Source organism: Tripterygium wilfordii, chromosome 13, assembly GCF_013401445.1.
Source record: "Tripterygium wilfordii isolate XIE 37 chromosome 13, ASM1340144v1, whole genome shotgun sequence".
NCBI classification, from domain to species: domain Eukaryota; kingdom Viridiplantae; phylum Streptophyta; class Magnoliopsida; order Celastrales; family Celastraceae; genus Tripterygium; species Tripterygium wilfordii.
In genome coordinates, this window is record NC_052244.1 from 12,063,332 (window position 1) to 13,155,878 (window position 1,092,547).

At 37.7% G+C, this 1,092,547-nt stretch overlaps 171 protein-coding genes, 4 long non-coding RNA genes, 4 other non-coding genes and 15 pseudogenes across 287 annotated transcripts; 92 read left to right on the top strand and 102 right to left on the bottom strand.

Moving 5' to 3' along the window:
- Window positions 1–5,462: 5,462 nt before the first annotated feature.
- On the bottom strand, window positions 5,463–7,672 carry LOC120013869 (L-type lectin-domain containing receptor kinase IX.1-like). Its single transcript, XM_038865830.1, has one exon. The coding sequence runs from the start codon at window positions 7,615–7,617 to the stop codon at window positions 5,659–5,661; it is 1,959 nt and encodes a 652-aa protein (XP_038721758.1). The 5' UTR covers window positions 7,618–7,672; the 3' UTR covers window positions 5,463–5,658.
- Window positions 7,673–7,973: 301 nt separating this feature from the next.
- Window positions 7,974–18,364, top strand: LOC120012585 (annotated as a pseudogene).
- On the bottom strand, window positions 11,475–16,613 carry LOC120012179 (annotated as a pseudogene).
- A 390-nt stretch (window positions 18,365–18,754) lies between the features above and the next one.
- Window positions 18,755–21,013, bottom strand: LOC120012518 (L-type lectin-domain containing receptor kinase IX.1-like). The gene has a single exon (XM_038863950.1). The coding sequence runs from the start codon at window positions 20,835–20,837 to the stop codon at window positions 18,897–18,899; it is 1,941 nt and encodes a 646-aa protein (XP_038719878.1). The 5' UTR covers window positions 20,838–21,013; the 3' UTR covers window positions 18,755–18,896.
- Window positions 21,014–25,720: 4,707 nt separating this feature from the next.
- Window positions 25,721–26,370, top strand: LOC120012586 (annotated as a pseudogene).
- Window positions 26,371–26,639: 269 nt separating this feature from the next.
- LOC120012115 lies at window positions 26,640–33,455 on the bottom strand (annotated as a pseudogene).
- On the bottom strand, window positions 30,618–34,677 carry LOC120012587 (NAD(P)H-quinone oxidoreductase subunit K, chloroplastic-like). Its single transcript, XM_038864028.1, has 7 exons — window positions 34,654–34,677; window positions 34,534–34,572; window positions 33,462–33,539; window positions 33,301–33,348; window positions 32,296–32,383; window positions 32,095–32,177; window positions 30,618–31,333 (listed from the first exon to the last, which is right to left on the bottom strand). Exons 1-7 carry the CDS (start codon window positions 34,675–34,677, stop codon window positions 30,692–30,694), a joined length of 1,002 nt encoding a protein of 333 aa, XP_038719956.1. The 3' UTR covers window positions 30,618–30,691.
- A 3,434-nt stretch (window positions 34,678–38,111) lies between these two features.
- On the top strand, window positions 38,112–42,283 carry LOC120013668 (MADS-box transcription factor 23-like). Its single transcript, XM_038865558.1, has 8 exons — window positions 38,112–38,234; window positions 38,339–38,557; window positions 40,471–40,549; window positions 41,181–41,242; window positions 41,333–41,432; window positions 41,525–41,566; window positions 41,685–41,768; window positions 41,931–42,283. Exons 2-8 carry the CDS (start codon window positions 38,376–38,378, stop codon window positions 42,099–42,101), a joined length of 720 nt encoding a protein of 239 aa, XP_038721486.1. The 5' UTR covers window positions 38,112–38,234; window positions 38,339–38,375; the 3' UTR covers window positions 42,102–42,283.
- Window positions 42,284–42,647: 364 nt separating this feature from the next.
- LOC120013488 (probable cytosolic oligopeptidase A) lies at window positions 42,648–53,010 on the top strand. Its single transcript, XM_038865320.1, has 17 exons — window positions 42,648–43,109; window positions 43,340–43,507; window positions 43,722–43,845; window positions 44,937–45,013; window positions 47,177–47,320; window positions 47,434–47,664; window positions 47,731–47,821; window positions 47,978–48,099; window positions 49,258–49,365; window positions 49,454–49,699; window positions 49,957–50,102; window positions 50,740–50,857; window positions 51,451–51,610; window positions 51,737–51,768; window positions 51,947–52,012; window positions 52,463–52,534; window positions 52,658–53,010. The coding sequence occupies exons 1-17, from the start codon at window positions 42,675–42,677 to the stop codon at window positions 52,742–52,744; spliced, it is 2,427 nt and encodes an 808-aa protein (XP_038721248.1). The 5' UTR covers window positions 42,648–42,674; the 3' UTR covers window positions 52,745–53,010.
- Window positions 53,011–53,112: 102 nt separating this feature from the next.
- On the bottom strand, window positions 53,113–57,395 carry LOC120012588. Its single transcript, XM_038864030.1, has 3 exons — window positions 57,391–57,395; window positions 56,677–57,257; window positions 53,113–56,594 (listed from the first exon to the last, which is right to left on the bottom strand). The coding sequence occupies exons 1-3, from the start codon at window positions 57,393–57,395 to the stop codon at window positions 53,299–53,301; spliced, it is 3,882 nt and encodes a 1,293-aa protein (XP_038719958.1). The 3' UTR covers window positions 53,113–53,298.
- Window positions 57,396–59,257: 1,862 nt separating this feature from the next.
- LOC120013489 (protein BRICK 1) lies at window positions 59,258–60,499 on the top strand. The gene is made up of 2 exons (XM_038865321.1): window positions 59,258–59,627; window positions 59,755–60,499. Exons 1-2 carry the CDS (start codon window positions 59,495–59,497, stop codon window positions 59,877–59,879), a joined length of 258 nt encoding a protein of 85 aa, XP_038721249.1. The 5' UTR covers window positions 59,258–59,494; the 3' UTR covers window positions 59,880–60,499.
- A 159-nt stretch (window positions 60,500–60,658) lies between these two features.
- LOC120013487 (nodulation receptor kinase-like) lies at window positions 60,659–66,817 on the bottom strand. Of its 3 annotated transcripts, none has more exons than XM_038865318.1 (16): window positions 66,611–66,817; window positions 66,347–66,460; window positions 65,542–66,061; window positions 64,897–65,372; window positions 64,365–64,515; window positions 64,198–64,269; window positions 64,031–64,099; window positions 63,842–63,913; window positions 63,700–63,771; window positions 63,434–63,609; window positions 62,566–62,792; window positions 62,300–62,426; window positions 62,150–62,218; window positions 61,760–61,949; window positions 61,262–61,394; window positions 60,659–61,175 (listed from the first exon to the last, which is right to left on the bottom strand). In XM_038865318.1, the coding sequence occupies exons 2-16, from the start codon at window positions 66,429–66,431 to the stop codon at window positions 60,834–60,836; spliced, it is 2,781 nt and encodes a 926-aa protein (XP_038721246.1). In that variant the 5' UTR covers window positions 66,432–66,460; window positions 66,611–66,817; the 3' UTR covers window positions 60,659–60,833. The 3 variants fall into 3 exon arrangements, with proteins under 3 accessions (XP_038721246.1, XP_038721247.1, XP_038721244.1); XM_038865319.1 differs by having other exon boundaries at window positions 66,544–66,817; XM_038865316.1 differs by having other exon boundaries at window positions 66,347–66,817.
- A 2,794-nt stretch (window positions 66,818–69,611) lies between these two features.
- LOC120013592 (uncharacterized protein At5g65660-like) lies at window positions 69,612–70,237 on the bottom strand. Its single transcript, XM_038865448.1, has 2 exons — window positions 69,972–70,237; window positions 69,612–69,876 (listed from the first exon to the last, which is right to left on the bottom strand). Exons 1-2 carry the CDS (start codon window positions 70,203–70,205, stop codon window positions 69,706–69,708), a joined length of 405 nt encoding a protein of 134 aa, XP_038721376.1. The 5' UTR covers window positions 70,206–70,237; the 3' UTR covers window positions 69,612–69,705.
- Window positions 70,238–76,647: 6,410 nt separating this feature from the next.
- On the top strand, window positions 76,648–81,788 carry LOC120013296 (auxin-responsive protein IAA9-like). The gene is made up of 6 exons (XM_038865055.1): window positions 76,648–76,835; window positions 77,701–78,370; window positions 78,502–78,728; window positions 78,870–79,011; window positions 80,633–80,694; window positions 81,408–81,788. The coding sequence occupies exons 2-6, from the start codon at window positions 77,739–77,741 to the stop codon at window positions 81,443–81,445; spliced, it is 1,101 nt and encodes a 366-aa protein (XP_038720983.1). The 5' UTR covers window positions 76,648–76,835; window positions 77,701–77,738; the 3' UTR covers window positions 81,446–81,788.
- A 4,151-nt stretch (window positions 81,789–85,939) lies between these two features.
- Window positions 85,940–88,509, top strand: LOC120013216 (annotated as a pseudogene).
- Window positions 88,510–89,585: 1,076 nt separating this feature from the next.
- On the bottom strand, window positions 89,586–93,117 carry LOC120013303 (protein RMD5 homolog). Of its 2 annotated transcripts, none has more exons than XM_038865064.1 (2): window positions 92,903–93,117; window positions 89,586–91,011 (listed from the first exon to the last, which is right to left on the bottom strand). In XM_038865064.1, the coding sequence occupies exon 2, from the start codon at window positions 90,956–90,958 to the stop codon at window positions 89,810–89,812; it is 1,149 nt and encodes a 382-aa protein (XP_038720992.1). In that variant the 5' UTR covers window positions 90,959–91,011; window positions 92,903–93,117; the 3' UTR covers window positions 89,586–89,809. The 2 variants fall into 2 exon arrangements, with proteins under 2 accessions (XP_038720992.1, XP_038720993.1); XM_038865065.1 differs by having other exon boundaries at window positions 89,586–91,035.
- A 901-nt stretch (window positions 93,118–94,018) lies between these two features.
- On the top strand, window positions 94,019–99,669 carry LOC120013369 (histone H3.v1-like). The gene is made up of 10 exons (XM_038865159.1): window positions 94,019–94,278; window positions 95,096–95,160; window positions 95,284–95,525; window positions 96,155–96,272; window positions 96,989–97,063; window positions 97,172–97,295; window positions 97,391–97,833; window positions 97,929–98,062; window positions 98,506–98,589; window positions 99,194–99,669. The coding sequence occupies exons 2-10, from the start codon at window positions 95,140–95,142 to the stop codon at window positions 99,285–99,287; spliced, it is 1,335 nt and encodes a 444-aa protein (XP_038721087.1). The 5' UTR covers window positions 94,019–94,278; window positions 95,096–95,139; the 3' UTR covers window positions 99,288–99,669.
- A 1,260-nt stretch (window positions 99,670–100,929) lies between these two features.
- On the top strand, window positions 100,930–108,124 carry LOC120012163 (kinesin-like protein KIN-8B). Its single transcript, XM_038863459.1, has 15 exons — window positions 100,930–101,371; window positions 101,444–101,515; window positions 101,619–101,735; window positions 101,975–102,063; window positions 102,608–102,752; window positions 102,859–102,954; window positions 103,998–104,089; window positions 104,335–104,583; window positions 104,698–104,848; window positions 105,301–105,363; window positions 105,446–105,682; window positions 106,118–106,222; window positions 106,306–106,419; window positions 106,779–107,351; window positions 107,529–108,124. The coding sequence occupies exons 1-15, from the start codon at window positions 101,324–101,326 to the stop codon at window positions 107,826–107,828; spliced, it is 2,451 nt and encodes an 816-aa protein (XP_038719387.1). The 5' UTR covers window positions 100,930–101,323; the 3' UTR covers window positions 107,829–108,124.
- Window positions 108,125–108,794: 670 nt separating this feature from the next.
- Window positions 108,795–111,554, top strand: LOC120011846 (COMPASS-like H3K4 histone methylase component WDR5A). The gene is made up of 2 exons (XM_038862984.1): window positions 108,795–109,528; window positions 111,130–111,554. Exons 1-2 carry the CDS (start codon window positions 108,812–108,814, stop codon window positions 111,427–111,429), a joined length of 1,017 nt encoding a protein of 338 aa, XP_038718912.1. The 5' UTR covers window positions 108,795–108,811; the 3' UTR covers window positions 111,430–111,554.
- Window positions 111,555–115,227: 3,673 nt separating this feature from the next.
- On the top strand, window positions 115,228–117,002 carry LOC120013350 (transcription factor bHLH25). The gene is made up of 4 exons (XM_038865129.1): window positions 115,228–115,429; window positions 115,511–115,978; window positions 116,060–116,425; window positions 116,509–117,002. Exons 1-4 carry the CDS (start codon window positions 115,394–115,396, stop codon window positions 116,581–116,583), a joined length of 945 nt encoding a protein of 314 aa, XP_038721057.1. The 5' UTR covers window positions 115,228–115,393; the 3' UTR covers window positions 116,584–117,002.
- Window positions 117,003–119,751: 2,749 nt separating this feature from the next.
- On the bottom strand, window positions 119,752–121,666 carry LOC120012589. Its single transcript, XM_038864031.1, has 3 exons — window positions 121,271–121,666; window positions 120,408–121,229; window positions 119,752–120,318 (listed from the first exon to the last, which is right to left on the bottom strand). The coding sequence occupies exons 1-3, from the start codon at window positions 121,664–121,666 to the stop codon at window positions 119,752–119,754; spliced, it is 1,785 nt and encodes a 594-aa protein (XP_038719959.1).
- Window positions 121,667–121,952: 286 nt separating this feature from the next.
- LOC120012590 (transcription factor NAI1-like) lies at window positions 121,953–127,371 on the top strand. Its single transcript, XM_038864032.1, has 6 exons — window positions 121,953–122,017; window positions 124,839–125,085; window positions 125,167–125,211; window positions 125,440–126,021; window positions 126,391–126,741; window positions 126,828–127,371. The coding sequence occupies exons 1-6, from the start codon at window positions 121,953–121,955 to the stop codon at window positions 126,912–126,914; spliced, it is 1,377 nt and encodes a 458-aa protein (XP_038719960.1). The 3' UTR covers window positions 126,915–127,371.
- A 2,512-nt stretch (window positions 127,372–129,883) lies between these two features.
- LOC120012324 (probable hexokinase-like 2 protein) lies at window positions 129,884–133,052 on the top strand. 2 transcript variants are annotated; one of them, XM_038863687.1, is made up of 9 exons: window positions 129,884–130,161; window positions 130,273–130,423; window positions 130,733–130,912; window positions 131,020–131,094; window positions 131,191–131,346; window positions 131,578–131,676; window positions 131,767–131,897; window positions 132,217–132,298; window positions 132,562–133,051. In XM_038863687.1, exons 1-9 carry the CDS (start codon window positions 129,884–129,886, stop codon window positions 132,877–132,879), a joined length of 1,470 nt encoding a protein of 489 aa, XP_038719615.1. In that variant the 3' UTR covers window positions 132,880–133,051. The 2 variants fall into 2 exon arrangements, with proteins under 2 accessions (XP_038719615.1, XP_038719616.1); XM_038863688.1 differs by lacking the exon at window positions 131,578–131,676 and having other exon boundaries at window positions 132,562–133,052.
- Window positions 133,053–138,963: 5,911 nt separating this feature from the next.
- LOC120012735 (leucine-rich repeat receptor-like serine/threonine-protein kinase BAM1) lies at window positions 138,964–142,847 on the top strand. Its single transcript, XM_038864190.1, has 2 exons — window positions 138,964–141,653; window positions 142,097–142,847. Exons 1-2 carry the CDS (start codon window positions 139,058–139,060, stop codon window positions 142,540–142,542), a joined length of 3,042 nt encoding a protein of 1,013 aa, XP_038720118.1. The 5' UTR covers window positions 138,964–139,057; the 3' UTR covers window positions 142,543–142,847.
- Window positions 142,848–146,079: 3,232 nt separating this feature from the next.
- On the bottom strand, window positions 146,080–149,924 carry LOC120011834 (malate dehydrogenase, glyoxysomal-like). Its single transcript, XM_038862963.1, has 9 exons — window positions 149,637–149,924; window positions 149,262–149,477; window positions 148,549–148,863; window positions 147,927–148,016; window positions 147,723–147,806; window positions 146,924–146,959; window positions 146,706–146,795; window positions 146,492–146,586; window positions 146,080–146,375 (listed from the first exon to the last, which is right to left on the bottom strand). The coding sequence occupies exons 1-9, from the start codon at window positions 149,709–149,711 to the stop codon at window positions 146,303–146,305; spliced, it is 1,074 nt and encodes a 357-aa protein (XP_038718891.1). The 5' UTR covers window positions 149,712–149,924; the 3' UTR covers window positions 146,080–146,302.
- Window positions 149,925–150,466: 542 nt separating this feature from the next.
- Window positions 150,467–153,377, top strand: LOC120011833 (tubulin alpha chain-like). The gene is made up of 4 exons (XM_038862962.1): window positions 150,467–150,675; window positions 151,607–151,841; window positions 151,920–152,290; window positions 152,380–153,377. The coding sequence occupies exons 1-4, from the start codon at window positions 150,583–150,585 to the stop codon at window positions 153,031–153,033; spliced, it is 1,353 nt and encodes a 450-aa protein (XP_038718890.1). The 5' UTR covers window positions 150,467–150,582; the 3' UTR covers window positions 153,034–153,377.
- Window positions 153,378–155,011: 1,634 nt separating this feature from the next.
- LOC120012592 lies at window positions 155,012–156,052 on the top strand. Its single transcript, XM_038864033.1, has one exon. The coding sequence runs from the start codon at window positions 155,012–155,014 to the stop codon at window positions 156,050–156,052; it is 1,041 nt and encodes a 346-aa protein (XP_038719961.1).
- A 2,385-nt stretch (window positions 156,053–158,437) lies between these two features.
- Window positions 158,438–161,706, bottom strand: LOC120012731 (pentatricopeptide repeat-containing protein At3g49730-like). Of its 2 annotated transcripts, XR_005471276.1 has the most exons (2): window positions 159,420–161,706; window positions 158,438–159,328 (listed from the first exon to the last, which is right to left on the bottom strand). XR_005471276.1 is itself a non-coding variant. In XM_038864186.1 (1 exon), exon 1 carries the CDS (start codon window positions 161,675–161,677, stop codon window positions 159,725–159,727), a length of 1,953 nt encoding a protein of 650 aa, XP_038720114.1. In that variant the 5' UTR covers window positions 161,678–161,706; the 3' UTR covers window positions 159,349–159,724. The 2 variants fall into 2 exon arrangements, 1 of the variants encoding a protein (XP_038720114.1); XM_038864186.1 differs by lacking the exon at window positions 158,438–159,328 and having other exon boundaries at window positions 159,349–161,706.
- A 186-nt stretch (window positions 161,707–161,892) lies between these two features.
- Window positions 161,893–166,309, top strand: LOC120012732 (GTP-binding protein At3g49725, chloroplastic). Of its 2 annotated transcripts, none has more exons than XM_038864187.1 (13): window positions 161,893–162,339; window positions 162,425–162,486; window positions 162,580–162,642; window positions 162,731–162,820; window positions 162,929–163,041; window positions 164,077–164,145; window positions 164,489–164,633; window positions 164,743–164,798; window positions 164,928–164,978; window positions 165,063–165,144; window positions 165,249–165,305; window positions 165,388–165,507; window positions 165,646–166,309. In XM_038864187.1, exons 1-13 carry the CDS (start codon window positions 161,931–161,933, stop codon window positions 166,141–166,143), a joined length of 1,815 nt encoding a protein of 604 aa, XP_038720115.1. In that variant the 5' UTR covers window positions 161,893–161,930; the 3' UTR covers window positions 166,144–166,309. The 2 variants fall into 2 exon arrangements, with proteins under 2 accessions (XP_038720115.1, XP_038720116.1); XM_038864188.1 differs by having other exon boundaries at window positions 165,090–165,144.
- Window positions 166,310–167,038: 729 nt separating this feature from the next.
- Window positions 167,039–171,906, top strand: LOC120011745 (probable pectin methylesterase CGR2). Of its 3 annotated transcripts, none has more exons than XM_038862852.1 (7): window positions 167,039–167,196; window positions 168,515–168,674; window positions 168,914–168,953; window positions 169,204–169,245; window positions 170,041–170,415; window positions 171,072–171,127; window positions 171,462–171,906. In XM_038862852.1, the coding sequence occupies exons 2-7, from the start codon at window positions 168,552–168,554 to the stop codon at window positions 171,612–171,614; spliced, it is 789 nt and encodes a 262-aa protein (XP_038718780.1). In that variant the 5' UTR covers window positions 167,039–167,196; window positions 168,515–168,551; the 3' UTR covers window positions 171,615–171,906. The 3 variants fall into 3 exon arrangements, with proteins under 3 accessions (XP_038718780.1, XP_038718781.1, XP_038718782.1); XM_038862853.1 differs by lacking the exon at window positions 167,039–167,196 and adding an exon at window positions 167,957–167,980; XM_038862854.1 differs by lacking the exon at window positions 167,039–167,196 and adding an exon at window positions 168,096–168,117.
- A 5,845-nt stretch (window positions 171,907–177,751) lies between these two features.
- Window positions 177,752–179,695, top strand: LOC120013436 (1-aminocyclopropane-1-carboxylate synthase-like). The gene is made up of 3 exons (XM_038865241.1): window positions 177,752–178,153; window positions 178,275–178,435; window positions 178,544–179,695. Exons 1-3 carry the CDS (start codon window positions 177,875–177,877, stop codon window positions 179,511–179,513), a joined length of 1,410 nt encoding a protein of 469 aa, XP_038721169.1. The 5' UTR covers window positions 177,752–177,874; the 3' UTR covers window positions 179,514–179,695.
- Window positions 179,696–188,735: 9,040 nt separating this feature from the next.
- On the bottom strand, window positions 188,736–190,483 carry LOC120013596 (transcription factor RAX3-like). Its single transcript, XM_038865461.1, has 3 exons — window positions 190,158–190,483; window positions 189,895–190,024; window positions 188,736–189,780 (listed from the first exon to the last, which is right to left on the bottom strand). Exons 1-3 carry the CDS (start codon window positions 190,291–190,293, stop codon window positions 189,045–189,047), a joined length of 1,002 nt encoding a protein of 333 aa, XP_038721389.1. The 5' UTR covers window positions 190,294–190,483; the 3' UTR covers window positions 188,736–189,044.
- A 2,509-nt stretch (window positions 190,484–192,992) lies between these two features.
- LOC120011724 (branched-chain amino acid aminotransferase 2, chloroplastic-like) lies at window positions 192,993–199,235 on the bottom strand. 2 transcript variants are annotated; one of them, XM_038862827.1, is made up of 10 exons: window positions 198,977–199,235; window positions 198,797–198,873; window positions 198,394–198,595; window positions 198,106–198,282; window positions 197,879–198,010; window positions 197,134–197,232; window positions 196,194–196,310; window positions 195,180–195,275; window positions 194,280–194,392; window positions 192,993–193,385 (listed from the first exon to the last, which is right to left on the bottom strand). In XM_038862827.1, exons 1-10 carry the CDS (start codon window positions 199,118–199,120, stop codon window positions 193,271–193,273), a joined length of 1,272 nt encoding a protein of 423 aa, XP_038718755.1. In that variant the 5' UTR covers window positions 199,121–199,235; the 3' UTR covers window positions 192,993–193,270. The 2 variants fall into 2 exon arrangements, with proteins under 2 accessions (XP_038718755.1, XP_038718756.1); XM_038862828.1 differs by having other exon boundaries at window positions 198,394–198,571; window positions 198,977–199,234.
- Window positions 199,236–201,167: 1,932 nt separating this feature from the next.
- Window positions 201,168–208,703, bottom strand: LOC120013927 (protein CROWDED NUCLEI 4-like). Its single transcript, XM_038865912.1, is given in 9 exon segments — window positions 201,168–201,787; window positions 203,114–203,432; window positions 203,555–204,950; window positions 204,953–205,451; window positions 205,592–205,675; window positions 205,812–206,082; window positions 206,501–206,754; window positions 206,882–207,091; window positions 208,316–208,703. Coding segments are annotated over 9 exon segments (3,321 nt in total). The 5' UTR covers window positions 208,526–208,703; the 3' UTR covers window positions 201,168–201,709.
- A 1,034-nt stretch (window positions 208,704–209,737) lies between these two features.
- On the bottom strand, window positions 209,738–212,708 carry LOC120012593 (annotated as a pseudogene).
- Window positions 212,709–220,194: 7,486 nt separating this feature from the next.
- Window positions 220,195–221,551, top strand: LOC120013929 (homeobox-leucine zipper protein HAT22-like). Its single transcript, XM_038865913.1, has 3 exons — window positions 220,195–220,843; window positions 220,925–221,004; window positions 221,105–221,551. The coding sequence occupies exons 1-3, from the start codon at window positions 220,343–220,345 to the stop codon at window positions 221,370–221,372; spliced, it is 849 nt and encodes a 282-aa protein (XP_038721841.1). The 5' UTR covers window positions 220,195–220,342; the 3' UTR covers window positions 221,373–221,551.
- A 3,135-nt stretch (window positions 221,552–224,686) lies between these two features.
- On the top strand, window positions 224,687–228,476 carry LOC120012369 (E3 ubiquitin-protein ligase FANCL-like). 9 transcript variants are annotated; one of them, XR_005471253.1, is made up of 5 exons: window positions 224,687–225,590; window positions 226,213–226,382; window positions 226,697–226,795; window positions 226,874–226,996; window positions 227,991–228,476. XR_005471253.1 is itself a non-coding variant. In XM_038863769.1 (5 exons), the coding sequence occupies exons 2-5, from the start codon at window positions 226,344–226,346 to the stop codon at window positions 228,005–228,007; spliced, it is 252 nt and encodes an 83-aa protein (XP_038719697.1). In that variant the 5' UTR covers window positions 224,687–225,590; window positions 226,213–226,343; the 3' UTR covers window positions 228,008–228,476. The 9 variants fall into 9 exon arrangements, 4 of the variants coding, with proteins under 4 accessions (XP_038719697.1, XP_038719696.1, XP_038719695.1 ...); XR_005471255.1 differs by having other exon boundaries at window positions 224,687–225,223; window positions 225,455–225,590; window positions 226,874–228,475; XR_005471254.1 differs by having other exon boundaries at window positions 224,687–225,349; window positions 225,449–225,590; window positions 226,874–228,474.
- A 335-nt stretch (window positions 228,477–228,811) lies between these two features.
- Window positions 228,812–230,344, bottom strand: LOC120012231 (probable xyloglucan endotransglucosylase/hydrolase protein 7). The gene is made up of 4 exons (XM_038863555.1): window positions 230,101–230,344; window positions 229,901–230,001; window positions 229,594–229,790; window positions 228,812–229,465 (listed from the first exon to the last, which is right to left on the bottom strand). Exons 1-4 carry the CDS (start codon window positions 230,282–230,284, stop codon window positions 229,075–229,077), a joined length of 873 nt encoding a protein of 290 aa, XP_038719483.1. The 5' UTR covers window positions 230,285–230,344; the 3' UTR covers window positions 228,812–229,074.
- A 4,753-nt stretch (window positions 230,345–235,097) lies between these two features.
- On the bottom strand, window positions 235,098–239,501 carry LOC120012048 (diacylglycerol O-acyltransferase 2D). Its single transcript, XM_038863285.1, has 9 exons — window positions 239,214–239,501; window positions 239,058–239,132; window positions 238,853–238,938; window positions 237,372–237,478; window positions 237,119–237,274; window positions 236,576–236,662; window positions 236,270–236,367; window positions 235,820–235,907; window positions 235,098–235,408 (listed from the first exon to the last, which is right to left on the bottom strand). The coding sequence occupies exons 1-9, from the start codon at window positions 239,408–239,410 to the stop codon at window positions 235,307–235,309; spliced, it is 996 nt and encodes a 331-aa protein (XP_038719213.1). The 5' UTR covers window positions 239,411–239,501; the 3' UTR covers window positions 235,098–235,306.
- Window positions 239,502–241,744: 2,243 nt separating this feature from the next.
- LOC120013586 (serine/threonine-protein phosphatase 7) lies at window positions 241,745–246,640 on the bottom strand. Its single transcript, XM_038865439.1, has 5 exons — window positions 246,079–246,640; window positions 244,890–245,384; window positions 244,361–244,507; window positions 242,087–242,194; window positions 241,745–241,921 (listed from the first exon to the last, which is right to left on the bottom strand). The coding sequence occupies exons 1-5, from the start codon at window positions 246,568–246,570 to the stop codon at window positions 241,841–241,843; spliced, it is 1,323 nt and encodes a 440-aa protein (XP_038721367.1). The 5' UTR covers window positions 246,571–246,640; the 3' UTR covers window positions 241,745–241,840.
- Window positions 246,641–249,558: 2,918 nt separating this feature from the next.
- LOC120012594 lies at window positions 249,559–252,282 on the top strand (annotated as a pseudogene).
- LOC120013526 (RING-H2 finger protein ATL8-like) lies at window positions 250,857–253,543 on the bottom strand. Of its 4 annotated transcripts, none has more exons than XR_005471420.1 (4): window positions 253,283–253,543; window positions 252,638–253,176; window positions 252,322–252,434; window positions 250,857–251,096 (listed from the first exon to the last, which is right to left on the bottom strand). XR_005471420.1 is itself a non-coding variant. In XM_038865360.1 (3 exons), the coding sequence occupies exons 1-3, from the start codon at window positions 253,314–253,316 to the stop codon at window positions 252,405–252,407; spliced, it is 603 nt and encodes a 200-aa protein (XP_038721288.1). In that variant the 5' UTR covers window positions 253,317–253,543; the 3' UTR covers window positions 252,234–252,404. The 4 variants fall into 4 exon arrangements, 1 of the variants encoding a protein (XP_038721288.1); XR_005471419.1 differs by lacking the exon at window positions 250,857–251,096 and adding an exon at window positions 251,311–251,589; XR_005471418.1 differs by lacking the exon at window positions 250,857–251,096 and adding an exon at window positions 251,311–251,688.
- A 451-nt stretch (window positions 253,544–253,994) lies between these two features.
- LOC120013011 (MLO-like protein 10) lies at window positions 253,995–259,626 on the bottom strand. 2 transcript variants are annotated; one of them, XM_038864605.1, is made up of 15 exons: window positions 258,899–259,624; window positions 258,531–258,588; window positions 258,216–258,430; window positions 257,023–257,139; window positions 256,652–256,712; window positions 256,410–256,498; window positions 256,166–256,240; window positions 256,001–256,089; window positions 255,862–255,911; window positions 255,719–255,759; window positions 255,458–255,631; window positions 255,271–255,306; window positions 255,102–255,169; window positions 254,805–254,865; window positions 253,995–254,686 (listed from the first exon to the last, which is right to left on the bottom strand). In XM_038864605.1, the coding sequence occupies exons 1-15, from the start codon at window positions 259,100–259,102 to the stop codon at window positions 254,246–254,248; spliced, it is 1,779 nt and encodes a 592-aa protein (XP_038720533.1). In that variant the 5' UTR covers window positions 259,103–259,624; the 3' UTR covers window positions 253,995–254,245. The 2 variants fall into 2 exon arrangements, with proteins under 2 accessions (XP_038720533.1, XP_038720534.1); XM_038864606.1 differs by lacking the exon at window positions 257,023–257,139 and having other exon boundaries at window positions 258,899–259,626.
- A 1,373-nt stretch (window positions 259,627–260,999) lies between these two features.
- Window positions 261,000–264,116, top strand: LOC120013012. Its single transcript, XM_038864607.1, has 5 exons — window positions 261,000–261,289; window positions 262,129–262,237; window positions 262,843–262,942; window positions 263,365–263,451; window positions 263,701–264,116. The coding sequence occupies exons 1-5, from the start codon at window positions 261,220–261,222 to the stop codon at window positions 263,836–263,838; spliced, it is 504 nt and encodes a 167-aa protein (XP_038720535.1). The 5' UTR covers window positions 261,000–261,219; the 3' UTR covers window positions 263,839–264,116.
- A 3,537-nt stretch (window positions 264,117–267,653) lies between these two features.
- LOC120012228 (protein PIN-LIKES 7-like) lies at window positions 267,654–273,386 on the top strand. Of its 3 annotated transcripts, none has more exons than XM_038863553.1 (11): window positions 267,654–267,701; window positions 270,788–270,989; window positions 271,071–271,150; window positions 271,260–271,384; window positions 271,479–271,603; window positions 271,742–271,975; window positions 272,065–272,184; window positions 272,266–272,366; window positions 272,468–272,520; window positions 272,668–272,853; window positions 272,955–273,386. In XM_038863553.1, the coding sequence occupies exons 2-11, from the start codon at window positions 270,855–270,857 to the stop codon at window positions 273,077–273,079; spliced, it is 1,284 nt and encodes a 427-aa protein (XP_038719481.1). In that variant the 5' UTR covers window positions 267,654–267,701; window positions 270,788–270,854; the 3' UTR covers window positions 273,080–273,386. The 3 variants fall into 3 exon arrangements, with proteins under 3 accessions (XP_038719481.1, XP_038719482.1, XP_038719480.1); XM_038863554.1 differs by lacking the exon at window positions 267,654–267,701 and adding an exon at window positions 270,505–270,520; XM_038863552.1 differs by lacking the exon at window positions 267,654–267,701 and having other exon boundaries at window positions 270,576–270,989.
- On the bottom strand, window positions 271,653–273,061 carry LOC120012229. The gene is made up of 4 exons (XR_005471236.1): window positions 272,921–273,061; window positions 272,628–272,838; window positions 271,877–271,949; window positions 271,653–271,793 (listed from the first exon to the last, which is right to left on the bottom strand). It is a non-coding gene; the product is annotated as an uncharacterized LOC120012229 (long non-coding RNA).
- A 1,543-nt stretch (window positions 273,387–274,929) lies between the features above and the next one.
- On the bottom strand, window positions 274,930–285,171 carry LOC120012344 (epidermal growth factor receptor substrate 15-like 1). The gene is made up of 13 exons (XM_038863734.1): window positions 284,766–285,171; window positions 282,519–283,662; window positions 280,392–280,610; window positions 280,065–280,294; window positions 279,414–279,488; window positions 278,466–278,537; window positions 278,276–278,374; window positions 278,045–278,116; window positions 277,844–277,958; window positions 277,123–277,191; window positions 276,579–276,912; window positions 276,221–276,344; window positions 274,930–276,093 (listed from the first exon to the last, which is right to left on the bottom strand). Exons 1-13 carry the CDS (start codon window positions 284,904–284,906, stop codon window positions 275,236–275,238), a joined length of 3,552 nt encoding a protein of 1,183 aa, XP_038719662.1. The 5' UTR covers window positions 284,907–285,171; the 3' UTR covers window positions 274,930–275,235.
- A 1,121-nt stretch (window positions 285,172–286,292) lies between these two features.
- Window positions 286,293–288,838, top strand: LOC120011969 (SRSF protein kinase 1-like). Of its 2 annotated transcripts, none has more exons than XM_038863173.1 (4): window positions 286,293–286,720; window positions 287,166–287,951; window positions 288,111–288,158; window positions 288,238–288,838. In XM_038863173.1, the coding sequence occupies exons 1-4, from the start codon at window positions 286,535–286,537 to the stop codon at window positions 288,556–288,558; spliced, it is 1,341 nt and encodes a 446-aa protein (XP_038719101.1). In that variant the 5' UTR covers window positions 286,293–286,534; the 3' UTR covers window positions 288,559–288,838. The 2 variants fall into 2 exon arrangements, with proteins under 2 accessions (XP_038719101.1, XP_038719102.1); XM_038863174.1 differs by having other exon boundaries at window positions 287,190–287,951.
- A 464-nt stretch (window positions 288,839–289,302) lies between these two features.
- On the bottom strand, window positions 289,303–291,650 carry LOC120011670. Its single transcript, XM_038862766.1, has 2 exons — window positions 291,497–291,650; window positions 289,303–290,901 (listed from the first exon to the last, which is right to left on the bottom strand). Exon 2 carries the CDS (start codon window positions 290,818–290,820, stop codon window positions 289,723–289,725), a length of 1,098 nt encoding a protein of 365 aa, XP_038718694.1. The 5' UTR covers window positions 290,821–290,901; window positions 291,497–291,650; the 3' UTR covers window positions 289,303–289,722.
- A 1,293-nt stretch (window positions 291,651–292,943) lies between these two features.
- LOC120013015 (WUSCHEL-related homeobox 13-like) lies at window positions 292,944–296,019 on the bottom strand. The gene is made up of 3 exons (XM_038864610.1): window positions 295,623–296,019; window positions 293,879–294,301; window positions 292,944–293,365 (listed from the first exon to the last, which is right to left on the bottom strand). The coding sequence occupies exons 1-3, from the start codon at window positions 295,882–295,884 to the stop codon at window positions 293,286–293,288; spliced, it is 765 nt and encodes a 254-aa protein (XP_038720538.1). The 5' UTR covers window positions 295,885–296,019; the 3' UTR covers window positions 292,944–293,285.
- A 2,483-nt stretch (window positions 296,020–298,502) lies between these two features.
- Window positions 298,503–303,339, bottom strand: LOC120013013. Of its 2 annotated transcripts, XM_038864609.1 has the most exons (5): window positions 303,097–303,339; window positions 302,280–302,362; window positions 300,398–302,139; window positions 300,115–300,280; window positions 298,503–299,291 (listed from the first exon to the last, which is right to left on the bottom strand). In XM_038864609.1, exons 3-5 carry the CDS (start codon window positions 302,090–302,092, stop codon window positions 298,657–298,659), a joined length of 2,496 nt encoding a protein of 831 aa, XP_038720537.1. In that variant the 5' UTR covers window positions 302,093–302,139; window positions 302,280–302,362; window positions 303,097–303,339; the 3' UTR covers window positions 298,503–298,656. The 2 variants fall into 2 exon arrangements, with proteins under 2 accessions (XP_038720537.1, XP_038720536.1); XM_038864608.1 differs by lacking the exon at window positions 302,280–302,362.
- Window positions 303,340–308,143: 4,804 nt separating this feature from the next.
- LOC120013437 (heterogeneous nuclear ribonucleoprotein F-like) lies at window positions 308,144–310,276 on the top strand. Of its 2 annotated transcripts, none has more exons than XM_038865243.1 (2): window positions 308,144–308,299; window positions 309,341–310,276. In XM_038865243.1, exons 1-2 carry the CDS (start codon window positions 308,287–308,289, stop codon window positions 310,027–310,029), a joined length of 702 nt encoding a protein of 233 aa, XP_038721171.1. In that variant the 5' UTR covers window positions 308,144–308,286; the 3' UTR covers window positions 310,030–310,276. The 2 variants fall into 2 exon arrangements, with proteins under 2 accessions (XP_038721171.1, XP_038721170.1); XM_038865242.1 differs by having other exon boundaries at window positions 308,164–308,299; window positions 309,252–310,276.
- A 319-nt stretch (window positions 310,277–310,595) lies between these two features.
- Window positions 310,596–314,297, bottom strand: LOC120011731 (rab escort protein 1-like). Its single transcript, XM_038862837.1, has 9 exons — window positions 313,525–314,297; window positions 313,230–313,352; window positions 313,004–313,103; window positions 312,664–312,702; window positions 312,308–312,539; window positions 312,155–312,230; window positions 311,520–311,721; window positions 311,323–311,403; window positions 310,596–311,073 (listed from the first exon to the last, which is right to left on the bottom strand). The coding sequence occupies exons 1-9, from the start codon at window positions 314,220–314,222 to the stop codon at window positions 310,978–310,980; spliced, it is 1,647 nt and encodes a 548-aa protein (XP_038718765.1). The 5' UTR covers window positions 314,223–314,297; the 3' UTR covers window positions 310,596–310,977.
- Window positions 314,298–316,053: 1,756 nt separating this feature from the next.
- Window positions 316,054–318,413, top strand: LOC120012030 (dehydrodolichyl diphosphate synthase 6-like). Of its 3 annotated transcripts, none has more exons than XM_038863264.1 (3): window positions 316,054–316,160; window positions 316,277–316,327; window positions 317,124–318,413. In XM_038863264.1, exon 3 carries the CDS (start codon window positions 317,150–317,152, stop codon window positions 318,164–318,166), a length of 1,017 nt encoding a protein of 338 aa, XP_038719192.1. In that variant the 5' UTR covers window positions 316,054–316,160; window positions 316,277–316,327; window positions 317,124–317,149; the 3' UTR covers window positions 318,167–318,413. The 3 variants fall into 3 exon arrangements, with proteins under 3 accessions (XP_038719192.1, XP_038719191.1, XP_038719193.1); XM_038863263.1 differs by having other exon boundaries at window positions 316,089–316,149; XM_038863265.1 differs by lacking the exons at window positions 316,054–316,160; window positions 316,277–316,327 and adding an exon at window positions 316,337–316,736.
- Window positions 318,414–320,867: 2,454 nt separating this feature from the next.
- Window positions 320,868–322,515, top strand: LOC120013336 (phosphoserine aminotransferase 2, chloroplastic-like). The gene has a single exon (XM_038865116.1). The coding sequence runs from the start codon at window positions 320,969–320,971 to the stop codon at window positions 322,256–322,258; it is 1,290 nt and encodes a 429-aa protein (XP_038721044.1). The 5' UTR covers window positions 320,868–320,968; the 3' UTR covers window positions 322,259–322,515.
- Window positions 322,516–323,818: 1,303 nt separating this feature from the next.
- LOC120012315 (serine acetyltransferase 2-like) lies at window positions 323,819–327,946 on the bottom strand. Of its 2 annotated transcripts, XM_038863674.1 has the most exons (10): window positions 327,453–327,946; window positions 326,472–326,669; window positions 326,313–326,372; window positions 325,998–326,093; window positions 325,868–325,892; window positions 325,470–325,564; window positions 325,223–325,389; window positions 325,040–325,113; window positions 324,526–324,585; window positions 323,819–324,413 (listed from the first exon to the last, which is right to left on the bottom strand). In XM_038863674.1, exons 1-10 carry the CDS (start codon window positions 327,720–327,722, stop codon window positions 324,202–324,204), a joined length of 1,257 nt encoding a protein of 418 aa, XP_038719602.1. In that variant the 5' UTR covers window positions 327,723–327,946; the 3' UTR covers window positions 323,819–324,201. The 2 variants fall into 2 exon arrangements, with proteins under 2 accessions (XP_038719602.1, XP_038719603.1); XM_038863675.1 differs by lacking the exon at window positions 323,819–324,413 and having other exon boundaries at window positions 324,526–324,628; window positions 327,453–327,944.
- Window positions 327,947–329,807: 1,861 nt separating this feature from the next.
- Window positions 329,808–333,325, top strand: LOC120012923 (isocitrate dehydrogenase [NAD] regulatory subunit 1, mitochondrial-like). 2 transcript variants are annotated; one of them, XM_038864488.1, is made up of 4 exons: window positions 329,808–330,497; window positions 331,472–331,699; window positions 332,124–332,202; window positions 332,752–333,325. In XM_038864488.1, exons 1-4 carry the CDS (start codon window positions 329,967–329,969, stop codon window positions 333,024–333,026), a joined length of 1,113 nt encoding a protein of 370 aa, XP_038720416.1. In that variant the 5' UTR covers window positions 329,808–329,966; the 3' UTR covers window positions 333,027–333,325. The 2 variants fall into 2 exon arrangements, with proteins under 2 accessions (XP_038720416.1, XP_038720415.1); XM_038864487.1 differs by having other exon boundaries at window positions 329,810–330,497; window positions 331,460–331,699.
- Window positions 333,326–333,580: 255 nt separating this feature from the next.
- Window positions 333,581–336,272, top strand: LOC120012922 (probable acyl-activating enzyme 1, peroxisomal). The gene is made up of 2 exons (XM_038864486.1): window positions 333,581–333,963; window positions 334,641–336,272. Exons 1-2 carry the CDS (start codon window positions 333,640–333,642, stop codon window positions 336,081–336,083), a joined length of 1,767 nt encoding a protein of 588 aa, XP_038720414.1. The 5' UTR covers window positions 333,581–333,639; the 3' UTR covers window positions 336,084–336,272.
- A 999-nt stretch (window positions 336,273–337,271) lies between these two features.
- Window positions 337,272–340,482, bottom strand: LOC120012320 (probable acyl-activating enzyme 1, peroxisomal). The gene is made up of 3 exons (XM_038863682.1): window positions 340,364–340,482; window positions 339,993–340,201; window positions 337,272–338,747 (listed from the first exon to the last, which is right to left on the bottom strand). The coding sequence occupies exons 2-3, from the start codon at window positions 340,188–340,190 to the stop codon at window positions 337,314–337,316; spliced, it is 1,632 nt and encodes a 543-aa protein (XP_038719610.1). The 5' UTR covers window positions 340,191–340,201; window positions 340,364–340,482; the 3' UTR covers window positions 337,272–337,313.
- A 1,665-nt stretch (window positions 340,483–342,147) lies between these two features.
- Window positions 342,148–347,459, bottom strand: LOC120013306 (protein S-acyltransferase 10-like). Of its 3 annotated transcripts, XM_038865068.1 has the most exons (11): window positions 347,122–347,455; window positions 346,935–347,049; window positions 346,462–346,536; window positions 346,269–346,340; window positions 346,008–346,145; window positions 345,239–345,272; window positions 344,623–344,732; window positions 343,754–343,840; window positions 343,462–343,545; window positions 342,804–342,869; window positions 342,148–342,564 (listed from the first exon to the last, which is right to left on the bottom strand). In XM_038865068.1, exons 1-11 carry the CDS (start codon window positions 347,204–347,206, stop codon window positions 342,390–342,392), a joined length of 1,041 nt encoding a protein of 346 aa, XP_038720996.1. In that variant the 5' UTR covers window positions 347,207–347,455; the 3' UTR covers window positions 342,148–342,389. The 3 variants fall into 3 exon arrangements, 2 of the variants coding, with proteins under 2 accessions (XP_038720996.1, XP_038720998.1); XM_038865070.1 differs by lacking the exon at window positions 346,462–346,536 and having other exon boundaries at window positions 347,122–347,456; XR_005471395.1 differs by having other exon boundaries at window positions 342,544–342,564; window positions 342,804–342,847; window positions 343,462–343,840; window positions 347,122–347,459.
- A 1,038-nt stretch (window positions 347,460–348,497) lies between these two features.
- On the top strand, window positions 348,498–349,133 carry LOC120012595. The gene has a single exon (XM_038864035.1). It carries the CDS (start codon window positions 348,498–348,500, stop codon window positions 349,131–349,133), a length of 636 nt encoding a protein of 211 aa, XP_038719963.1.
- A 4-nt stretch (window positions 349,134–349,137) lies between these two features.
- LOC120013773 lies at window positions 349,138–350,023 on the top strand. The gene is made up of 2 exons (XM_038865704.1): window positions 349,138–349,641; window positions 349,953–350,023. The coding sequence occupies exons 1-2, from the start codon at window positions 349,143–349,145 to the stop codon at window positions 349,988–349,990; spliced, it is 537 nt and encodes a 178-aa protein (XP_038721632.1). The 5' UTR covers window positions 349,138–349,142; the 3' UTR covers window positions 349,991–350,023.
- Window positions 350,024–354,428: 4,405 nt separating this feature from the next.
- LOC120013661 (ammonium transporter 2 member 3-like) lies at window positions 354,429–356,542 on the top strand. Its single transcript, XM_038865545.1, has 3 exons — window positions 354,429–355,316; window positions 355,493–355,778; window positions 355,861–356,542. The coding sequence occupies exons 1-3, from the start codon at window positions 354,639–354,641 to the stop codon at window positions 356,373–356,375; spliced, it is 1,479 nt and encodes a 492-aa protein (XP_038721473.1). The 5' UTR covers window positions 354,429–354,638; the 3' UTR covers window positions 356,376–356,542.
- Window positions 356,543–356,658: 116 nt separating this feature from the next.
- LOC120013662 (bifunctional nuclease 2-like) lies at window positions 356,659–360,341 on the bottom strand. Of its 6 annotated transcripts, none has more exons than XM_038865547.1 (10): window positions 360,023–360,341; window positions 359,240–359,446; window positions 359,086–359,138; window positions 358,952–359,008; window positions 358,415–358,480; window positions 358,256–358,327; window positions 357,792–357,901; window positions 357,614–357,705; window positions 357,224–357,285; window positions 356,659–357,075 (listed from the first exon to the last, which is right to left on the bottom strand). In XM_038865547.1, exons 1-9 carry the CDS (start codon window positions 360,291–360,293, stop codon window positions 357,242–357,244), a joined length of 972 nt encoding a protein of 323 aa, XP_038721475.1. In that variant the 5' UTR covers window positions 360,294–360,341; the 3' UTR covers window positions 356,659–357,075; window positions 357,224–357,241. The 6 variants fall into 6 exon arrangements, with proteins under 6 accessions (XP_038721475.1, XP_038721476.1, XP_038721478.1 ...); XM_038865548.1 differs by having other exon boundaries at window positions 356,659–357,137; XM_038865550.1 differs by having other exon boundaries at window positions 356,659–357,285; window positions 358,256–358,324.
- A 237-nt stretch (window positions 360,342–360,578) lies between these two features.
- On the top strand, window positions 360,579–363,999 carry LOC120012881 (probable prolyl 4-hydroxylase 10). Its single transcript, XM_038864420.1, has 8 exons — window positions 360,579–360,930; window positions 361,012–361,096; window positions 361,666–361,763; window positions 361,874–361,971; window positions 362,834–362,963; window positions 363,080–363,267; window positions 363,483–363,570; window positions 363,664–363,999. The coding sequence occupies exons 1-7, from the start codon at window positions 360,737–360,739 to the stop codon at window positions 363,554–363,556; spliced, it is 867 nt and encodes a 288-aa protein (XP_038720348.1). The 5' UTR covers window positions 360,579–360,736; the 3' UTR covers window positions 363,557–363,570; window positions 363,664–363,999.
- Window positions 364,000–364,243: 244 nt separating this feature from the next.
- On the bottom strand, window positions 364,244–370,241 carry LOC120012880 (aconitate hydratase 1). The gene is made up of 20 exons (XM_038864419.1): window positions 370,011–370,241; window positions 369,798–369,902; window positions 369,509–369,669; window positions 369,275–369,367; window positions 368,960–369,145; window positions 368,589–368,750; window positions 368,252–368,396; window positions 368,002–368,144; window positions 367,877–367,933; window positions 367,697–367,776; window positions 367,536–367,611; window positions 366,777–366,962; window positions 366,547–366,614; window positions 366,343–366,461; window positions 366,129–366,250; window positions 365,896–365,994; window positions 365,335–365,814; window positions 364,921–365,019; window positions 364,583–364,825; window positions 364,244–364,475 (listed from the first exon to the last, which is right to left on the bottom strand). Exons 1-20 carry the CDS (start codon window positions 370,015–370,017, stop codon window positions 364,401–364,403), a joined length of 2,706 nt encoding a protein of 901 aa, XP_038720347.1. The 5' UTR covers window positions 370,018–370,241; the 3' UTR covers window positions 364,244–364,400.
- A 4,742-nt stretch (window positions 370,242–374,983) lies between these two features.
- Window positions 374,984–376,651, top strand: LOC120012596. Its single transcript, XM_038864036.1, has one exon. It carries the CDS (start codon window positions 374,984–374,986, stop codon window positions 376,649–376,651), a length of 1,668 nt encoding a protein of 555 aa, XP_038719964.1.
- LOC120012597 lies at window positions 376,651–377,397 on the top strand. The gene is made up of 2 exons (XM_038864037.1): window positions 376,651–376,741; window positions 376,832–377,397. Exons 1-2 carry the CDS (start codon window positions 376,651–376,653, stop codon window positions 377,395–377,397), a joined length of 657 nt encoding a protein of 218 aa, XP_038719965.1.
- Window positions 377,398–381,728: 4,331 nt separating this feature from the next.
- Window positions 381,729–384,554, top strand: LOC120013475 (CSC1-like protein At4g35870). Its single transcript, XM_038865301.1, has one exon. The coding sequence runs from the start codon at window positions 381,947–381,949 to the stop codon at window positions 384,389–384,391; it is 2,445 nt and encodes an 814-aa protein (XP_038721229.1). The 5' UTR covers window positions 381,729–381,946; the 3' UTR covers window positions 384,392–384,554.
- A 1,309-nt stretch (window positions 384,555–385,863) lies between these two features.
- Window positions 385,864–388,985, top strand: LOC120012014 (aspartyl protease family protein 1-like). Its single transcript, XM_038863236.1, has 10 exons — window positions 385,864–386,323; window positions 386,415–386,550; window positions 386,917–387,152; window positions 387,262–387,486; window positions 387,601–387,736; window positions 387,821–387,894; window positions 387,986–388,085; window positions 388,171–388,228; window positions 388,421–388,492; window positions 388,576–388,985. The coding sequence occupies exons 1-10, from the start codon at window positions 385,986–385,988 to the stop codon at window positions 388,791–388,793; spliced, it is 1,593 nt and encodes a 530-aa protein (XP_038719164.1). The 5' UTR covers window positions 385,864–385,985; the 3' UTR covers window positions 388,794–388,985.
- Window positions 388,986–389,809: 824 nt separating this feature from the next.
- LOC120013191 (la-related protein 1B) lies at window positions 389,810–394,826 on the top strand. 2 transcript variants are annotated; one of them, XM_038864923.1, is made up of 6 exons: window positions 389,810–390,553; window positions 391,681–392,050; window positions 392,126–392,270; window positions 392,363–392,453; window positions 393,498–393,569; window positions 393,715–394,826. In XM_038864923.1, the coding sequence occupies exons 1-6, from the start codon at window positions 390,317–390,319 to the stop codon at window positions 394,006–394,008; spliced, it is 1,209 nt and encodes a 402-aa protein (XP_038720851.1). In that variant the 5' UTR covers window positions 389,810–390,316; the 3' UTR covers window positions 394,009–394,826. The 2 variants fall into 2 exon arrangements, with proteins under 2 accessions (XP_038720851.1, XP_038720852.1); XM_038864924.1 differs by having other exon boundaries at window positions 392,162–392,270.
- A 707-nt stretch (window positions 394,827–395,533) lies between these two features.
- LOC120011918 (protein FD-like) lies at window positions 395,534–396,713 on the bottom strand. Of its 2 annotated transcripts, none has more exons than XM_038863089.1 (3): window positions 396,113–396,713; window positions 395,951–396,028; window positions 395,534–395,829 (listed from the first exon to the last, which is right to left on the bottom strand). In XM_038863089.1, the coding sequence occupies exons 1-3, from the start codon at window positions 396,665–396,667 to the stop codon at window positions 395,752–395,754; spliced, it is 711 nt and encodes a 236-aa protein (XP_038719017.1). In that variant the 5' UTR covers window positions 396,668–396,713; the 3' UTR covers window positions 395,534–395,751. The 2 variants fall into 2 exon arrangements, with proteins under 2 accessions (XP_038719017.1, XP_038719016.1); XM_038863088.1 differs by having other exon boundaries at window positions 395,534–395,835.
- Window positions 396,714–398,891: 2,178 nt separating this feature from the next.
- LOC120011920 (SKP1-like protein 1A) lies at window positions 398,892–399,783 on the bottom strand. The gene is made up of 2 exons (XM_038863093.1): window positions 399,319–399,783; window positions 398,892–399,206 (listed from the first exon to the last, which is right to left on the bottom strand). The coding sequence occupies exons 1-2, from the start codon at window positions 399,616–399,618 to the stop codon at window positions 399,033–399,035; spliced, it is 474 nt and encodes a 157-aa protein (XP_038719021.1). The 5' UTR covers window positions 399,619–399,783; the 3' UTR covers window positions 398,892–399,032.
- A 1,409-nt stretch (window positions 399,784–401,192) lies between these two features.
- LOC120011917 (F-box protein At4g35930-like) lies at window positions 401,193–403,797 on the top strand. The gene is made up of 5 exons (XM_038863087.1): window positions 401,193–401,322; window positions 401,733–402,175; window positions 402,951–403,025; window positions 403,117–403,226; window positions 403,332–403,797. The coding sequence occupies exons 2-5, from the start codon at window positions 401,819–401,821 to the stop codon at window positions 403,588–403,590; spliced, it is 801 nt and encodes a 266-aa protein (XP_038719015.1). The 5' UTR covers window positions 401,193–401,322; window positions 401,733–401,818; the 3' UTR covers window positions 403,591–403,797.
- Window positions 403,798–403,942: 145 nt separating this feature from the next.
- On the bottom strand, window positions 403,943–407,528 carry LOC120011919 (rac-like GTP-binding protein ARAC1). Of its 2 annotated transcripts, XM_038863091.1 has the most exons (8): window positions 407,408–407,528; window positions 406,996–407,249; window positions 406,183–406,270; window positions 405,980–406,089; window positions 405,799–405,862; window positions 404,714–404,778; window positions 404,521–404,586; window positions 403,964–404,425 (listed from the first exon to the last, which is right to left on the bottom strand). In XM_038863091.1, exons 2-8 carry the CDS (start codon window positions 407,092–407,094, stop codon window positions 404,324–404,326), a joined length of 594 nt encoding a protein of 197 aa, XP_038719019.1. In that variant the 5' UTR covers window positions 407,095–407,249; window positions 407,408–407,528; the 3' UTR covers window positions 403,964–404,323. The 2 variants fall into 2 exon arrangements, with proteins under 2 accessions (XP_038719020.1, XP_038719019.1); XM_038863092.1 differs by lacking the exon at window positions 407,408–407,528 and having other exon boundaries at window positions 403,943–404,425; window positions 406,996–407,099.
- A 1,140-nt stretch (window positions 407,529–408,668) lies between these two features.
- LOC120011915 (3-dehydroquinate synthase, chloroplastic-like) lies at window positions 408,669–411,431 on the bottom strand. The gene is made up of 8 exons (XM_038863086.1): window positions 411,026–411,431; window positions 410,556–410,706; window positions 410,300–410,467; window positions 409,977–410,203; window positions 409,600–409,723; window positions 409,267–409,329; window positions 409,012–409,155; window positions 408,669–408,928 (listed from the first exon to the last, which is right to left on the bottom strand). Exons 1-8 carry the CDS (start codon window positions 411,361–411,363, stop codon window positions 408,797–408,799), a joined length of 1,347 nt encoding a protein of 448 aa, XP_038719014.1. The 5' UTR covers window positions 411,364–411,431; the 3' UTR covers window positions 408,669–408,796.
- A 298-nt stretch (window positions 411,432–411,729) lies between these two features.
- On the top strand, window positions 411,730–417,474 carry LOC120011913 (cell cycle checkpoint protein RAD17). Its single transcript, XM_038863084.1, has 12 exons — window positions 411,730–412,198; window positions 412,391–412,448; window positions 413,248–413,333; window positions 413,410–413,457; window positions 414,217–414,273; window positions 415,057–415,159; window positions 415,431–415,741; window positions 415,826–416,180; window positions 416,373–416,498; window positions 416,617–416,815; window positions 416,896–416,956; window positions 417,044–417,474. Exons 1-12 carry the CDS (start codon window positions 411,992–411,994, stop codon window positions 417,272–417,274), a joined length of 1,842 nt encoding a protein of 613 aa, XP_038719012.1. The 5' UTR covers window positions 411,730–411,991; the 3' UTR covers window positions 417,275–417,474.
- Window positions 417,475–417,579: 105 nt separating this feature from the next.
- Window positions 417,580–418,320, bottom strand: LOC120012598 (annotated as a pseudogene).
- LOC120011914 (protein POLLENLESS 3-LIKE 2-like) lies at window positions 418,281–420,467 on the bottom strand. The gene is made up of 4 exons (XM_038863085.1): window positions 420,047–420,467; window positions 419,759–419,971; window positions 419,507–419,662; window positions 418,281–419,419 (listed from the first exon to the last, which is right to left on the bottom strand). The coding sequence occupies exons 1-4, from the start codon at window positions 420,356–420,358 to the stop codon at window positions 418,532–418,534; spliced, it is 1,569 nt and encodes a 522-aa protein (XP_038719013.1). The 5' UTR covers window positions 420,359–420,467; the 3' UTR covers window positions 418,281–418,531.
- A 391-nt stretch (window positions 420,468–420,858) lies between these two features.
- TRNAI-AAU lies at window positions 420,859–420,932 on the bottom strand. Its single transcript has one exon. It is a non-coding gene; the product is annotated as a tRNA-Ile (tRNA).
- A 574-nt stretch (window positions 420,933–421,506) lies between these two features.
- On the bottom strand, window positions 421,507–428,111 carry LOC120013616 (histidine kinase 1-like). Of its 2 annotated transcripts, none has more exons than XM_038865490.1 (13): window positions 427,488–428,111; window positions 426,813–427,049; window positions 425,925–426,722; window positions 425,587–425,834; window positions 425,238–425,397; window positions 424,880–425,006; window positions 424,688–424,777; window positions 424,054–424,239; window positions 423,897–423,966; window positions 423,765–423,807; window positions 423,315–423,455; window positions 422,082–423,185; window positions 421,507–421,990 (listed from the first exon to the last, which is right to left on the bottom strand). In XM_038865490.1, exons 1-13 carry the CDS (start codon window positions 427,719–427,721, stop codon window positions 421,778–421,780), a joined length of 3,651 nt encoding a protein of 1,216 aa, XP_038721418.1. In that variant the 5' UTR covers window positions 427,722–428,111; the 3' UTR covers window positions 421,507–421,777. The 2 variants fall into 2 exon arrangements, with proteins under 2 accessions (XP_038721418.1, XP_038721417.1); XM_038865489.1 differs by having other exon boundaries at window positions 426,807–427,049.
- Window positions 428,112–430,175: 2,064 nt separating this feature from the next.
- Window positions 430,176–433,892, bottom strand: LOC120013619 (protein EARLY-RESPONSIVE TO DEHYDRATION 7, chloroplastic-like). The gene is made up of 4 exons (XM_038865495.1): window positions 432,740–433,892; window positions 432,177–432,343; window positions 431,045–431,129; window positions 430,176–430,654 (listed from the first exon to the last, which is right to left on the bottom strand). Exons 1-4 carry the CDS (start codon window positions 433,711–433,713, stop codon window positions 430,465–430,467), a joined length of 1,416 nt encoding a protein of 471 aa, XP_038721423.1. The 5' UTR covers window positions 433,714–433,892; the 3' UTR covers window positions 430,176–430,464.
- A 658-nt stretch (window positions 433,893–434,550) lies between these two features.
- On the bottom strand, window positions 434,551–447,674 carry LOC120013618 (alpha-mannosidase-like). 3 transcript variants are annotated; one of them, XM_038865493.1, is made up of 29 exons: window positions 447,147–447,674; window positions 446,578–446,661; window positions 445,510–445,598; window positions 445,095–445,269; window positions 444,695–444,814; window positions 444,521–444,604; window positions 444,364–444,435; window positions 444,103–444,216; window positions 443,590–443,690; window positions 443,392–443,485; window positions 442,503–442,670; window positions 442,306–442,395; window positions 441,844–441,909; window positions 441,712–441,768; window positions 440,584–440,803; window positions 440,233–440,405; window positions 439,649–439,693; window positions 439,505–439,561; window positions 439,095–439,211; window positions 438,196–438,243; window positions 437,918–438,037; window positions 437,243–437,308; window positions 436,328–436,440; window positions 436,152–436,236; window positions 435,567–435,677; window positions 435,398–435,493; window positions 435,269–435,316; window positions 435,048–435,116; window positions 434,551–434,885 (listed from the first exon to the last, which is right to left on the bottom strand). In XM_038865493.1, exons 1-29 carry the CDS (start codon window positions 447,342–447,344, stop codon window positions 434,682–434,684), a joined length of 3,084 nt encoding a protein of 1,027 aa, XP_038721421.1. In that variant the 5' UTR covers window positions 447,345–447,674; the 3' UTR covers window positions 434,551–434,681. The 3 variants fall into 3 exon arrangements, with proteins under 3 accessions (XP_038721421.1, XP_038721420.1, XP_038721419.1); XM_038865492.1 differs by lacking the exons at window positions 446,578–446,661; window positions 447,147–447,674 and adding an exon at window positions 445,774–445,925; XM_038865491.1 differs by lacking the exons at window positions 436,152–436,236; window positions 436,328–436,440; window positions 446,578–446,661; window positions 447,147–447,674 and adding an exon at window positions 445,774–445,820.
- Window positions 447,675–448,382: 708 nt separating this feature from the next.
- Window positions 448,383–453,326, bottom strand: LOC120012909 (26S proteasome non-ATPase regulatory subunit 4 homolog). 3 transcript variants are annotated; one of them, XR_005471306.1, is made up of 11 exons: window positions 453,180–453,326; window positions 452,957–453,070; window positions 452,271–452,376; window positions 451,328–451,442; window positions 451,042–451,251; window positions 450,642–450,948; window positions 449,807–449,930; window positions 449,198–449,301; window positions 449,007–449,075; window positions 448,673–448,830; window positions 448,383–448,589 (listed from the first exon to the last, which is right to left on the bottom strand). XR_005471306.1 is itself a non-coding variant. In XM_038864470.1 (10 exons), the coding sequence occupies exons 1-10, from the start codon at window positions 453,189–453,191 to the stop codon at window positions 448,777–448,779; spliced, it is 1,215 nt and encodes a 404-aa protein (XP_038720398.1). In that variant the 5' UTR covers window positions 453,192–453,326; the 3' UTR covers window positions 448,616–448,776. The 3 variants fall into 3 exon arrangements, 2 of the variants coding, with proteins under 2 accessions (XP_038720398.1, XP_038720399.1); XM_038864470.1 differs by lacking the exon at window positions 448,383–448,589 and having other exon boundaries at window positions 448,616–448,830; XM_038864471.1 differs by lacking the exon at window positions 448,383–448,589 and having other exon boundaries at window positions 448,631–448,821.
- A 151-nt stretch (window positions 453,327–453,477) lies between these two features.
- Window positions 453,478–455,407, top strand: LOC120012599 (pentatricopeptide repeat-containing protein At2g15690, mitochondrial-like). Its single transcript, XM_038864038.1, has one exon. The coding sequence runs from the start codon at window positions 453,478–453,480 to the stop codon at window positions 455,212–455,214; it is 1,737 nt and encodes a 578-aa protein (XP_038719966.1). The 3' UTR covers window positions 455,215–455,407.
- A 1,761-nt stretch (window positions 455,408–457,168) lies between these two features.
- LOC120012701 (thaumatin-like protein 1) lies at window positions 457,169–458,573 on the bottom strand. Its single transcript, XM_038864140.1, has 2 exons — window positions 458,434–458,573; window positions 457,169–458,303 (listed from the first exon to the last, which is right to left on the bottom strand). The coding sequence occupies exons 1-2, from the start codon at window positions 458,498–458,500 to the stop codon at window positions 457,483–457,485; spliced, it is 888 nt and encodes a 295-aa protein (XP_038720068.1). The 5' UTR covers window positions 458,501–458,573; the 3' UTR covers window positions 457,169–457,482.
- Window positions 458,574–461,047: 2,474 nt separating this feature from the next.
- Window positions 461,048–462,066, bottom strand: LOC120012702 (cold shock domain-containing protein 3-like). Its single transcript, XM_038864141.1, has one exon. The coding sequence runs from the start codon at window positions 462,011–462,013 to the stop codon at window positions 461,300–461,302; it is 714 nt and encodes a 237-aa protein (XP_038720069.1). The 5' UTR covers window positions 462,014–462,066; the 3' UTR covers window positions 461,048–461,299.
- Window positions 462,067–463,917: 1,851 nt separating this feature from the next.
- LOC120012700 (transcription factor bHLH121-like) lies at window positions 463,918–467,172 on the top strand. Its single transcript, XM_038864139.1, has 5 exons — window positions 463,918–464,167; window positions 464,294–464,418; window positions 465,754–465,881; window positions 466,034–466,501; window positions 466,604–467,172. Exons 1-5 carry the CDS (start codon window positions 464,103–464,105, stop codon window positions 466,751–466,753), a joined length of 936 nt encoding a protein of 311 aa, XP_038720067.1. The 5' UTR covers window positions 463,918–464,102; the 3' UTR covers window positions 466,754–467,172.
- A 237-nt stretch (window positions 467,173–467,409) lies between these two features.
- LOC120012699 (naringenin,2-oxoglutarate 3-dioxygenase) lies at window positions 467,410–469,312 on the bottom strand. The gene is made up of 3 exons (XM_038864138.1): window positions 468,900–469,312; window positions 468,182–468,610; window positions 467,410–467,867 (listed from the first exon to the last, which is right to left on the bottom strand). Exons 1-3 carry the CDS (start codon window positions 469,257–469,259, stop codon window positions 467,577–467,579), a joined length of 1,080 nt encoding a protein of 359 aa, XP_038720066.1. The 5' UTR covers window positions 469,260–469,312; the 3' UTR covers window positions 467,410–467,576.
- Window positions 469,313–470,931: 1,619 nt separating this feature from the next.
- LOC120012174 lies at window positions 470,932–472,588 on the top strand. Its single transcript, XM_038863474.1, has 3 exons — window positions 470,932–471,183; window positions 471,330–471,703; window positions 471,835–472,588. The coding sequence occupies exons 1-3, from the start codon at window positions 471,060–471,062 to the stop codon at window positions 472,405–472,407; spliced, it is 1,071 nt and encodes a 356-aa protein (XP_038719402.1). The 5' UTR covers window positions 470,932–471,059; the 3' UTR covers window positions 472,408–472,588.
- Window positions 472,589–474,517: 1,929 nt separating this feature from the next.
- Window positions 474,518–478,980, top strand: LOC120012279 (nuclear pore complex protein Nup153). Of its 4 annotated transcripts, XM_038863621.1 has the most exons (8): window positions 474,518–474,752; window positions 475,859–476,244; window positions 476,346–476,376; window positions 476,944–477,017; window positions 477,106–477,293; window positions 477,567–477,647; window positions 478,428–478,522; window positions 478,841–478,980. In XM_038863621.1, the coding sequence occupies exons 1-7, from the start codon at window positions 474,587–474,589 to the stop codon at window positions 478,489–478,491; spliced, it is 990 nt and encodes a 329-aa protein (XP_038719549.1). In that variant the 5' UTR covers window positions 474,518–474,586; the 3' UTR covers window positions 478,492–478,522; window positions 478,841–478,980. The 4 variants fall into 4 exon arrangements, with proteins under 4 accessions (XP_038719549.1, XP_038719547.1, XP_038719550.1 ...); XM_038863619.1 differs by lacking the exon at window positions 478,841–478,980 and having other exon boundaries at window positions 478,428–478,749; XM_038863622.1 differs by lacking the exon at window positions 478,841–478,980 and having other exon boundaries at window positions 477,118–477,293; window positions 478,428–478,749.
- An 898-nt stretch (window positions 478,981–479,878) lies between these two features.
- On the top strand, window positions 479,879–483,878 carry LOC120012278 (RNA demethylase ALKBH9B-like). The gene is made up of 6 exons (XM_038863618.1): window positions 479,879–480,205; window positions 480,627–481,238; window positions 482,088–482,173; window positions 482,401–482,711; window positions 482,845–482,916; window positions 483,003–483,878. The coding sequence occupies exons 1-6, from the start codon at window positions 480,025–480,027 to the stop codon at window positions 483,292–483,294; spliced, it is 1,554 nt and encodes a 517-aa protein (XP_038719546.1). The 5' UTR covers window positions 479,879–480,024; the 3' UTR covers window positions 483,295–483,878.
- Window positions 483,879–486,550: 2,672 nt separating this feature from the next.
- On the bottom strand, window positions 486,551–487,722 carry LOC120012601 (protein WUSCHEL-like). The gene is made up of 3 exons (XM_038864039.1): window positions 487,335–487,722; window positions 487,124–487,227; window positions 486,551–486,967 (listed from the first exon to the last, which is right to left on the bottom strand). The coding sequence occupies exons 1-3, from the start codon at window positions 487,720–487,722 to the stop codon at window positions 486,551–486,553; spliced, it is 909 nt and encodes a 302-aa protein (XP_038719967.1).
- Window positions 487,723–494,574: 6,852 nt separating this feature from the next.
- Window positions 494,575–498,121, top strand: LOC120013699. Of its 2 annotated transcripts, none has more exons than XM_038865591.1 (3): window positions 494,575–494,721; window positions 496,008–496,877; window positions 497,686–498,121. In XM_038865591.1, the coding sequence occupies exons 2-3, from the start codon at window positions 496,018–496,020 to the stop codon at window positions 497,858–497,860; spliced, it is 1,035 nt and encodes a 344-aa protein (XP_038721519.1). In that variant the 5' UTR covers window positions 494,575–494,721; window positions 496,008–496,017; the 3' UTR covers window positions 497,861–498,121. The 2 variants fall into 2 exon arrangements, with proteins under 2 accessions (XP_038721519.1, XP_038721517.1); XM_038865589.1 differs by having other exon boundaries at window positions 494,583–494,740.
- A 1,175-nt stretch (window positions 498,122–499,296) lies between these two features.
- LOC120012836 (transcription initiation factor TFIID subunit 14b-like) lies at window positions 499,297–501,890 on the top strand. Its single transcript, XM_038864372.1, has 6 exons — window positions 499,297–499,557; window positions 500,231–500,319; window positions 500,415–500,636; window positions 500,716–500,903; window positions 501,011–501,132; window positions 501,567–501,890. Exons 1-6 carry the CDS (start codon window positions 499,444–499,446, stop codon window positions 501,660–501,662), a joined length of 831 nt encoding a protein of 276 aa, XP_038720300.1. The 5' UTR covers window positions 499,297–499,443; the 3' UTR covers window positions 501,663–501,890.
- A 480-nt stretch (window positions 501,891–502,370) lies between these two features.
- Window positions 502,371–504,825, top strand: LOC120012837 (peptidyl-prolyl cis-trans isomerase Pin1-like). Its single transcript, XM_038864373.1, has 2 exons — window positions 502,371–502,831; window positions 504,531–504,825. The coding sequence occupies exons 1-2, from the start codon at window positions 502,597–502,599 to the stop codon at window positions 504,653–504,655; spliced, it is 360 nt and encodes a 119-aa protein (XP_038720301.1). The 5' UTR covers window positions 502,371–502,596; the 3' UTR covers window positions 504,656–504,825.
- A 43-nt stretch (window positions 504,826–504,868) lies between these two features.
- Window positions 504,869–510,036, bottom strand: LOC120012835 (zinc finger CCCH domain-containing protein 6-like). The gene is made up of 4 exons (XM_038864371.1): window positions 509,637–510,036; window positions 507,146–507,400; window positions 506,860–506,984; window positions 504,869–506,778 (listed from the first exon to the last, which is right to left on the bottom strand). Exons 1-4 carry the CDS (start codon window positions 509,703–509,705, stop codon window positions 505,056–505,058), a joined length of 2,172 nt encoding a protein of 723 aa, XP_038720299.1. The 5' UTR covers window positions 509,706–510,036; the 3' UTR covers window positions 504,869–505,055.
- A 3,332-nt stretch (window positions 510,037–513,368) lies between these two features.
- Window positions 513,369–517,701, bottom strand: LOC120012365 (NAC domain-containing protein 37-like). 2 transcript variants are annotated; one of them, XM_038863760.1, is made up of 4 exons: window positions 516,982–517,123; window positions 515,660–515,836; window positions 515,097–515,368; window positions 513,369–514,215 (listed from the first exon to the last, which is right to left on the bottom strand). In XM_038863760.1, the coding sequence occupies exons 1-4, from the start codon at window positions 517,067–517,069 to the stop codon at window positions 513,580–513,582; spliced, it is 1,173 nt and encodes a 390-aa protein (XP_038719688.1). In that variant the 5' UTR covers window positions 517,070–517,123; the 3' UTR covers window positions 513,369–513,579. The 2 variants fall into 2 exon arrangements, with proteins under 2 accessions (XP_038719688.1, XP_038719689.1); XM_038863761.1 differs by lacking the exon at window positions 516,982–517,123 and adding an exon at window positions 517,552–517,701 and having other exon boundaries at window positions 513,370–514,215.
- An 8,444-nt stretch (window positions 517,702–526,145) lies between these two features.
- On the bottom strand, window positions 526,146–533,671 carry LOC120013092 (kinesin-like protein KIN-7H). Of its 5 annotated transcripts, XM_038864745.1 has the most exons (16): window positions 533,492–533,667; window positions 532,866–533,083; window positions 532,180–532,411; window positions 531,529–531,618; window positions 531,338–531,438; window positions 531,120–531,233; window positions 530,963–531,044; window positions 530,813–530,880; window positions 530,650–530,715; window positions 530,431–530,555; window positions 529,140–529,473; window positions 528,461–528,565; window positions 527,916–528,344; window positions 527,385–527,876; window positions 526,742–527,148; window positions 526,146–526,659 (listed from the first exon to the last, which is right to left on the bottom strand). In XM_038864745.1, the coding sequence occupies exons 3-16, from the start codon at window positions 532,388–532,390 to the stop codon at window positions 526,308–526,310; spliced, it is 2,976 nt and encodes a 991-aa protein (XP_038720673.1). In that variant the 5' UTR covers window positions 532,391–532,411; window positions 532,866–533,083; window positions 533,492–533,667; the 3' UTR covers window positions 526,146–526,307. The 5 variants fall into 5 exon arrangements, with proteins under 5 accessions (XP_038720673.1, XP_038720672.1, XP_038720670.1 ...); XM_038864744.1 differs by having other exon boundaries at window positions 526,742–527,142; window positions 527,385–528,344; window positions 533,492–533,671; XM_038864742.1 differs by having other exon boundaries at window positions 527,385–528,344; window positions 532,180–532,425; window positions 533,492–533,668.
- A 1,793-nt stretch (window positions 533,672–535,464) lies between these two features.
- On the bottom strand, window positions 535,465–538,977 carry LOC120012112 (B-box zinc finger protein 19-like). The gene is made up of 5 exons (XM_038863390.1): window positions 538,561–538,977; window positions 537,447–537,543; window positions 537,243–537,358; window positions 536,951–537,148; window positions 535,465–535,812 (listed from the first exon to the last, which is right to left on the bottom strand). The coding sequence occupies exons 1-5, from the start codon at window positions 538,651–538,653 to the stop codon at window positions 535,810–535,812; spliced, it is 507 nt and encodes a 168-aa protein (XP_038719318.1). The 5' UTR covers window positions 538,654–538,977; the 3' UTR covers window positions 535,465–535,809.
- Window positions 538,978–539,558: 581 nt separating this feature from the next.
- Window positions 539,559–541,104, bottom strand: LOC120013652. The gene is made up of 3 exons (XM_038865533.1): window positions 540,869–541,104; window positions 540,303–540,417; window positions 539,559–540,181 (listed from the first exon to the last, which is right to left on the bottom strand). The coding sequence occupies exons 1-3, from the start codon at window positions 541,039–541,041 to the stop codon at window positions 539,882–539,884; spliced, it is 588 nt and encodes a 195-aa protein (XP_038721461.1). The 5' UTR covers window positions 541,042–541,104; the 3' UTR covers window positions 539,559–539,881.
- A 1,515-nt stretch (window positions 541,105–542,619) lies between these two features.
- On the bottom strand, window positions 542,620–547,305 carry LOC120011802 (UPF0183 protein At3g51130-like). Of its 3 annotated transcripts, none has more exons than XM_038862925.1 (14): window positions 547,024–547,305; window positions 546,597–546,679; window positions 546,253–546,327; window positions 545,822–545,889; window positions 545,631–545,736; window positions 545,479–545,539; window positions 545,201–545,367; window positions 544,947–545,009; window positions 544,721–544,768; window positions 544,081–544,194; window positions 543,862–543,961; window positions 543,704–543,777; window positions 543,418–543,460; window positions 542,620–543,195 (listed from the first exon to the last, which is right to left on the bottom strand). In XM_038862925.1, the coding sequence occupies exons 1-14, from the start codon at window positions 547,142–547,144 to the stop codon at window positions 543,122–543,124; spliced, it is 1,197 nt and encodes a 398-aa protein (XP_038718853.1). In that variant the 5' UTR covers window positions 547,145–547,305; the 3' UTR covers window positions 542,620–543,121. The 3 variants fall into 3 exon arrangements, with proteins under 3 accessions (XP_038718853.1, XP_038718851.1, XP_038718852.1); XM_038862923.1 differs by having other exon boundaries at window positions 543,356–543,460; window positions 547,024–547,303; XM_038862924.1 differs by having other exon boundaries at window positions 543,356–543,460; window positions 545,201–545,364; window positions 547,024–547,300.
- Window positions 547,306–551,328: 4,023 nt separating this feature from the next.
- LOC120013907 (zinc finger CCCH domain-containing protein 44-like) lies at window positions 551,329–559,548 on the top strand. 2 transcript variants are annotated; one of them, XM_038865884.1, is made up of 10 exons: window positions 551,329–551,948; window positions 552,203–552,282; window positions 552,741–552,928; window positions 553,322–554,219; window positions 554,349–554,476; window positions 555,773–555,832; window positions 555,918–555,968; window positions 556,146–556,216; window positions 556,729–556,883; window positions 557,005–559,548. In XM_038865884.1, exons 1-10 carry the CDS (start codon window positions 551,512–551,514, stop codon window positions 558,912–558,914), a joined length of 3,978 nt encoding a protein of 1,325 aa, XP_038721812.1. In that variant the 5' UTR covers window positions 551,329–551,511; the 3' UTR covers window positions 558,915–559,548. The 2 variants fall into 2 exon arrangements, with proteins under 2 accessions (XP_038721812.1, XP_038721811.1); XM_038865883.1 differs by having other exon boundaries at window positions 551,331–551,948; window positions 556,999–559,548.
- A 413-nt stretch (window positions 559,549–559,961) lies between these two features.
- On the top strand, window positions 559,962–562,852 carry LOC120013430 (protein FMP32, mitochondrial-like). Its single transcript, XM_038865234.1, has 8 exons — window positions 559,962–560,205; window positions 560,296–560,596; window positions 560,818–560,949; window positions 561,103–561,162; window positions 561,909–561,985; window positions 562,092–562,148; window positions 562,270–562,336; window positions 562,446–562,852. The coding sequence occupies exons 2-8, from the start codon at window positions 560,366–560,368 to the stop codon at window positions 562,563–562,565; spliced, it is 744 nt and encodes a 247-aa protein (XP_038721162.1). The 5' UTR covers window positions 559,962–560,205; window positions 560,296–560,365; the 3' UTR covers window positions 562,566–562,852.
- A 5,551-nt stretch (window positions 562,853–568,403) lies between these two features.
- LOC120013629 (protein SHI RELATED SEQUENCE 1-like) lies at window positions 568,404–572,020 on the bottom strand. 2 transcript variants are annotated; one of them, XM_038865506.1, is made up of 3 exons: window positions 571,081–572,020; window positions 570,490–570,822; window positions 568,404–568,730 (listed from the first exon to the last, which is right to left on the bottom strand). In XM_038865506.1, exons 1-3 carry the CDS (start codon window positions 571,658–571,660, stop codon window positions 568,546–568,548), a joined length of 1,098 nt encoding a protein of 365 aa, XP_038721434.1. In that variant the 5' UTR covers window positions 571,661–572,020; the 3' UTR covers window positions 568,404–568,545. The 2 variants fall into 2 exon arrangements, with proteins under 2 accessions (XP_038721434.1, XP_038721435.1); XM_038865507.1 differs by lacking the exon at window positions 568,404–568,730 and having other exon boundaries at window positions 570,275–570,822.
- A 10,755-nt stretch (window positions 572,021–582,775) lies between these two features.
- LOC120013071 (ribosomal RNA small subunit methyltransferase, mitochondrial) lies at window positions 582,776–584,342 on the top strand. The gene is made up of 2 exons (XM_038864704.1): window positions 582,776–583,376; window positions 583,463–584,342. The coding sequence occupies exons 1-2, from the start codon at window positions 582,930–582,932 to the stop codon at window positions 584,231–584,233; spliced, it is 1,218 nt and encodes a 405-aa protein (XP_038720632.1). The 5' UTR covers window positions 582,776–582,929; the 3' UTR covers window positions 584,234–584,342.
- Window positions 584,343–584,921: 579 nt separating this feature from the next.
- LOC120013070 (3-epi-6-deoxocathasterone 23-monooxygenase CYP90C1) lies at window positions 584,922–590,114 on the bottom strand. Its single transcript, XM_038864703.1, has 9 exons — window positions 589,652–590,114; window positions 588,028–588,352; window positions 587,438–587,587; window positions 586,924–587,196; window positions 585,977–586,066; window positions 585,804–585,882; window positions 585,566–585,672; window positions 585,348–585,475; window positions 584,922–585,246 (listed from the first exon to the last, which is right to left on the bottom strand). The coding sequence occupies exons 1-9, from the start codon at window positions 589,864–589,866 to the stop codon at window positions 585,138–585,140; spliced, it is 1,476 nt and encodes a 491-aa protein (XP_038720631.1). The 5' UTR covers window positions 589,867–590,114; the 3' UTR covers window positions 584,922–585,137.
- A 904-nt stretch (window positions 590,115–591,018) lies between these two features.
- Window positions 591,019–598,083, bottom strand: LOC120011805 (folate transporter 1, chloroplastic). Of its 4 annotated transcripts, none has more exons than XM_038862929.1 (12): window positions 597,757–598,083; window positions 597,546–597,622; window positions 596,948–597,024; window positions 595,864–595,957; window positions 595,294–595,387; window positions 594,758–594,831; window positions 594,553–594,663; window positions 594,099–594,170; window positions 593,987–594,007; window positions 593,667–593,734; window positions 593,136–593,278; window positions 591,019–591,617 (listed from the first exon to the last, which is right to left on the bottom strand). In XM_038862929.1, exons 1-11 carry the CDS (start codon window positions 597,878–597,880, stop codon window positions 593,146–593,148), a joined length of 945 nt encoding a protein of 314 aa, XP_038718857.1. In that variant the 5' UTR covers window positions 597,881–598,083; the 3' UTR covers window positions 591,019–591,617; window positions 593,136–593,145. The 4 variants fall into 4 exon arrangements, 3 of the variants coding, with proteins under 3 accessions (XP_038718857.1, XP_038718856.1, XP_038718858.1); XM_038862928.1 differs by having other exon boundaries at window positions 594,553–594,666; XM_038862930.1 differs by lacking the exon at window positions 591,019–591,617 and adding an exon at window positions 593,368–593,462 and having other exon boundaries at window positions 593,142–593,278; window positions 594,553–594,666.
- A 1,793-nt stretch (window positions 598,084–599,876) lies between these two features.
- LOC120013595 (peroxidase 72) lies at window positions 599,877–602,012 on the bottom strand. Its single transcript, XM_038865460.1, has 4 exons — window positions 601,700–602,012; window positions 601,058–601,249; window positions 600,801–600,966; window positions 599,877–600,372 (listed from the first exon to the last, which is right to left on the bottom strand). The coding sequence occupies exons 1-4, from the start codon at window positions 601,931–601,933 to the stop codon at window positions 599,960–599,962; spliced, it is 1,005 nt and encodes a 334-aa protein (XP_038721388.1). The 5' UTR covers window positions 601,934–602,012; the 3' UTR covers window positions 599,877–599,959.
- A 2,587-nt stretch (window positions 602,013–604,599) lies between these two features.
- On the bottom strand, window positions 604,600–607,614 carry LOC120011774. The gene is made up of 5 exons (XM_038862893.1): window positions 607,183–607,614; window positions 606,851–606,932; window positions 605,643–606,449; window positions 605,226–605,483; window positions 604,600–604,949 (listed from the first exon to the last, which is right to left on the bottom strand). The coding sequence occupies exons 1-5, from the start codon at window positions 607,577–607,579 to the stop codon at window positions 604,790–604,792; spliced, it is 1,704 nt and encodes a 567-aa protein (XP_038718821.1). The 5' UTR covers window positions 607,580–607,614; the 3' UTR covers window positions 604,600–604,789.
- Window positions 607,615–609,803: 2,189 nt separating this feature from the next.
- Window positions 609,804–610,900, bottom strand: LOC120011704 (bZIP transcription factor 44-like). The gene has a single exon (XM_038862803.1). It carries the CDS (start codon window positions 610,366–610,368, stop codon window positions 609,919–609,921), a length of 450 nt encoding a protein of 149 aa, XP_038718731.1. The 5' UTR covers window positions 610,369–610,900; the 3' UTR covers window positions 609,804–609,918.
- Window positions 610,901–614,484: 3,584 nt separating this feature from the next.
- LOC120011825 (heavy metal-associated isoprenylated plant protein 2-like) lies at window positions 614,485–615,526 on the bottom strand. Its single transcript, XM_038862952.1, has 2 exons — window positions 615,401–615,526; window positions 614,485–614,828 (listed from the first exon to the last, which is right to left on the bottom strand). The coding sequence occupies exons 1-2, from the start codon at window positions 615,483–615,485 to the stop codon at window positions 614,485–614,487; spliced, it is 429 nt and encodes a 142-aa protein (XP_038718880.1). The 5' UTR covers window positions 615,486–615,526.
- A 414-nt stretch (window positions 615,527–615,940) lies between these two features.
- LOC120013737 (pentatricopeptide repeat-containing protein At5g66500, mitochondrial-like) lies at window positions 615,941–618,333 on the bottom strand. Its single transcript, XM_038865658.1, has one exon. It carries the CDS (start codon window positions 618,228–618,230, stop codon window positions 616,608–616,610), a length of 1,623 nt encoding a protein of 540 aa, XP_038721586.1. The 5' UTR covers window positions 618,231–618,333; the 3' UTR covers window positions 615,941–616,607.
- A 742-nt stretch (window positions 618,334–619,075) lies between these two features.
- Window positions 619,076–623,176, bottom strand: LOC120013738 (soluble inorganic pyrophosphatase 4-like). 3 transcript variants are annotated; one of them, XM_038865660.1, is made up of 9 exons: window positions 623,020–623,176; window positions 621,841–621,982; window positions 621,574–621,602; window positions 621,114–621,179; window positions 620,499–620,606; window positions 620,335–620,400; window positions 619,840–619,960; window positions 619,516–619,597; window positions 619,076–619,381 (listed from the first exon to the last, which is right to left on the bottom strand). In XM_038865660.1, the coding sequence occupies exons 2-9, from the start codon at window positions 621,968–621,970 to the stop codon at window positions 619,339–619,341; spliced, it is 645 nt and encodes a 214-aa protein (XP_038721588.1). In that variant the 5' UTR covers window positions 621,971–621,982; window positions 623,020–623,176; the 3' UTR covers window positions 619,076–619,338. The 3 variants fall into 3 exon arrangements, with proteins under 3 accessions (XP_038721588.1, XP_038721587.1, XP_038721589.1); XM_038865659.1 differs by having other exon boundaries at window positions 623,006–623,164; XM_038865661.1 differs by lacking the exon at window positions 623,020–623,176 and adding an exon at window positions 622,308–622,445.
- A 447-nt stretch (window positions 623,177–623,623) lies between these two features.
- Window positions 623,624–628,883, bottom strand: LOC120012150. Of its 2 annotated transcripts, none has more exons than XM_038863444.1 (11): window positions 626,890–628,883; window positions 626,699–626,809; window positions 626,584–626,619; window positions 625,863–626,043; window positions 625,586–625,767; window positions 625,077–625,213; window positions 624,895–624,990; window positions 624,556–624,625; window positions 624,410–624,484; window positions 624,103–624,148; window positions 623,624–624,002 (listed from the first exon to the last, which is right to left on the bottom strand). In XM_038863444.1, the coding sequence occupies exons 1-11, from the start codon at window positions 628,111–628,113 to the stop codon at window positions 623,938–623,940; spliced, it is 2,223 nt and encodes a 740-aa protein (XP_038719372.1). In that variant the 5' UTR covers window positions 628,114–628,883; the 3' UTR covers window positions 623,624–623,937. The 2 variants fall into 2 exon arrangements, with proteins under 2 accessions (XP_038719372.1, XP_038719373.1); XM_038863445.1 differs by having other exon boundaries at window positions 626,584–626,616; window positions 626,890–628,880.
- Window positions 628,884–629,360: 477 nt separating this feature from the next.
- On the top strand, window positions 629,361–631,883 carry LOC120013883 (phosphopantetheine adenylyltransferase). The gene is made up of 6 exons (XM_038865854.1): window positions 629,361–629,622; window positions 629,706–629,777; window positions 630,608–630,667; window positions 630,933–631,027; window positions 631,342–631,411; window positions 631,540–631,883. Exons 1-6 carry the CDS (start codon window positions 629,503–629,505, stop codon window positions 631,639–631,641), a joined length of 519 nt encoding a protein of 172 aa, XP_038721782.1. The 5' UTR covers window positions 629,361–629,502; the 3' UTR covers window positions 631,642–631,883.
- Window positions 631,884–632,415: 532 nt separating this feature from the next.
- Window positions 632,416–635,239, bottom strand: LOC120013882 (laccase-11). The gene is made up of 5 exons (XM_038865853.1): window positions 635,069–635,239; window positions 634,106–634,502; window positions 633,895–634,023; window positions 632,867–633,790; window positions 632,416–632,799 (listed from the first exon to the last, which is right to left on the bottom strand). Exons 1-5 carry the CDS (start codon window positions 635,174–635,176, stop codon window positions 632,669–632,671), a joined length of 1,689 nt encoding a protein of 562 aa, XP_038721781.1. The 5' UTR covers window positions 635,177–635,239; the 3' UTR covers window positions 632,416–632,668.
- Window positions 635,240–638,548: 3,309 nt separating this feature from the next.
- Window positions 638,549–641,746, top strand: LOC120011708 (tubby-like F-box protein 5). Its single transcript, XM_038862811.1, has 5 exons — window positions 638,549–638,894; window positions 639,256–639,637; window positions 639,744–639,831; window positions 640,598–640,727; window positions 640,824–641,746. The coding sequence occupies exons 2-5, from the start codon at window positions 639,281–639,283 to the stop codon at window positions 641,494–641,496; spliced, it is 1,248 nt and encodes a 415-aa protein (XP_038718739.1). The 5' UTR covers window positions 638,549–638,894; window positions 639,256–639,280; the 3' UTR covers window positions 641,497–641,746.
- Window positions 641,747–642,900: 1,154 nt separating this feature from the next.
- On the bottom strand, window positions 642,901–648,618 carry LOC120011707 (U-box domain-containing protein 5). 2 transcript variants are annotated; one of them, XM_038862809.1, is made up of 6 exons: window positions 647,957–648,618; window positions 647,599–647,677; window positions 647,269–647,454; window positions 646,981–647,088; window positions 644,963–646,107; window positions 642,901–644,164 (listed from the first exon to the last, which is right to left on the bottom strand). In XM_038862809.1, exons 2-6 carry the CDS (start codon window positions 647,653–647,655, stop codon window positions 643,396–643,398), a joined length of 2,265 nt encoding a protein of 754 aa, XP_038718737.1. In that variant the 5' UTR covers window positions 647,656–647,677; window positions 647,957–648,618; the 3' UTR covers window positions 642,901–643,395. The 2 variants fall into 2 exon arrangements, with proteins under 2 accessions (XP_038718737.1, XP_038718738.1); XM_038862810.1 differs by lacking the exons at window positions 646,981–647,088; window positions 647,269–647,454; window positions 647,599–647,677; window positions 647,957–648,618 and adding an exon at window positions 646,309–646,799.
- Window positions 648,619–651,358: 2,740 nt separating this feature from the next.
- LOC120013884 lies at window positions 651,359–656,524 on the top strand (annotated as a pseudogene).
- A 437-nt stretch (window positions 656,525–656,961) lies between these two features.
- On the bottom strand, window positions 656,962–659,125 carry LOC120013885 (epoxide hydrolase 4-like). Its single transcript, XM_038865855.1, has 4 exons — window positions 658,356–659,125; window positions 657,662–657,751; window positions 657,338–657,405; window positions 656,962–657,237 (listed from the first exon to the last, which is right to left on the bottom strand). Exons 1-4 carry the CDS (start codon window positions 659,007–659,009, stop codon window positions 657,120–657,122), a joined length of 930 nt encoding a protein of 309 aa, XP_038721783.1. The 5' UTR covers window positions 659,010–659,125; the 3' UTR covers window positions 656,962–657,119.
- A 3,160-nt stretch (window positions 659,126–662,285) lies between these two features.
- Window positions 662,286–664,368, bottom strand: LOC120011894 (GATA transcription factor 19-like). The gene is given in 4 exon segments (XM_038863057.1): window positions 662,286–662,606; window positions 663,091–663,526; window positions 664,161–664,284; window positions 664,287–664,368. Coding segments are annotated over 4 exon segments (963 nt in total).
- Window positions 664,369–667,475: 3,107 nt separating this feature from the next.
- On the top strand, window positions 667,476–669,245 carry LOC120013891. Its single transcript, XR_005471494.1, has 3 exons — window positions 667,476–667,608; window positions 667,692–667,804; window positions 667,922–669,245. It is a non-coding gene; the product is annotated as an uncharacterized LOC120013891 (long non-coding RNA).
- A 347-nt stretch (window positions 669,246–669,592) lies between these two features.
- Window positions 669,593–671,776, bottom strand: LOC120013890 (organic cation/carnitine transporter 2-like). 2 transcript variants are annotated; one of them, XM_038865866.1, is made up of 2 exons: window positions 671,376–671,776; window positions 669,593–671,254 (listed from the first exon to the last, which is right to left on the bottom strand). In XM_038865866.1, the coding sequence occupies exon 2, from the start codon at window positions 671,244–671,246 to the stop codon at window positions 669,654–669,656; it is 1,593 nt and encodes a 530-aa protein (XP_038721794.1). In that variant the 5' UTR covers window positions 671,247–671,254; window positions 671,376–671,776; the 3' UTR covers window positions 669,593–669,653. The 2 variants fall into 2 exon arrangements, with proteins under 2 accessions (XP_038721794.1, XP_038721793.1); XM_038865865.1 differs by having other exon boundaries at window positions 669,593–671,265.
- A 67-nt stretch (window positions 671,777–671,843) lies between these two features.
- Window positions 671,844–679,358, top strand: LOC120013888 (lysine--tRNA ligase, cytoplasmic-like). Of its 4 annotated transcripts, XM_038865863.1 has the most exons (18): window positions 671,844–671,866; window positions 672,655–672,741; window positions 672,826–672,901; window positions 673,564–673,632; window positions 673,740–673,905; window positions 673,998–674,091; window positions 675,710–675,795; window positions 675,966–676,090; window positions 676,173–676,235; window positions 676,316–676,441; window positions 676,539–676,821; window positions 676,932–677,028; window positions 677,181–677,337; window positions 678,346–678,489; window positions 678,603–678,671; window positions 678,773–678,916; window positions 679,023–679,074; window positions 679,246–679,358. In XM_038865863.1, exons 1-18 carry the CDS (start codon window positions 671,859–671,861, stop codon window positions 679,254–679,256), a joined length of 1,857 nt encoding a protein of 618 aa, XP_038721791.1. In that variant the 5' UTR covers window positions 671,844–671,858; the 3' UTR covers window positions 679,257–679,358. The 4 variants fall into 4 exon arrangements, with proteins under 4 accessions (XP_038721791.1, XP_038721789.1, XP_038721792.1 ...); XM_038865861.1 differs by lacking the exon at window positions 679,246–679,358 and having other exon boundaries at window positions 679,023–679,223; XM_038865862.1 differs by lacking the exons at window positions 671,844–671,866; window positions 679,246–679,358 and adding an exon at window positions 672,254–672,277 and having other exon boundaries at window positions 679,023–679,223.
- A 339-nt stretch (window positions 679,359–679,697) lies between these two features.
- Window positions 679,698–680,926, top strand: LOC120011798 (protein N-lysine methyltransferase METTL21A-like). Its single transcript, XM_038862920.1, has one exon. The coding sequence runs from the start codon at window positions 679,855–679,857 to the stop codon at window positions 680,656–680,658; it is 804 nt and encodes a 267-aa protein (XP_038718848.1). The 5' UTR covers window positions 679,698–679,854; the 3' UTR covers window positions 680,659–680,926.
- A 2,083-nt stretch (window positions 680,927–683,009) lies between these two features.
- LOC120011722 lies at window positions 683,010–684,728 on the bottom strand. The gene is made up of 2 exons (XR_005471102.1): window positions 684,492–684,728; window positions 683,010–684,426 (listed from the first exon to the last, which is right to left on the bottom strand). It is a non-coding gene; the product is annotated as an uncharacterized LOC120011722 (long non-coding RNA).
- A 4,819-nt stretch (window positions 684,729–689,547) lies between these two features.
- Window positions 689,548–692,295, top strand: LOC120012368 (protein LIKE COV 3-like). 3 transcript variants are annotated; one of them, XM_038863765.1, is made up of 6 exons: window positions 689,548–689,793; window positions 690,495–690,547; window positions 690,757–690,866; window positions 691,354–691,521; window positions 691,591–691,815; window positions 691,925–692,295. In XM_038863765.1, exons 1-6 carry the CDS (start codon window positions 689,647–689,649, stop codon window positions 692,011–692,013), a joined length of 792 nt encoding a protein of 263 aa, XP_038719693.1. In that variant the 5' UTR covers window positions 689,548–689,646; the 3' UTR covers window positions 692,014–692,295. The 3 variants fall into 3 exon arrangements, with proteins under 3 accessions (XP_038719693.1, XP_038719694.1, XP_038719692.1); XM_038863764.1 differs by having other exon boundaries at window positions 689,551–689,793; window positions 691,910–692,295; XM_038863766.1 differs by lacking the exon at window positions 691,354–691,521 and having other exon boundaries at window positions 689,549–689,793; window positions 691,579–691,815; window positions 691,910–692,295.
- A 1,339-nt stretch (window positions 692,296–693,634) lies between these two features.
- Window positions 693,635–699,201, bottom strand: LOC120012408 (U1 small nuclear ribonucleoprotein 70 kDa-like). Its single transcript, XM_038863824.1, has 10 exons — window positions 699,035–699,201; window positions 698,279–698,393; window positions 698,101–698,180; window positions 697,169–697,244; window positions 697,022–697,086; window positions 696,874–696,936; window positions 695,488–695,569; window positions 695,246–695,408; window positions 694,890–694,949; window positions 693,635–694,594 (listed from the first exon to the last, which is right to left on the bottom strand). Exons 1-10 carry the CDS (start codon window positions 699,131–699,133, stop codon window positions 693,910–693,912), a joined length of 1,488 nt encoding a protein of 495 aa, XP_038719752.1. The 5' UTR covers window positions 699,134–699,201; the 3' UTR covers window positions 693,635–693,909.
- A 1,487-nt stretch (window positions 699,202–700,688) lies between these two features.
- LOC120013186 (acidic leucine-rich nuclear phosphoprotein 32-related protein-like) lies at window positions 700,689–704,328 on the top strand. Its single transcript, XM_038864915.1, has 2 exons — window positions 700,689–702,163; window positions 703,764–704,328. Exons 1-2 carry the CDS (start codon window positions 701,078–701,080, stop codon window positions 703,995–703,997), a joined length of 1,320 nt encoding a protein of 439 aa, XP_038720843.1. The 5' UTR covers window positions 700,689–701,077; the 3' UTR covers window positions 703,998–704,328.
- Window positions 704,329–704,454: 126 nt separating this feature from the next.
- LOC120013187 lies at window positions 704,455–705,341 on the top strand. The gene has a single exon (XM_038864916.1). It carries the CDS (start codon window positions 704,491–704,493, stop codon window positions 705,154–705,156), a length of 666 nt encoding a protein of 221 aa, XP_038720844.1. The 5' UTR covers window positions 704,455–704,490; the 3' UTR covers window positions 705,157–705,341.
- A 522-nt stretch (window positions 705,342–705,863) lies between these two features.
- LOC120012006 (NEDD8-conjugating enzyme Ubc12-like) lies at window positions 705,864–709,172 on the top strand. Of its 4 annotated transcripts, none has more exons than XM_038863229.1 (7): window positions 705,867–706,016; window positions 706,903–706,964; window positions 707,082–707,188; window positions 708,047–708,155; window positions 708,366–708,444; window positions 708,551–708,667; window positions 708,748–709,172. In XM_038863229.1, exons 3-7 carry the CDS (start codon window positions 707,086–707,088, stop codon window positions 708,883–708,885), a joined length of 546 nt encoding a protein of 181 aa, XP_038719157.1. In that variant the 5' UTR covers window positions 705,867–706,016; window positions 706,903–706,964; window positions 707,082–707,085; the 3' UTR covers window positions 708,886–709,172. The 4 variants fall into 4 exon arrangements, with proteins under 4 accessions (XP_038719154.1, XP_038719157.1, XP_038719156.1 ...); XM_038863228.1 differs by having other exon boundaries at window positions 705,868–706,016; window positions 706,903–706,981; XM_038863226.1 differs by lacking the exon at window positions 706,903–706,964 and having other exon boundaries at window positions 705,864–706,016.
- Window positions 709,173–709,349: 177 nt separating this feature from the next.
- On the bottom strand, window positions 709,350–713,848 carry LOC120012005 (multidrug resistance protein 2-like). Its single transcript, XM_038863225.1, has 5 exons — window positions 713,713–713,848; window positions 712,744–712,893; window positions 710,753–711,376; window positions 710,359–710,534; window positions 709,350–710,071 (listed from the first exon to the last, which is right to left on the bottom strand). The coding sequence occupies exons 2-5, from the start codon at window positions 712,863–712,865 to the stop codon at window positions 709,473–709,475; spliced, it is 1,521 nt and encodes a 506-aa protein (XP_038719153.1). The 5' UTR covers window positions 712,866–712,893; window positions 713,713–713,848; the 3' UTR covers window positions 709,350–709,472.
- On the bottom strand, window positions 713,533–721,533 carry LOC120012004 (aminopeptidase P1-like). The gene is made up of 16 exons (XM_038863224.1): window positions 721,076–721,533; window positions 720,809–720,872; window positions 720,244–720,383; window positions 719,526–719,810; window positions 719,248–719,370; window positions 718,615–718,929; window positions 717,954–718,040; window positions 717,717–717,784; window positions 717,063–717,129; window positions 716,463–716,597; window positions 716,249–716,329; window positions 715,584–715,638; window positions 715,320–715,424; window positions 715,156–715,227; window positions 714,108–714,232; window positions 713,533–713,897 (listed from the first exon to the last, which is right to left on the bottom strand). Exons 1-16 carry the CDS (start codon window positions 721,166–721,168, stop codon window positions 713,736–713,738), a joined length of 1,977 nt encoding a protein of 658 aa, XP_038719152.1. The 5' UTR covers window positions 721,169–721,533; the 3' UTR covers window positions 713,533–713,735.
- Window positions 721,534–722,105: 572 nt separating this feature from the next.
- On the bottom strand, window positions 722,106–730,585 carry LOC120013228 (aminopeptidase P1-like). Its single transcript, XM_038864969.1, has 16 exons — window positions 730,375–730,585; window positions 730,067–730,130; window positions 729,450–729,589; window positions 728,325–728,609; window positions 728,071–728,193; window positions 727,420–727,734; window positions 726,757–726,843; window positions 726,482–726,549; window positions 725,569–725,635; window positions 724,664–724,798; window positions 724,467–724,547; window positions 724,037–724,091; window positions 723,774–723,878; window positions 723,611–723,682; window positions 722,979–723,103; window positions 722,106–722,480 (listed from the first exon to the last, which is right to left on the bottom strand). Exons 1-16 carry the CDS (start codon window positions 730,465–730,467, stop codon window positions 722,319–722,321), a joined length of 1,977 nt encoding a protein of 658 aa, XP_038720897.1. The 5' UTR covers window positions 730,468–730,585; the 3' UTR covers window positions 722,106–722,318.
- A 1,427-nt stretch (window positions 730,586–732,012) lies between these two features.
- Window positions 732,013–735,014, top strand: LOC120012602 (vicilin-like seed storage protein At2g18540). The gene is made up of 5 exons (XM_038864040.1): window positions 732,013–732,313; window positions 732,938–733,113; window positions 733,194–733,274; window positions 733,363–733,677; window positions 733,784–735,014. The coding sequence occupies exons 1-5, from the start codon at window positions 732,013–732,015 to the stop codon at window positions 734,849–734,851; spliced, it is 1,941 nt and encodes a 646-aa protein (XP_038719968.1). The 3' UTR covers window positions 734,852–735,014.
- Window positions 735,015–735,592: 578 nt separating this feature from the next.
- On the bottom strand, window positions 735,593–739,572 carry LOC120012336 (probable protein phosphatase 2C 80). The gene is made up of 5 exons (XM_038863717.1): window positions 739,415–739,572; window positions 738,522–739,160; window positions 737,936–738,242; window positions 736,470–736,619; window positions 735,593–735,999 (listed from the first exon to the last, which is right to left on the bottom strand). Exons 2-5 carry the CDS (start codon window positions 739,016–739,018, stop codon window positions 735,703–735,705), a joined length of 1,251 nt encoding a protein of 416 aa, XP_038719645.1. The 5' UTR covers window positions 739,019–739,160; window positions 739,415–739,572; the 3' UTR covers window positions 735,593–735,702.
- A 3,338-nt stretch (window positions 739,573–742,910) lies between these two features.
- On the bottom strand, window positions 742,911–746,160 carry LOC120012335 (zinc finger protein GAI-ASSOCIATED FACTOR 1-like). Of its 3 annotated transcripts, none has more exons than XM_038863715.1 (4): window positions 745,542–746,160; window positions 745,061–745,457; window positions 744,706–744,971; window positions 742,911–744,270 (listed from the first exon to the last, which is right to left on the bottom strand). In XM_038863715.1, the coding sequence occupies exons 1-4, from the start codon at window positions 745,666–745,668 to the stop codon at window positions 743,498–743,500; spliced, it is 1,563 nt and encodes a 520-aa protein (XP_038719643.1). In that variant the 5' UTR covers window positions 745,669–746,160; the 3' UTR covers window positions 742,911–743,497. The 3 variants fall into 3 exon arrangements, with proteins under 3 accessions (XP_038719643.1, XP_038719644.1, XP_038719642.1); XM_038863716.1 differs by having other exon boundaries at window positions 742,911–744,231; window positions 745,542–746,159; XM_038863714.1 differs by having other exon boundaries at window positions 742,911–744,273; window positions 745,542–746,157.
- Window positions 746,161–750,288: 4,128 nt separating this feature from the next.
- On the top strand, window positions 750,289–755,915 carry LOC120012332 (splicing factor U2af large subunit B-like). 14 transcript variants are annotated; one of them, XR_005471247.1, is made up of 13 exons: window positions 750,289–750,553; window positions 751,263–751,510; window positions 751,636–751,743; window positions 752,399–752,469; window positions 753,137–753,207; window positions 753,290–753,337; window positions 753,471–753,530; window positions 753,643–753,703; window positions 753,798–753,910; window positions 754,032–754,478; window positions 754,611–754,749; window positions 754,869–755,087; window positions 755,376–755,915. XR_005471247.1 is itself a non-coding variant. In XM_038863702.1 (13 exons), the coding sequence occupies exons 1-13, from the start codon at window positions 750,410–750,412 to the stop codon at window positions 755,511–755,513; spliced, it is 1,698 nt and encodes a 565-aa protein (XP_038719630.1). In that variant the 5' UTR covers window positions 750,289–750,409; the 3' UTR covers window positions 755,514–755,915. The 14 variants fall into 14 exon arrangements, 13 of the variants coding, with proteins under 13 accessions (XP_038719630.1, XP_038719628.1, XP_038719629.1 ...); XM_038863702.1 differs by having other exon boundaries at window positions 751,654–751,743; window positions 755,020–755,087; XM_038863700.1 differs by having other exon boundaries at window positions 750,290–750,553; window positions 755,020–755,087; window positions 755,376–755,883.
- An 873-nt stretch (window positions 755,916–756,788) lies between these two features.
- Window positions 756,789–758,485, top strand: LOC120013001 (pentatricopeptide repeat-containing protein At4g36680, mitochondrial-like). Its single transcript, XM_038864594.1, has one exon. It carries the CDS (start codon window positions 756,883–756,885, stop codon window positions 758,098–758,100), a length of 1,218 nt encoding a protein of 405 aa, XP_038720522.1. The 5' UTR covers window positions 756,789–756,882; the 3' UTR covers window positions 758,101–758,485.
- An 819-nt stretch (window positions 758,486–759,304) lies between these two features.
- LOC120013002 (splicing factor 3B subunit 4-like) lies at window positions 759,305–763,130 on the top strand. The gene is made up of 8 exons (XM_038864595.1): window positions 759,305–759,563; window positions 760,084–760,172; window positions 760,312–760,368; window positions 760,496–760,558; window positions 760,649–760,714; window positions 761,292–761,378; window positions 761,655–761,748; window positions 762,365–763,130. Exons 1-8 carry the CDS (start codon window positions 759,410–759,412, stop codon window positions 762,862–762,864), a joined length of 1,110 nt encoding a protein of 369 aa, XP_038720523.1. The 5' UTR covers window positions 759,305–759,409; the 3' UTR covers window positions 762,865–763,130.
- Window positions 763,131–763,939: 809 nt separating this feature from the next.
- Window positions 763,940–766,034, top strand: LOC120011752. Its single transcript, XM_038862862.1, has 3 exons — window positions 763,940–764,227; window positions 764,633–764,971; window positions 765,467–766,034. Exons 1-3 carry the CDS (start codon window positions 763,940–763,942, stop codon window positions 765,962–765,964), a joined length of 1,125 nt encoding a protein of 374 aa, XP_038718790.1. The 3' UTR covers window positions 765,965–766,034.
- A 452-nt stretch (window positions 766,035–766,486) lies between these two features.
- Window positions 766,487–770,198, top strand: LOC120013065. Its single transcript, XM_038864696.1, has 3 exons — window positions 766,487–766,869; window positions 766,968–767,183; window positions 769,798–770,198. Exons 1-3 carry the CDS (start codon window positions 766,633–766,635, stop codon window positions 769,879–769,881), a joined length of 537 nt encoding a protein of 178 aa, XP_038720624.1. The 5' UTR covers window positions 766,487–766,632; the 3' UTR covers window positions 769,882–770,198.
- An 817-nt stretch (window positions 770,199–771,015) lies between these two features.
- LOC120013064 (dolichyl-diphosphooligosaccharide--protein glycosyltransferase 48 kDa subunit-like) lies at window positions 771,016–776,105 on the top strand. 2 transcript variants are annotated; one of them, XR_005471352.1, is made up of 14 exons: window positions 771,016–771,397; window positions 771,481–771,617; window positions 771,719–771,844; window positions 771,974–772,027; window positions 772,258–772,371; window positions 773,488–773,543; window positions 773,642–773,680; window positions 773,765–773,840; window positions 774,034–774,105; window positions 774,208–774,333; window positions 774,424–774,528; window positions 775,404–775,487; window positions 775,589–775,696; window positions 775,778–776,105. XR_005471352.1 is itself a non-coding variant. In XM_038864695.1 (13 exons), the coding sequence occupies exons 1-13, from the start codon at window positions 771,124–771,126 to the stop codon at window positions 775,634–775,636; spliced, it is 1,311 nt and encodes a 436-aa protein (XP_038720623.1). In that variant the 5' UTR covers window positions 771,016–771,123; the 3' UTR covers window positions 775,637–776,105. The 2 variants fall into 2 exon arrangements, 1 of the variants encoding a protein (XP_038720623.1); XM_038864695.1 differs by having other exon boundaries at window positions 775,589–776,105.
- Window positions 776,106–776,696: 591 nt separating this feature from the next.
- LOC120012911 (UPF0496 protein At2g18630-like) lies at window positions 776,697–778,798 on the top strand. Its single transcript, XM_038864474.1, has one exon. It carries the CDS (start codon window positions 777,396–777,398, stop codon window positions 778,578–778,580), a length of 1,185 nt encoding a protein of 394 aa, XP_038720402.1. The 5' UTR covers window positions 776,697–777,395; the 3' UTR covers window positions 778,581–778,798.
- A 150-nt stretch (window positions 778,799–778,948) lies between these two features.
- On the top strand, window positions 778,949–782,396 carry LOC120012910 (pentatricopeptide repeat-containing protein At2g01390). Of its 3 annotated transcripts, none has more exons than XR_005471308.1 (3): window positions 778,949–780,163; window positions 780,363–781,672; window positions 781,756–782,396. XR_005471308.1 is itself a non-coding variant. In XM_038864472.1 (2 exons), exons 1-2 carry the CDS (start codon window positions 779,404–779,406, stop codon window positions 781,349–781,351), a joined length of 1,749 nt encoding a protein of 582 aa, XP_038720400.1. In that variant the 5' UTR covers window positions 778,949–779,403; the 3' UTR covers window positions 781,352–782,396. The 3 variants fall into 3 exon arrangements, 1 of the variants encoding a protein (XP_038720400.1); XR_005471307.1 differs by having other exon boundaries at window positions 781,793–782,396; XM_038864472.1 differs by having other exon boundaries at window positions 780,363–782,396.
- A 1,442-nt stretch (window positions 782,397–783,838) lies between these two features.
- Window positions 783,839–786,247, top strand: LOC120013709 (calcium uniporter protein 2, mitochondrial-like). The gene is made up of 2 exons (XM_038865603.1): window positions 783,839–784,464; window positions 785,553–786,247. Exons 1-2 carry the CDS (start codon window positions 783,886–783,888, stop codon window positions 786,000–786,002), a joined length of 1,029 nt encoding a protein of 342 aa, XP_038721531.1. The 5' UTR covers window positions 783,839–783,885; the 3' UTR covers window positions 786,003–786,247.
- Window positions 786,248–791,479: 5,232 nt separating this feature from the next.
- Window positions 791,480–792,688, bottom strand: LOC120013546 (elongation of fatty acids protein 3-like). The gene has a single exon (XM_038865381.1). It carries the CDS (start codon window positions 792,509–792,511, stop codon window positions 791,624–791,626), a length of 888 nt encoding a protein of 295 aa, XP_038721309.1. The 5' UTR covers window positions 792,512–792,688; the 3' UTR covers window positions 791,480–791,623.
- A 3,363-nt stretch (window positions 792,689–796,051) lies between these two features.
- Window positions 796,052–797,995, top strand: LOC120013252 (E3 ubiquitin-protein ligase RNF185-like). Of its 2 annotated transcripts, none has more exons than XM_038865002.1 (2): window positions 796,052–796,194; window positions 797,153–797,995. In XM_038865002.1, exon 2 carries the CDS (start codon window positions 797,172–797,174, stop codon window positions 797,841–797,843), a length of 672 nt encoding a protein of 223 aa, XP_038720930.1. In that variant the 5' UTR covers window positions 796,052–796,194; window positions 797,153–797,171; the 3' UTR covers window positions 797,844–797,995. The 2 variants fall into 2 exon arrangements, with proteins under 2 accessions (XP_038720930.1, XP_038720932.1); XM_038865004.1 differs by lacking the exon at window positions 796,052–796,194 and adding an exon at window positions 796,245–796,384.
- Window positions 797,996–798,781: 786 nt separating this feature from the next.
- LOC120013701 (oxygen-evolving enhancer protein 1, chloroplastic-like) lies at window positions 798,782–802,689 on the bottom strand. The gene is made up of 3 exons (XM_038865593.1): window positions 802,483–802,689; window positions 800,525–802,377; window positions 798,782–799,700 (listed from the first exon to the last, which is right to left on the bottom strand). Exons 2-3 carry the CDS (start codon window positions 801,008–801,010, stop codon window positions 798,939–798,941), a joined length of 1,248 nt encoding a protein of 415 aa, XP_038721521.1. The 5' UTR covers window positions 801,011–802,377; window positions 802,483–802,689; the 3' UTR covers window positions 798,782–798,938.
- On the bottom strand, window positions 801,900–801,971 carry LOC120013999. Its single transcript, XR_005471532.1, has one exon. It is a non-coding gene; the product is annotated as a small nucleolar RNA Z105 (small nucleolar RNA).
- Window positions 802,101–802,185, bottom strand: LOC120013962. The gene has a single exon (XR_005471504.1). It is a non-coding gene; the product is annotated as a small nucleolar RNA SNOR75 (small nucleolar RNA).
- LOC120013961 lies at window positions 802,310–802,393 on the bottom strand. Its single transcript, XR_005471503.1, has one exon. It is a non-coding gene; the product is annotated as a small nucleolar RNA SNOR75 (small nucleolar RNA).
- A 1,076-nt stretch (window positions 802,690–803,765) lies between the features above and the next one.
- On the bottom strand, window positions 803,766–805,155 carry LOC120013772 (geranylgeranyl pyrophosphate synthase, chloroplastic-like). Its single transcript, XM_038865703.1, has one exon. It carries the CDS (start codon window positions 805,106–805,108, stop codon window positions 803,882–803,884), a length of 1,227 nt encoding a protein of 408 aa, XP_038721631.1. The 5' UTR covers window positions 805,109–805,155; the 3' UTR covers window positions 803,766–803,881.
- A 4,463-nt stretch (window positions 805,156–809,618) lies between these two features.
- LOC120011680 lies at window positions 809,619–811,100 on the bottom strand (annotated as a pseudogene).
- Window positions 811,101–821,058: 9,958 nt separating this feature from the next.
- Window positions 821,059–822,577, bottom strand: LOC120013796 (geranylgeranyl pyrophosphate synthase, chloroplastic-like). The gene has a single exon (XM_038865730.1). It carries the CDS (start codon window positions 822,488–822,490, stop codon window positions 821,354–821,356), a length of 1,137 nt encoding a protein of 378 aa, XP_038721658.1. The 5' UTR covers window positions 822,491–822,577; the 3' UTR covers window positions 821,059–821,353.
- A 6,297-nt stretch (window positions 822,578–828,874) lies between these two features.
- On the bottom strand, window positions 828,875–830,572 carry LOC120013763 (geranylgeranyl pyrophosphate synthase, chloroplastic-like). Its single transcript, XM_038865695.1, has one exon. It carries the CDS (start codon window positions 830,558–830,560, stop codon window positions 829,232–829,234), a length of 1,329 nt encoding a protein of 442 aa, XP_038721623.1. The 5' UTR covers window positions 830,561–830,572; the 3' UTR covers window positions 828,875–829,231.
- Window positions 830,573–832,789: 2,217 nt separating this feature from the next.
- LOC120012153 (actin-2-like) lies at window positions 832,790–839,407 on the top strand. 3 transcript variants are annotated; one of them, XM_038863447.1, is made up of 5 exons: window positions 832,790–832,881; window positions 837,137–837,235; window positions 837,342–837,735; window positions 837,961–838,649; window positions 839,012–839,407. In XM_038863447.1, exons 2-5 carry the CDS (start codon window positions 837,176–837,178, stop codon window positions 839,075–839,077), a joined length of 1,209 nt encoding a protein of 402 aa, XP_038719375.1. In that variant the 5' UTR covers window positions 832,790–832,881; window positions 837,137–837,175; the 3' UTR covers window positions 839,078–839,407. The 3 variants fall into 3 exon arrangements, with proteins under 3 accessions (XP_038719375.1, XP_038719377.1, XP_038719376.1); XM_038863449.1 differs by having other exon boundaries at window positions 837,342–837,474; XM_038863448.1 differs by having other exon boundaries at window positions 837,150–837,235.
- Window positions 839,408–840,760: 1,353 nt separating this feature from the next.
- Window positions 840,761–842,182, bottom strand: LOC120013741 (geranylgeranyl pyrophosphate synthase, chloroplastic-like). The gene has a single exon (XM_038865665.1). It carries the CDS (start codon window positions 842,142–842,144, stop codon window positions 840,915–840,917), a length of 1,230 nt encoding a protein of 409 aa, XP_038721593.1. The 5' UTR covers window positions 842,145–842,182; the 3' UTR covers window positions 840,761–840,914.
- Window positions 842,183–846,874: 4,692 nt separating this feature from the next.
- On the bottom strand, window positions 846,875–847,929 carry LOC120012367 (annotated as a pseudogene).
- Window positions 847,930–855,689: 7,760 nt separating this feature from the next.
- Window positions 855,690–857,388, bottom strand: LOC120012398 (geranylgeranyl pyrophosphate synthase, chloroplastic-like). 2 transcript variants are annotated; one of them, XM_038863813.1, is made up of 2 exons: window positions 856,082–857,388; window positions 855,690–855,945 (listed from the first exon to the last, which is right to left on the bottom strand). In XM_038863813.1, exons 1-2 carry the CDS (start codon window positions 857,277–857,279, stop codon window positions 855,938–855,940), a joined length of 1,206 nt encoding a protein of 401 aa, XP_038719741.1. In that variant the 5' UTR covers window positions 857,280–857,388; the 3' UTR covers window positions 855,690–855,937. The 2 variants fall into 2 exon arrangements, with proteins under 2 accessions (XP_038719741.1, XP_038719740.1); XM_038863812.1 differs by having other exon boundaries at window positions 855,690–856,008.
- A 2,460-nt stretch (window positions 857,389–859,848) lies between these two features.
- On the bottom strand, window positions 859,849–864,592 carry LOC120013066 (annotated as a pseudogene).
- LOC120013068 lies at window positions 864,569–865,274 on the top strand. The gene has a single exon (XM_038864698.1). The coding sequence runs from the start codon at window positions 864,596–864,598 to the stop codon at window positions 865,097–865,099; it is 504 nt and encodes a 167-aa protein (XP_038720626.1). The 5' UTR covers window positions 864,569–864,595; the 3' UTR covers window positions 865,100–865,274.
- Window positions 865,275–865,385: 111 nt separating this feature from the next.
- On the top strand, window positions 865,386–867,529 carry LOC120013067 (annotated as a pseudogene).
- A 1,847-nt stretch (window positions 867,530–869,376) lies between these two features.
- LOC120012918 (wall-associated receptor kinase-like 14) lies at window positions 869,377–873,269 on the bottom strand. The gene is made up of 4 exons (XM_038864480.1): window positions 872,865–873,269; window positions 871,915–872,669; window positions 870,955–871,029; window positions 869,377–870,853 (listed from the first exon to the last, which is right to left on the bottom strand). The coding sequence occupies exons 2-4, from the start codon at window positions 872,648–872,650 to the stop codon at window positions 869,592–869,594; spliced, it is 2,073 nt and encodes a 690-aa protein (XP_038720408.1). The 5' UTR covers window positions 872,651–872,669; window positions 872,865–873,269; the 3' UTR covers window positions 869,377–869,591.
- A 6,231-nt stretch (window positions 873,270–879,500) lies between these two features.
- Window positions 879,501–904,364, bottom strand: LOC120011821. Of its 4 annotated transcripts, XM_038862943.1 has the most exons (36): window positions 903,894–904,361; window positions 903,692–903,779; window positions 900,902–903,117; window positions 900,470–900,584; window positions 898,303–899,178; window positions 897,683–897,926; window positions 897,162–897,604; window positions 896,857–896,980; window positions 896,646–896,770; window positions 895,629–896,293; window positions 895,387–895,504; window positions 895,185–895,301; window positions 894,041–894,135; window positions 893,107–893,258; window positions 892,356–892,411; window positions 892,050–892,263; window positions 890,940–891,338; window positions 890,590–890,867; window positions 890,329–890,414; window positions 890,143–890,229; window positions 889,719–889,980; window positions 889,201–889,608; window positions 889,029–889,125; window positions 887,406–887,719; window positions 886,723–886,839; window positions 886,459–886,626; window positions 886,199–886,327; window positions 885,144–885,233; window positions 884,880–884,986; window positions 884,643–884,791; window positions 882,350–882,432; window positions 882,174–882,269; window positions 881,942–882,064; window positions 881,465–881,548; window positions 881,056–881,196; window positions 879,501–880,077 (listed from the first exon to the last, which is right to left on the bottom strand). In XM_038862943.1, the coding sequence occupies exons 1-36, from the start codon at window positions 904,181–904,183 to the stop codon at window positions 879,742–879,744; spliced, it is 9,492 nt and encodes a 3,163-aa protein (XP_038718871.1). In that variant the 5' UTR covers window positions 904,184–904,361; the 3' UTR covers window positions 879,501–879,741. The 4 variants fall into 4 exon arrangements, with proteins under 4 accessions (XP_038718871.1, XP_038718872.1, XP_038718874.1 ...); XM_038862944.1 differs by lacking the exons at window positions 879,501–880,077; window positions 881,056–881,196; window positions 881,465–881,548; ... (1 more) ...; window positions 882,174–882,269; window positions 882,350–882,432 and adding an exon at window positions 884,371–884,518 and having other exon boundaries at window positions 903,894–904,363; XM_038862946.1 differs by lacking the exons at window positions 879,501–880,077; window positions 881,056–881,196; window positions 881,465–881,548; ... (2 more) ...; window positions 882,350–882,432; window positions 884,643–884,791 and having other exon boundaries at window positions 884,883–884,986; window positions 885,097–885,233; window positions 903,894–904,363.
- Window positions 883,522–884,304, bottom strand: LOC120011822. Its single transcript, XR_005471128.1, has 2 exons — window positions 884,137–884,304; window positions 883,522–883,956 (listed from the first exon to the last, which is right to left on the bottom strand). It is a non-coding gene; the product is annotated as an uncharacterized LOC120011822 (long non-coding RNA).
- A 1,344-nt stretch (window positions 904,365–905,708) lies between the features above and the next one.
- On the top strand, window positions 905,709–907,583 carry LOC120012603 (annotated as a pseudogene).
- A 1,130-nt stretch (window positions 907,584–908,713) lies between these two features.
- Window positions 908,714–914,013, top strand: LOC120013188 (extra-large guanine nucleotide-binding protein 1-like). Of its 2 annotated transcripts, XM_038864919.1 has the most exons (9): window positions 908,714–908,855; window positions 908,976–910,197; window positions 910,304–910,441; window positions 910,522–910,626; window positions 910,734–910,919; window positions 911,427–911,607; window positions 911,800–912,041; window positions 912,370–912,533; window positions 913,152–914,013. In XM_038864919.1, the coding sequence occupies exons 2-9, from the start codon at window positions 908,995–908,997 to the stop codon at window positions 913,741–913,743; spliced, it is 2,811 nt and encodes a 936-aa protein (XP_038720847.1). In that variant the 5' UTR covers window positions 908,714–908,855; window positions 908,976–908,994; the 3' UTR covers window positions 913,744–914,013. The 2 variants fall into 2 exon arrangements, with proteins under 2 accessions (XP_038720847.1, XP_038720846.1); XM_038864918.1 differs by having other exon boundaries at window positions 908,732–910,197.
- Window positions 914,014–914,374: 361 nt separating this feature from the next.
- On the bottom strand, window positions 914,375–919,082 carry LOC120011666 (protein root UVB sensitive 4). Its single transcript, XM_038862763.1, has 10 exons — window positions 918,259–919,082; window positions 917,765–917,911; window positions 917,392–917,538; window positions 916,831–916,893; window positions 916,642–916,718; window positions 915,987–916,092; window positions 915,512–915,611; window positions 915,256–915,407; window positions 915,052–915,117; window positions 914,375–914,909 (listed from the first exon to the last, which is right to left on the bottom strand). The coding sequence occupies exons 1-10, from the start codon at window positions 918,739–918,741 to the stop codon at window positions 914,670–914,672; spliced, it is 1,581 nt and encodes a 526-aa protein (XP_038718691.1). The 5' UTR covers window positions 918,742–919,082; the 3' UTR covers window positions 914,375–914,669.
- A 3,550-nt stretch (window positions 919,083–922,632) lies between these two features.
- Window positions 922,633–923,869, top strand: LOC120012252 (dof zinc finger protein DOF3.4-like). The gene has a single exon (XM_038863589.1). The coding sequence runs from the start codon at window positions 923,004–923,006 to the stop codon at window positions 923,724–923,726; it is 723 nt and encodes a 240-aa protein (XP_038719517.1). The 5' UTR covers window positions 922,633–923,003; the 3' UTR covers window positions 923,727–923,869.
- Window positions 923,870–924,652: 783 nt separating this feature from the next.
- Window positions 924,653–927,574, bottom strand: LOC120012139 (pentatricopeptide repeat-containing protein At3g50420). Its single transcript, XM_038863423.1, has one exon. It carries the CDS (start codon window positions 927,378–927,380, stop codon window positions 925,233–925,235), a length of 2,148 nt encoding a protein of 715 aa, XP_038719351.1. The 5' UTR covers window positions 927,381–927,574; the 3' UTR covers window positions 924,653–925,232.
- Window positions 927,575–928,879: 1,305 nt separating this feature from the next.
- LOC120013614 (salicylic acid-binding protein 2-like) lies at window positions 928,880–930,180 on the bottom strand. The gene is made up of 3 exons (XM_038865487.1): window positions 929,765–930,180; window positions 929,406–929,540; window positions 928,880–929,323 (listed from the first exon to the last, which is right to left on the bottom strand). The coding sequence occupies exons 1-3, from the start codon at window positions 930,134–930,136 to the stop codon at window positions 929,045–929,047; spliced, it is 786 nt and encodes a 261-aa protein (XP_038721415.1). The 5' UTR covers window positions 930,137–930,180; the 3' UTR covers window positions 928,880–929,044.
- A 1,475-nt stretch (window positions 930,181–931,655) lies between these two features.
- On the bottom strand, window positions 931,656–935,690 carry LOC120011991 (autophagy-related protein 101-like). 2 transcript variants are annotated; one of them, XM_038863204.1, is made up of 7 exons: window positions 935,538–935,690; window positions 935,412–935,448; window positions 934,722–934,807; window positions 934,115–934,210; window positions 933,392–933,554; window positions 933,141–933,300; window positions 931,656–932,084 (listed from the first exon to the last, which is right to left on the bottom strand). In XM_038863204.1, the coding sequence occupies exons 1-7, from the start codon at window positions 935,568–935,570 to the stop codon at window positions 932,009–932,011; spliced, it is 651 nt and encodes a 216-aa protein (XP_038719132.1). In that variant the 5' UTR covers window positions 935,571–935,690; the 3' UTR covers window positions 931,656–932,008. The 2 variants fall into 2 exon arrangements, with proteins under 2 accessions (XP_038719132.1, XP_038719133.1); XM_038863205.1 differs by having other exon boundaries at window positions 931,656–932,109.
- A 3,545-nt stretch (window positions 935,691–939,235) lies between these two features.
- On the top strand, window positions 939,236–940,649 carry LOC120013659 (dof zinc finger protein DOF1.1-like). The gene has a single exon (XM_038865543.1). It carries the CDS (start codon window positions 939,380–939,382, stop codon window positions 940,352–940,354), a length of 975 nt encoding a protein of 324 aa, XP_038721471.1. The 5' UTR covers window positions 939,236–939,379; the 3' UTR covers window positions 940,355–940,649.
- Window positions 940,650–941,547: 898 nt separating this feature from the next.
- LOC120013325 (L-ascorbate oxidase homolog) lies at window positions 941,548–945,976 on the bottom strand. The gene is made up of 8 exons (XM_038865099.1): window positions 945,723–945,976; window positions 945,516–945,625; window positions 944,684–944,954; window positions 944,021–944,117; window positions 943,560–943,905; window positions 942,895–943,260; window positions 942,740–942,818; window positions 941,548–942,378 (listed from the first exon to the last, which is right to left on the bottom strand). The coding sequence occupies exons 1-8, from the start codon at window positions 945,864–945,866 to the stop codon at window positions 942,181–942,183; spliced, it is 1,611 nt and encodes a 536-aa protein (XP_038721027.1). The 5' UTR covers window positions 945,867–945,976; the 3' UTR covers window positions 941,548–942,180.
- A 1,794-nt stretch (window positions 945,977–947,770) lies between these two features.
- Window positions 947,771–949,189, top strand: LOC120013427 (reticulon-like protein B13). The gene is made up of 4 exons (XM_038865231.1): window positions 947,771–947,953; window positions 948,052–948,238; window positions 948,322–948,533; window positions 948,864–949,189. Exons 1-4 carry the CDS (start codon window positions 947,914–947,916, stop codon window positions 949,046–949,048), a joined length of 624 nt encoding a protein of 207 aa, XP_038721159.1. The 5' UTR covers window positions 947,771–947,913; the 3' UTR covers window positions 949,049–949,189.
- Window positions 949,190–956,779: 7,590 nt separating this feature from the next.
- LOC120012604 lies at window positions 956,780–957,214 on the top strand. The gene has a single exon (XM_038864042.1). The coding sequence runs from the start codon at window positions 956,780–956,782 to the stop codon at window positions 957,212–957,214; it is 435 nt and encodes a 144-aa protein (XP_038719970.1).
- Window positions 957,215–972,016: 14,802 nt separating this feature from the next.
- Window positions 972,017–973,003, bottom strand: LOC120012605 (LOB domain-containing protein 36-like). The gene has a single exon (XM_038864043.1). The coding sequence runs from the start codon at window positions 972,995–972,997 to the stop codon at window positions 972,017–972,019; it is 981 nt and encodes a 326-aa protein (XP_038719971.1). The 5' UTR covers window positions 972,998–973,003.
- A 3,680-nt stretch (window positions 973,004–976,683) lies between these two features.
- LOC120011972 (50S ribosomal protein L25) lies at window positions 976,684–979,594 on the top strand. The gene is made up of 3 exons (XM_038863178.1): window positions 976,684–977,121; window positions 977,232–977,361; window positions 978,973–979,594. Exons 1-3 carry the CDS (start codon window positions 976,744–976,746, stop codon window positions 979,197–979,199), a joined length of 735 nt encoding a protein of 244 aa, XP_038719106.1. The 5' UTR covers window positions 976,684–976,743; the 3' UTR covers window positions 979,200–979,594.
- Window positions 979,595–981,780: 2,186 nt separating this feature from the next.
- Window positions 981,781–988,180, top strand: LOC120013128 (mitogen-activated protein kinase kinase kinase 5-like). 2 transcript variants are annotated; one of them, XM_038864809.1, is made up of 12 exons: window positions 981,781–982,508; window positions 983,170–983,784; window positions 983,865–983,952; window positions 984,956–985,018; window positions 985,114–985,277; window positions 985,451–985,526; window positions 986,680–986,739; window positions 986,823–986,948; window positions 987,144–987,341; window positions 987,437–987,537; window positions 987,651–987,729; window positions 987,815–988,180. In XM_038864809.1, the coding sequence occupies exons 1-11, from the start codon at window positions 981,988–981,990 to the stop codon at window positions 987,721–987,723; spliced, it is 2,085 nt and encodes a 694-aa protein (XP_038720737.1). In that variant the 5' UTR covers window positions 981,781–981,987; the 3' UTR covers window positions 987,724–987,729; window positions 987,815–988,180. The 2 variants fall into 2 exon arrangements, with proteins under 2 accessions (XP_038720737.1, XP_038720736.1); XM_038864808.1 differs by having other exon boundaries at window positions 981,782–982,508; window positions 987,651–988,180.
- A 1,891-nt stretch (window positions 988,181–990,071) lies between these two features.
- LOC120013130 (peroxidase 10-like) lies at window positions 990,072–992,395 on the top strand. Its single transcript, XM_038864811.1, has 4 exons — window positions 990,072–990,499; window positions 990,771–990,962; window positions 991,098–991,263; window positions 991,658–992,395. Exons 1-4 carry the CDS (start codon window positions 990,290–990,292, stop codon window positions 992,065–992,067), a joined length of 978 nt encoding a protein of 325 aa, XP_038720739.1. The 5' UTR covers window positions 990,072–990,289; the 3' UTR covers window positions 992,068–992,395.
- Window positions 992,396–994,713: 2,318 nt separating this feature from the next.
- On the top strand, window positions 994,714–999,434 carry LOC120011824 (phosphoglycerate mutase-like protein 4). 3 transcript variants are annotated; one of them, XM_038862949.1, is made up of 9 exons: window positions 994,714–994,876; window positions 995,118–995,196; window positions 995,872–995,922; window positions 996,006–996,116; window positions 996,888–997,019; window positions 998,075–998,150; window positions 998,337–998,422; window positions 998,915–999,027; window positions 999,158–999,434. In XM_038862949.1, exons 1-9 carry the CDS (start codon window positions 994,836–994,838, stop codon window positions 999,270–999,272), a joined length of 804 nt encoding a protein of 267 aa, XP_038718877.1. In that variant the 5' UTR covers window positions 994,714–994,835; the 3' UTR covers window positions 999,273–999,434. The 3 variants fall into 3 exon arrangements, with proteins under 3 accessions (XP_038718877.1, XP_038718879.1, XP_038718878.1); XM_038862950.1 differs by having other exon boundaries at window positions 994,848–994,969; XM_038862951.1 differs by lacking the exons at window positions 998,915–999,027; window positions 999,158–999,434 and having other exon boundaries at window positions 994,717–994,876; window positions 998,337–998,905.
- Window positions 999,435–1,002,133: 2,699 nt separating this feature from the next.
- Window positions 1,002,134–1,008,065, top strand: LOC120013523 (CDPK-related kinase 5-like). Its single transcript, XM_038865356.1, has 11 exons — window positions 1,002,134–1,002,905; window positions 1,003,550–1,003,680; window positions 1,003,845–1,003,886; window positions 1,004,031–1,004,139; window positions 1,004,696–1,004,774; window positions 1,004,911–1,005,207; window positions 1,005,289–1,005,401; window positions 1,006,150–1,006,257; window positions 1,006,339–1,006,401; window positions 1,006,484–1,006,651; window positions 1,007,454–1,008,065. The coding sequence occupies exons 1-11, from the start codon at window positions 1,002,312–1,002,314 to the stop codon at window positions 1,007,592–1,007,594; spliced, it is 1,845 nt and encodes a 614-aa protein (XP_038721284.1). The 5' UTR covers window positions 1,002,134–1,002,311; the 3' UTR covers window positions 1,007,595–1,008,065.
- Window positions 1,008,066–1,008,544: 479 nt separating this feature from the next.
- On the top strand, window positions 1,008,545–1,024,171 carry LOC120012104. Of its 3 annotated transcripts, none has more exons than XM_038863370.1 (25): window positions 1,008,545–1,008,702; window positions 1,008,991–1,009,146; window positions 1,009,449–1,009,558; window positions 1,009,671–1,009,836; window positions 1,009,993–1,010,093; window positions 1,011,120–1,011,192; window positions 1,011,293–1,011,428; window positions 1,011,653–1,011,813; window positions 1,012,584–1,012,708; window positions 1,012,788–1,012,887; window positions 1,013,547–1,013,643; window positions 1,014,044–1,014,095; window positions 1,014,523–1,014,624; window positions 1,014,698–1,014,844; window positions 1,015,027–1,015,189; window positions 1,015,364–1,015,591; window positions 1,015,676–1,015,830; window positions 1,016,599–1,016,727; window positions 1,016,845–1,016,962; window positions 1,017,093–1,017,288; window positions 1,017,522–1,017,633; window positions 1,017,715–1,017,869; window positions 1,019,139–1,020,591; window positions 1,021,949–1,022,143; window positions 1,023,378–1,024,171. In XM_038863370.1, the coding sequence occupies exons 2-25, from the start codon at window positions 1,009,011–1,009,013 to the stop codon at window positions 1,023,846–1,023,848; spliced, it is 4,881 nt and encodes a 1,626-aa protein (XP_038719298.1). In that variant the 5' UTR covers window positions 1,008,545–1,008,702; window positions 1,008,991–1,009,010; the 3' UTR covers window positions 1,023,849–1,024,171. The 3 variants fall into 3 exon arrangements, with proteins under 3 accessions (XP_038719298.1, XP_038719299.1, XP_038719297.1); XM_038863371.1 differs by having other exon boundaries at window positions 1,008,580–1,008,866; XM_038863369.1 differs by having other exon boundaries at window positions 1,008,580–1,008,776.
- Window positions 1,024,172–1,026,607: 2,436 nt separating this feature from the next.
- LOC120012606 lies at window positions 1,026,608–1,029,215 on the top strand. Its single transcript, XM_038864044.1, has 2 exons — window positions 1,026,608–1,027,328; window positions 1,028,827–1,029,215. The coding sequence occupies exons 1-2, from the start codon at window positions 1,026,608–1,026,610 to the stop codon at window positions 1,029,213–1,029,215; spliced, it is 1,110 nt and encodes a 369-aa protein (XP_038719972.1).
- A 10,165-nt stretch (window positions 1,029,216–1,039,380) lies between these two features.
- On the bottom strand, window positions 1,039,381–1,044,946 carry LOC120011788. Of its 2 annotated transcripts, XM_038862912.1 has the most exons (13): window positions 1,044,528–1,044,946; window positions 1,044,300–1,044,401; window positions 1,043,977–1,044,057; window positions 1,043,343–1,043,452; window positions 1,043,103–1,043,238; window positions 1,042,773–1,042,871; window positions 1,041,957–1,042,062; window positions 1,041,433–1,041,830; window positions 1,041,192–1,041,368; window positions 1,040,902–1,041,099; window positions 1,040,387–1,040,713; window positions 1,039,785–1,039,905; window positions 1,039,381–1,039,617 (listed from the first exon to the last, which is right to left on the bottom strand). In XM_038862912.1, exons 1-12 carry the CDS (start codon window positions 1,044,798–1,044,800, stop codon window positions 1,039,813–1,039,815), a joined length of 2,100 nt encoding a protein of 699 aa, XP_038718840.1. In that variant the 5' UTR covers window positions 1,044,801–1,044,946; the 3' UTR covers window positions 1,039,381–1,039,617; window positions 1,039,785–1,039,812. The 2 variants fall into 2 exon arrangements, with proteins under 2 accessions (XP_038718840.1, XP_038718839.1); XM_038862911.1 differs by having other exon boundaries at window positions 1,039,381–1,039,905; window positions 1,044,528–1,044,945.
- Window positions 1,044,947–1,046,556: 1,610 nt separating this feature from the next.
- LOC120013642 (calmodulin-like protein 30) lies at window positions 1,046,557–1,047,514 on the bottom strand. The gene has a single exon (XM_038865523.1). The coding sequence runs from the start codon at window positions 1,047,441–1,047,443 to the stop codon at window positions 1,046,868–1,046,870; it is 576 nt and encodes a 191-aa protein (XP_038721451.1). The 5' UTR covers window positions 1,047,444–1,047,514; the 3' UTR covers window positions 1,046,557–1,046,867.
- Window positions 1,047,515–1,048,566: 1,052 nt separating this feature from the next.
- Window positions 1,048,567–1,053,537, top strand: LOC120013866 (TATA box-binding protein-associated factor RNA polymerase I subunit B). Its single transcript, XM_038865828.1, has 4 exons — window positions 1,048,567–1,049,347; window positions 1,050,501–1,051,280; window positions 1,051,388–1,051,521; window positions 1,052,392–1,053,537. The coding sequence occupies exons 1-4, from the start codon at window positions 1,048,735–1,048,737 to the stop codon at window positions 1,052,851–1,052,853; spliced, it is 1,989 nt and encodes a 662-aa protein (XP_038721756.1). The 5' UTR covers window positions 1,048,567–1,048,734; the 3' UTR covers window positions 1,052,854–1,053,537.
- Window positions 1,053,538–1,053,726: 189 nt separating this feature from the next.
- LOC120013865 lies at window positions 1,053,727–1,064,237 on the top strand. 2 transcript variants are annotated; one of them, XM_038865826.1, is made up of 8 exons: window positions 1,053,727–1,053,887; window positions 1,054,065–1,059,222; window positions 1,059,324–1,059,583; window positions 1,059,669–1,059,798; window positions 1,061,330–1,061,528; window positions 1,061,612–1,061,947; window positions 1,062,062–1,062,762; window positions 1,063,374–1,064,237. In XM_038865826.1, the coding sequence occupies exons 2-8, from the start codon at window positions 1,054,183–1,054,185 to the stop codon at window positions 1,064,034–1,064,036; spliced, it is 7,329 nt and encodes a 2,442-aa protein (XP_038721754.1). In that variant the 5' UTR covers window positions 1,053,727–1,053,887; window positions 1,054,065–1,054,182; the 3' UTR covers window positions 1,064,037–1,064,237. The 2 variants fall into 2 exon arrangements, with proteins under 2 accessions (XP_038721754.1, XP_038721755.1); XM_038865827.1 differs by having other exon boundaries at window positions 1,061,618–1,061,947.
- Window positions 1,064,238–1,065,358: 1,121 nt separating this feature from the next.
- Window positions 1,065,359–1,067,158, bottom strand: LOC120013867 (red chlorophyll catabolite reductase-like). The gene is made up of 2 exons (XM_038865829.1): window positions 1,066,779–1,067,158; window positions 1,065,359–1,066,114 (listed from the first exon to the last, which is right to left on the bottom strand). The coding sequence occupies exons 1-2, from the start codon at window positions 1,067,139–1,067,141 to the stop codon at window positions 1,065,497–1,065,499; spliced, it is 981 nt and encodes a 326-aa protein (XP_038721757.1). The 5' UTR covers window positions 1,067,142–1,067,158; the 3' UTR covers window positions 1,065,359–1,065,496.
- A 2,707-nt stretch (window positions 1,067,159–1,069,865) lies between these two features.
- LOC120012864 (heat shock factor protein HSF24-like) lies at window positions 1,069,866–1,072,642 on the bottom strand. The gene is made up of 2 exons (XM_038864399.1): window positions 1,072,015–1,072,642; window positions 1,069,866–1,070,871 (listed from the first exon to the last, which is right to left on the bottom strand). The coding sequence occupies exons 1-2, from the start codon at window positions 1,072,216–1,072,218 to the stop codon at window positions 1,070,227–1,070,229; spliced, it is 849 nt and encodes a 282-aa protein (XP_038720327.1). The 5' UTR covers window positions 1,072,219–1,072,642; the 3' UTR covers window positions 1,069,866–1,070,226.
- Window positions 1,072,643–1,081,662: 9,020 nt separating this feature from the next.
- Window positions 1,081,663–1,083,247, top strand: LOC120012249. Its single transcript, XM_038863586.1, has one exon. The coding sequence runs from the start codon at window positions 1,081,851–1,081,853 to the stop codon at window positions 1,083,033–1,083,035; it is 1,185 nt and encodes a 394-aa protein (XP_038719514.1). The 5' UTR covers window positions 1,081,663–1,081,850; the 3' UTR covers window positions 1,083,036–1,083,247.
- A 2,897-nt stretch (window positions 1,083,248–1,086,144) lies between these two features.
- Window positions 1,086,145–1,091,677, bottom strand: LOC120012607 (annotated as a pseudogene).
- Window positions 1,091,678–1,092,547: the final 870 nt, after the last annotated feature.

Here is a 1,092,547-nt window from a genome sequence, read left to right on the forward strand (position 1 = left end):
ACCATTGAGATATAATATATGATTACTAATGTTATGTACCATTAGATTAAGTGATTAACTATGAAATATTAATATAATATTTATCATTCCTTGAGATTTTTTTTGAAACATTTTATCAATCCTTTAAGATTTGCTTACAAAATAGATATTTTACGAAAAACCATAACCGGACCGAAACCGAACCGGTTAGTCGGTTAACCGTAGTAACGGGTTTTGATGGTTTTGGTTTCAGAAAATACAAATCGTAATTTCCGGATTGGTGACGGTTTGGCCTCCACGGTCCGGGTGCACAGCCCTAGTGCAAGGAAGTGAAAGAGAAAGTGGGCAATTATCAATAATGACAAAATCAACAAAATTTAATTGACATCATTAGTTTCAAAGAATAAGGACAGAGATTACAAAGTTACGTATATGCTCCTTTACATTTAAACAAACTACACCATATAAATGAGCGCCTCTCTGACTTTTTTTTTTTTTTTGCACGTGACATCATCATTTTTTATTTTTTTTCTTAAACGAAACTTTAAACGATTTATATATCAAAATACATGACGGAATTTGAAAAAAATTTACCTATTCTCAATCAATGTGAAGAACTTTTTCAAACAAGATCACTCATCGATATATTCTAAGATAAAAAAAATCTCGCATGTAAATTTAATTTATCTGCATTAAAATGAATTTATCCGCGCTACATGTAATTTATGTGCGTTGCATATAATTTATATGCAATGCATAAAAATTATTTATCTGCATAGCATATAATTTATCTGTAGTAGTGTATATAATTTATTTACAGTGCGTACAAATTTTTTTTTTATAGAGGATATAATTTACCTGCAGTGTATATAATTTATCTGCAATATAAATTTAGTGCAAATAAATTTCAATATATACTACTCATAACTACACCACAACAGATGATACAAATAAATTTAGTGTAGATAAATTTTAATATATACTAATCATAACAAAATCACAACAGATAATACAGATAAATTTGTTTTTATACAATTCACAATTTGATAATTGATAGTTCAATGAGTGAAGAACCATTGGAATAGTGCGGCAGGAATGGCCTTTTTGGTTCTTGTTGCATTATTCTCCTCTATGAGAAGGGTTTACCTTGTGTATGCTCGACTCATCACGGCCCTAGCTAGTATTGTTGCGCTTATTGAAAGACATTGCTAAGCCTATTGCGAGAATAATCTAAAGAAACAATTGAAGGTAAACTCAACTCGATATCGGGGATGACCAAACGAGATCAACCTTCTTTAACAGCTTGTGTATTCCAAATCATGGACGTATTGGTAATTATCCTTAAAATTAATAATAATATACTCAACAACTGGAAATGCTATTACAAATATATGGGAAAAAAAGAAAAAGAAGTCAGAGTGGAATTATTGGAATAAAAGTTTGATTTGAAGGTCTTCTTGCTAATTAATCCAGAGATAAAGAAAGTAAATGTGGGGCCGGCAATTGCAAATTAAGGGGACATGAGGATCTCAATTACACAAAGTAAGTGGATTTGTGGAATCTAATTAAATGGGGATTATTGGAAGACTTCGTTGGTCCGGTCGCGATGGAAATAAAAAAATAAAAAAAAGAAGCAAATGCTACACAAGAAGACAAATTAAAAGAACAAAGTCGTGTGAAGGAAATCAAAAAGAGAGGAGGTGAGTTGCACCTGCACGGGTCAAGAGAGAAGAAAATAGGAGCAAAAGGAATATTTGGGGGTTTCCGTAATTTTTTAAAATCTACAATAAAGTGAGATAAATATTAAAGATAAAAATATTGTATGATGTGACACAACTTTCAAATTATTTGTCGCAACCGGAGTTATGACGCGGACCGACGATGGAAGGATAAAAAATCTTTAGAGTCATCACCAATTGATATAAATACAATTAGACACTAAAAATGTGGTCTACGAATCAGAAAATGGGTAAGGGGATCTATTGAGTGTAGGAAAGGTGTTAGACACCCCACAACTCCCTAAAAGGTTACCTAGATGATCTATGTGCTTTTCCTGAAAATTTGTTCGTATGTCCCAATTTTTTTAATGAATTTTTCATATACCCGAAAAACCATGTATTATCAAATGGGATGAAATGGTTCCATTAATGTTAGACCGAGGCTTTGTTTTGAAAATCTCATGTTGATGGGTTTTATTGGAAATTGACTTGGAAAGATATTGGGTAGAATTTGCAAAAGAACATTGAGTTTTATACCAAGGGAATTTCTCAATCACATGATCAAAGAATAATGAATAAAATGGAAAGAACAGTATAAATTTGTTTGTCAAATATAAATGATATTTTGATTTGAAAAGATAACATAATTAAAGCCTAGGAAGGAGCTGAATGTCATCAAGTCCTCCTAATGAACTTTAATTTAGGTATCTAGTAAATCAAATTACCATAATTTGATGAATACAAATAATACTTTAATTTGAAGAGATAACATAATTAAAGTCTAGGCAGGAGCTAAATGTCATCAAGTCCTCTTCCTAATGAACTTTAATTTAGATATCTAATAAATCAAATTACCATTGTGTTGAAGAAAACAAATAATACTTTAATTTATAGAGATAACATAATTAAAACCTAAGCAGGAACTGAATGTCATCAAGTCCTCCTCCTAGTCCTCCTCCTAATGAACTTTAATTTAGGTATCTAATAAATTAATTTATCATTTGTTTAAATGAAGATAACATAATTAAAGTCTAGACAGGAGCTGAATGTCATCTAGTCCTCCTCCCAATTGACTTTAATGTAATATCCATTAATTTGTTTTTATGAAGAGTTGATAAAAACGTGATTATTGAATTGATGGATTAACAAAACTAAACCCCTAAACATGCATACTAATCACGTTAAACATAAATAAAACTAAACTAAACTACACTACTCTACACTACTTTTCATTATTTCCACTACCCTATTACATGGCTTACTTTTACAAGGATATACATACCAAATAAAAATAAGATAAAAATATAAAAATAATGAAATATAAAGATAAAGATAAAAATATAAATATGGCTCATGGAGTCCATTAATTGCTCAAACCCGGTCCAATCTCTGAATGAACTCTCCGACCCCAAATGAAATCAAGTCCTGTCCAAGTTGAATCAAGCCCGGTCCACATTCAAAATCAACAAGAGAAAGGGTCAAAGGACCATCCACACATAATAGTATACCAAACATTCACATCAACCATTCTTGAATCTAAGCACCATAAGCACCTATCTCTTGAATATATACAAAACGCCTATAACACCTATATATAAGCCATTCTTGAATATAGCATCTCTCTTGAATATATAAGCCATTGTTGAATATATAAAATAAGCATCATCTCTCAAATTTATACAAAACGCCTATGGACTAAACCAGATTTCAATAATAACCATTCTTAAACCATCAGCAATAACACCGGAACTTCATACCACATATAACAAATAACCACATGCCACATACCACCTAAGCAGCACGGACACGCCAAAATGGGCTCCGCACCCGCACTGAGTGCGGCAGGGACGCGGATGCAGCTGGGACACGCCGGATTCGGCTGCGACTCGCTAAGAGAGAATTTCGAAGCACAATTTTGTTTGCTTTGAGGAGAGAGAGGGTGCAGGTGGGGTTAAATTGTCAAAGAAGAGGGGAAAAAAACATCATTAAATGATGCATGAAAGGCGGATAGACTGAGACAGAGAGGGGCATAATATTATAATATTTAATACCTTTGACTCATGGACAAAACTCTCTCTGTATTAATTGGTTCCAAGTTCCAACCATCTCAATTTTACCTTTTTCTCTACTAGCTCCCCAGATTCACCATCAGTTGGTTTATTTACCATAAAAGAAATGGGTGAGAGGGCTGGAGTTCTGACATATAAATTATTATTATAAAAAACATATTTTTTTATTAACCGAGTCACCCCGCACCCGCATCCTAGATTCTTTGAGAATTTACGAATCGATGTATCCCCGCACCCGCATCCCGTGTCGCCGTATCCGAGTCGGTGCTGCCTAGCATACCACATACCAAGGCCTAAAACCACATACCATCAATGACCGGGTATCAATAAACAGATTTTAACACTAGCCAGATTTCAAGACCTAAAAACACATACCAGACATTAAAAACCAGATCCAAATATCAACCCAGATATTGAATCAACACAGACTGTATCAGCTCAACCCAGATATTCATGAATCAAACACAAAACAGAATCAGCTCAATACAAACATTTTTGCATGAATCAAAAGAAAACCCAGATAAATGAAACCGAGAATAAACCTATCGATCCAAATCCGAACACAAATCCCAAATTGAATAATCTTCACGTCCTTAAACCAATTTGAAAAAGAAGTTAAAGCAAGAACACCATAGAGTAATGAGAAATTACCTTCTCGGCTTCACCTCTCTTCCCTTTTGGCTCCTCTCTATTCTCTCACGGTTTGCTCTCCCTTTTCTCCAAGATCTTTCCCTTTTTTCCTGTATGTCGGCTGCCTTCTTCTCCTTTTCACACCAAAACTCTCCAAACCCTCCTTTCTCTCTTTTGTTTTTTTCTTCTTACTTTCCTCTCTCTCGGCTGCCTTCCTTTCTTTCACACCAAAGACCTTCTCTCTTTGTGCCGCCGATCCTCTCCTATTGTTGTTATGCGGCTCCCCCTACAAAAATCCCTCGCATTTCTTTATATAATGACCACATAAAACCATACTTTCTCATTTTACCAAAATGTCTCCCAAAACCCTATTTCTTCTCTCCTTAGAAATCCTAAGAACCTAATATTTTGATTTTTTTCAATGTCTTTGCAAAATCCTAAAACGGTGTCACCTTTCCTTTCTTAAGGTTTTATTTATTATTTATTTAATCCTCCTATTTTTTAGATATTTTCTAGGGTTTAGTTGTATTGGGTTTGAGTTTAAATTTTTATGGGCTTATGGTTCAAGAAATGAGCATTAGGATTTTTTGCATGCTTGTGGGTCCAAGAAACAGACTTTGAATTTTTGTGAGCTTATAGACTCAAGAACGGGCTTTTGAATAATTATTATTATTATATTTTTTAATTTTTTTCTATTTTTCTATTTTTTTGGGCCGGATGAAAACCGAATACTACATTATTGAATTCAAATTACAGACCCTACAATTTTAAACAAATTGCGGAATACTTAGATCAGAACGAAAAAGAGGCTTCTGATTCTTATTACATTTATTCACATGTCTTCCCTAAACATAGTAAGGACAAGAGTATACGCCCACAGTTTTTTCGTAGAAAGCTGATGTTCATTTCTACTTTGACTACAGACGGCTTAAGGATAAGCCTTGGCACAAGACTAAAAGTTGTTTCTTTACAATTATAAGATGTATCTGCCATCACCTGATCATGCTGTCTATTTCCCTTTGCTTTTCCTTTGTCAGTAAAAGAAAACTGATATTCATTACTATGTGGTCTAAATTAAATTAGCCTTGATACCTCCCATCATTTATCATTCCAGAAATAAACAACTTCATTTGGACTTTTTATTTCCAATATTACACAGACACATAAGACACATAACATTTTATCAACACTTCTGATAAGCAAAAATGTTAATTGACTGACCAGACAGAGAAGATTATCAGAAAAAAGATTATCAAGCTAGATTAACGACCCACTTCAATAGATGAATTAGTAAGTTCAGCAGCACCACTGGCTGAGGGAATACTAGGCATATCAAAGATAGGAACGGGCATTCTGCTTGGAAGATTAGGAATATTGGCTTCAAATTTCAACACTTGAATTGCTTGTCTTATTGAAGGCCTGCAACTGTGATCAGGATGAGCACACCATAGTCCAACAATCATCAAACACTGAACTTGATTCATGTCGAAATCCGAATTCAGTCTCTGATCAACACCTGAAAGAAGATTTTCATTTCCGTAAAGATTCCAAACCCACTCTACTAAGCATATTTCATTGTTCTCCTCCGGGGGTTCACTTGTCTTTCTTCCTGTCACAATTTCTAATGCCACCACCCCAAAGCTGTACACGTCTGATTCCTTGCTAGGCCGTCTAGTGCTTATATATTCAGGTGCAAGGTAGCCTAAAGTTCCAGCTAATCCAGTTGTCAGGGGACCTCTCTCGTGGTCCATGAGCCGAGCTAACCCAAAATCTCCAAGCTTCACATTAAAACTTGAATCTAGCATTATATTACTTGATTTAATGTCACGGTGCACCACACACTGCTCCCATTCTTCATGAAGATAGAGCAATCCAGAGGCTATTCCCAGGACAATTTTATATCTCAAATTCCAGTTCAGAGGAGTATAACTTCTCTTGCTGAACAGATGCATATCAAGGCTTCCATTTGGCATGAACTCATACACGAGCAGGAACTCACCTCTGTCGTGGCACCAACCGACGAGTTTCACCAGGTTCCGGTGCCTCAGCCGGCTAATAACCCTGACCTCGGTCACATACTCTTTTTTGCCTTGTCTAGAACCTCTTGATATTTTCTTGACAGCAACTGGCACGTCTATATCGATCAGGTAGCCTTTGTAGACAGAACCAAATCCTCCTTCACCTAATTTCTTATCATTGGAGAAGTTATTGGTAGCAGAAACTAGTTCTTCATAAGAGAATCTTCTTGGTCCTGCTTCTCTTTCCAGGTCTTCATTGATTGATGCTAAAGTCAATCTCTCCGCTATTCGCTTTCTTTTCTTCTTCTGCAGCTTCTTTCTACGGCAAACCCCAAAAGCTACAATTGCTCCAAAAAAGAACACACTCACTGCAACTGGTAGACCAACTAAGAGGAACAAAGAATTGGCATTCGTTCCATTTGATTCCTCCTCCATATCTAAGCTTGAACTGAACTCCCAAGACAGAAGTGTATGTCTTTCTATTAGTTGACCTGTGGCAGCAGTAAATCCAATTGTGACCCACTCAGGAAGGATCTCTCTGAGATCAACAATGTGAGAAAGACTAGAATTCTCTAGCGGGGTATTGGTTTTCTGGTAAGTCCAAGATACACTCAAGTTCTTGGTAGTAGAGTTGTATCTGATCCAAACATCAGCATTGTCGTCACCATGGAAAGTCACATTCCAAGGAGTGGTTACTGCAGAAGAAATTGAGTTTTTGTTGATCCCCACATGTTCATATGGAGGATCCCAATCTGAATTCGAATAGGTGTCAAATTCAACATGGACAATTTGGTTCCGAGAGGATCCAGTTGTTGTGGTGTTATAGAGGCCTAACAAACCACCAATTGAGTTAACTGGGATTGGAAATCCAACAGGAGCAAGAAAAAATGCTAATCCAGCACCATAAGCTGGACGGCCTTGAGTGTCGATGCTGAAAGTGAAACGGGTGGTGAAGTCTGCAAGCACTCTTGATTTGGAATCCCAGATTGGCACCATTTTGGTGTAGGTGGCTCTACCAACATGACAATAGTAATTTGGCCTGGTGAAATCAATGGTTCCAGCTAAAGCTCTCGCAAATCCTTCATAGTATATGCTATTATCATTGTTACTGAACTGAGACATCCGAAATGAAATCGAAGTAGCAGAGGGAAGAAGGAAAATGAAGGAAAACAGAAGAAACAAAAAAGAAAAGAAAGAGGCCATAGAAGGCTGAGAACTGAGAAGATATGCAAAAAAATTGGTAATGCAAAAAAAAAAATGACACTTCAATATTTTATAATGGTAACTCTGATTTCTTATGGTTCCTGTACTACTAAGTTACAGTCCGTGTGAAAATTTTGACTTATTTTGCTCCGTATGGAGAAGATGATAATACTTTCATATAGTATAAAATTATGATTTAATGAAATTATCGAGTGTTGGAAAATTTTTAAAATACTCAGGATAATATAATTTTCTACAAAAATGGTTCTTATATGATGTTGACCATTTAATATTAAAACACCTTCAACTCGTTTTTATTTTATACGGAGCGCGTAGTATAAGAAATAACATGTCAAATGATAAAAGAGACGATTGCTCTCATTTTAATTGACGGTAATCCATAAATATTATCGCAAATTTTATAATATACAAGCCTAATATCATATTCTTTCTAAACACTGGATATGATTAAATTATACAATAAGTTACACAAAAATTAAATTATACATTGGATAGGAATATTATAGTGTCTATAGGGAGCCCAAACGGAAATGATGATTTTTATGGTGGAAATTCTCAAGTTGCAACCTTTTATGTAGTAGGAAAGTTCAAGGAAGCAGTGGGTTTATATATCTGCGAAAATTCAGTAAAGGAAACCTACATGAAATTCTCAAGTTGCAACCTTTTATGTGGTAGGAAAGTTCAAGGAAGCAGTGGGTTTATATATCTGTGAAAATTCAATGAAGGAAACCTACATGGAAAATCGAAACAAAACGACCTTGAATTGGGGGAACCATTGCCCACCCCCCACGTTCCATTCAGCTTTCATTGACTTGGATTTTGACAAGTCTTCGTAGACAAAAAAGCTCATCTGCCTGGAGGACAAAACACGGATTTCTGCAACTAACAATTCCTTCTCTCCGTTCCTTCCATTCTCTTCCCTTTCCTCAAATCCCTCAATCCAAACACATTCTTAGGCTTATACGACACAACAACAAGTGACTCTTCCACAAACCAAATTGTTCACGTTGAGTTCAACACATTCTCTAATCAAGAATGGGATCCTCGTTCTCCATATCAGTATGTTGAGATCAACTGCTTCAACAAGCACAACAGCTTGGAGCTAGCGAATTTTGTGCTGTTTATAAAGGGTACTTGAACGATCTGATCAATATTCCTGTAGCTGTCAATAAGATTTCAAGGGGTTCTAAGAGCATCCCAATGGGACACTTGAGAACATACTCCAAAATGTTTCAAAGTTTGTACAATAATGACATTCTCAAGCACTCCAATACTATACACCCACAATGAGACATGTTCTCAAGCACTCCTAAATACTTACCTTCCTCTCTCTCATTTAAGTGCTTCTCTATCAAACATCAACTAAATATTAAATTTCATTTGCAATATAATTTAATCTTTTTTTGCTGAAGTCTTATTTGTTCCACCACATTTTATATGCATACAACTTCTCCCTCACGAGATTCTTTAATTTATTTTTTTTTTGTCCAACCAGGGTGCTCATTTGTGTTCAGTTGTCTTCAATCTCATAATATCTCGTCATAGCAACAATTGGATTCTAGAGAATTTTCTTCAATTTTCTTCAACCTCATCATAGGATCAACTCACCTTCATCATTTGTCCACATAAGTCACAAATCAACACAACAACATCAGTTATAACGGAGATAAGGATTATTAATCGGATGATGAGGCTCCAGAATCTGGTGTAGGTCTTAGATTGATACCATGGCTGAGTCGAATTCCTTATTGTTTATGAATTCATGTCAAATGGTAGTTGATAGTGTCATATTTTATTCATGTTTATACCTCAATTTACACTTGCTTTTGTATCTCTTTGTTGAAAATAATAAAGAATATTACAAATGTTTTCTTTTAGTTTTGATGTTGAGGAACGTTAATTAATAGAATGGGTGATAATTAAAGACCTTATTTTGTATGAAGACATGGAGATTAAGTCCACAAGTGATTGTTACTATAAGCTCAATTATAATCAAATAGGGAAATATGAGTGGACCGACGACTTTGCTGTGTGATTGAAAGAAACAAGAGTGGCTGTGCAAGAATAAGGATAGAGATTGTTGATGTGAGTTTTAAGACCCGTCAAGAGTATAGCGATTCTAAACCCAAATTATACTCGCAAGTGCGCGAATCAATTGTAGTATAGAAGTGGCAAATCCGAGTATCGTACCCACAGAGACTGAATATTAAATATTTACAATTCCAACTCTTTGTAATTATCAATGGAAACAAAATAAATAAGGATTAATACAAATAAACAAACACTAGGGATCCGATTTCACCAACTCTATTGTATTTAAATTATTTAGCCGACAATTATCATTTCATTCATGCATGTCAAAGATCAAGTCCCCTAATTTATGTAATAGTCATGGGCATCTGACTTACCACGTCTATTCTTAATTGCAACCAACCATGGACATTTGGATTGGCTAGGACAATCAAGAATGCATTAAGATTTATGGTAACTTATGTAGCGATCACAAAGATCCTAGCATATGACATCTATGTCTAGGTAACTCCGGTGTTAATTGCAAGAAGCTGGTCTCAAATTGGACATGGGCATTTGCCTCAATTTGCATCATGGTAATCAAACCTAGATGGTAGCTAAGCATCAAGATTTAATTATCAATAAAGAATAGCTAATTAACACTTGACATAGCAAAAATAAACTAATAATTAATCAAACCAAATTTATTTTCATACAATAGAGTGGATCCATCATCATCTTAGTAAGAAGATTAGTTCCTCATACTAGGTTTACACAACTAACAATTTATCTCACAAAATTCTAGAAAGAATATGTGAGAGAATTGTTGTAAAAGAGAAAATAGAACTCAAGAACTCACTCTCTAATTCTTCTCCTCCTCTTGCCTCTTTCTCCCCTCCTTCAATGTTGTCTTGTGTTGTCTCAATCCTTTCCATAGCTCTCTATTTATAGGAAGTTAGGAGCTATCCATACATTGAATGGCCAACCATGACAAAGTAAGTGGAGTCACCACCATTGAATGGCCAATTTGCACTATAATGATGGTGATGCATGGAATGATGTCAAATGGTTTTGACAAATCATGTGGTGGGCTTTCAAATGATAATCAAGGAATGGGTCAAGATCGTAGTGGACACAAGCATATGGACTCTTCATGAAATGGGCCACAAATGTTGAACATGAGTTGGTATGAATTGGGCCTGAAAATATAAAAACAAATACAAAGTGAGTGAAAATGATATTTGCATTTAATGGTGTAATAATCACTTTAAACCTTAATTATGTGGCAAATGCCTTAATAATTCATTATTAAAAGTGTACATTTTTGGCACTTATCAATTGTAATGACAAAATCAACAAAATTTAATTGACATCATTAGTTTCAAAGAATAAGGATAGAGATTGTAAAGTTACATATATGCTTCTTTACATTTAAACAAATTACACCATATACATGGTGCCTCTCTCATATTTTTTTTCTGCACATGACATCATCATTTTTGATTCTTTTTTTTTCACGAAACTTTAAAACGATTTATATATAAAAATACATGATGAAATTTGACAAAAAAAATTATATATTCTCAATCAACATGAAGAACTTTTTCAAACAAGATTACTCATCGATATATTCCAAGATAAAAAAGATCTCACATGTAAATTTAATTTATCTGCACTGAAATGAATTTATCTGTGCCACATGTAATTTATGTGCGTTGCATATAATTTATATGCAGTGCATAAAAATTATTTATCTGCATAGCATATAATTTATCTACAGTGTATATCATTTATTTACAGTGCGTAAAAATTATTTATTTATAGAGGATATAATTTACCTCCAGTGTATATAATTTATATGCAATATAAATTTAGTGCAAATAAATTTCAATATATACTACTCATAACAACACCACAACAGATGATACAGAAAAAATTATCAAGACTTCTGATAAGCAAAAATGTTAATTGACTGACCAGACAGAGAAGATTATCAGAAAAAGATTTTCAAGCTAGATTAACGACCCAATTCAATAGATGAATTAGTAAGTTCAGGAGCAGCACTGGTTGAGGGAATACTAGGCATATCAAAGATAGGAACGAGCATTCTGCTTGGAAGATTAGGAATATTGGCTTCAAATTTCAACACTTGAATTGCTTGTCTTATTGAAGGCCTACAACTGTGATCAGGATGAGCACACCATAGTCCAACAATCATCAAACGCTGAACTTGATTCATGTCGAAATCCGAATTCAGCCTCTGATCAACACCTGAAAGAAGATTTTCATTTCCGTAAAGATTCCAAACCCACTCTACTAAGCATATTTCATTGTTCTCCTCCGGGGGCTGACTTGTCTTTCTTCCTGTCACAATTTCTAATACCACCACCCCAAAGCTGTACACATCTGATTCCTTGCTAGGCCTTCTAGTGCTTATATATTCAGGTGCAAGGTAGCCTAAACTTCCTGCTAATCCAGTTGCCAGGACATATATCTAGTGGTCCATGAGCCGAGCTAACCCAAAATCTCCAAGCTTCACATTAAAACTTGAATCTAGCATTATATTACTTGATTTGATGTCTCGATGCACCACGCACTGCTCCCATTCTTCATGAAGATAGAGCAATCCAGAGGCTATTCCCAGGGCTATCTTATATCTCAAATTCTAGTTCAAAGGAGTATAACTTCTCTTGCTGAACAGATGCATAACAAGGCTTCCATTTGGCATGAACTCATACACGAGCAGGAACTCGCCTCCGTCATGGCACCAACCGACGAGTTTCACCAGGTTCTGGTGCCTCAGCCGGCTAATAATCCTCACCTCGGTCACATACTATTTTTTGCCTTGTCTAGAACCTCTTGATATTTTCTTGACGGCAACTGGCAAGTCTATATCAATCAGGTAGCCTTTGTAGACAGAACTAAATCCTCCTTCACCCAATTTCTTGTCATTGGAGAAGTTATTGGTAGCAAAAAGGGAGAAGTACCACAGAGGCCCCTGTACTTTGCAAAACGGGTCATTTGAGCCCCTTTACTTTTTTTCGGGTCATTGAACACCCTCTACTTACGAGAATGGACTAAATTAGCCCCGCAAGGAACTTCTGTTATAACGGTGCTTATGTGGTAGTTATCTATTTGAGCTGGATTTTTCTAATAAATTCTAATATGCTGACTAGGCGATGACGTGTCATTGGCCAATAAAATAATGACACGTGTCCAATTCTTTGTTTTTACTATGAAAGTAGATATGTTACAATTTCATTGAAATGATTGTAAACTTCATATTTTAGGGTCAAAGAACCCCCTGTACTTTAATTAATGGGTTTTTTAAGCCCTCATACTTTCATCAAATGGGTCAAATTAGACCATCGAATTCCAAAAAATTTGCATCCATAAACATCCATTAATAAAAATGAGTCAAATAGATTCAGTGCATAAACATGATTCCAATAGATCCATTACACAAGCCATCCTCAAATACTACAAAATCTGATTAAACAGTTCCAACATCAACAACAGAACACATAAATCAAAAACAGGGATGAACACCAAATGACCCTCTATCAACTCCATTCTTCTTGTTCTTCATACTCTCACTTCCACGGTCAATTACCCTTGACATAGAAGTCCCAGGCTGCAAAAATTGAGGAAAAAAACACCATAATATTAAACAACAAAATAATTCTTTGACATTAACATACAATACATCTGCAAGGTAGAAAATGCAAATTATCAAACTTACGTTTAGGATTGAACAACCTGTATCAGGATTAATGTAGAGACCCAGGCCAGTCAATAATGTCCTCTTTTTTGGCTTGGTTTTTGGCCTGCATTCCTTGTGAAAAGGACTGACATACCTAGTCCTGCTAGGTTGTCCCTGCATTGGTTCATTAGATCCTCCCTGCATTGAGGCCATGGCTGCACTTGTTTGCCTTGTCATCCTTGGTTCATTTGTTTGGGATGCTTGACTTGTTTGCCTTCTCATCCTTGGTTCATTTGTTGAAGTTAAACCACTAACTTGGCTACTGGAAGTTATCCTACCAGGACATGCCTTATTCCTAGCATTATGCCCCTTGCCCTTACACACTTTGCAAGTCATAATCCTCCCTTCTCGTGTCAAGTCCATGTTTCAGTGTTCTCAACCAGTACCACAGCCCAAGCTAATGGAAACATTTGATTATTCCCATCACGGCCTATTGCTGTCAATAATTCCCCTTTAACTAATCCCTTTAAAAAACATCCATCAATTCCTAATATTGGTCTGCAACCCTTCATAAATCCCTCCTTACATGCCTTAAAACAACAATAGAATGCTTTGAATGGAACAGGTCCATTCTCATCTTGCCTATCAGTAAGCAATGAGACAGTACTTCCAGGGTTAGACAACATCAACTCCTCAGCATAATTCCTTAATTGTGCATATTCCTTTACACAACTACCAGTTAAATCAGCTAATACAGTCTTTCTCACCCTTTTACATTGGCCTAAGCTCACATCTAATTCCAAAGCTTGTTCCATAAAGGGTTTTAGATATCTAATTTTTATGTCTGGGTGGGCAGCAATAAAACCATAGAACCTCTTCACCATGTACTTTGTAGTTAACCACTTTAAACCCCTTTTTGGTTGACATGTGTGTTCACTGACATAGGTCTTTACCTGAAAACTATCCACTTGTCTACTATATGATGCAAACATCAACCATGGACAATCAGTAGCTCCCTTACATTTGGCTCTACATCTACTAGGTTCATTTTTACTGAATCGAATGTCAGTCCTAGTCATTATAGCATAATTGCTAACAACATCCTTAAACTCATTATTACTAGTGAACAACATGCCAAGCTCAAATTTCGGAATACCTTTCACCTTTTTGTATGATGGAAATCTGCTTCTCTTTCTAATTGCATCATCCCGCACCTCTGGATCCTCATCTGTACTATCCCTGTAACTTCCTGGATCAGAAGAGTCTAAATAATCACTATCAACACCTTTCTCGCTCTCCCCAGGCTCCTCATCATACTCCTCATAACCTAAACCCTCATCATTCTGCTCATCATCATGCTCCTCATGAACCTGCTCATCATCATCTTCACCTTCTTTGTCACTCTCCTGCAGTAGAGATACATCCTTCCATCCCCTTTTGTAGTTTCTAACCTTCTCCCTCGCAACAATCACCTCCTCATCGTCCTCTGAGGAGTTATCTTCAGGAACAACTTCACTGTCTGAGCTACTAGAAGAGTACTGAAAAACAAAATCGTAACCATGTGAGAAAATAAACCCTAAAAACCCCAAATCGAACCCATATCAGAAAAACCTAATCTCAAACTCACCTCCTCTTGTATTTTCTTTCGCCGAACAGCTCTGACCTTCGTTGGAGACATTTCGTCGACGATTGTATCTGAAATCAAACCCAGTTGTGACAGAACCCAAATCGATGATCGACGGCACTCCTTCCTCTCAAATGTCTCTCTACAAAGGTTTCATAAATTTAGGGTTTCTGTGTGTGAGATTGTAACTTAACCCCATCAATTGCCATGTCATTTTCAATTTTCTTTAAATAAAATCCATGTCATTTTCTTTTGCCAACTCAGCTTTTTTTTAACGGAAATGTTATACAAGGGCCAACGTAGCCCATTCTCGCAAGTAGAGGGTGTTCAATGACCCGAAAAAAAGTAAAGGGGCTCAAATGACCCGTTTTGAAAAGTACAGGGGCCTCTGTGGTACTTCTCCCGTAGCAAAAACTAGTTCTTCATAAGAGAATCTTCTTAGTCCTGCTCCTCTTTCCAGGTCTTCATTGATTGATGCTAAAGTCAATCTCTTTGCTATTCGCTTTCTTTTCTTCTTCTGCAGCTTCTTTCTACGGCAAACCCCAAAAACTACAATTGCTCCAAAAAAGAACACACTCACTGGAACTGGTAGACCAACTAAGAGTAACAAAGAATTGACATTCTTTCCATTTGATTCCTCCTCCATATCTAAGCTTGAATGGAACTCCCAAGACAGAAGTGTATGTCTTTCTATTAGTTGACTTGTGGCAGCAGTAAATCCAATTGTGACCCACTCAAGAAGGATCTCTCTGAGATCAACAATGTGAGAAAGACTAGAATTCTCTAGCGGGGTATTGGTTTTCCGGTAAGTCCAAGATACACTCAAGTTCTTGGTAGTAGAGTTGTATCTGCTCCAAACATCAGCATTGTCGTCACCATGGAAAGTCACACTCCAACGAGTGGTTACTGCAGAAGAAATTGAGTTTTTGTTAATCCCCACATGTTCATATGGAGGATCCCAATCCGAATTCGAATAGGTGTCAAATTCAACATGGACAATTTGGTTCCGAGAGGATCCAGTTGTTGTGGTGTTATAGAGGCCTAAGAAACCACCAATTGAGTTAACTGGGATTGGAAATCCAACAGGAGCAAGAAAAAATGCAAATCCAGCACCATAAGCTGGACGGCCTTGAGTGTCGATGCTGAAAGTGAAACGGGTGGTGAAGTCTGCAAGTACTCTTGATTTGGAATCCCAGATTGGCACCATTTTGTTGTAGGTGGCTCTACCAATATGACAATAATAATTTGGGCTGGTGAAATCAATGGTTCCAGCTAAAGCTCTCGCATCTCCTTCATAGTATATGCTATTATCATTGTTACTGAACTGAGACATCCGAAATGAAATCGAAGTAGCAGAGGGAAGAAGGAAAATGAAGGCAAACAGAAGAAACAAAAATGAAAAGAAAGAGGCCATAGAAGGCTGAGAACTGAGAAGATATGCAAAGTATTTAATGACACTTGAATATTTTATAATGGTGACTCTGATTTCTTGTGGTTCTTGTACCGCTAAGGTGCAGCCCGTGTGAAATTTTGACGAGTCTTTATCAAAATGAAACTTGTACCAGAATGGAGTGTGGACTATAAAGTGTTTACTTTTTCAGGCTCATTGTATGGGCATAATTGTCATCTCTCAATTCAACTGCTTTACTTAATAATGAAAAGAGGTAGTCAGAAAGAGGACAAGACTGCTGCTGGGGGACAAAGAAAATTAAAAGGAAAGAAAAGATGCCTATGATTGAAGGAAAGTAGGAAACATAGTTTGGATTGGAGTTGGACTTTGATGCAAGAATTGAAAGAAACATTGGCCGCTATAATGACTTATTTCATTGGTTCAATTTGTGACCAACAGAGAGTCTGTGTAGGGCACTCCAGTCATAGTCCAAGACTCTAAGCCTCTTAAGTGGAAATATGTGAAGCTTAAGAGGAAGAAGTTCGATCACTCAGACAGTGCAGGAGGAGCCTCGAATATGGAACAGGTGAAGGGAAGAAGGGAGTAATCATAATCATGTTGTTGTAAATAACGATGTAGGTCATAGCGCACAACCATTTTTCTTAGAATCTTAGATATATAGAATGGTATTATACTATAGAAAACTATATAAAAAAAACTTCTAACATGAAAATATGGTACACAACAAATTTTTGTCCCTTAATTACTATCCATAGAAAACAATCTCTCTCTCTCTCGAGCATTTCTTCGAACACTGAAACGGCATTGTCTCCATTCACAATCCAAATACATCCGTCGAGCCACAGCAGTCCAACACGCAATGCTTCTCTCTAACAAGTCCTAACATATAGCTGTATCAAGTTAGGGGGTTGTGTAAGTACGATTCAGGCTTAGCTTATTTCTTTTCCCAGGTACTGCTCTGTTTCGAGCCATTTGAAAACTCGGTCTATAAAGTCAGTCAAATTGATCCGTTATGCACAAAAATTACAAAACAATTCTCGTCCCATCCCTAGTACCAGTACTTAACACTGATCCATATACAAAAACCCACTAACCGAGCCCAATAAACACTCTTATTGGGCCTAGGCTGGGCCCATACTGGAGCCCATGAAAAGAAAATATCACCGCCATCAGGCATCACGTAAAGCATCCTTCAAATTGAATTATTCCAAGAAATATACTATATTTTAACCTTAACTGACACCATATAATTGTATTTTTGCGTATCTAGGTAGTCGGCTATAAATGAAAAACCATAACTCAATTGTACACACATGATTTCTCTTAGCGAGAATAAGCAATGAATTCTGGTGCAGGTCTTAGGTTGGTGCCATGACAAGTGTAAATTCCTTATTGTTTTATGAATTCATGTCAAATGGTAGCCTTGATTCTCATCTCTCTGGGAATAAGACTCCTCTCATGTGGGTTTTGAGATACAAGATAGCCTTCGGATTGCTCTATCTTAATGAATAATGGTAGCAATGTGTGGTGCACCGTGATATCAAATAAAGCATTATAATGCTGGATTCTAGTTTTAATGTCAAGCTTGGCGACTTTGGTTTAACCAGGCTTATGGACCATGAGATAGGTCCTCTCAGAACTAGGCTTGTTGGAATTAGGCTACCTGATCCCTGAATATATGAGCACTGGCCGGGCTAGCTAAGAGTCGGATGTGTAAAGCTTTGGAGTGGTGGTATTAGAAATAGCCACGGGAAGAAAGGCAGTGAATCATATGGATCACAGCTCGGAGATGAGTTTTCTGGAGAGGATTCTATGGAAGTGGCAATCTTATATCAGTCGCCGATCAGAGATTGCATATGGTGGCAGGAAAAAAGTAGAGTGTTTGATGATTGTTGGACTTTGGTGTGCTCATCCTGATCACAAAATGAGGCCTTCAATGAGGGACAAGGACTGCATTACATTCATCTGTCTTCCCTAAACATTGTAAGGACAAGAGTCTTGTTCATTGGGTTTGATTCTTGTAGTGTGGAAAAACTTCATCATCAAAAGATTCGATGATTAATGTAACTTGATTCTGCTTAATGATTTCTTAGGTTTACGTAACTTTAACTTGTACTCGCCCCCATTTTTTTGGTAGAAAGCTGATATTCATTTCTACTTGACTACAGATGGATTAAGGGTATGCCTCGGCACAAGACTAAAAGTTGTTTCTTTACAATGTAAGATATATCCGCCATCACCTGATCATGCTGTCTATTTCCCTTTGCTTTTCCTTTGTCAGTAAAAGAAAGCTGATATTCATTACTATGTGGTCTAAATTAAAGTACCCTTGATACCTCCCATCATTAATCATTCCAGAAATAAACAACTTGCTTTGGACTTTTTATTTCTAATATTACACAGACACATAACATTTTATCAAGACTTCTGATAAGCGAAAATGTTAATTTACTGACAAGACACAGAAGATTTTCCAGTCAAGATTATCAGAAAAAGATTTTCAAGCTACGTTAACGACCCAATTCAATAAATGAATTAGTAATTTCACCAGCCTCACTGACTGAGGGAATACTATGCATATCATAGATAGGAGCAGGCATTCTGCTTGGAAGATCAGGAATATTGGCTTCAAATTTCAACACTTGAATTGCTTGTCTTATTGAAGGCCTACAACTGTGATTAGGATGAGCACACCACAGTCCAACAATCATCAAACACTGAACTTGATTCATGTCGAATTCTGAATGCAATCTCTGATCAACGCCTGAAAGAAGATTTTCATTTGCATAAAGATTCCAAACCCACTCTAGTAAACATATTTCATTGTTCTCCTCCGGGAGTTCGCTTGTCTTTCTTCCCGTCACAATTTCTAATGCCACCACCCCAAAGCTGTACACGTCTGATTTCTTGCTAGGCCTTCTAGTGCTCATATATTCTGGTGCAAGGTAGCCTAAAGTTCCTGCTAATCCAGTTGTCAGGGGACCTAGCTCGTGGTTCATGAGCCGAGCTAACCCAAAATCTCCAATCTTCACATTAAAACTTGAATCTAACATTATATTACTTGATTTGATGTCACGATGCACCACACACTGCTCACATTCTTCATGAAGATAGAGCAATCCAGAGGCTATTCCCAGGGCAATTTTATATCTCAAATTCCAGTTCAGAGGAGTATAACTTCTATTGCTGAACAGATGCATATCAAGGCTTCCATTTGGCATGAACTCATACACGAGCAGGAACTTGCCTCTGTCGTGGCACCAACCGACGAGTTTCACCAGGTTCCTGTGCCTCAGCCGGCTAATAACCCTGACCTCGGTCACATACTCTTTTTTGCCTTGTCTAGAACCTCTTGATATTTTCTTTACAGCAACTGGCACGTCTATATCAATCAGGTAACCTTTGTAGACAGAACCAAATCCTCCTTCACCTAATTTCTTATCATTGGAGAAGTTATTGGTAGCAGAAACTAGTTCTTCATAAGAGAACCTTCTTGGTCCTGCTCCTCTTTCCAGGTCTTCATTGATTGATGATACCAATCCCTCCGCTATTCGTTTTCTTTTCTCCTCCTTCAGACGCTTCAAGATACGGCAAAACCCAAAAGCTACAAATGCTCCAAAAAGTGGTAGACCAACTAAGAGTATCAAAGCATTGCCATTCTTTCCATTTGATTCCTCCTCCATATCCAAGCGTGAACTGAACTCCCAAGACAGAAGTGTATGTCTTTCTACTAGATTACTTGTAGCGGCAGTAAATCCAATTGTGACCCACTCAGGAAGGATCTCTCTGAGATCAACAATGTGAGAAAGACTAGAATTCTCTAGCGGACTATTGGTTTTCAGGTAAGTCCAAGATACACTCAAGTTCTTGCTAGTAGAGTCGTAACTGATGCAAACATCAGCATGGTCTTCATTATGGAAACTAGCATTCCAAGGAGTGGTAACCGCAGAAGAAATTGAGTTTTTGTTAATACCCACATGTCCATATGGAGGATCCCAATCCGAATTTGAAATGGAGTCGAATTCAACATGGACAATTTGGTTCAGAGAGGAACCAGTGGTTGTGGTGTTATAGAGGCCTAAGAAACCACCAACTGAGTTAACTGGGATTGAAAATCCAATAGGAGCAAGAAAAAATGCAAATCCAGCACCATAAGCTGGACGGCCTTCAGTGTTGATGCTGAAAGTGAAACGGGTAGTGAAGTCTGCAAGCCCTCTGGATTTGGAATCCCAGATTGGCACCGTTTTGGTGTAGATGGCTCTACCAATATGACATACATAATTTGGGCTGGTGAAATCAATGGTTCCAGCTAAAGTTCTCGCATCTCCTTCATAGTATATGCTAGTATCATTGTTATCGAAACGAGACATCTGAAATGAAATTGAAGTAGCAGATGGAAGAAGGAAAATGAAGGAAGATAGAAGAAACAAAAATGAAAAGAAAGAGGCCATATAAGGCTGAGAAGATATGCAAAATGGTTAATGCAAAAAAAAAAAAAAGACACTTCACTGTTTTATAATGATGTCGCTGATTTCTTGTGGTTCCTGTACTGCTAAGGTACAACCCTGTACAATTTCAAGGAGTCTTATGAAAAATGAAACTTAAAACAGGATGGAGTGTAGACTATCAGTATCCAGTTTCGATTTATATTGTGGTAGGAACTAGGAAAGTTTCGGAAGTGGGATTTACCACTGTGTAAATTCAGTGGAGGAAAGCTACAGTTCTAAAATTGAAACAAAAGACCTTGAGATGGGGGAATTATTGCGTATCCCCCAAGTCACCTTTTGTTTTTTTTGCCGATAGACTTGGATTTTGACAGGTCTTCGTCGACAAAAAAGGTCATTTACCAGGAGGAAAAACCACGGATTTCTGCAATTAGCAATTCCTTCCAAATATGTCCAACTATTTCAGAGTACTTTTTTCTTTTATATATAATTGGTCCAAAGCCTTGGTGTAGAATGGTCTTATATGCTGTGGGTGATGTTGCTACATTCCCTATGAAATTGTACAATGATATAAGAAGAGTTGAACACGTCGATCATGCTCGCAAATCAGCTGAGCAGGCTGTGAAGGTAATGGATCTTTGTATATACTTATGTATATTGGGATCCAGTTCTTTCCATAGTTTATATGTAGCTTTTGGTGAGTTTCCTTGTAACTACTTGTCCACGCCATTCACTGTACCCCTCCCCAATTTTCAGGCCATCAAGGCAAAGGAGGAGGGTAACTGTGCCCTTTAGGGCACTCTATTGTACTTTCGATGATATTTCTTCCAAAAAAAGATGTATAGTTTTTGACTAAACAAACTGCCTAGACTATTGAGATTTGAGAGCCTGTCTAGGGCACTCCAGTCATAGTCTAAGCCTCTTAACTGGAAATATGTGAAGCAACAACTCATACCGTAGAGAAGGGGCCATAAACTGGCGAGTCTTGATCAATTTGAAAGATCATTTGTACAACTTGGAAAATTGGGGTTTATATGAAAATTCAGAAGAGAACAACTATGGTTAGAAAATTGAAGCAGAAGTGATGCGGTATGTTCGAAGCTTTCCCTTGTCTCTCATCGAAAGAGTGGGAGCAAGCTGAGTGCCATATATGCGCGAGGCTTGCCTTAAATTAATACCCAAGGCTTTCAGTCCAGTCTTGTGAAGAGGCTTGGTTCTGGGCTTTGGGTACAGCCGGCTCAAGTGTGTATTGGGTGTCGGTTGGGCCTGGGTAGAAGTTTGCATCAATTTGGTATCGGAGCTAAGGCTCGCTTCCGTGTGTAGGCGCATGTGCACCTACAGGTGGGTGAGTGAATCGCCCCGGGTCACGAGATGTGTCCAGGTGTGTTAATCCTGGAGATGTGTCCAGGTGTGTTAATCCTGCACGTGGGACACGTCTTGCTGTGAAAAAGGAGGGAACGATGCGGTATGTCCGGAGCTTTCCCTTGTCCCACATCGAAAGAGTGGGAGCAAGCTGAGTGTCATATATACGCGAGGCTGGCCTTAAACTAATATCCAAGGTTTTCGGGCCAATCTTGTGAAGAGGTTTGGTTCTGAGCCTTGAGTACAGCCGGCTCAAGTGTGTATTGGGTGTCGGTTGGGCCTGGGTAGAAGTTTGCATCAAGAAGACCTTGAATTCGAGGAACTATTGCCTATATCCCAAGTCACCTACCATTTGACTTTCGTTGACTTGGATTTTGACAAGTCTACGCAGACAAAAAATCTCATTGTCTGGAGGACAAAACAACGATTTCTGCAATTAGCAATTTCTATCCATGACCTTAGTTTTTTTCTAATTGGTATTTGGTCCCAAGGCCTAATGTAGAGTGGTCCTAACTTTCTGTGGATCATATCTGTTCACTCCTTACTTGAATCACAAAGCTAGATTAACGTGCCCTTTAGGGATATGGAACTTTCTATGATATTTCTTCCAGGAAAAATATCCTTTTTGATTAAACAAACTCCCTACACTATTCAAAGGAGGAAAAAACAAATCCCTAGACTATTGAGATTTGAGTCTGTCTAAGGCACTCTAGCAGCCTCTTAAGTGGAGATATGGGAAGCCTAAGATCTAATTCTTTAAAATCCTTATTTTTTATTTTTTTTTTGAAATAGGGGTTTGGAGGGGGTAGAATTTGAACCCATGTCTTAATGGGTAAATGATCCCTTACACGTAAGATGATTGTCGATCAACCAACAATTCACGTACCTTTAAAATCCTTATTTGAAAACTCGATCTATAAAGTAATTGACCCATCATTCACAAATTACAAAACAATTCTCGTGTCATCCCTTGTACCAGTACTTACATTGATCCATATACAAAAACCCACTAACCCAGCCCAATAAAGTCTTATTGGGCCTAGGCTGGGCCCATACTGGAGACCATGAAAGGAAATGATCACCACCATCAGGTATCAGGTAAAGCATCCTTCAAATTGAATTATTCCAAGAAAATTAAATATACTATATTTTAACCTTAACGACACTAAGTATGAAATTAACCCTTATACTTTGGCTTTTGATTCAAAAAAGTCAATCAACTTTGTTTTGGATAAAAAAAACCTTTGTATTTATAAAAATGGTAAACGTTAGCCCTTCTATCAAAAGTATATTAAAAATGATTGATTTAACAGTTAAGTATATTTTTTTATTTCTTCATTTCTGATGTGACGTACATGTGGATGTAACCTATCAAATGGTGACACACGGCTCTTTTTAAAAAAAAAAATCTAGACATGCCTCTGCCTCTGCCTCCAACAAAAATACTCCATCTCGGACGAAATTCCCAGAAAACATGGCTTCTTTGTCTGCTCATCAAATTTCGCGATTATTTAAGTAACATTGTATTGAAAGTTTGAAATATAGGAATCATTCAAGAAGGCAGATAATGGAGCATAAGAATCTGGATTAAAAAAATGGAGGGATTCGACATATTCAACAACTAAATGAAAAACAAGCCCTTGGTAAGGACGGCTAATGGAGCTTCAGTTCCTGTTCAAGGAGTTGGTTCTATTTCCTTTCCCTCTATCTTTTGATTTCAATCCCTCCCCATCACCCTTGAAATCCTAATTCCACTAAACCTAGATTTTCAACAGCATGTTGACCTGAAATCAACGTATTGTTAGAAGGTGAAATTGCTCATTTTGATTCAAATCCCTTTCCCCTAGTAGCAGACGGGAGCATACAAAAGGAAGCCCATACCCTAGCATAACTCGAATGGTGAGAACATCAGGTGGATCGACCCAAAATGCAGCAGCAGTGGATGGAGGGAGGGAGGAGGAAGAAGAGAGAAGAGAGAGGAGAGGGGAAATATTTAGGGTTTTTCAATTTAAGATAAAACTAATTTGACATAGTATTTTGACATGTCATTTAAACATAGTTTTCATTTTTTTTAAAATCAAAGCCACATAAGATATTAGAGTCCACATCAGCATTTTTTAACGGATGTTTGACGGAAGGGTTAACGTGTATCATTCTTGTAAATACAAGGGTTTTTTTGATCCAAAACAAAGTTGAGGGACTTTTTTGAATCGAAAGGCAAAGTACAAAGGCCAATTCCATACTTATCCCTTGTATTTTTGGGTATCTAGGTAGTCGGCTATAAAGGAGAAACCATAACTCAATTGTACACACATGATTTCTCTTAACGAGAATAAGCAATGAATTCCGTGGACATAGACATTCTTGCATTTATCTCTAACCACGTAAAACCTCGTGTTCTTCTTTTTTATTGTCAGCGAGAGTTTAGGATTTAAGTTCTATTTTAACATCCCCCTATGCACAGAAAGTACCCCCCTCTCGTATCCTAAATCCAACAAGCTAACGGACTTCACCACTTGTTTTGGTTCAGCATCAACCCACAGAATCGATCATCTTATGCAACAGGCCTTGCTTTGTTCTTTGCTCCTGATGAATTTTCGATCCCAGTAAATTCCACTCTTAGGCTTATACAACCACCACAACCAAGTGACTCTTCTACAAACCAAATTGTTCACGTTGAGTTCGACCCATTCTCTAATCAAGAATGGGACCCTCGTCCTCCATATCAGCATATGTTGGGATCAACAAAGATCCCATTGCTTCAACAAGCACAACAGCTTGGAATGCGAGCTCCCACAGCGATGATAACGCCAACATACTAATAACATACAATTCTACTACAAAGAATTTTAGCATGTCATGGACTTATGAATCAACAAATAGCTTGGAATGCGAGCTCCCACAGCGATGATAACGCCAACGTACTAATAACATACAATTCTACTACAAAGAATTTTAGCATGACATGGACTTATGAATCAACAAATAATCCTCGGGAGAATTCTATTCTTTCACTCATCATTGATCTTCGAGACGTTCTACCTGAATAGATCACGATTAGATTTTCAACTACGACAAGTAATCTAATTGAGTGACATTCAGTTTCATCATGGGAGTTCAGTTCCAGTTTAGACATGAAAAAAGAAGAAAGATAGAAGTTTAGGCCCTTACTGTTGGTCTACCAGTTTCAATTGGTGTTCTGATTGTTGGAACAATTGGAGTCTTTGGTATTTGGTGGAGAAGGAAGAAGCATGAGAAGGAGGCAACAGCAGAGATGTGAATTTAAAATCAATCGGAGATCTTGAGAGAGGATCAAGACCAAGAAGGTTTTCTTACATAGAACCCATGTCAAAAACAAACAGCTTGTCAAATTATAAAGCATACTCGAACGATCTAAATATTCATGTAGCTGTCAATAAGATTTAACCGAGATAAGGATTATTAGCTGGTTGAGGCTCCAGAATCTGATGCAGGTCTTAGGTTGGTGTCATTACAGAAATTCCTTTTTTTTTAGGAATTCATGTCAAATGGTAGGCGATTCTCATCTCTTAGGGAATCAGACTCCTCTCATGTGGGTTTTGAGGTACAAGATAGCCCTTGGAATAGCCTTCGGATTGCTCTATCTTCATAAAGACTGGTAGCAATGTGCGGTGCACCGTGATATCGAATCAAGCAATATAATGCTGGATTCTAGATTTAATGTCAAGCTTGACGACTTTGGTTTAGCCGGACCTATGGACCATGAGATAGGTCCTCTTACAACTGGGTTCACTGGAACATTAGGCTACCAGACCCCTGAATATGTAAGCAGTGGCCGGGCTAGCAAAGATTCGGATGTGTACAACATTGGAGTGATGGATTAGAAATAGCCACCGAAAGAAAGGCAGTGAATCATACAGATCACAGCTTGGAAATGAGTTTTCAGGAGAGGATTCTATGGAATTGGCAATCTTATATCAGCTGTCGATTAGAGATTGCATATGGTGACAGGAAACAAGTAGAGTGTTTGATGATTGTCGGACTTTGGTGTGCTCATCCTGATCACAGTATGAGGCCCTCAATAAAACAAGCTATTTAGGTAGTGAACTTTGAGGCAGTGATGCCTAATCTTCGAAAAACAATGCATGCTCCTATGTTTCATGTGCATACTTCTTCAAGTTTTGATGATCCTTTATAAGTAGTTCACTTCAATCCTTCAAATCGATCGTTAAAAGTAGTTTTTATTCTAAGCTTGTGAGAGAGTAAATCATCCTCTTCACAATGAGGGACAAGGACTACATTCATCATTAATTATTCCAGAAATAAACAACTTGGTTTGGACTTTTTATTTCCAGTATTACACATACATAAAATCTTATCAACACTTCTTATAAGCAAAAATGTTAATTTACTGACCAGAATGAGAAGATTTTCCAGTCAAGATCATCAGAAGAAGATTTTTCAAGCTAGATTAACGACTCACTTCAATAAATGAATTAGTAGGATCACTAGCAGCACTGGCTGAGGGACTATTAGGCACATCAAAGATAGGAACAGGCATTCTGCTTGGAAGATTAGGAATATTGGCTTCAAATTTCAACACTTGAATTGCTTGTCTTAATGAAGGCCTAAAATTGTGATCCGGATGAGCACACCAGAGTCCAACAATCATCAAACACTGAACTTGATTCATGTTGAAATCCAAATTCATGTCTCTAGTCAACACCAGAAAGAAGATTTTCATTTCCATAAAGATTCCAAACCCACTCTACCAAACATGTTTCATTGTTCTCCTCCGCGGGCTCGCTTGTCTTTCTTCCTGTCACAATTTCTAATGCCACCACCCCAAAGTTGTACACATCCGATTCCTTGCAAGGCCTTCTAGTTCTTATATATTCAGGCGCAAGGTAGCCTAAAGTTCCTGCTAATCCAGTTGTCAGGGGACCTAGCTCGTGGTCCATGAGACGAGCTAACCCAAAATCTCCAAGCTTGACATTAAAACTTGAATCTAGCATTATATTACGTGATTTGATGTCGCGGTGCACCACGCATTGCTCCCATTCTTCATGAAGATAGAGCAATCCAGAGGCTATTCCAAGGGCAATCTTATATCTCAAATTCCAGTTAAGAGGAGTATAACTTCTCCTGCTAAACAAATGCATGTCAAGGCTTCCATGTGGCATGAACTCGTACACGAGCAGGAACTCACCTCTGTCGTGGCACCAACTGACGAGTTTCACTAGGTTCCGGTTCCTCAACCGGCTAATAACCTTGACCTCGGTCACGTACTCTTTTTTGCCTCGTCTAGAACTTCTTGATATTTTCTTGACAGCAACCGACAAGTCTATATCAATCAGGTAACCTTTGTAGACAGGACCAAATCCTCCTTCACCTAATTTCTTATCATTGGAGAAGTTATTGGTAGCAGAAACTAGTTCTTCATAAGAGAACCTTCTTGGTTCTGCTTCTCTTTCCAGGTCTTCATTGATTGATGATAAAGTCAATGTCCAGCTATTCGCTTTCTTTTCTTCTTTTGCTGATGTAATTTTTGAACTACCGATGTAGAATTTGTGTAGGATTGAGCAACCAACACCCTAACCAAAAATTAAGAACCCTAGGACAAAAACTCATAATTACCAGGTCTGATTCGTCTGAATCTGGAACAAAATTCTTGGATTTTTTTGAATCAAACAAAAACCACCCTGAATCTCTCGGCTCTCAGCCTCTCACCGAGCGTGTCTAAGGAATCTATCCTATAGCAAATTTGTATAGAAACTCTCATTTTTTTTATTCTTGACTTGCATCCATATATATAGACTCCTAGTAATCCTAATTACATAAGAAACTTCATTCAAATAAAACTAGGATCCCTAAAAGTAAACTAATATGACTCCAATTATAACTAGGACTTGACTTAACAAAATAACCTAATAAAAGACTCTCAAAACAAATAACTATTACTAAATTCGAAATTCCAACATATCTGGAAATTTTGACAGTACCCTTGGTATGAAAACTAAAAGAAACTTACTTAAAATTAACCCAATAATAGACTAACTTATAAAAGCCTATATTAATGGTCCTCCTGCATCACCAACTGATGTAATTTTTGAACTACCGATGTAGAATTTGTGTAGGATTGAGCAACCAACACCCTAACCAAAAATTAAGAACCCTAGGTCAAAAACTCACAATTACCAGGTCTAATTCGTCTGAATCTGGAACAAAATTCTTGGATTTTTTTGAATCAAACAAAAACCACCCTGAATCTCTCAGGTAGGGTTGGATAAAACTCACCTTCCCCTCACAGCCTCTCACCGAGCGTGTCTAAGGAATCCATCCTATAGCAAATTTGTATAAAAACTCTCAATTTTTTTATTCTTGACTAGCATCCCTATATATAGACTCCTAATAATCCTAATTACATAAGAAACTTCCATCAAATAAAACTAGGATCCCTAAAAGTAAACTAATATGACTCCAATTATAACTAGGACTTGACTTAACAAAATAACCTAATAAAAGACTCTCAAAACAAATAACTATTACTAAATTCGAAATTCCAACATATCTGGAAATTCCGACAATACCTTCGGTATGAAAACTAAAGAAACTTACTTAAAATTAACCGATAATAGACTAACTTATAAAAGCCTATATTAATGGTCCTCCTACATCATTTGCAGCTTCTTTCTACGGCAAATACAAAAAGCTATAATTGCTCCAAAAAGGAAAACACTTGCTGAAACTGGTAGACCAACTAAGAGTCCCAAATAATTGCCATTCTTTTCATTTGATTCCTCCTCCATATACAAGCTTGAACTGAACTCCCAAGACAGAAGTGTATGTCTTTCTAGTCGTTGACGTGTGGCAGCAGTAAATCCAATTGTGACCCACTCAGGAAGGATCTCTCTGAGATCAACAATGTGAGAGAGACTAGAATTCTCTGGCAGAGTATTGGTTGTCTGGTAAGTCCAAGATACACTCAAGTTCTTGGTAGTAGAGTTGTAACTGATCCAAACATCAGCATTGTCTTCACTATGGAAACTAGCATTCCAAGGAGTGGTTACTGCAGAAGAAATTGAGTTTTTGTTAATCCCCACATGTTCATATGGAGGATCCCAATCCGAGTTCGAATAGGTGTCGAATTCAACATGGAAAATTTGGTTCCGAGAGGATCCAGTGGTTGTGGTGTTATAGAGGCCTAAGAAACCACCAATTGAGTTAACTGGGATTGGAAATCCAACAGGAGCAAGAAAAAATGCAAATCCGGCACCATAAGATGGACGGCCATCAGTGTCGATGCTGAAAGTGAAAAGGGTAGTGAAGTCTGCAAGCCCTCTGGATTTGGAATCCCAGATTGGCACCATTTTGGTGTAGATGGCTCTACCAATATGGCATACATAATTTGGGCTGGTGAAATCAATGGTTCCAGCATAAAGTCTCGCATCTCCTTCATAGTATATGCTATTGTCATTGTAATAGAAACGAGACATCCGAAATGAAATTGAAGTAGCACATGGAAGAAGGAAAATGAAGGAAAACAGAAGAAACAAAAATGAAAAGAAAGAGGCCATATAAGGCTGAGAAGATATGCAAATAGTTGATGCAAAAAAGAAAAAAAGACACTTCAATGTTTTATAATGATGTCTCTGATTTCTTGTGGTTCCTGTACTGCTAAGGTACAGCCCTGTACAATTTTGAGGAGTCTTATGAAAATGAAACTTAAACGGAATGGAGTGTAGACTATCAGTATTCAGTATCAATTTATATTGTGGTAGGAACTAGGAAAGTCTCAATTCATATTGGGGTAAGGAGTCATTGCGTCTCCCCCAAAGTCGCCTTTCATTTTTCTTATCGTTGACTTGGATTTTGATTTTTGACAAATCTTCGTTGACAAACAAGCTGATCTGTCGGGAGGACAAGTACTCCAGTTTACTTTCACTGATATTTCTTCCAGAAAAAAGCTATAGCTTTTGACTAAAGAAACTCCCTAGACTACTGAGATTTGAGAGTCTGACTAGGGCACTCCAATCATGGTCTAAGCCTCTTAACTGGAAATATGTGAAGCATAAGAGGAAGAAGTACGATCGCTCAGACAGTGTAGGAGGAGCCTCGAATATGGAACAGGGGAAGGGAAGAAGGGAGTAATCATAATCGTGTTGTTGTGAAAAGAAAAAAAAAACTTCAATATGAAAATATGGTACACAACAAATTTCTGTCCCTTAATTACTATCCATAAAAAACAATTCTTCTTTACAACATCAACCCTTGTCGGTATCTTATTAAATGATTAAAATTACTAATCTACAGAGTAGCACAATGAATATCCCAACTCGGACACTCCGGAGTTATCAAAGCCACATCATCAGAATACTATGTTAGCATACAAGGTAAAATATTTGGTGCTGGAACATGATTCCACAGTGAAGAATAGACTGACAATGGTGTTTAAAATTGTTTTGTCAGCATGAGAAAGATAAAACACACAAAAGTTTATCATTTTCTTGTAACAAAAATCACAACAGTAGCATAATGCTTAAACACAAAGTTTGAGACAATTGATCATGGATTTCTAATGTAGATAGTGGTTGATAGAGTAATCCTTTATCATAATTTCCAGTATGAGTACTGCGCCCAAGGCGAAACTGGTGATTGGTAGTAAAACAACGATTTTCTTGTTGAGCCCTAATTCGATCTTGAGATATTTCTCGAGATATTTTCTTACGAAGTTTTGTTATGGCATCTATAACCGCCTCTGGTTTAGGTGGGCAACCAGGCAAATAAACATCTACGGGAATTAGCTTATCGACTCCCCGAACAGTACTATAAGACTCGGTACTGAACATCCCGCCTGTAATTGTACAGGCTCCCATGGCAATTACATATTTAGGTTCAGGCATTTGTTCATAGAGTCTCACTAAAGAGGGTGCCATCTTCAGTGTTACAGTGCCGGCTGTTAAAATTAGATCTGCTTGTCTAGGACTAGATCGTGGTACTAGTCCATAACGATCAAAGTCGAAGCGTGAACCTATTAATGAAGCAAATTCAATGAAGCAACAACTCGTACCGTAGAGAAGGGGCCATAAACTGGAGAGTCTTGACCAATTTGAAAGATCATTTGTACAGCTTGGAAAATTGGGGTTTATATGAAAATTCAACTATGGTTAGAGAATTGAAACAGAAGACTTTGAATTGGAGGAACCATTGCCTATACCTACCCCAAGTCACCTTCCATTTGGCTTTAGTTGACTTGGATTTTGACAAGTCTTCGCATACAAAAAATCTCATTGTTTGGAGTACAAAACACGGATTTCTGCAGTTAGCAATTCCTTCCAAATATTTCAAACTATTTCAGAACACGTTTTCTTACATATACATTTTTCTATCTATGAAGTTATTTTTTTTCTAATTGGTCCAAAGGCCTGATGTAGAGTGGTCCTAACTTTCTGTGGACCATATTTGTTCACTCCTTATTTGAAGCACAAAGCTAGATTTACGTGCCCTTAGGGATATGGAACTTTCTATGATATTTCTTCCAGGAAAAATATAGTTTTTGACTAAACAAACTCCCTATACTATTCAAAGAAAAAAAAAAACTCCCTAGACTATTGAGATTTGAGAGTCTGTCTAGAGCACTCCAGTAGCCTCTTAAGTGGAAATACGGGAAGCTTAAGAGGAAGAACTGTGATCCCTCAGACGATGTAGGAGGAGCCTCGAATATGAAACAGGGAAGGGAAGAAGGGATAATCATAATCATGTTGTTGTAAATAACGATATAGGTCATAGCACACAACCATTTTCTTAGATATAACAATATAGGTCATAGCACACAACCATTTTCTTAGATACTGAGAATGGTATTTGGGAGGGGATAATTCATCAAAGACACGTGGCAGGATCTAATTGAGCACATCAGCACGTAGACCAAGAGACAATCAATGATCCCATAACTGCCGATAGTGATCGGCCGGAAATAAGGGATAACCATCCCGCAAGTCCGGCCTGATAAAGGGTAATGGACGTCTAGCCTTTGAACTATATAAAGAAGAGAGAAGTCTGAGGTAAACCTTGAAGCTCTATTTTGTGATTATTAAGGTTGGTGGTAATCTTGGAGACTTACTTGAGTGTCGTAGTGCCTGCGGTCGATCCACGGCCGTCAAGTCTACCACAGGCTCACTGACCATCTTTATTTTCATGGTTAAGGCAGCCTGATCACAAAGGAGCAGCTAGCCGAACAGCCCCTAGTAGCATAAGAGAGTGTTTGGCCAGGTAGTGTTCAATTTTCGTTCACCACAGTATTATACTATCGAAAACTATATAAAAAAAACTTCAACATAAAAATATGGTACACAACAAATTTCTGTCCCTTAATTAGTATCCATAAAAAACAATTCTTCCTTACACCGTCAACCCATGTCGATATCTTATTAAATGATTAAATCAGAATACTATGATAGCATACAAGGTAAAATATTTGGTGCCGGAACATGATTCCACAGTGAAGAATAGACTCCGATAATAGTGTTTAAAATTGTTTTGTCAGCATGAGAAAGATCAAACGCACAAGAGTTTCTCATGTTCTCGTAACAAAAATCACAACATTAGCATAATGCTCAAACGCTAAGTTCAAGACATTTGATCATGGATTCTGTGATCAAGACAATTTTTGACCGATTAAGGTTTAAGGTTTCGCCTTCCTGTGTATATGTACCAGTTCAATGGGGGAAAATGAAATGAAAGTAAACCTATTTCAAGAAACATAACCATGCAAGCATATGCCAGGTTGAATTATATAAGCATTAACACTACAAAACTAAGAGAGTGCACAAGATGTTAGATTTACCTGGTTAGGCGTTATTGATTGTTACTTGCGCTTTTATTTTTTTTTTCCTGCAAGAACCAACAATCTTCTAATGATTAGAATTGCCTTTGAGAACAATCTCTCTTTCGGGCATTTCTTCGAACAATTAAACGGCATTGTCTCCATTCACAATCCTAATACATCCGTCGAGCCACAGCAGTCCAACACGCAATGCTTCTCTCTAACAAGTGGTCACATATAGCTAATACCAAGTTATGGAGGTTGTGTAAGCATGATTCAGGCTCAGCTTATTTTTCCAGGTACTTGTATGTTTCGAGCCATTTGCGCATCAGCAGGCTTCGAAAACTCGGTCTGTAGAGTCAAGTTGACCCGTCATGCACAAAAATTACAAACACAATTCTCGCGCCATCCCGAGTACTTGCATTGATCCATATACAAAAACCCACCAACCTAGCCCAACAAACCCTCTTATTGGGCCTAGGCTGGAGATTATGAAATATTGAAATGAAATGATCACGACCACGGACCATCAGGTGAACATCCTTCAAATACACACACTTTTTTAATCGAGAACAATACTGTACAAGTTTATATTTTTAACATTTGATATGAGCCTAAACTCGGGTTGTTATATCCACAATCATAGAAATTTCTCACTTGATGACATGATAAGCTAATCAAAGCCTAATGCGTGGTCACAAAAATATTGCTCCCAGGGGCAAAGCCAGGACTTATATTGAGGGGGGTCGCAATGACGGACAAATGATCTTGTGTTAGGGTAGGCAAAGTTAAGTTGTCCCCTGAATTTTTTTGGGTTATCTATTAATTAGACCTTTTTTTTAATTATTTGAATATAATTTTTACAAGAAGGGGTTTAAATTGAAAATTTTAGGGGGTCTTTTTTATAATTACTATATGATTAGTTCTAATTAAAAGAATTTGAGGGGAGTCAGCTGACCCCCTCAGCTATATGAGGGTTCGTCTTGGATTGTTTTCAGTGGAAATCGAACTCCGAAACTTTTTAATTCATTCGGTTTTGCCCCAAAGTGATTTAAGTAGTTTATCACCCACATGGTTAACTATATACACAAACACATACCCTAATTAGAAGGATTATTGATTTACACAACACCAATATTGCATGCAACTTTATCGATCATGATATTTGGTCATGTGGAGATGTCTATGGCCATCAAATATAGGAACATTATATATATACTCTCCATCTTCCTTAAAAGTTGTACCATGTATTTTCCTTGGATGGAGAAAATTGGGACTCGTGACTAATAAAATTCAACTAAAACACATCATTTAATTGGAATATGTGTGTATATGATCATTTGTTGATGATTGACACCTGGCCAAGCTCGAAACATAATGCATGAAAGCTGCACTAATTAATTATGATCTTGAATTTGGGATTTTTTTAAATTTTATAATTAAAGTTATAGGTAAGATCGAATCTTATTGGTCTAAGAAATCTTAATTGTTCACATGGGTTGAGCCCAATGGAAATAAGGATTTGGAGACACTCACCAAACCTCTAGGATTATTGGTCTCTGAAGGTGGCCCCAACTACATTAAAGAAAAATACTTTTTAATTATACAATTGACTATAAGACTAATTAATTTATTAAAAGGATTGGCCAAACAAACCTTAAAAACCCTATCCTCTTCCATTTACTTTGCTTTCAATAAACTTATTAGTTAAGAAAGCAAATAAAATAGATCCAATGAGAAGAAATATTTGTAAACCTAATTCAAGCACAAGCGATATGCTTGTTTGGTAGAGTAGTTAATCTTGTGAGAATAAATGTAAAATTATTATATTTTCTAGGCTTGATCAAGATGAAGAAATATGGGTTTGTAACCTATAAGAAGAAAATTTTCATAACCCATAAATTATAATTTTTAGAATCCCTAACATTTTCAAAGATGATGTTTTCACACAATAAAGAGAATAAAAAATATCTTTTTTTATTTTTAAAATGATATCTCATTGCGAATCAGTTACGTAAGCAGGTACAACAGCTGTCTGAAATAATATTATACAGTACCCACTTGAACTGATCGTTACGAAATCACAATCAATTTAATTAACTCTCTTCAAAAGACTAAATCATCGTAAAAATACATAAACATAAGTGATTGAACTATACTAAACTATATAGTATTATATTTTGTAAGATGCATTTTGTGATTAATTATGTTCTACTCTTGGTTGATTAGTAGTATTCTTTAAAGTGATTAAATTTATTTGAAGAGGAGAGAGAGAGTATATATTCTTATATGCCAATATGCCATGGTTGTAAGAGTATATGCCTCCTCTATACATGTAATCTCCTAGTGGAAATACTCTTGTGAAGATCATGGAACTTGTGGATCTAAGTCGTACGGGTTGTTTGCCATTGGCAGATATATAGTGACACAAGCGTGCCAAGAATCCCCTCGATTGGTGGATGAAGGCTTTTGAGCCATTTCACATGTGTGTCAGGCAATGTCAATTGGATACTGACGTATATATATGCTGCTCAATATTCTAAAAGCTAAATCAGTGTCACATCCACTTTCCTAGGTTTGATTTGAACTTTGAAGTCGATGCTATATGCACTGAATGGTCTTTTTGTTAATTTATTTATGTTATATTTGTTGAAGATTCCAACCTACTCGTCCGCTTTCAATTTATTGATTCCATGAATATGGGTTCGTGATACTTTATTTTTTTTGGACCGCCTCACTTAATGATACTTAAACTCAGAAAAATGCCTCATTGAGTGTTAAGGACTTGATCTTTCTTATAAATCCACATCGCTTGGGTTATCCAAGCGTTGTGGGATATTTAACACTTCATTGCGCTTATAGGTTGGATCATGCCAGACTCAATAAGTGGACAAGTAGATACTTCAATACCATGTTAAAAATCTCAACCCTACTCACATCAATGATATTGTTCGTTTTGGGTCATCTCACTTAATGATACTTAGACCCAAAAAAAGACCTCATGGAGTGATAAAAACTTGAGTTTTCTTATAAATCCACATCACTTGAATTATCCAAGCGATATGGGATATCAAACAATATCTACTTATTTGTTTAACTATGAATACACGGTAAGGAATTATGTCATGGAGAAGGTAGAAGTTGAGCAAATCCTGAAAACTCAAATGTTTTGATAATCTTAAAATAAGAGATGTAGATGAAGCTTTTTTGAAAGACAATACAAAGTTGATTCAGATTTTGGTCATTTGGCTAAAAAAGGGTAAAAGAGAAAGAAGGGGAAAGAAAAAGGTAATAATTAGGTTGTGTTTGGCAGCTTTATGTGCCCACTAAGTAGAAAGTATTAATTAGAGTAATTACTAATTAATTAAGAAACTTTTATCATATAGAACCAAGAAAAGACATATTGGATTTTCATTTCCTTTTATGTATTTCTAATATTTAATCTTTTCTTGCCCGATTTGGAAATTTCTCTCCTACCCCAACCCCAACGTTTTGTCTGACACGTGGAAGTTACACACAACATTCGATCTATCTGCTCCATATATTTCTGACCTACTCAAAGAACGAGTGGCTGGGAGCAGGTACAGCTGTAAAGAATCTAAAGCCATTAAAAATTTTATTTTGATTGGATTTATGAGTAAAACAATTTTTTTTTGTCCAAAAAAAATCAAATTCAATATTAAAAAGACATGAAAATTGTGATGGTTGAGTATAAACCCGAAACATCATGTCTATTTTTTATTGAATTTGATTTTTATTTGAGACAAAAAAAGATATACCGTTGAATTCATAAACACGATTAAAACGCATTCATTATTTTATTTTATTTTTAATGTTTTTTAAATGCCTTATATTTTTTAAGGCGGGGTACATTGAAGATGGTACTAAAAAAGTACACTGAAAATGTTATATTATCAATAATTTAAATAACCTTTTTTTAAAATATTTTAGCTAAAATCAATAAAAGAGAAGTATGGTTCAACCTTTTTCCACACACGCATTTGAGTGTTATTTATATTAAGGAAAGTGTGGATGCGATTTTTGCATATAAGGTATTGTACTCACTTTTTTACCTCCACGAGGTCATGGGTTCGAATAGAATAATTAGGATATTTTCTTGAAATAAATCAGTGATGAGAGGATTTTCACATTTTAGGTATTGTACTCATTTTTCCACCTTCACGAGGTCATGGGTTCAAGTAGGAGAATTAAGATATTTTCTTGAAATAAATTCATGATGAGAAGATAGGCATGCTCATGGAGGTACTACAAAAGGATGATACGTTAAACGCATAAATTGCATCCAAAAAAAGTAAAAGTGGGAAACAATGGTTTTTTTTAATAACGTTGAGAAATATGTTTCTCATTAGAATTGAATTTTGAGCACACATATTCCCAAACCAATCGATTGCCAATTTAACAGCCTCACGTTTGTGAGAAACAATAGCTTAATTACGAAATTATTGTTAAACATATGACCAGTCTACCAGGTGTCATTGACATAATGGATAACGGTTTATCATGATGTTGTCATTAGTTAATATATCCTTCAAATAAAAAAAACAAATATCCTTAAAACAAAAGAGGAAAAAGTATTCCCACCCCAAATTGGTTTTCCCACCCCCCAATCATTGATTTTAATTCTTTATTATTATTTTATATATGATTTGATATTTGATTCTTTTGAATTACATGTGATTTGACATTTGATTCTTATTCTAAAAATTAGTGTTCCCACCTCCTTATTGATTTTCCCACCCCCATCAATTAATTAATTAATTAAAACAAACTTATTACATCACATCATTGCAGATTAACGAGTACATTTAATGTATGCAGCAAGTTGTTCTATGTACGAAGTAACCCATTCATTTGCATGATCAAACAGAAGGTGACATCTCTCTCTTTCTCTCTCTCTCTCTCTATATATATATATATATATATATTCACACATCCTTGGAGACTTCACAGAAATTGAAAAGAAAATAATGCAGAAACTACATATTAAATTATATTGCATATATATAATTGGAAACAGTCTTGACATATTAACTTGAAAGTTGAAACCCAACCCATTATTCTCCTTCCAACAAGTGGGGTTTTATTTATATATATATATCCTCAGATCAAAGACTGTTTTGTGTTCTCTTACAAAACCTCCTCCACCATTGCCTTCCAAATCTTGATATAGCTCGTTTATAAGATCCCAAAAACTGCCCTAAATTGGCTCAAGTCAAGTAAGTTTTTTTCCCTTGCAAATCTTGTCTAGTATTGAAGTTATATGGCTAGTATGATTATGTTGTTTATTTAATGGGGAATTTGTCTCTCTGTGTGGCGCCAGAAACCCTAGAATAAGAAGAAGAAGGGAGATATATAGAATGGGAAGAGGAAAGATTGCAATCAGAAGGATTGACAACTCAACAAGCAGACAAGTGACCTTCTCAAAGAGGAGAAAGGGATTGATTAAGAAGGCCAAAGAGCTTGCCATCCTATGCGATGCAGAAGTTGGAGTTACCATCTTTTCTAGCACTGGGAAGCTCTATGAATTTGCAAACACCAGGTTTTTTTAATTCATCAACTGATCTTCTCTCTTCCCTCATCATCTATTCTTCTTTTTTTCCTTTTTGATTCTTGGGTGCAATTCTGTCCATACTGCTTTTTTGGGCTTCTTGGTTTTTCTATAAGTATATTGTTGTTTGGAATATTTGAAATGTTCCCCAAGATTTAATTTATTGCAAATTATAAATCATGATTGGTGATGATGATCGATCTATGTTGCTTTTAGGTTTTTCTTGAATGTGCATGAAATATATCTCCATCTTTCATTGTGATAATCTCAATTTACCTCAGTTTAAGCAAAGGAATAGATTAAGTGCAATGTATATGTATATGTGTGTATTCTTAATTAGATTACATATATATATTTGGCAATTTAGGAACTATATGTGTGTGTATCTTGGCCTTTCATTAATTATTTGTTCTTTTCTACTATCCTTGTTGCAATAGCTAGCTCTAAAAAAATATGGAATTTAATTTAGGGTATGGTACTGTCCTGTCTGAACAGGGGAATTACATCATGTATCTAAATTAAATGTCACTCTGACTCTGTTTTAACCCATTAATTAGGTCTTACGGTTTTATCAGATAAGTTAAATCAAAATTCTCAACGCATAAAAGATAAATTTATATCATTTGATATGAGATTCCACATACGCTATATGTGAAATTTTCATCGACCAAAAACAACTAAACAAGAGTATTTTTAAGTTGAATATAGAAGATCAGAAAATTGGTTTTTCATTAGTTTGTTATTTTCTACTATCCTCATTTCAATAGCTAGGTATAGCAAACAATATACAATTTAATTTAGGGTGTTGTACTACCTTGCCTTATATCTAAATTAGAAGACAGTCTGACTATACTTTAACTCATTAATTAGGTCTTGCAATTTTATCAAACATGTCATTTAAATCAAAATTCTCAACACATAAAAGATAACAATTTCCATTAATTATTTGATATGAGATTGCACGTATGCTATATGTGAAAATTTTCATATACCAAAAAAAGTGTATTTTTAAGTTGAATAAAGAAGATCAATAAATTGGTTTTTCGTTAAATTTTCTTTTCTACTATCCTCATTCTAATAGCTAGGTATTTATATCTAAGTTGGATATCATTTTTAGTACAATGCTAAAATGTTGCTCCTACATATTTGAACCAATGCAACCAATAAGTCAAGACCTAGAACAACTCCTACTTTAGGGTTCTATCTACTGTCATTTCACAGAAACGATCAAACAAGAAACTAAAATATGAATTCTTTACAATTTGAGGGTATATATGTTAGGTGGTATACCATACCATTATCACAGCATCTTCAAGCAAATTGCGTCATTTGTTTTCTTTTAATAATCTGTCTCTTGCACAATTCTTTAAAGAATGAGCGTTCCCAGATGATTCAGTAGCTAATCTTATCTGTTTTATTTATTAATAATGAAAGAGAGTTCGTCATTTCTTGTTTAACTTTTTTGCTTAAGAGGATAACATAACATATATATATATATATATATATATATATTACTGATGGTGCTTGCCTTTAGTGCTTCTACAGTACTTACAAATTTTGATTAATGTATACGTATTCATTATACCATTACCACATGGAGTATGGAGTGTGTTAATATAATTCGGAGTTTCTCATTACCTATTAGAATACATACATACATACACACACACATATATAGGAGTATATGTTTTTGATGTGGCCCTATGTGGCTATGTATGCTAATCATGAGCACTGTGTTAAATCTGTATGTTTCCATTCCCCATCCACCTATATATAAAAGAATTTAATTACATGTATCTTTATAATTGAAATATTATGCATGCATGCATGAGTTAATTTTTTTAAGAAAAAATTCTTTAAAAAAATATAACACAAAAGGTTCTGAACGATTTCTGATATATCAGCATGAAAGCAGTGATAGAGCGATATAGCAAATCAAAAGAGCAGCATCAAGACTTAATGAATCCAACATCAGAAGTCAAGGTATATATATTTTTTTTTGTCAGCTATTATCTCTTTCTTCTTCTTATTTTTTTGATAAGGGTGACATTGATTGATTAAGGAAAGAAAAATGTTACAGATTAATGAGTAATACTTGTGAAATACATCTTTGATACTGAAAACACATGCATCAAAACTTCTTTGCCATTACTAAATGAGTTATATCGTGGTGTCTATGATATATGATAACCACTTGGGTGATAGCCTAGTTGGTTAATATTTCTCCGAGGCCAAACTATACGGACTCGAGAGGATCTGATCAGTTCGATTTGTACTATGATAAATACCCTTGTGACCACTCGTTGAGTTTTGTCCCAACTTACCTTGTCATTAGATAGAAAACTTTATGTGCACACGGGCACGACGCCCTAGTTTAGGATCATATCGAATGTCCAAATGATAAATAAAGTTGTATGATGCCATTCTCGATTACTAAAAAAATTTATGATATATTTCACTCACAGAACAGTACTGTTAAACTTTGTTAAAACTATTGGTCCATATATTATATATTTGTCTATGGCATGTCAGGAATAAAAAAAAAAAGGATTATTTCTTATGAAGAAATGGTCTTAATATTATGCTATATATGTATATGAATTTTCCATGGTAGTTTTGGCAAAGGGAAGCAGCAATGTTAAGGCAACAGCTCCATAGCTTGCAAGAGAATTATAGGTAAACTAATCTCTCTCTCTTCAGTTCCTGTTTTAATATTATAGCTAGCATGTTAATTCTCTGGTGTTCCAAAAATTGTGACAAGTGCAGGCAATTGATGGGGGAACAACTATATGGTTTGAGTGTGAAGGAGCTTGAAAATCTAGAGAATCAATTGGAAATGAGTTTAAATTGTGTTCGTGTGAAAAAGGTGATAAATTCTTATAATTATTCTCATTGAAACCACATTGATTTCATAATAATATGTGATGATATATGCATGTATTTTTCCATTTTTTGCAGGGACAAATTTTCACTAATGAAATACAAGAGCTCAACAGAAAGGTCATAAGTTTTAATTAGACTTATTTTTCATATATTTTTTCATTCGTATATATTTCATTGCTTCTCACACAATTTCTCTTTTTTTTTTCCTTTTAATTTTTTCTTATTGGATTTACAGAAGGAGCTAATTCATCAAGAGAATGTGGAGCTGCTAAAGAAGGAAAACCTTATTCGTCACGAAAACTTGGATTTATACAAGAAGGTATAATTCATATATATATATATATATATGTATGTATATGTATATGTACATGTATATATGCTTTCATTAAATGACCAAGAAAGACATCCCCCTAAACCTATTTCATAAGTTGGATTCTGATTTTCTTTAATTTTGAGTCTCCTTCATATATATAATTAACAGGTTTATGGGACAAGACCATATGGAGGAAACGAGAATGGGTTCAACATTCGATTTCAAGAGCAGGAATCACAATCACGTCTGCATGGTTCCATTAATCTTCAACTGAGCCCGCCTATGCATCACATCCCCGATTACCAGATTCCGGCAACAAGAGCATCAAAAGACAAGTAGCAGCTTGCTTTGATACCTTACCTATTTTAATTTTCAATGTCGTAAGCACACCTCTATCTACAAATAACATAATTGATTACCTGAAATAATTGATTATAACGGGATGGGAGGCTTGTGCACGAGAATTGTTTATCTATATATATGTGTATTTTTGCACCTGCAATTGATATTTACCTTTTTGAGTTCTATTTCTCCGAAACTTATGCTCTTATCAAAAATAATATGCTTAAGAGCAGCCATTAATATTGGAATAAAAGTTATGTTTCAACCATATTTTAAGGGAATAGGGGAAGGAGTTGGTGCATAAAATTGCAGACTGGACTTATTCAGGCCCATCTTTTTGCCAAGCCCACCCATGCTAGGCTTTTAAGCTTCAGGCCAGTGCCCCAAAATAATGAATAATATGCTTCAAATTGATGAGGCCCATCTGGAGACTGGGCTTTTAGAGCTTCTGGCCCATACTCAGGTCCAATTACAGCTCATATATTAATGTATTTTGTGGATTTAAAATCCATAAGCTCATTATATAAAGACCTTATCCAAAAACAAAAACAAAAAAGCCCATAAAGAGAAATGAGGAGTCATGGAGTCCTAACAGCTAGTTTCCTTATAATCAACATACTCATGGCAATGGCTTCTTCCCGTCTCTCCCTCTCTCGCTCGGTCCATCCAATCCTCAGACGACGCGCTCCGACGAAAGCCCTCTTTTGCCCTATAAAATCCCCCAAGTCTTTTCTCTGTCCCCTCTGGTCTTCCTCCTTCTCCTACTGCCTCTCCCACAAGTCAAAAACCACCTCCGCCACACTCTCTTTCTCGTCCTCCTCTTGCTGCTCGTCTCTCTCTGGTCCTCCTTCGATGGCTGCTGCCGCTGTCGCCACTGCCACTGATGCTGCTGTCGATGAGGGTCTCCAGAACAACCCACTTCTGCAGGACTTCTACTTCCCACCCTTCGATGTTGTCGAGGCCAAGCATGTCCGACCTGGGATTCGCGCTTTGTTGAAGAAACTGGTTTGGCTTTCAAATCTTTATCTGATCTCTTTAGGTTTTTGATTCGATGGATTTTATATCATCCGCGGTGTCTTATTTTCAGTGTTTATCTGTCTTGGTTGTTTGTGTTGAGTTTTGACCTCTTATCTGTTTCCGATTGTATTTTTTTTGGACCATTTGTTGGATTCCCAGTTTGGGCAAGGGGTATGTTCGAGTGTTGGTTTTAATTCTGCGCATTATTGGTTATGTAGGAGAGTGAGTTAGATGAATTGGAGAGAACTGTTCAGCCATCATGGCCCAACTTGGTGGAACCTTTGGAGAAGATTGTTGATGGACTGACCATCGTTTGGGGAGTTATCAATCATCTTAAGGCTGTTAAAGATAATTCCGAACTCCGTGCTGCCATTGAAGAAGTTCAGGTAAATTGTTTCCACTTGTTTCTTGCTGCAAGTGTTTGCACGTAATGTATTTGTGTTTGCCAATTCTGAATTCTAATATAAGTGCAAAAAATTTAATGTTTGTGTGAAGATCGAGAATCAATCTCAGTATAGCCATTATTGGTGTAAGCTATTATATACACCGATAATGGCTATTTCATTTTTTGGTGCTTACATTGTTTATCTTTGTTTGCAGCCAGAAAAAGTTAAATTTTTGCTTAGGTTGGGACAAAGCAAGCCAATTTACAATGCCTTTAAAGCTATCAAAGAATCCACCGACTGGCATTCGCTGAGTGAAGCTCGCAAACGTATAGTAGAGAGTGAGTATTCTTGATGTATGGTATGAGGAATTGATGTTCCTCTCTTTTAAATTTAGCCACTTAAGAATTTAATATATTGGTGTTCGTCTTTCTATCACTTTAATCTATTGTAATGTTTTTCATCTTCGTATCATTAGTTGTAGATTTTAATGTTATGCCCTTAGACTAGGTCAATTCTAACTAAGGCTGCTTCTGGCTTGTTTTCACAAGTGAATGGATGTGGCTGGTCTTAGGGCAGAGTTTAAGTAAAATTTCGTGTAGCATGGACTATGGAGAAAGGAAGGAAAAAAAGGTCTCTGGTCTTACACCTAAGTGCGATGCATCTGGACTCTCTACCAATTTTATCATTCACTCTCTTTCTTTTAAAAATCTTTGTTGCCTCTGCCTTGGACAGCTAAGGCAGGTTGACAAAATGCTAATTGGTAGGCAATATATGTAGAATTGTGCACATGAAAATGAAAAAAAGATGTACCTTTTTTACCCAATTGCAACTGAGTGATCACAAATTTACTCTAAAAATATAGTTTCCTTGCAACGCAGGAGAGAGCGTTTGGACATTTTTTCTCCTCAAACCTTATAGTTGTTGGAGCATTGGGCATTGGTTGTGACTACATGTGTTCCTGATTTGTTAGGAACTTGCAGGTTTCATGGGAAATATTTTGTTGACACTCTTACTGAAAATAAAAGAATTTGTATGAGAAAAATAGAAAATAACTAAAATGTGACGAAGAGGAGAAAATGAAAAAAGTGGAATAAAAAGAAAAGAAAAGTGTTTTCCCATCCTCTGTAGGTATCGACCAAATGCAATTTGGGAGGACGTGGAAAATGTTTTTGAAGTAAAACATTTTATGACCCATGCCACACAGAAATGTTATTTCAAAATGAACTGCTCCAATTTCATATATAAATATATATTATTGATCCTTAAATCATATTCTCATGAAAGATTAGTGCATGAAATTTTATATCATTTACCTTGTAGCTGCATCCTTTTATTTAATCCCATATAAAGGTTGAACTTTATAATTGAGCATTTGACATACGTGATGAGTTTGATTACTTATAACTATATATATGTTTAACAAATGCAGACCAGATAAAGGAAGCTATTCTTAATGGTGTTGCTCTTGAAGATGCTAAAAGAGAGGAATTCAACAAAATTGAACAGGTGCATACCAAATTTCTTATAATTGTTTTTAAACTAGAATAAGTGGATGGGATAGTTCTCCATGTAGTGTCCTATCTGTTCATCACTTATTATTGCCTTTCAAAGTCGTCCGTTGTTTTACTACTTGCTTCTTGGCGGGATATTCTTTTATTATGTTGACTGGACACTTTCCCCCTGGCAAACCTTGAATTATTCTGTTTACCTCAGATATTCTGTTGAGTTGTTTTCTTTCAGTAGACTCTTTATGAATAAAAAATGGACAATACTAAATCCCCCCATTTTTTGACCCCCAAAAGACGCCCAAATCTATGTGGCATTAAAATAACAGTTGATTAAAAACACACATGTAGGGCCCACTTCACATCCATAAAAAATATCCATATGCTCTGTCGTACACTTGTAAAATGATGAACAGACATTTATTTAAAGTTTAAACCTAACAGTACGTTTATTGTGCATATTGTAATTTATAAGCACTATACTTTCTCTATTTTATCAGGATTAAATTAGGAGCAATTATACATAAAACTTCAACCTGTTTGCCCTTTCTCTTATATTATTATAGGCCTAAATAAGACTCCTAATTGTTGGAAATATGACTATGTAGTATTTTATGTGGAGAAATGAGCTCCACGTATCTTCACTGCTTCCAAATGTGGCTCCACGTGTACACACTCTTCCAGAGTGTTCTCCATTGTATTTCTATATATATGTGATGTTTGTAATGAATTAATTAAGAGAGTGAATATTTTCTAAAGTTATTTTGAGTTCTCTACTTCTCTCTCTTCTCAAACCCAACAGTGGTATCGGAGCCTCTTGATCTTAGAGGCCTTGTGAGAATCTTTGGTTGTGCCACCACTGCTTCTAGGGGAGGTGGGTGGTGGTGGCAGATAGTGTTCATATGGTTTTACCACCCCGTAGTAGCTGTAGTAGCAGTAGAGTATGTGTGTTATGTTGAAACTCTGTCCTTCCATCAATGTTCCTAAATCAGCTATGACGCCGATCCAAGTACTTCCGGTGGAGCAGAAGGTGCTTCATGAGTCTCGTTCCAAGGAGCCGGTATGTTAGACAGCCTAAAAGAGGTTGTTATGGTAAAGGACCAACATGGTCTGTATGGAGGGGTCTAACAAAGAGACCTGATGTTGTTAAAGGGCTCTGGGAAAGGGTTGTTATTGTCCCTGAACAAAAGGCAGAGGTTGTATTTGGAAGTGCGTCGAGCATGTTGAAGAAGCTGTGAAGGCTTGCTATTGTTACTCTTTTAGACTCCAAATAAGTGGCCACTGCAGTAGAGTCTGCTGTGTTGTGGAAAAAGAAAGCTGTTGTTTGGCAGTGTCATGGACCAAATCGGAGGTCTTGGCACATTTGGCAAATTTGAAGGAAGAGGAGTCATTTGCAGTTTTTGTAGAGTAGCAGAAAGCACGAAAAGATGGAGAAATGGAGGAGTAGAGGGATGGTGTAATTGAATATTTTAATGTTTTGTTTTATGTGAAAAAGAGTGATATTTAGGGGAGAGTGCATGCGTGGAAAGAAGGAAAATTAATGATGGGAGAGGTGGAGAAAAATGGAGTAAAAATGGGTTTGATTGATGTGGTCGGCTAGCATGTGGTCCCCACTTGGATTGATGGTAGTCATGGAGTTGTATTTGTTGTGACTATTCTCCCGAGGGTGTCATAAAACTAGTTAAGATCCAATCGGAAGGAAAAATTGTGGCCTCCTACCTCTGAGTACACGGACGCGATCATGACAAGTCTATTACCACCTCTGAGCACACGAAGGGATGTGACAAGTGGATTAGTACCTCTGAGCATGAGTTCGATGTAACAAATAGGATGGTGTATTTTATTTTCTTTGGGTTGGATTGTATTTAGCAAACTCATATTGTATATCAATTTGAGTTTGAGGGGGAGTGTTGGAAATATGACTATGTAGTATTTTATGTGGAGAAATGAGCTCCACGTATCTTCACTGCTTCCAAATGTGGCTCCACGTGTACACACTCTTCCAGAGTGTTCTCCATTGTATTTCTATATATATGTGATGTTTGTAATGAATTAATTAAGAGAGTGAATATTTTCTAAAGTTATTTTGAGTTCTCTACTTCTCTCTCTTCTCAAACCCAACACTAATAATCCCTGTATCTATTTACAATGATTTGTTTTGTAGGAGTTGGAAAGACTATCTCAGAAGTTTGATGAAAATGTCCTGGATGCCACAAAGAAGTTTGAGAAATTAATTTCTGATAAAAAAGAAATTGAAGGATTGCCTGCTACAGCCCTTGGATTGGCTGCACAGACAGCAGTATCTAAGGTATTCCGAGTCAACGCTTATGTTTTCTGTATTTTTAATTATCACTTTTAGTACAAGCAGTTTTGAACTTTTGATTATCTTCTCTTTGCATGAATTTCTGGATTCCATATCAGGGTCATGAAAATGCAACTGCCGAGAATGGGCCATGGATAATAACGCTGGATGCCCCTAGTTTTATGGCTGTCATGCAACATGCTCGAAACCGTAATTTACGTGAAGAAGTCTACCGTGCATATGTAACCCGTGCCTCAAGTGGCGATCTTGATAATACTCCAATCATTGATCAAATAATAAAACTTAGATTGGAAAAGGCTAAGCTCCTTGATTACAATAACTATGCTGAGGTACTAAAAATTATTGTTTCAAATACTACTTCTCTCACTTTTACTTACTGAAGTCTATATAACCAGTTAAGCATGGCAACAAAAATGGCCACTGTTGAAAAGGCAGAAGAGCTCATAGAAAGGCTTCGTAAAGCTTCTTGGGATCCTGCAGTTCAAGGTAACATGTGACAATTATTTCTTAATGGGTTCAAAGAAGATGCAGCTTGTATGACTTTGTAATGGTAGTCATACTTATCCTTAAAAATTCATCACACACACTCCTCTCTCTCTCTAAATGGCTTCAAAGGGCTAATAATTTCTTTCGTTTCTATAGATATGGAAGACCTTATAAGTTTCTCTAAGAAACAAGGTGCATTGGAAGCCAATGATTTGAGCCACTGGGACACCAGCTTTTGGAGCGAGAGGCTTCGTGAGTCAAAGTATGATATCAATGAGGTAAAATCACTTCTCTCTATGTGTGCATCTTTATAGATGGATCTGTGCCCATGTATTTAGGTGTATGTGCAGTGCATGCATGGTGCACTTATCACTTGCTTTTTCTATAAATTTTGGCTCGATAAGTGTCAATAGTATGTTGGTTTTCATAATCTGGCACTACATGTATATTCATGCAGCTTTGTGCAATTGATGCGTACCTCAGATATGATAGTCCATTAAGTATTTGTGGAGTCTTATGATTTAGAATTCCGTTTTGCTGTTGGCCTACTATAATCTGTTTTCAGGTTAAAAAAAAAACCATGCAAAGAAGTTTTAAAGATACTTATTTTCAGCAGTGAGTAGTGGAGAGAGAATGAGATTTTAATCTGTACAGGCAGTTCAACATGCCCCTTGTGTGTTAGATATTCTTGCTTTATTTTTTCTTTTTTCAAAAAAAATTTATGTTTTTATTATTTAAGACAACTATGGTTAACGATATTTTAAATGTAAGTGACTGAGTGGATACAGGAAGTATGAAATTTACGTTAGATAATTTCCGGACATGAAAAAGGGGTATTGAGTGACCTGGACTTGGGGTTTTAAGATATCATAGACTGGGCATCCTTGTCTTGATGCTATAGATCATGTGGATGGATTAAAATATGATTTTCCTTGCCATTATTCAACACTCCTGCCAATTATGACCTTTATCCCAAATAATTTGGGTTGGCTACAGGAATCCACAAGAGAAATTAGTTGGAACCCACTCAGTGGGTAAACAATGTAGTGGATTCCATGTTCTTTTCACAATTTGTTTCTATCTAAAGCTGCACTCTCGACTTTTACAGATTCCATGTCCTTTCTAATTTATTCAATCTGAGTCTTTTTTTGTTTGATTCTTCTTGTTCTATTATAGTATTATCTCCTTCAAGCTTTTTATCTGTACCGGCGCACCAATATGTCTATCTTATACGTGCCCCAACCAGCTTAGACGGTTCTCAATTTATAGGTTTATATCAACAAGATAATAGTTCTTAGTGTCAGTTATGTTCGCTCTTAGCCGTCTTATATTGTTCATTTCTTCGTTTCAATATTATTATAATTCTGGTAATAATAAAAAATGATAAAAAAAAATTTCTGGGATCACTTATATAGATTCCTTCTTTTGATATGCAGGAAGAATTAAGGCCATATTTCTCATTGCCAAAGGTCATGGATGGCCTTTTCAGCCTTGCGAACAAACTTTTTGGAATAGATATTGAACCAGCTGACGGTCTCGCTGCTGTAATACATTCCGTCTACTTTATTTCTGCTATCATTCTTATGGCATGAATCCACTTCTCACCTTTTTAACATGTCTGTCATTTTATAGGTTTGGAATAATGATGTTAAATTTTATTGCGTCAAAGATTCATCCGGTAGTCCAATTGCGTACTTCTATTTTGATCCATATTCTCGTCCATCTGAAAAAAGAGGAGGTGCATGGATGGATGAGGTAGTTGCTCGAAGTCGAATACTGTCAAGCAATGGTACTTCTCCAAGGTTGCCCATTGCCCACATGGTGTGCAACCAGACACCACCAGTGGGTGACAAGCCAAGTCTCATGACATTCCGTGAGGTAACTATGATTTTTCATATGATGCTAGTATTTGCAGTCAAGGACAATAATGTTATGTTTAGCCATCATTGAATTTTCTAGCTTCTCCCTTTTGGTGAATGTTTTCATGTGATGGACAAGCATTTGTGGTACCATGGCTTGATTTGTTAATTTTTATATCAACAGTAATTTTTCCAATGGGAAACAGCATATTAGATGTACGAGAGTGCTTTGGTTTTACGTAATGTTTGTTCCACTTGTCTGCGGGGCTTGTGCAGGTTGAGACTGTCTTTCATGAATTTGGCCATGCCCTTCAGCATATGCTAACCAAACAGGACGAGGGCCTAGTTGCTGGGATTCGTGGTATAGAATGGGATGCTGTTGAGTTACCCTCTCAATTCATGGAAAACTGGTGTTACCACCGGTAAGGAAAAACATGTTAATTAAAGAACCTATTTACGTATCTGTCTGATGGTCTTGTATCACACCACTCAACTTCTTTTCGAAAGTGTTGGGGAAAAGAAATTGATGTGGAAGATGTGCCCACAAGGCTTATTTGATGAATTACGACTTTCGGGCTGTTCCCACAAGCCTTTCATCATAGCGTGCAAAATATGTTTATATTCTTTTGGGGTGTTAATCGACTTTACAGCTGCTCTTATTCTGTCAGTAACTAAACAATGTGGAAGTTTGCTATTATATTTGCAAACTGATTATCATTTGTCAATGCTTATGGTACAAAATATGCTTTAGCCTTTAGGCCATGGCCAAGTTTCCAGGTGATGTTTTTCTCTTTTCATGTTAAATTTCCAACCAGCCCGTATGACTTTTTTGGAGCATGTTTTTATTTGCGGTATCATTGTATATTGACATCCTTACTCATCAAGGCATTCGAATAGTGTTCAATATTGAGATAATTTACTTAAACAATATTTTATCTCTTCCCTGTGCGTGATATGTACAATTTAAAATTTGTGGGGAAATATTGCTTCCAGTTGTCCTCCATGTAATTGATGGTACTGCCAAAGATTTGTTCAATGTGCTTCTATGTCTTGCTGTAGGGATACTTTGATGGGAATTGCAAAGCACTATGAAACTGGGGAGAATCTTCCCGAAGATGTATATTTGAAGCTGTGTGCAGCTAGGACGTTTCGTGCAGGCTCCCTTAGTCTTCGTCAGGTGGGTAGAAAATTGCGGTGATTGTCCATATTTCTTGATATTTTTGGGTTTACTCTTTTGTATCAACACGTGATTTTCATTGCGGGTTGTAGTTTTACTTTAGCATACAACTACATCTGGTTTTTCTTTCTCAACATAATGGAGGTATATTTTTAGTGTGTATACTTCTCCTGTTCTTTAGAAATTGATTACGATGTTGAGCATCTTGAGAACTATTTCTCACCGCATCTCCATGGTTGTTTAGGTGTTTTTGACTGGGAATGCTTGCTCGATGTTCCTGATTGATCCAATGTTTGATTCATGAAATCATAATAAACTGACTTGATAGACCTTTTTTTTTTGTTTTCTATTGCTTTATTTTTGTGATGAATTCAAGGGAAACCTATTGGAAATATATGTTAATGGTCTGGTGATGCCTTAAAGCACTTTTCCGCCATGTTGATTTTAATGTGTGACTGTGCTGGTTGTTTGTATGTATGATGAGTAGAGAACTAGAGATGCTTTTTGTTTGGTAAAAATTTGACATGTTATCCTATAACATGTCAAATATGAGAGGCTTTGTAGTTTCTTACTCGTCTATGAAAAAAATGCAGTTGAGATTTGCAAGCGTAGATTTGGAGCTGCACACAAGATATGTGCCTGGGGGATCAGAATCCGTTTATGATGTTGATCAGAGGGTTTCGAGAAAAACCCAAGTGATCCCTCCGCTGCCAGAGGATAGGTTCCTTTGCGGTTTCAGCCATATATTTGCAGGTTCACTTTTTGACTTGGATTTTTTGATTTTCCTGTTTCCTGGCATTTTTCTTTTTCCTTTTCATAACTTTGATACTCTTATGAAACTTATTTAATTTCTATATGTTTTTGGTTCTTTGTGGTAAGGTGGTTATGCAGCTGGATATTACAGCTACAAGGTATATACATTTTTCCTTTCTCCGGCTCTGTTACTGTGTCCTGCTAACAAGTGTATGCCCCGTGATGTGTGTCAGTGGATTTGAGTCTGTGCTCTCTAACCAGTTTGTTTTTTGATTTATGATTGCTTACTCAATACCCTTTATTATCAAATCTGAAGTTGAAATCTTAATTTTTCAGTGGGCGGAGGTGCTATCTGCGGATGCTTTTTCAGCATTTGAGGATGCTGGCTTAGAAGACAGCAAGGTATGGTGATAGAAGGGCTGGCTTTTAGAATTTAAGTGTTGTTGCTTGTTGGATATTCAATATTTCCTTTACTGTATCTCATGGGCAGGGAAACCTAGTTGTCACTGAAATTGATAATTCACTAATGTACTGGTGTAGATGGATATATTTCATCCATTATTGCATGGTCAAGCATGTTCACTGGTTGTCTCTTGTTAGGCTTAAATTCTCTAAGTTCATTTGCAGTCTTCCTGATATACGTGTCTTGATTTTATTGTATATTGTGGCTTTTTTATGATTTGGAAGTCAACGGTATTATGATCTGTTGGTGTGAGGGACTATCTTAACACCTGTAGTGCATGTCTATCCTGGTTCACTTTTTACCCTTTTTCATTGTGTACTGGTTGTTACTCTGATACGATTGTTCTTATTATCATAATTATCATATTTCATTGTCATGCACTGCTACAGGCTGTTAAAGAAACAGGCCACAAGTTCCGGGAGACCATTCTTGCTCTCGGGGGTGGAAAAGATCCATTGGAGGTCAGCCAATACTATCTAGTATCTACAACTCTGTTGTCTTGCATATAATTGGTATTTCTTCTTTTGTTCCTCACCACTAAAGATGGAAAATTGAGGGGAAATGTTATGATGTTGGGTCTCCAGGTTTTTGTGGCATTCAGAGGACGTGAACCTTCACCGGAGCCATTGCTCAGACATAACGGCCTATTACCAGTGACCAGCGCAGCGTGAATTATAAAATGTTCAATTGTTATTCACCACCATGGATTGGGAAGAACTTAGCTTTTTATTTTCATCTGGATTTTAAAGTTATATGATATATCCTGCCTTTGGTGGCTGAATTCATGATCAGATAGTGATCCTTATGGTGTTTTGGCAATTGTTGGATCCACTCAGATAGATGGGGTTTTCTTGAGCTCCACAAGCGCTAAAAAATAATAGAATTCATGCGTTATGATAAGATGGCTTAGCTAGGTGAAGACAGCCTTAAAAAATAAGAGTATTGTCCTTGTTTGCTTTTAAATGGGGTGTTCTGTGCCTTTTTTTTTTTTTTTTTTTTTGAAACCCAGGAAAAAACCCTGGAAAAACCTTCTCATTAATTGTAAGCTTTAAAGAAAGGGGCAACTTACACGTGGGGAAGATGACATATCCATCCACACAATACGAAAGAACATGAGTTCTTCGACCACAATCCAAGAGACCAAACCAAGGAAAATAAAAAGGAAATAAAAGCTTTCAAAAAAAGCCTAAAGCCCAAAAACCACAGAACCATCTGATGTGTCTCACTACCTGTGAGATATAAATGCCTCCTTATCTCTCTGAACAATGAGAGACAGACCATCTGGACCTTCCTCAACCCACATTTGCGGGCACTCCAACTTCAAAGCTTCTTTAGCCATAAAATGAGCTGCCCCATTACCCGTCCGCCTCACATGAGAGAATTGGCAAGACAAACAACCCTTTAACACCCTCTTAATTTCCTTAATGATCCCGCACCATTCCGTCAACCCAGACTCCTCACTTTGAAGGTCCCTAATAACTAACTGTGAATCCCCTTCCAATACAATGTCTCTAAAACCCATATCAAGTGCAAACCACACAGCCGAAAGAGCAGCTTCCGCCTCCGCCATAGTTGGAGATAAAGCGATCGGCCTAGATAAAGCTTGAGACCCCAGCAAGTCACCAGTTGAGTCCCTAATAACCACCCCCATACCTGTCTTATTTTTTGCTTCATTAATCCCTGCATCCCAATTGACTTTGATAAAACCCTCCTCAGGTGGCTGCCATACCTCTAGAGAATTCATATATGGTAATGAAGGAGAGGGGTCCAGCACACTAGGTTGAGTAGAGGAAATAGCATACCTGGCCAGCTGTAAAGAGTTCATGAATTCATTTTCATACAAGAAGGAATTTCGTCGTTGCCATATCAATCGGCAAGTTGTAGCCAAAATAGCTAGATCAGTATTTGTAAGTTTTGCCAAAGCTGAATTCCAAAGCTGCTCAAAATCCAAGAAACTTGCACTCAACTTCTGGATAGGGAGAGAGCTATTTTCAAAAACTTTCACTGTATAATCACAAGTCCACATCACATGAATTAGAGATTCCACTGATTTGTGGCATAACGGACATCGAGCATCTGTAATAACTCGCCTACTCAAGAGATTAGAATAAGTCGGAAGAGCATTGTTCAGAACACGCCAAAGAAAAACCTGAGTAGAAGCGTGAGATTTCAAAGACCACACCGATCTCCATAAGCCTTCTCTGCCATTCCTAAATGAAGAAGAAGCTTCCATCATCCTTTTTTGAGATAAAGAACGATGGTAACCGCTCTTAACAGAAAACACACCCGACTTTGTCCCATTCCAGCTCAACTGGTCAGGGCCATTTCTGGGATACAAAGGAATTCTAAAAATCTTTGATGCAATATCTTCTGGAAAAATAGCAGCAATAAGGTCCATATTCCACCACCCCATATTGGCATCCATTAAAACCACCACTCTATCCTCCTCCAAGAATCCATGCAGTCTCAGATTTTCATCCCATATTAACGGTTCTCCCAGCCAATTGTCCTTCCAAATTCTCACTGATCTTCCATCCCCAATTCTCCAAACTAACCCCGACTTAATTAAAACACCAGCTGAAAGGATACTTTGCCAAGCATAAGACATACTGGCTTTATGGACTGCATATAAGATGGAAGAGTTTGGAAAATATTTAAGCTTCATTACACTCCCCACCAAGGAATTTGGATTCTTTAAAATACGCCAGAATTGTTTTGCTAAGAGAGCCTCATTAAAAGAAGGAGAACTTCGGATCCCTAAGCCTCCTTCCTCCTTTGCTTTACACATTCTTTCCCAAGACACCCAAGAAATCTTTTGTTTCTCTCCTGACCTCCCTCCCCACCAAAAGGACCGAAAGACTTGATCCAAATCTTGACACAAATTAACTGGAAATCTAAAAATCTGCATAGCATAAGTTGGAATTGATTGAAGAACCGACTTGATCAAGACCTCTCGCCCTGCAAAAGAAAGGAAATTATTTTTCCAGCTATTAACCTTCTGTTTAACTCTCTCAACAATATACATCAGTGATTTCTTCTTAGATCTTCCTAATAAAGACGGTAAACCCAGATAGTTTTCATAGGCTTTAATCTCCTTTACCCCAATCAAACTCTTCATCAAATTCTTTGTGGCCATAGATGTGTGCTTGCTGAAATACAATGCTGTTTTATCCACATTCACCATCTGTCCAGATTGCCTCTCATACACTGCCAAGATATTCCGAATACAAAGCCAATCAGATTTGGTTGCCCGACAGAAGATTAGACTATCATCAGCAAAAAAAAGGTGTGATACAAGCAGTGAACCACGACCAAAAGGAAATCCCCGAAAAGTCTTTTTCTCTATCTCCTGTTGCAAGTAAAAACTTAGCACCTCCGAACATATAACAAAAAGCATTGGAGAGAGAGGATCTCCTTGACGCAGCCCCCTTGTTGGAACAATTAACTCCCCCGGTTCACCATTGACAATCACAGCATAAGTCACAGAAGTAAGGCAGGCCAAAATCCACTTTCTCCATTGCAAACAAAACCCCATCCGACTCATAACCATGTCCACAAAACTCCATTCCATTCTATCGTAGGCTTTGCTCATATCTAATTTGACTGCCATGTAATTAGAATGCCCCCTTTGTTTCGTACTCATACTATGCAACACTTCAAAAGCCACAAGAATATTATCTGATATTAACCTCCCTTGGACAAAAGCAGATTGATTTTCCCCTACAACACCCGGCAATACTTTTTTCAATCTGTTTGCTAACACTTTAGATATAATCTTATACAGCACATTGCATAAACTAATCGGACGAAACTCCGTAACACTCTCTGGATGCAAAACCTTTGGAATAAGAGCAATATGTGTAAGGTTTACCTCTGGTGGCATCACCCCTGATTTAAGAAAATTATCCACAGCCCCCAATACATCCAGACCAACAACATCCCAATGTTGCTTGTAAAACCCAGAGGAGAAGCCATCTGGCCCAGGGGCTTTAATCTGATCGATTTGTTGAACTGCCAAACACACTTCTTCCATATTGACTTCCTGCGTTAGCATCACATTTTGACTCTCTGAAACCATCGACTTAAAATCAAGAAGAGAATCTTCTGCAGATTGAGGATCCGAAGAAGTAAATAGAGAATTGAAATAACCATGGAAAGCCCTTTGAATATCCCCCTTCTCCTCCCAAACAAATCCATCAGAGTCACGAATTTTCTCAATACCATTCTTCTTCCGTCTATTGTTTACACAAGCGTGGAAATACCGCGTATTTTTATCACCCTCCTTTAACCATATCTGTTTTGCCTGATGTCTTAGGACCGCCTCCTTCTCATCACGGATACCCTCCAAAGAACTTCTGATCCGCGCCAAATCCACCTGGTTAAATTCATCTTCTTTTTGGATCTGCACCGCTAATTCATTAAGAAGAGTTTCCTCTTGATTTTTGCTCTCCTCCCTCACTTTGGCCACCCATCTCAAAAGAGGACGTAACACCAACCAAATCATTTCTCCTATTTGACCGCCTAGGCCTCCAAACCTTTTTAATCAGCTCTTTACACTCTTGCTTCCTCCCCCAGACTTGTTGATATTTAAAAGCGAAACTACCTGGAGCTTTTCTTCTCAAAGAAACCCCCCATTTTATTTCTAGACAACAGTGATCTGAGTTTGATACACCAAAACTCTTTACTTCAAATAAACCCACCATATTAATCCATTCAACGTTTCCAAAGGCTCTATCCAACCTTTCTTTAATAAAACTTCCAAGAACCTTTCTCTTATTACTCCAAGTAAATCTCTGACCCTGGTCCCCCAAATCCACCAGCCCAGCCGAGCTTATTGCTGCAGAAAAACTGCTCATATGACTCCCAATTAAAACACTACCCCCCACCTTTTCAGTCAGATTCATAATCGCATTAAAATCCCCTAAGCACAACCATCCCATTTGAGGACTAGGACGCAAAGACTTCAACAAATCCCAGCTCTCTGATCTTTTCCTTGCATCAGGGTGCCCGTAAAAGCAAGTCAGGCACCAAGAATTCCCCAACAAACCCTCTCGAATAGTTGCTTTGATATGCCTCTGAGAATAATTCTCAATAGACACATCCCAGTCTGAGCTCCAAAACAAGACAAGACCCCCTTTTCTGCCCAAAGGATCAACCACAAAAGCATTCTCAAAACCCCCGTAACTTTTCAATTTTATAACTAGGAACCTTAGTTTCCATAAGGAAACATAATTTTGGCACCTTTTCTTTCACCAAAAGGTGAAGTTCGCGAATTGTTCGGGGGTGGCCAAGTCCCCGACAATTCCAAGATAAACACGTCATGGCTCTCGGCGGGGCTGTCCATCAGCCCCAGCCTCTCTCTTGCTCTTTTTGGATTGGCATTCCTTGTCATCACCTAACTGAGACCCTTCTTCCCTTCCTTCCTTTTCATGAAAACGTTTGTCGCCCATTTTACCCATGTTCTGCCGTTCATTGGGTACTTCTATAGTAATATCCATCCGTGCCCTTCTCTTCCATTTATGACTGCCCTTGCCCACCCCCTTTGAGATAACCTCATCCCCCACTCCCTCCCCCTTTTTCCCCTCATCTACCTCTGTTATGCCCTTTATGTCTGCTGGCACCACCTTTGTCCCCTCTGGAGGCTTTGTTAGTTGAGCCCCCATAGTTATTTGCATATGATTCATACTTCTTGGAGCATCTTCCTCCCCATTGCTCCTATTCCCTTCCACTGCGTTACTGAGGGTTCTGACCCCCTTTGGTTGGTTTGAGCTATCCTCCTTTGAACCACCAGAAATTTCCTCCAAACCTTCTTTTACATGCTCAATAGGTTGTAAGTCCAAAACAGCCTCCTTCCTTCTATTAACTTCCCCCGAACCCATACCACCCTCATCAGAGTCATACTGCCCATACTCAGACTGCTCCCTATCATCGCTAGTTTGCCCCTGAGATTTCTGTCCTGTCTTCTTTAAATACGGCTCAGCTCTCAACCAACTACCATACTGCATATTCTCAGAAGTGGAGTGGAGACGTGATGACTTGGGGTTTGGGCAACCCCCTTTTGAATGAATCATACACCCACAACTAAAACAAAATTTAGGGAGCCGTTCATACTGGAAGTTCACCAAAACATCACGAGTAGGAAAGTGAATCATCTTTCCCCTGGTCAAAGGTTTTAACAGAGACAAGCATATACGGACTCGTATATAACGACCCCAACAAAGACCTTCAGGATCAGCGTCAACCTCTACTACATCACCAATGGTACCCCCAATTTTTTCTCCCAGAGCTCTTGACATGCCCGCTATTGGCAAGTTGTGCAATTGAACCCAAAACCACTCCGTATCAAATTGTAAATCCTTAATGGGAACCTCACTCTCCATCTCCTTCAACACAAGCAAACTTCTATCAAACAGCCATGGACGGCCTTCCATCACTCGTCTTTTGTCGTGCGCCGAATGGAATATAATTGCGAAAATATTCTTCCCTAAATCGTGAAACTTCGGAGGCGCCGAAGTCTTCCACACATTCATCATGTTTCTAGCAACCACGTCCCTTGAAAGAAATCTATCTGTAACTACCTTCCCAAAAACTCCCCTTCTTGTTGAATCTTTCGAAAATGGCATATCCTCCAGATCCACCGAGATCCCTTGTTTTTCCTCATCCGTAACTTTCAGCTTTGACCACCGAGCTTCCAGATCTTCCATGTGGAACTTCACACAGATTAAACCCACCAGTAAGCTAAGTGAAGGCGAACCTTGGCCACCAAACCCAAACTCCTCTTCTCTTCTTGATCTAAGACCAAGAACAGCGACTGCACCTTCTCTTTCTCAAAACCCAAGGTTTTGCGAAAAGAGAGACTTTTTGGGTGTTCTGTGCCTTTGATTCACCTAAATTCTGGGTAAATTACTGGGTGTTTGTATCTTCACTTTCTGTTCAAACACTTCAGTAAGTGACACTGTCCATGTGATAAGTAGCTTGGGTTTCAAGGATTTATCCTTGTAGAACTTGCTCAACTTTCTTTTGCTCAAATTTACGAGCTGGGTTCATGCCATGAAGTGCAAGACTCAAATTCGGGGTCTCGCAAGCCCCAACTAAAGGAGGAAAGTCGAATCTCGAGTTCGAGACCCATTCTCTTTCCCTGATAAATAAATAAATAAGTAAAACCGAAAGGAGCGAGCAAGTATTGCAGTTGAATTAGTTGCTATAAAAAAAAAAGGTTTTACCGTTGATATCAGGTTGAAGCGCAGAGAAAGCAAGTCAACCCGCGCACCAACCACAACCACAATAGCAACCAGCCCTTCTCTGTCATTGCTTTTTGGGTTTTTGTTCACTGTAAGGAAAAAAAAGGCACCTTTGGCTAAGCCTTTATTTTCTATCAATCACTCATTCTCCGAGGAAGGAAAAAGAATCAAGATTCAAGAATGGCAAGAGCAGGAGGGATAACTAACGCCGTGAATGTGGGTATTGCTGTCCAGGCTGATTGGGAGAATCGCGAGTTCATCTCCCATATTTCCCTCAACGTCCGCCGCCTCTCTGAGTTCCTCGTCCAATTTGGTACTGTTTTTTCATTGATCTTCGGATGTTTGATTTATTTGATTATGGTAATGTTCTATTAGAGTGTACATCCGCTTCTTCCTATTTTCTTCAAATTGATGACTTGCTATATATGGGTTTGTTTCAGAGGCTACAACAAAGAGCAAGTTGGCATCTTTGAATGAGAAACTTGATACATTGGAGCGCCGCCTAGAGCTGCTAGAGGTCCAAGTGGGTACTGCTTCCGCCAACCCATCTCTTTTTGCTACCTGATCCATGTATGTTTTTAATAAGATCATCTATGATTTACTCTCCTCTGTAAAAATGCTGCTTCCTGAGAGAACCTTTCTTTGCACCCAATTTTTGAAGTAATACATATAAATATCATTCTGCTATTTCTTTATTCAAATAGTTTTTGCATGAGTTTCTTGGAACTGCTGTTACTAGTCTCTCGTTGACGAATATTGATTGAGGACAACTTATGCTTAATGCGATTCGTTTTAATTCCTTGTTGATCCAAACGAATCCATATGCTCTAAATTGTAATACAATCACAACTAGAAAGCATACAATTTTTTGGTGTGCTTTTACATGTTCATCTGACAAGCATTTGCATACCAATGTGATCCGTTATTGGATAGCATAAACTATAGTAATCCAATATATCATAATCTTTCCAGCGCTAAACTATATGGCCTTGGTTACTGGCCGATAGCAATTATACTGTTTCGTAATTGACTGAATATATGTGCTGTTGATATTTTGTGGCAGGTTGAATCTTAAGCATGATATACTACTATCTAGAATTCTAGACTGTTTTCATCTTCCTGAGTAGTCTAGGAGCAAATTTTAGGCTTAGTTAGCGGAGTAATGTTGGTCTCACCATTAGCTTTTTAACCATTGGTTGAGCGGCCAAGATGAGAATCTTCAGTGGTTCCAACGTTTTCTTTCAGTTGCGTTGTTGAAACCATGAAAGAATACAAAAAAATAAAAACATTTCATCAACTGAGATAGCCTTGCTATGGATTGTATGGTCCTCAACGTAGTTCTTCTTGATCCATCAAAAAATAATAATATTAATTGAACAACAGTCAGATAATCCATAATAAAATTGCTCTGGGGATAAACCTCATTTTATCTTGTATCATTTAGTGACATTTACGATTTATCTTGTGATGTGGACTAAACTGATAATCAACAGATTGATGAATATGATTAACACCCCGACTATCTTGGCTCTGGAGGAGCCAAAGCTTGTGTGTTAATTGGTGATGGTTCTACTTGGGGAAGAGTGGGTGGTATAACAATTGAGAAGCGATTGGACCCTGCCAAGCTGTATCCTCCTAAACTGTCTATAGACTTCATGTATTCAGATGCATTATTTTCTATTATCAAAGCATCTTCGAGCTCTCGGACAATGTCAGCCATGCATGGCCGATAAGCTGAGAAGGGCTCAATGCATGCTAATGCCACCTCGACCACTCTCCACATTGCCTCAGCATGGTATCCTCCCTTTATGCTAGGATCCACAATTTCATCTATCTTTGATTCCCTTATATAGGGTTTGGCCTGCAAGGAAACGTCCTTCAGATATAAAGAGAACATTACTTGCATATATGGTTTTAGATGTTTAGGGACAAGAAGGTAGCACATACCCATTCGACCAAGCTCCACTCATTCCGTGGCCTCTGTATATTTAGAGGCTCCCGACCACTTACAATTTCTAGCAGAACCACACCAAAGCTAAACACGTCACTTTTAGCAGACAAATGCTGGGTGGAATAGTACCTGAATGATAAATACATTAGCTCTATCAGATAGAATTTTATTTAGGTTAATCTGCATTGTGCATGACATTGAGATTTGTGCATGCACCCATTTGCGGTGAGGATTGCTTGAATGATGATCATGTATATTGGTAGGCTTCTCACTCCTAGAAGAAGAATAGTGGTTATCACAAATGCAATCCTGCTGAAGTTTGTGAGGCTGTTCATTTTAGTAACTTGGACCTCATGGTAAAAGTGCACCACAAAGTGAGCCAAAGTCTCATTTACAATATGTGACTCTATAAAGGGATTTGGGGTATTGTGTAGTTGCTAAGATTACAGATAAATACCTAGAAGGCTAGAACTGTGTGGAGAACTCATACTTACTCTGGATCCAAGTACCCGGCTGTGCCTCGTACTTCCAAAGAAGCGCCACTGTCACCTTCTTGGGGTGCATACTTTGAGAAGCCAAAGTCGGCCACCTTAGCACACATGCTGTGATCCAGAAGTATGTTGCTTGATTTGACATCCCTATGTATGATGCTACGCCCAGCAAATGTGTGTAGATGTGTTAAACCTGAACAATCAGATACTTTGGTAAACCATCTGGAAGCCTCAATGGCATCAAGTCAAAAAAAAAAAAAAAAGATGTTTCAGGCTAATCAAATGATTCTACCTGATAAGCTGGAAATGATGGCAGAAATGATACTTAGTATAATTAGAGAATCCTTATATAAGTTATATGCCATAAAGTCACAGTATGGCCTCGTCACTGACCTCGAGCTGCACCGAGAGCCACAGAAAGTCTGGTTGGCCAGTCCAAAGCTTTCCTTTTAGCTGCTTCCCCTGTCATGTGAATTGGTTATTAGAGAATATAATCTCTATATATCATGCTACATTAGGAGCATTTTGTTTCTAGGAGAATACCATAGAGACGATCTTGCAGAGACCCGTTAGCCATAAAAGGGTAAACCAGTATTTGTTGGTCATGTTCACCACAATAACCAAGAAGAGGTACAAGATTTTCATGTCGAATAGCCGAAAGAAGGTTTAGCTGTAAAAAGCATCTCAGAAGCCAGTTCATATATAAGATTAGATTAGATTCATGAAGGCAGAGTTTTTTAAACTGATGATAGATAATACAGACACGATAGAAATATGAATACAGGATGACTAGAGGTGTCGAAATTTACCTCATTTTCAAACTCACGGGTACCCTGAGTTGAGGTGGATGACCGGACTTTCACTGCAACTTCCTGGCCATCAGTAAGAGTGCCACGGTACACAGATCCAAAACCTCCTTCACCGATCAATGTTTTGTACTTCTGGGTGGCAGCTTCAATGTATTGCAGAGTAAATGCTTGAATAGTTATTGCCTTCAAAGGAACATCAGTTATGCTGGGTAGAGAGAATACAGCATCTGCAATTTTATGGATGACATTCTTGAGAAATGTTCAGCATTTTACAAATGAAAACATGTACATGGAAAGGAACTTGACTGTACGTTGGCCCTATTTTTTTATGACCCCAAAATAAATATCCACAAATAGTGAGTCATGGTTTTGAGAGGAGAGGTGCAGTTCTTGAGCAGCCATCTAAGTACCATGGAACTATAGAGTGATTCATGCATAGTAATCGGACCAAAAAAGAAAAATCTGTGTGCGTGAGGCTTCACCTTTGTGTAGCCTCAGTGAGTATAATTTCTACAACCTTCCCCAATGTAGTTAAGGCTCTTGCATTTGAGATAGAGTTGGGGGGAAAGGCAGAATGTATGCATTCTTCTCTTCATATAGGGAGAGCGTGTTTAAGCAATTGAACTCATAGCCTCTAAGTTGCCGTGAAACAACTTTATCTCTAGTCTGAGAGTTCGCCTTTATAAGTTATCCGTACATGTTTTATATCATATTTTTGGATTCTTAAAACTGAACTCTTCTTGTCAAGAAGATGTGCAATACATATAGAGAGGTTTTGTATTGAGATAGTCGACAAACAATGTACTTAAGGAGTATGTATGTGAAATATTAGTCACAGAAAGGAGGTGAGAGAGAAATCTTTACTCACTCTTCATCTTCGGGCTCCATTTCTTATCATATTTTCCCCTACCAACATATTTTCTCCTGTAAAAGCAAGCGAAAATTGTTCCAACTGTGATGAGCAAGGATCCAGAAGCGATAGTGCCAATCATGATTCTGCTGGTCGAACGTCTTGATTTCTGGCTACCACCACATGCTCCAGAACTGAAAATTCAGGTGTGCAAAATTTAGAGCTTCTCTATTTTCATTCTGTTGATATTGTTATTGACATTTTTAAGACATTAGATTTCGTACTCTGTCATATAGCTTTGGCTGTTGAAGCTGGTTTTAGGGTCTTTGGTGAGATTGGGATTGCACCCAAAGTATCTGAAGGTGTATAGGAAAACTTAGATGTCTATAATATACGTAGAAAAAGAAGACTATGTAAACAACTTACAGAATTTTCAGATGTGGAAGTGAAGTAAAAGACAGTGGAAGAAGCCCTATAAGATCATTGTGGCTTAAATCCCTGATAATTAATGTATAATAGATCAGGAAATGAATTATAGAACTCAAATCAAATCAAAAGCTTGATCTCTGCTTGCATGAGAATTGTTTACAAAGGCAATCTATGAAGGATTATTACACTGAGATCAACATGGAGGATGCATAGAATGCCGGGATTTCACCCTTGAAATGATTGTGGCTCAAATTCCTGTATAAGAAAAGCAATAGAACATTTATTAGATCAGAAATTACAACAAACTAGAAATAAAACACTTGAGCTCTCCCGTAGGTTACAGTAACCCATACAAATTTGTCAAGTAGGCTAGCTCAATGATGCTGGGTGGAAGAGGTCCTTGAAGTTTTCTTTTGGAAAGGTCCCTGGATAAGTCATTTCAAATCAACTGAACGAGTCAGTGATTAAGTTTATGCTTTTGATAATCACAATGCCAGATTGTGGAAGACAAGTAACTCACAGTCCAGTGATGACTGAGAAACCATTGCTGGTAGAGCAGGTTAGACCTTCCCAAGGAGGAGGAAGGCATGGGTCTCCTGACCATCCATCCCATAGCCCAATCTCTTTGTTATGCCCCAACAGTTCATCTCTCACCTTCATTATCGCCCCCACTAAACACATTAAGAGAGAAACCAATGAGAGAAACATCCAAGTATAAAACATCAGTGTTTAAAAAATAGTATAAAGCATCAGAATTTGTGTCATCTGGAAAATATTGACTTGGAGATATTGATCTAAGTTAGAGGCAACTCCGACTGGAGAAGATGAGAGAAAATCGGTTGGTCATGATCTGATGCAGTCAGTGAGAAATTCAAAACAGTTTTGAGATGATTAGGCTAGAAAGTTGATGAATGTAAGTGGCAAAGAGAATGATAGAGAAGTGAAAGGATAGGTAGAAACTATCGTATCGTTAAGAATTCATGGAAATGACCCCATATATTGGAGATTAAGGCTTGATGCGACGATGAGATATGGAAAGTACTGAGCTTTACCATCGTCTTGGTTAGTCGCTTGAACCCAAGGGCGCACCTGCAATATCTCATAAGCATTGCAAATGGGTCCAACATCAAACGCATTTGGGACCTTGGCCATTGTCAGGTTTAAAGACCCATTAGCTGTAAAATTCAGAGCAAGTCTTGCATATTTAGTCCCAGTAGCCAATATATCAAAACTCGCCCCCCTCTTGTTGCTGTTGATGTATATGTCAAACACTCTTTGCCCTACTGTGACAGAGTCATCGAGCTCAAGAAAGTGGAGGATCACGGTGTAGTTATAATCTCCTGTGTCAAGGTCATTGTGAAAAATCTGCAACAAATCAGTAGCAGCTACTGCTGTTTGAAGAACTTTCGCTGGCACTGTCACATTAGCATTGTAGATGGAAATGTTGCTACTCCGTTTTGATGACAATGGGGAAATCGTCTGAGGATCAGGTATTCTCCAAATTCTGTCATATTGGTCATCTGGGTACCTGAAAATTTTGTAGATGTGAAACAAGAAGATCAGAAAGTACAAAAACTTCGAAGTGATTTTACTTTCCTTGTGTATCAGGTTTCTTATTGCAGTACGTCTATCAGATAAATCTTCTTTGCTGTTATTTTTCATTATTTCTTGGTTTAGAAGAAGAGTACAAAGATTACCTGACATCTTCTTCTCCATTGTTTCCCAGATCTACCCTTTTGACCACTTTCAGAACACCGGAAGAATTCCCCTGCAGATACCCCAAATCATTGTCCAGCGGCCTCAGCTCAAGCTTTGAGATGAAGAGATCTCCCTTATTTTTGGCTAAGCAGAAGTCGATATACTCATTAGTAGCTCCAAAAATCCCCTCCAAAACCAAGTCGTCTGACGGGTTCACTACACCAAGTGGTATAACACCAATCTGAACATCAAAAGAAGATCCCTGAGGCTGCTCAGATTTGTGAACAAGGAATGTGCCCCTGATCAGATAGTCCCTGTCTTTAGTTGTCTTTAAACTATAACATCTTCTCCCTGATTCAATATCGAAAATCCGAGCCCTGTCATATCCGTTCTCTCGTGGCCGGCTTATGTTGCTGCAATTTGTTCTTTCATGGAACCATCCATCATCGGATACCCAAGCTATTGTAGTATTTGGCTCTGTAAAATTTTGGTTTGCACAGCATGCTATGCTCACAAAACCTGCAAGATATTGTGTTATTGTGATCTCTTTAGCAAAAGTTCTTAGGTTTTTTTGCCTCTCAAGGCATTTAGTCCATGTTCTACACATCTAACTTAGCACTTGAATAATCAATGTCAGTTTCAGAAGAGATTTATTGATTCTTTCAACAATTATCCACAACAATTTACTAAAAAATGAAGCATATTAACTTAGACCCAGATCCCATATAATCTAAAAATATAAAGCTGAAGCAGATTAATGAACTTGAGCAAGCAATATTGCTTATAAAACAGTTATGTACTGACCTTCCTGTGTGCAAACTGATCTGATAAAAACAAGGAGGAGAAAGAAACAACACTCAATCCGTCTAGATATCCAAGCATCCATCATCGTCTCATCTTAAACCGAACTCGCCCCATCTGGAGATACAGAACTCATAATCAGAGCAACTAAGATGTCTTACAAGTCATGATCATGAACAAAGATTCAAAAATCATATGACCATGTAAGAAAAATTCATCAAGAAGTTCTCAAGGAAAACTGTGTTTGACTTCCAATGAGGAGATTACCCAGAAAGCACTAGGAGAGGAAAGGAACGTTGGTTGGTTAGAATATGATTAATTAATAATATAGATTGCATAATCACTTTCATGGTTTGATTATTGGGGTGATTAAGAAGTCGTATAGTCCAATATGTATATTTAATTAACAAGGTTTTTTTAAATGATTGGACGGAGCAACCATTCCTCCTCGACCATCATTCATACGTCCCTCTCTTTGTCCTCTTCCATGGTTGCAGAACCATGGACATGGCTTCTTGCTTGTTTAAGCATCTATGATTAATTTAATAACTTAATTTAGGTTTAAATTTATAAATAATATTATAATGACTTAATTTTCTACAAACTTTTACTGAGCTTTAATTTAGTATAATATGATCTTTAAAAGCTAGAAATAGGTCAAGTCCAATGTAAAGAACCTTCATTTATGGAGAAATTTTTGTCCATTTTTAATCATTTATGTGTTCCTAATTTTCTATGCAATACTTGCTTTGTGTCATTACTATGCTAATAAATTAACATTTACTCTACATATCTTCTTCTTCTTCCTAGTTAGCCTTTTTTTTCAACTGAGAATGACACCTTACAGGCTTACTTTTTGGACATCTGACACCGTTTATATAAGTTTTCCACTTGACGACAGAATACCTAAGTTGGGCAAAAGCGCAGCGCATGGCCATAACAATATTACCCTAGTGAAAATCGAACTCAGGATCTCCCAAGTCAATAAAGTTTTGTCCCAGAGAAATTCATCGGGTAGGCTATCACCCAAGTGGTTAACCTTAGTTAAGTTTTTCGATTCAGACTGTCTTAAATCATTATTTGTATCTTCTTTCTGAAACATGACAAAATACCACTCTTCTAATCTTATGCTTAATCATTTTCATTGTCTTTCTTTCCCTACCGTATCTACCAGTTAAGTGAGATTTTTTGTATTTTTCACAGGAAATACTTTTTCTTTTCTTTTCTTGCCAAACAATCCAAAGTAAATTGTATATAATTCACTAGATTCAATTGGCATTATATATACGTTATAAGTTGTTTAGATAATTAATCTAGCATTTAGAGATGCACTAATTAAAACACTCCTTTTAGTTGCAGCAATGTAAAATTATAGGACTGTCAACTTCCAGTAATGATCATGATTGATGAGTAAAGACAATAAGAATGAGTTGCAACTTGTAATGGTGATAGAAGAGGAGATGCTAAGTGATTGGAAGGCTATGTATGGTTTACAGATTGGAGATGGAGATATCCCTAACAGCCGTAGTGCGGATTACTGGGTCAAATTGCATTGTGAAACCCCTATTAATTAAATATTTTCCTATAGTCCTCGCCTATATGAGCATGCATCTCCAACGGGAGATGCAAATGGAGCATAAAATGGCCTAATTATCAATTCTCTCCGAACCACAAAAATCAGGCATCCAATGTAGAAACAAACATTATAACAGAAAATGATGATTCCCTTTCTTGAATGCAAAATCCGATCCCAAAGAAGAGAGAAAGTGGAGATGCAAATGACAGTAACGGGGCATTTTGTTGCCATTTTGAGGGGGGAATGAGGTGAGTCGAGAGTGAGAATCACTCATTCCCTCGTTTGATTAAATATATTTGATGGGTTTTGAGGTTTCCATATATGAAGACGAGGGTTTTGACTTTTGAGAAAAAAGTTACTCATTTGATTACTTGGGTTGGAGTATATGACTTTATTAATGAGAAATTAAATGAGGTATTATAGTACTGTAATAAATAGTAATCAAATGAGTATTTTAATTGATTACTTGATTTTGTTGTTAGCGTTGGAGATGCTCTAATGTTAATTAATTAATTCTCATTAGGAGGAAAATCTCACAAAGCCGATGTGAAATATACATGTGACTACATATGTAAACATGAATATGGTTTAATATTTTGTAATTTAGAACGATATCATACAAGTTTGCCTAACATCTTTGGTTTTCATTATGCCTTACATAATCTCAAAATGTCAAACTTTGAGAATTTGGCAAGAAGACCGAGTTTTATGTTATCACTAGATTTTCTTGTGTTTAAAAGAGCTTAGTAAATTATCTTATATAACCACTCTCATTGACAAAACATTTCAGGTTTTAAAAAAAAAATAAGGATTAAAATAAATCAAAAATTATTTACTGACTAATGGAAAATATAAATTAAAATAATCACTAGTTTTTCCTTGTTAATTATAAGTGAGGAACCGATCAAGGGCATATCTACACCTGGGTCCTTGGACCCACTAATTAATTAATTAACAATTGTAAATCCACAGATTCTCTTGCAAATGCAACTAATCAAAAGATGATAAAAAGGCTAATGATTGCGTGCAAAGTTGCTAATGAAAAGGGGCATGGCCAATAGATTTTGTGAATTGTAGATGGGAATGACAAATAAAGTTGCATAAATACACAACTTTAAAAGCATTTTAATGTAATTGACATTCCATTACATTTAATTTAATAGCTAAAATTGTTTATGTTTACTTTAAACTTGTTCATCGATGATATCATTTCAAATAGTTGTATTATTATAAATAGCTCTGAAAATAAGTTTGTGCCTTGGATCCCCGCAAATTTTTTTAGGTTTTCCAAAATAATATTATTTTCTATTTAGCTTGCCCCAATATTACTTCTTGGTTCCGCCACGGTGGTGGATGTTCTTGAAGTTGCGGGGATGAATATCCATGTCTCAAATAGAGAAAGAGTTGATGAACTTGAGGCCAAGCTCCATAGCTATCATATGTGTTAGTTGAGATGGGTTTGAGACATCCATAATGAGTCAACTCAACCCATCTCTTAACTCAACTGTCATGGGTAGTTGGTAGATAGACATGGGGAATCCCAAAAGATTGTCATTCCTCCAAAAGTTGTCAAAATCACAAACGATCAAGAATGTGAATCTCTCTCTCAAATTCGTGATATTTGATGAATATTTGATCTTGATATTATTTTTGTTCATATTTGATGCATGAGATTATCTTACACAATCAATATTAGGTGCGAGATAATAAAATCTTTTTTTTCCTCCCTTTAAATTGAAAACCCCCAAAAAAAGGGGCAAAACAGAGCATTTAATAGAATTGGCCTTTATATGTATAAAGGCACCGCCAATAGTGGCGGCTTTAGTGGCTTCTCGACCTTAAAGAGAACCTTCTCCGGCGCCGGCGGCTCACGTGGACAAGGCAATGCAATAAACTTCGGAACCTGATCTCCCGGCATTAGCACAGGTAAGCTCTGGCTCTTGTTCTGCTTCAAATCCTGCGTCAACATCATCAAAATCCAAATCAAAACCATCTTCAACGGCTGTAATGCATTTAAATACTTGCTTTGCAAGTTGAGAATTTACTAATTACCCTGTTTGAATTCGAAGCTGGTTCGATGCCAGATTCGGGATCGACCATGCCGTCTACGTCGAGGAATGATCCGCGGAGGGACCTGAGCTTGTCCCAGTGATAACAACAGGAGATGATTCCGCTCAAGCTGAAGATAACGATCAAGAGAAGCGCAGTGCCGAGAGGGAAACCAAGGGACGGCCGTGATGGGTCCATGTGTGGGGGCGAATAATCCGGACTCTCCATCATGATCATCTGCAGCTGATGATTCGGCAAATCCTTCTTTTCTCATGTGCTGAATCAGAGAGAGAGAGAGGAAGGAAAGTGAAGTGAAGAAGAGTTCTTAAATTTGGGAGGGAAGAGAGAGGGGGCGGCGGGGATTTATAAAGAGGCAAGTGAAGTGGGAGTTTGGGCACGTAAAAGGTACAACCAAACGTCCCGGCCATGGTACGGAGTGATCTCGTCTTTTGCTTTTCTTTTTCTTTTTTTTTCTAAATTTAGACTGTAATAATAATAAATAATTTAAAGAAACAAGAGAAACTACTACATTTTATAAAATTGAGAGAGGTGACGATAAAATCTTCAATATATGTAAGAAGAAAATTGACCAATTATATTGACCCCTCCTATAATAATATTTTGTTCGTTTTGAGTCAGTCCATACGAGCTCGCACGGTTTTATCTTCTAAAACTCAATACTAGCTCATATTAGTTTAAAATTAGGAAAATCATATGTTACTAGTTTAGAATTTGAACCTAATATATTTTGTACTTTATATCTTTTCCTAGTTGATGTGGAACAAGAGACTTAATCTCATAATCGCTCGTTAGTTCACCCAACACTATCAAATTTGACACTACAATCTACAAAGATTTGTGACCCTGTCTACTCGAATAGTATACCTCATTAATTCAACTAATTTGATATAATCTTTGAAATGTAGTTTCTTTTTTTTTTCTTTTTTGGAATCAAAGAATGTAGTCGAGTTAGAATTCAACACTCAGTGAAAGTGACCACAAAAAGTAAAATGAATAAATCTGAAAGCAAGCTGAAATTTGAAAACGAAATGAAAAAAAAAAAAAAATTGCGTTCAAGTTGGCAAGAGGGGCGGTGCAACTTGTGTGTGTGTGTGTCAAGGCTGCTCTGTTCTAGTGTTGTGCGGAGACCCCCCATTCATGCATGGCTCACATATTTGTCACTATCTTTCCATTCTCTCTGCCATTGTGCCTCTCTTTTTTAATGGTTTAGTGGAAAACTTTGCTACTTTACTCATCTTTCACAAGCTAATGAGTACTGAATATGAAAAATTGTTTCCCTTTTGAGTACTTAAAAAGGCCAATGGACAGTACCAAAATAGAAACAAAAAATGACATCTAGCCAATCTAATTATTAGGTAGCCCAACAGATTTATTCCATTGATTTAATCAATGGAATAGTTTTATTTATACTCCTTTATCCCATAATTCGTTGTCCAAAATATGTTGTTTTAATATTGATTCTATTGTTTTTGAAAACACAGTTTAGAATTTATTATTTTAATTATTTTAATTCTGAATTCATTTGTTTTTGAAATTTCATTGAAAAAACAATGGAATTAATAAATTCCATTGAAAAAAATAATGGAATTAAGATTTATCCGACAAAACTCATCGACAATGGATCTTGTTAGAAAGAGTTTTATGTGTTGATTCTGAATATGTAATTTTTTTAAAAAAAAATTAACATTATTTTGAGAGTTAAAACGTTTTAAATTTTTGTTTAAGATATTTGGGCTCTCATGGACTATCGCTATATGGACTACCTAGCACTATTGAAGTAGAAAACCCAAAATGAGTTTAACTTGATTGCTTCATATCATGTCAGAAAAAAACCCAACACAATCTTCTCAAGTTCCATCACCTGAAGAATTAGTTTGATGAAAGTATATGAGATTTTGAAGGGAAAAAAAAGATACAGAGAAAGATGGCCAACACAAACAGCTTTCATTGAATATACTGCCGTGTAGAATTTGAATTTGTTCTCTTTTTTTTCTTTTTGACTTAAATCCCCCTTCATTTTTCTTCACATGTGGACCTCCCCTAGTCTGCTGATCCTTGTTTTTGCGGAGTCTGGGAATGTGAAGTTGATGAACACAATCTTCATACAACAATTTATAAACAGAAGTGGTAGTCGTCCCAGCAACTTGGATTTAAAGTGTTGAGGTGTATGAATAGCATTTAAAGTGCACATAGAGCCCGTCATATGCATTTTAATTTTGATCCATGTACGTGAGATCACTAAACCCAACTGGAATCACTATTGCTAGGACGAATATCTTTTTCGATTTATAATTTTTCTTTTGAAAAATTGAAAACCCATAGATCTTGAAGGGGATCAAGTTTGATGTTGCAAGATTTACTCAAACCTCACCGTTCCTTTAGTGAGCACAAACAGTTCACTAGCTGTGTGACTGTGTGAGGTCACTACAAGGGTGTTTGCCTATTGAAGTCAAGTGTCATTCCCCACAATCCATGCAAGTTCTGGGTAGTTTCTGCTTGTTTGATCTTATCTACTGCAACATGTTGTAGGAAGTTTCAAGTTTTGGGACCATTGGAGGCTGGGACCAAAATACTTTTAAGAATAGTTTTGCCTTGGATTGAAAACTTTCCCTTTGTCTAATTGTCTTGATGTGTGAATGAAACTGTTGATATATTTCATTTCGAAGATATTTTGTTGAATAGATATATAGGAATCAACATTATTGGAAAGTTTTTGGCCTAATTGATTTGACACCAAGGGAAAGAAACTGTTGGATAAGCTTCCCTAGTATTCTCACTGTGGGAGACAGTAGTAGAAGGGAACTTGCCTAAGTGGCTTAGTGGGCTAATGAGTGGAGGAAAAACAGTTGGAGCTCATTGGATGGTGACCTTGTTAACTATGATGACTTCATATGCCAACTTGGCCAACCATTTTAAAACAAACTCCAAATGCAAGAAACTTATAAGTTATTGGGCCGGGCTACCAATAATGAGCTTTGCATTATCGTTTTGGTTGGACTGACTTTTGACAGATTGTAGACGCTACATTCCGTATTCGTGCACAAAAGTGGAAAACACATCAACGCACGTGTACACCACCATTGACCTTGAAATGGGCATTTGTGTCCCCACGCCGACCCGATCCAATGCCAGTTGCAGAGCACGTGCCGAGGCGAAGCTTTAGCTTAGAACAAACAAAGGGGGTGTTTGGCAATGCGTTAGTACTGTATTCTGTTGCACTGCACCTCACAACACCACAGTTTTTTTATGACACTCCAAACAATTTTTGTGTTCCAACTCACCTCACAGCACCACAGCTTTTTACCTCACAACACCTCACAGCACTCTCAAACGCTTACGATATATGTTAAATTGTCCTACGTAATCAAATTAGATCAATTATTTTATTTTAAATTAATGTACAATGTAAACATTAAGTGATTTTATATTAATATTATTAGTCATCTAATATAACCATAATTTAGATACATCAAATGCACCTCACAGCACCGCACCACAGTTCTAAAAGTGATGTGCCAAACAACTTTTTGCATTCCAACTCACCTCACAGTACCACAGTTTTATAACTCACAACAACACACAACATCTCACCACAGTTGACAACACTCTCAAACAGACCCTTGCCATTCGCTTTAAATTACATGGCTGCTTGCCCCCCCAATCGGTGGTGACAGCTCTTGTGAAGACTTGTTTGTAAAAATTCTACATCGTTTGAGTAAACTTAAGTAATACTATTATTTATAAATAAATTTTTACTTCCTCTCTATCATCAAAGTATTTTCTTTCGGGTTTAAATATTATTGAGTGAAATGATTCACGAAAAACAAAATCATGCAGATTCGATACATCACGGGAATAACTCTAATTTTTCTTTTCTTTTCATTGGTGCCTTAAGGCTTAAACGATTATTTAGGGCTTGCCCGTTTAAGGTGTTGGGAAGGTTGGGTTCGTCCCGAACACCTCCCAACCTAATACCCCCCAATACCTCCCAACCCAACACCTCTCAACACCCTAAACGAACAAGCCCTTAGAGTTTTAAGTAATACAAGTCACCGGCAAAAGAGGAGGACTGGGAGTCTGGGACCCACTTTCATGCCACCATAGCTTTCCCCTAAACATACTTATGTGGTTTACAAGTCACCGGCAAACTACTTTTGATTGCCGGCTTCAATTAAGTAAAGTAGTATTCAATGAGTAATTATGTAACCTAAATTATTCTATACACAGAGAAATTAAACATTATTTCGTTCAACATCGGCTTTGGAATCCATTATCATTAAGTAGAGAGAGAGAAAGAGAGGGGTAATGATGGAAAGTAAAGAAAAAGGTGGATGGTATATGTCCGGGTCACCACCCGGCAAACCGCCTTCAAATGCCGCTTTCTTGTCTCCTCCGCCTGCTACATCTGTCCCTTTGAACCCCCCACTCTCACAATAAATGCTCCTAAAATCTCCCAATTATATTCTTACTTGGATGGACACTTTTACCCTTTTGTTTATCTTAATATTATTTCAAGGTTTAATAAGATTACTGAATTAAAGAGACCATAAATTTGGTATTTACATCCCATTTATCATAATTGATATTGTCCAAATACTTTGAATACTACATCTTATAAAAGGGTTAAAGTACGGATATGTCACTGAAAAATATGAGCGTTTACATTTAGATCATTTGACTTAATTTTTTTTTTAATTAGATCGTTAAATGTTTCAAATTTAGACAAATAAATCACTATGAACTAATTTCAGTCAATTTGAAACCGAAACATATCTTTCAGTAATCTGTCCATACTTTATCCTTCACAAAAAATTTCTTTCATCTTTGAGGATCAACTTGAATTGAAAAAGAAAAAGAAAAAGACTAAAGGGATTCCTTATTTGGATGGTTAAGATGTAAGGAATAATTGTAGTGATATATTGGGTGGACATATATAAATGCTATCTACACCGTCAACTTATCATTGTGAAAATTTTCAATGACTTCTGATTGTGATTATCTTTATAATAAACAAAACAAAGTAAGTAAATTGTCTATAAAATGACGTTAAGATTTGTTGGTGCGTATGTGGAATATCCTCAATGCAAGTATCTATTATTACTCTAAGACTTCACGATGAGAATATTTATAATGTGTTTAGCGTTTACGGACAATTATCAAGATATCCGCGAGCAAGACCCTTGACAGCAACGTGCTTCGTCTTCCATAATATGACAAAATGTGTTCAGTCCACCATCCTAACCTCATAAGTTAGAGTCATATAAAACATTATACACCTGACACTAAGCTTCCTTAAAAGCTCCACCATCAACAAATCTCATACTATTGTCTCCACCAGCACCTCGAAGGTACTCAAACATGTAGAACATTGATTAAGTTCAAGTAATGCCTAAACTTCACCATCAAAACCTCACCCTTATCAATGATATCGTGCATAAAATAAAACCTAATGTCAATGTGTTTCATTCGAGCATGATAAATATTGTTATTCGTCAAGTGAATCATACTCTATCTATCACTATAGACATTGTGCTCTCATTTAATATCCTCAAATCACTAATCAAGGCCTTAAATCATAATGCTTCCTTACTCACCTCTGTCACTACCATATATTATGACTCATCGGTAAACAAAGGCACAATAGCCTGTGACATCTATCCCCAGCTAACTGGATTGGTTGATAATGTGAACACACATGTCGTTGCAGATCATATCTTGTCTAAATCCCCTACATAGTTAGAATCCACATATCCACACAAATTGATAGTGTCCAGCCCTGCGGAATCTCGATCCTACATAAAAGGTATCTCGTATGTAACTCATAATACACTTAACTGTCTATCAATTTTCCTTCACTGATGTAGCCATATATATGCTCATCACATTGATTGCCTATGAAATGTCTGGTCGTATGCACACTATAGTATACATCAAGCTACAAAATGACACTCGCATACATAACTCGAGCCATGAACTCACGCTCTTCATCTGTTTTCATAAACATACTAGCAAGAAAAAAAAAAAGTATCGTCAGTGGAGTATTGATCACTTTCGAGTTCTACATCTCATTCCTCAAGAGAACACTCTTAAGATAACTATTATGTGACATACACAATTCCCTTTTTCTTCTTTCTTTATGTATCTTCATGCCAAGAATATTTTTCACTACACCTAGATCGTTCTTCTCAAACTCACCACTAAGTTGAGATTTCAATTTATTTATCTCTACCATGTTTTTTTGCAGCTATGAATATATAACAGAAGATAAATAAAATAACAATCACCAAATTTTTTGACTCATAAAGATCTCCTCCAAATCATTGAGAAATCGAAAATCAAGATGAATCACATACAAGAGAAAACGATTTTATGTAGTTCGATCAATTTTGTCTGCGACTATAATAAATTTTATTGAAAACTCTCTCTAAATATAAATATTTATTATTTATTTCACAAAGAACATTTATAATGAATTTAAGGTTTACATACAACAATCAAACTATCCGGATTCAGAGTGGTGGTGGGTTCTGCCCGTTATAATATGGGTCGTGACCCAAACAAATCTAGTCCAGCATCCTAACCTTAGAAGTTGCCCCACCACGAACAAATATGAGGTACAAAATGGGTAGGGAAAAAAAAAACAGCAAACGTTTTTAGTGTAATTTCCATATTACCCCTCTAGCTTTTCGTTTTCTTTAGCTTCTGCTTTAATGGGAGGACCTTGAGTTCTTTCGCTCTCCTGTTCTCTGCTGTTTTTCACCTGCAATTCGTGGCTTGTAGCTTTGAAAGTTTTGTCAGATTTGGTCGGCATCCTTTGCTTCGTTTGATCCGTCGAGAGTTTAACAGGTATGACCTTGTCACCTGCATTTCGTGGAGTGTTGAGTTTTTAGTTGAAATTCAAGCCTTCTTTGCCGAGAGATCTTGATGCTCTGTGAGCTTGTGTTGAACGTGAACTTATTGTGAATTTTTTCTTCTGCTCTCTTCCCTTTTGTGAGTTGAGATCTATAGACTACGAGGTTTTGTCTGTTGCGGGCTTGGTGATTTTTTTTGACATGTCTTCTCTCTATTATCTGTTTGGTTGCGAAGAAAATTTGAGGAAAGGAAAATGGAAAACGAATTTTTGATTTGCGAAGGGAAGTTTCAACTCATCAAGAGTAAATGAGTACATGGATATCATATGCTTTTGTTCACGTTACGAAATTGACATATGGTTTCATTTGCTCTCTTTTTTCGTTTGCCCAAGATTTTAGAAAAAAAATAGCTTCTTTTTTTTCATTATTATTCCCACCGAGATATCGAAGCCTTTTATTTATTTGGCTAAAATTTGTTTGCCCTTTTGTTCTTGTTGTAATATTGTTATCAATATCTGTAAAATTTCCAAAGCAAGATTGGGGAGTTAATCTGCACTTTAACAGCATAGAAAGTGTTTCCTAAATGATGGAAAAGTAGTCCAGTAAAATGCTTCATATTCTGCTATGGTCCATGGAGTTGACCACTTTGTTTCTGATCTTGGAAGAAGATTGTTTGTACACTCTGATGTTGCCAATCTCTGCCAGATTCTTTCAATTCTCGGTGTTTTGTTATCACTTTTTTTTTTTTTTTTTAATTATGTGCTCTATTCCATAGACTGTTGTTGCTTTCATTCGTACAACAGTTATGTTGTGTGCGAAGGAAGCAGTAAATTGATTTGGGTTATATTCATCTTAAGCAGAATCTACACTCTTTATTTAGTGGAATCTTGCAAGTCTAATGTATCCTCCTCTTCTGGGAGGGGAGGAGGGGCAGAGTAATGCCTCTCTAGTCCCCTCCACATCCACCATCCACAATGGTCCTGGGTTCAAAGAACAAAATTATCTGGGCCTGTCAGATTCTTCCTCAGTTGATAGCTCCGCAGTCTCAAGCTTACCTGCAGAAAACAAGAGTGGTCTCAATTTGAAGGCTACTGAGTTGAGGCTTGGTCTTCCTGGATCGCTATCCCCCGAAAGAGAATCGGAGTATTGCTTGTCGAGTGTGGGGAAGTTTGATGAGAAGCCTCTCTTCCCTTTGCTTCCAACAAAGGATGGAATTAGTTCATCCACACAGAAGCATGTTGTTTCCGGCAACAAAAGAGGATTCTCTGATACCATGGATGGGTTCTCAGAGGTGAAGACTTTCGGGTATGCTGAAAAAAACTGGATGTTTCATGGAGCTGGGTCCGATTCCGAGTCTCCGCAATCCGTGGGACAAAGCAAGTTTCCTGGTAATTCAGGGGAAAATGTCATGTCATCTTCCAAGCCATCTGGGACTCAATCATCCATAGTGAAAGAGGTTCCACCCAAAGTGCCGGAGGAACCGTCTGCAAATGGAACCAAGGTTAACCAGCATGGTGCACCAGCTGCAAAGTAAATGCATCTGCTTGAAAGATGATTTTGAATTACTTTAAGAGTAGAGTGACTGCACAACTGTGTGAGCTTGTTGATTTATTTGTGGCTATTGCTTTATGTTTATTTTTTATTTTTATCTTTTTTTGCAGGGCACAGGTAGTGGGGTGGCCTCCCATCAGATCATTTAGGAAGAATACACTAGCTACCACGTCAAAGAACAATGATGAAGTGGATGGGAAACCAGGTCCTGGTGCTCTTTTTGTTAAAGTTAGCATGGATGGTGCTCCTTATCTAAGGAAGGTAGATCTGAGAACTTATTCGACTTATCAAGAGCTATCTTCTGCTCTTGAGAAGATGTTCAGCTGTTTTACCATAGGTAATTTTTTCTGCTTGAAGTCTTTTGCCAATGCGGTGGTAGCTTATTTGATGCATGAGACCCTATTAACATCATATGATAAGTCAATTTAAAGGTGCATACCTTTCTGGATACTCTTACTACAGTCAGGTGTGATTTCAGGTCAATGCGGATCACATGGAGCTCGAGGGAGGGAAATACTGAGTGAGAGCAAGTTGAGGGACCTTTTACATGGATCAGAGTATGTGCTTACGTGTGAGGATAAGGATGGTGATTGGATGCTTGTTGGGGATGTCCCGTGGGAGTAAGTCTTCGACCGACCTACCTTGTTCTGAATGCAGTTACTTTTATTGCTTCCCATTTTTTTTATTAGAGGATGATAGGATTGTCCCACATCTAAGGTGTTGTTTATAGGGGGAGGTATGGGCCTCCCTTAGTACCCAAGGTTTTCTAGTATGGGCTGGGAGGCCTTGGGTACAGCCGGCCCATATGGGTGGGTGTCGGTTGGGCCTTGGGTGCTGAGCGTGTATGGGCGCGACTCTATCAATGGTATCGAAGCATGATCCTGTTGTGCCTTCAACTTGGGGCCGCGCCTGTGGAGTGGCCGGCCATGGTGCTCGACCAACACGGGTGCGCCTGCCGGAGTGGTCGACCATGGTGCACGACCAACGTGGGCGTTGGTCTTGAAGGGGAGGGTATTGATAGGATTGTCCCACATCGAAAGATGTGGGAGCTAAGGTGTTGTTTATAGGGGGAGGTATGGGCCTCCCTTAGTACCCAAGGTTTTCTAGTATGGGCTGGTAGGCCTTGGGTACAGCCGGCCCATATGGGTGGGTGTCGGTTGGGCCTTGGGTGTTGAGCGTGTATGGGCGCGACTCTATCAGAGGATGTGCTTAGGATGTTTTTGATTGGAAGAGGAGGACCAATACCATCTATCTATCTATGTATACATATATCACTGGATTTATAATTTGTCCTCGAAACAAAATATGGCAATCAAACAAAGCTTTGTTATAACCAATGGTTTTCTATATCATCTCTCTCAAAAAGGCTAGGTCTTTATAGTTTTGAGACATTGTTGGCCTCAACATTTTTGATGTCAGAGTCCTCTTTCTCTTCTGCCCCAACTACACCATATTTTCTTTTCCTAATAATTGATTTGTTAATCAATATTAGGTCACTGAATGAATTTTAGATAATTTTAACTAAACCCTTTTCTGATCACCTGTGTTTTTGAGTATTTGTGCATTTAATAAACGTAAACAAGTCCCTTGCACAAGGCTTTCATAGTGAGCCGGGTCAGGGATACACATGATGTACATATACGTTACCTCCACATAGTATGTGGAGAGGCTGTTTCCAAGAATTGAACCTGTAAGCTCTAGGTTGCCCCTGCAACTCTACCATTGAGCCACATGTATGCTTGTAGTATTTTCATGTTCGCCTCTAGTACTTGTGCATCTATTTTTAGAAGTTCCCTGTTGTTGGATGTTTGTAAGACCGAAAGACATACGAGTACAAGTATATAGTATATACGTAACCGACTTGGGCCCTTAACATCATGTTTTGTTTCTTTATTTGTTTAGATATGTGGCTCATTACTTATTGAACTATTAGTGGAGAACTTTGTTCCCTCTGTGTTGGTCTATGAGCTATTCAGTTGAGGATCTCCAGTCTTGGCCTTATTCCAGCAATTAATTTGACCTAATATATTACAGATGTGGAGCACTTGGACTTCACTTGTTATTACTTATTATTACAAAATCTTATTAATTGAAACTCTCTTCCTTGAATAACTTGTAATTTTATTTAAACCCAGTTGAAGCCTTGACAGATGAGCTATTATTTCTTTCCTCAGGCTGATGTTTGCATCTGCTCTTTCTGCCCTTTTTTGAAAAATTATTATTCCCCTTTTGTTTCTGCAGGATGTTCATTGATTCATGCAAGAGGCTCAAGATCATGAAAAGTTCTGATGCGATCGGCTTAGGTGAGTTTTTCCCTCCGCCCCTCTAACAATCTGTTTAACAACGGTAGATATCTAGAGGATGGTATGAAAATTTGAGAAAAATACATTGCAACATGATGCATCGTAAAAGAGCATTTGGTGGTTGAGAATGAGTATGAGGTACATTTGAATGGTAAAGAAAGATAAGATTGAGGTTGAAAGATACTAGGATGCTTGTTTACCTGTAACAGGAATGGTTTAGAAGCTCTAATTGATGCGACAGGCTTTCCTTTTCGTATCTGACTGCCTTTTTGTTGAACCATCTTATTAAGTTAGTATATTCAAAAGAAGGAAAGCAAATTTAATAATGATATATTGAGCATATGCATAAATCTGCATCCCACAACTATTTCCTCTTTTTGATCTATCTATGGTAAGTTCTGCACAACATAGATGGATTGGCTTATGTAGCATTGACGGTCTGTTAACTATGCGTTTAGTTTAGCCTTGTGAAGGCTGACCATGATAACAGAATTATGAATTTTTCAATAGTTTGTGGAACTGGCCAGAGCATAGAGCTTGCCTGGAATCCCTGGCCCATTAATTAGGAACATCTGCGATGAATGAGCGCTTTAGAGTTGATCATCTGCACAATCGCTTTGGGATGCACCTTCTCCTGCCATACATATTCTCTTGTGACTTTGGTATTATGGGTTTGATTTTTCTAACTTGCGAACTATGTGGTTGATTCACAGCTCCTAGAGTAATGGACAAATCCAAGATGAGGACTTAGCTGGTCCTTTGTGGGTTGAGTGCTTTCCTGCTGCAAACCGGAAGACTTGTCAGGGATGGGGAAAGCTTGAGGAAGCTCCTGAGGGAATGAATTGTGTGGTTGGGTTGGGGATGAATGTCTGCAAGTAGTTCAGATGTATTTTTGTTGTTAATGGTATGAAGAAGTTGGAGCCTTTGTTATCTTTAAGGTGCTGTGTTTCTTGACTGTCCTGATGTTATGTTTCATTTGGTGGTTATATGGATTGTGTTGGTATGATAAATTATGTTGTTCAATTCAGAATTGGAGAACTCAGTGAGGAATATGCTCAACGTAGTATTTCTTCTATACAAGTTTACTTTCTTTATGCGTTATTAGGTTAACTCAATGGGTCACCTCAAAGTTTCTCGAAGTGCTGCTCTGATGTTCTTTATGCGATATTATGTTTGGTGTGACAATTAACTGAAGCTGATTATGGTACCTTTTGACTTCTGATTGACAGAAGTAATTTTATTTTTTGTGGGCAAAATTGTTAGCCCTGTGATGTAACTTTTGTCCTGTTAGACTTACTACTACTTTAAGCTATCCACAAATTAGTGGGAGCTTAATCATGGCCAAAAGCAGAAGCTTATCGGATTTCCATGTTTTGATTCTATGAATCATCACATGTTTCTTTGAGTTCAATCATGTAAAGATGTATTGCCAATGCTGAAAAGATAAACGTCCCAGCAATTGGGATCACTGAGATCCCAGCTGCTGTGACGTCTAGTACTGCTATTGCAAATGGTGTTGCCACTTTATGAAAATCACAACCTTTATCTATCTCGGGACTCTTTTCCTTCTACCAATGTTAGCATTGTAACTTTGATAACCATAGGCATAGGGGGGCCTTCTGCATAGAGAAATTTTGGATAGACATTTGAGTGTTTTGTTGAATGGAAGACCTCAGGTGCATAGCTTTGACAACGAGAGAGTTAAATTAATGGGTAGCAAAATTCTGGAGCCAGTGCAAGTGCTGTTTCTGCTCTACAAAGTTGTGGGGAAATCACTGGAATTGTACTATGAGGTTAACTGTTAGGCCATGTCATTTCCTTTTCAAGTGATTCTATTAGTGAATACTTGAAAAGGAGAGGAAAAAAAAGCCAGATGCCAAGCACTATGGCCTTCGCTTTCTTTTCAAACTAGTAACGTTGGCCATTTGAAGCTACCTGCCATACAAGTCATTTTCATTGTGCTAGACAACAACTCTCATGTAGGAGCATGAAAATGACATTTACCTTTCTAATTTCTATTATTGGAGTTAATTTCTGTTCCTTCATATGATTTTTACCTGTGACTGTAAGTTTCCTTGAGCTTTCAGGGCAAAGAGATGACTGTTCAGTACTGACATATTGAATGAACTCTTGCAAGGCATTCAATTGCAGATACCCATCTTTTGCTGCCAGAAAGCTAGAAACTGCAGGTAGTGATGATCTTACCTTAACTTCTGTTCTGCTAACATTTTTTTGTTTTTTTGTTTTCAAAATACAATTTCTTCTCTTTTGGGAACTGACACTGGTTTAGATGATAAGGTCATCAAAATATGATCAGAAAGCAATACAGCTGCACACTCTCAGGGCCTACACTGACACCCACTAGCCAAATTTGCATACCATGCAATTGCTCAACAAGTTAGCAGACTTTATTACCAAGAATAAGACAGAATTCATACACACACTAGTTACTTGTATTGTATGTGCCCTATGTTGCCACATTTCTTTTGTTTGGCACATGAAGGCTCTGATGGGATCTCTCCTTATCCTCAGTACTACAGCCATTATTGACACTGGTACTAGCTTCTAACTCTTTCCTTGTGCGTTTCGTGCTCTTCTCCAATAACTCCACGCGTTTTACCTTCCACCCCATTTTGGGGAATGTTTTGTTATCAATGTCACCATCTGAAAGGCAAAGCCTTTGAAGTCCTTAGCAATTGTTGTGTCAGTACTGGTTGATCTTTACATTTTGATATGGACATGAAACCCTTTACAGTTCATGAGGATGGAAGCATTAAAATTTCTGTAAATCTATGATTGCTTCTTTGTCTGCATCTTTCTATTGTTGATTTCATGAGCAGTTTATAAGCAATGATGGTCCAGGCAGTGACTGAAATAAAAAAGTGTCTTAGATATGTGAGAGTGATAAAGATTTGGACAAGATTAGTTTGGAGAAAAAGAGGTTGTTGAGAGCCTAAACAAGTATTAACTTCATAATGACTTTCAGGGAAATTTCAATGTTCTTAGTACTCTCACCTATGACCAAGTATAAGCTAGGCAGTTCAGTTTCACATTGATGGTGTATTGAAGTAGCTAGACCTTTCATAAGTATTATGATAATGGAAGTCAATAATTTCTTGAACTAGGTGCTAAATAGTTGTCAGTTGTGCACTAATGTGTAGTTGTATTCAAATGAGTAGTATCTATGTGTGTGATGCAGGGTGTCCTAGTGGTAAGAAGGACTTGTTGATTTAACATATGAATACGAGGAACAAGTTTACTTAAATCTGTTGATTCGACACACGAATATCAGATTTAAGTCTTCAATATCTTGCTAGCTAAGAGCAAAATTGTAATGAAACAAAGATCTGACAAGTACTTGTGCATATATATAATATATAGTTGGTGGTGATTCTACAAGTTAATTTGGTAATCTCATGTGCCCGGTCCAATAATGACAACAGCTCAATCACCAACAATAGACAAGTCATTTAATTTCTTCTCATATTGGCTTATCCATGTGACATTACCTAATTCTAATGCCAATCTTGATGGAATCTCATGAATGAAACTGCTAAACAAATGAAATAATCAAAAGGTAAGAATAATACAAATTAATAAGTATGTGAGGGCAGACGATTTGGTTGAGTCCCATCATTGGGTTCTGTCTTTAGTGCAAGATTTTAGGTTCTTGGGTCGTCTAGCATTTGTACTTGTGGACGGCCAAAGAGAATGTTTCAGTCTCCTAATCAAATGCTATTATTGATTAAGCATAAGACAATCACACTTTCTATTGTCTTGTAATTTTCATAGTCTCTTGAGAGTATTTGGCTCGTCTCACTCACTTCAATTTTCTAATGATCAACTCCACCACCTCGTGATTCAATAATCAAATTGTTTGAAAAGACACTCTTGCCATTTGAAAGTCCAAAACCCCACATAAAAAATTATAGGGTAACTATGTCATTTTAATTGTTAAGAAAAATCTACAACCTAACATGTTAGAAAGTCTCACATCGGTTGGGTATTTGAGTAATATAAAAACAAACGTTTTGTGTTGGTGGATTATATATATATATATATAACATTATGCTTTTCAATATATATGTTATAGACATTTAATCATAATCAAATTAATAGTATCATATATATGTTTGTAGAGCATAAATACAATTACCATATAAATTACATAAATTTCTATTTTTTATAAAAAATATTTCTTATCGGCTACCGTCACATTGCACTACGCATCGTTTCTTTTTAGATATTGTATATAATTCTATATATCTCAAACACTTGCCTATATATATATATATATCAAACTAAAACAATTTTGTATTCCTTCTAAAGCCAAAAGTTGATGAGATGGGTCTTGATGATCCCATATATAAAAAGTTTCACAATTCTCGTAATATTAATTAATCTTTTTTTTTTGTTATAAGGCTCATAATATTAAATTTTAAAAATATAGAAAAGTCATTTTCAAATGGAGTAATATGAAATCTGATTAAAGTGGGCAGTCCATGGAGTGTGGTCAAAGGCATGGGCCATGTGGACCTCTAAACATTCATTAATGCTCATCATGGTATTGCTTAATCTAATACCAAAAAATAATTTATATTTGTCTTAATTTCTTACTTCACACCAATTGTAAACCTTTTATTATTAGACTAGACTGACTCTTTTGACCGGTACCCGGTGGTAAAAACATAGTCGACCGCGAGAAGAACCTCTTGGAAGTGTCTGTTTGGGAATTGAAGCTCAATTATGAATATGCTTAAACCATAATTATTTACCACTAATTGCATCATTACTTCATCAACCTTTTTTTACCTTATGAACTTACTACACGGTTAAAATGTCAAATCAAGTAAAGTAAGATCATATATCTATCTAGTTCTGTCTAGGGATTGGTGCTCTCTGTTCTGCATATGACAGCCATTGGAGGTGTCTCTCTGCTATGCAGGTCGGTGACAGTGTGACCCTATTTCACAAAAAACCAGAATAATTTTTTTTTTTAGAGAAAAAACCAGACTAATTTACATTTACATTTATATATATCTTTTATTTTATAATAATGTAGTCTATCCTATACTCTATAAATAATATTGACTTGTTACTGTAGCTGAACAAACCTCCACTTGCCAGTTTCCTGTGTAAATTCCATTACCTACTCCATTTCCTTGAGAGAGAGGGGAGAGAGGCTTCTCAGGGTTTTGGTCAAATCCATTTTTCTTTTCTTTCTTTCTATGATCAATCTATATCTACATCATATCTTCTTCTTCGTTCTGTCTTTCATCCATATTGCTCCGACCGAAGGAGGAGACCAATATTGAGAGAGAGAGAGAGAGATTTTGTCTGTGAAATATGGGGACTGGGTGGAGAAGGGTGTTCTGCACATCCATACCAAATGACAGAAACAAGCAGCAACCACAGCAAAAATGCAACGATGTCAATAGCAGCAACAAGAGCCCTAGATTTACTTCAAAGTTTGGTTTTTTCTCCAACCCATCAACCCCTCGATTTCAGTCACAACCGGTCTCTAGCCCCACCCTCCGCTGCCGCACCACCACCTCAACACCCACATATTCATTACCCAATAGCCCAAAACTACAGTGTACAACAGAAACTACTAAGAAATTGAAGAGCCCCAGATTATTCAATTTCTCCAATCCATCGTCTCCCAAATCACCCTCCGCTTTCTCTCTCCTTAAACCCAGCTTCCGCCATAGATGTGGAATCTGCTTGCAGAGCGTCAAGAAAGGCCGAGGGATGGCCATTTTCACGGCCGAATGCTCACATACATTTCACTTCCCCTGTATATCTTCTCACGTGACCAAGCAGCAGCTACTCGTATGCCCTGTTTGCAGCAGCCACTGGAAGGAACCGCCTTTGCTCGCGCTTCAAGGCAACCACAAACCCGAGGCCAAACAAGACCTACGGGAACCTGTGAAGACCAAGAACCTGAGAGTCTACGACGACGACGAGCCTCTACGCTCTCCATCACCTGGCTATGTAATCAATTCAATCCCGGAATCAAACGAAAACGACGAAGAAGAAAACACGGAGTTCCAGGGATTCTATGTGAATCCTACACCGCTGGCTTCTCAGAAGAAAATCAGTAATCAAGAAATCGGGATAAACATTGAGCTTAGCCTATTGCAGGAGTCGGCCTTTCTGGAGACTGACAAGAGTACCCAAACGTATGTGGTGGTGTTGAAGGTTAAGGCACCACCATGTCCAGAGGCGCGTCGGACAAGTCGAGCCCCGAAAGATTTGGTGACCTTGCTTGATGTGAGTGGGAGCATGAGCGGCGATAAGTTGCAGATGATGAAACGCGCTATGAGATTAGTGATATCCTCCCTAGGCTCGACAGATCGTCTATCGATCATCGCGTTCTCGGCGAACACAAAGCGGCTGCTTCCGCTGCGGAGAATGACAGCGGACGGACGGCGATCAGCCCGTCGCATTGTGGAAGCGATTGCCAGCATTGGTCAAGGAGGGACGAGTGTGAATGACGCGCTGAGGAAGGCATCGAAGGTGCTCGAAGATCGACGAGAGAGGAATTCCGTTGCAAGCATCATGTATTATCCAACGGTCGCGAAGATCGGTTCCACGCCAAACAACTCCTTCATAGCCGTTCGTCTTCACTGCTAGTATCGTCCACTCGCATTGGTCCCTTGGAGATCCCCGTGCACGCAGTGTGTTTCGGAGACAGTGGCCAGTACAGTCACGCGCGACCGCAGGACCAGTTGTCGAAATGTATTGGTGAACTATTAAATGTTGTGGTTCAAGATCTCAGGTTTCAATTAGGGTTCGTGTCTGGTTCAGCGCCGGCCAAGATCGCAGCTGTTTACTCAATAGCCGGCCGACCAGCATCGCTTAAACCCGGTTCGGTAAGGCTCGGGGATCTCTACGCCGAGGAAGAAAGGGAATTGCTAGTCGAGATGAAGGTACCAGCTTCTTCAATAGGGCCCCACTACTTTCTGTCCGTTCGATCATCATTTGTGGACCCATCAACACAGGAGCTGATATATCCAAAAGAGCAAGTAGTGTTAGTACCTCGTCCCCAAGCCGCAGGATCCTCGACACCAAGCATCCAACGGTTAAGGAACCTCCACCTCACCACACGAGCAACAGCGGTGGCCCGGCGATTGATTGAAAACAACGATTTAGCAGGAGCTTATGAGTTGCTATCTTCGACTCGAGCCTTGGTGATGAAGTCGAGCGAGAGGTCAGCTTCATTTTACGCACGTGGCTTGGAAGCAGAGCTAATTGAGTTACAAAGGCGCAGGCAGCAGCAGAAGCATAGAGAAAGTGGGGAAATGGAGGAGAAGCCGGAGCTGCTGACGCCGACATCAGCCTGGAGAGCCGCCGAGAGATTGGCCAAAGTGGCGATCACGCGGAAGCACATGAATAGAGTCAGCGATTTGCACGGTTTTGAAAATGCCAGATTTTAATTATTTTTTTCCCCTATTTTGTAAAAAATCAAGAGAGATATAAATTATAAATAAAAGTTGGAAAAAAAAGAAGAAAAAATATGATTGGTGTGGGCCTTAATACGACAAGCAGTACCAGACGGTTTGGGCCTTTATGCACAGATAAATTAAATTCTATTGTGTCTACAGCCCCCAAAAAGTTACAAGACCGTACAATTGATGTTGTTGCTTTCTGGTTAGGTCCATAGTTTGGTTGATGGTTATTTTAGTAGGATATTTGTAAAATTGATGCAGCTCTAGACAATGAAAATGGGTTTGGTCTTTTTGCTATATTCTTCTCTATATATAGGTATTGTTAAGGATTGACTAAAGCAAATCAAAGTATGTAATGTGTGAACACACATTTTCATTTTCCTATATATATATATATATTCGGTGAGTAGTTGGCAGTTTAGATTAAGGATAGTGCCAAATTATGATTATTATGGTATGGTGGTTGGTGTTCAATTTAGTCAAGGATTTTGAAATGAAGAGGGAGTGAGGGTTTTGTTGTTTATTGATGTAGTAGCTGTAAATGCAATTTGGATGTAAGAGATATGATTGATGTATTAATTATTTTCAAAAGTTGATGTAATTTGGTTTGCTAATAACAATTAATAAGTGCTAATGAGTGTTTTGACATTGTACAATGTATAGAAACCTGAGAATGATTGATGGTCTCACTTTCTTGTGTTTCCATTATGTGTTGCGCACTAAATGAGATTTGGCCAAAAACAAAGAAAGAGAGAGAGAGCCTCCCACTCATCACAACTATTGCAAAAGATAAGAGATGGAGATTCATGCACTACACAAAAAGGTTCTCTCACAATTATCTCCAGTAAAGTTTTAGGAAGCATTTGATTTCAACTAGTATGAATGATAGCCCTCAAACTAACAGAACAGACAAAGCAGGATTACACCCCCTCAAAAAGTCAAAAGAAAACCTAAAGCTTCAAGGGGGGGGGGTGTCTCTGCTGATTAAATTTTTCAGAAGCTCTGTACTTCACTTTTAGGGGATATGGATGATTTCTCCTGAAATTGTGTAACATTTCTTGGTAAAAGCTTTTCAGTGGGGTATTAATGAGTGCAGTGTGTCTGGAAACCTTTTGTTTTTTTTTTAACTTTTAGAATGTGGTTCCAAAGTAGTATGCAGTCGATTTGTATTTCAGATCAAACGACCAGAAATCCCTACATAAAGTTGCAAGTCTCAATGAAGAAAATGAAAAATTGGTTAAAAAATTGTGAATTTTCTGCCAATTGAAGCCATCCCATATTCTGTAGTCAGTAGTCTCTACTCTCTCTACAAAATAGAGAACAAAAAAAAAAAGGATCAAATTGTCCAACTAAAGGCCCAATAAAGAACAAAACTACTCATTGGGCTTCTGGCCCTAACCAGAAACACCAAAGACAAGGGCATTGCCTGCTTTCCCATCGTTGGCAAAGAACTAAAGAAGCTGACTTCAGCTTCTATTAGAAAATGTAAAAAAGAATTGAGAATTTATATTTACAACAAATGCAATGCATCAACGAACAAGACACAACAACAGAAGGGCTTTTGCCACTATCACCATGGCCAGGGCTACATGAGACTAGTTTCTACACAACATTCAGTCCACAGAGAGTCTTGATACAATCTAATGCATAAATTAAGGTTAGCATCAGAAAAAGACCGGCCTACATTGTGTTGCATCAATATCGGATGGACAGTAAGGACACTTGAAAGTTTTGGTGCCATTCTTTGACATCTTATTGATTGACTGCTTGCATAGCACATGGCTACAAGGCATCAACATTGGTGGGTTGTCATCAGTCGATTGTTCCTTAGATACTGGGCATACAAAGATGGAATGGAACTGGAACTCCCGATCCAGCTCCACCGGGACAGGCAGCTGCTTCATTGTCTGCCATTCCTGTTTCTTGCCCGACATGACGGTCAAAAACTTCAGAAGAGGTGGCAACCCCTGAACCCCAGCTGCAATTGTTACGCTCAATGGGCTGTCAGAAGACTGCCCCAAAAGATTGCAGAACTGCCTCATTAGCTCCTCGGCAACCATGTTCCAATTTCCTGACGACAGTAACTCAGGATATGGGCAGGTATCAAGCTTACCAGCCCACAGAAGACAAGCCATGAGCTTCTGGATTTCGGCCATATGATTGGGAGCAAAAGGAGCTATGTGAGTTCTGAGATAGTGGAGAGCTTCGCTTCTGCTTTGCTTTTGTAATATTTCTACAAACTGCAAGTGGTGAAGTTTCAGTTGAAGGTCTGACTTGTTTTCTCGCAGCTTATCTGAGTTGGTGGCAGCCCACTTTAGTGCAGGCTCCAGGTTCTTACTCTTTATGGCTTCAAGTATCTGGTACATTTCTGAGAAAAGGCATCTCATAGCAGCAGCACTTTCTGGTTCTCCAGTCTCACTTATAAAGCAGTCTCCAATCTCAAATAACCCCTGCCGGTAGAAATGGCTGGCAATAATTTCATTAACAACATGGGTGTCGAATTCAACATTTCTGTAAGCCTTTGATATATCAGAGTTGAAGGATTTCTCAAGCTGCTTTGGATACTTGCTCAGTGCTATGTTCAGTTCCTTCTGTGGGCCTTCCAGTTGACTAAGTGGGGCAATTTCTTGCAACTTTCTCTTAAGCTCAGCAAGCACAGATTTAGGATCAAGTGAAGAGTCTGACTGTATTGCTCCTATTTCCTTTTCAATTTCTTCTATGATCTGGTCAATCACTTCTTGGGTTTTAGAAATGGACAACTTTTGCTTCTTTGTGACACGATCAAATGCATCCATAATGGGATTCAAATCCATTTTCAATTCAGTTCACAGTATCAGTAGTTACAAGAAAGCAACTCGGCAAGCACCTGCAAATGGAATAGCAACAGGAACTAACCTTAAATTTTAGTAAGGCTATAAAACTTTCTTCACCCTAGGCAACAAGCAAATGACCTTTCTTTAAAATATTTTTGAGACATAAGAGGAGTTTATAGAAAGGAAGCCAGGAAGTGCCGCCTAAATACTCAAAATAACTTCACAATCAACTGAACAAATTAAACAAAAAGAACAAGTACCTAACAATCATAACCGTAAAGAAAAGCATGTAAGAACAAGAACAAACTACTGTATCAATGCATTTTGTTATCGGATCAACTCAGTTTACTGTCCTGGAATCAGTATTATTCAAACACAAATATACCAAAAAATTAAACCAATCATTCATTTTTGTGCATATGAAATTTACATTCTTACTCTAAGAAGAACAAAAGGATGTTTAAGGCATCATATTTTAGAAAACTTTACAAAATTATAACAATAACAGGATCAACTTCATCTTCATAAAAGCCTCAATCCAAATATTTGAGATTCACTATATTAATCTTCGATAAAAACTATTAGAAGTTCATTACTTGAATTCTCTTCCACTATTCAATTCAGTGTCATATTACCCTCCCATCAATCCTTTACCATCCATATCCCCTTAATTATTTTTAACAACATTTTTTTCACACACACACAATAGTCTCTACTTGTACATTATCAGACTTGTTAATTTGTCATGCTGAAATTAACAGAATCATCCAAATAGGAAAATTTTTGCAACAGTATAAACTCATTTTTTGCAATAACTGATAGATATGGTTGGTAAACACATAATTCAACAGCAAGAGGTTGTATACAGCATCAAGAACCTAAAATCCCAATATCATTTCAAAGATAAAAATCTAGTAGCTCCAGAGGGCAGAGCTAAAGCTTCAAGCACATTCGTATGAGGCGAGACAAAAATGCAACTCAAAAGAACCAACACCAGAACTACCAGAATAAACTAAGGTAAAAGGTCACAAGATGGGTAAACAAGTACTCTGCACAAGGGCATGGGTATCTGAACTCACCCCGATATTAATGAAGAGTGCCATGTCCAGAATTTCATTGTGAGACAACCTTACCACAAGGGCATTGGTCGCCTTTACTGCTCGAATAAAACAGCAAATACAAGTACAAGCCTCACATTTTCATCATTTACAATTTCACATACAGTTCCCCCAAATTCTCATGCAGTTAATGTCCTAAAAAAATGAAATCGGCATCTAGAATGCTATCAAATATCAGTTGTAGCAAAATATGTTCGAATACTTCAAACTGCATGAGTTTCTGAATCTCACAAACTTAGAAATGTCAAATTCCATCCAAAAGCAGATATCTGACAGCCCATTGAATGGAATCCGGGAAAAAATTATTGAAGAGGAGACAAGCATGATCAATTGTATATTTTCTACCCATAAAGTATGAACCACCAGCAGCCTACAAAGTCCCTAATGCTCGGATTTCAATACTGTTGTTAAAATCAACACTAAAAATGCGTCATCATCAACCTCGTGCCATAATTAAAACGTAACGTAAAAGTCCAACCCTGGTGGAGTAAACTACGATCGAGATGATAATACTTCATTAATTATGCTAACTAAATGTTCAGAACCAAAAACAAATGTCAGGAACCATAACGATATGCATCCAGAAGGAACCATAATTGTAAATATCAGTCAACACATATCAAAAATTCTAGATTTCGTGCTTCTCGTGGAGGTGTATCCTGAAAGATGGAAAAGAAAAAAAAAAAAAAAAACCTACGATAGATTCTCTTATCGTCCGTGGCGATGTGTATGGGGAATAAACCGAATTGTGAAATGTTTACAAAACTCAAGGTTGTTGACAGATCTGCAAAGAAATCGCACAAAATCGAAGACCAAGCTAACATACCTGTATCCTGTCCTGTAAGTGGACTGCAACTCGTCGTTGGAAGATGAGAAGAAAGTCGAGAAAAACCAAGGAAGGATGTAGATTGGGGCTAGAATTTCTGTGTATGACGTAAAGAAGGAGAAAGCTGAGGAAGAACAGGAGAGAGAGGGGGGAAGATCTCAGAGAAGGAGAAAGGGTGAGGAAGGAGAAGGAAGTGCCTTGGACCTTCGATAATTGATAGATATTCACAATTAAAAAACGTTTTAATAATTTATTCAAATAAAAATATAAAATAACGATGATTTATGATAAATTTGAGCAAGTAATAATATAATTAATAATAAAAAATAAAGACTAAAGTTCCAGTCACTATAGACTGAGAATCCATAAGTAACATATTTTTTTTTTGTATTTTTTTAAAAAGGGTAGATTTTTATTCATAAAAAATGTATTTTTTTTTTGTATATAAGGAATTTTCTATTATCGTGGGAAAAAAATAATAATGGATATGGTGTAGGAACATCATTTAAAAGAAAAAACAAAATTAATATAAAAAATATTGTCGTAATACTTAGGTAGTAGACAAGGGATGTAAAAAAAAAAAAAGTCATATCAAACCGAGCCAAGCAACCTCTTGTCAAATGTATGTTAATGAGAATAGATAGAAAAATTGAGAAAATCGATCAAACAGTTAATAATCGATCGAACGGTCGATTTTGTTTATGTCAAAAAACCAACAAGAGACGTAGCTAATCGCTTAGTCAATCTCACGGAATACCTAAAAAAGCCCTGAAGCGAGCCCATTAGATCGAAAACGAAATTTTTTTTCCTTCAATAGATTCGGAGCCCACGAGCCATGGGCCAGCGGTATGTTCGTGTACAATGTACATTAACAATTGGATTTGGACCCATAACCCATTAGCTAAGAAGGCCTGAACAGAGCCCATCTTGCCTTGGAAACAGACACAGGAAAACTGGACAAGGAATGACGATATATTTATTTATTTATTAATTGAACAGAGCCCAACTTTCATGGCACGATCAACGTCGGTAGTTTTTTTGAGGAGATTGCTTGCACACGTGTTGCGCGCAACTGAGAAACTGACACGCTCGCGTTAAAACTTCGGAGTCGAAGCCAAACTGGAATGGGATTTTGGGGGTGCGCTGTACGCCCCTCGGCGTACTTTAGCGCTATCCTTTTCCTTCTCGGTCATTCCGTTTGCTCTCTTTATTCCCGTAACCTGCAGCCGAAATCCCTCCTTCTCTTGGTCGCCGCATAGCTTTCAACGAATCTGAGAGATCCTTTCGATATCTCTTCGTCTTTCCATCGGCCCCGGGGCTTTTTTCGAGATCGCGCAATTTCGGTCTGATTTCATCGGTTCTCGCTCTTGTTGAAGGTAATTTGGCTCGGAATTCAACCAGATCTGAAATTTTCCATTAGATTTCATATACGTTTTATAAATTTTGGTTTGTTTATGCTTCTTCACGGATCGATTTCTCTTCGCTTTTCGATCGGCCCCGTGTTTTTTGAAATCGCGCAATTCCGGTCCGATTTTATCGGTTCTAGCCCTGATTGAAGGTATTTGGCTTGGAATTGAATCAGATCTGAAAATTTCCATCAGATTTCGTACACGTTTTTCAAATTTTAGTTTGTTTATGCTTCTTTACGGTTTGTTTTCATCAAGTTTGTGGATAAATAGCTACCGATTGTCTTGGGGAATTCGAGCGTATGAATCTTTAGATTTGCGAATAGGAATATCACAGCTTCTCGATAATCCAATTTATTTGATCTGAATTCTGATCAGATCACGAAATTTGGATTTAATTTCCTATGATTTTTCGCTTGTAGTATTTGCGATTAGAGATGCTGTAGCTTCTCGATAATCTGAGGTACTTGACCTGTATTCTGATCTGATCTCGAAATTCTGATTTGATTTCATAGGCTTTTTTGCTTTGAATTTTTTTTTTCTCTATAAATAGATGAATGCTGAATTGGGAATAGAATTGTAGAGCTGCTTTCAGAAATTAGGGCTTGTATCTTGACATTGACGATTGCCAGTTCTGAAGTTGTATTACCTCCTCTTGGAGCTAATTGGAATTTTTTTTTCATCTGGATTTAATTTTCATGGGTCATTAAAAGTTTGATTTTCAATTGATCCTCTTATTTTTTTGTGTGGATCATAGTTTTAATTATTCTTTGTTTTGATATTTCAGGTCTCCAATTACTTCAGGTTGTAGTTGTGAGAGCAAGTTGGAGAATGCGAGGATACGACATAGATGTATGCCATTCCAGATTCTGTGCCTATTTTATCATTTAACACCATGCAATTTGCTTATAACTTTAGCTGAAGTTAGGGAGATTTACTGTTATGTTTTTGTTTGTGGGGGTTGTGTTTATGTAGGAACCTGAAAACTACGACGAATATGAGGATGAAGAAGATCAATATGAAGAAGAAGGTGAAGGTGAGGAGTATGAAGAGGAGGAATACGAAGAGGAAGAAGAACGGAAACCTACAAAGGAGGAGCTGGATTATCTTGAATTAAGGCAGCGTCTTAAAGAATCATTTAGAAAGAATAGGAAGAAGGAGGGTGGTCCTACTGGTTCTAATTCACAAGAGAGGAAGAAAAAGCTTCCGTATGACAAGTAAGTGATTTTTCAATGACATTTGTCGATGAGTGGTTTGTTGTCAGTTATTATTAATTGATAACTGTCATTATTTTTTGTGATTTGTTTGTCAAGTTGTTGCAAACAGGCATTTGTTCCTTGCAGTTGCAGATGCTCCCTATCCCTCTCTTGTCTTTCCACTGATAATGTCTTTGGGATTTCGGTTGCAATATTGATTAAAATAAAAAAAAATCCAAACTTGAATCAGGTAAATAGAACCAGTTATCTAGATAAGTAGCTAAGGCAGTCTCCTTTTCGTAGAAGATTCTTTCACCAAAAGTATCCAAGAAACAATCATTAGTGAGTCATGGCCCTGTTGGACTAATGTTATGGGAAGGGAAATGTTATTGACAGTCATATGCTTTAGCATTTTTTCGCTTGAAGGAGATTCATTGAATAATCAAACTTGCAAGCATGCTTGGTTTTGCGAGAGCGTGAGTTTTTTGGTGTTTGTTTGCATATATGGTTGTACATGCTATGATTACTTGTTGATAAGCAAGATCAAATAATTGTCAATATGTACGTGTGGGTTGTTGTGGTGCATGCACCAGTGTGGGTGCCTTTAAGCAATTGCAGACTGAACTTTTTGAATTGTCGTCTTTCTGCAGCTATGGATCTTTCTTTGGGCCGTCTCAGCCTGTTATTGCACAAAGAGTTATTCAAGAAAGCAAGTCATTTTTAGAAAATCCGAATTTGGCGTTGAGGTTTTCAAGCTCCCAGCAGGGAGTAAGTATTTATAGACTCTCATGCACTTATGATTATGATGAAATATGATTAAATTAACTAGTTAATATAGAATTAGGGAAACATCTACAAGAAAAATGAAGGAGTTTGTGCTAGATTAATTTTTATTTATCCCAATTAAAAGGAGAGGGAAAATTACCGGTAATAATAGTCTAATGCATGAACACCTATATTTATAAAGGAGTTTGTGTTATATCAAGAATGATTATGAGATGACATTAGATAAACTGATAAGTAGTTTTGGTATATGAATCTTATATAATCTCAGACTATTTATTTGTTTTTGACAAGAATATGCCATAAGACAAATGAAATAGATTTTATTTACTGGTAGAACATTATTGGAGTGGAGGGAGACTGAGCATTAGTGAAGTTTGATCATTTAGCTTGATTGCGTAGAGTTTCTGATTTCATGCGGAAAATGTAATCTCATCTCAATATGCTTTATACATGCTTGGAAATGTTGGGACTTCTGACATTCTGATCTGACTCTATTTAATTGAAAGTTATTTACTGGAACTTGTTTGAATATTTGGCTGACTGCTTGATTCAAGTTTCTCTTCTCGGTTTTCCTTGAGTTTGGTATTTTTATTGCTTTGGTCCTTTGGATGCTACCTGATTCAAGTTTGGCATTTAATCAAACGAAACATGTACGCGTTTGAAAGTATATATTTATGTTTGCAACCTTTCTTTCGCAGAACAAGAAAACATCTGTTTCAACCACCACAGGATCAAATAATGGAGTGCATAAGCAGCCTAAAGTCATAAGTGCGGTAATCAGAGCGGGGTGCTTCTTGTGCATTCTAGCATTTATGTCTAGGGATTAGTTGAACTGTGAGACAATATGTTCATTAATATGATGGATTATGTGATTTGTTCAGGTAAAAAGGAAAGTTGAAACTATTAAGCATGCAAGAGATTATTCCTTTCTGTTATCTGATGACACAGAGCTCCCGGCTCCTGCTAAAGAGTCTGCACAACAAAATATGTCTGCGCGAAGTTCTGGTATGTTGCTGTTTTACATCAAATATGGCTGTTCAGGCCTAAAACATACTATTTTCATGGAGGTAACTCATACAGGTTTTTTGCTGATGTTCAAGAGGCACGACCTGCTAAAGTTCAGATAAAGAGCAAACCACCATCGGGCAATAATGGCAGAAATGCTTATGGTGACAACTATGAAAGGAAAGCGCCATCTTCAAATGGTCAAATGCATCCAAAATCATACAAGTCGAGCTCTGCCAATAAACTCAATCGGACATCGATGGATTCTAGAAAGCAGCTTGGTAGCAACAATGCGGTCGGACCTGGCCGGCCTGTGGGTCCGAAAGCTTTGCCATCTAAAGCTCCTGTTGCCACCTTGGTGAAGAAGGCTTCTGCACCTGGAGCCAGAGATTCACTGCCTGGTTCACATAAACCTCTGCCCTCTTCAAAGGTGCAGTCTGCTGTCGTAAAGAAGCACTTGGAACAGAAGAAGGGGTTACAAGATCCTAACAAGGGTAAAGTAATGTCGAAACAGTTGGCAGCTCCCATGAAACCTCATGTTAGTCAACTCTCTTTTGTCAAAGCCTTTTTTTATCTTTTACCTTTTGTGAAATGACTTATGTGGTTGTGATTTACTTCAATTCATTTGAACAGGTAAACAAGCCAATCAAACCAATTTCATCTCATGTGACGCATGATCACCGCCCCAAGAAAAGGCCTGCAAGACGGTTCTCTGATGACGAAGATGATCCCGAGAAGGCTCTGAGTATGATCAGGAAAATGTTCAAGTAAAGCTTCTTTCTTGTGGCTTATGTATTTTAAATTATTGGGCATTGTGTTCTTTGGGAGTCGGGGATTTACTTGTGGCTTGCTGCTGAGCCTTCTCTCTTCTTAAAGAAAGTATACACTCTGGTTTTTACTACTTTCAGAAATGATCACAAGGCTAGTAAGAAGTTTTGAAATGCTGGAAGCTGGCAGACCTTTGCCAATTTCCCACAGAATATAGTGGGATCCTATTTCTCATGCATGTTTGATCTTGTGTAATATATTCTGTTTCATTGAGCATTTGATTTAATTGTGTCCAATTTTGATGTCAATGTAAGCTGGAGTTGAATGGTTTTGTTTCTAGATTTCTGAACAGACCAGTTGACAGTCTGTTTTACTTGATATACATGATTGCTTTTTCAGTACTGACGGATTTGCTGGTCATGATATACGATTTCTTTTGCAGTACTGACAGATTTGCTGGTCGTGATGATAACGACAGTGACATGGAAGCAAACTTTGATGATATTATGAAGGAAGAAAAGAGAAGGTTAGTGTCATTTATGAAACTATAGGTAAAGGTAAACATATTCTGTGCACAAGGCTCCTGCAGTGGACGGGGTCAGGGATAGACATAATGCATATAGATCCTACCCTCACATAATATGAGGAGAGTGTTTCTAGGAATTGAACTTGTGACCTTTAGGTTGTACCCTTGCAACTCTACCAATGGGCTACATATTCGCATGTATTCATGTGATTATAGTAGATAAATTTTATAGTTGTTATTTTGGACATACAATAAGGTTGACCTGCTGTTCTCTCAAAAGTACCTAAGTAGTATTTAGCCTTTTTATTGCTTCTGCACTTTGTTTTTATGCAGAAAGGGCACATTGATGGCACATTTATTAAGATGAGATATCACTGGAGTTATGAAACAAAAAGAATCTTTTTTGTGACTGATATGCTTGCTGTCATCCAAAGTTTTTTGCCTTGTTGCAATCATTTTTTGCAATTTTGTTAGATTCGGGTCTTTTTCTTCTAGATGCAAATTTGATGGGTGTGGTGTGTATGAGTCCATGGTTTAGATTTTTACCATTTTGATGTTTGTGCACAAATGTTTCAATATTTTTTTTTTTGGTATCTTGTGACAGTGCAAAAATTGCAAGAAAAGAGGACGAAGAGCAACTTCGTTTGATAGAGGAAGAGGAGCGACGTGAGCGGATGAGGAAAAAGTTGAAGCGATGATGAAAAAAAAAATTGAAGCAGCACCAGTTTATGAGGCAATAGCAAATGCACAATCCGCAGGACTGTCTCCCATAGTCCAAAAATAAATAGTCTTATTTTTTTAGTTATGGAATCCTATTATAGCCCCTTTTCCTTTTAAAATATGCTTGTTGCATTGGTTCCCGATTGTAGTGACATAACTGAGTCTAGGAGTAATTTTGTTGTCAATTGTATCTGGAAGGTTCTCTCCGTTCTCTGTGCTGTCTTTAGGACCTTGTATTTCTTTTCTTTTTCTCTGGTAAGTGGTAACAAGGCTGATGTCCCATTCATTGTTAGGGAACTCAAATTGTGACAATGGGAGCCATGCTCTATTTTTCTAACCGATAACCTTTTTAGTTTGGGAGATTGAGTCTTAGAGGCTATGGTTACTTGGATACTAATGGTTCTGGTTCGAATGGGAGGTACGATAATTTTCTGAAATATAATCGTGGGGATGGTAGGATAGGAAATCAGGAATCCCTGTAAACAATATATTTGAATGCAAAAATACATCCAAAATAACTTATAATAATTTGTGGATCTTCTTGTTTTTTTAGGAAGTGGGGTTCAAATTAGTGGGATTAACTTGTTGATTTACTTTTTAAAACTCTTAAAAATGAAGTTTTTAAGTTATTAAATTGTGGAAATTGGCACTTGAGAATAAAAGTTTTTCAATTCATTGGACTTATGATTCTGAAAGCTTTAAAGTAACAGTAATTAATTATATTTATAGTTATTGAGTTATGACAAACTGACAGATACGGGAGACGATTAAAGTTCGTGGCCATCCACCATTAAGTCGGGTCAATGTCTTCCTCACCTCTTTAGTCTTTAGTGCATCCATAAATGCCAAGCACCAAACAAATTTATTCTTGAATTTGGTTGGACGACACCCCCCCCCTCCCCCCAATCTCATTCACTTCTCACTTTGTCAGTCATGGGTTTCTGCAAAAACTTGTTACTAATTTATAATAGCTGCTGTGTTTTGCAGATATGGGTCTCTGATCTGACGACAATCAATATTTTCATTCAGAATCAGAAAAATCAATAAATTGAGTAGTCTAATAATACTAAATGGATTTTTATTTTGTGGTTTGAAATATAATAATGTACGCTAAGTTATGAAATCATTTGGTTCTTAAAAGGTCGAAATCATTTCATGCCCTACATCCACAGTAAATCCAGCAACTAGTTCGTTGCCGAGTCTTACCTTTCTTTTTTTTTTAAATTTATATTTTCTCCCCAACGTCTCCACCAATTCAAAACGGGTCCCACTCTTTTGTCATGTCTTCTTCTATGATGGTGATCCAACGATCGCGATTCGGCCATGCTATATCTATGATATCACATGCAAACCAAACTTGGCACTTCTTCCTTTTTGTCTTGCTCTGCTGTATCTTTTTCTCTCTTATCTGCATGCTAAATTTCCAAAACATACGATTAATGCTACAGTTGAAGTTAGATCGGATTTTAATTTATTATAAAAATGTAATAGTATTGAGAATCACACTAGCTGTAGTTCAGATAACATTAATGTGTATGATATTTCATAGAGGTATCAGTTTCGAACCTCTCATTCCTTCCTCAATTTTAAAAAATGTAATATCATTTTATGTGAGCCCGATTTTAATTCCTATTTAATGTCTAATAATCACTAAATTATATAGAAGGACTCAGATTAGTGGAATCCACTAATTTTACATAAATATTTCAGTTTCTGTGTTTTTTTTTTTAATTTTTTATTTATTTATAACAATCCCTTCTTAAATGCCTAATTATTTATTTCGAATAACATTCTTTGAGAAATGTTGCAAAAGGCCAGGGTTTTGTCGATCTCTCTGAAGAGCGTTTCTTGGTTTTTGAATCAATCCGGCATTTTTCAGTAGCTCCTCCAGAATGGAAATCCGCTGTTGAAACTGTAGTTTTCCCCAAGGCTTTTCCTCATCAAGCTCCGGACTTGAAATCCGTTTCCGGAAACTATTGTTTGTAACGTTGCTTGAAATCAATGCCAGTCAAACATGCCAAGCATTAGAGCTCCAGCTGGAATGCGAACGACTACGCTCACGGTCAGTGTGCGTTGATTTCATTATTTATGATTTTCTTCCATGGAAACCTCTGCTAAATTTGTTCTGCTGCAGGTCGCCGTCAAATGTAGGCCTTTGACGGAGAGAGAACGCGGTCGCGATATTGTTCGTGTCAATGACGATAAAGTATCATTCACTTTTCATTTTTATTAGGTTCAAGATTCCAGCTGTTTTGGCTGCTTGAATGACCAAAAATTTACTATATGCTGCGCTAATTGTTGATTTGTAGGAGGTGCTTGTGTTAGATCCTGATTTGTCGAAAGACTACCTCGATCGCATTCAGAACCGAACAAAGGAGAAGAAGTATTGTTTTGATCATGCTTTTAGTCCTGAATGTTCAAATTTGGTACGGAGGCTCTTTTCTGCTTATTTTTACCTGCTCGTTCATTTCGATATATTTGGACAGTTTTCCTTAAGAAAATATGCAGAAGAAGGTGAAAATAAACAGTTTCAAACTTCTCACATATATATAAAATAAAATTTTAAAAAACCAAACAGTTTCAAACTCAAACAAACTTTTAAGTGTTATGCCTTTATTGTTTTACGAGTTATGATGTTCTGTGTAACTCTGATATGTAAGTCCAGGATGTCTACAAGAAGAGTGTATCATCTGTAATCTCTGGGGTTGTCCAAGGTCTAAATGCAACGGTGTTTGCTTATGGTTCTACAGGAAGGTATGGAAGAATTTTGTAATCATGTTTTTCTTTTACTTCATTTGTTGGAGATGTAGTCTCCCAGAATACAGTCATCTTGCAAACTTCAAGCTTAAAATCAAAGTATTTTTAACAATATATCCTAGTTTTGCACAATATGTCATTTTTGCAACGAATTCTAGAATAATATTGTGGAGGCCTTGTATGTCATTTCCACTTAAGATTTAATAGGAAATTGACTGTTTTGATATCTAAAAATTCATTTGCAGTATGAAGTCCGTAAACATAATGTCTCTATCAAGTCACGTCTTCTTTGTTCTCTCAGAAATTAGAAAGCTACAGATTTTTATGATGTTTGTTTACAACCTGTTGTCTATGCTAATATTATGTTTTTGAGAATATCATATTAGGTCTTATTATTTACTCGATGAAAATGATCAAAAGGAACTTCATTTTGCCAGTTAATTGAGATCATATTCCTTCTTTTGTTTGTTGTGTTTTATTCATTCTATTTGTTTTTCTTTATATTATTGGTTCTTATTCTTTCTCTCCTCGATGATTCTAGTGGAAAAACGTATACAATGGTTGGGACCCAAGATGACCCTGGACTGATGGTTCTCAGTTTGCATACAATTTTTAATCTGATCAAAAAGGATGAAATCTCTGACGAATTTGAAGTTTCTTGTTCATATCTTGAAGTGTACAATGAAGTAGGTGATGTTTTGAATCTTTTGATTAAAAAAATTCTAAACCTCATTTATTTTATTACCAGCAAATTTTTTTCTAACTTTTTTTTTGCTTTGTTAATACCTTTAGGTAATCTATGATTTGCTTGAGAAATCGTCAGGTCATTTGGAACTTAGAGAGGATCCTGAGAAAGGAATAATTGTTCCTGGGTTAAAATGTATCAAGGTTTATCCTCTTCCTCATCTTTTCATGGAAACTTATGGTTGGATGTATTTTACTTTAGTTGCAGCATAATGTGCAAAATGATTTCTGAAAAAGCTGTGTTTAATTCTACATGTCCATTGGATAGTCAGCTTGCATATTCGCCTAATTAAGTAATATTAATGTTGTGCTATTGATGGCCATCCATCCATAGGCCATTGGGCCTGGCCCATACCATGCAGTCCAAGGCCCAAGGGGGGTTGTGGCCAAGCCCTTCTATGGGAAAAGCTTGGTTACTAAGGAGAGGGAATACCTCTCACCTATATACAGCACTTCCTCCCCTCTCCTAACCGATGTGGGACTCTATCAATACCCACCCCTTCAAGACCAACGTCCACGTTGGTCGAGCACCTTGGCCTGCCATGGCAGGGTACTCAGACTCAGGACTCGGGAGTCTTCCCTATCCCTATCCTTTCGGCCCCATATAACAGAACACCAAGGCCGGCCACAAGGGCCAGGGGCACAAGGCCCATGAATACCAGCGCTCCCCACAGGGCAGGAACGAGGGCTCCGATACCAATGATAGAACGTCGGGACCCTTCCCTATCCCTATCCTTTCGGCCCCATATAACAGAACACCAAGGCCGGCCACTCCGCAGACGCGGCCCCAAGGGCCAGGGGCACAAGGCCCATGAATACCAGCGCTCCCCACAGGGCAGGAACGAGGGCTCCGATACCAATGATAGAACAAGAGGACCATCACTCAATAACCAAACCCCAACCCATCCATAGGCCATTGGGCCTGGCCCATACCATGCAGTCCAAGGCCCAAGGGGGGTTGTGGCCAAGCCCTTCTATGGGAAAAGCTTGGTTACTAAGGAGAGGGAATACCTCTCACCTATATACAGCACTTCCTCCCCTCTCCTAACCGATGTGGGACTCTATCATAGATACATATCTTTATTTCTCAGTCACACTGCCCTTTAAGAAATTTCACTCTGGCATTGGTTGTATAAATTGGTATGCTTGCCACTCCTTTCTTTAATTACTTTTCATTTCTATGTCAGGTTTATTCAGCTGATAGGATTCTTGAACTATTAAACTTGGGTAATAGTCGACGGAAAACTGAAAGTACAGAGGCAAATGCAACATCCTCACGGTGTGTTAGCTGAAGCTAATATTGTGTAATATCCATGAGCTATAAATTTAACAGATTGTTCATAAGCATAGGTTCGAGAAATCAGAAAAGACATCAGTGAAAGCCGAATAGGAAAAATGCATAATCCTGAAGCTGTCACTATCCCGTTACTTTGTTTATTACACAGAAAATTTTATGATTTCTAGTTGCTTTTGTTAGTGTAACATTCTCATTCGGTATTCATAACTTATTGATTTGGTAACCAGATCTCATGCAGTTTTGGAGATAACTGTGAAAAGAAAACAGAGAAACAAGTATCAAAATCAAGTCCTGCGAGGAAAACTTGCACTTGTGGATCTTGCTGGCAGTGAACGAGCGTCTGAAACGAATAATGGAGGTCAAAAACTAAGGGATGGTGCTAATATTAATCGTTCACTTCTTGCATTGGCAAACTGCATAAATGCTCTGGGGAAACAACAAAAGAAGGGTCTGGCTTATGTACCTTACCGCAATAGGTATCTTTCTTCCAATTAAGTTTTTGCCAGGAAAAGATAGTAGTTGTAGTAAATATCTGTTGCTAATTCATTTTTAGCTTAAATTCTCTATGGTAACTATGTCAATGTTTGCAGCAAACTGACACGACTACTTAAAGATGGTCTGAGTGGTAACTCTCAGACAGTCATGGTTGCTACAATATCTCCTGCTGACAATCAGTACCATCATACTGTAAATACTTTAAAGTATGCTGACAGGGCAAAGGAAATAAAGACCCATATTCAGGTGAGATTGTACCTTTGTACAAATAATTAATTACTGTGAAATGGTTCTGGAAGTTTAGTTATAGTCCTTCATTTGAATTTTGAATGCATATCAAATTATCCTTTTCTTTTTAAAATGATCTGATCTGGCTGTGACTTACTAAGGTCTGTGGAAGTAAGATCTAGACAGCCTCTGACATGGCTGAGTGGGATCTTATGCGGCTGGTTGATGACTTGATTTTCGAAACTGTATTCGTCCATTGCATTTACAATTGTATTGTTGTAGAAGATTCCAGGATGTATTGTTTACTTTTTTCAGGCACGCTTATTTCAACTCTTATTTGTATTTGTACACTTTCACCATTTATGAGTACTGCTGACGTGTGACGTACATTAGTTACCAATACTTGCTTCCTGATTTTTTACACAGAGTTGGGTCATGCTTAATTCGTTTTTCTTTTTTCCTAATTCTAGAAAAACGTTGGCACAATAGATACCCATGTATCAGATTACCAAAGGATGATTGACAGTCTTCAGGTACGTTGGTGATAGGATTACCTTTTACATTACTTATATTGGATTCTCTAAGTATTCAAATATGAGATACTTGATTGTACAGATTGAGGTTTGCCGATTGAAAAATGAATTAGCTCAAAAGGAATCGCAGCCGAGTGTCAAGCCTGCAGAAAAAGCTGCAGATGATGAGATGTCGTGGTTGGATATTCTGAGTCGTGAAACCAGTGAAAATGTTCAGGAAAGGATAAATTTACAGAAGGCATTATTTGAACTTGAGCAAACTAACATTAAAAATCATATTGAACTCCAACATCTTGATGATGCAATTGTGAAGCAGCAGGTAGGTAGCAGCATCATATCCAGATTTGTTATCATAATTTTGCACTGCTTAAGCTTGTGAATAAGAGACTAGTGTACAATAGATGCCATTTTTGTTCTTTATTTCTGATCAGAATTCGACTCTCCAAATTTAAGCTTCTTTGCAGGCTATTTTTCAGATGTTTTATTGAAAAAATCTTGTTGTTCTTGGGATATTGCTAACACACTTTGAATGTCTGAACTGTCAATACCTCCATTTCTTTTCCTTTTCCATAACTTCTGAAAAATTTGCATTAGCTTTTTATCATTTACCCTCTTTATTATTTGGGGGATGAATGATCTTTCTCCATGAACATGATAGGTCCACCATATCCTGACGAATTTTATGACAGTAAATTAAAGGAGCCAACTTTTGATAAGTTATTCTAATGAAGGAATGCCATTCTTTCTATTACAGGAGATTGAAAAGGAGGGCGCTGTTGTAGACGCTTTGAGAGCAAGGCGACAAGTCATCCTTGACAACATCCGAGACAATGATGAGGCTGGTATCAATTACCAAAAGGTAACCTCTCATTAGTATCAGGCTCACAAGCCACATACCAATTTGTTGGTGTTTAACGTTGTGATGGGGCTTTCTTATTTCAGGAAATTGAAGCAAATGAGAAGCATCGATGTCAACTGCAAGACATGATTGAAGAATCCATTAATAACAATGGCAATAAAACCTACTTGCGAATTCTCAGTCAATACAGGCTCCTGGTGAGTGCACACTATTCAGGGAAAAATACTTGTTGGATCAGCTGTTGTGCTTGTTTGTCAGTTTGATGATAGTGAGGAGTAATTCATAATTTAATGTCCGATCTGTGGCACAGCAAAAGTAAAAAAATACTTCATATTAATTGAAATAAGAATTCAAACCAGAGCATGTTGTCCTAGTTGTTTTGTCTTAGATGATTTTTAAGGATTAGTGGGTTTATGTATGGTGCTAGAATGAAGGTGTAACCCTTATACCAAATCAGTGCATAACTGCTTATCACCTCATGAATGCTATCATGGCTTATCGAATAGCTCCTATGAACTTCTTGATGGATCCTAACAGTTGTATGTCACTAATGTAGGGAATGGCTAATACTGAGCTTCAGTTTGAGATGGCAATGCGAGATCAGATTATTCACAACCAACGAGAAGCACAAAGAAACCTATGGAACTTGCTTATGGGCATGGGAGTTGATGAGGAACGTTTATCGGTCCTTGCAGCCAAACAGGGGCTATCAATTGAAGATCGTACAATGACACCTGGTATGGGGCTTCCCAAATGGAAGCAGTCACAAAATTTTGCTTATGGTAGTTGTGCTCCTATGGGATATGGTTGTCCAGTTGGGCAGTCATATTCTAGATCTTGCATCTTCCAGCATCATCAATTCCATCCAGCTCATACTTCTTGCAATGAAGAGCAACGTAGTTCCTATTATTTGCTATCTCGCAATAACTTCCCATTACCGTATCTGAGTCTGAGGAGGAGCAGTGAGCAGTGGGTTGGTGGAAGTCCAGGTTCCTGGTTTAGCACTGCTGATAAGCATCCTCAAGATTTGCGCAATTCATGCCCAGATATGAGAACTCAAGCTTTACGGAATTGCGAAAGTCACATGTCAGCTTTGACACACAGTGCTGATTTCAGCCAGCATCATAATGTAATTATGTTCTTTCTTTCCACTAACCGTCTCTGATATATGTACTAGATTATATATGTTATTGTTTTAATTCATATATTTGTTCAAGGTGTTCTTCTCAACATTGATTCGCTTTTTCTTTTTGTATCTCTCAACTCCGATGTTAACTTTTGCATATACTTTTAATATTCTTTACAGGATGCATGGAACAGCAGTGTGAGGCATCGTCTGTACGAGAGCCCTCATGTTGGGATGTGTTGTAGCCAAGACTTATACTATGGATCATCGATTGGTCGTGGAGAAGGGACGAAAGGGTTTTTTGAATACAGTCCAATGGATCATGGCACTGGCATGCCCAGCTCAAACCATACATTTCGAATGACTGAAGACTCAAATCACCCTAATGTACCACACATACCTTCATTTGCTGCCACAGGACCAGTATCTTTTTCTCCTTGTAGGCCTGATGTCAAAGCTCACCAATCCAATTTTGTATAGTTCTCATTTGTTCATTCTTCATCCTCTTTCCTTTGCCATGTTTCCTAATTCTTTACCTGCAAATGTACATGTGTAGCATCAGAGAACTCTTACGCAGCTGGATTCGCTAGGCCAACCATTGTGTTCATGATTCATAGGACATACGGTCTCGAGGGTTTAGCACATAACTAGTCGGATACCCTCCCGACTCTTGTAACTTCCAGGATGTAGGACGAATATTGTGCTTGGGTATGTCTTCTGAACAAATATGCTATTAGAATGGTTAAATTTTAAGAATTTGACAGGCATTATTTCGAGTCTGCATTTAGGACCAAAATTATGTTTTCTTAGGTTATTTTCCTTTTCTTAACATATACTATCTTTTGAATCATCTTAATCAGTTTTTCCCCGAAGCCCAAAAAATATTGAGGATATGAGGGAGGGATGTATCGTCCACCATTTGATATCCTATTGTCGTAGTTAATGCACAACAGGTGAATATTTTTATACTATCCCTTATTGGTCCCGAGAGATTGAGGAGACTAGGTCCTACTTTTTGAGTTGCATTGTCCACTATTTACTATCCTCTCGTTGTAGTTAATGTACCACATGTGAATATTCTGTACTATCCCTTATTGGTCCGTAGGGAGGCTAGGTCGCCCGAAACCCAAAAGATGATTATCGGTTCAAGAATGCAATGTGTTCCTACTTTTTCAAGATAAGAAAAGATAGATAATCACATATGAACCGAACTGTCTCACGACATTACGAACCCAAGTCATGTATGGCTTTAATGGATGAATAGCCCAACTGGGCTGTCTCATCTGAGTTTGAACAGAAATTGAGTTCCAATAGAGGAGTGGTTAAAGTCCTTTTATGATCACATGCATTAATACAAATTTAACAACATTCTCTACTATTTAGTGGGTTTGAATGTTTGATATTAGATTTTAGTCCACACGTGTCACGTGCAAGCATAAAGGCCTTGTAAACACTGCTCCTTTATGTTCGTTTTGCTTCAGTCATCCATCAATCAAGCGGAGAAGCAGCAGCCCAGAATGTCGACGACGGACCCAACAGAATCTTTCGAAACTTATACCCTAGCCCAAACCCTAACGGGGCACAAACGTGCCATCTCGTCCGTCAAGTTCTCGCCGGACGGCCGGCTCTTGGCATCGTCCTCTGCTGACAAAACCCTCCGCACATACTCTTCAGATTCCGGTAATGCCCCTTCCTTCTCCTTTCTCCATGAGTTCTCTGGTCACGAGCAGGGCGTCTCAGACGTAGCCTTTTCTGCCGATTCCCGCTACCTCGCGTCGGGCTCCGACGACAAGACCGTCCGACTGTGGGACGGCTCTACCGGCTCCCTGCTCAAAACCCTACAAGGCCACACCAACCACGTTTTCTGCGTCAATTTCAATCCCCAGTCAAATGTGATAGTGTCCGGCTCCTTCGACGAGACCGTCCGCCTTTGGGACGTCAAGACCGGCAAGTGCTTGAAGGTACTTCCCGCGCACTCTGACCCCGTCACTGCAGTCGACTTCAGCTCGGACGGCTCCCTTATCGTTTCCAGTAGTTACGATGGGTTGTGTAGGATTTGGGATGCCAGTACGGGCCATTGTATTAGGACATTGATTGATGACGAGAACCCGCCCGTCTCTTTCGTGAAGTTCTCTCCTAACAGCAAGTTCATTCTCGTCGGGACTCTCGATAACAATTTGGTGAGTAAAATGAGTTTAAGCTTTGAATGTTGGTTGATTTGAGGTGTTTTTTGTTTCAATTTTTTAAGTGATGTGGTAGCCCGTTTTGATTGATAATTGGTTTGAGTGCCTTAAGTTTTGGTGTTTGTCTCTCCCTGGAAATGTTTGATCTATTTAACTGCCCTTCCTTGTAATTGTTGAGGGTTGCACCCTTTTGGTGCTTGAATAAAATTTTCCATTCAAAAAAAAGTTATAGTGCTAAAACTTTCTTGGAGCTCTCTGTCTCTTGAGTTCTTAATTTGAACTCTCTGTTTATCTTCTTTGTCTTACTTGTGGAATCTCCAGAAATTTTGTGAATTTCTATGGAGTAACAGCTGAAACAAAAACCTTTCTTGCTTCTTAGTGGATGTAGTTTTCTTATTCCTACCATCATTTTTGAGGTATTCAGTCAGCCTCACAACATATTGAAAGGAAAGAGTGAGACTTTTATTATCGGGGGGCTTGAGAAGCCATCGGGTTTTTGGTTTTTTGGATTATTATCTTCAAATTTGAAAGAGATTGAAAAAGACTTAAGGTTAAGCGTACAAAGTAGAGGAGGAAGTTTAGTGGTTATTTGGGTACAAACTAGAGAAAAGTACTTAGCTTTACTTGACAAAAACGTGGTATTTGAGGTGCATATGATGATATGATATATAATTCATCTTATTCTGCCATAGAAAAAAATGTCATCTTATTCATTTTGTTTAAACTGAATCAAAAACTGAAGCCAATGATTCAAAAACCTGAACCGTAAAGGTTGAATAAGTGTTGGTTCCGTCTGATTTTTATTCAGCTCTGCATATCCCTGCTTGGTAGTTCAGTAAAGGATTATGTTGTGCATTCTATCCATTTTCTCTATCTGCCAAACTCTCCACCTCGTGCTGGATCCTTTCTTCCATGAGAAGTATTTCTAGGTCCTAGAAAGAAGCAGAATGCTTTTGCAATAGCTTACATTGTCGAATTTTTTCTGGTGTTACTCCATAACTTTGCAATACAATTTTTATTTCATTCATTTAACTCCAAAAAGATAATTCCTCCATCTTTTTAGTTCTTGCAAATTTTTTGTTAGTAGTGTTGTTGGGAGGTCTTGTAGCCATTAGAGGATCCTTGATGCCCATACTTTAAGCCTACACAATGGATTTATTTTTTTACATTTTTCTGCTGCTTCTTCTAGCCGTTCACTTCTCTACTTTGAATGCTTGAATTGCTTTTGGCCATGTTTGACATGTGGGATAAATGGGAATTGAACTATTTATTTATTTAATCTCAATTCCCAGAAGCAAGTGTCAGATTAGGGGGATAATTTAATCTCCTTTGGCAAATAATCACCCATCCACATAGGGGACTATTTAATCCTACCAAAGAAGGTGGGATTTTTGTTCTGGGGATAAGTAGAAAATGAGATTAGGCTTTTAGGAACATAGGTTCCTTGGGTTTGTTGCTCACACTTCTCTATCAAATCCCATTGCTGTCATTGTTTGACAGTTATTCCCTGTTCAGTCCGATGCCCGTGATTCAATTCCACATACCAAATATGGCCTTCGTTTGTGATCATAACCAAATTTTTATTGCTGTCTTTGCAGAGGCTCTGGAGCTTATCAGCTGGAAAGTTTCTCAAGACATATACGGGCCATGTTAATGCAAAGTTTTGCATTTCATCCAGTTTTTCTGTGACGAACGGGAAGTATATCGTCAGTGGATCCGAGGATAATTGTATCTACTTGTGGGAACTGCAAACCCGAAGAATAGTTCAGAAATTGGAAGGCCACAGTGAAACTGTTATAGCTGTATCATGTCATCCCACGGAGAACGTGATTGCTTCTGGTGCTCTAGGCAATGACAAGACAGTGAAGATCTGGTCTCAGCAAAGAAAAAATGATTGATTTATCCATAACTAATGGAACTTTTTTCAGCATAGGTATTCAAAAGACTTCTCCCATTTGAGATCAATATGAACTCAATGTCCATAATTGTTATTTATGTTATCTTTCAGAAGTGATTCATTCTCTCTCTCTCCCTCAGTTTGTGGTGCTACCAAATTGTGCATGGGTATGTGAGGCGTGAGTGTGAATGAAGTCTCCGTAATTTTGTACATCAGATGGGATTTTTATTAATTTGTGAACCAATTGTTCTAAAAAGGCCGCATAATTTGTCTCCAAAATCAGGGTTCTGACTGCAATGGTGTGCATGTCCTGTTCCTTAGCATCTTAGTTTGAGCCTTCAGTTTGTCTCTGTACAACAATTGAGCTCTGATATTTCTGTACTTTGCCAAAAGTACTCGTAGTCAAATATACTGATTTATTAAGGGGATTCCCTGAAAATCTAAGGCAGGCCACGGGTTTTTATTAGTTGGAACGGCTGTGAATGAAGTCTCCTGTCTTTAGTTCAGGTTTGATGACACTGGTTTCATACGCCGCTGCTTTGACGGCGAGGAATTGAGGATCAGCAAGACTTACAAGTATTTAGGTATTGCATTCCATATGCTTCTTAGAATTCACCTGTCAAGACTGCAAGGTGCCACTACTTGTCGGGAATTGTTCTCCTGTTGTGTCGACAAATACATCTTCCACGCTGCGCACCAAATGTTCGATGAAATTCACGAAAGAGGTGAGCATGCATCGATTATCTTTCACCGTTTCATTTTCCTCCGGTTCCGGTATTTGTAGTTTGGCGCGGGAAGGTCTTGGTGAAGGATGTCAAAGCAAAGCTTCCAATCTCTGCACTGCCATTAATGGTTGTGCAAGAACACTGAATTGGCACTTGGGACTGCAATTTCATGCTCATGTTGTTCGAAGTGGTTGTCAAGATGGTCTGTATTTGAGCAGTGCGCTGGCTGTTTCTATGCAAAGTGAGGCGAGATTGTGAGTGCATGGAAGGTTTTTAGTTGCATGAAAAGGCATGATCATATGTCGTGGACGTCAATTATATCTGGGTTCCCTCTTATGGGGCAGGGAAGGGAAGCTAAGTTGGATGCCAATATCAAACCTAATTGTTCAACCTACGTCAGTGTTATCCAACTGATCATACTTTAACTAGCATTTTGAACGCCTGCGGGAGACTGACAATGCTGCATCAGGGAAGAAAGGTGCATTCTCTGGTTACAAGAAATGGACACCTAAGAAAGGGGAAGGAGTTGATGCTGGAAATGCCTTATGAGCCAAATTAAGTTTTGTGGAGTTCAATTCTAAATTCATGCAATAGGTATGGTTAAGTAGAGCTAGGAAGGGAGGCTGCATATCAACTTTTCAAGATGGAACAATGGAATGCTGCCCCAGACAAAACGCTGGCAAGTATATATGGGAAAGCTGGTTTGTAGAATGAAGTGGCTAGAGTCGAGAAACTGATGCAACAAAAGGGACTTAGGAAAAGTGCAGGGTGGAGTTGGGCGTTGCTACTCACCCTGACTCCCAAAGATCGATGAAGAACTGGAAAATTTGAACTTCGAAATGAAAGAAGTTGGGTATATTCTGAAACAGCTATTTGAGCTAGGGGATATCATTTATTTATTGTCAACTTTTGATGTCCATGCCACTCAACTGTGGAAGAGCAAGAAATTCAAGGTACTCTTCTTTCCTTTAGAGTGTGTTTAGATTGAGGAATTTGGGGAAAGGGAAGAGAAGGAAAATGAGATTTCCTTCCAATTCTCTTGGGTTGACCTCAAGAGCCTTGACCTCTCAAATTCTTTATAACATCTGTTGAATGTGCAAGATCATGACAACTCTGTGTCTGTGAAGAACCATGAAAGCTTGCTAGCTCGTATATACGAAGACCATCTTCCCCTATTCTTGAACTCAAAGTAAGCCTAATCCGAATTGCTCAGTAAATATTGGATTGTTGGTAATAGAATGCAAAACAAAATAAGAACAGGAGGAAAAAAAATTAGGATTGCCTACTGTGATCCATTGCATTTGACATATCTCCAGACCCTGTTAAGATTCCTTTCAAAAAATACTTACTTAGGTATTCTGTCTATTTGTTATCCATGTGCCATGTTGTCTCTGCTGTTCCACCATATTTCTTAAGATTGGAATTTTGAAGGTACAGCCTTATTACCTTAGTGCGCCATTAGATATACATGCACACGCACGTATCATTACTCAGATGATGAACATATTACAAACAAAGGTATTGTTGGTATATAATAATATATGATTAGTTTATGATGATGCTTCCTTGCTTTGAGTAGTTCTGATAATTTTGTTGATGTCATTTATTTGGACACAACGTGGATTTATGGATAGTTCTTAGACCATTGGCCGTCTTATATGGAGAATGGTCTGAACCATGATGATTTAGGGGATGGATTTTATGACAATTATAAATGTCCATAAATCATGGGGGATCTAGGGTTGGTGCCTGCTGTATTATGAAACTTCACACCACTTGTTCTTTTTTGTTCTAATTTCTCTATTCTTTACTAAATAAAATTATTTACAGAATGGTGGGGTGGGATCAATGCAATACAGAAGAAGACAAAAACATGGTCAAGTAGCATTAGTATAAAGGATTCTTCTATTCATGTACACACATGCATATACCTTTGTTTTCCTTTATTTAATACAAATGTACGTTTCTTACATTTTTATTGAAAACAAATCTCACTCGGGGGATTGTAGAGATATGACAGAAAGGAAGTGATTGTGACGCCAGAACAACTTAAAATGGGTCACTACAAAACAGGGTGGGTTAATTAATTGTAGACAAACTACTTAATTATAGCTTAAGCATAAAAATAATATGCAATAATCAACTCTTGATCAATTCTTTTAATAACAATTTGAAAACAATTTCTAAGTGTTTGCAACTAAATGATTGTGAAGGTGATTTTTTTCATGAACATTATTTGCACTCCACAATTAACTAAGCACATTATACTCTAAACAAACTCAATAAAAAAAAAACATAACAATTATGAGTACACTCTAATTTGTATTTTTTTTCAATCTGTACCCCATAATGGTCAACGCCTTGTCTATCACATACAACCAATGCCAGAACTTAGTAATCCGGCCATCGAGGGTCCCAAACAAACGTCACGAATTGTAGGAATATTTTCTGACCAACCCCACCGCGAATTGTTGACTGTGGCCATCGGAATCGTGCTCGAAAGCTAGTGGTCACCACGAAGAAGAAAGGCCCGAACAGGCCGATTCCAGTGACATCTCCGGCCATCGAGGGTACCGTTGGATTCAGCCACTGAGTACTACCTTTCCTAACCATTTTTTGGTCAAAACAAACACTAGAATCCGGCGAACCATGTAGGACCCGATGGGGTCATGTTTGACCCGACCATTTTCTGATCAAAATGCCCCTAGAGAAGTCGCCGGCGCCGACACCGACTGGGGAAGCTACCCCGATGTGCCCATTACTCCCTCGAACACTCCGTCGATTTTAGGTGTGATGATGCTCTGTCTTCAAGTGGGGAAGAAGGAGAAATATTTGGGCGAAGGAGAAATATTTGGGCCAAAATGATAGGGACAAGAGAGGTGTTCATATATGAGGGCTTTTAGTTGATTAATGGGGTGTACTTAATTAAATGATGGGTGCAAATAACAATCATCCAATTTTTTTTTCTTTAGTTAGATGTGGAGATGTAGTGATTATTAGACTAAATCAAAAAACGACAAGTACAGGATATTTATGGTTTCTGTTAGGTTTCTCCAACCAAATCTGTTGGTTTCAATTTGAACAAAAATAATTCAGAACCCGCATGATTTCCTTTCTCGTCAACGAGACAAGACAACCAAACTATAAAACAGGGAGATCTCTCTCTCTTAATCTCTCTATCTCTCGTTGTATTAAAGAAACAAGAGATCAAGCTTCAGCACTCCTCTTCTTCACCTAATAATGGATGTTTCATCGGGAAGATGGTTCTCTGAAATGGTATGATTAATTGAAATTATGTTTTTAATTATTTCTGTGAACATGACTGATTCTATCACTCTGTGATTCTACATTTTACAGGGCATGGTAGACGACGACGATTATGAGTTTCTCAATCAGTGCCACTTCAACGCTCTGAATAACGATTTCCCACCATCTTTCTCTTCCGCTGTGACAGTGAGCGGTTCTTCCGACGAAACTTTTCATACCACCAAGCAGCCAGGAACGACCAACAGCTGGAACTCCTGCACCACCTCTAATGACCATTCTTCTTCCCCTGCCTCTCAGCTCATCTGTTTCCAGAATCCAAAGGAGGAGGCCCTGTCACCTATCAATATGAATAGGCAGTACTCTTCATCGTCTATGCTTTCAAATGAGAACAAAACCCATCAACCAAACCCCAATCGCGGAACCAAAAGGTCTCAGTCAGCTACAACTACAAGAAGTCCTTCTCACGCTCAAGATCATATCTTGGCCGAGAGAAAACGAAGAGAGAAGCTTAGCCAGCGATTTATAGCTCTCTCTGCCATTGTTCCTGGCCTCAAGAAGGTATTTCTTTTATTTGATCAAATTGTTTAATCACCAATTGTCCCGAAATGGGTTTTCATTTAATTGATTAATGATCTGCAGATGGATAAGGCTTCGGTGCTTGGAGATGCAATCAAGCACGTTAAGCATCTTCAAGAACGGGTGAAAGTGCTTGAAGAACAGACCAAAAAGAGGACTATGGAGTCCGTGGTTTTTGTGAAGAAATCTCAGTTGGTTTCTGCAGATGATGGATCAAGTTTGTGCGATCAGAACTGCGATGATGCTGGATTTCCTGAGATCGAAGCAAGAGTCGCGGACAAGGACGTGCTAATTCGGATTCAGTTTGAGAAACAGCGGGGTGTTATAGGCAAAATACTGGAGCAAATAGAGAAACTTGATCTGTGTATTGTGAATAGCCGTGTCTTGCCTTTCGGGAATTCCACTCTTGACATCACCGTAATTGCTCAGGTAATTACATTTATTTCTTACATTACAGCACTGCAACTCTCTCATACAAATTATTAAAAGAGAATTATTTTGTTGGGTTGCAGATGGATGATGAATTCTCCATGACAGTGAAGGAACTAGTGCAAAAACTACGAGTGCTTCTTTTGAACTTCATTTGATGAGGACCAATGCTTTGACAGCTTCATTACCATTCGTAATTGCACGTCAAAAGCTTCAAGTTCAAGCAATCAATGGAAGTAAAAACAAGCATTAATGGATTCCTCTCCAAACTTGTCTCCTTTTTTCTAGACCATTTGATTTGGGGGTTCTTCCTTTTTGCGTGATCCAATGAATAATTACAAAAGAAGATCTCTCTTTCATCTACATGTGTTTGTGTTTATTGTTGTCTATGTTTCTTAGAGGAGAGTAATCAATAGAGCACTTTGATTTCGTTTTCTTTTTACTTGTTTTAGGTCAGTGGGTGGTGAAGTTTCTCCTTGAATTGCAATTTAATTACATTGTATAAAACTCTCCCTTTTCTTTTCTTCTTTTTTCATTTGTTTCCAATGTATAGAATGCTCTTGCCTTTTTCATTCTACATTAATAGATTAAAATGTTTGCATTTAGGGTTATTTGCTCCTCCTTTTATATATCCTTGAAAATTCAAGAAAATGTTTTAGATCCATAATTATATGAATCTATCATCTAAATATGTCAAAGCATATCATAGAAATTGTGAATCATAATATATGTAGTATCTCTTCCAAAATTTGTCCATTATATTAAGCCATTTGGCTAGCTAGGATAAATCTTGATTGCAAAAATTGTGAATTTTGCTATATATATATTCCGTATTCATATCATTATGAATAATTGAATATGTATGCGTCGACTGTTTTTTTTAGTAAAAGTTAATTTTCATTGATAAAAAAATATTGTAATAATCGGATGAATTCTCTCTCCATTAGAGAGTGAATCTTTGTTGGGAGTCATGTAACGAAACTCTTAAACCACTTAAATTTCGTGATAAAAGAATGAGAGTGTGAGTTACTGAGTTCCCCTCTTGTGGCACCTGATGGCAAGCAATCACCCCCAGTGCACATAAATTGTTTAGCTTGTTGAATGAAGTGTCTAGTAAGCGACTCGTCATACTTCTCATTTGTTAATGCCATAAATGCAATATATAGTTGAGTCCACCTCCAACACAAAATTCGTCATACCCTTATCCATTGCAACATAGACCCTAGTAATGACAATAAGTTCATAGAATAATGACTCCATTGAACCTGCTCTACTTTCAACCATGGCCATACTAACCTTCGCACTAGCATTCCTAAACACCGCCCCTACCTTAGAGCATTATACTCCTTGAACAAAGCCCCATCAACATTCAATTTCAGTTGGCACCAGTGACGTCCATGCAACACATCAAGACATATCTAGGAACATAGAAGACGATTGCATAGTAGAAAGAGTGACCGCCAGTACATTGGAGTACTCATCGGCTATCGCCACTCTCCATTGCACAATTACTACTGAGTCACGCCCAATCCCATCGATCATGTAGATCAGAGTTATGGTTATGACATACCAAATAACATCAACAAACCCATTGATATTGCCAACATGCTCCCATGAGAACCTTAATTTGTCCACCATTCCACAAAATTCAAACTCAAATGTTGGTACTAGCCTTGAATGTTTTTTTTTTAATACAAGGGAAGGGGATGGGAATGCTCAAACTCGATACCTCTTCGAAATACCACACACATAAGTACCATCTGAGCTACTCGTGATTCTCAACTGCTTTTGAATGTTATGTCAACAATGTAAAGGTATTTTTATACACATTGTTAGCTGAGTTAATGAATACACCTAGGTCGTTAATCATTGTAATAGGCCTAAGCCAACCCCATCGGCAGCTGCATACCACTTTCTAGTTTCTAGTTTCTACTTCTAGAATCAGTGAAACATGACATTTATTATACCATGCACGTTGAAATCCAGTTAAATCCACCAACACACTTGCACATATATATGTATATTAAAGTTGACTTGAAGGTTTTACGTTTGTCTTATCTGAGGCTGTCCTCCATTGACCAAGAAAAAGTTTTGAGTGTTTTTGTGATAATTTAGCAGGTAAAAGGCAAACAAAACTTGGTCGATATGACTTCATTTCATGCCCTTGGTCATATAAGTCGTGCTACTTTGTCTTATACATACCCCCAAAAGGCAAAATTAAACTTTTCGTCCCTCAACTATACCTCAGGTTTCAGTTTCGTCCCTAAACTATTTTTTTTACCTATTTCATCCTTCAACTATGAATAAGTACCCCGTCTGTCCTCAAAGTGAGAAAGACGAAGGAAAATTCCATCGTGGCACCTAAGTGGCAAATCGGAAAAATCTGATGTGTCCAACTATGCCCACTATGAACAATATGTCCCTGAACTACTAGATTAGTCTACTATTTATCCTTGAACTTTGTTAAAAGTGATTGTTTTGTCCCTACTGTTTGGCAATTGCTACAGGTATTACATCCATAACTCAAACAAGCATAAAACATAATATAAAATAAAAGAAAGCAAGTCCTAACAAACAGCTTCCATGTCATTCATCATCTTCATCATTTGTTTACGGACCCCTGCGAACCAAAGCCTGCTATAGAACCTGAGGACGACCCTCCATATGCAGCATCAGTTCCAGGTTTGAACACTTGATAATTTGGCACAGATGGTGGTCTTTTAGTACTCCCCACAGTTGGAATATAAGGTGTCATCGGCCTCACACCACTAACAAAAGCAGCTTCCATAAGCTTAGTACCCCTGACAGATGCAACCATTGGTCTAACACCCCCAACAGAAGCAGCCATTGGCCCTTTTCCCCTAACATCTGTAGCCATAGGCCTCTTTCCTCTAACATCAATAGGCATAGACTTCTTTCCCCTCACATTAGTAGACTTAGGTCTAACATTAGTAGTAGTTGAGACACTACCTTCATCAGGAGTTGGAAGTACAACTTTACATGTCCTGGCATTATGTTTATCACCACCGCACTTACTGCACTTCATCTTTATTCCCAACTTTGATGATTTCCCCAACTGTGATTCACCAGCCTCTTTTCTTCTTTTTTTTCTTTGGTCTGCCCATTGTCTTTTGACATGTAGGTGGTAGAATGTCATCATGGGTTGTTTTGGGCCATCTCTCTGGTCCTTCAGTTGGATATATGATGAAAGAGTAACACTCATTATATGCTTCTCTTTTGAAACATTGAGGCACAAACTCCTCAAGTTTCCTTCTTCTACTATATATGCAACTCACTGCGTGCCTGCAAGGTATTCCAGTTAATTCCTATTTTCTGCAGCTGCAATACAACACATCCAAGTCTACCACAAATTTCTCCTGCATGCATAACACTTCAAATTTCAAATCTCCAGCCCATTTTGGCAGCCATTTACCAGATTCTTTATGCTCAATTTCTAGTCTCCTCTTTATCTTTGGAAGGATAGTTCCTTGGTACCTATTGATCTTGATCCTATTCTCCGCCCATCGTGTCATGAAATATCCTTTTATCTCATCGAGCATCATAGCTATAGGCTTCTCTCTAAATTGCAAAATAGTGGAATTGAATGTTTCTGACATGTTGTTCAATAATGTATCACATTTTGCATATCCACTAAAGTGAGACTTACACCACAATCTAGGGTCGATTGCATTCAATTCAGCATGTGCCATAGGATTCAACCTCTCAATTTCTTGCATTTCTCTCTTCCATGCTTCTCTGTAAGTGGCTCTGGCTGCTTTCCACATGAGCTCTTTCAATCCAGGAAACCTCTTAGAAATGTTATTGTACATATGGCGTACACAAAATCTGTGGTCATGTTGTCCTTCCAATGCTTCCAAAACATGCACCAGACCCTAATAAGAATAAACAAACAAATGGTTAATTCAAGCACTTGCATATGACATTCAGTAACATTTAAAATTGTATAGAACCCTAAACGTACCTTTTGCCTATCACTGATGAATGTAAGCCTTCCTTTGGAGCCTATATCTTCCAACAACATCTTAATAAACCAGTCCCATGTCTCAGTGTTCTCCACTCTCACAACGGCTATTGCAATTGGAAGCATCCCATCATTAGGATCTCTCTCAATTGCTGCTAAAAGTTGGCCACCATACATTCCTTTTAAAAAACAACCATCTAGACCCACTATTGGTCTGCATGCTACCAAGAATGCTTGCTTACATCCATCCAGACACATGTACAACCTATCAAATTTTGGAAGGATATTTCTAGATGGTGTAGGACTCTCCAACTCCATTGCATACTCAGGTGGCCTATCAACTATCAACCCACATGTACTGCCAGGATTAGACCTCAAAATCTCTGCACAAAAGTCATGAAGCCTCTTGTATTGTTCTGAATAACTCCCATGTACTACCTCCAAAGCTTTCTTCCTTGCTCTTGAAGCCACTGTCTTGCTAATTTCAATTGTGTATTTGTCTCTCACCTTTTGTATAATCTCTACTAACTTCATCTTTGGGTTTCTTCTCATCTTGTCCACCAACCTATTAGCAAGCCATTTAGAGTTCAACATCTTATTTTCATTAGTCCGCTCACATACATGTTCACCCACAACAGTCTTAAGCTCCCAGGTATCCACCCCTCGAAGCTTTGAACAAAATAACAAGAATTTACAGCCATCAACACAAGCAACCCTAGCTCTAACATTGTCAAACTTCAACCACTTTAGCTGCCATCCACCTTGAATTGCATACGTCGCGACTGCATCCTTAAAGATATAAAGATATCTCTGGATGGAAATCTAATTCCCGGATGCCACTTGAATTTGTCCATGTGCTTCACTGACTTGAACAAAGGATTGACTTCTCTTGGGACCCCTTCATCCTCTTCTTCTGTAGAACCATCATAACTTCGAAGCGAGTCTGATTCATATTCTGCGTCACTAAAGGCTGCATCATTATTGGGCCCCAAATATAAGTCTTCATTTGATGGCTGCCCACTTGGGTCACTCTCAATTCCACCATCTGTGTATTGCAAGAACAAGTCATCGTCCATATCGTCCTCATCACTGTTATCAAACCTAATATTCATAACGCTATCATCACTATCAGATTCTTTGCCCCCCTCACTATCATTGTCAACATCAACCTCAACCACTTCCCTAATATTTTGTGCTCTAACATCATCACTACATGACACACTAGAAGACTTCCTCCTTGAAGCACGTGGCTTCACCATTGCACACTACCTATACAAACATTTCATAAATATAGATGAACATATGGCAAAAACAGTTCAAATCAATTCGAAAATCCCTACAAATTGGAACCCATACAAAAATCCCTTATAACCCCATACGAAATGGAACCCATACGAAGTGAAAATGAAAGGAGAAAGTAAATCGAAAGGTAGGAGGAACCAAGAACATCAAAACCCATTTGAACTATAGAATCGTACCTTTGAATGACGAAGGAAGTTGTAGTTGAGAGGGACGTCGCTTCGTGTGTGCTAGAAAGGCAGGTTTATGGGAGATAGATTGATGCTTGCAAAGAAGAACTGGTTTGGTACAAAGAGGAAGAATATGCAGAGGTGTTCGCATACGGCTCGTGCAAATGGAGATTTAGGGATTTAGTATTCTTTATTTTTTTGAGCTTTGACGTATACAGCTCGTGCAAATGGGGATTTTTAAGAATTTAATATTCTTTATTTTTTTGAGCTTTGACACACGTGTATTCCCTTGCCTAGGTGGCATCTGACACAAGATGCCAACATGTACAAATAATGCCAACTTGTACGCCAAATCAGATTTTTGGGTTGCCGGAATAACTTTGAGGACAGACGGGGTACTTATTCATAGTTGAAGGATGAAATAGGTAAAAAAAATAGTTTAGGGACGAAACTGAAACCTGAGATATAGTTGAGGGACGAAAAGTTTAATTTTGCCCAAAAAAAAATTGTTATTTAAGTGACTTGTTATATGTTTCAAGTCCCTATTATTATATCAAAAATGGCATGATTTGGATGTTTAACATTGATTTCAAAGACATATATTAGTTTAATTAAAAGCTAAATGGTTAAAGACCAACATACCAACCAAATACACGTTTCGATGATGTCGATGTAAAATTATAGATAGAATGAGATCAAAAAGGCCATGAATATATATATATATATATAAAATTCTATTTATCAAATTGAAGTGCATCTAATCAAATAATTAATATATAGAAGGAGATCAAAAAGGCCATGAGAATATATATAGATATAGATATGCAATTATATTTATCAAATTGAAGTGCATCTAATAATTAAAATATATACTTGATGGAAAATTATTTTGCCTAAACTTTCCTAGAGTAAAATTTAAGATTAAGAAAATTCTCATACCCCAAATTTTGACTCCCGTTCTCTTTGACATTACGCGTAAATTTTGTTTCCAATGAGGGCAAAAAAAAAAATGAAGCTAAAACACACGAGGAGTTGAAGTACCCAACCATGCACGTGAATCATGTGATTGACTTTCGGTGATAAGTAATCTTACGCTAGCTGTTTCACACGTGATAACACCGTATTATGTCTTTTTTTTTTTTTTTTATAGGATTGTGATTGTCCCTTCATATCTTTTTATAAATAAATAAATGATTGCATTCAAATAAATAAGCAGATAAAAACAAATAAATATTCTAGATGTATGAGCTTCACCGTATTATGTCTTTTTTTTTAAATTTTATAGGATTGTGATTATCCCTTCATATCTTTTTATAAATAAATAAATGATTACATTCAAATAAATAAGCAGATAAAAACAAATAAATATTATATTCTAGATGTATGAGCTTCTACAATATTTTGCTCTAATTATTTCCTTTCCTTCCTCTCAGAAACAGTAGTTAGTCGTAACTCTTTTTAAGACAATCCCAATTAATTTAATCTATAATTAATTTAATGTATAATCTTTCGACTAACGCCAATTATATAGCTTCATTCCCCCACAACTTGCATAATGACTGAAATATTAATAATCATAGAGAGATTAATTAAAGATTACTCCTTTTTCAATCAATGTCATTAATCTACAACTATTTAGAACTAAATTAAAAATAAAATTATAAAAATAAAAGAAGAGACAAGTCTAATCACATCAAAGTGAAGCATATCATTGAAGCTCCCATTTTGGTTAATCTTTGGATTGATAGTTCCTAAATGATGATTAATTAAATCAATGATTCGCTAAGGATGGTAGACATATCTAATCGAATGCTTATGATATTCTATCAATCGATAAGAAAATAAAAATTAAAAAAAAAGGAAGAAGTATACCTAAATTATTCTATATGAAGGATGATATAGTTGGTTCTTGAACTTTGCAAGATTTGAGTCACTTCTCACACTAGTAATAATATTATTAAGTGAAAAACATATATATGAAAAATGAATAATAATATCGTTTCTTTCTAATTGATTTATTTTATACAAAATATGGTATCATTGGATTAATTATTAGAGAAAATAAAATTCATTTCCCTTCAATTTTTTTCTTGATTGTAAGATATAATCTTCAACGGATTCAATAAATATTTCTCTTTGTTTCTGAATTGTTTTCACATAGTGCGAATCAGTCCCATTATTTGTTCCCTATCCTCGTATTGCCCAATTTAAGATTGACACAATTTAATACAAGCAAAAGTTTTCAAAGAAATTTAATTAAAAATAGATGATGCGGGATATTTCCCTCACACGTTTGCAAAATATCATATTATAGAATACGATTTTGTTTTTATTAATCAAAACCTTATAGAATACGATTATTTAATGAATATTCAGTTGCCCAAAATCTCATTTTAAATATGGAAGATATAGGAAGTTTGGGGGAAGGGGATATGATTTATTAGATATATGATCGAAATATATATATATATAGCTCAAACCATGAAACTAAAGATTGGTTTGGATTGTAAACCCAAAATATATAGTTAAGCAGTGATGCGCGGCTGAATATATAATAAGATTTGGTTTAGAGAGAGACACAAACCTAAATGATTAAACAAAAAGAAAAAGAGATCAAGACATCAGGTTGGTGTCATAATTATGTCATTCTTAAGTTTAACACCAGATTTCGAATCGTTATCTTCATAATATAATAAGTAGCAGAAGATTAAAAATGTTAAGAAACATACATACATACATACAGACAGACAGACATGATTAATAAGCAGAAGACGACTTCATTTACATTAGAAATTAGGGCAATCAGTGTGAATGCAGGCAAGGCAGGGCTTGTCAACAAATTTGATAGATAGAGGCAACAAAAATGTAAAAAAGCAGGGAAGGAAGAAAACAAAACAACGAATGTGGGACCCACATTGTGTCAGGTAAGAAGATAATAGAGGGGGCATGCAATCCAGTTCAGGTGGCAGGTAGCCCAGCCCCCATATGAACAGCCAGCGGGACATTGTCAGCAACTGTTTCACACGTGCTACTTTCATTCATTTGTATGGAACGCGTACGGTACTCAGTCTTCTCTTCGCTACGGTGTGTGTACATACATATACATATACATATACATATATATTAGACACTTCTTGGCCTTCCGAACAAAGTCGAGCAAAGGCTCGTTTTCTTGTTCTGCGTTTTCTTCTTCTATTTGTACAACCAAGGTAATTAATTTCCACAAGCTAGCTAGCTCCCGCTTTCCTGTATTGAAATCCCTCTTAATTTGCTTCATTATCCTTTTTCAGGTTGCTCAAATGGATATCTCGGCTGGAAAATGGTTGTCTGAACTGGTAAATACGTACTTTACTTCATTTCTCGACCTCGACCCAATTAATGTTTAGCTTTCAATTTGTTGAAATAGACTTTAATTCTGCTGCTAGCTAGTTATATATGCGAAAAGACCGTGAATTTAACTAAAAACTAGCTATTCTAACATAATTAACTAAAGAATGAATGAGAATCATGGTGTATAATTGTGATGGATTTGTTCTGATGATTCTATGGCCGATCTTGCGCAGGGAATGGATGATGTGTACTATTCGGGGTTGGATTACCAATACCAAATGAGCCCCTTTGATTACTCCCTTCAACTTGAATCCCTTAATAATTTCCACTACTCTAATAGCAATCACTTGGACACAAACAACTTAGCTTGTGGATCTGCAACTGCATCACCAGTACTGCAGGAGGCTTCTCATCATATTGATCATGATTATCAAAGGCCAACAAAGCAGATCAAGATCATGACCAACACTCGGAAATCTTGCACTGATACCAATTATGACAACAACAATATTATAACCTCAAAGGGTTCTTCTTCTTCGTCCTCTCCTTCCTCGCAGATTATATCCTTCGATAACTCGTCTGCGGATGCAAACATCATAAAGCCCAAGGTAGAGGTGGTTGATAATGGACTATTTATGCTCAACTATCCACCAAAATATGATCAAGGGACCAATATGGCAATTACTGCTAGTGCTGCACCAAGTAGAAGAAGCCCTTTACATGCCCAAGATCATGTCATGGCAGAAAGGAAACGCCGAGAAAAGCTCAGCCTGCGTTTCATTGCTCTTTCTGCTATTGTCCCTGGCCTCAAGAAGGTAGGTTAATTAATTCTCTCACCTATAGATGTGTGTGTATATATATATATAGGTTAATTGTCCGTTCATCATGAGTGCTTGGAAAGCCTAGCTAGGATGAAAATTAGGAATTATATACATATACATATATATGTTTAAGAGGTAGAAATGTGCATAATTTTAGGAATTTCAAAGGATATACTAATAGAAATTAAGCCTCAACTTTTGATTGTCCTTGTTTTATATATATGTAAATCACTTTAGATGAGATCTGAACCCATTTGTGTACATGAAATATATATGGATATTGCAAATTAAATCTCTTAGAATTAATGATTCTTCTTATATATAATAGAAAAAAAAAAACTTTTGGATATAATGCGGTTGCAGATGGACAAGGCTTCAGTTCTAGGAGACGCCATTAAGTACTTGAAGCAGCTTCAGGAGCGTGTGAAGACACTAGAGGAACAAGCTTCCAAGAAAACAATGGAATCGGTAGTTTTTAACAAGAAATCAGTTTATATGGACGACGAGAACTTGGATACCGAATCTGACCATCCATTGCCCGAAATCGAAGCAAGAGTCTCACACAAGGATGTGCTCATCAGAATCCACTGTGAGAATCACAAAGGATGTGTAGTGAACATACTAAGCCAAATGGAGAAGCTCAAACTAAGTGTTGTCAACACTAGTGTCTTGCCATTCGGAAATTCCACCATGGACATCACTGTCCTTGCTCAGGTACATATATACAGTACTTCTTTAACGTATATTATATAAAGGGCAAATAAAGTCTGACAAATTGGATTTTGCATTATGTTTTGCAGATGGAGGAAGAATTCTCGATGACAGTTAAGGATCTTGTCAGAAAACTAAGGGAGGGTTTGCTCAAGTTGATGCAGAACTCTATCTGACTAGACAAGATTCATGATCGTCACCGGCTCTACCTTAAAGTGTGTGTGTTTTTTTGAGGCCAAAATCACCTGGAGATTGAGAGGAATAATGGGCTGTGACGTCTCTACATATCATCAATAGTAGTACTGTGTTTTTTGGCTGCGTGCGGAGGTTTCCCATTTTTGCAAGAGGGGTTTTTTTTTTGTTTGCGTGGTCAATCTTTGACCATGTTTTAAATTACCCCACGTGCTGTAAATGAAGGTGGAGAAACTTTAACAAAGCGGCCTTTTGAATCTCTTTTTTGAGGGTTTGACTATCAATAGTTCAATAAAACCTCTCTCTTTCTTAGGTCTTTCCCACCATTGTATTTGAGACAATACACACACAGGCACCTTTGATTCGTCTTTGTGGAGATTTTGGTTAAAAAGAGTCTTTAACATTTGTCTCAAAATGTTATCTACCTATGATTTTATCTTTGACGCTGATGTGTTCTAAATAAATAGTTTTATGTTTCTAATTTTCGTTATGTATCACTTGAATATATATATATATATATATTTTTTTTGTTGACAAAATGAAGAATGAAGAACGCTATCAATACCGAATAGAAAACTAACTCCATTAATTAATTAGTAGCCTATTTATATAGATTATTGTTGCACCCTTTATGAATCAGACCAAAATAAGCCAAAAAAAAAAAAAACCAACCGACCATATAATTAAAACCATAATGGACAGCGTAGCTTGTGAGTAAAAACAAGAGAGCGGACGGAAAGTTTGTTGAATGTGTATTTGGTTACCAACAACAACCATGAAAAAGCAGGAAAGTGTGTGCTTTTTTCTTCGTTTCCCAATTTTTTTTCCCTCCTCCTGTAGTCCTGTGGACTTGACTTGTTACAGGACAACCACTTAATTTATTCTCCGTACTCATCCAATATATTTGGATATGGGACAGTAGACAGTAGTATGAAAACAATTTATAACTCAGAAGATTGCGGTCTGTATTAATACTTATGGTTTATGTGTCCTCTTTCTATTCGCTTTGATCTATTCTTTCCTTCTTTTTTTTATTTTATTTTAATTGTAAGTTGGATCAATTAGTGTTAGTTGATTCCAACTAATGATGATGACTTGGCCGTTTTTTCTCCCCTAATTAAATCCCTAATAAAGGGTTTGACTTGGACATTTTTTTTGGGATAATGCTTGAGACCCCAAAAGACCCTCATTTAATGTGAAGTGTTAGATGTGAAGTGGGTCCTACATATGTGTTTTTAATCAATGGTTATTTTAATGCCACATAAATTTGAGGGATTTTTGGGATCAAATTTTTGGGGTCTCTAACATTATTCTTTTTTTTTAAAAGCAAGAACTTCATTAACTTAAATCCAAAAGAAGAGCACTACAAATGAAATTAGGTGGTGTACTGTACCAAACATGGACACCAGTCAAGGAACTTGCCACTCTAGCTAGTAAATGAGCAATAGAGTTCGTTAATCTCTGCACAAACTTTGAACACACATATGTTTAATCCAATCGATACATATTTTATTTTTATAGAGCATTATTTCACATCATTTTGGTATTAACTTTTCAGTTTACTCGTTAGTACAAAAATATGACCTAGTAGTGATGAACCACCCAGCAATTAATGTCGGTAGTGAGCTTTCGACTGTTTTAGGTTAGGAGTAGCAGGTATTATGTCAAATTGGAGAGTAATTAACATGTCCTTAATCAGATTTTACAGCACCATTATTTTGACTCCACTCTCCAGTATTGACTCTTGAACATTACGCAACTTTAATAACCTAATTTTTCAACTTTTTATGGACTAGCTAGCTCATAGCTGTCTTCGACATTGCAGTTTAACCCGGTTAAACTATATATATATATATGCTTTTGTGCTTACCATGACTACTTAACATTACTATCATATTCAAACTATACTTCTACTTTCTCGGTATTTATACTATTTTATCTGTACTTTCTTTTTTCTGTCCTGTATATTTTGTATGGGAGTCACTATCCGCATACGAGTTTACTGTACACAACTACTTAATACACCTTAATTATTTTCTGATACACATAATACGTTACCTAAAATACCCTTTCATGCATATTAATTATATAATATTAAATATCTTAAACTATCCTTTCCAACCCATATATACCTCTGCCACCTTTATTGACCACCCAAAAATTGATCTTTGCATTTTGTTTCTCTTTCCCTCTCCCCCGTAGGCCCGTACTCCAACAAACCCAAAAATAAAAAGAAAATCAAGAAACTGCTATATATCAATTTTTGTAATCTGTTGAGCATGGGATTGAACTCTTTCAAATTGTCATGTTTGTCCTTGATTAATGGATTTGAATTAAAACTCTCTCTGTTTCAAGTTCTTTTCGACAGATCAAACTATCAAAATGAGTAAATTGGGTGCACAATGTAATAGCAGTTTTGCATACAAATTTTGTAGAGACCACATGTTTAACCATTCAACGTATATTGTATCATATCAAATTTCATTATGTTTACATGAACCAAAAAGAAAAGAAAATTAAACAAGACCCACTAAGAAAAGCATTTGAATACTAGCTAGGTTGCAATGGGTAAGAAGGGAAAACTAAAAGAAGATAGGAGAAGCTGATCATATTCAAGTTCTTGTTATCCAGTGGATATCTGATACTAGGAGAAGCTGAGAGACAGAGAATATAAGGGAGAGCAAGCACTAAGCAGATGATAGTTTTATTTTAGTCTATTTTGGCCCAAACTGTATTGTTAACGGCGGCGGTTCTATTCTATGGGAGTGAGCTTAAGCCTTAGCCCAACCTTGGCTAGTATATTACTGGGCTTGAACCCCAAGCCCAATCTTGTTTAAAATCACGAATCAAATAAAAACCTCCCAAGATCCTCGTTGATTGGAGCAACAACTGCGGAATTTGCTGTTTTTTTCAGTTCGTCATCGAGTAGTTTGTGATCAGATGTTGAGAAAAGATGAGAAAGGAAGCGCTGGTGGTGGTGGCGGCCACGGCTGCTACGGCGGTGGTGGGGATTACATTATTCAGGCGGTGGCAACGAAGGAAAGAGCGACAGTGGAAGGGAACCCATGGCATTCTGCGGAAGCTAGCGAGGGAATGCGCCACTCCGGTTTCTAAGCTTTGGGAAGTGGCGAATGATTTGGTCTCAGAAATGGAAGCCTCTCTTGCCTCTCAAGAGACCTTCTCCACGACCCTCAACATGCTTGTGTCCTACATGGCTTCATTGCCTTCTGGGTATATACTGCGTTACACACTTTATTAAGGTTGAGTACAATTTTTAATCTCCTTGCAATGTCAAGAAGTTTTTTAGCTTTTATTTGTTTGTGTTTCTGTGTGTGGTGGCAGAGATGAAGAAGGGGTATACTATGGAGTGAATCTTAGAGGAACCAATTTTCTGATTTTGTGTGCCAGACTTGGAGGGAAACAAAAACCAATATCTGATTTATATAGAGAGGAAATTATCATCCCTTCTGATGTGGTTACTGGTACTTCTCAGGTTTGATTTTTGAATCTTACAAAGTTCATACCCACTTTTATAGTATGTCTATTTATATATCTTTGGGTACATGAAATGAGTATAGTATTTATATATAGTATTTCTAGTGATTAAGTAATTAATATTATATGGAAAGACTTTTGCTTGGATAAACTTGAGTGATTGTCACAATTTCTTACAATGTAGACATTGATGAATAAAATATAAATGGGATCCTACTTGAATTTCAACTGAAAGAGGACCTCTTGAACTGAGAGAACTCTTGTCCATTGAAGCCTGAAGTATTTCGAGGTGTGCATTGATTTTCAGGAGTTATTTGACTTCATAGCTGTGGAGGTAGAAAAATTTGTTTCAGCAAATCCTGAAAATAGAGACACAGGAGGGGCAGAAGAGAAGAAACTGGGATTCACCTGGTCATACCCTGTAGATCAAGCGGCAGCAACCTCAGGCTCTGCAATTAAATGGAAAAGTTTCTCAGTTGATGATACGGTTGGCTTTACTTGAGCAAATTTTTTTTTTTTTACCCCTTTTATTTTCCTTAGATCCATTAATACTTGCTCAAACAAATACCAACCTAGGAATGTTTCTGAAATCAGGTCGGAAAAGCATTGCTAAATGACCTCAATCGTGCTTTACAGAAACATGGTGTTAACATGCATGTTTTTGCTCTGGTATGCATCCTGGCATTCTTGATTGTCATTTCGATATAAAGCTTTCCATGTTAGACAAGCAAGTTTTTCAATTCTTTCACCTGTATTATTAAGCAGGTTGATAATGCTGTAGGAGAATTGGCAGGAGGTAGATACTACAATAGAGACAGTGTAGCTGCAATAACTCTTGGAATGAGTACAGATGCTGCATATATAGAAGCAGCGGAAACAGTTCACAAATGGTGTAGTCCATTGCCCGAGTCAGGTGAGATGGTAAGTGTACTAGATTTCATTAGCAGCAAAAACAGAAGATTAAATGGAGATAACAATTACGTAAGTGAGAACACACATATTATCTGAATTGGTGTGTGCCTACATCAACAGAACAAAAGCTGTATCCCTATTGAATAAGAAGACTTCTAATAGAATTTTACAATATATACTCTCCAACTACTATTGGAGCCCGTAAATGGGGAAACACAATATGCCCGTATTTCGTTGCAGGTTATCAGTATGGAATTGGGAAACTTCAAGTCCCCACACCTTCCAGTAACTGAGTTTGATGCTTCTCTAGATGCTGAAAGCTCAAATCCTGGTAGTGGGGTATGGCAACTCATGTAATTCAAACGCTGGTATAGCGTTACTGGGAAAATTCCCTATTAGTTTATGTATCTCCTCTTAAATAATTCTCAGGTGTTTGAAAAGCTGGTTGCTGGGATGTATTTGGGGGAAATTGTGAGAAGAGTCTTACTGAAGATGGCCCAGGAAACTGGTATATTTGGAGAAAATGTGCCTTCCAAACTTGCTACTCCATTCCTACTAAGGTACAAGTTAGATACATCTTGATGACAATTTTGAAGGGGAACACAGTGGTTGACGACATTAAATTTGCTAACATAATTGTCTATGGATGGAGTTGGATTAACTACTGAAATGAAATATTAACTTGGTTCAGAAACAAAGTTGATTATGATGAAGTAAAACGATAATCTATTCCCAACTTGATCGAGAAAGAACACTGGAATCGAAATAATATTCGAGTAGTCTGAGAAGGAAGAAAATCAGATATTAGTATTGGTAATAAGCAGAAATCAGCTAGTAACTTCTGTGATTCCTAATTCTAAGCTTGCTTTTCACAAATAGATCACCTGACATGGCTGTTATGCATCAAGACACATCCGAGGATCATGACGGAGTCGATGAAAAGCTAAATGAAATCTTTGGGGTAAGCTTATTAATTAATTTCTTCATTCAGCATCAATTTTGTCATGAGCCTCATACTTTTGCTTCTTTGAAAGACTTGAAATGTTAATTATAATTTCTCAAGTTTCATTTGGATTTTATTAAACAGGCAATTATGAGCACAGTATCATTGTCTGATTGCAATTAAGGGACAATTACATAAATAAAATGAAACATCCCTTATTCCTTGCAAGATGCCAATTGCTAAAAATTCTGAATTTGGATTTTATATTCCATGAATGCTAGATTACCAATTCAAGTCCAATGGCAAGAGAACTGGTTGCGGAAGTTTGTGACATTGTAGCAGAACGTAGTGCACGTCTTGCTGGAGCAGGCATAGTTGGGATTATAAAGAAGCTCGGACGAATTGAGAACAAAAAAAGTGTAGTAACCATTGAGGGTGGTCTCTATGAACACTACAGAGTGTTTAGGAATTATCTCCACAGCAGTGTTTGGGAAATGCTCGGGAATGATCTATCGGATAATGTGAGAATTGAACATTCTCATGGAGGACCTGGAGCTGGTGCTGTCTTTCTAGCTGCTTCTGCTAATCTCAACTCCTGATACTTGAATTTCAAAATACACGACTATCGCGATTGCTGAAAGCAGCTTCTTCGTTTATTTTTCGTTCTTTCTTTTTAGCATTTTGAGTTTTGATTTGTTCAGATTTAATTCCTTTGCTGGTTGTAATTAAACTGCAATTTTTATTTGTTCAGATTGAATTCTTTTGTTTACATCTTATTGATATAGAAATAAGGTGCAATGACAAGTATCTGAAGCCACTTGACAATAACCATGTCAAGCCAGACAAAACTGAAAGTGACTAAACTTAGAGGTGAAAAAACAAACCAGCTAGACCCTGTCCTGTTCTTTGTCCATTGCTCTTCCAGCAAAGCAATGTCCACTTCAGTAGAAACACAGCAGAAAGAATCTCCCAGTCATATGAAGAAAACTACAAAAGAAAGTGCCTGCCATATTTTAACATTTTCAATGCATCTTCTAGTCCATCCAAATTCATTTTTTCATTTTAAATTTTCTTTGGCAGCTAGCTTTCTCTACAGGAGATAATGGGAGAAAAGGTTCATCAGCAAGGAAAGCTTTTTGTGCTAACATTGGAATGATAAGATAGATTGGTCCCCAATTTAACACAATCCCTAGCTTCCTTTCATTTTATGGACCACCTGTTATATACAGGTATAGTGAGCCATGTTATGAATTGTCAAAAATCTACACCCCAAACAATGACTATATTGTCCGCTTTAGAATTCCGAAGTTCCCGTGGATACATCGAATCACTCTCACGGATTTGTACCTCTCAAACCCAGCAAATGATGATTGTTTAAATGTGGGCTTTACAATATATACCCATCAGTAGACCTTGATCTTACTGATGTGGTATACTTTGTCTTTAAGACAAATTAAGACCAAAAGGCTTAACCTTAAAAACCAGTCTTGGGTTTTATGGTAGTTCTCTTTTATCATACAAATGATTGTGCTTGCTTGAGAGAAGCTTCTTTTGAATGAGAAAAATGAAATCTCATCATATTTTTCTATTTGTTTCTCTAGAAAAACATCACCATATACGTAGTACCAAATACGATTACGTTGCTTGGAACTTCAGGTAGATAGTTGTTATCATTCATAAGTCACTTAATAGTGATGAACTGATGATGACAAAATGAATTAAGAAGTAAGGGTTACTAACCATCAGAGGCGCCAAGTACACTGCTTGTCATGCATGCTAAATAATTCCTAATTAGTTAGTCATCATATACTTGAATTTTAAATATTGTTGATGGTTTTGATTGACATTGATGACCACCAACTCACCACCTAAAGCTTCAATCTGTACCAAAAAAAAAATTCCAAAGGGGAGCAAGACCCAAAAAAGAAAAAATAACTTTACGATAATTTAATTGGTTATCTATCCGTATTTGGGGTTTATGTTACCTGAGGTTGGGAGTTTTTACCAACCAGTGAGGATATTTCCTTGTGAAAATACTAGTTTCGTAAGTTCGTCCCACTTCCAGGCCTCTACCTACATGGACCTCAACCTTGTCTTACTTTATCGTTAGCATGATCCGGGCTATTCTGGCAGCTCAAAGTTTACGTTCACTCAACTGTCTGAAAGATATGTTGAGCTGGGTGGTTGTTGGGTTATAAAAATAAAAAATAAAAAAAGGACCAAAAAGCCAAGTGACCTCTAGAACAAGTAATGTAAGATATAGTAATTAATGGACCCAATCTGTTTGTTATTTACTCATCAAAAGAGGGTTGGTGTGTCCTCAACTCCATGCCTCAACAAATGTTTAAAATGGGTGTTAATTGAGAGGTGTCCTTCAAATGATAGGGAAACACTCATGCATTTGTTAATCCGACAATATAAAAAATTGTCTTTAGTTAAATGAGGGATTAAGTATAGTTCTTGTAATAATCATCCTAATCCACGTACTTATCTTATTTTGGAGGTCACATCTTAATCAAATTATATCTAGTACTTCTAGATGAAGGTGATTGAAATTTAAAATATAAAGTTAACTAATTCTAATATAGCAAATGTGCCAAAGCAGTCGATGTCTAACATAAATTTAAAATTAAGAACAAAAAACAAGAGGCAAGTTCACCACACAATCTATGTTTAATTTTGAAAATTTACACAATCTAAGTAAAGTTACACAATCTAAGTTAAGACAAAAGTCTTCTTATGTTGGTATTTGGACAAAGCACAAGCCACCGTAACTATAAGTAGGTATTACATAGACAACTGTAATAAATTGTCTTACATATATATCAATATTTTTTTTAATAAGCAACATATATATCAAGTTACAAATTATGTATATATTATTTTCCGAATTTTTTAATGAAAGAGGAAAGATTAAATCCTTTCAAGAAATAAAATTTTTGATCAGAATATGATTAATCTAACCCAAGGTCCCCTTCACAATTGGGGATAGCAGGCTCCAATTCCTTTTCAAAAATCATGTTAAATCATAAATTTTTTTTAAAAAATGCAATATTAGATTTTAAGAGTTAGGAATTAGTGTTTAGGATTAGAATTTACATTTTAATGTTAATAGGTTAGGATTTAGAATTTAAGATTTATTGATTTAGCTTTTTTTTCAAAATCAATTATATTATAATCTTATGAATTTCAAAATACTCAATAACACATTTTAATTCATGATTTAACATAAATTAAACTAAAAGTTGGAGTAGGGAATTGGAACCCCTTATTCCTTCATAATTAAGGGGACTACTAGAACAAATCACACTTCTACCACTAAAATATACCCGTTATGATGTCATTATCTTCCAAAAAAGGATCTTTGGTTGAGCCAAGTAATGGGGTCTTTTCTTCCTTAATTGATTACAACTATCATGTCCTTTGTTTATATAAAGAACCGAAATACATTACTTAGGATCAATAATAGATGCACTAAAATCATATGATAGTTGCTGCCAAAAGGCCGTTTTTAACGGGATGGGGGGGGCTGAAATTGGGTTTTGTTGAAATTGTTAGAATTTTTAAAATCTCAACCGTTCGTTCAATCGTGTGGTCAGGGGTGAACAACTCATCATAGACAAAATTACTTCTTTGTTCATTGTTTTCTTCCTTCTTTCATCTTGCAACGCCTCTCTCTCTCCTCTGCAACACAAACACCATCAAAAAGATCCCAAAGCCAAAGCTTCACTGTAAATTGAATTCTAAAAAGTTAGAACCCAAGATTTTCAAATCCATGGTAAGGATATTTGATTCTCGTAATTGAAATCTCAAAATTGTTTGTTTGGAGGAAGCTTCAAAAACGTCGATGGGTCTCTGCACCTCCAACCCTCCTCCCCAAGCTCCCCAATCTTTCTCCTCCTAAACCTATATCACCCATGAATGAAGAAAAAAGCTTCAACAACTGGTCCTGCACACTTGTTGGAGAAGCGAGAGAGGACGAGCGGCTTTCGAGCTCGGGTCTCTTGCGATTGCTTGAGTTTCGTTCTTATCTACCGATTGCAGATGTTGTTCAGTTACAGTAATTTCGAGTAGAAAGAAATTTTGGGTTCGATTTGCATTTTTTAGATCTTGTTAGAGAATTTCTTTTGAGTAGTTGGATGAGAATGGAGGGGGTTGCAGAGGTCATAGAAGATATGGGCTCTCTGTTGGAACTGGGAACAAAGTGGTTGCATAGAATAGGAGAGAGATAGAAGGTGCAACGTGTCACTTGTAGAGTTATAAAATTGAACGAACGGTTGAGATTTTAAAAATTTAACAATTTCAGCTAAACCCAATTCCAGCCCCCCCTATCCCGTTTTTAACTAGTGAATCCAGCAATAAAGAAGGGAAAGAAGTCTATTTTTTTCAAGAAAGATGAAAGGTAAGTCAGAGAAAAGAAGACAAAAAGGCACACCATCCAAGGCTTTTATAAATTAGTGAGTTGGACAAACGTGTTTTCAGGGATAACTATTGCCTTTGGGCTTAGGTTTTTTTTTTTTTAATCTAAGCCCAAAAAAGCTTTTTAATTTGGATAATTTTAATCACATCTCGATTTTTTTTAAAGACATTGCAATCTAAATTGATCATTCCTTATAAAAATCAATTAACGGGATGTTTTTAAAAAAAATCAGAGTATGACTAAAACTACCATTTTAGTTTTAAGCCAAGGGTTTGAAATTTTGTCTCTACCCGCTTACTCCAACTCCACTCGATTTTTTTTGGCCGTCCATCCCATGAATAGAGACAACAAAAAATAGATTTTAGTCGAACAAGAACACGTATTAACAAAATATTTAGATGTTTGAATCCTAATTCGAATTAGATTTCCGACATACTTAATTGATCAAACCCATATTGATTTAAATACGGACAAGTAAATCGAACAATAATATAATTCGGATTAGGGTCTAAATATGTAAATTGAACAATACTTTTGTTTTGGACTCAGATTTGATTATAAATTAGACAAAAATTTTATGTTTGGACTCGAATTTCAGAAATATTATTTATGTTTAAATTTGATTTAATTCAGATTAGACAAATTCGATTATTCAGATTGGACATAATTTGGCCATCCCTACCCATAAGTTAAAAACCGCGTAATTATTTAGTAAGTATAGAACAGAAAATTTATGTCACCGAGATTTACCATGTAAGACGGTCCAATAAAATCATGTCCTTAATTCCCACCAAATCTGAGGCCATTTATAGTCTTGCGGTGAGAAAGAAGCAACACCTTGCCCCCACACATTCACGGTGTCGTTTTGTGTTTGCGTGGATGGACAGTTCGGTCATCGTCTGTACAGAACTACATAGAGAAAAGCAAAGCAGCTTCTGTTTCCGGGCCATTTCAGGACCATCTGCGTGGATCCCACCAAAACTCGGTCTGACCCGATATAAGACCGAGGTTTGGACATAATCATGAGGCTAATAGAGTAATTTCACAGACAGTTGATTGGGGCTGTCACTATATCAGTCAGCAATATTTGACCAACTTTATCCGTTATTATCTTTTACCCCCCACAACAAAACAAAATTATTACTGTTTAATTATTATTACTATAAATCATTATCCTTTTTTTTTTTTTTTACTTTTTATATGTATAACCATATACTTACTTCCCTTTTCAAAAAAGCAAATCCAACATTCACATCAATGGCAATGCTACCTGCCCCACAAATCACATACATTTTTGCTTACTTCATTGGATACCAAATAGATTACTTTACCCCTCTGATTAAGCATTAGTTAATCTTTAAGATAAAAAAGTTTATTGGTTGCATTCCAATGTTTTTTTTTACAACATAACAAGATTGATTGAAAACAGCAATTTCCAGCGTACTTCTTTGGACATAACTCCAAAATATTTTCAACTATACAACCAAAGACAAACAAGTAATAAGTAATAAGTGTATTGTTTCGAGTGTTGGGCGATCTAGAGATAATCTATTCAAGATAAGTCATGAGATGAAATGGACATGTTTAATAGCGGAATTGCACAGATAATTTAGGTTGTGTTTGGTATCACTTCTAAAAAATTTGAAAACAAAAACATAAAACATAAATAAAAACATAAAATTGAAATTTGTTTGGTTGAACACTTAAAACTGAAAGCATAAAACTGAAGAAAAAAAAGTGTGTTTATGCTTTTATTTTCATAATAATGGAATATATCTACACCACTATATTTTTCATAACTGCAGCCTTTATCGTATCTATAGTAACGTAATTCACCACTAAAAACATCAGCAGAAAGAAAAAAAGATAAGAAATAAAACAATAACTCAAAGTATATTTGATCATTGTTTTCACATCTCTATGCAATTTGCAATCTGAAATCTTAAAGAAATCTATAATAAGTGTAACTAGTTCTGTTTCCAAAACTTTTAAAAACATTTTTTTCTTGATTTCAAAAATTTTGAAAATCTGTTTTTAATTTTCTTAAAAACCAAAATAGAAAATACAAACAAACAATATTTTTTATTTTTATTTTCTATTTTTTAAAAACTAAAACAAAAAATAAGAAACAAAAGTGATACCAAACATATCCTTAATTTTCTTTTTTTTTGAATTCGGAAATGTTTTGTTTTATTTTGTATGGAAAATGAAAAACTAAAAAGAGTGAGCAAAATCACACTATTTCATGCCCTTCGACCTCGTTACTTGTCACTCCACTCCTCTTACTTACTCCTTACCTTCCCTCCCTTTCTCTCTCGAAAAACCAGAGACGGAGAGAGAGAGACTTGCTTCACAAAATGACACGCCTAGTACTTCTCCCTCTTCTTCTTCTTCTTCCGCTTCTTTGCCTCTACGTCGCCACCGCACGCACTGTCTCCGAGTACCGAGCCCTCCTCTCTTTTAAACTATCCATCACCGACGACCCAGACTCATCGTTGGGCTCATGGAACGAGACCACGAGCCACTGCACATGGGCTGGTGTCTCCTGCGACGCACGGAGGCACGTGGTATCTCTGGACCTCTCTGGCCTCAACATATCCGGCACCCTCTCCCCTGAAATCGCCCACCTCGTCTTCCTCCAGAACCTCACAGTCGCCGTCAATCAGCTCTCAGGCCCCATTCCTCCTGAGATCTCTACAATTGCCGGCCTCCGTGTCCTCAACCTATCCAACAATATCTTCAATGGCACATTCCCTTCACACCTCGCCCAACTCAACAACTTGCAGGTTCTCGACTTGTACAACAACAATATCACCGGAGAATTGCCGGTTGTTGTTACCGAAATGACGAGTCTCCGGCATTTACATCTCGGAGGCAACTACTTTGAGGGAAAAATTCCGTTGGAGTACGGCCGCTGGGAGTTCTTGGAGTATTTAGCGGTTTCTGGTAACGAACTTGGTGGTACGATCCCGCCTGAATTAGGGAACTTGACAACGCTCCGGGAACTGTACATTGGGTACTATAACAGCTACGAAGGAGGTTTACCACCTGAGATCGGTAACATGACGGCGTTGGTTCGCTTTGACGGCGCTAACTGCGGGTTGTCGGGTGAGATACCTCGTGAGATTGGGAAGTTGCAGAACCTGGACACGCTGTTTCTCCAAGTGAATGCGTTTTCTGGGTCCTTAACGCCTGAGTTGGGAACTTTAAACACCTTGAAATCCATGGATTTGTCTAACAACATGTTCACGGGGGAAATACCGGCTTCTTTTGCGGACCTGAAAAACTTGACTCTATTGAATCTGTTTCGAAACAAGCTTTACGGTGCGATTCCGGAGTTCATTGGAGACTTGCCGGAGTTAGAGGTGTTGCAGTTGTGGGAGAACAACTTCACTGGAAGCATTCCTCAGAGATTGGGGAAGAATGCGAAGCTTCAAATTCTCGATCTCTCTTCAAATAAGTTGACCGGATCTTTGCCTCCTGACATGTGTTCGGGTAATCGATTGGAGACCCTGATTACTTTGGGGAATTTCCTGTTTGGTCCAATCCCGGATTCCCTGGGAAAATGCGACTCTCTCAGTCGGATACGAATGGGAGAGAACTTCCTCAACGGTTCGATCCCGAGCGGTCTATTCGGGTTGCCGCAGCTTACGCAAGTTGAACTGCAAGACAATCTTCTTACCGGAGAGTTCCCGGTGACTAATGATAAGGTAGCAACCAATCTCGGCCAGATTAGCCTCTCCAATAACCAGTTATCTGGGTTGTTGCCACCGACCATTGGGAACTTCTCCGGAGTTCAGAAGCTTCTTCTAGATGGGAACAAGTTCTCTGGTCGAATCCCACCGGACATTGGGAGGTTGCAGCAGCTTTCCAAGATGGATTTCAGTGACAACAAGTTCTCCGGCCCGGTTGCTCCTGAGATTAGCCAATGCAAGCTGTTAACTTTCGTTGATCTCAGCCGTAATGAGCTGGCTGGTGAGATTCCGAACGAGATCACAGGTATGCGGATACTGAATTACCTAAACCTGTCAAGAAATTATCTGGTCGGGGGCATTCCTCCATCTATTGCCACTATGCAGAGCTTAACTTCTGTTGATTTTTCGTATAACAATCTCTCTGGTTTCGTTCCTGGCTCTGGTCAGTTTAGTTATTTCAACTACACTTCGTTTCTTGGGAACCCTGAACTTTGTGGACCTTATTTGGGGGCCTGCAAAGATGGGTTTGCTAATGGAATCCACCAAGGACATGTTAAGGGGGGACTCTCTGCTTCTTTGAAGCTCTTGCTTGTTATTGGATTACTTGTGTGTTCGATTGTGTTTGCGGTGGCAGCAATAATCAAGGCTCGATCGTTGAAGAAAGCAAGCGACTCTCGCGCTTGGAAAATGACTGCTTTCCAGCGCTTGGACTTGACTTGTGATGATGTTTTGGATTGCTTAAAAGAGGACAATATCATTGGAAAAGGAGGTGCTGGGATTGTTTACAAGGGTTCAATGTCGAATGGTGATCAAGTTGCAGTGAAAAGGCTACCGGCAATGAGCCGGGGGTCTTCCCATGATCATGGATTCAATGCTGAGATACAAACTTTGGGGAGGATTAGGCACAGACACATTGTTAGGCTACTTGGCTTCTGTTCAAATCATGAGACTAATCTTTTGGTGTATGAGTATATGCCTAATGGGAGCTTAGGTGAAGTTCTCCATGGCAAGAAAGGGGGCCATTTGCACTGGGATACGAGATATAAGATTGCGGTAGAATCTGCGAAGGGACTCTGCTATCTTCACCACGATTGCTCCCCGTTAATTGTGCACCGAGATGTCAAATCTAACAACATCCTTCTGGACTCCAATTTTGAAGCTCATGTTGCTGATTTTGGCCTTGCCAAATTCCTCCAAGATTCTGGAACATCAGAGTGCATGTCTGCAATTGCTGGCTCTTATGGATATATAGCTCCTGGTATGGTTTAAATTATTTATGAAACTTTTCACACATTTTGCAGTTGTGTTGTGCTTCATTGAAAGAACTTGAGTTTCCATTACTTTTTGAAAAGGATTATTATTTGGATCTGATCTTAGGGTAACACCAATCCAAGTTTCCATTGTACTCTGATTAGTTTGACTCTAGGATTGGTTTGAAAAGGGCATGTTTTTGGAATAGTCTTTCAAGGACGCTAGTTCAATCTAACTATTATGGTCTCTCAAGCTTTTAGTGGGTGGAAGTTTCGCACATAACGTATGAGAGTGAATCCATTGTAGTGACTAAGGCAGGGCAGTTCGAGTAGCAAGATGAGTGTAATTCTTTCTGTATTTTGTAAATGTGGTTCAAGGTATGAAGCAAATTATTTGTGTCTGTTTACGGTTTGGGTTTGATTGATCTTGTCCAATGTTCTCTTCTTGCAGAATATGCTTACACACTGAAGGTTGATGAGAAGAGTGATGTGTACAGCTTCGGTGTAGTTCTATTAGAGCTCGTCACAGGAAGGAAACCAGTTGGAGAATTTGGCGATGGTGTGGACATAGTTCAATGGGTCCGGAAAATGACAGACTCAAACAAGGAAGGAGTTCTAAAAGTCCTTGACACAAGGCTCTCATCCGTGCCCCTCCACGAAGTGATGCACGTATTCTATGTTGCAATGCTGTGTGTAGAAGAACAAGCTGTGGAACGTCCCACAATGCGAGAAGTCGTTCAAATTTTAACAGAGCTCCCAAGCCCTCCTTCGAAACCGGGAGACTCAACAACAGCAGAATCCTCTCCACAGACAACAACTGGTTTAGACTCCCTTAAAGACGACAATCAACAATCACAGCAGCCTCAATCACCACCACCTGATCTTCTCAGCATTTGATTAAGTGCATTTAGTTTGGAAGGGTAGTGCATATGTGTGGTTCTCTTAATTAAGTTTCCATGAATTTTATTAGTTTCTTCATCTTTCTGTCTACTGTTTTTGGGGAAGGGGGGAGTTTGCTAACTTGAATGTGTTTACAACCTGCTTTGAAGTTCTCTTGTACAGTGGTTGGGATTGGTTGGTGTAGGGTATTTTCCTTATAAACTTTGTTTTGTTACCTGTACTACTTGTTCCTGACTTGGTGACTTTCACCTTCTGAGCCTCTTTGTGTGATATTAAATATAGTTACATTAATTATAGATAGAGCTGGGGCTTTCAATTTCCAAGACTGGCATGTGGGTGCTCTGAATCGAAAGTGAAAACACCTCGACTCTTCAAACCTTCTTTGGGTACCTTTTTCTGAATTACATCAGTGAAATGAGTAACAGTTTCCCTTTTAAAAGGAGCACTAGACCTTTCTCTTCATTAAAAACCTTTAATTATGTCACTTTCTTCTTGTATCTATACCTCCACAAGGACCATTTTGATTCAATTTTGGTTTCTAATTAGCTGGGGGCATATCCCCCATAGTTGCATTAATGAATCTAATTACCATTACCTACAATCAAACACCAAAAACACGCTAAACACCTTTTGAAAAAAATGAAAAGAGTTTCTTCTCCTTTTTTCTTCAAACACCTTTACGTCAATTTAAACCTTCTTTTTTGGGAAATCTCTACATTTTCCTTCATATAATTAAAGACAAAAAACCGGCTCTTTATTTCCCTTTGGACAACAATCCTCTTTTTCTCTTTCGGTTCAAGCTAATCAATTACTCTCTACATTACTAGTAGTTTACCTATGCATGGTTTATGCCTCTCGTTGGGATTACCCAATCTCTCTCTGGTTGTAGTCGTTATGCTTTCACTATCAACATTATCTCTGAAGAAGTTATCTCTGAAGCAGCTTCTTCTATCAGTTTATAAGACAATTTATTTTATATAACTTATATTTTAGTATTAAATAACCTCTCAAAACAAAAATATTAGAGATCTCAATAAATGGAGCTCAAATTCTCTTTGTTTGGTAGTGTTGGTTCCATGGTATCATCTATTATGTGTGCGTCTATATATATATAGACAAATAACACTGCATATAAAGGAAATAATAATAATGCATGTAACTATGTATGGTGATGGTGTTATGTGTTTGATGGATTTCTATTTGATTTGACGTGCACAGAAGGCCGAATTGACGTTGCATGGGACAACAATTTTGTGGCGTGGCGTGTCCCATCTTTTCTTTTATTTTCTTTCTTTTCTCCCATCCCAACGCAACCAAATACACGTACAGCTACAGCCTTCAACATCAAATTCTGTGGGAATCCAATTGCATGGTAATAATTTGACTCCTCTTAATTGTTAATTTTAATTATTTTTTTAAAAATATGACATATTGCTTTCCTTTTATGCAATTAATTATAAATAATTGGTTCCCTTATAGGCTTCTGGTTTAGCCAATTAAATTAAACTAATTAATCAAATAATTAAAAGAAGGTCAAAATCGATTTTTTTTAAAAATCCACCTAACCCCAACCCACCGACACGCCAACTAAGAAGATGAATCATAGCCCTGGTACTAGAATTATTTTATCCTTTGCGATAGAAAACTCTTATGGTGAAACATTTTTAGTATCTTTATGACACGAGAATCCACATTTACGACCTTTGAGTGTACATTAGGTAAAATGATTTGGACTAAACCGTATAGACTCATAAAGTTCTTCGTTTGATTCATAATGGGACCAATAATCTTGTGACAACATACTAAGTTTTGATCCAACTTACTAATTTAGTATTAAATTTCTGTGTGTACAGGCCTGATGATCCGAATTTAAACCCATATTGAATGACAAGTTATATGATGTCGTTTTCGATTAAAAAAAATGTATAATAGATAAACTCATGGATCCGTGTAATAACTCGTAAACCTAGCATATCATACAAACACATGATAATTTCATATACGAACGTGATAAGAATGAGCTCGAAAACAAAGAAAATCATTTTTTTTAATGTTTAATTATTGTATATTCAATCAGAAATGAATTGGTACCACAACACTCCGTTAATGAAGTCTAATTGACAGCCTCTATTAGGTCAAATGACCTGGGGTTACTTGCTCATGTGATTACTCCTCTTGAGCCATGAGTGCTTCAAATTAATTAATTACTATTTTAACATTTTTTGTCATTACTTAGTTTAAATATGAAAGGGGTGAGAGAGTCAACTGTAATAATTATCGCCTTTACACATCTTAAATGTTCCTCGAAAAGCTTTTTAGTTTCTTATTGTTAAGATTTGTAATCTCAATAAGCCACTGATGTAATTTATAACTAAATATTCAATCCCAAGAAGGCTTTTTTAAGATCAAAATCGTACGGGTGTTAAGTTTAGAGCGGATAATACCTCTTCGAATTGTTTGGATTGGATTTATACGATACTCTCACGAATATTTACTTTATAACATGATATCGGAACAAAAACTCGATTATAAAGTATCTCTATCCTTGTCCATTTGTTGGGCCTCGTATAACCGTATGAAGAAACGGTGCCAACAAGTCCTTCACTAACATGAAATCCGCTTGTGTTCATAGTCCTTCACTAACATGTACAATCCATCCAGGATCCACACTATAGATAATACTCAATGGGGTTGAATACATTTGAAATCCTAGTTTTGCCATTTATTGAATCCCTGGCCCGTATTAGATCTACATCTTCTAAAACAGGTTCTCTGAATCTTCTTGTTCTTGCTTTTTGATTTTTTTTTTACTTTTGCTTTAGATTTTTGACTATTCTCTTCTAGGTTTGTACTATGTTGTTTTCAGGCAATCTCATCAGATGTCTTGCTGTTTTTCTTTGTTCTTTTTGTTGTAATATATTTGTGGTAAATTAAAAAAAAGAAAAAAAAGAAGCAAGCAATAGAAGTTGGTAGTAAAATGGGCGATGGAGCTTTTTTTACATTTCACTTTGTATTTTTCATACATCTTTTACATTTCACCTGTGTCAAGTCTGAGTGTACTGGCATGAAAAATACAGACACCCAACTTCAAAAATCAAAGATTCTGTCAACAATGCCGCTTTTAAGAATGATTGAAGCATGCACTGTTTAATGCAAAACATATCATGAAATGTTTGGAAAAGCAAAAACAAAGTAGTTGTCAATCTTGTTGACACACAATCTTGGATCTACCATCATGAAGGTAAAAGAAAGTGCTTTTTTAGTTTTTGTTTTTTTGGCATCAAGAACCACAAATTGGGGGATTTACAGTCCAAAGAAGATGGATTTTTAGACTGACAAGTGAGCATGACTGGGCCTTCAAACAACTCATCAAATTCACACATACCAAATGCTCTGAGTTGGATGCAGTAGTCAGTTCCAGTTCTAGCTTATCAGTACATACAAGATACGTCACAACAATGAATTTGAACTGAAAACTAATAGAAATTGTTTTCAACGTATCATTATAATAGAACTTGAACAAAAGGTACCATTATACAGAACTTGTTTTAAAGTATCTAACTAATATAGAAAACAGACCTGTTCCTGGTTTACAAAGTGCTTAATGTTATTGATTGGTCCTTTTCAAATGAAAATGGCGATGACAGTTGCACACGGAAACCCAGTTTCAGTACAAGATGGACTGCACTTAATTAAAAGAACTATGGTGTTGGAGAGAATAAAGTATGAAAAGAACTTCTAGAGATCTGGAAACCTCTTATTTGTTGATGAAGGAAAATCCTTTCTGAATGCTTGCTGCTAATTCTTTCTTTGCTTTCTCCAAGCCAACCCTATTGACATTTGATAATCAAACGAGAACAGGAAACTTGAGTTTCTCTTTCACATTAGTAAAAGCGAACAAAGTTTTTTTTTAAAAAAAAAAAATTCAAAAGATACAATTGCATACCTCTCATACTCATTCAAGGGCCCAAGAGGGTAAATTTCCTCAACTCCACTACGGCCTATCCGTACTTTGGTCGCAAAAAAGGGAAGTTCAGTCACCTGTAAAAAAGGCAAAACATGCAATTTTATCTCAACTATGTTGTAAGACTGCAAAATAATAAAATGTAGAAATGAGAGATTCATGACTTCTCTTTGACAATAGAACTCTTGTGACATACTTCAGAAGCTACAAAAGCACACTGGACAACGTCGGAATCTCCTCTCAAACCCCGGAGGCATGCATCCGCAAATTTAACAGCAGCATAGGCCTGCATATTTTAACAAGTTTTGTGGGAGGCACATTATTTTAATTTGAGTGAAACCATTTTAAAGTTTTTATGTCAAATAGACAAAAACTAAATCAAAAAAACTGAGGAGCAGTAAATGAATTGCTGACCATTGACAATGTTGCAGAACCAGCTCCAGCTTTTGCCTGCAAGATTTTGTAATAACAGCGACTTCACTATTGCCCTCAAATAGTAGAATGGAAAGAGGACATACATGCAAATCACATGAACCAAGATTTCTTCAAGTTCTTCCTTATCAAGCAATATTCATCTTGATGGGGTAGGCATGGTTTCTCAAAATAAACCTATACCATATCTCAAAAGCCTAACTACTCATGTCCAGGCTTGTGGGCCAACAATCTATTTCAAAGGAACATGGAAGCCATTGGAGTCTAAAATTGTCTTCCAACGAAATCATTACAAGCTGTATCATCTAAATATGTGTGTACATCAATGTAAAGCAACCCAAATCTCCCAATACTCAAATTATGAAGCAGTAAAAGATAATCACTCAGTGTAACATCCTCTATGGATAAAAGGTGAATGCAAACTAATATGCACGTCTATGTACCAGTAATTCCAATGACATGGTCATTGATGAGACTAAAAGCCCAAGCTTCTCTGCATCCTTCCAAAACCATTAAAAAAATCATTTTTCCAGGCAAGCAATGAAGAAATCATGATCTAACTGATGACCAAGAATAAACCATCAAAGCACTTGAATCCATGGAAAAACAAAAATCTAAGTCAATTACTTATGAATTGCACATAAATCGGACAAGGTCATGCCTGAGTAAATGGTTATTGCTTCAAAATTAAAGCGGTAAATGAATTAGTATTGAACTACAGGCATCACCGCCAAATCAAGAGAATTACACAAACAAAAGTAGCAAATGTACTATCTTTTACCTCAACAACTTCAGTTCCTCCATTTTGAATACGATCAGTTAAGTAGTCGATCTCTTTTGGATTGAAAGACAAATGAGGTTTAACCTATAACATGGACCAAAAAGTTTGATAAAATGACAAAGGTGCACAATAGGATTTTGATAGTAGGCATTTAGATGAGATCATGCAAAAGAGAAGAAAATTTGGAAAGATGCTTTCTTAAACCTGAGATAGAAGAGGTAGAATTGTAATTCCTGCATGACCCCCGACCACTGGAACATCCACATCCCTTGGATCAAGACCCAACACTTCCGCCTACAGTGAACACAAAGAACAGAAAAGAAGAGACATTAAATATAAGAAACAAAAGAGAACATAGATAAATTAATTATTCTTCCATAAGAAGACCAGAAAAGCAGCCACATAACCATCTCTTGCTAACACCAAAACACAACCTGGAATGTATAGTAACAAGACTGTGCAGATACCTTTCGATATTTGCAATAGCATAGTTCATGAACATAGATGACCAAGCAGTAATGAACTAATGATTGTAATAATAATTCACAGTGCTATTTCACGTCTTCCTCAGGAGCCAGGGCACCAAATCACTAAGGTTGTGCTGGGGCTTGCCAATAATTCATAATGACAGCATACAGAATTGGCTTCATGTCTTTCAGTAAGACTACATTTTCCTCTTTGTGTAAATATAAGACTACATTGCCTATTGTAGCATCAAGTGAAACGAAGATACCTACTTCTCATCCTTTTTCAAATTAACAATCATGTAAACAAACAGGAAACATACTGCGAATGTGAAAGACAACGGAAGATTTGAAATGCATACCACAAAAGTATTAGCTCTGACAACATCAAGCATTGTAACCCCCATAAGCTTCCTAGGATCATAAGTTCCAGCTTTCTTGAAGACCTCTGCCGCAATAGGTACCGTGGAGTTGACAGGATTGCTGATCAAGTTGACGATAGCATTCGGGCAAGACTTTGCAATTGCTTCACAAAGGTTCTTGACAATTCCTGCATTGATGTTGAACAAATCATCCCTAGTCATTCCTGGTTTTCTAGGGACACCAGCAGGAATGATCACAAGGTCCACACCGTGGAGAGCATTCTCCAATTCAGTTTGCTTCAGAAACCCACGTACCTAGATATGAAAGACCATTAATTCAGTTCCAAAGCTCATTGTGTAGATTTTAATCACAACGCTATCATACCAACTATTATCATGATATGAATAAACTTAATCAATCAAATATGAAATGTAAAAGTTGCTACAAACATTTCCAAAATAAATCAAAATCAAATCCCTAAACATCACGCTGGACCTTGTCTGATTTTTGGTCATCGGAATTGCATCTCTAAACTACTTAGCACTCTCAACTAACGAATTGAACTACAGATAGCCAATCATTGCACAAAGTTCCAGACGCAGCTACAAGCAGTACGACTAATATCAAACCGAAACAGTTTCAACCCAGTTTTGCAAACGCAGACGCCAAATTCTCAGATCGAAAGAAAGAAAAGGAGTGAATGTGAACTAACCACAGCACCAGTGTCCATGTGACTGATATCAGCGGTAACACCAGGGGTATTGACGACATCATATAAATGAAGAACTGAAACCAGTGGATTCATCTTCATCAACATGGCTAATGGCTGCCCTATGCCCCCTGCAGCCCCCAGTATCGCAACCTTAAACCCCGAGGACCCACCTTTCGCCCGGCAATCCACCAGCCTCAAACCCGAATCTTCTTCCATCTTTTGCACCGATTTTCAACATCACGAAAGAAAACCAACAAAGAAATAAACAAAACAACATCACTAGATCCGCAGAATCACAATGAATCCACAAACCAGAATTAGGACCCACGATGTCAAAAGCGACTAAGTTTTCCAATTGATGAAGAAGAAAAAAACCTGAAGCGTAGGAGGGCGAAGGTGAGCTGCAATTCTGGCAATTCGTTCGTTGGCTTCTGAAGTAGAGGGCTGCATCTTCGTTAGCTTCAGTTGGGCACGAGAAAATGAGGAGTAACGTAGAAGGTCTTGTAGTTAAAACTTAAAAAGGGGTGATTTTGGGCTGTCCGTATCGGGAAATGTGAAGGATCAATCTTATCTGATCCTATTTTGCTGCTGCTCTTCGATGATGTTACTGTTGCTTCCTTTGCGTCACCAACCTTCCACCCTCTTCATTCATACCTGCTCTTTTATTTTCTTTTTATTCCTTCTTTGGAGATATATCATTTTAAAATTGACACCGATTTCTGTTTTGTACTACTAAAATAAAAATAGAGATATCCTGCTTAGCCCACCTCAACCTGGCCCATCAAGGCGATGGGCTGGGCTACAACTTTGGGCCAATACCAATAGTCTCATTTTGCTTGAATGATGGACCAAGGGAACGAAGAATTGAATAGGGCGGCCATTGCAGTGCTGGCCCAGCTCTCGTCCACGGACAGCCCTGCGGCCTGCACCATCCGAAACGCCAAAGGTTTTTTCTTGTTTTTTTTTTATAGATAAATTGAAATTTTCAATTGGCTTACATACGGTGTCGTTTCTGCTGATGTCTGAGTTCAAAATTTAAATTTCGAAACGGGATCCGTGGAGAACGGACAAATCAGGGTTAAATTTAGGCGGGCCAAAAAGGCTCCACTCGCAACTGCATCTAACTATGGTTAATTAACCGAGGTTGTTTTTGCATCAGCATCACCATACTTGCCGCTCCATCTCTTTATATACCCGAAGATAGTGTGCCGCCGGCACAGCAATTGAAAGCCATTTGCTTCAAAGGGAGGCGTCTCAGCGTCTTGATAAACGCCAGTGACTTTTCTTCTCTTCGTCTATTCCGTTATCGAATCGTCCGACAATGAGGGAGTGCATTTCGATCCACATCGGCCAAGCAGGTATCCAGATCGGCAATGCCTGCTGGGAGCTGTATTGCCTTGAGCACGGTATTCAGGTATCCATCTCTCACTCTCGCTCCGTTTTGCTCCATTATGCATTTCTTGTACGGGTTCCTTTGATCCTTGTGTTGTTATTGGTAAATGTTGAAAGTGCTTGAAGTTACGCTGCCATTTGTTGCAGATCTAGTTTTATTGGTGTGCGTTAAGCTAGATCTGCTTACACATCATTTGCACTTGCATATTCAGCTCGAAATATAACCAGATCTAGGGCTTCTCTGCATTGTTTACTAGATCTCATCAGGAATTATATGTTGTCAACTAGCTTATGATGGTTTTATCCTTCCGATTTTTATATTCCACTTGTGCAGTCGCAGATCTGGCGTTTCTTTATCTTATTTGTTATGCGCAATTGTAAGTTGTGTGTGGCTCATATGTATCATTCACCGTATAATATGTAGAGTTATTTTTTGCAAGATTTCGGTTAATAGCATCGAAGTTCTCGACATTCACTTGAAGCTTACTAACCGAGCACATTGGTAGAGTAACTGCTTAATCATTTTGATCGTTTGATCTGCATTTGTTTCTGTTTGAGATCTTTCTTTATGGATAATAAATAAACCTTGTAGTAAAGCATCACATTACAATCTAATCGTGGAAGTTTGAAGAATGCTCTTGGCTATGCAATTAAGCTTATGATATTAAGGTTTGGACATTGCATTTCATTTCACTGCTTGGTGTTGGCTTGCTCTTTATACACCATCTGGTTCAGTTTTGTATATATTGGATTTGCTGGATACCCTCCATTTTGTTCATCCTATCTTGTTCATTTTATATTTGCCCTTTAAAATTGTTCTGTTTTGGTAGTTTATTTTTAGTGTCCTGCCTGACTTGGTGTAGTTCACATTACTGTTGCATCGATTGGGTTTTGGTTTCTGGTAGTGTTCTGTTTTTGTAGAATTTCTTAGACATTATATCTTTCTTGTGCAGCCTGATGGCCAGATGCCAAGTGATAAGACTGTTGGGGGAGGTGATGATGCCTTCAACACCTTCTTCAGTGAGACTGGTGCTGGAAAGCATGTTCCTCGTGCTGTTTTTGTAGATCTAGAGCCCACTGTCATTGATGAAGTAAGAACTGGTACATACCGTCAACTCTTCCACCCTGAACAGCTTATCAGTGGCAAGGAAGATGCAGCCAACAACTTTGCACGTGGCCATTATACCAGTAATGTTCTGAACTATACATTTGGTTACATTATTACTCTTCTAAGTGTCATATGGTAATATCTTCCTTTGATAACAGTTGGTAAAGAGATTGTCGACCTTTGCTTGGATCGCATCCGGAAGCTTGCAGACAACTGCACTGGTCTACAAGGATTTTTGGTGTTCAATGCTGTTGGTGGGGGTACTGGTTCTGGTCTTGGATCTCTTCTTCTGGAACGTTTGTCAGTGGACTATGGCAAGAAATCTAAGCTAGGGTTCACTGTCTACCCTTCCCCACAAGTTTCAACTTCAGTTGTTGAGCCTTATAACAGTGTGCTGTCCACCCACTCTCTTCTGGAACACACTGATGTTGCTGTGTTACTAGACAATGAGGCAATATATGATATCTGCAGACGCTCTCTTGACATTGAGCGTCCAACATACACCAACCTGAATCGCCTGGTTTCTCAGGTTTGTGTATTGTTCTTTATTTGATTACAATTTTTGACTTTTTCTTGCCTGTGTTATATGTGCCCTAAAGTTCTTTTTGCTTATTTCAGGTGATTTCATCCTTGACTGCTTCCCTGAGGTTTGATGGTGCCCTTAATGTTGACATGACTGAATTCCAGACTAACCTGGTTCCATACCCTAGGATTCACTTCATGCTTTCATCCTATGCTCCTGTCATTTCCGCTGAGAAGGCATACCATGAGCAGCTTTCAGTTGCAGAGATCACAAACAGTGCCTTTGAGCCTTCATCTATGATGGCCAAGTGTGATCCTCGCCATGGAAAGTACATGGCTTGCTGCCTGATGTACAGAGGTGATGTCGTGCCTAAAGATGTCAATGCTGCTGTGGCTACCATCAAGACCAAACGCACCATCCAATTTGTTGACTGGTGCCCAACTGGATTCAAGTGCGGCATCAACTACCAGCCACCAACAGTTGTTCCTGGTGGTGATCTTGCCAAGGTTCAGAGGGCTGTATGCATGATCTCCAACTCCACCAGTGTAGCTGAGGTCTTCTCCAGGATTGACCATAAGTTTGATCTCATGTATGCAAAGAGGGCTTTTGTGCACTGGTATGTTGGGGAGGGTATGGAGGAAGGTGAATTCTCTGAAGCCCGTGAAGATCTTGCTGCTCTTGAGAAGGATTATGAGGAGGTTGGAGCTGAAGGAGCTGAGGGTGAAGATGATGAGGGAGAGGAGTACTGAGGGGCATGATTTTTGCTCTCATTTTGTGCTTTTGGTCTATGTTTTCTGTTTTTTCGTATGCAAAATAGTTTGTGGTTACTAAGTGCTTTCGGTTTCTCGCAGCAGTACATCCTTTGTGCTGCTTGCATTACCTGTTTTCTTGTGTGAGACATTAACTGCATTGCCTGTTTAAAGAAGCTGTATTTGCTAGTTCTTGTGACTGATAAATCTTAGCTACTGTGGTTTCTTTTTTACTTTCCTTGCTGAAGATCATGGGCTGAGTTACCCATGAAACTGTTGTAGTGTTACTGTTGACTGCTGACCCTTTGGGTTGCAACGTGCAGATTTGTGATTTTCAAGTTCTATGATCATGCTTGCTTTCTTGTTTTTTTAGCGACAAAAATTTCTTAAATGTCTCTTGTTGAATGGCTTATTCCCACTGCGGTAACTTTGTCTACTAAATTGGTTTTCATTATTGTACATGGGTTTGTTGTCAGGGACTAGGTTTTAAAATTTTGAAAACTCGTGTATTGCATTACTGAATTTGTGCCAGATATGGGGATGGGCAAAGCATCTTCCAATCAAAGGACTCGGAACCCAATAAATGGTATTATGTGGGGCATACACCTGCTCTTTCACATAACTAGTTCTGCCCGTCCAAGACTCTATGACTAGTTTGCAGGACATTGTCTAAAATGGCAATGGGTGGGGCATGTAAGGTTTACCTGCTTCTTGACTTGGCAAAAGAAAGAGGAAACAAGGTGTTGAAAAAAATGTTAAAAAGATCATGCGACTACTCCAACGAATCGAAAGTTGAATTATCTTGGATAATGATTGATAAATACCCTTTAAGCCACAAAACATCTAAAGCTCATTCTTCTTTTTTTAAGGGAAAATACAATTTATTGATATAAATTGTGTTCTACGACTAGTCTAACAATTGTCGAGCTTATATAGCACGTTAATTCCTTTTCTTTTGACCTAGTATATACTCCACATTGAACTAAAATGGCATTGTCATCGTCTAATATACTAGTATGATTTATTCAATGATATAATATTGTCCCAAATTTGAAATTTCTCCCTCAAATCTTTATCTAATCAGTTTACATCAGCAGTAAACCTATGTATATTGTCTTTAGATCGTTAAGAGGGTATTTATTGGCTATATTGTCTTTAACTAATCAGTTTAACTTGTGTAATCTATTTATTGAATTTGCAACCTCTAATGCCGATCGGGTTTTTAGTTAGGAGGATTGCAGAGAGACCAAATTTTTTTTTTTTTTCATGCGGTAACTTGTCTCTCTTTCTCGTATTAAAATCTATGGTTTTCTAGATTTGACTTAAAAGAGGCTATTTAGGATCGATTAGCACAGATATATATCTCTACCAAACTAAATGATGCCATCAAATCTGTCATCGTATTTTATAGTATTAGAGGTTTAGAAGCCTAAGAACATCTCTTCAAAAATGGCAACCGTAAAAAGTGGACAAAAGTTCGGCTGGAATGTATCACTTGTTTAGGGTGATTGCTTTTTTTTGGGATATTACATAACGCAAATTTACAATATATATATATGCACTCATATAGAAATTCTCACAAGTGAAATAACAAATGGGGTTCACTACTTTGATTCGCACATGTTTCAATTCAATGGTGAAATTGAGGTGCATAAGTTAATATAACTAACGAATGTACGCATAAGAGAATTTATATATGACATCCGCAAAGAGAATTTATATATAGAATAAAATTTAATAATTGAATAAGAAAAAAAAAGAGAAAATATTAAATTGACCACCCATGAAAATCATAACATCGTGACGGTCAACGTGGACTGTCACATGACTTTTATAGCTGTTATTTATTTACTTCCTTAAGAAATCTCGCATAAGTCATAACGTCTCTAATCTTCTTTACGCGTTATCTCTCTCTCTCTCGTCTCTATATAAATCCTCTACTTGCGCTTTCTTCACAAGCAATTTTCTCTGGTCTTTAATGGCTTCCATTACAACAACGACAACGACAACAAAAATTACGCTAAACGACGTCGCAAGACCTCTGAAGAACAGACTCGTATGCTTCTCTTTTGCAGCCTACGCGAAATCCCTCATCGACCACCTTCAGTTCATCAACATACCCGTCCTTCCGGGTCTCACTGATCAAGAATTCTCTACGGTGGAATCGTCTTTTAACCTCTCTTTCCCTCCTGACCTCCGTTCCATTCTCCGCGAAGGCCTCCCAGTCGGCCATCACTTCCCTAATTGGCGCTCCTCTTCCGAACAACAACTTCGCATCCTCATAGACCTTCCGCGATTAAACCTTCTGAGGAACATTTCGACAAACAGCTTCTGGGTGGACTTTTGGGGGGACAAACCTGAAAGCATTGACCAAGCTGTAAAGAAGGCCAAGCTGTTTATTGATAAAGCGCCGCTTCTTGTTCCCGTATATAGGAATTGTTACATTCCTTCTACGCCGAACGTCGCCGGGAATCCGGTGTTTTATGTCGATGACCGGGAAGTGCGTGTTATAAGCTATGATGTGACAAGGTTTTTCCAGGAAATTGAGTTTCTTAAAATGGGTATATTCCGGTCGGTTGCGTTGGCCGATAGGTTAAAAACTGATGCTCCGGCTTGGGCGGCAACTGCGTCGAAAAGGATTGACTTCTGGACTGAGGTAGCTGAGCGAGGACGTAAAGTGGTGGCGCGTGAGGAGACGGACTGCTGGTGGGGTGGAGGTGATTTAGGGAGGTGTTTGGAGGAGGTTTTTTGGAGGTTGAGAGATGGAGGGTGGGGAGAAGAAGAGGTTCGGGAGATGATGATGATGATGATGATGGACGGGTCTGATGACGGCGAGAGACGTGCAGTGAATGTTGAGAGTGTGGAGTGGCAGGTGAGAATTCTTGCAATTGTGTTATTGCGTGGTGGGTGGAGTATGGAAGACGTGGTGTACTCGCTTGATCTTGACGAAGAGCAGTATCCAAATAGCTGTTTCCTGGAGAATAGTGATCAATCAGTTGACGCAATTTCAGTCCCTTGAGGCATCTCTGTGATGCTGAGGTTTTCCCCATTTTCAAAGGTGATAGCAGCAGGTTGACATTTTGGTTTGATAATTAGTCCTTCATAATTACAACAAAATGATTTGTTTTATTTTGCTGTAAATACTAAATAGTATAGTTACCTTAAATAAATTTGGAAAATTAGATTTGACGAACCCGAGTAGCTCCGTTGATGAGCTGAATCCTATGTAATTTCGAATCCCGAATTCAAAACCCATCCCCTTCCTTGATCAAACAAATATTGATATACCTTCTGAAAGTCCACTTTAGTGACGAGTCTTGTGAGGCATTCAAAGTAAACGTCTTTATCGTTGTTGTTGTTGTTGTCATGGGCAACAAGTACCCATGGAAGACTAATTTTGGTCATCAGAAATCATACTCCGGTCATGAACAACCACTATCGCCAAGAGGATGTCACCGACCAGGACCAAGCACATTACCTACCTTGTTATCATTGAATATCCCAGCAAACTGTTGGGGAAAGAATACTTTTTTCCTAGAAAATTTAGTTGCATGATTGCATTCAATAATTTAATTCATTAAGTTATCAACAATATGCGGAAAGTAAAGGACAAAAAACCGGAAGCATCCAGGATAAGATTGCAAACATTTTGTTTTTTTTCGATAGGCTGGATGGGGAAAGTATGATCGGCTTTGTTTTTCTAACTTGTATGACAAAGCTTACGATGAATACGAGACTTCTGTAAGCCTTCCACGTGGACTTTGAATCCATGCATATGTTCATGTCAACAAAAAGACAACCAAGAATTCTTGGTTCGTCAATGTCACCAAAGATTTCCAGAGAAAATGGCCGGCAATTCTAGTGGTTAACACCATAGGGAACGTCATGGGAATAGAATACCAATTTCTCACAAGTCAAAAGAAAAAATGGTACTCACAAGTCAAAAGAAAACATATATCCTGGAACTTAAATGGAAACCATAGAAAGATCTGTCAATTAAAAATGCAATTTTTTTTTCTCCCGGTCTTTCTCCAGTATACGACATGAAGTTTGGTAAAATTTCAATCGTCATGGTGGCAAATTTTGCTTTGCGTACCTTCCCTTGTGGTCTAAGGCCAAGGACATCAAATATGGTAAAACGATAGTGAAGTTTAGTTCAACAAGTTAATCAACTATTAATCACATTACATTATAATTGTAGGGCTAACTCTTCAGCTGTCAGACATTGATCTGATCTAACTGACAAAAATCGAAAGCTGATACATACAGATTATACCACAATCTGTTTGTACTCGATGTGGTTTGGCAATTGGTGCAGTAATGGCTCCCGTTGTTCAGGTTCTTGTTTGGATTTGTTTTCCAATTGCTTATCCAATAAGCAAGGTGATATCAACTCTCCAATCGGTTCCTTAAATCTAATAAGCAGTCCCATTAGGACCCTGAATTTTGTTGGAATTTTCTGCGGTTGCCGGACCATTTGCTGGGGGAAGGCCACCATGCGCTTTTCCGCTGAGCTGAGTTGAAAAAGTGGGCTGATCTGCATGGTAATGATCAAATTTCCACCATCACTAATGTCAAAACAAATTTCAGTAAACTGATGAAACCCTTCTCCTTTCCTGGACTTAAAAACTACATTTGTAAAAAAAAATATATATAAGATAACTGAAAAAATCACAGGCAGAATGGTTTTCATTCTTTCGATTGATTAGTTGTTTACAACTTTTTGACCCAGCTGGTATAGACATGGTTATCTTCTGCAGACTGGAAAACGAGGGGAACTGACACAAGATGAAACAGCAATCATTGCTGGGGCACTTGAACTCACTGATAAAACTGCAAGGGATGCAATGACTCCCATATCTGAAACTTTTGCAATTGTAATTAATACCAACTTGACAAGTACGTTGAAATCTTCCTCAATATAAAGATAACTTCTTGTCCATTGGTTTGTTGCGGTAATGATCTGAAATACAGAACTCTATATAAGCAGGGATTTGATGAAGTTAATTTTGGAGAAAGTGCATAGCAGAGTTCCAGTTTATCATATGAGAAACCAACAAGCTTAATTGGGCTTCTGCTGGTAGTTGCTTGTTAGGTTACCTCAGCATCCTACCATGGAAGGACTAGCGCTTTCTGTTTACTACAGATCATTTTATTCTCTAAGTTCAGATCAAAAATATTTTTCAATTTTCAGGTGAAGAATGAACTTGCCATCCATCCAGAAGATGAGGTCCTGGTGAAGAATGTCACAGTTCGCAGGATTCCAAGGTATTTCAATCTCTCCAGAGGTATCTGTCATTAACTAAGACACATGGAAAAATACAAGATAAATGGAGGGATATAATTCTATATATGAGAGAGAGAGAGAGAGAGAGAGAGAGAGAGGGAGCAAACATTACTTCCCTTCTAGCATCTGTCCAGCGAGACTTTTTCATATTGAAAAATGCATCGATGTGCTTGTATGCCAGAGTTCCAGAAACATCTCCATTATATGACACGCTCAATGAATTTCAGAAAGGCCATAGCCATATAGTCGTCATTGTGAAACATTATAGATACAAAACACAGCCAGCATGCGAAATCCAACTGACGGAAAACACTGCCACTATCTCACTAGTTTCATCGCATGTTCTGTCGTTTCCAAGCTTGAAAATCCGAATCATTCTTAACAATTGGATACATTAAGGGAAAGAGATAAGGGTGGAAATTAATGGTGAAAGCCATCTGCGTAAGATGAGTGCAACTAGGAACCAATCCCTCAAGAAGTTAAAGGGTTTTGCCTAGTGAAGCAAATCTGTATAGAGGAACCTGTACGAGCAAGAAATGGCCAAAGGGCTTCCAGTCTGATGTTCTGTATATTAATGATAATTTTATTCCCCAGCACACGGAAGAAGAGGAAGCTATTGGATAATAAGACTAGAAGATGTCATTGAAGAACTGCTACAAGTAAGCAAAACTTCTATCTGCTTTTATAAAAAAATTTCAGACACCCTAAGTATTTGTCTTGATTGAATTGGTTGGTACATAGGAGGAGATTATTGAAGAGACAGAGACAGATCACCAAAAAATGAGAGTTAATCACCACAAGTCAGGTATACTACAGGAAAGATCAGGCTACACTGCGAAAAAGAGAATACAGAAGAGTGATGAAATCCACTTTGCATACAAAATCTAAGAGACTTACATATTGAACCAGCAGTAGCTAGACTTATTATGTATTGATTGCTCAACTCAAAATGACTGCTGAATCTCATATTATGGGTGGAACTCTTCTGGAAGTCCACTTTGCTGCAAGCTGTACAATACTAGGCATGGTTAGGGAACAAATGAGTTTCAAATTTACTTATTATCAGCCAAGTTTCCAGAACAATACTTTCATAACTTACCAAAGTATATTCAATAAACAAACAAATAATGAAACTACTTGATTCCCACAACAACATAATAAACCTTGATCCCAGATATTTAGGGTTGAAATTGGAGTCCTTCAGGTGGATGGATCTCTTTAGCTACTCACTTATCCAAGGACATATTCTCCAGTGGTCATTTGATATCCAAAGATGCTTGATGAATTAAACTGGCACAATAAAGGGCACAAAGATACTGGATGAATTAAGAACCTCATATCATCCCTGGTGATAGCAATCCATACAATCTCAATTCTTAAATCCTGAATAACTGTTCATTAGAACTATAAAATCTTAGCTCTACCAAGGCCTCCACCCCATTGACGTCTACGAGCCCTCCTCTTCCTCCCATCCTTTTTCTCCTTAATTTTCTCTTTCAAGTCTCTCTCTCCTCGCCTTTTATACATTTTAAAAGTGATCTGCCTATCTGCAGCCATCTTCCTTACTTTATCAGTAATCTCTACAGCAAGCTGTCTATTATATAGCTTCTTTAAACCACGCATGAGTTTAGCAAAAGTATCCGGCTGTGGCATTACATCTGCATCCATCATATCCAAACAATATGAACAAGCCTCCTTCACATGCCTATTCGAGAAGAGTGCATGAATCCAAATGGTCCAGGCATACACATTAAGGTCGCATCCTGTACTCAAAATGCAACTCCATACATCTTTAGCCATTTCAAGCTTCTCAGCTCTCAAAAGGGAATTCAGCAACTCTTTCAATGTACCATATTGTGGAGCCGATAAAAGACCTCTCCCGGCCATCTCTTTAAAGTAGTCACAAGCTTCAACCCAGCATCCTTGACCAAGAAGCCCATGAATCATAACAACAAAGGTATCCAGCCCAGGACTAAACCCACTTGCTTCCATCTCATTCCAAACTCGAACACCTTCTTTCACCTCTCCCAACTTGCAAGTCAACCTTATCACTACATTGTAAATGCTAAGATCAGGAACACAACCAATCTTTCGCATTTCCTCCATCAGTTCCAAACATTCTTCCAACTCTTCCCTCTTCTCATGAGCTAACATTACATGCAAATAAGTCATCTGATTTGGCATATGCCCTCTCTGAATCATACTATCCAAAATCTCATAACCCTTATCAATCTTCCCCCACTTACAAAAACCACTAATCAAACTAGTGTATGTCACAATATCTGCCTGACAACCACTCCTCTCCATCTCAACAAACACCCGCATCGCCTCGTCCATTTTTTCCTTCCCACAAAGAGCCTGAATCAAAATTGTGTAGGAATTCTCGTTTGGCTCACAGCCTTTCCTCCTCATCTCCTTCAACAAATCAAATGCATCAGCCATTTTGCCTGCAACTGCATAACCACTTAACAAATTGTTATAAACAACAATATCCGGCTCGAATCCTGCCTCCCTCATTTGCACCAATATATGCTTAGCCTCCATAAGCTTCCCTTCTCTACACCAACCATACAGCAATGAAGTAAAGTGCTTCAAGCTTGGACTAAATCTTACCCTCATATCCTCAAAAAGAGAAGCGGCCTCCTTTACACTTCCATTCTTGCACAAGGCATCCAACAAGCACCCAAAAACATACTCATCGGGCTCGCAGCCGTAATTGGGCATTTCGTCTAACACTTCAATTGCCTTCTTAACCATTCTCGCAGAGGCAAACCTCCTCATCAAAACCACAAACAACTCGGGCGTTATGAACTGAGGATTCTCCTTCCTCATTTCTTCCATAAGAGCCCAAACTGTGCCGAACTGCTTCATTTTACCCAAAATCTTCACCATGGCTTTGTAGACCTCGTAGCTGTGCCTGTGACCGGGCTGCTTCGATGCCCACACGAAGAACCTGTACCCCAAATTTCCAGCATCGCCACACCGATTCAACACTCGTTCAGCTAAACCAGAACGCAGAACGACGCCTGATTCTTGCAGAGCCAGCTCCAGTTTAGGGCCTCGAGAGTGGAATTTCCGCAAAATCCTGTATATTCTCTCCACCTCCGCCGCAAACTCATCCGGGTTATGACTCTCTGTCCGTTTCGCTTGCTCGTTGGTCGCGACATTGACGGGACCAAACTCGTTTGTTCGATCATTCAAAAAACGATTGTTGTTTTTGTAGCTGTCGTCGTTGGGGTTGGCGGGTCTGTGAATTTGAGAGTAAAGGCTCAAGTGAAAGAGGTTGGTGGGGCCGTTTGGCTTGGAGGAAAGCGAGAGATTTATGAGACGTAAACTTCTCGAAGAAAATCTCTGCATTTTTGCTTGTCTGGTGAATTCAGATATGCAAAGCTCAAAGCTTTAGGCTTTGGTTCGTGCTTGTGCTCCTTGGCTCTTGCCTTCTTGGGGCTTGGGGGAGTCGTACGGTGCGCTTTTAGAGAAGCCGAAAAACAGGGGAAGTCATCTTATGTTACTCTGGTTTGACCCTTTTTATTAAATTTCACTCCGTCGGGTACAAACCCGAACCTTTATACGAACTTTCACTGATCCATTTCACAGCAACAAAGCAGTGATGATCAGAGCAATTGATGTCTGGCGGAGAACGCATCGCAGTTCCCTCCTCACCGGAACCCTAGCACCGAAGCACCAATCTCCATCACCTTCGCAGTCATCTTGTCTTTCTCCGATTTATGTTCTATCTTTAACGTTCGCTACTTCGTCATTGAAGAAGCAGAAGAACAAGGAGGAGGACCCGTATGATTTTCTAAACAAGGACCCAACGAGCCCCCCTCGGCTCTTAGTGGTTCAGCCTCGCCTCCGCCCAGAAAAATACTTTCAGGCTAAGCTCAACGAAGCTCTCTGCCTCGCCAATTCCTTGGAGGAACAGCGAGATGGGTACTTCCATATTGACTTCTTCAACAAGGACTTACCTCCACAAGTCATTGTACAAAACCCGGTTATGTCTTCTAAGCCCCGAGCAGGTCTCTCTGTCTTTTGTGTTTCTTGTTCCTCTTCCCTTGTTTTATGATCATTTGTGTGCTGATAGGGTTTATTTTGCTATTCTAGATTCTTATTTTGGACGTGGGACTGTAGAAACTATCAAATGCCATCTAACTGCTGAAACAAAGGCAAGAACTTCCTTCTTTTTTTTTTTCTGGTTCTTGTTGTTTTTTTTAAAAATTAATTTTGACATTGACAATGAACACCCATAAACTTGACAGGGTGAAGTCGATGCTGTTTTTGTAAATGCTCTTCTATCTGGAATTCAGCAGCGAAACTTGGAGGCACATTTTGCTTTCTCAATTTGATTTGTCTATCTCTCATTTATAGTATAATTTCCTTACATTCTCATAATCTTATTTAAAATGACAGCGAGCTTGGGGCAAACCGGTACTGGATCGAGTTGGCCTTATAATTGAGATTTTTAATGCTCATGCTCATTCAAAGGAAGCGAAGCTGCAGGTACAATTTGTTTGATAATGTGGAGTTTTCTGTGGTAGCTTAGATTTTGATACGTTAGCATTGACTATTGGTGTGATTGAACTCTTACAGCTATTTTCATTGTTATAGGCTGAATTAGCTGCTCTTATGTATAAAAGGAGTAGGCTTGTTAGAGTTCGTGGTTCTGATGGACGCTCTACTTTTGGAGCGGATGGTGATATTGAAGTTGTTAGTGCGCGAGGGTGAGTATGTGGCCTTGGTTTCCTTTATATTAATGTAGACTCCGTAGTTTATGAACTTGTCAGCTTAGCAACACGGTAACTGTCTGTCTGTCTCCTCAGATAGCATTTCTGCTACTATGTGAAGTTCTTTGGATCTAAACCTTTTGGTGGGCTTATTACTTAGCTTTTATGTTAGCTCCACCCTCCAAGCACCTTTTAATTTAGTGAGTATGTTAGCTAGCTCTATGACTTGTAGGCGTAAATCCCATACTTTGAGATCCTCTCCTTGTGTATCCTGTAGTATATTCAGATGATGCTTATTTTTATCCTAGATGATAGTATAGAAATTTTTTTTTATCAATATCTTGTTTTGTGGTCACTTTATTCATCTTGTGCAATTGAACAACAAATTTAAGAACATTTTATTATTACAGCTCCCTTCATTATCAGGGAAAAGCAATATTTTTCCAACTTTCTAGTGATAATTTCGATGCAAACACCACAATCTCCACGTATCATGATTACTCTTGTTTTTTAGTTTGATTTCCTTTGCAAACCAAATTAATCTGAGAAACTTGCACGTACCGGGTATCTTCCCTTGGTTGAACTAAAAGTGACCTGAATCATTTACCTCCATAACAAAAGTTAAATACATAGATGATTTGTTTTGATGCCTGAAATTTTGAGAAGAGACAGAATATCTTGCACTTTTTCACTATATATTTTGGCTTTTGTTTTCCTTTCCCCCTTTAGTTTCATGCCTTTCACTGTCCACTCCTTCTGGGATATTGGCTTTTAATATCTTTAGGAAAACAGCTTAGTTTGCACGCTATAACAACCATGATCATAAAATTTAGTGGGTCTTCGTTTTGATTGGTCTTCAGTTTAGATAGTTGGGAAGGTACAGGTTTCTAGTAAGACATGACTATTCACACACACATCTTTTAAATCAATGTGTTTGTGCATGTCTATTGCAGGCCACAGCATCCACATTTTGTTCTGTTTTAAGCATTGTACTGTTTGAAGAATTTTTATGTATATCATTATTGTTTGCAGGAGAGGAAGTGGAGGCCGTGGCTTTATAAGTGGTGCTGGAGAAACTGAACTTCAGCTTCAACGAAGAAGGTCTGCTCCTGGCTTTTCTATCATTTTTTTTGTATTTTAAAATTTGAGCACATCTCTTCCCACTCTGATAGGGGTGTTTTTATTTTTACTTCTCCATGAGATTCACTTATGTCCTTGTGTGCATCGGATGGATATATTTGATCATAACAAAGACAAACCATATACAGAGTTTAGTTTCATTTGGTGCGTTATTAGTTTTGTATTGTATATAGTAGATTACTATTTTGTCTATAGGTAATGTTTCTCATGCGCTGTATGCCTAAAATGATGACAAAAAGACAATTTCAATGGCTAGTGCTGTAGTGCATTATTTCATGAACACTTTATGGTACTGTGATTGCAGAATTACGGAAAGACGGAATACTCTGTTATCGCAAATTGAAGAGGTCCGTCGTACTCGAGCTTTGCAACGTGCTGCTCGGAAGAAGCAAGGTGGATTACATGATAAAAAATTAGTAACGGTTGCTGTTGTAGGGTACACCAATGCTGTAGGTGGTCAAGATCTGATCAGATTTTTTATAAAACTTATGTTGCTATATATGATATAGTCTAGACATGCCTTTTCACAACTTTCTTTTTTGCCCCATCTTTTGCCAGGGGAAATCTACATTAGTCAGTACACTTTCAAATAGTGATTTGTACAGCGATGATCGGTAAGTATACCATATTGAACAAATTGTTATTTGGATCAAATTTCATAGTTTAGATAGCATCTGAGGTTAAATTCGAACTTCCAATTTCCTATCCTACTTAATTGGTAAAGGGATTCCTCATTTTTGCAGATTGTTTGCTACATTGGATCCCAGATTGAAGAGTGTTGTTCTTCCTTCAGGGTAAATATGATTGGTATTCAATAAAATGTCGCTTAAAATTTTTTTAAGCAATCCTCTTTTGTGAGAAGAAATGTGTTTGTTCAGTGATCTAATTAAACATCCAATACTCAGGAGGAAAGTGCTTCTTAGTGATACTGTTGGATTTATATCAGATTTACCTCTGCAGGTAACCAAATGGTTTGTTACAGTTGCTTTATCTGTAAATTAGTCGCTGATATTCTTGCTTATAATCAATGATGCTCCTTCTCTTTTTCTCGGTATTTTTTGAAGTTAGTAAAAGCATTTCATGCAACCTTGGAAGAAGTGGTGGAGGCTGATCTCCTAGTGGTATGAATTGATTGCTTCTTTACCAATATGACATTGGTTTTTGTATCTTGTGATGCACCTTATAGATTGTCAATCCATGCAGCATGTCTTAGATTGCACTGCCCCGAATCTTGATGAGCATCGGTCTACTGTGCTGCAAGTTCTTCGACAGATAGGAGTTTCAGATGAGAAGCTTCAGAATATGATTGAAGTCTGGAATAAGGTACCAACAGTTTAGTCCTTTTCTATTCTCCTAAATTTAGTTGAAATGAAAAAAGAGCTGGAATAAAACTGCGGAATAAAGGCCATGAAGATGGAACTGTCACTCTGTAAAAGTTCTTTGATGTGGCTCACTGTGCAGATTGATTATGAAGAAGAGGAAGCGAACGCTGATGAATATCTTAATGATGGTGGAGATGCCGAGGCAGAAAACAGTAGCATGGCGTCCGAGCTATCAGATGAAGGGTCCATTGATGACAATGTTTCTGCTGCTGATGATAATGCATCCGAGTTACTACATGGAGATCTTGAGCAGATAGACAACAAGCAAGATGATACCTCTAATGACTGGCTATTGGCAGAGGATGATGATGAGAACTTTGCGTATTGGAATAACCCAAGCGAGTCGCTTAGCTCCCAGATGACAGGAAAAGATGAATGTGAAGCTCAGCTTGATCCAGATGTCAAAATATCTGCCATTTCAGGAGTTGGCTTGCAACAACTGCTGGAAATCATTGATGAAAGGCTGAAGACCCAGGATGAGATGGCGAAGGCAAATAATGTGGTCGAAAGGAGTTTGTTTGACAGAAAATGGAGACCCTCTCGTACAGAAGAGGCGAGCGTAGCTGTTGAGAACTAGCACCAATTGTGTGGACTGACTTTTCGTGAAACAAATGTAATATTTTCTTGTAATTGTTTGCAGGCATTTGATTTGCTAAAGTGAAAAAAAGAGACATTTATGTGTTTGATTGCAAACTATGAAAATAAATTTAAGGACAAATAAATGAAAACAAATTTATAATTTACTTGGTGGATTCCAATTGATTTCTTTATTGATGCAGATCGGATGGTTGGTGTGTTTTTTTAGAGAAATATGAGCGGAATGAGAAATTGGGACGTAAGGGTCATAAAGGTCATTGTCAACGGTGTTGGATTGGGTTGAAAATCGCACAGTTGACTCGAATCAATAGCTTTGCCACTGCATACGTTGTTTTTTGGTCAAATTCCATCATTTGTACTTTCAAATTAGCAATTATTACATGTTTGGTCTATTTCTTTATTTTTGGTATTTCATGCTCCTTTCATGTTGTTTTAAGATTTTAACTTTCGTACCATTTAAGGTTATAAACCCTTGAGGGTATATTAGTTTTTATTTTACAAAGTATTGAAGCCTTAAATATGGTATTAGTGTCTCTAATCAACAGATTTAGGTATTTTTGCTTTCGACATTCGTGTGTCGAATAATAAGTTCAATTGAATTATACTTTCTGTGAATGTCAATTAAGAACTAAGCGATCTTGTTCTTATAAATGTTGAATCTTTAGTTTTTTGGATGATTTATAATCTATTAATTACTTGATTAGAAGCGTAGCATAGAAGATCAATTAGACTACAAAACATGCCTAACAAGGGTTTAAACGACGTTGGGTTTAAAGTTTAAACGGCGTTGTTACACTCCTACCGCTACCGGCCTCCGCCGACAGGTCGCGCCAATTTCTTTTAACAGTACCGGTAAAAGTTCGAATATATATATATATCGCGCAAACAATACATTAAAAAAATAATAATAAGAAACACTGAAACTTATTTATTGTGGTGAGCTCAGTCGGACGGCAGAGCGCGAGCAAAATCCACAGATCTGAAGATCCAAACGCGGTAGATCCTTCAATGCGGTTTATTTATTGATCCGAAGGTGATATTCTTCACTCAACGCTTTAAATTCTGTCAAGCAATTCATGAGATTCCTGGATTCGGGTTTTATTCTCTTGAATATAAATTTTCCAGATTTATTTCATTCTTTATTGAAAGTGTGGGCTGTAATTGATGTTTTTGTTACTACTTTGATTTTGTGGACGAAGCAGTTAACCTGGATTACCAAATAAGATTGAATTGTTATTTTTCTGCGATGAATTTTGTTTCTACTTGCTTGGATGCCGAGAAAAATAAGATTTCCACAAGCCCAGCCTTGTATAGCTATTTTGCTTGATCTGTCCAGCTGTGTTAGTCTTTTATTGCAAACATCTGAAATGTTGAACTCTCCAATGCTTTAGCAGTAATTTTGTTTAGAAGGTTAGCTGATTCCATGTGAGATTTGGTTCACTTGAAAAGTTTTAAGCTTTCACTTATTTATCTTTTTCAAGTTGTGATTTTATCACTGAAAATAGTTTGATGCATTTCCACTTTTCTATGAGAAAGAATACATGTAGATGGTGAGTTGCGAGTTCTCTAATGTTCGAGGATTTTCGAATAATTCGTCTTTTTTTCTCAGGTTAGAGTGATTTGGGACAACCCGATGGTTATGTTTTTCAACCTCTGATGCATGGGCTGTTGTGTAGCTCAGCAATTATGGTTGCCCAAGAAAGTTACTATTGGCATAGGATATGTTAGAGAGGTTAAGGGTCATGAATTGTGGCTGTACAAAAAGTCCACCTGCTTTCACAGATCTTACAATTCAGAATCTGATCCTAAATTGAGAAGTAATTCCCTTCAAAGTTTCTGGAAATAAACCAGCAAAATATTAGGGAACCAAGGCCTTTTTACTTACTCAAATGCTGGCAAAGACTCTATTTGGAGGCGGTTTTGGGCCTTGGATCCCTAGAACAGTCTAATTCATGTATGCATTTCGAATGGCCTTTAGACTTTGCATTAATTTTGTTTATGAGGGAACTCCATATTACAAACCCCAAAACCATATTTAGTGCAGAACCAAACTACCTGGTTAATGTTGACTCAATTGCTTCTGAAAATTTGAACATCTTCCAAATTATCTGTTGGTGATGATGATGTCTTTCCAAAAAATCTACTGGGATAACGGTGACAATCTCCAGAAAAATCCCTTCACAATTTCTTTATTTACATCAAAATGAGCTATAGGGTAGGTTGGAAATTGTATCCTGTGACTAAATTTCAATTTCTTCTTCCTCCAGCTTTAAAGCAGTTTATAAATTACCATTTTTATTTGTCTATTCTTTTATAAAATCTAACTTTCTCTCGCGTTTCTTTCTATGTAGATTTTGTGGATTCAGTAGTTTTTTATCACCGGTAGTCATGTCAAGGCGACAAGTAAGTTCCACACGGCGACTTGTCGACAGTGGAAGCTTTCCATTTGCAGGAGCATTGCATTCAAAGTCACGTTCCTCTCCCTTTTTATCCATTGGCCTTGTCCTCCTGGTATTGAGCATATTATGGGTCATTTGCTCTACTGCTAATTGATTTCCTAGCATGTATAGTGTAGAACTTGGTGCTGGAACTATAGTTATTGAGAAACAAGCATATCTGCTTCTTCTTCTTTTTTTTTGAGAAGGAGAAACAAGCATATCTAATCCTATTAATAACATACCCAATTATATTATTCCTAAATGCTAAGTTGGTCAAATCCTAATTGGTTTCTTCTTGCTCGAAAATTGCAGGGAGCATTTCTTCTTATTGCCTATGCTTATAGCGGCTCAGGTGGGCTACACTCTGCCTATGCTGCTTTATTCATTATGTTATGGTGTGCTGTCGCTATTTTGAAATGGTCCACAGTTACTTCTGGCTGTTGCATGCAACCGTTGGACATAATAATCTTTTTGTTGTTAAGCTTTAATGGTGCTTGTTCTTCTCAGCTTTTGTGAAATGCAAAATCTTGGTTCTTTCTTTTAAATTGAGAGATTTATTTGGAAACTAATTCGTTGGGGTTACTTTTATTTTTTGAATGCAGGTGTATTTGGAGGTGGCAAAGAAGCTCTTAGTAAGGTGGAAGGTAATGTATAGTTTATCTCTGAATGTTGCTTTTAATCTTTATTTCCAGGAAAGAAATGCAAAAGAAAAAAGAAAAAGATTTCGATATTATTTATTGTTTTGAGAGTGTGTGTTTTTTTGTCACAATGTAAATTTAAACCAGTCAATGTATTATACGATTAGAGCTCAAGATTGGAGAACATTTTTTTTCTATTATTTTGTTATGCATACAATACAATCACTGATGGTTAATGGAGTGTAAACAGATGAGAGCAGCACCTCCAGGAAACACTATAGTTAGATCGTAGGGTTGGGATCTGTTTGTTGCCAGTTTCCTTCATTATTTGTTGTTCGCTTTTGTATGTGCTTGTAGTTGGACATGGAGCGGCCTCCTATCTTCCATCTTCCTTCTCAACCCCTCAAGAGTAAGAGAGATGAAGGATAATGCAACTCATCATGGAGAATGGGGGAAGAAAAAGAAAAATTATTTACCTAAGTTCTGTAGAAGAAGACAAGATGTCAAGAACTCCAAAATCCAAAAAGCTTGAATGTTTTTATGCCTTATCTATGAATTAGTCAAAATTATTAATCTTGATTTACCTGAACTTGATCTTGGAAAACTGAACTTTCTGTCAGTATCATCTGTTTGAAAATCATGACCATCTCAACCTTTTGCTTGAAGAATAGCTTCATTTGTTACTGGTCAGAGCTGATTTTTTTTTCATGGAATCGAGACTGGTTTGGTCAACACAGTAAGTATCTCCCATCAAGTTCATGTGTTAATTTTACTGAATGTTCGTTCGATTTCCTGCTATAGGTGACTTTTCTTGCACATTAGAAGTTCAAAGTGCAATACCTCTTTTGAAGGAAGCATATGGCGATGGCATGGACAAAGTTCTGCATGTGGGCCCTGACACTTGTTCAGTAGTATCTAAACTGTTAAAAGAAGAGGACACTGAAGCTTGGGGTCTAGATCCATATGACATAGAGGATGCAGATGCAAACTGCAATAGCCTTGTGCGCAAAGGCATCGTGCGTGTGGCTGATATCAAGTTCCCCTTGCCCTACAGGGCAAAGTCATTTTCTCTCGTTATTGTCTCAGATGCTCTTGATTACCTGTCTCCAAAATACTTGAACAAGACTCTTCCAGAAATTGCAAGAGTTGCTGCTGATGATCTTGTCATATTTACAGGTGATTCCCTTGGATTCTTAAGTTATTTAGACACCTGCTCACAGACACTAAAGATCCACACTTATGTAGGATATGTAGGATATATGCATGTCTCTAAACTATTTTCTATGTTCACTTGTTTCCACAATATTAAATGTGTGGTGACTAAACAGCAGATACATCTCTCTTGGCATACACATCGATCAGTAGTGTCAATGACTCAACGGTCTTGGGTGAGAGTCTGTAAAGATGTTGTCCTTGTTAGGCACATGCATCAGTTATGTCAATGGTCTTAGATTAATGTCATTTAAGATGTTTAGCACTTTAGCTTGTCTAGTGTCTCACTCTCATGTGCATGTTCACTCACAACATTTCTCTTAAGGAGGCTTGCTCATATTTCAGTGAATTGGGTTTGGAACTAAAATGCTCCCTGATATTTACTTTAATGATAATTAATTGTCCAGATTGCTATTACGATTTACAGTATTTGGATTAGGCTTTTGTACATATATATAGTCCTTGAATTAGATACATCAGTTGAGTTCTAACAGTTCATTAGATCCTTTTTATCAAGTATTTAATTGTCTATTGTACACAGTTTTTGACATTCATTCTATGCACACAAGTAGGCTATGCAATTTCAAATTGTGTTTATGGTTTCCATTTTCGTGGTTTAGGTTCTCCTGGTCAACAAAGAGCTAAAGTTGCAGAGTTATCTAAGTTTGGACGACCGGTGAGTGCCTATCTGTCCCTCGATGATTCATCTTGGACTTCTTTTACATACAAAATTTAATGACAGTGTGAACATTGTGCATGATCTTTTGTCCAAAATGGGGGGAAAAGCACACAATTTCAGTTTGAACTTATATTTGGTTTGGGATAATTGCCTAATCATATTCACTGTAAGAAGTTCCTTAAAGACATAACCAAATACCATAAAGCTACAAATAAAAAGTTTAGTGCCATGACTTGAGGTAGTGCATCAGGTTCCTTGTTTTTGAACAAATAATTTTCTGCTAATATACCAGTTTCACCTTATAGCATACACTTACCTTTCATTTCTGCAGGCCAAAATGCGGAGTTCATCATGGTGGATTCGCCTTTTTGTCCAGACAAGCTTAGAAGAAAATGAAGCTGCCATTAAGAAGTTTGAGCAGGCTGCATTACAGAGGTCATACAAGCCAACCTGTCAAGTTTTCCATCTCAAACCATACCATTAATCTTCATTATATGGATTGTTGAGGGTTCAACACATTCCCCCTCCCCCCCCCCTCCCCAGACTATAATGTATGTTCAAAAAATTTACTGATGCCGTTGTGGTAACGCCCCTCCAAGTGAATTACCGAAATGTAATTGCTGAGTCAAAACAAATATTATGTAGAAAATAGCTATATTTCAAAGTAGAACAAACAATATTATTATTTGGCGGAAAAACAGAATTGATGCAAGAATTGTTTGTTCTCACTGTTATAAGGTATTTATTTATTTTTTTTGATGGAATGTTATAAGGTATTTTTGATGTTATGTGTTTTGGGATGTTGTAAATGATGGATTTGAGTGAGTTGAACTTATGCTTGGGAGTTTTGTAAAAAATCTTAAAGGGTTCTCATGAGTTAATGTCACAAATGTTCTTATTTAATGTCTTTTATTGAGATTTGAACTTCTTAGTTAACTAAGAATATTTTTGTGTGAAAAAAAAAAAAAATGTTTTATCAAACCCATGAGGCCATGACAACACGCCATTGCTTATGGGCTTAAACGAGTTCATAAAATTTGATTTCACATTTTTTTTTATGCGTAAACGGAGAATAGAGAAAGGGAAACACACAAAAGATTTATGATCGTTTCAAAATAACATGAGGGCGATTTAAGGACAGAACATGTCATTATTTTCAAAATTGATTGATTTAGAGTAACACAGAGCCCTATATAAATATTTAATTTCACTTAAATCTCTAAAAATTTATTCACTGGCTAGTGCTCGGGGGTTGCTCCATTCCATTCCAAATAGGGTGACAGCCTCATGTACCATGAAGAAAACCTGCAACGTGCAACCTGTGAAGCGGCACGCCGGCACGAGGAAACATAGGCTCATGGTGTGAACTGTGAACAGAACAACAGGTTAAGCTTCACATAGGGACGGGGTCCAGTTCTCACTTGGGCATGGGCCCAAATACAGGGTAGCATGCCTGACCCGTCTGGATTGGGCCTTGGATTCCTTATCATGCTTGGACCACCACAATGAGTGTAAAAACGCTCTCCTTTGAGTCTCATTACTCGCAGACTCGTCATCATAAAGTCAAGTGAAGTCTCTAAGTCAATTTGAGATGTTGTTGTTGTCCCTTCTCAATTGATATGTTAACAAGACACAACATTTGAAAGCAATACAATATCTGAGCCCTGTGGATTGAAATATACAATATATATCGTAAGCATGTGCATAAAAAACAACACCCGTATGTCACATATGAAAGAAATTAACGATCAATTAATTATGGGGCCTTTAATTAAGAGCTAGCAAGAACTCTCCAGTCTCCATTAATTCCAAGGGGTAATTAATAAGCATATATCTATCAGTATTGGTAGGCCATCAAACTTTAAGAAGATTCACTATCAAGCTAGGCTGGACTGATGTGGTTGCATTACAGCAAGCTCGCTGTGCATGGCATTGTTTGATTGGTGTTTTATTGAGATGGATGGGAAAACTGGATCAAATAATTAGCTAAAGCTAGGAGGAACAGGTTTCAGAGCGTATGTGCTTTGATGTGTATGGTTTGTGGTACACTCCATGCTTCACTATCACCTACCCACTTGGACAAAAATCTAGAGACCTTGACGCTGAAACATTAATCAACGATGGCACTATAGTTAATGCCTTAATTGGTTCCTCACCATTCTCAATTGTATATAGTAGTCTTTGGACACGACTAGCTTTGGTAACATGTACTCTAGCTAGTATGCCAACTCTACCTAATGAGTTAACCTTTTTACATTCCATATATATATATATATATGAATATATGCATTTAGTAGATGATCTTATGCATGCATGCAAGCTGAAAGAGGTAAGATTTCACTTGAGGAATTATCATTCTCTTGCTTACGCACATATATAATAACTACATACATGTTAATCATCAACACATTGTTCATGTCAGTTTAGAATGGTTCCAATTACTAGATAAACACATCAGCCATCGATCTTTCCTATACAAGAAAATGAAAGTAACACAACACGTATACATATATTTATAACGTACGGACTACGTAGCTATAGCATTGAATTGACCATTCATATATGGCACTCTTGCACACATCACTTCTTATTCAAGCATTAATACAACACTTGGGAAGTCGCAGCAAGGATATATAGATAGATAGATACAAACAACGCTAATTACACGTAACATCATCCATCGATCGTAGTTGAATTTTCTTTGGATAAGTCTTAATTCCTTTACGACGTTTTCAATATTAAAGTCAAATGCTTGAAAAATTTTAAAAATATCTCCACACATGCAGTTGAATTCAGCTGGAATTTACGTCTATGTTGCTTGTAAATGTTAATTTTATTAGATTAGCAGATGAGGATAGTCTTCGTTGACCTCCTAGTGAAGTGCCAAGAGGAGGGGGCCTACGTTATTGAAGAAGGGAAGGCAAATGGTCCATGACAATGTCTCCTAGGAAGTATGTGGAAGAATGAACTAATAACGTGAAATAACATGTTAGTTGTCACCGATGGAGTAGTGTCTTCATAATATATATATATATATGGTCCATTGAGCCTACATTCTCTAATCAAAGAATTGAATGATTGAGAGGGGCCACGTGGTTTTGTAGTAAAAATAGGGTTATTATTGCATGTGAAACCCTCTTTTAAATGCCCCCACCACCATATCAATAACAAAACCCTAGTTTTAATTATATAAATTCATAGTATACTATGCCTCGATCGACCGGAAAGACAGTGCAATTTGAGAAGTTAAATGATAATGATTAATGGGTATCAATTAATTAATTAATAAAAGCATAACATAAGCCAAAATGTTTATGCACCTTGTGCCACCGTGGAGGGGTACCAATTCATATCAAGTCTTGGAGTTTATCGACAAATTAAGACAATAATTTGTGAGTCCAATGGAGGGCTATTAGGGATTTCTAATCATGTCTTTGCATTGTCTACCTAAGAGGGTTGCTTAAATGCTCTCAAAGCTTGCATCAATCATATCATTCTAGCTATATGGGAATTGGGACACCCCATTAATTAATTTTACTAGGCATATGTGGAATGGTAAGGAAGAATTAACGCAGGGACCACGTAAGCATTTTGATTTTGGCTTCATGTAGCTTTCAAGAAATTAATTGTGTCTTCAATCAGCATCCCCATTTTTTTTAAGATAGCAATTGATGTTCTCATTGCACTATAAACATGACAATTTTTTTATTTTTTTTTAATTTTTTAACTTTTCATTATGGATCGATCGGTGTTGGTAAATCAGAGGTCGACATTCCTACATAGTGGTACATTTTAGCATAGCCTGATCAACTACTATATGATTCATTTATAGTATTATTATTATGAGAAGTGAGAAGAGTACCCAATTATATATACGACTTTAGTATACTCAAGGCTTTTGTGATTCTAAAATCTGAAAAAGCTAAGGAGCTCTTGTGATCTAGTGGTAACTAATTTTTTATAATAACACTTTTTTTTTGATAATCGGAGAATCACCTAGCCTAACACGAGGTTTGATTCTTATCGTACAAACAATTGATTAAGAATATTACGAAAAAAATAAAATTCTCAAAGAGGTAGGTCAGATATATATGTACAACCTTGCATAAAAAAGTTAATTCTCTATTGGAAATTTTTTGTACAGTTGAATTGTCCCCAAAAAAAAAAAAGACATTAATTATTTTGTGGTCACAACACTCGGACAATCGTACTGTATTTGAGAAACTCACGCAACCAGACAAAAATTGAGGGAACTAATAGCACATTTTTTTTTTCTCAAGGTATGTTTGATTCCAAGTTGATTTGGACTGCATGTTTCTTGAATACTACTACATGGGACGGCCCTCATCACAGGCTGATGATAACCGTCAGATTAATGCGAATCAAAAATCAAAGTTTGATCAGCTTAATTGCAGGAAAAATGGAGAAAGGAATATTAACAAAAGGAGAAAAGTAGAAGGAACAAGTGAGGTTTTCCTCTACTCTTTCTAGGGTTACTTCACAGCAGCTTCGCATAGTGAGTGTCCAGCAAAACCCTACAAAAATCCCAGAAAGGATCGAGAAAAAGTAATATGTAATCATGCGCTGTCCCTCACTTTTGTTGAATCAAATGTACTAAATATATAGCAAAGTAAGATTATACCAAAAAGATGATTCAAAAAGACATTTAAAATATGTGAGTTGATTTCCCCCCACCACCTCACCCACACCTACCTTACCATCATAAAGTCTTTCTCCTTTTTTATATTAGCTTCTTTTTGTAACGTAGAAAGGACTTCTTCATTGGTGAGGATTTACCCATTATTACTATACTCATTAATTATGCTTCAATAACCAACCTTATTTGCAAACAAATCTGGTAGCCAAAACGGAGGGCGGACATTGGTTACAAGTTGTTTTAGCAAACATTCATCACCGTGAGTAGGGCCGTCAAAGAAATAGTGTCAAACCGATCAATTGCTCAGTTATTTAAAAATATATGTTAGTGAGGATCGATCGAAAAGCCGAAAAAACAGACCAAATTGTCAATAACCGACCGATTGTTCGATTATATTTATGTCAAAAAACCGATCAAGGATTCCCCTAACGTGAGTGCCGATACAAGATTGTTATTATCAAGCATCAAGACATGATATTTTGGGTCATGTTACTTACAGTTGTAGGTATGTAGATGTAGTCCATTATTTTGCTATAGTCGGGAACCCACTTGATAGGGAACCTTTGTTATATTTGAACAATACCAACAAAAAAAGAAGCAAAGCCAGCCAAGCTCCATCAAGTAGTAGAAAGTTTTCACAGTGCTATTTATTGTCATTTTTCAATGATATTGTTGTTGTACAACTTGCATCTTGGCTTGATCCCCGTCAAAATAAATTTTACATTAGTGGAAAATATTCAAGAACAAACAGGTTTTTTTTGTTCCAGTGAAGTGCCTATACATTTTTGTAACGTCTATGCATGCATTGTTCCCACTAGAAAAATGAATTCTTTATGTTAATTTGACTTGAACGAACAAGAAAAATATAGAAATCAAAATGAAAGAACAAAGATTACAAAGATTGTTTGGTTGTTTGGATCTTTTATTAGAAAAGAACCAACATTAAGGAGAAATGGGAGGTTAAAGAGGGAGAAAATGGCCGACATGGGTTAGATGGGTATAACGGTGCAAGGGAGCATATGGACCCTCCTTGCACACTCTTAAGTCAAGAGTCCAAAGTTTGTATTGGGGGACTTTGGTGTGGGGTCACTCAATTCCCTGCTATTCTCAATGAGATTTGCTGTCGGTGTGGCTTTCAAACACCCAGTCGCACTTGGGTTTATCTCAATTTTTGTTTCTCAATTTTGTTTTCATCAGAAATCCCAAAATCTAAATTCAAGGCATTTTGGATGAATCCCACGCGACTATGTTGCTGGTGGAGCGCACTTAATATGACCATAATTATTATAAGTGTTTTTGTGATAATTCACTAATTAATTTGTCAATTAGAATACAACACATTATAATATTATATCATCATCATCATCCGAGTTCGGCTAGCTACGTGTTTTGTTTTTTCCACTCATTTCTATTTAGAATTATACTTTCATCAACTCTTATTAAATCCATATCATTTTTTTTGTATTTCGAATCATGTTTTTTTAGGTCTTTCTATTCACTTCATACTCTCTACTATATACAAATACTCTCGATTCCCCTCACCATTGCACTATCATCTCTACGTTATACATGCACATATTATCTTGCACATATTATCTTAAACGATTTTATCGTAACGTATATTCAATTGGTAGTACTTCTACCTTAAATCTAATACTCTCACTTCGTTTGACCACACATTCAACAAAACATTCACATTTTTGTTATATTTATTTATTTTATATGTTTGTATGTACTTTTTAAATGTAATGTAATTATGGAAATCCGTGATGTGTTCGGGACGGTGCTAAAGCGCGTAGAAATAAATTAAATAATAGGAGTTCGATAAATAAAGTGGTACTAAAAAATGAAAATCTTGTCTCCATGGTCAAAAGTGTCTTTGTCAAGCTGTCGTGGCTTTGGTCCGTTGTTAAGGTAGTATATATATGCAATAGACTTCTTCACTACTACACCAACCAAAAACCTTCAATTCAATTCCATTCCATCCAAAGACTTGGAAACACTCCTTTCTCTTTCTCATTCTCATTCTCAATTCTTGTGTGTTAATCTTGAAATTCAGGATATATTTGGCCTTTTCTAACACAGAAATGACGTTGTTGTCTAGAAAAGCCACGTGCAACTCTCATGGGCAAGATTCATCATACTTCCTAGGATGGCAGGAATATGAGAAGAACCCATACCATGAAATCAACAATCCCAATGGCATCATTCAGATGGGTCTTGCAGAAAATCAGCTCTCCTTTGATCTTCTCGAGTCCTGGCTTGCAAAGAACCCTGACGCAGCTGGGTTCAAGAGAGATGGCCAATCCATATTCAGAGAGCTCGCCCTCTTCCAGGATTATCACGGCATGCCAGCCTTCAAAAATGTAAGCTTAATTAAGACCCTCTCTCCCTCTCTTTCAATATATATATATATGGTAAAATATTTGGTCTTTTATTTAAATTGGCACAAAAATTTATAATTATGGTTTGAAAATGACTTTGCAGGCATTGGTGGATTTTATGTCAGAAATAAGAGGCAACAAAGTCTCCTTTGATCCCAACAAGATAGTCCTCACTGCCGGTGCAACTAGTGCCAATGAGACCCTCATGTTTTGTCTTGCTGACCCCGGCGACGCCTTTCTTATTCCAACACCATACTATCCAGGGTATGTAAAATTAATAGTACTAAATTTTTTGATATCTACAATATCAAGTCGCGTATCTTTTGCATGAAAAATTACGTTACTGATCTTTTTTCTTTAATTGTGTTGCAGATTTGATAGAGATCTCAAGTGGCGAACAGGGGTTGAGATTGTACCAATTCACTGTACAAGCTCCAATGGCTTTCAAATTACTGAACCAGCTCTCCAACAAGCCTACCAAGAAGCACAACAACGTAACTTGAGAGTCAAAGGTGTCCTTGTAACCAACCCCTCCAATCCACTCGGTACCTCAATGACTCGAGCTGAACTCAATCTCCTCCTCAACTTCATTACTGAGAAAGAGATTCATCTCATAAGTGACGAGATTTATTCGGGAACCGTTTTTAGCTCTCCGGGGTTTGTATCCATCATGGAAGTTCTCAAGGAGAGGAAATGTGATATTAACACTAGTCAAGTATGGAACCAAGTCCACATAGTGTACAGTCTCTCAAAAGACCTTGGTCTCCCTGGTTTCCGAGTTGGCGCAATCTATTCCAACGATGACATGGTTGTAGCCGCAGCGACAAAGATGTCAAGTTTTGGACTTGTTTCATCACAAACTCAGTATCTTCTCTCTGCAATGCTATCCGATAAAAAGTTTACGAAGAAGTACGTAAAGGAGAACCAAAAGAGGCTTAAACAAAGACAACAAATGCTTGTCTCGGGGCTTGATAAAGCGGGCATAAGCTGCCTTAAAAGTAATTCTGGCTTGTTTTGTTGGGTTGACATGCGACATCTCTTGAGGACCAATACTTTTGAAGCTGAGCTTGAGCTATGGAGAAAGATTGTCTACGAAGTTCGCTTGAACATCTCCCCTGGCTCTTCCTGCCATTGCACCGAGCCAGGCTGGTTTAGAGTTTGCTTTGCCAACATGTCCGAAGAAACTCTAAGCCTTGCAATGGAAAGATTGAAGACATATGTGGACTCCATCACCATTAATAATAGCAACAACCACCGTAACGCCAAAAGTTCTAGAAGGAGGTCACTCACAAAGTGGGTTTTCCGGCTATCGTTTGACGACCGTGAGCCTGAACAACGATAGTCTGGTGTCTAGCAACGATCAAGTTTTTTTTTTTTTTGCCAAAAAATGTTTTGGTTGATTCTCTCTTTCTTTATTTTATTTTTCTTAAAAGATATATTGTAGAAACTAGAAAGTGCACTCGGTCCCATGTGGATTAGAAGTGGCTCTAGCTTTGTTTATACAATTTGTCAAGTTCTCCTGCCGAGAGAAAATCATCTCCAATTCTTTTAAAACTATATATATGTGTGTGTGTGTGATACGGTGTGATTATTATAATATTAAAACATGTAACATCATTTGATGCAAAAGAAAGATCCATTTTTTTCTTCTCATTAGTCATCTCTATACTATATGCGTGTGTGAATGGTGGCACCGGGGCTAGATAAATGGCTAAAGACGGTGAGTGATAATTCTCTCAGCCTCAGCCGACCATTGTCGGTATCACTGTTTTAATGGCGACTCTTAACGTTGTTTAAGCCGAATGAAAAGGGCTAATTAAGATGAGAGTTTAGCAACGTGTGCAATCTTTGTGCCGGTCAACGCCCCCTACAAGTCAAAAGGGCATGAGTACCTGCTTCTAGTAGTAATTCTCACCGTTTTCTTTTCCCCATAAATGGAGGCGCATTAATTCGTCTTAGTTATCATCATATATGCGTTTGAAAGAAAGAGAGATTTCATTAATTAACTGTGTTGCTGCCTGCTGGGGTAGTTTAAACTTTAAACTTTAAAGTCATTTCCAACTCTATACGCAAACTTCCTGCCCGAGAAATGTTTGAGAGTCCAAGGCCTTATTGATTAGTGCTTTGACAATTTTATCTTCTCACGCGGTTTTCAACATGCATTCGAGACTGCTCTTCAAATCGAGGGCGAAGGTAGACATTAATTTCGTTTACTACTAATAAGGACAATTCAATTACGAAAATCGTTAGCCTCAATTAAAAATCCAACAAATCAGCGGTTTTGTATCTCAAAATCTCCTATCATATCAAGATATGCAATATTTTTTTTCACAATTATTAACAAATTATAAATCACAGTCCATAGTAATAATAGATTAGTAGTCCACCTAGAGCACAATAATGATTAGTATATATTGCAACGACTTTGTGAAAAATATTTGGAGGCAACTCTTATCATGCAAATATGGCAAGACTCATCATTGCATGGAAAATATAGTAATGGAAGTAAGCATTTGTAAAGAATAATGACATCCATTATATTACACATTCTACTAATGGTAGTAGTCATAATATAAAATCATAGACTATTTCGATATAGCAGTTACAACTTACAACAAGGTAGGGTTTCGTTCAGTTTTATTAATAAACTCCAATAATTACTAATTAACTAAGCCAACTAAATCATCCTCTTGATCCTTTATATGATAACATATTGCTTGGTATCTTATGCGCTGGACATGAGATCTACGGATTCCGGCACTTGGGGATAAGAGTGTTTGGATTGTTGATGATGTGTGTGTTCAAGTGTGTCCGGACTTACTGTTAGACCAAAGATTCTTGATATGAGAATTCTTGCACCGAATCTGACATTTTCACCAAATAAGCTGTGTGCAATATGAAAACACAAAACTGTTGGTACGAGGTTGCCTTCCGAGAAAATAACTTATAATTTATCTTGTGCCAAACGAGAAAAACATGAGATAGAAGATTAAGACGGGAATGAAAGAACTTCTGTAAACAAAATGAAAACAGCACATCACTAAAATGCATCTCAAATTTCATTAACTAGTAATACATCATGGAATGTATTGAGGTGGATGTGGGAATATTAGGAACATGCATCCTCCTCCACTTTCCTGGATTGTAGGTTTTGTGCTTGTGATTGAGGGAATTAAGGGAAAATGACTAGCAATCGTCATATTGATAATGCTCCTGTATGCTTGAACGTGAGAAGGCTTCTTCTTCCTCAAAATGCTAGACAAACGTGGTTCTAACATCCGGTTGGCGTGCAGTTGCTAGAGATGTGTCTGGGACTTTTTAGGAATGTGTAGGCTGCAAACTCCTAAGTCTCATAAACTTCTTCTGTGCTTATCTAATTGAAATCTCGGTTTCCATTTAACAAACTGTTTTAAATCATAATAAAACAATTATGACAACAACTCCCTTTATCGTAATCTTTCAAATATAGTTCTTCATATATCCCTGATTTCCAACAATTACCTCTTGGATTTCAGCTCATATAACCCCAGATTTCCTACAAAATGAACAAACTTTAATTTAAAATCCACTTGCCCTTGTCACTTGTCCACTGGTAATCGGTTGACCATCGTCAATTGAGGACCCTACACTGCCACATGTCAGCAGATGATTAGAGGTCATTTTTGGTACAAACATATAGTGTATGTATATAGACTTCATAAATGTTATAAGGACTAACTAACTAAACCGACTAAAGATCTTTTGATCCTTTATATATGATGACATATAATAGAGTGTGTATATATATATATATATATATATATATATATATATATATATATTCTTAAATGTAATAGAAAATATATATTGATTATTATTGAGGTCAATTATGTCCATAGGTAGCGTAACCGAGATATGCTAACATGCATTTATAATTTAATAACTACCAACCAAAAATTATGTAGCATTTTAATAAATGTACAAATCGACTAAATTTTGGTATGACGTCGCTTTTCCATATGATTCCTTGAAATTTCAAGCAAACGTATATTTAGTGTTTTTTTTGAGAAGAAGAGTTTTTTTTTGAAAGAAACGTATATTTAGTTATTACATAAAATATATAGCATTGGAGATTTTCTTTGGGCCATGATTTTATTAAAGAAGATTGGATTCTCATCATTTTTCTTAAATCATTGATGATAGACAATAATGTTCGAAATACATTAATAATTTCGAGTTTCATATAACGTACTTCTCATTCTCAAGAAACAACAAATTAATAAGAACATTTTTTTTAAAAAAAATGAACTAATTTAATTATTTTTTGGGGTTTTCCAGGATCTGCTGACTTATACCTGTCAAAACGGTCCATGATCCTTGCATGTGATGAGAGTTGGTAGTTCTCCTCGGTGGGTGAGGACAAATATAATATTATAATACTTAAAATTAGCATCTTATAATTAAAAATTATATATAATTAAGGGTTGTTGGACTAAGTTTAGCACACTATAGTGCCTTAATTTGATTATATAAAACCTTTTGGTCATATCTCTCTCTCATAATGTCCAAACCAAATGTCAATCCCGTTTTTGTGGGCGCATAATTAGCTTAATTTTTATAAAAAAATCCGAGTTTTTGGGCGGTTGATTATATATTATAAGTTCGAGACTCGTAATTAATATTTTTTTTGGGGTAATGTTATGTATGAAATGTCAGGAACAATAAAAAAAATTAGGCATGTCATGTGTTTATGTCAAGCTTAACTTTGACTACCAGAATAAATAAAAATTACCCTTTTGCATGTTATAACTATATATTTTTGCACTGGAAAATTGTTTTGTTGGCGGTTTTAATTTAGATGATAGACAAAGCAGTACAGAGGATGTGATATTACAGCTTTAATTATGTAATTAACATATTAATTCGCCTTTTCATAGAGACAAGAAAAGAAATGATAAAGAAGGATTTGTGTCTACGAGTTCTTAAAACACCAACATTACAATTAGACAACAGCCACTGGAACGCTGCCTACACTGCCACTAATGTCCAGACAATGACAAGAAATTAAGTCCGCAACTGATTAATTATACGTATTCTTTATCCATACAAATTAAATCTTAGTTAATGAATTAACCTCAATTATCTCCCACGGCCCCCACCTCTAGCTAGAGGCTAGCTAGAAGAACTACATATATATATATATATATATATATATTTCAAATTTATGAGGTAGTTGTTTTTCTGTTGAAAGGGGGCCAATAGAGAACAAATTAGATTACGTGAGTATGGGAGTCATGTGGGTTTCACATGAGCAAGCCCAGAGATGGGAGAACCACATGTTGGATAACATAGAGCACCTGCAACAACAAATTAAATACGCAAATATATACATATATATGTGTATATATATATGTATGTATATATTGTATGATAAATTCATGAGAAGGGTGTAAGGGAAAATCAGTGTGTGTTTTTCAAAACCTGATGTTATGACCTCCATTTGGTAATGCTTTGACTGAAGGAGACAAAGAGGGCCATGTGAACATGTCTCTGGTAAAGAGTTTCTTAATAATCAATCGGGGGGGGGTCCCGCGCATGGTGTGTTGTGTATGAATCCTTATTTGAATGATTGATGTAACGAGAAGATCTCCATATATAGCCACCAGCAACTTGTTGTTGCCGTTTGTCTTTGTTTACGATTGACTATCAAAGCTATGACTGGAAGATGAATATGTGGGGGGCCAAAAACAACTCTTCATGCTAGTTTAAGGCAGTTCCAATCTTTTCTAAATAGTCCAATTTATTTACTGTGAATTATAAACCAAATTGGTGTACAAGACTCTCACAGTAGGCGGAGTCAAGGACAAGAAAGATGCACAAATGTTACACCCTTTCGACTCTACCACTGTGCCACATGTTTGTTGGTATAAATTTTCAAAATATCTGATATTTAAATTCATTGTTTTCGTGTTACAACTAATTATAAGTATATATGAATAACATAGTCAGAATTTTCTCCATGCCTGATAGTCAGTAGTCACGTGCATTAGTCAGTCATCGCAGTATGTATAAATGTAGAACCATTATTAGCTCTTTGCGGCTAGCATGTTTTAAACGAAGGATACATACATACATATATATATATATGCAGCTCTGCCTTGAAAATTTACGTATGTAGCAAGAAAGTCAATAGTTGTTAACTACTATTTTTGACCCGTAATCGAATGTGTAAAATGAGAGAGAAAAAAACAAAACTAGCTAGGGTGACATTCTTCGCGTGGGAGCTCAAAGGGTTGAAACTTGTTATGAATGCATGCGGCTACTTCTTCATAAACAATAGTGCATGGCACAATATTTTCAAAAGCTCGATCCAGTATTGGTTCGGGTTTTGCCCCAAAATTGACCTGCAAATATGGAACCCTCTAATTCAAAGAATTCGAGGGCTTAGCTCATACACAGACAAAAGAAAATATCGACAACGACTTTTCGTCAACAACATCTCAATCGAGGTGGTTAAGACATATACTTGAATTGGGTGATACTCAAGTTTGAACCCACACTCTAAAAAAAAAAGGATGACGACTTCTCCTTTTCTAAGTTGCACTTGACAACAATGCCAACTAAATTGATCATCCACATATAGTAGGCCTTACCTAGATACCCAATCGGCATAAATCAACATGGTGAACGTCGTTAATTAAGTTAAAATAAAAGTGAAAGTGCAATTAAAGGTTAAACACACATCTCTTTCGAGGATATGAATATTCCTGCAATATTATTCTAAGTGTATATATATTTGATGCAGAAGATCTCTAGTGAAAGGTGACTGGTCATTCTTCTATCTCAAATCGCCTGGATACAAAGCTATGAAACGTGTTACATGTACTAACACATTCTTTATTAGCATGATGCGTTTTAAAATCGTGTAGATGTCAGGCCCCAACGCAAACAATATTGTCCTAGTGGTCTATAGTTACATTCGTAATTACTTGAAAAGAAGAGCACACAAGGTATCTATATATGCAAAAGGCCACTGGTCTCCATCAATTAGGGTTTATATCCTATTTATAAACAATCACGTACAGTAAACACACACCGCCTTTCTGAAACATATATGCAACTACTTTCTCCAACATCTTGCTTATTTAGCTGTCTTTGCTGCCTCCCAAATGGAGGGAATATCCCTAGATTTCCTGCTCAAACATTATTTGATGCAAACCTAAAGGGTTTGGGGTTTTTTTGGTCATCCTCACACGTACTATGGTCTCCATTGATCCTGACATAAGGAATCGAGCTTTTTAGTTCGAGCATAACTTTTGAATGAAAAAAAATAAAAAAAAAAGGCTCTGCTGATTAAAACAAATAAATACATGTATATGACTATCGATTGATCCTGACATTATGTTCTGTTGTTTGTCTTTGATTAGCAATGAATTAGTGGACGCTGGTTCATGGAGCTCACGTGATATGGTGAGAGTAAGACCCAAAAGAGCCCACTATCCTAGACCCACTTGCGTGCAGCCAAATATTGACAGGATTTGAATGGCTCAATGAGGCAAACTGGGTCGGAACAACTCAAGTTTCAATTATGGACCATTCTTGGTGCCAATAGTTTGGGTTGGGCCTAGAGATGATCTAACCCTCAATTACCTCCTTTAATCAAAACAGCCCATCAGCTTTTAATTCTTATAATGGGTTTGGATAAAAAAAAAAACCTATAACAGTTACAGTACATATATATATATTATAAATAAATTTAAAGTGAGAATCCATCTGACGTCATTCATTTGATGTAAGTGTGCCCCTACACATGATGGGACCTGCATGGAAATGAAGTGCGGGATCCCGCATACGAGAAACCCGCTATATATCTGTGTTGTTGTGTGTGTATATTATTTCTTGAAGAATTGGTTTTTGTTTTGACATGAATTGCTTTCTTTCACTGATTCTGAGGTTGTCATGAAATAATTATTCCCTTCTGGAACTGAAATTTGGAGGACACAATTAAGCTCGATAACCTAAACGTACTCTCACTTGTTTTTGTTGGATTGCTTAATATATAATGTGAAAAAACGCAAATTGACTCATTCAATAACAAAAAGAAACAAAACCATCTGATTGTCCAAACAGATCCAAACAACAAACTTGCAATAGAAAATTAAAAAGAGGCATATGAAGCCTGATGGTATCAAGAAATTAGTGGAGCAGCCAGCCTCTTCTTCCTGGAAACAGAATAACAAAAAAAAAAATATATATATATATATATATGTTTATTTTCACAAGAAACCAATAGTTTAGTATAATAAGAACAACTTTGAAGATGAGAAAGAAAATCTATGTACGCATGCATCTTAGTGAGTGTCAATGTCAATAATTAAAAAAACAACGTCGGAATTAAATAATTTGGTTTTATTAAATATTAAAATAAAAAGCTTTGCAAGAAGGTTTTGTCGCTTATCGGGTGACCTTAAGGCTTGAATGGAGGTTCCTTTTTGTTGTTATTAGAGTAATTGGAGCGTTGAAAGAAATTATATATTGGAATTCCAATATATATTTTCTTTTTTCTGGGTTGTATGGGGGGTAGCTAGGAGTCTCTTTCTCTTCGGATTCTTCTTGTCCAAGTTTATTCCAGTTTGGCTTATCCAATATTAATTAAGTGTTAAACAATATTTTTTTTATTAATCATGGAATGAAGAATACATTTCATAGGTTTCATGCTATTAAGTAATTAGCCAAGTGGCTTCATCCCTTTGATAATTGGTAATGATGTCATTGCTTACTGTAATTAACCAAACACACTCTTAATATGTATATTTATTAATGTATGTATTTTACTTTATTCATATGGTGGAAATGATGTGTTGTTTGTTAAGCCTCTTCATGATAAAGAAACAACTCAACAAGTTGAACTAAGTGATCATCAAGGCTGCTAATTAATATTAGTTAAAATTTTAATATTGATTTGACAGTTGGCCGTGAGCTTTAACTTGCGCATAATATAGACAAAATTAAGAAAGCAAACATTTCTAAGTCATGTCAAACAACTTTACTTTTTAATTTTTTAAAAAAGGTGTATATATAGCTTTTGGCCTACCAAAGAAAATCAATGTTGGTATGAAAGTCAAGAGGGAAATCAGATTCAATCTATAATTAACCACTACTTAGTGATATTAGTCAATCTAGGCTTTGTGCGGGGAGGCACCATTTGACATATATATATATATATATAGATATAGATATAGATATAGTGACAACTTAATAAGTCATCGCCATCGACATGAAACAGCTAATAACATGCAAGGGAGGAATTGTTGATGACATCATGATTTGGGAAGGACTCGTTCATGGGATCAATGGTGAGGAAATACATATCTTAGAATGACGTGAGTAGAAGCTGACTGAATCATGCGTGAATTGGATTTGGACGACATTGTTCAAATGAGTGAAGAAAATAAAATCATATATAATTAAAGACATGCAGTTAGGTACGAGTCTTTATCAATCATCCTATATCTATACATTCGTATATTAATTATGCGGTGTCTTGTCTATGTGACATATGCATATATATATCATGCCCTGTATATATATATGGTCTATGCATGAGTAGTATAGCCTAAGAGGAGCTCTTGGTTGCTTTAATTTTGGTGTCCATTAATCTTTGATCTAATTATTTTTTGACATTTTATGGAAATTAAGATCATTTGACTGAGCAAATACTTTTCAGTGTCCGTTGAAGACATGGTCGATTTTGTTTTTAACTTAATTAGTGGCCGCTGATGTAACACTTTGACCTGAGATAGGAGCACAAATAGGGTCTCTCAAAACTTTAATTAGTGTTTGATTCAAAAAGTATTCGAAAGACAAAATGTAATTGATAGTTGTATTAGAAATCCACACAATATATGGTTTTGGGTTTACGCTTCTATGCATATATCAAATCCGCACCGTTTTGTTTCTTCCAAATTCAACAAGTGGGCGAAGGCCCAACTCATCAAATTTGAGAAAAAGTTTAATTGATTTGTAAAGAGTGGACTTATCTTTATAATAAGGAATAAACCACACATTTTTTACGATGTGGGATAACAAGTTGATAGTGTAAATTAAGTGAAATATATGGGGGCTGGCTTGAATATAATGGATTCTGCCATAGTTAACCCCCTCGACACACACTTTGCAAATACAAAATAAAAATTGATTTGAAATACATAAACTTAAAATCAGATTGATTGTTGGTCTTTGTTTTTTGTGGTTGGGACAATACATCTAGATGGAGTGTCAACATTATGCTTTCACAGAGACTATTTGATACTGAAGACATGAAGATAACAATAAAGCATGCAGCTTTTGAAATCACTCCAGCAACACTTTTATATATATTTGCCTTGTCATGGCAATTAATCTTGGATTGAAGACACTAGTCTTGACAGTGTAAATAAAAACTAACAATATATATTATTGTTATTCCAGTCCAAATAGAAGATGAAAGTATAAAATATGCATATAACTCATAACTAAGAGAGGTATCAGAAAATGATGGGCCACATTAAGATGGATAAGACAAGTACAAATTGAAACAAACAACTTTTTACAGTGAAGAAAAATTATTATTAATTACCAAATTGCCTATAGTAAAGGGAAACAATTCTCATGTACAAGACTCCCGCAATGGATGGGGTCGGGAACATGTATGATATACGCATATCTTACCTCAACATAATATGTGCGGAAGTTGTTTCTAGGGTTGAACAAGTGGCCTCTAGTTTGAATTACTACAACTCTATCATTGAGGCACATGTTGGCTTTTAAATTGCCTTTTAGCTAGTAATGCAGCAAATTTGAAAGCAAACCCATGTGTTAGGGACGAGGGACCCCAAAGGAGGGGCTAAACTCTTCAAATTAAGTTGGAGTAGTCAGAAACAATTTGATGAGGATAAACAAGAGAGTTGGAGTTGCTCATCATCATATCTCCCCAAGTATTAATAGAGCTTTCAGTGCTCATCATCACCATCTCCATTCCAAACAAGCAGCTCTCCAAATCATCATCTAACTGTTGTGGCAATTCATCAACTGTCAAGTTTTCAAACATATGATCATTATGATCAGGAACAGCTTCTGGATATTGCTGGCTAACAGTACTATAATAATTAGTACATGTGGAGTTCCAGGTTGAACAAGGGGTGGATGAGGAGGAGTGAGCATATAGTTGATTTTCTGGCGTAAACATTTGAACTGGTGGGTATATCAGAGAGTTTGTAATTGGCTGTTGATGAGGATTATCATTTGAAAACCTTCCTCCAAGTTTTATGAGCAAGTTCCTGATGAAGTCGTCGATGTCGACGCTGTTGTGATGATATTGGATATTGTTCATCACTAGTCCTGCTGCAGAGCCCACCTCTGGCTTATAATAAGGAGAATTACTAGTGGTTTGGGTTTGAACTGTTTTTGATCCAGCAAACATAAAGTTATTATCTTGATGATGATGATGACTTTGTCTCTTAATGGATCGCCTTGCTTCTTGTTGTTTTCGCTGATGCTTGCCAAGGAGCTTCTTCTTAAGCCTTGTGTTCCAGTAGTTCTTTATGTCATTATCTGTTCTACCAGGTAATTGTGCAGCAATTATAGACCACCTATATATATATATATACACACACACACACAGAGATATGCATACTATTAATTCATTGTATAAATCAGTCATTAACTGAAAGGAAATTATATAAGGAGATTTAATTTTTAACAACCTGCTTCCAATGTTGATGTAGAGGCTGCAAATAATGTTGTCTTCTTCCTCTGTGAATCCTCCATGTTTAATATTGGGCCGTAGATAGTTTAGCCATCGAAGCCGACAGCTCTTCCCACATCTCTTGAGGCCTAATTCCAAATTAAACCATACAAATTAATATATATTGATCGAGCATGACTATGCAGTATGCATACACGTACAGAGAGAAATTAAGCATGCTTATATAAGGATACGTTTTGATGACCCAATACGAAAACATACCTATCTTCTGGGGCAAGGCGATCCAGTTGCCGCCGGTGCCGTGCTGCTCGATATAGGCCTTGAGTTTGGTATCTTCCTCAGGCGACCAAGGTCCTTTCTTCACGTTGGCCTTGTCACAGCAAGGAGCTCTTCCCATGTTTCTTCTTTTTGCTTTAATTTATGTTTTGTGTTGTTGTGTTTGTGAGGGGTTAAGCCTTGCTTTTCTCTGACTCGATGATTATAATGATATCGGTGATGATAATGCTATGATTATATATGTATACATATATTAATATATGTAAAGAGAAGGGGGAGAAAGGGAGAACATGGTAGCTGGAGATGAAAGAAAGACACTGAGGGTTTCAAAAAGTGGTCTGAGAGAGAAAAAGATGACACAACTTTATGAATATAATATTGGATAATCTAGAAATATGGAGGTTTTTCTTATTTGTGTCCTTCTTCCTCTAGAATCTATACATATGTTATTCCTCCACCATGGTCCATCTCTCTCTCTCTCTTTCTCTCTCTTTCCATGTATTAATATTTATGTATGTGACTATATATGAATCACATTTTCACAACTACAAATGACTAATGAAAATTCAATACGTATATATTATATGTTAGTAAATGAAGTACCCTTTTGAAACAAATTACTAAATTAAATTGACGATCGAGCATTTGTTGCAATTACTTTTAGGAAAACATAAATATTGGAATGTATTCTGTCAAGGTTTGGTGACCAAATGGCCAAAGAAGAAGAAAATTTTACCTTAGTGTGTATATATATATATATATATATATATAGAGAGAGAGAGAGAGAGAGAGAGAGGAGAATACGTACACAGCTATTGCCTATAATCCTTCACTAATTGAGAGAGAGTTGTGAACTCCTAGATGAGAAGAAGACTGGTTTAATTGACTTGAGATATGAAAGGGGTGAAAGTCAAATGTAGAAGATATAAAATATTTCCCTTGGATTCGGATTTTATGTGTTTGATTTAATTCACTTTGTATGTTGTGGAAAGTTTGTTAGGAGAAATGGTCTTCATGGTAGGGCTGGGGCGCCATTATTTTCTATTTTTTAACCGACAAACCTTCTAGCCAAACATGTTCTTCTTCGAACTGATAGACTCGTGTGCATGAAAATTTCTCACATGCTAACAGGATAAGTCTTAGGCCAATATCCAATGCGCAAAAACCCATTAGCATACCATAGCCTATGTGTGCACGAAAATTTCTCACCTATCAACAAGATAAATCCTGGGCCAAGACCCAATGTGCAAAAACTCACTAGCATATCACAGCCCACTAACAAACCCCCACACATTGACCGAAACTCACATATAGGTGACTGATTGGAATCGAAGAACTTTGGACACAAATACACCTAACCCAATCAATTGTCAACGGAGACACCAGTACCACCTATGTGTCTTTCCCTATCAACCTCACACGCACCTTTTTTTGCACTTTTGGTGGTATAATTTTCAACAGGAAGCTGTTTTACTTTGAAAGGGTCCTTCTGGGTCGTCTTCATGGGCTGCACAACTAAAAGCTTGCCTTCTTGTCAAGCAACACCGATTTTCTGTCTATAATCTTATCATTATCAATATACAAATGGAAGTGGAACGACTTTTTTTACCCTTCATGCATGCAAAACAAAATCTCTTATTATGAAATTTCTAGACGTCTCGACACACCCCCCTAAAAGCCACGATAATGAAAGTGACCACATACAACAAACAATCAATCAAGGCTGCCTGCTAGTGAGAGAGACAACCAATTCCATGCCCGCCCTTGTAATAAAACACACACAGGGCTTACTTTATTAATGAGAATATGAGAATAGACTGATGGAAATGGTAGAATATAGAAGTGAAAATCTTCTCTTTTTTTTCTCTCGAACATGTTACGTGGGATGACGGCAAGTGAAATCATGAATTGGACCAAAGAAATGGAAGGAGATTTTTTTTCCACAATTTAGTGCTACAAATCCTCACAGAGGAAAGCAATTGAACCACCCTTTTCCTCTCATGGCTTCAGCTTTTCTTACTCCAATCAAAAAGTTAAGTCAGCAACGCGTTTTCACACTTGTTTCTTGTCTTGACTTTTCTTCCTTCTTTTAAAAGTCACTAAAAGAAAAAACCCATGAGATAGAGAAAGAACTGCATATAAAACCTGGGAATCAACATATGCCAATGGCTTTCATACCAGCAAGCCCAAGCATCAAAATTCAAGAGTTACACCGTCACACATCTTTTCTGACTATTCCAACAAACTAATGCTTTAACTTCTAGATAGATGCACATTGTATGACATTCTACGTACATAACTGTATGCATGAACTGATACATACAAGTGATATTAACAACAGCTACATTTATTTGTTCATATAGCGCAAGTGACTCTCTTAGTTTTTCCCCTTCTTCACCCCATCTGATCCACTCAATAGACTTCATCATTTGCAAAACTCCCTCAGTAAGTTGCCCCGCGTGTAACTGTTAATTGATTGAGGTTAATCCTATTCATAAGCAGAATTAACTGAATATACAACACAAGTCTCGAGTGATCATGTCCCACAAAAACGTGAGACAAACAAAAGAATCCTAAATCTCAGGGAAAATAAATTAACCAGGTGTTTGAGGTAGGATACATAGTAAGTACTAACATCATCTGTTTCACAACCATCTAATTAAGTAGGTATCATCCAAATTATTGCTTTATCAACTTCCAAAAAACATGGGAGTACGAGAGATATGGTAATTAAATCAGCTGTTTTTCCTCATTCAAATCTGTTTTATGCAACCGAGTCATGGTACGGGGAGAAAGAAAAATTGTAACCAAGTGATGCAGTTATGGAATAGTAGATGCCAGTAAAACCCTTCCCAGTCTCTCTCTGGAAGATAAAAATTCCATCACACAAGAATATAGTTGAACTTTTATGCCATTTTGACATTCAACAATTAACAGTCAACCCACAATTTTCTTAATCATAGACTGCATTTTAGAACTATCTACTCATCCTTACAAGAGAGAGACGAAAACAGATATAACTTCGACAAAGAGGAACGGATTCATGCTTCCTATTGAGAGATCAGACTGCAAACTAGAATTGGTCCACTGCAGCCTGCCTAACTCAGCTCAAGAGTCCAATTCATACTGTCCTCTATCAGACCCATCTGGAGCCTGGTAAGCTTATGATAGAGTCGCTGTGAGACAACACCAAAACCTTCACCATAAGACACCCTGCACAAGTAAAGGAAAGAGCCAATGAAGTGATAAATCCATTGATGCAAACTGTAACTTTAAGTTTCATCTGAGCACTTGGGTGAAGCAGGCCATAGTAGAAGGCCCTCACTTCAACAATGCAAATTGTCATCTACATTAAAACTCACCCACTCCAGGAAAAAGCCCAACTCATCTCCAGAAGCACCTTCTGGTTCAGTTAAACAACTCAGAATAACATATAGGACCAGAAATGAAGAGCTTATTAGGTTCTTACTTGGCTTTTAGGGTTCTAAATTAAGCTTAGATCTATCAATCGATACATATTGATAGTATGGAAAGTGGAGAAAGAGGAATCATGATCACGGTCACCATGATGATTTCCACGAGGACATAACATTCTATCTAGGGCTTGCGTAGAGACTTGAAGTCAAAATACATCAATATCATGCATTTGAATCCAATAAAAGATAAAACAGATTTTCTCAAACAAATAGTATGTGTGACAGTAGTATTGAAATAAAAGTTTTGCTCAACCATGTATTAATCTGTATCATGCATACAATGCCTTGGCAAATTATATATACAGCCACTAGTTAAACCTTAACCTTCCAAACTTAACATGTTAAATATACATCATGCACCAAGAAATGACTCACAAAATTTCTGCATCTTGAGATTGACAGTAAAAAGTATCTTGTTATGACTAATTGAGCAACCAGTCATCAGTGAAAATTAACTTCTTAGAATTGCACATAATGAACTATTCCATGATCAGAACAACTTGATAATTCCATCTGATACTCAATTCCCAATCCCCAAACCGAACAAAAGGAGAGAGCAAATATAAGTGATGAAAGAAGGTGCCATTTCCATTGCTATTTATCTACTAACCAGCCGCAGTCAAGGATTTACCTTCTGCCCATATAAGTGATGCTGCCGACAGGTGACACAACCACTGCTGTTCCCGTACAAAAAACTTCATCAGCATCTAACAATTCATCCACTGCCACAAGGCGTTCCTCAACCTGTAAAATGTTAGATGGTGACCTGAGAACTGTATGCTTTCTAGTGTGGATAAACCCTAAAAGGTATACAAGAATAATGCATGCAGTATCTGCAGACTGACTATTGCAGAGAAGTGAATGACTTACACAATAATGCTTGTGATTTTAAGAGAATAGATCACAGTTTTCGGTAAAAGCTGTTAAGCTGTGAACCATGACAATAACTGAAATAAAATTTGGTGTAAAGGAACCAAAAGCCTGTAATCATGCCCTTGCAATTAAATTCCTAATAATGACTCAACAAAATTATCCCATTAGTAGACTCAATCATCCATATAGATGCTATTCAGTGTAACATCCACAAAGTCCAGAAATTCTATGGCTCTCAGAAATATTATAGGCAAACACCAAATCCAATAAAAAATAAGAGGGATGGAACTATCTGATCTTAAATAGTATCAGAACACTCAGCCAACTGAGCAAGTAGTTATCATTGAAACTCAGATGTAGAACTACATAGCATACTGGCAAGAAATACGAGATAACTGTAACAATGATATGATCAAGCCAATTATCAGCAAGCTGCTAATCAACAAGGCTGGTCATGTGTAAACAAGGCATCTGATATGATTACAAGTGCAACAGGGCATAAGGTGACATATACCTCTTTAAAAATATTTTACTTACAAAATTATATCATATATCAGAACCAGTCAGCAAAGCTAAACATAAACAGAAGACAAAAAGAACAGTAAAGAACTACTACAATATCACACTCAGTAAACTGGTTAAAGCTAAAAGAAGGTACCTTGAACCCTTCACTTCGGGCAACATCAATTATACTCTTCCGAGTAATACCAGGTAGGATTGTTCCCTTTATCGCAGGAGTGGAGATAACATTGTCCTAAGATCATAGAGCTAGTGAGAAGCAATAGTTGTGATTGTCTTATATGATCTAATCTCTATCATAACAGATGTTATGATGTGAAAAATCAATATGTAGAAAATAATCACAAATGAAATTTTGGAATTGAATTATGCGATATTAAGTCTTATGTCCCCTTGCCTGGAAAAGATTTACTTCACTATCACACTTTTTTTTTTCTTTTTTAAACAAGAAAAGAGTTTCATTGCAAGGCATCAAGGGGGCACCGCCCTGTACGTATACAGAGAAAAGCAAGAAACAAATCAACAAAGCTAAGTAATAAGGTTTACTTAAGAGTAGTAAATACTCCTTTGACAACTGATACCAAAATCAGGTCTTCACAGTATTCAGGGCAAATGAAAAATCTGTGTTGAAAATCTGACAGTCATAAAGTAGTCAATTGCGGGGGCAACAATCAGTTGGCCTTGTAGCATTGGATTTGCAAGCCATAATGGAAAGAATGGAAAAACTTGGTGTTATTGAATGGCATAACAGAGAGGTGGAAAATGGATTTGCATCTAACTTAAAATTCAAAAAGTTTAGGGGAGGGGAGTGACCGTCATTATACATGTTGTACGTGGCACAAATTGCATGATGACACATGGTCATCAAAAGACATCATTCAATATTACAGTAAAGGAGTTTATAAAACAGTAGCCAATAGCAAACCATGACTGACAAAGTGACAATTCTCAGTTTTCTATGAAATAGGGGGATAAATACTTAACAGCACAGCTAGCAGCTTTCAAAAAGCAGGTAGATGCATCTGTCAGAAACTAAAGATTTTGAAATTAGGTAATAAGTTTCTCCTTTATATCATATAAAAAAATGGGAAGAAAACATTGGGCAAAGAAAAAGAATACACAAATTTTGAAGCTAAAGCTTTTGTCATAATACCTTAAGAACAAATATATTGCAAGAAGAAACCTCCTCCAGATATTTTTTGTGAACACAATCAAGATACAGGACATCAGAATATCCTTTGGCTCTTGCAGCAGATTGTGCCTTCAGAACCTACATTAACAATTTAACAGACAATTTAGGATAATCAGTTTAGTAAAAATCAAATTTAAGTTTAAAAACTAAATTTCAACTACAATATTTCTGGAGTCAAAGGTTAGCAATGGCAACTGCTATTGTGACCCACTAAGGTGCTCCATCATTCCCAAGGATTTCTTTTGATGGGAAATGGGATAAGATTGCCACTAAAAAGAACATAATCAGTTTAGGGGATATAGAAGATAAGCCCCCAATCCATAAGAAACCAAAATAGTGGCATGAAATCAAATCAATTGCAAATGCCAATGTATGGATGATAGACCATATCCAGAAAACACACAATATAAAATTGCTGATTCAGAATCATTCAACACAAAATTGAGAAAATGTAAGCACTTCCTAGTTCTAAGTCAAAGGCACAGCTCTTATTTTATATACACCTTTGAGCAGCAATTGCATTCAAAAGAAGCAAAAAAAGTAGCATAATGAGTAAACAGTGAAGTAGACAAAAGAAGCAAACATTAAAATGAGCAAGGAAAATAGAAAGAGGAAAAGTTTGCCCATTGTAAACCAAACCTACAAGTTAGAAAGTTAGCAGTATGACACGCTAAAAATAAGTCACAGAGCAATATCAACTCCATCTGAATTTGTTAATTTTTCTAATCAGGCAATCGAAAGCCGGATGAAAAAAAGTTTTGCTAAGGTGAGCTACTAATGACAAGCTGTGTCCAAAATTTGCAGCTGGACAGGATATAAAGCTGTAATAAAAAGTGACACAACAGCAATTGAAGATACAAAAAATATACATAGATTTTACAAGGACCACAAAGTACCATACCGCAGCATAATTTCCTATCGTCTTTACACCTCCAGTACCACCAGGGGTCGCCCGATGCAGTTCATGCTCTACAACCAAATTTATTGGTGCCACACCTTCCTGGCATTGGATATATAAGAACAAAAGGCAATAAGCTTTGATAGCACATAACGTACCAAAACTACAAATACTAATTGGGAAAAGAATTTGGTATCAATAAGAACACATTTTGACCACAGAGTGATCTCAATCCAAATAATATTAAACTAGATAGAAAAAACACATGTACGCATTTAGGCACACAAAGGTAGCAGTGGACAGCTGGGTGAATCACCTCTAACGACTTAGCTTATCACTTGACCATACTATGTGCAAGCAGGAAGCATATAATCACTCCACAGATTTTAAATGTCATTTACAGGAAATAAGTGAAAAACTACTTTTAAGTTACAAGAGACATCAGCAAAAAATTTCAGAATAATTTACATGCAAACCTAACCAGAATTCACAACAAGACAGGTCAGTGACTCAGGATTAATCGACATGGATCAATGCCAACAGGAATATCCCAATGTGGTTCAAAGGCATAAGTCAATATTCAGTAAACAAGACAATGCAAATTCAAATACATTGAACATATGAAGTGTGAAATTGGCAAAGTCCATCAGAATGCAGAGAATGGAAGGACACAAAACTAGGTAAAAGATACATGGCTATAAAGTCACAATTGGCACTCATTCACAAGATGCACAATATGATGACAAACCTTAAAGTAGTTCCCCACAGGTGATACATAGATGAGAAAGGTGTATTCAGGAGCAGGTGCAAGGCCAAGAACCGCTCCACTTCCCATGAGCAATGGCCTGATATATAAGGAACCTTTACCAGGAGGAGGAACCTGAAACGTGGCATTGATTATTAACTAATCTATAGTATACGGTATACCACCAATCACTAACGTTAACTTCCAATAAAATAGAAGCTGCACACTACCCAACGCTTATTTGCCATAACAGTTGCTTTTACAGCGTCCACAAACTGTTCAACAGTTGGTGCTGGCATGCACATCCGCTCTGCACCCATTCTCATCCGCAGGGCATTTTCCTCAGGGCGAAACAAGAGAATGTTACCATCTTCTTTCGTATACGCTTTCAGACCTTCAAATAATCCCTACAGACACAAACAAAATAACTCAGGGAAAACAATCTAAGGAAATAAATCCCAGAAATTCAGTAAATGAAAGCTAAAAATACATAAAAGTCAAGTTTTCAAATGTCTAACCTGCCCATAATTTAAGACTCCAGCAGAGGGGCTCAATTCAATGTTCCCGAAACGTTGTAATTCACCTTTAGAGAAGTTTCCACCTTGAGCACATTTCATCATATACATATAATCAGTGGGAATAAACCCGAATCCTAGGTTATCCCAGTCTATGTCAGCTAATTCAGATTCTTCCCTACTGCATTCAAGGAAGACATGGCATCTATCATTACAAAGCGCAAACAGCGTATAAAAACAATGCACCTTCAGCATTTTCAACATTTTGAAAAGTCACGTTATACAAGTATTTCAAATATTGAAGGAAAAAGTCAATCAATTATCGATCATCATGAGTTTCTGCGCCCAATTTCATACGTTAACAGAAAACCCGCAATAACATCAACAAAGACAGAAGCAGACAGACCTGAAAGTATCAGATAATGCAGCATCGCGACTAAAAGGAGAAGCCTGTTGGTGGATATTGTAAGAAGCAAAAGGAAGCTGCAATAAAAACAAAGGATCGTCACGAAAAACACTCGGGCCAACAACTTGAAATCAACCTCGAGAAGCAAGAAATAGTAGAGGAAGGAAAAAAGGGAATTACCTTCAGAGACGACGAATACGAAGTGGAGAGTGACCGGTTAGAGAAAAAGGAAGAAGAGGAGGGAAGAAGAAGGGAAGAGGCGCTGCGGTAAGGGCAGAAGAGATAATTCCGGTGGAGACCTCCAAAGACGGCGGTGTTCTCCATTGTCTCTCTCTGCTATTTTTTCTGCTTGCTTCTGTTGAGAATGTTTGGTTCAGTGTATGTAGTAGGAGACTACGAGGACGAGTGGGCGTGCGCCTACAAGTGACTAGATGCCGGCCGTCACCAAAACCCAATTTTAACCTAGAGTTAAATGCAAACCAACGTGTATTGATCTCAATTAGGGCTATTAAAAAAAAGCCTCAAAACGGAAATCCATCATAACCAAATCAAATTGATTGGTCGATCTTTTTTTAAAAAAAGTACTCATTACCCTACTGAAAAAATAAAAATCAGACCGAAACCAACGGAATTTAAAAAGTACACATTACCCTATCGGTGGTGCTACAAATCCCAACAAATTTTGTCTCAAAAACATCCTAATCTATATGGCAATGACACATCATCATGTGACATGGAAAGTAGATATTTTGTTTTTTAGACAAAAATACCTTTTTTTTGGTATAATTCTTTTCCTACATATGTTGACATCACTGATTTTTTTTTTCTTGAACGAAAATTCTAAACCATTTATTTCTAAAAATACATGTTAGATTTCGAAAAAAATTATATATTTAGAATCATCATGTAATCCTCTTTAAAACAAGATCCATTGTCGATATGTTTTATCAGACAATTCTTAATTACATTGTTTTTAAAATAATGTAATAACAATCCGAAACTCAAAAACAATGTAATAATAATTTGGAAACTTAAAAACAATGTAATAAAAATCTGAAATAATAAAAAAAGAGAAAAGGAATCACAATATTTTTCAAAAAATAATGGAAATTGTTAAAACATAGAAATTATGCCTTAAAAAGGTAAAATTTATACTAAATTCATATTACAAAGGAGTATAAATCTTTGTTTCTTTATTCTTATTGAAATTATATTGTTTTGAAAAATAATGTAATTACACGTATGACATGAGAAATCTCATTATTTGTTTTAAAAACATTGAAATTTGATAGTGTAACACATATATTATTGACAAATAACTAGAATTGACCCAATTTTATTAGACAATCCATTGTGTCATGTGTTCTTTTGCCATTACATTGTTTTTAAAAAACAATGTAATAGCTATCCGGAATTTCGAAAAACAATATAACAACAATCTGTACCATTAAAAAATAACGTATAATAATATGCAATACTAAAAAAAATATAATAACGGATGTTTGAGCTTTGGCCTTAAACTTGAAATGTTTCTTGAAGAATTTAAATGAAATAAAGCAAGTTGGTTATGAAAAAATTGATCATGACCAACTTTCAAGGCAGATTAATTTAAATTGGAGAAACTACGAAATATGGATCAGAAAGAAAAGAGAGATCCACGTGCTTTAATGGCAAAAGTTGAAGATAAAGCTTACAAAAGATGAAAGAGACCTAAATCCATTCTCTTTTAGTCACCTATTGGTTCATATTAGGTCATGTTCACTGAGGACCTGACGATGTTGCTGCCATCAACGCAGACTTAATTCATGTTCATCTGATATAGCCATGGCCCATGAAGACGACGACAACCACTTTGTCACATAAAAGATAAGACGCTCTTCGAGATAGGAGAGGGGCTGAAATGAAGGGGGAGAGAAGTTGCCGGCTACCCCAGATTTATCAGTAAAAAAAAAATGAGAGAAAATATATTTTTTAAACAATCCAACTCAGCAATCCCAGTCAATTGCCACATAGATTGGGAAACTGCTGGGATCTAATAATATGGGATATTTAGACTTTTCGTTACCCTATTAATAAAGTAAAAGTCAGACCGAAACCAACCGAATTGATTGGTCGACCTTTTTTTAAAAAAAAATTTACACATTACCCCTAAATTCTCAAACTTCTTTGTTTTTCAAGATTAAAAACGGATGAAACTACTTTATGTATCTCACAACAAATTCAATTTAAAACATTGTGGTTTTGCTTCTATAATATTGTTTATTTGTTTTGATTTCCTTGACCTAGATCCACTATCACAAGTTCAACGGATGGACAAAACATTCAACGAAATCCTCTAATTGATCACCTTCGTACAAAAAGTAATCAACAATTTAGAAATAAAAAAGGTCACTTAGCAAAGCCAATCAGTTAAAACTCCAGTGTGGCACCTTGCAACCTCTCTGTCATTTTGTCAAGAAACAACCAACAACCCATTTAGTTCCAAAGGCATCAATTAGATCAATCCTCCCTTCACACCTGTTAGACCACCTCCCTAAATAAAAACTATAGCATCAAGCACTAAAGAAACAAGCCAGCCCCCCAAAGAAAGAAAAAATTAAAGATGGCAAAATCATATACAAGATTTTACACGTCCATCTCATCCCAGCCATTTACATATTTGGGCTATTCAAAGCTGTATCAGCGGGGGCACTAAGACTGGTCATACCAGAGGTAGTGTGTCAAAACGGAAACCAATGAACTAGCCGCTTAGCATAGAACTGCCTTTATCTTCATCAACTACCCAAAGAGACATACTTTTCCGAGCATGCATGTTCCATACTCCATGCCATGAATCACATCAAAATGCCCGATCAGTTAGTATTCTATGACTTCTGTTTTGATCTTGTCCGCGTTCCAGTGTTCTCATTCACCTTATCCTCTGTCTTCTGATACTGCATTGTCATCCTTAACTTTCTGGCCATTCCTTTCAATCACGTCAGGTTCTAGAGGCTACAAGCAAAAACCATTCATAAGTTGCTTTGTCAGTGCAAAGAAACAAAATGACATTTGAACAAGTAAACATCTGTTGCAACCTAAAAGAACAAGAAATAACAAAAAAAAAGGGGAAAAAATAATAAAGCAGAAACAGGAGTAGGAAACAAAAAAAAAAAATTATCTTATCCATCATCTTTGATACATGAATATCATTTAAGAACATAATTTACAATCTAAAAATTCTCCTCAATATTTTTCAGGCAATGGTGTTGCAGAAACAAATAGCACACCAACTTCCATAACGAAGGAGATTATTACTGACACATTTCTGGAATTGTAGGAATCTTCAACAAGAATGATTACCGAAAAAAAAAAACAAAAAACAAATATTAAAGATGAACAGCAAGAAACAATAACACCAAAGACAGTAGCACTGTAGCACACAGAAAAGCTGTTAAGCCACGAATCCTGAAATCTATTCTAATTGAATGCACCAAAACTTGAAACTATGTTAGAAAGATTCACATGCCTCAAAGTTATTCTAATACAAACTAACCACAAGAAACTTTAAGATTTGCAATGTTAAAACACTACAAAAGTCCAAAACACTAGGTCTATCCAGAGCCATTAAACTGCCTGCCCATAAATAGGCTAGATTTTAGATGTAGCAAAATGACAGCAGATATGCAGTAGAATCCCAGTCTTTTTCAAAGTATCCAGGCCTAGGGGACAAGTTGCCAATTAACTTTATCTATTTATCTTTATCCCCAGCACTCAAAGTCCTCGGGAGATACTTATAGAACATCAGCACATAAGATTGACAGTAACCTACAAAATTCATCTATAGTGTTGTTTGAGACGAATAGATAGTTGAGAGGAGAGGAGAGAATTTAGAGAGGAGAAAACTCTTACCCTCTCAATTGAGAGAGCCTCTTATTTATATCTTTTTACTCTAGGTCAACTGAACGCAACATAATAAGTTAACATGGGCCCTAGCCCGACAACCCACACACTAGTAACACTCCCCTTCAAGTTGGAGCATATATGTTCATCATGCCCAGCTAGTTATAAATAATATCAACCCGAGTTCCAGTTAGTGACTTAGTGAATACATCAGCGAGTTGATCACCAGTCTTCACATGCTTCAAGGAGATATCTTTACATTAAACACAACATAATAAACGAATAACAACAGCAAACCACCTTCAAAACATAGGCTAGCAGCAAAACCATGCGATAAATGAGAATGCATTTGGTAGGTAAAAGGCATTTATAAAACAAAAGATAAACGAGAAGCAGCACATTTAGATGCCACAAACCCACATGCAATATAGAAATTACCTGAATGTGCTCTTGTCCCTCATATCCCCGAAGCACTTCTTGTAGCATTGCAGGAACCTCAGGACCCGAGGGTGACACACTATCTCGATCATCTACAGAGTTTGTATTCAGGTTTGTTCCCCCACCATGTTCTGATTCTCCATAGTCGTCAATTGTTTCTTGAATGGTTTCATTGTCTATCCTCTCACAAGTCACTTCTGAGACTTTAATGATTTTATCTATGACAAGTTCAGTCAACTCTTGAGCATCTCCTTGAACAAAGTTAGATGACTCCATTACGCACTGATCCTCTCCTGTATTTCTTCTGGATAAAATTTGACTAAGTTTAACAACAATAAATTAGCAGTCCAAAACAAACAGCATGATAAGCTTAACATACAGAAACTTACACAATTCAATGCCAGCAATGTGCCGCTAACACATATTAGCTAATAAAAGTACCTGTGGAGAAAAGCTTCTTCAGATGAATATATAGCCTCGTCTTGCCGGTGCTTTCTTCTCTTATTATTCTGCCCTTGCTCTGGCTGGGGGCCAATGTGATCCTTGGAAGTCAAGTTATTAACTCGTCGCTTCCTTCCAGCTTGAAGACCTCGTCCAGTAGAAGAGCTAGAGGGGGTTCCGCTAGCATCTTCCTTAATTTCAGATTCAAAATCACGTGTTCCTTTTGGTACTTCACCTTCAGGGGGCACCTCAAGAATTACTTTTGGTTCACCAAAAGGATATCTAGACGGCCGCATCTCACTGAAACTACGTTGGCCCTTGAACTTGTGCTCAACATATGTGTTGGAACAATCCAATTGTCCAGCTGATATCAAGTCTGCTTCCTCATTTTCAGACAAAGGAGAACCATTTTCATGCTTTGGGGGAGTCTTCTCAGGAGAACTTTTGAATATGAATTCTTTACATCGCCTGATCCAAGAGAAATGAGCGGTGCCAGGGGTAAAGGCACCATTTGGCTTTCCTATAGCAGGAGAATCAAGTCCATCACTGTTACTACTGACATGGAGCATATCATGTTGATCCAACTTAGGATCTCTCAAACTACTATGTTGCTTCAAATATCGTTTTGCAGAAAGTCTCTTCCAGCTCTCCAGATTAGTTTGTTGCATTTTAGAAACAGCATCGTAATCTAAGGCAACTTTCAAATTCTCTAATGTCTGCAAGCGCTCTATCTCAGCACAAATTTCATCTCTCTCTGTGTGCAAAGATTCCCTCTGTTCCTTTAGTTTCTGCCTCTGAATCTCAAGTTCCTCAATCGATTTACTTAGCTCCGCCCATTCCTGATCCCTTCGCTCACGATCCAAATTTATCTCTGTTCTCTCAGATTCGAGCCTTTTCAGTTCAAAAGCAACATGCTCCAACTCTTTTGAAGCGCTTTCCTTAAGAGAGTTAATATACTGAAGGTCATTTGCACTCTCTTGCTCAAGGGCTTTCTCTCTTTCCTTTAAGTAACTTTCAACCTCTTCACGCCTTTTCTCAATGCAACTCTCCAGCTCCCTCTTTTGCATTTCAATGTCCAACAAGAACTCGGCATGTTCTTGCTGAAGTTTGCTAAACCATTCAGAACGCTCCTGTGCCATCTTATTCATGAATTCTTCTCGCTCACGATTAAGCAGCTCTAAATCATTTTTATGTTGATTTCGCATCAAGTCCTTCTCGAGTCTCAGGCTATCACGCTCATCCTTGAGAAACTTAGAAAGCACAAGTCTCTCCTCTGCCAAACATTCTGCTTCCTTCCTTAACTCTTCCCTTTTTTCATCTAATACCTCCCACTCAGCTTCAAACTTTGCTTTCTCTACTCTTAATCTGTCTGCCTCAGCAACGAGTTCGAATTTTGAGCCCTAACAACATCAACTTCTTCTTTAAGTTTCATCTCCAGAACTGACAGCTCATCTGTTTCGCTCTTCTTGGACTCGAGTTTCTCCTTAGCACAATCAACTTGCTTCTTTTTGTCTTCCAGAGAATCCAATGACTCCTGAAGATCAAATTTCATTATAACGATCTCTTCTTTTTCACCTTGTAAGAGCAATTTCTTTACCTCAACATCCTTCTGTGCATCATTCAAACTTCTTTCTTTGTCCAGCAGATGATTCAACCGTTCACCAACATCCCTCTCTTTTTCTACTAATGACTTTGACTGAACCACCAAGTCATGTTCTCTTTCCAGAAGTAGGTCTTCCCTTTGGTTTAGATCAATCTCCCTCAACTCCCAAGCCCTTCTCTTGGCCACAATTTCATCTTCAACCAATTTACGCTCTCTCTCTAATTCAGCTTCAAATTTAGACTTCCTTGTTCTCAAAAAAGCTTCATGATCAGCTATAGTGTTTTTTATTTCTTCCTGCAATTTTCATCAAATGAAAAATAATTAAAACTTGCACAATACTTCATTGATACTTAGTTCATAAAATTCAAATTCAGCTAGACAAAATATAACAACTCATTTTAAATAATCAATATAGTTAAAACAAAACTACTCACGGATTCCTTGCTTGCAACTTTTTCTTGTAAAATAAGTAGATCCTGCTCTTTCTTGCCAAGTGAAACTTCCCTCTCAACAACCACCTGTGTGCATGAAGAGAGAGTACATAAATGGAACTTCCTAAAGCTATACGAGAATATTATACAATTATGTGTTTGTACCAAAATAATATGAAGTGTGTGTGGTAAAAGAAGATAACATTTATTTAAACATATGAACCTCTTCTCTTTTTGACAAGGAAACCACACTCAGTTCCAGATTGGATTTCTCCTCATTAAGGGCTCGGCGTTGCTCCTCGATATTTTCTTTCGAGGCCTCTAACTCTTTCTCCAGCTGACTGAGTTCCCGAGATCTATTAAAAATGTAATCCTCCCTCTGACTCAGCAACGCTTGTCCATCAAGCAATCTTTCTTGTTCTCGTTGTAGAACCTTTTGTCTATCACTCAAAGATTGTCTCTCAAGCCTCATATCCTTTTCTTTTGCATCGCAACTGCATTATCAGCAAGAAACCAATAAGCTCATAAAAAATGGAGAAAAAAAAAACCTACGGAATCACAAGAGGATTTTCACCAAAATCTTTACTATAGTCTGCAGGATAAATTTACATTCGTTGAGGTGCATGCAATGCATACATCGGGTTCTGCACTGTTACACAATAATCTTTGAATCATTTATGAAATGTGAACAACTAAATTAAGCATCCAGTCAGAAGAGCATCAGTATCAAAATTAATCAGGTGACGTGAATGTACAAGTGTATGCTTTAGGTTATGAGCTACAAACACAAAAGCACAGCACCAGAGTTCAATATCTCAAGGAATTACAAGTCACGTCATGGAATACTAAGTCTAAGTAACAAGCACAATGTAGCAGGCCTTGATAAATCTCATGAATGAAGAGAATACTTACTCAGCTTTGAAAGCATCAATACGCCTGCTCAGATCATCTTCACGTGCTTCAACCAAGTGCAATTTTCTTTCAGCAGCACGATGATACTGGGTGGCTTCTGCATGCAAAGACTTTGCCACATGCATCTTTGCTTCAGCTTCAATGAACTTCTTTTGAGCATCTTCTACCATCGTTCGGGCTTCAGCTAATTTATTGTTAGATAAAACCTTTGTTTCAGCACATTCTGCACGCATCTCATGCAAGGCTTTCTCAATCTGCAAAAAATAATAATAAGAATAAAATAAAAAGGAAAAGCATGAGAAATACTTAATGGTGATACGGAAACAAGAGAAAGGGTTCATTTTTATTTCTATGTACAAAAGATCTTAAAGACAATCTTACACTAGCAATACATTCTTTCTCAATTCCTAGAGCCTTCTTCAAACTCTCCTCACGTTTCCTAGCTTCAGCTAAAGCAGGTACATTGGCAGTCTGATCACGCTTATACATGATTTCAATTGTATCAACAGAGGCTTTAATTTGCTCATTCTTGGAAACCAAATCCTTTTTCTCCAATATAAGAAGCCCCATTTGGTGATGCAGGTCAAAGATCTGCATAACATTCCACTGATAAGATACAAATTGAAAGAATAATGGCGTGGGCATAACTTGCATACACTTTCAGGAAACGTATATATGAATGCAATAAAATTATAAAGGCAAATCAAATTACCATTTGAAGTACCTACCATCAGTAGGACACCAGCATATCACTAGCAAAAAGGATTACACTACAGAAAATTATTAGGAAAAATAAATTGCTTAATGTCAGGTTACTTTACACAACTATCCACAAGAAAATAGTCTTTGATCATGAGCCATTAAAATATGCCCAAAGCTCATCAAAAGGAATAGAAAAGACCCATGATCAGATAAAACCATCCAAAAAGAAAACAGGTGTAGAGGAACTAAATAACTTTTAAATTAATCTACAAACCACGCCCATGGTAGGCACAAAATCTAATAATAGACGAGAATATCCCAAATTACGGGCACCATACAGAACCATCGGTGCATCACAGCCTAGAATGAACTATAAAATATTATCCAGAACCATAACTACCCAAACAATCATGAACTCTCCAGAAGTACCCCCTATGCCACCGTTAAAGCAACCTCTATGTGCAAGATAAATTGGCAGTTAGGCACAGTGGAGCTGAATAAAATATTCACACAACCTCCATATAAAATCTCTCTCTGAAAATTACATATATAATTATGAGAATGTACAAAGATGATAAAAGAAAGGTAAATGCCAAGTACAAAGTCAAGATATTCTTAGTGCGTCCGAGGAATAGAGCATACTACTACAAGGAAAGTATAGTTTCTACTATAGAATGTAAGTGAAATTTAAACGAAAAAAGAAAGCAAATAACTAAATGGGATACTAGGAATTGTAGACATGGTCACGTATGAAGTACATCGACCAACGCTTACACCAACCCAAGTCTCTTTAGAGAAAGTGATTACTCACCACAATTCATTCAATAATAAGTAATAAAAACTGAAGCCACCAACTAAACTAGACATAATTCGATCTCAAAGTTACTAACAATTAAATTTCAGATGAAACAAATTCCATTTAACTTGGATGTACATGAGAGAAATATCATTTACATAAAACAAGATCGATATGCAATCAACCTAAATAGAAAAGGCTTTAACTAAGTCTGGTAAATTCGAAATTTAAACAGTTCGATTCCCCCAAGTTTCCTCGCCAATCAATCAAAAACCCAACCCACAGAATCAAGTATCTTTTTCAAGAACTCAACAAACCTCGGCCTCAAGTTTAGCGATGTATGCGATGAGAGCAGCCTTGTCCCGCTTTTTGATGGAGTCTTCGTCAAAGCCCGCCTCCTTGAGTTGCTTCCAAATCGTGCCGTCACTGAGAGGAGTCTTGACCCTAGACCCCGGCGTTATGGACAAGGGTCTACCAGAAGCATAGATCGGCGTCATCACGCCTCGCTCCAGTTGAGGACTCGTCATTTCCCCTCTTCGAGGAACCTCAATCCCTCACTTCAATTCAATTCAATAGTGTTTGGCTAATGGGAATCTCTCAAGAGTTTCTCTTTTTCTCTCTCAAGTCTCAACACTCTCGTGTGTGACTGTGTCTGGGACTCTGGGTGCGACTGAGCGAGTCCACCGAGTCGGCGGGGTCCGTGACAGCGTTGTGTTTTTTACTTTTTTTATATATATATAATATATAATATATATTATTACCATCAAAATTAGCCACATAAGATCGAAGACGACGTCGTGTTATGTGTATCGAAATTGGTGCGCGCGAGCTGGGAACTAAATTGGCTTGCAATGAATTGGAGTATAAAATTTAAAATGGGATTTACATACATCTTAATTTCTGATGGAAGCCGGATAATGACAGTCAACTATCCCCCAAATATTATTTTTACTGCCTGCATAACAATGAGACTGTTCCTATATAGCAGAGACACTCATCATTTACAAAGCAAAACAAGATGAATTTGATTGAGACAAAAGAAATGGACTCATTTTACCAAAAAAAAGATAAATCATTATTGCAAAATTTCACCAAATTTTCGTGGATTCATGCAACAAGTCCACAAAAGCATGTAGCAAATTCGATAATGCATGCCGCAGCAAATTCAAGTATGCTAAGAAAGAATGTAGCATGCAACGGAGCAGCTTGTTTGATTAGGATAAATAGATAGCATGGCCATCAAAATATTCTTTGCTGCCAATGAATCTCTACATGGCTACAGTCCTTTCTAATGTGTAGAAAAGCAGACGCATTAAAGTTTAGACCAACGCCAAAATGTCGAACTGTCCATCACAGACAACCAATAACAATTCAATTTTACTGAGACAATGGAAATCACAAGTGATCATACCAAGATAAGATGTAACCATAACCAAGATCTAGGTTAATAAAGAGAGTCCTTTCTTTTTTTTTCCCCTTTTTTTTAATAAAGAGTACTAATTTTATTGAAGATGAGAAAGATGATAGCTTCAACCCTGCATCTTGTGCAGTTATAGACAATCCTAAACATTGAGGATCATATGTTAGGAAACTGGGTGTTTAAAATAGGGTCATATATAGTAGTTTGCATGAGCATACACCATGAATAAATCATTTCGCGTGAAAATCCACTGACCTCTCTTATTGGGTGTCCAGGCAAAGGCATCATAAACTCTGAAGGATAAGGGTAATCAACCATTGTCAAATAACTATAAGCGGATTCCAACCGGTCCACAAGATCTTCAACACTATTTAATTCCCTGCATCATCTTTGCTCAGTTGTAAACTATCGAACTAAATGAAGAAAGTAGAATAGACATTAAAACCAGTAAATCTCAACTAAGTCTAATATACCAATAGGCATAAATATCTTCCCTTTTACCCCCTTACAGGCACATATGGAAAGTTTTGGTCAATTGTGTAAGCGGCAAGCCCGTTCTCTTTCAGAACCTCAGACACTAATGCATCCAAAGATTCTTTTATGGTGATGAAGCAGCTGCTACTTTCACGCTACGAAGATAGTCATCACTGAAGGAAATTCATCCAGGAAAATTGTTATAACAGATAACTAAATAGACCATTACAAGAAAGAGAACGAATTTAAGAGCTAATGGCAAATGTACCTTGAAATCATTTGAGACAATGTCATAAAATGTTTCTAGAGGCACAATATCTTCAAACTGAAGAATTGATGCAGAGAAAGCTAGAGCTCCAATGGCAATGTGAGGATATTTTAGCCTCATCCATGATGCTAGCATTGCTCCATTTACAAAAAGAAAAGTCAAGCAAGAGATCATATGTAACATGTGCCAGGAAATCAATCTCTAAATTCTACACCAGAAATAGGCTCCAATGAACAACATGAGTATTGTCTCACCGAGACCAAAATAAACCCATGTCAGAGTGTCACGTTGATATAAAAAGCTTCATTCACACAGTTCTTCACCGAGAAATTAGTAGTTCAAACCAAGGAATATATGCGTAAAGCAATATAAAAAAATTTATCAATTGATCATTTACCGCGTGCTATACACATAGTCTAGACTCTAGAATAATATAATTTATATGTAATAGAAATAAAATAATGGAATGAAAAGCTTCAATTTCAAATGATGATAGTTTCACGAGCTTAATTCAGATTTTAATAAATCTGTGATAAGTTATTCAGTTATCTGTTTACACATAAACAATTAAACATTCACATACAAGTTTCAGTTTCTAAAGTTGCCCTTGTTCTGTTAATCCTGAAATATAAATTAAAATGGCACTTACTACCCCTGTGGAGTACACCAAACAGCACAACATGACATGCCTGGGCTGATAAATTGAGCTTCAAATCAGTAATCAAAACCGCAAAAATCAGCAGGTTCCTGCTCCGCCGTTAGATATGCTAAAGTAGTTGCATTCTTACACGCCACCTCTCTGCTTCCGAACGGAATTGATTCCCCGTAATACCGGTGCTGCAAACCAGTATTTCAGCAACATTGACAATCAAGTGCGCCAAAACACTCTAAACTATAGCTTACCAGTTAAATTCAGTCAAATTGACTCAAAAAAATTAGTTTAATTTCCCAGATTTTCTCAGGGGAGTAACTGACCTCGGGGAAAACAACCAGGGCCCCAAATCGGGGCGCGATCTCCCAGACAAAGCCGGCGTTAACAGCGAACCATTCGATGTCTCCCTCATTGCCGCAGTACAGGAAGATAGGTCCCTGACGGTCCGGGCCCAACCGGTGGTCAGTGTTGATGAGATACCGTTGCGGGAAGCTAGTGAAGTGAAGTAGCTGGTGAGCATCTTCATGAAAGTGTTGGAGGAGGATTGATGGGGCCTGTTAATAATGGGGATTGAGATCCATGGGCCCATTTTATTTAGATCAAAATAGGTTTGTTCATCAGTGGGTCTGGGTCATCTCGGCCCATTTACATCTGTGATTTTATGATGTAAGACAAGATTTACTAGTTGTCTTTTGTAATTAGTAGAGTTAGCTTAATTATTTTCTTTCCTAGTGTATTTCTTATAGAATTATTAGGAGTTGTAGTGTAAGTAGGAGTTTTGTAGTTTTTTATTATGTTTTCCAAATTGTAGTATAACTAGATTATACTGCCCATATAAAGGCATGAATAGTCTTGTTTAAAAGATTATTGAATAATTAATATAATTTTTGATGTTTCCTCTTCTTTTTTTTATGGATTTCAAGTTTTGTTGACTTAGTCGTGAACTAATCAGTTGATCCTAACTTATGCATTGTGTCAATAAGGACAGCGCAAGAATAAAATACAGTTAACCGAATTTGACAACACAATGATAAATTTTGGTTTTGGCTCAGGATGAAAGGGATGCTTACAGTTGAATTTTTTCCTTATCGCTGGCAATAAATTTTATTTGAATTGGATCGTCGAATGGATCCTATATTAAAAGGTCTTATTTTGAATATCGTAATCCGTTGCCAATATAATGCGCAAAAATTCATGAAGTTGGAAGATTATTTTCATCCAAATCGTATCTCGAGGGCGAATTATTTTTCAAGTAGAGGGTTTAGTAATAGTAACAAGGAGAGTTTAATTATTATTTTTTCCTTATTAGAAGTGTATTTCTTATAAAATTATCAGGAGTTTTAGTGTTAGTATGAGTGTTGTAGTCTTTTAGGGTGTTTTTTCAATTTTAGGATAATTAGATTACTTGCTTATATAAAGACATGAATAGTCTTGTTAAAAAAGATCAATGATGAATTAAACGAATTTTTGAGGTTTCTCTAAATTTTTTTTTTCTGAATTTCAAATTATGTTAACTTAATCATAAACTAATCAATCGATACTTACATCCACATTGCGTGATTTTAGACGCCCACAGCCACAAAAGAGTTGAGATTCTTAAGGGCTTTTGATGTAATATCGAGGTCATGTTTAGTGGATTGTGCAAGAATAATAATATCAACTGGAATATGATTGAGAGATAATGTAGGAAGTCGCAAGTCAGAAGTTTACTTGAGTGGCCTTTTTAACTCTTTAAAGTAGGCAAAATAATATGCTCATATTATTCCTCAAGTAGCTAGATTGAGAAGTAGTCTCTCTCTATAGGAAGGAATAAGCGCATATATATATATATATACACACACATACACACACTGTTGTCTTCAAATTTTTTGGATGATGATGGTGGGTTTTGACCATTTTATATTCCACAATAATGTGTATTTTTTATGATTCAAGGAATTTTTCTGTTAGGAGATAAATGTCCCACATCGTCTTATTTGGGTAAAATGTATGGGCATATATTTGGTTCTCTCTCCTCTCTAAAAGGTCATTTTCGGAAAATTATAAGAGCCACTTATGAGTCAAATTTTCATTTTTGTGCCAAATTTCCTTTTTTTAAAAACATTTGAGCGAAGTACATATATATATGTGTGTGTGTGTGTGGGTGTGTGTGATGTGTTAATGCATGTACTGTAAAGCTAGCATATATTCTTATTCGAGCAAATAATGATTTCATTATATTGCCATGATTTGTTTTCCTTGATTATCGTGGAATAAAGTAGGTCTCCTCTTGCCACCATAGCTAAGTTACGTCATAGAATTTCGATTAAACGTGAAATACATGTTGGAAGAAAATTTGAGAGATGGTCAAATATTGATATAGCTATGATTATTTTTGTGTATTCATAGTCTTACATTAGGAAGAATTGAGGTCAAAGTAAAAGTAAGGAGAAAATTAAATTGAACTTGTGATCTAAGGTAACGTAGAAGGTTTAACTCCGCCTGAGTTTGTAACCATTCTCAAGTTTAGATAAAGGAGGGGGTTGTAGTAGGTTGGCAGCCTAATGCAAGCAAATCAAGAAAAGAAAGAAAATCGTAAATCAAACCAACGTTTGATGTAAGAACACACTGGAATCCATCAGAAATTGAGAGAAAATCTCTAAGGTTTTCATATATTTGATAGAATAAGAGATAATGACCTCTAGGGCCGGCTACATCCCTAATATGATGTAAAACGCCAAAATATAAAAAGTTATAAAAATACTCCTAAAATAGAAAACAATCAATTTGAGGCCCTAAACTATGGAATTTTGTAAAACTATGGTGGGGCCAAGGACGGCCCCTAGTTCAGTTCAAAACGCCGTTTCACTTCAGCCAATCAAATTTCATCAAAAACGGACAACGTTTGCAAATTTTCCAGTTCTACAATCACATCCTTAAAAATGATTTCTACCAATTGATAAAAATGATAATTAACTCCAATTTTCTGTTTTTCTTAAATCAACTCCAAATTAACCTAAATCAACTTCAAAACAACTCAAAATCAGCTCCTATATCACAGCCAGCGTAAAACTTTGTCAAACTTATGAAAATGAGTCTAAATGAGAATATCGTTGCAGCATTGGATTCCTAATGATGTTCTAATAGACTCGTGTAGCCGGCTTTAAAATTTTAAGTTAAAGACTTGGATGATGATGATGGTATGTATAACGTTCAGTCATGTAATGTGTGGGCTAGCTATAGATGAGCACACATCCAGAAGCATGTTCCTCATCTGCCAGGAACAGGTCATACGAACCCAATATTGATATGGAGGATGGGACCCTATTGCCTTGACTCTGTGACTCAAAACACAGTCTCTCTCAAATTGTTTCTCGCCCTTCCCTAAACACAAGTCAAGTCCCAGGTGTCTCAAGTGGGTCCTTATTGACTGTGTATTTGTTGACAAGTGCAAATCAGCAGCGACTTTTAAAATGCAAGCAAAGCAATGACCGGTACATAATAATATTGTTCAATGTGAAAGCAGGAAAAAGCTTCACTGACAAAACTCAAAAAACAGTTGAGGTGGGGCAACGCTAACTTTTATGTTTGTTTGGTGCATCTGTTTATGCTTTATTATTGTTGTTAGTCGGTCGGTGGCTAGCTTTCTCCAACTAAAAAAACAATCAAACCAATGTGTTTGCTAATAGCCTAATATGACTTGTTTAGTTTCTTCTTTCTCCTGTTTTTGAACTGCTAGCTAGGACGGGCCACTTGGGCTTTGGCTTTTACTTTTTCACATATGCTGTTGCTGTTAAAATTATTTATTTTTCTAGAATTTGAGAGGATATATATATATATGCGAATTCCTCTTCTAGATATATATACGTACGTAATAGATACGACTTCTCATCTATCTTCCATGCTCGGATGCTCCATCCTTTTTTATAATACGAATCACAAAAAGGGGATCTTTCTTTTCTGATTTAATTGTACATATTTTTTAGTTTTCTTATTCTTCTTGTACATGATAATTTTATCATTTTTAGTATATTATTGTTGCACGTTTGGCCTTTTTATTAGTGTGTAGGGAATAATACTCTCATCCATTTTGAAGGGATCATATCATATTTGGGATATCATGATTCTACAACCAAACAAACTGTGTGATTAGACAATCTCAAAATAATCGTACGGGTATGGATGTCGTATTTGGAGATGCTAGTGGGGAGGTTATGGCAAGTAGTTCTTTGTTGAGAGTGACTGTACTTCATCCTTCTTTAGCTGAAGCCTTAGCAATCCTACATGCTATGAAGTTAGCATTGGAGTTAGGTTTTACAGAGCTGATTGTTGAAGGAGATGCTGCAGTTGTTGTGTAAGCCATTAATGGGAGTGACATACATCATGTTATTTGGAGTCCAGTTATAATGGAGATAAAAAGATTATTGCGCTTCTTGTCGAGTTGGAAGTTTGTCCATATACGACGCACGGCCAATGAAGTCGCCCATTCCATGGCTAAGCATGCCTTTCTCATTCAGGCCATGCGGGTTTGGATTGAGGAGGTACCTTGTTCGGTTGTGCATATTATTCAGGTGGAGAAGTCTTCTTGGAATTCAACGCGTCAAAGCCATGCTAATGTCTACTATTGAGCTATTATGTTATGTTTTGTTTTAGTTAATTAAAGACTGTTTTGATTTGTCCATTATTTATGATGATGATTGTATTCCACCTATATGGTGGCCCGAGTGTCTATAATGGCCTCCATTACTCACGAGCTGAGTATATAAATATATATTCAGTCTCTTGACCCTTTTCAAAAAAAAAAAAAAAACTGTGTGATTAGACAGACATTTGTATATACGATACTCTTTCACACTCCAAACAAACATTATTAATGGAGAAGCAATAAACTTTTGTCCTATGTAAATTTTCCGCTCTCATCAAATACTTGTTTTCCTCAGGGCACTAGATAAAGACGAAAAATGTATATTATAATCTGAAAAAATATACATTTTAAGTTTAAAAAATTTGGTGAGATAGTGTTCATCACATATGACATACTATGATATGATATGATGTAATTAATCCGCAACAAATTTTTTAAGACACCAGTTATCAATACCTTTTCATAATATGGTAGATCCACTTCCTAAGAACAACCACAATGATTGTTTTTTGCTGTGTCAATAAAAATGTATGTGATTTTGTGTTTTGTTGATGTGACTGTATTAAGAAACGTGTTTTGCTGATGTGACTGTATCGGGATTTTGTGTTTTGGTGTAGTTTTGTTGTGGACAACATGGAGATATGGAATATTGTTGGCCTCCATGTTGGGTGAGAATGAACAATGTATAGGAATTTGTATTTTGCTAATGTGATTATATTGGGAGACGTGTTTTGCTGATTTAGTTGTATTGAGAGATGTATTTGGCTTGACTTTTTATGTAATAAGTAATGCTAGGTAGCCCATATAGTGGTGGCCCATTAGAGCTCAAGTCTTTTAAAAGAAATTTTAATACGTTTTTAACTCTCAAAATTCATGTTAAATTTTTTTTAGAAAATTTCATATTCATAATCAGCATATAAAACTATTTATAACAATATCCATTCTCGATAAGTTTTATTGGGTAAATTTTAATTTCATTGTTTTTTTAAATGAAATTTCAAAAACAAATGAATTATAAACTAAAATAATGAATTATAAACTGTGGTTTAAAAAACAAAAGAATTTATATTAAAATAATAAATTTTAGACAATAAATTATGGGTTAAAAGAGTGAAAATAAAATTATTTCATTGATTAGATCAATGAAATAAACCTATTAGACTCTCATGGTTTATCAAACAGATGTGCTACATGTTATTTTGATTGTGTAATAAAGACGAGATCAAGTATCAATTTTTGTTGGGTCATTAAATTATCATGATTGCATTAGCTCTAGGGCCCTAAAGACTAGGCGAGTAGCTAATTAAGCAACATGGTCGGCTGGCCTTAAAAGAAGGAATTGGAGAGGGAGAAAATCAAACATGACATGTCATGCACACACAATAATAATTCTCCTATTATAATTATGATGGGAGCTCTAGTTCTCTGCCTCCGTCATTTGCCAACTTGTACGCTCCAAATTCACCCTCCCCCGGAATCAAATGCGCATAATACCAGTTAATTGGTGGCTCTCACCTGTCTGCAAGGCCGATTTAGGGGGACTACACTCGCCTCAAATATTTGGTAATTAAGTATACATACATATACATAATAAATATTCAAAAAAAGTATTCAATAATAATATCATCAGATTCAATGAATGAGTGCTACATGTAGTTGAAATATTTTTGAGATAAATGTTACTGTAGGCGGTAGCAACACTCTTCAAAGTCAATGTCTATCACCTTGGTCCTAAAAAAAAGTTATTGGGGTACGTATTTGCTGGGTGCCGGGGGTTTATTGTAGTAAAAATTATAATAGATCTAACTGTAACTCTTTTAGAGCATAAATAATTTTTTTATTTAATTTTTAAAAATCATAAATGTGTAGTATTCGGTCTAACAAATCCAACGACATTTTTTTGTTTGAAACAAAAATCAAATTCATTACCATCGAGACATCGAATGTTTTGTGTTTATATCCGACGATCTAAAATTATCATGTATTTTTCATATTTAATATGATTTTTGTTTCTAACAAAAAATATACCGTTGAATTCGTTAGGATGAATATTATACATTTATTATTTTTAAAAATAAAAATAAATTTTTTTACTAACTGAAAATTATATTACAGTGGGATCCATTGTAATAAAAATACAACAGGTCCCCGCCACCAGTATTTGCTTGTTTTTTTGTGTGTACATCCATTACTTGCTGACAAAATGCTTTAGATAAAAATCACTTTCTAAAAACTTCTGTGCTCCAACAACTAATACACTACTTAATTGCATCATCAATTTATGAATAGCGCTATCATCATTTAATGCAACTGAGAAATTTGTGTTTAAAGTTCCATATATATACATACAGTGAGGTCGTATGACAAATTCTATATCAAAAGTTGTAAGATTTGTCAGTGTGTCAACTCAACACAACTAGTAAACCACAGTAGTCTTTTCATCATACAAAAAAAAATCTTTTTAATATGACTTTTGAAGGAAAAATGTGGACTCAGAGTCTATGAAAGCACATACAAATTATTTTGGTCGCCAAACGCACACAGTTAAACTTACATTTCGACTAGTATAAAGGTGGCATTTGCAAATTTTTCTAAAGCAAGCATTTCAATTTTTTAAACATCAAATACCTAAAATACCCCACGCTTGTCAGTCATATTTTCTAATATACCCTGTCATTAACTTTGTACTTGATTCGATTCGCTTGAAATGTGGAACAATTTGATAATTAATTGTTTATGTTTTATAATGATTTGTATAATACTCGTATATGTAATTTGTCATAGCATTTGAAACAACATATATGTTAGCATATATATACTAATTATCACATTGTTTCCCAAACTGATGCAGAGCGACCAGAGTATTTTTCCTGAAGCGGACATTGGAAGAAGATTGAACGCTAAAGATAAGTTGCTCTTCCTCGAGGAAGGTCACAGGGTTCCTCGAGAAAGGCCAACATTTTTTGTAATTTCTTTTATTTAATTAGAGTTTGTTTTTAGGATTGTAAACTCTCACGCTCTCTACATCACAAACGCACCCTAATATATGAAATTGTTCTTCCAACATCAGTATTAAAAAATGGAGTGTCGACACACATTAGAAAAAGTCGTCCATCCACCAATATATTTCTTCCAAATTTTTAAGCGCAAACCCACTAAACACATATTGTAGAGAGACCTAATTCAACTAATTAGTTTGCCTATTATAAGGTCTTTTGTCTTTTTAATCAAAATCCAATGGCAATTGAAAACTATGACTTTTACTCAAAGTTTGAATTTCTAAAAGGATAATCATTTAATTATGTGGCCATTATATTTCATGGAAACTTGCGGACCACTCCTTTTTAATCCACAAACATATGAATAATGCTTCATCAAGTCAAAATGTGACCCTTATTTAACCTCCAATTAATATGGAATGTTGGATATTAAACGGGCCGTACATGTATGATCATAATTAATCAATGACTATTTTACATACCACATATATATTTAGGAATAAAATGGGGGTCTTATTCTGAATAACTGTAGCATTATTACTCCAAATATATATAGTTTGGCCAGAGACCATCTAAATGCCATAAGAGACATAATTCTCATGATGTACAAAGTCTTTTTCAATTATTATAATGAAACCACTAATTGAAACTCATGTGACAATTAAAATTAATTAATTAATTGAAACCACTAATTGGATTAAAACATATTTACAATTAATTAATCGACTAAAAAGGAATGATCATATATGTTTGATGGGTGACCTAACTTCTTACTCCGTATCCAAGAAAACATTATTGGAAGTGGTTTATACATGTATAGAGAGAATAGTAGCTAGTAGGTCCAAAGCACTCCACATCAACTTTATAGTTGAGCAAAGATCCGGATTCTTGTTGATGAATCATATTCCTATTGCACCATTATAAAGCCCTTTGAAACTCCAATAGTGTCTCCTACCTACTTTAATTCTTTTCAATATTTTTGTTGGTCTTTCATACTTCCATATTTTATGTTTCATTAATTGTTTTAATTACCGGAAAATCATCAAGAAAATAATGAGGCCATGTATATATATAGTGCACATCCCTTTCTAATCCCCAGCACTCATTGAGAATATTGAAAGAAATTAAACTAAAACTACCCACTATGATCGTCAACCATGCTTATCAAATGAAAATATGTGTTATAACTAAATTAATGCTGTATTAGTAAGCAAGGTCATGACATGATACCCATATATATCGAGAGCATAAAGGGAGTGGGAAGCAGTTCATCATAACTAATTATGATTAGTTGATTACTGTAGTATTCTCTTTCTCAAAAATAATGGAATTATGGCAGTGAGTCATTAATTTGATAAAATCAGTTAAAAAAGCAATCTTTGAATGAAGACAAAGAATTAGATAGAGCAGGACTCTGGAAAGAGCGTGGGAATGGTACATAATATAAAAAGTTGGCCAATAATTAATTGGTACCATGTCCATGTATGTAACTAAAGGCTATATATATATATATTACACGCCAAAGAAACAAGCGTAGGAAAAGTAAAGTGGTATAATAGTTAAATCTTTGGTACGTTAACGGGTGGCGAATCATTCTCTTGAGGAGGGGTGTGTAGAGTTTTCTTGTGTGCTTGTTTTATTAGGTTATTATTATTATAGTTGAAATGGTCAACCTCTGTATTGATAATTCATTAATTTCCCATGTCAAGATTCGTATTTATTTTTTCTGCTCGAAATTCATTCCTTTTTATTAATAATCATAGCCACCCACACCCACTCACATTACACACCATTACGCAATGAGAGAGTATTTCTCCTCTCTTTAAGACTCCTTTGCTTTTCAAAACCATCCATTCGCTTAACAGCCTTTCTCCATATCACACGCACAAAAGAAGAAAAACACAGTAATGGGTTTTGACGATGGGTGCAACACAGGGCTTGTTCTTGGGTTAGGATTCAGCACGATGTCTAGTACTACTTCTCCATCAAAGTCTCATGGTACTACCCCCAAGATTATGAAGCATGCATTTTCCCTCAAGTTTGATGAAATTGAACCGTCTCTGACTCTGGGTCTATCCAGTGATCATCTTCAGATTGGAACCTGCAGAAAGAATAATAATAATAATAATACTATGATCCTTGAAGGGTCTAGTAATGGTGACTTGTACCGTCAGACTTCCTCTCCTCACGCTCACAGTACTACTAGTGCCGTTTCGTCCTTCTCGGTGAAGAGGGAGAGAGACCTTAGCAGTGAAGAGACAGAGATCGATGTCGAGATCGAGAGGATTTCTTCTAGAGTTAGTGACGAAGATGAAGATGGTTGTAATGCAAGAAAGAAACTTAGGCTCACAAAACAACAATCTGCTCTCTTAGAGGAAAGCTTTAAGCAACACAGCACTCTCAATCCTGTAAGCAATTCCTCTCTTTGCTTTTCTAATTACTGAAAAATTTCGCATCTTTAATTAATTATTTGGATTATCATCCAACAGAAACAAAAGCAGGCTCTGGCAAGGCAGCTGAATCTACGGCCACGACAAGTTGAAGTCTGGTTCCAAAACAGGAGAGCCAGGTATTCAATCATTGATTAACAAATCAAACCATCACTTATTTAATCATGAATAATTAGAGTATATATATATATATATATATACGTATATATGTATATGCAGGACAAAGCTGAAGCAAACAGAGGTGGATTATGAGTTGTTGAAGAAGTGCTGCGAGACGCTGACAGACGAGAACAGAAGGCTACAAAAGGAGGTTCAAGAGCTTAAAGCACTCAAACTGGCGCAACCCTTTTACATGCACATGCCGGCGGCCACTCTCACCATGTGCCCTTCTTGTGAAAGACTCGGCGGTGCCGATCACGGTAGCGCAGCCAAAGCTCCAAAGCCCCACTTCTACAATCCCTTCACTAATCCTTCCGCAGCTTGTTGAAATTAATGTAATTTCTAGTTTCAATTGCGAGATAAAATTAGAAAAAGAAATTATAAATAGACCTCAGGATCGATCCCTCTATTTTTTGTGTTAGGGGTTAAATATATTGTCTTAATGTAATTATTTAATTTGTAGAAATTAAAATAGCTAGTAATTATATATACATACTATATCAATAATGTCTCTTCTTCTTTTCTTCTCCTTGTGAATTTTTTTTTTTTTTGTAAATCTCTGGAAAAAAAAAATCTATGAATTTATATTTGCTGATTAAATCTCTGTTATCAAGTTTCACTATAATTGTGCTTGAAAATTTAGGGTCTAATATACAAAAATTAGGAATTAACTACCCACATAAATGATAGAACCAGCCTTATCTAAATATGAGGCTTGAGTGGCGGAAACCTAGTGTACCACTATATCTCAAAATCCTTTTTTATAAATGTATTAAAATGGCTAAAAAAAGAAAAAGAAGGAAAGAAAAATCTCGAACGCATAGTGATGTACTTTGGTTGATAGTTGTGTTTTAAAAGTATCCATAATTAATAAGAAAGGAAAGATAAAAATTGGGATAATGATTCAGATGTATGTGTGAGAGAGGACGGTTGTCCTCTGTCTACAAAATTCAGTTTGTTTAGTTTTAAAAGAGTGAAATGAAAATGAGTGGTGAGAGTCGTGTAGACAAAGAAAAGAACAAAAGATTGATTCATATTTCACTTTTCAATACACAAAATAATGAGATTATGATATTAAGGTCTCCCTTGTGAGGCTATGGCTATCCACCTTTAAGGGCGCTAATGGGTCACACTCCACTTGATGTCCGCGTAGATATCCGATTTGAGGGCTCCATTATTTTTTAAAGTTTACAATACATTTTTAATGATGGAAAAAAAATCAAATATGTTAAGAGAGTCCCACATCGATTAGATGTTGAAATCTCATCCAATTTATAAGATGAAACCCAACCTCAAAAATACGGTCCTTTTAGACGACAAAACTTGCATTGGGTCGAAGACAATACCTCAAGTGTTTATTAGACCGACCTTTCTTTTTTATCAATTCTTCAAATAAATTATCACAAAATAATTTTTAAAAATGAAAAAATAAACGAATTTTGAAGTCCATCCCTGTGGGCCTACCCCTCTTTTATCTCCAATCTCCATCATGGGATTTTCCACGAAGCTCTTCTATTGTGTGGGACCTCTATATATGTTGTACTTGAGAGTAATGGACGGTCAAGATGGGTTTTTGGGGTAAAGAAGAAAGTAAAAGTAGCGTATACGTTAGAGGCACGCTATCATGATTGGTTGTGCGTTGAGGACAAATAATCTTAAGACATCATAAATTCGATGCCCTGAAATTATGGTGTGGACCAACAATAGATATGATTGAGGGGAACTTTCCTGGAAAACTGGGACTTTCTAGGAAAGTCATCCCTCGTGTATCATCGACATCACTTTCCACCCCTCCACTTTAGACTTGCAATGAATTAATAATTTACGTGTGCACTGACGTAATTAAAAAATTAAAATTAGATAGCAAAAGACATGCGTCTACTGTTGAATAAATTGTCGGCCTGTCGAGTTCTTCATACACCATGATCTACCTAGATATGACAATTAAGTATATATGGATGGGAGTGGGGGGATTATAATTTATTAAAATTGTAAGTATGTTAATCTCATCATATCTGAGACTACTTGAAAGCAACCAGTTAAGTAATTAGCTCCAATGTAAACACTCACCAAATTAAGATATATATAACTAAAGCATGTGGACTATATAGGCTACGTGTTACATGTATGAATATCTAATGCTTAAAAAACAGCCGACTGAAGATAGCTTCTTGACTAGGTTACAATACTTCCAACTCATCATGTCAACCAATACCAATCAATCGATTCCACATTGCCAATAATGGGGGAAAAAATGATGTAATTCGTCTGGTGTCTAGCCTTTTTTTTTATGAGTCAGTCGGGACACAAAATGAAATAGAGATAAGATGATGATTAGGGAAAACTAATGTAGGTAGGTCATATCATTTGATTAAACATGTATTATTATACATGCAAAGCAGGGAAAAAAAAATAATTTGGGCATGACATCAGGTGCATGTATATATAATAATTATGATCTAACAACTCTTCAAACAATTCAACTTTACTTTTGAAAGAAGGAAAAGTTAAAAGAGGGAGGTTAAAGGTAAACATGACTGCTAAAGCAACGGTCAAAGTCGAGCATGAGCATGCATGACTTCAAATAATGATTAATGATTATGAATAATTAGTCTAATATTATTATTTTTTTTATCATAGGTTTGAACATTATTAATTGTCCGCATATACTAAACAATTTAAGGGAAGGGACTGGTAACGTCAACTATATATATGCATGAAATGGTAAGTAGTTGTTAGAACTTGGGGGAAATGTAACTTTTGGTCATTGAAATATCTGATCAAGTTCAATTCAGTCATTCATTTTTTAAACGTTTTAATTTGGGTATCCAAATTTCTAAATTGTTCCAAATTAGTCACACGGATAGATTTCGCTCAATTAAGGCAGTCAACCATCTCACGTGACACAATATAGTCAAAATCAACTAATTAGGCTGATGTGGCATAACACTTGTAATCAAACCAGAACTGATCACTTTGTTCCAAATAACTCATTGGAATTGTAATTCCATGGCATATCATTGCACAGATCTTGAGTCTTCGTCGAACTTGAGAAGGTGTGATGTTGAGAGCATCAGTTTACATGATTTGTGGTGGCAAAGTGATTTTGCGGGAATGATTTTTTGGGCACTTTTTGCTCGCCTAGTTTAGATTTGTGCATGTCAGAAAATATTACACGATTTTAATTTTTATCGTCAGGTCAAAGTGCCACGTGGGATGGTTGACTGTCAGAATTGGGTGAAATCTACCTGTGTGACTAATTTGGAACAGTTTAGAAATTTGGATACCCAAATTAAAACGTTTGAAAAATAAGTGATTGAGTTGAACGTGGTCAGATATTTTAGTGACCAAAAGTTGTCTTTCCCCCTAGAACTTGACTCTGTCTTAGGTTTTTATTAGCTTGGGAAATAGATAAACCCAACTAAAATAGTTAGCGTCTTATGACAGACCAACAGATATCATCAATCTTTAGTTGGTACAACTGATTATATTGTTGTATAAGATAAGCCACCATTATCCACAAACCTTGGCTAACTAGCTTGTAAATATCTATCTGAATAGTTGTTGTATATATCTATATCTGTAAACCTTAAGACTTAGGCTATAGATAACCGACACTCTTGTACTTATACAAGTATGTAAGGTAACAATTTCAAGTTGCTCGCATCTGTTATATATCTTAATGGAAGGCCAATAATTGAGCAAAATTGACTAGAGACAATGAAGATGTTATAGTTCGTCAACCTTCAATCAAGATAGCTGTTCTGTGATATAGCCTTCATTGGCTGGTCTACATATGTTGGGAAGTCTACACAAACAGTAGCCCTGAATATATTTACAATAGTAGCGGTAGCTCTCCTTCAACAGTCAAGACCATAACATGTATATATTGAATTTTATTTGACACGCAAGACAACCGCAACTATAGACTGTAGTTTCACCTACTAAGTACTGTCTAGCAAAGCCTTAGCGGATTAGCCCATTAAAGTCGGCCCAGATCAGGAGTGTTGAAAGCAAGTAACGGGCTAGCTGGTTCTTAATGCCAAGTCCAAGCTTATTTATGATAAGGCCTTGCCAGTTGCCAGTAGTCTCATTGGTGGTTGTGGTGATTTTCGCCCACAATGGAGGAGGAGGAGGAGGAGGAGGAGCAGGGAGCATTGTGATTTCTTTAATAAAATGGTAGTGATTATAATTTGACGTGTTCTTTTACATATGTGTTTAGTATTTGTTACTGGATCGATTATGGCTGATACGGGATTGAGGGTCATTTCATCAGGCGAACTAACTGTTTGAGAAAAAGCCCCAGTGGGCTCGCTCTACACTGTGTCGTGTTGAAATTTAATCTTGAATATCAATCGGAACAGACTTGAATCAAACAGATGCACTTATAGCATTCTCTTTTAGTTGCAGGAGCGCAATGCACAAAGTAGATGCAGGGAGTTAGCCAATTCATCTTCATTTTATCGCTCAATATACTCAGTGGTGACTCAAACATCCATGCTATGGACTCTATCAGCAATGACTGTACTTTTATAACCAATGATCGGTAATGTACTAATGTACCAATCAATTTGTAGCATGTCTACATTTGAAGCATCTGTACTTCTCCTGCATATTTCAGTTGCATAAAACTTGTCATCAGACATAAACGTTTGAATGTTGAGCTGGTTAATGTGATTTTTTTTTTGGTTTTTTAAATTTTTGTACATGCGGATAGAAGAGGTTGGGTGGAGACCTGACATTTCTAAGCTTTCGAATATTGTAAGGTGTTTTTATTCATCATGAGTTGATTCTGTTACCCTGCCAGAAAAGTAATCAAGGTTTCTTCTTCCCTTTTGTATCCTGTGTTCTTAGTTTCCTGTAGACTGTCGTACGTCGCGTGAATGAATTCTAAATATTCCTTCACAGCTCTGCATCATCATCTTCATGTGTCTTCCATGTATATTTTTTTTTCCCTGTTTTTGTTACTGTTTGAGCCCTCAAACTTAAATGTATTATGTATCTGATCGATAGAGGTAAGATAGGAAGAATGCATATTATGGAGGTTCAGCTGGATAAAACCTATCCTAAAACCCCACCATTGAATTCAGCAGTTGGTCTCCTATGAAGTGTTTGTTTTCTAAACTCCTTCATTCTAAACCTAATTGTGCTTTGGAATGCTTCTTTAGGATTTACCCTACATACCTAATCTACAGTGGTCAAGAAATTCAAGACTGAGATTTGGTACAGCAGTTCCAAGAAGTATTTTTTTTGCAAATTTTCAGCAAGGAATTCAAGTGATTGCTTCCGGTCACTGCTTATGGACATGCTCCATCATATCAGTTTGTCACGTTTAGAGGTCCTCACTTTTACAAGAGAATTAATATTGCAGCATGTGGATAAATTACAGGAATTTTGGTCTATGTTGGATGATATTGACAAATCTCTTCGGGTGGTAATTTATATTTTTATTCTTACTGAATACATATAGCCTGAAACTAAACGATAATACTGTGCCTGAAACTTACCAAAAAAAATATGATACTGTGCCTGAAGTTGCCATGATATTTTTTCAGATATTTTTTATATTTGCGATATTTCTTTCTTTATCCTCTGTTACAACAAAATTTTGCTTTGTTTAAACAATCTTGACCAATGAAATTTTCTGAACAGGACAAAAGAGAGACAGTTTCTGGAAAATCTTGCTTTTGTTCTGGAAACTCGACCAGCAAGTTGAATGTGGCATTTGTTATGCTCATTGTCTTCCCATTGGTAATACTAGAGCATATATACAATTGTTTGGTCCTCTATAACTTAAATTGTTCCATTGACTGTGCAATATTAATGCAGATGATGAGCTTGGTACAAAGCCTGAAATTGGAACTGACTATATTTGTAACAATAGCAGTTGTAGCAAGGCTTTCCATAGTATATGTCTTGCAGAGTGGTTAGTTCCATGACAACAACTAGGCAGTACGTTGAATTTCTTGCACCTTTATGGCTTTCTATTTGGTTCAACATGGCATAGTTTTCGCCACTTATATACATACTCCACAACAACACGGAGCTACAATTCCTATTATATGGATCAATTGCCAAAACTTGTTTGCAGCCTATATGGATTTTATTTTTCCACTCACCTCGTTATATCAGGCAACGTGAGTTCAGAAGGACTTGCTGGGTTTGTGCCTAGTGTTTACAGTATATGTTTGACCGTCCAAACGGTAACCTTGTCATGAAGATGGTCGAATTGTTGCTTTTGCACTGGATGGGACCTGTCATTCGATGACACTACCATTCTACCACATCCCGCTTTTGAGAAGTTAAGGAGAGTCTGTTTTTAGGTATAGATGTGGGACATACATGTATTTACCAAATGATGTTGGACTTGTCTTTCTTTTACCCTAATTGGAATCCTCTCCATGGTACATGGTAAAAGGGTTAGTAGCAAATTGTCGGTGGGGGTACAATATGGTTTTCTCTGCCAACACAGTCGGTGATTGCTATTGTCTATCATAACATTTTTTTTGTTGAATCTTTTACTTTCAGTACTTCGCAGAAAATCGTAGTTTTACTGTACTTATAGGACTACCCTGTCTAAAGCATGGTTTAAAATAAAGATCACCTTGTTTAACAGGGAGAGAGAATGCCACTTGGCCCATAGTTTTATTGTAGTTTAGATCCTTGTTTACATGGGAATGGTATTAAGTATTAACAGCTCCTGGCCCTATTAGACCTTTTCTTTTCTGGAATGATTCTTCACTTTCAGTCATACACATAAATACATAATTCATGATGCTAAATCATCTTTGCATTTGGCTTAATAATTACTTAGTCTAATTCAAAATAAACTGATTAGACAGTTGTTAAGTAAACCTTTCTCATGTGTTTCTGTCCAATAAACTACTTAGGATACTTTATATGTACTTGTTGATACATTGGTTTTTCTTTCGTGCTTGTGTTGCAGCCTTGCAGGTCATTTAATGTCCTGTTCGGGAAATGTCCTTATTGTTCAGAATCAGTTGCAGTGAGAATTGACAATGCAATGAAGTAATTTTCCAACTTTATTAGATTCTTATCAAAGATGTCCAGATGATCTATGCAAATACTCTGCTATGTGCCATTGATTGTGCTATTTGTGTGGTTCTTGAAGCTTTGTCTGGCACCTATTATATCCGTTTTAAAACCTTTCCTGATCATGTCAAGATCATCCATCTGATATAGGCTCTTACCTTGTTTATTGTATTACTATTTACTACTATTCTGTTCCATAAATTATGACCTGCTATCCCACAGTGTGATTTGTGGTTTTCCATTCACTATGTTCCGTCCTTGACCTTATCCCTTGGCACGTTGATTTTGAATTACATGTTTTTCATGCTCTGATTTTGGCAACTTCATTATTCAATAATAATACTAGGTTCGAACCATTTGTGGAGGGGCAGGGAAGCTGTCCATGTTATGCACCTTGGGAACTCACCACATAGGCTTGAATAAAAATACATTTATGGGCTGCTGGTGGGTAGAATTTGTTTGGGGTGGCAGTTTTTTGATACTTGTTCTGAAAAAAAATGTGCTTTGGCTATAATGGAAGCTATTTTGTCGAAAGTATTGTTAAATTAGTCATATCAATGAGAATGAAATTATGGCCATCACTTATTTTGATTTGGCTGTAAGTGTGCCCATTGCCCCACCATTGGGTTGCATCTGATGCATGGACCATGGAATAGAATAAACCTTTCCTTGTAGTCAACTGCTGCAAAAACAGGAGTTTTAGAACCACAAGTATTATCCTTTTCACAATCATGGAGAAAGTTTATTGGCACATATGATTTGCATCATATACATACATACTACATAGTATGCACAGTAGTACAATAAGATATGACTTTTGCACACTCTACAGTCTAGCTACATGATAACTTATTTCCATTATTGCCCCATTTATTTGCAGGGGCTAGCTCTTTTCATACGCAGATGTATTATTATACAAGGACATGTAGGAATGTGTACCATTCATTCATTTGTTGGTTGGTCGGAATGAATGATTCTCAGATTCCAGCCAGGCACTCCGGTGGTGTTACTGGGTTGCGTGATTTGTCGGTGCAGTAATCGTAGATCATGTGGTTGATACGAACCCATCTGTATCTCCTAGCTTCAACAGCATTTAGAGCTTGATAGGCACTGCCCTCCCACCAGTTTGTAGGACTTGCGGTACAGGTTGCAGGCCCTGGGACTGGACACCCTTCAATGTCAAAATCCTTGTAATAAGCATAGAAGGGGGCTTTGCTCCAATCAATCTTCTCAAGGCCGCCTCTTGTGGCCCAGTCATCAGCCTCCCACAATGTGGAGTATACCCCCATTGGCTGGAGCTTGGGATATGGGATTCCTTTGGCTTCATTGTTCTTGTAAACCCTGATTGGCACTTCATCCACATAGAACCTGCAAGCAAAGCAATTTATGTCCCAGGCCAACACCAAGGCTTACAGCACATTAGGAAACAGGGGAGCCTTGAGTGTTTTTTCATTATGTAAGACCAATATTATGCAAATATATATGTAGATGCTTACACTATATGATGATGGTTCCAAAGGATAGAATAAAGGTGGAAGTCTGCAGCAGGATCAAACCAGAGATTAACTCTCTGTTCCTTATCACCTTTTCCATGAGCATAGATGTTGGTCTGAACAGTGTAAGGCTGCCCACTACGATTCCCCAAGAACTCGAAATCGAGCTCATCTCTTACACTATCTGTGTCCGAATTCATCTGTGATAGAATCGAAAACAAGAATTTAGCAACCAAACCTAGAATAGAGAGAGAGAGAGAGAGAGACTAGTACATCAAAAATGTTGAAAATGTCAGAAATAGAAACATACATAGAATGCGGTGACAGTCCCAGCAGAGTCTCCAGGGATGAGCTTGATCCTCATGCTTACACGACCGAACAAATACTGGCTCTTTGAAACAAACCCACATCCTGGGAAGAAATAAATATAGTAATATTCATGTAATCAAGACCAAATGCTCAATAATAATTAAAAAAAATAGAGAAGTGGTACTATTATTCATAGAAAACCTGAATTTTGGTCAAGAACAAGTTGAATGGCCCTGCCCCCATCGATTTGCCTTATATGGGTATCAGACCATGTGACTCTAAAGTCTTGAAGAAAAGTAGCCGGTGAGCTCGAGACACAGAGAGAGTATGCAAGAATGCAAAGCAAAATAGCCAAAACATGACTCAAGTGAAAAAACTTAGCCATATATGCTGCCTTTTTTGTGATGAAATTATGATCGAGTATGTGTTATTTAGAGGCTATGGGGGAGGGGAGGGGGGCTGCATTTATATGTAGAGGTCTTATAGTCATAGAGAGTAAAGGGATGGGGACTAGTGGCATTCAAATAGAAGGCGCCAAAAACACCTTTGCTTTCACATACAGCTACTCGCAAGCCGTAATTAGGTCCCACCTGAGCTCCATTAACCCTGCTATTCTTAACTCTTCTTCCATTAATTCTTCAACCTTATCTTCTATATAATAATCTATATAACTATTGTCATTTGTCAATCAGTGGCACAGTTCATCCGCTTAAGAATTTTGTATTGGGAGAAAACAACTAGGAATCCATGTGTCTGTCCAAATATTTGGTATATATATGTGTGTACATATATATATGTGTGTGCAGCATGCAGGTAACTAATTAATAATATATATCTTGAAGCAATGTGTAACTAACTATTATTGCATGTTTTAACAATTTATTCATGCACTGATGCAACATGCTAAAAAAAGAATACTGGAATAGTAGAAACTTTGATAATTGAGTTAGAAACGTTGAAACGTCGTCGTTTGTTTGGCAGTTTGACCTAACCTGATTATGGAGTTACTCGTTAGGCCAATCATTTTAAGTTTTAAAAGACAGATTCATAGATAATTAATTAGATATTCATCCACTCGCAAGTCGTAACTCAAAGGCTTATTATGTACCTGTGGCCAGCCCAGAGAGATGGTGATTGACATTGAACGGCCCATTTGGTAGGCCCATATTCCATCTTGTCAACTCAAACTATGACTTTACTTTTGAGACAGACAAGGCTGGGCGTAGCAAATTATTAAGTGCAATTGATTGTAAATTCACACCACTATATTCACCGACAATATGAGTTTATATAGTTATATATCCACACCCTTATACACATTAATAATATTATCCGTTTTGGATTGTTCGGTTTCCAAGAATACACCGGGTCTACACGACTTTGTTCCTCCTTAGCCTAGCTATAACAAGACGAAACCCACGGGTTAAAGCTCAACTCACTTTAGTTAGGAAAATGCCTTATTGGTGTAATGAGGAAGGGCTTGTCCTTACAAATTGTAAGGAATTTCCCATATATTTCGATGTGATGCTTCTAACACTCATATGCACTTGTGGGTTGGCATGGGTTATGCCAAAATCCAACAAGTGGAGTAGAGGTCATGTCCAATTGGATTGAATTGCTCTGATATCATGTTGTAAATCCACACCTTCATACACATAAGGGCGAAGCCAGGATATAGTATGAGGGGGTCGTAGGGGTGGACAAAAGATTTTATGTTAGGATAGGCAAAACTAAATGGGGTGAAATTTTTTTGGGTTATCTATTAACTATACCTTCGAAAGTTCAAAAAATAACGTATAAAATAAAAAATTTATAAAATGTGATAAGTAATAATTATCACATGTCTTATTGTTTAACCTTGAGCATGATTTTTTCCCAATAAGGCGGCTAAATTGAAAATTTAGGGGGGTCTTTTATATGAATTATTACATAATTAGGTTTACTAAATTTTTTTTGAGGGGGTCAGTTGTGTGCGCCTTCGCCCTTGCATACACACGGACAATGTTGTTCTCTTTGGATTGTTCGGTTTCTAATGATACATTGGGCCGGTATGAGTTTGTTCTTCTTTAATCCAACTACTACAAGTCTAAACTCATGGGTCAAAATGTAACTCAATTTAACTAAAAAAAAGTTTTATTGGTGTTAATGAGGGATAACTTGTTCTTATAAATTGTAAGGAATTTTCCATGCATCTTTGGATGTGTTGCTTTTTAACACTTGTAGCTTGATAGAGAGAGATGAGTGACACAGAAAATGAGAGCAAAAAGACACGAGAGATGCTAAACCCTAATAATTGATATAGAAATAATCCAGCGTGGGGACCGACTCCCACGTTTCGAAGGAGATTCATCGAAGGGCCTCTCCAGGTGTCTCTCTTACATTCATCCGGTTACACGTGGCAACGGCAAGTACCTAGTGGAGCAAAAGTCGGGAGGTTTGTTTGTCTGTCCTGACTGGTCAGCTACTATTCAAGAAAAATCATAAATTCAATATCATCCATCCAGTCACCTTTTATTTTCTTTTTTGAAAATTGCAAAAAAAAGAAAAAAAAGAAAAAAAAAAAAAACAGCTGGATATTAACGGAAAGATAAAGACTGAGAATTGAGATTTGAGAGAGACGTGTCATATTCACTATTCAGTTATATATAATATAATAATATATAAGTAAAAACCAAGTATTTAATTGGTGGCCACTACTGATTAGCCAAGACGAGGTGGCACCCAATAATTTTGAGTTTCTGTAGTCGTCTCTTGCACTGTAATAACTAGTGTACTGAGTACTGACGTTTCAACAACAATTCTCAGATAAGAATAATGCCATGAGATGACGATTTATTAATACACAGGAACGTAATAATTGTGTTATTTGGCAAACGAAACTCCTGGAAACTCCATTTCTACATCTAATAAATTATATCTTTTGAGTTTTTTTTTTTTAAATAATCAGTAACTAATTCATCAAAGTACATGCGTCTTTATAATAATAGTATCCGTTTTATTGTTTATAGGATAATACGGATGATATATAGCCCGTTTGGTAAATCTTATAAACTAAGGAAAAACGCTCAATCAAACATTCTAGATAAACTAGTTTATAAACTATAATAAGTTTCAAATGTATTTTAGAGCTTGTGTTTGTTTGTCTTTTCCTTTATAAAATTTCTCAAATTTGGTTTGACTTGCATACAGTGTCCAAGTCAAACCAAATATACCGTGTAATTGAAACATTAATTTAAGCCTTATCTTAACTTAGGAAGACAGCTTTTAAAATATGATTACTATGTTGTTGGTAAGTGGGGGAGTTAGATTTGACCAGCGAACAACAAGAAGACACACGTATGATTCATCCAATAATTAATTAACCCCGCACGAGTTAAGTGCTATTAGGTGCCCTAAAGCAATTGACTACAATATATTATAATATGTTATATGTGATTAACACTCTCTCATTTACTTTTTTAAATTTAAAATACAAGCATTTTTCAGGTTAAGGATTGACTACATACAAGCGTTGTTATTATTTTCTTGCCTTTTTCTAATAATTAATTAATGCTTACATACAAAAATGTAGATAAAAAAATAACGCCTTGAAATAATATTAAAAAACTTACGTAAATCAAAACATGAATCAAAGAATATAGATAGATACATTCATGCATGTATAGGAAAGATATTTATCTACGCATGCATGAACTAGCTAGGATGTGGCTTAATCTAGCTCCTTTAAACGCAGGCTATTACTCATGATGTGCATGTCATAACCACCCCCTTACACACACACACATATACATATATATGGTCCCCTACTCCCATTAAGTACTGGTTTGTGTTATATATATAGATGTACCGACACTATGTTTAGTTAAGTAATCTATGTTTAATTGGCAAAATACTAATACATGATAGCTTCCAGGCAAACCTAAATGGATATTCTGTAATACCATGAATATATCTAACTAAATATATTCGCTTTCTAAAATCCTCTAGAATTGCAAGTGAGTCGTTGGTTGAACGGCAATCACCTTACATGTAGGGAATCATCCACCCATTAGGGTGTGGGATCGAATCCTAACCCCTCCTCAAACCCCTGTTTCAAAAAAAAAAAAGAATCCCCTAGAGTTGATTAGATCTCCCCATTTATGGAGAGTTTTGAGGGTAGTATTAGACTAATTGTATCATTCTATATTAATTAATTATAGGGTTAATACCACTTTTGCACACCGAAAGATAATCAATGTTTCAATTTGCACACCGTTGTTTAAAATGTTTCAATTTGGTCACCCAATGATAAAATTGTTTCAACTTGGTCTCTCGGGCAGATTTTCTCACTTTGGGGCTGTCAAACTGCACACGTGGCACGTTGACTGCCCAAATATTGATTGCCACATGTGCAATTTGATTGCCCCAAAGTGAGAGAATTTGCCCTTGAAACAATTTTATTATTGAGTGACCAAATTGAAACATTTTAAACAACGGTGTGCAAATTGAAACACTGACTATCATTCGGTGTGCAAAAATGATATTAACCCATCAATTATAATAATATATTTGTTAGGAATCTCACTTCAATTAAATGTGAGAGTTTTATTCACTTAATAAGAGATGCCCAACGTCGTAATACTTGACAAAATTCATATGAGCCTTCGACCTAATGTGAGACAATACCTTAAGTATTTATTGGGCCAACCTTTATTCTCTGTCCATTCTTCAAATTATTACAACATTTTATCAATATTATCCTAAATATCCTCATATAGTTGATAACGGGATTGGGACGTCTACCTCAGAAGTCCCAAGTCAGATCCGAAATCAAACAATTCACGAATCACGATCGGGATTATTTGGTTTGTGTGGTTCTCAACTTGGGCCTAGGCCTATTATTTGCATTTGTTAGTTGTTGAAGGCCCATGTTTTATTATATGGATCCCGAATTTTCAGCCTGGTCCAATGTTTGACAGAACAAGCCCATATTTGGACCTTGACTGGTTTCCATAACATCCGTCAAAGACGACTCTTCTCCCGCTTGATTGTTATATATGCAGGCAGGCAGGCAGGGAAAATCTCAAATCCACTGGTTTTCCACAGGTAATTAAGCAGCTCGTTCTCTCTTTGTTCTATAGATGCATGATTGTTCAATTTGGTTTATAAATGTGTGTTTATTATGGATAGACTGTGAATGATGAAAAGGCAATATTGGATTTGAGTAAGTCAGCTGAATCTTATAAACAACTAAGTTACAGCATTTATGGCTGCAACTCCCCTAACCAGTGAAATTATTATTATTATTTTTTGAAACAGGGGATGGGGATTCGAACGCGCTATCCTTATCACTCCAACCAGTGAAATTATTCTACACTAATCATGCGAAACATAGATAGAATGAAATGGAAGCACAGAGACATTTTCATCAAAGAATTTCTAAATGCAGATCGCGACAGCCAACCCTTGCTTTATGCCTTTCAAAGAGATCTCCAAGTGCTTTAACAAACTGATCGTGTACTTCAGCAACCTAAGAACACAGATTAAAAAAGAAAAGGTAAATCCAAAACTGAAAAACAGTCAGAAGCTAAAACACCTAGTTATGCTGTAACTATCCCTATTACAATTATTGAGCCTGATTAAAAGTCTCACTTTGTCAAAAGCAACAAATTTACAAACCATGCCTCAAAGATATATTTAATTCCCTCTCCCTATAAAATATCACTGTATTGAGTATCAAAAGCATTCTGTCAAAGCAAGAACAATTAGAGCAAGAAACAACAAACAGCATCATATTATATGCTCTTCATTAAAAAAAAAAATCATATTATCTGCAGCAGCACCAGGACAAAAATACTCTACGGATTCCAGAAATGAATTTTGACCAGTAAGAGATATATATATTGATACATGATATGCAGAGATTACAGGGACACCATACCTCTTCCATGGCTGGCTGGGGATTTTTTTCCACCTCAATTGGTCTGCCCACCACAACTTGCATTGGATGTCGATATGGTAAAGGAGATCTGCAGAAGACGGATATCACAATATATTAGAGATGGCTTGGGAAGTTTCACCAAAATAATGAGGAAATAAATGTAAGAAACATGAAAAGGAAAAATAAGTATGAAGAAGCATGTATTGTATGATTATACTGCAAGCACAAGTTGCAGGTAGAGGGCCAATGCTTTTGGTGGCATACCCATTCTGCTTATATTGTGTCAAAGAGTGGAATTGAGATCAAGTACAAGGAAACCAAAAGATTTGCTTGACGGCATATTTAACGATATTAGAAACCACAATGGAAGGTAATAAAATGCTTTTATGTGGAAGAAAGAGAACTTTTGAACTTTTTACCTGGAAAAATAAAAAGATAATTCAAACATACCCAAAAATTCCCCAAAACATAATGGGGGTGAATCTAATAGCTCTAGCTAATTTGAAGAAGCGTTTTCCACCCGGCTTCCACCACTTGTAAACATGTGACTGCAGCAAAAGGTAATAATTAAGACATCATAAGGTGGGACCAAAAATTTTAGGCGAAAAGCCGCAACAGTCTGCTCCATAATACCATTATGAAACAATGCAGGTAATACCATGAGATGCTAAATTGAATCATTCCTCCATGCCCTATAAATGAAGTAAATAGAGGAAGAGAAAAATAGGGGTGGGGTAAGGGTAGGAGAGGCAGTACCTGACCAAAGCAGAAAACTGGCACCAGAGGTGTACCCATCTCCATGGCTATTCGAACAAATCCCCTTCTGCTCTTGAGGAACGCAGTCTGCTAGGTAGGCACTGAATTACTAATCGCTTATGGATTGATAATTTTTAAAAAAGGTAGTGTGCACATGTCAATGGGTGAGAGAGAGCACAAAGCGACATTAAACATGACCTATCCATTATGGACCATAATTAAAGGAAGAAAAGACAGAGCCCCTTTACTTGAATGTACATAAGAGAATGCAAAGCTTTGCCGTGAGCTTCAATTAGGGAAACATACTTTTTCTCCCTACCTTCTCACAAGACAGACTTCAATTCAACAATAAGAGGCCAAAAAACGAACGCATACCCGTCAACAAGTCACATGAAAAAAGGTTAAAAGCTAGAGATTAATTAAGAATGGTTCTAGTCATGTTATTTTGGAACTTTTTTTTGGACTTTGCGAATGACTCCTGTAGGGAACATCAATGGATATGCATATGAATATGATACAAAAGAAGAAATCAAGGAATTCAACCTCAGAACCAGGCTCCATATGAAATGTCTCTTGCACACCGCCAGGCACTATGATGCAGCTATAGCCGGCATCCAAGCAGGAAGTAAAATTTTTCCTTGTTGCTCGAGTAAGACCCATCCATGTCCATATATGCCTCAAAAATGGTATGTAGAACACCTGGACATTTACCAGTACATATCACATGGCTCAAAATTTAGAGGAATGATCCCTTGAATACGTAGTAAGATGCAAATATTAGGAGTAAAAGTCGTACAGCACTACTCGCAAGGACTTTCATTTTTGGTAGAGGCATGAAACCTGTAAGGTCCGAAAGCGCAATGACACCAATCGGCAAAACTGAATGTGGCTCATAGCCAAATACTGCGTGAAGAATATACTAAGTGTATTACTTGCCCAGAAGAAAAAGAAACAGACTAACCACAGGCATTAAGCTAAGTTTAAAGGTTAAAGCTCCATAGGGAACCATCTATCAACACTCTGCTGCCTATGGTCTGGCTGCCAACAGAGCACACCCCCAACCACCAATTCATTCGACTTTGAAAACATGTGAAATATTATATCTTAATTAAATAAACCAGAATGAATGGACCTGACAAAGTAAGCAAACCATGAAACGGAGACAAAATCCATTTACAGGACTCACTCATATGAAGACTGCATCAGCAGGGTGAAAATGAGTAAAAGAACATTCACAGTAGGATGGAAATGCAGAAATCATATAGCAACAAATCAAGCACCCTAAAAGAGTAAAAAATTCCATCAAATATCAGTATATCACCCAAAGAAAACAAAGATGCACCTGTTCCGCGCAAGTCATGTAGCAAACATAAATGTGAAATGCCAGACAATCCAGGTAAATGATGACTGTACTGCTACATGGACAGAGCAGATGAGAGCTAGGTCAAAGCAATCCCCATCCCCCGAAACCCAAACCAGGTCTGCATTTGCACCTTCTATCATTTTCTTCACTGATATTGTTCACACTGTCTTTCAAATCCATGCATTGCCTATGCCTCCACTCAAAAAGCTAATTTCCCCCACAGTTATAGATTATCCAACCATCTTGGACAGTTTGATGCAATACTGTCTAGTCCAATTCCTTATTCAGTTTCCCCTTCATATATAGATGTTGGAAACCTGGTTTCAGATCACCAATGATAGGCTTAACCCAACCAACTTGGGTCCTCTAATTTGAAGTAGAGATGGAAGACGGTGGTTACCAAGGGGGTAACAACCTGGTCCTCTTGTCAGAGAAAAACCACTTGGTTTTCTCAAACTTAGGATACACAATTTCAAGTCTATATCTCCCCAACATGATGAAGAATCCATGTATTGTTCTTGATAGAACAATTAATATGGAAACCAAAGATAATGAATGCTCTCTCAATTGCACTTGGTTAATGGAATCACTAAGGGTTTGTGTTGTGGATTGACAATCCTGTTCTCATAATTGGAACGTCGACCTGAATCAATTAAAGCATTTGATACATATAGGTTAAAGAAGACCCTCAGCTGGAGAGATCCATGAGTATATGGTTTTTTCCTTGAAAATTACAATAGACGTATGTTCTTATAGACACACTGTACACACATACATTCTTCTTTTCTGGACATTGCCATTCTAAAGGACATAATAGTTTCAAACAGAAAATAGGATGACAAAACTGCAGAAGAGGCTTAAATAATTGATTGGAGAGTAGGGCAGTGGAGGGAAGGTTGGGAAAAGAAACAAACCATAAGCACGATTAGGATTGAAGGCATCTATGTCCTCCACATGGAGAGTGATCGGGAAATAACTGCAAGCATGCATACATATACATCTGCAAGAAGGAATGATAACCAGACGTCGATGTTTTTTCTGGTCTATATTTAAATAACAAATAAAGAACCATCAACAATAAAGAAGTAATGAGAAACAGAGAAAGGCGTATATGAGTACCTGCACAATGTCCTTCGATATTTACTAAGTTCGTCAATTGGAATGAGCATGAAGAAGAAAAGAACTGCAAATACCCTGAACCAGAAAAGCCAACAGAAATCAAAACATTGTTCTGTGATAGAAAACAAGTAGGGAGAAACAGAGAAAGAAACGAACAGGAGAGATTTGGAAAGAGGAAGGAAGACAAGAGAGAAGAGAACTAAAGCCACGTTAAAATGAATCGCTCCCAGCCACATCAACATCGCGACCACCGCATATATTGTTTTTGTCGGGAATTGCTCTCTTCCTCTGAATATCGTAATACCACCGTCACCGGCATCGCCACCGCTCTGCGAAATCTTGTTTTTCCCCATGACACTCGAGAGGCGAGAGGGAAAGCTGAGAACTTTCTCGTTTTCAACAATTGGACAACTACCGGGTACCGACCACCCAAGTTCACAAACTCAAACTTTCCTAGATTTTCTTCTTCCTTCTTCGATTTATTAATTAATTTATCAGTTTTTTTTTTATCAAATCCTCTTTTTTTTATGCCTAGGAGGGAAGACCCACAAATGAACAAGCACAAAACTACTTAACTACTCTCAAGACCCATCTAGGCCAAAAGACCCCAATGATATCATCCCTGATCAACTCAACCATATCTCTAGGAAGAAGTCGATTAATTAATTAATCAACATTTTAGATCATATCAAATAAAATTATCTAGGGTGTTCAAAATCAAACTGGAATCGAAAATCAAATTGAAAGTAACAGCTAAGCACCAATTAATGTGCATAAAAACTATTATGCCCATACGTATGTTTTTGATGACCTTTGCCACCTTGGAGAAAAAACAACATTTAAACATATTTTTTCCTTAAGCATTAAATTTCTTGCTCCCTCTTAAAAAATTATTTCTATTAAGAAAAATGTATTGTAGTTATTTGTTCATCTCACAATTATCTTCATTTTCTACAATTCAAACTCTGTTATTCATCATGGTAACAAAATATCGAAAAATTATCAAAAATCTTTATTTTTCAAACTAATTATATGCCGCGCGAAGCGCGGGCATGCAACTAGTTCATTATGATTTGTGAAGACCGAAGAGTTGAGACTGGTGTTGGTGTTGTTAAGTAAAGTTAAAATTGAATGTGTTGCGACTTTGTCTTTGCGTGATTGGTTCAATTTACTTATGACTTATATTAACTCTCAAATGATATCTTATTTGGACTTTGGAGTATAAAAATGATTATTTGTGACTATAAAATTAAAGTAATAAATTATATTTTTGTACGATAAAATAATTTGTTTGTTTTACGGTTTGAACCTGAAAAACCAAATCGATCCTCAACGATTGGGTCTAATTTAACTATAAAACAATTCGAACAAATGATTAAATTAGATGGGAGAGCATCTAAACATGACAAAATTCAAAAAATTTGACTAAACTCTAACCTATTTCGATTAATTCGAAACTCAGTTAGTGCAGTGTCTCATAACAGAATTGTCGATGGAATCTATTATTAAAAGACACATAATAATATGATGATGTCAATTGTGATAACATAGTTTATTCTTGTATGGAGATGCGCGCGAAAAAAAATAATAGGACTTCTAATTCCATTGCGCAAAAGATTTTTTGTTTTTTTGTCACCCCACTAAACTTGTTTGTCTAGTTCTTATTACCCCTTTTTAAAATTTTTAAGAACTTTAATCGAGCACGTGAAAGCATGAAAGAAGAGAATGAGAGATAGCTTGGTTGGTCAAGTTGTCTGCCTATTACCTTGAAGTCTAAGGTTTCATTTTCAAGAGGGGATTGAGATTTGAATAGTTTTCATCAACTGTGATAACCTTCATACCCCTCGTACATGACTTTGTGTGTGGCCTATGGGTCTTTAAAAAAAAAAAAAAAGCACGAAAGAAAAAAGAACATTAATGGAGTGTATTAAGCACTTAATATGTGTGGCATTTCAAAAAAAAGAGAAAGCATGAAAGAAGAAAGACATTAATGGAGTGTATTAAGCAGGGCTCTCCTTTTGAGCCATGTAATAAATGCCGTTTTTACTGTTGGAAAGCATGATTTCGTTTGTAGCATGATACTGTTTTGCGTTTAGCTCTTCATTTTGAGTTTTGTTTAGTTTGTTTTATGCTTTCTGTTTGGATTCCATAACAGAAAATGACGGAAAAGGGAGAGGAATTCAATAAGAGCAAGGCTTTGGGCGGGCTTGGGAATTGTGATATACCATTGGGCTAGTATCGGCCTTCATCAGCACAGGCTCAGCAATGTGTATTTACTACAGTATTTTCGTTCAACACGAGACATGTTAGTATTGCAAAACAACAAACAAGTTGTCGAGACTTGTATCCCACATCAGATAGGTGTAAATCATACGAGCGGACTTGGGTCCGACACATGATATAGAGAGAAAATTCAATCCTAAAATACCTTTACCCATGTCCACTTATTGGGCTTCGCATAATCAAACTCATAAGTGCATAGAATGACTCAAAAAAATTATGCAAAACAAGGTTATCAATAATTCATAAGCACTTGGCAGTTGTTCCTCCAAGTACTCAAAATTTCAATACATTATCCAGGAATTGGAAATACACATTGTATGTATGTGCTAGCCTAGCATATTGCCAGCTATGATGCTCAATACATACTCAAAACATATTGAAGGATATGTAAGAAAACCTATTGATGCAAGAAAATAATTACCCTCTTATTGTAAGTTCCATGGAGAATAAATGTGCATCTAAAAAAGTGACAAATTATACGTCAAAACAAATCATGACCTTCATTCCGCAGTCGCCATTGATGCCAAGTCCAGCTCTTCATCAGAGTCAATGACATCTTCAAAGTCGTAATATGGATTCACCTGTTATTGGTAGTCAACCAAATTTAAAGTTCAGTGGAAAACTGGAAATGCTTTATTAATTTGGATAATTCTCATAAAACAAGGGCATGAAATCTTCTGTCCACTATTCATTTTTCTACAGATGGCCACGCCTACAGCCAAAGTTACTGGAAATTCACATCTTACCTGTGGCCTTGGTGCAACAGCCTCAAACCCATGGAACTCTGGTTCATCAAAATTAGGCGATCTTAGAACTATATATGCACCTTTGTTCCTGTACCTTTCCTTCCCTGCCTGCAGGGAAAGCACGAGAAATGTTAGGAAACCAAGTCTGTGAATTGTGGCATTTTTTATTTTTAATGTGGAACCTCTCCGAGGTCGAGCACATTATACCCACTCCTGTAGTCAGTGGCATCCAAATTTCTTTGCCGCTCAATTCCATTAAAAGTTACATATATTATCGTTATCATCATCCAAGTCTCATCCCTATTATTTGGGGTTGGCTACATGACTCTATGATAGAAATCAATGAGACACCACGTGTATTCTTTTTCACCATTCACCTATCTAAAATCGTACTCTCAACAACTCCTATTGTGTTCATATCCTTTCTTCCTTCTGTAGAGATGTAAATCCAGTAATAATTGGATGAAATCCATCATTCCAAACTAAGTTAATCATACAAATTTTCTTTCAAAATTCACTAAATGGTAAAGCCATTAGAAATTCACTGTATTGCCAGTTGCCACCATTTTGTATCTAAATGGAACAAAGTCATCAGAGAACACACCACCAGATTTCATGTCATCTGGAGCTAAAGAACTATAGCTTCTCTCTCATACAACTTTCTTATTCTGTTCGCAACTTAAATTCACTACTTAACACCTTCATATTGCCAAATCGTCAACTGTCAGGATTTGGAAACCTATCAACATCAAACATAATAAATGAACAGTGAGAATCATATCCAAACAGACTCTATAGTGGTTCAACCTACTTCTCTTTGATAACAGATCTAAAGATAAAGGTGCAGACAAAAATATCAAGTTAGAAAATCATTAGATCAGACTAACAGCACACTTCAGTGATTTGTAATGTTAGAGATATCAAGGGATCATAATAATCTTGGTTAATTAGGCCTAAATCATCTATAGGATTCGAGGAAACAAAACAAAGTTGAACTTCGGATAAAGCTCACACTGCCACGGACAAAGTCCAAACATCGACCCAAATAAGCATACACGTCACGAAGTACCTAGTACTTGCACTTCTTGACTTGTTACACAATTTTCGTAGGGCAACCTCCAACTCCCTAACCAGTCTGTTAGTTTGACCACCGGGTTGTTTACAGGCAATTCACAAATTTAACTTTCCCAACACAAAAACTCATTTCAGAAGTAGGTAGCTACAGAATTGAGGGTAAATTAAACAGGTTTTTGTTACAGGCAAGGACACTTTGATGGTCAAAAAACACAAAAATAAGCTTTTAAAAGCCAGCTCCTCAATGTTACCGGCCAACAATCTACCACTGACTTATTCTAACTTGTATCATCATCATGTCTTCATTCCAAATACGTTGTGGTCAGCCACGTGAATTCTCCTTCACCACAAATGCCCATCAAATCAAGAACTACACCCTCAACTAATCCTGTGGAGTCCATGTACTCTCTTATCACTTCCAACCATGTATTTTTAAGGTCTCTTCTCTTCTCTTTTTAGTATCTACTACTTGAATTTTCCATCTTATGCACTACTACATTCACATCTCTATATTGAATCTTCAAAACTATATTACAAGCTTTTACACTTCATTAAATTTCATCAGCACATTCGACTAAATTTAAGGAAAGAAGTTCTTTTTTATTTCTGTGGCAATAAATATCATCACCTGCATTCTAAGTTCTAACTTTATATCACCGAAATAGAAAAGAAATGTGCTATTGATCAAGTTGTCTCTCAGAGAACACAAAGATTGGTCAACGCCTAAAAGAATACCATATTACAAATATGATAATTTTCTACCTATCAGATAATAGAAATACTAGACTAAAGCATCTAAAATATCTGAATAGAAGGCTTAGCACTGTAAAGTGTAAAGTTTTGGTTCTCAGATTCTTGTAACACTCTCTTTGATAAAATTAAGTAATTTGTTCTTCTTCTATTTTTTTTTTCCTGGTAGCACCTCCTTGGTTCTCCTCTTAATTTCTTTTTTCTTTCCAAAAAAGAAATTTATCCTCTCCTACAGTCCTATATAGAACTCAAGGAAGCAACAAAATTGGGATTAAAAAAGGAGCATGTATACAATGTTTTGTGTTATAATGAAACACTGACAGAAACATGGAAAATCAACAGAAACAGGGTGCAAAAAGACAAGAAAAGTATATTTAAAAAAGGATAAGAGATACCTAAAAGAGAAGATGAATAAAACATAAAAAAAAAATGCAAATGAAGGATCCTTGCCTGAAATTGTGGATAGTCTGGGGCACTAAACAAGGTAATCAGTTTTCCTGAATCTACAACATGATCTATGGTGTACCCTTCATCCATTCCTGCAAGACCAGGCCTCTTTTCTCTAGCATCTGGGCCTTCATGTGATCTAATGATTAGCTGAGGCAAAAAGACAAACAAGAACCCCATATCAGTAGTGCAACTCTTAAAAGTTGCTATTGTAATCTTTAGCATGAACATCTGATATAAAAAGAAATCATTAACAAAGATTAATTAACCATCTGTCCTTAATAATCTTTAAGGGGTTTCCACACGCTCAAAGGTCAACACAATTCTAAAGATACCTGTGACAAACATGTTCCATTATATATATCCAAAGTCCAAACAGTATCATAATCAATCATGCCCAGAATTTCCACAAAACACCTCTAGAATTAGCAGTCATGACAATGCAAAAAAAAAAAAAAAGGAGAGACATGCTAAAATATAACTGCAACAGATTTAAAAAGGAAAAAACTTGATTGGATATAAGTCATATAACCTTCAATTGGAACTTCTTCAAGAATTCCTCTGTGCAATCAGGTCCCCATAATAGGCCAATGCCTCTCTCTTTATTTGGAGAAAGACCAGGTTTCATCGATGGGTCCGACCAAAGAACGTCACCTGGAATCAAGTTCGACCCTTCCCATGGAGGATCAAGAACTGTTCTTCGAGCTTTGGATAATTCCTCCAAAGAACCAAGAGAGAAGGAGTTGGTATCCGAGTTCAAACTTATTCTACGGTTCTTTTTTCCCTTAGCTCTTTTCAATGGGGTGACAGGAATGCTGCGGAAGAGACCTCCATGTGCAGTATAAACACGTTGAGCTATGATAGAGGTCAGAGGAAGTCCTTCAAAGCATCCCAAGCACTTATGATATACATGCTTACCCATGTCACCGTACTTTGCTAAAACTTCCTTCTCAAAGCCATAAACAGATGTGCAGTATTTGGACTCATGATTACCACGAAGGAGATATACTCTATGCGGCAAGAAAACCTGACAGCATTACCCTCAGATAATGTCATTTATCTACACTTACCACATATGAATATTAATTGTAAATACGGAGAGGGAATCTTTATCCTAGACAGGGAAAAAAATCCAGATAGATGAAGAAAAATCATATCATTAGGCACTACGCAAAATTTAGAATGTAACGGAAACATGAAGGAGGCAAGCAGCCACATAATTAGCAAAAAGAAAGAGCTCAGTTCCCAAACATAAATATTGAGAACCAAAGAATATACTAAACAAAGAAGCTTACGCTAGTATACTGGTCCAGAAAATGCAAGTATGCAACATTAAAAAAGTAACTGCAGAGAGGTAGGATAGGGGTTGGGGTTGGAAAAACTATGTACACCTAAAAAATAACTACATTGTAACAGCCTTCTCTTCTCTGAGTCTTACATGAATAAGAATTCTGAAGCAGCTGTACTTGTTTAAAAGTAAATCAAAAACTTTCAAAGGTTGTATAACAGTCGGTATATATTCCTTTTGTCTCTTTAAGCAATTAATTTCACCGGTAACACATCCTTTATACAGTGTCTGGATTATCTATTTCCAAAAAACAAACTGAAACAAATTCCAAAAGAAGACATTTAAAGAGTATAAGGTTGCATTATTTGAAAGAGTGAGGAGAAAAATTAGAAAAAGAAATCATGTGTCAAGAGAATCTATGGAGGAAGGTTACCTTCCAAGCTAACAAAAGCAGAAACGTCTCAAGTCCCCAAGCTCCCCTGTCTACATAGTCCCCGTTGAAAACAAAGAATCGATTATCATCAGGAAAGCCAGCATTTTTGAAAAGAAAGATCAAGTCATGAAGTTGACCGTGAACGTCTCCTACGACGACAACGCTGGAATCGGGAGAAAAATCCTCAAGCGTAACACAATTGGGCTCCTTGTGAAGAAGCTTGGAGGCAGTGAGAATGAGAGCATCAAAAACTTGAACGGGCAAGACAGAATGGAAATCAAAGGGTGATAGATTCCTAGACGACCAGTCGAAGGCGGATATGAGATCTTGGATCCAATTTAAGCTCAGGCTAGCATTGGGAGGCCACGAAATAGGGATTTGAACTGGTGGTGACAAGGGAGACGGCGATGACTTTTCGGGCGAGACGGAGGTGATGGTAGTTGTGGTGTTGGAAGAGGGATCGCCACCACTAGTTGAGGAATCCGATGACATTTTCCGCAGAAAGCGAAATACCTTCTTTTTTTTTTATATTAAAGAATTTTCATAAACCTCTAAAAAAATACAAACCACAACGTATTTGGCACACCAAAAAGGCAAAAACTTGGCATCCCTATCAAAAAGATTTATATTCATAAAATATTAAAGTATTTTTCTATCCTTAACCTTACACGTTTTCTCATTTATGTCCTTAAATTCAACCCAACATTGTAAAATGAGATTTTACAACTTTGATTAGTGTAAAAGTAGAGTGGTATAATTTGTTGATTTCAGCCAAGATGGTATATCTTTTTTGGGTCAAGCCCATATAATTAACTCGTCAAGTTTAGACCCATTAAATTAATCCCATCTATATTTCGTAAACTTTAATTTAAAAAATAAACTATAATAAGTCCTTATTAAAACAATTAAAACAAGCCAAACTATTAAATCAAAGAACTAAAATTTAGAACAACCCCATAATCCAATTATTTATAGGGGTAAATATTAGAAAAACCCCTCTATTTTACAAAACGGCTCAACTGAGCCATTTTATTTTTTTTCAGCTCAACTGAGTCCCTCTACTTTTGAGAATGGGCCACGTTTGCCCCTGATGCTTACCGACGTTAATTTCTACTGACGTGACTGTTAACTAATGAGTTGAAATATTTGTTATTAATTTGTAATTTGCTGACTCGTCAGCCATGTGTCAAAGTCTATAGAAATGTTGACACGTGTCCAAATGTAAAAAGCCAACAGAGAATACATGTTTTATGTTGGAATGTTTTGAAAGTTATTATTTTTGGGTCAATGAAGTCTTGTACTTTAAATAATGGATCATTTAAACCCTTGTACTCTTAAGAAATAGTTCTAACTAGCCCTTGTAATTACAGTTCAAAATTGACTAATATATAACCAAATTTGCAAACATCAGCATCATCATCCACAAAAACATTCAAACATCATCCATAAACAACAACCATACAAAACACATTCTGGTCCATCAAAGCAACCTCAAAAAACATAACAAACACACTCCAAAAAACACAACAAACACATTCTTCAGCTTTGCCTTGCATCCGAGTTTTTCTACTTCAAATTTGTACTCCCAATTCCACGGTCAACCACCCTTGCCATGGAAGTCCCAAATTGCAAAAATAAAGTTACTTTTAGGCATTTTAAACATGAATATACAATACACCATAGACATGAATAAATGCAAAATAACATACTTACATTCTGAATTGAACAACCTGTTTCAGGGTTTATGTAGAGACTAAGACCAATCAATAATGTCTTCTTTCTTGGCTTGATCTTGGGCCTACATTCCTTGTGAAATGGGTGACATACCTAGGCCTGGTAGGTAGTCCCTACACTGGTCTATTACCTCCTATTTGCATTACTTGTGATGCCACAGCACTTGTTTGGGATGCTTGAGTTTGAGTGATTTGCCTTGTCATCCTTTGTGTACTTCTTGCAGTTATGTCACTAGCTTCGCCAAGCGAATTGGCAACTCTCTGTGCGACAATCTTCCTCGTAGATGTAGGTTTTTTATTTTCTTCAAAATGGTTTTTATCTTTCGTTGAACTAGGGTTTTTAAGACTATGCCATGTCCTTTGTAAAGTATTTTATTAAAGAAATTAATAAAAAATACACATAGGAAAAGAAAATGCCACATCAACAGAAATTAACGTCAGTTAGCATCACGGGCTAACGTGACTCATTATCAAAAGTAGAGGGGCTCAATTGAGCCGAAAAAAAGTAGAAGGACTCAGTTGAGTCGTTTTGTAAAGTAGAAGGGCTTTTTTGATACTTACCCCTTATTTATGTAACTCAGCCAAATAAAGATAGCCCTTAAACACATAAAATATAAGAAGCCCTAATTAATCCTGGCAACAGTGAAGAAGGCCAAGGGCAACAATTTTTGTTCCCTCCATTTTTTTCAATTCCCTATCAATCTCCTTCAAGTGGGTGCTAAAGCCTAAAAGTAACACCTCTCTAACATGATAACTCCCTGGTTGGAGAAGCTATTTTGTAAATTGGGGTTGTGAAATGACAATTGAGAGGGATAGCACCCCCCATATACAACCTGGGTTGAAGTTGTGTCCTTAAATTGTCAAATTTCTTTTTTTTTTTTAATATTGTTTTTGTCTCGATCCATTTCTAACAATTTCAAAGTCAGGAAAATTGTTACTTAAAGTTGGGACTTGGTAATCCACGCATGGGACGTATAAACTCACATGCAAGAAGTATTTTATAAATTTAAAACCGTATTTCAACATTGCTTCAGGAATTATTTATTCAGATTTTTAATTTTATTGAGGGAAAGGCGGGATTCTTAGTCTTAAATTTATTTTTTTCTTGGTCTTCAATTTGGGCTCTATCATTTATCATCATGCAGGTTTTTTTTGGCTACCTACTTAATTTTTACAAGAACATTGAAAACAACAACCCATCTTTTTTTCCCCTCGGGAACAAGTTGGTGGTGACCTGACCATATTTTTCGCAGCAAAGAAAAACCAACATTAATACGATTATTAGAGAATCTACATTGTTTATGTCATGATTTTTTAGTCTAATTTTAGGTAGATAGGAAGGTCTAAATCCATACATAATTAGAGAGGACTAATGCTGCTTTAGTCACCTAATCTAACAAGAGAAAAGTCGCATTTTCTTTCTCCATTATCTCCTCAGGGCCCACCTCTAATATATAACAAATTATTATTATAAAGAATATATTATAGATCACTAAACCATGTTCTAAATATAAACATAAACATAAACATAAATCATAGAAGAAGACCGTCCAAAAGTCTACTGGAAAAAAAAAGATAAGAGAGGGAACCGCACGGCATCAATCATTTTCCAAGTTCCTACGTCCTAGTTGAATTTCCTCCTGGCTACATCATTGCCTCACCATCCGAAAATTTCCTCAATTATATATATACACACACACACACTTGCATGTATGTACGTAAGAGAGTCTAATTAGCCTGAGCTAGGATGATGATGAGATATAGAAGATGGCCGCTGCAAAACTCAAGTAGAGGAGGAGGAGGAGGAGGATCAAGCTCAAGAAGAGGGTTCAGGATAAACTCAAAGCGATTCTGGGTTCGAGGGAGGTTTATGTCCTTGAGCAGATGGAAGATTTGGTATGGACAAGCTTTGAAGAAAATTATTAGAATCTGCAACAAGAGAAGCGGCAGGACGCGGTTGGTGGTGGATAGACCAGAATGCCATAGGTTACGATCGTTCAATAATTCGTTTTACTCAGAAGCTATTGCAGATTGTTTGGATTTCATCAAACAATCTTCTATTTCTGTCCACCAAACCAAACCCTCTGCAGATTAAATTCAAAACGTTTACGTTTTCCATCCATCGTTTCATTTCTTGTATATGTGAGTTGCCATGGATTTTTTTGTTCAATCAACAGACAGCACCTTAATATTTTTTTTAAAAAAATTTCTTTTAGATTCTGATCCCATATTATTTGCCTTTGTTTGACTAAATTAAAACAAAATGATTGAAAGTTTACTTGGTAAATGTTTGATGATGATGCATGGTTGTTGGCCAATGATTTTGATTATTTCAAACCGCGTGTTTAATACTTTAATTGGGACTCTTTTTAGGTGTTTTGATTGCTTGACTTCCACTAATTGCTCTTCTCTGCTGGTCTATTTTATACTTCTTCAGTTCTTCTCATGGGCTGGGCTCAAGCAGAAAAGATTTTAACCCATGTTGAGTCAACATGACTACTAGCCCTGGCTTGCAAGCAAAGCCAGAAAACTGATTGCATCTTTCATTGGAAGAAAAGGTGATCAGCACCAACAAATGATAGATTCTAAGTGTATAATACGAGTAGCCATATGCTATCTCACACCTTTGACCTTACTAATCCGCAAAAAAGCTATTTCTACTGCTCAAACTGTTTCCTTTGCCTGCACGGCATTATTCTTCTTGGTCACTGCAAAAGATTGAGAACTTTAAATCATATAAAATGGCATCTACATGCTAAATGGTAATCAAATGATATTTGGTAGTTGAAGAGAGCAACTGAATGGGTAAGAGGTCATCATATCAGTTGATCATTAACATCAACATTGCCTTTGCACTAAACAATTTTAAGGTTTCTTAAATCTACAAGATAAATTTTTTCTTCCTGTTTCAATTTAAGTAAAGATGAACTTGCCCAACTGGTTCATCAGAAGGCGTGAGACGGCCAGTAGACTGCCAGTAAGTGGTCAAGGTAGCTTTTAGAATTTTATTAAACTTTGAAACCACGTACAGGGGGGGAAAATCAATTTGGTTGCCCTTTAAATCCATTCATGTGTGGAATGGTGGTGTGAGCACAACATTGAATTCATTGAATCTTGTGCTTCTTCTGATGCTGCTTTTGACAAATGTAAAGTTTGCCTTTCAAGTTTCAACTTTAGCTGCAACAGCAAAGTCTACAAAAGTTATCAGTTTTCTTCATATCGACACTTCTTCTTCTTCTCCTCCCAGCTGAACGAGAGTTGTGCAAAATTGTGGAGCATCGACTCCTGCAAAATCTTTCAAGTCGCGTTTACGACAGTTCTAATGTTTTGTGACCTTATGAGTAATTAATTTAATATATTTGTATTCATCATATGCATGTAGGACAAATAATATTATTGTATGTTGGAGTCGAAGCTGATATTTTTCTTCAGCTGTAAATAATGGTTAGAACATAATATATATGAGAAGTAAACAGAGCCGGCATATTGCATAAGGGAGTGAAAAAGAAGTTTACTGCATCTTTGTTGAGACAATTATGTCAATTGACAGTAGTGAATCATGAAAAATATAGTGTGGACTTCTATAACATTCATTCAGTTCCATGTTTTTTTTTTCTTGTGATATTTGGCATTACTGAGATGAAGAAGCTGATTCTGACAGGTCTATCTGTTGATGGTGATTCACAAGGGGTTGAACGTTTATTCGTTGCTCTTTCAGATCATATGTGGCCTGGAATGGTCCTGAAATCTGGCTATAAGATTACCGAGCCGTCATTGCCTGAGAAAGAAGGTGCTATACATCACCCGCCTTTGGTTCAAATTCTTATCTGTTACTTTTAATACTAAGTTTTGTATGGTTTCTGCTCAGAGTAGTTGTCTGAAGAAGAATCAGATTATGAATTAGAGTACGAAAAGTTATCCCTAGGTTCTGCTGAACCATGCATGGGATGACACAGATGTAGCATGGGTTTCCTCTAATGATCCTAATTCAGTAGCTAGGAATGATGATTTATTGGAAGGCGACCCAGAGAGGGGAAGAAAGAGTGATAAGGAAGACTTGGAGCCTTCAACATCAAAGGCAAATTTGCAGAATGAGTCTGAAAATAGAGTTTTGCCCGATGCTGAAGAACCTGACAAAGAGCTGGAAACAAACGAATGGAGACCTTTTGACTTTGAGGACTTGTAACAGTTCTAACGTCTGAGGTGGGAAATATGCGTGGCACTTTGAGATTGATGCCTTATTTTCAAAGGAGAGAGATGGCTGCAAAGCTGGCCAGCCATGAAAATGGCCTCCATGTTTGGAGGCGGCAGTGATGATGAAGATGAATTGGACTAATTACACCTCTACTCTTCACTGATCTGTTAAGGAATTAGTTTGATATTAATCATCCTTCAGTTTATTTAGAAATGAATGCCTGTATGTCAATTCTCAGCCAACTCAAATGATTATAGTCAGATTTTACTTATGACTGGAGATTTACTGCTGCTTGTATAAGAGAAATGATCATACCAGTTACTCTGATACTGATGATCTGTGCCTGCATTTGCTATAAATTGATTACGTCCCAGATGAACTGGAGCTTGGTCCTAACTTTATCCCGACTCCTGAGGAGGATCCTGCAACTGAGTGATAGAAAGTTGTTTAATTGCAAAATTTAAAGCCAAATCTCCATTTGCCTGAAAATTGAAAGCATCGGTAATTAAAACATTACATCTCCATCCTATCCTCTATTTACATACAAATTACAATTACAGAGGCAACTGTAATGACTCGAACTAACTCTTTCTTGTTTCCTGATTTAAGGTAAGAAGAAGGTAGTACGAACCCCATGGGCATGGGAATGGTCGTTGGGATCACCGGTAGGAGTAATATCACAAGTCTCAACATCTGGGAACCCCCCGCACTTCTGGCACCTGGCCACCACCAGGAGCTGCCGGCACGACGGGCATGAAGAGTGGGAACCCAGCCACCTGTCTATGCACCGCACGTGGAATTCGTGGCTGCACTTTGGCAGAACCCTGATTTCATCCCCTTCAACGAACTCTCCCAGGCAAATAGCGCACTCCTGCGACGATGTTAACTTATCGCTACCGGCGGTGTAGGTGAATTTGGGCAGAGACTCGACTACTTTTTTCTTCAAACCCCTGTTAGCTGCCGTAGACGCCAGCGGCTGAGGGCTGGCGCCGCCACGCCGAAGCCACGCACAACGGGCTACAGCTATGAGGCCCACCACGCATATAAGGGCGCACAGCATGGCCGCTAGAATCACCACGAAGTCGGACTCCCCTGGGACTGCCTCAGGTGGTGGCGCCACTGCCGATGAGTTTGCTTCTTTGAGAATTCTTGTTAATAACCGAGTCATCCCTGCTCATATGTAATAACCCAAAAAAAGAAAAGAAAAGAAATTTCAATCAGATGGCTTGGCTGCCGAATGTATATACGATATTAGTGTAAGCAAGCGGTTCCTAACTCTTGACAGACGGATAAAAAACAGTTGGCTCCATGGATCTGAGGAAGAGAGAAGGGGAGAAGTGAAAACTATGGGTGCGTGATTTTATCCATGATAAGGTTTAGGAATCAGATAGACTGATAGAGGCCGAGGGAGACAGGTGATGGGCCAAGAAGGGGCCCATCTCTTCAAGCCTCTTTTGTGCTTTGATTACTTTCCAAAACAGCAAACCCGGATTAATCTAATCCGAGAATGTGAATCTGGTTTTCTTTCACCCCGAGTGTTATTTATTCGGTGTTTCTAGTTCTATTCTATAATTGATGAATAAAGCTATAAGGGTTTCTTTCTTTCTTTCTTTCTTTCTGTCCAAAAAGCAAGTTGTGTCCCAGTCAGATATGTAATAATTAGCAGACTGCAGAGATAATTTGGGGTTGGCCTATGTAGAGCCCAGCCCAAGTGTACACGTGCCCTTGTCTGGCAATTCTTTTGTTATTCTTTTGTTACCCTGCTCTGCAGCAATTGGTTCCCCCTCTTGCTATTTTCATTGCTAAAGTTACACCACCACCACCGCCACCTTCAAGTGAGAAAAGCCTATTACTTATGTGGCTGGGTGATGTGACACATACCAACTTTATAGATATTTTACCATGCAAATCTAAAATTATACCAGAGACCTAGACATTGTTATGGTATGTATCAAAATTCTTCTATGTGAATCAAAATGTCAAATGTGGATGTTAAAAAGCTTCAAGCGCATGGTTTCATTTTATTGACAAAGCAAAGCAAAGTTGTACATCAGGATCAGATGCCAAAAGTTGAGACTTCCAATTCAATTCAATTCAATTCCCCAATTCAACTTGAAAAATGCCAGTCCAGGAATACTAATAATTTACACTATACTTTAGCTGCCTGGATTTTTTCCACTCACCAAAGATGTCATATGACAATTATCTTGCTCAACATGTATGGATGCAGCAGCAGGGATCAAGTTTCTTTTACAGGACCAGCCTTCACAAATGAGAATTCAGCTTCATTGCTGGTATTATCCTCCTCCTCCTCCTCCTCCTCCTCCTCATGGTCTGGTGGTGGTGGTTCACTGACTTCAGTCGAGTGATCGTAATCATCCACTCTTATAATCAAGTTACTAGTCGATGTTGGGGATAATGGATCAGCCTCCACATCTGACATGTCATGATCCTCGTAGGCGTAGTGGGTTGAGTGTCCGGTAGTTTTGAACCGATGCAGTTTGTGTGCAGAAGACTGAGAAGAGTAATGCAATGGTGAGGCTTCAGGGGTTACACTTTCACCCAGAACTCGAGTTGGTGATTTTCCTGCTCTGTGCCTTTTCTTCACAGCCATGTGCCATTTCTTCAAGGCCTTCGATGTTTGCTCATCAAAGATGGATTTTTTCATGCGCGATCCCATCTGAGAATGTTCAACCATACAAATGAAATCTAAATTAACTGCGCTACTACACAAACCATTGAAGCATCGACTTTGAGATAAATGATGCATTACAGTACTTAAAAATGCATGAATGTACCTGAGTTACAAGAGCATGGAGTGGAAGTGTGATGTAGCTGCAAACAATTAGGACTGCCAATCTGTAAAAAAGCCAAACAAAAATATCAGCTCCTCCGTTCATTTTGAAATAGATATTTACCTCCCAAACTCATGGAAACAGAATGGCAAAGCATCAGTCTTCCCAATAAACTATTCTATCTCTCTCCATTACAGACGTGCACCAGCATCTTACGTCAAAGAAAGAAGTGACTGTGCGCTTATGCCAAAGGAGGTTATTTTTCTCGGTGGAGGAAAAAAATCAATAACATGTGCTTACCCTAGAGCAATCTTCACTAATACAAGCTTGAAATTGGAATGGAAACAGGATTTCAGCCCGAATGAATACTGTGTAGAGGGAGGAAATCATTACTAGACAACAATTGAGAAAGGAAAGGGAGTGCCACAAATACATATCGAATTTCAGAGTTAGCAACTAGTCACATTACCCATATCCAAAGGAAATATGTTATCTGGAATGCATTCTGCATACAAAATAAAATTCAACGCAAAACAAAAGAAAAATTTCAGAATGATTATAATCAAGTTATGAGTGTGAGAGATTGAGAGTTGATGTCAACGTAATTATAAATTATCTTACAAATAGTATAAGAAAAAGAGGACACCACATGATACCTGAAATAGAGCAAAATGTATAAGGTGAAGAACTAATTGAGGGCGACCGAACCAGAAATAGCTATCTGAGAGTTGCACCACAGGCATCCCTTGGACCACAACATGTCGTTCTGTGATTTCAATAGCCATCTTTGTTAAAATGGCTTGAAGTTTTGTTCCGACAGCCAAGATTATCTACAACAGATATAGCATGGATAGTTAAAGACACTGCAATCTTCTCTGTTATAATGGAATTCCTGTTGAAGAGTATAGATTACTTACAATCACAGGGAGAATGGAAGCCCAGAATAATGCTTGCCACCCTGGAAAGATGACAATAATATATGAACAGATTTACCAACATTTTAGACTTAAAAGACCATAATCATTTGAAGTAAGGATCTTTCCGAGAAAAGTTGGCTTACCATTAACATTAATAAGTAAGTATATGACGAAGGATGCCCACAACACAGGACTGTCAATGACAAATAAAATAAGTCTGTCAGGATGCATATTGAAATTTCTGTAGAGAAGTTTCAAATAATTGGAAAATATTGACAGTACCTTATACCCACAACTGTCTTAAAGTCATCCTCTAATGATCTTTTAATATATTTTTGGAAATTAAATCTGCTTCCAGGTGCTAAATGTACCTGAAAATATAAAACTTTCAGAAAATCTAATGAGCATTTCTTATGCAGAGCTGAAATTATGCAACTAAAGACTCACATTGATGAACCCATTTCGCAGTGTGAGGTAATCAGCCTTATTAACAGACCTGAAAAATTGTCGAAAGAAGCATCCCTGCAAAAGACATGCATATATGTATTGGAAAGTTTAATGGTTAAGTATCAAAATGCTGAGCAGCATGTAGGTTAAAGTCCCAAAAACACTTGTATTTCTATATCATATGTCATAAAAAATTCTATCAAACAGAAATGAAGAGATGCTGCTTGAGTAGGTTGCTCCTTACAATATAAAAATATAATGGAACCCTAGTCCAAAAGCTGGTATGCGCCCTGACAAAAGATGTCTCGTGAGTTAGCCTGAATCTTGAAGGATCTGCAAATAGAGAGAATCCATTTAAGCTTCCAAGATAGAATGTCAAGGAAATTTAGGAAAGACATTTATGAAGTCCCATGTTTAAAACTGAGGAACACAAGATTCCATGGTAAAACAAAAAAAGTAAGTCATCTTTATCATCGAATAATATACCGTTTGAAAACTCATAGTCATGAGACGATGTCTCCTGCTCCCATTCCTTCCAACCACGAATCTGTTGAGAGGAACTTTAATAAGTTATGAAACATCGGCATCTATATAGCCAATCCAGTAACAAATTATGTAAAACCAAACACAGACTATTAAGCATAAACGTCTCCAGGAAACAGATGCAGAAAATAATTTGGCCAATGACTCAATGAGGTAACACTTAGTTTGACCTATAGGATTCCTGTTTCAGGCAGGACAGTCTTCAAGTAATGCATGAGCTAGAAGGTGACTAGGGAAGCCCTAACAACATATCGGATAGAATTTCAATATATGTTTATAAATTGCATAATAGACTAATGTAATGAATCTGATACCTTTAGTCTCCCAAGCAACATAGTAATAGCGCTGTATATCACATGCAAGAGGGCTAAAAAAAATATGAGAATGTGTAATTGATGCAATCCCTCGATAGACATAAGCGGTTCAAGCCCCTGTGTAAAAAAAAATCAGATCAACTATTGATTGAAGGAATAAAAGATTGCAACTCATGAGCTGAGATCGACACAAAAAGAATTTCAGAATTGAACTGAAACAACATAACCACATGTATAGGTAAGAAGAACTGATTTACATTAAGGAAACAAGCGGAAAGCACAAAATCGGTGAAGTGAATAGAGTGGAAGGATAAAAAAGAGAATCATAAAAGTACACATGATTGACTATTCATGAATGAAATGAAGGATGGGCATCAAGTTCACACTGAAGAACTTTTCGTACCCTGGACCCTGACATAGAACAACCGAAAGAGAAGGTTTTAGCATTGCATATAGGACGATTTCTTCATTTCCCATCTGGTAGGAAGTAACTTGTGTAAATTGCAATAAGTTACAAGGAATAACTTATTTAAGTCATAAAAAGCAAGCAAATAATTCAAACAGTTAACCGAAAAAAAAAGGGTAATCAAATATCAGCATTGTTCAATGACAATCCATTAAAAGGAGACTCAAGTGAGTTAACTAATTTAAGTTCTGATAAGCAGTGGTGTTAAGGTTGCTACAAGATGGTACGACATTCAACGAAATCTGCATTGACCTTCAAACAATTTAAATTCCATTTGACTACCATCCACTAATAAGTGAACATGTGTCCAATGGTAAAGTTGGAGGGGTGCAAACTAGAGGTCACATGTTCAATTTTGTGAAAACAACCTCTCCACATATTATGTAGGAATAAAATCTGCGTACATCTTGTATGTCCCCAACCTGCCCACTGCGAGCCCATAGTGCATGTTGTTTACCTTTTACCACCAATACTTTGTAAAAAAAATTCCTTCCCTAAGTTGCTAATAAAGATTGCTCTAGTTGGACACCATATTCAAAACCTTCTATCCTTTACAAAGATTGTACCTTTTTTGGTTAAGATTGAATCCTCTAGGCTCTAAGTCAATAGAAGGCAAAGCAAAACAAGGGGCATGACACCCTGGCAATAAAATTCTATCAGAATTTTTGAAATTTGACTCTCCATTGAAAGAAAAGAAAAGTGTGGTAAAAATTTAAAAATTACTTACATCATTGCATTTGAAATCTGAGCCAGCAGCGGCTAAAGATCGACGTTCAAGCCATAAGAGTCTCCGACGATGCTCCTCTTCACTCGAATCATTGCTTGTTTCTTTTTTGGCACATGGCAACATAGTGTTAGCAACCTTTGGAGAAACGCAGACTCTGATGAAGTAGGTCTGCCCGAAAGTCAACAGTAGTGAAATGAAACCCAGAATCATCAGCTCTGCAATCGATTATATATACAAGTCAGACAAACATTAGTTCACGCTCTACAAAGAACACGAGCAAGTTTTCGAAAACAAGTATCAAGTAGGCATCTTTACCAGCTTTAACCTTCTCCAGGGCCTCAAAAAGAGCTCTCTTGTGCCTCTCAGTAAACCACTGAATCGAAATTATGGGTTAAGCAGAGTGTAAAGGATCCAAAAAATTACAACTCTCGTCACCAATAAATATTAATAAATGCTGAAGTTAATGCAAAATTTATGAAATGAACGCATAAACCTCACTAACAGATCAGTAGAGAAGAGCTCAATCGGATGCGTAGAATGAAAATTGAACCCAAAAAAACCACAAAAAATGTTTTCTTTAGTTATTTATTTAGAAGAAATTCAGTAAGGGGAAGGGAAGCGAATAGCCGGGTGCTAAAACCAAGCAGAACACAAAGAAAGGAAAAAATGAGACAAGAATTTACCGTTCCAAGTTTGTGAAGAATCTTCTCCAAGAGAATAGAGACAATGATGATAACAGCACAAACACAAGCCACGGCCCATGTCGGGGTCTGATCAAGCTCTGTCGTGGTGCCACTGCTGCTGCTGGTGGCAGCCATCACCACCATCATCCCTCCTCCAAACAAAAACCACCATAAACACGCAGAGAATGACAACAAAAACTCCATCGTCGCTTCAATTGAGAAACTTTGGATCGAGAGAGAGGGGGAGGGGGGCTTCGGTTCAGCTGAAGCAGTCTCTCTGACAGTTGAAAGTAAGCGCCTTTCCACCAAACCCAGGTGAGAAAACCAAGTAAATATCCCCCAAAGAATAAATAAAGCGAGAGAAACAGCTGGTCTCTGGATCCAGCTTCAAGGATAGAGGGAGAGAGAGGCTTGGCTGTTGAAAAGAAATGGAGATGGCTGGCTAGCTGCAAATGTAAAATGAACTTTCCGCTAGAGCAAAGCCAGAAAAACAAATATTATTTTAGCTGAATACTCAGCTTCAACAACATGCATCAACACCGTACAATTTATCAAATATTACATGGAGCACACGGTTCATCCTCAGTAGAAACGGCATAAAATCCCCAACAATTAACAAATAGATATTATATAGAATGGAAAAACATTAAATGAGAGAACAATGGGCACGTTTTAGGAAATTTTCTTCAATTGTGGCATTGATTGAGGGGAGGAGACGCGCTACAATCACAGCGTGTTCGATGGACGTCTACATATCATAAAGTGGAGACCTGAGATGAGATGAGAGATGTCTAAATCATCCTCAGTTGACGTTTTGTCCATTTTTCAAATATGAAAATGCATGCCTTCACACTCGACTTGACGGATATTTTGTCGCCACTGATTAAATTAAAATTTTCCAGTACTGTATTAAATTTATAGGTTAAAAAAGACTATGTCCTAGGGTGAGACACAGCTGTAAAGCTTTTCCCCCTTTTTCGTTCGAATTCCATTAGTATATATATCTATCTGTAATTCTATATATGTGTGTATATATTATATATGGGCTTTTGTTAAACAATATTCCGCTTCGGATAACCAATCATGGATGATTTATAAACTTAAATCCATCCCCTCACATCCTACCAGATCTTTTCTTAGACTGATGTGAGTTGGGCTTAGCCCACTTATTTAGGTCTAACGAGAAATAAAGTCGTGCAGACCCATTGTATTCGTAGAAATCGGACAATTCAAAACGGATAATATTATTGGTGTGTATGGAGATGTGGATGGGAAACAAAGTCTTGCGGACTCAATGTATCCATATAAATCGGACAACTCAAAATGGACAATATTATTGATGTGCATGGGGGTGTGTATTTATAATATTGATATAAATGGTGGTGTGAATTTATAAGAGATGTAGCTGGCAAGTCCACCTAAGTTGACCACACCAAAATCTCTCGAACTCCCAAGATTTTTCAGTCTATATAACTGTATCAGCTGCCACTTGCCAGGGTTGAATTCAGTCATTAAAATATGTAAGACGATTCCTACGGCAGAGATTTTAAATATCTGTGAGGGAACTTTAATACTCTACGTGCATGCCTACAAAACTTAAAAATTAAATTGAAAAAGATATTAAGGATTTGTTTGTCACGACTCACATATAATGAACTTCAATTCCTCCTCAACAGTCAAAACTACCTTAAATCATCATTTCGTCATTGGAAACGGCATATGGATGATAGAAATATCAAATATGTTGCATTAACGAATATTAAGGTTATTATTATTATTATTATATAAAATCGTACAAAATAAATAAGCTTCATTGAAGATGTATGTGTGTAAATTTGAAACTCAATATGATATGGACATCATGATCCATGACCTGTTAAAATTAGTGGGTCCATATTCAGAATGACAAGTTTTGGACAGATACATACAGAAGCAGAGATTCGTTAAAGTCCAAAAACTTTTATTCCGAAGCTGAAAGCTCAGATCTATGATAATAATGGTAGTGCAACGTTTTCTATGTGCACTGTCCGGAGTTTAATTGGGCCAATCATACATTTGGGCTTGGGCTGTAGTTTGTACATCATGTGTGAGATAAGTGGCCCGGGGTAACTAACTGGCCCATTCTCGATCCATTATTCATTTGGGCCTCAGATCCAATTTCTCTCTGTATCGATGTTATCGAGCAAGAAGAAAGAAGAAAGGGAGGCAACAAACCATCTTCAATTCTTCATCACTCGGTCTTGTCTTTGTATGAGTGCTCGCCTTCGGGATTCTCGCTTTTTCCTCTCGAAATTCGGATTACAGGATTTCCAGAGCCAACCATGACTGCTCTTGCAACTTCTTCCTCCTTACTAGCAATAACAAATCCATCCGCCCACTTTTTATCCTCTGGTAATCCCCGTTTCTGCTTCCTCACTCTCCTTTGTTATTTCTTTCTTCTTTTATTTTTCCACTTCGTTTACTTGATTATGTATAATCTGTGCTTTTTCTATATTCGTGTACGCAAGTTAAATTGTTCGCTTTTGGGATCGAGAAATGAAGTCGATATGCCGAATAAGTTAATATGATTTCTCCCATGTAAATTGAGGAGATTGGCGGTGGTTATGTAATGCTGCTTTATTTTGGAAGACAACCCAGAAGTTAGATTGTCGTAAAGGATGAAACACAGTTCATTTCTTGCACATATAATATCAGTAGAAGCCCATTTGGTGTTTTGTTTTTTTTTCTTCCCCTCTTTAAATGGTATTTAGATTGACATGGATTAATGATTATTGTTTATTCAAAGAATCGGGCCATTTGGAAATCCATTTTGAGGTAAAACTCTCTGAACTCATTCGAAGAGATGTGCTCTTCCAATAATGCTTTACCCTAGTGCATCTCTAGGTTATTTTAACTTCTAGAATTACATGGCATGTCAATATGATGTTTTATGTCCTTCAAATACGTATTTCCTTGAGCTCGTTTGTATGATCAAATTTGTTTGTTTATGGTTCTTTCGTGGATGCATTTTCTTATATAATTTTTTTCTTGCCTGCTTTGATTGTTATCGTTATACCTTTTCTATAATGCTTTGGTTGAACATACACATTATGCCAGTTGTAATTCTGGATACGGCGTTATACTTCACGCAACTATTCTCATTTATAGCTCACTGATATTGTGCCAAGCAGTTATGTTTTGTTAATATGCTTATTGGATTTTCATTTGTTTACCTGTCTATTTTATGATAGGTTCCCCTTTGAAGTCGAAGAAGCAGTTCCTTGTGAGCATTAGCCCCTCTACTCTGTCTGGTGAAGCAACACGAGCTACGTGTAGAAGGCCACTCAGAGTTCGAGCCAGGTATGTATGTTACAATGATTGGCACTCCATTATGAGCTTTGGAAACATTGACATGCTAAAAATAATGTGTTTTCCCACTTCGTATGCTTGTTAAACTCATGCTTGCTCAATATTGGTGGTTATGTGTTTTACTAGTTTTTTTTGTTATGTGCTTTCGCAATCTCACTTGTGTTTACATATGGCTTTCCATTTACATGTATTTCTAGCATCAAATATTGCCACAGCATGATGTGTTTGGTAAGGCAAAGGTTCTCCTCAGATTTATGGCATGGGTTCTTGTCATATTCAGTCTCACTTCAGTTATGTTGAATAATTGCCATCATCTTCTGATTGGATTTCGTATTCAATTTTCCTTTTTTTGGCAATATCGTAGAGGCACTTTTTCTTTATCTAGGCTAAACTCCAATGGTCTATGATTGAGGTATCACAAACTAGTATTCTCCAGCTAAACTCCAGTGGTATATGATTGAGGCATCACAAACTAGTATTCTTCAGGCCTTTTTTTAAGATTATTTTCTGTCATGACTATTATATGCTTCTTCTGCCATTTAAGTAACATTTTTTTCTCTTAATCACTGTCACTTTCTCTTTTCTCGAAAGTTCAGTGGGGATGGTGGAAGGACAAGTAGTGCTGGTATATTTGTCGGAGGCTTCGTTTTGGGAGGAATAGTTGTTGGAACATTGGGTTGTGTCTATGCTCCCCAGGTAAGCATACAGAGTTGGATTTGCTACCTGTTTTGTCTGACTGTCAAGTCAGTATTCTTTTAAATTATAGATTTACTCTGATGGTATCTGTTTTGTTTGCTTTCTATTTAAATTATTTTTGTCATACTACTGTTCAATTGGATACAAATCAATTTCTGCTCTTTATCCCTAAAACTTCTCTTGCGATCTTGAATGGCTGATTTACTGTCATTTATTGTCACTGGCCATATTTGTTGGCTTTAACTTGTTCTGTTTGCATTGTGGATATGTTAAAGCTATTAGGTTTAACAGTCAAATTACAGCTTTTGACTAGCAAATTATGGGCCTTAGCAGGATGTTGGCCAATAGTTTTGCACTATGATGAGGCCTTCATATTGAGAAAGAAGTAGATATATGATTACTATTGTCATCATATCTGGCAGATAAGCAAAGCCCTAGCTGGAACTGACAGAAAAGATTTGATGAGGAAGCTTCCAAAATTCATATACGATGAAGAGAAAGCTCTAGAGGTGAGAACTTGTCGCCATGTTCATTTATTTATTCAACGAAGATGGTTAGGTTTATGAAGGTCATGAGTTGTTAGTTAACGCATGGGAATTAAGATGGTTGGCGGTAGTTAGTGGAAACATATGAAGCTGTTCCACAGAATTTGTGTGTGTTGGGCAACCTGGGTATATATGTTTGTCGCTCCTGACTTGTCGTCTAACATTTTGCTGAAATTGGTTTTGTTTGTGTGTTGTACTGTACGGTGACAACAGAAAACTCGCAAGATACTGACAGACAAGATTGCACAGTTGAATTCTGCTATAGATGAGGTTTCTGCTCAGCTGCATGCAGATGATGCCCCGAATACAGCTTCTGTGAATCCAGATGTGATTGAAGATTCTTCTATATGAGATGAGACAGTGTTTGTGGAATTGTAATGCACCCGTGATGAATGGGATAGATGGGATCAAAACCGAAGATTTGGAAAGTTTCATAGTTTCATTAATGAATACAGGTTATGTTTAGCTTTGAGTAACCGTATGATTTCATTACTGTAGTCATACACTTGTACGTAAAACCTCTACAATTTGACATTGTAATATGACTGAATCATCTCTGTTTTGGCGACTATGGGCTTGCAAAATTTGGGCAGTAAACCCAAATAATGGTTATGTTGGGCTTGCGTGCATGTTTGGTGGGCTTGTTTGTGTAGATGTTGTAATATTAGTCCCACACTCTCACATCCAATTCCAATGAACACAAGCAAATCCACACCACCCAAAAAGAAAAAAGAAGTTGAGAAGAGGATGAAAGAAAGAAATAGACATATAGTGCGATAATGGCGCATAGAATAGAAAAAGGACAATGATTTGGTATTTGATAATGCAAAAAAGGTTTGGGTGACTTAAACCAAAAAAATCGAGGCTGTAGGCCCAATCCCACCGGGGGCCCATTTGTATTTAATTATTAATTGGTTTGGTCAGCCGTCAATCATCATTCCTCAGCATGCTGTAGTGTCCACAAAATTATTTCTCATTCCAACCCCTGATTCACATGTCGTGAAATATCCATCGACTATAAATACAGATAGTACTCTGAAACAGCCAACACTTTAGAGGGATTAACTGGGGACGAGCCATTTGGATTTTTTTAAAAAACCAAATTATTGATTTCTACTATTTTAATTCTCAATTATTTATACAACGTACGTCGGTTTGAGTTAACATGATTCACAATTGAAAATGCTCGTTCTGTAGTTGCCATGGAAACACGAAGAGTTAAGTGTTAGTTCAAATACTTGAATCGAATTCGAATGCATCATCCCACCACCATCATCACTCCGTCACAAACTCACAACTCACTCTTTAGGGACTCTGGCCGTCACCATCACTTGACTCACTTTATCAATTTGCTGTCTTTAAGACTTGAGAGTTGAGAGACAGAGAGATAGAGAGCAATTGAGTAAAGTTAGGTGGGTTTGAGCATTTGGATGTTGTGGACTTTGCAAGAGGTCGAACAGGGTTTGGAGTTTTAAGGATAAGTTAATGGAGTTTATAATAAAAGAAGTTTAATGGGACGGATTTCGAAAAAAAATATTTTTGAAGGGGGGTAAGATTGAAAATTGGATAGTATATAGAGTATTTTCAATAAATTAAGGGGGTAAAAATAGAAAAACATAGTAGTACAATGGTATTTCTACAAAAACTAAGGAGGCAATTGCCCCCCTCCTCTTTGGACATACATGCCTCTGCCCCTGACAATGACTACTAACTGCTCTAATGTCTCTGTGTAATGTGTTTTTGTCTATTAGCCCGTTGGGTAAAATTTATAAGTTTTAAATTGAAAAAAATTTAGAGCTTTTATTTATTTTTTGTTTTTATTTAGATAATATTATATTTTGTTAAACAATTTTTTTATATAAAATATCTTGTAATTTACAAGTTTATACTTAAAATTATTTTTAATGTAAAATATTAATAATAAAAATAACGAAATCTACCAAAAAATAAAAATCATAAAACAACAAACGATAATGATTTATATAGTTCTCACTTTTTTTGTTTAGTTTTTATTTTATCTTTTAAATTAAATTTAAATAATATTTTCACAACTTATAAGATATATAATTTATTTTTTACAATTTATAAAGTAACCTATTTTCGCAACTAATAACATCTATCATACAAAGCTTAAATATATAGATATAGATGTAGATGTCGATATATAGTTTTGTCCTTGTTGCTTAGCTGGCTGGTCAGGTTCCTTCAACTTTGGAACATGGAGAATTATTGCTAGTGGTGGGGATGGAGCTTGATTTGATTGATTGGTTGGTGGTATATAATTGTGTATATGAATTTGATATTTTTTTTTTTGCAATCAAATCATTTATGCATTACAAAACTATAATATATATGTATATTAATATTGGACTAAGAGCATTCACATTGGTGTATGTAAGGTATAATAGATAACAAATTATACAGATTGTCTTGAATAACACACTACATTGTATATACTTTTGATACTTGATCAAATGAGTATCTACTTGTAGATAACCAAAAAGTAAGTATGTAAACATTTAACATATTAAAATAATGAATACCTTCATTTTTTAATACTAAATAAATGTTGTAAATGCTTGATCTCTACCTCATATTTTTATTTATAATTAATTAATATTAACTAATATCTATCATATAAAATATTCATTATTTATTAAATCATTGCAATATTCAAACATTATGAAAGACATTAATAACATACTATTTTATTGAACTTAAAATAGATAAGCCCATTTGATTATGGAAATGATGATAGCAAATGTAATAGAGTTGAAATTGGAGAGTAATAATAAAGGAATCTTTATTTTTCAAATATAGCCATTGGGAATATTTACTTTTCAAATATAGCCGTTGAGAATATTTGCTTTTAGTTTATTATAATTTAATAATTTTTGATTTATTATTAATTATATTTTTTACTAATTATTTTTATTTATAATTAATGCTAATTATTTTTCTAAAATTAATATGTAACGAAACCTTTTAATTTTTACTTGAAATAAGATAATATAGACAAGTAATAATAAAGTAAGAAGAAACTAATATTTTAATGTTATAGATATTTATAATAGAGATACTGATGTTGATGCAGTTGTTACTAAATAGAGAATCTGTAAACTATCATAAAATGGTGTTTGAGTAGATAAAATAGACACACTCCGAACGTCTCACAAGTATATATATATATTCTCCCTTTCACTTTCATAAATTACGTTTCAAATTACAGGCTCTACATTCATTTTAAATAAATTGCGGAGCCCATATCCGTTAGCAGTAGCTAACTATAAATTATGAAGAGCAAAATAACAAGTGTATACATTTGAAAGCTCATTCTGTCTTTCTATATGAACGTGATGAGGACATATGTGCCAAATGCAAAGCATGTGATTCTGCCTGGATGAATTGCCATCCATAAGAAACAATAGTGACCACTGAAAATCAATTTTGTTTTTCTTGATCATGCGTGACTAGGACATGTGTCATCCAAATTCTTATTATATAGATAGATATAGAATACAACCCAAGTTTGGCTCCTCAATTATTCCCATCAATTGTTGAAATTTCCATATATATTCTACCCAATATAATATAAGAAAACTACATTTTTAGTCCTCCCTCTATCTCTCTCCCCCTCATAAAAGTCAAATTGGATAATTAATTAGTTAGGAATATATACATATGAATTCTTATATACGCATCAATTTTACGTACTTAAAATCTAATGACTGTACGTAATATAGCAGAATAAAAGTGGAGACCACACATTTACTATAGGATCCGTTGTATCTATGATTGAAAAATAAGTGCGTAAAATTGCTGCGCATGTGAGAAGTTCCCTATATACATACATACATATTAGGAATTCATTTATATATGGAATATATATTTAATTTATAGGTCCAACCGTCCATGTGTCGGCAAGCTGTAATTAATTAGGAGATAAGTATTACTATGTTGTTGTTTACATAATCATATATATGCATCTATAAACGTATGGTAAGCTAATTAAGACTATATATATACACACACACACACAATATGTATATATATATATATATAAAAGTAGATGTATGTTCATCAATTCATGTATAAATAAATTCCTACAAGGCTACAACCACACAGACACAGAGAAAAAAAGAGAGAGTGGAAGTTGTTGTTGTTGGTCTCACTCATTTTTGGTTGCCTGCATTTGCTATTCATTTCATTCCAAGGTTTGTTTATCTGATTTAACTAATTAATCTTTTATTTCTTAATTTCCTTATCAACTTTAACTAATTCATTTTCCCTCATCTCCCTCTTCCTCTCCTTGCTGTATGTGTGACTTTGACATTGATGATCATATATATATATATATATATATATATATATATATATATCATTCATTATCTCTCTCTCTCTCTATCACATTAATTTTGGGTCTTTATTAATTTGATGAAGAATATGATTAGCTAATAATGCAACACATGGAGTTGCTTCTGCTTAATTTCTTCTCCAATAGTTTCCTTTGTGTTGAATACATACTGGCTAGTTGATTCTGCTTTCATTTTGTGGCTTTAATTTGTCCGTCGCATGTTGATTAAATAATTTTTTGTTTTATTATAATTTGTTTGTGGAAACAAAATAAATACAGAAATGAATACTCACCTGTCTTTATCTACTCCAAAAAAAATACAAATTATTGCATTGGATGTGCAATAATAGAGAGAGAGAGTTGCTTTCATGAATTGCTTTGATTGCATGTGATTCATTAATCATTAATCTAAGTAGTAATTAGTGGGGGAAGCTTCAGCTTCTAAGGACACTGGTCCTTTGAAGACAGCACTAGGGATGGCAATCCGACCCGCGGGTACGGGGACCCGACCCGAAATTTAGGGTCGGAGACCCGAAATTTCGGGGTCGGGTACGGGTTCGGGTGCCACCCGAATGCAATGTTGTGGGGACGGGTAGGGTATGGTAATGTCATACCCGGCCCCGAACCCGACCCGAAATTAATATTTTAATAAATAAATATATATTTATATAGATATATCATATATATTATATAATATATTTAGGGTTTAGGGTCTTTAAACCCTAAACCTTAAACCTAAACCCTAAATCCTAATCATAAACCCTAAACCCTAAACTTTAATACTCTAATAAATAAATATATATTTATATAGATATATCATATATTATATAATATATTTAGGGTTTAGGGTTTAAAGACCCTAAACCCTAAACCTTAATACTTTAATAAATAAATATATATTTATATAGATATATCATATATATTATATATCTATAATTCTATATTGTACATATATATATTATATAGGAATATTAATTTGTATTTAGTATACTTATCGTATCTTCCTATATTTTTCATAATGAAATATATGATATGCTCTTCTACTCTCCTAGTCCATATTATATATAATTATATACTCAATAGTCAATACGTTACGTCCTAAACCCTAAACCCTAAACCCTACGTCCCTACTTTTTTTTTTTTTGATTAGGGAACCTCTCCCAGACGCGTCTTGCGGGCTTTGCCCTACGCGACGGCCCAGAGGAGTAAACCCTAACCCAGCCAACCACCCCACTAGACGGACTGGGCTTTAAGTCAGGGCCTTAGGCCCAGGTGGGATATAACTCCAGTGGACGAGAATTTCTCGCATTCGTTCCCCGTTGGATTCGAACCCCTTCCCTCCCGCCTGCACGCGCTAGCACGCACAGTTGAGTGGGGAGACCGGGGTTACGACCAACGAGGCTATACCACTTTCGTTCCTACGTCCCTACTTCCTAAACCTTAAACCCTAACTAAATAACAAAACCAAAATATCTTTTTTGTTGTAATTTGTATCATTATGACATTATAATCATATATGTAAACCTTAAATTCTAAACCCTATGTAGTCATAAACCCTACGTAAACCCTAATACCCTATATATAAATAGTTCAATACTTTATACTACGATATATATATTAGACTATTAGTATAATTTCTTTTTAAGGTAAATTTCCCGATTACCAATATATATATTAATATTATTTTTAAGTTTTAGTTTTATTTAATTATGACCATTAGATTATTGATCTCCTACAATCTAAACCATTGATTAATTAATTTTTGGGTTATAATTTAATCTTATTCTTATATATATTCGGGTAGCATTCGGGTTTAGGGGTTCCCCGTCCCCGTCGGGTTCGGGTTCGGGGATCCCCGAACCTCAAGGGGCCGGGGATGGGGCCGGGGATGGGGGCGGGGATTGAGTTCGGGGACGGGGACGGGGACGGGGACGGGGATGGCATACCCGCCCCCGCCCCACCCCGTTGCCATCCCTAGACAGCACACCGTCGTCGTCATTAATCAATCAATAAACTAATTAACAACCAAATCACCCTATATAGTATAAGTGAGGAATTCTCACATGAGGTCATAAAGTGAGGTCTTAAAATGAGGTCCTAATTTTTAAGGATCAAAATATTTTCTAAAAAATTTGAAAAAAAATATATTTGTATTTTGATCGGTCTTACGAGACCAACGACATATTTTTTGTTCAAAACAAAAATCAAATCCAACATGAAATGTGCATGATAATTTTGGATCGTTAGATATAAAACAAAAGACATTTAATCCACTTAAGTTGCAATTGATTTTTGTTTCAAACAAAAAAAAATATTGTTGGGTTCGTAAAACCGATCAAAACACAAATATGTGTTTTTTTTTCAGATTTTGGAAAAATATTTTGAACCTTAAAATGAATCCTAAATATTAGGGCTTCATTTTAGAACCTCATTTTAAGACCTCATGAGAGAATTCCTCTGTGTGTATACTCTTGCATATATGTATTATATATTATTATTATTTATGTATATAGAGACAAACATTGATGTAGTGCAGTAGTGGGATGTGTGTTTGTCCTGGATCTTCTTATTAAAATCCAAATAACAGTTACGGCTTAAATTAAATGAATATTGTCACTTTTGGTTTGGGAACAGTACACCTGGCAGGCATATACCATGGGACCAAAGTGATGAGATTGGGTATGTAAACGGATCCAAACACACCCCTAAATAGTGGGAGGCAATGGCCGATGCCTAATAATGTCATATCATTGTCCCACAAAGACAAACACTCATGGCATGTCCACTCTCCACACAAACTGGGGTTGTGTACATTCATGCGTCTTTCCTTCCTCCTCCTGGCATATTACTCCTTAACCTTTCGTTTTTGTCAATTTACTGGTAGTTTCTGGTTTTCTTGTCTCAACTTAATTTGCTGATATTGCTCTGATCTCTTGTTCTTCCTAGCTTCTCTTTGAATTATAATTTAGAATAGCACCAAGAAAGAGTTTTGGAAGATTTCTAGATTGGAAACATGGGTTTTTGGACACTATTTGAGGTGGCTTCCATGCCCATCTTGCAAGTTCTACTAATCAGTGCATTGGGAGCCATCATGGCTACTGAATATTGCAACCTTCTCCCTGCCATTACTAGAAAATCCTTGAACAAGGTACTGTAGCACATATTTGTATATTTACATAGTCACATTAATGTTTTACTGGAACCTTTCTTTCCCATCCCCAAAATGCAGATTGTGTTCATAGTGTTCACCCCCTCGTTGACGTTTGCAAGTCTGGCCAAGACTGTCACTCTTGAAGACATCATCTCATGGTAACAAGAAAGCCTGTGCAGAACCTCCTCTGACCTCTCCTCTGTCGCCCATAAGACATTAACATGATGTATATATATAAATATAACTCTTCCATCTCTTCTTGATCAGGTGGTTTATGCCAGTCAACATTGGCCTCACTTTTCTATTTGGAGGAATTCTTGGATGGATACTTGTAAAGATTATGAAACCCAAGCCTTACCTGGAAGGCCTTGTTATTGCTACCTGTTCATCAGGTAACTTGCTGCTGCTGACTGTTGTTGCTACATAATATATATATATTCGGATTCCACGCTAATTTGTTGTCTAATTAATCTTGTTGATAATCAGGAAATTTGGGAAACCTTCTGCTGATCATTGTTCCTGCAATTTGCAATGAGGCTGGAAGCCCATTCGGTGGTGATCGAGCTGCTTGTAGCTCTGTTGGACTCTCATATGCATCTTTCTCCATGGCTGTAATGACTTCTGATATGTGTCTTCGTTTTGATGGAATCCAAATTTTTTTGTGTGGAAGGATAATTAAGACCAATCAGCTCTACTTTGTCACATGGATGCCTTCATCTGATGGACTGACTATGTTTTGAATTCTGCAGCTTGGAGGCTTTTACATCTGGACTTACACATACCACCTGATACGTACCTCATCTGTGAAATTCAAAGCTCTCAAAGCTACAGAAGAGGACTTAAAAGAACCCAACAGAGATTTGGATGCTACACAAGAAACTCACCTACTCAAGGCAGTAGAAGAAGATCAAGATCAAGAGCAAGTAATTGGTATAGTTGTGGCATCATCAGCAAAGTCTGCAGAAGATACAGAGGATCAATCAGTTGGTCCCTTTTTTTTTCTCAAGCTTTCTGAGATAAATTATAAATTTTCATGCAAACACTTGGGAATTAACTTTAACGTGATTTTCAGATTGTCCCCCAAGAATCAGCTAGTCCATTGGAGGAAGAGCAGGAGTCTTTCTGGAGTAAATTGCAAGGAATTGTTCATATGATCGTGGAGGAGCTACTGGCACCACCCACAATCGCTGCCGTGAGTATGCTAAGAAATCGGAATCTCACTGTTTTACTTCACAACAAAGATTGCCACTGACAAAGTTTCATTTCCTCTCAGATAATGGGGTTTGTCTTCGGAGCAGTCACCTGGCTCAGACACCTTATCATTGGTGATACAGCTCCCTTAAGGGTGATCCAAGACTCAGTAAAGATACTTGGGTATGTTTCTTTTTTTTGTGCATATGTTGTGAATATTACCAGAATACAACCCCAGTTAGTGTAATTTTTACCAACTGAACTTGGAAGCTGATCTCAATTAGGGATGGAACCATTCCATGCATCACTCTTATACTGGGAGGCAACCTCACTCAAGGTAATTACTAATAAGAGAGTCCAAATTAAATTTTCCTCTCAATTAAGTACTGTTGAAGCCAAATATACATACAAGAAGCAATTAATAAAGGAAGATGATGATCTCACCGAGTAGTTTTGTTCTGCAAATTAAAAATTGGAACTGCAGGCTTACGGTCATCGAGAATCAGAGCATGGGTCATCGTTGGGGTGGTCCTTGTCCGGTACATTGCACTTCCTGCCATTGGAATCTGGGTGGTTAAAGGTGCTTCACAACTTGGCTTCCTCCCATCAGACCGTTTGTTCCACTTTGTGCTCATGGTTCAGTTTACCCTGCCACCTGCAATGAATATTGGTGAGTCAGAAATTTTCACAAACACTTGATATGCACATATATATACACTTGGGCGATTTCCTCTCACACTAGTTGGAATGAATGGAATGGTAATTGTTCAGGTACGATGACCCAGCTGTTTGATGTGGGCCAAGAGGAGTGTTCGGTCCTCTTCCTGTGGACATACTTGGTTGCAGCCCTAGCTCTCACTGTTTGGTCGACAATCTACATGTGGATCTTGTCCTGAACGAACCTCAAACCAGCGCAGCCGCACCCATGTCCATCACCATTCTATAAGAGTGTGTCCATTAGTATACAAAAGTAATGCCATATAATATATTTCCTTGACATTTCTGTGAAATTGCATACAAAAGGAACAACAGCATTCAAAAGGGTACTTCTTGTTATCTCTCACGTGATTTTTTGTTTTTGTTTTTGTGTGTTTTTCTTTTTTGCACAGTCCAATCACTAGTTACCTCATAAGAGGGATTTTAAGGGTGGTTTGCGAAACAATTTGAGAATTAACATATATGATGTGTATGTTGATTTTAAAAGATTGTTTCAAATGTTAGTATATATACTTTTTCAAATGTTATGAGTGGCATCATCGTAAAAGGCGTCATTGTACCATTAGCAATTATATGCCTCCATGAATACATGGTGTGTTTGGTAAACAATATGAGAATTAGTATATATGTTGGTTCTAATTTTTAAAATGATGTTTCAAATACTATCATATATGTTGTTTCAAATGTTGTAGTTGTTTGACTCAATTTTATTTTTTTTTAATACTAATACAAATAACAAATGTTGTAGTTGTTTGACTCAATTTTATTTTTTTTAATACAAATACAAATACAAATACAATATACGACACACCACCAGATTAAGCCTATGAAAGTAAAGGTGTCAACAGGCCCCACCAGATTAAGCCTATGAAAGTAAATGTGTCAACAGGCCCCCCACGCAGGAGGCACAAATCAAGCCCACGTAGAAGCGGACTAAGCCCACACACCTCCTTATAAATATTCGGAGGAGGTGAGATTAGAATTCATGACCTCAGTCAGGGACATGCAAAGTCATTGCCACTCAACCAATGACTCATTTGCCGACAACATATATACTGTTTTAAATACTGTGACAAATTACATACGGAGGGTATTATATAATTCATTATAAAACAAAAAAATTAATTATTAAATTGTTCCACATTTCACGCGAATTAAGGACATATCCAATCAAGAGACATATGCAACACTAGATAATTAAAATAATAAATTTTTACATATTATAATTTTATATGAGAATTTTTAATCTCAACCACTAAAATCATTCAATGATTTGAGATTAAAAATAACTTTCCCTTTTACCATTACTAAATTGCCCCTTACCCTCTCCTCCTTCCACACGATCTCTAGGCAAATCTATTCGCGATCTCGAACTCTGTTTCCATCAGATCGGATTCCTTGAAATTGTTTTACTTTCTCGGAAAATGGACTGAAAGTACTCTGATTTGTTGTTTGGTTGTGAGTTCTAAGATATACAGTTATCTTGATCTAGTTGGATTGAGGAGTAGAATAATCTCGAAGAAACCTTTAGGTGAGATGGGCGAAGATGAGAAAAACAATAGCGTGGCACATGCGGGGGAAGGAGAGGTTTCTGATTCAACAAACGTGGAGGAGATCAGTGCATTAGATTTCATTAAGCAAAAGAATCGGAAGGTTGAGGTGCCGAAGGGTTTGGACCTTTGAATATTCAAAGGTCTGTACAACTCTGGCTTGTACAATCTCACCTAAGAGGCTGAGGCCGATGAAAATTTCCAGAATAAACCTTGTTCATCCGTTGCCTCCGTTAACAGTTGACACTAAAGAAGAAGATGAAATTGTGATTGACATAAGTGGTGATGAGACCAATGCCGAGAAGGAAGAAGGGGAATTGGAGGAGGGTGAGCCACTTACATTAGTAACCACATTGGGAAACACAAGGGGGGAAACACATTGGGAAAAAAGAAAATTACAGCTTCTCTGAACCAAGAATCTTCATGCATTGAGCAAACAACATCAATTGGAGTATGGAGCAAAAAACAAAAAAAAAAAAAAAACCAAAGCCATTAATGCTAGATACAATATAACACGAAAATTTTATATATCCAGGATGTTCATACGAAAGAATTACCAAAACCAATAAGCAAAGGTAACCACTAACATAAAAACAAAGGGGAAAAAAGAGAAAGTACACGACTACACCCACACAAAATAATCACTCAATTAAATTTTCTGTACTATATTGTATATACCAACCAAATATCAAGGCCGCAACAGCTTCAGTAACATCCCAATCAAGATTCAAGAAGGCTTCAAATGGGAAAAAAGGATTGCGCACACCGATTAACACCAAACCTAACTAAAATGCACTCCACTTGTCAGAATCTTTTCTTGGAGTTTCATTCCAATTATCAAAATAAGTTCTTGGAGTTTCACTTTGGCCTGAAGTCTTAAATGGTCCTCTTGAATCAAATGTATCTGTATTATCGAATGATGGGAAATCACTGGAGCTACTACGTACAGAGTCAAACCTCGCTAGCGTGCGTGAGGATTGAGAGAATCCCCCGTCATCAAACGTGGATGGGAAACCATGGCCAGCACGAGATTCTCTAGTGCTAAATGAATCAAACCTCGTCACAAACCCAGGATCTTGTGATTCTCTGGCATTAAAAGAATCGAACCTTGATGGGAATCTGTCACTGTCATCATGATCTCCAGTGCTAAATGAATCAAACCTTGAAGAAAACCCATGACCAAATTCCGAGTCTCGAGCATTAAATGAATCAAAACTTGATGGGAACCCATGGCCGAAATCAGAGTCTCCTGTGCTGCGCATGGAATCAAACCTTGCAAAAGAATTCCTTGGGGAATGTGTGTTTTCATTCATGTTAAATGAGTTGAACCTAGAAAAGTTGTTGAATGGGTGTTCATCTGGTCCCTCACCAAACTTTCCAGGGGTGTTCTCAAAATGGTAGGCAGGCGTACTTGGAACAGAATCCGCAAAAATAGACGACCCCCTTACAGGGGCGGGGGTGCTGGGAACAGAATCCGCAAATATATATGATGGCTTTGCAGGGGTGCTTGGTACAGAATCTGCAAACAAAAATGAGCTCTTTCCCCTGGACATGTTATCTGAGGGCTCTGTTTTTATTGGCTTGAGACTGAAGTCATCAAGACCAAACATAGAATTTTGATGGCGCCTCTCATTTTCCATATCCTGCAAAAGAACATTATCTAAACAATGTATTGCAGTATACAAAATGGAAAGTCTAGTTTCCACAGGATATTTTCATCAAATTTGGATACAGAGTTAATTCTCTATTCAATATCACCGAGGTCCATACCTTGATACTCATAGAGTCAAAGCCCCAAACTGATTCAGCATCATCATGAGTGTCAAATTTGCCCCAATTAGGTTCATCAAAACTTTTGTCTCTAGAGAGCTCAGGCTCTGCTGATCCATGATTACTGCACAGAAGATCATAAACCAGTCAGATATCTAAAAGAAGCATTGGATGCAGAAAAGTGGGAAATTAAGAGAAGAACTAAACTCCTCCTGCCATGATATGCTTGGACAATTTTTTGGAGTGTCCTAATTGATCATTAATCTTTAGAGAGGAGAAAAAAAGATCTAAAAGCACTGTGAAACCCATGTTTAGAAAAGAAAGTGCAATCACAAACCAAAACGACAAGCCATACAACCTTTCAGTGTCTCTAAAATGTGGAAATCCATCAGCGCCAGCACTTCCTTTGGGTTGGGAATCGATATGTAGAGACTGGCTGTCTGTCGCAGTTTCACCATCTGGACTTTCAGGATGTCTTTTCGAAACACCATTCTCAGTTTGGTTATTAGCAGACTCCTCAGAAATTTGCTCGCCTGTACTTAAAAGCTTCTCTGACTTGCTTAAAGCATTTGATGAATTATTTGAACCCTCATTCGTTGAAGTCACTTCTTCTCGATATGATGTAGATTTTGGTTTTGGGGGGAGTATGATATTTTGCACCTCAAGGGTAAGCTCCTTGACAAATGTGAATCCTGACAGTCGTCGAAGATAATTTTGTCAAATATATAATCCAAATTTACATTCTCAGAGAGGAGGTACTGGATGTGCTTTAAATAACACCAACAAGATGCAAGACAACACCAAGTTCCAGAGAAAATAAATGTTCATTATTGAATCAGTTTCACTAAAAGACTCTAAAGGTTAAACAAGAACTTGGTCCTAAATAGCACTTTGAAGCATACCTTCATCTTCAAACTTATCCCAATTTTCATCCCAATCAGCCGCTGCCTCTTGAATTCCAGGTTGCCAACCTTGATAAACACCATCAAAAAGACAAGTTCAAAGCAAAGCAAATAAGAAATGAGTTTCCATCCCAGAATAAGAAAAGTAAAATTAAGAAGAAAAAAAGGGGGTAAAATTGAGAAAAAGCTGGTAATTTTGAAAGTACGAGAAAACGAAAACTGTTCCATGTCAAACTGGAAAAAAATGGCAATCAAAGGATTCTAGAACTGAGCAAGAATCGCGGTTAAATCAATCCATTACAAAAAAGCTAGAGCACAAAACGAGTTGATTGTGCACACATCTCATATGGGAGTTCATCACTAAATGTAACAGAATTCTCTTCTTTTTTAAAAATATGAATCAATGGGATTGAATGACGCAAAACTTCTAAGGGAAAAAAATTTACATCTCTTCAATCTCTCTCTAGAAATAAAAAGAGGATATTGCCTTTAAGGAAACTAAAACCATCTTTCACTGAATACAGGAAACAGTGGATATTGCCTAATGCGGCTTGAAAAAGTAGAAGACCAGTCTCTCACATCGTGTTTTCATTAGATATTTTTCATAGACACGCATGAAAGAATTTTCCAAATGAAGTATATCTGTTACCAAGATAAGCTAAAGATGTCAAGATGGGTCATGCAACAATTAGGAGAAACAATAAGAAGGAAATGAAAATACCAAAAGGGAGCTCAACAACTGAAATTGGTTTGGCACGCAATCCATATTGTTTACAGCGTTCATTCATAGTTTTCACTAGTTCCTCAAGACTTGATTGGATATGATCAGCACGGTCCTGCAAAAGACAATAAAAGCTAGAGTTAGATAAAATCATAAAAGTTAAATGTTTTTTCCCACTGAATAAACTTAGTTAGGATATACCTTAAGAACATCATCCTCCGTGCCTCCTGCTTCTAATTTAACAATGGCTCGATACAATTCCATTTTCCTCTCCTACACACAATTCAATGAAATATTACCTTGTTTCGAAAAATCCTTAAAGAAAAAACGGTGCACATTTAGATTCAATACAGCAATGTTTTAACGGACGCTAAAATTCTGATTGCACGATTTAAGCACCAATTTAACATCTCCAAGGAGTTCCTAAAATACCTGAATGTCACGAAATGTGGCCTCTTCGAGAGATAATTTGGATGCTACATTCCCAGCCTGCCTGTATTTCTCTTCATACTTCCTTGCTAGCAAATCGACCTGATATAAAAGTTTCCTTGGTTAGTCCAACAAGAGCAAAGTCCTCATACATAGGTGATAAAAACTATTTCTGTTAACTAAATGATACTACCTCACGTTTATCTGCAGACACCCGTTCTGTAATCTCATTAAGTCGATTATCACATCTACTCTTATATAAAATCTGCACCCAAAACGGAAAAGATATCATGTGCTGAAGATAAGATATGAAGCATTTTTTGAATGCATAAGCAATGCATCATGGACTTCTCATCACTAACGTTTACTGCTAACTTCACCACAAACAAGGCCGAATCACTAGGGGAAAAACTTTCAACAACGTAGTAAACTTCATGTTGCACTCGTGTTGTTTTTAGTGCTTTCACATGCCTAAGACAACAAAGCCCATTGCAGTCATCCTTCAATGGGTCCTTTATCAAAGCCTGCGAAGATGCAAGCCTTAATTTCCTTTCTGTTTTTATTATCTTTCATAACATCAAAGAATTGTGCCCCATACCCAACCTTTGGCTAGCACCTTACTTTTCGTGTTCCATCTGTGGTCTTCACTAACGTAAGGAACTAGATAAGCTTCAATTTTTGCATTGCTAAGACACCTAGTAAATCCACGTAGAATAAAGAAGTCCAACTTAAAAAGCAACAACCAATATCAAACTCAAAATCTTTAAAAATGTGGCAAAGAACTCGAATAGTAAAGTTCAAAAAGCTGTTCTTGAAGAAGCCAACCATGAAACTTCTGAATGTGAAAAGGTTAAGACTTAGGGTATAGGGTTTAACTCAATTTTACTCAAATCACTATCTTTTCCCTTTTCAGAAATCCGATTCTATTCATTCCCAAGTTTGGAAGAAGGAGAAAAGTGATGAAGAGGATTGGCTACCTCCATTCACCTTCCCCTGCTATCAGGGTAATTTTCTTTTTAAAAAAAAAAAAAAAAAGAAGCCCAAGCATTGGAGTTTTTAATGTTTCCATTATGTCCCCAGGGTACTTTGGACAACTTTTTTTCAGTGACCAAAACAATAAACTGCCGGGGGTGGTACTTACGAGTTCCTGCATCTTGACACGAAAGAACTCAATCTTCTGATTGGAGTCCAATATCTCCTTTTCCAATTCTTCCACCTTTAATCAAATGGGAGGGAGGAAGGTCAAGAAAATTGATAGCACCAAAAGTTGAATTCAAGATAACAAGATAACACGGTATATAAAAGATGAACATAATAAATAAAAGATCGCAATTCCCTCATTACGCAGGCAATACTCAACATGACAGACAAATATATTTGTTTTGCATACACTATGAAAAGACAAGAAGAAAACAATGCAATAAAATATCTAAAGCAATAAGCGATAACATCAAATTCAGTGAGAAGGGGCCATTTCCACAATTTGAACCTATGAATCCTAGGTTGCTGGTAAGCAACTTTAGGAAGTAAAATAATCATACATGAATTTGACTGTTATACAAGAAAAACGTGTGAAACAATATATTAGATTTAGAAAGTACATATTTTTGACCTTCACATAATCTTCTTCTTTCTTTCTTTCTTGTTTTTCCTTCTTTTTTTTTTCCCTTTTTTGAGGAGGGAGGGAGGGGGGGGGGGGGGGGTGAAGCCCACTTGAACTGGAGGCACAAATAAAATAACAATTCAATGATTTTTACTTTCACATAATGAGATGCAGAAAGTCTGGCCATACCTTTTTATCTGCTGCAGAAGCCTCTTGGAACTTTGAGTTTAGGGAATCCTGCTCCTCTTGGCTAAGTTGGTCCACAATATGCTTTTCCAAGACTGGTACTTTGGGTTTCAGTTGCCTGGGCTGTGTAGTCCCATCATTTTGAGAAACAGTAGATGGCCTTGGAGGCTTTCCTCCAGTAACAGGTGGGACTGGAGGTCGTGCGTGTCTTGTAATTTGTGATTGAGGTAAACCTATGCAAAACATATTAACCTCAGAGGTATTCATTCTAAACAGTAGGGAGAAAGCAAATAACTGGAAATTGCGCGATCGCAATAAACAAAACCATACCAGTACTAGGCCCCCAACTTGCAGTTCCATATGATGTTGTAGGCTGCCCAGCGGCAGCCAACAAGGCTTCATCTGGCATAATAGTGCCTGGAAGCACTAGTGGAAGAGGGCGCCCTTCCCTGAAGCGTTCCATCAAATAGAGAGCAACAAAGAATTCCTTCAAAGAAAGCATGCCGTCGTTATCTTGATCGGATAAATCCCACACCTGCTTTAAGACCTCTGAAATACCAAGCACCATAACATAACATTGCAATGAGATAACAACATGCAATAACCACGTCTGGGCAATTACATCCAAAGTAAAGATGTCACCATTGAAACTTTACTAAGAATTATTGAGAAAATGACAGGAAAATAAAGCAAATAAATATGTCAAGGTGAGTAGAGGAACATCATCTCACACCAAAAAATAGAATTTTTGGGATGAGCCAGCTAAGCAAGGTAATGAATGCATAAAGATGGAGATAAAACATCCAACAATAAGCAAGTCACGTCATATCTAATACCCTAAATAAAAATTCCAAGGAAGCATGCATATGGATATGAGACCCAAGTTGGGTACAATATGGATGTCATACATAATCATGTTCATTAAGTTTACCAAAGTAAACTGGCTGCAAACCTACTATAACCCTCATCCTTCACATGGGTTTGGAACCTCATAATTCCTAAACAAATAGGTTCCCATAAGTCAAGGACATGCTCGTATTCGTGTGTGCCATCGGTTTTAAATAAAACTCCAAAACACATGTTAAAGAAATTACAACAGAAAAAGACATAAAATCTCATCTTTATACAAACAACTATGCACTAATAATCGAATTTCTTATCTAATTCAATATGAGCTTAATCTATAGTAGAATAAATCCAACTTGAACAAGCTAAAAAAGTAAGCTAACCTAAAACAGATACAAACTTAAACGGATCACAAGTCTGCTATAGAAGAAACAGTAAGAGAGAAAGCATTCTAATGTCCATGCCTTACAAATTAATTGAAGTTACAGAATATTTCTTGTCAACAACCACACCTCCATTTATAAAAGATAAGATTTTGATTCCTTTCTTTTTCTTTTCCATAAATTGAGTGGTAAATAATATTATAAAGAAGGCCATAAATGGATACCAATCATGCACATCCTCCACAAGACATTAGATCAATTACATCAAATCACAAGCTCTCATATATACTACACTTCCTATCTCCATCCTTGGCTTGAAGAAGACTAGCATGTTGAAGTCTAATATATTAAACACCTCCCATCCACCTCAAGGAATCATCATCATCTCCATTTGCTTTAACCTTGTAAAAGGTTCTGAAGAATACATTGCAACTAATCAATTCCCAATATATGACCTCCCTAAAACGTTCAGCATGGCCTTAGTGTTAGAGATTAGCAAGAATTCCTCTGATTTCATATCTTTATATTTAGTCAATTCAAATAAGTATGGAAATTTAAGCTTAAAGGCTCTGTGCCACACCACACATCCTTCCAAAATCCAATAAATTTCCCTTTCCCACCAAATAAGAAAAAGGTAGAGCCAATCTTCTCACTAGTCTATAATCTTACTCTACACCCACACTCCATTAGGTTCCCTTTCCATCCTTGATACCCCAACAAATTGAAAGTACTTTTTTTTTTTGGATAAAGTCCCATAAGAGACGTTTAGGGTATCAGTTGAGTGAGATTTCCAATGCATGTCAAATATTCTATATGACATGGATTTGTAAGTCTTTGTGTTTCATACACCAAATTCCAACATTACCCGGGATGAAGAATTTAATGTAGGGTGGCAGAGAACCTCAAGTAACGGAAAAAAAGAAAGAGTGCAGTAAAGACCAAGCATTAGGAGGTACCAATCAATCATAACTAACCTATTAAATGCCTCTTTTCGTAATATTTAGAAAAAAAGGTTTGAGTATTAATGCAGACAATATTTAATTCTGATATGCCCTTGTTTGAACAAGAGAGAGAATAGCATTTACTAAACAACACTCCCATCTCCATCACAAGTCCCTAATCCGTAAATTATACAAACATTAACACAGATAAAAAAAAAGCAACTATCTGGACTCTCATGTTAAGCCAACACAATCCAAATAAAATAGGAATAAATATGACAACCTACCTCGTCGCAGCCCCCAACTCAAGAACAGGCTTCGTGCCCGTTCACCGGTGATTTTCGCATTTCTATCGGTCTCTACTTGAAAAAACACTTTCGCATACTTTTGAACATCGGACTGATTCATTCTTGGCCATGGAGGCTGTGACTGATGGGCTGTTAAATTCTGTGCTCCAGCAGAAAAGCTGGTTGGGGTAGAAGCAGTAGTACTAGCTACAACCTGCTGATTTTGTTTTCCAGTTGACTGCCCATGCTGTAACTGACCACCAAGGGGTTGCTGAGAAAATGAACTTTGTAGAGATTCAAACGTATTTGATTTTACTGAAGATAGGGAGCCCATAGATGCAGGAACAATCGCTGATGAGACAGGCAAGCCACCAGCGGAGGATGTAGCTGCTGACGAGTTTTGAATTGGTTGACCAGGAGTTGCAGAAAATACATCTCCAAAGAGCGAGTCAGAGGCAACCCCCTTCCCTGAAACCACCACTGCATTAGATTCCTTGGCTGCAACATGGTTGGATGTTGTGGTCAGATCTTGTGGTTTTGGTTCAATAGAAGTTGTTGGCAAAGTGGTCATCTGTGTTCTAGATTGAACAGAACTTCCTGTTGTAAGCCCAAAACCATCCTGAGCAGTCAAGGAATTGATGCCTTTGCTAGTAACCTGTGAAGTTGGGGAACCTGTGCCTCCACCAAGCCAGTTGGTAGAGACATTTGCAGCAGGTGGGTTGGGACCTACCAGGTTAGCTCCACTCCTTGGCATAATTTGGCTGGGAAGTAATGGATGTGATGCAGTAGCAGGAGATAAAGCCTGGGGTGATCTTACAAATTGGTTTTGATGGGATGCGAAAAACTGCTGATTCGTGCTCACAGATCCTGGTACAGGTGACCCACTGATGCTAACATTTGAAGATGGTGATGGTGTCATGCTACCCATTTGTGGAACCTGTGCTGGCACTCTAGGAGTAGGTGTGGCAGCAAAGTTTATTCGAGGTGCTGGAATTTTAGCTGAAGCCGGGCCATACAATGCAGCCTTCACCATTTCGGGGGTCAGCTCTCGGTTGCTTTGTGCGACGGTGACGAGTTTAAGAGCATTATAAAATTCCTGTCTACCAAGAAAACCAGCGTCTTTCTGATCAGCATGCTTCCAAACCTGCAGAAGCATTTACTGACTCATAATCTCACTGATCAAGAAATTCCATATTAAAAGGCCTTTATGAAGCAAAGAGTAATATATGCATAGAGAGAGAAGAGCAAGAGATAAATCACTACATTTTGGAGCACAATACACCCCCCCCCGGGGGCCCCAAAGGCCCCCTCTTTTTAAAGCAAACAAGAAAATAAAATTATCTTGCATTACAATTTCACAGTTACCCTTTCCATTCCAACATGCATGTCATGCATTGTCCGAAGTTGCCTTCTATTGATGAACTTAGAATATTCCTGCTCCGACCATGATACACTAATATATTTTTCAACATCCGGCAACTACATTCACTTGCAAAGTACTCCAGTCCACTGTCGACCTTAATATAAATCAAATGAAAAACTAAGGCAGTGCACCCAAACCAAGGAACATGAAGACCCGATACTATATGCTAGAACACAAGCGGTAAGGCTGAGTAACTACTTACTGCAACTTCCACATCAGATTTCATCAACTATTACATGATGAAGTAGCAGTTTGCGTCTCAACAGCGCATTGGAATTAACCATTTGTACAGTTCCTAATGCTGTACAAGGAACTTAGCTTGCATAAAAACTATTGGTGAATAATTGGAAAGCATAAGGGGGGAAAGGGAAAAGAAAAGGAGTTCATAGCCCGGAGCTGGTACTCTCAAATTAAGCATCCACGGCCAGGGCAAATATCAGAGAGAGAGCATTGATAGAGCAGTTGAGATTACTCATAGCAACTGCAACTACTACATCCTGGTCTGAAAGAAATATTAAGGAGACCGAAAAGGCCTACTTCTATACATCTCACCCACTGATTGTTCAGGTCCTTGATTACATCATTAGAAACGTCATTCTTCCCAATAGTAACTATTCCACGGCGCTCGATCAAACTCGGGATTACTTTCACGAAGAATACAGAATCTCGATGTTATCTGCATCTGCTGTTATCCTGCCTCATCACACTACACGCTAAATCCTTCTCCGATCATTGCAATGTTGCGCAAAAAACCAGCCCTAACTGGGTCATAAACAACGAATCTAACTGAAAAATCCACAGTCGATGCAGGAAATGTAAAGTACCTGTGCAAGAACTTGTTGGGTCAAATTGGAGCCTTGAAAGAAGGCAACGGCCTCAGCTCCACTAATCTTGCCGTCGCCATCCAAATCCGCTCTCCTGAAATAGGCATCAAACAGATCAGTATTTGCGTTGTGCCCCGCCATTTCCGGTCGAACAATCGAGCTTCCGACGGTCGACGTTTAACAAAGCTCAGGTATCGCGCTCACGATGTTGTCAAACAAGCAAATATGTCTGAATCTTCGATCCGACTCGAAACCCGAGCAGACCAAATCCGAGAAAGGGAAGACAGAGAAACGTAGAAAGAGAATTAGAGAGAGAGAGCACACCGCAGCGTGTTTAAACTTTAAAGAGGTGAAGCCCATAACCGGCCCAGCTCTCTCCTGCCAAACGGTGCCGTAGTGCTTTAGATTATGTAAAACATCACTTCCAACTCTGCGCTTGCCGACGATTGTTAGGATAAACTTGATTTTTTTTTTATCATTATCAAATTGCTACTTGTTTGTGCCGATTGAATTACTAGATCCTAAAATCGGTTCTCTTTTCTTTTCTTTTTTGTTAATTATTTTCGCTATCTATCCATTATTACATATAAATAGCACAAAAACAAATTCATATTTAAACATAATTATGTGCATCGACGTCAACATCTTGTTTGCCTGAAAATGTTGTCACGTGAATTAAAGAATCACATAATATAATTATAAATTTATCTTTATTGATTATTTCATCTTTACAAATTCATGCATAATCTCCCTATATATGTATATTTGGTACATCCATCAAAATCATATATCATGGGTCCGTTTGACGTACAATTTTGTCAATATCGTATATACTAGCAGATATGAAGGTAGCAGATATGCTGGACAATAATGATAGCAGATATGATGTCTAAATGGTTTGTGGTGTTTGGTTCAACTTTTGCTCGTAACATATATGCTGACTAATATTATGTGACAAATTACATGCAGGGGTATTATGCATTTTAATTGTAACAAATACAAAAAAGTTGTGAAATAAATTACAACTAATTTAGAATAATTAGTTAATTGATTTAAAAAAAATAATTACTTAATTAGACAAATAATGGGTACAGAGAGGTGGAGAGATAGGAGGATGAAGAGGGTATTTTGGGTAGTTCAATAATTAGGTGAGGATTGTTTGGGAACAAATCTCAAAATGGTCTCAAAATTGTTTGAAATGTGACAATTTCAATTTGATCATTATGGCCCCAAAATAATCTCAGAATTCGTGTCATGAAATGGCTGTTTGTTTTGCACTAACAAAAGTAGCATATATGGTCCCAAAATTGCTTACCAAACGGGGTTTATATAAATCTATCACATTCATCAAAATAAATGTCCTTATATAAATATGATTTTGTACGCATTTATAATTATATAAAAGATTCTTGTCCCTCTCCCCCACTCAAGCAATCTAATTGTGCATCCGTTAAACCCAATCCCAGGCACACCTTGGCATAAAAGCCTGGAAAGTACAAACGTAGTGATGGGATTCTCATCACGTAGCTTGAACACCAGACCTCTCAATTCTCATTCATGGAGCCGGAGGAGTAAAAAGTGGAGAGACCGCATAAACGATAAATATGATAAAAAGAAAAGCAGTATCTCTCTCGCTCTCTCTCCTTCCTTCCTTTCGGACCAGACATAAGAGGGGACACTCAGGATTCTGGAGAAATATGATTGATAATCATTTGAAACAAATTATTCGAATCACATCCCAGAGAAAGCACTAATCAAATCGGACGCTCATGTCTGGCTCGTCGTCGTCGGAAGGATCAGAGGAGGATGATGAGGGCATCGACTCCTACAGGAAAGGTGGCTACCACGCCGTCAGAGTAGGCGACACCTTCAACGGAGCACGTTACGTCGCCCAACGGAAGCTCGGATGGGGGCAATTCTCCACCGTCTGGCTTGCCTATGATACACGATCATCGGTGTGTTATTCTTCACTGTTTCCAAACTTCACCCTTTTTTGTTTTATTTAGTTTGACGATCGTTTGTTGTTAATGGATTGTTCTTCCTTTATTTTAATGGATTTCTCATAATTAATTGGAGAGGATTTTCGTTTGTAGGGCATGTCAATGATCACTGGGTTATTTATTTTTCCCAGGGAATCCCCCTTTCCTGTCTTTGCCTCTTTGGATGATCACTTTTATTGAGTTTGATGAAGGGGAATAATTTCTTTTTCAAATATAACCACCTAGTGTTCTTATTTTGTAGATGGCCATGATTCGATCTGCAAATTTTGTATTTGACTTTACAGGATGCTACTATTTTTTTAGGCCCGCCATTTGAAGTTGGACAAGGTAGCGAGAGAATAATTTTGTATTAATGCCTCTTTCTGTTCCTCATTGTATTCATTTGGTTTGATTTTACCAGAGTTTTGTTGCTCTTAAAATTCAGAAGAGTGCTGCGCAATTTGTCCAAGCGGCCCTTCATGAGATCGAAGTCCTTTCGGCCATTGCTAATGGTGATCCTTCAAATTCCAAGTGTGTCGTGCGACTTATCGACCACTTTAAGCACACTGGCCCAAATGGGCAGCACCTGTGCATGGTTCTTGAGTTTCTCGGCAATAGTTTACTCCGGCTAGTCAGGTATAATCGTTACAAAGGCCTTGCATTGAATAAAGTTCGGGAGATCTGCAAATGCATTTTGACAGGTCTGGATTACTTGCATAGAGAACTTGGTATAATCCATACTGACCTAAAACTTGAAAATATTCTGTTTTCTTCCACGATTGATCCTGCCAAAGATCCTTTGAAGTCTGGGCTTACCCCAATTCTTGAAAGACCCGAGGGTAGCCTTAATGGTGGAGCTACGATGAATATCATTGAGAAGAAATTGAAGCAGAGGGCAAAAAGGGCAGTTGCTAAGATATCAGGAAGGAGAACCTCTATGGGGGGAGTAGTGGTTCAGAGGTCAGAGAGAAGCCTGGATGGAATTGATATGACGTGCAAGGTTGTGGATTTTGGCAATGCATGCTGGGCTGATAAGCAGTTTGCAGAAGAAATCCAAACAAGGCAGTACAGAGCTCCTGAAGTAGTACTCAGGGCTGGCTATTCCTTCTCTGTCGATATGTGGTCATTTGCTTGCACTGCATTTGAGCTTGCTACTGGTGACATGATGTTTGCTCCCAAGAATGGAAAAGGCTTCAGTGAAGACGAGGTAGGCTGATTATGCATTGTTTATGGCATGACAAGATTTTATTCATATCATATCTAATAAACTCTTCATGGTTTTTCGTATGCCCAGATGTTTATGTGGAAATATTTGTTTAAAATTTATATCACATCGTATTGAAATGTTTTGTTGGGTTGGTTTCAGGATCACCTTGCTCTTATGATGGAACTCCTTGGAAAGATGCCTCGAAAGGTATGTGTGTTGCTTCAATTTTCTGAGTATTTGTTTTCTTACTTTGGTACCCATTTCTCTTCCATGCTTACATGAGCAGATAGCCATTGGTGGAGCTCGATCAAAGGATTTATTTGACAGGCATGGGGATCTAAAAAGGATTCGAAGGCTCAGGTACTGGCCACTCAACAAATTGCTGGTTGAGAAATACAAATTCTCAGAAGCCGATGCTCATGAGTTTGCAGAGTTCCTTTGTCCACGTCTTGATTTTGCACCAGAGAAGCGGCCAACAGCACAGCAGTGCCTTCAACACCCATGGCTCAATTTGAGAACTTCAACTCAAAGTGAGAGGAATAATGAAGCTAATATAGAGAATTTGGATTCTAGGGTGAGCAAACTTCAGATCAAGGGTGGGGAGTAAGTGAAGAATGGAACAAAGGAGTTTCCCATAACTGGTCCGGATTGAAAACCCCTCCACATTTATTCTGTTACATCTGAATAACATTTTTTGATTAAAGATTAACTGCAATGTAAATTAGTAAATGATTTTTGTGAGGAACTGAGGATATACATGAGTGATTTTAACATCATTGTAAGAAATGGTGGGTTTGTGCTAATTAATATAGCCTACACCTTTGTCTTTTACATTCAACTGATGTTGAGGTTCATGAATGAAAGAAGGAATTTGATTGTTGCTTTAACTTTTCTGGGGTTTAGGGAATAGTTTGCAAGTTTCTCTGCTGGTTAAATCTTGCTTTTCTTCTTCTTCTAATTTTGTGCCACTTTGGATCCTATGGCTTTATATTGAATGGATAGGAGATTGCTAATGTACCATCATAAGCCACGATTTTAGTGATCAAATGCATGTCCTATGGATAATTGGAAAGAGAGATCTATTTAAAATTTTTTTTACTTGATGTAATTGATTCAACACTGTTCAGCAAGGATATGGATTTTAGTACATAGCAATCTGCAACAGCATGCTGAGTATTCTGGAAAAGAAAAACTATCTAACATTCATTTACAAGTACCATATAATAGCAAAGAAAATGGCTTATAATCATAAGAGATTCATTCTTTCTGATATATGAATGCCATGGAAGGATGGCAGTGCTGCAAAAGAATAAAATTTATCACATACATTTCAGACGTCACTCAGTAAAGATAGAGAAGAAAACCTGGAAAATAGATTTCCCAAGCAAAAGATTGAGAACTAAACATGATTGTTATTACATGCATACTCACCAGCAGAAGACCAGGATCAATACACATGAATTAACAAAAGAATATGTATTTTTATTGTAGTTCCACACCTATCTCTCAACTCTCAGCCTTGTTTTTGTATAAAACAACCACCAATTTTTGAAATTTAACCGTTGGTGCAAGCAATTAAACATGCAAAGATATACATTTGGTCGGTTCCACCTCATTACAAAGCCGAAGCAGCCAAAAGATAAATCAAATTTAACTGTATCTATAAAAAGAACATCAACACAAGTCCTACCTCAGCTGTCAACTTCCACATCTGCAGCCGTATGTCACCAAAGTGACCAAATTGGGGTTCAAACATTATGACTGCATGACTTTACTCTGTTTGAAACAATTGGGTGCCTTGAACTCCTGGCATTTCTATGTTTGTCACCTCGACTGACATCATGCCATCTACGGATGGATCCGCAGAATACAAGGGAATACTACCAGCTGGACGCTTGCCCATATTCTTTTCAGTCAACGGCAAGCTTCCAAGAATCAACTCTTCCTTTGGACTAACACGATCCCTAATATTACAAACGCTTAAGGGCAACTTTTTTAGCTTCACTCTACCCCTCTTCTTACTAGGAGAATCATCCGAAAATTTGTCCTTAGAGTGACTGGATTCGGCTTCCCCATTATCCATCTCTGACTGGCCATCTTTTGCATTCTTGGGAACCTTTTCATCTGCATTACAGAAGGGCACCTCATGGACGGAGCTTTCCGAATCCAGGTCACCTGCCACAGCATCCCCATTGCACAAAGAAGGCGACTCTCCCAATACTGTACTTCCATTGGAAACCCTAGTATTATCAGAAGATGGCAAGCCTTTAGGCTGCTTATGCTTAGACGAACTTGACGTATTCTTCGAGATTCTAGGTGAGCTGTTAATAGCTTGATGCAACCTACGGGCTAATTCTTCGTCGGTCCTACAATTTTTGACTGGTTGGTGCTTTTTATACAGAAGCTGAACTGGTACGTGCTTCTTCAGCTTCCCCCTTTTTTGGCATCTCTCCCTGCCGGCTGCCTCTTCAGAAAAAGTTGCAACCATGTCTAAAGCATTCTTCGCTGCAGCAACCGCTTTTGCTGCAATAGCAGCCTTCTCCTCTGCCAATGCTCTGGCAACCTTTGCAGCCTTAACTGCAGATGTAGCTGCAGATTTGGAGGCCTCCACAATCTCCTCAGGTAAAAGATTATGGTTGTCCAAATGAGAGTTCAACAGATTCTTGAGGCGTGACTGAAATTCACTTGTAGATAGACTAGAAGGAGAAGTTGGCAATGATGGGAGTGACGAAGAAGAAACAGCCAAAGGCGGATTAGAAGCAGCATCACCATTAGAAGTTTGCTTCTTAAACCCTGCTAGTAGACGCTTTCGAGGAGGCAAAAGGACATCTGAGTCCAAGTGATTAATATCGCATTTATTAGCCTCCATCTATCTTTATTCAAAATCTTTACAACAGAATGACAAAGAAATCTCTATATGGATGATTCAACAGTTTCAGCTACATCCAGCCTGTATCAGGAAGAAAAACTATTCATTCAGATTCAAATCTATAAAGTAACACACAAGATAGAACCAATATTGATTCAGAAATCTGATAACCCAACAAACTATGAACATTTAGCATTAAGAAACGGCATCAATCCAACCAGTTGCTTAGATCACAATAAAATTCAGTTACGAATCATGAGATTTTGAGTACAACGAATCAAAACCCTATAGTTTCTGCAAATCCAATTTCTCAACAAATGATTCGTTAAAAAGTTGAAGCAAAATCCTATCACTTTGACGATCGTGTTCTGCATCTGAAATATACATACAGCAACAAAAACAACAACAACAGCAGTCGAAAAGCAAAAGTTGAAACTTGCAACATGTTAATCAATCAGATACTTCATCAAACAACAAATTCAAAATTTCTCTAACGATCCCAAAACCGATACGAAAAGGAAAATTCCTCAACGTCAAAAACAATCCGCCATTGCTTGAAGCTCAATTCGATCGAATTATCGGAATCCGATACAACTCAAACACACCTTTTACGTGGATTGATAACACAGAGCAAGTATGTTGGCATGTCAAAGTTGGACATTTTAAATTCGAGTACCTGATCATTTAGTCCTTCTTTTACCGTCTGCGAGAGATGCAGAGAAAGAAACAAAGTTTCGAAATTAGGGTTTTTTGGGTGTTCGTCATTGTGACAGAAGGAAAGGAGGAGAAATCCAGGTCGTGAAGAGAAATGGAAGATCTTTGGTATCTACTTATATTTATTTATTTTTGTTATATTTGTATAGAAATTTTGGATTGGCTGCTGCTAGAAACGCTATTCCCCATTGCACTGAATTTCACCTCAATTTTATATGTTTTTAATAAAATGGATCTATCTTATGGGTAGGCCTCGGCATTAACCTGGGGCCTGGGCCACGTTTGGAAAAAAATGACAGCCCAGGCCCAGATAATTCAAGCCTACGAGTCGGGCTTCGGGCAGATTTGGCCTGTTCCGATTGATTCTTCCTTATCAGACTCATCTAACAACAGAGCTTGTCGGTACCTTAAGGTTACATTCCTCCCGAGAACGAACAAGCATGGGGGGCTACTTTGAGGCGAGATATGTACAACTTTGGGGTTGTCATGCTTGAGCTGCTCACTGATAAGAGACATAAACAAAGAGACATATATATATATATATATGTTTGTGGCCATTGTTCAGACTTCTAGCTGGGCCATTGTTCGGGCTTCGAACTTGGACTCGTATAGCCCAAATTTAACCCATGGGGGGCAGGCGTGAGCCTTAGGGTCCGTTTGGTAAACAATTTTAGGAGTAGCATATATTATGGTAGTATATATCGTGGTAGATTATATGGTGTATAAAATGCTGATAGTGTTTGGTTGTAATTATGGTGGTAGCATAAAGTTGTTGAAATTGTAGTGGCAAATTACGTATAGTGGTATTATGTATTTAAGATGTAAGATATGTAAATAAATAACAAATAATTTAAAAATTAAGATGAATCATTTAAACTAATAGAAATAATTATAATTAACACAGTTTCATATTTTTTTACATATAAATATAAATACTTATAATATATTTTTCAATCACAAACATAAACAAAAGAGGGGGTATATTGGGTAATTCAATAATAAATGGAGGACATGTTGGTCAAGAAATGTTGAATTGTTGTAAAAAGCTCCTTTGAAGCACAATTTTGAAATCACCTTAAAATGCTACTAAAATTGTACCTAAAATGGTAGTGTTGAAATGGTTGTTAAGTAGCATATAAACTACTTAGTAACCTATATGCTACTCAAAATGGTGTGCCAAACACACCCTTAGTTTTAGGAATTTTCTTGAGCAGCTATTCATATCTACAATAAGCCATTCCCCCTTCAGTTTTGGATATGAATGACTATGCTTGCTAGGTGTGGCAAAGTATATGGGCCTGGAGGCTCTACCAGTTTGTCCCTGTTTTCATCTTCAAGTCTTTTAACCCCTACTTGATAATAATCATCATCTTCCATGGAATAATAATCAATAATACAGGATCCCAAACTCATCCACCAATTTACATCACTGCCAACTCCAATACAATGCCAAACGTAACTAGTTTACCCACCAGAGGAATCTTCCCAAGAACAATCCAACAAAATCAACTATTCTAATCATTCAAACAAGAATTCTAAAGGAAAAAAAATCCACACACATATAAATATATAACCAACTCCTTAGTAAACATTAAACAATAAGTATTTATAAATCTATACGGTGTTAGCCATGTATGTTTCCATTCATTGGGACAAACTTTCTCCCCTTTCATCAAATTGACAGAGCAACATCATTTCTTGCCACAAATTAACAAGGGCAGATGAAGTGACTATCAGGCTGTCAGCCCCTCTCACATGCTATAGTTTTCAGCCTGCTCGTAAAGATTATAGCTTCCCGGCGTTCCCATTTTTCCAGTCAGGTGGTCATTCCCTGCATCAATTAATAAGGGAGTCAACACATGCATAAGCAATGAAGACAATGCACAAGCAAAAAGAAATTCCTAAAAAGACAATATATTTGTTACTGTTTACCTTGAATCGACAGCAGCAATATTGTGAAGTAATCACTTGTTAACCTTCCAATATAGTCTTTTGCAGTATGTCTAGGATGGTCTTGCTAAGTGGATTAAAACTCGAGCCTTGACGAGTGGATGTAGGCTTATGCTTGGTTGAACCACTATAAATCCATTTGCACACTCTCTTATCCCACTCTTTATTTGTTTAGTTATTTATGTTTGTTGTGATTAGTTTCATTGCCTAGCTATATCGCTGTTACTTGGACTAACCTAGATAGAACTAGTCTTGCTAGCAAGTAGCAAGTAAAGCAATCTGAAGTCAGTAGCATTAAACTTAGATTAGACATATTCTCAAAGGATAAAACAATTCACCCCCTTCTTGTACTCACTTAGATCCTCACAGGAAGTACATGGATACAGTTACATACCAAAGTAATGAAGTTCCGAGCTCATCTCCGGGCTATGAAAACACAGATCTTCAGCTTGAAGAGGTTGGTTCTGTTGGGAATGAAAAATCTCCGGCTTAGTTTCTTTATCATTCTGTGAATCAACCTCTGTCTCCACTTCTGATTCAGCATTGTTAGATGGTCCAACTAGTTGCTTCCTTTTTGATCGAGCGCGCCTGTTTTGGAACCAGTTATAAACATTCGTTTCAGAAATTTGGCCATGCTGACTGAGATCAGAAGTTATCTCTTTGATCTTTTGCTTGCTGGGAGTTCCATTTCCTTGATCAAAGATACGTTCTAAAATCTGAAGCTGCACAGGTGTTGGAGTCCAACGCTGCCTAGCAGTAATTTTGTGGCCAGACAAAGCCATCAATGGGTCACAGTAGAGATTTCCCAGCCTGCCTCCTGCAAGGAGAAGAGTATAAAAACAGCATAAGCATTAAGCACCAAATAAAGTTGTTTAATTACACCACCATGAGAATTTTATCAGCTCATATTAGCAAACAATTCATTGGATAATTAGAGTACTCATGAGAAGGAGTACCAGCATTCAGGAACTCCATTTAAAAATGAAGGCTTCTGAAAGACAAGTAGAGCCATGGTATACATATTCACAAGTCATAGGTGCCGTATCTTTGATGAAGTTTGTTTCGAAGACGAAGAGAGAAAAGTAAATGGAAACTTATTTGCATATCACGTGATCACCAAAAGAAGGGCTTCCTTACAAGATCTACTTCCAATGAACAAGAATGCACACTTAAGAACAGGATGAAAAGTTGTAAACTTGACATCTCAACAACCTAAGCCAACAAGATGGCATGCCTATACTTGATTTCAATGTCAGATCACTAAAAAAACAAAAAAGGGTCAGTGAACAAGGCTCCCATCCTCATCTCATGTCTACGCAGGGAGATGTTCAAACTTCAAAACCTCAAGTGACATTGCCAAAAGGTTATTTCCATGGTTTGAACTGGTGATGGGTAGGTTGCAATGAAGCAACTTTACTTTTATGTCAAGATTCAGCACAAATGCAAGATTATCCCAAAGCAACAATCTTTTTTTTTAAAAAAAAAAACAATGTTGGAATACTACATAACATAAACATGCATCAGGGTAAAAAGATCATGAGAAAGCAGCCCAGTATTGAAAATTCCATCAGGAATTTATGCAAAAAGAAAATTATGAACCCGATCACAGCGCCAACAGTTGGAAATCAAGTGAAAACTAAAGTTATCATCAATTTTGCAGCGACTTCTTAGTAAAAGTTTCAACCGAATTCAAGGAAAAAAGACAACATCTGGACCAAATAAAGTAACAAATGATGAAAATGATCGGCTTCTATAAAACCCCGTTCACAATTATAAACAACAATTGAAGAGTGAGAGCAAAAACGAAATCAGAAAACGATCAGCTTCTAACAAACCATCAAATCAGAAAACGAGAAGACAATTAGTTACGCGTACATACTTCAAGAGGGAAATTGAGAGCAAAAACGAAATCTGTAATCCAGAGACAGAAACAAACCCTAACCCTAGACAAGTAACAATTAATGCAGAAAACGAAAAGGACAAGGCAGTCATAGAAAGCCCATAAAAGAACCAACATAAGATTTCACCATAAAAGCACATATCCATGTGAGATCGCCATCTATACAACAATTAAGAGGTTAATAATATAATACAAGTCAAAGAATCAAACTTGAGGGAAAAGGAAAGGAGACGGAAACCTGCCAGATCTTGCTGAGCAGTGAGGGTTTTGTGCATCTCGACAAGTTGCTCACAAATAGTCGCATAGACTGCAATCTGCTTCCTTAGAGTCTCCAATTGCTCATCTGTCATTACCTTGACATACATTACCCCTCCTCCTCCTCCTCCAGCATTCCCATTAACAGGAACAGGAACAGCAACATTTGCTCTGTTATTCTCTTGATTTTGGTGGTGGGGTTGCGGTGGCGGTGGTTGTTCTTGGTGGTTAGTGTCCCAGTCCATCGGTTTCTCTCAGTCAGCAGTCAATAGTCATCCATATATTTCTTTTCTGGTATCTCCTTTTGAAAAAAGGGTAGGAAATCCAATGAAGCAAAGAAAGAAAAAAAAAGAGAGTGAAGACTGAAGAAAAGGGGAGGAAGTGGACAAAGATTTATTTGTTTTTCAAGGGTTTGGTCCGCTGTAGTTGTACTGCACTCATGTGGCGTATGTTAGCATTACCACCCCAGTTCCATTTCCATACAATTAAAATAACTTTTTATTTTTATATAGACAATTAAAATAATAAATTCCTTTTTATAGACAATTAGAATAATTTTCTTTTAACTGCCCCAATGTAATTTTGCAATGCTGAGGAGGTAATTTTATCCATATGCATGTCCAATTACTATCATCATGACGAACAAGTCATTGACTGCTGTTTATTATGAATCATATCCCACCATGCCAAAGGTTTCTTTTCTAACTAGGCACTTTATTGAGGTTGCGATGATGTCTTGTCTTACATTAGTTATGATTCAAATCGAACATTCTGTGGTGGGTGGTTGCTCTTATAGTCACGTCTAGAGAGGATTCGAGTAATAGTCTAGTGGTAAATCTCTTTAGGGTCATAAACTCGGAAGATTTTGAGTTTGATTTTCACAGGAATCAATATTCTTGTGGTTGCACTACGAGTTTTTACCAAATTTATCTTGTCATCAAGTGCGCAGGCCTAACAATCCGAATTTAGACACATATTGAAATTTATATGCTGTGATTCACTATTATTATTAATAAAAAAAAAAAAAAACACCCCTAGAGAGGAAGGTTGCTATATTGATGTCACTTGCACACCCTTTTATAAAATAAAAATTACTCACAAACGATTGATGTTATCATTCCTCTTGTTCAAGGTATGCAAATCTTGTCAAGTAACAAAATTTCCAACGAAAATATACTTGTCAAATGATTTTCCCCCACTTTTGAAGCTACGACTTCATTAAATTAATAATTAATTAAAAAATCATTGGTTAGATTTAATTATTTATTTCATATGCCTTGATAAATCACCAGAAAGAAGAGAGAAAAATGGAATGTTCCCAACTTCCAAAAAGGTTAGCGGTAACAGGCAAAGAAGGGAATATTTAGTGGCATGGCAGCAGCCAAGCAGATACACACACCAACCCTGTCACTGGTTTTTGGTTTCTCAGTTTGGTCGGTAACCACATCAGAAACAGAGACGGACTCATGTCATGTGTACCTAACAACTGTATTTGGACAATAAAATCCATTAGTTTTGTCCATTGTCTACATGTAATGGATTTGCAGTCCCCAAAACATCAGCCATGAAAAGAAAAGAAAGATTGGCAAGAGATTTGAAGGGTTGGTGTTAAGTCTCTGTGTAGGCAAATAGTTTCTGGTACAAGGCTGCTCTCACATTCATTCATCATTCTTGGCTCAATTCGAACCAACACATCATCTTTTGGCAGTTCTCTTGGATTCTTAATAATATATATCTAACAGGATCATATAAGGCCCAAAATCTAGATTGAGAAAATATTGAATGAATCGAGGGTTCAAATCAAGTCTCTTAAACTTGTAACTTCTCAGTGGGCCTGCTCTGCCTTTTCTAATCACAAACAGAATCGTCTTCAGACTTCAGAGGCATGAGAGATCTTTTTGAATGTTACACTTTGGGGCTCAAGACGGCTGCTGCTTGGGGTTGGGTAACTTGGGAATATAAACCTAGACACAATTTGTTACTATCTCCGTTAGCTTGTGAGGTTGCAAAGCTTAATGCCCATATAAACCCCACATCAGAATCTCATACTTTCGATGTGAGGCTCAAGGTTCATATCAATTGGTATCGGAGCGTACACCACATCTCTCAATTACAATCGTACTGCGAGGGTGGTGACGTCGGCATAACAGTGTTCATGCGGGACTATTTAGTGTCAAGCCACAAGGGTGGTGATGCCGGTTCACCGGGACTAGCTAGTCCATGTGGGCGCTGGGACTGCGAAGTTACACGGTATGGTACTTGAATCCCACATCAAAAATATGAATTCTAGTGTGGAGTTTATATGGGCATTGAGCTCTCCAACCTTACAAGCTAGCTTTTGGACTGTGATTCTCCAATGTTCATATATCATAATTTATCTCACCCCCTTAGCAGTTGAAATTTATAAGGAAAGAAATAAAAAAAAGGACCAATGAACATCTCCAGTCTCCACCAAATATTGAATCAAATAACAGAAAAGCTGAATCACATTACCTCAAACAGTCAATTTGAAGAAGCAATCAAACAAGAAGTATGTTCCCATCAATTGTAACATATTTGCAATAGAGAGTTGATGAATCCAGAGATTTCATAAATTTCATTCAGCTACTTTTAGAAACTTTTGCAAATCTGCAACCCAATAGTCCAGGCCATGGATTGAATGCAAAATATTCTGCTCTGCTTTCTCAGAAACAAAAGTCTGCATGTACAATTGTAAAAGGTGTGCAGAAGACTATATTTGTCAGAGAATAGTCTGATAACTTAGGAAGCATATATACTGTATCTCTAACCGGCTAACCCCAAACGATACATCACACCACCCAAAGAATATATTTACAAGCTCATGCCCAAGCAAACATGGCAATCCTCGAATCAAATCAGGATATCTGATATCACAATGTAAAAATGTATATGTACGCAATGCCCTAATAGCCTCTGTCTCATTCAATCTCTCCACCAAATAATTTGCCTTGTGCCGGCCATCATTGTCATCATACCGGAGAAGCTACCATGTACAGTCATAAATGAAAATCATTTACAGTTTCCTCAATCAAATCTGCCATAACCAGGCATTCCACCTCTTTTCCCAAAGTCGTTACTTCTTCATCCGTAAAGTCAGTCCAAGGAGCCGATCCCAAATCATGTGTCACCATGTCATCAAGTGAGTAATAGGATTTCTCAGTTGGAGGATATAAATAATCTTGGATCATCTCCCAAACATTATCCAATAATTTCCTTCCATGTGGAGCGGTCAGCCTGGAGAAATCATTGATCTTTCTCCTAAATCTGGATATGGCCACAGGTGGTCCAAGTACAATTGAAAGTGCTTCGTTCAACAGATCAAGCAACAGTTTGTGATCAAACTTCTTGACATCCTGATCTAAAATCATACTATCGTCACCCTTGGCTGATTTTCTGTAAGATTCTTCCACTTCTTCAAAGACTGAGGTACTGATTAGCCTTGAAAGGGGGTCCCATCTACATAATGATTTATCATATGATCCATAATAGAAACCAGAGGCAATAAGCAAATCTCTAATGTAAGCTTCCGCCTGATCCTCTACATGAACCATTTCAGACTCGATGTGCTCCTTCATGGTATCCGGGTTCTCGCGGGCATCAGACCCAAGTTCCTTGAGTTGCCTCCGTAATTCTGTATAAAATACACAAGGAAATAGACCATCAAAATGAATCTCAGAAAGCAATTAGCAGTTATATTGAGAAGTATCCAATTGTCAGATAACTTGCGAATAATAATTTTTTTCGTGGAAGGATGGGAACCAGATCACGCACGGATCATTTCTCAGTAAACCTGTATCTCACAATAATACACAAATACAACCACGCGGAATAGTTTGCAAGGTTCAAACTGAAGTACTCCCAAGTCCCAAAAGTCAACAACTTCTTTTGGTTTAAAATTTGTGGCTAATCTATAGATACCACTCTCATCCTCTTATTTCCAATCAAAGTATTTGTTAGCCAGAAAAAAAGGGGGAAAACCATTCAAATGGATCATGTTTTTGTGAAACTAGGAAGTAAAGTAGCAGTATTTCTCTTTAAGGATCTTCTCTCTTTAGTCCTCTTCATGTACAAGAACAGAATGTGCAAATAACCAAATATTTCATAATGCTGACACTTCCGCATGATTTACAATAAATTCATAACAGAGGATAAGTAACTAGGAGTTAGTAATTAACAAAATAGGAAACTCTAAAGGAATGAGACTTAAATCTTTATCAATCTGGGATTTATGGCAACTTAGCTAAAAGAAGGGACGATAGAAGTCCTTTTTTAGAGCTGCAATGTACCAAATCTATAGTGGATTTTAACTCATTCTGCACCTCAACAATATGAATAATGGTAATAAGCACAGGTTACCCAAAACAGAATTTATGCAAAATATGCACCAACTACGTTTGCAAGATCATGAACCATTTACATATAAAGTTCAACGCTAAATATAGTAGTTTTCTTACCATTCAAGTTGGAACTGATTTCTTTAAAAACCTCTGGCAAAGCAGAGTCTTCTCCCATCAAATCCGGTGTTGATATCGGGCTAAGATAATCTTCCGGTCTCCAGAGCTCTTCTTGAGCGCTGCTGCACACAGATGCAGGGCTAGGAGGCACCTCGGTGGGATTTTCCTAAGATCACATGAAAACAGCATGTTGAATAGATAAAAGTTAAACACTGAAAAAAACTATGAAACCCATTCCACTATGTCAGAAATAATGTAAAAAAGAAAATAATTGTAAACTTACATGTCTTTCACTGAAGTTCATAACTGTTGGTCCACTCGAGAGATCCTTTGCAAAATCATGCTCTTTCCCATATGATTCAGCCATTGATTGTATTTTTCTGCCAAACAGTCCCCCTCTAAGAGTGAAACTATATTTAAAGTGAGTAACCTTTTCCTTGAAGTTGAACCTATCCTTCTTTCTTTTTCTCATATCCAGTGAAACATTTTCAATAACTTCATGCTTTCTCCTGATCTGGGCACCTGTTAAAATGTGGCGATCCTCTAGAAGAAGCTTCCCAAATGATGTTCCTGATACAGGGGCAGACAATGACCTTATCAGGTTCCTAGAAGACAATTCCCTCGGAAGAGCACCCTCATCATCTCCATGCCTGAAAGATCTTGTTTGCATGTCTTGTTTATCATTCACAATTTCCCAGTAGCTCTGCTCATTTTTAGCTGTTGACTTACTTTTTAATCCAACTTTTTCATTAGCTAGAGCAGATGATCTGGTGCTGCCACTGAAAGCTTCAGGAACCTCCAGATGTATTTCTCTCTTTAGAACATTCCTCAACCTCTCAGAAAAGAATTTCCTTGTGTCTCTATTGATGAACTCCGGGGAACCTGGTCCATTGAACTGAACTTCACTTTTATATGATCTTGTTGATTCCGATCGAAGCAAATTCACACCAAAATCCCTGGTAACGATTGCTCTGACCTGTCTTGCTATATGTCGAGCAATTTTCCTTGGATCTGATGATTTTTCACTGAAAGGGGTCTCAATCCCGCTTCCTCTAACCACAGAACTTTTTTTACGAACTTTTCCTTGCAATTCACACTTCAACCGTTTTTTCACCTCCTGCAGAAAATCTTCCATACTACCTTTCTCCTCCACGGTGCCAGAGGAACTGGTCCAAGACTCTTCAGGATCACAAATTCTATCAGGACCTGGCTTCAATATAACAATTTTTGTTGGCGCATAAGATTTATCCGATTTCTGATCAAAAGTTATCGGGGAAGATGGCTCAAAGTCTTCACACATGGTCCTGCTTTCTGAAGAAAAATATCCATTTTGCTCAGATAGATATGGTTCTGATTTATGTTTGTGGTGCCATAAACCATCTCTTTCCTGTAACTTCGCTTTTAACTTAAGACCCTTATGATCGCCAGGTTTGTTGGTATATGGTTCCATTTTACCTCCACTCAGATTATCCTGAGAAAGCTGTCTATTGACATTCCCTAAGATTCCAAGCTCAAAAGGTTTCGAACATTCCCTAAACCTGGCAGCTTGCCATGCCTCAAATTCTTTCTTGAACTTTTGCAGCTCCTCCTCTTGAGGATGTTCACGAGGCCTCAGCTTTCCTGATTTTCGACCATAATCCCATCTTTCAGATTCTCCCTCACTATAATGGTCAACCAAGTCAAGGTGCTCCTGTCTTGAAGAATTTGAATTATATGAGAAATGGGTAGCAGAGCCCCTTTCGTTCCTTCTCTTTTTGGAAAACTTGACTCCATTTTCATTCTTCCTATCGATCGGCTGAACTTCCGAATTCGTATCTAATGGTAGCATGTCCATGCCCATCAGTCGGGCCACAATGTTTGGTGCACTTTTTCTGGAGTAAGGCTGTTTTGAAATTTCCTCATTAATCAATTTCTTCATCGAATCTTTAACTGGATAACAGTGATGTTCAGACCAGTCTTCTTCAATCTGATAGTACATTGAAAATTCACAGCGAAGTACAATAGATCAAAGACTAGGTGTAAATCCTGCAAAGCCACAAAATTCCCTTTTATATCTGAAACAGCAGTGAATGGTTAATGGTTGCATGCAAAACTAATACCGCGAACAATATCGGAAGGAAAATAGAGAGAACGGGACAAATAGAATTCAGGTAGCATACACCTACCAAAATGTTGATTGCATCAAAACTTTTTCTCAAGCAACAAAGAAAGAGAATTGAAGAAAAACAGCTACAGATCACAAACCAGACTGCAACCAAAAGGCAAATTAAAGCAAGACCACAAGAAAATTGGAATTCATATAAATTTGATTATATCTAATTGCAATCCTATTCTTCTAACATGTAAAGTGCACACATAACCCTTGTGAATCAGACGGCGTTTTTCCATAAATTTGTTTGAGATACAAGTGTATGGAAAAGCAGAAGTCGAATTTCTAACTTTTTCTAGACGTTACTTTGTAAAGTAAATCTTCCAAAGAGAACCATATATATGAATGAGGAAAATTAGGCGACAAAAATTCATTAAGGACTGTTTCTAATGTCTTTTTCTTCAGATGATAAGCCAAAGATTTTGACCCAACTAAACAGATTGAAGAATAAAGAGCATTGGAGTGACCCACTATGAGCAGAGACGAGACCAGCTGCTTATTTAACCAGAATTAATGCTAATCTACCATACGAGTCTTTGAGCTTGTTCAATTATATTGAACCACCCCTCAAAACAAAAGCTAAAAACGACCTTAAAATTCTCGTGAGCTTAGCTTGGCTTCCTAAAATAAATTAACAAAAAAGATGAACACGCATTTTATTATGGGGAACAAACTCACACTCGAATAAAGAGGGAAACAAAAATAAAAAGAAGATCATTGCAGAAGGGAACGCCAAATCAACTACTTGGAAAATGCGCAATTAGTAAATGTTTAGGGAGCCAAGATCGACGGAAACTCAAGTCTTGAGCGATCGTGAGTGCAGTTCAACGTACCGTCTATTAGCCGAAAGTGAATGCCCGAAAGGATCGACCGGTTTGGGCATCGGAAAAAGCAGGGACAAGGAGAATCAGGAGAGAGAATGAGAGAGAGAGAATCTGTGTATGGAAAATTCAATTCAAAGTTGGGATCGGATAAGTATATATATTAAGTAATGATTACACAGATGGTTTTAGTCAGATTGCTGGAATCCCGAGAAAGAAGGTTGTATAATCTGTTGCTGCTGCTTTTCTCTCCTCTTTTTGATTATTTGATTTATTGTAGATGATACTAGTGATAATAAGTTAATCAGAGTTTTTTTTTTTTTTTTTTTTTTTTGAGAAAAAAACAACTTCATTAAGAAGAAACAGAAATACAATCAATAGCCAAAACCGACCCTATGAAGTGCGGAGGATCTCCGACCCATTGTCTAGTCCCGAAACTCAAGGCCTGTTTGGCTAAAATATCAGCTGCGCGATTTGCATCACGCTTGACATGATGAGGGAGCACATTACAGAATAAAGGAAACAATTCCTTGGCCCTACTAATACATAAACCAGATTCAGATAGATCACTAACTTGGCTATTTAAGCCTGAAATGGCTAGCAAAGAGTCACCCTCCAGGATGATAGACTGGTAGTTGAAGTCCTGCGCAAGAATGAGAGCTTCCTTGGCAGCTAGACATTCCGCGAAAAGGGGGTTTGAAGGACCTGCTATACACTTGGAACGAGAGACAATATGAGATCCAGACTCATCCCTTGCTATTAGGCCCACGCCTATCTTGGAATCCTTAAGAGCTGCGTCAAAATTAATTTTTATAAATGAATGAGGGGGTGAACTCCAATGAGTTGGGCTGGCAGTCCTTCCAGGATCTGGGTCTAGCTCAACACCCTGAGCTTCTTTGTATTCAGCTAAGATCGCGTCCGCTCTCTTGGTCACTTCCCGCGGGTCCCCTTGAGAATTATGATGAAGGATTTGGTTCCTCATTCGCCACACCTGCCATAAACAAACTAGGAGCCTTGAGCTGTCATCTTTGTTGGGATGATGGACAATATAATCCATCCACTGCAAAATAGATTGCCCCTGGAAAAGTTTAGGCAAATGGCCTAACCCAGCTTCTCTAAGAGCCCGATGCACCCACCTGCAATTTAACAAAAAATGATGTACTGATTCAACCTCCTTTCCACATAGAAGGCAGTCAGCAAAAACATTAATGGTCCGCTTTTGGAGGTTGAGAAAAGTGGGGATATAATTGTTGCATAGCCTCCAGATGAATGTCTTAATTTTGGGTGGGACCTCTAGCTTCCACAGATGATGCCATAAAGCACAATTAGAAGAATCACTTGATCCAGCGTGATCTTTAGAAGATATGAGCCAATTTTCAAAGTTGTTGTATCCACTCTTCACCGAATACTGGCCTTTGGGATCAAAGAACCATCGTCGTTCATCCACAGCTCTAACATCACCCAATGGAATTTCCAAAATAGCCTCAACATCAATTGGGAAAAAAATCTCCCTAATTAAGGCCTCATTCCAGCAACCTTTGGTGGCATCTATAAGTTGATTAACTCTCCAGTGCCCGATGTTGGGTTTAAAAGGAGTACACAGATTGAATTTCCAAGGTCTAGGAATCCACTTGTCAAACCAAATAGAGATATCACATCCGTTCCCCACCCTCCACAACAGCCCCTTCTCCAACAACTCCCTGCCTGCACAAATACTCCTCCAGGACCAAGAAGGGTTGGACCCAAGGCAGGCTCGAAGGAAATCACAGTTAGGGAAATACTTAGCTTTAAGAACCCTAAAACAAAGGGAATGCTCATTCTTTAACAATCGCCAACCCTGTTTAGCAAGCAAAGCAAGATTGAAAGAATCAAAGCTTCGGAAACCAAGACCACCCATAGCTTTGGGCTTGCACATAGACTTCCATTGGGTCCAGCAGATTCCTTTATCACCCTTGTTCTTCCACCAAAACTTGTTTAGAGCAACCATGATCTCTTCAAAAAAAGATTTTGGAAGCCGAAAAACACTCATTGCATAGGTGGGAATAGATTGAGCAATGGCTTTGATGAGAATTTCTTTCCCCGCCTGAGATAGTAGCTTTTCCTTCCACCCACGGATGCAAGACATGATTCTTTCTTTGAGATGGTTAAAAGATCGTTTCTTCGCCCTTCCAATAATCGCTGGCAGCCCTAGATATCTTTCAGGGGAAGTAATATGTCTCACCCCTAACCGATCCAGGATAGTATGTTTATCATCTTCTCGCGTATTGGCACTAAAGTAGGCCCCTGATTTATCAAAATTAATTTTTTGGCCAGCCTCTTGTTCATAAATATCCAGAATAGATTGGATGGTATTGCATTCTTGAGATGAAGTTTTGCAGAACAATAAGCTATCATCCGCAAAAAAGAGATGTGTAACCCGCGGACCAAATCTACTAGCAGCAACTCCACTTAACAGTTTATTTCTTTCCGCATCTAGAATGAGAGCCGAGAGGCCTTCTGCACAAATGAGGAACAAGAATGGGGATAGGGGATCTCCCTGGCGGAGACCTCTACCCGGTCTGAACAACCCATGAGCCTGGCCATTGATCATAACCGAAAACCGCACAGATGAAATACATTTCATAACCAAAGACACCCAGTTTTGATGGAAGCCCAGTTTAATCATCATACCCTTCAAGAAACTCCAATCAACTCTGTCATAGGCCTTACTCATGTCTAGCTTTAGAGCACAAAAACCATTAGCTCCGGATCTTCTATTTTTCAAGGAATGAAGAAGCTCATAGGCCACCAGAATGTTGTCAGAGATAAGGCGATTAGGCACAAAGGCACTTTGGGTCTCCGAGATGATTAGAGGAAAAATGCACCGCAAACGATTAGATATAGCCTTAGCTATGATCTTATAGACAACATTACAGAGACTTATAGGCGTAAATTTTGTCATGTCATCTGAATTCTTCACCTTCGGAATAAGGACTAAGTTAGTGAAGTTGACAGCATTTAAATCTCGGTCTCCATTAAGAACTTCTAGACAGAATTCAGTAACATCCTGCTTCACAATGTCCCAGTGCTTTTGGTAAAACAAGGCATTAAGACCATCAGGACCTGGAGCCTTTAAAGGATGCATCTGGAACAGGCTCTTCTCAACTTCAGCTCCAGAAAAAGGCTTTAACAGATCTGTATTCATAGAATCAGTCACCCGAGTGGAAACTAGGTTAGTGATTCGACTCCCCACTAGCCCCTCCGTACAAGAAAAAAGCCCCTGAAAATAATCTATGGCAACCTTAGCAATATCCCCTTCCTCTTTAATCCACTCGCCTCTGCAATTTTTGATTTGCTTGATATGATTCTTTTTACGGCGTTCACTGGCTGACTTGTGGAAATAAGAAGTATTCTTGTCCCCCAACTTTAACGGGCAAGGCAGCAAATATAATTGAGAGATATGTAGCTTGCTTGAGCTTGACCACTAGTATAGGGAAAATGATATATATCCATATGATTTTTCATACATAACAGTTCATAATCATATAACAATTACGTTGTTTTAACACAATTTCTTATTACGTTGTTTCTGACTAATATAGTCTCTTATTACATTTTTCTATACGTAATTAGGTGTTGTAGATTTTTATAAATTGTTTCAAAAACAATATAATTAAGAACGTTCAGGTTAAACCTACCAACAATGAATCATTTTGAAAAGAGTTTTACATGTTGAATTCGAATATTTAATTTTTTTTGAAATCTAATACGTATTTTGACAGAGAAACTATGATGTTATATTGTTTAGTAAATATGCCACATAGATTATGTTACTTTATAGAGGATCTCATTATAACTACGTAGCACTGTCGGCTAATAAAGTAAGAGATCTATGAAGCTGATGATTTTACGTTGGTGTCATCTCATCCATACATTTCAATGTGTAGGCCAGGGTTGATTCAATTCAATTTTAACGAGGGTGGGTTTAGTCTTAAGATATCTCATTTCTTAAATATGGATTGAGTCTGAATCCCAATTAAAAAAAATGAACATCTCATACCTACAACTCATGAAGATGCACGATGAAGATACTGTGGGCACAGGCTTTAGTTGTAAAGTGACCCTCCCCTCTACACGTAATCATGTTTTAGGGAGCCAGTCATGTGCCTCAAGCGCTTATAATTTGAGACTCAATTATGGCACCACCCATTTCTCATTTATGGGGGGCCTCCCTTCGCCTTGCCTATTCGGGAACCATTGGTTTAGGACTTGGGTTGGGGGCAACCTTCTGTGATACAACCACCTCAACCTGGCATGCATGGCGATGTATGCAATAATAGACACTTACCTTAACCTTGCCGACAAGACAACTACAAGTCTACAAGTCTTTTGTTGGTGGACCCACCTGATTGTTGCCATAAATCTTTGTACACACCAGAAGCAAGCATGACTCAAGCAGGCTTCAAGCCTCATGTAAAAGCAGATTGGGCCATCTCTTGGGCTTTGTAGCGTGTTACATTAATTGAATTTAATAGTTAAACATGGGAAGGTTCCCCCTCAGGGAATAGCAACATCAAAAATACTACTCTTCCCACCGACAATCCCAAAATCTGGGATAATACATTAACGTTGGGTGTATATATGCAGTGATGCTGTAATTACATTGAGGTTGCTGTTAATTTAATCTAAAATAAGCACAATAAGGGTTTTCTGAAATTACATAAAACATGTTTGGTAGAGCTTATTTTGAAATTTACAAATTAGTTTATGAGCTTCAAGATAAGTTTTGTAAAACAATCCACATTATGTTTGATTTTTTTTTTCTTTTTTATTAAGATAATATTATAACAAATTTTATTTTATCTTTTAAGTTAAATTTAAATAGTTTTTTTTTAGAGTTATGTAATAAATTTCGTCAAACAATTTATCTCATAATTTATAAATTAATTTATTTCTCACAATTTATAAACTAATTTATTTTGATAAAAAATAATTCTGTCAAACGAGCCAGGATGCCCAAGTCCAACAAGGGGATGAATCCAGGGATAGGTCGGTAATTTCCGGACACTGTCTAGATCAGTTAATTAAAAAAAATAAAAGCAGAGGTAGGAGGGGCATGGCAAGGGTTAGGGTTAGGCTTTGCTGCGAATCGAGTTGGGACGAATCAGGCGAAGTAGCAGAAGGAGCGTCTCGGAGAAGCTCAGTGCGTGCTCGTGACCATGTATGGGGCGAGAGGGTAAGTTTTCAGTCCTGTTGATGGATTTTTTTCTTTGTTTTATAATGATTTTTTGGTTATGGCTTTTGATTGTTTGTTTTGATTTTAGAATTTCAACGCTTGATGTGAGATTGTTGTTTGTCTGATGTGTGTTACTAGTCAATCTTGGTTGATTGAAGGGAGAAACTTCTGATTTTAGAATGTGTCGAATTGTGATGGGATGTTTGTAGTGAAATAATATTCAAGCCTCTAAAAGCCTTAGTTGTAAATCTCGGACATGCTAAGCCAATCTTAAAATCTGGAATTTTCTATGTCTCTGCTTTTTTGCCAATTCTTTCAACTTGATTTGTTAATCATCTATTCATGCTTGTTTAATCAACATATGATTAAGCATATAGAGTGGGTGGTGTTAAATGAACAATAGTCATGTGGACAGAAGTGCCAGCTGAAGCATGATAATGCATATGGATTTCACTGTAATTTGTTATACTTAGTGACAGCTTGATGCTGTAAGCATGTGTTTCGGCTGATGGGGCATGAGTTTTATGATTCTTGTAATTGCAACTATAGTTGTGCATATTCAGTTAGGCCTATGGCTATCATCCAAGACCTAGTTAATTGTTTTGTTTCTCAGTTATCACATAATAATTTACTTTTTTATTCCATTTGCCAGTGAATAAAATTGTTTAAAGTTTTTGCAAGTTGAATGTTCGTATTTTTTGTCTCCAATATATGTTGTTTCTTGCTGCTTGATAATAGGCTAATAGCATTAATTGGTTGACATCATGTGGTTGGGTATGTTCTATGTTTTATGTGCTTTTCTTATCATCTGGGGTGCACTTGCTTTTCCATATTAGGAGGGTTTTAGAATTGATAAGGTGGGGCTTAGGTGTGGGGGAAACATGGGTTGGGCATGGTTTTATTAACAGGTTGAGTGGGGATTTTTTTTGCTTTTGGGTATGGATAATTGAAGGGCATTGTTGGGAAGCGGGGGGGTTTCGGACGGGTACGAGGTCAGCTCAAAGAGACAAAGAATGATGGAATCAAATCCCTACTTCGCAGTGAGCAGCAGCCTGAGTGGCTTTCAACCTTATGGGTTTGGTGGTGGCTTTCAGCCCCCTCCTTTGCCTGTGGTTCGTCTCAGGGGGCTTCCGTTCGACTGCACTGATATTGACATATTCAAGTTCTTTGCTGGACTGGACATTGTGGACGTGTTATTGGTCAACAAGAACGGAAGGTTCACAGGAGAAGCCTTTGTTCTCTTTGCGGTTCCTATGCAGGTGGAGTTGGCTTTGCAGAGAGATCGAGTAAACATGGGGCGCAGGTACGTTGAAGTTTTCAGGTGCAAGAGACAGGACTATTACCATGCTGTGGCGACAGAGGTCAATTACGAAGGAATATATGACAATGATTATCATGGAAGTCCTCCCCCATCTCGAGCGAGGAGGTTTAGTGATAAGGATCAATTGGAGTACACTGAAATTCTGAAGATGCGTGGTCTCCCATTCTCAGCGACACAATCAGAAATAGTCCAATTCTTTAAAGACTTCAAGCTGGTAGAAGATAAGGTACACGTTGCGTGCCGTCCAGATGGGAAAGCTACCGGAGAGGCATACGTTGAGTTTGTTTCTACTGAGGAGGCTAAGAGAGCAATGAGCAAGGACAAGATGATGATTGGGAGAAGGTATGTGGAGCTGTTTCCTTCAACACCAGATGAAGCTAGAAGGGCTGAGTCAAGATCAAGGCGGTGAAAAGGTCAGCCTGTGGATTGTCCGTTCTGTCTATTAATGAATCCACTTTTTATGATGCCAAAGCTTTCTTGTTTTATGGTATTAAGATATTGATTAGAATATGTACTGTCTTTTAAGGGGCGGAGTTCACGTTTTAATGGATGATGAGGGATGCAGTAATTGGTATATTTTCATATGATTTCTACTTCCTTTTTTGTAGCATGTTATTGTTGCAAGTGTGCGTGCTAAGCCAGTGGTTTAATCTTGATTTGTTAACTCCATCTTCTACATACTTTGGATGCTGCATAGCACTGCTCTGAAAGAATTTTATGTTTGAGCTTGATCTAGAATCGTATTTTTAGTCATGGTGATTTCCATGACAAAAGTTGTTTAAAATGAATGGTACGGTTGGATGCCCGTTGTAGGGGTGCAATTTAGACATCACGGTGTCATAGAAGGTCATGCAACAAAGCCATTGAATTATTTCGAGCATTTGGAGAGGCAAAAGTTCATACATTAGCTCTGTGTGCATGTTTTAATCTTTACCAACTTGGCTTCTTTAAGCAAAACTCATTAGGGCTACTACATTTCATTGCTGAAATCCCTAAAAATATGGAACTCCTCCATTCATTACAAACATCATGTCATTTCATAAGAAATATCCTAATAATGTGCCACATGCGATGCCTGAAGCAGTGCAAAAGCTGCCCGCTTCTAAAGAACATACCCAACCAATTCACAAGTTCAAAATTCAAAGGCTTCAGATTTTAAAAAAAGGGATTAATGGCTTCACAACAAAATGAGGTTTTAAAAACTTTTTCTAGCACTTGAGCTTGTCCCTACTCCAGAAGCACCAGAAACCATCAAGATCCTCCACGATCTCCTGAGCCAAATCCTTGTTGGTTGACAGTTGAAACACTTTAATGTCCTAAGCTGAACAAAGTGATGTCATCCCCAACAAAGTAACTCTCATGTCTCTAGGCCCAGCCCGCCATCCTCTTCGGAATTGTCAGACAAGACTGTTTCTGGGAAAAACTCTTCATCGGGATAGATTTTCTGAAAGAGCTGAGGAAGTGCATATGCCAGTACAAAATTCCAGTCAGTATAGGGTATAATCTTGACATGTAGAATGTGACACGATAGAAATCTTTTCAAAAAGGCACGAAACCGTGAAGAACACTACATGGACAAACATGTTTTAATGCAATTCACCCTTTAACAAATCAATGAAGGCAACTATAGGGAAATTTGCTAATGAAGGACACCATTAAGATACTTGTGCAATGTGAAACGGGAGATTTGAAGAAGAAATACCTTCAAAGTAGCATCTAAAAGATTGTTGTAGCTCAAGTTCCCATCTGGCATTGGAGCGGAACTGATAAAATCATGTTCAACCTGAAATACAAATAAAATTGTTTCAAATAAATACCAGGTATAAGAAAAAGGTGGTGGCACAAACCATAAAAATGTAATATATCGACTTAAAAAAGAAAATTTGAAATGCAGCTTACCGTACTGAGCTCCTGAACATATAATGCACTCCAAAGCAAAGTGGGCTGTACTTCTTTATTGTGACTCTTTTCACACTCTACCAAAGAGCTACTATCAGGGTTTCCAGGATCAGGAATGGTAAGTAGTGTATTAATGGCTGAACGAAGTAATTCCTTCCATTGATTGCCTTTATCACACAAAGTTGAAAGATACAACACAAACCTGAAATCGAGAAATACACAGAGACACAAATGTCAACCCATGTGCCCCAAATTCTTCCGAAAAGAAGTCACGACAATGTCATGTTACATCCCTTTCTATCTACAGATCCAACTTCTAGAGGTCCATAGTTCTGCAAACATATCTTACGCCAAATTGAACTGAAGAAGCAACACTACACTTTAGGCTTGGCAGGTGAGGGCCAAAGCTTTTAGCAACTCTTAAATTGGCATTTATGATTTATCTCGTATGAAACATTCAATGAAAGATGTGCATGCTCAGGAATCCAGAGATTCAGAATGCTTTTAAATCACAATGCAAAGTATCCATAATATTTTATTTTTCATAATTGATTCACTCGCTAGCAATACCATAAGCACGAAGTTCAAGAAGGGGGAATGAAAATTTTAAATTTATGCAAACCATTGAGACTTACATGCCTGGAGGACAAACAGCTAGATTTTGCCCTATCTGGAGAGCTCTAATTGAAGTAGTTTGCTCTGAGTGCAAGGCTGCTTGGGGGGAAAGAGCAAACATTAATATTTAATCTTTAAATAAATTTGGCGGGAGAAATTGATGCAGATCTTACATCTAGGAGGATATATGACCAGACAATTTGATATATCCGGCTTCAAGGCCCTCCTTGTAATGCATATTGCCCTAGCAACCTTCCCACTACCATCTTCGAGACTTACACGTTGATGGTCTACCAAAGAAGAAGCCGATGACAATGGAACTGTAAGGGCTGGGTCAAGGACCAGCTTCTGGCTAAATATATCCTGACCCGAAGCTAATCTAATGCCTTTAAAACACCCATTATCCTGCAAAAGGATTATAATAAAAGTTAAATAATATTATAGAACAAAAGAACACCCAACAGGTATAGGAGAGCGAAAAACGCAAAGAGCACAGGAAAGGAAAAAGATCAGTGCCAGAAGGCAATACCCTGTCCAGATGCAAAGAAATAACCGGCATTCGCAGTACCTGCAAAGCAAATGCATTAGCTTGACAAAGCAAGTCAATCAGGTAAGAATCTATCTGTTCCCTGCCAAACCCAACAACCACAGACCATCCATAAACCCATCCATCCCGTTACTTCTCTATTGGGGTGTTGGGTTGGCCCTAGAGTTGTATGACCAACACTTTTTTGTATTACATTTAAGTATAAAAATTCAAATAAGCCAGTCTACACTGGTGGATGAATACAAAAAGAAAAAGGTATTATAAGGCAGGAGTCATAGTCCTGGAGAAAAATAAGCCAGAGCTCTCTTTTATCGACACTTACGTAAATAGAACCTTTGACAGCGGCACGGCGACAAAAGGCTTGCGGTAGTTCACCTTGTCCATAAATAGGATAAATCAAAGCCCCAGGAACATTTTGAAGCCTGAAGATGATGATAATTTATCAAAATTTTGCTAAGTCAAATCCTTTGTCTGTTTTCCATTTGCCACAAATTACTGCTATCAATATGACAATAATAGAAATGAACCACAACACAAACATGCATAACCTGCCGATAGATGCGTGGTAGAGAGCTAAACGATCTATCCCATCTCTTGTCTTGAGCAAGTATTTAGAATCCTCAATCTTCCCTTGATCATAATCTGACATGGCTATTGCATACAGAATAATCCTACATTGGGTACGTTAAAAGAAAAGTCATGTCACTCACCAGACCAGAGTATCAGTAGCTAGCTAGAATGAACATGTTGGAAACAACAAAAAGCTACTAATTAATCAATTTATAGAATTGAGATAGAAGTAAATTGGTTCGACATTAAACAAAAATCATATTCTCACTGTACGATTTAATCTTGTGGGGCAACCGCATTTTCTCAAGGAATTCAACGAATGGGCTCTCCAAATCTGCATCTGCAATCCTCGACGAAGTCTCTTGTTCCTCTTCAGCAGCAGAAGAAAGCAGGTGCTCCTGCACTCGCTTGAAGAACCTCATTAACTGATTCTTCTCCTGCAATCCCAAGCTCTTATCCTTAAAAATGGCCGCACGCGAATCCGGCACACTCCACAATGCCCCGGTTCCATCTCCCATGAAACTGGCGTCCACGCTCTTGAACTCCACGTACTGATTGGCTCCCGATTTCAGTATAAACTCAATGGACCTATCCGCGCAGAACAAGACCCTAGGTCCGGAAACATCGATATGGAAACTTCTAGAGTGCTCGGAGAGGAGGTCAGGGGCAAGATTGGAAATTTCGAGATCGGAATAGAGGGGACGGGTGGTGAGGTTAATCATGGTGGTCTCCGTACCATTGGGTGGTGGCGGAAGAGGGATAGAATGGGGATTCTGTAGGAAGGAGGAGAGCTCCGCGATGGAGAGAGAGGCGGAGTGAGTGCCATAAAAGGCGTTGGAGTCGAGGTGAAGAACGGATTTGCCGACGGCAGAAGCTGCAGCGGCAATAATGGATTCGGGGAGGCCAGTGCCGATGACGATGAGGTCGAAGGTAGTGGGGTCGATCGGTGGGTACGGCGAGAGGTCAGTCATGGTTGGTAGAACTTTGAAGAGACGAGGGAGACCGGTCACTGAAGAAGCAATAAGACGACTAGTATGGGTACAATGGGACCGTATGGATCATTAAAACGCACCGTATTGGCGTCTTATTCTCCTCTTTTTTTTTTCATATATATTCTGTCTGATATTATACTATGGACCCAATATATTATTTTTCAATGCCAAAAAGGAGAATGTATAACTAAAATAACATATAGCCCATCTGTTTGATAATCTATGAGAACCCAATAGATTTATTCCATTGATTTAATAAATGTAATAGTTTTATTTTCACTCTTTTATCTCATACTTTATTGTCTAAAATTTATTATTTTAATATAGATTATATTGTTTTTTAAAACACAATTTAGAATTTATTGTTTTAGTTCTAAATTAATTTGTTTTTGAAATTTCATTGAAAAAAATGATGAAATTAAGGTTTATCCGGTAAAACTCATTGATAATGAATCTTGTTCGAAAGAGTTTTATGTGCTGATTTTGAATATATAATTTAAAAAAAATTTAACATGTATTTTAAAAATTAAAATGTTTTAAAATTTTGTTTAAAAGACTTAGTTTATTATCATATATGGGGTACCTAATACTAATGAATATAGAAAGGAAACCATTTATGGAGATACAAATCAGAAATGAGTAAATGGCGTTTTCAGAGAAGGCACAGAGCTCCATCCATCCCTTCAAAGCCAATGGCTAAGTATCGCTTGCCAGTCAATGCACTGACACGGTCTATGTGGTTGGATATGATGGAATGCTGCATGTTAAAGGCCATAGATGCAGACTCTGATACTATTTTTGATAGAACGACAAATATATTCAAGACAAAACAAGAACAGCATTGTCTTTTTTTTATATTATTTTATGTTTAATTTTATATTTGATTCTCTTGTTAACATTAGATTCGCATTTTTATAATTGGTTTTCCCAATTCTATAATTGGTTTTTTTTACCCCTAATAATTAAATAAAGTAATTTATTATATCATATCAATGTTACAAGTTGTTCACTATAAAGAGCGACACATTCGTTTACAGAATCATATCTATATCTAAACTGTTGAATCATAATAAGAGGCATCGGGTAATCATCTATCAATGTCAACTGAACGAAGTGATTACTATTCACAAATTCCATTGCGATAATAATACGTTCATGTCGAGGTGGAGGTATAGAACGCATGGGCAAAAAAGACAAGTATTGTTCATAACTAAGAAGGTGTAACATCACATTGTACTTAGAAGCAATCTAAGTAACCCATGCATTAAATGTATGATTTTGCAAACGAATGTGTCACTCTGTACAGTGAATAAGTTGCATCATATATTAAATATACTTGTCAATTTGTATTAATGTTATATAATAAGTTATTTTATTTAATTGTTGGGGTGTGAAAACTAATTATCGAAATGTGAATCTAATTTCAAATCACATGTAAATCACAAGAATCAAATATCAAATCTGTAAAATAATATTAAAAAAATACAAATAAATTATTTGGGAGTGAGATTATTAAAGGGATACCGTCTCCCAAATAAATAGCTATTGTCCCACTCAAATAGTAGTAGTACACAGCTATTGTCCCACTCCAATAGTAGTAGTACAGCTTGGTATCCCAGGCTCATTCTTCTTACAAAAAAATGGCCCAACTGTACCTTGAAATGTCCATGGCATTCAACACGTTTTCCCCGCCTCTTGAATGTCCAGGAAAAGCAAGTCCAATAGGCGGGCCAAACGCCTATGTAATGATGTTATTAGTCGTAAAAAAAAATTACCCAAGAAAAAATAATATTATTAAATGACCAATCGACCCTCCCAAAAGTGCATGCCCCTGCCCTTCACCCCTTCTGGTTCTTTTATATGAACTGTTTGCATTCTTTGCCACACATTGTATTGGAACTTGCAGGTTTCTTCTTTGTATGTCTTCCCTAATTCTTGTTTCGCCAAAATTTCTCCACCTGGGTTATAATGGATTTTGGGTTTTTGTCCCTGTCTTCTGTGACTAATCATTGTTATTGTCATGTTTGTGATAGGTTTCAAGGGTGATACAAGGCAGCTACTGCAAGTTTCAGAGACATCTGCAGGTTCTTGTATTAACTGTGACTGCAATTTATTCATTTCAAAGTAAAAAATATGTGGCTGAATTGCTTTCCTCATATTTGCATGAGCTTATTATTCAGTTTTATTGCTGAGATTTACAATGTGGATTGTGGAGTTCTTGCAGAGGATGGTTAGTATTGAATTAATAGAGGTTTTTGGGGTCACAATACAGTGAGGGGTGAGTTAGTTGTTGAGGTAGTTAGTTGATTTATCTCCTTTCTTTGTATTTCAAGCGTGTGAGGGTTTGCTTATGGAGACGTGGGGGAATTGTATCTTGCTTCACCTTTCATGTGAAGGCTGTGAAAAGGGTTCCCCCCAACTGAAGTTCTATATTGTCTTTGCCTTTCTCTCTAGCTCTGTCATTTCTTTTGGCGAGAAAGCTGACCATTACAGGTTATTTTTGAGCTATTAAACATTGCAGATATCTTAATTACAAGTAATTTCTTGAATTGGGTTTTGCTTTGGTGATATGTAGTGTCCAAAATGGTGATTTCGGATTTAGAGGGGTTTCATGTAGTTCCAGATTTGCTCATTAGTGTTTGTTGAATTGCTACAACTAATTGTGTTCTTTAGTTTGCGACATACATTTTTGTTCTCTCTAATAAAATGCCTGAGCTATTGGAAATTAATCTATATGACTCGTAATTTGTACCCGTCGTTTGAAGTCTATGTTCATGTATTTGTTGTAGTTTCTCTGAGCCATATGTGATCAGTGTAGCTTTAGTCCTGTAATTACTTCTTGTGTACACATGTTCATCTGTATATTTTCTCTCCTTTCAGGCTGGTTTAATTTCAGTTCTTCAATAATGGTGGGAAAGTATGTTGGTCAGCTATTTGGAAGTTTGGGTGTTGTTATGAGAAGATGCATGTTTAATGTTTTATCTGTCGGTCCCATCCCCAATCATTTAGCCTTCATCATGGATGGAAACCGGAGGTACGCTAAGAAGCGGAACCTCGAATTTGGGGCTGGCCATAAGGCTGGGTTTCTATCCCTTATTTCTATACTGAAATACTGTTATGAATTGGGGGTGAAGTATGTCACAGTTTTTGCTTTTGGCACCGATAATTTCAATAGGCGGCCTGAGGAGGTTCAGATGCTGATGGACCTGATGTTGGAAAAGATTGAAGGGTTGCTTGAGCAAGAAAGCATTTTGTACCAATATGGTGTAAGAGTATTATTTATAGGTAACTTGAAACTTCTCAAAGAGCCTGTTAGAGTTGGAATGGAAAAGGCAATGAAGGCTACTGCCAACAACACTAGGTCTGTGCTTTTAGTCTGTGTGTCATACTCTTCGCAAGCTGAGTTAAAGCACGCCATTCGTGAATCCTGCAAAGATAAATCGCATGTAGTTGAAGCATTGAATTCTGTTGATAAAGCTTATGGTAGTACTGTTACCAAAGAATCAGAAGAGTGTGAGAAGATAAGCAGTGTGTTCTCGCACGACCGTACTCAAGATTTCTGCCAAGATGAATTGGATGAATCTGGAGCGCATAAGGCAAGTAGCGTTTGTAATAATTTGACTGTTGGAATAAGTAACGGTGTGATTAAAGACGATGAGAAGATTAAAGGGGAGTGTTGCATTGTAAAGATGGTTGATATTAAGAAGAAAATGTACATGGCAGTAGCTCCTGATCCTGATGTATTGATAAGAAGTTCGGGTGAGACCCGGCTGAGCAATTTTCTACTGTGGCAAACTACCAATTGCTCACTGTACGCTCCGGCTTCACTTTGGCCAGAGATGGGATTGTGGGAAATAGTGTGGGCAACAATTATCTATCAACGGAACTATTTCTATTTTGAAAGGAAAAAGAAGCAGTTGTAGGAGATGAGAATGGCCATGGCCTGTGCAGAGGGTGGTGCTCTGTCTTGCTGGGGCAACTCACAAGTGTTTTGAATATTGGCATTCAGGGAAGTTATGTTTCCTATTCCATCCTGGGAGGAAGAAATAATTCAGAATTAGTTGCTTCTTATATGTCATGTAATCTAAAAAGCAATACATTTTATTTATGACTAGCTATGATTGATTCATGGCTTTTGCTTAGCATTGAAAAATTTTCATTTTCCATCCATCCTCCAATCCATCTAAGAAAGTAATCAATTGCCCACAGGGTAGAGAAAAATAAGTGCCTGTAGAAGATCATTTGGAGCTACACAGAGAGGATGAACAGAAAGCACTGATCATTAAGAAATCTTAAAAGACACAGACTCTGTTTTTCTATCATGATTTCCTGCTTTAGCTGCTTTACTACCATGATTAAACAGTTTTCAATCATGATATCTTTTTGCAAACTGCAAAGCAGTGCTTTACTACCATGATGAACTCTTTTTTCTTGCGAAAAAGAAATCCAATCAATGACCAGGGCAAAGCCAGTGGAAAGTACTGGATATATAAAGAAGACAAAGGCTATGGCCCACAATTTTTAGGATCTTACCCAACAGTTTACAATCTCCGAAACCGTATTCTTCGTATTTCTCGACCTTTCACCAGCTCGACATCGACTTCTTATCACCTCTTGACGTCGACCTCTCCATTACCTGGACTCCCGCTCTCGAACTTTCATCATCATTCCAATGTCCTACCTTCAAAGTCGATCTCGATACTTGGGACCACCGGTCTTGACAGCACAAAACTCCATCCCAGACATCATAAGCAGATAGATATATTATTGGCTATCAAATTGCTGTTACGGCAAGAGCAGATTGGCTGTTGAGGGGTCCCTAGCAAAAGTGGCCAAGAGCGCACAGGAGAACCCTCACTCTTTAGAATCTAGATTTTTTCTTTAATAAAATGCATGAGATGGACGTATTGAATTTCGTCCATATAGCATTGAATTAACAAAGGAATCATACGAGATTGATAACGAACACAAAAGAATAAGAGTTTTAGGGTTGGGCAAGAGCGCACAGGAGAACCTTCACTCTTTAGAATCTAGATTGTTCTTTAATAAAATGCATGACATTGACATATTGAATTTCGTCCATATAACATTGAATTAACAAAGGAATCATACGAGATTGATAACGAACACAAAAGAATAAGAGTTTGGTCATTTTCGTCAACTTTGACGTCAAAGTTATTGAAATCCATGATAATCCGATTAAAATTATCAAGGTATTCCTGTATTGACGTACTTGAGTCCATCTTGAGGGTATACAACCGTTGTTTCATATACAACCAGTTCATGAGAGACTTTGTCATATACAATCTTTCTAACTTCTCTCACAGCCCCTTGAGTGTTTCTTCATCACCTATCTCCTTGAGCATTGCATCCACAATAGATAATTGAATCGCACTATGTGTCTTCTCATCCATCTCTGTTATGTTTTTCTAATAATAGAATAGAAGAATTCTCTTATGACATTCTAAAATGAGGTCCTGATTTCTAGGGTTCAAAATATTTTTAAAAAAATATATTTATATTTTGATTGGTTTTATAAACCCAACGATATATTTTTTATTCGAAACAAAAATCAAATTCAACATGAAAAGTTCATGATAATTCTGAATCGTTGGATATAAAACAAAAGACATTTCATATACATTTCAGGTTGCATTTGATTTTTGTTTCTAACAAAAAATATATCGTTGGATTTGTAAGATCGATCAAAAGACAAATATCTTTTTTTTTCAAATTAAAAAAAATATTTTGAATCCTAAAAATTTGAACCTTATTTTAAGATATCATTTTAGGATCTCATAAAAGAATTCATCTATATGGGCTTTGATAGCAAACACTTCAATGGGCTTTAATGGAGTGACTCTGCATATAGAACAGCAACTGAAGGATAGGCCCAATTAACTAAACACGAGATAAGCCCAAAAGAACGAAATAGCATCTTCGACTGAAACACATCTGAAGCCTAGAACAATGCCGAACATATTTGCTGCTTCTTAAATCAACCAGGTTCACGGCAAGTTCGATCTCATGAATGAGAAATTGTTTCTTACCATAAATAATCTCATCGACAGATTTTTATCACAGCAATCAGTGGTCAGAAAGAAACTCCAGTGGGTGGGTTTGGTTGAAATGCTCTTGGCTTGCAAATATGAGGAAGTTTCCGTTCCTGAAGTGGGAGAGTTGATTCCTTATATCAGATAAAGCTTATACACTAGACAAGAAGTTGTTGAAATGGTGCCTTTCATTATCTTTCTTTATAAGCAAATTCAATGTTGTAATTGAACGTATTTGAAGAGGAAAGAATACGATTTCACATTGAATGATTACCACAATAAGCTTTAATAGATAAGTTTTAGTTTAATACCTACTACTACATCCACCGCAAAAGGAAGAAAGTAAAGAAATGCAAAGATTGGTGGAAGAGTCGACATCTATGCCCAGAAAAACTTGCCTACTTTTTACTTTCCAACAACCCATTGTGAGTTGTCGTAATTTGAAGATTGCACTTCATCACTAATGAAACGTTAAACGCTGTCGTAACGATGTGAAACGACGCTGTGTTGGCTGTACGATTCACAAACTACTTTGCAACAAATACGGAATATCCGAGCAGCTTCCTTTAGTGTATATGTAAAACCCTACTCTTCGCAAGTTTGAATTTAACACTGCACCAACCTTCTTTCTTCTTTCTCTCGGATCTCTATCCATTAGTCGTCCCAGCAGCAATGGAAGCTACAGCGATGGCCTCGTCGCCACACTCCCTCTTCCTTCAGAATCCAGTTCGCCACAGCCTCCTCAAGCCCAATCCGACCACTATGACCATCTTCAATGTCAACCAATTGCGACCCAGAAAGCCCCTCTCGATTTCTTGTGTAACCCAAACTCAAGATCGGGAGTTGATCCATACCCAGAATCAGGAGGAGGCAGATCGCGTCTTCAACTTCGCTGCCGGTCCGGCTAATTTGCCCCTAAACGTCCTTAAGAAGTCCCAATCGGAGCTCGTGAACTGGAGGGGATCTGGTATGAGCGTGATGGAGATGAGCCACAGAGGGAAGGAATTCAAGTCAATAATTGAAAAGGCCGAAGCTGATCTCCGTACCCTTCTGGGCATACCTGAGAACTACGCCGTTTTGTTCTTGCAGGGCGGTGCCACCACCCAGTTCGCCGCGATCCCTCTGAATCTTTGCAAACCCGATGACCCGGTTGATTATCTGGTTACCGGGTCGTGGGGGGACAAGGCATTCAAGGAGGCTCCAAAGTACTGTAAGCCAAAGGTGATTTGGTCCGGAAAATCAGAGAAGTATACAAATATACCAGCTTTTGATACTCTGAATCAGAACCCAGATGCCAAATATTTGCATATATGCGCCAATGAGACTATTCATGGAGTTGAGTTCAAGGACTACCCAACTCCCAGAAATGCAACAGGGATCTTGATTGCTGATATGTCATCGAATTTCTGTTCAAAGCCTGTTGATGTCTCCAAATTTGGGATTATCTATGCAGGGGCTCAGAAGAACATAGCTCCATCTGGGGTCACGGTTGTGATAATCAGGAAGGATTTGATTGGAAATGCTCAAGAGATAACTCCGGTGATGTTGGAATACAAGATCCACGCTGATAACAACTCATTATACAATACTCCTCCTTGTTGGCCAATCTACATTAGTGGGTTGGTGTTTGAGGATCTATTGGAGCAAGGAGGTTTGGCGGAGGTTGAGAAGAAGAACAAGAGGAAAGGTGAGTTGCTATACAATGCCATTGATGAGAGTAAAGGGTTTTACAGGTGCCCTGTGGAGAAGTCTGTTAGGTCACTGATGAATGTGCCATTTACACTGGAGAAGTCTGATTTGGAGGCTGAATTTATCAAGGAAGCTGCTAAGGAGAAGATGGTGCAGCTCAAGGGGCATAGGTCAGTTGGAGGGATGAGAGCCTCCATATACAATGCTATGCCTTTGGCTGGTGTTGAGAAGTTGGTTGCTTTCATGAAGGATTTCCAAGCAAGGCATGCTTGATTCGTTCAGAAATCTTTCATCTTTGTGCCATCCTGTTCTTTTTCCTTGTGTTTTTCAGCTTTTCGCAACTGATGCAAATGATTTTGGGTATTGTGTTATTGTGTTTTCAGCTAGAGTAGAAGTCAAGTAAGATCTTTAGAATGGTTAATCATCATCCTGCTCTTTCCTTTGTTGAATTCCTTGTTTGTCTAAGATAATGAATTTTGCTTGATTCATAGTGAAATGAATAATATGGATTGGAACTCATTTTCTAGGAATTTTGCAACTATTTATTTGGGCTAGTATCCAACCATCTGATCATGGGAAAATACATCTTTCATTTATTTGATATCTTTTGGCAGTAGTAAGGATCAGGGGTCCAACACTTGTAGAATTGGTCACTCTAAAGCATATCATCCATGATGTTTTCCAAAAGGGTGATTTGGACAGAGCCAGAATTTGTCAACTTGGGAGGGATTTATAAGGTTCAACACCTAGAAGTCTTAATATTCACCAACCCCCACCAACCAATATGAGGCCAAAGTGACTATGGTGAGTGAACCCACCACCTCACCATGAAAAGGATTGAAGACTGATGAGAATACTGAATGTACTTTCGCCTCCTGCAAGTATTTAATTATCAAAATTAAATGATAATCAGTAATTTGAAGCCTCCAACACTGATTTGAAGAATTCATTCTGAAATTTAGCTCCATAACTGTTTGTAGAAGTTGTTCACGAGTCTCCTCTGACAATAAACCGTCGTCACTTGTCAGTGAACCCATTACCCTTGGCAAGGTTTCCATTTCTTCCATGGTTCATTTGGAATACTAGATTTTCAGACTTTAAAGGTTCTTCTGCATTACCATCTAGCATTTCGCTAACATCAACGATCTCTGTCGACATTGAAGTTCTCCTCAGAACTGCAACCACAAATACTTGTAAAAAAAGCCTAGGCCAAAGAACTTGGCTTTAAAACTCAACAAGCACACACAAGATGGCTTGTCAAACCTCTAATTTGTTTTAAGCCAGATGCTATCAAAACAAAAATGACAACACAAATCAATCGACGAACGACTGAGTTTCTAAGAAGTACAGATCAGAAAAGGCTAGAACAAATCTTAAACACTGCTGGATCACCATTCCACACTTCTGTAAGACTCCTTCAGCTACAGAGAAACCATAAGGAGAAAGATTTTGAGATCACTAGTCGGGACATCAATCATCACTGCATAATTCACTAAAACATTTCTTTCTCCAGAACCCGACACAGTATAACTCAAGGCTTTTTTCAGATTTTGCTATGTGATTACCCCAAACCGTATCTGATGTAACGCAACAGGCTCTCTTCTCAGTCTATATCAGCTTCAATGGAACCACAGGTTCCCTTAGTGAGACATTAAAGAAGAAACTGATATTGACAGTGACAAATAACAAATGCAGTAAAACCACAGGATCAAAATGTCTTAACACAAGAAAAGTTACAATCAGAAGCTGAATCACATTGCATACCATTTCAACACAGTTATCTTTAGATTGACGGTGAAGTACATAACTGCTTTCAAAAAGCATCAATGCAAGTAAGTCGTAACGTCTCTCACATTTGAAGAAATATATACATATAATCAGATTACAGAAGAAGGTTTTGGAATACCTCTATTTTATAAAAGACAACAACATTGTTTTGATGCCCCCAACACTGTGTAAGCTGTAATTAGGAGATGTAGTAATCAGCTTCCTTGGAATGCTAGCATGGTTGACAAGGCCACGACCCAAGAGGAGATTATTTTCCTATCCATTTTGACGAGGATGCAGTAGTAATTTGGCAAATCATCACCGAATATGTTACTCCAAACAGACTTAAACTCAATTTTCCCCATCTCAGAATTACAAATTTCAAACATTATATCAGCAATGAGCTCAAGACATCTCCAAAATCCAATCCATTGATATTGATGAATGGTTTACCCACCACAAAATGGTAGGAAGAACAAGAAAGCGAAGAACATGAAAACTATAATTGACCGATATGTACAACATGGTGTGTGAAATATATTAGTTCCTGTAAGGATGAATGGTGAAAACTGCTTTTGCCAGAAGATTTTTATGCCCATGCCCCTGCACCCCTCTCTCAGTGACTCAATCACTTCATCTCTTGAATCTTGATCCAAAGCTCCTGAAACCAAAATACAAAACAATAGAATTGAGACAAGTGGAATTGAAAAGCTAGTTTTAATTAAAGTTTTCTTTAAACCCAAAACAATCACAAACAAAAGAACTGAACTTACCATTGGTCCTGCAATATCCGAAACTAACAGCAATGTGCTGAAAGATTTCTTTCGTGGCATCTACATTAACACAAAGAGCACTGAAAGATTTCTTTCGTGGCATCTACATTATCATAAAGAGCATGAAAATTTCACATAAAACAATTTTCTTCTAACAGCATAGCACAGCTATAAGCTGATGAGCACTTAAAACATAATTTCTTCAAAAATATGTCTCTCCATGATGATGGAAGAAAAACAGAGCAAAAAGGAGTCCAAAAATAACAGTTGAGGCAGTTATAAAGGATTTAATCTCGAAGAATCTTGCAGACAATAAATGCGCTACATACACTCCAATAAAATAGAAGCGATTATTCATATAGCCAACTGCAATTAATTAGGCTTTAAGGCAAGTGGAGTCAAAATTTGTTCACTATTGGTTATGTCACAATCCTAATAGACTTCCAGACATTTTAGCACAGATTCTTATCCCCAATGATATTGCCGTAATGTGAAGCTCATTGAAGGGCTATACCATGCTTCATTGTTAGAGACCGGTCCTGTTCATCTATGTATCCAATCACCTTAGCTGGTGTTCCTGCTGCCATGCTTCAGAACATAAAACAGCCAAAATCAGATTCACTCCTCTCTGGGAAACTAGTTCCACAACAACTTTATGCTTATCAAAACATTTTATGCCATTGGAAACAACGTCTACCTATGTGGAGGCACATCCTTCAGTACAAGGGATCCAGCGGCTATCATTGCCCCTTCACCTATCTTTATATTCCCCAGGATAGTGACACATGCTCCAAGTAGTGCCCCGTCAGATACCTTTGGATGGCGATCACCACATTCTTTCCCAGTCCCTCCTAAAGTCACTCCCTGTCAAGCATAAACCAATGTTACTAGTACCGGGGAATATGTAGTAATGCTAGAAGAATAGGAATTTGAAATTGGCTTACATGCATTATTGAAACTCTGTTTCCTATGATTGCAGTTTCACCAATAACTGCACCAGTCCCATGATCCAGTAATGTCCCTTCTCCAATTTTTGCAGCTGTACAAAACCACTAAAATCATTTAAACGCAACAAATGACTTGACGCTGTAGCAATAATCTCTTCATTTTATGATTTAAAACACAAACTCAAGACTCAAGAGGCAATAATCATACCACAAGAAGTTGAGATATAGCTAATTTTTCCATTATCACTGTTATTTCACAATTTAAAAAGCATTTTTTGGCAATGTGATCATGCTTGAATGGGCAGTCTATAGGGTGCTGCTTCTACCTAATTGCTAAACTCACTGACAAAATATTAATATTGTATACACGACGTAACAAATAGAAAGACGGGTACCTGGATGTATATCGACTCCAAAAACCTGTCCAGTGAATCAGCAATGCATAAGTTAGGAGGTAAATAAGAAACTAAGACACAAAAATAAAGGTATCAACACTCATCAAGGATCATAAAAGGATGAAACTACCTCACTTATTCGACTTTGTAATGTCAATGCTAACACTTTTCGTCCTTGGTTCCACAAAGAATGTGCCACCCGGTAAGATTGCAGGCAATGGTAACCCTGTAAAGCAAAACAACAGTGCGGTGAATATATCATTTCCGATTTCAACTCCTTTGGACCAAATGAGAACAGAACATATGACTTTGATGGCAGGAAGGAAAATCACACTATGAACTATGAAGGCCAGAATTCTCAACAGAGGAAACAAAATATAATATAAGCATCAATGGAATGTCATCATATTACATAAATAGACCAGCCAGCAAGAGAAAAAGTTACCTTAAGGTACAAGAGGGTTGAGCAATATGACAAACAAGCTGGATCCCGATCTTTGAATGCCTATCAAAGTAAGTATCTTAGCATCACATTTGCCTCTAAAATTACCAACAGAAACTTCTACAAACAAATACTCGTGGACATCTACTATCAATGGATTACCTGGACATCTAAGCGAATTGAACGCCGAATGCCTTTGTCATGCATTATCACATTACAAAATATATCCGTTAATTGAGTTGCCAAGACTGTCGGATTTTGCAGTCGATTTACAAGAACAAAAGCCAATGCTTTCTCTAAACAATCATGAGCCAAGACGCTGGCATATAAGAAGCTACTCAAAATTGGCTCCTTTTCTGCCTGCAATATATCATGGCTGACAATCAATGCAAAAAAAAAAATTTGCACACCATCAATTTAGCATGGGAAAGGAGACAGAGATCATGCAACAATGAACGATCTGTCCATCCTCAATATCCATTAAATATCCCGGAAAACCTACCTAATCACGAGATATGCTTAATATGAACATGATTTAAACACTTTTGTCAGAATATCCCACATCGGGTAATAACCCAAGCAAAGTGCTTTATATATGGGGCAAGCTTTCCTCTCCTTAATAGGCCTTTTAGGAGGAGGGTCAAAGACCCAACTTGTTAACATGGTATCGGAGCAGGTTTGGGCTCTATAACGACTCTACTCCACGTATTGGGCCTTGGGCAACGTGCGGGGAGTGTCAGAATAACCCAAACAAAATGTTGTATATATGGGACAAGCCTTCCTTCTCTTAATAGGGTCTCTTAGGGGAGGGCCAAAGGACCCAACTTGTTGAGAACTTCTGCTAAAAAAACTCTTAAAAGCAGGCATCTTGTCATCTCACTTCAAATTTTCATAAGAAATGAAACAGAGGTTATAAGCTATCAGTAACATCAAAGCCATAAAGTCACTAGCAATTTCAATTCGAAACCTCCCTCTGAAGGACAACGTTAACCACAAAAACCAATATTGAACATTATAAAGCAGACAATTTTGAAAAGTTCATACATCAAAATCATACTGTAACTCATTAACCCAAAACAGTACATAACCGCGATAAAAAGACCGTTTCCATGCATGAGAGAGAAAAAAGTAATGGTACGTCACCTCCACCTTCGCCTCTTCCCTAATAGCGTCCCAAATCGGGTCATTGAAATCCGAACATAACCCATTAACAAGGTTCAAGACAGAGTCCGACTTCAAACTCGGCTTTGCGTAAACCGGGAACACGTTTTCAAAAGGCCAGGCTATAAAAGACTTTGTTTCCATCACTTTCTCGTCCTTCTGTTGCTTCTCTTCTGCCATTGACAACCGCTTGGAAAACACGGACATAGAGGCGCCTGCACCCACCCAAGTATTGTCGCTTAAACAAGCCATTAACGATCAAAACAGCTAGTGTTTGGAGGTGGAGATTGAGAGGATGAATGTTTCATTCATGGAGAAAACTTTAATTTATAGAGTTAGGACTCAAGTCAAGAGTGAAGACGGATATAGGAGGAGGAGGAGAATCACCCGAGACTTCCTTTCCCAGAGGCGAAAGAATGAAAGAAAGTGCAAATATGGTAATGTGGTGGGGACTTTGTGGTCTTTTACTACTTTACCATGTATGCCCGGTAATATGGATCGGATATGTCCGACCTTTTTCCTATAATCCTATGTTTTAAATGGATTTTTATCCTTTTTGGTCACGTGTATTTAATACGTTAAGATTTTGAAATCTTTGAAAAATTGTTGTTGTATAAACAAGGAAAGAATTCCAACTTTGCCTCTCTAGCTCTAGGGGTAGGTGGTGAGGATAATGCAATGCAATCCAATTTTATTTTATTCCTTTTTTTAGCTCAAGTAAAGAGTTGCAATGTGTTTTTTTATATGGAAGAATCCAGCTCGAATTTGTTAATCGTTTGGTTCGCGAAATTCAACTTTTTAGAAATTAGAGTTTTCAATGTACCAAGAATTTCTATGTTTGGTTTATGGAATCCATGTAATTTAAGATTTAAAGGAAAGCTAGATTCTTCCCAAATGGAGAATTCTCATTTCCTCTCAAAGATGGAGAAATCCTTGGAATTCTCACTTGTTTTTAATTAAATACCTATAATGTCATTTTGAAAACACATCCCACAATTATGTATTTTAAATATGTTATTTTTATATCATTTTATTTTTCATTGATTAAATATGATCACTTAAAAAAATAAAAAATATATTTTTATTTTTACAAATTTTAAATTAGATATTCAAATTAAAGTGTATTTTTTTTAATTTAAATCTATCAAACAATGTGAAATAATTACAATTTTACTCTAATCGAACATGTTCAAAGGAATCAATAATGTCAAAAAAGTAATATAAGCGTGTGATCTAAATATCAATAAGGAACTTTCCTGAAATTCTCTTTCCATTCATATTTCTAAATAGGCGAACCAAACGAGCCATTAAATGTACGAATTCATTATCTATCGAGCTCGAACTTATAATTATTCAGTTCGAGTACAATCCTAAGGCAACTCTGACAAGGGGTATAAAAATGGGTATGGATAATTGTTCTATGCATACTTGAATGGTGCTATGCATATCCACATACATATTTTGATTAGCCCACTCCAACAATGGAAATGCAAAATGAGTTTTCATTTTATTTACCCATATATTTTATTCACCCTTATATTTTATTTCATCTACCATTAATTCTATAAATATGTGTATCATCTCATTCATGCTTTTATACCAAATCATCATTTTACACAAAAACCTTATTCACAAACTTTCCCATGGATTACCCAAGTCCTAATTATTAGATTTTGAGGGAATTAATTGCTTTCAACTCTAACTTAGAATATGAGTTGGAGTAGCTGTTTACCGCACGAGATGCATATGATCAACAAGCAAGGGTGGAACCAGGAATGGATGTTAGGGGGGACAGTTAAAAATTGATGGGGGTCCGGGGTAGCGCCCCCGAAATTTTTTTTTTAGGATTAGTTACAACATTATAAAATTATAGAGTAAAAGGAGCATCATCAAGAAAGTTTGAATTTATTCATTCAACTTAGTAACAAATAGTTTTGTACAAGGGTATATATATATATATATATATGGTCTGCTGTAAAAAGACAATGAAACAAGTAGAATCATGGTCAAAAAAAAAAAGACCTAGTAAAATAACAATATAATTCTAATAAAGTTTCACTTAAATATTCATACATATTGGGCTATTGTTAAAAGACCCACAATAGAATATGAAGTCCAATGAAGTTCAAGAAGCCCAATAAAGTCCAAGACCAAGTTGAAAGGAAATAGCCCAATTGACTAGACATTTTGTAACCCTAAACTAATTAAGATAATATCTTGACTTTCTTTCTACCCAATGAAGACTCACCACGTGTTATTCGCGCCTCCACATGATAACGCTTCAATATAGTATTGGCTGCACTTGATTACGTTTTTATTCTTATTCTTATTCTTATTTTTTTTTTTTCAGTCTTCTGCTTCTCGACTCTTTGCTGTCTTCTCTTCTCCTTGCTCTTTCACGGCTTCTCGGATCGCTTAATAATCATTTACTTCCAGACAATTATCCGCAAGTCATCCGCTAATCCATAAATTCGACCCGTCGTATTGAGAAACCCGATGGCTCGTCGATCCGTACCGATTCTCAAGAACCTAATCGCGAGATCTTCCACGCCGCACTCCGCCGCCTCCGGATTGAACCATCCGATACGATCCGTGACCTATATGCCCCGACCTGGGGACGGAGCGCCGAGGGCGGTGACCTTGATCCCGGGGGATGGGATAGGGCCACTGGTCACAGGGGCGGTGGAGCAGGTGATGGAGGCCATGCACGCGCCGGTGTACTTTGAGAGGTATGAGGTGCACGGAGACATGAAACGTGTTCCGCCGGAGGTGATCGAGTCCATACAGAAGAACAAAGTGTGCTTGAAGGGAGGGTTGGCCACGCCCATGGGAGGTGGTGTGAGTTCGTTGAACGTGCAGCTGAGGAAGGAACTTGACCTATACGCGTCGCTCGTGAATTGCTTCAACTTGCCTGGATTGCCAACGAGGCACGAAAATGTGGATATTGTGGTGATTAGGGAGAACACCGAGGGAGAGTACGCCGGGCTTGAGCACGAGGTGGTTCCTGGTGTCGTTGAGAGCCTTAAGGTACTAATTCAACTCTCAATTTTGATTGTTTCTTTGTTTTTGTGTTTGTGTCGTTATTTTCTTCTTGCAATTGAATTGATCAAGTGGTTAATATTTGCGGCTTAATTGCTTATGAATTCGTCTTGTTGATGTTCAGCTTTTTGTGGTTGTGAGATTGTTTTGTTACTACATTAAAAGTGTAAAACTCAACAAATATATGTGTATAGTACAGTCGTATGTATGCAGGTTTATACCTGGATGTCTTGGTTGTATTTTTGCATACATGCATATGTAAATTAGGGTGCAATGATGCATTTCACTTCGGGAGTTGTTGGTCCATGATGAAAATTTCTCATATATATGCATCATGTATCTGTGTATGTATGTATCTACTTCTGTGTATAGATGTTTCTGGGAGCCTGAACCCTCATAGAATACTTATGTGTTATATTTGATATGCCAACATGTAGTGTCCTGTGAATCATGGTCCGTCCTGCTGCAGATTCCTATCATGTAGTGTGGGTGATCCGGATAAGAATTAGTCATTGTAAGAGTTAAGTTCGACCTTTTGTTAATATCTATCTGAGGATTTTTTTCATGCTGGACCCGTACCAGTATGCATTGATATGGTGGCAACAAAGTTAGTAAAAGAGCACTTTAGGTCTTTTGTTTTGAATGAGAGAAACTCCTTTACACCTTTTCTTACTTATTTTGCATTTAGGACAACAATCCTACATTGGACCCTGTTACAGTGTCCTGCTTATGTTACATTCTAGGTGGAATATGTGGCTTATATGAAGCAGAAAATGATATAAATGGTTTTGAGATATTTTGATGAACTTTTGTGTGACCATTCATGTTCATTGTACTATGTTTCCGTAGAAACTCTAAGCCTAAGGGACACATATTTCGTGAGTACAACTCTCTCTCTGATTTGGAATTGATGACTACTATCTTTGTATCTCATACTAAATACGTGTTAGGTGATCACAAAGTTCTGTTCAGAGCGCATTGCAAAGTATGCATTTGAGTATGCTTACCTGAACAATAGAAAGACGGTAACTGCTGTGCACAAGGCAAATATCATGAAGCTTGCCGATGGTTTGTTCTTGGAATCCTGTCGTGAGGTTGCAACAAAATATCCAGGCATCAAGTATAATGAAATTATTGTGGACAACTGCTGCATGCAACTTGTTTCAAAACCTGAGCAATTTGACGTCATGGTATGACAATTAGCAATCAGTATTACCTTTGTTGATATTCAATTTTCTTGACTGTTCTATCCCATTTTTTGAATTTTTTTAATGAAATTATTGCATGGTATAACTTAATGTGTGTGGTAGTGGAAATTTTCAAATATCATTATTCAGAACTAGTGCATTGAGCACTGTTTTATTGTAAAGTATTGTCTTAGCTGTCAAGGAAATCCTAGAGGACTAGAAAAATGTTCATAGATTAGACTGCCAATTAAGCTGTCTTTGTCAATATACCTTAGGAGTTACTATATGTTTTGATTTGGTGCACGTTGAACCATGTGTTTCTAATTTTTCTTGTTCATGTATCATTTTTCATTATTTTTGCTTAGTAATAAGAAAAAGAAAAAAAATAGTGCCGCTGGACTGATTCAGATGGTCCTGAATTTTTCAGGTCACACCCAATCTCTATGGAAATCTAGTTGCAAATACAGCTGCAGGTATAGCTGGTGGCACAGGAGTCATGCCAGGAGGTACTTTAGCTTGATGTTTATCTTCTTATTGTTGTCTTGACTATGCCATTAAAAAATGATGTTGTGTAACACACCTATCCAATAGTTTCGGACGAAAAGTTTGCAGAGGAAGTAGGTAAAACTGTATAGCTAACTCAATCAAAGGGTTAAATAAATTTTCTATTTAAGGTGGTTTTCTTTATAATAGAGCAACCTTAATTTTAAGGCCAACTGTTTCTGTAAGATGGTTTTCTTTATCTCATGTTTTGAATTTAGAGAGCTAATATATATGTAATGCTCCATTCAAAAATATATATCTATTATAATTTACACGACAACTTGCTACAAATCAAATGTGAAGGCTGTATCATTCCTATCGAATTTAGAGAGCTAATAAATGATGGGTAGTAGTAAATATTGCATCATCATTTGCAGAGAACTGCATTGTCTTATGAACTTTTGTTTTTATTCTGTTAAGAACATGGTCCATGGTCCATCTTGCACATGTGCATGGTCGTTTGAATATGATCAAAATAGTACTTGAGATTTACTTTGTCATTGTTGCCACAGGGAATGTGGGGGCCGATCATGCTGTGTTTGAGCAAGGCGCTTCATCAGGGAATGTTGGCAATGAGAAAATATTGGTGCAAAAGAAGGCAAACCCAGTTGCACTTTTTCTCTCGTCCGCCATGATGCTGAGACATCTCCAGTTTCCCTCTTTTGCAGATCGCTTAGAAACTGCTGTCAAACGGGTAATTTCAGAGGGAAAGTATATGACGAAAGACCTTGGAGGAATAAGTACGACCCAGGAGGTTGTTGATGCTGTGATTGCCGCCTTAGAGTGACCAGAAAGACTTGTATTAAGCCATTTTTGCTTTTAGAGAAGTTTGTTGATCCGGCTGGAAGTATTGTCTTCCCATATTCTTTACTTCATATTTTCACCTACGCCATTGTTCAAACTTTCATCTCTCTCTGTGCGGGAAAGCATCCATTTCGTTTCAAGTAAACCCTATATTGGATTGGATCCCGTTAACATTAGTTTTTTAGTTGAAATGGTTTGAGAGTATTGTTTTATGTCATTTTAGTCAAGGCATTGACATTAAAGAGAATTTTGAAGGACAAGGCATTATTGTTGTTTTCCTGATGATTCTGGACATTACTGACCGTTTTGAACTTTGGGTGAGTTTACAGGATGTTTGTTTCATTTCTTAAAAAAGATGTCAAATCATTTATTTTCTTAAAGCTAGGCATCTTCGGTTGCATCTATTGATAGCAACAACTTTATAAATATTATTTGTATCTCATTTTTTTTAAATATATCTCATCTCATTGTGATGGGTTTTTAAAGAGTTAATGAGGATTAATAGGATTTATTTAATAAAAAAGGGTGCAAATAATAATGTTCATCCATATCCAGTTATCCACATATTTTTCGGTTGACGCCTCAAGTTGTCCAGTATGAAAGTCCATCATCATCTGAAGGCTAATTTCAATCGCTTCCACTTCTACTTCTTGTCTCGATTTTCTCGCAGATTCTCTCACTTTCTTGGGAATCTGCATGAGGGGCCGGAATCATGGAAACCCATGGAGGGTCTGGTCCGTTGCTCAGCTAACTACGCTCCGTTGTCTCCTATCGGGTTCTTGGAGAGATCGGCCAAGGTTTACAGAGACAGGACTTCGGTTGTGTATGGCTCTGTCCGGTATACGTGGAGTGAGACCCATGAAAGGTGCCTCAAGCTTGCTTCTTCTTTGACCCAGCTTGGAATTTCTCGTGGAGATGTGGTTAGTTTCTCATTTTCCATTTTTGTCCATGTCTTCGTTATTGGTTTTGATCAAAAGATTCAACACTCACTGTTGCTAGCTTGTTTTTCTTCTGCAATCCAGTTTTTTTTTTTTTTTTTTGATGAAGAGTATGATGTTATTAATTAGAAGAAGATGCAGAGCAAGGGCATATGGAGACTATATGCCCAAGAAAAACAAACACACATGAGAACACCTACAATAAAAAAAGAATAAGAAAAAAGGTAAACATAAAGGAAATAAGTCCAAGAGCATAGCTGAGTAGATCCAAGATAGGTAATCATTTTCTTGGAGAAGTCTAGTCTTGCAATGTCAAGCCCTTCTTCTATTCCCGGATAAGATATATGCCATTTAATTGGCTCTTAAAGCTTCTTTATGTAATTTCCCAACTTCTTTCTCCAATACTGATCCTCAACCCTTCCATTACCTGGTTAAAGAGGATGAGACAGAGTACATCTCCAGTAGTTTTTGCGTTTTGGTCTTGATAGGTGCCGAACCAAAATTATCCGGAGTAGGTGCCATTTATGTCTATCATTATCTTCTAGAATCTGCTTCCGGAACTAATATCTTTTGCTTATTTTTCTTTCGGTTTCGTTTTTGGAGTATTTTTTTTTTTTCAGTTTCATGTTTTTAATTTCTTAAACATTCGTGTTAAGCAGGTTGCAACTCTGGCTCCTAATGTCCCAGCAATTTATGAGCTACATTTTGCAGTTCCAATGGCAGGAGGAGTTCTTTGTACGCTCAATTCACGCCATGATTCTGCCATGGTTTCAGTCCTACTCAAACATTCTGAGGCCAAAATCATCTTTGTGGACTACCAGTTAATTAAAACTGCTCGACAGGCACTTGATCTCCTCGAAAACACAGGTGCAAAACCACCCATTTTAGTCTTAATTTCAGAACATGATGATTTGAATACTTCCAGCATTTTTACATCAAACAGCTATGAATATGAGAGTTTATTGGCAAGTGGAGATAATGGATTCACGATTAGACGACCTGAGAGTGAATTCGATCCTATAAGTGTAAATTATACCTCGGGGACCACATCACGGCCTAAAGGAGTAGTGTATTGTTACAGAGGTGCTTATCTGAACTCCCTCTCAACTGTCTTTCTTCATGAAATGAGATCGATGCCTGTGTATTTATGGACTGTGCCTATGTTTCACTGCAATGGCTGGTGCCTAATTTGGGGAGTTGCTGCGATGGGTGGAACTAACATATGCCTTAGAAAAGTCTCTGCAAAGGGGATTTTTGACAGTATATCGGAGCACAATGTGACTCACATGGGAGGAGCTCCAACGGTCTTGAGCATGATTGTGAATTCCTCAATCAGCGACAGGCGCCCTCTTCCTCACAAGGTCCAAGTCATGACTGGGGGTGCACCACCACCACCAAAAATCCTTCACGAGATGGAAGAATTGGGGTTTGGTGTCTCTCAGTTGTATGGCCTTACAGAAACTTACGGTCCTGGAACATCTTGTGTTTGGCAACCTGAATGGGATTCTCTTCCTTTAGAGGAAAGAGCAAAGTTGAAAGCCAGACAGGGGATGCACCATCTTGGTTTGGAAGATGTTGATGTAAAAGATCCGAAAACCATGGAAAGTGTACCTGCTGATGGTAAGGCATTAGGGGAGATTATGTTCAGGGGAAACACTGTAATGGATGGATACTTAAAAGATATGAAAGCAACAGCAGAAGCATTCAGAGGAGGCTGGTTTCGAAGTGGAGATCTTGCGGTGAAGCATCCGGACGGGTATATTGAGATGAAGGACCGGTTGAAAGACATTGTAATTTCCGGGGGAGAGAATGTAAGCACTGTTGAAGTAGAAACAGTTGTGTATAGTCATCCAGCAGTTCTTGAGGTTGCAGTAGTCGGCCGCCCGGATGATCATTGGGGACAAACACCATGTGCATTTGTGAAGTTGAAAGAAGGATTTGATGTTGATGGTCAAGAACTAATCAACTATTGCCGGGATCGCTTGCCACATTATATGGCTCCCAAGACTGTCATTTTCCAGGATTTGCCAAGAACAGCAACTGGGAAAGTGCAGAAGTTTATTCTAAGAGAGAAAGCAAAGGCACTGGGCAGTATTTCTTAAGTGTTAAAAAGATCACAAACCTTGTGAAACCTCATGCCTCCATGATTGTACTCTCTTTTTAATAAGATAAAGAAAAAACGATGGACAAAATAGTTTACTCCCTCAACAATTTGTAACATTGGGATCCAAGCTATTTAATTTCTATATTGCGGTGAAGGGTGGCACCTGTACTCCACCTTGAGAACCTGATTTGCTCCCACATTATTGGAAAGAGGTGTCAAGCCATTAATGTTGGTGCTGGTGCAACAATGGTAGACCTAGGCTCCGTTTGGCACAACGGATTAAAGCTTTGAAATATGTTGTGAGGTGTCACAGTGAGGTGTTTGGTGAAATAAAAACTGACGCTAGCGGAAAAACTGTTGAAATAAAGTATTATAATATTAGTTTTTTATATTTATATTAAAAGTAATCTAATAAATATAATTCTTATTAAAATTAATTTTAAGTATTAATTTAATTAATCAAATATAATTTATATTCAAAATTAATTTGAAATAATTTTTAATTAATCAACTTAATTTTCTTACATTTATTGTATTTTTTAATTTATGTTTAAGTAATCAATTAATTTTCTTACATTTATTGTATTTTTTAATTTATCATTATGTATTAAAATTAAACACCTATAAAATTAAAAGTCTTAAATATAAATATTTTATTTGTATTTTTTAAATTAAATTAATTTTATTTTAATATTAAATTTACTGTTATAATAATTATAAATGCATAGATATAATTAATTTATTTAAAAATAGTTTTATTTAAACCTTTAAACACAATTAAGTGGGTCCCATTAATAAAATAGTAATACTTTTATCTAAAAAGTGTAGGACCCACACATTAAAAATTTTAAAAAAGACTGCAGCTTTTTGGCGTGGGACCCACGTCAAAAAGCTACAGTTAAGCCAGCGGATCCGCTGGCGCTTTTCGCCCGTTTGGCATGGCGGAGCCGCAATTTGCGGCTCCGCTTGTGGAGCCGCCCTGCCAAACAGGCAGCTAATACAAATATTATGGAAATTCTAGAAGAAGACATACCCACTTGTGCTAAAGTAGTTTGTTTTTAACAAAAAGAAAATTATATGATGTAATGTGCTTTTCATTTATAAAAATTGATATATGAAAATTAGATCTACAAGATGGGACCTTTCAGCATAATAATGGAACAAGACATCAACAGAAGAGAAACCATTTTATAATTGAAATTCATTTTCAGTCAAAAACAACAAACATTCAACAACTATGTATGACATTGGCCGCCTTCTTAAGAACAAACTTTTGTACCTTTCCAGTTGAATTTACTGGTAGTTCTCCAAAAATTACAGTATATGGAACCATAAAATTTGGCAAATGGTCCCTGCAGAACTCAACAATCTCTTCAGCACTTGCGTTAAACCCTTCTTTAAGTTGCACAAAAGCACAAGGCGTTTCCTTTAAATGATCATTTTCCAACCTCTTTCCAACCACAGCAGACTCCAAAACCTTTGGATTCATATTCAACACAGCTTCAATCTCTAGTGTGCTTATGGGTTCTCCCCCAAAATTGATCATGTCTTTTGCTCTATCCTTCATTTGAATGTGACCATTTGGTTGCCTCACTGCAAGATCCCCTGTGTGGTACCATCCACCCCTGAATGCTTCATGGGTTGCTTTTGGGTTTTTAAAGTACCCTGACATCAAAAGATTGCCCTTAAACATGACTTCACCAATGGTTTTGCCATCCTGGGGCACACTTTTCGTTGTTTCAGGATCTTTGACATCAACCAGAAGGTGGTTGTTGATGGGATCTTGAGGTCTAATCTTTTCATGTTGAGAACTGGTTTTCAATGGTCTAACTATTACAGGACCAAGGGCCTCAGTCATGCCATAGCCATGGCTAAGATAGAATCCCATTTTTTCAACCTTCATCAGAACCTGAGTTGTTGGCAATGCACCGGCTACAATGACATGAACCTTCCATGGAAGTGGCCTTGATGGATGACTAACTTCTTGTGCAAAATCAGCAATTTTGATCAAAATAGACGGTGCACCACAAATGTGAGTCACCCTGTGAATAGCCAAAGCATTAAATATGGACTTTCCAGAGACATTATTAAGGCAGATATTGGTGCCACCAAGAGCAGCCATAGTCCAAGGGAAGCACCACCCATTGCACCTAAACATGTCCACTGCCCAAAGAAACACTGGAGACTCTCCCATGTCGAAGCGAGATATCTGAGCCAATGAGTTCAGATATGCAGCTCTGTGACTATAAATAACTCCTTTCGGAACCCCAGTAGAGCCTGAAGTAAAATTCACTGAAACTGGATCGCATTCATTGCCTGGCCTTACTATCTCAAAGTCATCAACTCTTCCCATTTCAAGAACACCATCATATTCCAGAGTACCATCGTTGGGTTTGTGTAATTCATCTAATGAGGGACACTCTGGGATCAACACAAGGAGGGGTAGGTTGAGATTTTTATAAGAGAGTGTGTCTAGTGCTCTCTGGGCTAATTCAACAAACAGATGGTCTGCAAATATTATCTTGGCCTCCAATTCTTGTAGTTTCGATGCCAACATGGCTGCATCCAACCTGACATTGAGTGCAGAAAGAACTGCCCCTGCCATTGGTACACCAAAATGGAGTTCATAGAGTGCTGGAATATTTGGTGCCAAAGCTGCAACCTAACATAAGAATAAGATACCAAAAAACAAAGTAAACAAAATCAAAATTATATCTTTTGTCCACATCAGGTGGCTATGGAACGGCTTGATTAAAGAATGTTTATATTCTTTCCTCTCTTTCTTTCTTCTTAACAATTTATGGCAACACAGACCAGAGCAGTGACCATTGTCCAACCAACAAACGCAGGTTGAAGAAGAAAGAAGCGCGAGTGCCTCCATACAAAATGTTGAAGGCGGCCCATTGGGCTGTTTTGTCAGCCTACGTATTGTGATAACTTCCTTTGCAGGAGAAGAATGGGCCTCCGAGAAAATGCCCTCAATGGCCCATTTGCTTCTATTTCATTCAAAAATAATATCATTACTTGTTTTAACAATCTTACGGATTCCAGGCTTTTTTCCCAATTATCGCAAATGGTGAGATTAATGTATACGATTTCATATAGATACGTGGAGTTCACGATTTCATATGTATTATGTGCGTCAATCTCAACACTTGAGATAACGGGGACAAAAAAACACTAACATCCTCTAACATTTTCATTATTTGTTTGTATTAAAATTTCTTTTTTTAAAAAAAGTCAATGAAAGACTCCAAAATTTTCTAGAATCGTCAGTTAAATGCAGATTGACCTAAACAGTTGACGTTGGAAAGTCGTTGCATTCTCATTACAAGATATATATATATATAATAGCTCTAGTTTCCTACATCAAAATTTATTCAATAATTGAGAAAAAATTTTATTCAATATGAATAATGCAATATTACTTACCCTTGACTCAAAACGTCTCACATCGGCTGGGACTTACCCAACCGAGTGGTAGATAATTATATAATATCTCTTACATGCAACAATGCATTTTTCTAATCCAGATGAGTTAGGTTTTGATCCATAGTAGTTGGGCTTTGATCAAGTGAGTTGGGTTTCAGCAATATAATAGTTGCACTAAGGAGGAACAAAGCCGCACAAATCCGATATATTTATGAGAATCGGACAATTCAAAGTAGATAATATTATTGAGATGTATGAAGTGTAGATTTACAATAGAGATGTAAAGCAAAACATACAAGGAAAGCAACAAAGTTGTGATGCAATAAGAGTATCGAACATGATTAAAAACAAGTGATTTGTGCACATCTCGATGAACTATAGCATGATCTGTACATGTGTAAATATATATATATATATATATATATTATGTGTGTGTGTGTGTATACATGTGATCAGGAATGAAAAAGGCACTTACAATATCACCAGGAGAAATCTTCAAGTTGACCAAAGCAGAAGCGAGCTTCAGACATCTATCATAAGTTTGTCTCCAAGAAAACCTTGTAGCTCCATAGATAATGGATGTCTTATCCCCATGAACAATGGCTGCCTGCTCTAGAAAGCTAATTGGAGTCAAAGGCGCATAGTTTCCAGGACAAACAAGCATGCCTTCCATTGCTTAGCTACCTAGATAACCACAATCTTCAACGATCTTAATGGAATGTAAATGAGTCTTTTTTTATATAGATATATATGCGTTAAATCATATATATGTTTTTTATATAAATGAAAATCTGAGTCAGACCATTATATAAAAAGAAAAAAAGTTCGTGAAATGTGATCACATACAGAGAGAGAGATGCACGGCACTCCATTTCAGCATTTTATTTTAACCATTAGCTGTACGTTCTGGAAGCTATAACATAAATTTCAGCCACGACTTTGTCTCTCACGCGTTTTAAGTTTTAACCCATAAGAAGGGGGAAACTCTATTGCATAACAAGAGTCTTGTGTCCCTTAAGTCAGCATGGAAAAATTCATATAACTTCCCGTATACGCATTTACAGTACGAATTTAAAATGCAAACTTATGACTTCACGATTGATTTTGAACATGTGGGACCCAAAATAGTGGATCTCATCTGTTAAATGATGTCATTTAATTCATCCACATCCTTAAAAAGTGATTCACATTTTAAATTTGCACTTTAAATATGCCTAGCAGAATTCTTATGTACACACCATGATCCATAATTGATTGGGATTGATAGAGCCTTTCGTTATCATTCCGAAAATAGACATTCCATTACAGAACGAGAGTCTCATGTCATATATATAGACATACAGGGGCGGAGGGAGGGGGCTACACCCCACCACCCCCATATTACACTATATATATATATGTATATGTATATATCTTTTATGTGTATATATATTTTTATGCGTATTTTTTAGTAACTGTATATATATGTTTGTATATTTAAAAGACCTGATTGCATATTAGTAATGAACAATACATAACAATAGTAACTTTCATTCTATTCTATTGTTATTTCTAGTAAATAACAAAATTAACGTGTTCTAGTTATATCTTACGTGATTTTTGATAAATTTTCATCAATTTTAATATATATTTTTTTGTGTTAACCTTTTGGAGTTACTTTATGACACCGAACATTAAGATGAATGTTTATCGATAATATCATTTCAATAGGTTATATTATTGTAAGATAGCCATTAAAAAAAATTTCATGGGCATTACTCCCGAACCCCTACTAAATTTTTTCGGACAAATCAAGATGCGTCAACCCACCCCATCATCAATTCCTCGCTCTGCCCCTACATATACACACACCGTGCATGTCTCAAGCGATTGGAATTGATACAGCCTTATCACGCCAAGAATAGTGCCTTAAATTGTGCAGATTCTCAAAAAATGGTTGTCTTATGCGTTGGAAACGAGTACACTCCGTGGGAAGAACTAAAATTGCTGCATTTCTTTATGCCTTTAAAAAGGATTCACTAATCTCTCTCATTTTCATCAAACAAAAAAAATCATTCCTTACAAATTAAATTTTCTTCTTTCATTGGAGACATTTTTGCTTAGCTAGCTAGGGTTGATCGTCGACCAATTAATCATGGCATCAGAAAGCAACAACGCTCGGGCATTGCCGAAATTCGGTGAATGGGACGTGAATGACCCGGCCTCCGCGGAAGGGTATACGGTGATATTCAGCAAGGCCGGTGATCAGAAGAAAACCAATGCAGCGGCCGCGGCCGCAAAAGCCACATCAGGAAGGAAGCAACAAAGTAATTCACCAAAAGGTCCTATTAGGAAATGCTTTTGTTTTGCATGATATCTAGATGTATCCCTATGCATATATACATGCATGTTAATTGAGGTATCACAAATTGTTAAGAGAGATTTAATGCATGCTAGCAAAATTGATCCATCAATTCATTTTGTGATATATAATTGCGAATCTCTTAGGTTAAATCAAATGAACTCGAAAAATCTTGAGTTTTTTAAATTCGATTTCCACTAAAAACAATACTTTTATACCCACCTGCTAAGCTTTGATCCATCGGATGGTCCATATGCATGGGGTTATTGTTTGCTTAGAGAACTCAACGTTGGAATTTTACTGTATATCCCTTCAATATCAATGTGCTTTCCTGTTAAACAATACCATGGACTTGGACCAATGCAAATCACCCAGTAAGCCCTTAATTGTCTTAAGAACATGCAATGGGATATCGAGTTTTATGAACCAGATTGTGAGGAAAAGATTGACATCATTTGGCAACTCTGCATATGATAGATAAACCAAAGGATGAAAGTGAATGGAGAAAAACTGAAATCAAATGGCAAGATATCAGCAGCAACGACAGGATAACAAATGTGAACATGTGTATGGTCTAGACTTCTCCTCGAGCTCCAGAGCGGTGGGCAACAATTCCAAACTGTATGTGCTGTTTGGAACACAACAAAAATTGTATAGGTTTCTGCAAATTCCTTTACTGAAAGGGTACACTCGTTCAGGAATTCTCCTGCAGAACAACAACAGACGGTGAACAACTTACTATTTCCCAACTACCAATTAACGTCAGCCAAATAATTTGAAAACATTATCACAGCATCCGACTTCCGAGCTGATTCAACGGAAGAGATATCACCATGATTTCATGTTTTACTTTTCTTGAAGAACCTTGTCAACAGTTCAGTACATTCGTAATGATGTGATATTATGATTCTACGAAGAAAGACAGAGCGAAAGGCATCAACAAACCTTAGATATGGGATGCGTCTACGCCTCACAAGTTCATATGTAGTCTGGTTTGACAAAACAAGATAGCTGCATTAAAAGAATGATCCTATAAGTCAAATGATCAAAGACGCATTACATATTAAAGAAATCAAATGGCTTCCCATGGTCTCCTATTTACCCCTCACCCTTTTCAACACACTTAACAGTCTCCATTCATGGTCTGCGTATATCTTGCCTATTTCCAACCCCACTCACTGTGAAAAGTGAAAACCTTGTGCATGGGTGTTGTTTACCTTTTATAGGCAAACATGTGGCCCAAAGTTGCAGGGGTGCAACCTAGAGATCATTTCAACTGTAAATAGTCCCTCCACATATTATGTGGAGTAAGGTTGCGTACAACTTGCACATCCCATCCCCGCCTATTGTAGGAGCCTTGTACATGTGTTGTTTGCCTTTAGAGAGAGATGTTTGTATCACTGGGGGGAGAAAAAAAACAAAGGGAGAGGGCAAGGGCTGTTGGGGCGGGAGGGGGGGGCATGGGCATGCAGTGCAAAGGACGAGAATGTGAAAGTAAACTACAAAAAGTTTTCTCGCGTTCATAGCCCTGCTTGAGCAACGATATATAATTGAAGAAGTTATATATTACATAAGCACCTATATTTTCTTCAATAACAGTTACCTATGGAAAAGCAGCAGCAGGAGCAGAAAGATCAAGCAAATTGCCAACGCGATCAATAACAATATCATGATTGCATCCTTCCACCTAAAGAGGAAACATGATTACAGGAACCAACTTCAGGTCAAGTTCTTTTAAAATAATAAAAATCAATTTAGTTGATACGAACTATTAGAGAATCAAAAGCTGACTAAAAAATAACCAACCCAGAAATCTGACCCCAGAGGTACAAAAGCAAGAAAATATACTTCCGAAATAAAGAAAAGGGACACTCGCACTCCAAAAGATACCATACCAAGCCCTTGCAATGCTAGTCTTCAGGTATGTGATGTACAAGATGCCCGTCCAGAGACATAATGCCGTCTCTTCACATATGTACCACCTGAATAACATATTACGATATAGAAAACAACAAAATTCAAACAAAGATATATTCAAGCAAAGATACTTACTGTGAATTGAAACTAAACAAGTTAGCAAATAATAGGGTCTTGGAAAGAAAAGATTATGTTTCAAACTAGGTTCCGCAATACTGTACCCAAAAAGTGCCCATGATGACATGACCATACCAATGTTTAATGCATTGATTCTACAACCAAGCAAGTTAACACAGGATTGACAGGAACGAGGTAAATCTAATTCATGCAATATTTCCAATCACAAATAGTTAGACGAAAAAAACATGGATCAAAAGTGATACAGAATGACATTGACAAGGTAGCAAAGAGTGTCACCCTACACTAAACTGAAATTTTTGTAGCCAACCCCAAACAAATGGGAATAAGGCTTAGAAATGATGATGATAATGATGACATATTGAATGATGTATTACAAAATTCAAGTATAGAATAACAACAGCACATATGGAGCCAGAGTACTAACATCAGAAGACAAGCCATTTAAAACTATGAATTTATGTACAGCATGTTGGTGTATCTGACAATCAATACATACACAGAGAACATGGTTAAAGTTAAGGTTTAGGAAACCAATCAAAACGATCAACATTTTATCCTTTGATGGAGGTTAAACGTTTGTACTCAATCATGATTCTCACACAAAATAGAGAATAACCATTAAAAAACAATCAAAAGCACAGTCAGAAATAACTTTAGAACAAAGGCAACTCATTGAGAGAACATAAATTGGAAGACCTTGACTTACCAGAATTTGCAATGATTACCCCAGCCAATGCATGTCCCAAGCCATACACAATGATGATCAAACTGAAGAACACATCTATCACAGTCATGACAATGCTTTGCTCGCGCAGGCTGCAAGTGTACCCAAGTATGTATACATCATTACTAGAAGTCACGTTGAGAGTAGATACCAGCAACAGCATTTACATAATCCTCTTAGCGATTCCAAGTGATCAGGTAACTCTACTAAATGCTCCTATCATAAGCTTAAGAAGACATGACGAGAAAAGTATAATAATTAATAACAGACACGTTCAACGCCAATAGCTAAGTTTTCTCAAAATACTCAAAAGAATTGTGTCTGTCATAGATTTTCTGGCATCTCTAGAGCTAGTCGCTAAATTTTCCAATGGATTTTTTGCCCTAAGCATTGTGTTTTAGTAATTTCTTCCGCAATTATCATCCCTTTGACTTCATATAGCATACTCAACAAAGATGCTGTATGGGAAAATCAACTTTAACGCCAACCCACTTAAACATTGAACATTCATTAACTACAGAATGAGCATGGTTGGAAAGAACAGAAGAAGCATGTGGATAAAGTAATTTAAAGAACTAAAAGTTTTAGATGCTAATACCTGTTCCACATTGCAATAGGAGCAAGTAACAGTTCTGCAAAAAAACCAAAACAGAAAAGTGCACTGAAATATTGTGGTAATGTTATAATGCCCAGTTACTTTCTCTTTACTACACTGAGAAGATAAAGCTCACAATGAACCCAAATTAATTGCATCAAAGGGTAGAAATCTGCAAGTATATACATCACATATGTCAATATTTGGCGAAGGTAGTGTTTCTCAACTAGTGAGCAAGTTGAGAAACCTTTGAACAGCGTCAAAAAAACTTGAGCTGAAAAATAAAGAACTAAGGTTCAACCGTTCAAGGCATGTGAAAGTCTAAAGGTTACAACTTGCTATATCTGCCACTATTCCAGCGGAAAGTATATACTATTCACATAATAGGGTGGTGCATGGTTCAAAGAAAAAGGATCTGAACTTTTCAACAATGCATCCAAGGAAACAATAAGGTGTAGCCCAATCATCCTGTTTTCCTTTCTTCCTCAAAAGACACACCTTCGCTTTTTTTGGACCTAAGAAGCAACCTATTCTTTCCCAGAAATTTCAAGAAGATATGGTAAAATTTCAGTAGATTGAGAATAATTTTACCATCAAACATGTAAAATCCTGAAAGAAAACCTGTTCATACAGTGAGAATCAACATCAAATAGCTCATAATATACTAAGCCGTCCTAAGAATATACAATATTATGCATTTACATCAAAAACAGAAAATTGATTGAAAAAGATACTTCTCTTACTGTCGGGCGGTGGCAAAGTCTATTGATACCTTACGGATGTTCCAGGGGGATATGTGTCCAAAACCCTCTTTGTCCAATATGTTGCATTGCTTCCCGGAGAATTTCTTCCTGACTGACCTGAGTCAATAGTAATAACCAAGCTTCCATTTTTACTTGAAGCAGGTTGTCTTTGCATAAACATTGAAGAATAAATAGATAAGATAATCAGATTACTTTAACCATATATCTACTTCAATTAAGAGAACTGCAACATGAGCTATTTTTTTTCCGGCTATAGCATTAGGGCTTACTTTGAGGACGCTGATGTCTTTCCAAATGTCACGTTGGTCTCATTGATATCCCTCATCGCATCCAAGACATAGCTAAAACATAAGAACCAGAGAATAAAGCCATCAAATAAAGCATAAAATGAAACAAATGACTAGCTCCCAGAACAGCATCTAAATTCAATTATAAGGCAAGATGACTGTTTTGGACACTTACCCTGGAGAGGAACCAGAGGTAACAAAGTACTGAACCAAGGTATCAACAAACAACGACAAATATAAAGATGTGTACCTGAGAAGGGGACAATGTCACGATTCAGAAGGGGACGCATTAGCTAATAAGAAATGGATACAAGTTCCCATTAATAGGTAAAGAATTTGTGCTGGTCCCGCAGTGGTCAGAGTCGGAGAAAAGTTCCCACTAATACAGGTAGAATTAACTAATTGTTCTACAGAATAAACGATAAGAGCGACACAAACCTACACAAAAACACCTAAGTTGACTCCATTTGTAGCTCTAAGAGCCCTTAAAGCTGAATCCATTACAATGATCGGACAGTACCTTGAAAGATCCCCACTTTAGCTCAAAAGAAGTTAAATTTGAGTAAGTTCCAGGCACAAAAACAGAAACCCACTCTTAAAATTACACTAAAAGAACAAAATAGTAACATTTAAGACGTTTTCAAGTACCATGGCTCATGCTTCGTCTTCTCTATCAAATCTCCATCGAAGAGAAAGAGAATGCCGGCATACACCAGATGCAGAGCAACCAACGCGACTTTCAATCCCAGGGCAGACCTCCGAGCTGAAAATTACAACTATTAATGAAAAGAAAAAACGTGATTTCCGCTTTAGTTAGACAGAAAGAAGTCTGTACCGGGATCGGCGAGGCAAGGGATACAGCGGTAGCATCGGTCGAGGACTCCTTCCCCCGCGTTGCCCAAGGGGCTGCATATACCCATGAAACTCCTCCGTCAAGCAAGTTGATTCAGAACATGAAACAACAACAGAAGCTTCCGTCTCATCACAATACAGAATTCATGAGGAGTTTCACCTTTTCGGATGGATAAGCCTTGACAAAGAAAGATGAAAACGCATAGATTTTCGGATGGATAAGCCATTAAGCCGGACAAAGAAAGAGAGAGAAAAGATGCAAAAGAAGAGAGATGGGATAAGGACAAAAGAGAGATGACGAAAATCAAGAGTGAGAAGAGTGAGATTTATTATGAATTTATTTGAAGTGTATATATAATTGATTAAGAATGTATATTGTGAAATTCATTCATTTAATTAAATTGTGTCACTCAAGTGGGGGAAGAAAGAAAGAATAATTTTAAAGTGTTAGATTGTATTGTTATGGATACTCTAACAAGATAGTCACAACATCGAGGAGGTTGAAGTTTGGACAAAACTGGTTGGTGCACGAAATTTAATAAGCTAGGCCCACCGTCTGTGAATCCAATGATTGGTGCACCAAATATAATCACTTCATTTGGCTAAGCATATCGAAAATAGCATTTATGTTGGCAGTAGCCAAACGGGCCTAATAAGTAATGAAAGAGTGCTGAGTCGGTCCTGGTCCTGGTCCTGGTCCTGGTCCTAGAGATGGCAATGAAAGAGTTAACTTGGATATTGGCACGGCTCAATCAAAAGACCAGGTGGTGTTTGTGATATGTCTTGAGTGAACCAGGCCAAGATCGTAGTTGCTTTTCATATATAGATACCAACACGTACAATTAAACATACAAACATACCCTTTAAGCTCCTCGATCGATCGTTTGAAAGAAGTAGCTAGCTAGCTTGAAGAAGATATTAAGGATTATTCTCCTACTGTTGTTGCTTGACTCTTGCCTATAACGTAGCTGGCAACTTTATACTAATATTCCTCCATTAATCAAGCAGCTGATTATGATGACTAGATCAACGGGACAGAACCGCTAGCTGGCAATTTTATCTATTAAGGAAGATTTGCCAGTTAACGAAGATTCACCAGATTAAAGGGGAGTGACCAGACCTTGATTGATGGTAATCATATACGTTGACTGTAATACTTAGAATAGGAAAACGTATGTCATGGAAGCTAATTTCTAGGAGTTAGAATGATCTCACTCTTGTATATAACATCGGTTTACATCATAATGAAAATACACTTTATTTTTTACAACAATTACGTTTCTTTACATGGTATCGGAGGTTTTAGGTTTCTCTTTCTCCTAAAACACCATCATCATTCTTCAGTCATCCTATTTTTCAATGGCCACCGACGGTGAGAAGACACCGGAGAAATCCGAGACACTCAACAATTCCGCTGCCAACAAGTTCGATGATCCGAACAATCCTTTGTACCTCCATCACTCGGATCAACCAGGATTGGTCCTTGTTACACAGCTCTTAACTCAGAACAATTACCCTATCTGGAGCCATGCCATGCTCATGGCTCTCACCACCAAGAACAAAGACGGGTTTGTCAATGGTGTTATCACAAAACCTCTTTCTGGAACAGCAGAAGCAGTCCGACAGTGGACTCGTTGTAATCTACTCGTCAAAGGATGGATTCTCAACACAATTTCCCCGGCCATTGCAGAAAGTGTCATGTACAATGACACCGCTTTAGCACTTTGGAATGAGCTTCAAGAGCGATTCTCTCAAAACAACAGTGTGGATCTCTTTCATATTGAACAAGAAATTCATGACTGTGTCCAAGGTGGCACAAATATTGGTGAATACTACACCAAGCTAAAAACTCTATGGGATAAGCGAGATGCATTAAGCCCTCTTCCACCTTGCACTGGTGACACAGCAAAGGCGCTATTCCAATATCAACAAACGCAGCGCACCATAAAGTTCCTCATGGGACTTAATGAAGTTTATGCCCCGGCTCGCGGATAAATTCTACTTATGGATCCTCTACCGTCGGTCAACAAGGTATTCTCTCTCATTACTCAGGATGAAAAACAACGGGCTGTTTCTTCGCAGGTTGTGGGCAGGACACCAGAATCTGTGGCCTTCGCTGTCAAGAATGGAACATCCCATTCTAACAGATCATATGCCCCAAGGAACGCCCATCTCAAATGTGACCGATGCAATATCACGGGACACACTACTGATAGCTGCCGAGCACATCTAAAGTGTGACTATTGTGGTTTTAAAGGCCATACTGTTGATGCATGCCGTAAATTAAAGCGAGCCAACTTCCATGGAGACAAAAAGGGGAACTCGGGTTTTTCTTCCAAAGCCCATTATGCTGAATACAAGCCTGACAATTCTACATCAGAATCTCCATCTTACCACCTCACTGCAGATCAATATCATAATTTACTTGCTCTCATTGATCAGACCAAGACAACTTCCATGGCAAATCAAGTGAGCTCAGCCTCAACAATAAGCAACCTTTCAGGTACTGCGCCATGTGTCAATGTTTTTAGTTCCGAAACTGATTGGATCTTTGATACAGGAGCAACCGATCACATGGTATGCTCAACCCGGTTTATGCACTCCAGCACTCCCATTTCCCATCGTCATGTACATTTGCCAAACCAAGCTCTTGCTCGTGTCACCCACATAGGCACAATACGGTTCTCTGAAAATTTTATCCTATATAATGTGCTTTGTGTTCCCTCTTTTCGCTTAAATTTAATATCTGTCGCAAATCTTACCAAGACTTCCTCCTGTAATGCTACCTTCACTAATCATCTTTGTTTCATTCAGGACCGACACTCGGGGAAGACGATTGGGACGGGCGTTGAGCGAGAAGGCCTCTACTACTTGGATATCACGAAGACATCTGGGTGCTTCTCTGTTTCGGCAGCCGTCTCCACCAATCCTGATCTTTGGCATCAACGTCTTGGTCATCCTTCCAATAAAAGTTTGCAAGCTCTGTCTTTACTTACCAAGACTATTCCATTTTGTTCCGTTGATAGTTGTTCAATTTGTCCCCTTGCTAAACAGACTCGCAAACCTTTTAGTTTGAGTTCTATCAATACAAATGCAGTTTTTGAATTAATTCATGTTGATATATGGGGGGGTTACCATACACCCACACTCACTGGGTCAAAGTATTTTCTTACCATTGTTGATGATTTTTCGCGATGCACATGGGTCTATTTATTACATCGAAAATCCGATGCCCGTGATTCTCTCATTACATTCGTTAATTTTGTTGCAACGCAATTTTCATCTCGAGTAAAAATCGTTCGCAGTGACAATGGCCCTGAGTTTTCCATGCCCCAATTTTTTCCTGACAAGGGTATCCTCCATCAAACCAGTTGTGTCTCTACTCCACAACAAAATGGAGTCGTTGAACGTAAACATCGACACCTCCTCAATGTTGCCTGAGCTCTCCTTTTTCAAGCCCATCTACCCAAGCATTTTTGGGGTGATGCAATCCTCACTGCTACATATCTCATTAATCGAACACCCACGCCAGTACTTCACGGCCGCACTCCTTTTGAAGTTCTTTTTAACAAACCACCAACCTACTCTCACCTTCGTGTTTTTGGTTGTCTCTGTTTTGCCTCCACTTACCCTCACCGTCCAGCCAAACTTGATCCTCGCTCTGTTCCCTGTTTATTCCTTGGTTATCCCTATGCCACCAAAGGTTACCGGGTATATGCATTAGATACAGGAAAAATTTTTCTCTCAAGAGATGTCATTTTCCATGAACATATTTTCCCTCACTATCCCTCAATTCCCCACCAAACACATCCACCCTCCCGACTTCTATCCACTCCTCCTTATGAAGATTGGACACATGCTGCCTCTTCTCCCTCTTCGACACCTTTACACACACCTGCCCCACTCATTTCCCCACCTGAACCAACCTCTCCTCCTACTCTTGTCCCCACACCAACCCCCATCCCCGATTCTGACCTTTCTTCTTCTGCCGTTACACCACCTATTGCCTCCCTCTCCTCCAGTCTCTCTTTCTCCTGCACCACGGTTGCGCCGATCAACTCAAGCACCCAGCTATCTTCAGCATTACCACGTAGAGGCTTCCTTACCGTCTCGGTCTCTCCCTTCGTCCAACTCAGTGTCGACTGAACACAAAGGTATCTCTTATCCTTTATCTACCTGTATTACTTATGATAGACTCTCTCCTGCACACCGTGTTTTTGCCGCTTCCATTTCAGCTGTCAGGGAACCCACTTCCTTTGCCCAAGCAATTCAGGATCCCAAATGGCGTGCTGCCATGGATGACGAACTTCATGCCCTCACGGCAAATGGTACTTGGTCTCTTCAATCCTTACCTTCAAACAAGAAAGCTGTCGGCTGCAAATGGGTTTACAAAATCAAATTTCTTCCTGATGGCACTATTGATCGCTACAAAGCTCGTTTGGTTGCCAATGGTTATAGTCAAATTGAAGGGTTCGACTATCGGGAAACTTTTGCACCGGTTGCCAAGTTGGTCACCGTCCGTCTTTTACTTGCCATTGCTGCCACCAAGAATTGGTTTCTTCGCCAACTCGACGTTAGCAACGCCTTTCTTCATGGTGATCTCGACGAGGATGTTTATATGTCCCTTCCTCCCGGTTTCGGACAAAAAGGGGAGACACGAGTATGCAAGCTACACAAGTCTATATATGGCCTCAAGCAAGCTTCTCGTCAATGGTTTATCAAACTGTCCTCTGCTCTCAAACATGCCGGTTTTCATTCCTCCCGATCAGATCACTCATTGTTTGTCCGAACCCGTGGGAATTCTCTCACTGCCCTACTTGTATACGTGGATGACATTATTTTAACTGGCGATAATTTACAATATATCGAAGACACAAAGGCTCATCTCATGCAACATTTCAAGTTAAAAGATTTGGGTGATCTGAAGTATTTCTTGGGATTGGAAATAGCGCGATCCACAAAAGGAATTGCTCTTTCTCAACGAAAATACGCACTTGAAATATTAGATGATTCTGGATACTTGGGAGTCAAGCCTGCAAATTCACCAATGGAACAAAATCTATCACTTAGCAAGGATGAAGGCGAGTACATTAAAGATCCTTCTTCTTATCGCCGACTTGTTGGGAGGCTAATATATTTAACCATCACACGGCCAGATTTGGTGTATGCAGTGCACATCCTTAGCCAATTTATGAACAAGCCTCGGGTCCCACATCTAGAAGCAGCCCACCGAGTCTTACGCTATCTTAAACATACGCCAGGACAAGGAATTTTTCTTGCTGCAAATAGTTCATTACAGTTGAATGCATATTGTGATGCAGATTGGGCCCGATGCCAAGACACACGAAGATCTACAACAGGTTTTTGTATCTTCCTCGGTCACTCACTCGTCTCATGGAAAACTAAGAGGCAAACCACAGTATCACGCTCCAGTGCGGAAGCAGAATATCGATCTATGGCATCAGTTGCTTGTGAAATAACTTGGCTTAAATATGTTCTACATGATTTGGGAGTAAGACATCCACAGGCGGTCAGACTGTATTGCGACAATAAAGCGGCTCTTCACATTGCCTCCAATCCTGTGTTTCATGAGCGTACTAAGCATATAGAGATAGATTGTCATCTTGTGAGAGAGAAGATACAAACTGGAACAATTAACACCTTTCACATATCCACATTGAAGCAGCCAGCATATATATTTACCAAATCTTTGGGTCTCCCGCAATTTTCAAATTTATTATGCAAGTTAGGAATGATCAATATCTATTCCAACTTGAAGGGGAGTATTAAGGATTATTCTCCTACTGTTGTTGCTTGACTCTTGCCTATTACTTAGCTGGCAACTTTATACTAATATTCCTCCATTAATCAAGCAGCTAATTATGATGACTAGATCAACGGGACAGAACCGCTAGCTGGCAATTTTATCTATTAAGGAAGATTTGCCAGTTAACGAAGATTCACTAGATTAAAGGGGAGTGACCAGACCTTGATTGATGGTAATCATATACGTTGACTGTAATACTTAGAATAGGAAAACATATGTCATGGAAGCTAATTTCTAGGAGTTAGAATGATCTCACTCTTGTATATAACATCGGTTTACATCATAATGAAAATACACTTTATTTTTTACAACAATTACGTTTCTTTACAGAAGAGAGAACACAGAGGGTTGAGAGAGGAAGAAAGAGAGAGAGGGTGAGAATACTGTCTGTGGAGGAAGGATTTAAGAAGAGAGAGAGAGAGAGAGAGGGAGGGGCTCTGCAATCTGCATGAGCATTTAAAACCGCGACTACCAAAGCACAAAACCTGGGCCTAACTCCATTATTCCCCCCATCAACTCCAGGCCCATCCCCGAATCACCCAGTTTCCCTTTATGGGCCTTAATAGCCTGAGAAGGCCCAGACACCTTGTGTAACCATGTATTCTTCCACCTTCATCTCTATAAGCTTTCAGTTTAACAGATAGATTCATCATTTGGAGGACATGCTCATCCATCCCACAAGTGTCAATGTGTCATCATAGTTGTAAGAATTTATGACAAATTAAGTCCCAAAAACCATGAATAATTAATCATAATACATCATGCTTTAACCACACTGCATGCAAACTTACAAAAAATTAGTACTAACATTGAGCACTTAATTACTGTTAGCAATTAGGCACGGATCAAGGCATGCTATGTTCTTGCATACGACATGTCTAGCAAGATTTTACTTCAAAATCCTGGATCTTGCATATTTTACATAAGCTAAGGCACAAACAACCCAAAGCATATCCATAAACCATATATAAAATCCAGGAAAATAAATAAATAAATACAAACCAAAGCTAATATATAATCAAAGTAGCAACTACATTGGTCACAGAGAACTTGACTGATCTCTACTCCACCCAATGATATAAAGATTGCCAATAAGCCAAGAAAGGGTATCAAACAAATGCATAAGCCCATATAGGCTTTATTTTTTTATAATTTCATGGGAACGAAAGACATTAATTGTTGGAGCAATTACTTACCTTATGTGTATTCAATCAAACAAAACCAAAACTTAAATCATAAATTCTCCCCCAAATTTGTATTAAATCATATATTAAAATGTGTTTTTGAGTATAACATAAATCGCTGTCTTTGATATCTGTTTGGCGAATTAACCAAAGAATAACGAGTATGAATTGCGGATAACATAAATTAATATTTACAATGTAAAACAGTGTCGACTACAGTGAATTAAGCAGGCTTCGGTGTTGATGTGAATGCAGTGTGTGATGGTGTCTGTTAAAAATGGCAAACAAAGCGCGTAAAATCCATCGATGTCTGAATTGAAAGAGAGTTGATAAACATGTATTCTCTCAAGATTCATCGATTGAATCTTCGGATAAAACCCCGCTATAGACAGCAAGGAATGTTAGAGGATGAATCACCTTGTACATGACTAATTGAAAATTAACAAAATGGGAGATTAATTCAAGGCTCACCAATCAATAAACTCCAAAATGGGTGTCTCCATTTATTGTGATCTCCTCCATTCTTGTCCAAAATTTTCCCGGAAAATAACCCGAGAAAGTATGAATTTTTCAGATTATGAGTATTTTGCATTACCATTGGCGCTTGCACCAGATGAGGCATCTCCAGATTGGAACAACAAGGCAGACAATGGATGGCAACTCACAGCAGCAACCATGGTGGGTTTACAGAGTGTTCCTGGCCTTGTGATCCTCTATGGGAGCATGGTGAAGAAAAAATGGGCTGTGAATTCTGCTTTCATGGCCCTTTATGCTTTTGCTGCGGTGCTGATCTGTTGGGTCTTGTGGGCTCATCACATGTCATTTGGGACTAGAATCAGCCCAATCATGGGGAAGCCTAATTTTGCACTTTCACCCAATTATCTTCTACTAAAAACCAAGATTGGGTTTATGCCAATGGCAGATTTTGTGTTTTTTCAATTTGCTTTTGCTGCTCTTTCTGTGATATTGCTTGGTGGGTCATTGCTAGGGAGGATGAATTTCTATGCTTGGATGTTGTTTGTGCCTCTTTGGCTCACATTTAGTTACACCATTGGAGCTTTCACTATTTGGGGGGATGGGTTTCTTGAGAAGGGCATTATTGATTATGCTGGAGGATATGTGATTCATCTTTCATCTGGGGTTGCTGGTTTCACTGCTGCGTATTGGGTAAGATTGAACTTAAACTCTCCAATTTTAATGTGGATTTTTTTTTTTCTGAAATTTAAAAGGTTTGATTTGATGATCCTATCTTGTGATCCAATGGCAGAATTTCCAGCCCTGGGAATTGGATTATGGTATAATTTTGACTGACTGGTTGGTTTGCTGGTGATTCACCTATATAGGTAGGACCAAGGCATTCACATGACAGGCAACATTTCCCACCAAACAACATCATTCACATGTTGGGAGGTGCAGGATTTCTATGGCTGGGATGGACAGGTTTCAATGGTGGTTCTCCATTTGCTGCTGGTCTGATTGCACCTATAGCTATTCTCAACACCCATGTATGCACAGCCACCAGCCTCATGATCTGGGTTTCCTTTGACATGATTGTGTACAAGAAAAGCTCTGTAATTGGGGCAGTCCAGGGGATGATCACTGGTCTTGTCTGCATCACTCCTGGAGCAGGTTAGCTTTATCAATATCACTGGTTTTGTCTCCATTTGGTCTTTTTGATGTTTGTAACACAATGTTGTGATCAAATGAGCAGGAGTTGTGGACTCATGGGCTGCAATTCTGATGGGAATGTCATCTGGTTCACTTACATGGTACTCAATGATGGTAGTGCACAGGAGAGCAGCACTTTTTCAAAGTGTGGATGACACATTAGGGGTCTTCCACACTCATGCTGTGGCTGGTGTTTTAGGGGGTATCCTTTCTGGTCTCTTGGCTAATCCAAGACTAGTAAAGCTCATGTACCCAGCATCCACATATGGCACAGGCTTGTTTTACAGCTTCAAAGATGGAAAACTTGATGATGGTCTAAAACAAATGGGTTATCAGCTGCTGGGAATAGCCTTTGTTACTGCATGGAATGTTGTCATGACAAGCTTTATATGCATCTTCATAAGCCGATTTGTGAATCTTAGGATGGATGAAGAAGACTTGTTGAAAGGTGATGATGCCGTGCACGGAGAAGAAGCTTATGCACTTTGGGGAGATGGGGAGAGGATACTGAAACCGAAACGACTTCATCGCCCCAGAATCCATAAACTGCTCAGATGAAGCTTTTGATATCAATCTCAACAACAGTTTTTAAGTTTTATTGGGCAAAAAGAATAAGTAACAATGCCCTATGATTCTATCTTCATTTGGAAGGTGGTAACACTCTTGTTACCGCAGCTTTTGTAAAATTTTCACTGGTAAAAGAAAAGGATTGGCTGGGTTCTTTCTGCAAAATCCATCTTCCGCAATTACATGGGCTTATCTCTTGTTATTCACAATACCATTTTGAGTAACACATCAACTGCTACATGTATCAGCAAAGAGAAGCACGGGAACAACTTTCTCTTCAGAAAATTGGGAGTTACATACACAAGTTTCCTTCCTTCAACCAAAATCTTACAAGGAAGTGTTTTACATCAGTATAAACAGAAAATAATTCATTCTTTCTTGACGTTCATTTTTTTTTAACTCTCGCACTAAAAATTACACGAAAACCAGTTTTGTACCGACAAGGGAAATACTATCTATGCCAGATAGAGAGAGGCAGAGAGCTGATCTATATCATATAAATCTAATTTAAGTACTACACCACAAAGTTTAGTCTGCACATACCACATATTCCAAATTCCTTTTAGGCACAGATTCCTCATGTTGCTCCTTTTACTCGGATATGCCTAATGGAAAGCTATGCCAAAGGGTGCCCATATGGCCATATCTGTTATCTGACAAGTATTCATCTGCCATCTCTGAGGCGATACACCTTAGAAAAGGTGGCAAGAATGCAAACACTGTGGATGTTCTCCTTCTCTTGGCAAAAGAGTCCTCAAGAAAGTTCGTTGAGATAAATGCAAGTTATGTAAGACAGTCATATAACCCATGAACACAGGAGCATTAAAAATTGGATATACCTTAGACTTAGTTAGTATTCATGTATTGTAGCGAAGCTTCATTAGTTTGTCCCTCAACATGGCTGCACAAACCAGAAATCAATGATAAATAATACTAATAGTGATGAACATTCTCTTTTTTTTTTCTTTGAATGGAAAAGAATTTTATAGAATAGGCACCACAAAGGTGCACCAAAGATTAGAAAGGGGTGAAACAAATGGCCTCAAAGAGGTTATTACAAGAATGGGAGCACCAGAGATTTAAAGTAACACGGATATTGTCAATAATCCCATCTGTAAACAATCCCTATTATCAAAAGTTATAAAATATGTGAACAGTCGATGGCCATTTGTAAGATAAATCTGTATCAGAATAATGGATTGATTCTGATTCTGTTCTATCAATAATACCTGCATCCTTGTATCTTTCTTCTTTGGCAGCTAAATTCATATTCATAAGAAGACCGAGTTCTTCAGCTAACGGATCAGGACCATCAATGGCACTGGACATGGTACAATTAATGCTTAGAGTTACAACAAAAGGGATAAATGTAATAGTGAAGGCTGAAAAGTTAAGCACCGAACATACCTGTCAAGAGATACATCATAAGTAGGCTTTCTATCATGCACTCTGCTAATCCCATAGCCAAGTCTTATAGCATCAGTGAAGACAATCTCTTTACTTACATATATTGGTGCCTGCATGAAAAGGGTTTCACCTTTCAAATAAAATTTACAGCAGCATTCACGAACAAAATTTCAGGTAATATACTTATATTTGTGTATGGTTTTGACTAATGCTTTGATTATAACAAAGATCAGATCCAACACAATTAAATTAATCATGAAAGGTAGTCCGTTCAGGACTTCAAGTTAAACTTAAATAATCCTGGACACCAAATATTTTACTGAAGCAATCTAAATGCAGCTTGATTGTTAAGTTTTTCACTAAAATCATAATAACTTGTCCAAAACATAAAAAAAAAAAAAAACAAGACAAAGTTCCAACAGACTAATGTAAGCATTCTGCAAAAATGGTGTACAGATAGATACCCTGCATCGGTTTGCAATAATCATGGCATCTGAAGGTCGTGCATCAACACTTAGAATTTCATTTCCCCCCTGCTGCATATATCATAAAACTGATTTAACATAACCAAAAAGTTTATCAATTTCTCTAAAAATAGTGAGACTATTCAATTGATAAACTACCTTGCCAAAATATATCCTTGCAAAGTAAGTATTTAACACTCGCTCGACGATTCTCACCACTTTCACCTGAAATGAAGGAAACAAAACCCCGGGCAATGGTGGGGTTGAAGAGGTTGAATAAATCAGTTAAACTGAATATCCCTATGCTTTAACATTTATTAAGAGAAGTCATTTAAAGTATTGAGTTGAAGTCCCAGCTAACAACAACATGTGCGATTAGCATGAATGAAGTACTCAAGTAGAAGTTACCCAAAGTAAAGGCCAATCACCATTCACCGAGGGGGTCATTCAGTTTCTCTTTAACGACTAAATAATCTCACAGAGAATGTTGACAGGCCCAATTATACCCAGAGAATGTTGAAACTCTGAGCCAAACTATCATCTTTCTAACATTTATTGTTTCATTGAGATATGTCCAAACTTGTATTCCCATGTTAATGGAAACCCTTTCTGAGTATCGTAGATAAAGTGATGAAGGGAGACAAAAGAAACACTATTTCAACATATGTCAAACACATGAGAAAATCAGCTCCTTACATTACATCCAAGTCTTTCTGATACATCTCTAATGAGCTCGAATTGATCTGGACACTCCTGCAACAGAAAATTATATTTAAGAGTAAATATAAAGTGAAGAGATAGAAAATTATTACTAATTTAATAGAAATTACCCCATTAGCATTCTCCTGTAAGGTATCTATAAGTTTTTGAATTGCAAATTCCCCTGCAATATCAAACATATAGCACTCATCAGATGCTGATCGACCGAGACATAAGTATATTGACATCGACAAAATGATGATGCTAGAGATTATTTTGGTATACCTACACTGATTGGGAGCAAAAAATCTCCATCACAAGAAATTTTAAGAAAAATTGTGGGACTCTGAAATCGGCGAAGAAAATCTTCTTCTATTGTACGGACTCTCGGTTCCTTTGCTTGGACGATAGACAAAGACAATTTACCATAAGGTGGCCGTTTAAACTGCTCCCCAAATCCTTGCTTCCGCATGCGATAGTGTGAAATTGTTTCTGCACTAGTGCAAGTCTTATTCACTCAAATCAGACTAGTGAGCAATAAAAAGTGTCAAAAACATTCACAAATCACCCTCTCAAGTCTCAATATACATCCCAAGAAATCTCACTAACTATAAGGACGGTAACATTAATGATGAAAACAGCAGAAAATCAGCAAACGCCAGTATTATATCTGCGAGCACAAATACTCTACACGCAAACGAGATTTACCAAGATAAGTAGCTATCTCTTATACGAGTTAAGTTTGTGTGGCCATCTACCATCAAATCAAACTTCTTTTTCAACTCATTTTCATTTTTACATTGACATTGAAAGCTCTTGGATGCACAGATTTCAATTGAAAGCTCTTGGATGCACGGATTTCAATCCGTAATTGCAGATTATCCAATCCAAAAGAGGCGTTTTATCAATCAAATAATCACCAAAGACCATAAAAATGAGTGCTTTATTGAGAAAAATTAATTCAAATTAATTCAATGCAGTGACAGCAACAATTGAAAACTAATCAAAACGAACCGAAAATAGAAATTAAAAAAAAACCACGCATATAAAAGGTATAAAGGGGAGGACCTGGAACGAGGATGGAGGCTTCTAGATAGTCGTGATCATCGCCATTACCGGATCGTGCACCGAAGAAGCCACCGCGATAAGAAGAGTTGCAGGAGATGAGGGCTGACCTAGGGCCTCCTCGTAACGGCGTCGTCTTAAACCCGAACCGAAACGACAATCGAAACGATGAAGAACCTGTGAATGAGTACTTCACGCAGCGAGTCGAATACGCTTGGTCCGAGAAGGCTCCGAAACCCGACCCTGTACGTAGACATAGCTGAGCTTCAAGCATTATCTGTGTGAGAGAGAGAGCGAGAGAGCTGAGCGTGCTTGCAAGTTGGAACAGAGGTGGTTGAAGTGAATCCAATAACCCATACCTCCACTCCATACTCTTTTCTAACGGGCCTCTTAGCCCATCTATTATGGGCTCATTGGGCCCAATGATTTGCGGCTTCTCTGTTTCTTTTCTTGTTTAGTTGGGGCGTCGGAACCATTGGGCCGCTTGTGGGCCTCTGTTCTGAAGTATCCACTAATGGAAGCTTTATACGCGCGCGCGCAGACTTTTCAACTGACAAACACGAAAATAATTAGTTATAAAAAATCAGAAAGATCGCGTACTGTTCTCTGTCAATCGTCCAGGTCTCAGTCTTCAAATTCTGCTTAGGGTTTCGAGATCGACTTTCCAAGATTCGAGTTTTTTTACAGACTGCATCTCGGACTTCAGTTTCTCAAACAATGGTGAAGCCGAGGCACTCTCGCATGTCGACGCGGAAGTCGCCGTCGTCGACTCTTGCTCTCACTATGCTTCTCATCTTCACTTTCGTGATCCTGATCCTCCTCGTTCTCGGGATCCTCTCGATTCCCAGTTACTCAGGAGAATCTTCCAGAGCTAACGATCTCAACTCAATTGCACGGAGGAATGCCGACAGGTTTGTGTTTATTAGTGTGTGGTGGTCTGTTTGTAAGGTGCAATCTGGTGAATATTTTGATTGTTTTTTCTTGGGATGCAGGAGGGAGGGAGATGAGGAGAGAGAAGAGCAGTGGGTGGAAGTGATCTCTTGGGAGCCTAGAGCCTTCGTGTATCATAATTTCTTGGTTAGTTTTCCCAGTTTAGTATTTCTGCTTTATTTGTGGATGTTAGGGATCTGTAATGTAGCTCCAGCCTCCAGTTGCACTATTATTTTTATGATTTTTATAGTGATGAGCTCTTTTTTATTTTTAAAAATCTTCAAAATATGATCTTTATGTTCCAGACTTGCATTTGTGTCTCAAATCTACATATGGTCATCAGGTTCAGTGAAGGCCATGGATGCCACTGTTTTGTTCCTTTATAATTCATCTTTCAACCTAGGCCTTCTTTTGAAATACTTAAAAGTAGTAATATACAATGTGAGTAGACACTCCAGAGGGAAGGCTTGCAGTCGAGGAGGGCCCTTAATGCCAGAAAGTTGGATGCAAGGGTCGTTCCGAGGCTTGTAATTTTAATTCATCATGATTGATGTTAATAGCTATCTGATTATTTTCTCAGCCAATGGGGTTGTGCGTGTTGTGATGGAATATTTAATTTGTTGGGCCATGGTTGTGATTCTCTCCTTCTGCATTTCTGTTTGAAATAAGCCTCAGCTAGTGTAGGCAATTACTGAATTTGGTGAATGTTTTTGAAGACCAAGGAGGAATCTGAGTATCTCATCAATCTTGCCAAGCCTCATATGCAAAAGTCAACAGTTGTTGATAGTGAAACTGGAAAGAGTAAGGATAGCAGGTGTGCAGTAATTACCATTTTTCATGTGTTGCTCGAGTTTATTCTTGTGGATGATCTCAACATTTCACTTTACTAATATGTGACGCTTTGACTTATACCTTTGATGGTAGGGTGCGCACAAGCTTTGGGACATTCTTAACTAGAGGACGTGATAAAATGATTAGGAATATTGAGCAAAAGATTGCAGACTTTACCTTCATACCTGTAGGTATGCAGTTTTGGCTTTTATATCTCTATATTATTTCTTTTTTGTATATTCTACAGATTTTGTTTTCATTGTAGCTCTTCCTTTTTTGTTTAAAGTTGCCTTATACAATTATGTTTTCGTTGTCAAGTTCTGCCAAAATTCTTTCTTTAATTCCACTCCATAGGCATTGAAGGAATATGATTTAGTGTTTTTAGGTAAGATATGTGCGAGTCATTAACTTGTTTGCATGATGATTAAGAAAGGGATGTGAGAATGCTATTATGGAGCTCAGCAATGGTTGAGGCGGGCAAAGATTTTCCTATTAAAACTGGAAATAAAATTCTTCTTGCTACTAATTATTGATTAAACTAATTTCTGCAAATGTGAATTAACTTTGACAGGCCTTCCACTTGATGATGAAATATTTTTCAATAAGAGTTGGGAGCATTCAAAATTGATGAAATAATCGTCACTTGTGTAGGCTGCCCACTTCCATACCTAGGGTACCCGTAGCTTCTTTCTTCCAGTGTACATGACCAAAATGGTGCTGAATAGCAGCTACAAACTCAGTCGTTCCTCCACTTATAAATCAACTTTGATACTTGAATTGATGATATGATGGGGCATTTGCCACAACCATCCCAACCAGCTTTACCTCTTTAACTATGTCGCTGCCACTGCCACAATATGGAACAATTCACCATTTTGAATCATTAATGGGTGAGACCCTCTTTTAAGAATCAAGAATTCTCTCCAATATGATTCACTTGAAGTTTATCTTTACTTCAACTAGTCCGCCCCAAGTGCCTTTCGGTCTATCTGTTGTTGGTTAGTTATTTTACCATGCACAAGCAATCACTTAATTGGGAAATGCAATTTGCAGAGCATGGTGAAGGACTACAAATACTCCACTATGAGGTTGGACAAAAGTATGAGCCTCACTTTGACTACTTCAGGGATGAGTACAGCACAAAGAACGGGGGTCAACGTATAGCTACGGTTCTTATGTACCTGTAAGTTGTGCGAACTGTCCACCTTGTTTCTCATTGACTCCTGACGTTTCTCAATATGTGCTTTATCGATAATGGTTTCTTTTTTTTTTTTTTGTATTTGTTTATTAATAACACAGGTCAGATGTTGAAGAAGGTGGCGAGACAGTGTTCCCTGCTGCCATAGGCAATTTTAGTACTTTGTCCTACTGGAATGAATTATCTGAGTGCGGGAAAAGGGGGCTTTCTGTTAAACCAAAAATGGGAGACGCATTGCTTTTTTGGAGCATGAAGCCTGATGGCACACTAGATCCATCAAGTTTGCATGGTTAGTTTCATTCAATTTGTGTTATTGCTGATATGTGTGGAGATAGTATTTGAAATTGGGTGTGAGGGTACGGATTCCCTCGTGTGCGCTTTTGCATCATCTCCTTATTCTGACCCTATGACATCTTTTTGTGAGTTTGTCTTCTGCAAGTTTTTCCATTCATTATTCACGGAAGTTACGTACGAGCTCTATTTTGCCTAATGACTTTTTGCCAGGTGGTTGCCCACTGATTAATGGTAACAAATGGTCGGCTACAAAATGGATGCGTGTCAATGAGTACAAGATTTAAGTTGCGCCTGAAAGGTATCAGAATAGACACTATGGGCCAACATATTACTATTTGAATGATCCATGTTACAGAGAACTACATCAACGTTAACATTCTCCCCTTGGCAGGTTAAAAATTTGGCTTCACCTAGTTGCTGCGAAGTAAGTTGTGTCTCAGCAAAGAATTCAGCTCATATGATTTTGTAAGAAGCTCAACCTTGCTGATGTTCTGCCATCCGTACGTGCACTTTTTTGTTGGAGCCTTTCAAACATGACTGATCAAATAAGGTGCTGTATGTTCAATGGGTACTCGGAGAATCAAATAAGGTTGACACTGGTTGTTCATGGAGACATCTTCTTTGCTAAATGGGAAAGCAAGAACTATGATGTAATGAATGTATGTTATGCTCGTTGTACAACTCTATAGATTGAATTTAAACAAAATAATTTCCCTTTTGCTACTTTTTCTTGGTGATACTTTTTTTGGTGATTTTTTATACCCTTGTGGCCACGCATGAATTTTGACCCAATTTATCACTTATCGTCATGAGAGAAATTTCTGTAAGCACAGGTCAGTTTAAGCTCATATTGGATAGAGTCGTTATATAAAATGGATCTTCCATTTTAAAGTGCAGCAGATTCAATTGCTTCAACCAGAAACAAGAGGAAGAAGATACATCATCTAATCCCCATCAATAAAAAAGAGGAATAAAATGAAAAATGACAGTTCCTTTATATCTCAAATCGACTTTGTCAAAAGCATTCAGATATTCCTCTGATTTATTAGTAAGAGAAAAACTTCAAAATTGACACAATTTCTCCAAAGCTCAATCTGGCATCAAGAGATAAAATTAGTTCTTGCTGATTCAATGTTTAGCATCGATCAAGTTCCTGATGGCATATTGCAAGATGCCTCCATGGTCAAAATAAGCCAATTCCACCTGTGGCAAACCAGAAGAGGCAACAATGAATGAAGTCGAACGATCAAGATAATTATAAGGATAAGATGGATTTTAAAGCAAAGAGAGCTATATGACTGTCCTAGTACCTCTGTATCAAAACGTAGGGTACACAAGAATGATTTGCCACCGTCGGTCTCCACCTTGACATCCTGGCCTGGTCTAATTTCACTAATACTGCTTGGAAGATCAATGCTGTAACGTTCATGGCCGGTCAAGCCGAGGGTCTCAGCATCCTCTCCAGATTTAAAGCATAGCGGAATGATGCCCATTCCCACCAAATTACTGCGATGAATTCGCTCAAAGCTTTTTGCTATCACTGCCTTCACACCCTGCATGAGGATGGCATTTTTATGGAGATATTACAAAAGCGATAAGATACGTGAGAATTGTATACGATGGAGTTTGATGCTGTAAAATATTGTACCAGTAGCTTTGGACCCTTGGCAGCCCAATCACGAGAACTTCCACTTCCATACTCAGCACCGGCCAAAATAATTGTATCTTGGCCCTCGCTCTTGTACCTCTGTTAACAAAGGAAATTATGAAGAATTTAAAACCAAGAAAACGCAGTTTTAATACCTGGACTAGAATATGTCAATTTTTAGGACAAAAATAATCTATTTTTATACAGGGCACCAATATATATCCCAGCGAACAGACTACAGTGAAAGGCGGGCAATGCATCTATTAACTTCCACATTTTAAGTATACCGACGCAACTCTCAAATTTATGATCTCATAAGGGGGTATCTATTTTTGGGCATGCCTCAAGGCTTCTTTGTTTGACTGTAAGGCAGAAGTTGGTAATGGGAAATCAGAGGAATTAATGAGAAATTACCATGGCTGCATCAAACACAGATAGTTTCTCTCCTGTGGGAATGTGAACTGTTTTAGGCCCAACTTCTCCATTCAACAGCTTGTTGACAATTCGAATATTGGCAAAAGTGCCTCTTGCCATCACTTCATCATTGCCACGACGACTTCCATAAGAGTTGAAGTCTCTTCTATCAACCCCATGTTCCATTAGGTATCTGGCAGCAGGACTGTCTTTATGGATGCTACCAGCTGGTGATATATGATCTGTCGTTATACTATCTCCAAAATTGAGTAAGCAGTAAGCAGCCTTCACTCCAAATGGGCCTGGAGGAGACATGCTCATTTCTTTAAAATACGGTGGCTCATGAATATAAGTAGATTTTGGGTCCCATGAGTAAAGCTTGCCAGAGGGTACTGATAACTGATTCCACATGGGATTTCCTTTGGTGATTGCTTCATATGTAGCCTTAAACATATCAGGCAGCACGCTCGATTGTACAACCTGTAGATGATGCAAGTTAAGGTGAATATCCACTTTTGTCCAAACTAATGAGATTAAATTAGAGCAGGCTTAAAAGCTCACTTCTGCTACTTCTTCGTTGGATGGCCAGATGTCCCGGAAAAATATATTCTTTCCATCTTTTCCTACACCAATTGGTTCTGTTCCAAAATCAATATCGACCTGCAGCAGTGTCCCTTAGTTATATGTTTAACAGAGTAGACATATCTTCAACCATATCAACATCTATGCCAGAAACTACTATTGTACACAACTACCATGAAGCAAATAGTACAAAATTAATATAAGTTGCATACCGTGCCAGCGAGGGCATAGGCAACCACAAGCGGAGGTGATGCAAGGTAGTTGGCCCTAGTTAAAGGATGCACACGACCCTCAAAGTTCCTATTCCCAGACAATACCGCAGCAGCGACAATATCTGCAAAATATATGCAAGTTACCCACCTTAGCCAATTTTACAATTTACAAGACGGATAAGAATAAAGACTGCTGACAACGGAAGAAAGTTACCATTTTCTGCAATAGCTGATGCCACTGACTCATCAAGATCTCCCGAATTCCCAATGCACGTGGTGCATCCATATCCAACTATATGAAACCCTAGCTGATTCAAATAGTTCTGCAATCCGCTGTGGAAGAAATACCAATTCCAGAAAATTACTAACAGATGGCACAAAGTTTTAACATGCAGTATATTGGATTCTGCAAGAGTACCTCTTCTGCAGGTACTTAGTAACAACCCCAGAACCAGGAGCAAGACTTGTCTTAATCCAGGGTTTTACCTAATAACAGAGGAAACATGATTCAGAATTGTGATTGACCAATACAGAAGCACGCATACCAGAGATCCTGCTGAATAATTGTATTCTATGTTTAAGTGATTCTAATGAAAACAATCAATATAAACTAACTTGATGTAGAATTCTAAAGAAAAGACATCTGACCTCCAAACCTAATTCACACGCTTTCTTGGCAACCAAAGCAGCTCCAAGCATCACACTTGGGTTTGAGGTATTCGTGCAACTGGTGATAGCTGCTATAACAACATCACCCTGCCTAAGTTGTGCCCGAGTACCATGGAATTCAAACTCTACGACCTTGCTTTGAGATTCCTTTGGAATTGCAAATCCCTGCAAATAAAATGCAAGTAAGCAGAGAGAAAATAACCATTCTGATAACTCTTGTGTGGGCTGAATCAGAAGGAATTTGGGCTGGTTGAAAGATGAAGCACTAAAATAAAATGATGTCCATGATTCAAGCAACAGGCGTTCTTCTAATCTATGATGTATAATTCCTAGCACCAGAAGTCCAAAATCTTTTATACCAACCCTTTATAGACTGAACAATTCCTTCAATGAATTTTTCCCTGACCCAGACAATAGGTAAGAGTTGTATAAGATAAAATATATGCTATACTATGCAGATCTCATAATTATAACAATTCAACCAAATTTAAGTCCGGTGGCTCAATGTAACCATGTATGCTGCCAAATCTTCACCAAATAGCTTATGCAAGAGCTTCTTCCTTTTTTATCTTTCGGAATAACAACGTTTCTATTCAGAATCACATGGAGATAAATTTTTTACATCCTTGGTTGTTGCAGAATAATCCAAAACAGGAAACAAGGCCTCTTCTACTGCGTGCAGTGTTTTATATCCATGACATGACACCAGAATCTGTTTCAGTTTGTAAAGATTCTAACCTTAAATCCAACTTTGCTGTCTAAGCACGAATGCCAATCTGCTTTCATTTCTTTCAGGGGAACTCGATCATGTGGCCTGCGTAGGTCTGATGGTTAGAGGCAGGGCATAACAAATGGAATGCAGTTAATTATGATTGTGTGCACAAATGAAAATTTCAAACCTCTTTGGCCCAGATACACAGGGTTCCACATCCTCAAGATTCAATTCAAGATATGAAGAGTACACTCTTTCACCCTGAGGCTGATCTCAGAAAACAGTTTGTCAACGAGAAACCACAACACCATCAAATTGCATTAAAATACATTAGAGAGAAAATTAAAGTAAATGTGACTTCGTTTACCTCACTGTAATCCACAAACATTTTGTTTGCCCGCAAATAGGACTCTATCATAGAAACCTGCAGTTTTAGTCCATCAAGACATACCCATTTTCGATCACAAAATAAAGTTGCAATCTATCACTTACAGTTTCATCACTTCTGCCAGTCAGTTTCAGATACTGAAGTGTGACATGATCCACGGGAAAGAAGCCCATGGTTGCACCATATTCAGGAGACATGTTTGCAATGGTGGCACGGTCTGCTAATGACAGTTCGCTCATGCCTTCACCTGCAACGATGAGTAAGCAGCAACAACAAGGATGTAAGAAGCAACGAGCCAACGACAACCATAAATGATTAAAAAAAACAAGACTGTTATCGTACTAATGAGCTTACCATAGAACTCCACAAACTTCCCAACAACACCATGCTTCCTCAGCATTTGAGTTACAGTCAAAACCAAATCAGTAGCTGTCACACCATCTCTCAGTTTTCCCAGTAATTTAAACCCGACCACACCAGGCAGGACCATGCTCATAGGCTACATTCCACAGCAAAATATTGCAAAAGAACAAAGAGTAAGTTCAGTACTGCCGAAATTATGGGCATATTAGCAAACATCAAATCCTTCATGAACTAGTTTGCGAGATGGAGCTTAGTGTACCACATTTAATTAATTAAAAAGTATGGTCACAAAAATGTAGCAACAGAACAAAAGAGCAAATTCCCTTACCTGTCCAAGCATTGCAGCCTCTGCTTCTATGCCACCAACTCCCCAGCCAGCAACACCTAAACCATCTATCATGGTTGTGTGTGAGTCTGTTCCAACAACACTATCGGGGTATAGCAAACCATTTGTGTTGAAGACGACTCTCCCAAGGTATTCTAAATTGACCTGGAAATAACCACACAAAAAAAAATCAATAGCGTTATACAGTGGGAACTATGTAGAAGAAAAAAAAAATTAAAACATTAAAGAACAGAGGGAGCACATTATAAAAAGCCACATAATATGAGTAACCAGGGTTCATTGGACAACATAGCTGAACAGACAACAAAAACCACCTGAGTTTATAATTAACCTAATGCAAAATGTCAATTCACCTGGTGAACGATCCCTGATCCAGGGGGAACGACAAGCATGTTATGGAAAGCATTTGAACCCCATTTAAGAAAAGCAAATCTTTCTTTGTTTCTTTGGAACTCAAGTTCCATATTTGCATTTACAGCATTTTCTGATCTTGCCACATCAACCTGTACTGAATGATCAATGACAAGATCTACTGGAACCTGCATTCACAAATTCTACACATTAATCCAACACAGAAAATAAATAGTTCCAATACAATTCCACCTAATACGATCGGCAGAAGTATAAATCCCAATCCAATCTATTCATTTATAGAGTGTGAAGCTCACCAAAGGGTTAATTTTGTTAGAATCACCCCCAAGACGGTTCATTGCATCTCGCATGCAGGCAAGGTCCACAACAGCAGGAACACCAGTGAAATCCTATAAACCATATGACAAGACTGTCATTCAAAGGTCATCATACTAAAAACCACAAAGAGAAATAACAATAGCAATTAACACCACCAGTAAATCACCACCAAATACAGGAAACGGCATATTGAAATTTCCGGCATTGGGTACCTGCAAAAGCACTCTAGCTGGCTTGAAAGGGATCTCAACCAGCTTAGGAGAAGTGTTCTCCCAATCAATGATCTTTTCAACGTCCTTACTCTTAACTTGGAACTCATCACAATTCCGGATAGCTGATTCCAATAGAATTCGAATGGAGTATGGCAGTTTCTCTGCAAGAACATGAACTCGCAAACCTCAGAATCCAAAACTCCAAAATCTAACAATGATAAGATTGAGATCCAATATGATGAATTACAACTTCAATCAAAACTAGATTAGAGAATCAGAAGTAACCGACCAATCCTGGGATCATTGAGAGCAGGCAAGCTGTAGTACTTGCCAAATTCACCACCCTCTGGTTTCTCAAGTGTCTTTAATATGCTCTTGAAAGGGTTCCCAGACGCTGAAAACGAATAACCCACAAAACAAAAGCAGAAGAACAAAATCAGAGTCAAAAACCCACACCAGAAATCAGAATAAAGAGAAGGAATTCGATTCGTGTTGACCATACCCATCATTCAGAAGAATCCCAGGTCACAAACTTTAGAAGAAAATGATGGAACAACTTTTGACAACAGCGAGATCTAAAGAAAGTGTTCCGTGCTCAGTATATGCTTATTGCTTAGAGAGGGTAGGTGAGGTTCCTGATATTTCTTTATCTGCTCAGGGAGGGCTCGTGGTTGTCGTATGTTCGGTGCAAGTATATCCGCGTATCCAAAATGGGCATGTGAAGCAATGCTGACGTTCCCCCGTGATTTGCAAATTGACAACTTCGAGATGTATACACATACAAGAACATACCATTTATGCATTCTTATATGAATTGGGTAAATATTCATTTTTCGTTCTTGTTTTGATTTTTGAAAATTGAATCAATTTACCATTTGATTTGATAGATCAAAGAGAAGGTTTGTTTTGGTATTGGAATAACTTAGGTGATATGGGTGAATTTCTATTAGACCAAATCGTATGGATTCCAAAGGTATTGAATTGTATGGATTTGGAAAGTACTGAATTCGATTACCATTGAAAGTAATATCTTGTGATCACATATTATGCTTTGGTAGTTTGGTTTGGTCAAACCAAAATGATACGAGTCCATAATTTTAGTGTCTATAAATGGTCTCCACACTTCTCCTCATATCACTTTTATGGACAATTATGGATATCAAAATTAAGGACATGTACTTCCGTTCCGTTGGTCAAATTTGTCAGGTGGACGATGTTGATTACATTGTTGAATTTTACTAGAGTTTATAATATGGATAAGTCAAATGAAGTACCAACGAGAGGTGACTCGATTAATCGGTTGGATTAGACACATGAATATTCAATAATTCAATTCAAATCAGAAGCAAATTTCTGAAGGTATTTCAAAAAAAAAGGAAGTCAGATGAAATCAGGCCCAGCAAAGATATGACTTCACCGCTGGGCCTCTGGCACTCAATTAGAGCGGTGGGCCAAACCTGGGACCGCTAATTGGGCTCATTAAGATGGGGCCGTGGGTCTTGCTGATTAGTCACCGGAGGACTGTCTCTGATCCCGCCGGCAAGGGTCCAAAACTCCAAGGGTTTTTCGGAAAAGTAACACTTTTTTAAACCAAATTTTGAAAACTAACCCACTTTTTTAAAAACATGAAATCTAACACTTTTTTGCTTTTTTCTGACTGAAATACCCTTATCACATACCACAATACACATCAATGCCACTCACATCCCACAGCAGACAGAGACATCCGTAACCCATCGAGAAAAACCAAAATCCGATTTACCGAAACTCCATTCCTGACATTTACCGGTGTTTATTTGCCGCACCAAATCTTCGGGTGTTTCTTCAAGAGGTCTGGGGTTTAGGCTTGGGCATTCTTCAGCCTTATCGGCGTTCCCATCGCTGCCGTCATTCTTGCTCTATATCGACATTAATAACCCCAAGTGAGTGATTTTTAAGTTCGCATGGTATATAGGCTTCGTTAGAACTCTCTTACCTTGCATTCAATCGTATACACACCATATTCATTTGATTCAGTTTATGTTCTTCTTCCAGTATTTGTTGAGATTTGTTCGACTTTTTGTTTATTGATGTTCGAGTATTTTTGTAGATCTGTTCGAGTATGTACTGATAGATGTTCGAGTGAGATATGTTCGAGTATATACCGATATATCTGTTCGAGTATTAGTTGAGATATGTTCGAGTATTTACCGATAGATGTTCGAGTTTTTGTTTATTGATGTTCGAGTTTTTTTGTAGATATGTTCGAGTGAGATCTGTTCGGGTATTTACCGATATATCTGTTCGAGTATTTGTTGAGATCTGTTCGAGTATTTACCGATATATCTGTTCGAGTATTAGTTGATATCTGTTCGAGTATTTATCGATATATCTGTTCGAGTTTTTGTTTATTGATGTTCGAGTATTTATCGATATATCTGTTCGAGTTTTTGTTTATTGATGTTCGAGTATTTGTTGACTTCACAGAATGATAAAGGAAATATTTGATAAAAATTGACATTAGGTGAAATAAACTCTAACGTGCCCATGTAAGGATTACATCGTTTATGTCATTCATTGCAGTTCCAACATGGGCTGCAAGGTCCAAAAGGGACTCTTGTAGCCGATAAGCATTTTGGCCTCGAGCGTGACCCCATGCATTGTCACGAATTCTGATCAATGCATCCCTCACTGAACGGAGCACGTCCGTGTAGGACTGGTTACGTTCATATTCGTTCTGAAGGTTGCTTTCGGCTTCCTTCAGTAGTTCTTTCAACCCTTCAATGGAGTTCTCAGGATTTTCTCTATATAACTCCTCAGATACAGTGAATATGTCGACGATAGGGTCTTCAGGCTCCTCGGTGTTCGTCGAAGTGGAACCTTTCTCTTGGATCCCTGTCTTCTTTGAAGAAGACGGGTCTTCAGTCTTTGCTCTCTTTGGAGGAATGGGGTCTTCCTCTTCATTTATTGCTCTCTTTGAAGAAGTTGGATGAGAAGAACTCATTTTAGATCGAGATGGGTGATCTTTGATTTAAGAGGATAAAGGAAGGATGACCTTAAACAGTTTCTTCCTATGTCCTATTTATAGTTGAAGGAACAACGTTCTAATAAGTGGGTAGTTATTTTAAAAGAACGTGGGGAAGCTAAAACGGTTACTACTCGAACTCTTCAAATTCTATGAATTAAATTTGAACCTAAATGATTCGAGTAATATGTGATATGTGTTCGAGTATTTTGTTACACATGTTCGAGTAATATGTGATATGTGTTCGAGTATATTGTTACACATGTTCGAGTATATTGTTACACATATTCGAGTATCTTTCATATGTGTTCGAGTATTTTGTTACACATGTTCGAGTAATATGTGATATGTGTTCGAGTATATTGTTACACATGTTCGAGTATCTTTCATATGTGTTCGAGTGTTTTGTTACATATGTTCGTCTATTATTGGATATATGTTCGAGTATTTACTTATATCTGTTCGAGTATTATTTGATATATGTTCGAGTAATATGTGATATGTGTTCGAGTATTTTGTTACACATGTTCGAGTAATATGTGATATGTGTTCGAGTATTTTGTTACACATGTTCGAGTAATATGTGATATGTGTTCGAGTATATTGTTACACATGTTCGAGTATCTTTCATATGTGTTCGAGTATTTTGTTACATATGTTCGTCTATTATTGGACATATGTTCGAGTATTTACTTATATCTGTTCGAGTATTATTTGATATATGTTCGAGTTTTATGTGATATATGCTCGAGTATTATTGATGTGTGTTCGAGTAAATATTTCAACAGGTTAAATATTGCAACAGATATTAAATGAAACAAATAATGTAACGGAAATAGAAATTTTATTTATAAAATTTTTTATTACAACCTAACTCCAGATGTTCAATTTTTCACTTATTTTATCTAAAACCTCCTTGATCAAAACAGATAGATCAAGGAGGGAGTCCTGGAGTTTATGGGTGTCCTGCTCCATAGCTCGCTTCTCAGCTAGCTCATGGAGCTGGGACAATGAACTCCCAGCAGATTGGAGAGCTTTAGTAAGCTCTGCAATCTTAGCTTCGTGATCTTCCAGGTCTTCATATGCCTCCTCCAGTTCCTTCCTCAAGGTGTTGACAGCAGTCCGAGAGGATGTCATATTATACAAAAAGGAGATTTCTCTTTTCGGTTGATGTATATCTTTCCCGTAGATAGTGCTATATATATAGGAATAATCCTAAGTATTAACTCCACTGTATTTAATGCTTATCAAAAATCGAAACGTCATAATTAATATTAAACATTAAATCTCAACTAATCCCACGCGTTTTGAAAAGATAAACATAGAAAATTGGAAAACGTACAACTAATAACCATTAAAGATAAGGGTAATATCACTTTTATCCGGATAATAGTATTTAAAAATATGGCTTATTTTTTATTATATATGTTCGAGTGTTTTAGGATAACTGTTCGAGTGTTTATGATATCTGTTCGAGTATTATATTACATATGTTCGAGTGTTTTAGGATAACTGTTCGAGTGTTTATGATATCTGTTCGAGTATTATATTACATATGTTCGAGTGTTTTAGTATAACTGTTCGAGTATTTTAGGATATATGTTCAAGTGTTGTATTACATATGTTCGAGTATTATAGGATATCTGTTCGAGTGTGTATGATATCTGTCCGAGTGTTTATGATATCTGTTCGAGTGTTTTGTTTGATAGTGCTATATATATAGGAAGAATCCTAAGTATTAACTCCACTGTATTTAATGCTTATCAAAAATCGAAACGTCATAATTAATATTAAACATTAAATCTCAACTAATAACCAATAAAGATAAACATAGAAATCAAATGTCTAGCACGCGTTTTGAAAAGATAAACATAGAAAATCAAATGTCCCCCAAGCGTTTTGAAAAGATAAACATAGAAAATCGAAAAACGTACAACTAATAACCATTAAAGAGAAGGGTAATATCACTTTTATCCAGATAATATTATTTAAAAATATGGCTTATTTTTTATTATATATGTTCGAGTATTTTAGGATATCTGTTCGAGTGTTTAGGATATCTGTTCGAGTGTTTTAGGATAACTGTTCGAGTGTTTATGATATATGTCAGAGTGTTAATGATATCTGTTCGAGTGTTTTAGGAGATCTGTTCGAGTGTTTAGGATATCTGTTCGAGTGTTTTAGGATAACTGTCCGAGTGTTAATGATATCTGTTCGAGTGTTTTCTTTGATATGTTCGAGTATTTAAGGATATCTGTTCGAGTATTAGATGCCATCTGTTCGAGTGTTTTGTTTGATATGTTCGAGTGTTTGAAGGGATATGTTCGAGTATTTTAGGATATCTGTTCGAGTATTAGATGCCATCTGTTCGAGTGTTTGAAGATATCTGTTCGAGTATTCTATTATATATGTTCGAGTTGTTTATGATGTTTGTTCGAGTTTTCAAGTTCTTGCAATTTTGTTTTTCAGGAATGGGTGTGGTTGACCTTGTTGTTATATACGGCGGAGATTGGGAATTTTCAGGAGGAATTTACAAATTCATTGGTGGTACTGGGAAAGGTTTTGTTGTGAATGAGTCCATTTCCTATGAGGATTTTTTGGAGAAGATATACAAGATTACGGGAATTGATCGAACTTCAAATGAGTTGCTCTTGAAATTTGTATATAACACACATTTCCATATGGAACCGTTGGTTGTTAGCAATGAAGATGACTTGCAATTCTTCTTACGACAGAATGATGATGCACGGCGACCTGACGCTTCACGGAAACCGGGTACCCCACTATGTATAACATTAAGACCAAAAGAACATCAACAGTTTCATTCGCAGGATGCAAGTTATGTTCCAGAAACTCAACCATTTGTTGGACGTGCCAGAAATCGGATTGATGATTTTCCTAGTTTAAGCCAATTCGAAGAAGATTTTGATGATGTTAGAGATGGCCAGGGTCGAGAAGATAATATTAATGATGAATACGATGATGACATTCCTTTTGTTGGAGGTGCAAGTTATGTTCCAGAAACTCAACCTTTTGTTGTTGATGATGTTGCTGCAACTAATGATCCTAATGCGCAGACGGGTGAGAACATTCAGGTTGGGCAATATAGTGGGAGCAATACTATTGACCTCAACAGCGAATCATCTGATACGTTTGATGTGGGGGTGATTTTTACAAACAAGAAAGAGTTGCATAAGCATATATCCCTCTATGCTATTAAGAAGAATTTTCAATTCAGGGTGACGAGGTCGACGAAGTCTTTGCTTGTGGTCGAGTGTCTTGCAAGTGGATGCCAATGGCGTATGAGAGGTATAAAGCTAAAAGAAACTGAACTTTTTCTTGTGAAAAAATTCAATGATACTTACACATGTTCGTTGGAATTTGTGAATCATGGGCACAAGCAAGCATCAGGAAGGGTGATTGGTGATTGCATCAGGGCCAGATATGAAGGTGTTGGGCGTGTTTACAGACCAAATGACATAATTCAGGATATTAGAAGAGAATATGGCATTAATATTACCTATGATAAGGCATGGAGGGCTAGAGAATGTGCGCTTTATTCTCTTCGTGGTTCACCGGAAGAATCATTTGCTTACTTACCCCATTATTGTGCTGTATTGGAGAATAATAACCCTGGTACAATTACTCATATTGAGTCTGATGATGATAATCGATTCAAGTATTTTTTCATGGCAATTGGTGCAAGCTTACGTGGATTTCATAGTTCAATGCGCCCTGTTATCGTCGTTGATGGCACCCATTTGAAGGGTAAGTATTTGGGTACACTTTTTGTGGCAACTGCTTTGGATGGAAATGAGCAAATTTATCCGGTTGCTTTTGGCATTGGTGATTCTGAAAATAATGCATCTTGGCAATGGTTTTTTGAAAAATTACGGGATGCCATTACAGTTGAAGACTTCTCACGGTTATGTATCATTTCAGACAGAAATCCTAGCATTGATAGGGCAGTTTCACTTGTATTGCCTGGTTCATTTCATGGCGCATGTATCGTCCATATCCAACGAAACATGAAGGCAAAAGGGTTCAACGAATCTATCATCCCTATATATCTTAAAGCTGCTAAGGTGTATCGAACATCTGAATTCGAGCATTTAATGAATCAGTTGCGTAATGTCTAATGAATCAGTTGCGTAATGTCGACGGAGGTAGACCTTATGCTTATTTAGTTGAAGCTGGTTTCCATAGGTGGTCTAGAGCACTGTCTTCTGGTAAGAGATATAGTATCATGACGACGAACATTGCAGAGTGCTTGAATGCTATACTATGAGATGCTCGAAGTTTGCCGATTACAATGCTAGTTGAACAATTGCGTGCCAAATTGCAGGAATGGTTCAGTGCTCGTCGTAATAACGCAGCATCTGTCACGTCTTACCTATGTTGCGAGTGTGACAAGGAAGTTAGAAAGAGAAGCAATAGGTCACAACGACTAAATGTTCAACCGATAAGCCATAGTGAGTACTATGTACGAGATGGTGATCAAGATGGACAGGTTGATCTGCAAAACAAGACCTGTTCATGCCGTGTGTTTGATCTTGACCAACTTCCTTGTGTACACGCATTGGCTGCATGTCGAGTTCGGAACATATCTTTTAATTCCTTGTGTTCTCCGTACTATACGAATGAGGCCCTAATGTTAGCTTATGCTGAAGCTATATACCCAGTAACTATTGAGGATCAACGCAAAGTTAGCGAGGACAACGTATTGCTCCCACCGGCGACTAGACGTCAAGGGGGGAGGCCAAGACAACGAAGGATCCCATCATCTGGTGAAACTATAGCAGTGAGGATATGTTCCCGGTGTCGACAGCGAGGTCATAATCGTCAAACATGCAAAGAGCCAATCGCATTGACTCCAACATCATAGATGTAACATGCATTGACTCCAACATCATTAATGTTATGATTTTTGATAAATTCATTAATCAATTAACTGTATTACTCGAACAGAATCAATGTATTACTCCAACAGTTAAATGTTTTACTCGAATAGCCTGGACAATTACTCGAAATGGGCCATCATTTACTCGAATAGACTCAACAAATACTCGAACATGTGCCACCAATTACTCGAATAGACCCAAGAAATACGCTAAATGGTACACCTATATACTCGAATATACTCAACAAATGCTCGAACAACATTTATTCATTTAATCGAACCAACACAGCAATTACTCGATCATTTAATAGGTTACTCGAACATGTGAATATTATATTACTCGATCAAATAAGAAAAGTACTCGAACAAATATACATTATAGTATATTACTCGATGATAATAGGTAATTACTCGAACAAATATATCTTGCATTACTCGAACCAATATTTGTATTACACTGAGTTATATACAATTTAATAGGATGAAAATAAATATTTACAAAAGTAAGTTAAAAATGTTGTCCGTATGACTCGATTGCGAATTTCCTCCTGTAAAACATCATGTCTGTCTGATTAATAAGTTGTATTGGCATTCCTGCACTTAATACCTTTATAAATTTTATTGTGAACATCCCACAATCTCCCCTGTAAAACATAAGATAGCATATATGTTACAAAAATATATAAACGTTAACCACCATGAAAAATTTATCTAACACTGGAAACATTTACCCGGTCTCTTGCTGAGGAACAACTTGCAATCTATGAGCAGGCCATGGGGCGACTCCTGCATCAATCCCACCCAAACGAAGGATGTATGGCAACATAGTCCTCAACGGTTTCATATGATTATTGCAATCCTCCTTGCTGGTGATTGAAATTTTGGGATCATATACATTGATCCATTTGTTGCCAACTTCAACCTCAATTGCAACCCAATGGATATTTCTCCAGTTCATGGGAAAGTAAATGTAATCTACACCATTCAATGGTATGGACCCTTCAGGGTTTTTTCCAGAAATATAGTGCTCAAAGACTTCATGTTTGTCCCATTCTCCAACATTATGAGGATATTTAGTGAACTCATTAAAGTGGGATTCAACTGATACCTGTAAAATGTACTATATTATTTTTTCTCAAATACTCGAACATCCGACTAAACTACTCGAACATGTGAATTAAAATACTCGAACAACTGACTAAAAAACTCGAACATGTATCTTAAAAAACTCGATCATGTATCTTAAAAAACTCGAACATGTGAAATAAAATACTCGAACATATGAAATAAAAATACTCGAACATCCGACTAAAATACTCGAACATATGAAATAAAATACTCGAACATCCGACTAAAATACTCGAACATGTGAACTAATATACTCGAACATCAAGTTCAACAACTCGAACATCTAACAAACATACTCGAACACACATATAAAATACTTACAGTGAATATAGTGTCCAGCAGCACAACCTTCTTCTTGAATATGGCAGGGTATTGCTTGATCCTCTTCATGAGGAGGTACATTGCGACGTCCATATGCTACAAAATCAAAGATAACTATAAGTAACTATTACGAATAATTTTTTTTTTAAATATGGTTATATATATGTTACCTGGTCTGTCAACCAGTAATCGGGTGTCATTGCACTAGAGCATCATGAACCTCAATCTGAGAAGATTAAAACAAAGTGATGAGTGAAATTAGAACACCAAAATACAAATACTCGAACATCAACCTACAACTACTCGAACATGTTACTATAAATACTCAACTATAAAACTACAAATACTCGAACATAAGACTAAAACTACCCGAACAACAAATTTTATTAAACATTTTAACTTCACTAACCTTTATCAGTTCAAATACATCTGACACGATGTCATCTGAAGTAGGGGTTTGATTCCCTGAGTACTTGAGTATTCTGGGGTGTGTTTCACCACATTTGGTGGCATACCTCTGGGCTATAATGGGTACAATTTCATACGCCCAAATCTTCAAATAATCAAAAAAATATTGGTAAACTATTATTACAATAAATAATAAACAGAACACAAATAGAATGATCTATTTTTTTTTACCTGGAGTACTATTGACATTCCATAAAGGCTGTATGTCTCCTTTGCCTTACCCTTACTCAAGTATTTTTCAGCCCTTCCAATCATGGCACATGCAAGAGAGGTAGCAGTACGTTCGTAGCAAACGCTTCCCCATGGATATTGGTTGAAGGCATCCAAATCATCCACAAGTTGGAGCCACTTAATATTAATGGCATTTCTTCTCTCTCTAGGCATCAATACAGACTCAACAAAATACACCAAAACTAACTTCAAAGCATCATGAGCATTATCACATTTATCGAATGCCTCTTCCAGCTCAGCTCTGCTTACATTGGTCCCCTTCCCCTTACCCTTGCCCTTTCCACATTTTTCTTCAAAATAAAGGGATTTTAGCCTATTAACAGATGTATCAACCAGACTTGACACATCGGGCACAGATTCTGTACATAATAGTCCGGTGATAATCGCAAAATCTTCAATACCAAATGTGCACTTCTTTCCACCAATATTGAAATGCAATCTTTCTCCAAAATCACCCTGGGGAGAAATAATTTGACGTAGTAGAAGCTGGTGTATCAGTTGTGAAGAACAACTGATGTCATGTACATCCAGCATCATGCCAAAGCATGATTGCCTAAAAACCTCAAGTTGCTCCTCATTCAACTTCAATTTAATTGAAGTGGTAACAACTGATATGTTTGAAAAGGTGGTTACCCGGGCGGGGAAATGTTGCTCCTCACTTATCAGATAGTCTGCATGGGACAATTAATTAAAACACAAAATTAATAATACTCGAACAGCCAAACTAAAATACTCGAACAATAAATCATATATACTCGAATAGTCAAACTAAAATACTCGAACAGTAAATCATATTTACTCGAACAATCAAACTCAAATACTCGAACAACAAACCATATTTACCCGAACAATCAAACCAATATTTACTCGAACAATCAAACCATATTTACCCGAACAATCAAACCAATATTTACCCGAACAATCAAACCAATATGAACAATCAAACCAATATTTACCCGAACAATCAAACCAATATTTACTCGAACAATCAAACCATATTTACCCGAACAATCAAACCAATATTTACTCGAACAATCAAACCAATATTTACTCGAACAGTCAGTCAAATAAAAATACTCGAACAGTAAACCATATTTACTCGAACAGAACAGCCAAATACTCGAACAGCCAACCATATTTACTCGAACAGAACAGCCAAATACTCGAACAGTCAACCATATTTACTCGAACAGAACAGTCAAACCCAAATCCCCAAACAGGATAATCTATTTACCCGAACAGTCAACCCAGAAAACTCGAACATCAACTAGAAAACTCGAATAGTAAACCATATTTACTCGAACATAACAGCCAAATACTCGAACAGTCAACCATATTTACTCGAACAGAACAGTCAAACCCAAATCCTCAAACAGGATAATCTATTTACCCGAACAGTCAACCCAGAAAACTCGAACATCAACCAGAAAACTCGAACAGTAAACCATATTTACTCGAACATATCATTCAAATCCAAATATATAAACAGGATAATCTATTTACCCGAACAGTCAACCCAGAAAACTCGAACATCAACCAATAAAACTCGAACAGTAAACCATATTTACTCGAACAGAACAGTCAAACCCAAATCCTCAAACAGGATAATCTATTTACCCGAACATCAAATCATAAAACTCGAACACCAACCTATCATACCCAAATCCAATAACAACATACTGGAAACCTAAACCCATAAACGCTAATGAAATATGGAAACCCTATAGCAGGAAAAACTAAAACCCTAAGCACCCACCACTGCTAAAATCAAAAACACAAACCGTGATCACTGCTTACTGGAACGAAACACAAATACAACACTAAATAATACATAACATACCCATGCTGTACCAGGTCGAATGTGGCAGAAATCGTATATGACAGTGTATTCGAGAATGGAGACTATCGGAAATCGTCGAAAAAGAACGTTAAAGAAGAAAGAAGAAGGTGAAGGATGTCGCGGGAAGTGGAGGCCGGCCTTTGAACCAAAACTATGTCGTTCCAATGTGAAATAAGGGTATTTGGGACAATTCCTTTAAAAAAAGTGTTAGATTTCATGTTTTTAAAAAAGTGGGTTAGTTTTCAAAATTTGGTTTAAAAAAGTGTTACTTTTCCGAAAAACCCAAACTCCAAATGCAACATTTTTAATATATCCGAGAAATTTCACGGAAACCTCCAACGTATAACATCCCAGAACCCTGCCATTATCTCTTCCTCCGGAGTCCGGGCACCCTGTACGTACCACTTCCTTTCCTTCTCAGTCTCCAATCACTAGGAACCCTAAACTTTTTTTTTTAATCTATCTCGAAATTGGTACTTCTCAGCTGCAATTAATGGAGAAAATCTCGAATTTTTTGGTTCTATAAACCCCTAATTTTCGAATTCAATGGATAAATCTCGATTACCTATCCTCATATCCCCAATTCCCGCCATGGACGTCGCTCTCTCTCCTCCACCTTCCTCCGGAGACGGAGACCAGGATTTTCCAGACGCATGGTACGGGAACATTCAGTACCTGCTCAACATATCGGCGATAGGCTTATTCTTCTGCGTGTTCATCTTTTTCTTTGTGAAGCTGCGAAGCGACCATCGCCGAATCCCAGGACCAGCCGCCCTTGCCTCCAAGCTACTTGCCGTCTGGCATGCCACAGGCCGCGAGATCGCCCGCCACTGCGGCGCTGATGCTGCGCAGTTCCTCATAATCGAAGGGGGCTGCTTTGCTGTCCTCGGCTCCATCGCAATCCTGGCTTTGCTTTTCATGCTTCCTTTGAATCTCTATGCTGGGAGCGTATTAATGTCCGATCAGTTCTCTAAAACCACTATAACCCACATCGAGAAAGGTTCGCCTCTACTTTGGATACATTTCTTGTTTGTTGTGGTTGTTGTTATTTTAGTGCATTTTGGTATGTCTGCTATTGAAGAGAGGTTAAGGATAACTAGGTTCAGAGATGGGGATGGGAATTTGAGTGACCCAAATGCGAATTCTACAGCTATTTTTACGATAATGGTGCAGGGTATTCCAATGAGCTTAGGAGCTGATAGGACTGTTTTGCAAGAGTATTTTCAGCATAAGTATCCTGGGAAAATCTACAAGGTTATATTGCCCATGAACTTGTGTGCATTGGATGATTTGGCCACAGAATTGGTGAGGGTTAGAGATGAGATTACTTGGTTAGTAGCCCGAATTGACTCTCGCCTTTTACCTGATGAAAGTGAAGAGAATGAACCGAAGGGATTACGAGGTCTTCTGGTTTACTTGCGGAGGAAGGCGAAACTTTTGTGGGGGAAAATAATGTTTAGGCTGGGTTATACAGATGAAGAAAAGTTAGGGAGATTACAAGAACTGAGGGCAGAATTGGAGACTGAATTAGCAGCTTACAAGGAGGGCACTGCTCCCGGTGCTGGGGTTGCATTTGTGATGTTTAAGGATGTGTACACGGCTAACAAGGCGGTTCAAGATTTTCGAAATGAAAAGAGGAGGCGGATTGGAAAGTTTTTTTCATTGGTGGAGCTGCGATTACGGAGGAACCATTGGAAAGTTGAGCGTGCTCCTTTGGCAGCAGATATATACTGGAACCATTTGGGATCAGCAAAACTATCCTTGAGACTCCGGAGAGTGTTTGTCAACACTTGTTTATTGTTGCTGCTTCTGTTTTTTAGTTCTCCCCTTTCAGTGATCAGTGCTTTGACGAGTGCTGGGCGGATTGTTAATGCTGAAGCTATGGATAATGCACAGTCGTGGTTAGCCTGGGTGCAAAGCTCTAGCTGGCTTGCCTCCTTAGTCTTTCAGTTCTTGCCCAATGTTATAATATTTGTGAGTATGTACATAATAGTACCATCAGCTCTCTCTTACCTCTCAAAGTTTGAACGGCATCTCACTGTGTCTGGGGAGCAAAGAGCCGCACTTCTTAAGATGGTTTGCTTCTTTCTTGTCAATCTCATTCTTTTGAGGGCTCTGGTTGAGTCTTCCTTAGAAAATGCAATTCTAAGCATGGGCAGGTGCTATTTGGATGGTGAAGATTGCAAGAGGATTGAGCAATACATGAGTGCATCTTTTCTGTCTAGGTCATGTCTTTCGTCTCTTGCTTTTTTAATCACATGCTCTTTTTTGGGGATATCTTTTGATCTGTTGGCTCCGATCCCTTGGATAAAAAGGAAGATTCAGAAGTTTCGAAAGAATGACATGCTCCAACTGGTACCAGAACAAAGTGAAGAATACCCATTAGAAAATCAGAATGGAGATGATCTTCGGAGACCCCTGATGCATGCTGTTTTGTTTGACTCTCCTAGATTTAATGGAATTGAGCCACAGGGACAAGATCTTTCTGTTTATCCAATCAGCAGAACCTCACCTATTCCCAAGCAGACATTTGATTTTGCGCAATATTATTCGTTCAATTTGACTATATTCGCCTTAACCTTGATATATTCTTCATTTGCTCCACTCGTGGTCCCGGTTGGTGCAGTTTATTTTGGGTATAGGTATATGGTTGATAAGTACAACTTTCTGTTTGTGTATAGAGTCCGGGGGTTTCCTGCTGGCAATGACGGAAGGCTGATGGACACGGTGTTGTGTATCATGCGTTTCTGTGTGGATTTATTTCTCCTTTCGATGCTCTTGTTCTTTTCAGTCCGGGGGGACTCGACGAAGCTGCAGGCCATTTTCACACTTGGATTGCTAGTAATGTACAAACTATTGCCTTCTGATAATGATAGTTTCCCACCTGGTCTTTTGGAAGGCATACAAACTGTTGACAACGTTGTAGATGGGCCAATTGATTACGAGGTTTTCTCGCTACCCAAATTTGACTGGGATACTTATCATTCATAGTTCAAGTAGTCAGTCAGGCAGTCACACAATTATCTGTAAGTTGATTTGTGAACTTGTGAGATCATCTCTGATGTTCCTTTGTAGTTATAATGTGTATAAAATTCTCATCACTTGTTAACTAGTACAATGATTTTTCCTTACTGTGCTGTCTTTCAAATTTGTAGTTATGGCAAGGATCCTACACTAAATCTTTTTGTGAGATTGGATGTTTGAATGTGCCTTGGTGCGTATAAGCAAACATGAGCAATGGGGAGAAATTAGGGAATTGGATTTAAGCCAACTGGTGAAGACCCAAGACCCCCCTCTTATATCCACTATTGGCCAACCAAATGCTCTCTGTCTTTCACTTGAACAACAAGATCCAGAGTGCAATGTGGCTCCAGTCCACTGAGAGTAATTGAATCCCAAGTCATGTCAAATACTTAATTAATTACTGGAAAAATGTGCCAATGATTGTGCTGAAAATCCGGGCCCTACTCACATCAGAGATATTATCCTCTTGACTGACTTATTCGGATCCGAAAGACAAGTGGAAAGTCTCACTTAATGGTATTTAGACTCAGGAAAATACCTCTTAGTGTGGTAAAAACTTGAGTGTCCTTATAAACCATATGATCTGGACATCCCAAACCGATGTGGGATAATTTAACACTCCTTTGCATTTGTGGATTGGGTTATGCTGACCCAACAAATTGATAGGTAGAGGCTTCGATCATATGTTGAAAATCATAACTCTATTCACATCAAATATATTTTCTGCTTTGGGTTTATCGGTTCCTGTAAATATATCGAACTCACACGACTATATACTTTATGGACTGTCTCACGTAATGGTACTTAAGCCCAATAAAATGTCTCTTAGTATGATAGGGATTAGGGATTGGTTTTCCTTACAAATCACATGATTTGAACATCCTAAACTAATTGAAATAGTCTAACAGGTGGTAAAATGTATACTAATCATGCTCTCTCACGATTTTTCATCAGCTTGGCTTACACGCAAATGTGTCACGCCTTATAAAACACTAAAGTCATCATAGCAAACCCCATGTTTTATTTTTTTATATATTGAACACTCAATTACTTTTGTTCCCTGATCATCATGCATCTTGAATCATTCATAAATATTTATTTACACATAAATACTTGATAATCAATATGTTGAGGGAATCACTTATGATATTTATTTTGGTTATAAAAAAAAAAAAAAGGCCTTGGGTCTTGATTGTGCCACTGGGCCTTAGATTAAAGTTGGATGGACTTAAAAGCAGAAGCTCCACCCCCTGATATGATTTTGGGTTGGGCCAGGCTGGCCGTATACTAATTATAGTAATTTTCTAACCAACCCTCATCCGTTGGATCAGAAAAGCTAATCAACGTGGTGCCCATCGAAGCGTCCCACAACTTTTTGGCGCGATTAGAAAAATGGTCAAAAAGGCAAAAGCTTTGTAAAGACCCGCTCTTTCCAAACTTCTTCTAAAGCGTCTGTGGGCCCACCTAAGACAGACACTCTCTCTCTGATCGAGAGAGAGCCAAGATCCAGGGTTTAACCTTCAATGGAGCCTTTGATTTCCCTTTACATGCAAGTATTTTGATGAACGAAGAAGGAGAAAGAATGGTTTATTTCTTCAGATTAGTACTCATCGCGCTCTCAATCTTTGTCGCCTTTGACTTCAAAGGCTATCATTGCAGTGGCGGCCGCATCTTCAGCTTGAAGATGCATCACCGCTTCTCCGATTCCATCAAGAACTGGTCCCTTTCCACCGGGAAATTCTTCGACTGGCCCGTTAAGAAGGGAAGCTTCGAGTACTATGCCATCTTGGCACACCGCGATCGACTCATGCGTTTGCGTGGCCGTAAGCTTTCCGATTTGGAGTCGCCCCTTGCTTTCTCTGATGGAAACTCGACGTTTCGGATTAGCTCGCTGGGATTGTAAGTTTCTTTTGTGTTTACAATCAAGTAAAATGAATTTGTGTTTTTTTTTTTTGTTTCTTCAGTTGGGGTTTCGTTTCTTTTTGTGTAGTTTGCACTATGCGACGGTTGAATTGGGGACGCCAGGGATGAAATTCATGGTGGCGCTAGATACTGGGAGTGATCTGTTTTGGGTGCCATGTGATTGCAGTAGATGCGCGCCTACTCAGGGTACTGCTTATGCTTCTGTATGTTCTATTCTCATTACTTTTGAAATTTTTTTCGTTTATTTTCTCCCTGTTGTTGGAATCTGGAGTGTTACGGGTTTCTTGTTCATTTGATATGTAATTATGTATTGCTTATGAGTTAATTGCACCTCATGAAATGTTTCACAAGATGGAAATGCTCACCAATTAATTGAACTTTAAATGTTAATCCCCTAAAATGGCCTTGGTTGTTGGGGAATAGCATTTTCGTTTTGTTAATCTTCCCGGCTTCAATGTGAGACCTAGTCCAATGACTCTTTTGATCTTATGGGAGTGGCATTTCCTTTTCGTCTTAAAGGCGTTTATGATGTACTTATTGATTCCAGTAATGTATAACTATTGTTGCAGGAGTTTGAGCTAAGTGTTTACAGTCCTAAAGAGTCATCAACAAGCAAAAAAGTCACCTGCAACAACCTTTTGTGTGAACACCGTAATCGCTGCCCTGGAACATTCAGTGATTGCCCTTACATGGTCTCTTATGTCTCTGCTCAAACTTCTACTTCTGGGATCTTGGTGGAGGATGTTCTGCACTTAGCAACAGGAGATACCAATGAGGAGTTGGTTGAGGCATATGTCACGTTTGGGTATGTTATTTGATAATGTACTGAACTGTTTTGAACTCCATACACTGGCGTTGTTCTCTTACTACAGACCCTGGATTTGGGCTGTAATGAAATAATATTATTTGCGCAGCTGTGGACAGGTTCAGAGTGGCTCATTTCTTGACATTGCAGCTCCCAATGGCTTGTTTGGGCTCGGTATGGAAAAGATATCGGTTCCTAGCATTTTATCCAGGGAAGGCTTGACAGCAGATTCTTTCTCTATGTGTTTTGGACATGATGGAATAGGAAGGATCAATTTCGGAGACAAGGGCAGTTCTGACCAGGAAGAGACCCCATTTAATGCGAATCCACCACAGTAAGTGGTAATTTCTCAAATTTTCTCCATGTCTATTGTTTTCTTATATATTTGAATCTGATGAAAGGTTCTTAAATGGCTATCATGCTTCTTATGCTTGGAGATATCTTGCAGCCCAACGTATAATATTACAATGATTCAAATTCGAGTAGGAACAACATTGATTGATGTGGATTTGACAGCTCTTTTTGATTCTGGGACCTCTTTTACGTATCTCGTGGACCCAACTTATACGAGCCTTGCTGAGAATGTGAGTGCTCGAAATGATGCAAAATTAGTTTGCTCTGTCATCTTAGTTTTTATCCAACCAAAGTTTAGATGTTCTTTTTGGCAGTTCCATTCACAGACCAGAGATAGGCGTCGTCCACTTGATTCGAGGATACCTTTTGAATATTGTTATTATATGAGGTTAGAGTAACAAATTGTATTCCTCTTCTTCTTATTCTTTTTCCATTAAAATCCTCCGGAACTATAATCATTTTTTTCTCTTGATGCGCAGTCCCGATGCAAATTCTAGTTTGATACCAAGCCTGAGTTTAACCATGAAAGGTGGAAGCCACTTTGCTGTCTATGATCCTATCATTGTCATCTCCACTCCGGTAGTCCTCATCTGATTCCCTTAATTTTTGTGTCAAAACAGTCCTTAAATTAATTATTGACATTCTTCCAATTATCTAAATGCAGACTGAACTTGTTTATTGCTTGGCTGTTGTCAAGAGTGCAGAACTGAATATTGTTGGGCGTAAGTTTTACCTATTATTTTTCATATCAATTAAGACTTCTGGGAGGTCCAATGCGTGAAACTAAACTGACCATTAAAAACATTTTTAATTGGCAATTCTTAAAAAAATATTGATGCATGCTATCTATTGAACCTTTGCATTAAGATTTTTTTTTGTCCAATTAATGTGCCAATTGCGTGAATTTTGCACAGAAAACTTTATGACCGGCTACCGCGTTGTGTTTGATCGAGAAAAACTTGTTTTGGGTTGGAAGAAGTTTGACTGTGAGTGTTTCTTTATAATACATGTGAATTCTCTCCATTCTTCTGTTTCAGTAAATTACACAAATTTTCTGCAACTTGTGCAGGTTATGACATTGATGAATACAACACTATCCCAATTGAACGACACAACTCCACTGTACCTCCTGCTGTTGCCGCCGGACTAGGCAACTACCCTACTCCAAATTCAACAAAAGAGAGCAGGAATTTTTCAGAGAGTTCAGCTGCCTTACCGTCCTACCATAGCCATACATCTTTCCTGCCAGTCTTCAGTTTCGCCTTCACATTATATCTATTGTTGTAGTGGTTCTATTCTATGATCATTCCTTTTATTTTCCACAGCTGATGCGGGTGCCCTTTAGTAAAAAAACATTTTGATTCTTAGGTCATGCATAGTATAGTTAAAGGACACGATATACTTGCGCAACTTTCCAGAAGGAGTGGCAAAAAAATTCAGTTCCGAGTCGTATAACATCATGTTTTTACAAAATATTTACATGTTCAGACCTTAATCCGATTTTAATTTTGGATATACTTAATTGATTAAATCCGGATTGGGATAAATCTGGACGAGTAGATCGGATAATAAAATAATTCGGATAAGGGTTTGGACAAGTAAATTAGATAAGTTTTATTTGTTTGGACTCGTATTTGATTTTAAATTGGATAAAAATTGTATTTGGACTTGGATTTTGAATAGATAATTTATGTTCAAACTTGATTTAATAAGTTGAACAAATTCGATCATGTGGACGAGACATGGTTTTGCCAAATTGCCACTCCTACTTTCCATTATTTTCCATTATAGCTGTTTCCTTTCCTCCCCTTAGTGTTCAACCATACAATAAAGGATAGATATACATGTATGTATTATTGTATCAGCTTGCTTCAAACCGAGATCCAAATCATATAAATTTGCTCTTTATGATATTTTTTTGGGATTTTTAAAAATTAATTAACATTGAACGTATGATATTTTTTGGGATTTTTTTGATTGAGGAAACTAATAATATATTTTTTACTAAATTGAGCAATATATAAACCCAATCTTATCCCATCTGTAAACCCAATCTTATCTTACAGGTGGGTAACTGTGTGCAAATGTATTTGTCACCTATTCTAATTCTAACTTCTAACCTAAGCAGCAGTTAAAAATAAACTAAAATATAAATATAATTAAGAAACGCAATAATGCTGACGTGGCACTTGCCTATTGGGTGTTATCTCGTGTGCTGAAATCTAATTTCGTCAGAATAGGTTTATGTAAATATGTGTAACGAGGATATATACGTAATATCAGCCGTAACTAAAGGCTGGGCATCCCACAATTCCTCGAGTTAAGCAACGAGAGAGAGAGAGAGAGAGAGAGAGAGTAGAGAATAAACGGAGGCAACATCGTCTCCGTGTACTCCGATCTCTCTTGCGGCGATCTCATCGTTCATTGAGTTTTGGGTACGGAGATTTCTCTTGTTATCGAAACCCTAAATTACCTTTGGCATTGCCCTCTACCGATCGATTTTTTTTGTCTTCGTTTTTTTTGTTATTAACGTCGATCAAAAGCGCCGACAGAAAATCTAGTTTGTTTGATTGTCTCTGTCTATCAACAACGAGACCCTAATACCTAGACGGTGACGAGGAGATGATTGAAACTACAACAACAGTACTAATACCTCGACGGTCACGAAGACACTGAACAATCACTCTCAATCGTTGCGCACCGCAAAGGGAGTAATAGGTCTGTGCACGCAGATTGTGCGAGGTGGAGAATCGGAACTGATCGCGGCTGCACCTTCATCGCCGGTGGCTGTTGTGGCTGAGCAGCAGGGGATGGCTGCGACTGCGGGTTCCGTTGAAGAAACTGTGGAGAATGGGCCTGGGTCCCATGGCAATGCTGGAAAGAGGCCGGCTTGGAATAAGCCTTCGAATGGGGAGTTTGTGCCTGTCATGGGAGCCGATTCCTGGCCTCCTCTGTCGGATTCAGCTAGGGCTTCCCCCAAGTCCTCTTCTGATTCATTGAAAGGATCAGATGGATCATCTTCATCGCTCCTCATTCCGGCTCCGCAGGTTTGGCTAGTCTACTTTTTGTTGCTGATATTTACTATTTTGGTCTGTTTGGTAAGGGATATATGTTTCTCTGCATTGAGGTTTCATTATAGAGGAAATCAAAGAAGTTTGATTGTCTATATAGATGAAATATTAAAACTCAAAAACCATATAATCATTCAGTATAGAATAATAATGTCTAAAACAACAGAAGAAAAAGAAAGGAACTTAACTTTGTAGGGTACTGCATTTTTCACTGGAACCAGACCAAAATATTAATTGGAGAAAGTATTCGGTGCTCAATCAAAATTGTCTTAAGAAAATTAGGGATAGAACATTAATTTACTTTTACCTTATTTCACAGAACCAATATAATTTCTTACAATTTGTAATCAATACTAGCTACTACTTTATCATAAGCTTATTTTGTTAAGAAAAAGGAAGTACAATTCCTTTAGAAATCAGCCACAACAGCCGCACCTTCAGTACCGTTCCAAACCTGATTTGTTTTTGTTGATGTTGTGTTTTACATTTACCTTATTAAATAAGGTAATTTAGAAATTATTAGACTTTTGAAACCAAAAAAAAAAGTAGGAATTAAGTTTGACTTTCTACCCAGAAGAATTCTCAAATTACGAAACCAAATGAACAGTAAGGAAAGAAAAAGATTGAAATTCGTTAAGACAATATAAGAATAGAAAGCAAATGGTACTTTGTGTGATAGGAGTAATGAGGACATTTAGCTAAATCTTCCTTCGTGCTTTTGATTTGAGGTTAAAAAATGGGTGAAATTATTAACATTCTGTACACTGAATTGGAGGTGAAATGATACAAATTTCATAGACTGAATTTTTTATGGATGTAACAATGTTTATTATTTCATATATGATGAGTGATTGTCAGGAGTTCAAAGAATTGATTGTTTGGTTTTTAGTTACTTTTTATTTTGTGGGCTTTCGTGATATTTTTTTAAGTATAACATATATGATATATCTGATGGGTTAGAGGATAGGGGAAAATGTTTTTGACCCCTTCATACTAACCCTATGTTGATATTTCCACCAATGCTCAATTTGAGGGCAAATATTTGAGGGTCCATGTAACTTTAATCGATTTTCTCATTTTTTATCTGTGATGTGGTACTATAGGGGGCTGGGACTGCTACTAATTTGGCTACTATACCACCTGCACGCCCAAAGCGCAATAGTGGCAATGGCAATGGATCATCTAATGGTCTATCCCCTAGGAGTGGATTTGCCCATATTGGCAATGATCAGCTGCACAATTCCTTTAGAAACCGCAATGGTGGTCACCATTCACGTGGAGGTGGTTCTCATCATCACAATGGGGGCAGACGTGATCAGGACCGGGGGAATTTCTACAATAGAGATTTGCAGCCTCAGAGATTTATGCAAAGGCATAGACATGCATCACCACAACCACCTGCTCCTAATCCCACTCCTTACATCGGACCACCATCTATGCGGCCCCCATTCCATGCTCCTATGGCATTTCCTGGTAAATTTTAAATACATTTAAGTTACTTTTTTATATACATCTGTTGGGTTGTATATAATCTTTATTCGATTTCAGATTTTGTACCTCCTGTCTATTTCTATCATCCTCCAGAATCACTTAGGGGTATGCCTTTAGTTGCGCCAATACCGCCGATGTTCTTTCCTGCTCCAGACCCCAACATATATTCTAAGATAGTGCAGCAAATTAACTATTGGTTCAGGTAGCAATGCATTACGCACACTCACTGCCTTCTTGTTTTAAGCCTTTTTCTGGTACTTAACTGCAGTTTCATATCATATTTGTTTATGGAAGTGGTGACAATTTAGCTAAGGATATATACCTGCGGAAGAACATGGATGACCAGGGCTGGGTTTCAATTGAATTAATAGCTGGCTTCAAAAAGGTGAGTTACTCAAGTGGTTTCTCTTTATAATGATAGTATATGATTTTATGTCTTTATAGGCTAGTGACTTAGCCATGATAATCAGGTTCTTTTTTAAAATGTTCTTTACTGATGCTTATCAAGATCCTGATTTTTATTTTTCCTCTTTTCCCCTTCTGTAAAGGTGTCAATAACTAATTTAGGTTTTGGAGAAAAACTTAATTGTGGCACTAGTGGTCGCATTCTAAATACTTTTGGATAAGTTTTTATGTAACATAGAAGGTCCTCAGGTATTGATGTTATGGATTAGATTTGATGACAGACAAACATAACTATTAGTTACTAACCCTATTTGGCCTAAGCAACATTCGGTGCTTCTCGGCCTCTTTTTTGAGGTTGGGAGTTCGGGCACTGCTGATATGGTTTGTTTCATTTTGTCACCTATAGTTGTGCCGCCCCTTGATTTGAAAATCTGCATCATACGCTCTTATTTGCTCAGCACTTGAGGGCGATTCGGTCCTTTCTCATTGTGGGATTGTGACATTTTACCATGCATACGTTTGATGTGGCAATAACAACATTATGGCCATAATAAGAAATGTTTTTCAAACCTAAGTTAGCGATTATTAGTGGCCAATCATTCCAGAAATTGTGAACAAAAATATCGTTTTTGTTTCCTTGTCCATTTTATTTACTTGGGTGTCTTAGGTTTGTGTTTTGATGTCCTGGATGCTTTACCGTTGATTGTCTTAATGATACCAGGCTATCACCAAAACAGACTTTATGCTTAGTTTTCATTTAAAGGTTATAAATTTACCTATATATTTCAACTCTATGATAATAGGAATAGGAATGCTATGGGACTATGTTATTATTCTTTGTCTTTTTCATTCTAGCACTTCGTTTTCTTTCTGTGTATACTATGTTAAATTTGATGATTTTCTGCCTCAAGCCAAACGATATCTAATTTTATTACCATGTGGCAAGTAGTGTTGCGCCCATGCTAGATCCTTTAAGTGAGTTGTTAGTGCGAAGACAATATTTTTCTGTGACTTTTTTTTGCAGATTGCTGAATTGACTAACAATATCCAACTTATCTTGGATGCTTTAAGAAGTTCAGCTGTGGTTGAAGTGCAGGTATTTTTTTTTCCGAATACTTGTTAAGGTTTGGTGCTACTGAATTTTCTGAAATTTGAGAAAATGATGACTCTATTGGTTGTTTGGTACTGTTTACCTTCATTAACCCCTCCTGATCAGTTATGCACTTTCGTTTGTAATGCAGGGTGACAAAGTAAGGAGGCACAATGATTGGGAGAGATGGATAATGCCTCAGCTTCAAGGTCCAAGTTCTCCCAGTCCTCAGTCTACACTGACAGCCGGTGTTCAAAGCATTTCTCTCGAGGAAAAAGCATCTAACCAAGCAGATATTCATCCAGAAGCATTTCTGAGCACATCCTGTGATGTGAGCAATCAGTCGCAAGAGCAGAGTGGTGAGGGAACAAGACTCCTGAGCGTTCTAGTAAATTTGGATCATTCTACTTCAGCAAGAAATTTGAGCAAGGAAGATGAGTGCTAGTGCACGTTTTCTTTTTGAGACGTGTTCTTGGAAAAAAGAGGAGAGAGTAAGGTATTACGACAATGATAAAAACATATTACATTATAGAAAAGTTATGATCTTGCCCTGGCATGATGGAACCCAATTTCTTATAGAGCAAAATAGACAGGCAATTAGAAGGGGAAAGATGCAGCAATACTAAGAGGAGGGAGGGGGGGAATATAGAAAAAGCTGGAAGGGGAAACAGAGGTGGTAGGATTTTGAGCAAGTAGCATGGACTCGTGATTTACCTCCTTATGTTGTTTCTGGGGGTCCTGTCTTTCACCCTATTTCATAGGGTTGGTGTTCTATCTGGGGAATTTTTGGTTTTGCTTCCCCTTATTGCCCCCTTAGGTGTTTTTTTCCCAGTTCTTTGGGGTTGGATTAATCCTACAGGGATTAAATATTGAGAGTGATTGGAAAGAAAATTTTAGGTGGTCTTTGTCTGCAGAATTGAGGGAAGAAAGGATGGATGCTGCTGCCTGCTTGTGCCATGCTACTACTGCTCTATTTTGTTAATATGGTCTCCCTCTCTCTCTCTCTCTGGATATTTCTCCTCTCCTTAGTCACTTGCACTTTAAATTGTGTTTAAATTTTATCATCATGCCTCTCCTCTTTGAAACTGCGAGACTTTACTGGATAATTTGTCTTCGAGACAAATCTTTTGAACAGAGCAGAGTTTGACTGGTTTTGGTGGGACATATATTTGTTATGAATTCGAGCTTGTGGAACGGGTCCAGTGTCAAATGATTTGTTTAAACCCAATTTTACTATTATTTATGAGCATCATTGACTCCTAACAAATTGTTTGCAATGTTTTTTCATAGGCCTGAAGAGATTTGATGTCTCATCATGCTTGAATTGTGTCGTTTAACATTATGTTATTACACAATTCTCTATGACCTGTCTGGGTTGGAGACTTGACAATGGTAGTAGCTATGGAGGATGCCTGGCTAAGCTAGAAAGCGGAAAATACGTCTCGTGAGCTTTTCTTGTTAGCCATCGACATTATGGTGATAAAGTTACAAAATTTAGTATTCTCAGATTCATTTGGCTTGAATCACCCAGTTTAGTTTGTTCCTAATCCAGAGACTGCAGTGGGTTGCTCTGTCATTGAGATATATCCGAAACCCTAAAGTTTACTGTAGCTCAAACCCTTAAAATTCACAATAGTGTCCAGAAAATCTGCAATTTATCTTAGTTCTAAACAAAACTGCAATGAATTCTTAGAAGGCAAATGTACTAGAAGTCTAGAATAGTAAAGTTGAAATGGCCACAACACCCCACCACATTCGCCTGTCCCATAAATTCCCATTTTTCTTGTCGGATTGTGGTTCAATCAAAGTGGCATTTTTTGGAAAAAACCCCATGATTCATCATGAATGATAAAAAAAAAGAAGCTAAATTGTAGAAGGAAAAAGACAAAAGATGGGGGGGAGAAACCGAGAAACCAAAGAGTGGGAAAGAAAAAAAAAACACATTAGATACCGACGAAAGAGGGCCATCATCAACATCAATGACTAGCAATAATGAAAATTAAGCTTATATGTACATAGAGGGAGACAGAAAGAGGCCCAACCCCAAAAGATAGAAAATGATAGCCTGTGTAGAACACAAACGACCCATCTTTTCAAACCGTACAGTTTCTTGGAGCCATTACAATTTACACATACCTGCCGTACTCCACTCTTTCCTTGCTTCCCCCACACATTCTATCCCTACTACTCAAAATGGAGCAGTTGACGTTCGATGAAGCGTGTGAGTCTTGGGAATCTGAGCTGCTGCTGCTGCTGCTAAGCGCAACTGGACCTCCCCAAAACCAAGTATAGACACAAAAATGGCTTCCAAATGAGGAATGGTTGAATAGCTAAACTATAAAAACGGCAATTACCCTTTTTGGGGTTTTCTTTATTATGTAATGTACCTGTTCTTGCTGACTCTTGAGCCTCGCATTCTCTTCCATTAACTGTGCTACTTCAAGCTCCAGTTCGTTCGTATATGCCTGTCAAAATACACTAATTTCAGAACGCAATACAACACACAGAGAGATTAAAACACGTTGACTATAAAAAGGACATTCACATTCCTGCTTTCGAGCTCTTGATCGAACTGCGGATTCTCTGTTCTTGATCATGCGCTTATGCCTTCTATCGCTCGAGCCGTTATCAGGTTCCTGGACCCTTTTCTTCCCAAAACGAGGTAAACCATTAGAGGAGCCCAAATCCTCAAATGGGTTATTAAGAGCAGAGCCATTTGAGACTCGTAAGTGCTCATAGCTAGGCTCCAAGAAATCAAACCCAGTTCCAGAATTCAAGCTCAAAACATGACTGGCAGGATGCGAAGCGCCATGGACGACTGTCGATGCTGGGTCTTTGTTAAAGGGTCTGGCAAGGAAGTCTTGGAGGGTATAGTTGGGATTATTGTGAAGATGCTGATGATGGTGGTGGTGATTGTGGGTTGTTGCAGGTCTAGGTGTCATGACTGACTGGTCTTGTAGGAGAGTGATGTCTTTCCAAACTTCTTCCATGGTTTTGGCTCCTAATGAGACTGAAATTGAAGGCGATGAAGATGTAATAGAAGACGACGTTGTTGATGATGAGCCTCTGCTGTATTTGATATCTCCACACCCACCAGACAACATTGAGGACTAAAAAACAGAGAGAGAGAAAGACAGAAACTTGTCTTCTTCTTCTTCTTCTTCTATGGAGGAGATGCTCTGCTTTCTCTTTAGCTCTTTTATTGTCCTTAAATACTTGGTTTGACCTTAGTGAGGTCACATTCAGAATCCACTAAATTAAGCCCCACACATAAAGACCACATTTTGGCTTATCTCAATGTGTTAGAAGGTAACCTGTTTTGTTATCACAAGCACTTGTCAGTGACATCACTCAAATTTGTAAATGTTCAATGCATAAAAATAAAAATTGACCTCCATCACCCCCCCCCCCCCCACCCCCACATTTACCTGGTAAATATCCACGTCCGAAATCAAATTATGTGATTTATAAAGATGACCCATCTGTATAACACTTGAGACACAATGAAATGAACGAATTACGATGTATCCAAAATGAGAATCGGGGACGATAACTCTACACTTTAGAGACTCCCATCAAATAGGACAAAGCCTTGAGGTCATATATTGGGTATCTATTGAAAAGTCACGTTATATGTTGAAATGGATTCACACACCCTCACTCTTGAGGTGTCTTTTGAAAAGATAAAATCGTACGAGCCTTGGATCCAAAGTGTGGATGATAACGTAAGTGATTTGGGCCAAAAACATCTTTCACCTCCTTCTCCTAATTCTCACCACTTGCTTCAAATTATTAACCCCACCCACCTCCATTTACTCACTCTAGAGAAGAAGGTTTTGCCGCCACAGAAAAAAACACGTCAGAGGTCACTTTCTGTCTCTCTCCGCAGATTCTCTTCTCTCCTTCCTCTCTCATTCAAATGCCTCCCTTTTGTTGGTTCGTGGGGTAATATCTACCTTTCACCTTCCTTCGTTTGTAAGTATGTTTCGTTTATTCTTTTTTTTTTTCTCTATGTTTTGTGCAAATTTTGCACTCTCATTCTTGTCCTTTATTATTTTTTACTTGACACAGACTTAACTTATCAGTAAATAAAAAAGAGACTATCAAGACTCGGAAAATTCTTGTATACGAATGTTCACAAATTAATAATTTACGCATTCCATTTTTAAGTGTTTTTAAAGAATGAATCGACAAGTGGAGTTCATTGATTTGACCTCACTTGTTCAAAAAATAACATGGTGCGCACGTTATTAACTTACGGACGTCTGCATAGGAGAATTCATGATCAAGACTAATAGAAAAAAAAAAAGAAAAAGAAAGATATTCAATTAGATTTTGATTATTTCTATTTTTCTACAAGTGTTACTCTATCAATCATTTTTTTTTTTGAAATACCACAGAGAATTATGTTTGTAGTTGGAATCGAATTTTAAACACATATATGCGTACCCCAACTGATTGCCAACTAAATCAACTCTCGTTGGTCACTCTATCAACCATTGGATATAACAACATCAAGTTATATTAATTAACCGTTGAAGGGTACGCAAAAGAATAGTATTAGAAAATAACTAAAGAATAGTATAGAAAATAACTAAAGAGAGTATCTTCGGCTGGATTGTAAAATGAGAGTTTGTAACATGCCGGGGGAAGATCATTGTAGAACAATATACTGTCAATTCATTGTAGGGGGGATGTGAAACAGCACACCGACAGCAGCAGACAGTTAACAAGCCATGCTTGGTTTTTTGTTGGTTGAAAAGTCTTTGTTCAAACACTTGAATCCAAGGAGACAATAACTCCATAGATATTTACTACTTGAAGAAGAGAATAGGGAGGGAGAGAGATCATATGCAATCAAAGTATATACATAGAGAATCCTAACATGGAGTATTTATTTCTTTTGTTTTGTCTTGCTTGCTTTGTATATATATATGTAGAGTTACAAATTGTTTTGAGAAAGAAATATGGGTGTAACAAGTAAATAAATTTAAAGTAATTTCATATAAGGATAATTTGATAATTTCAAAAAAAAATAAAAAAATGTATGTTAAAAAGGAGATGTGTGTTAGGGGTCCCAAATGGTCGGTTCGATCAAATTTTTTCTTTGATTGTTTGACATAAAATCAAAATTTTTCTTTCATTGTTTTACATAAATTTAACTTACCGTTTCGTTGATTATTAACGATTTGGTCAGTTTTTTTGAGTTTTTAATCGATTATCACTAACATATATTTTATAATAATGAATGGATTTCACGGTCGATTTGCGTGGTTTTTTTTACAACCCTAACGGCTCTTATAACAAAAAAACGCAGAATCCATAAACATGATGGGAATTTCAACTAAAGAAGAAATCTTTACTAAGTTGAACTGATTCCTAATCAAAAAAAAAAAAAACCCAGCTACAGAAGATTAGGAAGTAAATTGTGGGAGGTAAGAACTTCATCACTATTAACTATCAAGAATTTCATTCGAATGCCCATTGGTTCTCCCTGCGAATCTCCGCCTCCTCTTCCTCCGTAAAATCATTCTTGATGTTGAAATTCTTCCTGATCTCCTCTGGAGTCTTTCCCTTGATCATATTAGCCACTGTCTGGCAAGAAAGTTCCAGCAGCCCCTTTATCTCCAGAAAATTTGCAGCCTTGAATATAATACATAGAAACACAGATGTCAAAACTTAGGATAATGGAAAATCTAAAACTTCTTCTGTGGGATTTTAATTACTAAAAAAAGAAGAAGATGAGAAGACGTACCAGTATGAGATGGAAGATTGTGCAATGGTCGACTTTCATGAACTCTTTGTCCCAGGCCTTAAGTTCACCATCGGAGAGGCTACCAGGACCATCAGCGGACTTGGACTCGACGTGGGTCTTGCAGTATTCGATAACCTTGGCCAGAACATTGCTTGTGACGTTAGGAATAGGGATTCCTCCTTCGGAGACACCGTCCTCAATCATATGCTTGATTGTCCGGGCCTCCATCGCCACCGTCTCGTCCACCTCAAACAACTCTCCGTCGGAACTGATCAGCTTGATCTTCTTTGATGAGTCCATCTTTGTTTCTCCAATACCAAATCACGCTCTTCGCACTCTCTGTCTCTCAAAGGACTCTTAAGATAGTAAGAGTTGAGAGAATTGCGAGGGTGAGAGCCCTGGCATTGGGTATAGATATATACATAGTGAATTGAGAAAACTTTTTCCGGAATGGATAGTTTTTGAGTTGAGTCGGTGTCTTCGTCTTCTTGTCAAATTAGGAATATTATTTAGGGTTGGTGACCTGTTTGGGTTGAGTCGGTGTCTTCTTTGCTATTGATTAACAGCATAGGGTTGGGCCTCATGAAATGACTCAAATCACTCAATGCTGTCTAACAAATTGCAAAAAAAAAAAAAAAACACTATACGGGAAGAAAATACCAAACACAATGGTACGGTTTAACAGTGTGTTTGCACTGCGTTTAGGTGCACCTCACCTCACAACATTATAGTTTTTGTGACACGCCAAATGGTTTTTGTCACCAGAACTCACCTCACAGCACCACAGCTTTTTACCTCACAGCACCTCACAACACTCCCAAACGGACACAATTTATGTTGAATTGTCACACGTAATCAAATTAGGTCAATTATTTTATTTTAGATTAATGTATAATGTAAACGTTAAGTGATTTTATATTAATATTATTAGTGATCTAATATAACCGTAATTTAGATACGCCAAACGCACCTTACAACACCGAACGACAGTTTTAAAAGTGATGCGCCAAACAGTTTCGTGTTTGAACTAACTTCACAACACCACAGTTTTAGAACTAACAGTACCGCATAACAGTTCACAACACATCCAAACGGACACAATATCTGTTACAATGATGCCAAACATGACATCAATGGGATACCCGTTTTAAAGGGTTGCTGTTGTTCTTGAAGAGGACAGATACATGTTGTTAGTGGGCCTGTCGGCCCTGGCCCAAGTGAAGTGTTGGGTTCCCGATATATAAAGACTTTGTCAATGCCAAGCCCAAGGATGAGGGACCTTTTTAGGTCTACCCCATTTAGCTCCACCCTTCTGTCCACCCCATCAAACATCGTCGGATCTAAAAAATACTCTTTAGATATTCATCTGTGAAAAGACTATGATAACCTTCATAAACTTATTTAGAAGTAATGGATGATCCACTATTTTCATGAGTGTGGAACTTAATAATTTTTCAAGGATGGACCGTCTTGTCCAAGATTCCAAATTTCCAAGTACCATCAAAAGGATAAGATCAAAAGATTGCCTATTTAATTTACATTTTTTTTACACAAAAAAGGGAAAAAAATCACAGATAATATGTTTAATTATCATTATCAGTGGAAACTTTCACTTATCATTATCTGATTTCCCTCTATATCATAAATTTCAAAAATACTTTATTTAATATTAATGTAAATGTGTGATCAAGGGGGCAATCTACGCCGTCCACTAAAAACTTACAACTCAAAAAGAAAAAAAAAAAACTGTCCTATCATCGGATGCCACGTTGTGGTTATACCCAAAAACGTCGCTGAACCTGTTTCTGTTCACCAGCCCCATCGCAACTGTGGTTGAAAATTTTGGCGGGGTTCTGAAATAATTTCAAATAAAGAGCAAGCCCTAGCTGCTCCATCATTTCCCTCTCTCCGCTTCTCTCTCTAAACCTCTTCTCTCTCGCTGCCTCTCCGATCTTGTTCTGGCATTTCTCTGGCTTGTCTATTCGTTTGGGCCTTCAATTTGAGGTTTGTACCTTCTGACCTTCCCTTATCGGTCTTGATTTGGGGTTTCTAATTTATAATTCTCGATTGGTTTTGGCTGTCTTCTTCATTTTAATTTCTAGAAAGTTGTTTTTTACGTGTTTCTATTTGTTTGTGATTCGAATTTGATTATCAACGTTTTGTTGTTGGAATGAAGATATTTCTAGGGTTTTTGATTTTTCTGTTCTGAATTTTTTGGCTAAAGATGAATTGTGAATCTGACGAGGAGACTCCCAGTCTCTGATTATGTAGTTTGGGATACACATAATTTTTACTCTTTGTTACTAAATTTTCGTTTTAATCGGATGAGTTTTCAGTTTGCTTTGCTTAGCTATTTAGGGCTTCAGATGTGATTCCTGTTAAACCGAAGCAATGTTTTAACATGCTTGTTTCAGGTTTGGATTGGTGGTTCCTTAAGTTATATTTGGTTGAGCATTGAATTTATATTAAAAGTATAAAAAAAATCTGAAGAGGGGAAAGTATGGGAAAAAAGTCTCCGAAGGATAAAAATACAAGAACACCCAAACAGAAAAGGCGATCACGGAGCTCTGCCAACAAGTACTTGAAACCGGGAGCTCTTGCTCAGCTAAGGTACAGCAAAGCCTCTGCTGCCAACTCATGCACGGATCTTGGGAAGAAAAGGATTGGATTTGTGGATGCCAAGAAGACAGAGAATGATGGGCAAATGATTCAAAATAAGGTTGGTGATAAAACCCCTTTGATGCTATCACCTGTGGATTTGCGTAAGCAGAATAGTTTAGTTCGGACACCAATCACTCCTCGAACTGAAGAGTGTCAATCTGAATCGCGCCTTGAATGTCTTCCCATTGAGTTACTGGTATACATCATATCCAATATCATTTTGGTTAAAATTATTACTTATATGTTATTAAATATTAGTAATTACCTTGTGCTTGTATCAAAATAAACGTACATGTTTGGTAAGATAGTGTTATTTTAGTCTAGAAGGTGTCATACTATGTTGTTTTTGCCATGCATTTGACTTAATGGTTGCATTCATCATTTATTTCATTTTCAAGATAATAAATATTTTATGGAGTGGTATTGTTTCCTTCTTGTATTCCTCTTAATTCCATATATAACTGCAGGACTTCGATAATATATTAATATTGGCCTGTGTACAGTTATAAGTAAACTATATGACAAGGATCAATTGTCTGTGTTGTCAGCTTATTTAAGCAAAGAATGGTATTTTATAACAAGCAGTAGACAAAAACTTGCATACTTGTTCCACTAGATTCATGTGTTTTAGATTTCTACATTTTTATGTCTAAATTTAATCAAAGGAAGAATCTATAGTGTTACAATGTGGTCTGTGAAGAATCTAGTATCATGAACAATCTCTTCAAGTGAGGAAAAAGGACGTGTTACATCACGAAAATTTGAGAATTCATTTTTCCCCTTCTTTAAACTCTCAAGTGCTTTGGACTCTTAACTCACAAAGTATTGGCATTGCAGATGCTGAAATTTAATCTCAATGAAGTGCTTTTTATTTATTTGTAATATCTACGACTGCAATTGTATTACGCGTTCATTGTCTTGTATCCTTCTTCCCCCTGGATACTGATTCCTACTGTTTTGTATGACTGAAGGTTAAAATATTGTGTCACTTGCACCATGATCAACTGAAGGCAGTTTTTCACGTTTCTCAGAGGATTAGAAAAGCCGTAACTCTCCATCTCCCTCTCCATCTCTCTCGCTCTTATCAACTGTTATTTTCTACAGTGTTTTAATCTCATGTTTACATATTTTGAAAAGGTTGTGATTGCAAGGCAATTTCACTTTAATTACACAACTCCAGATCGCAGTCGACAGGAGATGTTAATGACAATGACTCCAAGACCTACAGAACACTGGCCTTTTGTAAAGTTGGTATCTATAGTCTTTTGTATTCTTCGTAAACTTTTGAAATTATTCAAAATGATGTTAACTGCTATAGTGCTATCTGTGTTCATTACATTTATTTGGAGCAGAGGGGATCGTAAGGGTGTTTTGATGCCTAGCCCACATACCCCCAAAGCACCAAGACATGGTGCTCGGCCACCCTCTCGCATGAAAGCATCCGAGATGAGACGCATTGCAGCTGTATTGTTCCAAGATTCTGCATTTCCTACGAGGCATATGGTACCTCCTGTTGTGCCCAAGCCGCCTTGTAAACCTCTGGCTTCTAATAGGGTATTATTTTATGAGGATGAGTTATGTCAGGCTGTTGCTCAGAACAAGCTTCATTGATATCTTATTGTGGTTTATTTCCCATGACCATATATCCTGTGTATAATTAGTTTTAGATCCCTATAGTTGGTCGTAGTTATGGTGGGTAGGATTTGCAATTTTTAGATTATGTTTGTGGTCTGTCGGAATAATATATACGAAACTGGTCATTTGTATATATTTTTCTATTATGGTTTGAAATTATAATGGAGCTGATTGTCAGTTCAATGGATCCTTATCATTCCATTTCTGTTGCAATATCCTTATCATTTCCATGAATTCCATCTTCCTTGGTCTTCTGACCTTTCTTTCTACAGATGTCTTCAAAAGGTATTAGATGAAAAAGAACCATAGATTTAGATTAAAAACTATCAAGATGTTAATAGACTAAGCATGAAATACCAAGATGAGAAACATACCCAAACCATTAGGAAAACAAACATACAGAGACCATAATTCAAGTGTCCATGCGAGGCAAGGTTGTTTCCCTAACTCAACAACCAGTCTAATTAATACATTAAAAACATATCAGAACCGAAGGAGGAGGTGGATAATCTTGCAATGGAATTCAGTAATTAGAATCACAAATTCCAGTAAAAGCAATATCAAACCACCTGATGCTTCAATGAGATCCTAATTAGTCTCTTAAGACAAGAATTCGAGGCCTCCAGCTACTTCCAGAGCAACAAAGGGTAGAAACCTAAAGGAGGGAACATGGTAGGACAGTGACCGTGAGCCTTTGCGCTCTTTCAAATCACAATATGGAGCAGGCCTTTTGTGCTTTGCTCTTCTTTTTCTTCTGCTTCGGCGGTTGAAGGACAACTCTGATTGCTGCATCGAAAACCCCCTTAACATTCTGCAGATAAAAGTACCACAACTTCATGTCAAAAGAAATGCCAGTAACTTAATCATCAAAAGAAACGAAACTATCTGGAGGACAAATATATGTACCTGCTGCGTTTTTGAACTACATTCGATGTAAGCAGGTGCACCAATCAGCTTCCGCAGTTCCTCTCCCTAAAAACAAAGTTTAAATTGTGATGATGAAGATCAAAACTTGCAGTGAAAGAATTTCCATGCTCAGGATTTAAAAAAGAAATTGAACCCCCCATAGAGCCAGTATATAAGGAGCATTTTTCTGTACCTGTGCTGTAGTGATGGGGACTGCACCAGGATGGTCTATAAAGAACTGCTTGTCATCCCGAAGATCTGGCGCATTAAATTTCACAAAACAATAAGGGGTATTATGTAAGAAAATAATCTATAAAAAGCAGCTCAGTCACAACGTCAATAGAATAAAAAGAATTCACCATGAGTACAGCCATAGAAACATACTTGCGAATATCCGAGTCTAAATGACAACACATTATCGTCCCAGCACTTCATTCCTTGAAAAATATCTTGGAATGGAATGGAATGGGAAAGGGAACTGAAAAATATCTTGCCTACCCAATACCCATAATCACACCGCCAAATCAGCCATTCGATTGCTCCCAAAAATAAATTCAGTTAAAGTAATTAAGATAACAATAAAATTGAGATCACATACAACACTACTGTATGCAAGCAGCACCAAAGAATTCACCAACAATAAAAGACCGCAGTTGAAAAGGGCATAGGAATGCAAAAGTCAAACCATGGCAGAACTTTATGATGGTAAAAAATTTCAATGCTGAAGAAAAATGTTGTCTTCTCAACAAAATGATCATTACAACAATGGAATTTTCAAATGACATGCAATTGCAAATACTGAAAAACACATGCTTTCAGGAAACCTCGACCATTATGTTGTATGTACTATGTAGCTACAAGATGTTAGAGAAAAAGAAAAGCATGATAAACTAAAAGAGGAAAAATTAAACTATAAACAAGGTAGCCTAATAGCTACAACCAATAAAATGAAACTGACTGAGTTCGGCAAAGGGAATGCAGTTAGGCGAGGGTCAAATATAATCATTTAAGCAAGCCTAAAAGTGGACCTTACGAGCTTTATACAAGATAGAATGTAACTACAACTTCCGTCATTAAATGAAATGAGTAGAGCCCAAGCCATATTTGTATAACTCATGCACATTATTCCATTGCTTTCCACAAATTTCATTCTTCTGAAGAACAAATTCGGAAAATTGGCAGATAAAATATTAAGTAATTCCACGCAAAGAAGATCAAGGAAGCTAAGAAATGAGATTTTCCTAAAGTAAAATCAGCAACTAAAAAGAGAAATCTCACCAAGCTTGGTTCCAACAAGAACTATTGGAACACCAGGCGCATAATGTTTCAACTCTGGAATCCACTGGAAAAAGAAGCCGAAGAGCGAAACAATCAGTACTATGATTTGATCAACTGAAAAAGTTATTTCTTCGCTTAAAAAGTAAAATGACAAAGCACTGTTCAGTAAATAGATCCTGACCTTCTTGGAAACATTTTCATAACTGGCCTTGCTAATGAGAGAAAATGCCAGTATGAAAACATCTGCCCCACGGTAACTCAAAGGTCTTAATCTGTTATAATCCTCTTGTCCTGTTCCACAACATTAACAATTTCAGACACGAGAAAAATTCCCTGCTAATTGTTCCATTAAACTAAAGAAAGGTGAAAGGGAAAAAAAGTTACCAGCAGTATCCCACAATCCCAGGTTGACAGTGGCTCCATTCACAACCACATTAGCGCTGAAATTGTCAAACACAGTTGGCACATAATCCTGCATCCCATCAACAGGGGAAAAAGAATCAGACAAAAGCACAGATCATTCATCAGTGCCCCTTACAAAGCACTCAAAAATGTGTCTTAGCACAATTTGTAACTTATTTGGTGTTGAAACATTCTTTTTTTAATGGATTTTCTTTGGAAAAGTGATAAACATACAATCAATGGTGTCATGTGAATCATAAAATTATAACATCTTAATTGTAGATCAGAAATGACAATTGCATATCACTGTAAAAGTCAGGCAAAAATAAAAACTAAAGAAGAAAGTAAGGCCTAACTGATGAGGATAGAATCTTAAACTCATTTAGCACCTTCAACATCCCAAAGTACATACAAGATCAAACAACACTCTTCAATAATTTATCTGCATTTATCATCCAACAGATGTAAAATCCCTCAACAAATAAAGCCTCATATTCACGGATTTTTGATGTTTTACTTTGCTCTCTTTGCTGACAAGACCAAACACAATCCGTTTTCACCAAAAAGAAAGAAATTTCATTCCCTCAACGTAGTAGTACGCCTATAGTTACCCCTTTGATATCCCTTTTTGCCACAACAGAAAGAACCACAAAAATTCAGGAAAAAATAAAAATCTCTGCCACTATAATCAACGAACAAAAAATCCCCAAAACAAAGCTCAAATCTTTCCCAAACAGGAAATGAACGAATAAAAAAGAAAAAAAGAGATAATAGAAAGAAATGAGAGAAGATTACCGTAGGAAAAGTGTTGCTGGTGTAGGAAATAAGGAGGCATGTTTTACCAACGGCACCATCCCCGACTGTGACGCACTTGATAAACCTTGATGCGCTCATTTTCTTTTCTTCCTAATTCTTATTCAAATTTAACCCCAAGAATCCCAAACAAAAAAAAAGAAATTAACCTCAGATCTTCACCTGAGGACCTTCTTCAATTCCACAAACGAAAAACCACAGAAACCACCAATCTGGGTTTCTTCAATCAGCCATCTCTGCAACGAAGGAAACAAGAACAAAATGCAAAACTTGAAAGATACCCTAAAGAGAGAAATCGAAGAAAAGAGAACAGTAATTGGAGACCTAATCCTAGAAAATGTGGGAAAAATGGGGGAAGATGGATAGTAAGTTTGGAGAGATCAAAAGAGAAGACCTTCTTTGGGGCGTGAAATGTTGCCGTTGAAGCGTTCGTTGAGCGAACCACTCTTCGCCAACTACACCCACCGATTGTTTTTCTTTTTTCTTTTTTTGTTATTTGCCAATTAATCGGAGTAGTTGGTTGGGCCAGGGAATCCGGATCCGCCCACTTATGGATCGGATCCTCACGATCATCAACTTCGCCACCTTTTTTTTGGTCATAATTATTTAGTTGCAATTAGGACTACTTCTTGTTCTCGGTAAGGACTGTGACGTTGGCACCCGCCAATTTCGAATTTCAGTTAGTGGCTAGGTCAGCCTCAAATCAAGAGGGAGGGCGCTCCTAACCCCTCCTGAGAGTGGGTCGAAAGGTCACGAGATCAAGAAAATCTCATGTCTGGGTTTGGACTTCTGACATTAGTGTCATGCATCTATCCTAAGCCGTGAGACGAGTTATTGTTCCCTGATTGAGTGAGAAAGACATGTTCCGATATGAACTCTACTTGAATTAGCTCACTCTGTAGTTTCTACTAACGGAGACTTTAACTGTGAGCAGAAAAACAGAGCTCGGTTTTTGTTCCTGTTCAATAAGTAATTGTGGGTTACATTGGTAGTTGCATATGGAGGAAAGCAAGACAAGTCTGTGACTTATGATGGAAGATCGTTGATCATTGGTGGGAAAAGAGCTAGAGCTTCTCTTCTCTTCTCTTTCCTTTAATTTGGTTTATGTTGATAGGCTTTTGCATAATCAGGTACCATAATCCCAAGAGCTCACCTGAAGCCAACGGGAAATCTTGTGGTTATCTTAGAGGAAATAGGAGGAAACCCGAATGGTGTTCGGCTTTTAACTGCCAACAGAGACACAATCTACAGCTACAAAACTGAAAAATCATCCCCCACAAGTTAGGCCATGGGGAAAGTCAGATATCCAAAACTAGCTGCTTTACTTGATGTTCCATGACAACAGAGATTGTCCAATTTTAAGAAAATGTTTCTCAACCAGTCTTATACTTGAGAGATGCCTTTCTGTTATTCCAGATTCATATAATCAGAATCAGAGACAATGTTTTAACCAAACTCTCTGGTGATGTCATGCAGCACTGCTTGGCAAAGAGCAGATGTTATGCACCATTCGAGCAGGCGATATTCGATGAGGATGCCCGTGATATTCAACGAGGATGGCCGTCTTTGCCCTGGTGTCTCAGAAATCTAGCCATCCAAGTTCAACGTGGTTACAGGAAATAGTTTACTCAAATGACAACCATCAGTCTGGGATGTGAGGAGAAAAAATAATTGGAAAAATATATTTTATTGATTGGGCCAATATTTCTTAAGTTACAACTTGGCGGATGCATCTAGTACAACAATTGCATATGCAGCTGCAGCTGCAATAAGAATAAACCGATCAAGACTTGCAAAATGAATGGAGAGTGTCATCCAGGGCCTTTCTATCGTAATCGCCTGTGAAAACACAGCTCCCCAGAGGACCTTTGAGAAGGATAAGCCTCAGCAACCCATCAGCAACCTTCTTGTCAACCTGGCACATTAGAGAAATAAAAAGTGAGTAAAAAATATGATAACAGGCAGAGCTTCAAAGAATAACAGTCGATTGTAACTCACAGCCATGACAGACTTGAACATCTCCACAGTCATTGTTTCCGGAGGGATGGTGGGTAATTTAGCCTGATTGAGAATGTCATGAACTCGTTTCACAAGTGATTTATCAATCCAACCAAGGCGGTAGGACATGTCAACAGCCATAACCTGAATATTAATACACATCGTAGCTAAGCTTAAAAAAAGTAATACAAGAGAGGGGTAGATGGATTGAGGATAACATAAGGTGTATACGAAGAAGTAGAAGCAATATCATACCGTGCCAGCTGCAACAGCTTCTCCATGGAGCCATTGCCCATATCCAAACCCAGTTTCTATTGCCTGAAAAAGACATGCCACTTTCTAAGCTACATCCCTTTATCATGTATTCATGTTGATGCCTAGAACTATATTCAAACCTATACAAACATGTCACACATTTTTCGCTGCATTTCAGTGGCACATCCGCATGCATACAGTTAGTTAGTCAATCCAAGTAAATAAGTCATGTAAAATAGCATTTACCAAATACCAAAGCAATGCAAGCATATAAATTACCATGCTGATTAGCATAAATTGGAAGAAGGTTAACTGTATAAATACAGCACATACATGGCCAAATGTGTGACCCAAGTTTAGTGTTGCTCTCAGCCCACTTTCTTTCTCATCCAAAGAAACAACCTCTGCCTTGTTTTCACAAGAACGCTTTATAGCATAAGCCAGTGCACTTGGATCTCTGCAATGAACCAATCCGAAATACTCATGCATAATCACAGACATAACTTATTGCACTTGTAAGGAGAGTAACTGAAATTCAGTGTCGGTATAGGCCTTATTCAAAGTTCAATAGTTTGGTACAAAAAATGAATGGGCATGAAGATTAAAGGACCATTAATTTGAATAATATTTATCAGGGACTTGAAGAAAAACATTATTGTAGGGGCAAAAACTAAACCAAGGCTTTAAGAGTAAAGAAAGCTATAACATACCTTGCCATCAATGCCTGCATATTTTTCTCCTGCCACTCGAAGAATTCAGCATCCCTTATAAGTCCATACTTAACAACCTCTGCAAGTCCTGAGGCCAATTCCCTATCTGGCAGTGTGTTTAACGTATCAGTATCTATAAGTACGCATTGAGGTTGGTAAAATGCACCAATCAAGTTCTTCCCAAGGCGGTGGTTTATGCCAGTTTTACCGCCAACAGAAGAATCTACCTGGGATACAAAAAATTGTAAAAATATAGGCATTATATTCATTGGACATACGAGAATAATTCCAAAGAAGAAAGCTGTATGGATATAAAAAAAAACCTGTGCCATAACAGTTGTAGGAATCTGAATGAAATTAACACCACGGAGAAAAGAAGCTGCCGCATAACCACACATGTCGCCAATCACGCCACCTCCAAGGGCAACAAATGTACATCGCCTGTCTAGTCTTGATTCAATGGCTTTGTCAAAGACTTTCATAAGAGTGTCCTATCAGCACAAGTTAACAGTTAGTTCAATTGTAACTGCCGCTATTCTTTCGACACAGAAATGCCAGTATAAACAGTAGGATATGCACCATGTCCTTGTATTTCTCGCCATCAGGTAAAATCACATGCTCAACTGAAACATTAGGGTTCCCTCTAGTTAAGGCATCAACAACTTTATCCAGGTATAGCGGCGCAACTGTGGTGTTAGTGACCACAAGTACTTTCTTCCCATGAACATGCCTGTAGTATTATAATCACCAATATGAGACATTAACCCAATAGAAAGCCATGAACTTAGAAAAAGAATCACTTGAATACAAATAAAATTAATATGACAATGGGTTCAGGTGCTTTCACTTTCTTTGAACCAGAACAAACAACTTTGTCAGTTCATTCTACAGAACAAGAGCCAAAGCATGAAACGATTGCAATGAACTTGTCTTTACTATTTCCCTAAGTTAACATAAAAAGATAAAAGCTCTAGGCGAATGGGATCCAAATGTTGTAAATTGAAAGAACAAAACGACAACTAGAACAATAACAGAAACAATGATATTACTTTTGGAGCAGTTCGGGTTGATCAAGAAGGCCCGATCCAATGTAAATCGGGTAGCTCCGGTCCCCCAAATCGACCTCGACAATCGTCGGAGCCTTAGAGCCGGCTTCACCAACAGACTGATCCATCACCTGCGTCGTCGCCCTCGCGCGTATCGGAGACCTCGCCTGGCTCACACTCAACCCGCTCCGAATCAAGTCAACAGAACTCCGCGTCACGAATCCCTCTGAGCACATGGAGATGGAGTTTGAGCTCCGAAGCCGGATGAAGAAACAGTCCCTGTGGAGAGAGGACGGCTTGGCGATGGAAAGAGTGAATAAACTTGAAGCAGTGGATGCCATGAAGTCCCGGTTCGGATTCTGATCAGAGGACGAATTGCAGCTTGTTGAGCATTGTAGGACCTGCTTCGTGTATGTGGAGGAAGAAAAAGGAGAGGAGTTGTTGGGTTGGGTAGGTGAAGGAAGCTGGTAAGGCGCCGACAAGAGCGGAAATGTTTGGGCCGCTATGTTGGCCAAATGGGCCGTTTTATTTTTAAAGGATATGGGCTTGGCCCAAATAAAATTTTGAATGTGGCTTACTTTAACCCATTTTGTTGGCCAAATGGGTTGTGTTAGTTTTTCAAGGTTATGGGCTTGGCCCAAATAAAATTTTGAATGTGGCCCTTTCTAACCCATTTTTAGCTTCTCGCCTACGCTTTACCTCGCATTTTCCCCAACCCGCGCGAAATTCTCTTCCTTCTAAAGCCTATACGTGAAGTAACAGAGTACCAAATCGCGCCTTTTGTTTTCGGCATCTCTATTCCTGTCGCTCTACGGTGATTCCCTTGCATCTAGTCTCCGGAAATTTGAGGCTTCCGGTTATCGGTTACGGTTTCGTTGCATCGGAGAATCTCCTCGAAACGATGAAGGATTTGAAAGCTAGGGTTGTCCGTACCGAAGACTAAGACGCGAGGAGAGGTTCTGGCTGGTGATGGTTATGGGAAAGAGAAATACTGTTGTTGTCTTATCGTCTTCAGATGACGAAGATTATGTTCCTTTGTTGAGTTCAAAACGGAGTTATTCAAAGCCGAATTCCAGATCATTGGTTACTCGAACGGAGCCTAGAGCGGGGAAGAAGAAGCGTCGCATTTCCGATTCTAGCTCTCGATTGTGTGTAGAATCTAGTTATGTAGATGAGGTATACTTCAGTTTCGTATTGTGTGTTTGTGTATGCTTGGGCCTCATCGTTTGGTTTTAATTGCAACTGACCTTTGAATCTGGGTTGATACTGTTATTAGAATTCCTGGAGCATAATTTCAGGGAATTTTTTTTTATCATTTTTTTACCTATGCTAATTGCAGGAATATGATATTGATTTTGTCTAATGCAGATCAGGTCTTCTTTCCAAGACTTCGATGAAGTTATTTCTGGGTCCAAGGTATCTACCGGTATGCCTTTTATGTAAGATTAGCATATATTGATCTTTGCTAGACATGCTCATTTATGTGGTTCCACACAGAATTGTTTCCACGCTCCTATCACTTATATTGTTTGTGTTTCTGTATCATTTTGGTCACTTAAGTAATTCTGTAGTTTTTTCCCTTGTTACATGAATCACGACTATTCTCTTATAGTTTTGGTGTCAGGACATGGCTTTGGTAGTGTTTTTTCTATCTGTATTTAGTTCTACAGTGGTCTCAATTTTTAAAAATTAAGTAGTTTTCCCCCTTATTTATTTTTAGGGCAAATGCAACAAGACCCCATAAGATTCCTCTGTTTGTGTTCTATCTATGCTTTGGATGTTTCCATGAATTGAGAGTCTTCCTAATTGGCATTAAGCTTTGATTCTTACCCTTCGGTTATTTTATTTTCTTACTTACTTTGGGTCTGTTGCTGCTCTTTTTTTGGGGGATTTTCCTCTTCTGTTGGTATAATCTCTATCAGATCCCCAGTTTTCAAATTTTCTGGGATATCTCCTCCGTCTTCCTCCTGTTGGCTTCATTTATATATGCACATGTTCCTCCCATTGACTTCATTTACGGTTGGGGAGTCTCCATGAATTTGAAAACTGGGTGTCTGTTAGCAAGTTTAAACTTGGGACCTGCTGCACCTGCCATTTGCCCTTAATATTATATTATGCATTTTTTATGAAAAATAAGTACATTCCTGCATGGTGCACATCTTTTCCTATTAATCATGCATTTCCTGGTCTTTCAATTGCCAAAAAGTAACGGAAACCTGGTTCAGGTTTTGGAAGGAACAACAAAAAAGAACTATGGATTGATAAATACCAACCTCGTTCTTTGGAAGAGCTTGCTGTTCACAAAAAGAAGGTTGGCTTCACTTTTTTTAAAACCTGTGTTTGAGACTTTGAGTATCCAATTGATCAGTTTGATTTTGTACCTGCAGATTGAAGAAGTCAAGGTGTGGTTTGAGGGAAGATTGACCCCTTCAAAGGTAGTTTTATAGCTTTGAAAGATATTGTGATAACATTCAAGATCCTTACATTGAACTAGGAGATAAAAGAATGATGCATATATATGGGAATAGAGGCTTCATTGTAATGGATACAAGTAGTGGATTTCCTTTATTTTCTCATAGATTCATGAAGCCGATCCCAAACTTTTGGGATAAGGCTCAAATGATGATGATGAGAGGCTTCATTGTGCCAGTATACTGGATGTGGTAACTTGCGCACACAGATGGAAAAATAGTGCATTTGATATCCTTACTTAGAAATAGGGGATAAAAGAACAAATCATATCTTTGGGTTTGAGAATTCATTGTACCAGCATAGAGGATATAGTAACTTGCTTGCACAGATGGGAGGATGGTGCATATGGTGGAATTTTTAGTTAAACATATATTAAGTTTTTCTGCCATTTGTACCGAAACTATATAAAAGGTTTATTTTGTGGTGTTGGCTTGAATTCTGATTTGCTGCTCTGTTATTTCATATAATTCTTTAGTGCATGGAATCATTGTTATATGCCTTCAGATGTTGCTAAATGCCAGCAGGATTTCATGCAATTCCTTAGTTTTGAGGGATGACAATGACGATAGCACAATCTGTTGAATGGTTTATCTATTGGAAAACAGGACCAATAATAAGATGACACAAGTTGGATGATTATCATATGCATGTGTTTTCTTTCATGTGAGCTATTGGGTTTTTTAATCTCCATCGCATTATGGTTTTGTTGCTGTTGTTTACAGGATGAGTTGAGTAACCATGTCCTTCTCATCTCTGGGCAAGCTGGTGTTGGAAAATCCGTATGTTGTCTCTCCTTTGTATTAGCCTTTGTTTAAACGATCCTTCATCATATCAGTTTGACAGTTAAGTTGCCAATTGATGCTGGCTCTCTGATTTGCAAGATAAATGGTGGTCATATTGAGGAGAGATAATTGGGCATGATGGAAATTTGTAAATTCATGTGCAAGATCTGAGTGGAGTAAAGGGAAAAATTGCGCTATAAATTGATTAGTGAGCATATGTGCTCTGTGTTCTTGTTTAAGAAACGATTTATTGATTTAGATATAGCCACATGAGCAACTTTTTGGCATTTTGCTCCCTCGGTTCGTTGCCAATCAACTGTTGGTGCTTAGAAATCTAAATCAAACAAGTTACAACATGGTTTTCCATTTGACAATTATGTTTATGATTTCCATTTTTTGTCCTGCTGAACTTTGTGAAATCAGCAACATTAAGTCATAAATTGTGCAGTTTAACCAATCATAGGATTATATAACCACAATGCTAATAATTGTTGCCTGATGTTCATTGCGAACCGGAATAAATGGCGTAGAAGAATCTATGAAGTAGACTTTGACTACTTTTTCTCGTGGATTTATGTAGGTGACCCCAAATTGTTTAGGATAAAGGATTTTCTGTTTATGATGATGTTCAGTTGCTTCCCTTTTTTATTATTCCTTTTCTTTTATTTTTCAATGGGGATGGGGATTTGAATCGCTTCCTTCATACAGTTCAGTTGCCTTATTATGTGAAGCTTAATTATTGACATTGACATCTGAAAGACCAAGCTTCTCATGTTATAGGCAACTATTCATGTGATTGCATCACATCTTGGAGCCAGAGTATGTGAATGGAATACACCCACTCCCACAGCATGGCAAGAACACGTCCATAACTTTAATTCAGGTATTTACATTCTAATAAACTCTGATACAGGTATTTGAAGTACAATATAAACCAGAATTGTTAGTTAGGTTCCAGACTAGGGAATAGGGATATGTTGACTCTCTCCTGCAAATCCATACTTGACCAAGTGAGTTGTATATCAGTGAATTGTTCACTCTAGCCTAGTTATTATATATGGTGCCAAATAGGGTGTGAATCTCAGTTAAGGCTTTAAGCTTCCCTTTCCAACATAGAGCTATGATCTCTGCTTGTTTTACTTTCTTTCTAATAGGGATACAGTACAGATCTAAGTTGGATGAGTTTGAAACCTTCGTTGAGAAAGTAAGAAAGTACGGGTTGCTTCCTTCATCTTTTCCTGTTGAGTCAAAATCATCAATCATACTCCTGATTGATGATCTACCGATGACTAATGGACGAGCTGCTTTTGAAAAACTGCAAAACTGCTTGTTTCTTCTTGTGACATCAGTTCAGACACCAACAGCAATACTGGTGACTGCCAATGGCCATGCGGATCCAGCCGATCAGACTACAAGGCTTTTGGAAGAACTTCAGTCATCCCTTGAGACTGCTGGGGCTTGTAAGGTCACCTTCAATAATTTTCTTTCTGCAGTTTGATTTAAGCCATTGTGAAATATTAATTTTGGACTACTTCTGTAAATCTTTTAGGTTGCATTTAATCCAATTACATATAATTCCATCAAGAAGACACTTACTAGAATTTGCAGAGAAGAGCACTGTAATTTGTCTGATGAACAGATTGGTATAATAGCAAAATCCAGTGGAGGTGACATCAGACATGCAATTACATCTTTACAGCTTTTCGTGCTGAAACCAGATTTAATGCATAGATTATCACCATCTGATCTTCCTTCCGGCTACTCAAAAGAAAGAACGCATGACCTCAATGCTTTGGATGGTGGATTTTCTTTACATTTTGGTAGAGATGAGACCCTCTCTCTATTTCATGCCCTCGGAAAATTTCTACACAACAAAAGAGAAACTGAAAATACCATGGCGTTGGGTAGGTCCTAAAGTTGCTTTTAGGTTTCTCTTGAGCTCCATGCAGCTTCTTTTATCTGGATTTGTGGTATGAGGTGATTTAAAACTTCATATATCAAGATTGTGTATAATTTATTTTTGCTTGAAATATTGGTATGCTGTTTAAAATGGTTCTATATGATTATTCTCCTCGGCTTATGTTTTTCTGTTGCAGATGGAAATGCATTTGATATATCAGAGAAATTTTCTAGATTACCATTAAAAATGGATGCTCCTGAAAAGATACTCTGTCAAGCACATGGGCAATCAAGACCTATTACTGATTTTCTACATGAAAATGGTAACTTATTGACCTACATGTTGCTCTTGCTTTCTGAATGCGATATCTTTTGTTATTTTTCAAAAAAAAATATTAGAAGTAACTTGCTTCATACTCTTTTTATATGATTTTGTGACAGCATTAGATTTTCTGAGTGAGGAAGCAATGGATGATGCCTGGGGCATGGCTTCATATCTAAGTGATGCTGATTTGCTTCTTGCTTCTTTCCGAGGAATGCTGGCTAGATATAATGAGGCAGAAGGCGTTCTTCAATCTGCTTCAGCTTCAGTTTCAGTTCGTGGTGTTTTATTTGGAAATTCTCATCCTCTTCGTTCCAGGTGTTTTATTTATACCTGAACATGTTCTTCTATTTGTGCAATTACATTGACACATATGACCAGATAATGGGAACTTGCAGGTGGCATGCTATTCGCAGGCCAAAGCTCTGGCAGGTTGAGCAGTCGACATTGCAGAATAAGGTGGGTTGACTGTTACTTTGACGTTTATGGTCATATCACACCCTTTTTTCGCATATTTAGTGGTTTTCCATTCATGCATCGTTGCAGAAAGAGATTGTAAGGCAGAGATTTACTACACCGAGCTTTTGTGATTTATCAGTTATAGCTACCGAGTACACACCTGTTTCCAATTGGCTTGGTCTTCGAACATCTGGAGCGCTTGAAGATCATCAGATGCTAATACAGAGCAGCGGGATGGTACACGGTGATATTGAGAAGTTGAGCTTGGATGACCATGAAAGTGAAATTTCTGGTGATGAAATAGAAGATTGGGATTAGAAATACCTTGTGTTAGTAGCGGATTTGGCTTAATTTGGGTCACTGTTTTCGCATGTAGAGCAGCTATTCATACTTTCTAATTGTTTCTTCACTCTTCTGATTTTGTAAATATGATTAAACATTTCATCTTCAAATATCAAAAATTTCAGAGATCTGCACTCTGTGGTCGTGGAAGCAGCGGGAGAACCTTGGCTTTTGATCAGATGCAACGCTGCAAAACACTTTTTAGCTATAGAAACGCAAAATTATTTTTCATTTAGGATGATAAGATTGCTTTTATATTACATCTTCCCCACTTTTATCCTCTAATCCTCTTCGTGGGTTCTTAATGTAGTAGCCTCAAATGCTTGCATACGAACACTCGAAAATCCCACCAGTGCCTGACATACGTGAGGGAAACCCAACTGCAGGTTATTGATTGTCATTGCCCTAGTTATACTTACTGCCTTTTCATGCTTAGTCTTCTCTTCGACTTCCTCTGCCTTTGCCCTCAAGAACACTGCCTTGGCTTGCTTTTCTGTTACTGGGTTTTTTGGAGGATTCAGGCATCGAAAACGCGCCATACTTGTTCTCTAGTGATCTCAGCTTGGCTTCTCTCTTCTCAAAATCCTTGAATGCAACGTCTGACTTCTGCTTCTGTTTACGCTCCACTGTGTGCTGAACTACAATGGCATGTATTACTGTTCAGAAACTCTTGATTCCTTCAGATGCCCCTTTGTCCGGGATCCGGTAAACAGCAAGGTGCCATTCTTCACAAAGAGAATAAGTTTGTGATTCCTGATTCCTTCTGGAAAGTTGGGTTTTGCTGAACTGGAAAAGGCTCAACCGAAGCCAGCCTGTGAGGGACTCAATATGGGCCTTTACCAGGTTGCAGAAGGACTGGTGCCACTGCTGGACTTCAAGAACCAGCTGGAGAGTTGATTGCCTATGTATTTCAGAAGTAGGCTCCGTAGATGGCACGGTGATGAGGTACTTGAGCTGCTCAACTATGTGGTTTTGGTTAAACTTCATCTCATAAAGGTGCATAAATTAAGATAAACAATAAATATTACAGATATTCAGATACCTCTTATTGGAGTGTCAATCACAAATAATAGATGGTGGTATCTACCTGCTAGGCTGCTACATAGTTTGCTTCCTCTCCACTCTGCAGAAGCAGGAATTGGAGTCAAGGGAGAGCCTCATCTCCAAACCTAAACTACAATTCTATTTCAGTGAAATTAAATTAGTTTGATTAGTCTAATAAAAAAATCTAAATCAGGCTTTTGGAGAGAGAGTTATATCCTGAAAGACCTTCAGCCTCTTCTCAATCTTCTTCGTCTCCAACATCCCAGAAACAGTTTTGCTTGTGTCAACAAGCTTCCCTGCTGCAATTGTAGAACCCAGAACCGCACCCATGATTGCCTCTTCAAAATCCTTGTTGTCTGGCAACAATTCAGACAACTTGCCATCTGTTTCATCTGACAACCTTCTTGACTTATGCTCTGGTATTTTTGTTTCAACATATGCCTTTGAGAGTCTGCTAAAATTGGCCGCATTTCCAGATCGTGCTCTCTTTAGATTCTCATGGAACTGATTCCCAATTGGGTCATTCACCATTGGGTCCTCAGTTAATTTGGTGGAATAAAATGGGGGTGCATCGACATTCAGTGAATTCACAAAAGAAGGGACCACTTGTTTGTTGAAATTTCTCTGGCTGGGAACTATATTTGATAAATTGATGTTCTCATCGGCAAAATCATCTCGAGACTGAACTGCAGTTGTTGCTGTAAACACAGTGTGATGATCCCTGCAAGGCTGAGGCTGCCAAATTGATGAAGAACCCAGGAAGGCGTCGAAGAGCCTTCTTTGTTCGACCCTGTCCCCTCCTCCTTTGTTCATCATCTCTGACTCAAGGTCCTTGAGCATCTGCTGCGCCCTTTCATAGGCCTTGAGATGGGAGTCTTGGCCTCTTGGACCATCAGCGACTGCTGGGTTCACTCGTCGGAGTGTCTCTTTTGCTTCAGAAATCCTCCCCTGTTTCATCAAACATATTCCCAGATTGCACATCTTGTTATTATCTAGAGCAAACGAAAGTGCCCGCCGGTAAGCATCCTCTGCCTCAGTATAGTTGTTCTGCTGCATCAATGCCCAACCCAGGTTCCCCTGAAACAGGAAATTAAAAACCCATTTAGAATAGTTTTCCATAGATATTCAATATAGAGAAGATAATAAAAATTCTTGGATTCGTACCAGCAACCTAGTTGCTTCTTGTTCAACAGAGACCTGAAACTTTTTCCCTTGAGACCTTGCTGTCTTGGTGCGTTTCCCATTGAAAGCAAGCCCTTGATGTATCAAGTAAAGCTTGTGCTTTAAAAGTGATATTTGGTCATCCAATCTCCCACATCTCTACGAAGTATAATGCAATACACCCATTAAAAGCAAAGACTTCAATCACTACTTGGTTAATCCAAATAACACAGAGAGGGCAATATTTTCAAGTACCTTGTACAGATCCAGAAGGATGTTATCAAGGGACTCTTGGGCTTGGTCTGAACATCGTATTCTAAGTGACTTAATGGCTTCAATGGCTTCCTCTGCTCGGTTTTGTTGCTTCATGACAATGGCCATGTCTTTTAGAGCACTATCCACTCTGTCTCCAGCATTTATTGCTGCCCAAAACAGGGGAATTGCCCTGTCTGGATCCTTCTTCACCAACTGTTCAAACAAAGAAACAACCCATCAGGGAAAAAAAAAAGAATCAACAATTTTGAGATGAACCAGAATCATTACCTGCATATTCTTCGCTCTTACATATGGACTGTCACTGACTGAGACTTTATGAATCGCATGGAAGGACTCAGATCGAGTTTTTGAGACACCCAAAGGCTTGGCCGGAGAAGAGGGAGCAGAATTGGAGGTTCGAAATTCTGGCGGAGCATTCAGCTTCTCTTGGGTCTTCGCTCTTACATATGGACTGTCACTGACTGGGACTTTATGAATAGGATGGAAGGACTCAGATCGAGCTCTTGAGACACCCAAAGGCTTGGCCGGAGAAGAGGGAGCAGATTTGGAGGTTCGAAATCCTGGCGGGGCATTCAGCATCTCTTGGGAATAGCGTGAGTGAAGAAGAATATGAGCAGGTACTTCTCTGTGGAGAAAAAGCAGATATGGAGGGATAGGAGACGAAGAAAGTGAGTGTGTTTGCGTTTACATGGACAAATAGATTTGAATTTTCAGACCGTTGAAGGTTTCCGTTTTACGTACTAGCCGTTTCGTGGGCTCTTCAATAACATGACCCAAGTTTCTATCAGGGTACTTAAGGATCAGGCTGAAGCCCGCCCGATGTTTCGACCCATTTGTGTTTGGCAGAATGGGCATAATATGACCCAAGTTTCTATTTGGGTTAAGGATCAGGCGGAAGCCCGATGTTTCGGGCCATTTGTGTTTGGCAGAATGAGCAATAAAAAAAACAAAATGGCCTATTTGGGTTAAGGACCAGGCGGAAGCCCCATGTTTCGGGCCATTTGTGTTTGGCAGAATGAGCTATGAAAAAAGCAAAATGGCCCTTGTGTTTGGCAGAATGAGCAATAAAAAAAGCAAAATGGCCCATGCAGGTCTCGAACCTGCGACCTTCGCGTTATTAGCACGACGCTCTAACCAGCTGAGCTAATAGGCCAGTTGGTGAAAAACGGGACAATTAACATCATAACACTGACCTATTGAGACGAGAGAGAACAGCAGAACCGAATGTTTTTGTTCGGACATTCCAATGTTGGATCGCCCTTAATTAACAATGAGCTCAGAAGGCACCAACTTTACGGCTTTCCCTTGAGAGTCTGTCAGTAACCTCGTCTATATACAGGCGGAGATAGAAAAACATATCGAGGCTGCCCTTTTCGCGACGGAATTCCTCCACTCCGTGTGCGTTTTTCTGCCCGCGGGAGTCCCCTTTCTCGCGCTACTTTAGCTCGTTATATTCGAGAAATTGTCCAAAGGGGCACCCGTCAAAGCACTCGTTACCGACGGGTCTACAGGGCAATTCGCAACTATGAATTGTTCTTGTTCAGGTCGATTAGAAGGCGCTTCCAATACTTGCTTGCAAAGAAAGAGGGTCCATTTTCCCACGTAGTTCGTCGGTCAAACCAACGATTCTCTTCTCAAAGTGATAGAGAGATCTTTTTCTAGTTAGACTTCTATCAATGCAATGAAAGAACCATCCCTTCCTGTCAGATAGAAAGCAAAAGATACCCCAACCCAAAGAGCCCTTCTTTCTCTTGTTCTATTTGTCTTCTGTAGACGGTTTCTTATTACTAACACATGCTGATTGATTCTTTGTGAAATCAAAATTTATCATCTGAACTGTAATTTTGGAAGACAGATAGGAAAATTGGCCATCATGAGCCTCGGAGTTGGTCAGTGGAATACAAAGTTGTTACAAAATTTCCTGGCATTTATGCCTGTTTCTGTTGTGTTATTTCACATTCGTTGACAAATCTTTCTGGAAGAAAAAGGTCCATGAGTTTAGGCCCTTTTAGTGAGAGAAAGAATGGTGGAAACCATAAGCTTGTAGTCGATAGGCTTTGTTAAATAAGCATCCATTCCCACCTCCAAGCATTTGGCTTCATCTGATGACATTGCATGGGCTGTCAATGCAACAATAGGAATATGCATCTCAGTTCCTTCTTCTGATTTCCTTATTGCCTTTGTTGCTTCATATCCATCCATCTTCGGCATCTGGGTTTTCCATGAACATAAGAGAAGGTTAGAGCTTTAGCATTTGTGAATTGTTAAAGAAATAAACTATGCACCTGCTTATGATTTTTACCTGACAATCCATTAAGACCAAGTCAATTGGAGGTGAAACTGAGATGTAGTCCCCTGCTGTTGACTCTTCTGCATCAAGCATGGAACTTAAAGCATCTACAGCCTGCATTCCATCCCCCACAGCAACAACTGTAGCTCCCATTTTTTCCAGCATTATGGTTGCAACTCTCTGGAGCACCGGAGTATCTTCTGCTAGCAAAATCCTGAGGCCATCGAGAGCTTTTTGTTCTTTTGCAGCATTGCTCGCATAAGAGTTCCCCTTCTGTTCAGTACAGCTGGTCTGAGATTGTTGTTTCCAGCATTTAGAGTTCTCAAATTGAGGTTCTATGAAAAGTGATGCTTGTTTGGTGCACATTAACATGGGCTTTCCGTTCCCGGTGGTGTGGGAGTTGGGTCGGGTTGGACAATGCTCTTCTTCTGATGGCAAATTGTTTACTTTTGAGTCAACCAAGCAGTTCTCTTCCCTTTGATTCTCATGGAATATAAATCCATTGCCAGAATCAGCACTAACCTTTTCACACATATCTGAATCATCAGAGCTAGCAGTGTCAAACTGAATGGAATCTATCTCAAGACACTCATGGGAATCACCATTTCTTGTTTCTCTCAATTGATTTGAAGTCTTCATCTGCAGTTCAAGGTTTCTCTCCTTCATGACAGCTTCCAGGATCTGAATCATTTTGGCCTTGTACAGTGGTTTGTTAACCATCAACACATGCCCTTTCTGGCGCAGCTCCATCTTTATTGCATTTGAAGTGTCATGATTTAGCATCCATGCAAACTTGGCTTTACCAGAGAATTTGTCAAGGTAGTTTATCTGTTCCTTCCATATGTCCGTGCTCAAGTCCAGTACTGCTATATCAAGAGCAATGATAATAACCGGGTTACTCATGTCCCTGATCTTGCGAACTTCAGCTTTTAAAGTTTCACTTAGAGAGGAATGAGTGTTGAAGTATTCATTGTTTCGTCTTCTGCAATAAAAGAGTTCTCGAAGCATTTGTGTCAGCTCATTCCACTCAGAAGCTTGCAGAGTAGACACCCCATTTTTACGCAACCAGTTGGACGTAACGACTCTCCCCATGCTACCATACAGTGCAAGCAGCACCTGCATTCACATTTTGAATTTGTTAGAGGTTTCAATTTGAACTCTTTTTTAATGTAGGAACTCCTTTTCCTTTCTTCATTTGATTATTTCTTATATTCACTGTTCCAAAAAGTATAACTTTTAACTCACCACAACATTATGCATTGAGAAATCTACTTCACAGTGCTGCTCTCCACCATCAATAGGTGTACTAAGAAGCAAGTATAATCGCATTAAAGTTCCAGGGCCATTCTTTTTCACAACCTTGATCTCTCCTCCCATCTTGTTTACCTGTTGTCACCAGTAAAATCAAAATTATGGGGCATTCACGTTGATGTTGTGAATTATAGAACATCAATATGTTTGGTATGTTCGTCTTCTATATATTTTATTTTTATTTTTTGGATTACAGAAAAACAACTCCGAAAACACGTTTGGTCGTCCATTTTAGAAAATACAGAAAACAGGAAAATAACTAAAATCACTTGAAAACAGGAACTAAAAACAAACCAAAATTCCAAAATTCACAATCCATTGTCATGTATGTTTTATTTGATTTAACATGCACGGGAATTTTATATTGTCGAAAGATTTACTCACCAAGGTGCGAACAATGCATAATCCAAGACCAGTGCCTCCATGCCTGAAGATATTTATAAACATAAATACAGCATAACATTGCAATTGAAAATTCAGCCAATTTGGGTGATGAAGTTTGTTTAAGCTACGTACGTTCGAGTTGTTGAGGGATCTGCTTGCTCAAAACTTTCAAATACAGACTCCCATTTGCTTGGATCAATTCCTACAGAAAATTAAATCAAACTAGCATTAGTTTCCAGGAAGTGCAAAGTTTTGATTTAGGAAATGTCAACATTCTTCGGGTTCATACCACAGCCAGTGTCATCAACTTCGAACCAAAGAATCACTTTATTATCCCTCTTACACGCCTTCCTCATATGATGTCCCTGGTGCTTCAGAATTGTGTTGAGCGCACACAGTGCTTTCTTTTGATGGAGGAGAAACTTTCCAGTGTCATCAAGATTCTCGCACCATCCCCGCAGAACAATATGACCCGCTGCAAGCCATTTGAAACAGTTATTAATGCTGATGTAAAACACATAGGTAGATATACTTGGATGTAATTCTTCTTAAAAGTATCTATATATTCATAGTTGATCCATGTGCAAGCTGTTACTTGAGAATGTACTGGTGAATATTGTCTCAGAATCAACCGAGGGTTCATCCTCTAAATCGGGACCAAATTCATTTCACCATTCACCTCTTAAAAGTATCTACATATTCATAGTTAATCCATGTGCAAGCTGTTACTTAAGAATGTACTGGCGAATATTGTCTCAGAAGGGTTCATCCTCCAAATTGGGACAAAATTCATTTCACCATTCACCTCTCATTCTTCAGTTTTCCTTTACAATTATCAGTTTTTGGTTAGTGGCCATTCTTTATTCAACTGCAAGACACTATAAGTAGAGCCGTCAATCAAGAGATAAGTAAGTTGCACTTACACGTTGTAAACTTGATAGAATTGCTTATCAGATTGGCAAATATTTGAACGACTCGGGCAGAGTCTCCCCGAACTAATTTTGGCATATCATCTGAAAAATTAAAATCAATCATTTAGCACTATTTAACATAAAAAAAAAAAAAGAACTCGAAACACTTTCTTCTGCTCATACTTCCTCAAGATTAAAGCATACCAGAGAGGTCCAGAACAGTCTCAACATTGTGATTAATGCACTGTACAGAGAACATGTCAAAAAGTCCTTCAAGTTCTCGTCCCAAATCAAACTCAGCTTCCTCCAGCACCAGTTTGCCAGATTCAACCTATATGATATATGTTAAGACACAGATTATAAAGCATAATGGGATGAAAAAATTGTGATATCTGTTGAGAATGTGTAGGTTTTGAATAAACCTTATGCCTTGTCAAAATGTTCTGCTCACAAATTCATGATAATGTTCTGATAGGTTGCTAAACTCTTTCTTACATTTGAACTTAGATTTACATTCAAAATTGGTAAATTCCATCAAAAGGAAACATATAGAACATCTGACCTTGCTCAGATCTAAAATGTTGTTAAGGAGCCGGAGTAAAGTTGTTGAGCATTTTCTAATCTGAGTAACTGTTGCATATTGTTCATTTGTGAGACAATCATCGCTTATAAGAATGTCCAGCAGCCCAATTACTGCGGCCATCGGTGTCCTTAATTCATGACTGTTAAGACAACAATAATCACATTCACTATCTTGAAGATAAAAAAAGAAGACATTACTCGCTAAAATATAACATGCTTGAACTTAAATCAGATTTGACTTAACAATCCCCAGGAGCAGAGATATTCAGATATTCAAGTGGGATAAATGTATCAACTAGCCGAACTTTATATGTTCCACAATCCCTCACCTCATGTTCGCCAGAAATTGGCTTTTATAGTTGCTTGATGCCTCTGCTCTTCTCCTTGCATCGAGTTGGCTTATTAGTTCTGCTCTTAGCTTCATTTCCTTTGATACTCCATTTGTCAGGATCAGAATACAAACACATCCGATAATCAGGATACAAACAGATGCAGATATTAGTATGACCAATGTTTTGTAAGCTCTCTCTTCTACTCTTCCCATTATATATTTTCTTGGAATGATAATTACCCCAACCTACAAGAAAAAAGAATCTCACATAAATTAGACAAAGAAATATTTTTCTTCTGGTTACAATGAAAGAATTGGCGTATAATCAAAACTTACCATGGGAAGTCTTTTAAGATTAAGAAAGAATGAATCAATGTAATATTGCTGGTCATCAAGCTTGGCATCTTCTACATGAACCACATGACCAGGAGGAAGCTTATTGCCGTAGAGTTTCTGTAGCCATTGAGCTCCCTGTTGGATTATGCGATCCTCTGAGTCAACAGCCATCATAAGCTTGGGTCCCGTTGTAGAATTTCTAAGGAGAGGAGCATTTGTGGAAGTAGCCAGCAAATAGCCCTCTTGAGAGGTCAAATAGATGTGACCACTATGAACTTCTACAAGTTCTTTCATCAGCTGGCCAACACTGTAAAGTGCTGTAGTAACGCCAACAACAGCCATGATACTTTCATTGTTAGCATCCCATACAGGCAATGCTGCTGAGAGCAATGGAGAATCTATGAACTTGCTAACTGCAACATGCCATGAAGCCACACCATCTGGTACTTGTGAAAGGCCAGCAATGTTGATTAGATCATCGGGTGGGATTTGCATTGGTTTTCCTATCCTCTGACCAGTGATGGGATCCAGTGGTTCACGATACCAAATTGCCGAAAGGTTGCCCCTTATGGATTGATCATTCCATCCACGACGCGATGCCAGAAAATTGGAATCTTCAGATCCACTAGCACTGATTGAATAGTTTACAAGATCTGAGTAGATGTAAAATGTGTTGTTACTTCTATGATCTCTATGGAAACCCTGTACAAAACCATTCCTATAACTTATTGTTATCGCATTGAGAGCTTTACGGCTTACAAACAGTGCCCATGTTACATCCCTCATCATGCCATAGAGCTGATAAAAAGTTCCAAAAAAAAAATGTCAGCAAACTATATTGAAAAAGCCACAAAAATAACAAAATAAAAACTTTAAATCAACCTCAACTTGTTGTACTTGAGTGGCTGGTTTGCTGTATTTACTAATCACATACTCAGACAGCTTAACTTGGGCTATTGTTATTTCTGAAGTAGAGTTCAAGATATTCCACATCCGTAACATTGGACGCTGTAGAAGCTCGTAACGAAGGCCATATGCTAAACTGTTCAATGATTTCGTAGTATAAACTTTCGTAAAATGCCATGTAAGCACAGTCAGCAACCCAATTAAAATTGCCAACATGACCTGCATAGAGCCATTACTATAAATTACAATTCCTGGGTACTGAAAGAGATCAGTTTTTGATGTGCAAATTAAGTTCTTCCAATCAATTCAGAGTATGCATATAACAGGATATATGTGTGTGTGTGTATATATATATATATATATATATTACCATGAACTTAAGTGCAGTTTAACCGCGAAAGAAAATTACACAAAGTTGCTATCCTCGCTAGAACTCATAATTCAAACTCTTCTGCATATTCTAAAAGCTCTAGCCTGATTAAACTCTAAATTAAGAACTTACAAAACAATATAATTGAAGTTGTTGGACAACTGTGTTTCTCTTTGTCTGATCAATATCCATTCAAATTGATTAAACTACATACATAAGTGATCACTCTAACTACATATCCAAAACTTCATTGAGATAGACAGACTGATAAGAAGAAATTCACAAACCATGATAGCTAATCGAGCAACGAAGACACTGTAGTATGACTTGAGGCAACGAGTAGTTGCATACTGAAACTGATCATCCTGCTCAACATCTCCGCGAAAGATTGTTCTCCCACATGGCACACTTTTCCTCTTCAAAGGAATTGCAAGACCCGAGATTCTGTCAAACACCTTTCTCAGAGGAGTTGCCATTGGTGACCATTCAGAACTTTCATCAGATAACCTGTGTACACACATTAGCAACAACGCAAGTGTGCCTCTTTTTGGTGTTGAGAGTGAAAGAGAGAGAGACTGGGTTTAAATATACTGCTTCTTGTGTCATTTTCCACTTTATTGAGGCACAAATGCACATCTTTCTTTGAGTGGGTGTTCTTATTCTCTCATCCACAACATTTTCTTGTGTGACACATTTCCTCGCCTTTTTCTTTTCACTTTCAATTGCTGGCCATTTGGACTTTCATGGGATTTTTCAACACTGAAATGGGTTCTTCTTCTTCTTCTTCTTTACTAGCTAAGATTTGAGTGAGAAGATCACTGTCAAATTCATTTGTGTGAGCAGCGTAAGAGCTACTGAAAACGCCAAGTGAGTGTGAGTGTGAGTGAGACTGCTTGTTAGTTGAAATAATGGGTCAGGCTGTGCCTATGTTAATGGAAGTAGTTTAACAAGAAAAACAGACTTTGTCCCCGTAAATGCCTAAGTAACAGGATGTTTACTAATTTGATTTTTTACTTGCGACTAACTTCAGATATTTACTCTATTTATAATCTCCTCAAATACCCTTCTAATAACCAAGTAGTGGCATATATTCAACGATCCAGTCTCTTTCTCACAACCAACATATTTTCTAAGACTAATAGTCAATGGCCACGACTCAAAAAGAACAAAATCGTGCGAGTTTTTGACCCAAAGTGAACAATTTGATTTGTAATGTTTGGGCTGAATTTTTAACGGAAACTGGGAAAGTAAAAGTAGAGAGTTTTTAACTTTTAATATTTATTTTGTGCAATTTGGGTTGGTAGATGACGAATCATATGAAGATATGGGGGGAGCGTGGTGCATGCACTATCGAGTATCTGGGCTTGACTTATAGTGCTGGAGGATTCATCCTCTAGAACAAATCTTTTGTGACTCCACCTCACAATCCAACAACCCTTAGAAATGTACAGCCCATACTATAAACATTAATTGGGTCACTAGGAGTTGTTGAGGCTCTAGTTTGCCTTTGAAGCAACACTACTTAGTGCCTAATAAAAAATATACATCCCCCTTCAGATATTGCCTTTGACAACAATATCATCAATCAAACATGTGTATAGCAAGTGGCATCTCCTCTTTCCTTCCTCAAGAGTCAAAAGTATCCTTTTAACCCCCCTCTTGCCCTTACTTGAAGGGTAAGATATGGTTATTTCACTGTTTCCTGGATATTGCAAATCTAGACTGTAAATATTTTATTCCATTACACGAATAAGGCCAATTATTTTTCGAATCACCACCACTAGTAACTATTTGGCAATAGCATAGGTCTTAGTTGGTTATCTCTCCGGATTTAGGGGTAAAGAATCTCGCCCAAGATCAGAGTTTGATTGTAAAATGATCCCATTATTTTCAAATGATCTGCATTGGATCTCAGCCTAACTAACCTGTCGGACGGGGAGTTTGAGCTTAGTGATACAAAATGGCCAAAAGCCTAAATGTACGATGATATGTATATAGGTCAATCATAGAAACAGATGCACAGAATAAGGGGGAAAAGACCAAAGAGGTATAAAGATGCATGTTTGTATGGAATAATGGCCAGTCAAATAAAAAGATAAGTAGAGACACACCCTTTATTTGATTCTTGATGCCAATCGCAGGGCTTTTTTACACATCAACACAAGGAGGGATTGCAAGCATCTCTTGGCCACAAAGTCATACATAAATATATGGTATCATAATGAGACAAAGAATCCACTGGAGATACAATTAGATATGATGACTGGGTGTGGTTTCACTATGTGATTCGTAATATAAAACAATATATATATATACACTACAAAAACTTCAAAAAGTACGGCATCAATGAAAATTGATGGTGGAACCTAGAAGGAACCAATGGAAACTTCCAAGTTGGTGCTGCCTCCATATATATAGTACAGACGCGGACACAGTCATAGTGCCTGACCTAAATTGTTGTATAGGCATGGCAACTTTGAAGACAAATTGTTTTGGATGGTTTGGAAATTGGGGCCCATTTTCTCTCAAAGACAATAGCCTACCACACAGCTGTTATTGGTTGGTTCAATGCCAAGCAGACCATAAAACAAATGAGCAAAACCATTTTCTCAAGAAAGTGACGGCCATTGAGGGGTGGAGTCGTGTAGAAAATGACAATCCATGCATTACCAAATATATACTTTTTCTTTCCCTGGCTGCCGGCTGGAAAGAAAATCTGGAGAAAAAAGTTCCAAAAAATCGGCTGACGAAAACAATGTTGACCTAATTTTTACTGGCAAGTACCAAAGGAGAGAACAATTTATGGAATTTTCAATGACGCATTTCAAACTGTAAAAGCCATGTAAGTACCCCAAACTTGAAAGCCAGAGCATCATGAGGGCTCAAAAAATCACTGCATTACCATATACATTCAGAATGAGCTAGCGGGGGGCAGTAGACTTTCTAGTTCTTTCCGTCAATGGAACAGATAAGAATGGGGAAAAGGGGTTTTTTTTTTAAATCATAACAACAGATTTTCCACCAACTTACGACTACATGTTGAAACGAAGTTCTATGACCCAATTCATGAGTACCAGTTCAATTAAAAAAATGTCCATAAAATCAGTTACAAAGAACATCTCGATAGATTTTATTGATATCTACAACAACAAATAGCAACTCCCATATATAAGCATGACTTTAGGGGAGAGAGGGGGCGGTACCTACTTGTGATGGCTCAACTAATACTAATCTGGATTTTAGAAGCACAATGCCAATCAGCTATTACTTGGAACTCTTAGCCTTGTACTCAGCAGCAGCAGTTTTTGCAGCAGACTTGGCTAGAGTGGAGGGTTTTATAACACTCTTTGGGTTAAGTGCCTTTCTGAGCTTAAATGCAGCCCATGCAGTGCCCATAGCATGCCCTGCTGCATCAAGCCCTTGATTAGTAGCGTCTGCCGCTTTTTCCCCATACCTGCAGAACAATGAACAACTATGATTTCAGCTATGTTAAGATTAGTTACTTTGTCATTCAACCCAATAAGTTAACTTGTTGGGTTAGGGTAATTCACATCATTAAATAATTTATGCTGATGTATCAGCATGTCACATCTTTTATGCCTCTCGTCTTTTGTGTATCTACAGATTCACAAAATAGGTTCTGAATTTGAAGCAGCATTGAGCAAATGGACGTCATTTTGTCCATCAGCACCAGCAGACAAAATCAGGGTTAACTTGCTCAGTTTACATAAGGAAAACACGTATTTTGATTGCTTGTCAGTTGTAAGCAAGCGGAAATCATTCTGCTGGTCAAACTGTTGCTAGTTTGCTACTGGTAATGCAGAGTTAAGGATCCAGTGAAAACCTGTGGGAGACGAGATCAGTTGTTACGGTGGATGATGTTGACATAACGTTCTTTCCTGCTACTTCAACAGCATCACACACCTTGTCTATTCACAAGGAAATAGGATAGTTTATAAATAATGTAAATTGAAGGAATAAAAACTGTTAAATAAGGTAAGGTGGAACAAAAAAATGCAGACAATAAGAGTGGGATTTCAAATTACAAAATTACAAACGAACAGAGAGGAGAGATCAGAAACCAAATAAGGCCTCAAGAACTTCATGCAAGGATGAGAAAAGAAAGGGGAAAGCGACAAACAGGAATTGAGAGCTAATAGCTGCCACCCGGGAAAGAAAATCTAACTGCAGGTGCAGTTAATCATAGGTTTCAAACAAAATTAGCCATTTCTTTTTGACTAAGAGTATTGCAATCATATCTACGATTTAATGACCTTTATGGCTTCAGCTGTACAATTAATCACCACAAGAAGTAACGCATCCAATGTCACTCAACTATCTGAACAGTTATTAAAAGAATGTTTCAACTTTTTCAAGCGCATGCACCAGTTTGCATGGGAAGCCCAGATAAATCAAATATCAATATTAATGAATCCCTTAGGGGTAAATTATGAATTACATATATCTTGAAAGATAAGACACATGAAGGTATGACAAAAGGATGAACATTAGCCATGTGAAACAACATCCACGTTGTAATCCCAAAAACTGATTTCTTGCCAAAATATTATTTAAGATAATATTGAAAAACCCCATATTAAACATAAAAGTTCCTGCATGAAATGTTCAGCGATTAGCATGTCAGCATTTCAACATATTGGCTCAAAAACTTCAAATTTAGAATCATTCATAATTGAATGTGATTCTTTTAGCCATGGATGACACGTGTGATGCCTTTCATGTACCTAAACATCATGATACTTTTCCAAGCTCATATATTTCTGTGTGTCAGTCAAAAGCTAGACTTATAAGTTCAGCAACTGTCTCTAACTTGGCACCCAACTTATAGTGATCAATAGGCTAGTAATGGGTTTCAGGATAACACCATAATTTTGACACCAAACACTGAAATGAGAGCAAATATCATATTAAATCTTTCAAATATAAAATTGCAGAGTTTAAGAACATAGACATACTAAATCCATCCAGGGATGCAAGGACAATTTCCCCGGGAAGGAGGCCAAAAAACTTTTTGCCCAATTTTGAGTTTGCAACAGAACCTGTGAAGATTCCAGATACTTTCACAACCCCAGAGAGGACTCCATTTGCTACTTTCTCTGTCATTTTAGTCATTCTCTTAACCCTGTACATTTTAACCAAAAAAAATATCATTCTGAGCTCAATCGAATGGAGTACTTTAACGTACAAATCCAAGTTGTTGCCCTGCCGCTCCGGAGCAAATCAGCATCTCTGACTTTCTATAACAGTATACTGGATTAAGGACCTTATTTCAAAAAGGGCAATACTTTAATGAAAAAAAATGGTATGATCAGATATCCTTCTATGATTTACACAATTTTTCTGAAATCAAAAAATTCCATTAGCAGAAAATGTTCCTAAATATGCATAGAGAACGCAGGGAAAGAAAGAGAACAACATGAAAGGCACATGCACAAACAATCACAGAAAAGGCCAAATGGAAATAACACCAAACGCACTGCCACAAATGAAAATTTATGGTAACATTCCCTTAGAATACCTTTTAATCCTCTTCAAAGTATCTGGATTGATCTCGGCATTCTCCTTGGGGCCAATCCTCTTCTTCAGAACCTCATTTCCCCACTTCAACCTATCCATTGTCACATCTCCACACCACAAAATACCCTTTATCAATTGCCCTGAACCAGAAGCAATCAGCTTTGCTGCAGTGCCACTGTAATCCTCCACATTGGGCGCTAGCGTGGTCCAGTATGCAGCACACTTCCCCTCCATTATCACTTTCTTCTCCCCAGTCTTCAAGTCCGCTGGTGTCATCTCCTTTGCTACCGAATCATCCAACTCCTTCGCCTTCTCCGACACCTTCTGGATTGAAAAGCAGCTGTAGTACTGCAGAATCTCATCCAATTCCTTCAACAGTCCCTCCTGCCCCTTTGACGCAATTGTCAATCCGTAATTCAAGATATCACCATCCGACTCGTCCTTTTTTTTCTTCTCTTTCTTCTTCTTGCTCTTCTTACGCTTTCCATCGTCGTCGCTGGAATCAGATCCCGATCCGTGATCTTTAGGCAAGCGAAGGGAGAAGAAGTAATGCGAACCGTCGAGTTTAACGGCTGCCTCGTCCTTCGCCAACGGCCACTGGATCTCGTCAGCAACACGAGCGAGGACAGCAACGACGTTACCATCCTGGCGGAGGAGTACAATCGACAGATCTCCGCAAGCAAGCTCAACACTGTAGGATCTGTCAATAAGGTGAACAATGGCGCCAGGGATTCTGATTAAGAGCTCCTCCGTCGCCTCTGGTGGTGCTGAGGGCGAGTGTGGGTCTTCGTTGGGGATTCTATAATGGATGTTTTCAGGGAATAGGTTCTCGACGAGGTCCTGCGGGTCGATTGTAGGGTAAAGGTTGGAGTAGGAGGAAGATGAGGAATAATGGATTGAGGCGTCCGTGTTTGATTGGATCACGTCCGGGTAAAGTGACGTCGTTTTGGGAGGATTATGGTTCTGAGACGCCATTTCAGTTGCTTAGAAGCGCAGACGAAGGAGAAGAGGAAGAAAAAAGGAGAGGAAATAAAGAGAGCAAGAATCACCATCGCCGAAGAGGCGTAGAAGGTGGGTCGGAGGATTGGAAGAGATCGAGACACGTGGCCCCCCGGGCGATGGTCCCGCGTTGGGATTGTAGTTTCAACTGTATCGGGAAGGGTTAATGCATAATTAACACGTTATAATTCCTTAATACAATGTTCAAACTATTGAATCGACTGAATAACTAAAAATTCGAATTTATTCCATTTTTTTTAAAGAAAAACCCAACAATTCATTCATCCGAAAGCAAAAGTTACAACTAATATGGTGTTAGGAGCCTACGAAATTACAACACCAAGCTTAAAAAAATATACGTCCGATCCAAGAACAACAAAAAAAACAACACTAAAATATATTTGGACAACATCAGGATGAACAAGACAAAACTACCCCGAAATGAACCCGAACAGACTAAACAAACTAACAAACTAAGAAAAAAAAATAACACAATTAGCCTAGATCAATTGTCTTGACTTCTCCTTCATCAAGATTTGATGTTGAAAAGACTGATCTCCACCGAATCTAAAATCCCCATCAATTTACACCATAGATTTGTGTCGATGGACCACATTTGAAGACAAGTGATCAATAAAACCACGACAACTAAAGAAATCTAGATCCAAACCGGTAAAAAAATCGAACAATAGAACTTATTTATCACAAAACAAATTTAAAAAGGCCGATCCACATTTGGAGAGGAAGAGAAGTGTCGAATCTCAACTCCTTCCCATATTGCCAAGGAAAATTTTGAGAGCTTTCCAGAGAGAATTTGTAGAGAGAGAGCGAGCGCATCAATTTTAAACTTAATTTGTTCCAATTTATAGCAAGCTTTGTCGTGGCAATACTAGCAAGTAGCAAGATCAAAATTTCTTCATTAATCAAAATTACTAAGATGCCATTTATTGCTTGGCATAATCAAACTCTAGCACGAATGTGCGGATCTCCATGGGACCAAGCTCAACAACAAGAGTCGAATCATTGACAGGGCCGCCTCTAACCGGAGAGGGATCATTTCCATTGTCCCCAACAACTTTCCATTCCAGTTTCTTCATCTCTGACTTCTCTTGGTTTGTTGATAAGCTTGTTTCCGTCAGCTTCTTAATCTGGAAGTTCAAACACCAATCAACGCAACAAAACAAAACATTTATGATCAGTACCAGCCACCACTCCGTTCTGCAAAACACAATGTGTGCCTTTTCTTTTGTACAACAAAATTAGCAAGAATGAGTAGTTAGAAGTGGAATGGATGTAGAAGCAATACATACCCTTTTTCTAGCGAACATCTTCTTCAGTATGACTCTGGCCAGTTTCGAATACTGATCATCTTCATGTGCCTAATCAAATTTAGGGCATGAAAGTCGATGATAACAAAATTAGATTAAAAACAAAAATTGGCTGTCCAGAACAATTCAGCGACCAATCTATTTAGTTTCTTCTTCTTTTCTTTTTTTCCATTTTACTCGGAGCATTTGGTATGCTGATTTACCTCATATAAATGTGCCAAACGGAGGATCACAATTCCATCTTCTAACTCCTGTAGAACTAGCATTAGAGTTAGAGAAAGAAGGCGAGGGGGAGATACTGGCACTTGAAGTGCGGGGTTTAAAATGCTCACCTGAAGAGTAATCAAAGCAACATTAAGTGGCAACCTGTAGTCCGGATCCATAGTGGTTGTTTTGGTCAAATGAGACACTTTCCAGTTCTCTGAATTCTGGAAGAAATTTTTGCTATCATATTAATATCCTTGGTAAATGATACACTCCACGACTACAATCAAGCTATACCTCATGTGTGAAAGCTAAAAGGAGAGGTGAGTAAACTTCTTGGCCAGTTGTTCGGCGCCACCGTGCACCATCCCCTAGTTTGTTGATGTTCAAGTAATAATTACCTCGAATCTACACAAAAAGTCAGCTGATTTATCAGGGAAAGAAAAGGATGTGCAAAGCAAGCTTTTATACTCTCAAAGTGAAACAAGGACACACTCATCAGGTAAACAGCATCAGGGTTCCAGGAATCATGACAAAGTAAAAAACACTTTAAAATGGCTTTCAGTAGCAAAGATGCAGACAGTACGTAGGGGCAAGTAAAACTGATGCATCCAGAAACTAAAAAAACTGACGTGGAAAGGGGCGGACCCAAGCATAGCTAAGAAAATTTTCTATTAATGATATAGCAAATTATACCTATATTTTATTTTTAAAAAAAAGTTCACATGTACCCGCTGAGTTTCAAAATTCTATCATAATTCCTAACAAGTATAAATTTGACCCCCACTCACAATAAACCTTGGGTCCGCCCCTGGATGTGGATGAGAAGCTTTCATCCTGAGCTTCTAAAACATAAGCATGTTGGCATATATAAGATTTTACCCTTATTCCTTCACAAGTATTTCCAACACAAACATTTTCTTCAAGAGCTTCAGCCACTCCTTTCGAGTCATCCTGAGTTGTACGCCTAGTGTAGTAGAGTGGCAATCAGTCCACAGGTTAAATAATTGTAGTAGACCCTAGTTAGATATTGGAAAACTTAAGGTTAGAAATTGAACCTATGAAGCATCACTTCTATTGCTCCATTTTCTATACTGGCTCCTCCACTGGCACGATCGACCAAGAACGATAATTCATATTTGTCATCTTTTATAAAAATTCCAAGGTTAAGCTGTAAAAAAAAGCAGAAGATTAATGCTAACAAAGAGCCACAACATGGAAGTTATTTAACCATTTTAAAATGAAACAATTTTTTTGATATTAGCATTTAAAGAATCAAAAACTAACCACTATTCACGTACTGTTCGCTCTAGAAACTTATGCTTGACCTTCCTCATGTGTTAAAACATAAGTGTTTTTTGTGTATTTTACCACTATGTGCATCGTATGTCAATAATACAATTCTAAGCCAGGGCTATGTATGCAATGCATGTCCTCAACTCTATAGTCATCAGCATTGTCCTCTATCGCATAGATTAAATTCACAAGCAGCCAAAAGTCATTGCATCTATGTAGTTCAAATTCCTGATCTTTCAACACAACAAAACACCAAGAAATTTCTGAAAAGTGAATTTTGTTTTGATAAGTAATGTTCTTTCTATTATGATTATTAGTGTGCAAGGGGGCCTGAACCTGGAATGTTACCCTGGTTCAAGTACTAAGAAGCAGGCAACCACTAGGCCAAGAGTTAAAAGCCCAAAAAAGCTACTTTTAGACTAATGCAGCTCAAACTAAAAGTAATTCCCTTAGTATTGAGGTAACAGAAACTTAACAAATGAAATAAAAATAGCATTCTGAGTGTCCCAAGCTCTACCAAATGCTTGCCTAGCAATGCTGGAAACGTCAAAGACAACAGCCACATAAATTGTATGGACGACATCCTTGCAGGTCTCAACCACATGAATTGATGATGTATTTATCTCTAGGACATTCCAACAGATATATAATAAGTAGAAAAAGAATAGTAAAATTACCGGGTAATAATTTCCAGCAACATGATCGTCAACCTCAAGGCGCCAGTCTGTTCTACTATCTCGAACCTGCAAAACGACAATCAATGATTCAAAGTTCTAATGGAAACAAACTACCATGATGAAAATTTTTACTGGTATAGTGTGGAATGAGAATCGCATGTAGATGGTGAACAAACATTAAAAAAAAAAAAGAGGAATGATTAGTGAAATTTAGATAATTCTAGAACTAACTATTCAAACATAGGTAAAGAAATCTCATTCACAAGGCTCCCGTAGTGGGCAGGTCAAGGACAGACACGATGTACACAGACCTTATCCCCACATAATATGTGGAGAGTTTGTTTCCAAGAATTGAACATGTGACCTCTAGGTAGCACCTTGCAACTCTACCACTACGCCACATGTTCACTTGTTAACTATTCAAACTATCCAGTAGAAAATGGATGATAAAAATGGTAGGTGAAATTTACATAATTATGTAAGAGATTTCATTAAGGATCACTTGCCAGCATGGAAAAACCAGGAGGTTCAAAAAGTGTCCAACTTGGTTGCTGCAAATGTATTACCAAATTATGCAAGAGCAAGGAAAAAAAGAGAGCAGAAGAACGTCATGTTCATTTGCAAAGGATTTGTAGAAATATTATGATATCCAAACATGAATATCAAGAGAATTACCCGCTTTAGAAAGTCCCTTCCGTTAGAATCAGTATAAAACACCTTGTCAGTGGCCATGCTTGCATTTATTCGTGTGATGACCTCTTTCCCGATGCCATTTTCAGTAGAAATCGGTCCAATCTTCAGAATAGAACTTTTCAGAATTAGTCTTTCGAGTTTGGAGAGGTAAAACTTCCTTGCTTAGATGTAGTTTTCTTAAAATTTGACAAATTGAAGTATGTTTTACAAACAGAAGTTCTCTTGACCAAAAATTCATAAAAATTAAATTAATGACTCACAGTATATTCAACTTCAGCATGCTCCTTGTCTCTGTAAAGTCTTATGACCTAATAACAAATACTTTTTTTGGTAAGTAATTCATTGAAGGGGAAAAATGTACAAAATACAAGGGGTATACCCCAAGACTCACGAATACAAATAAAGAACTAGCCCAAAAAGTGGAAACAAAGCCCAACCAGAGGGTGAAGGCCCACATACAGAGCAAAGCCCATACCAAAAGGTCCAAAACAAAATAAAAGCAATAAAGAAACACAAGCCAACCCATAAACCAGAAGCAAGCACATGGCCTGTAGGCTAGAAACCAACCCATCAAACGCAATTAGGTCCACGTCCGAATACCACAACAAACTAATATAATCACAGCCCATTAAAGGACCATAACCTGGAGAACCCAAAACCTCCACCAAGGCTCCTGTGCATAGATCACCAATAATTCAATTCTGCGGAAGACACACATGACAGTGCTGGAGCACCATAAATTCACCAAATAAATCCACCAAATAAACATTCCCCCAAAAATGCACTGATCCCAATTCTTCCTCTAAATTCCAATCACCACCTGACTCCAACCATCATGAATAGGCTAAAGATAAGCAGAATCAGATCAAGGAATATATGAATTTACCAATAAAAGAACCTAATTTACAGCTTATTTTATTTTACAATATGCTATATTGCATGGAAGATTAAGGGCCCTCTCAAACAGGTAGTTTGACAAAGTCTGCCTGTTATTGCCACCGATAATGAAACTAGGCTTAGGCACAAATCGTCTGTAAGGCTCACATCTGGTGATCTATAGCAATAATTTTGCAGAAATTCGAGAAAGGCAAATAAGCATATTAGATGATCACAGCACAGAACAGTACATAAATGAACCAAAGCCATAAATATACCGGACCTGGTGTATCCATGTATTGAAGTGTTGGTGAACGTCTTTTTTTTGGTATGTTTGTGTGTCGGATGAGAAATGTTGGTGAACCTCATCGACTAGTGGTCCCTGAAAGCGCTTCCATTTCTGTAGACCATAAATGATAGTATGATACATTAAGATGAATCCACTAAAAAGCCACGAAAAAGAAAGAAAGAAAGCAAAAGCTAGTTCAGGTTTTCCCATATCTGAAAGATCAGAGAAGAAAGATAGCAAAAAAGGAAGAGGAATGGAAAAAAGAAACTTGAGTAGCCAACTTCACTTATTCGGTACAGAGCTTTGCTGAGCTATTTTTCTGATATAGTTTATATACACTTTGTGTTAAGCGAGGTTGGAAATTTGATGGTTCCCTAAAAATAGGAAGGGAAAAGGGAACTTACTGATGCTGAAACAGGATGAGGAGATCCATCAGGTCGGAAAACATATGCACCAGAAGACTAGAAGACAAAGAATATTGTTCACTAATGAGCAAGAGCACTTAAAACTCAGAACAAAGTCCTAGTCCAAGCACAGTGATCACATACCGAAGAACCATACCAAAGATAGCTTTGATCAACAGTCATATCAACCTGGCAAAAAGTGAATCCATTACTGAAAACTTCTGGTTTATGTAGACCCAGGTAGATGCAACAACTCAGTCCTATTCACATGTTATCTAACATAGCTTACACAAACAGGTTACTAAGTCTAAGATTGAATGTGCAAACCATCATAAAAAAAAAAAAAAACAAACAAAGGAAACTTACATATTTAAATATTCTCAATAACTAAATCAGGCACTAATTTTCAGAAGTATTGTAAAAGTGGAATCTTCCAAATATTTTGAACTCAGAATACAAACCAGAGCAGAAGGGCTTTATGCTTCACTATTATAGAAGCAGGCCATGTCAATCTCAAACTGGCGTTTGACAAAAGCTCGTGAAACAAAGTATGACATGTATTAAGAATTCAAAATGCAAATTTGCCCATGTCATTGACACAAAGTCCTGGGGTCTCCCCAGTTTCGAAAATAAAACAAGAATATACCTTCAAAAGAATGATCAAGAAATAATTCTAGAATCTAAACTCCCCACTTAAAAAAAGTAACTCATAGATGTGAAAATTTTACCCCAGTTCTTGAATTATGCATCCGTTTCAATAGTCCAGTGCTTGAAGAAAAGGACATTTTCAAATTTCCACGCCCAATTTCAAAGGTGGCTATTTTCGAATTTCCGGGCCTAATTTCAAAGGTATCATTTGGTAGAGTGGATTTCCTTGACAAATAACCTTTTCTTACATTTTCTGCACTACAGAGAACAACAGATCAGTGACTAGGAAAAAAAATATGTTTCTTATGCTTCAATTCTTGTTCACCTTACGGATAATCATACTTCCCATAATGAGACAATGAATACTTTATGGATGAAAATACTATAATCCTAAGGCTAGGCAGTGTAAAGGAAAGAAATCAGACATTAACCATTCTCAGAATGCTTAGAAATGAAGTAAGTGGTCCAGCCCAGTGGTGGAACAGATACTTGGAATAGAAGCCAGTGCTTAGGAGTTTGCTTTGCCGTCAGCCCCAAGTAAGCCTTCAAATATAAGTTTCTCAAGTTTCTTGTAACTTCATCCATATCTAAATATTGTGTCTCAATGGTATTGCCCAAGATATCATGGACAATAAGATTTTTTTCAGTCACCTGGTACACATTGTCAGATACACATTCTATAAGAAAGCATTTTTCTCTCAATTTCGACACGAATATGCCAAAAAGGGTAGAGTTAAATTTCCAGAATTGACACCTAAATTAAAGAAAGTAAAGAATAGAAAGCAGAACCACTCAATAAAAAGATACAGCTATTAATGTTTAACTAATTAAGGCTGCGAAGACCAACTTCATTATAATTTCAATGCACTATAACCTAACATATGAAACAATAGAAAGCAACAGTTTTCCCAATAATAGCACAGTCCAGAAAATTAAAATTGCGTCACTATAAAGCCCGGGCCTTGCACAAAGGCACTTAAATCAAGGAAAAACCAAGTACGTACAATTAGAGAAATCTGACAGTAAGTGCTTGGCTTTCAGTTGCTTTTCGCAGCAAGGAGACATAATGTGATGAGGAACTTTTAGAGTTTAACTAAGATTGATGGATAGCATTAAAAGACTTCAGATTTTCTATTACTGAGAATATAAAACATAAAGGATGGATATTTTTGTTTTAAAATCTTAAGCAGCAGGGATATATTTGATGGAAAATATATCTTGGTCACTCATTGTTTCTTCATCTAAAGTCACTGTTCTGAAATTAGAAGCTTGGAGACTGATAACAAACCATCACAGTAATTTTCTTCCTTTTATAATCATAGCCTCCTAAATCAAAACAATCACTGGACTTGCTAAACAAATTCAAACTATCTCAGCCAACACTGTGTCACATTCACAATATTTACAAATACAACCTCTAGCTTCTTGTGTTAACTATAGACCATGGTCATCTTATAAATCCCAGGCGTGGTGTACTAATGCATGTAGTAAAACATACTAAACAATTTGATCCAATAGCTCTATAACACCAACAACAGAAATGAAATATTTATACTTACTGGTATCCTAACGGTATCTTTACGTTTCCATCCAAGTGGGTTATATAGCACAGCAACCTGAAAGTAATTATACGTAACTCCTAGCATACCAGCAAATATAACATCGCCGAAAGATAGAAAAATATATATTACCAAACTCTTTCCTTCTGGAATATCTTCCTCTGTTGGTGGACAGTAACTGATATTCAGTAACAAGCACTGTTCAAAAATGAAGTAAAAGAATGTGAAAATGAGCGTCAACAGAGCAAAAACAACTTACTATTGATTTTGTGATGCTTCACAAACAAACAAATAATAGTAATAATAATAATCAGTGAAGAACAAAATAAGTAAAGACCCTCAAATTAGCACCTTTTGCACCTGAAATGCTAGGAATAGTTTTGGTCGTGTAGCAACTATAGCAATTAGATACTTTCTATGTAAAGTAACCACTGACCATATAATGAATGTGTAGGCATGATGTCATAACAGGCACAATGAACTTAAATCTTATATCAACCATCGGAAAGGATACTAATACTAGCATTGTGTCTTTTGAATAGAAATTATACTAGCACTATTTATCAGGAGAAGGAACAAACTCTGAAGTTGGACCTGGCGAAATTTTATCTCCGGTTCTACACATTGTCCTCTCGTCTTTTTATTAACTAAGCATGAGAGAGCAGAACTTGAAACAACTTCAGCCTATAATGAGAAGTTGTGTTTAAGGATTACAAAGGAGAAGTTAGCCGTAGATGAAGAGCAAAGATACAATCATACAAAAAGAAATTGTTGATACTCTAACTGCCCACCTCAGAGGCACCAATAGCTAGGCGTTTCGTATAGTCATTTGTAGTTAGTTGTTTTGCAGTGCCAGAAATAGCATCATGGTGCTGTGCAATTCCTAAAGCATCTCCAAGCGGGAAAGTATTATGACCAGTAGATCTCCTTCCAGCCAGGAATTCCAGTTGCCGTGTTGCCTATATCAGAAAACCAGAACTGTTTCAGTAATATTTGAAAATAAAAAAAAAATATATGTAGAGTTAATACTGTTAGAATATATATAAATGATGTGAAATGCCCCAATCCAACAAGTTAACTTATTAGGTTTAATGACAAAGTAATTAATCTTAAAATGGTATCGCAGCAAGAGGTCTTGGGTTCAACCATTAGCCCCAATAATTTTATTCCTCATTTGTTGTTGCCCCAAGTGTGGGCCTTTGAGAGTGTTTGTTGTTGCCCCAACTCCCAAGTGAGGGCCTATGATACTAGCCTAGTGTTGGGCCTCGTTGTTGCTATAAGTGAGGGCATGTGAGACTAACCTAGTGTTGGGCCTTGTTTGTTGGGCCGTCAAATTGCCCAGCCCAAATGTTAGAAAGACTATTAGAATATGTAAAAATAACATGAAACGCCTCAACCCAACAAATTAACATATTGGGTTGAATGAAAAAGTAACTAATCTTAACAAATACGATGGAGCCATTCTCTCTGCACATGACACATATCCACTGGTTGGGTGGGACCAGGCGGATCGGATAGACAAGAATGTTTTAGGTGTCTGAGCCAACAAAATCTGTGAATCTGACAATTGACAAACTACAGATTGCCTCATCATAATGAGAGAAAAGGATGTAACAAAGCACAAAGGCAAAAATATTGCAGAGAGTGATCTGTCAAGGCTTAGTTATTCTGATGTCTTACCAAATAATATCCACTCAGCATCCTAACGTATCGCTTAAAAGCTGGGCGACTAGTAAAAAAACCAGTCCAATAATCATTTTCCATCTCTGCATACCTGAATAAAAAATTGGACAATATTAAGCACACAAGAGGCTAATCACAATGCTGCTTCATCAACGAAAGACAAATCCAACTAATTAAAGAATAAGAAATGCTCACGGGAAGTAATCATCAGTTTTCAGTGGCCATGATTCTTTTGCTGCATTTTTCGCAACAGTATAGATAGATGGTGTAGAATATAAGGCATTCACTCGAGAATCCTGAGAAAACAGTCTAAATTCAGAACAAGGAGCATTGATAGCAACTCCTTAGGATTTCGAACAAGTTGAAGGCTTGAATCCTCCCTCACCATTCTAGCACATCACATGAACAAATTTTAAAAAAAGCCCTATATTTAATGTAAAGCAAGTGGGAAACTCCTAAAATTCAATGGTCTTACCTTTACCTAAACAAAACTAATGCGGAAAATCTGATAATGGGAGACTTGTCTTTGATTATTACTTGTTATGTTCTTTATTTTTGTTTCATCCCACAACAGAAAATGTAACAATTATTGCACACCACAAACCAACTATAAAACATTATACTCAAAAACCAATATACTCAACATTAGAAAATAGCACAGGTAATCCAACTTCAAAAGGCTTAGTCAATGTTTCCTACAAACCCTACATTATTAACATGGTGAATCAACTTGTCCATTTGCTTGAACCAAGACTCAGCATATTGGTACTCGAAGTCACCACCCATGGTCCACATAATATGGTTTGTCCGCGTCAGCTTTGCCTGTGTATAAAGAGGTTATAAGTGTTATCAATTATTAGCTTAATGAATTCTTAACCTAACAACCTGGAGTAGTCTCTGCTTTAGGGAAATAGAGCACGTAAACTAATCAATTTTTTTTTAAAAGAAAAAAAAGAGCTAAGAATTTACTTGAGACTTAGCAGCTTTACGAAAATCTTTAACCCGCTTTTCAACATTGTAATCAAATAGAAGATCATCGTCCTGTAGTGTAAAATGCAACTGTTGGGATTATACATTCAAAAAAAAACATCAGATTATATTCAAAAGAAGTGATGTCTAATTAAACCTGGACTGGTTCAAAGTCAGTGTCCACTTCGAAACGAAAACCTTCTGGGGGACCGTAATGATTAGGAAAGGCATTGGCAAAAATCTGCAAATGTCCCAGATAGGTGAATATTGAACTCAAAATTCAATATTTTAAGAAATAATGAGCTACAGTGGAAGAGTTGCTGTATGAAACCTGAGATGAAGAACCAAAAGTTTTGGAACCACGCCAGATAACTTCCAGGGATTTATCCACTTTGCGCTGTTTTCTGTCCTGGTGATCAATTCTTGCAAAATGTACAGAATCAAACCCAAGCTGTAAAAAAACATAATCAAATGTATCATCCCTTGGGCATAATAATGTTCACAGTATCCGGATGATGCTGCTCACTGGTAAAGGGACGAAAAGGGTGCAGATTAGTAAATAATAGAAGTATTGCAACTGATGTCATGAACCAAAATTTAACTTTCAGCAAACTGTAACTCGAAATTAATACACCAAATTGAGTAATTATGCATGCTTTTAACCAAAACAATTTTGGTAAAAGATATAAATTGGTGATTATTAAGTTGGATCTAATGGTGAAACTATGTACCTCAGCCCCGAGCATGTATGCTTGCACAGCAGAGTGTCCAAATGGATCAATCTGCCATCCAGCACGAGGAACTGTCTTAAACTGCTCCTTGATCATGCGGTGACCTAGGGTTGTTTGATCAATCATGTCTATGTAATGACATGTTGCTTCGTCATGCATACACCAACCACCATTTCTGCATTTGGAAACATATATTTCTCATAGGAACAAACAATAATAGCGCTCAGATCTCTCTTATCTCACAGTCACATCACACAATTTTGTACATGGAGGCTTTATCAGGCATAATCCAAACATCATTTCTGCATTTCTGCAAACAATATGCAAACAACCATGACTCTCTGCCTCAACATATGTGCAATCTTCCACACACCCAACACATATTATACAATCTGCTCAGTAATTGCATACATACACGAATTCCAGTCGGCCATCTTGTACAAGTTTTTTAACTTGCTCCTGTCTTTCCGGGCTTTGTTCTCCCCACCATCTCTGGAAAAAAGCCTATCATTCAAATGAAAATCTCATTAAATTAAACAGCAGATAAATCTTACGCATGCCAAAGAAAAGAAAAAAAAAATCCATAATTCTCTCTTCTTCTCTGTCTTTGTCCTCTCCGAACCCCTCACAGATCTTCTGTACTCACACGCTTTTCCATCTCAAAATCCTTACTGCTTACCTGGTGGAACACATTGATGCAGAATCTTCGGTGCTGCTCGAAAGGCACATTCGTGCTACTAGTTAGGCTTACGTCGGCTTGCTTGATTTTTAGCTTGCGGTTGCAGTAATGGTGCCAGTAGGCACAGAGATTCGGGAATCGGGAGGGAGAGACACCGCTCAGCTCCGGTTTTTTTTTTTTTTTAATAAAAAGAAATAATATTGTTTTCTGATTGGGCTGGAATCGGCCTTAGTGTGTATTGGGCTGGACTCAATTTTGGGTCATCAAATTTGGGCTTCAATTCTCTTTTAGTTTGAGCTTTTTTACGGCCCAAATTACTTTGAGAACGAATTGTTGACGAAATTACAACGCACGCATGACGTATGCGGATTTTCATAGAACAAAATGCGTCCAAAGTCCAAACAGATAAAATTAAGTTGAGACCGTTTTATTCCTTCCAACGTTAGGTTAAATACAAACATCAGAAATCAACATAAATTAAATCGAGACACTTATACCTAGGGCTGAGAATGGATCGGTTTTACTCACCAATCGATCCATTACCAATCTATTTTTATTGGTCAATAATCAACAGACCCACAAAGTCGAGCCAATAATTTCATCCAACTTACAGATGGTTGGTTGGTGATTGTAAAAATTGGTTGCCCAATAATAACCCGACCAACCGACTATTAAAAATTTGGACCAAAAATATTACAACTTCAATATCAACTCCAAACCCAAACTTACACCAAACCCAACCCAATAATTTATACATAGAACAAAAGGCAACTCCATTAAATTTCATGAAATTAGTTTATTTACCATCTCCGCAAACACAAATTTCCTATTACGATCACGAAGCAAGGCCTCCACAACTGAATCCAACACATTCTCAACACAAGCAACCTACACCCACAAAATTAAATAAATAAATGAGCATATATATGGGTGTGAGAGAGAGTTTAGAGAAAAATTTCACTCCAATTCTTGATACACTAAAAATCTTTGCAATGATTTTTTTTTAACTGAGAATAGCTTAGTAGGCGACTAGGCGTGCCCTTTGAACATTCCATTAAACCCAAACTTTGGCCATACTAGGCACGCGCAAACCCTATCCCTTTTCCCTAGCTTGGTGAGTTGGGTTTAACCCACATGCTAGGCTTAGGAGGAATAAACCCATGAGAGTAATCTGATTCATCTACGGGAACCAAAACTCCGCAAACAAACGATATAATTGATTGTATGGGGGTATGAATTTCTAACACGTCTGAATGTTAGTTGGGCCAAGGTCAGCACAAACCACTTGGAACCCATGAACAAGATGAATGAGCGCTAGCTTGTTGGATAACACATGCACAGTGATGTAAATGATAAAGAAGAAGAAGAGGAACCTGAATACTTTGCTTGGATCCAACATAGTACTCATCAACAGTCTTCAACCATCCAACATCATCATGTGAATGTGGCACCAGATGAACATTCAACTTACCTTCCACCACACCAGCTCCTGTCTCGTATTTCACGTACTTAGCGCCGGCAAAACCCATCAACCACAGAAAACAACACACCACCATGACCAAGGACTCCATCTCTCTAACTCCGTCTAGGAAACCCTCACCTCACCTCACCCTCTCTTTCTTTGAATTTTATTGTTTCTATGTATATACAGTCTGGATAACAAATACACATAATTAACACGTTCTAATGTTATAAAAAAAAATAGCTAAAAAATTATACTGGACATAGGGAAGTGTTGTGTTTGGATGGTTGTTTAGGTGGGGAGAAACCAAGAGGAATAGTAATGTGAATCGCCAGCTTGTATTGTCACATAGTATAATTATCAACCAGGCAACGCCATTGCCAATGCCACCATCTTGCACATTTGTTCTTTTAACGAAATTCCCCAATTCATATATATATATAAAACAAATGTGAATTTATCCGCCGTCACAAGGCCTTGTATTTTTTTTTATTGATTTTTATTATAATAATGATAAAAGCTGTCATTCTGGAAATGTTATTTTATTGATTTTATTCAATAATACTCCATAATAACAACAATGTGAAGAAACTCCAATATTTTAGCATATTATGGCCAGTGTACCAAAACCAAAAAAAAATTCCAGATTTAAAAAAAAAAAACCAAAATTTTTTCTAAGTGTCTCAAATGTGTATTATTTAGCATAACGAATTTAACGATATATATTTTGTTTGAAACAACTATTAAATTCATTACAATGAGACATGACAATTCTAGACCATAAGATATAAATTCAAAACATTTAATGTTTCAATCACAAAAACATTTGACATTTTGGCCGCAATTAATTTAATTCTTGTTTCAAACCAGAGTATATATATCTTTGAATTCGTTATGCTCACATTTACTATGATTTTTTTAAAAATTTTACGATAATAAGGCGTTGTTGGTAGTGGTAAATATAAACCTTATCTTCTACTTTTTTGTTTGTAATAATCCCATTGCTTTCTTTCTGAAACGTGCATTTGGATTTTTCTTTTATAAAACTTGAAATTATTTTCAACTAAAATAACAACAATAGACATGTTTCCGTCAGGTTTAGAGCTAAAATATAGCCGTTAAGGTTCTGATTCAAATTGGAGTAGGCTAAAAAGAAAGGGATATATAAGAGTGGAATGTACTTGGGGGACACTATTCCCCTATATCCTATTTCCATTTTCCATACAGGCATTTTCAAAAAATCACAGAGAGACATTCAATCTTTTCAGTTCATAAATATTAAATACTTAAATGTAAGTCTGGACATTGCATATTTGTTGTCACGACAATGACCGACGACTGCTCTTCTAAAGCCCTATCAAGACATAAAAAAAATAAAATAAAAAAGTCATGAAAATGAATCTTCAAAGGAAAGGCCACATTGAAGAACTGCCAAACCTGATTCAGGATTCTTCTGTTCAATACAGAAGTAAAGAGCGGGGATGGTAAGATGGCCTCCTTGAAAGGACTCGACCACAAATTCAGAGAACTCCAGATGATCATCACTTCTCCTCTCCACTTGGCTCCTCCTTGTCTTCAGTCTTCTTCTGTTGGGACTTAAAATAGAAAATGATGCAATTAGGAAACAGCAGGGATCAACAAAAATGTTCAAACATAAAACTACAAAAATTCAATGTCTCAGTTTATCTCCCCTTATTCATACATTAGAAAATTTTCACCCAAGACCACAAATTACGAAACTTTATCCTACTCAAGAGCATTATAAACTCACCTCAGACTGGCCTTGCATGGAAGCAAGCAAATCTTGGACAGATGGATCATTTGGATCAACACCAGGAAGCTGCAAAAGGAAAGCAAAAGACATATTTAAACATTCCAATCTTAAATAGATCAATTCATTAGTTACTTTTTGAGGTTTTCTTTTCTTTATTTGTTTCTTCTAAAAGTGACAGACGCACATACCGATGCAAAGATGGAGGACATGAAAGATGGGTCCCCCAACAGCTTATTGACATCTGCCTGGTTTGCTGAATCGTTTGTACCGTCTTGCACAGAAAATTGAAGAGCTGCATGCACGTGGGAAAACATATTCAGAACAAGGACAATAATCTGGAAATGCTAACATCGAAATCTATGTCTAGAGAATGTTAAATTAGGCTCCAATACTTAAGGATGTTGGGACTCTTAACAGTGTACCACTTGTTATAACTTCAGAGCCTATGGCAATACCAACACAAAGAAAAGCAATGATGCACCTCCAACCAGTATAGGTGTTAACGTTCTCTCTTTCTAACCAAGATCGGCATCTCAACACTATCAGAAAAACACTCTGCAATAACAGCCAATTCTCTCTCTATTCATATCATTATAGCATTACCTCGTGCTAAACAAAATCATTTGCCTCAGTAGTCCATACTTCTTTTTTTCATTGCCTCAGAAGCAGACAATTTTTCTTTATAAGGCCCTCAGTCCAATCATGCAGTCACCACAAGAGGCACACGACCAGGATGTATACAAAAACAATCTACCTACACACAGCATAAGATATCGACTCAACTAATAACGACTCACCCAATGCCAGCTCTGGATCATCTGCGGCTGCTTCTGACATATCAGTGTCCCGCATGTCATGACTAGTGGCAGGGTCATCCACAGACATTGCAAGGGCCTGTTGTAGCAACGCGTTATCCCCATCCTGTATCAGTCTAAGGTCAGTTCACACAGAACTAACTAATATGGCTCATGCTTATGGTCAATTACAAGCAGGGAAGTAATCAAAAGCAACCCACACATCCACCACCCAAACATGCAAGCATGCAAACAAGGGGGGAAAAAGAAACCCGAATGTTGAACCCGGATGTCTTTCAAAATATAATGTCCCCATGAAATTGGTGAAATAGCAAAATTACATACAGATGGACAATATTTCAACAAAATTATGGGCAAGGCCCATACTCTCCCTTTGTAGATATGCTATCCCCTCCATCTATGGTACGGGGGAAGGCAAGTTAGATCTACAGATTTTTATATTAGACGAGGGAAGTTAACCTCAATAAATTTGAAAACGAGTTATTTAATATATACACAAAAGTCAAATTTTTAACGCAAAGTCCAATACCATCAAAATGCATCACTATTGCAAGTTGGTTAAGGTACTTTATAGCCAAAGAAACCTAAATGCTAGAGAGCTGTTCAACCAAATCAAGTCATAATGCAACACATTACTGATGAAACTGCAAAAGCCTGTGTATCCCTGTGTGAGCAAAAAAGACATTCAACCCCATGCCAACATTAAATGACACAACCAAGAGCTCAAATATAATGAGAAGCCATTCAAGCAGGTTGGTCTTAAAAGCTGTTCAATCATAAAATATTATATGCAGATCTGAGACACACAGATACTAACAGCAGCGAGATCATTTCTCTTATTGTCAGTTTCAGCAGCTGCAACACTAGTATTTTCAGTCATAGTTGCGTCTTGAGAGCTGGATTTCGGCTCGTCTCCTTTTTCCTGTTTAGCAGCATCTTCTGCAGCTTTTTTGGCAGCAGCTTCTTGTCGAGCCCTCTCCTCTTCCATTGAAACTCTAAGAGCAAGAGCAAGCTCAGGATCCAAATTTGGATCCACACCAAAATCATAACCAGAGCCACCACCAGCTGCAGCTGCTGCAGCGAAGCCACTTCCACCTTCACCATCCCCAGTGAAGATTGGTGTACTGTCATGAAAAGTAAATATATATCCGAGATTAGAAAAGTACTTAAACCAAGAAGTAAATCACTTAGTCAGGGAAGATACAGAAACCACCTACCTTATTAGCACATCAGAAATAGCACTTGGACCAGAAGGTACATGGACAATGTGGCTGGTATCATTGTTGTTCACAGCAGTAAGAAGTGCATCCAGCTTTTCTTTCTTCCCATCATCTTCTTCACCGAAATTAACAATATCAAGGGCAACACTATTCTTTTTTAACTTCCTTCCAATCATTTCCAACAACTTCTTGTCATGTTTGATGGGACTGGTAGCACAAAGTATAGCAAAAAAACATGAGTGGGAAATCTTAGAATGAAACCACAAAATAGCAGAAAGTATACCTTCCAGCAAAGAAAATAATCCTTTGTTGCTGCTTTTTGTTTTGGCGATGCTTAAGTGCTAATTGTGCCACCTGGATACCAGCAGCCAGGTTCATCTCACCACCTATTTCTAAGCCTAAATTAGAAGGAGAGATTTATTCAGAATATATAGTAAGATATTTAAACCAGAGAATTCAAGAAAGACAGTAGTTATCATCCAGTGGAGAGATACATAAGAAAAGTTAATGTATTCTAACACTTCTCAAAAGTAAAAGAAACTAATAGAACAGAAGATGAAAAACAATGACGACGTACTGGGCCTCCTCTACATCTTACACATGTCAAGTTACAAAAGTACATCTTAAGAATAGCACAAGGAAAGAAATGCTTAATTCACAAACACATTAAGGACAAAATATTCACTACTGTCACAGTACCCAGTTACGATGGATAAGAACTCCAACCTACATCAATGCTTACTGCTATTTCTTTTGAAATTTTTAAAACCGTGCAGCATGCTTGCCTCACACAGGAAAGACAGATAATAATAAAGCAAAATTACTTATAATGACAATAAATTACATAGTTTACACACCTAAGACTCTAGTAACAACCCTAAAGGAACAACTGAAAATTCAACAGTTTTATATGTTGTAAGGGGTATATCAGATAAACTAAGTAACAAGTAATGTCCCACTACAATACTTATTCAAGGAAAATAAGAATTGACGCAGTACAACAGAAAGTCAAGAATCCAGGGAAAGTGAACCATCCACACAAGCCAATAGGCAGTGGAATCAAAACGGGATGATCACTATAAAGTAGCTTACAAATTCAAGTCCGAAAAAGTAGCACAAATCTTTTTATTATAACACATTTCTGTTTTTCCTTTGGAAACAATGATGATCCAACTAAATGACAAAAAATGCTGTCAGTTTGATTAAGGGCAAGTAAAGAGACTAACCATGCATGCAAGCTAAGATCTTGCCGAGGTCACTAGTTGGAGTGACCAAAACCTGTACACCCTTTCCTGCCATGGTGAGAACTCCCACTGTATTCTCTGGATTAGACTGTATACAAATACATCTCGTCAGAATTAGCCAAACAAACCCTCTTCTGCTTGCATTCAGGGAAAAAAAATATCTTACATCACGATCCCAAACTAACCACAATTAGCAAGAGAAAAATCTACAGATAAAAACTGAAAATTAATAATAAGGAATCTAGAGCTTTACAAAGCAGCAACAACCAAGAGTGCAAAGATTTCCATGTATTTCCACAAATCCACAAAAACCCAAAGCAATATATGAAAAAACCCGAAATGCACATGTTTAGTTATTCGATCTCCCAAGGAAAGACTCACACGTAGCAGTAGGCAAGTAGTTAATCATATCCCATTCTCTAACTAGAACTCCGAGTGAGCTTTTCAGGGCTATGATGAGGTGCGAAGCGAAACAAGGGAAGGTTAATAAACAAGATAAGGGGAAGACGATTTGGCATAAATTCTTAGTTGCTGCAAGCGCCACTCAATTACAAATCCAGCTAGGAAACGTCTTAAATCTTATTTTGCAATTTCTATGGATTTTTCCATGAACCAAACAGAATACAACGAAAAATACAGATAGTAACAAGGAGTTAAAGTCGTGGGACCTGTGTTTTAGCTCCGCATATAAGATTAACAGCATCGGCTTGAGCTTGATATCTGCTGGGAGTGTAATCTCCGTTTCGCATCCATTCCGAATTGTCTATGCAGATCATGGTCGCCTGAAAACGAAATAACAGATAATTAATCAAAACCTAAAAGCGAATCGGTAATGACAGTAAACCCTAATTCGATAAAAAAAAATTAAAATAAAAGTCATTAGGGTTTCACCTCGAGCACCATCGTTAAAGATTGATCGGGCAAAACAATGAATCTAGAGGAATGGTAGACACGTATACAAAGAACTGAAGAAGAAATGAGGTCTACTTGCTCAAGAGGCCTGGTATTATGGAGACGGTCGCGCTTCGCGGTTATTATATGGGCCTGGTATATTTGGGCCAAACGCATATTCTAGCCCGATTAAGACCATGTTTGGGCCGAACCCAAGTTTTAGCTCAATTTTTCACGCTCTTTCTTCAGGGTTTTGCAGAGGGTTATCCTCCATAGAGACAGACACGGAAAGTCGGAGATGGCGGCGATTCGGCGTTCTCGACTTTCTACTTTCTTCTACACGGTGCGTTCCCCGTCCCACCCTTCTCGTTCCATTTCCTATTACGGTCATATCTATTCCAAGAGTGGAACCCTAGCCAAAACGCTAAGCACCTCTGCATTCCCAAATCAGTACCCTCCACCACAAACTCCTCAATATCAGCGACAGCAACCGCCGCCGTCTGATCCTAACCTCTACCGTGACCAGAGAAGCCGTAGTCAGTGGACTCCGCAGCACCAGAGTCAGGGTCAGGGTTATCAGCCTCAACCTGGATATAATCCGAATAATCAGGCCGATGTCTACCCAAGCCAAGGGCATGGATATAATAATCCACAACCGCATGGTCAGAACCTTAATCAGTGGAACTACCAAATCAACCCGAATCAGGCGCCGCCTCCTCCACAACGACAGAGTCATGGTCAGGGCTATCAGCCTCAATCTGGATATAATCGAAATAATCTAGCCGACAGCTACTCGAGTCAAAGGCATGGATATGGAAATCCACAACCACAGGTTCAGAACCCTACTCAGCGGAACAACCAAATCAATATGAATCAAGCACAGAATGTGAATGAGGCGCCTCCTCCTCCTAGTATTGTTGATTTGGTGCGTTTGTGCCAAGAGGAGAAGATCAAGGAGGCTATTGACGTGATGGATAAGGGAGTCAAGGCCGATGCTAATTGTTTCTACACTTTGTTTGAGTTGTGTGGAAAATCAAATCAACTAGAGGAGGCAAAGAAGGTACATGATTACTTTTTGCAGTCCAGTTTTAGGAGTGATCTTCAGTTAAATAATAAAGTGATTGAAATGTATGGGAAGGGTGGGAGTATGACAGACGCAAGGAGAGTGTTTGATCATATGCCAAGCAGGGATATGGATTCCTGGCATTTGATGATAAAAGGGTATGCAGATAATGCATTGGGGGATGAGGGCCTGGAGTTGTTTGAGCAAATGAGGAATTTAGGATTGAAACCCAATGAACAGACTTTCATTCTGGTTTTATCTGCTTGTGCTAGTGCTGATGCAATAGATGAGGGGTTTATACATTTTGAGTCGATGAAAAATGATTATGGAATTTCTCCGAGAATGGAACACTATTTGGGGCTTATAGATGTTCTTGGAAAGTCTGGGCATATTTATGAAGTGAAGGAGTATATTGAGAAACTGCCATTTGAGCCCACACTGGAGATTTGGGCGGCTTTGCGGAATTATGCTCGAATTCATGGAGATGTTGATCTTGAAGATCATGCAGAGGAGCTAGTGATTGCTCTTGACCCATCAAAAGCTGATCCTAAAAAGATCCCTACACCACGGCCAAAGAAGTACACTCTGATTAGCATGCTTGAGGGGAAAAATAGGATCAGCGAGGTTCGGAATCCAACTCTTTACAAAGATGATGAAAAATTAAAGGCGTTTAAAAATATGAAAGCACAAAGTTATGTGCCAGACACAAGATTTGTTCTCCATGACATTGATCAGGAGGCAAAGGAGCAGGCTTTGCTTTATCACAGTGAGCGTTTGGCTATTGCATACGGCCTGATCAGCACTCCAGCTAGGACACCTCTCAGGATTATAAAAAACCTGCGCGTATGTGGTGATTGTCACAATGCCATTAAGATTATGTCTAAGCTTGTTGGGAGAGAATTGATTGTTAGGGACAACAAAAGGTTTCATCACTTCAAAGATGGAAAATGCTCTTGTGGAGATTACTGGTGAAGTATTGCTTCTAACCAAGCATATCCTATGAGATTCTTATGTTTGGAGCTATTGTGTAAACTGCTGAAACCACCAAGCTGTGCATGCAAAAGTGAATTGATGATTTAGCTAGATTGTGGATGGAAGCCTTGTGATGTATGGTTTTCTAGTTTTGTCAAATATATGTTATTGCATTCCCTGCTACCATTGCTTATCCTTTTCTCCTTTACATTTTTCCTTTTATTTTGCCAAAGATACTAGAGATCTCTGTTACTTAAGCTCGAGATGGCTTGCATGCAATGAGCTTCCTTTTGAAAAGATGCGACCCAAAGTTTCATGTTTTGTTATTTACCAGCAATTAATCAGGAGTTGCTGTTTCTATGTTTTCTACAATACTAATCAACAGTTTTTTCATATTGAACATCTCTAGTACCTATGATGTTTTAATGTATAATATTCATCTTCATGTGTGTGTGGTTTTACATACATATTCAAGTGTGTGCCCCTATTTATCATTTCTTTGTTGGAGTGAATTAACATTCTAACCACTTGGGATGATAGCTTAGTTGGATATTTATCTGGAATTGGGATATACGGAATCTTATCCAAAGAAGTCGGGAGTTAGATTCTAAGATGGGCCGGGAGTTTTCCATATCACAAGTTCTAGGCGTAACCTCCTTGATTGTCAGAGCATCCACAGTGATAAAACTTGTGCACACACTTCAAATTTCCCTAAATTATATTCTCTCTCTTCTCCTCTCCTTTGGTGGCACAATTTAATTGGGTGAGTGGATCTCACAATCTGCATTATTCATCAACACTCCATACGTTTCAATATTTTATACTCATTTTCTTTATTTTCTCTCTCTTCCTTTTCATCATCTCTTTTACTTTCCATCACCTCTCTCTTCCTTTTCATCTTCTCTCTCTTTTTTTTCCATCATCTCTCTCTTCTTTTTTCATCTCTCTTTTCACTATTCATCAATTACCATAAATTTCAAAGGTCAAGCATGGACTAATTTTTCAAGTGTCATTTTTTATCACAAATGTGCATGTAGTGTTTAACTTATCAAGAAAGTATCATCTTAAGTATCCATTGTGAACATCTAGCACTTCATTTATCAAGAAAGTATCATCTCAGGTACTCTAAAATCATCCCATTGTGAATGCTCTCATCTCTCAATCCAAGTCCAAGCTCAAGCTCACTTGAGAATGATAGCGTTTTCATTCTAATTACCATAAACTTCAAAGGTCAAGCATGAACTAATTTTTCAAGTGTCATTTTTTATCACAAGTGTACATGTAGTGCTTAACTTATAAAAAAAAATATTATCTCAAGTACCAATTGTAAACATCTAACATTTCATTTATCAAGAAAATATTATCTCAAGTACCAATTGTAAACATCTAACATTTCATTTATCAAGAAAGTATCATCTCAAATACTTTAAAATCATTCCATTGTACATGCTTTCATCTCTCAATCCAAGCCCAAGCCCAAGCTCAAGCTCAAGCTCAAGCTCACTTGAGAGTGATAGCGTTTTCATTCTAATCAAACCCATATAACGAGTGACGTTTTAAGGCCTAGCACAGCCGCACGTTAAAAGTTGCACTCCAAAACAAAAAAAAATACAATCGAGTCTGCTGAATACCACATACTTGCAAGACAAAAAGGAGTGACAAATTGAGGCAATCTTTTATAAATCGTCAACAAACATCAAAACACCTATTAAAAAAAACAAACGAAAATGACATAAAACCCATCTGTATTGATATAATCAATTGAATAATTTTATTTTCACTCTCTTATCCTATAATTTATTGTCCAAAATTTATTATTTTAACATAGATTCTATTATTTTTAAAACACAATTTAGAATTTATTGTTTTAGTTCTGAATTCATTTGTTTTTAAAATTTCATTAAAAAAATAATGGAATTAAAATTTACCCGATAAAACTCATCGACAATGAATCTTGTTAGAAAGAGTTTTATACGCTGATTCTAAATATGTAAATTTTTTTAAAATTTAACATATATTTTGAAAGTTAGAACATTTTAAAATTTCGTTTAAAAAACAAAGATTTCCATGGATTACCAAACACTACTTAGAAAGTTACTTCCTTCGTCCACTCTCCTTGGACTCTTCTTTCTTTATCCTTCAACTTGAATTGCAGGCCAGGCCGGTATGGGCCGTCCATCTACTGACAACCTGTCACGTGGGCTCCACTCCTTCTGTCCTCCCACTCATGAAAACTGGGTCAAACATGAGCTCATGATGTCACAAGACTCACAACCGCCAAATCGCCAACAAAGCAGCAACTACACCGCCAATCAGATACGACGACGTTTTGGAAGTAGCTGCGGAGGAGACTGTTACTGCAACCGGGTACTGCCCGTCCGATGACTTTTGGGTTGTAGACGGAGGGGCAGGGCAGAAGGTGATTACGTAGTCCGCGGCGGGGCAAGTGAAGGTGCTGGTACCGTCGTCGTAAGCGTAGCTGTAAGCGCGTGGACAGGCGCTCTTGAAGAGTTGCGAGTAGGAGCTGGGTTTACACGTGTCCGGAGTGTCGTAGGCCCCGCTACAGCAATACTGTGGGTCCCCAAATGCCTCGCACGCACTCTTGCACGCCACTCCCTCGCCATTAATGCTTTCTGTTACCTTCAGTTCCGCCGGACACGCGCGGTTCAAGTCCACAAGACATCCCGTGGTGGTGCAGTTACCGCCTCCCAGTGGTGTGATCAGCATTGGGAGGTTGTAGCCATCGACGAGGCTGACATCGTAGAAGTCGAGCCCGTTGGCCCCGTTCAGAGTGAATTCAGCCAGTGTTGCAGGTGGAACGGCGCCTCCTCCTGCACATTCGATTGTGGAGGAGCCGCAATCGGCGGTTAAGCAGGTGAATTTCCCAGTTGTGGAGTCTTGAGAGCAGAATGTTCGTCCCCATAAGCGGCCAGACCAGGAGGTGGGGACGGGGAGAGAGGTGGATTCGCCAGGTTGAACAGCGAATCCTGTTGATGAAAGTTGTGCAGTTCCAGCGTTCGATAAAATGCCAGGCCAAACTGTGTAGCTGCACTTGTTCGTAATAGTGAATGTCGCTCCATAAGCTCCTCCTATATAAACAAAAACCCAACATACAAAATCTCAACTTCACTCAAACAAAACCTGAATCATTGAATCCCAACCAGACTCGTAAGGATATTAGGATTATAATCCAAAACAATCTAACAAATGATATTTTACCTGAAAGCAGTAGTAGAAGCAGATGAAGACAGAGGAAAGCGAGCGAGGAGGGAGTAAGAGAAGCCATGTTTGAAGGACTGAATGTATCGGCTCTGTGAGACTCCGACAAATCTTTGATTCTCTTTTGATAAGCGTAAAGTGAAAAGATGGTGGAACGATTGGGGCTAGTTATAATTATAGGGAGTAATATGGGAGGGGGGGGGGTGTTGCTGGGTCATGTGGGGTTTGTGGAGAGACGTCACTGACCACATGCAGACGCCGACATAGTTAAAGGTCGGCTGGTACAGAGTCCATTGCTTACTTAGGTAACAGGGAACCAGAGAGAGGGTATTCTTTTATATAATCAGTGCCAATAATTATACAAAAATAAAGAAAAATTCATGTAGTTTTAGGGAAGCTTTTGGATTTATCCAAAAGCTCACATAATTAACTAATTGTTACCCTTTCGAGGTCACTTGTGCCTTGGGGACATCGGCTGGCGTTACACCATTCACATTCGTACAATATAATGTGTTGGTAATCTTAAAAATTCAGACTTTATTGTACTAGTACCAGCTCGAGTGGACGGAGGCCACATATTTCTACAATGCCAAATTTAGCGATGTTGTAGTGTTGAGCGAGTTATTGAGTGACAATAAAAATTTAGTATTCTAAATTCTACATCATCTAAGAGAAGACAAAGTTATACGGGTCAGTTCAATTCAATGGAACAAAATGTTTTTTTTTTAATTTATAAATAATTGGATAAAATGTTATTAGTGTGAATAGAATATTTTGAGGGTGGATATGCAAACCACTAACACAACTTTTGAAAAATCATGTCAGTTTCATATTCGATTGATTGCCCACCAATATTTGACAAAATTTCAATAAAATAAATACGTATGTATCGAATTATATAGTTGGATAATCACAATGAAGCCTGTAGGCAGGAAATGGTCATTCTCATTGAACAAAGCAGTCAACGAAAACAGTTATAAATGATTTAAGAACATTTTGATTGCTAAAGTCGGTTATGTTCAGGTATATATAATAATATTCACATGATTTCTAACGATTCAACTTCCAATAACAAACTTGAATCCCAGGAATCGGCTTCATGTCTTCACGTCCAATATTTAACCGTTCGACTAAAAATTGAGAAAATTGTGCATCTAATAATTAAGTACAAGGCTAGTGGCCAAAGGAAGAAGAGACCAAAAAAAAAAAAAAAAGTACCAAGGCTAGCGGTGATTGGGAGCTCCAAGTATAGCTTTCCTCTTGTATATTTATTTGTGTATGTCAACCATATCTTATGGGCACCTGTTTGTCATAGCTAGTTGGTTAATTTTTATGGGTGAAACAGTATGGATTGAAGATCATGAGTTCCACTTCTAATGGGAATAATACTACTAACCCTTGTGATCACCCATTTGGAAGTGCACATTTGAAACGTGCTCAAGTATACTAAGCATTAACCCTTAAATATCACCCTTAAACTATCTTTCTATCTTTTAAAACACTGCCGTGTATCAACTATGGGAAATAACCAATTTCGTCATTCAAATGAGAAAATGACTCAACTATGAGAGAGAACCAATTTCTTTCTTCAAGTGAGAAAATGACTGAGTACCACACATCAACAACCCCTAAATATCCCAACTTCAAAAAAATTGATTTCATTTTCATCAATAAACTAATTTTTTTTTTCATATTTTGTCACTTAGCTGGAATATTGCTACGTGACATATCAAAAAAGTTCTATGCTGCAAACTTCCATATACTTCAACGATTTGTTCCCAAACTATAAAAATGCTATATTTTTTGTCCCTTACCTAACAAAAAAGTAGTTCTTTCTTATTTTTCTTCTCGATTCAGACCATCCATGTGTACAGTTGAGGGGTGAAAAAAGATCTTTTGCCATTTCTAGTGTTCTTCAAGTTCCTTGTGTCAACACTTTCTTTTTTTTTTGGAAGTTACTTGTGCCAACACGATACCGTACGAAGGAGTGACTAACCTAAAATAAAACATTGCCAATATTTACGCCGGTGCTTAGACAAAAAGTTAAATAAAGAGATCTAAATCAAAGAAGAACATGGCAAACCCTATAATTCATCTGCACAAAAAAAAAAAAAAAAAAAAAAAACAAACCCTTGTAAACTAGCACCAGAAAGAAGCCATCATCATCGAGCAATAGTTACCTAACATTGTCTCAACCGCGCATCACCAGCACTGTCTGGAATCAGCCTATTGTATTGTTGATACTAGTGCTACTGATCATACAGTATGTTCAGTTTCTTTGCTTAGTTCCATTACCAGCAACCATCAAATTTTGCCAAATGACTTGTTTTGCCAATTACACATATAGGGACTTCATTCTTTCTTCCTCAATTGTTTTAACAGTTGTTCTTTCCTACCTTCAAAATCTATCTAATCTGAGCTGGTACACTCACCAAATCTCTTAACTGTCCACTCACTTTCTCTGCTACTAATGCTTTTATGCAGGGAATTGACATCGAAGTTAAAGAGTATCAAGTTATCTTCCAACAATATTGAGATACCAATGAAGAACCAAACCATCACAAAAATATAAATATTGGTCACATAATCTATATAGACCAGAGACATCAATTCACGCTAAAATATAATAGGAAACAGATCATTAGAAAATTATCCAAATCACCAAAAAAATTCCTTTATCAGAACCACCATCTTTGTATATCAAAACTGGAAAAAAATTCCTAGCCAGTGATTCACCAGACTGAACCCAAAACAAATATAGATGCCATGCCAACCCATGTATATTTCAACTGAAAAAGAAACCAAGATAACCAAAACATTATAGAAAAGAAGGAGAAATATGTACTATTTACTCTTCTTTTCAAGATCACGATGTAGTACACTCCCTTGCAAAATGCCCAGGCTTGCCGCAATTGTAGCATCCACCACCTCCGCCACCAAATCCCCTCTCCCTCTCCCTCTCGAATCTCCCACCACTACCTCCAGTGTTCCTACATTCCCTTGCCAAGTGTCCATGCTCCCCACAGTTGTAACACCCACCACTAGTATTACCATCGCCTCCCCCAATATTACTGCAATCCCTCGCCATGTGCCCGTACTCCCCACAGTTATAACAACTCTTTCCCCCATCGTTATTTCCCACAATACAATCTCTCGCGAAATGGCCTCTGCCACCGCAATTATAGCAACTACCGCCTCCACCACCGCTATTACTTCCACGGCTACAGTCTCTAGCCAAGTGATTCGGATCGCCGCAGTTGTAACATCCTGCGCCCCCGGCTCCACCGCCGTAACCAGTACCATTACTCCGCCTGTCGTTTCCTCTCCATCCCCCACCGCTGCGTCCTCCGGCGTTCTTCTCGATGGTGACATCAATGGCCTGAGTTTTGCCCTCTGGGCCAAGCAAGATCTGGAACTCGACGGAATCACCCTCGAAGAGTTTGCGGAAACCGTCAGCCTTGATGGAGGAATGGTGAACGAAGAGATCTTCGCCGCCGTCGTCTGGTTTGATGAAGCCGAATCCCTTCGAATCATTGAACCACTGAACAGTTCCTGTGGATCTCTCCTCCTGTTGCGCCATCGCCGATCTCGATCTCTTGCCTACAAACGGACTACGAATAAGAAGAGAAGATATCACAACCCTAGAGTGTAGAGTTGATGCACGAAACCGCTTTTGGTTGGGGTGCATTTTATATGCTACAGCACTCCATGTTGGTGGGTTGGCCCACGTTATTCAAGTCCATGGGCCCATTTTTTTTCCAAAGCTACCGCCGGGGGTAATCCACGTGTCACTATTGCCAAACAGGCAAGCAAGGCGGCAGCAAACAGCATATCTCAATACAACAAGATATATGTTGTGTTCGTAGGGAACCAACCAGGTATATATTTTTCATGGAATCAAGCTTTTCCATAAGTTAACAATTTTTCTTGTGTTGGCTTTAAAGTTCGTGACTTTATGGAAGAAGTGATCTTCTCATGGAACCAGTCAAAGCAACCACCATCACTGTCAAAATCTATCAGTGATTGACTAAACCAAATAACAAAAGATCAAATTCGGCAATTTCCTAACACTGGATTACTATCAAAATTCCATGATAGTCTTACACGAGAAATTTGTGTAGGTTCCTATGACAAGTTCTCCTCTTTTGCTGCAATCACTAGAACGGTTTGATTGATTTTCAATGTTAATGAAAAAATCGTAGAAAAAAACTGAGTTTAAAGCTATGTAATATGTTGTGAGATGTTTGACGAATTAAAAATTGATGTTAGTGAAAAAGTTGTTCAATAAATTGTGTATGATTCGGTAAATTAATAAATAATTGACTTATTTTTTTATATAATTCATACTAATAAGTTTTAAAAAAATTTTAACATTAATAAATAAATATTAATCAAAAAATTGTTAAGTAAAATAATAATATAAATATTTTTTAAGTAAAATTAATAAAGAAATGTTAATCAAAAACTGTAATGATTAAGTTATGGGAGCCAAAGATTTTTAAAAAATATATATATTCCATTATGGAGCTTTATATAGCCACCAAATCTGTTAGCATCGCCGAGATGTTTGGTGAAGCGGAATCGCTTCTGATTCTGCCCCACTAAACACATATTATACAAGGCGTTTCACGTGGAGAAACTTGTATGAAGATGATAGTATTTACCATCAAATGAATTGCACCACCTTCATAAAATAACTTGATTGTTGTTGCTCCAAGTGTAATAGCAAGGGAGGATGGAAAATCCAAACCCAAATACATTAAAGATATTGTCCACTTCGCCACGAGTCCGTATGGATATGTTCTTTGTGTACTGTCGTAATTGGTTCTTAGGTATAGAAAACACATCTTATTGTGAGAGTTGCAAAGCCTTTAGTTATATAGCACTCGGTTGAGTCATGACAATTCAACGTGGAATATTAGTTTGCACAATACAAGTTGTCTATCAAATCAGAGGTGAATCAAAGTGGACAAGGAGCTCACAGTTTTGGAGTCACCAATGGCACTGCTGGCAACAGAGTACAATCTCAAGCTCGTGAGGCTTCCCATTCTTGTTAACACCATCCTGGAATGACTCCAATGGATTGTTCTTCTATGCAAGGAACCTTCTCCAAGCGATCAATCCACAAGTCAGCCTCAAATCAATTTGTTTGATGTTAAACTCACTAAAGATCACACGCTAATAGACCGGGTACTCGACACGACGTCGTTGCATTTTACATGTTTTTTGGTAGGGTTGTCAAAAAAATTCGTGCAAACTAAACCGATCATCAAATCGACCGATTGGTTGGTTATTATAAAAGATATGTTAGTAAGAACGGATCGAAAATCCAAAAAAATCTATCAGTGTTCCGTCGGTTAAATTTATGTTAAAAAACCGATTATACAGACCATTTGAGTTTGACAACATATAAAAAGGAAAATCCACCGCGGATAAGGTTAGCCAATTAGTGGCGTTGAGTATGGGGCCACCTAAATCACATGTTGGTTGGTATCGTGGCTCGTGGAAAGCACGAGTCCCTGCTCGGGTTGGTAGCTATTCTCACAAACAAACAAAAAAATCCATCACAAAGAAAAAGGAATCGATGAAATCCTAGACGAACAGGAGAATCCGCAAACATAACATCAAAATCAGGCACTGATTTCAGTGCAAGGAAGATAATACACATCATGGATCAATGGCAGACCAGCGATTTGGCTCCTTCAACTTCTCTTCAGTCGTTCCCTGAGCCGAGGTCAGTTTTCACCTCTTGTGGAATCCCTAATCGTGGTTGATGATTTTGCGATTTCGTATAAACAACTGTTTGCATTTTATGCCAAGTTTTCAATTGCGTGTGATTATTGATTATACACTCTTACAGGCAGAGGACTGAAGCAACGGATGCGAAGGATCCGGTGGCGGCAAGGAAAGTGCAGAAAGCTGACCGCGAAAAGCTGAGGAGGGATCGATTGAATGAGCAATTCCTGGAGCTAGGAAACACGTTAGGTATGGGATTATGGCGTTTAACAAGCAAATTTACCTAATTTTTTTTATTTATTTATTACCATGTTGCCGCTACAATTTGATCCGGGTATATGCGAGTATTTCGCGAAGACGAAGTTGGGTGCAGGTAATTCGCTAGGATTTTGTCGACGATAACAATTTGCTCTGAGTTTAAATTGATATTGTACTTAGATGAGAAGCTCCGATTTCCACCAATCATTTGGTTCCTCGGATGGACTGTACGAATTTCGTGGGATGAACCATGCCAAAATTGGTTGGTGTTTCAACGCCAGACTTTTTAGGGATGGAGTGCTCAATTTTGTTTTAGAGTGTTGAACTTGTTTTAAAGTATGTCTCTTTAACTTTTATATGTGACTTTGTGCTAGGATGTTCATTGGTTTGATTAACTTTGAAGAATTAGTAGTAGGAAGTGGAATGTAGAGTTTTTCAGGCTGTGATTAGTGCGGGAACCTTTATCTTTTCCGTGACATTGATCTAGATGTTAAAGTTGCTCTATACTTGACTGACAGTGAGGGCAAAATATGATTATGATGGGGAGGATGAATGAATTCACAAGTCTCATACTTGTTGGGGAAAACAAAATGTTCTACCAATAAACTAACCCTAAATGGCGGGTAAATGGAATCAGGCTCAATCAGCTTTCTGCACTAGTTAAGGAATATACTTAGTCAAGGCTCTGGCTGATGTAATTTCTCACTGCCCCTATGCTCGTCTTTCCAGACCCTGGGTGCAAAATAGGTTATTAACTGAATCATATTTGCAAACTATTACACTTGAAAAATTGAAGCGACAGGTTAATCATTGCTGCCTATATTGAGATGATCCTTGGCCGAAGTCATGCATCTGTAAATTTGAACTCTGTACAGAGGTGCTTCTGTTGTTGTCTTGTTGAAGAGGTTAACCAATCTTGCTTTTGCTCAAAATCATGTGAAGCCTATGGCCCAATTCCCCCGACTATCCCTGGCAGTTGCTTCTCCCTATCTTGCTTTGTGTTCTATCTTGCAGTTTACATCTGGGGCTGACCAAGCATAATGTTACAGATCTCTTCTTCTACTTCCATCGATCTTTTGGTAGTTTTGGCTACTAAGTGTTTGTGCAGGAGAGGGGTCATATTTGTTTTTAATGAGTGATTTTATATGTTTGTGTGGTGATCAGCATTCAGCTTGTGTTTTTTTCTGAATCAATTGCTTGTTTGGTTGAAGAAGCATGAATGATATAAATGGACAGTTGTGCTGTATATTGTTTGGCCATTAGTGGGTATTCCTCTATATGTAAGCATGGAATTCTTATTTATAACACTACTACATCTTGACGCAGACCCAGATAGGCCGAAAAATGACAAGGCCACCATTCTTACAGACACAGTCCAAGTGCTGAAGGATTTAACTGCAGAAGTCAATAGACTAAAGGCTGAATGTGCAGTACTCTCCGAGGAATCACGGGAGGTTATTTTCAAATATTAGTTTTTTTTTTTTGGTGAAGCTCATATAAATTGTTCGTTAAAATAATTATACTTGTCGTTTTTGTGAAGAAAAAAAAAGAACCGAAAAGTTATTGTACTCTTTTTTTTTTTTTTTTTTAAATTCGGTTGAAGCAGCTTATGCAGGAGAAGAATGAGCTCAGAGAAGAGAAGGCGTCGTTAAAATCTGATATTGAAAATCTTAATATTCAGTATCAGCAAAGAGTGAGAGTTATGTTCCCTTGGGCTGCTGTTGATCCTTCTGTTGTCATGGCTCCACCTTACTCATACCCAGTTCCTGTACCTGTCCCTCCTGGCTCAATTCCCATGCATCCATCCTTGCAACCGTTTCCCTTCTTTGGAAATCAGAATCCTGGTGCTATTGCTACTCCCTGTTCGACCTTTATTCAATATCCAACAGCTGCCAATGCCCCAGTTGAGCAACCATCAACCCAGTTTGGATCCGCTTCCCATATATCAAGCAAACAAGACTCAAAGAGCAAGTCATCAGAGCATCATAGGGGAGGCATTACAGAAAGATGTGATGATTCTGACAATGTGGCAACAGATCTTGAACTTAAAATGCCTGGATCATCAACACAACAGGTCAGCATTGGAATTTTAGAAGCTATTTATGTGGAAATGTCTGCATATTATATAAATGTGTTCGAAAAAGAAAAGAAAGTGTGACTAGGTAGATTCGTGCAGGATTTGCCAACTGGAGAAAGGAAGGGTAAACAGTTGCACAGGAAGGAAAAACATATCGTGAATAGGAGCTCCTCAAGCCGATATTCGTCATCTCAAAGCCTTCAGGATAGTTCCTCTAACAGCGTGGGTGATGTCCCAAAAGCCCAGTAACTGAACATTCTGGTTGTTTGTGCCCTTACTCTTTCATTCGCTAACCTCTTAAGGTAGTGAGCATTCGCCACTTCACCCTGATTGTCATATCCTCTGCTTGAGAGTCGCCTAGGCCTAAATCCCAGTCTCTATTGACCTCTCATGAAGGAGTAGCTGAAATCGGGATTTGCGACCTGCTGCTCTCGGCACCATGAAGGGCTTGAAAGAGAGGGCCTGTCTTCCATAGTTTAAGTTAATTAAATTATCAGTAGCAGCATTATTGTGTACATGGGTTAGCCTGTTGATTGACATAAGAATTGTCCGTTCAGTAGATAAATCTGTATGTAAAGTGTTTACAGAAGTCGCCTAACCCTTTGATTTGTTAGTCCATTTTAGTTGTATTTTGCACTTGACAGCTTTAGTGTTTGCATTTGCGGCCATTTTTTCCAGGGCTGAGTTTAGAACCATAGATCATGATTCATGACTCATGAGCACCATGAATCCCCAGAGTTGCAAATTACTCTGGTGCTTATCAGGAGTTGTCTGATCAGCGAGAGTAATGCTACAAACTCCAAAAATATTACTCTTATTTCATCCCAAATCTATGTGGTAGGTGAATAGTCATTGATCATGAACATACATGTACAATCTACTTAACATCCTGCACTCCATGCAAATCGGCAAATGTTCTAATCAAGTATGGGTCATTTACTGTGGGCTACTAGCAAATGGCCCAACTTATTTTCATATATTTGTAATTCGACAATTCAAAGTACACATCAAAATAACACAAGCAGCACATATTGGTAACTGGGGGCATAAGACACAGCCTATAACAAATTTATTAAGCAAAGATTTCTTCAATGGGCTTCGACTCCAACTTGGCCTGCAATTGCAGCTCCTTAGCCAACTTCTTTAGCCTGGCAAGCTCAAGGTCCTTGCCCATCTTCCTCCTGTACATCTCTGAAAATGGGATTGGTTCCTCCAGTATTGGTTTCTCTCCATCCCTGACATTCAATGGATAAACAGTGGCGTCCGGTGATGGATTCTGGAATGTAGCTATCGACAACCGGCTGTAATTTGAGTTCACCACTGCTTGATGGTCTGCATTCTTGAACCTCCCATTGCTCAGGAACTGCTCATTCACAATTCATACATACATACAAAGGTTAAATACATATTCTTATAAATATCTTAAAACTAGTATATACGAAGATATCAAAGTAAAATGTAGTTTTTTTACAAATTATAAGATAATAATGGTTCATACAATCTGTTTGGTATGCTCTTTTTTCATGCGTTTTCTGTTTTCAATTTTCTGAACAATCTGGAAAACACGTTTGGTTGCCCATTTTAGACAATACGGAAAACAGACAAGTAGATGAAATAACTTAAAAACAGAAAATGAAAATAGATGTTCTGTGTTTTCTATAGTTGATTGATACTTACATGACCATGGTCACCAAGGTTAACCACAAAGGCACCTTCAATGGGCTGGACGGTGATCCACGTCTTGCCATTGTCTCTGGTTGCCTGGAGCCCACCAACCTGGTCCTGGAGCAGGAGTGTTATGGTTCCCGGATCCGTATGACGCTTGAGTCCGAGAGTGAGGTCGGGTTGTGGACATTTTGGGTAGTAATTGACCACAACTTTCTGGTCCATGTCCACACATGCCTTGGTCAGTGCCTCCTTCTCCAAGCCCATTGCCTCTGACAGCACCTCAAGAAGCTTGCAGGCCAGGCCCATTAACGTGTCACTGTACTGCTCCGTCACGGCCCGCCACGACTCCGGCTTGTCGGGCCACCTAGAGTAGTCTCGGACCCGGATAGGGTATGAGAAGTAGGTAACTATCTCCCGCCAGTCTTGCACCGCCTCTCCCTAAATGGGGCACGTTTGGTTCGCAAATAACAAATACACAATGAATTTCTAAACAAGTAATTTTACAGATCTCAGTTATCACAAATGTTGAAATGGACGCACAAGATCTCATATTTGTAGCCCACAATTTCATCATGTGTATCAATTTCAACATTTGAGATAGCTTAGACAAAAAAAAAAATGATTCTTAGCAATTTTTCGTTTCTAAACTAACCAACCAAACATGGCCCTAGTTGCCCTGTTAATTTGTTAAAACCAGAGAAGCTGAAGAGCTAAAAATAGAAAGCACCTGAAGATGACTGGAGACGATGAATCCACCCTTTTTTCCACCGGACATATCGAAACGGAGCTTCTCCTCCGGTGGCAAAGCGAAGAACTCCTTAGCCAACCGTGTCATATCGGAGATTAATCCAGCATCAACGCCATGATCGACGACCTGAAAAATTCCCCAATCTTCACAAGCCTCCACAATTTTCTTACAAATCTCGGATCTCCGTCCGTCCACTTCATCGATTCCAGCCAAAGATATCACCGGAATTTCGTTGCTAAATACATTGTAGGCAACCTTAGGACGCTCGTCCTCGTCCCGGATGAAGCTCGCATTCAGATTCTTCTCCTCTGCCAAGGCAGTTAGTGTTGATGGAGCCATTTATGGGAGAAAATTATAGAATGTTAAAGAAAATAGTCTCTGTTTGGTTCAAAGGAGGGAAATGAATGTGGGTATATATATACACCGCGGAGAGAATGGAAGGGTGGGTCATTTGATATGGGTTTGTGGCAGTGGAAGCTCCAACTACCCCTTCATGTGAGTGAGCGATGGAGGGTTGATCACAGCTACCAAACTCCTTGTATTCTTCTAGAATTCCTCATCTTTTGATCACAGCTACCCGTCTGCTTCTTTATGAGGGAGTCTATGCTGCTCTATTTTGACTGGTACACAAGGTTTTTATTGGTCGTGGGACCCTCTCAGTCCCCTCCCCACCTCATTTGATAGCCTTGTTGGATTTTGAAACATACTTGTTTACTGATCAATGAATTTGCTTAACAATAAAAAATAAAAAATGCCTAATTAATAAATACTAAGATTTGCATCCCACATCAATTAGGTAGAAGCTACCGATTTAGTTTATAAACAAACATTCGGTTTCTCTCAACCAATATTTTTTCGAGTTGTTTGGATTGAATTTATAGAATATTCTCTTTTATATTTGATTTATAAGATATGATACTTTTTTGTATTCTATTTCTTTAATACACTAAAAGGGTATGCTAAAAAAGCATGGCATGTTTACTTTATACTCGGATAAGCCTTTTCATACTTCATAGCCAATTTGGTGGCAATAAATGTAAAGAACTAACACCTAGTTTGATTAGTAGCGGGAATGGAACAAAAACGGGAAAATAATAGGAATGGGAACAATAATTCAATCAAATCCTATGTTTGGTTGCTCAATGAATTGTAACAGGAACTCTGTGTTTCAATGTTAATATGATTCTGGGCAGGAACGGAATTTTAAGTTCATAGGGGAGAGCTGAGAATGTGAAGTTCCTGTGTACAAATGAACTTTGCAATTCCATTCCCATGAAAGCTAGCAACCAAACATCGAAATTACCACCAAGAACGGAATACATGGTTCCATTCCCGCCTAAACCATGCAACCAAACACGCTATAAGCGAGCGTGGCTAAACTTCAGTTCCATATATTTAGGTAACATTACCTCCATTAAATCTACCTCTTGAATTATCTTCCGTTTGAAACAAATCAAATCTTTTTTTGCCGGAAAAAAAAAATTACGGTGACATAAAAGGATTTCACAATAACAATCATTAGATCATTTGAAATAGATCTGACGGTTGTAATTTTACTTGATAAAATTTTTTAATTTTCAATTTGGGATTGAAATCAAAGACTATGCAAAAATTATAAGGTATCAGAAATGGTTCTCAATATCGAATTTATTAAATCACCCAAAAAAGGGGAAATAAATCTGGTATATATATTTGCAAACCCATTAATCGTGTGATTTTTTGAAAGTTTTATGCAAATTCCAATATCAAAAAATAAAATAAAAAAGGAAAAGATTTTCAAATAGTATTTATATAAGGCCTAAATAGGTAAGGTAATAGGCCCAAATGGTGAAGGGCTTGATTTAGTAAACCCGTTTAATCAAAAGCCCAAATTCAATGGACACGCACTATTCAAACAAAAAATCCGCAACGGCTAGTTTCTGGGGACGGGGGCTCCAACGGTCATATTTTTGTTCAAATCTCGTTGGCAAACAACTCTTTATAAGCACCCTTTTCTATGCCTTTCCAACATCTACTTTGTATTCGCTTTCCTTCTCTCTAAACTCTGCATCGCCGATAAGCTTCCGTACACAAACAGTTTGTTTTACGGTGACCCATCAGAGAAAACCCTTTGCCGGTGATTTTATTGAATTGATTTCAATGGAGACTCCATCGTCAACCAGAAGAATCACAAGGTCACAAGCAAGGGCACAGGCTTTGACCACCCTTAACAGCGGCACCAACAACAACAGCGAGAATAACGACAGTAACCTTCATTTCTCAAGTGAGTCGTCTTTTGTTTTGTTTGAATTCTTTCGTGCAGTCTTTGATTTTAAATTTTTAAATATTCAAAGATTTGTGATTCTTTTTCTCGAAGTTTTTTAATGGGTTTTGATTAAATCATCTATCTTGTTTGTGATGTTGTTTCAGGGAAGTTGGAATCTGAATATGAGAGTGCTTTATCAAAATCAAGAACAAGAAATTCGAAACAACAGCAGCAGCAAGATCGGTCTGCGCTATTTGACATGACCAACGATTCGCCGATCGTTGGGCTTGCAACGGCGAGCTTGGAAACCCCATCTTCTGCCATTGCGAAGCAGAAGAGCAACAGAGCCAAGGCTGCTCTGACTCCTGGATCTGGAGAGGCCCTGCTCAGGGGTCAGGTCAAGACTCTGTTGCAGAGAGTGGAAGAAGAACAATTGAAGATCCCAAATCTCTCTGAATCTGGAGATGAAGTCAACAGCAACGGAATGGCCTCCATCACACCCTTACCAGTTATTGAAGAACAACTGAAGATCTGTCAGGTTTGTTCTTTGATGTTTTGACAATTCTTGTCGCTTTTTTATCATTCTTTTGTAAGTAATTTTGAATCTTGACGATTTGATTTTCAATGCTTGGTATATGTGGGTGTTGAAATTGTTGTATATATTGGCAGGTGGATGCTGATATTGTTTCTGGATCCAACCCAGAAAGTCTTGAATCTCAAAAGAGTCTAAACAGGTCTCTACTGTTGGATTTCTCAGAGAAATCTGAAATCACAGACTCATCAGACTGCTCCTCTGTGGTTACTGACCAAGGAGGACTAGGAGGAGGAAGTGTTTGCACAGACAAGTCATCCATGGATGACTGCAATACCTCAGTGTGGTCTATTCAGGTCAACGCAAGTAGTACTCATGATGAAGAGGAGGAAGAAATGATTGAACAAGAAGATGATGATTTCTACTACCACAACGACAATGAAGAAGAGGAGGAAGTGCAGGAAGAAGGAGAAGATGGAGGATTGCTTGATGCACTGTGTGAAGGTATAAGCAAGATAAGTGTGGCTGACAAGTTCAGTGGAAAGCACACTAGGTTTGTGTACAACAGTGATGATGATGAGATTGTTGACAAGTATGAAGAAGAAGAAGAAGAAGAAGAAGGTGCCTCTCCCAGTGTGCTTCGCTTGAAGGGCTTGCCAACTCCTAAAGGAAAGCACCTGCGATTCCTTATCGAGGGAGATGATAACTGAAGGGAAGTTCTTTGAAGAAAGTTTATTGGTTTTAGTTTTACATGCAATTGTTACTTGGTCTATTTGTCTCTTTGGACTTATGGGGTGAGTCCTTTTTACATTCATTTATGGAAATTACAAGCTGCAATCACAGATCAAGTGGTTGAGCAATTTTACAATAAAATAATGCCTTCATTTTGAAATGATTCAAGAGAGCATTTTTTTCTTAAAAATGAATAAAGAACAAGCATACCAAACAAACTCCTCTAATTTGTCTTTGACTTCGTTAAGCCTTCACATGGTTACATGGGCGTTACATAATTTTTAATGCACCTATTAAACCTATTATATACACTTTTCTTATTGTTCATAAACTTTATGCATCAAATGTTCTTCCATCACCAAGAACAATGAAGACCCAGAAGAACATGAAGAACCATCTATGCATTCCAAGACCACGGAGAGGCAACCCAACCACCACCACCAAGAACCACCGTCTCTCGCCAGCGACCTTGATAGAGCGCGCTTCCGCGAGATGGTGTTTCGATTAATCATGCTCTCTGCGCTGTCCAAGGCCACCGACTCATCCTCCTCCTCCACCATCAGATCACCCTTAAGAAGATCGTATTACCCTGCTGATGCAGATCACCACAGAGAAGCTTTCGCGGACTGCATCGACTTCATCAAGAAGAAATCGGTGATGGACGATGATCATTTCCAGTACTAGTAATATCATTACAATTTCATTTCTAAGGCTGTGTTTGGATGATTGATTTATATATAGTGTTTGTATATAGGTCGAGTAAACTCATGTGTATGCCTGATTGTTATACATGGAGGAAGATAAGAGATTAATTACTGTATTTAGCTTTCCCTCATTTTCTACTTTTTATTCCATGCTTGTCTTCATGAGTTGTAATATTGATTTCTACACATGATCTCTCATGATCGTTTGCCTACCTACTTTATTTTCCACTGTCAGCCTTAACACATTGGTTTTCTAATTTGGTGAATCTGTTCTAGACAACCACTTGACGATAATTTAGTTGGTTATTTCACTAAACTTAAGATGTACAGAATTTCGATTCTAGACCGACATCACTATTTTCAAGTAATCTACGTTGGGCCTAGATTGAACTAACATGTTGGCCGAGTTTTGATACCTGTCTTTCTAAAGCCTTAGACTTTTGTCAAGGAGAGCTTTAGTCACATCCCACTTTTTATTAAACACACCCATGTTAATAGCAACCCAATCTTTTTTTTAATTTTATTAATGACCCCAAAAATACATAAAAATATCAAACATTTTATAAATGCACCCTATGTCCAAAACAGAGCCAAAAAACAGAGGAATTAGTTCTCAACCGATTGAACCCAAGGTCTAATTTGGTACATCTGCGAAGATTGTCCACCTTTGCAAACTTGTTTCGACTAAGATCAAGTTTCACAAAAAAAAAATGTAAAAAAAGTAAAACCACAAAGTTAACGGCCACCATATAAGCATAGCGCTTGAAAGAGTAGTTAATAATGCCGAATGGACTTGACAAAGAAGAAAGGACTTCCTAACAAACAGCACGCAGAGGCAGAGAGAGACCAGAGTTCCCAAAATTTCATAATCCCCTTCATTTCCATAACCCCCTCTTCAAACAAAATCAAAAGTGATTGAACCCCAAATACAAGGAATCATTTCAAAAGTAGAAAGTTAAGAATAGATAGAAATAAAAGGAATGAGCGAGCTTACAGTAGAATTGTGGCAAATAATCTTCTCCATGGTGTGCCTTAATTCAAGTAAACCTTGGCAGTAGAGTGGACAAATCGCAGCCTCTGAGCTCGAGCACCCTCAAGGTCCGAGCTATAAGCGCCGAAGTTGCTCGAGTTCGCGGTGCTCCGAGACTAAAGCTCTCCCTTTGTCAATGGTATATGGGCCCTTACGTTGGGCTGGAACTTGTAGGTTAAGGTGGATGTAGGAGGCCCGTTAATTGGGCTCGGATTGATTGCTTCACATCACCGCGAAAAGCCTCATCTAACGGGCCCCGGAAGCTTGGGCACAATGACGAGATTGCCCCTTATTGCCCGAGAGAACGCAGACCAAAACAGCTCAGGCGGACATACCTCTGGAAGCTACAAGCGAGAAAGGCATAGAAAGAGCTAAACTCTCTCCGTTCATCTAGTTTGTAAAGCAAAGAAAGAGAGAGAAGCGATGGGAGAAGGAAGAGAAGGAGACTGGGAGTGCAGTGGATGCAAGAACAGGAACTACGCTTTCAGATCGTTTTGCAATAGATGCAAGCAACCTCGTCTTCTCGTCGACACCAAAACACCCGCCGACTCGAAATGGCTTCCACGTATCGGCGACTGGATATGCACCGGTTAGCTACCTCCACCTCCTTCCTCTCAGCTATATATATTAATGCATACCATGATTTATCATTGACTCAATTTCGACTTATTGTTTTTCACTGGAAACTTGTATTTTTTTTTAATATGTTCTATTGGGGTTTTAGGGTTTATTAGGGATTTGGAGAATGTCTCGATGAGACCATGGATTTGGATTTAGGGTTAACAATTACCGTTTTCTAGTGATAGGTGTATGTATGTTAATTACGGCAATTGATTAGTTTGTTCTTAATATGGTGCTGTCGGTGTTTTAGGATATGACTTTTTGAAATGGAACAGCCGGAGCTAATATGGTCTGTGTTTGTAGCTATTGGTCGTAATTTGTGGAATTAAAAGAAGAAGTGAAATGCCCAATTTGTTGATTCGAAGCACCCAAAACCGAAGGATTTACCCACTAATTTTGATGGGTTTCTATTGATGCTTCAAGCCTTCTAGGATTAGGCGTCATTTGAAAACTTGAATATGATGGTGCAGAATAATGTTTCAGTTGAATATCATGAAACTGTTGGAGCGCATTGAAAGATGGCTATATGTCTTTGTTGAAGGAGATATTAGGTTGTGATAAACTGCTATACATTTTTTTGTAGTATATATGGTATCCATTGGAATACCTTGCCTATGAAATATGAATATAAGATACTCATTTTCATGGTTCATTTCTTCTGTAAAATGTATCTGACTGTCCCCTTGCTGATTGTTTAAATTGCTATAACTTTGTATATGCTTTAACTGAATGTTTTCAATGTAATTGGTAAACATCACTGGGAGTTGGGTAAATATTTGGTTGGTTTGGAGTTTATAGAACATTTAAGCCTATATCCTTGAGATGTTAATCATCTTTATTGATTGAAATTTATAGTGTAAACATGTTCTTGTTTGTGTTATGACTTGCATATTCATGTGCATTTCTTGTTTCCAAATTGAGATGAAGAATCTGCTATCAATTAGGTTGAGTGGTTTGTGTTTTTTGTATGTGTATTTTGGTGCGGGATGGGCTGGTTGGTGTGCGTATACTTGGCTTCTTTTGCATCTTCGTGGCTGCGTTGTGGGTTGCGTGTGTTTGGCAATGGATCACTAGGTTGCACTAACAACAATTATGCATCAAGAGAAAAGTGCAAAAAGTGTGGGCAACCAAAGGAGCTAGCGGCAATGCCAGCAATTGCAATGCCTGGGGTGCTTCCAACTCATTCACATTATTTTGTCAGGGCCCCAGGAGAAAAGATGAATTTTGGGTTATTAGGCAGCAGTGTTCTCTCGCAGACATTTCCCTCAAGTTCAAGTTGGTCTGGAGGAATAGCTGACAAGTATGGAGTCCAGCCAACTTCTTGGCCGTTGGCTGGTAGTCATAGTTCTGGACCTCCATATGATAATCCTAAAAATCAGCCCCTTTCAGTTCCAAAAGGGTGGCGGAGTGGCGACTGGATATGCCACTGTGGCTTCCATAACTACTCTTCACGGGAACAGGTGTTTGAACGTTATCTTCTTCTTTTTTTTTGCCCATTTGAACAAAGATTATACAGATTTTCGGTAATCATTATGTGGCTGATATGCCTTTTGTTTTTCAGTGCAAAAACTGCGACGCTTCTATGCCACCAGGTACAATCTCATTAATTATGGCATAGCAATAATTTTTTTCCTAGCGTGTAACTCCTAATTTACTGTTTGTGCTGCTCAAGAATGACCAGAAAATAAATTTATTAAATTTATTATTTCACATGAAGATATCTCTGATTTTTTTGTTGATTCACCATTGGACCTCAAGTAGTATGCTTTGCTTTGTACTTCTTGTGTTTATATATATTTCTTCATCCATGTTTCGTTTATTTTAAAATTTGAAATAATCTGTCCTAGTTTCTGTCTTTAGTTGTTGAAATCAGTGAATGAATCATGTATATGAGGTTTCTTCTTGACTGACATCCTGGTCCCCGACTCATTTACACGAGTCAAGGGGCTTATATTTTATGAATTTGCACTATTGCTATCTGCTCATTAGTCCTTGCAGGTTTCTCATGTTTATAGTTTAATGTCATAATATTACGTTTTCTTCTTCCTACATCTGGTGTATATCTTTGGCCATCAGGATCTAATTCCTTTATCTTTAACTGATTATTATCTTCTTTGTGCTTTTTTTCTTGCTAATTTTTTTCGTTGCTGGGCGTAAAGCACACGGAACAAAGCGGTTAGCATCTGAAGAGTTAATTCAAGAATGGGATAGCAAGAGATTGAATTTAGGAAATGTAAGCGGTTGTCATCTGGTTAATTTTTTTTCCAATCATCTTGTATATTTTGGTCAAAAAATTTGCATCGCCTTCTTTTAATACACAGACAAATGGGCAGCTCGAATCATATCTGGGATATGAACAGATGGTGGGAGCTACCAGCGAACCCAAAACTAGTTTTTATACTCCCTATGGACCCTATCCCAGTGCGAGCAGATCAGGTGTGGCTCCAAATTGGCAAGCACCGATGCAGTTTCCATTTCAGGCAACAGCACCTACTCTCCTTGGAAAAGGGTAATTATTGATCAAGTTACCAGTTTTACATATACATAGCAAGCTTTTTCACCTTATTGATAAAATTTTAGGGATTATGCTAAAGAACTGGCCACCTTATGCATACGATGGGTGTTTGATGCTGTACAATGGAGATTGGAACTGAGAATCAGTTTATTGCTGCGTATAGCTTGGAATGATATAATGAACTAATGGTCATGAGTTTTATGTCCAGCACACTTGCAAATGCTCATGTGCTCAAGAATCTGATTCTTAATCTTTTAATGTTAGCAGGGCAAAGCAATGGCGTAATGGAGATTGGATGTGCACAAATTGCAACAATCACAATTATGCATCTCGATCACAATGCAATAGGTTAGTATATAGATTGTTTCCCAGATTTAACGTTGACATTTATAGGATTGTGCTCCCTTGTAATTCCCAAATCATGGAATTTCTTTTCTTGCCATATTTGAAGATTTAAATATAACAATTCAAAAGTTCCCTCCTTCCTAACTTTGTGTCATGGCATGATGCAAGCCATTAGATTTGAGTTTTGCGTAATTTAAGAATTGCATGAAGCTCGATCTGATGTGGTTATGCTGAAAATGTTATCTGACTGTTATGTGCATCTTCCCGTCTCTTTTATGAGAATCGTATACCCATTTAAAGTATAGGCATCTCAATTCTGAAGTAATTTGCTGTCATTAAGAAAGAACGACACTAGTATTGAAATCTGATTCGATAAGCCACACGGCCCACACCCCTCTTTTCCACCATTATTTACACGCATGAGGATTCATTTGGCTGTTCTTATCCAGTCCTCCGTAAGAAGGAATGTATCGCACCATACACAGACATGAAAACTGTTCCTTCATTTCCTACACACATTGTTATTAGAGCTGTTATACTTTTTTGCAATGTCGTATGCTTTTGTTTGGTCATGCTACAGCACACACAGCCACTTTGCGGTGGACATAGACTATTTGGCCTTGTTATTGTGTACTCTACTTCGGATATTTGGATAAATGAATGTATGTATCTTAATTGAACCCTTAATAAAGGGGGTTTTTGTGGGCTCTTGATGGGGTTGATGCAGGTCAAGTTAATTTGTTACATTAGTAAGTTGACTAAATGTTGGAGGTTTCTCTGTAGGTGTAAAACTCATAAAGAAGTGGTTACGGAGCCAGTGGCAGCTCAGCCGGTCGATGCTGTTTAGTTGCAAATTTGTGGAGGTTCGATTGCTATAGGTTCAACTTCTTCTTGCTTAGATTCTGTATCAGTTTTTAACTATGTAGTTTCATGGTGTTGAAATGAAGAAGAATGTTACGTTCTTATATCATAGACTGAAATTCTAGGAAACAGTGGCAAATCCCAATGAATGTAATGAACAGCTAATCAGTTTTTGTTTAGTAAAGAAGATCATGGGAGTAGGTCATGTTTGCTGCCACTTTGTGTTGAGAGCTTCCTTCGTTTATTGATCTTATGTAAATTCTGATTTCTAAGTCAGCTTCCTTTCTTTCCCTCTCTCTGTTCTATGTTGATTTGACTAACAAATTGTGTAGCAGGTTTGCTGAATTCTATAAGCAACCTGGCCTGCTGTGTCTCGATTGGGAGCTGTCCACAAAGCAATTTGGTTGTGAACTAGAGATCAATAATCCAAAACTTCTGCCAACTACGAGTGGAGGGAAAAAAGAGAGGAGAGAAGTAAATGCATCTCCTGCGTTGTTTGTAAAGTGTAAACCTTTGAACATGGACGTGGGAGCCAGGGCAGGAGTCTCCATCTGGTACAGACTGCGTGAAGGCCCCACGAACCGAAACATGGAAGTGTAGGCTAACTTGTTAAGCTAGAAGAGCAGTCCTTTCTCCCGTGTAGAGCTCCGTTCCCTTCTCTGCAACACTCGTGTCGGAGGCAAAGCTTGGGCCTTCATGGCTTGTCCAACCTTAGCACCATCCTTCATCTGCTGTCTTCGCTTCCTCGAACCTCATCTAAACCGTATTCCCGCAGTAGTGTTGGCTTTGTAGATGGTGGAACTGGTATTGGTGATGACGCATCATTGCCTGCAGTGTCTCTGCTACTACTATTGCTGTTTTTTTACTGTTTGTGGAAATTATTCTAAGACATCTCCGTGGCCTTACGTGATAGAAGCAATAATGTCATAGCTGTTGTCGTTGAGGCCTTTCTCGGTGAGATGAGAAGAGCCTGGGCGATGGAGGACGTTGGTGTCCATTGCTTGATTCATATCGCTCACAAGCATTAGCTTAAGAGATTGAACTGAACGGGTGGATGTAAACTTTCTTCCGTTTTTATCATCGAAGGGTGTAAGTATTTGGTGTGGAAGTGGAAGCACCTAATTAACCATAGGCTAATGGTAAATCCCTCTAGGATCAAACCGTTTGGATCCGTCGATTCCTTAAGGGAAACAATATCCTTTGTGATCATGCTCAATTTATTTTGTCGTAAAACTCGATCTTAGACTCATATTGAATGTCCATGTTCATGTCTATGTGGTTTTTGTCTAAAAAAACACATTTTTGTGTGATGACTGAAAGGCCCGTGGGTTTATAGCTGGGCTTGGGCCTTTTATTGGGCTTTACTCTACTCCGGTTTAGTGGTCGTCGGTTGGCTATCGGAGTCCAAATTCGGAAATTCCAGTTGCTTTGGTTTGCCTGCCCTTTTTGGCTGGTTTTGTGTGAACCAGCGACCAGTCGACTACCGAATCTACTCGCCAACAACCGAGTCGACCCAGCCATGTCCGTGACAGGCGATCTTGATCAGGTCAGAAAGGAAGACCCTTTCCTCATGCACTACCAGCCATCAGACCTCCGTGTCGCATCGGAGTTCTTGACGAGGTGGCGCCCCTTCCTCTCCAGAGATCTCTGTCATATGTGCAATCAAATCTTCTCCGACCGCATCCGTTCTCTCGACCCAGGTGACCAGAATTTCAATTACTCGTAGTGCTCTCTGTTTTAGATTTTGTTTGTTAAGCGAGAAAGTTCATTTGTTCAGGCAAGGTGATTTTGATCATTGCTTGCATGTTTTTGTATTTTTGCATCTTTCTCATATTTGCGTTTTGATGCTCATATACGAGTCTGGACATATGAAATTTATATTTAGCTAGCGACCAAAAGACCGGAAAAGCACTGTCGTTTACTTTTAGTGGAAGGTTATGTTTTTGCTTCGTAAACTGTATTTGATCTATGTTTTTTATGCCTGCAGTTTTATGTTAGTTAGGATATCTTGTTGGGAAGTCTGTTTCTTGGTTGGAATTTATTTTCCTAATATGGGGTTATCAAATATATTTGTAATTGGATAGGAAGTTTTAACGATGTAATTTTTTGACGTTATTGTAGAAGTTGATGGTGAAGCAGAAGCTTTGCATTCAGATAAGAGTTTAACATCTTTGTCTCGTAATGATGAGGAATCAGAAGAGACCAAAGAAAATTCTGAGGATAACTGTGACACACATTCGCAAGGTAGTTGCAGAGATGGGGATGATACTAATTCATTGGGTAGTGCGAAAGATAGGGCAAATGGGTGCTGTGAACCCCACTTGGAAGCTTCTAGTAGTGGGTTAACCTCAGTATCACCTTTTGTTGACACAACCCTAAGTCCTCGAATATCTTGGGCTGACATGGCACAGGAAGATGAGCTTGAAGAAGATGAAGAGGAAGAGTCTGAATTGAATAAGCGAGTGGTTAATATGAGTCCTTTAAGTGGAGACTTGACAGTGACGAAAGTTATTGAAAAGCCTAAGCTTTCTAGGGATCAGAGAGAGTACATTCGATTCATGAATGTGAAAAGGAAGAAAGATTTTATTTGCTTGGAGAGAGTTAAAGGGAAGATTGTTAACATTCTTCAGGGGCTTGAACTTCACAATGGCGTTTTTAGTGCTGCAGAGCAGAAAAGAATAGTTGAACAAATTTATGCCCTTGAGGAGAAGGGCAAAAGGGGGGAATTGAAAGGTTAGTGGGTCTATCTATTTTTTTAATGTGATTTTGTATATTTCATTCCCTAATGAGAATATCCTATTTTCTGCGTTATATTTTGATTGTGTTCGGTCAATTATCAACGATCAGTTTAGTTCTCTAGTTCATGTGGAAACAATGAAGCATGATACATGCTGAGAATTTCTATTTATTTATGTGGAGGATATTTTAACCAATGAATATGCGACTGATGTCCTGAATCACGGATCATCTTGCTCTATTTCTTGTATAAATGGCTCATTCTACTGTGCAAGATACTGTCTGTTGGGTGATGGCTTCCTATCATTTCTGTGCATCATAAGTTATTGAATTCACTTAGATCTTAAGCCTCGTTGTCCCTTTGAGTCTTTGTGACAGTTGTCAATTGTGGATTGAGGTGTTTTTTTGTTTTTGTTTTTCCCGCTCTGTTACTCTCTTTTTTTGCTTCTCAAGTATGGCAAATATGCCTTGTGAGAGTGATGTAATTCTTCTTCTTCTTATATGTCTTTTAGCTTTGACTGTTGATTAATGCTGTTTTCTCTTCTTGATAATCTTTGTGAACTATCTGTCATAGTCTCATTACTTGGTTTTGGCATCTGAAGAAATTTCCTCTGTTTGTTGTAATGAAATTCATTTGCTCTGATTTTTCCAATTAGTACTTTAAGCTACTTCGTACTAGTGTAAATTTGAGGATATATAGATTGGATTTATGCTGATCATAACTTTGTAGAATTATGTATGTACACTTCCGTATCTTGGCATGCAGCTCTTAGGGAAATGCTTGTCGTTTTTGTTTAACCTGTCAGGGGGAGGACTCTACTCATGCTTGCCTGAATTTTCTTGCAGAGCGGACTTATTCAACACCCAAGAAGTGGATGAGGGGGAAAGGGGGTGTAACCATGCAGTTTGGTTGTTGTTACAATTATGCCACTGTAGGTTCTCTCGACTGTTTTTCCAATAGTTTCTTTGCGTGATATTTTCTTGTATATTAGTTAGATCCGCAATTGGCTGTTGGTAGGTGAGTGCACCGTCATTACTCATTTGTGATCTTCATGTTGCTTGTTGAATCTAAGTTGTCTGACCATTATGTGGTGATTGGATGACAATAAGGTTTATAATAAGGGATGCAAAGCTTACAATTTGAATATGATGGTGTCAGGATAAAATGGGCAACCCTCCAGGCATTCTCCAAAAAGAAACAGTAGACCCTTTGCCTTCTCTCTTTAAGGTTATCGTTAGAAGGTTGATCATGTGGCATGTTCTTCCTCCAAGCTGTGTACCTGACAGTTGCATTGTGAACATCTATGAAGAAGGGAATTGCATACCTCCTCACGTTGACAACCATGATTTTGTCCGACCCTTCTGCACTGTGTCATTTCTTGGCGAGTGCAATATTGTATTTGGGTCGAACTTAAAGATTTTGGATGCAGGAGAGTTTGCTGGCTCAATTGCTATTCCCCTTCCTGTGGGGTACGTATTATTTTTTACCAACTTACTTACATTCCGCTGATCTTTGTAGTTGCCTTGTGTATTTCCTCATGTTTCTTACTGCACCATGTTGCTGCAATTCAAGGCCTTAAAGTTGGCATTTGTTCTTTTCTAGGTCTGTTCTTGTTTTAAATGGAAATGGGGCTGATGTGGCCAAGCATTGTGTTCCTGCAGTTTCCACAAAGAGGTACCAAGGCAAAATTTATTATATTTCTATAACTTGGTTGTGACAGCAGTTGGTAAAATGACTTCTGTTTATTTACTATGTCATAGAATATCAATCACGTTCAGAAAAATGGATGAATCAAAGAGGCCAATTGGGTTTGTTCCAGAACCTGATTTGCAAGGGATTCGGCCATTATCATATGAAACAGATGAAGTGAAGAGGTTTGATTCTCCTAAGTCTGACAGCCGTATTAAAAGGCAGCCTTTTAGAAGAGAGGGTGAGGTAAAAGGCAGAGGACATTCTCAGAGAAGTTATGCCCAATCAGAGCCACATTACTCGACTCGGACAAGACAAGGGCCTATTTATAAGGGAAGGTCTAGGATGAATCCTGACAACTGATGAGAGCTAATGAGTGTATAAGTTCGGGGGATACACTTGTTATTGGCCCGTCTGTTCTTCAATATCCACGCAGCTATGTTCGATTGTGGATCTGAAATGGTATTTGAAGCAAGTATTTTCTTGTGAAGTTTCTCTCAACTAATGTAGAGGGGTTATTTTATTTGTGTACATGATTATAGGTGTGTCAAAGGTTTCATAATGACTGGTGATGCATATGAGTAGAAGTTGGTTTCAGTTTGCCAAAAGGGGTAGCTAAGAATGATTTTTTGCTATTTTTGCTGAATTGTTGGTGGGTTCTTGTTTGATTAGTGATTAACGAGGTTATACTGGCTTGAATCACAGATGGAACCCAATTACTTTGAATTCTGTAGCTTTAGACTGCTCGTCTGATGGGTTTGTTTCTTGGAGATGCTGAGCTGCACATTGACTGTACCGGCATGGTATCCATTTGCTGTATCATATTGAGTTTTTCCACCCTTTTTCCTCAAATTATATTTCTACTGTAATATTTGTGAAAATTACAAGAACTTGAGTATTCATTGTTACATTATAAATACAGGCTTCCCTTATGATTTTCTGATCAAGCTCTTAGTTGTGAACTGTGACTTTTGACTATTGGATGAATGCTCTTTTTTTCTCTCTCCATATTTCTGTGAATTTTTACTGCAGAGAAGAAGAATTTTCAAAAGAGGCTGTGATGAAACAAAAATGCTAAGGCCGGTGTTTTTTTTGTCTTAGCTATCCCAAGTGATAGAGATGGACAAATGTTGAGATACGTACATGATGAATGTGAAAATTGTGGGATTCATACGAAATCATGAGCGTCAATCTCAACATTTGTGATAGTCGGGGTAAGAAATGACCCAAATGATTCATATGAAATCATGTACGTCAATCTCAACATTTGAGATGGTCAGGACAAAAAACACACTGGGTTTCACAACACTGTTTGTGATGAAAATAGCATGAAAATTCACCAAGGAAAAGCCTTTACATCCCATTTTGACAAAATTGGTTCAGAAGCATGATGCATGCAATACTCCACATTACTGGTCTTGGACATTACGTGCTTGAGAGTCTTCAAAAGCTTTAGCGATTTTCTTGGATCTTCAACTGAATATATATATCCACAAGTCATGAACAGGAAGAAGTATTGTCTATACTTTCCTTATTAGGACATGTTTGCTCTTCCTTCCTTGAAATTTCTCAATGCCTTCAACGGCAGGGGACTCACCATCCTCACTACAGAAGAGTGACAAAATGTCAACCCAAATAAAGTAAATGCATCCATCCCATATCTTTCTGATGGAGACCTTCTCAACCTTCAAGGCCTACCGCCTACTCATGAAGAAGACACTTACACAAGATAGCAGCAATGGCAATAAATACATTTGACTTCAATTTGTTGAGCGTCTTTATATGCATCACCACTTTTGTTCTGTTTTGTGCTATTTTCAGCAGCCTAATCGAGAGAAGCTTCATCAAAAAATTTTATTTGACGACAGGATGAGTTAGGTTAAAGTCCAGTGTTTGGGCACAAGGATACTGAATACAGTGTTTGATTCCAGAGATATTGACTACTATACCATCACCCAAAAACACCTAATTACATTTTTATTGAAATCCCACTTCCTAAACCTTTTAATTAAAACAGAGACAACCCTAAATAGAACTAGGCCCAGCCCCAGTAGGCCCATATCAACGATCTATTGACAACTTTTCATTCCCATAAATCATCTAAATATACTGTACTTTAGTACTTACGATGCGGGTTCAAACTTCAAAATATATACTCTCCGTATATTATGCAGCAATAATAATAATAAAGGACTGCCGATTTTCACTTCTAAATACACACACAATATATATATAGCAATAATAATAATAAAATACATAATTTACGTACTCAAAATATGCATAACTTTTTAAGTATGTGGATGAGTGAAATGACAAGTGGAGCCCATTGATTTGGGTCCCATATGTTTCAAATCAACGGTGAAAACATAAGCGCGTAAATTATGTGCGCATATGAGAATTCCTCTATGTATACACACAGATATATATGTATATGTTTTTAATTTGTGCATAGGGACTCATGTCTTCCACGAGGCATCTCATGATTGTATTCCTTTTCCTCGAACTGATTTTGTAGGGGTTGCTCATCCCCGAGTCTGTAGTTCTAATTAGTTATTTTCTTCCCAAAAAAAAAGTACTCACATATAGACCAAGGGAGTAGTAGCCAGTTGGAAAGAGTTGCCATTCTTAAAGAAATTGCCGATTCAAAGTTCCATTAAATGTAAGATTTACTCATATTTCGTATGCATAGAAGATTGTCGGCTGGTACTCTATTGGGGTTGTGGTGATTGAATCACTCTTTGGATGGTATTTATGACTCAAATTCAACATTTCACAACAAATAACTACTCTCATAGGCGATACTGGCACCATGCTCATCTTCATTAAAATAATAGTCACATATGGTATCCATTATAATCACTTGGGTGATAACTTAGTGATGAATCTTTCTAGGGTTAAATCATATGGACTTGTAAGATTTTGAGTTCGATTATCACTGGGACCAATACCCTAGTAATCACGCATTGGGCTTTGGCTCAACTCTTATCATGTCGTCAGGTGAAAAACTTCTATATGCACGAGTTTAACGATTTGAGTTTAGACCAATATTAAAAGTTGAAAGGGCAAACTTGTTTAAAAAAAAAAGTAACCACAAGTCCCTCTAACCCTCTTAAAAGGGAATCTGGGGCTCCGCAATTTGTCTAAAATTTTAAAATATACAATTTGAATTTAATAGTTTAGGAGGTGTGTCACATCATCATACCAGATATATATATATTTTTTTATTTTTAAAAATTTGTCTTATTTTGTCCGGATGTGAATCGTAAAATTTAGGGAATTCCATATCCCCAAATCTCTCAAAACGTCCCACCTAAAATCTCTTTGTAGAGAAACACAAGCTAACGCACATCCTAGCGCGTGAGATTGATAGCCGTCCGATCCTGATAATGTTCTTGTTGACTGCAGACTTCATGCATATAATTGATACTTCCAGTCTGAGAAAGTGACGTTCATTAATCCACGAAATTTAGCTAATTAATCAAATAAACACTTGTACATATTTAGTTCAATAGACGACACGTGGCAACTTTTACTCTTAACTTTTAATAAAACATGCACAATTACCCTAATTAAATACATCGTCTATAAACTCGGGCAAACGAAGAAGCAAGACTGGAATTTAATCCGGTGATATTCCGGTGTAGGAGTTGAGGCTGAGCTCCAACGAAGCACGGCCAGTACCGTCACCAGACGGATACCAGTTGGTGTAATACTGGCCGTGAGAGTAGTACTTGTTGTTGTGGCAGAAGCCATTGATGTCCTCACTGTGGATAGGGAACAAAGGGAGGGTTTCAATCTCTGGTGCAGTTTCCTCTTCCTCTTCCTCCTCCTCTTCTTCTTCTCCATGTTCTTCAAGGGTTAAGTCAATTAACCTTCTCTTCTGATGATCAAAGAGAGTAGTAGTTGCAGTAATGTAGGGTTGTGAATAATTATAAGCATGATAATCTCCCTGACCAACAAATCCAAAGTTCTGACTTCTTGTTCCACCAGCTGCAATGTCATGACTCCCTCCTCCTCCAGCTGATGTCGAGCATCCCTGCTTTAAGAAATATAAATATATGTATATATATGTATAAATAGTTGGTTAGTTAGTTATATAGAAATATTAACTCTCATGTTGTTTTCTTAGAAATTTGGACAAAAATGGTTGATTTGTTCTTGAACCCAGAAGGAGATGATACCCATAACTTGCCTTAAAAGTCTTCTCCAAGGTCATGGAGCCATAGCCATAGTTCCCCATCTGTCCAACAGAGCCAAACCCATCACCTGAAGGAGGAGATATTGCAGAAGAAAACCCTGCAGTAGTGACAAATATATACTTGACATAGAATAACATGCAATAATCGAAAAACCCACAAAAAATAAGAACAAAAATTTGAAAATAGAGTAGAAAGAGACAACACCAGAGGTAGAAGAAATGTTGTTTTGATCAGGTTTCCAAGTATTGAGACCAGTAGTGGAAGCTTTTTGCATGGGATATAGAATATGATCAGTAGAAGTGAATCTTTTCTTCTGTCTTTCACGAGCTTTGTGGTTCTGAAACCAATAAAACACATTCTTCCCTTCAATCTTACCGTACTGTCTGAGTCTAGCTGAGATCCTCTGTATCTGCTCTGCGCTTGGAGACCTAACTCCATTGTTGTAATAAAGGTCTTTCAAGATTCTTATTTGCTCAGTTGTGGGTGTCCACCTAGTACTACTCTGCCTGCAAAGATAGCTTGATGAAGATCCTCCAACTCCTCTGCCACCACTACTATCTTGATCATTTTGTTGTTGTTGTTGGGGGTCCATGACACAAAACAGAGAGAATTGAAGGTTGAGATTTGGAGATATGAAGGGTGTGGTTGGTTGAGGATTATAAAAAGGGAGAGGATCAGAGAAATATCTGAGAGAGAAGGACTGGTGAAGTTGACAGAGAGAGATGAGAAAGGGGAAGGGACAAAAGAGGGCTTAGAAAGCTGGAGAGGGTAACAGAGGATTTTAATTACTTGGATCAAAAGGCATGACGACGTATGTGTATATATGGTTAATTATGACACCTTTTCACACTTGCAGATAGAAAAAAGAGAGAATCATGTAGAAAATGAGACATATGAGATGATATGTTTGGATTGAAAGAGAGAGAAAAAAAAAGAAGAGGGCTTGTGAGAAAAATGTGAATGAATGAATGAATATGCCATTAACTTTTGATTCTTAGAGTTGGTTTTTTTTTTTCTCCTTTTTTTGGGGATCTTCTTTTAATGGAGATATTGTCATATTCTTTTGGTACAATTTGTACTTTCTCCTATTGCTAAATGAGACGTTTTTAGATTGAAATAAAGAATAATGAATGAAATAAAAATTTTGATTCTTTAGAGTTGTGTTTGTCTCCGACCGCAGTCTATCAGTTCTGTTGTCCAAACCTGTTAATCTCTTCACCAAAGTCCACCCACACTCTTGTTTCTAAACTCAATTTGGTTTTTGTCGATCCACTTTGAGTTTGAGGGGATGTTACCTTATATTTATATTAGGTTAACTTAAGATTGTGTCATGTACAAATTTCTTAGGCAATTATACGAAATAAACATACTATTTCTACAGTTTTTCTGAGTTCTTCTTTTAATGGGGATATGGTCTTTTAGCACAGAATTTTGTACTTACTAGTTTAGTTGTGAGTGTGTGGATGGGCAATAGTGTGAAAAATGTTCAATATTTCCTTTTAAGCTATGACTTGCATAGCTAGTAGTAGTAGTAGTAGTGTCATCTTTCTGTCTCAAATCTTTTCACTATTATCATCAGTGTTTTCTCTAGTTTTCTCAATTGCTTTGATTACACTATATATCCTAATAGCTCATATACATGATCCTCTGAAAATTTTGCAGAATCATCGGGTTGAGAAAGTGATAGTGATAGTAACAAGCTCATTGCAATAGAAAGGAACAAGTTTTGTATATATTAGTCACCTTTGAGTAGTCGTCTTCAATCCCGAAAAGGTAGTTTCTTTTCGAACCATCTACAATTTCTCTTGAATTTTAGAATATAGAATTCTCGTCTCATGGCTCGTATGATGCCATGCCATTGACTGACATTGTATTAGAACTCGACATAGATGGAAATCACATCCAAGTAAATCCCTTGAGCTGTTTGATATGGTCATTTAGTCAAAAATGGTTTATGTAAGCATGGAATGCTTGTCTAATCGAAGTTCAAATCCATCAAATTGTTGGACCAAGACTTAGTGTCTAGGTCAACATTGTGTTTTTGATGATTGTCTATGATTGTATACTAAAATGTGTGTGAGCATGCGTGACTTGAACATATCCTAAAATGCTAGAAAACAATGCTTAAATGGTTATTTGGTTAATTGTTTAATATCTTAATTGTGCATATACACTTAAATGAAGGCTTATGCATATCTCTATGAGAATTTGATATCTATATATTTTTGAGATAGTGCTGGAAATTAAGTTTTGAAAACAAACATACATGGACTAAGTTAGGGCATTAATCTTCTAATGATCATAATTTATCTTGCTTAGGTCCTAATGACTCGAAACTTGAACCACATGCACATGAAGGTCTAATATATGTTCTAGGACTATAATCATGAGAAATTAAGTGCATCACATATATATTTGATCATATGCTTAAATTCCGCCAAAACTAGGTTTTACCTAATTTTGTGCATATGTGTTCTTTGTGAACGTGGTGAACCAAATGAACTCCGATTTAAATGAAATTTAGTGTGCATCTTAGTTTCATCACTATGAACATATTTGACACAGTAAAGTTCAAGAGAAAATGTCATTTACACTGAGTTTGCAAAATGACATTAAATTTACACTTAGAATTTATCGGTTTCACTATTAGTGACCTATTTGTTTGGTTGAGTGACCAAACGATTTCCGATTGTTATGAAATTTTACATGGACATTCTAATACATATAAATGATTTATCATGCAGTAATTTGAATTTTCTGGGTTGTTTTTCTAATGTAATTAACCTATGCGTTCTATATGAAACTCTTTGAGCTTACATGCAATTGGGGAGTTCTACCTCCTATTTCCTTGTAGGTTAATCATCATTGTGGTCTCATATGACTCAGAATTCAGTATGCTCAAGTGAATTGAAGTCCGGTTTTCAAGTATGAGCTTGGATCTCAACACATATGTTCATCAACCTTCCACTAAGGCATTTTGATTGATGATTGGAATTAACCTTGGGGCTGTATAATATGGATATATTGGTGCTGCCAAATTCAGAGTTTGAAGTCAAGATTCAGACATGGACATTAAATGTTACACAAGGTGTCCGATTTAAGCAATATATGCCACATGAAGACATTTGTGCATGAAGGCTATACGGACCAAGTATATGAAGTCTAGAGCAGTTGAAATTAATTGATTTAATGTTCTAGAAGATGTCTCAAGCTTTGGAAAATGTCTCTACACATTTGAAATCAAGAGACCAAGCTTGCTTAAAGATTGGAGGGAATGTTAAAGAGCTCATTTGAATTCAAGAGAGATACATGTTTAAATTTGCTTAGCTATGAAGTTGCCAACAAGGTCTTTTCAAGATTGTTATTGCAAGCACGTGTGAAGGGTCAGCCTTGCTATTGGGACATGTTTGGTCACGTGAAGGATCTCTTGTCTTCATCAAACAAGATCTTGCACATGCTTCCTTTATTGAGGTCAATGATCAGATTTTTGTGACAAGACAATTGATGAAGCTAAAGGACAAATGCAATGGTTGAAATTTGTAAGAGATGAGGAAGTATATTTTTGTAACCAGACAAGACTTAGATTATGAAGATATTCTTGAAGACTACAAGCTCCAACGGTACACTAATCTATGGTCGAGATTGAATTGTTTTGAATTATAAATGGATCAGATTACAACAAGACTTGAAGGGTCAAGATGACCATTTAAAGGTGAATCCAATGGTTGTGCATAAGACAACATTCTTGCTTGCAATTTTTGACTTAAAAGAAGATCTTACTTGATTTTTGGAGTCAAAGATGGCTGCAAGTTGCTACATATTTTGCAGGCAATCGTTGGAGATACCAAGGCCAAGATTTGGTGCAAGTTTGATCAAATGGTCAAAGATGGCTGTAAGTGCACATGACAACTCAAATCTTGCAAAGCTAGACTTGGAAAATGATGCAAGTGCAACGGCTACATATTGTAAGGTCAAGATTTAATGATCTATTCATTCAATGGCCGAGATATGCACATGTAATTGAAGGTCAAGATTTGAAGATGGAAAAAGATCCAATGGTGGAAATCACAAGAGCTTGGTAAATTATGAAGAGGGGTTCCTCCTCATTCCAACGTGGTGAAGCCAAAACTATATTGAAGAAATTCTTGCTTTCAAAGCTTTCAAGCTAGTTCGTGTCATGGAATCGAAGCTTCTACCCAAGCCACTCTAAAGGCTTCCTCACTATTTTGCTTTTGCAAAGAGGGAGTGCTTCTCATTTGGCTTCTGATTTTCAGATTCGAAAATCCTCATTATTCTTCATTTTCTATCCAACCCGTGAGGTGATATTGTGATTCTTGAGTGTTCCTCAACCCCATTGCTTAGTGCAGACCTTGAGTGAACCATTTATACCGAACACTTGTAAAAGTCCCTTCATTGGGCAAAAACCTTGTTGAGGTTGAGTTTAAGGGAGTGCTTGAAACCCTTGGTTGTAAAGTTTGAAGATTGTCTTAAAATCTTCAGTTTTAAGAGTGACCTAAAAACCCTTGTGAGTTTTGTGGAGCTCTTGAGAAAACCACATCCTTAGTGGAGGTTGGAAAATCCTAGGTTGGTGAACCTAGGTAGTAGACGTAGGAGAAGGATCTCCGAACTACTATAAATCGTTGTGTCAAATTTTCTTGATTGCATTGTTTGCTTGTTGATTGACTAAGTGTTTAATTGCTTCCTAAACTATTTTGGTCATTGCAAAACCTTGCATTAAAACTGATTTTCTGCCCTTGTGTGCTGATCATTTGCTTGAGGTTGTTAATTGCATTAGTGGAGGTTTCTCTAAACCATTAGGACAAGTGTTTTGAATTGCAGAATTTTTTGGACCCTAATCTGTCCGTGAATAGAAGACTGCCTTAGAGTTTGAATTTTAATCCGAATTTTTGATATAGTATTCATTAGGGTGTTATGATACTGCATACCAAATTTCATTGAATTCTGACTTGATTTGCTAGGTGAAATTTGAGTTGTAAAATCTGTGCGCAGTGTGTTTTTTGAAAAATCTGTTTTTTTGCAATTCCTTGATTATTTGATAATTAATCATTCACCATATTGTATTACATCTTGCATTGGAATGAATATTGATTAGGATAATCATTAGAGTCCAAATTTGTGTACTAATTGTTAATTGACATTGATTTCCTTTTAAATTATAAAAAGAGTTTCCCATCGGAATTTGGGGACACAATTCACCCCCCCCTCTTGTGTTAAGTATGATCCATCACAAATATGTTGCATACAATATGTATACTATTGAATTATTTCTCTTATAGACAAGGAATAAATTTATATTGGTACGGTAGTAGAATCAGATTCGAGAGCTCTATAATTCTCCAGGGTCTACAATTCGTATCCAACGATTTGTGAGTTGTGTCACATCACTCTGTTAGATTTGAGAGTCTGTTGAATTGTAGAGTTACTGGAACGAGTAGAATTATACTCTGTAACTTGAAGCAGGACACTGAGAAAATAGATCAAAATCAAAACAATGGGGATAGAGAGAGAGAGAGAGAGAAAAGACTAAACTAGTAAAGGTTAATGCTTAGAGAATTTGACTGTCACCTCCATGTGTGCAGTCCAAGCACGCCCCCCAAGACAAATGTAAAGTGATTAAAACAAGAGAGGAATTGTCATGGTTTCTGGATCTTCTGATGATTAGGTACAAGAAACATAAACAACATTCATTCACTAAACAAAGCCAAATCCAACAATTAATTAATGCTCTACTGCTAATGCACCTAGGACATCTTCTAATTAAACAATATTCAGTGTTGTAGGTAGGCCTGCAGCCATCTACATGAAAATATTGGTGTTGTCTCAAGTGGCCTGGGTACAAGAAAGAAAAGACTGACAAAGCCAAGACTGAAAGTATTTTCCTGGAAACTAGTGTTTCTTGTTCCTTGCAATCGAATTTTTTCGAAAGTCTCATCATTACATGCCCCATGATATATACATATACACATATATGTTTTGAGTTGTAACTTGTTACAGTCAGTCCTGAGATGGGTAATGGGTTTGTATATTTTTATACAATTCCTTTCCTTGTTAAATTGTGAGTGAGCAGAGTCTCCAGCTGTGAGTCTCTGTTCTGTGTGTGATATTGACAGTGCCATCATGAGATCTTCCTCTCCTTATCATGCATTTACATTGCTTTTTGTTCTCTCTCACTCTAGATACTAGAGAGTAGAGAGAGACTAGTATCTCCATGGAGATGTATGTGTGTGTGTGTGCGTTTTTTATCATATATCTCTTGTTTAATTTTCTGGGTCATTGGCCCCAATGAGAAGTAGTAGTCATTCACTCATTCTCTGTTTGTTTTGATCAAACTTTTTAAAGGGCTTTCTTTGGATTTACCTGTAAAGCAATCCCCCTCCCCTCTCTCTCTCTCTCATCCTATTTAGATCATGAGAGGATGGTTACCTCATTAGGGCCTAGTAGTGTGCAGTGCGGAGGCAAAGGTTCCCTTTTCTTTGGGGTAATCATTTACTTTGAACTTATTTTCCAACTCCATATCTCTTAAACACCACATCACAATCCCATTCCATATCTCTCTCTCTCTCTCAAGACTACTAGGCTGCTGCTATGTACGCTCTTTGCTTTCTGTCTTTTTAATGCTACGACAGAGACTTGTAACCACATATAATCACATCATATATAGTTATATACACATGTACAATAGTGTACATATATATATATATATATAGAGAGAGAGAGAGAGTAAGCCCCAGCCACAAGCTTTTCCTTTTTGTGGACCCCACCAATTCCAAAGAAAAAACATACACGACTATCTATATTTATTCGCGGATTCGAATAATAGTCCTAGGAGTGCCACCCAGGCCCACCCTTCGTCGAATGGGCCAGCCCAAACCCATTCCCTAAATGGAGCGTGCCATCAAGGCCCACCTTCAGCAAATGGGCTAGCCCAAATTTTAATCCATATATGCTTTCCACTTTTATATCAAGTTTTCCATATATAGATCTGCCGCCAAAATTAAACCCAAATCCGATGCTTGCTACACTTTTTTTTTTTTTTTAGTGACTGGGAACCCAAGAGTCAGGCCATCACGGACCCACTCTTATATGATAACACGTTCTAATACATGTCTATGTCTTAGTTCAGTCGTGAATATAATCTCAAACAGGGAATTATTGTTTGTTAGTTGGTACACATTGATACGCATCCAATAAACCTGTATAATTAGTAAAATGTTAATAAAAAAGCTACACTTGAATAACTTTAACTTAAAAAGATTGGGTAAAAATAACTTACTACTGTGTCTACGTAACGCCTCCATCCATTGTTGTTAAAAGCGTAAGTCTCCCATCATTGCTGAATTTTATGACATTTTGCATCAGATGCATCTCCCCCAAACAGGACCAAAGGGCCTGATCTTCCTTGTAGACAGGTGTCGCGTCGACCTCGACAGCGCACCTTTCCTATTCTATAGTCGATCGCATTCAATAAAAACATCTTTTTTGGCCTTTCCTTCTCCAACCTTCCCTTCCAATCAGAGCCTTAGACCTCTCTCTCTCGAACAATTCTCTTGCTCTTTCTGGCTAGCTCAAGGTCTCCGCCAACACGTTTGGTTTGTCTTTTATTCTTTTCTCATTCTAGTGTTATTTTTGTTTTGTTGATGGTTTAGGGTTTGATTAGGAAGAAGGTGCATTTAGCGTTGTGTTATTCTGTGGTTGACGAAAATTAGGGTTCGTTTAGGGCTTCTTAAAGCTAACCCAGAACTTTTAAAGTGCTGTTAATTACGATCTTCTAATTGAGTTTCATGATCGCGATGGTGGCATTTTTTTCCGGGTTGTGGCATATTTACTTTCAGATGATCAAGTATTTTATTTTGGTTGTAAGTTTTTCGAATGAATTGTGGTTGCAAATTGCAATCATCAAGTATTAGGTGTGCCGGACATAAATGTTTCTGTTTTAACGTTTCTATGATAGTGGCCAAAATGGTGTCTCTTGGAAACGCATTTATCATGTTTGTGTTGTGTTTCTCAGATTTCTGGGTAGCTCTCAAATGTTAGACTTGGGTTGAGTTTGGAATTGCATATTTCATCTACTTCTGCTTATTTTAAAGAATAATGTAAAAGCAAACAAAATTCTCCTTAATAATGTGGTTGTAAACTATTTATAGATGGCCAGACTCGGTAAAAAGAGTGCAAGTATTGAAGCATGTGAATGCTAGACTGTGAAAGTTGTATAGTTTTCTTTGATCATTGTTGAATCACGATATCTTTTATGGACTGCTTAAATGGCGTTAGTGAACATAGGAGCTTTAGTTTATTGGAGGAGATCATATTTCTGCTTCGGTAACATGTGTTTCTACTGTCCTTTTGAACACCCTTGACTATGGTCAGTTAGCTTGTTAGGATCTTTGTGCGTTTGAAAATATATGAGTTTACTACGTAAGCCTTGGAATTCCAGCTTAGTGGACAATAGATGATTCTGTATTGATAAAATTTAATCTCCTCGGATGCGCCCAAATTCGTCTAATTAGGTGGCCACATCCTTCTGTTAATGAATTCCCATGAGCTTTATGAGATAGAGTTTGGAATTTTAGTTAAATGGAAGAATAGATATTCTGGTCCAAGCAAGAATTTTCTGCCAACTATCGCTTTGGACCCTCTTGACTAGGTTAGTTATCTAGTGAGGATACCTATGCCCATGAATTTATATGAGTGTTATTACTTATTTGCATGGGTCAGCTATACTTTAGAGGTATATGTGAATGTATATTTAATGCTCTTTGTGCTTCATAAAAGAGTGCTCTCTTTCCAAAGAGTTCATTAAATATAACCTTTATACTGGTTTGAACTTGAAGTACTCATTCCTGTTATATCCCGCAGAGGAAAGGGCATGGCAACAGAGGAAGATGTTGACTTGTCAAGTTTGAAGTCTCAGCTGAGCGAAACTCATGAAGTTTGGAAGCAGGAGATGGAGCGGCGCCAGTCCCAAGTTGATGTATTACAAGCAAAGCTTATGGAGGTGAAGGCTAGAATACAAAGTTCTGAAGAAGATACAAAGAAAGAGTTAGACCTTCTTTGGCGAAGAGTGAAAACTACTGCAACATTATTGACGTACTTGAGATCAAAAGCAAGAATCATGGCTGTACCCCATTTGGCCAGTACATCGTGTGGCATCAAAGAGTTAGAAGAGGTTGGGCTTGTTGATAAAAATGGGACACCTTTATCTGATTGGTCAAGGAATGTTGATCTTTCTTCATTTGATGGTCCTGATGAAGAAACATGGATTAAAATTAGTGAGCTCCATGGTTCCTTGGATGACCAAGATGGAGCTTATATTGGTGAAATACTTAAGTCTGTGCAGATGGTCACGGATGTAATGGAAGTTCTTGTTAAGAGGGTTGTCATGGCAGAATCTGAAACTGCAATTGAAAAGGAGAAAGTAAGTATAGGACAGGAAGAAATCAGAAAGAAGTCTGTACAAATTGATGGCATGTCTTTGAAATTAGAAGAGATGGAAACGTTTGCTCTGGGAACAAATAGCATTTTGAATGAAATGCGCCAGAGGGTTGAGGATTTGGTAGAAGAAACATCTAGACAGAGGCAACGAGCTGCAGAAAATGAACAGGAGCTTTGTCGAGTGAAGAGTGACTTTGAGTCATTGAAATCCTATGTTAGCAGTCTCATAAGTGTAAGGGAAACTCTCTTATCATCGGAGAAGCAATTTCAAACTATTGAGAGGCTCTGTGAACGGTCAGTATAGTTGGCTAAGTTTCAATTGAAGTTTCCTTGATTACTTTCAGAGTTTAATTTCTATTGGGTGTTACCGTGTTAGTTTCTTTTTCAACAGAGAAAAAAAGGACTTCTAACTTTCTTGGGCTGCTCATGAAAAAAAAAAAACAAACTCTCTCTTGGGCTTGATGCTTCTGCTCATTTCTTTTTCTTTTTCCCTTCCCTATTTCATATTGTTCTCCAGGGTTGTAGCTGTCTGCTTTACAGATTTTTCAGAAGTTGTTAGACTCCCTATTTGCCTGATAACTCACATTTCAAAATTCTAACAATATGAATTATATGATTACGGTTTCTAATATTGCATGATAAGTCCAGCATGGATTTCTTTTTCGAGGCACTTCCATATGGAATGAGTGTAGGGAAGTGCTTTATGTGAATTAGAGTAGCAATATACTAATGTCATGTTTGGGTAATAGTAACATTTGATTATGCCTCAAGAGTCGAGGCCTGGCCTGGCCTGCCTTAGATTATCGGAGATTATTTTTTTGGTCTCAGATTTCCATCCTTTATTCTGAAATTTCTGTCAGAACTTGTGGTTGGTAGCTGTCGATATTCCTTTTGGATGGTGGTGGTTGTGTTCTCAGCTGCTTATTATGCCATGTGGATTTGGTCTGGGAAATTCCTCTTCCAGTTGAATAATCTACTGAGGCAGTTAAGGGATTTCTAGATTTAATTGCGTTGGGCGCAGTTATGATACTCATTCACACGGAAATACTTTTCATTTAGAAATTCTTTTGTTACTAGTCACCTAAAAGAAGTTGTGTTGCAGGTTAGTTGCAAAGACAACTCAATTGGAGGGTGAGAAGATGCAGAAAGAGGCAGAAGTTCAGAAGCTTATGGAAGAGAACGTGAGGTTAAGTGCTCTTCTTGATAAAAAAGAGGCCCAGCTTCTAGCTATGAATGAACAATGCAAGGTGATGGCGTTGAGTGCTTCATATATCTAATCGTTGGGCATTTTGTATTCTGCATTGGGTGGCGGCTGTTTTCTTCATACAGTTTGGCAGTCTGCCAGAGAGAGTGTGTGTAATCGAGGAATGCTGGATTCTGCCATATGTTTCAGATACTTAATTCAAAAATGTATTTGAAGATCTCAATCCCCATACTTTATTTAAAGTACTGTTTATGCTGTCAGTAAATTTGAAGCCAGAGAGCATTGATGGCTGTAGTTGTGTTGTTATAATGCAGTTTCGCTTCTCTGTCGTAAAGCTTGCTTTGATTCTCAACCATAACCTTCCTTTTCTCCTCAGGCTCTCTCCTCAGGCTCTAGGGCGCGCTACTCTGGATGTAGCTTCTACAGTTCAGAGGTCATCCCTTCACCATTTCTTGAATCTTCTCTTTGTTCTTTATCCTTAAAAGGTTATGTGATATTGGAAACATTGGGCTGCCTTGTGATACTCAATTCCTCAGCCAGAGTAGAAAGAATTATGAGAAGCTATCCACTATTCATTTGGAACTTGGGAAAAAAAACCTTTGATGGCATATGTTAATCTACTCATGGTTCTCTTCCATGCTGAACAGCCATATCGGTCTTCACTTTAGTGTCGGTCCTTAACATGGATTGAAGATTCAGTCTCTCATCTGATTTAATTCAGTTTTATTCATGTGGATCATTTTGTAGGTGACTGAAATTACAATTGAATTTATTTAAATTTAGGATGGTAAACGAACCATAAGAATGCTTATAGGGGAAAATGAACTATAAAATACCATCTTTAATCGTTACATTTTATTTAGGATTAAGATAGGGGTAATTGGGGCCTTTTTTAAAATTTTTTTTTTTATTTATATATATCTCGTTATTTTATTTGGGATCCTATTCTTTTTCGTTTCTTTGGACTTCTATGGAATCAAGAAATATGCTTCTTTATAAAAAAAAAAAAGAAAAGAAATAGGCTTATTGCCCCTTTTTTTTGATACTTCTATTGAACCAATAAATAAGTTTGATTGCTCTATCTTTTTGATAGAATAGATTGAAGACATCTTTGATCATTCAAATCAAAGCAATTTGAAGTCCAACTGGGGTGTATATGACATAACCGATCAATAAAAATACTCCAATGTTGTCATATATTCTATACATCACACTAGATAGATGTCATATTCATGGGATACAATTCATTTTTAAGATGCCTCAATGGTGAAATGGTAGACACGCGAGACTAAAAATCTCGTGTTAGGGAGCTTGTAGGTTGGAAGGGAAAAAAGAAACAATAGAAAATATGTATTTAAATTAGGTGGTAAGATCATTATTTTTTTTACAGTATAAGATTATCTTTTACAATTTAAAATCTAACCATAATAAAAAAATATGTAAGAGTATCAGAGACGGTAGCCCACTAGCCTCTGCTGCTGAATACGAAAAGAAAAGAGGAAAAAGAAGGGAAATAGTTAAAACTTAAAAGAGGGTTAAAAGTTTAAACGACGGTTAGAGAGAAATAGCGAATTTCATCAGAATCAAATCCTCTAATTTCTTGAACGTAGAAATTGGTCCTAAAACCCTAGTCTGGTGCGACAGCGAGTGCTGAAAATGCCAAACGCTGCATCACTGCCTGCAACAACACAAGGTGAGGCCGAAGCTGACGATGGTGCAATACAGCGCCTCAAATTGGCTAAAACCACTCACGATAGCGACAACAAGAAGGTAGTCTTTTTTCTTTGCTGAAGTTAAATTTCTGGATACATCTACGTTTTAGTCATCCCACGCAAACGAACTTATTTTTGAGGTCACCGGTATGAAATCTCACGCTTCTCTGGATTATTTATGGTTTGTTTATTGCAGGGACTGAAAACTGGCTTGCTTTTTTTTTTTTTATTGTTATTATTAAATATGTTGCGCCATAATGTTCCGTTGTTATGGTTTATGCATGCATAATTCTTCCTATGAGTGGTTTGTTGTTTAATCATCTAGTAGAGGACTGAAAATTGTTTAGTGCTTTTTTACTGTATACCTATTCTGTGGGAAGATTAGAATCTTATTTATGGAGAGCTGTAATTTGTTGTTTCTAACTTTGGTGGTTCCGTTTGTGGTTAAATAAGATATTTAACCTTTCTTGAGACGTAAAATAGGAAGAATCTTTATTTAGCTTTTGTTGCGATTGAGTTCCGAGCCTAGGATCGGAGATGCTGAATGTTTTTCATAAGCATGATTATTTTTCTTCTTTCCATTTTCCATTCAAAACAAAATAATGATACTTTTTCCTTTTAGTACATTCAGTTGGTGTAATTCATGTAGTTGTTATCATCATGGTGATTGTTTATCATAATATATTTAATAGCATATGCTACCTTTTTTTTTCCTTTTTTTTTTGAATCAGCCTGCAGGAAGGAGACTCAAAGATGCTGAAGTTAGTGTTCCTATAGTATATGGGACAATCGCATTTTACCTTGGGCGAAAGGCTAGTGAGTAAGTTTTTTGTTACCGTGTTAGTTTTATCCAGAATTGTCTGCTCGCATTATGAATTTTCACAAATGTCTCCTACATTTGCTCTCATCAATTAGGTCTCAGTCACATAAGTGGACTGTCTACGTTCGTGGGGCAACAAATGAGGATCTCAGTGTGGTGATAAAGCGAGTTGTATTCCAACTGCATCCCAGTTTCAATAATTTTACCAGAGTTGTTGATTCCCCTCCGTTTGAATTAACAGAGTGTGGCTGGGGTGAATTTGAAATAGCCATATCCCTTTGCTTCCATGCAGATGTCTGTGATAAGCAGTTGGATTTGTGAGTATTTTTCTGAGTCTAGTACTCGGTCCACTTGCGGTGGTAAAATGTTTAGCAATGGTTTTTTGAACATTTGTAGGTATCACCATTTGAAGTTGTATCCTGAAGATGAATCTGGTCCACAGACAACAAAAAAACCAGTTGTTGTGGAATCCTACAATGAAATTGTTTTTCCAGAACCTTCTGAGAATTTTTTGGCTCGTGTGCAGAATCATCCTGCTGTAATAGTCCCCCGGTTGCCTGCCGGATTTAATTTACCTACTCCTGGTAAACATTTTCTTCTCTGTCATGTTTGTTGCGTTCTTTTTATTTTTAAGATAATCGTGTTCGTTGTATTCTGTATGTCCTCATATTTTCTATTTGGCTTTCTGCAGTGCCATTTGAAGATATGAACCGTAAGGAGAGAAGTGACACCAAAGAACATTTGCTTAGTCAGTGGTTCACGAATTTCTCAGAGGCGGATGAGCTTTTGAAACTTGCAGCAGCTCGTCAGCAGGTTTGAATTGTTTAGTTGCATTCTTTTAGTGTAAAAGGGATTTTTTTGAACTTCTATCATTGTTCATGGTACTGTTCAAAATTTTTTTATTTAAAATTGCTCTTTGTAATTGCCCTTTGTAGCTTTTTTTGAACGGCAGAAGAATAATTGTGGTAACTCAACTTGCATTTTTTGCATAATGGATCTTCTGGTATCTTGGGAGTAGTCCATTGAAAATTCACTTATTGTTCAAGATGGAACTAGGCTTACGTTTCCCTAGTTGCATTTTGTTTACAATTATTTTTTTCCACTTTCTTTCTCTTTTTACTTTCACTTTTGTATACTTGTTAGTTTCCTTCTTTTTCGTTTTCTAATGTTTTTTTTTTTGCCTATCAAGAGGAAATGAAAATAATACCTTGTGGGGATTTCATTTTGATGGCTCTTGAATTTAATAGGTGCAAGCTCACATTATCAAGCTAAGAAGACAATTGAGCGCGATTGATGGCGCAACACAGCCACCGAAAGCAACAGCGACTTATGAATACGCATGATTATGGAGTTTCCTCATCAAGTCTGAACACTCAAGAAATGCTTGTGGTAACTGGATGTAAACCATGGAGTAGCTCTTCTTGTGGGACTGTCTTTATTAGTTATTGTAAAGATAAGAATGACTTAAGTATCTACTGTAGAAAGTTGCCTTAACATTTCGCGATTAGAGAAGGTAAATGTAAAAATTCATTCTCCATCTAGGATTTTAGATGTATGAGTAGGAGAAGAAATCTGATTTTCTGATATTCTATACATTTTTACTTTTGATTGTGCAAACTAGGAGGGCTATACTAACCATATCTTTGGCAGACGAATTTAAAGTAATGTTAGCTGTTCAATCATCTTCTTCTTGTTCTCTTTTTTCAGTTATATCCCGATCAAGTATACTTGTAGTTATGGCATACATTGATGTGGTGCGCCAGAAGCATGGGACAATGTCAATTCATGTAGTGCATGGACGGGGTCAATTTATAGGCAATTTACATCATAATATATCTCAATTTTTAACTAACCATGTGTTTTTGACCATGTGTTATTATCAAAAACTCGTGAATTGACATCATAATATTGGTTATGGTACACTATATTAATATATGATATGGCGATACATTTTTGAAATTTGAAACCGCTCATCGTCATTTTCAACTAACCATGTATTATCACAAAAAATTGTGAATTTGACACCATAATGATCTCCATTTTCAAAAGTACTATTGAATAATTTGTCGTTCCTTGACAATTGACATGCGTACGTTGACAAGTGGAGATTGTGAGCATGGGAACGGCTATACGCTCACACCGCAGCGAAGTTAGAGTCCGATCGGGAGAGGAAAAAACACCTTTAACCTCATCGGCAGATCGAGCGGCAGCGAAGTTAGCGGCATCAGTAGCAGCGAAAACAAGAGAGGAAGAGTGAGGAGCGAAAAGTAATCAAAAATGGCGTCGGCTAATCAAGTGACGGCTTCTCACATCCTCATAAAGCACGAGGGCTCTCGCAGGAAGGCGTCGTGGAAGGATCCAGAAGGCCGTGTCATCAAGAACACTACCAGAGAGAGCGCCGTCTCCCAGCTCAAAGCCTTCCGTGATGACATAGTTTCCTGCAAGGTTAAGTTCGAGGACATCGCTAGCCGGTTCTCGGACTGTAGCTCCGCTAAACGTGGCGGCGATCTCGGTCGGTTCATATTTTCTATCTCTTTCTTTTCATTGTATAGTAACTTTCTAATTTTGTTCGATGCGTGGAATCTAGATATGTATGTGAGTTGTTGATTAACGAGTCTAACATGTTTGTGTTTGGTTCTTCCGGAGTTCTAGTTAGGTTTTGGGTTTTGAGATGTTTGGATCTGATTCAGGGTTTTTGTTTTTAAGCATTCATTTTAGGTTTCAGATTATTAATTTTTGGTTGAAAATTCGCATTGACTGACTTGCTTTTCCCCATCTGATTTTTAATTCATTGCGGAAACTTGAATCGTTGATATTATAGGAATAATGCTGTGTATCATTTTCCTCGTGTGATTTTTTAACTGAAGTATGAATGGATTTTCTTGTTAGAACTTATAAATTATCCACTGAAGTTTGTAGTGCTAATGGTATTCATGGAGGTTATTGCATCTGTCTTTACTCATGAGTTTGGCATAGCAAAGTTACAGGGAAGTTAATTTTAGATTCTTGCTGAGACGGCCATTCTCTGTTCAAATATTTATAGAATTATTGAAATTAATTCATGGTTTTAGTCTCTTGTTAGATGCTATGCATCATGTCTCTCAAACTCCGACGTTTGTTTGTGGCATAAAAAGTCCCGTAATGCTGCAAATTTGGTTTACAGGACATTAGCTCTATGCATCAAGCATAGTGTTTGCATCTCATCATCATCATTCGAGCTTTTATCCCAAAAAATGTGTTCGTTTTCGCCATTCATCATCTCATCACCATCATCAATGGGAATCCACTACGTGTATTAGTTTTTCCTCCGTACATTTCTATGTAGCATCGTACTTTCATCCACTCCTATTGAATTCATATAATTTCTTATTATTTCAAGTAATGTATTTTTAGGTCTACCTCTTCACTTCATACTCTCTCCTAAACAAATTCTCTTGATTCTTCTTACCATCGCATCGCTATTTCTACCTTACACATGTCCATACCATCTTAAACTGTTTTCTCGCAACTGATCTTTAAGTGGTGTTACTGTTGCATTATATATAATAATTTCATTTCTTATCATATCTTTACCTTGTGGTGCTACTCCTACCTTATTCGAATAATTTCATGGGAATCACACTTGCATCTGGGAGCTGTTGTGATTCATTTGAATGCAACTTGACACTTCTATTAAATTGCTTTTGTATGACAAATCTAAATTTCCTGGAGAGGGAGTCATTGGTTCGATGTAAGCGCACAAGTCAGATATACTAATATAGAAGATGTATTATGTTGCTTCCCTATTTCCTAAACGATGGTACTGAACCTTTAAGCATTCATTAAAGGGTCATTATATCATGGTTAAATTGACCAGTCCTGATTACTTTATATGTTACCAGGTGCTATGGTTTTTTTTTTTAATCTCATGTCGTTTTTAATATGCTATCCAGCTTGTTTTTCTTCTCTTTATGGAATAGTCATAGTGTACATGGCTAGTGATTGGTTTACATTTTGCATTCTTGACATCCTTGTCTTATCATGAAACAATGTTGATTACTGTGAGAATTTTGTTTTATTCTGTTGTAGATTTATTTTCTTGTCTTTCTTTTTTGTTCTCCTCGCTGTGGTCTCTGAAGTTTGTCTTTGTGTTAGATGTATGCTCACTTAGTGTCCAAAGGGAAGGTGAAAGATGTAGTGATTAATGGAGTTGTATTCAAATAATGTTCCAGGTCCATTTGGTCGGGGACAAATGCAGAAGCCTTTCGAGGATGCTACATATGATCTTAAAATTGGCGAGATAAGTGACATCGTGGATACTGATAGCGGCTCCCACATCATAATGAGGACTGGTTGAAGAACTGGTTGAAGATGGAAGGAGATGCATTTGTCTTACTGGGCAAATTTTCTTTTGTGTAAGCAAAACATATTTGAGTATTGATAATCAGGATAAAATGTCCCTCACTTGCTGCATTTTGCGAGTGATGCTTCTTTTTACTCAATGGTAGTTTGTTTACCTTTCTAGTCCGGACTTCCAGTTACTCATGTACAGAATTGTTGCTCAATATCCTTAAACAAAAGAACAAACAAAAAATTTGTCATTAAAAACACTGTTATGAACTTCTGTGAAACTAATTTGTTCAAAATCTCTCTCAAGTCTGTATGTCTCCCATCCCTTTCATTCTCACGTTCAAACCTCTACATAGTCCACTCAATATTTGTTGTCGATGACATACATCCTTGCGGGTTTCAATGCCTCAGCTTTTCACATTTCCCCCCAGGCCTAGCTTCATTCTCTTTGGATTAGGGGCCTCCAATGTGCTACTGCATGTTTCATGCAAGAACTGACAAGACACGCCATTCCTACATCCCCGGGAGCTCTTAAAGAATATGCAAGGCTTCTGAATCTTCGGTTTGAATTCTCTCTCCAGGTTATGATGGCTAGCAGTATATGGTGGTATATGCCCAACCTGAGGTTCTTCCTGTTGAACTCCATGTTCCCTGATGAGGCTCTTAATGTAGTCTTTATTCTTCACCTGATTGTTTTGCATACCCACAAAAGAAGGTACTGGAAAACCATTCGATTGGACAGGCGATCTGTGCAAAGAACTGGGGTTCATGGCAGTGAAAGAAGTGACTGGAAAGCTGCCAGTTTGAACAGACATTGCAGGCAAGTTTGCCTCCATCCCATTAGGTTTCAAGAACATGTTTCCAATTTCCATTCCAACTAATGGATAGGGTGGCAAGACTCGGCTAGGTTCTGGCCCAACTAAAGGAACTGATGGAGCTACTTGCTTTACCCCAAAATCTACCCCAGATACTGGCATATAACCTAGCTGAGGAGACGTCCAAGTAACTGTTGGCCGCAACTGTGGCTGAGGAGACATCATAGTTACAGTTGGCCGCAATTGTGGCTGAGGAGACATCCTAGTTACCATTGGCCGCAACTGTGGCTGAGGAGACATCATAGTTACCACTGGCTGCAATTGTGGCTGAGGAGACATCCTAGTAACCATTGGCTGCAACTGTGGCTGAGGAGACATCCTAGTTACAGTTGGTCGCAACTGTGGCTGAGGAGACATCATAGTTACAGTTGGCTGCAACTGTGGCTGAGACATCATAGTTACAGTTTGCTGCAATTGTGGCTGAGGAGACGTCCTAGTTACCACTGGCCGCAACTGTGGCTGAGGAGACATCGTAGTTACCACTGGCCGCAACTGTGGCTGAGGAGACGTCCTAGTTATGGTTGGTCGCAACTGTGGCTGAGGAGACATCCTAATTACAGTTGGCTGCAACTGTGACTGAGGAGACATCCTAGTTATGGACCGCAATTGTGCCTGAGGAGACATCCTAGTTACAGTTGGCCGTACCTGTACATCGTGCGAGCTTCTAGTTGCAGGCATGGGTGACAGGACCATTTCAGGTTTTGGGTATGATGCACTGACCAATCCAGTAAGGGGTTTTGATGACAACGTTGGTGTATCTGTGCCGGAAGAAGCCCCATTTTCTTTCATCAGTTGCTGAATCATAATTGGGTCACTAAAGATTTTAATGAGCAAATCTGTGTCGATCATACTTCCTTCCTCCTTACTTTTAACGATTGCAGTTACAGCAGCTTCTGCTGCTGTAATTAGATCAGTTAGCAGCTCTGGTGCAGGTATATCTAAGGCACGTAGTAATTCAGAAGAGGGTTTTTGACAGGCAGGTAGAGTTTTAGGAGAACATTTTTCACCAACATCATGTAGCAATCCAGATGTGGGTTTTTGATTGGCAGCAGGCTCAAAAGCAAGGGTGTTAGGAGTTTTCGATGATGATAGATGTTGAGGCCCGGCAGGCAGGTGGTCAGCTGTAGAGGTATTCAGTGGTGCAACCAAATCAGATGGTATAACTATAGCCTCTTCTTCTTCATTGATCAATGGTACTTCAGGTGTAAGACTATCATCATAGTGTTGGTCTTCTATGTCCAATGAAACAGAAGGGCTACATGGACAAGGATCGAAAAAGGCTTAGTTATAAACACATAAAGTAATTGCCAGAAAAGAGGTAAGGTAGAAATTTTGCCTGGGAGGAATGTGAGACAGACTCGGATAAACTGCTTCGGGCAATCTCATTTCCCTCAGTTTCTGAGAGTCTCTCTCCAGGCTTTCTTCACCGGCTGCAACAAGCCAGTTGTGACGCATAATGAACTGTTTTCAAGAATATAAGTCAAGCACTCAAGCCATTAGATTCAATTAGTGATTCAATTAGTGAACTTTAACAATTGATTTACTGACATGATGAAATGCAAAATATTGTACGAAGAAAATATCTCAAGATTTATGCAAAATATTTTTCTAAATCTTCTTACTTTTGGTGGGCACTTCCACTTAATTTGAGGGATGCGGAACGGTTTATCACAGACATTGGGGCAGCCTTTAGACCCGGGGAAGTGGGCTTGAGATTCCATATCATTTGATCGCCATAGCCCTGATGACCTCACATGACAATGAGATAGCACGGCACCAACTTTTGGTGGACACAACATCCCTGATGACTTCAATTGACCTTGCAATCGCTCATCACTAACATCTGAATGAGAATCTTTGGCAAGAAAAAGCTTCACCTATATAAAGTGAGAAATTAATCATTACATTACAACAGATTTTTCGTCAAAATAAATGATTTAAAATTTGAAAACTCAATCAAGAAATTGAGTAGTGTGACACCACATGATAAAGAGAGAGAAAAAAAAAAGGAGGTTCAGTTCCTAAAATACAGTCAAACCCCAGAAATAATCCTCATAATCATAAAGGTTGTAGGACTTCAAAGCATAACAAAGTTCAAATAATCAATTTTGACATAATAGATTTAATAATAATTACTTTCGCACAGCTATTTCAACACAATATAACCTTCCCATCATCGCCAGTTAGCTACGCTTCTGCTTGCTTTGAAGGTGGGAAAAAATGAAAAATATAAGCAGAAGCAAGTTAAAGATAATAAGCCAAATCAGCGCTACCACTCGTAAGTCGTAACCCTGGAATGCAGTAACCCCTAAGACAAGGATGCTAGAGAAAAGGATCCATAGTCCTCTTAACAGAAGCAAACACTCTTTATGTGACTCGCAGAGCCATGTCAATCGTAAAAAAGAACTATGATGAAATATATAATCCGCGAATTGCCACTGCCACAAATATACAAGAAAGTGCATAATCATTTCCAAGAAAGTCAAATAGCATCACAAATGTCTATCCAGAAGTCACAACATTAGTACCCATTTCTTCCTGCAAGATTAACTTATCATCATCAAAGCCTTTGTTCCAAACAGTTTGGGGTTTAATAGACTTATAAGCTTACAAATTTTCAGACAGATAGTCAAAAGAGCTTTCTCCACATTCAGCATACGTCATACTTAAAATCTTTAGAAAAAGAAAATAAAAATAGAAATTGATGTACTAGGTTCTTATAGTGGTAACAGAGTAAAAAAGGACAAATATACAAAGCCTCTACATGTAGAAAATCTGTTTCAAAGATTCAAACATATGACATCTAGATTGCAATAAATCACTTTTCCAATCCAACAATATCCACACTCAACGAGTAATAAATGAAAGACTAATGCAAAAACTCCAGAACAGTTAAGAAAATTGGAGCTGATAAACCAAGAAAAAGGAATCATGAGAATGCATCATCAATCTGTTTTTCCAACCGTGAAATTAAATGCAATTCTGCTGACATCTCAATTAATCACTGGGTAGAGTTCAATTTGCATATACATAGAAAGAACATAATGTACTATTTAAAGAACATAATGAATTGTAATCACCATTACATCATAATTGTTACATTTTTTAAATCCATAGCAGATAGAACTTTTAAGGCCTACTGATGAGAAAACAGGCGAGAAGATTTTTTTCCTTCCACTTTATTCTGGAAATAATTCCAAAGTTTGAAAATTTGTTAACACACTTTGTCCTGAATAAAATTAAATATCAGTTCTTAAAACACATTTAAAAGGAAAAATCTCGAAGAACTGGGTCAGAAATGTAACAATCAGATCTTCCGAAGAATATTTTATTTTTGGTTGATCTTCCGTTAAAATGTCCATAAATCCACTTTTGAAAATTTAGTGATTTTCAATAGTTTAGAGTAACTGGTTGTGCGTAAACATGGATGTACAGCTTCAGAGTTTCAAGTTTTCCATAAATTCATTTTCTATTGCAATACAATGAATGAAAACTTTCAATTCATTGACGAAACTTAATGAACGATGATATTTTAAGGAAACATATATTTAAAATCTCTCGCGAAGCCTTTTGCGGTATGGTATAAATTTGGCACAAACCACAATCAGAAATTAATTACCAAGTGGGGAAAATCAAGGAGTTATTACGCAACAATTCAAAATTTCCCGCGGTAAAGCCTAATGTGGCGCAAGCCGCAATCAGGCAATTAAATGACCAAGAAGCAGCATTTGAAAAACAAATGTTCATAAGAATCATTCTCATCTATCAATCCAACAAAAATCCCACTTTCCACAATAGTGAATTGAACACTGAACAATTGGTAGTTTTCTTACTCATAATTGAATCGCTACATTATATCAAGAAATATTTTCATCAATACATCAAATTCCTGATAGCCTTTCAGTGTGTATCCACTCTGAAGGAGTAAAAACAAACATGCAAACAAATCAATTGATAATAAAGGATCACAATAATATAGCAGTTACTTCAAGTTTCAATCTTCGTTACTTTGAGACCGATAAATGCACAAATCAATCGGAACAAATACACACAGAATCAACCATTATCGGGAGCAACAAATGTAAACTTCGATTGAAGAAATTTAAACAATACCTGACAAGGATTACCACCCGCCCACGACGCCCTGTTCCGTTTCCTCGATAGATTCGTTTCCAGTCTCATTCTCACTTCCTGAAACAGTTCGGATTACTAATGAAATTTCTTCAAAATTGAGAATGTATTGGCAGACCTAGAAGTCGATTCAGTAGTATATCATCACTGAACTGGAGAACCCCTAAAAAGATTCTCAAAATTCTGTGAATGATAACCATGATGACGAGGAATCGAAGCCATAATAGGAAAAACATATATGTGTAATAATGCTGGCTCTAAGAATTGCTGGCACTGATTCATGTATGGGCTTTGAAGGCAAAGATTTTGGCTGGTTACGGCTGTGGCCTGTATGGTAGAAGAGTTTGATTTTCAATTCCAGGAAACGTCATTTTTCTTTTTGCCAAAAACAAAAAAATGATCATTATCTTTAATTGGACTCAATTACCTACCTTTTCTTATGACAATTGGATGTCTGATTGCAGCTATATTTAGCATGCAAGTTTGTCAACTCGACATTCGATATATACTTAAACTCGGGACATCATACTCATTTATAGAAATTTTTATCTTGACGACACGCGTGATTATAAAGATATTACTCTAAGTGATAATCGAATTGAATACATTTTGAGTTTATATAGGTGATCACAAAAATATTACTCTAAGTGATAATCAATTTTAGTACATTTCGAGTTCATATGATTTGACTCGAGAGACGATCACCACTAGACTTTTATCCAAATGATTTTGATTGTAGCTATCGATTACATGATTTGTTTAATAAAAAAAACATATATTATGTATCATATTACAATTTTTTTCTAAACTTTAATTTTCTGAATCCAGGTAGAGTGATTATTCAGCTATGGGAAGCCGGGCCAAGAGATAATGATTTATGGGCCTCATATTTTTTTGGGCCAATCAAGTTATTATTGTTCCAGTGATAGATCGCGAATTCGGATTTGATCTCCAGGGAGCGAGAGTGAGAGGGGGAGAGAAGAAGTTGCGCGGAAAAGTTAAGTCTGGCTTGGTTTGGGACTATGGAATTGGGCTTAAGATATCACTTACATCGACTGAAAGGCCCATTAGTGGCCCAATACGGTCCAAGAAGTTCCTAGGATACAGGCTGGACCAGTGGCCCATTTTGTTTTAAAAAGAGGCCCAGCTTTCAACTGTCACATCTCTATCAATATGGGCTTCGTAGTTCGTATTATGGATCACGGACTGAATCTCGCCGGTACCAGAAACTCTTGATGGACAATAGAACAAAAATCTCACATCAGTCTCGTATAACATAGTTGAGTTATTTATAAGCAACATCAGCTCCTTTTACATTGAATATGCGTTTTCTGAACCTAAGAACCAATGACAACAGCCTATGAAGAACAAATTCATGCAAATCCGTGATCCATAACGGATAACTACTTCAACAAGTTATAACACGTTTGTAGAATTGGAGGGAGAGAAAAGTGTAATTCTATTATGTTTGCACCTAGCTAGTGTCACTTCTTGTGTTTGTGGGAGTGTTGTCTACATTATCTTTTGCATGAGGGGGGCTGAATAGAGAAAAGGTGGTCTACTAAGCTGTTGTTGCGTGCCATGATTGGCATCATTGTTCTCCAAAAAGGGCAAGGAGGCTTTGTCTTGGTCAACCATTCTACTAATTAATTACATGCCTCTCTCCCTCCTTTATATAATTCTCACACACTCGCAAAAAAAAAGCTTAGCGTGGAGTCTCCTGGTAGGTACATTATAAAGCTCAAATCCAACCAAGCCTCAACATATATATATATATATATGTACAAGTGAAAGCATGTGTTTATATATACATATATATCTTCTTATATATAATCAAGTGTAACAATCACAATAATATATAGAGAATTTTATTTCTTATTAAAATCAAACATATGGTGTCTCTACACTCATTTGGTGCAACGTGATTGGTCGAGCGTCTCATGGTGGAGTAGGGGTCCAAACTATTTTGACATGCACACATTATATTTTTTTTTAAAAAAAAAGTCTTGAAAAGCTAGCTAGATAAGAACTAAAAAGGGACGAAGCTTTGTGACATGGTAGACGCTTTATATGGCAATATAACAAGCATGATGTGATCTGATAACTCTGTAATTTTCTAGCGTCTTGGAAATTTATTCATACTGAAATTCACCTCTAACGATTTGAAAGGTGTGTCACTTTAACTCTGTTATTTTTTTTTTCTACACATTATTCTGTCAGATTATTTAAATGGAATTTCAGACTCCTGTGAAATTAGAGGGTTTCTCCATTGAGTGTTGGGATCAACAAATTAAGTGTGGATCGATTGGTCCACACTTTGTTAGTGTGAAAAGGTGGTGTCGTGGATGTAGGTGTTTGGCCAATAAGAGAATCATTTTTGGCACAAAACATTACATTCAAAAAGCAAATGAAAATGTGTCTCAGAAAGATAATTATAATTATATCTCCTAAATTAATTAATTAATTAGACAAACTTGATCGATCAGTTAACTCATAATTAATAGCTCTCTTTCCAAAATGACAAACTTGAAAATTAATTAATGTGGGTAAGTACATCCGAGAGAGAGGGTCAAAGAAAATAGATAAATGAAATGAAGACAAAGCATGCTCAACAGACAGGAGCCATTGGTGCACCACGCATGCTAGACAATTAATGGGCCCACAAAGCCCACACCGAGGTGTTCCCATGCTTGACCACCACCCAATTTTATTAAATCACAGCCTCTTCTTCTTTCACTCTCAATGTTCTTAAATTCCTAGTACTTGGTCTCCCTCTCTCTCTCTCTTACATGTCTTTCTTATTCTCAACGAGATTCTCCTTTTCTATTGCTTTTTGTGTGTGTGCTTGGTTGCCAATAAAATGGAAGAGAAGCAAATTAATCAATTGTGGAGGCCGGAGGGTGGGTGTATGTATGTATGTATGTATATATATGTTGGTGTTCAAATATTCTTAAAGCATGTTTTAAAGTTGTCCTTTGGTCTCTACTACAATTGAACCACCTTTATTCTTTGATGGAGATACGACAAACTTAAACCCTATAACATGTATGCACCAACAAGAATTAGCAGAACTTCAAGTTATACTCCCTGGCATATATATAAAGTTCAAGTTCTAGTCCGTGCGATTTTCGGCTCAATCCGATCCAATATTATTAACAACTTTCTTAATGATCGTTATGTCCTAATTTCCACCCTGATCATACTTCTTTGGAAATGCATTGACCGTCCGATCCACATCATCTACTATTGCATGACAATTATCACAACACTATCTATGACGAGTCATTCTCAAACATTTTTTTTGGCTTGTGAACCTTTGCACAACAAGACTTAGTTAACTAAAAAAAAACAACACAAGAATTCTATATAATTCCCGCCAAATTCAGTCCAAGCAACGACTAGAAAATAAATTGCACCAAAAAAGGATCCTTACATTGGAATAAAAGTGACAACTTATTTGATCAAGACATCATTAATTAGCAGTTAAACCCCTTTCATTTAGAAGTACAAAACCTTATGGTATGTTATTTCTTTACTGATTTTGATTATAATCTACCCATAAATATTAATTAACGTGGATATATCGATAAGTGTGAACATATTTGATACAAGAGTTACTAAGATTCCAACAGTTGGTATGCTAATTATCACAGCCGCTGAGTTGGATGCGCAGAAGTAAAGTGAATTCTTAAATTCCATATAATACACACGCAATCTTGTGCGTACAACTCAGTAATACCAACTATTGGGATCCCTATTATAACTATATTGGATGTGTAGATAAACAGAGAGAGTGGAGTTTCTGCACTCGTTCAAAACCATATTTTTACAAATTCAACGAAAATTTCTTCAAACATTCATAGTATACTACAAAGCATAAAACCCTCGTCATCTCTCCTTCATTATAATATATATATATATATCTTCATTTATCATATACGCAGATACCAATATTATCACAGTCGGAGCTTGAACTCAAGAACTCATTAATGAACTGCTTATTGTTTCCTTCGTCTCTTGATGAACCAGAACCACTCTGCAATAACATGAGAGCTGCCATGTCATCATTCTCATTTTCATATCTTTGATCTCCATGACTTAATTGAGATGCAACAAACTTGTCCAGAGCTCTCCAGTCAGTCACTTTGTTTGTGTTGCTGTAATTACCGTAACACCCTCTATTCATCTGTTCTTGATGAATATCATCTTCCTTGTTATTATTCTCCGATGATGAGATGAGTGATATTGAGCTCGACGGCCTCTTCATCAATGGCAGAGATGGGCTCTCAAGCTGAGGTAGCTGTACGAAGCTATCTGGTTGCTGGTGCATGACGAAGCTCATGTTCTCTGCTTCTAATTCTTGCTTGCATAATAAATTCTGAGCCAAAAAAATACTCTGCGGCTGCTGCTGCTGCTGCCTTGATATGTAGTCATTTGGGTCAATTACAGAACTTACTCCACTTGTTTCATCATAGAAGTAACTTGAATCCCACCCTTCAATGCTCTTGGCATGCCCAGTCGTTCTTTTCTTGAATGCGCGACAAACCACCCATCCTTCTTCCTACATAAATCCCAAAACAATGAATATTAATTTTACAGTGATTACAGGAATATACATCAACATTGATAACTCAGTTATCCTAATTGTTGAGTTGTAGACACATGATTTCATACGCACCAAGTGAGATAACTGAGATACTAACTGTTGGGATTTTTATCATTTTCGTTAATTTTATACCTTCTTAACTGTTTAAGTTTTTAGACTAATTAGTGAACTATACAATATTGTACTCTTTTTTTTTTGATAAGACAATATTGTACTCTTTGTTGAAGGTTTTTCTTTTTGTTTGTTAAAGTCTTAAAGAGAAGGGAAGTAGTGGTAGACAAGAGTCAAAGAACCAAAGGTAGTGAAGTAGAGGAGAAACGAAAGTTTCCTTTTGACAAATTGAAAGAGGAGAAAGGGCATCCAGAAAAGGGATGGTGGAGAAAGCTATTGCATGTGTGATTTGAAAAATGCTAATAGCTTTTGACTTGTAGAGAGATAGTGGTGGAAGTCATAGCTTCTAGACGACAAACATTCTTAGACTACAGAGAGTTAATGGTATGGAAATTAAAAGCAAAAGTAGCTAGGTCTTTTTTTCTCATGAGCTTCAAAGCAGATTGTATGTCGAAAAATCTATACACAACATCCAAAGTCTAAAACTAAAAGTTAGGTCTCATTAACCATTTTATATATGAACCACTAATCATCCTGTCCTAGCAAGCTTGAGAAGGAGAACTTTTTACTGTACAACCACTTTCCATACATGGAAATAATAGTAATTAATGGATTAATTCCTAATTAACTTTTTGTATATGTGTAGTAATTAGTTATATGAAGACAATCACATTCACCTTTAATGCAACAAATCAATTGAGAGATATTAATGTATGTTTTCTTGCCTGTGGGGGTCCATTCTCGTCGGATTCAAGCCGGTACTCATGCATTATCCAATCAGATTTCTGTCCATTTGGTGCTCTTCCTTTGTAGAAAACAAGTGTTTTTCTCATCCCAATTAGCTTTGCTTTGTCATACACAGCCTTGTCTCTTCCTGTTGCCTTCCAAAATCCTGCCATGGTTGCTCTATTTGTTCTTGTTCCGGTCGGATACTTCTTATCTTTGTGACTGAAGAAGTACCACTCACTCTGCTCCTCGTACCCGATCCGGCATTTATCTGCACCAGTTTCCATATTCGGATCTTATAAGAATTAATATGTGAACAACTTTACACATGTGAGTAAATAATCTAGGTTTTTAGGGTACGAATGTATTGAAGAATATCGAATGAGCTAATAACCCTTTAACCGAGATGGTTAAGACATATATTAGACTTGGTGATACCCAAGTTCGAGTCCCTACCCCGCTGATCAACAAGTATACTAACTACTAACAATTATTCATATATACATATACGATAGAACCCTAAATAGGTCTAGATAGTTTGAGAGAAGAGAAGATTCTATACCTTGTAGATCCCATGGTTCAATTCTATAAAGGTCAATGTCTCTAATAACATCAAGATCGATCTTCTGTGACGCAACCTTCTTCCTCAGATAATATCCAACTAGCTCCTCGTCGGTCGGATGAAACCGGAACCCAGGAGGAACACATGATTCCATTGGCTCCATGATACGAGCTGTTACTGCATCAAATTGAACACCACTTCTACTCTTTCATTCATCATCTTCGAATCATAAAACCAATTGAGCTTATAAAGAGAGGAGGTAGAAATATAAACACAAAAAAAAAAAAAACAAAACAAAAACAAAAGGTTCAAAAAAGGCAAAGCTGAATTTTTTTTTCATAAAAAATATTCTAGAAGAACAATAATAATAATAATGAGCCCTCCATTCGAAAAGGTGACAAGTGTTATCGGGTATAATCATCAGCTCATTTGGTGGTGAGCAGCACTCACTCACACCAATTTTATATGAGGCGCGTGTTATATAAATAGAAACGCATAATTAATTATTTCCATATACTTTTTTGTTTTGGATGGATGAAAGAAGAAGCAGTGAAAAGGAAAGGAAAACTGAATGATGAGAGTTTGGTTGGTTTTAGAGAGAGGGAGAGAGAGAGTTTATCTTCCGTTTGTGGAGGGTCTTGTAAGAAATGGACAACTAGAGGTTTGTGCTAATGATGTTGTCTTGTGTTGGTGAAATGGTCGAAATGATGCATCAAGGACGGGGTCTGCCTCTTAAACCATTTATATAATATACATGTACATCTAGTACTATATATATATAACCCTAGCAGAGATGACAGTCCAAAAGAGATTAAGGCAGGCATATAACAAACAAAATTTACTTTTTAGACTACTTAATTAAACAAAAAAAACAAGACCCTCATCGAATTGTGTGTAAATAGTACATAGATTAATTAAGATTAATGAATAATTAAATTTTTTTAATATTCTTTGGTTTAGAAAGTTGAATCTATATATAATTAACTCTAGCAGAGATGACAGTCCAAAAGAGATTAAGAAAGACATATAACAAACAAAATTTACTTTTTAGACTACTTAATTAAACAAAACAAAAAACAAGACCCTCATCGATTTGGGTGTATATTAGTACCTAGATTAATTAAGATTAATGAATAATTAAAAAAATTTAATATTCTTTGGTTTAGAAAGTTTAATTTTGCAGTGGATGCATGACGTTATCAGAATTTAAGCACGCGTTTCTTAAAAGAGAAAAGAAGGGAGTACAGAAAGATGTACACAGAATTCAAATGGGGATATGTATAATAATTAGAAAAGAAGAAAAAGAAGAGTAAAGAAAGCACTCTTTGTAAGGCTATGGTTGCAGAGTCTTTGTGTCGCAAATGCACAAACGGGTTCTGACCATCTTGTCTGTTTGTCGAGAATTTTCATGGCACAAAATAAAACTGACCTCGATCTCTCTCTTTCTCTCTTCTCCTTTGATGACCAGACAGAAAGAAACAAAGAAAGAAAGAAAATGCAGCTGACGAATACCCAAAACTGAAAACTGAGTCTCCTTATCACAAAATTCAAAGAAATAGACCTCTTAACTTACACAAGACTCGGTAAAGCTAGAGACAAAGAGAGAGAGAGAGATAGTCAAATATATGGTGTGATTGGTGAGGTTATCTTGTCAAGAGGATTATGGGTTCACTTCATGCATTTGTTTTACCAAATTCTGGTCTTCCTCGCTATTGTAATATAATTAAATCTCTCTCCTTGATTGGACTCTATTCCTCACAATGACCAAACTCAAACAACTCCACCTTAGTGATAGTCTATCATAAGAGACAATAATAATAATAATAATACACATTGAAAAATAATGCATGTTTTTCATATGTGATGGAATTGGCCGGGTATCAGAAACTTACCAGGCTGCAGCTGTGAGCAAGGGTTTGTAGGAGTTTGTTAGAAGTAGTAGTGGTGGTGTATTTAATTGGGTTAAGGACAGAAGGAATGAAGAACAAGGAGACAAATTAAGGAAGACTAGAAGAAGAATAAGACGATGTGAAGTATTAAAATAGGCGCCAACTTATGAGAGAGAGAGAGAGAGAGAGAATGGGGAGAATAATATAAAAAAGAAGAGGAGGGAGAGGGAGGGGAGGACCGCTCAATTGCGCATGGGTTTATGGTTGTCCCCAGTTTGTGACGTCACTCCCTAGCTTCTTACAGAAACCCCACGTACCATTCTTTCCTTCATCTCGCATTCTCTTGTTAGGAGAAGTAAAAATATCTTTGCTTCAAGAGTCTAATAAGGACGAGGGAACTCCGTAATTTTCTAGAGTCTTCAATTTTAATATAATGATGGAGAATAACTATGATGGAGTAAACACAAAAGTGTGACATATGATATACTTCACAAATCATTATATGAGAATTGTATATTCTGAGAATTGTAAGTCACATATCCGTCTAATAAGATGCTCATTATCTTGCTTAATTTTAGAATAAATCCATACTCTAATGACAATTCTGATGTAAATTTTAGAAGTTTTTTTTTTTGATAAATAAATTTTAACATCATGTTGACTTATTGGAAAAAAATTATTACCACAATCATTTTATATGCACTTATCTAGTGGGCACATTATCTTGCTTAATTTAATTTAGAATAAATCCATTTTGTTTTTTTAATGGCAATTCTGATGTAAATTTTACAAGTTTTTTTTTTTTGATAAATAAATTTTAACATCATGTTGATTTAATGATAAAAAATTATTACAACAATCATTTTATATGCACTTATCTAGTGGGCACGCTCATTATCTTGCTTAATTTTAGAATAAATCCATACTGCTTTTTTAATGGAAATTCTGATGTAAATTTTACAAGTTCTTTTTTTTTTCATAAATAAATTTTGACATCATGTTGACTTATTGATAAAAAATTATTACCACAATCATTTTATATGCACTTATCTAGTGGGCGTTTATGCTATGATGGCATAAATTAGCCATTATGTGCCTTGGCTGGCTACTTAATTACTATAGGCTTTTTAGTGAATGTATAAAGTATAATATTATGGTTATTAATTAGTTACATTATCCTAAGGTACTTACATTTGTTTAGCAATATGATTATTTCAAAATCCATTGGTTTTTATGTATAGTCAATGTGTAGAATTATTCAAAAAATAACCCAACATGGTATGATCACTCCATGAATGACGAAACAATATTAATTATAGCATCACGCTTATGTGATCAAGTCAAACAAAACTATTAAACTTCAAGGGATTGGCTGAGTTGATTCTTGATATTGCATGTAAGCTCATAGATCGTAAGTTCTAAACCTCTTGTCAACACTTTGTGATCACATTCCCTAACTAATAAAATGCTAGGGACTTATCGTGATTTCGTGTAGAGAACTTTTGAGAATATGGTACACGGGTTTAGAAGTTTACTTCATCAGGGTGGGTCCAAAAGACCTTGATTTGTAGAGATTCCCAAGATATTTTTTAAAACAAAAAAGTCAAACAAAATAATTAATGCACAGTATTAATGTATTATTGAATTTTTCCATTTCCAATGTCATATAGTAATATTTTCTTCAAAAAAATCTTCCTCACAAAGAAATGGAATTAGAAATTTCTTACTAAAGACATTTAAGACTCCCTTTTTTATTATCATACATGATGCATTTCTATCCTGTTTTGCCAAACGGAGTCCTATTGATATTCTCGAATCATCACCAAAATCTCGCGAATTGAGTACATATCAGCTTTTCGTTACTGCCATGCTGGCACAGACCGACGATAATCTGCCAAGTGTTGCCGCCTAAACGACCGCCAGTCAACGTAGAAGTATACCTATTGTCGCGGGCGACTTTCGGCTCACACATGGCTTCGTAGTCGGCTTCTATAGCCACTTACTGACAAGTGACAAGCCACGTTAACGTCACCACTGGGGGTTTGGCCCTCGAATTGGCTTTCGGGGGGCTTTTTGGTCATTTAACTTTTGACTGAACTAAAATGATTTCTCTGAGACAAGTATTTTGGAGAAGGAACAGGAAGAAAGCCTGAGAAAACGTCTGTTTGGTTGATGTGCATTGTACTTTACGTATAAGATATAGCAAAAGACGTACAATAATGCTTGATACATACGTATAGCAGTGGCCAGCAAGACCTTGGGCTAAAGCAGTCAAAGCTGGTGGGTGGGGGTAGGACCATAATGACATCAAATTAGAGTCCAAAATCAACACAACCCAAAAAATAAGTCCAAAAAACTTAAACCACTTTCCTTGCATTCTCTCTCTACCTCATCTCAACCCAAAAATAAGCCACTTTTGATATAAAATTTATGTGAGTATCATCTCACTTTGTGATTATTATTTTTTACAATAGAACACCACTATACCGTGTCATTTTGAGCATCAAAATAGCTAGGGTCGCCTTGGTGGCCAGTTTTTTTAATCGATGTGAAACACAAGCCTTAACAAAAGCATTTCTCTCCTACAAAACCCATCTATCCATGTATTGCCCTTGCCCATATAGTGTCTCAAAGAATTGGACTCGTGAGTCCACATCCTTGGATAGCTCAATCAATCAAACAAAAAATTGTGGACATAACACCACCTTATATTATTGACTATGGTCCTAATTCTTCCACTCAAGGGACGTAGAAAATTTGCCAATTGTTTCATGTCGCTTCCTATTAAGACACTTTGTGAAAAATAATAGATGTAATGCAAACATCACAATCAAGAATATGGTCGGCAAGGGCTAAGATACGTATATATAATGTTTTGATGCACTTTCTGCCCCAAAACCAAGATATGATCATGGTGTAAATCACAGTTGCAATCATTTTTGAGTAACAATTTTATGGTATATATATTGGCTCTAGGCAGAAGTTGATATGTTAATGGTAAATATTACTGTTGGCTTTTGCTTCTTACACGGAATTTCCTATTTAAGGGATTATAGAGAAATGGCACTGTCGAAAAAGTATTTTTCAAGTCGGGGGGCGTTGGGACAATTTTAGCTGTACCTAGTTATATATCTTGATCAATGCGTTCTGATGACTGGGAATTACGTACATCACTACATGCTATGTCTTCCTACCCCCAGCACGACTTTGTCTTTCTAAACCCAACACCATTTTGTGCTAATTCGAGTCCAAAAAAAAGATTTGTTACCATTGATATTGGAGTTGAGACCCAGGGGTTGAGTGTGAGACTCACAAGGATGTGAACCCTTGAGAGGGGAGACTGTAGCACTTGGCTAGAGTGGACGAGGCCACAAGTCTCCATAGTGTCAAGTTTGGTGGTGTTGAGAGAGCTATCGAGTAACGAAGGGGCTCAATGATCTAAATCCCACATCGTCCAGGGGTTTAAGTGAAATGTATAATATAATAGATCAAATCTCCTAACCTAATGAATGCGTTTTCTGGGGAGCAAAGGGTCTCCGAGAACAAATCCATACGAACTAATATAGATTAGCCCAAAAAAGACAATATTCACTAGGTCTCGAGAGGGGCGGGCTATTACTTTTGAAAACACTTAAAAAATAAAGTGTGCAAGTTATTAACTTGCGGGTGTCCGCATAAGAGAATTTATATATATATATATATATATATATATATATATAATGACAAATAAAAATAAGAATAATGCTTGAGACCCCCTAAATATAACCTCCATTTTATCCCAATAATTATGAAGTGTGAATGTCAAGTGGGTCATACGTGTTTGTTGATTTAATGACTATTTCATATCGATCTCACATAGATTTGGGGTGAAATAAGAGTATTTTTGGGTCCGTACATCATTACTTTAAAAACAAAGAGAATTCGAAGATTTGAGGGCGGGACACTCCAAAGTATTGGGGTTAATACGTGACAGAAAAGGAGAGATTCAAGATCAATTGTGATGGTGATCTAGGGCGGTAAAGACAAGCCGTGTTGTACATTGATTTGTCATGGAAACGCATGGGTCTATGGACGGAAAACTCTTTTGACTTTAGCCAATGTATGTTTGAACAGTTTCGGAATCAACCATGGTGCATGCGCCATGTAACCGACACTAATTTGGACATGCATTGTTTGGTCTGTTCCTCTCTCTTTATATGGTGGCTTAGTGGGGTGGTTGAACCCCCACTCTATATGTTTGAATTGAGGAATTTCTTTCCAATTTTTTTTTTGATAGTTTATAAAAAAATTAAGGGAGGGATTTGAGGGGATTTAGGAGGAAGATTTCATTAAATTTTTGTCAAAATTCTTTCTTCCCAAAATAGAGTCCTTTGTTGAGAAGGGATGACTAATTAAGTTATTTATAAGTTAAAAATTTATTTTACTCTTATACATAATATTTAAAGTTTAAACATAACAAGTAAGGATAAATTAGTGAATTAAATTATTTTTCTTCCCTTTCTTTTCTGTCCAAACATGAAAGAGAGAAATGTATTCTTCATTCCCTTCTCTTCATTCCCTTTCCCCCCAAATCCTTCAATCCAAACACATTCTAAGTGTTGTATTGTTAATTATTAGTCTTAGAATATGCTGGATTGATTGTTAATTTCAGGGTTTAGGTTTTTGAGACATATGTTGGGGTTTAAAATAAATTCCTCAACTTTTAGATCCATAAACCCTAAAGATTAAAGCCTAAACCCTAAAGACTAAAACGATCTTAAATCTTAAATCCTAGAACTCTAAACCTCAAATGTTAAACTTTAAATCATAAACTCCAAACATTAAAATTGAAACTCTAAACCCTACACCCCTGTATCCTAAATCCTAAATCAACTTTATTCTCAATTATTTGATCAGATTCATGAGCTTAAAAATAGAGATATTTATATAAACCCCAATAAAAATGTCCTAGCATTCCTATATGCATGTATTGTTACTGTTATGGAATCGCATTTGGCAGAGCTATGTACAGAGGCGGCTCAAGCTGCAGGGCTGAATATATGAATGGTAAATAGCTAGAGATTTAGAAGGGTAGTCCACGTAGGACGGTGGTGGTCGGCTTTGGGTTTACAATCATGCGGCGGACCGCCATCATGAGCCACTTCTACAGGGTGGCCCCCACCCTCCACCACCGCCACGTATACCCCTCTTTAAATCTGGGTCGGTGATCCAAAACAAACATATATACATCAACCTCATTATTTTTTTACCAAAACATGTGTGTATATATATAGACTTAGCGTAACCCACAAAAGGAGATCCTTGGGGGGGTCCTATAAGGATCTTTGTCCTTTTATTGAAAATCGACTCTTCAACCTACCTCTCTCTTTCTCTACCTCTCTCTTTCTCTCTCTACATATATACTCTTTATTATATATATATGTTAGTTAAGGAATATTAATTAATTTATGGTTGATGGTGGTTGGTGAAGATAAATCACCATTTTCTCTTTAACTAAACTCTTCAACTTCACTCCTCTACTACACTGTCTCTTTATACTGAGGTGTGAAATACAAGCTTCTATTGAAGGAGACATGAAATATGATTGCAACCCTTTTAAGAACTAATTCTAACATCACAACTGAAAAGAAATTTAAATATATATCATACTTTCTAGATGAACCCTTAACATTAATTTTATTGAAGAGACTATGATTGAAAAATAACAATTTTTTTTTATCAAATATTCATTTGATTGAAATTACTTGTGCCTTTTCAAGATCCGTGGAATAAATAAGAAGAAAAAAAGGTTAATTTTTTATAATGATTGACCATCATGTGAATTTCGAGTAGTGGATATACTGTGAGTAACTTCTATATGATGTTCCTTACACCCAAAAAAAATAAAATAAAATGTATGTTATGATGTCAAATTCAAAAGGAGCTCCTGTAACCGATTGATCTATAAACTGCATCTTATATATATGGTGAAGGAGTTATTATCTCTGCAGCATAAAGAAATAATGGACAAAGAAAAGGACGAACAAGCACGAAATTAGAGTTTAAAAACAATTTACTATACATTCTCTCTCTTTTTTTAATCGATAATGATACTATAAAATTATTCTTTGAACATCTGATATGGGCTAATTAAACGCAAGCCATCAGACCCCGCGTACATAAGCTTCTCACATGAGAACATGTTAAGTAGAGTCAAAACCAACGCAAGGCCACAAAGGGATTTCTCATAGTGAAAATCAAACTGATCAATATACCTCGCAAGTCCATACAATTTTGCAATAGAGAATTCACCAACTAGACTGTCACTTAACTAATTTCACTACAGATTGTGGAGTTCCCTTGCAAATTTTATTAACTTCAATTTCTTGCAATTACAACACCCTTACCTTATAAGAGTTTTTCTAGTCGTTCAATTTGTTGCATGACCAAAGAGGGACATCCGTACAAGTGTCAGACACCCATTTGTTGGTCGCCTAAAACATTAATGTCTTAGGTTGTAGGGGACTAGACTACAAAGTTTTGTCTTTTGATGGGTTGCACATGAACTGTCTTGGCACCAATTATGGGGATGTGGGTTTGATGAATATGGGCCATAGATGGGAGAAATGGAGGAGCCAATGATGGTCACAGGTGAGCTTGATGGGTCCTAGCTAGCTCTCATCTTCTGTGAATTGTGATTCATTAACCAAATGGGGCTGGCCGCTGGCTGGCTTCGACTGATCAATCGATCGATCCCCCTCGTGCTGATCATGAAAGGCTTCTGCGATCGATCTAGTGGAGCTGTGGAGGGTCCAATTCAACAATTGATTACAAACGCGTTGGAATTGACTTGTTAGATATCGATCCATCTAGGTTTACTTGGGGTCAATCAGAGAGCGATATGGGGTCTCATTTTTTTTTTTTTTTGGGGGGGATTCTAGATACAATCTTTTTTATTGGTAATGAAGTAGTGATTCTTGATGCTTGAACTGGCTTTGTCTTCACATGAACTGTTTGTGTCAATGGATTAGTTCGATCTAAAATTTGAGAAAATGGGTGTAACTCGAAAAAATATTCATAAGTAGTTGTTAATGTAGTTGAAGGTACTAAATTTTGTATCAATTTATGCCTAATTGCTCCGCATATCGTGCCTCGAATAATATTTTCTAAATGAACTGGTGCATCAACCCTTTTTATATGATAGAAAAGGATCTTATGATTTTGAACCGATCTCACTTGGGATCGCAAATACCAAGTTTGCCTATGAAAAGCGTATCTAATTATACTAATAGTGTCTATAGTTGGTTTTTTTCTGTGTAACAATGATCGATAGGGTCTCATTGGTAAGTGTTACAAGATCTCGTATATTAGAATCTATAGTTATGCACCTGAATCCCTTAGTATGAAACATTTCTTTTTATAAGTGAAATCTCCGAGTAAAGAACAAGATGTTTCTTTTGTCCCTTCTAGAAAACCGGAAAATAAAGAAATAGTTAATATATTCAAGATCATTACCCTTAAAAAAAACCGTCTCAATTCATCCTACTTTAGTTTTAAAAAATGATCTTAATTTCAAGGTAACGTGGATTTGGAAATTCCATTTCATTATATTAAAAGCTTTATAGTAGTAGTGATTCTACTATCAATTGTGGTAAAGGAAAAATGTTGATGTTGCCATTCCATGATTGAGATTAATGTATCTATATGTAAATATATTTACATAATATCAGACTCATTTAATTTACACAATATATATGGACTAAATCCCAATGCACTACATATATATCTAGCTATAATGATAACTCTTTACATGGGGGGTGTCCCCATGCCCAATCTCATCAGCAATTTCTAAGTTATGTGCTTCAATGCCTATCCTTCACTTATTAACATTTTTTTTCTGGCCCCCAAACAGCTACTAATTGACTTTTTACCATCTTCTACATCATGATATCTGCAACAAACGTGTGGCTCAATGTGTTAATTTTCACCTTTGGGGGAGACATAGAAATGAGGGTTAATCATTATAACAAGATCCTGAAATAAGCATAATCTATTGGAGAATAATGAAGGTCAACTTTTTAGGGGCATTTCTCCACTGCAAGTTTTCAATAGCTACAATGATGCAAATCACTAGAATCATGTAATTCATCAAACTCTTTTTTATCCAAAACTTCTTTTTAATTATCTGACGCTTAATCACAGAGTGTTGAAGGTTAAGCATTCCAATACTTGTCTAATCCATTGATATTATTCAGTTCGTTCGCCAAAATTGTGCTTCGAGCATATGATAACTTCTTCAGTCACCTATAGACTTTTAGAACCTCTGTCCATATAATAAAAGAACCGTTGAATTGTGATCTTGTAAAGTTAAAAAATTATTTTTTTTAAAAAAAATGTATTTCGGAGGATTTTGTAAGAATTGATGTTCTAGACTACTAATGTGGATGCTTTTGAGACCCTTAATTTACGACCTCCATTTTAAATGTATCCTACATATGCATTTTTAATCAATAACTATCAAATACGTTATATAAGATTAGGATAAAATGGAAATCATAAATTGGGGGTTTGTAGCGTTGTTCAAACATAAAAATGGCTTCACATTTCAAGCCCAAATATACCGTGAAAGCCATCATTCTAGACTGGGATCCTTACTATTTTTGGACATAGAAAGTGCGACTTGAAAATCTGTTAGGAGCGAACAATACTGTATTGAAATCGTGGAAATAACACTTAGCCAAAAAAAAACAAAAACAACATCATTAATTTTGACTCCAAGCTTACAAGAGGGACATCACACTGCGCTTCATAAGTCTAGGCTTGATTAAATTGCGCATCCAAAGAGAATGTTTCCTGGTTGTGCTTTGCCGTGTGAAGTTAAGCCCAAAGATGTCTGTGAAAGCTTGCCCTGGCTGTACAAAACCAACCACCTTTGCAACAATGGTGGCACTCTCTGTAATGTGCTTCATATCGGTTGTTTCAGTCCACAGGCGGTGGGACAATTGCAATGTTCTATGATTTGAATTCAACTTGATACCCCACTTAAGGAAAAGATTTTCCCTCTCTTCTCTAGAAAGCCTCCTACGCATTTGCTTGCTCAGCGACTGCCTCTCTTGACGCAAAGCCCTCGTGCTGTTCATGAAAGAAAACCATGTCAAGGTGAGATACCAATTAACAGAAACCTTCTATATGAAATTCGAGAATATGACCGCACCTTGAAGCATGTGTCAGAGTGTGACCATCATCCACGGTTTCGTTCTCCTTAGAATATGTTTCCTTAAGGGAAGAGAGCATTCTGAGTTCTAGTTCCATGTAGGTTGAATCCGTTGGTTCACCCTTGAATAACAAGAAGAAGAATGTTCTGTGAACCAGTGAGACATTGCAAGCATGCCAAAGTTCAATAATCTCTCTTTGGAGTCTCTTGAATTCTGAAGGCCACTCCAAGGGACTTCTTGAATCATACTGTATTGGGTCCAAGCCAATATCCTTTACATCTTTTTGGAGCCTCTTCCCTTCTGAAGGCCACTCTGCAGGCTTTCCTACGTCATCCTGTACTGGTTCCAAGCCAACATCTTTCACATTCCTCTCGGGTACAATGGTCTTTGGTTCTGTATCCTGTACCTAGCATCCATTACAATCCATGTAAGCTAATTGAATGGATAGAAACTCCGCAAAAAAAGAAGAAGATGTTATGTAAAATAAGAAGACATTGTTTTCATATTCTCATAATTATCATGGATTATTGATAACAAATGAAAGAGGAGTATGTAATATATGCAGTACATTATCACAGAACCGGGCATTCAGTAGCTTAGGTTTCAGTTGTCACAAAGGAGTTGAGACAGAAAAGTACTAACCAAATGATCACCAAGTTGCTTCTCATCCTGAAGGTTCTGCACTTCCTTCAATCCAGCATCTATGTTACAGAGACTGGCTTTCTTCTCATCATCTATCATTTCAACATCCTTCATCCGATGTTTGTTGACTGTAGTACTCCTCACAGAATTTTGAGAAGCATTGCTTGATAACCTCTCAGTGTCGACATCAAACTGCAATGCTATCAGTTTCCTTTCATAATTCTGAGGTCTACCAGTGAAATCTTTGTCAACCAAATTTGGGGGAGTGCTTTCATTCTTATCTGTTTTCTCAAACCAGCTTGAGGAGACATTAGAAATGAGTCTTGCTTTACAGCTTCTACTCCGCGTTAACTTCATGAAGCCAGAGTACAAATTATCCTTTTCAAGCAAGTAAGGATATGGGTTTTCAGGAGACTCAAGAACTAAAGGGTGGATCCCATTCAAACATTTCTGATCCTTACGTTTGAGTGACCCTATTTCTTCATCTGCTGTACCTTCATTCTCAATAACCGTCAATCCCAAAGTAGCTGTGGTCTGATCAGGAGATGCTCTGTTAGAACCAACATGTATGTTCTGGTTAGACTCTGAAATATTGTATGTTTTATGATTGGACTCTTCTATCTCAACACATCGAACTTCCTTGCAATGATCTTCAGAATTTTCATAAGTAGGTTCTTCGATATCCTCCCTGACCTCCCCATGCTGATCATTTTCACTATAATTAGAAACACTAATTGACATTTGTGGAGAGCAATTGATATGTTGGAAGTTGCCTTCAAACTCTGGAAGTTGGATAAAACTGTCATCAGAACTACTATGCCCATCGGAATACTGAGATGCGTCAAAAGACCGGACACTACCATCAAGGCATCTAGGGTTCACATAAATCGGCAATTCTAACATTGAATTGTCAAATTTCCGAGAACTTCGTACTCTTAGTTTAGGGTACTGATGATCTCCCTGCAGGGGCATAGATAGGAATAAGACAATGAATACAGAAGACACATATAGATAAAGCTGAACACATCAATCTATATCCCCCACCCACCCAAAAGGAGGGGGAATGCAACACATACCAATACTATTGAAGGTTCATCATCTTCAGCTGCTTGCAGCAGATCTTCAACATGAGCCTGCGCAAGGTCTCGCTGCCGAGTCAGATCCATTACTTCTTTCTCTAGCTGCATGAAGAGACAAAAACTTCAAGATTTAACCAACAAGAAAGTCTCTACCAGAAGCATCTAAGAACAAAATTGTGCCTGCGTACATTCATCTACATCTAATTAAGCTCCGTTGTCAAGAGGAACTACACATGTCTTTGCATTAGCTAATCCAGACATTAAAGGTTTATAATAAAAAATTTTAGACTTTGCAGTGTCATTCTGCGTGGGTAAAATATTAGGCTATGGCGATAAGCACTAAGCCAACATGTATTTGTCCCAATACATAAAGCATAAAGCTATCATATCAAAAAGGGAGGTTTCTACGGGTGGTTGGGCGGCCTGAGAGGGGCTCAAAGGAGTTTCCTCTGCATCTGATTGAAAAAATAATTGATAGAAGTAAGAAGGTAAATGCAATTTTTTTTAAAAAAGAATTGACACAAAGCATAATACACCTCGTGCATGGAGGGATCTATAACTCCAAGATGATAAAAACTTAGAATTGTCTTCGTACACGGTTAAACTACGGGAATGGTGCTCCCTCCCCAGAATTTGATTGGTGCTAAAACAAATACCAAGAGCCAACTTTCATCACCTTTTCAATTTGAAGGTCTTTCTCCTGCAGTTCTGCTGCAAAATCAGATGTTGAAGTTGGTCTTGAACTTTTCAACTCACTCTCAAGCCTAGCCAATTCCTTCCGCAATTGTTTAACCAATGCTTTGTCAGATACAACTACATTCACCTGTGCATTAGTCGTCACTTCTTTAGCGCAGCTTGCAAACAAGAGGGTGTTTCTTGATTGCTCAACATGGCTTCGTGCAGGGCTCATGGTACAAATGATGGCAGTTCTAGCATTGCCTCCTAAAGAGGACTGCAGTATGCGGGTTAGCTTTGAATCTCTGAAAGGAACATGCCCATTTCTTCCTTTGCTGCAGTCAACCACATAGTTGTGTGATACAGTGATAGGTTCAATAATTATCATTTTAAAAAAAAAAAAAAACAGAGAAAGAAAATGGTAAGCACAATAAAGGTGATATCTATTGCATTGGCAGAAAAGATCGGCACGTGAAAAGACAATGACGATTTCCATTGCAGTCAATCATACATACTATCAAGCAGTGAGCCATCTGGTTATACAATGTCCAGCCAATTGCCACATGTAGAACTCAAAACTCAAAAGGCGCATAAAAATTCATATTAAATGCTGCACTTTCCTTCGAATCAACTACTGAAAAACTCTGATGTATGATTAAATAATAAACTCTGAGCCACAAAACTCACAATCTGCTAAATGTTGCTCCTAGAAAACTAAGTTAGTTGAATATTATTGATTTTCAAAAGGTTGTTTTCTTCGGCAGTGGCTCACATTAAAGGAAGGAAAGTGCAAACATACTCTTGCAATGTATGAAAAGGAAAAAGCTGTGACATTTAATGGACTTTGCACATGTTTTTACAAAGATTGGTGAATCTCGTGAGCGGTGCATGATTGCAAATACACAATGCATTAACTTTAAGTGTCCTATGAGGTATCTCATTTTTTTATTGATCTATTGTTTAATCCAAACTTAAATTACAATGCCACATTAGATTTTTGGTCGTCTATATTGTCTTTCTTCCATTTCTGGGGTTGACGTCTGAAGTCACATAATATGGTAGTCAGAGCAATGATTACTAGTGAATTTATGATGTCAAATGTGTCATTGTAATTCTTCAACAAAATTCGGTACAGGATAGTGTGATGAAAATTGAGAAATACATTCCAATAACCTTCGAAAATTGTTCAGCTATTTAAGACACCACAATGTTTGACGTCATTTTTCCTCAAGTAATCAATAAATATACTCAAGTTGTACCCAAGAAATTAATAATAAGCTGCTTGAGCTAACCTTAACTTACGGACAACAGTTCCAAGTGTCAATAAACTTCGATTTATGTGGCAACCTTCTTTCAACCGTGTGCCAGCAGATAATGACTGAGATGCGCGCTCACTGCCTGCTAGATCAACAAAGTTCTGCACATACACAGAAATACCATCTAAATGGTTTTAAATATTGTGTTCACTGTAACACCATTTACAATAAATTCTATCAATTCATGAACCATACCACAGTGGCAGCAAGCATGCTGGATTTGTCGTTGCTAAAAAATTCCAATGCAGAACTTTCGATACTCTGAGAGAAGGACATATAAAAATTATAGGGGCTGCTAGATTGTTGTAAAGGAATGTTATATTTAAGATATTTGAATGAAGTAATCATATAGTCATACCACTCTCAAGATCTGATGAGATCGGGAGCTTGTTTCATTCAGCGAAGTCTCCCCTATTTGTCTTTGAGCTGGAAAAGTGTAATGGGACATCAAACTAAACATTGAGCCACAACCATCTGGGAAAATCATAACTAGTAAACAGGAAAATACCTTCGCAGATGGATAGAAGTTCTTTGAAGTGATTCCAATCCCTTAAGGTTTCCTCAGTGAGTTTCTCAACAATAGTTCCTTTCTGTCAAGCAACTCACCGTTATGGTGATTAAACGCAAATAAAATAATTCTGAAGTGCACCAAAAATCAAATTCACCTCTGGATCATCTAAAAGTCGAAGTGGGGTGCTATCTGCACTGAGGAGGTCTCTGACTGATTCATTGTAGATCTCCATGGCAGAAAACTTCAATACAAATTCTCTTTCCTTGTGCTATAAAATAGTGAAAAGATTATCAAACACAATGAAACCTTTGTAGCATACAAATCAATAATAAATGCAAGAAAAGGCATATAGGATCTTTATGTTTTGATCACCTTGTCTATGTAGTCATATATGTCTGCTATGGCGTACCCGGTGATGCCACTCATGGTGAATGTCTTTCCACTGCTTGTTTGTCCATAAGCAAAAACGCTTGCTGATATGACGGGGAAAAGATAAAATTGTCATGGAATTCCATGGGGGTTTGTGAAAACGAGAATGAGAGGGAAAAAAAAATGGTACTCACAATTTATACCACTAACAACAGAAAGAGCAACTTCCTTGGCCCCTTCCTTGTACACCTGTCTTGATGAGCAATCAGGGCTAAATACTCTATCTGGAACAGAGAATATGGAAAACAAAGAATAGAACACCATTAGATAGATTATGAGACAAGAAGAAAATTTTGTCAGCTGTCAAATACTAAGTACAAAATGCTTTCCAAAAAGGACCGCTCTGGAACAGCAGACTCAATCAAATGACATTTACCCACTCGCAGTTATCAACTCATTAACTTAAAGTAGATGAACATGAGCCCATTAAATTTCTGATATATAGAAATGATGACAGATTCGGGGAGCCTAATTTTTGGATTTTCCCTACATATTGGGAAATGGAACAAATACTTTAGCAGAAATTAAAGCTTTTCATTGTGGTATTCCTCCGCCATAAGTGAGGGCTTTTCAATAAATTTGTAAGGTACCATCCGTTTTTCAAAAAAGAAACTACGAATTTCCAAACTCCCTACTTTTTTAACCAGTCTGAGAATGTTGCCCATTTTCAACCACTAACCCGGCTGCCTCTGATCTTGATCAGCCTAAACCATAAATGGGGAAGAAAAAAGACAATGACTCGTAAATATACTAAATTGAAATGTAATCACTAATCACTTCCTTACCAAAAGTATAGGCGGTTGGATACATGGAGCGTTCTGAAACTGAGAGGCTGTTCCTGTATATGATGGTGGTATCATTGATACATTCCCAATCAGACACATCATTTCTAGTAATCTCCTTTACATTCAAAGGCCTTATGCGAACTGAAACCAGAATTCTCTCCTCAAGACCGCTTGGTGCTTGCATTAGCTCCTCCCCAGCAACCGCCCCCATCTCTGACCTCCTCTCCTGCTTCTGCCCAAACCAACCTCCCCAACAATCCTCAAAATGAGACCATGGAAAAAGAAATCAATGCATTCTAATAAAGGCCATGCACGTATATATTCCTTCTCATTTCTTCACCTCCCTACAACTCTCTTAAAAATTCAATTAATGCATTAAGGTGCAGAGTATCAAAGCAAGTGCTGTTGCGTTGTTGGGCTAATGGAAAACATAAGGGCCACCAACTTTTACACCCACAATCATCAATCATCATCTGTATTGAAAAACTAATCATGGTCTGACCCTGATGTCACCGACATTTTTGTTAACTGATTCATTCACCCCAAGCAGACGAATGACATATTTTTTTTTAAAAAAAGAATCCAGTTATCTTTTATAATTTAAATAATGCCAGACCAACTAAATCCCAAATCATGAGCGTACAGTTCTTCCGCACAAAAAAAAATGAAGGTAAGGAATACCAGACCTCGAGGATTGAAAATTCAGAGTCCCTTCCAGAGAATGTTTGAGGTCTCCAGGAGATTCTCCCTGACTCCAAGTGCAGTGCACTGCCGTGCAGAGAGAAATCTATGTTCGCGTACAGACCGTGAATGGATTTGGATTTTCTTTCTTCAGATTTTGTTATTTTTGGCTGTTTCGGAGACGTCTAAATTTGGCCCTCCATTAACGAGCTTCCAGCTAATCCTGACACGAATTCCAAAGAATAGACGGTTCAAGAATCAAACCGAAAACAAGATTTTACAGCATTTAACGGGAAACTCTGTCCAAACTCAGAAAACGCTAGCATCAAAGCAAATTTGGGAATCCACGATACTGTGTTTGATTGCATCAGCTAAGAAAAAACACGAAACTCTAAAAGATTCGTCTCTCGTCGCACTCGCATCTGAAGTCGTTAAACAACTCAAATTGCCGATTTGAAGTTCATAGGACCGGAATTCACAAATAAAATCCGATTGTCAACAATGTCGAATACAATCTTGTTACTCTTCTCGAATTCCATGAAATTCTCTCGGGATTTGACGATAATTTCGAAAAATCAACAATAAAACACAAAAGAAGAACAAACGAAGCACAACTGTAACATCATCTCACCTCATGCAGCTGTGATCTGACGTCCAGTCATGATCAGTGAAGAGACGAGCTCCAGTAAAAAGATCTTCGAGAACGAAGAGAGAACTTGACAATTGTCGCCTCTCCGATATTCAAATCAGAGAGTGAAAAATTCAGTGGTTTTTCTGTGATTTGCAACAAAATCATGGGGTTTTTTTAATATTCATATGCATCACGGGGGGAGTAGTTACGGCGTTTTAGACTTTTAGTTGCTTTCTTTATTAAACTATTATTAGCCAAACAACCACGCTAAGTAGGACATTAATGCTAATAACAACCGCGAAATGCTTGAAAATTACTATTCTAGCCATAAAGATGTACCTAATTTGCTTTCAAACCACGCTTCTGCTTAGTTAATTACTGTTTAATTAATTAATTATATTGCGGACTATTGACCAATGGCTATAACGAAAGCAACCGTCCCACAAATCTGGGCCAGGCCTGCTTTACTACTTGTCTTATGAGTCTCCCTTATTTATTAATTATATAAATAAATATCATTTTCATTTTCATTTTGTGTTTGGTGGTTAGATTGAATTCATAATCTAAAGCAATGTAAATAATATCTGTCTAAATTTATTAAAGTGTTTGTCGTCCAAATACATCAACAAATATTCTCCGTTTTAGGTCACGGATTTGTATAAATTTGTTTTATTGGGCCGTCTCTATAGTACTTATACTCATAAAACACGTTTTTTGTGTGATAAGTCCTTGAACTTTGTTTTTGTGTCACTCGATTGAATTATATTAATTATAATAGTGTTTAGATATGATGAGCTCATTTCAGCTGTCAAGAGACTTACATTGTCTCTCCCAAACATATAATGAAGTACTTATCGCGTAAATACAATAATAATTGTTACTATACTAGGTTGTTTACATATAACAATGTGAATTAATTAATATCAAATTAATGATACAAAAAAAGAAGACTAATACATATATGGTAATATAAAAGGATACTGGATTTTGGAAGTATTATGAGTAGGTCAACTTTGGAATCAAAAGAAACCAATCATCAAGTAAACAGCCAAGACAACCAAATTCATTCATGAACATTCATTCGTCTTTGATAGGATAGGAGGACCCCATGCATGTGTTTGAGTGTTTCGAGCCTCGAAAAATGTCACCACTATACTTTTGAGAATGGAGACACTATATATATATATATATATATATATATATATATATATAGAGAGAGAGAGAGAGAGAGAGAGAAGCATCGATTTGATCTTGTACTTTTGTGTGTAACATGTGTATGTCTGCGAATGTAGCCATGTGCCTCCCAGTACTTCTTTCTTTTTCCTCCATGAATGCAAATAAAATGAAGGAAAATGATAAAAGATTTAGAATATTCATGTCAAAAGCATCACAGTAACGTGTGTCACTCATTTATTATTTATCAGGAGTGATGACATATTGACATTAAACATATATCATGTATGTCAAAAGTTGTATTATCATGTTTGAGATAACACAACGGAACGATATATAAACAAAGGTTCAGCTCCTCTCATATAAATAACGTGTTTTCTGAGTCTAAGTATTTCGAAAACGATCCAAGAGAACAAATCCAACGTATCGCCTAATAATGTCAATAATAAGTTAATTAATGGTTCCGTATATTACTATTTTTTTTATGACCATCTCGAGGGCCAGCCATATCTGTCAACCATGAACGAAAAGCAATGGCCCATGGTTCCCAATTCAAGCCACCAACTAGGTGCCCGAAGCTCGACATATTATTATTAGCATGTGATATGGGCCTTCTCAAGCCCAACAAAAAGTAAAATTTGGGCCCTCAAAAATGCTGTACCTGGACCATCATAAGCCCAGCATTGAATTCACGTCATTTGAACTCTCCAGTCTCCTCTTTATCATCTGTCAAGTTAGGTTCCACAAAAAAGTACCAGGTTATAGCCTAGTAGTGAATTCATATAGGTCTAAATTGTATAGACTCAGAAACTTCTATGTAAGATTCCCACTCAAAACAATTACTGCTTATGATGCCCACTGTTAACAGGGGCTCTAAGCTATACAAGGACATGGTACAGTTCTGAAACGCTCACCATGCAATAATTCAATCAAAAGATTTACATTCTATTTCTTTGGATGTAAGGGTATGACTATTATCCTACTATTCTAACTATTGCGCTGTGTTACCAAACAAACACATTCTTCAAGCTTCAATAAGCACAGCAGAGAATGGAGAGAGCAAAAACACCAAAACATTCTGGCAGGAAAACGGGTCTAGATGAACGTCGCTCTCCTTTTGGGAATCATGCTTCCAGGTTTCATCATCACTGCAGTTTAGAACAAAAAAAATAATTATAGTTGACTTGAGATGTAACATGCAGCAGTAAAACTTGTGATGCTCAGTAGAATCAACATCTCTCGCAGAATTAAGTCCTGGTATGGAGAACGTACGCAAAATTATGATATGAAATTAACACACTACCCTTGCTACGAAAAAAAGAGTAAGTCGGGATAGCTTTTAGTACTCTGTCTCAATAAGTTTGAAGTCCAACAGCGGGCTAAAACAAAACATTACGCATTCTGTTACGCGTTTTGGGACCACTTCTATTGTCCCTCAATCAATGGTATCTACTTCTTGCATAGCAGTTGGTAGAGCTTAAGCTTATATAGTGACCAGAGTAAGGAAGAGAGTAAGTAAGTACTCAGGAACTATAACCTTATATATCTGGTCATCAGATAAATACCCAAAGCTGAGTTTGTGATTCATATGTAACTGCTAAAGTTTATTCTCTACTCTCTACAAGAAGGTAAAATCGAAACTATATTAGCTATCCCTGCAATTTTGGAAATAGAATTCCATTTCTCTTTAACGCGGCAGATATAAGGTGCGATCTCATTGAACATTAAGACAAATATTCAGTTTAAGGCTTATGAGAAACAGAATTGCTTCCCATACTACTTGCATTTGTAATATCATAGATGCAATTATTAAAGCATCCTCTTAGTTGTGGTGCAGGTTGCTACCCTTTGGTGCCTCTTTGATAAGAGTTTGTTTCTTTACACAAACAAGGGAGAAACACAATTTCTCCTCTTCCACAATAATGCATACTTACAACCCAATTTTTCGTCCACTGAGTTCAAAGAACAATGACTCATGTGCCATGAACCCACATTGGAACTATTCCATGACTTTGGCATAACCAAACGCCTGTTAAAGATCGGATGAATGTAGAAAATAGATAAGCTTGAAAATTTATATTTCTTTAAAACAATTCATGTGCACAAGGTTCCCACAGTGGTCGGGGTTGGGGACAGATAATATGTAAGCAGATCTTACTCCCCTATAATACATGTTTCTAACAATTGAACACGTGACCTCTAGGTTGCACCCTTGCAACTCTACCATTGGGCCTCATGTTCGCCTATAAGCTAGAAAATTGAAAATTCACTCCCAAAATGTCAAACCTGATCATTAGGTCGTCCATGTATTCGTTGAGGCTTCATGTTCAAATCAATCATTTTGGTATCAAATTTGGCATGCTCATCAATTGCACCATTATCTGGAACAGGTGAGGCCCTGTGATTCTGTTGATTCTCTCCCACACCCGGATCTGTCCGTTGAAAAGCTGGGTCATCAAGCTGACCAGGTTTATCCCCAGGAAACTACATAACCACCAAAGAATGTAAATCTTGCACAGGCCTATGCATAACATAATTGAAAAATTAACCAGATCCATTATGGCAATGAAAGACAAACCTCAACTCTCTGCCTGAACAGCAGATATCTTCCATGCATTCTTTTACCTCCAACATGAACAACCATATCGCATTGCAAACAGAGTGAAGTTCCATCTATCTCACAGTAAAAGAAAGCTAGACAAATTCCCGGAGACAAACATAAAAGGGCGCTTCAGCATGAGGAGTGCATATTTCAAAATTATAAACAAAAGAAACTGCATACCGGGTGCATTTTCACATATGTCACAGCGAGGGATATCACTGGGGGCAGCTAGACCCACACGCACATGTCGACTAGCAAGCTTATTACACAAGTGGACCTGCCACCCAGATCAAAAGTTTTAGCATTGAGAAAAGTTGTTAAACACAAAAGTCCAAAACAACATAGCCTTGTGTTGAGATTTATGATTTCACACATCAACTTATTTCGAGAAACACAGAGTAACATGGAGAGGAAGTGATACTTCCTAAGGCCTTAATCATTTTCTCTGAGATTGCTGGCTCCAAACCATAAAATTCCATTAGACAAAAAAACAAGTAAAGCCATATGTGTGGCTCTACGTTCAACAGATGCTAGCTTATTATGTAGATGTTGCACCAAGCAATAGCAAGACAATCCAACTTGGGAATTTTCAGTTAGAACAAAAGTATACATAAGTGTTGCTGCTTAACATCACCAAGACACCAACTGATTCTGCTACAATATATCTCTCCCCAACATGTAGCTTTTAGCTCAAACTAATCATAACAAGATATTTGGTTAGTTACACCAAGAACCGGAGCAAGATGTTACAAATTTTAAGCATTTATAAAGACAGGAGCCGTTCAAGTTTCCAGTTTTCTATTTTATGACGAGGAACCATGATCCTTTGACCCATGTAAACCTGCATACTTGGATCACCTCTCTCCCTCCTCACTCCAAGTACCTGATAAGTCGCAGGGTGTGGACTTGGAGAGTTGAATTGAGTTCACAGTTCTTTTAAGACTATAAGACCTCTACTCGAAAAATTTTATCATAAGCTGAATAACAATAAAAGGCACAAATCTATAAACATCAAATAGCACACATCCTTATGAACAGTTGACCAAGTAAATTACAAATTCCAATTTCTGGAAAAGGTTAATAGCAATAACACGCCTTAAAATCATCGCCTAATAACAATTGGATGCTTAGAAACTCATAAAGCGTGTCAATAATAGAGTTTGCATATTGTGTGAATATAATGACCCATAATATCAAAATGGGTCTCTTCCTTAGCTGTAAGAGCTTGCGGGTGGCGGAGCAGAAGAAGTGTAGAATGGACCCAGTATAATAAGACATGGAGTGGAAAGCAAACCTTATCATCACAGGAACGGCAGAGAGCAGCCTCATCGGCGGCGCAAAACACGACGGCGGCGGCGCTTTCGCAGGCGTCACAAAGCGTTCGCATAATTCTCTTCAACAACTCTCATATCTCCAACAACCCACCAATAAAATACTCATACGACAAAACCCAGAAAGAGAATGACTACCAAAACCCTCCCCATACAAAATCACTCCCAGAATTCCAGACGCGTATGATTATGCACCTATGTGTTATTGTCGTTGCTGCTGCTCCTCCTGCTTCTTGCTGTTTGTTGTGTTGCTGATGATGATGGATGGGATTTCAATGGTTGACCATGGGGAATCGTGGAAGACATTGCATTGGATTGGAACGGGGGGGATTTTTCATACCAACCAAGGACTTCTAAATTTTCCAATGGAGAGAGTCAGAGACACTGTTTCTGTTTGCTATGGTGATTTTGTGACCACAAGCTTAAAAGTCCAGTGGGCCATCCGAATTGAAAGCGGCCTTTGGATTCTTCTAGCCCACTAATATGATATCTAACGTGGGCCCCATCTATCCCCATTTTGTTGATTAAAGCCCAGCCTTATTACACTTAGGTATCTGTCTGACTGTCTAACACTCACATCCATAACAGGTGTCACAATGTTGAATTTTCTTTTTAGAAAAATTAAAAAAAATTACCATTAATCACCATTTTCCTTGTTTATGATAAACAACCATATTCAATAATATAGCTTACGAAAGAATATCCATATTATTAATAATGTATAAATAATTTGCAACCTTTCAAAAACATTAATTTTCCACCACTCCTAATTAGTTTATTTCAATTTGGATAAATTTTCCGAATGATTGGATTCGTGAAATTCTTCTCTTCTTTTTTTTAATCAAAAATGATAGTATACAAATTTGTCATTTATACATCCGATATGTGATTAAATTTGGACCGTCAACTCTGCGCGCAACATCTTACACAGTTGAAGATAGTAAACCACATAATAAAAAGACAAAGAGACCAAAAGATTAATGAACAAATTTTCTTATATGCTCAAACTATGTATATCCATTTTGAAGATAACAAGCCACATCTTGGCTTTGCTTTGTTGGATATACCTACTTATTACAAACTTGTATTACAAATTACACACATATTACAAACTCCTTCAATTTTACAATCTTATTTAGAATTCTCACATAATTAAACACCAGCTCTCCATTAGAGCAAAATACCCAAATACCATATCAAACATATTAACCAAGAAAAAGTCCTTTCCACAGAGAAAAAGAGAGTGATTTTCCACTTTGTTTTTTGGGGCAAAACTATAATTTATCAAAATGAGAAGTTCATCATGTCCATGCTCAAGCTCTCCATCATCACATTCTCCATGAACCCACATGGGCTTAGGGTTGCTGCCTTCTCCATGTAACTTCCCATTCTGGGTTTGAAGATTGAGCAAGAAGAGATTGGAAGGATTGGGATGTTGTCACAGTTGCAGATTTCAATCATATATCCATCTGGGTCATGGAAGAACACTTGATCCACTTTGATTCCATCCTCCTCTACTACTGCTGTCACATATCTCAGGCCCATTTCTTCTAGCCTCCTCTTCACAATCCCAACATCAGTGCACTATTAGTGCCCAAAGAAGAAGAAAAAAAACCCAATTAATATATCGAAATTTTAATTTCAAAAAGGGTAAAAAAAAACAAACAAACAAATAAATAGAATAATTTGAAATTAAGAATCTTACTTGGAAGGAAAGGTGATTGTCTTTGGGATTAATTGGGCGTTCTTCATTGATAATGTCAAATTCATCAATTGAAGGATTCTCAATCAAGTGTATCCCAATCCCATAATTGTACAACCTACAAAATATCACAATAAAATTCATTTTTGGCTTTGTAGAAGACATGAAATCACTTGACGATAGTCTAGTTGGTTATCTCTCCGAACTCGGGGTGTGTACGATACCCGAGATCGGAAGTTCAAACCAACTAACCAAGATATTTCCTTGTGAAATTATGGTCTATGGGCTTATCCCATTTTTGGGCCCCTGCCCGTATGGGCTTCGGCCAAGTCTTACATGTCGCCAACATGATGTGAACTGTTCTTGCTTCCCGAGATTTACGCCCATTCAACTGTCCGAAGGACATGTTGGGCTGGATGGTTACTTAGTTACCAAAAAAAATTTATGTAGAATACACGATGCATTTTATTTCTAATATGTGAGAAAAGAAAGAAGGAAATAGTTTGAGATAGGTGATGAAATTGTGAAGGATTACACATATTAGGAGAGTAAAGGAGCTAGTTAATTACCATGCTCCATTGAAATTGAAAGAAGAGGGCCTTTTGATTATAACAAACCCCAAAACTTCTTCATAAAACTGCACAGAAGCCCAAACTGATCTGCACAACAAAGACACATGATTCAATGAAAGTAGAGGCAGTGCCTCAAAGCTGCTTACTTCCTCAATCTCCTTCACCAACATTTTTTTCTCTCTTTCTCTGTTTTCTGGACTCTGTTTTTCAATTCTTACTCTACTTCTCTTTCTCTCACAAAGCTTGAACAAAACAGACTTGTAAACTTGCCTTATATAATAAAGCAGGAACTTGTGGAAAACTCTCTGTCTGCTTTAATTCAAATTTGTGAGAGTGAGGAACTTTCCTGGCAGATTCTCTCAACCCAATCTGACAAATAATGTAGTCATTATCATCATATATCTATTGTATGTGATGCATTACTGCTTTTGAGTAGAGCGTTCAAAATATCTACCACCCTAAAGATGATGACAATTTCCAACATAATTTTAAAGAAAAAGGAAATGGATTGGATATGTAAATGTTAAGCCTCTGTTTTTGCTTTATGTTGGTACACTTTACTCTGTTTTTACAATAATAATAAGCAAACTAGTGATTTGTCACTAGTCCCACGTTATTTTAGCCAAATTCTGTCGTTTAGGCCTTCAAATTAGCATTTTACTATTTTTAAACATTTCCATAACTTTTACGATTTCATTTGTTTCTATTTTTTGTTTACTACATATCCATTTTCCCATTTATTTAGGATTGTAGTCTCGTATAAGATTATTCAACTATTTATAAAAATATTTTGATATTGCTTCTCTTTTTGGTGGATTCCAATTTATTGTGTTTTAGGCTTAAACGTAGGTTTAGCCTCAGTCTTACGTTTTTTAACTGCGTCGTGATCAAACAATGAGCTAATGATGAGATGAGCAACGGTAACTATCTGTTATCTTCGGGAATGGGCTTCAAAGTTCAGTCATAAGTTCCTGAAATGGCTTAGTTTGAAGCTGAAACAATATCATATGTAACGTGTCATTAACATTTTTTGTTGTCGACTATGTTACGGCAGAGTACACAAAAGTAGAAGATATTCCAAAAGATGCGAAGTTTCTTTGAGGTTTCCTCTCTCTTTCAATATTCATTACGATTTCTGATTCATGTTTATTCATTTTATAAAACAGAAAGAACAAAGAAGAGTAAGAAGACCAGAAGAAAGGAGAAAAAACAACCTTGACAACCCCGACAACCTCGTTTAGTGGCAATGTGGCATGGTCCTTGCAAAGACTGCCAATGATTGCATTATATGCAACCACATTAGGTGCACAAACCACAACCTCTATTTTCCATTCCCTTCATTAAGCAGACTGCTTTACAAGTATAGAGTAGTTTGCAGCAGTTTAGAAAATGCAATCCAAACACTACAAATAAATATTGTTCGTTTTGCGTCAAAAGGTTTGCACGATTTTATTTTTCTTGGACCATCACCATTGATTAAATGTGTTGATTGTATGAGTGACTAGACATTTGCTTATATGACACTCGGTTGAATTTATTGTCAAACTGCTATGGGATAAAGTCCATTCATAACAGCAACATAAGAAACTGTATTGGGCCGAGAAATATTCTCCACCATCTCATTGCTTAAGACACAATCCACCAATACCTTTGATGAGCGTGCTAAATGTTACAGGACCTGGTTGGAGACAAAGTTTGATGATCATCCCGACAGCAAAGAAACCAAATCTCCACAAAAAAACAATAAATCAATCAACTGCAGACTACAGATCGTTTGCTGTGTACCTACCAGCTCCATAGTTTTGCACAAAGAAAACACGGTTGAATAGTGCTTCATATGAACCATCCGATTAAAGCAGTCTACGGCATTATCAATAGTATTACATTCATAATTACGCTTCTTCATCATCGACCGGCCGGCATTCGGATAAATTGTTGGAGTTGCTCGAGCTTCTCTTAGAGTAACCCCAGCAAGGAGTTGTATAATAGGATATGTTTGTAAACTATACTATACATACTCTAAAAGACTTCTACAGTCATTTACATATTTTGATCTTGTTATATACATACTGTACAATTATCATTGCCAATGATGGTGTTGGTTTGGTAGTAAAATGCATTCAAGACATATTCTCCCACCAGGTTCGTTACTCTCCGGAGATACGAAATCACACATGGATTTTCCATGAGCTTGCTTGGCATACATAGTTTGTGGATACAATCAAAACAGAGAAGCGGGTGAAGGATCCATCACTTGAACTTACGGATGATAATTATCATGACTGGAAAAGAGTTACGGTTGCAATATGCCCATTCTTCATCACCTGCTCGAACCAAAGAAAAAATTCATTATTGATTATGCTCACAAACATAAATGGACTCAAAATCAGTAAAATAAGTGTTGCATCTAATTGAAGTAACATAAGTGGATCAAGCGGAGCTCGAGGGTGAATATACAAAAGAAAATTAAAGTTATTAACCTACCTCAAAAGCAATATTTTGATAACCATAGACAAAACTAGATCCAAAGGGATTGTTCTTAGAACCTTGTGTCTGGATAGCAGCTCGGCCAGAGTCCCCAAGAAATTCCTACAGTGGCAGAAAATTATTCAATGTTATATAGTTTTCCCATAAAGGACAACAAACGAAGGCACCAAGCTGATGCTCAAGGGTGACTAAGTTATACAAATACCGCTTAAAGAGAAAATAGATCAAGATAATCAGTGGAACAGAACAGTCTATGCTTATTTGCACCATAAACATGATCCGTGCTGAAGTCAACAAGTTCATAACTCAATAAAAGTTTAAACATGTAGGTAGCAAAAACCTCACCTTTACCCGCTCCCATTTTGAGCTCGGAGTGATCTTGTTCTTTAAATAATTTACTTCCGTAAAAGATCCCTCGACTGCAGACAAAAATGAGGAACAAATTATCAATTTCTGCTTAACAATTTCAATCAAATACTTTGTCAAACAAAAGGAGAACTTGCCGTCAGAACTATGAATGACAAAATTGCATTTTATGTACGAGTTGAAGTCCGCATGACCAGGATAGTTAGTATGCAAAACAAACTTCTTGATTTTATGAGTCTGCAAAACAGAAATAACAACACCAGCAACAGGATTATAGAAGTGATTAACTCCAGAAAAACAACAACAACAACAACAGACAACAGTGAAAAGAAGAGAGGCGAAAGATATTGGAATACCTGCCCATCAAATAAGATATCGAGTCCACGAGTAAAGTAGTTGTAAAAGTAATCTCCACAAAGAGTTGTCCTCGGTCGAGGGTCTGAGGCAGAGTGAATAACCATTTGGTCTACCTGTAAAGCTTAAAAAGATCAGTATACTCATAGACTGTGTGTTTGAGCCAAAAGTAGTGCCTTTAAAACAGCAAATACTCATAAGCAAAACATAAAACAACAAGCACGATCATAAATTTACATCAGCAAGATTTAACAAGAAGCAATTAAATTTCTGCTCAACTAAATTAAAAGTGCCCAAAGCCAGGGGACAGACAAGTGCCCAAAACAATAGCCTTAAAAGTAGTTAGATTGGTAAAAACGGTAGGTCTTAAAACAGCATCAAGTCTTGAATAGGTTTAATGCGATCATATCTGGATTCGGCTCAATGGGCCAATAAACTCATGTTTCCATACCCAAGTCTTTTTCACTTGAGATTTTGTTTTATAAAGATAATCTTGAGCTTGGTTACGTGGTCATACATTAGTCATACATTAAATATTGAAAATGATAACCAAATTTCATATTTAGTTCTCTGATTATAAATTTCCCTATAAATATAGCTATTCACAAAAGCCTAATTGTTCCTTTTCCAACTCAGCAATACCTGCTTTTGATGGATTCCACAAGGACGGCCTAGTTCAGTCCACACATCCTGCAGCAAGCATAAAAATGTCATTGAATAAAGGGAACAACATATGTCCTTGCATCAGCTAAATAGAAAAATTAACACAAAATGAATATAACAAGCAAAATCATGAAGCAAACAAAAAAAAATTGATGTGCCACAAAAACAAAAAATGGAATTCAACCACATTCAAACAATGATTCACCTGCGGAGAAGCACCAAATGGAATATGCTGGCCCCCAACTTGAAAATATAATTCCTTCCCAAGCTGGCGAATAAAAATGAAATATATTAGATTCATGAACTATAGTCACTAGGGTCAGACAATAAAAGTAACCAATAAGGCTACTAACGAAGCGTTTGTGAAGCGAACAGAGAACTAAACAAAGTCATCAATATGAACCTATTTATAGAGTGAGCATGACACCCTACCAGGCCTAATTTGGAAAGAGATCATACCTCAACATGCACCTCTTCCATGTAAAAACTTCCAGGAGGTAATGGAGGAGCAGTTGCTTTATCCATTGAGGACCCAACACCGACTTTTTTGTCTGTTGAGCTATCATATATAGAAACACGACAAGTAACCGGAGTAGTTCCATCCGGAAACTCTAGAGGTAGTTCTGCTATCAAAAGGTGAAAGGTGGCATTAACAGTTTTTTATCCCGAGAGAAGAGGATAGTACTAACAAAAGAAACAGAGGAAAAAAATGGGGTTCACTAAATCAAATAAGATACCTTCTCCATCATGGCAGCAATCTTTATACTGGCTGGGAATTGGAAATGCAAAGGATAGCCCCTACATAGTTCAGAAATAAACAAGTCTCAGCTTACAATGCAAATACATTTAAAATAAGACAACAGACACTTAATGCATTCACAGTACATACTGGGTAGAATAGACTGTAGACACCTCTGTCTTTGTCATAACTTCCAGGAAATGTTGGTCCAAAAAGTGCATATACAGCTACAAAAGTAGCAAGAGTGGATGGGCCCCTAGATAAGGAAAGGAATTAATAAAGATAATAAATTTCAAAAACAAAATGAAAAACATAGAACAAACATTCAGAGCGTGACCCACCCAATGAGAGAAGTGGCATAGCACATTTGGAGCCGTTTGATATCATATATTTCGATAAGTCGTAATCTCTACAATAAAATTAGAGTTATAAATATTAAACACTCCATAGCATAAAGAGATTAACAAAGTTACATTTACCAAATTGAACTGACACATAAATTAAAACTTTGTTAACTGTCATAGCAAGTATAAAAAAGAGGATGCCCTCATCAAAATTTGGAGAGCAAAACACAGCAAGATCGAAACAAGTGTCAAAGACCACGGAAACCACACTATCAAATGCAATGAGATCGAAACAACTAGAAATTTGATACAATACCCAGCAAACAGTACAACCAAATCAAAAAACACACACACACACACACAAAGATGATCACATATTAATCAAGGCATGTTCTGGAAATATTAAAAATAGTATAGATAAAGAGCACCTGGGACCAAGGATCGAAACGAAGATGAAAACCATGATCTGGAAAGCTTATAACGATATCTAATTTAAAAGGTTCCTGCATAGTAGAATATTTATTTGTCAGAGGCTGATAATAATAAAATAACAATAACAAAACTGTCATGGTCTTCAACATATGGCTGCTCTGTCCAGTAGTAGCATTGAATATTATACCCAGTTCAAGGAAAATATATCAACAATATAGCACTGGGAAGTAAATTTTAGTTAGCAATTTACATTACAAAAATCCTACCACAATGCATTTAGGTGAACCAATAGATTGAATCATTGTAAGACACGCAAGACTTGTATATCTTAGTTACGAACCTCATCGAAGTACTTCACGTGGACAACATCATAGATATTGGGCTGGTGCTCTATTTGAGCAAATGCTTCGCATATTGGCATCCTAAACAAGTAAAGTCAATGAAGTTTAAAGCGCCATAAATAAAAAAAAATTTAAAAAAAAGACGATTAGGAGTCCACAACTAAAGTTAATAAGACAAAATCAAACTGAATTTCCTAATCGGAAAACGCTCCAGAGTTCAAATCAATCCCAATCTGGTGAAATTGCGAGACACGCGATAACCAGCGACGGAGATAATCCAAATTGCTCTCCGATAACGTTTATCCGAGTCAAATCGGGTAGCAAATCAAAAAGCATCAGTCCAAACGCCATTTTGACGCAGTTCAATTCGACGAAGACAAAAGAAAGAGTACGAGGCTATCAATTGAATTTAGAAATAGAAGTTACCGAGAGAGAAGGGACCGATGCCGGTTCCTGGACGGAGATCGAGGACGATTGCACCCATGGCCGTGCCTTCGCAGCGTCGGCGGGGTCGTAGGAGGTGATGATGCTGCTGCTGATGCATCATCAGATCTTCCGATATGGAAACTTTTAATTCTCTCTTCCGTTACTTTCGCAGTGTTTGACGATGTTCGAAGGCTCCATTTATACCTTGACGTGGTAGAAGTTGTCAGCTAGACGAATGGCTATGTTTGTTATGAGGTCCAAGCCGGACTAGAATCAAAGGTTAAGCCTACTCCTTTAGGGTTTATCTATTTAACCCACCCTCCTCCCTCTCAGGTTGGTACTTGTTTGATTACTTCTTTGAATCCGTATACGTAATTTTTATGTGTTTGCATAGTATATTTCGGTTTGTGAATCACTTTGACGATAACCTAGTTAATCTCTATGGCACAATTTTCATAATTGGCTCGTGTCGTCGGTTCTACTGTAAAAATCGTGAACCAATGTGACGTCTGTATTTTACTACAAAACTATCATAAATCATGAGTTGTGATGTAGATGGGTGATAAGTGTGTATCACTTGAAGAGCAAAAACTAATTTGCGAGTTTCATAGAGGTGTCACCAAGTAAAAACAAATTGTTTGAAAGATAGTAAGAAAGGCCATGACAGCTGCACATTTCATACAAGAGTAAGTTAGCCAGAAGATGACCAATCAGACAACCATGGTATATGTCCTAATGAGCTTCATTATTCTCTGTTGCGAGCATCCCATCTCTATCTTATGTTGTCACCACAGTTGTCGAGCTCCTTTGTAGATATCGATTTAGGGTTTTAAGTTATTAGTAGGGTTGCACAAAATTTATCGAGATAATCGAATCGATTGGTTGGTTATTTTTTTTAAAAAATTACATGCTTCTTTTAAAAACTGATCGATAATTGAAATAGTATATAATAATTGACCGATTAATCGGTTAAATTCATGTTAAAAAATCGATGCAACCGACTCTTTTCACCCCTACTTATTAGTCTTGTTGGTCCTATATGAATATTGACCATGGCTTTTGGGTTTTATGGTGTTCATTAACCAGGTCAAATATTTGATTGATATAATAGCAAAACGCACCATATACGAGAAGACACAAAAATAGAACTTAATCAAATTCAATTGTATTTTTTATTACTTAAGGTCACTTCACAAATCACAATCACCAATTGTTACACAATTATATATATCTTGGCATATGTAATAACCATGTAATAATAATATATAATATACCATACTATATATCTAATTATCTAAATATATATTGGTACTATATAATATATAATACAGTAAACAAGTTTAATCAATGATTAACTTGCTACTTTTCAAAAAAAAAAGGATTAACTTGCTAAACATTTAATTGATTAAAATTTTAAAGTGAAGTGGACTATTTTTTTTTTTTTTTTTAAAGAGAAATTCTATTAAAAAGCGCAGGGAAGCACTCAAGCAAATACAAAGAGGTGGTGGATACAGGGACTTCCTCTTGGAAAATACATGAATTATAAGAAAAAGACAGTCTTCCCATCAGAGCAAGAGCATTCGCTACTCTGTTTTGACTTCGAGAGGTGTGGATAATGTGGTGATCCACCAAGGCTATTAAAGCTTTAGTATCCTCAATCACAAAACCAATGGACGAGAGAGGCAAATTGTTCCCACGAAGGTCATTCACCACCTGAAGGGCATCGCCTTCCAGACAAAAAGGAAACAGGAGGTGTTCCGTAGCCATTTGAGCCCAAAAAAGAAAGCAAGCGCCTCAATCATCACTGGACTATTAAACTACGCGAAAAAACACGAGTGAGATATGTATTAGGCCGGGCCCCACAAATCGAGGTGGAGACAAAAATGGTTGTTGGACTGGTGGGCCAACAATTGATAAAGGCCATTATGCAACGAGCCAATAAATGTGGAGGCTTGCTGGACCGGAATCATATAATCCCTGTCTTCCGAAGGGGCCAATCACGCGAAAATCTCCAAATAAATAAATCCATCTTTTTTTTCTTTTTTTTTTGGTTTTATATTATATTATTTTATATTTATATGCATATGATTTTATAGTGTTATTTTTTCAAAAAACTATGCAATGGTAATGATGATGCAATTATATGCCATCTTTAATTTTATATTGGGATTATAATCATAATATACGTGGTTGGATTTGTTTTACTTCTCATTTTTTATTTATAAAATTAGTAAATACAATTTTATATGAAAATAATGGATTTAACACTCTGGAAATTAAATTATATATATATATTGATTAAGTACGGATATTTTTGGAGCAATATTGGAATCTCAATTATGGCTTTAACTCAAAAGAAAAATAGTCACTGATAATAACATCATGTAAGTTTGTCATTTAGACATCGGATATGAGTCTAACCTCATATCGTTAGACCCGCATGATAGAAGTTTGGTAATTCGGAATTTTAGTTCCCTTCTATATATTTTATTGAGTATATATAAGATATTATATTCGTCTTAATTTTTTTTGAAATTTGACGTATTAAATGGTTGTTCACCACAACAAGCAATCAAGCATAATAATGCAACAACTAAGTTCATTGAATTAAGATTACAATTTATGATCAAAATCCGTGTAGAACACCTATTGGGTGGGGACCTTTTGCACACATTGAAGAATAACTCAACTTTAACTAGTGAATGAATGAATGTTACATACGTGAATAAAACTTAAATTGATAATTTAATGTATATGAAGTTTATCAAAAACAAAATTTAATACAAAATGACACAATACAAGTTTACTCTTTAACACATTCGATATGAGTTTAAACTCAAGTCGTTAGACTAGTCTGTATAAAAGCTATTGCGTGGGGACCTTTGCATGCCATGAAGAATGACGCAAATTTAACTGGTGAATAAATGAATGCATGCATACGTGAATAAAACTTATACTCATAATTTAATGTATCTAAAGTTTATTCCAAAATGTGTATTATTTTTGTAGTGATCGAAAATGACACGATACAAATTTGTTCTTTAAACATTCGTTATAGGCTTAAACTAAGGCCGTTACACCTATATGTACATAACCTATTTGCGTGGGTCCTTTTGCATGCATTGAAGAATAAACTCAACTTTTTTTTCTTTCTTTTTTTTTAAAATTTTGATAGGAGAAGAATAACTCAACTTAACTAGTGAACGAATGAATTCATGCATGTAAACGTGAATAAACCTTATATTAATAATTGAATGTGTCTAAAGTTTATCCAAAAATGTGTATTATTTTTTAGTATCGAGAATGACATACATAATACAAGTTTATCTTTTAAATATTCGATATGAACATAAATTCAGGTTATTAGATACATACATTTCTCACACGAAAATCTGTATTATTAACGTAATTCTTGAAAGAGAAAGAACAAAGGGTTGCATATGTACGGTCAACAAAGCATGGATTCAAAATTAACACAAGACAAAAGGCATACATCTTTTATTTTCCATCATGCACACTTTATCCACCATTATCGATTTCGATGTCTCTCTTCCTTTTCAGTGAAGAAGTTTCGGCTTCTATCTTTCAATTACTGTATAATAAGGATAAAAGAATTATGAATTATTCCCAATAAAAAAAATGAAAAAGAAATATGAACTTGTCTTGAACTAGACAAACCAAATAGAGCTGAACACAAACAAACAAACACATGCTAAACATTCAAGTATTTTTTTTTCTCAATTATCAAAAATGTTGAGATGGATGTTAAGAATCCCACGTTGAAAAAATGTGAGAGTTCCATTCAATTTATAAACAATGTCTAACCCTCAAACATTTGAGGATCCTTTGACCCAATATGAGACAATACCTTAAGTATTGGTTGGATCCAACATATCTCTTCTACCCATTCTTCAAATTATAATAAAAACTTATTTAAATAATATATGACATTTAAATCGTATTAAATAATATACGACATTCTTCAAATTATAACAAAAACTCATTTAAATAATATACGACATTTAAATGGTATGTATTTGTATCAGAATTTGGGATAGTTGAGCAGATTCGTAATAGTGCTTGCACAGTATTGGTGGCGTTTTCAGCGTTTGAACAAAGAACGGGTGGGTCCCGACCATTTAGTCGGCCTTTTCCTTGGTACTCACCAATCACCATCCACTAAGCACGTGATGCTCAGGATGGAAAGAGCGGAAGACTAAAAAGGAGAGGTTAGGGAGAAAAAGTGCCGCGTTTGGCGATAAAAAACAAAACCTCTAATCCCAACAAGCGTCTTTTCTTTCGGTGGTCGTCCATCACAGAATTAAAAGTGATCAAGCAAACAGTGCCTTGTCAAGTCCTCATCTCTCTGTCTCATTCCGTCTCCATATGAGCCTACTCCCACTTCTTACCCGACCCTTCAAAAACGACAACTAGGGTTTTTCAATCCCGAATTTTGCCGAATTTCGAGTTCCTCAATCTCCATTCACCATGGAAAAACAGGAAGAGGAAGCTGTGGTGAATTCGGAGATGTACAGGCCATGTCTCCACCACGAGGAGGAAGTGTCTCGGGGTTTTGATGATTCTGCTCAAGGAGTTGAGCTAATGAGCGTCGATCAATGCAAGAGTACGAGGGAAATGGACGATTCACGGCTCGTCGGAGCTCCGGTGATCCTTGCTGGAGATGCCGAGGTGTTGGCAAGACAAAAAGTGCAGGTGCAAATGGTGGTGGGTTTAGAGGCGGTTAGGAGTGCGGCACCGAGGAACTCGGAGGAGAGTATAAGGAAGCCTAGACGGGGCCGGCCTCCGAGAATTCAGAGAAGGTCGACGCCAGCTCAGCCGCCTCCAAGGAGGAGGAGAGATGAAGATGAAGAAGATGTTTGCTTTATCTGCTTTGATGGTGGCAGTCTAGTGCTATGCGATCGTCGGTTAGTTGCTTTGCTGAATTGGTTAATTATAACTTCGATATAATTTAGCCAATTACGATTTTCATGTCTGCTATAAACTGGAGTTGAACTTCATTCTCTTGAACTATTGGACATCACTTGGTGGAATTGAACATTAATTTGAGTGTCCGAGACTCACTGGCAACCAATGCATGATTTGGCTTTGTATACTATATCAATTTGCTAATTTAATATGTGATCGCCTAATTAATTACCTGCATTTTGTAATATGTTAGGGGCTGCCCCAAGGCTTACCATCCGGCTTGTATTAAGCGGGATGAATCTTTCTTTCGATCAAAGGCTAAATGGAACTGTGGTATGTTGCAGTGGACAAACTTCTTATAGTAGTTGTATTAATTTCTACATTATTGTGCCTCTATTTGATACTTTTTAAAGAATTGTAGAACTGCTTACTAGTTCAGTTAATAACCAAATAAGTCAAGTTGTTCACATCGTTGTATGCTTCTTGTAGCATCGATGAGGTTTCAGTTTCGAATGTTACCCTTTTTGATGCATGTTTGTGTAATCATTTCACAGTAGCCTTGCAATGATGCTGCTGTTTTTCAAGTTAAAATATTTTGTATTAAATGCACGAAGATTGTCATTTTGTTGATATGTATGTGATTACTCTTGCTGTTAACATTTGTTAGTAACTTTGGTTGGTCAATCATCCGTCTTTTTCTTGAGTTTTTTTTTTTTAAAATTAATTTCTTTTGTAAGTGTTTTTTTAATTATTAATTTGTTAGTATCATTATCATTATTATTATTTTTCAGGTTGGCACATATGTAGCAGTTGTCAAAAAGCTTCCCATTATATGTGTTATACTTGTACATTTTCACTGTGCAAAGTATGCACAAAAGATGCTGATTACTTGTGTGTAAGAGGGAACAAAGGATTTTGTGGAACATGCATACGAACTGTGATGCTGATTGAAAATATTCCGATTGGAAATAAGGAAGCGGTATGTCTAAATGTATTTGTTGGGCTTTCATTTTGTTATTTTTCTTTGTTTCCTCTTGAGAATTTTATTTAGTCATCGTGATTTTAGCTTTATCAGACTATAGGTCATCTATACAATGGCTGAGTACCCTTGAATGACTTTTATTATACTACGGATCCCTTGATCATTATTATTTGCTATCTTGGTTCTTTTTCCTTTTTGCCAGCCATTAAGACTTGAATCCTTGCTTCTGCAAAGCCATTGTTTGTTCACCCTCTTTTTAAAGCTCCATTCTTTATGTTTAAAGTGCAATTCTCTTGAACATCGGGAGATTACTCAGTTAATCGTTTTTGTTTGTCTACCATCAATTTGTGCCATTTTATCCTCTCTTTTTTCCCCATGTTACTTCTGTAGGTTCAAGTGGATTTTGATGACAAAGGTAGCTGGGAGTATCTCTTCAAGGTTTACTGGATTTATGTAAAACAGAAGCTATCTTTGACTTTAGAGGAGTTGACCAAGGCTAAAAATCCATGCAAGACAGTTGTAGCATTGCCACCTAAGGTAGAATCTCCAGGTGGATTTTGTAATAACAATGATGCAAAAGTTTGTAGTTTGGACAACTCCTGCAGAAATCTGGAGGCAAACAAATCTACGAAAAGAAAAACCAGGAATCATCTCAACCAGGATTTTGGAGGGTTTGGAAAATCAGGTGGTGATGGAGGGAAATCTTTATCTGAAGGCGTGCAATGGGCAACAAAGGATCTTTTAGAGTTTGTTGCACACATGAAGAATGGTGACGGCTCCATGTTATCCCAATTTGATGTCCAGGCTCTACTGTTAGAATATGTAAAGAGAAACAATCTTCGTGATCCCTGTCAGAAAAGTCAAATTATATGTGACTCAAGGCTTATAAATCTTTTTGGGAAAGAGCGTGTTGGTCATTTTGAAATGTTGAAGCTTCTTGAATATCACTTTCTTATAAAAGAAAATGTCGCAGCAAATAAAGTTGCTGATCTGATCACTGGCAATGGAGAGGCTGCCGAAAGCAATGATAACCAGCTGATGATAAATAATCATAGGAAGCGTAAAACACGAAAAAAATCTGATGAGCGAGGAGTACAGTCCAATCCAAATGAATACGCAGCAATTGACGTCCACAACATTAATTTGTTATACTTGAAGCGTAATCTGATGGAAAATCTAATAGATGATGCCGAAAGTTTTCATAACACAGTTTCTGGCTCCATTGTGCGGATAAGAATTCATGTTGGTGATCAAAAGCAAGATATGTATAGGCTTGTCCAAGTTGTAGGTATTATTTTAACTGAGCTCTGAATTACATTAAGTAAACAAAAAGTGTGAGAGATAAATGGTAGGTCAATGCTCAAAAATGGAAAGATTTGGTAATTTTTTTTAAAAATTTTGTTTGTTTTGTACACAGGCACTAGCAAGGTGGCTGAATCATATAAAGTTGGCACAAGAACGACTGATGTCATGTTGGAGATTTTGAACCTGGACAAGAAAGAGGTTGTATCCATAGATGTAATTTCTAATCAGGAGTTCTCGGAGGTGAGTATCTGGGCTACATTAAATACATCTGTTTGTGTTTCTACAATTACAGATGCAATAGTCTCTTTAGCTGATCACGTCAATGATAATTGTTATGTCAAAGTGTTGATAAATGTAATAAAGGCTGTTGATCAAGGACTATATTCCTTGACTGCCTTAAGAAATGTGTTATCTCATGACATTTTTTTTAATATATTTATGGTGTATGGAATATGTAGATGCCTACAATTCTGTTTGTACAAGCTAGTATGGCTGCTTGTGTCTTGAATATAAACACATGATACAGATACAAGTCCTCGTGTGACAAAAAGATGTAACACTAAATATTTTTCTGCCCGCATCACTTACATGCAAATGGTCTTTCAAGCTCTTTTTTTTGGTTGTTGACTGGGATTAGAACATTTTATGTTCATATTTGACGGAGTTCAATCCTTTTCATTGTCTTCGTCTTCTCTTAAGGCTGTTTAGTAAGCTACGTTTTTTCTTGTAGAACTCGACTCATTTACTGCTGCTCTGACTTGTCAAAAAAAGTTGAAGAATAGTTTCCATAAAATTTATTGCTCACTTTAATTTTTACCAGATATAGAATGATAGAACAGAGATTTAATCTCTATGGCACTCGACAGATAACTAACATAACTATATAAGGTAAAAATACTTCATTTGTTTTGGATCTTATTTTAGAAACATCGTTATTACAAGAAGGGATAACTATTGAAATGGCCCCTGAACTTTCATGAATGGATCAATTTAGCCCCTGAACTTTCAAGATCGTAATCCGTTACAATTTTCGTCTATTTAGCTGATGTGGCAGCAAGCCTGAAAATCACATGTCATGTACCTAATGGAAAACAATTGTCACATCAGCAAAAATAGACCGAATATGTTCGTAGGGGCTAACGGTATATGGAAGTGGAAGTTCAGGGGGCAAATTGATTCTAAATGAAGTTCAGGGGGAAATTGATCATTTCATAAAAGTTCAAGGGCCATTTCATAACTTCTCCCTTATTTATAAGAACAATACCCAGTGGAATACATGGAGGCCGAGCTTTGTTCAACCAATATGCACAGTTGCACACTTCCTCAGCCTTTGGGGAAAAAAATTCCTGGTCAATTATTATCCTCATTCTGATAAACCAAACATTATTATACCTTTATAAAACCAAATTATGTTTTCATTTGATGTTCTATCTAGTGTATTGTCGGATATTCATTGTGTGGTATTATAGTTTGTATTTCTGTCAAATAGATTGTACAAAGTTTGCCTTTGGTTGATGAGTTCATGTGCATTTCCAGGATGAGTGTAAACGCTTACGCCAGAGTATAAAATGTGGGCTTATCAAACGATTGACTGTGGTAAGTGTGTGTATTTTGATAAGTTCTTCATACCTGCTAAATTATTCGAAAGCCCTCTTTAAAGGAAATTTCTTCTTGCTGATAGGGGGAGATTCAGAAGAAAGCAATCGCTTTCCGGGCTGTGAGAGTTAAGGAAGTAAGTTCTTGTCCCGAAATGCTTATATGTGGTTTTTATTGGAAGGAGATGAGATATTTGTTTCCTTTTGAATGTTATTTTTGGTTTTACCATCGGTTTCTTTTGTTTGATCTTGGGTAAATCTGAATTCGAATCATTCTCATGAATGATGCTATATCTCCTATTGTTCTTTTCTAGTGTCTGGAAGCAGAGGTATTGAAACTTAATCATCTTCGTGATCGAGCTAGTGAAAAGGGTCACCGGAAAGAATATCCTTTTCTATACGAGATCATTCAGCTTCTTTATGATTTTTGGCATTTCTCAGATTACTGAACTGATAATGCTGTATGGCATATCCATCAAGGCAAGAGGGGGTGGGGTTGGATGCCTTGAACATTGGAAAATTATTTCTACCTACCACTCCAACTAATGGCTTGGGTCTACGTGATTCCACTGATTGTTAGATAGATGAATAGTCTGATATTCATCAAATCAGGGGCTCTTTCTCTTCTGTTGCCGTATTGCCACATTAATGTTTTTTGAAAAAATAACCAGTTCTGGGCATGCATCTATGCCTATTACAGAAGTTCCTTTTTCTGCCTTGTTTTCCTTTCCTTCTGCATCTACTTCCTCCAATTTTCAAATGTAGCAGGAAATAAAATATCTATGCCCCTGCAAATAAAGATGCTCTCCATTGATTGCCGGTATACTTGACTATTGCTTTCTGTTTATATAAAAGGCCATCTGGTAGAAAATCTTGATTTCCTTGACCATATTGCACGCTTAGAGAATGTGTGGAGAAATTAGAGCTTCTAAACTCACTTGAGGAACGTCAGCGTAGGCTTCATGAGATTCCTGAAGTCCATGCTGACCCTAGTATGAATCCAAGTTACGAGTCTGAGGAAGATGATGGAAAGCCAGACAAAAAGAAACAAGGTCTGTAGTGGTGATACATTCATATTGTGATTTAGACCAATTTGTTGTCTTTATTTCTTTGCTCAAAGATCATTTTTGGTGAGATCAATTGTTTGATCATAATGTTGCTTAATAGTTGCAGATGATCTTGTGCGACTGAGAAAATCGGTTGTTGCAAGAAAGATAGTGGAGGAAAAATCTCCAGGAAGAGGAGGTGGCGTCTTTGACGATATAGGAAGTAGGGCACTGAAGATTTTCGGTACTGCGTACGATCAAAGTAGAAACACCAGATTTTATGTGGATAAAGATGGTACCACTCTGGTTCATGAGCCAGTGCATGCATCTACGTTGAATCAGGGAGGAGAATCATTTGGTTCAAATAATTGGACTCCGCCAAAGAACCAGGTTGGCCCTGCTAGTTCAGTGACTAGTACTTGGAATAATCAAGCTGCACTGCAATCTGAAATGCAATCACGGGGTGCATCAGAAAGTTCACTACCACCTTGTTCAACAGCGACAGAGCTTTCAGTTCACGACTTTGAAAGAGAGAAATTGTGGCATTATCAGGACCCGGCTGGAAATATTCAGGGGCCATTTTCCATGTTGCAGCTGCGTAAATGGAGAATGAGTGGGCACTTTCCTTCGGATTTGAGAGTGTGGAGGATAAATGAGAAGCAGGAAGACTCTATACTGTTGTCTGATGCATTGGATGGGCAGAACTCTAAAGTATCAATTTGTAACAACCACTTATTACCTGCGGATGTAAGAGTTCCATCTGATGGTGCGCATAAAATTGTGGATGCTCAGATGAGTGAAAACACAGATGCAACTTGGGTAGATAATGAAAAGGTTGAGGTGACTTGTAGCTCAATGCCAAATGACACAAGCATCCATAACAATAGTGATAATGAATCTGCCTGGAGCAATAGATGGGGCTCCCATTCTTCAAGTTGGACTGGACATGCACATCCTGTCATTTGTAATCAACAGACTGAAGGCTCCTTAAAGGGCTCGGACTTGCCAAAAGGTATTGAGTCTAGGGCTGACCAGCCTCAATCGTGTACCTCACTTCCCTCTTCTACACCTTTTGAGGAGCTTCGCTTGACTCCATCACTTCAAGTAAGGAAAGGTTGCAAGGATGAGAAATGGAATGCTAGTCAGGATAGCGTAACTATAAATCCACCTAAAACAACTGGCAGTCAAAGCAGTATTGCAGACGGCAATTGGAAACAAGCTGACGGTGAGAGCTACTCAGGCCAAGCTTCTTCTGGACAAGGTCAGGGGTGTCCATCCATCAACAGTTCTTCAAATGGATGGGTTTCTGGCTCTAGTATTCTTTCTTTGACCATGTCTCTTGAAAGATCACAGCAGAAACAGGAAATTCATTTCCCTGATCCGTCGAGTCCCACACCAAAGCACAATCAAGGAGGGTTGGAAGGTCAGGCTACTGAAAACAAACAATCTATGTCCTTAAGTGTTCACGTCCTTGATTCGGGCCCTCGTTGGAGTGCTACTTCCAGTCTATTAGGTGGTGAATTGCAGCTCCCAGAAGTTCCTGTCGATGGCTTTGGTGGTTCTACTACTCAAACAAAACCTTCTGTTGAATGGGGTTCCAATCTTGTGTCTTCATCTTCTTTGAGACCAGTTGAAGTGGCCAGTGATTATGCTTCTACTCCAACATCTGGAACCGGCCAACCAACACATTCTTCTGCTGCCCACCTGGCTGATGTGTCTAGTTGGCAGGCATTTGTTCCTGAACCTACTGAATTCTGCTCTTTACCCGGTGAATCTGTTTCGGATCTGCTGGCCGAAGTTGAAGCAATGGAAGCTCTTGGCCGTTTGGGTGGTTCACCTACTTCAAGTATAAGCTGTGGTGGGGAATTCAGGGAATTCTCACGAGGCACTGAAAATGACTGCTTTAGTCCTGTAGAGGGGTTTAGCCCCATTCCTGAACAAGGAAAAAGTGATGCTCTGAGTTCGACTGGCGATCTGAAAATTCCTTCTCGTGGCACTGTAGGAGATGAATCACTTGGGAAGTGGGAGCAGATGTGAAGCATCATCCTGTGCCATCCACATCAGAAGTTAGCTAGGGAACGATCCTTGGGAGGAAAGGCCCAAGGAAATGCAAATGTTGGTTTGGGGATCAGTAAGGGGACTGGATGTCTAAACAATGACGCCAACTCGGCCACTTCTACTGGGAATGCAAGCAGTTGTGGTATTCAATCATGGCATGCCACAGAAAGATTGTCCGCCCCTCTTTTCACAATTCAGGATTTGGTAAGGCTAGGAATTTTTGATACAGGCAGGCTGCACCCGATGGTGTAAATGGAGGAGGCTCATTCAGAACACTGCCCAAAGGGCAGCGAGTGTGTAAATTTTATGAAAGTGGCTATTGCGAGGGAGCATCGTGTGTAGTCATCGGCCCCCGTGAGTTTTGCACTAAACAAGCAATTGTGTGCAATTTAGTTTCGTAATTACTATTTGTGTCCGATAGTTTACCAATTACCATTGAACTATGATTTGTTTACACTCGAGCCACTAGTTGGAGTGGTAAATATAGTGTCTATCATCTTGGTGAATAGGGTTCAAATCTCCCTTTCCCGTTTTTTTTTAAAAAAAAAACTATGATTTGTTCTAGAGAATTATTTTGAACTATAAATACACATTTGTTTCCCTGGATGCTCGATTTGCAGTTTGTTGTATAATCCAATGCTGAGCCTTTTCTATGTAATTGTTCATCATACCTGCATGTACATAAATTTTTTATTTGATGACGGAATAAGTTTCCTGGATGCTTGATTTCAAAGTCTTGATTGAATTTTAGCCTATTCAAAGGAAGTCAATATAGCAGTTCGTTGCATAATCAAATGCTGAGTCTTTTTTATATAACCCTCTATCAAGCCCGAGCGCGTAAGAATTTTTATATAACAATGAGATAAGTTGGATCAAAACACAATACACATCACAAATATATTGTTCTCCAAGGAAATTGAATTCGGGATGTTTTGAGTCCTTGACCCAATAGGGTGGTTACAAAATCCCATAAAAATACGGTTATGATAGATCCTCGGCTCTATTTTTGTAATTACACTGTTTCCGCTTGAATATTTAGAAAAATGGCTGGGATTGAGTAAAACTCGAGCTCAGATGCTCAATTAAGCATTTCTGCGAATTATATAATTCTTTTTTACTTAAAAATGGGAGAACACGCGCCTTCAAACACATTTTTTTCCGCAAATTTCAAGCTGGAAGTTATTATAAGGCAAAGCAAACAAGAAGCAGCCGGGAAATGGAGAGAACTGGGTGCAGGTTTCGGAAGATCTATTAGAGTCGCCGGAGAGAGGTACGGTCCATCTCGATTTCACCTTGTTTTGAGGATAATTTGTGGAGACAGATTATGTTATTGACCATCGTCTTGTGCTGTTACTTTTAGGGATTGAGAATCGATTGTTGCAGAAATTTTGGGTGATTTGCTTGCGCAATTTTAATTTTTTTTTTCTGGAATGGCCGCTGCTGTGGCATGTAAGCGGGTGGGGCAATTTGGAACCAGTTCAGGGATTGGATTTTGTAGATTTAGAGGATTTGCTGCTGCGGACGTGATGGATAAGTCCTCTTATGATCCCTTAGCGGCTCGATTATCATTTCCTGGGGTTTCAGTTTTGCAACACAGACAGATTTCTCAGCTCTCCAATTCTAATGGAAGTCGGTTGTTTCTTGTTGACACTCTAGCATTGGTAAGAAACATTTGGTCCTCTTTTGATTTTTCCAGTCCCATTTCCCATGGATGCTGAAGTCCTGAGGGATTTGCAATTCTGAAAACAAGAATCAGATTAGGCAATGCAGACATTTACCGGTTCAATTCTTGTTGCATATGATATTTTGAAAGAATTGAGAATGTTGATTTTTTGAGAGTTTACTTTTGCCCTAAACTGTCCAATTGCTGTATGATGTTTAGGTTAGGAGATTAGAGTCACAGGGTCTGCCCACTAAGCAAGCTGAGGCCATAACTGCTGCCCTAACTGAAGTTTTGAATGATAGCTTGGAGAATGTCTCTCACTCATTCGTTTCAAAGGGAGAGATGCAGAAAGTAAATTTTCTTTGTCAGTCTTTTATCTCTCTGTATTGACTTTTATCATATTGGCTTAACATAGATGCTGAAAAGGAAAGTTTTATGCCACATAACTTCTCCTTTTTCTGTTATTCTAACGTTTTGATTTTTATGTTTGGCATTTATCGTTAGATTGAAATGATTCAAGAAGCTAATTTGTCCAAATTCAAATCTGAAGTCCAAAGCTTGCAGGTATTAACCAATCTTTTTATATTGCTATTATTTTTGAAGTTGGGTGCTTGTAGGCTTTCCTATGTTCTTTTGGGGGCTGGTATAAAGCTAAATGATAATCTTTATTTGGTTGCAATAGGAAATTCTAAGATCGGGGTGCAATTCCTTGATTCAATAATTAGATGACTGCAACTTTGTAAATAATACCAATCAGACTTATACATGACCATGATTTCTTAATGAACAAAGATTGTTTTGCTGGACCTCAATGGATATCCTATTTAATCTTTCCCCTTGTTCTCATGGCCACTTAGTCTTTGATGCCAAACTTATAAATTTATTGTACTTTGGCTGTGGCTCTAATGCCCTTGTTTTTCCTTGAAAGTAAAATGCTTCATCATGTGTAAAGTAAAGTTCAGTCAACTTTTATTCCTCATAATTTCCCCTTGTTCATAGCAAACTATGATGGCTCTTAGCCTCTAACTGCTTTATATGATTCTTCACGTAGCACTGTGATTTAAGACGCTGTGATGTTGTAATTCTTGCTGCCAGGACCATTTCTTGCACAATAAGATTTAAAATACTGGAAATATGCCTTGCTTTTCCATATTTTGAGAATTATCTATGGAACCAATTCATAAAAATCATAGCCATGTTTTTATTCTTCTGGTTTCTGAGCAACTTCTCATAAGGCAGGACATGTGCTCCCTCTTGCAATTTGGACACATGCCTATTTTGCTAATTATTTGGGGCAACAATTAATGCAGAAACACCATTTTTCTTTGTTGCAACATGAGGCCGAAAAACTTCAGAATGATATAGAAAAGTTACGCAATGAATTCAGGTATGTTCTTTTATAGAGTTCCCTTTCTCACTGAACATATATGTTATGATCTATAAATATTTGTTCTATCATGGCATTCATAGTGCAGAAACACCACGTGATGCAGGTATGAAATTGACAAAGTGACTGCAGGACAACGATTAGATTGGAATCTTGAAAGAGGGTAAGGAAATGGAGACTAAACTACCCCTATTTTTTTTTTGTTTGAACATGCCAAATTCGTTGTTCAAGCTAGTCTCTTGACATTTTGAGCTTTACATTCTTATGGACTCCGGCATGTGCAGGAAAATTAGAGATGAGCTAACAAACCAGAGTGCTCAAACCTCTAACCTCACTAACAAACTTGATCGGGTAAGGATTTTGAGTGGAACTGACAAGGGTTTAGGTTTTATTGACTGAAATTTACAGCAATAATTGTCTAAACCTTTTTTTTTTGTTGATTTTATTGTGCTATTTACAGGAAATTCATGCTTTGAGAGCTCAAGTGGAGGCCGCAAAGTACGAGGTGATTAAGTATTGCATAGGTACTCTTGTTTCAATCTCTGCTGTTGGTCTTGCCATAGTCCGCATAATTATGTGAACATGCAATATTGCTCCGAGGGTTCCATAACCCAAAAGCGGGAGAACAGCTCTTTTTTTTTATTGAAGCTAGCGTTCTCTTGTGGGATACGAAAAGAGAATATCAAGAAAATTTGTATTCTTGTCTTGTTGTCATTCAATACTAGAAATGTAACCATTTTTAGAAAAACTCTGTTACATAGCAATTGCCCGTCGTCACTCTTTGGTCTTTTGTTGATCATTAGTTTTTAAACCTCTTCTTTTGGTTGGTATTTTATTTAACTTTCACCACATTGGCATTGTTTTTCATGGAGTATTTCCAATCTTCTTAGGAAGTTGATTGTCTGCTTCAATTCTCAATCTCAATCTCAGAATAAAGTCTAAGTTTCATCTTAATTTTTGAAATCTTTTCAAAGTGGTGGTAATTTTTAATTATTGTGGCCACTTGGAAAGATTCACTTAGAATCATCCTTTTGCAATACATGTCATGGATGATGATAACTACTTGGGTGATAGTTTGGTTGGTGAATCTCTCTAGGGTTAAATCCAATGGATTTGAGAGGTCGAGTTTGATTCTCACTAGGAACAGTACCCTTGTGGCTACGCATTGTTGTTGGCCCAACTTACTTTGTGTTCAAGTAAAAAACTTTTGTGCGCGCGAGCTTGATGGTCCGAATTTAGGCATATGTCGGGTGTCAAAAAGGTAAGGTTGTATGACATTGTTCTTAGTAAAAAAAAGAGTGATGGATGATCATTTGAAAATCTTAAACTTAAACTTAGCTAAGAACATTCATTGAAATGTACCATCTTGTAGAAATTCCCATGATGACATGATGAACTTTTTAGGGGACTGAGTAGAAGAGAAAACTCTAATGGTGGGATGGATCGACAATGATGGAGTTGGCATGGTAGTAAGGTGTATGATAATTATACTCTTCCATCAGGGTTCAATTCTATTTGGAGGCATGAGCTCACACATGGGTTTTTCATGAACTTACCGGTCATGGTTTGTGAGCTAATATGTCGTCCGATAGGTTTACCCCGTGCATATCCGAAGGATAGTGATTTAGGGTCCCATCATGAAAATTCCAACATCTATTAAAACATTTAAAGAATATGATTTATATCCATTGAAATTAAAAACACCTACAACATAATTTGATTTTCATTTCCCCTGACCAGAGGAGAAAAGATTATATCTTTATTTTTTTGACTGAAAATTCGAGATTATATGTGTTTTGGGTGGACATGTATCCTCTAAAGTTGGAGCTTACAAGCTCTTCAATGAATGGTCAACTGAGATTGGTGTGCACACTGAAATTTCTTACTTGACGATAGAGTAAGTTGGCAAAATCCCAACGCATGACAATAAGGATATTGCCTCATCCAAAACGTAGAATGCAAATTACAAGAAAGTCTGGGTAATTGCAGTGACTCCGGATTCCTCCCTCTCCTACTCTGCCTGCTGCTCAACTAAGGCAATTCAAAATAAAAATTCTGTCAGCGTTTACTGGGCCCGAAGCTTGGCTAGGCCGCGGCGAGGCTACTACTAGGAACTGACGATAATGGGCCGAAAGCGTACTTACTATAGGAATGTGGTCCAAATGGTTTGCGATGAGATAGCCCATCACTCACACCAGAGGTTCAGACTCTAGAGCTAGCCCAAATCAATTAAACAAATCGACAAAAAAAAGGGAAAAAAAATTAAACAAAACGACAAAAAAACGTAAAAGCGTGAAGAAACAGGAATTGCCTTCACATGGAGAAATCAAGGTAATATCAAAAAGAACCTTATGGGTATTTCCTGTACAGCACTCCACATACCTACCATAATTAATATAGGTATACATACATACATACATATATATATATGTTCCTCCATCACATGCATACCCACCAATGAATTCTCATTCTTGAAGTAAAAGGATCAGCTTCCCCCACATAGCACATGTGGGATACATCTGATGATAATTTTTTAGCTTTCATCACATGAATGTCCATTGTCTATTAATTTGTCTCTACATACACAAAAAGGACTTTGGAATAAGTAAAGAGGGATCACCATACTTTTGTTGCGTGCATCCCCTAATGGGTACTTTTAGGGCCTTATTAGTGAGGTCTAATAACCTACTATTTACGAGTGGATACCTAGTAAGCTCCCCTTGTACGATAATTAGATTTTGCTCCAATTAATTAGGTTCCAATTAGAGTTTTAAATAGAGCGTCAAGGTGTCCAAAATCTTCAAATTAATGTTCGAAAATTAGTACAAATACTTCATATTAATATTATCCGCTTTGAGCCAAATGTCAACACAACTTTGTTCTTCTTGGGCAAGTCGCAGCATTGCTTTGTTTTTATTGGGCCATTGTACGTAGCATGGTTCTTAGACCTATAAAACATGTTGGTTGAGGATTCGAGTGACTCAGTTGGCGCACTGGGCCAACATAACCCATATTGTCCTCTTGGGTCCAACATATATATGACTCGACTTCTCAACGATACCCAATATATGGCCTTCAAGGCTTTGTTGGCTTTCTGGCAAACGCGTTGTTTGTGTGAGAATAACTGAACCTTTGTTTATATATCACTTAATTGGGTTATGTTAATTCGATGTGGGATAAAGTCTTAACCGTTAAGGCGGTAATTTTGAAGAGAAAAAAAAAAGAAAAAGAAAAAGTGGTGGCCTTGACTATGCATGCCCTAGCCAAATGGAAGGTGGGGGATAAATTGAAGGGCAAGGCAGAGAGACTACTTAATCAATTACGAAATGTTGTTGAAGGCTTGCAGCCTTTTTGAGAGGGATGAGTTGGAGTTTGGTGTAGCTTCTAGTTTGTTGTTGTGGGGACTCACATCAAGTTGTCAGTGGTGATTACAATATATACAACTAATGAGTACACACACACACACACACATATATATAAGATGGATTGAGCGGTGGGATGCATGTTCAAGTTGAGGCAGAGAATTAACCAATTATGGAGGTTGCAAGAGGAGTGATAATTTTGTTCGTTGTAGTTGTGTTGTTGAAGCCAACATGTTTGGTTCAAGGGCTGCATGGTGTTGAAGAAAAAGATGGTCTTACTCATCACTTTAACAATATTTCTACTACTGATCGGTTCAACCCTAATGTTGTGTTAGATGTAAAGGGAAACACTATTGGGGGAGTTTTAGACGTCAAAAGCAATGGAAATATGAACAGTGGAGGAGGAGGAGGTGGTGGTGGTGGAGGAGGAGGAGGAGGAGGCGGCGGTGGTGGTGGAGGGGGTGGCAGTGGTGGTGGAGGTAAAGGAAAACATAAAGGGCACGAAAAGAAAAGAGGAAGAGGGAATGGAGGAGGAAGAGGTGGCGGCAGCGGTGGAGGTGGAGGAGGAGGAGGAGGAGGAAATGGTAAGGGATATGGGTGGGGTGGAGGCAATGGTGGGGGAGGAGGGGGCGGAGGCAATGGTGGGGGAGGAGGGGGAGGAGGGGGTGGAGGTGGTGGTAATGGTGGAGGAGGGGGAGGGGGTGGAGGGGGAGGGGGAGGCTGGGGTTGGGGAGGAGGAAACAGTGGAGGTGGAGGTGGAGGTTGTTGGATACGGGGATGTGGTGGGCATGGCAAGGGAAAGTCAATAGGAAGGAAAGGAAGACCAGCTTCAATTGAGCCCTAGGCTTGACCATGCATGATATTGCGTCGCCAACATATTTGTTTCCAAGTCTTGTTGATTAACTATTACTATTTAGACTTTATTTCCATTAAGATGATGTCAATCTCCATCATATATCATACTCTACTGCTCTACTTCTATGAATACATATGCTAATGTTTGCTTGAGAAAACAATGAGGTTGGGATTTTGAATAAAAATTATTTTCATATTACGTTCGACTTCTTATTGAAAATTCAATGGTTGTGTTTTTTTCTGGTTATTGTTGGGCCTTTTGTCAAATATTGCTCATAAACGTATCACATCTGAGCTCAAGTAGAAATGGTTCGAACCCAAATGTCAAACAACAATCAGGCCCAATTCTTAAGGCCCATCAACAACTTCAAAAAAATTTAAAGGTCAATTATACTTTATAGGCCCGGATCAAAATCCAAACTAGGGGAGCTTAAGTCACACCTTAGTTTTTACTAAAACCAAAATGATATGTGTCCATAATTTTAGTGTCTATAATCTAGATGGCATGAGGAGAAGTGTGGGGGATCATTTAACCCTAAATGGTCCCCCACACTTCTCCTCATGCCACCTAAATTATGGACAATTATGAACATCAAAATTATAGACATGTAGTGCTTTCATGACTAAAATACACTCATTGTTAATAGTAACCCATGAAAATTCTAAACTTTTATAAATACACCCAAGCTACATAAAATCTTAGACATTTTACAAACACACCTTGTAATCAAATCTACCATTGCCGACCATATTGTCGTCTATTGGGGTCACTCTCGAGTTGAAGCTTGTCGAAAACGTGAAATTCCGGCTCATAGTTATCCCAGAGTTGGTATTCGAGACCAAAATCATTCAAAAATGTCTTTTTTGGGATCAAACTTGGGTCGTCAATTTCTAACAGCGTCTTGATCGAAAAATGGGTGGAATGGAAGCACCATGCCACGAGGAGTCCAAAGGTGATGTCAGTTTCCTCCAACAATGGTTAGATTGTTCGGACCAGACGACTTTCTCACGGTGGCCATAGACTTTAGAATGTGATTTTGGCGATTACGGTGGACGAAACTCATCGGGTTTAGTTCATGGTGGCTTGGGCTTCAATTTGATGCTAGTGGTTACTGGATTGGTGCTCGAATGGCGACGACATCATGGTTGGCCGTGGGTGCTCGTGAGGAAGAATAAAGAGATATGTCTTCAAAAAAGACATAGTCAAAGAAAAGTCAACAAAATCAGGGTACACTTAGTAAAAACCGGGGTATAACTAAAGCTCCCCTCCAAACCACTCGATTAATAGTAGGGCACAATCAAGTTCAGCCCACGAAATAGCTGACACCTTTGGGCTTGACTGGGCTGGGCTTAATAGTGCACAAGGTTCAAATCTTAAATTCTCCAGCAGTAATGCACCATTCAACCTATTCTTTTCCCATATCACTCCAAGTCGAACTGTCCATGTAGTTTGTTGAGTCTCATTTGATGATTTGGGATCCACCATACTTTATTCTCCGCCGTTAATTCTATAGTTCCCACCCCTTTCTACTTACCCCCCGATAATCCTACAGTTCCCACCCCTTTATGGACCCGAAAAATGACCAACTTGGGCCCCTTGATTCCTTCCAAGATTGTTTGTAGAAAGACTTGGCATTTGAAGTTTGAACTGCTTTTATAAAAAGCTTAAGTCCACAAGGACATGCAGACATATATGTATGCATGCATGTGTATAACAAACAAACTTTGTTTTTGTCTGTGTGCGCACATGCATTTATGTATGTATACATATGTGTGGGAGGCACGAGCAAACAAAGCTTTCTCCGTACACGAGATGCTAGAGAAATTATTCTTCGGTGGTTGCTAAAGGAAACATGAGAATCCGAGAAAAAAGCTAAAGTTTCTGAGCAAAAAACATACGCAAGAAGTCATTCTCATGAATGAAAACAAAAATAGTAAACACTTTTTTTGCATTGGGAAAGAGAGGTGAGCCAAAATTACCCTCCTCGTTTTCATCTCTGGTTCAGTTTCCACTGTATTTACATGCCTTTTCATGGAGCATGAGACATATGTACAGAACATAAACATCACATGTTGGACTACTTTGGTGAAACTCTTACAGTAAACTAGAGTTCCTGTACAATCCAGACAAAGCAAAGAACAAGCATGAATGAGATGAGAAATTATTTGGAGAATATTGCAGAATGCCTTTTAGCCAATACAAGGAAGGACTACAATAAAGCACTTGATGTAGTAGTTCATGCATTTTAAGGAAATGACTTACAAAGTTAAAGAAACATCATAGGACATGCAAGAGTAGTTTCAGGTCAAGTTGCTGAGTTATGGCATTGATGATTTGAAAACTTAACATAGAACCAACATTTCTAGGAGTAGTGTTGAGGATATCATGGAACAATAATGACAGAGAATCCTAGCAGTTGGTATTCCAACTGTTGAGTTTGACGCACAGGATCCAAGTGAATTTGTGGGCTCCACTGAATACACATGAAATCCTGTATGTACAACTTCGTAGCTGGCTGCTAGGATTCCTATCATTACAGATCATGGAAATGCAACTGAAAGTTAGATGGACTGAAGCTGAATATAAGAAGGCAAAGTTCTCCAAAGACCAACTAATAATTTCCTTAGTAGATCAAACTTCAAAGCATATCATATACATTGGAAGACTCATGATTATTCCCTCCAATTCATTGAAAAAAAGAAGAAGCAATCTTTACCAATATCACAAATGCGCCCACTTTCATGTCAATAAGGGTGGAGGTGATGACTTATTTTTTTGATATATTTTTATTGATGAAGAAGAATTAAGACAGAGAGACAAAGGAGTCAAATTAACCCTAGAAAAAGACAAGGAATACATTAAACAAAATGATTATATATAATAAGGGCATGTGTTCTATTGAATTAGTGCAGCAAGCTATATACCAAGAAAAATGGCAAAAGAGAATCAGCTATAGTGGATTTCCACAATTTTCATATGGATTCGTGTGACCGACCCCAAAATATCAGAGAGTACGACTTCCATGAGGATGATGAATGTAAAAGAGGCCAATAAATATTAGTCAGGAGTTAGGACAAGTTGTTTAACTTATTTGTATTAATTTATTTATTAATAAATTAAATTTTAAATTGCTTATTTTCTTTAATTCAAATAGAGGCAGTAAAGAAGTCCGGCCATGTAATTAGTTTGTATTAGCATTAATGATGGATAATATGAATGCAAATGTAAAATTGAACAGTTTCACAAGTAGTATATAGTTATATACCACTTCATACCTAAAACATTTACTTAATTTTTTTTTGGTAAGTAAGAATAAATTAAAAGAAAACAAGTATAAGATACGAGCGGTATACCTAAAACATTTAAACTTCATTAATAAACAACAATTAAGAAAACCTGTGTATTGGGAAAAGAGAAATCATGGAAGCAGAAGTTATTCATGCATTGTAAAGAAGAAAACATGTGATTAAGGGACGCTTCTCCATCTCTCTTCCTGATACAAAAATCAAGATTTTTATAACATATAATATAAGTGTGCATATATATACATATATATTTAATATATTCTTGCTCCAAGGTGCATTAAACAAAAGCAGGTGATAACATTCATTTCACATTTTATCATCGAAGTCTCATCTGTGGATATGTCTAAACCCACCTAATAAACGACGAAGAAATGCAAAATGTGCATTTAATGTCCCACATGAAATTGCATTGACAATACAGAAAGAGAGAGAGAGAGAGAGAGAGAGGAGACAGAGCATGCTTTGGGTTTTACCTTTTTAACATGAATGCTCATGCATGGCAGCATGGCTATACCGAGTTTAAGGAAAGATGTCCCCTTTGTTGTAGTTTGTTCAATACCATAGACGAAACCCATTTTCAAAAAAGCAAACACACACGGCCCATACAGGGAAGTCAAAAACCCAACTCTCAAGTTCAAACAAAAACAAAAACACAGTTTTTTCGTTAACAATTTCTTTTTGCAAGTCTATCTCACAAAGTACAATGTAAATAATCATGACACTTGAACTCGCAAACTCTTTCACGCTAAGAGTTATCGCGATCAAATTTTTCGATAACGATCAAGATTACTTTTTTCTCTTCTTCATTGATCACTTTAATTCGTACGTTAATGGGTTCTCAAATGTATTACAACTACAACATTCATGATCACCATTAGACATACCAAATACTATACTACGAAGTTGGAGAGGAAAAAGAAGAACAATGTAGGTGGATAATTTCATTTCATGAGCTTGGGTTATTTGGGAAGAACTGCGTACCAGCCATGAAATTGTTGAGCTGAGCTGGGTACAGACTAGACGGATCAAGAAACGACGCCGTAGTCGGTATACCAGTAGTCGCCACGGTACCCGATGTGCCAGCTTCGATAAGATTCAGTGGTTGAAGTCCACCCGACGACGTCTCTCCAGCCGGCGCATAACTACCTTCAGGCCCTTTATCGTAGAGTATACCCTTAAAAACATGCCCTCCTATGTTCACCGCCGTCTGATACGCGTACAGATCATCATCCGTATCATCTACGTTGCTCACTCTCACACAACGAAACACCGCAGAAGAACTCACCTCAGCCGGAAAATTCCCCACCTCCAACCCTAATAAATACAACGAGTTTTTGATTAAACACACTATCTGCGTGATAGGGATAGGTAAAAAGAAATATATTTATTTATATATATACACAAAGGGGAGAAATAGTTTCTTCCCTGTCAATGCACTGCGTCAGGAATACTAAACAACAGTGTTTGTAAAAGTCGAAAAGAAAAGCCGATGAAGGTCGATTTCACGGCACAAGTCAATGTTATGCACCACTACATGACAAAAAAGGAAGAAATATTAGAGAGAGAGAGTACCAGAAGGATTGGGATTTTCTCTCTGTCGTTTGGAATTTTCTGTGTGGAGTTGAAGTTGTTGTTGCTGTTGGTGGTGGTGGTGTGAGTGTTGTAAAGCGGCAAGTTGTTGTTGCCGTTCGCGGCGTTTAGCGGCGGAAACCCAAGTGCTTTTGACATGTGTTTGGCAATCGAATCCGCGACTCTTACAGCAAGCCCTGCACCGCATGTGCAGGCAATCTTTCTTCGCTTGGTTTCCGCAGTCTTGACAGCTAATGCCGCTGCTGCCTCCGCCTCCAGCGGCGCTTCGAATCACGTCATCAGGGACGTTGATTGAGGTTCTCGGAGATCCAACGGCTAAAGCTGCGGCTGATGTGTAGAGATCTTGCTGGTGTAGTACTGGATTATTGTTGTGTCCTTGCCAAAGCTCGAATCCCTTGTTGTTGTTGTTGTTGTTGAGATCTTCATGATTTCTGTACCAGAACCAGCTCTCTTGAGAAATTGCCGTTGGTGGCGGGTTGTTCGGGGTCTCGTCCTCTTGTGAGTCGAAACGTGTTGTTCCTCTTCCTCCTCCTCCTCCACCTAATGAGAAAAACCCTGCCATTGTAATTGCTCCTCTAAACCTCTCCCGGAGCTCAATTGGAAGTCAACTTCCATATCAGAACTCAAAATCACGACTGTTTGTTTCTCGAATTTTTGCTGGAGTCTCTGTTCAGGGTTATTTTGTTTTAAGGCATTCAAGAGACAGAATTACAGCTCTGTCTGCAACGCCGCCATGCCTCTCTCTCTCCTCTCTGCTACTCCCATTTATTTCTCACACGCACCTTCCATCGATCCTCTCTCTCAGATTTCTTGCAGGTTATACGCCTGTTTTTTAGCTCTGAAGTCTGAGCAGCGCCTCTCTTGTCCCTGTGAAAACTCTCTCACAAAACTGCGTTTGTTCGTTGTTGGGTATGGATGTCGCAATCTCATCGATCAACTAGTGAAAGTTGATCGAACGCTGTTATCTTCTTATGGTTCAGTATCTGATGGTCAATGTTGTGACACGTGGCGGCCCACCAGTGTTTTTTGCTACCTTCGTCTTTTGCACCGGAGAACCCGCTACTTTTTTGTTATTTCTTTTTTCCGTACTATTTTATTTTAATTTTAAGTGTTGAATGTGCTAATTTGTCACGAATTACAGAACCTTACTATCTATTGGACCTTGATAACCAGTGCCTTAAGGACAATGATTAAAGACTTAGCACAGTATACAACAACATAACGTGTGATGAACACTCTCTTATCTAATTTTTTAAAGTTAAAATATACATTTTTTTCAAAATTTCAGACTAATTTTATGTCATTTATCTAATATCCTAAGGGCACTATATAGTATTTCGCCTATCTATTTTATGTGCATGGAATATAAAAAATTCCTCATTAAACGTATATTATAAAGCCAAGTCTCCTATATTGTTCTGCGAACATGTGTCAGAGTTTAAGGACATTTTTCACTCCCTAGTTCAGGGCATACAAATATTGTCTATTTTGGTATTCTTTGATGGGAGATCATATCTATGATAGGCTCGAGTAGAGAAAGTGCGAGACCACAAGCCTCTTCGATGTCAAGGTTAGTGGTATTAGACGAACTATCGAGTGATGAAAGGACTTGGTGCACTAAATTCAATATCACCCATAAGAAGAAGTGAAGTGCATAATATAATAGACTAAATTTTCCAACGTAGTAAGACCAATCCATGAGCCTTTGCAATGTCAAATCCTAGTAAAACAAAACCTTGAGGCTCGAGGGTGGCAAGGAGGAAAATCTCTTTTGTGTGGGCAGGCCTTGCATTGTCATTGTGCCACTATAATACATACAATATCGTTTTTTAGAGCTCAAAGATGAACCTTGAGAAACATAAACATGTTGTCTAGTATGAGCTGACCCAAAATAGATAATATATTACCAGGCTCAGGGATGTGCTATTACATTTTTGCTTCGACCCAACTCTTCCAATCATATATAATACTACAAAGATTGTGATTACAATGATAAATTTAGGTTTTTGTTTCTCATTGTGCAATCACAATCATTGATTCATTGTAAATTTGGCTAATTTCTTTCATTGGACAATTTGCGAATCACTTGGTCGAATGAAACATTACATTTAATTTGATTGTAAAGGATCAAGTAGTATGTTAGTTGGATTTGAATCCTTCCCAAATTCAAATCAATGTTCAGTAAACATCTTAATCTTCGGTTTACATACATCTTAATCTTCGGTTTACATATCCTTTTAGTATATGATGTGGAGAGTTGAATTTGTGTCTCTTAATTGAAAATATTTATTCCAACTAACTCGGCCACACTGAGCGGTTATCTACGTGTATTTGATTTAGCATACTTAAGTGGAGTTTCCTATTAAATTAAAAATGACTATTATCATAAATTAATGGTAGGCAAATAATAATTGAACTCAAATTGAAAAAAGACAAAAAAAATTGCTGTTTAATTATTATATTTATTATTTAATTAGCAGAGCTAGATTTGGAAAATATGCAGGCATTTTATGGAGGACTGAAACAATAGAAGGGAACACAGCGCCGCCCCTGCTTCTACTTTATTTTTAAAATACTTTAAATATTTTTTTAACTTTCCCATAAAAAAAATTAATTATTTGTTCTTTTTTTTTTCTATCATTTTTACCGTATTGTTTAATATTGTAGTACAAGATTTTAAACCATTTTAATTTTTTTTTTTTTTGAATTTAGAGTTTAGAGTAATATGTCCTAATTTGATACTAAAAAGAAAAGGGGAAAATGTGCTTGAATTGGTCTAATTGATAATTATTATAAAAATATATATATATAATTTTAGAAAATAATGATGTCATTTCAATCCCACTTGCATAGGAAAAAGCGTGCTCAGTGATCTTGCAGCGATCATATGTTGGAAGAGATCGAGGAAGTAGAGTTAGGGCTCACCATTTGGCCCGCGGGCCTAGGCCCGGCCCGAGCCCGGCCCGGGCCCGCGGGCCAAAGCCCGGCCCGGCCCGAAAGTAGACCGGGCCTGGGCAGCCCGGCCCGATCCCTTGGGCGGGCCTGGGCTCCATTTTTTGGGCCGGGCCCGGCCCGAAGCCCGATACCTCGGGCCAATTTTGGCCCGGCCCGAGCCCGAGCCCGACCCAAGCCCGACATTATTTATTTTTATATGTATATAATATGTATATATTTACATATATATATATACATACACACACATACATATATATATACATACACAGACAGTGCACACTGTCTGTGTATTTGTATATATATATACATATGCAGACAGTGCATGCACTGTCTGCATATATATACATACATATATATATGTAATATATATGTATATATAATATATAATATATAATATATATGTGTATGTATATATATATTATTGCAATGTATGTGTATGTATATATATATATATTATACACCCCAAAACCCTAAACCCCAAAATCCTAAAGGCCCTAAACCCTAAACCCTTAACCCTAAACCCTAAATATCTTAAATCCTAAACCCTAAACCTAAGCACTAACCTTAAAGCCATAATATGACTATCTACTCATAAATGTTGATAAAATCTTAAAATCCTAATATTTTATAAAATAAGTATAAAATTAAACTATTTAAAACTATAGATGTGTATAATATAAAATTTAAAATCAATACTCATTAAGTAAAACTAAAATTATTTAATTGTGTTAAAAATATAACAGGTGGTATGTAAAGGCTTTGGCTTGTTGGTTAGTTCATTACTCTCCTATCTAAACGTCTTGAGTTCGAATCCTATGATGAACAAATTAATTTTATAATTTTCAAAGAAGATGAATAGTGACGGGCCGTGAGAGCCCGGCCCGAGTCCCGGGCCCGAAGCCCGAGATTTATGCGCCGGGCCGGGCCTGGGCCTCTTATTCTTAGTTTGGCCCGGCCCGAGCCCGGCCCGAGGCCCGAACAACTAGACCGGGCCTGGGCCGGGGCCGGGCCTGGGCCCAAAAAAGTAGGGCCGGCCCGGCCCGGCCCGGCCCGATGCCGAGCCCTAAGTAGAGTACATAATGTGTGTGAGGAATAAAAGGGCAATGGGGCCTACCTTAATGTGGGTCCAGTGCTTGCATGGACATGTGCCAAAAAGGTCACGCAGGGCCCACATGCATGCGTTAGAGTCTACTTCGCATTGAACTTTTTGAATGGACGGTGGCCTAGTTGGCATGATCATCATATTTTTGCTTTCATTGCATCAAAGATTTCTTTGCTTGCTTAAAAAAAAGTTTTGTTTAGTTCATTTAACCTTGAACTTCGATACACAAAGCAATATATATATATATAAAAAAAATTCTCACATAGTGATTTAATATAGGGGTGTAAAATAAAGATCTATATTTATACCATTGATTTGAAACATATGGAACCCAAAACAATGGACCCGACCTGTTATCTCATTCATCCACACCATTAAATCGTAACTCTTATTTTACACCCTTACATTATACCCTTATGTGAGGATTTCTCTATATATATATAGACACACACATATACATATCTGTGTATAGTCAAAATAGGTACTACGAGACACTTCATTCATTCAACAAGCCAAACAATTAATGTACACGTTGGGGTTATTTCCAATTACCAACAGGTACAATGAGAGGAAAATTTGGTAACTCATACTCTCATCCATTTATCAAATAATTTACGTGATTTAAAAATTTGAATACACGATTATCCAGCAGAAATTCACTCTCTAGTGGAGAAGGAATCCATATAAGGACTCTAGCATCATTTTATCGATGGAAGTTATCTTTTACTAACCTACTATTGACATCTATAAAAATCACATCGGCTACTACATTCTACAATCTCTTCATTTCCTTATTACGAAAATTTTATTCTAAAAATGGGTTTAGTGTTTAGGTTCCTCAACTAGAACCTTATTATTGAACAAGTCCAAGTATGAGTTGAGATGTATGCCACGTGCCCATCTCCCAACTAAAGATATATATATATCACTCTCACAATCACAAATGCAGAGAAAAACTGGACCACCACGTACACTTTAGAAACTCCGGATGTGCATGAATAGTACGTACTTTAGCATTAATAACACAATTTGTCTTCAATCCAAATAATTAGCCAAGCCAAAACTCCTCTTTATTTTTCTTCGATGGGAAAAATATGTCAAGACAGTTATGTAGGATGGTCCTAACTACTTACTACATACTCCAGTTCTGAGTGCTTGACTTACATACAGAATAAATCAATCCAAACATTTTTTAGGGTTTATGATTTAAGATTTAGAGTTTATTGGGTTATATCCTAATTGGTTATCTGATCCGGACTTAAGGCGTAAAATATTGTCCGCTATTGAGAGTTCGATCTTGAGTTAACATAACTATTTTCAAGTGGTTTACGTTAGGTAGCAACCCAACTATGTGACCTTATATAATAGGTTGTCCAAAAGAAACCTTTGTTAACTTGTTATGGGTTAAAATAAGTTTAGAGATTTATGTTTTAGTTTTTGGGATTTATGATTTAGTTTTTAAGGATTTGTTTTTTAGTTACTTGAATCATCAACTATTAACAGCACAATATACCCACGATATTCGAGTGAAATGAGGTCGGGGAGAATCAACGAAAGATTTGTGTGTCCTTTGTCAAAAATTTCAAAATCACATTCACAGCTGGCTAGCTTTAACTAGTCTCATTTTCTACGATTTAACCTTTATAAATTAAATATATCTTTGCATCAAAAAAAAAAACTTTAAATTATATATATATCTTTGATGGTTATAGAACATGATCTAGTGATTTACTAACTAAATGGAGTAAATAATATAATAATTACTATGATCATGTTTAAGGGTGTTAATGGTTGGTTTTTTGATATAAATTTAATAATCCAAAAATCGATTTTATCTGGGTTTTTTCCCGATTTTTGGTTGGTTTTTTCAGTTAGGTTCGATTTTTAATGGATAAACATGTAATTTTTTTTATTAAAAATAACCAATTGATTGGGTTTCGAACGGTTTCGGTTTTAACAGTTTTTGTTAAGAGCATTTGCAATGGTGTTATTTTGTCTGGGCCAACAAATATATATGGGGTTTTGTGTTTTACTGATATGGTTGTATTGAGTTTTGTGTTTTGCTGATGTGGCTATATTGGGAGATGTGTTTTATATTGAAAGATTGTGTTTTGGTGTAGTTTTATTGGGGACAACATGAAAGGCATAGGAATTTGTTGGCCACCATGTTGGGTGGGAAGGAAAATGTATAGGAATATGTATTTTGTTGATGTGGTTTTATTGAGAGACGTGTTTTCCTTAACTTTTTATGTAATAGAAGTGAGACCCAATATAAATTTTTGTTGGGCTAGCAAATTAACACTACTGCAATTGCTCCAACAACCCTAATCACATTCATGTATTTTTGTCTATAATTAGATTGAAAGTTGTATGCCACGCGCTTTAAGGAAGAGTGAGGAATGAAGGAGCGTATGGGAGAGTCCCAATAATTCTCCCTCTCGCATCGCTCTCTGCCTGTCATTCTCGAGCCCTGTGTTTGTCTCCATGGTTGACTACCTTATCTTAGCCTGCCCTGCCCTTCACTTTATTTATGATTAAAATGAGGCATCTGTGATCACTGTTAATACTATTCCCCGTGACAGTAAAGTGATCTGCACAGTGCCACTAATCAACGTACTGCCTTTTGTCTTAACGATCGTATCATATTGTTTCTACAGTACGTTTGGTTGGGGGAAATTAATGCAAACCTCCCAAAAGAGCCACAAATCCCATTGTTAGCTCTCTCTCTCTCTCTCTCGGCTTCTGTCAATCAACATGAGTTGGGTTGCACCGTTTTTTTTTTAAATATTTAATATGGATTTAAACTATTATTTAAATTCGGGTTCTACGACATAGATTTTTCACCTAATAACAAAATAAATTAGACTAAAACATATATGATATTATAAATATATCGTGTATTACTCAAAAAAGAAAGTTATACTTTACTTTTCGAAACCATCTATTTTTTCAATATTCCCAATAAATTCGACATAATCAATTTTGTTCCATCGAGGTTGATATTTCTACGAATAAATGTGTAAGTCTAATTATTAAATTATATGAAAAGGAGTATTTGTTTATTAATTTATATGAAAAACTGATAATAAAATAAAAGAGAGAGTCTCGCATTAATTGGCAGCTGATTCATATTCGTGCAAAATTCCAAAACCTACACACCACACATCCAGAATATCAACTTCCTTTTCTGGCAAACCCCAACAAAGACTTGGCGTCCCATCTCAATTAAAATAATAACTGGAGATTTAAATTAAATAAAATACTATAAACCCATATATATATATATTTATGGGTGTATGTATGAGAGGGTGAAAGAAACAGCACGGAAGGAATACACAACAGAAGGAATGGAGATCTCGTCCTTATCAAGAAATATATATAATTATATCGGTGATGGTAACTGCAGGGCCATGCGAATTGTGCAAAAGAGTACCTATAACATTACGTTCCCTTCAAATTACTGATTCTGAATCCAATCCAATCTGGCTGTGGAAACTTTGGGAAGATCGCATGCACTCATGTTTTGCCCCCCACCACTAGCTAGGGTTTGGTTTTGTTCTATATGTGTGAACTTTAACATTTTATTTCTCCCAACAAATTAAGGCTAATTATTTCTAATTATTTTTCTAACATTTCAAGAGTGTTTTTTTTTCCTTAAATTTTAATCATGCATGCACGTATCTTAGGGTGTTTTGACTATTAATTTTGTTCAATGTGTGATATTTAGGGTTTATACGATGCTCTTAAAGAGTCAAATTGTTACAAACATACATGTACACACATTCCTGTAAATGCCGGGATGCTTAAAGCATGTAGACTAGGGACGTCCTAACATACATTTGTCTTCAAGATTGTGAGCCTCACGTGATTCTCTATACTTTAATAAATGTATATATACATACATTAATTTATATATGTTTATATATACATATGTCTTGTTTTCATTCTCTTTCAATCCCTAAAGTATCCAATAACAATCTTCCATTCTACAAGCGGATGAGTATTCCTATGGTCAAACTCGAGGGTTTGCTAAGCTGGTCGCCCCTGCTCATCATTTTCTTTACGAAAAAGAAGAACAAGTATACCCTTATCTCTAAAGTTGTTTCATATATTCAAGCATACTTGAGGCATCAATTAACAAAATGTATAATTTGTAGGGCCCCCACTCTTTTATGAAGCCGAAAGATATACAAGGACCGAACTATTAAGACTTCAATTAATATTGTGCCTAATTTTACCTAAATTAATGTCTCTATGGGTCTAGAATTCCCTGCTTGGCAAGTTATATATGTGTATTAATAAAAGGGATTTACTCTTGTGTAAGAACTAGAGGATAATTAGTCAACAGAAATGGTAAATACCATAAATTTGAGCACGTAACTTTTTTGTATCCTTCTGTGGAAAGATGCTTTTTAGGTTAATGTCACATTCTTAAATAAAGCGGAAAATGACATATTAGTACCTACTATATGAAACACCATTCAATGAGGGTATTCTAACGACGGTGGTGATGTAGTGAACCGTTGTCGAAATCGTCTGGATTTGAGACTTTTTCTTTCATGTTTTGTTGTAAAAATTAATATTAGACTAATATTGACCTATATGATCATATTAATGTATTGACATTGTAATGTAGAACCATGTACTATAGATTGAGTATTTTTTTAAGGTCATTTGCTCCAGTAAGAAATATGACAAGGGTTATGTTTATTATGATACACTAACGTGAACATGTCTGAATGATTTTGCAGAACTTGACATATTAATTATTTCAGATCTAGTACTCATAAACTCAAGGAAATCCTGAACGAAAATCATGTACCCAATATCTACACTTAAATAAAAGGAAGGAAGAATATAAACAATAGATTTAAAGTTTTTTAAGCTTTAAATTACAAAAAATAGATTGAGAGAGAGAGAGAGGGGAGAAGAAGAAGAAGAAAGAGAGAGAGACGAAGAAACGAAGAAGAAGAAGAAAGAGAAAGAGAAGAAAGAGAGGAGAGAGAAAAATAAGAAAAAGAGACACTAATGAGTACCGGCTTGGCAAGTTGGCATTGTCCCTAAATAAAACACATCTCCATTATTATATTTTAAAAACACTTCAATTAGTGAATCATTTTTTTCTTAGCCAATCAAGTGATTGGTTTGGCCACGAGCTGAGTCTTAACCCAACTTATCATGTCATCAGGTGAAAATTTTATGTGCACGCAGACCTGACATCTCGAGTTTAAACCCATGTCAGATGTCCAAATGACAAGTTTGGATGAAGTTATTCTCGATAAAAAAATTGATTGGTTTGAATTTGACGAAAAGTGAGTATATATTGGGCATTTTGGGTTCATGTATTTTCATCAAATCCGAGTGTCCTTACAAATTGGACAATATAGTGAGGTTCTAGGTGCATGTTCAAAGTCCTTTTTAGTCAACATTATGAATTACAAAGAGTATGTAACATCTTTTGAAAGAGAGGCTCATGAATCTCCTTTGCTTCAACATCTAATAAGAAGTACGTTTCGTGTATATAAAGAAAAATGGGGATATATAGTTGGGTAAGCCAATACATTTACTTTACTTTTTGTGGCTTTTAATTGTTTCTTTTTTTATCAATGCCCACACTAGAAATTAATGTAGATGAATTAGGGCCATTGAATATGCTTTTATCTTTGTGCTTAATTCACTAATTAGCAACACTATAATGGAGTACTAATTATTGCGATGTGAAATATGTGATACTATATCTAATGACTAAATATGCTATTTAGTTTTAGCTCATTATGAAAGAGTCCACCCTTAGAATTTTCAACTAGATTTAAAAAAAAGAAAGTAATATTGTTAACTAAGTTAAAAATATATTAACAACTATCCATCTAATGGCAAACTATAAAACTAATGTTTTTAATGATTCCCTAATCACTATTAAAAACTATAAATAATTATAGTCTCCTGATATAAAATTAAAATCATTTTCCTTACCTTGGATTTGTTGCCTTCCCATGGATGATTGGTTGAGTCTCACTCAAGCTTCTCACAAAGTAAAAAAGAGGAACAAATTCAATAAATCCATATTTTAAAAAGAGTTTCGTTACATTTAATTACTTTATTATTAAAATGAAATAAATTAATAGAAATTGCAATGCAAAGCATATGGTGGAAGACAAATCATTACAATTTCTTTTCATGATTCCGAAGTTGCCTGGATTGGACAAGCAAAGCATAAAAATCCACCCAAAAAACTATGGCATCGGTGAATGGTGAATGTGATGGCACCGCCCAAAAAGAGTAAATATGGCAACATCACACTTTTGACATGCAAAAACTTTTTTTTTTCTCTCATTATTGGAGTAACAAGTTTTCCACTAATAGAAAATGTATTTTTTCTTTCTCTCGCAAATGATCTTTAAAAGCAATATCATTATGGCGATACGTTGGGTTTTGACCTAAGTTATCCTGTCATCATGTAATAAATTTTTATTCACATAGATGTGACGACTCGAATTTTAACCATATTAAATGTCCAAAGGAAAATTTATGATTTGATTCTCGATTACAAAAAAAAAGAAAAAGAAAAAAGCACACTAATATCCTTGCACATATAATATTTTTCGTGCTTGCCATTGGTGGTCGAAATTCATGTCATCGAGTGACAATGGGTCGTTGACTGAGATGGTGAACTTAACCATGGTAACTTTTAGCCTAAGCGGGAGGTCGTGAGTTCAAGTCCCATGAGTGTTTTTTATTATCACAATTTGTGAGATTAATTCTTACTTAGACCATCATGTGCTAATGTGCGCTATCTCCCGCACTGGACTTCAGCTCATGTCTCAATTGGTTCATGAGAGTTACGAGGTCTTCCATGTGATCCAGGATTTACCAACCAATTCTCCAATGAAAAGCTGAATGGGTTCCACGTTATTAAAAAAAAATTGGGTGGATAGAAATTCTGTCATAATTTGATTCGTCAAATGGGTTTTATTATTATATTATTATTAAAGCAAAGCATTCCTTCATGTTTTGATTCTTTTGAAGCAATGATGGGTGGTAGAATAGGAACCCTAGAAGGACAAAGTCATTGCCATGAAGGTATTTAGCGTATCCATAAGCGACCACTGTGATTTGGACCACCTGGTGATAGTCTTGAACTTCATGAAGCCACCAAAAGCTTGTGCTGAGTTATATTGCTCGAAGCCCACAAACTTAATGTAGATGAAGTCTCATTGAGATGAAAAGTCCTGCATCCATGTACAAGGCTTCTAGCCTGCATGGCAACATTTAACATACATTCCACATCCACGAGCCTAGCTAGTAGAAAGAAAACCTAAAAAATAAAATAATGAGCATCGATCACTTAAGTAGCAGAACAAGATGCACATTTGGCAACAGGATGCGTCAAGACTTATGGCAACAAGATGGGATGTGTTATAAGTTCATGAGTTTCCTCGACTTAATAAGACACGTTTTAAAGCCGTGAGCCTTAAAAGACCCTAAAAACTATGTGATTGATTGATCTTGGACTTGAACTTTGAAAAACGTATAATATCTTATAATGATAGTCAAGTTTTTGGTAAGAGAGTTCATTGATGTTTCTTGCATAGGTTGATGATCACTGATGCCTGATTTCACCATGCAATTGAACGTAGCCATTTCCCTTATACAAGCAAAATACTTGTTGGGCTTTCTGGGCCTGAAGTGGCTTCTTACAAGAGATGGGCTTGAGTTTTGGGGTTCATTGTGGGCCTGTGGCTTGGCTCATTATGTCTTTCTCTCTCTCTAAATAATGAGGTTCATTTTATCATTTAAAGAAAAACGAGAGATGCTTTGCAAGCCCAAGCGAGTTCCCATCGAACTGACTCGGCTCATTTTCCGGCAACAACAGCGACAACTGAGCTCGAAATCTAGTCGCCATTCTCGCAGAACGGACGGCAGAGACAGAGATGATTCGTATACTGGGAAGAGAAAGCAAAATCCAGAGGCACATGATCTGTATCTGTACAAGAGCAAGGGCCAACATATCCTCACCAATCCTCGAGTGCTCGACAAAATCGTTATAACTTCTTCCATAAAAACGACCGATACCGTCTTGGAGATCGGACCCGGCACCGGCAATCTCACTCTGAGGCTTCTTGACGCAGCTAAAGAGGTCGTCGCAGTTGAGATTGACACGAGAATGGTAGAAATTCTTAACAAACGCGTAGCTGAACATGGGTTTCAAGACAAGCTCAATGTGAGTAAGAGTCAGGTTACGCTACACCTGTTTGATGAAATGCCTCACTGAGATTCTGAAATTTTTACTTGGCTGAGAGTTTGCAGGTCATACGTAAAGATGCATTGAGAACTGAGTTTCCCCAATTTGATCTTGTCGTGGCCAACATCCCATACGGGATATCGTCGCCTCTGGTGACCAAATTGGTGTATGGAATGAACCCGTTTAGAAGTGCGACACTTTTACTGCAGAAAGAGTTTGCCAGACGGTTGTTGGCCAAACCTGGTGATTCTGAGTTCAACAGATTAGCCGTGAATGTGAAGTTGGTGGCTGAAGTGGAGTTCGTGATGGATGTGAGCAAAAGAGACTTTCTTCCATGCCCAAAAGTTGACTCCTCCGTAGTGATAATTCGTCCAAAAGCCGACATCCCGGATGTTAATCTGCAAGAGTGGTCGGCATTCACCAGGACGTGTTTCAATAAGAAGAACAGGACATTAGGAGCAATTCTTAAACAGAAGAAGAAGGTGCTTGAGCTACTAAGGCTGTCCAAAATGACAGGCTCTAGAACTGAGACTGCTGATAATGGCTGTGAATATTTTGAATGTAGTAGTGATTCTGATGACTCTGAAGAAGGGGAGAGTGATGAAGGAAGACTTTGTTCATCTTCTTCCTCAGAAATTGAAGTGGGTTTGTTCAAAGAGAAGGTAATTGAGGTCTTAAACTCAGAAGGATTCGACAAGAAGAGGCCTTCAAAACTGTCAAATGAAGAGTTGTTGCAGTTGCTGTCTTCATTTAATCAGGCTGGAATATATTTTCATGACCAAGCAAAGTCTAAGAATGCAAAAAATGTAGCATTTGCTGCTACTGACAGTTCATAGCAGCACTTTGCTTTTGATATTTTTGTCATCTTTATTTTCTTGTAACTTTATTGTTTTTTCTTCGCCTGGTTCATGCATTGGAAAATAAAAAACAAAGAACACATAAGTATATTCCAATGTTGTTTGATTGAGCTCTACAATTCTCTAGAGTATATAATTCACATCGAAAAAGTCATACAAGTTTTAAAAATTTTTAAAAAAAACTGAAAGAGCGCTGTGACCGTGCAAAAATTTCAAATTATTGAGTTAAAATTGTAGACTCTCTTATTCTAAACTAATTGTGGAGCACCAGGATCCCTCTCAGGCAAACCATTTTTATCACCCGTTGTAACGGAAAAACAGAAGGCATTTTTGGGCCTAAAATAACATGGACAAGGCTCACAAAGCAAAGGCAAGCTCGTAACTCCTAACCCATAAAAAAAGCACATGAATGGTGAAAAGACCACAAGTTGGTCCTGCTATCAACTGAACTTTAAACTTGGTTCCTATAAGTTCCATGTATGGCTTTCACACTAATCCCTATGTCAAGAGAGCCACTGTTCTTCTCCTCCCCTGGTCCCCTTAGCCTCTGAAGAGAGAGATGACAGAGGCCCAACCCCGAAACACCCCCATCTTCCACCTGCTGCCAGTAGAGATGGCTCCACCAACCTCAAACCACCATGACCCCAAAACCACCCAAAATATTATTGCTATCGAATCATCAACGAAATCGCATTAGATGTGTGGAGGACCTAAATAAAATTGCAATAACTTCTCCAGGACATAAAGGACGACCCCAAGAGCCTTCCAGCAATGGATAGAAGAAGACAGAGACATCAGAACTAACACTAATAGATAAGAGTAGGGAAAACCCCCCCATGAATCTGTCTCCCTATAATTTGAGCCATAAATGTATATTTTTACTTCACTGTGATGAGTTTATCTTATCTTGTATAGTTTTGACGATGATGGGCAATTTCCTCTTCATCTTGACTGTTGGGAAGTAAACAATCTCGTCATTCTCTGCCACCCAACTGCAACAACAACAAAAAAAAAAATAAAAAATAGAAACAGTGTTTTAGCAATGCAGAGTTCTTCCTATCTAGATCCCATAACAGCAGTAATCTCTAATTACCTATAACTGGTGACCAGATGGTGAAGGAAGATTGAGAGTTCGAGCCTGGATAATTCTAGACCAGGGCATAGCCTCTGTCCGCCACCAAACGGTGTAAAGTTATTGTTGTTCGCTACTGCTCTATTTTTCTGTAAACAAATTTCAAAAACGAAGCTTGAAATCAAGACTAATTTTCAGGGGAGAAATTTGGGATATGGAGAGGTTAATTAGTTACGTACCTCCCATCTCCATGGATCAAATTGATATGGGTTTGCATAATATTCTTCTCCCATATGAACAGATATGAAAGCTGACAACACACACCACCCTTGTGGTATCAAATAGCCTGCACCACAAACACCATTCAAAAGCCTAAAATATGAAAACTAATTTATTTGTCACAAACAAAAAAAGAATGTCAAGTGCTTTAAGCACACTAATTCTTAACATATATATATATATATGCGGTTTACTTACCTTTAACTTGTACATCCTTAAGAGCTTTCCGCCATACCCCATTAATAATATTCGCCATTCTAAGAGTTTCACTAATCACCTAATGACGCCAAAAAAGGAAGAGATGAACGAAATTAGTATTAATAAAACCATCCCTAATTATAAATGTATCCAAAACATGTTGTGATACTCACATTTTGAGTAAATGGTAATGACATGTAATCGATCCAACTATAATCATCGCCCGACTCGGTCTTTTGCCTCCTTAACTCCATGTTCTCCTCCTGCATGAACAGTTGAACACTATTTATCATATTTACTCGCAAAATATAAATATCATGACAAATAGGTTCCATGAAACAAACTAAGCCACACTATATATTGCAGGAATGGAAATCTAAAAGTACTTACGGATTACGTGATGAACAATAACTTAGGTAAATATGGCAAGTTACTTACTACAAATGCATCAGAGCTACCACGAATAAGCACACGTTCATGATTTCATATATCTTTTCCACTTCTCATCTAATGTGAAACAAAGTTGAAACAAAAATGGTCATTCTTAGATGCGGATGTCCGCTTTTTCATGTACTCAAGAGTGAAACAGATGGCAAATCAGCAAGTGGTTGAAACAAAAATGGTTAACATGTAAGAGATGGTCCATCCATTAGGGTATGAGTTCAAGTCCTACCCCTCCCAATTTCCCTTGGATTAAAAAAAAAGGGTGAAATGGATGGGCCCCACCAGTTCAAAAAAGGACATCTATAATATGTAAAATCACTAACGTTTGCATGTGAGCAGTGCAGATATTTATATATCACATAATTAAATTGAACACAAATGGTCCATCCTATCTACATGTACGGTTGGAAACAAACGTGAAGGGCTGTCAACTAGCATTTGTGGTCGCAAATCTCACAGACACTGAATTAATACCTTACTATCATACGGCTGAAAAACCTTGCACATAATGAGTGGGCCCTCATTCAAACACGTGTGCGTGATGAAAATGACTTGTGTCTAATTGTCTACCGACAACTACAATGGGGGCCCACTTATGAACTTCAAGATTGGAGTAATCCCAACCGTCCGATCACAAAAGAAACCTCTACAGAAATGATCAAATATGAATACGTACCATTAACTTGGTTAGGACGACGGGGCTGTCAGTGAGGAATTTGACAGCTATGCTCATGGCCGTCGGCAGGGTTTCTTCTCCGGGGATCATCATCTCTATAATGTGATCACTGATTTCATCAACCGTCAGCGATAGCTTCTCATTTCCATCACCATTGCTTTCACGTAACAGAACTTCCACTGCATCATTTGCTTCACCTGAATAAACATCATCCATTGCTATCTTTCTTTGCTCTACAATCTTTCTCACAATCTTCAGCAATCTCTCCTTAGCCTGCATTTCATGAAATCAAACCAAAGAACCCTAATTAGAGTACCAGACTTTTGACAACCGTCTTACGGATCTCAGTAATTTTTTGTCACAGCTATCTCAAATATTAAGACAAGCGTATACAAATTCACATGAATCATGTGAAGCCATCTAAGTATTAAGTATTTGGGATGACTGTGACAAAAAAACATAAATCTCGAGTATTTTCGTACTTTTGGTCATCAAATGTGATTTCGTGTATTACCTTCAAAGATTTATAGAGTCTTGTCCCCGGAAGCTTAACTGGTATACAAATCAAGGCTTTAATAAACTCTTCAAACTCTCTCTTGATAAAGTCTAGGTCTTCTCCTGGACCAACGCTCATCAACACTTGAACCAGTATAGAGAATGTAATCTGCGATACCCACAACGCAATTAAAAGGCACAAATCTTAGTTATATATACAAATAAATTCATGACAATTGCACCAAAGATTGAGTTATTTGCCTTTTGTACAATCCATTAAGTTCAAACTTAGGCTAGGCTAGACACGTGCAAATTTGACCGACAGGTTAGTTGGATCGACACTCTGTCCAAACCATTTGGAAATAGTTGCTCCCGATCTCGGGCGATCAACTAAACTATCACCAGGTGGTTGAGTTTTGGATTCATTCACGTACTCTATCCACTTGATACAAGAATTGAATTTGTGACTTTCAAATTGCACCCCTATAAATTTACCACTCCCACGTACATGCTTGTATGTATACAATACATGTTTATCTATGCATGCAACTAATCATGCAGTGTACTAGCTAGTGAGAGAGAGAAGAGTGAGGGAGGGAGGGATTGGACCTTCTTTGTTTCATCTTGAACGAGTATTCGGTGCATGTCCTTCCAAGAAGCCAAAGTGAGTTTGACTGAATCTTCAATGTCCCTTGTGATTCTGGCTTTAAACTGTGGTGATCTCAAGAATCCACCGACGAGTGCATGCAATCTCTTTTGTAAATTCCCATTCATTTGTAGAATAGAGTTCCTTCCCAACAACTCAGTAATTGATTTGGGATAAGCAGGAACAAATGCATTGCCATGGTTTTGTAAGACCACCTTGTTCACTTCAGGATCTGTTGACACTATAATTGGTGTTCCCAATATGTTTGTCTTGAACACATTGCCGTACCTGCATGGTTATTCAAGTAAAAATAAAAAGTGGGGCTTCATCTTTTTTTTTTCCACATTAAAAATGTCAAGGGACCGAGTGTTTTTTATCCCAACTATGTCAAATATTGAGAAGAACGTACATGATCCATGTGAAATCGAACCCAGAAAAAGACCTATGCACATGTCCCATGATTGGTGCATAAAATTTGTTTGAAAAAATTTAGAAAAATTATAAATGCATAGTATTTAACGTAACGAACCCAATGATATATTTTTATATTTTTATTTGAAATAAAAATATAATTCATTCTGATTGAAACATCAAGTGTTTTGACTTGATATACAATGGTCTAAAATTGTCATGTAATATCACAATAATTTTTTTTTTCTTTTAGAAAAGATCACAATGAATTTGATCTTTATATATTTTGATAAGAATATTGCTTTTTGACTTCCATAGTTGGGTACTTTTTATTGATTGAAGGTAATTAAAGTAAGAAGAAGTTTTGGTAGAACATAAATAAATTTATGGAAAGGTGCTTGCCATTCATTGAAAAGCTGAAAACCTATAGGGAATAGCCAGCTAGGCTGCGGTTTACTGCCTGCACAAGCAATGTCTAAAGTCTACAACAGTAGCTACTCACTGCTCCGCTGGCTTCACTCCCAACTCTGGTCTTTGGCGTGTTGTCACTACCAATTTTAACATTTTAATGCCACACTAGAGTTTTTTTTTTTTTGCACTAATATAAATTAAAAAATTAATTATGTAAATAACTTGCTTAACAAAAATGTTAGGATCTCCGTCAATTCAATAATTCATCTTATCCCTTGATTGACATGTGAGTCACTAAGATGATTAGGATTCTTATTTAACCAAATTAAAATAATTCTCTACTCCGCAACTATTCGTAGAAGACCGCCACTAGCATAAATTTTCTTCAAAGTTTATTCTCGTTTACTGTGCTATTGAGAATAGCACGAATATACATAAAAACCACAAACGCTATAAGGAGTAATTTTACGGATCCCAATGTTAGCCACCCTAAAGCTTAATCATGTGGAGCACGTGGAATTTGCGATTTCATATAATTAATATGCGTCTATCTTAATATTTATGATAATTGTGACAAAATATATTGGTATACCTAATATTTTCGTTTAATTAACCATATAATGATTAGGATTTGGTAAGATTTACTAATCAAAGCTAGGATACTAAATAACTTATAAATCAAAATTTCAATAAACCAATTAAGAATTAAGAAAAAATATTACTAATTAACTTATGAGATCAAAAGAGGAAGAGAAGAGAGCTTACAGGAGTTTGCGTTTGTCCATGAAACTGACAGGCTTAGATGTATAGCCACAAGCTATGAATTCAAGAGTTTCTCCTATCAAAGGCCAACCTAAACTCCCTTTTGGAATCACTCCTCCACTTCTCTTCTCAATCTCCACTGCCTTCATCTTCTTGTTCTTGTACCAAAACCATCCTATCACAACCACCACCACACACACCAAAACCCAACAATTCATCCTTACAGAATCTCCAAAACCCTAGTTTTCTTACAACAATCCCAAGAAAAAGAAATCCTGTCACCAAAACGAAGACATGGCTTATCTTTCTCACCCCATGCAAGAACGAGAGAGAGAGAGAGAGACGGAGGGGGAGCGAGGGGATTGAAATATTGGGAGTGAGGGGGAGAGATATATAATATTTGATGCTCTGGATGATTACTGTGTGAGAGAGGAATATCTGGAAAGTTTGCACAACTACTCATTAAATGGGGGGTGGCCAGTAGTACCAACGCCATGCCGTCTATCATATTAAAAAAAAAATGCGTTAAATATATATACTAGTATATATAGTAGCTAAATTAATGAAACAAACACAAAAAAAGGAATATATTAAAAGGTTTTATAATTACCATATCGGCACACCTACTTTATTTCTTCTTTGAAATTGGCATACCTAATTTCCGAATGTGCATAGTCAATGCTTTCGGATTCTGATTTTATATACAATATTTTTCTTTTTATCGTAGGCAACCCTTGCCTAGTAGCAAATCCCGGACCGTGCACCTAATCTTCGAAGATTTCAAACCTAAGATCTATGAATTTCATGAAATATCAGTAATCAACTCGGTCAACTCTGTATGATTTTGGTGGTTGTGCATATTAAAAGTCAAATCAAAATAAGATAATAAATCCCATTATTTCTGTGTGTCACTAATTGAATAATTGTATAATGTTTTGGATGTGGAAGTCTTGAATCTCGTAGTTGATGGCCAGTCTGTCTTTATCACTTTGTAATTGGCTTGTCGGGTCATCAAGTCATATAATATTAAGGATCTTGATTAATTAAGCAATACATGCATGTGCCCATTATTTAAAGCAGAGACGTTTCAACCTCATAAGGTGGTACTAATAATTTCCATGATTCCACACACATATTCAACGCCACTAGGGCCTCTGTTGGATTTATATTAACCTTCTCTCTCATACGGGTGTCCTTTACGTACTTCATACTCAGCCGTTGGATATGAACAACGGTTGAGATTAAAATTTATATTTTAACGTATAAATAATACTTTCTTTTGTAGCATGAAACCTAATCATTGAACAATTAACTGATAAATCTCGAGCTACATAAAAGACCCGACAAACCCATGGACATTGTCCACCAGATTAGTAAATCTCAGCTCTCGTGAAAGACCGAACAACCCCCATGTACACGTTGAGTTGAGTAAAGTCAATCTTGCAAACTACAATAATAGAAACCCCCCTGAGATTTGAACTCACGATCTTTTGCTTACGCTAAAAGTTATCATCGTGTCACAATCTCAACCAACGGACTCCTTGTTACCCCTAAACAACAAATGTAAGAGAGAAGCTATATAAATGTATGTATATTTTCTTTTTGGAACCCATAATTAGAGCATGGAGTGAGCACGTGAGATAATGGTCCAAAAGGGGCGCCAAAAGTGTCAGCCTTCAGTGGTGTATTATGGGGACAACCCACAAACCCATAGTCTTGTCTTCATCAGTTTCAGTAGTCTAACAGTGATCACCACTGCTTCCCACCATCACTCTCTCTTTCATATGCATATCAAAGCACCAGCACTATCTTTTCATGATTCTGTGATTGAGATATGACTCCTCAATAGTTAACTTCTTTGTTTCTTTGTGCCATTTGTCATGGCTGCGCCTGCACTTGAACCAAACTGTTCCTTTCCTCCATGGGGAAGTTAACAGTTGCGGTTTGACCACCCTTTTGTTTGCTGGTGCTGCAAATTTGATCATAGATATGTAATCAGTGAATTGTATAGAATTCTCAAAGAGCCATCAAAGAATAGCATTAACTAAGTCACTACAGTTTTAATCACAGACGTCCAGTCTATTTATCAAATTCAAAAAATTGTGGGAATTCCACATTGACAAATAGATTGAACGGCTGTGATTAAAACTGCAGTGACTTAATTGAAGACTTGAAGATTATCCCTCTCAACACAGCAGTCATAATGCATTCAGCAACTGCAATATTGGTCTGAATACATTAAGACTCCTGAAATGGCTATGGCAGTTATCTGTAAAGAGGGATATAATTTGCGTTTTAAGTTGTGTGAGGTACAAACTCGGTCCATTATGCTTAATTACTCGACCCTGGATATTTAGTATCCTGTTGAGTAATGCTACATCCACCCATAATAACACCCCTAAATCTATGTGACATGTGAAATAACCATTGATTATAAACACACATGTAAAACCCATTTAACATCCAACACTCCACACTAACTAGGAGTTAAATGGGATCACATTTTGAGTGCATGAAACATTATTCGTAATCAGTTAGGTTGTTAGCACGAATTAAGGTCATTTATATGACCAACTGTATGGATGTTCTTCTGGTTTAACTTTGGAAGCATATTTGGCCAGTAATCCCCTCCCGCATCCATGTTTAAGCCCCTTCAACCTTTTAGAGAAAATTTGGAGATGGGTTTTACGTATCTTAGTTCCCGGTACCTAACCTTTTCTTCCTCACAAATACCTAGTCATCTATACAGAAGAGGAACTCCAGGTCTATGCAGAAAAGTTTCAGGAATCTGGCTTCCCTGGATCTTTCAACTACTATTGCTCCGGGGACCTATAAGTGCACACACTCTTATAAGGCTCCAAACACTCTGTTGCCCCTAACTTTATTAGGCATTTTACCAGCAAAAATGACTACAGCAACTGTGGAAGCTACTTGCACCTTCGCAAGGATTGAAGATTACTGTTCCAACGAAGTTCACGGTAGGTAAAAAAGATACAGGATTCGACTTTATTTCTTTAAGAGAATACGTACTTGGAGGTATCTTCAAGAGCATTTTCCCTAACCTGGAAGTCATTATCCTAGATGGCCACCATTTTTATCCAACATGAGCAAGCTCAAGAAGTCTCAAGACAGTCATCATATAAGTTCTTTTCAGGATTACTTACAGAAAAACATGGACTACGTTTTGGCCCCAAGCAAGCAAGCTTGCTCAATAACACTCGAGCTCTAGGTTCGTAATTTTCTGAAGTATTAGTTTTGTTTCAGCAATTTACAGCACAAAGAAAGTATATTTAACATTAGCACACATCTCCTTACAGAAACTGACACTAAGATCAATTTAAAAAAACTGGCCAAAGAATTAAAATTTAAAAGAAAAATGGAACATTATACTAGTACATGATCCAGTACGATCTGTATGACTGTAATTCCTTTTCTTGCCATGAATCATAGAGGTTAGTAGCTATGAAAGAATGCCAAGAGAACTTACTGAGAAGGATTCAGTCACTCCTGTTTGCCAATCTTAGCAGTTTCATGACATTCTCATACACAATAAATGTTATTGATGAAGCAGGGGCATTTTTCAGAAGGTTTGGCACGATGCCCTTGTAGAAACCTCGAATGCCTTCAAATCTGCATGCCCCACATGAAACAGAATAAACATGAGTGAATAAATAATTTGAGACTTCTTAAGAAGAACTCTAACACTCTAGTCAGCAAACTTTTTTTCTTCGGCTTCGATGAGCTGATCATAAAAATTATTTTTCAGTCTTTCATTAAACCAGATCTGTAGTTTAGCACCTCCTTATAGAGAGATCTGTGCATCAGCAAGTTTTCAGAACATTGAATAATTTTCAAGAAACAGAGAGATCTAATAAGATTATTCTTTTTCTTGTCTAACACGAAAAGGTTAAACTTTGAATAACTTTCTTGATGGCAAGTATTGCAATTAATGGACAAATTATAGATGGTCTGAAACTTGTAAAGAGACACCAAAGTTCTGGGCTGAATTCATTCTAACCTTGCAGTTTGCTTCATTACATGCCAGCTATCCATATACCTTGGAGTTCCATCTGTATTGGGCCGTTGCTGCGGAAGGATAAGAAATTAGCAGCCATCCATGTTCAGTGACAAATGATGGAGACATGAAACAAGGCATGAGCAATCTCAAAGGGTAACTTTACTAGTAACACATTTCAAGAATGGCATTAGTGCTAACTTCAATCATGAACAAAGGAGATGAATTGTAGTCCCAGATCAATCAGACTTTATAACATGTTGTTTTCTTCAAGTTAAGTCAACAAAAACTGAATGACCAGTAGATCTTAACATGAGCCTCACCTGCAATCGCGCTCGAATAACCTGAAAATGGACCATTGGACCCCAATCACATGAGAACGATCACAAGGTAAAACATCTATATGTAAGACTTCACATCAATGCAAATGGCTACCTGAAATGGGTAAGTCAAAAGAATGGCAGCAACCTTAGAAGTTCCCCCAAGCATAGCATAATCGAACGAATTCTACACAAAAATTCCAGATATTGTCAATAGAACCTCTCAAAAAGGTCATATTACAACCTTGCACGAGTGGAGCTCTTCATTATGACTGGTGTGAGAGATAAACACCAATATGGCAATTTTTTTTATAAACATTATTGTGACGAGTGGAACACATTCTTGATGACATGTATTCCTAAAGAATGACATGTTAGCGCAACTAAACACTAGAATAAGGTTAAAAATCTCTTCATTTAATGGCCAAACATCCTGCCTTCTGACTAGAAAGTAAGTTTCCAAATATCACAAAAAATCACTCTGAGAAGCTTTCTTAATGTAAACACATCAGTAATTTAATATTATGTAATGAAAAGTTCACTATCAAGATCGAGTTGCAGATTCATACCAACAGATCGTCTGCAGTTTCAGGCTTCTGTTCACTTCCTTTAGATTTTAAGTTGCAAATAACTTTACGGAGTTCCTCATATACGGTGAATTGAACAGCTCCATGAGAAACCTGCTGAAACATGCACAGAAACCAGTAAGATGCCAGAAAGTCTACTTGTAACAGATGAAACAACAAAAGGCAGGAATAAACACCAATAACTTGCCAGAATAAGACTGGGACCAAGCCCTTTATAAAGGGCACTCCACCCTTCCTCCCTCATGATGGTTCTTAGGGCATCTGAAATTGATAAAAATAAAAAGAATTGCAAAGAAGAACCAAGAGAGAGAACATTCTATATGGACAGGAAAAAAGGTTGTGTGGCAAGCAAGCTAAGACTGCTAGAGGAAATATGTTTCAATAAGATTCATGTCCTTAACTAAAGTTGCTTTAACACACATATGAGGAAAAATACCAGAATAATGTGAACTTGGGAGCTCTTACATAAAATATTATATAAAATAGAGGTCACAATGTCAGTTAAAATCTTGACTGCAATCTATTGAAACAGCTGAGATGACATGCAGAATATCAAGAACCAACATCACATGAAATCAATCAAGTGAAGAAGTCATTCCAAATTCTAAGAATCAATATCCTTTGAATTAATTTTCAAGGCATGAGATATGTTACTAAATTTATGTACAAGATATAAATTAAAGAACACATTATAAGCAAGTTTATGTAAGACATTGAGCAGACCATAAAGCCCAGAATATGGTCGAGAGTGATGAAGTGGAGTTTGAAGCTGCAATCTTGTTTTTACAAGCCAAATAGGATTTGTACATAAAGAAACCTGACAAAGACACAAGGTCGCAATCATCAATTGGACCAAAATCATAAAGGACCAGTATTGCAGTGAAACAAAAGAGTTTTCCACTCTCCTTAAAACAAACAAAAATCAGGACCAAGGTCCAGTTTGTAACAGAATTTAGATTATCATACACATTGATTTACGATACCCCTGTCAGCATAACATTAATAGTTGATACTAGATCGCTCAAAATATGAGAAAATACAACAGAAGATACCTTTTTCCATTTAAATCAAGTCACTCAACAACAAAACTCTTTCTATATCCTTACCAAAAAAAACACTCCTTTTATATGTATCATTTTGATTTCTATCATTCTAACCCGCACCAGTCTCTTAAACTTCAATATTCCTCTCAATTATCTTTCGATGCAGGTATGCAATCTCAATATTCTTTAGCATGGACAATAAATGACCTTTTTAAGTTTCAAGTCTTGCAATTAGGTTTTACATACTCACCAACGCTCCAGCTTCTGCAGCAGAAGCAAGATGAAGACCAGGGCTCAGCGCCTCACTTCTGTTCCTAGAGTATCTCTCTTTAGCTCGGCCATAACTACAAGTAAAAATATTGAACTTATTAAATCTTATAATAAATGACTTTGAGAATGCAAGTAAAAATAATCAACATAACTGCGAAAATATGTACACAGAACAATTTGCTTATATCAAACCAGGAACTTTTTCTATCTAATATGACATCATTCGAGTTTTTATTGCAAAATTTTGGGAATGACTACACATGAGTGTGTGAGAAAATCAACGGGAATCCATTACGTGTATTAATTTCCGCCATTCATTTCTATTTAGGATTATACTTTCATCAACTCCTATTGAATCTATACCTTTTGTACTACTTCAACCATGTTTTTAAGTCTTCCTCTTCGCTTCCTACTCTCCCCTATACAAATTCTCTCGATTCTCCTCACCGCCGCACCGCTATCTCTACGTTTTACATGCCGATACCATCTTAAATGGTTTTCTCGAAACTTACCTTCAATTGGCGCTACTCTACCTCAGATCTAATAATCTCATTTCTTTTTCTACCTAACATAAAATTTCATATTTCCAGAGAAACATAAATATCAGACAATACAAGAGCTGAATGATATCATGCCAACTATAATTTAGAACTAAATGTTTAAAGTATGTAACATATAGGCATCTAGAAAAACAGTGTTTCCTATTTCGTCAAGATAAAATAAAAGAATAGCATTGTATCAATATAATATGCCCCTAACACATATTCGTATTTCTTAAATGTATAAGTTATATTTGATAACAATAGCATGAGGCAGTGTGTCAGAAAAATAAGCCAAAGGAAAGCAAAAAAGAGATTAAAAAAAAAAGAAAAAGTAGCCCTAAAAAAATGTGAGGTAAGTGAGTAAAAGAATTTAGCAAAATGAGAGTCTGAATGGTGATGAATAACAAAAGAAGTTAAGCCGCAGAATCACTGTAATTCTGATACAGAATGAAGCAAAAGTAACTGAGGAAACACATCTTCATATATACTAGATCAAACATAACCATTATAACTATCACTTACAAGAAAAAATATAAAGCCCATGAAACAGTTGAGCCAAAAACAGCAGGATAAAAGCCTGCATAAAGCCCTTTCAGACCCTGCAATAGAATGAATTCAAAAGGATCATCAAAAATCATACCCACTCATTTATATCATAAGGTTGGTAAAATAACTGATCTAATCCACTATTCCCAGCCACTTTACAAGCAAATACATTCCTACGATGGTAGCTTTGACAAGAAATCCATTCATTGTATTTAATTTCCTGATTTCTTACGCTCTATATCACCATTTGAGATAATAAAAAAAGCATTTGCATTTTACACTCAAGATCTAACCACTACATACAATGAAACAAAATCCTCTATCATCTTTCAAGCACTCTCTTTTTTGCATTTTCATTCATAAATTTCTACAAGTGCTTAATGGTGCTCAAATAACAACATCGTTGGAATCTGGAAAAGCTTGTTCTGAAGCTGAATTAAGAAAGTTCAGTGATCATCACAACACATAAATTAGAAGTGTAGGTAAAAGATACCTTGTAACATGTACAGGGAAGAAAATGACCAACCCCTAAACTCAATGGAATATGAAAAGCAAAAGCAAAAAAGCAACAAACCTCTGAGCGTGCTATGGTTAAGATAGCGTGTGCAGTGTTCTTGTAAGCTGGAAGATTGGCAACTCGACCATCGTTAACTATTAAACCAATCACATGGCAGGATAAGAAACCAAAATACTAGATCCTTCTCCGACTTACAACTATACTCGACATATTTACACAGCAAATCGATATGTATTGTGGAGGTAGAGAGTTTAGAGCGGTCACCAACCTTGAAATCTAGTACGGACGACGTCAAGGGGGTGCATGGCGGCGACAGTAGCAAATCCGGCAAGGGCTCCGGCGGTGGCGTTCTCCCATTGCCATTGGGAGTTCGACCGCTGTGAAGCTGACATTTTCTTTTTCTTTTGCTGCTATAGAGGCTGCTTCAGTCCATGCTTTTAGCAGATTTGAGCAGAATTCCAGAGCAAATAATATACAGAGCTGCAGTATTTTTCTGAGCAATCACCAGTGCCTCGCTCCGCCCCGCGATCGATCTGCGCGTCGCCTAAACGAGGCGTTTGAGAGCTTGCCCACTCCAAATTGAAACTACTGTGTTTTTGCCCTTACAGGGCCTGAGAGCTGCCAAACAGTCCTGTTTTAGATATACGGACTGGAACAGCCCAGTGACTAATTGGCACGGCCCACAATGAATCAGAGGCCCAATTAGGCGAACTCATTATTTTTTTTAAAAAGAGAGCCGATATTTGTACACAATATTGAACTCAACACACACAATTACTTAATACAATTCTAATTGGTTTTCAATACACACACTGAGTTTCCTAAAAAACCCTTTCATACATATTAATTATATAATATTTAATATCCTAAACTACCCTTTCCCCATCCATATATATCTCAACTTCCTTTCTTTAATAATCACTAAAATATTTTTCACAGTTATTTCAAAATCAATTCTGTATATTAAGTTTAGAAAGTGGAGAAATAGACACAAAATACTTGATATTATTGAATTATATTAAGGAGAAATATACGAAAAAGACTTCATATTATTGGAAAAAATTATAATAAAATCTTGCATACCTTTTTTGTAGTGAAACAACAAAGGGAATGTCAAATCACGATAACAATCAATTCCTAAATATACATCACACTCGAAAATAAAAAGATGGTGGTTAAAATTTCCATATTGGGGGATAAATCTTATGTCCTCCGCCGTCTAACATGGAAGGGTTTAACAATATCATATTAACACAATTAAAATAAAAAATTATATACTTACTTTATTGGGGGGATTTTATCCAATATCGCTATCTTCATTGTTTTCTACGAGATTCTCTGTAGTGTTTTTTTTTCTTCATAATTTTCAACAAATTTCCTCTCTTCTTCAATGTAACTAGGCGAAGACATTGAATTCTCTGTCATAATATTGTTCTTGTAATCCATGAATATCCAATATTGGGAGAAAGATGGAAGACTAAGAGAAGATAGGAGGCGAGAGGAGAACGATCCTTCGTATAAAAATTTAATTAAAAGATTAGGGTTACAAAGTTAAATTTAATTGCATTGTATTGAGTAAAAAATATGGGTGCAAAAAGTAGATAGGTTTTAAAGTAATTTCATCTAAGGATAAATTGGTAAACTAAAATATTTTAAAAAAATGTGTGTATTGAGTCCAAATTTGTGTGCAAATATCGGCACCCTTAAAAAATTCAACGGGCATGGCCCATAGTGTGACGGAGGGTGTGTTCAAGGCCCGCCCAAGTTAGGCGAACTCATTTTTTTTTAAAATTCAACGGGCATGACCCATAGTGTGACGGAGGGTGTGTTCAAGGCCCGGGAACAAATTCACCGATGTCTGACCGACCAACTATCACTAGCGATTCCAATTTCATGTTAGATGAGTTGTAGCCTGCAATCTGAACTGAGGGTGGGAAAAGACAGCAATAGATTGTGTAGAAAGGGCTTAAGAGACTTGTCACAAAGTGAAAGTTCAAAGCAGCATCAGTTTCCAATTACTTAAAAGTGTCCTAAAGAAGCATGAAGATATTGCTGTGAATTTCTCTATGAAGACTCAAGAGTGTGAAGATTTGGTCTTCTCTCTTGGAGACAGGTGGGCGGAATTGTCCGAAAATTACAGGGAAAAAAAAATTTAAAGATCTTCAGCAATTTGAAATAGAGAGAATGCTTGCTGTTGTTGATGATCTGAAATGCAAACTTGCAAATTGGTCGGTTGGTTGGAAAAACCGACTGCCCAACATGTGAAAATTCAAAACCCGTTAAAGCGGCAAACACTTAAACATACGATAAAACTTTTCAATATCGGTGTTACTAACTGGACAAATTTAAATTTCTCTCAGATAGAGGAAAGGAAAAACACAAGAAGAATGAAGAAAAGAAATCAAAATGAATAATAGGATAAAGGCAAATTGCATACAGCAGATTATTTCCTCATAATCTCCATGGATTCTTTAACTGTTGACTATCCTGCAATTCTTCCTAATCTCTCCCCTGGAACCTGTCAGTGGAGAGATGTTTCCCATTTTAACCATGGACTTGGCAAACTGCTCGAAGAAAAGCTCATTGTTCTCTGCATATTTCTTCACTAACTCCATTGATACCTCATTCTGTGTCACCAGAATTTGATCAGAGCTTAGCAGTCCCTTTGAAGCCAATAGGTTCTTGAAGTAGCAGTTATCGAACTTTGTTGGGCTGACAAAGTCCAAGAAGAACAGGTTCTGATCACCACCAGAACGCGGGCACCCGGTGCGCAATTCGGCAGCATATGATGGGTGAAGAGTGGAATCAGCTAACCCATTTCCTGTCTGGTTGTATAGTCTCTGCCTGAAGCTGGTGCACCTAGAATTTCCAATTGTGTGGCTTCCTGCATAAAAAATAGCAGAGTAACCCAATTTTATAAAACTTCGATTCAATCATGATTGCCGTATCACAAAAACATTGTATATTAGCATCAGATCAGAGCTGAGGTTGCGGGGTGTATTTCAGGCTCATCAGAGAGGCCCGTCAAAAAAATTGAGGCCTCCTATCTTTGAGAAATTGAGGCCTCCTATCTTTGAGCACACGGAGGGATGTAACAAGCGGGATCGGTTTGAGGATATAGGAATTTGTGTGTGGGGTAATGTTCGAGCCCAACACGTCACCCATCAAAAAAAAATATAAAGGAGATGTGTGGTTTATATAGCATGGGGAGATCCAACTCAATAACTTAAGCTTTTGAGTAAAATGAGTTTTCCTCCAAGCCCAAGTACGCCACGCAGGCCGGCTCACTCCTGGTCCATATTTCTAACGTACCTGAGAGTGCTACAAGATCAACAATATCGAGGCCTTTGAGCTTGAACTTAGTTAGAATAGTCTGGAATGTGTTGTTTGGAGCAGGAATGTTGTTATTAGATCCACTCAAGCTTGCACCCATGGAGTCTCTCCTTCCCAGTGGTACTTCCCAGCTAGGCCCACCAGTCTATACACACACACACAAACAAAATCTTTTAGACTTGGAGAAATTGCCAAGGCATGGTCAATGACTTAAATTTCAAAGACAAAATACTTACTAGAACAGAAGAATCTCTAGCAGCCAGAGTCAAAATATCAGCACAAGATACAGTGTGAGGGCATTCTTTCTCCAATGCAGACTTGATCTCGTCCAGAACTTCAAATCCGCGAGCAGAGTTCAGGTTCGGGTTCGACCTCTTCTCACTGACTATGCTCCCACTGCTATCTAACAATATTGACGCATCACAGCCCTGCAGTGGACATGAAGAATTTATAGTTAGTCATGTTGATCGGTTATGTCATATAGGCCTCAGTTGGGCATCCAATTGCTTTGATTTGAATTATCAGGAGGATGCTTCCTATCAAAAAGATGGACAATCAAAACTATTTCTCGATTCAGTAGAAGCCCAAAGAAGTGAATAGAATAGGATTCCAAATAACGAGAAATATACGTAAAAATATAAAATAAAATAAAAACATGTTCAATTATACTTATTCCTAATCCTAAACGGAATGTAACGACGTAAGGATGCATATGTAAATATAGTATACATTTAGATACGCTTGAATGATCCCTTCTCATAATGAGAATGTATCTAACCCTATTCCGATTCGGTCCGGCATGGAATCGACTCGATCATCAGATTATAAGTTGAGTGAAAACAAGATATAAAATTAAGTGGATTGTGATGATCAGATACCTTGACAAAACAGTCATGGAAATGGAGCCTAATCAATGAGGCAGCCATGCGAGTTTCTTTGTAAACAGCCTTGGAAACAATGTACTTAACAATCTCTTGAGCTTGTGGGCATGAATGGTCATAAAACTGTGGGTAAAGATAGCCTCCACTGGTCTTCCCAGAGAAGCCAGTGGGAGCAAAAGCTAGAAGAGAGATCAGAACAATGAAGAAGCTTATGTACTGAGCAGAAGTCATTTTTTCACCTTCAAAGAACAAACTTCTACACTGATTGAAATATGAAGAAAAACTTTAGAGTTTCTGTGATTGAAGCCTGGATGGTTTGTGGGTATTTATAGAGAAGTTTCCATGCATAGGGAAAGCGAGGGAAAGGAACCAAGAGTTGGTTGGAGTTGGTAGCTGACTAGCTTTACAAATTACATATATGAAACCAGAGACACTAAAGGGTTGGAGTTGGTAAATACTGACATCAACTCAAAAAAAAAGGTTTACCAGTTCGACATTTTTATCCACTCTTGGTAAAAACAGAGATTTTACCATGTTATGGTGAAACCAAACCTTAATTTAGCGTAGAAAATGATGAAGCCATGTTTTGGCAACTACGGTGAACCAATTCGTTCTGGGTTGTTTTCTGTTTCCTGGTTTTCATTTTTCATAAAAAATCTCTATTTTCCGTTTTCTTTTTTCAAGTGTTTTTAGCTACTTTAATGTTTTTTCGTGTTTTCTAAAATGGGTAACCGAATATATTTTCAGGGTTATTTTTTGTTTTTCTAGAAAATGAGAAGAGAAAATGTATAGAAAACAAGCACATTAAACAAGAAACAATAAAATAGTATAATTTGATTACCACTTTAAACTAGTTTAAAGAAACCAAAATGTTACTAATTAGTGAAGAGTCATATTATTTTTGGTAACGAGAACAATAATATACAAATTTGTCATTTGAACATCTAAGTTTGGGCTAAACTCGAGGGAGGTGTGATATTTCATTTGCAATTGAAATTTCATTACCATTACAACAATAGTACACTTTATATATACATAAATCCACAATAGTACACTAGTACCCTAAACCCTAACATTTATATTGACATCCCATCAGAAAGTAGTCCTTGAAACCATACTTGTGATATAATCTATTGAAAAACTTCAATTGAGTAATTCACAAGTTTCTTTTGTTTTCTGTAGGGTTCCCTACAGTTTGTTATTGCACTTAAGTCGCCTAACGTCATTTTAGCATGCGATGAACAAGTCCAAACAAGTAAGGCAATGGCGTAATAATGAAGGAATTCACCTTTGTCGGTGTTAATTTATTCTCTCTTTACATGATTGGAGTAAACCATAATATATAATCGAGACCCATTAGATTATAATTAAGACCCACTTAATCACATTTTCTGTTTCTTAAACACAGTGGTCAACATGGGATTTCTTTGACTGACTACATGATGAGACGAAGACAGAAAGAAGGTTGCAGGAAAGGGGAGTAGCCACAACTGCTCTATTGACAAAATTGGAGTTTTCTGATTTTATTCTGATTCTGAAAAAACCATGCGTGCCTTGAGCGCAGAGCAGACAATACCTCAAAATGCGACCAAAAACAGTTTAGGTAGGACGACTACACTAGCTTTTGAATTTCAGAGCTAAAGCCACCTCTCTTGCCTCTTTCACAGAAAGAGTAGGTGCTCAGAATATATCTGGGTTTCTAATTTGTTCTTGGCAATTAAAAAATGTGGCCATGTTTATAGTGCATGATCTGATTGAACTACCATTGCATTCCTTTTCAATAAAAGTGTGCTGACCACATCACAAGATTGGTATATGATTTTCACATCGGATGCTATTATAGAAATGAAAACTGATGTCTCCTATGATGGTTCACCACATGTTGGCAGTTGAGTATACTTTGCTTTGATCTCAAGTACTTTTTTCTCTTGTCGTACTCTTCTGCATTCTGCAGTACAACGCGGATATACCAATTCTGGGTTCTGGAGATGCTCGGAGTAGTTCATAGGTTGAACCATTCCTGACTTTTTTAACCGAGAAGTGAGAACATACCATATTAGTTTGTCATTCAGACATCCGATATGGATTTAAACCCAGATTGTTCAACCCGCGTACAAAAGTTCACACTAACGATAGGATAAGTGGGATCAAGTACAACACATGACCACAAATGTACTGCTCTAGTGAAAATCGAACTCAATACCCTTCCACCCTAGCTATCTTGACAACTAGTTTTGGCAAAAGAGGCATAACATATTCTAAACCCATACTTGAATGTCAGAATATATAAAATTCCAGCAAGGCCAAGTTGAAATTTGAGTCCATGTAAAGCAATTAAGAGTATACTCCACATGTACAAATTAGCACTTCGAAACATCTCCAAATCACATGGTCAATTGGGGTTTTTCAAACTAAATGCTTACTTATATAGAAGATTGGGGAAATATATATCTATAACTAGGTTAAAAGTAAGAAATCCAGCTTGTAAATTTTATGGTACAGGCAAATGCACTGAATGTTAATCCATTTCCTTGTGTAATCAATTCTCCATGGCGTCAAGAGAGAAATATACAACCTTCAATATAGCTTACCACCACAGGTCCACAAAGCCCTGAAATCACCATAAGCGTTTTGAGAGTATCTAGTGTACAATAGGCAAACTCTCAGTTCCTCCGAATGACCTCGACAAGCGTTTCCATGGGGCGGGGCAGTAATCTTTAACGGTTTATTCTTAGGGCATCCAATATTAAGTATCCAAACGGGCTAAGAAAGAAGACATGAACAATCTAAGGAAATCTCTCGTGTAATATCTGTTACCCATAGTTACTAGCTCAATCAACATGCGGATACTTTCAATATTATGAAATGTGATCATATGGATATGAATTGATCTCAAATTTCAGAGACCCTCGAATTGCTTTGGCCTATTTGCTATTTCACACATTGTGTAACATAGAATGCAGTTCCTTCAATATATTCTTCAAGCAGTTGCTCATTATCAGTCAGCATTCTAAGCAACACCTCATAGCCTTTCTGGTTGGCATATTAGGATCCGCTATAGAAGAGCTACAAAATAAGTTACTATTATTACCTCTGCAAGGATGACAATTGAAAACCTTGGATGGTTGTACATGAAGGAGGAAGTAAAACCTTTGCAGATGCCAAACATTGAATCAATTCTTCTACCTGATGTCTCAACATGAAAACTTCTTCAGCTACTTCATTCGTAACCTTACCTCCTAATATCCTGGAAAAATAATGAAAGGGAAAATTTGAGTGAGATGAATGTCAAAGGCTAAAAAAAACTGATATATACAACAATAAAATGAATATTAAAGAGAATGAACGAAATGCTTGTACTTTCCTCCTACAGTTCAAATCATGCTTCTTACCTTTTTGTCAATATAGCAAATCTGACCTCGTTAATATGTCTACTATTTATTGCTACGAAAGAAATTTTCAAAATTTCAATTTCCGCTTAGAAATTTATATGGAGGGGGGAGAGACAGATTCACAAACTAACCTTATTTGAGATTCTGCACCGTTACTACAATCAGAAAACAGCACCTTGATAACAGGGTGTAGAGATATCTTTGAAAATGATTCCATTTTCTCTATGCCCCAACAATCACCGCTATAGCACCATGAGTTTGGATTTAAGAGAACAATTTGAAGTATGGTAGATTTGGTGGTCAAGTCCCTAACAACAGTCCTAAATGATAACTCATATTTTGCATTTTCCAGCAGCCGATTTGTGAACATTTTTTCCAAGGTGTATTCCCTGTCAAGATAAGCAAATTTTTTGTTCGTTAATTACTCCTGATCAGACACTAACATGATATCAACCAGAAACAGAACTACAACCATGTCCTTTTGAGAAAGGCTTGTCCAAAAAAAAAAGACTAAAGGTACTACATGCGTAAATTGCACATCGCTATACCTGAACAGATCACTGGATCCACCAACCGAAGAAGTGGAAATGTAACATTTGAAGAGCTGAATTCCACCACCCATTGGTATCTCACCATTACCACAAGGATAAGCCCCAAGCAGAGATGAACACTGAGGGCAGATAAATTCTATCCACTTGATATCCGTAGAGAGATTAGAGGATCGAGCCATAAAAACATTTCCAAGGAAGCCATTGAGGAAATACTTTTGACTAGCTGTAAGCTCTGTGTTATGTATGATACTTTGGTTTCTTGTAGAAGTTTCATCAGCATCATTTTGAACATCACTTGTTGCACCACAACATCCTGAAGCAGATGCCAAGGTCTCCGAGAAATTTGATACGGGTGACAAGCAACATGATTGGTCGCCACTACTTTCTTTTCCATTAGCTTCACATTTGTGGCTACTAATAAGGTTTCCATTAACACAATCATTGAACCTTAGTTTCCAATCATCATACTGCAATCCTGCGTCTTGACCATGACAGTTTGTGAGTAGCCCATGATTACTTGCAAAATCTACCATATCCACACTTAACCCATAGTTTCCAGCAGCGTCTGATCCAGGCTCATTCTTTTGGCTTCCATCAAAGCTTTTAATCTTGAATTCCACAAGATCATACTTGTGGAGTGTAACAGTTGCTGAGTTTAAGAGGCATGTACCCTCAGCACAATTGTACAAATTTGCATACCTAGCCACCAGCTTCTCACTTATGCCTCCAAATGAACAACAACAACCTCCAAACCAGTTGTCAGCCACATCGTTCCAGTCTACAGATGGCATTTCCACAAACTGTCTGAAAACATTCATTGAAACATAAAATAGAATATATATATATATATAGCAGTGGTCCAAAAATAAGAGAAAATAAATCCCGTGTTAGCTAACTAACTTTATGTCCACTATTTTTCTTAATTTTTTAAAAAGATCACAATCACTATATAAGCTTCTATCTGATCAATATAGCTGAACATCCTGAAGCTTAGTGATAATTAAACAAGATAATTGGACAAAACTGGACTTCAATCAAACAAGCAAAGGAAAGAAGAGTTGTACCTATACAAAAAACAATTGCCAAAAGACTGTGCAATGGTGGTTTCTTACAAGTAAACTACTCAGGAAACTTTGTGAAATTGGAATTAAAGCAAATAAAAAAGGAACTAACAATAGATAAAAATAAAGTAGGCATACACTTACCTAAGAGGACTCTTAGTCAACCTAGTCAAGCAACTTCTGCAGTAAAAGTGCACCCCATCTGCTGATGATAAACTCTTGGTGTCTGTACAGATCATAAGATGGATAAGCAATGATTCCCTTATACACGGATAATGAACAAAAATGTCTACAGAATAGCAGGGTCAATATCAAAATAACCCAACAAATGAAGGTAAGAAAACCCTAACTTTATCTTATAAGAAAATTAAAAATGCAGCAGGTAATAGAGTAGTTGAAACAATTCCGCCCGCATGAATCCACCAGTTCAGTAAAAGTTGAAAAACCGACTAAATGTTTGCATTAATCGAACTCACCATAGTCCATCGAGAGCGGTTTAACCTCATCCCCTACCATGTTCTCTCCATCAGATAAATTCAACACAGAATCAAATCGCAAAACAATTTGATGATCGACAGGAAGTAGCAGCGCTAGTTTAAGTTCAATATGATCATCAAGCGCACTAAAACGGACCGGAGCTTCGGGGTCGATCAACACCCTTGGAATGGGAACCCTAAGCGAGATTGGCTTGACGTCTTCATCCCCTGCCCAGTTCACTAGCAGAAAGAACTTTGGGAAATCCAAATGGACCTCAAGATTCTTGCAGTGAACGGCAGGATTTGTATCCGCGTTGAATAGAAATAATCGGAGCGTAGGGCTGTGAGACTGGGCTTCCCATGTGAACCGCCAATTTCTAGGGTTTGCGGGCGCCATTGTTCTCTGCTTTGGTTCGCTGTCAGTCTGTTACCCGCTTAAGTAAAAAAAACGGCTAGTCCCATCTCAATTTCCCAAAACGTCCTTGGGCCAAGAAAATTCTTTGTCAAGACTTTGATAATAAGGGCTTTAAAAATGGTGGGCCGAAACCCTTGAGCTATTTGGGCTCCTGGTAATTCCTTCAAGGCCCGAAATTTAAAATGTCCTATGATTGGGCTGAGATAGTCCTAGGAGCTGGCTCCTTAATTTGCCCTAGAGTTGTGATGAATGTATTTAGTTGAGAATTGTCATATATTTTTTATGTTGAATTTGATTTTTATTTCGGACAAAAGAATATATGGTTAGATTCGTCAACTTAAATACTACACATTTATTTTTATTTTTATTTTTAAGAAAAATTTTGGGCCCAAAATGAAACTACAACAGACTCTACTGTAATTTACCTACATAGCTTGGGCACTCGTATTTAGTCTTTATTTTTCATAAAAAATTAATTTACAATGTTTATATGTGGTGTGTTTGATAGAATCATATATGTGCCCCCTTGAGAACAAGATAGCCAAATATTGTCAATCAAATGTATTGTATTTTTTTGTAGAGGTTGAGATGTCATTTTAGTTCTCTTAATGCATGCGTTGGCCGAAAAATAGACATAATGAAAATAAAATATCTAGTTCCAGAAAATATTAAAAATCGACCAAGATGTGATGTGACAGACAAAAAAGACTAGACATAACTTAAATTATTAAGATGATGACAGAAAACATATTAGTTTAACCTTTAAATATCCGATATAAATCTAAACTCGAGCATGCACAAACAAAAGTTTTTTACTTTACGATAGGATAAGTTGAGTCAAAAATTAACGCGTGATCACTAAAGCGATTGTTCCCGGTGAGAATCGAACTCGGGACATACCTTTTGAATCTATACAATTTGGTTCCAGAGAAATTTATCTCTACGTTATCACCCATGTTGTTAACATTAAAATACTTTCTCCTACCATATAGTTCAGGACTTAGTAGCATGGATTATCTAGTTCTTGATTTAATTTGATCATAGTTAGGTCAACAAATTCGAACCCCACCACCTTCTTTTTTTTCTTCCATATCTCAATTAGCTGTATTGGACTTTCTGTCTAAATTGGTTGGCCACATGTGCTTTTCATAATATATCTTCTAGCTTATCATAAGGAATATTAGTGAACCTTAACTCTTTTTTGAACATGCATGCAATTAAATAATGTTACATATAGATAGACATATATTGTGAACGACTTCATGCCTAACTTTTCCACTTTAATTTTTTTTTTCCAATTTGTGTATGGTGGGTGCTTGAGTGTATCATATATTTGTCTTGTGGGCTTAATATTAATATTGGCACTATATAAAGTAATAATGGCCTAATTAGAGTAGGAAAGTTTGGAAAGTATTGCGTCACCAACTACTTTTTTTTTTATGACTAGAAACCATGGGTTAATTTCATGCGGAATTGATATAAAAAAGTTAAACTTGAGTCTCACAATTGGACTGATTCATTAGTAGCCAACTCGGCCACCCTGAGTGGTTTACCAATTATGTATTTGATGATGCATGAGATTATGTATGCTGAAAGCCTTACTTTCAAAGTAATCCATTTTAAACAAACAACTCTCCCATGGCATGCACCAACGCATATGATTACACTCTTTATTAAATAATATTAATTATCTACATCTTTATTTATAAAAAATATTGAAAGGATCCCATTTACACCCAATAAGAGAAGCCATGCATAAACCCAATAATGTTAGCATGATCTCATCACACTATTTTTTGCTATTTTGTCTAATTTCGCATCATCACCTTCAATCGTTTTCTTTCTTAACCTTGAAAAAAGACAATTATTTCAATTTGGTGATGGCATGACCTTTGGAAAAAAAAAATGGAAGAATCAATATCGCCTATTAAATTACAAGTTTCTATCATATTAGTGATGTGTTTTTGCATCTAAATGTATTGTCGGTTCTATGATGCCTTTACGAACATTCATACTCTCTCTCATGGTCTTATTTCAAGATAGACTCCCCTACTCGAACCCATAACCTCTTTACCTTGAAAAACTGAGTACCCAAGTGGCGAGCCAGTTTGGCTTGTTACAACTCTTAAACCAAATTTTCCCTTGTCATTGTCTCTTATTTTCTATATTCGCAATTAACGAAAGATTGCCAATTTAATTAATCACATTACAATACTATATTTTATTAAAGGGTGCATCACCAAGATTAGACAACCAAACGGGGCAAAAACTAAAAGACATATAGATGGATTACATGAATCAGTACATAATAGGCTGTTGGTTTACACACACAGAGAGGAACTCCAAGGATTCATGAAGAAATCAAAGCTGCCAATCTGGTCATCAAGACTAGTAGTAGTACTCTCTTCAGCCTCAAAAAGTCCATTGCTTATGTTCACAAAACTTATGATCTCATTGAGAGACTGCAACCTTTGAGTGAGTTCAGCCATTTGAGCCCTGAGAACAGAGTTTTCTGCTTCAATGTTGAGGTACAGTTGAGTAGTCATGTCCATGGTCGTCAAGATCTGGTTATTATCCTGTCTCAAGTGACCCACCTGGCCTATCAGATCGTCAAGGTGTTTTTGCTTTCGCTGTCGAGACCTCCGAGCAGACTCGCGATTGGAGAGTGTTCTCTTGCGCTTTCTCTGGTCCATGACCTGCTGCAGATCCTCCTCTGAACTTGAGTTCCTCAGCGTGCTAAACCCTGAAGATGTCCCACTGGAAGAAGCCATAATTATATAGTACTGATTAACCAAAATTAAAACAGGAAGACAAAATATGGTGCAAAGCCCAGGACCCAGATGGAGATTAGTTGATTGAAGAAGAAAAAAAGCGATTTGAAGAAGACCCAGATGAAGATCTGACGTTATTTTATATTGAATCAGAAGAAACTAATCAAGGGATGGCAAGCTAGTTCATGAAAAGACGTAGAACCAGTAGAGGAAGACAACAGAGAATGATTGAACAAGATGGGTCCTGCGCCTGAGAGTGGAGTTGATCATACACCCAGAAAGGAGGATTTCAATGAGTACTGGAGACATGGATCTCGAACATGAGAGACAACAAGGTATGCATGAAAGGTGTTTGACAAAAAGACAGAACTTTCAATGGAAGAAGGTGGGTCTGAGTCTGAGAGCAGATTTATATGTGCAAAAAGAAGTGAGAGGAACAGAGGAAGAGATAAGGGAGAAGTGAAATCAATGGGGAGGAAACAGATAAGAAGCGGAAGAGGTTTCTGTGGGTGTTAATGGCAGAATATATAGACCAGAAATGACTCTTGGAAATCAATAAACAATTGAGAGTTGGCTTTCCCGAACCAATAATTTAAAGAAAGTAAGCATAGGGTCATGTCTACGTTCACGAGCATGCTTGAAAGTGATTTTCCCAAAAATAACTTCACAATTCCAATGTCATATCATATACTTGGGGACCTGTATTGTTAATTTAGTTCCATAAAATGTTAAATCTGGATCATGTAATACAACTTTTGGCAATAGAGTTGTCACGTTTCAACTCAATTATCGAATGTTTAAACGTTCAAACATGGAAACCCAAAGTTGAAAATTGTTCTAATATACACACACGGATAGATTTCTCACTGTTCGGGCTGATTCTTATCAACTCTTTTAGTTGCATTAACCCTTTAACCTGCTAATGCATACTCTAACTTTAGATCATGGAGTCAGGCGGTGCTGTATTTTTTTAAAAAAATGGTAATAGTGGTTTCTGGCTGGCTGGACTGTGTAGTACGTCTCAGCTGCCGTACAAAACCACGTGTATCAAGTCAGAAACAAAGGCAGTTGGCCCCCCCGCCTTTTTTTAAAAGAAAGTTGCAGAGAGGGGATCTGGTCTCTTGCATCAATGGAGGGACACCCCATTTGTATTTTCCTTGTACGCAGGAGGGGCATTGCATGCGCGAGATTGATTAACATATTTGGACAATATACCTTGAAATCATGTCATAAGCTTAGTTAATTAATTACATAAGGTACATGTATAATCAATTATTTGTCGGTCATTTTTATTTTTTAATCAATGTGACATCTAAGGCTTGTGCTTCTTAAAGCAATTTTTAAGACTTGTAAAAAGACTGTACATCGGTTTGGTGTCAGTCAACAAATGTGGTTTATAGTTGTGAGTACAACCTAAAACTTCTTTTGAAGGATAAAGCTATGCGGGTTTTGGACCCCGAGCGTGACAATAATTCAAATGGATTAGACCAAATCTCACTCACCTCATTCATCTACTTTCTATCTCCTCTTTTTCATCCCTCTCAATTTTTTCAAATTATAACATCACATCGAAACATATACTCAATCCTAATGACCTCTTGTGCAAACCACATGTTGGGTCTCGCATAACCGAGCCCACAAGTACGGTAGAGTGTTGAAACTTGTAAAAAATCTCCCATCAATTTGTTGTAAGCCAACAATGTGTTTTATAAGTGTGAGCCCAATCTTTAACACTTAAGTCACTTTTTAAAAGACAAAGTCACATGGATCTTGGACTCAGAGCATGAACAATACTTCAATTGAATTGGGTCAAATCTCTCTCACCCCGTTCTTTTACTTCTCAACTCCTTCTCTTCCATCTTAATTTCTTCAAATTATAACAGCAACCCCTAAATCAAATGCAACTGACGCAGGAAAGTACAATTAAAATTGCACTCTCAAATAATATTTTACTTATTTTTGTGTTTTCCACTTACCATTGCTTTTTTGCTTGGTTGGAGATGAAAAAGATGGAAAGGCTCTTTACCAATCCTTAAAGCGCACACACACCTCTTCAAATATCGTATTTGTTTGGCTAAGGAAGATTAATTAACTTTGTTAGATGCCTTATTCTATCAACCATTCTTTTTTATATAATTATTCCAATTAAAGAGAATAGAAATATGAGAGATTTTGGAGCATCTTTGAGTGCTTAAATTAAAGCTAATTTCCACTTAATTAATGGATTTACTTTTGATTAATCAAAGCATTTCGGATTTTCCCAAAGAAAATAAAATGGTTGTTTCAAAGAAAACACAGGCATCTCCCTTTCTTACATTTTACCGTTGATTGCAAAAGACCGTGTTGTGTGCTGGAGGTGAACCGGTCGGTTGGTCATTGGTGGAGTCAAACATGACCAAATACCAAGCAACGTGTTTCACATGCCCAAATCAAACCTAGAAGAGTCAAAGTCTTAGCATACATACATTCTTCTTCATGGTGAATATAAGTGGTAATTAAACGTTCTTCTGGAATTTATGCTAATTAATCACACACACACACACAAGTACTTCAGCATTTTTGTATGAGTGTGTAAATACTATGGGATCAAACCGTGTGAATTCGGGAGGCCGTCAGTTCGAATTCTCACTAGGCGCAATATCCTCATGGCCACGCGCAAGGCTTTGGCCCAACTTCACAAATCGTCAAGTGGAAAATTTCTATGCACGCCCGATTTTAGGCCATGTCGATTGTCGAATGCGGAATGTCCAAAGTGTAAGTTTGTATATTATTGTTCTTGATTACCAAAAATTTTTTTATAAATAAGGAATGCTTGGATTGCTATGTTTCGTATGACACTCAAGTTATCTGCTGAGCCGTTCTAAAATTATTTTATTGTTGATGTTCCACAATTGAAGGACACACTGCGACAATGGAAACCTAAAGAAACAAAAAAAATGCTGCAATTCTATCTCAGGCTGATCTGCTTACCAAATTATTGAAGATCGTGGCTAGTAAGCTGTCAAATAAATAAATAAATATATATATATATATAAATTCTCCTATAATGTCCTAAAATGAAGTCTTAATTTTTAAGGTTCAAAATATTTTTTAAATTTGGGAAAAAATTTATTTGCATTTTGAAAGGTTTTACGAATTAATGATATATTTTTTATTTGAAACAAAAATTAAATTCAACATGAAAAGTGCATGATAATTTTGGATAGTTGGATATAAAACAAAAAGATATTTCATACATTTTTAAAATTGCATTTGATTTTTGTTTCGAACAAAAAAATATCATGTTTATAAAACTGATCAAAATAAAGAAATTATTTTTTTAAAATTTTTTAAAAATTAAAATATCATTTTAAGATCTCATACGAAAATTCCTGTACAAAGAGAGTTTAGTTGGAGAACAAAAGCATATGCTACTATGCTAACTCTTTATATTAAAAGGAAAAACCTCATCATATCAAGATTCCCCTCATCTTTGACTACTTTTAAATTTGAAGATTATTATCTTATTAATCCATTCCCCCTATCTAACTCTTTCTAGTTTCAAATACAATGAACTTGTATCTTCAAAGAGTTTATTGTATTTGAATTGAAATTATCTTGAGAAAAAAAAAATACAATGAACTTTTTTTTGATAAAAAAAATTACAATGAACTTGTCCATATCTAGATCATATTTTTCAAGGCTTAGGTACTCGTTTTAGGTTGCAATATCGTATGTCGGTTGCTAAGGTTTCTATGTTTTAGGAGAGTTCTTGAGATGACTTTTGTTACATCTCTCCTTCCGTGGTGAGAGGCTATAATTATTTTAGTTAAAATTGGTTACAATTCCCCTCCTAAAAATTATACAAAATGTCACAAAACTATTAGTTCAGCTATCCACATGTGACATGACATTCCAGGACCACCGAATATTTTCTCGTTCTTTCTGTCTTTTTGGTTCGAAATATTCTTTTAAACAAAAAAGATGAGAGTGTTTCATTATAAGTTTATAACGACCATTTGATCATGACATCTGTGGTTCCTAATTTAGGACTTGATTATCGATCAAAACTGGTTGATTACATGAAGCAACTAATTAATTACAAAATTCAAGTACTGGCTCTCTTGGGCCGAACAGTTACATTATTGAGCACGACGAGTTGGGCTCCTCGTACCGGCCCACCTGATGGGGATACGGGGAATGGGCCATTAGTTGGCATACGGGGCAGGTGTAGGGATTGTGGTCGAAATGGGCAGCCTTATATTCGGGCTTTGTCTCTTCGGGCTTCTTCTTCTCCGCTTCCTTTTTCTGGTCCGGCTTCTTTTGGGCCTCTTGTTTTTGGGGAGCAGGAGGAGGCCCAATACTCACCACTTCAACGTTCTTGCCTGCTTTTCTTGTTCCGACAATGATCTCGTATGGGTCTGCATCTCCGGTCACCGTTAATGTCCCCTTAGCTGCATCAATTTCAATTTTATCCACCCCTGAAATAGATAAGTAATAGAACACTCAGAATTCAGGATGTTAGGAGAAATAAATTGAAAATCATTCGGCGATAGTATAGTGGATTATCTCTTTGAACTTAAGATTTATAGTGCCAAAGATTGAGAGTTCAAAGTAACCAGTTGGGATATTTCTTTATGAAATCATGATTCTATGGACTTGCTCCACTTATGAGACCTTAGCCACATGGGCTTTTAGCCTAATCTTACCTATCGCTAGTATGACGAGGCATGTTGTGATTGCCTGAGGTTTACACCTGCTCCACTGTCCAAAGGACATGTTTGGTTGGACGGTAGTCGGTTACCAAAAAAAAAGAAATAGATTGAGGTAATTGTTAGAAATCCAGCCCAAAACAAACCAATATTGTTCATTTTGGGTCAAAAGCATGAAATGTTTTGTTCTTCTTAAACCGTTGTCATTTATTCTTAAACTCAGAAAACGCGTTGGATATGTGAGAGTGAACCTTTACTTAAATTCCATTTGGTTAGGTTATATCAATTCGATGTGCGATAAATTATTAACAGTAAGTGAGTGTTGTTATGTATGTACTAACCTTGTAGTTTAGAGACTGCTTTGAGGAGCTGCTTCTTGCACTTTAAGCATGAAATATCAACCTTCAAGACTGTTCTTTGAACCATGGAAGACCTATTGTTTCATTATAATGGCAAACTAGATTTCTGTTATTTAAGAAGAATTAGTCTTAGGAGAGCCGGTGCACCCAATCTTTGGTTTGTTCACCACCCTAGGCAAATTTTGTACTACTTGTTCAATTGTGCTGGTGTAGTTGTCTTATTAATTTAAATAAGAATCTTTATGCCTTGGAAATTCAACCCATTAATTTGTACTCTTTGAATTTGTCTTTCTCAATTTAGTTGTTTTGATTTGGACCTATCTATATATATATATATCTTGCCGACCAGTTATCAAATTGTGCAATTGTCATGTAAATATGTGTGTAGTAATGTCCATGATACTTATATTTGTCTTACTAGTTTGATAATCATCTAGGGGTATTCGAGTTGGCTGGGGATGAATCCTTCCCTTCCAACTGGGGGATTCCACGTATTCGGGGAGAGTGCGACGTGAATTTGGGTTTCAAATTCAGGTTCTGGAATTTTATTTCTTAGCCTTTGGAAATACAACAATACAATCTAATGATCCATTTCAAGGCCGCCCTCTTTTGACCTTTTTATGAGTAGAATGGTAACTAAAATACAATTTTTTTTTGATAAGCAACTAAAATACAAATTTAAAAGACTAATCGAGTGACATTACCTCTTTGGATAAACTCACATTCCCTCAGATTATGAAAGATAGATAAAAGATCAAACCTCAAAATGACAGCATTTGGCTCCTGATAACAGCCAAGGTCTCTCATGTTGCAGACTTCTGTAAATGAAATTGATTCACCATTGCCAATGCCAAGTGCTATTGAGAGGATGAACAATCTTCAGCTAGTCCTTCACTAACCAGAATGCAAGTGATTTGAGCACAAATCGCAGCACCCCTGCTGGTTTTATCCAGCTATTGACGTCTTAACAAAAAATTATTTGAGCTGCCAGGCAAAGTCGAGTCACCGAGAAAGCACAAGATAGCCAGTGCAACAAATCAAATATGCCAATTGCACTTGAGGGCCAGGACTTACTGAAAAAGCATTGAATTCATCTGTCACCTGTAGTTTCTAACCAGCAGAAGTATTTTGTTACACAAGTGCATTGTATGGAATAGCGCCGTATATCTGAAAAGTATTTCTTACTAATTCAGTGTTGGAAAATTTGTACTTTAGAGGCATCTTTGTGGCCGTGAGTAGTGGTAACCCAGCTACTCCCTACTTCCTTAACCAGCCATTTCTTCTTCATAACGTCTCTCAGGGTGTTCACAGAATCCCATTTTCCCGCAGCCGCATAAAAGTTTGAAAGTAGCACATAATTTCCAGGCTTGTTTGGCTCTAATTCCAGGAGATGTTTTGCGGCAAATTCACCCCTTGAGATATCCAAGTTAAGAGTGCAAGAATTCAAGAGTGCCGTCCACACTTCAGCTGCTGGTTTAACACCATCCTTAACCATATCATGGTACAAACGCCATACGCCTTCTATAAGACCAGCCCTGCCTAAGATATCTATTAAGCATGCATAATGCTCAGGCCCTGGTTCCAGGCCACTCATCTTCATGGAATCAAAACATTCTTGGCCTTGATCCACCAGTCCAGAATGCCCACAGGCTGACAAAATAACAAGAAATGTCACAGCGTTTGGCAATACTGCATCTCCTTCTCCCATCTTCTTGAACAGCTCAAGAGCTTCATGCCCATGACCATGACTTCCATAGGCATCTATCATGGTTGTCCAAGAAACTACATCTTTGTAACAAATTGTGTCAAACAGCAATCGGGCGCTCAAGATCTTTCCACATTTTGCATACATATCCAGTATAACATTGCATAATTGAGTATCAGAAATGAGCCTAAAACGTATTGCGACACAATGAATTTGCTTCCCAATCCACAAATCTGAATTTTCTGCGCAGGCAGAGAGAGCACTAGTAAGCGCAACAACATTTGGCTTCATTCTACTCATAACTGAAAAAGCCTCTTTATACTTTCGATTCCGAACACACCCAGAAATTAAAGAATTGTGCATTGCATCATCTTTCCCCCAACCTAAACTGGAAAACACTTTTATGGCCTCACCTACACACTCAACAGTTGAGTACAAGTCAATAAGAGCAGTTCCCAAAATCACCAAATCACGGCCCATCACGACCACTAAACCATGCACCTGCTTACCAGGTCGAACAGCCTTTAATGAAGCACAAGCTTTAAGCACGGAACATAACGTAAACTCGCTAAACTTCATTCCTCCCCTCCTCATTGCTGCAAAAACACCAAGAGCTTTTTCAGCAAACCCATTACGCAAACAACTAGAAAGCATAGTGTTCCACGCCACAACATCCCTATCCTGTATCTCTTCAAACACCCTAACCGAGTCATCCAAATAGCCATACTTGGAGTACATGTCCAAGAGGGTAGTTTTAACGGGTCCTGATTCTGCACCCGTCTTGACCATTAAACCATGAACTTGCCTACCACGCTCAGAGCCGGGCAAAGCAGAGCACGCACCAAGAACTGGTGTGAAAGTATAGGCAGTAAGCGCAGTATATTCGCAGTGAATGCGGCGAAAGAGATCCCATGTTGCACGAGGGTTGCCGTTACGGAGGTAGGAGGTGAGTTGAGTGTTGAGCAAATAGAGGTCTCTATTGGGCACTTCGTCAAACAGGTGGTGGGCATGGGAACCGCGCACTGTAAGGTTTACCACGGTACTATAATTCGAATGATCGGCTATGGAACAGTAAAGTAGACGACCGTATGTATAAGATCGGGACATTGACCGCGAGCTAAATAATAGTAGACCAAGTAACGTAGCATAAGCTTACGAACGCAAAAAAAAGGGCTCTGGTGAGAGTCCTTGCTGGTTTATAATTTCCAGAGTTTCATGCACTTGGTAAATCTCACTGGTTCTGTAGGTATCTATTTAGTATTTATTGTCACGTGGAGGTTCAAAACATTTTTTTGAAAAGGTTTTTTTTTTCCGAAAGTAAAATAATAACCGGATTAACCCAAGTTCGAACATAAATTATATGTCTGAAATTTGGGTTCAAACACATCAATATTGTTGAGTTTAGTTGTCCGGATCCTAATCCGGATTAAGTTATTGTCCGATTTACTTGTTTGGATTTAAATCAATTCGGATATGGTCAATTAAGTACGTTCGAAATCCAATCTAGATTAGGGTTCGAACATGTAAATATTTTGTAAACAAGTGATTTTGTCCGATGCGAAACTAATTTTTTACCACCGCTACATATGAGTTGGGCCAAAGCCAAGTAAGTGACTACAAAGGTATTACTTCAATGGAAATCGAAACTCAAGACTTTTCGAATTTATAGAGTTTGATCACATAGAATCACACTAGACTATCACCCAATGATTTTAAAAGACTCGCTTATTGGACAAAGCAACTCCTTCCACGTTTTTCCTTTGAATAATGCTTGACACCTCCCATCTTACCCCAATCATAACCTTCGGAAATTTTCTTTCACTGGTCAAGACTCCTGCATAAAATGGTTACGTAACCTTTGGCTTGACAAATTTTACATCTTTCTGTTGAGAATAATGAAAATGGTTTTTCTTCAATGACGGTGGCTAAAACCCATTACCTGTGATGAAGACTAATGAAAAAACTACTATATGAAGAAACAACAAACTATAGCCATCATTTCAGATTCAGAATCCAGCTTACAATGAATTTTGATTCCAGAAACAGCCAAGATAAGGACTTGCAGAGCATGTGAAAACGTAGCACAAGCGCTGGCTGCAACGGCTGAATACTTGGGAGTATTATTAGGTTTGCAAACAGAAAGGCAACAGGATGGAAATTTGCTACAATAATAAGTATGCGGTCGCAGCCATTCTTTAGTTAGTCATCAAACTTGTCACTGCCTCAAGCATTCGACGATATAGGATGCATACAGATCCCTGCAATAGGAACAACGATGAATGAGAGACGATGACGGATTGCACATTAAAAGAAACTTGTGTTGCTCAACATCTGGACGAGAAGAGTTGAGAGTTTTAAGTTTTAAGTTTGAATAACAGCTTGAAAAACTCACATGGAATATTTGATGGCGTCAACTGCAGCTTCAGCTGGCAAAAAGTCTTCCACGTCAACCTTCTTGTTCTCATTCTTCTTGTCTGTGATCAGTGAGTGAAGGGGATATACGGTGCATCATGTACATATAATAAAGGATAACCATGGCTATATGATTAACAATTCATGTATCAGATAATTGAATTGTAGAAACTGTCCTAAAGCCAAAATCGATCTGTTTGGAGTACCAATTCATCAGAAAGCACAGATCACAACACCAATATGGCAAATATGTCAAAGAAGATAATAGGAATAAATGCAATTAGTATGTAAATGCAATGGATACAATCCTCAAAGAAGCGGCGGATTTCAGCCAGGCGATGAGGAGGAAGCTCCTTGATGTCCTTGTAATGGCGAAACTCTGGGTCATCAGCACATACTGCAATGATTTTGTCATCCTTTTCACCCTGCAACAATTTACTTGTTAGTGTTTCATCCTTTACCTCCTAAACAACCTCAAATCGGTCCACAATAAAAAATAATCAAGGGATTCGTATACATTTTAGTATCTTTTAGAGATTATTTCAGATAAAATTAACACAAAGTTCTTCCATTGTTTTGTTACACACACACATTCTCTTCTTTACTCGTTAACAACCTCAGCAACTGGCAAATTAACATATTGATGAAGTAGATGAGCCAGACAGACTTCCATAACACACTGGAAAGAGCAATCTTTTTCATCCTTGGACCAAGAGCATCTTAATGAGGTATTCATGTTTTATTTATATAAAAGAAATCAAGAATCCAAAAGTCAGTAGGAAAAGTCAAAATTATTTACCTGATCAATCATGGGCATCAAACCAATAGCACGAGCACGGAGGAAAGAACCAGATACAACAGGCTCCTACGCAATAGAAAAACATCCGAGTATCAGTTACCATTCACAGGAAAGATCGGATATACCTTCCTCCAATAAATTCTGGTGAGTCTGACAAGGGCTACCTGCATCAGTACTAGGACATCCATAGGATCACTGTCTTCACAAATTGTGCGGGGAATGAATCCATAGTTGTGGGGATAAACAACCGAAGAGTATAGAATACGATCAACCTAATTATAAGAGAATTAATTGCTAGTTATCTATTTCACATAACTGAAGCATCTAAAGAAATTATATAAGGTCCGGATGACCTAGCAACCATAAACAAATTAAAAATTTACGTGAAAAAAGGGTAGTATTATGGATATGGAATCATAAACGTGATTTGCAATTGTACAAATAGAATGGTTCACACTATGCAGAGAATTTCCCATTTCATATCTACTGTCAAATCAGAAAAAACTTTTCCAGCGACATTCAAGTGAGGCATATAAGCAATTAAAATGCATGGTTCAAGTCTGATTGACCAAAGTTTTTAAATAAACCAAATCAAATTTCACAGTACTTTCTATTGATGTGACTAAGAGCACATAATCAGTGTTTTAAGTCTCAAACATGCGTGCAATTGTTATCAGTCAACACAAGTAGATAACTTATGAAAATGCATTTCAATGATGACAATCAAATATATTATTAGGCTTGGAGAAAAAATAAAAAAGGAAGAAGAGAGATCAAACTTTTATAAGGCCGCTTGTTTTGTCAAGTTCATATTTAACTTTGCTGCCTTTGCCAATTTCAACCACCTGTGACAGAAGATTACTTTAGCACTTCTGTAATGTGAAAAGTCTAGGAATATAGATGAAACCATAATTTACAAACAAACATTATTCCCATGGCGCAAGCTCTACATAGGCAAACATTATGGAAACCTCACAGTGATCACTAGTCTACTTCTCTATTATCTTAAATATCTAATTATAATGCAGGGCCTCCATGAGAGAGGTTCTCCACTGTATTTATACATCATATTAACTCTCATGACTAACCAGCTATTTCAGTTAAGATATTGATGTGAGAGTAGTGAGCTCAAATGACATATGGAAAGGCTTGTATTCCCCAAAGAACATTAAACTCATGTATCAGCAGTTTATTCAATAAAAGCTGGCAACATATAAAAGATGAAGAAGTAAAACTTACACAGTTGAAAACTGCTGGAGCACCTGGTCCTGCATAGATCAAGTAATCAAGCACCATAATCAGCCAAAAAGGTGCAAAGTTCCAAATACAAATACAAAATAAGCATTCAATCAACAAGTGAGGATTTGTTATTCAATTAGCTCAGGAATCTATAACAATATAACACTCAAGGATTTTATCAACACAACCATAAAAATAAAATCAAACATATCTCCATCTATATCTACATCTACATCTCTCTATAGTTATATAAACAAATAGTATTACCAATCTCCAAGTCATGCCAGGGATGAGCAGCCACCGATCTCCGTGACATTGAAGAAACAATCCGTTCATTGAGGACTGGACGAGGATACCCTGAGTTCCTCACACTCACCTCACCACCATTGTTTTCCATTTTGACTCTTCACTGAAGTTTCATAAAATGGAAAGTGTTCATTATAGTAGTTGCCAAAATACAAATCACTCTGATAAGGCCGTAAACACATATACTGAAGCACAGCTGTAGATAATCACAAACAGTTTGGATCCCTTGGGAGAAAGGCTTTGATGATGATAATTAAACTAAATCCACCATAGAATAACATTAATTGCTCCAACAATTTGGAGGGAAAACATTCTAAGAACAATAGATTTCCCAAAACGCAAAGACAGAGCTGATTCACACATGCCTTCATAATCCAGTGATGAGAACACAAGCATGTCAGAAATTAAAAGCATCTTCACAAAATTACCGGAAAAGAAAAAGGTAAAGGTAAACAATTCTACTGCACACGGCTCCCCCTGTTCCAAGAATTCAGACCTCTAGATTGCACATCCGCCAATCGACTACTGGGCCACAAATTGCAAAGACATAGCTGATCCACACATTTCTTCATAATCCAGTGATGGGAATACAAGTACGTCAGAAATTAAAAGCATCTGCACAAAATTAACGAAAGACTCCACAGTTCCATAAATTGAACCCGTGACCTCTAGTTGCACCCGCGCAATTCTATCATTAGGCCACAAATCACACAGACAGCTGATTCACACATGCCTTCATAATCCAATGATGTTCCCACAATTACGTCAGAAATTAAAAGCATCTTCACAAAATTACTGGAAAAAAGATGCATCGAGAAACCCACAGATCTTCGAAATAAATGAACAAACAATTATTGATTACAGGGTTAGTGCTCAATGCCTCAAAAACCCACCACAACAAAAATTAATCCAAAGCAAAGTTCTCAACAGTACTAGCAACCCAGACAGTACTAGCAACCCAGACAGACAAACTCCAACCGAATACATCATCAACTAACCAATGAACACCATCTAAAGGCGTTTTCACATCATTCTCACTCCAAGCAAACAGACGTGTAGAAAAAGCACAAATACAACAAGGCACAAAAGCTTTTACGCCATTAAAACTCGATAAAGCCAAACTTACAGGACGATACGCACCAGCAACGCAAAGTAAAGCTAGGGAATCAAGTGCAAGTACAGCAAATGCGTCGTTTTGGATGATAAAGTGAAAGACCCAGGAGGTTTGTTTATGGAGGTGAGACCGTGAGAGACGTTTTTTGGGCCCCGTTCAGCTACCGGTCTTCGCAGAATCTGAAACCGTCGGATGCGAATCACGTTGATCATACGGTGGAGAAAAAAATGTGTCCGAGCCTTACTTTTGTCTTGAAATTTGAAATGGGACAGTCAGGTTATCGTGAGTCGTGACATGAATTGTAGGCGAACAACCAATTATATTGTCACACGTAATCCCCTAGCTTTTCCAATAGTTTTTTTTGTAAATATTTGTTTACAAAATTATAATCATTTTAAAATTCATTATTATTTATTAAAAGACTTGAATATTTAAAGTGAGTTGTGTGGCCATTCCATTTAGACCCAACTTATCATGTAGTTACGTAGAAAAATTTTATCTACGTAAATTTAATGGTACGAATTTAAATTTATATCAAATGTTTAAAGCACAACATTAACAAAATTAAACACCTTTTGAAAACTTTTAGTTGATGATTGTAATATCAATCCCCTTTCTAAAAAAAAAAAATGGACGACAACTGCATGAAAGGGCCCATAAGCGTCCGGCCCGGCCCAAAATCATGTGTGGTAGGATGTGTTCTGTATTCCAACTTGAAAGAGAGAATTTTCAAGAACATTGCCTGTCAAATTCTAGAATGTTCCCCTCTGAATATATGAAAGCCAGGGCATCTTGTTCTTGCATCATTTTTTTATTTCAAAGTAGTTAACACTAGACAAATAATGATCTCTCGACAGTATTCTACGTTGTGCAAAAGAAGGACTATCAAGCAAGCAGCCAAGCGGCCTTCTACTTCTCGTGACTGCCCTAACTCTGTCTGCAAACTAGACAAAATGCGGACGATTGACAAAACTCTTCCTGTGAATGCTCATGAACTTGGCCACATATTCTGCAGGAAAATTGCATGATTAGCTACAAAAGATGAAGATATATACTGTATCTCTAGTAAGTGTTGAATGAAGGTCATCAATGGTTCCTCTGTTTCTTACCTTCTAATTTCAATAAAGCAGCGGTTCCTGTTGGGAGCCTCTTATCCTGTCAAAATAACCTTCGGATTAGTAACTTCTTGTCAAGACTAAAAATTCCTTATTGGTATGGCATAACTCGACCGAGTGATTTATAAAAAAATGTCAACTCACTCTCAGACAACCAAAGTATGACAACCCAGAAGAATAAAACCATGCGGGTTTAGACATAAAGCGGATAATTTTGATTTGTAGTGCATGTGTTGGGGTGGATTTTTCAACACTTCCATCTCTACAAAAAGATAATAAGAGAGGTAGAAGTACAACTCACATAATAAGCATGCCAATAGTAAACTTCTCTCCTTGAGCTGGCGTGAACCCCTTTCAGGAATTGTTCCGAAAGCTTCTGCATGTTGGTAATCTAACTATTAGTGAGGAAATTTTTCTTAAACTAGGGGTAACAAATGCTAGCTTTACCTGTAGAATCAGTCTTGGATGAACAAAATCCACGAGCAGCTTTTGAAGCTTTCCCCTTAACAAAAATAGTCTGTTACATTCGTTTGTGGATTGTCAGCGTAGAATTCAGTTATTAAACGAAAATAGTAATAATCTCAAATGCTAAGATGGACAGGTGATCCACGTGAAATTGTAGCCCCACATAGAATCGTGTGTGTCAGCATTTGGGATAGATGAGATAAAAACACTAAGATTCGTAAGACTGCTAGTTATTAAACCATCTATTTACACTATTTTTGACAGTATTGAATTGCATACATGATACCAATGCACAATGTGTTGGGAAAGTAAGAATGGTACCTTTTAGGTGATGGGTCTGCGAGGGTTTCTTCAGCCAGTTCTACCAAAACCTCTTCCCATCCAATCGGGATCGGTTGATCGTCGGAAAACGGATAGCTGCATAGGCACATCATCTCATGAAAATACAGAAGAGATTACTGGATTTGGTGTATTATGTGTCAAAAGTTTAGTTAAATTCTTACATGTGAGCTTTACATGTTTCGAGAGCCATGATGGCCTTTCTCAGGTTCTGCTTTGATTTGCTTGCAAGCTTACCTGCAAAGCTCATAGATAGATCAAACCCCTCTTTCTTTGCTATCTGTAAGAGAACCTCCATGATCTGTTGGTTTCAATGGTAATAGGGAAACGATTATTAATCGTCAACTTTCAAGTATTGTGCATTGTTTATAGATTATATGCATTCAAACAATGGATTAGTAAACCACTTGGCGATAGCCTAGTTGGTTATCTCTCCGGACTTAGGGTGTATGACACCCGATGTCAAGAGTTCAAACCAACCAACTAGGATAGTTCCTAGTGGAATCCTGGGAACCAGTGGGTTTGTCCCACTTCCCTATCCCTACCCGCATGGGCTTCGGCCCATTCTCTTACCTATCGCTAGCGTAGTGCAGGTTGTTCTAGCGATGTCCAAAGGACATGTTGAGCTGGATGGTTTCTCGATTATCGAAAAAAAAAATGGATTAGTACTTACTTCATTGGTCACAGGAGCATAAACATTGATAACCTCGCAATGGTTCTTCACTGATTCTATGATGTCTGCATCATCGTTGCAGCAAAGTATGAGTTTACATGCATCATTGTGAGAGTCCATAATCCATTTTATCAGGTGCTGAGTGTTCTCTGGTGCTTTGTCAACATCATAAAGAACAATCACTGGATATGAAGAAGCCATAACAAGGTTAGCCAGCTTTGAGTGGACAGATTAAAACCCTATGCATGAATTATGTGAGTCTCAGAGAGTGGAAGACCTTTATAATCTGGCTTGAAATTCACAGTGCTGACTTCAGGTGCAACAGCATAGTAGTTGCTAATTTCCTTCACTATACCCATCAATGCATATCTAGCATTTGCTTCAAGCTTCTTCACATTGAGTTCAATATGATGAGCACTGGATGTTACTGGAACAACCACCTGCATCGGCTTTCGGTCCTGTCGAGATACAAATTATGATAATCTTGAGTTAAATACTTTGATTGATTCATATAAATATGGATCATGTTGTTGCTGTCTACTAGATATTAGTATATTATTACCTCCCAAAAAATGTTTGATTACATTTTTCATGCATATGTAACGCAGTCGGAAACTCACTATTAAGGTTACACCAATGTTTAACCAAAAACACCACGAATCCACCAGAAAAAGGGAAAATACTCTCAGAGTTTTGATTAATTTCTTCAAAACAGAAGATAATGAGCCTTACGTGGCTATAACCCTAAATGAAAGGAAAAACACAAAACGAGAAATTAAGAAAATGTCCAAAATCCAAAAAAACACTAAAATGTCATTTGAGGCCCCTAGATGGTAGAATTTGACAAAAATGTCGAATCGAGTCTCTCGGTCAAGTTTCACACAATTCTGAGCTCATGACTTGTCGATCTTATTAGTCGTTTTGCTTGTGAGCAATAGTTCTACATCAATATGAATCGTTCAAGATGTCAAAAATAGGTAGCTAAGGGAACATGATACCTGAACTACAAAAGCTCTTAGTTCATGTGAAACCTGCTAAGAAAATAAGTCTGAAAGTCAGCCAGAGCATTAGAAAGAACGTTAGGGAAACGGCATCGAATGATCAAGAACATACATGCCTACAAGCATCACCATATATTTCACTTAGAAGAGCCATTGTCAGTGCTTTTTTCCCAGAACCAGATGGTCCCTTAAACAAGACGTGAGGATAGATGTTTTGGGATACCTGAAAGTCCCAAGATTGTGAGATTAGCCATAAAATTGTCAAAGAGGACAAGAAACTCGGGCCAGGCTGAAGTAACTTACAAGTTGTTTGAGAAGTTGAGCTTCTTGTTTGTGGCAAGTAAATCCATTCAATGAACCAGGTTGATGCTTATCAGCCCAGAACTGTCTCAGGTTTTCAACCACAAATGCTTTTTCAATATAAGCAGCTTCATCGAATTCTACCCTTTCCGGAGATTTAGAGGTCCTGCAAGATCCCTTTCTCATACAAGCAAACCATGGCTCACTTTGGTTCTTTCTTCTGTTGTCTGTAAACTTCCTCATACTGGTAGTAGTCCTTCCACTGACATCAGTTATCTTACTATTTTCAGAGCTTTGCCCGCTTAAAGCAGAGCTAGAAGTAGTACGCGTAATACCAGAACTAGTTGAATTCTTTAGCCCATTCCGATTTTTCTGGTAAGAGCCATTGCTTGCTGAGAAATACATTGTTGGCCTTGGATATATATGGTTTTCAGAGCTGCCATTTTTAGGCAGAACATAGGTATGATTTTCTGTGCTACCATTTTTGGGCAAATCATTCTTCTGCGCTGGCAAGCCTGCCACGGAAAAGAAGATATCTCCCGGTGAAATGGAGTCAGTACTATCAAGAAAGGCTGGATGCTGAGATGTTGAAGCTCTGGCTATCTTTGCATTGGCGACCATTTCATTTATCTCGCCGCCAGAAGGCATCTTCTTGTGAGTAGCTTCCCTTTGTTTGCGAATCATACTTCCCGGTAAGGGAGATATAGTCCTCTCCCCTTTCTGCTCCACATGTTCTTTCTCTCTTGTTCTTTGCCTTGGTGCGGTTGCTGATCTTCGTCCAGAACTTGATCTCTCACTACCTCTAGTATCTTCTCTGGCCTGTAACTGAGTTCCTTTTTCCTCCCTAGTAGGAATTCTTGGTTTATAAGGAGATGTCTGCTTTTGCCGCTGCTGAGATTTCGGTATGGGACTAATATTTCTATGATTTGACATAGACGAAACCTTACCAACATCATCTCTCTTTGGCTTGTAAGGTGACTTACTGCTATGTCTCCTTCGAATCGGACTAGTTACCGCGTTCTTTTCAGTCGTTGGAATTTCATGACAGAACTCAAATTTGGAGGAGCTTGACAGGTTGGGCTTCAAAAGACTTGTATTGTTTCTTGGCGCATCAATGCCCCCACTGTTTCTGCGATCACGCCGTGGAGTGTCCTGCCACTCGGTCTCTGTATCAGAAGGTTCATAGCCACTCCGCTTGCCATTGATGTGCCATGATGAATTGTCCATTTTTCTTGAACAAAAGACTGTTGGCTTGGAAGGCTTTTAAGATGCCTTGAAGGACATCAGACCTGGCTGCTCATGAGCAAGTTCTATGAAGAGGCAGAATCTACAGAGTTGGACTACAAGATCAAGAAGATATAAGGAATCCCATGAAGAGGAGGCAACAAGATGCTTAAATTTAAGCAGGCGGATACAAAGAAGAGCGGCGAAGACGATGAAACATTTCTGGGAAAAACAAAAGTTAGACAGCAAATTCACAACCATTCTTGCTGTATTTCCTGTAATATCTAGGCTTCCATTGAGGACCTTTTGTCCTTTCTGTCTATGGCAAATCCATTTCCACATCTGAGAAGGCGAAGATCCTAGGCATTGTTGTATATCAGAAGAATACAATAGGACCAAACGAAAATATACAGATTGTCTGATACAGTGGACAACAAACAAGCAAAGGAACAACGGTCAGTCCATACACTATGCTATCAAACATTGTCTGATCATAGATTCTTCCCCTTGGAAATAAACCAGGATTTGGATCATCAGAACACAAAACTAAGCTGTCAAAGATAAACAAACAGAGAGAGGAAAAAAACCACTGAAGGTTGATAGTAGTCCAAGTATGAATACATTAATAGGCTATGTAAATACAAAACTGTCGAAGCTTTCAACAAGTTTTGACTTTTCAGACCACAAGCTGTATTCTTTCTAGCCAATGGAATGGAAATGAGTAATGAGTAGTAGATTTAAGAAACCGAAGAGATTTCAGATCATCATATCCTGTCTAGACTAATACCCATATCTTATGGACTGAAAATTCTCGAGTGAGGGATCCCTCACTTTATTTAAAATAAAGGATCCATCTAACACTATTCATTATGTGTAAGTGTGGTCCCCACACTTGATGAAGCTCACGCATGAATGGTGTATGAATGATGTTAGATGGATCCCGCACTTTAAATAAAGTGTGAGATCCCGCACTTGAGAATCCCTCTCTTATGGGCATGTCGCAAGTCTCTCTTCCTGCTCGCAAGTCTCTCGTGCTCAAGGTTTGGGGTGGGTGTGATAATCCTATATATCTATATAAAAATACCAAATGACCGAAGTTAAATTGATCAAAATTTGGGTGTAATTAAAAAATAGTAGAGTGCAAATAAAGTTCACCAAATTGGGTAGGTCCTGCACGTGTAAAAAGGAAGGTCCAGGTGCGATGTAGCCAACCGAGCGACGCACAAAACGAAAGAAAATTCTAATCCTGACATCAACGACTATTTATATTTCCGCTCATGAAAAGGCGATCTACCATCTGCCACGCCACATCGTTGGGGTGAGCCACACGCAGGGCAGTTGGAGAAGGAGTCGCTTCTGTTCCGTGTCAGTTTGTTTCTTCCAAGTCGGAAAATGGCGATGCTAGATGAGCCAGTGGTGAATTCACCTATATCTCCTCCAAACTCATACGGCGCTGTAGTACTCGGCGGAACCTTTGACCGGCTACACGACGGCCATCTCCGTTTCCTCAAGGTTCCTTCTTCCTCCTGTCTCTCTATGCCTCTTTATTGAAATTAATTCTTTTTTCCGAGATTAGAATTCGTCTATGAATGTAGGCCGCAGCGGAGCTGGCAAAGGACCGGATTGTGGTTGGTGTCTGCGACGGTCCTATGGTGACAAAAAAACAGGTTTTGTTAGGTTATTTGATTGGATTTTTAAAGAATTACAGAATCTCCCAAATTTGGTGATGATTTTTGAAATTCGATTGTAGCTTTGACTTCTCTTTGATGTTGGCCTAATGTGGTACTTTTCTTTGATGAGCTACCTAATGTGATTCTTGAAAGATCGTTTGTATATGTGGTCTCTTGTGAAGGTCCTGAATGAAGTGGGTTGTTGGAGGTTTTGAATCCTTTAGGGAAACAAGTAGGGCACAAGAAAAGTATTCCCCTTGTTGGGTTCAGTTGGGAAATTGATTTTATTTTATTTTCCCTACTTTTCCTTCTCAAGATCCAGGCTATCATGTAAGGTGCTAGCTCCTGTGTGTCTTGTTGATTCTTGAATTTGTGCATGTTGCTTGCACTATAGGTGCTTTAATCCTCACCTACTAAGCCAGATGGGGGTTCATTTTTGAGAGTAAGATTTAGAAAAACGGTGAAAATATGCCTTGAATGGTACAATGCAATTAGAATTGGCAATGCCTTAAAGCTATTTCTTATCCAATAATAAGCAGATTGATAGATCAATCATACTTGCTTCTTTAGGGCTTTGTTTGCATCCAGCTTCAGTTGTGTCTGGTCATACCAAGTTACAAAAAATTATCTTACAGGCAAGTTATCAAGTGCTTCTACTACAGCTTGGGTTTGATTAGTTTAAAATTTAATTTATCAGCATTGTGAAGTAATATGTTGATTTCGCCATGCCATGCTTGGAACTTGGAAGTGTATGTGGGGTGACAGTTTGCTCCTTTTTATTTATTGGATTTTGTAAAGCTCATCTTTCATTATTCACTCTTCTGCAGTATGCCGAATTGATACAACCCATTGAGGAAAGGATGCATAATGTTGAAAATTACATAAAGGTATCTTCTGTAAGGATGAATATTTTATTCCCTCCTTATTTTAACTGTGATACAGGCGAACATGTAGCCAGATGGTAGAGTTGCGGAGGTGCAACCTAGAAGTCACATGTTCAATTTTTCTTTTCATATATTATGTGGGGGTAAGGTTTGCGTACATCATGTCTTTCCCCAACCTCGTCTACTGCAGGAGCACTATGCACGGGAGTTGTTTACCTTATTTTAACCATGATGGTTTCTGTTTTCTTTCTGTGGCAATTATTTGCAGTCAGTTAAGCCTGAGCTGGTTGTACAAGTTGAATCTATGACAGACCCTTATGGCCCTTCAATTGTTGATGAAAAGCTGGATGCTATAGTTGTGAGGTTAGTTTTTATCCTCTTCTCTGTTAGAGAAGGTTATGCCTGTAGATTGTCTTTCAATGCTCTGTAGTTGCATTAATAGAAATTTATACACTGCTTGATGCTGGTTGCATCGGGGATGACCTGTCGTTGTATGAACTGGAGATGTTCTATGTTCTACCTAATTTTCATTAAATTAGAAGATTATGCACTTCAAGAAGAATTTGAAAGGAGCAAAAGTGCCATACCATTCTGTTGGACACATAGTATTTTTCTCGTCTCCCATGAAATGAGTGTTAGATTTAGTATTGACTTAACTGATTTTGGATTTCTCACAGCAAGGAGACATTGCCAGGTGGGCTTTCAGTTAATAAAAAGAGAGCAGAACGGGGCCTTTCGCAGCTAAAGGTTTGACCTTCATGTACAGTGTTGTGTCAATGTAAATTGCTGTTTTGAACATATAAAAACATAGCATTTTCTTTATGGTGTTTCAAATGTTACAAAAAAGGGCGGGCTGAATACTGTGAATCTTGTAGGTTGAAGTCGTCGATCTTGTTTCAGAAGGATCCACCGGAGATAAGCTGAGTTCAACAACGTTCAGAAAGATTGAAGCTGAGAATGCCAAAAGCAACGGCTAGCAAGAACAGAGAATCAGCCTCTCAAGAGTCCTACCATGTGAAAGAAATATGTGACTTTGAAGGCCAGGCAAAATCACATCTAATCGCGGACAATGTTTAGAATGGCATACGTGTGCTAGAATTTTTATTCAAGTGTCACATTTCTTACTTTTATCCCAAGCTGCTACAGTAGATTGTCTGTCAATTCTTTTCAGACATTTTCCTTCAGGTTAAGAGCGACTCTAATCTAGGTGCTTTCCGGGTGGTGCCCGGGACCTGCTGTAATAAAATTACAGCAGGTCCCGCTGTAATGCATTTTATAGGTAGTAAATTTTATTTTTATTTTTAAAAATCATAAATATGTAGTATTTTTCATAACGAATCCAACGGTATATTTTTTGTTTGAAACAAAAATCAAATTCATCGTGATCAAAACATTGAATATTTTGAGTTTGTATCCGATGGTCTAAAATTGTCGTGTCTTTTTCATGTTGAATTTGATTTTTGTTTGTAACAAAACATATATCGTTGTGTTCGTTGCGATGAACACTACATATTTATGATTTTTAAAAATAAAAATATTTTAATGTCAAAAAAGCATATTACAGTGGGGTCTGTTGTAATTTTATTACAACAGGCCCCGGGCTTCCCTTTCCGGGATGCTATCCACTCCAACCGTCATTATAGCACATCATCCCGTTAAAATAAATCTCCAACCTCTTGAATTAAGCAGAGTATTACAAAATTACAAATAGAGTAACCAGAGGCAGAGGCGAAAGAATTCAAAGATCAGAGTAAGGAAAGAATAAACCAATATATATAGATATTAGTACAATGGAGTTTATTACATTTGGGGTTCAACTTTCAACCAACCCTTCAAACACATCTTTTTATTACAATTGACCATTCAATCTCTTCTTTTGATTCAGATATTATCCTCAAAAGAATCCCCTGCAACTTTTGCAGGAAAATACACAGAAAATGCTCTGTTTTTTCACATATGTACAAAGTCTCCCCTGTGTTTTTTTTTTTTTTTTTTAATAACAAGCTAGCATTGTGGAAGATCGTTCGGTGGAGGCAGGATATTCTGGTTCGGTCCCGGTCCGTCCTCTACTACAAAAGCTGTTTTCAATCCCCACCCAGTGTGAAGCTCCAAATGACAATGCATAAACCAAACTCCTACAATCAAAAACACCAAATCAGCAAAAGTTTTTGATTGATCAATTCAAGATTCATAAACACTAACCTGGATTATCAGCTGTAAACCTGATAGCAGTCCAGCCTCCCGTGGGAACCCCAACTGTGTTTCTCTCCATTGGGTCTACCAAATTGTAGTTAGCAGGGTCTTTTTTAGGATCAAAGTTTCCGATCCCGGTTCCGACAACAAAGAAGTTATAACCATGAAGATGAAATGGGTGTGACTCAACTGATAACAGATTAGTATCCTGCAGCACCAGCTCCACTGTAGAATTGAATTTAATCTTGCTAAGCCTGGTACCATGGGTAGTGCCAAGACTGGCAGTGAGTGGTGCACCAGTGTAATTGAAAGGCTTAGGCGGCTTATCAGGGAAATCAGTCCTAAAAACTCCTGAAATATTGGAGTAATGAGCTTGGAGAAGCCCAATTTGAGGCATCACAAAAGAGATATTGTTCAATGAAGCAAGAAGTTTTGTTCCATTGACACAAGTTGGGCAAGAATCTTTTCCAAACCCAATTGTGTAAAAGAGTTTTCGATCGACTTTGAGTGGCACATTTGCAGGAAATTGCAGAGTGTTTAGGCTTTTCAGCTTCTTGTTGTAGCTTAAAGCGGTTTCAGAGTCGTTTGGTGCTGGTAATTGAGGAAAGGAAGGCATGACACTATTTGGGATTCCTTTGTATTGAAGGATTGCAGTGGCTGTTTTATTGTCCACTGGGATTGGAACATCCATGAAAGACCTTGCAGCCATGAAGTATCTGCTTGGGACCTGGTTGGCTTGAACCAGAACATTTGTGGTCTGTCCAGGTGCAATTAATATAAACTGAGTAGTGAATGGCTTTGTATAGACTGCATCAACCTCCACAACGGTCATGCTGTGTCCAGCAATGGCAAAGAAAAGCTCATCTTGGAGTGCAGCGTTGATGATCCTTAACAAGTAAGTTTTCCCTGATTCAACCTCCATTGCAAAAGTATCTGCAAAATTGAAGACGCTCATGCTTTGCTTTTGAAGCTCTAACATTACATCTTATGTCTTAAAGCTAAATCAAGTGAGTAAGTTACGACGTATGGGTGCTTACGTTTCTCTGAACAGGGAAACAGAGGGCCTGCTTTTCCATTGATGGTGTGTGCATCAGACATATTTGGTGGCAAACCCATGTTGTTCCCTTGCTTTTCAATCTCTTCCACATCCTTGTGCCACCACTCCCCTGCAATTGCACAGAGACTATTTTCATCTTCTGAAAACATATATTGCAATTGAAGAATACATGTAGATTATAGATATGTTACCGAGCAGTATAATTTCTTCTCTCTCTGGCTTCGGGAAGGGAAATGGAGTTCCTGGCTTTGGCATGATCACAATTGCACCGTGCACGGTGGCTCTCAGCCAGAGAATGTGAGCGTGCCACCACAGAGTTCCTCTCTGTCCTGTTACATTGAAGTCATAAGCGTAGCTACTTCCGGTCTGGATCGGACATTGTGTTATATATGCAGGTCCATCAGCCCAACCATTACGATATTGCTTTAATCCATGCCAGTGTATTGACATGTTGTATTGTGCATGGTTAGTGACGTTGATAATAACTCTGTCTCCTTCTCTGACATAAATAGTAGGCCCTGGGAACCTCCCATTCACAGTCACAATTGGTTTTGCATGGCATAGTCTGCTTATATTCTTCACTTGAATCTGAAAAAACAAGTATGGACACAATTTTTTTAAAAAAATAATAACCGAGAACAACTTAGCAGGCAGGCGTGCCCTTTAGACAGCCAACTAAGCGAAAACTTGGATTAGACATGTTAGTTGGGCTTAGGTTTAATGCTGCCGGACTAGGCACGTGCAAACCTGTCCGACACTTTAGCTGGGCCAAGACCCAAAGCAAACCACTTAGAAATAGCGTCGTCAGCTTAAAATCGAATTTTTGACCTCTGGAGAAACAGATTAGTTGGGCCCACTAAGCCAAAATTCTGATCGGACAGGTTAGTTAGTCCTATGCCCAGCGAGGCTAGCTAGGCATGCGCAAACTCGCCCGACAAGTTAGTTGGGCCAAGTTACAACGCAAATCACTTGGAAATAGTGGCAATGGTTTAGAATCGAACTCTCGATCCTGAGCTTGGGTGAAATCCTTTACACCCTAAGTTCGAAGAGATAACCAGCTAAGTTATCGCCAAGTGGTTTGACACAATTAAAATCGTTGGTCGATTAGAACAGCGAAAAGAATACATATACAACGATGCAGCATTTGCACTCACATCAAACTGATACTTCTTGATATCTGCTTCTGCGCCAAAAGAAACAAACCCAAGAAACACCATTAAGAGAAAGAATGTTATACAAGAGAAACTGCCCTCCATAGCCATCTCTCAGTTTCGCTTTGAACTTCTATTAGAGGTCTGATATCGATGAGATGGCTCATGGCTGTGAACGTGTGTGTGTATATATATATGACCATGATCAGTTTAATTAAGGAGAAGGAATTGGAGCTGATTAGGTAGAAATTAAACTATGAATGCAAAGGCTTGTAAGCAACATTGTGATGGAGATTGAAGGCCATATATTGACTGACGTAGAGGCTTGGATTGCTAAGCCAAGAAGAGGATTTACTTCACAGGCATCAATGGTGCGTTTTTATTAAATGTAGAATATTGTGGGATGGATTTGGCATGAAAGGTACACAAGGCCAACCCCAAAAGCCTGAGTGCACATTAAGCTTTAGGGTGCGTTTGGTATGGGGGTAAGAATTTAGGAGTATAATTTGTTACCCATGTAAATGTTACAAGGGTAATAACAATTATGGAGAATAAGTGTTACCCTTGTTTGGTAAAGAAGGGTAAAATTTACCCAAATATTCATTACTCTTGTTTGTTACGACTTTACATTACTGGTGTAATACCATTTCATATATAGATACATATGCATATATATACACACACAGCCAGACATATATATATAACAACAATTGTTAACAATTTCAACAAAATAATCTGATAACATTCAAATCCATGACAAAGACGTAACACAAGAGTAGGGGTCACCATTTGACAAAGACGTAACACAGACAGTGCATATATATATACATATACACAGACAGTGTATATATATATATATAATATGCAGACATGCACTGTCGCACTATCTGCGTATATGTATATATATACATGCACTGTATATATATATATACATACATATATATATGTGCCCTGTATGTGTCTATATATACATATATATATACATACATATATATATATACATATATATATACATACACACACACACATATATATATGTATATATATACACATACAGTGCATATATATGTATGTGTCTGTGTATATGTGTGTGTATATATATACATATATATAATATATAATATATATGCGTATATATAACTTATGAGCTTTTAGAATTTTTTATTTAAAGGGGTAATAGGTTGGAGTAAAACTTCTCATTACTTTTTATTACCCAGGTCCCCCACTAGTAAACTTTATGTGTAAAAAATAAGCTTAATTACTAAAATTTATTACAGGAGTAAAAGTTATATTGACATAACAAACATAAGTAAACTTAAAATTTAATTACCCTTGTAACCATTACACCCCATTACCCTTGTACCAAACACACCATTATTGTCAAGGAGAAGTAATTAATAGCTTTAAGATGATGAGAATGAAAAGGGTTTGTCTTTTTACTATCCCAGGAAAATGTAAAGTCCAAAATTCCACATCTCTCTGACATAACTCGACCGAATGCCTTAAAAGCAAAGCATAGCTCCTCTCACAAAGGAGGCTTCCTTGAGCTTAAGTACCATATGCGATGGCTCAACCATTAACTTGTGCGAGCTCAGGTCCAAAGCCTCCAAAATGGACAATATTAGTTCGTAATGTTAGGGATGAATTTTTTGACTTGGTATTGGAGGAAAGTCTCGGTTCAGTATTTGGATGAGACTCTACCTGTTCACTTGTTGAGTCTGACATAACTAAACCCACAAGTGCGGATGAGTGTTAAGAATAAAATCACACATCGGTCTGGCATAACCCAACCAAATGGTTTTCAAGTAAAACCCCACTGCTCTCATATAGAAAACGCGTTTTCATTGGTTTAAGAGTCAATGACGATGGCCTATGAAGAACAAATTCGTGCAAGCCCGTGACCCAAAACGGACAATATGGGTTGGGAATCTCATCACTTTAATGATTTAGAGTTTAAGTTGGTCTCTCTGATTCCTTACCAAAATCAGAATCTAGTGTATATTGGTATATTTGTTGTTGAGAATAATTGCTTCTAAGCCTTAGTTGTGGATAAAGTATATGGAGTGGATAGATCAATCTTGAAGCAAAGACATAAAGACAGCTTAGGACCATGCAATGGCTTGAGCGCATGAACCTTTGCATTTGAAGGATAATCATCACCTTTGAGGGGCTATTGCACTGCCTCTCTTTCTACCAAAAACAATGTGAAGAGATGATGTAGATAATCATCACTGTCTAATAAGAACACTGAAATTGTAATTTCCACCAACAGTTTTGACTTTTTTCTTGATAATCTCATGGAAGTCATGTGGTCAAAATTTGAGTTCGACGGTAAACTCAGGTTTATGATGGGCTAGTTTAAGTTTTCATGGGCTTAGATATTTCGAAATTGGGGGCCCAAGCCAACGAGGCCATTTTTAAATTCGGAACATAATGCATTTGGGATTTGTGTGACTAAACACTCCTATCAAAATCAAGTATTGTTAATTCAAGAATGAAAAAAATCAAGTCTTGTTCGAGATTTTGGGGGAAGGTAGGGAATATGAAGGAATATGATTTCTAATGGCGCCCAAACAAATGAGAAAGTATTGATTGGTTGTTTAGTGCTACGTTATGAAGCTGATGTGATGCAAATGTTTCACTGAATATTCGATACGTGGCTTTCTAGTCAGTACATCGGAATAAGGTGCAAAGGGAGTGGATTGTGATGGCTTTTGTGGAGGGATTGCGAATAATGTTTACAAAGTTGAAATTGGAGGAGGCACGACTGGTGGTTTGGACGAGAGTTCCCGACAACGGAATTTGGCGGAGGTCGGACGAAGAGAGTAATTGAAGGAGAACATGGTAGCGGAGGAGGTCCGCTAGTTATTCCGGCACCAGCCTCATCCGCCTCAAATTCATCGACTATGCCAGAGACCGACGTCAGATCTTATGTCAGGGCAGTAATAGCTTATTTGGTTATATCTCTGGACTTAAGGCGGATGACACAAACGTTAAGAGTTCGAATCAGCTGAGAGTATTTTTCCTAATTCGGCGAGTCTATCCACTTTCGAGAAGGGGTTAGAAGCCTCATTTCTATTGTATGGGCCGGTTGAATTTAGTGACTAATATGTGGCATTGCCAGCCCAAAATTCAGGAATTCATGAGTAATCTCTATCGATCCAACTAATGTCAGTCTTAAACAAATATATTCTAGACAGACAACGAAGGAGACATGGGCCTCCACAATCATCTAATCCTTCTCACCTCTCAAGCATGTCACGTGACCTTAATGGGCCCTCTATTTTACGGGCCCATATCCAGCTCGTCTGATTGACCCCAACGGGCCCTGGAATCCTGTTTCAAAAAAGTTTGAAAGTCGCGCACCGTAATCAATCTGGTTTTGATTTGATTTTGACAAACTGAAACTGCCACGTGTCGATCCAAACACGAACGAGCAGCACTGAACGCGAAATGTCATCCATTAAAAAAGATTAAAAATACAGCAAAAGCCATGAAAAAAGCGCTTGGATCCGGTTGTAGAGAGAGAGAAGTGTGGGACTGCTAACGAAAGCCTCGCTCCTCCTGGTTGTGGTGATGGCGGAGGCCGGCGGTTGCGTTGGTGTGGACATGGGGGCTTGAGATTGCATATGAGGAGGCGATTGTGGGTTTCGAGCTAGCTGAATCGGAGAGCATGGTCGGCGATTTCTAGTTTGGCCATGTTTCTCCGGCTCTAATCTCTCTCTATCGCAGGCGTTTCTCCTTTGGTTTGTGCTATTGCGGCTGATTTCTGGACTGGGGGCTTCCGAGCCGGTTTCTCCTTCCACCGATCTGGTGGAGTTTGTTCAAAGTACGTTGTTCTTTCTCTCTTTCGGGTTGTGCATTGGGGTGATAGACCATTGATATTTGAGATTTTGATGATGAATTTGAGATTAGGTTTACTAAATTTGAACAATTTGTGGCCATTGTTTGATTCTACTGTGACTGATTTGATGCCTTTTCTCTTTCTTATTGTTGTTGACTAGGTCGAGTTGTTGTGTCAATAAGTCTAGAATTTTCTGAAATTTAGAATTAAACTGGTTTAAAGGATCTGGTGGATTTATTTCTTTGAATGCCGTAGAACCTTGGGCTTGAGGGTATAATCATAATAGTATTGCCCAATAGATTTGTTCTCATTTTCTATCCTTCATGTTGATTGTCGAAAATTGCAGGAAATAATTGTTATGCTCCATCGAGATGGTTCTCAAAACCATTGTACGCGAATTGAAGGAGATTACAGATGTAATTGGAAGCAAATCAAAACGAAGGTTTGAGAGGAAGACTTGGAGTGGCCGTACAAAGTCATATATAGTGCCTGATGAAGAACTACTACCCTATGTAGAATCAATAGAGCAGGGGCAGTGGGTGAACCTCCCACCGGAATTGCTTCTGGACATTATTCAAAGGGTAGAAGAGAGTGAGACCTCATGGCCTGCTCGTGCTGTTGTTACATTTTGTGCTTCAGTTTGTAGGTCCTGGAGGGAAATTACAAAGGAGATTGTTCTGACTCCAGAGCAATGTGGAAAGATAACCTTTCCCATCTCATTAAAACAGGTAACACTCTTCTCTTTATTTTTAAGAATTTTTTTTCCGATTATCATGTTTGCTCATTGTTTTTAAGCTTCTTTTTTTTTTTTCCTCGCTTTGTGCTTGTAAACAGCCGGGTCCTCGTGAGTCTCCCATACAGTGCTTTATCAGGAGAGATAGAACTACCTCCACTTATTATTTGTACTTAGGTCTTGTGCCTTGTAAGTGCTGTTCTGCCCTTATCTTTACGCATGATTGATATTATTGTCTTTATTTTTCCATTTTATCCTTGTGCAATTACAATGTTCTTGTGTAGTTTCTTGCAGATGAGAATATATAATTGATTATTACCACTTGCTACCCAGCTTTTTGATCCTCTTGATGAAATATTGATTAGGAACATGATATTCATTGTAGTTGGTACTCTGGATAAATAATTTTGGGGGAAAAAAGAAGGGGAGGAGTTGGAGAAAGAAAAAAGGAATGACATTGGAGCCACATTTTCTTTGTCTAATAGCAGTAACTAGTATGATCTGATAAGGTGGCTTTGTTAAATACTTTGTTCTTTAAATACATTATCAAATCGTCAGTTTCTGATGTCAATATATTATTATGTTGTTAACTGCTGACCAAATTTGCTGATACCATTGGGAGGATTATTAGCAGAAATAAAAAGGGGTTATGTTGGAGTTAAGTTTCTAGTTATTCTTACTCAAGGAAAAAAGAAGTTAGTTTGTTGGTCTAAAATTAGAGGCTGACAAAGTTGACCTTACTAAACATTTTGCTTGGTGTAGTTTTAGTATATCATAAGATTATTGGTTGCGAAGTGGCTTTATTGCCAATGTCAATGCCTTGACAGCTGAAGCCTAGAATGATAAACTGTTGTTAGCTGCCAGAAAGACAAACATTTTGCTTGGTGTAGTTTTAGTGTATCATCAGATTATTGGTTGCGAAGTGGCTTTATTGCCGATGTTAATGCATTGACAGCTGAAGCCGAGAATGATAAACTGTTGTTGGCTGCCAGAAAGATCAGGAAGCAAGCGCGTACAGAGTTTGTGATTTCGTTGGTCTCTGACAATTTTTCACGGGCCAGCAACACATATATTGGTAAATTAAGGTGAGTCTTGGTGGTTGGCACCTCACACATGTTTCTCAATTTGGTTTAAGAGTGCTCTTTTCTTTTAGCTGCAATTAACAAACATTTTCTTCCCAGGTCTAACTTATTGGGTACCAAGTTCACCATATATGACAGCCAGCCTCCATGTGAAACAGCAATGCAAACGACTAGCCGCACAAACCGCAGGATCAAGACTAAGCAGGTGTCTCCAAGAGTTCCGGCATGTAACTACACTGTAGGCTCTATCTCATATGAACTAAATGTTTTGCGGACAAGAGGACCTAGAAGAATGAATTGCGTCATGCACTCTATTCCTATGTCTTCTATCGAAGAGGGGGGCACTGCACCAACACCAATGTTTTTTTCACAATCATTTGATGAACATGTTCCCTCCTTACCAGGCTCAAAAGTAAAGGAATCAATCACAGATATCAAATCTGTAAGCTTGTTGGGGTCACCAGTGGTGGTTCAGCGCTCAGTTGAGCCTCTAATCCTTAAAAATAAGGCTCCTAGATGGCATGAGCAACTGCAGTGCTGGTGCCTAAATTTCAAAGGACGTGTTACTGTGGCTTCTGTAAAGAATTTCCAGCTTGGGGCTGCTGTTGAGCCATCCCACAATGTGCCTGCTGCGGAACAAGAAAAGGTAATCTTACAATTTGGTAAAATTGGAAAAGATATCTTCACCATGGATTACCATTACCCACTTTCAGCATTCCAAGCCTTCGCAATCTGCCTTAGCAGCTTTGATACCAAACCAGCCTGTGAATGATAACCAAGTTCCAAGAGATCCTATCGGGGTGTGTTGATTTGCTTCCTCGCTTCTATGTAAATGAGTACACGGCCATCTACTGACATTTGTGGCCGTTCTGTGGGTAGTTCGTTTTATGATCTTGGAATTGCTTGTATGTTGCCTTATCATATTGGCACTATATTTATCTTTTAGAACTATGAAATTCCAAGCCGTAGTTCCAGTGTTGACTTCCCTGCTCCCAATTGTTATCCTAACATGTTAGTTCTCATATCATTTCCTTGTTTGATCCATCTGCCTGTGTTTGTGCCTTTGTGGTCACATTGACGGTGCTTGATTTTCTTGAAGGCCGCAAATCCTCTTCTTTTTTTCTTCTTTTTTTCCTTGTTTTCAGGCATCTTCCCCATATTGTTCTGGTTGGATCATATGTTGTTCATCGAAGATTAGGATTCCATGAGGGTCACCTCTAGCCAAACGGTTAAGTTTGGCCACTACAGGGAGTAGTTATACTGAAGGAGCTCTCAAACTACAAAGTAGCAGTCAGAAACTGCTCCACTGCACTTCACAATTCCTTTTTTTTTTCATTTCCCTCAAAAAATATAATGAACTACTGACATCTCTAAAGTGTAACCTGAATCGTTGTCCCTCCCCACATATAGCACCCAATGCATATTTTATTAAAATAAACTTGACAAACAAATCTAGGGGACAAGATCATATTACCTTTGATGGAGGAAGATATAAGCTTGGAGACCTAGGGCCCCCCAGTACCTCTTCTTTCCAGATTCCAGATTTATTAGGATAAAACAAGTAAGAGACATCCATTAAATGAACGGGCAAGAGGGTAAGTGATTGAAAGGTAGGAGACCATTAGTCAGGCAGATTTTGGGAGGATCTTATGATTCCTCACTCACTTCATATGCTTGTGTCTCCAATTGCTTTGGTCCTGAAAACCACTCGCTTACCTACTACAGTACTACCACTCTTAATCAAATTTCTTCTTCAGTTCAACACCAACTTCAAACATTAACCAAGCAACAAGTGGTTGACGTTGTGATTGTATATTTAGAGCCTATAATGTTGACAGAAGAAGAAAAAGGACGGGTTTTTTTTACCTCGCTCTTCTAGTTCCACACGAGGGCTGATCAGTCTGGTGAAATCACATATTTGGATACTCATCAGGGAGTTACAGACTTATAGAAATAAAAGTAATGAATTTGCATCTGCAAAAACAAATGCCACTAGTGAGCCGACTAGGTAGAAAGTAGTATAGACTAATTATGCATTTACCTTTGCCTCGTATAAACTGATCCCAATGGTTTGACACAAGAACCTGATCACTCGTCGGATTGAAACAAATATGAAGCTTATGATAGTATAACAACTTGAATATAAGTATCCATCATGGAAGAATTAGTTACGCCTGAAAAACTGCAGGTATACTTCAAAACGATGAAATACCATTCAGCATATATTTACACATAACCAAACTATACATTTTACAATCTATATAGCCGAAAACATCAGCAAATAAAGAATAATACATAACAACAAACTACAGGTGTTTTCAAAGTAAGGACTTAAAATAAGTACACGTGTTTTCACCATTGATTTAAAACATGTAGGACTCAAAACAGTGGGTCCCACTAGTCATTTCACGTAAATCAATGGTCAAAAAGCTGTACTTATTTTAAGTGTCCTTACTTTGAGTACTTATAAGAGAATTCCTGTAGAAAGTAGTAGTATTGTGAGAAAAGAAACCACTAACTATGTTGATGATTATCTCACCGCCCTGTTCTAGACAAGTAAGAGAAGCCCTTCAGACACAAAAAAGATTCTTACCTGGCAGATTTAATGTACACACCAGTATAATGAACTCTAGGTCAACAAGTGGTTGTCAATTGAGAAAGATCTAAGCCTTCATTTCTTCTTTCGGGATGCACGAGAAATGGACTTTGAGAACATGGAAAATTTTATCCCAAAAAACCCTGAAGCCTTGGAAGATGATTTCTTTTCTGTGGAATTGTCACTGACATCTCGAGAGGCATCAAAGGTCGGTCCATTGCAGTCTTCCTCAGCATCATATTTGATATCTCTTAATTGCCGTAGCAGTTCACATGCACTAGCCTTTGCCTTCTCAGTTCCATTCATAGATATATGAACCAGTGAAGGGATAATACCTTTATCCATGACCGTGTGACAATATTGAACCTTCTGTGAGCACAGAGAAAGAAGAACAGCCACTGCATGCTCTTGGTCGTCATGACTTCCAATCTCAAGTATTTCAGCAATAGAAGCAACGCATTCATCAGATTCAGCAATAGAAACCCTAGCCTCCTCAATGTCACAGAAAACTTTCAAAAGAGATAAACAATGGTTTGCAAGAGAGCTTTCTTTTAAGAGAGGAACTAAAATTGGAATGCATCCTAAAGATACAATGTGGCAACAGATATCCTTGTTTGAGGACAAATTCTGCAGAACTCTAATGGCTTGTTCCTCGAATTTTCTGGTCTGGGGTTCAAGGATCTTTATGATGGGAACAAGAGCACCAGATTCTGCAATTTTAGATCTTAAATGTGGATGGCCAGACAACACATCCAATACAGCAAGCACCTCTTCAGTTACTTCTGAATCAAGAAAAGATGCGAAGAGGCTATATGCATCTCCATTTAAGTATGATATCCCACCCCTGAATGAAGCAGCACAGAGAAAAAAATTTACTTGCGAAATTTATACTTGCACATTATAAGTAAGAGATTTGAGTTGCAAATAAGCGGCTGAAACAACAAGCACCTGCATGACTATGACATTTTAATGGCAGAAATTTAGGGATGTTAATGGTACTAAAGTAGGGCCGGCTGTTATATAGTGTCTGTATAGTTATTGCTAAATATGTACAGTTATTAGATAGATCATATAGTATATATGCTTTCCTTATTTGGCAGATTACAGCTCTGTCAATTAGCTGTTTGATTCCTAATAATCAGGCTTGTACAGTTCTATTTAATGAAGGTATCCGAAGGAGAGAGCACCTTTTTTTCGAAAATGATAAAGATCCAGCAATTGGTATCCTAGTTATCCCAGCTGTTGAGTTGGACGCACAGACCCAAGTGAATTCATGAGATCCACACGTCCCATATGATGCCCATGAAATCTCGTGCCTACAACTCAGCAGTTGTAATAACTGTGATACCAGTTGCTGGGATCCCTATAAACTACAGTTTTTTTGCTCCTCAAAATACTGTGTGCTTTGACATGATAGAGCTCACAAGAGCTTTAAGTACTGGATGTCAATGCATTTACAGGTCAACTTATCCTAGAAGTCACGAAAAAAGGCTTAAAATTCTCAATTAAGAAGAAACAACAAGTATGGAACTTGTAATGACAGTTCAATAGGTTAAAAACAACAAGCATCGCCGTCAATAAAAGGAAATAGCAACATCGCAAAATTTCTCTTAACTAGTACTGTCAAAAAATTAAAACTTACCTGTTTTTGCTGACAAATGCCAATAACAACTGATATCCAGTCCTTTGCGCTTCTAAATCATGTAAGCTATGAGCTTCCCTCAAAAATTTAATGAGAGGTTCAACAAAATTCTCAGATGACAGAGAATAACAAGTTTGATCACTGTGTTGCAAATAGCTTTTGATATTTTCAACCATCTTGTTTTGCGATTCCCAGTTAAGCTCTGAAAGTGTCAATAAAAACCCTGTCTCATCTAAAGAATGACGTCTATGAGACTCAACATTTCCCATTGCCAATGTTGTATTCGAGGCATCCGCAACCTTAGCATGTAACGAGTGCGGAGAGTAACTAGTATCTAAAGATCCAAGAGACACATTGCTGATATCCAATGGAAGGCGTAAATCATTCATGGAATTGCCGAAGCTAGCAATGGAAGTGGAGGATTGGTCTGAGTGAATCACATTTAGATACGTACTTGGATCAGGAATGGTGATTCCATGTGTGATGCACCACTTTAATATTAGGTCCTTCATAACAACATTCGGAGTTAAAGACTGATGAACCAGATTCATTTTTGTTACTGGACACGTATTATTACCCTCATCAAACCACTTCTGGATCCATACCCTTTCAAATGTTTGCCCAGAAGCTACGACAACAGGATCATACATCAATCTCAAAGATATGGGGCACTTAAATTCCTCGGGGGGTACAGCTCTATTTAACAAGTCAACTTGAGCCTCAAAATGGCCACAACCCCGGGAAGATTCTACTGCAGTAGATCTACAACTATGAGAACGGCCCCTATTGTTCGGATGCACAAATGATCGAGCACCTTCACCCTCTGTTTGCTCCTCCATCATCAAGTTTCCATACTTCTTCAATAGATACAGCAAGTATTTTAATATTTTCTTCTTTATAGGGTCATCATCACCAATTTTATCTAACAGCTTCCTAATCGATCTTTTCTCTATTAAGATGGCCTTCGATGATGTAATACATAGCTTTGAAGCAGCAAATTGCAGAGCTTTGGGTTCAGAATTGTCCCCTGAATCCAATTTAGAATTACCGTGCCGAAGCAATTCACGCATAAGCTTACCAGCCTCTTCCTCAGAAGAATCCTGGATAAACATTGCATCTCGAAGATCATCAATAATTTGAGAGATCTGCAAGCAGAAATTGATTTCGAAAAAGGATCAAAATTACAATTTCATTTCACATAAGAAATACAGAACCTAAAAGTGCCTACCTAAGATAGATTCATCTCCACATCATTATTCATCTCTATAATGTCTTGCAACAATAATAAATTCAAGAAAGAAATGCATCAAAAATGCATCATGGAATAAGGATGAAAACTGCTTTACCAGACAATTGCTATACAACTGTGGTAATCGCTTGGGAAAATTTCCAATAGTCCAAAATGAAACAAGGAATAACAGCAAGAAATCACCAGAGAAGCATTCCACAGAAAATTTTCAGGAACAGCTGAGAATTAAGGGGAACTGATTCTGAAATAGAGAGGAGGTCAGATTTCTCATAACTTGAACAGGGGAGAGTGTTAGAAGATAAGACGAAGAAAAATCATAGAAGTGACAAAACAAAAGTACATATCCAATTAGTATATCATTTATGGGATTCAGCAAAGCTCCAAGTCAAATAAATGGGTAGCATTGGAGTTGAAAATTCTAAAGTAAATGCATCTTGAACAAAGCACTGTGGGTCCTAGAAACCACACCCTTAATCTCTATGAGAGTTGAATCTAGAACATCTGCATTAGAATTACCAAATTCAATTCATGAGGATTCTTAAAATCATGATCATAATATGCCAACATCACAAGTGATCAACTCAAAAATTAAGGTTGGAACATCAAGTGAAAAGGATATTTATTTGTGGAAACAGCAAGTGGCTGGCAAATGCTTTGAGCTTACACCAAACAGCTGTGCATATATATAATTTTTTGAAGTCAACATACTGGGAAAAAAAATGGAAAATGAGAACAAGGAAAAACACTCAAAAGACACGTAGTATCCAACCTTAGCAGCCAACGATACTGGTACCATGGTTCGAATTTCTTTCAAACTTTTTTCCAATAAGTCCCTTGACCTTTGACATCTTGAGAGTATCACATCTCCAGATATTGCCTGAAAGGGACAAGAACACTTTATGGGATATGAAAATAGAGTTCAGCAGAATAAGGTATAACAGCATGGGTTAATCAACTGTAACACAATGCAAAACGGAAAAATTAATTTCCACACAACTATTAGAGGTTCTACAAAGAAGCAATTTCTGCAAAAGAGTTAATAAAAGAAAATACAAACCAGATAGAGTTTACTAGAATCGCTGCAGTACTGGAGAATTAGATTGGATTTATCTATTGCAGTACTCAGCGAGCATAGTGCCTGTAATCCTGATGAGCATCTAGGTCGAGCTGCTTCTATATCAGGAAGTATATTTGTGATTCTATCCACGAACTTCATAAGCTCAGTGCACATTAAACAATGCACCTGTGATCATGAGTAACAGTGAATTAATGTGACACATGGAACTTGCAATGGGAAAAAAAATGTACAAATACAGCTGAAGTTTGTTTTTAAACCAAAGATCATAATTTGACCAGAAAATAAAATTTTGCATGGGAATTAGTATACCTTAAATTTACAAGGATGTGGCAATAAGTCCACTGCTTCAGTAACTTCATTCCCCATTCAAATGGGAAGTAATTTTGATCTGCATGTCCAAAAGAATTTACAAAAGGTTCATCAAAATGCTTTTCTTTCATCAATCCTCTCCATATGATCAAAGGAAAATATGATGCATAATACCAAAATCACACTTTATGATGTAGAACGCTTCAAATCTTTGGTGGGTCATGCCGATATTGTCCATGGAAGTATAAAATTTTGAAATTTTGATCAAACCAAAATTACTTTCCCGTTACGTCGCAAAAATCAGCCAGTATAAATAAAAATTAAAAAAAAAAAAAAAAAAACCAAAGGAAGGCCTTACCCGGTGTTGTCCAAAGCAGAGCAGCAATGTGAAGATCTCTACTCTGCTTACCAGGGAAGCGATTGAAGAAAGCCTCGATTGCTATCCAACACTCACAATATTGTTCGAGCCACGAGTAAGACCAAGTCTATAAAATGGCCAAGGCCAAGCTCTTACTCCAACGAAAAATCCCCTAAAAGATTTCCGATTCAGGCAGAATTTGGGTTCTTAAACGATCTATTGTGCAGAGCTGTGCAGGAGAGCATCAAGGAGACCGAAAAATATACTTCAAAAGCTTTGTAGGCGATGACCAATAACCAAAATCCCGTCACATAATCTTTTTGCTCATTGAATCTCAGACTTCCTTACTCAATTTATGTACTCCAAACGTGCAGATGCTTCGACAATAATAAGTACCCATCTCCAGCAGCAGAAAGTGATGCTCTTTTCAAGAATCCCAAAACAATAACTGGATCAATTGTTTGGCTTAACCCACAAAATAACCCAGAACCCGGAGTTGAAGAACAGAAGAGCAGAAATTAGCGCGCGGCAGCGGCGACGGATAGAAGACTGTTGGTTCTCTACTGATAGAAAAAATATTTGCAAGAGAGTCAGAAAACGCAAAAGAAAGCGATAAGCAGAGATACTTTATCTTGACAAAGTCCACCCTCAACATGGAAGATATTGTTTTTTGAATGAGTTGGGTCTAACCATTTATTTAGGCCTAATTAAAAATAAAATCCAGCACCCTGATATATTTATTAGGATAGAATAATTCAATACGGATAATATTATTGATTTGTAAGGAGGAATAAAGCCATCTGGGCCCATGTATCTATGAAAATCGAACAATTCAAAGTGACCTCTACTCCGGTTATTGGGTCGGGCATGACCCAATCTATATATGCGGGAGAGTATTGTCCCACAATAGTTGGTCTTGTACCAACCAAGTGGTTTCTATGGACAAAGCTCACCCTCAACATGTAACAAGACATTTTCCTACGTTTGAGTGAGCTAGCCTATTTGTTTGAGTCTAAGGAGAAACAAAGTCGTGCGGACCCAATATATTCACGGGAACCGAATAACCCAAAGTGACCTCTATTACACTTGTTTGATCAGGCATAATCCAACCCACAAATACGCGGGAGTATTGTCCCACATCGATTGACCTTGTGCCAATCAAGCACCCTCAACATAAACATACAACAATGTATTTTTTTAAGTTTGAGTGAGTTAGGCCTACCTCACTTGTTTGGATTTAAAGAGAAATAAAGTTGTGCGAGTCCGATGTATCCATATGAACTGAACAATTTAAAACGGACAATATTATTAATGTGCATGAGAACGTGGATTTACAACATCATATATTCGTTATAAGCTCAAATTGACGAGAGAGACTTGTCAACCAATTAGCTAAAAAGAAGCAAAGTTTCCCTGGTCTTCCATGGCGACGGAGAAATGGGTGGGTGGCTTCTTTACTTCTCTTTCAGTGTCGCGACAAAGCATGAAAACCAAATATAAGACGACAGAGACGCGTCAGGAGTGTGTGTGTGATAGCAGTAATGATTCTCCACCGTTGGATTTCCAAAGGGTCCCACTTTAAGAATCTAACGGCAACAAGTGCCGTTGAAGAAACGCCTAGGGAATGAAGAAACGCTGATAATTTCAATTCCATGCCCCCGTCCTCATTCAACTCGAACGATAATTCAAATCCATGCGCCGTGCTTTTCACCGCACGGGTTCTTCTAGTATGTTTCAACGATGCATATTCTGATACCTACTTTCTTTAAGTTAGGCTTATAATTTCCTAAACTGCTATGTTGTCACTAGGAGACCTATCCTTCAATTTCCTAAAACAAAAGGCACAAGTAGTTTCTTTAGCATTAAGCAATTCAACATAGAGATATGCAGAATTGACCAAAAATTCAAAGTCCACTTCCTTTGTTCTTTTGCACCGAGAAGGTTCCATTTTTGGAACAAATTACTTGTAACCCAAACCTCAAGTAAGACTCAAAAAAATTACGATGTGTGACTTTGATTTATTAGCCCGGCGAAAACAAAAGACTTTTCCTAACGATTTTTTCGAAGATAATAGATAGAGAGCGAAGTAAATTCAATGTGATAAGACAAAACAAAGTTTCATTTTGATTACTGCGGCTAGGTCCACGGCTTTACTATTGTTACTGACGAGCCGCAGCAATTGCGCCTATTAACGCAACTAAAAGAATTATTGAAATGAGTAACATTTGTTTTAACGAGGGTCAAAGCCGATGGAGTTCTCACAAAAATATTGCTATGTTATCGGTACGTGATAATCAAACTCAAAAACTTTTAATCCATACCATTTAATCCAAACAGATTCATCATATGTAGGGCTTAGCGACTAAATGATAGGACTGCGAAATAGAACGAAGACGTTAAGAAAACAAGCAATGGTCCTACCAACATCTAAATATATAGCAATCATGGACTCTTGTAGGGAATATGATTGGGCCTTTAAAGCAATGCATACGATTTGCTTCAAATTAGTCAATGTATTCCAACTTCAAAAGATCGAATCTATTCCTTTTCTTCTCTTTAATAAAGCAATGGATTAGTAGTGGCCGACTTAGACACGAAGACAAAGACCTCCACGCACTTAAGACTTGAAACGCAATAAGTTGGAAGTATTAATAATCCTCTGTTGTCTGTGCTAAGAATTATACCAACATTCACGAGAATATAATCTCACATCGGTCTAACATAACTTAATCGAGTGGTTTATAAACAAAGCCTAAACCTTCTCAGCCTCTTACACCAACAACGTGTAAGAACAAGACTGTTAGGGTAATTCAATGTATTCAAGTGAATCGGAACCCCATAATAAACAATATTGTTGTGTGAGATGGTCAAATCTCCCATCTACAACAACAAATTTTCTTGGCCTAAGTATCATTTGTGAGACGGCTCATGAATAACAAAATCTGTGGGCCCGATGAATCCACAATGATCAGTAAAATCAAAGAGAACAATATTATTATTGTGTTTGGACTTAGAATTTCAACAAACTTTATCGCCAAAATGAATTAGCAAATTAAATTAAAGCAGCTAGAGATTGAGACGCGTGAGACTTTAAAGTTGAAACAGACGGACCAATTTAAGTCTAAATTACTTTGTTCGATCCGAATTAAACCAAATTTGAACATAAATTATATGTTTAAAATGAGGGTTCAAATACAAAAATTTTGGATTCGGTTCAAAATACAGAAATCTTGTCTTACTTATCCATACCCTAACATAGATTAGGTTGTGGTCTGAATTACTTGTAAATACGTGTAATTGTCTGATGGGGAACTCATTTTTTGCAAGCCATATTTGTACTCTCATTTTAAAAAAAAAGGCTTCTACGGTGTCGTTTCTCTTATTTGCCATTTACTGATTTACCGTTCGGTCCAATCTGGATTGCTCTCCACGCCAGCGAGCGCCCCCAAGTTTCAACAGTTCCGTTTAAACCCAGAATTAGGGTTTATGCTCAATTGCGGCATCTCGTGAAAGCCCTTATGATTTTGAAATTCGAGCATCGAATTCCATTATCATAGTTGCAGATTAGAATGACTATCTCCAAATTATCCTCTTGTGTTGCCATAGCCGCGGTGGCTGCCTCCGGGTCCTCGTTTCAGAGCCGCGCGTATGCTGACTCGCCGTTTCGCTTCTATCCATTCTCTTCTTCTTCTACTTCCTCTTCGCCGTCTGAAGAGGACGAACTTTCGAATGCAAATTCTGAACATGAAGAGCCAAGAAAGTTAGTTGGGTTGGACCCGGAGGCACTGGAGAGAGGTGCCAAAGCTCTTCGTTATATAAACAAATCTCCTTTAGCTAAACAGGTTTGAGCCCTAATTTCAGGTTTTGGTTATTAGCTCTATTAATAAAAAACTGAATCATTCAATTTTGAATTACTTCAAAGTAAATTCAATTGGCTTAATTAGTTCACCGTACTTCTATTGCCAGGTTTTTGACCTGATGAGGAAGCAGGAAAAAACTCGCTTGGAAGAATTGGATGTTGAGAAGGCTCATTATGAAGCTATTCAGTCTCAACTTGACAGTGTGAGTGATGATATTATTTCATGTTTATTGAGCTCCATTGGCATTAGTTGTTTTCATCCTTAATTTGAGTTGTGCAATACAGCTATTAAATGCATTTTCTTTCTTAAACTATTTGGTTGCATGCTCTGCGGTACGTTTAGTTGAATTTCCCCATTAGCAATATTCTCTAATATTGCTAAGAAGTCTCATGGTTCTCAATACGAGCACCTAATAATATCATCCAAAGAAATTGCTATATTTCTAGTTATTAAGATGAGTTTTAAATTTTATTTTAGTCTTCTTTCATAAGACTAAGGGAACCCCAGTGGGCGAGGGCCACCATTCTGGCACAATGGTAATGTGCAAGTAAACCCCAGATAATTGGAGTGGTCCCTTACCTATACATAAAGTAAATCGTGAAGGTTTTTGCTACGGGACTTGAAACAAGGCCTCCCAGCTGGAAGTTCGTAAAATTGCCCAGCAAGGAATGGGTACTTGTGGGGACTGATTTTAGAGCTTTTAGTTGTGTCATTTAGATATGCTAGTGTTTTCCCTATGTGTGAGAGTGTACATACTATTATAATTGTGGATATACATATAGGGTATTTTTGTCTTATGAACAACGCATTTGTGTGATTCCTCGTGCTAAAACTTGTGTGCAAGTAGCTGCCAATATCACAGCAGATTTCTCTCACATTTAGGAAAGCATTTTAGCTGTAGAAAATATTATTGTTATGTCCCATCCATGTTTTCAGAGACGTGGTTTGATTTGGAAATCGTTGATTTACTATGATTGGCAGGACAGACAACAGAAATTGGCTGAAGAGCGGAGAAATCTGGTGCAACAACAAGCTCAAGCAAAGGCGCAAATGCTGCGATACGAAGATGAGTTGGCGAGAAAAAGGATGCAGGTTAGTGTTTTACTTTCAACAATTCTCTTAAACATTTACAATGTCACAAGCTCCGTTGGTCAAAGCATTCACCTGGTGGAAACAAGTAATTTTCGGTCAGAGTGGAAGGTTGTCCATATTTGTTGCCCATTTCATTGTTTACTACTGCATTGAAATGTTATAACTTCATTGATTACCTTCCTTTTTTGACACGTGTTGTGGAAAATTTAGCCAGCTTGATTTTGCTCTTACTCTGAAGTCTGAACATCGATTTCCTCAATTTTTTGCCTCCTCTGAATTAAATAAAGGCTGAACATATAAATAGTTGGTCTTTTGGCTGGACTGCTACATTTTTACTGTCATGTCATCATTGGCAGGAAGATCATGAGGCTCAAAGGAGGCATAATACTGAGTTGGTTAAAATGCAAGAAGGATCTTCCAAGCTCAGCATCGGCAGACAGAGAAAGAAAGAGCAGAAATAGAACGGGAGACCATTCGAGTTCAAGCCATGGCTGAGGCTGAAGGCCGTGCCCATGAAGCAAAACTTACTGAGGAACATAATAGAGAAATGCTCAGACAACGGATTCATGGTGAAAGAGAGAAATGGCTCGCCGCGATTAATACAACATTTAGTCATATTGAAGGTATGTAATAAGGTGGTTATTATCAAATCCTTAATTTCTCGAATTCAGGGCCAACTGAATTATATATGTACTGTAGTGAAAATTCAAATTGTTTTGGTTTACCCACATCTCTTCCATTCCTGGTTGGTTTCTTATTAATTGAATCCAATGCTTCATATGGTACACAAGCTATTGAAGCTAATAATATTATTTGGAGCATATTATTTATGGAGAAATAGATGCTCAAGCAAAGTCCGGTCAGCCTTCATTTTTGCCTGTCTTGTCATTTTATAAAAAGGTTATCTTTTTGTAGGTTGAACTATATATTCACAAAAACACATCATTTTTATTAGACTATACTTTAAGAGAGGATATTTGTGCTATTACTGATTTCCGGAGATAATTTGCAGGGGGTTTGAGGACATTGTTGAATGACAGAAATAAGTTGCTTATGACTGTTGGAGGAGCTACTGCGTTAGCAGCAGGAGTTTATACTTCTAGGTTTACACCCATCCTTCTTGCAATTTAGCTTTCAATAATTATTTATTTGGAGGAGCCACTGCATTTGTTAATTGGATTCCACAAGGCAGGGGGGGGATACATCGCCTTGGACGCGATGAGGAGCATTAACTTTATCACCTTTATGTAGAACCTGGGTAGTAGATTTCGCTAAATGGATTACTTATCTCAATTTCTTTTGGATATCTCTGCTCTATTTATAGGGAAGGTGCTAGAGTTACCTGGGGTTATGTTAATCGGATACTGGGCCAGCCATCTCTTATTCGAGAATCATCCATTGCCAGATTTCCACTGTCAGGGGTTGCATCTCAAGCAAAGAACAAAATTTTGAAATACAGTACTGCAGCTGGGACTGCGGGGTTTTCAGAAAAGAGAAATGGTTTCAGCAATATTGTTCTTCATCCCTCATTACAAAGGAGAATAGAGCATCTTGCAAAAGCTACAGAAAACACCAAGACTCACCAGGCACCCTTTCGCAATATGCTCTTTTATGGACCTCCTGGCACTGGTAAAACTATGGTGGCAAAGGAGATAGCTCGAAAATCGGTATGGTGGACTTCTATGCATAGAACTTATTAATGTACTTCTTATGTAGATTAAAACCCTACTTGGCAGGATGATAAATGAGTATTGGTTTGTGATCTGTTTAATTGCTTGCTCCTCTAGGACCTCTACTCATGTCTTGAGGTGGGATTGATCTCTGCAGGACATCTCGAAGTGTGACTGCATAAATGAAATTGCATTGCATTCCATTCCTTAGACATCAAATCGTTGTTGAGTCTTTGGAAGTTGGATTTTGTTTGCCTTTTTATATTTTGATAATACGTAGGGAATGGCATCTGTCATATAGTATGATGATTTTCTGAAACTACATAACTTCTATTAGGAGCTCAGTTTCTCTTATAGTAATTGTCAATAATGTGCAGACTTGGTTGCATCAGTTATTCAGATAAATAGATGATTGCTGGCTACCTCATGGTAAAATTTGACCTATTGGTTTAGGATGCCTCCCTGTATGTTGTGCAGACTAAATGTTATGAAGTTCTTAATTTCAAAAGTTTTTCTGCAAATTTTTTTGCCATTGTCATTGAATCTCAAGTCTTCTTTACAGGGTCTGGATTATGCCATGATGACAGGAGGAGATGTTTTGCCATTGGGGGCACAGGCTGTCACCAAAATCCATCAAATATTTGATTGGGCTAAGAAGTCAAAAAAGGGGTTGCTCCTTTTTATTGATGAGGCTGATGCTTTTCTATGCGAGTAAGTTGGACTTGTTATATCCCCTTACTCGGCAAATCTGGATTATGCATATAGTTAATCTGTTAAAGGAAACATGTTGGGCCTATACTTGATAAACATTAGAATAGCTTAGCCCTGTTTATGGATTAAACTTAGAGAAGGGTCTTCTTTTTTGTTGGAATTTGTGATATACATGACATGGTATATACAATATTGCATTTAGTGTAGGTTTAACATAATTTTCCCATTGTCGTATTGTATGTTTCTTGAGTGTTGTGTGGTGTCAGTTTGTCAACACCTCAACTTGGGATAGTGGTTGAAGACGTGATTTTTGTCATGATTAACTATGTATAATGAGTGTTGGTGTCTCTCAGTTGCAGGTTTAACTGCAATGTTTTAAATTAACTTTAGCCCTTATCTGTTGTGGTTCAATAATTAACTCTTGTGAACTCCATTTGCCCAATTTGGACTATAACCAAGGTTATGACACCCTTTGTTGTGAGGTTTAGAACAATTGTGATGCTTGTCGTTGGTCTTTCAGGATTGATGTTTTTTTTTTTTCCATCGTGAGTCATTTGAACTAATCCTGGAATAAGGTTATAATGCTACAATTGATCTGATGTAGACGCAATAGTGTATATATGAGTGAAGCCCAACGAAGTGCTCTTAATGCATTGCTGTTTCGAACCGGTGATCAATCAAGAGATATAGTTCTCGTCCTTGCCACAAACAGACCAGGAGATCTAGACAGTGCTGTTGCTGACCGTATCGACGAAATTATTGAGTTCCCACTTCCTGGAGGAGAAGAACGCTTTAAATTGCTGAAGGTTTATTTGAACAAGTACCTTTCAGATGAAGGCAACAAGGAGTCCGGCTTGGGCTCTCTACTCAAAACGCCACAACAGAAGATCACTGTTAAAGATGTTTCTGAAGAAGTGATTCGAGAAGCTGCTAAGAAGACAGAAGGGTTCTCTGGTCGTGAGATAGCTAAACTCATGGCAAGTGTGCAAGCCGCTGTCTACGGAAGCCCGGATTGCATATTGGATCCCCAGCTGTTGAGGGAGGTTGTAGACTATAAAGTTGCTGAACATCATCAACGATTAAAATTGGCGGCTGAAGGTGGTCAACCAACTCATATGGGGAATTAGCTGCTGAGGTTTTTGAACTCTTCCGCTCTTCCTCTTGAGAGAATTTTGTTGTGATTTGAATTTTAAAGTTAATATAAGCTTTTGATCAATACCAATAATTTAATATTATCCTCATTTATATAGGAGATATGGGTTCAGCGGAGTTGATACAAGAAGTCCTCCTCCTTACCCTAATTTCTCCTCATGAATCTGCTACCCGATATTTGAACGAGAAACCAAACATGAGTTTGAACATGTCAATGGGTTGCTAAATTACTTTGTAATGTGCCTTTGTTCTCCATTTAATTGCTTTCTTTCAGCAGACTGTCTTGGCCACTTCTTCAGTACAGTCGGTATGCCAGGCCCGTCTATAAATGGTGGACTTCATTAGGTCGGGACCAGGACCACCAAGTATGCAAGTACCAAGGACCAAACTAAAGGGACATATCAAAGGGCAAAAAGAGGCCCATGGACCTAAAGCTGTGTAAAATGGTGCGAGCCACTTAGTACAAGGACTGAACCATTTTAATTGTATCATTTTCAAACTTATAAATCACACGGTTAACTCTTAGCTAATTAGGGCGAGACATTTTATATTTCTAACAAAATCAACGACAGAAGAAGTTTTCATTTCCAACTTCACAACAGGGGAGCAATATTGCTTCAGATTACAAGTAATAAGTTGTAATGTTTGGTCTTACATGCATCTTTTTGGAGTACAAATCTATGACATGGAAGCAAGGAACCGCTTGAGGCACCTATTGTAGACGCAAGGTCGCTCCAGGTGAACCAAATGCCCTGCCTTCCTTATGCCTTGAAAGCTTGCATTGTCTCCTAACTGCCTGTACTCAAGTGAAAAAAAATCAAGCAATATATATGTTAGTTAGTTCTCTAGTTAGACCATGACTAGCTATAAATTTATGACTAGTTTGGATATATTACTCTTTCATGTTTTGTGCAAGTGAGAGGTTGAAAATCTGGTCATTTTCCCCCCACAAGAGATGGATTTTCTTCAAAACAGGAAGATTGAAAAGTGACATGAATCAGTCTCAATTATAATCAGCACAAAAGGACAAAAAGATAATGATATTTCAAAAACATTAAGATTTGTCCCCGCTATTTCAAATGTTGAGGTGGATGCACATGATCTATGTGAAATCGTGTGTCCCATCTGATTTGTATGAAATCGTGTGCGTCCATCCCAACATTTGAGATAATTGTGACAAAAAAAATATTGAGATGCGTAAGACTTTTGTTGATATATACTTGTGCGAAACTGTGAATGGTTTCGTCCTTGTTACTTATGACTAAACCCTCCAGCAATTCTGCTCTTTCCTTCCTGTTAGTGAACATCACCTGTAATTGTCACGCCAATTAGTGCCAAGCAAGAATATATCATATACATAATAAATATAAAGTTGATTAGGTGAACAAATTAAATTAGATCTTCCCTACAGCCTCTCCCTATGGAATAGAGACTTTCAACTACTTCAATCCCCCAAGAAAAAAGTAACAAAAAATACGCGTTTTTTTTTTCTAACGGAGAACAATCCAGTAGCGTGTCATTTGGATAGCCCACTAAGCTCAAACTCGAGTCGGATTAGGCACGTATAAATCCTTCCAATAGGTTAGTTAGACCGAGACCCCGCACAAACCACTTGAAATATTGACGCTAGTTTATAATCAAACTCCTGACCTTGAGTGAAATTTTTTACACCCTAGGTTCGGAGAGATAATCAATAAACCATTACCAAGTGGTTAATAAAAAATAGACATTCATGATTACTATTATCACCCTCATTCAAAAGCAGAGCAGCTGAGCAGCAAAAGCAAGTTCTACCTAATCTACTAAAGTTTAGCATTGCTCCTACTCCATGAATGTCATGTTGGCAGCAACAATCAATATACATCTAATACAATCATGTACACTTTAAGGATGAGAGTAACGAATTAAGCATACCTCAAGAAAATCTTTGTGAAGCCGATCCGGGAACCAGAGCTTTTTGTAAGTAGCAACAGAGAGAAGTGCCTTAAGACCTTTAACAGAAGAAGGCAGAAGAAGCTCAGAAGAAGAAGTGAATCCGATACTACTTAGTGTAGATTCACTAATGGAGTCAGTCATAGCCAAGATTGATCCAGAAACAACCATGGCTTCAACAAAATCAGTATACAACTCTGCAATCTTAAAAGCCACCATCCCTCCATAACTAAACCCAACCACTCTACACTTCTCCACCCCCAGCTTCCTTAAACCAGTAACTAAACACTCCGCTTGAAACTTCGGCGACCGGTCCGGCTTGTCGGTGACTGAGCCACCGAAGAAGAGAAGGTCAGGGATGTAAACAGAGTATTTTTTTGTCAAGGCACCAACTTGGAATTGCCAGGTTACAATTCCCTCTGCAGCAAAACCATGTATTAGGACAAGTACAGGCTTGGTTGGTTTGGATATAGTTTTGGGCTCCTTTTCCCCTTTTTTGGGTTTTTTGATGGTTTCGGTTGGAACCCAGAAGTTCATGACTGTCCCTGGCTCAATCTCTACTGCGTGGGGCTTCACTCCTGCCATTTTCATTAGCCCTTGAAGTAATGGCTTCTGTGCTGCCACCAGGTTCACCATGTCTTTGTGTTGGTTATAGTGATAATTCAGGCAATTAGTGTATATGTGAGAGACAGAGAGGGGGTTTTAAATCAAGAAGAGGAAGGAAAAAAAAAAAAGAGGTTTGGTGAGGGGTTGTTATCTGTTGCCTGTTGCTACCCAAAAGAAAAGTTCATAGAATTAGAGATTTAATGCAAGAATTGCTATTGGGGTCTTTAATGACCCATGACTTTGTTACTTAGAAACCAAAACTTGTCAAAGTATTTTTAGGCCCACATGAATTCAAGTTTGCTGATATCACAGACTCACAATTCCTTCCACTATTAACACTAATATCCCACATCGGATCGGCATAACTCAACTGAGTGATATATAAGTAACTCTTTTGCACCTCTCACACAAGAACGTATTTTCTGGGCTTAAAAACCAATGATGATAGCTCACGAAGAACAAATACATACGGGCATGTGGTCCCTAGGAAACAATATTCTTGATGTGTTTGGAATTGGATTTTCAACATGGTATCGGAGGTAGTCTCTACCTTCACTTGTTAGGTCTGACATAACTCCTCCCACAAATGCGGGGGCGGGGGAGTGTCAAGAATAATATCCCTCATCGGATTGACATAACTCAACCGAGTGACATATAAGTAAATGTCTTGCATTCCCATAAGGACGCATTTTCTGAGTGTAAGAATTAATGACGATGACCCTAAAATAACAAATCCATGTGAGCCTGTAACTCCAATATCTTTCATATGTTTCAGCTTGGATTTTCTAACGTGCACGACATGGATCTGATTTTCTTGTTCAGTATTGTTTTTGTTGCTTAACTACAACCGATTAACCATAATTTTTTTTCCTATTCATATACAAGGTTGTTTGAATTTGATCAACTGCATCACCTACCCTGGCCAACGCATGTCTATGCCTTGTGGTTGACCTTACCATTGCCCAAAAAAAAAGGGGTTTTGCTGTCCAATATTAGCTTTATATGTCCACCTCCAAAACTTTTTTTTTGTCTTGCAGTTAGTAATAGATGAATATATAATATTGATTTCTTAAAGTTAAAACTAAAAGATTACACACCTATAGGAAGCAAGTCTTGGCCTAGTGGCTAAACCCTTATGCAGTGTTATTAAAACTGGATCGTGTCAGTTAGTCGGGTTCTTTTAAAGTACTAAATATGCAAGTGACTTGAAAAAACCAATCAAATCGGGTGATTTTTCATAAAAATTGTTGAACTGTGTCGGTAAAATTGAATGATTTTTCAAATTTTTTCAAATTTTGAGTTATTTATTATATATTGTTAGTTTATGAATTGAAACTTGATTTTCATATCTATTGGGTGTATTGTTTTGTATTAAATATGTGATGCAAACTTTATTTTCTAATTTTTTAAAATTTTTATGGATGATCATATAATATTATGTATTTTTAGTATTTTTTTGAAGGGATTTTTAATATAAATATAATTTTCGTATTATTTTTTATTTTTTAATTAACCCTGCACTTGGACCGATGACCGGCACAATTTATAGAATATTGTTCTTATTTTAAGGCCTTGACCTAAAAGAGCCAAATGAATTGTGTGTCTCTAAATATATAAGGCAGTCTTTTTCTTCATTCGAGAATTCTATATGGTTGAGCCCGGTACATATGAGTCCAAAATAAGGCCCAAATTAACTTACGACGCGCTTTGAATCAAATTAAAATTTTTCGGAACGGGCCCAACTCGGACCGATAATTCGAGACTCGACCCGATATATACTTCTAGCCTTTTGACCGCGGCAAAATTGGTGTGGGGCAGTTTGGACTGAGTACTTGTTTTTAATAGCTCGGTCCGTAGGAGGAGCCCAAAACAAGGTCTTTTTGAGGCCCAAAATAGGGTCACGTGCTTTGACAGCAACACCCTACACATATCCTCCCAAAGATGAATTTTTTTAATTTGTAGAGTCAGGAATTTTACAACTATTCCCCTCTCCTCGGTAATTGTTGAAATCCAAGTATTATGTGGCAGTAATAATTATAAGTTAACACAGTTTGTTTCAATATCATTTGATATGATTATTTTACGATACTTTGACTGCTATGTCACATCGCATGATTAGCTGATGGAATTAAACTTCATTCGTACACATGGACAGAGACAACTTGAACCCCCCCCCCACACGACAAATATTCCTTTGTTTTTTTCCTCGGCCTGAAACGCTGCGTACACAGTAGTTTCTGGTTCAGAAGAATACAATGATCCTGATCAAACACACAGAGTAATTAGACTCTGATCAGTGGTTTATCTAGAGAGAGTTATCAGAAATTCTCACCCCAAACAATCAATTATATTGTTCATTTTATGAGATTTCGGTTTCTATTGATACATCCAATTATTCTCACAAGTTTATTCTTTGTGGACGCAACAATTAGAGTTTGGTCCAAGTCATTTAAATCCATGAAAAAAATTAATTAGTGTCTAAAAGTGGACTTTGCCCATAAATACTAATCGGTAGATTTTAGTCTAATCAATCTGATATTTTTGTTCTTAACAAGAGTCGACATCGACATGCATGGGTGTCACAGTCCTCACTGTTGTTGTGAACTTCATGAGATACCCAAAGAACCAAAGAGGTACGGTAAAACAAATATTAATTTAATTATATAAATTAGTGATGACAATCACAAAATGAATTTTTCAGTCCAAAATACATTGAAAATGTTGTCCGTTCTAGGCCACTGATGCGCATGGATTTATTTTTCACAAGCCATCCCCATTTAGACTCATGAAAACGTGTTTTCAAGGGAACCAAATCGGCACCTAGTGCAATTGTCCGTTTTAGGCCATTAACTCGAATAGATTTGTTTTTCATGAGGCGTCGCCATAGATACTTAAGCCCATGAAAATGTATTTTCAAGAGAATCAAATAGATGCCGTAGATGCACTAGGCTCACATTGAAAATACTATCCTCTTTGGGCTTCAGGTCTTTTTTGCTTATAAACCACTTGATCGGTTGAGTTATACCAGACGGATGTGATATTTAAGTCTTCAAACAAAAAAGAAAAAAAACAAAAATGTTGATATATATATATATATCTGGAAAATGGTAAATATAACTTTTTTTGATAAATAAATGAGAAATACACCTAAGAGAGCTCAGTGAAGGATGAGAAAAGTGAAAGGAAGAAAGAAAAAGAATGTGCTAATTAAACAAATAATTTTTTTTTACTCAACCATCACCATCAACAATATCATCATGCGATAAATATTTGTTGATTTTCTTTTCTTTTAAATATATAAACAATTCATCTTGTGAAGTCATGGACAAGGCTTGTTGGTCTGTCTGTGACGTTGAGTCGCCAAGAAAGGTATGGAATGCCTGTGTTATTATGATGATCAGCTGAGTCAAAATGGCTACTGTCTTCTATGAACTTGAATTCATTTCCCTGAGAATAGCATGCCATTTTCTGTGAACTCTGCTGTGACTGATCAGGAACCCATGCATTGTAACTCTGTTGTTGCTGCTGCTCCATCACTCCTGATGCATCTCCACTTCCACTCCCATTTGCTGCCGTCGCTCTCCTCTCTTCCTTCTTGAACCGAATCCCACACGCATTGCACAATGACTGCCACATCACCAAAAACAAAACAAAAACCAGTAAATACACAAACTAACACGAACACTATAGACAACTGTGGCGGCGAAATACGGACGAGGCTGTGATGAACACCCCGCCAGTAACGTATTGTACGCTTTGGGACGAAGCCCTCACGTATTTTGTGACAAGGAAGGACTCAACCCAACAGCCACTTTGTTATCTCTATACCAGTTCAGTTTTATACTCGAGATGGTCATTCCGTGTGCACAATAACCACCAATTTAGTCTTGAATAGAAGTCGAGTGCACAAAAAAGACGGACCAAAACCCAAAATAGAGCTATTAAACTCGACGATATTACCACTAGGCTAATGTCAGATTGTTCAGCAGAAAAATGATCATGCATCCCCCTTGAACCCATGATCTCCTGGTGATCGAAGAGTGAGTAGCCAACTTAGCAATCAGCCTATATTCTACAGGGTGTACAATTTATTGGTTGAAGAAATTAGTACCTTTGGGCCTCTGGGTCCATTTCTCCAAAGAGGGGTAGAGGTGGTGTCACAGTTGGTACATCGACGAGCGAGGAGGGGATCATTGGTTGAGTTGCTAGTATTGCTGCTACTACCATTGTTGCTTCTTCTACAGCTGTTGGTCTTGTGAGTTGGTGGATAGGTTGAGGAACTTTTGGACTGCCAAATGTCCCAGCAGAAGTTGGAAATACAGCGATTTCTCTGCTTCTCGTGATCATCTTGATCGCTTAAACGAGTGGATGGGGTACCAAGAGATAGTGTACAATCAACCGATGATGGTAACGAGGACGTGGAAGAATACATGTGGGTTGTTTCTTCATAAGATTTGTGATTATCAGGCATGGAGAAGCAACTAGTGTTGCCTTGGCTGTGAAATAAACCACATGAACATGCTCCCACCTTGTTCCTTCCTTGACATCTATGCATCATTTGATCTTGAGAGTGAAGGAGAAAAAGAGAAAGGAAGGAGCGCTAGGCAATGAGAGAAGATTGAAGAGATGGTGTGGAGTTTGTAGTTAAAAGAGAGTGACAGAGAGTACGAGCCAAATAGTAAACTGAGAGCGATGTGTAATAATTTAGTGTTTGAATGAGGAGGGGGGTGAGAAGACTGACAACAAGTGTTTGTCTGGTATCTTTATAGTCATTTTCTTTTTCATTAAAAAATTATTTTCTACTACAAATACGTACATTTAGATGTATTTCGCCATTTTAATGTATACTTTCAAACAACTGAGTGGGTGTAAGCATCTATTCATCAGAAGAGCACACATCATGTTGACAATAGATAAGACTTGACCAAAATTCATGTAAGTAGAAACCCGAAAGTGGGACAAGTACATGGATAAGATTCCACAAGAATATATCCCAAGAGATTTTCGAATTTCCAACTTCCTACCTGATCAAGCATCATAAACTTTAAATCCAGAGAGATAACTAATTAAATTATGTATCTCAGTTAATTAGTCAGTGAGTGTATTGAGTGTTGTGTGTGTGTGGGTGGTGTGTGGCGCTACTAACAATGAAAGAGAGAGTTGGGTCAAAAGAGAGCCCACGTGACTAGCTGGAACAGTCTTCCATGGATCTGTTCTTCGCCGATCACGAGGACCTCTATTGGGTGTTGGATTCTCAAACCCTCTGTCCGTATCCGTATAATCTCTCTCTCTGGGCTCTGCGACTGACTGCAAGCTTCCCAAGGAAAATGGAATAGTCCTCAATCTTTCTCTTGTTCCCATCCCCACGCGCCACCCTGTCGTCTGTCATCTCCACGCAATGATCGATCATTCGCTGCATGCATCACATGCATCTGCCACTGGTACATTCAAAGCCAACCCCTGACCACCCACCTGGCTGACCATGACCCACTCTCACTCATCAATAATTTCATTGTTTTTTTAAATTTATTTCGAGTTCTTGGCATACAACAATTACTACTAATAATTAAAATTTTCCATAGCTTTTCTCGGAACGTCATAAGTCACCTCTCAAATTTCACGTTGAGCGTAATCATAAGAGTGCTCAATCGTCATAAAATGTTCAATTTAATTTGATCCATAATTACTACTCAAAAGACAAGTCCATCACCACAAGCCCGGTAAGGTACCAGGTGATCATAAGGGTCAGCAATGTTCCTGAGAGAGAAATAGAGGTATCCCAAAGAAGATATTCTGCAATCATCAAAACAACAACTAGTCCTCCTCCCCTACTTGGCTTACCAAGAGAGACTCCATGTTCAGTCAAAGAAAAAAGGTCAACAATAAACAAAAACAACAACGAAAGTCGAAAACTATACAAGAACAAGAAACATATTTTTTTTAAAAAGAAAGAGGTTGTAGGCCCCACATAATCCATCGTAGCTGAAAGCCCTCTGAAATACGAGTGGCTTGGGTATGCTGTAGTTAAAATTGAGGAGGAGGACAATGAATTGTTTTTTAATATAAACGTGTTTTGATTAGGTTTGATTGACTCTTGAATAAAAATCCAAAATATTTTGTCTATGTTACTATGAATTTAATATTTATTTGAGATAAAAAAATCATGTTTCAACTCGTAAATCCGATCAAAACATATTTGGTGCCCTCCTCTTTAAGTTTTTCTCGCTTTAAAATTAGATTCGTGAAGGCACACTGAAGTAATCGACCCCATTCGATCAAAATATTTTTAAAAAAAATATGAAGAGAGGAAGAGAGAATCAGATCGTCTAGGGATTGGTGAACCAGAACCATATAGTCCGACGAACGGGACGACCACCGCTTTCCAAAAGATGCTCCTCTCTCTATCTTATTTGCTTTGTAAACCAAAACTATCACGGTTAGGCTCTAGACACGATGCACCCACATATACACGCGATCCAAATTTTCGTGAACCACACGATTTGATTTCCCACTCACTTTGGTTCACACGCTGGGTTGATCGAATTGGGAAAAAGATGAGACTGAATGAGGATCTGGTTTATACTCTTTTTGCGTGAGAAACTCTGGGATTTGCTTAATCATCATGCAAACCAAGAGAAAATAATTAAGGTTTTACATGCTTTGAATTAATATCAATCATGTTGTTATGTGGCTCGTTGGATTTGGTGGGACCCAGTTGGGTCTCGTTCCATTTTCCAAGCTAATGAAGAGGCAGAACGGATCTGCACTTCTGCAGAGGCAAATGATCTAAATTAAATATTATTATCAGTCAATAAATAAATCAATCTCGTATCATTAATCAAGGTGCCACGTGGGTGTCTAGGGATATTTACATGCATGCATGCAAAATCTGTTCAATTAAATTAAAACCTACAAACTAAATTAATTTGAATAAACATAAAATAAATTAACATTCCTCAAAAGCATCAAGATACAACTGGAATGTCTGTCTTCCCCTTCCCCCATTTTTTTTCCTCGCTCTCTATAGCAGTTTCTTTCACTTTCTTGTCGAAGGGGTTATTTGGGATTTGTCAAATAATAAAATGTTGTTTTTGACGCAGGAGGATCTTGGAAGGCTTAAAAGCAATAAATATTAATGGAGAAAAGAAAAAGGTAGATAATTGAGAACCCAATGGAACAAAGTCACATGGATTTTTGACCCAAAACGAATAATATTGATTTTTAATGTTGAAATTTTAGAACTTCTCAATAGTGTTGGTTTGAGAAAGAGTAAATATATTGGCTTGGAACGTTGAACTCATTCAACACCTTTTGCTTTGTTATATTGGTATTCCATTTGTGGACCTACACACAGATGGATCCCCAATACCAAGTGAGGTTTCCACAATTTCCTCGGGTGCATCTTTTAATTTGCTTCCTTCATTTCAATTTTCAAGGAAAAGTGTGTGATTGGTTACACTAATTTAAGATTGACCACAATTGTGAAACTTCTACATATATGTATTATCTTTTCTCATTTAACTATGCTTGGTAATACAAATCATTATATACCGAAATTACGAATCATAGAATGATTTTAGCAAAAAAAAAAATCATTGCTTCAAATGGTTAAATTAATTATTGAATCTTTTAGCGCATGCGTGAGAGGTTGTAAGTTATAACATCCACTCTTGAGCGATTTGACGTTATTTGCGATCATCTCCAGTGATAAATGGGCTTACTTGGGACTCGGCTCGTTTGTCTCTACTACTAAACTTTCGGCCATCTTGGAGAACCATAGTGAGTATCCAACTAAAACAAAACCCATTAAACCCAATAAAAGGAAATGGACTTGGATGGAGTCAAAAAGAAGAAAAACAAAGCCCAACTCCAGAACTCCCAACTCCCAACTCTTTCCTGTGACGTGACTACAACACATTCTTGTTTGTATCTGTTTGTGTCTCTCGATTTGGGAACGAAAAGCTTGTTCTTGTTTCAGGGGACTTGATAATTCTGCAACAAAATATCAAGCTCAACATTTCAGATTATGCAGGCAATAGAACCATTAAAAACATAGATATGGCATATGACGATGCCTTCTAAAACTTCCTAGAGCTTTTTCTTCAAATCTCAAAGATGAAATTCTTCCATGAGATCAAATTACTAATAACATTACTAGCATTTGGAATGCATAAAACAAACCTTGAACGGAGATTCTTCTAGCCATTTCGCTCTTTCAGAGCTGGCTCGTCGGGATGTTACCTTGATGTTGATGGCTAGATGACTCCGATGAGCAAGAGAACTGTACGGGATACGCTGAAAAGCCTGGAGCCTATCACCAGTCACCACGTGTCCTACGGTGTTCTAGTTGGCCACGTTCTTTAGTGAAATTACCAAAGAGGCTCCATGACATAGCACGACGTGTGTCAGGAAATAGAAAGATCCAAACCGTACTATTAAGGATAACCAAACGACGTCGTTAGGTCTCTGCTTGCCCCTTTTCCCATATTGTAAATAGTTTCCCTCTCGTTTCCCGCACAAGTTGATTGGGGTGTTTATCTCTACATCACTGCCATTTCCGTTTCGCGAGCAGGAATTGTAATTTCTCTAGCTCTCTGCTTCTTCTGGATCTTAGTATCAGCAAACGGAGGTAATTTTGCTATGGTAGATCAATTATATTTTTCAATTGTGATATGCTGTTTAATCTTGACTTTGTTTTCCTTCTTCTTATAGTGAATTTCGCCTTCATAGCGCTGGTTAATCCCCAAATTTCTCGACTATATTCCTCGAAATATCCTTTGTGTTTTCTTGCTTAAAGAAGAGAGAATATCGGCACATGTGGCTGGGTATGATTTCATTCCATCAATTTGCTTTTCTTAATGCCTCGCGTGTGCCTGAATGAATTTGATTTTGCTGATGAATACTGAAATTAGCGTTTTCTGAACTAATTTTAGTTTTGCCAGCATCATCGTTCTTACGTGTCTTATCCATTGTGTGGATCACTGTCGAGCCATGTGATTTGATGAACTTGATATTGGATCTTCGTAGTAGTGGCTACTTAAGGATTCAAGATGGCTACCCGCCGGTCGAATGAATCCAGAGAAATTTGTTGAGTAGATAATTGACCATAGGTTATGGTTGCTAGATTCTAAAACAATGGCACTCTGTATTGCTAGTTTCATTTCATTAGAGCTGTTGATGCCTCAAGCTGCAGAAGAAGCTTCGCATGCCAAGTTAGAAGACATGGAAACTGTAAATTAGTGCGACAATCTATGGTTTATTCTATGTTTAGATGTATATTAGAGAAAACACAGAGGCTCTATGACTGACAAATTGTTCCAGATTGTCAAGAGGAATATCTATCGTCCAGTATGATATTGAAATGGAAGAAACATGTGCTAGATGTTGCCATGTTGGTGTCTTAAGTTATGATGAGATGTTAAGCAATGCGGTGTCAGGTAAAATTGAAGGTTGGCATGAGAAAGTTGAACGATAGTTTTTAAGGATTAAGACACTGCACCTTCAGGAGTATTAGCTGATCTGTAATGTAGCATTTCCTTTGGATTAGGGACAGTAAGATGAATTGACAATGTGGTTGAGAGCCATTGCATTTAAATATGTCAAAGACACATAACATGGGTAAACTTTTTCTTTGTTTTAGGGAGAATGGATTAAGCAGGAAATATAGTTTCATTAGTTGAACAACTTTTTGCGCCTTGCTGTCCAGCTTGAACTAGGTTTTAGGGATGAAGACAAGTTGGAGGTCATTACTGTCATGGAGATGCCGAAAGAAGCTTAGTATATGAAAATAAAATGTGATAAATGTAAGAGAACTGATTGAGAATGATTGAGTTTTAAGTGATGATATGAAAATCGAAGCCAGAGACGTAATGAATTTATTAGGAGCCCACAAGTAGGAAACTGAGGAAATGTTACTTAAGCAGACTACTGAAGGGAATATTGCAATGAGAGCTTCCATTTACACCAGCTAAGGCAGTGATCGGGTTGTGCAAGTTGTCTGACATAATTAGGCAAATGGACATTGTTAATGATACATTATTCACTTTATGCAGCAGATAAAGTGTGTGACAGTGATTAGTGTTTCCAAGGACAGACAGTTGCTTTCAGGTTTATTATGATATCACTCACGTATGTGGACTTTGACGAGTGAAAAAGCTAGTTTGTATTTTCAAAACTCATTGACCAACTAACTTGCTCAAATTATTCAAATAATTTGTTGTTTTACCTTTATACCAGTTCACCATTATTCCGTCAGCAGACAATTTATAATGCTTGTTTAAATTTTGAGTCTTTTATGATATGGGTATTAGCTTTTCTTTGAATGGGATATAGGTGTTAACTAAAACGTGTGTGGGAGAGAGATTGTGCTGTTTGTTATTTTTATTTTTCTGTTTGGATTACGCTGCATATTTAAAATCAAATTCTTTTGACTGTGATTGTTGCTTTTATGAGTTTATTTAGTGAACTGTTCATTAAGATGACTAGCTAGGATTTGATAAAGGCTAAGCCGCGTCTCTGTATGAACCGTAACTTTTCAATATTAGAGCCAAAATCTTTTTTTTATCCCCGTCAAGAAAGAAAAGATTAGAGAAGACAAGGCATACACAAAAACAAAACAAAACAGAACTTTAAAAATTGAACCAATGACCTTATTATGTGAATGTTACTGAAAATTTAAACAACCATATTATCATTATGCTCCTGCTCATCCAAGGTATCAGCCAGGGACATGCCTTTTGTCTCAGGCAACCTCACTATAAAGAACCCGGAAAACAATAGTAGAGCCCCAAACACTCTATATGATAGCAATTCATTATTCCTCCAGGAAGCAACCAACACTGGCCCGAACATGGCACCAAATATAAGGGTTTGCCTTACTGCTGTCATTGCAAAGTTTCTCACGCAAGTTGGGAACAATTCTACTGTGTATATTAATATTACATTGTATGCAGTGCATGCACAGAAGAAGGATACCAATTCTAATCCCATCTGTATCGCTCCGTTTCCTGCTACTGTTGTCATTATACCAGATATCCCACTTAGGAAACAAAGTGTAAATAGTGAACCTTTTCTACTCCACTTCTCAATCATCAAGAATGTGAGAAAACTTGAAGGTATCTCCAATGCCGCGTTATATGTTACACTCAAGTAGAGATTCATGTCTAGGTTTCCAAGCCCCAAAGCCATACCAAAATATCCCAACCCGATACAGAAACCTGGTATTAGAAGTGCCACAATTCTCTGCAAAGCCCATTTTTTCTTAAACAATTTTCTGATCATGGAACTAGGATTAGTATTTGAAGTCTTTCGTGTGAGTACACGATTGTCTAATGGGTAGAGGCTTAGCATTGGATTGTCCATGGAAGGAGAAATGGTTTTAAGTACCTTGATTGCTTCTTCATACCGTCCTTCCGTGAAAAGCCACCTAGGAGATTCGCTCACAAAAAATTGAATTATCAAACAGTATATAAGTGTTGGAATGGAAGTCCATAAATAAAGTGATCTCCAAGAAGAACCTCTATTTATGTATGCAACGCCTGGCAAGGACAAGAACCCTAATGTGAAAAGCAGTTCTTCCATGACTCCTACTCGTCCACGCCATTCTTTTCCAACCTTCTCTGTTAACAATACGATGTTACATGTCCCGATTGGCACCCGACCAACACCAGAAATGAATCTCAAAACCGAATAAACCCATATGTTGGTCGAAAAGGCAGTGAGAGCAGTAGTGACAGCCATTGCTAAACATGATAGGAAAAGAAACTTCTTGCGACCAATTGATGAATCAGCTATTGTGGCTAGAAAGAACCCCCCAAGTAGGCTACCCATAAAGTAAGCTGAAGCTGGAAGTCCTGTGATGAATGAACCGGCGCACCCTAAGTCCCATTCAGATACCATTGTTGAGGGTCCATCCCAAGCCCAAGCAGACTTGGGGAGTTGGCAAATATTAGAGTCTGAGTTGCATATTGAATCATTCGTGCAGTGCCATTTCGGGTGGGCATCAGTGAAAATGCTGATAAACGTTTGTTGTGAATCAAAGAATGATGAAAAAGCCACAAGAACTGCTTGAACCAACTGTGCCAACCCAAAAGTTCCTATACTCTGTTCCATCATTTTATCCAGTGAAGGGAAGGTGGGTTCAACTTCTTTTGTTCTCTCTGTGTCAGCTGAATCTTCCCTGTTGAGTTTGTAGTACTGCTTATATGTTTCATCGTCTTGTCGATTAGTTTCTTTCTTGGCTGAACCAAATCTAGGCAACTCCAACATGAATGAATCTGCTATAGTGCTGTAAAACATGCGTAAATAATAAAATACACGAAGCTCTGAATGCACATCGATAAAAAAAGTATATATTAAGACCAATTACTTGGAGTGTCAAAGGTGCTAACTGCTTACCCGAGTTTGAGAGGTGATTTAAGCCTTGGATCAAGCACAGCTGAGCAGATAGAGAGAACAGGGAGAATTTCGAGCTTTAGTTTGTTCAGATGGGATTGAGAGAGGCGTGAATGAGGCAGTCAGGTTTTGAAAAAATGGAGGAGAGAATCGTGAAGGCGTGATTTTCTACCTAACAATTCAAAGTAGTCTTTGAGTTGGACACGGTAAGTTGGACTGGGCTGGGTCAAGTGCCGTACCCATAGGTTGTGGACCAGTATTTTTCAATATATATGTTTTTTTCTAATTGTGACGCGATATTCTTGACCCCCCGCACTTTTGTTTTGTACATCTGATTCATGACATGCACTTCTACACTTTCTTTTCTCGAGGCTCTTGAGTTGTGACAATATAGATATTTAATATTTCTTTTGTTGGCTGTGTTGCATTCAAATTACGTAATAGAGGAAACATGATTTACGATCTGGATCCAGGGAGGACTCTGCAATGCACAGGTGATGCACCGATTTCTTTTTACAATTTTGAAAAAAATATAAATGTATAGTATTTAACGTAATGAATTTAATATATTTTTTTGTTTGAAACAACATCAAATTTATCTCGCAGTCGAATATTTTAAATTTATATTTGATGGTTTAGAATTATAATTTTTTTACGTTGAATTTAATTTTTCTCCAAAAAAATATGTATCGTTATATCCATTAAATTAAATACTACACATTATGATTATTTTTCAAAATTATTAAAATAAAAATTGGTGTACAGGTTTATAGAGCTATGCATATGCCACAGGTGGTCCCCCAATCCAATCAATCTGCTCCTCGATCAAGAAGGAAGGATCAAGAGAACATGCTGTTCCAATAAACACTGACGCTCGACGTGGGCATTTAAGAGTCCATTTAACTGTCCGTGTCAGGGGGAACATGATCAAAAAGCCCAAAGAATTTGTGATTGGATTAGTTTTAGTATCCTTAAAAGAAAGCCCATATTTAAAATTGATGAAGCCCAATTATTAAGACTGTCTAAGGCCCGTTTACAGGCACTTGGACAAAAAAGGCCCAATAAATTGATAAATAAATGAAAAAAGGAATAATTTAAAAAAAGAGTCGTTCAAGGTGAGCGAACAAATTCCCCAGTAAATTGATAAATAAATGAGAAAGGAATAATTTTAAAAACAGTCGGTCAAGGTGAGCGAACAAGTTCCCTCGCCACCCTGCCGAAACATAATCCTTAGTTCACGTATTATACGTTAGAATTCACTTGCGTGTCTTCGGTTCTTCAGGATGGAAGGCTCTGCAGATGAGGCTGCGAAAGGAGTTACTGGCTTAGCAATGGAAGCATCTGATTCGGGACAACAGATGAACAAGAAGTAATCGACTCCTTTCACTTTTTTTTTTTGAAGTTTTTTTTTAAACGTTTGCTCTGTGATTGCTATTTTGTTCTTCGGTAATAGCGCACTCAAGAAGGCGGAGAAGAACCAGAAGAGGGGAGAGCAAAAGAGGCTCAAAGATGAGGCGAAGGCGAGAAAGGTAGTAATTTAGTATTTCCCTCTGTTTCGCTTATATCACAGTCCCATATTTAATTAAATAATTACATTAAGCTTAAAAAGTTAATTAGGTATTTTCATTGAATTAGGAGTAGGGTCGTTGTTGTTTGGAATTAGGATTCCTTATTTGTTATGTTTCCTAGATTATTTTGGGTGTCTATTTATATAAAAATGATGTCAAGGAAATGCCCAGGGCATCCCAAAAATATAATCTTTTGAGTCCTGAGTTTGGAAGATTATTAAAGCTCAAATTTAACTAGCAGGCGACTAAACATCCAATTTAGTCTTGGATGATGCTAATTCTCGGAATTAGTCAAGTTTTGGTATCAATAAGATCCGAGTGATATGGTTGGTGCTAATTTTGGGTATTCCTGAGTTAAATGTGTGTTTCATTTGCTTTAAATTGTTGGGACTTGGGAGTGTTACAGCTTATCATCTAGCTTTCATTGTTATTGCGCTGAGTTTTTTCATTCATTTATGAGTGGATGACGGAAATAACTTTGAACTTAAGCAAATTAATTTTGTATTATTTTTTTTTTCATACATGGTTTATCTTGGTTGACTTATGGATAAAATTGAGAATTTTGTGCCATTTATTGGTATCTTGCGGCTCTGGTGGTGATTTACTATGTATTTAATGGCCAGGATGCTGAAAAACCCAGCTCTCAGGCTCATAAATCTGCTGCTGCTGATGACGAGAATATGGATCCAACGGTATATGTGTATTCTCCCTTATGTTAAGTTTGTGGAATTTTCTTTGACTTGTGCGTTATAACCTTAATTGTTTTCTGGTTGTGGATATTTTATGTTTTCTTGTGAAGCAATACTTCGAGAACAGGATAAAGTATCTTGGAACTCAGAAGGCTGAAGGGAAGAATCCGTTTCCTCACAAATTCTTTGTTACAATGTCAATTGTAGAATACTTGGAAAAATATGAAGGCCTAAGTAATGGAGAGCATCTTGAGGATATCTCAGAATCTTTGGCTGGTATTGGGATCATGTGCTTCTATTCATATGAATATTATCTGTTTAATTAATGTTACATTAAGTTGATCTATTTCATTCTTTGTTTTGGAAAGGTCGAATTATGAGTAAAAGATCTTCCTCCTCAAAGCTGTTCTTTTATGATTTACATGGTGGAGGTGCTAAAGTGCAAGTTATGGCTGATGCAAGGTATCTTATTATGAAGAATCTCTGTTTATTTGATTATCATGTTCTTCTTATTGTAACTTGTGTTTGTATCTTTGTCATCTCGACCTTTCTATATAGTTGATGAATGAATCACTGCACTGGTATCCTTTCGAATATAGTATTCTAGTGATAGCTTGCTCACTGCATGGTCGGGTTTAGAATCGCTACACACCTTTTCATTTGCAAACACATGATTAACTTCCTATTTGGATTATAATTTGAATATATTTACTTCCTTTGAAGGACAAACCTTGTCCAAGTGTGAAGTTGCTTAACTAGAACCCAGGGGTCATGCGTTCAGATAAGAAAAGCTTCTCCATAATGCTTGGTAGGTTAGGGCTTTTCTACCCTTCTAAGACCCTGCCCTCCACAGGAGCCTTATGCGTTATTTACTTATTTGTTGTTCCCTTTTTAGGCATAAGAATATAGATGGCCCGATGTATCAAATATTTACCTATATGGTCATATATACTAATACTTTCATGGCTTTCAAAAATAGTTTGGTATCATAAGAGGCGTTAGTGTGGCATATTAACATTTTCAAATATGTGTTTTCTAGTCTTTCATTGAACTATATCTTACACTACATTCCGGAAGAAAATGAGAGGAGAGAGAAAAAAGAGATAACAGTCTATCCACGACAAATTTTGAAGAGAGAAAAATCATAATTCTCTCGAGTGTGGTGGGGAAGATGTGGGACCTCTTTGATTTTCTCATATTACATTCACTCCGACCTCCCCCCTCTCTCTCTCACTCTCAATGCAATACAATTTCAAGTTTATTTGCAGATGCTTGCTTTTGAGGGAGCGCTTCAATAGGATGTGGATCACATTTTGACATAGACATAGAATTTGATAGTCGATACCAAAGTAAGTGTTGGACAAATAGAATATCATCATATATTGATCTTCATGCAATTATATTTTAGACGAACAAAGTGTTACTTTTGTGCCAACTGGCATGGCTTTACCTTTGTTTTGTCAATAAAATCTGTTTTTTAAACTTTCAAATACTCGTGCTTGCCAACTACATCCAGTCATCCCTGAACTAAACTGCGACATATGCTTGTAAAAGAACGTAAACAACTCTCATGTAGAAGGCTCCCATAGTGGGCACGGTCGTGGGACAAGTTGTTTCCAGGAAATGAACATGTGACCTCTAGATTGTACCCCTACAACTCTACCATATGCTCGCCTGTAAAAAGGGTAAACTAACTCGTGCAAACTAACTCTCGTGCACAAGGCTCCCGCAGTGGTTGGGTCGGGAACTAGCAGGATGTACGTAGACCTGTCTCCTTCATAATATGTTGAGAAGCTATTTCTAGGAATTAAACTTATGACATCTGGGTTGCACCACTGCAACTCTACCACTGAGCCACGTAGGCTTGTATATGTGAACATTGTTTCATCCTTCCTCTAGCCTTTATTAGCTATGCCCTGCCAAGGAGGGTAATTACCGACGTGTCACTACTTCACTTTTGATGATACGACTACTAATTAATCACCTTTTCCCATATCTGGGATTAACATGGATCATCTTGTATTTCAATTGTTCTTGGCTTGAACTGTGACTAACGAGACAAAAATTTCTGTAACTGTAGCAAGTCAGGCATGGATGAAGCTGAATTTTCTAAGTTCCATGCCAGTGTCAAGCGTGGAGATATTGTTGGTGTTACTGGGTTTCCAGGTAATGTTTTACTTGCAGTTGGACTGCTACTAGGCAAGACCTTACCTATGCTTTGTCTTTGTATCCACCTTTTCCTTTTTGTTGAAAGTTGACATGTGACTTTTGTAATATCATAATTTAGTTTTTGAATGTTTCCTGTCATCTTTTGATGTCTGTAATACTTCTTTCAGGAAAAACTAAAAAAGGGGAGCTAAGCATTTTCCCAAAAAGGTTCATAGTTTTATCCCATTGTCTCCACATGATGCCAAGGCAAAAAGCTGCTCCTGCGTTGGAGAATGCCAATAATAATATAAAGGTGAATGAACTTCCAATTTTGTAAAGAACTTGATATTGGATGCACTCATTTCACCACATCAATCTTTTTTATTGTTGTGCAGAAAATGAATGCGTGGGTCCCAGGAACTACCCGAAATCCTGTAACATATAGTTTAAAAGATCAGGTACTTGGTGATGATGATGATGTTGTTGCATGCATTTAGAATTCTCTGCCTGAGTGATGTGTTCTTTTTCTCTATTATAGGAAACTAGATATCGTCAACGCTATCTGGACTTGATGTTGAATGGGGAAGTTCGACAAATATTCAAAACGAGATCAAAGATCATTTCATATGTTAGGAGATTTCTTGAAAACCTTGATTTTTTGGAGGTTAGCATTTATTTGGCTGCTGATATTAAATCTGTGCTGGTGGCATCTGGCTTATTGTAGTTTGAGCTTTAATATCTGGTCCATTCATCTTTTCCAGGTTGAGACACCTATGATGAACATGATTGCTGGTGGCGCTGCTGCCCGTCCTTTTGTGACACATCACAATGAGCTAAACATGAAGCTTTACATGCGTATTGCACCTGAACTCTATCTGAAGGAGCTTGTTGTTGGTGGACTAGACCGTGTGTATGAGATTGGAAAACAATTCAGAAATGAGGGAATTGATTTGACGCATAATCCAGAGTTCACCACTTGTGAGTTCTATATGGCTTTTGCAGACTACAATGACTTGATGGGTCTCACTGAGAAAATGTTAAATGGTAAGTGTCAACTGATGGATGTTGCAAGAGGTGGCTATGCCAATTGTCTTGTTTTCCTTGTTTTGGAGAAGTATTTGGAACGTTTTCATGACCTGGCTGATTTGACGTAGGGATGGTTAAGGAGCTTACAGGCGGTTCTAAGATAAAATATCATGCAAATGGCCTTGACAAGGATCCAATTGAGATTGACTTCACTCCTCCATTCAGGTCTGTAACTATACTTGGTCTATAATTTTGGACATTCAGAGGTGCAAGCCTCATGCCTGAGTATTTCTTTATTACTTATTAGTAGCCAGGAATTCCATTGAGCATCTTAAGGTTTATTTTGGATTAAGTTATGGGCATTATGACTGTTGCAGGAGGATTGATATGATAGAAGACTTGGAAAAAGAGGCCAATCTTAATATACCAAAGGACTTGTCAAGTGAGGAAGCTAACATGTATTTGGCAGATGCATGCTTGAAGTTTGATATCAAATGCCCCCCTCCTCAAACAACAACTCGTTTATTGGACAAAGTAAGTTTTCTTCTTTTCACTATTTATTTTCTGTGCAATGTATCTATCATCTTGAAAACTTTATTTGATGAGATGATGTTTCGTCTTATCATGTGTTATATATTGCTGATGAAGTTCTTGGTTCTGTCTGTCTGATTTCACTTGCTGGAGTAACAAAGTGAGAGTTTAATTGCTTGTTGAGGTTGAGGTCCTGGGAAACCATGACGGTTGGGGGACAGGAAAAGAGGATTGATGTGTTCTCTTTGAATGATGACTGTTTTAGGGGATATCGTTTGATGATTATAGCTTATCCAAAATCCACCATTATCCTATTCAAGTAATGGAGAATTGCTTTAGCTTATCCAAAATCCACCTGTAAGGATGTCGCGGAAAGTATAAATTATAGCCACAGTGCTGAAAAATGATATGAACATTGGGAATAGGCAGGCGGGTATATAATGTGCTGAATTATGGAGATTGTGGTGAATTTTTCCATGCTTTTCTTAGATCAATCAGTACTGACTAATTTCTTTGCATTGCTGAAATTCATTTTATGCTTCCATGCTAGCTTGTCTGGAATTTGATGTTATTTATATTTAAAGGCACGTCTTTTTGTTCTGCTATATGAATCTTTATGAGAAGTTAGTGAAGTTTCATGTGTGTTGTTTGGGCTTTTTTTTGGGGGGGGAGGGGTCAGGCTATGGTATTCTGAATGATGTAAATGAAAGAATATGCAAACCGCGTAGCGGCCGACTAACGATTTTTGCAACCATGCAATTAATAATGTATTCTCTTTTTGATTTTGGGTGAAAGAGAGTTAAAATAGAGAAATTTGTTGAAATTTTCAACGAATTTCTCTAATGGACTAATGAACCCGACCCCAAATTACTGGACAATATTGGGGCTTATGATAAATATTATATTAATGTATTTATGAAAGAAGTGCAGTAACTAGCTAACCTGTGAAGAAGAGCTTTGTGAAACATTTTATTACCTTCTCATGTTTTCTTCCTACTTGTGTTTGTGCAGCTTGTTGGGCACTTTCTGGAAGAGAAGTGTGTTAACCCAACTTTCATCATTAACCATCCAGAAATAATGAGTCCTTTGGCAAAGTGGCATAGAGATAGACCTGGCCTCACTGAGCGTTTTGAATTGTTTATCAACAAACATGAGGTAAGCGTATGCAACTTCACATTAATTACTCTTCTTTTGGCCAAATATTTTTTCCTCTCTTTTTTTTTGTGTTTTTTTAAAAAAAAAAAAAAAATTGTTCTGCAACCTTGCAGCTTTGCAATGCATACACTGAATTAAATGATCCTGTAGTTCAACGACAGCGATTTGCTGAACAACTTAAGGTATCAGCACGTGATGTAGCATTGAGCAAGTGTGGAGTTGTGATTTTTTTTCTTCTCTCTTTTATATGGAATTTTTGACAAAAAATTTGTTTGAATATCAGGACCGACAATCTGGTGATGATGAAGCCATGGCTTTGGATGAAACATTCTGCACAGCTCTCGAGTATGGTTTGCCTCCAACTGGTGGGTGGGGATTGGGTATCGATCGTCTTGCCATGATATTGACTGATTCTCAGAATATCAAGGTTTGCTCATCTCTCTCTCCACACGTATATTTGCATCCACATGTGTTGAACAAATATGTAATGTTGTTTGCAACTACTTAATTTGTTTTATGTTTTTCTGTTACAGGAAGTTCTCCTCTTTCCTGCTATGAAACCCCAAGATGAGCCACCTGCTAAAGGTATTTTGTTACGGCCTTTAATATGATGCACTTTGAATTATTTCTTCTTGCATCTTTCCACCTCTGTGCAGGATTGAAAATCATTGTTCACTTTGCATGTATCTTTTTGTTTTTGAGTTTTTGGATTCCCCTTACTAGTCAGTTCGTGGATGTTTCTTTGGTCTTTTGCAGCAACTGAGTGATGTTCCAGTGGCTAAAGCTTGCTGTTTGGCTTCTGTTATTCAAGTGCGGAAAATTCCAACAATAAGCAAGTGGAAAATTTAAGAGATGACAAATTCTATGCACTTAAAGATTTATCCCTCCCTTTTAACAACTTATCCCTTACTGTTACACCTTACAGGTTTTGTTAATAAAATAGACTACTTTCCATCTCTCCTGTACTGTGGGTCTGTGACTACTGAAAATCCGTTTATTTATCATGGAGCTAATTGGGCCATTGTGTCATTGGTTGTTTTGGTTGAAAAGGCCCATCACGGCGTTACTGGGCTAAAGGCTTACGTTGGATTTTTAGCCCAAACCATTACAACATTGTTGGGCTATGGGCCTATAATAGGTTTTTTCGAGAATCCAAATGAATTAGCTAAATGAAATTGCTTGAATTGCAATCCTCCTCTATTAAAAAATGAATTAACTAAAGATCGTTGAAGGGGGAGGGCGTATCAGGAAATTCAACACAGACTCTACTCAAAGCCCTAGCCCTAGTAGCAGCAATGAGCCCATCTATCAGAGAAAAGAGGGTTGCATTGACGGCCACGGCGGTCGCGAAGTCAAAAGGGATTCATGGCCTCTCAACACGAAGACGATGACGAAGACGACATAGACCCAATCAAAATGCTCCTACAGAACAAACTCGAAATTGACAATAGATTACCTACCGAACACGATGCTGAGGAGACGCAGCGCCATTACATCCGCTCGATCGACTCGACGGTGGTGATCAGACAGCTCCCATTCGAAGGTCTCTCATTCCAGCTCTGGCCAGCGGCGACAACTCTCGTCACTCTCCTCGACAACCATCGCGTTGACCCTACCAACATCGCGCTCTCCCGCACTCTATCAACCGTATCCAAAGGCCTAGATCATCCCAAAATTAACATCCTCGAACTCGGATCCGGCACCGGCCTCGTCGGAATCGCAGCCGCCTCCATTCTCGGAGCTAACGTCACGGTCACCGACCTTCCACACGTCATTTCCAATCTTGAATTCAATATTGAAGCCAACGCTGACATTTTGACGCTTCAAGGAGGTTCCGTCCGTGCGAAGCCACTTAGATGGGGAGAGGCCGAGGATGTGGAGAAGATTGGGCGGGATTATGATCTGATAATGGCATCTGATGTGGTTTATCATCAACACCTGTTTGAACCTCTGATCGAAACCCTACGATTATTGCTGGGAGGGGAAGAAAGGATGGTGTTTGTTATGGCTCATTTGAAGAGATGGAAAAAGGAGTCTGCGTTCTTCAAGAGGGCAAAGAAACTTTTTCAAGTGGAGACCATACACGTGGATAATCCTCGAGAAGGGTCTAGGACTGGGGTCGTTGTTTACCGTTTCGCGGCCAAGCAACAAAAACTGACCATCTGTTAAAACTAAAAACTGTTGTTGAATGATATCTATTATCCATGTGAGAAATTTTCACTCTCTCTTTCTTTCTTTTTTTCAATTTTTCGCAAATTTCTACAGGCATTTCTAAGATCTATCGTCGCCTCTAATCCCCAAATCCAATTCATTGTTGTCTCGCGTCGCTGCTGCTATAGTGCTATGTACTTATCCAGTCCATGACAACTGTTGCTACTGCTATGTTCTTGTCCAGTCCTTGACAACTGAGATCTTCCAGGCCGCTGGGATTCGCCTATATTCTCGTGTCTTCTCCTTGCCTTTATTGTCTTGGCTCATTGAAGTATTGTGCTTTTATCTTAGTTGAGATAGGGGTTGGAATTATTCTAACAATTTCATCTAAATTTCACCATCCAATGCAACAATATATTAGATTTTACAATACTACACTCAATGCATTCAATAATGCAAATAATGTGAAATTGCTGGAATCATCCGAACAAATCCTTTTCCATCTTAGTTGTTGTCTTTAGTCTGTCTTGTTAAAGGTTAAAACGACACATCCTTTAAAACGACACCTTTATCTTAGTGCTGGTTTGGTGTATCATTTTAATGAACCAACTGCACTTCTGAGGCCGAGGTCGATATTCCAAGACAATGTTTGAACCATTTTAAGACAATTTTCAAATTGTTCAATAACATGGGATCATTTCAAGATAAAATATTAGTTTACAGTCAGTCTTCTTCACCAATCTATCCTTCCTTATGAATGAAATTCCAAAACTACCCAGCTCCTTATTCTTACGCAACAGGACAAAATCTCGATCTCCAAGAAAACCCACAACCATACCCACTGTTTTACTGCACGAATGCGAAGAGACGCGAAAAGGGTGTCCGGTCATAGAGGCGGCGCCGTTTACGGTTTACCAGGTGGAGGATTTCAGGTCAGAGGTGGTTTCGGGTATGGAGGAAGGAAGTGGAGAGTATGTGAGAATTGGAGTGGGCAGTCCACCGAGAAAGAGCGTCCCTTCTCAATTGGCTTCTCCACGCCCAATCTCTTATTTAGTCATCGGACTTTTCATTTGGAAGGTGAATGGCGTTCCCTGGAGAATACCCGGTTGCATACCACCCACATGTAGTTTGCTTGCGGCACTTAATTTATCACAGTACTTTTAACAGCATATTTAGTTTATTGGCCTTCCGAACATGCTCACCAGCCACAGCAAAGGTCCACAACACTAAAGAACAAACAAATCCAGAATATATCTACCTTCTGTTTCTATATCGAGATTCCCCAGTACGTCTTAAGGAGAAAATAAAGCTTAACATTAACAATATTCGAAGTTCAGTTAGATTACTGTAGAAAATAACTTTAAAAAGCAACAGTAACTAAAAAAGATCTGGGTGGATTCGAACCACCAACCCCTCAGAGCCAATTGCTGGTCCAAGTGCTCTAAACCACTTTGAGCTTACAGATCTTCACAATTAGCCATAAAAACCACATCGTCTGATTTAGAAAATCACTTGGACAACAGCTCCATTGACACCACAATATTTGCAAATCATAACATTACATGAAACGAAGTGCCATAACAATAAACATTTCTAAAACCAAAACGAAAAATGTACGACAGAAAAACTAAACCATAAGCATTTTATGTTGACTTAAGAAAATGAAGTTACCAATTTAATCCCCGATTCCCCATTACTAATTTTGAAAAAATGTTCGGCAATATAAGGCGAGTTATTGACCATTGAAAATAAACGTTCCCCATCACTTTACCAAGTAAAAAAGGTGTGCTTCGAATTTAAACCTCATCCAAGGTGGGCTTTCCCTTACGGCCATTAAAAATTAAAAATAAATATTACAAATTCCAATCCAATTGTTCCACAAAAAACTTCAATTTCCCACTTAACTATCTTGGATGAGGCTTAAGCTATCACGATCCAAAATCCAAAATTAGTATAATTCATATCAATAAAAAAAAAGGATTTCCTACCAACCAGAAAACATTTGAGGGGCAACTTTCAACGATTAACTAGATAAAACAAACCACACAAGCCGCTCCAGTGTGTGTAAAATATTTTCTTTGAAGTGTTCAAAGGACATGTCTACAGCAAATCAAACATCAACATAATACAATAAATACGTAAAAAAAATCTAAATCTGTAGCAGCTACCATAATTGAATTGTAAGAGGAATAAGAACTCAAAACAGAAAATGCAGCAATAAATAAATGTATCTTGAGCTTCCCTTGGACGGGACTACCATATAAGACGAAATAACTACCATGATAAACGATGACGTTAGAATTACTATTGTTAAGACGAGGGCGTTTAACAAGTGCAAGTACCTAAATTCCACAAAAAAAAACCAAACCAAAACAAACCTTATTTCATAAAGGTTAACAAAAGCTTGAATGGTACAGATATAAGCCATCGCCACCTCGTCAATATAGGAGCACCGTGTAAAAAACTTCTTCAAATTCAGCAGAGAAGGCCAACAGCAGTTAAGCCGACACGGACACACAGTACCAATGAAAACGTCTTAAGCTCAACATACCATTAGAACCCAACGTTCTCGTACATAGATAAAGAACTCAGGAAATTGAAGTTCAGATATTTTTACAAAAAACTAAAAAAGATCAACGGGAACAATCACAATCTAAAATCTAAAATAAGTAACAAATCCTCCAGTGTATAGAGATCTTGATTACTTTATTAATAGTTACTAAAACAAACACCACACAGAACGGCTCCAAAATTGTTTGGAACACACAGAAAATTGCTGTATACGAAGGAAAAACATGAACAAATTATACTAGAACAATTAAATAATGAATAATCCAATTTCTGCCTTACAATGATAAATCTTTAAACACCGTTCTTATGAACTTCTCTAGGATATAAACTGTCAAGTAAAACCATTGCAGCAAAATTAATTACTTACGAATTAAACATTATGAGCGAATTAATGTTTTCGAACCATCCAGGTGACTTTTCTTTCCTCTTAATTGCAGGCTAGCGAAATTTAATATCAAAATGATAAAATATGCAACTGAAAAGTATTGGAAGACTGTGTCGGATGTTGAAGATACCTTCTATTCTTTGCCGGTGATGATGGACTAGAATTCATTGCATTTGTATATGAAGGACCGTGGATATTGCTGTTGAGACAGGAGATGGATCGGCCAAAAAATCACCGCCACAAAGGCAAACGAGCAAACACGCGAGGAGAGATCCCGGGCAATCCCCGTGCGATCTCCCCTCTAAACAGAAAACAGAAATTTTTATTAAGTATAGGGGTGACCTGCCATGCAAGCGCACCTGTCATGGCAAAGGTCGGATGACAAAGATTTTACGCTAACATTAGGACACCTTCATCTTGATATCTTCTACATCCAAATCGAAATTAATCCTCAAGAACGAAGGGAGATCCCAAATTTTTGCTAGATACAAACAGCACAACCTCAATACGAGATCAGTTCGTGCTAGTTACATATCTATATTGCTCAGATCCGAACCAGAATCAATCTCTTCGGTGATCACGAAAACATCAATCAACCAAAGGATCCACAGCGCGCGCGAACGCTGCACCTGCAATCTACAGTATAAGAGCAAACAACGTATCCAACTATAGAGTCAAGATCGGTATCACGGTCATCCAATAATCAGTTAACAGTCGAGATTTCGAAGTCCGATGGAAACTTAAGGAGACGAAAGACTCGAAATTCAGATGATAGATCTAATAAAATCAACGACGAGTGGGAATTGAGGGAAGAATCTGCGAATCAAGATCTGACAAAGAACAAATTAAAACAGTAACTAGGTAAAAATAAGAACAGATCTGAAGGAAATAATACCTCCACATCGAGATCTGAAAACATTTATCCCGTCTGGTCACGGCCGAGATTTAAAGTAGGACTCGGTTCAATATACACAAATCCCCCGTCAACATGTAGATCGAGAAGCGATCTACACAATTCTATAGAAGAAAACCCTGAGAGATTAGCCATCTGCACCTCCGATGAGAGTCAAAGAACGACAGAAACAAGAAGTTAAGCAGAGGCTAAAATGAAATTGAAGGATAAGAAAATTGTGAAGAAACCCTAGCTAATATAGAGGGTGTTCCGTAAAATGGACGTACACGATTAATAACGATTGAATTGATCAAACGGTTGACACACGCTAACGTGGGTTAGATGGGTAGGGGCGTGATTCAGCTGTCATGCGCTGGCGCGGCAACAAGTGTAATATCAATTTAGGAATGCTGTGAGGTGCGGTGTGGTGCTGTGAGTTATAAAATTGTGGTGCTGTGATGTGAATTGGAATGCAAAAAGCTGATGTGAGTTGGAACGCAAAAAAACTATCTGGTGCATCACTTTAAAAACTGTGTTGCTGTGCGGTGCGGTGCTGTGAGGTGTTTTTGGCGTATCTAAATTACGGTTATATTAGATGACTAATAATATTAATATAAAATCACTTAAGATTTACATTGTACATTAATCTTAAATAAAATAATTGACCTAATTTGATTACGTAGGACAATTCAACATATATTATAAGTGTTTGGGAGTGCTGTGAGGTGTGATGAGGTGCTGTGAGGTAAAAAACTATGGTGCTGTAAGGTGAGTTGTAACCTAAACACTGTTTGACGTGTCACAAAAAACCGTGCCGCTATGAGGTGTGTTGCAACTGAACACAATTGCAACACAATGCCAAATTCATACATTGTTTTGCGTTATTCTTACGCTTAGCGCTTACGGCAAATAACATCCCACCACGTACTCTTCAGTATCTAGGATATCATGCGAATAAGTATAGCTACAAATACCTACTCCCAATTCGAATTCCATTGCCATCCAGCCCACGAGATTGCAGTAAATAAAGCCCATCTAATTGGCCGAGGAAGGAATTAAGCCCGACACAGAACAAATTCATTTTCATCCGAACAATTATTTACAACACCAATTTATGACATGATGAAGATGAACACCTCTCTTCATTCTCTTCCTTCAAATTTTAAACCTTTCTTGCCTTTTATTTTGATTATAACTTGGCACTCAACAGCCACAGCAAAGGTCCACAACATATTTAACTTATTGGCCTTCCGAACAAGCTCACCAGCCACAGCAAAGGGCCACAACAAAAAGAACAAACAAATTCAGAATATTTCTACGTCCTGTTTCTATATCGAGATTCCACAGCACATCTTAGGAAGAAAATAAAGCTTAATATTAACAATATTCGAAGTTCAGTTAGATAACTGTAGAAAATAACTTTAAAAAGCAACAGCAGTACATCAAAGGAGATCTGGGTGGATTCGAACCACCAACCCCTCGGAGCCAATTGCTGGTCCAAGTGCTCTAAACCACTTTGAGCTTACAGATCTTCACAATTAGCCATAGAAACCACATTGTCTAATTTAGAAAATCATTTGGAAAACAGCTCCAACCACAATATTCGCAAATCATAACATTACATAAAACGAAGTACCATTACAATAAACATTTCTAAAACCAAAACGAAAAATGTCTGAAAAAATTAAACCACAAGCATTTTACGTTGACTTGAGCGAATGAAGTTACAAAATTAATCCCCGATTCCCCATTACTAACTTCGAAAAAATGTACAGCAATACAAGGCGAGTTATCCCTTTTGACCATTGAAAATAAACGTTTCAAATCACGTTACCAAGTAAAAAAGATGTGTATTTAGCATTTAAACCTCATTCAAGGTGCGCTTTCCCTTTTGGCCATTAAAAATAAATATTACCAATTCCAGTCCATTTGTTCAACAAAAAACTTCAATTTCCCACTTCATTATCGTCGTTGAAGGCTTAAGTTATCACGATCCAAAATTCAAAATTAATACTTCATATCGATTAAAAAAAAAGGGTTTCCTACCAATTAAAATATTTTCCAAAACTAAGAATTTCCAGAAATCCACTACGATACTGTTTGAGATGAGGCCTAAACTACCACCTCTACAATCAGAACATTGGGGGGCAATTTTCAATGATTAACTAGAAAAAACAAAAACCACGCAAGCCGCTCCAGAGTGTGTAGTATTTTCTTTGAAATGTTCAAAGGACATGTCTTCAGCAAATCAAACATGAACATAATACAATAAATACGCAAAAATAATCTAAATCTGTAACAGCTACCATAATTGAATTGTAAACAATCATAACAAATGAGAGCTTTATATGCAGGACATAAAAGATTAGTAAGCGGAATAAGAACTCAACAAGAAAATGCAGCAATAAATAAATATATATCTTGAACTTCCCTTGGAAGGGAATACCATATAAGACGAAATAACTACTATGATAAACGACGACGTTAGAATTACTATTGTTAAGACTCGGGCGTTTAACAAGTGCAAGTACCTAAATTCCACAAAAAAAACCAAACCAAAACAAACCTTATTTCATAAACGTTAACAAAAGCTCGAATGGTACAGATATAAGCCATTGCCACCTCATCAATATAGGAGCACCGTGTAAATTCCTTCTTCAAATTCAGCAGAGAAGGCCAACAGCAGTTAAGCCGACACGGACACGGCAGCACCAATGGAAACGTCTTGAGCTCAAACATATCATTAGAACCAAAGTTCTCGTACATAGATAAAGAACTCAGGACATTGAAGTTCAGATATTTTTACAAAAAAATATACAATAAATTAACGGGAACAATCACAATCTAAAATCTAAAATGAGTAAAAAATCCTCCACAGTATATAGATCATGATTACTTTATCAATAGTTACTAAAACAAACACTACACATACAACAGCTCCAAAATTGTTTGGAACACAGAACATGAACAAATTATACAAGAATAATCAAATGATGAATAATCAAATTTCTGCCTTACAATGATAATTCTTTAAACACCGTTCTGATGAACTCCTCTAGGATATAAACTGTCAAGTAAAACCATTGCAGCAAAATTAATTACTTATGAATTAAACATCATGAGCGAATTAATGTTTTCGAACCATCCAGGTGACTCTTTTCCTCCTAATTGCAGGCTAGCGAAATTTAATATCAAAATAATAAAATATGCAACTGAAAAGTATTGGTAGATTGTGTCGGATGTTGAAGATACCTTCTATTCTTTGCCGGTGATGATGGACTAGAATTCGTTGCATTTGTATATGAAGGACCGCGGATATTGCTGTTGAGACGGAAGAGATGGATCGGCGAAAAACAACACCGCCACAAAGGCAAACGAGCAAACACGCGAGGAGAGATCCCGGGCAATACCCGTGCGATCTCCCCTCTAAACACAAAACAGAAATTTTTATTAAGTATAGGGGTGACCTGCCATGCAAGCGCACCTGTCATGGCAAAGGTCGGATGACAACGATTTTACGCTAACATTAGGGCTCCTTCATCTTGATATCTTCTACATCCAAATCGAAATTAATCCTCAAGAACGAAGGGAGAACCCAAATTTTTGCTAGATACAAACAGCACAACCTCAATACGAGATCAGTTCGTGCTAGTTACATATCTATACGCTCAGATCCGAATCCAGAATCAATCTCTGCGGCGATCACGAAAACATCAACCAACCAAAGGATCCACAGCGCGCGCGAACGCTGCACCTGCAATCTACAGTATAAGAGAAAACAATGTATCCAACTATAAAGTCAAGATCGGTAACACGGTCATCCAATAATCAGTTAACAGTCGAGATTTCGAAGTCCGATCAAAACTTAAGGAGACGAACGACTCGAAATTCAGATGATAGATCTAACAAAATCAACGAGTGGGAATTGAGGGAAGAATCTGCGAATTAAGATCTGATAAAGAACAAATTAAAACAGTCACCAGGTAAAAATAAGAACAGATCTGAAGGAAATAATACCTCCACATCGAGATCTGAAAACATTTATCCCGTCTTGTCACTGCCGAGATTTAAAGTAGGACTCGGTTCAATATACACAAATCTCCCATCAACATATAGATCGTGAAGCGATCTACACAATTCCATAGAAGAGAACCCTGAGAGATTAGCCATCTGCAACACCGATGAGAGTCAAAGAACGACAGAAACAATAAGTTATACAGAGGCTGAAATGAAATTAAAGATAGGAAAATTGTGAAGAAACCCTAGGTAATATAGAGGGTGTTCCGTAAAATGGACGTACACGATTAATAACGATTGAATTGATCAAACGGTTGACACACGCTAAGGTGGGTTAGGTGGGTAGTGGCGTGATAATATGGACAGCTGTCATGCTCTGGCACGGCAACAAGAAACCCTTTGCGTTATTCTTACGCTTAGCGCTTACGGCAAATAACATCCAACCACGTCCTCTTCAGTATCTAGGATATTATGCGAATAAGTATGGCTACATATACCTACTCCCAATTCGAATTCCATTACCATCCGGCCCACGAGATTGCAGTAAATAAAGCCCATCGAATTGGCCGAGGAAGGAATGAAGCCCGACATAGAACAAATTCATTTTCATACGAACAATTATTTACAACAGCAATTTATGACATGATGAAGATGAAATCCTCTCTTCCTTCAAATTTTAAACCTTTCTCACATTTTATTTTGATTATAACTTGGCACTCATGTGTTTGATATCTCATAGAGATCTCGAGTTTTATTTGCATATACATATCGATGATATACATATATGTGGGGAGAGAGAGTTTTGAAGCCATTTATTTATCTACATGTCCCCACCATTTTAAAACTAAATAAAGAGGGGCGTATTATTGTCCACCTTTTTCATATTTTAAATTTTTATACGTCTATCTGAAGAAATAAAGGAAGGTATGGGCTATAAAGTTTCTCAGATCCATTTAAGGTATGCCCAATATCCGGCAAGCCCAAGTTGCCTTCCAAAATGCTAATAATCCGTTCTTATTTACTTTTTTTAATATAAAAATAATGTAAAGTTCAGGTAATTAGGGCCCGCGTTTTCATCACAGCGTTAAGTTCGTTATTCGCGGCAGCTCGCAACGCGAAAGGGAGCGAGAAGGAGAGAGGAATGGGAACTACGAGAGAGATGGAGAGAGATCTCGAGTGCTTGATTCCGATTGCAGGACTAGAAATCTCAGCAAATGAAGCGAGAAATGTCTCCTCTGGTTCGGTTTTACCGCAGGCGTCGTCTTCTCATCACAGCTCAGGCAAAGAGGTTCACTTCTCGTTTTCTGCCGTAAATTCAATTTTTCTTTAGGGTTATCGAATTCACATGTGAAATTACTTGCAAAAAATGAGGGGAAAAAATTCTTATTACTTCTTAATTGGTTAAAGTTTTGAGATTCCTTTTGTGCCATTGTTAGAATTACGGCATCCATAGTTGTCAGTGATTGTGGCTTAGTAGATGTTCTTTTTCTGATCTAGGAATTAAATGATCTTATGCTTCTCTTATTACTTTGAATTATTCAATGAGTTTGTCTTAATTTCAATTCAGGACAATAGCACGTCTGTTTCCCAAAAGAAACATTGACAAAGCAGTCAAATTCGTAGAAGCTCCAGAGCTTTTGTCTCTAATTGTTACTCCAGATTTTGTGGCACTTCCATGTCCCTGTTCGTGGTGGATGGGAATTATGGGTTTCTTGTATGTGAATAAACACTACAAAATCTATTCCTTCCCTTTTAACTTAGAACTTAGAAGAATAAGAATTTGTGCAACTTGATCATAGATTATGGTAAGAATTTTAAGGCATTAATCTCAGTGGCCATGAAACGGCTTTAAATGCGGCATTAAGTCTCTTAATGGTAATTAAGTTTGACAGAAATATTTAAGTCTCTTAATTGTAATTAAGTTTGACTTGAAATATTGCTTCCTCAAATGGTAAAGTTTGATAAGCATTTTGTGTTGTTTCTGTTCAGGCATTCTCGAAAGTCATTCGTAGCTGGGCCTCAAAAAAGTTTATGACAGGATGGTTAGCTCTTTCCTGCCTTATTTCCTTCAATTTATCTTCGGTTACTAAACTCATTAGAATTTGGCCATAGTTCTTCATATATTATATCATTTTGATCAGCTTTGATTTTTTAACTTCTCTTCCTCCTTGATAATGGGAGTTTAGAACGTATAACTGATGATATTTTTCTGTGCTTTCACTCGTGACATGCATTTCACTTTGTTTTGCAGTGTCATTTTACTTCCTATAGCCATCACGTTCTACATTACTTGGTGGTTTATTCATTTTGTGGATGGGATTTTCTCTCCTATCTACACTCACCTGGGAGTCAATACATTTGGTGAGTTGATACTCTCTTGTAATCTTAGTAGGTGGTTTTGTTGCTTGAAAAATGCATTTAAGGGCCTAAATTATTGACTAATGCATCATGTCAACACCATCATGAAATATTTGATCCTCTCTTATAATTGGTCATTTTGCATACACAAATTATTTTAGTTCGAGGTTTGCTTGAGAATTTTGATGTGATGGATACTGAACTGGTGATGTAGAGATGAATACTATGTCGGCAAACTTTTGTGATGCTATGAATGAATTTGATTGTTATACTTTATAGAGCAATAGTTTTATCTCCTCGCTCCTGTGGGACTTCATTGAAGGTGGTAAGGGATAACCAGGGAAGGGTTTCATTTCAACTCTAGGATGGCAAGAAGTCTAATTGCTATTGCTTTTATGATATTTTTAATGTGTACTATAACGTCTTTTATTGTGCTCTTTGCGTTCGTGTATAATATAGTTTTCCTTCTAATTTCTAACACCAATTACAGGCCTTGGATTTGTAACCTCCATCACCTTCATCTTCCTGATTGGAGTGTTCATGTCTTCATGGTTGGGAGCTTCTGTTCTTAGCCTGGGAGAATTGTTTATTAAGAAAATGCCCCTCGTTAGTTATATTTACTCTGCTTCTAAACAGATTAGTGCAGCAATATCACCAGGTTAATACAATTGACTTCTCTCTATAGCTTTTTCACTTACAAACCCATATTTAAAAGTGCCATCTCCAGACCAAAGCTCCGGAGCCTTCAAGGAAGTGGCCATCATAAGGCATCCTCGTATTGGAGAATATGCGATAGGTTTCATCACGTCTACTGTTGTTCTCCGTGGAAGTTCTGGTGCAGAGGAATTATCCTGTGTATATGTTCCCACCAATCACATGTATCTTGGAGACATGTTCCTTATCAGCTCAAAGGATATTATGAGGCCTAATCTTTCTGTTCGAGAGGGAATAGGTAAGATCTCTTATAGTCTTATCTAATTCACAACGTGATTTGACTTATCTCCATTGAGTATTGTTAATGTTGTCTCCCGTTTTCCATGAACCAGAAATTGTCATTTCAGGTGGTATGTCAATACCTCAGATAATTACTACATTGGATGCGCAAGCCATTCCTACCAGAAGCAGCAAATTTGCAGTGCCAAAAGTTTAGCTGTTCTTAGCTGACAAATATTGTTACATTTACATCCAAAATGCAAGACACTTATAGCGCACAGGTCAGTACTGCTCCAACTATGTAGAACGGAAAATTGTTTAACACCTAATAGAAATTCTTGAATGACATGCTGCCTTGGACGGTTGGTGTTGAGATCACAGAGGGAGCCCTATCAAAATGATGGTGGCCTTGTTTGTCTTCTTCCTTCTTAGATTCAACAGATTGTAAGTTGTAATTAATGGTTGATATAAGTAGGACGTTGAAATGACCCTCAGCTGACTGAGTTATCTCATGTTTAGTGTTCCTTTTTATTTCATACCGTTTCTGTTACAGTTTGTTGAAGAATGGAAGCTCTCAATAACGATACGGTCGACTTTTTACGAATCATGGTCAGAAACATCAAAAACTTCATTTGATTTGCTGGAAATGTTAAACAGACAGTTTGCCTCTTCAAATGTAGCTCAGTCCCTAAACTTTACACAGTGATAAAATGAAAGCTCATTTTTAACGCCAAAACATTTCTAAAAATGCCAACAGTACGAGTCATCATAAAAAAGGGCTACACAGCTTCAACTATTGAGGGTAGATAACATGCCTCCAAGTTGGTGTTGGTATGACCACTTCCCAACCAGGTCCTTTAAGGGGAATCTCAGTAGCACTAGGCTCTTCACAACCTACAACAACTGTGTTTTCCAGATTGAAGAAACCCATGCCTTTCTGTCCCACCTTTTGAAGTTGCCCCTATCAATTACATTACAGAGGTGAAGTGCACGGCATATGCATCTCTAATATATTTGTTTTAGTCATATAACTTTTCTTAAACAAAGGTTAAAATGCATAGGACGCCCTTGCTCTATTTGTCACACACATAAACACCCCTACTCTTCCAGTTTTTACATATAACACCCCTCAAACTACCTAAAATCGATTACCAACCACTTTTGTCTTGTTTTCTATCAAATATAGAGTGAAAAAATGCTTGTGACTTGCTAATTAGTTCTCATCCACTGAAGTGTATGATTTGACGGTGATTTCCATTGCAGTGTTTGCCTATATGTGCTCATGTTTCGGACCATTCTGACACTTCTATGGATTTGGGGCTTAATTTTGTAAAAACCACAAAGTCAAGACACGAGGCGCGATGCATCAACCATTTTTTTGGTAGGTAAGGAGGAGAGTGGGGGCTCAAACTTGAATACCATCCAATTCGAATATATACCTTAACCACCTCGGCTAAGAGATTGTTGGCGTTATGCAACAATGATGTGGAGGCCGACCCTAAACTCAGTTGAGGAAAGGTCAAAACAAAATTGTTATCATAAATGTCAAATATTGGATACTGCGGTTAAATTTCGATAAAGCACCTTGGAACCTAAAGAAGGTGAGCAACCATAGGACTCCAAGGTCCATTACAAGAATCAGAAAACAACACACACAATACAGCAGCTTCTTCCCAAAAACCAACCAGATACGGTAGGTTGAATGCTTAATCCCTTAAAATGCTAAACAGTTGGAGCCAACACCTTTGAACCTTATATCCAGTCAACAATCTGAACCTTGAAATTTTAGTCCTAAACATCGTTATATGATATACTGCAATTGATTTACAGTAATCAAAAACAAAAAATAACCAAATTGCAAGTGAATTCTCTCAAACAGATGTCTTGAAAAAACTTCAAACAAACAGGGTAAGTCTGAAACAGAAAGCAAACCATGAATGAAGGCAAATCCAAAGCTAATAAAACCTTAGGCAGAGACCACAAGACCACTCTGCATGGGATTTTAGATTAACCACATACCTTGTTGTCAAAGTAAAACACGAGTTCAAATCCATGAAACATAAAAAGTGTCTTCGATGACCTAGCCAGCATGGTAGCAAGCTCAAAAGCAAACTCAGTGATCATATTCTCTGGAAAGTGATCTCTCTGAGCGTCGATATTCACGATCCAGTTCCCGAGTCCTATCCCTTTCACCTGACTCAGGTGCAGCATGATCATAATGGTAATCATCTTCCTCCATTTGATCATATCGATTATGATCCTGGTCAGCATAACGGTCATCATCACCCTGGACTTCCATGCGGTCATAATGTCCCCGACTTCGATGGTCATAGCGATCATAGTGCTTGTCCTGTTCCAGGCCTGACCTCCTGTGCCCATAGTCAGTTTGTTCATACCGCCCGTGATCATCCTCTGGCTCAGCATGATCACTCTCTTTTTCACCATGCCGGTCACGCTCATGTTTCGAGTCTTTTGACTCAACACGATCATGCTCAGGCTCTGTTTCACCAGCTTCATAATCCCTCTCCCTATCTCGAGTACGATCACGCTCACGTTCTCGTCCACGGTCTCTATCCCGATCACGAGCACGATCCCGCTCACGACCACGATCTCTATCCCGATCACGGTCACGTACATGATCATGATCCCGATCCCGACCCCGTTCTCTCTCCCTGTCTCTGTCTTTGTGCCTATCCTCTCTATAATCACGATCTCTTGGCCTGTCATTGGAGCGCTCACGGGACTTCTCACGTTCCCTGTCTCGCTCCCTTCCCTTCTCGCGTGACTTTTCCCTATCCCTGACATATATTAATTTATGTCAATCACAAGCACAATCAACATGTCATTGGAGTGTTCAACTAGAGATATTACGGTACTTCCATGATATAGTTTCATCACTCAGTGACTTCAACCATTCAAGGAGGTCCTGTCCGTGTTTCTTAGGCAAAACAAATGAACAATTACACTACCATTCCAATTAAACAAATGAACAGTTGCACTAACTTAATGCTTTCCAGATCAAGCATATCTAAATCTAAGTATGAGCATTACCAACTAACTTAAACCATGGACAAGAATTCTAGTGAATCTTACCGATCATCTCGTATCCTAGGCTCCTCAGACCGAGATGGAACCCCAGATTGAATTTGCTCCCTGAAAAAATATGAATAAAAACTATTTACAGTTCAACCCAAATAACATCACACTAATTTTGAGAGGCATTTACAGTTTGACCAGCAACACAAAAGAAAGAATATTTCCATAGTACAATAAAATTAAATGCAATAGTACTCTTGAATTTAGAACTAGTTAGGTGTGAATTTCAAACTTCTTTTCTATCAGGAATTTCCAAACAGACAAAAACAATAAAATGTTTGTTTCAATTTACATTCTCTTAGTAGAAAATAATAAATATAAAACTATCATGTTCACAAGTACTGTGTAAGTACCTCCCAGAATTCTTCTGATTAACTTCTTCACCTCCAACTCTGGTAGTTCCAAGTCCCCCACCTAGTCTGCGAGGACGCCAATTAGGGACAGTTCTACCACGTTCGACATCAACAAGCACCCTCCTGCCATCAATTTTCCTCCCATCAGCTTGCTTGTATGCACCTGCATAAAACATTAAAAGAATTTGTTAAGAGTCACTTCTAAAGTAGTGGACACCATGATCCATTGTCATTCAACCTACCTTTCATATCTCGAGTATGCACATACTCGACGAAAGCATAGCCTCTGGGCTTATTGGTCTCTCTATCCGTAATCAGTCGAACCTGCAACCTCAAAGCAGAAAATACAAATGAATAAATTATAATGACATATAAGACAGCTCTTCTACAAAGAATCTTCATGAAATATGTTGCTTATTCTCCATAATTGATAAATGATAACACTACATGAATAAAATTAAATAAATCCTAAATGGCACGGCATAAAGGCAGTATGCCTCATTAGCCGTGCTCACCTTTCAATCACGGGGCTCCCATCGCGAGATGCATCACCACCATTGCTAGAGTTGGAAAAAAAACTGATGTATTGTGGAAAATTTACCACTTGTTGACAGACTAATATCCCCTTACCAGGGATTAGAATTTTAAAAATAGTAAAATAGAAAAATACCAGAACATCTTCAACACTGCTGATATATTTTGTTTGCCTTTGAAGTAAAAAAATACAAATTTTCAGTATCAAGAAATGCACGTAAAGAAAATTCAACAGAAGAGGAAGAGATAATAATACTCCAGACAAGTTTTACCCAGTGCGGGGAAAAGAACAGACGTCAATCTCCTTTTGTTGCTTGAAAATAAAGATGCCAAAAAAGCCACAGCACATCACTGCTCTGCTCAACTTAAGTTTCAGCTTTGCTGTGCAGGATGAGGCATCTTATTTGGAATTAATTGTATGATAATTGAAAATTAAAATTATCTTTGATGGATAGAGTATCAGCCCCCTTACCAGGTAGTTCTTAACCTCTGATAAATCTTAATTTGAAAAAATATCCAGAAGCTGGAGGAACATCCTGGCCCATTATGGCTTTTAACCCAATTTTTAAGAGGTAAAGTTATGGAAGATCATGAAATAAACTTAAATACCCTTACCAGCAAACTTTACCTGGGCTAATATTTCCATCCCTCATTGACACCATCAATCATATTATAGAAAGGGAGATGCTAAATTGTGGCCTTTCATGGCTCACATATAAGCAGAACATAAGATCCAGCATGCATGCTAATTACCCTTGCCTTTAAATAGAGAACTTCATAGACACATTGGTGTTATATTTTGCAGAAAATGGAATTGAACAATAACTTTGCAGAAAACAAATATTTATGTACTAGTTTTTTATTGCAATTTCAAATAAATGAGGCTTAGCAGATTAGGTCACAAAAAATGCAGGGCCTGAAAAACTGTACAGTGGTTTGAAATATAGAAACAAAAATCATTTGAAATTCATTTTTAAAGCATGAAAAATGTGAGATATAGAACCAAAAATTCCTTACAAATAGAAAAGAGACGAAAGCAAACTGCCACATAAACCTCTTACCAAACACCACTTGAGGTGCTCAAAAATACCTACCCGCTTTATTGGTCCATAAGATTCAAACTCCCTTTTAATTCTACTTTCAGTTGTCTCATAGTTCTACAAGCGCAATGGCAATAAGTCAGCACTGTGAAATATCAGTTGAAACATCAAAAGTGATGAGAAATGAGAAAATCTCACTTACAAGTCTAGCAACAAACAATGTCTTGTATGGATCTCCTGAAATATTAGGATCATTGTTTGCATTATCTACACAGGAAATCAAGACAAAGTTAGTCATCACCTAAACTCTGCAGATACATTAATAATTACAGAATACATGGCAAGTTACATGTCTTAAATTCCTCAGCAGCCTTCTCAGCACCCTTCTCAAGACGTATCTTGTGAATTCGAGCCTTTCTTTGTGCCTGGATACAGATGATGAGATAAAACCACAGCACAACATAAAGGCATTTCTTGATAGAACAATGCAGCTCAAATTATGGATACTCTGAAATTCAAACGAGTCCAGCCACGTGGCATCTCAAATTCATAACATTTATATAAAGTACCAAAATACTACTAACTTGAAGACTAACTAGCACCTTTTACCCACGTAGAATGGCAGAGATCAACCTTTAAAAGTAGCAGAAGTCTTGCAAAATCATGAGAACAATGTTAAATCTTAAATCAATGGATTGCGAAAGCAGAATCAACTACATTGAATTTTATAGAAATAATGGGTAGAAGGATAAGCAAGGATACATTATCAACATAAGATATGCAATCTTTCAGACTAAATCTTTCTCAAAATTCTTATAACTGAAAAATGAATTCAGTGGACGCAAAATGTAAAGCCATGCGTTAGTTTAGGAATAACGTAGGTTTGCACGTTAGAGGTCTCTCTTAATGTCCTTTAGATGGCACTATCTCGTCAGACACTTCATGATCTAATAAAGAAATAGAGCAGACAGTAGAAGAAGCCTAAGCGTAAGACGAGTGCTACCAGTAGCGCTTCACTAGCACTCAAAGTCAACCAAAAATCCGAGCACTGACCCATTTGCAGCAATAGTCCAAACCATTGTCAATAGACAAAGACCATTACTGCTAAGGCTATCACATCTCGAGATATCATCAACTTCGCATGATAGATTTGGATAGAATACGAAACACAAATCAAAGATTATAAATGGCAGCATCATTAGCACATTCAATCTACAAAAGGAAACAAAAAAATACTTCTAAGCACTTAAGAGAAGCAGAGTCCTTGAGGAGAAATCCTACAGGGGTTTCAACTTCAGGTACTGGTGGAGCATATTCAGGATCCCCTGCCTCAGCAAATTTACTCACAAATTGAGCCATTCCTGTCCAAAAATAAATAACAACAAATTAGAGTCGTGATATGAGACTAAAAAAGCATCAAACTGAAAGAAACTTCATCCATAAAATTAGAAAAAAAAACCTGTGTACGGTGGGCATTTTCTTTTCTCTAGAGGTGGTTTGTATTCCAATGGGGGTCGAGGCTCAAAGAGCTTCAAGAGGTTGGTTGTTAAACCAGTTGGATGATTTTGCCCAATCTGCACAACAAACGAAAAGACTATAATCTTTTTTTTCTTCTAAATATGCAATCAATCACACTAGGACACGAAAGTGACCATAGCTGCTTCTGTCATTTTGTAGGCTCAATCAGGCAACACAATGAACAAAGAGAGAACCACCACAGCCTGCAGTCACTTCTTCAATAAAATAAGACATATCAAGTGTATTTTGTTTGCAAATCCAAATGGACTACTAAACCCTTAGATGCAAGACAAAGAATTCCAGATTAATAGTTGGCAATCATTGCATCAAATGACTCGTTGTAGAGGCAATAACCTTACACTCTAGACATCATAATGGCCGTGAAGTGCACAAAATCATTTCCAACCACGCAAACTTAATCATCCATTCAAAACCAGGGGAGAAAAACACGACTAACAAAGATAAAAACATAGTCCAAACTTTTAACATAATCTAAACTGTGTAATTCAAATCTAGAACAATCGCCAGCGTCAAACTGGACTCGAACCATTAACTGTAATACAAACGGAAACAATATCCAGCTCGCGCGAGAAAAGTCATATTACCTGATTTCATAGCAAACCCCAAAACAAGCAAACCTAGTTTTATCAACACTAAAAAACAACAAAGTCCCAAAAAATAGAGATACGGAACCCACCAGCTTGAGCTGTAGAACATTGGCGCGGTTCTGGGCCTTGGTCTTCGCCTGCACGGCTGGGTTTTGGTTGCGCATGAACGCGTCGTTGTAGTCCCCCATCGTGAATAGATCGGAGATGAGCTAGGGTTTTGGTTGGTATACTCGGGGCGAGAAGCTTGACAATAATACGGCAAAAAGTACTTTTCATCCCTTAATAAGGAGGGTTGAGTTTCATTGTCTCTGAGTTTTTTTTCTCTCATTTTCGTTCCCCAACTATTGAAAAATATCATTTTCATCATTCAAATTAGATTGAGATCGAAAAATACCTGTATGACACTTATATGACACGTCGAAGAAATCTAATCTGACAAATAATAGAATGTCATGTAAGATTTTTTTCGTCATCGAATTTATTTGAGAGACAAACGGGATACTTTCTCATATTTGGGGATGAAAAAGAGAGAAAAAAAAAATTAAGAGACTAAAATAAAACCCGATCAATAATCGAGGAATAAAAAATATCCTTTGTCAAGATAATACCTATCAAGCAAGCTATTTGGATTGGGGTTCGTAAATGAATCGGGTTGAAGTGAATGGAAATAGGGATGACAAAACTCTGTCGGTTTGGTATGAACAAATTTATTCGACTCGGATTAAACTAAGTTTGTATAATTGATATGTCCTAAATTTGAGTCTAAATACAAAAATTATATCAAGTTCAAAATTTGATCGAAGTACAAAGATTTTGTCTGCTTTATTTGTTCAGATCTTAACCCGGATTAGATTATTATACGATTTACTTATCTGAATTTAAATCAATCTAACTTTAATCAATTACGTTCCTCCGAAATTTAATTCGGATTAGGCTCCAAACATGGTAAACATGTGTTTTGTACAACCCGAAACAGACTTGAAATCGATTTTTTTTTCACCCTTAAATGGAAACTCCAAAGGCCAAAAGCACCAGTGGTTTGTAGCATTTACGTTATTATTCGGAACTACAATGGTATATGTATTCTATTGAAACAAGCACACCAACCACCCATCTAGACCGTCCGTTTAGTCCACCTCATCGATCAGAACATGCTGAATCTAAGGTTGTATTTGATATCACTTTCAAAACTTTTGAAAGCAAAAATAAAAAACAAAAACATAAAACATAAAATGAAAACATAAAATTGAAACTTATTTTGTTGAACACTTAAAACTGAAAACAAAAACTTAAAGTATAAAACTGAAAAAAAAAAGAAGAAGTATGTTTATGGTTTTATTTTCATAATAATGAAGTATATCCACACCACTATATTTTTTATAACTGCAGTCTTTATTGTGTTTCACCATTGAAAACATCAACAGAAAGAAAAAAAAAAGATAAGAAATAAAATAATAACACAAAGTATATTTGATTATTGTGTTCATATCTCTATGTAATTTACAATCTGAAATCTTAAAGGAAGTGCAATCTATAATAAATGTAACTAGTTCTGTTTCAAAAACTTTTAAAAATATTTTTTTCTTATTTTCAAAAATTTTGAAAACCTTTTTTTGGTTTTCATAAATACCAAAACAGAAAATACAAACAAATAATATTTTTTATTTTTATTTTATATTTTTAAAAATTAAAACAAGAAACAAAATGATACCAACAGAGTATAAGGGTTTAAATTACTTTAATTCGCAATCCCTCGTCATCGACTCATCGGCCTTCGCTAGACGCCCTAGCTGTTAACCGCGAGCCAGCTTGCTTTTCAGGTTCATCCCAATCCGCCCTGTCAAAACTTATCTCAGAGAGAGAGAGTAGACTTATAAGCGTTGTTCCTGAAGCAATTTTGCAATTTAGAGAGAGAGAGCGTCCGTACTTATGCAAAATTAGGGTTTTAAGCCATTCAAAGTCTGCTTTCGATCGCCAAATCTAGGGTAAGGGTTTAATTTATTGATTTCGACGTTTGGCATGAAATTAGTTCAGTCCCGTGTTTGGTAGAGCCAAAAATTAAGAACCTCAGCCTGCATGAGTTGAATCCGTTTATCCATTAAACGCACACGTATATATAGGTTTTGTATTTGATGGACGAGATGTGGGAGAGGGCCGTGGAGACAGCGCTTGACGGCCAAACTGACCATGCCGCTACACGAAACCTGACTTTGGATGGTGCAGTGAAGTGTGCGCAGGGCCGGTTGCCTCCACCGAGCTTTTTCCAGAGATTCCAGAACCTTCAACACTTATCCATCGCCAACATCGGGGTCTCGTCGCTCGAGCAGTTCCCTAGGCTCCGGAACCTACAGAACCTAATTCTTTCTGACAATCGCATAGCTGGTGGACTTGAATTTTTGGTTGAGGCCGCTCTAGAGTCTCTTCGGGACCTGGACCTCTCCAATAATCGCATCCAGTATATTGAAGATCTCGCTCCCTTAGTGCAGTTAAGGCTCGTTTCACTCGATCTTTATGAGTGTCCTGTTACAAGAGTAAAGGATTACCGATCTAGGGTGTTCGGGTTGATTAAATCATTGCAATATTTGGACAACATGGATGCGGAGGAGAATGAAAGGTCGGATGATGAAGATGAGGAGGAAGAGGACGATGGGGATGATCCTGGCAATGGTGAGATTGACGGAGAAGATAGGCCGTACAGGATGAGTAATGGCCACAGTGAGGGTGTTGATGGGATTGTTGATGTAGATGATGATGAAGAGAGCGATGCTGATGAAGAAGAAACAGAGACAGCAAGACGGAGTGATGGAGCCAGCCACCAGGCAAATGGATTCCACGTTGCAGCGGTGGACAGGGGTGATGGGGATGAGGAGTTGGATGAGGATGGAGATTATTCTGGGAAGGAGATTGACGAGGAGGGGGATGGGGATGATGAAGATGTAGTTGAGGTTCATGAGATTGATGACAGCGACGATGAAGATGGGGTTGAGGATGAGGATGAGGAGGACGACGAGGATGAAGAGGAAGAAGTGGATAATGAGGAGGGTAATTTCGGGGAACCAGGGAGTACACCGTGGTTGACTAGTATGGAAGGTGAAATTGATGGCCATGAGCAAGGGGACGATGATGTGTATGAGGATGAGAATGGGGAGACTGGAGAGGATGAGCAGGGGGTTGACAATGATGGGGGTTTTGAAGATGAGGAAGATGGTGAAGAGGAGGTGAGGCATTCTCATTAACATGGCTGACACATTGATGTTGGTTTATTGCTCGTCTGGTTCTTTATGGGTTATTGTTTTGGCCTCATTGTGATTTATTTGTGTTTTATTAATCTTACCCTATACTAAAACCTTTTTAAGTTATTGGTTAAATCCATAGCTTGCATACTGTTGGGCGATACATGATTTGTCATCAAGAGGGCAAGATATAGGCCATTATTCTCTTAGGTCTTCATTAGTTGGTTGCAGGTGACGGCTTTGCATATTTGTCTGCATAATTTTTACTAGCAGTTTCTGCCTCATGTATATGCTCTAATGTCTTCTGTTTGCTCAACTAAAGATATATGAGTCTGCTATTGATGAGTACTGGTTTTTCTGTTGGCCAACGGCAGAATATTTGGCAGAGAGAAATTGTTTGATGATGGGCTGCATATCATACTGTAATGGCAGTACGTACTAATTTGAAGGCAATGTCGGAGTCTGCATGCTACAGTGTGAAAGGGTACATGCAGACAGCAATTAGGGGTTTTGTGTCTTCAAAAGGAACGTATCCTGAGAATTCTATTACCTAATATTTTTGGTTATTTGTCATCAACAAAAAAATTTTAGTGGTTGGTGAGGATAGAATGATTTTAAAACTCCTGAATTCTTACTTTTGTCCTGTAAATTTCTTTTTTATTTCTTTTGGCTAAAGTTTTGATATAAAAAAAGATACTAATAGTTTATATCTTCTTGTCAAATATTTTCAGAAATATGGTTGGATTTTGGTGCATATTATGTGAATTCTTTATCCACATTTTTTTTCTTTCTAAAATGGTTATTTTGATTGTCACTTTCACGTTCCATATTTTTCTTAGATGCTGTATTTTGAGCTTTAACAGTGTTTGGGTTTTTGGCTCTTGATATCTGATGTTTTCCTTTTGTTCTTGAAAAAATCCATCCTTTTGTCTTTCTTTTAAGCTTTTTTATCATACTATATATGATAAAAGAAAGACTGCAAATTGAATGATACATATGCATATCAATACCAAATTAGTAGGCATGCAAGTTGCTGGTGGGTATTGCATTCCAGTTCTGCTTTTATGATTGGTTTTAAATTTGATTGTGGAGTATCTTAAAAGTTTTAATGTTGCCACTCGACGTGGAAGTTCTTAACTTTGATCATTAAGCGTCTTATATTTTGTGACTTGATAATTGTAGCTGTTATTATTTTTGGTTCCTAATCATTTTTTTTTCTCTTTGCATTCTAGAATTCCATAAAAATAAAAATGATTGTGGTCTCACTTGTTTTTGGTTTTTCTTATTTGTTTTTTGTTCTAGATTGCATCTTTGCTAGTACTTTCCGGTCAAAAAAGCCTTGTAATAAATGTTTGTATGACTGCTGTCAAGATATTCGCTTAAAAGGTAGTTACTGCTTTTTGGTGTTTTATTGTTCTAGTAGGTGTTGGGCATTTGGCCGTTGATTTGTTTTGTCTTTAGAAGTTTGTTTAACTTCCTGGTGTTTTTTGGGCTTAATTTATGTGTTCTGGTAGATGCTGTACTGCCATTTTATTAGTATGACCCGCTTTCTGGTAGACTATTCAGAGAGTTTCTTACATTGCAGGACGAAGACGGTGCCGGTTACCTGGTTCAACCTGTAGGACAATCTGAAGTTCATGATGTTGGTGGTAGTGATATAGAACCGGGTAATGAAGAAGAAGATGTTGAAGATGACGATGAAGTGATGGTCCTGCCCCCATCTTCCTCACATCTAAAGAGAAAGAGAGATGACGACACTGATGAAGATGATGATGTTGATGATGGTGGAAATCCAAATTCTTCCAAGAAACATGGTTGAATCTTGATCAGTTTATCGGTGATTTAGGCAAGCAGGAGAATTTCTTCGAGCCTGGTAAAAAGAGAACATGCTTTTAGGCATGTTGGTTGGTAGTCTGCTAGTGATTTTGGATGATCTTTTTGGAAAAGGTGTTGGTAAAGAAACTGTATCTTTTTTTTTTAAGTTCAAAATGTCGTTAGCCTTTCTGTTTTTTTTTTTTTGGTGCCCTGGCCTTTGCCGTTACTCTTTGTAAAATTCAAATGGCAGTTATGAAGGGATTTACCGCCAGTCTCCTGCTTTGGGGGTCTGTTTTCTAAAGAGAACCAAGTAGGAGGGAAAAAGAAACTCAAAACCTTGTTTATCCTTGATTTATCCGAGTTGTTTTTTAAATGGCTTTATAAATGGTTTATCCTGTTGTGTCGTTTGTTCTTTGTGATCCTACTTGTCACGGAATCATTGGTTGCTACTTTGTTTATGGCTTTTTACAGTATTGATAGAGGGAGTCAAAAAAACGATGTATTTGTCAAATGGTGCAAAAACACACAACGTCAAAGGCGCCCACGGTTTTAAAACACCTCTTGAAAAGCAGGAATCGAAAATTGGTAACTGTCTCACACACAGGTATCTGAGGCAGAAACCAGGCAGCGGTTGGTCCAAATTCGCTCTCTTGATAATCAAAGACTCAAAGATGTTGCTAATATTGCCAACATCTATTGCATTAACAACACTACAATATCATGGCCCCAATCTCAGATCCAGAACAAGGTTGCACAAGCCACTCAAGGTGTCAGCCATGGCAAATGAGAGCAGCGATGGCAGCGGCGGCAATGGGGTTATAGAGAAAGCAGCAATAGCTGGTGGGTTGGTCTCAACTCCTGTGATTGCGTGGTCTCTCTATACTCTCAAGACCACCGGCTGTGGGCTTCCGCCTGGACCCGGAGGCTCAGTCGGTGCACTAGAAGGCGTGAGCTACTTAGTTGTAGTGGGGATTCTAGGTTGGTCCATTTACACCAAAACCAAGACTGGTTCTGGCCTTCCAAATGGACCTTTTGGGTTATTAGGAGCCGTGGAAGGATTGTCGTACTTATCATTACTTGCCATCTTGGTTGTCTTTGGATTGCAATTTCTTGAACAAGGTTCAATTCCAGGACCTCTCCCATCTGACCAGTGCTTCGGCTGAGGATTGATGGAGTTCCTCTCTCTCCTGCAAAGATGGTATGCTTTGGACCACTATAAGTCTATCTTCTGTGTGTGGCTATGGTTCTTTCGATTTCTTTTTAACAGCTATGTATTTGTACGAATGATTTTATGTTAAATATCAGCATCAAACAAAACTGATAAAGATCTCAATGGTTGGTATCCTAATTATCTCAGTTGCACAATATTCAAGTGAAAAGATGATTTTTAGATAAAATAAAAAAAAAGTGAAAAGGTGATTCATCTAATAAATTAGATAATTGAGATCCGCGATATTTGGACCAATAAAAGTAGAGTACAATCAAATAGATTAAATGACAAAACAAGAAAAAAAAAGTTTTTTTAACACAATCATTAAAAATGACCATGGTTTGGAGGACGACACCGTATTACTAAAAATGATCAGAAACGTCGATGATTGAAAATTCGTGACGTGACAGATGGAAGAGATCTAGAGTCGGAGAAGAGAAACCCTACAAAATATTTATTCAACACAAAACATAAAAAATAACAGAGAGCATGAAGAGGTGGAGAAGAAGAGAAGAGTCTCTCCTTTGATTATTGTTTTTGGAGATGGGAGTTGAGAAGTTTTGTTTTGTTTTTTTTTTTTTGTTGAGAGAGGGGGAGTGGATTGCCAAATTAGAACGTGCGCGAGTTGGCAATTCACAAGCGCTTTAAAATGACCAAAGTTTGCGAAAGCCGCAAAACCACGAAGCGGGTCCACGTTACCGTCCTTGGCTTTCCAAATCTGCGTACTCCTCCTCTTTATTACTGTCTCCACCAATATCGGTTTTTATCTCGATAACCAATCGTACTCTCTCTTTGGGGATTTTCTTCAAACAGGTTGGTTTCCTTTACATATATACCTTCGCTTTCCTTATTTTGATCTAAATTTTGGATTCATTTTCCGTAGCATTGGCTTCTTATCGTTCAGACGCTTTGATTCGTCGTTGCGATGTGTTCTGGTTTCTACTTGAACTGATTGTAAGAAAATTTCATGGTTTCTTGTTGAGACGAAGTCGAACTAGTGAATAGTTTGGGGAAAATCCACTCTGTTTCGAGACCAGTTATGAGAGAACCATTGGAAATGAATTCTTGGCCCCTTCAATATAATCCATCAACGTTTTCTTGAAAATTTTGCTACAAGGTAATGAAGGTTAATCGTTATCTGATGAACCAGTTTTACAGGCTGAAACACGCTAATTTTGACATTAATCTTCTTCCAGTGAGCTGCTCAGTGGTGAATAGAGGGGTTTGATGATCACACACTTCCCATTAAGATGTTCTTTTAAAAAACTGGAATTGGCTTGTGAGCGAAGAGTTGTATGTATTTTTAAGAGAGGGAAGTGAAGTCGAAGGGAATATAAAAGGAGTTCAGAATTCAGATTGCTCTCTTGTTTCTTTGATTTAATTGATCACGTTAAGTCTTTGTGTCTTCACCCTCAAAACAGTTGGGGAACAAAATGCTGATTAAAGGGTGCTTAGGTGTCTCGTTTTTTATGTTGTCGTGTTTGCATAGATGAATAGCTGATGGTTGACTGTCCGATTAATTGTAATATGCCTTCAGATTTTCCATCATGTAGTCTATTGACTATTAACTATTAAGCTTCTTGACATCAGCGAGTGAAGGAGAAATGATTTCTTTCATTTATTTCTTATTTTTTATTATGTGGTGGGAACTGTGTGTTGAAATTTTTATTCATCTTTTTCATGGATATCGCCTTAAAAGCGGGGGAAGGGGGATTTGAACCTGGGATATAGACCTTCATTGCCGCTCAACCATAGGCTCAGGCCATTTTAATTCATTTGTATGCCTTGAATGTTATTGTTTCTTTAATTAATGACTAAAAAATGCTTTAAGTTTCGTTTCAACCATACGGAAATTTTCCATTTCTTTCTATTTTCTAGGACCATGATTAAGTTGTTCAAAGTAAAGGAAAGAGAACGTGCTGAAAAAGCCAATGGAGGACCACCCGTGAAAAAGCAAAGTGCTGGAGAATTGCGTGTTAATAGAGGTACCATGTGTAATTTTTCTACATTGCATATTTTTTTGCCAAAGGCTTTTCCCCTCTAGGTTTTGATGTTTACGTGATGAAAATTTCATTTCTGAAGTCTATGCTGAGAAATATGAGTTACTTTTGGTGGGACGAATTTTGTAACAAGGGAGTTGGAGGGAGATGAAGATGTCGAAGGATGAACTGAAAGAGTGGGATGATTTGTTAAGTGATTTAGATTTCTCTGGTTTCATTTTTGGATCTAAGAGAAATTAGTTTTGTCTAGAATTAAATGGAAGCGAGTCAATATAGAAGTTCAAATAAAAGTTCCACGTTTAATTGAAAATCCACGCTGAAATGCATGTCGCTTCGAGTGGTCTATTTACAGTATCTATTTGCCTCCAGTGCATTGTGCGCTTGGATATTGGGTAAGTCTTGATTTATGCATTTGTGGGATACTGGTAGATTTTTCAGTAATACTCTCTTATACTTTTTTGAAAACCATTTAATGGTGATCGTGTTGCTTTTTATGACATAGGGAGTTTTATATGAAATTAATCTAAAAATGGATCTGCAGTTGATATACTCTTTTCTCCTTTTCGGTTTTTTTTCACTTTTCTTTTTGTTTAGTACGCCACTCTTTTATTATGGATCATGACTCATGAGCATCCAAGGTTTATTGTGAAATCAAAGTGATTTGATACCTTCTTTGAAGGGTGATAGAGGTTTGAGGAAAATGAGCCTTCATGCAAAAGGCTTAATACTTGGTAAAGGTGGGAAGCGTTTGTAATATATACATATGTTTGTGTGTGTGTGTTTTTAATATCCAAATATTATATCAAATTTTTGTGACCTCATCACATTTCTGATATCTTACAGATATTACTGAGCTGAACCTACCTAAATTGTGTGCCATATCTTTCCCCAATGGCAAGGATGACCTGATGAACTTTGAGGTCTCAATTCGACCAGATGAAGGATATTATCTGTGAGGAACTCTCCTCTCATTATTCTTTCTCGTATATTTGTTAAAACTATTATTTTCAAATTTGGAAAGATTTAAAACGTTGGCATTTGCCTCCTTTTTTACACAGAAGATAGGTTTTTTTCTTCTTCTCATTTAGCACACTTCATGCGATATATATGTAGAATGAGAGCAATTGAAATGTGGCTTTATTTTCTTTAATTTTTGTCATAGAGGGGGAACATTTTTGTTCTCTTTCCAGGTTTCTCCTATCTATCCACATGAGGCTCCAAAAGTTAAGTGCAAGACCAAGGTAGACCACCCGATCATATTTATTTTTCTTGAGATCTCTTTTCCTTGCTTTTATGTATACATGTGGTTTCTTCTTATTCTTGGGCTTGCATGCATCATACTTGCAGGTTTACCATCCAAATATTGATTTGGAAGGGAATGTGTGCCTCAACATCTTACGAGAAGACTGGAAACCTGTTCTCAATATAAATACTGTTATCTATGGATTATATCATCTTTTCACGGTATTATTTGCTGCTTAGTCTGGTAGATCTCTGGGATTTAGCGGCTGCGATTCTTGAAAATTTTGTTTAATTGTATGCAGGAACCAAATCATGAGGATCCCCTTAATCATGATGCTGCTGCAGTGTTGAGGGACACCCCAAAGACGTTTGGAGCGCATGTGAGAAGAGCCATGACCGGAGGTTATGTGGGGCAAACCTTTTTCCCCCGTTGTATGTAGGTTTCGTATGATGACACTGTGTCCATTGACATCTGTCGTCGTGCTGAGATACACATTTCTCATTGTGCTGAGCCTGAGATGCCTGTAAACCAATCTGCAAATTACATTCTCTCTCTTTTTATTATTATTTTCTGGTTGGTGGTTGGGGCACATATATCCTAAAGACTAGACAAATGAAACCCAAATGACAGTAACTGTGCTTCAGTGACTGCCCCTGTATGCTTGACATTTCAATACTATCTGTCAGTCCAGGATAGAGTGCACTGGATTCTCTGCATTGGCTTACAGAATGATGACTTGTCTGTGTGTTTGCGCGTGCGTGTTCAATTTTTACTCGTTTGCGCCCAAATCATTATAAAATGTTCGATGTTATAGAGACTCTACATGTGTTTAAAATCAACAACCATTCCATATGTCATATTAATTGGGGGTAATATGGGCTTCTAAAATGGGGATCTGTGCCATTGCTTGAAAAATAAATAAACAAAATGCTTGACAAAACTAATGTGATGGTTCCAAAATGTCACGGGTACAAACGATCATTCGCATGCTCAAATCTTCTGGAAGAAAATAGGTATTCTCATGACTTATATCATCTCCGTCTCTTTCGAGCCAGCCATTTTAGCATTTTCACAATCCTGCCTAAGAAGTTTATATAGTGGAGAATAAAGCAAGCAACATAAACCAAATGGAACTGCCATCATCGAAAGAAGGCCCTTAGACAATGCAAATGCCTCGCGCTCTGACCCTTTAACTGGATCAATAGACTTGGAATCATACCCAAACATCTGCTCTGAAAGAATTCCCACTAATGGAGCAGCAAAAGAAGAGAATGATCCTTCGAAAGCACGATCAAACGCGTAGATCATTGTTCGGTGTTTAGCAGGCACCACTTCAGCAAACATGGGTCCATTTGCAGCAGTCGCGTTCCAGCTGATTGTCAGGCCCATAAAAAATACAGTTGTGGCAAATGTATAATAGCTGCTTACTGACTGCGGGATCACTCTTAGAAGGAACCATGAGAATGGAATGCCCATGAAAGCACTGAACTGCGCACACATTATGCGGCCTTTGTATGGATAAAGTTGTGATAATCGATCTGCTATTAATCCACCGACGAGGGAACCCATTGCACATCCAATTGCAAAAAGACTCAGGAGGGCAGCTGTACTGTTATGATCAAAACCTGCAAAAACGACTCAAAAGACATCCTTATACAAGTAGATAAATCATTCAGCATCAAGTGTTTAGTACCGTGTTTCATCTACTGATCTTATCGTTCTTAACTCTTAAGCGATGAATAATGGGTGTTCTGTCATGTTTTCCATTTAGAATACTGGGAACATGGGTGTTCTGTCATGTTTTCCATATTAACATCAGGTCTAAAGATGCAATATAGGGTTTTTGCTATAACGCAAATGTGTTCCCAATCGATCCATTAAAGAGTGCATTAGAGATCATGTGGGTGCTTACCAATTAGTTCAAACCACATTGTAAAGAAAACCATAGCAGTCCATGGTAGAGAACCGACAATCCCCTGCAAAACAATTATCTGAAACGTTTTCACTTTAATAACAGCCTTTGTAGCCGCCCAGGACTCCAACCAGATGGATGATGCACTAGCTTTGCTTTTCTCAATCAACAAATCCCTGAAGCCAAACAAATCTCAGTCAACAAACACTGGAAAAAACAAAGATAAGAAGCTACATATATTAAGTAATTCTAAGCTCAATAGATCCTATTAACAGGTGAAAATGGAACAAAATAATTTAACTGCTTCGTGAGGTCGAGGCAATAATATCAAGAGATGTAGGTAGCAGTAAGCATGACATGGCAATACTAGAGCATCTCAAGTGAGCAAGTATACCTATCAGAATCCTCACCAGAAGCATGGTTGACACTGATTGCTTTCCTTGGGTCTGTGACGAATACGAAAACAGAAAACCCAATTAGTGAACTCAATGCTGCCATCAAGATGAAGGCACAACGCCATCCTGGTATGCCCCAATACTGCTGGCCAGCCATTAATGTTGCCAGAACACCACCTCCTATGCCACCCAAGGTACCAATCAGGCTTAGCAGTCCAAATCCGGTGCCCCTCACACCATCCATATAGCTATCAGCAATGAAAGACTGCAGTACTGGTATCACAAGTGCGAGTCCAAAACCATTTACTGCTCTCCAGAATGCCACTTGCAAAAAATACTGGCTGACACCAACTGCAGCTGTTGATAAAGCCCAGCAAAAAGTGCCCAGTGCAAGAATAGTAGGGCGATCATGGTTAATTACTAGAACTCCTGCCAAGGGTGATGACAGTCCCTGAACAAAATTCCTTATGAATGTCAGATAACCCAAATCAGATGGCCCAGCATTGAAAGCTTCACTAACTTCTTTGTAAACAGAAGGAAGGAGGTTTTCATCAGCACGTTCCATTATAGCAGCCATGTTGATAAGAATGAGAGAAAGAGAAACTCCAAAAATCTTCGCTGTTCTGCAGGAGGTGAACATATTACTAACAGAGAGAAGAACATCAATGCTCTGAGAGAAACATAAGGAATCAGGAAACTTAGCAGCGTGAATAAATTGATGATATCACCATTCTTTGGAATAAACAGCCAATGCATCAGACACAATAATCTGATATAAGAAGCATCTGAAGCAATATAAGAGCTCATTGCAGGCTTTGTAACTCATCATCTGATATGAATGAGAATGCAGCTCAACAAATTGAAGAAAATTGTGTACTGAAATGATTGAAGTAATGCTGTTTTTTTTTTTTAATGGTAAAATTTTATTAGAACACCCAGGAGGTGCAAACAGAAACCTACACAGAGGCTAAGCTAAGAGCCTCAAAAAGATTGATACAAGAATCAATTATATTATTAAAAAAGAAGAACTAGAGCAACAACAAAAAGAAGAGCTCAATGGAAGCTCTCTGCCAATGAAAATTCTATTATTTCTCTCCTTTCAGATCTACAGAGCAGCCAAATGAAAACTACAGCTGCTATTATAGTATCAAAATCACAACCCACAAGCATAGACTACAAGCGCAAACAACAAAATCAAAACCACATGATAGGGTAGTACCATATAAACCGAACGAGGTAGCTTCAGCACACACACAAAAAAAAATCCTGCTCAAGAGTACCAGATATATCCCATCTGAGAAGGAGAAATTTCTCATACATATACTAGTTGCGGTCTGCAATTGTACACGAGACTATGCTATCTCCTAAATCAACAAAATACGGCCTTATTTCAAAGTTCGTGATGAAGAATATAATTCCAAGCAATCTGATACATATACTAGTCTGGGTCTGCAATTGTACACGAGACTATGCTATCTCCTAAAGCAACAAAATACAGCCTTATTTCAAAGTTCGTGATGAATAATATAATTCCTAGCAATCCGAACTCTAAGATGGATTCGAATCAAGAAAATGGCCATTTCAATCACACCCATGGGCACGCAACTTTCATATCCTCTATTTGGAAGTGGTTGAGCTTTGAAAAAGTACTTACACGACTGAAACATACTAAAGCTCCAAGCAGCAGATTCAAGTACATACATGATACATATAACCAAGAGCAATACATAGTCACTCAAAAAGACAAATTAACAACTACCCAATTGAAATCAATGATGCAAATACCAGCCACATCGATTAGCAATCAAGCCAAAGTTTCTTAGAGACTAATAATCATCGATGAGTCAAACATATATCTTACAATACTCTCAATACTGAAACCACCCCACTCACCACTTAACTGAACTAGGAAAGTTCTATACAGACACTTAGAAAAGTTGGAAGACCCAGCAACGAAAAAAAACCAGAAAGAAGAAGACAAACTACTTACTTCATAGCTTTTAGATTCCTGGGAACCATAGAAGACTTGAATCGATGAGCAGAAAAAGAGTTGAGGTGGTTTCGATTACGGCTCATCAAATCAATAACTCCGTCAATAAGTTTTCTTAACATCTATGGCGGATCTAGGACACCCACTCGCCTTGTCGTGGTACCCAAAATGCAAGGGACTCATCAGGAATTGACCCAAAAGAATATTCAAACTATAAATAATATCAGTGTAGAAATTAATTGAAGAAAAAAAAAAGAAACTGTTATCGGATAATTCAATGTAAATGATTTAGAAGAACTGGAATTTTGTGTTTGGAGAGTTGAGTTTCAAAATATGCGCGCCACGATATTGGCTTCAACGGCTGACATTAGAAGTTTAGTCGTTTAGGCGACCATATACTACTAATTATTATTGGGTGAGAGTTTTTGATGGGGTTTTGAATCATCATAATATCTGAATTGAAAGCAGATTCCACTTTCCAGTGACAACAGTCAACGTGGAAACTTTGAGAAATCCTACGTTGGCAATTTCTATTGTCATTTTTGTCTTCTGCGGACTTTCCGCTTCGAAGATTACCGCACGTCATTGCCATTTTGATAAAAACAAATTGACAAGATTTCCGCTTACCCTGGTGGGCCAGATTCATTCCATAGACTTGGGCTGACATCAATGGACCTGATTGGTGGCCCAGTGCCGTTTGTCTGGATCATATAAGATCCAGTAAGGCAATGGTGGGTTTGTATCAAATTGCGGGTTGGAATTCTACTATAGAGAGTATGGGGAATGGTATGCCAATAATAGGTCTCTGACTCCCTTTCATGATAAATACGTTACTTATTTATAAACCGTAATGACACATGATAAAAGAAAAGAAAAGAATTGCATGTTTTTATTATTTAACCTAACCAATTGAAGGCAAATAATTAAGGCAAACAGAAATACGAGTGAACAGGTAAATCAGATGTATACTTTCAGTTTTAGGCGCTGGTAAGTCAGGCGCATACTGGTTCAGTTGCTTTCTTCAGCCAACCCCTCTCAGATTCATCCAAGTATGGAGCAAGAATCTCCCCACACCTTGCATGGTAGGTGTTCACCCAATTTATCTCTTCAGGTGTTAATAGGAGCAGGTCAATCAACTTCTTCTGATATGGTGCCTACAGATCAGATTCTCGTTGTGAGTTAGGCTGATTAAATCCTTTTTTATGGTCTCTAAAGCCATGATTCATGTGGATGTAAAGCATGAAGAACAATTGATTCTTCTAAAAGAGTCTAGTGCACTTCAATTGTACTACAGGATGATTCCCTACAGTTGAGAATATCTGTAGGCTGAGTAAAACTGTAAAAAAAAAAAGTTTCAGGCTTACCCAAGTTATGTGCTCAAATGTCAAGTAACCCTTGTCACCAAAATTGAATTTTGTATCTGCCCCCTTGACGACGAGTACATTCTCCAATCTTATGCCAAAGTAGCCATCCTCATAGTAACCAGGCTCTGAGAACACAGAAATTAACATACAACCAGTAAAATTCTAAACAGTTACTGCATGGGCTTGAGTTCAAGTAAAACATGGCACTATATCATGGCCAAAAAGTTTAACAGAATCAACTTAGACAATAACAAAACGTTGGAGTTCTGTGGGAAGATCTTCACTAGTTCTTTTACAGGAGAAATCCTAGAAATGCAAGACTTGTAAAGTACAGCAATCAGAACTCGGAACAAACAATGCAGAAGAGCACATCACAGCAACTGCCAATGGATAAGTTAAAACAGAATGCAATTTCCCGGTTGGAGGACAGATTCACAGACACATAGATTAATTGAGACTGTAAACCCAGGCAGCGAAAGGGAATTAAGTAAATAAACAAACAGACCTCGTGATTAGTGCTCTATCATGGGGGTGCAATCTAGTCAAAAGTTGAGTGTAGATTTAAAAATGTGATGTTTGGATTGAGTAAAACTGTTATGAGAACAAGCTTGAGAATGATTTCAGCCTAAAATTCAGTATCAACTAGAACATATAATGGCCAAGATCATACAAAATTCAATTAGGTTTACGACTCATCAATGTATGCGGGCCACATTGACGAGTACACTCAGTATATGAGTGTGCGTGTTCTCGTAGAAAAGATTAAAATAATGACATGTTTACCAGATTTTAAATATTAAATCTTTTGCAACATAAATATATCTTATCAAGCTTGGCTTGCGAAAATCATTATATTGGAATTTGAACTTGAATAATCAATTGAGCTTTTGCCCTTATTCGAACTCAAATTCAACCTTGAGCCAACCTTGTGCCAGCTTTGCTAGATCTGCCTCCCACTCTCCCAGCAAATAAAAGACGGCTTTATAAACTCAAACAAAACATTAAAGTATTAAACTGTAGTTAAAGGCCAAGAGAAAATGATACTTACCATCAGTTACAGTCATGGAAGCTTGCAGTGGCACATTCCGTTCCTGCGGCCCTGAACCAATCCAATGGGGTCCTACTCAAGGTAATGCAGTGATAAAATACCACAAGTTAGCACTTCGTTAACCTCCATGAATTAAAATGGCAAACAACAAGCAGTTCATTGACCTTCATGAACATTTAGATAACTCCCAATTCCATGACCTGTACCATGTCGATAGTCCAGACCATCCTTCCATAAAGAAGCTCGGGCAAGAATGTCGAGGGCATTACCTGTATGAGACGTCATCAATGAAAGGTTGAATTAATGTAACCTGGAGTTGGTGTTTCCATATTTTCCACTTCCATGATTTAGATGTACCTCTGAAACTAAAACAGCTCATTTACAAATTAATGAACTAGTATAAATATAAGGAGGAACAGTTGCAATACCATAAGTTCCATTAGGAAATCGAGCGTTTCCCAAAGCAATGTGACCTTTGAGAACCTGCACACAACTTTCAGCGATCAAGACAGCCTCGAAGGGCAACCATGGTTTGGGGAAATTACGTCACAGTTTTTGATACACGAGAAACAGGGGCCAATTTTAGAATTTTTTTTGTTTTCTTTAGAAGAATCAATCAGCAAATGAGTTTCAAATGTCTTTGATTCAATGGATTAGATTTATTAAGAGAATAACAATAAAAGGAATACAAAAGCCAGCCCAGACTGGGCTTCAAGAGCCACAACACCACTTATTATGAGTCGCAAAGCCAAAAGCAATCATGAAAACCCTTGGCCTAACACTTGAGGGACTCATGGATTCATCCATGACACATTCTTTTTAAGAGACTATTTCAGTCGATGACACATAACCCTTCTGGTGTGTGCAAAATCTTGACTTCTTACTACCGCAATCTATTTTTGACATACGCCCACACATGAGGGGGAATGTTAATCATTTGATGATAAAGATTCAGAGGAAGTAATGTGATTTTTATTTCAAATAGAACTAATGATAATTATTGGCATGTTGTTGAAGGAATGACCATCCCATGGTAAATCCTAGTCCCAATGAAAAATAAACCCCAAAGAAGGAAGCAACAGAATAAACATACCGCAGTATAGCATGCCTTCTCATGCGCAGAAGGTTTTCCAAAATGAACTGTCCGAGTTATATCTGTTGTTCCATCCAGATACTAAAGTGGTGCCATTACCATTATCAGTAAGGAAAGAGAATGTCAGTAAATACCCAGCATCCAGAGTAGGAGGCACCATATTAGTAACTTTGTCCATTTGGTATACGCAAACGTTTTAAGTATGTTGACAAACCTGTCCCCCTGAATCAAACAGATAAATGCTATTGGGATCCATCTCAGCACATGTTTCTGCTTGAGGGTTATAATGATTCATTGCTGCATTAGGGCCAACCGATGAAATAGTAGGAAAGCTCAATCCTCTAAAATTCTGCAATTACAGAACATAAAGAAAGATTTCCTGTCATATCAGAAAGGTCAAACTCCTGCATGTGCACGAGCACACACACAGATAATATGCAACAATAAAAGAAGTGGATTTCATAACAAGTAAAATCTATCCTTTATTTCTCAATCTCCCCTCCGCCACACTATGGACTTTAACATGACCTGGGTTATCCCTTGATAGATATCAGTCATCGAACAGCCAAACTTTCATGTTTAAGATGAAAATGACAACAATTTCATGCTTAAAATAACATTCTATATGGTAGATTTCTCACTAGATATACTGAAAAAAGTAACCCCTAGTAACACATAAATTTTGTTGCTGAAAATGAAGTCAGTCGGATTCATGATTAGTAAAATCCGCAAATAGTTCAAAATTTGATGCTACTTGACATGTGTTGATCACACTTCAACTGAATTTTTCTCATGAATCTTATGATATTCCTACCTCCTTTGATGCTCGGAGGCTCTCCAGCTTATCACTTACAGTCAACTCTGTCAGTTTCATGGTTTTCCTGCATAGCTCATTCCAAAAACATCAAAATAATAGACCAGTAACGTGGTATAGCAGAACATATAATTAAAGGAAACTGATTTTAATACTCCAACAAGTGGTTGTTAAAGTTGTGCAACTCACTACAAGTATTGTGAGGTAAGTATAAGAACAGAGTGGTTCTGAGTGCATCAAGACTATGCATAAGGGGTGTTGTGAAAATCATATGATAACCTCATATCCTCATAGATATCGTCCATCTGACGTGCATCATACTAAATAGCAATACATATCGGCCATCTGACATGTATCATACTAAATAGCAACTGGAACTAGGGAAAAATCACGGTAACACAGGGCAAAACCAATGCAAATCAAGGTTAATATTTGTTCCCTTGACCCCCTTTTTGGTTTTATTGAGTTTTTATAATCCTTGGGCAAGAAAAAGTTGGACAATTCCATCAACAAATGTTTAATAAACAATACACATTTAATCATCGATACAGGTTCTCATTTTACAGTTTTAGGTTACATGAAACCTAGGTATGGCTTCTATTAATCTACTTAACAACTAGAAGGAACTTTGTTGACTAAGAAACAGAAACTCACAATTGATTATTCGTATTTTTAATGTCTTCCTCCAAGAAGTAACCAGAAGCCCCATACACCTCCTGCATCTGCAAGTCCAGAATACACTTCAGCTTCATGTTTAAAGTCCCATACTTTAGAGCATAAAGAATTCATTAAGGTAGGTGGAGTAGAGACAAACCATGAAGAAGAGAGAATAAATCTACCAATTTTCAAAGAATATGCAAAATTCAGAGGCCTTAAGTATGAGGAACAGACCTGCTTATCCAACCAGACAAGATATTGGACAACAGCTGCACCATCCCTGATGTGTGCCTTTTTCAAGCCATCCAACTCAACTGGGTTCTAATATCACAAAAAAAAAATTCAGTCCACATTGCACTGACCACAATCGAATAATATCAATAAGCTGTGCTTAGTTTTAACAATATTACCTGAACCACGTTCCCCATCCCCCTCCCACAATACCCCTCTCTTTCTCTAGAATTTATTGAAATTCAACTCTAAGAGGGGAAAAAACACACACATATTTGATCTTTGCCCACTCCTCAAATAGGGAAAAGGAAATTACATATGCACTCCACTCCACTAAGCCTGTTATAGAGTAAGGTGTTCAGGTATAAAATATTATCCTCACGCAAGAAGTTTAACAGATAATTGGGAAGTTTAACAGATAATTGGATACGCTCCATGGCGTTTAGAACTTCTAGTTCCTAGAACTTTCGCTCAGCTAGACTGATCCAGAGCTTCTCTTCATCTGCTAATTCTTATAGGGACAATCAATTTAATTTCAATGACATTGCGACTTAAAGTCCTTTCAAGTTTTCATCAGAGCATATTCACCAACTTTCTAAACAATACAGTGCACTAGCTTATTACACCATTAGAGAAGTTCAGACAGGGAGAAGGCCTTCGCTACCTTTAAAGCCTTTGCAAGTGCCAAAGGTGACCGCTGCAAAAGCACCTTATCACAATTCAACTTTAAATAGAGTGCATAGCAGCAAGAACCAGGAGAGATCCATATGAGGTCATTATCATTTTCTTCCTCCTCATTCCTACCATCTCCTGTCACATTTTCTCTACAATTAACTTCCAAGCCTTGCATAACCTCAGGTTGAATTCCTTTGACTGCAGAAGAAGAACCAAGCTCATTTGATGCAAGCAACCCCACATCTGAGCTAACTGTACCATAGTCACAAACTTCAATTCCATTCTCCTCCAAATGGGATTTCACCTGCACAAGATCATACGCACCGGATAATCTTAACAGTTAGTGTTCAAGCCCACACATGCTTGTATAAAATTCCAGCAGATTTTAAATTTATATCAAGCTATAAAACCATTAAACCCTAGCACCAGACTCAGCACCAGCTGAAAACCCTGATTCCAGGAAAAAAAATGCGAAAGTGCAGAAATAACCAGAAAACTAGAAATTCAAAGATATAAACTTGAAATATTGTATAGGAAAAGCATACTACTTGCCTAGGTACCTGAATGCAACCACAGAACAGGCATTTTCTAGAAAATCAGGAGCTGAAGCAATAATACTGACCTCAAGAGACACTTTCCTCTTGTCCATGTACAAAAAAGCTGAACTTGTAGTTACAAGTGTAAATGCATGAACAACAGGACAGTATGGGATATCACTCCCACGAATGTTGTATAACCAAGCAACCTGTAAACCACTGATTATACTAAAACATACCCCGGCAGAATCAAGATATATGTAAAAGGAATGAAGGTTAACAATATAGGAATTCTCCACCAAAAAGAGGAAAAGGAATTCTCAAAAAAAAGAAAAATATAAAGCTAAGAATGAAGAAAGCTGACCTCATCAAGTGCGGTAATGATTATGCCACGAGCTTTCTCAGATAAGAGTTTTTCTCTCAAATTCTTCAACTTCTCTGCAACAGAAAGACCAGCAAATTCCAAGGGAAGAACAATAGCTGGATCTATCTTTACCGGAGGCCTATTTTTCCATACCTCATCTACCAAATTTGTAGAGGTTTGGACCAGCTTCTGTTGTTTTTTAGAAAATGCATGTTCCCATTTTTTGGCTTTTTCTACCGACACACACCAAGGATCAATACCGATAGCCGCATCTTTTGAAAAATTCTAAAAGGCAGAAATGAAATCAGAATATCATAAAGAGCTAGTGTGAGAGCGCCATCATTATCATCTTGCTAAAGTACATATGGAAATGCAATCGTGAAACAAGTACAGAGATATGCTAATTTCAGGATCAGCTTGCCAGACTTATCAGAACAAGATCAAATGCAAGAACAACGGCTGGAAAGAAGCTGGAATAAATAGAGAATTCTAGAAAAGTCTATCAAAACTAAAGCTTAGCCTATGAAAACATTGTTAAGGGGTTCAGATAAAAAGAGGAAAGATGGAAAAGAAAACCTCTATTAAGAGAAAATTTGATATGGAAACATGCAAACGAACATAACTGTACTTAAAAATTTTGCTCTTTTCCTTGGGCATCCAACTTTATACATTCCTATAATCTTGATAACTTCTTATCATTGAGGGGAACATAACTCACATCAGCCATCCATTTATCCACGGCAGGATCCTTTTCCATACGCATTAGTGTCCATTCATCACTAAGCTCTTGTTCTGCCTGCAAATAATAGCGTGCATCGGTCCAAAGCAGTGCTTCTGTCTTTGTAACAAGTGCCAAACCTGATAGCAGCTCCAACATAAAATACTTAATGACACAAACTGACATCTAACAACATGCATCTATTCACATCTGACTAAGAACTTCACGGTACAAACACATGCAGAGACTTCAGCTAGTATACCAATATATGGAATGGTGGAATGGGTTCAAGTAAAGAAACACCTCTTCTTGCATTAATTTCACATCCCATCAATTGCCATGAGCATAATACCGGAATTTTTTGCTTTACATTCAACTAGCCTTTAAATTGGGAACTTTGCAAAAGAAAGGGATAAGAAAACCTTCCAAAAGCAAGTGGCCTGATTCTAAAGTCCCTCCAATTTTAAGTCACGGCAGATTGAATATCAAACTATTGTTATGTTGCAGGCGAAAGAACACCAGTATGGAATTAAGACATTCACCAAAAAAAATTATTGAAACGGACCTGCAGTTCCCGTGAATCCAGAAACAAATTCACGTCTCTTATCCCGATCAGATACATACTCACTCTGTGAACCGAAAGAAATGCAATATAGTAGCGTCAATGAACAAGGGGAAATGCTCTATGAAAACGATCATACTACATAAATTTTAAAAAAAGGAACATTACTAAAGTCAGTCAATCCTAAGGCTGTAAAGAGACAAATTGAAGGTCTAAGATACACAAGTTGATATGTAAATACGAAGTCACACAGAGAAGCGAGAAAAGAACCTGGTGATAATCCTCTGAGGGGACGATCAAAGCATCAAGGGGTGGAGAGTGCGAGTCCATTAGAGACCTCAACGCAGCGAGCGTGTCCGCCATGTCGAATTTGACGAGAAGAGAAAGGAAGTGTTCACTGAGCGACTGGAGATCACCACTCCTGCTCTAACTTATATTGGCCTGTTTGGTAGCGTATGGAATACTTATCTAATCATTCATATCCAGACCTCCATTTTCGGTCCATTTTCTTTCTTTTCTTTCGTGTTTTGGATTACCTACCGCTCCGTAGTCCATTTCTGCGGATTTCCTCCTTTCGAAAGAATCCTAATCGGACTGGAATTCGTTGGGAGGTGAAATGTCACTTTGGAAAAGTGATATCTCCCAAAACAGATTCAAGCTTCAGCCTTTTCCTTTGGAAAGTGATATCTCCCCAAAAAAAAGCTCTAATCCAAACAGATTCAATTCTTTAAGCAGCAATAATCGCTCACTCATCACTGTGCATGAAAGAAAAGAAAAGATACTTCTTCCACATTTGTCTCACTTTCTATCTAAATTCTGTTAGAGGATGGGCCTGCTGAGGATTGGGCTGGCCCAAAATTTCTAGAAGCAATTACGATGAGTCAAGCTTACTGCTTGCCCAACACTCCAACAGTTCCCCACTCAACCTGTAAATGTAGCTTCTTCATGATCCCGGCCCTCGAGTCTTTGAGTCTGGCAAAAAGTGCTATACTCTGTACATGTCGAATTGTATACATATATACACACATGCAGCCATTGTATATATAAACATTAGATGTTTAAACCTCTTAGCGCATAAGCGTAAAAGGTAACAAGTTCCAACACCCACTATAGCACAATCTTACATTATTTCTAAGCTTTGGCACAAAACTTCACCGGCCCATATGGTTACAACTAACTAATGTATTTGTCACTGCCATATCCATTATTGGATAAACAGCAGAATTACTTACCTAGTGGACTAGTGTAAATGGAAAAATTCATTGGGCATGGATAAGGAAAAATTAACCAAAAACCAAAAAAAAAAAAAAGGAGAATAAATTTTAATCTAGTTTGTCCCCGAGGCTACTATCATTCAGAGGACATTTATATTCATTCATTATTATCATAGTAAATTGATGACAGCCCAAATAAAGTGAAATTTTAAGCCACATAGATAGGCAGTTGGAGTACGAAATGGCAGACAAGAAGCAAAACACCAGCTATCTTCTTTTCTACTTCAGGAATAGACAAGTCACGCGCTCAATGGTTCGATAGCTTTCTTTAGCCACGACTTCTCAGATTCATCAAGGTATGGTGCAAGAATCTCCCCACACCTTGCATGGTATGTGTTCAGCCAATCTATCTCTTCAGGTGTTAATAGGCTCGTGTCAATCAACTTGTTCTGATATGGTGTCTACACATCAGATGAAAAAATTAAATAAATAAGACTAGCCACATGCGACGGTTGCAATGTCGGGGTGGTGCTAACACAATCCAATAAATATGGCTCGTAAAGGTACAATGAGTGCGGATGAACAATTGATTCTTCTGAACCAAAGAAAAAAAAAGAACAGACTTCTGAAAATCTATAGAGCAATTCAGTCATATAAGCGGATGGCACAATCAGAGGAAAAGACGGCGGGCTCAAGCCAAGGCTTGTAGCAGGTATTGGATACATAACTAAAACATATCGTACTTCAACTCTCGAGTATATATTTTAATTAGGATTTCTATTAGGTACTAGGTAATGCTGGAACGAAAGATATTTATAGTGCACTGTGTTTCCTTCTCTATACCAAAGAGGCATAAAAGTGAGAGTACGTAAAACAAAACAGCAAATCTGGAAAATTTTGGGATGATCTAGGGTTAAAAGAAAAAAAATATATATATATATATATAAGTTGCGGCTTACCCATGTTATGTGCTCAAATGACAAGTAACCTTTGTCACCGAAATTGAACTTTGTATTGGCCTCATTGACTATGAGCACATTCTCCAATCTTATGCCGAAGTTGCCATCCTCATAGTAACCAGGCTCTGAGAACACAAAATTAATGCACAATTGGGACAAATCTCAACAGTTCAAAATAAAACCATTTCTAGTTTCCAGAAATACTTTGACAGGGCAAACTCATTCAAAATTGCGTACATGACATGCAGTACATATGGTACTCTTTTATGGCTAAAAATTTACATCAACTGGATAAACTTAGACAATAACAAAAAAGTTCACGTTCTGCACAAAAAGTGTCCAGTTCTCTTACGAGAAGTATAGGACCACATACAAAGTAGAAAATGGAGATCACAGTAACTGTCAAAACGGATGTCCTAACTAATGACAAAACTTCTCAAACACATATGCATATCGACCCAGATTAACAGAGAAGGAAAACTCGAGTGGAGAAGACACAATAAGTACATAAACAAACAGCCCACGCATCAACTATGTATTTATCCCAGCACATAAAAAGATAGCTTTATCGAGTCCAAATGAAACATTCCAAAAGAAAATGTAGCAAAAGTCAAAGTCAGTATGATATGTACCATCAGTTACAGTCATGGAAGCTTGTAGTGACACATTCCGAGCATGCGGCCTGAAACTAATCAAATGGGGTCCTGCTCAAGGAGTACAGCAATAAAATTCCACCAGTTAGCACAACATTAAGCTTCTGAAATTAAGATAGCTAAAGCCAAGAAGTTCATTCACCTTCATGAACATTTAGATAACTCCCAATTCCGTGACCTGTACCATGTCGATAATCCAGGCCATTCTTCCACAAAGGAACTCGAGCAAGAATGTCAAGGGCATGACCTGTATGAGCCATCATCATTGAAAGGGTAAGTTAATGTAAAAAGATGATGGCAGTTCCAAAAGTTTCCAATTTGATTATTTAAAAGTTTGCTCAAAACTAAGCAATCCACTTATAAATTAAAAACTAGAACAACTATAGGCAAAAGCAGTTGTAATACCGCTGGTTCCGTTAGGAAATCGAGAGTTACCAAGAGCAATATGACCTTTCAGGACCTGCATGACAATCAGCAATAAAATTGTCTTAAAGAGCTATCATGGACCACGGAAAATTATATTACAGTTTTTAAAGAAGAGTAAAGGCCAATTTGAGGAGGTCTTGTCACTGGAAAATTCATATTCCAAACAGGAAATCCCCAGATCCTATCAGAGGCAAGCAAAATCTTGACTACTAAGCACCCATGGGTTTTAAGTTTAAACCATTCATTTGTTATAACTAACAATATTAATCCAGAAGAACCAATACAAGCTTGATTTCTAGTAAAATTAATGATAATTAGCAGCCTGTGGTTAAAAGAAGATCAAACTATGCCATATGTAAGTTGCAGAGAAACAGAGAAGACGCAATAGAAAGCAACTGAAAAGACCTACCGCAGTATAGCATGCTTTCTCGTGTGATGAAGGTTTTCCAAAATGAACTGTCCGAGTTATATCAGTTGTTCCATCCAGATACTTCATTATGAAATTATCGCGATCAGAGTACAGAAAAAAAATGTCAGTAAATACCTAGAAACTAGAGTAGGAGGCATAGTTCAATAGTGATACCACCATTTAATATTTTTACAAACCTGTGCCCCTGAATCAAATAGATAAATGCTATCTGGATCAAGCTCAGCACATGTCTCTGCTTGTGGTGAATAATGGATGATTGCCGCATTAGGTCCAACTGATGAAATAGTAGGAAAACTCAACCCTCTAAAATTCTGCAATTACAGAAAATTAAGAAGATATCCTTTAACGTCAAAAAACTCACATGCATGTGTAAATGCACCTGCACAGACAGATAAGATGCCGCGAAATGTAGATTGCATTTCATAACAATTAACAAGTAAAACCTAGCGTTTTATTTGCCCACTTTGCTTGCAAACATGAGGCAACTCTTATCCTCAAGACCTGACATAGTTCTGTGCAAACCAGCTAGTCTCAAGTGTTTTGCAATAAGACACTGACATTAAACGCAATAAATACAAGAAAAACCATCAGAGTTGCTAGATCTTAAGAACAAGAATCAAACATGTCAAGAATTTGACATACCATCAGGGCAGTGTCTTTTTTTCCAGATAAATAACAGTAGTCGTCTAGATTTGGTTATCATAACCAGATTAACATGAAAACATCTACAAGAGAAAAAATTCTCTTTTTTTTTTTTTGGAAAGTTATGAAATAATGTTATTAATTTTATTGAGGAGAATCAAAAACCTTGCATCTTGTGCAACAGTGCAAGCGATAACAAGCAGCCACCTATGGGCCAACTTCTTCAAAGTCAGTTTAAATCAACAAGAATAATACTCAGTGATATTATAAAAAATTGTGAGTGCAAAGTGCAAACCCTATAACAAGAGGTTTATTTCATCAAGTACCTTTTTGGCTATAAAATGCCCACTAAAACCATGTATGATGACCAATCCTTAATTATCTCAAAGAACAAATAATAAAAAAAGGAAAAGAACGTGTACGTCCAGTGTTCTATTACCTCCTTTGAAGCTCGGAAGCTCTCCAGCTTATCACTTGCACTAACCTCTGTCAGTTTCATGGTTTTTCTGCATATCTCATTTCAATAATACAAAATTATGGATCAGTAACATGTGAAGTGTTGTCAAATGAGCAAGTTATCAGCAACTTTAGTATACCAGCACATATATTTAAGAGATGCTGATTTTTCATTGTATTACTTTCTCTTTTTCCATGAACTGTCTTCCAGTCTTTTCAACTCTGATAAAAATTTCAACAGTCTAAAGAAACCCCTGATTCTACCTGGCTAGAGCACTAGTCGAGCTTTTTAATATAACTACTGATATGGTGGACTCCAGCTCAACTTGCCATATCACTGCTAGTCGGTTAAATGTATGCTTAGAAAAAGTAATGCAGCGTGTTTTTGAATCAGGAAAAAGTACTTTATGGTATACACAACAGAAAATTCAAATACATACACCTCAGCTTCAATCTTCTACACTGATGCACACAGTAAAACAATCAAAGACTCTAAATCCAATAACAACTAATCTCATCTAACCATGAAAGGAACAAGGAAAGTTTCTTTTGTTCCATTTGTTGTTTTATCAAATCTTTGTACCTCGTTTTGGCAAAAAAAAATAAGGGGTTGGAAAAGTCCATTAATATTTGCTAAGTTCATAATAAAAATTCAATTGTTGGCATAGTTTCTAGTTTAATGGTTACTGGGTATTCGAGTCCACTTATGTTAGTGTGCTGATTACCAAAAAAATAGAATCCCCATGTATGCACCAGTTGTTCATTACTACTTACTAGACACAATCTTGACTCAAATGTATCATTTGATGTTTGTTAATATTAACTAACAATCCAATATGCAACCAGAAGAAGAAAATAAAAAAGGAAAACTTGTTGACTAGGAAAGACGAACTAACAGTTGTTTATTCCCATTTATACTCTCTCCCTCCAAGAAGTAACCAGAAGCCCCATAAATCTCCTGCATCTGCACATCCAGAAGAAGCTTCAGCATCATGTTTGAAGCCTCATATTTTGAAAGCATAAGAATTTGATGTACAGAAAGAAAGAAAGAAAGAAAGAAAAAAAAAAAAAAAAAGAAGAGAGAGAGTGAGAAACCTTCACAAGGAGGGAATACATGTATGTATTGTTCTAAAACATGCAGAAGTCAAAACCCTAAGTCTTGGCAACATACCTGCTTATCCAACCAGACAAGATATTGCACAACAGCTGCCCCATCCCTGATGTGTGCCTTTTTCAATCCATCCAACTCAACTGGGTTCTAAAATCACAAAATAATCAGTCAGTCAATAAAATAACTAAATAGCAGTATTGCAATGAGTTTGAACAAATAAATATGTGAGCTACTTAATTATTTTTATATATATGTGACAAAAATTACCAACCCCATGTTCCCCTTCCACTGGTCCTCTCCCTTTTTCTCTCCAACTTAAGGAACTTCAAGTCAGGCGACAAACAAACATACACCTGCCTCCTCCTCTGAGAGACAAAAGAAATTACTAAGCCCTTTACTAAGACACTTTCAAAAAGAGGTGTCCAGATGGAAATTATCATCCTCAAGAAGTTTAACTGACAAAGATGTGATCCACGGCCTTTAGAATTTCAAGTTCGCTGAACTTTTGCTCTGGTAGACCCATGAAGAGCCTCTCTTTACCTGCTAAATCTTCTAGAGGCAATCAATTTAATTGCAATGACATTGCAATTTTTAAGTCAGGGCACATGTTGAGGTTTCGACTTATGATATAGACTTATAGAGTCATCAACTTGAAAGACTTCATTGTTTTAGCTTATTGTGCCACTAGAGCAGTTTATAGGTCAGGAAGCAGATATGTGCTACCTTTAAAGCCTTTGCAAGGGCTAAAGGTGACCGCTGCAGGAGCACGTTATCAGAATTCAGCTTTGAAAAGACTGCATAGCAGCAAGAAGCAGGATCAACCCATATGAGGTCATTATCACTTCCTTCCTCCTCACTTTTACTATCTTCTGTTGCATTTCCTCCAGAATTTATTTCCATGTCCTTTGATTGCTCATTTACAGTTCCTTTGACTACAAAAGAAGAATCAAGCTCATTTGAAGCAAGCAAGCCTGCATCTGAGCTCACAGCAACATAGTCCCGAACTTCAATACCATTCTCCTCCAAGTGGGATTTGACCTACACAAAAAAAAAAAAAAAAAACATGATGGATTGGTCTAATGGCCATAGTTTTCTTGCCGGCTTGCACACATGCTAGTATAAAGGTCAGAGCAGGTTTTGAATATATATTAGATATACCAGTAAACAATGGCACTAACTCAGTACCAGCTGAATGCCCTGATTCAAGAAAAACAAGAGATAAAAAAAAACCAGCAGAAACCTAAAAGCTGGAGATTTGAAAACATTCACTGGGATATTGTATAGGAAATTTATACAATACTTGCCTAGATATCTAAAGGCAAACAGCAAATAGAAATTTGTCTAACACATACAGAAGAATACATTTATACTGACCTCAATAGACATCTTCCTTTTGTCCACATACAAGAAAGCTGAATTTGTAGTTACTATTGCAAATGCATGAACAACAGGACAGTAGGCAACATCATTCCCACGAATATTATATAACCAAGCAACCTGCATAACAATTATTGATATTATACTGAAATATAGCTCAACAGAATTAAGATATCCATAGGATTCCAAGGTTAATAAGAGAGATATTCTCAACCTCCATAAACATGAAGCTAAGGAATAGAAAATCTCACCTCATCAAGTGCTGTAATGATTATGCCACGAGCTTTCTCAGATAATAGTTTTTCTCTCAAATTCTTCAACTTCTCTGCGACTGAAAGGCCAGCAAACTCCAATGGATGAACAGTAACTGGAGCTATCTCTGCTGGGGGCCTATTTTTCCATACTGCATCTACCAAATTTGTGGAGGTTTGGACCAGCTTCTGTTGTTTTTTCAAAAAAGCATGCTCCCATCTTTGTGCTGTGTCAACCGACACACACCAAGGATCGATACCGATAGCCGCATCTTTTGGAAAATTCTAAAGGAAAAAATATTAATATCCACTTAATGCCACAAAGAAGTTGCGTATGTCCAAGACTACACAAACACACATACATATGTTCTAAAATAACGAAATCATATTTTAAAAAAAGGGAAACAACACTCGTGCAACAAGGCTCCTATAGTAGGCAGAGTCGAGGACATGTAAGATGTATGTAGACTTTACCCTCACATAATATGTGGAGTATGTTTCCAAGAATTAAACCGGTAGCCTCTAGGTTGCAAGAGCACCATCCAAGCAATTTGCTGAAGTTGATGTAAAAATGCATATTGTGAACGTGGAACAACAAAGATATAAGTGTACCATGAAAAAAGCTAAAATCGTAGTATCAGCATTTTTTTTCTTGTGGATGAATAATCGTAGTATCAGCTTGTCCGGACTTAGAACAAGATCAAATGCGAGAAAACAAAACTGCAAAGAGGCTAAAACGTCTAGTGAAAGGAGAATTTTGTGAAAAACATGACACAACTAAAGCTACTACTAGTATATGAAACATACACAAGAAGTTCAGAAGGAAATTTAAAAAAAAACGAAATGGAAAAGAAAATAAGTATTAAAAAGCATGAAGATGAAACATTCTAACTAACAAGTCAGATTGAATTAAAAACTGCAAGGAAATCAAAAAGGTTGAGCAAAGAAAAACAGACATGATGGAAAGACTGATTCAATTAAAAGTACAGCTTTTATAAGTATGAATTCCAGTAAGGCTAAAACATCAGTTGAAAATGCTGATATTTCCTTCCAACACCACACATTGTCAGAGCACTTGGATTTCATGATAATTTTTGCACATTATTAAGAGGAACAGTGACTCACATCAGTCATCCAGGTATCTACAGGAGGATCCTCAGTCATACGCATAAGTTTCCATTCATCACTAAGCTGTTGTGTTGCCTGCAAGTAATATCGTCCATCGGTCCACAGTCGTGCTTCTTTCATTGTGATAAGTGCTAAACCTGATAGGAGCTCCAACAACAAATACTCAGCAACACATAGAAGACACCAGGCAAAATAAAGGTCACATAGAATGATTCTGTACTTTATGATGTTCCAAAGCTTGGGTTACACAACATAAGAATCAGTAACATCCCCGATGTATATTAATATTGCATGCTTGGTATCACTTCACTTTCAATAAAATATATAAGATTGCTCACTTTAATCTAAGTTGCATACATTAGCAACAGAATTCTAACAAACAGCTTATAATGCTGTGTATCAGATACGAAATATCTTCCCTTACCGTTCAATTAGCCTCAAAATTACTACTTTTGTTTGAAAAAAAAAACAGGTTTTAATAGTAATTGACACGCTTCCAAAATCCAAAAAATATATAGCCAACATATTCATACTGGATCAAATTCTTGACGTATTGCAGGCCAAAAACACTAGTAAGCAACTTTTACATTCGCCAAAAATTATCGAGAACTGACCTGCACTTCCCGTAAATCCAGAAACAAACTCTCGTCTCTTATCCCGATCAGATACATATTCGCTCTGCAATCAAAAGCTGTTGTATTCATATTATGCAATAACATCACAAAATTAAACTGACGGAAAATTTTCAAGAAGATCAAAATCCTTCGAAAAAACTATCATCGCAACATATATCTGGATCCAGGGCTTAATAGTATAGCACGCACTTGAGTGTACAATCCTAGGGTTCTAAAGGAGACATATCGAAGGTCTTGCAGACGTGTGTGAATATCAATGAATTCAAATAGAAAACAGGAATAAGAACCTGATGATAATCCTCAGAAGGGACAACCAAAGCATCGAGAGGTGGAGAGTGAGAGGCCATCAGAGATCTCAATGAAGCCAGCGTGTCCGCCATGTCCTCTTTCTACGGCCCTTGATTCAATTTCGATGAATTTGACGATGGGAGAGAGGAAAGTCTTTACAGAGCGACTGAAAGATCTCCTGGTTACTGTTAGCGTAACGTAGTCGTAAGCAACTTAAAACACTACAACGCACACTTATTTATTCGTTCGAGGTGTGTTCGCTTTCTTCTTTTTTCCTACAAATAGACAAGAGACAACACTACAACGTACAAACAAAAACAATGTGCCCCGTGGCCACCATCCAAAAGGCGAAAGATATTAGTAACATAAACATTGTAAATTAATACACTTATTTATTGAAAAATTAACTTATCCTTGTTAGGTTCTTATTAGACGATATCATCAATGAAGAGAAGCAAAATAAATAAAAAGATAAATCCTTAGTATTTTATCAAACACAGTAACTCCTAGCGTAAGTGAGAGGTTGTGAATTCAAATCTCATTGGTGTTTTCATCATTGTAATTTTTGCTCATCTCAACATGTACAAATACCGCTCTTCGTTATAACATTGGGTCTCGATCCAGGTGTCATCTGGTCCATGGGAGTTGGGACATCTTCTATATGGCGCGAGATTTATCAATCAATTATCTAGTGGACAGCTGTGTGGATTCCACGTAAAAAAAAAAGGATGTTAGGTTGTCTTTTGTTAATTTCCATAGAAGAGTAACGGTAGAATTAGGCAATATACATATATGGTTGCCTTTTGTTAATTTCCATAGAAGAGTAACAGTAGAATTAGGCAATCAATAGTCCTACATAGCCAAACTTTTGGTAGCCAAAGAGAGCGCAAGTTTTTTGAAAGAAATTTTAAAATGTTTTAATTCTCAAAATGCATTTTAGATTTAAAAAAAATTACATATTCGAAATCAGCGGATAAAGCTCTCTCTAACAAGATCCATTGTCAATGAGTTTTATCAGGTGGATCTTAATTCCATTGTTTTTTTCAATGTATTTTAAAAATAATTGATTCAAAAACAATAAAATATGTATTAAAATAATAAATTTTAGACAATGAATTATGGGATAAAAAAGTGAAATAAAACCATTATATTGATTAAATCAATAGAATAAAACTATTGAACTCTCTTGGGTTACCAAGCTGTTCGGTTACATGTCATTTTCGTTGGTCCATATACTTATATTGGTGTATTTTTCGAGTTAATATTAATTACAATTAGAATTTTGTTGCGCAAAATTCATTAACGAAAGGAGAGAGAAAAAAAACTTGTTAGGGAAGGAGTATGGCCCGGCCCGGCCCGGCCCATCAGAGAACAGTCTATTTTGTATAGCAACCGGGCCGAGTTTTACGGATCAGAATTCACGTAATGAACCGATCGCTCTTCCATTCACGAATGAATAATTCAAATGGATCTTAACCGTTTTGTATTATAGCGGGAAGAGTATATCTTCGATCCCGCCACGTATTGCATTTAGCATACACGTGTCCACGCACTGAGACACGTACCCCCAACACCTTCTTCTTTATAGACCAGCTCTTCCAAGGACAAAAAACTTGCTTCAGCTTTCACAAATCACAATGTCCAACAAATCTACGATTTTGCCACTCTCACTACTTCTCTCACTAACTCTCTTCTCTTTACTCTGTCTCCATCAGTTCCCTGTCGAGGCTTTGAAGGATGATGTTTCAGGAGATCAGCCCTTGGTGACGAGAGATCAAAGGAGGACTCTTGTTGTTGGTGAAGATGGAGAAATCTCAGCCGTTGATATCACCGTCGAGAACAGAGGACCCTATCATCTACAGTTCATCACATTGGCCCCTAACTCATTGCTTCTTCCTATACTTCTTCATGCAGATATGGTCTTCTATGTTCACACAGGTACTAATCCCAAAATTCATTCATTTTTGTACTTGACTTATCAAGTACTTTGGGAGGGTTAGGCAATCTATGTATCTGGACGAGGGCCTCTACTGTATAAGTCATTGTTGTGGCCCTCACATATGTTCGGTATGTTTACCAAATTCAAAAAACTGTGTGGACTTGGTAAGACTCGATGTCTGTTGTCTGTGATTAAAATTGTAAAAAAAATTGGAAAATTGTTGTGGTTTCTATTGTAGGGCTCTTAACCCTCCAAGTCCAGTCTTTTTATCAAATAAAAAAAAATTGTATGTATGACTCATACTGATAAAGATTGGATTTTTGTGATTAAAACTGCAGGGAAACTACAGTGACTTCTATTGCAAGAGCTCTTAACCCTCTAAGTTCAAAGTTCAGTTTGTTTATCAATTCAAAAAAAAATTCTAAGTTCAAAGTTCAATTTGTTTATCAAATTCAAAAAAATTGTGTGGACCTCATATTGATTGAATGTTTGTGACTTCTACTGCATGGCTCTTAACCCTCTAAGTATTTGAGGTTTATATGGAAAAAAAAAATAAAATATATATATATATATATATATATATACATATTGTTTTAATACGGGTGTGATGTTTCTGGGCTCAGGAACTGGAAGGTTGAGTTGGGCAGACAACAATGAAATAAAGACAGTGCACTTGAGAAGAGGAGATGTACATAGGCTGCCACCAGGGTCTGTTTTCTATGTAGAGAGCAACTTGGAGACGGAGCGAGCGAAGCTTAGAATCCATGCCATCTTTTCCAATACAGAGGAGGGAACATATGTATGAGCTTCCAGTTTTTTTAGGCAATTAGTTTATATATACATAATCTTGTCTCTAAATCAATATTGCAACTCTTGTAGGATGCTTCTATTGGGGCATTCTCCAGCATAAGCGACCTGGTTCTTGGATTCGACACCAAAGTACTTCAAGCAGCGTTCAAGGTATCATTCATATACTCTACTCTTGCAATAGAGTAACTCTGTTTTGAAAAATGTCCTAATGAATATGAATGAAATTTGGTTTTCTAAGGCTTCTGAAGAAGTTTTAGCGGAAATAACAAGCGCGACAAGGCCACCGGCTATAGTACATGCTATGCCAAGGAAGAAAAAGACAAAGACGTTCTGGGAGTCGGAAGCTCGATTGATGTTAAGACCCTTCTTAGGCGGTCGAGGTGGTATGCCATATATGGTTAATGGCAAAAAGAAGAAAAGCAAAACATTCAACATTTTTGATGCTGAAAAAGATGTTGAAAACTGTAATGGGTGGAGCCTTACGGTAAACAGGAAAGATTTGCATACACTGGAAGGCTCTAACATTGGCATTTTCATGGTGAATTTAACAAATGTCAGTCTGAGCTAGCAACCCAGATCAATATCTACTTGTGTTTTAGTCGTAGGATTGCAAACTTGTGTATTGATGTGTTTTGTTTTTTCCCTTTCGCATTCACAAGGGATCAATGATGGGGCCGCACTGGAATCCAATGGCTACAGAGGTGGCAATAGTTCTCCAAGGACAAGGGATGATTAGGGTTGTTTGTTCAAGCATTGCAATGGAATTAGGGTGCAAAAATATGAGGTTTAGGGTCAAGGAAGGAGATGTCTTTGCGATACCGAGGTTCCATCCGATGGCTCAGATATCTTTTAACAATGATTCACTTGTTTTCATGGGGTTCAGCACCTCAAGATGGACAAACTATCCTCAATTTCTAGCAGGGAAGAGTTCGGTCCTACGAACTTTGGACGAAGAGGTCTTGGCTGTGTCTTTCAATGTCAGCAACACGACAATCCATAAGCTTTTGGCTCAGCAAAATGAATCAATCATACTAGATTGTACGTCGTGCGCAGAGGAAGAGCAGAGGATAATGGAGGAACAAGAAGCAGCCAGGAAGAGGGAGGAAGAGGAAGAAAGGAAAAGAGAAGAAGAGAAGGAGAGAGAGGAGGAGGAGGAGAGGAAGAGGGAGGAAGAACAGGAGAGGAAAAGGGAAGAAAAAGAGGAAAGAAAGAGAGAAGAAGAGGAGAGGAAGAGGGAGGAAGAGGAAGAAGAGAGGAAGAGGGAGGAAGAGGAGGAAAAGAGGAAGAGGGAGGAAGAAGAGGCCAGGAGACAAGAAGAAGAAAGGGAGAGGAAAGAAAGGGAAGAAGAGGAGGAAAGAAAGAGAGAGGAGGAGGAAGCCAAGAAAAGAGAGGAAGAGGAGAGGCAACGTGAGGAAGAGAAAAGACGTGAAGAAGAAGAAGAAAAGGAAAGGAGGGAGAGAGAAAAACAGGAAGAGGAAAAGAGAAGAAAAGAGGAAAAACAAAAACGAGAAGAAGCTGCAAGGAGGGAGCAAGAAGAAGCAAGGAGCCAAGCAAAAGAAAGACAAAGAAGACAGAGAGAAGCCGAAGAAGAAGCTAAGCGAGAGAGGGAGAGAGAAGCCAAAGAAGCAGCTAAGCGCAGGAGGGGGTGTGAACAGCGAGGAGATTGCCCAGAAAAACAACCTGAGCCAGAGCCGGAGAATACCAAAAAGGCCACAAGCATCATCTAACATGGAAAGAGCAATGGAATGAAGAGGGTGGTGGTGATGACAATGGAAATAAACAAGAGTTTTAATAAGATCACGAGGTTTTTTTTTTTTGCTTTTATCAGAGTTTTGGACGTGGATCTTAATAAGAAATCCTCTCATGCGTGCGTCTGGTACCAATGTTCAATGTTTTCCCAGCTAATAAGACTTACTGCAAGTGTTATTTTCTTTGGATACTTGAAAGTCCTCCTTGTGTTTTACTGGCTCCAACGAAACTCTTGCTTTTTCTTTTTTTTTAATCTTTCGTTCAAAAGTTACACGGCCCAACAATCGTTCTTGAAAGTTGAAACAGCTATAATTATAAAGAATCCCCTAATTTGCTGTGTACTTATGAGAGAGATCCGAAGCATATGACAAAACAGATTTCTCCAATCTATTTATTTGTTCATGAATGCACTCTTTAAAACGATAAGATTTTGAATATTTAGAAGGTGGGATGAGGGTGATAACCATTTCTTGTTTGGTTGTATTTGGGAGGATGAAAATCTTTGTAGATGATAGCCAAGCTCACTAACCTTATTACAAACTAGAATTTTCACCTCATATTCATTTGTCATTCTCACCTCAATTGTAATTCTGTTACCTTGTTCTTTCCATAGGTTATATCTATTCTTTGTTCAGCTGCTTGATGACTTCATGCTCAAGATACAACAAAGAGCAGCAGGAGATGAAGCTCAGAGATGGGAAAGAATATAGGAGGGGGAGTACAAGCAACAATCTGCCTCTAATTTTTATTTCAAAATTCAGAACTAAGGGGCTTACCAAAAAATCTGTAATACAAGGAAAGTAAGTAAGCCGCACACATAAAGAGCCATTCATACATTCATGGAGCTAGTTACATAAGAAACAACAACAGTAATGTCGTCAAGCTTACCACCATAGTAGTGGAATCCAGCATCTTGAGCAGCTTTAGAAAATGGGGTCTGCCGGTACCTATCCTGCGCCCGATGGCGTGCCAAAGCAGCTATCTTCTGAGCTGTCAGCTGGGGTTCTAAGCCCTCTTTTAATGCGTGAATAACAACAGCAGTAACCTCGTTGTTGTACAGGTTGTCAAATAAGCCATCCGTTCCAGCAATGACAACATCACCAGGGGCCACAGAAATGGTAAAAACCTGGATAAAAAGACAACCAACTCTTAAGTTAGGAACATTAACCGATTTCTTGTTTTACTGATTGATCGTTTACTTGATTCAGTCTCTCACCATAACCATTCCAGTTACATTTTTATAATCATTTTAAAAATGTATAGCTAAATTCATCCATGTAATCAACACAAAGTATCTACTTTCAAATATTTCGATATGCCAAGTTAGAAGAGTAACCAATTCATATATCTATTATGTACTAAACTACCTAAAGATTCATTTTTTGTTAGCTAATGGCGATTAGGATAGCCTATATATACCTAAAGATTCATTTTTCGTCAACTGATGGGGATTAGGATAGCCCTAGAGGAAAAGCTTCGGTATCCAAATTGACTCAAGAACCTTTATTAGTGTTGAAATAATACTAAATAATAAATATACAGGCATAATGGATTTGGAATGCTATGATAAAAATTGAAAACTCGGTATAAACTGACCTGACCAGAACTTGGTAGATCACCGGTACTACCACTCTCCAGTTGATATGTAAAATTGAAGCTATGTTGTTGCACTGGGGATTGAAAGATGGTGGATCCATCACGAACCACTATGAATCCACTGTCACCCAAATTAATGGCATTCAGTCCCTGTTGGAAGGAGTTAAAATCAGATGATACTGACAACTTGGGTTGCAAAACTTGAAAAAGTAGTCTGTCCAAAAGTGTGGCACTTATAAACACGAACTAGTTTAATTATTGGCCAGATGAAATAATAGGTACTACTACGTCAACTGGTGAGTACAAATATAAGCTCAAATAAATTATTGAATATGCTACATAATCATCTACATGCATTGGCTAATAAAAAACACATGATAAGCAATATTGGGAGGTCCCCATCCCAATATTGCTCTCGCAGAAGCACGTTTGACTGTGGAGTTTCAATAGGATCTGCTGCAACTCCTCCAAAGAAAACCGGTGGTGAAGTAGCACAGCGAAATCCACCTTGGGCCCTACCCTGGCCCAGCCACCAATTTGTCCCTTTTGACACCCCATCTGGGCCCTCAAGGCTTTGACTCCCGTCCCTCAAGCCCAGGAGTATCGATTGTTACTGATTTGAGAGTTTGGCCTATTATGTTCAGTACTTCCCCTCATCCCCAGGGCGATGTGGGATTTATGAGATAGTCCTGACACTTGGCAGCATGACGGACACTTCGATCACGCTTGCCCATGCTTTCAGCGCATCCTATCTCACCCCCTAAGGAGGCTCACGTCCCCATCAAGCCCACACTTTCAATCCTAGGGCCTCGGCTCCGATACTAACTATAACGGCCCATCTCCTCAAGTCCAGTAACACTTAGTCCGCTTTGAGCCCAAAGCGGACAAAGTGTTACTAGATTTGAGGGGGCGGGTTGTTACATAAACAATGGGTTTTTAAATTTATGAGCATGTCAATGGTGGTATTTCACATCAATTGACAACGAAAAACGCATGATGAACCAAGACGCAAGCAGCATTTATCAGCGGATCCAGAAACCACCATTTATACAAATGCATCAGCTAATGCCATAAAAGAGGTGGAAAAAATAACATCTTTCAGAAAACCGGCTTTGTCCCTATCTTAAGCAAAAAAGAGGAAAGGGATCCTATAAACTCCAGAAACGATTCCCAAAAATAATAACAACATTAAAGCAACAAAATTTATTCCAAGGAAATCTATCAGTGGAGATCTTAGCCATTATGTCTGGAATAGAGACAACTATTACATTCCAGGGAAACAGAAAGCCACAATCTAGAAACAATATATTATCAGGGACAAGAATCAAATAAACTCTTCAAATTTTTGTGGCATTTGGCCAGTAGATTCAACCCGAGGACGATAGAAGCACTTCCATTCAGAAAAAAATGGCAATGCCCATGGAAAAGAAAGTCATGACTGATCAGGAAGAAGGAAAACAACGAACCTTTTCAGTAAGAGCAATGATGCAGGCAGTTGAGGAACCCTTGGCTTTTGTGCCTGAATGGGCCTTCTCTAATACCCTCACTGGGTCAATAGAACCTTTAGGCTCCTCTTGAATAGCAGCCACCGAATTAGACATAAGTTCACGGGAAAATAATCCTGAATTAATGCCTACATCTGCCCATCCACCCACACCGTCTGCTACTCCAATGGCTTGCTCCTCTACACACATAAAGTGAGCATCTTCTCCCCCAGTTTCTTCCTTGTCGGGATGCGGCAAGTAACAGGATCCTGAAAGCAGCTTCAATGTTCTGTCACCAACAATAATTCAGAAGTCAACGAGCAGCTAACAAGTCTGTACTAACTGTAGGGAGACCCAAATCCAATTCAAGAGCCAAGTTTGTCTTAGCATGATCAAATCAGAAAGCTCTTACAATAAAAATGTGTTCCATATAAGTTAAAATAACACCACATTGGGCACAAAATCAAATAGGTATATATGGCAAAATTATTTAGTATATTTTTAAGCAGCTAAATCAATGCAGGCGAATGAAAAGACACCAAAAAGCCTGAGTGGTAAAAGCACATACTGATTGAATGAAACCGTGGACTTCAGAGGCTGTTCATGTAGTGAACTGCCATCAAATGACAAATCATGAGCAGCCCCGGCAGCAAAACACAAAGGGGATGCAGTATGGACATTTTTGAACGAGGCAGAAAGTGGACCAATGTCATAATTCCTTGGCACCATAGAGTGCCCACAAACCAGACGACTGATTGGCGGTTTTCGACTTCTCATACTAATGGTAGCTTTTTGGCAACTATTATGAATTCTATCAGTAAAATAAACACCACCAGGTTTTGCAAAATCCACGTCATTCCCACAGCTTGAAATCATGTCATCTATATGTACATCGCCAAAGACAGGTTTCGAACCAGAAGCAGCCATAGGTCTCTTCCTACCCCCAGTGTTAAAAGAGAGCCCAGAATTCTTCACGCTAGCCTTCACTTGTTGCCCAACTATTGCTCTACCAATATCAGCACAAACAACTGGGTTGTTCAGCTTTGAGAGGACGCCAAATAGCATCTTAGTCCCTTCTATGCAATACCCTTGATTCAAGAACTACTTTCTCACTCACTACCTGACTCCCAATATGAGTAACAAGTTTATTCCTCATCACTCTTAGCACAATTACCTCCGCATCTCCTCCCAAATATGCAAAGAAAACCTGATATGGGTACAAAAATTGACATAAGTTAAAACTGCATATAACCCTCTATTTCACTCCAAAGAAATCCTGGTGACATTTTTGGCAAAAGCAAAATTATGTTCAAGATTGAATATTTCCCCAAGATTCACCACTCACAGAAAAACACAAGGACGCATAGCTTTGAATCTTTGGTACCATTTCATTTGTTGCAATACCACTATACCAGTTTCATTATAAGCAAAAGAGAAATGAACTCATAAAGATTCAGTTACCTGTTGAGGCAGATTATGGTTGATTAACAGACCAGAAGGGCGAGAGAAACCCTAGAAGCGGAAGCTCTTGTGTAGACGGAAGCTCCGATGAGTTTCTCTCACCAAATATCCATCTGTCTCCCTGCTCGCGTAGGCTTATACACAAAGTAGAGACAAACACCACGCGCGGAAAAGATTTGTCTTTTAATTAAAAATTGATTCACAGTAATTCAGATTTTCAGATCCAGCTAATCATTCTAATGGTACCTCAGGACGTAAGTGCCCCTGCCAAAGGTTGCGTTTTTACCATAAGATATTAGGGTTGCGTTTTTACACATGCCAAACACTTCGTATTCGGACAAAAAAGTGTTTGGTTGAATTGTGCATTACAGTAATACAGCAATAAGTTTGGAAGCTTAAATTGTAGGGAGTTGCTTCCACTCCCAACGCAACTTGATTTACTCCACTTTCGACTTCAAAATACGAGGTTTTTTTTTTCAATTTTGTCTTCAATCAATTTTATTATTCTATTTGTATTTGTCAAAAATAATTTTATCAAAAGTTAATTGATATCAATGAAAGATATTCAATTTTCGCCACAATAATTTTAATAGCGCGTCAAACTCTTTTTATCACCACAACTCAAATCACCTTACCATAATTTTAAAACTCTCCTCGCCTCACCACATCACTGGAGGTCAAAACACAACATACTCCAAAATAAACTCTTAGGTGTAAATGAACAGGATACCCCAAGATGTTCGAGAGCAACGCTATAATGACTTGGCTTGAAGCTCGATTCGTTTGTTAAACGAGTAGGGATAAGGCTTAGATTTTAGGTCCGTTAGCTAAAATGAGCCAAGCGGCTTGGTAAAGTACGACTCATTTACACCCCTACCGAAAGGCTGGTCAAATTTGAAACTTAGAAGGGTCTTTTAGGGATCACAGGGAGTAATTGAAGCAAGTTGTTGGGGCTGCGGCTGGGTTTAATTGAAATCTTTAGATAAGGAGCGACTACGAACCACTCAGTTGACGTGGAAACATGTGGTAGGTCGTTGGCGCATGAATTGCGGAAGAGTCTTGAGCCACATTCGGCCCGGATTCATCAAGGCCTTCCAAATATGCTATGTTTTTCCCTTTTGGGCTGGGCCAACTACAATTGTGGGTTTTATTGCTGATCACCGGCCCCGAGTGTTTTTGGGTCCCGATTCATTCAGGCCTTGGAAATATTCTTTTTCTTGGGTCCAAAAGCCTTTTGGGTTGGTCCTGCTGCATTGGGCTATACCTAACGCAGATACTTGTACATTTTTGTGAGACCAAGAGGCCTCGACACTAAAATCTATTAACTCACAAAGCCCAATTTAAAAACCCGTTTGCACACTAATGAATAATTTCACATGTTTATCTTGGTATTAGTTGTAGATAGAAAATAAATTCATAGTCGAAAGCAATTATGGAAAGAATCATCTCAACCCAAACACATAAAAGATATTATCCGTTTTGAGATATGAACCAGTACTGATTTGTTATCCTTTGGTCGTCATCATTAGTTCTTAGACCTAGAAACCAAGTCATTTTATGAGAGAAGTTATGCATTTGCTGATAAACCACTCAATTGAATTATACCAATTCGATGTGAGATATTAGTTTTGACTCTCTCTGTATTTACGGGTTGGGTTATGTCAAACCCAATAAATGGATAGGTAAAGACCACGTTCAAATGAACAGAGTCTTTGCTCCGATACATGAACAATATTATTCAATCTGGACCAAAGGCCTTAGCATATTTATTCTTCTGAGTTGGGCCTCTACTTATAAACCACTTGATTGAATTAATTTTGACTTTAAAGTCCTTGATGTCCCGAACTAGAGTCAATACTTTCGCCCATTGAACTGACTCGTTTGTTGTGAATTAATGATGACAAATAAACGTTATTGACAAACCAAAATTATCAAACTAGCTAGAACCCAAAACAATTGATGAATTACAAACAAAGTAGCAAGTTTGAATACCGAGTACCAATCAAAACATTAATGGTCCAATGGGTAGCCAACAACACCTTGTTTGGAGTAGACAATGAAATAGCAAATACCAGAAAAGACTGCTCCAATGCAGGCTAAGCAGTAAACAATGTCAAAAACGTGGGTGTGAAAGTTTGACCAACTCCATCAGACACCATGCATGGACCATGCCTGTATCGCAGAGTAGGTATTCGTCAAGGTCTGCCTTTGTATTATTGTAATTTAAAGAAAGATAGTATTAATGTAGGCGGCAATGACAGAGGAATCATTAACATAAGCAAAAGCAAGAAACTGATACAAAATTGTAAATGCAGAGGAAGGGGGGGTCCTATTTAAGGACAATACAATAGGTAGACATCAGTGCCGTCCAGCTATCGTAAAGGCAAGAGCATTAATGCAGGCATAGTCCATGCTGTCGGGGGGCGGATGAGGGTATCTTCATTTCCCGTGAAACCGTTGGATCTGTTTTTTAAAATTAAAAACAACGCCAGTCCCACACTATTAAAAAGATCGGACGATGTTACATGAAACTGCTGGGTTGTCTGCAATCCATTGTGGTCCGAATCAAAATTTACGTTAATTCAGCTGTGCAAAAGATATGTTAAGATATGTTGAACTTGGTGGTTTATCGGTTATAAAAAAATCTAATAGTAAAATGGAGTTGGGGTTTAGTTCTTTTATTCTTTACACTGTACGTTCGGCTGCTATTTCCATATTACCTATCAACAAAACTCATGCCGTGTAGAGAATCCTTGTATGTCATCATAGATGCTCACAACTTATCTAAATTTTCTAGAGCAAACAATTTTTTTTTTATTATTATATATCAAGTTGCAAAACACAAACTTTGGACGAGAAGAAAAGGACAAAGAACTAAAGACAAGCAGAAATTGGACTTTGATAGATTATTCCCTCAAAATTTGTCAAAGTGGTCTTATTTTATGTCTAGAACTCTAGATTCGCTAGCCTCTCTAATCAATCAAAATTATATTAGCAAAAGTGACTCTTCTTTCTCACGTAACCACCTAACTCATACCCAACCCTCAATTTCACAACGAAAATAATAGATGTTGTAGTCCTCCAAAGTTTGTTTAGCCAGGTTACGGGTCGCCTGCAGTAGAAATCTTGTTTAGCCAGGTTAAGGGTCCTATGCAATAGAAATAGTGCAGTGTCCTTTTAGTTTTAATAGTCATATTAAGGGTCATGTAGTAAAAATCACTGCAGTGTCCTTTCAGTTTTACTCACGTACGTTCAATCTGTTTATTAATGATGGGGTCCATTTAAAAACAAACTCGACATCGATGATTATAACTGCAATGACTACTCCGTTGTTAGGCCATCATTTCTGTTGGTGGTACAGTACTGCCAGCTCTCAGTGAGATTGAGTTTATGACAAACACTTCCAACAGTGACTTTCTTCATCTCAAATGAAGGCAGCCCCATGACAAACTTAAATTCACATTAAATTGGCTACAATCACAAAAGCAGCTAAATGTGATGCTGTTGAACATTAATGTTCTTTGTTCATTACCAAAAGATAGATAATAATTGAACATCTGATAATGAAAATCAAACATGAGTACCACAATTGATCAATTCAGATCCTCTACCTGCAAAACTCGAGAGGGGAAGCAGGGAAGGAGAATCAAAATAAATAACAAGGTCTAACTTGATCTATCCAAATCGATACAGCCAGAACATATATATAGAACAAGTGATGACAATTTATCCTACTCTGCTACACAAAGAATGCAGCTCCATGGACCTCAAACAATTGCAGGGGTTCTTCCTTCCAATGCCAGCGATTTTAGACACCCATCATCTTTGCGCAAGTTTGCCGAATGATATTTGGATCCCCAAAGGTCCAAAAGAAGCAAAGAGTATCCAGATTTGAGGCTATCTTAGTTCAATGCCACTCGGAGAAGTTCTCGACAAACTCCAGTCCAACAACACATCAAAAAAGCGTGATTGCCGAAGAAGATTTCATACTTAGCTACACGGAGACTGCTTTCCCCCTGCTACGCCAATTATCTACAACCAGATGACCTGTACGTTGTACAAATGGAGGAAGTATGGTTCATATCACGAGCTTCTTCCAATATCCTTACCGGAAAATTCTCCACCTCCATAAGATGCTGCTGCTGCAGCCACATCAAGGCCACCATTGATCGATGTAATTAAAGCAGATAAACCTCCATTGGGGCTGCCACCTGCAGCAATTCCCAGCCCAAGAAAATCAAGAGTTGTTTCCTTGGGGCCAAACACAGGAGTTCCCATCATCAATTCCTTTAAACCAGAGGTCCCATCACAAGGAAGCCCAAGCCCGAGTCCTGCAGCAATTGTGCCATTCTCAGCCTCCACATGTCGTTGGCCCCATTGCAAACTATCTTGCTGTGCAGCCTTTGAAGAAGAAGGAACTATCCCAAGTCCACGAAGCAATGAAGCATTACTAGCTGCAGCACCCATTTGAGCAGCTTTTTGTAGAAGTGCAGTGGCAGACATGGCTGGCTGCGGTGGTGGTGCATATCTTCGTTCCTGCCCTGCGGTCCCAAAAATGGACGACCCGGGATTGGTGGAAAGACATAAAGAGATGGGTTCTGCAGACGAAGATGGGGCGAGATCCGTAGTGTGATCAGGATGCCCAAATGATCTGATTAGGTCAGCAAAGGCAGGAACCTGAGGAGGCTGTAAGCTCCCTGAAGCAGTCGAGGAAGCAAACAAGCTAGCAAATAGAGTACTGCTGGTGCTCCCATTGTTTCCTGAGCTGGTGCTGCCGCTACAGCTTCCATTAAAGCCAGTTGTTGTTGTTGCAGGCGCTGGTCCATCATCGACAATTTGAGTTGGATTTTCAGGCACTTCTTTATTACAAAGTCAAAAGAAAAAGAGAAAAACAAGAGCACTTAGACATATGGGGAAGGAAAGTCGAGCATTTCTTTATAAAGAACTTTAGAAGAAAAGGGAATCAATAATAGTTTCCTTTCCTTAAAGCCACTTCTCTCTTTCTCTTAGCTTTTGAATCAATTGGGTTTCCTTATCAAGATTTGCCCAAACTGAATCTCAAAGAGTATAGTAAGAAAAGAAAGCAGACTGATATGGATGGCTCTCTAGTTACCGTGTAAAAACACACCCAAGTAACAACAAATATCAGTAACCGACAAAAACTGCTACACTCCAAGATCCGGGAGACAGAAAAACAACAAAATTTTAGTTCTTTCTTTATTTTAACATAATAAAATCCGGCAAAATGCAAACTAAAATTTGAAATAATTCCCCATTCTGGTTCATTTTACCTGGACTTCGAATTTGCAAAACAGAGGATGATGCACCAGTTGACTGAGAAACAGATGATGGGACTGTAGCAGGTGCTGTAACAGTAGCTGGAACTGAAGGTAATGGAGGCGATTCGGCGACCTTGGCCTCCGGCTCCGGTTCCGGGTTCAGATTTACCGGAGGTGCTCGATTTTGATTATTACGACTCTGAGGATGAGTCTGGGCTCTAGCACTCTCCTCTGTCAATGCATCACAAAACGCTCTGTGCGTGATAAAGCTATCCCTTCTGTACAGGACCAGAAGACAAAAATTTCACAAACCCATATGCAGCAGAGATTACAGAACCCAAACATGGCAAGAATATCATAAACCAACCTAGAAAACAGAGTGCCACAATCGCATTTATACTCTCTGGTGCCGCAAATTTTTGAGTGAGCTTTCCAATCGGACTGCACCGCGTATTTCTTGGAGCACTTGTCGCACTTCCACTTCTTCTCGCCGTGTTTTCTGCAGAAATGCTTCTTTATTCCAGTAAGATCGCCCAGAGCTCTGGACGGATCGTGGTGGACACAGGTCACCTCGGGGCACACATAGACTCTCTTCTTCACTTCTTTGCTCGATCGCTGCCTAAGTTTCCACGGCAGATTGTGTCCACGCCGATGAAGCTGCAGATTCTGGTCTCTTTGGAAGCCTTTGTTGCAAATTTCACAAACGAATCTGTTTGTGGCCATGAGGGTTTTTGGAGAAAGAGCAATCACCTCTGCATCTGGATCTGCAATAAATTATCAAACAAAAACCATAGAAGTTAAGATTTTTAAACCCACTTCATTTCCATGTCTTGTTCTTTACTTCTTACCTGGCATGCCGGGGAGGTTTCGCTTCTTCTTGGTGGCAGTGGACTTCGGCGGTGGAGGTTGATTACCGGAGGAGGACACACTGGCCTCGCCAGAAGCTGTAGAGGAATTATCCAAATCAACCGGCATGAGTGATTGCCTTCTGGGGTTCCAAGAGAAAATTTAGAGCAGATATTCCAAGAAAATTTTGTTTATAAAAAGTTTCTCTTTTGCCCTTTCTCAGCAACCAGTCAATATCCCTCTTTTTCTTTTACCCACCTACTAGCTCTCATTACTGTCTCTGACAAAATAACTCGCATTAATCGAAGAAACTCAATCATTAAACCCAGTCCCCTCAAAACCCAGAAAAAGAAAAAACAAAGTCACCGGAAAACCAAGTGCCGGAGACTGGAACCTGATCTAACAGTCCAAATTAAATCAATAAACTGCGAATCCCTACAACAAAACACTTCGAGAAAGATCGCATATGGCATGTGCGATAAGCAGAGAATCATAAAGAGAAGCAGAAGACTTTTTGTGTGCGAAAAAAAAAAAACCGAGGTTTTGCCAAGTCTTTGGTCTTGGCCTCGGTACTCTCTTCTTTTCAGAGGACAGAAAAAGATTATCAATAGAAAATGAGTTAAATAAGCGAGTTAAGTTAGTGACGCGGGACTCAGTTAATCAGAGGGCTTCTTGACCAAGTTTCTATTTACAGAGAGGATTAACCGTGCACTTGTCGATGTCACAGACAGCCAGAATAGCTTGGTATTTCTGTTCTAATTACATAAATGGCGAAACAAAGACTGGCGTGGTATTCGGTGGTTTGTCGGCTAATGATGGTGTTCGGATTCAACCACCCGGATAACCTAGTTAATTATCTCACCAAATTTAAAATATACAGTGTCCGAGATTGAGATTGGGAATTAAAACTAAACAGCTGATATTATTTCTTTGTAAAATCTTAATTTGGTAAGTTTTTTCCATTTTTCAAGTTTCTATGGCCAGCGTGGTGAGGTATAGAGTTTTTGTTTGCAACAAAAGTCAAACTACTTTTGTGTAAACTTTTGACATCCTTGGACCAATGAAGATTTGCCACGTGTAAGAGTGTGACATTGTGCGTTCCTAGTACTTATCTTTGTCTTCCTCGATAAGAACATAGATTAGCGGGGTGATTGTTATCCTAAAAACCTAGAGAATAAATAAAAAGGTGTCCACACCCCTTGACTTGAAGGGTGGGTAGGATTGAACCGACCTTTGATTTGAGTCCTCATGTTAAGAATATGTAGACTAGGCCACATGAAATAGATTGAATTTCATTATTTCATAAGTAATACCGTCAATACGTTGGACCTACGATATAAAGTCCCATACGTAGTTGACAGTGGTATATAATTGACGAGTCATTGTAAGGTTCCTCTCAAAATTCAAAACACACAATGTATCGGAGCAAAACTCGATTTATTTGGAATTGACTTCTGTATAGCTCCAAAATCTGCACCAACATTTTACGGTGGATCTGTAAACTGCGGACACTCGCTCTTACAAAAGTCCAATATGTTTGTGACATGGGCATAAGTCAACTCAACAAAGGCCCATGGCCTACACAGTCGATCTACGAGCTCAAGATCCCCACAAAAACCCAACATATCCATAGCCTGAGCAACAATTAATTATGGGGATCTTCAGCTCTAAACCGACAATAGTATACTAATTTCTATTGTTTGTGGTGGATGTTCTAACACACAAGACTTGGCATATGTTTATGACAAATGGACACATTAAATGTATAAATGGCCTACTACATGAACAATATTATAGAAATTAGTCAAATTACGTGCAGTGACATTGTTTTATATTTGAATGCTTGATTTGATCTCTAGTACATAAGATGACGATAAGGTTAAGTTTGGAAAAGGAGATTTTATTGGTTGAAAGATGGAATACAACCACAAAGCCGGCAATTCATGCACTTTTTTTTTCTGCAAAATGTATCATCGCTTGCATTGACTTGGGTAGCCTCTCTCTTTTACTAATTCAAAGTCAGCATTATTTTAGGCAGTGTTACAGGGCCCATTCCTACTTTTATCAAGAGACATCAAGGGCCTAATGACCTATTCAATAATTGAAATGGTAACTGTTGCAATCTTGATCTCATAAGTTTTATAGCGGATGAGAAAATATGGAATTTTCCGGAGTCTGCGATTCTCATATGATCATGAAGAATAAGTTCGGTGGAGAAAACACAAAAGTATTGTATGATGCGATATAACTCTCAAACTATTATATGAGAATTGTATACTATAAGAATTGCAATGCTCCCATGTATGTTTTATAGGACGTGGATGACAAGATTTAATCTAACGAGAAGTCATTTAGTAGAAATACTACACATCATGACTCCACTTGTTATGTATTGTATAACCCAATCCACAAATGTGTGGGAGTGTTATCAGTTGATATGTCCCACATCGCTTCGCCAAACTAAGTGATATGGGTTTATATGAGCTAGTCCCCTCTCACATGTTTGAGGCATTTTTCCTTGGGCCCAAGTACCATTAAGTAAGACAATCCAGGGAGGAACAAAGCCGTGTAAGCTCGATATATCCACGGGAATCGGTAAATTCAGAGCGGATAATATCATAAATGTGAGTAGAGTTGGGTTTTTCGACCACACATATATGAATCAGGGAGCCAAATATTAAGTTAATTAAAGTAACTATCTAAGGAAAAATCAAAGGAAGCTCTCCTCTCCTTTCAATTGCACCATTGTTGTTGAGGTTTTTGTTCGCCCCAACAATGCCTCCATGGCTTGTACCCTTGACCTAGTTGGTGTGGGGGAGAGCCACTACCACTACACCAACTAGGTTAAGGATACGAGCCACGGAGGCGTTGTTGGGGCGAACAAAAACCTCAACAACAACCATCACCTAAGGAAAACCTACAAGTCAATCCCCACTCATGAAATTTCTCTTTCATTTCTCACTTTTAGAGAGATAAGAAGAAAGTATGGGGAGTGAATATCTCAGTGTTTCCAAAAATTCCTATCTTCAACATCAAAGTGATTCCCTTGATTCAAGTTCTAACCATTAGCTATTCATTAAAATAACATTCCCCTTCTTTTGTTTCAATGTATCTGGCTCTGCCAAAGTGCATAATTAATGGAGCGTTGGAAATAATAGAGGAGTTCAGGCTTGTATTCTTACGTATAATTAGCACCGTAGTTCTAGGTAAATAGGCAAATCCTAAGTAACACTGTGTCAACGTTTCATGGCATTGATCTTAGGTTTCCTAAGCCCAAGTACCATTAAGTGAGACGGCTTAAGAAGAACAAAGTTGTGCAAACTCGATGTATCCACGAGAATCGGTAAACCCAAAACGAACGATATATTTGATGTGAGTAGGAATGAGATTTTCAACATTTTGTTTCCGGTTTCAAACAACGGGGATGAGTAGGGAAAAGCGAATGCATTGTAGGAGAATCAAGTCTTTTCAATGTTACTGCTCTTTGAACAATTGTGCGTGACAGAAGAAAAATATCAGCAAATAGCTTAATGAAATGTATGTTGTCCAACATTAGTCCCTGTGAGTTTCTCTGACAATGTGCGGGGAGCTAATTTTCTTCATATCATACATTTGTGATCCTTATCAACCAACCATTATGGTCATCAGGGTATGAAGACAGTTATAGTGTAATGTAAGACTTCAAGCAATATCTTTTGGTTCATGAGCTCCCTCCTCTACAGCGGATCATATTATCCGCTGATATTATGAAATCTCGGCCCATGCACTCCAACCATGTTATCCGTTTTAGGTTTACCAATTCCCGTGGGTACATCGAGCCCGCACCACTTCATTTCTCTATTGGCTATCTCACTTAATAGGGTTTAACCAAGTACAAGCATGAAGGAGGGTATCAAGCTGGGTCAATCTTGCGAACTAAACTGTATATTGCTATCAAGAATTCGATGAGGTTAGCAACATTGACAAATTCTACTCAAGAAAAGGAATGGTCTCTGTCAGTTTTTGTTCATCAACATTAGGGGTTTCATTTACAATCAATCACAACACCAAGGGATGGATCTGATCTCAAGAGAAGGAAGAACTATCAATAACAATACCAGTAACAGGTCTGATCTAAAGAGAAGGAGGAGGTCTACTAACATAATGATATTCACATGGAGCTCAACCTTCACGCCATCTAGTTGCTGCTGAATTCTGTCTCTCCTTTATATTTCTTCTCTAGCTTTACCTTTGTTTTCCCTCTTCACATCGTTTTTGTTTGCTGTGTGTTTAGTTCCCTCTTTAACTTTCTTGTCTCTGTCTGTTCTGTACTGCTACTGGGCCATCTACGGATGCCCTGTTTCTTTTCATCATCTCATAGTTTTCTTTGTTTCTTACTTTGAATTGAAATTAAAATATTTTATTCGTGGAATTAAAAATGAGCTTGATACGATTATTTTTTTTATCAATTAAAACAAATCAAAACCAAATAAAATTGAACATTATCAAAAACTTTATTTTTTTCGCTCATAATTTTTTTTATTATTTTCAAAGTAAATGAGTTAGTGAAATATTTTCAGATTTTCTTTGTTAAATATATTGAGCTTTTTTATATTGATTATTTATTTACCATAATATGCATTTCACTAAAATATACCGGATAGATAATATATATATATATCCGAAAACCCTTTTTTTAATTAAAAAATCCCCTCTCCGTGAAGAAGATTAGATTCCACGTCGGTCACTCAATATAAAACGCGAGAAACCCCCTATCACTTTGAACCCTAGAATTCTCTGCTCTTTCTAGTATCCGTTGCAGAGGAAGCTCATACGCCAGAGAGAAGAACGAAAGAGACCGAGGAAGTGAAATAGAGATAGACATTCGGCAATGGCTGGCTACGAAGAAAGATACGAAGGGAACGGGGATGGTGAGGAATTTGATAACAACTACCCTGCTGGATCCTCCCCACAGCCTGGGGCTGGCAGCCACAGCCATGGCGGTGCAGATGATCACAGCGATTCCAAATCTCAGGTTTTGTGGATATGCGACCACGCATATCGGAATCTGTTATTTGCTTGTGATCTCTTTAGAGTGTCTGCTTTTTACTGATTAGGAAGTGATTTCATGGAGTGGATATTGGGTTGGTTTTCGATTGGGAAGAATGGAGTGTGACTTCTGGCTTCGAATTATGTTTTCTAGTTTGTTTATCGTTTGGATCTGGTATTGGTGATCGGAGGTGTTTAGCCTGCATCGTCTGTATTATTTTCAGATTTGTACGTTTTAACTGTGGATTTTAGGGTTTTTTGCTTTAGATGAACCGGGGGTAATTTGGATTTCCATGGACATGGTCGCATGATAATTTGATTTTTGATATGGGTTCGATAGTTTTGTCCGTCTATAGCCCAAGGGCTTGCTATTAAGCTTACGTTTCGCGAAGCTGTAAACTATTAAGAGCATTATGGTGTTTATTGGGAATTGAGGTGGTTGCCTGCTGTTGTCGTTCACATACTTTCTAACTTTTGATAACTGGCCAGTCCCAGTGACTTGTTGGTTTCAATTTTCCATTGTTTCCAAGTACCATGTGTGTGTTAGGGCTTAATACCACTCTTATATATTAGTTCATTTATACATCTTGAAAGTGGCATTTAGGACTCCCATTCTTTACTGCCAGTGCTTGTGTGAAACTTATGTTCTGTATCTTTACTTGTCTGTATTCACTAACAAAATGAATTTACTGCAGCATGGGTCTCGTGATTATGAAAAAAAATCTTCCAAAAGCAGGGAGAAGGATAGAGAAAAACGTGAGAAGGACAGGGATGGTGAAAGAAGTAAGGACAGGGATAGGGAGAAAAGCAGGGACAGGGAGAGGGACCGAGACAAGGATCGTGACAGTCATCATAGGGATCGCCATAGGGATCGTAGTGACAGGAGGGAGCGTGGAAGAGATAGAGATGAAGATGATTATGTTCGAAGCCGAGATTATGACAGGTGAGAAACTAGAAGTATTTGTTTTCACTTATATTTGATTTCAATTTCATCTCTGAGTCCGACATACTATGAATCACTATGTTAGATGTTTTCACCCTTCATACTTGATTTATTTGTCTGAACAGAAGGAATGATTATGATAGGGAGGAAAGGCACAGGCACCGATCTCGGTCAAGGGGTAGATCTGAGCACCGGTCAAAGTCAAGGTCCCGGTCTCGGTCGCGCTCAAAAAGGTTGGTTATAAGATTTTTTAAGGTTTTAGATGCTGTTATTGTCCCTTACCCTGTTTGCTCACTTATTCCATTGTTGGGTGAATCAATTACGTAACATTTTCCTTTGCTTTCAACTATTAATACATTCCTTAGAGAAAAACACTATTAATACATTCGCACTTTCATTCTGGGCACAGCGATTGGTGGTGGAGGGGGTAAATAGTTTTGCAGTGCTTAGAATGATTTTCCTAAGCTTAAATATCAATCAGTGGACCTGATTGAGCAGAGTCTCTGGTTTTTGAAATTTTTTATTGTACTTGCTGTGAACCGTGTTGACCCTTTTAAGCTGGGTAAAGTCTTGGGTGGATATGTTTGTTGTGGTCTAATAAGTTTCTGTTTTCTTTTAGTTATTGTGGTCTAATAGTAATTTGTTTGTGAAGAACATTCATAAGATGTCTATAATTCTTTAGGTAATAGTTTGTTTTCACCCCTAATGTGTGAAGGGAATCATATGTCACATTGTTGGTATTTTACGTGATGTGAGGAACCCAGCAATATGTATAACTGACAGAATTTGGATTGTGCTGAATGTTTTTAAAGATTGAAATATATTTTCAGTATTTTTATACATACTGTGGCTGTGTTTTCTTTATATTCTAACCATATGCACTTGCAGCAAAAGAATTAGTGGTTTTGACATGGCACCTCCTGCCTCAGCAATGTTAGCTGGTGTTGCCGCTGCAGCAGGTACATGTGGTCTCCATGTACTTGTATAGTTTTGTATATTTTAACTGTTGTTTTTTGTTTTTGTTTATATAGTGTGGAAAGTTCGTATCGAATAACCTGGTCTGGTTTTGGTAAGCTGTATTTGCTTCTTTTTTTTTTATTCCTGCATAACCTTTTTAAAGATGTGGTCTATGGATGTGCTTTACTGTTATTTTAATGGTTTACTTACTCAAATAATTCTGGAACTGAGTTTTTTTTGGTTTTTTCTTGTGTTTGGTGTTTCTTTGTTTGCTTCTTTCTGTCTTTTGTTGTAAGAAGGCAATGTTGGGCTACTTGCCCCACTGTGCTGACAATGGGCCTGAGCTGTCTCTGTAGCTTTTATGTACAAGGAGGAACCATGCACCTTTTTGATGGGTATCATTCGACTTCAATTGGCAACTATTGCCTGTTTTTGGCAGTCTTGCAAATATTATCCTCCAGAATTTGTATGTGAAGTATTACTTTAACTCCGCATAAAATTTATTGGTAGAGGTTGGGCTATACCTTTTGCTTTAAAAAAAACAGAGGTTAGGCTATGCTTTTTGGTTCTTTGGGTAAGGTGTAGGCAAGGCTTTTTTTTGGAAGGTATTGATGCTGGATAAGAAGTTGATTGTTGATGCCATTCTAATTTGTGGTTATTTTCTTGCAGGTCAGATGCCTGGTGCTAACCCAGCTATACCTGGGATGTTCTCAAACATGTTTCCTCTAGCAACTGGGCAGGTAATTATATTCTCATTTGTGCTACAGTACTATTAATTCTCTGATGTGCACTTAATTGTGTCTGTTTTGTTCCTTTGTGCAGCAGTTTGGTGCTCTTCCTGTAATGCCAGTACAGGCTATGACCCAACAGGTAGACATGAATCGGAATTTCATTATAGCCAACCATTTATATCAATGTAATATAGATTACGTTCTCTAATGTGTATTTATGATTCTAGATTATAGTGTGTTAGGCATCACTGTAATTTTTTATTCTGGTTCAGGCTACTAGGCATGCTCGGCGAGTATATGTTGGAGGGCTTTCTCCCACAGCAAATGAACAGGTTATGTGCACGTGTCATCTCATCTCCATCTGTTATTGTTACTTCTCTTTATGTTTGACTGACTTGGTATTCATTCAGATTCTGACCTTTTATGTTTGTGCTCCTACTGCAGTCTGTGGCAACTTTTTTCAGCCAGGTTATGGCTGCAATTGGAGGAAACACTGCTGGTCCAGGTACAATCAGTTTTCAGTTTATTAAAATAGTAAATAGTCATCTTCCTTGTTGGCTTTATAATGTGTTTAACCTTTTCTCGTTTGTTATGCCTAGGGGATGCTGTTGTTAACGTATATATAAACCATGAAAAGAAGTTTGCTTTTGTGGAGATGAGATCAGTTGAGGAAGCCAGCAATGCAATGGCTTTAGATGGGATCATATTTGAGGTAATGGTGATTTTCCTTGTATCATCTCAAATAAGTTATGGGTGTATTCTGTGCATTACTGTTTTATCCAAGTTTATGTTATATTTTTTCTGACCTTTAGATTAATGATATATATTTTCAGGCAGCACCTGTTAAGGTGAGGAGGCCTAGTGACTACAACCCTTCTCTTGCTGCGACTCTTGGTCCTAGCCAGCCCAATCCCAATCTTAACTTGGCTGCTGTTGGTCTCACTCTGGGCTCTACTGGTGGACTCGAAGGTCCAGACCGCATATTTGTGGGTGGACTCCCGTATTATTTCACAGAAGCACAGATCAGAGAGTTGTTGGAATCTTTTGGTCCCCTCCGAGGTTTCGATCTAGTAAAAGATAGAGAAACCGGGAATTCTAAAGGCTATGCATTTTGTGTCTATCAAGATCTTTCTGTCACAGATATAGCTTGTGCCGCTCTGAATGGTATTAAAATGGGTGATAAGACCCTCACAGTCAGGCGTGCAAACCAGGGAACTACCCAACCTAAACCTGAGCAAGAGAATGTACTATTACATGCACAGCAGCAGATTGCATTGCAGGTAGACTCTTGAGTTTTTGTTATTTCCAGCATATCATTGGTATCTCTTTAAAAATCATAATTTATCTTTATGGTTTATTGGTTTTGGTATTTACTGCAACTCGTTGAACATTTATCTGCGCTTGTGTTCCAGAGGCTTATCTTACAGCCCACTTCTATAATAGCATCTAAGGTTGTGTGCCTAACCCAAGTAGTATCTGAGGATGAGCTCAAAGATGATGAAGAGTATGAAGACATTCTGGAGGACATGAGGCAAGAAGGTGGCAAATTTGGTAAGCACTATGAACATTGGAAACTTTCTGTTTTCATCTTTAACCTTTTTGTAGTTGAAGTTCTGTCATGTTTATTAATTTTTTTCCCTGTTTTCTTTGTGTATATCTCTGTTTTACAGCCATATGTAGTCCCACATTCTGCTATAAAGAATCGGGCCTAACATACACAGACAGAAGACTACTTAGCCCTCTATCTATAGTCACCTGAGTTTATTTTCTTAATTTTTCTGAACTTTTTCTGGATTCCAAATTTTCGTACATTATATGCAGGTACATTGGTGAATGTTGTCATCCCACGCCCAAACCCAAATGGCGAACCATCACCTGGTGTTGGGAAGGTCAGTTTGATATTCACTTGTCCCCTGGTTATTAGTTATTCGTTTAATATGGCTGGCCTTTTGACTTATAAATTTATAAGGAGACTGAACTTTGTTGATGTATACTTGATGATTGTAAATTAATATGGGGAATCCAAGTGTGAGATTTTCGGCCTGTTAGAGGGTCTTGCATACCTTACAAATTTATTTTGGTTTTCAAAATAATTTCCCTTCTGTCTTTTTGAGAACTTGTTGTAACACGATGTAAAATTGTAAATTGTTGTTGCTAATGTATCTTTTCTTTTCTAGGTGTTCTTGGAGTATGCAGATGCTGAAGGTGCTACAAAGGCCAGGACAGGAATGAATGGTAGGAAATTTGGTGGGAATACTGTTGCGGCAGTCTTCTTTCCTGAGAATAAGTTTGCTCTGGGAGAGTATGAAAATTAATTAGTTTGTTGAAGCATACATGCCCGGATGCTCTCGCCTTGGGGGTACCATTATAGTATTCTTAGGAGTATGTCGTAGCTAAAGATGTTCAATGGCTGCACTGGGAATCTTCCGCTGTTTTGGTGATTAGCTTTTTTTCCCCCTTTGGGTAACAGTTTACTTCTGTGTCACTCGACTTGCTTGTATTATAGTATTCTTAGGAGTATGTCGTAGCTAAAGATGTTCAATGACGGCACTGGGAATCTTCCGCTGTTTTGGTGATTAGCTTTTTTTTATTTTTTATTTTTTATTTTTTTTCCCTTTGGGTAACAGTTAACTTCTGTATCACTGACTTGCTTGTGGAACTAATTTTCTTTGGACATTCAACAGATATAATGGGTTCTTTTGGGCCCAAGACCAAAATGTGATTGTTTTTTGTTATACTCCCTCCGTCCCATTTTAATTGTTTCCTTTAATTTTACACATAGTTTAAAAGATTACATTATTTCCATTCAATTTGATATTTATACCTCTCATTTATAGAGGACAATTAAGATGTCAATGACTCTTTGGGAATTCACTCCATTAACTTTTCAATTTAAGGGTAAATAAGGATAAGTTGAGAAAAATGGATGAAATTAGTTTTAATTAATTGAAATGAGCATACATTTTGGGACATTTCAAAAAGGAATAGAGGACAATTAAAATGAGATGGAGGGAGTATAATCTTTGCAAAGCAATAGAATGCCGAAATAAATGGGTTTGTTTGTCTTTTTACTTGATAGGTAATAGAGGCTGAGATTATCCTGATTTGGTTTGGTCGCTGATTCTCGTAGTAATGGATTGTTCTCTCATAGGGTGAGTTGGGGATTGGGGGTTTAGAATGAAACGATTACACGTAATTTTTTTAAGTCCTAAAAGTTAGTAAGATTAATAACTCATCCCAAAATAACAAAAGAAATGGATATCGAAATTACATATTGTTTTATTTGTTAATAAAGATTTTTTAAAATGATATTTATTTATTGTTATGCTAAAATAATGGGTCTTTTTCGTTGTGTGGAAAATACATATTTATCCCTAGAATGGAATTTATGAGGTATTTTAGTTTATAATTATGTGTGAGGGTGAGACGAGTATGATAATCATGGGTGAAAATAATTATATTTGGTCTGAAATAAAGCTAGAAATGTAGAATTAGTCTTTTTAATATTAAAATTATTTTTGTGACTATTTTCACCCTTCTAAAATTAACCAAACAAAAGGGTGAAAAGAAAAATACCAACCCCAAATGAGCCGTTATTTCCGCAACACTCTGCTGCTCACGGCCTCCACTCTACTAAAACCCTAACCAAATATCTTTCTTCGCCCTAACGTAACATTAACAAGGATGTCATCCGCTCTCAGACTTCGCAACTTCCGTTATCTCTCTACCTCGGCCGCCGCCGCCGCTGCTGGCACACCTCCGTCTTCGATCTCCATTTCCAAAGCTAAATCCAGACTCAGGTCCGAGTACGATCCTGACAAGGCTCTAGAAATATACTCTTCCGTTTCCAAAGACTACTCTTCCCCAATTTCCTCTCGCTACGCTCAGGAATTCACCGTTCGCCGTCTTGCCAAGGCAAGGCGTTTCTCTGACGTCGAATCTCTTATTGAGTCCCACAAATCCGACCCCAAAATTACTGAGGAACCCTTTCTCTGTACCCTCATTCGTTCATATGGTATCGCCGGCATGTTCGATAAAGCCTTCACTACTTTCAATCAAATGGACTCTCTAGGTACTCCGAGAACCGTTCTTTCTTTCAATGCTTTACTATCTGCGTGTAATCAGTCAAAGCTATATGATAAAGTTCCGAACCTGTTTGTTGAAATTCCTGAGAAGTACGTGTTGTCACCTGATAAGATTTCTTATGGGATCTTGGTCAAGTCATACAGTGAAGCTGGTGCATCCGAGAAGGCAATTGAGACTTTAAATGTTATGGAGGAGAAGAACGTGGAAGTGACTGCTGTAACTTTCACTACTGTATTGGATACTCTGTATAAGAAGGGAAAGAGTGAGGAGGCAGAGAAGTTATGGAGTGAGAGGGTGAAGAAGGGTTATGAGCTGGATGTGGCAGCACATAATGTGAGGATGATGAATGCTCAGTGTGGAGATCCGGAGAAGGTGAAGGAATTGATTGAGGAGATGATTAATGCTGGATTGAAACCAGATACAATTAGTTACAACTACTTGATGACTAGTTATTGTAAGAGTGGAATGATGGAGGAAGCAGAGAATGTCTACCGGAAATTGGAGGAGAATGGTTGTAAACCCAATGCAGCAACTTTTAGGACCTTGATAAGTTATCTTTGTAGGAGTGGGGATTATGAGACTGGGTACACAGTTTTCAATGTGAGTGTCAGGTGGAATAAGATTCCAGATTTTACTACAATGAAGATTCTGGTCGAGGGCTTGGTGAAGGCAAAGAAAATGGAGGCGGCTAAAGGATTGATCAGAAGAGTGAAGAAGAAGTTTCCTCATAATTTACTGAGGGCATGGAGCAAAGTTGAGCAGGAGCTTGGTTTGGCTTCTGCTGACACTGCCTCTGCTTCTGCAGAGGAAAAATAAGCTGCAGCATAAGTATTGGTGAAAATACCTGTGGGCTATTGTCTTGAGGTGCTTGAGATATTATCTCTTCATCACTTTGATTTGCAGTTGCAGATGATTCGACTCGATGGAATGTTGAGCTTTGAGCTACGATGAGACTCATGGATCGCTGTGGAGCATTACGATTCAAATAGGTTTTTCAATTCTTCTATTTATTTAAGTTTTAGTTTCTGGTAGCTTATATGAAGCATGGCGCTTAAGTAACTTTTTGGGCTTCAATGGATGTGTAAAAACTACAATTATTTTGATTAATCAACTGTTTGTTAGATCTCCTAGTTGATTTGAAGCATAGTTGTATTTGCATTTTCCGGTCGAGTGGCCTTTTGATAATGAGCTTTTCAGTGCATTTTTTTCCCTTTTGCTTCCTTTAGTCCCCAAACTCCTTGGCCGGCATAGAAGCTGGGAACACTGGAACAGACCAACCTAAATGAGTTGCTTCCCTGGACAGATGATGAATTTCAACTCATTACTTATGCTGAGCAATGCTTTTCAGGATAATGCATACCCCAAGGATCTTGACTGGGGTTCTTGACTGCTACTCATTCTTTGGAATTGTTCTATCATTTGTTATAAGAACCTAGATGATTCATAAAGAATAAGTAGTTTAGAGCTCTGACCATGCGAAGAGTTTCAGGTTTTGCAAATGTAGATGGTCTCAGAAATAGATTTATGCAACTTGTTTGACCTGTCCTTCTAGGTTTTTTTAAAACCGAAAACGATATTATAAAAGTTTGTACTTTGGATATCGATATGGACAAATACTCTATGTGCGTAGAAATATCTTACTTGATGACATGATAAGTTGAGTCAAAACCCAACGCGTGACGATATTGCTCTCAATGTGAATCGAACTTAGGATCTCTGATTTGGCCCATAGATATTCACAAACTAAGTTATCACTTTGTGTGGTTGTCCATGAAAGCCGGTGAAAAAGGTCCTTAAGACCCATCACAGTTCTACTTATCATCAGGAGAGAGACAGTGACAGAGATTGATTCCATGAACTGTTTAATATGTGTGTCCGCAACAACAGTGAATCTATTTGTTATAGCTTGTCCAGAAGTTAAGGGAGGAAAGAGAACGTGAAAATTTTGGAAAATATAAGCGTAACAATGACGACTCATAAATGGGCCGAAACAAATTAAATGGGCCACCGGAATTGGACAAACGACAGATCCTGTACAACGGAATCCCTAGAGCGACGCAATTGACGCATAATAGTAGAGGATTAGGGTTTCTAGCTTAGTGACGATAACTGAGAGGGAGCAATAATGACGACTCGAATCGCTCCAGGAGTGGGAGCGAACTTACTCGGTCAGCACGCGGCTGAAAGGAACCAAGACGCCACCGCCTACGTCGGAAATCTGGATCCTCAGGTCAGCGAAGAGTTACTGTGGGAGTTGTTTGTTCAAGCCGGTCCTGTTGGTAAGCTCAATTTTCTTCATCTTAATTTTAGACATGGTGGTACGGATATTTTTCTATGTTTTTATTTTAGTTCCAACCCCAATAGATGGAAATTCAAGCTTGAGATGGGTTTTTGTCAGTTGTCACCATAATCTGAATTGCTCATATGCTTTTCTCTAATGCTTGAAACTTCCGCTTTGTTGTTTATTCTTGAATTTTAGCCTCTTCCTTTGTCCAGTTTGTGCATCTAGGTTTGCGAATTCGTTCATTTATTCATCAATTTCTAACTTGATTGTGCTCTGCATCTCTGCATCACTTTGTGTGCTTCTGGTTGAGCAGTTTCTGCTCGGGTGAGTTATTGGTTAGGTCATCCTTCTTTTGGCTGGACTTATGTTATTGGATACCAATGCACTTGATGTAACATTGTTATCATAAATCATCGAATAGACATTTTTTCTAATATAATATTCTCGATGTTCTGTGTATGTTGAATTCGAATTCTTGTGGAAGGATTTAACCGCATTCCTTTATGAGTTTTCAGTTAATGTCTACGTTCCAAAAGATAGAGTGACAAACCTTCATCAAGGATACGGTTTTGTTGAGTTCCGAGGTGAGGAAGATGCTGACTATGTAAGTGTTCCTCGTGGATGGGTGTATGTGTTTTGTATTCTTTTGTTTATTTAATTGTTTGTTCTACTCAGAAGGTTTTTATACTCATTTCACTTCTCTTTCTTTTAAATTGCTGTTGCCCTCATTGACAATGAGGTAGGCGATCAAGGTTTTGAACATGATTAAGCTTTATGGGAAACCAATACGAGTAAACAAGGTATGGAGTTGTATTGTCCCAGCTGTCATTTTGTCATGATTAGGCTTTATAATCTATTTAGCTGTACTTTCAGAGGTCCCTATGGTTGTTCATAAGTCTTTGTTGTTCTCATTCTGCTTTTTATCAGGCATCCCAAGATAAGAAGACCTTGGATGTTGGGGCAAATCTTTTTATTGGCAACCTTGACCCTGTAAGTATTTTCATTTTGTTGAGAGCGTACGCTTGCTGGTATATTTTCTATGCTGTTTTCTACTGTGACTAACACTTTTACATCTTGCAGGATGTTGATGAGAAGCTTTTATATGATACCTTTAGTGCATTTGGAGTGATTGTCTCAAATCCCAAGGTAATGCTTCTGATTTTCCTACCAATAGCATCTGATTTTGCATTAGGTTGTGTCAAGTTTTATAGACCAGTTTCCTATGAATTCCATTCGTTCACTGAGGATGCCTAGTTTTTTCTTGAAGGAAAATTTAGGAATAATGGGGAGAAGGGGAAGTTGGTTTGTATGGATGGTTGGGGTTTTGTTCCCTGCCCGGATGGGTTGGAGGGGAGGATCTACCGTTTGACGCAACTAAATCATCCTGTGTCATTGAATTTGAATGTGGCTGATCATTCTCTTTCTGGTGACATATAGATGCTATTGTTCCCAGTTTGGCATTGTATACGAATTTAAAACCTTTCCAGTCTCTTTTTTCTTTGAGCTGTAACTTATCTTCCATATGTTGAGATAGGTTTTGTTATTGAAAAATAATTAGATGTATGTTATTATGCCTGGCAGATTTCCTTTGAGATGTAATATATTTACCTTTTTTTTTGTCAAAGAAAAAAATTGTGTGTACACTATCAAATTATGGAAGTGTGATGCTTATTAGCTATTTTATTCTGATATATATTGCTTCTTTTCCCCCCATTTTTCTCAGATAATGAGAGATCCTGAGACTGGAAATCCCCGAGGATTTGGTTTCGTTAGTTATGATTCTTTTGAGGCATCTGATGCAGCTATTGAGGTATGTCTTGTTTATAGGTAGTTCATGTTTTTATTATTAGTCTGCTTCAGAAATATCCATTGCTGTAGTAAAAGGACTATAGTTGTCTCTCTATCTCTCTCTGTTGGTGTTTGTGACGTTTTGTGATGGTTGGTTCAGGATTTCAGTTTGTACTGATCATGATTTTAGGATTACTACTGGATGATTTCAGTGCTAATTTTTGCATTTGATCGAACTGTGCATGTCACTTTGCTTATTAGGTAGATCTGATTTAATAATTTCCTTTGATTTCTGCAGGCAATGACTGGCCAATATCTTTGCAATCGGCAAATAACTGTCTCTTACGCATATAAGAAGGACACTAAGGGCGAGCGTCATGGTACACCAGCAGGTGAGTTTTTCTATGTTGAGTTGTTGCTACACCTTTTTCTTCCATGTATTTTAAGGAGCAGCACTGGTTCAGAAGTTGGTTACTTGGTTTCTCACCACCCTTTCCCAGGGTAGGGGTGAGCATTATTCGATTTTAACCGAAGAGAACTGAACCAAACTAATTTGGTCGGTTAGGTTCGGTTAATCTTATAAATACGGTTGGTTGGTTAGGTCATAAGTAAAAGATTTTTTGGTTTTTGATTTCAGTTATGGATACGTTCCTAGACGCCCAAATAGATCAAATTAACCCATCTGTATTTATATTATTTTTTATAAATTATTTTGGTTTGGTTGTAATATGTCCGATAATGCACTGAACCGACCGATGCAGATGCTCACCCCTTACCCTAGGTAGGGGTTCGAAGCCCCCTATCCCATTGAACAATATAAAAAATGAAGGGAAAATTATTCCTTGTATTTCAGTTGCCTTCTCATTTGATAGTTTTTTGTCCCTTTAAGTGACTGTTGTAGTATTGTTCACTTTGATGTTCAAATTAATGGAGAGTTATGTTTGGTTGGTGGGGACTCCTGTCTGTTTTATTCCATTAATATTTTTCATTTGTATCTGTGTGATGCAGAGAGAGTCTTGGCTGCAAGCAATCCGACTGCCCAGAAGAGTCGGCCCCACACTCTCTTTGCAAGTGGACCTCCAACACTTCCTAACGTTCCTCAGGCAAATGGTTCATTGGGTGCACCAATGACTCCACGCCCCTTTACAGATGGTGCAGTTGCTCAAGTTCCAATGCATGCTGTTCGGCCTCAGCCCCCACAGAGTGGCGGCTTCACACCCATGCATATGGCAGGACAGCCAGCTTGGCAGCCACAGCCTCCACAGCGGATGGCCCCACCCCAGTTCATGGGTCAACATGTACTTGGAGGAATGCCGCCACCCCCTCCCTCGCAGGGAATGGTCTTTCCAAGGCCTCCCCTACAGCCAATGGCAATGGGAGTCCAGCCACAATATTGGCGGCCACCTCCCCCGCCTCCACTCCAGGGAGGAAGGCCACCTGTTCCACAAATGTCGATGCCACCACCCCCACCCAATGCGCCTGCACTTCCTCCCCCGCCTTCTGTTTGAAGACCTGACTACTCGTTTGGGAAAGCTGTACGCAACGCCATCTATGTTCTCGATGATGTTTTTTGTGCGTTCATTGCATTTGTAGGACATTTGGTTGGTTTGTTAAGCAGTTTAGGTCACCTGAAAGTTTTTCTCTTAACCGGGTATGAATATGGTTCTCACTGCTTTCATGCAATCAAGTGAAATGTGAACCAACATGAGATATTACCATCTCCTGTCAAACTATACCAGATGCTAGTAAATTTGGCGATTTCAGTTCTGGGTAACTTTTATCCAATGGTACTTCAAACTCCTGAGTTTAGGTCACTGGCTTTAACATGGCCCATTACTCTGTAATATGATTCGTTACCAACAAATTGCATCCACGTAACTTATTGATATGGCACAATAATAATACATATGTGAGTGATCAGTCATGGTAATTGTTTCTCAAAAAATGTGCAAGTTTAACATGCATGATGCCAATATGCAATTAAATGTTTTTATCATTTTAAAAAGATTTCCATTGAAAATATTGCTCAAAATTATATGTAGATTGAACTTTGTGCATGGTAAAACATACCTCTTATGCAAAGCTACGAACTTTCTCTTCTTAAACTCGGGTCGTCAAATACGCACGCACATAAATTTCTCACCTGATTAGGTTAAAGTTCAACACGTGGCCACAAAAGTATTGATATTAATTTGTTTATGGTAAAACATCTCTTATGCAACGCTACGAAGTTTCTCTTTTTAAACTCGGGCCGTCCAATCCCCACGCAAAAAAGTTACCCACCCGATTGAGCCAAAACTCAACACTTGGCCACAATAGTATTGATATTAATTTGTTTATGGTAAACCATATCTTTGAACTTTCTCTTCTTAAGCAACTATATCGGTCATTTAACCAAAATAAAAAGGTCACTGATGATCAAAATTAAACTCTAACCACAAATACTCCTATCAAAATGGACACCCTCATACAAAATCTCCAATTTGCATGCCCAGCTACAAGTTTCTTGTTGATTCCTTGGTTTTCTATTAGCTCCCTCTTCTCTCTCTCTCTCTTTCTTTTTCTTTCTCTGTTATATGATAGATGAGGAAACTTTGTCCAAACATTGACAGAGAAGATGGGCTTGAGACCGTCCTGGAGGTCCCAATACCAGATGAGATGCTGACTAGCATGGGCAGCAATCTTCAACTACGTTGGCAAAACATGCTCACATGGATGAAGGCTCAAACTTCTGATAAATGGTCGCAGCCAGTTATCGCCAGACGCCTTAACGAGCTACGCTTCCTCCTTTACCTTGTTGGATCTCCTCTTATCCCCCTTCAGGTCCAAGTTGGCCACTCTGTTCACAAACCATTGAGAGATTCTTCCATTGTAAGGAGCTCAAACTCTGGGTAATGCAATTTTTGGTCATTGACAGAGTTGATCAAGTCCAACTCGATCATTGTATGTTCAAACATTCTAACTTAAGAACCTACAGTTGAAAATTGATCCAATACGTATACTCGGATAGATTTTCGACTATTCAAGCAGTCAAACTGCTGATATGACATAAAAAAACAATATAAGAAATCTAACTGAACAGTGAGAAATATGTCCGTGTATGTATATCTGAACAATTTTCAACTTTGAGTTTTCAAGTTGGAGCGTATGAACATTTGATAACTGAGTTGGAAATCAGCTACCTTTTTAGTACTCAAAAATTGCATTACCCCTTCAAACTTTTCTCCATATCCTGGGTTCTTACATTAATAACAATATGAGAATTTATTTTTCTAGCAAGCTTCAACAGCCAAATACATTGTTCAACAATACGTAGCAGCGACCGGAGGGCAAGCAGCATTGAATTCAGTGCATAGTATGTGTGTGACAGGCCAAGTGAAGATAAAGGCGTCAGAATTCTATCAAGCCAATGAGACAATCAGTGTGAAGAACGCGGAGGAAGCCGGTGGGTTTGTGCTTTGGCAAAAAGATCCTGATTTATGGTGCCTGGAGCTCATTGTGTCTGGATGTAAGGTAATCTGTGGAAGCAATGGCAAGATTTCATGGAGACATTCAAACAATCAACGAGCACCAATCTCAAAGGGTCCTCCCAGACCCTTGCGCAGATTTTTACAGGTACTTTTACCATGTTTTGATATGTATACCTAGACTCGGGTATGAGTATTGGGTTTTGATACCTATTTAAGTGTCTGACTCTTCAATTTGAAAATTGATGGATATGTGGGCATCGTCCAAAAACTAGGATACGGGTACCTAGTACTATCCAAAACTATCTGTAAAAAAAGACAGCGTCCAAAACAATGATATAAGTACGTGAGTACGTCATCTTAATATGTGTTAGAATTATTAGATAAAAATATTAATGCTATATATTACCTCCAATGCAATTTTTTGAAGCATCGGATACGTATCCCATACTCGTGTCGTGTTGACACAGGTATAGTGGGGTATGTTGAAGAGTCTAGGTATCATAGCTGTAGAGGATGCTGATGAATATGTTCTTGATCACAATCTACAGTACAATGAACCGAGCCCAATAAACTCAAGATTTTCCTCTTTTTCATATTTACTAGATTTACAATAGAGATTTATGTAACTTAACCATGGCAGGGTTTGGATCCAAGATCCACAGCCAATCTATTCATAGATGCAGCATGCATAGGTGAGAAGATAATAGACAACGAAGACTGCTTTATTCTTAAGCTGGAGACCAGCCCAGCGGTTCGCGAGGCACAGAGCGGCTCCAACTATGAGATCATTCACCACACCATCTGGGGATACTTCAGCCAGAGATCCGGCCTGTTGATTCAATTCGAGGACTCGAGGCTGATAAGAATGCGAATCAAAGAAGACGACGACGACGACGTCTTCTGGGAAACCAGCACTGAGTCGGTAATGGAAGATTACAAGTGTGTTGATGGAGTTAACATTGCACACAGTGGAAGAACAAAAGTCACAGTGTTTAGATATGGAGAGCAATCTTCCAACCACAAGAAGGAGATGGAAGAGAAGTGGAAGATTGAAGATGTAGATTTCAACGTATGGGGTTTGTCTAAGGATCAGTTTCTTCCTCCTACAGAAATTAAAAATGAAAGACGAGGTAGCTGAAGTGATATAAGGTCAAGTATGTTGTTTTTCACAAGACATGAGTTCTTAACAAAAGCTCTTGTAAATACTAATTGGAAAAGCTTTCTTTCAATATATGAGAAATTTTTTGAGAATTGCTTATCTTAAACCTTCTTCCCCTCACAATAGGTGTTAAAATCGTACCAATTGAATTCACTGTCAAATTGATAGATTATTTTCAAAAAAAATAACAAAAATATCCATTTATAACCAACAAAAATAATCGTCAATCATTATATTAATGTAAAAAAATCGGGAAAATCCGATTATAATAATTTATATCCCTAACACCCGAGTCACCAGTTGAATTGACGATCAAATTGATAGGGTGGTCGATTATTATAAAAGAAAAATAACAAAAAAATCCAACCATAATAGTTTATATCCGTAATACCCGAGTCATTAATTAGAGTAATAAAATGATATATGTATGGTTGGAATCGCCACCATGCTTAAAAAAAAAAAGGGCGTACACCCGTAGTCCATACCCCACAAAACATGTCATTGAAATCGGCCCTTCCAAAAGGAATCCCTTTCGCACCTCAAGATCGACTCTCTTGCTCGGGCAAAATTAGAGAGTCGAATCTCATACTCCCACTGAAATCAAACAAGTACCAGTTTCCGTACGCGAAACTGCATATTCGATCCAAATGAACGATGACGTTTCTCTTCCTACAACAGTTCCTGCAATGAATATGAAGAAGGAAAGCTCAGATTCGAGTGTATTAGGGAAAGGACGGTACAAGTTCTGGGCCTTAGCTGCAATTTTGCTACTCGCATTTTGGTCAATGTTCACCGGGACCGTAACCCTACGTTGGTCCGCCGGAAATTTCAATCGTCTATCAGACGACATAGACATTCAAATCCACGACGATCTTGACGTTCTCGTCAGTCTTTTCGTCTCCTTTATTTTTCTGAGTGTGGTGTGGGTATGGTTGGGTCTTGGTTGATTGATTGATTGGGCGTTAGATTTTGTAAATTGCAGGAAATGGAGGAGAGGGAGACGGTGGTGAAGCATATGTGGGATGTCTATACGAACAGTCGACGGATCAGATTACCGAGGTTCTGGCGAGATGCTTTTGAGGTGGCTTATGAGGAGTTGAGCAGTGATGTCCCTGAGGTTAGGGAAGCGGCAATCACTGAGATCGCTAAGATGTCTGTGCGGTCCATTGGTCTCGATCCCCCTCCCGTCAAATCAAAGGTGAGGATTTAGAGTTTTCGCTTAACTTGATTGTTTAACATAAAGTTGATTTGCAAGTTCCAACTTAGAAATATGCTCTATTAATTTTGTTGATGAACTTCTCCATGTTAGATATATGCCCTCTGATGAGGGGCATTTGGTTTGAATGGGGAATGAAAAATTATAGTGACTAGAAAAAGGGCAAGGAGAAAGAAAATCACGGCATGAATTTTATTTGGCTCTGAAAATATTTCAAGACAGAATTTTTTGCGACTTGTAATTTATTTTTTGATGAATGTTGGCAAATGGTAATAGTTAAGCCTGCCAAAAGATCTTCCTTGTTGTATTTGCTGATTTTTTAGTGCAAGCAACATTACTAGGTTTCTGAGTCCAGCAAGTTGTGGAGTCTTAGGGTAAGAGTGGTTTAATTGCATTCGCAGTTGTGCTAGTGCTCCATAGATGCTGAATCTATGGGTTTTCTTTATTGGAATTTGGAATCATGTTTCTATTTATTTTTGCTTCAAATTGATCGGGAGCACTTTACCTTGGAAACTCACACAGTTACCTAGGGGAAGTTATCCGCTCCTACGAATGATATAAATACTATCGTTGCTTTAGCTTTGCTCATATCAGTAGCATATTTCTATGTGAGTCTTACCAAAAAAGGATTTGGTTTAAGTGTGAGCAGACATTTTACATTATCATTTATCCCATGTTTTTGGTATCCAGCTTCAATGGAATATACAAGCACGAGCTTCGGCTCTTCCTTTGAATTATGATAATCGGTTGTCCGTATTCGCTAGTCAACTGAGAATAAATCCTCAGGAGTGCTTCTCAGTGCTCATCTGTGTTCATAAAGCTCCTGCTATATCGGTGCAACTGATATAGGAATTAGTCAGGACTTCTCTTTGATGTTTTAATCAATCCTTAATCTATAGGAACTAGTCAGGACTTCTAATTTCTTTATCGTACTCAAAGTGATGGTCTTTTTTATAGGCCTTCTGCTTTATGAAATGAGGAAAAGTGGAATGTTTGGACATTCTTCTATTTGACCTGCCGTTGTGAACTTTTTTTTTTCAAAGATTTGCAATAGAGATAACATGGTTTGGCTCGGCTTCTCTTGTGGAATTATATTTTTGGTTAGGCCTTGTTTGTTCATCTTCTAATTAATTATACTAAGATACAAGTTATGCAATCATTATGGATTCCTTTTAAGTAATTTTTTTGGGTAAGTGATTCCTTGTAAGGAGTAGATCATGTGGCAACAGTCTTCTGGAAACTCTCTGATTTGTCAGAAATCTTGATGACACTAGGATCCTTTGATTACTCATGTGAATTTGAAAAGTAGGTAATTCCCTTGTGTAGTTCTTAACTTCGCACTCTAAAATTCATATTGTTTAGGAATTAGGAGTCAAACATCTTTAAGTTATATTGGGAGTAACCGCCTAGCGAATGAGCATAGCTTCCCTTGAAGCTGGACTTGGCACGATTTGGGTAATGTAATGAACTGATCATGCTGAAGCTTTGTATGATCACGGGTATGAGAGTGTTGAGCAAAGCTTACATATTTGATGTTTGACTGACCCTAGCCTAAACTCATTCTTGATTGGATTTCCAAAGTCACATTTTGATTACGTATGTGTTTCCAAAATCTATTTAATTTCATTGTTCAATTGAACTGTTTTTTTAATCAATAGCTAGGTTGCATCATGAAATTTGATTTAAGGTTGAAATCCTAATGCTTGGGCTGTTTGGTTTCCAATTTGGTTTCCAATGTGATCAAAGATATTTGTGTTGTTGAAATCTGTTTGAAACTTGCAGTAGAAGTTCAACAACACAAATGGCAAGGTTGCATCATTCATTTGGCTGTCTATATTTTCCTTCAATCTGTCAGTTTTAGATAAAAATGGCATTGGCAGGGACACGAGCTCATTCAATGTACATTTTGAAGCTACTTCTAGTTGGCCAAAGGTTTTGGAACTAAGTTTTTATTGAGTTGTAGAACTCAACGCCTGCTTGTTTTTTTTTGAAAATTATTTGATACTAATGAATCACTGTTATGCCTAGGATTTCAGCCATGACTAGAATAATATCTTGTATGAGTAATGAAGCATTTTCCATCATCTGTGTCTCCGACCCTGTCTCGTTTCTGTATCTCTGCTCATGAATGCTGGACTAGCAATGAATAAATTGAATACTCCCGGACCTGCCTTGGAGTTGTGTGCGGCACACCTCCCGCCCCGTTAAGGTGTCCACCTTTTTTTGGGAGGCACTGGGGTGTTGAATTCTCACGATTGACAATCTGAAAAGAAGCGGCTGCTTCTTTACTAATAGATGTGTTCTTTGACTCTTTGTAAGTCGAAGGAAGAAACAGTTTCGCATCTCTTGCTCGACTGCTCCTGGTCTAAGAAACAATTTGCATGCTCATACATTGTTTGATGGTTGGAGCAAAACGGTTGCCTGCCCCATATGCTGGCCCTGAGCATGAACACTCTCTAGCTGCAGAGCTTTAAAATTTACCAGATAATGAAACCATTTTAATATAATATGTTTACTACATTATATGAGTGGTTGATGTATTGTTGTTGTGGATATTAACTGCAGTTTTCTGTCCATTTTTCTTATATAATGTCAGAGTGCACGGGAAATAAGCAAGAACCCGAAGCAAACAGGCAAGGGCAGAGGGGTGCTAGTGAGCTCAACAGGGAGTCGTCGATAATGAGGAGAGAATGTTCAGGATCAGAGGCAAAATCACCAATTATTCTGTACTCAGCAGTACTCATTGGCTACCTGAAATGTGTGAGAGGTAGTGATGGGTGAAACCATACTTAGTTCTCTATGTTTTTACTACAGGAACAAATTATGTATTTAGTTAGACTTAGATTCTCATTCTTCAAAAATGTTTACTGTCTGTGAATGGGTGAACTCAGAAAACAATTTTTTTAGCAGATTGATTTGAATGAGAATTTCTCATCAGATCCCTGTTATATGAATGTTTGTCATATTGAATATGAAATTGTTTAATGTTCATGAGTTTATTATCTGCTACTGCTGCCCCGTCTAGCAAGATATGATATAAGCTGAAACATCAACTATAACTACATAGTTTTGATTGAACAAAAATAAATAAATAAATAGTTTTGATTGTTGCAGGTTTTGTTTACCATGAATTATCATCAAATCACATCAATTAAAGGTTTTCTCTCAGGCTTGACATCATGGCTCAAGCTACCATATGCTAGAATTTAGACCATTATCTTAAAGAAATGGAGGCCTCTCGAGTCGAAAGCATACGGACTTTGACTCAACTTACCGACACATTGGTTATCGAAAATGATAGTATAGTGGTATATATACCATTATTAATACTTCGATATGATAAATTTATCGATGAATTCGGTACTGATAATGATAATCAAAGTTTAAAATTGATAAATTTTTCATTATCGATATATATATATTAATATTATTATTAGTTTTAATTTTATTTAATTATGACCATTAGATTAATCTCCTATAATCTAAATTATTGATTAATTTTAGGGTTACTCACCTTTGTACTACAATTAGTGTGAATTGCATGGAATTGTGATGTCCTTTTTTTCCTTTTTTTAAACATGTTTTATGAAATGGTAAATTTATCAATAACCGACGTATCATTATCGATTGATCGGTATACCGACTCTTCTGATAACGGTAAAGGTAACATTTTTTGAATTATAGAAGGAAGCGGTAGATAGTGATATTTCATGTTTGGTAACGGTGATTGTAGTAATAACAACTCTGAATATTTTTAAAAAAAAAACCAAAATTAAATAAGAATGAAAAAAAATAGTTTACAGTTTACACTACACCAGGACAGTCCCGTCATTTAGGTATCTGCGGACGTTCCAACTCCAAGTACCCAACCCTGCGAAAGCTCCAAAAACCCTTCGCGCGAGCAGAGTGTAGGAGAGTCTAGATGGCGAATCTCTCAGTCCTCGTAATCCTTACCTTGATTTCAATCCTTCCCTATGTCTCTCTGTCCTTCTCTCCCGATTCACCAACCGATCGGGGAGTCCTTGTCTTGCTGGATGACTTCTCCGTCAAATCCTCACACTCCATTTTCTTCAGCTCCCTCAAATCTCGCGGTTTCGTCCTTGATTTCAAGCTTTCCGACGACCCCAAGCTATCGCTCCAACGTTACGGCCAGTACCTCTACGATGCATTGATCCTCTTCTCTCCATCTACTGAGAGTAAGCCCCTTCGCAACACGACATTTCGATTTCCCGATTTGTGGTTATCTAATTAGTGCTAGTGCTGTGTTTTAACTGCTTAGAGTTTGGAGGAGCTCTGGATTTGGGGGCCGTGCTTGACTTCGTTGACTCCGGTCACGACTTGATTGTCGCGGCGGATGCATCTGCCTCTGACTTGATCAGAGGTATTGCCAACGAATGCGGGGTTGATTTCGATGAGGTTAGTCTAGGATTGTCGATCCCTTTTGGACTTGTACGTGTTGGTTTACTTTCTGCTTTTTCAGTTTGATTTTGTATCTGCTTTGGTTTTACGTGGTACAGGATTCATCAGCTAAGGTTATTGATCACAATAGCTATGCAGTCTCGGACAATGATGGAGATCATACTTTGATTGCCAGTGATAATTTTATTCAATCCGATATTATCCTTGGAAAATCAAAAATTGAGGTTGGTTTTGTTTGTTCTAGTTTCATAATTTTGTTTGATGATTATTCTCATAAAATTTGGCTTTGCCTTTTCATGTTTTTGATTTGGTGGAATTCATATTTATGATGGTTTCTTTGTTGTAAAATGCAGGCCCCTGTACTCTTTAGAGGGATTGCACATTCAGTGAATCCAACCAATGGCATGGTAAGGTCAAATGTTACTTATCTGTTTCTCGCTTAAGGTGATCAAATAATACAGAAATGAAAGGATGCATTAAGATCTGCATATATCATGTCTGTTCCCGATCCTGCCCACTGCAGGAGCCTTGTGCACGGGAATTGTTTATGCTAATCATAATCATTATGTATTTTTGTGTGTGTTTTTTAATGTGTTGGCGGTGATGACTTTTGCTTTACTGTGGCCTATGATAATAGGTTTTGAAAGTCCTCTCAGCTTCTGATTCAGCATATTCGGCCAACCCAATTTCAAAATTGTCGAATCCCCCATTGCTTACTGGATCTGCCATCTCGTTAGTTTCAGTTCTACAGGCCAGTTGCTTCTCTTTCTCCCTTAAAGAAATGCAAGTGTGAATTTGTACATTTATTATTTCATTTTCCTGCGTTTACGTTGCTTTCATACTAAATGCGCTCTGGAATTTGTGTTTTTTCGCTGTTGTTTTGAGTTTAATATATGTTTTGAATAACCTTCACAAATGAACTATTTTACGCTGTCGTGCCAATTGAATTTTTGGTGTTTCTATGCTGTTTTTTTTTTTTTAAAAACGTAAGATTGACCTTTTCGGCTTTTCCCTACATCTATGAAGAGGCTCTGTTTTGCAATGGAAACAATATATGAGCTTGCTGCACTGATTTTACACTGACAGTTGATAACCCTCGATGAAAACTTACGGGCATGAGCTGTAATTAGCCTCGCGTACAGCATAATTTTTACTTGTTGAATGTGGTGGAGAGCCGATCGATTTTCTGTGAAACTTTACCGACTTTCAATAGAGGTCACATAAGATTCGTTTGATGCTGTTTTGATGGCCGTGATGACATGCCCTTTTACTACTTTGGCATAGAGGGCAAAATCTGATTGTAAATACCCGAAGTGGATGACATTAATTAGAAATTTTATTGATTTAAGACATTGGTGGGATATGTTCTATCGTATCCTTCTCATTGGAGAAACTTTGTGGCGATGCTACATTTCGAAGTAGTGAATTGTATTTTATTAGTTTACTGATTACTCTTTTATCTTCATAAATCAAAACTATACAGTCTAAAGGTGTGTAATTGCTGCTGACTACATACCTGTGTAGTGGATAAACATAACCATAGCTGTTAAAACAAGTTCAATTTCCGTTTTCTCTTAATGCTTTAACAATTAAATGCCTTGTGTACTTACCAAAAAGAAAAATCCCTTGTGGGGACTATTAACTTATTTGGCATTCTGCTGAATCTACTGTTGATGATTCTGTGTACATGGTTATGCTAATTGGTGGTTGCTAGGCCATTACAGCCATTGGACCTCCTGACGGACATCACCTTTAATTTATGTTCCTGGCTTTTTTGAGATGCATTCTGTATAAGTGTTTCAATGCATACTTTGATTTAGATTTCAGAACTTAAATCCTTGTAGATAACTTTTTTTTACCCATGCAGGCTAGAAATGATGCGCGTGTTATGATCACTGGCTCTTTAGATATGTTCAGCGATCGGTACGTAATTATGTGATCGTTTTTAACTGTTGAGATTATTTGAATTTTACTTTCCTTTCATGGTAATTTCGATTTTCTATTCTGTATGCGAGTCACAGGTTTTTCAAATCAGACGTGCAGAAAGCCGGAAACCCCAAGTGAGTGAAAGTTTTGCCTCTCTTCATTTTGCTGTCTATCATTCAGAGCTAGAGACTAACTGTGCATGTGACTTTATATAACAGATATGAAAAGTCTGGTAATGAACAGTTTGTGAATGAAATCAGCAAGTGGGTTTTCCATGAGAGAGGCCATCTAAAGGTGAGGCATGTTGTAGTTGAAACATTATTTTTCTTTGACAATCTGCAAATGATCTAGGACTTACTGTCATTTACAGGAAAATTATTGCTGAAGTCTATCATGAAATTATTTTTCTGGATTAGTGATACTGTGGCATCCTATTTTGCATCATGTTTTTTTTCTTATCATATTGAGACTTATTTTCTATTTGCAGGCTATTAATATTAGTCACCGCGAAGTTGGCGAAGCAGATGAGCCTGCAATGTATAGAATCAAAGATGATCTGGTTATACTTCTAAAAATTATTGCCTGTTAAAGTTATCTGCCGAACAGCTATATGTAAACTTGATGGTTTGGTTTTGATTGTATGCATTTTATGCTATTGTAGGAATTTTCTTTTGAGATATATGAATGGTCTGGAAAAAGCTGGGAGCCATATGTGGCCAACGATGTTCAGGTCCAGTTCTATATGATGAGCCCTTATGTGCTGAAGACGTTATCAACTGATCAAAAGGTTTGCTTCCCTGGTGCTGCATGTACTTGTCATCTCAATATCCAACATACCTAGACATCTCACTTCATGCATATTTTTCTGATTATGCAGGGTCTCTATCATACATCATTCAAGGTCCCTGATGTTTATGGAGTTTTCCAGTTCAAAGTTGAGTATCACAGACTTGGATACAGTAGCTTATCACTCTCCAAACAGGTGAACTGTTGAATACTTTCAGCCGCACCATAGACTTCATGTGTTGCATGATTCTTTTGGTTTGAGGTTGATTCAATTTCTTTGACGGTTATCATTATGATGCGGAAATAGCAGTTTGAGAAACACGCTGAGATTTCTAAAGGTTTATATTCAGTGGAGTTTAAATGAGCCAGCTGGGGCTGGAATTTTCTAGACTCAGGCTTCGCTGGTCTCCTAGAATACCGAGCTCGAGGTTGTGACTTTGTTATGGAATCCTCATTATGACGAGTTTGAGTCAAGCTTTTTGGGATATAACAGTACTCAGTTCAGATTGATTACTGGATTGACTAAATGTGCGGATTTTAGCTCTAAGTGCAAGATTTTATTAACATAAATTTTGTTACATGGGCACAAATAGTATGTAAATTTATTTTTAGATATTTATATGATAGCATATTTAAGATTTTGTATTAACAATAGTCAATAGAAGAGGAGACAAAGAGATGGAAACAAGTAATAAAAAATGATACGAGCTAGATAGTATTAGCGGAGAGTCTAGCTCTAGAAAGGAATTATATGAATAGAGTATCCACATATTGGATTGAAACTAATTTCTCTCATGAATTATGTAGCCGACACCAAACTCTTTGAAACATAGGCTTTGGGCCTACAACCAAATGCGCTCGGGCTTTAGCTCTTTCACTGAATCCTTAGTGAAATTAGTCAATTCTAAATTAGTCACGTGACTACGAAGTGAATACTTTTGTGATGCATTTCATATTGAGCTCATCTAAGTTATCTTATTCAAGACTAACTGCCACATTTGTTGGTAATGTGTTGGGATGCCTGAAGGAGCATCTGTTCTTACTAAACACTAATGAAATTGTATGCTGCAGATTCCTGTGCGGCCTTTCAGACACAATGAATACGAGAGATTCATAACAACAGCTTTTCCCTATTATGGAGCTTCTTTTACCATGGTGTTTACTCTCTCTCTCACCCTTCATCCCATATGAAACATTAACAAAAGATCAAATGAAGTCTATGTGGTAAGCAAGCATTTTGATTTTCTTGATTGCAGATGGCTGGCTTCTTTATCTTCAGCTTTGCATACCTGTTCAACAAGTAAAGAGTGCATTAGCGAGGAAGTTTGCATGTGGGGATTTTTCTTAGATCAACCCTTCTAGAGGTAAAGGGAGTGTTTTGGACAGATTTTTGCCTGCAAAACATGAAGTTATACCATATAACTGAGTATCAATTACATCTGCAGGCTCCTACTTTCTCATAAACTATTGTCGGGAATGATTAGGAACTGCAGTCCGTTAGATCTCCTCCATTCAGCTTTATATCTTCATGTTTATATAATTTAAGACACTGGATTATAACTGTAGCAAGACATTAGTTCCTTTCTTTGGGATAAACTTAGAAAAAAGACTAGAAGAGAATGGGAGAAAAGAATATGAATTTATTTTGCTGTCTGGATGTTTTTATTGTTTTATGCCGATAAAAAAAGTTTAATGTTTGATTGAACAACCATATGGGTGGGTCTATTTTTGGTTGTCAAGTCTTTTGTTGGAATACAATGTAATACTGATAAACTAGTTCTACTGGTTGCCGTGATACTGACATAAGCTGACGAGTTCAAGCGCCTTAATTTAGACGTGTCCAAATGTTTTGGTTGTAACATCATAATCGGAGTAGCAAATTTCAGTTTTATTACAACTTGCTCTCTGTTTTTCTTTTCTTAACAACAAAAAGTAAGATAACCCCCAGCTCCTATGGATCCAACCTGGGCCATCTTCAAAGAAATAGGTTGTTATTGCAATCCAGTTATCTGATGTTGAAATTGATTCTGACGTAAACAGCAATGAAAAAGCTTAGAGAGATGTAATGGAACCAATGGGGATTTTACACTATGAGCAATAACCTTGTGATTACGTGTAAGTATTTAATCCAACTTGGTCGGGTAGAAAATTTCTTGAATCTGATATCCGAAAGATAAATTTATATGATGTCGTTTTCGATTAGAAAAACAATGGCATGAAAAATATGAGTAGAATGGATCCTGAATGGTAAATACACAACAACCGTAGTTATGTAGTTCTAGGTTTTAAAATCTTAATCCCAGCTTTCCAATGTCGTTTTTGAATTATCAAGGAATGTGATCAAGACTTCAGACCCTCCAATGAATAAAATACACAATTCCTCCTCGTAGGTCCACTCTATGCAATGCAAGTGGGGGAGCTTAAAACGTGTAGTCAACTTCTTCCCTTGTCTTCACTGGACAAAAACTTTAGTTGAATCTTCTGCCTAGATACAGCCGCCGCCCTTCTTACTTCGCTACTTCCCGGCATTTGCTCTCACTTTCTTTCACTTCCCCCATCAGTTTCTCTGAATCTGCCCAAAGACTGTCCCCCTTCGAATATTGTAACCAGATAGATCAGAAAGATTGCTTTTGGGTTCTTGAATTCTTAGCTCTATTTTCCGAGTTTAGCTTGATTTGGGCGTTTTTGGGTCCTTGTGAACGATTGATGTGAGAGGAAAGCAGGCTGTCAGCTTATCTGTGCCTTTTTAGCTGCTATTCTGGTATTTCATCTCCATCAGATGCATAATACTTACTTTGGTAAAGAATCTGACTTTGGAATTTGTAGTTATCATTAAGTGAATGTTTGCTTTAGGGTTCTAAAGATCTTCGCCATAACCTAGTCATTTTGGTCTTTTCTTCTTCCGATTCTGCTCGCTTTACTTGGGTTTTGTTAGCATTTAAGATTTTGTTTGCAATTAGAGGGAAAGAGAAGGAAAATTCACATATTTTATACTCCAACTACACAAATCCAGAAAAATCTGTTTTGGTTTTCGAAACTCTGCTCGATTACATAGGCTCTGAGATGATGGGAGGGCAGTGTAGCAAGCCTGGCAAAAACAAAGGGGGCGATACTTCACAATCAAGTGCCCAAATCAACAAGGATAAGTTTACAGTTCATTTGAATTCTTATGAGGAAGCTGTTAAGCATGATCCAAAGCTACAATCATTTGATACTCATCTCCATGAACGAACCAACCGGGTTATAACGTATCTTGCATCTGGTGTTGAGATGAGATCCTTGTCATTTGAGTCACTCAAAGAGGCCATCAATGCTCTTCTTGAAATGAACCAAGAAGTGGTCAAAATCGCGCTGGAAAACCGAACAGATATATGGAAGAGTAAAGACCTATTTGCTCTGGTGGAGGAGTACTTTGATAGCAGTGTTAAGATATTGGACTTTTGTAATGCTCTTGAGAATTGCTTGAAACGTGCTCGAAACAGCCAGTTGATCATTCAAATTGCTGTTAGGCAGTTTGAGGAAGAAGTGGAAAGACAAGATGGTGTCGAGGGGATGAAGTATACACGGACATTGCAAGGACTGCAGAGATTTAAGGCAGCCGAGAATCCATTTACGGAGGACTTCTTTGCATTGTTTCAAGCAGTGTATAAGCAGCAAGTATCTATGTTGGAGAAATTTGAAGTTCGGAAACGAAAGCTTGATAAGAAAATGCGTAAAGTAAAAGGATGGAGGAGGTTGTCAAATGTGTTATTTGTTGCTGCTTTTGTCTCCGTTTTGATTTTCTCTGTCGTGGCGGCTGCCATTGCTGCACCTCCTGTTGTAACTGCTTTGGCAGGTGCATTAGCAGTTCCAGTTGGCTCCATTGGAAAATGGTGCGACATGCTATGGACCAGGTATCAAAATACGATGAAGGGACAGAGGGAGGTATTGATCTCAATGGAGATTGGCACTCGTCTTTCAATAAAGGACATGGAAAGTATAGGGGCACTTGTCGACAAACTGGAAATTGAGATCGGGTCAATGTTGCAAAACGCGAAGTTTGCTCTTGCAGAAGAAGATGCACTGAAGTTTGCGATGGACGAGATCAAGAAGAAACTGGACGTGTTCATGGAAACCATTGAGGATTTAGGTGCCCATGGTGATAGATGTAGCCGCGATATCAGGCAGGCCAGGACGGTGATTCTGCAGAGGTTAATCAACCAAAACAACGATTCAAGTACCCCTTCAATATTGTATGCACTAGATTGATAATGCTGACACTGTTGGTTGATTGAGTCGGATTACAATCCGTAAGGCACAGATTTACGGGTTGGATTTACTCCTGTTTTATCTTTGTGTCTGGTTTATGTATTGGATCATAGCAGTATTCAACTAGCATTGAGCATTGTTGCTTTTATGTAATAAATAGGAAGCCTAACAATTGCAGTGCTGGTTTTTTTCCAGAACTTAGCACATGAAAATTTACAGGTTTTGTTGTGTGAAGTAAGGCCATACATTTTCGTGAGTAGCGGCAAATGCGGGAGGTGGTAAGTTAACTCTAGCTTTATTTTCTTGCATGGAACAAAGATGTATGAGAGATTTTGTGAAGGTAACTTTCCTTTGTGGACTTCAACCTCATTCTCCCCATCTCCCCGCACGAACTTAGGCCTGGTCTTATTTGTCGCTAGCGTTGAGCAAACTGGGTTGACGGCTCGTGTATAGAACATTAGAACTGACCTAGCTGTTCGGTAAACATGTTGGGTTGGGATTCTCGATTAAAAAAATTGTAGTGGGTAGTGACTAATGCTTGATAAAATGGGAATGGGCCAACGGTCTGGGTTGATAAAATGGCCTAATGGGCTGCAATCAATCAATAATGAGGTGTGGGCCAAATTTCTGGGCTGATAAGATGGTTGAATGGGCCGCTTCCAGCTAATGTACAAGCCTTCTGAAGCTTGTCTTGGGCAGGGCCTTAGTCCTTCTAGGCGGCTCGGCCCTTTAAGATTTTCTTGGTTTTTCGAGTCTGAATTTTGCTTCTGTTGCTCTGCCAATCCCTAACCCGCCACCACAGCTACCGTTGATTGTTCCATACATGAGAAGTTTCAATGATTCCTACGCATTTCTCCTGAAATCTGTGCTTTCTTCCGCTCTATTTTCCAGTAATCGGCCTTTTCGCCATTTCAAATTGGTCCATTCCCTTCGCGAATCTAAACCCAGAAAACCTACCAAAAAATGGGGCGTAACTTCAAAGAAACCAGCCAAATTGTTACTCACCAGAGATTCAGACGCGAAGGTTTACATGAGAAACATAATTGCAAACATATACAGAATCTTGAAGTTCTCAACTTGGGATTCTGCTCAGCAACAACTCGAAAAACTCCCTATAAAATGGGACTCCTACACAGTCAACCAAGTCCTCAAAACCCACCCACCAATGGAGAGGGCGTGGTTGTTCTTCAATTGGGCCTCGCGATTGAATGGGTTCAAGCATGACCAGTATACTTATACCACGATGCTTGATATATTCGGAGAAGCTGGGAGGATATCATCGATGAATTATGTTTTTAAGCTCATGCAAGAGAACGGGATAAAGGTCGATGCAGTTACTTATACTTCGCTTATGCATTGGATTTCGAGTTCTGGGGATGTTGATGGGGCAGTGAACATGTGGCAGGAAATGAAGTTTAATGGGTGTAATCCGACTGTGGTTTCCTATACAGCGTATCTTAAGATTTTGTTTGATAACAAGAGAGTGGAGGAGGCTAGTGATTTGTACAGAGAGATGATTCAGATTGGCATTTCACCCACTTGCCACACATATACAGTTTTGATGGAGTACCTTGTGAGCGTAGGTGAGTGGATGTTTAGTTACAGAGTTTATGCTCATTATGTGTTTGTAGTATTGTCACAGTTTGATGGTTATGGTTTTCTGGAAGTAGCACATTTACTTGATGTCTTTTAGCCGGTGGTTTTATCGATGCTATCTCATTATAAGGTTTCCTTTAGTGAAATCAATGTGATTCATCATTTTTCTTATCATCTATTCTCCAGGCAAATGTGAAGAGGCCATGGAGATCTTCAGCAAAATGCAAGAATCTGCAGTACAACCTGATAAGCCTGCGTGTAATATATTGATTCAGAGATGTTGCAAGGTTGGTGAGACAAAAACAATGATGCGAATTCTGCAGTATATGAAAGAAAATTGTCTTGTTCTTCGTTATCCTGTTTTTCTTGAAGCCCTTGAAACTTTAAGAGCTGCTGGTGAGAATGATGCTCTCCTTAGAGAAGTTAATCCTCATATTTCTCCTGAATGTGTTGTGCATGAGAAGGAAGTTCCATGTGTGCCAACTGCTGATAATGATAATTTGGACAAGAATCTCGCATTAATTTTATTGAAGAAGGAAAATCTTATTGCCATTGATCGTTTGCTTTCAGTGACAGTTGATAAGCATTTACAATTAGATTCTGTGATTATTTCAATGATCATCGAGGTAAACTGTGATCGTTGCAGATTTGATGGTGCTTTATTGGCATTTGAATACAGTGTAAGAATGGGATTAAACCTTGAGAATTATGCATATCTTGCCTTGATAGGCATTTCAATAAGATCCAATACATTTTTAAAGGTGCTTGAGATTGTCAAGGAGAAGATGAGGGCTGGACACTCTCTTGGTGTATATCATGGTGCCCTTATAATTTACAGACTTGGGCGTGCTCGAAGGCCCACTCTTGCTGCAAAGATCTTTAACTTATTGCCTGATCAACAGAAATGCACTGCGACTTACACTGCCCTGATCAGTGTCTACTTCTCTGCTGGTAATCCCGATAAAGCCCTAAAAATTTACGAAATCATGAGAAGGAGATGCATTCAGACTTCTTTAGGCACATACAATATTCTGTTAACTGGTCTGGAAAAAAGTGGCAAAGCTTGCGAAACAGAAACTTATAGGAAGGAGAAGAAGAGGCTGCTGATTGATGCTGCTTCCCGCGATAGTGTCCCCATGGAGGAGAAGATGTGCGACCTTCTTTTTGCAGGCTAGATGGCGTAAGGACAACTAAAATTCTAGCGATTTTGTTTCCAAATTGACAGCAAGTGATGAAAGAGGTGCTTGTTGTTGTTTAATTGAGGGCCACAGGCAACTATCGCATCTCTACTGCGCTGAGGGCTTGTAGACTATCCACGAGGGAGTGGCAAGCGGTTTGAGTTTGCTCAAGGGCTGTAATTAGAATACTCTCCTTCAAATGGGTCTCACTTTATTGTACTTGAATCACATGTACGTGTTCACAGAGAAAACATCAAGGAACAGAAATGGTTCACTCCGTGGGCTGTAAATGATGCAAGAATCGATCCCTAAATCAAGGTGAGGCAATAATGCTAAAAGAATATATGCTTATTCGATTGAATGGATACAATAACTCTCTGAAAATAGTGAAATTATGGCAGATTATGATCTCAATATATGCAAGTTGATTTCTTACAGATAAGGTTCTCCTACCAATTGGTACCACTGCATAGGAAGCAATCACATGTTCCTTCAATCTGGTACTGTGTCTCTTTTCAGTTAAAAGCTTGCATATAATGTTGACAATGGCGATGAGAATGGAATAGGTTCTGGATTCTTGAAACTTTGGGATTGAATTGACGCACTCTTTTAAGTTTTAATCAATAATGTCACCATATCTAGATATTGTTCTGTACTTCTGTGCGTTCTCTGCCATCAGACAGGGGCATGGAAGTGAAGCATTTTAAAAGAATGGTCTCTGTGGCACAAGTGGAATCTCTCGTGAACATTCTCAGGTCTCCATGTTGAGAGGGTAAAAGAGTTTCTCTACTCTTTTGAACTTTTGGTTGGTTTTCAGACTCAGCATTCTTGGTTGGTTTACAGTCATTGTGATATACCTAACTAATGCTGGCCACATAAGTACACTTGTACTGTTGTATAAACAGACCATATGATTCATGGGATGCATGGGGGTTGATGTACCCCACTCTAGCCTTTTTGGGTCGAACTAATGATATTTTTTTGTTCGAAACAAAAATAAAATTCATCACAATCAAAACATTCGTGTTTTGAGTTTATATCCGATGATCTAGAATTGTTATGCTTTTTATTTTTATTTTTCGAACAAAAAATATATCAGTGTATTTGTTGGGCTGAATATTACATGTTTATACTTTTTTTAAAAAGAATAAAGTAAATTTTTTTTATGTCAAAATGTTATTACAGGAGGCCCCAACCACTCATGATTCATGCACAACTCTTTTGGTTATATATATATATATATCAATCAATGAAAAATGAACAATGATTGGTCTTGTCTTTTGCTAAAGGAAGTGCATTATGACAAGAGTAAACAATCATTTCTTGAATAAGAGATGTAGCTTTGTAAGCTTCTTGAGAATTAGGTTGAGGTCACACTTGATAAGCTTAGGCTACACAATTCATTTTTTATTTTTGTAGTTTTGTTGTTCAAATCTTGAACTAACATTGTTAATTTTCAATTTCAATCCTAATATTCAATTTATTTATTTATTATTATTCACAAGGGTCCATGTGAGAAAGATGAAGGAAAATATATTAGGAAAACCAAAGTACCCATCACTACATGAAAAGAAAGCATGTGGATTTATAAGCATAATTTTCTATATGATGACTTCCCAAGATGGGTTATAAGTAATCATCCTTATTAATTACTATTATTCTTTGTTTGGCAAGTTTGATTGTTTCTATTTGTCATGTACGGTCTCGGATTTCTACCAAAGTACCAAATCAGTACATAGTATTACCATGTATTTGTCTAACATACGTAATTTGTAAATTATTCTGTCGGCCAATAGGTTTATTAAAAGTGAATCCAAAAAATAAACGACTAAGATTTTTCATACCATAAAAAATATAAAAACTATGGTAGGTCTTCATTTTACACGAGCTGTCACTTCCACGTCACGCACATCCTACCATCCAATTACATTCATTGAAAAAATATCATTTTTTTGTCACAATTATCGCAAATGCAGATATGGATACATATGATCCATGCGAAATTCTATACCATACATCTAAATATTTGAGATAGGTGAGACAACGGTATTGTTTAATCGAATATAGGTAAGGCAAGCTTATTTTTCCTTCTTAGACCTAGATGGATAACGATTGGTCTCTCACTGACACGTCACACATCTAAATGCGAAATTCCACGTCGATGATGAAATAAATACTCATATGATCGGACGGTTGTGACGGTGTTTGTCTACGCAGCTTAGCCACACAGGTATGCGGAGACTCGTGTTTGTCCAATTATTTTTTATTCAAATATCGCGATATAATAAAGTGGGAATATGTCAATGTCGTTTATCGAATATTCGCGAACACAACGCAGTGAACAACTCTCATTCACCTGAAAGTCCTTATTTTGCTTACTCGTAACGGCTTAATTCAAAATACCGTGATTTGTTTCAATTTATCGCGTTCATCTTTTCCATGAGGACCCTATATATTAACCCCCAAATCACAGGAGCTGAACAAACTCTTTTCCTCTCTAGAGCTTTCTTTTTCTAAGATTCAGCTCAACAATGGCGTCCAAGAAATCCTTAGCCCAGCGCCTCTTCAACGTTTCCAGAATCTCTCTTACCAACTGTCGCGTTTCCTCACCGCGGGTTCTGGCTCGATCCAGAATCTCTCAGAGCGCTAGTCAAAAAACTCTCGAGCACGATCCGGGAGACAATGGCATGTTCAAGCGGTTTTTCCACAGGAGAGCGATTTTCCAGAATGATATGGCGCCAGAACTCCACGCAGTCTGGGTCGGAGATAAACTTATTGACAAACTGCGGGATATCGACATTTCGAAGAACCGGATCCGACTGGACGGATTGATTCCTCCGCCGGCTCTGTCTCCAGAGAAGACGTCGCCGGCTTTTCCCGGCGGATTGAAGGCGGAGGATACGAAAAAATTGTTGAGGGTAGCGCAGTTGGAATTGGTGAAAATGAAGCTGAGAGAAACAGAGAAAAGCTGGATACCGTATCTGGAGTTTGTTCGGATCTGCGCTGATGCTTGTCCGGATCTGGACCAAGGAAATCGGATTGCCACGACGCTTGACGAGTCCGGAGCGGTCATTGTGTTGGGAAACGCAGTTTTGCTGAGGCCGGAACAGGTAATTATTCAATTCCGAATTCGGAATTCATTCAATTGATAAATAAATAAATTTATCTGTTATTGTCTTTGATTATTTGTTTTACAGATTAATAAGATTGCCATTGATGGTTGGAGAGGATTATTAGGTTTCAATTATTAAGATGAGATTAATGATTTCAATGTTTTTCTTTTAATTTTCAATCTGAGACTACCGAAAACTGATATGGTTTTTTTGTGATTATTCTTTTGGTTTTTCATTGACAGGCCAGACCTAAAACGTGAAAAGGGTTCCACCTTTGAGATTGAGATGGTAGCTTTAGGGCTTGAAGGACCATATAAGCCCTTCATCAGTTTCTCTCCAGAATTTCTTGGACTTGGGGTCTAAGGTTATGGGTTAAGTCCCATGCCTTCCCCTGTTTTTCAATTGACAAAACCTTATAGAAAGAAACTTTGCTTATACGGGAAAAAAAAAAACAAATTTTGGATTGAAGAAAGAGACCTTGAGTTATTATTTTTGGTATTTCTTCTAAAGGCTAGATTGAAATTTTTGAGAATGACATTACTGGCTGAATCCTTCACCAGCCAAAGATCTGGGGGAGGGTGTGTTAGGTGTTCATCACTGTCTTGTGATTAGTTAGATGGTTCGTCACGTTTGATGATTAGGGCTGGGATCTAAATTTGATATGTTCTGGTTTTTACTTTTGTTTGGGCATTACATGTGTCAAGATTTATACTTGTAAGCTTAGCTAGAACAGTTTTGTCTTTCAGTAACAGGGGACATAATAGAAATTAGTTTGTGTCAATTTAGCGAAACCCAATTGAGGTAATTGGGTTTAGGTATATGAATAAGAAGGTCTAGATAGTGTTCTTTATTTACTTTTTTTGCTTGTTTTGTCTGGATTTGAGCTTTTACCTAACTCATTTTTGCTTTTAATGATTTTGATCATTTAGCATTGAAAATCAGGGCCTTAGAACAAATTTTCTTACAAAAAATTTCTTTAAAGTATCTTTGATCTCGTAAGCAGAAGATTGATGAAGAAAAAAAAAAGTGCGGCAGAATCATGTTTTACCCAACTATGTTGTTTTTGTCATGTTTATTTGTCACAGGTTGCCAAAGCAATTGGAGGTCTAATACCATCGCCAATAGCCAACACAAACGATCCAAGAAGAAAGGAATTGGAAGAAATGGAAAAGCAGAAAGCCAGAATTGACAAAAAGGCAGAGTCCCTGGTCCGCCGAGAACTCTGGTGTGGGCTGGGATACTTAGTAGTCCAAACGGCCGCATGCATGAGGCTGACTTTCTGGGAACTGTCATGGGATGTCATGGAGCCTATTTGCTTCTGTTTCACTTCCATGTACTTCATTGGAGCCTATTTCTTTTTCCTCAGAACGTCCAAAGAGCCTACTTTTCAAAGTCTCTACGAATGCAGGTTTAGTGCAAAGCAGAAGAGGCTTATCAAGATTCACAATTTTGATATTGGGAGGTACAATGAGCTCAGAAGAGCTTGTGATCCCTACTCTTCGTTGTCGTCAGCAACAGATCTTGCGGACAAGTAGCAGTTCGTTGCTTGATATGAATTCCTTAGGTTTAAACAAACATACAAATGATAAGTGACATGTTGAATGTTGATTGAGACTCAAGATTTAACTCTTGTTTTCCGGAAATCCAACCCAAACAACTTGTAGAGTTATTCTCAATTTTGGGAATTTGACTCTTGTTTCGGCTTTTCCCTTTTAATGGGCATATGTACAATTGAGAGGTGTTGTATCTTAATTTATATGGCACTTTGTTTTTCTTTTAACTTTGATTTTCCCCTAAATACGAATATATGGATTGGACTGTTTACCACTAATCATCTGCTCCCACTAATCATCTGCTCCTGCAGATGGTTAGACCATCTCAAATATATTATATGAGGAAGGTAAAAAGAAAAAGAAAAACTAGAAACTGCCATGTGAATGTAGAAAATTGGGGAAGGAAACGAAGAGTGACTTGTACAAGAAAACAAAGGATGATAGCAATTTCATGTGTGATACTTGAGAGAGTGGGAGCTCGGGAAGGCTTTTCTAGGAGAAATTGTGGACCTTACTTGCTTGCAGGAATTGTGGATTTGATGAATTAATGAGAGTTGTATAAAGAGACGTATGGGGTTGGATGAAGAGAACATACCAGTCAGTCCCACGCATGGCTGACAGAGGTCGAAGATGAATGGCCCAATCCATCCAGTTAAGTGTACGATGCCTCCAGGAAGCGTGGTAACAACAGCTAGCCAGCATTGGGAGTTTCACTGTGTCAGACAGAATCCCTAACAAATGGACGGTGCATGCACAGTCACAGATGACAGACCCAGCCAAAATAAGCCGGACAAGAATCTTGTTTTATTATATTTCATGGAGATGGAAGTCGAACAGGGTCACAACAACGATGATTAGCATTGCATTGGTTCTTATTGACGGTGGAGGCACACTCATGATTTCTCTCCTCGCTTGTTTTTTTAGTAAGTTCCTGTCATCTATCGCGCGTATCCCGGTCATTATGACACTTTGGCATCGCAATGTTTCAACCACTTTTATACGATATTTGTCTTCTTCCCAAAAGTTTGTTTTCGCCGACCAGAGAAAGATTGGTAATCAAATTGATGGATTACACGTTATTTTTTATTATATTAGCTACCTAATACGACGGTTTATTGATAGTTGTAGGTGTCTCGATCTATAATTGAAGAAAAATTAAGAGAGTTTGATGTATTCCACTAGGAATTTTTGCAAAAAATGAAGAAAATATGGTAGGCATACAACTCTTGACACCTGTGGATTATCGGTCAAAGAAATTTCGACCATCAAGTCAGTGAGAGAGCATGCCTAAAAACGTTATAAACGGATACAATGTGAGGAGGCTTGGACTTTGATCGCGGTAGAAAATTATGTTTTGGCGGGAGCTTCGGTGGCAGAACAAAAAGTAGTTTTCAATGCAATAGAAAATCGTACTAATTTAAAAAAATAAAGACTAAAATTTGTAAGAAATCAAAGCCAAAAAAAAGTTAATTGAGAATCTTTTTATTATTAGCAACATATTAAGAAACTTCAAAGAATTCTTGAGAAAATCAGGTAGTTTCAATATGGGTACTATAAGAAATTAAACAATAAATCAACAATTACAGGAATGATCCCCATGGCTTAATGTAAATGAGCCAAGGCTCGTTTGTCTTGACATAAAACACAAATTTATGCTTATTTAAAGAATGGATTTTGGGAGGACGAGTGTACTATGCCATGATATGGTGTTTTAAAAAATCATAAATATGTAGTATTTTGTATAGCGAATCTAATAGTATTTTTTCGTTAGAAAGAAAAATAAAATTTTATATAAAAATACATGACAATTATAGACAATCGAATATAAGTTACAAAATTTTGATGTGTTGATTGTTGTGATAAATTTGATTTTTATTTAGATAAAAATAATATCATTGAATTCACTATACAAAATAATACACATCTAATCAACAGAGGTAACTCGGTTGATAATCGATTGGGTTAAATATATACGTGCTTAAGATTTGATTTTAATGAGAAATATATTCTTCAATGGTATTTAAAAAAAAAACACACATCTGTCATTTTTGAAAATAATACAACGGGCCTCCAAATGACGTGCGCAGGGAAAACGTTGAGGCCCAATTAAATGCGCCTTTGATTGCTTTTTTGAATTAACAAGACAACGGTCAATTGTTGTTTCCTAAAACTACCGTCTTTATTTCATTTTCTCTCCTTGCAATTTTCAGGACTCCTAATTCCACCTTCTCTCTGATCTTCGTTCTCCATCCGTCTCTTCTTCCCTTTTCTTCAATTTCGATGTGGTTGGAACGTTTATGTTTGCAAGCCCTGATTTGGCCTTTTTACCAGCAACAATTATTGCAGCGATGGTCGATGTTTCCTTCCACCTCCTCTTCTGATTCTTCTCGTTATTCAGTTTCATTATATTTTAGTTGCGTCTTGCTGACTTCAAGTGTAAGTAGCCATTGCTAGGGTTTTTGTGTCACTCCTTTGAAATCAATCAAATCCTATTAAAATTTCCATCTCAAAACAGAAATTCAGTATACAATCCAAGATGGGATAGTTTACGCGGCTAATCTTATGGGCCTTTCAGTAGCTAATTGATTATGTTGTGATGGATCACAAGTTAATTCATGTGGTAATGAACTAAAGATGGGTGAAGGAGTGAAGGTGTTAACGAAATACAAGATGAAGATCCTAATTTCTGAGGAAGTTGGGTGTATCCTTATTGTCTTCTAAAGTTTTTGTGTAAGATGTAATTTTAGGTAACTCTAGCTTTATATTGAAATATCTTATGAATACTCTTTTGTTTAATACTCGTTTTCAGCAACATAAATTATCTTGGTACCTTGTTTGTTCTCTTATCCTAAGTATATGATTGATCAGTCTTCCATTCAGAATGATTAGTATGCCTTCAGTGTAGGTTGTGCCTTTTCTTCTGAGGAATACTCTAAAATCCTACTGTTGTGGCTTTGTCTGGGCTCTAATGCAATTTAGTTGCTCTACTTGCTGTAGCATAATGTAACTATAACTCTGATATCCAACGTGATTTTTGTTTAGTGGATTTACTTTTCTGAGTACTGTTTGACTATACTTTGGTCTTATCTGTTAATGATTCTTTTTGCCGGAAAGGTATCTATTGTTTAATTATTGCTGTGGTATATGTATTTTCGTTACTCTGGCATGACTTGTTATTGGATTTGACCATCAAGTTTTTGTGATAGCTCTTTCAGCAGTCCGTTCAAATGCTGCTATGACTGAGAACCTTGTTGCTTATGAAATCATCCTACTGGATGCTCCTTCTATAACAAACGCCATACTTATATCTTCAATTTGTTCTTGAGTTAAACTTGCTGAGTAAGAAATCCTTAGAATTCCAGGTTACATGGGCTTTCTTTCCCATTCCACTCATGTATTCTTGTGTGTTTTCTTCATTTTACTTTTTGTTTATATTTCTGATGTTTGAAAAATCTAAAACAAATTCTTACACTCGTATGATCTGAAGCTTTATTACGGTGGAAGATTTTATGGAGAGCAGGCAGGTTCCTTCCAAGTTAACTCAAGAACAAATTGGAAGGACTTTTGTTGCCAGTTTTAAGTCGAGATGTTGCAGATCTTTCGGTCGGAAACGTGTAAGTGATCTTGCTCTCCTATAATTTCTCGGAAATTTTAAGCTCGAGTTTATTCTTGCCTTTTCTAATTAGTTGAGGATTAATGGACTTTTTCTGCGTCGTGGAATGACTCGAATATGATGTTTCTGTATACAAGTCGAGATTGAAGATACGTCCCTCATTATGGGGTATAGGGTTGGAGTTGCTCTTATGGGCCTTGCAAAGACTTAATATCCACAACCAACGTGATCGGCCCAGTAAGTAAACAGGATGAAAGCGAAATCCACTTGCCTTTTGGGCCTTTCTCTTGGGCCCAAACAAATCAATATGCCCAAATGAAGTAGAATACAATACACTCCAAGCCCACCTAACCCGAGCTGATATCAAACATGACATCTACGACACAAGTGGAGTGATGGGAGCTTACTTTGATTATATAAGGTTGTTCTTGACCACCAATAGGCAGACAGGTAGACCACTAATAAATGGTAAAAGGACTAGTCTGACTTGACATTTATTTTCCACGCTGTGCCCTGAAGGTCCAAGTAAATGATTATTTTGGTCACACTTTGTTTTTTATGTGGGTTAGTGAACTTGACTTGATCCCACTCCACGATATTTACCGGTTGACCACCCTGCAATAGAAGTTACTAAATTCAAAACAGATTGGATATCTATAATTAAAACGCATTGTCTTTTAGTGCAAGAATTTTTACTTTTGTGGGTAATCGAGAATTTTCTAATTCAATAATATGTCCATTGAAAAACTGAACCAGCTCTAAATTCGAGCCATCAACTTAGTTTGCTCCATGTTAATGACAATTAAGACTAAGTCAAAATTCGTGTAGGGAAAGTCTTAATTTTTTTGGTCATCAAGAATTCTCCAACCCGACATGTCAATTAGACAGTTGAGTTAACTTTAAACTCGAGTCGTCAATCCAATCAGCTCCACATTAACGATAAATAAGTTCAAATCGAAATTCGTGCGTGGCAAAGCGTCCCATAGTTCGTTTACCAAAGTTTTGGGACTTGCTCATTTATCTTCACCAGTTCATCCACCTTCATTGTTTGAATTGGGAGTTGTAATTTCGGCCTTCAACTGTATTGGTCTTACCAAATATATATTGGGGTGATAGAATTTCTCATCAATCAAGGTGATGGGGGCAAAAACCATTCAGTCACTGTAACACCTTTATTGTTATTGATTTCACAACTAAGTTGGCCCCACATAATTTCTTCGGTCCAAGCATATTCGCCATCGGTAGGTATACTAAACAACGGATATACTTGTCCAGCATAATTAACCTTGGGTTTAGTTATATTTTACTCAAGAGTATAAACAGTCGTTTTTTCACACAAATTTGATCGAACTGACAGCAGTTATTTCAATTATCGATCAGTTCTATTAAAAAATATGCATTTTTTTTGAAAAAACAGACCGAAATTTTGTTATCCATCGGTTTGGTAATTTTGTACAACCCTAATTTTACTTATCTCAATATCTTTATTGGTAAATTGACAACTTATCCTATGTGTCTAGATTCAATTTCACACCAAACACTTCAACAGAGCATTAAACAACATCTAATCTAGTATAAATCAAGAACATATATTCTATAATAAGCAATACCAATGGAGCCTAAGATGACATTCAAGCCACTAGTTAAAGTGGTAAGGTTAGTGTTTATCATATTGATGACTAGGGTTCAAATCATTTCCCCTATTTCAAAACGGGGACTAAGATGCCACGTCACCATCTATGTCATCAATAGATAATAAATAAATCAGGTATGGTAATTAATATTTAATAGACAGTACACTATAAATTATAAATTATTATCCGAACCCAATTTATAAAGGAGTGTGAGTATTATTGCTCCTCTTGATATAAATCTCTCTGTTTATTTTAAAAATGTTTGCTTATGTTTGAACAACCAACTTAATTAATCTAAATGGCACAAAAACAGAGTATCGTTATAGTAATTTACAGTTCAAATGGTAGAAAACAAGTCAAATTCCTTTCTCTTTCACTCTTTCTATCACCGTTTCTTCTTTCATCATCATCTTCTTCTTCCCCAAATGCATCTTCAAGTAGAAATTTAAGAACAACAACAGAATTGCTCCATTAAGCACTGAATTGAACAACCAAGCTCCAATCCCATTACACCCACCTTTCAAAAAGTGCAGCAAAAGCACCCCAACATGACAAACCAAATTACAACACAAAAGCACCATCTGACAATTCACCACAAACGGATAGCACGAACAGGGCAATCCGATCGCGGTCCAAAATCGGTACCCGTAAACGACAGAGTATACTAGAGTGGCAAACAAGATTGCGAGAACTTGAAAAGATTGAGAGAATTCGAGCCACAAGAAGCACATGAAGGTCAAAATTGAAGTGTTGAAGAGCTGGAAATAAGCGAGTCTACGGCGTCGTAGGATGACGAAGAATGTGCGACCCATGTGGACGAATCGAGAGAGGTAATATATGTAGGACCAGAAGAAGACCCGACCCGACGGGCGGGTCCCGAGTGGAAAACAGAGGAACCATTGAAAAGGGGTTTTTGAGCGGCGCCAGAACCATCGGGTTTCGTGGATCTCGGCTGCGGAGGAGAGGAGGATGCCAGCGAAAATTGTGGCGGAGATCAAGGCAACGGAGAGGCTGTGGAGAGCGGGGATGGGACCCAGCGGGACGGGTCTGCCACGTCGGACGATGAGAGAAAGTACGAGGTGGAGAAAAATTGATAGAGCCAGATAGAATGCTATAGCGGTGAAGAGGAATGACCACGTGGAGCCCCATGATTGGGTGTGGCTCCACCGGAACCCGACGATAGCTGGGTGCTCCGATAGGTAGTATGTTAGGATCTGGGCTGGGGTCCAACGAGTAAGAAACATCGTTTGATGGATCAGTAGACGATTGGTCAGACGGTAGAGAAACCACCGTGGCGGTGGCGGTGGCGGTTATAGATAGTTGAGTTTTGGATGAAATGTTGTCTTGAGTCCAAGTTTGGAGGGAGAATGGCAGGACGGCGGGGTTTGATTATTAGGGGACGTGAAGGACTGGTGAGTCTGAACTCTGAAGAGTTTGTAAATATGTTATACTTGCACGTGTGGAAGATATTTGTTGGTCACACGTACGTGCTATTACATATAGTACAATAGTATTAGCTTGTGTGAATCTTTGTCCACTTGACTGAAAATCAAAAAACTAAGTGGGCATAAATCTCGAATTGTTATAATAGTCTACACCTTTCTGATGACAAGTGAGACTGAGTCAAAGCTCATGCGGATAGAAGCCAGAAAGTGGGACAAAGTTCATGGAATCAAGATTTTACAAGAAAATGATAAAAATCTCAATAATCGATGTCTTACTTATCTTAATTGTTGAGTTAAACAAATATGAGCCAAGTAAGTTGGTGAGCTTTGCATCTAGCTTGTAAGTTTTGTCAAACATGATAAATTAATTATATTTCATGGTCAATAAGACTTATAATATGTTGACAACATTTGGAGCAAAAATGAAGACATTATTTTCTGGTGAAAGTTAAACTGTAATGACGTGGCGTGGCGGATGACCGGAGGCTAAAACGGGTCTTATGAAATTGAATCGTCAAATATTAGTTAAATTAACAATAGTAGATAAGTTCCTTCTACCACTTGATTTTTTGTCTATGATAAAATATTCATGGGTGTGTGTTGTCTTATCCTGTTTGGATTGTAATTTTGAAAAACATTAGTAAACTAATAGATACCACGTCAAAACAAAGGGTGTCCGTATATCATAAACATTTTAATGAGTCAAAAACTTTTTTTTCCTTTGACCGGAAAAATTGTAATAAAATAAAGTGACTTTGAGTCTCAAATAGTATTTACGCGTGGTGTAAATTGTGTAATTAAGTTGCCGAGCTTGTTTGTATAAAGATTGTATATACTACATATGTTGTCATGCTTGTGAATTAAGATAGTGATCAAATTCGGTGAACTAGTTAGATAAATAGTATTTAGGATTGTGTTATTTGGTTGTGTTATACGTACTAATTCTCTCAAAGCTTGTGATTTCATTGAGATTGAGATGGTAAAGTTGATAGTAGTAATTCATTATAAATATGGGAGTGAGGCTTCGGTTTTGTTCTCTCGGCACGAGTTTTGATTTAATTTTACATGTCGTCAGCGTAAAGCGATCTTGGTTAATAGTTGATAGTTTGAGTTTAGAGTTGATGCATAGGCGCATTTATTAGGTGGGCATATTGAAATGAAAATCCTCGGTTTAAAAAATTGATTTTATTGATAGCTGAGAGCTTCAGCCACCAAAACATTGTTACATGAAACTTCACGTTCATACCATCAATCCCCCAAAAATTTGTTCACGAAAGAGAACAAAATCAAAAGAAGTTCATAAAAAATGTTAATCATGATTAACGTGGGATGTAACTTTAATTAACTAAATTCACAATCATAAGAACGAGTGTTGGCACCCCCTCATTGTCAGCCTTTTAAATGAAAGTTTTATAAAAATATATATCAAAAGTAGGGCAACTATGCCCATGATGGTGACAACCGCAATTACAGTTTTGTGAATTCATAATTAATCTCACCATGCACATATGTTATATGTAGTTTTGACCAGATGATTATGTAAAATGGCTTTTTTTAAGTTAATCATAATTAATACAACGATGGTGTGGACGTATTTTTTTCATCAAAAGATATTGTCCGTTTCGAAATACCTTTATGAGCATTTCCACCCTCCTTCTCAAGATTTTATTTCAAGAAATTATCTCGACTCCCCCATTCGAAGTCGTAACCTCTTTACTCCGGGAGAGTGAGTATCAAAGTAACCATCTAGTCTAACAAGTTATTTGGATATTTAATTTTTCCAAACTAAAGAGATTATGCATTCGAGTTGGAGAAGCTTGAAATTTTTCTAACATAAATCCTTGAGGGGGATAAGAATGCACATAGAGATACCGAGAGCGGACAATAAATTTGAATGCAAAAAGCATCAACAACAGATGGCATCATAATTTAATCTTGCAATTTGCAGAATATAAATATATTGACAGTACCGTCGGTCCTCCAAAACATAAAGCAAAGGAGTCATTATATTTATTTAGTTGATATTGCTCCAATTGCAGCATACATATCATTTGTACACAGTAAAAGTTACATGTGCATCAACCATTTTCAAATTCTAACACTACTTTTTTTTTCCTTCTTTTTCCTGACTGATCTGATTTGTCTTTTTGATGTCGAGATTATGATCAGTTGGGTGCATATGAAAATGAAAGTGCATGCAAAAGTTATTCATGCAATTATATTAAAAAGGTACAACATGTACATTATGCAAAGAATAAAAAAGCATTCCCTTTAATTTTGTGCTGATTGACCAACACAGTGACTTGAAATTAAAGTATGTAAATGAAGGATTGGGATACACTTCTATTCTAAGAGAAAATACAATACAATATTCACTTATTTTTCAAGTATAAAATATTTTTTAAAATAATAAATATAAAATATGTAAGATTTTGATTGTTGGATCTTTTAAAAAAAATTACGTGTCATACTTTACATCCAATAATTTAGAAAGAAAAAGAAAAGAAAAGAAATCGTGTTTAATTGACATAATTGTCCACGTTTATAAGGACACTTTTCTAGAGGACAATTATTGCATTCGAGTAATCATTTACTTAAAACAATATTTAAGCTCAAACCAAAAGAATTATTATTATGCATATACTTGAGCTATTATTGCACGTGATTTTCTAATTTATTTATTTTTAAAAATGTATTAAAATTGAAGTTATTGAGAAATAGACAAAACTATATTATAAAATTTATGGGCACTCCTTAGTGCTTACACATCTTATGAGTTAGGCCCAGTCCAATTCGAATTATTGGTAGGAGCGTTCATGTTGAGCAATTAATATTGAATCTCCCAAAAGTGGAGTGGACTTTGATATTTATAGGCGATGGTGCACGTGACGTAGGCCCAGTCCAATTTATTGACTGTAGACGTAGGCCCAGTCCAATTTATGAAAGCTTTGCGCTTGTAGCAATTAATGCCTCTGAAATTGAATCTCGCCAAAGTGGAGTGGACTTTGATATTTTATAAGCGATGGTGCATGTGACTGGGCTACAAGCGTCAGACGTTTTAGTTTAAGGCCGTGGGCCAGTGGAGTGGTTTCTTAGGCTGTGGGCTTGTGTTGATGACAGTTTGCCCAGGACGTGGACGGGCTTCTTTAACTAGTCGACTAATATTGATTTCGACCCAATTGGCCCAGCCCATATTTTCCTGGAGAGCATTACTCAATCCTAACGACATCGAATCAACTAGAGCTGTCGGATCAACAACTCTAGGAGAACGTAAACCGTACGATGAAGTCAGTAGTAAAGACAAGATACAACGAATCTTCTCAAGTCCCCCGAAACTTCCACGTGCAAGTTGGTTATCTCACAATAATATTTGTGTGTTTGGACTTTGGACTCATCTGACCGTCTCAAACTCTCAGTGTCGGCTCCTCTCTCTTTCAGTCTTTCAATCTTGCAGTATCGTCAATAAGTCGATCGATCTAGCGGTTAGTATCGATCTTGCATTTATTCTGATTTAATTTATGTCGATTGGATGGGTGCTGAACTGGGTTGTTTATGCAGTTCATTGTTTTCTTTCTGATACGATCTGGTATTGGAGGGTTTTGTGGTTTTGGTTGGTGAGATTTGGATTGAACAATTCGTGGGTTTTGGTATTCCCGTTTGATTCCATTTAGGGTAATTTGTGCAACTTAGTTTCTTAGATGATTGTTATGAAATATTCTGGCTTTTGAATCTTGACACTGAACTGTTTGATGTCAAGATTCCATATTATTTGTTGGATTCTTCCGATGGAGGATGTCAGAGTCCCACATCGGTTAAGTGGGGGAAGGCTGTGCACTATATAAGATTGGGCAAACCTATCACTAGTAAGCCGGTTTTCTAGTGCATAGTTAGGCCCATGACAAATGGTATCGAAGCCAAACCCCGCTTGTCGGCCCACAGAGTGCAGGCCGCCATGGTGCTCGACCAACGTGGGCGTTGGTCTTGAAGGGGTGGGGTTTGTCAGAGTCCCACATCGGTTAAGTGGGGGAAGGCTGTGCACTATATAAGATTGGGCAAACCTATCACTAGTAAACCGGTTTTCTAGTGCGTAGTTAGGCCCATGACAGAGGATTAGAATCTTTGTTCATTACAAGTTAGAGTTTGGATAGAAAATGTCAAACATTTATGGGGCCGTTTCGTCGAGGTTGGAAGAAATGGGTATCTGAAAAGGTTCAGTTTGATTTTAGGGCTATTCTCCAACTGATTGTATCTATCACTGCAAAAAAAACAAAAAAGAACTTTAGCCTCACTGGTAGCCTGGTAGGAAGTTGATGCAGGCTTAGTATAAGTAACTTGCCTTTTTTGTGGCCAATGTTAAAATGTTTGCTATGTTTTAAGTAAAGATCATGTAATCTATGGTCTGTCTCCGATTTATTCATCTGATGTTCTTGGTGATTACAGGTAGGTTGAAGGTCAGGAGATGGTGAGTGAATTTGGGGAATCAACAAGCTTTCCATCACAAACCGCACCTTACTCAGGAAACACTGCCAATGATCCTGGTGATTTTGAATGCAATATCTGCTTCGAATTGGCGCAGGATCCAATTGTGACCCTTTGCGGTCACCTCTATTGTTGGCCATGTTTATACAGATGGCTACATCATCACTCGCATTCCCAAGAGTGTCCGGTCTGTAAGGCGCTAGTACAAGAGGAAAAATTGGTGCCTCTGTATGGCCGGGGGAAAACTCAGACTGACCCGCGATCAAAATCTTATCCTGGCATTAACATTTTTAATCGCCCGGCTGAACAAAGGCCAGAAACAGCTCCTCCCCCGGAAACAAATCAGTTACCTAATCATGGTTTTGGATTGATGGGGGGTTTTGTTCCAATGATTGGTAACTTCACTCTTGCCACTGCTTTCGGGGGTCTCTCGCTCTTTCCGTCTTTATTCAATTTCCAGTTTCAGGGGTTCTCGGATGCGACTGTGTATGGAACAACTTCAGGTTTTCCTTATGGATTTAACACCTTCCATGGTGGCCATTTGCATGGATATCCTCAGCCAACAAGTAGAGGGCAGCAGGTGGATACAGTTTTGAAGAATCTTCTTCTCTTGATTGGTTTCTTAGCGATTCTTGCTCTCCTTTGCTGGTAAATGGGACGTGAATCAGGATGCCATTTCAATTTAAAGTTTTACTTATGCTCTAATAGAATCTGTTGTCTACTTTTTAGTTCTCTGTTTGTGTCTTTAAATACAATTACCTCTTTGGTGGCATAGTCTGATGTATTGAGAGAGTTGTTCATACATGATGAGTATCCCACATCGAAAAAATGGGGCTACCAACTCTAGTTTATAAGGATCCAAGGCACCCTCACCTAGTAAGCCGGTTTTTTGGGTTGTAGTTCTACCTTGGGCCTTATGGGCCGGGGTGGGTATTCATCATTGGTGCTTTCATTGAGAGAGTCGCGTTTGCGGAGAGGGCTGCTGTCCGGGAAAGGGTTACCGTTTGAAGGGCGAGTGGAGCCGTCAGGCGAGCGTAGCCGCCGTGGACGTCGGCTGTCCAAGGGGCGTGGTTTGATGAGTATCCCACATCGAAAAAATAAGGCTACCAACTCTAGTTTATAAGGATCCAAGGCACCCTCACCTAGTAAGCCGGTTTTCTGGGTTGTAGTTCTACCTTGGGCCTTATGGGCCGGGGTGGGTATTCATCAATACAATACGACATTACTTTTATGTGTTGAATCGTTTCTAATTGAGTTGGGCCGATAACACGGGCTTACTTCCTAGGAAATGACAGAAAAAACTGACAATAATTGATTGATTGATCGGTTAAATTTATGTCAAAAAATGAAAAAAAAAATGATTGATAACCTATCGTGGAGAGTCCTACTCACCAATACGATTCAACCTAAAATATCAAGTCGAACTGAGCCGATCAAAAACGAATTGAACCAACCTAAAATATCAAGTTGAATCGTTTCGGTCAAAAATGAATTGAACCAGCCGGTTTTATCGGGAAATTTGGGCTGGATCCAGAGTAGGATTATACTTGATCTGCTCTAGTATTATGGGACTTGAGAATTGCCAACAAATGAAACTTTTCCAAGGCTTGAAAACAATATTGCAAGAAGCCACAATGATATACACAGAAGACAACAACGTTGGTGATTCTCAATGAGTCACAGGAATTAAGTTTTGGCAACAAAAACAAAATTTGATCAACGAAAGGAAACAAAAATACGTTCACTCTTACTGCTTGTCAAGCTGGGCATACCAGACACCCTGGATCTTTACATCCTTTGGAACCTTAGCTCCCAAATCAGTGTCTGATGGCTGCAGGCTCTCAAAAACCCCAATCACCTCTCCGGTCTCTGGCTTGCTGTTAGTCACACTAAGAGTGATTTTTCCTGTTGAAGAGGAAGTATTCTTGATGTTTTCCTTGGTCAGCTCCTCCTCATCTCCTCTGCCTCCGGCAGGCAATGCAACTGCATTGTCATATCCGGTCGAACCACCACGTCCCTTTGGGTCCAAGAAAGAAGAACCACGGTAGGACGGCACAAGATACTCTCCTCCAAAGCTATCTGGCTTGCCAGATGCCACCAGCTGCTTGATTGTGAAAAGGAACGGCGCACGCTCACCGCCGGGTAGCTGTACGGTCACAGCAGCGTAGTCAATGCCATCTTTCTCCTCAAACTTGAGAGTTCCATCGGAAGAAACCTCGAAAGGACCCTCGATTTCATCAAGGGTGTAGGTTAGGCGGGTCATGAGCTTGGTCTTTTGGAAGTCTGGTGGGGCATTCTTGTTCACTCCCTCGGCTTTTACAGTGAATGATGTGGGTTCTAGGCAGAACTTCTTGGCCTCGTATTTTCCTGGCTTGAAGGCGAATGAGTCGACTCCGCCTTCGACTGTTGGGCACTGGTTGGCAGTTCCAGTTCCCTTAACTTCCATGTATGTCTTGCTCTGGATTTCATCATAAGTTAGCCTCTTTGCCACCCCTTCTGCATTTGCTCCCTGCAATGAAAAAGACAATCATCCTTTAAATTTACAAGTAAAATCCAATGGGCACCAACACCACAAATAGTCCAACACCCAGTTCATGCAATTGCTTGTTTCCTCCCTGCCAAACTCTATGACCTAGAGAGTTATTTGCCAATTGCTAGATCTACCAGCATTACAGTATGAAAATTGTAATTGATGGAAAGGTATCTTGATGACAGACTGACGGTCAATAGAATTTGCTAAAGATAATAAAATTGCAAGTAGTAAGTTTATCTCTACTAACTATCGCAGTCAGAAACTAATGATTAATGCTAAACCAACGTCTAACTTAAAACACCGGCACTGGAATCCACAAGATAGAGAGGAAACACTCTCAAGTTTTGATTAATTTCTTCAAAGCAAAAGATAATGAGCGTTGGGCGGCTATAACCCTAAATGAAAGGAAAGGCACAAAACGCAAAATTATGAAAATGTCCAAAACAGTGGAATTTGACAACCATGTCGAATCATTCTGGCGACACGACTTTTTGATCCTACTATAGTTGGTTTGCATGTAATTAACTTGAATCACTAGTTCTACATCACTAAAACCCTACATCGTCCACATAAATAAATTTAAATTCGGTACTGATTCATGGCACAAGATCCCAAGAAATTAATATTTGTCCTGGCTATATCTATATGCAAGGAACAATCGGTAGGAGTGTAGGACCCTGATCATTGATACAATTCCTATACTAAATCAAAAGGCACATAGTTTCATTCCCTTTATTGCTCTGCTTATCTCATAAACAGTCAGAAGTAGTAATCTGAATGACAAGTAGAGAAGAGCTTACCGAGGCAACAAGAGCAGAGGTGGCAAGAACGAATCCAGCAATCTTGGTAGCATCAACACACTTTTGAGCCAATTCCTTGAAGTCAGTTTGGAGAGAGCAAGTAAACCTACCACCACAAGATTCCACACCAAAAGCCTTAGACAAGAAGCTGTGGGAGGACCTGAGTTGGACGCTGCTTCTTGATGGAACCCCCAACTTGGTGGGTTGCATGAGTGTGGCTGCTGCTTGTAGTGAGGCTGCCATTGTTACATCTCCCTCTATCTCCCTAGTTGTGACTAAGTTGAGAGAGAGGGAGAGAACGTTTAAGAAAGAAACAGAAGAGTCTTGGGTAGGAGGTGGCGCGGCAAGCGTTAGTAGGATAAGGGATAGGATGAGGCTTTTTTCTCCCATTGAAGGTGATGCCAATGGTATTATGGGTTGCCATGTGGCAAGTTCCGAATTGTGACATAGACACTTTATGCAATTAGAGTTGATAATGTGGGCCATTCCAGTTTGATCTTTGAAGCCTCTGCTTCACAGAGCCTTAATACTATGGGTTGCCGGCCATATCAATAAAAGCATGTGTAAGTGAAGGTCTTGCTGAAGGTTCATAAAGAGGTTATGGTAACACCCGACTCGAGTGGACGGGAAACTGAACTTACAAGAATGAGATTAGACAGAACACAAAAGCACTTGAAACGGTATCTCAACCCAGCAGCTTTATTTGGCTAGATATAAACACCAACCGAATTCGATTAATAGTTTTGGACAAACACAATATTATTAAGTATAAGAATTTCTACGGCAGTACAATACTTTAACTAAAAAGATGACAGAACAAAACAATTCACAACCAATCCACCATTGCATTACAAACTTCAAGATAAAAATTGACAAAGTCCGACTCCTTTGCTTCAAAGACTTCCAAGTAAAATCATACATCCCGCTTGGACATGGTATACACATCTCCGACGGACTCTTCAAAGCTCTGGTTGCTTGACCTGACATCTTGAAATTTACATATAGTTCCAAGCTTCCACACTAAACATACTAAACACAAACAAGGAATCCTATTTCAATATCACATCCACAAACACACTGTTACTAGAGGAAGCGGGAGAGGGAGGAAGTCGGATAGCAGATAAAAGAGTGCTTGACAAATTTAAAATCAATCTAAATTTCTCTTATTCAAAAAAAATTGCAACACTTTCTTATCATCACTGCATGATCACACCTATTTGCAACACTTTCTCATCATCACTGCATGATCAAACCCTAGGCAAACACAGGGTGACCTGACCTGATTCTTTCAACATGTCAAAAGATGAAATCAAAACCGCAAAACGATGAAAGATTTAAAGCCAAACATCATGTAAAAGATTTAAAAACCAGGCATTCAGAATGAGTAGGAGGTATTCAATTCATCATCTGAGACATTTGAGAGTTGAATATTTCATCATCATTACGCCAGTTTCAAATGGCTGAATTTGAATCCAATGCTAGAAAAATATAAAAACAAAATCAACACAATTAAGTACCAAAAAAATCAAAATAAAACAGAATGCATTCAGATTCAGATAACAGGGGTGATGGAGTTCTCTCTCAGACAAATGCCTCGATTTGTCATCACATTGAAAGAATGGAATTTCAGACTCGTCATCTTTGTTTGATCATCACAGAGAAACCCCAACACCATTACCATCTATATAAATACTCCAAATTCACAAATCAAAGGATACTACTTTGTTCTTCAGAAAAATAAATAAACCCAGATAAAAATATATTGAGGGTATTAAGGAAATAGAGTTCTCTCAGACAAATGCCTCGATTGTCGTCACGATTGAAAGAATGGATAATCGGACTCGTCATCGTTTCTGTTCGTCACAGAGAAATATCCCCACAATTTCAATTCATACAATCAATACATCCTAATCACAAATCAAAACAAGAGAACGCAACAAAAGGCAACAGAAACACACAGAATCTAGCGTTTTCGCAGAAGCACCCGAGGTCTTTCAATCATCTGATGTGGATGGTGGTTCTGAAGCTAAGTAGGCGATCAAGAATGCTGGGCGCTGCGTTTTAGGGTTATGTTATGGTTTCTTTTGTCTCAATAAAATTACAAATATGCCATCTCTAACCTGAAGGTCAAACATTAGAGTGGGCCGGACCAAAGTGCTTTATTCAAATGCTCTGGGCTTTCAAAATACTATCCTTTTCTACATAAAGACCCGTCCATTAGACCATAGGTAGTTGAGAAATTATTCAACGTGTTGCAAAACAGGTTCTTCACATACAATTACAAGTTATAAAACAATATAGAGAAGTAATCAAAAAGAAAGAAAGAAAGAAAGAGAAGAACACAGGATTTATGAAGTTCGACAACGTGTCTATGTTCTCGAGGTTTGCGGTTGTTTTCATTATAGGAAATTCCTCAACTCGATGAGGCTACAAGTCATGACAAAAGAATACAACTGGACGTGGTGGTCGAATATATATATTTTTTTACATAAATTTATCCTATACCGCCCAACTATCCAACTCTTTAAATTAATGGGGCAGCTTTTTGTTCCTTCTCACCTAATGTCTTATAAATTCTCTTTGATCCATTCATATTCATGAGGAAAAACTATAAAGGTTTTTTTTTTTTTTTTTTTTTTAAAGACACCTGTATACAGTCAAGAAACGCATGCTTGATTTTTTAAATCAATCAGTGTGAATCGTCAATTTTTTTGAATAGGTAGTGGGAAAAACACATTTCTGATCAAATGCTGGCCGCTGTCAATTTTTTTTCTTAAAGAAAATGTATAGAAACAAACAAGAGTAGTCATGTTTTTTAATATATTAATTAGTTGGTAAGTGAAGAGAAACTCATATATACACCATATACATACATACATACATATATATATACATGTATACATATACTTGTATTTTTTTTTAATATGGAGCCATACACAAATACTTATAGGACTCGCATCACATGCACATTATTAGTATGCATTTATATAAAAGAAATACTTCAGCGGTTGAGAATACTTTCGTGTCAACTGATATCAATTGCGGCACCTTAGGTCGATTGATGGTTGCATGGACGTCGACTATGACTCTACTGGTCGAATGATCTCAAATCGCTTGGTCTCAATCTTCCATATTCTCATTATTTTTATTTGACAATAAAACATGATTGCAAAGAGTAAATGATAACATGCCAATAAACAGTTGGTAAATCTGTCGTCCAGGGGTGTTTGCCGAATGCCGATAAGCTAAATACCATGGCAATGTGAGAGAAAACTTCTGGTTATTGCATCTTCTCTCAGATTTTGCTAATTTGGTCGACGGCCTGGCATACTTTATTGATGCATTTCGGTCCCAATACTACCACGGACGGTTAAGAATGAAATGAGCTAAATGTTTCAGCGGAGCAGCCCTCGCAGCATCAAAATGAGCAAGCTCTTGAACGGCTTGATCAACCAACTCCCTGGCATAATTCTTGGCACCGTCGATGCCCATCAGCTTCGGGAACGTCGCCTTGTCGCTCGCCAAATCCTTGCCAGCAGTCTTCCCCAACTTTTCTGCGGTCTGGGTCTCATCCAGAATATCATCTACCACTTGAAACAATAATCCAATACAGTTTGCATATTTTTGAAGTTTATCTACCTCGCTTGCGCTGGCTCCTCCAATTATCGCTCCGCAAACAACAGAGGCCTCTAAAAGCCTACCAGTTTTGAGCACATGAATATTTTTTAGTTGCTCCAAAGTCACTTGTTTTCCTTCACAGTCAAGATCCCAAAACTGACCTAATACGAGTCCATCCAAGCCGACCGCTGAAACAAGCTCAGAAATGGCTGGAACCATACGGTGCTGGGAAATATTTTCTGTCTTTGACAATATGTGCTCAAAAGCAAGGCAGGACAGTGCATTACTAGTAAGAATCGCAGCACTTTCACCGTACTTTTTGTGGTTCGAGGGATTCCCTCGCCTTAGATCATCGTCATCCATACAAGGAAGATCATCAATAATCAACGACGCGGTGTGAATAATCTCCATTGCACATGCCATTGGCATCGCGGATGATTCATCTCCACCTACTAATTCACACGAGGCAATACAAAGCATTGGGCGTATGCGCTTTCCATCTGCAAGAAGAGAGTATGCCATTGCATCGCAAATTTTTTGAGAGCTTCCCTTCTCTGGTAATATTTCAACCAGCGCCTTGTTCACTCTCTCCGCCTTGCATTTCATGTACTCTTTGAGCTGAAACATGCGAGAGCTGTTGCTTTCCAACTCGGAACTGATGATTTTCTTGGGTTCTAATTTTGAAATCCAAGATTCAGCAAAAATAAACGTGAGAGTAAGGTTGAGAAGGAAAATTAGTACTTGCATAAGCATGCTTAAAGCAATTGCTAGCAATTTTCGATGGAGTCTCAAAGGTAATAGTTTATCAAGGGCCTTGTTGACTCGCTCCAGCTTCATTGTGATGTAGTATCCGAACTGAATCACCATGAATTCCAACTGGGTAGTGATGTTTTTTTCGTTTAGATAAAGATGTGAAGATAATCTTCGACCATAAAAGATGAGGTTTTTGGCAAGTGAAGAGGCCATGTATCGATAGTAGCTAGGTAGCTAGGGTTTAACTTCAAGGGAGAGAAGTGGTGTATGAAGGTGAAGGAATGAGAAGCTTTATAGCTGAAGGGTAAGCACCCCTCCTTTTCAAAAAAAGTCAAACAAGCTTTTCTACAATTTTTCAAGCTAAACAAGCCGTTGATACATTTGATGCACGTGGTTTGGAATAGTGCTATTGTGTTTGTAAATTGTAACTGAGTATTTGCATGCTTGTGGTGCACTTGAGTTCGGCTAGGAGTGTGCTTTGGCTTACATGTACGAGTACTTGGTTAGACACGTGTGTGTTATTAGACATGGACCTCTCTCTTGATAATTTCCCTTGATTTATTTAGTTCACTGTTTCGAGTTAGGGGCCATTTGATCTATTTTCAAAGTAAAGGGCTTAATTGAACCATTGTCTAAAGTACAAGGATTTATATATTTGATTTTTAAAAGATAAATTTAAAACTCATATAGTATATTTAGCAGCCACAAAAGTATTGTTATAATGGAATTAGTAGGAGGGGCTTGTTTAGTCCGAATTACAAAGTACATGAACTTGTTTAGTCCGAAAAAATTGTAGAAAAACTTGTTTTAACTTTTTAAAAAAGTGAAGGGATTTTTCAATACTTATCCCATAGTTGAAAGAGCCTCCAACAAATTTTTTTTTTTTTCAAAACAAATTGAATGCAGCAAAAAGTGCGTCAGGAAGTTGTATTTAGGGGAGGGAATCATGGAGCTGCTGCATCTTGGAAAAATCAAAAGGAATCCTTAATAATTTTGTTGAATTGATTGTCTCCACGTTTTTTTGTTTCCAATTTAACAGTTTTGACTCACTGGGATGGCCGCAAAGAATAAAACTGGACGTGGGACTGGAATTGAGAACCTCATATTCTATACGTAAATTTATCCTAACGATAGACCGCCCAACCAACGGTTGAGTGTGGAGCAAATTGGCGCTGTCCTGACAGGAGAAAAGGCTGGCCGGACAAGTCTAGTACAAAAGGCATTCAGATGTGCTCCGTTCGGACAGGCTAGGTTTCTGTTAAATTATCCATGTCATCGGTCTATCAGGCATCTATGTCTTCAGCTGAGAAAGGTAGGACATTACTAGCTGGGATTTCGTATGATTTTTTGTTAAATTAAATATATGTTTTCTTGGAGCCTGGAGCTTATGAAAGTGGTTAGCATTTCGAAAACCCTAACTGGTCTCCCTCAGTCATAAATTTTTTGAAAAGAAGAAAAAACAGGTTTGTCTGTCAGTGTTGTAGATCTCAAGGCTCAAAGGGTAATTAATTAGCTCACAACAAGTCAAGAATCATCAACGTTGAACCTTTTTGTTTTTAATCCTCCTAAAACCCTAGTCCCTAGGACCATCTCTTTGGGAGAAAAATTCTTTTAAATATACAAAACTCGGATCCAAATTAGGCTTACACCCTTTGAGGAGGGTTCTCGCTTATTGTGTGGGGGTACTGTTGAAAATATGGGCGTTAAGGTCCAGACCACGTACTTGGACAAATTAGGCTATAATATATAAGCTTTGCTCAAAAGTTTAAGCTCATGAGTCTAGACCCAATAATTTGTATGATAAACTACTTATCTTTTTCATTCTTTTTTCAACATGGGACATTTGGTATTGGTTTCTCCAATACTATCAATTATTCCGTGCATTATTTTTTCACTATGTTATCTCATAATAGTCCAATACTCAAAACTATGCATCGTGGTAGATCATATAGTTAACCTATAGAATTTCATCTTCAATCTTAAAAGTGGAGAAACCCATGCTTGATCAAAAGCTCCAGCTAATTGTAGTTTTTTTAAAAAAAAAAAAAAAAAAGAGATTAGAATCATCAGTTTTTTCAATAAATTAGTGGGAAAGAAACATATCCTTGATCAAGATATGCTGTTATTGCATATATATATAGATTTTTTTTTCTTATAGATAGTATTTAAAAAAAAAAAAAGATCAGTGAGAAAAAAAAATGTTTTTCCAAAAGTCTGCTGTTAGTCTTCTATTAAAGAAAATTTATAGAAACGCACGTTTTACAGACCAAGAGCTGCTTTGATAGTCGTCTTTTTTTAATAGATTAATTAGCAGGCAATTAAAGGGAAACCCATACACCATATACATATACTTGCATTTTTTTAAGAAAAAAATTATATAAAGCCATGTACATGTACTTATAGGACTCGCATCACATGCACATTAGTATGTATTTATATTTATATGTGTGCATATATAATAAATACATGAAAGGTTGAATTAAAATAATTTTTTGTCAACTGATTTCGACTGCAGCACCTTCAGTCGATTGATGGTGGGCGTTGACTATGGCTCTACTAGATCGAATGATGGTGGATATTGATTATCGCTCTACTGTCCAATGATGGTGGATGTCGACGGCTATTCTTTTGGTCAACCAATGGGGGATGTCGACGAGGGCTACTCTAGTCGACCGATAGGGGCCGGGTTGTCAATTGGGCCTCATCTGCTTGACTGATAGGAGATATCGATTGGGGATCCTCCAATCGACTGATGGGGATGTCGACTACGGTTCTTCTGGTGGACAGATGGACATCTCGACCAGGTTGATTGCATATGACTGCTTATGGTGTCCAGCTCATCGGTGGTCGACTAAACAAGTTTCTTGATGCCTGTAGGTCAAGTTGCTGCATTGGGTTGACGATAGTGATAGAGTGGGTCGGATCAAAGTGTTTTATTCAAATGCTCTGGGCTTTCAAAATACTAAATCTTTTTGGGAAAATTAGGGGAAAGAACAATATGGTAGTTATATATTTAAGGAAGGTCAAAGTAGAAAAAACATTAGAAAAAAGTAAATTTGTATTTTATTGACAAAAATATCCCTAAAGATATCTCTAAAATCCATCTTACAGTCACACGCGTGATGTCATTCTTCTTCCTCCTTTTTTTTCTCTCTCTTCTTCTTCCTTCACGTCGACCGCCGGAAATTGGCCTTCCGGTTATCGTTTTTAACGAACGAACTATCGAAATAAAACTCTACGTCAGCTCAATCAAAACCCAATCATCATTGGCCATAGATTACCACTTTATTCGCCAAAAAAAATTATTGAAATCACGACCACCATTTGAAAAAGAGCTAGATCCGGTCAATACGGCCAACTCCGATGACCATCAACACCACCAATCAACTCCATGGATCAAGGCGCATCACCGTTGAGGTTTTATTGCTTTTTTGAACTCTTTTTTTCTTCTTCTGAAATTGGATATGAATCTGCAGATAATATATCTGTTTTAGATCTGTTCTTATATGTTATCTGTTTTGGAACTTCAAACAGATAACATTTCATTAAAGACAAATAACATTTTAACAAGACGTAACATTTAGCAAGACAGATAACATTATGACAGATATCAAATTAATCGAAACAGATAACATATCACCTGCAGTCTGCAACCGAAATCAGAACAAAAAAAACACGAAAAATCACCATAGAAACTATCGAAAATAATGATGTGATAACAGATCGAAGGAAAACTATAAGTCCCATGGTGAGTATGATCAAATCTAGAAATTCAAACACCAAGAATATCCAAAATCAACAGGATCGCAAGGTGAATCATTATAGAAATTCAAAATTGATGCAAGATTCATATTAGAAAATCAATTTCACGAAGAAAATTTAAAAGAAAAATATTCCCTGCAGCTATAGTCGTGAAAGAGGAGATTTCGTAAGTTAGAGAGGAATTTCTGTAAACTTTATGATTAATTTTTAAAATTTAAATAATTAAACTGAGGTTATTTTAGTCATTTAAAAATATTATGATAAGAGTTTGTCTTTCTTAGAATATTAGTTTAAAGTACATGAACTTTATGGAATAAGACTTTTAAGAATGTTCCTATTGGAACAAAACTATCCCATGAAGGATTTATATTTAATTTCCCCATCTTTTTTTTACTTAAAAGACCCATCCATTAGATCATAGGTAGTTGAGAAATTATTTAACGTGTTACAAAACAAGTTCTTCATAGACAATCTTAGATTATAAAATAATATAGGGAAGGAATCAAAAAAGAGAAAGAGAGAAGAAGAGCACATGATTTACGAGGTTCGGTAACATATCTACGTCCTCGGGGTTTGCGGTTGTTTTCAATAGGATAATGTTTGAGACACCTAAAAAGCGACTCCTAAAAGACTCCCATTTAATGTTTAGTGTTGGATGTGAAGTGGGTCCTACATATATATTTTTAATCAATAACTATTTTAATGCCACATAGATTTGAAGGACTTTTATGGATCAAATTTTGGGGGTCTCTGCATTGCCAATATTAATTAGTTGGCAAGTGAAGAGAAACTCATACACCATGTATATATATACTTGTATTTTTTTTAATATGGAGCCATATACAAGTACTTATAGGACTGGCATCACATGCACATTAGTATGCATTATATTTATATAAAAAATACTTCAACGGTTGAGAATACTTTCGTGTTAACTGATATCGATTGCGGCAACCTTTGGTCGATTGATGGTTTCATGGACGTCGACTATGACTCTACTGGTCGAATGATCTCAAATCGCTTGGTCTCAATCTTCCCAATTCTCATTATTTTTATTTGACAATAAAACATGATTGCAAAGAGTAAATGATAACATGCCAATAAACAGTCGGTAAATCTGCCCAAATGTCGTCCAAGGGTGTTTGCCGATAAGCTAAATACCATGGCAATGTGAGAGAAAACTTCTAGTTAAATCTTTCAATGGAGCAGCCCTCGCAGCATCAAAATGAGCAAGCTCTTGAACGACTTGATCAACCAACTCTCTGGCATAATTCTTGGCACCGTCGATGCCCATCAGCTTCGGGAACGTCGCCTTGTCGCTCGCCAAATCCTTGCTGGCAGTCTTCCCCAACTTTTCTGTGGTCTGGGTCTCATCCAGAATATCATCTACCACTTGAAACAATAATCCAATACAATTTGCATATTTTCGAAGTCTATCTATCTCGCTCGCGCTGGCCCCTCCCATTATGGCTCCACAAACAACCGAGGCCTCTAAAAGCTTCCCAGTTTTGAGGACATGAATATTTTTCAATTGCTCCAATGTCACTTGTTTTCCTTCACAGTCAAGATCCAAAAACTGACCTGAAAGGAGCCCATCCAAGCCGACCGCTGATGCAAGCTCAGAAATGGCTTGAACCATACGATCCTGGGGAACATTTTCTGTCTTTGACACTATGTGCTCAAAGGCAAGGCAGGACAATGCAGCACTAGCAAGAATCGCAACGCTTTCACCGTACGTTTTGTGGTTCGAGGAATTCCCTCGCCTTAGATCATCAATCATCCATACAAGGAAGATCATCAACAATCAACGACGAAGCATGAATAATCTCCATTGCACATGCCATTGCCATCGCGGATGATTCATCTCCGCCTACACATTCACACGAGGCAATACAAAGTATGGACCGTATGCGCTTTCCACCGGCAAGAAGAGAATACGCCATCGCATTGCGAATTTTTTCAGAGCCTCCCTTTGCTTGCACTAGTTCAGCTAGCGCCCTGTTCACTTTCACCACCTTGCATTTCATGTAATCTTCGAGCTGAAACACTCGAGAGCCATTGCTTTCCAAATCGGTACTGATTGTGTTGGGTTCTTCTAATTTTGAAATCCACGATACAGCAAAAATAAACTTGAGAGCAAGTTTGAGAAGGAAAATTGAAATTGATACATGTATACGCATGCTCGTGTAGGAACGGACCACGATTTTGAAAATTAGTAAAGCAATTGCTACCAATTTTCCATGGACTCTCAAAGGTAGTAGTTTATCAAGGGCATCGTTGACTCGCTCCAGCTTCATTGTGATGCAGTCTTCGAACTGAGTTACCATAAATTCCAAATTGGTAGTGATCGTCTTTTCGTCTAGATAAAGATGTGGTGAAGCTAATATTTCACAGACATTGATCAGGTTTTTGACAAGTGACAAGGCCATTGATCGACACTAGCCTTTTCAAAGAAAATTTTTAGCAAGTAAGTATATGTTGTTGTTTTTTAACGACAATTTATAGAAATACAAGTTTTGATATAAGAGCTGCTGATATTTTATTATTTTTATAGATAAGTGGTTAGATGTCGAAGGTTTTTTTTTTTAATAAAAAAGATTGTTGAGAAAAAAATGCAGTTGACCAAAAACATGATGCTGTAAGTTGTTTTTAAAGAAAACTTGTAGAAATAGACGTTTTGATAAACAGTTGGTGGTATTTTATAATACAAGCATCTCAATCTTTCTCTTTTTTTTTTGAAAGAAAGAAAGTCTGTAATTTATTATGAATAAGAAGACAATAATATTGGCAATACAGCTTCTTTGAACCAATTAGGCTCCCAAAGATGACCTCCAAACACATGGGGAGGATCTTGATAAAGCAAAATGAGCAATAACATGAGCTACCTTATTAGCACTCCTCGGATAAAAGCTAAAATTAAGCTTCACAAACGACTCATCATCCACCTTGATATCTTGTATCACTGAGCTTGTCTCATTCAAACCTCTCTCCGCTGAATTAATCTTCTCAATAGCTAGTTATGAATCACTATAGATTGTGATCCTAGCAAGATGAAGTGCAGCAGCTATGTAGAAAAAATAGAAGCAATTGTAGAGAATAGAGACAATATTTGGTGTGTATGTATATTGATAAAACATTACAATTACAATCTCATATATATAGGGATCAAACATTACACCCTAAGACAAATGTTCCATAATTTGAGGAGCAATTTATGGAACAAAGGTTCCATAATTTGAGGAGCAAATTGTGGGACAAAGGTTCCATAATTTGTTCCATAATTTGAGGAGCAAATTATGGGACAAAAGTACCATAATTTGTTCCATAATTTGAGGAGCAAATTATGGAACAAAGGTTCCATAATTTGAGGATATCAATAAGGTCAATACTCCCCCTCAAGCTGGATCAAGGGGATTGATTGAGCCAAGCTTGGACAATAATCGGTGAAAATGACCAGAAGACAAAACCTTTGTAAACACATCAGCAAGTTGATCATGACTTCGAGTGTAAACTGTTTGAATAATGTGATTCTGAACTTGATGACGAATAAAATGACAGTCAACTTCAATATGTTTTGTGCGTTCATGAAACACGGGATTAGCAGCAATATGCATAGCAGCTTGATTATCACAAAAAAGAGTCATAGGAAGACTACTTGGAAAACCCAAATCTGCGAGCAAACCCTTAAGCCATATGAGTTCACATGCACCGGAGGCCATTGATATCCTCAAATTATGGAACCTTTGTCTTAGGGTGTAATGTTTGATCCCTATATATATGAGATTGTAATTGTAATGTTTTATCAATATACATACACACCAAATATTGTCTCTATTCTCTACAATTGCTTCTATTTTTTCTACATGGTATCGAAGCAGGTTTATTGTCTTGTTTAAGTTCTTGTTTGCTCAACAATTATGGCAAACGACGATTCTATCTTCTCTGGCGCAAAGTCGTATTCTACAGGTGCTTCAAGTGCTCCTGAGTTAGAGTCCAATCCAAATCAACGGTTGTGCTCTGTGCTTCTTAATGAGTTTAATTATCTTCCATGGTCCAGATCTATTACACTGGCTCTTGGTGGAAGATCTAAACTCGATTTTATTGATGAAAAGATTCCTTCTCCTGATGAAAAATCTCCAGATTATGGAGCATGGTTATCAAAAGACCAATTGGTGCGGTCATGGATTCTTAATTCCATGGATTCTTCTCTTGCAGAGATCTTTAGTTACTCAGAGTCTGCTTCTATCTTGTGGTCGGCAATTCGTGATATGTATGGCCAACAAAATAATTCTGCCAGAATTTTTGAACTTCAGCGAGATATTGTGAATCTTCAACAAGCCGGAAAACCTTTTGTTCAATTGCTTAGCTGTCTTAAAAAGATGTGGAACGAACTTGAGTTGTATCGTCCTCACACAGTTGATGCCACGATTCTTCGCAATCGTGTAATGGAGGACAAAATATTTCAGTTGTTAGCAAGTCTTGGACCTGAATATGAAGATCTCCGCAGCCGAGTTCTCATGTCTCCAGAACTTCCATCGCTTGCTTCTGTCATCTCCATGATTCAGAGAGAAGAATTAAGAAGGAAAGTCATGAATGTGGAAGCAAGGCCTAACCTTTCTGAGTCTCGTGCTTATGCATCATACAAAGGCAAGCGACCGGATTTAAAATGCCAACATTGTCATCATCTGGGACATCTAGTTGAACGGTGTTGGGTTCTCCATCCAGAATTGAAACCAAAGTTTGCTAAGGATAAGGGACTTTCTAAACCAAGAGTCCATGTTGCAAAAACATTACATGGAGATATGGTAAATTACACCTCAAATCCAATTTCTCTTATAAATGAATTTGCAACCTATCTTCAGGAGAAGGGAGGACATGGAGTTTCTGGTACAAAACACTCTAATTTCACAGCTCTTCTTGGTAAGTTTGCTGGGTTCTTAGCAGACTCGGGACATCAATTCAATGACAACTTTGAAGGTATTTTCAGTGCACTCTCTACTGCTATAGAATTTAATATTGTGCATGATTTTTGGATTGTTGATTCTGGTGCCACCCATCATATGACAAATAAATTAACAAATTTGTCTGACTTCAAAAAATTTTCTACTCCACCTCATGTGTCAATTGCCAATGGAAAAGGTGTTCCTGTTCTTGGTGAAGGTAAACTTAAATTGTTATCTAAAGATGTGACTTCAATAGCTTTATATGTTCCATCCTTTCCAGTCAAGTTACTTTCGGTTAGCAAACTCACTTTGGATTTAAATTGTTGTGCTATATTTCTTCCTCATTCGGTACTTTTTCAGGACCTTGTCACCAAGAAGATCATTGGTAGAGGTTTTTTTCTGAAAGGCCTCTACTACATCTCCGGAAATTTTCAACCTAACAAAAGTACCATAATTTGTTCCATAATTTGAGGAGCAAATTATGGAACAAAGGTTCCATAATTTGAGGATATCAATAAGGTCAATAAGCTAACTAGTTTAATTTGGATCTCAATCTTAATCATACTAGATTAGACATCTTTTTAATGAATCTAAAATACAAAAATAATTAGAGACAACCAAGTGATGAAAATAGGGTTTTCTAGTATAGCATTTTTATAAAAAAAAAATAGATACGCTTGATCGAACGCTCGCTTGCTGCTGTTAGTCTTTTTTTTTAAAGAAAATTTATAGAAACACATGTTCGATCAAGAGATGCTTGTATTTTTTAATTTTTTTTACAGATTAGTGGTTAACTGTCATATTATTCTTTTAAAAAAATCGATTAGTGAGAAAAATCGCTGTAACACCCGGGTCGTTTGGACCTAGACATTTGGTTTTATTAACATACAAATATGGGTAATTAAGTTGGATAAGGAAGGACAATTTTGTAATTTTGTTAATCAAAGTTAAAATATAAATAAAATGGAAAGGGATAAGAAAGGGGTAATCACCGCCTCTTTCCTTGGTATATATTGAAGAAGCAAAATAAAACAAATAAACCGAGCAACATAATGAAAAAGGTGGTAAAATGGATAAGTAGAAGAAATTGTTCTGGTGCTTTCGTAGGAAAAAATGGATAAGGGATAAGAAAGGGGGAATCACGCTTTTATGTTTTAATATATATTTTCAGATGGGTAACAATTTGAGGGTATTTCATACTTTTGGGAGTCAAGGAACACCGCTTGTCGAACTGTCCACATGGAGTCAATACGATGTTTGTAGGGTATTTGTAATGTATTTGTATATTTGTAAATTATGATGTAATTAGTAAAGTATTAAAATCTGGAGGTAGGTGTTACAATCGCGCTTGACCAAAAGCATGCTGCTGTTAGTTTCTATTTAATGAAAAGTTATAGAAACACACGTTTTGATCAAAAGAGCTGGTATTTTGTAATTTAAGGATCTCAATCTTAATTATACTAGTTGCACACCCGCGCTTCGCGCGGTTTACTATTAATTTGGATAGTAAAGATGTCAGATCATTTGTTAATACCTTATTAGCATAATGAAATTAAAACTTGAGTTGTAGAAAAGAGGTGTAATTGTGAGAAGAACTAATAACAACAACTTCGTCATCGTTGTCTTCAAAGATCTTCTCAATAGGTCGAGGATTAAAGATCATTTTAATAGTAAATTATCATATATCGAAGATTGATTCTTAAATATATCATTGTTAAAAATGTAAAAAGGGAAGCATATTAAGATAATAATATTTTAATTAACTGGTGTCATGCATAAACGGTTGAGAAATTTTGATATTCCTAAATTATTCGTGCGTGAATTAAGGTAATACTTTGTAATTAATGTTTCTACCGCAACTATCAATCACTTATCAAAAGTGTTAAAATGTGTCGAAAAAATCTTTCACCAAGAGTCTTACGGATCTTAATGTTTTTTGTCCTAATTATCCCAAATACTAAGGTGGACACATAAGATTTCATATGGATCATGTGTGACACACGGTTTCTTATGAATCGTGCGTCCATCTCATCATTTGGGATAATTGAGACAAAAATACTGAATTCCTTACCTCAACCTATATAAATGCAGCAGACAACACAGTGCAACAATTGGAAGTATTGTCGATGGAACCCCTAGCGTGCGTGGTGTTCAGTCCCATAACATGGCCAATCTCAAAGGATACACGAACATGTAAACACTTATCTACTACATGAGTTATGCTCCGCAGCACACCAGTTCATGCTTTAGGACATGTATGGCTTGACTTACATGCAGCCCATGCAGCATTCCTGAAATATATGAAGTAAAGTTAGAGCTCAGAATTCCAACACTTTATTTACCGAAATAAAATATACCTGCCCAATTGGGAAATAAGTTAACCACCACCACCCAATTGTCATCTAATCCCTCATGGTTAAGGAAACATACCCAGCCACACACTCAACACAACTTAGCACGGCTCAAGCATAGCAGAGGACAATTGCATCTAAAGATAAGGAGACTTGGCGGGCAAATCATTTGAGATTGACAAATCTATATTATTATAAGCCACGTAACAAAATAATCTCCCAACCATATTACCCTCATCTCATTATACCTGTACTTAACAAATAATAATCAAGGTTATAATGATAAGATTTTGAATTTCTCTATAATCTCTTTTTTTTTCCCCAACGTAATCTTCGCACCATGCGAAACACTAAATGGTGATGAAGAATGCTTCTCTTTGTATGATGACAACAGTCTTTGATGCCAGGGAAGTCTTTAATATTAACTTTTTGTAGAGAAATGGTTTAGATCGTGGTGTTATTTTTCTTCTTATGTACTTGAGAATACAGGTTTTTGAAGCCTTCACTGATTACACCCCTTTTGCACCTTAATAAATCTTTTTACAACGAAAAATTTCGGATTCTTGGATCAAGGAAAAATGGAAGCTCAAGTATTGCATAATCATTGTTGTAGTTACTGAAGAATTAGTGTCTCAACTCTATTATAAACGGCTAGGTAGTAGAAGTATTTAAGAACAGAATTATTGTTCAAATATAATTTATGAGCAGAAAAGACAATTAAGATACCGAAAGAATGCTGACTATATGGCATAATGAATGAGTTAAGAGAACAAATCAAGCATGAAGCATCATATTAGTAGAGATATTGAAAGAATGCTGACCATGTCGCATAATGAAAGAGTTAAGAGAACAAATCAAGCATGAAGCTTCATATTAGTAGAATTTAGCAGGCAGGAAAACAAATTTGCTTGAGCATTTTTCTAATGCAGGGTAAATGCTCAAAATTCATTATGAATTAATGCAATTCATGCAATGCTCGACTTTGTCATCTGAACTAATCATGTATAACAGAGCAAAAAGAAATAGTGGCTAATTGAATGGACAATCTAGATTCAGACAGTAAGGTTCATAAAGTGTAATGCGGAATGAAAGTAAGAATAGCGCAAATGGCACCACTAAAAGAGTGAAAAGAAATTTGAAGGATGAAAATAATAATCAGGATTAAGATCCCAAGATTTTTCCTCAGTTTGTCGCTTCCTTTCAAAAGAGACTGCACAGTGATGAAAGCTGAGAGGAATATTATCCACTCTATAGTCAACAATATAAACCTGTAGATATTGCAACTAAAGGATGAAAATCAATAAGTATGTCAGAGCAAATTGCACAAAATTGGCTTCATTGTATACATAAAAACTAACCTCAAAAGGAATAAAACAAAATACCGAATCGCCACTCTCAAGCAAAGTGGAAAAAGATATATATTTCAGTCTCAAGGTTCTGAATGATTTGACTTGAACATGAACAGTGGAGGAATTACCTTGTATCCTCAAAGACCATGGCGGCTGCTTTGGCTGAGTTCTTTAGAGTACCATTCTCCCTTTTTAGTTTCTATCAGAGGCCACATTATGCCCCAGGAAAGAATGCCTTCTATAATTACTTATATGTTTTATGATATAGGTGCATATCATCCCCACCCCAGTGTACTTTAACTGGAGTGTTTAATGACCACAAAAGCTCAGCAATATTGATTTCATCCACAGATTGTATAAGTTAAGAAACCATACCATCCGAGGAAGTAGAAAACCAGAGAACAAATTCTAGAGATTCGGGAGGAAGGACATAACTACGCAGCAATTTGGGTGCCTAGACTGCACAGAATTAGCAGTGCCTGCTCCAAGAAAAATGGCTGCGAAATACATGGCTCCCAGTAGATATCCAATAAATAATGTTAATGTTAATATATCAGTAGAGTAGCTTCTGATTTTAACTCTAATACAATGTAGACCATCACTTGGTCAACGCATCACAGCCCAAAAAGATAAGGCAGAAGTTTTGGTACAGGTATGAAAGAGAAATCTGTAGTGAGGTGAACACCCCAATATTGGATACAGAAAATTGGATGCATGAATTGAGTAATTAACATACTTATTACTCTACACACCAAGTCCCAATTAGGTAATCAACGTAAAAAGGGGAAAACAATTACAGAAATCATAAGTGCCCTGGAAATCATGTACAGGAAAATCAACCTAAATACCCAACTAAACAGGGAAGAGCCGTAAAGAAAGGAAGAAAGGCTAACATAAGCAAGAACTGAAAGATATACTGAAATAGCCACCTAGTATTTCTCAGTTCTCACACTTTTTCCATAAACTTCCCTTCTCACATGCACTTTCCAATAACGAATTACTCTGGAACCCGACATTTGCATAAAAATATAGCAAGACTAAGATGGGTGACTATAAGACAATCAATTTTAAATAGGTGAGGGTTGGATATCAAGCTCAAGGACATTACAGAACACGAACCTAATGCCAACCTTTTGTCAGGTAAAGAATTGTCATCAGATTCCTGAGGAAGAAACTGGCACCACGATAGCTGATGAAGACCTACCTATGGAAATTTCAAATGTAATTTAATTCAACAACTATTCATATTAAAAGTCAACTACGATGACAAATTACCACCAGCAGGTAAGAACACCAACTAAAAAATTAACTAAACCGCAAACCTAATAATCCGCATTGGAAATTTGTAATTGAACGCAGTATCCTTGTTCATCAAAAACTGAAGTCAGTGAACACAGAATTTTAGTTTGCTAAACACAGAATGCAGATAGAAATCAGTGCATCATACTAATCCCCAGACCTCGGTAATGGTATCATTGCTTTAACCACATAATTGAACCATGTCAGCAATATCAATTGTTTTATACACTCAGAATACTAAGACTGTAGTATACTTTTTCACATCTAAGCTTGTAAATACAGTTTCAAAGATTTTAAAAAAATCTTATACTAAATGGTCTTATAGATGAGGTTCATCGCAGTTGACTTGTAGTTCTACGTATTGGACTTGCTTTTCTTATATGTTGCCTCCATTCTCTATTTCCATGCAAAGGGCATTTGCAAGTTCTAAAAAATGCTTACTCACAACAAATTCTGTCAGAGCAAATATTCGACGCTACTTTGTCAATCTGCCTAATGATCAAGTAGGTTGGATGGTTCCTTTCTGTAAAGAACAAATAATCTCATTGTTCATAAAAAAAATTATTATTGTTTTTCTAACCTTGGTCACAACACATAAGGACTTGATGGATACAAAGGATGCTTTCTTTGTAGACACAATCTTGCATCCACAAATATAAAGAATATCCCAACGTAGACAGGAAAGTATCAGGTAACATACCTTTTATCCAGTCAATGACCGCAGCACATCCAAAGAATTAACAATGAAAGATCATCAAAGTTCATATAACAATAAGCGTAGAAGTAAATAAAGTGGATGGAGGAAACTACCAACAATCATGTCCGAATAAACCTGCCATTCGGAGCTGTTTTTTGAATTTGATATCGACTTTGTTCGGGTTCTTGAAAGTCCACCACTTCACATCATAAATCTTCGACAATCGGCCTGATATACCAGAAAACATTAATCTCTTCTTGAAGGAGAAAGTCCAATCGACCAAGACCTGCATCAAAAAAAGAACAATATGCACGAATCCTGCGAAATGATTAGTATGAAACAATGGCCAAAGAAGGGCAACAAACATAATCAAAAAAAAAAAGTAAACAAAGTTGGAGATAACCTCACCAGTTTAGGTTGCGGATGTTCTTTTTGTGCGGATCTTGAAGAGAGAAAAATCTCTACAAACACAACACTAAAAAATTGGGGGGGGGGGGGACTACCAAACCTTGCGGGTGTTTTTCTATTTTTTGCCAAGATCAGATCTAACAAAAAAAACAAAAGCAGAGGTAAACTCACCAATTTAGGCATGGCTCTATGTGTGAAGAGGCACTTCAAAGCAAGAAAGGTGAAGACGTCAATCGCCGATGCGAAGTGGCTTGCTCTTAAACTTGCGTTTTTCATGCAATACCTATATATGTTCAAAAATCGGAAGCATCGTCTATAATTCAATAAATACAGAGTGGCTCTCCAGGTTTTTATCTGATTAAACTGATCAATGAATGCATTTAAAGCAGCTTGTTTGACATGTACTTACATCTCCGTGAATTAACGAAAACAACGAATCTAGACTGCTTTGGAAACTGGAGGTGAAGAATTGTGAACCCAACAATAACTTCAATAGAAATTCACAAATTTTTTATAAAATTTAATTTGATCATAATTCCACGTGGCAGTAAGATATTGAAAACTGAAGTTGGCGTGGACACTCTAAAACCGCCCCTGATCCTCCGTTTTAGTATATTTATAGATAGATAGATAGATAGATAGAATGTTAAATATCTTTTTAATGAATCTGAAATAAAAAATTAGTTTATTTCAAAAAAAATAAAAAATTAGTTAGCAACAACTAATTGTTGAAAATAGGGCTTCTTGCTATTATAGCATTTTTATAAAAAAAATAGATTAGTGAGAAAATTACATGCTAGACAAAGAACATGTTGTTGTTAGTCTTTTTTTAAAAGATTATCAAGAGCTACTGGTATATATATATATATTTTATAGATTAGTGATTAACTATATTAGAAATCCTAACCGATACATGTCAATCATATTATTCACTTTGGGTTATTCGATTCTTATGATACATCATACCCGCATGATTTTGTTTCTCACTAGATCGTCTTACTTAATTATGTTGATGACGTGAGGTGATGTGGCCCCGGCCGCCATCAAACAAACGTGCCTCCGTATCTCGAACCCTTGACCTTGGTGGTGTGGGGGGAGACACTACCACTACACCAGCTGGTGTAGTGGTAAGTGAAGAGAAACTCATATATACACCATATACATATACATATACATATATATATATATATATATACACACATATACTTGTATTTTTTTTTGATATGGAGCCATACACAAATACTTATAGGACTCGCATCACATGCACATTATTAGTATGCATTTATATAAAAGAAATACTTCAACGGTTGAGAATACTTTCGTGTCAACTGATATCAATTGCGGCACCTTAGGTCGATCGATGGTTGCATGGACGTCGACTATGACTCTACTGGTCGAATGATCTCAAATCGCTTGGTCTCAATCTTCCATATTCTCATTATTTTTATTTGACAATAAAACATCATTGCAAAGAGTAAATGATAACATGCCAATAAACAGTTGGTAAATCTGTCGTCCAAGGGTGTTTGCCGATAAGCTAAATACCATGGCAATGTGAGAGAAAACTTCTGGTTATTGCATCTTCTCTCAGATTTTGCTAATTTGGTCGACGGCCTGGCGTACTTTATTGATGCATTTCGGTCCCAATACTACCACGGACGGTTAAGAATGAAATGAGCTAAATGTTTCAGCGGAGCAGCCCTCGCAGCATCAAAATGAGCAAGCTCTTGAACGGCTTGATCAACCAACTCCCTGGCATAATTCTTGGCACCGTCGATGCCCATCAGCTTCGGGAACGTCGCCTTGTCGCTCGCCAAATCCTTGCCAGCCGTCTTCCCCAACTTTTCTGCGGTCTGGGTCTCATCCAGAATATCATCTACCACTTGAAACAATAATCCAATACAGCTTGCATATTTTTGAAGTTTATCTACCTCGCTTGCGTTGGCTCCTCCAATTATCGCTCCGCAAACAACAGAGGCCTCTAAAAGCCTACCAGTTTTGAGCACATGAATATTTTTCAGTTGCTCCAAAGTCACTTGTTTTCCTTCACAGTCAAGATCCCAACACTGACCTAATACGAGCCCATCCAAGCCGACTGCTGAAACAAGCTCAGAAATGGCTGGAACCATACGGTGCTGGGAAATATTTTCTGTCTTTGACAATATGTGCTCAAAGGCGAGGCAGGACAGTGCATTACTAGTAAGAATCGCAACACTTTCACTGTACCTTTTGTGGTTCGAGGGATTCCCTCGCCTTAGATCATCGTTATCCATACAAGGAAGATCGTCAATAATCAACGACGCGGTGTGAATAATCTCCATTGCACATGCCATTGGCATCGCGGATGATTCATCTCCACCTACTAATTCACACGAGGCAATACAAAGCATTGGGCGTATGCGCTTTCCACCCGCAAGAAGAGAGTATGCCATCGCATCGCAAATTTTTTGAGAGCTTCCCTTCTCTGGTAATAGTTCAACCAGCGCCTTGTTCACTCTCTCCGCCTTGCATTTCATGTACTCTTTGAGCTGAAACATGCGAGAGCTGTTGCTTTCCAACTTGGTACTGATGATTTTCTTGGGTTCTAATTTTGAAATCCAAGATTCAGCAAAAATAAACGTGAGAGCAAGGTTGGGAAGGAAAATTAGTACTTGCATAAGCATGCTTGTGTAGGTTAAAGCAATTGCTACCAATTTTCGATGGAGTCTCAAAGGTAATAGTTTATCAAGGGCCTTGTTGACTCGCTCCAGCTTCATTGTGATGTAGTATCCGAACTGAATCACCATGAATTCCAACTGGGTAGTGATGTTTTTTTCGTTTAGATAAAGACGTGAAGATAATCTTCCACCATAAAAGATGAGGTTTTTGGCAAGTGAAGAGGCCATGTATCGATGGTAGCTAGGTAGCTAGGGTTTAACTTCAAGGGAGAGAAGTGGTGTATGAAGGTGAAGGAATGAGAAACTATATACTTGAAGGGGAAGAACCCCTACTTTTCAAAAAAAGTCAAACACGCTTTTCTACAAATTTTCAAACTAAACAAGCCGTTGATTGATTTGATGCATGTGGTTGGGAATAGTGTTATTGTGTTTGTAGCTGAGTATTTGCGTGCTTGTGGTGCACTTGAGTTCGGCTAGGTGTGTGCTTTGGCTTACATGCACGAGTACTTGGTTAGACAGATGTATGCTTTTAGACATGGACCCAACTCTTGTCTATGATAATTTCTCTTGATTTATTTAGTTCACTGTTTCGAGTTAGGGGCTCATTTGATCCCGTTTCAAAGTAAAGGGCTTAATTGAATCATTGTCTAAAGTACAAGGACTTATATATTTGATTTTTAAAAGATAAATTTAAAATTCATATCATATATTTAATGGCCACAAAAATATTTTTATAATGGAATTAGTACGAGGGGCTTGTTTAGCCCGAACTACAAAGTACATGAACTTGTTTAGTCTGAAAATTTGTAGAAAAACTTGTTTTAACTTTTTGAAAAAGTGAAGGGATTTGTCAATACTTATCGCATAGTTGAAAGAGCCTCAAACAACAATTTTTTTTGAATGCAGCAAAAGGTGCGTCAGGAAGTTGTATTTAGGGGGGGGAACCATGGAGCTGCTGCATCTTGGAAAAATAAAAAAGAATTCTTTATAACTTTGTTAAATTTGATTGTCTCCACGTTCTTTTGTTTTCAATTTAACAGTTTTGACTCATTGGGATGGCCGCAAAGAATAAAACTAGACGTGGGACTGGAATTGAGAACCTCATATTCTATACGTAAATTTATCCTAACGATATACCGCCCAACCAGCTGTTGAGTGTGGAGCAAATTGGTGCTGTCCGGACAGGAGAAAAGGCTGGGCGGACAAGTCTGGTACAAAAGGCATTCATATAATCATATGTGCTCCGTTTGGACAGGCTAGGTTTCTGTTAACTTATCCATGTCATCGGTCCATCAGGCATCTATGTCTTCAGCTGAGAAAGGTAGGACATTGGTAGCTGGGATTTCGTATGATTTCTGTTAAATTAAAATATATGTTTTTTTAGAGACTAGGACTCCGTTTGATAGAGCGGAAAGTTTGATTTTCAATTTTAGCGGAAATGCTGTAGAAAAAAAACTGAGCTTAAAGCTGTGAAATATGTTGTGAGGTGTTTGATGAATTAAAAACTGATGTTAGCGGAAAAACTGTTCAATAAAAGTATTATTTTGAATTTAATAATCATTTTTTTATATTTTGTTATTAAAGTTAATTTAATAAATATAATTTATTATTAAAATTAATTTAAGTATATTAGAATTTTTTTTGTATCAAAACTGAAAATTTTAATTAGTCAAATAAATAAAATAATAATTTTTTATATGAAGATTATTAATGTGTATTTTATTTATTTTATAAATATTAAATTAATTTTTATAATATTAATTATAAATATTAAATTTATTGGCAAAAATATTTATAAAACTAAATAATGTATTAAATATATATTATTAAAATTGTGGGACCCACATTAATTTAGGTAAAAAAGTCAAAAAATTATGATGAAAGCGGGTCCCATGCAAAAAAAAAGCAGGCAGCTTCTGCTACCTCCGCTGAGAAATAAGCTCCCTATGTCAACGGATCCGTTGCCCCTTTTTGCTCTGTTTGACATAGTGGAGCCGCCCTGCCAAATAGATAGTAGAGCTTATGGAAGTGGTAGCATTTCGAGAACCCTAACTGGTCTCTCTATCTCTCAGTCATAAATTTTTTGAAAAGAAGAAGAAGAAAACAGGTTTGTCTGCCAGTGTTGTAGATCTCAAGGCTCAAAGGGTACTTAATTAGCTCACAACAAGTCAAGAATCATGAACGGTGAACCTTTTTGTTTTTAATTAGTGTTTTTAATCCTCCTAAAACCCTAGTCCCTAGGACCATCTCTTTGGGAGAAAAATTCTTTTAAATATACAAAACTCGGATCCAAATTAGGCTTACACCCTTTGAGGAGGGTTCTCGCTTATTGTGTGGGGTACTGTTGATATATGTTGAAAATATGGGCGTTATAAGGTCCAGACCACGTACTTGGACAAATTAGGCTATAATATATAGTCTTCAAATCCTTTGGCTCAAAAGTTTAAGCTCATGAGTCTATACCCCATAATTTGTATGATAAACCACTTATCCCTTTCATTTTTTTCTTCAATATGTGACATTTGGTATTGGTTTCTCCAACGGTATCAATTATTCCGTGCATTATTTTTTCGTTATGTTATCTCTTAATAGTCCAATATTCAAAACTATGCATCTTCGTAGATCATATAGTTAATCTATAGAATTTCACCTTCAATCTTAGAAGTGGAGAAACCCATGCTTGATCAAAAGCTATCGTCAGTTTTTTCGATAAATTAGTGGGAAAGAAACATATCCTTGATCAAGATCTGCTGTTATTGCATATATATATACATAGATATTTTTTTTCTTATAGATAGTATTTTAAAAACAAAGATCAGTGAGAAAAAAAAACGTTTTTCCAAAAGTCTGCTGTTAGTCTTCTTTTAAAGAAAATTTATAGAAAGGGTAAATTGCATTTTTACACACTGAAAAATGGTGTTTGTTTCAATTTACACACTGAAGGTCAAATTGTTTCAATTTCGTAACTAAAAGATGAAATTCTGTCAACTAAGTCACTCGATCAGGTTTTACAATATTTGGGCAGTCAAATTGCATACGTGGCAGTCTGACCGTTAAATACTTGATGACATGTTTAACGCCGTGATAAATAGTGTTAATGGTGGAAAATATATTTTTTAAAATGAGAGATGTAAGAAACTAAACCATACACCTGTCTTCCTTCTCCTACACACTCTCTCTTGCTCTCTAACCCTAAGCCAAAGAGGAGACCGCCATGGAAGCCGAACTCATGGCGCCCCTACCTACGCTTATGAAGAAATCGTGATGAAAACCCATGCCTCTACTTATGGCTTCGCATCTTCATGAGAAAGATCCATGCCTTTGCTTTGTTCCTCTCTTTGTATTTTGTGGAATCTCCTTTTTTTTTGTCAAGGGCACAAGCTGAGGAATCAAAAACAAGTGCCTCTCATTTGGAAATTGAATGTGCATGCTAGATTCCAATTGCTCTTTTGGAAGTCTGTGTGGAATTTGTTGCCTACAAGAGCTAGATTATCAGGAATTTTGCAGCTTTCTCAGGATCAACTTGTATGCCCAATTTGCTCTATGGAGTCTGAATCTTTATTGCATATTGTGTCTTCTTGTTCTATTCCGGTGATGGTTTGGAGATCATCTAGGTGGCTTCTTGACTCACGGGTTTTGGGTACAAATGGTGTTTCAGGTTGGGCCTCTTTGGTTCTTAATCCTAGTTTGGTGGGCATTCCATTAGATGAGAGTCATGAATTCCAGTTGTTGGCTCTTATAACATTGGATCAAACTTGGAAATATCGTAATGAAATCTTGCATGGAGCTCCATCCAAGACTATTTCAGAGTTGTTGTGTTATATCCGCCTTTTACATGTTCGTCATTGTCAAGCTTGGAGGCTGCCTGATTTTGTTTAAGCTGTGCCGACATTGAACTGGTTTCCTCCTCCTTTGAATGGTGTGCAGGTGCAATTTGATATAGCTATGGGGATGAATAATACTTCAGCAGCTGCCTTAGCCCGCTCTTCCTCAGGTGAAGTGTTATTTGCCTCTGTCTGTTCTGGTCCGTTTGTGGATCCTGTGGTGGGAGAGGCTTTGGCTCTCCGGTTGGGTGTTCTTGATTGTTTGAAGTTTCAGTTTCGAGATGTTCATTTTGAGGGTGATGCTTTGATTGTGATAAATGCGATAGTGAAGCCTCCGTTGGTTTTGCATTGGGCGATTGAAAATTTAGTCGATGATATCAGGTGTAGTTTGCGGGAGATTCCGCATTGGAGTATCTCAAAGGTTAGCAGGCGTCAAAACGCTTGGGCGGATGGTCTCGCCAAATGGGCTGCGGCTAGGAATCTCTCCGGCAGCATTCCCAGTCATTTTCTCCCGAGGTTGCAGTTATGGTTAGATACCAAACATGACCCTCCTGACCACTGTTTTGGTCTCTTTTCTTCTTTTGGTTAGTTCTGTATGTGTCTGACAAAAAAAAAAAAAAAAAAAAAAAAAATGGACAATTTATCCAGAGATCTATTGCACAGATATATGTCTGCAAGCCAATTTCCTCGTAAATTTCAAGAATCGAACTTGGAAAGAGGGCCTAAAGCATGGGACTGGTTGCTAGAAATCTAGTTGTAGAGAGGTGAGAGAGGCGAGAGAGGGAGAGAGATGAAGGTGAATATTTTTAGGTTGAATATTAATTTAAATTGCCACTTGTCACTAGCTCATTTGTATGTGACTTGTAATTTTCATATTCAATTTTGTTTTTCACAAAAAAAATGCATTTAATTGTCAGACTGCCACGTATGCAATTTGATTGTCCAAATATTATAAAACCTGACCGAGTGATTTATTTGACACAATTTCATTTTTTGGTTACGAAATTGAAACAATTTCATATTCAGTGTGCAAATTAAAACAAGCATCATCTTTCAGTGTGCAAAAGTGCAATTAATTATTTATAGGAACGCACGTTCGACGGACCAAAAGCTGCTTTGATAGTCGTCTTTTTTAATAGATTAATTAGTAGGCAATTAAAGGGAAACCCATACACCATATACACATACTTGCATTTTAAAAAATATATATATATATACTTATAGGACTCGCATCACATGCACATTAGTATGTATAATAAATACATGTAAGGTTGAATTAAAATATTTATGTGTCAACTGATTTCTACTGCAACACCATCAGTCGATTGATGGTGGGCGTTGACTATGGCTCTACTTAGGGATGACAATGAGTCAGATACCCTTCGAATTAGTGAATATCAAAATTGTTTCCATTTAAGGTACCCAATACCTAAATTTTCAAAACCGGAACCGTTCCATAATCATTTACCATCGGGCACCCGTTTACCATTTAACTTTTAAATTTTTTTTTATTTTTCTATAAATGTATAATTCAATTTCTTAAAAAATAATATGACTTATCATGTTGTTCAAGTTTGAATGTATAATCTATAATTTTATTATATTTTTTATTTAATATGCTTGATCATGTTAAATTTAGCATCCTAATAATATATCTTTACGTATATGATTTATAATGTTATTACTATAATTCACTTTTTTAATTAAACGGTTCGAGTACCCTAAACCCGACATCAAAAACTAAACCCGACCCTAAACCGTAACGGGTTTGAAAATCAAAATCAAAACCGTTTCCAAACCCTATATGATCGGTTTTCGGATTTTAAATGGATCGGGTATCCTATAGATAATGTTCGGATCGATTTTTTTTGCCATCCCTGCCTCTACTAGATCGTATAATAGTGGATGTCAACGGCTATTCTTTTGGTCAACTAATGGGGGATGTCGACTAGAACTCCTCGGGTTGAATTATGAGAGAAGTCGATGAGGGCTACTCTAGTCGATTGATAGGGGCCGGGTTGTCAATTGGGCCTCATATGCTTGACTGATAGGAGATATCGATTGGGGATCCTCTAGTCGATTGATGGGGGATGTCGACTACGGTTCCTCTGGTGGACAGATGGAGATCTCGACCAGGTTGATTGCATATGACTACTTATGGTGTCCAGCTCATTGGTGGTCCACTAAACGAGTTTCCTGATGCCTGTAGGTCAAGTTGCTGCATTGGGTTGACTATAGTGATAGAGTGGGTCGGACCAAAGTGTGTTATTCAAATGCTCTGGGCTTTCAAAATACTAAATCTTTTTCTACTTACAAACCCGTCCATTAGATCATAGATAGTTGAGAAATTATTTAACGTGTTACAAAACAGTTTTTTCATAGACAATCTTAGATTATAAAACAATATAGGGAAGGAATCAAAAAAGATGAAGAGAGAAGAAGAACACAGGATTACGAGGTTCGACAATTTGTCTACATCCTCGGGTTTGATTTTTTTTCAATATAGGAAATTCCTCAACTCGATGAGACTATAAGTCTTGACAAAAGAATACAACTGGACGTGGTAGTCGAATATAATTTTTTTTTTTACGTAAATTTATCCTAACGATATACCGCCCAAGTAACCAACTCTTTAAATTAATGGGGAAGCTTTTTGTTCCTTCTCACCTAATGTCTTATAAATTCTCTTTGATCCATTCATGTTCATGAGGAATAACTCTAAGTTCAAAAAAAAAAAAACAAAAAACAGAGGACTCGCATCACATGCACATTAATTAGTATGCATTTATATAAAAAATACTTCAACGGTTGACAATACTTTCGTGTCAACTGATATCGATTGCCGCACCCTTGGTCGATTGATGGTTGCATGGACGTCGACTATGACTCTACTGGTCGAATGATCTCAAATCGCTTGGTCTCAATCTTCCATATTCTCATTATTTTTATTTGACAATAAAACATGATTGCAAAGAGTAAATGATAACATGCCAATAAACAGTCGATAAATCTGCCCAAATGTCGTCCAAGGGTGTTTGCCGAGAAGCTAAATACCATGGCAATGTGAGATAAAACTTCTGGTTATTGCATTTCGGTCCCAATACCACCACGGACGGTTAAGAATGAAATGAGCTAAATGTTTCAACGGAGCAGCCCTCGCAGCATCAAAATGAGCAAGCTCTTGAACGGCTTGATCAACCAACTCCCTGGCAAAATTCTTGGCACCATCGATGCCCATCTGCTTTGGGAATGTGGCCTTGTTGCTCGCCAAATCCTTGCCAGCAGTCTTCTCCAACTTTTCTGCGGTCTGGGTCTCATCCAGAATCTCATCTACCACTTGAAACACTAATCCAATACAATTTGCATATTTTCGAAGTCTATCTATCTCGCTCGCGCTGGCCCCTCCAATTATCGCTCCGCAAACAACCGAGGCCTCTAAAAGCCTACGAGTTTTGAGCACATGAATATTTTTCAATTGCTCCAAAGTCACTTGTAATTTTCCGTCACAGTCAAGATCCAAAAACTGACCTAACAAGAGCCCATCCAAGCCGACAGCTGAAGCAAGCTCAGAAATGGCTTGAACCATACGATCCTGGGGAACATTTTCTGTCTTTGACACTATGTGCTCAAAGGCAAGGCAGGACAATGCAGCACTAGCAAGAATCGCAACGCTTTCACCGGACGTTTTGTGGTTCGAGGGATTCCCTCGCCTTGGATCATCATCATCCATACAAGGAAGATCATCAACAGTCAACGACGCAGCATGAATAATCTCCATTGCACATGCCATTGCCATCGCGGATGATTCATCTCCGCCTACACATTCACACGAGGCAATACAAAGTATGGACCGTATGCGCTTTCCACCGGCAAGAAGAGAGTACGCCATCGCATTGCAAATTTTTTCAGAGCCTCCCTTTGCTGGCACTAGTTCAGCTAGCGCCCTGTTCACTTTCACCACCTTGCATTTCATGTAATCTTCGAGCTGAAACACTCGAGAGCCATTGCTTTCCAAATCGGTACTGATTGTGTTGGGTTCTTCTAATTTTGAAATCCACGATACAGCAAAAATAAACTTGAGAGCAAGTTTGAGAAGGAAAATTGTAATTGATACATGTATACGCATGCTCGTGTAGGAACGGACCACGATTTTGAAAATTAGTAAAGCAATTGCTACCAATTTTCCATGGACTCTCAAAGGTAGTAGTTCATCAAGCGCATCGTTGGCTCGCTCCAGCTTCATTGTGATGTAGTCTTCGAACTGAGTTACCATAAATTCCAAATTGGTAGTGATCGTCTTTTCGTCTAGATACAGATGTGGTGAAGCTAATATTTCACAGACATTGATCAGGTTTTTGACAAGTGAAAAGGCCATTGATCGAGACTAGCCTTTTCAAAGGAAATTTTTAGCAAGTAAGTATACGTTGTTGTTTTTTAACGACAATTTATAGAAATACACATTTTGATCAAGAGCTGCTGATATTTTATTATTTTTATAGATAAGTGGTTAGATGCCATAGGTTTTTTTAAAAAAAAAATAAAAAAGATTGTTGAGAAAAAAATGCAGTTGACCAAAAACATGATGCTGTAAGTTATTTTTAAAGAAAACTTGTAGAAATAACAGTTGGTGGTATTTTATAATTCAAGGATCTCAATCGTTCTTTTTTTTTTTTGAAAGGAAAGTATGTAATTTAATATGAATAAGAATACAATAATATCTTACAATACAGCTTCCTTGAGCCAACTAGGCTCCAAAGGTGGCATCCAAACACATGGGGAGGATCTTGATAAAGCAAAATGAGCAATAGCATGAGCTACCTTATTAGCACTCGTCGGATAAACAGAAAATTAAGCTTCACAAACGACTCACCATCCACCTTGATATCTTGTATCACTGAGCATGCCTCATTCAAACCTCTCTCGGCTGAATTAAACTTCTCGATGGCTAGTTAAGAATCACTATAGATTGTGATCCTAGCAAGATGAAGTGCACCAGCTAACTAGTTTAGGATCTCAATCTTAAATCATACAAGATTAAACATCTTTTTAATGAATCTAAAATACAAAAATAGTTAGCAACAACCAAGTGTTGAAAATTGGGTTTTCCAGTATAGTATTTTTATAAAAAATAGATACGCTTGATCGAACGCTCGCTTGCTGCTGTTAGTCTTTTTTAAAAGAAAATTTATAGAAACACATGTTCGATCAAGAGATGCTTGTATTTTGTAATTTTTTTTACAGATTAGTGGTTAACTGTCATATTTTTTTTATTGAGAAAAATAGCTGTAACACCCGGGTCTTTTGGACCTAGACATTTGGTTTTATTAACATACAAATATGGGTAATTAAGTTGGATAAGGGAGGACAATTTTGTAATTTTATTAATCAAAGTTAAAATATAAATAAAATGGAAAGGGATAAGAAAGGGGGAATCGCCGTCTCTTTCCTTGTATCTATTGAAGAAGTAAAATAAAACAAATAAACCGAGCAACACGATGAAAAAGGTAGTAAAATGGACAAGTAGAAGAAATTGTTCTGGTGCTTGCGTAGGAAAAAAATGGATAAGGGATAAGAAAGGAGGAATCATGCTTTTATGTTTTAATATATATTTTTAGATGGATAACAATTTGAGGGTATTCCATACTTTTGGGAATCAAGGAGCACCGTTTATCGAGTTGTCCACATGGAGTCAATAGGATGTTTGTAGGGTATTTGTAATGTACTTTTACATTTGTAAATTATGATGTAATTAGCAAAGTATTGAAATCCAGAGGTAGGTGTTACAATCGCGCTTGACCAAAAGCATGTTGCTGATAATTTTTATTTAATGAAAAGTTATAGAAACACACTTTTAGATAAGAGGAGCTGGTATTTTGTAATTTAAGGATCTCAATCTTAATTATACTATGTTAAATATCTTTTTAATGAATCTGAAATAAATAAATAAAAAAAACTAGTTTATTTCAAAAAAATAAAAAATTAGTTAGCAACAACTAATTGTTGAACATAGGGCTTCTTGCTATTATAGCATTTTTATAAAAAAAATTGATTAGTGAGAAAATTACATGCTAGACAAAGAACATGTTGTTGTTAGTCTTTTTTTAAAAGATTATCAAGGGCTACTGGTGTATATATATATATATATGTTTTTTTTTTATAGATGAGTGATTAACTATATTAGAAGTCCTAATTGATACACATGTCAATCATATTGTTCACTTTGGATTATTCGATTCTTGTGATACATCATATCCGCATGATTTTGTTTTTCACTAGACCGTCTTACTTAATGACACTTGAGCTCAGAGAAAATGCCTAATTCACATTTAAGGCAATGAGCTTACCCATATAAGCCACTCAGTTGGGATTTACCCAACCGATACGGTGTTTATGGTCATAAACAAGTTGCCATAGTTTTTTATTTTAAGAAAAATAGTTAGTGAAAAAGACGCTTGACCAAAAGCTTGTTGTTACTTGTTAGTCTTTTTTTAAAAAGAGAACTTAGAGAACCCAAGTTCGACGAACCAACAGGTGTTCTCATGGTCATGATTTAGTAAATATTATATATATAATGTTTCAATACATATTAATTTTTTGGTATAAAGGGATCGGAAGTGCCCGCCAATTGCTTCGCTCACATTTCTCTCGAAATAAAGCGCCAAGAAGTCTAAGATTAATCTTCTTCATCTGATTAAGGTAACGCTTCACTTTTCTCTGATTAATTACTTCACTATACCTGATAGTTTGTTTTATTTTCAGTTGATATTCTGCGTATTATAGTTATGCGATCTTCTTGTATTATTTTCAGTCGATATTCTGCTTATCTTGTCATGGATGTTCTTATTAAAGCTGTCTTGTCCACTTCTTTCATTGCGAATCGTGCAAGATCATGTTAATGACGAAAGGGATGGTAAAGATAGAAGGGTTCATGTCTAGTTTATACCTTTTTAATTGGTCTAGGTTTTCTAAGAGGGTAGGAAAACATATTGTTTTGGATTCTCCTTCATGATCACCTTTCTAATTGATCTTGTTGGATTCCTTTCCCTTCTGTATTTCGTCTAATTTCTTAAGAAAATTATCTGACTTACAAAAAAATAAATAAATCTTTCTTACAGTGAATAAGGAGTCTTGATGATCATGTTGTTGTTATGTTTTGGGTTGACTCTGATCAGCTTCTTTGTTTCTTTGTGATCTTGTCGAGGTGTTCATCTAATTTGAAGCACTAATTAAACAACGTGTTGAGGTCGATCAGCTATTAATCTAACCATACATATTGACATAAATGATGAAAAGTTTCTCCATTTTTCAACCACTCATTGAATTTAACATAAATTTAACTACCTGTTTGGTTGCATATTCAACTACATGAAAATGAAAACATAAATTTAACTATGTGTTTTGTTGCATATTTAAAACAAAAAATGAAAACATAAACATGATTCAAGATGAGATCGTCAAGCGAGATGTCACCCTAGGACCAAACTGACCCCGACGACCGTCCTAGGTCCTTAGCCCAACCCGACCCCGAAGATCGCCCTAGGAAAGACCTGACCTTGAAGACCATCCCAGGATGGACCTAGCCCCAAAGATCATCCCTGGACGGACCCGACCTCGAAGGTAGTCCCTGGACAATCCCACCCTGAAAATTGTCTCGGGATCGACCAAACCCCGACGATTATCCAGGGATCGACCCGACCTCGAAGATCATCTCGGAACTAACCCGACCCCGAAGATCGTCTCGGGATAGACTCGACCTCGAAGATCATCCCGAGACAGACCCAACCCCGAAGATTCTCACGGGATCGACCAGACCCCGACGATTGTCCCAGGACCAACACGACCCTGAAGATTGTCCCGGAACTGACAAGACCCCGAAGACGGTCCTGAGACAGACCTGACCCTAAAGACTGTCTCAAGATCGACCAGACCTTGACGACTGTCTCGGGACCGACCCAACCCCGAAGACCATCCCAGGACCAACCCGACCCCGAAGACCATCCCTGGACTGATCCAACCCTGAAGACCATCCCGGGACAAATCCGACCCTGAAGACTGTCTCGAGATCAACCAAACCCAGAAGACCATCCCTGGACGAACCCGAAGATCGTCTCAGGAGAGACCCGACGCAAAAGACCATCCTCGGATAGACCCGACCCCGAAGAACATCCCGGGATAGACCAAACCTCTACGACTGTCCCAGGACTGATCAGACCCCGAAGACCGTCTCAGGATAGACCCGACCCCGAAGACCTTCCTGAGACAGACCCGACCACGAAGACCGTCTCGGGACAGACCCGACCCCAAAGACTATCCCGTGATCGACGAAACCTCGAAGACCATCCCTGGATAGACCCAAACCTGAAGATCGTCCCTGGAGAGACCAGACCCCTACTACTGTCCCAAGATCTAGCCGCCCCCAAGATCGTCACGGGAAAGACCTGACCTTAACGACTGTCCCGAGAACAACCCCGCCTCGAAGATCATCTCGGGACAAACCTTACCCCAACTATCGTTCAGGGAGAAACCTGGTCCCGAAGACCGTCCCGGGACATACCGGACGTCGATGACAAGACAGTCCCGGCCCCGTAGATCGACATGACCTCGACGACCGTCCAGACCTAGACAACAGTCCCGGGCCCGTAGACCGTGGCTCGACCTGAAGCTCGACCAGGGCCCATAGCCCACATTCATCGACCCTAAACCTGATCGACGCGGGCCCGAAATTCAGCTCGAGACAGACCCACATCCAAAGCCCGGGTCAAACCTAACTCGAAAATGAAAAAGTGAAAGAATGGTCGGTACGCAATCGTTTGAGAGAGAAAGAAGGTTATCATATGTGTGTGGTGTTTTAAAAACTTTTGAAAACTTGTTTTTTGGATATATGGTAAGAGATTTGGATATGTTTTTTTTGATAAGTCCAATAATTTTATTAGGATATTAAACGAATACAAAAGGGAAAAGAAAACCAACAAGATCAATCAGAATGGTGATCATGAAGGAGAATCCACAACAATATGCTTTCCTCTCTCCTTAGAAAACCCAGACCAATTTAAAAGGTATAAAGTATGAACTAGACATGACCCCTTGTAACTTTACCATCCCTTGGTCATTAACATGAAAGAAGAATCATGGACAAAAAATAAAGGAAAATTTCAAAATCTTCATTTTTTGGTTAAAAACAGTGAGACTCTCACCTATAGAGAGGCCTGTAGAGAATCGAAAATCCTATGAAATCGATATATTATTGACGAAAATAGGAGATCTTGACAGAAATTTAGAAAACCATGAAACTTAGCTAAAACATTGAAATTTACTTTTTTTAAAAAATAAATCTATATATAATAATATTACTTATTTGAGTGATTATATGTGCTCCGTTTACTGTGAAATTTCATATATATGAACATTCTTACATGCTTAATAAGATTTATCTTGATTGAAACTTAAAGAAATATCATTGTTATATATGGTTGAAAATCTCATTGATTTAGAGAAATTTAACTATTTTTATAAAACAATTATAATACTTGTTTGAGTGATCATATCTACTATGAATGTTATGAAATTCTATACGAACACTCTTACATGATTTATCATGATTGAAATTTAAAGAAATTCCACTATTATGATTGAAAATCTAAATGATTTAAAGAAATTTTAGTTGTTATTATGAAAATAGTGATATAACTTGTTTGAGTAATCATATGTACTCCGTTTGGTATGAAATTTATCATGAATATTCTTAAATGCTTAATATGATTTATCATGATTGAAATTTTTAAAAAATTAACTGTTATGATTGAAAATCTCACGAATTTAAAGAAATTTCACTTGCATTGTAAAACAATGAAATTACTTGTTTGAATGGTAATATGTGCTATGTTTGTTATGAAATCACAGAGTAAAACAAGATGCATAAATAAGGTTAGGATAAAATTATCTTTTAATTTGAAGTAAATTTGTACTTAATTAATGGAAATTTAATGTTTAGCTTAAAGAATTATTTGTGTAATGCTTTTAATGAATTATTTATTGGTCTATAACCATTGCATGAGGAATTCATTGATTGTATAGTATTGTATTGAGCTTTGAGTTGAGGATTTTTTTATCACCAGTCCAAGTATTGAAAACTTTTACATTTGAATTTATGATGTCCATTAACTAGTACCTGATTAGTTAAGTTTAGTTTTGCTAATTTTTTGCGTGATCTTAGTCCTTGGTATATTGTTTTTTTTTTTTTTGAAAAGGGGGAGGAGAGCGCTAGTTCTCCAAATCAGTACACCAAAAAATTTTGGAAAAATCATAAATGTGTAATATTTAGTATGACGAGTCTAACGATATAATTTTTGATCGAAACTTGTGAGGGCGATCAACTTGATTCAAGTCAATCTGCTATTTGTTTTCCTCTAAGAATGCAATATAGGCATTTGTTGCCCACCTTGGAGATGCTTATAAAATCCGATAAAGTCCTCTTGTTATTCTTCCATCGTTGTATTTGACTTAAAAATTGACTAAATGAGCATCACATGTTGCCAGCTCTTAAATAACGAATATAAGAATTAATTGTGATTAATAGTTTTTGAAGATGATAAGGAGTGTTTGGGAGAGGTTATACCAAATACCCTGGAAAAGCTAGCTTATAAGTGTTAAAGCGTTCTAAAAAAATTCGGAGTTTTTTTATTATTTTTATTTTAAAGATAATATCACATATAATAATACTACAAAAAAATTTAAATATTAATTTCAATTTTATTTATATAAAAAATATCTTGTAATTATTAATTTGAACTTGAAATTAAATTTAATATTAAATATTTATAATAAAAATAAACTAATTTTACAAAAAAAAAATTACAAGCTACAATGATTGATTTATACAGTTCTCATATTTTTATGTAATTTTCACAACTTATTTTACTGCTTATAATCTAAATTATTTTTGATATGGTAGCTTATTTTGACAGCATATATAAGCTCGACCAAACAAAGAATGGCTAATGCAGAGGATAATCTACCACTTGTATTCGACAATGGAACTGGAATGGTCAAGGTAAACAATTACTTTGTGCTTCATGGATTTGCTAGTTGCTTCATGATCATTTTCCACCATTATTAGGTCACCTAGTAATTAACTACTCCTTGTGCTTACCCAACAGGCTGGTTTTGCCGGTGACGGAGGTCCAAGGGCGGTGTTTTCCAGTATTGTTGGTCGGCCGCGACATACACATGTCATGCCTGGGATAGGACAAAAGGATGCATATGTTGGAGAAGAAGCACAATCTAAAAGAGGTATTCTCAGTTTGAAGTATCCAATCGAACATGGTATTGTGACCAACTGGGATGACATGGAGAAAATTTGGCATCATACTTTCTACAATGAGCTTCGTGTTGCCCCTGAAGAGCATCCTGTTCTTCTCACTGAGGCACCCCTCACCCCGAGCGCTAACAGAGAAAAAATGACACAAATTATGTTTGAGACCTTTAATGTGCCTGCTATGTATGTTGCCATCCAGGCTGTTCTGTCTCTGTATGTAAGTGGGCGAACAACTGGTATGTATTTCCAAGTTATTTTTTTGATTAGGAGGGTTAGTTTAATTGTTTCATTTTCTTATTAGAAGTTTAAATCCGTATTTTCAGAGTTTTCTCTGTGTTCATTCATTCATTTTTTATTTTTATTTTATAGTATTGACGCAATTCATATATACCTTTAATCTGTTTCTGTTTTGCATTAATAACCATGCTGATAAGAAATTTATTTGATACTCTGTGAAATAGGTTTTGTGCTCGATTCTGGTGATGGAGTGACTCATACAGTTCCAATATATGAAGGATATGTTCTTCCGCATGCCATTATCCGTTTGAACCTTGCTGGTCGGGAACTCACAGATGGCCTCATGAGGATTCTTACCGAGAGAGGGTACTCATTCACGACTACCGCGGAGCGGGAAATTGTTCGTGACATAAAGGAGAAGCTGGCTTATGTTGCTGTTGATTATGAGCAAGAGTTGGAGGACGCCAAGAGTAACTCATCGATCGAGAAGAGTTACCAACTTCCTGATGGACAGGTAATTACCATTGGAGATGAGAGGTTCCGTTGCGCTGAATTACTTTTCCAACCATCATTAATTGGGAAGGAAGAACCGGGGATCCATGAAGCAACGTACAACTCAATCATGAAGTGTGATGTTGATACTAGAAAGGATTTATTTGGCAATATTGTTCTTAGTGGCGGTTCAACACTGTTTCCTGGTATTGCTGATCGCATGAGCAAGGAAATAAAAACTGCTGTTTTAACGACCCATCCCCGCGGAGGGTCTGTGGAATATCCAAATCAGGATTTTACAGATGTTGGCCTCAGGCAAAGCAAGATGAAAATCAAGGTGGTCGCTCCATCTGAGAGAAAATATAGTGTCTGGATTGGAGGGTCAGTCCTTGCATCTATCATGAATGATTCCCGCCAACAGGTATTTAATTTACACCTATTGAAGTTTCTCTTTTGGCATATCTCTTATGATTTGAAACTCATGTAGGACTCGTGGCAATTTAATTGTAAACCCAATTATATTGGCTAGTAGGATCAAAAAGTCATGTTGTCAAAATTGTTTGAAATTTGGCCGAGAGACAACGTGGTTGTCAAGGCTAGTTGCTATGTAACAAGTCCCTTCTTATCTTTTGTCTTTGAAAAAATTAATTAAAACTTGAGAATGTTTTTTCTCCGTATGGTGGATTCCAATGTTGATTTTCTAGTTTTTAACGTTGCTCGGCCTTAATCGTTTGTTTTCCGTTTGCATTAGAAACATTAAAATATATTTTGTGTTTGTTTCAGATGTGGATCTCCAAGGCAGAGTATGACGAATATGGTCCTGCAATCGTCCACCGTAAATGTTTCTAAGTATAGTATCTGTTGTGGTAAGTATATTTTTATTGCATAGAGTGAACATGACAGATAGAGTGTTAGAAGCTACAATGATTGATTTATACAAGCATTGCATAGAGTGAAATATCGTGTAGAGCGAACATGGTGGATGAAATGTTAGGGGCATCATATAGAGTGAACATGGTCGAGGGAGTGAGTGCTAGGACTACACAGAACATAGCCAAATCCCAAACGAGGTGTTATGGAGTGTTTCATGGTGTTTTGTGATTGTCCCGTGATGTACTGAGAGTGATAAAGTAGATTGTAGAAAGAGGGATAACCTGTTAGCCTTGTGGTCTTTAATAAAGTTTTGGGACAAGTAACGAAAAGGCCCCTGTACTTACGAAAAAGGGTCAACCAAGCCCCTCTACTTTTTTTCGTGCCAATGAAGCCCCTGTACTATGAAAAACGGACCACGTTAGCCCTTCAAGCTAATTCTCCGTTAATTGATGCTGACGTTGCAATTAGTGGATGACGTGGAAATTAATTATTTTTGTTTGAATTACACGTGTCTTCCAGGTGTCATTGACCAATAAATTTTTGACACGTGTCATTAAAATTTTAAATAGTTAATTTCAAAACTTGAATTATGGAATTCTGGAAAATTACAATTATCAATGTTTAAAGCCCTTATACTTTTAGAGATGGGTCAAATAAGCCCTTGAAGTTTTAAAAAATGATCAAGTAAGGGGCTTCATTTTAGAATTCTAACTTCCACGATCGATCACCCTTGACATGGAAGTTCCAGGCTACAAAATAGACAAGAAATATGTATTATTTCATTTTGTTCACAATGCAAAGTTTAACAACAGCATAATGAAGAATTAAGGCATTTTTTTTCTGTAACTGGTTGAAATGAGGGTGTCAGTTGACCCCTTTTTTTAAACTTCAAGGGCTTACTTGACCCTTTTTTTAAACTTCAAGGGCTTATTTGACCCATTTCTAAAAGTATAAGGGCTTTAAACATTGATGATTGTAACTTTCCAGAATTCAATAATTCAAGTTTTGAAATTAACCATTTAAAATTTTAATGACACGTGTCAAAAAATTATTGGTCAATGACACCTGGAAGACACGTGTAATTCAAACAAAAATAATTAATTTCCACCTCATCCACTAACTGTAACGTCAGCATCAATTAACGGAGAATTAGCTCGAAGGGCTAACGTGGTCCGTTTTTCATAGTACAGGGGCTTCGTTGGCACGAAAAAAAGTAGAGGGGCTTGGTTGACCCTTTTTCGTAAGTACAGGGGCCTTTTCGTTACTTGTCCCTAAAGTTTTTCCCTTTCATTGTCAAAGTGTGAGTCTCTCTATTTATAGGCACTTTGTGAGATCCACTAGGTGATGCCAGCCATGTCAGAGCCTTTGGGTCTATGAGGTGACAGATGGAGGTTGTGTAGTTTGGCTCTAGAAAAAACCTTTGGGCCTAAAGAGCCTCGTGAGGCCTACGAGCCTTTTCATATTTAGTCTGCTGTTGAGTAGAATTTTGGCCTTATTCCAAAATTGGACCGAGCATCCTATTTTATTTCTTTTTCATATATATAAGCTCTAAATTATTTTAGTTTGACATTAAAACATGATTGCATTGAAGAGTAAATGACAACATGCTAACAAGCCTTCGATAAAACGAAATGAAACCAACAACAAAAAAAAAAAAAGCACAAGTAATACATGCCCAAAGGTCGTCCAAGGGTGTTTGCCGATAAGCCAAATAACATGGCAAAGTGAGAAAAAACTTTTGGTTATTGCACCTTCTCTCAGATTGCTAATTTGATCGACGACCAGGCGTTATTCATGCATTGCGTTACCCATACTACCACGGACGGTTGAGAATGAAATGAGCTAAATGGTACAGCGGAGCAGCCCTTGCAGAATCAAAATGGCCAAGCTCTTTAACGGCTTGATCAACCAATTCCTTGGCATATTTCTTGGCACCGTCGAGGCCCAGCAGCTTCGGGAACGTGGCCTTATCGCTCGCCAAATCCTTGCCAGCAGTCTTCCCCAACTTTTCTGCGGACTGGGTCTCATCCAGAATATCATCCACTACTTGAAACAGTAATCCAATACAATATGCATATTTCCGAAGTCTTTCTACCTCGTCCCCCCTTGCCCCTCCAATTATCGCTCCGCAGACAACCGCGGCCTCTAAAAGCCTCCCAGTTTTGAGTACATGAATATTTTTCAATTTCTCCAAAGCCACTTCTTTTCCTTCACAGTCAAGATCCATAAACTGACCTGACACGAGCCCATCCAACCCGACCGCGGAAACAAGCTCAGAAATGGCTTGAACCATCCGGTATTGGGAAACATTTTCTGTTTTTGACACTACGTGCTCAAAGGCAAGGCAGGTCAGTGCAGTACTAGTAAGAATTGCAACGCCTTCACCGTACTTTTTGTGGCTCGATGGATTCCCACGCCTTAGATCATCATCATCCATACAAGGAAGATCATCAATAATCAACGACGAGGTGTGAATAATCTCCATTGCACACGCCAATGGCATTGCGGCAGAGTCCTTTCCACCGACAAATTCACACGCAGCAATACAAAGTATTGGGCGTATGCGCTTTCCACCGGAAAGAAGAGAGTACGCCATCGACTCGCAAATTTTTTCAGAGCTTCCCTTCTGTGGTAATAGTTCAACCAGTGCCTTGTTCACTTTCTCCGCCTTGCATTTCATGTAATCTTCGAGCTTAAACGCTCGAGAGCCATTGCTTTCCAACTCGGTACTGATTTTCTTGGGTTCTAACTTTGAACTCCAAGATTCAGCAAAAATAAACATGAGAGCAAGGTTGAGAAGGAAACTTAGTACATGCATAAGCATGCTTGTGTAGGTTAAAGCAATTGATACCAATTTTCGATGGAGTCTCAAAGGCATTACTTTATCAAGGGCCTTGTTGACTCGTTCCAGCTTCATTGTGATGTAATATTGGAATTGAATCACCATGAATTCCAACTGGGTAGTGATGTTTTTTTCGTTTAGATAAAGATGTGAAGCTAATCCTCCACCGGGAAAGAGGTTTTTGGCAAGTGAAGAGGCCATTGGTAGCGAAGGTAGGTAGGGTTTAATTTCAAGAGAGAGAAGTGCTGTATGAAGGAATGAGATGCTATAGTATATTGCGTGCATGTTTATATATAGTTGGAAGAGCCTCGAGTGAGACATAACCTAATTAATGCACTGGCTCTCCAAATCACTTCCTATGATTCTGGCGCAAAAACTGCGTCTGAAGAACTGTATCTGGGGATGGAACCAGGGATCTGCATGTTAGAAAAATTAAAAGCAATCTGTTATAATTTTATTTAATTGTTTGTTTCTTCCTTCTTTTTCTATAATTTTATTTGAAATAATACCAAATTGGTTTTCGGATTTCGTGTAAAATGCGGATCTCAATCTGATGGGATGCGGATCTCAATCTAAGTTCATATATATTAAGCATTAATGAAACGTACGATACATATATAATACTATAACTTCATGCATGTAACTTCCTATCTACGTTATATATATCACTCCCGCAAGTGCTAGTTAATATTGAAGCTTTGCGTTCCTGCTCACCTAATGTCTTATAAATTATCTCTGATTCATTCATGCATGTGCAAGAGGAATAACTCTAAGGTAAAAAAAAAACCTCTACAGTCAAGAAATGCATGCTCAACCAAAAGCTCCATGTTGGAACACTTGAAAGGAATTAATGATATTGTTTGTTCTGGGTCAAAGGTCCGTACGAATTTTCTCTCTAGGCCATCTCTGAATTATTTACGCCCACAAAATGTATCGCGTGAGTGAGGGAGCTGGAATTTTACTTTTATATATCACTCAATTTGGTTATGAGAATCGGACAGCCCAAAACAAAAAATATAGTTGAAATGTATGAGATGTAGATTTACAACATATATGGTGTAAACTTATAAAACATGGATGTACAATTTATGGGGTTAAAGTAGGTGGTGTAAACTTAGTAGTTTATGTGACATAAATAAAATTTCTACAAGTCTTGACAAAAGATTTACATAAATTTATCCCAACAATATACCGCCAACCAACCACCTCTTTAAATTATTTCTAGTTCATGGGAAAGCTTTGCACCTAATGTCTTATAAATTCCTCTCAGATCCATTCATGTGCATGAAGAATAACTCTAAAGTTAAAAAAAAAAACTACTGCACAGTCAAGAAACGCATGCTTGACCAAAAGCTCCAGTTAATTGTAGTCTTTTTTTTTTCCTAATCGATTACTGTGAATCGTCAGTTTTTTCATACATTAGTGGGAAAAAAACACGTGTTTTAATCAAGATTTGCTGGCCTGTGTATATTTATAGAAACAAGTGTCTTGGTCCTCTTATATATATATACAGAAATTCTCCTATGTGGATCAAAAATGTGGATCAAATTTATGGACTTGTTTTTCAACCATAAATGTTGTGAGTCCCATAATAAATGTGTGGCCCCCACTTATGTTGTGATTGATTACAACCATTGGATTTTGGTCCACAAACTTTGTCCACACTTTTTGATCCACATAGGAGAATTTCTGTATATATATATATATATATATATATATATATATATAGTCATGTTTTCTAATAGATTTTATAAAAAGCCATATACATATATTTATAGGACTCACAGCAGATGCATGTATTTATATATAATATATGTATGTATGTATGCATAAAATATCCTATTATCAAAACTTTGCCAAAAAAGAGGTCAAATCTCATTCTTTCTCGCAGCACATGCATATCCCCATTGCATTAGTATGTATTTATATGCATAAAAAATATTATATTACTCAGACCTTTGCCGAAAAAGAGGCCAAATCTCATTCCTTCTCTATTTTTCCATTATTTATGATTGTTTTTATTTTATCACTTTAATCGGGGCTCATTGGGGACATGAAAGTGAAAACAGGAGCTGTTCACACGTGACGCAAAGTCAAAAGAGGCAACTCGATCTCCGCAATTACAGTCTAACCACAGGTTTTTTCACGGCAACAGCTCCGAGGATCGGGCAGCAATCCCCAACAACGCTCACCTAGGTAGTCGGCGCTAAGATGGAGGATCAAAGGAGCTGGGAGAAAATCAAATTTTTAGCTACAATTTTAGTTGTAATTCTCCTTAAAATGACATATTAAAGTTTAAGAATTAATAACTAGTGTTTAAGGTTTAGATTTACGGGAGGAGAAGGTTCGAACATAATACATCTATGAGCTACTTGTGGTTCTTAGGGTTAAGATTTAGAGTTTAAAGTTTAAAGTTTAGTATTTAAGGTTTAGAATTTAGGATGTAGATTTTTTTTCGAAACTTATTATATTTTAACATTACAAACAATAAAATAATCAGTAACACATTTTAATTTATGATTTAACATAGTTTTGAGAGAGAATTGTAAATACTATGGTAATCAAGAATTGGAGCCCCTATTCCGAGAATCAAGAGATGGGTTAGTTTTGAGGTATAAATGTTGCAATTATAATCCAACACAACACTTGCAACAGTGAATGAATGAACGCTAGCCAGCTAGCTAACTTGCAATCCAATATTGTTTTTATAAATTAAAAGTGTATGTACATGTATTGAAAGGCAATATTACTCCTTGTGGGGAAGGGAAGGTCTCTAATTTTTCTTTTCTTTTCGTTTCTTTTGCAATAAACCATCATGAAATGGATTCATTTCATGATGGTTTATTGTAAAAGAAACTAAAAGAAAAATTAGAGACCTATTCGTTTCAAGAGTTTACAATTCTCATCTAATGGTAAATAAAAAAGTAAAACAAATTCTAAAAATAGAAAAATAAAAAAGTGATGTAATGTGACACACCTCCCAAACCATTACATTCAAATTATATACCCTATAATTTTAAACAAATTGTGAAACCCTTAGATCCTATCAAAGACGCACATGCACATACCAATATAATTCATCTAAGTTGGCAAAAGAAATTCAGCAGTTCCAAGATAATTGTCAAAGGTCAAACCATCATATTAAAGTTAATATTGTAGTTTGCAAATACCAAGATAATTCAGCAGTACTTGACAAAAGAAAAAGAAGATCAAGAAGAGATTGAAGAAGTAGAAGGTTGCAAGAAGAAGAAGAGAGGAAAGAAGTTTGATTTGATTGATTAAAAAACGGCTAGTATATAATTTCATTAATTTGCTGAACTTGGGCCATATGAAGACAAAACACAAAATATATATAAACCAGATCAGCCCAAGACAAGGAATTGAGCCAACAAATAAAAGCCGTCAAAATAGAGGCCCAAAAGTAAAGGGCACAAGACTGTAGGCTCGAATCAACCATGGTCCATGGCTTCCGAAGGAAAAGCAACGCAGCGGAGAAAACAGAGGAAGTCTGAAGTCTTTTCACTTAATTTGATCCAACGCTTTAAAAACATTTCTAGTTCTTAGCAAAAGGTGTGAAGAATCTTAACTATACAGTATATACTAGATATTTAGATATATATTAATTTTTTGTGTATTATAAATCAATGATTCAACTTTCATCGTAACAATTAAATCTCAAAAATCTTGAACCTTCGGCTGCCACAGTTACACGGTTTCATATATGACACGAACTTAAAAACTATGATGTAAGCTATTATTAAGGCGCAGCTGCTATTTTATTTTTTGGGGTTCAATGGTGGCTATGGAGATGAAATATAACTTCTCTAATTCGTACTAGGAAAAATGGACTGGATTTTAAATTCCTTGTGAAGGTTAATGGAGAACCAGTATATTGGAGAGTATATTTTTGAAATAATGAGTGATTGCCATTTGTAAGGAGCTTTTTTTTTCTTGAGAAAGAGAGGAAGCTTGTTAAATAATGACTCATATTAGAAGAATTACTTAATGCCTAAAAATTCTAAGGAAAGGGGAAGTTGTGCAAGAAGGGAGCGTAGCGTACGAAGAGAGGGAGCTTGTCCTGTGTGATTGCTCTATTACCTGTTTGTGTTTTCGAGGGTCCTGTTCTGCGACAGAGCTTATGGTTTATTTGAAGGAAAAAAGATTGTAGAAGTTTTTTTTTTTTTTACTGTTTCTGCAGTTGTCGTGACATGAAAATATTGGACAAGAGTACTGAATTTTTATTTTGTAAATTATCACATTCTTGGGTAAAAAATTTAGTGGTTCAAAATTGTGAATCATAGCTAATCAGAAATTTTGGGAAAAAAAGAAGAAGAATTTTGTATAACCATGATAAAACTAAGACAATTTTAGGAGGCATTTCAATGGGCTTTTTAGCAAACCAACATTGTAGGACTAGATCTTTTTTCCATGATCTTTAGGAGAAATTTTTGGAGGATGAATCCCATCCTTATTTCATTTCTAATGAGAATGGGATTCCTTTAGGAATTACTAACGACTCTCGTTTTCCCATCATGTTGGACACCCAAGGTTTTTGAGGTGCTTCCTCTATTTAATACCTAGGGGTCTTCTCGACTGATGAAAGATGTTTTCCTCGGATTAAGACAGAGGTTTCTTCTTGGGCCTCAAGGTTACGTCCTTGGGTATTTATCCGATGTGACAATTCGGTACTTTTGCAAGTCTTCTGTTCGGTTGACTTGGTTTCGGTATCTTTTAAGAAGTCATGTGCTAGCATATTATTGTAGGAATATTTTGGTATTATCAATATGATTGCCAAATAAACTAATGAACGAACTCCAGATTTCTCAGCTTTTAATAGAGAGTACTAGCCATTCAAGTTGGCGAGTATTCTCATTATTTTTATTTGGCATTAAAACATGACTGCATTGAAGAGTAAATGATAACATATATGCTAACAGACCTTCGGTAAAACCAAATGAATCCAACAACTAAAAAAACACAAAAGAAGTAATATATGCTCCTCCTCTCTTTGCCCGAATGCCGTTCAAGGGTGTTTGCCGATCGATAAGCCAAATACCATGACAATGTGAGAGAGAATTTCTGGTTATTGCATCTTCTCTCATCTTGCCGATTTGATCGTCGACCAGGCGTTATCGATGCATATCGGTTCCAATAATCCAAGAATGCAACCTAACACACAAAAAATTTTGACGACAGAGATGAATCCAGAATTTGTATTCTAGAAAACAAAAAACACTAGTCCTGATGGTCAAGAATGAAATGAGCGAAATGGTTCAGCGGAGCAGCCCTCGCACTCGCAGCATGGAAATGAGCAAGCTCTTGAACGGCTTGATCAACCAACTCCCTTGCATAATCCTTGGCCTCGTCGATGTCCATCAGCTTCATGAACGTCGCCTTATTTCTCGACGAATCCTTGCCAGCAGTCTTCGCGAACTTTTCTAAGGGCCGGGTCTCATCCAGAATATCATCAACCACTTGAAACAATAATCCAATGTATTTTGCTTATTAATTTTCGAAGTTTTTCTATTTCGCTTGCAATGGCCCCTCCAATTATCGCTCCACAAACAACCGAGGCCTCTAAAAGCCTCCCAGTTTTGAGACAATGAATATTTTACAACTCCTCCAAAGTCACTTGTTTTTCTTGTCAATATCCAAAAACTGACCTGACAAGAGCCCGTCCCTTTGTGGTGGTTCGAAGGCGAGGCAGGACAGTGCAGCACTAGCAAGAAAGCAATGTTTTCACTGTACCCTTTGTGGTTCGATTTTTTTCCTCGCCTAAGATCACTTTTATCCATACAAGGAAGATATCATCAACAATATATGGCGCAGTGTGGAACTGTGGATAATCTTCATTACACATGCCATTGGCATCGCAGATGATTCATCTCCACCTACAAGTTCACACGCTGCAATACAAAGTATTGGGTGTATGCGCTTTCCACCCGCACGAAGAGAGTACGCCATAATTTCGCAAATTTTTTGACAGCTTTCTAATGAGGACCGATTTGAGATCCAACACCAAACCACTCCAATCTATCCAAATACCCCGAACAAGAAAATCACACCAACTAAGAACAAGACAGGAGCAATAATCAAGAACAATGATTTAGAATGGATTTATATATTTGATTGAATAGAACGTGCACAAAGAAGTCCTAATACAATCTCTAGCTCAAACCTATGGTTGAGTTCCTCAATAGCCCAAGTAATTCAAAGCAAGAGTACAGTGAACACCAAAATCTAAACAAGAACCTATGCTAGGGTTCAAGTCTAATCCAAGAAAATCAAAGCAAGAGATGCTTGTATACAATTATAAAAGCGTAAGAGACATTATAAAACCCAAATAAAGTAAACGACATTTCAACGCCTAACTAATGATTCACTCATCTGAGACGCCATTCGGATCTGAAGATTTGCGGCTTGAGAGTGTGGCTCCTGGAAGTTCGTTGGCTGGAAGCGGGTTGTTAACTGGAAGAACATTGGCCGAAGTGGCGCTTGGAAGGTTAGTGTCTTGAAGTTTGGTGCCCGAAATCTCTCCTTTATCATTGGTACTTTCGTCGTTGACCCCTTCCCTATTATCACTTTCCGTCTCCTGGCGGTCGGGAGGAGGACGATTCCCTTGAAGGTTGGCGAGTGTGGTGGCAGGGATACTTTTGTCGTTGGCCTTGGCCCTTCTGCTCGCTGAAAAATTCTCATTAAGAAGACCGTCCATTGGAAGGTTGAGGAGTGTGGCGCCCCGAGGTTTAGCGCCTGAAGTCCCCATTTTGTGAGGGGTACTTTTGCCCTTGACCCCTTCACTCGTCGAAGGGATATCATCACTTCCGATCTCTTTAAAGAATTCATCCAGCAGGTTTTTCACGTCGAGCTGAAACACTCGAGAAAAAATGAACTTGAGAACAAGCTTGAGAAGGAGAATTGGTGCACGTATAAAGATGGTTGTGTAGGTACGGAGCACGATTTTGAAAATTCGTAAAGCAATTGCTAGCAATTTTCTATGGACTTCCAAAGGTAGTATTTCATCAAGGGCCTCGTTGACTAGCTCTAGCTTCTTTCGGATGTACTTTTCGATCTGAGTTTCTATGTTTTCCAATTCGGCAATGAGCGTTTTTTCGTCAAGGCTGAGGTCTTCGACATCTGAAACGGCCATTGATGGATACCTGGTAGGAAGCTAAGGTAGGGTTTGATTTCAAGGGAGAGAAGTGGGAATGAGATGCTATGGTGTTATGGCACGCATGTCTATTTATTATTGTTCAAAGAGCCTCGAGTTAAGCCTAATTAATAATGCATTGGCCAATTATGTTGAAAATCAGAAGGGATCTTTTATAATTTTATTTAATTATATGGCATACATGTTGGTCTTTTTTTAAGAAACGCATCTTGACCAATAGGTGTTGGTTTCTTCTTTTTTTTTTATTTTATATATAATTTTATTTGGCATAAAACCAAATTGATTTTAGAACATTGTAAATGTTGATCTCAATCTCTGTTCCACAATTTTTTCTCGAAGTTTCAATATGTGACTCATAAATTTGATTCCCATATAATTTCTACAATTTTGAATGTTACATTTGTTCTTCTATATAAGTACTATAATATTTCTGCTCCATTTATCAGGCATCCCACAGATTTTACTAATTTGGTTAAATGGCTTATAATTAGTTAGTCAGATTATACCTACATCCCTTACATATTTCCACACTTCAATTGGAATTTCACTATAATTTCCTTTATAACTCGCTATCTAAGCTCATTCATTAATGCCTAATATACATATCACTCCCATTATTCATTCTCACCTAATTCTAATAAAAAAAACTCTGATGCATTCATGTGTTCACCGAATGTCTAATAAAAAAAGCTCTGATGCATTCATGTGTTGTCGTGATGCCAAGAGGTGTTGGTCTTTTTTTTAAGAAACGCATCTTCACCAAAGGGTGATGGTCTTTTTTTTTTTTTTTTTAAAAAAAAGGCACCTTCACCAAGAGGTGATGGTATTTTTTTTTTCTTTTTTTTTTGAAAACACCTTCACCAACAGGTGATGGACATTTTTTTTTTTAAAAAAAAGAAGGCATCTTGACCAAGAGTTGTTGGTCTTTTTTAAAGAAACGCACCTTCAGTTCACCAAGAGGTGTTGGTCTTGGTTTTTAAAGAAACGCATCTTCTGTGCTCATCAAGTTTCTGAGAGCTAGCTTTGTTTTGTTTTGAAGTTCAACTATTAGGAATTAGTGCAGGGATCTTGATCTGCTCTTTTTTTTGTTGGTTTGGTGTCTTTACTTTTGTTGGTATCTTTTGTTTCTTATTCTTCTCTTAAATAAAATAATTCAGATTTATTAAAAAAAAAAAAACATCCTTACCAAGAGGTGTTAATTTTTCTAATGAAACGCATCTTGACCAAGAGATGTTGGTCTTTTTAAAAGAAATTTTATAGACCAAGAGGTGTCGGTCTTTTTTAAAGAAATTTTACTAACCAAGAGGTGTTGGTCTTTTTTAAAAGAAATTTTGTAGACCAAGAGGAGTTGGTCTTTTTTAAAAGAAATTTATATACCAAGAGGTGCTGGTCTTTTTCAATTTTTTTTTTTTAGAAACACAAAATTGAAAAACATACACTTTACCAAAAAGTGTTGGTCTTTTCTTAAATAAAATGATCGTCTTTCAGAAGCGATGATGTTTTTTTTTCGGTTCTTTGGGTATCTTTATTTATATTGGTCATTATAGTTTTTGCTGTTATGTGCCATGTAAAAAAAAAATGGAATAGGGGTGTAATTACCTCCCAAATCATTTTTTTATTTTTTTTATTTGGATAATGATAATGTTATAATATAATTGATTTTGAAAAAAATAAAATCATAAACTATACAATAAGCTCTAAATCTTAAATCCTACATTAAAATCTAAATTCTAAATCTTACACTAAAACTTAAATTATAAATCCTAAACCGTACACTAAACCTTAAATTGGCGTTGCTGCTATATTTTTGGGTCCAATGGTGGTTACGGAGATGAACCATGGCTTCTTCAATTTATACTAGGAAAAATGAACTGGGTTTTAAATTCCTTGTGAAGGTTAATGTAGAGACAGTTTATTAGAGAGTATATTTTGAAATAATGAGTGATTGCCATTTGTATGTAGCTCTTTTTTCTTGGGAAAGAGAGGAAGCTTATGGTTTATTGAAGGAAAAAAGATTTTAGAAGTTTTTTTTACTGTTTCTGCAGTTGTTGTGAGATGAAAATATGGGACAAGAGTACCGAATTTTTTTTTTCTCTAAATTATCACATTCTTGGGTAAAAAATTTAGTGACTCAAACTTGTGAGTTGTGAATCACAACTAACCATCAGAAAATATTGGAAAAAAAAAAGAGAGAGAAGAGAAGAATTTGATAGAACTGTTAAAACTAATAAAATTTTATGCTTCGTTTGTTTCGATGAAAATCAACTTCTCATGAAAAAAGAAAAACTTATCATGGAAAAGAGAAGAATTTGATAGAACTGTTAAAACTAATAAAATTTTATGCTCTGTTTTTTTCAAATGAGCCTCTGTTCCACAATTTTTTCTCAAAGTTTCAATGTGTGACTCATAAATTTGATTCCCATATAATTTCTACAATTTTGGATGTTACATTTATTCTTGTACATAAGTACTACAATATTTATGCTCCATTTATCAGGCATCCGACGGATTTTACTAATTTGGTTAAATAGCTTATAATTAGTTAGTCATATTATACCTATATCTTTTACATATTTCCACACTTCAATTGGAATTTCACTATAATTTCCTATATAACTTGCTATCTAAGCTCATTAATGATTAATATATATATATATATATCACTCCCGTTATTCCTTCTCACCTAATGTCTAATAAAAAACTATGATGCATTCATGTGTTGTCGTGTTGCCAAGAGGTGTTGGTCTTTTTTTAAGAAAGGCATCTTCACCTAGAGGTGATGGGCATCCTCACCTAAACCCTAAAAAAAAAAAGTCATCTTCACCAAGAGGTGATGGCCTTTTTTTTAAAAAAAAAGAAGACATTTTCACCAAGTGGTGATGGTCTTTTTTTTTTTTAAAGAAAAAGGCATCTTCAGTTCACCAAGAGGTGTTGGTCTTGTTTTTTAAAGAAAGGCATCTTCTGTGCTCGTCAAATTTCCGAGAGCTAGTTTTGTTTTGTTTTGAAGTTCAACCGTTAGGAGTTAGTGCAGGGTTCTTGATCTGCTCTTTTTTGTCGGTTTTGGTGTCTTTACTTTTGTTGGTATCTTTTTATCTTATTCTTCTCATAAATAAAATAATTCAGATTTTTTTAAAAAAAAATTGCATCCTCGCCAAGAGGTGTTGATCTTTTTTAATGAAACACATCTTGACCAAGAGGTGTTGGTCTTTTTAAAAGAAATTTTATAGACCAAGAGGTGTTGGTCTTTTTAAAAGAAATATTACTGACCAAGAGGTGTTGGTCTTTTTTAAAAGAAATTTTACTGACCAAGAGGTGTCGGTCTTTTTTAAGAGAAATTTTGTAGATCAAGAGGTGTTGGTCTTTTTTTAAAAGAAATTTTATAGACCAAGAGGTGTTGGTCTTTTTAAAATTTTTTTTGGGGAAATTAGGGTAAAGGACAATATGATAGTTATATATTCAAAGAAGGACAAAGTGAAAAAAAAAAAAAATAGAATAAAGTATATTTGTATTGTGTTGACAAAAATACCCCTAAAGATATCTCTAAAATCCATCTAGAGTCACACGCGTGATGTCATTCTTCTTCCCCGTTTTTTTTTTCTCTCTTCTTCTTCCTTCATGTCGACCACCGAAAATTGACCGTCCGGTCATCGTTTTCGACAAACAAACTACCGAAATAAAGCTCTAGGTCAGCTCGATCAAAGTCCAATCATCACTGGCCATCGATTATCACTTGATTCGCCAAAAAAACTTCTTGAAATCACGGTCACCATTTGAAAAAGAGCTAGATCCGGCCAACTCCAATGACCATCAACATCGCCAATCAACTCCACGGACCAAGGCGCATCACCTTTGAGGTTTTATTGCTTTTTTGAACTCTTTTTTTTTTTTTTGAAATTGGATCTGAATCTACAAATAATATATTTGTTTCATATCTGTTCTTATATGTTATCTGTTTTGGAACTTCAAACATATAACGTTTCTTTAAAGAGAGATAACATCTCATTAAAGACAGATAACATTTCAATAAGACAGATAACATTATGACGGATATCAAATTAATCGAAATTGATAACATATCACCTGTAACTTGCAACAGGAATCAGAACCAAAAAAAATACGAAAAATCACCACAGAAACTTTCGAAAATAATGATTGATGACAGATCGAAGGAAAACTACAAGTCCCGTGGTGTGTATGATCAAATCTAGAAATTCAAACATTGAGAATATCCAAAATCAACAGGATCGCAAGGTGAATCATTATAGAAATTCAAAATTGATGCATCATTCATATTAGAAAATCGATTTCACGAAGAAAATTGGAAAGAAAAATATTCCTTGCAGCTATAGTCGTGAAAGAGGAGCTTTCGTAAGTGAGAGAGTAATTTTTGTAAACTTTATGATTAATTTTTAAAATTTAAATAATTAAACTGAGGTTATTTTAGTCATTTAAAAAAATTAGCATAAGAGTTTGTCCTTTTTAGAATATTAGTTTACAGTACATGGACTTTAGGGAATAAGACTTTTAAGAATATCCCTATTGGAACAAAACTCTCCCATGAAAGATTTATATTTAATTTTCCCAAATTTTTTTTTATAGAAACACAGGTTTGACAAACGTACGCTTGACTAAGAAGTGTTGGTCTTTTCTTAAATAAAATGATCATCTTTCAGAAGCGATGATGTTTTCTTTTTCGATTCTTTGGGTATCTCTATTTATATCGATCATTATAGTTTTTGCTGCTATGTACGTGTAATGTAAGAAAATATGGGATAGGGGTGTAATTACCTCCCAAATATTCCCAAATCATGTGTTTTTATTTTTATTTTTATTTTGATAATGATAATGTTATAATATAATTGATTTTGAAAAAAATAAAATCATAAACTATACAATAAGCTCTAAATCTTAAATCCTACATTAAAGTCTAAATTCTAAATCTTACACTAAAACCTAAATTATAAACCCTAAACCTTACACTAAACCTTAAATTGGCGCTGCTGCTATTTTTTTTGGGTCCAATGGTGGCTACGGGAGATGAACCATGGCTTCTTCAATTTATACTAGGAAAAATGAACTGGGTTTTAAATTCCTTGTGAAGGTTAATGGAGAGACAGTTTATTAGAGAGTATATTTTGAAATAATGAGTGATTGCCATTTGTATGGAGCTCTTTTTTCTTGGGAAAGAGAGGGAGCTTACGGTCTATTGAAGGAAAAAAGATTTTAGAAGTTTTTGTTTTTTTTTTTTTTTTTCCTGTTTCTGCAGTTGTTGTGACATGAAAATATGGGACAAGAGTAGGGGTGTCCACAACCGATCAGCAACCGAGAAACTGATTCGTAACCATAGTTATTCGATTTTCGGATATGGTTATGATTTTAGTAAATGTTTGGATATTTTTGCGGTTATGGTTTTTTCGGTTATGGTTATAACCTAAAAAAACAAATAATATTAATATATATTATATAAATATATATTAAATTAGATTATATATATATATATATATATATATATGTAAAAGTTACATATTGGAATATGAGACTATGGAAGGCAAAATAGTATTTGTAAAACTCTGATTATATCTTCATAACAAATTATAAATTTATATACCAATTAACCTAATCATTACACAAATTATAAATTAAGATTGACTAGTTGAAACTCATGGTGGTTTTATCATTTTAAAATTCATATAAATTAAGAGTGATTATTGTTAAAAGCGAATGTGGGGAGACATCTTCATATATGTTTCTTTTTTTTTCTTAATCATATTATTTCTCTTGGTATTGTAAATTTATTTTCTTTAATTATGATGAGATAATACATTTATTAAACTTTGTTAAATGGAGTTGGAGTCTATCATGGACTATTTTCTCACTCTATTTGAGATTTATTTATACTTTTTCCATTTCTTCAAAAACCGAAAACCGATCCGATCCGAAAAATATGGTTATTTCGGTTTAGTTATCCGAAATATATGGTTTGGTTATGGATTCTAAAATATCATAACCGAATCGATTCGGACATTTCGGTTATGGTTAAAATTGAACCGAAAACTGAATGGACACCCCTAGACAAGAGTACTGGAATTATTTTTCTAAATTATCACATTCTTGGGCAAAAAATTTAGTGACTCTAACTTGTGAGTTGTGAATCACAACTAATCATCAGAAAATATTGAAAAAAAAAGAAAGAGAAGAGAAGAGAAGAATTTGGTAGAACTGTTAAAACTAATAAAATTTTAGAAGGCATTGCAATGGCATTTTTAGCAAAACAACATTGCAGATTTTGCACATGAGCAAAGATATGATAATAAATGATATTAGTAGATGTTAGGTAGGAATAACAACAATTGAAGATAATTTGCGAGAAAATCGTTTAAGATAATATCAGCATGTTGAATGCACGTAGAGATGCTAGTCTTTTGTTCGATTGACTCTGTTCTCGGTATCTTTTCTGAAGTTACATGCCAGCATATTATTGGAGGAATATTTTGGTGTTATCAATATGATTGCGAAATAACACTAATGAATGAACTCCGGATTTCTGATCAGCTTTTAATAGAGACTAGCCATTTCAAGTTGGCGAGTATTCTCATTATTTTTGTTTTAACATTAAAACATGATTGCATTAATGAAGAGTAGATGATAACATATATGCCAACAAACACCTTCGGTGAAACCAAATGAAACCAACAACAAAACAAAGCAAAAGAAGTAATATATGCTCCTCCACTCTTTGCCCAAATGTCGTCCAAGGGTGTTTGCCGATCGATAAGCCAAATACCATGACACTGGGAGAGAGAACTTCCGGTTATTGCATCTTCTCTCAGATTGCTGATTTGATCGAAGACCAGGCGTTATCGATGCATATCGGTTCCAGTAATCCAACAACGCAACCTATGACGATAGATATTAAATCCAGTAGGAATATAAATTGGTATTCTAGAAAACAAAAAATACTAGTACTGACGGTTAAGAATGAAATGGGCTAAATTGTACAGCGGAGCAGCCCTCGCAGCATCAAAATGGGCAAGCTCATGAACGGCTTGATCAACCAACTCCTTGGCATAATCCTTGGCCTCGTCGATGTGCATAAGCCTCATGAACGTGGCCTTTTGGCTCGCCGAATCCTTGCCAGCAGTCTTCCCCAACTTTGTGGTGGGCTGAGTCTCATCCAAAATATCATCGACCACCTGAAACAACAATCCAATATTCTGTGCATATTTTCGAAGTTTATCTATCTCGCTCGCAGTGGCCCCTCCAATTATTGCTCCGCAAACAACTGAGGCCTCTAAAAGCCTCCCAGTTTTAAGCGCATGAATATTTTCCAACTGTTCCAAAGTCACTTTCTTTCCTTGAAACTCAATATCCAAATACTGACCTGACACGAGCCCGTCCAAGCCAATCGCTGAAGCAAGCTCTGTAATGGCGTCAACCATGCGGTCGTGGGAAACATTTACTTTCTTTGACACTATGTGCTCAAAGGCAAGGCAGGACAGTGCAGCACTAGCAAGAATCGCAATGTCTTCACCGTACTGTTTGTGGCTCGAGGGATTCCCTCTCCTAAGATCATCGTTATCCATACAAGGAAGATCATCAACAATCAACGACGCGGTGTGAATAATCTCCATTGCACATGCCATTGGCATCGCGGATGATTCATCTCCACCTACAAATTCACACGCTGCAATACAAAGTATTGGGCGTATGCGCTTTCCACCAGCAAGAAGAGAGTACTTCATAGCATTGCAAATTTTTTGAGAGATTCCATTCTCTGGTAATAGTTCAACCAGCGCCTTGTTCACGTTTTCTTTCTTGCATTCCATGTAATGTTCGAGCTGAAACACATGAGAGCCGACGTTGCTTTTCTTGGGTTTTAATTTTGAAATCCAAGACTCAGCAAAATAAAACTTGACAGCAAGTTTGAGAAGGAGAATTGGTGCATGTATAAACATGGTTGTGTAGGTACGGAGCACGATTTTGAAGATTCGTAAAGCAATGACTATCAATTTTCTATGGACTCTCAAAGGTAGTCTTTTATCAAGGGCCTTGTTGGCTCGCACCAGCTTCGTTAAGATGTGGTCTTCCAACTGAGTTACCATGGATTCCAAATCGGTAGTGAGCGTTTTTTCGTCAATGATGAGGTTTTTGACAAGTGACAAGGCCATTGATCGATACTGGGTAGGTAGCTAATTAAGGTAGGGTTTGATTTCAAGGGAGAGAAGTTCAAGTGCTGTATGAAGGAAGGAATGAGATGCTATGGTATGTGTATATACAGCCTCGAGTGACATAAACCTAGCTAATTAATGCACTGGCTCCTTATATATATATGTTCAAAATTCAAATAGAATCTTTTACAATCTTATGTAATTGCTCGTTTCTTCGTTCTTTTTTTTTGTTTTGTTTTATAATTTTATTTGGTATAAAACCCAATTAGTTTTCGGGTATTGTAAATGTTGATCTCAATCTCCGTTCCACAATTCTTTCTCAAAATTTCAATATATGAACTTGATTCCCATATAATTTTTACGGTTTTGGCCATCACATTTGTTCTTGTTTATAAATATTAAAATGCTTCTGCTCCATTTAGCAGGCATCCTATGGATTTTATTAATTTGATTAAATAGCTTAGCTAGTCATACTATGCTTACATCTCTTACATGTTTCCACATTTCAATTGGAATCTCATAATGATGTCTTTTGGATTTATCTCTTTCATTCTCCTTAAGGTTTCTTTCACTTCAGTCACTCTACAACTATATCTTTAATGCATTTTACATTATTTATATTCACACTTTTTTTTTTGTATTTTAGCTAACTTATAAATATCTTTTTCTCTATATCTTGTATATAACTTGTTATATATAAGTATTATATATTTTATGATGTTTCTCTCTTATAATGTTCTTATCTTCTTTTTTTTGATTATTTTGCGCATTTTATAACTATCAATATTAATATTTTGTAACTTCCTATAATTTCCTATATAACTTGCTATCTAAGCTCATTAATACTTAATATATATATATATATATATATATATATATATATATATCACTCCCATTATTCCTTCTCACCTAATGTCCAATAAAATATCTCTCATGCATTCATGTATTGTCGTGTTACCAAGTCGTTTTTTAATAAACGCATCTTGACCAAGAGGTGTTGGTCTTTTTTAAAAGAAACGCAATCTTATGTGCTCGCCAAGTTTCTGGGGGAGGTTGTATTGTTTTGTTTTGTTGTGAGGTTCGACTTATTAGGAGTCAGTGTCGGTATTTTGTCAGAGGCGGAATCAAGGGGCCTACATTAGACTGTACTCCCCCCCTAAATTTTTGGTAAAAAATAATATATACTTGTACATTTATATATAAATGATACACTTGTATATAATTATATGCATAATCATACCTAAATGTCTAAGGCCTCAAGCGGTTAAGTACTAACCGTAGTGCCTAAAGCCCTAATTGGATAAGTCGTCGTCTAAGTCTTTACTATATTCTTGTGCAAGCACAATCTCTGATTAACGAACCACTTGGTCTCCACACTCTCCTTTGCTGGTGCAACTGTACAAGTGTGTAACTATGTCCGTATTGCATCGCAAGTTCATCTCAAGACGCTCAACTCTTGATAAGACTAAATATCTAATCAACTAATCTCAATAACTTATGTTGTCAGTTAAATAAGTGTCATATTTTAAATAATCCTAAAAAAATTCTGGTGACCCAGCTCTGGATCCCTGTCAATTTTTGGTAGTCCCACTAACATCAAATTCTAACTCCGTCACTAGATCTTGGTCTCCTCTTTTTTGTCGGTTTTGGTATCTTTTATATCTTATCCTTCTCATAAATAAAATAAATTTTATAGTAACACACATCTGACGGACCAAGAGCTGATCTTATAGTCATGTTTTTTTAATAGATTAATTAGTGGGTATATATATATATATATATATATATATATATATTCGATTACTCAAAACTACGAAAATTTTGAATTGTGTGTACATATTAAACTCTAAAGCGAAAGCATCCTCAAACGCACGCACATACCGACATACACTAAATAAAGACCAAGGACCAATACGCGGATTAGTAAATAAAGAGCAAGGACCAAATTTTTTATGACGAAATACAAGAGAGAAAAAAAAAAAAAACCTCGAGTCTATAAAACAATTAATCTTAAAACAATCTACTATTTGTGAAAAAAAGTTATAACGTCTAGAACTTCACTTCTAATACACTAAATAAATACACTAAATAAAGACCAAGGACCAATACGCGGATTAGTAAATAAAGACCAAGGACCAAATTTTTTATGACGAAATACAAGAGAAAAAAAAAGAAAAGAAAAAACATCGAGTCTATAAAACAATTAATCTTAAAACAATCTACCATTTGTGAAAAAACGTTATAACGTCTAGAACTTCACTTCTAACACTACGCACCTCAATCTAGTATATGTTTTCAACAACAGGAATCCACCTTTATTGCACTCCAGAATTCACCAAGGATTTTTACTTGACGATCTTGCCAGGAAATCCACCAACCTTGGAGTCCACCAAGGATTTTCGAATGACCATCTGAAATTCTGGAATCCACCGAACCATGTTACAAAGTATTTTGGTGTTTTTCACTCACACTATCTCACTTACTTATACATTTGATCTAACGCTCAAGAATAAGAGAGAGTACAAGATGAAACAAGAACAATCAAATCTGTAACATGATTCCAAAATCCTTCCTTCAATAGCTTCGATACCCATTAAGATTTGATGAATAATAGCTTGTAGCTGAAACTATGACAGCAATTCTACGTTTAGAACAACTTTTTTCACAGATGTCATGCATGTTGCTTGGCGCAAACCAAGAGGATTTTCCGATTAAAACACATTGCACCAACAAATTAGCATGAGTAAACACTACCAATTGCTCACTTGCATCGATCTTAAGAGTTGTGCCAAATGAGTCTGACATATTAGCTCAATTGGTCATAACCTTTTTCCGATGAAGGTTCTAGTGAGCGTTTCTTCATTGGGTTTGATTCTGCAGAAACTGTACTTATCTGCACGCGTTTAGACTCCTCTTCCTACAAAGTTGCTTCCTTAGGCTTGCAGCCAATCTCCGGGCACAAACATATTCGAAAATTTCTGAATTGTGAGTTTAAGGATGTAACAAGTGAAAAAAAAAACTAATAACCAACAACCGCAACATAAAATTTAGCGACAATGTGCCATACTGCTAATATCTCAAGAGTCATAAAACTGAGTCTTATTTCCAATTCTCATTCTTCTGATTGTAGCGTTATGCGGTTTACCATATAGCCTCTTGGTTTAATTCTCACCAAACTTTACCATGCCTATTGCTTCTCTTAGGCATAAACTTAAGGGGGCTGCAATTCAAGATGACAAACTGATAAGTTATTATGAAAAAGAAACAAATAAAAAGAGCGATGAGTAAACAAGTCGTTATTTGAATATATGGCGTAATTTAACTATGAAAAGGATACAATTCAGCAATATAGTGACTGTCTGGTTCAACAAGCCTCTCTAATATGGACAGTGCTTTCTCGTAATCACTCAGAGAAGTTCGATGTCCTCTACATGGGACACAAGGAAAAGAGAACCAACAATAAAATACAGACATGCATTATTGACACCCACCACAAAATATGGTACATAAATCTCATCTCCACTCGGAGAACGGCGATTGTGGCTTCCCAAAACAAGAAAACCTCTCATGCACAAGACTCCTGCAGTGGAGGCAGGGTCATAGAAGGGCAACATGTATGCAGCCTTAACCCTGTGTAGCAGAGACCCATGATCAATAGGTTGCAAAGAAAGCAACTTTACCGCTAGGTCAACGTCTCACCCATACGGAACAAGAAAGGTATATGTACAAACACAAGCATGCACACACACACACACACAAACAGAAAGAGTAAGAAACAAGATATGTGTATGCGTAACAAATTCATGAACAAACCTCTTTCTAATGCAACTTCTGCAAGAGCTGATAGAATATCCACTTTATCCATGGTGTCACCAGGTTGTTTTTGGGTAATTTCCCTTGCAACATCCAGCATTTTCCAAGCAAAATCCAGGTCAGACTCGTCCTCATCTGCTTCAGCCAGATCCTCAGCATCACTATCCTCTGTTACGTGCATAAATCCCACATCGTTCAGATGTGGGAGTAATGACCCATTTATAAGGGGGAGGTTGGGCCTCCCCTAATATCCCCAGGTTTTCACACGGATCGGGCATTGGGCTTAGGGCTCCCGTCCCTGTGTGGGGGCCTGGGGTACAGCCGGCCCATTAGGTGGGTGTCGGTTGGGCCTGGGGTGTTAGGAGATCCTTATCATTTGGTATCGGAGCCACCCAGCTGGGCGGCTGTGGGATGTGTACGTGCTCCTCTGTCCCGGTATGGGCCGGGCGGGGCTGCGTTTCCGGAAGGGGCGACCTGTCTTAGGGACAGCGTGGGCCAACGGGGACGTTGGCCCTGTAAGAGCGGGGGTATGTTACGTGCACGTCCCACATCGCTCAGATGTGGGAGTGAAGTGCAGAATATAAGGGGGAGGTATGGGCCTTCCCTTGCAACCAGAGTTTTCAGGGCATTGGGCTTGGGCTTAGGGCCTGGGCTCCCTGGAGACTCTGGCCACAGCCGGTCCATGTGTGCCTGCGGGCCGTGGATGTCGGTTGGGCTTTGGTTGTAAGGAGATCCAAATATAAGGATCTCCTTACAACCAAAGCCCAACCGACATCCACGGCCCGCAGGCACACATGGACCGGCTGTGGCCAGAGTCTCCAGGGAGCCCAGGCCCTAAGCCCAAGCCCAATGCCCTGAAAACTCTGGTTGCAAGGGAAGGCCCATACCTCCCCCTTATATTCTGCACTTCACTCCCACATCTGAGCGATGTGGGACGTGCACGTAACATACCCCCGCTCTTACAGGGCCAACGTCCCCGTTGGCCCACGCTGTCCCTAAGACAGGTCGCCCCTTCCGGAAACGCAGCCCCGCCCGGCCCATACCGGGACAGAGGAGCACGTACACATCCCACAGCCGCCCAGCTGGGTGGCTCCGATACCAAATGATAAGGATCTCCTAACACCCCAGGCCCAACCGACACCCACCTAATGGGCCGGCTGTACCCCAGGCCCCCACACAGGGACGGGAGCCCTAAGCCCAATGCCCGATCCGTGTGAAAACCTGGGGATATTAGGGGAGGCCCAACCTCCCCCTTATAAATGGGTCATTACTCCCACATCTGAACGATGTGGGATTTATGCACGTAACATACCCCCGCTCTTACAAGGCCAACGCCCACGTTGGCCCACGCTGTCCCTAAGACAGGTCGCCCCCTCCGCAGACGCAGCCCTGCCCCGGCCCATACCGAGGACAGAGGAGCACAATGCATAACCCACAGCCGCCCAGCTGGGTGGCTCCGATACCAAATGATAAGGATCTCCTTACAACCAAAGCCCAACCGACATCCACGGCCCGCAGGCACACATGGACCGGCTGTGGCCAGAGTCTCCAGGGAGCCCAGGCCCTAAGCCCAAGCCCAATGCCCTGAAAACTCTGGTTGCAAGGGAAGGCCCATACCTCCCCCTTATATTCTGCACTTCACTCCCACATCTGAGCGATGTGGGACGTGCACGTAACATCCTCCTCCTCATCATCTTCATCTTGGTCTTTTCCACCAGTACCTGTGACAGAATAAATAAAGGAAACTCTGAAAACATTTTCTGAGGATAACTTGCAACAGCGATGATGAAAAGACCATAATTAGCATGTGATCAGTATTAATAATATCAAAATAATAACTATAAATAAAACTTCAGTGGTAACAGCCCATCAGCCCATGTCCTCTAGCCTTCTCACAAGGCAGACTCTACGCCTTGCCCAGAATGCTAGGCTCATGGGATGTAGGAAACATTAATTACCTTGTTCTCCTCATAAGCATCACGTTAGCACACAAACGAATTAACATAGTCAATGACAACAGTTAAAACAAAAAAATTTTCCAAAAATAAACATGTGGCCTAGTGGTAGAGTTGCAGGGGTGCAACCTAAAGGTCACAGGTTCAATTCCTGAAAACAGCCTCTCCACATATTATATAAGGGTAAAGTATTTACCTTTACCAGAAGTAATAAGTAAGTTACTAAGTTGAAGGTCACCAGAGGGATGGCTATCAAACACATCCTTCAAGAAACCGAATCAATTACATTACATCCATAAGGAAATTATCCACAAACTTTAGGAGGGGGGAGGAGGGAGGGTTAAGTTTTAGGAAATGCCATACATCGGCTTACATCAAAGAAACAGAAATATTATGTCTTGCCCTACACATACTTTTTCGTTTTTGAGGACGAGCAAACATAGACTATCAAAAAAGTAGATTGCAACACAAAAATTGAAACAAAAACATTGTGATCAAGGTATTGACCATCATCTGAAACTCCTTCCTGGGATTCAAACCCACATTTTGAGCAACATTACTAGCAACAGAAGATTCTCCATTTGGAACATCCTCAATAGAACCTGCTTTATCAGATTCCTTAGGAGTATCACCCTCCTTCTTGGGTACTATAGCCAATGCATCAGCCTCTTCTTGTGCTTTGTATAGCAATGCCCGTCCATATTGATAGTATGAGTTAACGCATTCCAGAGCAAGCTCACCATAACGTGCAACCCTAATATTTTAAGCAAATATTGGTCAATTTTTTTCAAAAAAGCAGCAAGTATTGGTAAGAAACCCCTTAAAGCCTCAGAAAGATTGAGATGAGCTCATGAAAATGTAGTCAAAACAGTACACAGAATTCTTTCTCAAAAGATCACCTATCAAGAAGCCCGATAACCCTACAGTTCTAAAACCCTAACCCCCACAAAAAATCAGAGATGATCAAATTAATAAACACGATTTTATATATTTTCGAAGCAATTACTCGAGAAAGTGGACAGGAAAAACTATTTAAAAAACTAGAAAACCTCAAACCTGATCTCTAGCGCGCGGCTTAAACAGTCTGCAGCCTCGCCGTAGTCGTTTTCTCGCAGTGCTTTGATCCCTTTTTCTGTCAACTAGCGGCAAACTCAAGGGACTTCTCGTGGTCTCCCTCAGAGGTGGTAGCGGAGATTTCAGCATTGTTGTTGTTGCAAGTGGACTCGGTGGTAACTCCAACAGCCACGGTTTCGATGGGGACCTCGACAGAGCTCTCGGCGTGTGGGGCTTGTTCTACGCAACCGTGACTGAGGATTCTGAGGCTGGGCGGCTTCAACCATGGTTGTCTATCTTCAACCTTCGGTTCTGGACTGAGAAGAAAATAATGAAACCCAAATATCACGGCCCGACCCAATACACCCATATATCATGGCCCAAATATAACGGCCTGGCACAACAAAGGCCAAATGAGAAGGCCTGGCCCAATCATACTGGATGTTAAATAGCTAGCTCTGGTTGTCAGTTTTCTTCCTACAAAAGAAGCAAGCCATGGCTTCCATACTCTCACAAGCTCCACTGCTAACTCTTTTATCTCACCGCCGCGTGCGCAATGTCCACTATACCTCTTGCAGTGCTGGCGCTCCTAAACCTGCGTCCCAGACGATTTTCAGCAATCGAAGGCAGCTAGTCTTTCTACTGACTGCATCAACGGCGCTGACGGCAAGGGAGGCTCCGTCAATCGCGGAGGATATTCCATTGTTCGGGCTGAGGAAGAAACTGCAGAAAACGGAGGAGGCGGCTGTGGAGATTGTAAAAGAAGGGTTTGAGGCCGCGGAGAAAGGACTGGAAACAGCAGAGAAAGGGGTTATAACGATAGAGAGAGGAATTGAAGCAGCGGAGAAAGGAATTGAAACGGCGGAGAAGGGGGTTGAGGAAGCGGTGAGTTTCCCCGCGTTGGCACAGGCCTGCGTGGTGGCTGGTGCGGAGGTTGTAGCGGTTTTTGTGGCCACTTCTGCTGTGAACGGAATTTTGGAGCCCAGCCGGAAAACTTGACAAGGATATCAGATCAGTTCTTCTTGTGTTATCATTATAATTTTTTTTATGCTTCTTGTGTAAATTTCATGCTTCAATGCTGTTCGTTTGGAGATTTGAACCCAAAAGATACAAGCTTTGCCTGTGATTAGTCTTTAATCTGCGATAAATTTAACTTAAAGAAGCTGTTTTGTTTGGTTTCCGAGAAAAAAAAAATTTAACTAATCAACCTTATCCATGATTACTGTTGATGACTAATCCAGACGTGGAGGATCTTTATCCACACAAAAAGAAGCGATTGTGCAAAACCCACTTGTTATTTAATTTTTAGTTTGCATTCATGGTATGCCATGGCTCGCGTGGTGGCCTCGACCTCGACCGCCGTTGGAGTTTACAGTTAAGACCATGTTCATGTTTTCAAATGCCTAGTCAGTCTCCAGCTCCTCCGCTCCTCAAAACGTACGGCTACTTGCGCCGCAGATTTCAGGGCGTAGCTTGTCAAACAGACCCCAATCCGACTGAAACCTCCACAACGTCTGTATGTTCTTCAATCCTCTGTCTTTCGCCTGAATCGATCTCTCTTTTTCTTTTGTATACAAAGAATATCTTTGGTGCAGGAAAAGGATTCCGACCAAGATGCAGCGACAAGTTTCTATGTGGATGCTGGGCTCCCTGAATTTCAGAATAAAAACCTCAATAAGCAAAGCGCGGTTATTTCTACGCTTGCCGCCGTGGGGCTCTTTCTTTCCGCTCGGCTTGATTTTGGTGTTTCGTTGAAGGACCTATCGGCTGCTGCATTGCCTTATGAAGAGGTTTGTCCGCTCACATTTCTTTATATCTGCACAAGGTCATGGTTTAGTGGGGGAGGCAGGAACATTTCCTGAAATAAATACACAATATCTTAACGTTGGGCGCCAGTTCATACCTCTACCTTCTGTCGCCCCAACAAAAAAAGCGGCTTTCATTGAATTGTCCTTCTCCCCTGTCCTGGAGATTTAACAATCTCGATTCAGCTTGTACTTTCAAATTAATTCATACTGGGTAATCAATGTATGGCTTGCATATATTCTTGCATGTTCTGCTGTCAAGCTGATTATAATATTTGCTTACTCTCTTTTTGGCTTGATTGGTGCAGGCCCTCTCAAATGGGAAGCCCACTGTTGTGGAGTTCTATGCAGATTGGTGTGCGGTTTGCCGCAAATTAGCTCCAGATGTCTACAGGGTCGTTGAGCAGCTGTACAAGTAATGATCCTCCGCTCTTGTACAAAATTAGTATAGTTTGATTAAAGCTTGAGGATATCTAATGTTTACTTCCTGTAAAGCACAGATTCTAATGTGTGCACCTTTTTGTTTTCAAAACCTGAAGAGATACCCTTTTAGCCCTTGGTGAATTTTGATTATTTGGTGTTACATGTATGACAGTGATGAGGAAACATTTCCAATTTTGTTAGGTTTTAACTTTTCTGTGTTCAGTCTGAGGCCGGTGATAGTAACCCGGGAATAATTGGTAATGAGAAGATAAGTCCAAGTAGCATGGAGAGTTTATATTAGATATTTTTAGGGGATTGACCATTCCCTCACATAGTAAACTCTTTTGAGGTTGTCATCGTCTCTGCTGGGTTGTCTACATCCCCTACCTAGGCTTCTTGGTGCTTTATTCTAGCTCTGCGTTATCTCGGTCTTCTTTTTCTTTTAGCCCTATCTTTGAGTATATTTCTTAAAAAAAAAATTTAAAAAAAAAAGAAGAAGAGAAAGGTTGATGCTTAATTTTCTCGGAATATATGTCCCGAGGATAGTCTCTTCTTGTTTATCCACTTCAACTATCTTGATGTGACTTGTCACTGTTTTTGTTTTAGGGATCATGTGAACTTCATTATGCTTTGTTGACAACACAAAGTGGGAACAGGAGCTTGATGAGTTTGGCGTTGAGGGTATTCCACACATTGCATTCCTGGACAAAGACGGTAATGAAGAAGGTAATGTAGTTGGAAAGCTTCCGCAGCGGTACTTCCTTGAGAATGTGGATGCCTTCGCCTGTGGTGAAGAATATGTTCCCCATGCTCACGTTGTAGGACATTATACAAGTGCTGAATCCAGGAAGGTGCACCAAGTTGTTGATCCCAGAAGCCATGGCTAGATGCTAGCTTCCCCTTTCAGAGTGGTCGATAACTTGTCCCCGGTGACATTTGTAAAAAGGTAATTCATTTCCCAACTCGCCCGTGTTGGTATCTTCATCTAAATCAAGTTTGTTACTGAACATGCCATCTGAGCATTCAATTAGAGAGCAGTACACTATGGAAGAGCCTCAATGGACTTGAGCTAGCTGTATATGACAACTGTGGATAATTTCTGACCAGCAGGTTCAGTATTTGATAAAAAAAAAACTTGGTTGCTATCCAAAAGACAATGGCTAGGAGTTAGGTTGTTTTCTGGCTGGATTTTTATTTGCCATAAGGGATTGCTTGTTTCAGTGCTGTGTTTCAATCCTCGTTGAGGAGACCAGAAAAATGGCAGACTGGCGGTGTATGTTAGAAACAGAATGCACAAACTTGACTAGACACAATTATTTTATCTGCTGTAGGACAAGAAAAATTAGCGTAGTGTTCTTGTCCCTGAACTTGTTGCCTTGCTGAAGGAAGAAGCTGAAGGGACCATCGCAATTACTAGTTGGGAATCTAACGAGCATCAACACGCCAGTGCTCAGTTCAGCGGGCTAAGCATTGGTTTATTTATGCCTATGGTGCGGGATTCACATCGATCAATTTGAAAATAACCTGGAGGAGTGTACGGTCATTGTGTATTTAACAGTAACCAAGGAAGAAACTACAGACCAAAACCTTGTTAGCCATGAAAGACTCCACAACCATACACATAAAAGTATTACGGGGAAACATGAAAAATATTGATAGAAAAGGAATGGATGTGTTGATCTTGAATGTCTCTGCATTTTATGAGAGAATCTGGAATGTTGTCTTGCACTTTCCCACTGATGAACCCTCCTCTCCAATGAAGAAAAAGCACTGCAGAAGGACAACAAAGCATAACGAAATTTCATGTTTTTTTCTTTCTTTCTTTCCTTTAAAAATTACAAGTCAGGCCGTCAGCAGCAGTTGACTGGGTAAAAATTGTCATGCGGCACTCCGGTGGCAATGTCACGTCGTGACACTCTAGCTGGCAACCATCATTTTCCGTCAAGAGAAAATTTCAATATTGAGTAACTAAGTTGAGAAATTTAAAACCTCAACAACTAAGTTGAAACGAGTCATATTTCGGTGAACAAAATGAATATTTTACGATGTTGGCGGACTAGATGTCCAATGCCAGTGGATGTGCGTTGTTGGCCTTCAAGCATGCTCCAAGAACTGGCATCAACATCGCTAAGAAGCTCTGTTTTTCTCTCTATTCCTGTTGAAAAAGAAAGTCGGGCCTCTATTTATGAAGAAGGAGAAGAAGTTGGAGATCACTTGGCTCGTTCCATAATATGATGTGATGTGATACCAAGAACAGGACCACTGAAAATTATCTGTCTATTGTCATTTTTTGTGTTCCTCTTTTAAGCACTAGAACAAATTCTTCTACCAATCGTTCTTTAAGTGGCAGATGTGATAGAATAGTCTTGAAAGAGAGGCAGTCCACATATTATCATTTCATGGAAGCCATAAATCTCTCTTCCTCTTGCGAGTTGCAGCCCCAGTTGCACTCATTTGACAGCCCAATAGTGACTTCAAAGCAAAAACATTTAGGAAAAAAATTGCCTGTTCTGTCCCCTTCTCTATGATGACCATGGTTATGCCTTTTAATAGTCAATGTCTTTGGTAACCCAATAACCATTCAACCCAACATGCTATTTGAAAAGTTAAGTTACCCTTCAAAAAATTAAGTGGACGTAAACTTCGAACCGTCAGAACAATCCGCACTATGTTAGCGATAGCCACAGAAAAGATTGAACCGAAGCCTATGTGGATAAGGCCCAAAAGTGGGATAAGCTCACTAAATCAGAATTTCATGAGAAAATATCCGAGTTGGTTGGTTAAAACTCCCGACCTCCGGCACTGTAAACTCTCAAGTCCAGAGAGGTAACCAACTAGGTTATCACCGAGTGGCTAATCAAACAGTCAAAGTCTTTGTGCTCAAAGCTTAGGCCTTCCATTTATTTTCTTGCAGGACCACATGTTTCAATTGCTTCCAAATAAGGGAATCTCACAAAAAGATCAATCACAAGATATGGCCAAGCACAAATACATTGCCAAATCATTTGAAGAAAGCTCAAAGTTTCATATTTTCTGCAAAACTACAAATGCTTATGGCAAGTATCAGCTAAAATTCTCACTTTATATACTTAAATATGTATCTGTAATTGCTACATCTTTTGCCTGTAACATTATCAGTATCAAGAGTTCATAGATTTAAGAATACAGAATGTACGTAAGAGATTCTATAAGCAGTGAAACATGACAAACTTTAATAGACCTCAACCATATTAGCAAAACACCCAAGAGCAGCAGATTTGAGATCATTGAACTACATTACTTAACAAACTGCTTGTTGAAGGCGAACTCTGATCACTTAACCAAGGATCATGCACCGAAACTGGAGAACTATCCTTCACCTCCTCTAGGGAGGGCAGACATTCTATTGCTCTTGCTGGAAGAACCAGTCTCCTACTCCCTACCACTGGCTTCTTCACAGTTATACCTCCCATTGACGCCTCACTTCCATGGTCAGAGAATGAGCAAGAGGATGCAGCGGGTGATGTGGGAACCCATGAGCTAAGCCTTAAACGTTCGAGCTCTTCTGCCACTTCCATCATAGTTGGCCTCATGTCTCTATGATATGAAAGACATCTAAATGCCAGTTCCGCAACGTTATGAATAGACGAGAGAGTCCAAGCATCCCTATGTGGTTCAAGGTGTGGATCTATGATTTCATCCACACAACCTCTCCCAATCCTATCAACAGCAAGTGCAGCCAAATTCACCTCACTGTGAGGACGAGAGAAATCAACAACTTTCAATGCAGTTATGATCTCTACAAGAACTACCCCGAAACTGTAGACATCGCTTTTATCAGATAGATGGAAATATTGATGATATTCAGGATCAAGATAGCCTGGAGTCCCTTGTGGGGCTGTTGAGATGTGGGATGATTCAATCATACCAAGTCTAGAAAGACCGAAATCCGCTACCTTAGAGTTGTAATTGTAATCCAAGAGTATATTGCTCGATTTGATATCGCGGTGGTAAATTGGCGGGTTTACAGCAGAGTGGAGATAGGCAATAGCATTAGCAGTTTCAGCAGCAATGATGAGGCGTATCGTCCATGGAAGCCCTTTGCCCCTCTCTCTTTGAAGATGCTGAGAAAGAGTCCCATTAGGCATGAATTCATAGATAAGTATTGGCTCGCCTTCCTCTACGCAGCAACCTAAGAGACGGACTAGATTCCGGTGGCTCACAGAGGAGAGGAGCTTAATTTCATTCATGACTTGATCAATGCTATCCGTATCTCTATGTCTGAACATCTTGATGGCAACCCACTCATCATGGAGTTTTCCTGCATAAACTGTACCGTATGCGCCAGTCCCAAGCCTTTGTTTCTCCGAGAAGAAATTGGTGGCTCTCTCAATTTCCTTGTATGGATAAAATGGAACACTAGAATTTCCAGCAGCTTCACATATAAGACGTTTTGCACTTAGTCGATCTTTCAAAGTGGATCGACGGCGGATAAAAAAACATGCAGTGCCCAGAAGAGCCATCAACACAGCTCCAGCTACAAACCCTGAGAACAAAACAATGTAAATTATGCTGACAAAATGATGGAAATGTCATACGACATCTGTTTTCTTTCATCTTCGAGACCTCAATCACAATAAGACCTACCTGCCACAAGAGCAGGGACTCTAGTAGTTCCTCCACATCGGCCGGCCATATACTTCGAAGGATTGCAATCTGCAACTGGTTGCCAAAATCAGAGGTAACAGAGATCAGCAAAGACCTTCATTTTGAAACGTCAAATGTCTGTTTGCTCAAATGAAAAATCATGCATTTCAAAACAAACTTCAATGTCATAATTTCATAACATTCTCCGGTAATTATACTTGTTTGATAAGTATTATAACTTTCCAACTCAAATTTGACAATAGATATATAATTTGAGGATCTCCGTCCATTTGAAACATTCTCCATTAAACACATGAATTGGTGCTGATAAAAATCTACCCAACCTATCAGCAAGAAAATTTTGAACTTCACGTATTGAAAACATGCAGGAGGTCTAATGATTGAATAGGTGTAAATAATATGCTTTGACAATAGTGTTATATATTGTGGATGCGATTTTTGCATCGAAGGGATTGTCCACTCTAGGGTACCTCTTCGGGCTTTCCTACCCTCCCCCTCACGGATTTATTATAGGATGGTCACTTGGGTACTCACTTTTTGGTTTCGAAAAGGTAATGGGTTCAAGTAGGGAATGCGAGATATTTTCCCCAAATAATTCCGCGAGAGAGGGTAAGAACGCCAATAGAGGTACCCAGTGCGGACATTCCCATGGATGCAAAAATAACATCCACATATATGTAATCTATCGATTGGTAGAACATTTTTAGAAGCAGCTGCAAGTGCTACATTGATCTTGAGGTGTGATAATGGCGTCAGTCAAATGCAGATGAAGAGCAAATAGTCAACACAAAAAATGTCAATGACGCGTTATCCTCAAATTGGTCATTCAAACACCAAAACAGCCATATTAGTCAACAGTCAATTACTCCAGCCACCGAATACCCAAGAAAATTTAATTAATTCAACTAGTAAGAGTCATCATGTTAAGAGTTGACTCACCTTTCCGGCAACCATCGCCGGCGGCGAAACCATCACCTTCAAACCCTGGTTTACACCGGCATCTGTAACCGTTACCATTGGAGAGCTGAATGCTCGTGCAATTGGCATTTCGATCACAATCATTAGCAGCAACACAAGACCCACTAAGCCACCATCCCAACTCAATCCTCTGAAACTGGAGCGAGTATCCCGAGTCATCCGAGTCAACGGAAATGGAAGAGAACAAGACAGCGCACGGAGTCCTGTTCACGTTCTCGTAACTCAAGACATCAATTCCCTTATTATCCTGAGCGACGCAGCTTATGTTGTTGCTTTGATTAGGATCGCAGCTCTGAGAGTTGAATCGGCGAGTGACCATACTCGTCGGAATAACACACCCATTAAGCGAATCAGTACAATTTTGGAAAAGCAGACTGTTCTGCCATGCCATAGCATAATTGAGACCAAAAAGCGGCTCGATTGAGTTGATGGGTCGGTCGCATTTCGGCGGGAGATCGACTAGGATGCCGTTGGGGGTAATATTGTGGACAAAAAACTCTCCAATTTGGACTGCGCCAGTGTCGGAGCTACAGTTCAATCGGATCGGGCAACCCGAAGAGAACCCAAATGGGTATTGTACGGACCTAGCAGATGTTCCAGTTCCACAGGAGTTACTGCAGTTGTGAGCTCCGATTAAAGTGACCACGAAAGTTGAAAAAACGAGCACAAAGATTGTTGGTTGGAGATGAAGATTCATTTTGCAAAGGCATCAGCTTCTGCAACGTAAAAAAAATAAAGCCTAAGAAGATGAAGATTCGATTCACATAAAACAAGTTAAAGAAAGATGGAGAAAAAAGAAAAGGCAATTAATGGCGAAACCTGGATACTGTTGGGAAACCATCAATATCAATAAATGGACTCTGAAGACCATAAAAGTACTGGGTTTCGTTGTGTATCTATGAGAGTCTTACCTCTGAACTTGTCTTCAACGGCTTCAATGGTTCAAATATTCAATCCTCGAAAAACAAAGAAACCTCGTAAAGTTGAAACCTTGATAGGTCTGTTTGATCAACTATTCAATCCTCGAAAAGAACAGAAACCCAGTAAAGTTTAAACTTTAAACCTTGAGAGCTCGGTAGTCATTGAGAGAAAAATGAAGAAAAAGCTTCTTGTTTTCTTATGAGCACCCTACCTAAATTCCATGGCCGGGGAAGGAGGTAAAGGAATTTACAGGAACCCCCATTTGAAGTTGAAAGAATATCATTACAGTCAGCACGCAATCATAAAGGTGGATTTGACTAAAACAAAAGTGTTCTAATATGTGTGGATACACCATCATCTTACGACCATTTTTCTATTTAGGATGGGGTTTGATGAATTTGGGGGTTTAGGTAGGCTACCACCACCATAGACATATATAGCGGTCGCAGGACCCACGCTATATTCGATTTCGGTGTTGTTTACCTTTCAAGTCAAATTGCATAGAATCCAAATTCTTTGAGTTAGATTTTCATTAAATAATATCTTTGTAATTACGTATCGAATTTTGGTTAATTTACTCTATCATAAGATGAGAAATATCAATGTACGAAATGAGTCATGGACATGGACACAAGGGTGATATTGTCAATTGGAGATAATTGATTGATTAAAACTAACTAGAGTGGGCTTGAGCCACTGGTGCAATGGGGACATCTTTGCCGTGAAGGAGGAGGGTATCAGCTTTTACCCATTTGACTATAGTTCCCATAACAGCCAAATCTATTGACAATGGAAGCCCAACCTTTACTTTCAGGCAGGATTGTAGACTTTTCTCCTAACTTGACCAAGACCAATAGAACATACACTATTCAGTCCCTCCTTTTCATTTATGTCATGGGTTTAATTAAACAATTATCTGGAAACCAAGAACAATTAAATTAATTTAAGCAGCATTATTTGACCGTTTGTTGCCCCAATTGAAATGGACTTTGGGCTTTGGCTTTTGGGTTCTATTTCTTCACGTCAAGAAGAAAACTTCTTTGCAGTGCGGGACGGGACTGACCTCTCTTCACCTACAAATTAAATATGCCGTGTTAATTACTCTTTCTACATTCATCTGTTGAATTTTCAATGAATAAATTTGTATGATGTCATTTCTTACCGATTTATTCGATAAAAAAATAAATCGGTAATAAATGATATCATACAAATTTATTCATTAAAAATTCAATATGAACATAAAATCCAACTCGTTAGATAAAGTTCTCACTTTACGACATTTGACAAAAGATAGATTTATCACCCAATTCTCTCTCTAGACCCCACTAGGTCATATTACTAATTTACCATAGCTTGTGAAATTTTCAACCCTTTTTTCCATGTTTTTTTTTCCCTTCATTCCTTTTAGTGAGATTTGGGCACGTGGTAGGACAACAATTTGGTTTGGAAATCTACCCTACTGTCTCTGTATGACCACAAGCCTAAACCTGTCATGTCCTAAATTGCCATGTTTGATATGAATACCCAATTCACTCTCTCATGCAACCTAAAGTTTTTGACCTAATCCTCCCCCGTTTTAGCGGTAAGGTTGTAGCCTTGTAGGTTGTGGTTTCCAAAATGTCCCAAGTTTAATAAATTTGACAATATATGTCATATGATTGGTCTTATATTTGCAAAACAGTAATATGTAAAATTTGTAATCATCAGCGGCTGCTTAGATAATCATGCAGGGAGAGTAGCCACATGATATGATTATGATGAGATGGATTTGGATAAGAACACAAGGGTTTGATTTTGATATAATCAGTCTACTTGATCTTGATGTGTGATTATTGACTTATTATACTCCTCTATTTACTCAATATTGTCTGTCTCTCTTTTATGTTTTTGATGCTTTATTTTCTTAAATAACTTTTAAATTAAGGTTCGAAATTATGCTGCAATGCTTGTTGAGAAAATTCCCACAACGCTAACATAAAGATAAAATGGACAGTTTACAAGCTCATTATTGACTCAATAAGACGCATTTTAAAGTCGTAAACTCTTTAAGATCCTCGAAGTCCTATGATGGGTATGGACTTGGACTTGGAAAAGCATCAATACCTTGCAATGATAGGTAATATTGGGTTAGAGAGTTCATTAATGTTTCTAAACAATAATGTCTCTAAAATAAGGATCTAAATGGACAGTTTACAAACCCATGAATTTCCTTAACTTAATGAGATGCATTTTAAAGCTGCTAGTCTTGGAAGTCCTATGATGGATATGTGTTTGAATTTGGATTTACGAACAATATCTTACAATGATAATCAAGATTGGATTAGAAAATTCATTTGTGTTTTATAACATAAACAAAGATGCACATATTCCAAAAAATTGTGTGTTGTGACATATAACTTAAAATTTTTGTTTAATGCGAGTCACAAATTCAGTCATCCGTACTAAACAGAGTTTTGCCATCACTAAATTCGCGGCTCCTTCATTCTTGGTCCTACTTACCTTAATGGGCTTATCTCGGGCCATAGTGCTACGAATTGTTATGGGATGAGCTGGACCTTGATTAAGAGATACCTGGCCCAAGTAAGCCTTCATCCTTGGTCTTGCTTACCTTTATGGGCTCATCTCGGCCCATAATGCTACCAATTTTTACGGGATGGGCTGGACCTTGGTTAAGAAATACCTGGCCCAAATAAGGATCAGCTTCTCTCCTAATTCCTAAAACTGAAAATGCATATTCACGCCGGCAGGAAGCGAAGAGCCGACAACCCACCGGAGCTGCGACTTTGAGGCATCCTTAAACCCTAATAAGCATCAGATTTTGAAAACTCGAATAAGCACAGATGTCCGACAGAGAAGATAACGATTCTGACGCGCTGGAGGAATTCAAGTTGGAACAGGTTTCTATAACGTTGCTCCTTCGTTGTCGATGATACTGGAGAATAGAGTCGTTGTGATTTTTTTTTATGGTGGCGTTTTGCTGGGAATAAAGCAGAACGAAGAGATAATAAGAGTTCAAAAAGAAAACAAAGCCAGGTATTATTCGACATGAATTTTGTGTTTGATTCTTTCAGGTTTTGGTTTGCTTACTTGCTTGAGAGTATGGTCCTATGGTTGAAGAATATTTGCATTGTCCATGGATATTGTTCTGGCAAATTCTTGTCGTTTGATCACTGTTTTTATTTATTAAGGAATGAATTGTATGCAGCGTTTCCGAATGCTATAATCCTTATATTTATCTGAAGCACGCACCACCTCGAAGACTATCTAAAGCAATATGGATTGGCCTTTTCCTCTAAGAAAATTTTAACCTTGTCACAGGCAAGCTTCCTTTGTTATGTCCAAGAACAAGGTTGTAAAGAAATGAGAAGGAATTCATGATGTTCTGTTGTTTGCATCTGTTGTCATGTTTTAGTGTGAGATTTAAGCTGCCAAAAGATGTGTGCTTTTGGTATACATCAAGGATTAACGAGGAATAATTTTACATTAGTCTCTTAGTTGTTTGTTAGACTAGCCATAAACCCGAACCCTTGATCTTAGATACTAAATCCTAATCCCTAGACCCGTAACCTACTATCCCAACATGTCAAATGCTGAAACCAGGATCCGCGATCCTGAACCTTAAAACCAGTATCTATATTATCTCGAGGGTAGAAAAGAGAAGCGGAGAATGTGGGTTTGATCTATTGATGTTTTCTTGGGCGAAGAAAGAATTGTGAAAATTTAAGTTTTACTACAGTTGATAGTAAACGGAAGAGTGGGAGACTGAAAAAAGACATGAATGGAAGTAATGAGAACGTATATATGTTCTGTAGTATTAGTGGAAATTATAGGTTTAGATAGGAGGTTAGGAACGAACAACGAAGAGGGTGGAACGGATTCAAATTGATTTCTCTTATAGATTGAGGCTTTGATGATGATTATGATGATCCAAATCAGAAACCACTTATGAGGAATTGGGAAAGTTTCGTAGTAAGCTACATTGTTTACTAGAGTTGTACAAAACCCTGGTTGCCTAGTACTGAATTATATTTGCCGTTGTTGATTTGCATTCCCTTCTTTTCTCTTTTGCTGCCCTAAGCTGAATCTAAGATTTTGCTTTTGTATTTTTTGACTCTCTAATAATGATGATTTATCTAGATTTCTCTATTGAGTGGCTTTTCCCATTTCTGGACTATACATCTCGTTACAATGCTTTTATAATTTCCTCCACGCAGGGTTGTGCGCGAGGGTAAAGAACGTCGCAGACAATGGGCTCAAAAGTTAACACCGCCACCCTCTAAAGGCTCCAAAGGAGAAGAAAGTGTGCAAGACGAAGAAAGAAACTGAAACTGAGGAATCGTCTCTGGAATGGCAAGGGAATGCTACCACACGACATTGTTCAACTGCTTGCAGCACGTGAAAAGTATGACACAATGCATGCCTCTTAATAGGTTTTACAAACTTACTTTTTAAAACAAGATTCATATTAAGAGAAGCTTTTCATCTGCAGACAAGTTTTCTTATCCAACTCCGAGGATGAGAAGACCGAAGTGAAGCTAAGAAAGCGGAAGGCCAAGAGCTCTGGGTGAGGGACTATATCATCTCATTGCAAGAAAAAAGAAAGCTTTTTGTAGTTATAGATTTTGCTCAGAATAAATATTTTATTGAACTGTGATTTGCAGGTTAGCACCCAGAGCTCTAATTTTAGCAACACCCTAACACTTTGTCATTGCTTCACCTCACTGCAGAAGGTGAAAACACTTGGTGTAGTACTATCTATGGTTTGGAGAAAACGTCCTCGCAGTCCACCCACTTATTGGCTTGCTCTGAGCCGCCGACAAGATTTTGGAGAGCAGTCCGAACCTTATTTAAGCTTCTACGGTGACGAATACGTCTGAGGATGACTTCTTTGTCCAAGGCCTCGTGAGAAGAAGACTGAGTTGATGATTTTAGGTGGAGTTGAGTCGTGACAGGACTAAGAGCTTCTTTGTGTGTATTTTCTGAATGGTTAAGAGATGCTGGAGTTTCTGAGAACACGAAAGCCATTTTCTAACTCCCGGAATGTTTTTAGTCTCGGAGTTTTGTCAAAATAAATAGGGAGAGGCTTCGGTGGTTTTGTCATATTTCGCCTTCTGTTTCCTCATCCCCAGCACCTGGTTTTTGAGATCCAATAGACGGCTCAAAGAATCCGTGGGTTGCCATATTACGGTGGGACTTGCGTGACTGCCTAGAGTGGCAGTCTTAATCTTCCTCATCCTCAGAGGATTATACGCAGCCGAATGTGTAAGGTTTTGTCCTTACTAATTATTTGGAGTTTGAAGAGTATTGTCACATAATTAAATGAATAATGGGATGGGACTACTATTAAACCCCAAATTCTCTCAAAAATTATGTTAATTCATGGTTTTTTTTTATTATTTTTTATAATCATAATGCTAGAATATAAATTTATTTGAGAATGGTTTTGAGGAGAATTGTAACTAAAATAAGTATAGTCCCCTCCCATTCCACAAATAATATCATACGTTGTTTGTACTTTGCAGAACTTTTTTTTGGGCTGCATATGGAATTCGGAATTTAGAGCTTGTTTTCGTACCTATTCCATAGATTAATCAATAGAGCAAGCCATGGGCGGGTTGAGGAGGAAATACCAGGTGCTATGGCGGCCATGCCATCTAGATTTGGGAGCGAGTAGTTTTTGATCATATTGAACTGAACATCAATGTATAAACCAATTTCACGACCCTTGATAGAAACAACGTACTTAAAATTTACATGCAGTTATCATGACTCGATGCACATGCCTTGACGACCAATTTTTTTGATTACCGGGAACGATATTATACAAGTTTGTCCTTCGATATGGGTTTAAATTCGGACAATTAGACTTACGCGCACATAAATTTCTCATATGACAACAGATAAGTTAGACCGAAACCCAACGCGTGACCACAAAAACATTGCTCCCTATAACTATAAAAATCAAACTCAAGACCTTCCAAATTCATATACTGTTTTGACCCCAAAGAGATTCACCACTACGTCATCACCCAATTAGTTTTTGACAAAGAACTAGCCAATAGCTTCAACAAATTTAGAGCAAATATAGTGTTCCTATAAGGGCACTTGCAATGGTAAAATGTTATTGGGCCAACAAAGATGTTGTCTTTTGCTCATGTGACTGTATTGTAAAATGTGTTTTGCTTATTTGGCTGTATTGAGATAACTGTTTTACTGATGTGGATGTATTGGAATTTGGTGTTTTGGTGTAGTTTTATTGTGGATAATATGGAGAAATGAAATGTTATTGGCCTCCATGTTGGGTGTAAAAAGAAATTGTATAGAAATTTATGTTTTGTTGATGTGGTTATACTGAAAGATGTGTTTTGCTGGTGTAGCTGTATTAGAATACGTCTTTGACTTGACTTTTTATGTAATAGAGATGGAAACGAGCCAACATTTTTGTTGGCCCGACAAATAAGAAACCATTGCAGAACCAACCAACGGACAACTAATGTCACCTGACGCATGGTGATAGATTAACTGCAAAAATTATGTTGAAGGCATTCAAGCAGGATAGGCTTGTGGCAGTAGTTACAAAAGCTATGCAAAATAAAAGGTGGTTATGATAATATGACCCATACAAATACTACTGAAAGAAAAGCTTGTTTTGATTTTCTTTTGTGGTCGGATCTTTATTTGACCAAATACACCATTATCGGTCTTTTATCAGCCCTTCTCTTATTTTCTTTTCTTTTTTTTTTCTAGGGCTCTTTTTGGGGGTTGGGGAGTGGGTGGGTAGTATATCCAACGTAAACAAACTAAAAAGGTGCAGGAAAAAAAAAAAAAAACTAACTAAAAAGGTACAGAATGATCATACACTAAAATTTATTCATTGTCATTCTTGTCCAGAAAACTAAGCACAAAGCCGCTTACAATTCTTCGTGCCACAGTATTAGGAATACGACGGCATAACCTTCCATCAATATATGCAAGAACACCTGATAGAACAAACTTTCCAATACCCCATTTCCAAATAAAGTTCACCTTGTGCTCCCCAGGAGGTTGAGCAGGGACAATGGCTTTAGAATTGTCATCCTCAGTTCTTTTGTCCCATTTGATTCTAGCCACTAGTTTGCTAGTTTGTTGTCTAAGCTTGCGGATAGTAAAACTCACAAAAAGGTGTTCAAACAGTGTCAGCACCGTTGGTACAAGTTTCCATTCCTGCAGTAAAAGATTATAGCAGTGGTTCTCATTGAGAAGGGGTCAACTAGCATGTCACTTGACAATAAGCAATATCTCAATGCTTAACATAGATATGCAATGAAAATGATATATAGTCAAGTGATCCATTTGCTTCCAGGCACACAGAGATTTGACGTGATCCTATGAGTTGAACAGGGCGGCAGCGCCAAATGAACATGTGTCATCCAGGATAAAAGGTGGCAAAAAGTTTTACAAGTAAATCCTGTAGACGGGTTTAGCTACATGTTCAATTTCATATAATACGGGGAAAGGAAACAGAAAGCAAAACGCTTCACATCCTAAAAGGTGACACAACCCGATAGAGATCAATGCTTAAGCATGTTGAAAGCAGAAATAGACGGAACAGATAATGAACCGGTAATCATGGGAAAATGTGGCTTCTTATTTTGTTTCCAGTTCCCAAGATATCCAACCACCACATTTTCAACTCAGTAAAAGATTCAAACCTAAATTTAAAGACGGGTCCTAGATGGTAGCCATTTGGCTTACAATTCTAGTGCTGCAAGCAAAGAGACATTTTCTGCCCATGCCGAGGCTCAGTACTTGCAGAAACATACTATGATCAGCTGATATATAATTTATAGTCTACATTCTATAACCATATATATTGGCATGATGGTGGGCCCTTATTAAGCATGAGTTGGAATGCTTCCAGCCCAATGCCCAGAAGCGGCCCATATGGCCAGTAAGTTGGCCCATACATGGAATTGTCTTGTTAACTTTGACACAAGTATATTTATGCACAAATTCAAGCTCTCAAAACATCTTCAATGATGTCATTAATAGCCCGCAGATTAGTAGATGAAATATTGATATCTCATCACTTTTCCGAATCATTCAGTAAATTATATTTCAAACTATTTATAGGGAATCACCTCACTTGGAAGGAAGAAGGAAGGGAGAAAAGGGAGCTCACAAAATGGAATGAATACTTACATTTTCTCCTCGCAGATGGTGTAAAGGATGGGAAGTTGAAGAATCTCCTTTCAACAATGCCTTGCTTACCAGGAATCCCTTCACACGATCCATGATCTCGTCTATTAGAGCACTGTTTGGGGGTAGATTCTTGAGGAAAACCTATATGCAAATATTATGTTATTAAAATAAAAAATAGTAAATATAAGTAGTTATCAAAGCATAGTTTGCATTCTCTATTAAGGGTAGCTTTTGAACAGACAGGAACTCAATCACAACAGGATGTCTAAATTTCAAGTATCCACTAATATCACACATTGATAGATGAGTCTTGACAAATAAAATGAAATATATGCTCTACGATTTCATGCATGTAAGAGCTCACAAGATATTATTTGAACTTTTCTCTCTCATTCCCTTGAGCTGTTACCTGATCATCTATGACTCTGACTCTCAGATATTCTTGTCTATACAATGCATCCAACATAGCTTGCAGGTAGCCTTCGATGTACAACTGCAGTATTGCAAACATTATCAATAAGTAAACAATTTCATATACAAATTAATTGTAGGGCCAACTATTCTGAAAACAATCAAAAACTGATATCTGAATCCGTAAACAAAATCAATGACAAGATTAAATGAGCCGTTAGCAGCTATAAAACATATCTAAACATAAATGAATCTGAATGATATTGATACCTCAATCTCATCTATATTACACAGCAACAAATGCTCGTTGTACTATGAAAGCAGAAATCATAGCATGTCTGATGTAATCCAATTCAAGTCGATCATTCTCAAATTTACTCAAGGGGACACACAATCAACAGAACAAGTTGCCTACCATCCACATTATGGAATATGGAGGTCTGTTGAAAGAATTGGCCTACATATAACTAATTACCTCATCAACTCCAGGACTTCGATCAAGCTTGATCTTTCTATCTGGGCCACCTTCCATCAGAGCAGTCCCCAGAAGTGATGGTTCCATAGCCAATTTCAATATTCCTTGACGAAAACCACTCAACTTGACAATAATTAACAGTCAAGTAGTCAACGACCATATGCCAACACTCAGATCTCACAAGAACTGTCATGGAAAAGCTATCAAATACTTTAAATTCTAAAATGAATACCATTCCATCAAAGCCACTTGTTTCTGCTCTCCTCAAAACAGTGTCTGATACTTCAGTGACAGCGGCAAACAATACATTAGATCCCGCTGCTTGCAGCTACAGAGCCATGGGGTAATTAAGAGCATTGGTAAGTAAGATAGTGATCATGCCTTTAACTGAAAATCCTTATAACTTACAGTTTTTCCCAAGTCACCAAAGTAACGCTTTGTCCCTGATAAACCCTTGCCATGAATGCCTCTACTGATGAATTTGAAGGTACCTGTCCAGTAATGCCAAAATAGCACTCAAGTCCACAAACACATGATACAGGCAAGAACATCACAACTAGGAGTCAAGTAAAACAACAGACAGAAAAGTAGCAATAAGAAAGTACCAATTGAAATGTTTCTAATTATGTGTGCTAGAATATATTAGTATTGGGCCCAGCCCACTTGATGTAATACCATTAGGGTTTGTCTCGGATGCTATAAATAAACAACTCTCACGGTTGTGAGTGTAAGACCTTCTATTCACAATTACAACATGGTATCGAAGCGGATCCTGATCGTTATAGACGGTTGGCGGGTAAGTTGAATTACCTAGCGGTCACTCGACCAGATATTGCATTTTCTGTGAGTGTTGTAAGTCAATTTCTATCTAGCCCTCGAGTACCTCATTGGGAGGCTGTGTCCCATATCCTGAGATATATTAAAGCTCATCCGAGTAGGGGTTTGCTTTATAGTAATCACGGATATAAGCAAGGTGAAAAATTATCCATTGATGGTTTTTCTGTTGAGGGGTTTGATGGATTTTCTATTGAGGGATTTTCGGATGCAGATTGGGCTGGATCTCCTTATGATAGGAAGTCCACTACAGGTTACTGTGTATTTGTTGGTGGAAATTTGGTGTCTTGGAAGAGTAAAAAGCAGCATGTTGTTGCACGTTCTAGCGCTGAGTCAGAATATCGGGCGCTTGCTCATGTCACGAGTGATGTGACTTATTTACGGCAATTTCTCGAGGAGGTGGGAGTTTCAGTTTCTGGACCTGCTAAATTATGGTGTGATAGTCAATCAGCTATGCATATTGCGGCTAATCCAGTGTTTCATGAACGTACAAAACACATCGAAGTTGACTGTCGCTTTGTTAGAGAAAAACTCGAATCAGGTGATATCTTTCTGAAGCATGTAAGCACAAAGGATCAACTTAGCTGGGAGTCGAGTTGAGTACATTTGTAACAAGCTGGGCATGATAAATATATATGCTCCAGGCTTGAGGGAGAGTGTTAGAATATATTAGTACTGGGCCCAGCCCACTTGATGTAATACCATTAGGGTTTGTCTCTAATGCTATAAATAAACAACTCTCACTGTTGTGAGTGTAAGACCTTCTATTCACAATTACAACAATGTGGCTATGAAGATATGTTACGACATTGATAGTGATTTTTTAACGGTCATGCAATAGACATCTCTTGCACAAATTGCAGACTTCATGCAAGTCAAAGGACATTGTAATGAACTGCCACAACCGCATTCCTTTCGGTCTTTCAAGTTATTAAGGAAAAAAAAAAGAGGGATGGAATTGAAGTTCATATGACAACTCCCAAATTAATTGGTAATGTCCATGCACCGCAACTCCCCACCACCAACAGCAGCAGCAACCACCATGTCAGGACCACTAGTGACTAGCCCTGCTAGAGGATAATGATACCCAGACTAATGCCTTCCCCATCCATTATTGTCATCATTAATCTCACCTCAGCTGTTTACCCATTCTCCATTGCTGGAGAAGACTAAGGGAATAACTGCAGCATACACCCACAAAGATAATGGGTCAGGAAGTCTGGCAGGATTGCTTCTCCAGTCAAAGAGAAACAAAAGGGGAGAGGATGTGGCTTGATGGGAGTGGTTCATGCAGAATTTAGAATGTAGAGAAAGGATTCAGGTCAAAGAGACAGATTTTGAAAAAGCCATTATAAGCTTACATATAACACCTGAAGTCAAGTAGAAAGCCAATGTAGTGACATGGTATATCATTATTCAAGCAGACCTCAAGGTCTAATTGAAAACCCAAGAACGCCCCACATAAAATTGATATCCAGATCTTCAAAAGCACATAACGAGAGGTACATCAAAGCGTGGCTTTCAGTGATTTCTTACAAGTGTAAAGGCAGTTAATGATCCAGCTGTCCACCCAAAGTCGAACACACATGGACACTCAAGATGCAACACCAACTAGCTCTACTAAAGCGCTTCTCTAAAGTAGAAAGCTGACAAGCAAGGATGCAAAATATTTTCTTCTTGAAATGATAAAGACGCCTCATACACCAAATGGCTCTACTAAACAGCTTCTCTAAAACTAGATTGCTGACAGGAAAGGCACAAATGCAGCATACATGATTAATCAGCATATATTGAAAAATTATATGCAACAAAGGGGCCTGAAGGGGGGGGGGGGGGGGAGAGAGAACAAGCTATGCAGGAAAAATACCTAATGTGAATCCTGGTAGATTCAACAAACTGCGGGAAGGGTCAAAAAAGACATCGAGAGAAGATGAAGCCAGGTCATCAAAAATGGATGCAAAAGCTGGTGGAAGCAATGGACTTCCCTTTGCTATATAGATAGCCCTCATTGCATACCTGGATAAAAAGTCATCTCTTTTGGCATGGATTCCTAGACACATATAGATCAGAATATATTGCAAGGGAAAAAGCAAATTAAGCTTACCATGAATAATGTCGTGCGCATCTGATACATAATTCATGAATTGTTATTAAAGCATGAGTAACCAGTACTCCATTGAGCTCTACAACCATATTCTTTACAGGAGGGACCTACAGTAGTACAATAAAAGGAAACAAATAATAAAGTGAGATCACATTGACCTTTTCCCTTTTAATTTTCTTCTTCTTTTTTCAAAATTTGTGATAAATACAATATTGACCTTTGTTAATTAAGATGAAAATTTTGCCGAGAAAGAGTGTATCACACCTTCACCACACTGTGTAGTAATGACCTTAGAGTCTCCTGAGCAGAATTATAACTTAAATACGAGTCCACGGGAAGGAATTTAGCAATAATCTATACATACAAATAGAAAAACTGATCAGTTTCTGACTAAATATAAAAGTGAGATGACAACTATCAAGACAATATATACTTAAAAGCAGTGTTTTCAAATGCGAAAACGTAAGGCGATGCGTTATCGTCTCTTCAAGGTGAGGCGTAAGTATTGATGCGTTGAGGCGTAAGTTTTTCAGGAAAATATTTTTTATATTAGAAATATATAAATATAATAGAAAATTGGGATGGAAATAATACCTGGATGATATATAAAGTTATTTAAATAGTGTAAATAATGTTACAATAATATATATGTATCGCTCCAATAGAACGCTCCATTTCATTAAGCTCCAAGCCTACAAGTCAATCTTGACCATGTAAAACGGTGTGTATAGGGAGATAACTTTACCAAAGCAAGTGACTGCCAGCTCATAGTCCAGGTATCGTCTTCTTCATACAAACCTAAGCATCAAAAAAGCTTCTAGGAGAACCAGTCTATGGAGGAGCAAGAACTACGAAGATGGTGAAGAGGTTTATCACTTTCCGTTGATTTGTTTGGTTTCCGAATGACGAGATTTATTTTCTGCAAGCAAGATGGGTTTAAACAAAATAGAAGTTGGTCACAGTCGGGATCGACGATCATATGTGGCGTAAGATGGGTTTCGAGATGGGTCGCAGTCGGGATTGTCGACCAGATGCGCAAGATGGGTTTCGAGATGGGTCGAAGTTGGTCGATTTTGTTTTGCCTCAAATCTCAAATTCATATGAAACGATGTAGTTTCACCTACAATTCTGTGAAAGGCGCGTCTCCGACGCCTCGCATTTTCAGTTGCCTTTCCGATAGAAAGGCGTACGCATATAATGAACCGTTTAATTCATACGCCTCAAGAAGTTTTCAATGCAAAACGTCTCAAAACGCGCTTCAGAACGCGTTTTGAAAACGCCTTTAAAAACACTGATTAAAAGAACAAAAAGTATCAAACCTTTACTGGGAGGACCTCAAAATGATCGAAGTAGTATTGTTGGCTTGGAGAATTTGAGTCCCCCAGTGATGTTCTCCAAAACGAAGCAATCTTCATTAGAGTTTCCTCATCAAGGTTCAAATCAACTGGCTGCATAACACCATAAGACCAAATTAAAAGTCAAAGCTGCTGTGGTTATTGCATCACTGAGAGGGAGAGAGGGAGAGAGAGAGAGAGCAGTGTAGGGCAAATGAAGCTTGGGATGAGCAGCCTGATCATACCTGCAGAGCAATGGATGAGAATTTAACTTGTCTGACATTGGAGTTGGTTGAGAGTAAAATAAAGACAAATTTCAGCATGCAAGCATTAGAATTGTTGCTGTCTAATTGACGTCTTCGAAGCATCGATGCAAAGGGAGCTCCTTTCCATTTTGGATTTATATTTATTGACTGCATCACGTAAAAGCAGAACACAATTAGAATGATTTTATAAACAAAACTATGCACCTTATACCAAGACCTTCCAGAATTCTAGCCATTTGTTACCTCCACATCAATCTTGTTATATATCTGATGATCAGTGAACAAGGAATCCAGAGTGATATCTCCGAGCCTAGCACTAACAATTGGTGCATAGTATGATTCTTCAGACTCATTGGCATCCTACAGAAAATTATAACAACTAAACAAAGATGATTACCTCCACATCAATCATTTTATACCAGATGCAAGCCTCTACTCTTTTTCAGGCAAGGCAATCATGCAGAAGATACAAACTTTGAAGAATGACTAGATTTGAACAATTAAATAAGGGCCTTCCATCAGGAGTTTAATTGCAAATCACGCGAAAAACAAAAAGGGTATGAAAATTATTAAGCAATTTAGTTAAAAATACGCTAATAAAATTTAGTTCATCGTAGGTCATTGATGTACTTTATAATTGTTAACATATTGGGCCCCTTGTCCAACCCCTTAAAAGGCCTATTAAGAAGTTGGAGGAAACCCTCATTTAAACCACACACCAGCCCTTTTCCCAATCGATGTGGGATATTCAACAATAATGTTGTAATAAATATCAAATACTCAATAGTTAAATCTTTGAAAAGGAAATTTGAAGATGCTTTTCCATAGTGCATGTACAACTGGTCAATGAACCATGTATAAAGTTCCTTTTATTACACTGTCTTCTTTTTCCAGTGAGCAACGTATGAAGTTAAATTGTGACTGACCTGCTTTGCATGTTCAAGCAGGTGGAATCCAAGATGTGGTACCCTCAGTTCAAACTTTGCAAAAGATTGAAAGCCTTTATCTCCTTTTTGAATATCTGAAAACTCACAAATTCGTAAAACTCGTGTGGTACCTTCTGCATATACTTCATAACCTACCCTTGCCACATTTGAGCTGTCAAATTGGTTTGTACCGTGGTCTCTGACTTTCTTTTCCAGAAGTAAATGTGATGCTATCCCCAGCTTCTGATTACGTTTCAGGAAGGATTTCCAGGACCGCACCTTATCCAAGTTAATTTCACGTAAGAAGTTCATACCTACACACAAATGAAAACAACTAAATGTAAGCAATTTCAGAATATTGATAAAAATGAATCTACTGAACCTTTTATTGGATTAAGGATTGTTAGTGGCCATGTAATGTAAACACTAAGTCACTAACAGACATCAAGTCATGTCAAACATAACATGACCTGGTGAAGTGTCTCTATACTCCATTCTGATCTTAAGGCGTGCGCAGCAAAATAAATATTTAGACCCTTAGTAAGAAACTTCAAATCTTCTAAAGTATCTAAATTTATTTTTATGCATATGAAAATAAAGTTTTAGTGATTTAAAAAAAATAAAAGAAAAAAGAGAGTTATTTACTTGCATCTCTAGACAAAGGGGAGTTTATAGTGATTACTGATCAATGGCCATAGAAGAGTGTAGAACGCCATCCCCATTTAACTCATTATTTTGTAGTAAGAACACGCATGATATGAAAATAAAATAACCATGTTCCTGGAAAACCAGACTTTCAGAAACACAATAGCACGAGTTGGTGGAGAAGGTGTTAATTAAATATATAAGTCTATGACCCCTAATACCTAGCCAATAACATTTTAGAAACGGAAGCAGAAATTTTTGTTACAAACAACCCTCCCAGTGCAATCAAACCCAAAGAGAATTTACATTTATTCTCAGCGTTACAACAAATTTCTTCTCAACATATGACATATTAGGCTACATAGTTCTCTGGATAAAATTCTGTGTCTATATGTTTCACAAAAATAATATATATACACAGAAATTCACACCATCTTCTATTGATATTCACTGCGGATGGTTAGCCCTCCCTCTGATCAAACCCAAATAAAGAACAGGCAAGACAATGAAAGAGGCACCATGATCCATGCCCAACAAAGAATTCTCCACGTCACGATATTATCTTAAAAACTTTCACTAATTTCTCATATATTCACCACCCCAACATTGTTTGGGGTAAAGACTTTGACGTTGATAATGATGATAAACCATGCTGAAATTTGTATCAGAATCTCTCAGGGCAACATCACACTGAAGGCACTATTCTCAATTGCAAGCAAGATTCCAAACCAAATTGCATTAAGATTCTTTGTTTTTGTTTACATCAGAAACACATTATAAAGCTAAAATACACATTTTAGTAGATAAAGAAGTAAAGAGGTAAGAAAATGAATTAAGAATAAAGCCATAGTAATATGGGATGATGACATGTTTCATATATCAGTAGTAAGCTTGGCCAGTGCACTCTGCTTAGGGAATATAACATAAGAGGCTAATAGAAGCAATAGAACATGCAGAAATAAATGTGCCACCAATTACCATTAATTAGGACAACCAATTTACGTGGAAGATTCATATCATCCCAGGCATAGAATACTGTATTTCCCGACCTAAGCACCTCCTGCTCTGCTGAATCCTGAAAACTTACCCAATGATCATTAAAATCACAGCCCCCGAAGTAATGATAAATAAGGAAAAGGAGTAACTGAACCTTTTGATAAAATGTGAGAGAGACATCATTCAGGTGATTCTCAATTCTGTAAGGTAGACTGATATTTGGCGGTTTGTGGAAGTGCACAACAAGTGTGGAACCTTCTTCTACCACATGCACGGCAGCAAATTCTGTTTTGCTACTCTCTAATGCTTTCATTTCATTTGGTTGTCTTCTGAATTTCAAGAAAAAATGGCCCAACGAAGCAATGCAAACTGGCCCTGACCAACCAAAGTCAGACTCATTCCATCGAAATTGTATGTATATTAGGGAACTATCACCATCATTTCTATGCTTTCTAATAAGATTCTCAAATAAACTGAATTCTCTCCTCTTGTTAATTCCATCTTGAAGCCGCAGTGTTTTTCCCTGTTTACTGCCAATGGATATCATGCTTGACATTTCATCCTTCAAAAAAAAGAGTTAAATATGTCAAAGAGACAACAGTAGAAGAAAAAGTGAACATCAAACATGTCTGAAAGAAAATAAGACATATAGAACTGGTGAACTGCGAGCACCTGCAAATAACATTGACGAACAATGATGCTTTCCACTGACTCGTTGAGTACAACATGCCTTGGGACCATAGTTACTGTTTGCGAAGGCACCATCACTTTACTTAATATTGGCTCCAGAGACATGCCAAGTTTTGTAACGTATCTACCTTCAGATCCTTCATCTATTTCTAAGCTAATCTCTGTGAGACCTGACAGAGCATCCAAGTCTAATCTTGTTTCAAATGCACGGTCATCCAAGAGTTTGAGCAGTACCTTGTGGGATCTAGCATCAGAGAACACAAGAAGCCAACAACAAGAGAGAAAAAGTCAAGCCAGATTTTGCACCAGCAACGAGGTTTATAAACTTTGGATTTTTCAATCATAATGGAAACGAGTTATCAGAACTTTACATTTTCACATGACATTTGAAAAAAAAATCTCTTACTTTAAGAACCATGTTCTAGCCGACTCGGGGGGTAAATATAACCCCAGCTCAGGAGGAATGCTAGAACCAATTTTCTCTGCCTCATCCCTGAAAAAATTTTCTTGCTGTCAAGCAAATATGCTAATGACGTGGAGTGTATCATTTCACACACTTTATTTGCTGCTGTCAGATTAATTTATCAAGTACCTAGATAGGGGCCTTTGATTAGGTGCAAAGATATACAGGAATAGATCAGTTTCATTCTTTAAGGAGTATGGTGTATAGATAGCAGCCTGCACAAAATACACTGTTAATCTTTTCAATGAGGTGCTGAGAAGTTACGGAATAAGAATAATAGAATGCATGAAATCCTAGGTAACCAAAAACCTATGTTATGAGATGTGTTATAGTGACAAACTGACAATAAGTAAAAAGTTGCTTGCAGCAAGCACGGCAATTCATAACAACCTCAAGTAAGCCCCTTTCCCCACGAGACAATCTTAAAGAAGCAAAATACTTTCCACCACCAAAATCTAGATCAATATCCAAATAGCTGACATCACTTTTGCGTTTACCCAACTTCTTGACCCAATCACCACTGCTCACTGGTTTACAGCTTGAACTAAAAGCAGTTAGAGTAACAGTGAAATACAGCATGGCAGGATTAGCATAAAAATCAACAGTTGATCCATATGCCATGACAGCCTGATTCCTAGCATCATCACTGGAAATTGTGGCCGACACATCTGCACCAAGATTGAGGTCATGACAATTATATGCCACAAGAATTATAATCTTTTAAAACTTTCTAGGCTTACCTGTCTCAGTAAGAACCACATATATATCTGAGCGCAACAAATTGGACACACGTACTGTTGGAAGAAGAAAAATTTCCCTTTGCTCTTGTAATGCAATCGGTGAACTTTCAATCCTATTGCCAGACTTATCAGGTTGCACCATAGGCACATTTCTCTGAGTGCTCTGAATCAGAAAATGCATGTTTGTGTCATTTCCAGCTTTAGATTTTAGGGTACAATGCGCTGTGCTCAATGAATGTTTCACAGATTCACCAGATAAAGCCCTTCGAACTTCATAGCTTAGTTTATCAAGAATTCCAGATATACGAACAGCCTTTCCACCTTTAAGTTCATCAGACCATTCCACTGAATTGAATAAGCCATCCTTAATTTCAGGTCTAAAGGAAAACAAGAAGTTACCTACAATTCACCAAACAACAAATCTTAAGCTATTGCAGGATACATTAAACAGCTCAGCCAAAAAGGAAAAAAAAATGCATTTACTTCCTTTACTTTAAGACAAAAGGCATATGGTAAATTGTAATTGAAATGGAAGGAAGGTCGCAGCTAAAGATAGTATACAAACAATCACGATTATCATGAAAGTTAACTTATCCACTGAGAATAAAAGAAATCCTGCCTGTAAACAGTAATGATTATCATGATGATTCCAGCCTCAGCAGAAGGATTCCATTGTCATCTTGGCAGGCCTCCCCCCTCCCAAGAAAAGGGAAGACTAGATTGACAAATTAGTGTCATCCCAATGTTACCATTTATGCAGAATTTAAGTTCAAAAAAGATTCTCCCCATCCACTCTAACAAACAAAATCAGGCACTATTATTTCATTCTTGTCCTCACATCAATTTTTGAATCACAACATTCAAGAGTTAAATGTTCAGTGGCAACATATATATGATATATGCCTTAGAACAGTGATAACATTGCTCACTGCAAAATGGCTTTTTAAAGTAAGTGCAAAAACGCGAAAGGGAACAACAAAACAAGAGAAAATAATTGATAAAATCAGTGAGAAGAAGACTAAAAAGCACAGGAAAGTAGGAGGGAAGGATGTGTTATTGATAAGAACCTATTTGGATTTGATTATATCCAAAATCAGAGTGAACGCATACCAACACTTAAAGACAACAACGCCTTCTTTAATCCTCCTGACAAACCAATTGCACCAAATGTTGCCATGGAATCATCAATCGTATCCCCAGCTTTCAGGGACACAGATGCAACAGCATCTCCATTTTGTTCAGGTCTTCGAAATCTCAGCTCCATTGAAAATTTGGTTTCATTATGTATTCTTATTAGAGGAGAAACCACAATTGACAAAACATCCTGCAAAAACTCACAAATGGAGAAACATTCTACAGAACTTTAAGCATCTTTGATAATGAATTCAAGAATCAAGAGTGATGTTGAGCACAAACCTCATATTTCCTTAAAATGTCAACCACAACAAATGGCCCAGGATACGTTCCTGAACCTATGGAAGGATGAAAAGAAGATTTTGTAACCAACATAAATGTAGTACATTCTTCTGAAACCTCCAGATAAAGAAAGTACAAATTAAGAAGCTAACCTAAAGTGGAGAATATTTTCCTTGGAAGTTCCGATAAAACCAAAGCAGATATATAGAACTAAGACAGGGTATGCTACAACTATTAAGACTTCAAACCAGACAAGGGATTATGTTCGGTTGCTAACAGTTATACAAATTCATTTTTCATGTGACAATGAGAAGAAATCCAGGCAATAAACAGGAATAAAACTAAGATAATATAATATAATATAATATTAACGATAACTATACGTAAATGCAAAAAGACGCTACTTACAATCACCTTTAGTAACTCTAAAACCCTAGCCCTTCAACTAAATAGAAGAAACAAGCCATAACCATCCAGCTTTATTAAAGGTCTTACTATGAAGTCTTGACATCTAATTGACTTTAACAATTTGATACACTTAAGTACTTAGCCTTCACAATGTTCGAAACACTTAGTCCACATTTTAGATGTGTTAAAAAAAACCTTTCTTTCATCTGACAAATAGATACACGTCAAATTCAAAAGGTTCAAAACCGCCAGAAGTAGGGCACCAAAGATCTTAATATTCAAGTAAGAGATGACACAAAGCCATCTGACGATATGCATAGAAACAAAAATAGATAACGCATACCCTGAAGTGACATTATGCGTGTTCTCCATGCAAGTGCCCGAGCTTCTAAAAGAGAAAGTTGGATTGCAGAAGTAGAAAGAGATCCAAGGTCAGAAAGTTTGATCATCACAGCTGATGTGGTGTCTTCAGGTCGTTTTGCTGAAACTGAGTTCCTTAATTAAATGAAAAAAGAATATTAACTTATCAATATCTATACAGTGCCCATATACATAAGTCCATAAGACTGCACTGTGCACGCGTGGATGCATATGAGCACATCTGCAAGTTTGTAATATATTTGCTCAAGTTACTACACCTTTCAAACAGAGAAGGGGGGGAGGCCACTGATGCATGTTATGCATTAATGCAACTAGTGTTATCCAGAGGAAAAGATAAAAGGAGTATGTTCAAAAATGCATAATTGCACTCCTATTTTCTTATGCTACAGTATTTCTTCTTCTTTTTTCTACCACCAGTTTTTGCCTTTTTCTTCCTCGACTCACAAAGACAAATTAATATTACAATTCTTGATGCTGAGGCAAACTAAACAAATCCTCTATCAAGTTCTAACATAGGCAGATTAAGATACTCCATTCACGAATTCTTTTACTCTGAGAAAATTTCGTATTCCTTCCATGAAAAAAGGAAGGGGTGGGTGACAAACATGGCCAACAGACAAGTGCATAGCATGGACAATTGTAGAACCACTAAATCACATAGTAACCAGAACTGTATATTCTAAGAGTGACAATCAGCTCTATACCTTGAAACACAGCAGTATTATAATTTCAGCTGGCTATGCATGCAATTTACCAAAGAAAGTAAAGTATATTATACAATCTTTGTTCCAAGAGTACAGATGGTACTGCTGCTCAAACTTTAAATCCGCATGGCTATACAAGTTATGTTAAAACACAAGGATAACTTAGTTTAGGTTCCTGTTTCACAAAGGTACCTTAAAGATATTGAAGCGGACTGGTTTCTGGATATTGTTACGCTTTGCTTATCATCAATATAACAAAGAAGGTTAAGGCCTGACTGATTTTCCACCTGCCACATTCAGGAATTATTACCACAATATCTTTAAAACAAAAGGAGGATCTCTCCTTTTGGGAATAGGGCATACGGGGACAGAGAAGAAAAGATGCAATGGAAGTAAAACATGCACTTTCAGGCTTATTGATTATCATATGTCCGTTTGTGAGATATATATACTACAGATAGAAATTTCTTCTCATGTAGAACATTAGAGCCCCCTGTAACTTTCATTTATTTTAATTAAGGCAAGTCCTGCAAACAAATAGTTCACTCATCTTTCAATCTTGATCAAATAGTTATTCATCTTTCAATCTTGATCAAGTCCTTGAACTTGCAAAGAAAATGCAATCAATTCAAATCATTACACATTCATCAGTGTCACAAATTTACAGGAATCATTCTCTGGTCTACAACTCAATGAACTCCCTTATTGCATTTCCTAACTTGGAGTTCTTCTAGATACAATTCCTTCTTCCAGTTCTTCAGTAACTGACTCATGTCAAAATTCATCGTAGGGTATGAAGTTATATTTTTTGAATCCTTCGGTAAATAAAGAATTGAGTCATCCTCAAAATATATAATCTCCAAGAAACAAAGATAAACTTTACATTAGCTGGTCAGACCTGCATGAGACTTTCTAGAGCAGCTTGAATTGTCATCTTTAACAACTACAGCCAGGTAAGTCATTCATAACCGACAGATATTACTATATATTCAGCAGATAATTTATTTTCCCTGAAAGGCTAGCTATTAATCATTATTAGATAATTTCATCATAAGCAGTGTCAGTTATATCACCTGCCTAAGAGGGGAAAAAAAGATCATAACATTTCAAATACAAGCATAGCTCACATGCAATAACACTATCAAATCTATCTAGACCAACAATTCCAGTTATGCGAAAGTTATCTATTGTCATCATGATTCATTTCATTAATCCAAACACTAGACTAGTTCATTATGGCTAAGTGTATCCTACCAACTAATTTCAATAAAGAATTATAACTTATGTGATTTTATTCATGCGTTTGTGCTGGAGAGAGAGAGAGAGGGGGGGGGACCTTGCAGCAATTAGCCAGAATCTTGGAGCTTTTCACTGAAAATGGACCAGCCAAATTTAATTTCCCAATAGTGAAGAGAAGTACGTCCAACGAAAGCTCAGTTATTGATATGTCCAGCTGCCAATATGCCACCAAAGTACATAATTTATCAGAGAGAGAATATATTTGAAGAGACTATCAACTGAAGTACAAATATCCTGACCCCTTTACTCCTGCAATAAAAGTGTAATGGTACTCCACGCAAATCAACTTGTGAACCATGAACTTGGAATCTATAACGGTAGAATAAACAGAATTCAACTGGGTGAACAAGTTCTCTCCTACAATGCCATCAAGAAAAGGCAAACTGTTAAAAATTTTATCTAATAAGAATTCATTTGATGAAAATGCGAGTGACAAGAGAAAAGAATGAGGCATACCATTCTATTCAGAGAAGGTACTCACCACATGTTTATCTGGGAATCAAAATAATTGAGCAAAACCCTTGATGTGCTTACAATCCTGGTTTTAGTAGAGAGGATTTGAACATGAAGTTGTATATCACTGATGGAACCACGAAGGAGAGGAAACCTCTCCCTTGTATCTGAAAACTCATCAACAATAGTTAGAGCAACATTGTCAATGGAAATCTCAACACAAAGGAGAGTTCCCATCTGTCCAGAGTTCCTGTCTTCATTCTCACCACTGAAATGCATGCCTGTTCGAGAAGCCCTAGCAGAATGCCTACATGGCATTACAAGATCATGAAACTGAGTAAGGTCATTAAACACTTTAAACTTGAAAGGGTGCCCAGGCTTCTTAACAAACTCCGGAATCCCATCTACAAAAGCAACGGCACAATCATTCTTCTTGTTAACGAGGTAGAAAGTGTCTTTAATCCATTGGTTGTATGGCTCCCAGTTGATATCACCCTTGTAACCTTCAGTCTCACAGGAAAGAATCCTCCAAAGTGACCGGCCACTGTCATCAGTGCCAGAAATGTAAAGAAAGCCTGATCCTGGATGACAGTTCAATCGCAGTGGCTCACCAGAAGCACTCTTAGCATACAATGACGACAAGGAGAACCACAAAACTGAGGACTTCCATATCCTTTGAGTGTGATGCTTGACCTATCCATAAGTTGAGCACAGGTTATAGAGCACAAAATCAGTCATATCTTCAGGAGTGGTTAATAACCATCCTAAATAACAGAGAAACAAGAAGAGGAGATTGATTATTTCTCACACTAGTCTAGACCTCTGACATCTTCATCCATAAAAGATCGGTTCTTATGTAATTTACTATATTGGAATGCATTTTTCTTTTATCAAAATTATTTCTTTAAGTAATTTATGTAAAAGTCAGTGAGATTGGGAAAATAGCTCTGGCTTGATGAATTAACCTAGGAGAAATAAATTGTAGGCCCTTGACACAGGTTGACCTTGCGCGCACTGTGAAATGAGAATAACAAAAATTTCTTACCCTGAAAAGAGCCTTTTCCCCCGCAAGAGAATAGTGAACAGAACCAACCAGACTATAGTTATTTGCTTCACCTTCAACTGTAAAGTACATGTGTTGGTGCACATCTTGAATCACAACAAGTGCTCCTACAAATACCACAAGTGACGCGTAGGCCATGTTATCATAAATCTTAGCAAGAAGTGTATTTGCATTACTAAAAGAAGGAAAGTACCATTAGGAACTACATCTTTTGAACTGTCAATTCTTTCGTTACTAGGCAACTGTCGTTTTTTCACTTGACTGGTATTATCTTTGCCAGAAGCCTTGGCGAAAAAGGAAACGATGGACAAAAACATCTGTTGTTGTACAGGAGGTTAGAAGAAGGACGAGGAATTGTTGATATTATACACCAAAAATAAGATACACAGATTCTTTATTGACCTAAAAGATAAAGCGTCAGGAGTATATAGTTTAAACTGAACAACATTAGACCTATAACACAGAGCATAAACAGAAACAGGGAAAAATATAGCATACCCGTATTTCAGACAGAGAAAGAATCGTGTCAAAACCTGAGACAGAACCACTGCCAACCCAAACCTGATTTATGACCAGATGATCACTCTTGGGTTGCTCAACGACTATGGATGCACCCAAATGTTTCAAGAGATGATTCCGATCACTTGAGTGAGAGACCTCAGAAGTACAGTTTTTCAGAGGATATTTTTCTTCATGACCTGTGGAACTTCCATCATTAACTACTTCACTCCTATCTTTAACTCCAGATGCAGAATGAGGTGACAATTCATTGGATGCAACAGAAGAAAATTGTGGCATTTGAATCTCAACTCCCACTTCTTCTGGGAGGGCTTGAGAACATATTGACAAGCGAGAAAGGTCAAATATAAATTTCCTGCCCACTTCAGTTGATTCTAGATTAATGTGACCATCTACCTCAGCCACAAGTTCAACAACACCACCTGGAAAATCTAACTCATTATTTACATAAAACGGGCATGTATATGTATACAATTAGACACAAAAAAAGGTGTACATACCAGATTCTCCTTGTCCAAGTAGCACAAAGGAAAATTGAGATACATCCACATTTAAATTTTCAAGGAGTTCCCAAGTGGCTTGGCCAGTTTTATTTAATGCCTCTTGGCCCTGACCACCAGTTTTTTGAGTGTGTTTAGCAGCTGATCTTACTGCAGATAAAAGATCTGTTATTCGGAGAAGATAGGCGGTCAAAAATTGACGGAATATTGCCAAAGCTGTGACTTCAAGGAAAAGAAAACCACCCTGCCCATTTGCATCATCGATCATCAGCATTTGAAATCAAAGTATTTGCGAATAGAACAGGTCAGAAGTAATACACATAATATTAGCAAAGAAAAAGACAATCACTTGGCATTGCATATGAAGTAAAAAAAATTCTGGAAAATGTATTAGCATCAACGGACTATAGAATTGGTTGAGAGTGCAGCTTTTCAGAGGAATGAATTGCGAAAGAGAATTTCATCATTCTCCCTCATTTTTCATATGGATTCTTGTAGCCAACCACAACATGTTTGGGATAAAGCTTTTGATTATGATGATGACGATGCTATATTTGTGCTAGAAACATGGAAAAATACGTAAAAACATATATTAGTCTCTCAAATCCATGGATTAGCACCTTGATTTGCCATGAGATTGACTGAAAATTCCGCCTAACAGAAAGTGATGACAGAAGCTTATTAGTTTGATGTGCTCCAAGCAGAACATTTTTTAGCAAGCAGCTTGCCGCGAAAACTTCACCCAATGTAACATTAACAAGCATCCAGTAATCTGTAGCTAGTGACGAGGTATTGGAGGCAAATCCTATCTGATGAACAAAGCTAGACAACAGAGCTGGCGAATTTTCAGATTGAGTTATCAAAGGGAAATTCTCCACCACATCTGATGTACTACCCTGAGAAGTTGAAATACCAAGTATGTTGCTCAAACTCCCAGATGATGAGACATTAGGAGGGGAAACCAAACATGCAGACACAGTAATGGTGCAACAAGAAAGAGATATTTCATACAAGCAATTATGGGACTGCCGCAGCAAAACTTTTATCACGGAGTGATCAAAACTCTTTCCCATATGGTCCTCATCTCTAAAAATTACAGACTGAATTCCCGAAGAATGAAGCAGAATTTCCATTTTCCCTTCTCCTATAGATAACTCAGCACATGTTTGTTCCACAGAAACCCACATTCCACAGCTAGGCCAATCATCCCCAGCCACCAAGTTTTTCCCAGTCAATGCATCATAATCTTCCGTACGTTCCACCTTTATGCTTATTTTTGACTTATGAAGAATTACATCTGCTGACTTGAGCTTCAAGCTGCCATTGATAGAAAAAAGTGTGCTATGACTGATCAAGGGTTCTTTTATGGCGCTCCTCTCGTCCTTGGCAGGTTCTGTGAACATACTTGGTCTTGTTAACTCTTCAGAGGGTACATAACCAGTTGAATCAAACTTATGAAGAGCATCAAAAGTATCAGAAAATAAACCCGCAACCACCTGGGGAAAAGGAAAATATGTTATCTGTTCATGGAAGAACGTGAAAAAAACACATGCAGTGTGGGGAAAACATAAGTAAATGCTTAAGAAAAGCAGCAATAATCCATCTTTAAAACTTTTCCAGTTCACCAAAAGGTTATTTTTAGTGCAAAAAATTGTAATTTTAATAACACAACATAAGTTGCTAAAACAACAACAACAGCAACTTAACCCTTTTTCTTATGTCAAAAATGATATCTGCATTGAAACATGTAACAATATTTTGAGTATTCTAGTCAAAAGCCCAAAAATAAGGTGGTGTTATGTTAGTCTGTTAGATTTTCTAAACAGGTGAGCCTCATCCTTTTATTTGTAAACCAGCACTGCAAACAAAGAAACAAATAAAAGAACCCAAGTACCATAGAAAGTGAAATCCATGTGCACTGGGTTCAATAATTTTTTCTATAGAGTATATATAGTACAGTAGATAATGATTAGAAAGAGGATATGCCCAGAGTTCCAGAAGTGTCGTCCTGCCTTCCCTTGGCGGTAAAATATGATTCCGAATTCGAAAGTCACAACAGATCTAGAAATGACATAAGAGGTATTATGAAATCAACAAAGAAATAATAGCTACCACATTCTGCATATGCTTATTTTTTAAGGGGAACAGTTTTTAGTTTTAAGAGAGATATATCATATAAGCACTCAGCACCTGAAAATTTTTTATCAAACCCTGGCATTGGTCCTGCTAAGAAGGGCATATGGAGAGAGCACAGGGCAGTGACACAGCAAAGTTAAAAGGGGGAAGAGAGGGTGTGAGGAAGGAAATGATGGAGGCGGGGGATGATGGTGTTTTACTTGGTTGAAGTTATGGCTTCAAATCTCACGTAACAACTCATTTGAGGCTCTCAGTTTAGCCTCCTTGTAGTTCCTTTCTTGCACCTTCTTGGTGCATCAATGAAATATACCATCAAAAAAAAAAAGAGTTGAGCAACAGGGGCCAGAACAAAGAATTCTGCTTTGAAAGTGAAGAAATAGTCTTTCAATATTTTTTCGAACACCGGTTTAACATTTTACAGGTGGCCATACAATGGAATACCGTCGGCTCAAAATCCTCCATTGCCCCAAACCCAGGAATATGTGGAAATAGTTTCTGCAAAACGTTTTCCATAGTAACAAACACAAGATAAATAATTGCCAACAAGCACCATAAGGAAAAGGAGGGAAAAAAATGAATTATGAATCTCAACTTGAAGAAAAAAAAGTAATACAACAAAACAATCGGGTGTACCAAAAAAAAACTAGTCACCTGAAGGGAACCATACAACTCATCCATATATGATATAAAAGTGAATCCCATAGCCGTTCCAAACAAAGCAGCTGAATAAGCAATAACAGTTGAGCAAAACGAATGTGCATACTCCCTGCAATATTTACACCCATCAGAAAAAAGCAATGTAATTCTGTCAGCAATTTTTTCACTTTTGTCCAATTACGCGTGATTGCATAGAGAAGGCAACCAGTAGCAATTTTCACCTTCAGCCATTCCACGACAAAAATTTGTCAAACGAAAGGCAAGGAAAACTGATAGAAGTGCAGCAAGCATTTCAAAAGAAACATGAGCATATAAAACTGAACAGAGCAAAATGAAGAGACCAAATACAGCAAAAAGATCTTGAAAATAATAAAGATAATTTCCAAATAAATAAATCAACACTTAAATAAAAGATAAAATGTCTACCTGAAGGATGACAACTGGATGCTTAATGGCTTCATTTCAAAAAAATGGCTCTGTCTTCTATCAGCTGAAACCCCACTGTAAGCATCTAAACCATTGGTTCTTAGGTAAAACAAAAGTGAAATCCACCCCTGAGATGAGTATTTTTCATTGTCTGATTTAGGAATATGAATTATCTCTGGTTCTTGCAACCTGAAACAATCTGATCCAGCATCATAATATTCCCTGGACCCAATAGACGATTTAAAACCAGATTTTGAAGTGGGTTGAATAACAACTTCGACATTGTGGACATCAAATACAAGGTGAAAATCACTCTGATGGATTACATTATTCTCGTCTTCATTCCCACCACTAAACCTAGCCTTTCCCATTGACATTTGGATGCAGGGACCAACCACGAACATGCAAAATTGAATATGTTTCTCAGGAAGCATTCTAAGAAAAGCCATCTTCATTTGATTGGCATATAGGTCGTGTTGCATATCCCAACCGATTCCTTTCTGATCCTCAGGGGATTGAGGAGGATGTGAAAGAACACTTGCCCTACCATAACACTTAGTCCAATCTAGAGAATGCTGTATCTGCCCAGCAAGAAGAGCAATTGATAGTATTGATGAACGTTCCAAAGCTAAATTTAATTTCCCCAGAGTCAAAATGCATTTGCAAAAGCCAGAATCTGTATTGTCAAATTCGGGATGGGTCAAAGAGTTTTTAACCTCACAGAGAAAGAATGGAAGAACAGAATACTCCATGCCACTATTTTTTAATTTTAAGCAAGCTCTTTCCCATCTCAGCCACATATCTTCCAGATTATCTTTAAGAAAGGGGACATGAGTACCTTCAGAATGACCAGCGCCATTACCTTCACTAGTTTGTGAAGGAAACCTTTCTGCAGGCTCACCCCATAAAATGGTTTTAAAATTGTTGCCTCTCCTTTTCTGTTGTCTCTTCTTGGAACCGCTCTCCAAGTTAAAAGCTTCCGTAACAGAAGAAGAACTAACATTCATTTGCCCAAAGGAAATAGATAGGGACTGTTCGAAATTTTCTTCAACATATGTTAACATTATTGGATCAATTGAAAGGCGGAACGAAAAGAAACTGGAATCTGAGATCTGAGTATGTGACCTCACTTCTTCATTGGCATTCTGACCTGTGTTTGGAGGGGATAGGGTGATTGAAAATCTACCGAGGTTCAAAAAGCAATGTTGTTGACATGACTCGGAAAAGACTCCAAATAATTTACCAAATTTCGGCTCTTGAGCAGAATATATTTTTGAAAGTATACAGCGCAAAATTGAGCGGAATACTAGGCAAATAACTTTCCACATATATACTAGTGGCAGAAGGATTGTGCAGATAACTTCGAAGTAGCTCTTGGAAATGAATTCCTCATAGTTGTCCTCGTTATTTTGAATATTCGTCACAGCTCTATGTCTTGCTACTCGCCGTGCCTGTGCAATAGATTCAGCAGGCAGCTCTTTCTCAATATTAGAAAACACATCCCATTTATGTTTGGCAGCACTGAAATTCTTTCTGTCACGTGACATCTTAACAGTCGATTTTTGTAACAAGGGTACCGAAGAATAACCAACAAGTGATAGTAAATCCTGGTAAGCATGAACATAGCGTAACCATAGACAAATCATACCAACTAATTTATGCAACGTCAATCTGGTAACACAGCCCATTCTGTTTGCAGCTAGCTTCCATAGCTGTCTCCCACTTCTAGCAAACTTGACTTCTTTGGATGTTAGTTTAACAAATGACGTCAAAACAGAAAGATCCTCTGGAGAAAAAGACAAGTCCAACTCTGGCACGTGAAGACCATAATTTCCAGGTTGAAGATCATTCAACTTAATGCAAGTGAACAGATCCCTTGAAGCCAGCACATGTTTCATGTAATTTTTCTTTGCATAGCCAAATTCAAAACCAGTACAGTCTATAACGAACAAACTCTCTTTCAAAGGCAGGAAAAGGGAAGCAGCAAGACCTCCAAAAAGACATCCATTCGCAAAATCCTGGGACTTTGCTTTAAGCTCCTTAATATCCCAGAAACACGCAGACGATTCATCTATGGGGAACCGCATTTTAATAGTAATATTCAGCATCTGTAAATAGCAATGGTTAAGAATAAGAGTCCAAAAAGAGGTTTTGAACCAATTTTTTGTAGTGCCAGTAGCCAAGATCCTTTCAAGAATGTCATGCAGCAACCCACCCTGAGATCATAAAAAGTCACTTAGCTGTATAGTCAAATCGAACTTATCAGATATGTAAACACGAGTGTAGCAAAATCAGATAGGAAACATTTCTATACGTCAATATCATCTTAAACAATTTTCTTTCATCTTACTTCAATTAGAACTACCTCTGCCTTATGGCATACCCAAATTTCTAAGTCTTGGCTATGACATATTATTTCATGTCATATGCAAACCTAAAAAAGAAAGAAAATGGCTGAAATATAAAAGGATGTCGAACACAATTTTCTTTTATAAGGCGTTTTATGCCAGGAAAACATGCTCGCTATAATGCATTAGCGAGGACTTTTTTTGCCCTCTCAAACCCATTGGCAGATCTTTTTCCAATGCATGAAATAGCAACTCCATGCATGTTTTGAGAGACAAGTGTAGTGTGCCCATCATCATGTTAGCACTATCTTCAATCAATGGTACGAGAGAACACAAAGAACTGTCCAAAGAGAATAATAGTTTTACAAATCCACTTTGGCCTTGTTTCCAAATAACCGAAATTCCCTAAACCACCAAACCAAAAGCAGTGGGACAGACAAACCTCGGGATCAATCTCGCTGAGAGTCTTCTTCATCAAATCCGCAGCATCACTTGAGTTCCTTTCCCTTCTCTCCTCCTTCGATGACTCCCTTACATTATGCAGAGAGTGAAAATCAATCACAGAATTTCACAACGCAAGTATATGTGTGTAGAAAGGAGGGGGAGGGGGGAAGGGGGAGAGTGAATGAGGGAGAAAGACTCACACAGCTTCTATCGTGACATTAACGCCGACGACATCAATTGAAAAGGCAGGGAAAGACCAGTTAGAGAAGTGAACGGTAAATTCCTCGACAGTGAGTTCTACCAGGGAGAATCGAGCAGGCTCCTCGAAGAGGCCGTTGAGAGCTGAAGTGTTGAACCTCAGATTCCTGGCAGTCGCATAAGAATTAATAAACCCTAGGTTCAATTCAAGCTCCGGCTCCTCTTCCAGCAACGGCTGCAGCAGAGACACGAGTCTCCGATAGACGGCGGAGTGAATTATGTTGAATACCATGTTCAGAATTAGCAGCTTCCAATCTAGGGAACATGTGGTGTGCGCTATCGTAAGGTTAACATTCGTAGATTCTGATCGGAGATCTCGCTCGACAAACAAAACCCTAACGAAATTGGAAATCTATGAAGAGGATTTCCTAAAAGAGATAAAGAGATTAAGTGCAAGAGCGGGAAAGTTAACCGACAAAAGATACTTCTAGCACCGATAACACGCGTCCCCTGCGGGCTTTGGAGGTGATTGGGTTTTCATGGGCCTTGCAGCCCACTTCCCGGCCCATATTCCCTTCCCAGCCCACGTAATAGTTTTTCTCAATCCTGCTTTTAATAAAACAATGATCTGCGATTTGCGCAGGGGATCTTCCTGGCATTGAATTTGAATAACCCATCAGCATTTTGCTTCCAAACTTCTAATCGACCTTACCTTTTCTTTTCTTTTTTTTGTGAAGTTTGGTGGGGGATTTGAACTCGGGTATCATTAGGTCGAGTATATGTCTTAACCAACTCGGCTAAGGGGAGACATTCAACCATATTGAATAATGATCAGTCCTCTCAACATGAAAACTGATTATTAATGCCAATTAATCACTTCCATAACCTGAAAATTGCTGCTAATTACACAAGACGGCCTAACTCATGACTTTTGTCAATCTATATATATTTTAAGAAAACTTTGTGAATCCAAGCTACGGGTAAATCCTATCCTCTGCATCGGGTCCTTCATTGCCATCCCCTGTCAACTAAATGACTAGATGAGTTGTGATTAGAAACAAAGGTGAAAGGTCTGCATTACATTTCTTATACTTCTTTGTTCCAAATTTGGACTATAATCCTAATCAAAGCACTACAATTATCAGAAATCTCAGCACTCTCAAATCAATAATATTTTTCGTTTTGGGTTTATTTATTTATTTTGGATAGATCAGGCACGTACAACTTCATTTTTCTGAATCGTCCCCAACAATATTTGAGCCTCGAAAAAACTGCGTTGAATGAAAGATGCTTGAGGTTTTTCTTATAAACGATGTAGAAATACAAGTTTGACACTCTCCCCCATTTATAAACTGAGTTATGTTATACATAACAAATAAACAGGCAGAAACCCGTCCAATTGAAGTGTAGACCCTAAACCCTAAACAACAATTTATTTTTCCATTCACACAAAAGGAGCACCCAGTTTTAGTCCCTTAGACCAAGTCAAAGGTCAAACATTATTCAGTTTACTAATAAATTATAAAAGTCCAACTCCTTCTGTCCCCTTTGTCTCTCTCCTTAAACAAAGCAGGGTTTTTCGGTTCCTCTGTTTTAGGGTAATATCGCGTAGGAGCAGATCCCTTCTGGTTTCCTCTGCAGCACAACATGTCAAACATAATGACAAATCTACGTGGCATAGCATGGTTGGATAACCTAAACAATCACAATATAAAGATTAAGGAAAAAAATTGAACCAATGTATGTAAATGTCCTTCCCTTCTCCTAAACTCCCTCTGTTTGTCAAGAGTCTCTGGTAAAATGGTTAAAATATCGTTATGTCTGTTATTTTAAAACGTTATTACTGTGGTTCTCCCTGTGAATTCGCTTCGTCGGCTTTGTTATTGACCCTGTCTTTGCTTTTGTTCATGAAGATTACGGTTTTCTTCTTATCAAGTTTTCCTCTTTATACTTCTTTGCGTAATAATTCACCCACTCTGTTCTGTTATTTGATTACAAGCTTTGCATTTTTTACCTTAAAACGCTCTTCAGAGTCATTAATGAAGGGCTCCGTAAGAGGAAGCAACAGAGCTGCAGGTCGCCTAATCAATAACGATGATAACAATAACAATGAAGATGATGAAAGCACCATCTCCTCCACCTATAGTCCAATTCTGACCTCCAACGCAGCCTCGCCTTTCCACGACCCATCATCGTCGCCATTTGCCGAATCACCATGGTCTAGTCATACGAATTCAAACCCGTCTCCATTTGTGGACAGTAATTTCTCTCCTAATGTCCTTATGGGATCATTGGTGCGGGAAGAAGGACACATATATTCATTAGCCGCTACTGGGGAACTTTTGTATACCAGGTCCGATAGTAAGAACATTCGCGTGTGGAAGAATCATAAGGAGTTTTCTGGGTTTAAATCGAATAGTGGATTGGTTAAGGCAATTGTGATTGCAGGGGAGAAGATACTTACAGGACACCAAGATGGGCAAATCAGAGTATGGAAGGTTTCGTCCAAGAATCCGAGTTCTCATAAGCGGATAGGGACATTGCCTTCTTTTAAAGATTCTATCAAGAATTCGATGAAACCGAGTAATCATGTGGAAGGTAGACGCCATAGAAATGGGTTGTGGTTGAAGCATTTCGATGCCATTTCGTGCCTTAGCTTGAATGAAGATAAAACTCTGCTTTACTCTGCTTCCTGGGACAAAACTCTCAAGGTTTGGAGAATCTCGGACTTCAAATGCCTCGAATCGATCCCTGCTCATGATGATGCTGTTAATTATGTTGTAGCTGGCTTTGATGGCCTCGTCTTTACAGGATCCGCCGATGGTATGCATACTATTCTCTAAATTTGCATAACTTCTGTACCAAAGTTAGAGCGCCAAGTATTAATTACACGGCCTTGACTATCAACTACATATTAAAGCCACAATCAATCGGCTTTTCCTTTCCAAAACGAAGAAAGTGAAATTCTTTGAACATAAAATGGTGATTTAATCGACTGTTTCTCGATTTGATTAACTAAATTTGCTCATAACAGGGACTGTGAATGTGTGGAGAAGAGAAATGCAGGGGAAAGGAACAAAACACTTCTTTTCCCAAACACTATTAAAGCAAGAATGTGCAGTTACAGCATTGGCTGTGAATCCAGACGCCACAGTAGTCTACTGTGGCTCATCCGACGGGGTTGTTAACTTCTGGGAGCTTGAGAAACACCTCTCACATGGCGGTGTATTAAGAGGCCATAAATTGGCAGTCCTATGCTTGGTCACGGCAGGGAATCTCGTCTTCAGTGGCTCAGCTGATATGGGTATATGTGTATGGAGAAGAACAGACAGCCAACACGCTTGCTTGTCTATTTTAACCGGCCACAACGGGCCTGTGAAGTGGTTGGCTGTGGAGACAGATGAAGGATCAGGTTCCTGAGAGCCAAGGTGGACTCTGTACAGCGGGAGCCTTGACAAGTCTGTGAAAATGTGGCGTGTATCGGAGAGAGCGCCATCAATGGTGAATAATCAGCATCATCTTCATGATCCAATGGAACCAAACACATTGCCGGATGCACCTAGCTTCTCTGCTCAAGGGAGGATTAGCGTGAGGAAGCATTAGGAGGAAAGTGCCTAGTACATGTTTGTACTTGTGAATGTGATAAATAAAATTTGGTGCAAAAGATGAGGAAGGTGAAATTAATTTAGATTGTGGTTGTTCATTGTGGTTTTGGATCATTGAATATCAATGTTAACTCGCTGGTTTGGGGCTTCACTGGGTCAGGCAACCTGCGGGCAGCTCAAGGACAACCCGTTACCTCAAACTAGACTTGTTTGATGAAAGAGCTGAATTCAGGCTTATTTTGAAGCTCGTTTTGTCAAATGGTCCAATGGTATAATTAGTTGGGCCCTCATCCAAATGAAGCGAATAATCTACTTTCAAGTTTCAACTCCTTCGTTATCCAGAGTTTCTGACTTCCCTCTCTACCCCTCCCCCATCTCTCCTCCCTCTTCCAATTACACTTCATCCCCTCCCCTGCCACCACCACCTTCCTCAGAGCCGCCACCACTGTGGGATAGAATATTTACAACTTCTTCACAGCCTCCTATATGGTCAATTTCGATTGGAGCTGCCGTATTTTATCTCCAACTAGCCTAGGCTTAGGCTTGCGTTGGAGATGCCGATTATCATTATGGTTCGGAGAATTGGCACCAAATTGATTTTGAGTTGACCCGAGGGCTACCCGACCTTTGATTTCTACTTTCTAGCATAGTTTTACTAGATTTTATGTGGGTGTGTTACTGCTTCTTTTTTGTGTGCAAGTCGACAGTTGATTAATCAACAAAAATGGATTGATGTGGTGACTTTGCTATGGGGTTTGTCATTTGTTCTTCTGCACTGCGCTGCTCTCTCAGCTCTGTGGAAATGCTAGAGTTTATTGTTGGTCATAAAACGGGCTTAATGGGCCGGGCTCGAGCTTTGGTTCTGTTTCACGAGCCGAGCCCGAGCTCCAATTTTTTAGGCCTTATGGAGCTCGAGCCAATCTCGGAACGCAGTTTCTGTGATGTAAACCTGTAAAAACATACCCCACTGGTGACTGGTACTTGGTCCATTGAGTGCAGCATGTAGTTACAGAGGCAACTATGATATGATGATTCCTTGCCCATTCACGCAAGACTTGCACCGTTTCCTACTCTTAACAATATTCCTATCAGAGACTGACGCGACCCAGCCGGCGGTGGTCCGGACCCCACCACCCTATGCGATGCCAACATCACAAGGCCACCACCTTATACAAAGACAAAAGTTCCCTCCCCAACCTTTTTTTGGACCCCACCTGCCTCTTGAACCTTTTTCCGCCAACAAACCAAAGACACGGAAGAAATATGAAAAAGAAATTCCAACTGACATAAACCCAACAAAAATCCTTGGGAAAAAAACACTCTTGCAGATTCCATCTTCAAATATTAGCCTTGGATTAGGTTAATATTTTTCTGGGTTTTGCTTTAATTTCAATTTTGAACTGAAAAGAGCTTTCGATTCTCATGATATTATCTTCTTCTTTACTCTTCTTGCTTGTTGAGGAGGTGTTTGTGGTACAGGAATAATAAGAACAAGATAATGCCGCCGGAGAGCAAATCGGTACCTGCTGTTGAGGATGGGATACAGTACTCGTTTGCCATGGAGTACACTGGCCCGCCGCTTCATTATGGTATTCCCCGAGCTGTTCCCATCAACGTTGACATGATTCCGGTGGCGGCAGTGGTTCCGCAGCCCTCACTCTCGGAGAAACACTCCTTACCAGTGGTCAAGCCGATTATGTCCTCTGATCCAATGACCCTGAAGTTGTCCAGGGAGCTCAAGCCCATGGAATCTCCTACATCTGTCATCAGTTTCGACCACAGAGCCGCCGGCAGTTGTGACGCGTCGAAGGATCTAGCGTTGGGAACCGAGATAACGGTGTCTCCGACTTCCGTGATTGCGTTTGAAGAGAGTGAGGCGGAGAATCACCGGGATTGCGGCTTGTCTGGGGAGCTCAGTAGCTCCGGCCCGTTGGAGTTCACGAATGGGTGCTGTGGGCATTCCAATGAGTTCCTGTCTAACGCAACTGGGAGCTCGAGCACGATTGAGTTCTCTGATAGTTTGGACAAGTCGAGGGAGAGCTCCTCCAGGTTGAAGGTTTCAATAGATTTGAATCAGGTGCCAGATTGGGAATCGAACGAGTCTTTGTTGAGCTTGGATTACCCCTCCTCACGTGTCACCGGTGACTGTAATAATGAATCCAATTCCAAGCCGGCCCAGGTCGTCACTTTCCGCGATGTAGAGTCCGACGATGGTATTGTCGATGATGATTTTGTTCAAAATGAGAGGCAGGTTGTGCGGGTCAGAAGAGAGGTCCAAAGTAAAGGGAAAAAAGGGGCGTGTTATAGATGCCTTAAGGGGAGCCGATTTACAGATAAGGAGGTTTGCATCGTTTGTGATGCAAAGTATTGTAGTAATTGCGTGCTTCGAGCTATGGGGTCGATGCCTGAAGGGAGGAAATGCGTTACTTGCATTGGTTTTCCTATCGACGAGTTGAAAAGACGGGGCTTGGGGAAGTGTTCGAGGATGTTAAAGAAGTTGCTTAATGAGTTGGAGGTAAGGCAAATAATGAATGCTGAGAAGTTCTGTGAAGCAAATCAGCTGCCACCTGAGTATGTTTTTGTGAACGGGACGCCTCTTTGTCACGAGGAGTTGGTTATTCTGCAAACTTGTGCGAACCCACCGAAGAAGTTTAAACCTGGAAACTATTGGTATGACAAAGTATCTGGTCTTTGGGGGAAGGTGAATATATGTACAGTGTTGGACAGAGATTGACTACTGTTTTTCTTTTTCTTTGTGTTTCCTTTACCTCATTCTTGATCTTGATTGTCGCCCTGAATTTCAACAGGAAGGACAGAAGCCTTCTCAGATTATAACTCCCCATTTGAATGTTGGAGGTCCTATCAGGGTGGATTCTAGCAATGGGAATACACAAGTCTTCATAAATGGTCGAGAGATTACCAAAGTAGAGCTTCGGATGTTACAGGTAAGACGTAGAAAATTTGGGGAAAATAATGGAAACCGATTAGGGTATGAGATTTGTGACCATGATATTGAACATTGCAGTTAGCTGGGGTTCAGTGTGCTGGAAACCCTCACTTTTGGGTGAATGAGGATGGATCATACCAAGAAGAAGGGCAGAAAAATACTAAAGGTTACATATGGGGCAAGGTATTGTCTCTGTTTGAAGTTGCTTTGAGTCTGCTTGCATTCCCTTCAACCCACCATTGGCAAATCCTTAATTAGATGCTTATTACTCACTATTGTATATCTTTCAGGCTGGAATGAAGCTCATTTGTGCTGTCCTGTCACTACCTCTTCCTTCTAAATCTTCGAGTCCTTTTGGAGAATCAGTGAGCAGTCTTAATTGCAGAAGTGTGCCTGACTACTTTGAGCAGAGAGCACTTTATAAGCTTCTATTAGTCGGATATAGTGGGTCTGGAACCAGCACCATATTTAAACAGGTAGTTTGTCTTTGAATCTCAAGCTCTCAGAAATTTTCCATGTCGCCAATCCATTTGCATCTGTTTAATCTAGAAATATATTTAGTACATTAGTATTGACTGCCATCAAAATTTAAGAAATGCGAAGAGAGGTTTGGATTTTTCCTTGCTGGAGCATTCCTATCTACTATGTGCATCGTGTTACTTCCTTATTTCATTTCTAGGCAACTTAGTAGATGTGCTATGGTGTACTCTTTTTGTTCCACTCCTGCATTACTAGTGGTATTTAGCTGCCTTCCCATCCTGCTTGTTGGAGAAGTTCTTAAATTTTTTTTGTGGTAATGTACAATTTTTCCTGAGGTTATTTCATTCTCCAAGGTGTGTTTTGGCTTTTGACTAATAGTAAAAATGCTATTTTTTAACATTTCTAGCTCTTTCTGGTCTCAATTTCATTGGTAATCATAATTACAATATGATTTTTTTCTGGTGGTGTTGCTGATTTGGTGTTGATTTCAATGCATCTCTTAGGCTAAGATTCTCTACAAAGATGTCCCTTTCTCAGAGGATGAGCGTGACAACATTAAGTTGACTATCCAGAGCAATGTGTATGGTTATTTTGGTATACTTCTTGAGGGTCGTGAGCGTTTTGAGGAAGAAAGTTTGGCTGAAATGAAGAAAAAGCAGTTTGCTCATGAAACTGACCAAATCGGTATAGTTACACAATGATTTTCTTGTTGCCATATTTCCTTGACTCGTACATTTTCGTGTACCCATACTTGCCCATGTAATATTGCAATATGCCTTCACTATATGTACCTTAAATTACAAGCAGGGTAACCTTGTAGTCATCGTTACATTCATTATCAAATGCAATCTAAAGCTTATTTTTGGTTAATAACAGGAAGTGCTGATAAAAATGATGGCAAAACAGTCTATTCCATTGGGCCAAGGCTCAAAGCATTCTCTGATTGGCTTCTCAAGACTATGGTGACAGGCAATTTGGAAGCCATTTTTCCTGCTGCCACACGTGAGTATGCACCTTTGGTGGAGGAGTTATGGAAGGATCCAGCAATTCAGGCCACTTACAACAGGAGAAATGAACTGGAAATGCTACCCAGTGTTTCCAGTTATTACTTGGAGCGGGTAAGACTAGTTTGCACATTTTCATGCTTTATTTAATTTATAAAATGAATACATTTGGAAGAACACTTTTGCTTTTCATTATTATATGCGCGAGTTTGTTTTTATTTTTCTGAAGCCTATCATTGCAATGTGTAATGGTGCTCCTTGTCACGATATGAGAAAATTCTCTTTAGAAGTGAAGTTTATCATTCAAACGTAGTTCCTTTGTCATGCTCTTCTTTTGTGCTTTCTATCAATCTCAACCACACTTTTGGTTATGCTTATAATCATGTGTTGGTGAATAAGATGATTATACTGTAACTAACTCTTGTGGACGACAATGCTTCAGGCTGTTGATGTATTAAGAACAGATTATGAACCATCAGACTTGGATATTTTATATGCTGAGGGTGTTACGTCATCAAATGGGCTTGCTTGTCTGGACTTCTCATTTCCTCAGTCAGCGCATGATAAGAATACTGATTCAGCATATCAGAATGACTCTTTGTTTAGGTAGTTGCATACATTAATATATTGTAGTTGCATGCTTATAGGCTAAGTTATAGTTTCATATTCATGTCTTTCATTTGGTCAAGTACTCTTATTATGGTTTCATTAGAAAGAACTTAATAATTGTTGAGTCAACTCATGTACGCAAGTTAATTATATTGTTAGAATTAGAATACGTTCACGAATCTTCTAGACAGTATCATGTGGGTTGTCAATTTATTCTTCAGTAAACATTTAGTCTTTGACCGTCCGGGAAACTGATTGATCCGGCAATTGCCAAACACACACCCACTTAGCAAGACATGACATATTTCTTTTGGAGCAACTTTTTATTACCATTACTAAGTGATTCGGAGTCTCAGACTCCAATTTCATGCTATAATGTCTGATTTATGGAAGACGTAAAAGTGTGTGACTCCCTTAACAAAATGTTTGATTTCATCTCACTAAGCTGCTTGGGTAGTATTAACTGGCATGAATTCTATGTTCTCATTCTTCTTTCTTTGGACTTGCTACATAAACCGTAAATTAGTGAGTACTGTGATCTTCATCTCCGGTCCCTCCAAACAATTTTTACATATGTTCTTCCCTTGACATATTTGTTGTGTGGTTGGTTCTCAGGTATCAGCTAATCAGAGTACATGCTAGAGGGCTTGGAGAAAACTTTAAGTGGTTGGATATGTTTGAAGACGTTGGAATGGTTATTTTCTGTATTTCCTTGAGTGATTATGACCAGTTTTCGGTTGATGGGAATGGGAGTTTGACTAACAAAATGTTGCTTGGCAAGAAATTATTTGAGAGCATTGTTACACATCCGACTTTTGAACAGATGGACTTCCTTCTAATACTAAACAAATTTGATCTCTTTGAGGAAAAAATAGAAAGGGTACCATTGAGTTGTGTTGACTGGTTTGATGATTTTCATCCTTTGGTGAGCCGTCATCGGCCCAACAGCAGCAGCAACAGCATCAATAATAGCCCCTCGCTCGGGCAGCTGGCTTTCTACTACATTGCAGTCAAGTTCAAAAGGCTATATTCTTCTCTCACTGGGCGGAAGTTGTATGTTTCACTGGTGAAAGGGTTAGAGCCTAAGAGTGTTGACGCTGCACTTAAAAATGCGAGGGAAATTTTGAAGTGGGATGAAGAGAGAACCTACTTCAGTCATAGTGAGTATTCAAATTACAGCACTGAGGCAAGCTCCTACTCTCCATAAGGTAAGCAAACCAGTAATAGGCTTGTCTATGGATCCTGGCCCTGTATAACACCTGCCATTGCCACTGTATATATATTTCTTGGCATGTAAATGAAGATTATTATGCTGAATCTACAACAGCTATAAGATTTTTCTACATGTATTAGGTATCATTCTGAATGTCACATGGCCGTGGTGCATTTGTTAGGGCAGCGGCACAAGTTAGTGTGAACGAAATGTATTAGATCTCTCATTATTATACGGTGAAGCAGACTGATTATTTTCTTCTTATCATGTTCATGTAACTTGGCTGTATTTGCCAGCATGCAAAAATATTGATAGGTCAACATGAGAATTAGTTTGGTCCCCTTAGTAGAGGATAAAGGGATGTCCATTGCTCTTCAATTTGATGCCCTACTGTTACTGTTTTTTTCTTTGATTGGGAGAAATTCTGTAAGGTGTGAAAAGAATCACTTCTCTACCTGACTCCTTGTTATAGAAAATCACTTCTCTACTTCTTGTAGGTGGGAAAATGTGGATACGTTTATTTCCAGACAAACAGGTTGGACTCTTGAGTCTTGTCCTGAACAGTTCGCTAGAGAAATTCAATTTGAACAGAATCCTCGGGCTTTTCCAATTCCAATTGGAGAGGTTTTTAAGCTGAATATACAAATTCATTAAATGATCCACAGTACATAGCTTTTCACTTGTGCTTAAACCAATACAATGTCCAAATGATGAATGGACAATAAATTACATCTGATTAAAACAGGTTCTTCACTTTCTGTGTAAGTTGCACAATTGAGTACAACAACAATGAAGCTATATGTGTATAAGCAATGTCACAGGTGACTTGTATATAATGCTGTATGCTCTGAAGACAGTTGATCCCCAAAACTCTCCGATGAGGCCCCCGGAAATTGAACAAACAAAAGAACCAAGTGATGTCAGTTATCGACATAACTGTATCGAGCCTGCTCCCCCATACTTAGTAAAATGTTCTTAATAGCCCAACCCATCCCTTCCATTTCATCAGTCAAGAGGTGCATATCCGCTTCTGAATACTGCTTGCTATCATCAACCAATTTAATCCACTCCTTAAGATCGGAGTCCGAGTAATCACTAACTTCAAGATTGATCCCCCATCTATTCTGGTTCAAAAGGAGGACCTTGCGAATGTAGCATGCCTATGCAACAACAAATAAGATGGATTATGTTTTATCATTACTGATGCAGTTCAAGGACAAATTCAGTTACAAACAGTCGTTTCAACCATTTATCGCCATATATTGACATTTTCAGGAATAGTCAGTTGAAGTAAATTCCTACCTGCAACAAACCCATGATGACATCTGCAGTCTCAGCCCCTTCACGTACACAAAGAAGCAAACCATGCTAAAATTCACCATTGAAAATAAACGAGACAAATCAGAGAGAGAGAGAAGAGAGGTGGAGGGGGGGGGGGCGGCGGGGGAGAGAGATTCTCCATAATTATAATTATGAGTTGGGAAGCGTTTCCTTCACTAAACTTACAAGTGTAGTTCTGGAAAATCCACTGCAAAATTTCTCCATGCATATGAAGTAATAATCCTTGCCAGTCAAAGCATGCATTGCCATCATTGATAACTTAGGTATCTGACTCTCAGTGTTTAAGAACCCTATTCTGATAGGACAGAACTCCATGCCTGGTCAAAATTTCAGCTGTCAGTTTAAGCTCCATTAATAATGTGCATAAACCTACAGCATCCAATATCAAACGGCAACAGTAAAAACAGGGGATAAAGCTCACCTTTAGATAGTAGGTTGATTCCATCCTTTTTACTAACTTCAGCAGGGGAAGGCACGTACCGCAAGTCGATCCATGTATTAAGTATGATTTCAAGCCTATCCTGTGTATTGAAACAAAAGGCAAAATCATATGCTAAACATCGTCTCATAAAGAAAGTTTCTTCTTTATGCCCAAAAAGAGACATATCTTATGCATACACGCCCAAGAGATGACCATCTTTTAAGAGAGAACAGCTGGCCGACAAAAATATTTTGGTCCTTGTCAATGTGGTCTTATGTATGCGTGTGTTCAACTTTTTATGTATAGAGACGACAGGATAACGAAATTGCCTCAAAGCATTGTTTGTCAAAATAACTTGTTCAGAACTCTCACTCAGGAGGATTGTTTTGCAATTCTTGTAGACTGGAAAATTGCTTTTTATGAAGAAATGATCACATCAAGTTCCCAAATAATCCCATGTTCATTAACGATTCACCTTAGTCAATGTTTGCAGATGGACATGCTTGAGTCCTTGATATATTCCAAACAGGTCAACTGCTGAGAAAATGGGATAGAGAATGAAAGGTAAACCTGCAAGCAATCTTGCATACAATAATTGGTTAGAGAAGTATGCAAAAATAAATGTCCTTCAAAAATTCAGCAAAGGCATAAAGCTCGGGCAATCAAAAGAAAGTACAAGCAGAAAGCAAGAGACTGTTTTTTTATAATTAAATGTTATTGTCATGCATGCTGCTCTATAATTTGAAACTAGAATCTGAAAAACAAAAAACAAGAGTAAATGGAAGTAAATGATAGTGTATGCGTGATAAACATAGTTGCATAAGCATCAGTGGACGTGTCAAGCATGTATCAGCTTATTGAATATTCATCATCATCAAAGCCTTTGTCCCAACTCACAAACAGTTTGAGATCTACAAATTTAATCATATTGAGCCTAAACGAAAGTATTACTGCTGTTGATAGAGATGAAAGGAGGGGAATTCTTTGTGTGGCCTAGACCAAATGGTTCAGGGTAAAGGCTTGTCAATTGATTAGAGATACTCGGATCATAAGCATCAAATGGGTGGACTGCAGTGATTCTAATTGAAAAATCGAAACAATACCAGTTTAAGAGATTTATAATAATTCACCTTTGATTGCTCTTGAACAGCATATTCAGAAGTGCAGCAAGCATGAGACCAAGGTTGTCAAAGCACACAGATTGTATCTGAAACCCAAACCAGAACCTCCAAGGTTAGGCATGCCCTTAGCAGTTGGTGAAATTAGCACAAGTAGAAAGATGCCAAATGAAAAACAAGAATCATGACAAAAACCATAACCTGTGCCTTAGCAGAAACTTCACCAAGGTTATCTGCAATTGCAAAGCTTCGATGAACAGCAGACTGCATGCACAGACTTGCAACATCACTAATCATATAGTTTATATATAAGTTCATGGCTATCATGAGTGAAAGAATATTGGCTTCCTGGAACCAAGTGTTTCCAAATTAAGATCCAGGAAATGAGCGTAGCAGGAAAGTAAATAGTATGTAAAAGAAACTTGGACGTCATGGTCAGGGAAACATAGTCTATGCACGAAATTAAAAATAGTTAATGGAAGATATCTCTAAGCTATCAATAAGTTACTCTGTATTAGTGGTCACAATGTTAAGGCCTAGCATCATTCCCACAAAAGAAATGGGAAAAAGAACAAAATTGTGATCCCACAAACAGAGAGTGTATAAATTCCCTTCCTGTGGATAAGCAACGTAAAATAACTACAAAAACAAATGCGCATAAAACTTAACATATTTATAAACAACTAGTTAAAAAGTTCAAACAAGTGCAACTTGTTTTGCATAATAATAATCACAACATATTTACATGGTAGAAATCTTTACCGCTGTAGCTAAGTAGCACGCCAGGCTTATTTGTTTTGCAATATTCGCTACTGATGCAAGAAGCAAGAAGTATTTCGGAATTGCAGGAGTTAGCAGCTCAAGCCCAATACTCAGACTGAACAGAACAGATGTCGCAAACCTAACTCTCTTCAAATGAAATAAACCAAAAAGAGAGAGTGAGAAAGAAGAGCAAGAATTCATTACAGCATTGAAGGGGAGTTCAAATGCATATATCAAAACACTGCATTTCTTGTTTGAAATTCTACAATCACAAATTTAAAACAGTACACTGTATTTTGAGATTTCTTGCGACTGTCAGAACTGCAAAAAGAGAAGTTTCTAAAAATTGAACTTCGGAAAAACTAAAGCTTACCTTCAAATTGGTGTCAAAGGCAGATGCTAGGCTAGCAGTATAGACGCACCTACATAGCCGACCAAGTCCATCCTTCAAGACCCAGTTAAGGGCAGCCGCCGATGGAAGTGACTGAGAGTATCCAATTCCTATAGCCTGAAACATTGCCTAATAGCATTCCATTCCCACAGAATAAGTAATTATATGACAACGGTGTGAAAAAATTATGAGGATGATTTGATAAGATATCAGCTTCACTATGCTTTCAAAATCATGTGATGGTAAAAGCCTAGAGAAAAAGAGCCTCAATCCTCAATGAACCATTAAAGTAGCATGTTTTAACCATGAGGGTAATCATAATCATGACACACTTTCAGAGCTCAATTCTTTTTTAGAGAGAACCATTAGGGTGTCACCTTGAGCTTTTGCAGTATCTCAAAAACAAGCAAATATCAATCCACCATGCAAAACAAATAAAAGTTCAAAGATAATCACTAAGATTCAAAATCAATTACCTGCGTCGCTAGAACCTGAGACGCGGAGCTAAAGACCCGATGCAAGAGCTTCCACTTAACATACCCCATGTAATTATCCGGAACTTGTTTGGGAATAAAGAAGTTTCTAATCCCCAGACTGGCATCCCGAAACAATTGACGGAACCCATCATTGAAATCGATGGAAAACGACCCCGCTCCGCCATCCACCCCCAGCAACCGCAGGCAACTCCCGTCCCAAACGTATCTAGAAACCCTACCGGACCTTCTAATCACCACCGGGAGTCGCGCCGCGTCCTCTCCGGGCAAGTGTCCCTGATCAAGGCCTTCTTCCGGGTTGGATCCAATCGAGGTTCTCAATGAATTCGTAAAAGCTAGGGTTTTAGGAGAGAACTTGTTCGGTTTTTTGAAGACGGAATTGAGGTTGATGAGTTTGATTTCTCGGGATTGCCATTGAAGTGGAAAGTAGTGAGAATTCGAGGGTGCGTATAGAAACGATTGCATGAGAATTAGAAACGGAAACCCTTAAAAATTTCTGGAATTGAAAGAGTTCACTACGGCCAGTCGTTGCTCTTTCCCGCCAAATCCTCGAGCTTTTTCAAAAGGTTTCAGGAACTTGTCTTGCTGGCCTGGTCTCGTGTATGGAAGTTGGGAGGATAACTCACGCACTGCACGCCCTGACTCCTGCCTATAGAAGAGTCGAGTTAACGACGGATTCTCTATGAGCTTAGAGATTCTAATGGGATTGTTCTATGCAGTGGTCGCCTCCTGATGCTGATGATAGGCGGTGCATGCGGTACCTGAACAGCGAGTATTAGGCTGGGAGAGGAAACGGCAAGCATTGAGACTCCGACCCGGCCCAATATTCCATAAGAATTGATGGGCTAGGGCTCAGCCCAATATAGCATGAGATGGATGGGCTGCGTTTCGTCTGATGAGCCCACAGAAAGGCTCACTGTGATAACCCAAGTCCAAAGGAGAAAAGTCTATTATATGTTTAGTAATGGTTACATTTACGCACGAAGAGGCAAAAAAGCAAAATAATCAGGCTAATGATTGAGCACACATTAGTTTCTAATGAAGATCTAATCACAGTCTGTCAGAATATTTAACATCCAAAGAATTATTTATTCAAAGTATACATTAAGTTAACACATTCAAAATAAAATATACAATTGTTTCTAAATCTAAACAATTATTTCTTCGTCCCATGTTTATAAAGATATTGGGAGTTCCGAAATTGATTGTGGTGAGATAAGGTGAGTTGTTGGTGATAAAAGATTTTTGGCACGTCATTAAAAATATTGTGACAATGCCAGTGTGAGAATAAATTTTGATATTTTTCATTAATATCAATTAGTTTTTGATGAATTGATTTTTTAAAAAATATAAATGAAATAGTAATAAAATTGATTGACGCCAAAAAATACAGTCAACCGTATTGTGTTAGAAGTGATAGTAACCACTTGCAGCTTTAGTTTCAGCTTCGAACTTACCATATTACAATGATATTGTAACGCACCATTCGACCAAAAACTTTTTTTCCTGAATGCAAAACCGGTGCGTTGAATGTTCAAACACACTGCGAAACGTGCCTGCCAATTAGAAGATGCATGCGAGGGAATCATATTCGGCAGGAAAAAGTCCAAAAAGAAAAGCACAGGTTTTCAAATCTGAAGTGTAGGCGGGGGCAGGAGACGAATTGTCAGTTGCTATGGGCGACCAAACAAGCTGCCTGGTGTGCAGTGAATAACAGTCAAACATACATACATACATGCATATAGTCTACTACACTCTGTCCATCTCCTCTTCTTTTCTCGAGAGCGACGCATGATTGTGTTTGCCGGAGACCTGCACAGTGGCCGCGCGTGCCACGGAGAGAATCAACCTACTACTCCCGGTTCTTCCAACTGACAGCTGTCCCTCTTTCCTCTGGACCCCACCCTTGAATATTAAAACTTTGAAAATCGATCGTGACGGTAGATTAGATTATCAGTGGGCTTGATCAAGGAAGCTGTCAATGGTAGGGAGAAGGGGTGTGTGTGTCCGAAGAAGGAAACAGTTTTGTTTGGTAATGGGAACAGTCGAGCGCGAAATCCGGCAGTTGATTGGTAAAGGAGGAGTAATCTGATGCGGACATGACGCCTTCCGAAATCAGAGGGGAGGACCAATTATTGCATCCCACGCTTCCCCGACATATATGATTGTTTCGGTACTGTCCTACACTTCCACTCAATCACTTTCCCTCTCTTCTACTCTATCATACAAATTTTCTTCCGTTATTACGACATCTCCAACCATGTGCCCAAAATGGATGATCCTGAGAAGGACTTGTGTGCATTTTATGCCATTATGTATATGTCCTATCATCGGTGCACCAAGAATTTTTTTTTTTTTTTAAAAATCATCAATGTACAGTACTTGACTTAACAAATTCAATGATATATTTAATTAAATTTATCGCGACATGACGTGATAATTCTAGCATGTAGCCCAACAGGTTTATTTAGCTTTATTCCATTTGTTTATCTCAAAATTTATTGTTTTAATATAAATTCAATTGTTTTTTAAAACACAATTTATAATTCATTATTTTAGTTCTAAATCCATTGTTTCTGAAATTCAATTAAAAAAACAATGGAATTAAGATCCACCCGATAAAATTCATCGACAATAAAATCTTGTTAGAAAAAGTTTTATTATGCGTTGATTCTGAATATGTAATTTTTTAAAAATCTAACATGTATTTCGAGAGTTAAAATGTCTTAAAATTTCGTTTAAGAAACTTAACTCTTTTGGCTTGGGCTATCAATATATGGCTTACCTAGCACCACTATAATTCTAAACAATACAATATAAATTCAAAATACTCGATATTTCAATCGCGATGAATTTAATTTTAAAATACATAGATTCCCACTATTTCTACCAAAAATCGATTCTGGAGGATACCGATTCTAACATCACTCCAATTACATCTCTAATTTTAACATAACATCTAATATTTTAATATTTTTCAATATATTAAAATAAAAAAATGGAGAAAATAAGATTAAGGAGAGTGAAAACAAAATGGAGTACTCTTTAGAGTTAGAGCACTCCAAATTGGAAGAGGTATTCAAAATAAGTTTTAAGCCATTTTGGGTACTCATTGAAAATACTCTTACCCGCTTCACATCTTCAAGTTTTGTCTTCTTTTGGCTCCTTTGATTAGCCACTCAATAAGACTAGTCAGAGCAATTGGAATAGGCAATATTTGTTTGTCCATGGATTCTAGATCTTTTAAATTTGATGACCCATGGACTCAAATTTTGGCACAAAAATAATTTTTTAATTTCTCATTTCTGATGGGCTAAGCAACATGGCATGGAATCATGCTTGCCCACATATTGACTTCACTTGGACTCACCTCAACTATCACACTCACTAGTCACAACAACACAAAAATTTATATAGGGTCCCACATCTATTATACAAAAAAACAAGCCAACAAATTTATATGTTGTATCAATACATTTTGTTGGTCCAATCACATTATCAAAATACCTAATCACATCAACAAAACACATTCTCCAATACATTTTGTTGACCCCAACAAAACCACACCATTGTTATTGCTAACGTACACTACTCACTAGTGTTTTCTTGTATTTATATTTTATTTGTAGTATATGGTTTGCAAATTTGTATAGGATCATGTGAAGAAGCCCACATAATCAATTCATTGGAATTTTTTAGAATGACAAGTACATTAAACTTGTCTTGATATGGATGATGGTGTTGGACTTGAACACACTAATCAAGAGACGAGCCTTGCGGAAAAAACAAAGCTGAAGATTATAATTCCCTTCTCATTGTCGAATTATTTACATTTCTTCAAACATATGAGCACATTTTTCTTAGTGATTTTCAATTTTCTAGCACGTGATCGTACAATTGTTGCAAGCTACTACTACCATTGAGTATTGAGAAATCATAACTATTAATGTACGAGCTATGTCAATTGCTCACCGTTCAACTCACGATGGGGAGGCTCACCGTTCAACTCACGATGGGGAGGGTGAAGGGGCAAAGTGGATAAATAGCGATTTGGAGTCAGAGGTGACTTCGAGGCGACGACGAACGGAGATTCGAACTATTAAGGTTGAGATACGTATAATCTTCAACTACTATTAGATCACATAAATAGTACTTACACTGTAAATTTGATTTTGATCGATGTCTACGTCTGGCGGCATATGAATATCTTCCATTATTGGAGAGTAAAAACCCTAAATTGGTTGTAATGTTTTGAATGACCGTCCATGGAAGACAAGAGAACAAATAAGTCAAGTGGGTCCTCCATTTCATTGATAATGCTTCCACTAATTCATCACTAGTGCTCTAAAAATTTCAAAAATTTGCACTCACTAGTTTTAAATAAAGACAAAATAAAAAGTGGGTTAGAGTCGGCTAACTGACTAGCTAGCCGACTCTAACAAAGTCGCCATCGGCGTCGGCGCCGAAGCCGACTGAATATATCATATATGTACTCTTGCAACAAAAACTGAACACTGTAAAAGCTGCTCTGTCTATCTTCCCAGTCCCTCCCTGCCCCTGCTACCCTGCTCATATACCCCCTTCAGAACCTACCAGCTTCCCTGTCCACCATACTCTCTCTCTCTCGATAAAACCATCCCTGCTTCTCCCCACAACTTGTTCCTTCTTCTTCGCAACCAGCATTGCACAGCAAGAAAGCTATTTCAAAGCTTTTTTTAATTACGAAAATGACACAGTCGGATTCGGGCGAGAGCAAGCGAACAACCAAGGCCGGGAATCACGGAGCTCCACCACCGGAACAAGAGCAACTCCCCTGCCCACGATGCGACTCCACCAACACAAAGTTCTGTTACTACAACAACTACAACTTCTCTCAACCCCGCCACTTCTGCAAGTCCTGCCGCCGCTACTGGACACACGGTGGTACTCTCCGTGACATCCCCGTCGGCGGCGGTACGCGTAAGAGCGCCAAGCGTTCTCGCACTAACAATCAGTACTCATCCTCCACCGCCGTCACTTCAGCGAATTACGAAGTACAGTCCATGCCGTTGTCCGCTACCCCGGTGTTTTTGCCACTGACGGCAAATCAGGCGTCGAGCGTACAGTTTTGCGATGTGAAGGGGAATGAGAGCTTTACTTCTCTGTTGAACAACAGTGGTCAAGGGGGTTCCGGGATTTTGGCGCTGAGTGGGTTTGGGCTGGGCCTTGGACATGGGTTTGAAGAAGCGGGCTTTGGGCTTGGAAGAGGGATATGGCCTTTTGTTGGTGTAGGAGGAGATGGTGGTGGTGCTGTGAGTGTTGTGAATGGCGCTGGCGGAAATGCTACAGTGACAGGGAATGGGAGTACATGGCAGTACGAGAGTGGTGGAGAATCTGCTGCATTTGTTGGAGGAGATTGCTTTTCTTGGCCTGATTTGGCTATTTCAACTCCTGTTTATGGGCTTAAATGATGATATTTTGGCTCAAGAATGTAATAGTTGTTTTGTCTTGAGAGTCATTAGCTTCTGAAATTAGAGAAAACACTGTGATTTGGTTGGACTATATATGTTGTCTAGTTCACAATATGGTATAATGGTTTGCAGTTTTGTCGCTCTCTCATGCATTCCCAACACCCAAGACCCTCACTCTTTTTTTTTGTCTGGAATACTCTCACTTGCATATGAACAATATGCATTATTTTACTGTCTTATTAAGATCATATGTTCTGCAAGGCACAATGTAATCTTATACTGAACAGATCCTTATCAGTGTGCAAAGTTTAGCTAACTGATGAGCTATGGAGGTCGGGAAGTGAGTACCCAAGTTATCATTTATGTGATGCGATTTTTACATTCAAGTTATTGTCCGCTCTCAGGTAATACTACGAGTATTCTTACCCTGTCCTCATGTATTTATTTCATAAAAATATCCCACCTCCCCTAGTCAAACCCATTTCCTCAGTGAGTACCCAAATGTTTTAAATGCTGTAACAAAAATGCACCGTGATCTTTAGTAGTTGTTACTCTAATGTTTTAGGATAGATTTTAGAAAGAATTTTTTGTATGTAGATTCTTTTGCTTGCCCAAACTTTTGGGATAAAAACTCGATTGATGATGATGAGATTCTTTTCTCACCGTGAGCATAGGCATTCCAATCATGTATTCTTCAGTTTTTTTCTTATAAATTTGGATATTTTCTTATGTATTCTTATTTTTGGGATGGAATTACAGCCATTCTCACAAGTACTTCTAGAATAGAAAATAAGAAGTTAATCTGGCAATGCAGAGTATTGATTGTCTTCTACAGGAATGAAACTTTTTGCAAGTTTTGCTGAGCCGGAAAAGGACCTGGAAACTCTTATGACAAGAATATGGAGCCTAAAGAATCACACGAAGACTTGTAAGGCTTTCCAAAGAATCACTAAATGTAAAATCTGCATTGCACATTTTGCACACAGCATTGCACATTATTTTGGCAGATACCAAATTTTGATGGTATGGCCCTAGGTAGTGTACAGTATTGATTACATTCAAAAAACAAACTTCCATCAAGAGCGGTAGAGTCATCATATCAATGACAATATAGGAAACAATCAATCTTTCAAAGGACAAATTGATTTCTTCTCTGCTATGTCTTTCCGAATGATCCCACAAATTAGCAATTGACTGCAACATCACTCCATGCTTCAATCTCATCTTTGAATCCCGCTGCAGCATTGCACTATTTTTCTAGAGAATCACATATTGCGGCAAGCAAACTTCTTAGGTAATCCACATATTCCTTTCATAAAATATAAAAACCAATAACCCTCGTTGCATGGCAGCATCTCCCTTTTTTCTCTTAGCTGGAGCAAAGTTCTCAAAAATGTCGACTCAGGTTGTAGTTAATATTCAGCCCGTCTGGTTGGACTTCCCATTTTCGGTCAGAATAGGCTGAGTTTCAGCTGAAGGTTACAAATTTTCCTGGTTCGTGAGAAGTCATGCCACACTTGTAAACTCCAGCATGTCACTTGTCTGACTATGCAGGTTCCATGGTTGTATCAGTTCGTCTATAATTGGCTTTATCATGTTGCTTTGTAATCTATGCAATTCTGCTTTGGCTTCATCAAACTCTGGATGTGATTGATCACCAGAAGAGAATACGTGTACATTGTTTTTGGCCTCGATCCAACTTAATCCAGGATCCTTTCCTAACACTAATCTTCTCATCTTCTTCCTCATTTCTGCAACATAATCCCATCTTCCCGTGACAGCATAAAGATTTGAAAGCAAAACATGGGTTGCAGTATCTTCTGAATCCAATCTCAGAACTTCCTCTGCTGCACGAATGCCTACCTCTAAATTTCTATTGACGACACATGAGCTTAGTAAAGTTCTCCATGATTCTAGATGGTCAGCAGAGAATCGCGATTCATTAATCATTTCTTCTGCCTCATCCACCAGTCCTGCTCTACTTAACAAGCATACCATGCAAGAGTAGTGCCTAGGCCCAGGTAACAAACCATTATCCTTCATATATCCCCATAAGAACTTTCCTCTTTCAACCAAGCCCCCGTAGCTACAAGCAGACAACAGAGACAAAAATGTCACTGCATCTGGTTTAAGACCATGATTCAGGATCTCCTCAAAAATCTTCAATGCTTCCACAGCCAATCCATGGTAACTGTATCCTCCAAGCATTGAATTCCAGCACTTCAAATCAGGGACGGGAACTTGGGAAAATATTGATTGAGCGGCTGGAAGAACACCATTTTTGGCATACATATTCACAAGACTCCCACAGACGGGCATTTCAACATCAAGTCCTGTTTTTACAGCCTGCGAATGAATCATCTCACCTTGTCTCAATATTGAAAGGTCAGCACATGCACTTATAACTCCACTAAGGGCAAAGCTGTCAATCTTATGGCCTTCCCCACACATATCATAGAAAAATTTAATTGCTCTTTCCCCTTCAGCCAATCTAGAATGACCCACAATCATCTCTGTCCAGATAACAACATCCTTTTTCGAAATCAAATTGAAAACCTGCTGTGCAGATTCCGTCTCCCCACTTTTGAAATACATAGACACAAGAGTACTTCCAACAAAGATACTCCTTTCGAATCCTTGTCTCACAATTTGGGCATGTATAGGTTTCCCATAATCAGAAGCAGGGAATGAACTAGTCGCAGAAACAATGGCTGCAAAAGTATACTCATCGGGCTTAGGAAGAGACATTCCTAGCAATTCCAGAAACAAATTAATGGCCATCTCTCCATCTCCATTTTCTGAATACCCAGATATGATCGAGTTCCACGAAACCAAATCCATGTTTTCCATTCTATCAAAGACATCAAAAGCTGTTTTCATATCACCGCAACTCGAGTACATATCTAGCAAAGAATTTTGCAGGGGCAAGTCAGCTAAGACATTTGAAACAATAAGCTGGGCATGAATGACTTGGCCACAACTATATTCTCCCAATCTTCCACAGGCATTCAAGAACATTGAGTATGTGAATTGTGTTCGACTAACACCTGATCTCACCATTGCACTAGATAAATAAAACCCTTCGTTTATGTTATCATTCTTCAAATTCCCATATATCAAAGAATTCCAAGCAACAACATCTCTCTCACCTATGCAACTAAAAACTTCTCTGGCAGCCTCCATATCCCCACAATTTGAGTACATTCCAAGCAGAGAAGTTTGAACACGCGTTTCATTCAAAAACCCTAACTTCAATACCTGGGCATGACATAGTTCCCCCATGAACCTATCCTCAAGCGAAGAACAAGCTTGCAGGACACTGGTGCATGTGGACCCATTAGGCCTTAGACCTTCATTCTCCATCTGGTGAAACAGTTCGAGGGCCGAAACAGCACGTTTCTGGATTCGAGAATAGCCAGCAATGAGAGCATTGAAGGAAACAGTGTTTCTTTGAGGCATTTTGTCGAACACCACCTGTGCGTCGCTGGGCGAGCCACATCGAGCGTACAATGAGATGAGGTTGTTGTTGAGGTATGGAGATTGTGCATCGTCTACTGTGGTGGTAGTTAGGATTAGAGCATGTAACCGGCGTGCTTTCTTCAATGTGGTTATGGAGATGCATTTCTGTATCAGCGCTTCATACAGCTGCGGCATGCACGTTTCTTGTTTCTACTTACACGAGCCAAAAACTGGATTTTCTAGCAAATTATGCAGGCACTCTGTCAAAACGACACGGTTCTTTATGGGCTCTCAACGACTATGATGATGGGCCGAATAACCCTGCAACGGCCATACTTTCTGGGCCCAATTATATGTCATCCGGACCCGGTTGTATGACCATGCACTAAAAAAATGGGATTTTTGGAGGCGGACAATGCTAGAGACCCCCAAAATTTGATCCCCAAAAATTCTCCAAATCTATGTGGCATTAAAATAGCCATTGATTAAAAACATACATGTAGAGCCCACTTCACATCAACACTCCACATTAAATGGGGGTCTTTTGGGGGTCTCAAGCATTATTCTTTGGAGGCCGGTACACTAGATTATACTTAATTGTAAAAAAGTGCAATAACTAAAATATCCTTTTAAAAAAGTACACTGGGGATCATCTTTTACCAAAATAAACTCAAATTTGATTTTCTCTCTCCATGAATTGTGATACAATAGTGATACTTTTAAATAGAATATCCAATTTAGTGTTCAATTTATATCTTTTGCTCATAAAATGATGATATAAATGTTAGAATGTAAATTTGATTGCATTACATGTCTTTCTGGTTCAATTATGTCATTTTAGTGGATTTTTGGTGTTGGTGATACTATAGTGATACATCTCTGCAGCTGTAAATGTTTTTCCAAAACAAGCAAGAGATGTACAAACCAAGAAAAGAAAACCAAGAAAAGAAAAGTAATTAGGAAGAAGAAGTATGTATACTGGTTCAATTGTGTCATTTTAATGAATTTTTGGTGTTCGTGATACTATAGTGATACATCTCTGCACTTGTAAATGTTTTTCCAAAACGAACAAGAGAGGTAACCAAGAAAAGAAAATCAAAAAAGGAAAAGTAATTAGGAAGATGAAATATGCATTCTTGTTTAATTGTATCATTTTAGTGGTTTTTTGGTGTTGGTGATACTATATTGATACTATAGTGATACATCTCTGCAAAAAACGAATCAGAGTCCAGATCTGTAAAAAAACGAAGCACAACCCAGATTGAACAACGAAGCATAGTCCAGATCTGTCAAAAACGAAGCAGAGCAACTCGACGCAGTCCAGATTGAGCAACGACGAAGAAGGCAATGAAGAGAGGAGAAACTTGGCCAAAAACAGAGAAGAAGGCAACGAAGAACAAATTCAGATCGAGAACCAGAAGAAGAATGAGAGAAAGAAGGAGATAACTTTTAGTAGAGAAGAAGAGAGAAAAAGAGGACACATTAGAGTTGGATAGTTGGAGGGAGGAGGAGAAGAAGAAGAAGAAGAAGGGTATTGTAGGTATAAACTAAAAAATATCTTAAATTAGATGACCACATTACCCTTAAATTACACTTTTTTACAATTTTAAAAATGTTCAGGACCTTTTTACAATTAAGTTGTCCAAAATGCTCTTACTGTCAATTGTCCGTAAAAAAATCATAAATGTATAATATTTAGTAAAATGAATTCAATAATATATTTTTTGTGTTCGGAATAAAAATCAAATTCATTCAAGAGTGAACATCTGCTATTACATTCCTATTTATGCCCGAGGCTGGGAGATCGAGCGTTGTGATGCAGTAGCCAGCGGCCGGCCTGAGGCATAATTATATGAAATTCATTGATAATTGTCAACAATCTCCAGCAAACACTGGCAAAGTTGTTCTGGCTTTGAGAGCATGACCATATGTCCAGCTTCACTAATATATTTCACTTCATTAGGAGGACTATTCTCAATCATCCACCGCTGAAATTCCTCGTTGATCGATGCATCTTCACCGCAGACCACAAAAACCCGATTCGCTGACCCGAAATTACCCTTTGTCAGAACAGAGTCCTTGTCCGATAGCCTGAATAACCCAAGAGGTCGTACCAGCATTTTGGCCAATTCCAGATCCTGCAAACACAAGAACCCTAATCTAAATAACATCCCAGAATCATCTAGAAATAAAGTACAATAAGATCTAGCTTAGGCTTACTTCTGGCAAGCAGTTCTGATAGATCCTGGCCAAGAAAAGTGGACCAAAAGACATACAAGTTGTTGGCTTTTCTGTTCCTTCCATGACACTAAACTTGCAATCCAGATAGGAATTGTTGGTACTCCTTTTGTTAAGCTGGTCTCAGAAACAAAGCCAAAAATCAACATATATCACCATTTTTGGCAAAATGTAACGTAAACCAAGACTTTAGAGTAGTCTTACGGATCCCGGGTTTTTTTTTTTCAACTATCTCAAATGCTGAGATGGATGCACATGCCTTCATGTGGGACACCCATGATTTTGGGATAACTATGACAAAAAAACATTGGGATGATTAACATTTTTGAAGAGTTTATTACCTCTTGTAGGAGATCAGATGTTTGTGGGGAAGCATGATTAGGCATAAAAGCTGAAACAAAAACCGCAACCAGAATTTTCTCTGGAAAATTCTCCATGGCTAAAGAGATACAATAACCACCAAAGCTGTGGCCAACTAGAATTAGCTTCTCATCTTGGGGAAGACTGGCCAGGAATTTCAACAATGGTTGAACATAATCAGAGAAGGAACCAATATCTTCAAGTTGTTTAGAATTGATACCAGAAGCTGCTAGGTCTAAAGCAGTGACCTTGTGACCAGCTGATTCGAGTAGCGGAACAAGTTTGAACCAGCACCAAGCACCATGACCTGCTCCATGAACCAAAACAAAATGCTTCTTCATCTTGCTCTCCATTTCTACTTCTTTTGCTATACAAGAGTTTCAGGCTGAAGTTCTATAATATAAACACTACTGTGTTCAGATTTCAACTTCCAACAGTGATTGACTTTGTATTTTCTACCCATCATCAAAGACTGACTGTAGCATGAAAAGCAATTTAGGGTTTCCCAAACATCATTTGCTTGGTCAATATAAAAGCAATCACATCAAGGAAAGTCAGTGGGGTTGGTTGTACTCATCGCTTGGTTGTAGTTTAACAAACAAGTGCCAACGTCTCTTATGACATACCAGTATTTTAGTTCTGCCATCTAGAGTTAGCTGGCCTTATCAACAAGTGTTAGCTAGCATTGTTTCTATATTTTTTTGTTGCTTTGTCTTCTCTGGGTTCTCAGGTCATCCATATTGATGCCCTGCTATGCTGTTATTTTCTTTTGCTCTTGTTAATATATGTGAGGTTTATCAAAAAAAAAAAAAAAGGGGAAAGTCAGTGGGGATTTTTAAGGAACCAAGAAAAAAAGAATGATTTAGTCAATGGTTTCATTCTGCATCGAATAAGATTTATTATGACTTTATCTAGAGTTTTGGACGAACTTTAAAAAAAGATGTCCTCTCAAAAAAAATAAAATACATATCGTATGTTACTTAAATGATTTTGATGCAATTTTTTTAAAAAATATGGGGCATTGGGGATTCGACCCATGGTGCCCTACCTCATGGGCGCCCCTGACTTTATCCCCATCAAATTGGTTTTAATCCAAATCGAGTGATATATAAGTAAATATCTAGTCTCTTTCATACAAACAAGGTGTTTTCTGGATCCTAAGACCAATGACGACAATCCAAAAGGAATATAATCGTGTGGGCTTTTGACTCAAAAAAATAATGTTGATTTGTAGCGTTTAGGTTTGGATTTTACAAGATTAACGATTCAAATAAGCATTGCCATCAAGATTTTTTAAGCAGGGGGACAAGTTTGAAACACAATCAACCCCGGGGCCTTTGTGGGGGTATATAAGTAACAATAAAATACTGATAACATGACGGGTCTAACAGAAGACAAGGTGTACGATTTCTAGAAAACCAAGTGCGACTTCCTATTAAAAAAAAAAGTAGAGATCACCAGTTATGGCAACTCTCCAAGGTCGTGAGAAGTTGAGCAATGATGATTCTGAAGAAAGTCCAATGATTTTGGTCTTAAAATGGTCCACTTCATTTAAGGGAGAGTTAAATCTTAACTTAAAACCACAAATCAAGATAAAAATGTCCAATGATTGTTTTTACTCCAAGAGAGTTCAAATACGTCTACCATCCATATTTTGCCCCTATAGCTAAAGGTTAATTGAACCAAAACCCAATACAAACCACCAAAAAATAACTGTGTCAACTTAGAATCAAACTCCCAACCTCGGGTGAAATTTACCCTTAAATCCGGAGAAGTAACCAGTTGGGCCATCGCCAAACAAAACTCTAAATGAGATTTCTGAAATTTCACAAAACACCATCTGACATGACGGCATATTATTAGTGCGGCAACTAGCTTGTCAACCATAACAATCATCTAATGTGAGATCAAGAATGTAAGAAGAATCTAAGAGCAACAATATAGTTCGGCTGATTGAACTAGTAACAGTTCACTATACACATGAGAACAGCAGCGCTAAGGAATAAACATTGAGTGATTGATACAAAGATAATATTTACAAACCCAGGAAAAAAAAAATGGCCCTCTGCTCTCATGCACCCTTCTTTTGAAAATCAAATCCAATTTACAGCTTCTTTCTTGAAGGCATCGAAACTCCTATTCACACAAGTGGAGACATCTAAAAGTACTAATTAGTTCTTCCTTGGAAATATTTATCAAGATATTAAGCTTGTCGACACCGATAATCAGCTGAGCATGGTTGGGTGACCGGTTTGAAGCATCCTCTTAAACATGTCCATGCCGAAGGCAGAATCTGATGAGCTGAGTAATAGCACCAGATTATCAACTGATCAGTGAAACCGAGAGATTCAGAGAAATTCTAAATAAGCAGCAGAAAAAAATTCAATAACAAATTTGTCAATTTGAAAAAGAGCGGACGCCCTCAAAAAGGGTATCGAATTTACATGAGGAGCACCAATGGTGGAAGAGATCAAGCTTGTACCACCCTGCCTAAGGGCAGTTTCGAAGCCCCATCCCCATTGAACAATCAGAACAAAAGTTCATTGTTCTACCTAGCCATTGCACGAAGCAATGTTTCTTCACAGAATCCAAAACAGAAATCTGATAAGACTGTGATTGAACTATATGTAAGGTTATGCTACCATGCTGCACGATTTTGCCAGGAGAAAGAATGATTTTTTTATGACACCTTTATTATCGAGCATAATTTACCCATTTAAATGAATCTTCTTCATTTCCCAAAACCATATAAGAAGACAATCACTGATCCAAATGACCCTACTGCATGCCAATCAACAATGAGGAGGGAAGACACATGGCCTAAGTGCAACAAAAGTACTGAAAACAGATGGAAGAACTCAATAGAAAGAGGGAGGAATGTTGAGGACGACCATCAATCATGCGTAATTTACAAGTTTAAATGATTTTTATCCATGTCCCAAAGCTGTATAAGACAATTCCTGAATCCAAATGACCTAACTACATGCACACCAGTAAAAACAGATAAAGGAAACATCGTATTTGCAACAAAGGTGCTAAGAACGGAAGGAACAATCGAATAGGGGGTAAGGAAGGAATGGCGTGATTACAATAATCACTCACAAGTGCCATAAAATCAGTAGTAAAAGTATTTCATGAATGAAAACAACTGGACAATGTAAAATTCTCAACAGGATTAGGATAACGTAGCATTCATGATTATCAGAAAATTGATTCAATGTAATAGTGATCTCTCAACAAAGATGAAAGGAAAATGGGAAAGTAGGAAAGAAAAAAATGACAAAAAAAAGAAAGAAAAAAATAAAAATTTGTAATGCACATCGCCAAGAAGAGGTCAAAATCAAAGAGAAATCTGACCTTGGGATAGTAATTTCATATGGAAAGTACATGACGCCATCGGTAATGGGCGGAACGTGATCCTTCTTCTCATTGACAAATTTTATTATTTGAAACAAAACCTCACGTAGAGAAGCTTCTAGTGCAGCCCTTCTCACACTTCTATCTTCTGATCTTCCCTCTATAGTCACGAAAACAGAATAATACCAGTGTTCCTTTTAGCACATAGACTATCGATAATTCTCTGAAGTGAAACAAAATAGTGATAGTACCTCCTGGGTCAAGAACTACTTTGGAATGATGAGACTTGCTAGAATGTCCCTTTGGATGCTGTGTCACATTCAAATTTACATGCCATTGCTCCCAATATAATCGTTCAATTTTTTTGTACCATCCATGCTGTTTGTTTTTCACTTCATAGAAAGATATGCACACCTGCATTGTTGACACCAGAACTCAATGAAAAGTGATGATAATTATGAGGCAATACAAATTGGTGGGGGGAGGTGGTAGGTATTGCAGTAAAAAGAAATTGATATCTTCTAGATTTTAGCTAGATGTAATGAAAGAGAGGACCTTCAATTACTCAATTAGCATAATGCAAGTCATCAATTACGTAATATGACAACAAAAAATTACAAGGGGAAATAAAAATAACATGACAACAGAACTTTTTCAGAAGATTTTATTCCTGACTCAATTCAGGAATTGATATATTTTCAGATTTCCAATATGAGGACTGTTAAGCATATATCCTGGGAAAAAAGTGTAAATTTGGAGCTAATGATGAAAAAAAAAAAACAATTCTCTGAGAAATGGCTGATATAGATTATAGAAGTCTTTTGGATGCAACTTAAAAAATCAACCCCCCAGAACACTGAAGCATGGAAATGAAACGTTCCTATATACGTATAAAACATCAAGATATACAAAAACAACAAAAAAACAAATATATCATTAAACACAAAAGTACTAAAAAAATCAGAAAATCAGACCTGACTTTTCTTGTTTGGGTGTTTCTCGACCCAACTTATGAATTGGTCAATCTTCTCATCAATTTTCTTTTCAATTTCTACATCCCCACATTGCACCTACACCACAAGAAAGATGTCAGCAAAAAAAGATAAACTTCCAAGTTCCAGAGCTGCCAACATTCACAAATGTGACCATACACAAACCAAAAGATTAAATTTACATCGATAAGTACAACACACTACATAACACAGTTGCAAGTGGCATAATAGTCTCATTAAATGTTATAATAGTTTCAAGAAGGGGAGGGGAGAGAGAGAGAGAGAGCAAAAGGTAATAATATATTTTTAATCACTCATTCTACAAGATTTTCGCAACGGAAGTGAAGATATTCACAGCTCCATACACATTTCAAATTGCGGTGCATGTGAAACACTCTCCAAAATAACTAAACATGTGAATAACTCATACAAATGTGATAAGAGCAGGAACTGGAAACTCCATTTCAACTTTCAAGTAATGTCAACCTTTAAACATTAGAATCAATATAAATATATAAAAATTAATACATGATATAAGTACGACGCCAATCAATCATCTGAGAAGAGAAAACAAGTTGGAAGTACTTACATATGTAATTTCGAAAAGTTCCAAGTCAATGTCTTTAGGCCTTATGAGGCCTAAAGCCCTATGAAATACAATGGTGTGTAGTATGCCTGAAACCAATTTAACTCTTTCAGTAACTTAAATAATAATAATAACAGCTCAATATCCTTTTGGTCCATGTCCCTGAATGTTTCAGTCATAACTGCAATTCTAACTGCTCCAATGTCATTATTCCATTCTATTTTCATCAATTCGATGAATCAAAAGAAGATTTTGGTGCCCAGTAAGGTATCTTAAACAAAATGTGTGTATGTGTGTTTACAAAAAGATTGCTTTGATGAAGAGGTAAATTGTACCGTTTGAAGTGTATGGATGACATTGGAAGAATAACAAAGCACATGTACAAAATTAAATCAGAGAGCCATATCTTGCAAAGACTAAAACACTGATGAGCCCTATCATGATGCGGCTTCAACCTTTCCAAACTAGATGAACTTTTAAGGTTAAATATTAGTTATATCAGCATCGAGCCGTCGACGTTTCAAACCTAGAGTATTTTTCAGGTTTATTGTCAGTTCCGTTAAACGACATCAAACCAAAGTAATTAACGATCAATCAACCACCTCGACCATTAAGGTTAAAAGAACCATCACAAATAATTTTCACTATGTTAATTCAAAGGTGAAAGATTCAGTTCAAAAAGAAAAAACTTACAGCTAAGAACTTCCCGTATCTCAAAGTGCTCCACATCCTACAAAATTCAGAACACCATAAATTTCGGGAGAAAAAAGAGAATAAATTCAAAAATAGTAATGATCCGAGACGCTTCGATTTGATTACCAGTTCTTTGAGTTGACAGACTTCGCAGTTCATGATTGAGATCAAGAGATCTGGAGGAGATTCGATTCGAAGCCTTCAAATTGAAAGATGAAACCCTAGATTTGGCGCGGGCTTTGAAGTAGTCGGTGAGAGGTTCAGTGCAGTGCTGACCGTGTTTTGATCTTAATTCGATTTCGCTTAAAATGAAATTACTCTTTTGCCTAACGATATTACATGGGCCAACATTTTCCTCGGCCCAGTGTTTACAATCCATCTTTGATCTTTCAGTCCTTTGGTTGACTCGGTTTAGGGCCGCTTTTGATTAGAAACAGGCTTGGGCATGCACCATTTAGCCCATTCCGGCCCAATATAATACACACGGGGGGTCACGTGCAAATACTGAAGTTAGCGTAATATTTAATATGCGCACGTAAAGGTATTAAAGCATGCAACATCAAAAGCAAAACTTGAACAGAAAATCAAATCGAATCGAAAAAATCAAGGCATTCTCATACTGCTAAATTTCCCCATATATTGTTTGGGATCTTCAATGTGGAGTGACGATCACTAGCTATTATATATGTTGTTTATAGAAGCAAATGCAAACTTCAATAGAGAATCAAATCTAGTCTCGGTATCACAATTCACAACGTCTAGGGTGTTAATATATACTTCTAATTAAAATTCCACTAAGAAATTCACTATCCCAAGAACCCTTTTTTTGGTAACGTGAAATCCAACCAGTTGTTAGTCGGGTCACATGGAAGACCCTGCAACCCCTATGGAGCAGTTGAGACCCAATGCGGGAAGATAACGCAGGGTGACATTCTCACACGTTGGGTTGAGTAATGAAATTTCTCGTAAATTGTGATATATAATAAAAACACCAATGAGACTTGGACTTGCGACCTCCCGCTTTTGTTAAGAGTTGTCGCGGTCAAGTTCACCATATCAATTAATGACTCATTGTTACCTAAACCCTAAAACCTAAATCCAATTCTTAAAATCCTAAACTCAAACACTAAAATATAAACTTTAAATACTAAACCTTAAATCATAAATTCTATGTTTTTTTTATAATCGAGAACAAAATTATACAACTTTGTCTTTTGGATATCTGATATAAATCTAAACTTGAGCATAAGCGTGTGTGTATATATATATATGACCATATTCCATTATATAAAGTAAGTATATATATATACATATAGTGGCAAACCGTACCCATGACATTATTGAATTGTCCAAACTCCACTAAGAAAAAGGGCCATGTATGCTGGCTTTAGTAGGAATACTTTAAAAAAAACATGAAGGACGAAAGTTGAGAAACCCTAAAAAGAGTAAATTGCCAAATGCCGCGTAAGGAGAGACATTTGGAGTGGTCCATATAGAATGTGGGGATTGTTTTCCACTTTCACATAGCATGCATGGGTGTCATGTCATATCATCCCCACTGCTACCTAATCACATGAGTCACATCTGTATCTATTCTTTTCAAGAAAACGTAAGTCGCAAAGTGTTCAATTAAATAATTAATTGGTAAGCCGAAATGAAATTATACAAGTTTTTTTTTCCTTTTTACGACTAATATGGTTCTATACTCGGATCATCAAGTTCGTGCGTATTAAAATTTCTCATCTAATGATATGATAAATTAGGTCAAAATTCATCGTGTGGCCTGAAAATCAAACTCATGATCTTTCAAGTCCATAATATTTGACCCAAAAAAAATTATTACTAAGTTATCACCAAAGTGATTAATAAAACTTCAAATGGATTTTTCATGGAACACCGATCAAGTGCGCGCTCTCTTTGGTATATGCATGTTTTTTTTGATGATATTCAATAGATTGTTTTGAATTAGGAATAACACGAGCGACTACTTGAGCATGGAACAAAATGATTTTGTTCGATTATGGTCCACAACCAATATATATATGTACAACTAGTTTATGTAAGTAGTCATTATGAGTCAATGCGAATCGAGATGCCTAGAATTTCAATGATAAGGATGGAGAACGGGGGACGTAGATAATGCCAAGATTTGGGGGTAATTAAACCGTTGATCACCACACTAATTAACCATATGGTGTGATGAAAATTGACTATTTGTTCCACATATTTGAGACATGTAGACCCATCTATATTCCTGTATCTATCCTTCGCCTCTTCTCTTTCCTTTTCTCTGCCATTTCGTTTTCACATAACTTCCGTTCCCATTCTAAACCACAAGTTCATATATACTTGTTCACACTCATTTTTTAAGTAATCGAGAACAACTCGATAGATGCGCCCTTTAAATAGTTCACTAAATCCAAATCCAAACATTGCTCATGCTTGAATATCAAATAAAGTTTCCATAGTGGATGTCAATTTGTAATTTGTCTGATATGTGTGCATGGTCATTAGGTAAAACAGTTCAACATTGTATAGTCTTAGCCAGCTCCTAATCTCTTGAGTGATAGTCTAGTTGGTGAATCTCTCTAAGACCAAACTGTAGGGACTCGAAAGGTTCTAAATTCGATTCCCACTGTGGGCTAGCAATATCTTTATGACTATGTGATAGGTTTTGACCCAATTTACTATGTTATGATGTGGAAGATTTCTGTGAACGCGGACCTAACGGTCTGAGTTTAAGCCTATGTCACATCGTTAACATAATCGAAACATGTGGCACCATGTGCAAAAAAGGGAATGGTAATCAAATAATTGTCACATGTGACTTGTGCATGGTCTTGCAATTGTTGCTCCCGCACGTATATATAACGCCCACACGTGTTAAAAATCATAGTTAACCTAAAATTTCAAAATGACTCAATGTGTGTGGCACACGATGGCTATCATATGATCACATCTATGCAAATCCTGCTAACTTTGAAATAATTGCATGTGTGTGAGGAAGGCTTATAAAAAAAATTGTCACGCTGGGGATTTGAACTCTACAATTCTTCAGATAGTTATAGAGTTTAAGATTTTATGTCTAACGGTCAATTTTTTTTTATAAGATAGATTAGTTTTATCAAAAGAGAAGGTAATAAATAAATACACAGTTCACAGATGTAGAAGACAATGAGTCTCCACCTAAATGAAAGATGCAGGACATCAACCCAAAAAATTCATACTGAAACTCAGGTAAAGACTTCCGAAACCGATAAAGACCAACCAAAACCAAGAACCCAAAAATTAAAATTTTGTGTCTAACGGTCAAATTAAATGTCACATTATTTATTTTTATTTTTATCTAAATAATGTCACGTCATTCTCTCTCATCACATATGTTATTTAACTTCATTAAAAAAAATGATTAGTCGATATCACATGAGCCAATAAATGAGAATTTCATTTTCTAAAATTTACGGAAAATTGTAGAGCGTCCTAAACTCACACTAGCGCTTTGGCTAGCTTTTGTTGTTTGGGTTTTGGCTAGTCTTTACTTGAACAAGTAATGATGGTTTTGAAACAGTAATCTTCCAAAAGCCTCCAACAAAGATTAATTCTTTTGATTGTAAATTCTTCTATGTGCCGATCGAGAACTTACAACCAAAATAATTCCATATCTACCCAAAACCACTTGTCGTTTGATATATATTTGATAAAGTAGCTGCTTTTTAAATTTATATTTATATTGTATTATTAAAGCCTTTCCCACCCTTTTTATTTTTCTATTCATTTACACCCCATAAGGAAACTGGCCTACAAAGAAGCCATTCAAACCCACATCTACCATCTTCTCTCTCAAGCACGTACTTGACACAATAATACACAAAACAAACCCTACTTTCTCTCTTTGGCCAGCTTTTCGATCCACTAATTCAAAAAAGACTTTCTTGTTTTTGGATTGTTAATAGTTCAAAAAACAGAAGATGATCCAAGAACTCTTTGGAGGTCATGCAGCAACCCTAAGTGGTGGAGAGAGAAAAATCTCCATTAATGGATCAACCCTTTTAGAACCCATTCCTTCTCCTTCTTCTTCCCCATCTCCATCTTCTTCTTCTACTACACAAACCACTACCACTACTGGAACTTCAACTGATCAGAAAGAGAATTTGAGGTGTCCGCGGTGCGATTCTTCGAACACTAAGTTCTGTTACTACAACAATTACAACCTCACACAGCCTCGGCACTTCTGCAAAGCTTGTCGCCGTTACTGGACCAAAGGCGGCGCCCTCAGAAATGTTCCGATTGGAGGTGGATGCAGGAAGAATAGGAATACTACTATATCAACATCAATTTCAAAATCAAGTTCTAGCAAGATAAAAACTTTAGCTGGAATTATACCTTCAAGCTTTGGAGGGTTTGATTATCACCACGAGCTTGCATCAAATCCGATTTCATTCGCTTCGCAGCAGAGTTCTCATCATATTTTGAGCTTGTTAAGGCCAAACCCTAACCCTAACCCTAATTTTGTGAAGCGGGAGGGTGTAATGATTGGATCTCATATGATGACTGCAGAGCCTGAAGTGCTAAATGGTCAAACCCTAAGTTTGGATTCTCTTGGTCAGGTTCCTTCTTTTAGTCTCTGTAGCCCTTATTGGAAGACCAACAATCAACAACAAAATGGGGTTATAGTTGGCCATGAAGCCCAAAATAATAGTTCTGGACTTCAAGAGCTTTATCAAAGGCTTAGATCAACAACTAGTACTGGTTATTATATTGGTCAATCAATACCAGGAGTTCCAAGCAGTGTGGGATCATCGTCCACTTCTTCTTATTCATGGATGTTGGAGTCGAATCCGGCGGTTGCAACTGGAAATGAATTAGGTTACTGGAGTAATAATCCAGCATTTTCATCATCATGGTCTGATCTTCCAACAACAACAAATGGTGCATATCCTTAAAAAATTTAGGCTTCTTGTGTATTATCTTAATTTGTGTATTTTTCCTTCTAATGTTCTAGACTACAGTTGAGTTGTTTCTATTGTGGGTGTTTGGCTTTGTGGTATATGGATGTGGGAGTAGGGATCATCATGTTCTTTCTGCTTTTTATTTAATTTTCTTTTTCATGTGTGGTTGAATAATGTTATGAGTTATGACGATGTACTACCAATTAAGACCAAGAAGTGGTAGAAGTAGAAACAGTGTTAATGTTTTTTTTTTTTTTTAAAATTACAGGGGAGGGGATGGGTGACACTCTAACTCGAGACCTATACCATACACATGAGTGTCATCTGAACTACTCGTGGTTCTCCTGTGTTAATGTTTTTTATTTTTTAACTAAGGTGTATGTATATGTGTATGCATTTGGGTTTGCTTTGAAAATAGAACTCTCTTCTAGCAAGTACTTTATGAGACACGAAGAAGGTAAAGTATATATGTGTGTGAAAGAATAAACTCAACAGAGAGATTTGCCTTGGTTAATTCAATAACTTTAATTAGGGTTTCTTTTTCATAAATTAAGTACTGGTGCTAGCTAGCTAGTGGTGGTTGTGGTTGCTATATGCATGTATTTGTGTGTGTGTGTGTATCTATATATAAAACTTGGTGAGTGGCATATGAAGAAGATTCGTTATCAGTTTGTGCTACGAGAAAGAAGTAAACATTGAAGCTTTAAAGTAGCAGCCTTTTATAAAGACAATATTCAGACAAAGAATTTCCCACGCAGTTTGAACAAGGATTTCCATTTGCAGCTTTATAAGGATTCCAAATGGCTGGAATAGTTATAAGTTAACTACACACAAAAACATGTTAGATCAGTCTAAAATGTGTTAATCGAGTATTTTGAGTGCTCATAATATTACAATATAATAGATTTTGAGTCAATTGTTATCTTTAGTTACAAAAAATAGTAGATGAATTCACTGTCGTATTTCATTTTCGTGGAATGAAATGGTTCAAGTTGTACATGCATAAATCTTCAATGGCGTTTGTTTTTTACGGTTTTATGCAAGGATAACCTTAGTAATTGTTAATGTAACACGTTTCTATCATCCATATGTCATTTTGGAATAAAAATTTAATGATTTAACATGATTTTGATATTGAACGATGATACAAAGCATACGATGAACGTTCAATAATGATTCAATAAACATGGAGGAATAATTCATTTATTTGTTCACTAGGAATCAAATTGTAAACAAATCCCACATAACAGCGATTAATACTTCACCTATGCCTATTTCCCATAGGTGTAGTTCGGGCCATGAGTCTAGCCAGGCCCACAACATTGGGCTCATAGGTCATGCTAGGCTCGATCCATTTTACATTCGCGGGCTGGGTTGGGGTTCTCGGCCCACAAATAACAACAGACCATGCCATGCAAGCATTAATAAGCATCATACAGGGCTCAGTATTACACTTGCTGATTTACACTTGCATTATACTCATTGGGCCAAGTTTGGGCGTATATGGGCTTTAATTCTTGCTGCCTACTAGTCTTTCAGGGAAAGGAAGTCGAATCTGTAAGCAATATCATGGGTTATCTGGGAAAAACATTTCAACCTGAAAGATAGTCATATAAGGCAATGACAACATGTTGAAAAAACACTTCAAATTTGTCAGATCTACACAACCATCTATGCCAAACAATAAACTATGCTCTCTCTTTTCCTGTTCTTTTATCCTCTCATCTGTACCAGTAATCGTTCTGCGCGGTCATACCTTCATCTTCATGCCTATAATATAAGAAGCTACGGATCACCAACAAAAAAATTGGTATGGAGCACTAATGTCGGGCGGCTTTGCCACAGAGAAGAGCATTAGAAGGAATGTCGTATTCGTTAGCAAGGCTTTTGACGGGGTTCCAGACCCTGAGATAGAATTGCTGCCCAAGATACTGCCTTTCCCATATTGCAGACCTCACATTCCACATACCTTGGTTGTCTAATGAAACTAATATAGCAGTCCAAGAGTTTGGGTATACCTGCAAGAAAACTTCACATATTAGGTAATGATTTGGAAAATTGATCAATAGATGGAATGGTTCGAGTATAGGCTGACGTCCATGTGGACTTATGTTGCACAAGCAATTTGAAAGGCAGTACAGACTGATAGGCAGTTGAGTTCAAGACAACCCACTATCTTATGGAAATTAGCTGTGCTGGGCAATAAGAGCCTATTTTAGGCAAGGCAGGAATGACACGACAAATTAAGTCGGATAATATGAAATGGGGAAGAGAAGAATGGAAGCAATCCCATTGTAGACAGTATACTCAGTAACAGCAAATTATCTGAATTTACTTATATATGATTTTCCTTTTACGATCTTAGGTTATTTGTGTTACCTGAGCGGTGTGTCTAGTAAGAGCGTCAACCAGATTGTAAGTTCCTCTCTTCTCAGCTGCCCACTGGCCAGAACCATAACTGTACCAAGACACAAAAGAATGTCAGAATCCAATCAACTTCCAAAAGGTAGATACAGCCAAATATAATGACTTACCCAACAACCCAAAAATCATAACCATCAAGATGCCAAGATTGCATGGCATCTTCATTGTTTTGAAAAATAACTTCAATAAAATCATGGAGGGATGCTGGCATGACGGAGGTAGCTATAGTTGCAGCACCTCCAGAGGGAACAGTTTGGATGGAATTTAAGCTGAAAACTCCAGGGATGTTGAAATAATCAGCAAGCTTCAGAGGGGTATCGGCATTGATATAAGAGACCCCGTTAACTGCATAACGCCTCTTCCCATTTATCAGAGGTGCGGAAGTGGCCAGCACAATTGACTTTGTCGTTGTTATCTTTCCATAATGGAATGAGCCCTGAGGATTCGGCCTGGCTGCATTTGCTGTCAAATTCCACCTTCAAGGAAAGATGAATTAATTAATATAGATCAGTCTTACCCTTAACTTAGATGTCAAAAAATCCACAGCTCAGTTTTCTTTTATGGAGAAAATGTCAGAAGAACCATTTCTCAGAGAAACATCAGACATTTGGCAGGAAAATGGTTTGAAAGTACAATGCTTCTAAGTTGAACAATCTAAAAGACATCGTCAAGCTTTATAGAATGCACAACCTACATTATTTTGATGATGTCGATATATGCACATATGAACTCTACTCTGTCTATTGAAACACAAATCTTCAAACTCAATATATACCTGTAAGTTCTGGCTTGCTCCATGGACCACTGAAATTGTAAAGCAGGCGGTGAAGGCAATGGTCCAGATACTGGGGTGTGAGAGTTTGTGTAGTGTAACACTGCAGTTGCTGAAAGAACATTCTCCGTAAAACGTGTAGATGCAACAATGTAGTAGTCCTTTGGAGCCTGATTTAAGGTTACTAGTACAGTCACAGATTGGCCAACATGCAGATCAAGGGTGTCATAAATGTTCTGAATGGTGTGTGATCCTTCCACCTCAACTAGCTTCATTGTATGGCCCTGGATTCTAAAGTTCAAAGTGGTTGATAGACCAACATTTGAGATCCTGAACCTATATGTTTTACCTGAAAGCAAAATAAATGAAACATTTGTCAATAAAATCAATTTCAGCAGAGCAACATAGGTCACAGCAGTTGAAGTTTCTTGAGGAATCAATCTTATGTTGAATATCAGAAGAACCTTGGTCGCCACTGAAGGTTGCGTGAGCTTGGCCATTTATAAGAACTCCGTGTGGAAATGGAAGAGATGTCCCCGAGTCCAAAGTCTGCTGTAAAATCTGTAGAGGACCATTTATAACAAATGCTCTTAGAATCATGTCAAAATAACCAAATTAAAGAGTGAACAGACGAGTAAAATACTCTTTTAAGGTCTGATTCCGAACATTTTTTGAAATCACTACATTTCAGCTTTACAGAGAAGGTAAGTGGAGAGAGTTTGTTATTATTCATAAACAAGGTTTACCCTTATGAGTCCCGCATTTATACTCAAAAAACTCCAAAAGTTGGCTGAAAAACACACTTTATAGTTTATATACTATTTGCAGTCCACATACAAGTGATGAGTCCAAACATATTTTGGTCATAAATGGAGGGTAAATGCACAAAAGAAAAGCAATTGCAGAATTATAAATCCCACTGCATTGGCACATGAACATGGAATTTTAAACATTTACACATGGCAATGAGGCTATTATCCAAATTAGAGCGAAAAGCTCAACCAAATTGTCTTGCTACCAACACTATGAATTATTCATGTTACACATAATATGATCTAAGCTGAAAAGAACAATGACAATTGTGAAAGAAGCCGCTAAGAATAAAAAGCAGAACATTTCTTGCTCACCTTATGACTGGTATTATACCAATCACCAACAAGTAATGTGAAATCACCATCAGGGTTCGGATAAGGAACCGGGATGCGTGGCCTGGAATAGACATTGAATGCACCATACCCTCCAGCAGCCTTATGGAATAGTGTTGATGGGAAATATGTGTATGAGCCTATCTGATCCTTGGGTTGAAACTGGTAAGTGTAGTTAGAGTTTGGTGGGATGGGGCAATTGGTTCCTAGCACTCCATCTTGCCATGAGTTTTTCCTCTGTTTAATTCCATTCCTAGTTTTAGCAGAACAAATGTCGAGAATTGAAACTTCGCAGACAACACAGATAATAGAGCAAAACAAACCGAGCAATCAAAAAACAAAAACAAATTAGAGAAAGAAGAAGAACATGAGAGTTTTATGTGGTTCGACTAGAGTGTTTACATTGCCTACGTCCACGGAGTTTAGGGCTTATTTTCAGTCTTTTGCTTATTTTCACTTAGAAATCCGATGTGTACAATTTAGTTAGGGTTTCCCTTTATAGCCATCTACTTAGGTACCCAAAAATATAATTATACTCATCAATAATACCCAAAATACAATTATATCCTCATATCCACTGGTACGCTTTGCTACCTTCTCGCATGCACAACTCCCCCTTTTCAAGAGCTCCCAGGTGTAAAGTAATTCTCCTAATATGAGCCACTTTATTTAACAATTATTACCAGATCTCAAGTCTTCGACCTTAAACCCACCAATACCCAATACATAGAAGCAGATTTAGAATCAATTTCCCTCATTGATGCTTAGATTTCTTATTAGAATCAAATGTAAAATGACAGATTTAGAAACTAACCAGGTCAGCAGAAAAGGCTGGTCCAGCTTGTTGATTAGGTTAAGGACGATGTTGTCATTAGTCACCACATCAAGACTAGGACCAGGAAATTGACCATTGATGAGAATCACCTTCCAAGATAAAACAAACAAAGCTTCAGTCTTTAGAGAACCCCAGAAAAATAACAGTGCCAAAAATGATAAAGAAAGGGCAGGTGAGATTCCTAACCTGTTGGGGCACACCCAGAGGAGAAAGAGTACCATTAGTAACAGTCCATGTGTAAAACCTATATGGGTTCTCTGCTTTCACCTCATAACCACACAAAATAACCAGAGCTACGCAAATCAAGTGCAGCAAAATGGGCTTCACCATTGGATCTGGAAATGCCCGTGAAGCCACCTCAGAGACCAGTAACAAAAGAGAGAGAGCGGTGCCCTAAATGTGATGCTTCGTTATTCTCTTCACTCGCATTATTGGGTAGAATTGACAGTCTGGTGAGGTCTTAAATAAGGATAGGGCGGGAAAAATAAATAACTTGTTGAGTGACTCATTGATGTCATGATATTCGGCGCTAATCAGTAATCACGCGTTTCCGCGTCATCATAATTTCTTTAAACCGAAGTTTATTTTCATCTTTGGAGAAAAAAAAAGTGCAAGCTTTTCTTTTTTATGTTGGAAATCCAAATCCAAATACATTGAGAATGTTATCCATTTTGTGACTCGAACATGCACAGATTTGTTATTAATTCTTAAGCCCAAAACACGTGTTAGTGTGAGAGGTTCAAGACTTTTACTTATATACCAATGGATTAATTTATGTCAATTTGAGTGGAAGCCCAAAAACTTTAGGTATCTATTAATGATATTGCCCGACAAAGAAATAAGAGTCGTCTCTCTATTTATGGGGGAATTAACTATCATCCCTACCTAGCACATGATGCATGACAGAAAACCACTAACCCAGTTATGAGATGAGTTATCAACTTGCAGATTTGTTTATTTATTTTGCTTTTCCCTATACTCCTGTCCTGATCAAAGCTGTGGAGACGTCAGTACAGTTGTTGTTGTTGACAATATTTATGTTTGTGTTTGAGTAAGATATTTGGATCCAGCTAGAATTGGATGGAGGGACCCCTGAGTATGACCGACATAAAAGAAAGGGACTGTACGAGAGTAAGTAGATTTAACATCCGAGAATCCAACCGACATAAAAGTGAACCTTCCCATGAAACAGGACACAACAATAAACACCATATATATATATATATGTATGTATTATGGATTATGAAAGAATCTGTTTGGTTACGAGGCCATTTCCTTTGATTCAGCTGTAATTCAGAAATAAAAGTGATGGTAATGGTCTTTAGTTTTGTTCAACAAACTGCCTTGTTTACATGCCAAATGACGGGGAGATTACATGAGAAGTGGGTACCAAACAGATTGGCAATGCGCGTGAACACAGTTTGATTCTCAATAATGAACGAATGCACATAAATCTTTGATGGGACTATGCCCCCGGCCTAGTAATTGCGACCCCCTTTACGAGGGACATCTATTCTCCCAAAGTTTGATGATCGACATCTTAGGTTCAGGCGTTGATGAACACATTGAACTATTCATATGACTGTGAGACCTTTAAAACCATGCACAATGATGCAATTATTAGGGGTGTACTCCATCACTGAGCTAAGAACGCATTTCAGGAGGATAGTACCCAAAACCAAGAACGAAAGTGTCCAGTTGTTTTCTTAGGGTATGTTAAAACCTCCAGTTGTTGCTTGAGGCCAGAAACTGACGAATATCCTCAATTCAGATTTCAGGCTGCAACTCGCCATTGGAAGAATAAAAAACACGTGGTGCCCGAATTTGCGGTGGTAATATTAATTATGTTCTACAATATTATTTGTTTGTGAAGAAATAATAGTGATCCCAGTAATACTAACAATCTTATGGGCCGAAATCCTGTCTTGAGCCCAAAATTTGTACCAACTATTAAGCCACTAACGAATTGGTCCAACATGAAAAAAGCCCAAGGTCACACAGTCATACTCACACCACACCACGGCATTGATTCGTGTCCAATCTCATGGGCCAAAGGCAGGTCTGGAGCCCAAAATCTGTACCAAGGAGCTTCATTGCTGGACCGAACATGGGCCGGAATATGCAAAAGGCCCAACGGCACTCGGCCGGTGGGTTCTGGTTGCGGTGCCAAGAGGGCTGATTCATGACATCCACGTGTCCTAAAAGGCTTATACGTGTAAACCAACCTACAACCCCGTCTCTCTGCCCTTTCTGTGGGCGTCAGACGAATTCAGACAAAACTTGATTGAAGGTTGAAACCATAGAGGATAAAGACCACCCAGAATATTCATTGTCCAAAATTCTCACACCTGCAAGCGATCTCGATTCGATCTTCACTATGTCTGCAACATCACAGCCTCAATCGGCCAATATATCAGGTAATTAATTAAGAAAGGATAACAATTAGGCCTATTACTCTGTTTCTCCAAAACCAACTCCAGTCCAATACACTGCTCTGTTTTTGGTGTGTATGTAGAGATTGCTAGAGACATATATCTATGGAGGAGCAAGAAGCTTTCAGTCACTGTTCTTACTGTGGCAACAGCTATCTGGGTTTTACTAGATGTTTATGAATTCAACTTCATCACTGTTGCTTCATGGCTGTCCATGTTTATTGTTTCTTCACTCTTCTTATATGCCAATCTACTCAGGCTTCTGGGCAAGTGAGTAATTAGCTTAATTAATTTTGTTTTCATTGTAGATTGATACATGAATTAAGTGGGAGTAATTAATTTGGTTTCTGCAGGCAGCCACCGGACTTGTCTGGACTGGAGATTACAGAGGAACAAGCTGTCGTGATGGCGAATTCATGTCGAGAAATGATGGAAGAATTTGTGAGATGGATGTTTAGAGTGAGTGCTGAGGGAGATTGGTTTGAATTTGCTAAAACAGTGGCTGGGTTGTTGTTACTCTCCTATGTGGCCAGTTGCTGTGATCTGCTAACACTTCTTTACATAGGTATATGCCTAAAATGGAGATAAATTAGGTGCTATGTTACCTATCTATAAGTAAGTGTGTGTTACGTGTATGTGTATATATATGTATATACACAATTCATTTTGTAGTTCTTGAAGGCCGAGAGTTCGATTCTAAGCTGACACCAACTGACCTATCGAACCTGAGTGTGGGCTGCCCATAGGGCACGTGAGGCCAAGAGTTCGATTCTAAGTTGATATTAACTATCCTGTTGAACCTGAGTGTGGGCTGCCCATAGGGCACGTCTGTTGACTTGTTCTCAGGTACCATAGGGTTAAAATTTGGTGATATTAATTGTTTTTTTTTTTGCAGGAATTGTGACATGCATGACAATTCCAGTAATGTATGCGAAGAATGAGGAGAAGATAAAGAGGTGCAGAGATTGGATAATGGCAGAATTGAGGTGGTTTTATGAGATGATAGACAATAAGGTAATCAAGAACATCAAGAACAGGATGTCGGTGGTTAAAGAGACAAAGCACAAGAAGGTTCAGTAGTTGTTTTATGTATGTTTTCGTGGGGAATAAAGGTCTTATGTACAGTATTATGTATGTCCATGTTCTTTTTCATGGTGTTTTGTAATTTATGGATTTATTGCCTTCGATCGGGTTTGCAAAATATTAATACGTATGCTCCAAGCTATATAGTAACGCAATTATGGTAAATACTAGGAAATTATCGACACATATTTGATGATGATTTCCCATTGGATTAAGGATCGTAAATACCAGGAAATTATCATCGGATATTTGATGATTGCAATTGTCTACATAAGAGAAATTTTATATATAGGAAAACACGCAAAAGGACCCTAGTCAGGCTTTAATAATAAAGAGTTGTGAGGAGTCATCTAGAAGCAGCTTCAATCAGGTCCAAGTCTAGTTAAACCATATGGTTGTGGAAATTAGAGAATCATGAAAAAGAAACTAAACTTATTTCCTGGTGTTATACAGAATAGTCGAAATATAATACGAGGTCATGGTAGTACCACAAAGCGCGGAGGCGCTACGCATTTGTTAAAAGGACTTAGTCCACCGGAAGCGTAAATTTCCAGGAAGAAACAATGAAATGAGATGAAATGCAACTAATAAATTAAGTATACTCATAATTCCTATATATATAATCAGAGCATGAGACCCAACAGCTGCATCTTATTCTCATCATAAAAAAGCTACGCATTGTGCCAGAGTTATGGAAGAAGCAGCTGCAGGGGCTCTGCTAGGAGTTGTGGTTCAGGAGCTCTATCGAGCGACTGTGGCGGCAGTCCAGAGAGCTACTTCCTTCCGTCATGAACTCAAACTACTCGAATCCACACTCAGGACTGTGACCCCAAAGATCAACCACATTGATCAATTAACAAGCAATATCCGAAACAGTTTTCCAAAAGAACTGCTAGCAGAGATCCAAATGTTCAAGCTACTTCTTATCCGCGGAAAGGAGCTCGTTATGACTTGCTCAGAAATCCCAAGATGGAGAATATGGAAAAAGTACAGGTACGCGAAGAAGATTAGAACTTTCAATGAATCTCTTGGAAACCTCGTCAGAATTCAGTTGCCTGGAGTGCAGTTGGACCTGATCCTCCTGGGAGTACTTAGTCAAATGAACAAAATGAATGGGAACCTACTTAGGAAGGATATTCAACATGAATTCTCATCCATCCCCAATTCAACGCCAATCAACCAAGGTCCCAGAAATGAAACAACATATCAGAGCAAGATTTGCTCTATAAACTGCTGTAGCATGTGCTGCTCTAGTACTCCAGCCTGTCTGGGATCACAACCGCACTGATTCCATTACCTTTTCTTTTCAATATTCTCCAAGCTCCACCAAGAAATTGTTTCCACTGTTGATCATGTTGTTATTAAAAGTGTTCTTGCAGGATTGTTAGCTCATAGTGAATAATGGGTTGAAAGACAGCTTTCCAATTAATTGTGAAAATAACATTGTTCCATACTTTTTTTTGGATTCCTCGATCGTAATGCTAGTGATGCAGCGCAGGGAATGGCATTTTGCCGAACACTTGATGCGCATGACAATAATCTCAGATGCTCCAAACTAACGCAATTACAAGTAACACACTAACACTAACACATATGAGCATTTTTTATGAGTACGAAGGTCACAGAACAAAGAGCAATCTTGACTCGGTCACCACAATGAAACAAATCCAAACGCCATTGATTAGCCCCAATTTACAAGGACCCAAACGAAGAGAGCAAGCAAACCCCCAACTTTCTTGATAGTTTCGAATCGTTGCGACAAGCAAATACCCTCCGGCCTCCACGAACCCAACAGGATATCGTTATTCATCAACGTGAAGTCAAGAACTACCGCCAACGAACACCCAGCTTAATTGGGCCTTCCGAGAGAAACTGCCATTGTATAACTGGGCCTCTTATTTGTTTAATTGGGCCTTCAAATATTACAACTGCGACCCATTATTGAAGCCCAATTCTTCCGGAGCAAGTGCACAAAACAATTGGGGGCTTAGGAGGCTCTGCAATTAGTTTCAAATTGTAGAGTCTACAATTGAAATCCAATAGCTTGAGACATATGTCACATCATACCACATTTTTGTTTTTTCATTTTTAAAATTTGTATGACTTTTTTTTTCATTATTGGATATGAATTGTAGACTCCAGGGAATTGCGGAGTCAATTGGAGCTTTATTCACACCCCAACTTTTACTAAATACACCCCTTGTTAAGCGTAACCTTGAAAATTCTAAATTTTTATAAGTACACCAAAAATACATAAAATCTGAGACATTTTATAAATCCACCTCTAAATCGGATCTGTCATCACTGGTCATGTCATCGTCTGTTGGGGTCATTCTCGAGTTGAAACTTGCCAGAAACGTGAACTCACTAGGGGCACAATTATGTAGTAGGAGTTCGGGGGTAATACCCCTTAAATTTTTTTTGGGACTACTATATAGCACGAAGATAATCTGTTTCAAGCAATAAAAATGTAATTTTTATTTATCACACTAGTCAACTTCAAAAGCCTATATATCAAAGAAAAATAGATCAAGCAACTTCTTTGTTTGCACTAACAATCTAGAAAGATATATCACCAAGTCCAAGAGAGGGAAGAGAGTCCACATACGCTGAGGATTGTAGATAAAGAGAGGAACATAGAGATTAAGGATTAGCTACTTTCTATCATAATTTATCACATTACTCTTCCTTCCACTGCTAGCAGACTTATGAGAAACTAGCAGGTTGGCTAGGGCGCTGTCGTATTAGCTACTTTCTATCATAATTTATGCCGCGGTTGTCTTAGTAGTACCAGGTCAAATTGTAAATTCAGTTGGATTAAGGATTGTAAATTCCAGGAAATTATCATGACATGCACAGGAACCTAATCAGGTAGTGATCAGGAGCGAGTCATCTAGAGACGACTTCAGTAAGACCAAGTCTCATCATATCACTATCACTTGTGGAAATTACAAAAATCATGAAAAAGGAACTAAAACTTATTGTAAGTAGATCATTGAAGCGCGGATTTTTCATCGCAAATGAAATTTTATATATATATATATATATATATATATATATATATATATCTAATCAGAGCAGGAGACCCACTGATTGGACCTCTATTTTGAGGTTCCAATGTCCTTTAATTAGGATGTTCTAGCACTTAGTTAATGTATTTGATTGCATTTTAGCTTAATTTTACACTTACAAATGTTTCCCCTTGGTTTTGTAGGAATCGGACCTTGTTCGGGCAAGTTGGAGCACTTTTTGGGCACTTTTTGCTGTGAGGTGTCGGGACACTTCCCAAGGTGTCCGGACACTTACCGTCCGGACACCCGCAGTACCAGTCCGGACACTTTCTTCACAAATTGAGACAGAGGCTCACAAAGTTGGAGGCATGAAGTGTCCGGACACCCGTCCGGACACCTACGGCGAATCTGCAATTTTCTGCACCGAAATTTCAAGGGCACTTGGGGTAAGTACACACACACACTTTGGTGTCGGTCAAGTTTTTGGCGCCGTTGCCGGGGAAGCGAGTGTCAAAGACGGAGCTGGGTGGCTTGTAGATGCTAGCATTATGCTATTAAACGCCATCAAATAAGGAAGAAGCACGGTCACGCTTCAAGGGTAACTTCGTTCCTTCATTTTCCTTGCTTTCTAGAATAGTTGATTTAGTATAGTTGCTGAAAAGAAAAAAAAAAAAATTGTGAGGAGAACTTGGTGGATGGGATTAACTTAGTTTCCTGTGGGCGATGGATGCCACCTTGTTTGCTTTGTGGTAGTGGAACGTTGTTTGAGAGAGATTTGAGCATTTTTTTTTATTCCTTACTACTTGCTTGCATACTTGGTGTGGTTATCTTTTCTTGGAAACCTATTGTTGATCTATCCTTGCCTTTGCTTATTCTCATGAATTCTTGCTTTGAATGAACCTGTGGTTGTGATCTCTTTGCTTGAAACTCTTCGATTACTATCTTGTACTCCTTGTGCTTAATTGAAACTTTGTGCCAAAATGTCATTATCTAGAGGGAGTAGTGTTCATGCTAATGATATGGGGGGTGGTCAAGGAAACAAAATTGATTTGAATACATTGTGTTGTTTATTACAAAATGTGAACATAAAGGAATTGTCAAATTCTGGGCATGAACCAAATGCCCAAGGAGGTAATGTTTTGCAAAATGTGCCACAAATTGTCCAAAAGGATAACCATTTGCAAAATGTGACCATAAATGTTCCACATGATCATGCACTTCAGAATTCACCCCAACATGATTTTCAATATCCTAATGAACCACTCATGCATTATATGCCTCATGCGCCTCAAGTTCCACAATATGCATATTATGGGCATGATGTGCATGCTCCTCCTCCTCCTTTTGACTACATTCATGCACATGAGTACCAACCCTTTAGACAAGCACAATCTTCACACCAATGTATAGCTCCACCATCTTACCAACCATGCACCCCACCCCAAGAGAGATCACTTGAGGATACGCTTCAAATATTCATGGAAGCTCAATTGGAGGTTAATCAAAGGAGATTTGAATTTCGTGAGCAAACCAATAGAGCCTTGGAATATTTAAGAAGCCAATTGACAAAGATCACTCAAACATTAGAATTTCAATTCGAAACTTCAAGTGAGGGGTTGAATGTGCAAGAACAAGAACAACCCATCATTACCTCAAGGAGTGGGATAGTAATTGACAATACCATGACTCCTAAGGTAAGTGAGGATGAAAAATTAGTGGAAGAAGTGGGTGGTGAGGTGAAAAATGTTATAGTTGGAGATAGATCATGTCGAGACAAGGACAATTATCAAGTTGAAAAGGTTGAGGAAAAGAGCGAAGATAAGAGAAATGAAGAGAAAGAGGAAAATAAAGTGAGAAAAAAGGGGAACAAGTTAGACCTTGGGAGGGAAATTGAGAACGTCCCTAAGCTTTATATTCACTCTCATATTGAGGACAAATTAAAGTTGACATTTGCACATGATTCAATTGAGGTTGTACTAGCATTGGTTGAGAAAGGTAGTAAACTTTTGATTGAGGGAGATGCTATGAAAGGAGTTTTGAAATCCTTAACTATTTACGGTGTGGGATTTTTGTCCTCTCTTTTAGGAGCTTTAGAGCCTTCCCCACTAAAAGTTGCATCATACCAAGTGCATCCTCAAAAACCAAAAAAAATACCTTTGCCAAGTGGATTTAAAAAGTCCTCTAAATGCTACTTTGCACAGAAATTTTTTATAGAAATTAAAAAAGTATGGCGTCCCAAATCCCAATTACAATTTTTTCCATGTGAGTCTCGGGAAAAAGGGACCGAATCATGCGTGGTCCGTCATGTTCCTCAACATGGGAGTAGTGATTATGAGGATGTTCTTGGGATCTCAAGGATCCCAGTTCTCCCATGTGTCATGGTTAGACTCCACCCTTGTACCATAGTATGGTTGTGATTAGTTTTGATTTGATTTCATTTTTTGTGTATGTTTTGTATGTTCACAATCCATTTCCTAATTTTCGCTCCTTGTGCACTTATTCAAGTTGGGGGGTGAGAATTGTGACATGGTTGTGTGTTATGTTTTGATTTTCTTACCCTTTAATTTTGGTGTGTTTTTGTATGTTCACAATGCATTTCACAATTTGTTCTTGCCTTGTTTTCCATTCTTGACATTGGGGACAATATCTCATTTAAGTTGGGGGGTGAGGGAATTGTGAATTCACTGTGAAACTTGCTTTATTTTGGTGTGCTTTTGTGAATATCAAAAACATGAAAAAAAAAAAAATAAATAAATCTTGTTGTGTCATGCTTGGATAGTGTGGTTGGTATTAACTTTTTCAGGATATGCTTCGTTTCTCATGATTCCGACCACTTTTGAAGAGTATGGTATGATTTCCTACCCTCTATCCTATTGTGTTGTGCGTTGTTGTTCATCATGCTAGATGGACTTTAGGAGGGGAAGGGTAGATGCTTTTGGGATTCACTACCAATTTGAACGTTAATTTATTATTCTTGTTCAAACGTGTAAGTGTAGAGTAGGTTTCTTGATTTTTTTTTTGTGAAGTTGACATATGCAATTGAGTGGGATAATTATAATCAATCTTTCTTGGGATGATTGGGACCTAGTTTGATAGAAAAATTGTGTAGTTAAGTAGACATCTTGGCATTGAAGCATTTGTATGACTGCGTTTTTGGATTCTTTTGCCTGAAAAACTACCTTTTATCCCTTCTCATTCTTTTGAGCCATTCTTCACTGATACACATTGGGTTTCGGGTGATGTTTTTCATTGATATTCATTTGACATCTTATGCGCGTATTCTTCAATAGCTTTGTAAACATTACATTTGATTACTGAGAAGTGTGATTTTTGTATTTTGTCACTTGCTTGTGAACTTAGGATTGAAAGATTCACTAGGTTGAGAGATTTGAGCTTAGCCTATTCATTTGTGAGTGATTATAAGCCCTAAATTTCTTTAAGCCTCTTGATTTCACTTACAAGCCTTGTGTGAGCTATTTTCCTCAAATATTTCCCACCTTTGGTTGCAAGGTTGAGTAGGAGCTTAAAAAAAAATAAGTTGGTAGTGATATTACCCTTTCTTATGTTGAAAACAAATTGAGGGTTGTTGTTCAAATGTTGTTCATTTTCGAGAAGAAAAGAGAAGAAAAAAAAAGAAAAAAAAAGTGCATAGAAAAAAAATCAAAAAGAGGTGTATGCAATAAAGTTAATCTTTTGTGTGTAAAGGATGAGAAGTGTTTGGATTTGTGGTGCAATGGAAGGGGTGACAAAATGAGAATTTAGCTCACATGTTTGAACTTAACCTTGCAACTTGTTACCTAGTTCCAAATTCTTCATACCTTGTCCCTTAGCCACATTACAAACCATTTAACCTTTTGATGAATTTGATTCAAGGTAAACAAGTGAGTTGGCGGATGCATTAATTGTTCTTGTAGGTGATTTCTTTCTCAAAGCTATGCCCATCCAAATTATCTTTTATAAACACATACATTTAATTCAATTGTGTAAGTCATTCACTTACCACAATGCTTTTATGTTTTTGTGTACATTTGGGATTGCGGATTTATGAACATCAAAAGGGTCCATAACAAGGTTTTACTTGTGTGAATGTGTTGAGTTGTCTTGCTTGATTGCACATATATTTTACATATTATAAAATGTTCTTAGTCATCTTTGAGGGGATTGAGATTAGTTGTCTAAAGATTTTGCATGTTTTCGACTAGCGGGGGAATTGGGGGATTAACTCTATTTCTTGCATGTGAGAACTTAGGAATAATTTATGGTGCTTTCAAAGTAATAGTGGATCCCTTGGTAAGTGTTTGTGGGTATCGCTCTGATAAGCCCTCACGAGACTACAACTCGTCCACTAGGGTGACCTAGGGGTTTAAAGGCTTTTGCAGGCGCTAAATGCAACCGTGATGCCTACGTCAGTGAGTTAGGATTTTATTTAGTAGATTTTAGTTTTAGGTAGTGGTTGCATTGCTAGGGACTAGCAACGTCTAAGTTGGGGGGTGTGATTGGACCTCTATTTTGAGGTTCCAATGTCCTTTAATTAGGATGTTCTAGCACTTAGTTGAGACAGAGGCTCACAAAGTTGGAGGCATGAAGCGTCCGGACACCTACGGCGAATCTACAATTTTCTGCACCGAAATTTCAAGGGCACTTGGGGTAAGTACACACACACTTTGGTGTCGGTCACCCACTCATTGCATCGATCAATACTAAAAAAACTGAGTTTATGGTGTCAAAAGCTAGGGTGGTTATGGAACCTACAGCAATTACATCGCTTGTGCTAGGGGCTGCGCTAGGACTTGTGGTTAACGAGATGTATCGAGTAAGTAAGGAGGCAGTTGAAAGATGTGATTTATTTCATGATGAACTGGAATACCTCAAATCCACAATCAAGATTGTGACCCCAACCATCAACCAAATTGATCAATCCAGAAACCGAAACAGTTATCCCAGAGAAGTAGTAGAGGAGATCGAAACGTCCAAGAAACTTCTTGTGCGGGCAAACGATCTGGTTATGACTTGCTCGGATATACGAAGACGGAAAGTTTGGAAAACGTACAGGTGCACAAAGAAAATTAGAACTCTCCATGATTCTCTAAGAGCCCACTTGACCCTCCTACTGGGTGTTCTTAATCATGTGAACCAAATGAAGGAGGACTAATGATATTCAACCCAGCCAGGCCCCATATGCATGTTACTGTTCTAGCTATCTTCCGTTTCATGTTTATGATTGTTTGATATATATGTATGTATTCTTATTTATTTTATTGTGTTGCCTTGTTAAAGTTAATAAGTCAAGGTTACTGTTTGAACCTTGACCATGTTAAGTTTATTGTTAGTTTATTGTGTGGCCTGGCTGTAAGAATAAGAAGGTGTGCTTGATTCTTCTTAAGGTTGATCTGCTTTGTAATGGAATGTATTGTATTGTACTGTAATAAAATGATATTAAAGAGCTAGGGGCTCATATATATATGTTGAATGCTTGATTGCTGATCTTCTTTCTCTTAAGAATATATATATATATATTTGTGTGTTTCTTGTGCTTCTACTGCAAGCTAGCTTGTGGTCTAGATTCATGAAGGCCTCAAGCAGGTTATCGTTCAAATAACATATAATATTCTTACCCTTTTTTTCTCTTTCTTTTTTATGGCACGGAAGTTGACATTACCTTCTGTCTCTATCTGGTCACCATTGCTGAAAAGAGTCTGAACACCACACTAGAGGCACAATCAATTCTGATGACTTCCATTATGATAGTATTTAAAATGATAACTTGCTGAGTGCACATGATCATCAAAGCCATTCCAAAAAAAATAAATCTATGACCTCTTATACCAAAACAAGAATAAATAATAATGAAATGAATCCACTAGGATAGCCCATATATTCCAAATTATTATAACACAATACTTATAAGGTATTACAGAGAGGTAGTCAACTCATATTTGTGAGCTCTACAATTCGTTAAGATTTACAATTTACATCTATTAAAAGTGAAAATGTTTGATAAATTTTAAAAATTAAAATTTAAAATTTTATGTAACACCTCTCAAATCATTAAATTAAATATATACAATCTTTTATTCCAAACGAATTGCACTCTCAAATCATTGAATTAAATATATACAATCTCTTCTTCCAAACAAATTGCGGTGCCCTACATTCAATCAACTCTATAATATAATACATATACAATAGCATAAATTCCAGAGTACTGCGCACGTGATTTTATGATTAGCAGCTCCTTCACATACACTCCAAACAAAAGTCAATAAGGAAAAGAAAAGAAAAAAACAAAATGCTTGTCATGAAATATATTAAAATACAAACTAAAATGTCAAATTGTCAATTATCATCCTTGAATAGTTCCAAAGACTTGGCTTTTTTTGAAACATATAGAGGAACAAAAATTGATACAAAGAAAATGTCAACGATATCAAATAATCTCTGAGAAGTTTCTGTAAACTCTACTTTATTTCTACAAAAAATTTAATATCCAATGAATGTCATTTGCCAAGTCAATTATGATGATTCTAAAATCTAAATCCTATTGAAACGAGGAAGCCAATTTGAAAGACTAACGAAAGGCATGAGATTTTTACAAGTAAATTTATGTAGTAAAATATCTAATGAAATTAAAGATCAAAATTTACTCAAAAATCAATCTCCCAAGAAAAGTCTTTCTCAAAACCCCAAAAACATTGCTGACTTTGGATCTCTATTCTCCTTTTAGAAGTATCAGATGTGAGCTGCAAAAAAGGAAAGAAGAAAAAAAGCCATAAGAATTTTTTTTGACCATATATGATCGCAGTAGTGACTAAGATTATATTAATATATAGTTAAGCAGAAATTTTCTTACATCCAAACTCAAAAGATATATAATCATCCTATAGAAAAGGAAGATATATATAAGTTGGCAGGAAAATTGATCATGTCTTACAAGGTATTATAATTTAACTTGTACGAAGAATGAGGTCAAGAAGAAATCAGTGGTGGTGTGATAAAGTAATAAGACATATGCAGAGTGGAATAGCAAATTATAAACAATTCTTGTGCACAAAGTTTTCGAAAAAGATGTGCACAACCTTTCCCGCATAAAATGTAGAGGGATTATTTTCGAGATTTGAACTGTGATATCTAAGTTGCACTTGCACCTCTCAACTTAATCATATATTGTATCACATATTCACATGTTAAAGGTAAATAACACTCATACACAAGGGTACTTTCACATGTTTGCATGTCAAAGGTAAACAACACTAATGCACAAGACTTTCACAGAGGCTGAGTCGAGAACATATAAGATGTACATAGACCTTACTCTACATATATAATATCTGAAGAGACTATTTATAAAAATTAAACATATGACCTTTAGGTTGCACCCTTACAACTCTACTACAGGACCACATGTTCACCTGTATATGCAACAATAAATTATGATTATAGAGATTACTTCAAGTTTCTTTAATATTGAACAAGTAATTATCATAAAGATCTGCAACATCTGTCCGGACATATCGTAATCTATCTTGAATTTTTGCTCCACCTGTCTGGACAACCTATTGTACTGACAACAAACACTCAAACTCCAATTGCAAGATCTTTTGATTGACACAGAACACTAGTTGTCCGAACAACACCTAGGCCTATTCGGACAACATACATCATATATAAGATATCAATAGCCGAATCGAGCCAAAAAAACCACACCCCTGAGATACACTTCGAGACCCTAAATCTCACGTTTTTTACATTTGCAGAGAGAATATCAACCTGCCAATCCCAAGTCCGATCAACTGAGACACTTGCAACATTGAACAACCAATTATCGAAAACTCAGTCCGATTTTGCACGTGATCATATATTTATATACAAAAACAAACACAAGGAACCTAATCAGGCCTCAACCAAAAAAGATCGCGAGGAGTCATTTAGAAGCGGCTTCAATCAGGCCATGTCTAGTTAAACCGTATGATTAGAGAATCATGAAAACGAAACTTAACTTATTTCCCAAGTTATAATTAAAGAATAGTCGAAATATTGGATCAGACATGGTAGTCCGTCGTCCCACAAAGCGCGTACGCATTTATTTAAACGACTAAGTCCACCGGCACTGTAAATTTCCAGGAAGAGATTATATATATACATATATATATATATATATATATGTATATATTCTCTGAGCATGAGAACCACCCATTGCATCAAATACAAAAACCGACTTTATTCTCATCATAAAAAAAGTGAGAGCTATGGAAGCAGCTGCAGGGGCTGTGCTAGGAGTTGTGGCTCAGGAGCTCTATCGAGAGACTGTGGCGGCAGTCCATAGAGCTACTTCATTCCGTCGTGAACTCACACAACTCGAATCCACACTCACTACTGTGATCCCAAAGATCAACCACATTGATCAATTAACAAGGAATATCCGAAACAATTTTCCAAAAGAAGAGATCCAAAAGTTCAAGCTAGTTCTTATCAGCGGAAAGGAGCTCGTTATGACTTGCTCAGAAATCCCAAGATGGAGAATTTGGAAAAAGTGCAGGTACGCGAAGAAGATTAGAACTTTCAATGAATCTCTTGAAAAACTCGTTGGAATTGAGTTGCCTGGAGTGCAGTTGGACCTGATCCTCCAGGGAGTTCTTAGTCAAATGAACCAAATGAATGGGAACCTACTTAGGAAGGATATTCGACATGAATTCTCATCCATCCCCAATTCAGTGCCAATCAACCAAGGTCCCAGAAATGAAACAACATATCAGAACGAGATTAACTCTATAAACTGCTGTAGCATATGCTGCTTTAGTAGTCCAGCCTGTCTGGGATCACAGTCACACTGATTCCATTACCTTTCCTCTTCAATACTCTTCAAGCTCCTCCGAGAAATGGTCTCACGGTTGATCATGTTGTTGTTAAAAGTGTACTCGCAGAATTGTTAGCTCGTGAATAATGAGTTGGAAGACAACTCTCCAATTAATTGTGAAATAGAGCATCGTTCCATACTTGTTTTTGGGTCGGGGACAATTTACCACTCCTAGTGGTGACCTCTTCCGGCCTCGGTTCCTAATTCACGTACTAGGAGAAGATCAGGATGTTAAACATATTATGGCAATATATATAATGATGTTTGATTTGGATTTGATTAATGTTTGTTTAATGACATATCGTCTGATTTATATCTTTGTTGGATTTTTTGGTTGGCCTTCTTGGATTGAATGGATGGATGGTTTGGATTGGATTGGATTGCATTTGTGACATTTAGAAGTGTTATTTTATTGTTGTTGGTGGGGTGGGAGATGTTAATTATCGTGTTTGATGCTTTCAGGTAAATGACGCTGGTGAAAGCAGTGTCATGCAATCTAAGGAATAGAGTCAAATATGATTTGGCATATTAATTTGAAAATATGTTATACTGTTAATTAGTCTTTAAAATAGTGTTATTTATATTAAAAAAAAAAAGCCAGGCCGGGTTTAAATGTAATGACCAACGCAGTCCAAAAAACATTTAATATCCTTACCTTCTGTCTATGTTGAAGAGAGTCAGAACTCCACACAATTCACAATCTATTCTAAGAGCAACCACAATGGTTGTTTTTTACTGGGGCATGGGTAATACATACGAATTTGTATTTTGTTTATATAAATGTATTGGGGGATGTGTTTTGTTGATATGGTTGAGCCAACAAAATGTATTGATACCATTGTGTGTAAATTTGTTGGCTTTACTTTTTGTGTAATAGAAGTGTGACTCAGTATTGATTTTAGTGTAAAATGTGTGTATGCGTTGTGGGGCCCAACCATTAGCAAACATGTAGGCGTTGAATTTGTCATGCCCACATCCATTGGAAAACAAAAAGAGACCAGCACAATTATACCGTTGGAGCATGAACAATTGTATAGTGGCCCATGCACCTTTTGTCATTCATGGGCAAGCAAAAAGCCCTCATTGTTGAGTGCTCTAAACATTCAATTATGATAGTATTTAATAACGTTAATAACTTGCTTACCACTATTAAAATGATAACTTGATGAGTGCACATGATCATCAATTATGATAGTATTTAATAACAGTACTAACTTGCTTACCACTATTAAATAATGAAATGAAGTAAGCTAAGGATTATATAAAATTACCGATATAATCAAATTAATCGCTAACCGAACCGATCAATCTCCTATTTTCAATTTTTTTACATATTTCTTTAATATAACCGACCGATAACTAAAATAATCACGAATAACCGATCGTTAAATTCATATCAAAAAACCCAAAAAAAAAAAAATTAACCATTTACAGCCGTAGAATCCAGTAGGATGGCTCTGATGTTTATTGATATATTCCAAATTATTATAAACCAATATTACAATTGGTCGAGTATGCGAATGTTCTACTTGCAAGTTGCAACTATATTTGATGACTGCAATTGCAATCCAATTGGCCTGGAAATTATCATGACATACACAGGAACCTAAATCAGGTTGTGATCAGGAGCGAGTCATCTATAGGCGGCTAAGCTTCTGTCAGTTGAATGAATTAAAATATATATGGTTGTAAGTTGAGCGTTAAAGCGCGGACGCGCTACGCATTTATATGTCCACCGGAATTAAGCGTAAATTAAATTTCCAGGAAAGACTATGTCCATAGGGCATGTATCTCGGGTACCAAAGGCTTAACATTTGGTGATATTAATTGCTTTTCTGTTTTTTTTTTTGGCAGGAATTGCGACGTGCATGACAGTTCCGGTAATGTATGTGAAGACTGAGGAGAAGATAAAGAGGTGCAGGGATTGGATAACGGCAGAGTTGAGAAGGTTTTATGAGATGGTAGACAAGAAGGTAATCAAGAACAGGATGGCGGTGTTTTATATTTATGTTTTCGTGGGGAGTAAAAGTTTTATGTACAGTATTATATATCTACGTCCACGTTCTTCTTTTTCCTGGTGTTTAGTAATTTATGGATTTATTGCTTCTCATCAGTCATACAAAAATTTAGATATACCGTTGAGTAATATCCTTCTCATAGGAATCAAATTTTAGGCACACATATACCTAAGTAAGCCAATTGTCAATCAAACCATCTCTTGTTTGTCGGTTTTGCAAAATTTACGTATGCTCCAAGCTAGTAACGCAATTATGGTACTCAAATATATAGATACACACACGGAATGCAATTGGATTAAGGATCGTAAATGCCAGGAAATTATCATCACATATATGATAGACTGTGATTCATTCTCTGTAGACTATATATATAGACGTAATCCAATTGGATTAATGATTGTCAATTCCAGGAAATTATCATCACGTATTCGATGAATGCAATAGTTATTAAGTTGTCTAGACTCTAGACCATTGCAAGTAATTGAGGATATATTGGGATATATACAAATAGGTACATATAATCAATGAGACGAGACGCTACGATGTGTCACCATATGGACCGAATAGGAGGAAATCGGGTTGGGGAGCATCTTGGCTAACTCGGATGTCACATTCACCTGTACTCTGGGTACGGCCTAATGACATAACGACGGGAATCTTAGGTGAAATGAGAGAATCAAGACACGGTGGTTCCACAAAGCGCGTACGCATTTACTTAAACGACTAAGTCCACCGATAGTGCAAATTTACAGGAAGAGAATATAATGCTAGATATGTAACCCATTGCATCAATACAAAAACTGACTTTACTCTTATCATAAAAAAAAAAACTACGTATTGTGCCGGAGTTATGGTAGAAGTAGCTGCAGGGACTGTGCTACGAGTTGTGGCTCAGGAGCTCTATCGAGCGACTGTGGCGGCAGTCCAGAGAGCTACTTCCTTCCGTTATGAACTCAAACTACTCGAATCCACACTCAGGACTGTGACCCCAAAGATCAACCACATTGATCAATTAACAAGCAATATCCGAAACAGTTTTCCAAGAGAACTGCTAGCGGAGATCCAAATGTTCAAGCTACTTCTCATCCGTGGAAAGAAGCTCGTTATGACTTGCTCAGAAATCCCAAGATGGAGAATTTTGAAAAAGTGCAGGTACGAGAAGAAGATTAAAACTTAAAAAACTCGTTGGAATTCAGTTGCGTGGAGTGCAGTTGGAGCTGATCCTCCTGCGAGTACTTAGTCAAAAGAACAAAATGAATGGGAACCTACTTAGGAAGGATATTCAACATGAATTCTCATCCATCCCCAATTCAACGCCAATCAACCAAGGTCCCAGAAATGAAACAACATATCAGAACGAGAAATGATATATTGAAGAGCTACGAGCTCATATGTTGAATGCTTGATTGTTGATCTTCTTTCTCTTAAGAATATATATGTTTAGGGTTTATGGCAATCTTAACCCGGTGACAGAGGCGCCCTGGGGATATATGTTATTTTCATTCAACTTGTATTCTAAGAAATTTTTTCTAAGAATATACGTTCTTTTCAATCAACAACCATATTGAGCCCATTAAAACATTGCAAGTAGATCCAAAAGGCCGAAAGTGACGTAGAATAAGATTATCACATAGCAGGAGAAGTGTTTCATTAGTGCTACTCCTAACCCCAACCCATACACCATACTACGATTGTTGGGAATTTGGACCGAGGGTGAACCCACATTATATGGGCCTAATATGAGTTTACTTGACATTAGATGGAAACCCATTATATCAAAAGCTAATAACTCATGATACTGTTGAATAGAGTCAAAGATTTACCCAAGATTTACTTTATTGATTGAAGACTTTATTGACAAACTCAATATTGATTGAAGACTTTCCTTAATTGAAGATTCGGCAATCAATATTGATTTGTCTAAGTTCATAATTGATGCCTCAATTGTTGACTAATTGATGCCTCAATTGTTGACTTTGATAGTGACTTTGATAGAGATTGTAATTACGTAGATCATTGATTGTAAACCAATGTAATAGCTATATAGGTGTTTCCCACTTCAATAAAAGATATTGATTGCAAAATTAAGTTGGTATCGGAGCAAGGTTCTCTTAACATACTACCTCTCCATCACCGTAGCTACTAGGGGCCGACTGCTCCAACCATCCGACAGAAGCCGATTGCTTCGTCCATAACAGGTGCCGATTGCACCATTGAACCAGAATCTCATCCAGAAATTACAAACAACTCATGGCTGAATCCGGTGCTCTTATAGTTCCACCTGTGGTGACGCCAACTCAAGAACCAACCTCTATTCCTTATGGGATCAAACTGAATGGCTCAAATTTCACTCTTTGGTCTCAGGTGGTTACTATGTTCGTTGCTGGACGAGGAAAGATGGAATATCTCAAAGGTACGACCTCGAAACCTACTGTTAGTGACTCTACATATAACAAGTGGATGATGGAGGATGCTACTGTAAAAGGCTGGCTTATTGGCTCTATGGAGGCCGATATAATGAATCTTTTTATTCGTTTACCCACTGCAAATGATGTTTGGGATGCTGTGTCTCAAACATATTTTGAGGGTGCTGATAAATCTATTTTGTATGATCTGTCTCGAAAAGCTATGACAACTAAGCAGGCAGGGCGACCTGTGGCTGCATACTATTCCGATCTTAAGGTTATTTGGCAGGAGCTTGATCATCGTCGTCCAATTACCTTTACTCAGCCAGATGTGATTAAGACTCGAATGGCTGAAATTGATGAAGATCGAGTCTATTCTTTTTTGGCTGGGCTTGATGATATATATGATTCTGTTCGGGGAGATATTCTTCGTACTAATCCTCTACCTGGACCTGATAATGCTTTCTCAACTGTGAGACGTGAAGAACTTCGCCGGAATACAATGATGTCTTCAGAAGTTCCTCAGATGGCTATGGCAGTTCGAAAATATGGAACTCCAACAAGTTCTTTGTCACTGTCAGTACCTACTGGTGGTAAATGTACTCATTGCGGCAGCACCAAACATATTGTAGATACTTGCTTCAAAAAGCATGGATATCCCGAGTGGTGGCAGGCTCACAAAGAGCGATTACAAGCTCGAAAAGGTGGTAAAGTTGCGCTATGCACCTCACCTACAGTCCCAATGGCACCGACTCCTTCTTCAATGGATACCATGGCTTCCACTACTCCAGTTGATATCACTCACTCTGTGGTAGATCCTACTCTTCTCCAACAGTCAGGTAGTGTTGGTCTAGCCCTTCTTGCAACAAATTCTGAAAAAGATCCCGGTTGGATTCTTGACTCTGGTGCGACTAATCATATGACCTTTGATGCGTCCTTATTACATGATGCTTGTTTACCAAATTGCTCTACTGTCACCAATGCCAATGGTGTTTCATATCCGGTTACGGGCGCTGGAAGGGTTAACTTAACTCCTTCATTATCCTTGGAGCACACTTTATTGATTCCTGCTCTTTCCAATAATCTTTTATCTGTGCCACAAGTTACTACACAACTAAATTGTTTAGTATTAATATATCCTACTTTTTGTTTCCTTCAGGATCTCTGCAGCGGGGAGATAATTGGGCGTGGTACTAAGAGAGAGGGATTATATTATGTGGAAGATGTTAGTATGGGACGATCTCTATCAGCAAAAGGGTCATCTAGGGCATCAGAAGATCAGATTCGGTTATGGCATCATCGTTTGGGTCATGTCTCCTTTGGTTACTTGAAATATTTATTTCCTACTTTATTTTCTACATGTGAACCTTCCAATTTTCAGTGTGATACATGTGTTTTGGCCAAGAGTCATCGTGCTACTTATTCTGATAGTTCTAATAAAAGAGTTGTGCCTTTTGCGTTGGTTCATTCGGATGTTTGGGGACCTGCCCCTGTTACTACTTCTACTGGCTTTAGATGGTTTGTATTATTTATTGATGATTGCACTCGTATGACTTGGCTTTACCTTATGCGTCATAAGAGTGATGTGGCTGCTTGCTTCCGCACGTTTCATACCATGATCAAAACACAATTCTCTGCTAATTTACAAGTTCTTCGATCTGATAATGGTGGTGAATTTGTAAATCAGGAGTTACAAGCTTATTTTCAGACTCATGGAATTTTGCATGAAACCACTTGTCCTTATACACCACAACAGAATGGTGTTGCTGAGCGCCGAAACAGACAAATTTTGGAGATTACACGTGCTGCCCTTATTGGAGCCCACATGGCACCACGTTTTTGGGAAGAAGCTGTTACCACAGCTGTATATCTTTTGAATAGGGTACCCACTCGTGTTCTACAATTTCAGACACCACTTGATAAATTGGCATCCTATGTAACACTGCCATCGCACCTCACACTTCCTCCCCGGGTGTTTGGTTGTGTTGTGTTTGTACATTTACAGAAACATCTCCGCACGAAACTTGATCCTTGTGCCCTCAAGTGTGTATTTGTCGGTTATCATCCTTCACAAAAGGGTTACCGTTGTTTTCATCCTCCTACAAGTAAGTTCTATGTTACTATGGATATCACCTTTTCTGAACATGAAATGTTTTTTTCTTCACCCAATTCCACGCTTCCGGGCCCGAGTGGTGATACTGTTGTTGAAGCTCCAAATTGGATGGAGTTGTTTCCTGATCCACTGTGTGTTGCCGATACTGTTGCTGAAGCTCCCTCTCTCTCATCTTCGCTAGTACCCACTCCCGATACTCCTCGTACAGATCCTCCTGAGGTAAGCATTGAGTCTGATGTTAATACTAACAATATTTGTGATAATACTTGTGTCTCGATTGAAGCTGACAGATACGTACTCCCACCAAGAAGTACTCGTGGTGTTCCACCAGATAGATTTTCACCAGAGGTTGTGCGAAAAGTGAAATATCCTATTGCTCAGTATGCATCCACTCACCGACTGTCAAAGGAATGCCGAAGCTTTGTCAGTAATATGACTGTCATAGATATTCCTACTAAAGTGCAAGAGGCGTTGTTGGATCCAAAATGGGCAACTGCAATGACTGAGGAGATGACAGCACTTGAGAAAAATCAAACTTGGGAATTGGTGGAGTTGCCGAAAGGAAAAAAAGCTGTTGGTTGTAGGTGGGTGTACACCGTCAAGTGCAAGCCTGATGGTTCGGTTGATAGGTATAAAGCTAGGCTTGTGGCTAAAGGATTCACCCAGACGTATGGGGTTGATTATCAGGAAACGTTTGCTCCTGTTGCAAAAATTAATACGGTTCGAGTCCTAATATCCCTAGCTGCAAATTTTGATTGGCCTCTACAACAATATGATGTAAAAAATGCTTTTTTACATGGTGAGCTACAAGAAGAAGTTTATATGTCTCTGCCCCCAGGATATGAAGCTCCAGGTGATCAAAGTGTCGTGTGTAAACTGAAGAAAGCCTTATACGGGTTGAAACAATCTCCTCGAGCTTGGTTTGGTCGATTCCGACTTGCTATGAGAAGATTCGGCTATAAGCAAAGTAATGCAGATCACACTTTATTTTTGAAAAGAGTTGGTGATAAATTAACGGCTCTCATTATTTATGTTGACGACATGGTAGTGACAGGCAACGATTCTGAAGAAATGCGTAAACTGAGAGACTATTTGTCAACTGAATTTGATATGAAGGATTTGGGAGGATTAAAATATTTTTTGGGCATTGAAGTTGTTCGTTCTGAGCAAGGCATATTTTTATCCCAACGAAAGTATGTGCTTGACTTATTAACAGAAACTGGTATGCTTGGATGTCAGCCAATTGGATCTCCTATGGAACAAAATCATGGATTGGAAGAGTCTTCGAATCAAACTTCAATAGACAAATTACGATATCAAAGGTTAGTTGGGCGTTTAATCTATTTGTCTCATACGAGGCCAGATATTGCATATGCGGTCAGTGTTGTGAGTAGATTTATGCACAATCCTGGTAAACAACATATGGATGCAGTTATTAGAATTCTGAGATATTTAAAATCTGCACCGGGAAAAGGCTTACTTTTTTCTAAGAATGGGCATGCAGACGTATGGGGCTATACCGACTCAGATTGGGCAGGTAAAGGAGACCGAAGAAGATCAACCACTGGGTATTTAACTTTTGTTGGAGGAAATCTGGTTACTTGGAGAAGTAAAAAGCAAAAAGTTGTCTCATTGTCTAGTGCAGAAGCCGAATACAGAGCAATGGTGAAAGGTATTTGTGAGTTGTTATGGCTCAAACGGCTTATGGGGGAGCTGAGTTTGTCAATTAAAAGACCAATGAAATTGTATTGTGATAATCAGTCAGCAATTAAAATTGCTGAGAACCCAGTGCAACATGATCGGACTAAACATGTGGAAATTGATAGGAATTTCGTGTATGAAAAGCTAGAAGAAAAAATAATTGAAGTTCCGTATATGAAGACCGAAGATCAGTTGGCTGATGTGTTAACCAAGGGAGTGTCAAATTCAGTGTTTGCTGATTCACTTGTCAAGCTGGGCATATACGATGTCTATGCACCACCTTGAGGGGGAGTGTTGAATAGAGTCAAAGATTTACCCAAGATTTACTTTATTGATTGAAGACTTTATTGACAAACTCAATATTGATTGAAGACTTTCCTTAATTGAAGATTCGGCAATCAATATTGATTTGTCTAAGTTCATAATTGATGCCTCAATTGTTGACTAATTGATGCCTCAATTGTTGACTTTGATAGTGACTTTGACAGAGATTGTAATTACGTAGATCATTGATTGTAAACCAATGTAATAGCTATATAGGTGTTTCCCACTTCAATAAAAGATATTGATTGCAAAATTAAGTGATACTAGGTCCATCCAACACCTTATAAATTAGACATCTTCATTCTATTTATTAGATGTAGGACTTTTGTGTTTGGACTTCAACAACGATCAAGATATTTCATTGGCATTTTATCATATCGTGTTGCCTCAAAATATTGGTGAGAAGTTTCGAATCCCATAAATATTATGAAATGACAGGAAATAATTCGACCAACTCCTTGGATTAAATGCCCTTATCCCCTTGGATATGTAATATGTTTGTGAACTCATCCATAAATAAATTAAAAAAAGAAAAAGAAAAAGAAAAAAGCAAGCGCTATATGTTAGTCTATAGTGATGGAAAGTTTTGCGCGCGGGATAACAATCAATATTCTCCAAATTTCTTCAAAATAGAAGAGATTGATCTAAACAAGTGTTATCAAAATGGGCCGGTGCGTTAGTCGAACCGGTTCAACAGGTGTTTTCCAGCAAAATCAGGCCAGTTCACGTGTTGACCCGAACAAACAAATGACCCGATTTAAAACCTCCACAAAATGCGGTTAATCCATTACCCTTGAACCCGCAAGGGTCGTCGCATAAGGATTCGCCGATCTGATTCAGGACTTCTTTTCGTTCTTCGCATCAGAAATCATGCACGGCTTACTTTTTGTACTTATGGTACTGTATTCACATCGTTGTAAAGTCAAACCCAGTGAAGCGATTTAATGATCGGGTCAGTCAGAATGACAATGAATATTCTCACTTTTTGTCTACGGGGGGTTTAATGACCAACTCTGTCCAAATAATGAAATAACATGTAAAATACACTTGGTCACCAATGTTGAAGAGAGTCAGAACTCCACACGAGGCTTAATCAATTATAAACATCCACTATGTCTATCTGATGACTTCAATTATGATAGTATTTAATAACAGTAATACTAACTTGCTTACCACTATTAAAATGATAACTTGATGAGTGCACATGATCCTCAAAGCCATTCCAGGAATCCATGAGCTCTTATGCCAAGAAAAGAAAAAGAAATGAATCCAGTAGGATGGCCCTGATCACCTGTAATTGATATATCCTTTAGTAGTTTCTGTAAACTCTACTTTATTTCTCTATGATTAACAGTATCCTCGACAAACAATGAGGGAGCAAAAGATTTAATACCCAATAAATTCAACTTACCAAGCCAAATATGATGATTCTAAATCCAAATACTAATTTGAAGGACTAACGAAAGGCTTGAGATTTTTACAAGTAAATTTATGTAGTAAAATAATGAAATTAAATCGCAAAACTTTACTAAAAAATCAATGTTTTAAAATGAATATTCCCAACAGAGTCTTCTCAAACCCCCCAAAAAAGTGCCGACTTTGGATCTCTATTCGCGTCTTTAAGAAGTACTATCAGATAATGTGAGCTGCAAAAAAGGAAGAAAGAAATAAAGGCATAAGAAAATTTTTGACCATATATGATATGATATGCACTAGTGTTTCCAAAAATTATAATGTTAAACTCAACACGAGATTCACAACAAAAACGTATTGTTGTTATAAAAGACTAAGATTATAGTAACACTTAAGCAGAATGTCTTAGTAAACTATAAATAATTTCCATGCACAATATTTTTACAGTGTGTGGAATTAGAGATAGACATAATGTATGCTACACAGTCTTCCCCACATAATATGAGGATAGGATGTTTCCGAGATTTAAACTTGTGATCTTTAATTTGCACCCCTTGTAAGTTAACCAATGAATAAGATAATCACCTTTATATGTTAAGCAAAATATAAAAATTGTGCAAAACGAGCACTTGAGGTTTCTTTAATATTGAACAAGTAATTACATCATAAAGTGCAATGGCGACTAACTAGTTGACATTTTCGGTTGCTTCTGAACTGGGAAGGTATTTACACTAGTAGCACGCAAATCAATATCACGAACTAAATTAACATAAGCAAATTCCAATGAAACCAATTGTAGCGATAGCTATTGACCAACTATATGTGAGCCACGACAAAAATATGAACACATAGTTATTCTTAAGAATATTTTAGGAATAATTACCAAACATAAAATGTTGGTGTAAACTGTAAACATCACCTTTGCAAAAGGACTTCTACAGTGGATGGAATCGGAGCAGGTAAAATGTAGTATACTTTACCCCAAATATATGTGCACAAAAATAAACAAAAAACCGCAAACCAAACCATTGAAGCCGAGGGAAAAGAAACCCATACCTAGAATGGACAATTTTGCTTCGATGGACATTTAAGAAGGGAAAATTAGCTGTAATATTACTTCAAGAGTTCAAGGCAGTCCACCAGTTCTACCCTCGTCGCTTCCAGACCTCTGGTTTTGTGGTGGTTGTAGTGTTTCTTGTGGTTGTTGTTGTTGGGTCTGAGGGGGCTGCTGCTGTGTGTGGAAAAAGAGTTGTTCTTCGATTGGATGGTGCTGATGCTCTTGTTGCTGCGGCTGAATCTGATATTGATGATCAAATGTCCCTAAAGCCAAAGAAGGAGACATGGCTGCAGCATTCATCTGATCAAAACCAGTGGCAGTGACTGAACCTCCTGCACCCTCAAACCCACTCTGATTAAAGCCAATAAATTCCTGTTGCTGATGGATCTGGTGCCGATGCTGCTGCTGTTGCGCCTCATAAACCCTTAGCATCTCCTGCTCTCTTGCTGCAACCACTGCCGCCAATTGTTGAGCTTCATACATCTGCTGTTGCGGATGCGGATACTGATGATACTGTTGTTGTTGTTGTTGTTGTTGTTGATGCCGAGGCTCCCTAATCACCAACGGAGCGCTATGTGTTTGAACAGTAGGAATCCCCATCATAGGCGCATTCATCACATTCATCAAATTGTGCGACGACGATGGATTAATGCCTAAATGTTGTTGTGGCATAAAACCATGTGTGGGTTGTATCATAGGAAGCATTGCCTGGGGCCCTATATAGGTTGCAAGTTCTTTCTTAGCAGTGAAGATATCACTCTGCACTTGCCTAAGTTTGTGTTGAAGGACCGAGATTAATCCTACACATCCATAAACTGGATCTCGAAGACGCGCTTCAGCTTCATACGCCAATGACTCCACCGCATCCTTGCGCTGCGCCGCATTGAGTTCATTAAGCAGTTTCGCGACGTTACTTGCACCAAACACCTTGTGAACACTCGCGAATTTCTGCGGATCGTCGGAGGGGAAATAGGGAGCGAAAACGCACTCGAGAGTACACTTCCGCCTCAGAAACTTGCAAGCCGCACACGGTGAATTAAAGGAAGACATTGTTTTATCAATCTGTGCTCTGCACCAGAAAATTAAGATTCTCTTGAGACAGGAAATTGAAACTTGAGAATATATTGAAATCAATGAACGATTCTTCAAATACCGATAATCAAGGTAATACTCTGGCGAACAGAACCGATAAGTCAATTCATTACTTATTAAACAAGGAACGAGAGGAGTAGAATCTGAAGGGAAAAATCATTGGCGGAAAACATTTCCATCACCGACTTCGTGAAATGCAAGAAGCTAAGGCCTAAAAGAATCAAAAGATCATTCTAGATCCGTTTTCTCTTCATGGAAATCTTTTTGTTTTTGGCAATAAAAATCAAGAACAATTTTCTCTTCTCCCAAACAGTAAAATCTCCCAATATCAAAAAATATTTACTGAGATTTTCTTGGAATCAAAACCAAAAAAAATAACACAGAATCAGACGCAGCTTCAAGATGAAGCAATACGAACCTCCAAATCTCATCGGAAGATTATCTACGATTACTCGTTTAGATCACAGTCCTAATCTCTTTTCCCCTTGTCGGTGTCTTCTACGTTCATACAACACCACCTGCAGCAAACCGTTAACAAGAAACGACGGCGTTTGAATTGGACAAGATTATTGCATTGGTTATGGCGAGACGGACCTTTTGTAGTTTCTCTGGTATTGAGAGTGTGAGAGAGCGCTCGATCCGATCTTCGAATTTCAGAATCCCAAACACCACAGATAGAAGAACGAGTAGTGTTTGAATATTAAAAACAGAAGAAGAAAAGATCAGTAACAGAAAAGTGATAGAGGAGGCACAACTATATATACCTATCCCGTTCAAAGCATGCCTGCCGTTAAGATTTAGAGGGAGATATCCTAGCCGTCCGATAATTTATTAAAAAGTTAAGTATATGTATACCACTAAAGGGGATATGGGGGCTCTGCAATTGTCATAAGGTACAATCTTCATACAATTCTCCGTCCAATGGTTCGAGAACTGTGTTAGATCATACTGAATGAAATAATTGTAGACTCTGGAGAATTCCGGAATTTCCACGGCCCTCTCTACTCTGTTTCCAAAATTAAAATTCAATGTCAAAAAATCATTGATTAAAATAGATTAATTGTAATTTATGGATTGTTCATTGTTTTCATTCTATTGACATTACCATAAATAATCAATCATTGATCATTTAAATAAGTCAAATGATGATCGAGTAAAAAGTTTTTTTTTATTTTTTTTCGATAAATCTCTGGTGATTAATTTGTTATCCACATTCAGTCTGTCAACATATATCGTACCAGAGATAATATCATAATTTGACAAATTGATTACAACTAATTATTGTTAGGATTTAATGTAAGTATCAAAAATCATAACAAAAAAAAAAATCACTCATTCGAATGGTAAGATTTTGCTTGTGATTTGAATGGTGAAATATAGTTTATGAAATCTTTAATTTCCTTTTGCTAATAGATTTTCGTGCAATTTTTTAGAATCATGTCATAAATACCCTGCGTCCCCTCCTTTTATGTGTGCCACCAATAACCTGCAAAATGTAATGTAGTTGACAATCACATAATCATTGACACTGATAGGTATAGGTCAAAAAAGCTCTGATGATCAAGTTAGTGGTGATGAAAAACCAATAACAATTGAAATGAGTATGTGGCACAAGAGGAATACAGACTATCCGACGTCACTAATTGGCTTGGTCAATTCTCTTTTTAAGCCTTTGTCCCATCAATCACCTCATAATCTTCCGAAACATCCACCATTAATGACAATAGATCCGAAACATCTCATTTTTCTCTGTAAAAGGATCAAATCCCATTGGTTTAAACTGACATAAGCCTAAACCCTAAACTTCAATCTTATGTATTTTTCTTTTTCCTTTACAAGCAAGCTTTGCTTTTACATTTCCATGACAGAGATATATCATGACATAGAAATTAAATACATTTACTGAATACCTTAAATAAAATTAAGGGTTACTTCACAATATCTTGTTCATGCTCCGTGGTAGGAAACTTATTTTATTTTAAATTTAAATTAAAAATGCAATTAATTTGCATGCATTCGAGAAAAAGGTTTTTTTTTTCTAGAAAAAATAATAAGATAATTTCGGAGGGTAAAATGGACCAAATAAGAGTACCGATGTTAGCCAATAGAGAAGACAGGTGTACTGGAAGAGCCGAGAGTGTTCGCTTTTCGTTAACGGGACGGGAGGAGGTTGAACGTGAGCCACAAGTCACGGCGGCGTGGAGGGAAAAGAAAGCATACATGGGGTCCACAGCATGCAAATCACCAATTTTGTCTCATTTCATCTCTTTTTCTCTACTTTTGAAATGGTCAGGGGTTTCGAACTTGTCATCCAAACTAGTGACTCGGTATGATTCTGCAAACTAGTGACTCGGTATGACACATCATCTTTATCACCCAAACTAGTGACTCGGTATGATTCCGCACAATTTACTTTCTCACCTTTGTGATTCCGCATTGACATTTTCACCACCCGTAAAAGGGAGGGAGGAGACAAAATCAAAAACTGTTTTGGTAAATGTTTCAAGGGTCAACGGTTTATGGTTATTATACACAGTCAAATTGGATACCAAATCGGCGAACAGGATCGGTGATTTTACAGAGTCAATGGATATTGATGCTTTGCCACAATAGGCTATTTGTGATGATAAACTTTGTCAACAGACCAAGTAAACAGTACTCCATGCAAAAGAGAAACAAGTTCAAACCACTTTAATTGGTCTCTCCGCAATACTTTGCTCCTCAACAGAAACTCTTTATGATGGTGTAACAAGTCTTAGTTTCTTTGGTCGAGTGGGCCTAACCTCAACTGCCCAACTTCCCATAAAAAAAAAACTGGCCCAACTTTGCTCTTAACTGCCATTTACCATTGAATTGGAAAGCGATAGTAAATTCGTCCATAATCACATAGTAATTATGTTGTTTTAACACAGTCTCTTATTACATTATTTATGATCGGAAGCATTACACATCCATAAACTTATATAAACATGTGACATGCCTATGTGGCTTCTTTAGTTTGCTTTTTTTTTTTTAATCTATGTGGCATGCCTATCTAGCTTGCCACCTAGATTATGTAAGTTTATGGATGGAAAAATTATGAACATATATCATTTTGGATTTACGATTAACATAATTTTTTATTACATTATTTATGACTAACAGAGTCTCTTGTTACACTTTTCTGTATGTAATTACATTGTTTAAGTGTTTTAGATTTTTATACACGGTTTCAAAAATAATGTAATAAAACAGTGTAATTAAGAACGTTCAGGTTAAATCTATCAACAATGAGTCTTTATGGAAAGAGTTTTACATTTTGAATTCGAATATGTAATTTTTTTTTAAATCTAACATGTATTTTGATAGACAAGATATTTTGAAGTTTCATTTAAGAAAAGAAAATGTAATTATGGACCCTTATGAATAATTTCATTAGGGATACATAGCGCTATCAATTTGAAAGAGACTATGGAAACACCGTTACATATATGGAACCAATGGGCCAGACTTTGGTGGAGACTGGAGGGACTGCGCAAGGCGATTGGGTTCGGTCTTCACATGTGTAGGCCCAAAAGTATTTCCAGCTTTGAAACCCAATGGGCCAACTGTTAGAGCCCATAGAAGGCCCAAGTATTCTTCAAACCCGGGCAACAAGAACCTTCCTTCAGAACCCTCGGGGGTCGTTTTGCAACCCATTTTGCACCGAGCGACCGCAAAAAAGTATGGCGAAGTGGTGGCGCGGCCTGAGAACGGTGGTTCACGGCTCCAGGTTTCCTCAACCGGCATCCCATTCTCAAACTTCAAGTTACCACACCATCCAAGCAATACCACGAGAGTGCACAGGGAACCGGGTCTCTGCCCGGGACCGGGCCCAGGGAAGGATCCCCGCCGTCGTTTTTGCTCAAAGCCTCCTCGAGAAAAACCCTAGCTCCCGCTCCCTCTCCAGGAAGCAGCTATTGACGACAGAGAGAAAGCAGATTCAGAGTATTCTCAAGTCTGTCGAGCTCCCTTTCTTCTGCTCCACCACATTCCCGCTCCAGATTCGCGCCGGGTCCGGGTCGTCAGTTCTCCTTGAATCCGGAAATGTCCTCCCTGTCAAGGCAATTTATTTTTTTGTCATCATTTATCATCACTGTTTTAAAGGTTCTTGTTTCTATTTGAGTGAAGGGAAATGTGTGGTTTTAGTAATTTGTATTTGGGTTTGTTATAGATTCATAGGGATGCAGAGACAGGGAAGATACTGAATTTGGTGTTTGTTTGGGCCGATGAGGGAACAGAGTTGAAGGTTGATGTCCCTGTTGTATTCAAAGGAGAAGAGGATTCTCCTGGTCTACAGAAAGGTAATTTGAATTGCTTTCTACATTGTTGATATCAATTATTTGTTTTTACTTATTTATGCTTACTGCATTTGATTGCCTTATTTCCTTTGAAAAATATTAGAATTGTTAACAATGTTTTGCACCCTTGGGAGTGGAGAGTTGGGGTTCAAACAGTGAACTCTCTTCTTTTGAAATCAATAATTTATCTTATATCAATTCATTAAAGAATGCCTAATGATAAGGGAGATAGTACTAACGTAAACATATTCATAGTCCATGAATATGAGAAAATCTCCGAAAATAGAGAAGTACTGATGCAGGAGCATACAAAAAACTGTTCATGCTCATTTATTGGTTTATTATTGAGTCATTCCTTGTTTTCTTATATTGTATTTAATGGCCATGAGCCTAGAAAGTGGTCTTTATTAAAAAGGAGTGGTGCGTCATAAGGTATGGTTGTGTCCTTTAATAAGGTATGGCTTTGTGAAAGACCTTTAAATGGCCCTTACTAGAGCTGCAGCGATCAGTTTTTCATTTCTGTGTTCAATAAAATCTTTTGTGTTCAGCTCTTGATCTCCCTTGGAGTCGAGATATTCTAAGCATAGTCCTAGCTTCAAATTTCTTCTTTTTTTGTTGTTGTTTTAACGTGCTCTAGTTATCTCCTACCCCCTCCCCCTGCCTCAGTTATGCATGAATGTCTTATTTATCGTTGATAAAACTCCTGGAGAAATGAAAGTTAATTGAAGATGGCCTGATAAGTACGTCTGTGCGTGTATATACTTTTCTAGTCAGCAATTTCATTTTTAACTTATAACAGGAAGGGCCAATGTATAATCCATGTGTGTGTACTTATAATTGACATTGGTGAAAATCAAAATGAAAATTGTTGCAGAGGTCTATGAGTTTAGGATGGGTAACCTATTCTGGAAAAGAACTATTCAAGGCCAGAGTTTTTGTGCATGCTTGCTAGACATGCTCGGGCTAGTCATATCTATTATGGAATGAAAGATAAGGAGGAATTCATGTTAATTGGGGTATGGCATGGATCTCACTGCAATTCCAAGCAGGAAGCTGTTGCTTGTAAGGGATTGAAGTTTATTCATAAGCTTGAAAGTTTTTTTTCAGTTGAATGAAAAGAATTATTTCAAGCCTGAATTGATGTAGGAAAAATAGAGATGATTTTCTACCATATATACTCTTATATGTCATATCAAATGAAAAGAAAATGGAGGAACTCATTATAATTGGGGCCAGATGTGGATGAAGTTTTCCAGCAACAAATCCAAGCGGAATTCTACAGCTTAGAAGGGATTGAAGTTTCTGCTTTAGAATCGAATGCTCTGTACCTGGTGGATTTGTGATTGGACTTTAAGAATTGTTGCTTACACTGTTTGTATAATCCCCAAGACTGAGCTTCTTCCTATGCTGTTCCTTTTTGTCCTTTTCTTTTTCGTTAAAGGTAGGGTTTTGGGGGGTGAGGGGCAGATTCCTGACAGTTACTGTTAACCCCTTGACTGATTGTGTCTTCCCTATTTTCTTAGCTGAGTGCTTTTCACATTTCCTTCTCCCTGATAACTTTTGCTTTGGTGATTACTCATTAATTATACTAATGATGCTTTCATGATGATTCAGGGGGTGATCTGAACAGGATAAGAAGTAGCCTAAGTTTCCTTTGCCCGGCTGAGTACATTCCTCCAAAAATTGAAGTGGATGTCAGTAAGTTAGACATTGGAGACAGAATATTCATGCGTGATATTGAGGTTCATCCATCTATGAAGCTTCTGAGCAAGAATGAGAACATGCCTGTTTGTAAGATTGTGCCAACAACTTTAAAAACTCCCGACCCTGAAGGTGAATAGGAACTAAAGCATGATGTTGGCAATACTCCAGCAAATTTGGTATGTGCGACCCAAACTTTTAGCGAACTTATTAAGGGACTACCATAGGTTTTGGAAGCACAAGCAGACAGAGTGAACTGATGTTTTTAGACAGTCAAACATATGGCGTGCCTCTTTGTACCATGCTGCTGCATTATTGAGTATATCCCTCCGTCTGTGCTAAATTGGTGCCTGCATTATGGTTTTTTTTTTCATAGTTCACATTTTGGTGGATGTGATAAAACTCAGTATTCTGTTTGGCTAGAAATCCCTGAACACTTCAGGGTTGCTATTGATTTCAATTTTCATAAGCAGTGGAGAGGATTATGCTTATGATTTCTGTGTTAGCATTTGTATGCTAAGATTCTTTTCCACAAGTGATTTTTTATTGGTTTGGGGTATAAAAAGGCCATTGGAGTTTGAACATGGCAGAAAACCATGGCCATGACCTTGCCCGCTTTGTTAGTTTCCTCTTATTATACTTCACAAGAAGTATGACCCAGTAAATTGGACTACCAGTAAGGTTGACAAATCAGTATTGAGTGCATTTAGTGAGGGAGAGGAGACATACCCTTTTTCTTTCCACAGGAAGTCAGGAACAGATCATGATCAAATAATTTTTTCTTACTATTGAATCTTAGACCCAATCAATTCTTCATGAAACATAAGTTTTGTCTTTTTGATTCCCTTAATATTGGAAAATAGTTGGATTACTCGTTTGTCAAAGTCAAAAGTAACCATCAAGTGCTTACCTTTGATATGCCAAATCATAGTTTTGACCATTGATAGTCGAGTTTCTATGATTAACCCATAAAAAGTTTGCGTCGGTCCAAGGTCAATACTTTTAAGTTTTTCTTTGTTCCTTGTTTGTGTTCCCTTATTGTCAGGTACTCGGAACCCAACCATAAGTTTTTATCTTTTAATTCTCTTTGATTGTTTTTCTTAGGGTATAAATATAATGAGTAAAACAAATATAAATATAATGAGTAAAAACAGAAAACCAATGTGTTGGGTTGGCCGAGTTAGTTCTTTTTTTTTTTTTTTTTTGAAAAGGTTTGTAGACCTGAATATATTCAATAACACAGCCAATCTGGGATCTGAACTGGAGGCCAAAAAAGGGCACTCGTACCACCACTAGGTGGATTACAATAGGAAAGCTACCAAACAAAGGAACACAAATGAGTTAACTTAAATATGATGAATTTGGCTAAGCAAACTCTCCATTACACGATAACTTCTCCTCCTCAATTCTTGATAATATCTGACTTGGTGCATCTTCAATCCACATTCTGAGTTGTTGGCTCTAAACAACAACTTTTGCTAACAAGTGAGCTGTCATATTAATAGCTCGTTTCACATGACAAATAGACCAAGCAACGAAGTTGGACAAAAGTCTTTGAATCTCCAAAATTACAGCCCTCTATGTCGTCGGAGGCAACTCACCACCTTTGATAGCTTCAACCACAGCTAAAGAATCCCCTTCTAGAACAAGCTTATAAAAACCCAACTCTGCCGCTAACTTTATAGCATGTAACGCCCCCAAAGCCTCGGCAAGTGTTGGTTCAAGATCTGTCGGACGCACAAATGTACTACATGCCATCACATCTCCTATACAATCCCTATAAATCACTCCCACACCAGTACACTTACCTCTACTATCAAAAGAAGCATCGCAATTAACCTTAATGAAATCTTGCGGAGGCCTCCTCCAACCTTGAGAAACCATCTTAGTACTGGGCATCACAGACACACTATCACCTTGTTCAACCTGAGCTAGGAGAAACTCATCTGCCATACACACTCCTTGCTTGGCAATTTGGCTTGGATGCAAAAATTCACCCTCATGGACAAATTTATTTCGTCTTTGCCAAATCAAACGCATGGTAATGGCTAAAATAGCTTGTTCTTCCGGCAAAAAATCCTGCTTAATTATCGACCAAAACTGATAAAATGAGCCCGTGAAGGTCACACTCCTTTTTTGTAAATGCTTGATGCTCACACTATATACATCTCTTGTTGAAGGACACTCTCACAAGGCATGCATATAAATTAAGTTTTAAAATCTCTGGCTAATATTTTGGGACCACAGTCTTGGATAAAAATGTTAGCAAATTATTATGACTTCCCATGTAGGAAAACATTCAAGAGTGCACTACACGGGTTCGATATTTACTTTGTCGGAATCATCGGTTCGATATCTCTGGTCAATATTTTGGGGTCATACCCTCAAGATAAAAATGTTCGTAAATTATTTTGATTCCGTGTACGAAAACTTCCGAGTTTGAGGATGCAATGCACGAATCTGAGAATTTACTCCGCCAGGTGAGCTCAAACGACCCTACATTGGAGAGCTTCCACGATAAGAAAAAGAAAAAAGAAAATAGAGTAGGAGCAGAAAAATTAAATACATATATATTTAATTTCGGGTAGGTATTGCCACGTCACTGATTGGGTAAGAAACCGCTAAATAACTACTTTTTTACTTATTATTATAAACAAATTAACCGAATTTGGAGAAGAGAGAGAAAGAGAAAGAGAAAGAGACAGATGCTTGACTCGGTACAAATAAAGACCTCTCAACCATGGAGACAGCCTTCCCGTTTGGCGTGGGAGTACGTTGTAAACCGCGTTGGTGTCTTCAACGACCCGACTCGGGACTCAACTATACCACCTCCTCCTCCTCTTCCTTTTCATGACTTTATTAGATTTTCCTTCGTTTTCTTTCTTTCCAAACAACAGAATAAGTTTCAAACTATGATTGTTTCTCGCGATGCGTTGGCTTCAAAACATATCCTTCTCATCGTCGTCCCCTTCCACCTCATTCAAATCCTCTTCGAAAACCGATGGTTGCGACGCTGCCTCCCTTGATTTGAGGAAGAGCAATTCCTGGGAGGATCAGCGTCAACGTCGCTTTCACCGTCGTGGTCGTCGGATCGGAGTTGGTGGTCCCACGCTAACCCGCGCCAGGAAGCTCCGCTATTTGACCGACTACGACGTTGCCGCGTCGTCCTCATTAAGGTCGCCTGCCTCCGACGCGCCCCATTTTGCTGCACTTTCGCGGTCGGTGAGCAGCTACGACCACGCCTCTACCTCGAAGTGTTGTTCAGTCGTGGCGGTGCCGTTGCCGTTGCCCCTGCCAGAGGGGAGACCCGATTTAGCGGACGGGGAAGGGCGGTTGCGGGCTGGGCGTGGGAGAGGCGTGGAGGAGAGGGAGCGTGACGGGGTTCGAGATAGAGGCAAAGAAAGGGATAGAACTAATGAGGGAGTGTTATCAAATTCTCCAATTTCCAGGTAAAAAATTCATTCTAATATTTGATTTGGGAGGGATAGAACAGATGGGGCTGGGTATTGCTGTTGTTGTCATTTTGCATTTACATTACTCTAAGCATGATTAATCTTCTTGTGAAATATTTGTTTATAAACTACTTCAATAGATTTATTTTGGATTTCTTTCTTCAGTGTATTCTCCATAAAAAGGTGTTTGTTTTTAGGTTTGAGCCTAATCCTAACAACTAGAAAAATTAAAGAGCTTCTTGATTTAATGCAAAAATGGATCTGCAATCTTGAATACTAATTATAATTGTCTTAAATATGAGCACATTTTACCTATGAATAAAGTAAATGCACTTATGCACCATTATGATTATTTTTAGCATTAAAAAAAGGAATCACAAATATGAAAATTAGAAAAGTAGGTTGAATGAAAATTGCCAAAATCCTTGCCACAATTCATGAGCTCAGCTTCAGTTTGGAAGTTCTTCAAGTTTCTTTGCTCATCGCATTTAGCATCTTCTATTCATGAGTGTTTTAGTCCTTTCGTTATTGTATAATTTTGAATACAAGTTCCTTGCCCGTTGCTTATCAAATACCTCACCATCACCAATTTCTGTTAAGGAAAATGCAACTTGCATAAGGACTCTAAATTTCACAATTGACACTTTGTAAATTTCAGCGTACTTGCTGCCCGAGACAAGAAGACGAAGGAGTACTCAGAGTTGAGGCCATCTAGGATTGTGAACCCAGATTTGAACTCAGAAAGTTATCGGGAAAAATTTGGTCTTGTTGCTCCTGCTAGGAGTGTTCCTAATAGTCCATATGCTAGTCCTATACTTAGCCCACAGAGAAAAAGTAGTGCTGATTTGTTTTCATACCATAACATGGCTCCCAAAGCAAATCAAGTCTGGTCTGCTCCGGAGATGCTAAATGTAGATACTTCAGGGCTCCCTTCCCCTGCATTCTTTGATCACACTGCATTTAGTACTGATAGTTCTCCCCTTCTCAGTCCATCGAATAGAAGTCCCCGAAGAAACCTCAGAAGCCCTAGTAGATCTACATCCCCTTTTCATACCAGATTGTCACTTGATACCTCGGCTCCGCAATGGGAAGGGAGTGGTCATACTGAAGTTCACCGATTACCTCTTCCTCCAGGAGCAGCATTGCCTTCCCCAACTGCTCCCATGTCTCAAGCTGTGGGTAAAGCAGAGTCATTGCCAATGAATTGCCATTGGCAGAAAGGGAAGCTTATTGGACGTGGTACATTTGGAAGTGTTTATGTCGCTAGCAATCGGTAAAAATTTCATATATCCATTTAGTGTTTCATTGTTGCATTTTTCATTTATTTTTCATTGATGTTTTTTTGGGTGCCAGAGAAACTGGGGCATTATGTGCGATGAAGGAAGTCGAATTGTTTCCTGATGACCCCAAATCTGCAGAGTGTATAAGACAATTGGAACAGGTAATTCTCGAGAAACTTTCTGCAATTACAAGTCCCTTATATTTTGCACCCTGACATGTCAGTCAAAGGGGCTGTTGTTGTTATTGACAAAACATAAAGCGTGAATTGTCTTGGTAGCATAGCACTGCGATTATGAGCAATTGTACCTGTTGTCACATGAGTTCATTTGTCATCTATTGCCTGTTTTAAATGACGGGTGCATAGTCTATTTTAATAGCATAACATTACTAATATGAGCAATTGTATCTGTTACCACATGAGTTCAGTTGTCATCTATAGTCTGGTTTAAATGAAGGTAGTGTCAATTTTCACAATCACCGTTAATCCCTGTTGACTACTGTACTTGTATGTGAGCTAATCCCAGCCGTAACTCATTGCATTCAACATTCTTATCTATCAAAATAGTAAACATAGGATTTTTAGTCCTTGGGTGAATACCTAGTACCTCATGATTGTTGGCACTTTGGCATATTAAGGATTGGATTAGCATTCAAAGAAGGTGTGAATCTTAAAGAAGCAAAAACAGAAGTTGGGCGGGAGGGTGCTGTGAACAGTCTTTGAGAATAAAGAGAGAGAAGAAATCCCTAGGCATGCATACCTCCATTTGTATTTGGAGATGGTTCACTTGTCATAGTTTTTCTATATGAGGTTGAAACTCATTAGTTGTTATCAAAATAGAAGATGAGTTACGATCTCATGAAACTCATTGATTCGTTTGTTAGTCCTCTGGAATTGGACACATAACCTTCCTATGTATGGTTCATTATTCAAAGAGATTGTATTCCATTTGATGCATAAGGCCCTAGAGATCTTAACGTTGATGTTATGCCAAGAAACTGTTTATGTTGTTAGGTTGGACTTCGTACAGAAACTCCTAGATGAATTTTTTTTTTTTGTTTGTAAAGATTTACATTCTGATTTTTCGTATCAACGTAGAAATGTAAGGTTAGTCATTTGGTTTCATCCCCTTCCATCCACTTCTTACTCCTTCTATGTGTTCCAGGAAATTAAAGTTCTCAGTAAGCTGAAGCATCCAAACATAGTGCAGTATTATGGTAGTGAAATAGTGAGTATACTTCATGTTGTGTATTTATAGGTTACTTGCATAACAAGTGTCTTCTGAGCGCTTTTGAATTAATGGGAAATGCGGCTCATAAACAGGTTGATGACCGCTTCTACATATATTTGGAGTTTGTGCACCCTGGTTCAATCAATAAATATTTTCGTGAACATTGTGGAGCCATAACGGAATCCGTTGTTCGAAATTTTACTCGTCATATTCTCTCTGGGTTGGCTTACCTTCATAGCACGAAGACAATACACAGGTAGAAAACAGCTTGATTCAACTCAACAAACCTTTGTTCTAGCTATTAACATTATGAGATTGTGTTGTGTCAAAGTCTTTTTGAATTTGAAATGTGAGAATTGGAGTGGTTCTAGGGAAGGACCTCTCATGTTATTAAGAATGTTCATTTGGCTGCTATTTGTAATCGTGTAGGGACATTAAAGGAGCTAACTTGCTTGTTGATGCCGCTGGAGTTGTCAAGCTTGCAGACTTTGGGATGGCAAAACATGTGAGTACTGATCTTAATTAACTTGATCTACACACATAGACATGGTTGTAATGTTGTGGCCAGGGAATCTTTCACATAATACCTGTATGCCATAATGATTATGTACTTTCCCTTCTGCTTTAATATTTATTTTTGTAATGTTATTCCTGTCCTGTTTGGTGTTTTTTAGGATTTAGTTTAGTGTAATGGTTTTTTTTTCCTTTTAATCTTCTAACTACCGACATAAGTTGGGAAAAACTACATTTATATTTATGAACTTGGGGGAATAAGGTTGACTGCTTTAGATAGTGTTCCTTCAGTGCTCATAGGCTCATACAATGTGCATTGTATGAGCCCCTCTTACCTAATGCAGAAACTGAGCTATCAGATTGTCCACAGGAAGAACTTCTGAGCCAGATAGATACTGTTAATGAGCTCTCCATATTCTATTACATCGTTTTGGCCTAGAATTTATACTTTATGAGAGGTGCATGCTCCTGAGTACTGGAGATATTGGTGGGAATATCAATGTGATGGGCTATTTTGGTGGGAATATCAATGTGATGGGATATTAGACAGTTAATCCTCTTCTAGTAATATGCTGAAGTTCAATGCTGAGGTTGTTATTGTTGATTGATGGATGATCTTTAGATGTTTCTTATGTAAGGAGGCCTTAGAATCAATCAGTCATCTTCTCTTGCATTGTCCATGGTCCGCAAAAGTTTGGATAAATGCCTTGGTGATGTTGGGCATTTGTCGGGTCACAAATTAATACAGTGGATAAGGAGTTCATAGCCTGGAAGTCTCTAGGCAAGGACAAGCACCAAAGAAGCTTCATTCAATTGATTCCAATGTCTATGATGTGGATGATATGGATTGAGAGGAACAACAGAATCCTCGACAAGAAAGAATCCTCCATTGACAATTGCATAGATAGTTGGTTTGAATGCCTCAAGTTTTGGAGTTTGTCTTTCTTTGGGAATGTTTTTGACCATTTGAATCTTGCTCCCTTGGTGCTTGAATAAATTTCTTTTCCATTAAAAAAAGAGTATTTATGTTAATAAATCAAAGAAACATTAGTCTTCTATGTAGTCTTTATACTAGCAATTAGAATCCACTTTGTTCTGTTCATTGTGCATGTCCTCATATTGGAAATTTTTTTTTTCTTTCTCAGCTCACGGGAGCAGCAGCTAATCTCTCCTTGAAGGGAAGTCCATATTGGATGGCTCCAGAGGTAACCTTTTGGTACTACATTGGTGTGTGATGGGCCTGATGGCCTATTGCTTCTCCATACTGATGTCATTTTGTCCATTACAGCTCATGCAGGCCGTGATGCAGAGAGATACTAACTCAGATCTTGCATTTGCTATTGATATTTGGAGTTTGGGTTGTACGATCATTGAAATGCTCACTGGAAAACCACCTTGGAGTGAGTTCGAAGGGGTAAGAATGTAATTTTAGTTTGTATATATTGATTGACATGGCCATGATAGAAAATTTCAATATGGTCGCTGTTCTTTGCTACTCATCCTAAGATTGTGTGTGGAATATAGTTGTCGAAGTTCTGTGTGTGCCTTTTGTATCCTGCCATGGATCTTTCGACAGTTAAGTGTTTCTAATTCTCTTATATAATTGTAGGCAGCAGCTATGTTCAAAGTTATGAAGGACACTCCAGCAATACCTGAAAATTTGTCGCCCGAGGGCAAGGATTTCCTGCATTGTTGCTTTCGAAGAAATCCTGCTGAGAGGCCAACTGCTAGCATGCTACTAGAACACCGATTCTTGAAAAGCCTGAACCTGGATGTCACCGAGTCATTGAACGGGATGAAATTGATGGTAAACTGTAAATGCTACCTCCATCTTCCCCCTCTCCCCTTCTGTTGACGGTTGCAGCGATCAGTTATATTATTTCCATTTATTTCTATTGACAGGAGAAATCCTATAGTCCAAGAGAGCAAACTGAAGTCAAGCTTGATCTGTCGCCATTAAGTTCGAGCTTACGTAGTTCAAGTAAAATGGTGGCTTCCAACAGGTATTTTTTTCTCTTTCTGCGTTGTCTTAAACCCTCGAACGCTTTTTTCATCTATTGCCCATAAAAAATAAAAAAATAAAAAATGGTTCATAATCCTCTCTTGTGACTGCCAGCTCGAGCTTCAAGCAGCATTCTTGTACTGCGGCAAGACTGACCGATGATCTCACCATGAAACTTCCTGCTTGACATTTGGTACAGAAATTATTTATTGCTGACCTTTGAGTCACTTCCTAAGTTTATCTACTCTCCACCAAGTTGACAGTCCATGTCATGCCAGTTCTGCATTTATTTCCCGCCCGACCGGTGATGGACTGCCATCCCCGATAACAGGGAAGATGGATTTTGCTTTTGCCGCTCGTTTCCCTCGCATGCCGGTAGAACGGTTCAAATATAGTCACTCAATTGCTGACCTTATTTGGTGCTCTAGTATGAGGCTAGCTGCAGGTGCCTGTTCTCTTCTTGGCAATTAACCACCTTGGAAAGTTTAGAAAAATAGGTTTTTGTATAATTTATCACTAATTTAGAGCTTCTGGCTTCTCAGTCGCATGTAAATTTCATTCCGCCAAAATGCACATTAGCAATCTAAAATTCATGATGCAGTTTGGGAGGATTTGATTATTAAAAGAGTTTTTTTTTTTTTTTTCACAATAACACTGTGCATGCAATTATATAGCAATATAACACCCAGTAACAATTATTTTTCAAAATTATTTGTACTAGAATTTAACAGTGAAGTGACGGTACTGAGAGTAGTATTTGCCGAGAAAACAAATAAAATGACGTTACTAGGAGTAGTATTTGCGGTAAAAGCAAACAAGGGAATTGTTTTTTTCCCCTTATTAATTCGAGGTGGGAGATCTCAATGTTGGTTTGATATGATTTCCTCACATAATCATATATACTAAAATTAGCTCCCATGGAAGTTACAAGTCCCATGCACAGTTGCCAAGTTGTAAAAGGTAATCTGCTAAATTGGTAGACTGGCCATCCTCAGTGATTTTAGCCTTCAAATTTATTACGTACCATAATTATAATTATGCCTCATTTAATCCTCCAAATAAAGAAGAGATTATGGCCGACTAGGGGGGTTTCCGACCATTGGATGCGTTCCACTGACCATATCTAACGTTTCTGATGCAAACACAAAATGATCCGGGAAACCTTCACAGCTTCATCACTTACCCAGTGATGAACTTGCCTATTTATTTTAACAGAGATGCAAATCACGTGAAGGCAATTGTCTGTTTGTCTGGCTCTTTCCTCGCTCTCTTTCGGTGCCCATACAGCTTCTGCAGACTTAGCCAAACAGAAAACAAGATCGAGAGAGAGAGAATACATAGAGATGGATCCTCCATCCACACAATCCATAGAGATTTCTAGCAAGAACATTCAAATGGTTGAAGATGAGCAGGACAAAGCTATCAACGAATGGTAAATTTTCGCTTTGTTTTTTTTTTTTCCTTCTACTTAATGTTTTTGTTTGAATGTTCTTAGTTGTTTGATTGAGTTGGGTTGGGTTTGGTTTGGTTGCAGTTGTTCTTGCTTTTATGACTGCATACAGAGCTGCTTCGATTTCTTGTGCTGCGACTGGGACTGCGACGACTGCTAGAGAGCCTTCTCCCAAATCAGATTTTGTATGGCGATAGGATGTTGAAATTGGTTACTCTGTTTTCTTCTGAATTGGATTACTACTGAAAAGTGAAACTTAGTAGCAACAGGGATTTGGTGATGCTGCCCTCACTAGAGGGAAGGAAACTTCTGATTTTTTTTTTAATGTGATTATTGTTTATTAAGTGTAGTTCCTGGAACAAGTGAATCTGCAGATTTGAAGCATTGAATTTGACCTTATAGAAAAGGAAAATGGTCTTATTAACGAGTATTCTAAGGATAATAGTTAAGAATTCATTATATCATGTCACGTGTGATGAGCACTGTCTCACACGTAAGTAGCCTCTAGAATGGGATATGCACTGGAGAGCAAAAGTAGCCAAGTCCAAGCCCATTAGTTGCCTTAATAATGGCAATACTTTAGTCACTGCATTATATTTTACATATATTTTTTTTATATGTAAGTGGGGAATATGGGAGGGAAAACAAAATCAGGACGCAAATCGCTTCAAAGTGCATTTTTATTTTGCTTTTAAATTGTTTGCAGAGTTGATGCTGACTTTATCTCCATCACTACTTGCATTGCATGCTAGCTTATATGGTAGTCTCTGATAGATTCATTTTACCGCCTCCCATTACATTGTAAAAAGTTATGTTCCACTACATAAGCAGAATTCATTAAGCACTTTCGGTTATCTCTGATGTTAAAAATAATCTGAGCCAAAAAGAGAGTGGCATGCATGCTCACTCTCAACTGCAGTTTTTCTTCGCTTGTGAAGATTTAAGTCAAACTATATAGTATAATCTACTGCTTCTAGTAGTTCTTTTGTTGATGGGGGATAGATCATCCTGCACTAACAACAATTTAAATTCTCCCTCTTCCCCCCCATTGACAAGAACATGGACTTGTACCAAACTCACTGAGAGGGACATCTCAAGTGGCTCTTCCACTCTTGTCAATTTGTCGTTACTTGATAAAAAATAGTGTATGTGTGTGTATATAGACTCTTTTTTTTTTTAACCGAGGAACCATTCAGCCCAGCATGCCATTTGAATAGCTGAGTGGGCGTAAATCTCGTGTGTGTATATAAACTGCTTGTCATTCAACACTGATCATCCTGAGTTCCTTCTTCACTTTCCAAATATGGAGCAATACCAAGTTTCCTTTCATCGCTTGTTTTGCCTGTTGTTTCTGAGTTCTCTTGTGTCCTGTCAACTAGATTATAGATTCTATGATACTACTTGTCCCAGCCTCTCGAATATTGTTCGATACGGCGTTTGGTCAGCGATTGCAAATGATACTAGGATGGCAGCGTCTCTTTTGCGGCTTCACTTCCATGACTGTTTTGTTAATGTAATCAAAATTTCTCTCTTGCTTGCTCAATATAAACGTTCCTTTTTCATTATTATGGATATAGAAGTTTTGGTGTAAATGCGGGAGGTTGCAAATTCAACTCACACACTTAGTAGTTTTGGAATTATTTCTCTCATGGGTTTCGACCCGTTCTTAACTGTCGCCAGCATATACTATTCTTGCACCTAATCATCTACGTTGCTGAGTACATGCATGCTTATCCACAAAGCTGATAGTCCTGATTTGTGTTTGATGAAACTCAATAACGTAGGGATGTGATGCATCTCTGTTGCTCGATGACACCGCGACGATGAAGGGGGAGAAGACTGCGCTGCCTAATCAAAATTCTGTTCGAGGTTACGAGGTCATCGACAACATTAAGGCTAACTTGGAGAAAGCTTGTCCGGCTACCATTTCTTGTGCTGATATAGTTACTCTTGCAGCAAGAGAGGCAGTTTATCTTGTAAATAATACTCTTTTGCATTGTCATGGTTTATCTCGGGCACACACACACACACACACACACATATAATATATATATATATATATATATCATTCTCCTTGTGTTCTTACTTGTCTTCGATCATGTCTTTATCAGACTGGAGGCCCATTTTGGGCGGTACCCTTTGGCCGCAGAGATGGACTGACAGCAAGTGACAGTGCAGCGAATGAGCAGCTCCCTTCGCCCTTTGAACCCTTGGAGAACATTACGGCAAAGTTCACTTCAAAGGGTCTTGACTTGAAAGATGTCGTGGTTCTCTCAGGTTTGCCTCCACTACTCTAATTTAGCAGACTAGTGGCAATAGTAATCACACAGAAATCGACTTAAAAAGTCATGTTGTAAGAATTGCGTAAAACTTGGTCAAAGAGACTCATTTCTACTATTTGGAGTCTCAAATGGGCATTTCAAGATTTTAGGGACATTTTCATAATTTTGCATTGTTATGTTTTTTCTTTTCATCACGGTTGTAGCCGCCCTAGGGTTCATTATAATCAAAATTTGAAAGTGTTTCCTCTCTATTTGATGGACTCCATTGTTGTTTTTCCAGGTTTAATGTTGGTTAGCCTTAATCGATTATTGTCGTCTACGTCAAGTAGACATAGAAGTGAAAGAATGTATATGATTTCAATGCGACTGACTATGTAGGGTTGATTCAGGTGCGCACACTATTGGCTTTGCTCAATGCTTCACATTCAAACCAAGGCTTTTCAACTTCGGCGGCTCCGGTAAGCCTGATCCAGCACTAGCTTCATCACTCCTTCAGAGCTTGCAAGGAACATGCCCAAATCAAGCTAATTCTGATACCAACTTGGCTCCTTTGGATCCCGTTACCTTCAACAAATTCGACAACATCTACTACACCAATCTTCTGAACAACTCTGCTCTTCTCCAGTCTGACCAAGCACTTATGGGAGACAACAGAACTGCTGCCATGGTCCTCAACTACAGCAAGTTCCCTTACTTGTTCTCTATGGATTTTGGAACATCGATGATCAAGATGGCCAACATTGGTGTACTTACTGGGAAGAGGGGAGAAATAAGAAAGAATTGTAGGGTTGTGAACTAGATTAGTTTTTAGTTTTATTATCTGTACGTAACAATGTCAAAGCTTTATCGATGAGAGGGAAACAACCCGGATCACCAGCTAAGGCCCCTAAATGACGCCGGGTAAGCTCAAATGTTTCTTATTTTAGGCACTAGGTGAGTGATGGTTAGGGACAAACCTCTTGTTTTATTAGGTTCTAAGCAGTCTTAGTAGTCTACTGGGTGTGTTTATTTAAAAACATTGTCCTTTCTGTTTGGTTTGTAACTTTGTATGTAAATGGCGACGGCATAACCTATGATATTAAATAAACTTTACTCTTGGCAATGGAAAGATTGGAAGAAAGTTGAGACATGAATATCAACCATGTCAGAGCTTGAAGACATCCATGGGTGTGTTTGGCTTGAACACATTGCGTCCAGGCGAAAAATTGTTTGGCAAAGTAGTGCATTATGATGTCATCACATCATGGTAAATTCGAAGCTGAAGTTATAGGGAATTGTTTTCACTTTCAACGCAATGCGATTGACAACATTTTCGGCGCAATTAATTTTTTCCAATTTTTCCCTCCATGAATTTTATTATTTCATTAGTATTTTTTACAAAAACTAATTGATGTTAATGAAAAAAATCCCATTTCCCCCTCAATTAATGACACGCTAAACACTTGTGTCACCGTAAATTAACACAATAACAGGTTTCTTGGTAGGGAAACTTTAGTCACCCTGCTTTTTTACAAAGACACCCCGACTTATTCTGACTTTGCATTGACCAGGGATATTTTGAGCTGGAGGCTCTAAACACCCCATTTCGTTCAATGCTCCAGAACGCTCTGAACAGGGGAAGAACGAGAACGAGAACGAGATCAACGACAGAGACGATCTACCACGGACGGAGAAGCTCCGGCTGCAATGGTGAGTTTTCGGTTTGTTTCTTTGATATTGTTCAAACCATGGGTCGTGGTGAGTTGTTTGAACGAGTGGAGGATTCCACGGGATTCCCAACTTTCCAGTCTCACCTCCAGATATGTAGTGTCATATTGGTCGCAAATAGCGAAGCTTTGCAAGAATCAATCAGATGTGTTGTTTGGCTCTGTTTATGGGATTCAACAGTTTCTGGGTCGGTAACATGAAGGAGTGACCTCTCCTTTGTTAGAGTTCAATTGCGTGTGAAGTCCGGTGAGCTCTAAATTTCATCTATCCTACTTGAATGTTCATTCGTTTTGAAGTTTATTGATGATTACGAGGTTGTAGTTTGTGCAGTAGTTAAGTGTATGAAGTTAAGATCTTTACTTGGGTTGTTATGTAGTTACTCTTATTACTTGTTCTGCTCATCTGTTGCTACTGTGATGTTCGGTCGATGTCCATATTTTTTTTATAATGCTCTCCAGGTGTTCGACTTTTGCTCTGAGATAAGTTGATGTGATAATGCAACTAATCCCCTGTTTTTGATCACCGTTATGGACATGGGGTGTATTCCTAAATTTTCTAATTTTTTTCTGTACTTTGGGTGCTATTAGGAAAATTTTAAAAAATTGGGTTGCTGATAAATTGGGGTATTTTTAGAAAAAAATCGGGGTGTGACTAAAACTACCCTTCTTGACATTGTCATAGGCCACTTTAGAAGGGCTTTGATCCAAGGTAAACTTTAGTCACACCCCTATTTTTACTAAAGACACCCCTTGTTAAACGAACCCCTAAATACACCCAAAATACACTAAATCTTGAACAATTTCAAAGAACACCCCAATGCATAAAAACAGAGGACAAACAAGGGGTGGAGGGGAATGCCAACCTGAATCAAAAGAACCACAAAGCTTTTTTCGTGTCCAGTACAAAACGAGTCAAAGCAACATCCAAGCTGCCAAGGAGGATTTGAGGGTCTAAGGGCATTTGTGCCCAATCACCATTTCTTTGCTATCAAACACCATTGTTTTGCAGCTGTGATCTACCCAAGCCCTTGCCACCTAAGTTGGGATAAGAATGTGGAAGCTAAATTCAGAAGATGAAAATACACAATAATTCACAAACCTCTGGAAATTGACCATTTGAAATGATGAGTAAGTTTGGTAGATCCCCTTTATCAACTGCTTCTTTATTTATGGCCGACAATAATCTTGTAGAAGTAAGTTCATTGATACTTTCTTCAATTTGGTGTACCCATCTTGTAATTAGTTGTACCATGACCTCGACCCATCCCATCCGAACCTTCCACCTCGATCGCTGCCGAAGCGAAGGCACTCAACATTGGGAAACTCCGGTGGAACAACAAGCCATTGACAACCAAGTCTGCCGGAGTTCTCGTCGGAGTCGTCGGTTTCTTACTTGTCGATTTCATCTGCAACAAGAACAAAAATCAGGATTTCGCTTTCGTGGTTGAGGCAAACATCTCTCTACTCTGTTTTCAAAGAATATGGGTTTGGGGTGTTATGAGCCGGCATCTAAAAAAACACACGGTCAACGCGAAGTCAAATCAAGTCGGGGTGTTTTTAGTAAAAATAGGGGTGTGACTAAAGTTTACCTTGATCCAAAGTTTTTGTCCGTTTAAGTGGCCCGCACCTTGAGCCCGGCCTCATGGGCCAGCCCAAGAGAATAAAAGGCCAGACACAAAATCAAAACTCGAGAAAAAGGAAAGAAGAAAGAAAAACGTGGCTCTGATTGTGTGCATCCGATTCTAGCAGAATATTCCCGATTGGCCGTTGAAAGAGGAAATGCGCGCATTACGCAGCTGGTGCATAAAACACAGGAGCACCGATCTCAAATTCCATTCGTCGGCTAGCTCAGCAAGTCAAAATGACTGACTCGTCTTCATCAATGGCAGATATCGAGTCCAGGTCCGTTTCTCCTTCCTATCTCACCCTATCTACTAATAACTCTCTGTTTTGTTCGTTCACAAGGTGCTCAATCACCTGATCCTTAACAGTACGGTTCGTTCGTAACTTGATAAACCTTTGATTCTTTTGTTCTCATTAATACTATTGATTGATTTAGGTTGTCAAATTTGTATTGGACTTATTTATCCAACCTAATAAGTGTTGTATCACAATTTGATTTGAGTATTTTAATCGGACGCAGCTATGTCGATCCAATGTGTGCTGAGATTATTGTGGTACGTCACGGAGAAACCAAGTGGAATGCTGATGGAAGAATTCAGGTTCAGTGTTAGTTCCTTTTTTAAAATTGACAGTAGTGTTCTAAGAGATGAGTCAGTTTTTGTATAATGTGGAATGACACAATGCAACTTGCATAATACTCTATATTGTTTGCCTCCAAGCATGAAGTGCTAAATATATTATCATTTGGTAATTGGTAGTAGAGGCTATTTTTGAACGACTGGTTAAGACAGTGTAAGGCATTATTAAATTGGTAAACAGAAGGGTAACTGCACCTTATCAGGGGCTGCAGATGGTGTCAGCCAACCTCTTGAAACTCTTTGTTTGTTCAATTATGGCATAGAATTAGAATATTAGAAGTCCTAAATTTAGTGTTGGATAATAAACTAGATGAGCTTTGTCTTAATTCACCATCAAGAAATGAAAGAAAACTTGAAAAATATCTCATAGTAAACTTAGATCATAATTGGAGCCAATACATTTTGAGTCATGTTAGTCGTTAAAGTATCCTAATCATTGTGTTTTCTATGTGTATATGTTATTTGAAGCATTACCACTTTATGTTAGAAAGGGAAATGGAAAACTGCCATGAGTAGTCTGCTCTCTAATTTTACAATTAAATACCCTTAATAGTTGAATTGTCTCTATTTATTATTTTCCTGAGGTTTATGGTTAAATTTCTGCTTTTTATTCATTTAATATTTATGTTTAAATAGGGACATCTGGACGTTGAATTGAATGAAGTTGGGAAGCAGCAAGCGGCCTCAGTATGTTCTGACCTGGATTGCATGCTTGTATGTCTTTCTCATCGAGTGCCTGAAATTTGCCCTTTTCTTTCTTTTTAATAAAGGTGGCTGATCGGTTATCCAAGGAGCCTAAGATATCTGCTGTATATTCTTCTGACTTGAAGCGAGCTCTTGTGACTGCAGAGATAATTGCAGCCAGTTGTGGTGGGCTAGAGGTGTGCCTTCTTAAGCAAAATTTGCATAATTTGCGTAGACGTTTTACTTGGTCTTTCTACATTGAAATGTATTCACCAAGAAGTTATGTATATGAAGCATCACAAAAGATTATTGCATTCTGATAAACAACTATACTGAAAGTGGATAGTAATGTTGACAATAAAGTCAAGTGAACATACATATCTTCTGTTTGGCTATCATCCATTTGGCAGGGAAATTCTGAAATTGAACCCCTATTCATCTCTCATCATAGAAAATTAAAAAGATTAAGATTTGACATGGCATAACACATAATTGCTTGATTTCATTACGTGTTGTTTGGAACTCCTAGGTAGAGATTCAATTCTTTGAGTTCTTAATTTGTTCTCTTTATAGAGGTAAATGAACACAAATCCAAATCCTTCTCAGGCACAACATGGTGGCTATAGCCTTGCAACCTTTAGAAATCTATGTACAGTTTGGTTACACAATGGAAGGGGCTACTCACTTTTTGTCTCTTATGCATGTTGCTGTGCTGTATCCTTTCTTTATTTTTCTTTTTCTTTTTTCCTCCTACCTGTTGTTGCAAGCAACCTCAACAAACTAGTTGAGATGCATGGGTCTTAATATGATATGAAAACAGCATGAGACAAAGGAGCTTTTGCATTATCTAGATTCTAGAAGTAATTACAATGATCATGGCTTAAGGTTTTGTTTTAGTCTTTCATCTACAAAGACTTAAAACTTATAAATATATAATTGACGACATTTTGTATTGAATTTAAATTCAGGTTATCAAAGATCCGGACCTGCGGGAAAGACATTTAGGGGATCTCCAAGGCCTTGTGTATCGTGAAGCAGCCAAACTTAGCCCTAAAGTTTACCAGGCCTTTTCGTCTCACAAGAAAGATCAAGATATCCCAGTAAGTTTATGTTAATTTTTTACTTACTGGGCTATGATAAAACTCATTTTCTTGGAATTGCAATGTTGGAATTTCTTACAGTTGACCCATAGAAAGGCTAGTTTGACACCACCTCAGAGCAACTTGTTTAACTCTTTTGATGAGAATTTCAAGCCCTATTTGATTCCAGTTAAAAATGGGTTCTTTTTTGTAACTACAAGTTCTTTTTGTGGGTCTGTTAAAAGTGGATTTTACCGTAAGGTTAATTGCACAAGTCAAGTAAGATGGAAATGTTGAGACATACCTCATTTGCAGCCAGTTAAGTTTGTTCTAAACAATTGTGCTCCGTCGCTCTTGGTCTCAAACAATATGCTGAGTGGTAGTCACTTCGGCAAGTTTAGGGGCATTTTTATTCTGGTCTCACATAGTCACATTTTCGGGAAAGCATGTTCGCGAGAAGTAGTTAATTTAAAAGAGAAGAAGAAGTGGAAGAAGAAGAAGAACTCATGATTATGCTTGATTTTCCAGCTAGCCTGTCTGTGAGAAAGGGCTTTTGACAATGACTTTGTAATGCCCTGGTTGAAAAACAGCTTGGATTAATAATGTAATTGCATGCTCTTTTATTTCAAGAGGAAACTGACTACCCTGACTAGCTATGCAATTATGCCTTTTTCTATGCATTGGGCTTTTGGTCTCTCAGTAACCTCCGGTGGCCTGTTTTTGTGCCGGGTGATGAATTTTCTGGCCCCCTACTTTTAGTTTTTATAACCTCCGGGCTGCTGTAGGCATATGCCTGCTCTTTAGCTCCGGCTTTGGCTCTTGACAAATACAAAAGGTGGTCTCTGCATGGGTGTGTGCATTCATGCCCATGCACATGTATGTAAAGGATTTGATTATATTTGATAATTGAAATACTAGATTATTTCTGTTTGTTGTCAATTGTCATGTTAATAGTTGTTTCATTGACGAGGCTTGCTAATTATCCATTCATTAGCTTAACCTTTTGCTCCTTGTTTGAACAAGAAAAAGAAGAGAGAACAATATGATTCTAATTCTGCTTTCATTCGTGTACTCAGGGTGGTGGAGAAAGTCTCGATCAACTTTATCAAAGATGTACATCGTCATTGCAGAGAATCGCTAGGAAGCATAAAGGTATTGTTTTTACTGCTTTGTCTACCTCGACAATTACTATCAGGGGTCAACTTAGACTTCCACCACTTGATGAACCCTGTAAAGTGTAAACCCAAGGCTAACAGGGTGTCAGTGTTAATTCGAGTGTTTCAAAAGTTGCTATTATGTCTTCCAGTCAATATGGTCATCAATTTTTCTCTACAACAGGAGAGCGAGTTGTTGTGGCCACACATGGAGGTGTAATCAGAGCACTCTACAAGCGGGCTTGCCCGAATGGAAGATCTGTAGGGAAGGTACTGAATGCATCCGTCAACATATTTCACCTGTTTGATGGGGACAAGTGGACCATAAAAACTTGGGGCGATGTTAGTCATCTCAAACAAACGGGATATCTGAACTCAGGTTTTGGTGGGAGTGCGACTTCCGGTTAATTCACATGATTAGCCTGCAATTTTTCAGCCGACTAGTTCAAGTATATAACTTCAAATAATTGGCATTCTAAAAGGGGCACCATTTGTAGCAATTCTTTATCTGATTTGGCATTCAGGGGTCGAGAGTAATGCGAGCTATGTCAGCATTGGCTTAAATTCTATCTTCATAATCTGAATACAGTGTCTGAATCAGTTAATATGACCAGTACAAATGGTTCATGTGATTCATGGATGGTTTGGTGGCTGGTGCTATGGCTTTATACTCACATGCATAACATATTTTCAGGTGTATGAATATTTGTGAATGATCTTAAATTAATTTTCGAAAGTATACCGATTACGGTAGCGCACCAGATGCAGGAGCAATGCATGGTCCCTGCAAAGAGGATTTCTGGAGGGAGTTGGCATAAAATGAAGCATACCAGAATGAGGATAGGAATGCAAGCAATCAAGGAGGTGATTGATAGGTACTTGAATTATTTCCCAGATCTGCATGCAGTTTTCGTTAGTGCTAAATTTTCTCGGATGGATTTTCTCCTCAAATGATTCATACTCTCTCTTGCACCTGTGTCTTTCTTTATCCTTGGATTTACAAAGGTGTTACCGAGTGTACTGTCACGAATATTATACAAATGTCCTGTCGCATTCACCAACAAATTGGATCAGGTTCACCAGCTTTAGTGGCATCAAATTGGTCCAGAAACGAGGATAGTATACATTACAGACTACATAGTACTTGTCTGATTTGTTTGTAAATGGAAAGATTGTCATAGCGATAGTCTAGTTTGTTATCTCTTCTGATGTAGGGAGTAGGGATGCTTGAGATCGAGACTCGGGAGTTTGAATCAACCAGCTGGGATATTTCTTTGTGGAATTTTTGCTTGTCTCACTTTCGGACCCCTTGCGTGATAGATTTCGTTTCAATCTTACCTTTCCCCTCATTCAACTATCTAAAGAGCATGATGAATTAGGTGGTTCTTCCCTTTAAAAAATGTGTTGAATCGTTCTGGTTAGTTAAGGTTTTCATGTTGGTATTTGTTAAAGATTTGTTTGAATCGGAAAACTTTAGCCATGTTTAATTATATGCCTAAGCCGATGTCATGCAGATGGAAGCTTTCTTTGACCAATATTGATCTTGGAATAAAAGATCAAAATTCATACAAAAAAAATTCAGAAAAAAAAAGTGAATAATTATAAGAGCTGAAAATCATTCTAAAAAATCTCCTTCAATCTACTCTCTTCACTTGAATACTTAACTTTTAACAGTGTTCATGGTCCCTCCTTTGAATTATTTGTGTTCCCGAATTGTTTTGAAAGTGGAGAAAAAGGGAAAAGGACCCCCCGTATAGATATAGGCTAGGTCATCATAAAAAGAAAAGGTTATAGCTCATCATTATCATCATCATCATAATTACTAATATGCTAAGTCAACACTATCTCAATTAGTGTGGGCTAAGCCCTATAATCACGTTGCAAACAGTTAAAAGAAACATACTGCACCCTCTTTTCCAAATTTGACTATCATTGTAAAAAAGAATTTGTTTATTCCAAATTTAAGTCCAATCCATTACAAATTTACAAGGCTTTTAGGACTCACGGTTTTAAAATACATCTTATTAAGTTCAAGAACACACAAATTTATATAATATTCATCATATTTTTATTTTGATGATGTCAAACTTTTTCTCAACAATTCCCCTTCACTTGTGGTATGAGGTCAAGTTCACAAAATGGAACCAAGAATCACACAAACACAACACACATTCAAGCTTAACAACCCCGCTCTGATATCATTATTATGAAAACACCAATAAATTTTATTGCCTAAACTTGACTACGATTGTAATGAAAATAAACGAACATGCAAACATTGGGTGGGAAGCTAAATCATGATAATCGAACAATTGTTAAGAGACAACAAAAGCAATGAAAGCGATTTTCAGTTTGAGATAGGAACAATTGTTAGTAGTTGTTTTAATATTCATCTCAAGGCATGGGGGGACCAAAATTGAAGGAAAGACCCACTATACATAATTTAGTGCTGAAATATGAACGAGTCTACCAAAGCAAATTCATGTGTTGCACCATCATAGACAAAAGTTTCACATTCGTGGGATATATTCATTGTATTTTGCGTCTTGAATAAGTCTATGTTGGGTTATAATAAGCAATAGAAATCATTTTACATCTTTGACATTTGATGAGGTAAAGGTTCTCTTTCCCAACAATGGTGCATTTGGAGAGGAAATTTTGGACTTGGTTTTGGTCTCTACACTCCCCTACAAACCACCTCTTTTGGTTGACTTTCTATTTTAATTTGTTTGACTAGGTACTAATAGTCCACTCCTAATATGAATGAATATTATATACTAAACTATATTTGGTTGTTGTTGGTTCACTTTATTGATGATTTTCCATACACAATCATCATCAAACCTAATAATTGCAATCTAAAGTGGAGAAAATAGTGAACAAACAAAACCTTGAGTGTGATTTATTTAGGTGGTAAATTTCTCTAGAATCGAACCGTATAGACTTGAGGTCCTGAGTTCGATTCTCATTGGGAACAATACTCTTGTGATTGCACATTGAACTTTGACCTAATTTATTATAAGAAACTTTTGTGCGCGCAACCGTGATCAATGTAAGTTGTCCAAAGGGTAAACTTATCTTGTGTCATTATTGGTTGAAAAGAAAATAAGATAGTGAACGAAGTTGGTTGAAGTGCTATTACAAGGCCTATTTATAAAAACTTTCCGTGAGAATACATTGTGAATATCAAACCTTGCAGAGGCAACTCGGACCTCGTGATAAATTTGTTGCGTATCAATATTCATTGATTGCCCCATGTGATGATGTTATTGTGGGCCGCTCCTCCTAAGTCCTAATCTATTTTAGAATAATAATACTAATAAACTAATATTTTTTAAGTGGAAATCATAAAATACAAATTTATTCTTTGAATATTTGATATTTCTTAAACTCGGGTCGTCAGATCCATCTGCATAGAAGTATTTCATTTGACGACATGGTAAGTAAGTGATAACAAAGGGTATTGCTCTCAGTGGAGATCGAATTTAGAACCTTCCGACTTGTAGTTTTGTCCCGAAGAAATTCACACTAGTGACTAAACTATCACCTAAGTTGTTAAAAAAATTAACTTGATTAAATACTATTAAAATTGTTCTTGTTTTATTAGGATTAATATTTTAATGACCAATCAACATTTACTTGGTTTTTGTCAAGGGGAAGTTAAATAATGCCGCCCACGCAGCTTAACCAACAAGAAACGTAGATAAAACGGCGCTGTTTTGACTTCCAATCCGTCAAAAAAAGAGAATAAATTAAAAACAACACAACGAAATTCCCCACTAATCGTTAATCCAAAATTTAATTTAATATAAAATAATCCCAAACAGATACAACAGAATCGTGCCACGTGGAAAATCATCTGTACTATGAATTGACCACAAGCATTGGGCCTACACCCCTGGCCAACCCAAAGAAAGCTGACACATCTTTTTCATCATTTTAATCTAATTAAAATTAATAAATTACTAATAATCTTTTCCTTTTTTATCTCCATCTGCAGATCCCCTCTTCGCCTTCGCAGTCGCAGACTTTCTTCGTTCACAGAAGACAAACTTGGCATCCCCTAAACCCCTAGATTGTCAAATCCTTGGTAAGGATGCTTTGATACTGGTAATTGGAATCCCAAACAAGCTCTGTTTGGGAAGGAATTTCAACAACGATGGGTATCTGCACCTCCAAACCCTCTTCCCCAAGCTCCCCTAATCTTTCTCCTCCTAAAACTATATCAGCCAAGAATGACGATAACGGGAATAGTGCAGTCCCTGTCAACGTTATTGGCGGGAACTCCGGCGACGGAGATGATGTGAACAGAAAAGATCTAACTAAAGAGTTGGAGAATGTGAAGAAATCTCCCTTTTTTCCATTTTACAGTCCCAGCCCGGTGCACTACTTCTTCTCGAAAAAGTCGTCGCCGGCGAGATCTCCCGCGCCGGGGAATGCGAGCGCAAACTCGACGCCCAAGCGGTTCTTTAAGAGGCCGTTCCCGCCGCCTTCTCCGGCGAAGCACATAAGGGCTGTGCTGGCGCGAAGACATGGAACGGTCAAGCCCAATGAGGTGGCGATACCGAAGGGAAGTGAGGTGGAGGGAACGGGGCTTGACAAGAGCTTTGGGTTCTCGAAGAACTTTGAGAGTAAGTATGAGCTCGGTGAGGAGGTTGGGAGAGGACATTTTGGGTACACATGCAAAGCGAGTTTTAAGAAGGGAGAGCTCAAGGGGCAAGAGGTAGCGGTGAAGATAATACCTAAAGCGAAGGTGTGTGGATTTTCGAGTCGAATTTACTTAATTTTGGATGAATTAGTTGCTGTGTAGATTGAAATGAGTGATTTATGCCACTGTGTGATGGATTTAGTGGGGAGCAGATCTATACGAACTTCTTATGATTAATTGATGTCGAACATATCTAGAAACTGCAGCCTTGTGATGGCTAATTTCTGGTTTTTAATAAATTATGGGCATCTGTAAGGCCATGCAAGAATTCATATAATTGAGCAGACATTTGTGCATTTGCGAGTACTTGTGTCAGGGATGACAGTGTTTAGAGGTTTTGTGATGATGCTGTCTCGTTGAAGTTTGAGTTTTGAGTTATTAGAGGAATCTAGCCATATGTGAGTATAGTTGACTTAATAGTTTTCGTACATTGGTTGATTAATTTTCCAGAAGCTAGCAGAGTGCTCAGCATTGTTTTGAAGACTCCTTTTGTAGCATGGCCCTTGCTTAATATTGTTTTATATGAATAAAATTCCCTTGAAATGTTGCGAAAACTAGTTGATTTAGTAAGCTTCCAGAAAATTTTGTCCTTTTTAGGGAGTCAACCTTTATTCACACTTTGTTTATGTATTTAGGATAAGATTTAATGTTTGGCTGCTCACTGTCTTTTCTTGTTTTTTTCCTGTTAGATGACCACTGCTATCGCCATAGAGGATGTGAGAAGAGAAGTCAAGATATTAAGAGCTTTGACTGGACATAATAATCTTGTACAATTCTACGATGCATATGAAGATCATGATAAAGTCTATATAGTAATGGAGTAAGCTCTGGTCAAGGATTTTACTTTTAATTTTGGAATGAAGTGATGTTCTAGTTCTTTGTTTACTAGATGGATCATATTCGCATTTCTCTTATTTATGGATTTCATAAATTGGATTTCATAAATCGTATTTCTTTTAATTATTTTGATGATGAATCGTTCAGGTTGTGTGAAGGAGGAGAACTCTTGGACAGAATACTGTCTAGGTATTTTTTCCCTATTAGTCTTATTTTAGGCAAACTTTTGGGTTATGGACCCTTTATTGAACCAAAAGGGATGGAGGACATTCGTTGAGAAGTTAGTACATCATCTGCCAGTTGCCATGATGTGATTCTTTTCTCTCTGTGCAGGGGTGGAAAATACACAGAAATCGAGGCTAAGGCTGTCTTGATCCAGATTTTGAACGTTGTTGCATTTTTCCATCTTCAGGGTGTGGTGCACCGTGATCTAAAACCAGAAGTAAAATCTCTCTCTCTCTCTCTCTCTCTCTCTCACCGGATGCTCGTCCACACACACATGCACACACATGAACGGTGTTGCTTCGTCATTGATTTTCTTCACTGTTTAGACCTTTATAATTTGTACAGTTGATGGATTCCTATATTGCTCAAACCTGTGATGGAGTATTTAATAACAGTAGTCTCCTTTATCAGAGCCAAAATTGTGAATCTGCCACTAATTTATTGAGTGATTTCTCCTAAAAGGTGATTGGTTACTTAGGTCTTGGGTGGTTCGATTTAGGTGTGATATAGCTTAAGTTTTCATTCTTTTGTGTGAATTGATGATTCTTTTGCATCATTGTCACTCATTAGTTCTGTATGTATCTTAGCATCTGTCCATTTTGGTTCAACATGTCCCTTTCCATGTTGATCACGAGAATTTGTGGGGCTCCGACTCACCAAACATCTGTTTTCCTTAGAAGTATGAGTATTTGTTTTATGTTGCATCTGTAATTAGGAATTATTTATATTTATATTCATATATTCTTATCAAGTGTAACTCATTGTTGGATCAGAACTTTTTGTTCACGTCGAAGGATGAAAACTCGCATTTGAAGGCAATTGATTTTGGCTTGTCTGATTTTGTGAAACCTGGTTTGTCTGAACTTTGTACCTTAAGCTGCATTTATTCTCTCTCTCTCTCTCTCTCCCCTCGTCCCCCTCTCTTCCTCTTTTTGAATTGTCTCCTTGAGTTGATTTTTAATTTCTCATTTTCTACTTGGTTTTGTAGATGAAAGGCTCAATGACATTGTTGGTAGTGCATACTATGTGGCACCTGAAGTTCTACATAGATCTTATAGTACGGAAGCTGATGTATGGAGCATTGGTGTAATCGCATATATTCTGTTGTGTGGCAGCCGTCCATTTTGGGCCCGCAGCGAGTCTGGCATCTTTCGCGCTGTTCTTAAAGCTGATCCAAGTTTTGAAGACACACCATGGCCTTCTCTATCATCCGAGGCAAAAGACTTTGTGAAACGCTTGCTAAATAAAGATCCAAGAAAAAGATTGACTGCTGGTCAAGCTTTAAGTGAGTTCTGTTTATGTTGTCGTAAGCTCTATGTTATTATCTTTTGGAACTGCTAATGATGCATCAAGATTTATTTTACAGGTCATCCGTGGATAAAGAATTCTAATGATGTAAAAGTGCCTCTGGATATACTGATATTCAAGCTCATGAAGGCTTATATGCGTTCTTCAGCTCTTCGGAAGGCTGCCCTACGGGTATGTATATGCTTTTTTGAAGTGTGAGCATGAATGCAGTCATCCAGAGGTCTAAAGTAAAATGTGGCTTCTCAACACTGATTCGATAACAATGTGTTGACATGTTATGAAGAATTCTCCCCAAGTGTTAATGCCTGCAAGATTTATGTTTCTTAGTTTATATACTATTTGTTTTATGGTGAGGAATCATGGGCCTGTGGCCCATGTAAACATCGCCCCTCTCCGCAACTACGTTGGCATGTCGCAAGGTCGAATTGTGGAGAGTTGAACTTGGCTTTCCCAATTGGAAAAATTCATCCCCAACCCACTCAGTCACCCCCAGGTGTTTAGTTTAAATACTGATGTTTTTCGATATATTCCTATTGAGAACTGTAAAATCCAGTGCTGGGTTCTGGATTTACCAAGTAGTTGCTCCTCAATCTTGGGGTTGTGACACTAGCGGCACTTGTGTCACTGGGTGATAAATTATTAGTTCCTTTGAACTTATTACACTTGGTTGAAATTTTGATGAGCTGAGCCTGGGAGTTGCATTTGGTGTTTCTTTTTTGTGAGTGGTTTGGTTAACTTGTGATAGGATTATTTATCAAAATCTGTGTTGGTTAACTTGTGATAGGAGTATTTATCAAAATCTGTGCCACTTTCTTTTAGGCCTTTACCCCCAATTAGATAGGCTCCTTTCTTTTACTTAGCTTTTTGCACTTGTACTTGTCTATGTTGTACTTAATGTTTCTCATTGGAATTATGACAGGCTCTGTCTAAAACATTGACGGTAGATGAGCTATTTTATTTGAAGGAGCAGTTTGCATTATTGGAGCCAAACAAAAATGGAACTATAAGCTTAGAAAACATTAAGGCGGTTGGTTTTTAAAATCGTCAGTCAAAAATTCCTCACCTATTTTGCTCTTAGTAGTTTTCTTGACACTTTTGTTCTTGTCAGGCCTTGATCAAACATGCAACAAATGCAATGAAAGATTCTCGCACTCCTGATTTTTTAGCTTCGGTAGGTGCTTTAACCCTCGTTCAAGTTTTGAAGTTTGTGGGATTATCGAATTTACTAATTGTGGAGACTATGTATATTGTAGCTTAATGCCCTTCAATACAGAAGAATGGATTTTGAAGAATTTTGTGCAGCAGCACTAAGTGTCCATCAGCTGGAAGCACTTGATCGATGGGAGCAACATGCTCGCTGTGCGTATGAGCTTTTTGAGAAGGATGGAAACAGGGCCATAATGATTGAGGAACTAGCTTCTGTATGTTTCTCTCCTATTCTTAGTCTTTGTGAATTCCATTTTGGTAGTGTTTTGGTTGAAGTATGCTAGTGATTTAATTTTACTGTGAGAAGATGGAATTTAGATGGAAAAGGATAGGACAATTGGTGGACTGAAAGACAGAAAATATGTTTCCTTTACCGGTGAAAAGATAAATATGAAATTCTTATTTTTCATATCAAACATTTCTTTTTCTAACTAGAGAGACCTAAGATGTTTAAAAAAAAAATACTTGTGATTTCCCCTATAGAGATAATGTGTAATCTGGACTCGCATCATTTTAGATAGGGTTTACGTTAAAGATAAACTTGGCTGTTTTCTCTGACAGATTTTCTGTCTTCACACTAGTGTAGGTTCAAGGTTTTCATTGCTTTTGGGCGAGTTAATGTCCTAGTACACTTGTGGAAAGTACTAGTCTATTATCAAGTGGTTAGAGTTCTGTAGTTGCAAGCTTTGTGATTATTTGGAGCTGAAGTTGACTATGCTGTTAATTTATTATCAGCTATCCTGGCATTACCGCTTTCATTCTACTGTGGCTTATGTTTTTATGCACAATTTTAATGCATTTGATACCATCATCTTCTCTGGGACAAACAAGTTATGTGTTTGTTGTAACTTGTAAGACAGATTCCTGAGCTTGTGTGTTTTTATTATTCGCTGTTATTATTTTTATTGGTGCTAAAGTATACTCTTTCAATAAGTAAGTTTGATTTTTTTTTTTGTGCATTGGGGGCAGTGTTTTTTTTTTGTACATAAAAGTTTAATTTGGGAAACATTGTTTCAGGAGCTTGGTCTAAGCCCTTCGGTTCCTGTTCATGCTGTTCTACTCGATTGGATTAGGCATACTGACGGGAAGCTGAGCTTCCTCGGGTTTGTCAAATTATTACATGGTGTCTCCAGCCGTAACCTCGCTAAAGCTCAATGAAAGGTTCGAGAATCATCAAGATGAGTTTGTCAATCTTATCTTATCTGTTTTGGCAAATAAAGCCGCTGGCAAGGGATGGCTTGTAAAACTTGCAGACTACAGAGGCATATTCCCTCAAGACATTCATGCCCACCTTACAGAATAGAGTCTGGTAGTGTTTTCCTCATTCACAGCGTCAACATCCTTATACACGTATAATTTGGAATTATGTTAACCTTGTCTTCTCGGCTTGATGAAGATCTATCACTCGAAATTCCCATTGTAAAGCTGAATCTAGATGTCAGTAGTTGTGGTGAGAACATTTCTGAGCTGAGCTGTTTGCTGAACATGATTTTTCTGACCCTTTGTACTTGTCGAATACTTCTCCATTGTTTGTATAATCCAGTATAGTGAGTTTTATTTTTTTAATGTTCTTCCTTGATTGTACTTGCTGAAATTTAGTTGTATATCACCACAGACTTGATTGCGCTACTGATGATTAAGCCATTATTGAAACTAGCCACTGAAGCGTTTTGGATCTGGATTCCGTGTATTCCATGGAATTTCTAATCCTACTTGGGTATTCCTTGCATTCCAAATCAAGTCCACAAGTCTTGAACCATGAGTGCCGCAACTGCAATACTAATGATGGATTTGTCTCTATCATAAGGGTGAAATGTTGCAGATCAAGAACTCCATTATTCTTCGTGTTTTTCTGGTAAAGGAGAATACAGGAGTTAAAATTTTGTTTTTGTTTGGGTAACCTGGAAGGCGATGACAACTCCAAACAAGCTCGGACAATTGACATGGTCTAAATTCAGGTTGTTAAACTGGTGTGCATAGTAATTTTTATCTTTTGACAAGATAAGTTGGACGAGAATTTTGATTTTTAAGATATCGTGAGTATATACAGTATGCTCACCAACTGTATGGACTCGAAATGCAACTGGTATAATGAATGGGCTTTAAATTAAAGTTTTGTTTAAATTGGGCCGATATGGGCCCAGACTCTTCACCCAAAAAATCAACAAACTTTGCCAATCTTCCTGAGTCCTCATCGTTCTCGGTCTTCTTCGTTCAAAATTGAGAATTTCCTTCTCTTTTGATCTGTTGCTGGTGATCTGATCTGGTATTTGTTATTCACATCCATTTCTTTCTTTTCGACATCGTCCATGAATTGCCGTTCCACATTTTACTAAGTAGGTAATATCAGAATTTTCTTCCAGTGATCACTCTCGAATCAGATCTCACAGACTGCTCCTCTCTTTAATTTTCTCGCAGATTTGTTTATAAGTTCGTCCTTCATCTACGCTTTCAATAAATTTAGGTTTTCAATGTAGATAGCTGTGTAACAGAATCTGTGTATATTTCTGTGGGCGTCGTATTTGAATTTCAATTTGGTATTGTTTTTGTGTAGGTAAAACAGAGGGCAGAGTGATGGAGTGGGCAACGTTGCAGCATCTGGATCTGCGGCATGTAGGACGTGCCGTCGAAAAACCCTTGCAGCCTCACGCCGCCGCCTTTCACCCGCATCAAGCACTTATCGCCGTGGCCATTGGAACCTATGTTATCGGTGTGTTGATTTCTCTACTTTAATCCGGTCGGCTGATTTCCTGTTTTCTTGTAGTGGCTTTATAATTAAATTATGCGAGTTGAATTTTTCGAGTAAGTGCTTGTGTGTGTGGAAATACTGGAAGCTTCAAGATTAGAGGATTTGTAAATTAAAATTTGAGTGATCTCTTTGCGTTTTACGGACTGAAATGGTTAGATTAGCCGTGATGCCATTGATCAATTTATCGGACATATGTTGAATGTAAGTTCCTAGAAGATAGAGATACGTCTAGGTTGCTGCTAATTATTGTCTTCTTTGTGCAGAATTTGATGCATTCACGGGAAGCAGGCTTTCTTCTGTTGACATTGGTGCACCTGTAGTCCGCATGGCTTACAGTCCTGCAAGTGGGCATGCAGTTATTGCTATTCTTGAGGTTTTAATCCCCTTATTTCCTTTACAGTTACGGGTTTCATTAAATTCCTTTATTTATTTGATGATTGATTGAGCTTTCATGTGGTTGTCTATATGTGTCACATTTTTATTAGGATTGTACAATTCGATCTTGTGATTTCGATGCTGAGCAAACTTGTGTACTGCACTCACCTGAAAAGAAGACAGAACACATTTCTTTTGATACAGAAGTCCATCTTGCTTTGACACCTCTGCAGCCTGTTGTGTTTTTTGGTTTTCACCGAAGGATGAGTGTAACTGGTTGGTTTTTCTTTTTGTTTCTTTAAGTGTTGCAATGGCTAGGATTTTAACCTTCTACTTCCTTTTTTGTGTCATCCTTTCTTTCTTCACAATCATATTATCTTATACATTGTTACTATTATGCTGCTTCTAACTTTTGAACTACTTTGCATGAAGTCATTGGAACTGTTGAAGGTGGGAGGGCACCAACAAAAATAAAAACGGACCTGAAGAAACCTATTGTGAATCTTGCTTGCCATCCTCGACTTCCTGTTCTGGTAACATTCTTGTTTGCTTGTAATTGTCTCCCTTTTGGCCACTGTTACAGTTATAAATGGGTCAGATTTAAAAAAATATCCTGGGGAACTTGTTGCATTCTACTTAGAAAAAATATCAAATCCAATTTAGTATCTAATCAATCAGTAAAGCGGCTATCCAAATTAGTTTATATTGACTATCAAATCTTCAGGCAGATGATCTGATTCAATTCTGTTGTTTTACAGAATCAGTGTATGTTTATTTCTTTTTCAAAAAAATTCAGGCTTACGTATCTTGAACGAGAATGCATTAAATTTTAGGAGTTATAGATTCTTTTTCTATTCTTCATCTAACTGGGTGTGTTCTCCACGTATCTAACAGGATGTATTAGTTGCCTATGATTAATTGAAGGAAAGAAACAAAAGAGGTTTGAGGGGGAGGAATCCCTGGAGATTGGTATAGATAGGCGGCTAAGCACCCTTTGTCTTTTATGGAGCAGAAATTTTGTATGTCACTCGATGTTATATACACATTATCTCGTCATGTCATGTAAAAGGGAGGCGCTACCTTGGTGCTTATCTCAATTAGATTTCCTGTAATTCAAAAGAATAAAATAATCTATGATGATGAGTCTTTTTCTTCTTTAAATGCTTTTTTGGTTCTAACTACAGTGTAATTTGGAATAGTTATGCGCCCATGTCTTTGTAGGATTCTATTTTTGTATGGTAATATTCAAGGCTGAGTTGGTCGGTGTAGGAATTGAGTATTAGCTGTATTTTTTTTGCTGCATATTATAAATTCATGTTCACTTCATTACTAGTCAGATTCTCCAACTTCTGAATTTATAAAGATGATTTATCCTATCCTTCTGAAAAATTTAAATCAGGAGATTAGATTGGAATGAGACTGTATTTGCATCCAATTTGATCCTTTCACAGCTTTAGTTATTCTTGTATGTGATGAGTATTTATACTAGCTTTGTGACTTTTGTGCTCAAGACTTCCTTTAGAAGCTATTCGATTTTCTAATTTGGATTTCTCTTGCAGTATGTAGCTTATGCAGATGGTTTAATTCGAGCTTATAACATTAATACATATGCTGTTCATTACACTCTGCAACGTAAGATGATAACAACCCTCATTCTTAATTGAGGAGTATATCAAAGTAGGTATTCTATTCAAACAGATTCACTTTGTCTCTCCTTTGGTTCTTGTTGCAGTTGATAATACTATTAAGCTTGTTGGTGCTGGTGTCTTTGCATTTCATCCGACATTGGAATGGATTTTTGTTGGTGATAGAAGAGGTACACTTCTGGCATGGGATGTGTCAATTGAGAGACCCAGTTTGATAGGAATGTAAGTTGTTTCCAATAATGCCATTATCTCTAGGGTTATAACATGATCATGGTTATCATTGGCTTTAAGTTGTTAGAAGTTCTGAAATGCTTTAAAATATGTTAGTGACGGGTTTACGTAAGATCTTATCATATCTCTATGAATCATGCAACTCTCCTGATGTCATTTTTCTATTTTCTTTTGGTAGTTAAATTCTAATCTTTTGCTTCTTGATTCAATTGAAGAACACAAGTGGGCTCTCAACCTATCACATCAATTGCTTGGCTTCCAATGTTACGGCTGCTTGTAACTCTTTCTAAGGATGGAACTCTTCAAGTATGGAAAACACAAGTGATACTTAATCCTAATAGGCCACCAATGCAAGCAAATTTTTTTGAGGCTGCATGTTAGTGTTCCTTCTCGCGTTATTCTTTATTTTTTTGTAAACCTGCCTTGCTATATGGTCAAAATTGTTTCTTCTGATAAGATTGATACAAAGGTAATGGTATAGTAGTGCAGTGTCATTGTGATGAAGCATCAGATGCTGATCTAATTTATTGAGCTTTTATATTCGCTTTCTTGTATTCTTACTGAATAACAGCATGATAAACATACAAAGATACACAAGGGACTGGCAGTGACAGTAGAAGGACCAAACATGTCCAAGAGAGCGCATGCTATAACTGAATGAAAACCTATATATCTGGAGTTTGATGCAAAATGACTTATAGTTTGTGATTTTACTGAACATCTAAATGTCTAGCACCTATTGTCAGTATCTTTTCTGGTTTCTGAGCTGACAAAGAGGTGTGCACAAAAGGAAAATTTTATGTAGAAGATCTTTTTGTATACTTTGATCCTCTATCCACGGCATCCAAAAGTTAAGAAAGAGTAGGAATGTAGACCTCATGCTTGTAGTGAAGGCAGAAGGCATAGTGTGTGCTTGCCTGTTTTTTAGTGTGTGCTTGCGTGTTCTTTTCATCTCATGCGCAGGTAGCGTTGATCCTGATCCTAGTTATTAAATTTCCATATGTTTACATATACTTAACCTGCAATCTTATGAAGAACAAAATACTAGTTATGAAAATTTGAGCAGAAGAATCTATATGCAGTGAATTCTGTGCTTCGTGCTTAATGTGACGCCTGACTCTGTATCATTCACATTCTATTTTGCAGCAATTGAATCAATTGACATCCCTCGGATTCTATCCCAGCAGGGTGGAGAAACAGTCTATCCCTTGCCACGAATTAGAACCTTAGAAGTTCACCCGAAATTGAATTTAGCAGCTTTGCTGTTTGCAGTTAAGAGCCACCATCGACATTGCTTGCATCTGGTTATGATCTGCCATCCAAAGTGTAATAATGTTTTTTCTGTGATAGGGTACGACAGGTGGCGACAACTTTAAAAATAGGGCTGCATATACTAGGGAAGGAAGAAAACAGCTGTTTGCTGTTCTTCAAAGTGCTAGGGGATCTTCAGGTGAATTTCTACTAAAGTTACCTACCTATAGCAAGGGAAAACAGTGATTTGATACTTGTGGTGCGAGGAGTCTTCGAATGCCCGGGGTTAACCTATGCAAAAGCACAAGGTTTCCCTTGCCTTAAGAAAATGAAAACTTAAAATTGTTTGATGATCAATGTTTCTGGAACTTCATGTGGTAGCTATCATACTTCTGGCCTGGTTAGTAACTTATTTTATCTATTCTGAATTTGTTCAAGATTGCAACTGGGCACCATGGTCTTCTTTCAAATGAGCTTATGTTCAAATTTAATTGCACGTATGATGAATATCATGAACAATCTGTTTCGTTATAATCATTTTAGTTGTGGCTGATACAACAGTTTAACTTACATGCATCGTAAAATTGTTCATTGTATCTTCGTTATTTTGGCCTCAATCATATTTTCTGTTACATTCTCATCTTAGAGGTCTCATGTTCAATTTCCTGGAAACAAGCTCTCCACATATTATGTGGGGTAAGGTCTGCAGACATCCTGCTTGTCCCCGACTCTTACGACTGCGGGAGCCTTGTGCACGTGAATTGCTTGCCTTTACATTCTCATCTTATGGTTATTTTTTGTAGTGCTATGATTCCCAATTGTTTTTCCAGATATTCTAACAGTAGCAATGATTTGCAGCATCTATTCTGAAAGAAAAGCTTTCATCCATGGGTTCAACTGGTATTCTGGCTGATCATCAACTTCAGGAGCAACTACAAGAGCAGCAGCTGAAGGGGTGAGTTCAGGATAATCATGCTTGTATATGCATGCTTTTTTACGGCTGTGGAGTTTGGATGTTTGTGTGCTTGTGATCCCGCATATTGCTCGAGGAATTTTTGGTGGTGTCATAAGACAATCATCTTTTGTTGGTTCTTTTCTTGATTTTTGCTGTACCTATATGTGCATAGATTAGTATCTTTGTGCTATCTAATGTAATTCACAGACATGGTTGTGAGGTTGTGCAATTAAAGAGTCTTCCTCCCCCACCCGGGCCCTTGTTTTCGTTCTTTTATGGGATTTTGATGCTCACATGCCTTCGTGATGTCTTCGGTTGATAGTTTGTCATTAATTTATAACCTTTGTTTTTTAGTTTCTTCAGCATACTATTGTTGACAACTTGACATCCTTTCTCGCAGGCAAAGTCACCTTACAATTTCAGACATTGCTCGGAAGGCGTTCCTGTACAGTGTATATTACTTTCCCCCTTTCCTTTAATTTATTTTTTCTTGTGTTACCTACCTTACACATCAAGAGAGAACATGGGCACGTAATGGCAGTGAGGAGCAGGTTGTTTCTTTAGCCATTCCAAAGCTGTTCTTGTCTCGTGTTCCCATCTTTGCACTTGTCCTTAACATATTATGTGCGAAGAGGTCGCAAGTAAAATCTACCTCTTTGTTGTATGATACTACCGCAAATTCAGGAATGTGAATAATGTCTTGGTGTAGTAAATTAATATTCTGTAGACTTCTGGGGAATATATCATACTCGGTTATACTTATATAACCTATCCTGGGGAACTTTTGTGAACTTCATTGCCCTTGGTATTTTTACCATTTGCACATATTTCTTTTGATTTGATGTATCACTGACTAGTTGCTTTTACACATGTGACCAGCATTTCATGGAAGGCCATGCAAAAAATGCTCCAATATCTCGACTGCCTTTGATAACCATTTTGGACACTAAGCATCATCTTAAAGATCTTCCTGTTTGCCAGGTGTGAGGTTGATTTTGCATACTGTCTAATTTGATATAACCTTTGCATCTGACTCCACTGGGTTTATGGGCAGCCATTTCATTTGGAGCTGAATTTCTTCAATAAAGAGAACCGGGTACTTCATTACCCTGTCAGGGCCTTTTATCTGGATGGCATAAACCTCATGGCATACAATCTCTGCTCTGGAGCGGATTCTATATACAAGAAGCTTTATACTTCGGTAATGTCGGAAACTGCCTTGTTCTTGTAAAAAAAGTTGAAAAACTGCCTTGTTATGTTCTTTTTAGATAGAATGGTGCAGTGTACAATTAATTTTGCGGAGTTGCCATTGAGGCTATATGTGAATTCATACAGAGAATAATCCCCATAATATTGAGCTAGTAAATCCTGTCTTGGTTTCAGATTCCTGCGAATGTGGAATATCATCAAAAACACTTGGTTTACAGTAAAAAACAGCACATGTTTCTCGTTGTTTATGAATTTAGTGGTTCTACAAATGAAGTTGTCCTTTATTGGGAGAACACCGATTCTCAGTTGGCTAACAGTAAAGGAAGCACACTCAAAGGTATTTTGTGCATCAGATATGTTTACTGCTTTTACCCTCTGATGTGTTTTTCTTTTCTTTTTTTTGATAAGTTATGTTTATTATTATTTTTTCGTCAGAATCTTTTGATATGTTCATATTTGCATGTCATAGAACCCGATTATTATATGCCGTATTTACCTTGAATTTCTGTAGGTCGAGATGCAGCACTTATAGGTCCCAACGAAAGTCAATTTGCCATATTGGATGATGAAAAGACTGGACTGGGTTTGTACACTCTGCCAGGGCTTGCTTCGAAAGAATCTGATGAAAAAATGGAAGTGGAACAGAACCAATCTGCAGATACAGCTGTTGGTTCTGTTCGGGGACCTATGCAGTTTATGTTCGAAAGTGAAGTTGACCGTATCTTTTCTACTCCACTAGGTGCTTGAGAAAATAAGGCCCGTATTCTGTAGTATCGTTGTCATATCTTCCAAATATGCTGATTGGAATATTTTGTTGTTGCAGAGTCAACCCTGATGTTTGCTTGCAATGGAAAACTTATTGGCTTGGCAAAGTTGGTTCAAGGATATCGCCTTTCTACTTCAGATGGTCATTATATATCAACAAAAACTGAAGGCAAAAAGTCAATCAAGTTGAAATTGAATGAGATTGTTCTTCAGGTAGGTATTTCAAGTTTTCGATCGAATTAGGGAGCTCACTTTGTAGAAAACAGAACAATTGCTTTCGTTATTGTAGTTAGGCAGTCTGCATTTATAAGCAGTCTCCTACCCTGACCTCCCTTCTCATCAGCAAGAGGGCATTTATGTCAAATAAATGTAGTTTACTAGCTGTAAAACGTTTAATTACTCGAATGGATCAACAAAGGTCATTGGAGTATGTTGAAAGAAAAATCTAAAGTTGTAGGTGGGGCCCGCCTCAGAAGCAGGAATGTATTTTTTCCGTGAATTGTTGTTATACTCCTGAAGGCCTATGTAGGTAGAATACCAGCAGAATCTTCTTTTCTAATGCAACATGGTATGCTTGACTAAATGTACCTGTCTCAATATCCATAATTGGTAATGCCTGTTGCTGTAGTGGATTTTTCTAAACAAGTCAAGTTTCTTGTATGAACTATCTTTATAAAGTGTGTTTATTTTATTCAATTCGCAAGTAATTACATCAAATGTGTTGCTATGCACAGTTTTCAAAAAGCCTATGGATAAGGTAGGTTTTGTCATGCTGGTGGTACTTACTGACAGTTACTGTTTGCTTGAGTAAGCCCAGAGCTGAAATTTTTAAAAATAACCTATTTTTGGTGCAACTGAATTTTTTCATTAAATCTGATACGAGCATGCAGTTTTTTGAAGATGGTTGGTGCATTTTTTGAATGCATTGAAAGAATAGTCTGGATCTGTCATTGATGATATCGGTATTTTTGACTTCTCCAGGTTCATTGGCAAGAAACTGTTAAAGGCTATGTTGCCGGAGTTTTAACTACTCATAGAGTGCTTCTGGTTTCAGCAGATCTTGATATACTGGCAAGCAGTTCCATAAAATTTGATAAAGGGCTTCCTTTGATATCCTGATGCAATCTAATTTTTTGCCAATTTTGGCTCAACATTTACTCATTTAATTGTTTTGAATTGTGTGAAATAGGGTATTTAAGTTTGTTTGAACACTTAACTTCTGTGCACTTTAGATCCCTTTTATGGGTTGGGCCAGCACTTCTCTTTTCTACTGCGACTGCAATCAATGTTCTTGGATGGGATGGAATTGTAAGGACTATTCTCTCTATTAGCATGCCGTATGCAGGTAAATATCGTTCTTTTCATAATTTAAGTTTTGTAGCAACCATGTCTTCTGCTATTGTTACTTGATATGTGCCTTTCATCTGATTTATTTACCGTTCTCTAATTGAGCATGTGGATGTTCTTTTCTGCAGTTCTTGTAGGTGCTTTGAATGATCGTTTGCTGCTCGCTAACCCAACTGAAATAAATCCAAGACAGAAAAAAGGGATTGAAATCAAGAGCTGTCTTGTTGGGCTTCTTGAACCTCTTCTTATTGGATTTGCCACAATGCAACAATATTTTGAGCATAAGCTTGACCTGTCAGAAATATTGTACCAGATAACATCGAGGTTTTCTTTTCCCCCTTCTTCTGCTTTGCTGTCTTTTCCACTGTATCAAGTTTTCCCATGCTGATTTTTTTTTTAATATTCAATTCTTATCAATGAATATTTTGTAGATTTTGTGATTGGAAATTTGGAATCACGGAATGTAACTTTTCATTGGCATTTTACTACCTGATATTGGATCCTTAAATCAAGTGACATTTTGACATCAATTGTTTTCATCATTGATCATCCTGAAGGTTTGATAGCTTGCGCATTACTCCAAGATCACTCGACATTCTTGCTAGTGGTCCACCTGTTTGTGGTGATCTTGCTGTGTCGTTATCCCAATCAGGTCCACAGTTCACTAAGGTGCGTGAAAGCAATGTGCTAATTCTGATAATTTAGTACTTTCTAATTTAAGTTTCTAAATGTATTGCGAATTGGAGTTAGGTGTTGCGTGGTGTCTATGCTATCAAAGCTCTCCGTTTCTCCACTGCCTTGTCTGTATTGAAGGATGAATTCTTGCATTCTAGAGATTATCCAAAATGCCCACCAACCTCACATTTGTTCCACCGGTTTCGACAGTTGGGATATGCCTGTATCAAGTAAGCCCCTAAAGTGACAGGAATAGGATAGATGCTTGTTTACATTTAGTAATGCATTTACTATTTACTGTTTTCAATGTTGGAAACTGCTTTGATCTCTGTCTTATTAACATATCAAGCATGTTAGATTTCCATTTCTGACACAAGGTTTTTTTTTTTTTTTTAAAATACTTGCATATGATTATTTTGATTTCATTTTTAATTTGTATGGCTAGATGAGTTGACATAAATTGGCACTACTGGATATCTAGGAAGCACAGACATGGACATTCAGACACGGGAATTTCAAAATTTATAGGACACGGACATGGCAAGGACACGTATACATAGATTTATATAATAAATTAATATAAATAAATATTTGTCTACTGTATTAATGTTACAATAAAATCCAAACACAATATGTAGTCAATTTACCCTCCTTGCTAATATGTAGTCATATAATAAGCCTGATTGAAAGAACTTAAGCCCATCCCAAATGACATCCCAAATTTCCTAAAGCCCCCACAATTCATTATCCAAGGGATCGCCTTCTGTCAACAATAGTTCATTATCCCAACCTTCCAGCAGCCTTTTCAAGCCTCGCTTCAACTCCACAAGCCTTGCTTCTTGCCCCTCCATAACCGCTTTCTGAATTGGTAGAGTTTCTCCGATGATTGCATCTACCTTATGTTTGATCGAGCATGCAAAGTGGATTTGTCCATCAACACTTCGACACATGGCTACGATACCTGAGAAGTCACTCCTAACAGCGACATCTGTATTGATCTAGAACAAGTTCGTCGGTGATGGAACCCACTTCCCCCAAGGACGCAGCTTTGTTACTTTTGTTCTCCCATGCCTAACTGGAATCTTAGATCTGTTTCATATGAACATCATCGAATTTCATTTTGGGATTCAATTAGAAAACGTGTCCACACCGTGTCCTTCACAAAAAAGGGCAGAAAAAACACACACGGTCCAGACACGTGTCCGAGCCGTGTCAGTGTCTGACACTAGTACGTGACCATTCTAAGAGTGTCTGTGCTTCCTAGCTGGATATAAATCTAAATGACTAGTTGAATCTACTGTTTAACTTTCACATGAATCTCGAAGATGTTGGCTACTTGCAAATTAATTCCCTTTGCAGATTTGGAATCATTGGCTACTTGCAAAGGATGCAAATTGTCATTATATTTGTGTTATAGATGGGTAATAGGTTTCTTTTCTATTGTTGACTTTTTAAGTTTTCATTCTATGATCCTTTCCCTAACAACTTCGTCTTTGTAGGTATGGTCAATTTGATAGTGCAAAAGAAACATTTGAAGTTATAGCAGACTATGAAAGCATGCTTGATCTGTATATATGCCACCTTAATCCTAGTGCTATGCGGCGACTTGCTCAGAAGCTAGAAGAAGAAAGTGCTGACTCAGAATTGAGGCGATGTTGTGAAAGGATTTTAAGAGTTCGCTCTACTGGATGGACACAAGGCATTTTTGCCAACTTTGCTGCTGAGAGTATGGTTCCGAAAGGTCCTGAATGGGGTGGTGGGAATTGGGAAATAAAGACACCTACTAATTTGAAGTCTATTCCTCAGTGGGAGCTGGCTGCGGAGGTAATGCCATATATGAAGACTGATGATGGTGCCATCGCTGCTATCATTACAGATCATATTGGTGTTTACCTGGGGGTAATGAAAGGAAGAGGCAATATTGTTGAAGTGAGAGAAGACAGCTTGGTCAAAGCTTTCATCCCTAAAGGGGCTGACAATAAGGCAAATGGAGTTCCATCTTCTTTGGTTAAGTCTGTGCCTAGTACATCCAAAGGTGTGCCCAATGGTAGTTCCAAGGGTGATTCTTTGATGGGTCTGGAAACTCTAACCAAACAGTATGCAGGTTCATCTGCAGCTGATGAACAGGCTAAAGCTGAAGAAGAATTCAAGAAAACAATGTATGGTGCTGCTGCTGATGGTAGCAGCAGTGATGAAGAGGAAGTATCAAAAACTAAAAAATTACAAATTAGAATACGAGACAAGCCAATTGCATCAACCACAGTGGATGTCAATAAGATCAAAGAAGCTACGAAACAGTTTAAGCTTGGAGAGGGTTTGGGGCCACCAATGAGCAGGACCAAGTCCTTAACAGGATCCCAGGACCTTGGCATGCTAATACCCCAACCTTCTGCTACCGCAGGAGCTGTGAGTACTACCTCAGTTTCTGCCCCGACAGATCTGTTTGGATTTGACTCATTGACTCAACCTGCACCAGGATCATTGCCAGTGCCAGTGTCACAACCAGGTTCTGCTGTAACGGGTGTGGGAGGTACTTCCGGACCAATCGCAGAGGACTTTTTTCAGAACACAATACCGTCCCTCCAGATGGCTGCCGCGTTGCCGCCTCCTGGAACTTATCTTGCAAAAATGGATCCATCTGCCAGAGGATTTGATGGTGAAAAAGTGGGGCCTACCTATGGGAATGTACCTCCAATGGATATCACTCGTCCTGTTGGTGGTATACCTCCTCAGGCAACTGAACAACCTGGTGTTCCACTTGAGTCAATTGGACTTCCCGATGGTGGTATTCCGCCACAATCCTCTAGTCAAGCAGCTGTTCTGCCCCCGTCTCAGGTCCAGGTATCTCAGGTTCCACCTTCTACCCAGCCTCTTGACCTCAGTGTCCTTGGGGTCGCTATTTCAGGACAACCTCATCCTATTTCTCCACCAGCTTCTGTGCGTCCTGGGCAGGTGCATGAACTTTATGTTTTTTTCTCATTCTGGTTATTTTCTTGGTTTTTTATGTTTGAAAATAACTAATCTCTTATGAATTTTATCAGCGGTATCGAAGTGTTGATGTACTTCTGGATGGAAAATATTTTTTTTTATGGTTGTTGAAATGGTAAATTTACTTATTGCAACCTAGGCATCATTAAGTTCAAATATCTTTTAAATAGCCTCTCTGTCCTCGGCTTGTAAAGTGCACATTTGCCACCACAGAGGAAGCTTGTGCAGTGTGTGTATTGTTAATTGAAAATACATTAATAATCCAGTGAGTATTGTTAATTGAAAATAATCAAGTAGGTAAACATCTTATTTGCCTTTGCTTTCATTTAAAGACCATACATAAATGGATATATGCTCAAGAGTCTAGAATCAATAGTGAAATCTGAACTGTATTGTTCTGTTTGGGATATAGTTGAAATTCTTGAGTCGCTGTTTTGCAGTATCCATGTTTGGGATGTAGGGGTTGAAATTCTTTGACAATATGGAATCTTCTGTTCTAGTATTGTTGAGAGTGTTTGTTCTACTTTAAAGCTTTGGTGCTCTAACAACAATCTTCTTGACGTTATATGTGTTACCTCCTTGTAACCTTGGTGCAATTGTGAATAAATTTCTTTTCCATTTTTAAAAAAAAATAAAAAAAAATAACCCAATTTTTTCCCTGTTCCCTGGTTATTGATGATTCCCCCTGTGGGGGTTTCCTGTATGATGTTTTACCCCATTATATTTTTGTTAGAGTTTATCATAATCATATAAAGTGTTGTTTTTCTTTTTTGGCGTGAGAACAACATGGCGAAGTGTGATTGGGGAACTTGTTTTAGCCTTATTGGGTTAATTTTGTCTGGCTGTGTTGCTTTACGGGGTCGGTTAGCAGCAGGGTGTCATTCAGGGTTTTTGTTGTCGTTTCTTGGTGACAAGAATAGGAGGTCCTACACCCCTGGAAGGCTAGGTTTATGCATATTGCTGTTTTGTGTTTTCTGGAATTCTCAGTTGTAATAGACAAATCTCTCTTGCGTATTCAATATTATCAGTAGGTATCTATCTCGAAATTGTGGTTCTATCAGAGAGTAACACAGGGCGTGAAAGAATTAGGAGTCAGGGGAGTGGGTGAGATTGATGTTTGCAGACATATGACGCAAGGGGCAGTTTTCTGTTTCGCTAATAAAAGCTACTACGGAGAAGCTTTGAGGGCTTGAGACTTTACCAGCTTAAATTGACATTGTCGCAATAATTTGCTTGGATGCTCTATTAATCTGTTTGCAATGAGTAGCATGTTCTCTAATTGCAGTTTATCCTCTTCTTTTGGTCTGTATCTGAATGACAGGTTCCCCGAGGGGCTACTGCTTCAGTATGTTTCAAGACCGGGGTTGCTCACCTTGAGCAGAACCAACTTCCCGATGCATTATCCTGTTTTGATGAAGCCTTTCTTGCACTGGCTAAGGACCAGTCTCGTGGTGCCGATATCAAAGCTCAAGCAACCATATGTGCTCAATACAAGATAGCAGTTACTCTTCTCCAGGTACGGACTACGGACATACTGTTGAATTCCAGACAAGTAAAACCATCTCTGACTGCTAAAGGCTTTAGCACCTCAGTCGTGGACCTTTACTTTGCTCACCCTTTTTGCCTCAGATTTTGATATGCTTTGGTTTTATACCCTTTAGAAAATATCTGGTAATTGGGGTGCCTGGAAGTTAAAACCTGGGCTCTCTAGCTAGAAATTGAGTAGATTCAACCGTTCAGAGTTTCAATCAGGTTGCTTTAGGTGTTCTTTTACAAATTATGATATTAGAGGAGTGTGGGCAGGGGTCATGGGAACATAAAAGACAACCACCATTGGTGTAAAACCATATTAATAGTTTAACATTGTGCTGCTACTCATAAAAATGTGTTTTTCTATTTGGGCTTCAATGTTGAACTGCTTGACCCATATTTAGGACTTTTAAGATTGGACTTACAATCACCTTTAAAAAATGGGTTGATTTGCTCTCTATCTTTAGATGCATGTGCAAACTGGTTTAGAGAAGATGCCATCATTTCTTTTTGCTTGCCTTATGATGTTATCTAGGTCTACATCCATGAATCGTACAAGGTAAAAGTTAGCAAATCCAAACTATGCCTGAGAACTTGCCTGAAATATGTGTTTAGATCACCTCATTTGACCAAAACTAGTTGAAGATGAACCCCGGTACGAGGCTGTGTACAGTTTTCAATTTTGCCCAAGTGCTACCCAACCTAACATTGATGAACAAAACCCTCTAGTCTGCCTGAAATCATCCATGTTATGGTTTTGGGTGGTCTTTTTCAGTTCCCCAAATATCAGCTCAACTTGAAGCTGATGCACGAGTCAGAAGTTAGTTCAAAGGGTGATTGCGACAATCTACATAACGTGACATGGTCATGGCCTTGAGAATACCCTTTAAAACTGAAATAATATTCCAGTAATGAGTTTGTGAAAACTCCATTTAACTTGTAGCTGTGGTGGACACCTTGTGCGGTGGGCTTGATAATCTTTAACTTGAAGCCCATTTAACGCACAGCTTGATCCTGAGATGTGAATAATCCAACCAAATTCGTAAGTTATGCTACATATTTGTGGCTGTGTTTACTTCTGGTAACTTGACGATTTTAGTTCCTTGATTGTTAAGCCTTTTGAGTTACACATTAAAACCTTGGAGCTGTAGTATTTCAGCTCTCCCTTAATTGTTATAACACTATTTTTGGGTTCACAACCTTTTGGGATTCTCCTGCAGGAAATTCTTCGGCTGCAGAGAGTCCAAGGCGCCAATGCTATCAGTGCAAAAGATGAGATGGCAAGACTCTCACGACATTTGAGTTCTTTGCCTCTTCAGGCAAGGCATCGAATAAACTGCATTAGGACTGCCATTAAGAGAAACATGGAGGTGCAGAATTATGCTTATGCCAAGCAGATGCTCGAGCTTCTTTTGTCCAAGGCACCTACAAGTAAACAGGATGAATTGAGAAGCCTGATCGACATGTGCGCTCAGAGGGGCTTGTCCAACAAGTCCATTGATCCATTAGAAGATCCCTCCCAGTTTTGCGCAGCTACACTTAGCCGTCTCTCAACAATTGGATACGATGTTTGCAACCTCTGTGGGGCAAAATTTTCTGCCCTCTCAACTCCTGGATGCATCATCTGTGGTATGGGAAGCATTAAAAGATCAGATGCACTTGCAGGGCCTGTTCCTTCACCATTTGGCTGAGGTCTAAGCATGGACTAATTTGCTTGCATAACTTACCTGTTTCCTATTACCCCCGCAATATCGTGTATTCCTTTAAAGAATGTGCACCCCATACATGCTAGATGCACGTTTAGTGCCTATTAGGCATATAGTGTAATTATTATTTCTTTTGTATTTTTTCCATTTGTTTTTCTTCCCATGTCTTTCTGATACTATAGTTTGATGTTAACATTTACACCCTTCTTTGGCTGCATGCATGCATGGTTGTATAATTTCATATCTTGTTCATGTGCATGGAAATTTTGAAAGAGCAAGTTAAAGAGAGTATAGATTTCGTATTTTCATTAACCCTCTTGTTGAAACAACTTACGTATTCATTTTTGCCGAGGCTTTGTAATGAAGGCTTGAGGACCTCTTACAAAAAAGCTATAGGAGTCGTCTTCTCTAGTCCCAGCGCTCATGGTGGTTATGTTCTTCAAAACACCCATGAAACGGAGTCTAGAGAGATGGTGACCCCAAATATCATATTCATATTCATCCCCTATCTTCTCTTCTACTTTCATAGTTTTCTGATTTTAGAGTTTGGAACCAGGAGCACGAGCATAAGGAGCGAGTGCAGATTTTGAAGACAAAGGAGACGAACATGAGATAATAGGAGCAGCTCTGCTAGCACCAGGAAAAGTTGCAGAAGGTAGCAAAACAGGTTTGCTAGCAGTTTCCCTAAGAGATGAAGAATTCTCTGTAGCTGTGTTGATTTTGGGATGGGTCGAATTGGGTTATGTCGATTTGGATTTAGGAATCGAAGGATTGAAGAAGAAGGGAGAGAGAGGTCTTAGATCCAACGGCTGAAGATCAAGTCCGTAAATATGATCTGTAGAATTTTTCTTATTGATTTGTTTCGACCAAGATAAAAGGGGTAAATATAAGATATATTTATAGATATTTTTCAAAAAATCAGAGGGCACGTGCCACCTGGCCCCTACCACCTACATGGCTCTGGCCATGTATCTAGTCATCCAGTCTAAGAGCAACTCCAATGGGGATTTGATTTCAAGGGCTATATTTTGTCTTGATTTTTGTGCATCTCTATATTTTCAAGAGAACTCCTACAATGGGTATCAATCTTTATACACTTGAAACTAACTACCATTTTATGCTAGGGCAAATTTAAAGAATATCAACAACATGCATTTGGGTTGATTTTGCACGAGAGTAGAAAGTAATGACAAAAAAATTAAAAATTATTCTCTGACCCTATTTCCACACAATCCTCCTCTCCTCGCAACTCCATTCTTTTAAGGCTCTGCACCATCTGATCTGTGACCAAAATTCATCTCCCGGTACGTATAATCCTTCTGTTATCAATGTCATTGAACATTCTTTATACGATATCTATACGTATTATTATAAGCGTGTGTGGTTGGTTTCCTGTATACTTACTTAACCAAATCCTTAGTATTTAGAAACAATCAAAATCGACCGATTACTTGTGGAAATCGATGTATTTTGCCATTTTGGTCTCCCACTCTCCCTGACTGAAAGGTAATTGTGGTCCTTGATCATTAAACATGAGCTCTGAGGGTTTGGGTCTATGATCAAGGCCCACGAATGGGTATGGGTCTGTGAGCCCATTAAGGCCACCAACTGATAGCCTTTTACCCAACCAAACTCTAGTGCGCTTCTAAATTCTAATCCCCTGAACTATTCTCTAAAAATAATGAGGTTAAAATTTTAAACCATACAGAATCTAATTCCCTGTTCATGTTTTGTCCTAATTGTCCAACACCAAAAAAAACAAAAACAAAAACAAAATCAAAATCAAGCCCAACCCAATGAAAATCTTAAACATTGCAATAATTTTTGCTCTTAGATACTAATTTTTATGATCAATATTTGTGATTTAGAAGAGTATTAGATATTTACTCGAATCTTTAACACTTTATGGTATTAGAGGAACCTTTTTGTCATCGAGAAACCACCCAGCCCAGCATGTCTTTCGCACAATTGAGTGAGCGTAAACTTTGGACCGTTAGAACAGCCGCACTACACTAGTGATGGATAAACTTGGTCAAACCTATGCAGGAGAAATGAGGTTCCTAACCCCTCTTCGAAAGTGGGTAGACCCACGAAACCAAGAAAAATCCAGGGAAATACTCTCAATTGGTTCGAACTCACGACCTTAACATCATCCACCTTAAACATATAGATATAATCAATCGAGTTATTTGTTCCGTGGTTGTATAAGAGGAACCCATGAGTGAAGAAACCTATGATTTTGATCATAATCAATATTAGGATCACTTTGTTAAAGTCGTGACTGCTTAAACTGTTATTTATTTTTGTTGTTTGTCATTCAATGTCAACATTCTCATTATTTTTAGAGAATAGTTTTTAGTTTTTTTCCCTAGAAAGTTGGGTGGTAAAGGTGCAGCAGTAATGCCTTGGCATGCATTTTCTTATTCTAAAGACATGTAATGACAAAAATCTATAAAAAGACAAACTAGCATTTGGGTTGATTTTGCAAGACTTTTGTCATTCGTACCTTTTCCCCATTAAATTTGATTGAGATATTGAACAACCACATTTATTTCATTTGCAACTTTTGACTACAATCAGCAAAGACTAAACTCGTTTGACACTGATATTATTGATTTTCGACTTCATCGGGAGCAGAACATTTTTTCTTATTATCATCACCACAATACTTGGCATTATCTTGAGTATAGAGGTACCACCGATTCATTTAAACTTGCGAAGGTTGCAACGAAACTTCCCATCCAATGTCAGATCCTTATGCTTGGCCTAATGGATGGCAATTTATGGAGCAATATGTCAACATACAGCAACAGGAACTAGAAGAGATAGCCATGGTGCAGCAGGTTGTTGAAGAATTGGAAGAGCCTGAGCCTCCAAGAGTATGTACACGTACATTCATTAGGCGGGATCGTGCAAAAGCACACAATGATCTTGTTAAGAAGTATTTCGCACCAGATTGTATCTTCCCACCACGCATGTTTCGTCGCAGGTTTCAAATGAGGAAAGAGTTGTTTCATAAGATCAGAATTGACTTAGAAGAGAGTCAACCTTATTTCAGACTAAAATATGATTGTGTGGGGAGGCCTGGTTTCTCATCAATACAGAATATGACAGCTGCATTACGAGTTCTTGCTTATGGCAGTCCTATCGATCGGGAGGATGATGCTCTTATGATTGCACAAACTACTGCGATAGATACAGTCCGTTTATTTTGTGAGTCCATCGTTAGCATTTACTCTGAGCAATACTTACGATCACCTAACGAAGCGGACCTCGCTCGGATATTAGCTGAAAATGAGGCTCGTGGTTTTCCCGGTATGATCGGTTCTCTAGATTGCATGCATTGGGAGTGGCGTAATTGTCCAACTGCTTGGCATGGTCAGTTCGTCGGCCACACGGGCAGGCTGACATTGATTCTTGAGGCTGTTGCGTCTATGGACCTGTGGATTTGGCATGCATTCTTTGGTATGGCGGGGACTGTTGGGTCTAAATTAACCTTACTAGCAAGTGTACTAGTCGGCGACTACAGCACAATGATAAGCAAGGGTCGAATCCACAGGGACGGTGTTATGTCTAATCCAAATGTATATTTGTATGTATGTATGGACAATGCAATCAAAAGTAAAGTTCAACTCAAGATTGTTTGGTTTGGTAATTAAACTAAAACAAGCAAATAGCAAAGTGTTTTTGGTATTTTCTTAGAATAAGGATGCAACTAATGCAAATGAGATGAGTTAACGAATATGAGATGAACACCAAGGCTTCGGAATCCCCCTTGGGAAATGACTTGCAATGACATAAATTCACACACATATTTGCTAATTCGGGCATAACGAATCCGTACCTAAGTCGGTTTTAGCGCACTTAAGCCAAATCTCCCTAAAATCGATTACTAGCCATCTTATTGGTCTAGGTTGGATATTCCTAAATACATTCTAGCCATCTTATTGGTCTAAACATACATAGGAATTCATGGAGGTCTATGGAGATTAGGATTCATACAAATTGTCACCTAATTAAAGGGAGACACATTCATAATCAAGTGTTTCAAGAAGCATAATCTACTTGACATATTGTTGTCTAAGCAAATTCTCCAAACAATTTCATCCAAAAACCTAAAGTGTTGGCCAAACACCACAAGCATGAAGAAATTGTAATCAAACATAGAAACACAAGATTTATACCCAAATCAACTCATATATATATAAATCAAGTCATAAACAAAGTCATCAAACCCAAGGCTTCAACCTAGCCTTGGCAAAAGAGGTTTAGTTACACATAATGAGAGAAAAACACAAGAGGAGAGATGAGAAAATCATGAATAAACCCAATTAGTTGAGTAAATCCAAGTTGAGCTGAAGAATCTCTCCTCCTAGCTCCAAGAGTCGCCTTCCCCCTCTGGTTTCGCTCTCCAGAAAATCAGTTTTCGGTCCAAAAAATTTTGCGGCTCGGGCAATTCGCGAATTAAAACATCCCAGAAAATTGCTTTGTGCGCCTAGGCGTGTTGAATTCACGCCTAGGCGCACCACGTCTAGGCGCACGCCTAGGCGCAATCCTAGGCGTGCACCACTTCAATTTCAAGTCCATCTCTCTGGACTGGGCGTGTAGGAGTGATTCTGGGCGTGCACAAATATTGCGCCTAGGCGTGGAATGATTCCAAAATCTCCATACGACGTCCGATTTGCACGATTTTAGCGTCTACGGAAAGCTTGAGATGTTTAGTTTCCAATGCCTTCTATTTCACTCGATTCCGATAACATGACAGAAAGTTATGACTATTTGAACACACAAAGGTCGGTGGACATTTTCTTCAATTCAGCCCATTTTCCGTCGCTTTTCATCCAAACCGCAATCAACCTATCAAAATAAAAATCAATGCATAAATACACTCATTATTTATCAAAAGGAAGCTTAAGAGGGGGAGATTTCTACCAAAAATAATAGATATTATCATACCTATCAGGGACATACAATGACATCTCTGTGCTCGACCACTCACCACTATTTGATAGGTTCATTCAATGTCAAACCCCACAAACTCCTTACGAGGTAAATGGTAGGGTGTATCACATTCCATACTATCTGACTGATTGTATTTACCCTCACTATGCCACATTGATCCAGTCAATCAAGCATCCTCGAACAGAAAAAGAGAAACATTTTGCAAGGAAACAGGAGGCCGCACGAAAGGATGTCGAGAGAGCTTTCGGGGTTTTGCAAGCCAAATGGGCGATAACGCAAGGTCCAGTGAGATTTTGGGATACGGAAACCATGAAGAACATTATGCAATGCAGCATCATATTGCATAATATGATAATAGAGGATGAGCGACACCTTGGAATAGAACCGTGACAACCACTTGGTGGGGAAAGTATTCCAGATAATTTGCTTCACCATAATGAAGAATGGTTGGGAACTTACATCCATTCACGTATGCAACAGGTTAGGGATAAGTCAATTAACGGTATGTTAAGGCGTGACTTAATGGACCATTTGTGAACGAATTTCGGGGGAGAGAGTAGCCATTCGTAGTATTGATTCAGACTTTGGATGGAATGTTGTAATGCGTAGAGAACTATATTATGTAAAGTCATCAATGTTTGCTAATTATGATATCTGGGAAATTTCTAACCTACTATGCATCTGTGTTTTGTTTTCCTTGAAATAATTGTCTAGTTTATATCTAATTTTTTACCATAATGGAGGAGTATATTGACCTGCTTTCGAAAAGATATGATAATAGAGGATGCAAGATGAGATTGGAAAAATTTTGGTACATAGAAATAGTAATTGGAATTTTGAAGATGCGAAATCATCATCCATATCTACTACAATTTTCAAAGTCACAAAAACGTAACAGCTATATCAAATCAGATAAAACCAGACAGTTCATATATAACTGTGTAATACCATAATGTTAAACGACACAATTCAATGAACGGATTTGTTGATCCGTTCTTCCATCATCAAAGTAGAGAGAGACCACCTAAGTAGCAACACATTTCATCCAGTACTCAAATAAGTCTAAAGCGATAACATTCGTTTCTCAATACATATAATAATAAGTCAATACCTAATACGATGTTTGACAATTCGTAGTTATTATTCATAGTAAAATTAAGCAATACCAAAGTCATTAACTCATATAATGAGACAGATGCAGTACCAAAGGCATTAAGCAATACTAAAGTCATTAAGTCACACAATGAAACAGATGCAGTAACTCGTTCAACTTGGATGTGCTGATGGTCCTCATGCCTACATTCCTTCTTCCCTATCTCCCTCAACATTGAACCTGTTTTCAAGATTGCATGGGCTCATATTGTAACCGTCCTTGTTCAGGCGCCTAGCAACACTTCCACCAGGTGAAAATTCGAGTGCTCGAATTTCTGAATCCATAAGCAAAACACAATAAACTCAGCCTTGATACAGTTTAATTGAAAATAATAAGTTGTATGCATTAAAAAAAAACAAATTGTGCAAATGTTAACTCACCCTTATGCTCCTTATCAAGCGCCTTCAATTCCCTCATTCTCTCAAGACGCATAGCGACGAGCTCCTCCTAACTCAGATTAGGATCCAGCTGGGACAACTCTCTTTCAGCATCTGCAAGATCTTTCGTTATCTTGATGCTCCTTTGGATAACATCAAGCCTTGCAATTTTAATGGCATGAAATGCCTGTTCTTCAGCTGTTTGCTTTAAGGACTCAAAACGCGTCTCTGAGCTTTGTCTCCATGCCGAAACAGTAGCATGCAATTTCTCACTTGCCGCTGAAGAAGTTTGGGAATTACCTGCAATTGTTCATTGACGTTTTTCCTTGGCTGATTTCCTGCCTAAAGGTCGTTGTACAGGTGGGTTGGGAAGTACAGTAAGTGGAGGATTGTTTTGTGCTACATTGTCGTTGAGTCCAGAGGTTGGAGTTCCTGTTAAAGGTATGTCAATCTCATGATCATTACAAGAGTCGTCGAAGCTATGAAGTCCTGGACTAGATGATTCAGAATTTGTGAATGATGGCACATGCCATGGTGGAATTGTGTTCTTTGATCGGCTGGTACCAACTCTGCCAGATTTGCCTACTTTACTTGCATCCCTAGCATCTTTTTCATCTGTGGAAAGTTGCCATTTTCTGCAAAATCGAAGTACCTCCCAACAATGTATGAATTTGAACTCCTTCCCATGGTCTTTCTTGAAAACTATAAAGCATGCACCCCACTGCAAAAAAATGATACATGCATATGGATAAAACAGTCAAATAATAGATAAAACAGTCACCCAGTGTTGTCCCCCTAAACATGAACATAAATGGCATGACAGAGAAACAAAATGCAACAACTCCATGAATTATAATTTATAAAACATATATAACATGCCACAAATCCAAAGGAAAAGAACCCTTAATTTTTTTCTAACCACAAGTCCAAAGGCATAATCAGATATGGAAACTCTATCCTCATAGAGAAAGCTTTTTCAGTTTGAGTATGCATATAAATGAAGGAGATAATAAGGTCTTTCTGTTATAAAACAAATTTTCACGTGTAAAACCATATGGGTAGAAACATAACAATTGAATGAAGAGGTTTCAAATTCAGACTTTGAAATAATATAATTATAACACCAAAATTACCTCGTCATTTGGGTTAGTTCCGCTGAACCTGTTTCTTTGAACCCTCCGCACAATAGCCCTCCACTTTGACACATCTGCTTGTATCAAAGACCACCTATTTTCACATGCACGTTGTGCACGCTCTGTCCCTGGAACTCGCTCTTTAAATTCATTCCAGATACTCAACCAGAATGCATCATGAGCCTGTCCATTACCCACAATTGGATCCTCTGAAACTCTTATCCAGGATTCGCATAGTGCAACGTCCTCGTTTACCTTCCAATTAGGTGATTTTCTATTGTTCCATTGTGTTGAATTCTGAGCCGAAAGGGCTTGATACTCAGAACTTGGGGGGATTTGGGACGAATTTGATTGAGGGTTAGTTAATCCCCCAATTACAGATGTGAGATTGGATACACCTGCATTAGGAGGAATAGGGCTGGGAGTATGCAGAGGTCGTAAATGTTGTTGAAAATATGTTGCAAAAGCTACTGCTTGTGCAGCTTGCATTGAAGATGGTGGAAATTGCATATCGGCTGGCCATTGGAAAACGTATGGGGTAGGAGGCTGTTCATTGACAGGAGGGGGAGGGTCCATTGGAGCTGTTTGGATTCAGGACAAACAGGGGAAATTGATAATGGTTGCAGATTTAAGAAATAAATGAAAATGAACAATGGGTCAATATCGACAAATATATAAACATAAATTGAAGCATTCTACCATCTAAACAACACAAAGCATACGTAATTTTTTTTTGCAAAACAAACACTTTAAAAGATCCAAAATTAACGCTTGCCCATGATGATAATATGAAATCAATCCCACTGTATAATATTTGAAGAATACAAGTTCACCCTAAATAACCTTTAACCTTCTCGTTTGTACTGTAATTGATGAAATAGAAACTACACATGGCTAAACCCTAAATGAACCATGTGATTTTCACCCTAAAGCAAACCAATCGATCTAAAACACATACAGATTGAAACTCTATTATGGACTTAAAATACACTTCATCATCAATCTCATAACTACATATCTTGAAATTGAATAAATCACTACGAACAACCAAAATGGGGACAAATCAGAAGTAGTTTCAGATCTAACTATATGAGAAATATATGAAGAGGAAATTAGAGAAACTAGTATTGTGCCCATACCTTGACGAAGCGTGATGACGCGATTTTAGTAGCCTCTGGTTTGGATGATGGAGGGGAGCAGCTGTTGATCTCTGGAACGATTGCTTGGAAGACGATAATGGCGACGGAAGCAGACAAACAACGTGAAAGAGAAAGAGATACGCTCACGCGAGTAGAAAATAGGGTAAATTTTTTTAAAAAATTTATCAAATACATGTCCCTTTTGGATTGGCCTTGTGGGGCCCATTTGTATCCACAATAGAGCCTGGAAATCTCAAGTTCGTGGACAATTTCAAGTTAAACTCAATACCAATTTTTAACCCATTGTGGGCTCATAGCACTGGAAACCAACATCTCAAGTCCTTCATTTTCTTGTTTTCAAGGGCCCATTGTACATGCCCTAACTATTCATCGTCCAAGCCCAATTTTCTAGTCTAAGGGTCCGTTTGGTAGACAATTTTGACAATAACGTATATTGTAGCATATAATGTGGTAGTATATATGGTGGTAATAAATGATAGCATATATGGTTCTTGAAATGTTAGTAGGTGTTTGGTTGTACTTTTGTTGATAACATATTGATGTTAAAATTGTATTGTTGTGGCAAAATACATACAGGGGGTATGATGCATTTAAGTTGTAATAGATTCAAATAAATAACAAATAATTTATAATATTGATAAAAACATTGAAATTAATTTTAAGATTTTTTTTGAAAATTTCGTTCGCTTTATTATTCAATTCAAACTAAAAAAATTTTAAATTTAATTTTTATTTAAAATATATAAGTATTACAAATTTACATATAAATAATCTATTATTAAATTTATTTTTATTAAAAATAAAGTCACATTATCTCCTCCACTGCCTATCAAAATTTTTTTTTCTCCTCCACTTCCCTTTATCTCTTCCACTCTATCGGCTATATGTTCCTCCATTGGAACGCCCTCCTTTTCATTAAATTTTTTTTGGACAAATAAAACTCCATAAATCTCTCCCATGACTGAGTAATTAGTCTCCATCAAAAGATTAACCCAGATACGAAAGGAGATCAAGATGCAGGTCGCGAAATGAATTTGCACAGGAACGGATGCGAGAGGAAGATCAAGATGCAGGTCCTCGGTGGTGTCGGAGCATGAACGGATTTGCGTAGCAAGGGTGTTTTGCTAGAACGAGGGTGTACGGATGAAATAAAAAGTTCGTGGTAGTGCTGCGAGTGAGAGGCATCAGTAGCAATCGAGGGTATTTCGGTAATGTAGGCACAATATTGTCTCAAAATTATTCAAATCGGAACAATTTCGAAAAGACAATAATATTGTATAAAAAATGCTTCGGAATATGCACCCAAAAATTATTGTTTGTTTCGCAAATAGCATATATTGTTTGAAAATTATACTTGGGCAATATATTGCCTTTAAAAATGTTTGTCAAACTGGCACTAAGTAGTAATCTCTCATCAACCCATTATAGTCCAATTTTCAAATTTTATTGCTGGAAATTATTATTAATAATTATTTTTTTGTCATATAAATAATTAAAAAACAAATTTGTAGGCACTGCCTCCAAACTCTCTGCTTAGTTATTCTCTCAGTGAGTTCAGATTTTAGATCTGTCATTGTACATGCTTATTTAAATCCCTAAAAATGTAATTCTAGAGTGTACTAATATGATTGCAAATTGTGATGAGGTTAGGTGAGATTGTGTTGCTTTAATTAATGCATGTACTATATTACATCTAAGAGGAAAGTATACTCTTGGCCATTGACAAATACTCATTGATAGATAGTCTCTGTTACAACTTAGTCTCCCGTGTTTCATGCTCATGAAACACTGATGTAAAATGAGTGGTTAAAGTGAAACAAATGAAACACGAGAGACTTAGTCGTAACAGGGGTTATCTGTCAATAGTCAAAAGTGTACTTTCCTCCCAAATGTACCTAGTGTTAAGAATATTCCATTATTCAATGACTGCAACGATCGATCGGCCACAAATATATATCCTCCACAAGTGTTGGGCATATTCGCCATGTTGGACACAAATATTATTTAGCCAATTAATTAACTTGAGTGATTATTACAGTGGTCTATTCGGAAGTAACATATATATATAATATGCACATAATCTCATTCCCGCATCACATAGTTATTTTTCGCCACAGAGCTACAAAGAATTGACAGGAGCATATATAGTTTGGCCGGCCATTAATGTTACCCACTATACCATCAACTTAAACTTGTCGCACTCTTCATGTAGACACTCAGGAATTTAGGATCTGTTTGGGTTTTTTTCTCTTCGTCTTTTTTTTTGTTTTTTCCTTTTCGTTCTGTTTTTTTCATTGATTTAATTTTTCCCATATTTTATAAAATGAGCAAATAAATGTATTTTCGGGGTTATTTTCTATTTTTCAAAAAATGAATACAGAAAATGCAATAGAAAAGAAGCATATCAAACACACCCATAATACCAAATAATCATGGGGTTGTGTATCCTCCATAGGTATCAATGTGAGGAGGCTTTCATGTATTAGGGTCTGGCACAACATGGACTTCCCCATAATGATGTTTACATCATAACTAAAATCCATAGTCAATTTTAATTTAAAGCATGTTCATGTTTATATGGTTAATATAGTTTATTTGAACTACTTAAAGTGATAAGCCTAATTAAAAATGTTATCGTATCAATTGGACGTACAAAGAATAGCATTTAATTATTAGCCAAGTACTTGCATATTTATATTGTCTATATACACAACACATGCTTCAACTTGGCATTTTTTATGATTAAATCCATGAACTTTGTCATTGTCTTTGCTTATCATTATCATCATCCAAGCTTTTATCACAAAATTTTGAGGTTGACTAAAAGGGTAAACAACTCCTATGAACAAGACTCCCACAATATATAGAGGAGAAGTTGGCAAAAAAATGAATTTTATGAGACATTAATTACCAAAATCACTTTATATATATAATCGTCATTTTAATGATCACAACACAACGTTGTATATATCTTTGTTGTCATTAAAAAAATCCAAAAGAAGCATCAAATGGGTGGGGTCAAATTTTACTAGATCTTCTCCTATGACCTTAAATTAACTAACTTAACGACCATTATCAGTTTATCTGTTTATCATACTATCATCATATCATGTCTTAGTGCTTGTGGGGCCGCCGCAAAAACAGCGGGTACTGTCCATGCATTACAGCCTCAAGATTCCATCTTCAACCTCGAGCATATGCAGATACCCATGGAGACAGACAGACGTACAGACACACACACATGCAAATATATTCCTGTCCGCTACATGTTGCTGACTATCTTGGATTGATTTTCTTTTCCTCAAACGGGAATAGATGGTTTTGCAAAAACCATTGATAAGACCGTTAATAGACTCAATTACTAAATCTGGAAATTATCATTGCATGGTAGAATTGTGGTTTTCAACACTAATATCTAACATTGGATTGGCAATTTGGCATATCGAGTAGTATATAAGTACAAGTTTTACATCTCTCACACTATGACACATTTTCTAGGCCTAACAGTGGCAGTCCATAAAGAATAAATTCGTACGGGAGATAGGACGGACAATATTCTTGATGTGTTTGAACTTGAGTTTTTAACATAGTATCGGAGCAAAGTCTCGGTCCATTTGGACGTGGCCTCTACCTGTCCACTGTTGGGTCTGGCATAATCCAACCCACAAGTGTTGGGGAGTTAAGAGTAATATCTTATCGGATTGACATAACTCAATCAAGTGGTATATAAGTAAAGTTCTCGTACCTCTTACATTAGGACACGTTTTCTAGGCTTAAGAACCAATGATGACGGTCCATGAAGAAAAAATCTGTGCAACCCTGTGTCATAGAGCAGACAATATCTTTGATATGTTTGGACTTCGATTTCCAGCAGTAGTGCGGTGGATATTGTAGAATTAAATTAATCAAAATGATATATGTTCATAATTTTCTCATCCATAAATTTACATAATCTAGGTGGCAGGCCAGATAGACATGCCACATAAATTAAAAAAAAACAAACAAACTTTATTAAAGAAATCATATGGACATGTCACATGTTTATGTAAGTTTATGAATGTTTATTTTATGGATGTGTAGTGCTTCCGTTAAATTAAAGGAACACAAATATGCATTGTGCATTAATGGGCTTTAACGTAGATGGAGTAATGTGCATTAACCCTAAGATTTGGACTAATATATAGATAACATTAATTATTGCTAGCTAGGCTAATAGATTAACTAAACTAAGAAGTTAATTATTGATGGAGTGACCAACTCCTGGACTGTGACCTGGTGCTGTGGGTCTGAAATCATCCACATATTCAACCTTACTGGTCCGCCCTTGGGCCGAACCGGTTAGGTGATGATGATCACCAGCCTTTGCTGCATTCAAGCTGTTCTTGCTGTGACGATGATTCCTGCATTTCTTGCACAAATGAGGCTTCAAATGCCTTCCCTTAACATCAACCACTTCACCACACAAAATCAACACAAGAATGAACCCACAAGCACATATGAGCCTTGCCATATCTGTAGCTAGGTTACTCAAGAAAATGAATTGAAAAGGTTGAAAAAGAGAGAACAATAATAGCAAGAGAGGATTTTGGGAGCGTTTTCTTCTGCTTTTCAGAAAATGAAAACAGAAAACACTTGGAAAACAGCTGAACCAAACACAGTTTAGGGGGTTCTGAAAGTTGATCACCCCTAAACCCTTTTGTTCTACTGTGGTACTATTTATGCAGGGTTGGTACTATTTATAAGTCCCTCTTGGATTGTAGTTTCTAAGGTTTGTGGGAAGAAGACATGAGCATGTGAGGGGTCCTCACTAGTGGGAAGATTCCGCACCAATAGAACAGGGAAAAGAAAACATTGGACGGCTTACAGTGAGAGTTTAAGCCCAACCTCTCATGCAAACCGAATAGCAACATCGTACAAACCATCCAAAATCATATTCTCTTTGTTCCCCATACCACTGGAGCTTTTACAGATATGCGCGCATAGATATTTATAATGTGGGTGTTTGGCAGTGCGTTTGCACTGCGTTCAGTTGCAACACACCTCACAGCACCACAGTTTTTTGTGACACGCCAAACAGCTTTTGCGTTCCAACTCACCTCACAGCACCACAGCTTTTTACCTCACAGCACCTCACCACACCTCACAGCACTCCCAAACGCTTACAATGTATGTTGAATTGTCCTACGTAATCAAATTAGGTCAATTATTTTATTTTAGATTAATGTACAATATAAACATTAAGTGATTTTATATTAATATTATTAATCATCTAATATAACTGTAATTTAGATACGCCAAACGCACCTCAGAGCACCACACCGCACCGCACCGCACCACAGTTTTAAAAGTGATGCGCCAAACAGCTTTTTGCGTTCCAACTCACCTCACAGCACCACAGTTTTATAACTCACAGCACCACACCACACCTCACAGCACCTCACAGCATTCCCAAACAAGCCATATCTGGTAGCAACCGCGTCCGTGGCCTTTAATTTCATGTTTGACAGTAGTCCTACTCCTAATGTTTAAGGGAGGAGCTCGAGATTGTAGGCAGTGTAGCTACAAATCCTATATATATGCACTTCCATGCCCACCACAAACCCCGGCCACTAACCGCAACATGATGACAATATTAGTATTAAATTAGGAGGGTTTAGGGTCATAACATTCATTATCTGTTGAAAAATTCCAACTCAAACACACTAGCTATCAATATTTTCTGTTTTGGGTTTTCTGGTTCCGGTGATACATCGGGTCCACACTACTTTCTTCCTTGTTGGTCCTCTCATATTAACGATACTTGAGCCTATAAAAAGACATCTTGATGTGTGAAGAGTTGGGTTTTGCTTATAAACCACTCAACTGAATTATGTCATACCGTTGTGGGATTTAAGTCTTGAAACTCCCCTGCACTTGTGGACAAGGTTATGCTTGGCCCAACAAGTAGAGTAGGGGCTACATCCAACTAGACCGAGACTTTAATTATCAACCCAAACACACCGATAACATTGTCCACTTTGAGTTTATCGATTCACTATGGATTCATTGGGCCCGCATGACTTTATTCTTTTGGATCGTCTCACTTAATAGTACTTGAACCCATACAAGGCTTTGTTGGAGATTTGACCTCTCCCACAACAATATTATCCGCTTCAGGATTCTGGGTCACTATGGATATATCAAAATACCCTCACGACTTTATCCCTTTTGAGACCTTGTTGATGGAGAGTGAGGCTTTCCTTATAAACCATATTGCTTGGGTTTACCCAAGTGATGTGAGATTTTTACATTCAAGTATCGACATTCCACCAGATTTTTGGGCTGAGTTATGTCAAATCTAACAAGTAGATGGGTAGAGGCTTGTCCAATTAGACTGAGACTTTGCTCCAATACATGTTAGAAATCTCAATCCAATCACATCAACAATATTATTCGTTTTGAGTTTATCGATTCCCGTAGATACATCAAGTTCCACACAATTTTATTCTTCTAACTATCTCACTTAACGGTATTTAAGGTCAAAAAACATCTTGTTGATGTGTGAGGAGTTAGATATATTCCAACATTTTATGCCTGATCAATGTGAGAATTAAGTCTTAACATGATGATTGGACAAATATTCTTTTGCAACAATGGAAAGACAAAACAAATTAAAAGAATAAAAAAAAAATCGATGGTCTCCCTAGGTTACAGAGGTCCCGGATGGTCGACCCTTGTTACTTCTTGTATCCATAGAACAATTGAGAACTGACTTTAATAGGAGTGAATAAAAGTATAGAACAAGAGGAAGGCTCTAACTTCCATTACTTAACGAATTGGGAATAATAAAAGCTAGAAGCTGATAGATTGGGAAACCACCAAAACTTCGAAACAGTTGTGCCATATCGTTTTCCTGGTGACAAAAACCATGTCCCATCTTTCGCATTGATATCCATCCATTTCTTCTCTCAGTGGCAGCACTTCATCTTACTGTACAGTACAGACCACAGACACAGTAATCGAATCAAGCACTGTTACAAGGAGATGCTACCTTGGCATCCCCATTTCAAGTTTTTATATGTACAAAGAAATTTTGTTTGTATGGCACAAATTGAATGAAATAATGATTAAAATAAATCAAATAAAAAAAATTATACTTGGTCACGCTACATTTCCCCCCCTTAATTATGCAAAGATTTGCTGGATGACGGTCTCCGCATTTCCATTATATTGGGCAAGAAGATGGATGGCATCGGCCCTTGGCAACGCAAGAAACTCCTGCACCAATTCGAACATAAAATTGCTCATACCAAATATAACACCTGTGATTGTATATATACGGTAGGCAGCGCACAGTAAAGTATACAAGCATTTCAAATACACCATTGAAATGAAAACAAGATCAGAGGTCAGAAACAAGAGCCTCTACATCCTAATGATTATCATTCCTCAAAATATTCCTCAGAAAATAGAGTTCCAGTAAAACCAGCGATTAAACAGCAAGTCAAGAATCGTTGAGATTTGAAAAGTGATTCAAGGGGCACTGGATAGAATGATGTGTTCTCTCGCTGAGGATAAAAGGGACAGATCCATGTAGAGAAAAGGAAACAGCAAATGGGGCAAAAGCCTCTCTCCATGGATGAAAAAGGGAAGTGCATGGCAAATTTGCTTTAACCAACCATCTTAAATACTCCTATGGGACATGCACAAGCAAGTATATTTGACGATGCACAGAAGTCAAGACAAATGGTCAACTTACCATTACTTTAAGTATGGCATTTTCATCACAGATGACATCTCTAGATGATACTTGAGTTGGACTGCAGCCATCTTCTGACATCCTCACACTTGGAGATATCGTAACTAGAGAGGAACCATGACTGCTACCATCGGCATTTGAATTCGACACACCAGAAACAGCAAGTAAAGGAGGATCAACTTCCTTCAAGGAGTCTATCTTCATGAGACTTTCAAATTTATCCTTACACATTTGAAGTTTAAACCACTCATTGTGTGTGTAAAGAATAGCTCTCATTATCTTCATGAGCTGTGGTTCTTCAATACCGAGCCTCCTACCAACTACAACCTATAAAAGATAAAAAAAAAAAAAGGAAACAAATCACATCATAAGTGCAGTTGACACCTATTAGGTAACAGAATCATAGAGTAAATGACTCAATGAATCATAAAACGGTCTTCAATCCAGAACGACATATAGATACACTTGTTCATCTTTGAATTCCACTGGGGGAATGTCAGTGAGTCATGTCACACCTGTAGAGATGTTGCAAGAGAGTTTAAAGGCAAGCCTTTTCCCAGTGCTTGTTCATTCGGTTGGATGAATGCCAACAGAGTCTCTTTCAAGGGCTTCAGAAAAGCTGGATTACCAGCTGCCAAGGGACCTAAATAGGAACATGCAACCCTCAGTGCACTAGAATGATCACCACAACCAACCAGCTTAAGAAATTCAACCTGAAACCAGTAATTTGTCACTAACTCTGTATTTAACACAACTTCCCTCGTTGCATTCTTAATGAATTCATTGACAGTTTGGTATCCATTACCTGCTTAAGTTGAAACAGCAAATGAAGGTTTTGCACAAAAATGTTTGGATCCAAAGCATTAACTTCTTCCACGACTTCTGCAGCCATTCCTCTGCCAACTAGTTCCTTCATCTCCAATACACACTCATATTTATTCTCCCAGTTGTTAACTTCTAATACAGAATGCTTGTTGAACTCCTGTAGCAAGTAAAGTGTCAGTTAAACAAGACTATATAAGGAAGAATAATAACAAACAACATACCCTTTGTTCATGTTGCAAATCTGTGCCGGTAACCTGAGTAGTAGTGCCTTCATCATCATGTCTTCCCCTCCATCTCTTGCGTTTGCCCCTTTCCACACTTCCATATTTTCTGTGTCTGGACAAAACACTTGAAACTTCAGGCTGATTTGATCCACTGGTGCTACAATCTTCATGATTGCATGTAGGTTCAGTGGCATATCTCAGCTCAACATCACTTCCTCGCAAGCTAGTCATGTCTTCATTACTTTCAGGACTATCCATATGCGAATCACTTATGAAAGTTTCTACATCCGAATGCTTACTGGAACCAATACTCACTTCAAGAGAACAATTTCTTGATAAGCAGCTCTTAGACTCTGGTTGATTCCCATTTAAAGGCGCGCAGAGTGTTTGCAATCCTGATTTCGGTGGAATCATAAAAAGTTCATGAATAAAAATGGGAATTCTCATTCACATTCGCGAGTACGTGTGTGTGTGTTGGGGGGGGGGGGGGGAAGAGAGAGAGAGAGAGAGGCTGAGATTACCTGATGGCAATGCAAAACCCGAGTCCACAATTCCCCTATACACACAGTACTCACAAACAAGTTCATCAAGCAGAGAAACATCCAATTTCATTCTAGACAATTCATTCTGCAAATAAAAGGATGCAGACAGATTAGCACACTTCAAAGCAGCAATTCAAATACAACAAAAAAAAAACCATGACACTTGTAATCATTCCCAACAATCTACCCAGACGAACGAAACATAAATGATGGAACCTTCCAACCATGGAGTGCATCTTGTTTACAACAACAAATGGCAAACTTTTGAAAAAAAATGGCTTCTCAAGCAGAATATATATAACAACGCCAGCAAAGATTTGTTACTTGAAAACTAAAGAGACTCAACATGAAAACGCCTCTAAGAATTTCCAGCAAAGAAAGTGATATTTTCTCTATTAAATAAGCATCAATACCATTGCAGAAAATTGGTCTCATAATCCTTTATTTTCATTACATTAAAACGAGGAGAATCCAATACAAGGTAATTGATTATGCCCCTAACAAGACCTCGAGTACGCTGGCCAAGGTTCCAGAAAATTAAAAATTTTAATATGCTGAATTTTGAGGATCAAGTTACATCAAAGTTTGCTTACAACCAAACAAAGTGTCTGTGTGTACGCTAAATTAGCTAGATTCCAAGACTTTAAATGCAGCAAAAGTATGAAACTGGCTGCTCCAATTTCTTCCAAGTATGATTAGATAAAAAGCCACATAAGAATGAAAAATAGTAAAGAATAAGCAAAAAGAATCAGACTTATTGTAACCAGAAAATGACAAATAACCATACACACATACCTGGAACGCCATAAACAAATCACCCTTGGCAAATCTCAAGCTATCAATTGCTCCTTGTCGTGTGAGCTCTACAGCATGTGCAAGAGCTTGAATGTCCACCTGACATTCAAAATCAAACAGGCTATTTCAAAAGTAAAAGAGGGATGCTAGGAACTACTGATTCAAATAGCAGGCAGCTGAGCACCTTTCTACCAAATGGCCTTACACAAGGACTTGAGGTCATAATATCACATCCATCCATGTGTCAGGCCACAAGATGCCAACTTAAGATGATTTCCTTGTTTACCTCTGGTAACATATAAGGAAAACTTGAGTACATTAATAACTTACCTCGTCAAATGGAGGTGCTTCGTACAAACTCTCCTGGAGTGTAGTAGGAGGATCACTTTCCTTGAGGAGCAACCTTTCAGTAAGATCTGCAATAGGAGATGAAACTCCTTTACGAAGGCAATACTCTTTATGAATGCTGCAAGATATAGGGAGAACAATGGATGAGTATTAAGAATTAACATTCATACGCGCACCAAGCAAATGTTACAAAACTTCAATCAACTAAAGTTGACGGCTGACCTTATCAAATATCTTAATGTCAGAGAAAATACAGGATCATATGCATGTAAATGAGCTCTTAATACATATGATATCAATCCCGCAATGTCAAATCTCCTCCTTTCAGACCACTGAAACAAACATGTTCATGCAATATCAAACTCAAATTTAAGTCCATCACGAAATGTCATGTCAAATAAACTGTCATGGTAAAACACCGTTGGGTTTTACTCCAGGAAAAGGGAGGGATAGCTCGGGACAAGCTTGAGCTGAAATTTATAGCTTAGATGCATACAATTGGGTGGATGGATGTGTGTTTGTGTTTCCCCACATCTCCAAGATATGTTATCTCCTCAAATTCATTCAAAAAGAACTTAAGAAGTCGCTGAAAGATAACCATATACATTTTAAGAATTCACATAATCCCAAGAGGTATATAAGAATGTGACAACGGTCTATAAGAAACTTTCCATAATAAAAGGGCAAATGCTGCCAATTTTCATGTCGCATTTGAGGAAAAATATTATTTCAATTCAATTCATTGTGCTAGGAGAACAATGCCGTGTTGAAGTAATATGTAATAGACGACTTCTTTCTTCCCTTTGAACTTCAAGAACTATAATGAATAACTAAATAGACAAAAAAAAAAACTCACCTCATTTGCCACAGGAGAAGTCTTATCATCTTTATCATATATGAATGCCAGAAGGACATGCTTGAACTCCTCATATGCTTCCTTAAACACAAACACATATCTGTCAAACACTCGAAATGAAATAAGAGGAGCATCGACTGGTAAAGAGAGGCATCCTCTTTCAGAATTACAAGCCATCTAAATACTTCAACAATGATTATTGATTTAGAAATACGTGAATGTTACAGACACTAATGCCTTGTATAAAAGAACACATGTGCAAGTGAAAATCCTAGAAAGCCTGTAACAGTTAACCAAGAGGAAGACATGAATGTGATAAATACCGCATAGGCATCAAGGGCACAAGGAGCAAGAGAAGTCCTCGAGCACTCAATTGCAGAATCGCGATCTTCTGCAGTCCCTCTCCTCAGCAGTTCAATAAATTTCTTCAAGATAAAATAAAATAACACAAAATCAATATCAATTGACAAAAATCAGTAGGAAAAATATCGCTGTATGCAACTTTTCTCCGACATTTTTTTCAGGAACAATAAGGCAAAAACATGCCTGACCTGCTTCTGCAACCGAAAGAGAAGTCTATGATCCTCGAGGATGAAAGGAGTGTTGGCCCGTAGGAGATCCATAGTCGTGTCAATATCGCCGGACTCTAACGCCCGTCTTACCTGACGTATAATTAATCTCGAATGATAAGAAGACGACGATGATAAAGAAGAAGGAGAAGACACCGGAGATGGAGAAAAAGAGTCGGCGATTAGGCGCTCTGATTTTGCAAAATCAATGACTAGAGCGTCAAGACACTCCCAGTTCACAGGCGTGGAATCCATTCTGCTGGTTTGTTTCTCCAAAAAAAACCTTTACGAACGACGAAAGGGCGAGAGCAATTTTTTGAGAATTCGATTTCAAGGTTCGTCTTCCGCTGGAGACCAGAGAATTCCCTCCTAGCACGAAAGGCGGCGATATAAAGGTTAAAATTAAAGGGGAATTGTTGGTTATATAGGTGCACGTTTATGGTAAATTTTGGGATCATAACATAATCAGCAATTCCCTTGTAAAATGCGGACAATTTTTTAATGGTGTAAATAGTTGGAATCATAATTGATAAATGGGGCTCATTGCTTTGTGAGTCACATGTTTCAAATAAACAATAAAAAGAGTAATTTGTATTTTTCATCGCCTAGGAGAATTGTTGATAACATATAAATGTCTTTAGTCATCATTTTATATTTACCTGTCTCTCATTCTCAACCCTTGGTTAAAACTGATAAAGACGAGTCACAACTTAATCGACGGTAACATATGAGTTGAAATGGGTCACAATTGAGTATTCAATTTCTGATGATTGTTTTGGTTTGGCAAATGGGTGTGTTTTATAGCCCTCTAGGTGGTAGACCTATTGGTTGTGTCGATCGCCAAGAATAATAGCTCAAACGGCTAGCTCTAGGTAATTTCCATTCGAGTAGTTTGTGATTTTCTAGTTAGATCAGTGATCGTTGATGGTCGGGTTTTACTTGAGGAGATTGGGAAGTTTTTTTGGACGTATAATTGCGAGTGTCTTAAGTTTCAAACTAGAAAAGAGTCTCTAAGAAATGTAGACCCCAATAACGGGAAGTATGCTGGAGCAATGAAGTTGGCCTGTGTAATTTGATTCACATCTCTGACTTTAGCATCGGAAAATTGGAAGCATACTAAAAACATGCTATAACTACTGGACTTATGGAACACTTACCTGGTAAACAACACATTTTAACTTCTGCAAGCATGCTAGATGTAGAAAGCTTAATAACATTGTTGAAATCCTTAATCCAAATATATTGAAGATATTATTCGTTATGAGGCCACAAACACGTACAGAGTTGTTATTCATGAGTTGACGTCATTAGTTCTTAGGTTAGAAATGCATCTTCATGGGTTAGAGTGGCGCAACAAACGCACTAGGCCCACAAGAAATATTATCCTCTTTAGATTTTGATTCTCTGTGAAATGATATGGCTTTGCTTATAAACTACACTCGACTCGGTTATGCGAGAGGATGTAGAATTTTTAATCATAACAAACATTACTGATGTACTCATTCTTACAGCATCACTCCCCATCTACGCAGAGGTTGAAGGATCGTATTACTAGTCATATACATGTATGGTACACATGATATGATTTTTACTGGGTTTCCCTGGATATGTTGATGAATTTACTTACCAAGAACCTGTCTTTCTCTTCTATCCATGTAAGAAAATAAATAAACCAGTTATGAGTCTGTTCTTGTATACAAAAATTTTTTTTCTAAAAGGAAGTGCATATATCATATATGTAAGAGTAGGTCAAAAAACACCCGAGCCACTAATTGAAATGATAAAGATGATGTATGTTACATTGATAATCAGGGTTCGAATCTCTCACCCAATTTCAAAAAAAAAAAGAGTGGGGTCAAACTTCAAAGTGTCAAACAACCATCATTGATGGGAGGAGGACAGTGAATGAATGTTGAAATAAATTGATGGATTCATAATGGATGTGATAAAAATGGGTGTCATGTAGCCAGATTAGTGGAGGTGGCAACAGTTGCCTTTGCTGGCAATGGCATAGAAAAAGAAATATCATCTTATTTAGTTGGGTCCTTCAAGCCCAAGTAACAAACAGCAAAAATTGCAAACAACATGAATAATATTTATTTAACATAGTAGGCAATCAAGGCCCGGCCCAACACTCTTAGTGGGCTGGGTCGGGGTTTTCGGCCCACTTTACGTCTCTATATGCAATATTGTTTTTAAGCAAGCTCTGGTGATCAAATCAAACCAGAATAAAATCTATATTATCAGTTCACTTTATTTTTAAATTGTTTTGCTTGAGAAAATACACATAAACTTAGTAAAATTAAAGTAACAACCAAAGCTCTAAGACAGCTTCATGGTTCTTGTCATCATGTTAGAAAATTCATCCATGTCAATCAGACCATCACCATCTCTGTCCACTCCTTTAATCATTTTTTGACAAGCCTCCAAGCTGCTCTTCTCCCCCATCTTCCTCAAAACCTCCATCAATTCTTCTGCACCAATCCTTCCATTGCCATCCAAATCAAAAACTTGAAAAGCACTTTGGATTTCATTCGACTTCACACCCTCAGCCTCTCCCATGTTATAATGCATCATTTCCATGAACTCTTTGAAGTCTATGAACCCATCTCCATCAGTGTCAACTGCCCCAAATGCCTTAGCCATCTCTGCTTGATTCATTTCCTTGGACATGAATCTCATCGCAGACTTGTACTCGCCGCGCGAAATCTTGCCGTCTTTGTTGGTGTCGTATTTGTTGAACACCCATTTCATCTCCTCCATGTTAGGCTGGTAATTTGGGCTTGGCACTGCATTAGAGATTTGTGGTTCCATGTTGGTGATGGGTTTGGTCGGTTTTAGTGAAGATTTCCTTGATAGGCCATGGAATTTGAGAAAGCTCAAATGTTGTTTTGACATGATGAATTGGTTGTGATTTGGTTATGTAATGATTTAAGGCAATAGATGATGATGAGCTACTGCATAAAAATGGCAATAGCTCCAACCTATATATAAGCTACCGAAGGGAAGCTCGCATGTAATAGCCCGCCCTATTGCATAACACTTTATTCGTTTTGGACCAGTCTATATTGGCCGATCGACTTTGTCCTCCAAGGCTTAACAGAGTTCATACTAGTTTTAGCCCATTAGTAAGAAATTTTGGCCTATTATATTATGAACTTCACTTATTTCCTTGAGCGATTTGGGATTTAGAACCCCTTATCACTCGGTAATTTGCTCAGTACCACCAAACTTGACATTACATATGCTTGTGACCCCATCCACTCGAATTGAGTATTACATGACAAGTTTGATTCTTTGGGTGTTTTGTGGACAATTCATACAAGCTAAGGACACTAGGCCAGTAGGCCTCAAAGTTGATAAAGAAACATGTAGGATATGGACTAGGTGCAAGCAAAAGCTAAAGAAAAACCCTATCAAGTTGAATTGCATCTTTTGATTCCTCCACTACCATTTCGGCTAAATTTGTTCTTCCCATGAGAGTGACTTCTCTTTTGTTATTGTGAGATGAAGCTTCCTTCCACTTTAAAGTTGCTGCCCCATACATGAATTGGTGTAGACAAAGGAATTCCTTCGATCGTGAGCTGTTTGTGAAACCACTTTAGTGATAAACCAATTAAGTGAGTGATAGTCTAATGGTGAATCTTTTTAAGACTAAATGGTTCGGAAGGTGTTGAGTTCAATTTCCATTGAGAGTAATAAATACCCTTGTGGTCACGCGCTCGGCTTTAACTCAACTTACCATGTCGTCAAGTGAAAAATTACCATGTGCGCAGATGTGACGGCTGAATTGAGGTTCATAGTGGATGTTTGAAGGATCATATGATGTCTACTGTATTAGTGGGCTGAGTTGAGGTTCATATCCGTTTAAAAAAAAGTCTGTGGAAGCTTTGTTTATCCACTGTACTAGTGGGCTTAAAATTTGGGTTGCAAATCAAGCAAACTGAGGGCCCAAATGAGAGCCTTTTACAAAAATCTAACAAATAAATAATCTTGCAAGGGTATTTACGTATTTAACAGATTTCGCCGTCGCCAAGCAGTCCGAAGCTCCTTCCCCCTGCAGCACCGCACAGCACTCTCTTTCTCCAGCAGAACCGCTCAGCAGCTCCTCTGTGGCTCTGTCTTCTCAAGTACAGTTTGGCACCCTCAACAATCAAATTTCTCAATTCTTGTCTGTTTGGGTCCGTCAATGGAAGAAGATACAATTAAAAAAACTTGTAAATTGTGTGGCAATGTGGGCATGTCCGACGGATTAGATGGCTTCTACTACTGCCTCCAGTGTGGGTCTCAGGATGATGACGTCCGTGATATGGGTGTTAACGATGAAGACTTAATTGACGATGGCCGCGGTGCCCTATACCAGAGTAGTCGACGCCGCACTCTTCATTCATCCGTTGCATCCCAGGCTTCACAGTGCCCCCCACAATCGCAGTCATATTGGTCTCAATTAACCCAAGAAGATGCTGCAAATTTAACTCAAAACAGTATGCCGGTAAAGAGAGAGCGGGAGGAATGGGATTTTGATGGGGTAGGACCAACAGACCCTGAGGATTTTGGGTCTTTAGGTGGTTCAGTGGAGTTGGGCTATGAGGATTACTATAATGAGGTGAGGGGAAGGTATGTGATGGGGTTGCAGAAGATGATTCAGTTACAATGTGAGGCTTTGGTAGAGAAGTTCAATGTGACTCCATTGATTTATGGGGTTGCTGGCACCATTTGGTTGCGGTTCGTGGCTAGTACAGAGGTTTTCAATGATGAATGGGCTGATGAGGTCATTCAGGACTCCGAGTTTCAAACATCAGGTAGCAATTAACCTATCTTCTTTTCTTTGGATGTTCTCTCTACGTTAATATATAGTCAGGGGAACTCATAGAAGATGCAGCAAAGAGCCCGATTACCTTTTGGTACTATGTTAGTTCTTTAAAGTTCAGGGTTATTGTTACTGTTCTAGAATTTAAAATGGTGTTGATGATAGCCTCCTAAGGAGTCTATAACTTCTGGACCAGTTGTTGGTTGTAGTTGAGGATCACTCGTATTAATGACTGTGAGCGCATTGCTACATCAAGAACATGCCTTGAGATCTTTGTCGAGGATATGACTACGGTAAACAAGGGGAAATATTGCACTGTCTCAGAGTGTAATTTGTTACCTGAATGTGACTACTGGAAAGACTCTTGTTTTTCTACATTTAGAATTGCAGAATAACTGTTTCAACATGGTCAAATTCTCTAACAATCTTTGAGCACTTTTGTTTTCTAAATTTAGGTAACAGTGCTGTTACTATGAATCATCTGTTTTGCTGTCTAAATGATGGAAGCTGTTTGTGTTTTTGATATTTTATTATGGCATAATCATCATTTTGACAAATCACAAGCTGTGACTGTGAGTGTGAGCACTGATAGTGACCTTCCTAATATTTGGGGCCTTATAGTTTCATGATATATCAACTTCAATTACTTTCAATTACGCTATTATCATAAATTCATAGGTACAGACGAACATGTGGCCCAATGGTAGAGTTGCAGGGGTGCAATCTAGAGGTCATAGATTCAATTCCTAGAAATAGTCTTTCCACATATTATGTGGAGGTAACGTCTGTGCGAGAGCCTTGTGCACGAAAGCTATTTACCTTTTTTACCTACATTATTATCATAAGCCCCTTGTAAATATACAGATACAGGTTTTATTTTGAAAATTTTTCACTTTTAGTTGATATGTTACTTTTGACTTTTGAATTATTTTAAGGTTTCCCTCGTGATTCTCTTCGTTTGAAGCCTTCCAAGGTTGTTAGTGATTCTGATACTTGGCTGATAATTAAGATTTGATTCCATATTAGGTTGTCATATTGTGGATCATGGAAATGTATCAAGCCAAAGGCATTCCATGTTTTTATTTCTAGATTATGTGCTTTGGGTTGTGTCTTACCTAAGGAGTAAGTTTCATTCTTGATTGTAGGTGAACCCAAAAAGCCTCGTAAGCTGTTCCGAGCAGAGCCTCATAATTTATACGGACAGCGAGCCGTGATGGTTTGGTGTAGAAATTTGAGAAAGAGGATACAATTGTCATGTTCTTTAGCTGTTTCTTTTCTGGCTTGTCATGTTGCTGGGGAACCAATATTGCCTACAGATTTAGTGAAGTGGTCAAATGAGGGGAGACTTCCCTTTTTTGCTGCTTATGTGGAAATTGAAAAAGAAAAAGAATTTTCTCAGTCTTCATGGGCCTGTCCTATAAGTTCAAGTTTTATGTTCAGGCCTTCTAAATCCATCCATGCACAAACGTTGGAATCTTTTGCTGCGTCAATTGCTCAAGCCATAGGCTTGCTTTTGCCTTCAGTTAACTTCCATGGGATTGCTTCACGGTATATCCGGCAATTATCTCTTTCGTTGGAGAAGATTCTTCCTCATGCATGCCGCATATATGAATGGTCAAAGCCCCCTGAATTATGGTTATCAGAAAATGAGTTGAGGCTCCCTACTCGTGTATGTGTAATGTCGATACTGATTGTGGCAATACGAAACCTGTATAATATACATGGTTTTGGGGCATGGGAAAGAAGTTTGTCTGGTGCCCAAGAAAGAGACAATTCTAATAAAGTTTCTGGTTCTTCTTCCAAGACTAATGGTTTGCGTGCAAAATCTGTGAGAAACCTCTCCTATGCAAAGAATCCAGATTTGGATGCTTCAGAGCTCCTGAGCAAACTTGAAGCAAGATATAATGGGAATGTTGAAGGCCATGGTAAGTTTTTTTTGGTTGAGATTAACAGTGACATTTCTTAATTGCTTCGCTGCATTCTATAACGTTATCTTTCCATCCTTACTGTCAAATCTACGGTGTGTTGGCAGATTCTTCCAAGGACTTGCAAATGTATCTCCAGTTCTGCAGGGTCACGACATTCCCTGAGTATAAGCCGTCAGTTGACGATCATGAAGAAGAGAAGACAACAAAAAGGTTCTTGGCATTCTACCAGAATATGAAGGTATTTAAACAGATTGAGCTATACTGCTATTGTTTTAATTTCTTAGCTGCTGTTTTTGCCGCATCGAAGCTTGAGAAACCTAGTTTTGTGGAAGCCTCCTATTTGTATTGGCTTATATCTGATGCTTTTATGCTTCTGCTAAGTACAGTTTTTTAATAACCATTAATGTATTCCACCTTTCTTTGTAAGTCAGCAAATGTGAATGCCTTTTTGATCCCTTCCTGGATTTTTAAGAGTCAGAAACCAAACTAATAACGATTATCTCCGGTCATGGAAGAAACATATGAAAGCTACATATGGCCGTTGGTATTCAAGGAAATTCCATTCTAAGCCTAGTTTGTTGTGATTGTACTTTTTCTTTGCAAATTTCTGCCACTAGCTAATTCATAAAATACTATTAACTCTTCAGTGGGACCTGTAAGGCTGTAACACATGAAATAAGTATATCATGTCTGTATTTGGTGCACGTTGCAAATGAATGTCTTTCCGATTTTGGAAGATCGGGAACATATGTGTTTTGTCAATGGCAAAGTTCGAAAGATGGGTTGTGTTTTACATGGTTTTGATATTCTATTTTTGCCATTTTTTCGTCTTTACATAAATTAGTCGTTTAATGGCAGTTCCATCTATCACTGGATTGTTAAATACCATATTGGCTCGTTCTGCCATGGGTACCTCCATATTCCGTCGAATGAGATTCGACAAGGAGTTTGAGTCAATGATTGGAAAACTTACTTTTCTTGATCTTGATTTGCATAGCTGTGAACTATTTTGATTCTTAGATAGTTCTCATATCTTGCTTCATGCCGTGTGGAATTGTTATTGAACTTTGCGAACTAAAACTTTTTTGTTTTTTGGGGTTGATTTCAGGATCCTGAGCCACCAGGAGACAATTGTCCACAGCTTAGCCCAGACGTCAAACACTCGCCACAGAATTCTCAGGGCACTCAAAATGCAAATCCCGCTGTTGATGATGCTTCAGCCGAGAGTTTTCAAAGTAAAGCAATCAGAAAACTGAAATTAGACATGGAGGAGCATAGGTTCTGTTATATTCCACCAAGGAGCAACATTAAGGTACTCGATTACCTTCACTATGTTCGGAAGAGGAATGCAGGCGGCCTAACATATTCTGCCCACGCGGATTACTACATATTGCTTCGTGCTTGTGCTCAGATTGCCCAGGTAGACGTTCGTATTATGCATTTGGGGGTATTAAGTTTTGAGATGAGACTTGCTTGGTTGGAGAAGATGACTGACCACTGCTTACAAGTGGCATCTCCTAATGTCAGTCGTGATTCTTGGGATAATCAAGAGAAGCTTGTAGATTCATAGACTGATGACATGCTAAATTGGATCGACTCCTTCACTGCTCGATAGCCAGCTGCTCGGTTTTGCAAACGTATTAGTTGATTAGACTAAGAATCAGGAGGGTGACTGTTTTGTATCACACAGGTAGAAATCGAGAGCTTTGGGGTTTCCTAAGTGTACCTTAGAGGATGCTTTGACGCTCAAGTTAGTTCGGTAGAAAAGAAGTCTATTGAGATTGCTCTGTGCTTGAAGCTCTCTCTTTAGCCAGCAGTGAATATCAAGAATGTGAGAGATATTTACATGAGTGGAGATTACATCGTATATGAATTTTGAATTATTGATTACCCTTGATTGCTGGAGTGATTTTTAAGTGTGAATTCTCTAAAGATCTCTTGCAGATCTCGTTCTTGTTCGGTGATGAGTGCTCGTCGGTAACCCGAAGGGTTTTGGTCATATGGAGTTCTCGAATCTATGCCTGTGGAGTTATATTGTCAAGGTGACAATTGGGTTGTCGGGATGCTCCCTAGCACGATCTTCTCTTCCTCAAGTCTATGTGGTGACCTATGTCAGCATCTCAACGGAGGAGTGTTTTTGATAGTGAATTGATGATGTACTTTATGACTTTTCTTAGGGCATGGCATCCTTGATGATAATATGTATGGTTGCTCTTATGATTTCTAAAGAGAGGTTACCAAGTTCAATGTTGCATTACTCCCCAAACAAATTCTTAATATTTCATGTCGTGTGTGCCAAAATACAGGTGGATTTGTCATTAAATATCTCAACGGAAACATAACTGCCACTAGTTTGGTCGTTGCATGAGTTTAGAGGATTGAGGGGCATGAGTGAATAAGTAATTGCTTAAGAGGCATGAACAGTAATGAAACTAAAATTATTTGGGTCGAAATGTAAACAACCAAAATTAGAAAACAACTCGTCTGGTGCTCTTCTTTAACTCGATCTTCTCCAACTTCGTCTCCCTCTACCCCGCCGTGCTGCTTTCTCCGCGGCGCAAGTTAGTGGTTAGACCGCCTCGTTTATATTGTACGCCTCTTGAGGTACGCTCCTCTGTTCTGCATTCCTATCCTTTCGTTTCTGATTTCTACTACTCGAATACTCCAAACCCTAATTCAACCATAAAACGGAGTCCTTCGAAGCCTTTAATTCGTTGAACCTGTGTTGATTATTAACGTATTTCTTGATGTATTTTATTATTGGTTTTGTTCCTTGATCAGGTCCAGATAGAGGGTTTGATTTCGTGATCATCATTTGCTTTGAGATCTGTTTGTTAGCAATAAAGGGGAATATAAGGTGGATGCGTAATCGGGCTAATATATTGGTTCTGGACCTGAGATGGCCAATCCCGGAGTCGGGAACAAGTTCGTATCTGTGAATCTCAACAAGTCCTATGGCCAACAACATCACAACCACCATCCACATCACGCCAGTACTTATGGGACGGCCCGGACCCGACCTGGTAGTGGTGGAGGCGGAGGCGGAGGTGGAGGAATGGTTGTACTTTCGAGACCTCGCAGCTCACACAAGACTGGGTCGAAGCTTTCTGTTCCACCCCCCTTGAATCTGCCATCGCTCCGCAAGGAGCATGAACGATTTGATTCATTGGGATCCAGTGGTGGGCCTAGTGGAGGCGTCCTGGGGAGTGGGTCGCGGCCCACTTCATCCGGTGTGGGGTGGACTAAGCCAGCTACAATCCCTTCACATGAGAAGGACGTAGTTGATTATCATGATAATGCTGATCGGGGATTGCAGATTAAGGTTGATGGTATGAGTAAAGGGAGTGGGAACCTGTATACACCACCGACTGTTCAGTCAGTCACAGTAGCAGCTGCAGTTTCTGGTTATTCACAAGTGGATAAGGCAATGGTGTTGAGGGGTGAAGATTTTCCTTCCTTGCGTGCAACTCTGCTTACCGCAGTTGGGAATGAAAAGAAGCAGAAGGATGGTTTGAACCAGAAACATAAACAGCTGTTGAGTGAGGAGTTCTCCAACGAGCAGAGGAATAGTTCTCGATTGAGCAGTTCACAAGTTGACATGCGTCCTCAGTTTCAGCCATCCTCACGGAATGGTGGGTGGAATGCAAACGGTGGTCAAAGTAATGGTTTGGGTTACCGTGAGCAAGCTAGGAAGCGGGATGAACACTTTTTGGGGCCACTGCCACTGGTCCCTTTGAACCCGAGATCTGATTGGGAAGATGATGAGCGTGATACTCGTCATGGTTTGACCGATCAGAGTCGAGACCATGGGCTTTCAAAGAATGAAACATATTGGGATAGAGATTTTGACATGCCCAGGGCTAGTGTCTTACCACACAAACCAGCTCATACTCTATCTGATAGGTGGGGGCAGCGTGACAATGAAGCTGGGAGGTTTTCTCCCAGTGAAGTCCCTAAAACTGACCCTTCTAGGAGAGACATCAGAACACCTAGTAGAGAAGGACGTGAAAGAAATTCATGGCGAGCGCCTTCTCTTTTAAAAGGTGAACTCAATGCTCAAGATGTTGGAAAGGATCGGATTGGTATCGGTGCAAGGCCATCGGGTTTGAATAGAGAAACTATTAAGGAGAATAAGTACATTCCATCCCCTTTTCGAGACCATATTCAAGTTGATGCTGGAAGGAGAGAGGTAGGGCATTCACAGGGAGAGAGACAATCTTGGAGCAACTTGGTGGATTCACATGGCAGTCGACGGACTGAATGGAATACACAAGAAGGATATGGCAGTGAACAATCAAACAGATATAGAGGGTATGCTTTTCATAATAGCACAGCATCTAAACCATCATATTCGTTGGGTAGTAAAGTGCCTCCTGTCAATGATCCCATACTGAATTTTGGTAGGGAGAAACGCCCATTCCTTAAGAGTGAAAAACCTTATCCGGAGGTCCCTTTTGTGCAAGACTATGGTTCTACTGATTTTGATGTAAGGGATCCCTTATCTGGAGGTCTTGTTGGGGTCGTTAAGCGAAAGAAAGATGTGGTGAAACAGACTGATTTTCATGACCCTGTAAGAGAGTCCTTTGAGGCTGAACTTGAGAGAGTTCAAAAGATGCAAGAGTTGGAGCGGCAGCGTATAATTGAAGAACATGAAAGAGCTATGGAGCTAGCTCGAAGAAAGGAAGAGGAGAAACTTCGGCTGGCAAGGGAAGAAGAAGATCGGCGAAGAAGGTTGGAGGAAGAAGCGCAAGAAGCTGCATGGAGAGCTGAACTGGAGCAAATTGAAGCATCTCGAAAAGCTGAAGAGCAAAGGATAGCCAGAGAAGAGGAAAAACGCATGATGATTATGGAAGAAGAAAGGAGGAAACAGGCTGCTAAGCAAAAACTTATGGAATTGGAGGAAAGAATTGCGAAGAGGCAGGCTGAAGTTGCAAAGGGGGGTGGCAGTTCTTCTTTACTACCAGATGTTACAATGGCTGGGTTGGCAAAAGAAAAAGAAGTATCTAAAGTGGCAGATGTCAATGATTGGGAAGATGGTGAAAGGATGGTGGAGAGGATAACATCTTCTGCATCATCTGATTCCTCTGGTCTTAGACACTTCGAGATGGGTTCTAGGCCTCACTTGTCTAGAGATGTTTCTTCAAGCATTGTAGACCGAGGAAAGCCTGTCAATTCGTGGAGAAGGGATGTTTTTGAGAATGGCAACGGCCCAACCTTGGATCTACCTGATCAGGATAATGGTCATCACAGTCCTGGGCGAGACACATCTTCTGGTGGAAAAACCTTTTCAAGGAAAGAGTTCTACGGAGTAGCTGGATCCATGCCTTCTAGAACTTTTCATAATGGAGGGATTTTAGATCCTCATGCTGATCATTTCAGCGGTCAGAGATGGAACATTTCAGGGAATGGAGATCCCTATAGCAGACACACAGAGGTTGAGTCTGACTATCACGAGAACCTCACTGAGAAATTTGGTGATACTGGATGGGGACAGGATCAATCTCATGACAGTCCCTATACTTCATACTCTGAAAGAATGCAACCTAATTCTGAGGCAGATGGCCTCTATTCCTTTGGGAGGTCACGTTATTCCATGAGGCAGCCTCGTGTTCTACTTCCTCCATCCTTTACTTCAATGACCAGAAGCCAATATAGAGGTAATAATGAACTCACTAGTACTTCAGATATCGCTGACAATGAGATGTCTTATGATCATGGAGCAAGAAGTAATGCTACCGTGCAGACTGGAAGTGGTCATCAAGGGACTCTTGGCCAGGCTGAAATAGCTGATATCCAGCGAGATAAAACTGAGGATGTGGATCAGAAATTGGGTAAGGGCACTGTAAGGTGTGACTCACAGTCCTCTCTATCAGTTACAAGCCCTCCTGATTCTCCAATTCATTTATCACGTGATGACATGGAGGAATCTGGAGATTTTCCAGTGTTACATGCTGCTGAAGAGGGTAAAGAGTTCGATTTGTCTGGTCCAGGGCCTGTAGGATCATCTATTGAGGCTGGAAAAGAGAACATTATGAGTGCCTCCACATCAATTGGTGATGATGAAGAATGGACTGTTGATAACAATCAACAACTGCAGGAGCAAGAGGAGTATGATGAAGATGACGACAAATACCAGGAAGAAGACGAAGTGCATGTCATAGGTGATGACCAGGTGCAGGAGTTTGAAGAGATGCATCTCGAAGAGAAAGACTCATCCCAGGTGGTCGACACCTTGGTACTAGGCTTCAATGAGGGTGTTGAGGTTGGGATGCCATGTGATGAGTTCGAAAGAAGTGCTATAAATGAAGAGACTATGTATATGATGCCTCATGTGCTTGTTGCCACTGTCGATGAAGAAGGATCTTCTAATGTCATGGATCGCGATGGACAAGTCATTCCATCTGTAAATGGTCAGTCTCAAGTGAGTTTTGATAATTCTTCCACAATTTTCCAGGAAACTGAGAAAGCAATGCAGGATTTGGCTATTAACCCAAGGATTGCTCTTAAAACATCTGCATCATCAGATCTGGTGGATCATGTGAACATTTCTAATACATCGGATTCAACTCAGCAGCATTCAGTCTCCTCTTCATTGGTTCAGACGGTTGTGTCTAGCGTAATTTCTGCCCCTACTCAGACAGAGGTACCTGTCAAGCTTCAGTTTGGGCTGTTTTCTGGTCCTTCTCTGATACCATCACCGGTTCCAGCAATACAGATTGGTTCAATACAGATGCCTCTTCATCTGCATCCCCAGGTTGGCCCATCACTGGCCCATGTCCACCCATCACAACCTCCTTTATTCCAGTTTGGTCAGCTAAGTTACATAACTCCTATTCCTCAGGGGGTACTTCCAGCGGCTCCTCAATCATTGTCTTTTATTCAGCCCAATGTTCCTGCTAGTTTTTCTTTGCATCAGAACCGGGGAGGTGCTCTGCCAGATCAACCTGCCCAAGACATTACAGCTGAAAATCTTATCAAGAACGGTATCGTGTCTGCATCGATGGATAACCAACCAGGTCTTGTTCCTAGGCCCCTGGATCTGTCTCATGGGCTCGGTGCATTGAATGTGTATAACTCAATGCCTGCAAGAGAAAATCCAGAAGTAATTCTGCAGGATCGTAAAGAGACATCTCTTATTGTTGGCAGCAGTTTAAGGCCTGACTCAGAACTTCAAACAGAAGATTCAGTTGTGAAGAACCTGAAAGCCATATCCACCAAAGATTTTGAAGGCCAGCCTACAACTGGTGTGGCATCATCTCAGTCAGTTGCCAAAGAAAAAGATACAAGCACATCAAAGAGCCAGGGCTTAGCATCAGCTGGCAGGGGGAAAAAATACATCTTTGCTGTGAAAAATTCAGGCTCAAGATCATCTCTTTTGGCTCCTGATGCCTCCATCTCAGATTCCAGTGGAATTCAGAGGAGGCCTCATCGTCAAAGAACAGAGTTTCGAGTTCGGGAGAATGCTAATAAAAGGCAATCTACTGGTATGGTTCCATCAAACCAAAGTGGGCTTGATGATAAGTCCAATACCAATGGAAAAAGTACTGGAATTTCCACAAGAATTGGGTCTCGGAGGGTGGTGGTGTCAAATAGACCATCAAAGCAGATATTTGATTCGGAAGCCTTGAGGCCAGATTTGATTAATTCACAAGGTATAGATTCATGGAGCAGGCCTGGAAAGGGAGGTGGAAAAGAATCATCTGCGAAGAGTCATAGCATTCCTCACTCTGCAGATGGAACACTTAAAAGAAACAGTAGCTCTCAGGAGGATGTTGATACTCCCCTGCAAAGCGGGATTGTGCGTGTATTTGAGCAACCTGGGATAGAAGCTCCTAGTGATGAAGATGATTTTATTGAAGTGAGGTCAAAGAGGCAAATGCTGAATGATCGGCGTGAACAGAGAGAGAAGGAAATTAAGGCGAAGACTCGCGTCACGAAGGTTCCTATGTACTTCCAATTCAATCCTTTTTTGGCATTTTTTGTTGTTTATTGTAGTTAAGTTGTGTTTCTTTTTTTGTGGTACACTGTTTTTTATTGCAGACACCACGTAATTCTCGTAATTCTCGTTCTACGTTGCAAAATACTATTCCTTCTAGCACATCAAATAAAATTTCCACACCGATGATAGGAGAAGGAGCAAGAAGCATTTGCTCTGAGTTGTTTGCCTCAGAGGGAAATGGCTTCTCAACCAGTGAAGTATCGGAAGGATTTAATAGCTTAGTGTCCCAACCATTAGCTCCAATTGGCACTCCTGCTGTGAAATCAGATATCCAGTCTGATATAAGATCCCAGTCAATCAAGTATGCACCATATCAATTAAATCTTATATTGGCAGAAAATAGGTATGCATAAATGTGTACACTAATATTATATGTGCTTTTGCAGGTCCCTCCAGACAAGCTCTCTCCCTGTTGGATATAGTGGCGGAAAGAATCTTGCTCCAGCCTCAAACAAGGTTCTGGATAATGTTCAAACGCCTCTGGATTCTTGGGGGAATTCGCATGTTAGTGAAGAGGTATGCATAGCTCTCTCCCTATTTGATATTGTTAAATGTCTTTCTATTTTGCCGCTTCATTTTGTCTGCGTACATCCTGCTTATCTCCGACTTCGCCACTGAGGGCCTTGTGCACGGGAGTTGTGTACCTTTTGTTGCATGTCTTCATGGCTTAGTACCTCACGATAAGCACACTCTTTCAGTTGTATAATTGCGTGGTTTGGGATCACTCCCAGTGATTGTTATCTGTGAATGCTGACCTTTTGTGTTTCTATTTGGGTGTAGGGCTTACAGATATAACTTTTTATTACCGGTAGTTTTTTTTTGAAGTCTAATATGTCAATTTTCACAGATTAGGTTCTTTTAGTGTTACTAGGATCTTTCTCTCTCAATGTGTGCACTTGCATATTTGCATGTGCTTCTCTTTTTTGCTCTGTTTGAGTATATTGTAGCCTAACTTCATTCTGGTTTTTTTTTTTCCTTGGGTATTGAGATTGATGAACATTGTTATTTTTTCTTCATTGGTAAACATGTGGCTCAATGGTAGAGTTGTAGGTGTGCAACCTAGAGGTCACATATTCAATTCCTAGAAACAGTCTCTCCACATATTACGTGGGGCTAAGGTCTGCTTACATCATACATATCCCGGACCCCGCCCACTATGGGGGTCTTGTGCACGGGTCTTTACCTTTTATTATTGGGCTGTGGAATTGATTGTTGATATTCATGTGTGTCTGTGCGCACTTCAAGAGACAGAATTATTCAAACAAACAAAAAGCATGCAAAAAGTTCTCCTCTCCTCCTTTCTCTTTTTCCTTCCATCTTTGTTCTGTCTCCAAACCAGCCGCCCCTCTTTTGTGTCCCCTCTTTCTGTTTTTTATATTCCTAGCTCAACTTCCTCCCCTCTTTACACGAACAGCCCCACCTTAGATCCCTTTTCTGGTTTTTCTTCTATCGTTCCTCTATAAATCTCTCTCTGTTTTTTTTTTCCCCCTTTCCCCTCCCTTTTCTTTTTTGTCTCTATTGGCTACGGCTTCCAACCTCCCCCCTTAAAATGCCTCTCCTCCTTCCCTTTTTATATTAAATGTCTTTTAGGGTTTTACTTGGGTTGTGGGCTTGGGCTTTGGGTTGGAATTGTGGGATGTCAAGATTTAGGCTTTCAACATGGGTTGGGTTGGATTGACTTAAAATGGATTTTGGGTATTTTTGTTTGGGCTTGTGGGTTTTATTTGTTGGCTTAAGGCAAAGTTAATTGAGCTTTAGGCAAAAAAATCAATAAATTTGGGTTTTTCACAATATATTTAAAAAAGAAAATGTTTGAATGAAATAAGAAATAAAAGCAAAAATGACCCGAACAAAATCCGGGTATTACAGTCTATGCTTGGGTAAGGCTGATTTCAAAAAGAATATTAACAGTGATTATTTTCGATCATAAAGATGTGTGCTTAATTAAACTATCGAATACATGTAAGCCTGTTGTGATTATTTTATGTCATGTAATTTCACTTAATGCGTGCAGAGATTTTGAAATTATTTTGGTCGTCTCTTATAGGTTCTGGTAATTTCACAAGCCCAACTTGATGAGGCTATGAAGCCTGCAGAGATTGATTCAAGGGCTTCAATTGTGGATCATTCCAGCTTAGTTAGCAACTCTAGTATATCGTCATCATCAATCTTGGCAAAGGACAAGTCTTTTCCTTCTACTGCTAGTCCGATAAATTCTTTGCTTGCGGGAGAGAAGATACAGTTTGGTGGGCATATACTTTCCACGCACTAATGTATTCTTAAATCTGTATTTGTGTAGCTTTTGAGGAATATTGTTTCTCATACTCAGGTGCAGTCACATCTCCAACAATTCTCCCTCCTAGTAGTCGTGCGGTTTCCCAAGGGATTGGTCCTCCCGGTGCTTGTCGATCAGACATCCAGATTTCCCATAATCTTTCTGCCACTGACAATGATTGCTCTCTTTTCTTTGAAAATGATAAGCATTCAAATGAATCATATGTACACATGGAAGATCCTGAAGCTGAGGCCGAAGCAGCAGCGTCAGCCATTGCAGTTGCAGCGATAAGCAGTGACGACATTGTTGGGAATGGGCTGGGGAAGTGCTCGATATCTGTTTCAGATACCAAAAGCTTTGTACATGCAGAAATTGATGGAACAGCAGCAGGTTGTGAAAGTTGCTTGACTATAGTTGTGATCTTGTACTTTTCTTCCATCATTTCAGATTCTTTTTCCTTTTATCAATGTGTAATGGTTTATGTTATGATTTGATCTTTTGCAGGAGTTTCTGGTGATCTGCAATCAGGAAGCCAATCCAAGGCAGAAGAGTCACTGAGTCTGGCTCTTCCTGCAGATCTTTCAGTTGAAACCCCGCCAATTTCATTATGGCCTGCACTACCTAGTCCACAAAATACCTCAAGCCAGATGCTTTCACATTTCCCTGGAGCCCCACCTTCTCATTTTCCATTCTATGAGATGAATCCCATGTTGGGGGGTCCATTTTTTGCTTTTGGACTACACGATGAATCTTCATCTAGTCAATCACAGTCCCAGAAAACTAGTACATCGGTTTCTGGTCCACTTGGTACCTGGCAACAATGCCATTCTGGTGTAGACTCATTTTATGGTCCTCGAGCGGGATTTACTGGTCCTTTCATCGGCTCACCTGCAGGCATACCTGGTGTTCAAGGCCCACCCCACATGGTTGTCTATAACCATTTTGCCCCAGTTGGACAGTTTGGCCAAGTTGGGTTGAGTTTCATGGGTACCACCTATATCCCATCTGGGAAACAACCTGACTGGAAGCACAACCCTGCATCTTCGGCCATGAATGTTGGTGAAGGTGGGGACATGAGCAATTTGAATATGGTTTCTGCTCAGAGGAATCCTAATAACATGCCTGCTATCCAGCATCTTGCCCCTGGGTCTCCACTTGTGCCGATGGCTTCTCCATTAGCTATGTTTGATGTTTCTCCTTTCCAGGTAAAAGTTGATTATTGATCTTAAGGGTAAAAAGCTAATTTGCAGCTTACATGACTCGCTCCCTTTATCCATATTTTTGTTGTTTGAGAGATTTTCATGGAATATTTTATTATGAAAATCATCGATTTTACATTTGCACAAAATATTCGAGGAAGAGGTTTAGTTGATTTCCTCGCCTTGACAGTAAGAAAGGACTTGTATGGTGGGAAAATAAAAAGGTACATATAATGCACATAGGGTATGGAGCCGGATAGATTTGATGCACAAAGGTCAAAGGTCTCTTTAGATCACTTTACTACAAAAACTATAGTTTAATTGTAATTTCTTTCTTTGAGCTTCAGTTTTTCATCTCGGATTTGAGATTTGGGTACTTCTGAGTTGAGACCTCTTAGGGAAGATTTCCATTGCACTCGTAATTGTTAGGACTGTATTTCAAATTCTATTGCTTTCATTCCTTTTTTCAAATTCTATTCTCGGACTTCAATTGTTATTTTTTGACTGCTATGTTGTTGTGATGTGCAATGGATCCTTCTAGCGGTGGACCATGTAAAATGAATCATTTGTGTTTTCTTTTGGTATAGCTAACAATCGAAATAAATTTTTGTTTCCAGTCCTCACCTGACATGCCTGTTCAAGCGCGCTGGTCACATATTTCTGCATCACCTCTTCAGCAATCTGTTCCTCTGTCAATGCCATTGCAGCAACCAGCTGAAGTACAGATACCTTCTCAGTTTAACCCTGTGCATCATCTTGACCAATCGTTAAGTAGCAATAAGTTTCCTGAATCTCAGACATCAGTATCCTCGGACAATACCAGGAACTTCAGAGTTTCGACACATGCAACTGTAACCCAGTTGCCTGATGAACTAGGTTTGGTAGACCAAACAAGCTCCACAAGTGCTGGGCTCTCGACCCAAAATGTGAGTATGGGCGTGAGGAGCTCCTCCATGGGTGGGGCCATGGATGTTGGCAAGAGTGATGTTCGGAATGGAAGTGGCAGCAACACCACTGGCCAAAACACAGACTCTGCTTTTAAGCCGTCATCTGCCCATCATAAGAATACGTCTGGCCGACAATATGGCAATTCCTCAGGGTATAATTATCAGAGGGGAAGTGGAATTCCTCAAAGGAATAGGTCTGGGGGAGAGTGGTCCAACCGCAGAATGGGTTTTCAAGGGAAAAACCAGTCTTCAGGTCCTGAAAAGAGCTCATCCCATTTAAAGATGAAACAAATTTATGTAGCCAAACAGACCCCTAATGGAACAGCATTGTGAGTGGAAATTTATCTTGTTGGGCGTTAGAAGAGGTTTCGATTGATTTTTCCAGAATGAGTACTCTGATTATTTTTTGGCAGAAGATATATAGCTTGTAGCAGATTAATCTCGAGTGTCTCGTGACTTGGATTTTCCGGTTTCCATGAATTGGATATACTGGTCTTGATAAGATAGCTGAGAGAACAGCTTGATTATTTGCCATTTTTGTTTCTTTCTACTCAGTTTTAGCGATGCGAGGGAGACTTGATGATTCTTCCAATGAAGCAAGTATGTCCTTGGATCTGACCTCAACTGAGAGAGTAAGAGGACAAGGGATTTGTACGCGAAACCCAGCAAAATGGTTAATGAGAGAGATGAACCATATCATTCCAAACCACAATTTACATGATCAGTGTCAACGCATCGAATTCTTTTCCATGAGGAGGGAATTTTGATGAAAATATAAATTTGTACGATATCGTTCTCAATTTTAAAAAATTGGTTAACATTGATTGACAAATTTAGATTACTTGACATGATTTTAAGGGTCTAAAACCCATATGTAGTTCTTTTCATCATCCTTATGAACTCATCGACATTCACCTCACTGTCATCTGTAAATTTCAAAAAAATACACACTACTGCAGGAGGTTACCAATGGAGAAACTTAAGCATGTAATAAGAAAAGGCAATTCAAACTAAACACACGCAAAACAATTCAACAACACGTCAAGTGGTTCTCAATATAATTTTTAAGGACAACTTACGGTCTCTATCAGCTTCCTCAACCTTCTCATTAATTTCCCTGCCCGTAAAATCTTTCTCCAGCTCCTTTGCTATTGATTTCTCTTTATACCATGAGCTGCCGCCATACCCGGCAACAGCATAGTCTTCCCACAGCAGCACAGCCTCCCGCTGCACTCTGCCCACACGAGTCTGCCCTCAGCACCCTCGGCACTTAACGAACCAGGTCGCTTTTCATTCTCCTCACACGGCACTTATATATATCTGAAGAAGAACAAGCCGTGTAGAACTCCACCAAGAAAAATAACACAAAGATAAATCAAATTAACACCAATTTACTTCAAGTACAGACCACATATATACATATATATATATAAAGGAATTGAATCTTGCACGTTATGCTGATGAAAGCAAGCTATCACTAGACTACAAATGTAAATGAGCAAGACATCACCGGATCACAAAATGCTCCTCCCAGTACTCTTGAGAGTCGAGTCGAGTCATTATTGTTTTAAGGTTCGTCCATTTGGTTTGGGAGGCCTATATATATTCATTGTAAAACCCTTAGGCTAGATTTTTAGTATACGTGCATTGTTTAGTTTTGTCGGAAATAACCAACTGATCAAATAACAGTTTAAGCAGGCTTCACATCATTAACCGTAGCAAATGTCACTAGGATGCTTAAATGCTGATGAAACAATGGATTACACACTATATTGATTACATGTTTTATGTCGTCAAATATTAAAAACAGTTCTTATAACTCCCAAGACTCGGTCCGCCACCTCTTGCCCAAACTGCAAGGGCATGCTAGCGCTCAAATCCATTTGAACTGCCTTGCTCTTGATCATATAATCCCTCTTCTCCAACTCACTTTTCTCATTTTCCCCAACAACATTACCACTTCCCTCGAAATCACATTCATCGATCCACAAACCCAAAACCTGATTAGCTATGGGACTAATATTATCGCGCATAATCTCCTCAATGCGTCCATCAGCTGCCTCACTCTTTATGCTGACCAAGATCCCGGTGGGAGAGACAACTTGGCGGAAATAGAGGGACGAGGAGAAGTAGGGTTTGGATTCAGGGACTAATTCGTCAAGCTGTCGTCTAAGGGGTTCGAGTTGATTGTGTTCGTAGAAAGTCTTGAGATAGTCGGGATTAAGAACAAGGTCCTTTCTAGGAGTTAAATCAAGGAAGAAAATAAGATACGTAGGGCTGCATTGGACAAGCTCGAATTGAAAGTGTGGTGCATTGGTGGTTGGTTTTAGGTAGACTTGTAGATTTGTTATGTTGAACGCATCCCCACTTGGTTGCTTCAAGTGTAACCAACTCGCAAGCATGAAGTCAATCTGTAGTAATTTAAGTAAATTAGTAACCCCTCATTTAAATTTTAAAAACAAAATAGTAAATTTGTAATATTTCAAAAATTAGTATCTAAAGTTTCTCAAATATGAATGTATGATGTGTCACACAATATTCCGCTACAATTAAGTGGTTAAACTAACTCTCATACAATCTCCTGACAATTCATCAGGCCATAAACTAAAGCCACCTTTGATTCCGCAATAATTAATTTTTGATTTAAATGCAAAGGGTTCACACAAATCCACTTATTGATTGACACATCATACTTGGGACACGTGAAACCAAGACACAAGTTATTATTTTGCGTGGCACGTCTATTAATTAGATCAATTTTTGACATTTATGCAATAATTAAAGCAGGGGTGGAATCTGGATAATGATCTAATATAAAGTATGGCACCTCACCCACTTAAACTTATGAGCTCTTTGAGGTAAGAAAGTGAGTAACCAAGCACCACTAATTGGTCATGAAGTTCAAGTGGGGGAAGCGAGATCATGCCGAAATAAAATATGCAATACTTTACGTCCAGTGTAAAAGACTTTTTGACTGAAATCAGGCAAGTAATAAAAATTTAATCTACAAAATTAGCAAAACCAAATCAGGAACAAAGAGAGTGAGAGAGAGAGGAAAGAAGAAGTATTAGTTACAGGAGAGGAATCACGGCCTTTTCTGATGCAAAGAGAACCTTGAGAACTATTGGTCTCGTTCTGATAGAATTCGACGTCCGGCGGAAGCGAAACCGGCAGGAGATGCGAGTCAAGACGGGTCTCCAAGGCCGCTATGAGAGTTATCATCAGATCCCTGTGAGGGGCCAACAGGTGGGGGAACTCCATCAATTTGGGGCGCGATTCCATGGGAGATGAGGCTGGGAAGCTAGAGGCGCAACGAGATCCCAAAAAACTAGTCCGTGATGGATTCTTTATTATTGGTTCTGATAATAATTTTGGTGGACGGAGAAAAGTAAGAGGAAGAGGGGAGGAAGGCACGCCAAGAGAGAGATGTACTGCCATTGGATTATCTTTCAATTCAAATAATTATCCACCCCACAATATTCAACAATATTTTTTTATCTTTATGCTGAAAAAAGAGGTACTGATGAGGATCCACGTGGGTCCCGCGACTCCTCCTCCTCACACAATGCACAAAAATCAAAATTAGTTGCCCTCTGAAGAAAAAGGATTCTACGCTAGTAGCCTACTAGAGTACTAGTTGAAATTTCATACACAGATTTATCATAACTTGCTTTCTTTTTTTCTTCTTATTATATGGAAAGGGGATGAGAGGCTTGAACTCGAGAATTATATAAGATATAATACATATGAGTGTTATATGAGCTATTTGTGATTATTTATCATAACTTACTTAATTGGTTAGGGAATATGCGGCAAAATATAAGTTTTTCTCGAGGATTTTTCAAACCCGAGATTCTAGCTTAAAAAAATGTTCTAATTGCACTCAGCTTAATGGCTAAACCACAATTCATTTAATTGTGCATGATTTGACTTGAAATTTGAGATTAACTTTATCCTATATGTCTAATTTGTGTCTAACTCATAACGACCAAATTTCATAAAATGTGGATATACATTTACCATGGATTAGACTTGAGTAGTCGAGTCTGGTCATAAATGTATAAACGATTACATTCGTGTATATTTGAATGATCAAATATTGTTCGATTGCGATGAAATTTGTTATGCACGGTCTTATATGGTTGATATGAATTACCATGCATGAAAATTAATTTTTCAGATACGATTTCAATATGACTAACCTATGAACAATTAAGAAACTATTTTGAACTTACAAGCAAAAGTGTGGCTTAAGTATGACATTGGAAGTCTAGGACTACTATAAAAATCCCTAAGCACACTAATCATCCACTACGGGTCAATGTTCAAAATGAAATTTGAATGGCTATAGGGCTTATCATAGTGCACAATATACATAAGTTGGAGCTAAAGAAAATATATGAGATTCATCTAGAAGCTTTGTTTAGAGCAAAAACCATTGGGGAGAGAGAGAGAGAGTTTCAAAAGTTGAATTTGCAAGAGACAAAGAATACTTGGCTAGCATTACTCCACCAAGACTATTTCTTTATTTGGACCAACATGGCCAGCTCTTTACTCATTACCAAGAAAGGAAGAAGCCATGTTTCGTTTCCTATTGAAGAACGTTGCTGATTTGATTAAAATTCTGCGAGTATCCAAACCAGTCCCTAAAGGAATGCAACTCTTGGTTCGTCTTTAACAGTTTGACATATATAATCATCAGTAAATGTGAGCTATGAGGCCCTGAATTTGTTCTCGGAGAACATTTCCAATGCTCAATTCAATTTAGAATGCTATTATATGAGTGTTTGGTGTTAATAACTCTCTCAAAACTAACAATAAAAAATGCAAGGTCTAGAATCATTTACTTGGAACTGGAGATCACTTTCTAGATGAGTTAAGAGAGTTTTAATTTTGATAGAGAAGATATATTCCTTCTTGATTTTTAGGTAAATTTTGAGGAGAGTGAATTTCATCCTTAAGAACTCTCAATTCCCTTTTGGATTGGTCAACAAGGATTTCAAGGTGATCCTATTCGGTTTAACTTGAGATGGCATTTCAATCTTGTCAAGATGCTCTTTACTCTGTCGCTTTGCTTTGGATGCAGCGTTTAGCGACTCCTCGGGTACCGTTGCTCAGCCTGACGAGATGGTGTTTGGATGAAAGTTGTTCGGTAACTCGATAAAACCATGCTTAACACCTCAACTTGCTTGTCACCTCAGCATCTCAACTTGCTCGGTGCCTCGACATCTCAGCTGACTCGTCACCTTGACAACACCTTGCTTGTCATTTCGACTCATCACCTCAGCAATGTGGTGCCACATGTCGTACTATGATGTCACATGTCGACATATCATTAGAGGATTTTTCATATCATCATGATGGTTATAAGTCATGCACAATGCTTTCACTACAGGCATAAGGTAACTAAATCATAGCATGAAAGGAGGCAATAACAAAACTAGTAAATTTCTAGACAATATCGCAAATCGCAATCTTATATTGAGCAAAGCCATAATATGCCCCATCCACAACATTAACCTTGAATATATACTTGGTCTTAAACCTGGTATCATGGCATAGACAAAGAATTGATTACGTACCCAGCCATATGCAAAGCAAACCAAGTCACTCATCAACAGAAGCATCCTTCTTACCATTTAACATAATGAGTTCTAAACCATTGCCTAAACATAAGAAGAATCTTTCAAATAAAACTTGAAGCTCATCACGCAAACTAGTCATTCAAGACAACAAAAACATCACTTCCACCAAAGAGAATGGAAAGCCAACGATGATCGATCCCTCCACAAACTCATATCCCAAACTAGTATATTGAGAACAAAAAGATCCAGTGTCATTAAATTCTAACCTGGAGTCCAATCCACATTGCCATTGAACAATTAACAACAAATTAATCAAGCAAACTAAGATCATGGTTTGGAGAATTTGGACTCATACCAACAAGGGTTTAATTCCGGATTGGATGTAAAGGGAGGCTTGAGCAGATCCACTCGGGTTCAGTAGTACTGTACGTCAAGCGGGCGGGGTACAAGAAGGGTGGAGCTGCGAGATCCCAGACGGTTCTGAACAGTCGATACTAGACTGACCATCAGATCCTTGTTTGGGGCCGAGACAAAGCAATTGAACTTGTAAAGATATTAAACAAACATGCAAGAAAAGTGAAATACCAGAAGCAATTTAACTAACCACATAACATAATTCTTTGTAACTATTGTTCAAATAGGCAGTATTTGTTTATAAAGACTGAAAGCTGAAATCAACTTTCTTGATGGGAAGGAGGCTAGACCTCTAGAGACCCAATTGCCTTTGATCTCCAACTCCCACAAAAACACCAGACAAACCAACCTAAACTCCAAGTTCGCATCCTTATTGCATTATGTACTACACATAATGGCCAAAATAAGCCTTACTGTTGCAGAATGTAGGGAGCCTTTTTGTCTCCCGCTACCACTGACTGACTATATATACTCCTCATTAGATATTGCAGGTTATAGGCCTTAGCTACCATGCCCATTGATGGTTAGTTGCAGACCTTGCTGCTCTTCATCAAGGGAGCATGGAATTCCAGAGTCGTCTTCAGTTCTTTGGCGTTAGGCCCAGTAAACCCAATGTCCTCTTCACGGCCCCTCTTCTTCTTTTCCCCCTTCAACCACACCCCAAAGATTTTACAATCCTCTCCTTCCTCTTCAACACATTTTTCGTCATCATCTTGATCAGCAACCAAGCCATCATGGGTGGAACCACAGCACCCTTGCCGCATGATTTGATTAATCTGTTCAGGACCCACCTTTAGGTACTCTCTTAGAAACCCAACCAACTCCTCACATTGCTTCTTCGCCCGAGCGAGCTCCGAGCTGAGAACCTCATTGTCCTTCCTCAGTTTATCATTTTCGCCAGATAAATCAGCGAACTGTGCAATCACTGCAGTGTCGACAGATCCCGGATTCTTTGAATCCGGCAACGAGGTGGAGGTGGAAGCCTGGTCCTCGCCTGAATTTGAAGGAGAATTGCCACCAGCACCAGATGACTTACCCGCGATATTAGTCGGGGTTGGCATTACTGTCACCGTTTTACGGCGACGGATCTCGAAAAGAAGCTCCTTCTGTCCTCGCCGGAAATTTTCATTGGCAAACTCCCATTTGTCGGGCACAATCTTTCGAAAACCCTGTGATAATAATGTACAAACATTTTTAAAAAAAAAATTTAGTCGTAGATACATAAAAGTCAAAAGTGATAAACCAATTGTCTTAATTGTAGACTAAGTGTCGGAGTCCGAATCCAATTGACCACCGAAGAGGTATTTTCCACTCTAAACCTCAAACACACAAGATTTTGTGCTTAAAAGGGCCATGTTTAAGAGAGACAAATCTTAACACTCAGTCCACACTTCTAAAGCTTATGTGAGTCTGAACTAATGGATATGGATAGAGGTGTTTTAGGATCATGTCTCCGCTCTGGTACTCTCTTAGTTGAGAGAGATTGGAAAGCACATGGTAGCTTTATAACTAACCAATGTCGGATACAAATCTTAACACGAAACATCCTCTCTCCATCACATACAGATTTCATCCATACACGGAGCAGCAGATTGAAGTGTTTGTGATGATGTTGTTGTATACTGTGAGAAGCAAACAAAAACATGCTGGAGTTTTAATTTTAAGAAATTAGATTAAATAGTTTTCAATATAGAATTGGGAAGAAGTTTCCACTGGGACCCGCTCATGCCACTGTCTCACAGCGGCTCATTCAGGTTAGCTATACGTAGCTCTCCATAAACTATTCTTGACATGAAAAGACCGCTATCACCCTCACCTAAAATGTTTTCATCTCAGACTACAAGGGGTAAATTTGTCATCCTACCATACATATTCTCCCCCACCATCACCGTCACCCTCACCCTCATCCTCACCGTTCACACGAGCCTTCATAACCAGACAAAGATTTTCGTTTTCCTGTGCTCAAATAACAACAATTTCATCCAATTTTTCCTTGTCTTGAATTTTTTCTTCACCAAGAACGACACTACAGGAACTTACCTGTCAATTGATATGAGTCTAAACTCGAGTCGACGATATATGAATAAACTGTGACATCTAAGGTTGCCCTGCGACTCTACGATGTCGGGTGTGAATTTCCTACTAAGAGACCACCATTTCTATCTATCTATCCAACTTTTGACGATACAGTCAATGATTATTGTGAACAAGTAACACAGCAAACAAACACGATTCATAACAGAAATGTTTGAAAAGCTGAGCTGATTATCCATAAAAACATAATCATAGAGAGGAAAAGGGTACGGACTTACATAGGTGTTGAGTTGACGCACAAAGCTCGAGAAATTGTTGTGCTTGAAGTAATTAGGGAGTAAATCCTTAGCAAAATCCGCAGTCTTCCACACCACGAACGTTGTGCCGCTCTCGTTCCAGGAAATCACGTCGTCCGTGCTCGGATCATCCACCAACTGATACGTCTTCATCAAAAACGGCGCCGAAACCGATCTTTGCCCCATTTCTTCCGGATTTACCCCTCACCAACCCCCCTATAACCAATCGCTACACCTAAAAAAATAAAATCTGGACTACAAACGAAAACTAAAGTTAGGGATTTGTGTGTGTTTGTTTGTTTGGGTTGTTGTGATTCGATTCAGCAACTAAAGAGCAAGAGAGCGGTCAAGAATTCCCAGTCCCAGCAGTAGAAACCAGAGAGGAAGAAATTAGAGCGGAGAAGATTAGCGGAACGCATACGACTATCTGCTTCTTCCATGTGTTATGAAAATTCTCAGAATTTCAGCAACAAATACCATAACTTACCTCCCTAAAAGCACCACCACCGGATTCAATTTTAAATTTTCTCTCCTTTCTCTTTGTCGATGCGTGTACGGGAACTCTTCTTATAACAGGGATAAAAAGTCATGGAATGGGAAGCTAGTAAAGAAAGCGACGTGGGTTCTAGAAATTTTGAGAAACTCTCCCCTCTCACATAAAAACAAACAAACAAACAAACACGCTTTATTGTTTTCTCTTATACGTATATTATTTTCTCGGGAAAAAAATCATGAGAGAGAGAGAGAGAGGGAGGGGGGAGGTGTCTTTGTGGGGTTTTCTTGGTCGTTTCTTGGAGTTGGAGGGGGAAGCTTCTAATGCATTTTCGAGGGGGTTTGTTTGGAAGTTGTGTGACTCTACGCGTGGCCTTCACCTTTTAATAAGGGAATTGGAGAAGAAGATTGAGGAAGGTCTTTTACTCCTCTTATTTTTATTCTTATTTTTGTTTATTCTCAATTTTGAATGGGATTTCTCATAATTTTTTTATTCCAATTAATCCAAATATTGAGATAAATGTACGCGACATTTGAAAAAAATAAGCTTCACGTACGATACACGATCGATATGAAATCGTGTGCGTGTCAATTGTGTATATATATATCATATATGTCAATATTTAAGCCTTATTTTTGGTCCATATCATGTATTCAATGTATCCTCCATATGAGCAATTAATATTCCACTTATTTGTTGCCCTTTTGGGTTTTTTGTGGAAAAAAAAATCTGCATAATGATCCACAGTAGTCAAATCAAAGCTTTGTGTAGTTATAACTTTTGACATTTTGTTCTTTTGAGTTGACTACAGAATAGAATAATTTATGTCCATTTTGTTTGAAACCATAAAGGGGTTTTATATTTCCATAGCTCCCTTCCTCCTCCTGTTTTGAATTAAATATATACAATAACTAATGACACCTAAATCAGGAAATTATGTTAATTTTTCATTTCCTTTCTGAACCTTCATATTTCAGTTTCAGTAGTTGTGAAGACTTTGTAAAATCTCTTATTGTTTGGATATGTGATTTATAATAAAAGTCTCACTTGCACTCTATCATCGAGACTTTTTCTTCGGATCTTAAGTATCAAAGTGTGATGGTTCAGGAAGAATAAAGTCTCGCGATGCCGATATATTCACGGAAACCAATTAATTTAAAGAGGACAATATAATTTGTCCCTCTTATTTGTAACCCATAATTTCAAATTGAAATAATCCATCTCTCAAAAATCAGCTATTAACCTAAAGACTGACTGAGAGAGGTTTTTAAATTTTCCTCGCTCAATATTATGCCCACCCGCTTATGAATTTATCCAATTCACACTCGAAATATAGATATCTTCGATCACCTTGACCAACGCAACTGAAAATTCGTTACTCTTACATATAATTTATTTCGTGGAGAAGCATATTGTCTTTAATTATCATCGGTTGTTAGACAAACTAGTCATGAGTTATGACTTAATAATAATCATGTAGAGTAATTCAATGGTCTTCAACTACTACAGTTGGAGGAGCTCCGCTGTCAAAAATAAAATCTTAAAAAAATTGATAAATGTATAGCATTTTGATCAACCAATACAATTTTTTTTATAAGAATATATCTCATTTTCCTGATTTTAGGCGGATTACAAGAAGGTGAAAATCCTATCCTCATTCTTTTCATAAATTGAGTTCGTCTCCTTTTAGGGCTGTTGATTTCCATGACGTTTTTGGCTTCTGTGGATTACGTACCGACAAGGGATGTTTGGTAATACACCGTGGGAGATGCTCTTTCCTCAGTTATCATGCCCTATGGCTATGTGTACTCCCTTGCATGCCTCTCCCTCAATTGGGTGTCTCGATTTTATCTTGGTTGGTGGCCGAAGATAATCTTCGGCAGATGTGTTCAGCTTGGTTCGTCAATATCCTAAGGGATGTTATTTTAGTATATCAAATATATTTATTCTCTGTTTTAGACTTTTCAAATTAAGACTAATTACAGATCAATCTTAACATTTATTTTATATATAGTTATTGAAATAATCAACCAATAAATATGATGGCTTACTCAAAACTTGCCGGTGGAGACGGGCTTTTATATATAAGCAGTCTGCTTGTTTATATTTGACAAATTATTCAAAGTCTGACTTTTTATATAGTTTTTTGTTGATCCATTTGGGTCAATTAATTAAATTAATTATCAAATGATAACAAATCTCTACTTCAATTTTTTATTGACAAGCAATATTCGTATTCCCTAGTATTTTAGGATATGTTCGCTTTCAATTGCTCCAGTGGAACAATCTGATTATAAGATAACGTATTGCAGGGAAAAGCGTGAAACTTGAGATGAAATTGACAAGGTTAATCGAATATAATATAGCCAATTATATGTACTAATTAATCACATCCAAATGAGTTAATTTATCTGGGGTCAAACTGTATGGATTCGGGAGCTACTAAGTTTGATTTCACTATGAATAATAAATACCCGTGTGGCCACGCGATAGGTTTTGACCAAACTTGTCTTGTCATCAGGCAGGAAACTTTCATTTGCACGGTTTTGACGGCCAGATTTCAAGCCCATACCAAATGTTCAAATGACAAACATCTATAACATTATTCTCGATTATCAAAAAAAAAAAAATCTCCTTTCCCCTTTTTTTTTTTCTTATATCTATTTTAGTTGGTGATGTGATGACAAAAAAAGTAATATTATTAGGGTATAGGAATTAACTCCTATCCTAACTGGTTCGATTTTTACCGAGTACAAACATGAAATTACCATGTTTTTTATTGACAGACGTGATTTGCTAGTTCCTACGTAGGCTTATGAATTTACCTAGTCCACACTCGAAAGATAGTGATTGGGCGGGGATTATATCTTTTTTAAAAAGAAAGGTAATATTTGCGCGGAAATTAGGACATTATTATGTGATTGATTAATATAGCATGGAGCACGTTGTTAGCTTTCCACACCGTAGAAGTGCACTATCACATATATCGTGAACTTTAGTCTTTGTAATGTGAATTGAAGCGTTGAGAAATGTTGAATATACCCAAATTTAATGGAAGTCATTTTCACTCTCTCTGTTTTTTCCACAAGAAACCAAAAACAAATTACCAGTAATTCAACAATAAACCTTCTTTCTTTTCTTTTCATTCTTAATTAGTTGTGGAGTCGGCCAACCCTTTGAAATAGTAAGACATTTAATGATGTACAGAAATTTCTTGGTAAGTAAGGTGGGGTGGGTCTAGGTGTGTGTTTTCTTACACCATGTAACCAATTATCTTCTTCTTTTTTTCTTCATGATTACTGTTAATTATCCTCAATTCCTGTTATGAAAAAAAGTAGATCCTCTATGGACTGAAGTTATGGGCCTTCAAGAGTGAATGGGCTAAAACTTTGGTTTGCCTAAAATTAGTGAAGTCCTATTGATATTAATCTTATTGTTAGTGCAAATATGATACGAGCCCGAAAGGCTTGGCCCAATGCTAAGCCCGCTACTATCACTCACCTCACCTGAAATGTCATATCATTAGAGCGTCGAGCTGCACACCCAGTTGCTTTTGATATAAGTTTGCAGTAGTCACTCTTTCCACATGTTGATCTTGGAACTCACCCCAATTTTGGGACTCTCAATCCCCATGGCTCATGTAGCCAAGTTTGTCTCTCAAATGCTATAAATAAGGACCTCACTTTGGGAAAATGAGGATGGTCAAGGAAGATCCCAATGGTAATAAGTGTTCTCTCTCTATACATTTCAGTTTTTCATTCTAAATCCACCATTGAACCACCACCAAACACCACACTTTATTTGGAGGAGCCCCTAACACTCCCTCAGCCACACTCCTCACAAAGGTGTTCATCGCACCCTACGGTCTCATGTCACATCAAGAGGTTCTCTTCAAGTCACCCTTTATGTGGAGGTGCTCATTGTACTCTTCTGATCACGCTCTACAAGTAGATGCTCCTAGCATTCCATTGACCTCACTCAACAGTGAAGTTAATCTACCTTAAATAATGTCATTTTTATACTTTTTTTACTTCATTTATGAGAAATTTACCGATTTAAACATCGGAGGATTCGATCATCACTCACCTATGTTTCAAGTGCATAAATCTCTAATGAGGTACTGACGCAACAAAACTCCAACTAGAAGTAGGAGTTCCCAAAGGTATCGTTTGTGCTCCCGTTCCCAATCCTATTCTCCTTTGTATTCTACACAACTCACCTACCACAATCTTGGAACTCACCTCATCTCACCACACAGAACACTACAAAAGAGACCCATCCAATCAATAATTTGTACACATTTGGAAAGTATTTTGGTGATGAAAAGCTGTTAACCTAGTAAATGAGACACTTAAATCAAGCATAGAAATTGGCCCTCTTCTTATCCTCCTTATCAGTGGCAGAAGGGTTGTCAATAATGTGTTAGTGTCTGACAGGATGGGTAATTCTATTTTCCTCCATCTTCAAAGGTCCATTTTCATAAATTTATCCAGATCAACCTGCCGTGTGAAGGGTTGTTTAAAACTTGCCTTTTTTTCTTTTTTCTATGCGAATTCTATACAAATGGCTCTTAAAAGTTGTTTATTATATTTGAAAGGACTAGACTTTTTTTATCCTAGAATAACTCAACTGGCGTGTTCGGGCTAGGCACACACAAATATACCCAACGAGTTAGTTGAGCTGAGATCCAGCACAAACCACTTAGAAAATTAGGCACGAGCAAACTCGCTCAATGGGTTAATTGGTCCAAAACCCAATACAAACCACTTGAAAATGCTTAAAGTTGTTCATTATATTTGAAGGGATTAGACTTTTTTTAGTATCTGAGAATAATTTAGCAAGCGTGTCTGGGTTAGGCATGCACAAGCTTGCCCAACATGTTAGTTGGGGCGAGACCAACACAAATCACTTGAAAAGTTAGGCACGTATGTACAAATCTGCTCGACGGGTTAGTTGAGTCAAAGCTCAGCACAAACCACTTAAAAATAAGTGTACCAGCTTAGATTCGAACTGTCAATCTCAGGCGAGATTCTCTACTCCCTTAATTCGAAGAGATAACCAATTAAGCTATAATCAAGTTATTTGAAGGGACTAGACCTTATAACTGTTGAACTTTAAGTAGTTGCTTCTAGGCTCTAGGCTTTATATATGTTGGTGGGATGTGCACTTTTCTTCTATTTGAAATCGATTCTCATTGCACCGCCAGAAGAAAATCAAGAAATTGTTCTAAGCTCACCCAGTGAAGCAAAACCCTAGCTACCCTATCCCCATCCCCATCGAGCTTACTTTGTAAAAGCACCACTTTATTCCATCGTGTCTCTTTCACTTCCTCTACTTGTCCATTAATTCTCTCGAATGATCATAAGAAGAAAAAAGAAAGAGAAAAGTGTGACCACCGCACGAGTGGAAGCTTAATCAACTTTATATACTTAAATTAATTAATGGGGTACTAAAACCACATCTGCAGTGTAATTGCAATCATATATATGTCATTGTTATTGTGACTACCATTGTTTACGCCCTTGGAATGGTACACCACTCTTGTGGTGTAATATTTGGTCCTAACTTTATTACAGATATTTATCCGTAAACTTTAAATACACCGTAAATATTATTATTGTGAAAACCCTTTAAAAAAAAGAAGAGTACGAATCCTTGTATTTAGAGAGAATTCTCTAACAACTAATTATTTTGTTCAAGTGCTTTTGGCTAATCAATTGTATATCAATTGGGGTAGCTAGCGTTATTAATTTCGTAAAACAATTAATTAAGCAAAGAATCACATCTTTTTGATATTAAATTCATGTTAGGCTTTACCCACACATGATTCCTACAAAGCCTACCCAAATCAACTTGCTTTTTCTTAATTAGTTAAGTAATATATTATTTAATGAAGCACATGGGTTGGTGTACCTCTCTTATTGGAATTTTTTAGAGAGGAGCCGCAAATTGTTAATTAAATATATGTACGTAATAGGTAGTCCAAACTGTGTAAAATTATAATATGAGTAGGTTAGGTCGTTTTGCACCTACCAAATGATTTGGTTCTTCTAAGCATGCATTGCAATTAATCTTATAAACAATCAAATATTATATTTATCATCATCATAATCAGATCTACCGTGGAAAATTTAGTTTGTCTCAATATCTACAAGGACCTAGATCTTCATTTTATTTATCAAAACAAAATTTCGATTTATGTATTGCTCTTCCTCTCTCAACATCGTCATGGTGATGTTAACTGCTATCTAGTGTTCTTAGAGTATTGAATAAATGTCATAAATGTGTTTTGTAGTAAAAAAAAAAAAACTCAATTGAAATCTGTATTTTAAATTTAAAAAATTGCGTGAAAGAGTGCGTCACATTTGGGAGTCCTTGTGTAACAAAACCATTGTTTTATTTAGGCTAATGCCCTCCTATGGCTAAATTTCAATCCAAATAAATAAGCATTTGAGGAAGAACTGGATGCATTGAAAACATGATGTATATATATGATGTCTATGACTATAAGTAAGATGGTATCAACTAAAGAAAGGCACTCCTTAAAACATGTTCGCACAATCAAACCAAATTAATTAATTTCTCGACCTTCTACATAAAAGCATAAAAAAAGGTGTATGGCTTTTGGTTACTAAAGCGCATCCACCGACTTAAAAGTTATGTCACATTACTCTGTTATATTATTTCTGCACTGTTATATGAGAATTCGAGAGTCTGTCGGATCGCAGAGTTACTCCATTATACGAAAGCACAAAATTAAGAAAGTGGCAATGGCATGTCATAGCCTTAGTCCTTAGACATCTCTTTAGTTAAACGCAATATATAGGGTTTGATCATTGTTTAAGGGAACATGCATGGTGTGGGATATATAACCAAGACAAGAAAGTGATGCAACCCACCATTGGGTTTGGGTGCATATCGAGCAATAGACGATTTTGTTTGTCTATATATATAGGGCCCCACCTTGCCTTGTATTTTCATATACGTACTTCAATGGAGCGTGGCCTATTGGTTCCACAATCACATAACAAAATTTGGTGAATCTAGTAAGATTTGTGATATGTTTTGGGTGACCATCATGGTTGGTCCAAGCACACTTACAAGTTACAAGATGGTGAATCCCACCAATAAAGCCAAACTACACTGATTTCTTATATTTGAAGATTCTTGTCTAATTAAGTTGCTTTCTCCATGTATATAATATTGAGGCATATATATGGACGTTTCACCCAAAAATTTCAATAGATTAGACTTGCATTAGTGGAATGTGTGGTGTTGAAGTCACGTCCAAATCAAGTATAGTGGACATATTGCTTACTAGGGGAAATGGGTTTTGGGATCCACATATAATATGCAATATTGCAATCGTTGACTACTTTTTTGTGAATTATATGTATGTCTTTTTTTAACTATCCTTTTAACATTCGACAATGTCTTAAAACTCGAACTGTCATGTCCGCATATATATAAATTTCTTACATGAAGACAGGTAAGTTGGGCCAAAACCCAATATGTAGTCACAAAAGTATTGTTCACAGTAAGAATCGAATTTCAAATCTTTCGACTTCTGAATCCATACAATTTGACCGCAAAGAAATTTGCCACTAAGTTATAACTCAAGTGATTAAATTATATGTATACGTATTTGCTTGAATCAAAGAACGAAAATCAAGGCAACATTACATGTAATTAATCTAAGTATCTAACCAACAATAATTTACTTTCCCTCCAAGTCAATGAACCCTAATTCTTTGATATCCTCATATTGTTCATTTTGGTATCTTGGAGAATATTAATTTTGATGTGCATGCCATGTGCTCCACCTGCTAAACTAGCCGTTAATTTCAACATATGTCTTCTAAAAAAATATGTGCAAAATTCAAATTCTAACACCCATTTTTTTCAATAATTTATCTACTTTTGAACAATCTAGGTTTTCATTAGACAAATTATTGTTGGAAATCATATCCACGTGACTCCACGTGATCTTTCCCTATAAAGTAAGTCTATGGCATTTTTGTAGGTCTATGGCATTAACTTTACGGTACTATTTATGAAAATGCTATAAACATCTCAGTGTTTTTTTTGTCTCAAATATCCCAAATATTTAGATGGACACATATGATCTATGTGAAATCGTGAGTCTCATATGCCCCACATAATCTATATGAAATTATGTGCGCCCATCTCAAAATTTTAAATAACGGAGACAAAAATAGTGGAATCCGTAAAACTATTGGTATATCTTCATCCCCAAATCCAATTATTATTATATTGCTTCACCTCTTCAAACTCTCTTTGCTTTTAGAAAAGGTCGATGAAGTTCCAACCTTGTCAACTGTATGTATTGAATTATTTACTCTCTTTGTGAAGCTTCTAATTCATGCGGTCAAAATTTATCGATTCATGATTCAAAGGTTCAACTGATTTAACATAACAAATAAAATGTTTTCATTGGCAAATTCACAATAATGTATAAGTTCTTAACATAACATACAAATGTAATGAGGTTGTAAGTAATGCCTCCATAATCCATTTCATGCAATTAATTAAAGACAAATAAGTCAACTAATCAAAACTATCAAGTCTCATGATGGGTCTCAAGTCCTAAATTTCTAATATCAGTATATTACTACCAAAATGTGAAAGACAAACAACATGATCGGACTGGAAAATAAACTATGAAAGCAATAAAAAAAATGCATTACAATTGAAAATTCCTTTATCATACTCCTTTATAAGTAAAACAGGGTTTTATTTATAGCAGAATTGAAAGATGATAACAACTTGTGGCTCCCGTGAAGGAAACGTAAAGATTATGAAATTGGTGTTTGTTAATGATTAGTTTAGGTAAATTAAAAAGATAAATATTGGAGAAGGAGCTGAGAGAGAAAAAGAAAAGAAAAGAAAAGAAAAGAAAAGAAAAGAAGAAGAGTACCCTAATGATTTGAGTGTCAGAGTGTCATCCACCGTTAACGAGACGTTGTGCGTCGCATATAGAAAACAAATACAGTATCGGGGTCCTGTTATAAGTCATGACACGCGTCATTCTGAAGCATCTACAGGGGTAATATAGAAAAATCCACAAAATCTCACAAGGTAGGGGGTCCACTCTACAACAGCTATAAAACTCTCTCTCTCGCTTAAAAAAGGAAAAAAAGAGCACTCTCACGCTCCTTCTCTTGTTTTGCTTTTTCTCCATTTTCATACAAAAATACTCTTTTCGATCATTTCATTCTCCAAACAGTCCCTAAAAGCTTTGTTTGCTCTTTTCTCCTCGCAACTTCAGTGAACTCCACAATATCTCCGGCATAATAGGACCACAATGGTCGACGTTGATCGGCGGATGACCGGTGTTAATCAGGCCCACGTCGCCGGACTCCGCCGCCTCTCCGCCCGTGCGGCTGCTCCATTGACGGCTCCTTCACTTCCTGTCCGTAACGGTCTTGATTCCTTCTCCTCTCTGGCTAATAAGGTCATAAACCATTTGAGAGAATCAGGTATTCAGGTTCAGCCTGGTCTGTCCGACGCCGAGTTTGCCCATGCGGAGGCGGAGTTCGGATTCTCGTTTCCTCCCGACCTTCGCGCCGTACTTTCCGCTGGTCTTCCTGTCGGGCCTGGATTCCCTGACTGGCGAGCTCCGCGTGCTCGCCTCCACCTCCGTGGGACTTTTGATCTTCCGATCGCCGCCATATCTTTCCAAATTGCACGCAACACCCTCTGGTCTAAATCGTGGGGCCCTAAACCATCGGACCCCGAGAGGGCATTACGGGTTGCGAGAACTGCACTCAAGAGAGCGCCACTGTTGATACCGGTTTTTAATCGTTGTTATATTCCCTGCAACCCTTCGTTAGCAGGAAACCCGATTTTCTACGTGGATGAGAAGCAGATCTTCTGTTGCGGTTTGGATCTATCCGATTTCTTCGAGCGTGAATCCATGTTTAGGAGCTCGGAGTCGGACCAACAAGCTCTGAAAAAGCAAAGATCCGTCAGTGAAAAATCGGCCTATACGTCTTCAAATTTTTCTCGAAAAAGCCTTGATGCGGGTCTTGCCGGTGGAAGGACACCGAGATGGGTGGAGTTCTGGAGTGAAGCAGCGGTAGACCGAAGGAGGCGAAACACGTCTTCATCATCACCGGAGCGGTCCTTCGATAGGCCGAGATCCGAAGTTCCAAAGTGGGTGGACGAGTATACCCAACAAATCGGGTCGGTTTTAAGAGAAGGCGGATGGAGCGAATCGGACATAACGGATATAATCCACGTGTCGGCATCTGGGTTTTTTGAGGGAGAGATGGTTTTGTTAGACAATCAAGCGGTTAGGGACGCGCTCCTTTTGAAAACGGATCGGTTCTCGGAGTCCCTCCGGAAAGCAGGGTGGAGCTCCGAGGAGGTATCGGATGTCTTGGGTTTTGATTTTCGACAGGAGAAGGAAAGGAAACCGGTTAAGAAGCTGTCGCCTGAGCTGGTACAGAGAATCGGAAAACTGGCAGAATCGGTTCCCAGGTCATAAAATGGACTTCGAGATATTTTCTCTTTATTTTTGGCTTTTAAAGCTATAGGGGTTTTAATTTTGCTATTTTTGGGGCAGAAAAGTGAAAATACATGGGGAACCGCGTTCTAGTATAAAACGGAGCGTATAGATTATTAAAAAAGAGTAAGAAAAAAATATAAAATCTCAAATTACATGATGAGTTCATATAAATAAATAACATTTTCATGACTTATTAGTTACTATTATTAGTTCCTTTTGTATTTTTTTTAAGGAAATACAATTGAGAAATTTATTTCTCATTGAAATCGAACATTAAACATATATATATCTAACTCAGTTGATTGTCAACCGATTAACCATTCTAGTTACAATATACATATAGAGGCTACGGCTGTATTTTTGAACTTATTACTTGGGAATTTGAAAATGCTTTAAGTGGTTCAGGTTTCTAAATGGCACCACTGCACGTGTGTCCTCTTTTTAAGTCCCACGTTGGCAGCTGCACTCCAATCAAAACCAGAGCCATTGTGCGCTGGTGTGGGACACTAAGTAATGTAGGAATTTGGGATTCCACGATTCCCTATAGTTTAGAAGTCGCATTTAATAGTGGTGGAATACAAATCATTGAGCATTTACAGCAGCATCTAGGAAGAAAATATAAACGGTGTCGTTTGGCACTCTCATACAGGGCACTGAAGTTTTTGAGTATGGGAAAAAGAAAAGTGGAAAGCCAGTGATTTTGAAAGCAAAATTTCCAGAATCCAAGTTCACTTCTTTTTAGAAACTGGAAGTAAGACAGGGAGACGAGGACATTATATCTGTAGGAGTTTTTTTTTTATATGAGATTGAATCCTTTGGTTGTCAGACAAGGCGTGTGAGTGAGTGAGTGAGCATGCTTTCCTTGTGATTTTCGGGTGTGAAACTGGAATTTGTTTGAGAAATAGAGACTGTCCAAAAACAGTTTTGTCACTTTTAGATTCAACGTCAGGAGAGAATCAGAGAAACTTGTCTTTTTTGTTCCAAATTTGTATCCCACAACCTTAAACTACTTCATATAAATTAAAATGATAATAATATGATTATGTATAAACCCAAAACCCTAAATTATAAATCTCAAATCATAAACCCTAAACTCTCAATTTTAAATCTTAAACTATAAACCGTACACTCTAAAAACTAAACATTTTTTTAACTAATAATGACACTATAAAAGTTTGACCCTTTGAACATTCGATATGAGTCTAAACTCGAACTATCAAGTTAGCCCGCGTTCACAAAAGGTTTTCACTTTGAGACAAGATAAATTAGACCGACACTCAATTTTTCATTTCATCACAAAGTAAAATTAAGTTAAAATCCAACACGTGACAACAACCCTATCGCTATCCTCTAAACACTAATTTCCATAAAAGTTAAATTACTAGCTGAAAACGCGAAAAAAAGTAATTAAAAAAAAAAAAAGACATTCTATAAAGTAGTCTAACACTTTAACCGGCGCCCTAGGAGCACCAGTTAACAAATGGCTTCGTGTAAAAGAAGAGTAAAGGTGGTTTCGGCAGTTCGGCAAGGTGAAAGGTCCAAGGAGCTAGGAATAATAATAGTACCACTGATAACCTGGTAGAACACAATTATTGAAGGGAGAATCATTCATTTTACATATAGCAAGCAAATTTCAAAGAATCAAATTCATGCAGAGCATCCCAAGTAGGCAAGTAGTCAAACTACCCAAAATTAATGCTCCAACGGTCTGCAATTTTCAACCGTTACTTCTCTCACGTGTCACCGGCATATGCAAACGAATTGGGAGACTAACGAATTTAGAGTGTGTTTGGATTGAGGGATTTGGAGGGAAGGGAAGGGAAGGGAAGGGAAGGGAAGGGAGGGGAGGGGGAGAGAAGGGAAGGGAGGGGAAGAGAGACTATTTTTCCCTCTCCCATGTTTGGATAGATAAAAAAAAGAAGGAAAGAAAATTTGTTTAATTTACTAATTTATCCTTATTTTTATGTTAAAATATTAGGTACAAGGGTAAAATAGATATTTAACTTACAAATGACTTAATTAGTAATCCCTTTCCTCCAAATGACTCCATTTTAGAGAGAGAATTTTAACCAAAATTTAATGAAATCTTTCTTCCAAATCCCCTCAAATCCATCCCCTTAATTTTTAATAAACTATCCAAACAAGGGAATTGGATGGAAACTCTATTTCCCTTCCTTTCCCTTCCCTCCAAATCCCTCAATCCAAACACACTCTTAGAGACTCTGCAATTCTCAGCTAATTGTTTAAAAGATACGTCTCGTCTAATCACATTTTTATGTTTTCTCCATTAGATTTATTCATCATCATTGGATGAGAATTGTGTACTCAGGGAATTATAGAGTTCTCCAATCCCACGCAAACAATATCACAAAACTTTAACAAAAAGTAGAAAATGTTAAAAACTAATGGGCCAAATCCGATTAAAATACGTGTATGGGCCTACACCTGCTACTTGAGCCTACTTCTCTATTGCTCTTGTCTGCATTTTCCAAGGCAATCTGAGGAATGAATATATATATATAGGTTTGTACTTGTCTGGTTGAGAGTAAAGATGGCCTAACTTGTGCTGCTTTTGTCAAACAAAAGGAGACAGGGCCGGCCACTTGAATGTGGGTTTTTAAATGCTCTGATAGTGTTGAATTCAGGTTATGAGATTGTCAAGCAACTTTGATAATGACCACACGTTGACAATTCACAATTATAAGAGCCAGTACCATTTTAGATTCACTGTACCACAATTGTTAGGTACATTATTGTAGGGCCTGTGTTTCCCATTGTCAATAGTATGATCATATCATTTGTTGCTCCTATAGTCTTTGTTTTTGCAAAGAATCTCTCAAAAGCCAACTATCGAAAACCTCGTTGGTTATCTCTCCAAACTCAGGATATACGATACTCGAAATCGAGAGTTTAAACAAACAAACCAACTAAGACATTTCTTTGTGAAATCCTTGTTTTTGTTGAGAGTTTTAACTTTTTCCTGATTCAATCCAGTAAGAATAACAGAGATAATAATTATCCCACGATGCCATATAATCAAAGAACAATCCAAACCACAAGCAAAGTAAGAAACAAAGATTAAAAAAAGTATACATAAATTTATAAAGGTTCACCCGATCGATTCGATCTAATATGTTACGTCCACTTTGTTGTTATGCTTTATTATATCAAGAATCAAGAGTACAAATATCAAGAACTCTCACCTAACAACGGCTGGCCGCACTCTCTCTCTCTCTCACTATTTTGGAGGAGTAAAACACAACTGTAAAGTTACAACCTTAAAAGAACTAACTTACATTTATATCGAAACAGCAGGTCCGACACCTGTGCTCCTGTCCGGACAGAACCCTTGTCGATCGACCGACTGCAAGTGCGGCTCGATAGAATTTGTCTCTGCTACGCTACAAACTTCTCAGGTCCTAATCTGTCCGGACATCACAGATCTGACAATAAGACTACGTATTTGTGCCTTTTTGTGATGGGGGGATTGAGGGTTTGGATGATCTTGACCATAAATATTACCAAATCAACAACTGTAACCAGACCAGACTTCAGGAGTCTAAGCATGATCGGAGTAATTGTCAGACACGAAGCACTCTTTTAGACTTTCATGGACAATCATGCGTACAGGTATTCTTCTGAAAGAATGGAAGTTGCTCTCATAAGTTTCAGCAAAGAGAGAAAAATAAAAAACAATGTCCACTGTCTATGATCCTGTATTTCTATAAACATGGTAACTAAATGTTGCCCGTCACCCTCCCAACGAATTCTATACATCTTCCTCTGAAATCATATATAATCTCTACAAATTCATACCGACTGAAGAATTTCATACTCGTTTCTTTTTGGAGAAGAATCCGGGGATGTTCTCATCACCTTAACTCGAAACATTGCCTGCAATAACGTTGAACATGAACAAACCAACAGTGAACCATAGTATCAGTAGACTATAAAACAAGTTTTACTACCACCTCACCTGCTTATCAGAACCGAACTCAATCATGTCCGATGAACGGATTCGAGTCGGGAAGTTTGGAGGTACTCGATACTGCCCCCCCTCATTACTGAAGATAAAAAAGAGAGAATTTTTAAAGAACTCCTCCACACATCTATAAAGACAAAGAATCACGTGTACATTTCTTCGACAACTTACTCCGTCATAAAGGTGCCGTGTTTGCTACGCAAATCAATTAAGTAAAAGGCACCATCTTTATAGCTGAAACGAGCATGCGTTTTGGACACCTGCTATCCATAAGAATTAAGATAAATAGTCTTTACGGCCTCAAACACATGGTCGAGAAGAACTTTTTTATCACAAATTAATGAAAGAGGTGGTTACAAATTTATTGCAAAATGAAAATATAAGTAAAACGATCAGCTCTCTAACTTACCTTGGCTGACGGTAGCACTAAAGAACTTCTGGGAAAACTTTCATGAGGCATGCTTCTGAAATTACATTAAAAAATAGCAGAAAAGATTCATAGAGTGAATAATGATCCATTGTGATTGTGATTCACAGAACTGGAGTGGTCCATATATATATATATATATATATATATATATATATATATATATATATATATAAGTATGTATATTAATATTTAACAATTTTAATGCATAGCCAACAATGTAAGGTTTGCTCTCATACCTTATCAAACAAATAGGTCCCGAAACAACGGTCTCATTTCCCCATGGTAATAAATACCACATACGCAACACATAAAGAACACGAGAGCAGCAGTTGCAGCATTAGTACGTCAATTCGAAACATATGACTTTTAACAAATTACAGTTTCAATTTTCTGTTGCAAAATGCAATGAAGTTTCTGAAGTCAACATACCCTGTCTGAAAGTCTGCAAGATGAGGCCCTTCCTTCAAGTTTTGAACTGCAAACAGATTGAAAATATGTTTTTACACCGTCACTCGAGCAATTAACATAAGGTACGGAAGTATGGCGCTTTTATGCATGTCACACAATACACTTTCTTCAATCTCTTTTTATACTTCAAAATCCTGTAAATTTTTTCCGTTTAATTTCTGTACATGGTTTACTACGAGTTACCAATCATTCATCTGTATGATGCTCAGTTTTTCCCATTGTCAACTTTGTGAGTTCTCTGCACCTAGCATGTCCCACTAGCAAGAACCTAGAAGGCTCATTTTATAAATGATTAATTACTAAAGTTTAAATACTACGAGCTCTTTATTTTTCCCTAAGATTGTAGAGTTTCTTAAAGAAAACATGTAGACAAAAAGCCATTTCCAGAAGAAAACAGGGATACTGATATCAAACCTGTTACCACCTAAGACCCAACTAAGTGTCAAGGGCATTACTCTTTCAACCAAAAGTCTTCCACCAAACTCTTCCTGGATGTGGTATCCGAAACTTTGTCAAGAACTGCATGATCAGAAGCACCATTCTTAATCATTCAAAATTCACATAGCTGCATTAAGTATGACTTTCATCGTTTTTTTCCTTTACTAACCGATAATGGACCAAGTCCAACACCCAGATAAGCCTTGTAAGTTGAAGCCATAATTGCAGCCATTCTTGCCATTCCATGGATAATTGCAACCCGAAGTTTTCTAGCACTTTCACATCTGTGGAAACAAATAAGAAAGCACAAGTCAGTAGGAAGTATGTGGAAGAGAAATCAGTTCAATTGGAACAGGGAGTCCAAGTCGCCTTAAGTCATCGCAAGACGATGTATGGATCAATTGGTCTCTTTCGCAGTCCAAAATAGGCATCATTCCTCTGGTGATAGCAATATTAAAATGTACAAGAACAACATATCCAGATTATCAGTCGGAAATACTTCCGGGCCCAGTTACCCAGTTAACAATGTCACTTATATATAGGATCACATATTCCATCTACTAGCAAATGAATATTTGTGTCTTCGATGGTTCCTCCTTGTGCATACTACACAAGTTTTTTCCCACCAATTCAACTCAATAATCACCCTCAACAATTTGAGATCCTATGAGGCGTTCAATGAATGCATGAAACACGTAAAAAAATTATTTTAATTTATATGATGTTTGGCTAGATACCTTCTCAGAGAAGAAACAATATCAATAGGAGCTCCATGCTCTATCAATCTCCAAAGCAAGTTGATAGCCGTCCTGTTTTAATGGAAGTGTTTTAGCATATTTCAGAATGTTTTTTGCCAGATGCCGGTTGCATGACCTACTCAGCATTATATAACAATAAAAGGAAGTGTAACAGTTGAACATTTAAGATAATCCAGGGATATGGTTATAATATAAAAGGAACATTGATTAAAACGTGGTTGTAAATTACTTGTGATTGATAGTCTTAAATAGAACTAAGAAGGTTCTGAATCAAGATAAAGCCAGGTATACCTCAATGGCCATGCATCCCCCTTGGCCCAAATTAGGCTGCATGGCATGAATAGAATCCCCAAGCAAGGTCACACGTCCTCTTCCCCAAGTTAACACTGGAGTCCTGTCATATATGTCATGTCGAAGAATTGCATCTTCGTCTGTTGCAAGTAACAAATCTAGCACATTATCACACCAACCCTCGAAAATCTGCAACAATATTTTCTTTTTACCTGCAAAAGATCAAGAAGAAAGAATCAAAACGTGATCCGGCATTAGTGCACAAGAATATCATCACACCCTTCATAAGACCTAAGTTCACTTTTTAAAGTGTGCAATTATAGGATCTCAAAAGTGGCACAGCACAGAGGTAATACCAAATATACGACTTTCAAAAAATTCTATTTAATTCAACTGATATATGATGATTTACCATTGGGACTATCCACACCACCAGGTGGCTCCTTATGGAACGCATACCATTGCATCTTTCCAGCACCAACATCTGAAGATACAAAATATTGTTTGTGTCCCAGGAATACTCGATAGCTTCAGAATAGATGATCAGTATCAGCATAACCACCCGTCAAATACATGATAGTGGAAGAAACTATTCAAAATTTGAAAAGGATAATCTATGACAACATAAAAAGTCGATCGGGTGCACAAATGTAAAGTGTTGCATACCCAACAGACTCAATATCAGCAAGCACAAAATCACAGATACCGGTATAACAAGTGTAGTCTGAGTATATCATGTCCTGTGGTCCAAACAAATTCTTCCTCACCTACAAAAATTCAAGCTCAATTTAAAATTATGTTGACAATATAAAATTACCATCCATATATGTCCAACAATAAAGAGAAAAAACCCAGTAGATGCAGAAATTATCACACCAAATTTTAATGCAGAACATTATCAGTGCACCATTTACAATTATGTCAACAAGTGGATTACTTTGTTCTGCTCTTAATACAAACGCAAAATAGTAAATAAATATATTAAAGACCTTCGACCATATGCCATCTGCTCCAACAAGAAGGTCGCCTTCATACTGTTGCCCATTCTCAAGAATCACTGTAACCTACCAATTGAAATTGCCACAAAAGGTGAAAAAAAATCAAAATAAGAGTTGTCAAAGTCCAAGGCATGGCAAGACGAAGTATGTGTAGCGAAAACAAACCAAAAAAAAATCAAAATAAGGACCAAACTACCTTGTCTCCATGATCCTCAAAATTGACAACATTGCTGCCGTTTAAAATGAAATTTTCCCCAACCGTGCGAGCTAGGATTTGTTGCAGAGACATTCGGCTAATAACTCTTGTGACGGAAGCCCTCTTTCCACTGCAGGAGTGAATGTATCAAACTTGACATACCTGATAACCAATTATGTATTATTTACTGCAAGTGGTTCCAAACAATCCAAGTACAATTTGTTTATAAGAAAACGAATTTCTACCGAAAGTAAAGCAATAGAATAATAAAACTATTGTGCAAGAATTGAAAAAATCATACCAATCACCAGAAGCTCCATCAACCAGGCCATTAACCCGAGCCCCAGTGATGCAGCCAGTCTCATAGACTTCCTCAGCAACCTGGGTATCAATAGCCTCCAAAGCAGCCAATGCATTGCTCTGTATCTGAATTGGGCCCCTGTACTGCCCCTCCCCCTTATCGCGCACTCAAATCCTTCTCAAACACCACCACTTCAAATCCCTTCCTCTTTGCCGCCAGAGCAAAAACCAACCCACCAATCCCACCCCCGGCGATCAATATCCTCAAATTCTTCTTCTCTGGCTGATTTGATTGATTCCCATTTGATTCACTGGTAGTGGGTGCATCTGTTACAGCAGCTCTAATCTGTCTCTGCTTCTTGTCATATTGATTACCACTTGCTCTGCCACCAAATTGATGGTTAAAATTAGTGTGTAAACAAGGGGAGGAACCTAATTGGGATTCTTTTGGGTAATGGGTTCTTTCGAAAAGTGAAATTGCAGGGTTAATCTAGACGCAGAACAGAGTGGATGCCATTCTTTTTTTGTTTTGTTTCACTGTGAAGTCGTTTCTTTTTATGGTTTTCAATAACAGAATGAAGAATACACACACAATTCTTTGGAAGGAAAGTATTTATTCAGGTCCAATACAGGGAAAAAAATGAAAATGAGGAAAAAAAAATGAAGTTTTGCTTTCCTAGTGGGGAAGGGAGAGCGACTCAGAAAATCCAATCCATCCATGAAATTGAAGCGACACCAATCATGGAGATACCGGTGCCATGTCCCATGTGGCGCGAGCAGAAAGAAAATTATCTTGACAGACATTGCTGTTTCTATTAACAGATTATTTTTTCAAGTCTTTTTCACAAATTAAAGAAAGAGAGAATCTTTCGAAAAACAATCAAATTCAATATAGTACGATTATTCTAGAGATCCGTAAATCTAGAAAATAATTTGATGGGACTTGATGAATGAGGGACCAAATAATTTATATAAGAGGGGGAGAATGGTTGATGGAATTCACGTGCAGTGTCTTCGAGATTTTTTTAAGATTATTTATCAAAAGAATAATATTTGACATTCCAAAATATTACTCAAATTCTACCTCCAATCTCACTACATACGTGTTTATAATCATTGGTTATTATAGATTTGGGAGAAAAATAATAATTATATTTTGGAGCTTTACTCTTAAAATAATAAAATCGAAGTTTATGCGCCTCTTAAAATAATAAAATTCTTTGATTGATAACTGGGTGGAAGAACTGCCATTGGACTTTGAGTTACGATTCAACCCAACAAAATTGGCGATGGTGGACTAAAAAAGTAATTAAAAAACAATCAGTCTCCTTTCCTTTTTTCTATTTGCTTTTATAGTTATAAAGCACAGATTAGGATTACTGAAGAAAAATAAATAAATAATACTTTGGAGTTACACACACGTGTCATTTCATGGTAAAATCTTAAGGGGGGGACTTTGGAGTTACAACTCCAGTCACTGAATGGACATGACAAAACACTCACTGAGGCAGACGGATTTCAAACCCAACTCGTAATGATCCATTCAGTCTACGCAGAGACTTTTAGTGGGAATTGGAGTATGAAATGAAGTTACTGGAGCCCAAATTGGTGTTATCCACAGAATCTGTCA

What these genes read in the sequence shown, in the direction of transcription:
- LOC120013489 (XM_038865321.1), top strand. Translation starts at nt 59,495, where the DNA reads ATGGCAAGAGCAGGAGGGATAACTAACGCCGTGAATGTGGGTATTGCT. An exon ending in TGAGTTCCTCGTCCAATTTG is followed by an intron (nt 59,628 to 59,754) that starts GTACTGTTTTTT and finishes GGTTTGTTTCAG; the next exon opens with AGGCTACAACAAAGAGCAAG.
- LOC120011666 (XM_038862763.1), bottom strand. Translation starts at nt 918,741, where the DNA reads ATGCAATCGTTTCTATACGCACCCTCGAATTCTCACTACTTTCCACTT. An exon ending in CGTGCTACTTAGCTACAGCG is followed by an intron (nt 916,894 to 917,391) that starts GTAAAGATTTCT and finishes CTGTGCATGCAG; the next exon opens with TCTGCTGTTCATCGAAGCTT. An exon ending in CTGTTCAAGAGCAATCAAAG is followed by an intron (nt 916,093 to 916,641) that starts GTGAATTATTAT and finishes ATTGTATGCAAG; the next exon opens with ATTGCTTGCAGGTTTACCTT.
- LOC120011833 (XM_038862962.1), top strand. Translation starts at nt 150,583, where the DNA reads ATGAGGGAGTGCATTTCGATCCACATCGGCCAAGCAGGTATCCAGATC. An exon ending in GCCTTGAGCACGGTATTCAG is followed by an intron (nt 150,676 to 151,606) that starts GTATCCATCTCT and finishes TTTCTTGTGCAG; the next exon opens with CCTGATGGCCAGATGCCAAG. An exon ending in TGAATCGCCTGGTTTCTCAG is followed by an intron (nt 152,291 to 152,379) that starts GTTTGTGTATTG and finishes TGCTTATTTCAG; the next exon opens with GTGATTTCATCCTTGACTGC.
- LOC120013186 (XM_038864915.1), top strand. Translation starts at nt 701,078, where the DNA reads ATGGACGAGATGTGGGAGAGGGCCGTGGAGACAGCGCTTGACGGCCAA. An exon ending in AGGAAGATGGTGAAGAGGAG is followed by an intron (nt 702,164 to 703,763) that starts GTGAGGCATTCT and finishes CTTACATTGCAG; the next exon opens with GACGAAGACGGTGCCGGTTA.
- LOC120011708 (XM_038862811.1), top strand. Translation starts at nt 639,281, where the DNA reads ATGGTTCTCAAAACCATTGTACGCGAATTGAAGGAGATTACAGATGTA. An exon ending in TTCCCATCTCATTAAAACAG is followed by an intron (nt 639,638 to 639,743) that starts GTAACACTCTTC and finishes GCTTGTAAACAG; the next exon opens with CCGGGTCCTCGTGAGTCTCC. An exon ending in ACATATATTGGTAAATTAAG is followed by an intron (nt 640,728 to 640,823) that starts GTGAGTCTTGGT and finishes TTTTCTTCCCAG; the next exon opens with GTCTAACTTATTGGGTACCA.
- LOC120012587 (XM_038864028.1), bottom strand. Translation starts at nt 34,677, where the DNA reads ATGGAAGAGGATAGGGTTTTTAAG. An exon ending in AGCCTAGGCCCAATAAGAGG is followed by an intron (nt 33,349 to 33,461) that starts GTTTGTTGGGCT and finishes TTGACTCTACAG; the next exon opens with ACCGAGTTTTCGAAGCCTGC. An exon ending in GCAGGCACTACGACACTCAA is followed by an intron (nt 32,178 to 32,295) that starts GTAAGTCTCCAA and finishes ACCCTTTATCAG; the next exon opens with GCCGGACTTGCGGGATGGTT.
- LOC120013064 (XM_038864695.1), top strand. Translation starts at nt 771,124, where the DNA reads ATGGCGAATCTCTCAGTCCTCGTAATCCTTACCTTGATTTCAATCCTT. An exon ending in CGTTAGTTTCAGTTCTACAG is followed by an intron (nt 772,372 to 773,487) that starts GCCAGTTGCTTC and finishes TTACCCATGCAG; the next exon opens with GCTAGAAATGATGCGCGTGT. An exon ending in TTAGATATGTTCAGCGATCG is followed by an intron (nt 773,544 to 773,641) that starts GTACGTAATTAT and finishes TGCGAGTCACAG; the next exon opens with GTTTTTCAAATCAGACGTGC.
- LOC120012336 (XM_038863717.1), bottom strand. Translation starts at nt 739,018, where the DNA reads ATGCTATTTGGCGTCCTCTCAAAGCTGAACAACCCAGTTGTTTGTGCT. An exon ending in TCCACGGTTTCATTCAATCA is followed by an intron (nt 738,243 to 738,521) that starts GTATGTGCTTTT and finishes TGTTGGTGACAG; the next exon opens with AACATTGAAGCTGCTTTCAG. An exon ending in TCATTGCTCTTACTGAAAAG is followed by an intron (nt 736,620 to 737,935) that starts GTTCGTTGTTTT and finishes TCCTTCCAACAG; the next exon opens with GGACTGAATGCCATTAATTT.
- LOC120012004 (XM_038863224.1), bottom strand. Translation starts at nt 721,168, where the DNA reads ATGGCGGACACGCTCGCTGCGTTGAGGTCTCTAATGGACTCGCACTCT. An exon ending in CCTCAGAGGATTATCACCAG is followed by an intron (nt 720,873 to 721,075) that starts GTTCTTTTCTCG and finishes TTCGGTTCACAG; the next exon opens with AGTGAGTATGTATCTGATCG. An exon ending in AGAAGGCATGCTATACTGCG is followed by an intron (nt 715,639 to 716,248) that starts GTATGTTTATTC and finishes AGTTGTGTGCAG; the next exon opens with GTTCTCAAAGGTCACATTGC.
- LOC120013586 (XM_038865439.1), bottom strand. Translation starts at nt 246,570, where the DNA reads ATGTCATCGGATTCCTCAACTAGTGGTGGCGATCCCTCTTCCAACACC. An exon ending in TGCTTTTGTTAGCTTGGAAG is followed by an intron (nt 245,385 to 246,078) that starts GTAACCTTCCTC and finishes TAATGCTGTCAG; the next exon opens with GTTTTCTTGCCGCATAGAGT. An exon ending in CTGTTGCACCAAGGCCACAG is followed by an intron (nt 241,922 to 242,086) that starts GTAAGATGTGAA and finishes TACCAATAACAG; the next exon opens with GTGAATCCATATTACGACTT.
- LOC120012369 (XM_038863767.1), top strand. Translation starts at nt 226,344, where the DNA reads ATGGACATGCTCCATCATATCAGTTTGTCACGTTTAGAG. An exon ending in TCAGTTTGTCACGTTTAGAG is followed by an intron (nt 226,383 to 226,696) that starts GTCCTCACTTTT and finishes TTTTCTGAACAG; the next exon opens with GACAAAAGAGAGACAGTTTC.
- LOC120012699 (XM_038864138.1), bottom strand. Translation starts at nt 469,259, where the DNA reads ATGGCTCCATCAACACTAACTGCCTTGGCAGAGGAGAAGAATCTGAAT. An exon ending in TCGTCTCCAGTCATCTTCAG is followed by an intron (nt 468,611 to 468,899) that starts GTGCTTTCTATT and finishes TGCCCCATTTAG; the next exon opens with GGAGAGGCGGTGCAAGACTG. An exon ending in ACCTTGGTGACCATGGTCAT is followed by an intron (nt 467,868 to 468,181) that starts GTAAGTATCAAT and finishes GTGAATGAGCAG; the next exon opens with TTCCTGAGCAATGGGAGGTT.
- LOC120013526 (XM_038865360.1), bottom strand. Translation starts at nt 253,316, where the DNA reads ATGGAGCCAACTGTTTTTTATCCGTCTGTCAAGA. An exon ending in TTTTTATCCGTCTGTCAAGA is followed by an intron (nt 253,177 to 253,282) that starts GTTAGGAACCGC and finishes ACATATGAGCAG; the next exon opens with GGATGACTCGGTTATTAACA. An exon ending in ACCATTCCCATGCCCATGGG is followed by an intron (nt 252,435 to 252,637) that starts GTTCGTACTACC and finishes TCTATCACTCAG; the next exon opens with TTGCAGGATCCTCCTCAGGA.
- LOC120012835 (XM_038864371.1), bottom strand. Translation starts at nt 509,705, where the DNA reads ATGAGACTGGAAACGAATCTATCGAGGAAACGGAACAGGGCGTCGTGG. An exon ending in CGGGTGGTAATCCTTGTCAG is followed by an intron (nt 507,401 to 509,636) that starts GTATTGTTTAAA and finishes CACTTTATATAG; the next exon opens with GTGAAGCTTTTTCTTGCCAA. An exon ending in AGTGGAAGTGCCCACCAAAA is followed by an intron (nt 506,985 to 507,145) that starts GTAAGAAGATTT and finishes TCTTGAAAACAG; the next exon opens with TTCATTATGCGTCACAACTG.
- LOC120012702 (XM_038864141.1), bottom strand. Translation starts at nt 462,013, where the DNA reads ATGGCGCAACAGGAGGAGAGATCCACAGGAACTGTTCAGTGGTTCAAT.
- LOC120013668 (XM_038865558.1), top strand. Translation starts at nt 38,376, where the DNA reads ATGGGAAGAGGAAAGATTGCAATCAGAAGGATTGACAACTCAACAAGC. An exon ending in TATGAATTTGCAAACACCAG is followed by an intron (nt 38,558 to 40,470) that starts GTTTTTTTAATT and finishes CTGATATATCAG; the next exon opens with CATGAAAGCAGTGATAGAGC. An exon ending in ACTTGGATTTATACAAGAAG is followed by an intron (nt 41,769 to 41,930) that starts GTATAATTCATA and finishes TATAATTAACAG; the next exon opens with GTTTATGGGACAAGACCATA.
- LOC120013128 (XM_038864809.1), top strand. Translation starts at nt 981,988, where the DNA reads ATGCGTTGGCTTCAAAACATATCCTTCTCATCGTCGTCCCCTTCCACC. An exon ending in TCAAATTCTCCAATTTCCAG is followed by an intron (nt 982,509 to 983,169) that starts GTAAAAAATTCA and finishes TGTAAATTTCAG; the next exon opens with CGTACTTGCTGCCCGAGACA. An exon ending in CTTGGAGTGAGTTCGAAGGG is followed by an intron (nt 986,949 to 987,143) that starts GTAAGAATGTAA and finishes ATATAATTGTAG; the next exon opens with GCAGCAGCTATGTTCAAAGT.
- LOC120013011 (XM_038864605.1), bottom strand. Translation starts at nt 259,102, where the DNA reads ATGGAGTTTTTGTTGTCATTCTCTGCGTGTTTATGGTGGTTTTTGTTT. An exon ending in TTCTTCACAAACTTGGAACG is followed by an intron (nt 258,589 to 258,898) that starts GTAAATTCTTGT and finishes ATTTCGATTCAG; the next exon opens with TGGTTTACTGAGAGGCACAA. An exon ending in TTCCATTATATTTTTATATT is followed by an intron (nt 256,241 to 256,409) that starts GTAAGGAGCAAC and finishes TGTCTTTTGCAG; the next exon opens with GGATGCTTCTTTCGACAATT.
- LOC120013796 (XM_038865730.1), bottom strand. Translation starts at nt 822,490, where the DNA reads ATGGTGATTCAGTTCGGATACTACATCACAATGAAGCTGGAGCGAGTC.
- LOC120012174 (XM_038863474.1), top strand. Translation starts at nt 471,060, where the DNA reads ATGGAGACTCCATCGTCAACCAGAAGAATCACAAGGTCACAAGCAAGG. An exon ending in CAGTAACCTTCATTTCTCAA is followed by an intron (nt 471,184 to 471,329) that starts GTGAGTCGTCTT and finishes ATGTTGTTTCAG; the next exon opens with GGAAGTTGGAATCTGAATAT. An exon ending in AACAACTGAAGATCTGTCAG is followed by an intron (nt 471,704 to 471,834) that starts GTTTGTTCTTTG and finishes ATATATTGGCAG; the next exon opens with GTGGATGCTGATATTGTTTC.
- LOC120013187 (XM_038864916.1), top strand. Translation starts at nt 704,491, where the DNA reads ATGTATTTGTCAAATGGTGCAAAAACACACAACGTCAAAGGCGCCCAC.
- LOC120013741 (XM_038865665.1), bottom strand. Translation starts at nt 842,144, where the DNA reads ATGGCCTCTTCACTTGCCAAAAACCTCTTTCCCGGTGGAGGATTAGCT.
- LOC120013867 (XM_038865829.1), bottom strand. Translation starts at nt 1,067,141, where the DNA reads ATGGCAGTACATCTCTCTCTTGGCGTGCCTTCCTCCCCTCTTCCTCTT. An exon ending in AAGGCCGTGATTCCTCTCCT is followed by an intron (nt 1,066,115 to 1,066,778) that starts GTAACTAATACT and finishes AAATTACTACAG; the next exon opens with ATTGACTTCATGCTTGCGAG.
- LOC120012592 (XM_038864033.1), top strand. Translation starts at nt 155,012, where the DNA reads ATGGCTTCCATTACAACAACGACAACGACAACAAAAATTACGCTAAAC.
- LOC120011821 (XM_038862943.1), bottom strand. Translation starts at nt 904,183, where the DNA reads ATGGTATTCAACATAATTCACTCCGCCGTCTATCGGAGACTCGTGTCT. An exon ending in GCTAGAACATGGTTCTTAAA is followed by an intron (nt 889,981 to 890,142) that starts GTAAGAGATTTT and finishes CTCTGATGCTAG; the next exon opens with ATCCCACAAGGTACTGCTCA. An exon ending in TGCGCACGACATTATTCATG is followed by an intron (nt 884,792 to 884,879) that starts GTAAGCTTAATT and finishes CTTTTTATCCAG; the next exon opens with GTATGCAATGAGGGCTATCT.
- LOC120013188 (XM_038864919.1), top strand. Translation starts at nt 908,995, where the DNA reads ATGCCGCCGGAGAGCAAATCGGTACCTGCTGTTGAGGATGGGATACAG. An exon ending in CCAGCACCATATTTAAACAG is followed by an intron (nt 910,920 to 911,426) that starts GTAGTTTGTCTT and finishes TGCATCTCTTAG; the next exon opens with GCTAAGATTCTCTACAAAGA. An exon ending in CAGAATGACTCTTTGTTTAG is followed by an intron (nt 912,534 to 913,151) that starts GTAGTTGCATAC and finishes GTTGGTTCTCAG; the next exon opens with GTATCAGCTAATCAGAGTAC.
- LOC120012344 (XM_038863734.1), bottom strand. Translation starts at nt 284,906, where the DNA reads ATGGCGGGGCACAACGCAAATACTGATCTGTTTGATGCCTATTTCAGG. An exon ending in GAGTTGGGGGCTGCGACGAG is followed by an intron (nt 280,611 to 282,518) that starts GTAGGTTGTCAT and finishes TTGGTATTTCAG; the next exon opens with AGGTCTTAAAGCAGGTGTGG. An exon ending in CATTTTAGAGACACTGAAAG is followed by an intron (nt 276,345 to 276,578) that starts GTTGTATGGCTT and finishes TCTTCTGTGCAG; the next exon opens with TAATCATGGATCAGCAGAGC.
- LOC120011969 (XM_038863173.1), top strand. Translation starts at nt 286,535, where the DNA reads ATGTCTGGCTCGTCGTCGTCGGAAGGATCAGAGGAGGATGATGAGGGC. An exon ending in CCTATGATACACGATCATCG is followed by an intron (nt 286,721 to 287,165) that starts GTGTGTTATTCT and finishes TGATTTTACCAG; the next exon opens with AGTTTTGTTGCTCTTAAAAT. An exon ending in TTGGAAAGATGCCTCGAAAG is followed by an intron (nt 288,159 to 288,237) that starts GTATGTGTGTTG and finishes TTACATGAGCAG; the next exon opens with ATAGCCATTGGTGGAGCTCG.
- LOC120013709 (XM_038865603.1), top strand. Translation starts at nt 783,886, where the DNA reads ATGGCGTCCAAGAAATCCTTAGCCCAGCGCCTCTTCAACGTTTCCAGA. An exon ending in TTTTGCTGAGGCCGGAACAG is followed by an intron (nt 784,465 to 785,552) that starts GTAATTATTCAA and finishes TATTTGTCACAG; the next exon opens with GTTGCCAAAGCAATTGGAGG.
- LOC120012911 (XM_038864474.1), top strand. Translation starts at nt 777,396, where the DNA reads ATGATGGGAGGGCAGTGTAGCAAGCCTGGCAAAAACAAAGGGGGCGAT.
- LOC120012922 (XM_038864486.1), top strand. Translation starts at nt 333,640, where the DNA reads ATGAAAGTCCATCATCATCTGAAGGCTAATTTCAATCGCTTCCACTTC. An exon ending in GAATTTCTCGTGGAGATGTG is followed by an intron (nt 333,964 to 334,640) that starts GTTAGTTTCTCA and finishes CGTGTTAAGCAG; the next exon opens with GTTGCAACTCTGGCTCCTAA.
- LOC120013252 (XM_038865002.1), top strand. Translation starts at nt 797,172, where the DNA reads ATGGTGAGTGAATTTGGGGAATCAACAAGCTTTCCATCACAAACCGCA.
- LOC120011774 (XM_038862893.1), bottom strand. Translation starts at nt 607,579, where the DNA reads ATGGCGCCCGCAAACCCTAGAAATTGGCGGTTCACATGGGAAGCCCAG. An exon ending in TTGACTAAGAGTCCTCTTAG is followed by an intron (nt 606,450 to 606,850) that starts GTAAGTGTATGC and finishes GAATGTTTTCAG; the next exon opens with ACAGTTTGTGGAAATGCCAT. An exon ending in GGATCCAGTGATCTGTTCAG is followed by an intron (nt 605,484 to 605,642) that starts GTATAGCGATGT and finishes TTATCTTGACAG; the next exon opens with GGAATACACCTTGGAAAAAA.
- LOC120013350 (XM_038865129.1), top strand. Translation starts at nt 115,394, where the DNA reads ATGGATGTTTCATCGGGAAGATGGTTCTCTGAAATG. An exon ending in GAAGATGGTTCTCTGAAATG is followed by an intron (nt 115,430 to 115,510) that starts GTATGATTAATT and finishes TACATTTTACAG; the next exon opens with GGCATGGTAGACGACGACGA. An exon ending in TTGTTCCTGGCCTCAAGAAG is followed by an intron (nt 115,979 to 116,059) that starts GTATTTCTTTTA and finishes AATGATCTGCAG; the next exon opens with ATGGATAAGGCTTCGGTGCT.
- LOC120011824 (XM_038862949.1), top strand. Translation starts at nt 994,836, where the DNA reads ATGACTGACTCGTCTTCATCAATGGCAGATATCGAGTCCAG. An exon ending in GGAAGCAGCAAGCGGCCTCA is followed by an intron (nt 995,923 to 996,005) that starts GTATGTTCTGAC and finishes TTTTTAATAAAG; the next exon opens with GTGGCTGATCGGTTATCCAA. An exon ending in CCAGTTGTGGTGGGCTAGAG is followed by an intron (nt 996,117 to 996,887) that starts GTGTGCCTTCTT and finishes ATTTAAATTCAG; the next exon opens with GTTATCAAAGATCCGGACCT.
- LOC120013306 (XM_038865068.1), bottom strand. Translation starts at nt 347,206, where the DNA reads ATGGGTATATGCAGCCCCTTGGGCAACGCGGGGGAAGGAGTCCTCGAC. An exon ending in AAGACGAAGCATGAGCCATG is followed by an intron (nt 346,537 to 346,934) that starts GTACTTGAAAAC and finishes TCCCCTTCTCAG; the next exon opens with GTACACATCTTTATATTTGT. An exon ending in GGTAATCATTGCAAATTCTG is followed by an intron (nt 343,841 to 344,622) that starts GTAAGTCAAGGT and finishes TATGTTATTCAG; the next exon opens with GTGGTACATATGTGAAGAGA.
- LOC120013130 (XM_038864811.1), top strand. Translation starts at nt 990,290, where the DNA reads ATGGAGCAATACCAAGTTTCCTTTCATCGCTTGTTTTGCCTGTTGTTT. An exon ending in CAAGAGAGGCAGTTTATCTT is followed by an intron (nt 990,963 to 991,097) that starts GTAAATAATACT and finishes TGTCTTTATCAG; the next exon opens with ACTGGAGGCCCATTTTGGGC. An exon ending in AGATGTCGTGGTTCTCTCAG is followed by an intron (nt 991,264 to 991,657) that starts GTTTGCCTCCAC and finishes GGGTTGATTCAG; the next exon opens with GTGCGCACACTATTGGCTTT.
- LOC120011914 (XM_038863085.1), bottom strand. Translation starts at nt 420,358, where the DNA reads ATGCTGAATGCCCCGCCAGGATTTCGAACCTCCAAATCTGCTCCCTCT. An exon ending in TAAGAGCGAAGAATATGCAG is followed by an intron (nt 419,972 to 420,046) that starts GTAATGATTCTG and finishes TTGTTTGAACAG; the next exon opens with TTGGTGAAGAAGGATCCAGA. An exon ending in TCCTTCTGGATCTGTACAAG is followed by an intron (nt 419,663 to 419,758) that starts GTACTTGAAAAT and finishes TATACTTCGTAG; the next exon opens with AGATGTGGGAGATTGGATGA.
- LOC120013092 (XM_038864742.1), bottom strand. Translation starts at nt 532,390, where the DNA reads ATGGGGGCGGTTGCTGGGGAGGAGCTAATGCAAGCACCAAGCGGTCTT. An exon ending in AAGACCTTCAAATTGAAAAG is followed by an intron (nt 528,566 to 529,139) that starts GTGATGAAAGTT and finishes CTCTTCATGCAG; the next exon opens with CTAGAGAAAGAAGTAATGGA. An exon ending in ACTCTGACACATGCTTCAAG is followed by an intron (nt 526,660 to 526,741) that starts GTGCGGTCATAT and finishes TTTCATGAACAG; the next exon opens with CACGAGGGCTTTGCGTCAAG.
- LOC120012589 (XM_038864031.1), bottom strand. Translation starts at nt 121,666, where the DNA reads ATGGTGAAGCCACGTGCTTCAAGGAGGAAGTCTTCTAGTGTGTCATGT. An exon ending in TCAATCCTTTGTTCAAGTCA is followed by an intron (nt 121,230 to 121,270) that starts GTGAAGCACATG and finishes TCCGGGAATTAG; the next exon opens with ATTTCCATCCAGAGATATCT. An exon ending in TCATCAGTGATAGGCAAAAG is followed by an intron (nt 120,319 to 120,407) that starts GTACGTTTAGGG and finishes TATTCTTATTAG; the next exon opens with GGTCTGGTGCATGTTTTGGA.
- LOC120011846 (XM_038862984.1), top strand. Translation starts at nt 108,812, where the DNA reads ATGTTCGTTTTGCTTCAGTCATCCATCAATCAAGCGGAGAAGCAGCAG. An exon ending in GGACTCTCGATAACAATTTG is followed by an intron (nt 109,529 to 111,129) that starts GTGAGTAAAATG and finishes CTGTCTTTGCAG; the next exon opens with AGGCTCTGGAGCTTATCAGC.
- LOC120011834 (XM_038862963.1), bottom strand. Translation starts at nt 149,711, where the DNA reads ATGCAGCCCTCTACTTCAGAAGCCAACGAACGAATTGCCAGAATTGCA. An exon ending in TCAGAGCTAATACTTTTGTG is followed by an intron (nt 148,017 to 148,548) that starts GTATGCATTTCA and finishes TGTTCACTGTAG; the next exon opens with GCGGAAGTGTTGGGTCTTGA. An exon ending in GTTCTGCAACATTGTCAATG is followed by an intron (nt 146,796 to 146,923) that starts GTCAGCAATTCA and finishes TAAAATATGCAG; the next exon opens with GCCTATGCTGCTGTTAAATT.
- LOC120013883 (XM_038865854.1), top strand. Translation starts at nt 629,503, where the DNA reads ATGGCGATGCTAGATGAGCCAGTGGTGAATTCACCTATATCTCCTCCA. An exon ending in ATGTTGAAAATTACATAAAG is followed by an intron (nt 630,668 to 630,932) that starts GTATCTTCTGTA and finishes AATTATTTGCAG; the next exon opens with TCAGTTAAGCCTGAGCTGGT. An exon ending in CTGGATGCTATAGTTGTGAG is followed by an intron (nt 631,028 to 631,341) that starts GTTAGTTTTTAT and finishes GATTTCTCACAG; the next exon opens with CAAGGAGACATTGCCAGGTG.
- LOC120013488 (XM_038865320.1), top strand. Translation starts at nt 42,675, where the DNA reads ATGAGGAGTCATGGAGTCCTAACAGCTAGTTTCCTTATAATCAACATA. An exon ending in CACAGACAGCAGTATCTAAG is followed by an intron (nt 47,321 to 47,433) that starts GTATTCCGAGTC and finishes ATTCCATATCAG; the next exon opens with GGTCATGAAAATGCAACTGC. An exon ending in GAAAACTGGTGTTACCACCG is followed by an intron (nt 50,103 to 50,739) that starts GTAAGGAAAAAC and finishes GTCTTGCTGTAG; the next exon opens with GGATACTTTGATGGGAATTG.
- LOC120012398 (XM_038863812.1), bottom strand. Translation starts at nt 857,279, where the DNA reads ATGGCCTTGTCACTTGTCAAAAACCTCATCATTGACGAAAAAACGCTC. An exon ending in AGCCCATTTCATTCTTAACC is followed by an intron (nt 856,009 to 856,081) that starts GTCAGTACTAGT and finishes CTATCGTCATAG; the next exon opens with GTTGCGTTGTTGGATTACTG.
- LOC120011991 (XM_038863204.1), bottom strand. Translation starts at nt 935,570, where the DNA reads ATGAACTGCGAAGTCTGTCAACTCAAAGAACTG. An exon ending in GATACGGGAAGTTCTTAGCT is followed by an intron (nt 934,808 to 935,411) that starts GTAAGTTTTTTC and finishes AATTGGTTTCAG; the next exon opens with GCATACTACACACCATTGTA. An exon ending in ACCCAAACAAGAAAAGTCAG is followed by an intron (nt 933,555 to 934,114) that starts GTCTGATTTTCT and finishes TCAACAATGCAG; the next exon opens with GTGTGCATATCTTTCTATGA.
- LOC120012228 (XM_038863553.1), top strand. Translation starts at nt 270,855, where the DNA reads ATGGGTTTTTGGACACTATTTGAGGTGGCTTCCATGCCCATCTTGCAA. An exon ending in CTAGAAAATCCTTGAACAAG is followed by an intron (nt 270,990 to 271,070) that starts GTACTGTAGCAC and finishes CCCAAAATGCAG; the next exon opens with ATTGTGTTCATAGTGTTCAC. An exon ending in GCCACCTGCAATGAATATTG is followed by an intron (nt 272,854 to 272,954) that starts GTGAGTCAGAAA and finishes GTAATTGTTCAG; the next exon opens with GTACGATGACCCAGCTGTTT.
- LOC120013595 (XM_038865460.1), bottom strand. Translation starts at nt 601,933, where the DNA reads ATGACTTCTGCTCAGTACATAAGCTTCTTCATTGTTCTGATCTCTCTT. An exon ending in CTAGAGATTCTTCTGTTCTA is followed by an intron (nt 600,967 to 601,057) that starts GTAAGTATTTTG and finishes GTGTGTGTATAG; the next exon opens with ACTGGTGGGCCTAGCTGGGA. An exon ending in TGATCTTGTAGCACTCTCAG is followed by an intron (nt 600,373 to 600,800) that starts GTACGTTAGAAA and finishes TTTTTTATGCAG; the next exon opens with GAAGCCACACAATTGGAAAT.
- LOC120012735 (XM_038864190.1), top strand. Translation starts at nt 139,058, where the DNA reads ATGACACGCCTAGTACTTCTCCCTCTTCTTCTTCTTCTTCCGCTTCTT. An exon ending in TTATGGATATATAGCTCCTG is followed by an intron (nt 141,654 to 142,096) that starts GTATGGTTTAAA and finishes CTCTTCTTGCAG; the next exon opens with AATATGCTTACACACTGAAG.
- LOC120012014 (XM_038863236.1), top strand. Translation starts at nt 385,986, where the DNA reads ATGAACGAAGAAGGAGAAAGAATGGTTTATTTCTTCAGATTAGTACTC. An exon ending in GAATATTGTTATTATATGAG is followed by an intron (nt 387,895 to 387,985) that starts GTTAGAGTAACA and finishes CTTGATGCGCAG; the next exon opens with TCCCGATGCAAATTCTAGTT. An exon ending in TCATTGTCATCTCCACTCCG is followed by an intron (nt 388,086 to 388,170) that starts GTAGTCCTCATC and finishes ATCTAAATGCAG; the next exon opens with ACTGAACTTGTTTATTGCTT.
- LOC120011972 (XM_038863178.1), top strand. Translation starts at nt 976,744, where the DNA reads ATGGCGAAGTGGTGGCGCGGCCTGAGAACGGTGGTTCACGGCTCCAGG. An exon ending in GAAATGTCCTCCCTGTCAAG is followed by an intron (nt 977,122 to 977,231) that starts GCAATTTATTTT and finishes GGTTTGTTATAG; the next exon opens with ATTCATAGGGATGCAGAGAC. An exon ending in TTCTCCTGGTCTACAGAAAG is followed by an intron (nt 977,362 to 978,972) that starts GTAATTTGAATT and finishes ATGATGATTCAG; the next exon opens with GGGGTGATCTGAACAGGATA.
- LOC120012315 (XM_038863674.1), bottom strand. Translation starts at nt 327,722, where the DNA reads ATGGCTTGTTTAAGCGACAATACTTGGGTGGGTGCAGGCGCCTCTATG. An exon ending in TACAAAGTCGAATAAGTGAG is followed by an intron (nt 325,893 to 325,997) that starts GTAGTTTCATCC and finishes TTCACTGGACAG; the next exon opens with GTTTTTGGAGTCGATATACA. An exon ending in AAGGATGTGCCTCCACATAG is followed by an intron (nt 325,114 to 325,222) that starts GTAGACGTTGTT and finishes TATGTTCTGAAG; the next exon opens with CATGGCAGCAGGAACACCAG.
- LOC120011919 (XM_038863092.1), bottom strand. Translation starts at nt 407,094, where the DNA reads ATGAGCGCATCAAGGTTTATCAAGTGCGTCACAGTCGGGGATGGTGCC. An exon ending in GGGATTGTGGGATACTGCTG is followed by an intron (nt 406,090 to 406,182) that starts GTAACTTTTTTT and finishes GTTGTGGAACAG; the next exon opens with GACAAGAGGATTATAACAGA. An exon ending in TCCCCATCACTACAGCACAG is followed by an intron (nt 404,587 to 404,713) that starts GTACAGAAAAAT and finishes CTTTGTTTTTAG; the next exon opens with GGAGAGGAACTGCGGAAGCT.
- LOC120012006 (XM_038863226.1), top strand. Translation starts at nt 707,086, where the DNA reads ATGATTAAGTTGTTCAAAGTAAAGGAAAGAGAACGTGCTGAAAAAGCC. An exon ending in CCAGATGAAGGATATTATCT is followed by an intron (nt 708,156 to 708,365) that starts GTGAGGAACTCT and finishes TTTTTGTCATAG; the next exon opens with AGGGGGAACATTTTTGTTCT. An exon ending in AAGTTAAGTGCAAGACCAAG is followed by an intron (nt 708,445 to 708,550) that starts GTAGACCACCCG and finishes TCATACTTGCAG; the next exon opens with GTTTACCATCCAAATATTGA.
- LOC120013890 (XM_038865866.1), bottom strand. Translation starts at nt 671,246, where the DNA reads ATGTTGGAGTTGCCTAGATTTGGTTCAGCCAAGAAAGAAACTAATCGA.
- LOC120013773 (XM_038865704.1), top strand. Translation starts at nt 349,143, where the DNA reads ATGGATCCTCTACCGTCGGTCAACAAGGTATTCTCTCTCATTACTCAG. An exon ending in AACAATAAGCAACCTTTCAG is followed by an intron (nt 349,642 to 349,952) that starts GTACTGCGCCAT and finishes TGTTTCATTCAG; the next exon opens with GACCGACACTCGGGGAAGAC.
- LOC120012918 (XM_038864480.1), bottom strand. Translation starts at nt 872,650, where the DNA reads ATGAATCTTCATCTCCAACCAACAATCTTTGTGCTCGTTTTTTCAACT. An exon ending in CGGCGATGGTTGCCGGAAAG is followed by an intron (nt 871,030 to 871,914) that starts GTGAGTCAACTC and finishes TTTGGCAACCAG; the next exon opens with TTGCAGATTGCAATCCTTCG. An exon ending in AGTCCCTGCTCTTGTGGCAG is followed by an intron (nt 870,854 to 870,954) that starts GTAGGTCTTATT and finishes TTTTGTTCTCAG; the next exon opens with GGTTTGTAGCTGGAGCTGTG.
- LOC120011917 (XM_038863087.1), top strand. Translation starts at nt 401,819, where the DNA reads ATGGGAAAAAAGTCTCCGAAGGATAAAAATACAAGAACACCCAAACAG. An exon ending in GTCTTCCCATTGAGTTACTG is followed by an intron (nt 402,176 to 402,950) that starts GTATACATCATA and finishes GTATGACTGAAG; the next exon opens with GTTAAAATATTGTGTCACTT. An exon ending in CTCAGAGGATTAGAAAAGCC is followed by an intron (nt 403,026 to 403,116) that starts GTAACTCTCCAT and finishes TATTTTGAAAAG; the next exon opens with GTTGTGATTGCAAGGCAATT.
- LOC120013619 (XM_038865495.1), bottom strand. Translation starts at nt 433,713, where the DNA reads ATGGCGTCTCAGAACCATAATCCTCCCAAAACGACGTCACTTTACCCG. An exon ending in ACTTTGAAGAGGATTAAAAG is followed by an intron (nt 432,344 to 432,739) that starts GTATTCTAAGGG and finishes TAAAATGTACAG; the next exon opens with GGTTAAGAGAATGACTAAAA. An exon ending in TGCATCCCTGGATGGATTTA is followed by an intron (nt 431,130 to 432,176) that starts GTATGTCTATGT and finishes CCTTGTGAATAG; the next exon opens with ACAAGGTGTGTGATGCTGTT.
- LOC120013629 (XM_038865506.1), bottom strand. Translation starts at nt 571,660, where the DNA reads ATGGCAGGGTTTTTCTCATTAGGTGGAGGAGGAGGAGGAAGAGGAACA. An exon ending in AGAAAATCCCAATCCTTCTG is followed by an intron (nt 570,823 to 571,080) that starts GTACTCTCTCTC and finishes TGTATTTATTAG; the next exon opens with GGTTGGAGGTGGGGAATTTT. An exon ending in GCTCAACAATTTCATGGCTG is followed by an intron (nt 568,731 to 570,489) that starts GTACGCAGTTCT and finishes CTGTAATGATAG; the next exon opens with GAATCCTAGCAGCCAGCTAC.
- LOC120012005 (XM_038863225.1), bottom strand. Translation starts at nt 712,865, where the DNA reads ATGTTAAGAAAACTTATTGACGGAGTTATTGATTTGATGAGCCGTAAT. An exon ending in AGGAATCTAAAAGCTATGAA is followed by an intron (nt 711,377 to 712,743) that starts GTAAGTAGTTTG and finishes CACCTCCTGCAG; the next exon opens with AACAGCGAAGATTTTTGGAG. An exon ending in TCTGGTGAGGATTCTGATAG is followed by an intron (nt 710,535 to 710,752) that starts GTATACTTGCTC and finishes GTTTGGCTTCAG; the next exon opens with GGATTTGTTGATTGAGAAAA.
- LOC120013642 (XM_038865523.1), bottom strand. Translation starts at nt 1,047,443, where the DNA reads ATGTCAAAACAACATTTGAGCTTTCTCAAATTCCATGGCCTATCAAGG.
- LOC120013882 (XM_038865853.1), bottom strand. Translation starts at nt 635,176, where the DNA reads ATGGCTATGGAGGGCAGTTTCTCTTGTATAACATTCTTTCTCTTAATG. An exon ending in TCAAGAAGTATCAGTTTGAT is followed by an intron (nt 634,503 to 635,068) that starts GTGAGTGCAAAT and finishes TTGTTTTTTCAG; the next exon opens with ATTCAAGTGAAGAATATAAG. An exon ending in GTTTACAGCTGATAATCCAG is followed by an intron (nt 632,800 to 632,866) that starts GTTAGTGTTTAT and finishes TTTTGATTGTAG; the next exon opens with GAGTTTGGTTTATGCATTGT.
- LOC120013427 (XM_038865231.1), top strand. Translation starts at nt 947,914, where the DNA reads ATGTCTGCAACATCACAGCCTCAATCGGCCAATATATCAG. An exon ending in CTACTCAGGCTTCTGGGCAA is followed by an intron (nt 948,239 to 948,321) that starts GTGAGTAATTAG and finishes TGGTTTCTGCAG; the next exon opens with GCAGCCACCGGACTTGTCTG. An exon ending in GCTAACACTTCTTTACATAG is followed by an intron (nt 948,534 to 948,863) that starts GTATATGCCTAA and finishes TTTTTTTTGCAG; the next exon opens with GAATTGTGACATGCATGACA.
- LOC120011670 (XM_038862766.1), bottom strand. Translation starts at nt 290,820, where the DNA reads ATGGAGGCTAATAAATGCGATATTAATCACTTGGACTCAGATGTCCTT.
- LOC120012368 (XM_038863764.1), top strand. Translation starts at nt 689,647, where the DNA reads ATGGGAACTACGAGAGAGATGGAGAGAGATCTCGAGTGCTTGATTCCG. An exon ending in CCTGGGAGTCAATACATTTG is followed by an intron (nt 690,867 to 691,353) that starts GTGAGTTGATAC and finishes CACCAATTACAG; the next exon opens with GCCTTGGATTTGTAACCTCC. An exon ending in TTCTGTTCGAGAGGGAATAG is followed by an intron (nt 691,816 to 691,909) that starts GTAAGATCTCTT and finishes TCCATGAACCAG; the next exon opens with AAATTGTCATTTCAGGTGGT.
- LOC120011724 (XM_038862827.1), bottom strand. Translation starts at nt 199,120, where the DNA reads ATGGAGAACACCGCCGTCTTTGGAGGTCTCCACCGGAATTATCTCTTC. An exon ending in GAGTCTTAAATTATGGGCAG is followed by an intron (nt 198,283 to 198,393) that starts GTTAGACATTTG and finishes TTGTGTCTGTAG; the next exon opens with GGATTATTTGAAGGTCTGAA. An exon ending in CCCGAAGTGAAGGGTTCAAG is followed by an intron (nt 194,393 to 195,179) that starts GTACCTTCTTTT and finishes AACATTTTACAG; the next exon opens with GTTGAGGAACGCCTTGTGGC.
- LOC120012604 (XM_038864042.1), top strand. Translation starts at nt 956,780, where the DNA reads ATGGTGTCAAAAGCTAGGGTGGTTATGGAACCTACAGCAATTACATCG.
- LOC120012112 (XM_038863390.1), bottom strand. Translation starts at nt 538,653, where the DNA reads ATGCGAACGCTTTGTGACGCCTGCGAAAGCGCCGCCGCCGTCGTGTTT. An exon ending in CATATGTGAAAATGCACCCG is followed by an intron (nt 537,359 to 537,446) that starts GTATGCAGTTTC and finishes GAATTTGTCTAG; the next exon opens with CTTTCTTTTACTGTGAGATA. An exon ending in TGTTCAGGCAGAGAGTTGAG is followed by an intron (nt 537,149 to 537,242) that starts GTTTGTCTTTCA and finishes GTGGTTATGTAG; the next exon opens with TTTCCTGGGGATAAACCTGG.
- LOC120013592 (XM_038865448.1), bottom strand. Translation starts at nt 70,205, where the DNA reads ATGATCATGATGGAGAGTCCGGATTATTCGCCCCCACACATGGACCCA. An exon ending in CAGCTTCGAATTCAAACAGG is followed by an intron (nt 69,877 to 69,971) that starts GTAATTAGTAAA and finishes ATGTTGACGCAG; the next exon opens with GATTTGAAGCAGAACAAGAG.
- LOC120011915 (XM_038863086.1), bottom strand. Translation starts at nt 411,363, where the DNA reads ATGGCATCCACTGCTTCAAGTTTATTCACTCTTTCCATCGCCAAGCCG. An exon ending in ATGCAGGCATTGATGGCAAG is followed by an intron (nt 409,724 to 409,976) that starts GTATGTTATAGC and finishes GGTTCATTGCAG; the next exon opens with AGATCCAAGTGCACTGGCTT. An exon ending in TGGGTCACACATTTGGCCAT is followed by an intron (nt 409,330 to 409,599) that starts GTATGTGCTGTA and finishes TGTCTTTTTCAG; the next exon opens with GCAATAGAAACTGGGTTTGG.
- LOC120012910 (XM_038864472.1), top strand. Translation starts at nt 779,404, where the DNA reads ATGAGAAGTTTCAATGATTCCTACGCATTTCTCCTGAAATCTGTGCTT. An exon ending in GGAGTACCTTGTGAGCGTAG is followed by an intron (nt 780,164 to 780,362) that starts GTGAGTGGATGT and finishes TCTATTCTCCAG; the next exon opens with GCAAATGTGAAGAGGCCATG.
- LOC120012590 (XM_038864032.1), top strand. Translation starts at nt 121,953, where the DNA reads ATGGGAGATAGATTGATGCTTGCAAAGAAGAACTGGTTTGGTACAAAG. An exon ending in CTTCTATTTGTACAACCAAG is followed by an intron (nt 125,086 to 125,166) that starts GTAATTAATTTC and finishes ATCCTTTTTCAG; the next exon opens with GTTGCTCAAATGGATATCTC. An exon ending in ACATCACTGTCCTTGCTCAG is followed by an intron (nt 126,742 to 126,827) that starts GTACATATATAC and finishes TATGTTTTGCAG; the next exon opens with ATGGAGGAAGAATTCTCGAT.
- LOC120013191 (XM_038864923.1), top strand. Translation starts at nt 390,317, where the DNA reads ATGGCTGCGACTGCGGGTTCCGTTGAAGAAACTGTGGAGAATGGGCCT. An exon ending in TCCTCATTCCGGCTCCGCAG is followed by an intron (nt 390,554 to 391,680) that starts GTTTGGCTAGTC and finishes GTGGTACTATAG; the next exon opens with GGGGCTGGGACTGCTACTAA. An exon ending in TGCTCCTATGGCATTTCCTG is followed by an intron (nt 392,051 to 392,125) that starts GTAAATTTTAAA and finishes ATTCGATTTCAG; the next exon opens with ATTTTGTACCTCCTGTCTAT.
- LOC120013596 (XM_038865461.1), bottom strand. Translation starts at nt 190,293, where the DNA reads ATGGGAAGAGCTCCTTGCTGTGACAAGGCCAACGTGAAGAAAGGACCT. An exon ending in CGCCTTGCCCCAGAAGATAG is followed by an intron (nt 190,025 to 190,157) that starts GTATGTTTTCGT and finishes ATTTGGAATTAG; the next exon opens with GCCTCAAGAGATGTGGGAAG. An exon ending in TACATCAACATTGGAAGCAG is followed by an intron (nt 189,781 to 189,894) that starts GTTGTTAAAAAT and finishes ATATATATATAG; the next exon opens with GTGGTCTATAATTGCTGCAC.
- LOC120011913 (XM_038863084.1), top strand. Translation starts at nt 411,992, where the DNA reads ATGGTTATGGGAAAGAGAAATACTGTTGTTGTCTTATCGTCTTCAGAT. An exon ending in GAAGATTGACCCCTTCAAAG is followed by an intron (nt 413,458 to 414,216) that starts GTAGTTTTATAG and finishes TGTTGTTTACAG; the next exon opens with GATGAGTTGAGTAACCATGT. An exon ending in AGACTGCTGGGGCTTGTAAG is followed by an intron (nt 415,742 to 415,825) that starts GTCACCTTCAAT and finishes TAAATCTTTTAG; the next exon opens with GTTGCATTTAATCCAATTAC.
- LOC120011798 (XM_038862920.1), top strand. Translation starts at nt 679,855, where the DNA reads ATGGCCTCTCAACACGAAGACGATGACGAAGACGACATAGACCCAATC.
- LOC120012864 (XM_038864399.1), bottom strand. Translation starts at nt 1,072,218, where the DNA reads ATGGGGCAAAGATCGGTTTCGGCGCCGTTTTTGATGAAGACGTATCAG. An exon ending in TGCGTCAACTCAACACCTAT is followed by an intron (nt 1,070,872 to 1,072,014) that starts GTAAGTCCGTAC and finishes TTATTATCACAG; the next exon opens with GGTTTTCGAAAGATTGTGCC.
- LOC120011752 (XM_038862862.1), top strand. Translation starts at nt 763,940, where the DNA reads ATGAGGAAACTTTGTCCAAACATTGACAGAGAAGATGGGCTTGAGACC. An exon ending in CATTGAGAGATTCTTCCATT is followed by an intron (nt 764,228 to 764,632) that starts GTAAGGAGCTCA and finishes TTATTTTTCTAG; the next exon opens with CAAGCTTCAACAGCCAAATA. An exon ending in CCTTGCGCAGATTTTTACAG is followed by an intron (nt 764,972 to 765,466) that starts GTACTTTTACCA and finishes TAACCATGGCAG; the next exon opens with GGTTTGGATCCAAGATCCAC.
- LOC120012320 (XM_038863682.1), bottom strand. Translation starts at nt 340,190, where the DNA reads ATGGAAGGCATGCTTGTTTGTCCTGGAAACTATGCGCCTTTGACTCCA. An exon ending in AGATTTCTCCTGGTGATATT is followed by an intron (nt 338,748 to 339,992) that starts GTAAGTGCCTTT and finishes TTCTTATGTTAG; the next exon opens with GTTGCAGCTTTGGCACCAAA.
- LOC120012153 (XM_038863447.1), top strand. Translation starts at nt 837,176, where the DNA reads ATGGCTAATGCAGAGGATAATCTACCACTTGTATTCGACAATGGAACT. An exon ending in TGTAAGTGGGCGAACAACTG is followed by an intron (nt 837,736 to 837,960) that starts GTATGTATTTCC and finishes TCTGTGAAATAG; the next exon opens with GTTTTGTGCTCGATTCTGGT. An exon ending in TGAATGATTCCCGCCAACAG is followed by an intron (nt 838,650 to 839,011) that starts GTATTTAATTTA and finishes TGTTTGTTTCAG; the next exon opens with ATGTGGATCTCCAAGGCAGA.
- LOC120013002 (XM_038864595.1), top strand. Translation starts at nt 759,410, where the DNA reads ATGACGACTCGAATCGCTCCAGGAGTGGGAGCGAACTTACTCGGTCAG. An exon ending in TTATTGGCAACCTTGACCCT is followed by an intron (nt 760,559 to 760,648) that starts GTAAGTATTTTC and finishes TACATCTTGCAG; the next exon opens with GATGTTGATGAGAAGCTTTT. An exon ending in TGATTGTCTCAAATCCCAAG is followed by an intron (nt 760,715 to 761,291) that starts GTAATGCTTCTG and finishes CATTTTTCTCAG; the next exon opens with ATAATGAGAGATCCTGAGAC.
- LOC120012104 (XM_038863370.1), top strand. Translation starts at nt 1,009,011, where the DNA reads ATGGAGTGGGCAACGTTGCAGCATCTGGATCTGCGGCATGTAGGACGT. An exon ending in CAGTTATTGCTATTCTTGAG is followed by an intron (nt 1,009,559 to 1,009,670) that starts GTTTTAATCCCC and finishes CATTTTTATTAG; the next exon opens with GATTGTACAATTCGATCTTG. An exon ending in TAGCAGCTTTGCTGTTTGCA is followed by an intron (nt 1,012,709 to 1,012,787) that starts GTTAAGAGCCAC and finishes TTTCTGTGATAG; the next exon opens with GGTACGACAGGTGGCGACAA.
- LOC120012881 (XM_038864420.1), top strand. Translation starts at nt 360,737, where the DNA reads ATGGTGAAGCCGAGGCACTCTCGCATGTCGACGCGGAAGTCGCCGTCG. An exon ending in CTTTACCTTCATACCTGTAG is followed by an intron (nt 361,972 to 362,833) that starts GTATGCAGTTTT and finishes TGCAATTTGCAG; the next exon opens with AGCATGGTGAAGGACTACAA. An exon ending in GCTACGGTTCTTATGTACCT is followed by an intron (nt 362,964 to 363,079) that starts GTAAGTTGTGCG and finishes TTAATAACACAG; the next exon opens with GTCAGATGTTGAAGAAGGTG.
- LOC120011805 (XM_038862928.1), bottom strand. Translation starts at nt 597,880, where the DNA reads ATGTCAGCTTCACAGCGGTCGAACTCCCAATGGCAATGGGAGAACGCC. An exon ending in TTGGTCCCAGTCTTATTCTG is followed by an intron (nt 594,667 to 594,757) that starts GCAAGTTATTGG and finishes TGCATGTTTCAG; the next exon opens with CAGGTTTCTCATGGAGCTGT. An exon ending in TTATTCGAGCGCGATTGCAG is followed by an intron (nt 593,735 to 593,986) that starts GTGAGGCTCATG and finishes ATCCTTCCGCAG; the next exon opens with CAACGGCCCAATACAGATGG.
- LOC120013907 (XM_038865883.1), top strand. Translation starts at nt 551,512, where the DNA reads ATGGAAAAACAGGAAGAGGAAGCTGTGGTGAATTCGGAGATGTACAGG. An exon ending in TAGGCTTGTCCAAGTTGTAG is followed by an intron (nt 554,220 to 554,348) that starts GTATTATTTTAA and finishes TTTTGTACACAG; the next exon opens with GCACTAGCAAGGTGGCTGAA. An exon ending in GAAAAGGGTCACCGGAAAGA is followed by an intron (nt 556,217 to 556,728) that starts ATATCCTTTTCT and finishes ACCATATTGCAC; the next exon opens with GCTTAGAGAATGTGTGGAGA.
- LOC120013001 (XM_038864594.1), top strand. Translation starts at nt 756,883, where the DNA reads ATGTCATCCGCTCTCAGACTTCGCAACTTCCGTTATCTCTCTACCTCG.
- LOC120013866 (XM_038865828.1), top strand. Translation starts at nt 1,048,735, where the DNA reads ATGGAAGAAGATACAATTAAAAAAACTTGTAAATTGTGTGGCAATGTG. An exon ending in CTCCGAGTTTCAAACATCAG is followed by an intron (nt 1,049,348 to 1,050,500) that starts GTAGCAATTAAC and finishes TCTTGATTGTAG; the next exon opens with GTGAACCCAAAAAGCCTCGT. An exon ending in CATTCTACCAGAATATGAAG is followed by an intron (nt 1,051,522 to 1,052,391) that starts GTATTTAAACAG and finishes GGTTGATTTCAG; the next exon opens with GATCCTGAGCCACCAGGAGA.
- LOC120012597 (XM_038864037.1), top strand. Translation starts at nt 376,651, where the DNA reads ATGAATCAGTTGCGTAATGTCGACGGAGGTAGACCTTATGCTTATTTA. An exon ending in GTCTAGAGCACTGTCTTCTG is followed by an intron (nt 376,742 to 376,831) that starts GTAAGAGATATA and finishes TTACAATGCTAG; the next exon opens with TTGAACAATTGCGTGCCAAA.
- LOC120012231 (XM_038863555.1), bottom strand. Translation starts at nt 230,284, where the DNA reads ATGGCTAAGTTTTTTCACTTGAGTCATGTTTTGGCTATTTTGCTTTGC. An exon ending in GGACTGTCACCGCATTCTAT is followed by an intron (nt 229,791 to 229,900) that starts GTATGTTTCTAT and finishes ATTCTATCACAG; the next exon opens with ATGAATTCGGACACAGATAG. An exon ending in TGGAACCATCATCATATAGT is followed by an intron (nt 229,466 to 229,593) that starts GTAAGCATCTAC and finishes CTTTGCTTGCAG; the next exon opens with GTTCTATGTGGATGAAGTGC.
- LOC120013888 (XM_038865861.1), top strand. An exon ending in TATCTCAGAATCTTTGGCTG is followed by an intron (nt 673,906 to 673,997) that starts GTATTGGGATCA and finishes TGTTTTGGAAAG; the next exon opens with GTCGAATTATGAGTAAAAGA. An exon ending in CATATAGTTTAAAAGATCAG is followed by an intron (nt 676,236 to 676,315) that starts GTACTTGGTGAT and finishes TCTCTATTATAG; the next exon opens with GAAACTAGATATCGTCAACG.
- LOC120012335 (XM_038863714.1), bottom strand. Translation starts at nt 745,668, where the DNA reads ATGCCGGTTGATTTGGATAATTCCTCTACAGCTTCTGGCGAGGCCAGT. An exon ending in AAACCTCCCCGGCATGCCAG is followed by an intron (nt 745,458 to 745,541) that starts GTAAGAAGTAAA and finishes AATTTATTGCAG; the next exon opens with ATCCAGATGCAGAGGTGATT. An exon ending in TTTGCAAATTCGAAGTCCAG is followed by an intron (nt 744,274 to 744,705) that starts GTAAAATGAACC and finishes TTTGTAATAAAG; the next exon opens with AAGTGCCTGAAAATCCAACT.
- LOC120013618 (XM_038865493.1), bottom strand. Translation starts at nt 447,344, where the DNA reads ATGGAGTCCTTGGTCATGGTGGTGTGTTGTTTTCTGTGGTTGATGGGT. An exon ending in ATGCTGAAGTTGAATATACT is followed by an intron (nt 438,038 to 438,195) that starts GTGAGTCATTAA and finishes TCTATTCTGAAG; the next exon opens with ATTGGACCGATTTCTACTGA. An exon ending in TTGCTGGAAATTATTACCCG is followed by an intron (nt 436,441 to 437,242) that starts GTAATTTTACTA and finishes TTTTTTTTACAG; the next exon opens with CTTAACCTTGGAATTTTTAT.
- LOC120013068 (XM_038864698.1), top strand. Translation starts at nt 864,596, where the DNA reads ATGGCTTCCATACTCTCACAAGCTCCACTGCTAACTCTTTTATCTCAC.
- LOC120011920 (XM_038863093.1), bottom strand. Translation starts at nt 399,618, where the DNA reads ATGGACTCATCAAAGAAGATCAAGCTGATCAGTTCCGACGGAGAGTTG. An exon ending in CAATCTTCCATCTCATACTG is followed by an intron (nt 399,207 to 399,318) that starts GTACGTCTTCTC and finishes ATTATATTCAAG; the next exon opens with GCTGCAAATTTTCTGGAGAT.
- LOC120011704 (XM_038862803.1), bottom strand. Translation starts at nt 610,368, where the DNA reads ATGGCTTCTTCCAGTGGGACATCTTCAGGGTTTAGCACGCTGAGGAAC.
- LOC120013772 (XM_038865703.1), bottom strand. Translation starts at nt 805,108, where the DNA reads ATGGCCTCTTCACTTGCCAAAAACCTCATCTTTTATGGTCGAAGATTA.
- LOC120013336 (XM_038865116.1), top strand. Translation starts at nt 320,969, where the DNA reads ATGGAAGCTACAGCGATGGCCTCGTCGCCACACTCCCTCTTCCTTCAG.
- LOC120013865 (XM_038865826.1), top strand. Translation starts at nt 1,054,183, where the DNA reads ATGGCCAATCCCGGAGTCGGGAACAAGTTCGTATCTGTGAATCTCAAC. An exon ending in ATAAGATCCCAGTCAATCAA is followed by an intron (nt 1,059,584 to 1,059,668) that starts GTATGCACCATA and finishes GTGCTTTTGCAG; the next exon opens with GTCCCTCCAGACAAGCTCTC. An exon ending in ATTCGCATGTTAGTGAAGAG is followed by an intron (nt 1,059,799 to 1,061,329) that starts GTATGCATAGCT and finishes CGTCTCTTATAG; the next exon opens with GTTCTGGTAATTTCACAAGC.
- LOC120012601 (XM_038864039.1), bottom strand. Translation starts at nt 487,722, where the DNA reads ATGGACCCCCAACAACAACAACAAAATGATCAAGATAGTAGTGGTGGC. An exon ending in CAACATTTCTTCTACCTCTG is followed by an intron (nt 487,228 to 487,334) that starts GTGTTGTCTCTT and finishes TCACTACTGCAG; the next exon opens with GGTTTTCTTCTGCAATATCT. An exon ending in CCTTGGAGAAGACTTTTAAG is followed by an intron (nt 486,968 to 487,123) that starts GCAAGTTATGGG and finishes TTCTTAAAGCAG; the next exon opens with GGATGCTCGACATCAGCTGG.
- LOC120012365 (XM_038863760.1), bottom strand. Translation starts at nt 517,069, where the DNA reads ATGAAAATTCTCGACAAACAGACAAGATGGTCAGAACCCGTTTGTGCA. An exon ending in CAACCATAGCCTTACAAAGA is followed by an intron (nt 515,837 to 516,981) that starts GTGCTTTCTTTA and finishes AATTTGATGCAG; the next exon opens with TAACAGCTCGTATCATGGAG. An exon ending in TGAACCATGGGATCTACAAG is followed by an intron (nt 515,369 to 515,659) that starts GTATAGAATCTT and finishes AAACTGGTGCAG; the next exon opens with ATAAATGCCGGATCGGGTAC.
- LOC120012606 (XM_038864044.1), top strand. Translation starts at nt 1,026,608, where the DNA reads ATGTCAGATCCTTATGCTTGGCCTAATGGATGGCAATTTATGGAGCAA. An exon ending in GATTTGGCATGCATTCTTTG is followed by an intron (nt 1,027,329 to 1,028,826) that starts GTATGGCGGGGA and finishes CATACCTATCAG; the next exon opens with GGACATACAATGACATCTCT.
- LOC120013885 (XM_038865855.1), bottom strand. Translation starts at nt 659,009, where the DNA reads ATGGTGAACCTGGTGGCAGCACAGAAGCCATTACTTCAAGGGCTAATG. An exon ending in TTCACAAAGATTTTCTTGAG is followed by an intron (nt 657,752 to 658,355) that starts GTATGCTTAATT and finishes TGACAATTACAG; the next exon opens with GTGATGTTCACTAACAGGAA. An exon ending in CTTGCACAAAACATGAAAGA is followed by an intron (nt 657,238 to 657,337) that starts GTAATATATCCA and finishes ACTTGAGTACAG; the next exon opens with GCAGTTAGGAGACAATGCAA.
- LOC120013616 (XM_038865489.1), bottom strand. Translation starts at nt 427,721, where the DNA reads ATGTGTGTACACAGGTTATCTGATGAAAGTTCTGAATGGTCACCAATG. An exon ending in ATCTTAAAAGACTTCCCATG is followed by an intron (nt 425,835 to 425,924) that starts GTAAGTTTTGAT and finishes TTTTTCTTGTAG; the next exon opens with GTTGGGGTAATTATCATTCC. An exon ending in TATGCATTGTTCGCACCTTG is followed by an intron (nt 423,456 to 423,764) that starts GTGAGTAAATCT and finishes TGGTGACAACAG; the next exon opens with GTAAACAAGATGGGAGGAGA.
- LOC120013071 (XM_038864704.1), top strand. Translation starts at nt 582,930, where the DNA reads ATGAGGTTCATTTTATCATTTAAAGAAAAACGAGAGATGCTTTGCAAG. An exon ending in GGTTTCAAGACAAGCTCAAT is followed by an intron (nt 583,377 to 583,462) that starts GTGAGTAAGAGT and finishes GAGAGTTTGCAG; the next exon opens with GTCATACGTAAAGATGCATT.
- LOC120013013 (XM_038864608.1), bottom strand. Translation starts at nt 302,092, where the DNA reads ATGTACTATCAGATTGAAGAAGACTGGTCTGAACATCACTGTTATCCA. An exon ending in TGAACTTCAGTGAAAGACAT is followed by an intron (nt 300,281 to 300,397) that starts GTAAGTTTACAA and finishes ATGTGATCTTAG; the next exon opens with GAAAATCCCACCGAGGTGCC. An exon ending in AATCAGTTCCAACTTGAATG is followed by an intron (nt 299,292 to 300,114) that starts GTAAGAAAACTA and finishes TATTTTATACAG; the next exon opens with AATTACGGAGGCAACTCAAG.
- LOC120013929 (XM_038865913.1), top strand. Translation starts at nt 220,343, where the DNA reads ATGGGTTTTGACGATGGGTGCAACACAGGGCTTGTTCTTGGGTTAGGA. An exon ending in AACACAGCACTCTCAATCCT is followed by an intron (nt 220,844 to 220,924) that starts GTAAGCAATTCC and finishes ATCATCCAACAG; the next exon opens with AAACAAAAGCAGGCTCTGGC. An exon ending in TTCCAAAACAGGAGAGCCAG is followed by an intron (nt 221,005 to 221,104) that starts GTATTCAATCAT and finishes ATGTATATGCAG; the next exon opens with GACAAAGCTGAAGCAAACAG.
- LOC120012279 (XM_038863621.1), top strand. Translation starts at nt 474,587, where the DNA reads ATGGGAGAAGGAAGAGAAGGAGACTGGGAGTGCAGTGGATGCAAGAAC. An exon ending in CGGCGACTGGATATGCACCG is followed by an intron (nt 474,753 to 475,858) that starts GTTAGCTACCTC and finishes ATGGATCACTAG; the next exon opens with GTTGCACTAACAACAATTAT. An exon ending in ACTACTCTTCACGGGAACAG is followed by an intron (nt 476,245 to 476,345) that starts GTGTTTGAACGT and finishes TTTGTTTTTCAG; the next exon opens with TGCAAAAACTGCGACGCTTC.
- LOC120012518 (XM_038863950.1), bottom strand. Translation starts at nt 20,837, where the DNA reads ATGGCCTCTTTCTTTTCATTTTTGTTTCTTCTATCTTCCTTCATTTTC.
- LOC120013659 (XM_038865543.1), top strand. Translation starts at nt 939,380, where the DNA reads ATGATCCAAGAACTCTTTGGAGGTCATGCAGCAACCCTAAGTGGTGGA.
- LOC120012249 (XM_038863586.1), top strand. Translation starts at nt 1,081,851, where the DNA reads ATGGTCGACGTTGATCGGCGGATGACCGGTGTTAATCAGGCCCACGTC.
- LOC120013065 (XM_038864696.1), top strand. Translation starts at nt 766,633, where the DNA reads ATGAACGATGACGTTTCTCTTCCTACAACAGTTCCTGCAATGAATATG. An exon ending in ACGACGATCTTGACGTTCTC is followed by an intron (nt 766,870 to 766,967) that starts GTCAGTCTTTTC and finishes TGTAAATTGCAG; the next exon opens with GAAATGGAGGAGAGGGAGAC. An exon ending in CCCCTCCCGTCAAATCAAAG is followed by an intron (nt 767,184 to 769,797) that starts GTGAGGATTTAG and finishes ATATAATGTCAG; the next exon opens with AGTGCACGGGAAATAAGCAA.
- LOC120012139 (XM_038863423.1), bottom strand. Translation starts at nt 927,380, where the DNA reads ATGCCGCAGCTGTATGAAGCGCTGATACAGAAATGCATCTCCATAACC.
- LOC120013296 (XM_038865055.1), top strand. Translation starts at nt 77,739, where the DNA reads ATGTATCCTCCTCTTCTGGGAGGGGAGGAGGGGCAGAGTAATGCCTCT. An exon ending in GTTCAGCTGTTTTACCATAG is followed by an intron (nt 78,729 to 78,869) that starts GTAATTTTTTCT and finishes GTGTGATTTCAG; the next exon opens with GTCAATGCGGATCACATGGA. An exon ending in TTCTGATGCGATCGGCTTAG is followed by an intron (nt 80,695 to 81,407) that starts GTGAGTTTTTCC and finishes GTTGATTCACAG; the next exon opens with CTCCTAGAGTAATGGACAAA.
- LOC120013475 (XM_038865301.1), top strand. Translation starts at nt 381,947, where the DNA reads ATGGATAAATCTCGATTACCTATCCTCATATCCCCAATTCCCGCCATG.
- LOC120012163 (XM_038863459.1), top strand. Translation starts at nt 101,324, where the DNA reads ATGCCAAGCATTAGAGCTCCAGCTGGAATGCGAACGACTACGCTCACG. An exon ending in GCTTATGGTTCTACAGGAAG is followed by an intron (nt 102,064 to 102,607) that starts GTATGGAAGAAT and finishes CGATGATTCTAG; the next exon opens with TGGAAAAACGTATACAATGG. An exon ending in TATGTACCTTACCGCAATAG is followed by an intron (nt 104,584 to 104,697) that starts GTATCTTTCTTC and finishes CAATGTTTGCAG; the next exon opens with CAAACTGACACGACTACTTA.
- LOC120012278 (XM_038863618.1), top strand. Translation starts at nt 480,025, where the DNA reads ATGTCCGTGACAGGCGATCTTGATCAGGTCAGAAAGGAAGACCCTTTC. An exon ending in GCTATTCCCCTTCCTGTGGG is followed by an intron (nt 482,712 to 482,844) that starts GTACGTATTATT and finishes GTTCTTTTCTAG; the next exon opens with GTCTGTTCTTGTTTTAAATG. An exon ending in CCTGCAGTTTCCACAAAGAG is followed by an intron (nt 482,917 to 483,002) that starts GTACCAAGGCAA and finishes ACTATGTCATAG; the next exon opens with AATATCAATCACGTTCAGAA.
- LOC120012836 (XM_038864372.1), top strand. Translation starts at nt 499,444, where the DNA reads ATGCCAAACGCTGCATCACTGCCTGCAACAACACAAGGTGAGGCCGAA. An exon ending in ATTTAATTTACCTACTCCTG is followed by an intron (nt 500,904 to 501,010) that starts GTAAACATTTTC and finishes GGCTTTCTGCAG; the next exon opens with TGCCATTTGAAGATATGAAC. An exon ending in TTGCAGCAGCTCGTCAGCAG is followed by an intron (nt 501,133 to 501,566) that starts GTTTGAATTGTT and finishes TGAATTTAATAG; the next exon opens with GTGCAAGCTCACATTATCAA.
- LOC120011918 (XM_038863088.1), bottom strand. Translation starts at nt 396,667, where the DNA reads ATGTTGTCTGGTGGGTGTGGAGATATCAAATACAGCAGAGGCTCATCA. An exon ending in GATCAAGAGCTCGAAAGCAG is followed by an intron (nt 396,029 to 396,112) that starts GAATGTGAATGT and finishes GTATTTTGACAG; the next exon opens with GCATATACGAACGAACTGGA. An exon ending in TCAAGAGTCAGCAAGAACAG is followed by an intron (nt 395,836 to 395,950) that starts GTACATTACATA and finishes GGTTTTGGGGAG; the next exon opens with GTCCAGTTGCGCTTAGCAGC.
- LOC120012595 (XM_038864035.1), top strand. Translation starts at nt 348,498, where the DNA reads ATGGCCACCGACGGTGAGAAGACACCGGAGAAATCCGAGACACTCAAC.
- LOC120013763 (XM_038865695.1), bottom strand. Translation starts at nt 830,560, where the DNA reads ATGGCCTTTTCACTTGTCAAAAACCTGATCAATGTCTGTGAAATATTA.
- LOC120011707 (XM_038862809.1), bottom strand. Translation starts at nt 647,655, where the DNA reads ATGGGGAATGAAGTTACTGAAGCAGTGGACTTATTGCCACATCCTTGT. An exon ending in CAGTATCGTTGGCTGCTAAG is followed by an intron (nt 646,108 to 646,980) that starts GTTGGATACTAC and finishes TTCTGCTTGCAG; the next exon opens with ATCTCTCAAATTATTGATGA. An exon ending in GCATTTGTCAGCAAAAACAG is followed by an intron (nt 644,165 to 644,962) that starts GTAAGTTTTAAT and finishes TGCTTCATTCAG; the next exon opens with GGGTGGGATATCATACTTAA.
- LOC120012605 (XM_038864043.1), bottom strand. Translation starts at nt 972,997, where the DNA reads ATGTCTTCCTTTAATTCACCGTGTGCGGCTTGCAAGTTTCTGAGGCGG.
- LOC120013662 (XM_038865547.1), bottom strand. Translation starts at nt 360,293, where the DNA reads ATGCTTGAAGCTCAGCTATGTCTACGTACAGGGTCGGGTTTCGGAGCC. An exon ending in AGCCTCCATCCTCGTTCCAG is followed by an intron (nt 359,447 to 360,022) that starts GTCCTCCCCTTT and finishes GCACTAGTGCAG; the next exon opens with AAACAATTTCACACTATCGC. An exon ending in TTATTGCAAACCGATGCAGG is followed by an intron (nt 357,902 to 358,255) that starts GTATCTATCTGT and finishes CTTTTCATGCAG; the next exon opens with GCACCAATATATGTAAGTAA.
- LOC120012701 (XM_038864140.1), bottom strand. Translation starts at nt 458,500, where the DNA reads ATGGCTTCTCTTACTCCCTCCTCGCTCGCTTTCCTCTGTCTTCATCTG. An exon ending in GCTTCTACTACTGCTTTCAG is followed by an intron (nt 458,304 to 458,433) that starts GTAAAATATCAT and finishes TTGTTTATATAG; the next exon opens with GAGGAGCTTATGGAGCGACA.
- LOC120012588 (XM_038864030.1), bottom strand. An exon ending in TTTGAGAAGAAAAGCTCCAG is followed by an intron (nt 56,595 to 56,676) that starts GTAGTTTCGCTT and finishes TTGGAGGCCTAG; the next exon opens with GCGGTCAAATAGGAGAAATG.
- LOC120013015 (XM_038864610.1), bottom strand. Translation starts at nt 295,884, where the DNA reads ATGGACTGGGACACTAACCACCAAGAACAACCACCGCCACCGCAACCC. An exon ending in TGCTCAGCAAGATCTGGCAG is followed by an intron (nt 294,302 to 295,622) that starts GTTTCCGTCTCC and finishes TTCTCCTTGCAG; the next exon opens with GAGGCAGGCTGGGAAATCTC. An exon ending in CTCGGAACTTCATTACTTTG is followed by an intron (nt 293,366 to 293,878) that starts GTATGTAACTGT and finishes TAATTGATGCAG; the next exon opens with GGAATGACCACCTGACTGGA.
- LOC120013436 (XM_038865241.1), top strand. Translation starts at nt 177,875, where the DNA reads ATGACGTTGTTGTCTAGAAAAGCCACGTGCAACTCTCATGGGCAAGAT. An exon ending in GCATGCCAGCCTTCAAAAAT is followed by an intron (nt 178,154 to 178,274) that starts GTAAGCTTAATT and finishes ATGACTTTGCAG; the next exon opens with GCATTGGTGGATTTTATGTC. An exon ending in CCAACACCATACTATCCAGG is followed by an intron (nt 178,436 to 178,543) that starts GTATGTAAAATT and finishes ATTGTGTTGCAG; the next exon opens with ATTTGATAGAGATCTCAAGT.
- LOC120012599 (XM_038864038.1), top strand. Translation starts at nt 453,478, where the DNA reads ATGGCGGCGATTCGGCGTTCTCGACTTTCTACTTTCTTCTACACGGTG.
- LOC120013738 (XM_038865660.1), bottom strand. Translation starts at nt 621,970, where the DNA reads ATGGAAAACAATGGTGGTGAGGTGAGTGTGAGGAACTCAGGGTATCCT. An exon ending in TGATGCCCATGATTGATCAG is followed by an intron (nt 619,961 to 620,334) that starts GTAAATAATTTT and finishes AAATTGTTGCAG; the next exon opens with GGTGAAAAGGATGACAAAAT. An exon ending in GACGCCATCAAATATTCCAT is followed by an intron (nt 619,382 to 619,515) that starts GTGAGTTTTTCA and finishes TTCCTATTGCAG; the next exon opens with GGATCTGTATGCATCCTATA.
- LOC120012596 (XM_038864036.1), top strand. Translation starts at nt 374,984, where the DNA reads ATGGGTGTGGTTGACCTTGTTGTTATATACGGCGGAGATTGGGAATTT.
- LOC120012732 (XM_038864187.1), top strand. Translation starts at nt 161,931, where the DNA reads ATGATCAGAGCAATTGATGTCTGGCGGAGAACGCATCGCAGTTCCCTC. An exon ending in TTCAGCAGCGAAACTTGGAG is followed by an intron (nt 162,643 to 162,730) that starts GCACATTTTGCT and finishes TTAAAATGACAG; the next exon opens with CGAGCTTGGGGCAAACCGGT. An exon ending in TATCAGATTTACCTCTGCAG is followed by an intron (nt 165,145 to 165,248) that starts GTAACCAAATGG and finishes TATTTTTTGAAG; the next exon opens with TTAGTAAAAGCATTTCATGC.
- LOC120011825 (XM_038862952.1), bottom strand. Translation starts at nt 615,485, where the DNA reads ATGGTTCAAAGAACAGTCTTGAAGGTTGATATTTCATGCTTAAAGTGC. An exon ending in AGCAGTCTCTAAACTACAAG is followed by an intron (nt 614,829 to 615,400) that starts GTTAGTACATAC and finishes TATCTATTTCAG; the next exon opens with GGGTGGATAAAATTGAAATT.
- LOC120012150 (XM_038863444.1), bottom strand. Translation starts at nt 628,113, where the DNA reads ATGGACAATTCATCATGGCACATCAATGGCAAGCGGAGTGGCTATGAA. An exon ending in CTCAACTTCTCAAACAACTT is followed by an intron (nt 626,810 to 626,889) that starts GTAAGTTACTTC and finishes TGGGACTTTCAG; the next exon opens with GTATCCCAAAACATCTATCC. An exon ending in GCAGACCCATCACCTAAAAG is followed by an intron (nt 624,626 to 624,894) that starts GTACCATTCTTA and finishes CGAATGTAACAG; the next exon opens with ACTATTTTTGTTAAGGGGAA.
- LOC120013661 (XM_038865545.1), top strand. Translation starts at nt 354,639, where the DNA reads ATGGGTGTCTCCATTTATTGTGATCTCCTCCATTCTTGTCCAAAATTT. An exon ending in GTTTCACTGCTGCGTATTGG is followed by an intron (nt 355,317 to 355,492) that starts GTAAGATTGAAC and finishes TCACCTATATAG; the next exon opens with GTAGGACCAAGGCATTCACA. An exon ending in CTGCATCACTCCTGGAGCAG is followed by an intron (nt 355,779 to 355,860) that starts GTTAGCTTTATC and finishes TCAAATGAGCAG; the next exon opens with GAGTTGTGGACTCATGGGCT.
- LOC120012923 (XM_038864487.1), top strand. Translation starts at nt 329,967, where the DNA reads ATGGCTCGTCGATCCGTACCGATTCTCAAGAACCTAATCGCGAGATCT. An exon ending in CTGAGCAATTTGACGTCATG is followed by an intron (nt 331,700 to 332,123) that starts GTATGACAATTA and finishes TGAATTTTTCAG; the next exon opens with GTCACACCCAATCTCTATGG. An exon ending in CACAGGAGTCATGCCAGGAG is followed by an intron (nt 332,203 to 332,751) that starts GTACTTTAGCTT and finishes TTGTTGCCACAG; the next exon opens with GGAATGTGGGGGCCGATCAT.
- LOC120011731 (XM_038862837.1), bottom strand. Translation starts at nt 314,222, where the DNA reads ATGACTGACCTCTCGCCGTACCCACCGATCGACCCCACTACCTTCGAC. An exon ending in TTGCCCCACAAGATTAAATC is followed by an intron (nt 313,353 to 313,524) that starts GTACAGTGAGAA and finishes TACCCAATGTAG; the next exon opens with GATTATTCTGTATGCAATAG. An exon ending in TTTCTTTGCATCTGGACAGG is followed by an intron (nt 312,540 to 312,663) that starts GTATTGCCTTCT and finishes ATCCTTTTGCAG; the next exon opens with GATAATGGGTGTTTTAAAGG.
- LOC120013614 (XM_038865487.1), bottom strand. Translation starts at nt 930,136, where the DNA reads ATGGAGAGCAAGATGAAGAAGCATTTTGTTTTGGTTCATGGAGCAGGT. An exon ending in CATCTGATCTCCTACAAGAG is followed by an intron (nt 929,541 to 929,764) that starts GTAATAAACTCT and finishes TTCTGAGACCAG; the next exon opens with CTTAACAAAAGGAGTACCAA. An exon ending in ATCAGAACTGCTTGCCAGAA is followed by an intron (nt 929,324 to 929,405) that starts GTAAGCCTAAGC and finishes TTGTGTTTGCAG; the next exon opens with GATCTGGAATTGGCCAAAAT.
- LOC120013369 (XM_038865159.1), top strand. Translation starts at nt 95,140, where the DNA reads ATGCGAGGATACGACATAGAT. An exon ending in AAAAAGCTTCCGTATGACAA is followed by an intron (nt 95,526 to 96,154) that starts GTAAGTGATTTT and finishes GTCTTTCTGCAG; the next exon opens with CTATGGATCTTTCTTTGGGC. An exon ending in ATGAAGGAAGAAAAGAGAAG is followed by an intron (nt 98,590 to 99,193) that starts GTTAGTGTCATT and finishes ATCTTGTGACAG; the next exon opens with TGCAAAAATTGCAAGAAAAG.
- LOC120012048 (XM_038863285.1), bottom strand. Translation starts at nt 239,410, where the DNA reads ATGGGGAAAAACAAGATTTCGCAGAGCGGTGGCGATGCCGGTGACGGT. An exon ending in ATATGGAGCCTGGTTCTGAG is followed by an intron (nt 236,663 to 237,118) that starts GTTGAATTCCTT and finishes CCTACCTAGCAG; the next exon opens with ACTGCGTTCCTCAAGAGCAG. An exon ending in CCCAGCCAGCCATGGAAGAG is followed by an intron (nt 235,409 to 235,819) that starts GTATGGTGTCCC and finishes CTGTGTTCTTAG; the next exon opens with GTTGCTGAAGTACACGATCA.
- LOC120013546 (XM_038865381.1), bottom strand. Translation starts at nt 792,511, where the DNA reads ATGTTTCTTACTCGTTGGACCCCAGCCCAGATCCTAACATACTACCTA.
- LOC120012731 (XM_038864186.1), bottom strand. Translation starts at nt 161,677, where the DNA reads ATGCAGAGATTTTCTTCGAGAAGTTTACGTCTCATAAATCTCTCGCTT.
- LOC120012408 (XM_038863824.1), bottom strand. Translation starts at nt 699,133, where the DNA reads ATGGGGGACTACAACGACGCGTTCATGCGCAACCAAAACCCAGCCGTG. An exon ending in AATCAGAAGAATTCTGGGAG is followed by an intron (nt 694,950 to 695,245) that starts GTACTTACACAG and finishes ATATTTTTTCAG; the next exon opens with GGAGCAAATTCAATCTGGGG. An exon ending in CCTAGGATACGAGATGATCG is followed by an intron (nt 694,595 to 694,889) that starts GTAAGATTCACT and finishes AATATATGTCAG; the next exon opens with GGATAGGGAAAAGTCACGCG.
- LOC120012700 (XM_038864139.1), top strand. Translation starts at nt 464,103, where the DNA reads ATGGATCAATGGCAGACCAGCGATTTGGCTCCTTCAACTTCTCTTCAG. An exon ending in GGAGCTAGGAAACACGTTAG is followed by an intron (nt 464,419 to 465,753) that starts GTATGGGATTAT and finishes ATCTTGACGCAG; the next exon opens with ACCCAGATAGGCCGAAAAAT. An exon ending in TCTCCGAGGAATCACGGGAG is followed by an intron (nt 465,882 to 466,033) that starts GTTATTTTCAAA and finishes CGGTTGAAGCAG; the next exon opens with CTTATGCAGGAGAAGAATGA.
- LOC120011802 (XM_038862923.1), bottom strand. Translation starts at nt 547,144, where the DNA reads ATGATGCATCAGCAGCAGCATCATCACCTCCTACGACCCCGCCGACGC. An exon ending in TTGCTGCCATGATGGAGAAG is followed by an intron (nt 545,368 to 545,478) that starts GTATCTTATTTG and finishes ACCTTTTGATAG; the next exon opens with CAGAACTACCTCTAGAGTTT. An exon ending in TGGAAGAGGTGCATGTTGAG is followed by an intron (nt 545,010 to 545,200) that starts GTATGATCTCTT and finishes TTTATTCGCCAG; the next exon opens with CTTGGGAAGGAATTATATTT.
- LOC120012030 (XM_038863263.1), top strand. Translation starts at nt 316,104, where the DNA reads ATGAACTGTTTGCATTCTTTGCCACACATTGTATTGGAACTTGCAG. An exon ending in CATTGTATTGGAACTTGCAG is followed by an intron (nt 316,150 to 316,276) that starts GTTTCTTCTTTG and finishes TGTTTGTGATAG; the next exon opens with GTTTCAAGGGTGATACAAGG. An exon ending in AGTTTCAGAGACATCTGCAG is followed by an intron (nt 316,328 to 317,123) that starts GTTCTTGTATTA and finishes CTCTCCTTTCAG; the next exon opens with GCTGGTTTAATTTCAGTTCT.
- LOC120012324 (XM_038863687.1), top strand. Translation starts at nt 129,884, where the DNA reads ATGAGAAAGGAAGCGCTGGTGGTGGTGGCGGCCACGGCTGCTACGGCG. An exon ending in ACATGCATGTTTTTGCTCTG is followed by an intron (nt 131,095 to 131,190) that starts GTATGCATCCTG and finishes ATTATTAAGCAG; the next exon opens with GTTGATAATGCTGTAGGAGA. An exon ending in GCTACTCCATTCCTACTAAG is followed by an intron (nt 131,898 to 132,216) that starts GTACAAGTTAGA and finishes TTTCACAAATAG; the next exon opens with ATCACCTGACATGGCTGTTA.
- LOC120013737 (XM_038865658.1), bottom strand. Translation starts at nt 618,230, where the DNA reads ATGTCCCGATCTTATACATACGGTCGTCTACTTTACTGTTCCATAGCC.
- LOC120013430 (XM_038865234.1), top strand. Translation starts at nt 560,366, where the DNA reads ATGGCCGCTGCTGTGGCATGTAAGCGGGTGGGGCAATTTGGAACCAGT. An exon ending in CTGAAGTCCAAAGCTTGCAG is followed by an intron (nt 561,163 to 561,908) that starts GTATTAACCAAT and finishes CAATTAATGCAG; the next exon opens with AAACACCATTTTTCTTTGTT. An exon ending in TCACTAACAAACTTGATCGG is followed by an intron (nt 562,337 to 562,445) that starts GTAAGGATTTTG and finishes TGCTATTTACAG; the next exon opens with GAAATTCATGCTTTGAGAGC.
- LOC120013012 (XM_038864607.1), top strand. Translation starts at nt 261,220, where the DNA reads ATGACTGCTCTTGCAACTTCTTCCTCCTTACTAGCAATAACAAATCCA. An exon ending in CCACTCAGAGTTCGAGCCAG is followed by an intron (nt 262,238 to 262,842) that starts GTATGTATGTTA and finishes TCGAAAGTTCAG; the next exon opens with TGGGGATGGTGGAAGGACAA. An exon ending in GTTGTGTCTATGCTCCCCAG is followed by an intron (nt 262,943 to 263,364) that starts GTAAGCATACAG and finishes CATATCTGGCAG; the next exon opens with ATAAGCAAAGCCCTAGCTGG.
- LOC120012909 (XM_038864470.1), bottom strand. An exon ending in TATGCGGAGCTAAAACACAG is followed by an intron (nt 452,377 to 452,956) that starts GTCCCACGACTT and finishes ATTTGTATACAG; the next exon opens with TCTAATCCAGAGAATACAGT. An exon ending in TGTCCTCCATCTTTGCATCG is followed by an intron (nt 449,076 to 449,197) that starts GTATGTGCGTCT and finishes TTCCTTTTGCAG; the next exon opens with CTTCCTGGTGTTGATCCAAA.
- LOC120011788 (XM_038862912.1), bottom strand. Translation starts at nt 1,044,800, where the DNA reads ATGGATTCCACGCCTGTGAACTGGGAGTGTCTTGACGCTCTAGTCATT. An exon ending in AAGCACCTCCATTTGACGAG is followed by an intron (nt 1,042,872 to 1,043,102) that starts GTAAGTTATTAA and finishes TTTGAATGTCAG; the next exon opens with GTGGACATTCAAGCTCTTGC. An exon ending in ATTTGTTTATGGCGTTCCAG is followed by an intron (nt 1,042,063 to 1,042,772) that starts GTATGTGTGTAT and finishes TTTTATTTGCAG; the next exon opens with AATGAATTGTCTAGAATGAA.
- LOC120013699 (XM_038865591.1), top strand. Translation starts at nt 496,018, where the DNA reads ATGGCAACAGAGGAAGATGTTGACTTGTCAAGTTTGAAGTCTCAGCTG. An exon ending in ATTGAGAGGCTCTGTGAACG is followed by an intron (nt 496,878 to 497,685) that starts GTCAGTATAGTT and finishes GTTGTGTTGCAG; the next exon opens with GTTAGTTGCAAAGACAACTC.
- LOC120013523 (XM_038865356.1), top strand. Translation starts at nt 1,002,312, where the DNA reads ATGGGTATCTGCACCTCCAAACCCTCTTCCCCAAGCTCCCCTAATCTT. An exon ending in AAAGTCTATATAGTAATGGA is followed by an intron (nt 1,003,681 to 1,003,844) that starts GTAAGCTCTGGT and finishes TGAATCGTTCAG; the next exon opens with GTTGTGTGAAGGAGGAGAAC. An exon ending in GTCTGATTTTGTGAAACCTG is followed by an intron (nt 1,004,775 to 1,004,910) that starts GTTTGTCTGAAC and finishes TTGGTTTTGTAG; the next exon opens with ATGAAAGGCTCAATGACATT.
- LOC120013303 (XM_038865064.1), bottom strand. Translation starts at nt 90,958, where the DNA reads ATGGATTTGAATCCCATTATGGATGCATTTGATCGTGTCACAAAGAAG.
- LOC120012837 (XM_038864373.1), top strand. Translation starts at nt 502,597, where the DNA reads ATGGCGTCGGCTAATCAAGTGACGGCTTCTCACATCCTCATAAAGCAC. An exon ending in TAAACGTGGCGGCGATCTCG is followed by an intron (nt 502,832 to 504,530) that starts GTCGGTTCATAT and finishes ATAATGTTCCAG; the next exon opens with GTCCATTTGGTCGGGGACAA.
- LOC120012880 (XM_038864419.1), bottom strand. An exon ending in ACAGCAAAGTTGGATTTAAG is followed by an intron (nt 366,963 to 367,535) that starts GTTAGAATCTTT and finishes TTTTATTTGCAG; the next exon opens with GGATTTGCAATTCCAAAGGA. An exon ending in CGTGTGAATTAGGTTTGGAG is followed by an intron (nt 366,615 to 366,776) that starts GTCAGATGTCTT and finishes CTCTGTTATTAG; the next exon opens with GTAAAACCCTGGATTAAGAC.
- LOC120011745 (XM_038862852.1), top strand. Translation starts at nt 168,552, where the DNA reads ATGTCAAGGCGACAAGTAAGTTCCACACGGCGACTTGTCGACAGTGGA. An exon ending in AGCTCTTAGTAAGGTGGAAG is followed by an intron (nt 169,246 to 170,040) that starts GTAATGTATAGT and finishes TTCCTGCTATAG; the next exon opens with GTGACTTTTCTTGCACATTA. An exon ending in TGATCTTGTCATATTTACAG is followed by an intron (nt 170,416 to 171,071) that starts GTGATTCCCTTG and finishes TTCGTGGTTTAG; the next exon opens with GTTCTCCTGGTCAACAAAGA.
- LOC120013228 (XM_038864969.1), bottom strand. Translation starts at nt 730,467, where the DNA reads ATGGCGGACACGCTGGCTTCATTGAGATCTCTGATGGCCTCTCACTCT. An exon ending in CTTCTGAGGATTATCATCAG is followed by an intron (nt 730,131 to 730,374) that starts GTTCTTATTCCT and finishes TTTTGATTGCAG; the next exon opens with AGCGAATATGTATCTGATCG. An exon ending in AGAAAGCATGCTATACTGCG is followed by an intron (nt 724,092 to 724,466) that starts GTAGGTCTTTTC and finishes ATTGTCATGCAG; the next exon opens with GTCCTGAAAGGTCATATTGC.
- LOC120013070 (XM_038864703.1), bottom strand. Translation starts at nt 589,866, where the DNA reads ATGAATTGTTGGGTTTTGGTGTGTGTGGTGGTGGTTGTGATAGGATGG. An exon ending in ATGGACAAACGCAAACTCCT is followed by an intron (nt 588,353 to 589,651) that starts GTAAGCTCTCTT and finishes ATAACCATGCAG; the next exon opens with GTACGGCAATGTGTTCAAGA. An exon ending in TTGATCCATGGAGATGGGAG is followed by an intron (nt 585,476 to 585,565) that starts GTACGTAACTAA and finishes ATTTGTTTACAG; the next exon opens with AAAAATAGAGCAGTAGCGAA.
- LOC120013487 (XM_038865318.1), bottom strand. Translation starts at nt 66,431, where the DNA reads ATGATGGATGCTTGGATATCTAGACGGATTGAGTGTTGTTTCTTTCTC. An exon ending in AGCCAAAGCTATATGACAGA is followed by an intron (nt 63,610 to 63,699) that starts GTACGAAATCTA and finishes CTGAATTTTCAG; the next exon opens with TTCTGGAGCATGTGGTGGTA. An exon ending in AGTGGAGCTTGGTCGAATGG is followed by an intron (nt 61,176 to 61,261) that starts GTATGTGCTACC and finishes GTTTCCTTGCAG; the next exon opens with GCCAAACCCTATATAAGGGA.
- LOC120013701 (XM_038865593.1), bottom strand. Translation starts at nt 801,010, where the DNA reads ATGGCCCACATTATCAACTCTAATTGCATAAAGTGTCTATGTCACAAT. An exon ending in CCTCTGCTCTTGTTGCCTCG is followed by an intron (nt 799,701 to 800,524) that starts GTAAGCTCTTCT and finishes TTTTCATTGCAG; the next exon opens with GGAGCAAATGCAGAAGGGGT.
- LOC120013652 (XM_038865533.1), bottom strand. Translation starts at nt 541,041, where the DNA reads ATGTTGGTGAAGGAGATTGAGGAAGTAAGCAGCTTTGAGGCACTGCCT. An exon ending in TTCAATTTCAATGGAGCATG is followed by an intron (nt 540,418 to 540,868) that starts GTAATTAACTAG and finishes GATATTTTGTAG; the next exon opens with GTTGTACAATTATGGGATTG. An exon ending in ACAATCACCTTTCCTTCCAA is followed by an intron (nt 540,182 to 540,302) that starts GTAAGATTCTTA and finishes GGGCACTAATAG; the next exon opens with TGCACTGATGTTGGGATTGT.
- LOC120012602 (XM_038864040.1), top strand. Translation starts at nt 732,013, where the DNA reads ATGTCCAACAAATCTACGATTTTGCCACTCTCACTACTTCTCTCACTA. An exon ending in GGTCTTCTATGTTCACACAG is followed by an intron (nt 732,314 to 732,937) that starts GTACTAATCCCA and finishes TTCTGGGCTCAG; the next exon opens with GAACTGGAAGGTTGAGTTGG. An exon ending in TCATGGTGAATTTAACAAAT is followed by an intron (nt 733,678 to 733,783) that starts GTCAGTCTGAGC and finishes CGCATTCACAAG; the next exon opens with GGATCAATGATGGGGCCGCA.
- LOC120012252 (XM_038863589.1), top strand. Translation starts at nt 923,004, where the DNA reads ATGACACAGTCGGATTCGGGCGAGAGCAAGCGAACAACCAAGGCCGGG.
- LOC120013325 (XM_038865099.1), bottom strand. Translation starts at nt 945,866, where the DNA reads ATGGTGAAGCCCATTTTGCTGCACTTGATTTGCGTAGCTCTGGTTATT. An exon ending in CAGCCTTTTCTGCTGACCTG is followed by an intron (nt 944,955 to 945,515) that starts GTTAGTTTCTAA and finishes TGCTAAAACTAG; the next exon opens with GAATGGAATTAAACAGAGGA. An exon ending in GAGCAAGCCAGAACTTACAG is followed by an intron (nt 943,261 to 943,559) that starts GTATATATTGAG and finishes CTTTCCTTGAAG; the next exon opens with GTGGAATTTGACAGCAAATG.
- LOC120012332 (XM_038863700.1), top strand. Translation starts at nt 750,410, where the DNA reads ATGGCTGGCTACGAAGAAAGATACGAAGGGAACGGGGATGGTGAGGAA. An exon ending in TCTCGGTCGCGCTCAAAAAG is followed by an intron (nt 751,744 to 752,398) that starts GTTGGTTATAAG and finishes ATGCACTTGCAG; the next exon opens with CAAAAGAATTAGTGGTTTTG. An exon ending in TACAGGCTATGACCCAACAG is followed by an intron (nt 753,338 to 753,470) that starts GTAGACATGAAT and finishes ATTCTGGTTCAG; the next exon opens with GCTACTAGGCATGCTCGGCG.
- LOC120013869 (XM_038865830.1), bottom strand. Translation starts at nt 7,617, where the DNA reads ATGGCCTCTTTCTTTTCTTTTTTGTTTCTTCTGTTTTCCTTCATTTTC.